Source organism: Diceros bicornis, chromosome 3, assembly GCF_020826845.1.
Source record: "Diceros bicornis minor isolate mBicDic1 chromosome 3, mDicBic1.mat.cur, whole genome shotgun sequence".
In the NCBI taxonomy this organism is placed as follows: domain Eukaryota; kingdom Metazoa; phylum Chordata; class Mammalia; order Perissodactyla; family Rhinocerotidae; genus Diceros; species Diceros bicornis.
The window spans coordinates 59766422-60919854 of NC_080742.1; the positions used below are offsets into that span (position 1 = coordinate 59766422).

A 1153433-nucleotide genomic window follows, 5' to 3' on the forward strand; every position below is an offset into this window, starting at 1 on the left:
TAACATCACAAAATCATTGTTATAGGAAGAAGTAATCAGAATTTGCAGCCAAAAAATGTAAGAAAATCTTTTAAAGGAAGAAAAATTGTCATTTTTTCTGGACCTTGTGGGGCTTATGGTATTTGTCAAATTCTAAAAAATTGTAATTTGTTGTGATTTCTTTTCCCATTCTAAATAAATATTTAACTTTGTACCTAACTTTGTGTTTATAGTTTTGTGTTCTGCTGTGAGAGACTTTGGCAGCCAGCCAGCAGCCTTCCTAGGAGGAGCCTCAGCTTGCCCGCCATCTTGAAGAAGTCAACAGCAGGGACGATCAGTCCCCTGGCACACCAAGTCCCTGTGTAAGTCGCCGAATATCCCAGAGTTTCTTATTCGGTTTTAGAACAGTTAGACATTAAAGGGTGCAGATACTCTTTTGATTGGAGTGGCACCCAAAGCACTTTATTAAAGGTTATTTGACGGACAATTGGAGGGGAAGCACACAGAGTCACACTGTCATTCAGATGCGCTCTAAAATGAGAGAAAAGCACTTTGCAAATATGCTGCCAATGAGGATCCTATGAGCCTGTGACATGGCAGCCTCATAATTATTTGTTGAAAGAGTTTACCAGGGTTTGTGCCTCCCTGAGCTCCCAGGAGTGTGTGTCCCTGAGGGACTCAGTGCCCCCCTTGGTCTCCAAACACCTGTTCAATCTGCGGGTTGAATGGATTCTCCTTTCCCAGAACCTGGGGCCACTGGAGCTGCACCTTCTTCCAGAAGCGATCTGCCAACAGCAGCGAAGCCACCTGCAAGAGAGAACCCGAAGGAGGAGTAAAAGGGAAATTACAACAAAGTAAAGAATTTACCAGCAAGATTTACTCTGTCCTTCGTGTGGTGGACAGACTCCAGGGTGGTCCCCATGATTCCTACCTCCGTGTCTTTGTATAACCCCTTCCCTTGAACATGGGTGGGATGTCATTTCAGTGATTATGTTACGTTATCTAAGACTCTGCTTTGCTAGCAGTCTCGCTCTGGAGACTCTCCTTGCTGGATTGATAGAGTAAGAAGCCTTGTAGTGAAGCCCATATGGCAAGGGGCTGAGGGTGGCCTTCAGCTGACATCCAGCAAGAAGCTGGGTCCTCAGTCCTACAACCACAAGGAAATGAATTCTGCCAATGACCCAAGTGAATTTGAAAGCAATTCTTCCCCAGCTGAGTCTCTGGATGAGAACATGGCCTGGATGACACACCGAGATTTTAGCCTTACGAGACCCTAAGCAGAGGACCCAGTTAAACTCTGCCAGCACTCCTGACCCACTGAAACTGTGAGATAATAAATGTGTGTTGTTTTAAGCTGATGCATTTGATGTAATTTGCTGTGTAGTAATAGATAACAAATACACTTCCTCAGAAAGCCATTTATTCACTTATCTGTGGACAGCTAACATTTACTGCAATTCCTAAGCTTGGGTTTTGGAGATGAAGAGGATGAGTAAGGAACCCCAAGTCTAGTGAGGGAACCAGACATGCAAACTTATACCACCAAACCTATAGGGAGGGCTGTGAGAGGCTGGAAGGGGAGGAGGTGCAAACTCTGCTGGGTGGGGGGAAACAACAGGTCCTCTCTGAAGAGGGCGATGGCTGAACAGAATTTTCAACGAGTTCACCAGATAGATCACGTGGGAAACAGTGCAAATGGTAGAGGACACAGCACATGCAAAGGCACAGAGGTGTGGAAGAGAATGGCATGGTGGGGAACTATGGGTGCCTGGGAGATGAGGCTGGACAGGTCACCGGGTAGGGGTGGGATCCTGAAGGAGGCTGTGAGCATGGAGAGTGGCTCGATTGCCAGGATGAGGAATCACTGGCTTAGTGCACAACAGGCCTGTCTCCGGCTTTCCCAGCCTAATGCCCACTCTCTGGTTGCACTGTTATACGTGAGGTTCCCTTTATCCATGATGTTAGCCACATCCATTCTTGGTTGTCTGATCCTCTGGCTTGTCAATAACATGCCTTTGATGAGGAGTCTTTCTCTGCAGATAATGCCCTCATTTAGCAAATTGGGCTTGGCCAGGCCTTCAGGCCCCAGATGGCTACATCTCCACAGGGTTTTTTGATGCTGAACAATCAAAGTGATGGCTGAAGTCCTCGGATGGGAACACATTGTTCAAGGCGGATGCTCAGGATGTCCCCGACTTTATTCAGAAGCATGTGGACATGGTCTCCAAAGGGCAGGTCCTGTTCACCATTCCAACAGGCAGTGCTGCCAGCTCCACGTGTGGTGTGGGTAGCTCTCTTCCACTCTCTGGGCTGCAGTTCTTTCATTTGCAAAATGAGTGGGCTAGAGTAAATGATCTAAAGATCTTTCTGGGTCTAAATTGCGTGTAAGATTTTAGCAGTCAGAAAAAACTAGAACTGGTTGAATCACTACATTAAATATCCCCAGTATTTTCTTTTTTTCTTTTTTTGTGAGGAAGATCAGCCCTGAGCTAACATCCATGCTAATCTCCAAAGCCCCCCCAAAGCCCCAGTAGATAGCTGTATGTCATAGTTGCACATCCTTCTTAGTTGCTGTATGTGGGACGCGGCCTCAGCATGGCCGGAGAAGCGGTGCACCAGTGCGCGCCCGGGATCCGAACCCAGGCCGCCAGTAGCGGAGCACGCGCACTTAACCACTAAGCCACGGGGCCGGCCCTATCCCCAGTATTTTAATATGTTTCTGAGCTTTCTGAGGTGCATCCAATATTCCACCCATCCAACAATGTAATCTCAATTATATCCATGTGGTGTCTAACACACACACCCCATCTGTCCCCACCACACACACCACACACACCATGCACATCACACCCACACATACCACATACATCACACACACACACGCATCCCACACATACCCTACCTGTCCCCACCACATACACACATACCACATACACACCTACCACACCCCCTGCTCACCACACAATGCTACAGACATATCACATCACACCACGCACACCATACACACCTGTCCCCCCACATCATAAACAAACACATACCCACACCCACCCACACCCACACACAGTGAGGCTGGTTGTCAAGCCAGCAGGTTTTCGGGAAAGATCTGATCATCTCTCACACACTAAGCAATCAGTGTCTTTGAAGACAGAGGACTGGTCCTATGGCTGTCTTTCCTGCTATTTCTCAACAAAGGAGGCTGCTGCCAGGTCTGTGGAAAATTACCGGTTCTTCTTTTTTGTTTTCTGCCTTTCAACTTGATACACCTAAGCTGTCTTCCTAATAATTATGTGGTACCAAGGCGTTTGTGGTCATTTATTTCCCAATCTAAGTTACTAAGGGAGGAGGCAGGGGTGAGGAGAAAAGGAAAGTTAAAATCAAGAGCTCAGATCAGCATGTGGTAACTGTGGTTTGAAAGCAATTAGTTGGCTGTCACTCTAATGGAGATTAAAATATTTATGAGTGTGCACTGCTAAGATATTGGGTCTAAAATGAGAGTGGCATTGTTATTACTAACCTAGAGACTTGTGATAAAATGACCCATTATAATCATTCATTCATTTGACAAACGTTTCCTGAGCACTGTGTGGGCTTCTCCTATAGCCAGCTCCTCTTATAACTCCCATGACACACCGCACAGGGCAAGGCACAGCTATCCTTTACCCTCATTATGCCACGTTAGCTTCCTTGAACACGAACATTCTTTTATTCTTCCCTGTTCATAGTCTAAAATATTAAAGCAATATCTACTCATTTGAGAAAAATTTAAAAAGACAATTAAGCAAAAAGAGAAAAACAGAATAAAATTCATGTGTAATTATAATAGAGATAGCTGCTGTTAACACTGGGTGTAGAGCCTTTCTGATGCACACGGACACACATACACACAGGAATTGGATCCCTCTGTAAATATTATATAACCTGCTCTTTTTGAGGTATAACTTACACACAGCAAATTTAACTCTTTTTGGTAAACAGTTCTGTGAGTGCTGACAAATGCATACAGTTGAGTAATTGCCCCCACAATCTGTAATCTGCATTTATTTACTTTGCTCTATATTACAACCATATTTCTGTGTCACTAAAGGTAGATCTATATCGTTGTTTTTATTCAATGCACGGTGTTCCATCAGGCGGATGCAAGCTCATTTATTTCACCAATGGAAACTTTTCAACGCACCTCCCCAGCATTTGTCCTCAGGACAGGGGACAGCTTCCTCCTGCCAGTGCACACAAGATCTGCAGCACAGGAGGGGTTCATAGGCCACCTCACTCACTAACCCTACTAAATACACGCATGGAATGAAATCAGGTCCAGCAGGATGCTAGCAAATGGGGGGTTTTGGTGAAGTGGGGTTTTCTGGTTAACGGAGTTAGAACCCTTCATGTCTCTCCCTTTGTAGTTGGCTCAGCTGCTGCCTGCTCTTGCAGGGCCCCAGCTGCAGGGAGTCCAGATAGCTGTCTGTGGGCAGTGCTGCTTTTGTCCCGACACCACTGCCCATTCCAGCGGGTGTGGACCTTTCTCTGGGTAAGTCCACATCTGATGGGCACTGGCTCTTTTCTGCAGGCACCCCTGCAGGTCTGGTGCGTCTGTGGGGTGTTGCCACCCACCTATCTGCCTGCTGCTGCGCTCGGAAGCCCTTGCAGTGCTAAAACTGTGTGGAGGTCATCCGTCCACTGTGAAGGCTCCTCTTGCTTCTCTTTGAAGTTCTCTTAGAAGAGTGACAAAGTAAGGTGACTTAACACCCACTGTCTGGTGAAAACCACTTGCAGCCCCTGATCGCCCCAGGATTCAAGCATGAGTCCATGGAGAGGGGAGGGGGAGGGTAGGGACCTGGTGGGGTTTCTTGATTGGTGACAGCCACCATATGGCTTTTAGAATTTCTCTTCTTTCTGGTGACAAGTTTTAAATTGAGCCATGTTTCTTTGCTTAATCGTATTTGCACTTATGATGAGTTCTACTCCGGGAGAGTCCCTGGTCCTCCAAGCAAATACACTATATCATGTCCATCCACAAGTTCATGAGACACACCTGGGCACATTAGAAGCTCAGTAGTGGTCATAGCTGGACATAATCTAGGATTCCTCCACACTCCCATTTCATAAGCTAATTGTATGTATTTTGCTACAAAAATAGAACTCTTTAGTAAGACAACATAAAATCAAACCCTAAATAGTAACTTTTTTTTTGTAATGTATTTAAAGAATAAATGCAATTCGGAGGCAGATTATATAGATTTCACAAAAAACTTACCATGGCTTGATACCTTCTTTGTTGAACGCTTGCTAAATTTTACTCTGAGGTTCTATGAGACCAAAGTGAAGAATCCACTCTGAATTTATCTTTTCTGCAGGAAGAACGCTTCCGGGCTAGCTTGGTAAGATTGCTTTTAAACACTGGCAGGGAAGCCCTTAGCACGGGAAGGCATGGCTTTGCTTCTCTAGCCTCTTAATCTGCCCAGAAACACTGTCTACTGGATCTGGTTACTTTTGGTCCCAATTAATTTTAATATGTAAACCTACAACATGACAATGGTGTAAGATGTATTGAAACATTTACATTTAAGGAAAAATGTGAATTCCCAGCTCTAGCCCCTCTGTGCTGACTTGGTGTGTCATCACCAAAACCACCGTTGCTAGCTGGTGCATAAAGCAGACTGAACAGACATGGTCCCTGATGCATGGGCGGGCCAGCCTGAAGTGACTGCTGTTTGAGAGTTCCTGGCCCAGAAGGCCCTCCCTGTACACCCTCCCCACTGCCAGCGTAGCTTCCTTTTTCGAGGGACTTCACAAGACTGCCCAGGACCTTAGGTTTCCAGGGGCTTACATGTTGAGACAAATAAAGTCCTGGAGGCTATTAACTTATTTAAAGCCAATCCATTGGTTCTACGTCTGCCTCCAGCACTGTACAGGGTTCAGGGCTCAAGAGAGAGGAGGGGGACTGACATCATGGAAAATTTATTGCTTGCAGGAAGAGTTTTAAGAGGATGGTTTGAGTTGCTGCAGGCACTATGAAAGGAGAGGAGGTTGTTTTGCAGAGATCCTTTTTGGGCAAAGCTGCTAAGTAAGGCAGGAGGTGTCAGAAACGTTTAGCTAGATGGTCCTAGAGGAGCCAAGGGAACTAGACGTGATGTACATCTGTGGCTCTTTCAACATTTTCTGTTTATCATTGTCTGCTTTTAGGCCCAGAGATCTTTTAAGTGCCTCTTCAGATGCTTAGCTTTGCAAAGATTTTAAAAAGTGGGTGTTTGAACAGGTAGAATTGCTGCAGCTTCCACAGGCCACAAATCCGGGTCTTGGGTCTTTGCAATATCATTTCTTTTCCAAGTCAAACTTTTTTTCCATTTTGTCAGCAGTTTGACAGCTATTGCTGACTCTCTGCTACACCTGCTCTCACTAGAGGCATCTAATGATCTCCTACGTCTTCTTTCCAGAGGGTCCTTCTGTGATAGGCAATGGTTCCCACCTTGTGGTGGTCACACCTGTGTAATCCCTCTCCTTTGAGTGTGCTGGGATCTGTCGCTTGCTTCTAACTTCTAGAATATTGCAAAGGTGGTAGGATGTTACTCTGTGATTAGGTTACATACACTTGGGACTTCTGTCTCACTACCAGACTCTCTCTGTTGTCTTTTAGGCTTGCACTCATTGATGAAGCAAGCTGTCATGTTGGAGGGTCCCCTATGGCAAGGAACAAAGGGTGATCTCTGACCAACAATCAGCTAGGAACTCAGACCCTCTGTTCAACAGGCCTCAGGGAACTAAATTCTGTCAACAAACATGTGAGAGTGGAGGCAGATCCTTCCCCAGTCAAGCCTTCAGATGAGACCCAGCCTTGGCAGACACCTTGATTGCAACTTGGGAGAGACCGTGGAGCAGAAGACTCTGCTAAACTATGCCTGGATTCCTGGCCCACAGAAGCTGTGAGATAAGAAATGTGTGTTGTTTTAAATAACTTGGTATGTAACAGTAGATAACTAAAACACCTTTTCAGTCTTAATTCTCTTTGATATTTATTTTCTTCAAGATTTGACTCCTCAGGCCAATCTCATCTCTGCAAATGTCTCCAGCTCTCAACCAGAAGTTGGTGATTCCCAAACCTGTGTCTCTAGGCCAGACCACTCTCCTGAGACCAGAACCCATAAGTTTGATCTAATGGCCATTTACAGAGTTCCATCTGAATATTGTGCAGGCATTTCAGATTCAGAATGTTCAAATCTGCCCCCTCTTCTGTGTTCCCTGACTTGGTATTTTTCACCTCTTTTTATCCAGTTTCCCAATTCTGTGAGTCATCTCACTCCTACCCACAAATCAAATCAATCAGCAAGTTAGGCATTACAACCTTCTACTTCCCCTCTTATATTGAAGAAACTATTGCTTAAATTCTGGTTCTACATTTCAGGAGTGAGATGAAAAGGTAAAGCCCTTGTCATCCTGGGAATTTTTCTATGCTTGTTTATTTTCCATTAAAATATAAGCAAAGAGTTTAGATGGTGACTATAATTTGGTTCAAAAAATATTGTGTATCAATCATAAATTTGAACTGTTCAACACAACCCATGTTTATACCTGTTAAACTTATCTTCCTAAGAAAATTGGAGCAGTTGACTCAACAGTGGTTAGACACTTCCCCTTCTTCTCTAGCAGAGCTTTAGGAAGAAATAGGTCAATAAAATAAAGCCTGCTCCCCTCTTGATGGTGAGGGGTCAGTACCAGCTGTTTTTGCTCAGATGTAAAGGAGTTGGTAAGGAGGCACCTGAAAAAGATCTAAGTCTACTCCTTTGGTTGTTATTATGTCTGTGCCATAAGGATGAGATCCTGAGACCCAACCTTGACCATCTGGCTCTTTCAAGATGGAAAAAATGTGGATCCCATAGCTGTCCCATGGTATAGAAGGATCCATTAACACTGCCTCTTCTGTAAGGCATATCATCTGGAGGGGAGTATGCAGGGATGTCCAGAGGCTCCTCTTCAAGGCTTCAAGTCACAACTCTATCCTGGTGGTGCTTACATCTGTATGTCTAGCCCAGATCCCTTCCTGAGCTCTAAGCTTGTATATTATCTGCCGAAAGGACGTCTCCATTTGAACATCCTGTAGGCTCCTTAAATCCAACATGTGCCAAACTCCTCCTCAAACCACCCTGTCCCCTGTGTTCTTTACCTCAGTGGGCAATGGAATCATCTATCCAATTTCCCAAGTCATAAAAGAAGTGTCATGCTTAGCATCTCTTTCTCTTCCACGCTCACATTCAATAATTGGCCATGTTCTGTTGATTCAACTGTCTGAATCTCTCCAATACAAATCTTCCTCTTTCTTCCCACTCCCACCACCTTTGTTCAGGCCGTCAGCCTCTCACACACAGAACCAACCTCCAAACAGGTGTCCCTCTCTGTGGACTGGCCCCCACCAAACCATTCTCCATGCTGCTACCACGGTATCTTTTTAGAAAAAAAGTCTGGTTATTTTTCTTTCTTGCTTAAAAACCTTCAATGGCTCCCCATTCCCTGCAGGAAAAGGTCAAGGTCAAGCCCTATACAGACCTTGTGTGATCTGGTCCCTCTCTTGATTCCTCTTCTCAACTCCACTCTCATACTTTATGTCCCAGCCGTACTGAAGCACTTTTATTTCCTCCCGTATGCCATACTTTCTTTTACATTTAGGTCTTTGCTCATGCAATTTCCCCTGCTCAAAACACTTTCTGCTACCCCTCCTCTCTTGCCTTCACCTGACTAGTTCATGGCCTTAGTAATGAGTTACCTTCTCGGAAAACCTTTTTTCTAACATCCTTCTCTCCCATTCGGTCCCCCATGATGCTCCCACAGCATCTGTGCTTGCATGATTGGAAGCATTTACCACTTTATATTTAATTTGTTGTTTACTTGTCATTCTCCCACTCTATACTATAATCTCCTTAAATGGCAAGGGCAGTTTCTTGTTCACTCTTGAATTCTCACTGTGTTTGATATGGGGTAGGCACTCAATAAACATTTTTGGATGGCAAGTTGCAATCTGGACTGTTCAGCTCAATATACATGATAAACAGGCAGACATTAGGCATGGCTACCCATTGTCGCCCACTGTAGATGTGGCTCCACACAGTTGCCCACTTTATTGCCCACTACCAGCATCTGAACAAGGCTCTCAGGAGTAACATACAATTATGGCGCATACTGATTTTCAGCTTTTGACTCTGTTTTCAGTAATCAGTTATAGGCAACGTTGAGTGCATTTAGAGCCCCAATTTTACAGACCTTGAATCCTAATATTATTTTAAGAGTCAGGGACAGGATGGCCTTTTGATAGATCAGACTAATATGTCCTGAGGATAAGACACAGCTATCTTTGACACTCTTCTTTTTAGTTTGTTCCTAATTACTCCCTGTCTGACCATCTCTTCATATCCCCATTCTCTATAGAATCAGAAGGGTAAAATTCTGTTATGTACAGAGAGAGACAAGAGCTACTACCTAATTATTGCCAGAAAGAAAGTCTTTGCATTAACTATTCTAAAACCAAAGACATCATTTTTTGGGGGGGGTGGGGGGGGTGGGGCAGACTCTAATGCTTAACCAGCTTCTAGGCAATAATACTTTTGGATCAACTCATCCAAATGATACACAGGAAAGTGAGATATTCTGAGAAGTATTACATAGATTTTTTTTTTTGGTTATTTAGAACAGTGATATTTAATACTCATTTTAAAATTTACCCAGCACTTGTGGGACTCCACTGCTCGTCTACCTGTCGACGGAGTGGTACCCTTCTTTTTCTTTTTTTTTCAGACAATTCTTAGCCCTTAGTAACCATGGGTGCTCACTGATCCTAGAGCTTTGGGGAAGGTAGGCTACGGTTCCATTCAGGCTCCTGAGGGGATGACCAGCCCTCCCTGTGGCCTGGCTGACCATAGAGATCAAGGCCACCAGGAGAGCAGACCAGAGTGCTTCTTACGTCTGGACCCTTGTCACTGCTGCACCATACTTACCAAAGGCTGGGTCAGAAAGACTATAGCTGTGGAGGATTGCCTGAGGGTAAATGGCCCATCCCTCCTGCAGAGGACCAGGTTTCAAAATTTTAAAAGTGGCAGAACTCCTCCCCCACTTCTTCTTTTATTCATATTTTTGTAAAGAAATATCATGAGCAAGTCCACTATGTATAACAGATAAAAGTGGAGCTTCCCTGGTTGAGGTCAGGATAATGGATAGGAGGGCGGGAGGGACAGAGTCCCACTCTCCAGTTCCCCTTGCTCTGTGAAGAGGCCAGAGTAGAGCTGCTTTCTGGAATTGTACCTTGGAATCCTACATGAGAAACAGCTCTTACTGCAGGATATTGCTAAGGACACTGTCCTCCTCTCATATTGCATCCTTTCTAGAAGGATCCATACAAGAAATTTCTCACAGGTCTCACTTCCAGGAATCCACGTGTTTTGTTTTTTTTTTTTTGAATATTTGATTTATATTTTTATCTTATGGAGGCCATGACTTATGCCTCTCTTCCCCTCTGAGCCCCCAGGAAGCACAGAGCTGATTTTGTAAGCTCTCGCCAGCAGTGTCTCAGAACTTCCCTGCACACATTTTATGAATTGTAGGCATTAAATCAGGAAGTGAGGTATCATTTCTACCTTATTTTCCTTTTACTCTGGCTTTCATTTTATTTTTATTGAATCATCTATGTTACACATGTGTGTACATTACCTCAAATTCTTTCTGGAATAAAACAGGATAAAAATAAACACATGGATGCATAATTATATTTTAAAAATTACCTAAGAGATAGCCTTCAGCAGCCATTGTGTGACAGCACTTACCTCGTTGGGATGGAATCCATCGACGGGTTCAATGAGCTGCCAGGGCTGTCCACCTCTCTTCTTCCACTCCTCCGTGACTGCAGGGCACACACACAATCAGAGGGTTAGAGACACCCTTCCACAAGCAATGATCAGTGTTCCAGGGCAAGGACTGCATGAAAAATGTCGTCAGGGCTGCTCACTTCCCTCCCGGGCCGATGCTTACCCAGACACGGCTGCCTCTGAGCTGTTACCTGGGGCGGTGGGCTTTCTAAATGGAAATGATGTCCTGTTGTGTGATTTTTTTTTCTAACTCAGGAAGAAAATATGTGAGTGTTGGATGAATGCGGTTGGTGTAGCAAGGAGAATGGTGGGGAAAGATGAGCTCTAACATATTCAACACCCATTTAAGTCCATCTCGTTTCTCAGTGGCCAGTAGGCCAGTATTGCAAGAGCAAGATGGGAAAATTAAACATTTTGTTAACATTTCCTCTTATGGGCTGCCATTTTCAGACACCGCCTGCGTATATCAAGCAATCATCATTAAAAATCACTCAGTTTGTGAGAAATATAATTATGTAAAATTATCTCAACATCACATTTAGAGTGAGTATGGCTACAGAGAAAATATTATGAGCCCCAAAGTGATAAAAAGCAATAAAACTCTCCTTCAAAAGGGCGCAGAGACCAAGAGTGTCAGTTCCTGCAAGGGAACAGCACAAGTTAACTCTACATTGTAATACTGTATAGTCAATGAGAACTCCTTAAGGAAATTTCATGTCCCTAGAGAACCTCCAGAGAGAAAACTGTGAAACCTGCTGTTCCCAGCATAGCCCTTGCCCTGACTTCTTGGTGTCCAGAGAGAGGAGCAAGCATAGCTAAGATTCTTCCATCTTCACCCCACGAAAAACTCAAGCTCAGGGATCTATGCCCTCTTTGCTTTTCCCCCACTCGCCCCAAGGGAAGGAATGGAAATTCTGTTGGCGGCTTTGATTGGACAAGAGAAGCTGGACTTTCCCAGAGCTGAATCAATACTGTGCTGCTTTTGTAATTAGTCTTAATATCACAGCATGCCATCTCCACTCGCTACCCAGTCCCTGTCCCCGGGGGGGCTGGAAACACTGCTGCCCTTCTCAGAACTCGGAAAACAATTCCTGCTGGTGGTTTGGAGTCCCACACACGGGATCACCAATTCCTGTTGGCCTCTTCCTGGCAGAAGAGCCACCAGTGAGCCACTCTTTTATATTTTGCTGTCTGGGTTTTATTGGAGTTTGTTAGAAGAAGTAGCTCCTGGAACATGGCCTTTGCATTTCTTGTGAAACTCGAATTGAGGACATTGTCCACCGTGTCCTGCACATGGAGGTCTAAGGGAGAAAGTGTTGCTGGTTAATGATGTATCTCTCTGAAGGAATGGTATGGACTGCTCTTCTGATAGGAAGCTCAGAGCTGCAGTGATGCTTAAACCACACTCACTCTTATGAAGCTTTATTCGTTCTGCTGAGCCAGCTTGCAGACCTCAACAGTTTCTTTCCTGCCTTTGGCCATAGGTGCCCTATAAAAGGCAGAACCTCCGGGAAGCTTGCTTCGTTCCATCTCCAGTTGCCTTGCTGTTCTGACTGTTTTTTAAGGCACGACCCTGGAATCAGATTTTCTGCTTCGGGTTCAAGTCTGGCTGCTCTGCCTTTCCCTCTAGATCTGACACTTTGAAGCTCCTGTGGGTCCCAGACTGCCCTCCCTGGGCGTGTGATGCTGGTCGAGCCCATCCCTGCCAGTCTCGACCCACCTGCTGTGCATTCACCCACGCTTGGTTCAGGATCTCCTTCTCCCCCTCGCCTGGTGGAGGATGGGCCAGCTTCCTACTCTTTTTTGGAGGTCCTGCTTTTCTACTTTCTAACTTTATGCTGATTCTCTATCTGAGCCCCCTCCAATCCAAACATCCAGCAAGTTACCATTAACGGAGCACCAAGCATTCGGAAGAGTTTCTTTAAATGCAGAGCCAATGTCACCCCCACTGAGCCACCTCAGTGTTTTTTTGTAGTGTTCACCTCATCGCTATCTTGCAGTCCCACAGAGTCTCAGCACAAAAATCAACCACGATGGGGAAAAGTCCAGCCCAGGTAAGACGTCAGCCTCCCAGTCTCCTCCGTGACTTCAGAGGTGACATCACTTCCACTCTACTTGTGTTCCTTTACTTCACCGAAGTTCTCAATGAACTTCTCGTCCTTTCTCCTTTTATTTTTAGTTTTGTTTCACCTTATGCTATGCAAATGTTAAAAAGAGAAAGAAAAGAAAGAATGAAAGAAAATCTCTATCAGATGTTAAGAAATTCCCAGGCAGTGCTAAAAAGATGATGGGAATTGAGCCCAGTCAAGACCTCAGACAGAGCCTGCTGACCAGTTGTAAAGAGTTGGAAGAATAAGACACAAGGATTGTATTAAAGAGATACACACCAAGCCATGGACCTGAGGCGTGCCACCCATACACCCAACCCAGTGAGGGTAGGAAGCTCTTACAACAGAGAACGTTGAGTGACACATTGAATCTAAACCTGTGCCTTCACTGGCCAAGAGAAAATTCAGGGAAGATTTATAGTGACCTGGAGATTTGGAAAATCAATAGTGGAAAGCAAATTTGAGCCTATTAAGGAAACACTGTTTAAGCCAAGATTGTGTTTCTTGAGAAAAATGTTTATTAGGAGCCCTAAATTAAAAGGTCAGACTTGCTTACACCTGAGATTCCTGTACTGTGATTCAATTTTGGCACCTAGGCTTAACATTAGTCTAGGCTATTTCCATTTTGATTTGAATTTTATGTGCATTACTAACTACCAAACTAAAAACTACAGCCCTTAGAGGCAGGGAGGGGTGGTGATAGAAATTATACTTCATGGAACAAATGAACATAATTCAGTCATCGGCGTTAGTGACTGTTTTTGAAAATGAGAAGGGATGATCACTCCCTTCTACTCCCCTTGGAGGCTTGAGCAATCTCATAATGTGGGGACTATGAAAAGAAAACTGAGGAACAAAAGCATCAAGAAAAGAGAAGGGATATTTACTTGCCAAGTGTTGCAAGGGATCAGGGGCATACCCTAGGGTGGGGCAGTGGGAGAGGTCCACGTTTTATCATCACTGGACTCCGGCAATTCTCAACGATGGCAGTGATAACATACTCCTCTCTGCCAGGAAACATGTTCCATGACCCCCCTACATTGATAGGACACTACAAGGGGGTCCAGCCTTTGGAAGGACTTGTCACATAGAATAATCCAATAGGTATTAAAGGAAATGAAGCAGGTTACCAAGGCTACAATCAGTCTATTCATGCTGGAAAATATCGTTTTCTCACATGACGATTGTGTCTGCGAGGGTTACCAGTCATTGCATATCTGCAGACATCAGCATGACAATACTTGAAGAGAGAGTCAGTAACTCACAGGCAGGAGTTTAAGGTTTTACCTGTATTGTGGCTAGTGCTAGACAGGGCGACCCTTTTTAGTTTGTTTATCTCAGGGTGAAATTTTGCCTTCTTAGAATAGATGCAATACCCGACAGTGGTCTCTATTTCTTCCCTGGTTGATTTTAGAGTGGAAGGTCCAAGTTGGGGCAGCATAGTAAGCTGGCCAGTTTCCTTCCTACCTGGGACCATAATTGAAAATAGTAAATGAATTCCTATTTGTTCTTCAGAAGACCTGAATTAAACTTCTCGAATGATCATGAACAAGCTCTTGGGATTTGGCGTATAATGTATTTTCTTTATCTGTAAAGTCAAACTCTGCTGCTGACCAGCTTGTCACAGATGCAATAGAAATCACAGAAGAAGATTCATAAAACACTTGGTAGCTCCTTGATGAACAACAGCACTAGCGGATATCTAAAAGGAGAAATCTCCATTCTGGTCAGCACCGTGAAGTCACCGGTTATTTTTACAAACACATACGTGGAGGGAACTAAGAACCAGGTTTACTCCAATTGAGTTGACTTGGAAGTGGAGGGCAGCTGGTGGTGTATTTAAACTGTCAGTGTAAAAATGGCCTTGTCAGCCAAGTGGCATTTTCCTTCCTCTGTTTGGGAGGTGTGGTACAGACGAAGAAAAAAGACATCACCTGCTCGGGCTGGCATTTTCTGAAGGAAGGAAAAATTGCTGCCTCTGTTTAGTTCATAACCAGTTGGAGGATGAGTCAGCAAGAGACTAAAAAGAGTCTTTGGAGATGAGCAATCATCTTTCAGGGCTGCACTGAGGCTGTCAGATTGGAGAACAGATAGGTCTCATGCTTACCCTCAAGGGACAGGGACCCTCAATTGTGATTTGCTCTGTCACAGGGTATAAAATTATAAATCTCATATGAAAAATGAAGATATTTGTGATGCAATAGTCAGCTCCAATATGAAATAAGAGGAGAGATTTTCATGTGACTATTAAGACTGCAGGTTTAATAAGTGGCTCTATAGGGTTTTTATTTCTGATAGAAGGAGACTGCAGGGATAATGGGATATATTTCCACCATAGCTTCCTCCAAGGAACTCAAAGTGATTCACAGGCATGACTGGTGGAGGTGGTTTGGACATTGAAAGAGAATAAACATTTATTATCCATCTATCATAAGCCCTGGAAGAATGTAGTAGGTGTTTTACATATATGGATTTCAGACAGCAGTGAAATCATGGGTGGTAGGAGGATGTCAGCTAACAGTTATTGAGTCCTTACTACATTACAAGCTTTGTCTCATCCCTACATAAACCCTACAGTTTAGTTATTGCTACATTCCACAAAAGGAAACAAAAGCTAAGTCGTTATTTAATTTACTCGAGGTTACACTGCTATTCTGTGGTTGAGTTGGGATAGGAACATAGTTCTATCTCTGTCTCTATCCATCTATAATAGCACATTGCACCCACATGAGGCAGACCGGATTTCCAGGATGATGAGCTGCTCAGGTGTGGAAGGTTACTCACAGAGATGGATCTGGGAGTGGATGATCCGCCTACTCTGGAAAATGCTAAAATTTCAAAGTAAAAATTTCCCTTGTGGTAGTCTAACTTTGGGCATAAGTCAAGCCTTTAGCACAGTTCCTGAAAACTAGAAAAAAGTTCCAGCTCTTTCAGAAGTGTACACGGAGGCACCTAGATGTTAAATGTATGACACTGCATTAGATGTTCATGGAGGCAGATCCCAGGTACCCTTTCCTCTGCCCCCACTCTCCCTCCCAGTGTGTCCATACGTCTTCCCTGGTGGAGTACCTACTAACTTCATAAGGAGAAGGAGAAGAGGGTCCTGTACCAAATATAGATCTTTACATTTATTTATTTATTTTTTTGGTGAGGAAGATTGTCCCTGAGCTATCATCCGTGCCAATCTTCCTCTATTTTTTGTATGAGCGACACTGCCATAGCATGGCTTGATGAGTGGTGTGTGGGTCCACACCTGGGATCTGAACCCGTGAACCCCCAGCCGCCAAAGCAGAGCGCGCGAACTCAACCACTATGCCACTGGGCCAGGCCCCACATTTACTTTTAATAAATGTCAGGAAATTACAAAATCTCAGGAAATTCCTTGAACTGTTGATGAGAATTGCCAAGCGTGGAGAAATACCTAGGAGGTTTCTCAGTAAGGTGACCAACTGCCAGTTGATGTAGAATGTTCAGTTCAGTTTAACTGAACTTTTTGCTTTTTACTGCATTTGTTGTTGCTGTGAGGACAAGAACAGGCTGAGAAATCTCTGCTTCTAAGCACATGGAATGCTGGCCAGTACTGGGTCAGGGATAAAGCTCTTCTCTCTATACCCTGCACGAAGATAAGGACTGTTCTGTTTTGTTGACAACTACATTCTCAGGACCTGCACAGCACATAGTAGAACTAAGTAAAAATCTGATAACTAACTGAGTAAGTTCTTAATCTTGGAGCATTATAGAGCCCCATTTATTAAATTTTAATGTGAGTTATTGATCATCTGTGAATTATGTTAAAATGCGGATTCTGATTAGGTTGGTCCTAATTAGGAGCGGGACCTGGGGTTCTGCATTTATAACTAGCCTCCAGGTGGTGTGGATGCTGCTCATCCTGAACCACGTGTTGAGTAGCAAGGGGGTGAGGGAATGGTACTATTTTCTGGGTACCGGCTATGTACCAAGCATGGCATTTAGGAGGATTACACATTATTTCATATAATCATCATAAAGATTTATGTAGATATGGTATCCCCATTTCCAGGTCTGGAAAGGAGAGTTTAGACATGTTCAGGGAATTGCCTACAGTCCCAAAGATAATAAATAACAGAGCTAGAGATTACTTTGGAAAATGAAAAAGTTCCATGTGAATGTTAGACATTATTATATTTTTAATAACTTTATCTATATTCAAGGTTGATCATGATCAAAAATCACTTGGTGGTGCATTTGTCTATACCAGGAATTCATTAATGAGTCTTTAACTCTGCATTTTAATGAGAGGTTATTTATCAAAATGTCTCTCCCTGTGAGAGAAATATGTATCACCTAGGCAGGAAATCTAGTTAGGGGAGATCAGTCTTGTTGAAAAGATGCTCAGAATTGAAGTACTAGAGTCTGCACTGCAAAACTTGTCAGCTAATATAATATTTGACAATTCATGATGGCCATCTGCTTCATCCCAGATGCTTGGGCTGGGGTGAGGGGGGTGTTGGTGGTGGCGAGATAGAGATGACACACTCTGGTTGAGAAATCATCCATCCTTTGCATGCATTGTAAAGCTTTTCATTAGCATCATCTCAGCTGGCAATCAATCAACAGGAGGCTTTTCTCCTGTACAACAATTGCTTAGCAATGAAAATGAGACTGGAAGGATTAAAGTTAATAAATAATAATTTTTCAGAGTCAAGAGGTAAAGGATAAATCAGTAGCTCCAGTAATCATGCCTGTTTTTGTGTGACCCCTCATCAGTGACCCCAGTGTTCGGACAGAATGTCAGAAAAGAAACCATAATGCTCTTTCCAGAAAGCTGAGATACGGGTTGTCCACTTTGCCACAGGCAAACCTGAGGTCCCTCTCTTAGAGACTCTGATTAGTTTCATCATGTGGTGCCTGGGAATCTGCATTGTTACTGAGTCCCTAGGTAATTCAGTGCCCACTATGAAAGGCAGTGCCCTGTCCTGCATTCCTGTCACACTCATCTTTAGCCCATAGGTAAGCGGGGCATTACTAAACTGGCAAGAATATGTTAGGTGATTCCATTGACCTGTTGGCCCAAAGCTTTTTCCAACTGGTCACTGACTCTATTGCTTCAGGAATTCTAAAATGATGTTAAAATAAGGAGGTGATGCTGAGCTTTCACCTTCCCAGAAAGAGTCTTACACTTTATCTTTTTTTTTTTTTAATACACAGAGCTATTAATGTGTCAGAATGGGCGGGAGTGACTCTGCCTAATCTACCGTCTGCTGGCTTATAAACGCCTTGCCCAGGTGGGCTCTAAACTGTAGCTGCTGCTTTTGTCTTATGTCGGTTCCTAAACCAAGCAAAACTTACTTTCTCGGAAGTCAAAATCCATGTAGAAAAGATTGAAGTTTGCAAATTTCTCGCTGGTTGCAATTTTTTTCAGTGTATTGGAGAGTTGTTCTGCTCTCTGAATACAAAGGAAAAAGAGAGAATTCCATGAAGCCTAGACTTTGACTTTAGTGAGACAATTCAGGCAGAACAAAGAAATCCATAGTCCCACCCCCATTCCAAGCCATCAGTAGAAAGCAGCTCTGCATATTAAATTCTACTCATGCACAAGCGGCCAACGAACATACAAAACTGTCAAAATTCATTAGGAACCAAATCACTACAAATTAAAGTAATAAGACCCACTTCCCCCTCATGGGATTGGCAAAGAAAAGATGAACAATCATGATAATACAGATATTGTCATGGGATAGGTGATTGAGAATGTCAATTTGTTTAACCTATCTAGAGAGCAGTTTGGCAATGTGGATCAAATCCTTACACATGGCGTACCCTTTGACCCAATAACTTTTCTAGGAATTTGTCTTATGGAAATAGACATGGTACACAAAGACATACATCTATATATATAGACACAAAAGTTCATCACAATGCTATTTATCATAGTGAAAAATTGGAAACAACCTCTAAGCCCAACACCAGGGGAGGAAATAAATCATAGTACATTCAGATGCTGTACACTCTAAATGATTACCAAATTACGACATGGAGGAATAATTTATGAACGTTGGAAGGCATAAAATGATATATGTGTTCTGATGCTATGTAGGCAAAACCCCCAAAATATCTGTCTATGAAAGTAACATTGGAAAGACATACACACATATTAACTTTGGGTGGTGAGATTTTGGGTGTTTTGTATTACTTTTCTTTGTGCTTTTTTACATTCTCCAAGTTTTTCTTTAATTGAAATATATTTGTTTTGTAAAAAACATTCAATAAATCTTACAAAGAGATTATTCACCAACTGTGAAAGAGGTGCGTGAACCAGGGGTTCCCTCAGAGAAGAGAGGCAGGCTCCAAAGCACCTGGTCCTCACTTACCTCGGGAGGACTCCGGTCATGCCTAGAGCCTAGCCTTGCTCCCTTCTTTGTGCCTCTACAAATACACTAGGACCAGCTTTGAAAGGTGTGTGTGTGTGTATGTGTGTACATGCATGTGTGCATACAAGAGAGACAGGCATACACAGAGACAGTGACTGAGAGACACAGTAAGGGTGACAGACCCAGCGTGAGGAAGAAGGAGACAAACACGGCACCCCACATTCTCTTGGCTCCTCAAGTACCCCAGCAGTTTGATGTTTTTATTCACCAGCTTGGAGGCTATCGCTCTGCCAAAATCCCCTCTCTCGTGAAAACACTGCAGCAAACACAGGGAAAGAATGATCAAAGACGGAATCAAAGAGCCCGCAACAGTCCTACCTCTGTAGTGAGAGTCCGGAGCGTCTTGTTGGAAGACATCCAGCCAAGGCAGGGGCTGACCTGAGAGCGGGAAAACACCACTTTGATTACAGGGGAACAGCGCTCATAGCGGGGAGTGTGGCCTTGAAACAAGTCAGTACGAGCTCACCTGGACACAGCTCAGGAAGGAGTAGAAATGTGCATAGGTCACGTCCTTATTTAGCTGGCCTGGAAGACAGAGAGGTCTGGTATGTTGCATGCACTTGGGTAGAGCAGCCAACAAGGGACACTTGTGGGTGACCCTGCCTCCTTGCAGAAGGGGGGCAGTTCCAGGGACCTGCCTTGATTTTTCATTCGGTGTTGCTCTTGAAGAATGCCTGGGCTTTCCTTCTTTCTGAGCCCCCTAGAAATTCAGACCCCGAGTTGGGGAGGGGCCCTAAGGAGATTACTCCCATCTTGAGTGCTTGGCATGGGTGAGGGCAGGGTCTGAGGGGCCTGACCTTATCCGGATCCCAGATAGGGGGATACAAAGGCACCGCATGGACCAGAATACCACTAACAAAGGACTTTGCAGGACAGTGGCTTTCTCCTGGCAAGGGAGTGAAATGCCAAGTTCCCATGAGGCACAGGGAACCTTCAAGGTGGTAGCTGACCAAATCCTCCTTTCCACATCTATGAAACCCTCAGGTCTGACCCAATTATCCCGTACTGAGGACCTGGCAGCACATTCTGAGTGTCTGAAGGTCTGACCGTGTGCTGTCTCGCAGTTTGGTGAACTGAAGGCCTCCAAAAGTGCTTGGGTGGCCACCGGCTGGGGGAGGCCAGCACATTATACCCCTTCAGGCCCAGGGGATATTTTATCTGAGCCCTAATTAGTAGATATGCTCTACACTTATTTTTCAGTGCAGGTTAAAGAGGTCCATACGAATAAAGGCGATAAGTGCCATACGCGAGTTCATCCAGAGCCATTCCAAACATTAGTCATAGACCCAGAATCTTCTCTCTGCTCACACATCTCCCCTCTCTCTCCCTCTTCCAGCATATCCACCCCCAGAGGCAATTCAGCTTTCATGCTGTGGCTAAGACACAAAATCCAGGCTCTCCCAAATCTCAGGTGTCGAAGACTGACGTCTTATCCCTTAACACTTCTCTCATGCTTGAAAAAATAAAGGAAAACAATAGGACCTATCTTGGAGCGAAGAGAAAGGTTGAAGGTGATGGAACACAGTCTGATTTTTCACTTATACCTCAGATCAGTTAGACTGAAAGATTCAATTTTCTTGTCTTAGAGGAAAAATATATTATCTCTCTGTGTGGGTGAGTGAATCCCAAGACTGGAAAACCACAAGCTTATTATCACCATTCAAGTCGCAGTTACACACCAGCCCTTCTCTGTTCTCCAAAAGTGTCTGCATCTTCACATTTTAGATGAATCCCAAGCCACTGGCTTCTGTCTTTGCAGTCGTTTTACAGCCTCAACATGGAGCCCTGAGCTCCCATCTTTCTCTAAGATCCTGCTTTCTATCACTGAGGCGTCTTTCCCTCTATTTTTTTTTTTTGTGTGTTTTTTATAATTTACCTCCTTTCTGTATGTGTCCCTGCCTGTTTCAGTCAGCCCAGCTACAGTGATGGACACCTCCAACCTGCATTCCCCACCCTCGATCCTCTGTGTGTCCGAATGACTTGGCTCTTGCCCCCTGCTGGGACTGCCCCTGATCTGCAGCCTTCCCTCTGCCATCTTGTTTCTTTGTTGGGACCAGGCCTTGTAATAAAACTTGGGTAGCTTGGCTGGGGCCCTGACACCCTGCTTGGTCCTGACAGGTCCCCTCTCCCTGAGAGGTGGCCTCTCTCTTTCCACTGCCCAGTGTCTGAAGTCTCTTCAACCTGGGGTAGGGGGCAGCTCATGCCTGACCACAGGTGACACTCCTGCACCTTCTCATTGCCACCTACAGGCCTGGATTGCTGTGTTATCCAGAGGGACTGGAGTTTGTCCTGCTCCTGGATACTGGGGACTCATCTGCTGGCCCTCCCTTGGGGGTTAAGCCCAGCCATGGGCTTGTTACAACACAGCTTACTCCCCTCTTCCTAGTGTCCTACTGCTGAGGTCCCAGCACACCTTAGGATGAGACCACAAGGCATGTCCTCCTTCTGGACCTTCTCTAAATCTCTGCCCTTTCCCCTCTATCTCCTTGCTATTGTGCCATGGACTCTAATTGGAGCAAGTTGATATAGAGAAAATCCTTAGATGAGTAGTGAGTCTGTTGAACAGGATGAGGGCATGTTAGCTGTAGTTAGAAGATAACTGGAAAAGGTGTAACGAGTTGGTTTCCCTTCTCTCTGGTATTTCTGCCTATTAGGGGGTAGAGTGACTGTGGCTGGTCATGTGGAATGTTGGTTAGGAGTGCTTGTGCTGGGCTTATGATATAAAGAAACAGAATAGGGAAAAGAGCTCTTATGTTTTTCTCCACTTACTGGCACTGTCAGCTGGTCATTTAATCTTTCTTTTCAAGTATTACATTTTATCCCTGTTACTTTAATAGTATTTTTGCATATTGAGGAGCCCTGGGACAAAGACTGATCCTACCTACTTGTTGTACCTGTAAAGAGGCAATGTCCGTGACTCCTTAGTGAGAAAGTGAATCTAGTGAAGAAAGTTGGTCAAGAATGCTGAGGACAGGGGCAGGAGGACCATCCCACAGTGGCCAGGAACTATCAGGGCAGAGGAACTAACAGTGTGTGTGTGTGTGTGTGTCTAAGGGGTGGAGAACCAGTGGGCCGGCCAGTGGATGCCATATGCTCCCTCTGAAGATGAAAGGGTATGTTTTACCTCAGTTGGTCATGGTAGCAGCTTGAGTGTCAGTCATTTGTAAGTTCTTTAGGGCAGAGTCTTTGGCATTTATTTAAGGCTGGGACCATAATTGAAATTTTAGTCACCGTAAAAGCTTAGTACCAACAAAGATCAGCCACACCTCCATGAAATACCATCTGAGTGTGTTAAACCTCAGTAAAACCACATTCATTCAGACAGGGAGGAAGCTAGTAATAAAATATAAGGTATACTACAAGGTATTTTGAGATACATTAGGTTTCAAATTTAAGAGAAATTGGGGTAAAATTAAGTTGTTACTGTTGATCTTTTGTGGTAGAGGCCCTTCAAGGAAGGCCTACTTGCAGACTTATTTGGTAGCTAGCAATCCCAAACTTCTTGACCATAGTCTAACCTTCGGATACTCTCAGAATTCCTATGGCTTGTACCAGTGTCATCGGCACTCTGTAATCTCACTGTCAGGATCTATATACTATTTTCCCTGTTGGAGTTGTCTTTTCTTTCTCCTTTGAGGACAAGGACTTCATCTTAGTACCATCTTTGCCCCCAAAGCACATAATAGGTATCTCAGACATATTTATAGAAAGATTGCCTTCCTCATAGACTGTGCCTGTGAGGACTCATCCTTGGTCAAGCTTGACATTTCTCAAAAGATCAATGTAAGTAGAATCCTAACATGTGACACTTACTTTCTGGTAATTCCTCAAAAAGACAATATATTCTTGCCAGGAATTTTAATTACTGGTGGAAATTGTGGGGCTGGCACAGCCCTTGGCAGCCAGGCACTGACTAGTAGTGACTCACAAACATGGCGAAGAGGAGAGATGCCAGGAGGGATTCATTACTTCCTCCTTCCTGGCAGGAGTGAGCTGGGAACTATTCTTATTCTGGGCCTCCATTACCTGCTGCTCTGATCTAATGCTGTGGCATTTAGCCTTTTCTTTACTGAATGGTCAGGCTGAGTTCTTACCTGTCCTACTGAGGCAGCAGAGAATGTATTGCTGATCCAGGGGTTCCCCCCTGACCCCTTCTGCTCTCTGATCTCTTTCTTACCCCTTAAGGGGTGGCTAAAGTTAAGTCTAGAGATTATCATCATCATGATTCTAGGCTCAAAGACAGAAATAAATGGAAAACTCCCTTTACTAGCTTATACAACCCTTAGCACAGTGCCCCAGGCAATCAGACTGGGTGACTGGCTATTGATTAAGATGAGATCCACCCTAATCTAGGCAGAGCAACCAAACCCTGAGGCTGGTCCAACACTAACCTTCTTCACTGCTGGTTCATGTTTGGTGGGAATGAAGAAGATCCAAAGATTGGATTGAGAGTGAGAGCAGAACAGAGACAACAGGAGGGCAGCAGGTGTCTCTTCAAGCCTCTCATTCTAAGTGAGTTATGAGTCTGCCAAAGGAGGAATGGGGATGCTGAGTAAATCCCGCCTACTTCCCTGGTCTGTCTAGGAAGGACCCTGATGCTTCGTTGAGGAGTTTATAATTTATTTCCCATGGCAACCAGGCAGCAGGGATAATTTAGGATATGAATAATAACTTAAAAACATTAAACAAATTTTAGATAGTTTCAGCTTTCTCTCTAATTGGACTTTTTTTTCAAACCAGGGTTGTTTATGTAGAACAAACTTGTTCCCCCTTTTCCTTCTTCCCTTGTGTGCTGTGAAATGCTAGTGCATGGTTAGTGGCTGCCGAGAGGCCATTTAAGGACAAGGCTAAGCCTGGAGCACGGTTTCCCAACCTTGGCACTATTGACATTCTTGATTGTAGGGGCCAGCCCCCTGTGCAGTGTATGATGTTTAGGGACATCCCTGGATTCTATCCACCAGGTGCTAGTAGCACCCCCTCTCCAGTTGCGATTACTGGTGAGGGTGGGTGGGTTGCCCCTGGATGAGAGCCACTGGCCTAGAGAATCCACCAAAGGGATTGATGAGTCCCGCAATCACCTTTTTTCCTACCCTTTTCTCCCTTCCAAATTGCATGGAGTCGTTATTACATACTGGCGTTGAGTCAAGTGAATTGTGTGGCATGTCTGAACTTGTGGAGGCAGTCTAACCGTAGTTCATGGAAAAAGAATGGGATTGGAAGTCAGAAAACCTAAAGTCAAGTCCCTAATGATGTGACAGAGTAAATTGGGAGCACATCTCCCCTGCCTCCAACTTCCCTTCCCCAAGCATTTCTTAGCATGTGAGAAATCTAGGAATCTGAAAACATCTGTTGGGGGAACTGAAATTTTCATCCACGGTGGGATAAGTCAAAGAGACATTCTCAGCCCAAGTGGTTGTCCTTTATGTGTCCAAGGCAGCCCAGAATGGAGTCAAGTTCTCCTCTGTGTGGTCACGTTGTCACTTCTAAGGGGCATGTGTCAAAGCCGGGTGAACAGGAGGAATGTGCTTTCCTCGTGCAAGGCTGGACAGTGTTCTGCTTGGATAAGAATAATGTTTGTGGCACACTTGGTAACTGAAGAGGAAAATGACTTCAATCTTGTTGGTGGGGAGCCTGGAATGTGGGTATTTACAATTGTCCCCCGAGTGAAGGGACCAGAAACATTTGAGAACCAGTTAAAGGGACCCCGATCTTTTCTTGTGTGGGGAGGGATGAAACTTCCTGAGGGAGGCTAAAAAGGGACTGTAGGAGGAGAAAAAGAGGAGATGGAAAAGCTACAGAGAAGTTATATATGCAGAGGAAAGCTCTCCACCCCGCCCCCTGAGAAGGGCACTGAGGAAGGAGTTTCAGATCTTCCTCCTTTGAATTGCTCACCTGACTCAGTAGAAACTGCTTGGACCTCCAGCACACTTGAGCTTGGGTTGGTCTAAGGAGGTGGCTATGGCAATACCAGGGAAGGGGCAGCCCCTTTCCATGAGAGACTGGCACAGGTGCTGTGGATGTGGGGCAGAGGGGAGCTTACCAGGCCTCTCCTTGTAGATATCTGTCAGAGAGGACTGAGGCCAGCGCTCCCTACCTCCCTTCCCTGCTTAATTTTCTCTAGTAACACTTATCATCCCTGACACACTTTTGGAGTCTTTCTCCCACTGCAATATAAGCCTATGTTGGCAGAGACTTTTGACTATTGTGTTCACTGATGGTTACCCAGTGCCTAGAACAGCGCCTGGCATATAACAAATATTTTTTGAAAGGATATTCTCCCCTGAAACACAGAAAGAGAGCCTTGCTACACCCAGTTTACATACACAACAAGCTCTGCAACATTTGACAAGCTACCTAACCTCTCTGAGCCTTTGTTTTTTCTTCTATAAAATGGAATTAATGAAAACATCTATCTCACAGGATTGTTTTAAGGATTATCATGGCAGCCCTTCCTAATGTGAGTTACTACTACTTTTACAATGTTTGTAAGGAACTTTAAAGCATTTCAGAGCCAAGGGCTCCAAGAGAATGTAGAAGCAGGGAGCAAGCCCACTGGAAGACCGTGTTCTATAGAATTCTGAATGGCTACCAGGGGGCACTCACCATTGAGGTTTGGAGAAATCCTTCCCTTTGACTCAGGGCTTACCGTCTCTTGTTTGGGCTTCATTGGCTTATTCTAGATTTCACCTTCACTTAAAGGAGTTTCCCAACTCAAACTCTTAGCTTCCAATTTGTCTTCATTAAATACTTCTGCCCTTTCTGACTTTGAATATGGTTCTGCCCACCTTTGGATACTGATCCTTAGACCTTGTACCTCGGTGCTCTTCCCTTCATCCATTCTGACCTACGTACTGTGGTGCATTTTAGGTGCATTCTTACACAGTTTGAACTATATAAATGTGGACCATGTATACATTAACATTATTAAAGAGTATAAGTATCTTCAAACTGATACCGAGAGGATGATATCTGCTGTGCAAATTATCCCAGAGAAAGGTTCCATCTGGTAAGCCGTATAAAATAACGTGGCTGCCATTTGGCAAGTGAGAATTTAGATACTGCAGAGTCTGCATGACTTTGGAGTACAATTTCTTGGGAGTGGTCATTTCTGGAACTGGATCATTCTTTCTGTTGGTAAAAGAAACAGAAAGTAGATTATAAGGATAGATGCATGCAAATACAAGATACCCCCCCCACACACACACACAATGTAGTGGTTATTGGTGCTATTTGCAAAATATTTCTGGCTTCCTGACTCCCTTGTGGTTGGGTGGGCCATGCGACTGGTCTGGCTTATTAGGTCTGAGCAGAAGTGATGTGTGTCATGTTGCATGGTATGAGAGCTTCTACAATGCTCTTTTTCTTTGCCATGGGTCTGGGCAATGTTCTAGATAGCAGTCGCTTCATGAATCTGAGTCCTGGAACAGAGCCCCATGGTAATCCCTGATGGACAATGTAGTGTGAGTAAATGTTGCTTTATGCTACTAAGATTTTAGGGGATGTTTATTCCTGCAGCATAACCTCACCTATCTTGACTGACAAACACAGTTAATGGGAATCAAAGAAATCTGGTATTGTTTATTATTTGTTTGACACTTTGAGATCTGCAACTTGGTCTTTAAAACTTTTCAGATATATCACAGTTAGGGAAACAGAATTTCACTGAGAAATGAAGTGACATTATGTGTCCACACTACATCCCTCCTTTCTACACTAAATTTGAATTTTCATGAATTTCCTGATAGACCGCTATTCCAGGCTATACCCTTGCAATGATATCTGCCAATAGGCAATTCCAATTTGCATCATTGCTTTTCTCTGTAGTAGTGTTTGTGCTCTATAGAGTGTATTTGAAATTTTAAATAATATTTTTCTCTTCCTGTTTCATGAAAGTTAGTGAAAACAGAAAAAGAAAGTGTTGAAAGAAAGAGCATAGGCCTAAAATCAAAGAATTTAAGACAAAGATAGAAATCAGAAGTGAACTGAAAGTAGCAAACCTTTAGCTTTAATCAGACATTTATTACATTTAAGCTAGTTGACTTATCTTCATTTGGTTTGGAAAAGAACAAAAGTAAGAAATGTACAAAATACTAAAAATACATTATTGAAAGTTCCATTTACATTAATCTTTCTTTCTTTCCTTCCTTCGTTCCTTCCTTCTTTCTTTCTTTCTTTCTTTCAAGTTATGTTTAAAAGGAAAGGTGTAAATAGGGGTGCCAGAATATTTTTTGGATTTAATATACGTCTATTATTGCTCATTTTTTGCACAGTTAACTTTTTTACACACTTTCAGGAACTCATCAAGTTTGAATTAAGATACTAACCTGCATTAACCTGGGAGTAGAATATAGAATTCTCTAAGATTTTCATTTACTCTTTAGGCTTTAAACAGCCTGCTGTTAACCTAAGTGGAATAATACTATAAGTTATTTTCTATTTTGAGTCCCTAAAACTCCACATTTGCCTAATGATCCTGTAGTAGGTTGAATACTCTCCATCAGAATATGACCTTATTTGGAAAAGGAGTCTTTGCAGATGTAATCAGCTAAGTTAAGATGAGGTCATAGTGGATTAGGGTGGACCCTAAATTCAATAACTCCTATCATTATAAGAAGAGGAGGGGGCACACAGACGCACTCACAGGGAAGAAGGCCATGTGAGGCTGGAAGCAGAGATTGGAGTTTTACAGCCACAAGCCAGGAAATTCTGAGGCTTGCCAGGAGCCACCAGAAGTGTGAAAAGACAAGGAAAGAAAGACTTTTCCCTAAACCCTTCAGAGGGAGCATGGCCCTGCTGACACCTTGATTTTGGACTTCTAGCCTCCAGAACTGTGAGAGAATAAATTTCTGTTGTTCAAAGTCACCCAGTTGGTGGTACTTTGTTACAGTAGCCCTCGGGAACTTAATATGGATCCCAAACCAGAAGAGTAAGTCCATTGCTCACAGGCTGGGCCCAAGGCATGGGTGACACGGGAAGAGGGGACAGAAAGAAGCCCCCAGGTGTATCCGTTATTCTCACTTTTAAGGGAGCTCCTAAATGGACATTGGCACTGTCATTTTGGAGACAATTTTTAAAAATGTATGAAAATTTGAAGTTGGTGTAACTTTTGACCTTGAAATTTCACTTTGAGAAAGTTGTCCTATTGTAACACTTCCATAAAGGTGCAAAAATATACATAACAAGTATTGCAACATTGCTTGGAATAGTGTAAAACTGGAAAAAGCTAAAAAGCCTGGCTACATAAATTGTAGTACATCCATGTAGTAGAACACTATACAGCCATTAAAAAGAATGAAGCAACTAAATAGAGGGGATGGTTGCATGGCATTCTGAATGTACTAAACGCCACTGAATTGTTCACTTTAAAATGGTTAATTTTACATGATGTGACTTTTACCTCAATAAAATAAAAAAAATTTAAAAAGAATGAAGTAATCTGTATGTATTAGCACGGAAAACATTGCTAAAAAGTATTGTTGATTGAAAAGAACAAATTGCAGAGCAGTAAACATAATATTATTTCATTGCAATGAATATTAACGTATGTAAATTAGAATTTGCATAGAAAAAATACGGATGCAAATACATCGAACTGTCTCAATTGGTTGGCTTGGAGCAGGATGGTGGGGGGTGGTAGGAAGTAATTATGGGGAAACTTTCACTTTCTAAGCCCTGAATTATTTGAACTTTTCACAACAGATGTTATTTTGTAGTCAGAGAAACAATAAAAATAAGACAGATTCTTGTATCATTTTCATCCTTTCTAAAGGGAGGAGGAAGAAAACCGGACTCTGCCTGAGTTTTAATGAGATGGACAGAAAATGTTGTAATTTTATGTCATTTCCCCTCCACCTATTTCACTTAGTCAAACAAAATCACTTCCCAAATTGCTGCTACCCAGCAGGCGACAGGCTGACCACGGGTGTGCGGATCACACAGGCCAATGTGTGACAAGCAACATGTACCCCCACAGAGGAAACTGTGGGGCAAGTCTGATGTTTGGGGCAGCCAGTAGGCTGTTAGTTGTGGTTGGTGTACATGCTTCCACACTGTGTAACGAGTTGCTTGGACACTTCTAAAAAAGGAAAAAGAAAGAAAGAAAAAAGATGCCCTATTTTATAAAACCCCAGCATGTAGAACAGAATACTAATTTCATGTTTTTTGTTACCCTGGAAAGAAACAGACTACTTTATGATAAAAATCTCCCTAACCTGCATAAAAAGCTCTCCCAAGGACTTAAGAATAGGTTGCCTTCCTATTAGGGGCAGAAGGCTGGGTAAGGGCTTTGGCTCGACTTGCATATGCACAGAAGCACTGGAAGGATCCTAGTTTGTGAAAGGGATTCAGGCTGCCTTGTGGGTTTTTTCAGACCAAGAGAACCCACCCAGAGTAAGCAAGTTTTATGTTTACTGTGTGTTTGGAGTATGACAGCAGGGGTGAAACCAAAGTAGGTTGGGTGTCTATATCCTGTCATCGTCTGTCATTGGTAAAGCTGGCACACACTGCCTGTTAACTTTTGCCTTGGCATCTCATTTTTTCCCCTCCTACTGATGCATTAGCATTTTGGCACAAAGCAATTAGCTGAGCTAAGCCTCTCCAACCACATAAAGGCAAGATGAGTTAAGATGGAGTGAAGTCTCCCAAACTCCCTATTTAATGATTATTTTTTGGTTAGAGACACCAACCTGATGATAATACAGAATCTGAGCTAATTTGTACTTATGAAAGAGTACCCTGCAAATTAGCAAAGAATAACCAAAATGGCTAGTTACGAAGTAAAATCAAAATGGAAGCCTCGATGTTGCTAACGGAACATTCTCCAGTCAGCTTTGCTCTATTGTGGACAGCAACATAATTGGATGCCATAGAAGGTGCCTTTGGACTCTGACCCTGGAAAATTCTCAATGTGATTTTGATCTGTGTACTCTTTCACTTCTGTTGGTTTTTGAAGGGACTTAGGACTAGTATTTTGGAGATCAAAGAGTCCCAGTGGTTTGGGAAACATCTCCTAGGCCTTCTCTGACATGAGTCAAAGTCTGAAAGAGCTGAGCTGAAAGTGTCTAACCTTTTTCCACCCAGGGGTCAGATCCACTTTGCCTTCTATCCCAGGTTTGCCTGTCCACCCTAGTGTCCCGCATCCCTCCTCACACACCGAAAAGCTCACACCAGTTTCTCAGATGGAGGTGACGGGTTGGGGGTGCTGAGCTTACAGAGGAGAAATTTGAGAACCAGCATGGGGGACATGATGCTTATGCCAGGGAAAATAACAAGAGAGAAGTTGTTGCCCACCGCCACGCTCTCACGCATGTCAGGAACACACGGTGGGGCCCAGAACAGATAAAGAGCCTCACCCCTTGGGTGGCTCAGAGCCTGTCCTTGTCCTAATGAATTGTGTCTGGTCATGCAAAATAAGCCTCATGACTTGGGTGCAGGGCCGGCAGTGATCATTTTATTACCCTGGCAGGTATTCCAGCCCGATTTCACCTAGTTGATGCCAGAGAGATGTGCCACCTCTCAAGGAAGAAGGCAAGCAGCCTCTGCGGAAAAGGTTTCCCAGAACCAGAACTAAAGGTCAGAGACTTCTCATCATTGGGTGCTCAGACCTCCCCCACAGCTGGCATTTGAGTTCTTGAAACATCCAGGAAATAGAGTTAGCCCTTTACTTCAGGCCTCCCACCCAACCCCCTTGAAGGGACGTCTTGACACAGACTGGGAATGGGCTGGGGACTCACTGGGCCCACGTTACCACATGCATAGACATCCTGGGTCCCTTGTAAGTAGCTCTGCCCTGGAATATGCTGGCTTCTTGGGAAACTCCGTATCATTCCCTTGAGCACCCATGCCTCAACCGAGGAGGCCAGGAGAGACAATTCCTCTGAGCAGCAGGAGTTGTGTCCATTTCCTTCCCTGCTGGTTTTTCTACCGTTTGATTGGATGGAATGGCTTATTTCCCGGCAGACCAGGCTCCTTGCGGCCTGTGACCCGTCAGCACCTTGGCTGGCTTCCTCTTAATGCAGTAATGATCAGCTGCCCTGGGTGACATCCAAAACATTGGCATTGCAGAAAAAAAGCTTGGGGGCCGGGGACACAGACAACCTCTATGGAGTGGTCCTGGCTCTCTCCATTAGGTGAAAAATTTGCAATTTATAATTTCTAGGTCTACTATAAAAAACGGAACCATGTCAATTTATGTGGCTAGTGCCAGATGCTTTTATAATTCTATCACATTTTCAGTGATTACAATGTGCTTTTCTGGGCTGTCATGTTGGGATTCTGGGGAAGAGCTCTTATCACCCTTTATGATTTGAGGCTATTAAGAGCCATTCCCATTTCCCATTGCTGCCCCTGCTACCCAAGGTTCTGCTGCTATAGGTCACTCACATTTGCCCTGATTCCAGGAAATTCTCTCCTCCTTATCGCTCACATTCCATAGCTTTTGCGGACATGATAGGAAAGGCCCATGGAAGCTGGGTTAGCTTAGGCCAAATCAAGTTGGGTTACAATGAGAAAGCTAGAGTCGTCTATATTATTTTTCTCCTTGAATTCTGGATGCTAAAAGCTATCTTCCAATCATGACCTTCATTCATTGAGTAACTACATGTGTTTATAGAATTGAGAAAGAAGCACATGGCTGCATTATTTCAGTAGAGCTAGCATCATTGTAAAAAAAGAAAAGAAGAAAGTCAAGCAAATATCCCCAAACATGTTCCAGGACAGACTAATTATGCAACTCGTTGCTGGCTTGAGCTTTTTATGAAATCACTTTGCTCATTTTGGGTTATCTGCTCCACCTTGACGTCCTGGCAGATGGGGAGGTAGAGTTGCCATCTGTCTCTATTTTTCTAACCCCTCCACAGGACGTTGCAAAGTGGGCACCGCAGGGACATCCCACACTGCCAACTCCATTCTTTCACGCAAATGCTTGCTGCTTCTCTGCCCAGATCCCCGGTGTGGGGAGAGCCTGGCCCAGGTCTCCGGCGGACGTCTGCCTGCCCTTTGGCTCTTTGGAAAAGGAAAAGTAGGGCTGGGCTGGACGGGCCTCTAGCTAAGCAGGCTCTGCTGGAAAAGTGCAGTTTTAGAGATTCTGGCTGTTGCAGTCAAAGCCTCTTTCTGCAGATGTTCTTCACTCAGTATAAGCAGTTTGCTATCTGTCCCCTCCAGGGGAACACGATCCAGAGGCTGGAGGGGCACTGGTGGATCTGACCATAGGTTTGTTTTGTTTTGTGATAGAGCTGGGGCCTGAAGCTCAATGCTTCTCCTTCCATAAGCTCCTTGAGGTCAGGGACTGTGGCCTCTTTGTCATGGTATCTCAGAGCCTGGCACAGCATTTGGTACAGCATGGGTGGTCAATACACACTTTTTAAAAGTGAATGAGTAAAAGAAAGCAAATAAAAGAAATGTGGACTGTAGAAAGAGCCAGAATTTAGTCAGAGAACCTGGCTTGGCTCTCAGGTTTTCTTTTCTTTTCTTTTTTTTTTATAATTTTATTTATTTATTTTTCCCCCAAAGCCCCAGTAGATAGTTGTATGTCATAGCTGCACATCCTTCTAGTTGCTGTATGTGGGACGCGGCCTCAGCATGGCCAGAGAAGCGGTGCGTCGGTGTGTGCCCGGGATCCGAACCCGGGCCGCCAGCAGCGGAACGTGCTCACTTAACCGCTAAGCCACAGGGCCAGCCCTCAGGTTTGCTTTTCAATAGCAGTATAAGCAAGTTCCTTATCCTTGCCTAACCTCAGTCTCCTCATCTGTAAAATGGGGACAATCATACTTGCCTCTTAGGGCTATTGTGGGGAGGAGATGATATAGAGAGTGGTGTGGCTCTTGGCTTATGGAAAGTTTTGGAGTGTTTGCCACTTACCAGAGAGTTCCAGAGGCTCATCACAGAGGTTGGGACTTGAGTTGCCGGCATGTAGCCTTGGCAGACTTGGGGTTCTGGGGAGAGCAGTAAACCAGCCTAGGGGGTGCCAAGGCAGGATCTGGAACATCAGCATCTCTGAATCAAGGTGTAGTCTTTCTCTGAATCTCCTGCCCTGAATTCACGTCACTGATTAGGTCTACAACTTCTTCACCATAAGAGTTCTAGGACTTCGTGTGGGTATCCTTTAGGGTAAACACACTTTAATAATACTGAACTGTGTTTTTAGCACAGGCTTAGAGAGCTTTGTGAGTGAAGTACGGGAAAACAAAGGGTAGGCAGGGAGCAGGATGGTTTACTTCTAGTACCACTTGGGCTGGAGTCTGGCTATGCCATTAATCAATTAATCAGGCAAGCCACGTGACCTCTCTTGGCTTTGCTTTTCTGTTTTCTAAATGGTGGGTGGATGGCTACTGCAGAGTTGTTCTAGATCTGATCTCAACTTTTTTTTTCTTTTTGGCCATGATCACAGGACAGATGGCATTCACATGTGCAGCGTATTCTTAGGGGTACACACAGATTTTGAGAAAGCTTCCAAAATGTTGTGGCGGAACTAAGGCATTCAACATTTTGAAATCACTGCTGATATTAGCGGTTTAGCCAGTCCTAGGGGTCTAGTGGTTAAGATTTGGTGCTGTCACTGCCCCAGTCAGGGAACCACATCCCAGATTGTGGAAGCTGCATGTTGCTGTGATGCTGGAAACGATGCCATCAGTATTTCAAATAACCGCAGGGTCACCCATGGTGGACAGGTTTCAGCAGAGCGTCCAGACTAAGACAGACAAGGAAGAAGGACCTGGCCACCTACTTCTAGAAAAAATGGCCATGAAAACCCCATGAATAGCAGTGGAGCCTTGGATATAGCCTCTGATATAGCCTTGGAAGGCGAGAGGATGACCCAAAAAGACTGGACAGGGTTCTGCTGTGCTGGGCACACGGTTGCTAGGAGTTGGAATCGACATGACGGCACTAACAACAAATTAGCAGTTTAGCAAAACTGCTTTCTTACTATGGGTTATGGGCATAAATAGGATTAGCCGTGAATTATGTGCAGTTTCTTTGCAAATGCTCTAAGTCTATGCTCTCTCCACCACACAAGTACGCATGTCAGAATATGAGGGAGGAAGCTGTTCTTACGGGGTAGCCGTGATTCTGCCTTATTTTATTTAAAAAGTCATGATTCTCAGTCTTGGATTCTTGGCTAGTAGTAGCATATTTCTTGTGATACAATTCAGAACTGATCATGACACACCCATTTGTTGTGAATCAGAGCAAAGAATTAATGGATTGGATATTTTTAAAAGGGTCTTTCAGCTTCGCAGGTTGGTTCTGTGGATTTCACATGTGTCTAGGACTTGCTAAGATAGAGAAATTCAATTCAACAGCAGGCTAGTGGAGTGGGGTGGAGCGGAGTGGAGTGGAGAAGAGGGGAAACCCAGAGCCAAAGAATTTTCAAAGCCTTCTTTCTCAATAACTCACCCGTTGCAGACATCATTTCCAATCATGGCATATATGACGATGGCTGGATGGTCCAACAGTTGGTTCCTAGACAAACTGAGAAGCCATAGATGGAATCTAAATGTCAAACACTTGGAAAATCAGCGTTTTAACCATCACAGGCTGAGCCTGTGAAAGAATCTTTGTGTGATCACCCTCTTAGTAACTTTTTGCTGTTTTTCTTTCATTCCAGCATCATCATTTCCCTCTTTCTTTTCTATAATCTTTAACCTACTTCCCTATTAGGGAAAGACCACATAAATGCATAGAATTGAAGAGTAGATTGAAGTCACCAGTAGGGGGACATGTTACCATCTTCTTAGCATCGTTCACAGCATTTGTCATTGAGAAACACAGGTGAGTTACCTGGGTTATTTACGTCCAGATTCATAGGACATCCTGACAGCTGTGGGTCTGTAGTCAACTTTGAAAAATCAAGGGTTTCCCACGGTTTCCTTTCTGGGCACCCAGAGCCTTGCTTCTGAATTTTAAGCCCCAAATGAGCACAAAATTGTTTTGTTGCTCATAAAGCGGGAATATGAAATTATGAAATAATCCTTTTTGTCTTTTTCAGATACTTTGGGCAGATCTAGGTTTTACCCACTTTGTATGCATTTTTATGATCCGTCTTTAAGGACTTATGTAAATTAATCACTTCCCATGCTCACTGGCCCAAGAAGTGATACTATCCCAGTGTTTGGAGAGTAAATAACAAGCCATTGTTGCTCAGTGCAAGTGATTACGGGGCAACAACAGAGAGTTTTCATTGGTTTTTCAAAATAAGAAACCCAATTTAAAAACAACTTCTTATATCCCTCTTCCACGTACCTTTCTACAAATGTCTCCAGGTTTTGGGAAGATGCACCTGAGTAATTAAGCAAATAATGAAAATTAGTGAGTTCAATTCAACACTGTCAGTGACCGAGATCTCGGAAGGAGCAGCGTTATTCTACAGTCAGGGTCCGTCCACACTGATGGGAATAACCACCCTGGAACTCTCCTTGATGGGTTTTCTGTTTACTTGGCATTATATTAACATAACCCTAAATGCTTTGGATTCACAGGTCTCAAAACATTTCCTAAGCACGAATGAGTAAACTTTCTAGTACATGTGAAAAAAAGGTGTATGTCTATCACGAGAGAGAAAAACTACCCAAAAGATTAAGGAATGAGTTAACAGAGGAACAGTAAAAAGGATTCTTTGGGAACTGCGAGTCTCCCCAGAGAGCCCCATTTAATCGCCTGCTGGTATTTCTGCTCACTCCTGAGGCTCCTCCTGCTGGCTGGCCTGTGCAAGGTTCAGATTGTAGAGTTGATATATTTCAACTCCTGTTACGACATGCATGACATTCCTCCTCCATCCCTGTTACCACCTGTACTGTATCTCTTATGCGAAAATTGTATTTATTGAATACTCATTTTATTGTAGGCTCTCTGTTAAGCACTTATATTATTAGTCAATTTAAGCCTTAGCACAACTGTGCGAGGTAGGCACAGTACTATTCCCATTTTATAGATGAGGCAACTGAGGCTCACTTAAGTGACTTGCCCAAAACTACCCAACTAATAATTTGGAGAACTGAAATTCAGATCCAGTCTCTTCTGTCTGCAATGTTGAACTCTAACTCCCTGTATGACATTGCTGGGAGTCTTGAAAGAGTGAACCCAAATAGATTGACTGCTTTTTTGTCTCTTAGAGGTTGGTCTGCAGCAATAAATGAATAATCCTCAGGTGGTGTGCAACTCAAGGGACAGGGAAGATTCTCCTGTAACTTCCAGCCTTGGAAGCTCGGGAGGCAGGTGCATTTTATGTCAGAGCCAGTGCTTGTTTTTACAGATCCACGCGGGAAAAAGGGCAGTGTGCAGCTGTGAAGGGTATGCTGGCCTATGTTCCCTTGAAGCCGTGTGACCATGCAGTGACCACCTCTTTGCCACATAGAACTAGATGCAAGCTGTATGGGCAGTGTTGATATTCTCTTGGCTGATCCAGGAATGTTAGTACATTGAATGAATATTGCTTTATTTCCTGTTTTATCGTGTAAAATACACAACACACAAACTTTACCATTTTAACCCTCTTGAGTGCACAATTCGTGGTATTAAGTTCATTCACATTGTTGTGCAATCATCACCACTATCCACCTCCAGAACTTTTCCATCATCCCAAATTGAAGCCCTGCACGCATTAAAGAATAACTCCCCATTAACCCTTCCCCAGCCTCTGGTAACACCATTCCACTTTCTGTCTCTATGAGTTGAACTATTCTAGATACCTCTTATAGGTGGAATCATACAATATTTGTCTTTTTTGTGTCTGGCTTATTTCACGTAGCATAATGTTCATAAAGTTCATCCATTTGTAGCATGTGTAAGAATTTCCTTCCTTTTAAAGGCTGAGTAATATCCTATTCTATGTATACGCCACATTTTGTTTATCTGTTCATCCATTGATGGACATTTAGGTTGTTTCCACCTTTTGGCTGTGGTGAATAGTGTTGCTATGAACCCTGGTGTGCAAGTATCTTGCTTTTAGGTCCCTGCTTTCAATTCTTTTGGGTTTACATATGCCTAATTGAAATTGCTGATCATACTATGTTTAACAGTATGATACGATACTACTACTACTACATACTACTATCGTACTACACACGACAATACTATGTTTAATTTTTTTGAGGAACCCGCCATACTGTCTTTATTCCCTTTTTGCAGTGAGGCAGGGTATTATTAAATATGCATACAAACACGCAAATTAAGAGCAGTCAGTTCATCTTGGCGTGCATGCATTAATTTACCCTCTTCATTCATTTGTTGAGCACCTGCCATGTGCCTTATGTATTGTAGGGAATTAACAGATGAGTTGGACATGGCCTCTATACCTGAGGAGTAGCATCTATGGGGGTAAACACACAATCGAGTCCTGGAGAAAGGTTTAACACAAATCCAACCCCAACTTGAAAGGAGGAATATCCAATATGATTTGAGCCTATTATCTCTGCTCAGAGAAGGTGCTAGATTTTACAACATTGAGTCCTAAGCGTAGAGACTCGAAGTATTTCTTGGTATTAGATTGCTCCCCATTGTTCTCAAGAGGGAAGAGAAGGAGGGCCGCCACTGCGTGCTGACGTGGTATCTTACAGTGGTGGCTTCCTCATCTCATGGGCTGCACCCTTCACTCAGTTCTAGCTCCATGACTCTCAACTTCCCATTTTCAGTAAGATAATAAATCAGGAGGTGTTTAATTCTCACACTTTGATTTTTCTCTTAATGAGAAAGGAAAACTAACGAAAGCTCAAGCCATGAGTGGGAAAAAAAATTAAAGGACTAGGTCAGGCCAATAATTTCCTCATTATCCAGAGTAGAGCTGGGAATTTGAGGTGCAGAGCACCCACAGAGCTTGAGGAAAATGAAAATGAAAACCTGTCATGGCATGCCACATGGGTAGCCCCTCCCCCATGCCCACACCACCCACATCTCTTTGCTGCTCAGGACAAGGATGGCAGGCCAAGGGCAAACTGTTGTAGTGGATTTAAAACTAGCATTCACAAGCATCCACCCAAGGAGAGAGGACGTGCCTGCTCTTTTTCACCCAAATGTTTATTTTTTTCTGGTGGGTATTTATAATATGAGCACAGAAGTTTCTTAGCTCCAAAGTTGTTGCACCTTCCAAGATTTCCATTTCCTTTTGGAAATCTCAGTTTTATGAGATTATGTAATCAGTTTATGTAATTCCCATATCACTTTCTCTTCTTAATTCTCTTTTCCTGTTGTTCTGCTATCCTTTTGCCAACCCATCAACATTTTCTGTCTCTCTCCCTCCCAGTCTCTATTGTCTTTCTCCTCCTGCATATGGACTTATTCTCAGCTGCTGATTTTGCCACTGCTGTTGCTACCATTACAGAAAATACTGAAGCAGTTGGAACTGGAAGATGTGAGCAGGAAAGAAAGATAGCCCCTAGCCTGTGGGATGTGGCAAAACAAGGTGAGCATTTGATGAACTGGCACTACCCTTAAGAGGTCCATACTCTAGTCTCTACAATATAGTTCAAAGAAATGGAAAGATTTGACCATGAAATACGGGAATTTTATTTATTTGTCAAGGTGGTCCAATGGAGAATCTACCTGTTCCTAATTATGGAAAGATGAGGGTCCTTAATGGACATCAAAGTCTGAATTCTGGCTCATTCAGTCCCTTTTAAATAATGTATAGTGCATTGCAAGAAGAGAAAAAAGAGTTTCATATAGCCTCAGCATTGGTTGTCCTTCCATAAATAAATTTCAGCTTGCGTTTCCACTGCTGGATCAGTGTTGACCACAGCAGAAAGTGCTTTATATTTTGGGCATTCAAATAAACTGATACGACACTTTTAATGGTATTCTACATGAGTTTGTAACTTTTTGTGCCTGGCCCAGAATAAGTGCTCAGTCTCAAATTCTTCATGGAAAGAGATGGGGTATATTTAAATAGAATAGGTCTTCATAAATTAGTGCATTGATTCGGTAACATTTATTGAGTACTTACTATGTGCCAGGCATTGTAATGGATGCTGGGGACACATCAGTAAATAGAGAAGATATGGTCGTGTTCTTATGAAGCTTATAGTTATTAAATAAGACAGGAACATGAAGTGTTAGGGATACAGAGAAGCCCTGAAGAAGTGGTGTTAAGCAGAGAACTGAAAGAAAAGTAGGTGTTTCCTTTTTTGAAGTCCTAAGATAACAACTTGTTAATTAATTCTTAATAAAATACCTGATGCTTTTTACACAGACTCAGAAACAAATCTCCAGTTTAATGCCATCTTTGGTATAACCATCCTAATAGGACGGGGGCAGGTCCAGGTTGTGAGTTCTGAAGCTTATATGATTTGGGGGATCCTCTTTAAGGAAAAGAACACAAAACGTAACAAGGAGACCGGACATAAATGGAAGCCAGAGTGGAAAGAGACAAGGTGGTTAAATATCTTAAGTTGGTAATTTTACAAATACATATGGTCACCAGGCAAGTGAGAGGCTCTCAAGCTTCAGCATCATTAGCTTCACAACTGCCTGTCAGCACTCCTTACAGGTCACGTGTAAAGTCTTGGAGCATCAGTGCTGGGTGAGACTTGCAAGAGTGTCTGATCAGGTAACCCACTTGACAGATGAGGCCCAGAGAGGGAAAGAGACTTGCCCAAGGTCTTACAGCTAAGCAGCATCTCACCTAGTAATCTATTTCAGATACCAATTTAACAATAGACGTTAGTAATGATTGAAACAGATGATTTTAGTTCCTATACGAGAATATGTGAATTATACTTAGTTCTTATACAAGAATTTATGAAAAGGACTATGAGGTGCATTTTAGTTTATCAACCACAAATCCACTCAAGTAAACCATGAAATGGCTCTAAGGAACTATCTGGAGCAGGAGTCACAAGCTCAGACACCTGCAGGGCCTGGCAGGTGCAGTACATGTCTGAAGCCGGCTGGGCCAATTACAGATCAACCCAGTATAGAAAGAGAAGGCACTACCCAGCTCTGATGGATTTGTGCTATTCAGAATGGGGCGCCAGTGTTGTCAGGTCTTCTGATTTCACAATGGAAGTTGGAAATCTGGAAGTTTATAAAATCTCCCAATTTTTAGATGTTGACAATTAATTCAATGATTTTTAAAAATCTACATGTGCCAAGAAACCAAAGCTGCGGGCCAAGTTTGCCCTTGACCCTGTGTTGAAGCTTTATTAATTTTATTGATCATTTAAAAGATCCAGCTTTGGTTTCATTGCTTTTCTCTGTTGTTTTTCTGTTTTTGATTTTATTGGTTTCTGTTCTTTTTATTATTTCCTTCCTTCTGCTTGCTTGGATTTATTTTGTTATTTTCCTAGTTTTTTGAGGTAGGAGCTTAGATTATTGATTTGAGACCTTTATTTCTTTTTTAATGTACGCATTTAATGCTATAAATTTCCCTTTAAGCACAGCGTTAGCCGTATTCCACAAACTTGATATGTTGTATTTTCATTTAGTTAAAAATATTTCTAAATTTTTTTGAGACTTCCTCTTTGACTCAGTTTGATTATTGTGTGTCAGGGCATGGATTTCTTTGGGGTTATCCTGTTTGGGCTTCACTGTTTTCTTTTGCCAAATTTGGGAATTTTTCAGCCATTATTTCTTCAAATACATTTTCTGCACTGTACTCTTTCTCCTCTCACTTGGGACTTTGATAACACAAATGCTAGACTTTTTGGTACTGTGATGTTTAATTTTATGTATCAACCTGGCTGGCTACAGGGTGCCCAGATATTTGGTCAAACATTATTCTGGATGATTCTGTGAGGGTGTTTTGGATGAGATTAACATTTAAATGAGTAAATGTGAGTGGGTTTCCTCCAATCGATTGAAGGCCTGAATACAACAAAAGAATAAAAACAGAAAGACTGGCCTCTCCCAAGCAAGTGGGAATTCTCCAGCAGACTGCCTTTGGACTTCATCTGCAATATTGGCTCTTCCTGGTCCTACAGCGGACTGCCTTCAGACTGGAACTGTAGGATTAGCTCTCCTGGGTCTTGAGCCTGCTGGCTCACTCTGCAGATTTTGGACCTCTCCCAGCCTCTACAATCATGTGAGCTAATTCCTTATGATCTCTCTCTCTCTATCTATATCATCATCTCTCTCTTTTTTTGTTATATAAACTATATTTATATATATAACTCCTATAGTTTATGTTTCTCTAGAGAACCCTAATACAGGCATTATCTCACTTGTTCTGTGGTTCTGTTCATTATTCCTTCAATCTTGTCTTCTCTCGGTTTGGATAAGTTCCATTGCTCTATCTTCAAGTCCACTCTACTATTGAGCCCATCTAGTGAACTTTTTATTTCAGTTATTGTATTTTCCAATTCTAAAATTTTAATTTGGTTCTTTTTTCTATCTTCTATTTCTTTGCCAAGAATTTCCACCCATTTCAAGAGTGTTTGCTTACATTTTGGAGCATTTTATAACCACTGCTTTAAAGTTTTTGTCAGATGGTTCCAACATCTGTATCATTTGGGCATTGACATCTGTTGGTTTCTTTTCCCATGTGAGCTGAGATTTTTCTGGTTTTTTGTATGCTAAGTAATTTTGGATTTTATCCTGGGCATTTTGGGTATTATAAAGCTCTGAGTCTTGTATTTTTGTCTTATAGTAGGCAATCGACTTGGTTAGCATCAGGTGGCAAGTTCTAACCAGCCTTCTGTGAGGTTGTGATTTCATTGTCAGTTTCATTTTCAAAGCCTTTGTAGTGCTGTTTTGATTTGTCTCATGTCTGTGCCACTGAGTGGCCATTCTGGGACCTGGGCAGTGGTCTACATCTAAGTTCAGTTCTATAAGTCTTTGGTATGCTATTAAGGATCAGATCCATGCACATGCAGCTCGGGAGTGAGCTCAGTTCATAACGAACTTTACGGGGTTGCTTTCCCAAGCTCCTCCCTCTCCATGATGTCTCTGGTACTCTCTGGTTCCCTGGGTGCCCTCTCTGGTCCTAAAGCCCCAACTTTTGTTTCCCCAGTCTCCTATGCACTTCCCACAAATTTGCTCATTGTAGGATCTAGCGATAGGAGGACAGAGCAAGAAAATAAGCAATAAGGGGTCTGCCCCACCCTCCTGGGACTACAGCTCTTCCAACTGTATTGGCAGTCCCTTACCCCAACCCCTCCAGAATTTTAGGCACCTACAAGTCCCCAGTGCTGCTGCTGTCACTGCCTGGAGGCCCTTTTCCCATTTCAGGACAACTAGAGAGTTTCTTCTGACATCATGTCACTCTCTGGGCCGCTGTTCACTTATGGGTTTTGGAGACCTTGAGTCCAGGTTGGGAGATATCAGAGGACAACAAAATGCTAACCTCACTGCTGGTTTGGAGGTATGCACTCCTAATTCTAGTTTTCTTCTTCAATCAGCCTGCTACTGTTCACTTTCCAGAGTCCTCCACTAGCTGTTCCATTCATTCTGTCCAGGTTTTATAGCCCCATTCAGGGGGACAGACCGAGTGGAGAGTATTTACTCCATTGTACCCAGAACCAGAAACCTGAATTCCTTATAGAGAGTATAAAAAGCTCATAGAAAATAGGGTGTCACACATTGACCTAAAATAAACCTAATAATGTTACTTAACTTTAATTAGATTTTAAATAATGCAGATTTTGCTTGTATTTTCATAATTTGGGAAGCATTTTGAAAAGCGTGATTTGGATAATCCCATTAAAAAATCCGCCATGATAAATTGAAATTCCTTATTTTCTTTAAAAATGTTTGCTTGCAATAAACAGGAACATTCAGACTAATGTATTGACCTTGAGCTCAAAATAGTAGGCACTTAATAATTGTTTGTTGTGACAGTTTCTGATTGTGTTTCTACTACTGAAAATACTTTCAAATTCACAAGTGTGATTCTGAATTTCTGTGACAAACTAGATAAATGATTCTCCCAAACATATATTTTTAAAAGAATGTAATAGCCTTCTCAGCATGACTCTAATCTACCTCCTAGTCTCAAAATTTGACATGGCTTCACAAGTATCCTTCAACCACGCTGAACTTCTCCCTCTTCCCTTAATATATTTCGCCCTTGGAGCCTCTTTGCGCAGAGTCACTATCTCCCTATGCTTTACGGACTCCTGTTTTTTTCTGTAGGGCTCTCTGCTCAAGTGTACCTTCTCTGTGGGGTTTTGCTCTCCTTCTCCAGGCAGAGCTAAATGTCTCTCACCTCCAGAGGCCTCAACCTACCCCTATATTAAGTGTCATTTTGCAAGAACCATAATTGTTTCCTTATTTGTCTCTCTTTTCCATTTAGCGACGATCTTCTTGAAGGCAGGGACTCTGTCTTGTTCATCTTTCTATCTCTAGCACCTATTGCAATATTGGAGAGGAAACAGAAAGAGCGGGGGGGGGGGGGGCGGGCAAAATCAAGTGGAAAATGAGAGGAAGGGAAGTAAAAGAGGAGACCAGGGGTAAAGGCACAGCCCAGTGGGCTTTGGAGCTGATAGAAACCTGGCAAGTTCATTTAAGCTCTCAACTCAAGTAGCAGGGAGCTTTCCCCATGATGTCCTTTATCTCAAGCCCTAAACAAAAGGGCTTGAAAGGAGACCCCCTAGGACTTCAGGAGCCCTTGCCATTGAATAAAAAAAGTGTAAGCTACTTGCTTCTGAATTTGCCCTCTGCAGGTGTGCAGATTCAAGAGGTATAGGATGCAAATCTGACCTAACAGAAGAGTTGAAACACACGCTCTTCACGGTACAGTCATTGTCAGGTGGCCTGCTCCTACCTAGATGAGCTGCAAGGAACAAGAAGCCGGGAAGGGTTGCATAGATAAATACTAAGAAATAGTCCCACTTGGATCAAAATGTCTCCATCGTTTAATGATTCTTTGAAATTGAAAGCCTTGAAATCATTAAAAATGGGAATGATGTCTCCTAATAAAAGGAGAGAAATGTAACCTTCTATCTGAGATGTGTCAAAGTGAAATGTTTCTCTTTCAAAAGTTTCTATTATAATTAAACGTTGTATCTTGGAGATACATTTGGTCCTTAAAAGAAATAGCAAGTTTTGATGCCTGAGGCATTGAGCGCTATCTGTAAGCATTTGCCTTTTAGTTCAAGCATCTCAAAAATTTGCATTAAAATCTTTGTGGCTCTGACCACACTGCATCATGGCTCCCAAATAGAATCGTCCTAGTTGTTTTGTTATAAATAATTTCTGTCATCTCCTCTCAACATTTTGGGTTGAGACCAAATACTCAACCCAGTAGTTGGGTTCACCAAATACTTACGGAAGGGCTACTTCTGCTGGGTGAAGGTAACTTTTTTGCTTCTCCCTGTACTCTGTGGCTTTAATAAAATTGTGTCAAAAATTTATTTTTGAAATGATTTCCAAGAAGTTGAAATAATTTATAAAAAGTACAAAAATAGAACAAAGGAATTACACATATTTTTCACCCAGATTCCCTAAACGTGAACATCGTTCATAATCATAGTACAATGGCCAAAATCAGGAAATTAACATTGGTACGATACAATTGTTCCTCTACAGACCTTATTCAAATTTCACTAATTGTCCCACTAATGACCATTTTCTGGGCCAGAGTCCAATTCAGGATCACATATCGTATTCCTATCTCCTTAGTCGCCTTTAATCTGGACTGATTCCTCAGTCTTTCTTTGTCTTTCATGATCTTGACACTTCTGAAGGGTACTGACCAATTATATTATAGAATGCCCTTTGATTTGCGTTTATCTTATGTTTCTTCATGATTAAATTCAGGTTATGCATTTTTTTGGCAAGAATATAATAGCAGATGCTCAGTTAGCTAGGTGAAGGTACAAAACCTATTTTGTTCCAGAATGGAGATCATGGGGTGGGGGTGGCAAGTATAAAAATAATAAGCCCTTGTATGTATAACAATTCAGCTAAGCCTGGATTAATACTCATCCATAGTTTGTCTCTTCACCCTTCTTCTACTTTTTTCTTGCCTCTATCCCTTTCTGAGAAGACCACTTTTGTTGAAGAGGGCTGGCACGGAGGCTGGGTCAAAGTATCTCATTCTGACATTCAGCTGCCTCCAGGGCAGGTGTTGGTTATCTTAGGCAGCAAGATGGTGGCTTTAGAGGCTAGAATCCGAAAGAGGGACAGTATGGCATGGTTGGGAGCATGGATAGACATGCTCTGGTATGTCTGGTATGAGACAGACACGGGTTTAAGCTCTACCACTGACAAGCTAATGGACCTTGGGCAAGTTACTTAAAGTTTCTGAGCCTCACTTTCCTCATCTGTAAAATAGGGTTACTTTGTGGATTAAATGGGGATAGAATATGTAAAGTACTTAGCCCACTGTCTGTCTTAGAGAAGGTACTTTTTTTTTGGTGAGGAAGAGTCACTCTGGGCTGACATCTGTTGCCAATCTTCCTCTTTTTCTTAGCTTGAGGAAGATTAGCCCTGAGCTAACATCTGTGCCAATCTTCCTCTATTTTGTATGTGGGTCACCGCCACAGCATGGCTTGACAAGTGGTGTAGGCCCGCATCCAGGATCTGAACCCTCGAACCTGGGCCGCCAAAGCGGAGCACACCGGACTTAACCACTATGCCACTGGGCTGGCCCCCAAGAGAAGGTGCATTTTATAGACTGAATGTTTGTGTTCCTCCAAAATTCATATGTTGAAATCTAATCCCCATTGGGATGGGATTTGGAGGTTGGGCCTTTGAGAGGTAATTAGGTCATGAGGATGGAGTGCCCTTATAAGAAGAGGCCAGAGGCTCGCTCTCTTTCTGACATGCCACGAGGGGATACAAGGAGAAGTCAGCAGTTTGCAACCCTGAAGAAGGCTCTCACCAGAACCTGCCCATGTTGGACCCTGATGTCAGACTTCCAGCCTCCAGACCTGTAAGAAATAAATTTCTGTTGTTTATAAGCTACTCGGTCTACGGTACTTGTTAAAGCAGTACTTGAACTGAACTAAGTAAGCAGTACTTAATATTACCTAAAATCTATAGAAGTAATAATAACAATAGCAACCTCAAATGGCTAAACTCACACATCCTGCTAACAGATGGCCCTAGAGGGTTGTGTCCTGACCAACAGTGCTTGGCAGTATTCTTGGGAAAACATATGACTGGCTTCCTGCGGCCTGAAAGGACATCAACCTGTTCTTTCTGGCTTGGAATAAGGCCTGAATAGTGGTGGTTCTGTGCCCAGGGCAGGCATCTTCAACAGTTCTTTGGCTTGTTGAGAAATCAAAATCCTTTTTGTCAGGTCTAAAGCTAACAGCATGGTAGACTCCTCCTTCATGTCTACTCCTGTTAGAACATCTCCCAGACACAGCTTTTTTCTTTCTGCTGGACGCCCAGGCCCTGGCCAACTCTCAGAGCTGTTCCTCACTTTTGTACCGTCTGACTTACGCACTGAAGTCCTAGTTCTGCTTTCACTTGAATAGTTCCCGGCAACTTAGACTTGGGAGAGGGGTTGAAAAATCCATGTGTGAAGGGAGCAGAGTGGGAATCGTGGCCAAACACATGATGCATAATCCACCTGAAGGAGAGGCCACTACTCAGCTCCAACAAATTGTAGTCAGGCAGGAGTGTGGCTGTGTTGCTAGAGCTGATGGTTTTCTAAGATAAAGAGGCAGTTAGATTTTTATGTAAAATGTCTTGATTTTTAAATACAATCATGCGTCATTTGATGGGGACACATTCCGAGAAATTCGTCGTTAGGCTATTTCGTCATTGTGTGAACATCATAGAGTATACTTACACAAACCTAGATGGTATAGCCTACTGCACACCTAGGCTAGGTGAGTCAGTGAGTGAGTGGTGAGTGAATGTGAAGGCCTAGGACATCACTGGACGCTACCGTAGAATTTATAAACACTGTACACTTAGGCTATACTAAATTCATAAAAAATATTTTTCTTTCTTCAATGATAAATTAACCTTAACTTACTGTAAATTTTTTACTTTATAAACTTATAAATTTTATTAACTTTTTGACTCTTTTGTAATAACATAGCTTAAAACACAAACACATTGTACAGCTGTGCAAAAATATTTTTCTTCTTTATATCCTTATTCTATAAGATTTTTTCTATTTTTAAAATTTTCAATTTTTTTTACTTTTTAACCTTTTTTGTTAAAAACCAAGATACAAATACACACATCAGCCTAGGCCTACACAGGTCAGGATCATCCATATCACTGTCTTCTACCTCCATATCTTATTTCACTAGCTGGTCTTCAGGAGCTATAACGCGCATGGAGCTGTCATCTCCTATGATAACAATGCCTTATTCTGGAATACCTTTTGAAAGATCTGCTTGAGGCTCTTCTTGAGGATCTGTCACTCTTTTCAGAAATAGGTCCGTGGTGGTTTGCTTGGTTTTTTTTTTCATCATAGATTCGCTTGTAAGCAGATAATGCACCATGAACATTCCTCTCTATTAATGAAAATGTTTTCAGTGCTGGGGTCCACATTTCCAAACTTTTTAAGGAGCTTGTTGAGATTGCAAAAGCTTCTGCTAAACCCTTCACTGAGAATTTTCTTGGGGGTTCTTTTTCTTCTCCTGCAGTTTCCTTTTCTCTTGTTTTATAGCACCAGCATCACCACCAACACTTGAGTAATATCTTGAACTATGACCTTATGATGACTATGATGACACTAGGCAATAGGAATTTTTCAGCTCCATTATAATCTTATGGGACCACCGTTTTATATGTGGCCCGTTGTTGACTGAGATGTCGTTATACAGCACATGACTGTATCAGCAACAAATTGAATTAAAAAACAAAAAACTTAAACATGGTGTGAGTCTGAGGATTGCTAGTCTAAAACTCTCTGATTTAGAGTTTCTGAATCCTAGAGCTTGGATGGAAGCTGAGATTATCTAGTATAAGCCCTTTATTTTACACACATGGAAACTGAGGCTCAGAATGGGGAAGGGACTCACTGAGGTTATAGAATCAGCCAGCGAGAGGTCGTGACTTGAACATGGTCTAGGCACGCATGAGCATTTAGTCTTTTTATCCTCTGTGCCTATTATGGCCACTGGCACTCAACAATATCAGCAGAATTAATGAAGAATCGTCCCATGAATTTAGGGCTCACCTGTCTCCTGATTCTTCACTGGAGAGTGACAAGAATGAGTTGTACTGTATTTTGATATATGAATGAAGTGGTCTTTGCCAGTAATCTTGAGTGGTTCATGTCAGAGCAGCGATGTGTAGAAGAAACAGCTCAACAGTCATCAGAAGGGAGCACTGTGCTTACTCATAGCTGTCATGCACACCCAGTTCCCCGCCTCACGTAGAAACCCCTCTCTTCTTCCATCCTCTCCTCTCACTCTGATTCTGCTCTGGGGCCTCCCTCTTCAAACCACCTTAGAAACTTTTCCTTCACCTGTTCGCTGCTGGACTTTCTTTTCTCCTCCCCACCCACCCGCTTAGCATTCCCAACACTCTATCATGCAGATGGTCTGAATATCAATTTCATAGGCTGGCCTGAATTTTGCCCCTGTCAGATTTTCTCCTGTTCTCCAGATGGTTTAACCAAAGTCCAGAGAAGGGAACCAGCAAGATGAAGTTTTTTGGGGTATGGGGGATGGAGGGTGGGTGGAGAGGTTAAGACGTTCAAGATCAGATTTGGTTGGGAGCGAGGGGATTCGGGCGGGGTTGAGAAGGTGAGGCTGGAAACACATGCCCTTTAGCGAAGTATTACAATTCTCCATTTTTCATATCTATATACTTCCACTTAGTCTTCTGCTCTACACTCTCCCAGTAAGTCGGGGAGCATGTGGGTGCACAGAGAGGGGTGACCTCTCACCGTATGGATGGAAGAGTGGGCCCACGAAAAAAAACACGCTCTTAAGCGCTTCTGACTTCTGAAAACAAAGCAACCCAAAACAGGTGTTTACACCAAGGCTTTGCTAAACTTGCAAAAACAAAATGAGGAAGGCTGCCAGTGAAAAAGTTGTTCTATTCCAAGCTGTAAAGACATCCTCTGTGCAGCCCAGACGCTGTCAGACTGCCCTCGTCTGCAGGCTGTGCTGTGGCCGTGGAGATTCGGGGGCTGGGGTTTGTTTGTTTTTTAAAGCAGATGAGTCTCGATTATTTCGGAAGTAGATGCCTTATCAATTTTTATTTACTTAAAAATACATATTGGATACCACTTTCACATTTGTTTTCTTCTACCTTTTATTTTAAATAAACCATCATCTTGCCAATCATGGTTTTTGCCCACCATGGAGTGGTTCGAGTTGGCAAAAGATGACTGTGTGTACTTTTCTTCTCTTCAGAGGTTAAATGTAACTCTTGAGAGTCATTTAGGTTAAAAAAAAAAAAGTGTGTCGGGTTGACAAGTCCCCACTATGTGCAGCAGATGCTGAGGTCAGTGCAGGAGTACGGTATGGTTCCCATGTGGCTCGTGCTGACCGTCAGACTGGGAAGCCAGACTTAGAGCAAATAACTCAGCTACAAGCTGAGGAAAGTGCACAACAGAGGCAGGGACAAAGGGCTTGCGTGATGGGACAGTTGGCTCTGCTGGGCATGGGAGTGAGGGGAGAATGAAGTCAGGCAAGGGCAGCGAGGGCTGAATAAAAGCTAATATTCACTGAGTCCTCACTGAGCACCGCGCCCCAAGCCCAGGTCCCAAAGAGTGGAATGTGCAGCACAGGTACAGGAGGTGGTTTCGGGGTCCATGTGTGCTGTGCTGGCCTCCCCAGCTGGGTACTGACTGGCATCGTTGCTTAAAGGTCTAGTCTCAGAGGAGTGATCATCTCTGCTAGAGAGAAGGTGAAACCCCTCATCAGCTTCTCCTCCTTCCAGCATGTTCTAGAGCTCCTAGCTCAACCAGCCAGGGCTTGTTCTCCAGCCCCTTCCACCCCACAGCTTTCATCCCTTACCCCACCCATCCTCAGGGTCCTCAGCTGCCCTGCCATCAGCTCTTACCCTCCTCCACCTTAATCCCGCACTGTCTTACATTTCCTCCACCCTCAAAAGGGGGACCCTGAGCCCACACCCCAGGCTGTACCCATCTCCCATTCCCCAGGACTCCCTCTGCAGTCCCACTCATTTCTCCTCTATCCCTCACCCCAGCTCTCCTCTGTCAATCTCAGACCTGCCATCTACCAGTTTCCTCACTTCCCACTCCTCCTCCTAGCTCAGCTTTTTCCTCCCAGAGGAAGCTCCCTTCTTTCTGCCAGATTCTCCAGGTTGGGGCTGCTGCCCCTCATCCATCCCCATTACCTTCCTGCTCCTGTCCCCGGGGGCCTGGAGACCCAACACTGGATGCCTCTCTTTCTGTCCTCAAACTCTGAGAGCCACAGGCCTTCCCATCATGGGCATGGGTCTTTTAAATTTATTTTTGTTCTTTTGAATCTGCTTGGTTCTTTAGAAAAATAATTTCCATTGAAAAAGTGACTGATTTTTTAAAATGCTGAGTAAATAACAGGACAGGTGGTAGGTGGAGTTAGCAATGATGGTGGACATTTAGGAAGCACTGCATTTTTCCCCTTTACCTTACAGCAGCCCGATGAAGTTCAGTTATGGACTGTTATTATTGCCACTGGGCAAAGTGGGGCCCATCTGGGCTTCATGATGAATTCCACAATGTCATGTGATGTGTTTTAAGGAATTGGCCTTATTGGAGAAAGGGCAAACTTACAAGGCTGGGTTTATCCTCCGAACCCCATCATCCCGCTGAGTCTGGGTGTAGCCTCTGCCCCAGGAGGGTGGGGCGAAGATGGCCCACTGGAGCTGACTCATTATCTTGGCAACCCAGAATGAGGTCTGAGGGCTGCCTTTGGCAGCTGTGCTAACCGAACCATGATCCCCATTTTATAGATACAGAAACAGGCCAGAGAAATTAAATGATTTGTCTAAGTCACACACCAATTCCAGGGCCTGAATTCAAAACCAGTCTGTTGTTGTACAGTGCAAGGAAAGGAGAAGATTGTACAAAGCACCAAGGAGGGGAATATCGCTGCTCTCTGGCCTCACTTTGCATCTCTGAGAAGAAAGGTGATGCTCTGTGAGGAGCCACTGAGCCCTGCGGTGTTTTGACCCTTCCTCCTTCAGGCCCTGGCCCCCTGTCACCTGGGCTGACTGGCATGTTGGAAGCTATAAGAGCCACCGCAAACCACCTCCTTTGCTAATTGTAAGGAGACTTGCTTTGCCTCACACCCATGCCAGAGAGTACCCAGTTTAATTTAGTACCCAAATTAAAGATGACTTAAGTATTTTACAGTTTAAAATGCTTTATAATCACTGGCAATGGTTTGTGGTAGAGGTATCTATAGAAATTTTTGAGATCTTGTCCGTAAACATCAAGATGAAAATAGGAACTGTTTCTTTAATTCTTACCCTACAATTTTTAAAAAACGCTTTAATATTCCATTCAACTCCTTCTTCCCTTTCTCCTCTTTCTCTCTTGCTGGTTCTGAAAAACAAATGTAGCCATAAAAATGCAGGATGTAGAAAGCTGACTTTTCCTATATCTAATAAAAACCTTGGGGAGTAATTGAAATAACTTGGCGCGGGTAGTCAGGTTACATGCTGCATATCAAAGGAAAATCCATAGTGAGGAAAAGCAAGAGAAACTAGGAAGAGGGGCCGGAGAATAAAAACAGAACATTGAGTAATGAGTAACTATGAGAAACGAAAAAGAAATCCTTTTAGAATTACATCCTTAGAAAAATAGTCAAGATACATCTTCAAAGAAGTTCTACTAGACAAAATATACACTCTATGTGTTTCTAAGGGTTGCAAATTTAAAGAAAAGGAAAGAATCCCCCCCAACTCCCCCCACCCCCTCACCTCCGCATCTATTCATTAGACAAACGTCTGACAGCAGCCACAATTTTCCATCAAATTTTGACATTCATGTTTGTTCATTAGGATCTCCTCCCATCTCCTTTCTCTCTTTTTATCTCCATAATCTTAATTTTAAAGGAATGCTGTCAAGACAGCATACCACAAAAGGAGAAACGTCTGCTATAAATTGTACTGAGTACTTTTTGGAGTGTCTTACTTTGGTCTTTTTGATTTTACAAAAGATAGCTGCATTCATCATGGGTAGAAAGTGATGTCTGGGTCTTGTGTGAGAGAGAAACGCTGGTGTTGTAGGCACACGCAGAGAGCAGCTTACAGCCAGCCTTCCTGGCAGAATCCTATTGCTTTTTCCCCGCCCTAACAGGTACCCTGGGCTCAGGGATCTTAGGCAAGTCTGTACTGTTCCTAGACTCAGTTTCTTTCTAAAGTTTTTTCTAAAGGTTATTTCTAAATAAAAGTTAAATCTTTGGGAAACAGAAAAGTTAAAAAAAAGAAAAAGGCAATCATCCATAATTTATCAAACATAATGATTTTGGTGTGTTTTTTTGCCAATCTTCTTATGTACAGCTAGTTTTTTCTTTTATTTTAAAAAATATAGTAGATTAAACTCTACTATCCAATTTTATATCCTGATTTTTCTTTTGGCAGGGTTTTGTCTTTTAAATAAAAATATATGGACTTTTAACCATCATTTTCTAGAGCTGCAGAATATTCTACACTGATGTTTTGTTCTTTGTTTTTTACAGTCTACGTTGACAGAGAGCTTTTGATAGCAGTAGGGCTGTTCGAATATCTCACTGAAGGAAAAGAGAAAGTGCAAAATGGGGCCAATATTCACTTTGTGTCTATGATGATTCACAGCCAGGTTCAATAATAGTTTTCCGATAAACTGTTGGCTGTGTTTGTATACAGAGGTGAGGCCAATCTCTTTCTGTAGATCATCTTGATCATAGACCAGTGACTGTATTATCTTTGTTGGTGTCTGAGTGGAGTGAGACAAGCTGGGTACAAATTCCAGCTTCACAACTTACTATTTCTGTGATCTGGGACAAGGTTCTTTGTCTCTCTATGCCTCTGTTCTGAGAAGTAGATTTTAATACATTTGATATTGGGTTGAGTGCTGCAATCAATGCGTACATTGTAATTTTTCCTTGCTTTTTTCTCCCTCAACCTTCCCCAGAGCTATTACAATCAGTGGTATCTTAGAGCTGAAGAAATATAATAATACTTGCCTTACAGTTTGTTGAAAAGATTAGCTGAAATATTATACATAAAGTGTTCTTAGCAGTTGGTAAGAGATCGATAAGTATCAGCTATTATTTTATTAGTAAAAAAAACTATGTTGTTCTTAGAATAGAAGATTTATTCGGTGCAGAATATATATTATAAGAAATACATTATTTGTAGGTCATATATATAGTTAAAACTTGTGCTGCCTGGAAAATTCCTTAACACTCGTTAATTAGAGACGGCACAGGGATGGCAAATAGGTTTAACTTTATGTGCCAAGTCAATCTGTTGATGATGATTGTCAGGTGCGCTGTGTCATAAGAATTGCTGAGGTGGAATCTGAATGTAGTAGACAAGAGTGCCAAAGTTGATCAGTAATATCTTCCCCAGACTTAGGAAGATGGAGTGGCAACACACACACTGTTCACCGTCTCTGCATTATGGTGTCACAAAGCATTACTCGGCGGTTCATTAGGCACTAGTCAGGCCATGGTTTATCAATCAGAAGTTTCACTGAAATCTTGTGGCGATAGACTGAATCCGGGTCCCAGGTGGGAGATGAGAACCACACAGTAAGAAGTAAGCCCAGAAGACACAGATGTCTTGGGAAACATGGGAAGCTGATGGAGACCTAGAAGTCACAACAACACTGAAATCTTTCCTTTCGTTAATGGCTTTGGGATTTCAGCCACAAACTCTTAGCTATTTTTCTTAAAACTCCAACTCCAGTAGAAGGGTGGGAGACTTTGCACTACAGGGGAGAGCAGAGCCTTTGCAATGAGTGACTTCAGTTTTGCTCAGCCCTTGTTCTGCTGATGCTCACTTAGGTCTTGCCTCCTGAGCCTTGAATGCCCTGCACCTTGGCCTTTCTAGAACTTTGCTGTTGGATAACTGACCTGCCCCCTGGGACTATGCCTTGACTGCATCTTGTACTTGTTCTCTTTTGCTGTAGGTAAGAGGCTCTAAGCCCAGGGCTGCTCTCTTGGAAAGGGTAATTGTGTTGTAAAGGGAGAGTGCTCATTTTCTTCTGTGGTCCTTGTTACCTAATTTTCAGCTTTTGTGGTGCTTATGAAATAAAACCAATCATTAAAAGCACATTGGTAAAGACTTCCGTGGAAAGCTACATACCATTTCTTGAAATATTCTGGTAGTCCCTGTGATTGCAGTGGTTTCTTTTCCGTAAACGAAGGTAAATCGAGTTTTCTTTAACTCTGAAACAAATATACATGTGTGTATTTAATGTCAGGACATTCACACGATGAAGTTCAAAGAAACACATTTTTATTATGATTTTTAAAAATGTGGTGAAAACGAACTCAGAAAATCAAATCTCTGTAGACACATTTTCTCTAAACTGTTGAGGCATTATTAAGAGTTGTCCTACAAAACGGGTTGCATTGACCTGGTAAGATCAAATTTTTTCTTTTTTATGAAGACCTCTAGAGTCAACCCTTTCTAATCTTTTTACCAAGAGTAAGTCTCTTGAGCACTTGGTCATCTTTGTCAACTCTGTTATTTTGAACCTGACCATGTTCCCTTTCCTCTTTCGGCTGCTATGAAGCCGTGGCAGACACTCTTGTTCTTCAGATCCATTTCTCCTTTTGTTCATTTTAAAAGAAGTTTTATAAGACATATGTCTAGCCCAGAATGATGACTGCTTTCCCTTGCAGCTAAGAGTGGCCACTTCATTAAGTTCTGGACAATGTGATGGAAGTGAAAGTACTCAGTGGCAATTTCTGGGAACGTTTCCTAGGAAACAATTGGCAGGTGACTCTTGCTCTTTCTTTGCTCTCTTTCTCCATTCTGCTGCCCACAATAGGAATGCTGCCATCTTGGACTGTAGGGATAAGTTCTACGTTGGGAACTGGGGTGAGCTGGAAGGACCCTGGATCCCTAGGACCAGCGGAATTGAGCTCTCATACCAGACCTGGACTGCACATCTCTGAATTTTTATGTGTGAGAGAAATAAACTCATGCATTGTCTTATTCAAACCACCCATATGTTGAGTCTCTCTGTTACTTGTAGCTGAATCTAATACTAATGGACTCAAAGTTTAGAGACAAATTTGTGACCAGTATCAGGCTATAATTGCACATATTTTAAATCACTTTCTTGGCTACTCTTTGTCGTATCTTTAATTTTCTATCTTCTTTTGCCAAGCTTTAATTTAATTTAAATATAATTTAATGTTATATCCTCTATACTTTTATAGGCTTCCTGAAATGCTTTTTGAAACAAGACCAGGTATAAACTAATGAATAATAATTAAACTCAGAAGTATTCAATTGCTCCTCAAATGTATTGTGTCTTTTATTCATCATAATGACTTCATATCTCACAGCCTTACATAAATCACCATTTATTTTTAAGTGCTATGTAAATCTCACTCATTGTATTACAACGCTTGCCAACTGTCCGAGTGCTTCAGAAAGGTAAACGTGTATCAGGTTTGGGCAGTTGGAAGGCGCTGAGAGTAATATACTTTTTGAAGTCTGAGAAAACTGATAACATTTCTTAATAGAAGACCAAGATGTCTGAGCAATAGTTTAAGTATGGGATTTTTGCTTTGTGGTAGAGTTTTGTCTTTTTTTAGTTACTTATTTTTTCGAGGAAGATTGGCCCTGAGCTAACATCTGTTGCCAATCTTTCTCCTTTTTTCCCTTTTTCTCCCCAAAGACCAAGTAGGTAGTTGTATGTCATAGTTGTACATCCTTCTAGTTGCTCTATGTGGGATGCCGCCTCAGCATGATGAGTGGTGCATAGGTCCACATCCAGGATCTGAACCAGTGAACCCTGGGCCATCAAAGCAGAGCATGTGACTGTAACTGCTATGCCACCGGGCTGGCCCCTGTGGTAGAGTTTTGAGGTGAATGATTTATTTTACTTTTTAAAATCAAAGCTACCCATGCACATAGTTTAAAAAATCAAATTCTTTTTACTTGGGTGATGTTTATTGAACCTTAATACATTCCAGGCACTGTTATAGGCACCTGGGTCATATTGGTAAATGAAAAAGACAAAGACCCCTGTCCCTGTGCTGTTGACATTCCAGCAGGAAAAGACACTACACATCATGAATAAGCAAATTATGGAGAATACTAGAAGGTGGTAAGTGCTATGAAAAAAAGGGAGGCAGAGGAACTAGGATTAGAGTGGTCAGAACGAGCCCCATTAAAAAGGTGAATGTGAACAAAGACTTGAGGTAGTGAGCCTTATAGAACCAAATAGTTTAGCTATTTATGTCTATAAGGCTTGTAGTGATAAACAGCAACCCCACATATAAACAGCAACCCCACACTATGTGTCCCCCCTTCTCTGTTCCCAGAGGCAAATAATTTCATTTGCCTTAATTGATTAAGTCTTTTGGTATTTTCTTCCTTATCTCTTAATTGACTGAGTCTTTTGGTATTTTCTTCCTTATCTCTAAATAACATACTTTTAAGGCCATGTCTTGATTTTCAGTCTTTGGCATTATCTATCCACTTCCAACTATCAGGAGCTATTCACAATTGAATAGCTATTTACAAGTGACAATAGTGATTTAGCTATTCACAAGTGATCTATGATTTCTTTTTCTTCCCTTCATGACTCTTTTATTTCCCTGGAGTTAATAGCTGCCTTTGGTTTCTTTGCTTAATTAACTAAGTATTTATCATCAATTCACTCTCAAATCTTTTACAGTTGTTTGATCTCCTTTCAATATGCTCTGATATATCAGATAGTTTATTGATCTCATCTTCTTGTGGTAGTCTCTCCTGGAACTTCTTGACTTGTTTAATCTGGACTTGTTGTCCTCACCCTGGTGCACAGCAGATATCCTGTGAGCTCCCTTCTTCATCATCCTGAGGATTCTCTTTATCTCTTTCTGGCTTGTTAGAGCTCCTATGTCGTGGAAGACCACATGTTTCTTGTTTTTTTTATGGAGAATACTTTTAAATAACTTTTCAAGGATGTGTGGGAAGTGACGTTATTTTTTTAGCATTTGTATATATGAAAATGTTTTTATTTTTTGACTTGGTGAGGTGTAAGGTGGTAAGGTATTGCTGCTGAGGTGTCTCAAAGAAAGATGTCTTAGACAGGACATAGCTAGACTAGACACATCCAGGACATCCTACATATTTTTAGGGAAAGTAGGTTTTGGTGTTTATAAGTCATTATGTAATAATAATAATAATAATAATAATAATAATAATAATAGATTTCTGGTATAAGCAATCATTTTGTTAAAAAAGAAGAGTCCCAAACATGATGAATAAGCTTCTTGGTAAGCTACCAATAGGAAGGAGGAAATGAGCCTCTAGGATCATCAGAGTTTGCCTCTCATTGACTGATGTGGTAGGTTAAAGATGGCCTCATTATCTTTGACACTGCTATCCTTTTTTTTTTATTGTGGTAACATTGGTTTATAACATTATATAAATTTCAGGTGTACATCATTGTATTTCAATTTCTGTATAGATTATATCATGTTCACCACCCAAAGACTAATTACAATCCATCACCACACACATGTGCCTAATAATCCCTTTCAACATCCTCCCTCCCCCTTCCCCTCTGGTAACCACCAATCCAATCTCTGTCTCTATGTCATTGTTTGTTGTTGTTTTTATCCTCTACTTACGAGTGAGATCATACAGTATTTGACTTTCTCCCTCTGACTTATTTCGCTTAGCATAATACCCTCAAGTTCCATCGTGTTGTCACAAATGGCCGGATTTCATTGTTTCTTACGGCTGAGTAGTATTCCACTGTGTATATATACCACACCTTCTTTATCCATTTGTCCTTTGATGGGCACCTAGGTTGCTTCCAAGTCCTGGCTATTGTGAATCATGCTGCAATGAACATAGGGGTGCATGTATCTTTACACATTCATGTTTTCATGTTCTTTAGATAAATACCCAGCAGTGGAATAGCTGGATCATATGGTAGTTCTATCCTTAATTTTTTGAGGAATATCCATACTGTTTTTCATAGTGGCTGCACCAGTTTGCACTCCCAACAGCAATGTATAAGAGTTCTCTTCGCTCCACATCCTCTCCAACACATGTTGTTTCCTGTCTTGTTAATTATAGCCATTCTGGGGGGAGTGAGGTGATATCTCATTGTAGTTTTGATTTGCATTTCCCTGAGACAACTCTACTATTAAATCTCAGTTGTCCTGTGACTTCTTTGACCCATAGGATGTGGTGGAAGTGACACTATGCCAGTTCTGGTCTTGCTTTTAAGATACCTGGCCACTTTGGTCTCTTGGAGCCCTGATCCATTATGCAAGAAGTATGAAAACCTTGCTGGAGACACTACGTAAAAAGGCCCTGCAGTAGAAGCAACCAAAATGTCCTTCAATAGGTGAATGGATAACCAAACTGTGGTACATCCACACAATGGGCTATTATTCAGCAATAAAAGGAAATTAACTATGAATCCATGAAAAGACATAGAAGAACCTAAATACATAATTCTAAGTTAAAAAAAATCCAATCTGAAAAGGCTACATACTGTATGATTCCAACTATATGGCATTCTGGAAAAATCAAAACCATGAAGACAGTAAAAAGATCAGTGGTTTCCAGGAATTTGAGGAGGTGGGCGAGGGGGGATTAATAGGTGGAGCACAGATGATTTTTAGGGCAGTGAAACTAATCTGTATGATACTGTAAGAGTAGATACATGTCATTATGCATTTGTCAAAATCCATAGAACGTACAACACAGAGAGTGAACCCTCATGTATACTATGGACTTCAGTTAAGAATAATGTAGCAATATTGGCTCTTCATTTATAACAAATGTACCATAGTAATGTAAGATGTTAATAATAAGGGAAATTGAGGAGGAGATGAGGGAATATACGGGAACTCTCTGTAATTTCTGCTCAGTTTTTCTGTAACCCAAAACTGCTCAAAAATTAAAGTCTATTAAAAAAAAAAAAAGGCTCTACCCAGAAAAGAAGAGGGACCCAGCTAAACCCAGTCTTCTAGTCACCCCTTCCCAGGCACCAGTTATGTGAGTGAAGCTATCTTGTAACCTTCAGCCCAGCCACTATGTGAATACCATCGAGCAACCGTGGTCAATGTCATGTGGAAAAGAAAAATTGGCCAGCCAAGCTCTGCCTGAATTCCTGACCCCTCAAATTGTGAGATGTAATAAAAATGGTTGTTGTTTTAAGCCACTAAAGTTTGGAGTACTTTGTTATACAACAATAGATAACCAGAATAGATGGTGATAGAATTTTAGGTTAAAGTCATCTTCCCCCAGAAGTTCAAAGGAATTGATCCATTGGCTCCTGCCTCCCAGTGTGGTTGTCTGAAGCTGTTTTGTGTCTCCATCCCTTGAAAGCCTATAGTAGCATCTGTTCCAAGCGTTCTGAAATGTCCTGATGACAGGCTTGGAGTGGTTCTATTTTTATTCATGGTGTTAGACATTTGATGGACCCTTTCAACCTAGAAATTCATGTCACTCAGTTTTGAGAGATGTTCTCGAATTATTTCACTGATGATTTGTTCCTTTTTTTTTTTTCTTGTAACTCCTGTTATTTGGATTTGGGTTATCTGGACTGGTCTTCTAAATTTCCTAGTTTTTCTGTTCTATTTTCCATTTCTTTGTCTTTTGTGCTGTTTTCTGGATGATATCCTCAACATTATCTTTCAACCCTTCTATGAAAATCATCTTATGTCACTAGTACAATTTCCAAGTGCTCCTTTTTGTTCTCTGAATATTTCTTTAATTTTAGTATGATGTTTTTATTTCATGAATGTAATATCTTCTCTTACCTTTTTGAAGATATTAATTTTAGTTATTTTTATAAGTAAGATATTAATTAGAAAATTTTTTTCTCCTTAGAGCATAGTCTCTGTTTTCTCAAAGTTGTTTTTCTCTTTGTTTTTGTGTTGTCTTTCACATTCAAGGCTTCCCTCAGACGTCTGATGATCTTGGGTTGTTGGCTTATATTTAAAAGTGGAAACTGGTTGAAAACTCAAAAAAAAAAAGCTGATTAGAAAGTGGGCCCCTGGTTGTGCCTTGCTGAATATGGTCCTCACTGTAGGGTGGGCTGGCGGGCCTTTCTCAGGGAACTCCTGCTGTTAGTGTCTTTGGGGCTTTCCTCTTGGGATGTGCAGATTCCCCAGGGAAGGATCTTTTAGTCTCCAGCCGGGTTGCCAGCATTCTGGGGTTGGGGGTAGGTGATCCTCAGCATTCAGCATGTATGTATTTTAGTAAGGTGCTCCTCTCCTCACTTATGCCTGGTGTCTCCCAATCCAGAAGCCCTTGATTTTAGCATCTCCAGAGAATAAACCTCTAGTCTTATACCACAGTAATGGAGGGGCAGCTGCCCACCTGTGTAGAGTTGGGAAGAGATCTGAGGATCTAACTGCTTCTTCAGCAATCTTTCAACCAATACTTCTGTTTTAGCCTCACCTCCATTTCTAGAACTACCATATGTAGCCAATTCCCAAGTCTTTTGGAGGTTCTGCAGTGTAGACTGGGTTGCTTCTTGGCATTCCCTCCTATGAGCTTAGGATGCAGCTTTCCTGAGTCAACTAAGCCTGTTACCACTTATCCTTCTGCTTTCTGGCTTCCAAAATGTTCTGGCTGTTGGCTCTTCCTGTTCTCTTTGCACTTGTAGACAAATTCATTTACTGTCATTTTAGTGAGGTTTCTCAAGGGAGAGAAGTAAATGCTTCACTCAATCTGCTATCTTACCCAGAAGCCTGAAATGAATACGTTATACACTGCATCATTTATGCCCCCTGCCTTGACTATTTTATTATATTTTGAAAAAGCAGATGGGAAATGGACATTAGATCTGAGTTCAATACTAAAATAATTTCATGGTTAGTAAAGAGAGGTTATTTTCCTTTGGGAAAGTAATTTTTGCCAATATTTAGCCATAAATGTATTTTTGATAATTCTAAAAATGGAATTTATGTACTGAAATATTGTTTTGCTCATGGCTTGCTCATGGAGAGTAAATAGTGTATATATTAATATTATAGATACAGTTAGTTGCACCTTGCATTAAAGGAATACAGAAATCTTTACCAATAGGCAAATAGTTTCATTAATATTTCTGACCAGAAATAGCATGTGGAATTTTGGGGTAAGGTTTTGTACTCAGCACTAGAAAGTATTTCACATAATCAAAGATACTATTTTATTTCATCCCCACCCCCAAAAACATAATCTGTCTTATAAATTCTAGGAATTGAATTTCTCATGGAGTGCTCAGGAATCTTGAGAAGATAGAGGAATCAATATAGTGTTTTGAGAAGCCTGTAATACAATATTTGAGGTGTCTACAATTTGAGAAGATTGCTTAATAGAAATTTATCTATGTACAAGATTGGTTGCATTTGAATTAATAGGATAAACTGAGAATACTGTGCATAGTAAGGTGAACTGTGATGACTATTCTGGTTTTGAATTCCCCTTCTCTTGCCCCTCCCCCCCATCTTTACTTGGACTCAAACTTTCTCAGTGTGATCTCTGTTTCTCCCTTTTTCCTCTGTTGTGCATCGAAACCAGTCCAGTGGGCTAGTAGAAGAGGTGATTGCTTTAGTTCTGTAATTTGAGGGGTGCAGAGGAGGAGTACTTGAAAGTTCTCTTCCGCACACCTTTCCCAATACCTAAGTACTGGTGTCCTCAACATTGGGAGCCGGCGTGGAAGTACATCGTATTAAATGCCCAATTTTATCAGCTCCATATACTGCAGGGTCCAGAAAGTACAGCCATTTCACGTGAGGACACACTGGCCAGATTTTGAGTTGTAACAACAAAATTCAAAATAGGTAAATCTCAGACAGAATACCTACTAGTTGCTTTCCCCAACACGGGCTCAGGTAACATCAAAAAAACCACTTTCTCTGAGCCTTCTAATGACCTCTCATCCCCAATCCATTTCACTATGACTGAAAACAAAACAAAACAAAGAGTCAAATCAAGAATGAGCCTCAAGAAAAATGCAGAAAAATTAAAGGGGTTGATTTGAAACTGACAAAATTATCACCTCCTATGTTGACTCAAAGCAGAATCTACTTGGAGAGAGACAACAAACATTTCCCCAAAGGCTTAGCATGTCAGGTTTTTGGGATAAACCAAGTATGATTCTATTCAAGCAACGGTGATGTATCAGGTCCTGGTGAAGTTTCTGAGGCTATTTCAGACTCTTTCCAGGGGCACAGCTGGTTAGGGTATAAATTCCGAGGCCCAGTGAAGTTGAATCTTAGGGAATAAGTCACAAAAAAGACTGGGGCTCAGAAGGATAGCAGAGGAGTCAGTGAGAGATGAACGGTAACATTTGACGTGAAGGGTTGGGCCAGGGGAGTGGATTAGGATAAGATTGGATAATCTAGAGACTAAACAGGATTTATCCAGGGACTTCTACAGGTAGGACATTTTAAGAAAATGGTGGATAGGTTTCTTGCTGATGTAGATGGAGGCCAGGCCAGCTTGGGGCCAGGGAGATGGATTAAAGAATTTTTAAAATTCCTTCTAGTTCTTTGAAACTAGCCACATCCCAGAGCCCTGTGTAATCCCTAATTCACTACATCACAGAACAACGAGGATTTCAGCATCAGAGAGAGATAAACATGCAGAAAATGACTCGTTATGTATTCAGAGAGACTGGCCATGGGCTAATTATGCAGGGGTGAGGATGACTGTAGAGGAGGTCCTAGGAGTTCAGACATGAAAAGATTAGCAAGACAGCATGATAGGTTTTGAATTTGGAGCAGCAAAATAGTGCAAGGAAATAGACTTCATAGGCATTGTGTTCAATAATTCATGAGCTGCTGTACTCAGACAAGGCTCCTTGCCTGTTAAGTTAACGTCCCACTAAGACTCCTTCCTCTGCTCTTCTCTGAGCTTGGAGCAGTTATAACTCTCACCACCCTGGCTTTTCTCAGTCTCAGATTTGATTCTAGGCCACTGTATCAGGGTAAACATGAAACTGTGATAAAACTGAGAGATTTAAGGCTGTGGATGCTTATAAATATGAAAAAATGAGTTGTGACATAGAAGATTATTTTAATAATCTAAACCGCATTTCTCAAAGGATGGTCTGTGAAATATTAGTTTCTTGAGATGTATGTGTCTCATAAAACACACACACACAGATTCTACATAGTTCCGTGGTCAAATAAGTTCAGGAAATGTTTCACACTATATCTTGGAGATATACAAAGCTTTTGGCTTATTAAAAGCTCTGGTAAGACTTATACTGAGCAAACTTATTTCCCTTTATTTAAACCAGCATTTCCAAAAGTTATTTGACCTAGGAATATTTTTAAAAAATGTGTGTAATAGCCTTTTAACATTTTGTGGAACTAGTGTTTTACAGAACAGTATTTGAGGAATATTGATGAATAATCTATGTGATCTGTATTTGAGCACTGAGATGGCCTAAAATCTCAGGTTAGGTTGGTTACAAGAATTCTACTAGAGAAATTTGGAGGTTGTTCATTTGCTTTGACCAGTCTAGATTGCAAAGTTATATAATTTTGGACAAAAATTCACATCAAGTCTTGATTTATCTATTACTGGCCAAATTCACTTGTTAGCAGATCTCTCCTGTGTTTTATTCTTTTTACTTGGCTACTGAATTTATAATTTTACTTTAAATTTATTTTCTCCAATTTGTTGACTGTGCAGTTATTTTAACATTTTAACGAATTTTGCTAATTTCTTGTAGAACATTTATTATAGGGCACACCTAGAAGTCCAAGGGCTTAAGTTACACTGATTTATTTTTATATGCATCACATCATGCAGCTGGTGATTCAATTCGTTCTGTTTATACATCTCCTCCCTTGTCACTAGCGTTTTCCTTGAAACGTTAATTCCTGCAAATCTGATTTCATTTAGGCAATCTGAGAAAATGCAAGGGAAGGAGGTTTGCAGATTATAAAGCACTCCACAAATGTAAAGTGATATTATCATGAACTTCTTCAGTAATTCTTTTATTGAGTACTTACTATGGTGCCACATAATGTGCCAGGGGCTCAGGCTATAGAGCAAAGTCAAGCCTGATTTTTGCACCTGAGCTGTTCGGAGTCTGGTGTGGGGCGGGTGGAGTAGAGAGACAATGAGTAAACAGTTATGACAAATGAGGTGACATTGGTATTGAAGGAACAAAATAGGAGCCCAAGAGAGAATCATCCAATCAGATGGGGGTTACTATGAAGAGGCTGTCTAAAGGAACTGACCCCTGAGTGATGGGTGTTGAAGCACGAACTGGGGGGTAACTAGATAAGACAAATATGAGGGCAAATGCCTGTGAAAAGATGCTCAAACTCACTAGTAATCATGAGGTTGCATATTAGAACAACAATACAATATTTTTGTTAAATTGGAAAAAAATTAAGAAGATAGACAATATGCAGTATTGGCAAGGGTATGGGGAAACAAGTATTCTCATACACTATTTGTGGGAATATAAATTGGTATATCCCTTTCAGAGAGATTATAAAAAATTAAAAATGTATGAAGATAAAAACAACAAAAAAAACACATAGAGACAGAGATTGGATTGGTGGTTACCGGAAGGGAAGGAAGGAGGGAGGAGGGCGAAAGGGATGATTGGGTACATGTGTGTGGTGATGGATTGTAATTGGTATTTGGGTGGTGAACACGCAGAAGTGGACGTATGGTGATGTACACTCGAAGTTTATACAATGTTATAAACCAAAGTTACTGCAATAAAAAAACCGAAAACAAACAAACAAACAACAAAAAAAATGTATACATTCTGACCCAGCAATTTTTGCTAAGGAAATCTTCACATGTATTCATAGAGAGAACTATAGAATATTCATTGCAGCATTATTGGGAATAATGAGGATTTGGAATTAAGTTGCCTGTCCATCAATAGGAGAATAAAACAACCATACTATGAAATACTATGCAGAATTGTACAAGAATGGAAAGTGCTTCAAGAAGTATCGTTAGGGAAAAGCACTAATTTATAGTATATTATGCAGAATATGATGTAACTTATGGGAAAATCCCAACAAAGTATTTAATTTTTTATGTACAAATATACACCTGTAATCACACAGAAAGGGTCTGGACAAAATCATACTAAATTGATAACAGGGCTTTCTTCTGGGAAAGGGAATGAAATTGGGGGAGGGCTTTGGCTTTTTACTTTACATACCTCAGTATTTTTTGTAAAATGAAAATACACTCATGATTTGAGTAAATAATTTAGAAAATGAAAATTTAAAAATTAGTAGGGTCAAGGGGAAGTCATCACAGGTGGGACTTGTCAGTACATGGTAGGAAGAGTCCTTTGGCTCAGAACCACAGCATCTACAGATGGTCCTTCCTGCCCAGGGGCACTGCTTCCACATGCCTACATTCTATCCCTTCTTGCCTTCTCTAAGACCTTGTTCCTCCCTTCATCCACCTTTCTCTCTCTTCTGCATCTTCCAAGCATGCTGTAGAATTTCTTGTCTAAAAATGTCTCTCTGATCTTTGTTTCTCACCCGCTATCAACCCCGTTTCGCTGCTCCCTTTAAGAGTAAAACTTGTTAAAAGAGTTGTGTATGCTCACCTGCATTTACTTCATCACCTCCTGAACCTGTTGTTTCCAACCAGACTTCCATCTCTGCCCCACTGAATGTTTCCGGTCAAAGTGTCCCCATGGTCACCGTGTTGCACACCCACTGGTCTTTCTCAGTTCTTATCTTCTCTGCCTCTAGCAGTGTTTGGCTGATGGTCACTTCTCCTTTGGAAACATTTTCTTCACTTGGCCTCCAGGACACTAAGTCCTTCCAGTTTTCTTCCAACTTTGAGGGCTAGTCCTTCTCAGTCTTCTCTTTCCAAACCTCTAAATGTTGGCATCCCCCAGCCTCTGTCCTCAGCCATATTTCTTTTTCACATTCACTCTCTGAACCAGAAGTTCTTAAATTTTGCTCTCAGGACTGCTTTACACTCTTAAAATTACTGAGGAACTCAGAGAGCCTCTGTTTACGTGAGTTATAGCTGTCAATATTTATATATTACATGTTAACATAACATTTTTTCCCGAAAAATATATATATTTTCCAACACCCCAATTAGTGAGAAGATTGGCATTAAATCTCTTTAATGTCTGGCTTAATAGAAGACAGATGGGTTCTCATATCTGCTTCTACATTCAGTCTCTTGAGATATGTTGTTTTGGTGGACGTATACGAAGAAAATCTGGTCTTAAACATGCATGAAGTTGGAAAAGGGAGTAGCACTTTAATATCCTTTTTAGATAACTTCAGGTAGCCTTCTTTGATTCTACACCAAAACTTGACAAGTGGTAGTTTCTTAAAGATTGATTAGCTGCGATGTGGAATCTAAAATTATATCAATGACTTTTTTGCACTTTGTTACATTAAAATGCATTGGTCTATCTTGTCCTTTGAATGGATATTTTACCCAGACATGATTTTATATATCACACACAAGTCATTTAGAAAATATTGGTTCACTGAGTTATGCAGATATTCCAAATGTTGACACATTTTATAGTACAATATTAAAAAGTCATATTTGTTGCTAGCATCACATATCTCATTAGAAAAGTCTTTGAGCATTATGAAGCTGTCAAGTTCATAGTAGAAGACACAAAGTTTCCAAAATTCAAACTTTTCTTTGAAATCTCAAATTTTATGATTAGCAACCAATGCTGTCTTTTGTTTTCCTTGAAGCAACAAGCTCATTTCATTCATTTTAGATAAAATATTTGCCATATATCTGAGTCTGAATGACCATAGTTTATTGCCCAGTCTTTTTCAATAAAAATGATGTTCCATGAAACACTATGTCAGCTCTCGACTCACTCATACAAGTGCTTTTCTTTAAGACAACTGTGGGGGATCAGATTTGCCACCTCAAAATGTGTCTCTTTGGCTTGATTATTTTTAAGAACAAAAGACTCTGAAAGAAACTTTGACTTCCCCCACAACTGCGTAGAAGAATTTAAAATGGAGGGCCTGTTCCAGGAAGGAGCTAATACCATAAGACAGCTGAAATGTAATGTAAAACGTGTCTCTCAGGTCACATTGTCTGTAGTTGGCCCATTTACATTTCCATCTCCATGTAAATTGCCTTCCTTTCCCTTGAAATCCCAAACCACTACCTCCAACATCCTCCTTTGTCTTTAGCTGAAGATGATATTTAAACCGGCAGCTTGGCCATTTTGGTGAGTTGCTCAGTTTTCCCGAGTGTCTCCCGTATATACATGTTATAAAATGACAAGAGATTTTCACATATTGAGGTATATGGGGTAACTATTCAGGTTCAAAACTGATTCGGCTTGAACTAAATAGCCTGACTTATGGCCTATCAAACACACATTGTACATCTGCTTAACCATTAAAGTAAAGAATGCACTCTCGGGCCGGCCCCGTGGCTTAGCGGTTGAGTGCACGCGCTCTGATGCTGGCGGCCTGGGTTCGGATCCCGGGCGCGCACCGATGCACCGCTTCTCCGGCCATGCTGGGGCCGAGTCCCACATGAGGCAGCTGGAAGGGTGTGCAACTATGACATACAACTATCTACTGGGGCTTTGGGGGGATAAATAAATAAATAAACTTTAAAAAAAAAAAAAAGAATGCACTCTCTTAAGAATGCATACTTCCCCTCCTACGCCCTATTGGTAAAGCCCTATTGGTAACGCCTGGATTAGTCCCTTTCCTGACATTATGATCATTTTGACCTGCTAATTTGCGACTGAATACCTCTTTCAAATTTTGACGAAAATGTATCCTGGGTGTGTTTAACGTACATTCTTTGTTCTAAAAAGCTATAAGACTGTACTGAAAACCATGCTTCTCCAGAGCACTTTCTAAGGCCTTCCTGGGATACAATCCTTACTCTGGCTCAAGTAAACTCACCTTATTTCTCTTATATATAGAATGGTTATCGGTTATTTTGCATTAACAAAAGCTTTCTTTGATTTTCTCCTGTTATTCTCATGTCAATTTAATTCGTAGCCCAGCCAGAAGGACCTAAAGTGGGTAGAGGAATTTTCTTCCTTCCCTACAGTTTGGTGACTTGGTTGGGATAAAACTTCACTGGCTGGATAATGCTCGCTCCTGGACTACTGCAGCTGAAAGATCCTGGACCCCCGACAAGAGCCAGCTAGAGGTAAGAGTTCTTACCACGTCAGTCTCCCAGATCTCTGCCTGCAGGGTGCAATGGAAGCAAGAGTGGTGAGGTTTTTTTCCTTTTCTAAATTAAGATTAACAGGAGAAAATATTGGTGAAGCTAGCTTCTTGGACTCAGTGACTCTAGGATTTTGTTGAGTACTCATTGGATCTTGAACCTTTTCCTACCAGAAATAGTCACTATTTTTCCTTGTCTCTGTCTTTTTTGTTGTTTGTCATAAGACACAGGCATCTCTATAAGCCTGTTGTCTGGGAATGTGTGCAGGAGGTGAATGCTGTTGCTAAGGGCATCTTGGAAGCCAAAAAGGCCACAAATTTGGCAGGCATGTGTCGAGCAGTTAAGAGCCATTAGGGCACTTGCCACCTGAAGAAGTCTCCTGTGAAAGGATGAGTTGGTCATGGAATGGGGTAGATGACACAGGTCCCCAGGCCAACTTCAAGAAAATGCCTGATAAATGACTAGGTACTCTGTAAAGCACACACTGTGAAGCACACATGATCCCCTACCCTGCAGCACATCCCTCCTATGTATTATTCTGGCTCCAAGAGACCCAAAGCTTAGCTAAAGCTGTTAATGTGCATATTAGATGAAGTTTTTCTTTTGTCTTGTTCTGTGTCTTGAGACCTTGGCTGTGTGACCTTTCTGGTCTCTGCCCTGTGGAGGATGCATATACTGGCATGCATCTTGGTGGCCAGTTGAGTAGACTGGGGTTCTGGGAGATGCTTTCTTTGTCTGGCTGTGTCAGCTCTCAGGGGAGTTTGTTGTAAGGGGTCCCAATTACTTTTATAAGGGGCCTTTGCTGTCTCAGCCTTCGTTGCTTGTTGTGAAGCGATGGCATATGCCTTCTTAGACTATTTTTGGGAGTGAACTTTCTGGATCTCTTTTGGGGACACCTCTTACGTCCAGGATTAAGCTTATTGGTATGAGTCACTGTTAAGATCCTACTCATCAATGTGGCCAGACGATGGATCATTTACATTGGAAAAACTTCTAAATTGGGAAAAAAACTTGTGAGAGCTCTCATCATAATTGTCTTATTGGTATTTATAAAAAGGCCAAATTAAAAAAGGAAATAAAAAAAATAATGGCTAGCCTTAAGACCCTGACTAAGGTTACAATTAAACTGAGAAAATGTAAAGGTATAAATATTGATAAAAGTATAAAAGTTGGAATGTTTGAGCTAATTTTATATAAAGAGGTTATATCAACTTTGCCTGAGTATGTTTTAAAACGTCTGACTGGGAATACTTCACTTCTCCAATATTATAAGACCAGGACCTATTGATAAAGTCCTAATGAAAGCTATGATTGGAGGTATAAGAGTTGATGGAATTTAGATGAAATTTTGTAGAAAAATTAATATATTTACAGGCTTTATGTGAAGTGACTATATCCCTTTTTGCTTGATTGTATTATAGATTGTATTGTGGGGATAAACATTGTGTCTCACTGGGAAAAGGGAATGTTTCCCATGTCTGATTGTAAGACAGCATATAAATCTGCTCTTCAGACAGTGTTAATTAAACTTACAAAAGGGAAGTCAATGGGGTTGCCTGAGCCCACACCATATGAGATAAAAACTAGAGGCTAATATCAAGTGTTAATAAAAATGTTAGTAAAAGCTTCCCCCCACCCCCCAAGGCAAATTGGTCTAGGGTTAAATTGTACACTTAGAAAGACGGCCTTTGTTAAATGCTTTGTGTAGACTTTTAAAGGTGTGATACATTGTCCTGCAAGTTTTAGAACATAAAAACCTTTTGATTTACCACTTAGGTTAAAAATTTCCCTGATAGAAAGACATTAAAAACTGATAAGGCAAATATGCACCAGACAGTCCGTCTTGAAGAAAACTTGACTGCTGTCTCTATGCCTTTATGATGTAGATTTTCTGTTCCTATCTTCTCTAGGACCTGAGAACCATCTTTGAAATGCAAACGTTTCTCAGAAACTAGTGAGTTTTGTATTGCACCTGATTCATAACAAAATGGTAAGGTCTCTGTCTGTGTCTACCTGTGTTTTTGTGTATGTCTATATGGATGTTACATATGTGTGATATTTCACCTCCTGATGGTATAGCCAAAATGAAGACCTCTGTTTAATTGATTTAAAGTAAATGCTTACATGTCTTTCAAGTTAACGGGATATGAAATAATCTTTGGTATGTGAAAAGCTTGTTTAAGTTTGTTGGTTTGATTAAAGTAGACATGGCCTCAGAGTTATCAGCATTGGATATGATGCAGACATGCAGCCTGAGTTTACTAGTTAAATAAGCTCATGTTATCCCAGTCAAATTTGTCAGCAAAAGTATCTTAAAATGCTAGCTAATTTTGTCTAATGTCTCATGAAGTTTTTGTGGCTAATTTAAACATAATTGTTGAGAGCAAATGATTTAAATGTAAGTGAGATAAGAGTTAACAGATAAACTTTTAGCAATAATTATAGTTTGTGACATGTATTTAACTTCCAAAATCTCTTTGGTAACTTGAAACTTTTAAGTTTTGCTAGGTTAAGTTAAATGATAAAAATTCATTGAGTATTTAGATCATTTCCAAATAAGATAGGATATTAGACATTAATTACTAAATCTGGTTTATCTACTTTTGGCTTCTTATTACAGACAAACTATAAAATATGTTTGGGTCTATTAATATACGTCTTCTATTTTATTAAAGATTTTACTGTAAAGAAGTATGTTTCTAGAAATTATGAAAAGTGTCTATAAATTTTCCAAGCAACAGAATGCTAACGTAAAAGAAAGTTCATAATTGCTTGCTTACTTAGCTTTCACTAGAAATTAAGGTTTCTAAGGGTTAAAAATTTTAATATGTGATTAAAGCTACTAAAACTAAGGAAAATGTGTTTGTATTTAAGAAAAGTGAGATGTTTTCAGTAAATAAGTTATAAAGAATGGAAATATTTTTGTTTGTTTGGTTAATAAAGATAAATTTGTCCTACAGTACTAGGAGGAAAAAAGAAGGCAGGGACAAATTCTAAATGTAAAAAAAGAAAGTTATAGAAGGTTTGTGGAGGAGGATCCTGAGGAAAGAGTTTTATATGTAGTCAAGTTAGCTAAGATTAAAATAAATCTAATTAAGTAAATAAGTTTTAATATCAGAAGTAAGCTGGTGCAAAATTAGAATTTGTTTTTTCCCCCTCTCTTAAAGGATAATTTTCTTAAACTTTTAGTCTGCTCTTGATAAAGAGATTATGAAAGGGTTTTTCTTTGAGTGGTCTACCAGAAGTGTAGGGATTTTATGTTTCCTATATTGTTTTTATCAGGTCTTTGATCACAGGTGCTAAGGTTTTTCTTACAGCTATTTAATTTTCTGCATTCACTTGAAAATTTTTAATTGTTACCATTGTTAAATGGATAACTAAGCATTGTTTCATAGGGACCTATGATATTAGGTGGGTAAATGTTATTGATATAAGTTTTAAAAAATTATATAACATTCCTAAAATTCTGATCTGTCCTGGTCATCAGTCATAATTTTAGTTATCTTGAAGTGTTGTATGTCACAAAATTAACCAAATTTCTTTGTCAATTGCCATTTTTAAGTCTTTTATTGTTTACAGACAGTTATTGTTTTACTCTGAGCTTTTGCAAATGTTTTCATCTTCAGAGAGATTCATGGAAAGGACTCTGATATTTACTGTGGAATGAAGGTTTCTAAGAAACTTTCAGATTATAAAACTGAACTGGGTAAGAAATTATAGAATTCTAATGGAGAAACTGATGATTGCATGAAACTGCTAACAAGATTAACATCAAGAAACAATTACACAGAACTGAATGAACTGATGAAGATGATTATAAATTTTTATGACTTGTTTGAAATATTGCTGATTTTTAAAAATGTTTTGCTTTTTTAGATTTAAGGAAAAATTTTTCTCTTTTCTCTTAAGCTAACTATGACTTATAGCAATTTGGTAAAATTATACCTTTATAAACATAATTGAAACATTTATCTTTTTCTCCCTATCTGATCCCTCCAGAATTTGAAAACTCTTCGTGATTGAGTATTGTTATTTTCATGGCAATATAGTTATTTGCATCAGTTCAGTAAGAATCTGTTCTCCTTATAACAGGACACAATTGGAAACATTGATTATATTACCAAAGCTTTGACTGGAATGTCATATATGAGAGAAACATGCACAGACTCAGATATGACCAGATAGCTTTTGAGGAACAAAAATTGGACTTTATGAAATAAATACACTTGGAAATATTGGCCTGGTACCTTGTTTACAGCGTTCCCAACAATCTTACCAGGTAAGTAGGGAAGGTCACTTATCTGGCAGGTGCAAGGAACCTGAAAATTTTGGGGAACCTCAAAAGAAGAGAAGAATTCACCCAAATCTATAGGTGTTACAGGCTTTGTCTGATAAGTCCTTGACTTTCATGGCCTCAAGGCCTTTGAAGTTCAATCTGAGATTCCTTATAAAAAGTTCCAGCAAAGCAGATTTAAAAGAGCCTATATGATCAATTGTTATTCTTGCTGTACTTATGTAAATAATTGAGTCAAATTTATTGAAACTAGACTTACTTTACAAATCAGTTAGTCTTTTTTTTTGTGTGTGTGAGGAAGATCAGCCCTGAGCTAACATCCATGCTAATCCTCCTCTTTTTTTGCTGAGGAAGACCAGCTCTGAGCTAACATCTATTGCCAATCCTCCTCCTTTTTTTCCCCAAAGCCCCAGTAGATAGTTGTATGTCATAGTTGCATATCCTTCTAGTTGCTGTATGTGGGATGCGGCCTCAGCATGGCCGGAAAAGTGGTGTATCGGTGCGTGTCCGGGATCCGAACCTGGGCTGCCAGTAGCGGAGCATGAGCACTTAACCGCTAAGCCACGGGGCCGGCCCTCAGTTAGTCTTAATTTGGCTGTCTTTGGTAAAAATGAGGGTTATTTTAGAGAGAAAAATTATATTTCAGTAAAAACTGTAGTACACATTTGTGGATATTAGATCCTAGTTCTGTTAATTGTCTTTGAGGATTTTGTTTTCTACCTATAAACTAGACTGGATCCTGAATTCTTCTAGTCTCCTGAAACATCTGTTTACAAATCTCCAAACTAATGGTTTCAATATTTTCCATCATTTTTATTTGAAATCACTGAGAATTGTAATCACCCTTGTTCCTGAAGCCCTGTAAACTGAAGTTGGATAACTTGATATAAACTTTGTAAAGATTACCACAATAACATGCGTCTTGCTATATAAGCCACTCAAAAGGATACCTGAACACTCAATGACATCGTCAGGGACATTTTAAGCTGCAAAAGATGCTTTGACACTGACATCTAGAAATCTTCTTGATTGGCTGTTCCCTGGACTCAGAAACTGGTTTATAATTTGCTTCAACTATTAACCTTGTTTCTCTTTTTGTTTCCATAGAAATCCTTCTCATTAAATACCTAATTGCTTGCTTCCACAATATAGGCCTAACTTTGGAAGCTCACCTGCATCACCGCCTTCTAAAATGAATTTAACTGGACTGATCTATTATCAGGACAAAGAAATGTGTTCAGCGAGATTAAACAATCTACCAACTCAGCTTCTGGACTATGAAACTTCTTAAAGTTTCAAAGGACTGTGAAACTTCTTAAAGTTTCAAAGGCAGGACTGTGGGGGATCAGAATTGGCCACCCCAAAATGTGTCTCTTTGGCTTGATTATTTTTAAGACCAAAAGACTCTGAAAGAAACTTTGACCTCCCCCACAACTGCCTAAAAGAATTTAAAATAGAAAGGCCTGTTCCAGGAAGGAGCTAATACCATAAGATAACTGTAATGTAATGTAAAACGTGTCTCTCAGGTCACATTGTCTGTAGTTGGCCTATTTACATTTCCATCTCCATGTAAATTGCCTTCCTCCACCTTGAAGTCCCAAACCACTGCCTCCAACATCCTCCTTTGTCTTTAGCTGAAGATGATATTTAAACTGGCAGCTCGGCCATTTTGGTGAGTTGCTCAGTTTTCCTGAGTGTCTCCCATGTATACATGTTATAAAGCTTTGTTTGATTTACTCCTGTTATTCTGTCTCATGTAAATTTAATTTGTAGCCCAGCCAGAAGGACCTAGAGTGGGTAGAGGAATTTTCTTCCTCTCCTACACAACCATCACATCTTGTTATGCAGCAAAAGTGCTTTATGCATACCTCCCATTTCATCAGATGAAATTATCTAAAAATCATGCATTTAATTTAACAAAATTAATAATTTTTTCTGATCATAGGCAACATTTTAAAGAAAAGATATTCCCTCTTTTTTTTAAAAATCAGGAGTGTGTGGAGGCAAAGACCACAGTGACTGCCAATATAGATTGGTGCCACTGCTTTGATTCATGCTCAAATGTCAGCAGTTTTACCCACCATTGCTTTTGCACCATCAGTAAAAATGGCTACACAGTGCAAAAGGCAAATTCTGTTTTTGTATTCTTGTGAAAATAGTTTTTACCTTGTGGACCCCTGGAAAGCATCTTAGAGACCTCTGCCCAGGTCTTGGGGAACTGGTGCTATGGACTATATACCACTCCAATCAGCCTCACCCACCTTCAAGTGACCAGCTCTCTGGATAATTATTTGCCCTGCAAGGTGTAATTATAAGATGGCTAATCATTTGCAATTATATCACATGTAATTTTTGAATAATGGATTTAATAAGGTTATTAAGCCCATTAGTGTTTAGTACTTACATGTCTTTTTTTTAAAACATGAAATTAGATTAGCAAATCTTAGCTGCAAATCCTTTCTCTTCAATTTTCTGTTTTTAATGCCCTAGGTGACATGGTTTGGAGTTATACACTGCTTTTCAAAATTGTTCTCTCGTATAATGTCTATTGGGTGGGAGAGGACAGATAACCTTTAAAACTGGGATTCTAGGACACTTCTCACCAAAGACGTGTGTTTAAGTGTCCTTGAAGAGCATGACTGTGCCACTTATAACAATGGCTTCATTTATTCCTTTCTGAGCATTTGCTATGTCTCCTGTCCAATATAGCAAATTTAAGCCAGATGCACAGGGAGCAACATTTACTCTAGAAAATTCCATCTAGTTTATGCCCATTTATGTTGACCTGCTCTCACTCTTATCTCTCCAGCTCAATATGGTAATGTTGATAATTGCTTTTGGTTCTTTTGGCTTTCATGACCTTTTGTGGATAACTTCAGCTTCTTACTTATCTTTTTTTTAAAGCTCTAATTGATGTCCTGTTTTTCCTCCCAGCCCCTCAGCTTTGAAGAAGCTCTCTATCATTTAGCTCCAGCCCGCAGAACTCCACTGACTGGACCGACTCTTAGCCCCACTTTCAGAAGAAGGGAATTTGACAACCATAAAGGCTCAGGTTAGATGTGGTTGGGTTCACGTGGTTATTTTTGTTAAGGATTTGGAGTCACCTGTTTCCTTCTCAGGGGTTTTCTTGGAGGAAACAGTACACACAAAGGACAATACTGGAGTACCATTTTAATTAATGGCTGGTCAGGCACCCATATCACACAATGCAGGGCTTACTATGCATGAGCTCGACCTTCATTGCATTATAACCCTGGCCCTGATGAAACATGGTTCCTACAACATTTCAGGCTCTGACCCATAAAATTAGCCGTGTCTTGTCTCAAAGTACAGTTAGTTAAGAGATGGAGAAAAGCATGTTTGGTGGGGAGAAGCAGGAGCGTCTCTCCCCAACAGTTTCCTTCAGTGCTTCTAAATCAAGCAGCATCACAAAGCAGGATGTGGACTTTAAACATCATGTCACCCTATAACCACTAAACTTGAACATTAGAGAGAACTTCAGAGATCACCTGGTGCCACTCAACTTCATCATATACATGAGGTCTTGGGATGCTAAATGTCCCACCGAGCCTCACAGACAAACAGAACACTTGTACCTGCAAACACAGTCTTCCTCCTACTCCACCACACTGACTCACGGGGCTCTGGAATTTTAGATATTGGTTTTAAACAAGAAGTCATTCCTTCCTGAAGTTTTGTATTGTTTCCCATCCTTCTACATGTGTTACTGGGCCTTGGCTTCTTTAACTGAAACAGGATTTTCCTGTTCCATTGATTGCTGTTGAAGGTGATCTAAACATGAAGTACTATTTTTAATCTTTTAAAAATACTTTTTTCTTTCCACTTACAGTTATAGTTCTCCCTATTGCCAGGCTCCCAGCTCCTAAGCTACCAACCCCACAGACGTTTTTCCTTTTTGCCTTGGACCTACTCAATTGCTTTCTGAGTTTTAAGGGATATTGCTTTTTGAATTTTCTGAAGCCTGAAAGTCAAGAGAACAGATTTTGTTGATGTCAACTCAAATGAAGGACGTAAAGATTTGTAAATCTAAGGGGTTCTGTTTGTCTTGTAATGCATGCACATAATTTCAGTTAGAGTTACATTCATCTCATAAAAGAGCCACTAAATTTTGAGGGAGTGAAGTGTATAATGGAAGAAGGAGAGGAAAGCAACCATCTTCTCTCCTGAACCGCATCTTTTTGCTTTCAAAGGTACATTTTCTGAAGAACATTGTTAATATCCAAAGTATGAGGCTGATCACAGATAATAGGAAACACATTCTAGAGATTCAGTTGAATAGAGAAATCCAAAAATTCTGTCCCATGTTGATAAGCATTTGGACTCAAAGGGACACTTGTTCAAAATGTTGGTGGAAGGTGCCCACATCGCTCACAAATGCTGCTTCTAGGTCAATATTCTTTTCTTTCTTCTGATTCCACCAGAAGAGGACCTCCATCGTATGCTAATCTCTCATTAATATTTTTTTCACACTTTATAACTCTTTATTCTTTTAAGGAAGAGATTGGCCTAGCCTCGATTATCTGCAGGTATAGTTTATGTGAGAACATGAGATAGTTTAACAGGAGCTACTGCTGTGAGGAACATACTGAATTGTGACACACAGGGAGTGTCATGCTGCTATGTTCCTGCTTAATGGGTGAATCCATTGCAACTCAGATTCCAGACAGGGAATTTCCCTTTCTCTCAAAAGGAGTTGAATATATTCCTCCCATTCCAGCTGAGTGGCAGAGAACACAGGCACAGTACACAGAAACAGGTGGCAAAAAGAGCACTCCGAGAGACACAACTAGATGCATAGAGAGAGAAGCCCCTGCAGGGCAGGTGCATGGCCAGCTGTGGTGTGCACCTCCTTAGACAGAAACCATAGATTCCTATGTCAGAATCTCTCTGCATAGCCCTCTAAGAGTTATTAACCACGTGAGACGACTTGCAACTTTTCCTTTTCCTTTCACCGCACTGCCTTTCTTCTAAGGCAGATCTGTCTGCCTGCTGGGCTCTGATAGGATGATGGGTGGAAACTGCTATAGGATGGGAGGGCTAGTGGGATTTCACATCGATAAGAGAGAGAGTAACCCCCTGGTCTGAGGACAGAACAGATGCAGAAAGGAAGAGGGACACTGGCTTCTCCTGTCACCTCCCAACAAAAACAAACTAAAAACAAATGAACAGAGTCTGCCTGGGAGTAGGAGCTAAGTTTGGGTGGAGTTTTCGGCAAACTCCAGTTTTAGCTTTAGGAGATGTGAGACAACTATTGGTGAGTGTGAGCTATAAGTGGAAAGAGATGAGGAAACCAGTTTTCACCAGTTTATCTGGGCCTGGTGGATGGGCTCCTCTTTCATTCTTTGTGTGACTCCAGTGAAGATTTAAACTATTTGGCCATTCATTTTAAACATCAGACTGGTGTTTTCTCCATGGCAACTTCGTGAGGCTTTAGGTCAAAAGGTAGCCGAGTTTTATAGGGTTCATATGTAAGCTAAGCTTCCATTAAAAGTACAGTAGACTGTATCCATTTCTGATTCATAACTAATTCTTTTTGTTATTGTCATAAAAGCCTGGATTTAGAGAAATTTCCAGGTATTTTTATATGCAGATAGCTGGACTGGGTGGAGAACACTTAAATATTATTTTCTCAATTCCAATGTTGACAGTGGGAAGATAAACAAGACTCTCTCTTCTGGAAGGCTGCTTTAGCCAGGCTATCTCTGGACGTGGTCCAGGTGACAAAGACAATAGCAACTGCAGCTGAGGAAAGAGGGGCTGAGGAGGGGGCTCAAGGGGCCCCCGACTGCTGGAAGTTTAGGGACTGTAGGAAAGAATAACAGGCACATGATTGACATCTGAAACAATATATGCCACATTTCCACATGGGGAGGGCTTCTTTGGTTCTTAATCATTTCCCCATCCCATAGTTATGCTCACAAACAAAGGGACAATGGCTAAGGGGAGCCATGTTACTGCAGGTAGAATAAAAACAGCAGGTAAAGGTTGGGAGTTATGGGCCAGGAGGGCCCTTGCTCACCAAATTACTCTCTGGTACATTATGACACAAGGTTCCATGTTGACCGATCCCACCACTTTTTATTAATGTGTGGCTTTGGTCAAGTTTCTTAACCATCTACTTAATCCTTAGATTTCTCAACTGCGAAACGCAGAAGATAATATCACCTACCTCACAAAGAGATGAAATGAGAAATCGGTATATATAACACTTGGTACAGTGCTTGGCATTAAGTAAATGCCTCATGAAGGTGACCTCTCACTATCTCTATTATTGATACTGTTAGTATTATTACACTGACAGGATTAGCCTAATATTTTTTACACGATTAAACTTGAAAATCTACACCTAAACTTGAAAACGCATCTCCTTATAGTCACAAATGATTCCTGCATAAACATGAGTACGATTTCCTGAAAGTTGGTTATTTTTCCAAGCTTCTTCTCTACCTCTTTAATCATCCCAATCTCCTAAATCTTTAGAGTTTGGGCCTCTTGCCTAACACTCCAAAAGGAGCTGGCTGTTGATCATTTCCATGAATTCTTCCTCCAATGAACCCTGTAGCTCTGGATTGAGAGTTGTGTTTTGGCACATCTATCTTATATTACCATTATTTGTACATTTGTCTCATCTGCCCTACTTGGTTGTAACTGACTGCAGAGATGGGACAAGCCTTATTTAAATCTATAGCATCTATAGCATCTTTGCTTGATTAGGTAGTAAGTATTCAATAAGTATTTTTTAAATGAAGAAGTAAAGATAATAATCAAATAAATTATTCATGGTATGCAATGTCCTCCATCAAATTAAAAATATGAGGTGCTAAAACTAGAAATGGCTGTTCCCAGGCCCTGAGTCAACAACCGATCACACACAGCAAATTGGGTTTGTGTGTCACTCAGACTCGCCATGCGTTGTCTCTGCCTTCAAATCCTGGGCATTAAAACCAGAATGATTGCAGGACCTTGAGACTGCCTATTAATTTTAGCTATTACCTTTATAAATATTACTTTCTGAGAGTAAATAATTACTAAACTTCTTTGTCCCTTGAATCAGAAAAATTCAGCGATGTGTTTCAGTATTTTCTATCAGATGTCAACTCTAGAGGTCCTGCAGCAAGAATACTCCCTCCTTGCCAGCACTGATAAAATACAGTTTGCATTACATCCTGCTGCGTGATAGACTCTACGTCAGTAGTGAGTTTGTTGCATGTCATTCATGTTCTATAAGCAATTCCTAATAATTCTCATTTCAACATCTTGGGAGCAAGCCCCATCTCCTGTTCTTTCCTTACACAGATATATTGAGACGTTTGAGGATGTGCAAACATACATACCCACTAGTGGAGTTCAGAAATCCAGTAACGCCAGAGAGTTGGGGCCAGTCTAGCTCATCAGTAACAGCTGTTGGTAAATTCAAGAAGGATTTCTAAAGAAAAAATAAAGTGGTAATTATCAAATTGGTCATTTGTTTTCTACAGGTGGTAAGATTATCCATTGCTTAGGTATTGTTCTCTATCTGTCTGTCTGTCTCTCTCATCCTCTCTCTTAATCTCTTTCTTAAAAGACTTTTGGCATTTAAAGCATATGCCTCTTAACTTTCACCATCGTCAGAAAATTCGCAAAGATCAGCATCACTCGTGAACTGGCTTCCATTCAGCTTTTGTGAAAGAGGCAGAATGCATGGCAGCTCATACTCATCCTTCATTGACAGGGATGCTTCAGTAGACTGGTAAACTTTCCACTCTTTTAAATTTGCTGAGATTTTCTCCATATTTTAGTTTAGGTGTTCATGAAATCAATTGCTTTAAAAGTAATAATGGCCAAGCCTTCAGCAAAAATGTCTTGCCTGAATTCAAAGCCTTGCCCTTAGTCAATAAGGTGGCGCCTCCTGACCTCCTTAGGGGTCTCAGACACCTTTGAAAATCTAATTATGGTTTGTTCCCTCACAATAACGCACATATACTCAAAAATGGCCTATGATTTCAAGGGGTTCACAGACCCCCTGCAACTCTTGCACAGACTCTAGTTCAAGAGCTGCTGACATGAAGTGTTGACAAAATTAGGATTCATCTGAACCACATTACTATGGCTTGTGCAAAATCACGAAAGAAAAATGTTGCCACCTATGTCCCCTTATTGTTCCTTTTATAAATGACCTCTGGGATAAACCCCTCCTCTTGTCTAATTTCTAGATAAAGCTTATCTAGACTAATGTGTTTGGAAAATGGCTGCCATATTTAGCAAATAAAAATACAGGATACGCAGATAAATTTGAGTTTTAATAAACAAAATGTGGTATATACGTACAATGGAATATTATTCAGCCTTAAAAAGGAAGGAAATTATGATACATGATACAACATGGATAAAGGACATGATGATAAGTGAAATAAGCCAGTCACAATAAAGATAAATACTGTATGATTTCACTTATATGAGTAGAGTTGACAAACTCATAGAAACAGGAAGTATAAAAGTGGTTCCCAGGGGCTGGGGGGAGAGGGGAATGGGGAATCGCTGTTTAGTGGGTATAGGGATTCAGTTTTGCAAGATGAAAAAGTTCTGGAGATTGCTTGAACAACAATCTGAATATACTTAACACTACTGAACTATACATTTAAAAATGGGTAAGGTGGTAAATTTTCTGTTATGTGTATTTTACCAAAATTAAAAAAATAAATATGATGGGGCCGGCCCCGTGGCTTAGCTGTTAAGTGCGCACGCTCTGCTACTGGCGGCCCTGGTTCGGATCCCTGGAGCACACCGACACACTGCTTCTCCAGCCATGCTGAGGCGGCATCTCACATACAGCAACTAGAAGGATGTGCAACTATGACATACAACTATCTACTGGGGCTTTGGGGGAAAAAAATGAGGAGGATTGGCAATAGATGTTAGCTCAGGGCTGATCTTCCTCACACACAAAAAAAAAGAAAATGAATTTCAGGTACACAAGGAATAATTTTTAGTTATTGTGTACATTGTGTGGGACATACTTACACTAAAAAAATTACTCATTGTTTATCTGAAATTCTAATTTAACTGGGTATCCTGTATTTTACCTGAGAATCCTTGTTTGGATAAAAACTCTGAAAGCCAATGTTCCCTTTTTGCCTTGGCTGACAGGAAACCTCAATGCTTGGCTGCAGGGGGCAGTTTCTCTCAGGTGTGTAGTGTGATCTCTTCCATGTGTCCCTGTGTTTCTCAACATTGACAACCCACGCCCCCTTTGGATGAACATGAAAACCTTGAGTTCCCCTTTAATGTTATCTTAAAAAAATAAATTAAAGGTAAAAAATGTCTAAAGATAAATCACATCAAAGCAATTGTAGCATTGAGTATGATTTTACAAATGGCATACCGCCCTGCCCCCTGCTCGCTTTGTCACCCACGATGATCCTTGCCCTGTCTCCTAAAGAGAATCTGACTCCAGAGGCTGTGAAGGAAGGAAAAGCCACACTTTTCTCTCACTAACCACTTGAAAATATATCTTTATTGTTTCCTTTCTGACTACAAAGCCATACATGTTTGTTACAAAAATTCAAACATTATATTGATTTACATGTTGAAATGAAAGTCCCCCATCACCTCCCCTCAAGAGATAACTGCTGTTAGATAAGCACTGTTAACACTGTGTGTCATATGTTTATAATGGAATCTGCCATGATTCTCTAAGCTTGGAAAAATTCAAAACTCAAGTAATCTTCCTATTATCAGAGTGATAGAGAATGAGTACTCAAAATAAATAAAATAAAATTTATATTTCTCAACTGTGGACTATTACTGGTTGAATTGTCTACCCAAAAAGCTATGTTGAAGGCCTAACTCTCAGCACCTCAGAATGTGACCTTATCTGTAATAGGGTCATGGCAGGTGTAATTAGTTAAGATGAGGTCATACTGGAGCAGCGTGGGTCCCTAAGCCAATATGATTGGGGTCCTTATAAGGAGAGGAAGGAGAGACACAGAGACACAGACACAGGGGGAAGGTCATGTGATAATAGAGGCAGAGATTGGAGAGATGCTTCTACAAACCAAGGAACACCAAGGATTTCCAGTGCTCACCAGAAGCTAGAAGAAACGCACGGAACAGATTATCTCTCAGATCCCTCAAGAGGAACCATTCTGCCGACATCTTGATCTTGGACTTTTAGCTTCCAGAACTGTGAGACAACCAATTTCTGTTGTTTTAAGCCACCTAGTTTGTGGTACGTTGTTATGGCAGCCCTAGGAATCTATGACAAGGCCTGAATTGGACAATTTGCTTGTAGTTCTTTTTATTCAGGAGGCCAAGATATGAACCCTTCTGCTATGTTGATGTACTTCTCAAAACAAGTCATATCGCAAACAAATATGTTCACACATAGCAGTTATCCTGTGGTGCCTTGCACTATTTTCCACGGCTCTGCGAGCTTCCTCCACTCCCCCTTTCTCAATCACCTCCTCCTCCACATGCAAATCCCAAGGTCCTTATCCTTATTCTTATCCCAAGTGTGATTTCCAGCACAGTGAGGGCTGGAAGTGGGAGGAGGGTGGTCAGGAAGGATGCCTTCTTGGAGACGGCTGTATTAATTACGATTTATAATTAATACAAAGGAGTAGAAACAAACTCATGGAGAGGAGGCTCCCAATAGGTCTCAGAGGACCATTCAGTTCCAGTGACTGGTACTTGTCACCCCTTAGCAGGAGGCACCCGCTCATTTCTGCTCAAAACTCTGCCATTACTGTGACTCAGCTACTCTCTATTTTGATTTCTATTTCTCCTGCCACTATAAATCAAATGTTGTCTCTGTTTTTTATCTTATTTTTTTCACTAGGTCTTTCTGCTTATGTGTGTTTGCTGTAGGATTTGAAAATATTCAATTCTGCTAGAGAAGACAAGAAAAACAAATAGAATGGATGAAACTTATAAGATATGTTAAGCCAAGATAGTGAGTAAGCAAGTGGCTTGTGAGATCTAGGCAGAATTTATGAGCTGTATTAAGTAAGTCAGCAACCTGTAAAACATGTTAAAAATTAAGAGCGATACAACACTCCCCCACACCAATCTCTCACCTTTTTCTCAGTCATCCGCACAATGATGACCCCAGATTTGGGAAACTGGGTATGGGACTAGGTTTTTGATTCTGATGGGCCTGCTCTTCCTTTCACAGGAAGGAGTTAGACAAGAATTCTGCTGGCATAGGAAGTGTGTCTGATGCTTGCTGCAGCCTGGAATAATAACGGAGGGGATGCTTGTTCTGAAGTGTGCCAGCAAAGTAGGGAAAAGGCTTTGCTTTAGGAATCAGGAGACCTGACTTCTACTTGTGGCTCTACAAACACAGTACAACTCCATGGTTTGGATATGACACATTAGATACTCCATCCAGCCCCCATTCTCAATCAGGGGAGGGCCATAAAATTCTTATCTCCTGGATGGGGGAAAAGGAGATATTGAGGGGGGGATAGGACAGTTGAGAAAATGGCCAGCAACTCTGTGTTGGGAAGTGGGGTCTCCATGTCCCCAGCGTCCTCCCAGCTCAGTCTCTCTGGATCAACCTAAAGAAATGGGCGTCAACTATCTGGGAGAATCCTGGACTCCTTGCTGCTCTCCAAGAAGCCCCAACCGGCCCTGGAATCATCCTTATTAGGATTTAAGCTGGTGCTGAATCACAGCTGGACCAGGGTGGGTCTGTATCCCACAGCTGGAGCCCTGGAAGGGCCAGGAAGGTCAGCTACATAGGTTTACCCTGGTTATTTGATTAACCTTGAAATAATGCGTATCTGTGTTTCCTGGTTAAATGTTTTAGACTCCATTTATGGTGTTGTGGCGAGGTTTTACTACTCCTGGCTGTGCAAAATCAGGGAAGATGTAGCTTTACCAGTGTCTCAATTTCAGTATCTCTGATGGCTGTAGAATATTCCCCTATCTACTTCTACAAAACTATTGGGAGGATCAAAAGACAGAGAGAGAAGCAGGTTGACACGTAGAAGCCCCACACTATGTAATGTAATCTTGTTTAGGACAGATCAGCTAGTGTCCCTTTCTAAGTAGATTGTCCCAGGTTTAAGAGGAGTGAAGTTTATTGCCAGATCAGAGAAAAGATTTGAGCAGATAACTGGAAGCCTTGACATATTTTTTCTTCCTTAGTAAATTTGGTAGATAAAAATGATAAGTACCAGCCATTAATAGCAAATGTTTTATAGACCCTAGCAAAAAGAGAAAATGTTTAAGTCATATCACATTAAACACTAAAAGCCTTATTCATGCAACATTATACCCAAGATATTTCAGGCATTTAAGGCAGGAAAAATGCAAATTAAGATCTCCCTCATCAACTCCTGCTTATTCCTCCTGAGCATTTATATTCTCAGGAAACTTATCTTAAATGTACCTTAAATGTACATATGTGGAAAGACTTAATATTCACCAAGAAAAATTTTCCAAATTTGTAGACAGCTCCAGGAACTCAATGAGTAGTAAGTCAAATATTGCATTGCTTCAAATTTTCTTCTGATTTTATCAATACTATATATGTGGTTTTTTTTTGTGTGTGTGTGAGAAAGGTTAGCCCTGTGCTAACATCTGCCAATCCTCCTCTTTTTTTGCTGAGGAAGACTGGCCCTGGGCTAACTTCTGTGCCCCTCTTCCTCCACTTTATATGGGATGCCGCCACAGCATGGGTTGCCAAGCGGTGCGTCAGTGCGCGCCCAGGATCTGAACCAGCGAACGCCGGGGCCACCGCAGCGAAGCGCGCGCACTTAACCGCTTGCGCCACCGGGCTGGCCCCTATATGTGTTTTTATGTTGTGATGGGCATGTGTACACTATTTTTGTGTAACGTTTTAATTTAACATTACTTTGTGTATGTGTGTATGTGCATTGTGTGTATTTCCACACACTGAGAAACCCCAGTGGTTCTCATTTTTAATGACTATTTAGTAAATATGATACTAAGGATTTGGGAATATTTTAAGCCCTAGCTTCAACAAGCAACTCATATTTGAGTTTCTTAAAGCCTTCTTAAGTGAGACAAAGAGAGTAAAAGACAAAGACAAAGATAGACATCCATCACACATTCTTCTGGTTCTGCCAGTCTTCCAATGACAAAGGGAATATTCTTGGTGCCTTTGTTTCACTGTTTACATTTGAGTCTTCCGCATCCAGCAACGCTGTGGACAATGTGCACAGAGTATTCCCTTTTCCAATGCTCTTAACTGGGTTAGACCTAAATTGATTATTTTCATATAGTACAAAGGAACCTGGAGGAATCTGCAGCTAACTGCTGTTGGAAAAAATATGAAAAATATCATCATCAGTTAAACGTCTTGTTGTATTTATTTCCTAGGAACTAAACTCTCAAAGCAGACAGGTTTTGTTGTTTACCCAAAGAAGAAAAGAGCTTCTAGGTTGTTTTTGGATAATGGAGCAAGAGTCTCAAGGTCAGGGAATCGGAGACAATGGCTGTCTGTTTAGCATTGGGACCACAGGTCTCCCAGTCCTGCAGGTCTGCCAGTACTCCACCTGTCCTGCAGGTGGCGTAGGGGAGCCTTTCCTCTTGCTTTACTTCTGTCAATCCCACAGTGCCACCAGACTGCCTCCTGCCTTCTCAGGCCACCCTGCGTCTCAGTCTCAACCCCCCACTCCCCACTCCCTTAGCGCCTTTTCTTATGGTAATATCAAATTATGAAACTTTAAGAGCCGTCCTTGACCCTCACGCAAACTTTCTTGCTCTGGTCCCATTTCTTCAGGCTTTGATATGTGAAAAAATCCTATACATGAATGTATACCCATTCACGAGGCTTGAATGTGCTATGTTTCCCAGAAACTTTTGCATTTTAAGCCAGAGTAGGGGAGGGAACTAATATTGAATTCCCCTTATGTGCCAGCCACTGGGACAGGAAACTTACACAAACTGTTTAACTTCACTCAACAACTCTGTGAGGCAAGGATTAGTCTTTCTCCCTCTCTTCCTTCCTCACTCTCTTCCACAAACACTTTTTGAGCAACTACCATGTATCAGATGCTGAATATTACTTCCAAAAAAGAACAAGTACCCAGGCTTAGGATGAACAGCAGTACATTAAATGACCATGCCTCAACATAATGAGGGGTATTGCAAAAGCCCTTTTTATGATGACACTTCCTGTTACTCGTTCTGGTCTGCGGAGGATTTCCGTATTTTCTGTTTGTGGAAGAATCCCTTACCCTGGGCAGTGCAGGGCCCAGGAAAACCATGGTGAAAAGAACTCAGAGGGAGTTTGCATGACTTGTCAAGGTCACAGAGCTGGTAAATAGTGGGGCTGGGATTTGAACCCAGGATCTTGTGGAACTAGGAAGGGAGAGGCTTGGAGGCAGCAGGGATCCTCAAGAACCTCAGCTTTTAATAGCCCACTTGTATCTGGTCCTTGCTTTTCCCTGAAGCTGTCAAATCTTATGGAATCACAAAATTGGCTAAGCTGGGTTTGCTAGTTGTTGAAAATGAGGCTTCCTGGTTACCTGCTAAGACAATGGTCTCTCAGACACTGCTTTGGGTAAAAAGTTCAGAAATCCACAGATAACTCAGGGGTTGCTACCATCTTTTCCTCCTCTGTTTCTCTATGGAAGCCATGCATAACTTATGAAGAGTGCAGAATGAGTATTTTTGGGATAAATACTGAAATGATATGTGACCCTACACAGACACCTATGTACACACTCCACTCACATATTCCCAGGGCCTGCTCTGGCTGACACGCTGGGGAAAGGCAGCCACAGAGAACAACACACGCTGCTGACCTGGAGGTTTATCTTCCAGTAGGGCCCAGCAGATGAAGTTCTGGGAGAATGGGGAGAGAATGTATCATCTGTTTTCTGCCTCTGTAATCTCAGGCTTAACCAAATCAGGCAGCACTGTTCGCACAAGCGAATGCTTTGATATACATAACTTCAAGAATGTAATTTAAATCTGAGTTTGATTAGTGAACTTTAGAATCCCATGTGCAGTGGGATGAGGATCCTATTGAGCTCCCTGGGGCCCTATAATTCATTAAACATGTGGAGAGAGACACACACAGAGACAGAAAGAAACACATCAAGTGCCAGCATGTCCTGGACACTCTGTTGACCATTGTACTAGGAGCTCATGAGTTCCTTCTTTCTGGAAGGATTTTCACAGTCTAGAGGGGCACAGAAAATAAACACTTCCCAGCTGGGTGACCTTGAAGGCTTTCCTTAACTCCTCTATGTTTCAGTTTCTTTGTCTATAAAATGGACTAATAATAGCACCTATCTCATTGGGTGGTTGAGAGGATTAAAAAAGATAATCCATTCATAAAGTTTAGAGTTGTAAGTGCTCAATAAAAATTAGCTGTTAGTGGTATTGAAAGGGAAGTCCAGGGTAAGAGAAAGGACACCTATCCCACATGTGGGGGTTTGGGGAAGGAATTTGGAAAGAAATGTTACCCAATGTGAGTCCTGTAAGGTTAGTAAGAGGGACCCAGATCAAAAGTGGTGGGGGAAAAAGAGTTTAAGCATTGGCAATATCATACGCAAAGCCCCAAGGCCAAATCCATCATATTATGTACAAGGAAGATCACAAACTCCCCTCTCAACAAACCCCCAAACACCAAGTATGCCAGTTATCTATTGCTATGTAACAAATTACCCCCAAATTCAGCAGCTTAAAACATACTGCATACAAGTAGACCAGTAACAATAACTGCTTAGCTCCTGGGATGATGCCCATTCAAAGCACATTTAAACTTCAACTTGAGCTAAATAAGTTTCAAGGAAAAGGTATAGCATTTCATCTTTGACCCTATGCCATCCAAAAACTTATGGGGCAGTGAGAAAGTAGTCAAATCAAGAATTCTAGCAAAATATGACCAGCAAATATAAAGAGGACAGAATAGAAGGCAACAATCTTTCATCACTTTGCCTGAATATAGCTCTTTTTATTTTTATTTTTTTACCTTGTCAGCTCCTCTTATTCTCTTCCTTTCCCCTTGTCTATTATTTATTACTTAAGCTGTAACCCCATGATTTATTTATTCAATGAGTGAGTCGAGGGATGCATTTACCTAACTACCCCATACCAAATGAAAATCCGTTGTGCAGTGGGACCTTTTCTATAGAATTCAATTCCATCCATCATTATTTCCAGAGTGATCGGAGAACAATATCCAAATTCATAAAAGCGAGAAAACAAGAGTTTAAAATGTTATGCTTTTACACAAAGATAATCACAAGTCAATTCTTTCATGGGGCTAGTGAAACAAATTCTTTCACAAACAGAAAAAATAACTCCTCTAAGGTCTAGAGAGGGGCAAAGAGGGGTATATACCATAGATGTCCATCCTTTGGACACCTTCCTTGGATTTTGTAAAAGTTTGGTCATTTCTGAAGCAGACAGACTGCCATTTGTCGAGGGTGGGGTAGTTTTCCTTTTTTGAGAGGTAACATCCAGTGCTAGACTGGAAGAAGCTCAAAGTCCACAGTCAAGCTACAGAGGTGAGAACAGGGGCAGCCGTCACTGGGGCACCCAATGACCAGGCCCAAAGGGCGCTCGCACTCCCCACTATTTTGCTCATAAAAAATGATCTCATTTTCTTCCTCTCCCCTCTTTCATCTTATACCAAGACACTGTCACAAACCCTGCTGCTTCTATCCTTCCAGCTTGCATGTACGATGGCCTTGGGTTTCTGCCGCAGCCTCTGACCAGGGTCCCTGCCTCCTCACTCTTCCCCCACCATCTTCAGCAGTGAATCTCAGGAACTTCTTTACAATATGGATCCTGTCTGGATAGGTTTGTGGTGGGGCTCTAGAATCCTTGTTTTTAATAAGTGCCCTAGACGGCTGCAGTGAACGGTCAGATTTGGGAAATGCTGCTCTACAGGCTACTGTAGCTATTCAGTGTCATCCTCCACATGGCACCACCCTTGGCCCCAGCCTGTTCTCACAGCCCCACCTCTCCTACCTCTCTCAACCACCTGCAGGCCCCTCAGACCTCCAGGCCTCATCACAAGCTCCTCCTCCTACTCCACTGTCTTTACTGATCAATTGCTACTGATTGGTCAAGCATTAGCTGACTCTCGACTTCCTTGACTGCCCTGGCCTTCCCCTGTGAGGCGCCCTCCTCTGGCTTTCCACACACTTTGCGCATGCTTAGCTAATTGCACCTAACATGCTAGCACCAGGGCAGAGCAGGCAAACTTTTTCTGTAGAAGGCCAGACAGTAAATATTTTAGGCTTTGCAGGCCATTTGGTCTCTGTCGTGACTACTCAGTTCTGCCATTGGAAAAGTAGCCATTGACAATGTGTAAATGAACGGGCATGCTGTGTTCTATTAACACTTTATTTACAAAAAGAGGTGGAGGGCCACATTTGGCCCAAGGGCCATAGTTTGCTGACTTTTGCTCTAGGGTCTGACAGACTCAGCTATTATCTGGGTTCCATGTTTAACTGCATTATCTTGGGTAAGCTGGCTAACCTCTCTAAGTCTCCTTTTCTTTATCTGTAAAATACACACAACAATAGGGTCACTTCAGTATTAAATGAGATAACGCTAAGTACAATGTCTGGCATTTGGTAAACACATGGTAATATTTACTTAAGGTTATTATAATAATTGCGAGTTTACTTGTCTATCTTCCCAATTAGACTTTAAGCTCCTTGAGGCTAGAGACTGCTTTTCTCTTCTAGAGCTCCAGTTGTCTACCCTTATCCATTTGCTCTCTCTTTAATAATAGAACTCCCCAGTGTTATTTGGGCACATACTGCCCAGCCAGGGAGTGCACTTCCCAGCCTCTGCTGCAGCCTGGTGTGGCCACGTGACTAGGTTCTGGACGATAGGGTATGTGAGAGCATGATGTGTGCCACCTGTGTCAAGTTCCCCTAAAGGACGTGTGTGCCCTCACTTGGCCCTTTTTCTTTTGTAGAGATGGGAGTTGGCAAGAGTGGGAGTAGCTACCTTGGACCTAGAGGTGGAAGCTGCATGTTGAGGATGCTCTAAACGTCCCACAAGTCCTGGCCTACCTCCCTTTGGATTATTATATGAGAGGAAAACACATTTCCATCTTAAGTCACTGATTTTTGGGATTCTTCGTTACAGCAGCTGAGCTGATACATTGCTTAGTTAATAAATAGTCTTTTAAGAAGGGCTGACCCACCCACCCTTCTTGCTGGCTCTCAAATATGTTACCAGCATGAGACCATGACCTCTTTGCTCCTTCCTGATTTACTTTCTTTTGGGCTTTTTATCATTCAGGCTTTAAGTTTTTGGCTCGGTGACGCTGTCTTCTATTTCTGCCTCTGGAATCTTTGGATCTTGTGTTTCAAAATACTCCCTTTGATTTTCCTCTAGGATTTATATTTCAGCTCACCCCTCTGACCAATCCTCCAGCATTGCCTTGAGTAGGAAATCATACAGAAGCCAGTCTTGACCTAGTGCTTGGCAAGGGCTGGGCTGGGTAATCTCCGTGCTACTCATTCCTCCAAAGAGTGGCATGGAGGGAATTGGTTGAATAAACCAATGAATGAATGGTGTGTAGCAAGCAATTCCAAACATCCAAAATTATTTTTAAATGCTAGGATTTTCCTATTTCCACATCCCAACTGATCTGAGATTCTAAATGTTTCCTCTGTGATGAGTTCATCCCATGAGTCTCATTTTACTACTGAGGAACTTGAGGGAGAGTGAAGCAAAGTGGTAGATATAATTATCTGGAGGGCAAGAGATTGTACTCCAGTCTTAGCAGCAGTCTGGATTGCACAGGTGTTTACTGACTCATGCTGCCTCCCTATGCGGAAATCTCTCTCTAATGTGCTGCGAGAGCAGGCACATGGGCTGAGTAATTATAAATGCCTTTCAGAAGTACGGAGCTTAAAATAATTTCCTTTTGTAGTTTTTCATAACAACGAGTGTTTGTCTTTTTAATTCTTGCAGAAGGCAGTGAGGGCTAAGATCACTGATGTTTTCAGAAGAATGAGCTTGCAAAATTTCCCTACTTTGCTGGCAGGTAAGAGACCCAGATGCTCACCTTGAGCAGGAAGAAAAGGGCATTGAACTGATCAGGACTCTGGGCAACAGCCCGTCTGGCTTGTGCCCGTGAACAGGGAAAGGGAGCAGAAGATCATTCTGTCTCTTGTGGTCTGATTGCTGTTGGAGAGAACGAATTCACCACGGTGAACATAACTCTCTTTTTCTGACAGAATAAATGAGAAGTAACTAGGATTGAGGCTTCTCTTCTCACTGTTTAGCATCTTTAATCTACCAGCCTGCAAGATGTATGAGGAGCAGAAAATGTAATTTTGTCCAGTTTTACTAAACAAGAGCCTTTCTCATCTTAAAAAATAAGAAAGTACTCTAACTCTTAAATATTTCTGGAGTTGACATGAAATTAGCTGAGGTAGAATTTCCATATTTTATATGCACCATGAAAATCAGCCTTTATGCTTAATGGAAGCTTTATGCTCACTGATAAATCCAGAGCGCAAAGCAGGGCTGGTAGGTGAGAGTCACGGTGAGAGCTCCGATACTGCTGTGCTGTCTGTGCTCTAATAAAGACTAGCCAAACCTGATCTACAAAACCACTTCAAAGAGACGAATGAAGCACATACAGGCTTGAAAGACTGCAGCCACTCTGCTCTCTGGTGAATATGCATTATCTGCAGCCAGATTAAGGATTCATTTTGTCCTTGACACAGCACGAAATTCAATCTGCGCCTACTTACTCTACAGATGACAGCCTGCCAGGGATCATGCTAAGATTTTATAATAGTACATGCAACAGTCTTTGCTAGCAAAATAAACATTTGGGAGATTATATTTCAGAGTCGCTTCTCCCTCCTCTCCCCTCCATCCGCAACCCGTCATGCAATTCTGGTTCAGTGAAATGCAGCATTTAATAGTTTGGAAATAATTCCTAAACAGATGGGGGAACAGGCAGGAGGGCAGCATCTGTTGCTGGCCTTGATGATCCCTCTACCTCCCTTTCTTTTTCAACAAAACAACTCAAGCAGTGATTGTCTTTCCTTGGGAAGAAAAAAAAAAAAGACAGCATGAAAGTGTTTTCAGATTTGCTCTTTATCTTTCTTTGAAATCTTTCTAAGTTGAGGTTTGTGTGACATGGGAAGCTCATTTTGTACCCGACTACCAAGGACATCTCGGAGAGAAGCGAAGGTTGTTTAACGAGGGAGGGGGCAGAGACATCTTTCTGCCCCCGTGGAACGAGGCTCAGAACCCTTTGTTTCTGTGGAACCACGAGGGTGATTCTTCACACTCTCTTTATTGAACTACAAATATCTTTCCAGATGAACACACTCCTAATCTAATTAGCATAAACAGGCCTCTGGGGTGCCACACTGCCTTACTAGAGGATAGCATGATCGGGAGAGGAGAGGGGCGGCTGCAGGAAAGATACCCAAGACTGTGGATTCCTTCAAGATGGGCACAGTTGGGATGGAGTAGTGTATCTGCAGGAGTGTTTTCTGCTTTATAGGGAGACAAAGGCAAAGAAATGTTGAGTGGTCTTGCAAAGGGCAGAATGGCCTATTATGAAACAATAAATACTTGTTTTTCTATAGCACCTACTGCTCTTTCAGACAATATGATCTACCACTTGGTGCAGCAAAGGAACAGCACCAAACACGCTGGGGGTTCCTGGAGGGTCTTGGTTGATAGTACGTGTCCCCACTGTCAGACCCTGAGCGAGGCCGCAGCTGAAAGTTTACTCTGGAATAGGTGGTCTCACTATGGTTCCTCCCGGTGGAACACCAGTTCGTGGAGGGATTACAGGGTGGGGTCAGGGGCCAGTGGCCAGTGGGTAGTCCCTAGTTTCACAGCCAGAGGCACAGAATCCAAATTCAGAACCTTTGCTGAACAAGTCAGAGAAAGATCAAGCGGTTTCATGTTTGAAGACGGTCTCTGGTTATTCGCCCTCTGCTGGTCATTTTGGGAAGGATTCCTAAAGGCCCTTGAGGAGGGAATAATCCGGCGTTCGGTGAACGGTAGCCAATGAGGGGCTCAGGGGCTGAGGTAGGTCCCAGGGTAATAAGGATGTAAAGAAATGAGGCTCTAATGGGCCTAGGCCATGGTGACAATCAACGAGGCCTCAGATTCCACGCGGCCTCGAGGCTGAGTAATCAGCGCCTGCCTCTGTCAGCTCCCCGCCACTCACTCAGCCTTGAGCCACCGCATGATTTCCGCCACTCCTCAACCTTGGACATCCCTGCTTTCTGGTGCCCAGTGCTTGCTCGAACTGATTCCAGACTCGGTCTGAAAGGGTTCGGAGGCTCGTGCCTCTGCGCCCCAAGACTTGTCCTGTATTCTCTGCTTGATGGTAAAGGGCTGGATGCTGCAAACTACACTTCCCAGACTCCTCTGCGTCTCCGGGCCAAGGGGCGGTGCAGGAGCGAGATAGGCAGGCGGGAGGAGGAGAGGAGGAACCATCTTCTGCCTTCCAGCTTAGGTCAGCATCTTGCAGCAGCCTATGGCTTCCTTTGCTACTTCCAGCGTGTCCCTGCACTCTTCAGTCGTCCCACTAGCAGCTGGTCTGTGTGCCCTTGGCAGTCAGAGAACAGGCTGTGCCGCTTCCTCCACCTTCTGGTAATACCTCGTCTTCCTTTTTGTTCCCTAGCCCTGGAGTCAGTAGCTGCTTCTTGCGATGATTAATCTCTGATGATTTCAGCCACCTCTTTTTGTTGTAATACCTATGTAATCATTCCCTATATTAAATTCAACACCAGTGTAGCCAACCCCCTATATTAAATCCCCTCCGTTGGAATGCTTTTATTTGCCTGACTGGTCCCTGCTAATTGTTGACTCTGACACTGACTAGAAACCCAGCTTAAAAGGTTCCACCTGCCGAATTAGCAAAAAGGTTGGAGGCTCTTTGCCTTTGTAGTGACATCACTAAAAGGCCCTCAAACAGTGAAACCTATGGGCAGAGTGAAGACTGAGGACACGCACATCGGCAGAGTGAGCGTTCTTGGGGGATGCTCTCTTGGGGAACCTCACATATTCCAATATGCTCTGGAAATACGTGGGTTGAGAGACAAGCCCATATGATGCTGATGGCTTCCTCATTTTGCCCTAAAACGCTCTGTCTTAGAGTACGTCTTCCCTGGCATTTCTAGATGTGAAGAATTTTGAAAACTACACTGCAGTACCCTACAACCACTTCTTTCTTTTGTAAATCCTCAAAGTTTGGGCATTAGAGGCAGTGGGAAAACTCTGTGACAGTGGTTCTTAAAGTATCGTCTGGAAACCCCTGGAGATCTTTGACATCCTCACAGAGGGTTCATGAGATCACTATTTTCATCATAATACTTGATGAAATATTGATCTGCCTTTTTCATTTTAATTCACTCATGAGAGTACAATGGAGCTTTCAAGAGGCTACATACATGGATATCAAAACAGATTGAAGGCAGAAGCAGATATGGCGATCCAGCTGTCTTCTAGCCAGATATCAAGGACAGTCACAAAAATGGGAAAAAATGCTATTCTTCTAACTTAATTTTTTTTTTTTTTTTGTGAGGAAGATTAGCCCTGAGCTAACCTCTGATGCCAATCCTCCTCTTTTTGCTGAGGAAGATTGGCCCTGGGCTAACATTTGTGCCCATCTTCATCTACTTTATATGGGATGCTGCCACAGCATGCTTGACAAGTGGTGTATAGGTCCGCACCCGGGATCTGAACCTGCAAACCCTGGACCACTGAAGCAGAGTATGCAAACTTAATTGCTACGCCACCAGGCCAGCCCCCTAATTTAATTTTTTGTTTTGAAAAATAAACTTATTTATTATAAAAATGTTATGTTAATATGCTTCTTACTGTTATTTTTAAGTGAATTAATAAATAATTCATGGCTGAGTCTTCTGACCCGTAGGAGTGGTGAGTGGAGGGAAAAGAAGTGTAATCAGGTGTGATTCTTCTTGCTGGGCAGGTGTCCAAAGCTGACTCTCTCCTTAATGGGGGTTTTCGCCAGGCCCTTGAGAGGCCCTGCTGGGAACACTTGATTAACCTCCCATGGTGGAGTTGGTGCATTCCCTTCACCCCCCTTAGTCATGTAAGTTTCATGCTTCAGCCTCTGATCATCTGGAGGTTACCTCCCACGTTGAGGTCACCTCCAGGCAGTCCTCTCCAGGATTTTCAATGGCCCAGGCTGTCTATCCCTTCTTGGGATCCATGTCCTTGCCACAGGACACACACTCTTTCTGTCCTGCTGCCTCACCACCCTTATATTACTCACAAGAGTGTCAGATACCAGCCCTTCTGACCCCAATCTCTGGAGACACCTATCCAGGTAAGCCCCACTGCCATACTAACACCAGCCATTCCCAGCCTCAACTCTTTTAGACTTTTGGGGTGGGAGTTAAGCTACAGGTTGCAGAAATGATTTTCACTCCCTTCTTTTGCAGGTCCTGCTGTGGTCCTTCTAATATTTGACTGTGGAAAGTGGGAATAGTTGGCCTAAATGTCTTGGAGCCTCAGTTGAAACTTAGGTGGAAATAAATAGTCCAACTTTTAATATCCTGTTATAAAATCATCCCAAATTTCTAATGAGATAGCTATCATTATTTATATTTTATAGATAAGGAAATTAAAGCTCAGAGAGGATAAGTAAATGTAAGCAGCTAAGTCAGGATTTGAACCCAGGTCTGTCTGATTCGAAGTCCAAGATTTAGTTTATATAGAGATAATTTAGGGCTTGAAATTCCCCTCTAGGCACTGCTCTTGACTCACGGTGTCAGTTTATACATAGCTCTTGTGCTATCAGTCGGGTGACTATATATCCCAATTTGTCTGGGCCAGTCTAGGTTAATGCCTATTGTCCTCGCATAATTATCAGTAGTCATCCCTCTTCTCTCAAGTTTGGATAATAAATTATAAGTTCACCATAACTATTGGGGGTTGGGGGGTATGATGCAGAGGGACCAGAAGTACCAGAAGTTTCTTGGGGGGCAGACTCTTCCAGTAGAGTTTCCAAAGGCTGGTTTAGACCCTGCAGAGAAGATCTGCATTGCGGAGATGAAGTCTACCCTCCCAGATGCAAGGATGCCCAGGAACAGCCCTGGGTCAATCACACCATGGTGAGACATCCAGCTGGAGAGGGTGGTCTCTTCAGGAACTAGACATAAAGTCCAAAGCGAGGGAATGGTATGAGAAAAATACATGTCCACTGTTGATTCTAGAAACCTTCAAAGTTTGTCCATTTCATTCTTCCCCACTGTACTCTTCTAGCTTAGGACACTTTTACTCGAATGATGACAAGCTGGTCTTCTTGCCTGTTTTTCCTCCATCTCATCCGTCCTGCCTATTGAAACCAGAGCGATTTTTCTAAAACTAAAATCTTACTGCTGCTATTTCTTAGTTTAAAACCCTTCAACAGCTTCCTATTGCCTTTGGATAAACTCCAAATTCCTTAAGTGGCTTTAAGGTCCCTTGAGATCTGGCTCCTATGCCCATCTCTAGGCCCTTCTCTTACCTTCCCCACCTGGTGCTCAATGAACATCAATTCAGGCACACTAAACTTCTCCAAATGCTGAGCCCTCTCAATTGTGAGCCTTTGCACATGCTCTTTCTGCCACTAGGACACTCCTTCCTAGGTCTACTAGGACACTCCTTCCTAGGTCTGCTAGGACCGGACTGCCTCCAACTCTTTCTTCCTTCTGGTTTAAGGAGCATGTGCGCATCACAGCAGCTCTCTCTCTGGAATTACTTAATTGTATTTCCTCACAAGGCCTGAAGCTGAGGACCTGGGTTCTTTCTGTCCTCTTCACCACTGTGTCACCAGCCCCTATCACAGGCACACGGTAGGTCCCAGGCTAGTATTTGGGGATATTTTGTTTACACTTGCCACAAGCACTAAAAGCCAAACAATCAAAACATGAGACGTTTGAGCTCAGCATACCTTATGGAGGTTCACTAGGCATGGCATTCATACCTAGGCTGACCCCCTGTGCAAATGAAGAGAGTCTGTAGGTAATAAGTTTTAAAAATTGGAATATTTTTCTTAAAAAGGAGCATGATCTGTAATAGCCAAAAAATGAAATCATGAATCAGCTTAATATCCAGTCATGGGTGAATGGTTTAATAGATTATGGCTCGTACACTGAAAAGGATACTATGGAACGTCGACAAATATAATGAGTATAAAGACTAAGTACCAATGTGGAAAAATGATTATGATTAGTACTAATTGAAAAAAAGAAGAATTGCCAATTGCATACTTGCTCTTCTTGTGACTACATAATATGTGTGTGTGTGTGTGTGCATAGTGAGGGTGGAGTGCCGGGAAAGAGTGGAAAAATACTGAGAAAAGTTTAAGATGATGGGGGTGATTTTTTTTTTAATTCTCAAAAGTGGTTCTAATATTGACTTTACACCTTTTTTTGTGTGTGTGTGAGGAAGATCAGCCCTGAGCTAACATCCATGCCAATCCTCCTCTTTTTGCTGAGGAAGGCTGGCCCTGGGCTAACATCTGTGCCCACCTTCCTCCACTTTATATGGGACGCCGCCACAGCATGGCCTGACAAGCGTGCATCGGTGCGCGCCCAGGATCCGAACCTGGGCTGCCAGCAGCGGAGCGTGCTCACTTAAACACTACACCATGGGGCCGGCTCTTTACACCTTTTTTTTTCAATAAGAAGAATATTAAAAGAATATTTCAAAACCAATCTGATACTCCAAAATGTTAAAATGACTCTGTCTGGGTGGTACTATTAAGGAGAATTTTAAAAGTTCTTAATAATTTATTTGCTTATTTTTCTCTGTTGCATATTTAACATTTATAATTAATTAAAAGCAATACAGCAAATATTCACTCTCTTCCCTCTCTCACTTTGCGCAGATATACTTCCTTCCCCATTGATCCTGGGCATGGCCATGTGACTTGCTTTGGCTGATGGGTTGGATGGTGGACATGATGCAGCAAACGTGTTTGTGTTGAAGCCTTGCCTTCTTACACTTCCGCCATAACCATGAAAAGAACATGCTCTGGATAGATTGCCCAACCAAGAAAAATGAGAGACACATGGAGCAGACCTGGACCCAACCTTCAGCTTGGAGCCAAGACCAACAAAGCCCAGCCTAGAACAGCTGACCGCAGACAACCCACAGATGTGTGAGGGAGACAAAATGATGACTGTTTTAAGTCACTGAGATTTGAGGTGGTTTTACATCATTATTTTGACAATAACTTGGTGATAAATCTTCATTTTCAATGTCAGTTTTCTAAGCAAAATATCTCTTTTATATTCTTCTTGTCCCATCTTCCATTCTTATCAAATGGTATCCCACAGAAGTGGCCCAGGCTCGGAGTGACTGGGCTAATTTTTAGCTTGGAGAGGAATGTTAACCCGAAGAGATGTTTTAAGAACCCTAGAACATGAAAGGCTTGAAATAGATGATAAAATGACCCTGAAACTGTAGTGTCGTCCCTACCATCAATAGCAATTAACATATTAAGACTCATGAATCCCAATTACCATTATGCCTGAGATGGGTTCCTCATCAGCCCTACATTATTGCCATTCTCCTCATCATTTCTCAAAACTACTTATTTACTGCCAAAAAGTGACAGGGTGTGGGGTGGGAAGTAACCCAAACCCAACCAACAAATACTGATCTGCAGTATTTCAATCAGTATGTTGTTGCAAATAGCAGATGAAAAATGTTACAATCCAAATTCCAATCGTCAGGACTGCAGGCTAGGGCTGGCTGCAGGCCTTTCAGTAGTGATTTCTTTAAAGGGTCTTCTCAGTGGGTCCTTCTCCTCTTCTGCAGAGACTTAGCACACTGCAGAGTGAGCTGGTGACTCCGGTGAGAGTTTGTGAGAGGCTGTCCTCTCCAGGAGAACCCTAAAGTGGGAGGCACCCCTCACCCCAGCCTCCAGAGGCCCAGGAGTGTGATGGGAAGGACAAGCACGAGGACATCAAGTGGCCTGGTTAGCTGCCACCACTGCCCTGCTGACTAATTTTATCTGGTTTGAATCCAGCATACAGTTCCAAAGCATTTTCACAGCCCTCAGCTTATTGAAGCCGATGGTCTTGCTTGAGATTCTTCCTATCATCATTTTCAGGGTTTCTGTTTAGGTGGCTTGTTCAAGATGACACTGATAGGAAGTGATTCTACCCTCTGTTAGCTGTGTGACCTTAGGCAGTCTACTCAACCTCTCTGAGTACCTGTGTGTAAAGTGGGGCTATGTTGTAATAACACCTACCTCAGAGGGCTTTTATAAATAATAAGTGAAGCAATGTTTTGGTTTTCTTTGGCTGGTTTCCTTAGCTATTTGCTTAAAACAAAACAAAACAATCTCCAAAATCTTGTATTACAATATTTGGTACATATACAATACAAATTCATTGAAGAAAAATTAGGAAAAAATTTACCCAGAATTCCACAATCCAAAGATACCAGTGTTAACATAACTGATCTACAACTTTCCAACTATTTTCTTTGTTTGCAAACACAGATACACTTATATATTCACAAAAACTAGTTGATACATACTATTTTGTAACCTGCTTTTGCCCCCTAAAAAATTATTATAAACATATTTTCTTTCTAAAAAATGAGTCTATAATATGTGTATTAATGGTTGCATAATATTTCATTTTATGGATGTAATATACTTTTACATATCTAATCCCCTGTTTTTTGATTTTTAATTTCTTTTCTCATTTTTGCTCTTATAAATAACTCTTTGATGAATACTTATGTATGTAGATGCTTGAGCAAATGACTGATCAGTTTTAAAGGTGAATTTCCAGATGTAAAATTAACGGCGAAAATCACAAACATTTTCATGTCACTTTATACATATTGTCAAATTGCCTTTCAGAGAAATTCTGGCAACTTAAACTCTCATTGGTGGTGAATGAACATGTCCATTTCACCATATTCTTGCTAAAACTAGGCCTTTATCACTTTGTCTATTTGACAGATGATAAATGATATTGCATTGTTGTTTTATGTTTTTTTGATTACTACTGAAGATGAAACTGTTTTTATATTTGTTGGTCAGGTTCTTGATCATTAAAAAATTAAATTTTTTTTGGGCCAGCCTCGTGGCCTAGTGGTTAAGTTCAGTGCACTGCACTGCAGCAGCCTGGGTTCGGTTCCCGGGCATGGACCTACACCACATGTTGGGGGCCATGCTGTGGTAGCGACCCACATACAAAACAGAGGGAGACTGGCACAGATGTTAGCTCAGGGCCAATCTTCATCAGCCAAAAAAAAATTTTTTTTAATTGATATGCAAGAAGTCTTTGTTATTAGAGGATTTAAATCTTGCCTTATATATTATAAATATTGTTCTAGTTGTTCATTTGTCTTTTAATTTTATGAATTTTTTGACATTACATACACTTGAAAATTTTATGTAATTAAATCTAGTAATAATTTTTTTTGCCTTCCTTTTACAATATCATGCTCAGAGAGACTGGAATAATTCTTAAAATAATTTTTTTTCCAGAAGGCATATGTATATTATGTTTTCTGAATCTTTGAATGACTGAGAATAAGTTTCTGTGACCCTCACATAAGAATGATGTCTTGGCAGTTAGAGCATTTTTGACACACAATCCTCAAAACACGGTAGAGGCCATTCCACTATTTTCTGAAATTTAGTATTGAGAGATGTCTGATGCCAAAAGGACTTTTCCTCCTAGTATGTACTCTGTTGGGCAAAAGGATTGCAAAATTTTTCTTTATATTTGGAATAAAAAGAAAAATCAAGACATGTTGAAGAGAGAGTCTACAGTCATGTGCTGCATAACAACATTTTGGTCAATGACAGACCTCATATACAACAGGGCTCCTGTAAGATTAGTACTATATAGCCTAGGCATGTAGTAGGCTATACCATCTAGGTTTGTGTAAGTACACTCTATGATGTTTGCTCAACAATGAAATCTCCTAACGACACATTTCTGAGAATATATCCCCGTCATTAAGTGATGCATGACTGTATTTTATACTTTGGCCTGATGCTCACTGGGGGTTTTGGATTGAAGGCAAGGATTTCCTCAACTCAAGAAAATTATCTTTTACGATATATTTGGTCACCACGTCCTCTCTGTCTAATGTATTTTCTTCTGGGTTTCCTATCCAATCTTGAAGGACCTACCCTGCATGCCTCTCCTCTGATTTCCAGAATTTCCCCAGCTGCCCGACTGGTTTGCGCATCCTGTTTTTTGCATTGTCCAACTTGCTAGTCAGTATTGCCATTGTATTTTTACATCAGGTAATTATTGTTGTTTCACCTAAAAGTAGTCTTCCCAGATCTCAGACTGTTCCTTTTTCACAGGTGCAATCTCCTCTCAATTATTGTTAACTTTATATTTTACACAATGTCACTCTCTCTCCTACGGCAAGTTTTTTTCAAAAGAGCACTCTTTTGAGGTCCTGAGCCTTGTTTATATGTCCAGATGTTTCCCTACTTGCTCATCCTTACAAAGGAGGTCTTTGTCTGACCAGTTTTGCGGCTTGGGAAAGGTTCCATCAGAGTGTTTAGGTTCATGTCTAATTTCTTTAGTCTGAGAAGAAGAGGTCAGGGAAGAATTTATAATTTCTGTAGTCTAATTCCTCAGGATCAGAGTTTCACTTTTCTCGGAGGGGGAAGAGGGAAGCACACCCAGAGGTGGCCCTACGACAAGGGCTTCCCCATGTGCCAAGGTTTCCTTTCTGCCGGGCAGGGGGACCACCCCCTTCTTTAACGGACAGGATGGCTCATGCCTTGAGCCTGCTGCGGCAATGCCCTCACATTTCTTATTGCATTGTTTGAAATGAACTGAACTGAAATGGCTGTGGGTGTGCCTTTTATGGTAGATTTTGCTGAGGAGGGAAATTTGCACCTGTTTGGCGTTGGCATCACATTTAGAGAGAGCAAGGGGGAAACAAACACAAAGGCCAGCATATCCGGGATGATTACTGCCAAAATTACTTACCAAAGACATCTGCGAAGCTGTGATCCACTCGGGAGGGATGTGAAAATGAGCCCCAGCTGAGTCTCCCAGCAAAATGATTCCCCTGGGCTGTGAACCTAGGTGGCACAATTTATTTGCATTATTTATGCACTCAAGTAGTTTGGAGTCTCCAGATTGGGTAGTTAGGAGAGCAGATACACCAGGGTATCTGCTCTGTGCACAGAGCATCATAACAGTGATGCATTGCCACTTTTTGCGTGTTGGAGAGTGAGGGGCATAGCGTTTAGGAGCTGAATGAGATTTCTAGGCCACTGGAACTGCTAGCTAAGCTATACGGATGCAAGTGTGTTTCCTAGCTCAGCATAAAACATACTGTCGTGCAACATCGTGAGAGAATGACAGATGAATAAATGAATCAAAACGTTATCCGAACTCAGAAATATGCCCTAAATTTTGGTTCTGGAAATTGCTTTCTTGGAAAACATACCAATTTCTGTTATAATTTGCTTTAAAGATTAGTGATCTCATGAAGCGATTTTGATTTTTTGAGGACGTTATTGTCTTTTAAAGCCCTTAATCCATATAGGCGAAAGCAGTGGATGGACGATTCTGGCTGGTTAATGGGGAGAAGGAGATATACAGGTCTCCGTGCATCCCTGTATGTTTGGAGGTTAAGAATCGCTTAATCTGATTCTGAGGCCCATCTACACAAGTATTTAGCCATGGGTGATGCATATACTCTTCCAAATCCCTAAAGATCCTGGAAGAATCAACTGATGCCTCCCAGAGTCAGAGACGGGAGCCTCCTTCCCGCACCTCCAAACCCCAAAATCATGCCGGAGGATGGCCCAGCCTCACTCCAGTGGCTCCTTATCTTGGGCTACGGTGACAGCTAGCACTGGGCCACACAAATAGGGACTGAGAAGGCCCAGGACATCCAGGAGGGGTTGTGATGTGAGGAAACCAAGAGGCTTCCCACAGTGGCCTCAGTGCCTCACACTGGTATTTCACTTAGATCTCAGTTTATTTATTCATTAGTTTATTTGTTCATTCATTCTTTTATTCATCCAACAAGCCTTTGTAAATTGCATAACTATGCACTGGGTCTTTGCGTTTTCTGCTCACTTCCCGCCCCCCTGAGAGCTTAAAGACAGTTAGACTTGAGGTTGATTGAGGGCAATCATGTCTGCCCATGAAAACTCAGAGCCAAGTATAGCCCTTGGTGCATAATAGGAATAGGCATTCAGGAAATATCTGGTGAATGAATGAATGAATGAAATGCTTCTAAATGTTAGGGAAAAGCACTGCCTAAATATAAAACAGTGATGCTACCATAGGGTCTTGTCTGAGAGTCTTTGGGCACCACCAGGAGCATGTTTTCAGTAATATGTGGGTGGTAAGAGGTTTCTCCTAACAGTACTGGTAGCCCAGATGTCTGTGGCATTTGGGCATTTAGAATACAGAGCTTTTGTTCAGCTGTTTTGGGGAACTCTCAATGGCTATAGGTTGGAGGTCTCCCTCAAGTCACCCACGTATAAGTCTTTAGCCCAGCTGACACAGGGACTCTGTCAGTACAAGCCCAGATGCCTGACCTTGTAGTGTATTGAGAAGGATATGAAGAAGATTGAAAATGGTCACCTCTACTTGTTTTCTTATTTGGAGAAGTGCTGGGTTTCAGTTACCATTATCCATCTCCCAGTCTTTTCCAACAATATCAGTGAAGTTTCCAATCCCCAAATAAAGGAGTCCATTAAACAAACTCAGTTTTGCTTTTTCTAGATTCTGACTCTTTTTTTATAATCTTTTTCATGTCTTTTTCCGATTTTTCATGAAAATAAATGCAAATTGGTCAACTTTAAGTTGTAGCATCAGGCACTTCCTCACTTGGGTGGTCTGTTCCCTTCACTTTGACTCAGACTAGAAAAAAATATTCTATTGCACATTGATTTTTACAATTCATACCTTCACAGAATTTCTTCTCATATGGAATTCCATCTTTTGGATCAACACCCTTTAAAAGAGAAATGATAAGATGAGCAGTTTGTTATTAAATTTATGAGACACATACACTAAATCCTTCCCAAATGGCTTTAAAAGTACAAAGGCAAATCAGTAGATAAAACCATCTAAAGACTTTTGAGCTCTTAATCCAACATAGCAACATTCTGTATAAGTGAGTTAGGCTTTAAGGGATTGCGAGCAGAAATAAGGAGAGATCCAGAAACTGGACCATGTCCTTCAGAAGGAGGCAGAGCAGGAGTGCTGGGAGTGTCACTCTGAGGGAGCATTGAGGGCCCATTGAGTGACTGGGTACAAGGTCAGCATGGGTTCAGCAGTCTCTGAGCTGGAGCTCTAAGTGTCCTGACATCTCCAGTGCCTAAGGACTGATGCTTCTAGAGCAGCGACTCTCAACGGAGCTGATTTTGGCCCCAACCCCACCCCAAGGGACATTTGGCAATGTCTGGAGAAATTTTGGTTGTTACAACACGGGGAGGGGGAGCTACTTGTATCTAGTGGGTAGAGGCCAGGGATGCTGTTGAACATGCTACAATTTACAAGACAGCCCAACAGTAAGGAATTATCCCACCCAAACGTCGATACACTGAGACTGAGAATCCTGGAAGTGAGGTTGGGCCTGTGAGTGGGACTGACTCACCACAGCTGAGGGGACTTTCTAACACTTAAAGCTAAAGCTGCCCATTAGTGTAGTGACCGGTCCTTGGAAGGTTCAAGCAGAGTCTGGATAACTTTAAGGGAAAGCGTTAAAAAAATATATACATATATATACATATGTGTTCACTCTCTTGGTCTTGGGGGCTCCTAATGCACATTAAAACATTAAAGATGCTGAGAGATCCAGAAGTAAAGAAAACTGTTCAGGTTTATTTGACCCAGTACTCCCTAAACTTGACTATAGAACCCCTCCTCCCATATCTATTAATCTCACACTCAACACTGGGGTTCTGTGGACCCACTTTGGGGAACATTGGACTTGATGGTTGTAAAGTCCCCCCCCAATTTTATGATTTTGTGATTCTATGAGTCATTTTTCCTCTGTGGAAGGGGGTAGGTATGAAGGTGATGTGTCTTTCTGTCATTACTGATGATGCACTGGGTCTTGACTCCCTGAGCTCCTGGTGGATTTCCATTGGTCTAGCACAGTCTCTTCTTGGCCTTCCTTATGTGTGGTGGCACACTATGTCAGAGGCAGGGATGGGGCCATGGAACAGACAGCAGCCTTACACATTGATCAACCCCCTTTTTCCTCCAACATGACAACAAAGCTTGAGTTTATCAGAACAAGACCTGCCTCGGGGGTCTTGACACCTTAAGATCTAGGGGAGATGTCCTCTCCTCCTCATGAAAGGGCAGCGTGACTGATGATAAACTGGATGAGGTGGATTGAGGTACAATTTGTCCTGCTCTCCCTATCCAAGAAGGCATGGGCCATCAATGTCCTGGAGAGAGGGAAATATTTACAGAAGCTTTCTCCTTTTCATCCAAGCAGATAAATGAGGCAACTATTAAGAGGCAATTTATCTTGAAGCTGAAGATCCTAAACTTCAGGGCTCCTCGTTTGCATAGCCCCTGCCTGTGTGAGTGCTGGGAGAGGCTGGGAGCTATAGAGTGTTCTAGGTGGAGAGGAGAAGCCAGGCTGCACATGGGACATGTTTCCATGTAAGCGCTCCTGGTAAGGCAGAAAAGAGACCTCAAAAGAAAGGGACCTGAATTTCTAAGACTCCAGTAATTTGTTAGGGTTTCTGTTATTGTTCTAATTAATTATTTACTTTATTACTTGATTTTGTATTTGTAATTTGGTATTCTTTTTCTTCATGAGGACCCTTCAAATAGTATAGCTCGAGACCCCACAAAACTTGGTTTTGCTGCCATTGCTGTCTTCAGATAAGCATTTGGTTAGCTTTTCTCCTTCCTTACATTTTCTCTACCTGGAAGCTGCAAATCCATTATTCAAAGGGAACTGGGGCACCAGCATTAGATGCCTCGAGATGTAGCTAGTGGGGTAACTTCAGGGTAATTTCCACTCTGCCTAACTAGTCTTATGAAATAGAAAAAAATGGCTGCAATGAAATGGTGACAGCACGTGGCTGGCTCCAACAGCTGTTTGGGTTGCTTTAAAACTTTGCTAACACCACTCTGTTTAATTTCACACTGTTCAATTACATGTGGGTGACCTTAAGCAAGGCTTAAAGGGGCTGTGACAGAGACAGCCTCAACTCTCACTATGTCTTTGACACTCTTCATGTGTGATCAGAATTCCATACCCCTCTTCTAAACAGCAGAAAAAGAGTTGCTTTGGTCTGTCATCTTCTTCCTTCGGTCTGACTAAAGCAAATAGGCAGTGGGCTTTTAAGGAGGGTGGAAAGTAAGAGAACAGGTTCGGTTTGAACGTAGTTGCTTACCCAAATGCCATTACAGTTTGAATCCTGATGTATATCCCAGTTGTCCGGCCTGAGAAGAAAACATCAGCATTGGTCTTTGACATACGCTTGTCAATCAGTGAATGCTAGCTTCATGAGTGAATGAATGAGTGCTACACGAAATGTCTTTGATAGACAACAGGTTCTTCAAGGACGAATGCCACACACCATTGTGTGTTGTGGCACACAGAAGCCTCCACTTGGCTTCTTTGCCATTATCTTGGTTTGGATATTTGCTGGAAACTGTGGACCAAATCCAGTCTTTTCATGATTGACTATATTCATGGACTATATTGTTGTGGAATGGTGCTGATAAGCATAATGAACAAGTGTGCAGTCCATTTTATTTAGACAGGTGGAGCCATTAAAATTATGTCTCTCAAACCCCAAACATCGGGTTAATTTAATACTTTGGCATTGTAGTCACAGCTAAGATGAAGGTTGGCATATCCATTTTTTGAGGTCAGAGATGTGATTGGCTGAACATGAGCCCGGGATTAAAATGCGACATGCGCTCCGCTCACTGGAGCCCTCTCCTCACTCCCACTGGACAGGCTACTATTTCTGGTCTCAGTCCTGCATGTAGAACTCATGAAGGGGGCTGGATAAATGTCCACAATAACCCATTTGCTCACTTGTTTCTCCCACTAGACTGTAAGCTCCATGAGAGAAGGCATATTTCTATGTTGTTTTCCACCCAACGCGATGTAGAGTGCTTGGCAATTAGTAGGTGCTCAATGAACATTTCTTGGAAGAATGAATGAACGAATGCTGTTCTTTTTTCACTGAGCTTTGCTTCAATCGGGACACAGAGGTGCCTCCTCTCTGTAAGCATGAATCCCCTAGGCTGGGGGAAGGAATTATGCCTCCTGCCTCCTTTTCAGAAGATAATTTTCAAATCAATGACCAGCAGAGACAGTTACCTTCTGCCCGGGTACACCATCCCGTTGCTGTCATTACAATCTCTTCCTCGCCAGTGATAGCCCCGCAGTGTCTGAAATGGAAGAGGACACACAAGAAGGGTTCAGTTCTGTCTTGATGTTATCCATGATGAAGGTCAATTACAGCTGTCTGAGGGTTATTGACATCTGCAGTTTTTAATTCACATACAGTCTAGGCACACTGGAGATTACTAAGAAAATTAAGATGAATATGATAAGAAATGCTGTGTGAAGTGAAATGTAGTACAGTACCAGGGCCGTTAACAGGTGGTAGTGTGTGTGTATGTGAATGTGTGTGTGTATGTGAATGTGTGTGTGTATGTGATGTTGGGATGTGCCTGTATGTGGGTGTATGGAGGTGCATGTGCATGAATGTGTATTCACGTGGGCATGTGTGGTTATATGTGTGCATGTTGTAACTAAGTGTGCATGCACACATATGTGTGTTCGTGTATGTGTCTACGTGCAGTTCCACAGACAGCAGGACTGCCTAACTTCCTGAACTTTCTCTGTTAATCATCAGTTTTCTTAGGCTCCAAAACAATTGGGTTATTTGGTCAAATGATTAATCATTTTACTGGATAATTAAAAAATCTTTAGCCAAAGTGGTTAGTTATGTAGATGTATTGTATGTTTGCCCAGCCTGATTTGAGAGAATCAAGGGCTATGATAATGTCAAAAGATGCTTTTATTTCTCCCATTCCCAGGTAGAGTATCTGTGATCCCACTAACTTTGGGGAGTTTGTGACATCTGTTACTTGCTTGTTTGCTTTCAGAGAGAACATCCTGACATCCTAACTGCTCTAAATCAAACACGCACATACACGCATAAACACACACACACACACTTTAAAAAAGTAAGTTAAAGTAGGTTTAAGAATTTCAAAAGTAACTCAAAACACCTTTCAAGATAACTGTAATCTTCGTGGAGAATTCCAGCTGGGAACAGCTTCAGGAAAGAAAAGCAGTCTGGGTCTAAGATCCACTTGGATGGTCAATGTATTATTAAGACGCCAAAAAGTCCATAAAAATCGTGAAATGGTATATCATCAAATTAATAATACATTCAAATGGAGTTCAATCTTGTCTTATTAAAGGAAAGGAATTTGTAGGAAGTGATGCAATATTTAGTGAACATTTGGTTACTCTTAACAATACTTACTGGGAAAACACTGTATTTGTCTGAATCTACGTCTTTGAATGGCATAGAATTTTTTATAGCTCTAGAAAAAAGAAAACAAACACCTGGTGAGCCAAGGAAAAAAAATCTGTGCTTGTGAAAACAAATAGAGACATTTTCAGATATAGCTGTGCTGAGTTTTTGTGACAGAAGCCCATTCTAAAAATAAAATTAAGGGCCTCCGTCGTATGTAAGAGTGCCAGTCAAACTTTGTCATTCTCTGCTCTCCACTCAAGAGAACTATTTTATCTTTTATATTTAACTTGGCCCTTATGAGGAAGTAAAATAATTGAAGTTTTAGAGGGCAAGAGGTATTGATGTTGAGATCTCCAGGAAAGAAGGAGACTGCATTTTTGGTACGGTCTGGTCCAGTCAATGAGTCAGCACTATGGATTGAATTTTCAGTGTTTTACACATTCTGTGATGGGACTCTTTTCTTAAAATTCTACTCTTTTAAGTCATTTACTCTGAGAATCTTGAGGCATTTAGTTATCATTAGCTGGCCACTTTAGTCCTGGGAAACTAAGGACTCTGATGTGATTGATGAGCAAGCAAATTCATGTCAAAGCCATGGACACCTCCTCTGGGTGAGTATTTCCCTGTATCCTCACTACCAGAATTTTCCAGGCTCCCAAATGGTGAACACTACTTTCCCTCTGGGAAAATCACTTATGGGGTAGCAGGGTAGTGGGGTCATATGGAGGGTGAGGCTATTCTTGGAGCTTAGACTGTAGAGAGACTAACATGACCCTTTATAGGATTTATTAAAATGTCTTTTTTTTTTTTTTTTGTGAGGAAGGTCAGCCCTGAGCTAACATCCATGCTAATCCTCCTCTTTTTGCTGAGGAAGACCAGCTCTGAGCTAACATCTATTGCCAATCCTCCTCCTTTTTTCCCCCAAAGCCCCAGTAGATAGTTGCATGTCATAGTTGCACATCCTTCTAGTTGCTGTATGTGGGACGCAGCCTCAGCATGGCCAGAGAAGCGGTGCGTCGGTGCGTGCCCAGGATCGAAACTGGGCCGCCAGTAGCGTAGCACCCGCACTTAACCATAAGCCACGGGGCTGGCCCCTAAATGGTCTTTTGAGTCAAGAGCTTCTCAGCAGTTCTGAGAGCCCCAAGATGAATGAATGCAGCCAGAGCCAGCATGGAGCCTAATTGGTAGCACGGAGCCCATCTTATGAACTCTGGGATGGTGGACCCACCAGAAGTTCAGGTTATAGCCCTCTTTGGAGACAACATCTCTGTGAGACTAGGTAGTTCTCTCCCGTGTTCATATTTGACCTCTCACACAACTGTTTCCTTTGTCTAGTTGAAAAAGGGAGGAAAGACACACACACACACACACACACACACACACACACACACACAGAGTGAGAGAGAAAGACTGAGAGAGATGATATGGGCCCAAGCAGCCATATTTTCAGTCTAAGAAAAGGTGCTGGGTGAAAGGTCTCACTTTAGCATGCCAAAGCTATTCCTTCCCATTTTTGCCATCTTGGGGATGAGAGTTTGTCCTTGAAGGAAGGAGCAATGAATTGTCTCTAGAATTGGAAAGCTAGTTCATTAAATTAGCCTTCACCTGCTTATTTTAAAGGCTAACTATAGCCATTTATTCTAGACATGAGAGGGTTGATTGGTCATCCAATGTGGCATAAACTGCAATTTACATAAAGTCCACAATTCCTTATTCACAGCCCCCAAATCCAAACAGCTCTGAAAACCAAGAGTTTTTTTTTCCAACTTTGTAGCAATTTCATTTGGTGGCAAACTTGGCCTAAACTGATATAAGGCAATTCATAACCTTTACCCTACTTAGCGTGAACATCCATACATTTCACTGCCGAAATACGATATGTTTGATCAGGAGGTGCTGAGAGAGTTAGATGACATAGTATATGCACCATATGTTGATTTCTTAAAATCTGGAGAATTCTGAATTCCAAATCACATCTGGCTCCAAGGTTTGGGATAAGGCATTATTGACTTTTACTAACATTACTTCTGCAAAATTATATCTAAATTTGATACCTTGTATATCCTTACAGGTATCTGGTTGTATGCTGAAATATTCATTCATTCATGCCACAGGCATTTTTGGAGTCCCTGCTGTGTATCAGACATTATATTAGATATTAGGGATAAATATAAGCATTTCCTTTGCTAGAGGAGCTTAATGATAGGTGCGGGAAGCGAAGCACCGATAGATAACTACAGCACTATGGAGAAAACACTACAAAAGGGTTGTGCACCAAGAGGGAAAACATCTCTAACTCCACACAGGGGAGGAGGTGAACTTAAGGTGAAATCTAAAGGATGAGAAAGCATTTTCAAGGAAAGTAATTGGGTGAAGGGTGTGCTAGCAGGAAGGAAAAGCCAGGGGAAGCCCCTTAACATAGCTCTGGGTTCTGAAATTAGACTCTCTGGGTTTGAATCCCAGGTTTGCTGTCTACTTGCTATGTGCCCTTATGCAAAATATTTAATCTTTCTGTACCTCTGTTTCCTCATTTTTAAAATGGGGCCAATGGGGCCTAGGGCTGTCGTAAAGACTAAATGAGATGCTACATGTGAAGCACGAAGACCTGTGCCAAGCACGTGGTAAGCACTCACGAAAGGTGAGTTTAGCTCTTTTTGTTATTAAGTGCAACAGTGACGGTTATTCCAAGGGAGTTTCTAGGGCTGGGCGAATAGGAGCCAGGTGTCGGCTCTTATGACATTTTAGTTTCTGGATACATCCCAAATATAATCCATGGACTGTCTTCAGATTTGCAGGTTTCCAGCCACACAATGTTCTATCCAGTTACCATGTGGGCTGGGGCAGCTAATCACTTGCTGGCTGCTGCTGCTCTGTCACTGCCAGATGCTGGGCTAGCAGGCATGACCTAGTGAGCAATTGTAATTGCAGCTGGATGCTATTTATTACATAATAGTGAGCTATTCAAGTTCAAACTCCCTAAAATTATTTCATGAAACTGGGGCATTACAACAAAAGAAAACTAGGGAGAATAAAGTTTCCATGTGTACCTGCCTCACATCTGAGTCCCAGGCAGCACTCCACGGCCAAGAGTGGGTTTGTTTTGTACATATGTGGATGTGTTATATGCATCTCCATAAGATGAAAGGAGAACAGAGAAAACCATGGAAGGATACACCCTGACGTGTTGACATGGCTCAGCTTGGTGGCAGGGACAAGGACAGACATGGGTGGAATGAGCAGGGCATGGGAAAGAAGGAACAAGTGAAAAAGGAAAAAAAAAGTAATAATGAATTAAAAGCACAATTAACGTAGGATTTGATAGTCTGTATACATTTATGTGAAATAACACATATGTGGGTTTATGCATATAGAAATTAAGTGAAATAATCTACTAGAAGAATAGATTATCAAGAGGGGACCCTCCTGATTTATCATTGTTACAATAAAAAATAAACGTAGGTAGGCACTGTGAATTTTGATCAAAACAACAAAAACAAACTTGATTGCCCCATAGCAGTAACCTGGTATTTTATACATTTTTTTTCTAGTAAAGTCGTGCTTTTTTCTTTCTTTATTCCCTCGTTTCTTCACTAAGTCCCTACCAAAGCTAAGCACTGTGATAGGTACCAGGGATAAAGAGTGTACCAAGAAATGGTATCCCCGCTCTCCAAGAGCTGTTGGTCAGTGTGGGAGACTGATGGGGAGGCAGCATTAGAGGAACGGGGTATAGGGGCAGGCACTGGTGAGCTCGGAGTACCGAGGTGAGCTAGACTGAACTTAGGCTGGGAGTGGGTGGAGACGCCTCTAATGCATTTGGAAGGCACTAGACCAAACAGGATGGGGGCAGGGAGAGGCACAGAGCAGGAAACGCATTTCTGCTGGAGGGGATTTTATTGAAGGAGTATGCAACAGAAGACACGCAGGTCTCGTCTCTACCACCTGCCCACTGTGCTAGTGGGTCAGGCGTTTAATTTGCTAGAACTTATTTGTTCATCTAAAAGTGGAGCTAAAAGTTAAGGGACAGTGTAGTGGCCTTTGGAATCAGGCTGCTGGGTTCAAATGTCGTGTTTATCCATGACTAGCTTTGTGATCTTGGGCAAATGGCTTTACCTCTTTAGAAAGGAGATAATAATGGTGCCTGCTTTATAGCGTTGCATTTACAAGAGTTCCTGGAGTATAGACAGCACTAGATAACTTTTAGTTATTATTATTACTGAGCCACAGGTTGTTTTGAAGAATAAATGCCGCTGCATTTAAACGTGCTTTGTAAACAATAAATCACTGACTAGATTGTGACCTGGTGCAAATGCTACTTGAAGCACAATGATTTTTAGGAAGAAGAAAAGCACACTGCTTTTGCTTTTTCATAAAAGAAGAGTTTCCCTTTTAAATTGGGCCGGGAAAATCCCTGGATGAAGATGCTCTTGAATTCAGTTTTTCAAAGGTGGTTCAATTGAAGAGTTGTCATTTTGGGTCCAGCTGGCTCCTGTTTGACATGGAAAATGATTCTTTCAGCAAGGAGGGGACAGGGGTCTCAATTCAACAAGAGCTGCGCATGATGGAATGACTAGGGCCTGGGGAGCTGGCTGCACCTCAGCCTCCCCGTATCTTCTTTCATGTCTGATGCTTCCCCTCCTGTCCCCATGTCCTGATGCTCTCTGCCTCCACCCTTATTCATGGAAAGCAGTGTTGATACTGTTTCTGGGACCCAAGCCAGCACTTTGCACAGCTGGCTTGCAAAAGCTCATGTGGGCGGATGAATCAGAAAAAGTTTCTGAACTCTTGGATCCCTAAGAGGCTCTGAATGTGGGTCAGAAGCATAGCCTCCTCCTCTCCCGAGATACTTTCACAGCAGACAGGAGATGTTCTGTGGGTTTGGCTCCCATGAAGCTCATGAGACGAAGGATGGCCGAACATAGGAAAAGTGTCTCTCTTAAGGGTCGAACTGTGTTTGCCAAAAAGATATGTCGAAGTTCTAACCCTCGGTCCCTGTGAATGTGACCTTATTTGGAAATAGGGTCTTTGCAGATGTTATCAAGTTAAGATGAGGTCATTAGAGTGGGCCCTAATCCAGTATGACTGGTGTCCTAATAAAAGGAAAAGACAGACACACAGGAGGGTGGCCGTGTATGAAGACGGAGGCAGAGACCGGAGTGACGCAGCTGCAAGCCAAGGATTCACGGCCACCACCAGAGGCTAAGAGGTGAGGAAGACCCCGGGTCTCAGAGGTACTCTCAGAGGGAGCAGAGTCTCAGAGAGACCCTGCCTACACCTTGCTTTCAGACTTCTAGTCTCCAGAACTGAGAGAGAATACGTTTCTGTTGTTCCAAGCCCCCCAGCTTGTGATATTTTATTACAGCAGCCCTAAAAACCAAATATAGCCTCTCAGTCCAGATGTGCAGCCTGACTCTCACCTCTGGGTGTTCTCATCTCTAACCCCTCTCAGTGAGAGCCAGGCCGGCCTAGAATACGCTCAAGTAACAGGAACTACCTGCAGGAGAGCAAGAAGAAAAGCAGCAGGGGCCGGGATGGGTGGTGCGGTCTACGTGAATGTCTCACAGCTAAAGAGCATGATTTTGAGTCATTAAAGCATCACCTGTACATGCAGCATCCACAGTCTTGCCCCTGAACTAGAACCTGAGTGCTGGGGAGGACACAGACAATCAGGAGTCCAGGAAAATGCGGTGCTCTCTCTCTAGGTCTCAGGCCAGGGAGTCTGCATTTTAAAAACTTCCCAAATGATTCCGAGGTGCAGCCATAATTTAGTCTATCCCTTAAGTTTAGATGTGGGGAAAATGAGGCTCAGAGTGGCTCAAATTCTCAAAATTGGCTCAAGAAGCAGCATTGTGCAGGAGTCAAGAATACGGATGTTCCCAAAAAACACACACCTGGGGTGTATCTTGGGTCCTCAGTGGCTGGGAGAAGTTACTTCTTTAAGACTCAGTTTCCTCCTCTGTGAAATGGGAATAATAATAATCCCTACTTCATGGAGCTGTTGCGAGAACTAAACGTGGAAATGTACTGAAAGTTCAGCATTGGGCACCTGGAAGAGGGCCCGTATACTACCCGGTAGCAGCAGCAGCAGTCATATGTGAAGTAGCCAAGTGGAAGGCAGAAACAATGCTATTTTGCCTCTCAGTCCAATGTCCCTCTTAGGACCCTGTTCCATCTCTGAATGTTTTTGGACAGTCATTACTCTGACATCCAGCATAACCTCATATTCAAAATGGAGCTGGAGTATGGGATTTTAAACTGAGACAGGAGGGCTTGGGGATTCTGGACAGTGTCTCTGTATTCAGAACTCTGTTTATACATATCTGAGCCAGATTTTTTTGGGAAATAGTTTGGGCTCTGTGAAAAAATGGTCTCTTTTCAGCCTCCCGAGTGCCTTGCACTAAAGATGCATGAAAAGTCTCTGCGATGACGAGAGTTGCTGCCCTTGTCTGTATCTCACACAGCCAGGAATGGGGGAGCTGTTTCTAAGTGTGGTGCAAGTGGGCACCACTCTGCTCAGGAAGTGTCACGGGCAGGCTGTGTTCCAGCTCAGGGTACAAGTCAGGCTCTGAGGTTCAAAGATACTGGTATTCAGTATATTTCCAAATTGATTTGGTCAGAGCTAATTTGTCTTTTAGTGTCTGTACAAGTCGTGAGCAAGAAACACTTTCATCTTTGGGAAGATGCCTTTTAAATTTGAAGATCACTTTAGTGATTAGAAAACAGGGACAACAAAAGATGCTGTCCCATGCCAGTGCTCAGGAAGGTGGAAATGGCATACATACAATTTAATCTTCTGACAGATCTTGGCCAAAAATGGGAGGGAACAAATATCAGAACCACTTCTGGAATATTTCTGGAGAGAAAAAAAACAACAAAAAGAGCGGTTTAGTTCAAGGAATGGTTCCCCAACTTCTAAAGGCCTTTCCTCTCCTGTTGGCTCCATGGTCTGGATTTCTGGATTCTCCTTCCTCCAGAATGCCGGCCATTTTACACAACTAAGCAACCTCTTGTTCTGTCCCCACACTCCATATTCACTCCTTCTCTGTGCCTTTGTTCCTGCTGGTTCCTCAGCCTGAAGGCTCCCCCTTCCTCTTCACCCAGCCAGCTATTCCCACATCATCTATTCTCCACCTCTTCCCAGAAGGGTCTGGCCCACCTTGGTCTGTTCTACTCAGACAACCACATTCTCTTCCTCATTCTACCCAAGTGCTTTGCAAAAGAATTTGAAAATAAAGAACATTTTCAAATAAAATAATTCCCTCCTATGAAGAGGTAAAATAAAGACTCATGGGAGAGACGTGGCCAGGGCTTGGGAAGAAGGAAGAAGGAAGGGCCCTTTCCTGGGAGAGTGGAGGGGGCAGGAGAGGTGCTTCACTAGCAAAGAGATTTCGGATGGCAGTTTCCATAAGACTCCAGCTGTGCGATGAAGTAAAAGCCCTGGCTTTTTACTAAGCAGTGCTTTGAGAAAGATTGTGATTTCCATGATGCTTTCCTCAGTTGAAAGAAAAAGAAGACAACAGGGTAGAAAAAGTTAGGAACCAACATTTATCAACGAAGTGAGAGATGCACTCGATTCCTGCCAGCCCAGAGTCCTTCAGGTGGCTATGAGTTGTATTAAGGGCGTTGGGGATATTTTGACCCTGGCAAAGGAGGATCGGCAACCTTTTTAGGCTATAAATGAAATCTTTAAGGATCTTTGTGATATTTGCTCAATTTTCTAGGATTAGAGGAAAACTCCTGACTAGTGCCCCATCTATATGCAAGACATGAAGACAGAAAAGGCTGTCCTTGCCCTCACGGAACTCAGGGTCTAGTGGAGGGTGGGAGTGGATAGCCCAGCTCTTAGTATGTTCTGCGATGTGTGTAGTGGTCCAGGCATTAGCAGGGCTGTCTAGGAACCCAGAGGAGGAGGCAGGAGATGACCCAAAAGTCAAGTAGGAAGGAGTCAGATGGGAAGGAAAAGACAGATGCTCTAGGCTTTGTGATTCCAATGCAGTCCGCAGACTTGATACAGAGGCAATTTATCGGCCCCACCCCGATCCACAGAATCAGAAACCCTCAGGGTGGGTCCCGGGAATCTGTGTTTTCACAGCCTCCTGGTCATTCTGATACCTGATAAGGTTTGAGAACCACTGTTCTGGGTCCTAGCTGCTGAAAGCGTAATCACCAACTAGGAGCATTGATGCCACCTGGGAACTGGTAGAAATACAAAGTCCCACAGCAGACCTGCTGAATCAGAATCTACATTTTTACAATGTCCTTTTACAAGGTCCCAGTTGTTGGAGCGCACACCACAGCTGGAGAAGCACCGCTCCTGGCAGAGGGAGCACCCCACAGAGTGCTGTGGAGGCATGAGCAGGTCTGACATCTTGGGAGACCACAGAATGCTTCGACATGCCTGGAGCACAGGGAAGCATGACAATGAGGTGAAGTACAGAAGGAAGGAGGCATCCTGACAAACCTAGGGTGCTGCACTACATATGGTCCTGAGGGCAGTGGGGAAGGTGTTATGCGGAGGCATTGCATTTGCATTTCAAAGATATCTCTGGGAGTGACAGGATGGCCTAGAGGAGGCAGGATGGGGCAGAAAGACCTTTGGCAGATAGAGATCCTGAGGCCTGATCCTGGGGTTTCTAACCTTCGCACTATTGTCAATTTGGGCTAATTTAATTCTTTGTTGTGGCGCTGTGCTGTGCGTTGTAGGATGTTTAGCAGCATATCTGGTGTCTACCCACTAGATAGCAGCAGCACAGAAATATCTCCAGACATGGCCAAATGTCCCCTAGGGGAGGACAAAATTGCCACTGGTTGGGAACCATGGATGCAAGGCGGGAGGAGGGGGATGGTGGTGAGAGGAGCGGGGTTTACCAGGCTGAGTCCAGAGACCTGGTGACTGATTGAGGTCAGGACTGTAGACATACTGTAAAGCAAACACCAGCATGAAATTATACCACAGCATTGGTGGCAATTTGGAAATATAGACACATTCTAAGACACAGAGTCCAAAGTCAGGTTACATTTGAATGTTTGAGCTACTTCTTTTAGTATTTACTTTAGTCTAAAGGCCTTGGTGTAATTAACCTAAGGGCAATGGAGATTTTAGCACTGGTGATAACCAATACATCAAAAACAGTTATATGGACGGCCTTATAATGACTACACAAGAGGTACAATAGAATAAAATGTTATAACTGTCTGCTGTCAAAATTCAGCCTGAAGTCTGCAGGGGTCTTTGACATTCATTGTGCAGAAATTGGGGCTAGAATGTGGGCTTGATCTCCCCAGAACTTCTCCTGTTTAGACAGAGGTTTTGATTATTTGGTCTTTTCACCATGTAATTCAGGAAAGACTATCTTCTTACAATTTACTCGCAAAGAGAAGTAAGACAGACATAGAGCAACACTGCAGAAGTCCTTGTGTGCATGCTCGCCAGCCCCTTCCTTTCAATTTGAACTTTGCTAGACAGAGGCAAAATGTGGACTCTTATTAACTCAGCAATGGATTTAAAATATCGCATCTGGCTGCATGTAATCCCTTCTAAGATGAAAGTCTCAAATCTGGCTGTCCCTGGGCACAGGAGTCACGCAGCATCTTCACTTTGCAATCTATTTAGCCAGCTTCTGATTGCATCCTGAGTATTCCACACACCAGGATGTTAAATTAGTACAGAACAACAAATGGGGGTTGAATAAAGCAAAGTGTGGTGAGTGGGGTAAATAGAAGGTCAAAGAGGGAGAGTAACCACTCTTCTGTCCAGAGCCAACCTGAAATTGAATTTCTGCGTGGTAAAGTGCTTTTCAACCCTCGATGTGTATTATTTTACTTGGATTTAATTGGACTGGGGCAGAGCTTGAACAGCAGCAATTTTAAAAGCCTTCCCAGACAATTCTATTGAGCAGGCAGGTTTGCAATCAGGGCCGTCATATACAGCCACACAGGTTGTACACTGCATGATTCTAAAATCCACATAGCTTGTGATGTGAAGGGTGTTTCCTGAAACTTAGTACTGAGAAGATCTGGTCAAGAGCTCTGGCACAGTGGGAAGGGTAGGGACTTGTAAGTAGTTAGATCTAGATTTAAATGATGAGTTTCTCACTTACTAGCTGTATGGAGTGGGTGAATTACTTAACCTATCTGATCTTTAGTCCTCTCATCTGTAAAATGGGGTTTATAACAAAAGCATGCTCTCTACTTTGTAGGGATTTTTGTGAGAATTAAATAAATTGATTCCATAACTCAGATACTCTAAACCCTTAGATGCTCAGTGCTCTGCCAAATCCATGAAGCGTCCCCCTGAGGAGCCCCTCAGGGTGTCACTGAGATGCAGATCTTTTCTGGAACATTTGATTCCCTTCAATAATACTTAACTTTTCCCCAGTCTGGATTCTCACAGTCTGACAGGCTGTGCTGAAATAATATGCAACCTACTGTGTGTTTCTCTCTGCATCCCGGCTAGGTCGGCAGTCATATAGCCCATTACAATGCAATTAATTGCAGCCAATATCCTCTGAACAGTTTTTCAGAGACACTTATTTGCATTTTCTGATGATTTTTTTCTTTGATAGCTTTAATCTGGAGAGTAAATAAATTGGAAGAGGTTTTTGAGGAGTTTTTTATTGTTGAATTGTTCAGCAGAGTTTTTTTTTGGCTTCTCTCCAGAATTGCAAGCATAATCCACAGGGCAGGATTCCAATAATTCCTTGCAAGGAATGAAATGACAGAAATGAAAAATTGTAAAATCCTAATTAGCCTTTGAGTCAATGCCAAGGCAGTTTGTGCTAGTGAAATAAACAATGCCCTGAGAATAAGTTTTTAGATGCATATTGAGAAGAATAAAAGAAGAATTGCATTATTCTCTAGTTCTGTTTAGAGTTCTGAAGGTGGTGGTCAAGGATTTCATGTGGTGTTTCAATTTCTTGCTCAATGACTTAAGCGTATTGGGCCTTTAATTATTCACTGAATTAAATAATGGTAGGCAATGCAGACACTGTGATTAATTAATCCATTGTGTACAAATGCCTGCATATTGCCAGTCACATGTATCAGCTTTGGACATCAAAACCTGTATGCCCCCTACGAGTAGGACTGCCAGATAAAATATTGCACTGGACATACTTATATGAAAAAGTTGTTTATTTGAAATTCAAATTTAATTGGATGTCCTCTATTTTTATTTGCTAAATCTGGCAAGCCGAGCCCTGAGGGATTTTCCTCCCCTTTATTTCCATGTTGCCAAATCAATATTACCTTCAATGTATTGCATCAGGGTGAGTGATGAGCTGGGTCAGCAGAGAGAAGCCAAGGACGAAGTCCATGCCCCCTCATCTCTGAAGAATGCTTCCGTACTGCCAGGACCTTGAGCATCGAGGGAGATACCATCCTTTAAAGGTCTACTTTTCTGCCTCTCTTAACATTGGGGCAGATTTGCAACCAGTGCCTAAAGTCAAATACTTGACTCCATAATAACTGATTTGAATTGAACATTCTATCTGTTGAATAAAAGTATTATTACAAAGAGGGCAAAGTAGGGGAGAGGAATCATAACGGTGATGAGTTTAGCCAGCATTTATTGAGAGCTTGGTAATTCCCAGGCATGATACCGGGCACTTCACATGCATCAACTCTATTAGTCCTCACATCCATGCTTCGAGAAAGGAACACTATTATTGTCCCTGTCTTACTGACGGGAAAACTGAGGCTCAGCCGAAGGTCACATTTTTAGAAAGAAGAGGAGCAAGAGGATACAGCCTCTTTCAAAACGGTCTGCCGGAGGGCAGCAGATCTCCACTGTGTGTACCAGAGGGCATTTGACAATGTCAGGAGACATTTTTGGTTGCCATGACTAGGGAGGGGTGGATGGTGCTGCTGGCATCTAGTCATGGAGGACAGGGATGCTGCTGAACATCCTACAACAATCAAGAATTATCCAGCCAAAAATGTCAGTAGTGTCAAGGTTGAGAAACACTGCTGTAGAGAGAAGGGAGGAAAAAAGGGGTAAGGAGCTCGTGTTTCTACTTCAATCCAGTTCAACTAGGTGTGTTGTGGGCTTGTATCTGGAGTAGCCCCCGGCCTTTGGAGTGTGAGAGCAGGGGTCAGGGAGAGGTGAACACGCCAAGGATTCTACCCATTTATTGCTCACCAAAGTCGGAGATTTCTTGACAATCTGTCTTGCCTTCTCTAGTGTAAGTTTCCATGCCTCCTATAAAAACAAAGTTAGACAATATTATAATTTGTTTCTCATCTTTTCTTTCTATACTTTTTCTAAAGTTAGGATTTTTGAAGTCCTTAAATTTTCAATAAAGAAATTATTCCATAAATTTGTGATAAAATAATTCACAAGAAGGCAATTTCATGTTAATAACTATCTTTATTAAGGTATTTACTTTGTGCCAGATGCCGTGCCAAGTACTGTGTAAACATTATCTAATTTAATCTTCACAACAGCTCTGAGAGATATGACATTTTTACAGATGAGGAAATTGAGATGCAGAAAAGCTGAGAAACTGGCTGAAGATCGCAGAGCCAGTGTCTGGCAGAGTCTGAACCTCAGCCTCCCTGCCCGTAATGCTATGCTGATCTCCCTAAGAAACTTGACCTCGTGTCTGAAAACCCCACTGCAGGAGGCTGTCAACAGCCGACCTGAGCTCCGTATGCTGCTGTACTGAAGAAGGTTTGATTACTGGCATGTAAGGTCACACTCCATCTCTGGTTTACCTCCTCTTCTCCTGGTTAGACATCCCCTGTTCCCTTTCAACCATTTCTAGAGCATTTAAGCACATCTTCTGAGTTTACATTGCAACTATAAAGAAGTAGCTAGTTATTACCAATAACTGTTGTTATGGAACTCCAGGGACTACTGTGTTGGTGTATCTGTGGGAGGGTTGGGAGAAAAGTACCCTGGGGGTGTAGTGAGGGATGGGGAGGATTTGCTCCAAGAGCTGCTTCCAGAGCTTTTGTCCTCCCACCCAGTTCACATGTCCTGGCCTTGCCACATTCCTCCTCGGCCTGCTCCCTGTGTGGCCCTAATAGAGCAGGGGTGATGGTTCACACGCCTGGGTTCAAACTCCGGCTCTGCTGCTTACTAGCTGTGCATCCTTGAGCAAGTTATACTCCTAGCTCTTCAGTATCCAGAGAATTCCTTAACATATAAGAAAGCCCTATTTTTATCATCTGCAACATGGGAATTACAGCTCCCTACCTCATAAGGCGCTGTGAGGGTTACAGAATATCATTCATGTAACACACCTAGCCCAGGGCCTGCCTCTATAATCCCCTGCTCAATAATTGATAGATGCTTAGAAAACTTCTGTCTTTCAGCTCCAGTTTTCCCTCATCCGAACCAGTAGGGAACCTGGGATTTGGGGACAGTGCTGTAGTTCTTGCTCCAGGTGATTGAGAACATTGTCCCAGCATTTCAGCAGAAAAAAATGGGTCCTGGAATGGGACTTGGAAGCTGGCTAGTCAGCAGGAGAGGCCTCCTGGGAGATGCTGGCCACTGCTGCTCATGGATGTTCAGGACTTGAGTCCCTACTCGACTCCTTTTTACATTCTTCACCCTGGGAGATGCCTTTCTCCACCCTGGAGCTACGTGATGTTCTGAAGACCACAGCCACGTTGAGTGAGCATGAGCAGAGCAGTGACCACTCGGTGTGAGCCTGGGTAGGAGTGAATGTTCCAGGAGATGCTTTAGGAAGAAAAGCAGCAGAGCCAGCTGCAGCTTGCCCTCCACAGGCCGGCTCTGAAACCCTCTCCCTGGTGTCTGCCCGAAATCACACTCCTCCAGCTCAAGTTCAAAGGATGGCAAACCGAGGCTCTTGTGTCAGAGGCAGCAGGCCCGCTGACATCTAAGAGTGCATGTTAGCAACTTGAGAAAAGAAGCCGCTCTGTAAGTGGGTCTGGTTGTCAGGATGCCCTTGAATAGTGTTATGTTTCTTAAAACATTGAAACACTACGGTGCCAGTTGGTGAACAGTTGTGTCCCTGAGCTCCTGACTGTTCCCACCACTGCCCTGGCCACCCAGCCTCTCCCTAGGACTTCCAAGACCTCCTTGTGATCCGTTAACGAAGGGGTCAATGTCATGATACACCCAGTGGGTACCTCCAGACTGCACTTCAACACAACACTCAGGGTCCATTCTGATTAGCTGACAGCAGGGCCAAAACAGTCCATTACAATCCCCACTTTTAAAATATGGACGTCTTTAACAGAAGACTGCTTAGGGAATGGCCCCATTCAAAAACTGACTTTATTGGGGCCAGCCCGGTGGCGCAAGCGGTGAAGTGCACACGCTCTGCTGCGGCAGCCCGGGGTTCGCCGGTTCGGATCCTGGGCACACACCGGCGCACTGCTTGGCAAGCCATGCTGTGGCGGCATCCCGTATAAAGGGGAGGAGAATGGGCATGGATGTTAGTCCAGGGCCAGTGTTCCTCAGCAAAAAAAGAGGATGATTGGCAGATGTTAGCACAGGGCTGATCTTCCTCACACACACAAAAAAACAAAAACAAAACTCACTTTATTGAATGCAATTTTGGCTTTTTTTGGAAATTCCAACAAATCCTGGAAATTCTCCTATTGTATAAAGCAAGCATCTCTGGTGAAGTCACTATAAGACACTAGATCCAGTTGTAAATTTCTGTTATGGTGGACTTTTTGGCTGCCCTTATTAGCCTAAAGTTCATTCTCCACAATATTGAAACTTAGAGGTGGTATTCTTCTGCCTTAATTACATGCCCTCTGCTTCTCTGTCTCAGAAGGAAAGACGCCTTTGCATTCTGAGGCCCAGCTCAAGCATCTACAGGGCCTGACAGTCTGTGTTACATACTAGGTGCTCAATAGATACGGAAATAAAAAGTGAAAGAAAACACTCATGCTATTATGTTATTCAAGGAAAACAGGCTAATCAGATTTTACATGGACATAAAAAATCCTGCAAAGAATTATGCCATAATATTTGTGGGTGATATCTTTGTCCTTTTGGTTCTTTTCCGTGTTTTCTAAATTTTCAATAATGAGCACAAATTCAGTAATAAATGCTTTCAAAAAAGATCTCAATACACGTGACCCTGTTTCTTATTGAAAAAGAAAATGATGTGCTTAGAGCACAGGGACGTGGTGAGAGCCCTGGAGACCTGGTGATGAACAGACATCCCTGCCCTCCCAGAGCTTTTGGGCTGGAAGGAGACAGATCAGGAACAAGTACAGCAAACAGAAGTAAGATGAAGCAGGGAGAAGGCCCTGGCAACATCTTCCTGGGGAGGCCACTTGGACCCCCTTGAGAGAATCAATTTGATTTTAATCCAGCTTAGTTCTCTGGGGGGATCAATGTTTAGTGAGGGGTGAAGACAAGCAAAAAAAAAAAAAAAAAAAAAAGTGACAAGGGCTGCACCAAATGCCTTCTGATCCCTTAGTGCTGAGCTGATTGAAGCTTCTGTGGTCCTCCCTGGAAGACTGAGGGCAGGTTGGTCTGGACCTGGCTTGACCAGAGCACCACTTTCTCCCACAGTTCAAGTGCACTAATCTGGACATAAAAAAGAGAGTCTAGATAAAGGCCTGATCTATATTCCCCAGAAGAAAATGGATATAAGGACTCAAAGACATTTGGAAAAGCTAATTTGTTTGCATGTCTTAGTGACAGGCAAAGGGGGCAAATTGTAAGTCATGTGAAAATGAAGATAATTGCTATCTCTCCTTGGTATCCTTTTCACAGTGTTTAAGCCATTGTTTCCAAGGAATGAGGACAATTTTCTATCTTCTGAAAAATTAAACCTTTAGAATGGAGGGTACAACTGTAATCAGTGGTTGGAGAGAAAGTTTGGGAATAGATTGTGAGCTGGATATAAAACTCTTCTGGTGGGAAGCCATAATGATGTTTATGACTCAGCTAGAGCAGTGATCTGAGGCATAAGCTGATTCTCCATCAACAATGAGGAGCTTGGCCCTGGAAGTGCTCACTTGATCCCGTAATTTGTTATGGTCAAATCTTTTCAGCTTCTCATTAGTTTCTCCCTTTGGTTATAGTATTTCCTTATTCCAGCTTCAAATCCCCTTCAGAGCCTATTTAACACTCTTGTGAGTGAATCGCCGAGGAAGCCATCACACAGGCTCACAGAGATATAAGCCGTCAGCCTGAAGGCTTATAGTCCAAAGAACCAAGGATATGTATATTGAATTTCTTTACTCAAGAACTCAGAAAATTCCAAGCACAACACGTCATGGTGCCCTAGTAATCGACAGAAGGGGAGAGGCTGGCCCTTTGCTTGATCATCAGAGTACACAGTAGCATATATCCACGGAGGCTTATGAAACATTTTTGGCTAGAATGATTTAAGCGTTCATCCAAACTAGAGCCAGCCCAAAGTCTTCAGACAAGAGGAGAGGCTTGGTGACTACTGACTGCTCTTGCTCCCCAGGGTGATGGCGGTTCTCGACCCTGGGCTCTGAGCAGCCTGGATGATGGAAGAGCCAGGGCCAAGCCCTCGTTGCCATCAGTTTCTAGGGCAAAGGGGTGCCCTCGGAGCGTCTGCACTCTGCCAAGCATGAGATAAATGGGAGCCTAAGCCAAACGGAGAAAGTTATCAAATTTAGCAGTCTGAATGTGGGTGAAACTTCCATCTTTAGTGGAAGCTCTTTAAATGATGTATAAATCACTATATCATGCTCTCCAGTGTTATTTCCTATTTAAAGTGAATTTGGACTCTAGAGTGTTTGCAGGTTTGAATCCTAGCTTCACCATTTACTAGTTGTGGGACCTTAGGCAAGTTACTTAAGCATTCTGAGCCTCAGTTTTTTCACCTGCAAAATGGGGATGATAATAACATTTTTTTGTGAGGATTGAACAAGATAGTACTTAGAATAGCACCTTGCATGTAGTAAGCATTCGTGTTAACAACAATTGGTGTATCTATTTTGGGTTGTTATGTGACCAGTACACAACTGGAAAAATTACAATGATTACAACATCAGCCTACACAAACATATGCTATTTTTCAATGATCATGAAAACCACACTGAGAGGAAACTATTACCATGACCATTTTACAGATGAGAAAATGGAGGCTCAGAGGTTACATAATTTAACCAGGCCACTCTACAAGCAAAGCTAATGGCACTCAAGTTTCTAGACTCCAGCACCTTTCCCACCATTGCCACACTGTTTTCCAAGAATGAAGTAACCCTGAAATTTTAACACAAGCAAGAAAATATGACTTATGAGGTTTCACCAAGGCTTAGGGCAATGGCGAGTGTAACTCACATGGATTGTGGACTGTTTAACGCAAAGGATCACATGGCCGTGAGCGAGAACTGGCTCTGTATGCCAAGGACTTGTGCACCTGTGTGGAAATTCATGTAACCCAGGTGCAAGTGTAGTAGCGAGCATATGATTGATAATGAAAGGAGAAATAAATATTACTCAGTCAGTTATTTCTTTCTGCAATCATTCATTCTATCCATTCATTCCACAAATACTTAATGAGTGTCCATGTTGTGCCATGAATTATATGTTAGGGATACAATGGTGAATGAGACATAATCCTTCTCATCAAGGATTTTTTTTTTTTTTTTTTTTGTGAGGAGACCAGCCCTGTGCTAACATCCGCCAATCCTCCTCTTTTTTTGCTGAGGAAGACGGCCCTGGGCTAACATCTGTGCCCATCTTCCTCCACTTTATATGGGACGCCGCCACAGCATGGCTTGCCAAGCAGTGTGTCGGTGCGCGCCCGGGATCCGAACCAGCGAACCCCGGGCCGCCGCAGCGGAGCGCGCGCACTTAACCGCTTGCGCCACCAGGCCGGCCCCTCATCAAGGATTTTATAACCTGGGAAAGAAGATTGACAGTAAACTGTAACTAGAATACAATGTAGAAAGTGTTATGTAATAATTACTGTTGTCCCTATTTTATAGATGAGGTAAATTGAGGCTTAGAGTGGATAAATAAATTGCCCAAAGTCACAGAGCCAATAAGTGGCACAGTCCGGATTCAGGTCAGACCTATTTGGTTCAAAACCCAGGCTTTTAATCCTGCTCTGGGAGATGTTAATAGGCGTACTAGGAAAGAAAATTGTGGTTGTTGTTTAAAGTTAAAAAAGCTTGAGAAATCTGTGAACTAAACGCCCTCCGGGAGAGCCACACCACATGTTGGCGTATTGAAGCCTGTGAGCCCCATTGTGGGAAGGAACACGCCTCAGAAAAGCATTTCCAAAATATTCAAATATTTCAGGCGAAGCGCATTGCACTGTATTGACTACCGTATTGGCTGCATGTTGGGAAAACACGTAAAGAATATAGTGTATGGGGGATGCTCTGGAGCTCAATATAATTTCTCTTGACATTTTAGGGGTATTGGTGAATTGGTCAAGACACATTCACTAATTGGGCCTTTGCGGTTTCTGTGATGTTAAAGAGTTAAATTCTGGTAGTTAGGAGTGAAGGAAGTAAAGAAAAATAGTATTTTTAGGCAGGAGTTTCTATAGTGAATAATTTTTAGGCATCGAGATCTCTGCTATCAATTATAGTGGCAGTAGGTTTGAAAATTACAGGAAGCTCCTTTTGTTCACTTCGCACATTTGACAGCACTGACAGGTTCCCACAAAGGAGAAAGCCCCTGGGAAGTGCAGTGATGATTTTAGATGTGTGTTTTTTATTGTCAAAGAGCAGGCATGTGTGAGGGGGTTTTGGGGGTAGGGAGAAGATCTCTGATTATTCTGGATCTTTTCTAGAGGTTTATTAGAACAGGTTGTTCCTCACCCCCTAATTGAGTGGTATAAGTTAATTTAAAAATGGAGTGAGGGGGCCGGCCCCGTGGCTTAGCGGTTGAGTGTGCGCACTCCGCTACTGGCGGCCCAGGTTTGGATCCCGGGTGCACACTGACGCACCGCTTCTCTGGCCATGCTGAAGCCACGTCCCACATACAGCAACTAGAAGGATGTGCAACTATGACATACAACTATCTACTGGGGCTTTGGAGAAAAAAAAGGAGGAGGATTGGCAATAGATGTTAGCTCAGAGCTGGTCTTCCTCAGCAAAAAGAGGATTAGCATGGATGTTAGCTCAGGGCTGATCTTCCTCACAAAAAAAAAAAAATGGAGCAAGATTTAAAGAAGCTGTCTCCAAGGACTTGACCGCCCACTGGAGGCAGTAAGTGCATAAATAAATGCAGAATAAGGCAGACTAGAAGAGGCAAGAGAAAGGGACAGAGAGGGCTTTGAGGCGATTTCTATTAAATCGGAAGACTAAGGCAGGAAGCTCCTCTGCTTATAAATTTTTATCAAATAGTGGCATGTCTGGCCTTTGGGTGAAATTTGCTGTCTACTGTTATATCTGCGTTCTACTGTACCCTACAGTGGTATTTTCAACACGTAGGATTTGGCTCTACCAAAGCCCAGCTGGATTTTCATGTTCCAACATTTCCCATCTCTGATAGACATTTATTACTTTACCATATGTGGAAAAAATGAAGTCAGTTCATATCACTCTCTTCTTTCTTCTAGGGACCCCCCCCCCAAAAAAAAGAAAGAATAGTAAAAGCAAAAGGAAAAACCACCTTTAAATGCATTCTTTTTCACTGAATGTCTTTTCTTCATACGTATTTTACTATTAGCTAAATTGCCTCCTTTCCTTCTCCTAGGCCAATTCTGCATTGTAGAGCTACAGCTATCGTCCATACATTTAGTCACACTATCGCTATCCTTTTCTGCAGGCAACACCTCTAAAAAAAGCCTCATTTTAAACAGCGCTATTCTCATCCCACTCCTTTTTCTGGTATTGTTATTCATTGATTTTACTACCATCACCACCACCACCATCACTACAAACCACTTCACCACATTTCGTAGAAGTTCTTCTATGCTTCAAGCTCTGTACCAGTCATTGGATGTACTTTATGCCAACTCCACAAGGTAGGAATGAACAGTTCTTAATAGGTGAGAAATCCACTTTATAGGTGAGAAATTCAAGACCCAGTGCTGTTTAAATGAACTGTCCAAGGCTTCACAACTAAAACTTTTATTTCATTTTGACCGTTTCTTCCCTAGTATCTGGGCACATGCACAAAAATCTTCAGTGCTAGGCTCTATGGGCTATTCCTATTATAAGATATTGTCCTACTCTTTAAACACGTGACTTCTGGCAAACAATTGGGTTAGTCAGATGGTGGGTGTGGTTCAGTTATTGGGTCGTCTTAGGTCAAATGCTTCATAACATAGTATTCTAAGTTTTTACTGTTATTCTGTCTGCATTCAGGTTGCTAGATCAGTCTTGCCCCCAATGTTACACAACTAATCAATTTGTGTGTACTAGTTTCCTATTGTTACTGTAACAAATTACCACAAATTTAGTGGCTTAAAACAACACGAACTTATTCTTTTACTGTTCTAGAGCTCAGAAGTCTGAAATGAGTCTTAGGAAGCTAAAATTAGGTGTTAGCAGGGCTGGTTCCTTCTACAGTTTCCAGGGCAGAATCCGTTTCTTGCTTCTTCTGTTTCTAGCAGCTGCACACATTCTTTGGCTGATGGCCTCATCACTCTGACCTCTACTTCTGCTGTCACGTGTTCTTCTCACACTCTGATCCTTCTGCTTCTCTTTTATAAGGACTCTTGTGATTACATTGGGCTCATCCAGATAATCTGGGATAATCTCCCTGTCTACAGATCCTTAGCTTAATCACACCTGCAAAGTCCCTTTTGCCATGTAAGGTAACATTCACAGATTCTAGGGATTAGGATGTGGACCTCTTTGGGGAGCCATTGTTCTGTATACCACACTGTTCCTTCAACAAATATTTATTGCTTGATTAATAAGTGCAATGAACTGTGCTGGGCTCTGGGGAAATCTCAGGGAACATCATGTGTTTGAAGAACAAACTAGCCAGATTATCTGCTTTCACAGAGTTTATACTTTCACAGAAGGGGCAGATGTGAAATAATTCTATAATTATTTATCTTATTGTGCAATAGCCCAATTACACTTGTAATAAGTTCTGGAAGGATGGAGTGCAATGAGAGGAGAGGAATCCTGAAGGACCTGGCTTAACTTGGGGCATCAAGGAAAACTTCTTAGAGGAAGTGACTTTTGATCTAAACTCTGATATGGGGGATTAATTAGGTGAAGATGAGGGCCAAGAGTGGACACTGGGAGACCAATGATTAAAACTTTAAAATTCAAAGTATCTTTTAGAACTGTTCAAATTCACTAGGGTCCTTAGCTTTTCTTGAGCTAAGGGAAGAAAGAAGTGTATTCCCAAGAGAGAAACAGTTGTTGTTTTTTTAACTTCTCAAAAGCAGGCAAGAAACTTTCAAATCTTGAGTACCATGTAAGTACCACCCTTGGAATCATTTGATTTCTGCTGCTTACCAGAAGTCAACGGTAACTTAATATTTACATTATTATTGCTATACTTTGAAGATTCTTGAGATCTCTATGAGTTTATCACACTGTGGTAGTAACCCCCAAATAAGTCTTTAAACAAGTCTTAGTAGATAAATTCTCCAAGATTTCAAATAGAGGCTTAAACCAAAATATGGCCTGGAATCTCTGTCAAGATCCTTTGAAATGTTCAGAGAAATGATTGAATAGTAGACTGTACATCCAAGCTCAGTGTTTCACGTTTTGATCAGTTCTGTTAGAGTTTTACACCTTCAAGTCTTCAGGGAGCAATTTAATTTAGTGGTCTCTGATATTTAAAGGCTTTCGTTTCTGTGATAATTTCTTGGCTAATGAGTTTTGTGGAAGCAAAATACATAAGAGGTAGATGGAGTCTCATTTCATTTTCACTTTTTTAATTATGAGAAACGGATCAGCATTTCCCCCTATACTTTTTGTCCTTTGATCTTCTTTTTCTATAAACCAATTGTTTGTTGCTTTTGCTCATTTTTTGGTTTTTGATTTTATAAGAGCTCTTTGAATAGTAGAGAAAATAACTTTTTATGTGGCGTATTACAAAAATGGTTGTCCAATTTGCCGTTTGTCTTCTGACTTTGTGTATGGCAGGATTTTACTAGTCAGATGTATTCATATTTCCTTTTGTGACTTCTGGATCACAAATTACAAATAAAATTGCTCAGATTTTTCTTCTTTTATGGTTCCATTCCTTATGATTCAGGCTTTAATTTATTTGGGGTTTATTTTAGAATAGGTATAGAATAGATAAGCATTTAGCTTAAATTTTATTCCTGAATGGCTAGTATTTGGTCTCATCCATTTATTGAGTAAGCCAGTGTTTTACCACTGATTTGAAATGCTATTTTTATCAAAAACAAGAATCTCAAATGAATTTGTGTTTATTTTTAGACACTATAATCTGTTCTATTTTAAGCTGAATTTTCTGCATCTAGAAGGCTATATTCCCCTGTCATTTATCTCATTGCTCATAATTTTCTTAGATGTTTAAAGAAGAACTTTAAAAACATTGTCAAGGAAACGACTCTACAACCAACATTTTGCTTGAACTTTGATTTCTCTTCTGTAAAACTGGGAAAATAGAATAACCTTGCAATTGTGTGGGAGGATTTTAGATGATGTGTGACAAGCACTTAGTCCAGTTTCTGGTATGCTGTAGCCATTCAAATGATAATTGTCATTGCCTTTTACTTTCCAGCCCCAAATGTGTACCTACCATACAATAGGAGCTTAGAAAATGTATATTATGAGAATAAAAGAATGACTATCTAAGCCTTAAAAGTCTATCAATTTCACCCAAGACACTTTTGACCATACTACCATTTCTGGTCCCAGTTACCAAAGATGATTGTCTTCCAGGCACAGCCATGAGTTTACTAAGTGAGGTAGTTTGCAAAACTTTATTAACTCTTCCAGAACGGTAAGGTAGATAAAAAATGTTCCAAAGCTGTAGATAATTTTTCCTTAAATGTGTGTTCCCTTCAAAAATAACACTTGATTTTCTAGTGGTCTGCCATGTCACAGCTGAAGATCAGCCATCACTCAAGAAGGAGATTGCCTTAACCTAAAAGTCTGATGATCACACAAATGACTTCTTTCTTATTTAGTGATTTGTATTCTCCTAGGCTTACATATGTGAGAAAATACTCTTATACTATATAGAGTTAGGGTGAAGGATGGGGAAGGGGAAGTATAAGCTGGGAGGTTGACCAGACAACCAAATGGAAAGAGAAGCTTAATTATTTCTATCTAGTTTAGGTCTTGAGCTATTACTTTGCTAGAATTGTCCACAGCAGTAGCCATGGAGGCTCCAATGTAATGATGATGAAAGAGAAAGTAATTTCCTTTCCTTGTATGACACACAGATTCTGTTAAACTGAGAGCACTTAATTCATTTTTATTTTCTGTCCACCTTCCACCAAAAAGGCAAGTCATAATGCTGAAAAGACAAACGCAGACTTCAGAGATTTGAGTCTTGTAAAACAGAGATAGCTTAAAGAAATTTCCTCAAATACACACACACACTATATTGAACAAAATGGAGCTCAGGATCAGAGATTACATTTCTTGAATAAGAACAAAGAAGAATAATTGATGGTTACTAGGGAGCATTTTGGTTTTAAATAGAGGAGACTCTGAACTCCAATCTTCTTGCCAATCCAATCTTACTACTCATTCATTGATTCATTTTTTTCAATCACCATTTATTAAACACAAGGACTGTAGTAGCCTCTGAGAATATGTCTCAGAAAGATTTCATTCAAGTGGGGGGCTCCTAGTATAATAATCTTAGGCTCTTGCAACAGGGGAATAACTCAGAGATGCATTTCTGGGGGATAACTTTAGCCTTGGTCAGAAAGGAAGACTGGAAAGGACAGAACGGATGTCCATGATGAGTCAGCATCATGATTAGACTAGCAGCAGGAAGATTAGCAGCAGAAAAGGGCCAAGTATAGATAAAGGGACCAAGACATCTTAAGGCTTAGGCTGAGTCTGTGAAAAAGATAAAGAATAAGATGCACTGGCAGTATAGACACCAGCAAGAGTTGGGAGGGAAGGTAGGGATAAAGAGCATTATGAAGGTATTACTGTCCCTATTTTACAGATAGAACTGGGTTCAAATGGTAGCCAAATATTTCAATACACAATTATTGGGCACCTGTAGTGTGCCAGCCTCTCTACCAGGCAGTGGGGATAGAGACCTGGGTCAGTTATAGTCCCAGCCTTACAACTCATGGTCCAACAGTTAATCTCATAGACACTTAAACTAATGACTAAATGCAACATGGAAAATGCAATGATAGCTGAAAGGACATGGTATCATGGGGACCACGAGGAAGGGTGTCTAGTCTTCACTGGAGTGGGAGAATGGGTGTCAAGGACAGTTTCTTGAAGGAGGTTACAGCTGAGCTGGGTCTTCAAGGATGACTCAGGGAAAGGACATTACAGGCCTAGGGGAAAACAGGAGCAAGGCTGGGAGGTGAGAACCAGCAGCATGCAACGGAATGATAGAAAGTGCTGTGTGCTGGAGGGAAGAGGCTGAGGCAGCCCCTCAAAGAACAAGGTTGGAGAAGTAGGGAAAGGTCAAGTCATGGAGCTCAGACTTTGTTCTGAAGTTGGTGGGTGGTTTTGAAGGGATTTAGACAGGAAACTGAGCATGGTTGAATTTGCATTTTGGAAACACCATTTGGGTCCCTGGATTTGAGGGGTTCAAGACTGGAGGTAAAGATGTCAGTCAGGAAGCTGCTTCAGGGCTTCATCCTAGAAATGACAAGCTCCTAATTAGGCGGGTGGAATTAGGGATGGAGACAGGGGACAGACTAGAAAGAACCATTTAGATGGGTGAACATGGTGTCAAAACTGAGATACGGAAGAGGAGGAGTGGCTGGTGTGGGGAAAAGATAATAGTCTAGCTTCTGACATGTTATGTTCAAGGTGTCTTTGGGACGTACCGATGAAGAAATTTATCTGGAATCTGCATGTACTGGCTGGAGCTCTGAGGAAAGTTTTGAGCTTTATTTGTGAGCCTTAATAACAAGGGCAAACATTTTGTACACTTATGATGCTCAGTCACTTTTCTAAGAATTTTTACACATATTAATTTATGTAATCCTCACATTAGCCCTTTGAGGTAAGCTCTGCTGTACTCCCCATATTACAGATGAAGAAACTGAGGCACAAGGAAGTTAGGTGATATATCTCAAATCACTCAGCAAGCATGTGGTAGAGCCAGGGTCATTTACTCCAGCTGGCTAGCATGAGAAGCCATGTGCTTAGCCACCAGGCTGTCCTGCCTATAATCACTCAGGCGGAAAGCCTACAGCAAGCAGAGCCCTGGTCGAGTGGGTCGTGGTGCCTAGGAAGGGAAGAGAAACCCCTCAAAGAGACAGAGTAGATGCAAGGAGAATCAGGAAAGGGCAAAGAAGTTTCCGGAAGGGAGTGGCAAGCAGTGTCAAATGCAGAAGATAAGGGATAAAAATGTCCTTGGATTTGGCGTTTAGGTCACTGGTGAGCTTAAGCAGCAGTGTTTCAGTAGAGTGGTAGGGCTAGAGGCCAGACTGCAGTGGGTTGCGTAGCAAAAGAGAGGTGAGGAAGGGGTGCACAGAGGAAAAGCAATCATCTTTGAAAAAACGTTTGGATGGTGATGATGCTGCTGACGCTACTGATAGTGCTAACTAACACTCGTTTAGTACCTATCACATGCAAAGCACTGTTCTAAACTCAATCTCCTGCCTTGCCTATATATAATATACATACACTCTTATATGTATGTATGCATATACATACACATAGAGATGTGTATTAATTTGTTTAATATTCATAATGACTCTATGAGGTCCTTGTACTATCTGCATTTATAGTTGAAGAAACTGAGGCCCTGAGCCATTGAGCAACTTGCCTAAGCAGAGACAGATAGTAAGAAATGCAGCCAGGCTTTGAGTCCAGGTGGTCAGGGTCCAAGATCTATGTTCTTTTTTTTTTTTTCTTTTTATTCATTTATTCCCCCAAAGCCCCAGTAGATAGTTGTATGTCATAGATGGACATCCTTCTAGTTGCTGTACACGGGACGCGACCTCAGCATGGCCGGAGAAGCGGTACGTCGGTGCGCGCCCGGGATCCAAACCCGGGCCGCCAGCAGCGGAGTGCACGCACTTAACCACCAAGCCACAGGGCCGGCCGAAAATCTATGTTCTTAACCACCATGTTGAACTGCCCCTCAGTTAGAGGCAAGAGAGAAATTTGATTATAGCTGAAGGGGAGTGGGGGTCCTTGGAGGTTAACTTTTATATTTAATTTTTGGGATGGGAGAGACTTAAGCAGGTTAATAGGCAACATCTTTTTCTTCCTTGGGTATAGATAACTTCAGTGCAACTTTGCCCAATTAGTCAGCACACTGTTATGAGAAAATCTATAAAAAAAGGAGTAAATTGTAAATAGATTACTTCTAAAAGCTCCAATTCCCTCAGCCCTTCTAACAGGCCTTATTCCTGGTGGATTGGAGACTGGAAACCCAGTAACGGAGTTTAAGTCAATGAGTCTATCAGAAAAGAGGCAGAAATCAAGAACTGTTTGGAAATCAAGGAGTCAAGGATGATGCTAGGAGGTAAGTGGTGTCTAGGAGGTCACCAGATGACAAAGAAAAGGCCAGCAGCAGGAGAAGAGACAGTACTTTCAGGCTTGGGCTAGGCTTCAGTACAAGAGTTCTCACACTTCAGTGCTCATCAGAAGCTTGTAGAAGTGTAGATGCTGGAGTCTCACCCCAGGAATACTGGAGCAGATGCCCTGAGGTGGGGCCCCACATATATTTCTGCTTCACATTCTAAAATAAGTTAAACATTTTACACTCTGGTATATTCCACTGAGACCAGATAAATGCTCACAAGAGAGGAAGTAAAGCAAATACATGTTCAGAATTGCCCCTCCCATCTTATCTTTCACTCAATAAATCTTAGGAAGTATCTACTATGTGCCAGGCACTGTACCAGTCCTGGGACTAGGATAGTGAGCCTGAAAGGCATGGTCCCTGTCCTCAAGCTCTGTGAAAGAAGTAAACAAAGTGCTGTGAGAGAGCAGGAAAGGAGATCCTCTTGAGGTGGGTTGGTCAGGGACTAAGGGACCGTGAAGGTCACCTGTGTGAAGACGGGACATTTCAACAGAAATCTGAAGGAGGAGAAGGTGCTGGCTATGCAAAGAACCAGAAGAATTCTGGACAAATGGCTCAAGCACAAGGCGCTGCGGCAGGCGAGGCCTGGTGTGCTGGGCCAACTCTTACTCCACCTTGAAGATAGTCACCTCCGGCCCCTATCCCCCAGGGAGAGCCCAGCTCTCCTCCACTGAGGTTCCTGTTCCCCACTGGACCCTCTGTTAGAGCACTTGTCTCTTCATCATAGTTTGTTTACAAGTCTGCCTCCCCTGCTAGAATCACTATTTGCATTGCTATTGCCTGCCACATTTGCTGGTATACTGTCCTACATAATTCATTCTATATAAATATTTGCTGGCTGAAAAAAGAAAAACAATTATTCTGTAGAAGCTATAGGACTTTAGGCAAGTCTTTTGATTCTCTATATCTCAGTAGACTTGTTTATAAAATGGGGGAATCATATCTCTCCTGCAGATTTGTGATGGTTAAAAGAGATAAGTTACTTAAGGTGCCTGGCAGTGGGGTTGGCACACAGTAAGTGCTCAAGAAATGTTCCTTGATGCATGATTGACTAAGTGAGTGAATGACTATATGATTTAACTGGTAATGAGAAAGTTGAGATACTTGTGAAAGATTCTTGGAAATTAAGCTCTTCAGAATATTTCATTAAAACTAAAACCAAAGCTGCCTTTACTTCCCTCTGACACTGAGAACTGCCTACTTTGAGTGTGTTCCATAATCTATGCCAAACACAGGTGTGCTGATGTGAAGAGCTGGAGGTCTGAAGTCTGAAGCCCTGGGTTGAGTTCAGGTTCTATTCACTAAGTATGAGACCTGGATCAAGGCCTAAAGCCTCAACTGCCAAATATGTTTGATAATGATGCCTATAGAAGAGAGTTTGGCCCTGAGATACTAGACTAAAGTTGGAGAGATCAATATGAACTCATGTCCACACACATGCAGATGGATGATACATGGGTTGTAGACATACATACTTTACTAAACTCTCCACTAAGAAGATCTAGAAGCAATGACATCCCGCTAGCAATGTGCATGCCCAGCACTCAGATCTTGGTTTCTAAATACCATTCTCCAATAAAAGGAACCAGTTCTCCTTAGAGAAATGGCGGATTCTAGAGCTTGGGCAGAAAAAATACAAGATGACACTGGATCATCTGGTATTACCAGAAAATAAGGAAGTGCTCAAAAAAAAAAAAGAAAAGAAATAAAAGAAAATAGAATGGAGCCATGTCAGAGACACAGAGGCCAACCTGAAAGAGGTCCCAATGGCCAAAGCTAAAAAAATTTGAGTAAGAAAATAAATAATATAATTATGAATTATAACTCAAGGTACAAAATACGTATATGAAGTCTATACTGATATAAATACATGATTGAATAAACAAATAAATGAGGGAGAAGAGACACATCTTTGTGGAAGAATTCCAAATAAAATATGTAGATACTCCCTCCTCTAGGAGGTAAGCGTGGTGCCGCCAGACCCCTTGAGTGTAGGCTGAACTTAGTGACTCAGTTCCAAAGAACAGAGAAGAAGAAAAGGGAAAAATAGCGAATTTCCAGTGGGAAAACCTGGCAAATGCCACCTTAACCAAGTGATCAAGGTTACCATCCCTCTGGATGTCATGTGGGCATCATGTTCTCTTGATATAATGTGATGAGAAGCACCGTTGGCCTCTGTGGTGTTCTTTGCAAAAACCCATAACTCTGTCTAATCAACACAAAAACATCAGGCAAATCCCAATCTGAGGGACATTTTGCAAATGTAGTTAACCAGTACCTTAACCAGTACTCTTGAAAACTGTCAACATCATGAAAAAAAAGGAAAGATGGAGGACATGCACAGACTAGAGGAGACTAAGGGGACATAGCCACTAAATGCAATGTGTATCCTTGATTAGATCCTGGAACAGAGATAGGACATTAGTGAAAAAACTGGTGAAATCCATATCAAGTCTGGAGGTGCGTTACTAGTAATGTACTACGCTAGAGCAATGTCGGGTTCTTTATTTTTGACTAAGTTGTGTTAAGATGTTAACATTAGGGGAAACTGACCTCAGGTGAGGGGTGTACTCTCTGCAGTATCTTTACAACTTTTTGTAAATCTGAAATTATTCTACAATAAAAAGCTTATTAAAAGAAACAGAATTTGGGGACGATTAGATGAATACACATCTGAGAGCATGTGGTGAGCTCACAGAACTCAGCACATTATTATGAGTGGAAGGCCACTGTTGACTGCATGGAATGAAATTGAGTGATTAACGAATCTTAGAAAATGTTCAATTTCCTGTCCATCTGTAATTTTTCCTAAACTTCACTGCATGAGATCTCAATTAAAAGAGATACCAGATATTTTATTTGATATTTAATGTTTAAAAAATAAAAGTAAAGTCTTGAGGTCAGCTTGTTTACTTCTCAGTTGAACAACAAGAATTTGTCACATGTCATTTTCTCAAAAAAAGAGTGCAAACTTTCTCCTTCCCAAACTCTTTTGTCAGCTTCCTGGTAGTTTGGATTGCAGGGAAACACGAACTCCCTGTGCGTGCATACACTCCCACACACTCAGCCATGGAGAGCTTCTGGTTCCTGCAGAAATCAGACGCACTGTGGGAAAAGCTGTTTCAAAGTCTGGACTGCTTTCCTAAGGCAGCGGGTCTCCTTCACAGCAGTTTAAATGAGTAGGAGGCCCCAGGGAAATAAAGAGAATCTGTCTCCACTAGAGCACCCATTCTGAATATAATTCTCTTTTAATGTGGATCAAAGTTGTGTGAAGTAAGTCTTGAGTATGCTTTTAAGGTGTTTGTCAATGCAGCATGTCCCTCCAGCTCAGGGGTGCTTAGGAAGGGGACTGTTCAATGCTACAGGGTCTGCCCTGAGATCTCAGAGTTAGGGGACCCAGGAGGGAGCGGTGTAAAGCTGAGGGAGCTCCAGGCGGCTCCTGGCCCAATCAGGGCCTGTGCACTGTCACATTCTGGTCTAAAAAAGAGAGGTTTAAAGAGCGACAAGGTGAAGGAACCCCTTTCAATTTTCAGCGGGAGAGCTGTGGTGTCAGAATCTTGCTTATGCACATGCACATACACATGCGTGCATACTTACACGCACACACACACACCAGCAGCAGGCAATGCCTTGTTTTGTGCGCGAATGAGAGAAGGAATGGTATAAATAATCTCCCAAAGTAGGTAACACAAAACCATGTGAGTGGTCTTTATAACACAGTCTGTAATTTCCTTTTTTCTTTTCTTTCCTTTCCTTGCCTTGCCTTGTCTCATCCTCCTCATCCTCCTCCTCTCCCTACCTCCCTTCTCCTGGTGCCAGTTGAACACTGTAGATTGTTTCTTGCTTCAGTTAATTATGGATGGAGTTCGTCATTTTTGAGACAAGATAGATAAGGCTATGGAGACGTGGCTAACAGATTGACAAGAAGTGGGTCTGGAATTTCAGCTGCGCTGTAGGTGATGAACAGGTGGTTCACTGGGATCCCTAACCACAGTTCCACCTTTTACTTTTGGCCCCACTAAAGTCAGACCCCTGTTGATCTACACTGCTCGGTTCTGCCCTGCAAGCTCCCTTCATCCCTCCACCCGGCAGCATGCGTTTCACAGGGGCAATGGCTTGCATCACACCGTTTATATTTTACCAGAATCTGAAAAGCATGAAAATAAAGACATTGAGGGTGCAGAGTCCTGCTTGTGAGACATTGGCTGGTCCAGGAGCAGTGGTTCTGTTCAAAGTAGCAACACCCCGAGAGTATCAGTGAGGCATAGAGCACAGTGGCATTCAGACTCGGGGCTGAATCCTCTTGTTGCCACTTACTACCTGTGTAACCTGGGCAAATCCCTTAACTTCTCCTAGTCTCAATTTCCTCATCTGTAAAATAAATATACTCCCAGGAGCACTGTTAAATGAGATCACGCATGTAAAGTGCAGGGCCTGGTATATTATCTATATATGAAGTATGTGCCTGGCATGATGGAGGCAACAAAGACGGGCAAGATGCACACCTGTCACCCGGATATGCTTACAGCCTAATGAGGAAATCTACGTAAACTTAACATCTTAATATCTCTGTGCCTCACTTTCCTCATCTATAACATGTGGACAATAACAATATCTACCTCAGAAGATGAAATGATTGATCTATGTAAAGCATTTAGAACAGTACTGGCACATGGTAGTACTGTACTCAAAAAGGCATTTTATGATAATGGTTGAGAGGAGAGTTAACATTTTGCGGAGAGGATTAGGAATTATTTTATGGAGAAGGTGACAGTGAGATGAGCTAGAAGGATGGGCGTGGTGTTGACAGGGCATTCTTGGTGGAAGGAATGATTAAGAATGAAGGGGCAGAGGTGAGCAGGTTGGGGTGGGATCAAAGGAGAGCCAATCACTCTTGTTTGGCCGGTGTGGGATACGCAAGGATAATAGTGGAAGGCAAGTCTGGGAAGGCTTTTGGAGAATCTTAAAACACTAAGTAAAAATTGTACTTCACTGTGTAGGCAATGTGGAGATCATAAGCTGGGGGAAATAATATGATCAGAGGTATGCAGTGGGAAAATTATTGTGGCCCTGAAGTAAGGAAAATCAGAATTTCCATCAGTGATGCAAATGAGAAGCTAGTGGCAATTCAGTTATTCATTCAACAAATATTTCTTTGTTATGTATAAGGCACCTTCCTAGGCACTAGGTATACAGTGGTGAAGAAGACAGAGTCTGTCCTCCTGGAGGTTATAGCTTAGTGGGAGAGATAGACAAGCAATCACACAGGTGTATCATTGAAAACAAGGAAAATTCAATGAAGGAAATTACAAGAGCTTGGACAAGAGAGTTGTGTAAAGAGTCAGGGATGGTTTCCCCGAAGAAGTGACACGTAAGCTGAGATCTGAAGGGTGAGGAGGAGTTCATCAAGTTGAAGGTCGAGAGAGAAATTTTTCCAGGCAAAGTCATTGGGGTGGGATGACAAGACCATATTTATCTTAAAGAAAGTTATTTCTGGCATCAGTGTGGAAAATTTATTGGAAAGAGGGCAAGAGCAGATTTGATTGGACTAATTGGGAAGCTATAGCAGGAGTTACATCAAAAGATGATTGCATGGATACTTCATAAAATGGTATCATTACACACAAAAACACAGATGACTCTCACAGACAGAAGAAGCCAAACACAAAGAAGAATATACTGTATGATTCCATTTATGGGAAATTCAAGACTCGAACTTTATATAAATAAACTAATCTGTGGTGACAGATTTCAGAATGGTGGCTACATTGGTGTGGGGGGCTATTGACTGGGAGCGGCATGAGGAAGGCTTCTGGCAGGCTGGAAATTATTTACATCTATATCTTTACCTACCTATAGTAGGTAGGTAATTCTACTTATTAATTCACACCTGCTTTGTAAATGTAATTCGTGCACCATGGAAATGAAAAGAAGGTCTGATATGTACCATTTAAAAAATATATCTTTAAAATGTAATGTTAAGGGGGAAAAGTAGGCTAAAAATTGTGCATATAAAATTATCGTAACTCTCAAAGAAATTAATATAATAATAATTTACTTAAGAATTAAAGAAAAACATCCAACACACTGGTTGTTTCTGGTGGTGGAATTTCAGGTGACTGGTGTGAAGATACACCCCCAGGGGATTTTGGAAAACACTGACAATGATTAAGAGACCAACAAACTTCTCTGAGCAGGATGACAGGGATGCGAATCCCTGTTTTGTTCTTCCCTAAGGGAGTGACATTCAGTAAATTACATAATCTCTGTGACTCGCAGTTTCATCAAATTTAAAAAAGGGGTCCTAATGGTGCCTCCATCCCAGGGCTATTTGGGGAACTAACCAAGATGAAATGTAAGCACAGCGAGTGCTCAGTAAATGTCAGTTCTGGATATTAAAGGAAACCTTGGAGGCAGAGGAGAGTGGGTTGTCCACATTAGCTCCCACTGCCCCTCCTTCCTGGGTCATCTTTGAGAGGGAGGTTGGCCATGGGGATTTGAGAAGGAGGGTAAAGGTCCAGAGCAGCAATCGGGGGTTGGGGGGCACATGAAGGGAGATGACCAGGGAGCACGCCCAGCTGGGGTGGAAGCCAAGCATTTCTGGGATGAAATCCTCCAACTTCCTCCCAGCCAAAAGGGATGGTGGAAATGTTCCCAAGTTGGGAATTGAAAAGGGGGTTGTGACAGAAAGACAAGGAAATGATATTTCGAGAATAAACTCCATAGAGTATAAAAATAAAGAATGTCATTTTAAATGAGAGAGTTTAAAGTTGAACATTTTGTGACTATGTATAGCTGTGGGTGTGATGTATGTATAACATGATGTTATTTAAGGAAATCACAGAAACCCATATCATTTGCCTTCGTACATAAAGACACTCTTCTTCTGTACTTTATCAAACAGCGAATATTATGATATGATATCCACATGCTATTTGAACACATGAAAAGTTTTTTTCTTTAATTAAAATTAACTGACTCTTCAGAAACCAGTGGAGCCCATAGCTTCTCAGGTGACATTAGGGGAAATTTAATTGGTACTTAGTCAATGACCGAGGAAGCATGAAATGCACGCATACCTCAGGTATTTGCATCTCTTTCTTCCTGCTCAACTAGACAGCCTTATGATATTTAATATCGTCAGTCAGCAAAATCATGTTCATTAGTTAGGCCACAAAGTGTTAAACTGACTTTAATTCAATGAGAATAAAAAGGAAATTACAAATAAAACAGAAACTTGTTGTGTTATATACAGAAAACCTACAATTCTGGGAAAGGAGGCATAAAATTTTTATTTTATATTTTATTTAATTTTTACAGGAAGCTTCTGAAAATCAATATTGTAAGGCCTAACTGGATTTAGTATTATATTCTCATTCAGAGAGTGGGCAGGGAATCGTGTCAACATTTGCAGCCTTCTCTCTGCCTGCATTCCAATTAAAAATTGTTCAACATGATATAATGTAGACAGGGTATTCTGAACAGCTATCTCTGAATAATAATGATATTGATAATAATTATATTAGCTACCATTTTTATTAACACTTTTTTATGTAGCAGGTATTGTGCTAAGCATTTTATGTGTGTTAGCTCACTTACTCCCCACAACAAACCTGTAAGGGAGGTATTTTAGGTACTTTATTATACCCATTTTATGGGTGAAAACAATAAAGCTCAGATTAGGGTTACCAACTACCCAGGTTTTCCCAGGATGTGAGACTTTCAGTGCTTAAACCAGGAAAATCTTGGGCAAACTGGCATGAGTCAGTCACCCTATAAAAATGACTTGCTTGATATTTAAGTGGTAGAGAGGGATTTAAACCTCTTCTCTCCTTAGCTGGGCAGATTTTTCCTACCTACTGCCAGCCCAGCTCTAGATTACAGTCCACAAGAGTTCAACAGCAAGACATTCTTTGGCAGTGTGGTGGGGGAGGGAGCTAGGTTGACACTTGGCAATATTATTTCGCATGTTGTAATTGAAAATGTCATTTTGTCTTTCCCGGTCCCCAAACCACTGAGCAAGCAAAGCTGAACCTCTCTTTACAGCATTTGCAAAGGGCTGGCATGTCACCTTAATCTGACATTCAGAGTAAAAACCCACTCACCTTGGGAAGGGGGTAGAGGTGACACAATGGTTGGCCAGGGTCCTGTTTACAAAACTCCAGGGTGTGACACACCACATCAGCATTCCTATCCGCACTAAGCCTGGAGGGAAAGAGGGCAAAACAAAGGCTATTCAGATCTCTCAGGCATTAGGAAACAGAAGCTATTTGAAAGAAAAGTAAATCCCCAGAATGGATTCTAATACCCTCAACTCTTTGCAGCATGGCCTTGAGTCCAGGCCCGTGTAGCTGCTGGATCATAACGATTTCCTGCCACGTCGCTGTCTTCTACATTTAGAATAAGGTCCTGGGGGCGGGGATGGGGCACAAACAGCACTGAGCTGTGAATCAGCCTCTCACACAAACACTGTGATTCTTTTCAGGAGCAGCCACAAATAAAATTAGGAAAAGAAAAATGCGCAGGAGTGTAATTTGACGGGAACAATATTTTAAAGTTTGCTTGGCCTTATAGAAAAAAATCATGTATGATATAGCCTTAAACACATAAAATTATTTTCTTAGGCATAATCCAAATCACTTCTTTCCCTTTAAAGTAAATATATTTCTCTACCTTATGGAAGGAAATACAATATCTTTGACTTTTTCCCCTGGGAATAGTGTAAGGATAGTGTTCTTCAAATATTTTGGTTTATGTCTGGGTTTGCAGGGGCTTAAACAAACCTTTCATATCCATTTTCTACCTGACACCCTCAAAACTCTTCTTAAATCTGGAAGAATGAGTATCATGTGCTGCTTCAAATGAAGGAACAAGTAAAGTATGGACTTGTAGTAACTTTGCCAAGTAACTTATTGATTCACTCCCAAAGCAAACCAAACCAAAGCAACAAAAGGAAAGAATCCAGAAACATAGGTTGATAATATCTAGAGACAAATTTTAGAAGGACAGTTATAGATTCTAGAAGATACTTTTTGGGGTTTCTTGCCAGCTCACATGATCACTTAACTGTCCCCCTTCACCCATAGAGGTGGGTTCCTGGCAACTGTCCCTTATCTCCCAGCCAGTTGATTAGACCTCATTAGACTACTGTTTAAGTAGGACCCATCAGATTCTCTTTTATGGAAATTCGGAATTGGTGTTAAAAAGTTTGACTTCACTCTGGGCTGCTCTCAGAATAAAAGGAGCTATAGTGACTTGGGACTGTAACGTCATTTTCTGACATGTGGACTGAGCATTTGGAAAGCTAGTCTGTAGGATGGGGTTCATGGGGCAGAACCCAGCGTGTAGAGTGAGGAAGCCTGGGGAGTGTGCGCCCTTGTGTTCTTGGTGGCTTCCCTGTCCTGTTTTCAGTCTTTGTCTGAAGCCTGGATATTTTCCTGCCCTTGAGTTTCATGATATTGTGGGAGATCAAGATTTGGCCACCCTGAAATCTATTTCTTTACCTTGATTGTTTTCTCTGACGGACACTTGACCTCCTCTACTAACTGCCTAAAGAATTTGACATAGAAGATCTGTAATATAATGTAAAATAGATGTTACAATGGAAAAGGCACCAACAAGCCCATCTTATGGGAAGTTCTGTCTCTCTGGCCACATTCTCTGGATGGACCTGCGAGGAGTTGCCAGACAAACATTTACATTTATAAGGGAAATCTCCATTTTTACATTTATAAGGGAAATCTCCATTTGTGAAGGTATCTCCCTCTCTGTATTGGGAAGAGGGGGGATGACCTCATTTCTAGAAACTTATCAATGTGGAAAGTGAGGCCTTAAATCTGCATAATAATCTTACTCTTGTTTACTGTGCTTTAGTGGTAATCTGCTGTAACTGACTCCCCCCACCCCCAACATCCTCCTTTGTCCTTAGCTGAAGATGGTATTTAAGACGAGAATTTCTGCTATTGTGTTGAGAAACTCAGTGTCCCTGGTTTCTCCCATGTATACATGTTATTAAACTAGGTATTATTTTCTCCTGCTAATCTGTCTCGTTAATTATTCGGCCAGCCATAAGAACCTTAAGGGAAAGGGTAGAGGGAGATTCTCCCTCTTCCCCCACAATATACTCTAGATTCTCTTATAATAAATCCACTCCACGTACCTCCCCCCAGCTATTACAGCGACTACCTCTACAACTACTCCAATTACAACTTCTTTCTTCTCTCTCTGACCCTCCTCCTCTTCTCCTTCCTTCTTAGTCATAAGGAAGGTCGAGATATTTCTGGGCTGTGACAGTCACAGCCCATACATGGGCCGACCCTTGAGAACCACTGTTTAGCTTGGTAATGCTTGGCCCCCATGACTAGGGCCTGGATCTGCTCCCTGACTCCATGCCCACTTCTGCTTTATTTCCCTGATAGCCATTCCACAGACTCTCGATTAGGTTGTCCACTCCTCCAAGGGAGTTTTATACCTGGATGTGGAGAATAACAGATGAGATTCAGAAAGGTAAAACAAAAACAAGATGCAAACAAAACAAAAAACCAGCCCCCTAGTTCTACTTAGTGCATGTAAGCAGCAGTTTTAATGGATGCTGAACATCGAAATATCTTTAAAATTCTAATAATGTTATCTTTGGACTACCAACCAAAAAATGCTGGGAGAGGCCTTAAGAGTTTATATCATGAACATTCCTGCAGAAAGAACTGCCCCATATTACTGAAAAGCCCGTCAGAGAAAGAGGATCCACCTCAGACATCTTCAAACATTTTGATGGTCACTAGTGTATGAAAAGATAAGCTGGGACCACAGGCTCCCAAATCTCATTCCAGCTGAATGAGACTAGCCATGTGACTGGCAAGATGGCTTCTCAACATTTTGTGAGCACCTGAGTTAAAAGGGAAAAAGAGTTCATCATGAGAATCATCTGCTTGGCCCCAGGCTTCCTTCAAGGGAGGTGGAGGGGAAGGTAACTTACAGTATTAAAGGAGGCCTTGTCTTCTAAGCTGTGGGACAAGCTGTTTGTGACAGAAAAAGTCCATTACCGAACTAATGTCTACCAAGGGTCAGTGAAGCAGGAGAGGGTGGCTGTTGTCACACATCTGTTCTCAACTTAATGGTTCATTTATTTAACTGATGACTGCTGTTTTTATGGGGGGTCTGGTATTTAGTGGACTCAGGAGGATGATAAATAAGGCTCTGGTTAATCTTTTTTTTTTAAACTAAGGCCAACATTCCACCTGCGACAATCCAGGACCACCAGAGCCAAGTCATCATATGGTATCCAAGACCTATTCTTTTTCCCCTGTAAATAGTGCACAATTTCAAGTATGTCAACTTGAATATCCGAATGGAAGGGGGCCCCCTCAGTCAGAGAGTGAGGCTGGTATTCTCTGAACTGAGGAATAGGAGAGGAGAACTGGGCATGTGGTGTCCTTTCCAGAGTCCTCTAAAACCAGAGCTTCTCATGACTAAAAGTGAGAAGTACTCCTTTGGACAAGAATAGAAAATGCTGAGACTCACAAGTCCAGACAAGTGGAAGACCATTAGAATGTGCAAGACACAAAGAATGGGCAAAGTAGCACGTGTGCTCTTGACCACTTGCCCAACCTTGGGACAGAAGGCCTAGGCTACACGTAATTTGTGAAATCCTTAGGAAATCTCCAAACTCGTAATAACCATTCCCAGTCAACATTGTTTTCTTTTTCCCAGAGCAGCAAATAAGACCAAAATGGCCACATTTTAATTTATTTCCTTTTACTACCTTTATAGGTACAGAGGTGTGCAGGAGTGAGGCATGTGGGGAGGTGGAGGCTTCAACACATTGGGAAGAGCTAATTAACAAGTTTAATTAGGATCATGGTGGAATGAAGTCAATGAGGTTCATTATCATCATAAGTCAAAAGAAGAGCAAGGTCAGGGTTAAGTTAACAGATGGGCAGAGTAACAGCCTATGTTAGGGAGTGAGGACAGGGCCTTTCACACATGAAAGCTCTCAAATTTAGACCTTTGACATCACTTGTAAAGGAAATTTTATGTATTAATATATAGTCACAGATATACACTCATAGCATTGACAGATCTTCCTCATATGACTCAATACTTTTATCCCATTTCTGGACCACACTCTTTATAGTGTACTATAAATTTAATCATTTCTATAAATCTTGTAATTATCTTGTGAATGGCACGGTTATATTGCTTTGTAATTTTGGTGTCTAAAAAACATTAAGGTGTACCATAATTGTTATAAATCTTGTTTTGCATTTTTCTTCTAAAAATGTGAGTAGTTTAGGCCTCTCCTGATCTCTGAGAGCTCCTAAGTTTGGAATACAGTAATTTATGATTTAGAGGGAAGCATAAATAGATACCAGGAGGCAAGGTGAGACAGACAGAAGACCAGGATCAGATTTGCTATGGCAACCTACAGCACAATGGAAGTCAGGACCAGGCAGAAGAGGACCCAGCAGGTGGTCACTGGGTAGGATTGGGCTGCTTCTGGAAGTAGCCTTCCTGCGTGATCCAGATTCCTGGGGGAACCCCTGAGTGCTCAGAAGTCCCCCTTCCTAACAACATCCTGTGGCTCACCTGTGGGAAAGGAATGTAATTGCTGAATAATTAGTCCATGAATCATTGAGAATTGACTGGGGTAAAATAATGAGGAGGGAAGCCCTTTGGGTTAAGAAACACATTTAATACTGGAAGCCTGAAATTCAGGTAAAACTAAATCATGAGGTTGTTATTTTCAGGGCCTACAACAACCTGGAACTGTACGTAATTGACTAAAACAAGCTGTGAAAAGAACACAAGTAAGAGGAGAAATTTCTATCAGCAAACAGCTAATATTGGAACTGGAAAATTACACACAAACAAAACTGATAGCAGACAGAATCACGAAGGGGGATCATTTATTACACCTGTCTTTCTTCAAAGTGGCTCACCCCATACTAAGGAGAATTAGTCATCTCATGACTTTGAGTCATCTCAAAGAAAAAAATTTCCTCCCCTCCTCACCACCTACTCACAAAGTGGCCCACTTTTGGTGGCTTGCTGGGCCCATTCTTTCTTAACACCCTGTGTCCACTTGTAGTTCTTTGAGGTGGGGACTGTCTCTTGCACAGTTCATATCTGCAGTACCTAGTACAGCATCTGCTGTTCTCTCTCTGATCCTTGTGCTTAACTGGCCCTCGCACTCACCACCCTCCAGCCAGCTACAGAAGAGCAATGGGTTTCCCAAGGAACCCAGGCCACTCTCCTTTTACTCCCAGCATGCTTCATGGCTAATCTCTGGCACCCTTTTTGGGTATCTGTATGTATTGCCCTCTTTGGTTTCTGTGACTATTTTCCATCTACCTCTCTAGTTCCCTGATCTAGGCCCAGTAGAACCTCTCTGGCCAAGTTGACATTTTCCCCAGAGCACCTGGTTCATACTAGTATGTAAACAGATTCATTGAATAGGCTAAAAGTTTTTTTTTACTGCTTTAATACATTCAAGTAATTTTCTTTAGAGCAGCCTAGTCATACCTCATCTGTAGAGATAATTTTATTTTTTAAAAGAATTAATTAATTTCACATTTATTGAAGGCCTTCGACGCTGAAGAATTGCACCAAGCCCTGGAGCTTCAAAGCCCTCTCCTTCTCCTCCCCTTCTTCCTTCCTTCTTCCCACATATTCAGTATTTTGCTAAGTACCTAGAGATACAAAGATGAATGAAAGGTAGTCCTAGCCCTCAGAAGACTTTCAATCTAGTTAGCAACTCAGAAAAGTAAACGGAGAATTAAATTACAAACAGATGTGGTAAGTGCTGTGCTAGGGGTTTGCACAGGTACTAGGAGTGTGTGTGTGTGTGTGTGTGTGTGTTGGTGGTGGGAGTGTCTGTCTTAGCCTGGGGAGGGTCAGGAAAGTTTCCAGAGCAAGTGACCCTGGAGCTGGATCCAAAGAAGTGGGATTTGTCTAGGGTAGAGGTTTTGGATGTGCCAAACAGAGAGAACATTTCATGCAAAGGTCCTGAAGCAAAACCCTCCTGGTGTGTGGGGAGAACTACAAGTGGTTTGGTGTGCTGTGGAGCAGCCAGAGATGAATCTGGAAATATCCTCAGGGACCAGTTCATAAATAGCCTTGTGTGTGGGGCTAAGGAATCCTGAAAAGGGTGTGAAGACTTTGAAGAATTTTATGTTAGAGAGTGCCGTAATGAGTTTTGCACTAAAAAGATATTTGGCCAGCTATAATGTAGATTATGGACTCGAAGGGCAATGAGCAAGCCTGCAGGCCTGGAGTCCAGTTAGGAGGCAGTGGCATAGAGGCATGAGCTGAGAAGAGAGGGTCCCTGCCTTCCACACACTCACAGTCCAGGGCTGTGAGAAATCATTTACCATAAGAGAGTGAGGTCAATGTTAACAGAGGCAGATGCACAGCATGGTGGAGCACTGATTGTCTCTCTGGTCTGCATGATTTTAAGTTCCTTTTGTCTTTAAAATTCTGCAACTCTTGCCTACTCTGTTCCGGGGGTGATGCTGTCCTCTGAGCCTCTCTGCTCTGAGGCTAACGGTATATAAAAGACTAACCATGTAAGAATGTTCATAGTAGCACTGTTCACCAGAGAGAAAGCCAGGAAACACCCCAAATACCCATCAATGGGAAAGTGAAGAAATAGACTCTTGCAGAGACGAAATGGAATATTCTGTACAGTCAGAATGAATGTAACTACAGCAATGACACAACTCTATGAATGAATCTTAGACATATAAATTTAAGTGGTAGGTCTCAAAAGATTATATACAGTGTGACATTCTCTTCATAAAGTAAAGATATAACTAAAATAAAAAATATATGCCTTAAAGGAATATATAATAAACATACTAATTCTAGTTGCTTAGACAATTATTTATTATATTATCATATAATATGTTACATAATTAGAATTAATTATATTAATATAATAAATCTATATACATACATATAATAGAACTATAGGAAAAGGAAAGCAAGAGAAAGATGGACAGGGGATTTGTTACTTGGGTGGAGAAAAGCATGAGAATGAAAGAGAGGGACCGCATGGTTAGAGTAAGTTATTGTTAATGTCCTAGACTGTGTTTTGGGTGGTGGGTTTGGGAGCTAATTATATTATTCAAAGTAACTAAGTAACTAACCAAATAATAAATATAAGAAAGCCATGTATGGATCCTTGATGAGAAAGTGCCATAAACAGGAATATGATTTATCTGATCCAGTGCCTCTGAGCTCATAAAAGAAAAAAAAAGATAAAAGAAAGAAAGGAAGCAGGCAGACAATGACCATGGCGCACGTGCGGGATACTGAGGGGCAGGGTTGGGGATGAGGAAGTGGAGAGGGCCAGGAAATCCCCAAATGAGAGGAGAAAAGAGAAGAACCTGAGAAGAACGTAGCCTGAGAACACAGGAGGGAGGGTAGGGAAGGGCTGGGCCACGCTGGGGAGCTCGGGAGAAACGGTCAGATGCCTGCGTCCAGCCAATAGAATCCAGTCATTTGTTGGCATTCTGTGGTGAAATTCCTTCTGAAAGGCTCTTGGAGAGAAATTGAGCCAAGTTGCCACACTGTAATTCAAGGAGAGCCTTTGTCCAGAGTGACAAAGGAACCGAGTCAGATCTGAATTTTCCACTATTAACCAGAACTGGACTACAGCTTCAGCCCTTGTTCAGTAAGCACATCCTGCTGGAAACGGATCCAGCTGCCTCCCAGTTTTCCTGTTTCCCCCCATATCCCAGGAACCAAATCAGATTAACGTGCTGGCATACTCACAGTTTTATGATGTCTGGTCCAAACAAGTGAACCACTAAATAGCAGGTGGTCTTCAAGGACAGTTTTTCTAAGAAAAATAAAGACGGGAAAGTAGAATCTTTTTTAGGATGACAAACTTAATGCACGAGTTAATAATAATCATCTTTGCTAGGAATTGAAGCTGTGATTAATTTATCATTAATTCAAGTGATTAATCTTAAGGGTTTGGAGGAAATGTTATAGTTAATGTTTCCATTAACATATTTTCATCTCAGGTTTATTTAAATGTCACTGTGTTGACTGTATAAGCTAAAGAGTACTAGTTTATAAAAATAAAATTTATTAAAAATTATAAAAATACATTTAAATTCTGGGGTTTTATTTTTTTTTTGTATGGCAGGGAACATCTGACTGCTGGTGAAGTTCTCATATATTGAAGTTGAAAGAAACCGGCCTTGCATTAAAGTAAATAATCTGAAATATAGCTTTGTTAAAAATATTCTTCTCTGGTGTTCATTTGGGAAAAAAGACTTCACGTCAGCTATTTGGTTTTTGCTGTTGTTATTTCAGAGATAAAAGGAGACTAACTGTCACAGGTGTCCCTGCATTGCCATCTACACCTGAGACCACAGACACACATACATATCCATTAACAAAACAATCTCCTTCCCCCCACCTTCCTCTGTTATGAGAGTACAGGAAAGCTCTGTGGGTTGATCTGTTTGCACAAGGAAATCTGTTAACTCTGGTCCTGTTTCTCCAGTTTGTGAGTCTACTGTGGAACTGTGGTAATTCCGCTTAGGACCTGAGCATAGGTAGGACAGATGGGCTGTCCTGGGAAGAGTTGGGAAACTTTCCCTGAGGACAATTGATCTTGTCATGCTTGTCTCAGAGGGGGCTACCTACACCTTGCTTGTTGGGTAGAGCAGTGAAACAATGGGATCCATATGAGGAACTCTCTCTAGGACCTCACTTTTACCCAATGGTAAATAAAGTAAGTATTACTTTTATATTAAAACAGATATATTCATAGGACTTTTAAAATTATTTTATTGCGGTCACATTGGCTTGTAACATTGTATAAATTTCAGGTGTACATCATTATATTTTGGTTTCTATACAGACTGCATCATGTTCACCACCAAAAGTCTAGTTTCCATCCATCACCATATCTGTGTGCCCCTTTATTCCTTTCATCCTCCCCTTACCTCCTTCCCCTCTGGTAAATAGCAATCTGTCCTCCTTATCTCTGTGTTTGTTTATCTTCCACATATGAGTGAAATCATATGGTATTTGTCTTTGTCTGACTTATTTCACTTAGCATAATACCCTCAAGGTCCATCCATGTTGGTGCAAATGGCACTCTTTTGTCTTTTTTTATGGCAGAGTAGTTCATAGGACTTTTTTACAATAAAGTATGAGACATCAAACACATTGTGCTTTCAAAGCAGGAACTTAAAACTGTATCCCCACATTACTATAGACCTTACATAAATAAAAACTCTGAGGGAATACTATGAATATCTGCATGGCAGCAAATTAGATAACTTAATAAATGGACAAATTCCTAGAAAGACAAACTGCCGAAAGTGACTCAATAAATAAACGATCTGAGTAGACATATAGCAAGAGATTGAATTAGTAATCAAAAACTTCCCACAAAGAAAAGCCCAGGACCAGATGGCTTCACTGGTGAATTGTACCAAACACTTGAAGAAAGCATCTGAATAGATATTCTCCAAGGATATACAATTGGCCAATAAGCACATGAAAAGATGCTCCACATCATTAGCTATTAAGGAAATGCAAATCAAAACCACAATGAGATTTCACTTCACTCTCACTGTAATATGCTATATAAAAATGATACATAATAACAAGTAATGATGAGGACGTAGAGAAATTGGAACCCTCATACACTGCTGATGGGAATGTAAAATGGTGCAGCCACTTTGGTAAACAGTCTGACGGTTCCTCAAATGGTTGAGCATAGAGTTACCAAATGATCCAACAATTCCACTCCTAGGTATATACTCAAGAGAATAAACAGTATATGTCCACACAAAGACTTGTATACTAATGGTCATAGCAGCATTATTCAAAATAGCCAAGAAGTGGAAACAAGTTAATCCAAATATCCATTAACTAATGAGGGGATAAACAAAATGAAATATATCCATACAATGGAATATTATTCAGCTATAATGAGTAATGAAGTTCTGATACATGCTACAACAAGGATGAACATTAAAAACATTATGCTAAGTGAAAGAAACAGTTACAAAAGACCACAGATGTATAATTCCATTTATGTTAAATGCCCAGAATAGGCAAATTCATAGAGACAGAAAAGGGTGCACGGTTCCTTTTTGGTATAACGAAATGTTCTAAAATTGATTGTGGTGATGGATGCACAACTCTGTGAACATACTAAAAGGTGAATTATACATTTTTAAATGGGTGAATTTTATGGTATGTGAATTATACCTCAATACAACTATTAAAAAAGAAGCCAGTACATATCCTCTTCCCGCTGGGTGCTCCCTTTTAGGGGCACTGCAGTGGAGAGTGTCAAGAAGCTCTGAGCTTGTAAGACTTAGAGATCTGAGTTTCAACACCAGCTGACTGGCTTCTGACCTTACTCAGGTAGCTTCCCCTCTCTGCATTTCAATTTCCTCATCTGAAAAATGTAGGAGGAGAATTCAGCCTCTTTCACTACACCATCTTGGAAGTTTGGAGAATTATGTAACAGATATTCAAAATTATGTGAACTTGGAAGGCACTTTGGAAGTGAGTTTCAAGTATTGCTAATGTAGAATTAGCTTAGCCGAGAGCAGAGCAATTTAAAAACCAACATTAGAGTGTTCTTTGATAAACTTGCAGTATTGCCTGAAAGGCAGAGAAAATTCATCTTCTTTCTGGTAAAATAAGAGGTGTTTGCATGTGTGTGTGTATCATTTTAGAACCTTGTTTTGCTCAAGTTGAAGTGAATGGCTGCTGGGTTCTCCTCACCCTCTGAGCGGAACCATTTGAACAACCAGTTTCCTCCAAAGGATTCTGCTATCATCAAGAGTAAGAGGCTCCTGGAGCAATGGCTAATGTGGGACATGAGATGGCCCTCTGAGGGCTAAATTTTAGATGCACACAGAAGAGTGCAGAGCAGAGATATGCAAAGTCTCTGGAAAAAAGTCAGCCATAATCAGATGGTAAGCTGACTGTCACTGATACAGCTGAAGAAAAGATTGGCGCTAACATATTGCTAGTAACCTATCTGATGTAAAATTTATACAGTTAAACCGTGGCTGTGACTAGGAACGTACAAGAGCATATAGCTTCTACAGTCAGAAGGACTTGGGACAGCGTAGGAAAAAAGTTTTGGCCATTCGCACGGGCAAAGGAGGGTGAAAAAGGAGCAATTACATAGTCATCATCTGTTTGGTGTATCCACACGTGTGTGTAAATAAAATCGAGAACATTCCTGGTTGTAAGTCACCTTCATGTTTACCTTCACTTCCTCTCTCATAAAAATCTTTTGAGGGGGTGGTTGTTTTTACTCTCATTCTATAGGGAGGAACATTGAGGTTTAGGGAGATTAAGGCTTCCCCAAGATCACATAAAGTAAGTGGTTCAGTAAGAGGTTAAAATCTTTTACCGCAAAAGTCCATGTTATTTGTAGTATGCATTTCAATGTACTAAGGACATTTTATTTGCTGCCTCACCTACCTCAGGTATGGCAGATATTGTTATACACTAACTATTGATGAGAAATTCGAGGTGGGATGAGATGAAGCAACCACAGAGTTAGTTTTGTGGCTGTATATTCTAGGCTGCATGTAGATTTTCAGAACCTGCAGGACATGAGGAGAGTTGCCTTGTTCATTTTAAGTCTACATTAGTTTTTAACTATCATATTCCATGGAAACAAGATTTCTGCATAAGTGACCCAAGAAAGTAAAGTTCTAGCAAGACTCTCAGGGCATATAAGTCTTCTGACCCCTAGTGAGAATGATTACATTACTCACTTTCCCATTAACAATTCTCAGATTCTTCCAAGGTGTTTACTAATGAGAGCCAGAGGCAAAAGCAGTAGGTGAAACTGAAGGTCGGAAATGCTTTGCACAATTTGAAAAAATTGTCTTCCTGGGCACAGGAAAGGCCAACATGATTTACGGAGTGAGTATTCTCAAGAATGTTGCTTACATGCTTTCTCTGCTAAGGTTATATTTTCTGTACTTGCTTAGCTTCAGAAGTAAAAGCAATCCTACTTAAAAATAATTTTAAAAACAATAAGTGTGTGTTGATGTGCATAACTTCACTTCCCCTTACCCCCATTCTCTTGGCACACCAGACAGAAGGCAATACTGGGTGCAAGTAGAAACTATGGCCAGGCCTATTATGTTTTCTAGAAGGAGAAATCCTTAGCTAAGAGACAGATTATCTTTGTCATCCCATACAATTCTCATGACCATTCTGTGCACTGTCTTCCACACCCATAAAATGGAAACAATAATGCTCACTCTCCCATTATGTCTGTTGAATGAAAGAGCCTTTAACATGAACTGGATGCCTTATTTCCATCCAGAGGTAAAACGTTAATTAATAAGATGAAAATAACCCCAAACAGCCTTCTTAATCCTTTGAAATTCTTCCAATTGAAAGGTAACCTACTGTTGAAAACTGAAATACCGACTTTGCTTCACTTGGTGAAGTGCCAGCTTCTATTTCACCAGAATTTAACTTTCAGCTTCTCCTGTTACCTCAGCAGACTCTGAAATGTTCCTGTTATGAGTCAGAGGGAGCCTAGATGGTACCTTGAATACCAGCAATCTTGGTTCATATCGTTTTATGTTTAGCTATTATGTTAGGGGAGGATAATCTAGGAAATAGGATTTTTACTCAGCCTTTCATTTTTGAACAACCAAAACTTTGCCTGAGAAGAGATAATCAATCTCAAAGTACAAATGGTGGTATCTGTCAGTGTGGTCTATTACACAGAAATGACAACCAATCAAAAAAGTCTTAATGATAGTTATGACTGTTTTTAATTTTTTTCCTTTTTATAAAATGGTGATAATTTCCTCTTCTTTCTCTAATCTAGAGATGTGAAAATATAAAGTAAGGTTTATAGTAGATTATGAATGTCCAATAATAGGAGGATGGATAAATAAAATATGGGATATTTATATGGTGAAGAACTATAGAGTAATTAAGAGATTTGACCTAAGTCTATATGTCTTAACATGTATAGATCTCAAAACCATAACATCGTGAGAAAAACAGAAGTTGCAGAGCAATACGTATAGTTGACACTGACGTAAAATTAAAGTCCCCACAAGGGAAGATTCTGCAAAGATGATGGTGGGGGCAGCAGACTTTTGGAATTTCTTTGAATCTCTACCAGGGGAAAAAAATAAACCTTCTGGACAAGAAAACCAAAAACCCATGGACAATAGTTATAATAAAAGTAGGTATCTCCAAAAACCCCAAATTACAAATAGGCAAGGATGAACCACTCATAGCCACAAGACTTGTGGGTTATCAATGTCTGTGTGAGAGAAAGAAAGGGAAGCAATGAGATGTCAGATACCCCTGAGAACAGGAGAATCCCCAGATAGCCCATAGGTATTGACTAGAAAGCATGGTGGGCCAATTAAAGAGCAGCTGAGACTGGGAGGGGTTTTGCCCACTGTAATAGCAGATGAGTGCAAAGGGCCCATGATTAGAAGGACTAAGGGGCTGGAGTGGTCAGGCATCTACAAATTCTAGAAAGTGACCTGCCAGAGCTCCCTTCTAGGACAGGGCCCACACTGAGGAGAAACTGCTGAGTTTGGAATCAGAATTGAGCTGGATAGAAGCAAAGTAGAGAAAATCCAGATTAAAGTGGGTGGGGGAACAGAGTCAGATAATCTCAGCAAGCTGCCGTGTGTGTATGTGTATGTGTGTGATACTACACAAAAACAAGGAAAGAAGGAGTTCTGTGCATTTAGAAAAGCTACCCTGAACCAATTCTCTTTCTAAGAGTTTTAGAAAACTAATTTCACATAAAAATGAGCAACAGAAATGTATCTAGGTCAACTCCCATACAAAGTTATTATGAGAAGAAAAAAAAAAGAGAATATGGCACAAAATCGCATCCCTACAGATAGCAAAAGCATGCCAGAAAGTAATGCCAAAAAAAGGATTAAAACATAACAGTGTATTTCAAAATGAGCTAAGAAGCATTAATAAAATGATATAAGACATGAAAGAACAACAGACATCAGAATTAGAAAAACTCAGACATGGAATAAAAGAACTCAGGGAAGAATACAAGATTATAAAAGAAGTGAAGTCTAAACTAGAGTGAACACAAGAGGGAGTGAATACAATAGCTGATGTCTTAAGAGACATAGAAGATGAAAAAGAAGAAAACTTTCAGAATAAAAAATAAATGAAGAGATAAAAAGTATTCAAGAGACAGGCAAAATATCAAAGAGAGACAAAGAAGTTTCAAAATACGGATAATAGAAATCCCTGAAGCAGAAAACCAAATCAAGGAAACTGAACAAATACTAAAAACTTTCCTGAAATTATAAAAAAGGTATTTGAAACCACATATTGAGAGAGCACACTGCACTCCTGAGTATATAAATATACAACAGCTGACATCAAACATATTCTAGTTAAATGACTAAATTTTATAGAAGAAAGAAATAAAATCCTTTGAACTTCTAGGCAAAAACAGCAAGTGACTTACAAGGAAAAGAAAATTAGATTATTATTAGGATTTTTAACAACATATTTAAGATACTTAGGGAAAGAAATTGTGTGCCAAGGATTTTTATATTCAGAAAAACACTGACTTTCAAGTATAAAGGGCACAGACAGTTTGTTATCAACATACAAGAATTCAGGAATATTGTTCTCATGAGCCCTTCCTGAGGAATGAGCTTTAGACAACAACTCCACTAGAGAGACAGCCACATAAGGGCCGGTGGTGAACATCAATCATATAGTTGCTGATGCGACTAAGACTAAATGAGGATGAAAAGGAAATGGGTATTGTATGTAATGGCTATATGTCAGATAATATAGCTCAAAGATTCAAAAGGGTGGAGAAATGGGAAAAGCATATGCAAAAAACAATTTTAACTGCTCTCAATGATTATAAAATATATTAATGGTAGTAGTATTAGAATTGATATTCTGAGACTGCTATATGTGTAATGAGGGATAGGTAATTATGGGATGAGTAATTATGGAATACTTTAATTCTATCAATCCCTTTGTCCTGGAGAATTAGGACTTTGAGTGTGGAAAGAAGGAGATACAGATATGATACAGAAGAGATTAAGAAAAAAATCCTGTAGCCTTGAATTTGAATTTGAAGTGTTAATATGAACTCATTGGTTATTTTATCTTAAAATTATATATGTAAATGTATATATGTATATTTTCTATCACTATCTACTGAAGAAGCCTAGAAAGAACTACCAACTCAGTAGCAATGAGCATTCCTACGCACCCAGATTGTGGTCTTAAAATAATATTTCCCACTAAAAGAAACCAGAGCTTATAAGAGAAATAACTGATTTCATGCCTGGGGCTAGAAATGTACAAGACAGAGCTGGAACACCCTGTCATACCAGTTATTGAGAAAGCTAGCAAGGGTTACTTAGGCTCAAAGTTTACTGAGTCCTCAAAAGGATTCAGGAGCCAACCTGAAGAAGTTCCCATTGGTTAAATATGAGACAAATTGAGCTTCAAAAGGATAATAATGGAAATAGACTGAAACTCATCAAATACGTATAAATTTATGAGTTCACTACGTTATTTTAAAGAAAACTAACTGACTACTTTGGGATGATAATAGAAAGGTAATGAATTATTGAAGAACCGGCAAAAAAAGCAAAAGCATCAAGCGTTATCCTGCTTTTCCTAGTATGAACATAGGAACTGTGAGCAAAATGTCTCTAAAATATGATGATGATGAGAGAAAGTGTCTGTAATATATTTCAACTACTAAATGCAATATAAGTGATAGATTAGAACAGCACCATTTTGCAACCCCCTATGAACTAATAGGTCTGGACATGGAGTATCAACAGCTGCTAATATCACAAAAAGAAAAAAGAGAAACCACTTATGATGGTCTCCTGAGGAAAGAAAACACCACCACTTATAGTGTTGCCAAAGAAATCAAACTGGAGTATGATCAAGCCTCTGGATCCAGTGGCCAATTTTTGGGAAATACAGAGCACAGTGAAACATATTCAATTATACCACAAGGAAGCAGTCAGCAAGATCCAGACTATGGGAAACTCTACAGGGCAAATGCCACAGCTAAATTACAAGGAAAAGGAAGGGATGGAAAGGAAATTTGTAGATTAAAATAGGCTTAAAAGACACATCAAAACTTTTAAAATTGGGCAAGACCGTGGTATCTGGGGATGCTCAGTTGGTGAGAAAACTATAAAGCAACGCAAGGAAAAGATTACAGTAAAATTCAAGATGTTGTTCTTTTAGAGGGAAGGAGGAATTTGTGATGGGATAGGACAAGTGGATGGGGCTTCTGGTGTGGCTACCTAGCTGTTCCTTTTTGACCTGGGCTATGTTTACAAGGGTGTTAAAGCTATACATTTGTCTTGTGTAGTTTTCTACATTTATTTTGTTTTCCCAAGGAAAGATTAAAAGAATCACCCACAGGGGCCGGCCCCATGGTTTAGTGGTTAAGTTCGGCACGCTCTGCTTCAGTGGCCCAGGTTTGCAGGTTCGGATCCTGGGTGTGGACATACACAACTCGTTAGTCATACTGTGATGGTGACCCACTTACAAAATAGAGGAAGACTGAGACAGATGTTAGCTCAGGGCCGATCTTCCTCAAGCAAAAAGAGAAAGATTGGCAACAGATGTTAGCTCAGGGCGAATCTTCCTCAACAACAACAACAAAAATAACCCACAGAACACTACCATACATTGTTTATGGATTCATACGAGTGAATGCGAAAGTATAAAATTTGGCGAGAACAATACCCATCAAGTTCATATGAGTGTTTTCCTCTAGGGAGGTAGGAAAAGAAGGGAACTAGGGGTTGGGGGGATGCCAAAGGGTGTTTCAAGTTTATCTGCTACGTTCTAATTCCACAAAAGAAATATGATGTGAATACGTCAAAATCTTGGTAATGGTTAATCTGGGAGTTTGTAAACACATGTGTTTGTGTATTATCCTCTCCTAGTCTTTATTTTTGAGTTCTAAAAATATTAGCTTGTGAATGTACATTGTGACTGCAAGGAATAAATTCTCTGAAAATGTGTTGGTGCTATTGGCATAGCATGCTATATAAATCGAAGATACAATTGCCATTAGTCCAACTACCTTACTTAGAAACAATCATGTGGGCATCCTTGATGAATTAGTTCCTTAACATTAAGTGAATGAAAATTCTACTCTCAAAGAAGTTAATTCATTGTAACTGTTCACTTAACAGTATTCTATAAGAGAAATAGAATCAATATTTTCTTTCTGCTGAGCTTGAAAGACAAATATACAACTTGTTTAAACCACCGATCAGTTCCTTCTTTTGCAGGGTGGGTAAGGGATTTTACTGAGATCCAGTTCAAGTCAATGGAATGTTCCCAGATTATTTTCCCATTTGGGGTTTTGAGATCAGTTGTCTTCTCAGCCTGAAGCTCTGTGTTGGTAGGGCTAACCCTAGCCCTAACCCTAATCCTAACTGGGTATGTATAGGTGGTCAAATTAATATAAATCTTTGAAGATTATTTATTATTCATTATTTTGACCTTCTTGGTACTTAAGTCAATGATTATCAGGTGGGAAAATCATTACAAATGTAACACAGGAAACAACAATTGGCCATTCAAAATTTTATTCCCTAAGCGTCTGAAGCAATATCATTCTGCCATGATGGAAAATAAATGTCAGAGAAAAAAACTGCCTAGAGTGTTTTTTTGTGTGTGTTTATTTTAATTTCTATGAACCCCTAAGAATATCAACTCACAGAAATAACACAATCAGATTTTCTTCCATAAGTGTGTATAGGATGTAAACTCACTCCTGACGACTCACAAGTGAGAAAAAACGCAGACCAACAGCCGAGTGACCCCTTCTGTACTCACCAGGCAGGTAGCTGCACAGTCTCTCCATTGATGCCTGGACCGTGGAGTTGTGAACCTGGGCAAGCTGTTCAATCATAGAGACCACCAGCACACACCCTGCAAGGGAGCAGAAGAACATGTCAGCAAGGTCACCCAGAACACTGCGCTGGAGGGTCAAAGCAGAGAAAGGGGATATATGTGTGTCCTTAAGGACACCAACCTCTCCAGAACAGAGAACTTTTATCTGCCATTTGCCTTTTAACATCTACCGTGTTCACAAATGCACTGTGAGCTATAGTGAAATGTGGAGTGTGGTAAGAAGATGGTGGGTTTGGGGGTCAGAATGACTGGTTGTCAGTCCAGTTTTGCCGGTTGTAAGCTATGTGATGTTGGGGAAGTAATTGAATCTTGCTTTATTTCTGTTTTTTGTCTATCACATGGGAGAAACAGATGAGATTTAAAGGAGAGAGTGCAAGGAAAACAGCCCACACAGAGCAGAAGCTCAACAGACATTGGCTTCTCTCCCCTGCCCTTTCCTTCCTTCTGCAGTGGTCGTCTTCCTTCTGAATAGGATCATTTCCCTCCTACATATTCTCAGCCTGTGACCTGGGGTCAGATTTTTAATTTTAGAAAAGCAGTGGAAATTGCCCAATGTTTGGAGTCAGAAGAACTGGAATCGAGTCCTGTCCTTGAATCTTAGACCCACCATCCAGCCTTTCTAAGCCTTGGTTTCCTCACTGCAAAGTAGTGGTAATAATATGTTTCCCACAGGGCTGCTGTGATGATTAAATGTGACAACAGTGCAACTGAATGAGCCTTTGAAATCATAACACTATTGTAAAATATTATTTTACCTCCCAGCTACAAAACACAGTGCTTGAAAGCATGTACCAACATAATAAGTGTCTAGAAGGAACCTAGTATTAAGTTAGGAATATATTCCTTCAGCTACCTTGATATATGGTAAGGTGTAAAGGCCCAGAACTGATAGGCTTACACCCCTAGAAGGCTCTATCGCCAGTCTTGATCTGAACTGCAGGGGAAGTCCAAATCTCCTTTTTCCAAAAGGAGGGGACTCTTTTTTCTATACACAAGGGGTTGGTTGGTCAAAGATCAGTAAGTCTGTGAGAGGAAATTGTTAGGCCTTGTTGAGATAAGAGAAGTGGCACTTATTAGCAAGGTTGTTTTCCAAGGAGGCAAGAAAAGGCTTGCATCCAAATGAAGAAGTTCCAGGGTGCCTGGCCCAGCAGTAAGCTCACTATTATCCATCTGCTCAAGGAGCTGGGAACCCAAATACGCATGCAGTGTCATTAAAATCAAATTCCCACCAGGACTCCTTGAGAGAAGGTGGCTGATAACAGATGTGAATAGTACAATGGGGCTTTTCTAGACAGAAAGAAATAAAACCTTCTGTAAAATGTGAGATTGCCAACAAAGAACGAGAGACTTCTACCTTTCTAGACACTGCAACATTTGACAAAGTTTTGGCCTCGATTGTTCTGTACCCTCAGATAAAGCTGGGCAAAGCTGGACTCAGCAAATCTGAGACAGTGCGATCCTGATAACCACAGTCTTACTGCTCTGAGAGCACCTACTTACTGGGGCATTTATCAACATCAAGGATCAAGGTTGATTAGATGTGCTTTTAACCTAATCCATGCATTGAGAGTTTTATTACATTGCAACGAATTTAGTAGCTGATACTTATTAGTACTCAATGGTCTAAAAAGCATTTTTATATATATTTTATTTTAAAAATAACTTTTCAAAAATACAGATGGAATCCGATCTCATTTTAGAAAAATTTAAAAATATCAGACAGTATAAAAAAGATAAATGTCACTCAAATCACCCAAAGATAAGCAAATTTCACTTTTATTTTAAATATATAAAATATATTTAGTATATGTTCATATTTTCAAAATTTATAATACACTTTTACACCCTGATTTATGTCTCTGATAGTCATTTGTTAAGTTAGGTGGAGCTAAATAAATTTTAGTAATTGTTGAATAAAAACAATTATAAATAATTATATTGCAATGTGATAAGAGGATACAGTGTGGTATAGTTGAAACAGGGAGGTTCTGAAATAAAAAAAACTTGGGTTCAGATACTGGATCAGTCATATACAAATGATGTGACTTTCGAGAAATTACCAATCCTTCTGGAACTTCATTTTTAAGAGGTTAGAGTTAGACCGTAAATTCCTTGATGGCGGGAATGGGGTCTTACTATCTCTAGCTTTGAGTGCCTGAGACAGAGCCTGGTTTGAAATAAGGAGACAAGAGGAGTTGGCTGACTTGCAGCAACTGACTGGAGAGCCACCTGAGTGACATTTCAGCTGTCAGTTGCCGGAGGTCTCCACAGGAAAGGGTTAATGGATTCACCCGCAGTTGTGTTCTGGCTCAGTCATCTCCCTGAGGACGTCGCTTACTCTCAGTTCCAGTGTCATTACAGGAGGTTGCTCCATTCTGGTGTGAAACAACCAGTGCCCTCTCTTGAGTTAAACAGTAGATTCTATAGCAAACGGTCATCACATGCAGTTCATGATCAAAGAAGACCATGGTAGAGATTGGGTTGAGATCTTCCATAGTAATCACTTCACACAACGTCTTATCAATGAGCTGCAGCATTTGGCATCCAGAGTGGACTGGAAGCATGGAGGATGTGGGGATGTGGAAATAAAATTAAGAGACCTGGCACAGATGCCAAACAGAGGAAATTGCACTGTGAATTATGCCTGAGGTCTAGCCTGTTGCTCTTATGATTTTACATGTCTTCTTAAAAATTGTGGAAAACTGTGATTGCTCCAGATCTGGCTTAATGCAGTTTTCATTTATTCAGAACATTTTCAACATGCACCTTCAAAGAAAAGAAGCAAATGACAAATAGCCTGGGTGATTTTAGTGATTGAGAGGGAATAGGAGCCTTCAGGAAACACCCTAATAGTTCCAGACACATTGTGGGACTGGATAAATATCTGTCAAAGGAATAAGGTCAGGGAGCATGTTGGGGTGAATATAGACTTGACGCCATTTTCTTGCTCAGTAAGGTGATGAAGGAGCACACAAGGACAATTGTGGATTGTTGTGCTGCCTTAGTTTCCCCTAAGTGACCAGTCTTTGAGACACCAAATATTTGGAAGGACCAGAAATAAGCACATGTTACTCCCTTCAGAAAAGCCCATACCCTGCAGTGAACTCATTTTATCCCCAGCCCCCCTCTAGTCTGAAAGGCTCTGTTTTTTTCTGTATGTTATTTTTTACTCTCCCCTCCTTTACCTACTTAGCTCCTATGAATTGTTCAAGATTCTCTTCAAACTCCAATGAAACCTCACCTTATTCCCCCAGTCAGAATTCATGGCACCCTCCTCTCCATTGCCCCAGGGCTTCATACTCATCACCCAAGACTAGTATTAAATGCTACTGTGACTTCCTCCCCTCTAGGCATCATCCTCCTTGAGGGCAAGGTCAATGACTTATTCTTCCACTCCAGGGCCTACCACCATGCTTGGTACATGAGCTCAGTACACATTCATTGGATGGATGAGTGAGAGAAAATACTCTTGGGAAATTCCTTCTATTCCTGTGGAGAATGGGATTGCCTCTTCATGGAGACATTCATAAAAAAACCTATGGAAGGCTAGATGTATAGCTAAAGAAATTCTGCCAGTTGTTCTCTTTTCTCCATCATGGAGGCAAAAGCTACATATAGATTGCCTGCACATCAGAGGAGTCTTCCAAGACTGGCTTTAACAAAGGAAGTATGCATTCAGCCAAGAGTTACTGAGCAGCTGTTCTTGGCAAGAGATGGTGCTAGGCTTTGATGGGCTCCTGGTGAGTAGAATATGATCCTTGTCCATAGGAAGCTCACAATATAGCTCCCAAATTTACATAAATTGGATGGCAAATACTAAGTGAGATGTGACTTGGAAGAAACTTTAAGGCAGAGGAAGTGGGAGAAAAGGCATCCCCAGGAGAGGAACAAGACTTGGTGGCCTGAAAGAACATGGTATATTTCTCCATATTTTTCACAATTTAATTAGCATCAAATTTTCTTCCTCATTGGTACCTTAAATAATAGTTTCTTACAATCAGTAGCATAATAGGCTTGATGGGATGCAAGAATTGGAAATCCACAGTTGGTTCAGTGTAGCAGGAATATTGGATGAACATGGGGCATAAGGGAACACTTGTTGGAATTTTTTCTTGAGGAGGCTCCATTCTTGGTGACCCCAGTGATTTCAACCTTGCACACTAATTCCTTTCCTTGAAAAATTCAACTCCAGTACGTATATGTATTTGTTTTAATCCATGGCTTGGAAGGATGAACGCAAAGAGAATTGTGCTGCTCGAGACCAACCTGCGTCTTTGTAATTAAAGGTGTAGGCTTTTCTTCTGAAGTTTATTCAGAGGAATCTCATCAAGGGCTATTACGACTTTTGCGGCTCCTTGGTACTGCTGCCTAAGTTGGAAATCATAAGATAAATAAATAAAAGGATAAATAAAAAGGAGGCAAAAAAAGTTCAGCCATCTCTGAAGATTGGGTGAATCTTGCCACCATCGTCACTCTGCCCAGTGAAGAGTTATTATGATCAAAAGGACCCCGCAGAAAAGCAGGTAATGGGGTTTGAAATACAGAAACGCCCAGGTTGGGCTCAGCTTTGATTTGAGTCCTGCGCCCTTACACATCTCTGCCCATTTCCAGGGGGCTCAACTCCCCTTCCAGCTGGATTGTTGATTTAGCATCTGCAGCGAGGTGTGTCCTGAATCCTTTAGTGGTAAGAACGGATAAATTGACTTTGCTACAGTTTCTAATAAGAGGTTTCACTGTCTTGACAGGCTAAAGAATATTTTCCCTGGGAGAGATGCATGGGCAGAGTAATTCCTCCCATTACAGACTATTCTCTGGCTGCTAATAAAAGCCTGGCTCTGCTAAAGCGAGTTTGTCCAGGCCACTGTTCGTTTAGGAAGTGATAAGAGTGGGCGAGAACGACTCATTTTGCTCAGTGGTCGCCAACTGAAATCTCACATATGGAAAATCTCTTCTCACCTGACGTCTGAAAATAATGAGTATAATAGAAACAGACACTCCTGATAGTGTAGGAAAAGAAGCAAACAGGCCCGAATAAAAACACCTGCCACAGCGATCTGCTTCTGGACTCATACCTCAGGTAGACTGCAGACTGTCCCACGGAATCCTTTTGAAATGAAACACAACTCTTGAAACTCTAATTATAATCATATCTGTGCTGCCTGAAAAAGCAGCCAACTGCAGAGAGCGGTCTATTAAATTTCCCATTCGTCTGAAACCCACACTTCATTGAAAAGCCTTGAAAGCACCTGGCAGTTGTCAGAGCCAGGGTGGGCATGACTACACTTCCTTTTTAACCCGAGTAGGAGCATAAATAATTCATCACATGGCTAGAGGGTGCTCTACGGTTTTCAAAGGGTTTTTGCATACATTATCATCTCATTCAAACTTCACAACACCTAGATGAAGGGATTATTACTCTCATTTTACAGATGAGCAAATGGAGGCTCAGAGAGGTTAAGTGCCTGGCCAAGCATGTAGCTAGTAAGCAGGGGAGCTGGGACTGAACAGAGTATGTATTGAGTCCCTTCTAGATGCCAGGTGCTGTGCTGGGCTCTGAGTATACGCTGAGAACAAACTGATACGGTTCCTGCTCTCTTAGAGATTATGCTCAATTAGGGAAAAGTGACCGTAAACAAGTAAACAAACACATAATTATAAGTAATTTTAGGTGTTATGAAGAAAAGGAACGGGGTGAAGTAACAGAGGGCAATGAGGACAGAGGCAGTATAAATCTTCTTAGCTAGAGCCGATAGAGAAGATTTCTCCGAATGACATGTAAAAAATGGCTAATGTAATGGAAAGGATGGAGAAGTGTGAGGACCCTGGCCGGGCCTTGTAGGCAGGGGGAGCTGGTACTCACTTGATGGCAATGAGACTAGGGAAACCTGGTGCCAGGATCCAGTGGTGTGAGATGAGGTGCAGGAATAGGCAGAGGCCAGGTCCTTGGGCTCTGTAGACTGCAAAAGAGGCAGGGATTCACCCTGAGGGCAGTGGGGAGCCATGGATGGGCTTTGTGGAGGGGGTTGCTGTGATCTGATGTGTCTTTAAAATATCATGCTGGCTGTCATGGGGATAAGCGGTCTTAGGGGGCAAAGAGAAGAGTAATGAGATGAAGTAGGAGGCTATTTTGGTCCTGGAGAGAGATGATGAGTAGAGTAGTGAGTGGCAGTGGGGATGGAGGGAGAGAGATTTGGGATCTATTGTGGAGGTTGACTTGATAGGATATATTATGAATTGATGAGAAGGAGTGTGAGGAAAAGTGAGAATCAAGGATGACCCTTTGTTCCTGGTTTGGGCTCCGGGCTGACGTAGAGCACAGGTTTTGGAGTCACGCCACACCTGGATTTGAGGCCCTGCACCCTTGTTGGATCAGCATGAGTTTGTCAAGTGCATCCCCTCAAGCCCCCTCCCCAAGGCTCCTCCACAAACTCCTAATTCTCTTCTCAGATTTCACTGGTTGGGTAGGAGTAGAGGATACGGTTTTATATGTTGTAATTCTAATTAACAACCACTGTCCTAGGCTTTTCTCATGTTGGCAAAAAGAAAAGGAAATAAGAAAGAAAAATATGAAAATAATCACCTAAAATCCTGCTGCAAGCCTTGTGTTCCTAAGATATTAGTTACTAAGCTAGAATGGTAGCACACAGCCCAGGTATGAATGCTGCAACTTCACCCTTTTCTTCTGCTTCCTCCTCTCTGAGTCTGGAAATGGACAGAGAGAGGCAGGTAGGAGAAGGAAAAAGAATAGGAGGAAAGAGAAGGGAGAAGCTATGATATAGCAGAGAGTAGAATTTTGGAGTCAGACAGGCCTGGGCTCAAATCCTGCTTCTATTACTTATGAGCTGATATATTTGGCAAGATGGTTAACCTCTCTGAGCCTAGATTTTGGTACCCACAGAATGGAATAATGTCCACTTATGTAGTACGTTAAAAATGACCACAAAATTTTTGCACTTCCTCCCATGAAGAGGTGGTGTCTATTACCCAGCTCTTCGAATCCGGCCTTGTGACTTGCTTTGATCAGTAGAATGTAGAGGAAGTGACAGCACATCTGATCTGAACCTAGGCCTCAAGAGGCCTTGCAGCTTCCGCTTTTGTCCTCTTAGAACGTTATAGACATGTGCTTGAACGAAACTGCTGGAGAAGCCACATGAAGGGAAACTGAGGTGCCCCAGCCATCTAGCAGATTTGTGAATAAGGCCATTCGATATCATCCAGCCCCTGTCATTCCACTATCTACCAGCTGAGTGCTGCAGCAGGAATGAGCCCAGGGGGACATCAGCTGAAGAACCACCAGTGATGTCCAGCCAAAAATTGCCAGCCCACAAAATCGTGAGCTAATAAATGATTGTTGTGTAAATGTAGGGTGTTTTGTAATACAGAAAAGGCTATCTGATACATCTGGCAAAAGTGTTGTGAGGATTAAGAGCTACAACACATAAAATGCACGTGGTACCTGGCACAGAGCAGGGATTTAACAAGTGTTAGTTCCTCTCTCACTTGCTGAGACCACCATAGGGCAAAGACATATTCTCCATGAACACTTTTTAGAATAGAAGCTCAGAAACTTATCTTTGAAAAACATGTTGCAATTATTAGCAATGTTTTTACTTTTCTATGGCCGAATTTTCTTTTTATTGCAGATATCTAAAATTTTCACTACATTTAGGCAGATTAGGCTCTGTAGCCTAACTCAACCACCACCAGAAACATTGTTCTTATGAGAAAATGCTCAGTGAGTTCCAAACTGCCAACTTTCCCAAGAACATTGGCAATGAGAGAGGCACTGTACTGGGCAATTACTGGTGAGAACAAGAGCTGAAGGCATTCCAGGGTGAGCAAAGCCCGAGCAATGGCAGTGCGAGGAAATTAGCAGGTTGTGCTGAGAGATGTAGGATGGTTGGCTTGGCTAATTTAGAAATACATAAAAAATTAATAATACAGAAATGAGAGTGAAGATGCCAGGAGCCTTTCTGTCCTGTTATTTATTCAACACATACTTATTAGCACCTACTATGGGCTCAGAAGCTTGAGGATATAAAGGCAAATGAGAGAAGTCACAGACCAGTAGGGAAGACTGAAGACTAGATAAACACTTCCAGCAACCTGTTAGGGCTTTGGGAGCAGAGAGGAGGATGAAACTAATTCTGCCTTTGGTGAGATATTCCTGCGGGAGCTGAATCTTAATGGATGGGAGGATCTCATTAGACAGAAAAAGACAGGCAAATTCTTCCAGGGAGAGAGTAGGAGCATATTTTAAGACCTAAGGTGAGAAAGAGAAGAGTTGGCTAAGGCTTAGAGCCCAGGTCCATCAGAAAGGAAGAATGAGAGAAGTAGGAAGGGGCCAAATCATGAAGAGCCTTGAAGGTCAGACTACAGAGCCCGGGCTTCATGCTGTAGAGTCTAGAATGCAGATCAATGGTTTTGAAACATTTTGCTCTGTACCCCCTAAAACAAATTGGAAAAACTATGTACCCTTTCCACATTTAATAGATATCAAAATTTAATTAATGGATATCAATTTAAATAGTTCCAAAGGATATAATTTCAGGCATATTGTAAGTATTACAATAGAAATATTACATTAATCATTTATACGTATCCAAAGGAATCTAAATACTATAGTGATTTTTACCGTCTCACCCACTTAAAAGTATACGACTGAACTCTATATACAGTGAGATATTTCTGTTCACAATTCCTCTCCTTGAATTCATATTTCAATGAAAAGTCCACTTCTTTGAATTTTCTTCCAGTACAGAATTTAATCCCAATGTTACATATGTTTAGAGTTGAAAATATTTTGTTGGTCTCAACACTAAAAATAAGTATAAAATTTAAATAAAAATTTTAATTTCCTGTGAATATAGTACTCTAAATATTAAAAAATTATTCTGGGTAGAGTTTTCTTTATTGGTAAAATTAACTTATCTAAACAATATGTATTGCTAATTTGATAAACAATTTCTAAGTAGTAAAGGTAAAATTTTATTGGAATTGCACCTCTTAATGAGATGGTTGGGCCTTTTTAATTAGTACCTATATTTGTTGAAGAATATTACTTATTCATGTAAAGAGTCAAGGTTCAGCATAGCTTCTGTTCTTATTTTTCATTTTTAAAGAGTTAAGTTCTGAGAAAACATGTTCACTAAAATAAGTAGATGAGAATAGACGGACTTCTTTTTTTTTGTGAGGAAGACCAGTCTTGAGCTAACATCCGATTCCAATCCTCCTCTTTTTTTGCTGAGGAAGACTGGCCCTGGGCTAACATCTGTGCCCATCTTCCTCCACCTTATACGGGACGCCGCCACAATATGGCCTGACAAGCGATGTGTCAGTGTACACCCGGGATCCAAACCTGCGAACTCTCAGGCCGCCGAAGCGGAGCGTGCAAACTTAACTGCTGCGCCACCAGACTGGCCCCAGAAGGACTTTTGATATAGTAATGTCACTCAATTCTTTAACTCCTTCTAAGTTAAATGCCAAAAATCTTAGAGAGATCTATTATTGAAAACTATTTCAAATGACCTATCACCTGAAGGCTCTATTAAGTCCCCCTTCAATTGTGTTGAAAGCAAAGAACTAGAAACCACCTGACTTACAAAAACATTTGTTACCTAGTCAATGGAGTCTTTCACTTTTTCAATTTCTGGGCAATATAAAAACAAGTTTTGCTATGACTTATCTTTTAATTATATCTATTACTACCTCACTTAGAGAGACCTTGTTAAACCTAATATACTCAGAAAGAATTGGGAAGTTGAAATATTGTCCTTTTTGATACACTTTTGCCTATATAACATTTTAAATAAAATCATTTATCTGAATGCATACTTCACACATATTTTTGTCAAATGTTGGAGCTGCAGCTTTAGTTCATTCAAGTTATGAAAAATATTCTCTGTGTAACCCTAAATAGCAAAGCCAGATCTTATCATTAAAGAAATGAGTCAATCAGATTTTCTTTCAGAAAAAGTATGACTTCATTTTTTCTATTCACTTCTGTGTTTGAATTCTAAGATGGATAGAGATAGAGGGTGGATGGATAGAAAAATAGATGGATGAGAGGGCAGGTGGTGGACGGATGCATGGATAGATGAATAGAAAGAATAGACAAATGATGGATGGGTGGATAGGAAGGTAGGTAGGTAGGTAGGTAGGTAGGTAGGTAGATAGATAGATAGATAGATAGATAGATGGATAGATGGATAGATAGATAAATCTTAGACTATGTCCAGTAGTCTACATCCACAAACTTACTTGAAAAGTTTTCACCTGCCAGCAAAAGCTTACTACTCCCAAATTTCTTACAAATGTTTTGTTGAAAGAAAAAGACATTTGCTTTTAGATTGTCTACTTAACAATCCAAATTTAGGAATAAATAAAAATAATAAAACAAGACGCAAATTCCATAAATATATACCTAGGCACTTGTGAAAGGAAATATACCAAAATATCAGTAGTGATCATTTGGGTTTGGGTGTTAAAGTTGATTTTACTCTTTAAAAAAAAAAAAAAAAAAATCCTTCTGTAGTTTCCAAAACCTCTGTGAAAACCATGTATTCTTTTGTAAGTAGAAAATAACAATAAATTGTATTTTATCAAACAATTTCTCATTGAAAAAGCTTTTTACTAGTTGCCTTCTACTTTAATAAATTTTAGGAAAACATGAAATGACATTTTCTAGAGGACCTCCCTTGTTTCAACTCTCTGCTAGGTGTTTTTAGAAACTATATCTCATTTAATCCTCACAGCACCCACACGAGATTGGTACTTCCCATTTTACAGATGAGAAATATGAGGTTCAGAGAGGTTAAGCAATATATCTAAGGCCTTTCAGATAAACGGTGATTCAACCGCTAACTGGCTAACTGGTTATTCAAACCAGATCTATTGAATTTTGAAATCTATACGCTTCTAAGTGTCACACCGCATATGTTAAAATATTGGATTTTGAAAATGAAAATTATCAAACATGTTAATTAAAATAATTATTGCTATACTGAATTCTATATGATTTGCTAATATTGTCTCCTAGTCTGTGGCTAGCTTTTCACTTTCTAATGATATTTTTCTGGAGAGCAAAGGTGTTTAAATTTAATAAAGTGCAATTTATCAACTTTTTCTTTTTGTATAGTGCTTTTGGTGTCATATCTGCGAATCTTTGCCTAATCCAAAGTCACAAAGATTTTCTGCTGGAATTTTTATAGTTTCAGTTCTTATCTTGAGGTCTATGATTTATTTTGAGTTAATAATTGTGTGATTTGAAATAAGAAATCAGATGGTGTCAGTTCTCCAGCAGCGTTCTTCAAAATTTTTGGCTATTCTGCATTTCCATATAAATTTTAGGATCAGCTTGCCAATTTCTACAAATAAAAAGGATGTTAGGATTCTGATCAGAATTGTGATTAGTCTATTTGGGGAGTGTTGCTATCTTAACACTATTGAGTCTTCCCATCCATTAGCATGATCCATCTCTGCATTTCTGTAAAACGTTCTTTAACTTCTTTCAGCAGAGTTTTGTTTTCAATATAAAGTAACTGCATTTCTTTTGTTTAATTTATTTCTAAATATTTTTTATTATATTGTGAATAGAACTGTTTTTTTTTTAATTTCAATTTTGGATGTTTGTTGCTAATATAAACAAATATAATTGATTTTTTAATGTTAATCTTGAATCTTGCAACCTTGGTAAACTCGCTTATTGGTTCTAGTAGTTTTTTTTTTGGTAAATACCTTAGGATTTTCTATGTTCAGGATCATGTTGTCTGTTCTAATCTTCACTCCTTTATTATTTTTCTTTCTTTATTAAACTGAAGAGAATCTTCTATACAATGTTGGCTAGAAGTGGTGAGAGTGGACATCTCTACCATGTTCCCAATCTTAGGAGGAAAGCATTCAGTCTTCCATGATGAGTATGAAGCTAGCAGTAGGATTTTCATAGATGCCCTTTTCCAGGTTCAGAGAGTTTCCTTTTCTTTCATAATTTGTTGAGAGGTTTTAACATGGATAGGTGATGGATTTTATCAAATAATTTTTCTATTTCTATTGGGATGGTAATGTAGTTGTGGCCTCTATTCTACTAGTTTAGTGTATTCTATTAATTGATTTTCAGATGTTAAAACAACCATGCATTTCTAGGATAAACCCCACTTGGTCATAGTGTATAATTCACTCTATATGTGGCTGGATTCAGTTCGTCAATATTTTGCTAAGGATTTTTGCATCTGTGTATATAAAGGATGTTGGTTTGTTATTTTTTCCCTTGTGATATCTTTGTCGGGATTTGGCACTAGGGTAAAACAGAACGAACTGGGAAGTGTTCCTTCCTCTTACATTTCATGAAAGAAATTGTGTTACATGAGTATTATTTCTACTTTAAGTATTTTATAGAATTTACTAGTGAAGCCATCTAGGCTTGAACTTTTCTGCATCTGGTTGAATAGTATCCCCCTTAAATTCAAGTCCTTCCTGGAACTTCAGAATGTGACCTTATTTGGAAACAGCGTCTTTGCAGGTGTAATTAGTTAAGACGAAGTCATACTAGAGTAAGGTGGATCCTTAATCCAATATGAGCAGTACTCTTATAAGAAGAGACAACCACACACAGAAAGGAGAACGTCATGTAAAGACAGACACACAGAGGGAAGATGGCCATGTGACAATAAAGGCAGGGATTAGAGTTATGCAGCTGCAAACCAAGGAATGTGAAGGATTGCTGGCAACCACAGAAGCCAAGAGAAAGAGCTTGACACCTGATTTCAGACTTCTAGCCTCCAGAACTGTGAGAGAATAGGTTTATGTTGTTTTAAGCCACTTAATTTGTTTTTTGTTTTTTTTTTACAGCAGCCCTAGGAAACTAGTACAATTTTTAATTATTAATTTATTTTCTTTACTTGATATAGATTTATTCAGGTTTTTTATTTCTTTTTTAGTCATTTTTGGATATTTGTGTTCTCTTAAGAATTTGTCCATTTTATCAAAATTTTCTATTGTTCATAATATTTCCTTATAATTCTTTTTCCTTTTTTTTTTTTCGCTGAGGAAAATTTGCCCTGAGCTAACATCCACTGCCAATCTTTCTCTTTTTGTGTGTGAGCTGCCACTACAGAATGCCCACTGACAGACGAATGGTGTAGGTCCGCGTCCAGGAACCAAACCTGGGTCACTGAAGTGGAGTGCACCAAACTTAAGCACTAGGATACTGAGGCTGGCCCTCCCTACAATTCTTTTAATTTCTGTTGTGCCTATAGTGATGCTCCCTGATGTTTTAATCTTGATTTTGATTATTGTTTTTTCTCGCCTTTAATGGTCAGTCTAGCTAAAGGTTTATCAATTTTATTGATCTTTTCAAAGAACCATATTTTGGCTTCATCAATTTTCTCTAACGTTTTTCTGTTTTCAATTTTATTGATTTCTCCTCTGATCTTTATTAATTCCTTCCTTCTACTTATTTTGGGTTCAAATTACTCTTCTTTTTTTGTCTTCTTAAGGTAGAAGCTTAGATTACTGATTTTAGATTTTTCTTTGTAATATAATGTTTAAAGCTTTAAATTTTTCTCTAAGCACTGCTTTAGCTACATTCCATAAATTTTGTTATATTGTGTTTTCATTTTCATTTAGACCAAACTACTTTTAAATTTCCCTATGATTTTCTCTTTCCTCCATATTTTTTTTTGAAGAAATGTGTTGTATTACTTCCACACATTTGGGTATTTCCCAGATTTTTTCCTATTAATGATTTCTAATTTAATTGGAAAAATGTTTGTATGATTTCAATCTTTAAAAATGGATTGATACTTGAGTTATTGCCTAATATATGATCTATCCCGGACAATGTAATGTGTATGCTTAAAAAATAATGTGTATTTTGCTGTAGTTCAATGGAATGTTCTGTACATGTTAGTTAGGTCAGGTTAGTTGTCAGTGCTGTTTAGGTCTTCTATATCCTTACTTTTTGTCTAGTTTTATCAATTACAGAGAGAGAAGCATTGAAATTTTCAACTATATTGTTGAATCATCTATTTTTCTTTTCAATTCTGTCAGGTTTTTGTTTCTTGCATTTGGGGGCTCTGTTATTAAGTGCATATACATTTATAATTGTTTCTTCTTTCTTGATATATTGGCCCTTTTTTCATTATGAAATATACCTCTTTGTCTTTAGGATTATTCCATATCTTAAAGTATATTTTGTCTGATACTAATATAATTATCCCAATTGTCTTACAGTAACTTTTTTCATCCTTTTAGTGTCTTTGAATCTCAAGTGTGTCTCTAATAGACAGAATATAGTTAGATCTTGCATTATTTATGCAGTCTGATCATCTTGTCTTTTGATTGGAGTGTGCAGTCCATTCACATACATTGTCAGTTTTTATACGGTTCAGTATATATCTGCCTTTAGCTATTTCTATATGTCTTATGTTGTTTTTTGCTCTTCTCTCCTTGTTACTGCAGTATTTTGTGGAAAATGAGTACTTTTTGTACTATTGTTAATTCTTCTGGTGACATTTTAGTAATTTCTTTCTTTAGGGTTTATATTATCAGTGGTTACTAAGGATTAAAATATGTGTCTTTGACTTATCAACATTGATTTTAGGTTAACACTGATTTAATCATGGTAAAATATGGTAACTTTGCTCTAATATTGTTCCATTTTCTCGCTTCTCCTTTGGACTACTTTTGTCATACATTTTATATTTATATGTGTTATAAACCCAACAATACAGTATAATAATTATTGCTTTAAACAAATTTTCTTTTTTTTTTAAAGAAATTAAGAGAAGAAAAGTGTGTGTCTGTACATATATATTATTTTATATTTACCTACATATTAAACATTTCTAGTGTGTTTCTTTCTTTGCTGGGATTGAAAGTTACCATGTAGTATTATTTCCTTTCTACGTGAAGGACTTCTGCTAGTATTTCTTGTATGGCAGGTCTATCAGTGCTGAATTCTCTCAGTTTTATCTAGGAATGTGTTTATTTCATCTTCATTTTTGAATGATATTTTCACTGGATATAGAACTCTTGGTTGGTAGGCTTTTTTGCTCTCAGCACTGTAAATATGTCGTTCCACTACCTTCTACCCTCCGTGGTTCTGATGAGAGTTTGGCCATTAGTCGTATTGTTGTTTTCCTGTAAGTGATAAGTCATTTTTCTCTTGCTCCTTTCAAGATATTCGCTTAGTATTTGGTTTGCAGTAGTTTGATTATGAGGTGTTGAGGTTTATTCCTTTTTGTGTTTATCCTAGTTAGAGTTTTTTGAGATTCTTGGATTTGTAGATTAATGTTTTTTCTCTATTTCGAGAAGGTGTTGACCATTACTTCTTCAAATAGTTTTTTTTTCCTCCTTTTTTTGTTTCCTCTCCTTCTAGAACTTCTATTTTGTAAATGATGGGATACTGGATATTGTACTACACATCTCTGAGGCTCTGCTCATTTTTCTTCAAGCTTTATTTTTCTCTGTTCTTTGGTTTGGATAATTTCTATGGATCTGTTTTCAAGTTCACTGATTCTTTCTTCTTTTAACTTAAATCTTCTGTTGAGTCCATTTAGTGAATTTTTCATTTCAATTATTGTTTTCCAAGTCTAGAATTTCTGTTTGGCTCTTTATTATAGTTTTATGACTCCACTGAAATTTTCTCTATTTTTCTGAACATTGTAATAATATTTTCCTTTAATTTTTTTACTACGGTTTTCTTTAATTCTTCGCATATACTCATAATAATACTTTGAAGTCTTTGCCTGCCAAATCCACTCAGAGTCAATTTCTATTGATGGTTTTTTTTTCAGGATATGGGTCTCTCATGTTTCTTTGCACGTCTAGTAAATTTTTAATTGAAAATTGGATGTTTTAGATAATGTATTTAGCAACTCTTGATTCTATTTTATTTTTTTGAGGGTTATTGGCTCTTCTTTTCTGGCAACGTTCCTGGACTTCAACTGCAGATCTGTCTCCCCCAGAGTATACAGCCTCTGATGTCTCTGCTCAATTTTTAGCCTTGCTTTCTTAGGATCACTCCTGTGTATGCACAGCTTAGAACCTCCCAGTGATTTGGTCATAGCTTGTGTTGAAACATCTCAAGCTTGTAAGGCTTCAAACTCTGTTGATCAGTCTGTTAGGGATTAGGGGTTAGGGAATGTATCCAAATGGGTTAGCCAATAAATTCAAAATTGCCGCTAGTTCTCAAGTCTCCCTTGACTTTCACTTTTCCTGGGCTGTTTCAGGTCTCTCCCACACAAGCATAGTTTCCCAATCAATCAAGGTTGTATGGAGAGCTTATCTTAGCCCTTTTATGATGCTCTCATTACTAGGATCTCCTTATTAAGTTTATGGCTGATCTTCATTGCCCCATCTGGGGCCAAAACTTCTAGCTAGCAAAGCCACAGGTCTCCTTTTTAATTCCCAACTGAGTCCATCACTTTTAGCCAGCAAAGCCATGGATCAAACCCTGGTTGAATCAAATCTGTCCTATTAGCAGTAGACCTGCTGGTTTTCACAGCCAGTTCCACAGTGATAAAACTACTGTTCTCACTTAACAAGAAGGAGCAGCCCCAGGCAAGGTCACAGACTCTCACTGTTCTTCCTGAAGTTCAAGTTGCTTTTCAAGAATAAGCATTTCTCAATTCATTGTATACCATTGGTTGATTTCCAATGCCTGAAGTGGTTACTGGTGACAATATCTCCAGTTTTATACTCAGTGTGTTGCACAAAGGAATTGCCAACCCCATTGTAATCAGAATTCCTTCTCGTACTTGTTTTTATCTCAAACAATCTGAAGGTTAAGTTTTAATAAAATAAAGGGAAAGCCAATCTGTTCTAATCTGCATTTGAATTTTGTTAAATTGTGGGAGTTCTATTTGAAAAGATGGACTTTGTCCAGAGAAAGATTCAGATACGGATTTTTCCTCTATACTGACATCAAAAAACAACTAGTTTAGGGGCCGGCCCGGTGGCGCAAGCGGTTAAGTGCGCGCGCTCTGCTGCGGCGGCCCAGGGTTCGCTGGTTCGGATCCCGGGCGCGCACCGACGCACTGCTTGGTGAGCCATGCTGTGGCGGCGTCCCATGTAAGGTGGAGGAGGATGGGCACCGATGTTGGCCCAGGGCCGTCTTCCTCAGCAAAAAACAAAAAAGAGGAGGATTGGCGGATGTTAGCTCAGGGCTGATCTCCTCACAAAAACAAAAAAAAACAAAAAAAAACAACTAGTTTATGAAGCAAAGGGTATGGTGTTGGTGTGATTTGTTTTTCTTTCCAAATTCTCAGAGTGTGAAGTCCATGATTAACAGCTTGAATATCAAAAAAACAAAAATAAAACAAACAGACCCCCAAACCAAAAAACCATTCAACCTGCAACTTACTCTTCATCTATCAATTTCCATTATATATTCATGCCTATTTGGTGAATCACTTTGGGACTAAGCCACATAAATTCTCTTTTGTGATATTATCTGGGTGTTTAGTTTGAAAACTTTTTTTTCTTTTTTAAGCATTTCTACATGTGGTAGGCAGAATTATAAGATTTCTCCCTCCTGATATAGAAGCCATATTTAATCCCCTCCCTTGAGTGAGGGCAGAACCTATGAATATGATTGAATATCACTTCTGTTATATGTTACATTATATAAAACTCAGAGCAGAGAACCCAGTTATATTATGTCTAGACTTCTGATGTGTAGAAACTGTGAGATAATTAATTTGTGGACTTTTAAGCTGATAAATGGGTGGCAATTTATTACACAGCAAAAGGAAACTATGAAATCTTTCTTTATAAAGAAAGTAAATTCACTTATAAATGAATCTTCCCTTAAGATATTTACACAAGATATAAACTGGCATGTAATTATTCAGTTTACTCAAGCTTCTTTGCTTTACCACAGGTTTAATTTCAGGACTTCTCCAGCACATTTTCAATACGTCTCTTTCCTGATTTCCAAAAGAATATGTAATCACAACCCCTTTGAGTACTTACTATGTACCAAACACAGTTCTAAGTCCTTCATATGTATTTACTCATTTAGCCCTCCACACCACCCTCAGATGCAAGTCTCATGTAATTCTCATCTTACAGACGGAGAGTGAAGTGCAGAGGGTGAAGCTGTGTCCCAGTGAACATTTGTACAGAGTGGCAGAGCCAGGATTCAAACTCAGGCCATCTGACTCCAGAAGTCGCAAACTCTGTTGCTCTTAACCACCATGGCTTACTATTGCTTCCACAAGCTCATCTAGAAAAGGTGGCAAATTCAGAAAAGCACTGAAAAAAATATATAAATCATTTATAAGCTCATCTCTCAGAGATAACCATATCATCACTATTGGCATTTTGGTGCTCATTCCATCTGGGAAGATAGCTATATACATAGAGATGGACACATTATAAGTTTATAGAGAATTTTCTGCTTAATGCTTTATAACATTCTTTTCTTTTTTTTTCCTTCTCATAGTACATTTAAACTATGATCCAGTTTACTTTTGCCCCAAAAAGATAAATTTATTTACTTTCTTATGGAAGAAAAGTATTCTTTTGGTTTGCCTCACTTTATGACCTTTCCCCAAAGTTATAGACCTCTTTCTATAGTGTCTTTGTGGTCTTTCTCTTCAGAGTTATGACCCCAGAACAAGCCAGGAAAGAAAAAAGGCAAATGTGGGTAGAGTGGAGATTTAGATGATCAAAAACTTACCACTTGTGCTAAGGTTGGGGTTACATTTTATGATAATTAAAAAATAAAAGTAGGGAATTAAAGAGAGGATAAGGTGTGATAAGTGAGGGGCAAAGAGCAGAAGGTGGCAGCTGCAGCCGGGAACTAGTGGGCATCCAGCTAGACCTCAAGGGTCTGCAGGGACTGTGAGGGAGGAGGTGAGCAGTGGATCAGGAGGGACTGTGGAGACTGCTCTGCTGAGATGAGCTACTCCAACCATGACACTCCAGTGTGGGGGCTCTGAGGGCTGAGGACAGAGGCCCACCCTGAGGCTGAGAACTGTAAATGTCCAGGTGATACATAAGCCCTCCCTGAGAACTGAGACCAACCCTAGAGAGCAGGGAAGGAAGAGAACCCTGAACTGCCCAGAGAAGACTAAATTTAAACACATTAGTGGCAAGATGAAATGTTTCCTGCTATCAGCAGCAACGGTTGCTTATGAACAAGTGTTCAGTTACAGAGAAGTAGAGAAAGTGAAATTTCTGTATATATATAAATTGTGATCATAAATTTTCAACCTTCTCTGCTGGCTCTAAATTTTTCCTATTTTTGTCAGTGATACTGCATGTTACCATTTGTGTTGGGTTGCAACCATAGGATCACCTCTTTCTCTTTATCATTCAAACTATAAAATCATCTCTGACCACTCTGTGTGAGATGTGGGGGTGGAGAGAGAAGGTTTTAACTGACTCTGAAGGCATTTCATATATTTAACCAAACATAAATAACAGCTTTTTTCAACCTTTTAAAAGGCTTCCTGAAAAAAAAAAGGAGGAAGATTGGCAATAGATGTTAGCTCAGAGCCAGTCTTCCTCAGCAAAAAAAGAGGAGGATTAGCATGGATGTTAGCTCAGGGCTGATCTTCCTCACAAAAAAAAAAAAAAAGGCTCCCTGAGCACCAAATAGTGCTTTAAAAACACCCCAAAACTCAATGAATTAATTTAAACGTCAACGACTTAGAAACATAAGGATGACTTTGCCCCTAAATCACCCATGTAAAGAAAATGGTGTTTTGCAAAAATGATCATGGCTTATTATTGATTCCATAACATTTGAAAAGTGGCAGAAAGAGGCACTGCTTGTTCAAGCACAGTAGAATCAGCATTTGCTTAGTGATCAAATGGGATGTACAGTTCAGTGCAAAAGAATTGTGGTAAATTGGGAGAGGGACCATTGGAGCTTCACACAGCTTAGTTCTGATTTAGGAATATGTTCACGACCATGCCCTCCAGGTCTACTGGTTGGTTCCCCACTGCAAAGACTCTTCTTGGGACTGGAGCTGGGGTTGTTTGTTTACAAGGCGGGTGTTGGCTCAATCACTCAGTAACTTCTGTGTGGCTTCTTTTGGAGTATCTCTCCAGTCACAGCAAAACCCCCTTCTGTGAGAGCTGTCCCCTCAGTCCACAACCCTGGCAGCCACATCTATACTGTGAGCTTTCCTCACTCCCACCTGCCTCTTATTCAGTGGTCTAACGACTTAGCCCAGATTCTCTCTGCCGGGAAGTTGATTGACAACCAGAAGGGGAGTCCATCTCTGTGTGGGTTGAACTCTTACATGTAAACTTTGGACTGTGGGAGTTCATAATCGGCCAAAGGGCCTAGAGCAGTAAAACCGGCTGGTCTGTAGGGACAGAGACGTAGGCAGCTCCAAGAGGCCAGGAAAGAGAACTCCATGGGAGCCTGGAGCCATCATTTATTGGCTCCTGGCTCATTTTTCAGGCCTGTGTTTTTCTGACTTTTGTTTCTAAAATTCATCCCTGGGATTCTTATATGAAAGTTTCCTCCTTTTTTTGGCTTAGCCTAGCTCAAATTGATTCCTGTTACTTGCAACACTAGGAGTTATAGGCCTGGTAACCAAAATAGCAGTTAGAGATCTGATGGCTGGGAAACAAGATAAGAGAATGGGCATAAGACAATACAAAAACTATAGTGGCAACAGCAATTTTTAAAAACATGGGGTTTAGATATGACACAAGAAGCACAAGAGACAAAAGAAAAAGTAGATAAATTGGACTTCATAAAAATTTAAAACTTTTGCACTTCCAAGGATGTTGTCAAGAAAGTGAAAAGAAAAACCACCTACAGAACAGAAGAAAATATTTGCAAGTCATGTGTTTGATAAGGGACTTGTATCTAGATTATATAAAAAAACTTTTACAATTCAACAATTAAAAGGCAATAGCCCAATTAAAAAATGGGCAAAGGACTTGAAGAGACATTTCTTCAAAGAAGATATACAAATAGTCACTAAGCACATGAAAAGATATTTCACATTATTATTATTTTGGGAAATGCAAACCAAAACTACAATGAGGCATCACTCCATACCTACTAGGTTGGCTATAATAAAAAAGATGGATAATAACAAGTTATTGTGAGGTTGTGGAAGAAGTACAACCCTCATGCACTAATGGTGGGAATGTAAAATAGTGCAGCTGCTCTAGTAAACAGTTTTGTCAGTTCCTCAAAATGTTAAAGGTGGAGTTACCATATGACCCAGAAATTTCACACCTAGGTATATACTCAAGAGAAATGAAAACACATGTCCATACAAAAACTTGTTTATGAATGTTTATAGCAGAATTTTTTGCAATAGCCAAGAAGTGGAAACAGTCCAAATATCCATCAACAATGAATAGATAAACAATACGGGGTATAGCCATACAATGGAATATTATTCAGTCTTTGGAAGAAAAGAAGTTGATACATGCTACAACATGAACGGACCTTGAAAACATTATGCTAAGTCAGAGCCTGTATCAAAAGGCCACATATTGTATCATTCCACGTATAGAAAATGTCCATAGAGACAGAAGATAGATTAGTGTTTTCCAGGGGCTGAGGAGAGAAGGAAATGGGGAATGACTGCTAATGAATATTGGATTTCTTTTTTGGGTGATAAAAATATTTGAGTTAAATATTGGTGATCAACACACAACTTGTGAATATACTAAAACCCACAGGATCTTATGCTTTGAAAGGGTGAATTTTATAGTATGTGAATTATATCTCAATAAAGCTGTTATTTAAAACAATATGGGGAAGAAATATATTGCCCCGACTTAATTACTTAAAAAACAACATAATCACACTTAAGTGAGATATAAGGTGGGTTTTAACCCGCTGTGTAACCTTTGACAAGTTGTTTATTTCTCTAAGCCTCAGTCGTTTCACCTTCTAAATGGGGATAATGATAATACCTACCCCATAAGGCCATTGTGATGATCAAATGAGTTAGTACATATAAACCTTTTGGAAGACTGTTAATTACACAAGAAGTGTTCAATAAATGTTAGCAATCTTCTAATTACTAACTTACAAATGTAATTGTTATGGCTGAAGAATCCTTGGATACAATTACTGTCCCCAGACATCACTCCCGTGACTCCAGATTCAACTCAGAGAAAAGACGCAGGGCAGCTGCCCCATGGGGCAGTGTCGGGGGCGCTGCAAGAATGGCTGCAGACCAGTAGCAAAAAAACCATGAGTAGGAAACAAATATGATTACTAAATGTGCATCTTCATAAAAACGGATGGAACCCAATTAATTCTATTAAACTCCATGAAAAATAGGAAAGCAGAACTACTGATACGTGTTGAGAAGGTGACTATAGATATTTTATTTTATAATGATCTTATAATCAAGGCAAGAGCATACTATTATGATCAAGGTAAAACTTTATATTGGAAAAGTGATTAAAAGGTAGCTGACAACTAACAAGGGTGATTCCTTATTGCTCAATTGGATGATCAGAAATCCAACTGCCTGATCAACTTTTCTCAATGAAGTCTTTGCTGCTCAGGATCATCCAAGAGGGAGGCAACTGCAATGGAATCTTTGAGATAACTGAAGTTTCCTTCTTTGACCGGCAATATTTGGGTAGAAACATTTCTAAAATTCTAAAACTTTACCACATTCCTCTCCCTTTTCACCCAAGTTTTCATTTCGCCTTCCTCTGGTGACTTTGTGAATATGGTGAGCACAGTTAGCAGCTGTCTGCTTTGAAGATGTTTGCCTTTGCCCCCTGCTCATGGCTTTCTGCCGGTGCTGCCACTGCCACTGCAGTCCACAGGATTCCTGAGAAATGGGGTATTATCCTGTGTACCATGTGCTCAGTTAGTCATTCATTTTAAAGGATTGCAATCTTTACAAGACTCCAGATTCTCATTTTTCTCTAAACTGGACAGTGAATTTCCTGAGGCCAGAGAGGTTTTAAAAATTATTGTTGTTGCTCATCTTTGTATCTCTGGCTCAGAGCACAGGGCCTGGTATATGGTAGCCATTCAGTGACCATGTGGGGAGTGACCATGTGGGAATGTTTGGGAAATGCCTCTGTGCCAATGAGTTTGAAGTCATATAGTCTTGCTTTTCATCAGAAAGTAGCTAGCAGAAGCCCAACCAGCAATTCCTTCTCTTCTCCTGCCTCGTGCACGAGGCTCTTCCTCTTTCCACCAGCTGTGAGTGAGCTTACCTCATTGCTTCCTTGGGCACTTCCCACATTTGGCCCTGTGAGTAAGGACACTCCCTGATTTCCTTTCAGGACACACTCACTCCCCCAGCTACTGGGAGTGTTGGTGCTGAGGGCTCATACTGAGTCCCTCTCCAGGCATTGCCTCCACCAAAGGGAGCTCGGCCCCTGGGGCCAGTTCACATCCAATGACTGTCCAGTGTGGGGGTTCCAAGGCTTGGACCCACTTCAGGTCCACCTACAACTCTGAAGAGCCATTTTAGCTCCAGAGCTCTCTGTGGGATTGACTGCAGCATTTTTTTTTTTTTTTTTTTTGTGGCTGCAGCATAGCCCACCTTCTCCTTCTGCCCACTCCTTCTGCCTTCACTCCCTCACAGGTGTTTTCCCCCAGAGCACTTCTCAATAAACTCCCCTGCACACACATTTCTGAGTCTGTTTACCCCAAAAAACCACCTTTGAACAGTAAGACACTGGTTTGGACCACCTGCAGCACCTGGCTTAGCACATAGTCAGTGCCCAGTAAACACTGATCACATGACGGACTCCTCTTGCACCCACCTTTCTTGTTATGATGACGACGGGGAAATAAGTCATCCAAGCAGAGTTTGCCAGAAGTCGTGAGTTGGTGGGAAAATTGGTGCTAAACCATCATGAAATGTGATCAGCAACAGACTCTCCAAGTTCTTGGGGCCATGGAGGATTTGTATGGACAACCAAAGTGAGCCCATGTGGCTAACAGAAATGAACACAAATTCCTTGACACTTCCCATCAAGAGTGGGGTGTTTCCCCTCCCCTGAGTTTGAGTGGAGAGACCTGTGACTGCTTTGACCAATACAAGATGGCAGAAGTGATACTGTGCCAATTTTCAGACCCAAGCCTTGAGAGATTGGCAGCTTCTAGTTCCTGTCTTTTGGAATGCTCTCTCTGGGATCCCTGAGCCGCTATGTAAGAGATCCTACTATCCTGAGACTGCCCTGCTGGAGATGCCAAGTGTAAAAGCTCTGATAGACATTCCCAGCTGAGCCAACCTTCTAACCATAACATTCTAGCAATGTGCCAAACATGTGAGTGAAGCTGTCTTGGATCATTTTGGACCCATCAATCTACCATCTGAATACCACCTAGTGATCTCAGTCAACCCTACATGTAGCAGAAGAATAACCAGCCAGGCTCTGAAAAATCCTTGACCCACAAAATCATGATATAACAAATTGGTTATTTTTAAATTTGTTATGTAGTAATAGATAACCAGAACAACCTCATCCTGAATCCCCTCAATCCTTCCTTCTAACTCTCTACGCCTCATTGGGAATGGAACAGGGAAGAAAACGAGTATATCATATCCACTTTATAGAGGTGGAGGCCCAAGCATCTCAGGAGACTTGCCTAAATCTAAAAGTTTAATTTGCAACTATCCTAGAAGTAGAACTGATTTCACTTAAACCTTTTGCAAGTGTATTTCCATTTGACAGACTTTAGGGTTTTGCTTTGAAAAAATGAAATGGTGGTAAATAATTATTTGATGGAACCAGTAGTGGGTGAGGATGACCTCCCAGTCATGGTTCCAATGAGACCACAGACCTGTGCTTCCAGACCTGTAAACAATAGATTTGCAGAGAATCTGGGTCTTAAGGTTTTAATTTAAAAGGAAACTTTGAAACTAAAGACATGTTCCTTAACATGTATGTCATGGTTTTTTAGGAATTAGGAATAATTCAGATACTTTTCTGTGCTGTCTTCAGAAATAATTCATATGTGTCAGAATCTGTGTCCTGGTTTTCCATTTGTAAGCCATGGCCACCAGTAACCCCTTGGGTTCTTTTTCAGGCTTCTTATGCCAAGAGTCTATTTTGAGATCTACTCCTTTAGTAATTGCTACTCAGAGTTCTGAGTCTCCCTGGCTCCATGGACTGACCTGTTGAAATGCCCGCCACTGTTCTGGAAGCTCCAGGTGCAATATGAATAACAAAAGTCTTACCCTACTTTTACTCTTCTCCAAAAAAACCCCCAAAACAAAAAAGAACAACAATTTGGAAATAAAATACTTCAATAAAAGATAAGTGAAGGAGCCATATCTCAGTCAATGTTCAATGTTTCTAGATGACTGTCCTAGTACAGCCAACTCTAGACTCCATGAGAGAAAGAGAAACTAAGACTGTTGGAATCCTTACTGTGTGTAAATACCATAAATTTACATGCATGATCTCAATTCTTACAGCATCCCTGTGAAGTGGGTGTTATTAGCCCCATTTCATCAATAAGAACAGAGGAATGGAAGGGTTAAGTAACTTGCTCAAGGTTTCAAAGACAGTAAGGGATGGAGCAGAGGAGGAGAGGGTGGCAGCAATTCAAACTCAGATGTGTCTGTCTGAAGTCAAATCTCATGTTATTTACACTGTGTGATGCTGCCTAATCTCCTGAAAGGGGCTGAGAATTTTGGGCTCTTACAGTTGCCTATCCATGGGAAACAAATTCCAACCACCAATGAAGTGGAAGACTTTTATGATTAATTCAAACTAGCAACTGTATAGGGCATACATACATACATGCATATAGTGTGAATGCTCATTCTAAGACTCAAAATTTTTCTACGTTGGTGAAGTTATTTGTGCCCTACTTGGAATCTTATAGCTATTGATGTCATTAAATAGGTGATTTACTATGCAGGCCAAGTATTTGATTCTATTGTTATGTCCACATAAAAAATACACAAAATATTTACGTACCTACACAAGTGTGGCCATCGGAGTGTCGTGCAGACTGGTCATCGTAAGCTGGAGAGGCCGAGGTGTGAAGGGGCAGGAGAAGCAACAGAGGAGCCGCCATAAGGATTTTCCAGGGGTCCTTCATCTCGGAGCTATGTGCCAGGAGAGACCAGCCTGGCTACAGAAGCTGCTGGCTAAGGGAGGCTGAAGTTGAGGCCGCAGAATCGATGAGTCTTTCTGCCTTTCTCTTCTGTCCTCTGACATACACACACAGCACACTCTCCCATACACACTTTTCAATAAGTGTGAAGAGAATAAAGACACCACGAACACTCACAGACCTGCTCCTCACTATTGTAGAACCCTGAGAGAGAGCCACACAGGCCTGGGTCTGGGAAGAGCTGGAGGGAGTCCCTGGTATGCAGTTCTTCTGACCTAAAAACTTCAGGAAAAGGAGAAACTCAAGTAGCAGCAGTGGCAACGATATGCACTTCTGCGCTCGCCAGCTGAAGTCAGTGGCCTTAAACCTCAGGAACCTCGAGTCTTGCCGGAATCGTGCTGTGGGGTGGTTGGGAGGCCCTTCCCCTTTCGTTCTTGCAAAACAAAACCAAACTAAAACTAAAACCGAAGAAAAAAAAAAACCCACAAACACACAACCCTTTAGCAATTTGATCAGCAACGTCCACATATTATAGAAATTATAACTTATTTTATTCAGAAGTTATTTAGTTTTGCTCTAGACAGCTTTCTATACTGAGGTTGGGCTCCTTATTTTGTTGCTAAAGAATATTCCAGTCAAGTCGTTATTTTCCTCTGGAGAAGTTGGATTATTCCTGGAAGGGTCAAGTTTTCTCAAGACTTTTCATTTGGTGTGCAGAAAATGAGTGATGCAGACAGTAACGGACAGTCGGCATGGCTGGGTTTTAAATCCAAAAAGAAAAAAGATGTGCTAGACTTAACCTATCAGTATTTACTTGGCGGGCATGATGCATCTCTTTTCTCCAGATTTTCAGAGTGTTTATATTTCCCACCTCTGGATGATTTGTTCATTTTTAAGAGACTGATTTTCTGTTTTGAAGACAAGAACTGAATGCCGTTTTTCTAGAGGGGAAAAAAAACTGAGCCAGATCATAGACAGAGAAAAGACATGTAATCTAAATGCTTTGTTCTAAAACAGGATATGGCAGAGTCATATGCCCTTCTCAGATGAGATAAGGGGATGGGGCCAGAGGTGCCCCAGTCTAGATAAGCACAGGAGTCATGTGAGTTTTATTCTCCCTGTTTAGGCTTTGAGGAAAGTTTATTATGAACTTTATAAAATATGAAAGCTATCAAACTTGCTAGTGATTGCTCCTCCTCCTCCTCCTGCTTTTACTTAGGGAATAGTGTTTTAAGTAGCAGGCAGAATTTTAGAGTTGTATTCTTTCCAGAATGTAGAAAATACCAATTTTTACAGTTTGAAGATTTCTTGTGTAAGCATTAGTTTAACAGATGCCAATTAGTCAAATTTCTGAATCTGCACCAGAGATATCACCCCGCAGAGGGTTTCCCTCCTTATCCCCCAGCACGGGTTGGGCCCGCCAACCTCCGTGGACCTCCATGGATGTCCTTGGTCACCATGGGCCTGTGGGATCCTTTGAGGCTGAGTTGCTGGTTCTCAAGCTCCCTGACTCTGTGACCAAGGGAAGCTCTGGAGGTCACCAGGACCAGCACAGGGGTCAGGGCCTAGAGAAGTTCCAGAGTCTTCCTAAGGAGGAAGGATAATCGAGTGATCAAGAGCACAGACTGCAAAGACAAAAAGACCATGTTCAAATATTATAGCCATTGTTTACTTCTGAGTAATGTATTAAGTCAGCGATGAAAGCTTTCTGCACTTTGATTTCCTCATTTATATTGGGATAATAATATCTGTCTTATAGAGTTGCAGGAAGGACTAAAACAGATGATGTATCCAAACGATAAAGCAGTGTGCCTGGCAAGAAGTAAGTGCTTAGTAAGTCAAAGCTTTGGTTATTATCCCAGTAGGTGTGTGATGAAATCTGCACCCCAGGCCTGACTTCCAGAGAATTCTAAAACACCCACGGTAGTGGCAGGCCAAGATGTGGGGAAACAGCATGGACTGGATGGAAGAGGCAGCATTTACTGAACATTTTCTGTGTGCTGAGCAGCACTCCAGGAGTGCATAGTCTAGCTTGCTAGGTTGGTGAGGAATCTTCAGACAGCTTCTGGAAGAGTATTTAGCACAGGATCTGGGCCTCCTGAGGTTCTCCTGGCCTAGATTTATAGCTGTGAGCAAGCCTGGAAAATCTCAAAGTGAGAGGAATTTCTCAGTGTAAAGCTGTGTGCAAGTTTTAGACCCTTGGTCGTGTGTACATGACCCAGGTAGTTCCACCCACAACCACCTCAGGGGTGGTGAGCCCTGAGACAGCCTGGTATGCTCAGGCTTCAGGGCTGGCCACACGGGGAAGCCCTGGCTTAGCTGTGCAGCACAGAGCACGGCCCTTACCATTTCCAGGGGCAAGATTCCTCAGTTGTAGGGATATGTCATCCAACACACAGTGGGTTTTCCGTAAATGGAAGTGATTTTCATGCTTGAAGGGTGCATTCTTACTGGGCAGGGTCAAAAGAGGAACACAGAAATCAGGAAGCGATTTTGTTAACTGATGCTGAAGCGAGTGCATGTGCCCTTACGCCACTAAACAAAACCTCCCTCTTGTCACCAAGGTGGAGGGCTCCTTCCGTTTGCACAGACACCCCTCAGACTCGCTGGTCTCATTTCCCCCTACAGGGCTGCCTTTGTCTATTGAGCATTGAGTGCAAATGACCTAGGATCTCTGCACAACTTGCTGAGAGACCCTGGACCTACCTGTGGTTTATAACAACTAGTTGGACCCTGTACGATGACCCTGCTGTCAGATGCTCCAATTCCGATTTTCTCAAAATCTGCTTTTGGGAATGAGATTTCTTCCTTGAAGCACTTCATTCCTTACTCCACTTGGAGAGTTCTGATTCAAACTACAGTCTGTCCCTCTGCAGCAGAAGGCTGAGGGTTTATAATTACCAAATATTACGCTTGTGGTTCTGGTTTGTTCTGTCTGAATATGCTTCCTGATTATTTTTTGATCTGCATTGGCCTCGACCATCTTAGTCACTGCAAGTTCTTTAATTAGAAAAAAAAAATGACCTGCGTGACAGGAGATATTGTAGAAACTAGCGCCGTCACAAAAGCGTCTCTTCTCTTTGAATTTCTCCTCTTTCTTACACCAAAATTTCTTCTTGTGGACCTTTGGATTCCCAGGATTCTCTACAGTGGTCCTCGGTTCAGACCTACCAAGCCTAGACCCTCTTCTGACCCTCTCCTCCCAGTCGGAGCTTATTTATTCTAGCTCTGTTCAATCTTCTGTCTGTTCTGTGCTAGGGAAATGGTAAATTAATCCATGACAAGCGTGCAGGTCAGCTCATTAAAAGAGTTCTGGGCTTAGGTTTGGGGAAACCTACATCTTCATATGGCTTCACCACTTACTAGCTGTGTGCCCTTGGGAAAGCTGATCTACCTCTGTGGGTATCAATTGATCTAACTATAAAATGGGGTTTATAATGCCAATATTATAGGAAAACTGTGAGAATTAAAGAGGCAACATGAGTGAAAAAAACCTAACAGCAAATATTAAATTTAAAGCTAACCATAAACTAAGCTAAGCATAAATATTTGAGAAGCATTATCCTTCTCAAGTATTATTGAAATTTTGACATGTTTTGCTTTGTACATTTTCTAAGAACGTTTCAAGGGATTTCCATTTTAGTAATGCATGTAAGTAGATACAAAGTAGGAATTCAGAAAAGCCTGGAGGAGTGGCCAGCCACTGGTCCTATCACTGGTGGGAGGGAAACTTGCTATGTAATATGGGAAGTCACCACATGCTGGGAGAGAGTGTGGAGACCCAGGAACCCATCTCCTAAGAGGTTCACTGGTAGCTTCCAGCAGGAAGAGACCCCCACCAGGAAGTAAGCCAATGATCCTCAGTGCATTAATAGTGTAGCAATGGATGGCCCAGCAGCAGTGCAAAGTGACCCAGACACGCAACAGGATCTGTGCTCCAACACTCCTTTCCCACGCCTCACAAACCCCACCCACTCATTCATGCACTTCGAGGTTCTTGAGATTTTTAGAGATACATTCACACCCACTGGCAGAGGTATGCTATTTATAACTACAAGTGCCTTCTAAAGAGGGTGAATTCTATTAAATAGAACTTCTTTTGTCTGCTGGGCACCTGATAGAAAGTTTGGGAAAAGGATCTGTAGTGAGTGAATTGCTTTTTATAAGCGAGGCAGAAGAATTTGGACATAATCCAGAAAGAAGAGGGTGGGGGCAGAGAAATGAGAGAGACAGAAGGAAGAAGCAGCGACAGATGAGACACTGGGATTTTCCTGGCTGAAGAGCCAAGAGAGAAGTGCTGGGAGGTGGGTGGAAAAAAGACCTGAGCTAATAGGAAGGTCTGACGTGGATTGTAAGTTGTCTGCTGTGCCATGTGAGAGATGATACTTTGCCCAGATCCTGAGCGAATTTTTGTGGAAATCAATGAGGAGAATGAGTTTCATGTTTGGATCAGAGCAGGGCAGAGCCAAGAAGGCACAAGTAGAAACAAGCACAGAGGCAGAGGGACCAGGAGAATACAAGCTCGGGGATTCACAGGTATCTTGGAGAGGGCTTTGGATTCTCAGATGCTATGGATTGATTCTCATCTGCTTTAGACTTCATATGCTATAGACTGGAGGGAAGGTGGGCTTAAACTACTTTTACCTAGATATCCAAAGTGTAGAGTTAAGTTTGAATGCACATAGAATAAATAAATAATGTAAATAAATAAAATAAATAAATAAATATATAAACATATCTGAATAAATAAAATAAACATAGCTGAAAAAAGTTTGAAGCTCATTCATTCATTCTTTCATTCATTTCTAGGTAAAAGAAGTCCAAGGGTAGGCAGTTCAGGGCTGGTGTGGCAGTCTCATGGTGTCTTCAGGGACCTAAGCTCCTAATTTTCTGTCCCACTATCCTAGAACTGACTTGTATCCTCAAGATAAGCTAAAGGTCGAAAATGGCTGCTAGAGCTCCCACCATCATGTCTATGTTCCAGGCTGGCAGTAGAAGAAAGTGGAAGGAGGCTGGTGGAGTTCACACCTTCCCTTGTAAGGAGCTTCTTTCCAGATCTCCCCCAGTACTTCTGCTTACATCTCATTGTCCACATCTGGCTACAAGGGATGCTGGGAAATAGAGTCATATGACCTCTCCTAACTGCAAGGGAAGGTGAGACAGGTGGTCTTTATTCTGATGGCAATGTGCTCAGAGGAAAATCAGGGTTTAAATAAAAGGAGAAGTATAATATTGGGAGGCAACTGTCTACCATGTATATTATACATGAATACACGTGAATATTTTTCTCTCTAAATTGAGTATGTTTGATGACCTTGCATTATGAGTTTTTGGAAGGTGGAATGAGGCACACTGGCCTGTCCTATTCTTCCCAGTGGGGTTTTCTTTGAATGCTGGGCAGACAGATGTTCGCTAAAAGCACTTTTCCCTCCAACTCTTGTCCTGGGGAGCTCATGGAAACACAAATTGACAGAAATCCTCATGAAAAATTACAGCTGAGACTGGGATGAGCTGGGCTGACCTGTGGTCAGGAGACTACTGTGAGTAAGACAGGCTCCCGTCATACTGAGGAGTTTTCCGCTACATTTAAAAAGCTACATGGATTAGTTAAATCTCTTCTGGGGATATTTTCATGGAGGAAGCCTAAGTAAAATGTATTAAGCTTCAAATTAAACATGAACGAATGCTAAAATCAGCTTCAAGGTCCATGCGGCTGGTGCAGGACCCTGCAGTTGCAGAGGACCCTTGGATTATACAGCCACCTAGACTGGTCATGGCCAACTGGGCTGAGAGATTAAGTGGCTAAATGAAAGACAGCCCTGAGAACTTGTCCTGAGTGGACACTGACTCTGTCACTGCCCGGGCCCCACTTACACACCGTAAGCTCAGAGCAATCTGTTACAGGCTGCTTTGGAGTTCCTGCATCAGGTCTGAAGGTCTCTCCCCGACATTCCAAGTTATTGTGTCAGGAGTTAGTGAACAGACAGGGTAAGGGGAGAGGAGAGAAGATCACGAAGTCGCTTCACACGGTGCCTGGCACAGAGCAAGTGCTTAAAATGTTGCTTCCAAATTCACACCCAAATTCCTGCCAAGTGTTTCCATGGGGGAGTGATGGGAGGGAAGGAAGGGTGGAGATGCATGTACTTTCATAGATTTGGGAAAATAAATAACCAGAAGAGATATGTCTCTAAATGACCTTATGTTAAGATAATATGGGCCTTTAGAGAAAAGAAAGATACAGGGAGTGCAATTAAAGATAAAATTAGAGGTAAAGAAAAATGGTAATCTGAGTCAAAAACACAATAGACCATGTTACTCTGTTGCTTACAACCTGTCAGAGTTTCCTATGGGCTGTCACATAAAGGGGGAATTCCTCAGAAGGGCTCACAGGGCTGCTCGTCATCTCCAGCCACATTTCTAATCACTTTCCCATGTGTCCTATGTTCTGGTGACACCATATTACCAGTGATGTCCCCAGACATGCCCAGCTGTTCATGCCTTGGTGCCTTTGCATGAGCTTTCACTCTGCCTGGAATGTCCTTCTCCTTGACTTCCAGGACAAGTTCTCCTTTTCCTTCAAGGCCACCTCTTCTCAGAAGCCTTCCCTGTCCCTTGCCAAGCGCAAGTGTTTGCTCCATCCTCAGGGCTCCCAGGACACTTTGGGAAAGCCTCCTCTAGCCCTTGCCTCTGTGGCATGGCAGTTAGTGTAGGCATCTTTACCGCCCCCCGGCCACACCCCCACTGGCTGCTGGTTCCTGAAGGGCAAGTTATTTAGCTCCATCACTGTAGAATATGCACCTGACTCGTGGTAGGTACTCAATAAATGTTCACGGGGAAAAAAAGGAGCAAGCAAAAGGAGAGAATATGTTAGATATTATAGCAGTACAGTGGAGTAGATGAGGATATTTTAAAAAATGTTCTCAGGAGTATTGTGTAAAAAGAAAAGCATTGAAGGCACTAAATTTGGGGTTCAGAACTAAATCCTAGTGCAAATGCTTCGGAATCAGGTCAGCAAAGGATACAATAAGGGCTGAGCATCTGAGTTAGGATTTGAGAGGCAGGCCCTTGCCTGGGTAGAGAGAAACAAGAAGCGAGAGGGTTGTGCTGCCGGGGGTAAAGTTTAGAGTCGTGCAATTTCCTCCTGGTTTGTCACAATTTTTGTAATAAGATAGCAAAATTTATTTCCCTAAAGACTGTGGACCTGAGCCAGCCCAGGGGAGTGGAGAAGGGCAGCACTAATGTCACCTTGCTGAGTTCCAGAGTGAGCGGCTCCCAAAGACAGAAAACAGAGGGGCCTTTGTCTCTGCACCTGCAACAATAGCAGGTCTTCTTTCAGCAACTTGGAGATCCTGAACTGCCTTTACAACTTACTTCTTGTCATGATTTGAGGTGTGCGGAGGATGGCTGACTTAAATGGAGATTATAGAGGAGTAAAGTGAAGTGAGGGCAGTGGGACTGGGTACCCAGCCTAAGGGACTGAAGCCTGGGGGGTCAGTCTGAATTAACCTTTTTAAAATAGTGCTTTAAAAAAATCACTCTCTATCAAAATTCCTTTTCATGTTACAGAGTTTTAGTGTATATGTGTGTGTGTGTGTCCATGTGTATACCTGTATGTTGGATTAAAGATGGTTCCAAATTCTTTGACACTTCTGCCATTGAAAGGTAGGGTCCATTTGCCCTTCTCTTGAATCTGGGCTGGTTCATGACTGCTGAGTAATACAGCCTGGAAGAAGTGTTCCTGGGCTAGTGCCAGTCCCAGACTTTAAGACAATTGGCAGCTTCTGCCTTGGTTTCTTAGAGGTCTGAGCTTGTGTGTAAGAAGTCTGATTATTCTGCTGCTAAGACCACGTGCAGACCCTGAGACCACACGGAGGGGGAGGAGGGCCCTGCTGACTCAGCCTTCCAGCCCTCACTCCAAAGCCACCAGGCATGTGAGTGAGACCAACTTTGATCTTCCAGACCAGAGTGAAGCCATCTTGGATCCTCTAGACTAGCCCAACTGCTAGCTCAATACCAACAAGTCTCCCAGTTAACATTACTTGGAGTAGAAGAATCAACAGTGGAGCCCTGCCAGCAAAAGATAATAAAATGGTTGTTGTTTTAAGCTCCTAAGTTTTGGGTCATTTGTTATGTAACAGTTGATAATCAGAATAGAGTGAGATTGGAGATTGAGGTATGGTTGGCCAGTCTTAGTCCTCCATGTTGTTAAGGGTTTAGGTAGATCTGCCCCATTTCTTTGGTGCTATGCTTTTGGGAGCACTAGGATTCTTTATTTTGGATCAAACCACTCCAAAAGCACTGGACTTTTCTAGTGATCAGAGGTAGTCGCTGCATGTCCCAAAGGGGCAATAACCCACACTCAGAAGATGAAAGGACCACGTAAGGTTTTCAATGACAAATATCTTCAAATTGGGGCAAAGGTTGCATTTCCTGGCTCACACCTTTCAAATCTCCTGATAATACCATGTTGCTTTTTTTGGAGATGTGGGTTATTATTGCGAGGGGGGCAGGGAGAGGAGAGTGAGGGGAAGGCAGAGAGGTTATCTGTCCGGGGCTTGTTAATGTGTTGCAATTGGAGTGAGGACTTAGCTTGTAGGATCTTTTGTCGACATTGACTCCTTTGAACTGGGTTGAGATAACACATTACCTGCTCTCAAACACCTGAGGTTGATAAAATCTCCCCAGAGCCAGCCAGCAAGGTGGGACTCTGCGTTGATTCCATTCTCCCCAGAACTCGAGGGAGGCCATGCCTCCTGAATCAGGTTAGGAGCAGGTAACACATGCAGAACATTACAGAAATTGAGGCCCAGAGAGGTCAAGATGACTTTTCTAGAGTCAGAGCCCAGAATGGAAGATTTTGAATCCAGAATCCTTTCTGCTGCGTCCTTCCATAATCTTTTAAAGACTCTTGTTTTCCCCTATTCTGCTTCCAGGAACCATTATTTTTATTTGTTTTATTTTATTTTAATAAAGGTTTTGCAGAACAATGTAATAGTTAAAAAATATGTATAGAATTGTTGTTAAATAGGGATCAAATGTCAAAACACAATCAGGATAAAATAAATTTGTTCTAGTATATCTACACAGTTTTTAAATTCAACATTAAAAGAAATCATTTATGTAGTATGTTTTGCTAAAACAATATCTCCCCTCTTTTACTTCCCTGTGTTTAGGCAGTGATTCCCAGGGAAAGGACATTGCCACTGGGCAGAGGTCCAGGTGTGGGTGCAGTTGGCTTCAGCTTCCTTGTCTGTTAGAGCTGAGGGAGACTCAAATCCAGGTGAGTTCCTCCAGGTTGATGGGGATGTGAGTTCCCTTCATATATGTCAAATCTTGCTTACCCCAGCTTCTCTCTGGAAGGGCAGTCCTCTAAGTTCTTCATCTAATTTATCCCAGAGCAGGAAGGTATGTCAGCTAGCAGCAGCTAGAGAGGTCTGAAATTAGGGACTAGTACATCTCAAGGCTTTGTGTTTTGGAGTGAGCCCTGGTGCCACAGGGCCTCTGTGCTGCCCTCTGGTTCAGTATCTGGGCCTGACATTGCTTTAGTTCCCCAGCAAGCTCTCCAGGCACCCACTTGATCTGAATTCCCATTAGGCCCCTGATGCCAGCAAGCTCTTGCTCCTTCCCTGTGGAGCTAGAATGCCGAGTCTCACTGGGCGTGGCCTGATCTCTCAAACCACATTCCCGGATGCTTGCCTGACTATACATTTCAATTATGCCCTGCCTCCTGTACTGGACCTTCTGGATTATTGGTGTCTGCCTGAAATAAGCTTCAGCTCTCCATACCCTTTGGACCTGAACTCTGGCCCCAATATCTGCCCTGATAAGGGCCAGCCTCAGTAGCAGCACTGGGGCCACCTCAGCTTTGACTGTCTTGGTCCTGCAATCTTTTCCATCCTCACTGGTCTACAAGGCTAAAGTCCGGTAGGTTTTGCATCTGAGGCGGTCTGGGACACCTGAGTCCACTGCAGGGGAGAGCCAGAATTTTGAGTCATTCTAACACCTCCTTCTCCTCCCTGGAAAGGGTGTAAGTGCTCATGATGACTGCCGTATGGCCTGAAAAGCCAGCTGATGTCTTGGATATGACCCAAAGTCACTAATTGCCTTTATAAAAACTCCACCTGCCCACTTTGCTCTGACCAAGAATGACCCTCTCTTCAGACCCTCATCTCTCTATCTTCTCCTGGGGCTAGCCTCTCGACGGCCATTCATTAGATCTTCTGCTCCCCCTGGCATTCACTGCTTTGTTGGAATACGTTTCGGGAGCTGTTTAGCCCCTCCCAAGCCACCACCTCCTCATTGCTTCGTGGCACCAGTGCCTCTACTCTCCCAGAATTCAAGCCAAAAGAGAATGTGACCGTCTAACCAGGTGTGTTCTATAACATGGTTCATTTGAAGTCATCTCCCTGCAAACTGACCAGTGCAAATAAAGCACCCAGCCAGTGCCTCGCTTCAGAAGCTCTGGTGAGACATCTCTCCTGGAGACTCAGAACACCTCATGGCTATAGACCATGATGTAAGAAATCTGCTTAATTTCTGATTCAGAAACTTCCCTTCCACTCTTTGATGTGAAAAAGTGCTCAGACTTCAAAACGGACCAATGAGTTTAGAAGGCTGCTATTTGGTGGGCGTGACTCAAGATACCCATGTGGAAATGATCCATGCCAGGCTTATACCAGCTATACCAATGACAGTCCCATTAGTACATGACACCAGGAATAATGTACTTGAATTCCACCATATAGGGAAACAGTTCATTCTCAGTCAGCAACAACCGAAACCTTTCATCTTGTCATTGTTAGCTCTGAAACTTAGATCTTTTATTTCCATGGGGTCAAAGATCCTAAATTATATGACCAAAAATGGAAAAAGTGGCTTTCCCTCCTCATTTTCTTTTATGTGTGAATTTTTAATATAAATATAAGGAAATACTGCATTGATGAAAGTCAAAACGTTTCAGTGAATAGCTTTCAGACTTTCAACATGAAAACAACTATAAATCAAATTAAAATTTTCTATTCAATGCCAATATGTGGCTTTTTAATAAAAATCCAATAATCTTCTTATTAGTGGTAAAAGCAATTAAAAAGTCAGCCTAATTTAATTGGACCGGCAGTCTTCATAGGGTTCTAGAAAACTCTTTATTGATTCATTCATTCAATACTTATTTATTGATCACCTACTATTGATCACCTTACCGTCAGGCACTATTGTAGGTGTGGAAGTTAAGAAAACTTACCAAGATTTCTGCCCTCACCAAGTTTATATTCTGTGGTCTTACAGTTGACTTGCTGTGCCATCTGGGAACTCAATTTATTTAAATATGGGTAAATCACTTTTGCTTTTTGTCATTATTCATCCACATGATCAGAGCAGGCAGGTGTATGCAAAGCCCCTTCTTGGGAAACTCACAAATCCACCATTCCCACAGAGCAGGAAGCTAGCTTTCTTTGTATTACTTTGCCCTTTGAGTGGGTACTAAGGCTAAACTCCAAAGCTTGTATACAGATTGGTTCCTATGTTGACTTTAAGCACATTTCATAGATAAAATGAAACAACTTCTTGTACCAGAACGTTAATGACATGAGGCCTTTTTATCTGTTCTTAATTGATCAGCTTATATAAAATATCATATATTTTACAGAGTCGCAGACATTTTTGAGAATCTGATGAAAGCTATGGATCCTCTTATTGGGAAAAAAGCACATAATACAAACACACTAAATTTTACACGTGAATTAAAAAATTCATGGACCCCTGAAATTCATTTATTTATTTTCTAGGGGTTCATGGATCTGAGGTCAAGAACCCCTGGTTTGGAAGATCTTACTTTTCTTAACTTATTCAGTATTCCACATATGAGAAATTCCCATGAACTGGAGTTTTCCTCTTTAAATTTAGCCACATGGATTGAGAAATTGTGTAAAGTTTTGGGCACACTTGCTTCCGTATTAGCATTGTGATACAAGCTCTTCATGTTGAGCAAGAGCATCAGAGTGAACATCTGTCTGTCTCTGGCTGTTGTCTTGAGGCCATGTGCGAAAAATCCCAGCCCAAAGGCAGGTCTCCTTTCCTCAAGCTAGATGCCATATACTGGCTTTCATTTCTTCTTTCCAGTTTGTGGCAATGAAACCAAAGTTCCTTTGTATATTTACTTTACATACGTGAGTGAGCCCTTTTATTTAAGTTTGTATTCCTCTTTTTGTCTTTCAGAAAATGTACCGAACACTCCATCCTGGTCATTCAGAGAACAAGTAGATACCCACCAAGTGTGGGCTGTCTCCCTTTTCCCTGCCATGAGGGAATGGTTTCAGAGGATAAAATGGTGACATTAGTTTTGAATTGGTTATGAAATTCATTTTTCAACATGGTAGCCTGGATATGGGACCTCCAAAGACATTCATGTCCTAATCCTGGAATCTGTGAATGTTACATGGCAAAAGAGATTTTGCAGACATGATTAAGTTAGAGATCTTGAACTAGGGAAATTACCGTGGACTATCTGAGTGGGTCCAACATAATCACAAGGGTCCTTCTAAGAGAGAGGCCAAAGGGTCAAAGTAAGAGTAGGAGACATGCCAATGCAAGCAGAGGTTGGAGTGATGCAAAAAAGGGGCCATGAACCAAGAGACACAGGCAGCCTCTATAAGTTGGAAAGACAAGGAAGCAGATTCTTCCCTAGAGCCTCCAGAAGAAATGCAGTTCTGCCAACACCTTGAGTTTAGCCTACAAAACCCAGTTTGGATTTCTGACCTCCAGAAATATAAGATAATAAATGTGTGTTGTTTTAAGCTACTAAGTTTGTTGTAATTTGCTACAGCAGCAATAGGAAACCAATACAGTCATTAACTATTTCATTCAAAAAGAGCAAAGAGTTAAAGTAGAAGCTAGGTCAACCTTCCTAAGGAACCTACTTTTGCTCTGTCCCCTAAAACATCTGTGATATCAGACGTTCTGGAGTACATTGAAGTGAATGTGGTTGTTCTCCTCACTGACTGACTCTAGATGGTTATGCCTTCATGTTCTTGTATGTGCTTTTTATAGTCTCTCTGTCTACTTCCTGTCTGCCTGCTTGCAGACAGTATGCATGCCTCCCTGCTCTCATTTGATATCTTAATTCTGTTGTGGGCTGAAAACCCAATAAATTATGATTAACTTTAAAAAAAGAGAAAATAGGCTATGAATGATAGCTCGAGGAAATCTATCAAAGGACGACATGACCTTTAAGGTTTTACCGAGGCATCTATTTTGACCCTAAAGGCTCTGTAGTTTCTTATCTGTGTTCAGAATAGTTTGGTATTCTGGATAAGCATTCCCGAAATAAACAGAGTTATCACTGTACTATTAGATATGAATCTCGCACGTTATTTTATATCAATCAATAATCACTATGGTGCCATGTCATATGTAGGTGAAGAAAAAGTTAATTGGAAGACTGCTTACCAATTGTATTGCCTTGTGTGTCTTGATGCAATCTGAGCCTCAGTTCTCCCCTTATAAAATGGGCTTCATGGGGCTGGCTCCGTGGCTTAGTGGTTGAGTATGCGCGCTCTGCTACTGGCGGCCCGAGTTCAGATCCCGGGCACGCACCGACGCACCGCTTCTCCGGCCATGCTGAGGCCGCGTCCCACGTACAGCAACTAGAAGGATGTGCAGCTATGACGTACAACTATCTACTGGGGCTTTGGGGGGAAAAAAAAAACCTTAAAAAAAAAATGGGCTTCATAGCATCTGCAGCACCTGCTCTATCTTCTTCTTTACTTGATCCTTACAATGGCCAGATAAGATGTTACGTGAAAGTGCTTTTATTTTTAGTTGTAAAGCGTGATAGAGTAACGCTTGTTACTGAAAGTCACAGTGAAAGTTTTATTTATGTCTACCAATGTTTGGATATCTCAAGGTTTTCTTTAGGTTGTTTGGTAGAAATCCATTCACCTATTCTTTTTTTTTTTTTTTTTAAAGATTTTGTTTATTCATTTTTTCCCCCCCAAGCCCCAGTAGATAGTTGTATGTCATAGCTGTACATCCTTCTAGTTGCTGTATGTGGGACGCGGCCTCAGCACGGCCGGAGAAGCGGCACGTCGGTGGGAGTCCGGGATCCGAACCCGGATCGCCAGCGGTGGAGCGCGCTCACTTACCTGCTAAGCCACGGGGCCGGCCCCATTCACCTATTCTTTCATCATTCATTTATTTAGATAACGCTAGTTGACATGTTCCACGTGGCAACTACGGCTGTGTGAAGATACCAGGTGCCCGGCAGGTGGTGTGCTGTGATGAACAGAACTTGGGGTTCATACATAGCTAGGTCTGAATCCTGCCTTTGAACACTTGCAACTTAACATGTCTGATCCTAGTTTTCTCATGTACAAAATGAGGCTAATGATGTCTACCTGGTGGGCCTGCTGTAAAAATTAGCTATAAAATATGTAAAGCACCAGGCATTCAAAATACGTTGAATAGGTATAATATTTGGAGGCTGTTAAACGAATATATTTTCATTTTTGGCAATCCCTAACTCTTTTTTATTTTTTTTTTGTGAGGAAGATCAGCCCTGAGCTAACATCCATGCTAATCCTCCTCTTTTTTTGCTGAGGAAGACCGGCTCTGAGCTAACATCTATTGCCAATCCTCCTCCTTTTTTTCCCCCAAAGCCCCAGTAGATAGTTGTATGTTATAGTTGCACATCCTTCTAGTTGCTGTATGTGGGATGCGGCCTCAGCATGGCCGGAGAAGCGGTGTGTTGGTGCGCGCCTGGGATCCTAACCCTGGCCGCGCACTTAACCACTTAAGCGCGCGCACTTAACCACTAAGCCACGGGGCGGTCCAATCCCTAACTCTTAATTGTCCTGCAGCTTTCATATTGATTGAAGCCTAGAGCATTCAGCACATAATTCTGCCTGGGGCAGCTAAGCCTCGATATTTACTGGCCTAGGTAAGTGGAAGGAAATGATGTAAGAGAGTTTCAGGTCAGATAGAAAGAAGGGGGGCAAGCATGTCCCCTTTGAGCCAGCAAAGTGGAGGAGAAGAGCATAAGAGATCGGTGAGCAAGCAGTGAGACATACATAATGTGAGTTCTCTCCCTCCAGGCCCAAACCGAGGGCTGTAGGTGTTGGAGAGACTGAGGGCGCAGCCAAGAGCAGAGAGGTTTCCACTGTGCTTGCTGTTTGGGACTCTGGGAGGAGACCATCCCACACAGGGACTTTCTCAGATGCATGAGGTGACTGCGGCAGAGTAAAAAGTGTGGTGCAATAGATGTGGCAGGGAGGCGGTCTGAATTAGCATTCCCCAGCTTCCCTCTGCTTAACTGTGGTATAGAAGGGTCTCAGAAATTTACTTGGGGCCTATGAAAGAAGCAGAAGTTAGCTGATGATGTGGCTGGTGAGGTTTGCCAGTACAGGGGCCAAGAGATCCTGTAGCCAAGGGGGTGGGGCAGATCACTCAGCAAGGGCCAAGGTGGGGCCAACACTGCGAGAAGGGCCCAACAGCTGAGACAGAGCCCAGAGACCAACGGCAAATTCACCGGCTATAGATTTCAGACTCAGAGGCCAGCAGTGGTGCAGAGGACATCCTCCTGGAAAGCAGGACTTCCAAAGGACACTGCAGGAACAGAACACGTGGAATGAGAGTCCTGAAATCTCCACATTTCCCCACATCCAGATGCCATCTTGAAAAGAAGGGGTGGGGAGATCTGGAAGATTGGGCATTTACCCAAAAGAGGCCTGGTCACTCCAAAGAGACTATTCCAAGCTACAGAGACTGAGATGTTACTAACCGGAAAGTTTAAAAGTATAACCTCCGTGCACATTATCCACAGGACGAAAGGAAGAGTCTATCATTAGGAAGCTGCATCTTTTTCACAGAGGCTGGCAGTGTGTGCAGTTTTTGACCCCAGTCAACAAGGCAATGATAACAAGGAAGGAGAGGTCTGTAATGGGGTAACCCACGCCCTTGCCGTTGAATGAGAACTCTTAGTCCAGGCTTGTGAGTGACCACAGGCTGAAGTTCTAAGGGCTACGATAGAATTGTCAGGAGTGCTGAGGAGCACAGAGCCAAGAGCGGCTAACTCAGTTCAGGGAGCAGGAGGGCTCACCCAGGAAGATGGTGTGGTTACTGGGGGTGGGGAATGTGCTCACTTTGTACAGGGAGTGAGGCTCTCCCAGGCCATGAAACTGAGCTACAGAAGCCTGGCATCTTCCTCAGGCTCTTCCAGTTGTAAGTTACAGGAATCCATGGGAACCAGCTTGAGCAAAACCTAAATTTCAATGAAACGATATTGCAGAAGCTCATGGGTTCCAAGAGCAGAGAAGCTACGGGGCCTCAGGAAGGCACAGGACCTTGGGACACCATGAGGAATCCAGAATGGATGTCCTCGTTGTTTTCCTCTGAGCCTCTGCTTCATTCTTCCCTTTGATTTTGGACTATCTTCTCCTGTTTCCAGCCTGGAGGATCACCAATAGCTCCTGAGTTTACAGGTTGCAGGGTCAAGTTTCTTGCCATCTCAGTTGAAATTCTCCATGAAGGGCCTCATGCGCCTCCTCTAAACCCATCAACTCTGGCAGGGAGAGAGGGAGGCCAGGTGTACAAAACTGCTGCCAAAGGGACATTGTGGATGGGAGAGGAGGGGCGAGGTATGAATAAGAGGTCTAGGCTCCTCCCTCCAGGCCCCTAGGAAAGACCTGGTACTCTTTCCACTGAATTAAGTAAATTCCAGAGAGCAGGGAGAATGACTTGGGGGAGGGGAATGGGATTGGGGGGAAGAGAGCCCGGTACCAATTTCCCTTGGACTTGGGAAAGCAGTCAGCACTTTCCTGCCATAAGTTAGCAAACAGAGCTGTAGGGGATGGGTATAGGACCACCGGCACATTTTATTTCACTTTTTCATTATGTCACCTTAAAGAAGTTAAGCGAAACTGTCAGTAAGAAAAAGGAAAATTAATGGTGGGGAAATTATCCGAAGGCAGAAAATTGGTTAAACATTACACTGGGATTTCACAACAGGTTGGTGTACTAATTTCCTCACGGCTCCTTAATGAGACTTAGGGAAAAATCATGATATAATTTTAATGTGATTTTGATTGCTTTATTCTCAGGTCAGCTGAAAAGTTTCTCATAATGCAAAATTACTCATTTTTATAAGAAGCTTGCATAAATAAAAGTATAAGTACTGATGTGTCCAGGAATGTGGAGAAAGCAGATGGAGAAGATAAGCATTGGTGTGGGGTGAAAGCAGGAGGTGGCCAGAAAGAGTGGCTTTGCTCCTTTCCAGAATCATGGCATCACAGAGAGCTAGCTTTAGGCATCATACACAGTTTGACTTGCAGCAATCCCTGAAGCCCGAGACTACCTGGAGTACACCTGTAGGCCAGAAAGTTAGGCTTATTAATGCTGCAGCAAGGGAGAATGAATACCTTGGGGAGCTTAGGAGCCTCTCAAAAGGGAGGATTAGGGAAGGAGCACTTAATAAGATTTTAGGGGCTGGAGTCAGTCATAGAAATGTCTTGGCAGGATTTGATCAGATTTTGTAAACTGAGGAGTTCCTGGAAAAGCCAGTGGTCTTATCTCTGGGACACATGAGTCTGTGTGGAATTACTGTAAAGTCACTGCCTCTGTGGTCTTATCTTGGAACACATGGGTCTGAAGGAGCTGGTGTTTCCAGACTTGGAGTTTAGATGGTCTGCGCCATACACCATGAGAGGGTCTGACACAATTGATCTGTATTGTGAGGAGGACTTAGTGTTTTATGAGTTGTGGTTTCTGTTTTAATTTTTAGTCCTCCCCACTCTACTCCAGGCCAGCCATTGGCAAAGTCCTTCTTCATTTTGTGACTGTTTTTCTGTTCCATAGCTACAGTTATTCTACTGGCATGCTACGTGTATAATGTAAAGAGCTCGATAGTTGAGTAACCTCCCAAGAGATGACTTCTTTAGTTCGCAATGCAGAATTGGAAATGGTGCTCTCTCTCAGAAATCTGACACTTGGTAAGTTATCCTGTTTGATCGTTTTCTCCTCATGAGTCTACACCTTACCTGTGCATGACAGACGTTGTATGTCTTAGATTTAACAAACAGTTCAGCTCAACAAATGACCATATCAAGAACCAATTACAAGTTCTAAGAACTATCCTCTCTTCCCCTCTGATCAGACTCTTCCTCAGGAGGTCTGGCCAAGACTCCAGATTTCTGGCAGGATGCTTTCTGGGGCTGGGTCTTGTGGTGGATGATTTGATTAAGAAGTCCAGCAGAACCACAATGAAATACCACCTTACACCCACTAGGATGATAACTATAAAAAACCCCAGAAAATAACAAGTATTGACAAAGGTGTGGAGAAATTGGAACACTTGTGCACCACTGGTGGGAATGTTAAATGGTACAGCTGTTGTGAAAACAGTATGACAGTTCCTCTAAAAATTAAAAACAGAATTAACATATGATCCAACAATTCTACTTCTGGATATATACTCAAAACAATTTAAAGCAGGGTCTCAAAGAGATATTTGTACACCCATGTTCACAGCAGCATGATCCACCATAGCCAAAAGGTAAAAGCAACCTAAGAGTCCATTTACAGATGAATGGATAAACAAAATGTGATATACACATACAATAGAATATTAGCCAGCCTTAAAATGGAATGAAATTCTGATAAATGCTACAATGTGGATGAACTTTGAAGACATGATCCTAAGTGAAATAAACCAATTACAAAAGGACGAGTACTGTATGATTCCACATATATGAGGTACCTAGATCTGTAGTCAAATTTATAGAGACATAAAGTAGAATGGTGGTTATCAGGAGCTATCAGGAGTTATCAGGAGCCGGGTTAGGGAGAATGAGGAGTTATTTTTTAATGGGTACAGAGTTTCAGTTTTGCAAGGTGAAAAGAGTTCTGGAGATAGATGGTGGTGATGATTACACGACAATATGAATGCGCTTACTGCTACCAAACTGTACATTTAAAAATGGTTAAGATGGTAACTTTTAAGTTACTTATATTTCATTATAATTTTTAAAAAAATTTCAAAGCTAAAAAGAAAAATTTTAGCAGAAGAAAGGCCCATAAGGCAGCACAAACCCAAGTTCTTAGAGGACGCTGAACACTGGGACTGAGGAAGCCACATTCATATGCCAGGTCAAGGGGCATGGAATGGGGCCCAAAGCTGAGGTCGAGAGCAGGTTGGCATTAGAAAAGGATGAATCAAGGGACACCCTGAAGGCTTCTCTGCAAGGAGTGGGTCAGACTCAAGGATGCAGGGTCAGTGCAGATAAAGGTATCCTTGCTCTTCTTTGCACCCTCCCTTCAAGAATATTCAGTGGATATTTTAGACAGCCTACAGCTCTCCAGTAAAGTGAATCAAGAAATGGGATTATAGATTCCACACTCTAGGCCCATTAAACTCTTCCCCATCACGAGCAGAGCCAGATGGAAGTGAACATATATGTCAGTGAGAATCTATTGGTATGGTTGTATCAACTTCTTCTTATGAGATACAGCAAAACCAACATTTCTCACTCTGTAATGCCAGTATTGGGAGTTTTCAAAGCACACTCCCTGCTGTGTGGTCACTGAGTGACCATAAGTAGGGTAAGTAGCTAGAAGGACCAGCTGTGGTATCTAGATATCAGAAAGGGTGGAGGCAAGGCAGGGAGCCCCAGTAGCAAGCAAAAGTTATAAATCCAGGCAGGAAGTCAGAGTCAGGGAGGTTTCCAGGAGAGTTATCAGATCTCTAGCAAGCAGCCATAAAAGATGGGTCCAAGAGGGAGCCAGAGAGTTTGGGGTTTTAAAGATACTGATACTGACACTGGGTTCTGGTATATTTCTGTGCTTTGTATCTTTTCCCCCCTATACCTCACCTTGATTCTTTTCAGTCTTTCCATGTTTAAGGGAGGCAATGTTGGTCCCACTTTCCACACCCATTCTTGGAAAGGAAGAGAGAGGAAAAAACCAATAAAGAGAATGATCTAAGAGAGATCTCAAAAGAGTCAAGACCAAGAGAGAGAAGAGATTCCCAAAAAAGCACTCTTTGGGAAAGAAGAAATATTCAACCACTGTGCTCCCTCCATGGAAAATTCTACCCTCTGAACCCCATTGTCCATTGGTTTGCTTCCTTCTCAGGGATGATATGAAGTATGCAGAAATCCTTGAGTTCCCACGGGATACAGAGTGTACCACTAACAATGGGTAGTCAGAGGTCTTAAGGTCTGGAATTAAGTACCTAGAAGGATGGGGATGGGAGGCAACCAGATAGGACTTCACTCCCAGAGGGCCTAGAAAAAACAGGGAGAGATGGAAACAAACCAAGAATTGAGGCACAGGACAGACAGGCTAGGAACCCATTTGTCAGAACCAATTTATAACATGGATTAGCTGCAAGGTTGATAATGCTGGGTCTCCTTTTTGAGCAACTGAAATTGCTGACTGTGACCCCAGCTCAGGAGCACCTGAAGATGACCTGGGAAGGACATTATTAGCAATTGAAAAAAAAAACTAGGCCAGGTACATTTATTATCTCATTTACTCCCCACTGTAAGGTAGATGTAACTATCATTTTACAGATGTAGTCCCATTTTACAGATGAGGTAAGTGAAGGTCAGAGAAATAAAACTCCTTGTTAGTAAATGGTAGAAGCAGGAGTCAAGAAAATTGCATCACAGTTGTACATGCTTTATCTTATGCTTATGAATATTCCAACAAAAATAAGGTTTTTTTCCTGAATTTTATTACCTTGGATTTATTTTCTCATCTTCATCGATACCAGCTATTCATGGGAAAAGTTGAAGTCCTATATTGTGCATGCACATTGGGAGAAAAATAAATGTATCAATGTTCCTATTTTCAATTGCCTTGCATCCTTCTTCTCCATAAGATTGTGGAGATGTTTATGAATAATTTATATCATGCTCTGTACTGCCAACTTGGCTATGGGACCTCTTTTAATACTCCTCTATGGAAAAAAATTGTTGTTTTCCTAATAGCAACCAGTGATCACTCAGAGGCTTTGAGAAGCAAGTTGGTGGTCTTCAGAAGGTTCTGTGGATTCCATTAATCTCTAAAGAACCTGTAAATGTAGCTGTCTAAAGGACACAGGGGGCCGGCCCCGTGGCTTAACGGTTGGGTGCGCGCGCTCCACTGCTGGCGTCTGGGGTTCAGATCCCGGGTGCGCACCGGCGCACCGCTTCTCTGGCCATGCTGAGGCCATGTCCCACATACGGCAACTGGAAGGATGTGCAACTATGACATACAACTATCTACTGGGGCTTTGGGGGAAAAAATAAATAAATAAAGGACACAGGAGTGGTCAAAAATGCATTTTTCTTACAAGATGGGTGGGAACACAGTCTTTGGTAGAGCAGCACCATAAACAGTTGGGTTTAAAAGTCTTATTCTTGCATCTTAATACTGGACGTGAGATGTGTTAAATTTTTCTTTGTTGAAAGAGTATGAGACAAAAAATTTGGAATAATATTCAACCAGTGGTCTTGGGCTGGAAAAGGGGTCTGGGTGTTCCCTCTCTGGAAATGGTCAAAGGCAGGCTGGATGATCATTGGACGGAAGTTAGGAGAGGTGGGCTGGACTTGGTGCCAAGACCTGTCTGCTTATGACAAACACCTGTGGTAATTCACAAACCTAGACTCTCAGAGTGAAGCCCAAGAATCTCTATTTTCTAATGAGAACCTCAGGTTATATTCAAGTTGCTACTCAAGTTCCAGTTCTTTGGGAATCATTGCACTAGATCACTGTGCCCCTAGCTTGCCCAAAGATAAGAATCACCTGGTAGCACTTAAATATAGAGTATACCAGGCCTCTCCCCTGGACTTGGTGAAGATTTGTGTAGGATCCAGGAATTAGTGTTTTTAACTGGTTCAGGAGAGTTTGGGAATCACTGGACTAAAAGATCATCAGGATCCTGTATAACACTAAGATTCTATGGCTCAGAAGAGAGGGTTTGATTTACTTTAGTTCACCTCACATACCATGAGAGTGAAGACACATGAACAGACAACTTTGAAACAACATGGGGAGTTTTATGAAGAAGTATGGAGAGGAGTTTATGGGAGCACCAGGGGAGGAACTTTTAAGTCAGCTGGGAGGATTAGGCATGGCTTCCAGGGGCAAGTGATAGCTATGTTGTGTCATCAAGGGTGACTGAACATTAGTACAGGAGATGCATGCTCCAGAGAGAAGGACCAGCATACACCAAGTCACAGAGATTGAAACAACATGTTAGAGGAAAGGAAGGGAAAACCAGGGATGCATGCGGGTAAAATATGGGGCAGGAAGTGAGGGAGCTGAGGCTCAAGGGCTGTGGAAGGAAGAGACCACGGAGGACATGGTAAGTCATGTTGCTCAGTTCAGTGATAGGCTCTGTACGGAAGTGACAAGGTGAGGTTTAGGTTTTAGCTAGATCATTCTGGCAACTTTGTAGAGGCTGGAAGTGGTTAGAACCACAGATGGGGGCATCCAGAGGCAGGGAGACAGGTGGCTCTAAGAATAGCTCTGCTGAGAAATAATAAGGACAATGGTAGTGGTTGTTGGGCTAGGAAAGGAGACAAGGAGTGGCTCCTCTGGGGTATCATAGTCACATGTTCTCATATTTATAAGAAGAATATAATTTTATCACTTTTGTCTTATGCTTTTCTGTGTGAGTGCCAAGGCAACACTGCTTGTGTGAAAATGTTGTAAGGAGTTTTGGGTGAAAAGTATCTCACCCATTCTTATTTGTCACCTTCTCTCCCTAGGGCTCAGGCGTAAGTCCATGGAGGCCCAAGTTGGAGACAGCTCTAATGAGCAGACCCCACGCTGTAGTCTGATCTACAGGGTAAGCTAGCCCTCTGCTTGGTTCCCTTTTTACTAGTTAATGACAGAGGAGGTGATGTGATTCAAATCCTGGGTCTGCCACTTGTTGGTTCTGAAAATTGTGTAGAGTAATAACCTTCCTACGCCCCAATTTTCCTATCTATATAATGGGAACAATATTAGATCTTACTCTAAAGTGTTTTGTGAAGATTAATCAGCATTTAAAAAGAGCACACTACATGGCACATAGTAAGTATTCAGGAAATAGTCATGTTTCGTCCGTGTTGGAAAACAGTTAATTTTTTATAAAATCAAGAAGCGCAAGCAAGCAGCATCTTGCCCAACCAACCCTGCTCTGGCTTGCTTACTTATTATCACCTGAAGAGCCTAAAACTGTGAGAATTTCTTCCCAAATTATACATTTGGGGGCCACTAGATTATCATCTAGAAGAGTCGTAACTTCCAGGATGACCACATGGACCATGATGTTGCTTTTTAGAGCAAAGCCAGTAGGTTTGCACCAGTTTGTGTTAGCTCCAGAGAGGGGAGGGAGGGAAAGAGGAAGGGTGGAAGGAGCGAGGGAGAGATAGAGGGAGGAAGGAAGATTTTCTTCAGGATTTATTTTTTTGCTAGGTTTCCCGGCTTTTTTAAACAATCATTTACTTTTAGCCGTTTTTAGACAAATATCGTATCGTTTCTTACTTATACAGTTTCCTGCAAACTTGTCCAAATTTATCACAGAAAATAGTAGCTGATTGTGAGCAGTCAGCCTGACATGGAAGGGCCCGTGGCTTCCTGAATTCTGATCCAGGCAGGTAAGCTACCAAACATCACCAGCTCAGTCATGTGTTGCAAATTCCTAAGACACAAAAAGTGAAGGTGATGGCTGCCTGCAGCAGCGGCTTGATGGAAAGCGTTTCGGCAAACCCTCTCTGCGTGGGGCTCTGAACACAGCGAGGGAAGCCATGAGGCAGCTCCCTGTATATAACCGGTCCTGACCACTCACGGGTTCAGAGTCTAGGCCACCGTCACTTCAGCCAGTCCAAGAGGAAATGCATGAGGCATTAACACTGCAGAGGCATGGGCCCATGTGAGGAAAGTGCTTTAAGCTCTTTCTGGAGTTAATGTTCTTGAAGTTCTGATTTACACTCAGATCATACTGAGAGTTTTGGTTGATCACTGAAAGGAGTAAGTGAGTTTGTGACCATTATTTGGACGTCTATGCCTCATGTGAGTATTTCCATTGCATGTGAAGAAAAGTGAAATCCAGTTTCTTTATTGCCCAATACAGATAAGTTGAATGCATCCCATTGTTGAGCTCCATATTGTCCTCATGGCTAGCAAATGAATGCTCTTTGAGAAAAATGTATCGTCTCCTAAAGATCAGAACTGAGTAGTTTCTGCATCTTCAGGAAATTCTGCTTCGATACGGTACCTGTGCATGTGTATGTGTGTGAATACGCTCCAAGCATAAGTCTAGGTAAAAACATTGACCCCCTGCTGTTCCTGGTAGAGAATTTTATTAATGATATGGATCACTCCCATTTTAGGCATATACCACAAGCTTCACTCAGAGGGGTTAGAATTGACATCACAATACCAATGCTTCAGCTGAAATCTAGACTGACTCTGAACTCAGAATGATTGTAATGACTGGTGGGTAAACAGAGGGCAAAAACAAGTTTGCCCAAAGTCTCACTCACATTCATGTCACTCACAATCAGGAGGGAACTAGTGCATCTGAAAGCCACAGACAAGCCAGGTATGGATAAAGAGTGTAGATGCATGGCTTCATATAGAGGCAGTGGATGGTCCCTAGACAGTCTGTGTTTGTTTCACTTTTTTTTTTTTTTTTTTTTTTTTTAGTGAGGCGGCTGGTGCTGATCTTCCTCTTTTTGCTGGAGGAAGATTGTCCCTGAACTAACATCCGTGCCCATCTTCCTCTATTTTTCAGGTGGAAAAATAGCATGGCTCCCTGAGCAGTGTAGGTCCACGCCCAGGATCTGAACCTGCAAACCCCAGGCTGCTGAAGAGGAGCATGTGAACTTAACCACTACACCACTGAGCTGGCCCCTTGTTTCACTTATTTTTGAAGCTTAGTGTGTAATAAACACATAGTGAAGTCTATAAATCCTGACCTGAATTTTTACGAAGTGAACACATCCATGTACCTAACCACCCACATTAAGAACATTATTAGCATTCCAGAAGCCTCCCTGTGACCCAACCCAGACATTATTCACTCTGAAGATAATCTCTATTCTGACTTTTATTATCATAGGTTAATTTGGTCTGGTTCTGAATTTCTTATAAAAGGAATCATACCATAGTATGTATTTTTGTGTGTATCTTGGTCTTTTACTCAGCGTTGTGTTGCTATAGTTATCCATGTTGCTACCTAAAGCAATAATTCATTACTTTATACTTATGTGTAGTAGTAAATACTAAAGATGCTTATCTGTTCTACTATTTATATTCTACTATTTATTTCCACTTTTTAACTTTTATGAATAATACTGCTATGAAAAATCGTCATGTCTTGCTGCATGTATACACACATTTCTATTAGCTGTCTAGGAATAGGAATGTTGGATCATAAGGTATGCACATATTCAGCTTTCATAGATTCTGCCAAGTAGTTTTTCAACGTGGTTGTACCTATTTACAGTGCCACTAGCAGAGTATGAGAGTTCTATTTGCTCTGCTTCCTCATCAATACATGGTTTTATCAGGTTTTGCTTGTTTAATTTTAGTGGTATCTTATTATGGTCTTAGTTTCCCCTGAAGCCTAATGATTTTGAGCACTTTTTAAATGGCCATTTGAATATGGTGATCTGTCTTTGGTGATCTGTCTGTTCAAGTCTTTCTCCACTTACTGGTTAATAGTCTTTTTCTTATTGCCTTGTAGGAGTATGCTTTATAGTTTTGAGACAAATCCTTTGTTGGATATATGTATTTTAGGTATCTTCCACTTGACGCTTACATTTTCACTTTCTTAATTGTGTCTTTTGGTGAAAAGTTCTTAATTTTAATGAAGTTTAATTTATTAGTCTTTTCCCTATGGTTATTGCTCTTTGCGTTCTGTGTAAGAAATATTTGTATATCCTAAGATTGTGAAGGTTTATTTTTCTACGTTTCCACTTGAAATTGGGTTTTGTGTATGATGTGAGGATTCAGTCAGGATGATTTTTAAAATATGGTTATTCAGTTGATCCAATGTCATTTACTAAAAAGATCATCCTTTTGCCATTGAATTGCAGTGGCATATTTGTCAAAAATCAGGTGCTTTGAGACTCTATTGATTTGTTTTTATCCTCACATCAATTCTACATTATTTTAATTAATGTAGCTTTATGAAAAGGCTTGCTATCTGGTAGTCTAAGTCCTAAAATTTTGTTCTTCTAGAAGAAAATTGCCTTGGTTATCCCTTGGCATTTGCATTTCCATATAAATTTTAGAATAGTATTTTCAATTTACAGACACACACATGCACAACTACTGAGATCTTTGTTGGGATTGCACTGAATCTATAGATCAATGTGGGGAAGAATTTATGTCTTTATAATATCTTCCAATCCATGAACATGGTATATCCCTCCATATGTTTAGGTTTTCTTTAATTTATGTCAGGAATATCTTGAAGAGTTCTTTCATAGTCTTTTTTAGATGTAGTTCTTAGGTATTTAAGTTTTATGATGCTAACATATATGGTATTTCTTAAATGTCATTTTACAACTTTTTGTTGGTGGTATAAACAGTACAGCTTATTTTTATATGTTGTCCCCACATAGAGAGATCTTGTTAAATGCAGGTGTAAATTCTAAAAAGTTATCTGTAAGATTTTTTTTTAGGTATACCATCATGTCATCCCTGAATAATGACACTGTTATATCTTTCTTCCCAATCTTCCTATTTTTAACTATTTCTTGCTTTTTTGCATTGGCTAGGACTTCCATTCAATGATAAACAGAAGTGGTGAAAGCAGATATTTTTTCCTATTCCCAGTCTCAAGGGAAAGCCTTCAGTATTTCACTGGCAGATGTAATGTGTGTGCTCTGTGTTTGTTTTTTGTTTTATTTTCTGGATTCCATAATTTCTATTGACAAATAGACATTGGACTTATTATAGGTAACGTATCTTTTTTTCTCTGATTGTTTTGAGGATTTTTGCTTTGTCTTTGGTTTTCAGCAATTTAATTATTTGTGTTTAGGTGTGGTTTTCTTTGTGCTTATCCTACTTATGGCTTGCCGAGCGTCTTGAACCTGGTTTCTTCTTTTTTTTTAAAGTCAGTTTTGGAAAGCTCTTCAAACAATGTGTCTGTTCCATTCTCACCGCTTTCTCCATTTTTGGACATCAATTATACACTCCCTGGTATATATATATGGCTTTCTCTTTTCTGTATTTTCATTTTTCCAGTTTTTTTCTGTTTGTAGCTTAATCCAGACATTTTCTGTTGGCCAACTTCTTGTTAACTAGTCCATTGTTTTTCAATGTCTAATATCTGTTGAATACTTAATATCATTTATTACATTTTCCAGTTCTAAGATTTTTATTTGATTTTTTCATAGATTCCAATTCTCTAGTGGAAATTCTTCATTTTTCACTAGTTTTTTTGGTATATGTTAATTACAATTATCTTAAGTTAATATTTGATAACTCAAATATCTATGTAATTCTTGGTGTCATTCTATTTTCTGGGCTTTTTGCCTTTTAGTTTTCAATGATTTATTTCTATTTCCTGATATGCTTGTTAATTTTTTATTGAATACCAAAAATGTATGAGAAAGAGTAGGAGCTCTGGATGATATTATTTTCTTCTGGGAAAGATTGTGTTAACTTCTGGAAAGCAGACGGAGTATGGGTAGATCATCTGGGCCCAGTGGAGTTGGGTCTATTTCTGGTTTTCCCTTCCTTATAGGTTGTGTCCTTCAAGAGTTTCTACTAAAAGCTTAGAGTTTTTTCTGTGCCCCTTCTCCTTTACATGTCCTCAACTCATTTTTTTCTCTCTAGCATTTCAAGAAATCAAAATTTCTACTTAGTTTTTAACCTTTCAAAAGCTGCTTTCTTCTTTGTTTCTCATTGTTTAGCCCAAGTAAGCACAACCTAGAGGGCAGAAAATGCCTCGAGAAGAGTTTGTGCACAGCATGTCCAGCTCACATCAATGCATTTCCCTTCTCTACAGGATCTTCATTTTGTCTGTGAGAACTTTGCCTTGTCAAGGAAACTTAGCTTCCTTGGTTTTTCTCTGATGTCTTCAAATGGTTGTTGTTATTGTTATTTTATCCAGCTTTTATAGTTGTTTTCAGTGGGAGGTTTGTCTGACACTCACTACTCCATCATAGTCACAAGTGGAAGTCCTCCTGTGTTTGATTTTTTAGTTGATTCAATATTAGAGATCCACTAAAAATTCAAGACGAAAAATGTAAAACATTTGTGTCATTTTTATAGACATTTCTATTTTTCTGCTGTCACATTTTTGAGGTATGACTGCATGCAGCAAAATGTACAGATCTTAAATGTGCAGTTCAATTAGTTTTGACACATGTGTAGACTCATAACTGTGTCATTTTATTTTTAAATGTATTTTCTTTATATTATCTAACAATCAACACTAAAATAGCTTTGGCACGGTAGTCAAGATTCATAAATCAAAGAAATTTTCAGAATTTGGAATTTCATGAGGTTTATTTAAGCAACTGTGTGAATTACCATTTTAATGCCTGCTCCCTACACCAAGCATACAACCATGCTTGGCTTTTAGAAGATGAATAAATGCCTTCTGGATTGAAGTAAATTATTGACTTTATTTTTAAAATTAAGTTGCTCAAGTCTTTGCCTTCAATAATAAATAACTCTAAGTTTGGCAATTTTGTTTGAGTTATTTTTAAACCACTTTTTATTATAAAGGTAAATCATTTTCATTGTTCAAAGATGGAAAAATGTAGAAAGGCTTCTCCAAAAATTTCCTCACCAATAAACTATTCTAGATATAACCAATATCTACAGTTTTGTATATACTTTCCATGGCATTTTATGCGTATACATTTTTTAAATAAAAAATAGTCATAGTTTTTTTTTTTTTTTTTTTTTGTGAGGAAGACCAACCCTGAGCTAACATCCGATGCCAATCCTCCTCTTTTTTGCTGAGGAAGACTAGCCCTGGGCTAACATCTGTGCCCATCTTCCTCTACTTTATATGGGACGCCGCCACAGCATGGCTTAACAAACAGTGCATCGGCGTGTACCTGGGATCAGAACCGGCGAACCCTGGGCCGCCACAGCGGAGCACGCGCACTTAACAGCTTGCGCCACGGGGCTGGCCCCAGTCATAGATTTTTATAAACTGTTTTCCTTTAAAATTTACCAATAAACATTTATTTCATGTCAAAAATTATAGTTCCGTACTTCCCTTTTAAATAGATGAATATAGTGTATTGTATGGAATTTACTTTAAAAATACTTTGTTGTTGGAACTTTGGATTATTTCCATATATTTGCCATTAAAAACCACACTGTGTTATACATCCCCAAAGTGAAAAAATATCCCAATCTGCTAATTATTTCCTTAGGATAAATTTGTATCACTGGAATTGGTTAGTCGAAGTTATGCACATTTTTTTCATATAGCAAGGTTTTCCATGAGAAATTCTTTGCCAATTTGTACATCATAAGCGCATAGGAGAGGTCTTAATTTTCCCCTCGCTTCACTAACAAAGGTGGAAAATATGTCATTGTTGTTTTAATTTCTATTTCTTTTGTTACTATTGGGGTAGGGCCTTTTTTCTTGTTTCTTCTCCCTTTGTTGTTAGTGCCTTCAAGTCAATTCTGACTCCCAGCAACCCTGTGTATAGCAGAGCGGAACCCTGCCTGGTCTTTTTGCACCATCCTCTCACCTTCCGGCACTATATAAGACAATGATCCGCTGCTATTCACAGGGTTTTCATGGCCAATTTTTTCAGAAGTGGGTGGCCAGGTCCTTCTTCCTAGTGTGTCTTAGTCTGGAAACTCTGCTGAAACTTGTTCACCACGGGTAACTCTGCTGGTATTTGAAATACTGGTGTTATAGCTTTCAGCATCACAGTAACGTGTAGCCCCACAGCATGACAACCAACAGATGGGTGGTGTGGTTCCCTGACCAGGAAATTAACCTGTGCTGAAGCAGTGAGAGTGCCAAATCTTAACCACTGGACCACCAGGGCTGGCCACTTATTCTCCCAACATATATTATATTTTTTCTTTTTTAAAAATGCCTGTTCGTATTTTTTTTCCCTTTAGGACTGCTCATGTTTTTCTTACTGATCTGTAACAGCTATTTGTATATATTATATATATGAAAACCATTGGACTTTCATATATGTTATAGATACTGTCCCCTGTTTGTCATTTGCCTTTTGGTTATGTTTCCTGTTGCAGCTCTGGAGCATCGCCGGTCAGCACTGCAGAGCCCCAAGCATGCAGTTCAGGTAGGAAGGAAGGTAGAGAGAGCTGATGCTGGAGAGTTAGCACAGGCCAGCTCACCTAAGGGCTGGCTGGTCACACAAAGGACCTAGCAGGGTCTACCAAAGAGGGAGAGAGTTTAAAATATCTGGGGAGTGAAGTCTTCAGGTTTTGCTGACTAGATGAGGGATGCAAGAGTGATGGAGCTGATACAGACAAGACCCAGACTTCTGGCGTAGGCAGTGAGGTGGAGAGCGGTGCTTTGAACTGGAGGAGGTCACCAGGTGGAAGCATGCTTGGAAGGAATATGATGAGCGTTAGAGTTATTGTCTTTGCAGTATTTGCAGCACCCTGGTGTAATTGGCCTTCAGATTCCCACAGCTGAGAACAGTCCCTGGCACGTAGTGCATTGCCCAGTGGGTGAGGTTTAATTGAAACGAATTTACTGCCAGCCTCCATTATAATGTATGATGTTCTCCTCTTTGGCGCCTTTTAACCTCTGTGTGTGGTGCCAGCGGCCTCACAACTAATTTTAATAATCTCAGTTCTGCTTCTTTGGAACCCACAGAACCCAAAGAGAATAAAGGTCATCAGTGACATTCTGTTTACATCTCGCTGAGGGCCGGGACTTTCCTAGGGTGCTTGTTTCTTTTCCCTCTCTACTCTGGGGTTTGTGTGGCCTTCCTGATTCAGGTAAGTGTTTCTGTGGTTCTGTGTGGATTTCCTGGTAGAGTCCTACAAGTGGCTTTTGCCCCTTTTTAATCTTCAGCAACTTCTTTGGCTCAGATGAAGCAGCTCATTGTGGACTCTCTTTCAGCCTCAGGGGAATCAGATGGTCCCTAGAGAAGGCACTGCTCTGATCAACAGTGGCATGAAACACCGTTGCCACACAGGCAAGTTTGGGGAGCTGCAGGTCATCCGGCTGGGTGCTGGTGGGTGAGAGAAGCAGGGTTCTAGCTCTGGGGAAAACAATGGCAAGGGGGTTGTTGGGCGAGTGGGTGTGGGGTGAATGGAGAAGGGAGTGTAAGAGGGAGGGATCTAAACAGAAAAGCTTGCAGGAAATTCGGAATAAAAACTACTTAATCCTGTAGTTCCCAATATCCACAGCTATTATAAAGCTCACGTTTGGGCTAATTCTACAAGTCATTAGTCATCCACTACTAGCTGTACTGGGCTTGTGACCACATTAGAGCACCTCAAGCAATTAAAACTTCTCTCTTGCATGCAGAATGGTCTGACTATAAATCTCAGGAGGGCTGGTCCGTGGAGAAGAGGCAGCTGTATCAGTTCTCTATCTAAGATACCTGGAACGCATGCGTGCATCTGATCTCCATTCATCCACTCCACAAACAGGTCTAAGGATTACACAACCTGCTAAGTAAGCTTTGTCTTTCTTGCTAGAGAAGCGTTGCAAGTGGGAGGAAGGAATATGGTCTACCCCATAAGTAAACTTTGCATCCCTCTGATATTTCATGCGATCTCTACTTTTTTATTCACACTTAAAACATTATCGGGTACCTACTTTGTGCCATGTCATGCCAGGCATGGACAATTCAGAGATGAATAAAACACAGTCCTTGCCCTGGAGAAGCCAATGGGTGGGAGGAGGCAATAGGCACATCCTAACTTACATTTCAGTGCCATCATTGCTATACAGATGCGTGAACAAAGTCTTACAGGGCAGTGAAGAAGGATGTAACTCTGTCTGTTGGGGCTTCATAGAGGTCTATGCAACGCAGACTTTTACAGATAGGAAGGATTTCAGCAGGAGGAAAGCATGGAGGAGCTGTGAAGCAGAAAGAGCAACATTGTATGCAGAGGCATATAGGATTCCGGAAGGCTGCAGCTGCAAGAAGGGGCAGAGCTGAGAGTGGAAATGCAGCAAGGCTACAGCTAGGGAAGAGGTTGGAGCCACATGTGTGCATTTTCTGCTGAAGAAAGAAGTTTTGCCCCGTGAGTCATCTTAGGTTATATGTAGACAGGGCTCCTGAAGACCATGCAGAAGTGGATGTGGCTACTTCCAATCCTTTAAACAGACAGTGGCAGTAGAAACTGGAGAGGTTACCCTATTAGCTTTTAATTCCATTTCATTATCAACATCAAATATTAATGCAACTTCTGTAGGGAAGTGAGTCCCACAGTCAGCGAGGGGTAGAAGATATAGAGGTTAATCAAAAGATGCAGTCCTTGGGTCCTCATGTTTGCAATTTAAAATGGGCACCCTGGGGTGGAAACACATAAGAATTAATAGTGGGACAGATACAACGTTTTTGCTAATTAAATGTTAGTGACAAGCCTTTGTCATGTTCTTTTATTTTGTTTGCATCTTAGCACAGCGGCTTTCAAACATTTTTGACCATGACCCAAAGAAAGAAATATATTTTATGCCGTGACCCAGAACTTATACAGAAATTTCACCAAGTACTATTGAGATGCACTCTGATATTTTATATCCTCTTTTATTTTATTATTTTTTAAAATGCTGGTCACTGACCCTCTGAATTGATTTCATGACCTACTGCTGGGTTATAACTTGCAGCTTGAAAATTCCTGTCTTCCATCTCTTTGAGGGGAAGATGTGTGTGTAGGGGAGAGGAATGAGATCACAGATGGGGGAGTCAAAGAGTGAGCATGTCCCTAGTGAGGGAAGGGGTGGCAGGAGTGATCACCACTATAAATTCCTCTTCCCGAAGGGGGAAGTGAATGACCAAAGGGACTTCACTAAGAACGGGACTCCAAATCAGAAGATAATTTCTTGATGTCTGGTAAAGGTGTGGAGTAGCATTGATGAACCTGTGTTGCATGGAACATTTTGAGATAATGATAGAGCTTTCTTAAAAAAATTGTTGCATGGTAAAATAAGTTTGGGAAATGCTAAAATTTATATCCCAATTTGTATGGCCACAAAGCATATTTAAAGAGCTGAAAACATTTCCAGTAACAAAATCATTTTATCCTTTTCAAACCTAGGATTAATTTATTAAAGAATACTGTGGAATACCTATTACCATCGCTCAGAGCAGTTTTGGAAATGCACGTGTAGACAGGCATCACTACAGAAGATGAAGGGAAGGTGGTAGAATCAAATACAAGCAGGTTAATGTCTCTCCTTGTGAAGGGTCTAAACCAGGCAATCAAAGGCCAGATAGTAAAGATTTTAGCCTTCGCAGGCCATTGATCTGTTGTAGATACTTAGCTTTGCCATTCCACGGGGAAAGCAGCCCTAGACAGTATAGAAGGGAATGAGCAGGCTGTGTTCCAATTCAACTTTATTTACGGACACTGAAATGTGAATTTCATAGGATTTTCCTGTGTTGAGAAATCTTACTCTTCTTTTCATGTTTTCCCCCAATCCTTTAAATATACAAACACCATTCTTAGCTCGTGGGCTATATAAAAACAGGAAACAGGCTGGATTTGGTCCGTGGGTCATAGTTTGCCAACCACTGGTACAAATTTTTAGGTGCCTGCCTCATTGCAACTCAAGGGAGAGTCCAAGATAGGTAGAATGTCCCCTTTCTCTCCCCAGATCCAGTACCCTGCTGAAGTAGCCCCAACCCTGGGAGAAAGAAGTCCCTACATGCCTAAACTGTTAGTGCTCTAAGGATTTCTGGTGTCATTTTAAACCTGTTTCTCCTTCTCACACTGGTAAGAGACTGCGTGGCTTAGCCTAGGGACTCTTTGGAAGACTTCGTTGACCCCACAGCTGGCTGAGGGGCCTTCATCTGTCTCCCATCCACCATGGGTTTGTCTCTCTGACTCCTCTTGCCCTGGACCCCCATATCTGATGGCTTCTCTGACCAGCAGCTACTCAGGGCTGCTCCTTCCCAAAAATTTCCACCAAAGCCAGAGGGAAAATTATTTGGAGTCCCAAATTTTATCTTAAGAGAAATGAATTTTAATTTTGCATTCTACTCCATGACACTTGCTATAATATAAAGAAGTAATATGTTTTCCTCCCAGGAAAGTATTCTAGTAAAATCAATGCTCCATGAAGGGCCATGCTTACCTGGTTTGAATATCAATTCCTGGCACAGCCCCACTTACCCAATATGTGGAAGCATAAGCCTATATGATAAATTTCAAAATCCTGGCACTTAACACCCAACAAAATCTAGTCCCAGCCCATCTTCGCAGACTCTCTTCCCATGAATTTTCTCCTGCCTGCAGATGCCAGCCCTTCAGAAAACTTTCAGGATCTCGTAAGCTCATGTGAACATGACATTTCTATTTGATGTATTATTACATATTTAAGCATCTTGTTTGCTCAATTCTATTGTAAGTTCCTTGAGGTTAGAAACCACAATTTAATCTTTGTATTATAACCTCCTGTGGCAACAGATTCTAACGTATTCTTTTATAATCATTGACTCCCGATGTATACCTCCTTTGTGTAATCCCTCCCCTCAAGTGTGGACTCAACTCGTGACTTCTTTCTAACCAAAAGATTATGGCAAAGGTGATGGGATGTCACTGCCATGATTACCTAAGATGCTGTCATGCTAATAAATCATCCTAGAGATGCTCCTTGCTGGCTTGTTGAAGTAAGTGTCCAAATTGGGGGCTCCATGAGGCAAAGACAGGAGGCAGCCCCCAGCTGACAGCTGGCAAGAAGCTAGAACCTCTAGTTGTACATCTACAAGGTAATAAACTCCACCAACAACCTGAATGAACTTGGAAGTGATTTCCCCCAGAAAGGAATGCAGCCCAGCTGACACCTTGATTGTAGCCTTGGGGGACCCCGAGCAGAGGACCTAGCTAAGATGTGCTTGGATTCCTCTCAGAAACTGTGAGATGATAAATCATAAATGTGTGTTGTTTTAAGCCACTAAGTTTGTGATAACTTGTTTTATGACAATAGAAAACTAAGACACCTCCCTCCCACACGGGACTGCCTTGACAACTGTGCCTTGTATGCAGTACATACTCATTAAAGACTCACATCATGAATTCTTCATGAATTAGCTTCTCATACTCCACAACCATATCACATTCAATTCAGGGTAATGTTCAAAACCTTCAGCTCGAGCCAGATATTTGTTGCTTAGTTTCTTTTCTTGCCTCGCATCCTCATGCCCATGGACACATAAACAACCTCGTTACAGAGGTAAAAGCAGGAAACCAAACCACTAGAAAAAAAAGGAACACTTGTTTGCTAACCACCAGGGCTAGTGTGGTTGTTATGATAACGATCTCACTTAAACCTGAGCTTCTTGGCAGCCTGATGGAGACAGAGAAACATGATGGATTACATGGCTCACAGCTGTGAGATAGGAGGCCCACGGCAACTCTTTAGGGGAGAAAATATTTTGCACTGGATCTGGGTATTTTTTTGCTACTGTCCTTTGGAGTTAGAGCATGGCCTGTAAAATTGAGCATCCTCTAGGCAGGGTTGCCTCATGCCCATGGTATAAATATCTTTGGAAGTTCATTGAAAAAGATTATGCGGGGCCAGCCCCGTGGCTTAGCGGTTAAGTGCATGCGCTCCGCTACCGGCAGCCCGGGTTCGGATCCTGGGCGCGCACCCACCCACTGCTTGTCCGGCCATGCTGAGGCCGCGTCCCACGTACAGCAACTAGAAGGATGTGCAACTATGACATACAACTATCTACTGGGGCTGTGGGGAGAGAAAAAAAGGAGGAGGATTGGCAATAGATGTTAGCTCAGAGCCAGTCTTCCTCAGCAAAAAGAGGAGGATTAGCATGGATGTTAGCTCAGGGCTGATCTTCCTCAAAAAAAAAAAGAAAAAGATTGTGTGTGTGTGTGTGTGTGTGTGTGTGTGTGTGTGTATGTTGAGAACTGCAAAATTGCTCTCAATATGTAATGACTCCATCCAAACTTCTTCCTTCATTAAGAGATGACCAAAATCTGGCAGGGCTTCTAGCAAGATAAGGTGGTATCCCTAGGAAGACCCCAGACCTCCTTAAATGCCTGCCTGAGAAAGCTCAATGCTGCCAGGAAAACTTACTGTTTGTTCTAGCCAACACCTGATGATATACCCTGGACTCCCCATTCTTAGGTCATTTATGTCAAGCAGAACCCTGTGCACCAGTTCCCAATGCCCAGGGAGGGCTCCAACTACATGGAGGGTAGCAAAGACCATCCCAATGCCAGCCACCAGGAATAGAAGTCCAAACACTCTGTCCGCTGCATCTTGGTATCAGAGTCACCAAGGAAAACACAACGCAGTCAAGTACTGAATGGAACAATGCTTTACTCACATGGAAAGCGAAGAGACAGAGCTAGATGAGCTCCAAGAGTGTGTGTTGGTTCCCCGTGGCTCGCGGGTCTCCCTAGCAGCCTACACAGGGCATTTGGCCTAGGCTTACCCCTCTGTTGCTGCAGCAGAAGGACCCCAACCTCCTCCCCCGGAGTCTGAAAGACTGAAAGCTGAGATCCTTAGGGCCACTGACATACATGCTTCAACAGACGAAGGAGCACACATTGATCCTGAAACAGGGGAAGATTCCTACACAAAGGGATGAGCAAGGCACAAGCTGGGTGGGCTCCTTATCTCTCTTGGCAAGGAAGGGTTCCAGGTCCAAGGCCCATTTCTCAGTCTATAATCCAGTACTGGCTAAGAAGACCATGCTCAGGAGACCGCCTTTCCCAACAACTTACAACAAAGGGCTTACAACTGTAAGTATGTATCTCCTACAACTCAGAGGTGTCTTTGTCAAGGACCTGAGAGCCATTCTTTTGAAATGTAATCATCAGGAAGGCTAGGGCCTCTGTCCTCCAGTCTCTGTGGGAGGACAGAATCCTAACTTGGATAATTAGTAGACACAGCTGCCCTGATTGCATTTAACTGACTAACTCTGAAATTTTTCACTTCTCTGACTACTGAGTCCCCACACACCTCCCTCCCTACTCCTTCTTTCCCCTTTTAAAATGCCCAGTCACCTCTGCACAAATCGGAATGGAGCTTGGCTCTTTCCCCTACTATCTGTAGTTACTGAATAAAATCTGTTTTTACCACTTTAACTAATGTCTGGCTTTATTGATTTTTGACAATATGTATATGTAATGTGTATGTATGATATATACATGATTTTATAGGACACCAGAGGAAGAGACCCTACACCTACCTAGGGGGTCAGGGAAGGATTTCTGAGCGTTTTAAAACCATGTCAAGGTTTGTTGTTAGAGTATCTAGGAGAAAAATAATTATGTAAATACTGGCAGCCAAATTCTTTAGCCAAATTGTAAAGAAGGCTTAGGTAAATAAGCCACCTTTTTGTTTGTTTGTTGTTTTGTTTTTATTTTGTTAAGCAAATTACCTCGGTAGGACAATTTGCCCTATCAGAGCAGGATCAATCAGAAGTGATTCAAGGAGGAAGTTAATTGCTCTGCAAATAAAGTGGGAAACGTGTTGCGTTTCCAAAGGCAATGCAAGAGGGAAGGACTAAGGAAGGTGGGAAGAGGCTGAATGCCAGAAGGAAAAAGAGGCAGGGGAGTGAGGACTCGGCGAGGTCAAGTGGCCAGGACTTGGGAGAGTCCATGCCAGAGAAAATTTCCCAGCGGCAGGTTGGGCAAAGGATGTTAAAGAACAGGGGTCAATTATTCAGTTCAAGTTGTTTGTTGTGTGCTCATCCCCAGTACCAAATCTGCAGACATAACCTGTATGCCAATGCTCCATCTTCTGGCTGTATTTTTGTCTCACACGGGGCCTGAAGCATGACACAGCACTTAATTACATTCCCCGGAGGAAAATCCACCTCACAAACATCATCACCAATGATTTCAATAGAAGAGTCAGAAGAAGGATTTACACCATGCACAGTCATCATCAGTTCCCCTCTGATTTGTCCCTTCATCCCCAGACGTCACTCCCCGGCTCTGCCATCCGGTTAGAGGAGGGTCAGGAGAGGTGTCCTTCTCCAGGGCCAGATTCACGAGCCCATGGCCTGTGCAGTCACATAGGGCCCCAAGAGCAAAGAACCCCACTTGAGATTTAATGCTCTGTTAGCACCTTCTTAAAATTATTAATAATTTTATCTTTGAACCTCTGTTTTGTAAGTCAAGTCCAATAAGATAATGAAGCATGTACAGGATCACAAGAGATAGGTGTGATGCGTCCATCCACTGTTCCCTGCCTCCCCATTCACATATAGCATTTGCAATACCCCATCAGCATGGAATCCCCATGGATCCTGATGCGTGGGAGTTCAGCAAGACTCAAAGTGAGAACAAGCCTATGACTGAATAGAGAAGCACTGGCAACCCCAAGTGGCCATGCTTTGAACACAGAAGGAAGGCAATGGTGCTCTAAGAAATACAAAAGACCAAAGGACCTTATCATGTCCTTTCTTACTTGTGTGATACCAGAGCAAGATGTGACCAGCAGAATCTTTCAGAAAACCCAAGAGACGTTGGTAGTGATGAAAGTGAGAGGAGGAGAGTTCTGAGTTTTCCCCTAAGTATGAAGGAATTTTAGCCTTTAAAATTAAATTTCAAGGATCAGGTAGCCTCCAGCTGGCTGGAGGGCATCTGAGCAGTAAACATCTGGATTACAACTATGTCATAATACCCAGGAGGAGGGAGAATATTTAGAAGTCAGTTGTATTAGTTATGGTAACAGTGGCTGCTGAAATAACCCCTAAACATAATAAAAGTTTATTTCTCACTTTCCAAAATAAATGTTCCTGATGGTCAGCAAGTGGCTCTCCTCCAAGTGGAGATTAAAGGACTTGGATTACTTCCTTCTTGTGGCCCCACCACCTATATCACTCAGTTCTCCTGATACTGTGGTCCTCCACATTAGTCTGTAGAAGGGAGAGAGGTTCTTATGGGTCAGGCCTGGAAGTGACACACATCACCTCTGCTCACATTCTATTTGCTGAAACCCAGTCACATGGCTACACCTAACAACAAGGGAAGGTGGAAAATGTAGTCTTACCAGCGTAGCCAGGAAGAAGAGGAAATGGGTTTGATGAACACCAGTCAAGGAAGAAGTAGGGAAGGCGTTCCAATAGAGGAGAGAACATCAATAAAGGCATGGAGCGGAAAATGCTATGATGAAGCAGGGAACTACAAGCCACTTGTGGTTGTCAGAAGTGATTGCAGAAAAGAGAAGTTATAGATGGAACACCTGTGGTATGGTGCTCAACTCATCCCCCCCAACCCCCGCCCTGCATAGGACTAGAGATGGTTGGAGCATTTAATGTGAAGAGTGAAATGAGTATTTATAGAGGATGGATGGGAGGCTCTCTCTCCTCTTCTCTTCCCTGCCTTCAAAGCAGTAAAATCAGTAATATCAGAATGGGTGCAGGGAAGAAGAGGCAAGGAGTAGGGTGATCAGGCTCGAGTTGGCTTAGGTTCCAAGTGACTGGGATCTGCATGCTCATGTACTTGCTGACAGCCCACCGTCTCAGTTGATCAGAGACTGGGAGTCGACGTTCCAAGTATAAAGAACTGGCGTTTGGTTGGTGTGTTCTTTGTCTTCTTTCCTCTGATGCACCAGTGGATGGCTGGACACAGAAAATGGAGGAAAATCAAGTTTTAACATGGCTACCAGCAGGCACATTACTAACCTAACTGTTCTCCCAGGCATACTTACCTCGTGCTAATGGTTTTCCCAGGCTCATGCTGTGCTGTTGTATCTCCTCTTTCAAATGCCTAAAGAAAAAACCCAGAGCCTTCCAGGGAGACGCTGACATCCTCCTGGGAGCATGATCTATGGCCAGGGTGAGGTGTATTAAAGAGTGAAGGAACCACCCATCTGCATTAACTAAGTCTAGCCAAAGAAATTGCTTCTGTCCACCTGGGCTTGACAAATCGATTGATCTATTATGCTTTCCCCGGGTTTCCTGAGAACAAACTCTCAGAGTTTCTGCACAAATATATCCCAGTATTGAGCTCGAGTAATAGACAGAAGGTTATCAGTGATCATATGAGAAAAGAGCCTTTCTCTAACATCACTTCTCTGCACTAAATTGCTCTTATCTGCAATTTAGTTTAAAGGGAGGAACCTGCCTCTTTACGCTAAGCATCCCTCGTTTAGTGAAGCTGTCTCTGTTGTTCCTCAAAGGCTGCACAAAATGCACCACCAAAGGACACTAGTTAACGCTACCACTTCCCTTCCAGACCCTTTTCTCTCTCCCTGCATCCCCCGCAGTGATGTTCTTGCAACTTCTTCTCAGCCCCTACTCCTGCCACCATGAGGTCATAACCAAAACGTCCCAAAGCCACTTGAATTGATGTTTCATGCAATCGCGGGCAATGCTGGTTACATAATTTGCAGGGCTCAGTGCAAAATGAAAATGTGGGACCCCTTGTTCAAAAAGCAGGAGAAAAGTACCATTGAAGGTGCTAAAGACACAGAAAGATACTAAAATACAGACCTTCGTTTTCTAGTTTCTCTCTTGCCTTGTCATGGCTTTTTAAAAATTATTTTAATATTAGTCTAAATGAAGAAAAATTAAAATTTTAAATTATTAGTTTGGATTTGCCATTCATATTTATATTGTGCAATGCCATATTTAAATGCACACATAAGAGCATTTAACTCTTCTGTGAAATCACCAAGATTACACAATTCCTATTTCACAGCTCATACATGCATATATATTTCATTCTTACCAAACCGTGGAAATGCTACCTCAACTATTTTATTTCACTTCTTCATATGTGCAGTTCTACCCGCACTGTCTACCTTTGGCTTACTGATTTGTAAGGAAGGAGTGAAAGGAAAAAGAAACTATGGAGTGCCCTCTCTTTCCCTTTCTTTCTATGTCATCATTTTCGGTACATAGTTGGCTACTATATTTTGGTGTCTAATGGTCTACTCTGTTCCTGTTCTACAGCAATCTTTGTTGTAATCCACAGAGGGCTTTAACCTCAGCTCCTGCTTATAAACATGTGCAATGTCTTTAAGTGGTCTTCTTATTCTGGGGTGAAAATATTTTTTCTGCCTTTTTGAGTTATAATAATAAAACATATTTGTGGTTAAAAATTAAAATGATACGGAAAATGTGGAGGAGAGGTTAGAAATTTCCCATCTAGTGATCTGCAAGCATAACTACCATTTACATTTCTGTGAGGATCTTTCCTGACTTTTTCTGTTCACATACACATGCATGCACTCCTATATGTAGTGAATACACACACACATACACACACACACACACACATGCATTTTTTGTTTGTTGTTTTTCCAAAAAGGTAGCATTCTTTACATACTGGCAACAGCTTCTGTTTTTCATTTCAATATTGTGGTCATTTTCTCATAGATCTACAGATCTCTCTATTAACGTGTAGCATCCCGATGCATAATTGTAATATTGTTTATTTATCCAATTATATTGATAGTTATTTAAGTTGTTTTAAGGATTTTCTTTGTTTTGTTTTTTTTTACTTCTACCAAGTGAAATAAGCACATTTTGGGGGTATAAAAAGAAGGAATAAATTATCTCCTTGCTTGTCTCAATATAGAGGGACCAAGATGTCTAAATTATCCTTCCAGTCACCAGTCACCTGGGGGCAAACACCCTGGTCACCCACCAGGTGCACACATGGAGACCCTCCAGGGCCTTGCCTGGCTTCATTGCCTTTTCCTGCACGGACCCTGCAGCAAACTCCCAACTGGTCCCTCCTGCAGTGTCTTTACCTCTCATCTATCCTGCAGCCAGAGTTGTCCTTCTAAAAATAGTTCTTCTTATCTCACCCCTACTTAAAAATCTTTTCACAAGCACAATCTGGAAGGGCCATGCTCAGAAGCTTCTGGTGTCTTTCTTTCATCAGAGTGTGTCCAGTCCAACCTCTCTCTGCTCACTCTACTGTTGATGTGAGTGGACTTGCCTTATAACCATCATGACGTATTTTATAAATCACTGGAAGGTGAAGTTCAGATCATTTTGCTTTTCTTCTCTTTTCCTTTGGCATATTAGCTCATCTTCCAGGATCCATCACTTGAAAAATGCTCTATCTATGGAAACTGACTTTGAATGGGAACAATGAAGTGGAATTAATTCTCGGTGAGAAGTTAGATTTTGGGGGGAAACACTTTCCATTTTTAGGCCACCTGGGAATCATGTGTAAATTATTGTTGGTGTTAGAAACAACTTTCATTAATTTAAGCAAAAGAAAAAGCAAGAAAGAAAACATCATAGCAGGAAGAGGTAGCTCAATGAATTGATGAAAAGGCTGACCAACCTCACATTGGAAAGTAGGAGAACTCAAGCATGGTCAATTTTCGACAATGCCGTTGCAATGTCTGGTGTGCCATCCCTCTCTCTGGAATTAAAATTCCCTTAAGAGAGAGAGAGAATTGGTCTAGATGAGTGGGGCTGTGGACTTGGGGGATCTTGGCTGGGGAGTCATTTTGTCATGCCATGAATAATGGGAGAACTTTAGTCCCCTGTTTTCATCTGCTAGGGCTGCTATAACAAGATGCCACAGGCTGGGTGGCTTAAACAACAGAATTTTATTTTCTCACCATTCTGGATGCTGGAAGTCCAAAATCAAGGTGCTGGCAAGTTTGATTTCTCCTGAGGCTTCTCTCCTTGTCTTATAGACAGCCATCTTTACGCTGTGCCCTCACATGACATTTTCTCTGTGTGTGGGCCTCTCTATTGTCTCTTCTTATGAGGACACCAGTCCTGTTGGATTAGGGCCCCACTCTATGAGCTCATTTAACCTTAATTACACCTCTTTAAAACCCTTAATCACACCCTTATCTCTAAATATAGTCACTTTCTGAGGCACTGAGGGACAGGGCTTCACCATATGAATTTGGATGGGTGGGACACAGCTCAGTCCATAACATCCCTCAAAGTAAAATGTGATGTTGTCACCAAATGAAGGAGAAAGAGCTTCCAGGCAGGTGAGAGCAACAGACAGCTTCAACCTTGCTCCTCTGGACCCTCATCATAAAATAAACACAAATGTGCTTGCCCTACCTGTGCTTCCCACCCCCCCACACTGGTGTAATTTTTTTTTAATGGTATAAAAGTATTAGGATTGAGGATAGAGATTTAGGAGCCTAAAGGAGTGAAGGTTCTTCTCACTTAACCTCAGACCTGTTCATCCCCTACACTGCTATAATACTGCAGGCCAAGATAAGGGGACGGAGATACGGAGCAAGGTGGGGAACAAAGGGAGGCTTGGGGGAGACTCAGCATAATTAACTGGACCATGTGGGCCCATTTCAAGTGTTGGTCAGTTTCCCTCAAAAATCCTGTGGTTAAATAATGCATTGATACTCCTGTGAGATTTACTAGAAACAACAACCAAACAAGTCCTTCATTGGCTCTCTCTCCTTTTCTGACCTAAATTTAATCTTCCCTGGTGCCACATTTTTTCTCTCTTCTTTCTATACCTCAACTTTTTTCTAATTTGCCTCTTTAAGACCTCTGGGGGATTAGAAATTCATCACTAGTATATCAGCAATTATGTTTGCCTTCTTCTCGGTCTAGCTCTTTCTCATTATCCAGAATTCATTATTTTTATTCATCAACATATATTTATTGAACATCTACTATGTACCAGGCACTGTTCTGGGTAATTTGGAGGCATCAAGGAACAAACCAGATGAAGATGCCTGTGCTAGGAGAGCTTACTTTTTTTTTTTTTGGTGAGGAAGATCAGCCCTGAGCTAACATCTATTGCCAATCCTCCTCCTTTTTTTTTTTTCCCCTTTTTCTCCCCAAAGCCCCAGCAGATAGTTGTATGTCATAGTTGCACATCCTTCTAGTTGCTGTATGTGGGACGCGGCCTCAGCATGGCTGGACAAGCAGTGCGTTGGCGTGTACCTGGAATCTGAACCCAGGCTGCCAGTAGCGGAGCGTGCGCACTTAACCGCTAAGCCACGGGGCTGGCCCCAGGAGAGCTTACTTTCTACCAGAGAGAGAGAGAGAGAGAGAGAGAATACACTATAAATATAATAAATAGGTAAATCACATATGGTAGATGATGACAGTGCTGTGGATAAAGAAAAGGTAGAGCAAGATAAAGAGGATGGGGAATTCCAGGGTCTGGGGACATATTGATATATGAGAGTGCTCAGGGTGGGTCTCTTGGTGAAGATGATGTACTGGATAGTCTCCTTTAGCTCTTCCAGATCCACTCTTTGCCCTTCACCCTGCTCTGTGCCCTGGGAGGATGACCTACATGGGCTGCACCAATGGCCCTCTTGTTCTCCGGCTTTCCATCGAGTTGGACCAATGGATGACATTGGCAGGGATATTGGAAAGCAACAGCACATTGAGGTCAGGGTATTAATTCCTCTGGCTTCCTCCTTGCTAGGCCACAGGTTGGCAGTGGTTACAATCCTTCCTGAAGGTTACAGCTCTTTCTGGGTTCCGTCTCTTGAGTTCTAACGGGTGATCCCTGCTGTTGCTAACCCTGTGGTGCTTCTCTATCCCTTATTGGTTTCTATTAAATCTGCCCACACTTTTGGAAAATGTCCCTTTATTACACTCTCCAATTACCCCAATTTGAATGTACTACTTGTTTCTTGCCAGAATCTTGACTTACATAGTAATTACTACTGGGAGAAGTAGCCCCAAGACACAGCCTCTCAAAATGAGATTCTGTAATTAGATTGTCCATATCTGAGGAGTGTATAGATAACCTCCTTGATGGGAGGAGAGGGAAAGGGATAAGACACCGATAATCCTTGGCATGTAAAAGTGTCTCCTCTTACTCAATTCCCATCCTCTGGTTGTTTTCCCACTTCCAAAAATGTTAGTGAGAACCGATATACTCAACTGGCAGAATACTCACATTAGTTTCCTACTGCGTGGAATGAAGATTATATTGACAGGAAGAGCCAAATGGAAGCCCCAAAATAATAAGCTCAAAGCAATGTGGCATCCTTGGAGGAAATGCAAAGATTAATGTCATCATCAGAAAATTGGGTGATGCGGAGGTGATTATTCTTACCACGTCTGCATTTAACCAGTCTGTTTGGCAGGTGCAAAAGCCAGATGGGTCTTAGAGAATAATTGCAGATTGTCCCAGACTTAATCAGGTGGTTACAGCAATCATAGCTGAGGTTTTGGATGTGGTGTCTTTACTGGAGCAAGTTAATAACCACTCTGGCACCGGGTTTTCAGCTACTGACATGCAAATCCTCTCAATGGACAGGTGGGAATTGTGGCTGTCAGTCACTCTCCTTCCTTGGCTACATTGGTGTTTGTTCAATGAGCCCACGTAGAGAGTGGCAATAGAGACAAAGATGGAGGCTTAACATGGACTTCTCCTCCCCAAAGTTGATTTGGCTAGAGCCACTACTGATTGCCCAACTTTCCAACAGCAGAGGCCAACTCTGAGTCCTGATAAAGCACCATTCTACAAAGTGGGCAGTGATTTATCCTCACAGGAATAGATGCATACCCCACATACACATTTGCCTTCCTTTCTCATAATTCTGCTGTCATTCCTATTTGTGGGCCTATAAATGTCTTATCCACTAACATGGTACCTCACATAATGTTGCAGACATCTAAGGCACTTACAGTCATGCATCACTTAACGATGGGGATATACTCTGAGAAATGCGTCATTAGGTGATTTTGTTGTTGTGCAAACATCACAGGATGTACTTACAGAAACCTAGACGGTAGAGCCTACTATACATCTAGGCTATATGGTACTAATGAGACCACTGTCATATATGTGGTCCATCATTGACCAAAACGTCATTATGTAGCCACATGACTGTATTTGGTGGTATTTGGTGTGGCAGTGGGTTCTTGCCTTTGGCATTCACTATTCTCTCCCATCACCAGAAGCAGATGGCTTGATAGATTATTGGAATAGCCTGATGAAGATAGCTCCTTACAAGCAGATGCCTTAAATCAGTGGCCAATATCTGGTGCCATTTCCCGTTAGCCAGAATGCGTGGGCCTAGGAAACAAGAGAAATCAGAGTGGCTGGAATAATGTTTGAAGTTATCCCCATCTCGAGATGTGTACTTTAGGAAGGAACGTTGTACCAGAAAACAGTCATAGTTCGGGGGCCGGCCTGGTGGTGCAAAGCGGTTAAGTGCACGCGCTCTGCTGCGCGGCCCGGGGTTTGCCGGTTCAGATCCTGGGCGCACACCGACCCACTCCTTGTCAAGCCATGCTGTGGCGGCGTCCCATATAAAGTGGAGGAAGATGGGCATGGATGTTAGCCCAGGGCAAGTCTTCCTCAGCAAAAAAAAAGAGGAGGATTGGCAGATGTTAGCACAGGGCTGATCTTCCTCACGAAAAAAAAAAAACAACAAAAAAAAACGAGAAAAAACAAAACAGTCATAGTTCAATTAGATTGGGAGTTCAGCCTACGCCCAGGCCCTTCTTGGGCTCCTCATGCCACTGAACTAACAAAGAAGGTGGCGAGTGGTCACTGTACTGGCTGAGGGAATTGATACAGGGAACTTGTCAAACCAACTTTTGAAAATACTGAAATAAATTCACAACGAATTGAAATAAATGTTTAAACAAACTGAAGCCATCAAAGTGCTACAAAAGGAAGTGGTCAAATGTAAAATATATCATCAAAGACATCTCCTTCTTCTGAGAAGCAGAAGGCGAAGTCCCAAGAGTCAGTGGAATTACCCTATTCCCTCTGTTCCTACGGAAGTATCTGCCAAGATGTTCTCTCATCCTGGTACATATGCCTTTGGAATCTGCAAGGCTCCCATGGCCATTTTTATAATTTGTTCTTCATATTCTATATAATCTTTATTCATAGCCACATCAAGGTTTGATGATTGGCTTATAAAGTAAACACCATGCCCAAAACATACAGGTTTTAGCCAAGAAGAAAACAATTGTCAAAAATTCTTGTTTAGGAAAGAAGGCAAATTTTTTTCCCTATTGGCATCAATGCACTACTGCTTTCTATTGTGGGATGCTTTAAGCACCATGATTCTGTAAAAACACTCCGCTGGCTTGAGATCAGTGGGAATGGTCACTAAATCCCCTGATCTGTTGGATATTAGTCTACCAGACACAGTGTGATTGAGATTCAATGGTGTCAAGGCCATGGCTCAGGAGTGGGAAAGCAGTATCAGCGAGACAACAGCATGGTCTGGAACCTGGGTTGTTGTCCATCATTGGAGATGGACATCTTGGCAAGGGAAAGATCTGTCTGTCCTTTGTCTGAGGGTATACAATGGCATCCAGGGAATCTGCAAAGTTGCATTAGGAACCAGTTTCTCCAGAGTCCAGAGAGGCAGAAGATTCAAACAGCCTTGGGACTGGTTTTCTTCTTGATGCATTTTTCATGAACTGGGCTAGGAAAGAGTTACACTAATAGAGATTCCAAGACGGTAAAAATGAGAGTCATATATTTGAGTCATTGCATTGAGTATAGACAAGACCATGAGGATTGAAGACCACCTGTATGAGAAAAGGAAGAGATTTAATACATGGCAAGAGTGCTCTTAGGAATATGACCGAAGTTAGAAGAACAAGGGGAACCAGAAAAGGAAAGAAAGACTGGGAAGAGAGCCTGAATGGTATTTCGAAAGCCAAGGAAGAAGTGATTTAAAGAAGGGATGGTTAGTATGGGGGTCGTGCAAAGTGTGGACTGAGAAAGTCGTTGGATTTGGCGGGAAGGAGGTCTCAGTTTTATGAAATGAGCAATTTTCATGAAGTGGCACATGTATCGGTCAGGGTTCAATCAGAGAGGCAAAACCAGTAGGATACCTATGTTTATTATAAATATTTTAAACTGTAATAACATTTTAAATAAATTATATATTAATTATTAATATTCATAAATAATTATAAAATTATATATTAGTATAAATGTGTTAATTACTGGTGAAATTAATAGTACATATTAATGATAAATATTAGTATGTGAATTTTTGTCAATATATTACAGTATTTATTACAAGGAATTGGCTTACACAATTGTGGGGACAGGCTTAGCTAGCCCAAAGTCCACAGGGCAGGCAGTCAGGAGGGAAAGACCATGTACAGGCTGGAAATCCATGGGCACAAGCTGAAATTTGTCCACTAGCAGACAGTCAGGAAGGAAGATACCAGGGGAAAGAGAGCCATTGCAGAGCTAGCTGCTGTTTATGGTCTGTAGCTCAGGAAAGGCCTAAGCCCTCTTTTAAAAGGCTTCCAGTTGATTAAGTCAGGCCCATCCACGATAATTTCCCTTTTGATGAACCTAAAGTCAACTGACTAGGCAGTTTACATCTGTAAAATCTCTTCACAGCAGCATCTAGATTGGTGTTTGTCTGAGTAACTGGAAGAACATGGGAAAATGGATGTTCCTTCCCTTCTGTCCTCCAACTCACACAAGGGCATATGCCTTGCAGCCTGACCTAACTGGAAATACTAGGAAGATAATTCTCTGGTAGTTCAGCCTCGCCAAATTGGCAGATCATTACGGCATCACACAAGGCTGAGCAGTGGAGGCGCAGAGACAGTGTTTCCAAGAACTTTGGGAATAAAGTGGAAGACACCACAACAAGAGAAGGAGCTAGAAGAAATGTGTGCAAGGGATGATTCCAATGGGGAGCAAAAGAGTGAAACTGCGGTTGGAGAGAAGTAGGAGTAAGATCTCAGTGTTGACAAGGGAAGGATTTGGTGCTGGGAGGGGCAATCCGCCATAGGCCCTGAGCCTCCCTACAGATTCTTGCTGGTATGCCGCAAATGCAAGGCCCTGGCTACTCTTTGCCCAAGCCATTTCTCAGAGTTGTGTTTGTAGTAGGCAATCTTAAGGGATGAGGTAACATCTCCCTCAAAGAACAGGCTTGCTTCTACTTGCTATAAAAGCAGTAAATCCCCCAACTTTAGCGTTCCTCCCCTGTAATGCAACCCATGGCACGTGTGGGCACCCACCATGGGCTCTCTTTGTCACCATCATGGACTTGGTGGTGGGGGTGGGGATTGAGAAACAGCCAACACAAACCCCCATAAAGCTCTGGCTACTGCTTTTGCCTTGAGTAATAAAGTCCTTTGTCTCTGATCAGAAGTCTTATGTCTTCTGCCAGCATCCATAAAATAGTAACAGCCTAGCTTATTCACTTCTAAGAAGGGTAAAATCCCAGACCCTTCACAATTGGCACTCAGGTGAGGAGAGACAAATTTCTAGTAACTACTGAAAGCACTAGACTTTAGCAGAAAACCATTCACAACTAATATTTTTTTAATTTAAATAAATCCTAGCCTTCTTTAAAATATTGATTGATTCTTATAATCTGGAAAGAAAACTAAGCATATCCTCATTTAACCCTCACAGTCTAGTTTCAAATATATTATCTGGGCAGTGGTATAGTCTAGCAATCCAGTTGTGGAATCGTAAGACCTGGGCTTGAATTTAAGCTTTGAGCCTCATTTTCCTCAAATATAAAACGGGGACAGTGATACTTGACTCTTGCACTGTTGTTTTGTGTACACAGGTGAGATATTGTGGACACCTCACAAACATTGGTTCTCCTCTCTTCCCACTCCTACCTCACACAGAGCCTTAGAATTGTATTCTAGTTTTTGTATAGATTTTTACTCAAACCAGTGACATGCAGTATTAAGTCTGCCCTTTAGATACTTTAGAGAAGATCCAAGCATTAACTGATTTCCATATTCCTCTCTCAAGAGTTCAGCTACTTATGGCCTAACTTTTCCTTTCTAGTCTCTGATCCAATCCATAGTCTTTTTAAATGTGCTGCTTTCTGTGTGATAAGTGCTATTTGCAAGTACTTAACATTTACAAAGAGTGCTCACATTTATTATCTCAGGTGAGCCTCCCACAGCATATCGTGTTATATACAGCAGCAATATCATAGTCATTCACTGTGCAGACCATTAAACGGAAATGTTACGCTGTCACTCAAGGTCGCACTTTACCAAGGTCATTGGTAAATGGCAAAGCTGTAACATAAACCCCGGTGTTCTGACTCTGAGTCTCATTGTCTTCCCTCCTTGTCTTACTGCCTTCTATATGCACTCTTCTTTCTTCCTGTGCCTGTTTCCCTCCCCTCTGGGCTGGTTTTTCTAAGGTCTCTTTTTGACAGTGTTTTTGCAATGGCCCTGTGTATTAGCCAGGGCTCTTTCAATTTCAAGTGACAGAAATCCCACTCAAAAGAGATTTATTGGCTCATGTACAGAGAAGGAAGGGGAGTAAGTGGCGTCAGGCACTGCTGGGTCTGAGAGCTCGGAGATGTCATCAGGGTTTTTTCTCCTCTCCATTTCTCAGCCCTGCCTCTCTCTGGTTTTTGGCCTCATTCACTTCCTGCAGATGTGTTTCCTTTCCGTGATAGCAAGTACGGCAGGCAACAGCCCCCATGTACGTCTCCACCACTTGTATTCAAAAGAAAGAGAGAAAATCGTGTTCTTCATCTGTCTGTATGAAATTGGCTCTGTTTGGATGGTGTTCCTATTCATGGGATCAAGCTCTATTTGGATGGTGTGCCTATTCATGGGATCAAGCTCTGTTTGGATCGTGTGCCTATTCATGGGGCCAGAGCGATGGGGTATTGTGACTGGCTGGTGTCACATGTCTATTCCATCAACCGGAAGTTGGGATCCTATGTCTGGGAGCTTACCAGGTTAGAAGGGGGGCAGCATGCCTCAGAGGAAAAGAGTAGGAGAAGAGTCTCCTGAAAGCAAAGCAAAACAAAAACAAAAAGCCACTGATGTTGACCAAACCTTACATTCTAGATTGTCACAGATAAGTCAGACTTCAAATATTATAAAAACTGATATATATTTTCCCTGAGTTTTCATTTGAGATTTTTATTTTTTGTAGTAGAGATTATCTAATAAACTTCATGTGATTTAATTTAATATCTGTGAAAGGCTCTTCATAAAAGTAAATCAAAACTTACTAGAAAATGTGTTTGTCAGACCACACATCCCAGTTTGGAGCTCAGAAGCACGGTCCTGGTGAGTAAGGACAGCAGCGTCTCTGGGCAGGGTTGTGTCTGTCATCCCTCCACCTGCCCACCTACGGGACTCTATTTCTTGGTGAGGAAGCCAGTCTGCTTGAGCACTCATTGAATATAAATTTAATGGTGTGACATTTATACGATGCCAAGGAGACTTCAAAATGACTAAATTTAAAATAGATCTTAATACCTAAAGCAAGAGAGAGAAAGCAGAAGGAAACGAAGTATATTTTGTGAGTTAAGAAGACACATTACAAAAGAGCTAAAACCAAATATGCCTGCAGATTTTCAAAATAGATGTTTATTGTTTTACTTTCTATCTTTTTTTTTCTTTCTCTTCCTTCCTCTCCAGCCTAGATGTATTAGGCAAATTAGTGAGCAATACTAACAATGATGATATATTAATAGTAATTACCACTGTTTATGGAGTGCTTACTAAGGGACAAGGACTTTGCCAAGACCTTTAGATATAATATCACAATCACAGAATGAGTATCATCCCTATTTACAGGAGGAGACTGAGGTTTAGGGAGATTAAATACCTTGTCCAAATTCATTCAGCTGTGACTATGTCTATTAGTTTCCTATTTCTGCTGCAGCAAATTACCACAAATTTAGTGGTTTAAAACAACATGTATTTATTATCTTACTGTTCTGGAGGTCAGAAGTCTGAAATGGGTCTCACTGGTCTAAAATCAAGATATGAGAAGGGCTACACACATTTCTGGAAACTCTAGGTGAGAATTCATTTTCTTGACTTTTCTAGCTTCAAGAGGTACCCATATTCCTTGGTTCATGGCCTCTTTCCATTAGACTCAGTCTTTCTCACATTGCCATCTCTCTACTTCTCCATCTTCTGCCTCATTTTTCCACTTTTAAGGACCCTTGTGATTACATTGGACCTACTGGGATAATCCAAAATAGTCTCCTTGTTTCAGAGTCAGCTGATTAGCAACCTTAATTCCATCTGCACCATTAATTCCCCTTTGCCATGTAGCCTAACACATTCACAGGTTCAGGTGTTTAGGATATGGAATCTGTTAGGAACCATTATCTTGCCTACCACAATACTATCCTGGCTACCCCACCCCTCATCTCCCTTTCTCCTGATCCTTGGAGTTGGCATTTGAACCCCTAGCCTCAGCTTGCTCCCTCAGTACTCTCTAAAGATGCTGGCTTGTTGCTTCCTAAACTCTTTGGGAGTTTCCAGGATATAATCTGAAAGTGGCCCCCATGGGCAGAGAGCAGGGAGAGATGGAGGAAAGAGACAGACCACTCCAGATTAGTAGGTGGCAAGTTTAATAAGGAAACTTACTTACGAGGCTTGTCTTGCATGGCCAGAAGACGAGTAGATCTCTACACCCACCTGCCGAATCTTAAAAGGTTTTATATAAAGGTCCTAACTGGATTCAGTCACGTATACTGTCCAGATACTCTCAACACCACATTTCTATCTCAAGGTTGAATCCTTGGGGCAGCTTCTGGGAACAGGAAAGGGAAGAGGAACACATATTCCAAGGACAGGGGAGAGGGTAGGGAGCTTCCAGTTGTCCAGGTCCAGCTTGTGGGTCAACTAGTGGTCACCTCATCTCAATGACTTTCCCCAACACCGCTACACTCCCAGCCCCTGGCTCTTTAGGCTCCTGGTACTTCCGTTAAGATGGCTCAATACTAGACACATGTACACATGTTCACAGATACACAAAAACCTCCTCTAGGGAAACTTGGAACATCATGAGCTTCTCTGACTCCTCACTTAGTACACATTTGTTGAGCCCCAACTATATGCCAGAGATAAAAGATAGTCCCTGCCATCAAGATGCTCCCAGTCAGAGGGAAGACACGCAGGTAAATCAGTGATCACAGGACCTTGTGGTAAAATGCACATGGTGCAGTGGGGGCTGAGAGGAGCGGGGTGGGGAGAAGCACGTGACAGAAGAATTAAAATAGGAGCTGACACCTGACCAGAATCCTAAGGCATGAACAGGAGTTATTGAGGCAGAGAAAAAAGGGGGCAGACTCTCGACAGAGGGAACCATGTGTACATGAACATGGAAGGTAAGAGAGTATGGAGCATTTGAAGAGTGCAAATAGCCTGGTATGAATGGAACATAGGATCCAATTGGAGATGAGGGCAATAATGGCATGAGGAGAAGACAGTTTAACCAGTTAGAGTAAAGGCAAGGGGAGAGTAATAAAGGATCTCAAAATACAACACTCCAAATAAAATAGATTTTTATTTTCCTCTGACACAACTGTCTTGGTAGCCTAGATTGGTGAGTAGCTTTGCTATATGAGAATGCTCAGGAACCATCTCATCCTCTACCTTTGCACCACTGAGCATGGGTCATTGCAAAGTCAGGTTCCAGCTTAAGGGAGTGGAAAGTGAAGTAGTCTGGGGCAGGCAATTTCCTTTTAAGCAAGTAAAGCAGGCTGGATTATGAGGACATTGATGGCCATGTGACAGCATTTAAACTTTATCTTGAAAGCAACGGGACATCATTAATAGGTGACAGATTTAATTTCCAAAATGCAAATTCTAGCACAAGCAAAGACAGTAGACTGGACAAAGGCAAGACTAAGAAGTAGGAAGCCCATTTAAGGGGCCATTTAGCAATAACCCAAGGGAGAAATGATAGGAAAAGAAAGGAGTAGATGGAATTGAGAGCTATTTGGAGAATCAACCAGGCTTGGTGATTGCCTTACTGTACGAATTGGGCTAGAAGAAGGAGTTAAGGATAATTCTAAAATTTCTGTCTTGAGCAAAAGAATGAATGCAGGTGGAATTTACCAAGATATCTCACTAAGCTGAGAAATAAACTTGGACAGGAGAGAAATAAAATGAGGCAATTGGCCTACTCTTGGAGCTCAAGAGAATGATCTGTCCTGAAGAAACAGATGTGACTGTGCCCGGTGTGTGAGTGGTCAACAAAACCAGGAGAGTGAGTAAGATTTCTCAAGGAGAGGGGATTACGTGAGCAAAGACTCAGAGATGGAATCTTGTAGAACAGAAACGTTTGAGGAGGCAACGTGGAGAAAAAGCATTCCATGAAGAAAACTGAGAACGTACTTCAAGAACAACAGGAGGAAAACCAGGAGACAGCAGTTTGTGGAAGCAAATATAGAAGAGAGTTTTAAAATTGAGAATGTGCTAAATAGTTAAATGCTACTAAGAAATCAAGCAAAATAAGGACTGAAAACATCCACTGGGTTTGGCATTAGGAAGTCATTGGTTAGTTGGTGAGAGGAGTTTCGGTGGAGTGTTGGGACAGAAGGGGATGGAGAATTGGAGATAAAGAATATAGACAATTCTCCAACATGTTTGACTGTGAATGGACAAAGACATATAGGGTGGTAGCATTTTCTTTTTTTAAAGTATGGAAGAACCTGGAGAGGGAAGGGTTGAAGATAAATGTGAGCGAGGAGTAATTAATGAAGAAAAGCTGTTAGAAGGAAGGAGAGAGCAGGATCCAGGGCCCAAGGGAGCAAATCAATTCAGTGACAGAAGACAGACCCAGAGCTGTGAAACAAACCATTTTTCCCTTCAATTGAGACACGTAGAGAAAATGCCAGAGAGGCCATCAACCATCAGCGTAAAGGTAGAAGTCAGTAAACCAAGGGGGGTAAGGTCAATCTGTGGTCTAAGGGTTTACTTCTGGTTTGGAAAGTTAGGCCTAGATGCAGGACATAACCCAAAACCTGAATAGTCATGCAGTTTTCAGTGGTTAAATAAATTTAACCACAAGTCCAGATTACAAAATGAGTTGAGTCTAAGTATTACTATGAGATGTACTTAATTCCCTGCAGGTACAACCAGAATTATCTTAACAGCGGCAAAGAGATGCTTCGGAATATCAATTTGCTTCTTTCCATTCCTCTTCTCACTCACCCCCCACCCCCAAGTGCTTTCCCCTGAAGTAGGTTCTGTACTAAATCTTCTTAACAACGGGCACTCTCTGACTAGGTTTGTTTCTCCACCTGTCGCATTCTTTTCTGCTTTCCTAACTCACCAAGTTCCACTTTGTTGTCTAAGCATTTCCTTGGGGAGCTTTCAGGCTTCTACATCCTAATTTTATTTGAGTGTCTTCACTGTGTCTTCTGCATTTCATCGATAGTCTGTTAGTTTCAGACTTTGCCTTATGGTACCGAGTTGATCAATATACGATTTTGAACATGTAAATATACATACATGCAACAAAGTGCATCAGAGTCCAAAGAACAAAGAAGCAGTTTGTGTTTGTCTACAGGCTGCAAAACCGTGCAGTCTGGTAGGCATTGAATCTATAAAGACAAAGTGGACTTGGTTCCCACCTGCCCAAATGATGTATGTAAATTTCCCAGCACAATGCTGGGTTCATCACAGGTGTTCAAATGCTGGTTTTCTTTCTTCCTTCACTCCTTCACAGAGTTCTCTATCAAATGGGGTAGACAGGCATAAGTAAATACTTAGAAAGGAGGGGAACGGAACTTTAAAGAGATGGAACTCCATATATGAAGGAACAGAAGCACGTAGCATGCAAAGAAGAAGGAGTAGAATCAAGTCCACTCTGCCATATTCTCCAGGACTTTGTTAACAACCACATTTAGATTTTGGTAAATCACTTTTACTAAAGTTGCCTTTATTTCAGGGGGAAGAAGGCACCTGGATTAAAGTTCTTTTGTTTTGAGAGACCACCAAACAAGGATCTAGGCTACTAAATTTCTCAGCAGAGGCCAAAATATTTTTTGCCAAATACAGTCTGAATTTCATTCACCAATATTTCTGGTGGCAAACGTGGTAGCATTTGGGAAACACGCTCGGGCACATGATGGCATATTACCTACTAGGCCGATGATCCTGGTTAAGTTATGAAAGCTCATTTCCTCCAATGTCTCATTCTCACAAGGTTGTTAGGATTAAATAAGGTAACCATATAAAGTCCCTTAGTGCATAGTAAGTGCTCAATAAATAGTAGTCATTTTATTATTATAATTATTATTATTACTGAATTCCTTTCTGGAATCTGCTTGTGGCATGTAATTAACTAAGCAGTGGAGAACAGTAATAGAGATTTCACTTAAATGCTGGGATTTCTCACCTTCTTTTGCGATCTGATTTTTTCCCAGCTTTACTGGTATGTAATTTATGTACAATAAAATTTATGTGTTTTTAATGTACAGTTTAATAAGTTTTGGAAATTTTATGCAGTCACGTAACCACCACAACAATCAAGATATAGACCATTTTAATCACCCTAAAAAATTCTTCATGCCTTTTTCAGTTGATACCTTCCCCCAACCTCCAGCCACAGGTAACCACTGATCTGTTTTCTGACACTAAAGTTTTGTCTTTTTTAGAATTTCATATAAATGGAATCCCACTGCATGTAGTCATCTGTGACTGACTTTTTCATTTAGCATAATGCTTTTGAGATTTATTCATGTTGTTGTTTGAATGGGTATTCTGTTCCTTTTTATTTCCGAGTTGTATTTCGTAGTAAGGATATACCACAATTAATCCATTCATCAGTTGATGGACATTTGGATTGTTTCCAGTTTCTGACTCTTATGCATAATGCTGCTGAGAATATTAGCATACAAGTCTTTGTGTAGATGTATGTTTTCTTTTCTCTTGGGTAGGTATTTAGGAGTGAGATTACTGGGTCATTATGGTAAGGATAGTTTAACTTTATGAGACACTCTCACACTGTTTCCCAAAGTGCCTGTATAATTTTGCATTTCCAACAGCAATGTATGAGAATTCTAGTTTCTCCACATCCTTGTCAGCACTTGGGATTGACAGGCTGTTTGATTTTAGCCATTCTAGTGGGTGTGTTGTGCTATCTTGAGTGGTTTTAGTTTGCACATTCACATGCTTTTTGGCCAATTTGTATATTTTCTTTTGTAAAGTGTCTGTTTGAATCTTTTGCTTATTTATGTTGTTTTTTTTTTGTTGTTATTTTATTGAATTGTAGGAGATTTCAAAAATACATACTGGATACAGTACCCTTTGTCATATATAGGTTTTGCAAATATTTTCTCTCAGTCTAAGGCTTTCTTTTTAATTTTCTTAACTGAATCTTTTAAAGAGCACAAGTTTTCAATTTTGGTGATGTCATTTTAATCAACTTTTTAATGGATCATGCTTTTTGTGTCCTGTTTAAGAAATCTTTGTTAAACCAATATCACAAAGACTTTCTCCTATATTTTCTTATAGAAGTTTTATAGCTTTAGTGCTTACATTTAGGTCTTTGATCCCTTTTCAGTTAATTGCCGTGTATGGTGGGAGGTAAAGTTTGAGATTCCTTTTTTTTCCTGGTTGTTCCAACACCATTTGTTGAAAAATCTTTTCTTCAAAGGAACCCCCCTTGGTTCCTTTGCCAAAAATCAATTAACTTTAAATGTATGGATCTCTTTCTGGATTCACTATTTTTATTTATGTATCTAATCTTATGCCAATATCACAATGTTTTAATTGCTACACCTACATAGTAAGTCTTAAATCTGGCAAGTTCTCGAAAGTTTTTTTTTTTTCAAAATTGTTTTGGCCAGTCTAGCTCCTTTGCATTTACCTATAACTTTTATAATCAGCTTGTCAATTTCTTCAAAAATAAATCCTGCTGGGATATTTACTGGGATTGCTTTTATTCTATAGATTAATTTGAGGAAAATTACTTTCTTAACAATATTAATTCTTTCAATTTATTAACGTAATGTATCTCTCATTTTATTTAGGTCTCCTTTAATTTTCCTTGGTTATCTTTTGTATTTTACAGTGTACAGGTCTTGCAAATCTTTTGTCAAATTTATTCCCAAGCATTTTTTATGCTATTGTGAATGGAGTTGTTTTTTATTTTTGTTTATTATTATTATTATTTTTTTTGTGAGGAAGATCAGCCCTGTGCTAACATATGACAGTCCTCCTCTATTTTTGCTAAGGAAGACTGGCCCTGGGCTAACATGCGTGCCTCATCTTCCTCCACTTTATATGGGACACCGCCACAGCATGGCTTGCCAAGTGGTGCATTCGTGCATGCCCGGGATCCGAACAGGTGAACCCTGGGCCTCTGCAGCGGAATGCGCGCACTTAACCGCTTGTGCCACTGGGTCGGCCCCTGGAGTTGTTTTTTAAATTTCATTTTTGAATTGTTTGTTGCAAGTGTGTCAAAATATAATTGATTTGTGTTTGTCAATCAGCTATCCTGTGATCTTACTAAATTCTCTTATCAGTCCTATTAGCTTTTTTTATAGACTCCTTAAGATTTTCCACGTACATGATCATGTGATCTGCAAATACAGTGTTATTTCTTTATTTACAATGTCTGCTTTTATTTATATTTCTTACCTAATTGCACTGATTAGGATCTCCAGTACGATGTGGAACAGAAACTGTAAGAGCAGAATTGCCTTCTTTCCAATCTTAGATAGAAAACATTGAGTCTTTCAGCATTGAGTATTGTGATAGTTAATTTTATGTGTTAACTTAGCCAGGCTATGTTACTCAGATATTTAGTCAAACATCAGTCTAGGTACTACTGTGAAGGTATTTATTTTTTAGATGTGATTGACATTTAACTCGGTAGACCTTGAATAAAGCAGATTACCCTCTGTAATGTGGGTGGCCCTAATCCAATTGGTTAAAGGCCTTAAGTAAAAAAATGCTGAGGTCCTCCCAGAAAGAAAGAATTCAGCCTCCAGACTGCTTGCAGACTCCAGCTGCAACGTCAGCTCTTCCCTGAGTCTTCAGCCTGCCAGCCTGCCCTGTAGATTTTGGACTTGCCTGACCCCACAGTCATGTGAATCAATTTTGTTAAATAAACAAATAAATACATGTATATGTATAAGTATGTATATGTGTATGTATATATGTGTGTATATGTATATATATATGTATATGTTTACATACACACACACACATACCCTGTATAGGTTCTGTTTCTCTGGAGAACCCTGACTACCACAAGTATGATATTAGCTGTGGTCTTTTCATAGATGTCCTTAGGAAGTTTGCTTTTATTATTAGTTTGCTGAGATTTTTAAATTATGAATGGATTTGCATTTTGTCAAATGCTTTTTCTTGTTCTATTCAGATGAAGTTTTTGTTCTTTAGCCTGTTAATATGATGAATTACATTAATTGATTTTCCAATGTTGAACCAGGCTTGCATTTCTAGAAAAAACTCATTTGGTCATGACTTATCATCTTTTTTATATATTTTTGGAATTCATTTATTACAATTTTGTTCAAAGATTTTTATGTTTATATTCATGAGGAATATTTTTCTGTATATCCTTGTGGTGTCTTTCTCTGGTCTTGATATTGAGGTGATATCACAGAATTAATTGGAAAGTGTTCCCTCCATTTTTTACCTCTAAAAGAGTTTGTGTTTGATTAACATTATTTCTTCTATATATATATTTTTGTTGTTGTTGTTGTTTTTTTGGTGAGGAAGATTGGCCCTAAGCTAACATCTGTTGCCAATCTTCCTCTTTTTGCTTGAGGGAGATTGTCCCTGAGCTAACATCTGTGGCAATCTTCCTCTATTTTGTATGTGGGACGCCGCCACAGCATGGCTTGATGAGCAGTGTGTAGGTCTGCTGCCAGCATTGGAACTCGCAAACCCTGAGCCACTGAAGTGGAGCATGCGAACTTAACTACCATACCACCAGGCTGACCCCTGTTCTTTATATTTTTGATAGAATTCATCAGAGAAACCATCTGGTTTTACAGTTCTTTTTGTGCAAAGGTTTTTTCAAAAATTAGAAAGTCAATTTCTATAATTGATATAGATTATTCAAATTTTGTGTTTATTCTTGGATCAGTTTTGGTAATTTATGACTTTCTAATATTTTTCCATTTCATCTAAATTGTCATATTTGTTAGCATAAAACTGTTCATACTATTTCTTCATTATCTTTTTAACATCTGTAGGTTATGTCCTCTTTTTCACTCGGGATGCTAGTAATTTTTGTCTTCTCTCTTTTTTTCTTGATCAGTCTAGCTAGAGGTTTATCAATTTTATTTGTCTTTTTCAAGAACTGGCTTCTGGTTTTATTGATTTTTTTCTCTATTTTATGTCAATTTTCTTTTTCTTTTTTTTTTTTTGTGAGGAAGATCAGCCCTGAGTTAACATCCATGCCAATTCTCCTCTTTTTGCTGAGGAAGACTGGTCCTGAGCTATCATCTATGCCCTTGTTCCTCCACTTTATATGGGACGGCGTCACAGCATGGTTTGACAAGCGGTGCGTTGGTGCATGCCCGGGATCCGAACCCAGGCCACCAGCAGTGGAGCACGTGCACTTAACTGCTACGCCACAGGGCTGGCCCCGTGAATTTTCTGTTTCATTGATTTCTGCACTTATCTTTATTATTTCCTTCCTCATGTTTAGGTTTAATGCTTTTCATTGTTTAATCCTTGAGGTGGGAACTTAGATCATTGATTTTATAGCTTTCTTCTTTTCCATGCCTCAGGGAGTGTTTTTCAGTAAAGGCTCACAGAGTATATATGTTAGGTTTCGCAAGTCATGTGTGATCTCTGTTGAATTTTCTTCCTATTCTCCTCCTCCTCTTCCTTCACTTTTTACAACCATTTAAAAATGCAGAAACGCTCTTAGCTCACAGGCCATAAAAAAACAGGCTCTGGGACAAATTTTTACTAAGGGACATGGTTTACTAAATCCTGTTCTTTTCTAATATAAGCATTAAAAGCCATGCTTTTCCCTCTAAACACTACTTTAACTGCATCCAACAAATTTTGATAGGTTGTAGTCTTATTATCATTCATTTCAAAATATTTTAATTTCCCTTGTGGCTTCTTCTTTGACACATGATATATTTAGAAGTGTGGTTGTATTATTTTCCAAATTTAGAGGGGTTTCCTAGGTATTGTTTGTTATTTCTCATTGAATTACATTGTGGTCAGAGAATATACTTACATGATTTCAATCTTTTCAAACTTATTACGCTTTGTTTTATGCCCAGCTTTTGGTTCATCTTGTGAATAAACCATGGTAATTAAAAAATACGAGTATTCTGTAGTTGTTGAGTGTTATGTTTTATAAATATCCATTATAATGTTGATAGTTTTGTTCAGTTCTGTGATTTTACAATTTTCTTATCTAGCCTTTCTATCAAAGACAGAAAAATAGTGTGTTAAACTCTAAAATTAGGATTGTGGGACTATCTATTTTTCCTTTTGCATCTATCAATTTTTGTTTCATGTATTTTTGAAGCTCTGTTATTAGGCATATACATAATTATGATTGCTATGTGTTCTTAATGGATTGCACTTTTAACATTTCAAAATGTTCCTTTTTAGCTCCACTAATCATTTTTGTCTTGAAATTTCTTTTCCCTCATATTAATATTGTCACTTTGGTCTCCTTAAGTTTATTGCTTGCTTGTTATATCTATTTTCCTTCCATTTACTTTCAATCTGTCTGTTTCTTCACATTTAAAATGTATTTCTTATAGATTTTACATTTAGGGTTTGCTTTTTTGGTCCATTCTGACCATCTATGCCCCTTAATCCATTAATATTTAATTGAATTATCAACATGGTTGGGTTTGGCTTTACTGTTCCATTATTTGTTTTTTATACTCTCTATTTTTTGGTCCTTTGCTCCTCCTTTCTTTTTTATTATTTGAATATTTTTTAAAATTCCATTTTAATTTTGATATTTTTTTTTTACTTCTTTGCATTACATTTTAGTGGTTTCTTTAAAGATTACAATAGATAAACTTTACTTATCACAGTCCACTCATAGTTAATATTGTCCCACTTCAAATCAAATATAGTAACTTTGAAACCATATAGATTGGTATCCCCTCCCTGTCCTCTATGTCATAGTTTATATACATATTATTTCTAACTATATTAAAAGTCTTACAAGACAATGTTATAATTTTTGCCTTAAATAGTAATATGTATTATAAAGAAATGGAGGGGAAAAAATGAAAAGAAATTAGTTTGTTGCATTTACACAGATATTTACCATTTCCAATGTTCTTTCCTTCCTGTAGATCTGAATTTCTATCTGATATAATTTCCCTTTGGTCTGAAGAAATTATTTTTACAGTTCTTGCATCACAGGTCTGTTTACAACAAATTCTCCTAGTTTTCTTTTATCTGAAAATATCTCTATTTGGCCTTCATTCTTAAAGGATATATCTGCTAGATATAGAATTATGGGTTAACTTGTTTTGTTTCATTTTCCTCTCAACACTTTAAAGATATCATCCCACTCTCTTCTGGTTTCCATAGTTTCTGATGAGAAGTCAGCTGATAATCAAAGATTACTCTCCTGTATGTAATGTGTCATCCTTTATCTTTTGCTGCTTTTAAGATTTGACCTATGATATGCCCTGGAGTTGATGTCTTCATGTTTATCCCCCTTGGTATTCACTGAGCATCCAGAATCTTTAAATTTATGTCTTTCATCAAATTTGGAGAAATTGTGCGCCGTCCCAGTGGCGTGGTGGCTAAGTGCGTGCACTCTGCTTCAGCGGCCCAGGATTTGCAGGTTCGGATCCTGGGTGTGCACCGATGCACCGCTTGTCAAGCCATGCTGTGGTGGTGTCCCATATAAAAAGTAGAGGAAGATGGGCAAGGATGTTAGTCCAGGGCCAATATTCTTCAGCTAAAAGACAAGGATTGGCATTGGATGTTAGCTCAGGGCTAATCTTCAGACACACAGACAAAAAATTTGGAGAAATTGTGGCCATTATTTCTTCATTTTTTTCTGCATCATCTTTCTTTCATCTCCTCTGAGACTCTGAGACCAATTAAAGGTATGTTAGATTACATGTATGTTAGATAATGTATGTTAACTAACATACCCCTGAGGTTCTGCCTTTTTTTCCTAATATTTTTCACCTGTCTTCTTCACACTACATGATTTCTATTGATTTATCTTACAGTATACTTCCTTTCTCCTCTGTCATACTCATTTGGCTAATTCATCCAATAAATTTTTTTTGTCCTTTTATCTTTTTTTCTTTTTTTTTTGAGGAAGATCAGCCCTGAGCTAACATGCATGCTAATCCTCCTCTTTTTTTGCTGAGGAAGACCGGCTCTGAGCTAACATCTATTGCCAATCCTCCTCCTTTTTTTTTATTCCCCAAAGCCCCAGTAGATAGTTGTATGTCATAGTTGCACATCCTTCTAGTTGCTGTATGTGGGACGCAGCCTCAGCCTGGCTGGAGAAGTTGTGTGTTGGTGTGCGCCCAGGATCCGAACCCAGGCCACCAGCAGCGGAGCGCGCGCACTTAACCAATAAGCCACAGGGCCGGCCCCATCCAATAAATTTTCCATTTCAGATATTATATTTTCCAGTGCTAGAATTTTTGTTTGAATCTTTTTATCTTTTCTGTTTCTCCATCTAGATTTCCCATCTTGTCATTCACTGCAAACATATTATGTTTTCCTTCACTGAGCATAGTTATAAATAGCTACTTCAAAACCTTTATCTGCTAATTCCAAAATATGGATAATCTTGGGATTGATCTCAGTTGATATTTCTTTTCTCTCAAGAATATGTTCCTTTTTTTGTTTTTTTGTATCTTGGATAATTTTGCATTGTATTCTGGACATTGTAAATACAAAGTTATGGAGATTCTATATTCTGTTATTTTGATTCAATGAGCAAAAATTTTTTAACTGTAAACTCTGTTTATTTTGGGTGGCTGCATTTGTTTCAGTCATAATCTTTTGTCTTTGTCAGAGCTTCTTTTAGTCTACACTGAGCACTGTTAAGGTCAGCCAGAGTTGAGGGCAGACAGAATTTGGGAATCCTCCCTCTGACTCTTTCCCTTCCTACATCCCCCTTCTCTCCAATTGCCTGTGGTTTTCCTAGATTCAATTTTCTCATTCTCCAAGCTAGGAAGATTGTGATTTTTTTCAACCATTGTCCTGCCACCCTGTAGGCCACTCTCACTACATTTATCTACAAGCTAGAGGCTGAACCTATAACTACCCTCATCCGAACATCAACTACCTTCCAGGATATGCCTGATTCTGTTCATTCTCAATTGTCTTAAGGAAGCTGCTTCATGTACTATGTCCAAAGTTTGTAGTTGTTATGTTCAAGAAGGTCAGTCTGATATGATCTCACTCAACCATTACTGGAAGCAGAATTAAGAAGTCTGATGTTGATCAAAGATAGATTTGAACTCTGATTAGACCAGGAATCACTGAGAGTGATTAAACACTGAGAGTGGAGACAGAGGAAGTAAGAGAACCAACATTGCCTATTCTTACCATGTGACCAGTCTTTCTTATTAAAGGTTTATAGATATTCTCTTACAATACCTCTGTGGGTAGGCTAGTATTTTCCCTATTTTACAAGTGATAAAACTGAGACCAGAAAAGTTATTTTACCAAAAATCACACAGCTAAGAAGAAGCTGTGCTGGGATTAAAATGTATCAGTCTTAAAATTTACATCACTTCCACTATGCCATGTTACATGCCATTCTTTACAAGTCTTATGGAGGTATCTGGAAAATTTCCTTTTTTTCTGAACTGTCATATAGGGATGATGGTTGCTTCCAACTTTTTTTTAATAAATATTATATTCCTGAAGGATATTCAAGCTACTTTCATATTCAGACCTTTAAAACTTCATATTGATGAGTTCTCCAATTCCATTATAGCTGAAGAAAATTTAAAAATCTTATACAAATTAAATTTACTTGAACAAAATAAGCAGAGAATCACAAAATTATGGGAAACAAAATTCATATTTCTTTAAGTTTATTTTGGATATAGCACTAAAAACAGAAACACAAAAGGATGAGCAAGGCAAAGATATTTTTTAAGATGCTGTCTCACATTCCCCTTTCACCAAAACAACCATAATGTAGAGGCTTGTGTATGCTTGCCCACATACCATAGGGATAATAATTCCACGCTTAGTTTTTGTTTCTTTTGAAATGCTTACATAATTTTATCTTTCTCTTGGGCTTCAGATGAAGGCAGAAAAAAAATCAAAAGAAAAATGTGTTCCAGCTTGATCAGAAATGCTAAAGAGGAGAGATTTTCTCTTGTGATATTGAGAAAATAATGAAATCACCATAAATATCATTCCTTTCAAGCTATTTTGGATTGTAAGAAGCAAAGCATTGCTTAGGGTACCCCAAAAATCATACGGGAAAGCAAGTAAAAACAGGGACTTGTCTTAGCAATTGCTTGGATTCAGGAAGAATTGGGTCATCCTTCAGGACACTGTAATAGCTCCACTATCTTTATAGCTCAATTTCTGTCACCTTTCACTTCTCTCTCTACTCTTCTGCTGCTCCATGTACTTCCTTACAGATCTCTCTGCTTCATGATGTTGGCAGTTTCATAGCTTCTGCTTACTGCCTATTCTCTGGGTTTCCTGCCTTCCTTCACTCATTTACTCCACAAGTAATACAACGACTACTGCTGCTACCAATACTACTACTACTACTACTACTACTGCTACTACTACTACTACTAGAACCACTTATATAGCACCTACTATGTGCCAAACGCTGCTATAAGAGCTTGATACGAATTAACTCAGTTAATTTGCTGAGTACCTGCTAGGTACCTCCCTGCTACCTCCCAGACACTGTGCATTTGGGTATGAGTCTGTGAGGACAAGGATCTTTCGCTCTTGCTTACTACTTTAACCTGAGCACCTACCGCAGTGTTAGGTATATAAACAGTGCTCAATAAATAGTTTTTTAAATGCATGAGCCTCTTGGTATTTTGCACTGAAATCTCCGGAAGAAAAGTTTTAATTAATTTGATAGTCACTTTGCAAAAGATAGCACTCTTCCCAGCAGAGTTTTTAGTCAAGCCACTGTGTAAGCTTTGGGCCTGCTGTAGATGGGGACTTTGCACGATCTATAGCGAATCTATGAATTGCTAGATTGTAACCAGGATAGTGGGGCAAGTAGTACAAAACACATGGTGACCTATGAATTTCTTGAACAGAAACAGTGAAGATAGCATGAGCCAACCAGTAGAGACACTCAGCCGTATACATATGCACTCTCATAAGTATTTGTGAAATGTATCATATAGATGTGGGTATGTGAAGGAATTAGAAAAGAATGCATGTCTCCTTCCATTTGCCACTTTGTATTAATTAGAAAAAAGAAATATTGAATAAAATGTTAACTAATTCCCTGAGATTACTTGGTTGATACAGCACGTGGGGAAGTATGTGGGGAAAGGGCTTTTGGTAGCAGAGAGGACCCAGGCTCCAACAACGGCACTAGATTGAATATACAGGGCCAATCCCTTTAAAAATGAGCTGATTCTATGATTATTATATTTTTCTGTAATCACAGTTATACCTCAGAAGTAAGAAGGGTAAGCAAATCTCTTTTCCATTACACTAAAATATCCAGATTGTAACAATAACCCTTCTATTGAAATAGCAAGCAATTACAAGGATATCTTTTACAGCATCATTTAAAATGGGGAATATTGGAAAGAATCTAAATTTCCAACAATTGGGAATTGGGAAAAAAACAATGACAAATTCATACAATAGAATATTTTTCAGCTATAAAATTGATGCTGTCGAAGAGTAGGCAATAACTTGGAAAGATATTAAAACACATTGTTAAGTGAAAACAGCAAGTTATAAAACATGTACATTTGATTAGATTTTTGCCAGGAAATACCCACCTATGATCCATTCACCCAGCTAGTCATCAATCACTCACGTGTTGAAGGATACACACCAAACCACAAAAACTGGTTATCTCAGTATGGAAAGATTATGGGTCATTATATGTTTTATTTTCCTTTTGCTTATCTTTATTTCTATGGTATTTTTTCAATATTGACTGTTTTAGACTTTTTAGAATGAGAAAAATAAATGTTCTGTATTATAATGCGAGAGAGTAAGAGTGAAAGGGAGCAAGTGCCAGCATGCTAGAGAGAACACGTCTGTGAGAGAAGAAAGACTACATTAATTCAGAGATGGACTCGTGTCGCCAGGCTGCCACCCACCCTAACTCTGATGATGACTCTGGCTTTCAACCTGCCTCCTACACTAAAGTAATTCAAGCCCTGTTTCTCCACGAATGACTAGTCCTTTTGATTATGAGGTGTCTCCCTATGGCTCATACTTGTAAGCTGAAGCCAACTCACGCCTATGTCGGAGCCTCACTTGGACTCCGCCTCCCAAAACCATGTAGTTATGATATAAAAAGATTTTTCTCAAGTCATAAGTTGAACCATAGATAATGTACCAGGCTGTGTCAATTTTGTGAATGGTTGGGGCTTTTACAATACCTATACATACATACATGTAGCAAACTTCCAGTCTACAGTGGAGGTACAAGCTAATGGCCAGTTGTCACTTATTAATGTTATTAGCATTTTTTCTTGATACATAGATCAATTTTCTCAATTAAATTACCTGCCCCTGGCCCCTGGCATCTATTATGCAAAAATGAATGCAAGTTTTTGTATATTAAAACTTACTTTTACTTAAAATTTCAGTAATTGAGATTTTAATATTTTGGAAGTGATTTATATTTTTAGCTTCATTCCTTAACATTAAAAATTATACATTCAAAATTGCTTAAAAGCTGGTTTTCTAAATTTTTTCATTTGTCTGTTTCATTTATTCACCATATCAGTCAGGATAACAAAAAACAAATTTAACTCATCTGGTTCAACTGAAGAGTTAGTGAAGGGATAGTGCTATGGGCTGAATGTTTCTGTCCCCCTAAAATTCATACGTTGAAATCCTAACCCTCAAGGTGATGGTATTAGGAGGAAGGACATTAGGAGGTGATTAGATCCTGAGGGCAGAGCCCTCATGAATGGGATTAGTGCTCTTACCGCAAAGATAGATCCCTCATCCCTTCCACCACGTAAGTTTACAGCAAAAGAACAGCCATCTAGGAAGTGGGCTCTCACCACAGAATCTGCCAGTGCCTTGATCTTGGACTTCCCAGCCCCCAGAACCGTGAGAAATAAATTTCTGTTATTTAAGGCACCCAGTTTGTGGTAGTTTGTTATAACAGCCTGAGCTGACTAAGACAAATGGTTTACTGAGATGTGGGCAGGGTTGAAGGAACCAAAGACGATGTAGAGACATCCAGGAACTAGCAATGTAGGAAACTATTATCAGTCTTAGGCATAAGGGGCAAGAGGAGGAAATACTATTTCTGGAACCCAGTGAGAGGTGGTGCCATGGATGAGGGGGACCCCCATGGGAGCTGTGGTTGTGGAAGGCACAGACATACCAGAAGAAAAGTACAGAAGGAGAGAGGAGCGGGAAGAGGTACTTAACGTGTTTCTCTTTCTACCTCCCAACCTCCCATCACCTGTAGCCAATGGGCAGCTATCCAGCAAGAAAGCCTGGGTGATACAGTCTACAGGAGTCAGGACCCAGACTGGCGGAAAAGAATGGAGAGCAGAGAATGAATGACAAGGGGGGAAATGAAAATAGCATATGCACTCAACAAATATTTTTTTAACTGATTGCTGTGTTCCAGACAGTGGGCTAAGTATACTTGACTCACTGAGCTTTGTTTGGGGTTTGTAAATAGATCTGTGGGACAGAGCCCTAGAGGCAATTGCTTTCTTTTCTTTTTTTTTTTTTTTTTAATATTATTTCTATTTACAGCAATTCAATAGGGATAGCCCTGTGTGGATTAGATTTTCAATGAGGTTCGCTATCTTTTGCTTCTGCTTGCTGTTCTACATAATGGCACACTTTGAAAAGTCAGAAGTATGGAACAAGCACGACTTCTTATAATTAAGGGTGGAAGGAAAGTACACGGTAGAATTTTTGAATTTTACATAAGGGAGTTTTCTAGGCTCTTTGTTGGCTTTAAAGAAAAAGCACAAAAAAGGCCGCAGCACACAGGAGCCAGGAGGCAGGAACAGAAGCAAATACGCTAATGAGCTATTCAAAGGGGAATTCCCTAACTGTGCTTCCTGCAGTCGTAATGAGAAAGACGGAGGCCTTTGGGTGAGGAGTTCATATTATTACCCAGAACGTGTTGTATGCAGAAGGCAATAGATTCTCAAAAAGAAGCATTCTGATAAAAATTCTAAATCAGAAATTACAGAATATGCTTCATCATCCAGAGCTTCACAATCCAGTCTGTGGAGTATTGGAGGGACTTGCATTTCTCTCTTCTACTCTCTGGCAATTTTGGATGCCATTCCATTGCTTTTTAAGCACTGCCCTATCCCCTCCCTTCACAGAGGCCAAGCAGAAGAATGTGGATTGTACAAGTGTATCTTATATCACACAGTAGATTAGTTCCTTTGCTACTTTATATAAATTGGTATTTCTTAATGAATGTATAGGCTTAGAAATTAGAATATCCATCTTTTGATTCAGGTTTTGCCACTGCATGAAATTGGATAAGTCACTTAATTTCTCAGGGCCTCAATTTCCTTATCTGTGAAATGGGGGTAGCGGGTGGGGATCAACTGGAAAACAGAGGGTTTGCCTGGGCTGTAGGAAGTCATTAATTGCATGAATTGCATTGAAAATTGTATCCGTATGTATGTGTACTCACGTTCCCACTTGCAAATGGGGGATCAGTATGTTTCACCAGATTCTCTAAGATCTTTGTGGTCCCTAAAAACAATTACACAAATCTAAACCAAAAAAATATTATGCAAACTTCATTTTAAACTCAAAAATTCTATGACTTCATAAAAATCTTTGATTTAGATGGTAATTTCAGAGCTACCTCACGTCCTTTTCTTGAGCTTCAATCAAGAGTGGCTTTGCCAATTCTAGGTTTAAGTTTCCACTCTCTTCCCAGTTTTAATGATTTATAAACAAATAAATCAGATTCTTAACAGGGAGATAAGCCATTAAATATATTACAAACATTCACATTTAAAAGATCATTTTCACTGTGTGAATAAATATGCCCTAATTTAACTGTTTTAAAGATCACCGTCTTAATATTTGGTTTCTCATAGCATGCAAGGAACTACAGCTTGAGATATTTAATAGAATTTCAGAGTGAAAGAAGATCTTGCAGCAGCACTGTGCAAAAGAACTTTCTGAGATGATGGAAATGTTCTATAAATTTGTACTGTCCAACATGGTGGCCACTAATCATATCTGGCCACTGAACACTTGAAATGCAGCTAGTGTGACTGAGGAATTAAGATTTTAATGGAACTGAATTGAATTTTAGTTTTACTAGTCACGTGGCAAGTGACTATCATATTGGACAATACAGTCTTCGAGAATGTCTTGTATAACCCATACTAGGAGCTAAAAATCTTGTAACACCTCCTAAAGCAGGGTTACTCAAGGGAAACACTACTGGGTGGGGCCAGATAATTCTTTGTTTGAGGGGAAAGGGGGGAGGCTGTCCTGTGCCCTGTAGGGTGTTTAGCAGCATCCCTGGCTTCTACTCGCCAAATGCCATTAGTGCCCAATCCCCACTTGTGACAATGTCTGCAGGCATTGCCAAATGTCTCATGGAGGGTATAGTCACCCCAGGTTAAGAACAGCTGCCCTGGGGTAAGTTTTCCTTGAGCTTTCCTTGAAAATACCCAGGGACCAGGCACTTCATTAGACAGACTAATTCTGCATTGGGTTCTTGAAATTATTCGGAGGTTGTTCCATGTATATGATTGCCCACAAATTTTCTTCTCTAGTATTTGTACTGTCGGAAACTCTGGTAAACTGTTGAGGAGGAAGGCAGAAATAAACAAGCTAGGTGAAACGTGTATTAACAGGAAGTATAACACACAGTGGTTAAGAGTGTGAACTCTAGAACTCGAGAGACTTGGTTCCTTTCTGGCTCTGTCAGGAACTAGCTGTGTGACCATTTGCAAGTTGATTCAGTTCTCTGTTTCTTAATTTTCCCACTTGTAACATAAGAATGGTAATAGTAACCACAGTTGTTTTAAGATTAAATGAAATAATGTCTATAATATGCTTGGTTACTATTATTGTAAGTAATAATAACATTCTACTTTCTTATTGAGCTAATTGTTATCAAGTATTTTATCACATGTAATCCTTCCAATGGTTTTATAGATATTGTTATTCCCATTTGATAAAAGAAGAATATTGATGCTCACATAGTTTAAGTGATGCGCCCAAGGGCATACTTGGTGAATGAGAATGTTGGGATTCAAATCTAGTTCATCCAGGTCCAATTTTAGTGTTCTTTCTGCCATATAGAAGCACTCTGCCCCATCTCGTGATCTCACATCCTGTGTTTGTGAGGGATTGGTCTATGTACTCCAGGTATGGAGAGTTTTACATAGTCATCAGGGATTTACGTAAGGGTTGGAAGAGCCAGGGTGCAAAGATCAGAGAAGCCACCAGCCAAGATCTCAGTCTGAAACACTAAAGCTGGAGATTCTCAGGAGCCTCTCAGAGTTCTCAGGTGGAAAGCTGCCATGAAGCTCCATCTGCCCACGTGTCTAGATACAACCACCTCTGCGGGATAAAGTCCTCTGCCTCTCTTCTGCCTTCCTGATGTCTCTCATCCAGGCTCTAACCTGGATCCTTCAGGGAATGGCATTCTGGGAAATGTAGTTCCTGCTTTGCTTCTGAGATATAGAGGAGACCTAGATGGGGATGATAGTGATGCTGAATCGACAACCAAAAATCCAGCACACAGCCAAGGGATTCATTCAGTCACCAGCAGATCACAAGAGGCAGGATGCTATGTGAGAAAGGTCCTGGGTCCAAATACTCCCTTCAGCCCCTGTGGTTATCACTAGGCAAGCCACTTCATCTCTCAGGCTCTTTGCCTATCAGGATTAAATAAAATAGCATACACTAAATGATTCTCACAGAGTCTGGAATACAGTGAATTCTCAGTTAGTGTTGGCTCTTGCTCCTCCCAGGTAGAAACAGACAAGTATATTCTGAGGGCTATTTGCCCAGAGTGCTCTTCAATAGTTCGCAGCAAATGCTCTTTGGACAGAGATTGCTGGTTGCCCCAATATCCACTCCTCCTTTCTTCCACAGTGATAGGGGCCCATGATGGCCCAGATGAGGATCACATTCTGGCCTCTTTTGAAGTCAAGGGTGGCCACATTCTCACCTGGGGCTATGGGGGAAGGTGATGCATGCAACTTCCAGGTCTGATCTTGGAAAGGAACTGGACCAGTGCTCCCTTCCTCTCCCTCTTTCCGCTGGCTGGGCTGCAGCCCTGTTGATGAGAGCCAGGGCAGCATTTTGGACTGTGGGCCAGCAGCCATGGACTGAAAGCAGCAGAGGAACAAGCCAGAAGGAACTGGACTCCTTGTCCCTCTGGGACTGCCATGTCAGCCAAGACAGCTTGGGCTTGGACTACTAGGTGAGTGAGAAATAAACTTCTGTCTTGTTGCCACCGCTGAGGTTTCTTTGCTGTAGCAGCTTGGCCTGTCTTCTAACTATATACCATTGGATTCAGACACTCCTACAGAATTCCTCAATTATGATATTGAGGCAGCCTTCTGTAGGGGTGTGAATGCTCAGTTGAGACAGATTTCAAGCCAGAATGGCCAATATCTCACTTAGCCAGCTAATTTTGTTTTGAAAGACAGATCCTGAAAATGGTGGGTGAGCAAAAGAAGTGCAAAAATGGAGAGAGGCAACAGCGTCGGGAATCAACTCTGAGGGAGCACAGATACCCTGCATGGGAAGCAGGCAGCCCTTGAAAGCAGCAAGGTGTGCTACCCAGGATGACAGGAGGGCTGATAAGAAATACTTTCAATGCAGAAGTCAGTGACATTTCTTGGCTTTCATGAACACTGCTAGTATTAAAGACAAACTTGGGGGATAGAGCAAGGCTTCCCTGAGCTGATGCCTGGATGATCATTGGTGCTTAGCAGAGCAGCACGCATGTTTCCACCAATAATCATAGTTTAAAGATTCCAAGTGATATAAGCGTCACACTGAGATATCTGTTGCCTTCACGCAAGCCTGCCTTCACAGACACAAAGAACTGGAAAGTACTGCCACCAATGGTTAGGATCTCAGCTGGCATGTTTATTGTGGCTTTTACTACTTCGTAACCTCATCAGTTGTATTGTACAGATGTCCTTTCTCTAGAGTATGAGCCCTCTATGAATTATTTGCCTTTGTACCTTTTGCTCCTAGAGTGGTCAATAAATATTTAAATGGATGAATCTGTTCAACCTCTTCACTTTGCAATGACTTATTCAAAGTCAAAATTAATAATAAAAAAAATCTGATTGCTTTTTTTCTTCTGAGTGGAATGTTCTATTTTTCCCAGGGCCTGGATGGCTAAGACAGATCTCTTATTAGGAGTCCTATAACTCAGATCCACATACACACACAAACACAAACAACACACATACACACAAACACACAGGCACACAAGCAAACACAAAACACACATAAACACAGAGGACCAACAAAACACACACAAATACACACACAAACACATGAGTTTCACATTTGAATTACAGGTAAACAATGAATATTTTTTTACTATAAATAAGTCCTGAATATTACATACATAAACACACGTGGGACATACCAAAAGAATTATTTGCTGTTTACCTGAAATTCAAATTTAATTGTGTATCTTGTATTTTTATTTGCTAAATCTGGCAACTCTAACACAAACATACAGATAGATGTACATGCAGAAACACATAAGCAAGTACATATAACATACACACCCAAGATTTGGTTCCTCCTAACAGATCCCGCCACTCCCAAACTGGTCATTATAATACCAGTTCTAGCTTTCCCCTGTAGAGTTGGGGAGATGTCAAGGCAGGTTGGGAGGAAGTAGAAGGCTGATTCTCTGCTCATTGTGGTCCTGTGTGGAAGGGGGAAAAGGGAGCCCTATTCTTCAGTGATACGAGCAGCTGCTTTAGGAAGGGCACACCTCCCCCCAAAGATACACACACACACACACACACACACACACTTATCTCAGCACCTACAATCACAACCATCACCATTAGCAATTCCTTCTACATGATTTTGTAAAGAAATTCAAACTCCAGAGAGTAGCTTTTTTCCCTAGAAATCTATGATGCTGAGTTTACAAATATGCTTGGCAATGAAGGACAGGTTTGCATGAAATTCTACCCCTGTTTAGGGGACCACCATGTACCCCTAACTTAGAGAGTCTATAGACTCTTGACTCTATTTTCTTTATTGCCTCCCACCCCACAACCCTTCTCCATTACACGCCCACCAATGTCTATTGAATTCACCTCAGAAATGTCTTGGATATGCTTTTTGCCCCGCATTCCCATGGCCACTGGCCATCCTTAGCCCCTTACCATCTCTCGCCTGGATGTTGACTTCAGCCCCTACGTCCTCACCCCAACCTGTCAACTAATTCATTTTCTTAGAAGTTACCAGAGTGAGGCACCAATGTGCAAGTTTGATCATGGTCCTCCATTCCTTGAAATCCTTTGGTGGTGCTCCATTTTCTCCACCATGAGTCCAGACACCTTAGCATGACCTCCAAGTCTCTTCACTATCAGGACAATTCCAACCTCAGTTTCTACTTTTCACCTCAGACATTCAGTCTGGCCCCAGCAAAATGAATTCTTTTCCTCTCAGTCACTTCCACTGCTCAGCCTTTCTGGCATCATTCTCTGTGTGCAAAGCATTCTTCACCTCCTTCCCCACATACTGACTCAATTATCCTTCAAATCACTTTACATATCCTCTCCAACCCCATACCACACTGCCTTCCACTCCTGTAGAAATAATCACTCCCTCCTCTGTGTGCCCACAGAATTTTATATAGACTTCTTTCTCACTTACCATTATAGTTTTTTGTTAACATTTACAAGCTACTCTCCCCTACAAGCTTGTGAGCCCTTTGGGGCAAAGGTTAACTCTCATTCATATACGAACCACCAGTGTCCAGGATAGTGCCTTCCACGGAAGATGGTCTTAGGAAATGATGTTGTTGATAGAATGTTACTGGGCAGCAGGGTGCATTGGGGTTAATAGGAGGGGCTTCGGAATCAAAGAGACCAAGGTTCGAATTCAGAAAATACCATTTATTAGCTTCATGACCTGTAGCAAGTTAGGCAATACCTCTGTGGTAGGCAGAATAATGGCCTCTTAAAGAGGCCCATGCATTAATCCTTGGAACCTGTGAATATGTTGCATATATGGCAGAGAGAAACTAAGATTACAGATGGAATTAAGGTTGCTAATCAGTTGAGCTTAAGAGAGGGAGGGCCGGCCCCGTGGCTTAGCAGTTAAGTGCACACGCTCCGCTACTGGTGGCCCAGGTTCAGATCCCGGGCGTGCACCAACTCATCACTTGTCCGGCCATGCTGAGGCGGCATCCCACATACAGCAACTAGCAGGATGTGCAACTATAACATACAACTATCTACTGGGGCTTTGGGGAGAAAAAGGGGGAAAAAAAAAGGAGGGGGATTGGCAATAGATGTTAGCTCAGGGCCGGTCTTCTTCACAAAAAAAAAAAAAGAGAGAGAGAGGGAGAGTATCCTGGATTATTCAGGTGGTCCAATATAATTACATGAGTCCTTAAAAGTGAGAGATCGAGGCAGAAGGGGGTCAGAGTGATGCAATGTGAGAAAGACTCAACTCACCAATGCTGGCTTTGAAGATAGAAGGAGATCAGGAGCCAAGGAATGTAACCAGCCTCTAGAAAGCTGGAAAAGATAAGGAATTCTCCCCTGGAGCCTCCAGAAAGGCATGGAGCTCTGCCAAGAACTTGGTTTTAGCCTGGTGAGTCCCATGTCAGACTTCTGACCTCCAGAACCGTGAGATAATGAATTTGTGTTGTTTTAAGCCACTAAGTTAGAGGTAATTTGTTACAGCATTGATAGGAAACTCATACAGGTTTGAAGGCTGTCCCTTTTTTGGAAAATGAAGGTAATAATGGTCCCAGTCACCCAAGGTCATAGAGAGAACCAAATGAGCTAATCATGTAATGCATTGGCACAGTGCTTTGCACAGAATGGGTGCTGAAAAAAGGCAGTAGTCAAAGCCACAGCTGTAGTATTAGTAGTTCTACTAATAATAATATTGTTGCCGTTTAAGGCAGGCACAGGGGTAAGTTGGAAGTTCAAAGAGATACTTGGGGAGAAGCAATCTGATTGAGTCTTTCATGAGAGGGCAATGGGTACCAGGGAGGGTGTGAAGGATGGTTTTATAGAGAAGAGGAATTCAGAAAGAAGAGGTGGACTTGAACTGATGAAAACTTCCACCTCTATCAATGAAGTCTTCCACTGTGGTGGAAGCTGCACGAGATCAGGGGGATGGGGGAGGTTGGTCCCATTCCTGCCATCCTATTTAAAACTTCCTGGCTAATCCTGTACTGTTTCGTGATGTTGGCCAAGACAAATGACCAAGGACAGAAGGATAACAGATCAGCGTTCTGAGGGACCTGATAACAAGATCTCTAGGCTCTTTTCCTTTTGTTCTGCATATTTCCCATGAGATCCTAAACTGACACTTGGAAGCCTATCTTTACTGGCTCAGCTCAGACCTTTGACTAAGAGAACTGGTTGTGAGATTGGAAATCTGGGTTTCAGGTCTGATGGGGCTTTTTACTAGCTGGTGCCCTTGAACAAAGCAACTTCTCATAGCCTTAGTTTCCTGGTAAAGGAAGATGATAGGACTAGATCTAAGGTGTTCCATCTATGTTTCTTATGAGGAACCTCTGGGACTGCCTTTGTGGGCAGGCCTAAATAGAGTCCTCTGGCTCCTGCTTGCCAGTTTCAACTCTAGCAGCCTTGCTTTTGCCTTTTATACAGATTAGAATTTCACATAAGCTTTTGTTTGGGCACTGGGGGAGCTGCTTGAAAGAACTTCAAAAACTATTAGAAAAGATGATCATATCTGGCCTAAAGTTTAATAATATTTGGCCCAAACACACTTTGAACACAAGGTACAGAAGAGGTGAATCAGGCAGACTCTTTTGAGGGGCTGATTAACACATCCTCAAGTCTGATTTAACCAAAGATCTTTGGTTGGGACAAGATGGGCTTTCTTTTCAATTGGCTTCTGTCTGGAGGTCCTGCTCTCTGGTGGAGAATCCTCTCTTAGAGTGCGTGTGGCTTTGCATGTCTACCTCTGCGTGGGAGCAACAGTGGCCCCCATCACTTTCCTACTTCCCTACTGTGTGGGGAATGTTGACAGGTCATTGATGCCTGGCTCCCCACATTTCAACAGCTCCAGGCCTGGGCCTGCCCTGGTGCATTCCCCATTAAGAAAGTGAGATCCCGAGCCTTGGTTCTCAGTTCTGTCTGTATGTTGGAATCACCTGGAGAATTTTAGAAATTTTGATGCTCAGGCTATATTTCAGACCTATGAAGTCAGAATCTCTGGGGGTGGGACTCGCATCAGTAGTTCCATTGAGATGCACTGCTTTAGGTACATGAGGCTGGGCTTATCCAGGAGACTGCTAATTCCCTGAAGGGGCTGAATCTGCTGCCCTGGAGATCCCTTGGGACTCTGCAATGACAACAAATGGAATACACCACCAGTACCCTTCCCATTCAAAGTTCTACAATGATTATGGCTGTGCATTTGTAGGATGTCATGAGCTACACGGCTCTTCATATCAGCCTGTAGCTCAGCAGGTAAAAAGTCACTCTTCATTTCTCAATGATTTTTCTTGCATGATCAAGAGAAATTTCTCACCTTTGTCTTTGGAGAAATCTCAGGATCTTACACATGACATGTTTCGGGGCTGTCATAAAGGTAGAGGAGCTTGAAGCCTCCCTTCATTTGAGAGAGAGATACTGTGGAAGCTGAATAACAATGAACTACATTGTTATTATTATTGTTATTATTATTACTCAGCAGGAAAAGAAATATCTGTACAAGGAAATAAGTCAGATTCCATTAGCCAGCTTACTCGTCATGTATTTTATATAAACTTGGTGTGTATTATTTTTAACATGACTTGTGAGACTAGAGGTCTGTGTCAAAGCCAACGCCAGGAGACAACAGAGACCAAACACAGCTCTTTAGGGATCTAGTCTCATTAGAGCTTGCAAGAACACTTAGGTGACTTGCTTTTTTTAATCCTGGATCTACAGACATCTTAATTCGTAACTGGATAAATACATGACATGTCAACCCTCAGGCGAAACTTTACTGACGGACAGAGATGTTTGTATTCAGGGAAAATCCACAGATAACTCTTAGCTGAGTTTTTAATAGACTGTTTAGCTCTCACTCTCACCAGTACTTTAATTAGTCTTCTTAGCCATAAAAATTTGTTGATGTGGGCCTCTTGCCTTTTCCCATCTCTGTCCCCAGCCTCATTTGGAGGAGCTATTGAGCAGTAGAGTGGCCAAAGGAAGCAAGGAAAGGAGGCAGTGAGGGAAGGAGGTGGGTAAAAAAAGGGACAGTTATTGAGTCCCTGCTCTATATCAGGCTCATCCTTTGCAGATGTTAAACCCATTGCCATCTCATACTGGCCCTGCAAGGCAGCCCCATTCTCACATACAGGATCCTGCTGAACTGTAAGCTCTGTGACCAAATCATCACTGTCTCCCGGGATTAGCATGTGCATTAATTCCAGGGGTAGCCAAATTTTGAACCCAGGCCTGTCTGATGCTCAAAGTGCTCTGCACATCAGCCCACAGTGCCCATAACCTGAACCCAGACAAGATTTTACACAGGGCAGTCATGGGCACCTATCTTGCAATGGGGTGAGTTATGGCGTGAGGTGTGCCTCCTGACCTACGATGTCTTCACTCGCAGGATGAGTGTATCTGTGTGTGTTTGCACATAGGGAGGCTGGCTGATCCTGGGAGAGAATGGAGACATATGGGAAGTGGAATCGTGAGCCCCATTCCCGCCTCCCTGCCTCCTTCACCCCAACACACATCTGTATTACAGTGTGTAGTTCTGTCACTGGAAGAGCATGCGACATCTCAGGGCAAGCTGAATTGAGTCTTGGCTCCCAGTTTCTTGCAGACATTCCCAGTTGGTACCAAGTGGTGCAACATTAACGTATGGCAGGCTCAGCAGGTGGGAATATATTGCCAGAGCAGTGATTCCATTACTTCATGTGTACGTTTTACAGCCTTTATTATTTCACAAGTAACAACTACACACTGAGGAGAAGTTAGAAAATATCAAATTCAGAAACCATGAACAAATCAAAAATTATGTGTTAAATGACTTCAGAAGGCTTAAAAAATAGGAAATTAAGTTAGTGCTTGTTCTTTCTCTGGAGCACTAGGCCTCACTGAGGTAATTTTCAGTGAAGAGAGGAAAGTCTAGAATAACTCAATAACTGTCAGCTTCTCCCCCTCCAAGATAAATGTATCTTTTATCATTAGTAAACTAGAGTCCGGTCCTGAAACCCTAAAATAAAAAACATATTGAACATATGTTTTTTAATGTGTAGATAAATCACCAACAATGCCACCACCCAAAGTAATCACACTTTAGGTTTTGGGGAATATAATTTTAAGTGTGTGTGTGTGTGTGTGTGTGTGTGTGTGTGTGTGTGTATTTGAGCATCTACTCTTACAAGCATGGTATAAAAGTGCAAATAATAATCTTTTTTTTTTTAAGGATTACATTGGTGGAAAATGCAATCCCGCAATCTTTACAAGTTTTCCTCTTCAGGAACATAACATAAACTGCCTTACCATTTATTTTTCTTCTCTTATGCCCCTCAGAAAAGAATTAGTTTCTCTAGAAAAGTCTAACACATTTCTGATTAAATTTAATCTTGCAAATTTTATATTTATTTGTTATTGTGAATATTTTCTGTTATATGTTCTAAGAGGTTAATGAAGTGTGGCTGTAATTTTTTCATTTTTTATGTTAAAACTATCTTACTGAACTCTCTTGTTCTAATTCTTTTTCAGTTGATTCTCAGATATTTTCCAGACAGGCAATTATATTTTCTAAAAATAATGGTAAATTTGCTCCAATAGTCATAGCTCTCATTTAATTTTCTATTCAACTGCATTACTTAGCATCCTGAGAACCATGTTCAGTGACAGACAGAGGTGATATGGACATATGCGTTTCATGCCTGACTTTGATAAGGTTGCATCTACTGTTTCAGTGTTAAGTATAATACCAAGTATTTGACCTAGGTTTTTTTTTTTAATTTATTAAGAAAGAAATATTTCTGATACTTATTTGTCAAGATTTTTTTAAATCAAGAATCAATGTTGAATTTTATCAAATACGTTTTTGGCATCTAGTGGGATCATTATATATTTTTTTCCTCCTTTAGCCCGTTAATGTGATAATTACATTAATTTTCCTGATGAGAACATGTGAATTCCAGATTTGGGGGGGGGTGTGGTGAGTGGGGAGGAATGAGAGGAGGAATGGGAGCTGGAATCAGGACTACATTTCCCAGATGGAGGATCACCTCTGCAGAGTGCTAACCTTGGAAAGTGGTGCATTTGGAGGTGTCAGAGGACTCTTGGTAGGGTTCTTCATCTGTGACATTCTTACATTTTTAGTAAAGTCATTAAGGTAAAATTTCAGAAAAGTCACAAAATGAATTGTGAAACTGAAATTCTTGTAGAAAATCAAAAATGAGAGAAGCCTTATAACAGGTTTGTTATGAGGCCAGCTTTAAACAGCTGGTCAGAGGCAGGGAGGAGGCAGAAGCTCAATAAATAAGGCCTGGGATTGATAAGAACAGCTTTATGATGCCCCATAACCAGGCAATGGAGTCCAAATTCCTGAGAAGCAAGGAGCTGCTAATTGACATGTGTGTTATAAAGAGATTTTGTAATGGTGAACCATCCTTGCATTCCAGAAATCAATTCTGCTTGCTCATAGTGTATTATTCTATTAAGACCCAGTTGGATTTGGTTCACTAATGTTTTAACAATGTTTTCACCTATAATAGTAAAATTGATCTTAAGTTCTTATTTTTTGATTATTATTGGTATTATTGCTCTCAGGTTTGGTATTAAGATTACATTTTTCTGTAAAATGAATTGAGAGGGGTTAATTCTTTCTGTTTTTTGAAATGGTGCAAACAAAATGGGACTTTTCTATATCTTGAAATTTTGATAGATATTTTCTGTAAAATTACCTGGACTTTGGGGGTAAGTGTAGTTCAATGATTTTGGTTTTTTTTAATTCCTTTAGTGGTTACTTTTCTATACAGGTTTTCTATCTCTCCTTGGAATTTACATATTTCTAGGACATTCATCAAATTCATATTCTCAAATTCATTGGCATATCATTTTATCTAAATGTTTTCACAGTGTTTTTAATCACCTCCTGTCTCTGTGGTTAAATGTGTGTTTCTCTTTCCTAATGTGGTATTTCTTTCTTTATTCTTTCTTTTTTGGGGGCATGGAGACCCGAGGTAAGATTTACAGATTTGTTCCTTTTAGAACCAGAGTGTGGGGGTGGGAAGGGTTAAAAGAAATGTGGGTTGTAATTTCTGTTAATACAGTAGTTGCTTTCTTAACAAACGTCCACTGACTCACTATATTCATCAAAGCTTTTCACTCACTCTGTAAAATGTACTACCTGACTTGCTGTAGCTAGAATGTTCACAACCAGGACTTGACTCTCTCCCATCCTTCTCTCCTCAGCTGAGTGATGGACATATCTGAAATCTGTTTACAGCAGTTGTGAGTATTATTGCAATTATATACTCTATTTCAATATTGCATAAACCAATGCATATGAATTGCTGTTGAATTAGGTTTGGGAGAGACAACTTAAAAAACTGGAAAAGAACTGCAAAACACTAGGATTTTGCTTCCTATTATTTCTCAAGGGGTGTTTAAGAGTTGTTCCCAGTTTAAAGAAATTGAAACTAGCAATTAGAGAAGATGTGTTACGGAATTGGTTTATGTGAAAGAGATGGTGGAGCACTCCAATTAGCACACCCCACTCAAAGAAAAGCTTCTGCTGCAAAAGATTGGGAAATAACTGTATATTTATGTTTTAGGTTCAAATAAGCTATATGTTAATTTTTATAATGCCTGACTTTATTTGAATTTTTCAGTTAACTGCTTAACTGAGTTTTTCAGTTAACTGCTTAACACAATCAGGAGATTGTGTAAGGGAAGAGAGTTTCTACTGGACACTACTGCTCCCTTTATTTGTTCATTCTTTATGTTTATTTTCTTATGGTTTATTTTGCTGTATTTTTCTAGCTTCTGGAATTGAATGATTAGCATAGTGATGTCTTGTTTTTTTCTTTCCAGTGTCACTTTCCTTAAGAAACTGTTCTTCCCACCACCACCTATAATTCTACTGGGCCCCCAATAATGGGATCCTGGCTTGCCTTGAATAGGTCATTTTAAGATAGCCCATTCAGACATTCTCTCTTGGGAAGCTGAATCTGCAGTGGAGACATTCAGGAATGAATGACAGTTATAACTGAATCACCCTAATTTCAGAATCTTGAAGAAAGGTCCATGAGTTCCTGATGCTGGGTTCTGCCTTTCCTTTCTTCGTTTGATTCTATGATCTTCCAGTAGGAAAATAGGAGTCTCCCAATGGACAATGTAGGGGAGGAAGACTATCCTCTACCCACTCTGGATCTTTTCTGGCTACAAATTAGATTGACATGAGACCAAATAGCAGGAGAAAATCAAACAAAGCTTTATAACATGTATACATGGGAGAGACCTGGAAAAACTGGGTAACTCCACAAAATGGCAGAGGTTCTCATCTTAAATACTATCTTCAGCTAAAGACAAAGGAGGATGTTGGGAGCGGAGGGAGTCACCTATGGGAGATTACCAGAAAACTACAGTAAAAAAGAGATTAATATGCAGATTTAAGTCCTTGCTTTCTGCACTGATAAGAGTTTCTAGAGATAAGGTCATCTCCCCTTTTTCCTGGTACAGAGAGGGAGATACCTTTACAAATGGAGATTTCCCTCATAAATGTAAATGTCTCTTACAAAGGATAACTTCTACTTTTACTTGGTTTTCAGAGCTTTGATAAGAATGGGCTTAGCAAGGATGCTCCCAGTCTGTCCATACCCAGAGTTATCTATGGTGATGGACTGTCCTGGGGACAGGCCTTCTAGCTTAAGTTTTTTCAGGCAGTTGTTGGGGGGGTAGGGGGCATCAAAGTATCTTTCAGAGGAAATAATCAAGGTAAAGAGACGTATTTTGAGGTGGCCAATTGTGATTCCCCACAACAGCTTATGGAAGACTGTGAGATCCTTTGAATATATTCCAGGATCAGCTTTTCAGTATTGTGCAACTAAAGAAATTTAACAGAAACACTTCATTTATTTATTTTAAATCTGTCTTCTTTAATAATAAAAACATTAAATGATATGAATTTCCCCTGAGTACAATTTTCACTGGAATGTGGTATAATTATTATTAGTATTTTCTAAGTAGCTTCTAATAGCACTTTTGATTTATTCTTTCATCTCATAGTCATTTAGGAGAAATATTTTTTGAGTTCCCCAAAACTCAAAAGTTTGAGGATTTTTTTTCTGTTTATTTTTTAAAATTTTCTTAATTTTCCGGCTCCATCACCAGCATATTGCTTGGCAATATGCTGGCATATTGCTTGGCAAATGGTAGAGGCTCATTAAATATTGAATGAATGAGTGAACAAATGAGTAAATGAATGAATCAGAAAATGGGGTCTGTAGAATTTGTACTCTTGATTTTTTGATGTAGTATTTTTAGCCAATTTTGGTAAATCTTTGTAAATGTTTCAGGAATAGTTTAAAGGAATGTAATTTTTGGTAGGGTAAAAAGCTCTGTTTATTTATTAAACAACTTAAGTGTATGTTTCAGAGCCTCTAATTCCTTATGTATTTTTGTCTCTTTGATCTCTCAGTTTATGAGTAAACCATTTAAAGCCTTCCATCATGTTTTAATCATTGCCAAAAGTAAACATGATTATTTTTCTGAGCTAGACTTTCTTTGACTCTTTTAAAAGCAATGCTATGGAGGTTTGATGGCCTTGAAAGAGAGTCCAACCAAAGCAAGATGAGACTAAACTGATAGTGCCCAAATTGCTTTAATCCCTCTGCTAAGAAGGAAAAAGAACTGTTTTTTCTTACTCCCATGCAGCCCCAAACTCCCATTAGTTTAATTCCCTTGAAAAAAGAGGGGACACAAGGAGTTTTCCTTGACACAGGAGTCGAGGTCGATGGGCTCTACCAGGTGTCTGATTTAAAGAGGCTGGAGTTATGTCCCCTTTTATTATTTCTCCTGGGGTGGACTTAGAGGGCCTAAGGATGACATCAAATCCTACTGCTATCGGATTTGAAATGCTAAGGGATCATCTTTATTTGTTTGTTTTTCTTTTTGTCTAATAGAAACATTAAACAGCAAGCAAGCACCATTTCCAGACAGAGGGAGATTGCTTGAAGGAATTTTGCAAACATTACATGGTCTCTCTGGGAAGGAATATGGAGCTTGAAAAAACTGCCACAGTTTATTAATTCCATTTGTTTTCAAAGAGAAGGATGGTTTTTCACATGGCAATGCAGAAAAGCCTCAGCCCATAAAAAGAGATTTTCCAAGGGTTTCCCTATAGCATATTCCAGCTGTGGTCTTTTGTTTTTCTTATCTTTTTGTTTTTGTTTATCTATTTCTGGACTATGTTATTTGACACGGAAAGGTACATGTCTGCTGTATTTCCATTGTGCATTGCACTCTTATCTATTAAAAATAAGCTTCTTTGTTTTATTTAATGCTTTTGCCTTAGATTCTGCTTGTCAGATGATGTTACCACCTCAACCTTTTTGCGTGTTTGTATTTACTTGGTAGATCTCTGCTCTTTCATTTAACTTTCTGTTATTTGCTATTATATGTATCTCTTTTAAAAAAAATCTTGTATACTGTGAGGACCTTTGTCTTGTATTAGGGAAAGTAATCTATTTATATTTATGGTTTGATCTCATTCCTTTCATCTCTAAGAATTTAATTTTCTCTGTTTCTACAATAATACATGCTTTTTCACTCTTAATGTTGTATATTTGTGTTCTCTGTCCTTTGTTTTCTTAGTTAGCCTCAGAGAATTAAACTTCTTTCTCTTATTTATCAATTGTCCTGTTTCAAATTTATGAATTCAGCTTATATGTTTATTATTCCTTTTCTTGGGTCGATATTGGCAAATGCATAAGTCATGTATTCTTATTCTTTTTGAAATGTTTTTGATAGAGCTTTGACCATATCCCATTAAAATTTCAGATTCATTCTAGTCATTATAATCACTTTCTAAATCAACCTTAATTGCAGTTTTAATTTCTTTTTTGACTCCACTGTATTTAGCTGTGTTTTTTCAGTTTCCAAGTAGGATTTTAAAAAAACATTTGCCATTAATTTGCAATTTTATTGCATTGTGGTGAAAAATCGCCTAGTATAATGTCTCAATGGAATTACTGAGACTTGCTTTGTGGCCCAAGATACCAATTTTTGTGAATATACTATGGATGGTTGTAGTAAGTGTAATTCATGATAGATAGACAGATAGAGATCCAAGCTTATTAAGGATATTAATTTTTTATATCCTTAGTAATTTTCTTTACTACTCCTCCAGATTCTAGAACAGGCATACTAAAATTTCCTATTGGATATATTTTTTGTCACCTTCTCTTCCTAATATTTTTTTTTAACATTTTAACACTATGTGATTCAATGAATAGATTCAGTCATCATTTATGACTATTATAACTTTATTGTAGGTGTTGTTCAAAATATAAAACAACCCGCTTTGTCCCATTTAGTGATTGTTTCTCTTTACTTCAACTTTATTTTATGTTATTATTGCCATCCCTACATTCATTTTTTGCCCAGTGTGTCTTTATCTGTTAGTATTTTTGAACTTTCTTAATTAATTTTAGTTAAGTCTCTGGAAAATCTCGTATAATTGAATTTTTATTTAACTAAATCTGAATTTTTTTAATACTTCTATTTAAAATATTCACATTCATTTCAATAATTAATTTATTTCATCCTGATTTTGTCATCTTATTTCATACTTTTAAACATTTTTTCCTTACCTTTCTTTTTTTTCCTCTCTTACTTGCTATTACATTGGTAAATTTTTCCTAATTTTTTTCCTATTTCTTTAGAAATTAAAATTTAAAATTTTGGTCTACCAGTGATAGTCTTTAAATTGAAAAAATATGTATTTCCCAATTAATGCCAAGGATGGAATAATGTCTCTTGAGTACCTGTATGATCTATGGGAGATTTAACACCCTCATACTTTTTCCTTCCTTCCTCCCTGCTTGCCTACCTTCTCTCCTTGGGTTTTGTCAATAGACAGTGGACTTTCCAACCAGATTAATAATAATAATAATTTTTTATGTTATTAACATTAACTCTAAAGAATTATTCTTGACATTTGCATTGTTTCACTCCAAGCTAATATCAATTTTTTAGATGAGTTAAAAATTTTACTTATTTTCTTGCTGATCATTAATTTCCTGTTCAACCTCCAGATTCCAGTTCTTGGTTTGGAGCATTGGTGCATCAATACTTCTTCAAGTAATTTTTATTAAGGAAAACATGTGGATGCTATGCTTCCTAGTTCTTGCATGCATGAGACTCTCTTCTGATGCTCTTGCACATGTTAAATATCTCCTTATTGGATGCAAAACCCTTAGCTCACAATATTTCGTTCTTAAATGTTGTAGTTATTCTCTGTTGACTTTTGGCGTTTGGTATTTTTTAAGAAGTCTGGTGCCAACTGAACTATTTTTATATTTGGAAAACAATCTGAATGCCTGTAAGATTGTTCTCTTTGTCATTTGAGTTTAAAAATTCTAACACATAGATATGCATTTCTTTTCAGATATTTTACCTGGTATTTGGAGACTCTTTTGCTCTGAAGCTTCCAGTCTTTTCAAGCCAAGGACTTTTTCTTCTATTATTTGTTGAATGATTGCTTCTCCTCCTTTGCTCTGCCCTGTTTCTGGAATTTCTCTTTCATATGAAACCCACACACACAATCCTCTGGGTCTATTTTGTATCTCTTTTATATTTCTGCACATTGTATTCCTTTCATTAACCTTTTTTGCCTGGGTTTTGGGAGCCTTAATCTCATCTTCTTATGAAATCATGTGTTTATGATGTATCCCATCTGCTGAAGTCAGCCTCTGTTGCATGTTTAAAAAGAACAAACTATTGACTTACTTTCAATGATACAAATAACAAGTTAATTCATCTTATTGATAAAAGTTAAAGTGATTCAAATAAAATAAAAACTGCCCTTAACATCTTCCTCAGTTCCCTTCTCTAAATTAAAAAGATGTATGTATGTTTCCATACCTTTTTCTGTATTTACACCTATATAGAAATGTATGCTTTTGTTTTTTGTATTATTTGTATGGAAACTTCCTATTCATACTGTTTTGCAATTTGTTTTTTTCATTAAACAACAGATAGTGGAGATCTTTCCACGCTGGCTTAGGTCAGGTTTCCTGGGAAACAGAAGCTGAGACTGCGATCTGTGTGTAGGAGGTTGATTGGCTACTGCTCTTAAGAAGAACACCTGTGGGAGCAGGAACGGTCAGGAGAAGTGAGACTGCAATGCAGCTGCAACAAAGCTCTCAGCCATCTCATGGGGGGCTTTGGAGTCTTTCAGACTTGTCCCAAATGCCTTTACCCATATGTGGACCACAAATTAGATGTGAACTGCCTCTGAAGGTGCCATGACCTGGTGCGAGGCAGCTCCTCTTGGCCAAAGACAGCTCCTGGGGAGGGATTCAGCTTTGAGACATCGGCAGGGAAACTTCTGGGCAGCTGGGGAAATAGTCTCTCCATCCTGAAGGGGAATATAGACAAAGCATCACACCACCCACACCAAAACTTAGATCTAATATTACAAAATTCATGTTTGATAACTTTTGAGTAAGTAGATCATCCAAAAAAGAATACTCTCTTCTGGTAGCTGCCTGTTGCGAATAGTGGATCAGATGATGAACATAATGTCTATTTTAGCTGAGATGTCACTGATATAATAAAAAAAAATTAATGTGAACATTTTCAAACACACCAAAGGGTAGAGAGAACAGTACAATAAACCCCCGTATTACCAGCACCCAGATTCAACAATTATCAAGATATTGTAGTATTTTTTTAATCTATTCTCTTTTTCTTTTTTTTGCTGAAGTATTTAAAAAATAATCCCATCTAATATACTGAATGGTGATTATAATTAACAATACTGTGTTATATACTTGAAGGTTGTTAAAAGAGTAGATCTTAAAAGCTATCAGGACAAAAAAACGGTAATTATATGAGAGGATGGAGATGTTAATTAACCTTATTGTGATAATCATTTTGCAATATATATGTGTATCAAATCATCATGTCGCACACCTTAAACTTATATATATGATATTTCAATAATATCTTAATAAAGCTGGAAAAATTAAAATAAAAATCATTGCAGACATCATGTTATTTTACCCCTGAGCACTAAGTATGCAAATCTAAAATAAGATAGACATTTTCTTACATAACCACCATATCATTATTATGCCTAATAAAACCAATGAAAATTCCTTAGTATCACGCAATATCATGCAATTTTGTAATCAAGAGTCTCTGAATGTTTCTAAAAATGTCTTTTAGCCATTGGTTTATGTGAATCAGGATCCAAGCAGGGTCCCTCCACCCCATTTGGTCGTCCTTTCTCCTAAGTCCCTCCTAATCTAGGGGAACCTCTTCCTTCCTGCCTTGTTTTATGCCCATCAGTTGTCTTCTAAAATGTCCTGCATCCTTGTGGTGTCAATTAACTTGTCCTTCTTTCCTTCAGCACCCATGTTTTCTATAAATGGTTACCTTTAAAGTTTCATTTAGATTCTGTTTCACCTCTTTTTGGTAAGAGTCCCTCAGAAGTGGGGCTGTGTGCGTCCCACTACAGCACATCTGGAGGTGAGGAATGCCCAGATGAACTGCTTTTGGTGATGCTAAGGTGATCGCCAGTATTGCTAGTCCTCACTTCAGCCTGAGCGCTCCCTTTGGGCAACCTTTCCTGTCATAACACCATCCATCAACCACCATTGTCTGAATCAGCCCATGCATTTAAAATCCACTAACCAAGTTTTTCATATCCAAGTAATGTTTTCTCCCATCATCTTGATCTCCTTTCAATGATACAGTTTTCTCTCGAATCCTGTCAAGATGTTGAACATGCATTTTTCAAAAATGCATTTGTATTTGGCTGCTTTTAGTTTGTCGTGTATTTTCTTTAATTCCTTAAAGTTCCTCTCATTTTAACCACTCATACTTGTCAAATCTCTAGTGATTTTTCTTTAGAGAGAAGCCTCTCTGAAGTGTGGGTAATTGTAATGATTTCAGTCCCCCAAAAAGGGACAGGCATTCCAAACGTGGCAGGGGGAAGAGCTACAGTTGGGAGGGGAACAACCTGCATTCTTGGCACTTCCACATGTTTGTGGGCTGAGAATTGTTGCTGCCATGTGCCAAGGAGTTCCCTTGCACTGGTCTCTTCTCTGCTGAGATCGTGGGTGCTGGGGGCTCTAGGTTTGTCCTCTCCACCTTCCAGATTCTTTCTTACTTTTTTATAACTTTATCATGGAAATTAGGGAGGGAAAGGTGTTAAATATGGGGTCTCCCATAGACCTCATCAAATCTACCTGTTTAAACAAGAAAACATTATTTATTTTTACAAATGCAATGGATAGTGAGCCACAACCTTTGCTTAAAGGCCATACAGTGCTCCAGTTAGACTATGTGTCAAAAGAGTATAAACACCTCCTGTGTACCGTCAGTTTCATTGCTAACTTAGCTGTCAAAGCTTTTCTTTCAAAATATTTGCTTATTTCTCTTTCTCCCACGTATGGACTACCCAGGGTTATTTCATAGCTTTTTGTCTCCTATAGCAAAATGAACTTTTACTGTGGAATAGTTCATTACTTCCATTACGCGTTTATATTCCCCCCTGAGCTCCAAAGTCATCAAATAATTCTTACTTTTTTTCTAAGAGGCACACCACCTGAAGCTAGAAGGCTCATCTCTCTCATCTCTCTGGAGACTTTCCTGTCTTTTCCTGTGTTGCCTTTAAACAGCCTTTAATATGGTAAAGCGCAATGTCTATCTCCTACTGCTCCTAATTTGGGTTCTCACTTCCTCTAAGTAATTGACATAATCTGTCAATTAAAAAGCCAGCTCTATCTATCTTGCTACGTACCTGGCACTACCTATCTATCTTAATATTTTGAAAATCCTCATGGAAATAAAATACAGATGTCACCAGTTAAGTTGGTTTTCTGACTCACAACCTTCCATCATTGTGCCAGGGGCTGGGAAATACTTTGCTCTGGGTCTTGCTCTCTAGGGGATTAACCCTAAACCATTTAATTTCAACCCAACAACATCTCTAACTACCTTTTCATAAAGTCTCCCCATAATATTACTATATGTTATAAATATTATTGGTGGACTCACAAATTAGGGAATCTTATGATCTACCCACTCTGTTCTCATACGAAAGCCAGGGTTACACAAACCCCTAAGAGGTAGACATCTCCAAGGGAAAGCTTTTAAAAAATCATAGTAGAAAGTGAGCACGAGAAGTGGAAATAACATGGAGTTTGGAGACCAGCTTCTTCCTCAAATTTCAGCCTTGTTGAGTCTCAGATTCCTCTTCTATAGAGTTGGAGTAATCACATTGCCCAGGGCAGGTCAGAGAAGAGTCTCAACTAAATATCTGCCTAAATCCCCATTGCTCAGTAGTTCTTAAATTTTTTCATGTACAAATCATTTATTGGAATCTGCCTTAACACTTTCCACTGTAAGATTAGTCATAAAAAAAAAATCAAAACCAACCATCTTTGTGAGCATTTATTGTGTGTCAAGTTTTGCTTTTAAGTACATTACCTGCATTGCTTACATTTATCCTCATAACAATCCTACAAGTTGGTGCTGTTATTACCCCTGTGAAAATAAACGAAGACCATCCAAATGAGAACAAACAGAGGCTGCTCGGGGCTTGCCATAGGAAGGGAGTCAGCCACGATCACTTGCATTTGGCAGAGACTCAAAGGCAGTTGTGGCGTGGGAAAGCTCTAAAAAGGGGCAGGCTTCAGGTGTGCTCTGACTGGAGGCTGTTGGAAGTAGAGGTGGGCTAACCAGAAGTGGGGCATCTTACGTGATTTTTGGGGGGCATATATTTATTTGGCTTTCTCTGGTTGGTTCTGAGTTGGAAGGAAGGGCAAAAACCTAGGGAAGCTGTTAGTCATTGGCCACGTCCTGACAGTTGTGGGCCAATTACTGCAGAGGTGGTGGTTTGGCTTCCTGGGCTGGTTGCTATGGAGGTAGAAGGCCAGAGTTCTATTGTCATACATGGTCTGACCACTGTCCATTTGTATATTCAGTCTCTCATTCCTACATTACAGTTGAGGAAACTGAGGCATAGAAAGCTTAAGTGACTTGCTCAAGGCATTGTAGCCAGTAAGGGCAGAGTTGGGGTTTGGACCAGGCAAGTCTGCTGCAGAGCCTGAGCTCAGATCACTAGGCTGCACCCCAGCTCTGCCTGTCAGTCCTGGGGCCTCTCCGAGCTCCTGCCCTTGCCAGTGGGTGACCCAGGGCAAGTTGCTTCACTCTCTTTGCCTCCCTTTCCTCATCTAGGTGACAATTAGAAAAAAATAAAAGCCAACTCCTTCATGGGGTTTTATGAGAATTCAAGAAGGTAACAGCTGTAAAGTACCTGACACATGACAGACACTCTGAATGTGTGTCCCTCTTTTGAGAGAACAAGAATGCACTTTGTAAACATAGGTTAGTTTTGCAAGTCCAACCGATGATTATTTACATTCCCAAATCTTTTTGTTTGTTTGTTTTCGGCCAGGAGATTGGGAAAGTTTATTTGAAACATATTTCAGGGAGCTTTTCTCTGAAAACAATAAGGTGTTATGGCTATACACGCCCACTACTGATTTTAACAAAATGTCTAAAAACTTACTCATCATTTCTTCAAGTTCTTTTTGTTGAAATTGTCACAACTTGAAGCCATTTCTGCTATTTCCCTTACTCTGGCAGGCCCCACAGCAGCATCTGCTTTCTATTTACAGAGCCAAATCTGCAGACCATGAGCTGGTCTGATTAATTAGAAATTATCATAGCAGGATGCACTTTCTCCTTGCCCTCTCCAAGCACAACAGTAGATCTCTTTTATGTTCAATAACCAGTTCAGATCCCCCAAGTTAAAGCATTTGGCCTTCATAGTTGGCTTATTTCAGGCCCAATCAGAGGTCAATAATTTGCTTGACCACATTTCTGGTTACTGGAGGGGCTGCCTGAGCTACACTGGGGAATGAATGGCCCAAACCAAACTTTTGAGAATGTCAGGAAAGTGGGAGAATTGAAATGCAAGAACCTTGATATTCACAAGGAGGTAGCACTGAGTTCATAGGGCCAGAAAGCACAGGGGAATAAAGGCTGGATGAGACCTAGTGAGTTATTTAGAGCAGACATCTACTTCCAGCTCTGCACACACTCTCTGTGTAACCTGTGGGTGGGTGACAACCTTATAGAGAATAGTACTCACCCTCCAGGGTTGCTATGGAATAACAGATACAAAGTGCTGTGATGAACTCTACCCACTCTAAGAATGCCATGTTATTTTTCCAATAGCCATCTTACCAAATGGTACAAAGATTCCACAATTGTAATTCACCAGTGTAGACCACAGCCAGAGGCATAGATTTGGCTAAAGTTATTGTCAAAATACCCTTTGATTTTCTAGAAAACAAAAATGAGAATCTAGTTCTTTAACTCGGGTCTGTTAACACTCAGCTGCTTTCCACCGTGCCTCATCATCTCCATATGTAACCTGGACAAGTTGGATTCAGTTGGAGATGGGGAGCTGGACAAGATGAGGGGACTTTGAGTTTGTGCCTGACTATGTACCTGACACTATACAGCTGTTCAACATTGTCTCACTTAATACAACAGCCCAATGGGTTAAAACCTACACATCACAGAAGAGAAAACGCATTCCTGTTATACAGGTAGTACTTTGAACTTGAACTTACAACAAATTCCTCAAGACCATGAAGTGAGACACTGGGCTCAGAGGGAAATTATCTGCCCCACTCGCCCAAGCATCAGGAATTATAAGATTAGCAACATTTTTTTTTTTTAATATTCCCTGTTCCCAGTCTCTTCCATACCTTTTCTCTAATCCTCACCAGAGCCCTACAGGAAAAGTGGTTTTAATCCTGGTTTTACAGGAGCAAGAACTACTGCTGAGAGGAGTTAACTGACTTTCCCAGTGTCACAAAACAATTAAATGGGAGAGACAGGATTTGAAGCCAAGTCTCTCTGCTTCCAAAGTAACTGCACCTTTTGACTACAATGCATGGAACAAGAAAGTCTGGGAAGTGATATTCACTCTACACCAAGCCAAAGAATGTCTTTTGAACTTAAACTTGAGTGTTTGAACTCTTGGCTACAGCAGCTTCCTGTCATGAGAAGAGGGGCTGGCAAGGCAGAGGTGCTGGCTGTAGAAAGTCTCTCATCTGTAAGGACTCAATTGGCCCTTAGTTGTATCACTTTGTGCCCTTTCTGCTTGTCATTCTCTCTTGCTTTCAACTTTTCACATATCATTGCCCCTGTGAGCCTGTGAGCTTGTGAGCCCAGGAATGTTTTCTTTCACTTCTTTGAGAACCCTAAATTCATGGCCAAATGTCTTGAACACAAAGAGTTCTTGGTACAGAAATGCAAACAGTGATGCAAAGATGGCTTCCCCAGGAGGAAGGCTGGCAGGCTGTCTCCTAAGAGGGCTCAGTGTGGGTTGTTGGGAAGTGGGAGACTTAGGGCAGCCTTCAGTGCTGCGGCCTAGTCAACACACACAGTGAGTGTGGCTTCGTTTCTCAGAAGCTGAGTCATATTAACCACACTCATGAGGCTAACGTATTGACCCAAAAATGTTAATTTATTGACTTAAATGAGAACTCACAGTAAACAGATAGCCAAAGATCATCACATACCTGAGGAAGGCCTCTAAGAAGAAAGAGAGAAGAGAGCAAATATCAAAGATTTCAAAAAATTAACTTGGAGGAAGAACAGACTTCTTAGGGAGAAGACGACTTCAAAAAAAAAATACTATCACTAATATTTCTAGAGAGAAAAGAGAAGACATTGCCTCCATGAAGCAAGAACAAGCTGTTATAAAAGCAAAAGAGCATTCAAAGAACAAGAAAGAGCTCTTGGAAATTAAAAATATGATACTAGAAATCTAAAACCCAATAAAATGTTTGGCTATGTAACTGAATTTTGGCCTCTGAAACGTGAGTGGAAGTAATAGATACACTTTTCTGGATCTAGGCCATCAAAATCTTTTGTATAATCTTCTATTCACTTTCTCTTTGTCTTCCGGCTGGAAGTTGATTCCACGGGCAATCTTGGATTAAAATGGATCCATACCAATGCACATCATGGTGAAATATCAGAACACTGGGTACAAAGAGAAAGCTTTCCAGAGAGGAAAAAATAGATGGCCTCAATGGTTAGTTCTAGCAAATATTTAAAGAACTAACACTATTTGAAAACTCTTCCAAAAAATAGAAGAGGAAGGAATATATCTTAGCTCATTCTATGAAGCCAGTATTACTCTGATACCCAAGCCAGACAAAGACGTCACAAGGAAAAGCAAAACTAAAGACCAATACTCTTATAAATATAGATGCAAAATATCCTCAATCAAATACTAGCAAATCAAATCCAGCGGCATATTGAAAGTACTATACATTGTGACTTAGAAGAATTCTCCCAGGAATACAAGGGAGGTTAAGCATACAAAAATCAATCAATGTAACATATACCACATTAACAGAGTGAATGAAAAAAACCCCACATGATCATCTCAAGATATGAAAAAACACTCAACAAACTCGAAATAGAAGAGAATTTCCTCAACCCGATAAAGGGCATCTATGAAAAACTCAGTTAGCATCATCATTAAGGGTAAAAGACTGACAGCTTTCCCCTAAGACGAGAAACAAGACAAGGATGTCCACTCTTGCCACTTCTATTCAACATCTCAGTGGATGTGAAGTGATTTCTCTAACGAATAACGTTGTTGAGCATCTTTTCATGTGCTTGTTGGGCATCTGCCTCTCTTCTTTGGAGAAATGTCTACTCAAGTCCTTTGCTCATGTTTACTCAGAATGGCCAAAAAGTACAAACAAGTCAAAATGTCCATTAATTGATGAATGGATAAAAAAATGGAATATTGTTAAGTCTTAAAAACAATGAAGTATGATATATGCTACAACAGAGATGAACATTGAAAATATTATGCTAAGTGAAAGAAGCCAACAACAAAACGCCACTTATTGCATGATTCCATGTATAGGAAATGTCCAGAAAAGGCAAATCCATAGTGACAGAAAGTTGAGTAATGGTTGGCAGGGGCTGGGAGGAGGGCAGAATGTGAAGTGATTGCTTAAAGGGTAAGGAGTTTCTTTTTAGGGTGATGAAAAATTCTGGAATTAGATAATGGTGAAGGTTGCACAACACTGTGAATATACTAAAAATCACTGAATTTTACACTTTAATATGGTTAAAATGGTGAATTTTATGTTGTGTGAAGTTTATCTCAATAAAAAAAGAATTGCAAAATGAGGGCATAAACTGAGAAAGGAAGACACGGGATCCAGGAATCAGGAGATACACCAGAGAGAATCCAAAGAATCCCCAGGGCGATAGTAGGGGGAGATCCTAGAGGAACACTGTGCAGGCAGGTAGAGAGCAACCAGCTCAGTGGGCACTGAGAGAATATCTGTGAGAAGATGGAATTCATATTATTCCTGACACGTTCCAAAGTACTGAGAAGAGATTTAGAGAATTGAGAGAGAGTCTGGGCAAATACAAATATAACTAAATTAAAAAACAAGTCTGTTTATTAACTTCACAGAAAACAAATAGTTGTGCATATTCTACGTGGCTCAACTGAGAATAGTGTTTACATACTTATAATGTCAATATTAAATATTGAATTAATAAAAATTTTGATATAAGTATAACTGGGATTTGAGGGGAAAAGAAATGTGTGTGTGTGTGTGTGTGTGTGTGTGTGTGTGTGTGTGAGAGAGAAAGAGAGATGAGACTGGTGGGAGGAAGACTAAAAAAGAGCTAAATACTTATCTCCCACAGCAGGAAGTCAATTTATGCTGCCTAACACTGAAAAATCACAACTTATGCTAAAAGTCGTATGTAATTTATTGATATGCAGGTAAAAAAAAAAAAAAAGGCAACAGTTTATTTTATTTTTTTGTGTGTGAGGAAGATCAGCCCTGAGCTAATATCCATGCTAATCCTCCTCTTTTTGCTGAGGAAGACCAGCTCTGAGCTAACATCCATTGCCAATCCTCCTCCTTTTTCTCCCCAAAGCCCCAGTAGATAGTTGTATGTCATAGCTGCACATCCTTCTAGTTGCTGTATGTGGGACGCGGCCTCAGCATGGCCAGAGAAGCGGTGCGTCGGTGCGTGCCTGGATCCGACCCTGGATCCGAACCCGGCCGCCAGTAGTGGAGCGTGCGCACTTAACTGCTAAGCCACGGGGCGGCCCCAAGAGCAACAGTTTAAAAAGTAGCACAAGGTGGCCTCTTAGAATTGGAGACTTGAGATTGTGGGTGGGGAACAGGGGATTGCTTTTGTTTGATTTAATTTGATTTTGGTAATAATCCTGGTAGAACTATTTGACTCTATATGTATACATGTATAACTTTGTTAAAATAAAAACTAAATTATAAAAATTATGTTATTTGGATCTGGAGAAGATCAACGACAATATCCTTCTTTTCCCTGGTAATTTATTATTCTGTATAGACTCCAAGACTGAGGAAGGGAAACAAATTCTTCCTATATGTGATCACACAAGTATGTTGTGTGTGTGTGTACACGTGCGTGCGTGCATGTCCACATGCGCATTTGTGTTCATGGGCACGCTAAGATGTGCTTGTTCACTTACATGTGCTGAAATGAAGGGAGATACATTCATACATATTAATGTAGACTGTCTTGTAAGCAGGAACAGAATAAATAACGTAATGCTTATAAGAAAAGACAAGAAACAACCTAAAATAATAGAATTCATTAAAGGAACCATAAGCAGATATTAAGTTTTTAAAAATATAACTAAATAGTTCTTCTGTAGAACGTAAAGGCATTGGCTAAATGAAATAATTGAGGATATGAAAATAACTATTTTTTTGCTTTGCATTCATTTTCTATAAATAGAGAAATCTGATAATTACCATTGTTAAAAACAGTCTATTATTCATTATAAAACTTATGAAGAGAATTAAAAACAGGTTCTTGTCAGTTCCTGGAACAGATCAATGAAAGAACGCTGAAGGAAATAAATATTTAACTGCCATCTGATATTTTTAAAAAGAAAATTTGTGTTCAAAACATATAAATTTGGTTGATTAAAAATTAACAACAATTTTATAAAGATTTGTGCTGTAGCATAGCATTGAAGACTGCTGCATACTCCCAGAAAGAAAGAAGCTTTGCCATGATAGAATTCTGGAAGGGAAAGTGGGCACTTGATTTGAACTATGGAATCTTGACTCTCACTCTCTGCTGGGAACCACCAACTCCAAGACTTACTAGTTCAGACTGGATGGAGATGACAAAAGATGAACCCACGCTGTCAATCAAAACCACATATGGCTGACTTATATGTATACATGCCTACAATAAACTACAAAAAAGTAGACAATGAACTCTGCTGTTAATCCCCAGCTCCTTCTTTTTGAGAGAGTATTACAGCCATCCTTAACCTGTTCCTTACCTGGGTGTTACACATGGCTCTCGCTCCTCATAAAGGAGATGGCCAATTGTTCTCCTTTGTGTTAAAACTTTGTTTAGAAGTCTTAGCATTTGGTTGTTCTTCCTACAAATACCGTGTTTACCTTCTGAGTCTTCATCACTGATTTCTAGCATGGCTATTGCCTGTCTCCAGTGCACTTGTCTGGTGCTGGCTGTGGGTGTAGATTCTGTGATTCTCTGCGCTGGCTGTTATACCCGGTGCTCTCAACTCTGATGACCGTGTGCTTGGCATACTGTAACAAGTTGAAGGATGCTTTAAATTCCTTTTGGAGGAAAAAATCATTTCTGGCTTGGAGCTGGAACTGAAATCATCTCTTGTACAGAAACACAGGCAGCAAGATATTTTCTATGCAGCACCGTTACATCCTCCCAGGAGTGGGGATTTGGTGTGACATTGTTCAAACATTTCAGACTTGGTATCATTCAACTTGCAGAAGAGGCTTGAAGAGGTACTTTAACTTGTTCTCTTTTCCTCTTTCCAAGCTGGACTGCACTGCTAAAAGCCACTCACTGAACAGATGATTGCATAATGCCAGCGGTTGGCAACTTCTCCGTGATGTGCATCCGCGTTAGTTTGTCCTGTTCTCCTTTCCCTAATCTTCTGGTAACAAAACCCCCTTTATGGTTGAGAACTCATTCCATGAGATTTGGGAGGGTCTGATTTCCCCATCTCCCTGCCCCCACTGGGAAAGAGAAAAGATGCACACTAGGCTTTTAGGGAGTAGGAAGAGGAGGAAAGCCAGCGTCATAGGGGACTCCATCTTTAGGACTTTACCCCAGGAAGAAGTTACAGGAACAGGAAACCTCTCATTTGCTTCCAGGACCTTGACCTTAGCACGTGGAGAATTCTGATGTGACTTTGTTTTAATGGCTTTTTATTACTTTTGTTGTTTATTTTAGCCTATTCCAGCTGTTTCCAAATTTTGATCGTCAGACTTACCTGAAGAGCTTTAAAGTGAAGGAGATTAATAAAATGAACCCAAATATTCTGGAATGAGATCCAGGAAATGGATATTTTTCAAAAGCTACCCAGGAGGTTCTCAATAGGAGCCAATTTTGGAATTCACTGGCCTGCATAAACTATGGTATCCGTTAGTTAAACCGTTAGTTAAACGAACAAATTAGTGATCACTGCAGAAAGGCAGACGGCTGACAGGGTCACGTGTTGTTTCACAGCATCCACGTGCTTGCCTGCTGCAGAATAAACTCTGCTTGCCACTCTATAGAGCAGGCTGAACCTAGGACAAACACTGAAGTTACAGAACAGAGATGCTCCAATCACAGAGCAGAGAGGACACATCCTACAACAGAACCCACTTTAGGATAAAAGTAATTAGTGGCCAATGTTTTGCAGGCTGTACTGGAGGGAAATAAAATCTCTTTATCATTCAAAACGTGCATAATTAAAGTAAACAGTGAACTAGTTCATAAGTTGAAGATGAAGGACCTTGCTTCAAAATAGAGACATCTCAAGGCAGATGAACCCGGAGCAATAATAGAACAGGACCTACCACAGAAGGCCAGCAGATCTTAGACTATCCAGAGAGAAGAGGGAGGCAGAACAGACCAGAATGGAGAGCACTCTCTTTGCCTCATGGGGTAGCAAGCCTCTGAGATGGCCTCAGTGATCCCTGCCTCCTGGTATTCATATTCTGACAGATTCCCCTCCCTCACTGTACTGGGTTGGTCTGTGTGACCAATAGGATATGGCATAAGTGATGATAGGTCATTTATGAGATTAGGTTGTGAAAAGCTGCAACTTCTATCTTGGGCACTCACTCCTTTCGCTCTGCACACATACTCTGTCTGTCTTGTCTCTCTCTCTCTCAGATCTCTTGTTCCAGAGGGAGCCATGTTGTGGGCAGTCCTATGGAGAGACCCATGTGGGGAGGGGCTGACACCTTTGGCCAAGAGCCATTTGAATGGGCTTGGAAGTGGATCTTTAAGCCTCAATCAGTTCTTCAGAGACTGCAGCCCCAACTGATGCTTTGGCTGCAACCTCATGTGAGACCTTGAGCGGAAGCTACCTGGCTAAGCCACTCCTGGATTCTTGACCCTCAGAAACTATAAGATAATAAATGTTTGTTGTTTTCACCTGCATAGTTTTGGGGATATTTGTTACAAAGCAATAGATAACTGATATACCATGCCAGCTCCACAGTGAGAAGGCCTATACACTTACTATCATAAACTACTCTCTGTTTTTATATGTGATATATTGATGCTTTAGTCAATTTGAAGTATGTCATTTATATTCCAGAATGTTGGCCAATAATCCTCAACTAACCCTTTTATCACCATGATTTATTTATTCAACAAATATTTAATCACCTACCATCTCAGATCCTGTTTCAGGCTCTACAAATAAAGCATGAACAAAAGTGACAATGTCCTTACCCTGATTCAGGGTTCATTTTCTTGGTGACAGACCATAAAAAGTAAATACATAATTTAAAATGTAGTTTCATATAGTGATAATTTCGATGAAGAAATAAACAGGTGAGCTGAATGAGAGTAACTAGCTGTGGGGCTGGGATGAGGCAACTTCTCTTGATAGGGTGGTTGGGGAAGGTCTCTCTGAGGAGTGGCATTTGAGCTGAGAGGGTGAAAAAGAGTGAGCCATGGAAAGGGCCTGGGAAGAGAAGCCCAGGCAGAAAAAAGCAAGACTAGGGCCCTAAGGTGGTAGGGTGGACCGGAAAGGAATTCCTTCCTTTGGAGTCCCTACCTGAACTCAGTGGCTCCTACTGACTAAGGCTCCCTAGTTGCTGATGTCCAGGTGAGCAGCCTTCCCTTCAGCATGTTGCTAATTCACAGCATCATGTGTTTGCCTTTGGCATGTTGCTAATTATAATTTCCTCTTTCCTCCAATATCCTTGGCCCTTTCTGAAGAGCAACAGGAAATACTCTTGTAGATTATTTTTCAGAACATTATTTCACAGGCTAGAAAAGAGATATTATTACTGACTTTACTAGATAGTATTTGAGAAATCTCTGACTCTTCACATGGCAGTTTTTAATAAGTGTCTTTAGCATTCTTAGTTTCTTATCTATTGTTTTTTCCAAACTTTGAGAGAATTGTGAGTTTTGGAGACAAGATCAAGTATATTTTGTCACGTTGTCTCAAGCTGTTCTCTTGCCCAGTTTCTGGGGAAGCAATCCCATGGCCCTCGGTCTCAGCATTCCACACCTGCTGTGTAAACTAAGGATTGCCGCTGGGGCGGACACATGGCATCTTGACCGTACCTCTCATTCCCTTGCTGTCGCTAATTCTCCCATTAGCCCCATTTCGTGAGTCTTGCCATGCTTCTTAGTGAAGTGTGCTCCGAAAGCTTTAACACAGCCTCCCATCACTGCGAGATGCAGCTGCTGGTCTCTGTGAGGGCGTGAGACTCTCTGATGTGCTGGCTAGCTGTTCCAAGCACCCAAAAAATCACTCCTTCTTCAGCAATCTGGTTATGCAACTCTGCCTGATCATTTTATTTAGCAGCAGTTAACTTGGTGCAAGAGTATGTTTTGCATCTGTAATGTGAATCAGTATCAGAATCAATTATCACTGTTAGCTTGATGCAAATACTGTATATAGCAGGGTGAGCTGGGAAAGGCACTGTGACCCTTGGAGAGAAGCTGGCCTTTATACAATCTTTCTGTTTCATGTGACAGTGAAATGCCATTGAAAATCTGGCTGATTTCTCTTTCTTGCTCCCTAGACTCCCTGTGACATAAATTATAGTGATGTTCAAAGTGTCACCAGATTGGTAATTGAACGAATTCTTGGCATCTTTGAGAAGGATTCAGATGGAGAGATAAATCTATTGGAACATTGCTGAACTTCCCTTCCCAGAAATTTCGTTACTCCTGCCTGGACAGTCACAAACTGACCAATAGAGTCATGAAGTGTGGTTTATATTTAGACAAAAAGGCAGATTAATGAGTCAAAATTAATCGTTGCCACAAATGAGGATGACGTACAAGTTGGTAAGGAATTAGTGATACAGCAAGGAACACCAAGTTGAGAGACAACCCTCTCAACCTGGATCAGGTTCCTTTAAGGGCTAAAAGAGAGGGTATGTGATCCCTGCTGGGTATCAGCAGATTGTATTCTGTGATCTGTTCCTTTGTCCTTATTTCTATTCAGAACATCTCTAATACATTGTGTGCCCCCCCGATGGGGCTATGACAGAGATATTCACCATCGAATATGAAGTTGATAATTAACAAACATTTCAATATCAAATGTACCAATATCAAACATATCAAAACACAATCTCATGACTTTGGGTTAGGAAAAGGTTTCTTAAACATGACATATAAAAAAATTACCAGTCACGAAGGAAAGCATTTGTAATCTGGACTACATTAAAAGTGAACATTGTTTATCAAAAGATACCACTAAGGGAGTGAAAAGACAGGTCACACAGAGGAAGATATTTGCAATACGTATATCCAACAAAAGATCCAAATCCAGAATACAAAGAACTCCTCCAAACCAATTAGAAAAAAGCAGACAAGCCAATATAAACATGGAGGAAAGCAATGAACACTTCAAAAAACAGGGCTTTAAATGGCCAATAATTATGTGAAAAGGTGCTGAACGTCATTAATCATTAGCGAAATAATTTACAACTACAGTGTGATACCAGTATACCTCCACCAGAATGGATAAAATGAAAAAGACAGATAATATGTGTTGGCAAGGATGTGAAACAACCATAACACCCATACAATGAGGGTGAGATTGTAACTTGGTACTATCACTTTGGAAAAACATTCCATAGTATCTATTAAAAGTGAGCATAGGTACACCCTATGAGCCAGCAATTCCACTCCTAAATGTATAGTTAACATATATGTGTACACATATTCACCAAGAGACATGTACAAAAATTTAGAAATGCACTATTAGCAGTAGCCAAAAATTGAAACCCAAATATCCATCAACAGTAGTATTTATGCAATGGAAAACCATACAGCATTGAGAAAGAATCAAGTACAAGTATATGCCACAACATGGATGGCTCTCACAAACATAAAGTTGAGTGAAAGAAACCAGACACAAAAGACTGCATAGCGTATGATTTCATTTGCATAAATTTTGAAAATAGGCAAAACTAATCTATAGAGTTAGAAGTCAAGGTAATGGTTATATTTGGAGGGTGATTAGGGAATGGAAAAGGGCCCAAGGGATTTTGAGGTTCTGATAATGTTCTGTTTCTTGATCTGGGTGCTGAGTACTTACGTGGCAAGAATTCATCAAGGTGTATAATTATGGTTAGGCTTCTTTTCTGAATGTATTCCATACTTAAATTAAAAGTTTATCCTCTACAGATGCATTCATGACAAAATGTGGTATATCCATGTAGTGGAATATTATTCAACCAGAAAAAGGAATGAGGTACCAATACATGCTACAACATGGATGAAACTTTAAAACATTATGCTAAGTGAAAGAAGCCAGTCACAAAAGACCACAAACTGGTTTGGTTTACAAAGTTGTTTCTTGTAGCTGAAGTGTTAGAATAAAACCTATACATTGGGGGCCCGCCTGGTGGCACAAGCGGTTGGGTGTGTGCGCTCCAGTGCGGCGGCCCGGGGTTTGCAGGTTTGGATCCCGGGCGTGCACTGACGCACTGCTTGTGAAGCCATGCTGTGGCAGCGTCCCATCTAAAGTGGAGGAAGATGGGCACAGATGTTAGCCCAGGGCCAGTCCTCCTCAGCAAAAAAAAAAGAGGAGGACTGGCAGATGTTAGCACAGGGCTGATCTCCTCACAAAATAAAATAAAATAAAATAAAATAAATAAATAAAAACCTATACCTTGGGGAAAAAAACACAAAAGGCCACATACTGTATGCTTCCATTTATGTGAAATGTCCAGAATAGATAAATCCATATAGACAGAAAGCAGATTAGTGGTTACCAGGGCCTGGAGGGAGAGACAGATGGAAAGTGATTGCTAATGGGTTTGAAGTCTCTCTTTTTTGGCTTGAGGAAGATTAGCCCTGAGCTAACGCCTGTGCCCATCTTCCTCTACTTTGTATGTGGGTTGCTGCCACAGTATGGCTGACAAGTGGTGTAGGTCTGCACCCGGAATCCAAACCTGCAAATCTGGACTGCCGAAGCGGAGTGCAAACTTAATCACTATGCCACCAGGGCTGCCTCAGCAGTATCTTTTTGAAGTGCAGAAAATAATCTGGAATTAGACAATGGTATTGCACAACGTTGTGAATATACCAAAACTCTGAATTGTACACTTTAAGAGGGTGAATCTTATCACGTGCGAATTATATCTCAATTTACATAAACACACCACAGTGTTAGAATATTATATGCATGAGCCTACATTTCCACAATCATCAAGATGTATGGATTCTGTAGTTTATTGATTAGCTGCACAATCTGCCTAGATCTTTTGAACTATAGATTTCACGTTGGTTTGACTACCCTGGGTCAGTAATCCTAAACTTTTCTTTTACATAATGTATGACATCATCATTGAAAGCTTTGTGGACCACCAAATAGTTTTATATATTTAAAGTCAAACCAGTAGATTGGGGGAAGTGAAGTGTTATGCACTTTGAAGAGCATTAAAGCCCTGATATTTCTAATAATTTGTTATTAATGTGCCCATAAACACGTCTGTTATAGAACATTTATCTATAATAGGCCGTCCAGCTGGGAAAAGCTAAACTTGCCTAATGAACGGACACGAATCAAGGTTCTCAAAGTTGTTCATACTCTTTAACCTAGTAATCCTACTTCTAGGAATCTATCCTAAGGAGATCATTAGAGATGCTTGCTCAAATTAAGTGCCCAAACAATAACGGAAGAGCAAAGAGGGATTGAGGCAGGGCCTTCCAACACAGGAGAGCAATTCTGGGCACAGAGTCTGGGGGAGTCAACCTGTCCACCCCATCCTCACCCATACACACTTTTCCTGGAGTATAGAGAAATGTTAATAATGCAATATCATAAATACCAAGCCAGATATGCCCAAGGCACTAATCCAAGTGGTCCACCAAGTACATGATTGCAGATTTCCTATCTCCTCCTTCTTCTCTTTTCTCCAGTCTTCTTGCTATAATTACCACAGTTGCTCAGGGCCTGACCCTGGCTAAAATCCCTGAAGAAAACACTTATAAGCTTTTGGTCTTAACCAATTAAAATCAGCCAGGGAGCTTTGATCTGGAAATATCTCTAGAAGTGGCATGGGTCTGTGTAAATAAATGTTTGGAAATAGGACAATGAAAGTAGTTGGAGTGTTAAAACAAGGACATCCTCATTCATTCGCACCAATGAATTCTCTGCCAAAATATTTGAATCCTGCAGACACATAGAAGCTAAGTGAGAGGAGTGAAAAGGAAGAGAAACTGGGCCACCTTGCCCCTCCTTGATTGACTTCCAATTCTTTGAAGAGAAATATGGCAGGGCCAGAGCAGGTGAATTTCCTTTAATGGTACTCCACGGAATTCTAACTTCTGTCTTAATGTAGCAGAAGACAGTGTTAGTATTTAAAGGCTATGTTCTTGTAACTTGTTCTACTTTTTATCTTAAAGTCCAAAGAGATTCAGACAGCATAAGACAACATCCAAACGAGTGTGTAATGATATTTTAAAAATCATTTAATTAAAACTATTGTTATAAATGTAGCACGTTTATCACTAAAAAAGTGGTATTTATCCCTGCCACCCTGTCTCACTTCCCAGAAGTAACAATTATTCATAATAACTTCAATGTTTTTGCATGTATCTATTTATAGATATAGATAGACGTATTTTAGTACAATAAAGCAGTTGTTCTCAAACTTAAATGTAAATGATGCAATCATCTAGGAAGCTTGTTAAAAATGCAGATGGGGCCTAGGCTGTTTTACAAAAAACCTGGATGTTTTTGAACCAGCCCTGGTGGTCTAGTGGTTAAGGTTCGGTGCTTTTACCACCACAGCCCCAGTTGTCATACTGTCATACTGTCATACTGACAGTGGCTCATATAGAGAATTAAAACTAACAACTAGGATACATAGCCATACACTGAAGCTTTAAAATAAAAAACCTGGATGATTTTGGTGCAGGTGGGCTACATTAGTCTCCGAGATGGTCCTCAATCATCTACAACTCCTGGTATTCATGCCCTGTGCTGCCCCTCCTATACTGAACAAGGCTGACTTTTGTAAGTAGCAGAATGTTGCAGACACAATGAAATGTGACTTCCATGGTGAGGTCATAAAAGTCATTGTAGCCTCCACCTTGCTCTTGGATCACTCACTCTGGAGGAAGCAGCTGTTGGGTGCTGAGGACACTCAAGCAACCTATGACCTATGGAGAGGTCCTTGTGGCAGGGAACTGAGGCCTCCCAACAGCCAGCACCAACTTGCCAGTCACATGAGTGAGCCACCTGGGAAACAGGCCCTCCAGCCCCCGTCAAGCCTTCAGATGAACACAGCCCCAAGCCAATATCTTGACTACAACCTCATGAGAGACCCTCAGCCATAACCATCCAACTCAGCCCCTCCTGAATTCCTGACCCACTGTCAAGTGATAAATGTTTGTTATTTCAAGTCACTAAGTATTCTGGTAATTTGTTACGGAAAAATAAACAACTAATCAGGAACACTGCTATAAAGGAATACTATTGATCCCATTAGACACCCTTTAAAAACAGTTACATATTTTGCATCATATATTTTATGCCACAGGTGATGCTCAGTGACAAGTTAATGTCCAACATTATCAAGGCTAAAGTTTCTATAAGTGTAACATTTTGATTCTAAATGTTAAGAGTACTAAACATTAACATCTTAAGAAGGGGATCTATCCTGATTTTAATTAACAATACTATAGTCCTCCAGTCGAAGTTAGATATAGATTTCCTCATAAGCTCCAAGGGGCTTGTTGTTGTTGTTGTTTTTAAATTTTTATTTTTTATTTTTTTTGCTGAGGAAGATTCATCCTGAGCTAACATCTGTTTACATTATTCTTCCTTTTTTTTGGTTGAGAAAGATTAGCCCTGAGCTAAAATCTGTGCCAATCTTCCTCCATTTTGTATGTGGGTCACCACCACAGCATGGCTTGACGAATGGTGTAGGTCTGCACCCGAGATCTGAACCCACTAACCAGGGCCACAGAAAGTGGAGCACACTAGACTTAACCACTATGCCATGAGGCCGGCCCCTGTTGTTTTTTTCAATGTCAGTGATAGGGCCAAGTACATCTACATAAATAATTCACTATTTATTGCCAACCACCATGCTATGAAATTTACTTATATTATCTCCACCTCTTACTGTTCCTTTATAAGTATTATCACTCCCATTTTACAGATGGTAGGACAGAGGTTCAGAGAGATGAATTAAACTTTTGCACTTTTAGTTGGTAAGAGGAGGAACCAGAGCTTACTGTTTTTAAAATATCAGTCTCAGTTTTTGTTATAGGCAATTAATTTACTACTGTGGCCACAGGCTGGGGTGGGAGTTGGGGTAGGTTAATCTGCACTGGAATGTTCTTTATACCTATAGCAATCCGAAGGTCAACAAATATTTTTGAGTGTCCTTTGTGTGCCAGACACTATGCTAAGGGCTAGGAAGTCAGTGATGAAAAGATGAAAACATCGGCTCTACTTCTACAAAGTGTATAAATTGGTAGGCAACTTAACCAGATTTTATCCTTATTTTTCAGTGAAAGTTACAGAGGCTAAGAATCCCCTTAATAGCAGATGTTCAATACTCACCAATAATAAATAAAGTGGTATGAGTTTTTCATTAGGATAAATGGGACTCGGAGCACATCTAGTCCAATCATCTTCTTTTATAGAAGAAGAGCCTGAGGTTCAGAAAGGGCAAATGACTAATGAATAAGAAGTTGAATCTAAACCTGTTTGTGAGACTGAGTCCAGAGCTTCTTCCACTGAGATTCAATAGCTTCCGAAATCAGAGGGGTTATGGCATAAAGCCACCCCAATTATCTTACTTGTGATGACACTGGAGACTGGCCGACCTCTCACCTCCAACTGCTCCCACGTAGTGGTTCTTGACCCTAGCTGTATGCTTGCATCAACTGAGAACCTTTTAAAAACCCAAAGCCCAGGTTGCACCCAAAACAATTGAATGAGATGCTCCAGAGGTAGGCCCAGGCAGCAGGATTGGTTAAAGCAGTCCAGGTGATTCCACAGTGCAGCCAAGTTTGAGAACCCTGGGCTTGGTTCTGGTGATGAAATCTTGCAAGGTCTTACAGGTTGTTTGTGCCACTTTGCTTTTCAACTTCTACTGGATTGGATAGCATCCCCCCAAATTTATGCTCTTCCCAGAACCTCAGAATATGGCCTTATTTGGAAATAGGGTTGTTGCAGATGTAATTCATTAATTTAAGATGAGGTCATACTACAGCATCGTGGGCCCTGAATCCAATGTGACTGGTGTCCTTATGAGAAGAGGAGAAGAGACACAGAGACAGACACACACAGAGAGGAGAACGCCATGTGAAGACGCAGACACACAGAGGAAAGTCGGCCATGTGGTGGTGGAGACAGATTTGAGTTATGTGGCTGCAAGCCAAGAAACACCAAGGATGACTGGTAATCAACAGAAGCTAGGGGAGAGGCCGGGGCCATGCTGACACCTTGATTTTGGACTTCCAGGCTCCAAAACTGTGAGAGAATAAATTTCCATTGTTTTAAGCCACCCAGTTTGTGGGAGTTGCTTATGGTGGCCTTAGGAAACAATATACACCTCCAGACCAATCTGGGGCTTCTCTGTACACCATCCCCATTCGTATGGTACAATTCCAGCAGAATAGGCTTCAATTCTCCTTCCAGGCCTACTGTGACCTCCCTCCCCCCACCTCATGTGGCTTCTCTCTGCTCAGCTGTGAATGTCTTGGTCCTCTCCTTCCATTCACCATCAGAGTATGCTGGCTCCTGAAACACTAAGTAGATTTCCTCTGTCCCTGATCTATAAGATCCCTCAGAGTTCCAAGATGCCCTGGGTATGTAACTGGAGAACGTTTTCCATATTCTGTTTTTTTTTGTTTGCTGAGAAAGATTCTCCCTGAGCTAACATCTGTGCCAATCTTCCTCTATTTTGTATGTGCGTAACCGCCACAGCATGGCTGACGTGTCGTGTAGGTCTGGGCCGCCTGGGTGAACCTGGGCCGCCAAAGCAGAATGTGACAAAATTAACCCCTATGCCATGGGGCCGGCCCCTGTATTCTGCTTTTTGCTCTCCAATCTTTTGCTCTTTGATCTCCACCCAGGGAGGTGGTCAGGGATAATATTCAGAGCACAGAAGTTGGAACCAGGGAGAACATGTTCCTTTCCTGGCTCCATCACTTAGTGTCTCTGTGGTCACAGGAAAATTTTTTAACCTCTATGAGCCTCAGTTTTCTAATCTGTAAAATGGGTGTAATACTCTCCACGCAGGGTTGCTACTGTAAAGATGACAGGGGACAATGTTTATGGAGCAGATAGAGTGGGGTCTTCAGCACCTAGCAGGGGCTCAAGAACTTAACTCTCAAACGGCTCTTCCCAATCAGCCCTTCTTAGCATTCAGATTCTCTCTATTAATTGGCTCCATTTCCTGTTCCATTGCTCCCATGATATCTGTTCTCCCTAGACAAGACTGTAGCCCATTGAAATCCCTCTTTTCTATTGTTCTTTGAATTCTTCGAAGTCTGAGATTGTAAAACCCACAACTCCTTATAATGTGATGCAGTGATACATCATCATTCCAGCTCTTCAGCTGTGCCATATGCAGAGGCAACATCACTGACTGGGATGGAATTTCATTTTATAAGGTAAGAGGGGTGTGTGTGTGTGTGTGTGTGTGTGTGTGCGCGCGCGCGTGCCCCTACTTTCTTTTAGAATTATTTTAGAATTTATTTCTAAAAATCTATATGGAAAAGTTTAATTGGAGCCAGAGAGGAAAGGGGTATACAGCTAGGAGGGAAAAGACATCTAATTCTGTTTAGCACAAGGAGTACGAGAATTATTTCCAGAACCTTTATGCAAAAGATGGCAACAACAAAAACAATGGGAGCAATAACAGACTGAAAGTTAAGAATAAATACAAAAATAAATTAAAAAGAGAAGACTTAGTAAGAAAATGATTGGGAGAGACAGGCTAAAACTTTAAGGGTAGACATTTTGAAAATGAACAAAAGAATAGAAAAGATTTTTTTTTTTTTTTGTGAGGAAGATCAGCTCTGAGCTAACATCCATGCCAATCCTCTTCTTTTTGCTGAGGAAGACTGGCCCTGGGCTAACATCTGTGCCCATCTTCCTCTACATTATATGGGGACGCCGCCACAGCATGGCTTGACAACCGGTGCGTTGGTGCGCACCCGGGATCCGAACCTGCGAACCCCGGGCCGCCAAAGCGGAGCATGTGCCCTTAACTGCTGCTCCACCGGGCCGGCCCCAGAAAAGATTTTTTAGATGAATCAGTAAACAGAGTAAAGTAAAAATTCAAACAGGAAGCCTTAGAGATAAAAATTTAGACAATTGAAAATAAAGCCTGCAGCTCAAAAGCTAAAATGAAAATCAAAACAAGTCCAAATTTATGTAATGTAAGGTAGAAAGTTAAAAATAAAAATACGAAAAAATAATAAAAAAGAAAATTCTGGCTCTAAAACTCATAAGGTTAAAGGTTGAATGGGAAATTGTTAAACAAGCCTAGACACTTTAGAAAGGAGGATAAAGCACACTAAAATAATATAACAAAAAGGCATTTTAAGGTTGAGACATTAAAAATAATAATAATGATAATATCAGTAAAGAAAAGCGTAAGCAAACAAGTCAGTCACTGCTGGTGGAGGCTGTGGACTCTTCCGGGCCCAGGTAGGGATCCTTTAGGGGCGAGACTGAGGTCCTCATAACTGACCTGGAGAGCAGAGCTGCAGCCCAGCCACTGTTCCAGCACTTGAAGGCCAAGTCCTCTTAGTCAATGTGGATTTTTGGTTGGTCCGCAAATGTAAGGAAGAAACCAGTAGCCCCCACCTCTCCCTCCATTTCCCCCACTGCCAAAAATCTTTCTTACTTTAAGACCCTGGTTTGCCATTTTCCTTTAGATCACCTTCCCACTTTAGAAGAAATCTGTGTAGACAATGGAGCCGGGATCCGGCTTGGTGAAATGATTAGGGAGAATGAAAGCGCAGTAAGGGGTCATGGCAGAGAGAGCTCATCTCTCACTGTACAGTTCCTGGAGTGGTGCTCGGTGCTCAAACTCCTGTGACCTAAATTGAACCACCCATCTTCCCCTAGATGTGTTCCTCTCACCCAACCCTGTCCACCCTGAGTTCATTCTGCTGTTTAATCGGTACATCATTGCTCTAGTCAATGAAACAAGGAACCTCAGAGTCACTGTGGACTACTCCCTCGTATTCACTCCCACATCCAATCTCTCTTCCATCTTTGTGACTTCTGCACTTTTCAAGCCTTTACTGTAAGCGAGATGGGTCTGGGAATTCGTGAAGATAGTAGTAGTTTACAGAGATGTGTACTATCTCAAGGGCAGAGGATGGAGAGGAACTGGGAAAATTGAGAGTCAAAAAAGGATGGTTAGCCCTGGACCCAGGCAGATGTGCAGATTCCAGAATTAATTCCATAGCACTGAGTCTGCCCGGTGCCGGCCAACTTGGCACACTTTTCTGGGCTTGGTGTCACCTTAAGTGGCACAGGTGAACTGTGAGCTTCTCCACTGGTTGAAGAGGGTCTGGAGAGACCATCTTCAGAGTTCCTGGCTTGCTTAACATATGTTTTATTCAAAGGAAGACTGGAAGATCTGAGAGAGAGTGGAAGGCTTTGGGGCCAAGAGGCTTTTTAATAATCCGTGTCAATCCCTCTCCTCCTTTATCCCTCCACGATGGAGCAGAGGCTGCACAAGTCAGCTATTACTGCTATTAACACGGGAAGATTCAAGAGAAGGGACCGCAGGACATAGCCCAAAGCCTTTTCTCTCACTAATCTGATTAGACGCTCAATCTTCCTTTGCTATCTGATTCAGGCCGACACTTAGACACCACGGCAATTCTGGGCTCCCAAGAGAAGCATTGGGACTTTCCCTGCATGGAGGCACTTTGAGCCAAACACACTGTGAACTGACCGTGTCTGGAGAGGGTTACAGGGGTGGGAGAGGAAAATGTAGCTGCGGAGACTTCTGGCAACAAACTCTGACACTGACATCCCTAGGAATATCGCTGCCGCTTGTTGGAAAAACAGCTTCAAGTGGATGTCATGCTGACGGTAATCAGATTTAAAATTAGCCTTAACGTGCCTTCATCAAGGGAGGCTTAATTGCAGGGCCCAATCAGTAGACAAAATACTCCAGCCACAATTTTGCTGACAAAGTAATTCTAAACAAACCAGAGGATTTCGAAGTGGGTAAAATCTTCTCTGTGGAATCACTCAGGTTTTGGTGTCACTAGAGCCTGCCTCCGTTCAGGCCCACCTCCTCTTGCTCTAGGTTTTCTGATTTAGAATTTATAAATTTAGAATTTATAAGATTTCCCTTCCAAATTCTAGGGACTCATTTTTTGGCTGGACACAGCATCGCAGGATGGCGAACCCTCTGTTTACCTGCTCTGTGATCCTGGACAAGTTCCTTTTCTTCTCTGAGTCTCAGTTTTCTCATCCGTGAAATGGGAGAAATAAGGCCCACCTTGAAAGACCGTGAAGAGGTTTAAAATAAATGAGATATATGAATCCATTTGTATTTTTTTTCTTCTTCCCAAACCCAAATGACTATGGATGCTCTCAGCCCTGACGTCCCTAGGGACGTCGCTGCTGAAATTATTTTGTGATTTGCAAATAGTATCATTTTGTTTGATGTCAGCAGGCAGAAGACTATCCCTTATATCTAGTTCAGTGATTCTCAGCTGGGGGCAGTTTGCGCCCCCCCTCCCACTCTACACCCCGCCCCGCAAGAGACATTTGGAAAAATCTGGAGACATTCTTGGTTGTCACAACTTGCTGCGGGTGGCAGGCAGGTACTACTGGAATCTAATGGGAAGAGTCCAGGGATGCTGCTAAACATCCTACAAGGCATAGGACAGCCCCCCACAACAAAGGATTATCTGGCCCTAAATGTCAATAGTGCCAAGGTTGAGAAACCTGGCCCTAGAGGATGGTATATATTCTTATCTGTGAGTTCCCTGAAGGTAAGGAATGTGCCTTATACATCTTCCTTTCTCATAAAGGAGGTTTTAAAAAGGGTTGGGGGAAATACTCACATGTGATTGCTTTAATGACTGAGTATAGGGAAAATATTTCAATTCAGTCTGACTTGGCTTGTATTTCTTTCCTCTTTGGTCTTCAAGTTGGGCTTCGTTAACATCTCTCTAAGATCCTGCATTGTCTCATTTCCTTTTGACTTGAAGCATTTCCTTTAACTTTTCCCTATTTGATATATGGGATTTACTTAAGTTTGTTACCCTTCTCATCTGCTAATACTGGACACTGAGAAACATACTTGTAGAGATGTCCTCATGTATGAAGTTGACGGTGCCCAGACTGGTCAGGGGACTATTGCAGAAGTGATGAGGTGTGGCCACAAGACATAAGATGCCAAACACTAGAAGAAGATAAATAGAATAACTGGATGAGACCCCTAGGAAACCTGGCTAAACTGAGGGCAGAGTCCAATGAAAAGACTCATTTTCCTGGGCAGATTCTATTCGGTTGATGATACAAATACAAATAAATATATAGCATATTTCGAATTACACAATATCTATACATCTATCTATCCATCATCTATCATCTGTCCATCATCTTCTACCTAATACATGGAGAAATGTCTAGAAGGGAAATATATTAAAGTATTGATGATGGTTATCTTGATTAGAAGTCATCTTTTTCCTGTGTACATGTGTCTGAATTTTCAAAATTTTTCTATGAGTATTTTATAAATGGGAAAACAACAGACATTATTTTAAAAAGACTTTGAAGAGCCATCTTCACCATGTCTTCCTGAACCTTATATTCTGAGGATTTTCTCCCTCTCTGTGAAGCGCAAGTTAGCTATTGGCAAGCTGCTGCTAGGAGATAAATTGCTCTCCCACCTCCCCAGCTGAGAGTCATGTCTGGGTAACAGCTGCTTCGATAATGACTTTATTTGGTGATGGATGGATTCTTGGTTGCTTTACAGATGTTGAAATGACTTGGGCCAAACGAAATTGCACGTATGACTATTCATTTCTCTTCACTCCACTCACTGTAGGCGCGGGAAATAGATAGTCCCAAGAAGGAATGACGTGACGTGTCTTTCCTCTTCACAGAGGCAAGATCAGCCCCAGGTGTTTGCTCTTGGAGAGCTGCATGTATCTGGTAAATGTGCCAGCGCAGCAATACTGCCCCACAGCAGGCTCCACTGGGCCCGAAGCTCCACTCTCGTCCTTATTCCCTCTTCTGCTTTGCAATCTGTGGTGACAGTATATCGCTTTTTTAGTATAAGCAGGAAAATGCAAAATCTGGTCTTGAGAATGAATGGTCTCAGTTCTCAACGAGCCACTAGTCTGTAATGGGGGAAGTGCTGGACAGCTGTTTATAGGAAAAACCATGGATGCTCCTTGTCATAACGGAGTGATCCAACGGTACTCGCTGAAAGGGCAAATGGATGGCTCTTTTGTATTTGGAGCACCTCTTCACGAGTTCTGGGCATATGTTTTGGAATCTAACCTTCTTAAAGAGCTATCCTGGCAGCTTTCAAGGACTACAATGATACCGTCCAAAATGGGGAGGTAGCTAAATAAGTTAACTAAGAGCAAATAGAAAAGAGACAGATGCCCCAGGAAGAGAAGAGTTGGTAGAATCCAGGATCAATAAATCCAGGTTTGTGGGGAACTTGGAGAACAAGGAGGAAGTTCTCGTACAACTTACGACCAGGGTAAGGCATTACAGTTTCCTGGTGAAAAATCTGGGAAAACTGAGCCAGCTGCAGAGCCTTGCTTGAGTTGAGCTGAGCGGGTGAGGCATGGGCTCAGGAACCTCAACAGGGGCTGCAGGGCCCCAGGCAGGCTGGGGGACAGCGCGCAGCTCACAGGGCTTATAGAGAAGCCTAATGTCACCGAGATAAGGGATTCCACTAGCAAAATGCGATGGCCTGCTTCCCGGTATCCAAGAGAGAAAAATGTACATTCCCAAACTTCGGATAGGAAAAATGAATAGCATAAGTATCAGAGGGTGAAGGGCTACCACAGACTGTCCTTTTGAGTCAGTAGAGCCCATGTGGTCAGAGAAAGCCTGGCTCAGCCCCAGATTCAACTCCTTACTTTGTGACCTTAACAAGTGATCTAAATTCTCTGAGCTTCTGACTTCTCGTCTGTGAAAGAGGTAACGCTACCAGCTTCCTGGAGAGGGAAATGACATAACACATTTAGCACAATGCTTGCCACCAGGTGGTCAGTAAATGGCAGCCGGAATCACACTTCTCATGTCCCGTAAAGGCAAATTACAGAGATTTCCCCATGATTCCTGGAGCCGCATGGAGTACCCCTCAGCTCTCGACCTTGCTCCCAAGGCTTGCCGGTTCTGCCTGACTCCTGCATGTTGACTCACTTTCCACTTTTAGCTCTATTCTTGCAGGTTGGACCTCTGATCCTGGCTTTCCCGGTGATAGCCAGGATCTGGCCCAATTGTGCAACATCCAGCACTACCACACAGGAAGGTGAGGGTGAGATTCGAATAGTGAAAATAAGGCTTAACAGCAGCGGCAATAGGAAGAAGTGTAAAGGCTTTAGTTAACCATAAGAGCCACGCGGTGAGCAGCTAGCCTCGGGGGAGGGATGGAGGGTGACGTGATTCTGGAACTCAAAGGGACCCAAAGTGGACCTGTGTTTGATTTTTTTTTTTTTTTGGGGTGTGAGGAAGATTAGCCCTGAGCTAACATCTGTTGCCAATCTTCCTCTTTTTGCTGAGCAAGACTGGCCCTGGGCTAACATCCGTGCCCATCTTCCTCTACTTTATATGGGACGCCGCCACAGCATGGCTTGCCAAGCGGTGCATCTGTGAGCGCCGGGATCCGAACCTGCAATCCCCAGGCCGCCACAGCGGAATGCGAGCACTTAACCACTGTGCCACCGGGCTGGCCCCTCACGTGTGTTTGATTTTTGGCATCAGAAATGTCTAGCTATGAGTATTTACTATTTACCATTTTTTGAGTATTTACTATGTTCTATGAAACTCATAAATGTGATTTAATACAATCCTTCAATAGTTGTTATAAAAGAATTTTATAGACAAAGTTTTACAAACCAGAAAATAACTTACCTTAAGTCACACAGCCAGCAAACATTGGAACTGGAATTTGACACAGGATTTCAAAGCTTATGTTTTCTTAATGACTGTACAACTATGGCTGACATTGACCAAAAGTTAGGCTTTTCCTCAATGCACATATGTATTCTCTCTCTCTCTCTCTCTCCTTCTCTCTCACTAACACACACACTCACACACACACACACACACCACCACCACTACCACCACCACAGTTACCATCACAATTAGCTAGAAAGGCACCCATAGATTACTATTTTTTGGTGTTTTATTTTGTGCCTTTATTTTTAAAAAATATATTTGTTATCATCAGACCTTGCTAAATCTCTTAGAGTTTTTGGTCAATAGTATTTCCTGGTTCCAAAAATGAAATGAAATGAAAATCAATTGTGTCCTCAAGTTTTAAGCATGCGAAAACACTCTGCAAGTTAAGTAAGGTTGTTTGTTTGCTGGACTGTCAAAACACATTTGAAAAACTGATTGGTTTCAAGTGACGTATTTTAAGTGGAACACCATCAAACTAGAGTTCATTTATTGAAGGTGAGCTACAAACCATATGTCTTAGTCCATTTGGGCTGTTATAACAAAATACCGTAGGCTGAGTGGCTTACAACAAAAGAAATTTATTTCTTACAGTTCTGGACTAGAAGTCCAAGATCAAGGTGTCAGCACCGTCAGGTTCTGGTAAAGGCCCTCTTCTGGGTTGTCGATTGCTGAATTCTTACTGTATCCTCAAATGATGGAAGGGGGTGAGGAATCTCCCTGGGACCTCTTTTATAAGAGCACTAATCTGATTCACAAGGGCTCTGCCCTCATGACCTAATCACTCCCCAAAGTCCCCACCTCCTAATACCATCACCTCGGGCATTACTTTTTCAGTATATGCATTTTGGGGGACACAAACATTCAATCTACAGCACTGCGTCACATAGGAAGGGTTGAAAGAAATAGGAAAAGAGAAGACTGAAAATGAACATAATAGCTATTTTCAAATATTTAACGGTCGTCATGAAGAAAATGGATTGAATGGATCCATATGGCCTTAAGGGGTACACGTGGAAATGTTAGAAAAAAGTTACCAAATGTAATGAATGTCTTTATCTTTCTTTTAAACATATTCAGATTATTCTGCATTAGAAGGGGGCATTTTGTGGCTAGTTGGGTTCTAGGTACTATAGCTTGACAGTGGCGGCTGCCTTGAAGATGGGCTTCTGCACTTGGATGGTAGGTCAGATTAATGACTACTAAGAGTCTATAATTTGACCCATTAAATCTTATTATCCAAATAGGTAGGCATCCTCATAGTTGTTGGAAGCTTTTGCAAGAATCTGGGACAGGCAGACTAGGAGTGGGGATAGCGGTGCCATTTCCCTTGAGGCTACAGGAGGGGCTGGTCAGAGAAGGGGTAACATGAGAGAAGAGATGGTAAAGCTGGCATCAGAGGTTGAGGGCAGCTAATTGAGTGTCAACTGTAGGTGACAGAAAGAGGCATAGAGGCTTGGTGGAGGGATAAAATGAGTTTCCTTCATCAAGGAAATGTGGGGGATGGAGGGATAAAATGAGTTCAGGTCATTAATCTACTGGTACTGGATTTACAATTGCAAAATAAGTTTTTCTTATTTCAAAGACAAGGCATATGTATTACAAAAATCTGAAATACAGACTTGGCAATAAACAAAAAAGCAAACAAATTCTCAGAATTTCATCCAAATAGAGAAAACCATTAAAAACACTTTGGTGTATATTCCTCTAAATCCTTTTCTATGTATACGTAATATAGACATTTACATTTAAAAATAAAATACATACACACACTCCTACTGTTTCATAACCTGTTTTTTTAGTTAATATTTTATTAACACTTTCCCCCTTTTTTTTTTTTGAGAAAGATTGGCCCGTGCTAACATCATCTCTTGCCAATCTTCCTCCTTTTTCTCCCTAAAGCCCCAGTACATAGTTGTGTTTCATAGTTGTAGAGTTGTAGCTCTTGTATATGAGACGCCACTTCAGCGTGGTTTGATGAGTGGTGAGTAGGTCCACTCTAAGGATCTGAACCAGCGAACCCCCAGCCACTTAAGCAGAAAGTGCAAACTTAACTGCTATGACACCAGGCCAGCCCCCGGACACTTTTCCTTTTGACGAAACATTTCATATGATTTTGAGAGACAGTCATGTGTGCCATGGTATAAATAGATGTCCCATAAGTTATTTAACCCTGAGGTTTTAAAATTTTATTTTTAAACACTGGAATCTCTTCTTAAAACAAAATCATACACAAAAGCTTAGCATGTAAAACAGATAAAACAAAACAAAACAGAGCAGCTCCATTTGATGGATAGAATTACAAGGTCAAGAGTCAGTCATATTTGGAAAACTTTGGATATATATTGTCAAATTTCTCTCCAGGAAGATTGTAAGAGCCTGTTTCATTATCCTTTTACCATCACTGAATGTTTAAAAATTTCTTAGACAAAATTCTGTCTTATGATATTAATGTGCCTTTTAAAATTATTTGTGACCATGGACATTTTCTTTTCTCCTTGGATATTCATGATTCTTTAAGTATTTACTTACTTGTATCGTTAACCCACATTTCTCTTGGATTACTCTATCTTGGATTATTTTTTTTATTGCTTTGTAATTCCATTTACATAATAAAAGATATAATCTTTAATTATATAGCCATTTGCCAACTTGATAGGCCAAAACTGTATCTCATTTTAATGTGCATTTCTTTAGTTTTGGGGATGGTGAATATTTTTGTCATTACTGTTCTGATCATTTAGATTCATATTTTGTTAATTGCCTGTTGATTTCCTTTTCGTGTTTTTCTATTGGAGCATTCATTTTTTTGGTGCTCCTTCTTTTATTTGTTATTGAATTGATTTAATTTTCTTTATTACATTTTTTCCTTCTATTGATAGGGAAGTCACACGTTTTTGTTTCTAATATTTTCAACAGTTATTCCCCAATTTTTAATATGTAGAGTTGTTTCAAGTCTGAAGATTACCAGTATCTCTAACCTGCAAAATAAGAGGTTAAGGTGTTTGTTACATTCTGCCCTTTCATTGTACACTATATTCTTGTTTTGTATTTTAATTTCATAATGTTTAAATACACCTTAAATTAGTTATTATTGTTGTCTTTCACACAGCCATTTGTTGTTAGATTTGCTCCCAAAATTCTCCATTTTTTTTCTGACTCTCAGAGACTGTCTGTGAGTGACAAATTCTCTCGAATCTTCTTGGAAAATAACTTTGTTTTCTCTCTTTATTAACATTTTAATTGGGAATAGAATTCTAGTTTATAATTATTTTCTCTCAGTGCTATGAAAACATGATCCTATTATCTTCAGACTTCCATTTCAGAGCCTCCAACAAGTGCTGCAGTGCATACTGGTAAACTGGGGATGGGTCACTGGTATGCAGAAGTATCGATGCCCTTGTCATCAGCAAGACAGGCCAGGCCTTGGGCTGTGGCCTCTTGCTGGTGAGCAGCCTCATCTGTTTACCCCAGTGTGTTGTCAGGTGTCATAATTTCCAATGTATGCTGTGACATAAAAATACTCAGAAGCACTTCTCTATCGTTGCTACTAAGAGAACAGCTGTCAGTCTCATTGTTCCTTTGAGGGTAAGGTAATCTGCCTTTTCTCCCTGGCTATTTAATATTTTCTCTGTCTTTGGTGTTTTACAGTCTCACTATGACTTTTACCAATGTAGATTTATTTATTCTGCTTGGAACATTTAGTATTTCCTAATCTAAGGTGTTACGTCTCACTGGAAAATCCTCAGCCAGTATTCCTTAAAATACTACATTTTCATAATTTACTATTCTCTTCTTCTGAAACTCTATCAGAGTTCTTGCCTTTGTACTTCTTAACCTATAGACTTTTTAAATCTCTAATTTCTCTGTGTAATTTTCTCAAATCTATCTTTAGCTCATGAATCCTCTCTTCAGTTGTATCTACCCTGTGTTTGAGCTGTTGCTGAGTTCTTATTTCCGACAACTATATTCTTCACATTTTATTGCTTTTGATATCTTTTTCTTGTTCTTGGGGTTTTAATTCTTTTAAAATGTATTACTTCATGTTACATTCTTATTTTTATTTTATTTATGTCAAGTTTTGGGGTGTCTAATCTTTCTCTTACTCATTATAGATTGGTTCCATGTGTTGTGTTACTTTTGATTGTAAGCACAACTTTTTAATGGCATTTGCTTTTTCTGTGGAAATCTTTTGTAGCTTGGCTTGTGGGGGGTCACATCCAGGATAGTTTTTGATTTACTTTTGCCAGGAGTCCAGCTCTGTTCAGCCCAGGACCATGTTTTATGTTAGTCTCTCAAGTGGGCATTCTAGGACTTATGAGAGCAGAGTAAATTTGAACCCTAAAACCACATGAATCACAGGCCTAAGGTTTCAAATTTATAGATGAGTCTTTGTCCACCCAGAGCCCAGCCAGACAGATAACATTTCATGTTATCATCCTGTACCAATGGATAGATGTTTTTCCCCTATCTAATCTGCAAGTGCATCCTCCCAGCATCTAAGCTTTTATGGGAAGACCTCAATTCCACTCCTCTTCTAGCATGAACATGAGGTCTGGTCTCCATCTCCACCTGGACATTAGATTCCACACCCCTATCAAGACCACTAACACCTGGGGAGGCACAGCCTCAGCCAGAAACTTTGTGCTTCCAATTTCAGCTCTCTCTTCACTGCCAGCACCTGTGGATTTCACTCTCTTTAATACAAGCTCAAGTAAAATCATTTAAAATAATTTTCATTGTATTTAAAAATTTTGTTGCATTTAAAATAATTTGGGGGAGAAGATGTTTTGGGTATTGTCATGGAACCACAAATCCTTTATACCTACTTTATATCTTATGGTGCAACGATTTTTTTTGTGGATAACTATACAATTAATTTTGAACATATTCTAAAGTTATTTAAAGAATGTATATTTGTTGTAGATTACATATATTGAAATATGCATTGAATCTAGTTAATTATATTAGTTAAAGCCTAATACTATTAGTTAAAGTCTCTACCTAAGGTATGGTGTTTATCAATTCTCTTGTATATATAAAGGTTTGGTTTATGTATTTCAGGACTATTTTATTTGGCATTAGATATTCTTGTCAGTTGTATCAGCCTGATAAATGGTACCAATGTGAAAGAGTATTACAAAATGACTTTCTTTTTGATAGGTTTTTATCCTCAATTTTACTTGCCTGAGACTGACTTGCTCCTTCTTTGCCATCTCTTCTCCCCATGTGCACCACGGTGACTTCGCATTTGCTAGTGTATCTTGCCCATCTCTGTATTTTCGTTTTATTTTAGGCAGACATCTTGTCAGCAGCATTTGTCCAGATTTTGCATTTTCAGGCAGCCTGAGAAAGATTTGGTCTTATTTCTGTTTTTATATTCATACATTAGACTTTGAAAATATCTCCTTTTGCCTTTTATTTTTCTAGCCTTTTGTGATGATGATCAAGTTTCACTTCTTTTACAGCACCCCGTATATAATCCCCGTTGAACTCAATTTGATCCTAGCAATTTGATTGATTGATTGACATCTTCAGCCTTCTTAAAAGTGAAGCAACTTTGACATAGGTTTGGCCTGGTATCCCTGCCTCCAGACCCACTTTTCCTCAGCTTGTCTTCTGTGCTGCTGCCAGTATGAAAGTGGTGATCTTAAAATGAAAATCTGGTCATGCCATTTACCCAAATATATACTATGTCAATGGCCCCTGGTCACACCATGAATACACTTCCACCTTCTTGGCATGCCATTCCAGGTTCTTCTCCCTCTTTCCAAGTGTATCTCATATTTTTCTCTCTCACATACTCATCTCTGTTCCAGCCATAACACGTTTCCTCTTTCTAATGCTTCATGCTGTTACTTCTTCCAGAAATGCGCCTTATCAATTCACTTAGAAAGTATTGATGGAATTCAGTTAACTACCTGTCACTGGGCTAAAGGCAGGGTGTGAGTGGTAAGAACAATTGGCCTGCTTCCTCCTCTCATGGAGCTGATGGCTAGTGAGGAAGACAGTGAAATGCTGGACAATTACTGCAGGGTAAGTAGAGGTGGCTGTGGGAGCACAGAGGAGGAGTCCCTAGCCTTGACTTTGAAGTCGGAATGCTTTCCAAAGGAAGTGATGCCCAAACTGAGACCCAAAGGATGAGTAGGGAGTGAGCTTGGCCTCCTTCCCCTTGACACTTGGTGGCTTCCTGCTCATCCTTCTCACTCTCTATCAGGCCTCACTTCCTCCAGGCAGAGGCAGTCACCTTCTGCTTTGTGTGCTAGCTCAAGATTTTGTACATTAGTGTCCTTTTAGCCACGGATTGCAGTTATCTGTCTCTGTCTCCTCTTCTAGACTATGAGTCTCTTGAAGGCAGAGTCCACTTCTTACTTATTTTTATATCCCTGTGCACTGTGCATGGTGCATAGTGAATGCCCAATGCAAGTTCCGTTGAGTTTGGCTCCTGGACCCTGCTCTTCTCCTGCCCAGCACCTCTTTTAGCCCTGGACACACTTCGTGCATTCCTGAACCTCTTTCTCTGGCCAAGCCTTCCTTGGTTGATCTACTCCCAGACTCCTCTTCTGATTCTTCTATTACTTTATCCCTAAACTCATTCTGGCACTCAAATGGCCCCTTCTCTGGTGCCTGTTCTCTTTCATCCCTCAAGGAGCTGCAGGGGCAAACACTCTTCATTCTGCAAGACAGAATGACAGACAAACAGTACTTGCTAAGAGGTGTCTATTAAAGTAGATAAATACTTTTAATAGCACATCTTCTCCAAAAGTTGGTGCCTGGGAAATGATGTTTTCTTATGAGGGAATAAAACTTAAAAAAAAAAAAAAGGAGAGCAATATATCCCAATTTGCTTCCTTATTTACACAGGCTTCCAGAAAGCCCAGATTTAGATGTAATGTAAAGTATAGCAACTATTTTTACACCATGTTTCTAGTAGACTTGGTTCCTTCCTTCATCTGGGTGTGTTCTGATTATTTTTCTGAATTGAAAAAAAATACCCACTTAACTTGAAGTGTTCATTTTACATTTTACTGTCAGAAAAAAATGTAATGACATTAAAAGAAAAATTTAAGATACTATATTTTCCTTGGGATTATACCATAACCCTCCTCCCCCACCGATTTTAAATTGTGGTTTTATTGCAAGTTACCTCAAATCCTTATGTCGAGGAGGATGTTCAAATTTTTAATTTTTCTTTTCTTCCCCTCCCTTGCTTATTTTTCTTTCTCATAAAACAGCCTGAATTGGTTGAAATATGTCATTTAGTTCGAGCTATACGAGAGATCATTCACTCAGACCACCGTGTATCACAAAAGAAAGGTGGGATGTGAGGGAAGGGGAGGGCATGGATGAGCAGGGACCAGGGCAGGAGCGGGGATTTACTTGCTGAGCACTGACAGTTTCCAACCACCTGTCTACAGTCTTCTTAAATAATGATATTTCCATTTTATGAATGAGGTAAAAGACTCAAAATGGTTAAATGACTTGTTTGGAGTAGTCCAACAAACTCATACAGTCTCATGATCTCCTCTCATTATCGTATCCTGAAATCTCCCAGTCCTCCTCTCTGATTTTAGATAACAGCCTTCTTATCTGCTTGCTCACCCATTCCAGAAACACAGGAGTCATTTGCATTCTTCTCTCTCCATCACTTAAGAAGCAGGTAATTCTGCCTCTTTAATACCTTTACTTTCCTCCCTTTTCCCATTGCTTATACCAAAGTGTGGGCTCAAATGGTTCTTGCTTGGGACTAATTCAACCATTACCTTCTTGTTAATATCTTGTTAATATCTCTGCTTTCAATTTCTCTTACTCCAATCTTTCCCCCACGTGGGTGTTTTGTCTTTGTGATATTTCTGAACGGCAAATCTGACAACATCGCTCCTCTGACTGCACTCTTTTGCCCTCAATTGAAAGTCCCCTGCCAGCTATCTGGATTATCATGATTTGCACCTTACTTCCTCCGCAGCATTCTCTCCCTTGCTCACCCACATGCATCCCACATACCAGCCACACTGATTGACTAACAGATTCTTGAGTAGTCATGGGTTTGCGTGTCTCCATGCTCTGTTTGTATTCTTTGCTCTACCTGGAACGTCTATCTTTTGCACAGTGAACATCCTCTCTTTAAAGACCTAATTCAAGTTTCTACTCCTCTCATGTTGTCCCTGACCTCATTGCCAAAAGTGTTGAGCACAACCTCCTTTCTAGTACTCTACTGTGTGCGTATTGATATTGTGCCGTTTACCACACTGTGCTGCAATTATTTGGTTTTATATTTGACTAAATTACTTGATTGTCACTTTCCTGATTTTACAAATTTTGTTATTTTTACCAAATTTAAATTTACAAATTTTATTCTTTTTGCATTCCTAGTGTCTAGCTGTAAGCACATTTTTGATTATTGCATGAATATTTTATTTCCTTAAAGTTAAAGGTTTATGTTAATTGTAAAATATTTCATAACTAAAGCAAAAAGGCACTTATATCATTGGGGACAACTGCTGAGTTCCTTAAAAGAGCAGTAGGTAGATATGCTTTAGTTGATAATTGGAAAATGGTTTAGAATGGATTTGCAGATAGACTCAAGAAACATTCAGCCTTGCACTTTTTCTTTTGCAATGACCATTAGATTTCCCTACCCTTAAAAGTAGTCACTTTTGACTTTAAGAGGGTCAATTAATTACCCTTCCCTCTATAGGTTCTGAATAAGAATAAGACAGGAATGAAAATATCAGCAGATTCAAATTCAGTGACCAGTTTTATTTCAGGTAAAGCGGAATTGGAGAATGCAGCTTAGACCTAATAACAAAACCGGGATTCCTAATTCACTGCTCCCTTGGATTTGGCTGATTTTTCCAGGCTTAGAAACCTGCGGCAACGTGAGCTATGCTGGAGGTGGAAGGCTCGCTGTCTGGGAAAGAGGCCTTGACAGCCTAGGGAGAGAAGATGAGGCAGCCAAATATGGACAGTAACCCTGCACCACAGTGCCACAAATGAAGGAATGATGTCGCACTTTCAGGATCTCACCAGTCGGAGGGAGGAGAGTCTAAGGAGAGGTAGGAGAATGCTCTTTTTACAGCCCTGAAAAGGTTACTATTCATTTAATGCACCAAGGCAGAAGGGCTAGGAGAGGGGCTGGTTCTTCCCAGCAAAGATCATAGAACAGATTGATTTCTTACACTCAGAGGTCCCAGGACCTCAGATATCTTGGTCCAGAGCATTCTCCTTTTCATGGATGGAGTCTGGTAACTCCTAAGTAAAAAATGGTACCACCCTGTCAGCTTTCTTTCACCTAACATCTACCATGTTATCATGATGATAGGTAGATCAATAAATGTTCCCGCCATGAAGGACACATATGTGTTAACATCATCGAAGCTTAATGATAAAGGAAGTGTCAAATTGACACTCAGGTGTGAGCGCTCTGACCGGAAGCATAATTGCCCATGAATTACTATGGATTATAAAGGATTTTTTTTCCTGCAATTTATGGAGGGCTGTGGACCATGTCACTCCAACTCAGGTCAATCTGTAATTGCACATCTTGATGATGGTGAAGAGCAGTGACCTGAAGGCATCTAACGCCGCTGCTGCGAGTCCAGAGGGGCTTATGCTGCCCCATGCTTAATTCTGCGTGCTCGGACCTTTCTGACATCCCCTCCAGATCTCGGAATTTGTGATCCAGACATGCCACCAGTGGAACTGCCCTTAGAAAAATCCTTTGCTGGGCTCTGACCCATATTTTATTAATTCATAGTTAAATTTATTTGGTCTGGCTTAACTTATTTCCAGTCTACAGGTTTGCATTCTTTTTCTTTGCTAAATGTGCTCCCTCAAAGTGTGATGTGTTTAATTTGGCTAGTTCCATAAATTATATAATGGTAAGGAAGAAAAAATAAAAGAGAAAGTCATGGTCAGTAGGCAATAGTACAAAATGAATAGATCATATTTTTACACAGTGTGTCTGATTTTCTCAGTGAGTTGAGATGGTCTTCTTAGAAGCAACATTCTTTATTGATGCATAGAGCCTGTACTGACCTAGCAATGGTCAAGTCCCCTGGACCAGTGCTTTTCAAACTTTATGTGCACACGAACCACCTGATTCTGTGGGTCTGGGGTAAAGCTTAAAATGCTGCAGTCCTAACAAGCTCCCAGGTGAGCTGATGACTGAGCAGCAAGAACTTAATTTACCAAATCAAAACACCAGCTCCCCAACTCATCACAATTAATTTTATTCCACAGCATGTTTAAGGGAAGGTTATTCTCAGGAAGATGTTTAGGATTAAAATAATTAAAAAAAAAATGGAAAGTACACACATTTATGTATCTCTTCTTTTCATTAAATATATATCTGTTTGGCAAAAAATGTTAGACTCTTTTATACAAAAACAAAGCAAAAAAAAAAAAAACCACCCCAAACCCTTGCAAATTGTCAACACCTGTAATAATTACACTGATGTAAACTTGGATGTCTGACAGCTTGACCATCCTGTGGAAACTGTATTGCAGCAGAAGCCCCCAGGAGAATGTAACACCAAACCCTTAGATAGCAACCGCTGGTCCTAGAGGCATTTAGGTTTAGTATGTTAGAGATGGAGCATGACAACTGATTTCACCATTTGTGCTTTCAGCTAAGGGGTTAGGAGGGTGTGTGGAAATGAAGAAGGCAGGTCTAGGCTGGGGCCAGGAGAGGAAACCCAAGACTAGCTGGCGAGAAAGGAAGGTTGGCCATGGTCACAGTGCAGATGCAGATGCGAAGTGGGCACGGGAGGACTCGGTCTGGGAGACCGAGTGCTGGCGAGAACTAGGATGAGGCTGCTGCTGCTGCTTTTGGAACCCAGAGAAGAACAGGGCAAGACAGAGGCCGGGATGGAAGAGGGAGGGGATTTGAAAGCAGATTTCAATTCACATGGAACTGGTGGTGTAAGCCGACTCTAGAGAGAAGGGGAATGAGGAGGTGGTGTTTGGTCTTCTCAAGTAGCGAGGCTGTTTCTTCCAGACACAAGCCTTGGGGCACTCCCCTCAGTCTGGCGGGCAGGTTTTGGGGCAGTCTGGTGCTGCTGGCTTTCATACCCCACGAAGGAAGGACGTGCCTGCTGGGGTTAGGATGGAAGGGCCCTTTGGCTCTCTTATTGGCGGTGGATCTTGCTCTTCTCCCACCATTAGACTGCAGCAATGGGAAGTGACCTAAAGCGATGGAGTCCAGAAACAGGATCAGGGTGGTGAGCAAGATGCCAGGTAGGGGCAGAAAAATGCCAGGGCTAGAGGTGAGGCCAAAGAAAGTGTTGACCCACAGCTTCCCTTTACCACAAGAGGATTCCAAGGCGTGGGCGTGTTTTCATTCTTCTCTCCTGTTAGCTAGATTTTCCAGTTTTGAAGGGGGTGCTTCTGGGCCCGGCCACTTCAGTTACAGTCATAGACGAAGTCATAGTTGCTGGGCTCCTTGGGGATCGGTGGGGGTGCATCGGGGATCTGAATGTTTTCCAGGTCGAGGAGGCGGAGCTTGATCTCCATGCTGAGCAGAGTGTCCAAGTCATTCTGCGTCAGGTCACTCATCATGTCTTTCCCCAGCAGTGCATTCAGCCCATCCGTCCAGATACAGTACTGGTGGGAAAGGAGGTGACAATGATAACTACTGATGACAATTATAAGAGTAGTAACAACAGCTACCACTTACTGATTACTCAACATGTTCTAGGCTCTGTCCTAAGCGCTTTGCCTACATTGTCATTTAATATTCACAACATCTCTAAGAAGTTGACACTCTGTTATCTTCTCTGTTTTACAGATGAGGGAACTGAGGCACAGAGAAGTTGAGTAACTGGATAGTATGTGGAGTGGGTGGGATTTGAACCTATGTAATCTGACTCCAGTGCCTGCACTCTTCTGTGCAAAGAATGCCTCCCTACACAAGAGCAGGAGGATTTGACTTCTCTAGGACTGTGCAACATAATATCTCTAACATCCCATCAGTGAGTCTATGATTTTAAGGTATTGGTGGAATATACCCCAACACTCCTGGACTCAACTTTAGGTCAAGTTTGCTTCTTTCCTGACTCCAATCATGGTTCCTAGCACAGTAGCTAATCTCTGCCTATCCTACCTGATTCCTAGCACTCACAATGACAGCCCCATCCCACTCTGGAGCCAATGGTAGTTCCACCTTTGCATTTATCAATGCAAAAGTGCTAGGAAAAAGTCTTCTGTTGCCCAATGTGTGGTAGACAAAATGGCTAAAATTATTGGGTGATCTTAATGGGAGGTGGGTTGGCTGCCTGTGTGGGGACCTCTTCTGCCTGGCTCTCCAGTTCCCAAGGTTTCTCTCCTCCAGGTCTTGGAGTGTGGTCCCTGGGGACATCACCTGTTTTGGAAAGCCCTCCAGAGTACCCAACTAAGCATTTCTTCCCTTCTCATAAAATTCATCATGCCCTTTGCCTCCCCAGTAGACTATGAACTCCTTGAGGAAAGGAACTATGCTTTGTTTATCTGAGGACTTGCCTTGCTCTTGTCAGCTTCCCTCTCAGAGGCTGAAGTCATGCCAAGACCTGGTATTGGAGCTTGATACCTGGTAAAAGAACTAGCCTCTGCTGCCAGTATCTCAGAAAACTGCCTGCATTCTGGATGTTATACTATACTCACATGTTAGGATGGCCTAGTCCTATACAAGACCTCTATGATATCAATTGCTCTGCTCTTCCTGTAGGACAGTCTTCCTTCTACCACATGCTCTAGATCTGCCCTCATTGGATCAGGTTGAAATTCCAGACCCTAGTTAGTTGATCTCAACATAAAAATACTACAAGACTGCAAGCACTATACAAATCTTAAGTCATAGTGATGTGACGTAAATTGACCATAATGCACATCAACAGCACCACTTTTTAAGCTGAGGAGGTGCCCCATGGGTGTATTATGAGGCCCAAGTCTGAGTAGTACAGCCCTGAACTGTAGAACTTTGGTTCTGCCTTGGCTATGTGATCTCAGCCAAAGCGTTTAACCCATCTAAACATCAGTTGAGTGCTAAGGGGTTTCTGGAAGTATTAGGGTGCTCAAGAATACCTTGCATTAGATTCTGAACACATCTAAACATTCATTTCCTCATAAATAACTTGATAAAAATAGATACTAGGTTCTACCCTCGAGATCCTTATCTTGTAGATCTTTGGTGAGGACATTTTATTTAGAAAAGTTTCCAGCTAATTTTGATGTACCTCCAGATATGGGTACCACTGAACTCTGTGCTCTCTAAGGCCCCTCCCAGCTCTGACACTGTTTCATTGTAAATCCCTAAGCCCTGGGGATTACTGCTTTTTGTACACAGCCTTCTCAGTCCTGGCTAGCTTCCTAGTACAGATTAATTTAACCCACAGGAACACTTCTGTGGTGCTTTCCTTTTGAAAAGCAGCAGGCACAGAAAATTTTATTAAAAAGCACATTGACCAATAAATAAAAACTGTATAGTACTGAATCTGAGTTTGAAGTATCAGTACGAACTTATCATGTATTTTGTCTTAAGAAAAAGCATAACTCCTAGCTCTTGGCACAAAAAGACCTAAAAATAATGACGAACCAAGCTGTAATAAGCACATCTAATGCCCAGATTCAGGCTGCTAAATACCATTTCCTATGAAAAGGAACCAAGGATCCATAGAGAAAAGGCTGGAAATGTATAAGAGGAGTCTGGAATATCTTGTCAGACAGAATGCCCAAAAGCTGTCAAAGACATCTGGAGTCATGTCAATAGGAGTCAGAAGCCAACCGGAAGGTGATCCTACTTTCTCTAGATAAGATAATCTGGACACTGATAATGACAATAACTGCAACTTACTGAAACACAAATACGTTTAAATCCATAACTTCGTAATGGTACTCAAACACCAAAAACACCTCATTGGTCCCTTTTGGAAGATGCTCATTATTTTGAAAACTGGTAAAGGGAATCAAGTATTTATCTTGCCTATCATATATAAATTGTATGGCCTCAGAGTAATCAAAGACTTGATGAAGCCAGTGTCTCTTTATGTAACAATCCCACTAATAAATGAAGAAGGAATGACAGAACTGGGATATCAACCTTTTCCAATGTCTAGTGAATCCAAGGATTGAGGCAATAATCATCAACGGCTGCTAACATCCTCAAAAGAGAGACAACCAGACACTATGTAAGAACACACCAGTGCTGCTTAAAGTTGAGCCTGAATTTGATTAATCCTCTAACTACCACTTAGTAGGAAATACAGGAGACAGATAAACATGTGAAATGATAGCACAGGTTGTGATAGGAAGAATAATACCCTCCTTTCAAATAAGACCATGTCCTAATCCCTGGAACCTGTATGTTAGGTTACATAGCAAAGGGAATTAAGGTTGCTAATCAGCTGACCTTAAAAAAGGGAGATTATCTGGGATTGTCCAGGTGGGCCCAATGTAATCACAAGGGTCCTTAAAAATTGAAGAGGGAAACAGAATAGGAGTGAGAGAGAGACAGAGGTGAGAGAGAGAGAGAGATTCGACTATGGAAGAGGAGGTCAGGATGATGTGGTGTGAGGACTCAACCCACCATTGCCATAGATGGATGGAAGCCATGAGCCAAGGAATGTGGGTGGCCTTGAGAGGTAGAAAAGGTGAGGAAATGGATTTTCCCCTAGAGCCTCCAGAAAGGAATTAAGCCCTTCTAATACCTTGATTTTAGCCCAGAAAGATCTGCATCAGACTTCTGACCTCTAGAATTGTGAGATAATAAATGTTGTTTTAAGCCACTAAATTTGTGATAATTCATTACAGCAGCCACAGTAAACTAATACACAGAATTACAATTAGCAAAATCTAGACTATTGGCAATGTTACCAGACAGATGACTTGGTTTTTTCAATGAAAAAATTGCAAGGAAAAGGCTCACAACAGACAGGGAGAGGAATCTATAGATGTAAGCAACCTGAAGAAACATGTTAACCAATTGCTATGTATGGATCTTATTTGGATTCTGATCTGAATAAAGTGTAAAAGAAAAAATAAATAAGACAACTGGAGAAATCTGAAAAGTGACTGTATATGGTGGTATTGAAACTTTATAAAATTGGGTGTGATAATGGTATTGTAGTTATGTTTCAAAATGGACTTTTTTTTGTGAGGAAGATCAGCTGAGATAACATCTGCCAATCCTCCTCTTTTTTTTTGCTGAGGAAGACTGGCCCTGGGCTAACATCCACGCCCATCTTCCTCTACTTTTTATGGGACGCCACCACAGCATGGCTTGACAAGCAGTGCGTCAATGCGTGCCCGGGATCCGAATTGGGGAACCCCAGACTGCCGCAGCGGAGTGCGCACACTTAACTTCTTGTGCCACCAGGCCGGCCCCTCAAAATGGACTCTTTATGACTAGATGGACACAGGAATATTTACAAATAAAATGATATGATATCTGGATTTGCTTTAAAAACAATCGGGGAGAGGGGGCAACTGGGTGTGGGTCGGGGTACAGATGAAACCAGATTGGCCATGAATGGATAATTGCTGAAGCTGAGTGATGGGCACTGGCAGGGAGCTGTGACTTCAGGTCCTGCTTTCTCCCTTCCTAGCTACACAGTGCAGGGGCCAAAGAGAAGGGGTGTCTGGAGCAAGATTGCCACGGTTGAAATCCCAGCTTTATCACTTACCACTTGTTTTACTCTGGACAAGTTTCTTAACCTCTCTGTGCCTCGTTTCCCTCTTTTATAACATGGGGATAATATTAGGTTGTTTCTTTTAGAATTATATGAGGATTAAGTGAGACGAAGTACTTAAAGCACTAAATAGTGCCCGGCACAGAGTAAGCCAGGCTAGTTATAATTACTATTGTCTTCACTATTGTTGAGGCACGCAATTTTGGGAGGGCTTTCTCTCCTTATTTGATAAATGAGGCTATCTGTAATAGAACTTTCTATTTTATGGGATGATTATGCAAATAAAATGAGGTAATAGATATGACAGTGGTCTGAAGAAATTAAAAGTGTTCACAAGGGTATGGCATTTTGTTCCTCACTAAATCAATAAAAAGTGGCAGATGTGAATAAAAATTTGGCAGTCCCAGGATGTTTTTCCTTATCTGGAATTAATGTGTACTCAGGAAAACAGCCTTGCCTAGATTTAAATAACATCCATAGTTCTACTCTTTTTTTTTTTTTTTTTTTTGTGAGGAGGACCAGCCCTGAGCTAACATCCAATGCCAATCCTCCTCTTTTTTTGCTGAGGAAGACTGGCCCTGGGCTAACATCCATGCCCATCTTCCTCCACTTTATATGGGACGCCGCCACAGCATGGCTTAACAAGCGGTGCGTCGGTGCACACCCGGGATCCGAACTGGCGAACCCCGGGCCGCCACAGCGGAACGTGTGCACTTAACCGCTTGTGCCACCGGGCCGGCCCCCATAGTTCTACTCTTTTAAGTAGTTTTCTATACAGCTTTATATATCTTGAATATGGTGGCCTGGGTACAACCACAATTTTATTTAAAAAAAGAAACAGTAGGACACAGTATCTATTTTCAGCAAGATGAAGACAAAGTCATACCCTTCTGCAAACTAAATGTCAAGTAACACAGAATTATATTTAAGTACCATTCTAAATGCAGGATTTGTCTCTAATCTTTCCTGTCTCTTTGGGATGTAAAATTTTATTCAAAAGCTTCAAACCAGTGAAAACCAGACACTGAATAACTTCTAAATGAGCTAAGTCTCCTGGGGAAATGGGGAACAAAAGTCAGAATCTATTAAAATGTTCCTTTCTAAAAGTTGTTTATGCAACCACACACGAAACAAAAATTTGAATGGTATCATCTAAAAATAAGAGTTTCAAGCATGATGTTGGGTTCTAGTTTATAAGATAAAAAGTTAATCATAGCTCCTACTTCTTCTTACAAATGCATTTTCCTAGATTTATGCTAAATATTTTAAATATAGCTGACAGTGTGCTTCAAGAAGAGAAACAAATTATACATATAACAAGATGTCAAAAAAAATAAAGTTCCAACAGCAGAGACAGCCCTAAACCTCTTAAAATAACTTAAAGAAACATGGTAGAAAACCTACTTCATCAAATGTTTCAAAGAATAGACACAAGTTTATCTTGGGAAAACCCTGACCAAAAATTAAATATTCAATGAAAACCAAAGCTGTAACCAGGGCCCCCTCTTCCTCCACAATTACGCCCTTGCTGTGTATGAAGCACTTGTACGTTCTTTTTCTTAACCATGAACCATCGATCAAGCTACTAAGAAGCTGAACCTGTCATAACTGGCAGTTTTTCAAGAGGTTTCCATTCTATTCCAAGTCAACGAGATGTTTCTTTGTTCATGATTTTTCTCAGGCAGGCTTTTTTTTTTTTGTGAGGGAGATCAGCCCTGAGCTAACATCCATGCTAATCCTCCTCTTTTTGCTGAGGAAGACCGGCTCTGAGCTAACATCTATTGCCAGTCCTCCTCCTTTTTTTTCCCCAAAGCCCCAGCAGATAGTTGTATGTCATAGTTGCACATCCTTCTAGTTGCTGTATGTGGGACGTGGCCTCAGCATGGCTGGAGAAGCGGCGTTGGTGCTCACCCGGATCAGAACCCGGGCTGCCAGCAGCGGAGCGCGCGCACTTAACCGCTAAGCCACGGGGCCGGCCCAGGCTTTTTTTTTTTTTAAACGAAATTTTTTTCTTTCCAGTATTTTTCTCCTGCTTGTTTTTCTCGAGAAAATGTGACCTTTTCTCATAAATTAACCCCACGGAGACCCTTACCTCATGCTTGTCCGGAGCTATGAAGTTCAGCTGGCAGTTTGAGTCGTACAAGATGGAGAAAGCAAGCTCAAGCACCTCCTACAAGAGATTGGAGAAAACACCACATTCAGAAAAATCAGCACATTTGTTTTGCAGTTGCAAATGGCTGCAGACTGAACATGGCGTAGGGCCTACAGCGTGTCCCGACAAGAGGAGCAGCAGTGAGGCTGACGGGAGGAAGGAGCACGTTTGTCAAGGTTCACGGCACATTTCCTTCTCTCTATTCAGGGGAGGTCTGCAGGAACCATCGCATTGAATTCTCAAGACAGTCTATGTAGCAAGTGTTACCATTCCTCCTTTACGAGAAGGACCTTAGAGAGGTTAAATGAGTTGTCCAAGGCGACACAACCCCAAAGCTGTGCTACTCTCCTTTCTTCAGCATCTCCCTTCCAGGGAGACCATTAACAGTAAACCCTTTCCCAATCAGCAGCAATAAGGGCTGCTCTATCTTTGATCACATCCAAACAGACAGATGCCCAAAGGGGTTTGAACTTCCTAAACCATGGAAGCTATGCAGGAAGTAATGAGGCTTCTAGGTGAATCTGTTATCTTTAGGTAACATGTGTGTCCTTTGATCTTTGAACTACTGTATAGCAAAGGCTACACAAAACCTAGATTTTATTCTATAGTAGCTGCAGGGTATAAAGGAGAAGCATGGTCCCAATGTCAGAATCCCTGGGTTCATTCATTGGTGAGTGTCTTTTGAGTGCAGATGATGAGCCAGACCCAGAGGACCAAGGACTAAGTGACACTATCATTTCATTGTAGCTGAATGACCTTGGCCAAGACACTCAGTATCGTGTCTAATTTGTACATTAAAATATACTTCTCAAATTGTGCACACTGTACAATACTGGGTACAAGATTATTCTACTGGTCTGAGCAGCCAACAGGATACAACCTTTGGAAGACAAGAGTCATCGCACATCTCAACACCCTAACGACTCCTAATGTGGAGGGGAAGGGCCAAGGGTATCCACATCAGTGCTCTGCATTGTTATAACACACACGTGCTAGCCTACTTTCCTTCTTGGTGTCTTTATTAGGCACCACTGATGACCGCCCTTCTTCCCCCTGTTGCACTCTCAGTAACTGCCCATGCACAAGACGTTCTTTCTTAGGTGGACAGATCTCACCACATCATTCTCTGCCTTAACATTTGTCAGAGGATTTGCCTTTGGCCAGTAACTCACAATAAGAATGCCCGAGAAAGAAGAGGGAAGGCAGAAAGATGAGGTCAATGCCTCCAGATTTTAGAATTTCAGATGGGTTAAAGAATTCTTCCAAAGTGAACTCCGAAGGCCCAATGTTAGCTGGATGCCTCTCCTGACACAGTCAACCATCAGGCTATTCGTGGCTCTCATGGAGTTCCTCTGTGTCTCACTTGCCTCCAGCTGTCCCCTCATTAAGAGGGAGCAGCTCTTGTTCTGAGTCCAGATCTACCAGAATCTTACACTCTCACGGCCTCCTCACCCTGCCAGAAATAGAAACAAGTGAAGAAAAGAATGCCAAGTCATGGGATGGGAGCTATTCTGCAAAACTAGCCCTCTCCTCGTTTTTCATTTCTTCTTGCTTAAGCCTCCATGCAGGCCTGCCCAGTGAAGACTGATACCATTAAAAAGAGCTCACTAAAACAAACAAACAAAAACAATTTTTCCATTAAGTTTGGTCTCTCTCTTTGTTCTTTTAATGAAAATGGCCATGGGCCCTACCAGTGGTACCATAATTTGGTGTCATTCTTTTAAAAAAACCAGTAAGGCAATCTATATCAAGAACCAGGGATCCCATTCCTGGGTTAGTCCTAAAAAAACTCAAAAGCAAGCAAAAGCAATATACATTATTATCTGTAAGAATATAATATGAGAAAGTAAATGTCCTCCTTTCTTTGGGTAAATCATTAAAGAAATCACAAATTAGCAACTCAGAGAATTATACTCAGCCAGCCATTCAATATGACAATTATTAAGATCTGAACTTCAGTGAAAAAAAGCAGGAGAAATGAACATTATTTACATACTGATCACAATTATGAACAATGTCTTCTTGTGGACAGAGACTGGAAGCAAACATGTGAAATGAAAATAACTATGTTAAGGTGCTCGGATCATAGGTGATTATTTTCTTCTTTCAAAAAACTTAAAACATTTTTTTCAATAAAATGTTAAGCTCTAGTCTCATAAATTTATAAAAATTGTTGTTCTTAGATTATGAACATTGATATAAATGATGATTTCCTAATATTAGTGTCATTCATTGGAAGACTCTCTGACTCATACTTAGAGACTGGAGAGAGAAAGGACAGCATGGGCTTTGCTTTTGAACAACCAGTCAGTATATTACAGGAGCACTAGGTGACCTTCAGAGGGCAACAGGAAAAGGTGAAATTCACAAATGGATTTCCTGGCTGATGCTGGACACTTGCTGCTTTGCTTAGGGCATCACATGGTTAATCATCTCCTTGCCAACGACAGGTGGCGTGAACATCATCAGAGCCCAGACGCAGCCTCTTGACTAGGTGCTGAAGTCACTTGAGACCAGAGTGTGAGTGCGGTTGTCCTGCAGGACTTTCTCCTCTGCAGGGGCACGGAGAAGGAAGAAAAAGAGAGGGCCTGAAGACTTTGGGCTTTGCCTTCTAAGGCATATATCAGTGAAGACGGGAATGAGTGAAGCTGTCATGACCTAGATTCCTGATAAAACACCACAGGAAATGGAAAATTCGTGAGAATGTCAATCTCCACTTTAATTTCACCAAAGCTGCCTGGGAGGGGTAGGAGGAATTAAATCTCAGAACTGCACACCTGTGTGAAAGGCTGCTATCATGTATAATGAGTTTTATTGACATCTCTGGCTGGTTGTCATTGAGTCATTGGTGGAGGTCAGCTGTTCAGCACTCAGAGCAGGGAGGCTGCAGAGCTGGGAGAGATGGCACCTCTCGGGCTAACACTCCAGAAGCTGCCACCTGTCCAAACTGTCTGTGAGGGAGAGTGGTGCCAGGAGGTGGTGGAGTGAGCTGTCACAGATCTCTGGCAGTGTCCCCCTCAGGGCCCTCTTGTCATGCACCACAACACTCACTTAGACAGCTGATGCTCTGGGGCTTCACTACTCACTACCGAAGGTCTTTTATTCTCTCTGGATTTAATTCAGTGAAAAATTATGTCCAGGAGCAGCTTATCTCCATCCTCTGTTCCGCTAATTCACATCTCCCACGTCACCACATAAAGGAAGGCCCAGGATGGATAACTTCTGGTGATAGAGGAGGCAGGAAGAACTGAACATCCTTCCATGCCCTGGGGCCTCTGACCCTGTACTCAATCCTCTGGCCCTGAGACTAGTGACAAGGCACGCTGGGTCACGGGATGCTCAGAGAAACTCTAGGAATGAATGGCGCCTTGGTTTGGGGCCTGACATCATCCGTGGGTCAAATAATGTATTGATTGAATATAAAAGTAGAGTTTTATACAACATATTTTCAGTATACAGCACTGGCTGCAATTCCTTATATTGTTTTGGGGTGACTTGCCTCATTTGGCCATTTTTCCCAGCATTCACTTTAACTATGTTGGTTCTCCACCATCTGTCTAGGTCATCTTGAGGGTGAAGCATTTTGATTAAAGACACAAGAAATAACTTGGCATGTGTATGTGCTAAATGTGGCCATAGAAACAGTAGTAGATTTCATAGCTATAATGCATTGCTGCTCATCTACACATCTATGAGTTTGAGTTCCTATTTTAGAAGGCAAAAATCACTCATTCATATAGTACATAATAATAGAGGATATTACCTTCTTCAGGCAGGTATAACTTTCTGGCCCCAATCTATCTTAGCATTATCAGTCAATTGTTCTCCGACTCATTTTCTTCTCTCTGTCCCCATCAATCCTATCCTCTGAATTCAGTGTTTCTCAGAGGATGCTCTTTCATATGTTGAAAGACCCCTCTGTCTTTTCACACATTCTTTCCTCCTCCTAGAACGTCTTCCCCTCACTTCTCCATCTGATCAATTCCTTTTCAAAATCCAGCTCTGACATCATTTCCTCCATGAGCCTTTCTCAAGTCTCCCAGGCGCTCCCTGTGTTTAAATTTACTGGGGCATAGACAACATTGGATTGTAATTGCATGTTGATACATAAGACTTATATCTCCTAGACACCCAAGGACAGGGGTCAGGTCATATTAATCTTTGGATTCCTACCACCTGGCACAGGCCTGGTATAAAGAAGATACTCAATACAGTTAGTGAATGAATGACGAATGAAGTCAATCCGAATAAAAGGCCTTTTGGTTAAGACAAGGGTTTTCAATCTGATGCTAGAACATCAGCTTCTAGTATTCTGCTTCTTATTTCAGGTTCATGAATCACACTGGAAAAATAAATGCTGGATTCTGGGACATGGTGAGATGGAAGCTTCTCTTATGTCAAATGTATTCCTACCTGAATCAGTGAGATCTGGTGAGATCTTCCCTCTGGTGATTATGTGTTGAGCCCGAAATTCAGTGGGATAAGCACCAGGAATGCCCATTTTCAAAGATACAGCAACAAATCAACTTTATTTTATAAATTACGGAGTTTAAATTTAGAATCCTTAAAAATCAAATTCTTCCAATTGAATTTCCATTCACCCATGACAATTATTCTCAAGTCTCATAAATTTCCTAATCACTCTGTGAAGAAGCCAGTAGTTGTTGCCTCCACGGAAGTTCTCCTGTTGCACCGACCTCTGTTAAACACACTAGACTCTAAGCTCCAGGAGGATAGGGCCAGGTCTGCCCTATTCACCCCTCCATGTCCAGAGCTCATCAGAACTCAGGTGCTCTGATGCTGATTGAATGAATGACTCAATGAATAAATGCCTCTGCCTCAAGGAGAAGGAGCAGTTCCTTTCCTTTTTCTATTCCCAAGCCCTTAGACAGTGCCCGGCATATCAAATGTTGAATGAATGAGAAGTACCGTCAGTTACCAATATTTTTCTATTAATAAAGTGTCTCCCTTATGGATGCTAATGTCTCAGTTTGCCTTGCTCAGCCATTAAGCTAACTGAAAGTCCTGTGGCACAAAATGTCAGAACCTACTCTCTAGCTGGAAAAACCATCTGAAGAGCCAGCAACAGACCTCAGTTGCTGCCCACTACCATGCACTGACACAGCTCCTGGATACATTTTGGTTAACTCTCCTTTTAAGCTGCAGGTCTCCCCTTTCCTACCCAGAAGTCCCAGAGGTAGGGAGAAGCAGGCCTCTGGAATATTGGGAGAAGGGGTGTGGTTGTGGACGGTTGAGGACATAAATTCTTAGAACTGTGGGTTTCCTTTCTGTCTTTTGATATTTTGTCTCATGAACCAGGTGTATGAACTATTAGCATCACAAGACAAACAATTTTCACGTGTATGCAAATGAAAGAGCCAGGCTGGCAACTGTGTCTCTCAGCCCTTAAGGCAGCCTGGAAGAGCCTGGGGGTGGCTGGAACATCTGGGCCAGTGAATCTTAGGAAGTAGCCTCCTCTTGCAGTCTTATCTATGTGTTTATAGCAGTGTGCTCCACTCATCCATCCATCCATCCATCCATCCATCCATCCATCCATCCATTCATCCATCCATCCATCCATCCACCCATCCATCCACCCATCCGACCATCCATCCACCCATCCACCCATCCACCCATCCATCCAACTATCCATCCAATTTCCTATGATTGCCATGATACTTAAAAATAAAGTTGGAAAATGTCACTTAGTTTGTTTTGCTGATCTTCTCTAAGGGGAGAGGAGTCTGATACAGGAAGCCCAAATTCACCCACACATATCATATGGTCAAATGAGATCATCATCTCCACACCTGTTTTGATATTGGTAAGTTGTGTCTTCTCTCACTTTTTCTTGGTTAGTCAGGCTAGAATGTTACCAGTTTTATTCATCTTTTCCAAGAATGAAGTTTTAATTTTGTTGCTTTTCTGTACTGTTTTCCTGTTTTCAATTTCATTGAATTCTACTCTAATATTTATTATTTCGTTTCTTCTGCTTCCTTTAGGCATAAATTGCTCTTCTTTCTCTAGTTTTCTAAGGTAGAAACTTTATTAACTTTAAATCTTTCTTCTTTTCTAATATGTGCATTTAATTCTACAAATTTCCTTCTAAGCATTGCTTTTGCCCCGTCCTCCATGCTTTGATAAGTTATATTTTCATTCTGTTTAGTTTAAAATATTTTTAAATTTCTCTTGAGACTTCTTCTTTGAACTATGGGTAATTAGAAGTGTGTTCTTAAATTTCCAAATATTTGGGGGGATTTTCCAGCTACCTTTCTGTTACTGATTTTTAGTTTAATTTCATTGTGATCTGAGAACATACTCTGTATGATTGCTGTTCTTTTAAACTTGTTAAGATGCATTTTATGGCCCAGAATGTAGTCTATGTTGGTGAATGTTTCCTGTGAGCTTGAGAAGAACGTGCATTCTGCTGTTGTCAGGTGGATTTTCTATTAGTGTTAATTTGATCAAGTTGATTGATGGTGCTAGTCAGGTCATCAATATCCTTATTGATTTTCGGCCCGGTCGATCTATCAATTACTGACAGAGAGTTGTTGAAGTCTCCAGTATAATAATAGATTTGTGAATTTCTCCTTTCAGTTCTATCAGTTTTGCCTCATGTATTTTGATATCTTTGTCCATCCCATTACTTTAACCAATCTTTGTCTTTATATTTAAAGGGTGTTTCTTGTAGAAAACATACAGTTGGGTCTTGTTTTTTTTATCCCCTCTGACAATCTGTCTTTTAATTGGTGTATTTAGACCACTGACATTTAAAATGACTACTGATATCATTAGAATAATATCTGCCATGTTTGTAACTCTTTTCTTTTTGTTGCATTTGTTTGTTTCTTTTTTCTCTTTTTTTTTTGTCTTCTATTTTGAGTATTCCAATTTCTCCCTCCTGTCCCTTGTGACTTTGCTGTCATTTATTTTACTTATCCATACACTATAAGCATTCAACACATTGTTATTATATTACTTTAAACAAAGAGTTATCTTTTAGATGGATTAATAATAACAAAAATAAATATTTTTATTTTACCTTCATTTATTCTTTCTCTGATGCTCTTCTATTCTTACGGAGATCAGTTTCCGACCTATATAATTTTCCTTCTGGCTGAAGAACCTCTTTTAACATTTCTTGCAGAGCAGGTCTGCTGGCAATGAATTTTCTCAGTTTTTGTTTTTCTGAGAAAGTCTTTATTTCTCCTTCTTTTGAAAGATAATTTCATTAGATATAGAATTCTAGGTTGGTGGGTTTTTCCTTCAACACTAAACATTTCACTCTACTTTCTTCTTGCTTGCATAATTTCTGACGAGAGATCCACTTTAATTTTTATCTTTGTTCTTCTATAGCTATGGTGTTCTTCCCCCTCTGGCTTTCAAGATTTTTTTTCTTCGTCTTTGGTTTTCTACAGTTGGAATACAATATGCCTGGGTATGATTTTTTGGGTATTTATCCTGCTTGGTGTCCTCTAAGCTTCCTGGATCTCTGGTTTGATGTCTGTCATTAATTTTGGAAGGTTCTTGGCCATTAAAGCTTCAATATTTCTTCTGCTCCATTCTCTTTCTTCTGGTATTCCAATGATATGTATGCTTTTCCTTTTGCAATTTTCTCTCAGTTCTTTGATGTTCTGTTTTTTTCATATTTTTCACTCTTTGCATTTCAGTTTAAAGTTTCTATTGACTCATCTTTAAGCTCATTAATCTTTTCCTCAGCCATGTCAAGTCTACTAATGAGCCAATTAAAAGCAATCTTTACTTCTGTTACAGTGTTTTTTATTTACATCCTTTTCTTTTGATTCATTTCTGGAGTTTCCATCTCTCTGCTTACATTACCCATCTGTTCTTTCATGTTGTCTACTTTTTCCATTAGTGTCTATAACGCTTTTAATCATAGTTATTTTAAATTCTCTGTCTGATAATTCCAACATCTGTGTCATATTTGAGCCTGGTTCTGATGATTGTTTTGTTTCTTCAGGCTGTTTTTTCTCACTTTCTGGCAGGTCTGTAATTTTTTGTTGAAATCTAGACATGTTGTATCAGGCAATAGGAAGAGAGATACATAGACCTTTAAAGTGATGATTTATGTTAATCTGGCAAGGAATTGAGATATGTTTAATGTTTGCTGTAGCTATAAGCGCCAGAGGCCTCAAATTCCTCTAGTGTCCCTGTTTTTGTCTCTTCTCTTGACTTTGGGCTTCTCTAAGCACTACCCCTCAGAGAGAGTTTGCATCTTGCAGATATTTCAGCTATAATCCACTGTTATTATTTTGGAGTCCTGTTGGTTTGGTGGTAGGACATGGGTGATGGATAGCATTCTATAATTTTCCAATTAAACCTCCACCTTTTAGGGGTCCTATATCTTGTGGCTTTCACCTTCCTAAGTGTTTCTCCAGTGATAGAGCTTTCTTCCCCCTGCCTTCTTCCCTTTCCCCATGCTACAGAATTTCCTGTCAATTTCCTTGAGGCTCTAACTGCTGTTGACTATGTCTTCTCCCCCTCCAAACCCACAGTTGAGACAGGAAGGCTAAAATGGGATGAAATGGGAGAAATTCCCTTCCCTTAGCTGAGAAAACAGTCTAGAGAACAGGACTTTGTTATGGAGAAGGCTCTGGCATATTTCATGATTACTCTTCCCTTTCCCCTCCCAGAGCTAATGGTGGTGGTGGGGGGTGGGTATGTCTTTCTCAGGTCTTCACTATGAGAATCTGCTAGGGTTACTGGAGGTAAAGCCCATGAAAGTATGTCCCCCCCAAGACTGCAACCCCCAAGAGTTTCTCACTGTCACACTAGCCCACACTCAGCCTAGAGAAATTCATCAGAATTGCCATTTAAGCGATCCTCCAGTTTATGGCTCCAGTGGATTCTGCTCCGGGTGAGCGGATCTGGCTGTGGCTCTCTGGATGCACATGACTCTCCAGATTCCAGGGTGGTGGTCTGCCCTCCAATATCAGTTCTCTGGTAGGCCCAAGAAAATTATTGATTTTCTTACTGTAAGAATAGGAGTGACAACTCCCAAGCTCTTTACCTGTTGGAGCTGAAACTATAAGTCCCACCACACCTGTTTTACATAATTCTCTCTGTCCCTACTTAGAGTTCTTGGGTCCTGGCAGGCTGCGTTGCTGCCACCTACACCCCTCCTCCCCTCCTCTGGGTTATAGACTCTTGTTGCTGCCAATTTGCCCACATCATTTCCTGCTCAGCTCCAAGAGTTACATAACCTCAGCTGGAGCTGAGCAGAGCCAGTGCTCCTGAGATGGCGCTCTGCATATTAGGCAGTGTTGAAGGAAGGCAGCCCCACAGGAGGCAAGCGCTGAAGGCTGGGGACTTGCCGCTAGAGTTAAGAATGCTCCTCTGGAATCTGATGAGCTATAGAATCCCTATTTCCCCACATGATGGAGAAGAGAGAAATGCTGTATAACAGATGACCCACAAACTCTTAGGCATGCCGTTGTATCACTATACTTGTTAATTAAGTGCAGTATATGATAGTGTTGTGGCAAGCTTGACAAAGAAAGAGTTCACATGGACTTGAGGTAAGTTACACTTACGTAACTTAAGAAGTAAAGGTCTTGCTATCAGCCTCCTTGGCAGTATCTGCTCCCCTCTGTCTTCCTAAACAGTACTTTTGTAGTAGTTTTGTTTTTCCTTAATCATAGATAGGGTCATTCTATGCAGACATGAATTCCTCTTTGTCTTATAATGTTTGAAATTACAGATCAGGGATTATTCACTTTAACTTTGATTGTAAGTAGGATATATATAATGTTGGTACTCCTCTTCGATACTGACACTGAACAATAAAGAAGCAAACTATTGATCGTTGTGATATTTTTGATACCAAGGTGGCTGGAGGTCCCAGATGAATCTGGATAATTTTGTTCACACATAGGTACTATGTATCACAAGATGCCAAGAGGTATAAACAAAGAGTTGGCTCCCTGATGGCCTCTCCAAGGGCAAATACCTCCAAACTCGTGGCAAAGGAAATTCTTCCATCTTTTCAGAAAATGTCTCCTCCCACACCTTCTGTTATGGAACGTGGGCTGTCACGGCAAACAGCAGTTGGCAAACTAGGAGGAGAGGGTGAAAACTAGTGCAATGTGAAGAGGATTTAAGCAACATACACCTTTGGGGAAATTTTCTCCTTTAAGCTGGGTTTGAGCTATTTTACCATACTTTCCATGATGCCGAAGGATAGCAGGCCCTTAAAAGTTTTCTGAGATTTTTTGAGTCATCTCATTTCTGCCTTTCCCAGGCTTCACTGAGACCGCAGAGAGGATACTAAGGGGGTGATAACATCAGGAGACAATGAAAGAGACTGGGGTGGAAGTCAGGGAAGGAAGAAAATGAATATACATGGGAGATTAGGAGAGGCCCAGAGAATGGATGGGGATGAGCGGAGAAGGAGAGGATGGGTGACAACAGTGAGAGGGCAATTCCTAGGGCTGGAAGTAGACAGGAAGTGAGGGAATGGAAGAGATGATGGGGATTAGACAAGTGATCAGGGAGAGAAAGAATAAGGCTAAGAGATGTGAAAGGAATCAGGAAAGGAAGAAGGAGAGCTGAGTAAGAGATGTGCAACTGCACGCGCACACACACATACACAAGCATTGCAACTAAAACGATCTGGGCCCACCGCAGTTGCTGACTGCATGGTGCAGACACAACTATTTGCAATAATTTGGAAACCATACCTTGTTTTGTTTAAGGGCACCTTTTTCTTTCATATGAGGGCAGTCCTTTCCCGTCACCACAGCTTTGATATCTGCCACTGGCACTGCAATTCATAAAAGGAAATGAAAGTAACTATACCATGTGAAAGCTTAGCTGTCATTAAAGAAGCCGGACTAAGCATCGAGTCTACTGGCACAGTTGCCATTCTCAGAAAGTACTGCAAAAAGAGAAAAGAAAAGCAGTGAAAAGAAGAAGAGAAGTCAGGCAGTGTCCTGGACTAGAAACTAAAACATATTCTTATATTCTGCTAAAAAGTATCCCTGGGGAGAAAAATCTATGATCATAAGCAGAATTTGGTTCTTCAAAACAAATATCTAAAAAAAAGTCCCGTCAGTCATGTTGACAGTGATGGTATTAGAATCAGCAGTAATAATAATAGTAATAGGGGTATACTAATTCTGATATTATGGAGGACAACTATGTGCCAGGAACAATGCCAAGTGCTTCACATATATTAGCATCTCTTGCTACAGAATCCACCTTGATTTAGTTTCTCAGTTTTGGACAACAAAGGAAAGCAGCCCTATTGCAAAATATTTATCTGCGTCTACACAGTCCTGAACTGTCACTCTCCAAATTCTCGCTCTCTACCATCTCACTAATTCTCACAACAGTTCTGTGAGACAGGTTTTATTACTCATATTTTACAGACAACAAAACTAAACTCAAATAAAGGGACCACTCCTTTCTGAAAGGAAAATGGTAGCTGGTATTTATCTTGGTGATCCTGAGAATAATGCAGTTAGATAAAATGATGCTATCTCACGTCTTATTCAGGACTTGCAGGAACATAAAAGACATGGAAAGGTTTCTGCATCTAAAACTTTGGTTAAGATCATCTGAGAGAGAGAAGGCAGTAGGATGGTTTGGAATCTTAATTTAAAAAAACTGTGGAGTCATCTGTCCCTCTCCAATCCCTAATTTTTCAGTCTCACAAGGGACTGTGAATCTAGGGGCCCACTTAGGATCTGTAGAAGCTTCCAGTAATCAATTACTCCAACTCTCTTAATGAGGAAGATAATGAGAGATTTCATAATTAAAGTTCACACATTTTTATCAGGGAATTGGGTTGTGGGGGTGATATTTAGATCAAGTAAAATTATGAAACATATAGAATATCAAGAGGATACAACAGGAAGGCCCTTTAAAAGCTAACATTTTCCAGGAACCCTAAAACTGCCAAGAACTTTGTCCAAATCTGTTGACACCTCTAGAGCTCACTCTAATCCCAGGGAAGAGTGGGCTGTGATGAACTCTTCTAGGAATCTCTGTAGGCATCCCTTGCTCTCTGTCCCACCATGTCTGCTCCTCCATCTTGCAGTCCTGACTCTAGAACCCTTTGGTAGACATTATTTGTACCCACTAATATCTGGCTTTCCTCTCCTTTGGGCGTACGGAAGACTACACTTCCTAGCAACTAGGTGGGGCCATATGATGAGTTCTGGCCACTGAAATGTGAGAGGCAGTGGCATGTCTCTTGTTTTGGCTAAGGCAATGAAAATTCCATGTCCGCCAACCTCTCTTCCCCAGTTGCAGAAACTGAACAGGCCACATGTCCTGACCAGATGGCGCAGCTATAGGATGGCAAAGCAGACACAGGCCTGTGTCCCTGAGTGACTGTGCGGAGTAGTCCTTTGACAACCCACGTCAGTTATGTAATGTGAGCAAGAAATAAACTCTTGTTGTCTTAGGCTACTGAGATTTTGGCATTGTGTGTTCCTGCAGCATAATGTAGTACTGCGGCCTACCCTGAGTGGCATAACCCTTTACCTTGGAAGTCTTTCCTGCCTCTGCTTGGCCCCTTTGGATTGGTATCTTCCTGTAATTGATCATCATGATTCCTCAACCTATCTTTGACCACAACCACTGACTTCAGCTCTCCTCAAATCCATTTTCATAACCAACAGTCAGCCCTGTTCCCCTCAGTGGCTGATCTGGCTGCCTAATCACTACCCCAGGAGGTGATATTTGGGCACTTTGGGAAGTTGGGTTTATTTTTCAATGGAAAGTCTACCATTGAAGTGAATTTGTGATATAATTTACATATCAACTCAAAAAAAATCTTCTCAAGCTTCAGATGGAGTTTGAGTCATAAGTACCTTGTAGAAAGTCTTTTGTTGTATAATATATAACATGGTCAACAAACTAGAGAGTGTCTACAACTTATAAATAGTAAGTTATCCCTTGGCTTTGAAAACCCATCACATGGAACGGGACAAGAATAACACAAAAATCCATCGTGGGAGAAGTCTTCAAAACCTCTAATGAGAAAGCTTCAGGGGAGAAAAGGCACTTTTCCACCATGCTTGTGGCAGTATATATTTTATGTTTTTTTACATGCATTGTCCCCTGTCAAGGAGATAAGCTGTTATATTACTCACAGGATTATGGTTAAAAGGAAAACACAAAGTTCTAAAAATACAGTGTGGCTTTTAAAGGTTGTTCTTTGCATAGTTTGTCTCTAGATGCACTGGAAGAGTAGGCATCAGAAGGGCTAAAATGCCATCCTCCCTATTCCTATGGGCAAAACCAGGCTCAGGTCTGTTGAATCTACCTCTAAGAAGGCAGCAGAGGACTCTTAATTACTTCAAAGCCAGGCTAGTATTTTCATCAGGCTGTTTTGTGTGGGGGCAGCATAAAGAAGTGGGGCCCAGAGATATGAGAACCAGGAGGGTCACTACTGGCACCTTAACCCCACTTGAACTCCTTGGGACTTGGCCTCATTTCTTTTAGTGCTTTTTTCAGTTTGAGCTGGATTGAGACAAGCTAAATTCAACACTCCCATTTTACAGATGGGGAGACTGAGGCCTAAAGAGAGGAAATAAATTATGCAATGTCACATGGCTAGTGGGGGACAGAGCTGGGACTACTGCTTTTCCTTTCACTCTGTGCTCCCTTGCTTGGTCATGATTTCTCTCTATGTTTGGAAGGTGTCAGTACCCCAAATCAAGCTGAACACAGCCCCAGCTGTGGTCATCACTTCAGATATGTTCAGGAAACTCTTCGATTGCTAATACCTGTGGAAGGAACTTTGCGATTTAAAACAAAAATACCATTGAAAAAGTAAATGTGGCCACCGTGATAAAAATAGTTTTAGCTTTCACCACTGGGAGCCCAGCTGAGGCAGAAATCACCCTGGGAAGTAGCTAGTAAGCCATGAGCACTTGTTGTATACACAGCTCCATGTAGAAGTTCCCGTGGGCGGAGATACAGAGGAGGGACAGGCTGATCCCAGTATAGTTCAGTGAGGAATCTGGTCTCTAACTCAGCAGCACAGAGTGGTGGGAAGGGCTGTGCCTTTGGTATCACAGAGCGAAGTCTAGATCCATCTACTGGCTGGACCACTTTCGGCTTACGTTCTTGGAGCCTAGGCTTCCTCACCTGCAATGTGGAACTATATCATATACCTTATAGGGTTGCCCCGAGAATTAACTCCTAATGCTGGAGCCAAGATCACTGTTGGCTTTTAATCTAGGCTGCACAGAGTAGTGGGTAAAAATCAGGGCCACAGAGTTGGATAGTTGCATTCAGATCTTCACTCTACTATTTACTAGCCACGTGACCTTGAACAAGTTACTCAAATGTTCTGTACCTCAGTTTCCTTACCTGTAAAACAAGGGCAATGATATCTACCTCTTCAGGTTCTCGAGAGGATAATTTATGCAAAGCTCTTAGCACAGTGCCTGGCATATAGTTAGCACTCAATAAATGTTATTTGCAATGATTGTCACTATCAACAGTCAAAGATAATTCCCTCTGTAGATTGAGGGACCTGAATTATTCATCGTGCTTCAATGACCCAAAACGCCTGCTTTGTTTTGCTGTCTCAGCTGCTCCTCTCATCTACTGTAATAGGCTTAATTGCCTGTGTGAGGGGGTGAGCCTTCTCTTCCCTGGCCCCTTTGATGTGGGAGTGAGGAGAGCTGGCCTACATTCTTTCAAAGGGAGGCACTTTGGGGCCCTGGGCAGGGCTGGAAAGCAGTAGAGTCTAGTGTTTAGTGGTGGTGATGAGAGCCTGTAAACCAGGTGGGAGGGATGTGGGGCGAGAGGGGATGTAAGGAGATGTGAATTTTCAAGGGCCATACTTCCTGTCAAACAAAAAGAATACGAGAGGAGAGATTTCCTAAACCTTTAGGGACGAAGACAGCTAAGGAGAGGCCCTCAATCTTCACTTGCACTCTCTGCATTAAGAGGATTCAATTACACTATTTGATTCATCAATATCTCAATATTCAGCACTGATTAACTCAAGGGGAGGAAGACAATTTTCCCCTTGGTCCCAAGAGAGGGCAATCGTACATGGCAAGAGCAATGGCACTTGAAATTAATTAAAGGAACGTCTCATTTTTCTAGTGGAATGAGGTTTCTGACTTTGAAGGGCTCCAAGAGGATGGGCTATTTTGCTCCAGGCAGAATGCAAAATTGCAATTAAATGCAAACCAGGTGGCAGGCCTGCAGGCCTGCAGCAGCAAACTTTAGTTTCCTAGGCTGGGGCCTTCTCATCTCAGGCACATAATAGCTTCGTTTTACTTCGTTACAAGAATACACCCCTCCCTGGCACACGTGTGCACAGAGATATAATCTCACCAACACACACACACCCACCCACATGCACACACCTGCATAAGTATGGATTCTTGATTTATCTTGCAATGGATAAACTGCTAATGGAGCGGCTCTTTCAAACTCTGAATTATTGGATTTCAAAGGCTGCAGGGGAAACGGGCAGACAAGAGTTTTGGAGCCATTGTCAGAAGGGACTGCAGCAACCCTTTCCCAGAACCAGTGTCACTCCGTGGCCACCACCAAAAGCTGCTCGGAGATTTGCAGCTCTGGCCTTGATCTTCTGAAACCACCCTGGCAAGCTGGCTCTCCTTGGCATCAGCTTTCCTGGTTTTCTAGCTTGTTACTTTCACCCTGGACCCTTGGGAGTGCAGGCCTTTGGGGGGCATCAGCTTTCGGGCAAGCCCAGGAACTGTCCCTACCCAAGGCTCAGGTGCTGTCCACACTGTGACCTTCTCTAGGAGCACGGCTACCGATTTCCAAGCAACAGGACCAGCTAGAATGAGAGTGCAGCATCTAAAACCTGCAATCAGTGCCAATCAAGTGTCTATCTGTGGATTAAGAATCAGATTATATCCCTATAAATATTGGGATAAATAATACATCCAGTGAGCGGGAGAGCTGATTCACTGGGGAAGGAATGAATCACGCTATGTTTTCTTTTTCTGCCCGGACCACTTCCCCTGTTTCTCGGTGAGATTAAGAACGAGGCCGTGGGAGACTTCAGATAGAGCTTCTGGCTGCTCTGACCAACAGTAACCTCTCACTCTTCACTTCACCACTGTAGAACAGTGCTTCCTGATTGCTGGCCTCTGGACAGTTCCTAGCTCACGAGGGAGTTTTCACCAGTTAGCAAATAGAGGAAAAAGAAAACACTGGTCTGAGTTTTTCACAAAGCTAATTTAATTTATAGAAGGGACTGTCCTTTATTCCAAGATTAGGTCTTTCTTACTGCTTTTTATGATCGAGTCCTTTGGTTTTTTAATGAAAGGATTGTGATGTTAAATTTTAGTTAGATTTTATTTCTTAACAGCCTTGTTTGCCAAAATTAAAAGTTGGCAACCCACTATCAACTCAATTTGTTGTTTTGTTAAATTTATACTTATTGGTGAAAGCCAAATTTGGGGACTCACTAGGAAGAGTACAGGGCAATATCTAGGCAGCAGTCCTCACTTTGTGCATCAAAACTGCCTGGAGAGTCTGTGAAGACAGATTGCTGCCCCTATCCCCAGAGCTTCTGATTTGGCAGGTCTGGAGGTGGGGTCTGAGAATCTGCATTTCTGGTAAGTTCCCAGGTGATGCTGCTACTGATGGTCTGAGGACCATACTCTGAGACCCACTGGTCTAGCTATGTTGATGGTGGAATGTGGAAGGCTTTCTGAGACCTGAAGTGAGAGCCTCATTATAGGCAGAGGACCAGAGTACCAGGACGCACCCACAGCAGGGATGTGTAGACATTGCCCCAGACTGCAGCAGTGGGTTTCAGATTTCTTTCTCTTCCCGTTAACAGTGTCGATAATGTGGGCTGGGGAGGCAGTGTTCCTTATGAAAGGAAACGAGATTGCTTTCTGAACTAAATGACACTACAAAGACCACATCCCATTTTTAAGCTGGAGGAAGAGAGAATGTTCTCGGCTGTCTGCCTGATATGTCAGCATAGAGTCTGAATGTGTCAGAATTTCCCACTCAGGGTTTATTTTCGCCTTCGATGGCCATGAGCTGCAAGGAAGGCAGTCCAGATTTGACTTCCATGGGCCCCGGGGTGACAAGAGGGAAGGTGCTAGGAGTTGGGGATAAGGATTCTGTCTGGGACACGCTTATATGACTTACTGCAGGATCAATGTGACTTTTAAAGGTTATTTAAAAGTGTCTTTATTTGTTTTCTCACTCTTTGATTTCTCCACCTGGGATATTTTCTGAGTCGATGCTTACTTAATTTCATTTCTCTTCCAAATTAATTCACCACTCTTGTGCATTTTAATGTTTCTATAATACTTTGTTTAATTTGTACACTTAACACTATCTAAAAAATCTGGAACCTGGTTTGGGCTAAAATAATCTACGATATTACTGACTCTTCAAAATATACACATTAAAACAGACCGTACAGAAATAGCAAATAAATACAAATAACCCATATTTCAGGGAATATTTAGCAAACAATAGAATGTAATCAATCATAAATTTTCTAAGTGTCTGAGTTACTTCTCTGAAGTAAGTTAGTCATGCTTGGATCTGCCATTAGCTCTGCATTATAATTATGGGATACACTAACCTATAATGAATAAATGTGGTAGGGATCAAGCAAACTATTTGTATGGAATTATTTTGGGTCATCAGAACAAGACAATTGACAGAATCAGGTTTACATTGCTTTCGCTCTTTGAAACAGCACCTGGATAAGTAATGTAAAAGTGGAGGTTTGAACCTCAGGTTTACATCTTTCTGGAAAGATACGTGAGCATTCCTTTTATGCCCTTCCCTGTTCCATCCCAAACCCCAAGTCTATCAAGGTCTTAATGCTTGATGAGAATGCTCAGGCCAGCACTTACAACAAAAGGAGACATGTTCAGTGAGTTTATTTAGGTTGACAGTTTTTCTGCAAAATATTTTGTGACCAGGAAACTAAACAAACAACCAAAACTCAGGGCTCCTACACAGGAGAGCCACTTACGTTTGTCCTGCAAGGAGTCATGGGGCACTTCTCCCTGAGGACTTTCTTCCAAGTCTCCATAATGCAGGACCTTGTGGTTTGGTGAAAGCCGACAATACCAAAACTTGTCTGGGGAAAAAAAACACAAATTTACAAGGTAAGTGATTCTGGTTTCCAAAAATATCAACATCCTTATTTCCTAATAGTCTTGCTTGGAGGAATAAGCAATTCATTTGATTTTAAGTGTTTAGGAAGGAATGAATTCTAGAGCCCTTGGCAGTCAGTCCCTTTTTGGTTTTGATATTTAGTTAGCACCTGTCCTGCCTCGTATACATTTGGTAACCATTGGGCTTTCCCTTCATTTACAATGGCAACAGGTTTTCTGAAGTGGTGGTTTCCAGAGGGTTATTTTATCAGTATCTACAACAACTATGGGAATTATTCCTTATCCACTTAGGCCTGACAAAAGCAGGGAGAGATGCAGCAAAAACAGCTCTCCACTTTCCTCTCTGAGATTTTAAGACTGTTGAGACAGTTGTGTGCTATATCTTGGTTGGCACACCAAGCCCCCGACCCTTGAGGCTAATACACACAACTTAATTAATGAATGAATTGTTAGGATGCTAGTGATACACACAAGGGGTGGAATTCGTCAGGAAATAATTTAAATAATTCAAGGATTTATTCAAAGAATGAAGATATTCACAATCATCTCCTCTCTAATGCCTAGAGTTTAGTTGTCTAAATAGGCATGACAAAGACCTTAGGATCCTTCTTGTAAATAACTCCCTCAACTTGACCTCCTCTGCCCTCAAATGCAATTTAAAATTTTTGCATAAGGTTGTGAGGTAGGGAGAAGGAGGCAAAGAGCACTTTTTATAGATGAGGAACCTAAATTGTGACAACAACTTTTGTGTAGCTCTCAAGGCTGTGCTTAGATGGTACCTCCTCCAGGAAGCCCTCTTTGATTACTGTAGCCAAAGGGACTCTCCCCATCCTCTTAGCTGCTCCAGCAACTTCTTTGATTACTGGTGCCCACATGTTAAACACCTTAGTATTCCCCATTATCTGCCACAGACCCTAGGTAAGCAACTTGCCCTAGTGGGTGTATTGTGAACAATTACTGACGGAAGACGACGACTCCAGGAGAGTCATCAGCCTGACGGTGTGGAGGAGCCAGGGCTCTCTGATGACAGCCACTGTCTACAAATACAACTTGTTTTGAAACCACTCTGACTAAAAAGCCCTCCATAATATTTTAAGAAAAGCGTTTTTCTATCTAAAATTGCTTTCACTGCAAAACCATGTTTTAACGATTCTTTTAATAGAAAAGAAAGTTTCAGAAATGGAAGTGAAACCCACACAATGAACAAAGAAAATGCCCCAACTTGATCCACAGAAGCAAAATGCCTCTGTGATTCCTATCTTCCTCATCTATAAGTAGGGATTGAGAATTCCTGAATGCAGTCAGAATATGGCGATCCATATATTTAAAAGAATTGAACTCTGCTAGGAAAATTTAAGAGGAAAGAATAAGTTATTTGATGGCTAGGAAAACATCTGGAATTGCTAAATTTTCAAAATTATGTTTTATATATATACATGTATGTATATATCTATATATCCCCTCATCACACGTCATTTTTCTGGGTGAACATTTCAGAGGGAGAAAATAAAGTTATCCCCTGGATAATTCACAGCCATTTTACTTAGGCAAATGTGTAATTATCAGTTTTCCATGAGGAGAATTTGGGAATTTGACTTGTAATTCACAATAGAAACTGTGAATTCCAAAGGAGCAGGCCATGCTCTGGCTGTGAGCATCACAGCGCCCTTGGGGGCCTGGCATGACAGGCTGTAGAGGCTTCTTCTCCCCAAAAGGAGCTTTCACCCTGTCTAAACGGCCTGTGACGACCACAAAGCCAGCTGGCGAAGTTTGTGATACAGCTTTCCTTCCCCTGCGACCTCTGAGGTGGGATTTTGGCTAAGGGAGTGACTGAGGGTAACAGAAAGCGGGGAAGGAAGTCAGTGAGCTGTGGCGCTTGGACACACTGGTCTTATTTTCAGTAAGGTCTTAGCCTGTTGTTTCTAGGAAGTCCTTGCTTCTCAAGCTAGGGGGAAGCTCTAGGGGTTAGTGGTGGTGACCTGAAGCTCAAGGGTCAATACGGTGCAATCAGAGAACATCTATCATCCTCAACACATCTGGGGGAGCATTAAGAAACTCAAGCAGTACAAACATACATTTTGGAATAAAATGCTCAACTTATATTTATTTCTAAGACTTCAAAAAAACTTTGCTGCACATACTTTCAGGGTAAGTTTATTTACCCAACAAATACTCGCAGAGTGCCTACAGCGCACACAGCACTCTACTGGGTGTTGCAAAAAATCATTAGGATGACAGGCAGACGTGAGAGACGAAGCCAAGAAGCTCAAGGAGAAGGAGTTCCCTCTGTTCTTGATGGCAACTGAGAGAAAGATGGTGGAGACACTTGTTCCCCAGGTCTGGGAAGTAGGAACGGGGACTCAGCAATTCTGCCTGTTCTATAGGGAAAAACAGGAATAGGGTATGTCTTTTGTGTAACATATTCTTACATTCAGAAACATTTAGAGAACAGTGGCTATTTATCAGGGGTCCAGGAGGCGAAACAACCATCTTCCTCGCAAAGTTGCAGTCGATGTTTATTTAAAAGAAACACCAAAGGATACCTGGAACCCCGCCATAACAATAGCTGGTGTATAGCTGACAGAATTTCCTCCTTCCAGCTGCTTAAATTCTTTTGACTTTTATGAAACCACCCTCCTCTGGTTTTCCTCTTACCTCTGGCTATCCTATATAAGTTCCTCTTTCTCTGTCTACCACTAAAATGGTAGCGAGCAAAAAGATCTGTGTATCACGGACGTAAGTGATGTGTTCCTCTCCTCCCTATCAAATAGGAAGTCTTGGATAGATGATAAAATATTGGAAAAGGCTTGGGAAGGTTGTTTTGATCATAAGCAAATGGGTGGATACTCAGCTAGCATCTTCCTCAGGGTAAAGCCTGGAGTCGTCAGCTCTGGGAAGGTTTAGAGGCATCACGACTTCTGTGTGTGTGTTTTGAAGGTAGAGCTGCTATAAAGGAGAGCAGAGCCGCCAGCTCCACCAGCACAGCACACCGACTTGTTGGGTGAGACAGTTTCCGTGTCAGGCACTGGCAGCAGCTTGATGAGCAGTTTCTTTTATGGTAAGAAAAATGTGTATTTTCTTTTCAAAACCCAGCATGATGTTACTAGTTCCTCAATCCCTCTGGGCAATGAATGAGTGGATTGTGTCACTAAAAGCAATTAGCAGGAAACAGTGAGAACATTATCAAAGACTGTTTACTAGCATTGAAAGAGAAAACAGGAGTTAATATAAAGGTCTTCCAGTCAATTACAAATGTTTGTACGTTAATAGCCATCTCTTCATTCCCCAAACCCAAAAATTGAAAATATGAAGACAATTTTGTGCTTCACTCTTGTCTGTCTCAGTACGTGTGTGTGTGTGTGTGTGTGTGTGAAGAATCAAAGGGAAAGCTGGTTTCAAAACTCACAAGCCCAGTAAGAAGGTCTCCAGTGCTGATTAAAGCTATTCCCAATGTCACATAGATCATTATGGAGCTAATAACTTCTGACCACTGTAATTCTTGCAGTGATGCTCCATAGAACTTTCTGCAATGATGGAAATATTTTGTATCTGCTTTATCCAGTAGTAAGAAGAGAAATTTTAAATTTAATATTAATGAACTTAAATAGCCGTAGGTAGCTACATCAAACAATGCAGCTCATTGTCTGTCTTCATCGCCCAGGCTGGAGACAAGTTTGGGGCTGGCCAGCATGTTTTTAGGGGAGATGAGCAAGCTGAACAAGAGCTACCATTGTTGAGTGTGAACTGCTGGTCAGTTCAGTGAGGCTCAGGGCACAGCAAAAACTGAGCTGATCGACTCTGCCGTGGCCTCAGGGAGACATCGTCGTCTTGGGTGCAAAGCCCACAGTTGGCAGCTGGCTGCTGGCCCAGGGGGCCCTGAGAGTCCTTTGTTTGGGAGACAGGTGGCCCTTACTAAAATAAGTTCTTAGGGAACTTTCATTAGGATTTCAGATCTTTCCTAGGTTAACCTAAAATGTGCAAAATCTTCAGTGTGTTCAGGAGAAGGTCCACTCCCTGCCAAGGGTCAAACCTTTCCAGGTCACAAAACATGAGGGACTCCAGCAATGTTTTTGAAGGGAGATGTCATCTTCCGGGTGATGAGACACAAGATTTCTCTGCTGGTCCAGTAAAGGAAGACAACAACCATAGATGCAGACAAAGGTCATTCTTCCTTTCAAATCTTCCTCACTTCACTGGACATCCTTCAGAATAAGAGACTCGTGTTTTGATTCAGAATTCTGCCTCCCTGGAGACTGCTGCCTCCTTTTACAGCAGAAGATTACTCCAGAGCCCCCAAATCCTTTTTAACCCATGGTTTGGCCTAATCAATGCCCTGGAGTAACACAGACCTGGGTTACATATCTGGCCCTGAACATCAGCCATGGAGTCTTGGCCAAATTATAAAAACCTTAGGGATCCCTGTTTGTCATTTGTTAAGTAATGCTAATAATGATATGAGTAAAACATATATAAACTGTCCATCATGCACCTTTCACAGAGGAGGCTTTCAATAAATATTGGCATCTCCCTATTCTTCCAGGCAATTCTCTTGTTCACACTACTGGTCCCTCCACCTTTTGAGAACAATGATTAGCTGTTCTTTTGATCTATTGGAAAGTGACTTTTTCTTGAAAATGTACTGGCTTTTCTTCCTTTCAAAATATGCATTTATTTATACCTGCCTTTTTGTACAAATGAGTTATGATAAGGTTTAATGAAATATTAAAAGAAAATTTCAATCATGGAAAGAGGAAGAAACAACCTGCTCCCCAAAAAAGTTTGTACGGTTACTGTTCTTGAACATACCATTTGGCTCTAGGTTTTCTGAGTGAGCTAAAAGAGCAAGGTAAGGTACATCGCCCTTGGCAGCAGTTGAGAAGCATGCCAATTCCTCAGGGGGACACATTTTGCCCACTATTGAGTTCCAAATTAAGTTTGGCATGCTAGTGCTTAGAGAAGGGATGCTGGTCAACAAAATGGACAACATCTTCAACGCGAGGCAAAAGTTCCAGGCTATCACTTCTTGAAATGACACTCCCATGTGTAGCTCTGGGCTCTTATCAAGACTATTCAATGCAAGTGATTCTGAAAGACTCTAATCTCTGAAACATAAGGAAAATAGGGGGCAGTTCTGAGCCTGCCGATTCTCATAAAGCAAATAATGGCCCTAACATAGACAACTTCTGGGATTTCATCTTAACTCTCTCCTAGAAGCCCAGGGAACACGGAAGTGAGGCAATCCCATTGTGAAGGACTGTGAACAAGAGCTTACATTCTCTATGGTGGGTGCGGAATGGAGTGAAGCAGGTATGTGATATCCATTGCCACTCTACCGCCTGTGTTTAAAAACCTATATTCTGAGGAACTACAAGCTGAAATTAATACTAAATATCATTAATGAATGTTGACAATGTGCCAAACACCCTACTAAGTGCTTTAGATGCATGATTTTATTTAACTCTTACAACTATTTGATGTAGGAACTGACATAATCCCCATTTGATAGATGAGGAAATAGAAGCACAGAGAGATCTAGTAGGTTGCCTAAGGCTGCCCAGATAGCAGGTGGGGAGGTAGGAACTTGAATGCAGCTTGACGTGTCCAACATGATTTACTGCCTCCCAGTTCTAACGTGGTCAGAATTCCCAGAAACCCAGACTTGTAAATATCTACATCAGACTAACCAAGCATCAGAGTTGCAAATGAGGCAGGTAGAATGATGTGCAAGTATCAACTCAGGGGCCTTCTAGCCCAACGTGGCACAGTAAAGGACTCTATGTCTGCTCCTTCACTTTCCAGTTCTGTGGGATGGGAAGCTCTTTCATATTTTACTCTATAAAGTTAATACTTAAATCCACTCATCTGTGTCTGACTCACCGTTGGACAAGTTTAAACAGAGTGTGGCCATGGCTCCTCTGTGGGTGTGTTTGCTCTTTAACCTGTGATGGCACACGGCTGTTCCTGTTTGAGATCTCATGTGGAAGTGCAGCTTTCTCGAAGGGATTAAAATGATTTTATGTCATGTCCTCATTAACCTATGTAAATCTAAATGGAATGTTTTGATGGGGTGATAGGAAACCAATTTCAGTGCAGTCTGCTTTGAATAGCCAGTCCTGGTGGTCTAGTGGTTAAGATTCAGCGCTCTCACCGCCATGGCCCTGGTTCATTTCTTGGTCAGGGAACCACATCACCTGTCTGTAGGTTGTCATACTGTGGCAGCCTCATGTTGCTGTGATGCTGAAAGTTATGCCACTGGTATTTCAAATACCAGCAGGGTCACCCATGGTGGACAGGTTTCAGCAGAGCTTCCAGACTAAGACAGACTAGGATGAAGGACCTGGCCATATACTTCCAAAAGAATTGGCCGTGAAAACCCATGAATAGCAGCAGAGCATTGTCTGATATAACACTGGAAGGGAGAGGATGGTGCAAAAAGACCAGGCAGGCAGAGTTACACTCTGCTGTACACAGGGTCACTAGGACTCAAAACCGACTCAACGGTATTATCAACAACTGCTCTGAATCCCTATTTTTAAGCACACAGAGCTAGTCACCAGATTTTAAGTCTATTTACCAAACACCAAAAAGCCCTCCTTTCTGCACTTAGATGATTTTATATTAAACACAGATGGTCATGATCCCTAGGGAGCTTAAATAATAAATTTTTAATCTAGATGCTAATTTTTTTGTTCACTAGGTAATTCAGTTTTAGAAAATTGGAAAATTTGCCAATAAGGGACTAACACTTCTTTAGCCAAAAAACTATAATTATCCCATCTAGAAACAGGATTATTCTAGCAGAATCTACCCATTTCAGTCTAGAAAGGGAAGTCTTGTGGTGAAGTAACCTGGAAGGTTAAATAGAGTTCTTTGGATTAGGTTCTCAAGGGTTCTAGCAGGGCATCAGTGGAGGCATTTGGTGGAATGTGTCTATTTGCCATCTCCCCCTCTCCCTACTTCTGTGCCCTTTGCCCAATGTCAAGTAAATAAAAACTTTATAAATCACCTTATGGAGGCAATATATTCTGAATATTGATTTTTTCCAAAGGCAATAAAGAGATCAGGGCATACAATTGACTATCTGGCTAACTGAGCTAACGGATCATTTAGTCCTATTCTCACACTTCATAGATGGGAACCTGTGGCCCTGAGAGATAACGTGTCCTGCCTAAAGACAGCCAGGTGGTTACTCACACAGTTGAGAAGCCTAGAGCCACGTCTACTCACTCCCAGCTCATTGCTCTTTTCCTACACGATCTTCCAGAATAATAGTAGCTACCCTTTGTTGTTGCTTTCTAAGAGCTACATTCATGATCACCTTTCTTCCTCACAATAACTTTAGGAGACAGGCATTGTCATCCTCATTTCAGATGGGGAACCACCCAAGGTCACACAGTTGGACAGGGGGAGAGGGAGGATTGTCCCACTTCATCTGGTTCCCAGGCTCTTGTCCTCACCACTGTGACACACTGTCTTCTTGGAACAGCATTTACTCTGATGAAGATGCCCAAGGGAAGGAGTGCAAGAGAAAGGAGGGAGTGAACTCATCCTTCAGTGGCTGAATGGGAGAGATGAGTTCTCTTCCTCTGTTGGTAATATGAGCCTTTCTCTGTCCCAGCTGTAACTCAGCCCTTTATTATTCTGCCCATTCTCCTCTCCTAAGGCCCAGCTTGAAGCTCACTGCCATGGCTTCACATCCTCTGGGAACAACCTGCATTTTCATTCCTCAAGGAAGATCTGCCTTTGGAAATTCCTTAATACGATTTTTAATGGCAATATTTGAAATACTTTGAATTTACTCAATATTCAGAACAAAGCTGTGAAGGTAAATCGCTGGTGTGATGGGCTCAGCATACACATGAAATGATGTTTGTCATTAGCGGGTGAGCTCTGTGTCTGAGCGGGGCATCCATCAGGTTTCAAAAATATCTGCAGAGTTTCTCCCGCCATAACTGATGTTTGTTCTTGGTGCAGTTGCTAATGCTTATGCTTGTTCCTGGCTGTTCCTCAATCTCTTCACCTCTCTCTAAACCTTATATTTCAGTTTTATTTTCTGACTTTGTTTTTGGGACAGTGTGATATGAGTACCTTGACTTTGCAATCAGTAGCATATCAAGAACATAAGAAAGCAATCAAGGGACTTCACTTCCCTGGCTAAGAAACAACTGGAAATGCTTTCTACCTATTGGAACTAGTCTAATGACACCCATTTTGACTTGATATTTTGGGATTAAAATTTATAGAGAGAATTCAGAAATTTGTCTTACAAGATTATGAAAACTGATTCTATCCTACTAGGGTCACTGTTACTTCTATCTCCAAATAAAATAATTCTGACCTGGAAGAGAATCAGTATGGGGATTTGAGAGAAAGGACCACTCATGCTGACTGCTTCAAGATCAAATCCAACACTGGGTGCCAGCTCACCTGACAGTGTAGCGAGTCATTAAATGTAAGGGCCAAAGAGCTGCTGGAGTATGAATCCTTGCTCTTCTGTGACTTTGGGCAAGTTACTCAATGTCTCAGTGCCCTAGTTTCCTTATCTGTAAACTGGATGTAACCACAGTAGCTACTTCATAGGGTTAGTGTGAGGATGAAATGCATTAACATGAGTAATATGAGAGCCTGGCACATGGTAAGCTCTCAGTACACGTTAGCAGTTGTTGAACCACTACTAGCAGACTTGTGGCACTAAGTGGCCCAGAATGGGTCGTCAGTTCCAGGGGTCTTCTGGTAACTGTGGACTTTGATTTTCCCTGGGTACGCTGGGGAATCAGAACTTACTGGGACTGCTATTCCTGTCCTGAGTACAATGCTGAGTGGCCTACCCTTAAACCAACACCCAAGTCATTGTGATTCCCCATGGAGCAGGCCACTGTTCACCCAGTCAAGTGTGGAGTGACGCCAGACACCATACCTTGCCTCCGCCGGCAGTTGAGTTTCCTAAAGCAGGTCCCTTCCACGAGGCGGTTCAGGCGTTGCTGTTTGATCAGCTCCAAGATTTCTGGCTGAATCTTCTCCTTTAGTTCTCTGTGAAAGGGTAAACACATATTCCACAGCATGCCTTGAGAACAGTGCTTGGTTGAAAGGGCATCGTGGGCAGATGGGGCAGGGGAGTGCAAGCTGCATCTTTTCATGAACATCTCAATGCCTCCCAAGATGGTGCTTTACAGAACCATTTATTAAGTGTCAGTGGACAGGGTTATCTGTTATAAGAACACTATAGATTCTCTGACATTTACAGAATACCCACAAAAGCACCAGCCCCTTCAGTGATGTTTTTCTAGACCAAAGTGTCCTGAGAAATTTCCTCTCTTGTTTTACAAAGCCACAGATATAAATTTATGCAACAATTCACTCAGCTCTACAGAGGCAATAAGTCTCTGGCTACATTCCCCCTCTATAGTAGGTAAACTCCTACTGCATTTGTGATCTGACCAAACAGGAATATTAGGCAACCACACGGTTACTATTCCACAGCAAACACTGTATCCTGGGCAAACCACAGGACCACATTTTGCTTTCAAGTCTATCACTTACAAATGGGAACAACATGTCGTCCCACATTCTAGCCCACAGAGATTGGGATAACGATGGGATAAATTAAGGATTATTTGCATCTTGTCTCAGGCTAATATAATGTAATTTAGTTTTAGACGCACTGTGCTGTAAAGATATTATGATAGAGTGCAATGGTTTTTAAATCTTTTTTTTTTTTTTAAGTGCAGAGATTTTTTTATCATGTGAAATTTTATGTAGTGCCCTAGCATTTGAGTCTAGCAAAGTAAGAGTTGTTCTAGTGGAAGCTGGACAAGGAGACCCAGAGCCCAGCCCTCCAAGCAGTATTGAAAGTATTGATTAGAACAGAGATCTAGAACTCAGAAGACTAGGGTTTCAATCCTAGGCTCTGCCCATGACTAGCATGTCATGTAGCTCATCTAATCTCAGTTTCCTCAACTGGAAAACGGGATAAGAATCTTTTCTGGGAAATTGCTGTGACACCCAAAGGAGATAGTGTGAGTGCAACACTCTACAAGCATTGGGCAGAAATGCAAGGTATTGCTGAATTTGCTTTGATAATATCCTCTCCTTTCCTTAGGCCAAACACTCCATATGCCCATGTCACACGGTACTCAATGCTCACACGTTCCTCAGCCTCAGCTTTGACTCTGGACTTGCTCTGGACTGTGGGCAGTGTGTCTTCACACAGTCTCCTGTTCTCGGGTGGGGGAAGCACTAAGGCTTGCTAAGTGTCTGCTATGAGCCAGGTAGTACACTATGGAACTTTAGCTCATTTAACATTCCCTCCCCGCCCACCCCCCAAAGCCCCCAAGTTTTGGGAATAGGTGTTAATATCGTCTTTCCCGTCTTATAGATAGGTAGACAGCACACAGAGGTTAAGTGTAGAATAGGGGTACAAACTCAAGACTTCCTCGTGCAAACTACTTTTATTTACATGTGAGAAAAAAAGAATAAAAAAGTCACATAAAAGGATCTGGCTGTCTAACATGGTGTTCTAGTACTCCGTTAGTATATATTTTAGACTTAAATGGCCTCAAACCTTCTGTCATTTGATCCTGTTTCAAATGAACATTTATAAAGCATAACATGGAGATTCAGCCCTAATAATACAGCTTGGTACATTTGTAAAGCTTTTCCTGTGCGGATCTCAAAGGGTCTCATCTCAGGCTTTCAGATCACTAAAACTATTTATTATCTGCGTTCAGCTTTGGTGAAATGCACTCAGTAAATTGCAGCTTTGATGAACTCTGCTCTGAATGGAGAAGAAGGTAGGAAATTGCCAGGGCAGTTGCACCCACAATAAATCACTGTTCCTGACTTGTGAGGCGGGGCGACGAGGCAGAGAGGAAGAGACAGCATCGAAGGATGGAAAAATCACAGGAGAAAGAGTCTGGGAATTTCATCAATTCTTAGATTATAGATGTATCTTTAAATAATAGTTTTACTAGGCTAGAGTTGAGTTATTAAAATGGAGATGAAGATGCAGAGATGAGGACAAAAAGGAGGAAATAATTGAAAGTACTTCTAAGTAATTTTGATTGATGATTTGTGACTTCTTAGTGTAAGACCCAGGTGTGCTCTTCATGATACACTCCATTATGGAACTATCTTCTGGGGATGGAGTATCAGAATAGGAGAATCTGCTGCTGCAAGAGTTACCCTTTTATTATTGTGAACCCAAAGGACTCCAAAATATGATTGGACAATGAGGGAAATGGGAGCTTTGCTTTTTTTTTTTCTTTTTTTGGTGAGGAAGATTGTCCCTGAGCTAACATCTGTGCCAATCTTCTTCTATTTTGTATATGAGATGCCGCCACAGCATGGCCTGATGAGCGGTGTGTAGGTCCACGCCTGGGACCCGAACCTGTGAACCCCAGGCTGCTGAAATGGAGTGTGTGAACTTAATCACTACACCACTGGGCTGGCCCCCAGATTTGCTTTTTCCTATGAAATTTTCTCTTCTTTCCCTGCAAATGGACTCAGTAGCTATAAAATTCACTCATATTAGGAAAGCATATATAATCCCTACATGGCATTTCTATGGATGAAATTTGACTTCATGTTAATCCAGGTCATAACACCATGGGCTGGAACTGGGTTTTGAAATTCTCAGCTTGGGGTCAATGAGGCCAAGGTCTTGGGTTTACTGGCTTTGTTTTGATAAATATTCCTCTAATTCTATTTAAAGGCCTTATACATAAATAGAAGGATGAAGGTTAAAAGAGGTAGGGTAAATGAGCGTGTGAAGAGCAATTCAAAGTCTAGCACCGTTTCTAGAAGACAATTCCAAGTCTGGGCCCAAGGAGGCCAGTGCCATACGCAGAAGACAGACAGCACCACTAGACTGGTGAGATCCCTTCCTGGACCTGGGATCTGCCCCACTGAGCTGTTACCTGGTGTTCATCTAGAACAGAAGTTGGGAAATTTTTTCTGTAAAAGGCCAGATAGTAAATATTTCAGGCTTTGTGGGCCACACGTTGTCTGTTGCAACTACTCAACTCTGCCATGGTGAGTGAAAGCAGGCGACAGTATGCCAACAAATGAGCACAGCTGTGTTCCAATAAAACCCTATTTGCAAAAACAGGTAGCGGGTGGGATTTGGCTCAAGAGCTATAGTTTGCCCACCCCTCATCTAAGAGGGCTCTGTGGAGACTTTGGGCTGAGTGACACTGTCAGTTGCATAGAAATGGATCTGTTTCTGTCTCAACACTGGGGGCCCTCCAGGCTCAGTCCTTGCACCTCTTCTGTTCTTTACATTATGGCTGTAAATAGCAACTTTATGCTGGCAACTCCCAAATTTATATTTCCAACCTAGACCTCTTGGCTGAACTCCAAACTCATCCATCCAAGTGCCTCCTTGGACGTCTCATGGACACCTGGAACTTGACATGTCCAAAGCTGAATTCCCGATCCCCTGTCCAAGCCCGCTCCACTCACTCTGTCCTTCAGTTAGGCGCTCAGGCTCCAAACCTGGAGCTCATCCTTGACTCCTCTCTTTCTCGTACACTCCACATCTAATCTGCCAGGCAGTACCATTGTTTCTTATCTTCAAAATCTATCCAAGCTATTGTAGAGAGTAATCACTTCTCATCACCTCTTGCTTGGATTACTGAAATAACTTTCTCACTGATCTCCCTGCTTCCAAACTTGCTGCCTTGGAGTCTATTCCCAATACAGCAGCAAGAGGGATTAGTTAAACACCCAAGTAAGAGCACGTCAGTCCTCTGCTCAAAACTCTGCAATGGCCCCCCAACAAGGCCCTACGTAATCAGGCTCCCGGCCACCTCTCTGGCCTCACCTCCTATTGTTCTCTCTCTTGCTTGTTCTGCTCCAGCCATACTGGCCTCCTTGTTATTCGCTGAGCAGCCAGATCTGCTCCTACCTCAGGGCCTTTGCACTGGTGTTTCTATCTGCTGGACTACCCTTCTCCCAAATACACACATAGCCTGCTCCCTTAGTCCCTTACACATCTTTACTCAAATGTCACCATCTCAACTAGAGGGATCTACTCTGACCACTTTATTTAAAACTGCCAACTCTCTATTTCCTCTGTTCTGCTTTATTTTTCCATTGCCTGTATCCTCTTTTACCATGCTATAATCTTATTTACCACGTTTATCGTCTGCCTTTCTCCCCACTAAAATATAATCATTATGGGGCGAGAACTGTGTCTGTTCTCATCACTGATGAGTCATCAACACATAGATCAGTACCTGGCATGTGGCAGGTACTTGATAAGTATTTGTCAAGTGCATTGAACATTGATAATTGTGTAACTGACCAGACTGCCCTACCAGCACTGGCTATGACAAAGCCTGGAGCAGAGCTTGTGGCCAATCTTTAGTGAGGACGCAGATTTGCAGGACAGGCATTAACCTTATTTCTGGCACTATTTGTTTTTACTTTTTCTTTCTCACCTACTTTTACTATACTTTCTGAGATAAGGCGAGGCATATAGAATATATTCATAGTGTCAGTTTTACCATTTACATATTAACAGTGTGACAACTTGTTAAATTCTGGGTATTGGCTAATAATGAGTGACCATTTCTCTGAGTGGATATTATGTGTCAGGCATATGCTTAAGGGCTTTTCATGCATTACTTCACTGAATCCTCATACCAACCCAACAATGAAGAGACTTTTATCATCTTCATTTTTAGACCAAAAAAACAGGCTTAGAATAGGCTATATAACTTGCCCAAAGAGCCACATTTGTAGGTGGTGGCCTTGGAATCTGATCCCACATCTGTTAGCTCCCCGGGTCTGGGTTTTTACTACTTTGCTTCACTGGTGTCTGTCCTTGCATCTCCTCTTCCTCCCCAAAATAGACCTATTTTTGGACTATTCAAGCTTTTTACATCCAATAGCTTGGATTAATTGTGTGGATGGTCTTATCTTCTCTGTCAAGTCATGCTAAGCAGAAAATAACAAATACCTCCTCTCTGAAATAATTAGTCAAGATCTAAAAAATAAAACAGAGCTTCTTGAACCCACTGAATATATGTTCCCCTCAAACATTTGCTCACACGGAGTTTGCATTTTTCTTCTAAGGAAATATAGACGTTTTACAAAATGGGACGCATGCCTCAAGGGGTCTTTGTGGCAGTGAGGTTTGCCACTGTGCCGTGTGCAGCATGCACAGAGGCAGCCAGGCAGGCAATGGGGAGAGCACTACGGGGGTCAGGTGGAGAGGCAGGCAAGCATGGCCATCAGGGTTCCGCACCAGCGGTCAGGCCCCAGCCAAGTCATTTTCCCAGTCTGCAAAATGACCATCCTGAACTCGATGACCTTAAGGGTGCTTTCCAGCTCTAAAATTCTAATATCCTAACTCCCGAGCTTGGGTTAGATGCATCTCCTTTGCGCTCTCATGACAATCCACCCACCTGTGCTTTTTCCAAGCAAGCACTGAGCACAGCCCCTGGTAATCCCTCCAACCCCAGCTTTAAAGCCTATGACAGTGGCGGCCAAGCGTCTTTGGTTCTCTCTCTGTCCTTAGCCCCTCGGGCAGGGCCTGACAGGTAGGAGTCACTCAATACATACTTGTTAAATGAATAAATGAATGAAAATAATCAAATATGGTTTGTCCCTTTCTTTTGTTTACTTGGGTTTACGCTGTGAGACACTTGTGAGGCATTTAGACTTCATCCAACCCCACAATGAGTTCCTGTCTAGTAGATCATTCTAACAGACAAAACATCACTGGAGAAGAAGCTGGAGGCTGGTTCCTGCCTGCCTGTCTCAGCGGCTAGGATAAGGATCAGGTTTGTTCATGGCCTTCCCGCTTAAATGCTATAGCTTCTGACTCGTCTTTATGACTTTACTGCAGCTATCCCAAGAAACCCAGTGGGCCGTGGAGCTTTTCAGTCCTGTGGCCGAGTGATGATGCCAAAGTTACATACATACAGGAGATTTCCTTCATATTTGCATTGCTTCTTCTTACATAATAAATGTAAAGCTAAGAGCTTCTTGGAATAAAGGGAAAATAAACTTCAGAATGTCACAGGCAGAGCCTTGGGAAGTAAAGACATGAAGCCAAAGCAAGAGCAAAGTGTTCACACTTGACATGTAGTTAACCTTCTTACCTGGAACAAAGTCACAGTCAATCATTAATTTAGAATCTCTTGGCCTTAGCTCAAGTGGTTCCTCAAGTCTCCCTTTAGGTTTTACGAATTACTGTCAAAAGCATAATAAAGTCTCCTTGTGTTTACACATCTGCCGAAACAGATGTTATGAAATCCAATGTGTCAGTACTATACGCCCTGGGATGGGACGAAGCGCCACTGTCCCTCCTTGCCAGTGAGAAACTGCATCTCTGAGGAGTCAATCATTTATCTGAAGTGCTTTCTCTTCAGTATTTTGTTATATTCTGTTCAGCTATTACCTTCTTCTGGCTGAGGACCAATGCAAAGCCCCAGCAGCGCCCCTCATACAGCTGACAGGTACTCAATGCAGGGATAACTTAGGTTTTACAATAATACAAGCCAAAGACCTTCAGGAAGCATTTCCCCTCCCCTGCTGCCTGACTTCATTCCCACTGAGGTCTGCAGTTCTAATCTGCAGTTTCTAAAGGTGCTTCTTAAAGTTTGAAAACAAACACAAAGTAGATATTATAGCTTGGTTACTGTCTATTCAGACCTGTGCACTGTTTTTAACTTCATCTTAATCTTGCACTTGGCAAAGGAGCTCTGGTAGAGTGGACGAAGCATTAGCTGAGGGGCCAGAGGACTGGAATTCAAGTCCTGGCTCCTCCACTTGCTAACAAGGTCCTCACCTCTCTAGACTATATCCTGGTCCTTGAATGGGAATAAGACCTGCCTATCTTACATGGACGGGAGGAAATGAAACAGCAGGAGGGGATGCTTTGCAAATTGCCAAGCATTCAAAATGTCAAATCCATAAGAGCAAAAAACAGAAAGGGGGGCAGAAAGAAAAAAAAAAAATCAGAAACAGAGAGAGAGAGAGGTTTAAAATGGGCTTCATAATGACACTTATGTTGTAAGTTGGCTTCATATGCAAGTTCAGAAGAAGCTGTGTCCAGTCTCCCATGTGAAGAATGAGAATACATGTCAAACACTTCCCTTACCCCCCCCCTTTTGCTTATTTCCTTCTCTATAAATTATAAGGATAACAAAACTGACCTAGTTCTTAGGAAAGGACAAGGGAAGATTAACAGGTCAGTTCTAAGAAAAGATGAAGCAAACAAAACAGGCCTCATGTTCGAGGTTCAGAATATCTTAGAGATGGAGATACATGAAATTACACAACTGTTGCAAGTGGAATTTGACGCAAAGTCCTAAAATATCAGAGGCCCGCTGCCTCTCTACCTTAGGCCTGTAGGTCAACAGTCACAAGAGCAATACGAGATTCTCTGAAGCAAAGCAGAGCCAAAGGGCAGGGAGAAGGTGGATCTCTCCCTTCCTCTCAAGTTCTCCCTCCCACTCACACAACTTCAGTGTTCATGTTGCTTTAATTATTGGTGACCTCACGGTGGCTGGGTCAGAGCATCTTGCTACTCAAAGGCACCTATATAGAGTATAGCTTCACAGGCAAAAAAATTTGTCCCAAGTGTTAGAAAACGTCCCAAACTTTTCAGCTACAAATCCTTAGAGGATTTGTCAGCAACTGGGCCACTTCCTGGTTTAGATCTTTCTGCCAGTATCTGTCCCCACCTCCCACTCAGCCCATCCCTGCCCAGCTTTCCTTAAAGAGTTGCTGAGACTTCATGAACTGAATTGAGATCTTTTGAATGTCTTTTGTTGGCCTTCCATAAAGAGCTCACAACGCAGCCCAGCTGTGGGATAGGCTTTCACTCCAGAAACCATGTCAGAGCCTTTGAGGAGACAGATATCAGAGGCAACTTACAAAATCGGGCGAGACTGGAAATCTTCCTGGTTCATCCTCTCAGACTGGCGGATTTTCAGGATCTCAGTGTAGCTCAGGTTCTGCAGTTTGCTCTTGAACTGGTCCAGGGAGCTAGGCTTGGTTGTAAGAGCTCTCATAACCTGCTCCTTCACCACCTGCATTACCTGTAGATGAAAGGAAGACCATAATTTTCCTGGGGGTTGACTTTGTCCATTCAGAAAAGTCTCCCCGAGTTAACCTCCCTGATCCCCTTTGCTTGCACTCTCAGCCCAAATCTTGAGCACGCTTTTCCAAAGAGTAAACCACCATTATGTACACCTTCCATCTTCTCTTGGAACCACAAGGAAGGAGATGGATTGACTAACTTCGAATTGGGGGGCAGGGAGGCTTGGGGTGAGAGGAGTGCTCCATTTGTTCAATATATTATGTGACTGCTGCTGAAGCAACACTGTAAACAATGCAAACTAAAGAACGAAAGAAGTCCAAGCAATAGCTAGAAGTCTGCATAATCATTATTTTCTCCAGGAGAAAATCGCTGAGACACAATTAACTGTGGAAATTTGGTTGGCACCAGTTCAAATGAATGTGAAATAATACCCACACTGGCCCCTCCCAGAATGCTTTCCCCATGTAGTTAGGTCCTGAGTGTTCCTCCAAATGATGCATTTGGAAATGTGCATGTAGTATTGCCTCTTTGAGCCAGGCACTAAAAAAAGAGGTCTATTAAATTAGCACAGCTTTATCCCACTGGACGCCTCAAGAAAAAAGATGAATATGGTAATGTGCTGCCTCAGGACAGGACCAGCCCACAAGGAGGCAATCAACCATTGCCTCTGTTAACGTGGATCCATCTTCATCAGAATAAATAAAGGAGGAAAAGATCAGAAAACACACAGAGGCATCCAAGAGACTTGCAGTAATCTTGCTGCTGCTTTTTTTGTCCTTCACTCCAGATGAAAACAACTGATACCATTGGTAAGGTATCTACTGTGTGCCAGATACTATGGTAGGCGTTTTATGTATGTTCTCTCTCTTAATCCACTCAATTCTATGAGGTAGATATTATCATCAATCCATTTACACATGAAGAAACTGAGGCTTCGAAACACTAAATAACTAGTTCAAAATCATACAGCTGGTTGGTAGGTGGCTGAGCTGGGATTTGAACCTAGGATTGTAAACATGCTACTATACTGCCAGCCCATGCCACCATTCTCGAACTCGCTTAGTAACTGAAAAATAAGAGAAAACCACAAATGCACCTCAACGATATGCTAGATTCTGTGCCAGGCACTCTGCTGTTCATCACCTCATTTAATCCTCCCTCCAATACAGCACAATGGGTGTTACCACCACTATTTTAAAGATAAGGAAACTGAGACTGAGAAGGATTGAGGAGTTGTTTAAGGTCACACGAAGTATGATACCAAGTAGCCCAGTACGGTGGAGACAGCATATGCTCGATGTTGAACAGCCCTGGGTTACCACTTCCCTTTTGTCACTATGAATGTGATCCCAATACACTCCTCATGGCTTCTAACCAGTTGTTTGCTCAACAATTCATGCATGGTAGGTACTCAGTAACTGCTCACTGACTAGTCCCACCAACATTCCACTTTCATGAAATGTTATTATGGTAGAGGTAACAGCTTTATACTATGAAAAAGACTGTGGAAAACCAGAACTTCCAAATCTGCCTGACTGCTAGGTGATGGGAAAATCTCACCACCTCAGGAAATATTAGGCAGCTGAAATGTCCTCCAAACACTTGACAGCTCCTGCACTTGCTGAGCTCTGTTTAATGGTGCTGCCCCTCTCTGATGGTGGAGGTTGCTAAGCAATCTGCTCAGATTTCTTTCTCCAAGTGTACATCTCTCCTATAGCTGCCCTATCCACAGAAGGACCTGTCCAGTGATCTGTAGGGGTCTAGAGGCCATTCGGAGGCAGAAAAAGAAAGTGAATCCTCCTTGGCAGCAAAACTAAACTGGCCTCAGGAAGACCAGAGTGGTGCCCATCAGGCCGAAGGGGATCTCACAGGGCCATTAGTCCCCTAACTCAGGGATGCCAGTTGTCCTCACTCTTTAGTCATCTGCACACCCATTGCTTTCTGTGCTTCCGTGCTCCCAGGGGTCCTATGTCAACCACATTTTCCTTTAGTCAACTGAAAATGGCTGAACTGAAGGTGAGATGAGTCACAGGTGGCTGGAAGAAAGACAAATGTATTTCCAAGTGATATCAACTCTCATTTTTCCTTATACACTTCTGACTTTTAGGAATCCAAGTCCACAGCAAGAATATCCTCTACTAGGTAACATATTTGCGTTTTCGTAGGGGCTTTCTGAGAGGTAATAGCTTATCACAAAAAATGAGTCTAATTGCAGGGACCTCAGGAAACTACAGAAGAAAACTTGAGGGATGACAGATCAATATCATTCATGCATGGATCTGCCTTATCCGGTAGGTACCACTGATTTCAGAGGACCTGTGTACCACGCCTGCCCTGTGAAGAAGTGGTTGCTGGTGACAGCAGTGATGGAAAGGTATAAAGGCAACTGTCTTACAGACTTCTGACTCATGGGTGTTTCTAGGGCCATGGCTGGGTTGCTTCCTGCAGTCTAACTCAGCTTGTTATTAGCTTACCATAAATCAGACTGTACTGATAGAAAGTACCAAGAAAAATTTGCTTGAAAAGCTTTTATTTGTAAAGTCAACACAACAAACATTACTGATTTCTTACCATGTGTCTCTGCTGGGTGGGGCACTAGGAATTCAAAGATAAATAAGATATGGCCCTTGTCTTCTGTGCACTAATGGTCTAATAACAGAACTAGACATGGGCAAAGATCATTACGATAGAAGCGTAGACGTGACAGAGAAGATGGACTGATGGACTTTGTTGGTAGGTGGGGAAACATTTCAGAGAAGAAGACATCATATGGGTTTTGCAGGAAGAACAGGTGTTCAATGGTGTGGAAACAGACGAATAATCTGGACACTACCACACATTAGCCACTTTGAATCTGGGTTGCATCTGAATTAGGACTTGTTACATAAGCATCATTTCATGCCTCCAGCATAACAGCATAAAAAAAATTTCCAGTTGACCTTCCACCTGATCTGCTTCTTTTTTTACTCAGGCAAAATGCTAAATTTGGGATGCTCGACAAATTTTGAAATTGTGACCATCTTATATCATGCAGTATCAGTGGTGGTTAAATTTGGTCAAGGCTGAATTATAATGCTTTGCTGTTTCATGTGAGGGGCACCACAGGAGCTGCCCCTTTCCTCATTTAGAGAAATACAGAGTTGAACCAAGGAGATAATTAGCATCTCCCAATGTTATTTAACCTTCAGGTGGGAGGTAGGACATGTATGAGAGACAAAGATACAGTGATTAGAATACTAAAAATGAAGAAGAGATTTTTTAAATAGAATCAGGTTAAAGCTGGGAGAGTTTTAGAGATATCTCCACTTCCCTCATTTTATAGATGAGGAAACAGAAGCTCAGAGGGCCAGGTGATTCCTCTACTTCATGTGTTTCTTTAATGGGCTGTCACAGAGATGACAACCACCAGACCACATCTGACTAGACACAATGATCACAAAAGGAAGTGGGCATGTGACCTAAACTGACCAATCAGCATCATCCCCAGACTTTTCTGACTTGACTTGAGGCAAAGCTGACGCATGCTCTTTCCTCCACAAATTAAGAACTTTAACAAGACTATCCTAACCCTTAATACACAGGAGAGGGAAGATAATGAGACTGATGCCAATAGAATCAGACAGAAGAAAGACAGAAGTGTGTGTGTATGCGAGAGTGTTAATAATGGTGAAGCCATATTCAGCCATAAAGTCAGCCCAACCCTGACATTTGGTGGTTTAGTTACGTGAACCGTTTTTTCCCTTAAGGTGGTTTGAATGGGATTGTTGTTACTTGCAACCAAAAACTCCAAAGAATACATTCAATGAAGTCAAAGAAGAGTACCAGCTTGTGGGGCTGAAGCTGCCCGGATTGGGTAGATGTAGAAGAAGGCTGGATAGAAACAATGAAGCTACTTCAATAAGAAATAACTTTAAAAATCATATTCATTTATATGCTCATGGTTGTACCTTTACATAGAAATCATGATAATCCTTTACGTAATACGGGAAATGCTTCAGCTCCTACTTACATCTTACACTAAAAATCCACTCTTAGAGCTTCATTCCTCTAGCTTAAGACTGTGATCCCTGCTAGATGTAAGAATCCGTAAGTGGAATAATCCTTTAAATTCCCAACAATCAGTTATACTTCAGATTGAAGAAAATACACACCATTTCCTAAGAGTAGGTTGATAGGATAAGAGAGAAGCGGCCAAGAGGGCACCTGGCCCCAGGGAAAGGGATGCAAGTGGTGGGTATACAGCACTGAACAGAGGTCGGTGGAGCCAAACACTGGCTTCACCTACTTCACTTCACAGTTGTGCTTGGCACTGGCCCCAAGAAGTTCTATGGTCACTCTGTGTGCCAAGGAAAATGACCCCAGCGAAAGATGTCATTGATTTTTTAAGAAGACAAAATAGTTATGTAAGTCAAATATTCCTCTATTCCTTTACAAAGTAGCTTCTACAAGGGCTACAATTAATTAATGGTGTTAAGACGCTGTTAATGCTCTATGCGTGCAATTTAAATCAAGACACTCACAACCACCATCCTTAACTGTCCTCTTTGGAAAATATCAGACCTTTTATCATTATTTGAAAAATCCAAAGACGGTGTTGCAGAGGCATCAGCAAATCAATGGACTTGAAACTTCTTAATCACAGCATACGCTTTGCCACAGACATCAAAGAAAACATGCTCATAGAGTCTGCCCTCATTGTTGGTATTGACGGATTATTTAACCAAGATCTGAACCATGCCTGTGGTGTATTTCTGGAGTTCTCCCAGTACATGTTCTCTGTAACAATGTCACATGTTACAAAAGAACTGGGAGTCCCACACGATACTTTTACCTCAAATGGAGAAAACCTTTTGGCTCCTTGGAAGACTGGGTTAAAGGTATAAGTGCTGAGGATCCCTGAATAGAATCAAGCATGCTGGTAGTCTAACTGTGCTCCTGGTTTCCTTCTTGTTAACTGAAATGTGCTCCTGGGTTTACTCCAAGATCTACCAAGCCTCTGTGTGCTCCTAGTCTAATCACCTCTTTGACCCTACTTTTATACCCACAACCTTTATCCAGCATCATTCACCCACTCATTCAACAACTGTTTTCTGAGCATCTACAGTGTGCGAGGCACTGTGAGTGGGACATTCGAAGCCTTGGGCTGAAGGAGCTCCCGGTCTGGGAAAGCGGATAAGACACACGTGTACCCTTGCCTCCCCCAAGGGAGGAAGTGATGTCACAGTGGAGCAAGGCAAGAGTTCATTCCCCAGATGCTTACTGAGCCCCTCTCAAATGTTGGCAGGCTGAGGGCACAGCACCAGGACTTTGCTGGGGCTTGAAGAGAGGCCAGATGTGGACATGATGAGGTGCAGGGGAGGAGCCATTCTTGGTGAAAGAAACAGTGTGAGCCAAGGGTTGGAGGGAGGAGAGCACAGCCCTGAGTGGGGAAGAGTGTATGGTGGTTTCATTTAGTTGGAGAAACAAGATGGGGCTGCAAGGTGAGGTTGAAAGTCAGGCAGGACTACATGGTGGGTAGCTTGCTGGCTTAGATGGAAAATTTGGATTTCTTTTTCCTGAAACCAATGATAAGAGGATGTTGGGGTGTGTGATGGAATTCAATAATATAAAGTATGTTGGGACACATACAAAGGAGTCACTATTCCTGCTCCAGCTGGGGTAAAGAGGGATGTCAGAGAAGTCTGTGTGGTTGACACAAAATTGTTGCTGGGACTTGAAGGATGAATGAAGTTACTGAAGTGAAGAAGAGGGGAGGGGAATCCAGGCAGAGGGACCAGCAAGAACAAAGGCAGGAGGTAGGTAGTGCATGCCTCAGCCATTGAAGAACATAAGCTTTTGGCATCCACGTTAGTAGCTTTCAGTAAATGGATGGGTATGCATGATTTTGAAGCCAGGCTGTAATCTTTCTCAAGATACTCAATCTCTCCTGGACTCATTTCTATCATCTATAAACCAGGAGTACTAATCATTTAAAATTCATCAGGTTGTTGTTAATTAGATAAAGCCTGATACCCTTTATGCTACATTGCATATTTAGCAAACATGCATTCCCCTTCCTGAGCCTTAGTTTTATCACTGTCAAGTGGAAGTAATAGTACAGAGTTATTGTGAAAATTAAACAAGGTATTACATGCAAAGTACCTGATACACTGAATGGAACATATGAGACACACAAACAAATGTGAGTTCCCTTACCATCCAAGAATGAAGCAACCTAAATCAGAGGTTTCTCGTATAAAAATATCCCTGACAGGGTATTCCCAGACCACATCTGTATCACCTGGGAACTTGCTAGAAATTCAACTTCTCAGGCTCACCCCAGACCTACTGAATCAGAAACTCTAGGAGTGGTGTCCAGCGATCAGTGGTTCACCATCCCCTCCAGGTGATTCTGATGTACACTCAAGTGTGAGAGCCATTAGTCTCAGCAAACATCCAGAACCACTTCTGAGCCTTCAGTATGGCATCTAGAGTGATTCTTGTCATATCACTATAAAGTGGTTAAGTTCATTATTGTTGTACGTTTCACCCCATCTAGACTGTAAATCCGTGGAGAGCAGGAACTGTTTCATATTTGTATTGTGGCCCATAGTACTTAACATAGTTATCTTCCAGACTGCAACAATGATCGATATGTTCAATGCCAAAGATTCTTAGGCTCCCACCTTTCATCTGTAGAATTAAACAAACACATCCTTAACAGAATAATAAGACTGCTAGCATGGTTTTCAAAGTGCACTTGTACAAAGCCTAAAGAATAAAGTCTGTGGCTTTGAGATGGTGTCTGGGGTTCCAGAGGTCATTCTGGGCTTGCTTCCAAGGCTGAGCTGGAAGGGCAGCCGTGTGGAGGGTTTCTGGAGAAGGCCCAGCAGCATACGCTACTGGGCATTGCCACTAAAGAGGGGTCAGCACTCACAAAAAGGTACAATGTACCCAATCAGGGGTGCCTCATTAAATGGATTTATCTTGATAATGAAGAGAAAAGGCTGTCTTGGGGAAGACAGATGCCAACACACTCCAGCTTTAAAATGACTCATGGGGGAGAGTTTTCAATTGCTGGGCTCAGGATTGGACCATTTTTCTTCCCAGAAGTGTTCCTGACACAAAACAAATGACTGAAGGCTCATGAGGACCAAAAAAATTGGAGGGATTCTGCCTGGAGAGGGGTCTGGGAGAAAGAAGACCCCAAGTGCTCATGTGTAGGCAAGATAACTTCCGGAGGCCGGGGATCACTTTGGGAAGCTACTCTTCAAGGTTAGAAAGTGGGGAGAAGTGGCCTTGCCCAGAAAAAGAAGGAGGAGTTAGGGTACAAACTGGTGAGTTATCTGGCCGGGATAATTATTGACCCAGATGCAGGCTGATTCCACCCCTGCCTCCCTCCAGAGGTCTTTAAAATTAGGACAGCTTCTGGAAACTAGAAATGGTTTTACTTTGTAGTTTTGCCGCAGTTGGGGAGTGGACTGCCGAGGCTAGTCTATGCAAATGAGAGTTTTTGTTGAGCGGTGTCAAGTATGTTCAATGAAGGAGAGAGAAAAACAGAAGTGATCTCTGGGCCCAAGGAGCAGCCCTGAAGTTTTCCGTATTTATTTTGGGGAGGTGTGGCATCGAGCAGAGATTGGCAAACTTCTGTTAGGGGTCAGATAGTAGGTATTTTAGGCTTTGTGGCCATATAGCGTCTGTTGCCACTACTCAGCCCTGCTCTGTGGTAGTGTGAAAGTGGCCACAGACAACAAGTAAACGAATGAGCTTGGCTAGGTTCCAATAAAACTTGATTTACAACAACAGGTGGTAGGCTGGCTTTGGCCTGCAGGTGGTGGTTTGCCAACCCCTGGTACAGAGGAAAACACCTGGCTCTAGAGACAGGAAGTGCTCATTTAAAAGTCTGGATCCACCACTCAGCTGGGCAAATCACTCAGCTTCTCTGAACCTGTTTCCTTATCTATAAAGTGGAGGTGATAATCTTTAGTCAGGATTAGGAGATGTGGAGTGTTTACCCCAATATATTATACCCCTCATTATAAGGTTTCCTGTGAACACAGTCCTAAAGACAGCTTATCCAAAGAAAAAAACCTTCCTTGCAGCATGCAAACAATCTCATGACAACGTGGGGTGTTTATAGCATGCGCAGGGCAGTTCCAGATTATATTTAGGTTGCACTGAACAGAATTGATTCCAACAGATTAAAGAGTTATTTTCTTTAAAAAGGGTTCTCAACTCTCCCCCTGAATGGTTTCAGGGCCTTGAAGATACTCCTGCCACACCTCCCACTGGGGTTTGACCAGTGCAGTCCACTGGGGAAGGGCCTGGCTCTCCAGGGCCCTTGTGGGGTCAGGCTTAATGTAAATGAACAGAAACTGTTCTGACATCACAGGCAGTCAGCCCAACTGGTGTGCAACCTCCAGCCCCTCTCGATTTCATCATGTGTCCTCAATTATACCAGATTAAATTTGAAAGATTTTGTTCATTAATAAATGCAGAAAAGCTCCTCCGCATTTCACAAAGGACATGGTCTAATCTTGGCATGCAGTAATAGTAAGAATCAGCTAGCCACGTATCTTCTCCCCGCTCTGCTTCTCCAGTGTCTCTATCAGCCCTCTGAGCTCTGAGCCCCTGTGGGCATCTGAGGTGGTGACGATGATCTAATTCAGAGCCAAGGACAGTGCTGTGTGTGACATGGGCAGTGAGGTCACTGTGACTGTTCCTCTCTAAGACGGCATTTCTGAGCCCAGCAAATGCTAGACTTGTTGTGCATCATATCAAAAGCCAAGATACGTACCCAAGAGCTGAGAAAAAAAAACAGTTCACTGCAGACAGAAGCTTTTCACTGATTGACTCCTCTCAAGTTAGAGTCTGGAATGCAAACTGCTGACAGTCAAGGCCTATTCTCTGGGCACCATATATCTGTACTTGTGACTGTAATGCAGCTCTGAGTTCCATTACATCTTTGGTGAGTGATGGAAAATTATGTAGCAATGATCACAATAATGGAACTATCTGAGCTTGGGAACCTGAGTGTTCATGAATGTCGGGAATTTTCCTCCAAGGAGGACAGTTTTCAGGAGTGGTGTGATGATGACTCACCTCTTGCATATTTGTTCCTTCTGTCTGCTTCACATCATTCTCACTGACCCCTCTCTGGACCCCTGCCCCATTACTTGTCCTGGTTTACCCAAAAGCCTCTGACTTCAACTCTGCCCACTCCAGCCCCTCCTCGCAGAGGCTGGATTATTTCCAAAATGCAAACCTGATCACATCATTCACCTGCTGAAAACCTGCAGTGGTCCAGCAGTGCCTGTGGGGGAAGACTAGCCTGTCTAGTGTGACCACATGGGCCCTCGCGCTTGCCTCCCACCTCCTCCTCTGGCAGATGCCTCCTCCTTGGCCCCACCCCTTGCATCCCATGATCTAGCCACACCGAGATCCTTTTAGTGCCTTGAACTTCACCCCTGTGCCTTCATTTGTGCTCTTCTTTCCATCTGTGACTAACAGCCTCCTTCTAATGCCTGCTCATTCTTCAAGTCTAGAAATCCTTCCCTCATCTGCTGCCCTCCCCGCAAATAGGTTAGTGCCACCTATTCTCCTATCGTACTGTACCATAATGTCATGAACTGTGTCCTCCTTATGTACTATTGTATATCCAGAGTCTGCACAATCCAATCAAGTAGTAGTTATTGAGAAAATATGTGTTTAATTTATGACTGATGGACTCATCAAATGATTGAAAGAAAGAAATAGCCTCAAAAAACAGTAATTCTAAACCCTCAGTCTACACCAAAATTTAAAACATACCTTTGTCAGTTCTACTCCTAGAGATGCTGATTCATTTGGTCTGGAATGGGTTCCAGACACTGATCATGTTGGATGAAGCCCCCCAGGGGATGCTAACATGTGCAGCTGGGGTTGAGCGCTACTGGCTACTAAATGAGTAGGCATAAGAAGGTAGGGAGGAGCGATGACTGCTGCCATTGAAGGGAAAAGAGGAAGGGAGATGCTTCCTTCTCTCAGAAATGCTCAATGCACTCTACAGATGAAGACTAGAGACCTCAGCTTGTTACTGCCCTCAGTTCCCCCAAGGCTTGGTCTTTAGGTGCAAGATACAGTCAGGACAGCAAGAGTGTTCTCACCTGGGACAGTCAGGCAAATGGTCAAGAGACTGTGCCTGCTCTGAGCATGCTTTCTGCTCGGAAGCCACCTCTGCTTGTGGGCCAGACCACCTTCCCTGGGCTGCTTCTCACCAACGCAGTCACAGATGCCGTAGTGCGGGCATCTGCCTGCTCGGAACAGGTGTGGCTTAGCGACCCCTTTAGCAAGGGCAGCCACCATCTTCCCAATTAGCCCTCAATTCCTTGGGCAGCAATCAGCATCACTGTTCCCAGCATAGGGCAGCAGCCTGCGTGCCAACCCTGAGCAGGCAAGCCTGTGGCTGGCAGTGTCCAGACGGCCTGAGGAACCCGACGGAGGACTATTATTATAGAGAGCATGAAAGGTGACTTTTCAAACTTACCCTGAGAGCAGAGCAGATGGCACTGGGGCAGTTAGAAAGGGAGCTAGCTGCTCAGCACGGCTGCTCCCTTGCTCAGAACTTCCCCTGGTTTTTAGCTGCTAATAAAATAGGAATAGGATGGCAGGGGGTAGTGATGCTCAGGCAGCTTCAAGCATCCTGAGAATGTGATCATATCCAAATTCAGAGCTTTGAGGGCCTTGATGTCAGGCCCCCAAATAACTCGTTATACAATGCCTGACCCCATGGTTCCATGCAGGTGCTAACTGGGTGATTTCACTTTCCAAGACTAAGACACATGGCACTAACGGCTGCCCTGCTCCTCACAAGAAGGCATTTTAATTTAAGGTTTAAGGCATCTTTACAGCCAGTAAGAAACATACAAACCTTTCGAATAGCAATTCATCTTAAAATCAATTAGTGCTGGGTTTGTTGACTAACAATGGATATGGAAGCAACATCCTTCTCACTTTCTTCAGCACCTGCAGGAAGCCAGTCCAAAAGAGGAGACAGAGAAGGTGAGGTTTGGGATCACTGCCACCTCTCTGTAGCCTGCCCGTGAGGGGAGACAGATCAAGAGCCAAACAGCAATGTGACCAAGCTTCCTTTCCCCACTGAAACAGGGAGCCAAATTAATACAGCAATCAGGCTAGATTTGCTGGTTAGCTAATTGATGGCCCTGGTCGACAACACGAAGCTATTTTCACCAGTGTCTGACAGAGTTGCCCTCAGGCAAGCAAAGTCCAAGCAAATCACATTAGTGGGTGGCATTTAATCCACAGCTTTGAATAAATAACATGTCAAGCAAGTCGGTCAAAATATGTGACCGTGTGTGGTGAGAGAGGGAGAAACAAACAGGGCTGGTTTTCTGGCAAAGATGGTTGAAAAATTCTGTTCCAATAAGGATGGGGGAAAATGGCTACAAAATTTTAATAATTATGCTACTGTTGGTTTTCTAACGCTCTTTTACCAAACTTAGCCATACTTCGCCAAGCATGGGTGTTGAAAGCAAAGTATTTTGCAAATCTTCTGAAAGTTACAAAGAATGACCTTCCCAATGGGTAAGTCTCCCAAACTGGAGTTGCGATGGAGGTGTCGCTTTCTTGCAGCTATGGCTGCCATGGCTGACCATGGTGTGGGTGGGGATGCGGGTGGATTGAGTCTCCTGGGAACTCCCCAAAAGCAGGGGAGAAATTTCATTGAAGAAGTAACTGAACCTGAAAAGATTTTTCTTTCTTTCTTTCTTTCTTTTTTTTTTTTTGGTGAGGAAGATGGGGTCTGAGCTAACATCTGTTGCCAATCTTCTTCTTTTTGCTTGAGGAAGATTGTCCCTGAGCTAACATCTGTGCCAATCTTCCTCTATTTTGTATATGGGATGCTGCCACAGCATGGCTTGACGAGTGGTGTAGGTCTGTGCCCGGGATCAGAACCTGCGAACCCGGGCTGCCAAAGCAGAGTGCACGAACTTAACCACTAGGCTATGGGGCCAGCTCAAGATTTTTCTTTTTTAAGTTACACAGTCATGATGCCAAATACATGGTGCTAAATGATGAGCAACTCTCTATTGTCTTTATTAATGGATAAAGGGCATCCAGATATCCCTTTAAACATTATGAGCTGTTTTACCAACAAATCTGAGATCTACTCACCACCCCTTCTTCACTCATTTGTTGATAAGGTGTAAAAAAAGAAGTGAATGGTAACCATCTGCTCATGTGTTGATCTTCCCTGGTGTGTTTCAACCTCTGTAGATGGTGGGATTTTACCCAACTCATCTCTATGTGCCCAGCATCTAATGTCAGTTTCATAAATATTTATAGAGTGAATGAATGAGCTAATAGGAAAATGAACAGAAAAATATGAGTGGGCACAGATAAATTAGCCTCAAACTACTCTGAAATTAGTCACTATTAAGAAATAAATGAAATGTCTACTGTCTCACATGGAGGGTGAAACCTGAAGCCTCACACACTTAAATCTCCCAGCATGTTTTGCATAAGCTGTTAAATAGTGACAAATGAAATGGGACAACCTGCCCCTCTGGAAGGGAGATTTAATAAACTTTTCATAAGCAGACTGCTCAGCCAAGATCACAGGGGATGTGGGGTGGGAGAGGCCAGGTCTGGCTCCTGTGAACTAGCTCTGCCACCAGGCAAGGCTGCCATACTCAGACGAAATCAGAACCACTGCTTCTGCAAGTCACTCTGGAAGGACAGTGCCACTAAAATGAATGTGTTGGTGGCTGCTCCTCTACAGGCAGAGTGGGCAGGGGAGATGGCCACACAGTGGGACATAAAATTTAGCAGATCCCACTAGCCTAAACTCTGTGATATATATAGGGAAAGAATGCCTTGCTACCCTTCTCTAAATATTTTCCCTTTTCGGCGCTCATCAGATTAACAGTGTGATATTTTAAGTGGACTATTCTTTGTTGAGAAATTTAAAACACCATGGTATGCATTTTACTTTCCAAATAGATTTAGATGAATCATCAACAGAATATTTTAAGAGTAAATATGTTTTGATTTTCTAAATTTTATCTAATAAGCTGTCAATTATTGATGTTGCATTAGAAGCTTTAGAAGTATATATTCAGTCTTGTATTAGCTCAGCTAATGTTTATTAGGCATTTTCTATGTGCTAATCACTGGGTGAGGTGTGGGCAACACACAGAACCGGATCCAGTGCTCACCCTTGTGAAACTCAAAGGCATTTAGGGAGAGGTAGACGTATAAACAAATAATAACAGAGGACCTGAATAAGTGCTATTATGGGTATAGGCTATGAATAGCATTTGGGGGCAGGGAAATAAAGTAATGATTGAGCACACCATTGGTTTTTGCGCATAGAAATCTATTTTTATTCTTACCCCATTGCTTCAACAATTGCACTTCTCAGAGGGTATTAAAATTATATATTCAGTACTGGTCTCTCAGCAGGACCTTGGACCCTTTGAAGGAAGAGACTATACCTCATTTGTCTTTTTATCACTAGTGGATTTTAAAATCCCTCATACCTGGAAAATTTCCCCTTCAGTCCAGTAAATCGAAGGTCAACCAGACTGTATTTCTGAGTTACACGTTAAAAAAATGATTTCTGGCGAGTCTTCATGAAGGCTGGGGTCGAATCCCTGTGATAGTTTTAAGCTGAGGGAAAGAGGGTTTATAACAGTAGCAATGATAGATTAACTCTGGTTAACACACTGCTATACCAACGTCCTGCTGTATTTCTCCCAGGTGGTTGTAAATTGGGACACCTCATAAATCCCCAGGACTTTTCTTTTCCGCGGTCAGTTATTATAGCGTCCCAGGGCAGAAGAGCACTTTCCAAACTAAGGTAATTGCGAGCCATTTATTATCTTTAAAGGAGAACCTGTCAACCACCACAGCCACAAAGCTCAGACAATTAAAATAGCCCAGAGTGCTCTGATTCTGCAAAATACCAACAGTCATGGTGGTTTGCAGCCAATGTGCCCCAAAAAGATCTGAAATAGTTCTTGTGTTTTTCCACTCAATACCTCTTCCTTTCTGCTCATTCACTATATCTCTCATAGCTTGGTGAAGGCAGCTGTTCCCAAGATTTCCAGAAATCCACTTGGGTCTGCCATGCTTTCATTTGAATGTGGTCCCTTTCCTTACTCAAGGGTCCTTTGGAGGAAACAGCACAGATGGCAATTACATGACACATATACTATCAATCCTCTTTCCCATGTCAATGGCAGTCATCACTGACACTTTTTTCTGCTGAACCAGGACTTTGCCTGTAGGCAGCCAGTACCAATCAATTGAATTTGGCCTTCACAATGGCACCCATCCTCCATCTCTGAAGGAAGTGATGTTGGTGAGCAATAGTAAATCTTACCCAACACATTCGACTCTTCAGTAACTTTGGATTAGATTTTCTTAAAAGTTCCAATGCTCCAAATTTCTTTCAGGATTAGCCCAAGTCCTTTCAGGGCCTGAATTTGTATTCCATCTTAAGTCCTTGTGAAAGTTGTTCAGTCCAATAGCTAAACAGTATTTCTACTTCACTCACCATCTTGGTGATTGAAGCCAATACTACACCTCTGGAAATGGTGTACCGTCCATGGTAAGGACCTAGTCACGGGCCCTAGAACATTACCAAACACACTCAGGAGGAGCTGACACATGTTTGTTGAATGGGTGAAGTAGTCGGCAGACATATGTCTCCTAGGTCAAATTCCAGACCTTCTGATGTTGAACACAATAACCTTTTTCCTTGGTTTCAAATTTCAGTGATTTTGTAACCCTGGAAAAAAAATTTCCAACTATAACCAATGTTTAAGGAACTTGCTTAGAATTATAATTTGGGTGAAATTAACTGAGAATTTTTTTTAGAAGTAACGTTTATTTCTATAACAGAAATGCTCTTGTTACTTGTTTATTGAAAACAAATGAAATGATTTCCAAAAGAATATAATGTGTTAGAGTTCAGCTATATTGAAGAGTCAACGTTCTGTTAAGTTTTGTTACTTAAAAAAAAAGAAGCGTGAAAGAAGGGAAAAAAGGCATGCATCATGTAAAGTGATACAACTAAAGCAAGCTTTGGAAAAAAAATGTTAAACTACACTATGACAGTTCTCAATTTCTTACGTAAGAAAAGTAGACATGTTATGGTGAACCTCCCCATGCATGGCATTCATTAATTAGAAAATATATTTTTAAAATGAAAACAAATTTAATATCCACTCTCTCTCTCACCCAATCAGGCACAATCATAAGAGTCAAATGAGATGGGTGCTCTTAAGGCACCTTTTATCCGGTGACAGAATGTTGACTGTTAGCATTTACTGGGTGTTTAAGTGTTTAAGTGTTTAAGTGGAGGTCCAGGGCTCTAAGCTGGGTATATTTTTGTTGTTGTTGTTGAGGAAGATTTGCCCTGAGCTAACATCTGTGCCCATCTTCCTCTATTTTGTATGTCAGTCACCGCCACAGCACAGCCACCGCCGAGTGGTGTAGGTCCACACCAGGGAACTGAACCCGGGCTGCCTAAACAGAGTGCGCCGAACTTAACCACTAGGCCATGGGGCTGGCCCCTAAGCTTGGTATCTTTAATCTCATTATGTTTTCACAACAATCCTACCAAATAGGGACTCTCTATTTCTTTTGGTTCCAGAAACCACAACTCAGGAAATTTACACTGGTAAATGATAGGAGAGAGACTTGAAACCAAGTTCTATAATTAGAAAGCCTGATATAAATTATTACAACAGAAATACCAAGCTGCAGTTGATTTCAGAATATGAAAGTTGAATGAAAAGATGTTTGTAACTTTACCCTACAGTTAATGAATACTACTACACCAAGTTGGTGAAAAGATTAGCGAGTAATGCATAGCTCCTAGTAAATAGTAAGCACTCAAGCAGTAAGCAAATAAGAAAAGTGTCTATAAATATATCCAAATGTGAGTTTTACTTTTATTATTATCATTATAAGGGGGTCTGGGAATTAGCATGAACATCTGGCAAGTGATAATTGGGGTCCAAGGAATTGGCTGGGGGTTTAGAAGTAAGGAAGATGATACCTACTTCACAAAATGGTGTCTACTGCTAGGATAAGCAGAACCACTATCACCTAAAATGAATGCCTGAGGACCTACAGGAACCAAAGATTTAGGAGCAAAAGAGGACAAGTGTTACTCAAATGGTACAGAAGATGATACTCCTTTGAAACCAAACTTGAAATCTGGTTACTTCAATAAATTGGTAACCATCCATTTTTCTGTGCAGGTTGGTAACTATGGGCTTCTATGTACAGGTGCACAAGAATTGATTAAATGCTGAAAAAACTGTGACAATGAAAACGTTTCAAAGTGCTTATTGGTATTTGTCCAAATTTCTTTTTCTGAGATCTCATATTGTCAAAGTGACTTTTCCTTCCGTTTTATCTGCTTTGGATATGAAAAAATGAAAAGTCCTTGCCCTCAAGAGCTTAATACCAAGCCAATAACTATATTGGCTAAAAGCAAAGGTGAGGCCTCTAGAAGATCTTAGGAAGGATCTTGCAAGTTACAGAAAAATTCAATGCTAGCAATAAATAAATGAATGAATGACTAAGTCAATTAAAAAAACAAGCAAATAAATGGGAGTGAGTTAGAACTGAAGAAAAAAGTGTCTGTCAACAATATTCACTGTGCCCTTCTTCCACATAAGGCACTATACTAGACAGTGGGAAGGCGGGTGGTAGGGTGCAACAAGGGTGTAGGAATCAACTTATACAAGAAATTATATATATAATATAACTTCAGAATCATAGAATTTTTGACGGGATGGGACTTTAGAGGTCAGGTTGCAGCATATGCCAAGATACAATTATATGACTTGCTCAAAATCACACACTAGATACTGCAGAGCAGGGATTTGAACCCAAAGCTCCTGACTCCTACCGGCTCCATGCTGTCTGCCCTGAGGCACTGATGCCAATGATCACTCCCATGTGCTCTGTGCTTCAAAGGAGGGGAGACCACTTCCAGTTGGTACGGTTAGAAAACAGTATGAACAAAGCAGGTTCTGGGTGGGGTCCTGCAGGATGGGTATGATTTAGATCTAAGAAGAGGAATGAGGGAGTTAGGGCTTCCTAGGTCAATAGAAAGGCAATTGCTCAAGATCACCTTGGCTTTTGAGGAAGGTTGAAGCAAAACAGCGAGCACTGGAGTCAGGCAGAACTGGGTTTGATTCTCGGCTCTCTCGCTTTTACCATCTATGTGTCCTGGGGCAAATTTCTGAACCTCTCTAAGCCTCAGATCCCCAACAAACTGGAGATTACAATGTAGACCTTGCAATGTGGTGTAAGGATTAAAAGAAAGTTTGTCAAGCAGCTTTTATGGGACCAGACATAAATGATGGCTGTTGTTTATTCTTATTCATTGAGAAAGAGGAGTAGGAGGTAACCCAGGGAGACAGGCTGAGATCGAACTATGGAAGCCCACAACTGCCAAGCAGAAGAATTGGAACTGTATCTTGCAGGAAGTGGTGAAAATTTAAGATTTTTGTGCAGATGAATGAAGTGATAAACTCAAAGATTAATACCTAAGCCAGGACACTTGGTGTCTACCTGGCTTTGCATCTTCCTTCTTGTGCTGTCTCTTGTGTAACATTGGGCATGTCCTTTCGCCTCTCTGTATTTTATTTCCCCAAATGAATTTGAGCATTCTTGTAACTTTTGAATTGAGCATTTTGGACGGGCTAGTAAAAAAAAAAATGCCCTCTAAACAAGAGGTTATTTATCTTTGGGAAACAGGTATTCTTAAAGTCTCTGGCTAGGAGTTGCCAGTGGAACTTGAGAGTTGTTTTCTGTCTGTTACCTGACAGTAACAAGGAGAAAGGGTCTGTTCTGGAAAGGACAATAAAAAAATGTGTTGCACCCAGTTTTGGCATGCCACTAAAAGAATAGTGCTCCAATTAGGGCTGAGACATTTTCTCAACAACATCAAGATCAATGCATCGCTTTCTCATTGCTCCATCCAAGAATAGAAAGAGGCAAAAAAGAGAAAATTTGAGTAAAAAGTAATGGATGCCAAACCAACATGGTGCAACAGGTGGATGAAAGAAGAAGGAAAAAACAAGAGACAGGAAGTACATACGACAAGATAAACACTATACTTAAAACCTCTTTTCAGTGTAAAATTCATTTCGTAAAGAAAAATTGAAGCTATAAATGCTTGCTCTCTTGGCATAATATCTACAAAAGGAACATCTCAAGATACTTTACTGATACAAGTGTATTTTGTCTGAAGGTGACTGGGAAGCAGGAAGCCTCCATAAGCAAGTTTATAAATGGTGAGAACCAAAACACAGAGAAATGATGCAGTTGTATGAATATATCAGTAACATGCTGCACACCTGATCCTAGGGTGTATATCAAGAAATCAGACCCGAGAGCATCATCTACCGCAGAACCTATCCCTTCCCTAGTTAGGATAACCAAAAGTCATACTGGTGTTTCTAAATGACTCTCCTTTCTCAAGAGCCCACCTCCTGTGCTCCCATCAGCCAACTTTCAGCTATTTGTCTTTGGCTAACCGTTTCTAAGATGGCTCTGCAAACTGCTCTCTCCCCACACATTATTAATCAGTGCCAAACTCAACAGGCTCCAGACCCAGCTGAGCATACAGTGGCTTGGCTCATCACCCCAACACCAAATGAACAAACATGAGCGATGACTATTGGGTAAATTAAATACCACTCGGAGAATGCGAGTCAGCTAAATGAGTATTGCTTTAGACGTTATACCTAGAAAGGCTGTTTGACAAGTACTGATATCCAAATTGTTGCAGACATGTAGTAATTTTCCAATGCAATGAAGCTTGCTGGCATTTATTTAAAGTGTTAAATTGTAAGAGGGATAAAATTTGGGTCCTTTAGTGAGTATATCTAGCAACTTCTGATATTGAATAGATGTATCTGAACTGTGATAATTCCCATCCAGTAAAGGAAACCATAAGGGTGGGTTTGTCAGTAGTTTTGTTAATGACGTTATGAGAGGCACTGAGTTACAAGAAAAGGTGCCTGCCACGTCTATGTCTTATTAAGAAATGCTCACGCGTTATGAAAAAATATGGTATGTCCACGGAAAATCATCGTGTAAAGGCAGCACATTTAATTTTTTCTATATTAAAGCTACCATGGATTGGGTAAATCACAGGAGAAAGAGAGGAGACAGTTGCTGAGCCACATCCAAAGGGATTTATTTTTGAAATTACCAGAATATTAATAATAGTTAGAGCTGAGAAGGGACAAACTCTAAGGATGTCCCAGGGTATATACTTACCCATCATGGGCAGGGGGAAAGAGATAAATGAAGTTGAGAGAAAACTGGAACACTGGGTAGTTAACTAAATGGGTCATATTCTTTCTCACTTTATTATTTTGATATATTTCCTAAGGTTCTTTAGCAATATAGAATGGAAATATATGAACTTTAGAAACAAGGAAATCTACGGTAACTTGTTGATTATCTCTCAGCCTTAATTTCCTCCTCTGTAAAATGGGGATAATACTTACTTCAAAACATATGTAGGAGTATTCAATTAGAAAATGTAAATGAAAGTACCTAAAATAATTCCTGACACATAGTAGGTACTCAATAAATATTAGTTTCCTCTTTGTTTTTCTTCACATTTATGGCATGTATCACTTCTACCTTCCATTATAGCTTATTTCATATATCTTTGTAAAGCTGTGAAAGTTTCTCAAATTCAGGATTTGTTTGAGTATCTACTTCCACAGCACCTTGCAGCCTGCTCAGGAGGGGTGCAACAAATGCTCACAGAAAAATGGCTGAATGACTCAACTCATCAGACAAGGGATAGCGCAGCATGCACAATATGACCTCCTGGGTCCGCCATCTCTATTAACACAATGATGACACTGTGTGTAATTTTATAAATCCACACTTGCCTCATTCATTAGACTGGATTCCTAAAGGGAGACTTAGTACACAGCAGGTACTCAATAAATATTAAATGACAGAATACTTTAATAAACTTTGGTATCTGTTTGGGGGATTCTCTTGATCGGAAGGACTATTTATTGTATTAGAGGAGAGGAATGTCAACAAAGTTTGGTGGGAGAACAACATGTGAGAAACAATTTCAGGAGAACTTGTACAGAGCTTGTGGGAAAAGAGTCAAAATACTGAGGTGAAAACTGCAGAATGTTTACATACTCGTGAAAACAAAGTATGTAACAACAAAAGTGAAACAAAAGTGAAAACAAAAGTGACTTGACTTCTGAACATTGATAAAGTTTGACCAACTTGAGCAGAGGACACAATGGAAGATGAAGTGTGGTCCTCCTCACAATAGGATCCTCACCTTATGATGATAATGAATTGTGATAAGAAAGACCACACACGTCTAAATAGTAACAGAGTCTGAACAACATGTGTTCTATTAGCTCTGCCTTGGAGGAAAGTCTGGGGAGGAGCTTATGACACAGGCAAAGAATGGTGTCATGAGAAAAAGATTTTGAGTAGTACAGAGAAGAGTTAACAGGAGCCTGTGCTACAATTTCTGGGTACTGCCATTGTTTGCTGATCTCCCATTGACTTGTGTATTATTATGTGATAATAAACCATGTGGCTGCGACTGGACTCCTATCATACAGCAGTAGTAGAGGACCCTGGGCAGTCTCTCAGTATATGACTTGGCAGCTCAGAGATCTGCATGGAGTTTTAAAGTTCCATGTCCTATTTAAAGCAAGGATTATTAACTTGGAGCTCTTCAAGCTACATGAAACTATGTGTCACGTTTTCACGAACATGTATGTGTGTGTTTTTTTACCCCCAAGGAATCCATTGCTTTCATCAGATTCTCAAAGTTGGTCATGATGAAGTCCATCAGAACCACTGATTTAAAGTGGTAGCATAAGAGAAATAATGATGCAAACCAGAGCAGAAGCTACATTTCTAGCTTTGAGCTACAAACTGATTTCTTCGTCTACGGAACATTTTCTTCTAGAAGTGTCCCACAAGCACCTCTCATGCAACATTTCCAAAACTCAACTTATTATCTTCCTTTTAAAACTGTCCTTTCTGGAGCATTATCTATGAGGGTTTATAGCATCCTCCTTTGGACCAAACATAAGGAAGTCACCTTGCACGCTTTTTTCATTTTCACCCTCTGCGTCCAATTGTCAAGTTGTGACCGCACCTTCTCAATGTTTCTCAGCTTTGCCCTTTTCCTTCCACGCCTAGTTCCTCTGCCAGATGAGGCTCAACATCCCTTATCTGTACTTGTTCAGAAGCCTCCTAGCTTATTTCACTCCCTCCATGTTCAACCCCTTCCACCTCTTCTCCACAGAGGGACCAGTGTGATGAGCTGAACACAATCTGACCTCATGGACCCAGGTGCTCAGCAGCATGAAGCCAAAGTCTTTAATATCGAAAACGATATCCTCCATCATGGGGCCTCTGCCTGTATCTTCCAGTCTCATCGCCTGCTGTCTCCCAGTTCAGATGCTGCCTTCTAGAAACACCAGGTTTTTACTGGTAATTTCTACTGGTAATTACTGGTAATTTCCTTGTTCTTTCGTGCTGATGTCTCTTTTTGAAAAGCTCCCTCTTAACAGGCTAACTCTTCACTTGGGAAGGCTTGTCACTCCATCACAGTCCTGATCTTATGTATTAAAAGGCTTAGTTTAAGCGAACATTCCCTCCACCTTCCACCATATTGTTACATGTATTCTTTGGGTAAGGGAGGGGGGTGGGGAGTTGAGTAACATAGGTGAAGGGGATTAAGAGGCACAAACTTCCAGTTATAAAATAAGTAAGTCACGAGGATGTAATATATAGCATAGAGAATACAGTCAATCATATTGTGATAACTTTGTACAATGACAGATGGGATCATAATGTACATAGATGTTGAATCATTATGTTGTACATCTGAAAATAACATAATGTCATATGTCAACTATACTTCAATAAAAAGAAAGGACACTTCCTATTCATTGTGTTATCTCCAATACCTAGAATATTGCCTAGCCTATGAGAATTTGTGGAGTATTCGTTTTCTTCTGGTCGGGGAATCCTGAAAGAATCATGGCTGCTCTGAAAGCTTGACCAACAGCAGCTAGCTGCAGGAAGCTTTCCTGAAAGGAAAGGGGAATAAGAAAAACAGTTTGCAAATAAAGGCCCTGACTTTTCACATGGAGAATATAAAACCCTGCTTAATTCCATGAGTCCTGCCCCTCTGATCCTGACCTGAGCGTCAGCCAGCTGAATGACAATTCAGCCTTACCTCAATTTTTTATATGGATCAGCTCTCCCAAAGTATAACATTATTTCTTCATCAACACAGCATTGTTTGTGGTAAAAGAAGCTAATGAATTACACATGCTAGATCTGGGTGACTCTGCTAAATCTCCTTATGCGTACATTTCTTTTTCAAAACTAATGCTCTATTATAAAGGTAAGGCTTTTTTGCATCTGAATTTGCTTATATGAAATAGGGAGATTAAATCTACCTGGTAGAGTAATTAATGTTAACAGATAACGCACATGAAAACACTTCATAAACCGTTAAGGTGCTACACAATTGTACATTCTTACTCTCCATTGTTTTAGGATAATCAGAAACATTTGAGTAAACTGCCTCCTATTGTAAAATTCAAGATTCCAAAAGTTCAAGCTGTGAAATCCAGACAGCTTGCATTTAACAGAGCAGTTTCTTAAACTATTGGCCCTGGTAACAAAGGCTAAGATTAAATATATCTATTTTTGGTAATTGTTCTGTCTTGCTCAGGACAGTAGCCATAATATATGCATATTTGAAACATACTCAACAACGTTATTTAATATGCTCATTCTTTTATTTAGGAAATAGAAGGGGGAAAAGGCTGATTTCATAGTTTTGAGGGATTCTTGTTGGAAGAGAAAAACAAAGACAACCAAATCTGACACCACATTTGGCCCCCATTCGTGTCCCAGAGATGCACCCACTGAGAAGAGAGAAGAATCTTTCAATCATGCAAACCTTCTCAGCTTGCAGCACAGAAAGAATTCATGAATGAAGAGAGAAAGCCAAGTCTAATCAACAACTTGGAGAGCCAGAAGGCCAGACTGCTGTTTTCCAATCTTTCTATCCAAGGCAAAACCAAAAATAGCATGGGTTTGTGCTGGAAACCCAGGAAATCACAGCAGGAAAGATGCTAACAGCTGAGTCATGGCAAATGACCTCATCACTAAGGAGGATGATGCGGCTGTAAATGACATATGATGCGGCTTGATCCAAAAGCTGGAGGTAGGGACTGGAGGGAGGGAGAAGACTGAGGCATCAACGTGATGCCCAGAGTGAGATAAAACTACTAATGAAGAACTTTCTGCCAAAAATAACAACTGCTTAAATGATGTTTGGGGAGGCTGATTTTTAAAGGATGCCATGCTTATGTGGAGGTATGATTATGCAGTGGAAAGAGCCCTGGTTTTGGAGCTGGGGAGCTCTGGGCTCTAAGCTTTTCCACTTAACAATACATAGTTCACTTTCATCACCTTTAAAATGGATACAATAATATCTCCCTCCCAGAGTGGCTGTAAGGATGAAATGAAATGAGGCACCTAACACGGTGACTAGACCAGAACAGGTATTCAATAAACGTGTGAAGGCCCTCCTTCCTACCCCCAACAGACCAAAGGCTTAGTGGAGGTAATTCTTTTGATGTTACTTTTTTCTCTAATCATTTCCAGTCATAACATCTTTGCACGAAGAGACAGATAGAGATCATCTAGTTCTACCTTCTACTCAAGCCAGTGATAATTTCTACCATCTCTTGACATATGGCCCTTCAGCTTGCCTGCTACAACGAGTGCTGCAATATGAAGCTTTAATTGAAGAGAAAATTTTGCCTCAGCTGTTAAAATATGCCTACCTTACAAGGTTTTATAAATCCAAATAATATAAGGGTGTTTTTCAAAATGTAAAGCACTACATAAATGTAACATAAGCAGAGAGATGAAAATATATCGGCTTATATTAAGTAGTCTGGTTCTCTAAGGCACTGCCCCTCGCTTTTAGCTGGAGAATCCTTTTTCAAGTAGATCTTACATATTACTGAATACACACAACAAAGGCAACGCTTGTATGGGTTAAACTGGAGGAGGGGGCTTGTGCTCAGTCTCCCTCCAGTCCCTAGTTCCCTTCCACCACTCCTCGCATGCTGCCTGTGAGACAGTGGGGCTGTACCCCAGGGTTCCTTGGAGAAAGGCAGCTTGAATTCCCTGCTCTAAGGAGAGACAGAACTCTGATATTAGCCCTGTGCTTTCCTAGAAGAGGCAGAGACCTCACAGAGAAAGGACTCGTTTACGGTGTTATTTGAGCGAAATGGCTCAATTTGAGTACAAGCAGTAATTAGCTTAATGAAGGCCAAAGCTGTAATTACGACCAGACTGGTTGTAATGCAATCTGAGACACTTTGCAAGAATTTCGGAGCAAAAAGGAAAATTCAGTGAAATCTGATGTATAGAAGCTGTAGGTTGCAATTTTTGAGAGATCTCTGAGTGAAACTCATAGAATGTTTTCAGTGCAAATAATACTTGATTGCTTTAAATGGGTTGTGAATAGCATGATTTAATTTATTAACAGCTAATTTATTGTTTCAAATCATGCTGCTGATAGTATGACCTTGGGCAACAATACTGGGAGCCTGTTTCCTTGTCTACAAAAATGGGAATCATAATCCTTATTCTGAGTAGGAAATTACTTCATAAAAAAAGACTCTAAGGGGCTGGCCCAGCGGCATAGTGGTTAAGTTCGGACGCTCTGCTTCAGCGGCCGGGGGGTTCACAGGTTTGGATCCCAGACGTGAACCTACGCACTGCTTGTCAAGCGGTGCTGTGGAGGCATCCCATACACAAAATAGAGGAAGATGGGCACAGATGTTAGCTTAGGGCCAATCTTCCTCAGCAAAAAGAGGAAGATTGGCAATGGATGTTAGTTCATGGCCAAGCTTCCTCACACACAAAAAAAGACCCTAAAATCACTACCCATAAGATGAAAAATTGTTGGATTTACCTACTTTAAATTGTAAGGATTTTTGTTCAAGAATAGAAATTATTGGTAAGTTTTCAGACAAACAAGTAATTGGGAGTTAATTATTGCAGCAGCTAAAGCTAAAAAAGAAATTACAAAAGTCACTAAAGGACATGAAAAAGCAATTCTCAGAAGGAAAAAATCCAAATAGGTAAAAAGCATGTGAAAAGATGCTCAAACTCACTAGTAATCCAAGGTATGAAAATTAAAACAACAATGAAATGCACTCCCAGCCATCAGAATGACCAAAATTTAAAAGGTGGTCCATACCAAATGTTGGTGGGGATGTAGGGAGATGTGAACTCTCATGCGCTATTTCCATTTAGGAAACCAATCTGAAATTAAATATGCATATATCATATGACTCTGAGATCCAACTCCTGGGCATACACCCCGGAAATTATTCTCACACAGGTCCCCAAGAGTCAAAAATGAGGATGTTAGTAGTAGAATTTTTTGTGACAGTGGGGATCTGGAGGTAACATGGGTGTATATCAATGGGGAAAGATATAAATAAAATGGAGTGAATGCAGACAATGAAATACTGCACAAATGTTGGAAGTCTACCCGTAACAGGGATATATCTGAAAACATAATGTTGAATAAAAAAATAAAAAACATCCTTACTTTTTATAGTCTATTTATATTATAGATTTATCAGTTATGTAAATAACAATACACACAGACAAAAATAATAAGATATATTTTATAAGGACACATGCACATTTTAGTTCCAGCACATTTAGGTAGTTTTCCATTGGGAGAGAGGAATGGGTATGGGGAGCAGGGGTGAAGAGGAACCATAACAAAATAAGAGGAAAGTCTTGCGTGGACTTAGGATGATGATAAACTATGAACTGAGGAGGATGCATAACTCAGCTCTATATCTGAGGGCCAATTAATTCTTAAAACGTTGTCGAGTTCTTGAGAAGATTAAATGAGATCTAGAAGCCAAATTCCTGGCAATATAGGAGGTGCTCAGTAGCTATTTGCTTCGCTCATGACTCTTGGAAAATATAAAAGGAATGAGTTTTCTTTCCTTTGTTTCTCTACTAATTTAATAGATGAAAATAAATAAGAGTCTCAAGAAAATGAGTGCTACTAAGAGTAGCACTGGGATATGGGTATAGAAGATGGGTTCTCAACCTGAGTGCATATCAGAATCACCCAGAGGATTTATAAAAAATATAGATAACCAGGCTCCACCCTTCATCCCCCCAAACAAAGCAGATCATCACCTCTAGGGGTGGGAGGCAGTGAGGATCAGGCCTGGGGTCTACAGAGCAGAATTTGAAAAGCACTGGCATTGTGCCTGAGGGGCTGTCCACTGTGATCTCAGCCACTCATGTTCTTTGGATCATTGCTTTTAAAAGTTTCAACAGCTTTTGCTAAATAAAGCAGCACCAAATTGCTCAAAAAGAAATATATTTCAAAATATATGACTAGTGTATACAGTATGGTACTCCATCTGCTCTTCCAAAATAATTGAGTTTTAGAAAATAATGTGTAGATAGGTCTATAAATTGCTACCTCCCACAAAACAAAGTAGACTCGCTTTAGGGGGTATGGGAAAATATTTTTTCCTCTGGTTTATCCGTAGCAAGAAAGCTTATCTATAAGAGCAAGCAAACATGCTTTCATTCTTTCATTCATTTAATCATTCAGTCAACACCTGGGCTAAAATAAAGTTGTGAGGATGTACTTTATGTGGAGGATGGTTCAGCTAACTTATAGTATTTTAGCATCTATAACAAAATAACCTGGGGGCTGGCCCAGCGGTGTAGTGGTTAAGTTCGCATGCTCTGCTTCGGCAGGCCGGGGTTTGCGGGTTCAGATCCTGGGCACGGACCTACACACCGCTCATCAAGCCATGCTGTGGCAGCATCCCACATACAAAAAAGAGAGGAAGATTGGCACAGATGTTAGCTCAGGATGAATCTTCTTCAAGCAAAAAGAGGAAGATTGGTAACAGATGTTAGCTCAGGGTCAATCTTCTTCACCAAGAAAAAAAAGAAAGAAAAAAAAATAAAATAACTTGCACAAACTTAGTGACTTTCCTCCCCACAGCTCAATATTCAAGCAAGTAAATGTGCACCTTGGGTTGGAAGATCCTAGAAGGCAGAGAATGTAACTCTCTGTGTTGGATGTCACTATGTATTTCATGGAATTCAGCATTTGGTTAACACTGACTAGGACAATCATTCATTTCTATTTTATTTCCCACAACATTTAGCACCATGTAGTTTCTGCCTTTTCCAGTGCTGCTCAGATGCAGGCTGGAGACATTTGTGCCTTAAGGTTATCCCCAATAAATTCCTGAACCGATCTCTCTAGCCAGTGAGTGTGGCTCAAGAGAAGCAGCATTTAGAAAAATAGGAAAAATGTGGGCTTCAGAGTCGGAGAACCCTGCGTTTAAACACAGCTCTGTCACCTGCGGGCTGAGTCTCGATTTCTTCATCGTGGAAATGGGATAATGATATCAACCTTGCTGGGTTTCTGTGAGAATCAGATAACGGATGTACAGTGCCTGAAACATAGTGGGCCTGGAAAATACGGAAGTGAGGCTGCTGCTGCTCCAGGTGTGTTGCTACAAATCCAGTATCTAGTCCACCTAGGAGAGCTCTGACCCCCGGTGCTCATGGAGCTCCAGTTCATGTCTCTGTCCTGCGATGCAAGCCGGATTCACGTGGAAGAGTCTCTGCAACTCATTCATGAGAACGGAGCCCTCCCTGAACCCCACTGCCAACTTGGCTGCAACTGAAACAACCCATCTAACCGTTTCCAGCCCCCTTTCCCAGGAGTCCTAGCCCCTGTCATCACTAAATCTCCAGCCAATGTCTGAACTTGCTATCTTAGACTCTGTGGACCATTCAGAACTATAATGTGTCATTACTGGGAACTCTCCATGGTGTGCCAAAAGCCCCCCACCCTCCTTTGACATCAGTAGTGATCTGATCAGGATGCTTGGTTCTTTCATGTGGGCATTCTAGCCTGGACTAATGTCTAACAGCTTTCTCCTCCCAGGGCCAGCCTTAGACTTCATCCTCTAGCCTGGCCTGTAAGTTCCAGATTTTGCACCTTTTGCCCTGAGTGATATGCCCCTCGGTCAAGCCATTCAAGAGCCAACATATAGGATTCCAGACCTACTCAAAAAATATTTGTTGAATACAAGAGTCAGTGAGTCTATGAAAATGAATGACGGAGTCAACGAAATGCATCGCTCCTCATTTCCAAATGAGATTTGGATTGATTGGGCAGCTGGACTATTGCCCAGTACAGGCAACTATCACCTGGCACTGCCTCTGGAGAGAGACGCTGACCTCACATTGCTCCACACGGTTTATATTTTCCCATTCGGCTGATTTGTGGATATTAAAAACAACTGCTGCAATATCCAAAACTATATGGTTCTTCAAACTTTAATCATAACATGATGCTCAGTCTATATTCTAAAACATAATCTCTCACTCAATACATTAATTTATATATCTACATAATGAAATTCATGCACATATATATGTACACATCTTTTAATGAGTATCAATAGATCACTATGGTTTTACACATGAAAGGTTTTTTTAAATCTAGCATAAAACATATCCATATTAAATCACTCTCCAAAATGGTAACGTTAGAACAGAATTTTCCATGTTGTTTTCTGTCATTTTACTTTTCTACATTTGACAATCTTGTCTCTCTTGAAATGTCACCTCATTTGAGAAGCCCTCTTTGACTCATGTCATTTTATTCTCTGGACACCCAAAGCTCTTTTTATAGGCCTCTATCAGCACATTTACATGATTGATTTCAATGTCTTTGTCTTTGAGAAGCAGTGTGGCCCTGTGAGAGCCAGCCCATTGGACCAGACCTTCTGTCTTTAGAACTAAGCTCTGCCACTAACTAGCTATATGGCCTGTCAAGTTACTTAACTCTCTTGGCCTCAGTTACTTCAACTGTAAAATGGGGATCATGACAGTACCCTACCCTAATATTATAATAATTATTATTACTATTATTATTATTACTCCCTTCCTACCTAGTCTGTGACCTCCCTGACAGCTAGATGAGGGTCTCTTTCTTGCACCTGGCTCAAGAGTCAAGTATAATTGTTGGTATACTGCAGGCATTCAATAATTATCAAATGAGTCCTCCAGAACCCCTTATTTTCAACACAGAAAAGTTCCCAAAATTTTCTCCAGTGGAGAAAGGGTCCAGAGAGGATTCTTTCTTAGTCTGTTCAAGCTGCTACAACAAAATATCACGGACTAGGTAGCATACAAACAACAACAGAAATTGATTTCTCATAGGTCTGGAGGCTGGAAGTCCAAGGTCAGGGTATTAGCAGGGTCGAGTGAGGGCCCTCTTCCTGGCTCACGGCCGGCATCTTTTCACTGTATCCTCACATGGTACAAGGGATAGAGATCTCCGTGGGATCTCTTTTATAGGAATATTAATCTCATTCACGAGGGCTCTGTCCTTACGACCTGAGCAACTCCCAAAGGCCACATCCCCTAATACTATCATCTATGGAGGTTAGGGTTTCAACATATTAATTTTGGGGGGACACAAGAATTCAGACCATAGCAGATTCATTGCAAAAACCCCCATATTTATGGCAGTCATTCATCTTTCAAGGTTGTATGTCTCCTGATAAAGTCCTCTGAGGAGGATCACATCTGTCTCTGGGGCATTTGCTGGGCTTTGGCTATTAAAAGATGCCCAGGTAGGTCAAACCATTCCAAAGAGTGGTAGCACCTCTTGGCACATGCCTCATTGACACTGTCCAGATCTCCTTCCTTTTCTTGTGGAACTTTCCCCATTCTCCATCAAACACTTGGAATTCTATATATCCACTCGTTATTAATTGTTTTTTTCTGTTCCCTATGTGAATGAAGCAAATTTCAGGGAAACAAAGTATGGTATTTATTTACAGTAAAACAGTTAAAATTTCCAATAATAATAAGTAGGTGGTCAGGTGTTCAGTTGCCCAAGTGAAGCAATTTTACATAAAAGAGAAGAGGCTAAGTTAAGTGATGCTATTCTTGAAAGCAAATCTACAGATTCATTAGATATTTTACTATGAATACATTTTATCTCAAACTCCAAATTCACAGAAGCTCATGAACTTCTATTTATTATTTTAGTTCACATCCTTAAAAAAATTTTTTTACCATTTTTCCCTTTTAAAGTCAGATATCACAGACTGAAGAAAAAAACAACAGATAATTGAGTTTCTTTTATCAGCCTCCTCCACCAGGCACTTTAAGAGACATTTTATTTATTCCTGGCTTTTGGGAAAATTTCAGCCCACAGAGTATTTGTCATTTTTCTCATTTTGGTCAATTTGTCTTTATAATTAGTTTTATTCTTGGATTGTGGGATCTTTTCCTTCTGAAAATTAAGAAAACTTCCCAAACAGGACTTGACAGAGAAGGGAAAGAGAAAGGAAACAAGGAAGACAAAGAAAAATATGAAAACCTCCACCTTATAAATGAATATGACTTAACAATTAACTTGCTTCTGCAGGGAGGGTACCAAGGGAAATGGGGGCTGAGGTCCAGGCAACAGTGCGCGCTTCCGTCGTGGATGCTGCCCTCGGCTGCCAGCAGGTCTAAAAACCTCCATTTCACATTTGTCATTCGGGATAGCTTTAAAAAAATGGCTGAGCATTAGCTTAAAACTTCATCCTCATGATATATGTCCTATGAAAAGTACTCACAGAGCCTCTCATTGCAGCTCCTGTCTTTCTTAAGGGTGATAATGAGTAAGAATAAGCACAATTAAAGTGGTTAGGGAGGATAGATGACGAGACTGAAATCAAGTTGGGCACATCACAGGCATCCGAGGACTTGACTTTCACAGTCCCTCCTCTGTGTGGTCTGTGTGGACTTTCCTACTTGCTGTCTCTCCCTCCAATGGGCTGTCCCAATTCCCAGCACGCGACTATGACAGCAGATTTTTTGGGCAGTGGAAATATTAGATGAGACAGCTATCTCACTGGATTGTGAGCCCCTGGGTGGTGGAACTGTATCTTTTTCTTTTCTACATCCACTAGATGTCAATTAATTAATTAATGAAAAGAAAGAGAGAACAGTCAAATGCATAGGACATAACACAATATATAGAACTAATGGGTTTGTTAACCTAACAATGAGTGAAATTTCTTCTGAAATTGGGCTCACATCTTGCAGGAAAACCTTGTAGGTCAATATTATATCTTCAGATAGGAGAGTCAAAGTGAAAAGGAAGCTCAGTTTCAGTTTAGGGAAAGCAGTTCCAAGGCTGCCATGATGACTGGAAATCATACAAGGAGGGAAAGCATGGTAAGAACCCTCATATTGGCTGGATATGTAGCAGCAGAGGGCCTGGGATACGGGCTTAGAATTGGCTAGGATTTCCAAAGAGGAAGAGGTTGGATGGGGCACCTTGGAATTTTCGAGGCGCCTTCTGGGATTTAGAACTTCACTGAATGAAATTTTTTTACTCTTCTCAAGAACGGCAGATCCTACATTACTTCTATGGGGCTGGGATCATGCATTAATTCATTCAATTACATTCAGGGAGTGTCTACCTTGTACCATGTATTGGAAATTCAGAAAGGAACATAAATAACTCTCATATGTCATGAGAAGAACCATAATATACCACAGATTATCAGGCAGAGAGGTAGCACTAGAGATAAGATGTTTGAGTTAGGTCAAGAAAGATGAGTAGGAATTTCCCAGGTAAAAGGCAAGAATGAAGGGACATTCCAGGCAAAGGAAGGAAAGCCTGGCCCGTTTGGAAAACTGAAAATAGTTCTATATAGTTAACCTGGACACAGACAGTGAGGCAGCTGGCCAGAGGGAAGACTGGCGATGAGGTTTGTGTAGGCAAATCACAGAAGCCTTATGTTCCAGATTGGACTGCTCCTGCAGTAACCACCGAAGGGCCCTAAAAAGGATCGAGATGACCATTGGAGCTGTGTATTAGAACAACGCTCTTCTAAATACTACCTCTTCCAGCCAGACCCCACTTCCACATTCTAAATTTAGATCTTATTAAACATTTAGGTCTTAAACCGTTGCCCAACAGCCTTGGCCTTGACTTCATGGTATGGCTCATCTTTCCTAGGAGAAATGCCTCTCTTTCTTCTTTGGGGGTGTGTTGGATACAGGTGCAAGAAGTTTGAAAGTCCACAGGCTGGAGGCTGTGCCCACTCAGGACGCATCACCACTACACCTTTTATGTAGGTGCTTTGAAGCGAGGGTCCTCCGCTGGCAGAGCATGTCTCCCTGCTCTCATCCTGTAGAAAGGGGTAAAAGAAACCTAACGCTGTACAAAAACAGAACCACAGAGATCTCAGGACGAATACGTCCTCTTGGCAGCACCTTAAAAAACACACGTAAACAAAACCAAATGGAAACACTGAGTAGCAATGTATTTTCTCCTGCTGAAGCAGCGCATGTGCCAAACTTTTACTTAAAGGACATATATTTGGTAAATATAATGCAAACGTTTCATGACAAGAACAGTGTGCATTAAACTTCTTACATGTGGGGGATAGGAGGAGGGTGGAACGCATTTCATCTGATGGAGGCAATCAGAGAACGGAGGGGGATCAGTGCCACCACAGGGGTGGGGGTGGCAGTGGACAATTGGAAGGAAAGTGGGCACAAGGGAGACCAGAGGTCTGGGGGATAGCTGATCACTGAGGAAAAATTGAATGCAGGGGCTATGAGAAAGGTTGCATTTTCTGAGCACTGGGCTCAACTTGTGACAATTTTGCCTCCCAGGGAACATTTGGCAACATTTGGTCATCCCAACTGGAGGTGGGGGTGCTACTGGCATCTAGTGGGTAGAGCCCAGGGACGGTGCTACCCATCCTACAATGCACAGGACAGCCCCCCACAACAAAGAATTATCCAGCCCCAAATGTCAATAGCACTGAGGCTGAGAAACCCTCGACACCTTACAGCTCCTGCCTGCGCCCACCCTTGGCTGCACTGTTCTACTTTCCACGGCTGCATCTGAAGACAACTGCCAGTAGATTTTAAAAAAACACGGTAATGTCTAAAAATAAAACCATTTTTATACTTCAAGGAACAAACAGAGCGATCATTTTTCGTGACTCTCTGAGTGCTTGAACGTTTCCAAAGGCTGGGAAGAGCAGCCCCGCGATCTATACATAGCTCCCAGCCCCTCAGATCTTCCCTGCGCCGTGCCTTGCCTGGCCTCTCTGGGCTAGCTGCTGCTGCAGCAAAGACAAGACCTTAATTTATAAAAGGATGCTATTCCCGGCAGGTAATGGCCAGAAACTTCCAGGAGAGGCATCCTTCCTTATGCCCAGAATCCCTCCCACCCCACCATTCAATCTTTAGCATTTGGTCCCTATATTGCCCCCTACTCATTTCCATTTTCCTGGGCCCCAATTCCAGCCTGGAAGCCCAGAAAGTGTTTGTGCCTCTTCTTTTCATTTTGCCCGAACCCCTCCGACTCTGAATGCAAAGACAGGCCAGAAAATGAATTTTCTAACAAGCAATTTTTTAAAAGGCAAAAGGTCCATGTGCCATTAAGAATCCAGAGCCCAGCCTAGCTATTACCTCAGACAAATCACCTTCTCATAATTTTCTTCCAACAAATGTCTGTGAGGGCTGCCAGGCTGCAGCAGAAATTTGTTTAATGACGGTCTCTGGAAAGTTAACCACTCTGAGCAATGGTGATGGATGCATCTCCCCTCCAGCCCCACCCTTACGTCCTCTTTTCCAACAGCAGACCCAGCAGCCACACAGAGGACCAAATACAAATGAATGCCCCGGGCCAGAGGAATCAATCTGGATTTTATGTGGGCTCTGTTCCTTCCCATTTCCCTCCGAGTCCCCTTCATCTTCATTCTTCCATCCCCAGAACACAGCGTGGCGCCGGCTTGGCTACAACGGCAGGGTAATATTTTTACCTTCCTGCCCTCCTTTTCCTGACCACATTACATAAGGAAGATCCCAGCTGCCCAAGGCAAGGAGGTGGAGGGAGGGAAGAACTCCCAATTCGTGACCAAGACTCCGTCCTCATTTCTACCCTGCTGTGCAAGTCTCAGCACAATTCACTGTCATCAGGACAATGGTAGACTGTCCCACAGGAGGGCAGGGCTAAGACCCCGGACTGCCCGTCGTTTAACAGATGAAGAACCAGGCTTGGGCCTGGAGTGACTCACTCATTTAGTTAGTGATGAGGTCAGGGCCCAGGTCTCATGGTCTCCCGTCTCTCTGAAGAGTATGGCATGAATTTTTTAATTCCTCAGGTGGACAGTTTTTCCTTCTGTCTTATGTGTGGCAGCATTAGGGTCAGTGAGCCCTTTGCATGGCCCCTGGAGTCCCATGGGGAAATGACCCACTCAAACTGAGGCTGGAATCTCAGGTTTTGCCTTTTTTGGCTTTGAGCTTCACTTGGAATTGTGCTTAAACCTCATATGAGTCAACTTTCCCCTTTCCTCCTCTCCCCTTAGTGTGAGGAAGGAGAGGATGGAGAGGAGACCAGCACTCAGTGCCTCATACTCACTCTACAGGAGGCTGCACCCGTGCGTGCTCCCAACACACAGAGGGGCAAGGAGGACCCATGTGATCTGCTATTGGTGCTTTCAGTTCATACGCTAATTTCTGAAGCCCAGAGGCCTGTCCTTCTATCTTCCCAAACTATTATGTCCAAATTCCTATTTCACTCTCATGATTTATACTTTTCTGTATATCTAATGCAAAGGAATCCCATAATTTATTGTGTTTCTTGTTTTTTAAATTAATTGTGTCCTAATTCCACATATGCTGGAGAAAAATAAATCCCTGTAATTTATTTTGAAGCAAACAATAAACAATGAGCCCTGAAGAGACTGGCTCCTACGGAGCTGTCTATAGGTGCTTAGCACCATTTAAAAAGATGTCCAGTCTTTTAGTTTCAAAAATTATACTAACGACAATAATACTGCCACTTACCGAGTACTTACTGTGTACGTACGAGGCATGGTTCTAAATGCTTTATATGGTTTAATTCATTTAATTGTTTCAACTCATTTAATTGTTTCAACAATGCTAGGAGGTAGATAGTATTACGATCCCCACTTTACAGATGCGGAAACTGAGGCAACTTGCTTGGAGCCACACATTTAGTGAGTGGCAGAGTAGGGATTTGAAACTAGATTGTCTAGCTTCAGATTCCTTAATCACCATGCTATCCTGCCTCAAGAGATGCTCCTTGGCAAAAGAGTTTAACGGCAAAGGAAAAATGCAAAGGATATACTGGAGATTTATAAACAACTAGCAAATTCAAGATTCTTTGCTTAATTTAGTGTTTCTCACACTTCTTGGACCACAGAACACTTTTACATCTTATACCTGCTTGCAATATATCAAACATGTATTTCATGGAATATAATTTAGAATTTGCAGCTTGGCAACAATCCCACATACAGGAATCCTTGTTTAAATTAGTGCTAGTAAAGTTCTAGAGTCTTCCTAGGCTGACTCTCACACTGACACCAGGGAGAGAGCTACAGTAACCTTCCCTCAAGAAAAGTCATTATTAGCTGTTGACAGTATGGCTTCATTATGCCTCTTGCTGTTAAAGATCCATGCAGATATCCTAATTAATCTACTGATCTCCTTGGATGCACTCCACCATTTTTGGCAGAAAAGTGTAAAAGGTACACTCTGTTTTCTATCAAACCAAAAAACGGGGGGACCAGGACTTGGAAATGACAAAGGAGTGGTTAAGACATTCTGTGCGTCCACGCTCCGCCTTTCTTTCTCCACTCTCCTTAACTCTATGGAAATTGCTGCTCTCATTGCAATTTGAGTGGATTTTTGCCTCCAATTTAAAGAATCTGAGCAACTCCTGCTAGATGAGGCTTCTGAATAGCATGTCCAGGTCCTTGCCACCTTTGGCAACCAAAACCCATGGCCCAGCCAATGGGAAAGAGGAGGACTACAGGCAATGCCCATGGCCATGGCGTCCTTGGAATATGGCTCCAAGTCTCACACCTGGGGCAGCTGCTGCTATTGCTTTTTTTTTTTTAAAAACAATTTCCATTTTTTATCTGTAAGTGAGAGGGACCCACAACTACCAGTATTTACTCAAACATTTCAAATCACTAGTTGTAACCCCTGACAGACAGCTGTAATTTGGGAGTTTCAGGGTGGTTTCTGAGCTCCAAGGCAGTGTGGTGTAAGGGACACGCGCAGACACTGGTGTCAGGCAGAGCTCCATCGGAATTCTAAATCGACCACTTTTACTTCTGCAACTTTGGGCAAGCTGAGCCCAAACATGCTCATATGTATTAATAAGATATAATTCTGCAACTTTCTTTTTGGGTGTGATTTGAGTAAAAAATAGAGATACCTTTTCTTGCTCCCAGGACCAGAACACCCAAATGCAATACCAGACAACAGGGCAATAAATATTTAGTGAATGAATGAAGCCTATGATTAAGAGTGCCCAGTCATCGCCAGTGTAGCACCGTGACTGGCTTGTCTCCTTTACCTACAGTCTGCTACATCTTATTGTTGACCAGGGTTACACAAAGCCTAAGGCTGGAGTAGCAGAGCTGAAAGATTATAGTACACAAGGTAGCCCAGAATTTAGGACTCCCCACTGTGGTATCATGTCCAGTCCTACTTTGGGGAGATAGTACCAACCTGTTTTGTTTTTTGCAAAACACAAGCCCCTTCCTCCCATACCATTAGCATAACTCTAAAAAATCAATCTTGAAGGAACTAGCTTACACTAGGGTATGAATGATTGATGGAGGCCCATCAAAAGAACCTGTTTACTTTTAAGGACTCATTTCAACCACTGTAATAGGTTCAAGGGGAAGAGATTTTGGGGTTCAAATCACAGGAAATAGGTGACTGGTCTCCCAACTCTTCTTGGAAGCCATACTTGAATTTAACCTGAATAAGTCATGCCAATCAACCTCTGATTATTCAAACCCAAACTTCATCTCTTAGTGGTTTATCAATTTCCTTGAGTGTTGGTAAATCTCTGAAAATCTCAAAAGGCAAATGAGAGAAAAGACGATTCAGAAGTTTCATTTTTTTGCCACTTGTTGACCAAGAAGATAAGCTCCTTTGGTTCAGGTGAGGCTTCAAGATTAACTCCAGGATTCATAAATGTGTCTTCCCTCTGCCCCAGAAAACAGAAAGCTGACTGTCTCTTGCCACCTGCACTTCTATCCAAGAATAGGATTATTTTAAGACATTCTGAATCTCCTTCTAACTCCTACCCTGCAGATTCCAGGGCTTTGACAGTAATGCTTACCTTTCCCCATCCAATCAACTGGACTTTAAGCAAATCACGTAGCATAACCAGTCAAAAAGAACGGTCTGTAAATCAGGTGCAGAAGGCAATTACAACAGCATCAGCGACACACAAGCAGCATTCTCTATTCGAAAGGCTGAGCCTCTGACAAGAATGGTATATTTTGCCATCTTTTTTTTACCCCCTTCCAGGAAGCGCTGACAAGAAAAGCAGCGGCGGCAGCAATACCATGCAACAAAAAGATCATGTCGACATCTATTTCAGGCCCTGCTTGGTCCCCACTGCCTGGTTAATAACACTTTCCTCTAAAGAGTCAGCTGACCATCCCCCAAGCCCTGTTCCCAGTCCTGACTGTAAATACTAACTGCTGTCTAAAATGCAGCCAGTCATCCCACCCATCAGGCTGTGTGGAGAGGCCCCAGGGAATCAGACAACCCCTGCCCAGGAAAGTAGGAGCCTTTTCCTGCTAGATTGAGTATGAAAGAGAGCTTTTCTGAATGGCAAGAATGTACCAAAGTGTACCTTCTGTACCTCTGATACATACAGAGCCGCACACGTGTGTGCACCCCTGTGCACCTATACGGATGTGGACAATGGACTAGACGGACAGGACTGACTGAGAGCAGTGGAGCATAGCCACACTGGCCATTGACAACCATCGTTCATGGAACGTTTTCTCTGGCCAGCCACTGAGCTAACTTCTGGACCTGCCCTAGTAGTGGAGATGCTGTTATCTCCACATAACCAAGAAAGGGCGATTGAGAGAGGTTAAGAGCTTTACTCAAGGTCACACTGTTAGTAAATTGCAGACTGGGAACCCAAGAGGAGATACATGGATACCAAAGCCCATACTCTTTACTGCTGCCTCTGAGGAGTTGCCTCAGCATGGGCAGCTGCAGACCGGAGTACGGCTCTCTTTCCAATGTGCAGAGGCCAGCTCTCCTGCTGAGCTCTGCCCTCCCCTCCTGTGTGGATGAAAGAGTAGGTGCTGACACATCCTCTTTTTAAAATTTAATTAATTTTTATTGCAATAATATTGGTTTATAATATCATATAAATTTCAGGTGTACATCAGTATATTTTGATTTCTGTGTAGACTACATCACGTTCACCACCCAAAGTCTAATTGCCATCCATCACTATTCACAATAGCCAAGACTTGGGAATAACCTAAGTGCTCAGAAACAGACGAATGCCATATCCTCTTAATTCCCTAGGTTCATTTCTCCTGTTGAGTTTCCTGCCTCCCATATCTGAGTTTTCTGAAGGGAGGTAAATACATATCAAGGCACTAGTTAGAAAACTTCTCACTCTAGGTTGGAATTAAAATTGTCATATAACTATTTCTTAATGGGCAAATATACCATGACCTTCAGCATCACCCTCCAAAACTGTATTAATCACCCTTAAAATCCTCCAGCTTCATGTTCAGTGTGGTCCAGCTCTGAATGGTTGGCACTCAGTAAATAGTTGTTGAATGAATAAACACTGAATGATTCAATCAGCTGGTGAATTTAAATGAGGGTATGTCTTAAAGTCATTGTAGTAGAAAAATATAAAAGTAACTGGCAAGGTGTACTGAAATATTAAATATTAAAGTCTATGATAGCCAAATCCATTGTACTGGCTTCCAAATGCACTTGAAAAACACCACTTCCCAGTGAGTCCCCGGGATATGGGCCAACGCTTATCTGGTCAATCAGTTACTCCCAAAGTGTAAGTAAGGAGGTTCATCAGCTTTGCACGCCCCTTTGGGGGCAATTGAGAAAATGAATAGCCTGCTGCTCCATGAGATCCAAGTGGCCTAATGAAATAATGTGTCTCCACGAGGGCCTAAATTATGTTTGGGGATTATGTTGCTCATTAGGTAGCATCCCTGCTGTGAGGAGAATTGGTCGACCCAAAGCAGAGAGGTGGGAAACACATCCAGTCAGCGAGCAGCCATGAGCTCTCTCTCACTGTATTGCAATTGAACTGACTACCCTGGTGTGCAGGATTCCCCAGCCCACAGGCCAGCTGCCATCGACCAGGGAGGAGCCACAGCCCCGAATGTGTCCAGAAATTCTAAGGAGGGTATTTTGCGCCCAAGGCAGTTTTGTTAGTAATATCAGTAGCAGGCCAATGTTAGGAAATTCAAAAGCTATATTTTGCTTCCAAATTACAGATTCAGTGAATTTTATTCCACATGTATATACTGTAATATTTTAGGATGTGCCTTTTTGAGATGAAAAGAGTTGAAAGCCTACCTCTGTGCAATTCCCCCAAGTTAAAGCTAAAATTTCCTAACATTTGAAGGTTCGTTTCTCTTATGTCGTCATTAAAATTACTTATGCCTTTAACTTGCTGAGTTGCATTTAGTGGAAAGCCTCTGAAGCCACACACTGTGCTCCGTTACTCACTCCTGTGTTTCGAGGGCATTAGTCCCCATAACAGGAAGCTGTAATTGAAATAGCCCCTAAGATAGGATAAAATCATCTTCTACAGAGTATGCTCAGGTACATCATTTTTTAATGTTGTGGTTTTAGAAACAACTTACTGATTTTTTAAAAACAAACTTGACTTTGTTTTCCTCTCTCAATGAGAAAGTCTATCATTCCAACCAATTCATATTTGCAATTTCAGCTGTTTTCCAATCAGGCACGTGCAAAAAAAGGTCAGAGTGTGTTCTCCAGGGTGGGAAAGGCACGCTTCCTCCCCTTCTGCACAACAAGGGCATGCAGACAAATTCAGTGGACCTTTTCAGACAGATGCACCTGTGAGGTGAGAATATGGGCACTTTTAGTTTCTTTCTCTCTATCTCCATCTCCATCATATTGAAATGGGTCAGAACGGAAATGTGCTTCTGACTTTCCTATTGCATTTGATCTATTAGTGTCAATTTGATAGTTGATGTATTTAGTCTTAAAAATGCAGAATTTGAATACTATAGAAACTTTGACCATTATCCACTATTGAGCACCATCTTGTAGTGAGAAAGATGGATGCAAATTTGGAAAGAAAAGTGCTTCCTTTAGAACATGTAAGGAGGCTTTTTGGGATTCATCCCAGAGGGGCAATCTCCAAGGACTAGTACTAGCTGCTTGAGCTGTAATGAGTGCTCCTGGAAAAGGGGCCTGTCATGCACGAACTTGTGGCCTTAAGTAAAACTCATTTATCTTCTCAAGGCTCAGTTTTACAATATCCCCAATCACAACACTAATATGGACTCTGCAGAGTTGTTGTAGGATTAAATTACAAACACATGGACAATACCCAGTGGCACACCCAACACATAGTAGGTCCTCAATACATGTGACCTGAATACACATCCAAAATTTGAGCTATGTGACCTTGGGCACACATGGAATTACCTCCATGAAAAGGAGAATGGTATTACCTATCATCACAGAATTCTTTTAATGACCATCTGTACGTATCAAATAGTAATTGAGCAAATTTTATGTGCTAGAGACTTTTATATATGTGTGTCTCTCTTTAAGGATATGAACGAAAATCAGAAAGCTCTATATCAAATAAGGTATTGTTTCAGGTAACCAGATACGATACGTGAGAAGTTACATGAGCCCAGGTGATAAACGTGCTGAAATGTAAGGTGATCTGCTCTTTAGAGAGCAAACCTCGTTCATTCATTCATTCATAAAACATTTATTGTGAATGTGTTAAGAGGCAGAAAAGGCACTGTTAGACACAGTTTAATAGAACATGGCCCCTGTCCACACATGAGAGAGGGTTTCCACAAAGTTCTTGGCTCAGTATCCTTCGTGATAAGTATTATTTTCCTTCTTTTCCTCCCTCAAGGAGATCTCTGATTAACTGGGAGACAAATCAAAATCAATTCAAGGATTGGGTGATAAGTGCTAAAAGAGAGGAATGTGCCTAATACCCTTCTGTCACTTCCAGATTCATGGATAGAGGGGAAAAAAGTGCATTAGGATTGAGGAGTCTATCTATTCCTAATTGAGAATCTTGAAATGCATGGATAAAAAATGTCATTAATTCAGACGCCACTAATTGAAAGTCTTTGTAATTTAGGAAAAGGTTGACTGTGCTTACTTAGGAGTAAGAGGGAAAAATAGGGTGCTAAGGAAATACTAAGTGAAACAAAGCTGGAAGGTTCTACAAGGTATTTGTTTCTGTTGATTGAAGAAAGAGTGAGCCGAGAAGATCCAGAGAGCAGAGACAGAGAGCAAAGACAAGAGCTGATTTCATTCTTTTGTCTACATCTTAAACATTCAGCAGTCTCTTGGATGTTTCTAAGATGAAGTTTCCCGGTAACTCTTCAGCCTGCTGAGTCAACTGGACAACACTCTCCTGTGTGCTCCATTCATCTCCACCAAGCTTGGTGGCTGGCACGGAGAAGGCTTTGTAAATGTTTGTTGACTCAACAGACAAATGGGAGATGACTGCTTCCCACCTCAGGGTTCCTCCTGGGTGCTGCAGAGACAGTGGATGGAGAAAAGACTTCCCAGGGCTGGTGCTCTGGCCAGGGCTCAAGGATTTTGTTTAGATCGGCTCCAAAAAGACAAGAAGAATCAGTTCTGCCTTGTTCTTTACAGCAACCCAGAGAGACACTACAGTGTTGAGGTGGTCTTTGGCTCAGTTAACCCCTGCCTCAAAGCAGCTCAGAGCATGTGGGGCTGGAAATTACCTTTTATGCCACTCACATCTACTTGGAGAAGACTTTAGAACTCTAGGCTGCAGGCTGGGAATGACTGTATTCCAGGCTTGCTTAGATATGACTATTCACAACGCCATAGACTTTCTGCAGCTAAGACTTGACGGGAGCAGAGTGCAACTATGGCATTTTCAAGGACACTAATCCATTTGGTCCCAGGCACCCCAGACAGGAATCACTAGTCCCTTTCTTCTAGGAAGACCAGGTCATTTTCTAGTTGAAGAACTGAGAGGGCTTTAAGCCTATGCTCTGTTTTAGGAACTTGGGTGTGGGAAGATGAATTATAGCTCCCACCAAACCTCCAAGATGAGAAATTAGTGGTGAAATCACAATTGTATGAGCAACAGTGACCCAAGCTTGTCTATCCACACACTTTAAAAAGCTCCCTACAAAACACTTTCTGTGCTTGGGTGAGCTACAGTGAGAGGCGTGTGACCTACACAAGCTCTTGGGAGGAGAGAGATCCAGAACTAGGGCACTAGGATGAGAGCAAGCCTGCCTGCATGCAAGGGCTCCGTCTCTGTGGGAAGAAGGGCAATTCCATGGGACTCTTCCAGACACATGAAAAGCTTGGGGAGGTTTGGGCTCTCCAACTGCTAGGCAGAGAGGGCAGGGAGCTGGGGAGCAGAATGCAGGGGTAGCCGAGGTCTCAGTTAGACTGGCAGTGGTCTCCTGCTTTCAGGACTGTGATTTCTAGACTGTATTCAAAGAGGCGAGGGATTCACCTCAGAGAACCAAGCAGTAGGACTTCAAGTGGTCCCTCCCATTTGAGTGAGAACAGCTCTGCTTTATCTCTATTATTTATTGAGCTTCCCCGTAACTTTTTTTTTTTTGCTGAGGAAGATCTGCCCTGAACTAACATCTGTGCCCATCTTCCTCTATTTTGTATGTGGGTTGCCACCACAGCATGGCTGCCAATGAGTGGTGCAGGTCCATGCCTGGGAACGGAACCCAGGACGCCAAAGCAGAGTGGGCAGAACTCAAACACTGGGCCACGGGGCCGGCCCTGCCTTTTTTTTTTTTTTTAAGATAGGGTTTGGCTATGGAAATGTTTGAAATTTGCTGCTCTAGTTCTCCTGACAGGATCCCAGAAGCATTGAGTGAGTATAGGGGTTGGAGAAAGCCCTGTGGGAGTGAAGCCAAGGGGGCTGGGTTGAGGACAGGTCTCACTCCTGAGGAAATCCACAGAACCAGGAAGAGAGACTAAGGCTTGTAGAGATTGGGCCAACATGGCAAGGTGCAGGAATGTGGAGAACTGGGGACAACTCAGATGGCAAATCACATTCCTGGCATCCTGCAAATCAGGCTTATTACATGCAAATTTAATTCAGCCCTTCCAAGCCCAACCAAGACAGTGGGACCGAGGCTGCTGAGATAGTTTCGCAATTGGCTCAGGAGCCAGAGTGGTCTGAGGAGTGGACAACATCTGCCTTTGCTTTGGAAATTCTGCAGGCAGGGAAGGGCACCGGCTTAACAGCATTCACACTAATTCCCTCTTCCTGCACACATCTGCAAAACCAAACCCGGTGGGAATGCCTTCCAAGGGAACAGAGAAACTTTGGGCATGGCTAGGTAAGGCTAAGAGCTGTTTACTTTGGGGCATTATACACGTTAATAACAGTGGGATTGTTTCTGCTTTGGATGCAAGTAATTGAATTGATTGAAATGGAAATGAAAACATGTGCTTTTGATGATTAGGAGATGAAAAAAGTAACAATTAGCATGAAGGTTAATAATGGGCAAAATAATTTTTATCTCCTTGACAATACAGATGCTCATAAGAAGAAATGTCCTTGAAAAACTTTTGGATTTTGCAGTCCTCCACTGGCAACACTAGAACAAACTTCAAATAGCCAAGGGCCAGAAAAATTCTAAAGGAAACTCACAGAAGTAGTTTAACTAAGGGTTAGAGCCAAAGACCCAGGTTGTCCCCAAGGTCTGAGCACAAGTTAACTCATTTCTCATTTCTCATCCCTTGAGTGAGATGCCAGCCATGCAGGACAGCATCAGTTCTTCCATCCTGGAGACTCCTTTTCCTGCTCAACAACAATCAACACCACCACTGCAAGTTGCTCCTGAGAGGTTACTCAGGGATTGCCTTATCTCTTCTAAAAAAGTAGTATCCAAGCAAAGTCGAGGGAGTACCTCTCTCTCTCTCTCTTTTTTATTGATATCCTTACGTGGTGAGCCAGCCAACCATCTTGATCAGAGTGCATTAAAGAATAGAATGGACGCTCACAATTCAGTGGTTCTATTGAAGCTGTCTATTCAGGTGGGAACCCATCCTCCCAGCACGAGCACTCCCAGAATTCTCTCCTAACACTCAACACCTCAACAGCATTTTTTGCTCACAGAGGCACACCACATCATGCAGCTCTTAGTAGAAGGTGCGTGGTCAAGGGTGTGGAGACCAAGTTTTTAAGAAGCTGAGTCTGCGTAACAACTCCAAAAGGCATAGGAAGCACTTAGCCACTCCAGTAAGAGAATTAGTGGTAGCATCCTAGATAAGAAAGTCAGAGACATTTGGTATTCAATGTTAGCCTACCACTCATGATCTGTGTGATTTTGGAAAGAAGTGATTAACTTCCCTAAGTTTTAGTTATTTTTTCTGTACACTGGACCTGCTGAGGTGGATGTTGTTGGTGGCTGACCTAATGATTGCCTCCTTCTCCTTCCTAAGAGAACCCTAATTTTATAGAGATATCCATCCATCCTCCAGGCAATCCTTGAACCCAAGTGAATGCTGCCCCCACCTCCCACTTCCAGATGCAGATCTCACTGGTCTAATTATAACCCGCTTTTTTTTTTGGTGAGGACTATTTGCTCTGAGGTAACATCTGTTGCCAATCTTCCTCTTGTTTTACGTGAGGAAGATTAGCCCTGAGCTAACATCTGTGCCAATCTTCTTCTATTTTGTATGTGAGTTGCTGCTACACTATGATTTGACGAGTGGTGTAGGTCCGCGCCCAAGATCTGAACGTGTGAACCTGGACCACCAAAGCAGAGTGCACTGGGGGGCCAGCCCTGTGGTTTAGTGGTTAGGTGCATGCGCTCCGCTGCTGGCGGCCCGGGTTCGGATCCTGGGTGCGCACCAATGCAACGCTTGTCCAGCCATGCTGAGGAGGCGTCCTACATACAGCAACTAGCAGGATGTGAAACTATGACATACAATTATCTACTGGGGCTTTGGGGAGAAAAAAAAGGGAAAAAAGAAAAAAAAAAAAAAAGGAGGAGGATTGGCAATAGATGTTAGCTCAGGGCTGGTCTTCCTCAGCAAAAAGAGGGGGATTGGTGTAGATGTTAGCTCAGGGCTGATCTTCCTCGCCAAAAAAAAAAAAAAAAAAGCAGAGTGCACTGGACTTAACTACTATGCCATGGGGCCGGCCCCTATAACCCCTTTTTTGGACAGTATTGGATTCAGAAATGGGTGTGTGCTCAAATTCAAGCCAAGGAGACAAGTGGAGAGTTGACTGGGTGCGTCTATGAACATTCTTGCTCCTTCTGGGATCATGTCCTAAAGTGACCCCTCCCTTCCATAGGATGTTGTGGTGTACAAATGTCCAGCACAAAGCCTCCAGAGAGACGAGGGCAGAGCCCAGGGGATCACAGAGAAATGGAGTGACAGCCCCTGGATTAAGCCAGCCCTGAAATCTATCTTATTTCTAGCTTCTGGTTATATGAGCCCATACATTTTCTTCTTGTTAAAGATAATTAACAACTGCAAGTTTTCTGTTACTTGCAAATTAAAGTATATAAAATAATAGAGACATCCATCAGAATTTTGGGAGAGAGAAATAAAAAATAAAGAAAAGGATAAGCTGGGATTAGCATAGGACTAAGTACAGAGTAAGCACTTGAAACATGATAGTTCCTTTCACCGTAGTATCTTTTTTGGCTACAATACCACGTCTCAATCAGGGGATTCTCCCAGAGGATCTATTTCGTGTTTAGTCAAACACAGGGACATCTCTGGCATTACAAACATTGAGAGGCTTTGTTTTATTCATTGACAGTTTCTAGGAATTGAGGCTACTGGGGGCACAAAGAAGAACTATATCTAGAAAATTCTTAGTGCCTGTTATGGGTTGAATTGTGTTCCACCAAAAAGATAAGTTGAAGTTCTAATGCCAGTATCTCAGAATGTGACCACATTTGGAAATGGGGTCTTTGCAGATGCAATTAGTTAAGATAAGGTCATACTAGAGTAGGGTGAGACCCTAATCCAATATGACTGATTTCTTTATAAGAAGATGGCAATGTGAAGACACAGATACACAGACAGAATGCCATGTGATGACAAAGGTAGAGATTGAAGTCATGTAGCCGTAAGCAAGGTATGCCAAGGATTGCCAGCAAACCACCAGAAGCTAGAAAGAAAAAAGGAAGGTTTTCAGAAGGTGCAAGGTCCTGTCAACACCTTGATTTTAGACTGCTAGCCTGTTTCCAAACCTGTTTCTGCCAGTTATACTTGTTAGTATAATTATGTAATTTGGTTGCATATTATATACACTGATGAAATGTGGGTGTGAAAAGAAAACGCTCTAAGTTGCATGCTTTAGAAGACTGGATAAAAAAAGTTGCTAAAACAGAATTAAACTTGCTGTCGAACCAGGTGTGGGTGGGTCAACCACAAACGACTGGAAGATGCTGTACTTAGATTGCTTCTTAAGCGCCTTCAAGATCTCATCGCACTTTAAGGAAACTGAAAATTGCAGGTGGTGCCTTTTAGGCATGGTTTATCTGAAAATGGTCATTATAAACTCCAGTCAGCAAACCTATGGAATGCTTTGGTCTCACATAAAAAAATTGGTGAATGAATATGCATTTATATGCTTTAAGACAAAATATTTAAGATACACATGTATCATGTTATGATTAACCATAACCATTTTCATCATCTTTTTTATTACTAATCAGCTGCCAGCTCCAGCTGCATGGGGTAAGAGGGCTCTCATGCAGTTGCTTCATTTTGGGTACTATGTTCTTGGATGGACAAATGCTGGTTTTTTACCTTAGCTGTCATTAATAGCCACCTAGAATGTAAACTCTATGAGGAAGGGAATGTTTCTATGCTTTGTTCAGTGATATTCATTTTAAAAATGTTCTATTTTTTTATAGACATTGCTAATTAGAAAAAAAAGAATGTGTTTACCTGTATTATTTTTTAAAGCTATTAAAAAATAGAAAATGACCCATAAATCATCTTCTCATGGACATAATTACGCATTTGGCACGAGTCTTAGATAGAACTTTGTTGATTTCCTGGCCATATCATATCTAGGTCAAAGACTCAGCTACTTACCAGAGACAAAGGCCTAGACTTGTTCCAAGACCTAACCTAGTCAGGCAGGGGCCCAAGCACCCTTGGAACGGCTCTACCTGGAGGCTCTGTATGTTTTGCCTTCTGCAAGTAAAAGTCTACAGAGAGTAGATCCACTCCAACTTGGATTTCTGTTTTGATTCCATTTGCTTATCAAGAACTGTGTTTGCTGAACATTCTCAGAGATGAAGTGGTAAGTAAAACATGTCAGCAGTATAGCAGTGGTTCTGGACTGCTCCACATGCTTACAAGGGTCCCCATCCCCATTGAGATTGCAGATAAGCCCTATCCCTGGGGAACTGCACCCACTCTGAGAAGCCAGGCCAAGTAGGAGAGAGCAGGAAGTGCCACAGCCCATCCTCCTGCTTTTAGCTGAGGAGATTGGGAGCCAGAGGGGCCAAGTGGCTGGCCCACAGGATGCACAGAGTGGCATCTGACCCAGAGCGAGAACTCAAATATCCTGTTCTATTCTTCACCATACTGCATGTGCCTAGCAAAAGCAAACCAGGAAGAAGAATCCAAATGAGTATGAATGAGTTCACAGTGCCACCCTACCCTTACACGTGGCATGTGCCCAATAAACACTGGTTGGTTTGACTTCCTGACTCCACAGGTGGCAATAGGCTGAATTTCGGGCATGGAAATCATGAAGACTTTGTAAATGAGAAGAATCTGGAGTGGCATATGTTGTTGGCATCCTCCTAACCCCATTAGCAGCTGGGCAAGTGGAGAGCAAATAGACAACCATTTCCCAGTTCTGAGGCTGCTCTCTCTAAAGGAGAACGCTGCCTAAATTGGCAATTAACCCAAACTTAACAAGGGCTTATAGTCACAGCGAGGCAAGTCTGGTTAAAGCAACCTCAGACAGAACAGGCCAAGGAGAGCCTTCCACACTCAAACTGCAGGAGAAAAAGCAACTGGCTGGTGGCCTACAAGCCTTTTATTTCTGGGGGTGACTGTCTCTACAGTGGGACTTAAGGAGAATGGGGAACCACAAAGGTACCTCTGAGGCCACTCTTTTGGATTGTGAGTGTCTATTCTTCACCTTCTGAGAGAGTGATGCTTAGTGATCTGCAGCACAGCTTTGGTTGAGGGATACCTATAGTTTGGAATACTGGTTCTGACACTGGGCAAGTTATTCATACTTTTTTTTTTTCTGTGAGGAAGATCAGGCCTGTGCTAACATCTGCCAATCCTCCTCTTTTTTTTTTTTTGCTGAAGAAGACTGGCCTTGGGCTATCATCCATGCCCATCTTCCTCCACTTTATATGGGATGCCGCCACAGCATGGCTTGCCGAATGGTGCGTCAGTGCACGCCCTGGCTCCGAACCGGCGAACCCCAGGCTGCCGCTGCAGAGCGAGAGCACTTAACCACTTGCACCACTGGGCCGGCACCTATTCATAATTTTTTAAAGCCTCATTTTCTTTATTTGTAAACTGAGGGGAAAGGGTATCTACCTCAGAGTTTTGTGGTAAATACTAAATGAGATAACCAATGCAAAGTGTCCAGCACATAGTTGATATTCAATAAACATTAGCTAATTAATAACGACTAATTAACAGTAACAATAATAACAGTAAATAAATATTCTTAGGGAAATACAAGAAACTCTCTCGCCAAGTCAACCATTTGAGTGTCTAGAATGTGCAAGCTCTCTACTAGGCATTGTGGGGCTCTAAGAAGCACTCACAAGAAAATTTCTTCATCAGCAGGGGACATGAGCCATGTATACAACTAGCTCTAGCGTGAGGTGGCAAACTATAAATGCACAAGAGAGGCACAGAGAAACTGTGATAAGACGTTGGGAGAAAGAAAAGAAAACTTCTAGCTGGGGAATCTGGAGCAGCTTCATGACAGAGGGTCCTCAGCCCTCAGTGCTTTATGAAATATCTCTAACCAATATCAAGTAAATTCCAGGTTAGTTTCCAATTATATAGTACATTCTTGGGATAAATTCCATTACTCTTATCCATATTGGTTCTAGAAAAAATAAATCAATTTCTGAAGTATTGGCCAAACACAGACCATGTAGGATAAAAGCCTACTGTTCTATTCACCTTCCCTTTCTATATGGTACAGTCAGAAGTCATGTATTTGCACTTTATACAGTGTTTGGTATTTGGCACTATCTATGACACCATGCCATTCTACTAGCACAGGTGTAAAGAGTTGAGGGTAGTCCCTTTAGAATTCCTTGGATCAGCATTTATCAAAGTATGCTCTGGGTTACACTAGTTCCATGATGTGCTGGGTGGGACAGGGGAAAAGAAAGGATGTGCGAGAAGAAGGAAAGGATTCTGTGATGTAAAGTTTTGAGAAATTCATTTCTTATATCCCCCTCCTGGAGGTTCTCTACACATATTAGCAAGTTAAACCTATTCACCGTATTAAACCTAGGATATGACAAACATATTTGGTCATGGAAGACGTTTTATCCCCTAGCATAATACCTGCTAATTTTCTAGTTCACCTTGGAAATTGTTGCCTTGAGCGATTGGCATGGCATTGTCAAAGGGTCATTAGAATAAAATGCCAAACCTAAACCTATTTGGGCAATCTGGAAACCTAGGAAAGAAGGTCTGTGGCTTCCAGTCTTGTGACCACTCCTGGGTAGATGATCAAACACACACTTCCAAAGGATTTAACTCCTCATCTCCATTTGGAAGACACTGCATCCTTACATGGCCTGTCACAACACCCTGTGAGGTGGCTCTTATTCTTCTGCTTCTCACAAATGAGCAAAATGAAGCTCAGAGAGCTGAACCAACCTGCCTAAGATTGCACAGCTGGGAGGTAGTAGGGCTTAAATTCTGTTCCTAAGCCTTCCTGGTCACTCCACCCCAGTTGCCTTGGATTCACACTAGTGCTAGAAAGCTAGCATCACCTTAGTTTAGTGCCGGGTGATTCCAGGGAGCAAGAGTTTTAGGGGCAGATGTAAACTGTAATCTGTAATTTACATAAATGCCAAAGGACTATACAGTCATCACCTCATCAATAGATACTTAGAGATAGATTTGTTTAAGGTACGACAGCCCAAAGCACTCCCCTGATAGGCCAGATGTCTACACACTGGTTCACAACCTGGTGGACACTGACCAAAGAACAGCAGAGGTCGCTGGGCTGCACCCAACACCGACTCACTAAGTAGCCCTGTCCTTTGCCACATCTAGAAAACCTTTCCTCTTCTACCAGCAAGTACAGCTGCACGTTACTTCTAAGACCCCTCAGCTATATCTGGAAGAAACAAAATGATTTTTCAAAAGCATCAGTGAACAACCCTTGAAATAGAAACATGAAGTAATTACAAGTGACAGACCTCAAATTGTGCTCAGTCTCAAAAGTGGCATTTTCTTGGTCTCAGGAGACCGGTTGGTGCCGCCACCGTCTGAGGAAGCTTACAATGCGGAGGGGGATTTCAGGAAAGATATGGCAGGACATTTTCTTTGCTGTAAACAATGGATTGCCTTAGTTACATGAAAACCAAAGATTTATACCATGAAGGATTAAATCTGGAAAAATGGCATGATTTACTCCTCTTAAAGGAAGTGCTTACTTTGATGGTGGGTTCACCGTGTTTTAGCTTGAAGGAATTATAACATGAGATCACACATGACATTGCATGCTAATAAGGATATTTACTGCCCCCGCCAGGAAATTTTTTAGGCTCTGTGAAAAAAAATCTACACGTATGGTGAACACTTGCTGAGGAAAAAACACACAGTACAGGAAGCCCAAGAGTCGTTATATTAACTGATAAGATGCTCCCAGGAGGGAGGGAAGAAGATGCCTGAGGAGCAAGTAGAAGAAAGGCGGTCATTATAACATGCCACTGAGAGCCTCCACAGTTCTCTTGTAGTGATAAACTGTCATGACCAACCACCTTCAGATCACAGTAGCAGCAGGCTGGCAGAGCAGGGGAGTTCACTGTGACAAGGACTACAGCCACCCATGGAACCTGGATTCCCATCTCAGAGGTTCTCTGTGAGTGCTATCCCCTTATTCTCTTTGAGCTCCAAAGAGAAGAAATGAAGAATAACAGATTCTTCATTTGTACAACGGGGATACCAATGACCACCTGGTTAGAGGACAATGAACAAGCAAATGAGAATGAAACAAATTCACAAAGTCCTTCCATTGTACACATTCATGATCACTTCTCTAGCTCGGTTATGTAGTTCTGGGATTATCAATCATATTTTTCTTTAATTCTTAAAAAAAAATTTTAAAGTAACACTGGTGTTTATGTAAATTCAATCTTCCCTTTCTCACATCCTTGGTTAAGCTCTGCCTCAGATAAGGTACTATACTGGTCCTAACACAAGGCTAATCACTTTCCGCTTGTCTATTATCTCCCTGTTGATACTTTGGATTATCATTCATGAACAGATCTTTGTCAAATTGCTTGTGTCATTAAATTTCATTAATTGACACTGTCAATTCGAATGGACTCTTTCAGGGCAAAGACAGTCCTGCTCCTATTTCTATCCCCAGCACCTGGCATAGGACCCAGTGTACAATCACTACATAAGAGAGTTTGAATGAATGAACGAATGATTGGAATATATATCAACATCTTGAATAAGTGAAATGTATCATATGCCTCCAAATAGTTCACTCATGCCTTACTAGACAAACATGCGTATTACTTTGGCTTGTAGAACACTTTACACTTTTTTTTTTTCAGTTAAAGAACATATTTTCATAACAACAAAAAAGAAACAAAACCTTAACTCCAGCTCTGCATAACAACACTCAGCCCTCTCTCTCCTGGGGACTCAAGGCCTTCCTTCCTGGCTTTGTGTGGAAGGCTGGCACAGGTCCCCTCTTAGTGAGGCCATGTGTACTAGACAATAGCTGTCCAAACCTTTATGAAGATGACAATAATGTGGCTGGTTTAACAATGAATAAAATGATCAAGAAATTTTTCAGAAAAGCACAGGGAGAGTGAGAGAGTGAGATGGAGGGAGAGGGCACCCTAGGCACGGCATCTCTTCTCAGTGCCACCTGATATTGTCACAAGCTTGCACTGAACACTTATACCATGCTGTTCAAAGCATGTTACATATATCAATTATTTATTCCTCACAGCAACTCTCCCCTTTTTAAAAATAAGGACACTAAGGCACAGAAAAGTTAAGGAATTTGCTACAGATCATTCAGCCAGTAAATAGCAGAGCAGGAACGTGACCTGGCAATGTGGCTCCAGAATTCCTGCTTGCAACGGTGACACTATACTGCCTCTTGGATGTCACAATTCTGAGAATTTGATTATTATTATCTCTATTTTAAAAATGAAGAAGCTGAGATTCAAAGAGACTCAAAAACTTGCCCGGAGTTCACCAGTTCACACAAAGAAGCACACAATTGAGAATGAAGTCTGCCTGATTAAAAGCTCCTACACTTTTCACTATACTACTGGGGCCTCCTGTATAATGTGTTCTATCCTTCTCACAGGGTTAGTGGAAGATGACTCATTATTTCCTATGCTGAGCATCTTGCTCAGCTATACTACTGAATATCAAGCTGTAATTTTACTCAAGAATAATTTTTCTTGTCTCTTCCCCAATATGGAAATTAGATTCCTGATAACCAGAGCTCACTGTGTCAACCCCACTCCACAAACATTGATCCATTGCCTGCTGGATGTGGCACTGTACAGAGTGCTCAGAAAGCAGAAGGGACTGGACACAGCCTGGCCCATGAGGCACTCACAGCCTTTACTGAAAACATAGGCCTTCATGCATGGAGACAAGACTTGGGAGAAAAAGCCCAAAGCCCTAAACCCTAATAAACTAGTACTCTTTCTGAACGTAGAGTTATAACTAGAAGGTAACCCCAACAGAAAAGCAAAGGAGACTGAACTAATGGTGATTAGTTGCCTAGGAGCAGAAATAAAAAGTACTGAATTCACTCTGAACACAGAGCACAGCAAACATACGTACTATACTTTATAATGATTGCTGGCTTGTGTCAGCTTTGCCTTCTGCTTTTGGGATAAGGCTAAAGAAAAACCCACAGACAACTCTGCTTTGCATGTGACACCACCACTACTTCATTATTCACATGTTAGTTCCCACTGCAGTTCTCTGCAACATTTTTCCTCCTAATTTTCTATTATGAATTGTCTAATTGCACAGTGTCTATTATTATCATTTGTTTTCTCAAAGCCTTTTTAGAAGGAGAAAAAAATACATTTTCGATTACTATTACTAAGGCTTAGGCACCTTCTGGAATCATTTGACTCACCTTGTATGATTTATACCTTGTCAACCTCCAGACGGGTTTGAAGGGGCTTACAATAAAATGCACTAAATCAACGAGCCCAGAGAAATAAGGAGAAGCAGAAAACACACATTAGGGAGGGAGGGAAGGACAGGCATATCCCAAATCAGAGCCTAGCCACAGTGATGGAGTATTTAATTTAGGATCAAGCTTCCTGGGCATCCTTAGAATGATCATTTAGAATGCCATCACTTCAGTCGGCATTATTCCAGCTATACACTCTTAGACCAATAGTTGAGAAGTAAGGATGCTTCAGAATTTTTCCAATGGTGGCTCACTACATTCCCGCTGACTCCTTGGATGGGGTGAGATGGCCTACGGGCAAATGTCCCCAGGGAGATGACTTGCTGATGTATATGGCTCCCCACCCCACACATTCCCCTTCAGGTCAGCATCCATGGCATGCCCAGGTATAACAGCCCAATGTCTGTCCGAGCCTTGAAAGCACTATTTTTAGCAATGCAGCCACATGGCACACAGTCCAGAGTGACTATGTGTCTCATTTCACCTGATTTGCTTTTCAATAGGACCAACTTTAATTAGAAGGGGCCGACAAATTCCCATACCAGACAAATTCCCACTTTGACTGCAAAACCCGAAGAAGTGACATTTTTAAGAAATCTCTTTGGAATCCTGGAATGAAAGGCACCGGAGGCAGGTTATTGAAATGACTGATCTGCACCTGTCCCCGCCTCTGCCTGCCAAAGGAGGATGGGACAGGGACAGGCTGCAGGCACAGCAGAGGCGGCCTGAGCTCGCAACAAGAAGAGCAAAGCTGACAGCTGTGCTTTTCTGCACCGAGCACCCTGGGAAAATCAACGCTTGGGCAGCCCCACTGCCATCTGTGGAGTTTCTACAGCAGACAGGTTATTTATAGAAACTTGTTTCTGCAAAGCCAATATTTACCTGTCGGGGCTGTCAAAATTTACAATTCATCTATGCCATTAGCCTGCTGTTTCCCCGTCAATAATGGAAATTTCCATCACCAGGAAGAGAAGCTTAGGGTAGCTATGAGGGCTACACTCCCTCCCAGGAGGTAGGAGAATGAATGGTATTAATGGTTACAGGAAAAGTACACCTGTTGTCCAAGTGGCCACTGGACCCTCCCGCTATGCTGTGAAGATAAAAGGTTGTCAAGACAAAGTAGAATTCTCCTAATCACTTCTTTGTGGTTGAAGCTTCAAAGCCACCCCTGGCTAAAACCAGAATGGCATTTTCTGCAACAATCTCTATGCGTGCATATGTTGTGTATGTGTGTACGTGCATTGTACAGGTATGTGTGTGTGTGTTGCTCTGTGCCTTCCAAAGGAAGACTGATATCTATAGTAAGGATGGAGGTGGGGTGGTTTTCCATGAAAACCCACACCTTCCTTCTGAAACCATCAGGATCCTTTATTTTTCACTGAAAACAGCCTTCTGAATACATCCCTTCTACCTCTCTGATCATCCTCTTCAGTGTCTTTCGTGAGTTCGCCTTCTCCTGTAGGCCTCTTAAATGCAGATGCACTGCCCAGGGCCCTCTTTCTCTTCTCACTCACAGCCTTCTCCCTCGCTGATCTCATCTACTTAAATGACTTACAATTTCATCTCATGCTTATGACACCAGTTTTGTTATCTCCAGCTCATCTCACCCCCCCTTGCCCCAGACTCTCTAGCTTTGAGCAAGACATTACTTGCATTAGGATGTACCCAAAGCACTTCACATCTAGCTCAGAAACTGAGCTCATCTCCCCCCAAATCCTGGTTTGCTCTCACTCCCAAATTCTTTATCTCAATTGGAGGTTCCAATATGCACCAAGAAATCATCCTCAATTTCTCATTCTCCAACTCACTCTCAATTACATCCTCCTAATTACTGAAATCTGTTGATTCCACAGCCCAAACATCTGCTGGCCCCATTCCCATTTTGGCCACTAACTTGATTCAGGCCTGTATCATCTCCTGCTCGGATTAGGCAACTGCCTCCTAAACTGTCTCTCCTCTGGTAACCTTGGACTTTACAACCCAGAGAGTTCTCTTTTTAAAGCACAAATCTGCTTATGTCTCTTTGTGGCTTAAAATATTTCCATAGCCTTCAGTAACCTTGAGATACAGCCCAAACTCACAGCAGTTTATACAAGGCCCTCCTCAAGCTGACCTGGCTCCCCTCTGCAGCTGCATTTCTTACCCCTTGCCTATTCGCACTCTGACCAGGGACCTGGAAACATCCAGAGAGGCCTGGAATGTCCCACAAACACCCCCCTCCTCCCAGAATTCTTCTTCTGGCCGACTCTCTGTCCTCTTTCAGGATGTAGCCCAGGTATATTAATTAAATAATACGACAAAATTCATGCAGGTAGGGCTCAAGTGACAGAAGGTGAGCAAACACTTGTCTGTGATTTGACTTCATTTTCCCAGCTTCTATGACAGTTCCTAGTATGCAGAAGATGCTCAATAAATGCAGATTCCATAGGTAAGTGGTCAAAAGCATAACTAGAATGAATAGGATCTTAGTTTTATAAGAAAACTTTTCTTAAAGCAGTTTATAAACACTTTAGAGGACACTTTGTCCTTAAAATTGTTTGGTGAGATAGACGGGGAGTGGGAGGAGGACTTGTTTCTGTGTCCTGAAGGGGAAAGGTGAGAGAAACTAAGGCAACACGTGGGATCCAAAATCACGTAACTGTGAGCAGAAGAAGCTGGACTCCTTTAGCCGAACTCTGGAGCAAGCAGAAGACTTAGCATCTGGTTAGCATGTCAGCCAGGTACGGGCATTTTGCATACACGATCATTGTATGCTTACAAAGGTTCTACAACGTAGATGAGAAATACAGAACTTCCGTCATGGCCTACTAGATGATCCATAAACAGGCCTTGATTGCTTACCTGTGACATCTCTGCTTGCCACAGCCCCCAGCAGTCCCACATCCCTTCACCTGGTGCCTTGCGCACAGAAGGAAAGCAGTAACATTTGTTGATTTCCAGACAAGAGGTGGAATTAAAGGTGGGAGTTCACTGAATTTCCTCATTGGGTTCCTCTGATGACAGAACAGCTGAAAAACACCCTTTCCGAATGTAGATGGCCATACCCTCTTCTGGTGGCAGGCATCAGGCCATGCTTTCTTATTCTGTTCTCTTTACATAGCTAGCTCAGGGGTTTTCAACCTTGGCACTATTGACTTTTTGGTCCAGATAATTCTATGCTGTGGAAGTCTGTGCATTGCAGGATGTTTAGCAGCATCCTTTGCTTCTACCTGCTAGATGTCAGGAGCACACCTCCACCACTCAACTGTGACAAAACAGTCTCCAGACATTGCCAAATGCCCCCTGGGGTAAATTCCTCCCCCAATTTAAGAACCATTGGTCTCAAATGCCAGTCACATAGACAATGCCAACATGTCAATCACACAGACAATGCAAACACCTTTCTAAAGCAAATTCTCAAAGCACGCCTGGCTAAGCTGACTCTGCTGGATCAACTTCTTAACTTCTTATCATGGCTCTTTTGGTCAGAGGTCCCCAGCTCTCTATTCTCCCCATGCTCCTTTACATCAACCCCCTCCACTCCATCTATCTCACCACTTTTTTCAGGGTTTAAATCTAGAAGATGCAGCCACCTGCGACACAGTAAATGAGGGACAAAGTACTATGCACAGGGCATAAACAGTAAGGTGCACGGACAATTGGAGGTGACTGACTCCTGACTGGTTGGATTGACTAACATGCTCATTATTCACAGGTGTGAGAGAGAAGGTGACGTTTCCTTTAGCCTCATGAGCAAGACTCAGGAATTGAGCAGCCCACAGCAGCTTTTTATGTAACCAGTCCACCTTCTCTGCAGGAGATGTGAAGAGTTTAAAAATGTTTTCCTTCCTCTTCCCTCCTGTGGTTCACTCTTCATGGTGGGTGACTGGGCAAAGGGTCACTCACCACTGAGCCACAGATTTCCCCAATTTCCTCCTTTGCCCCTGGCCACTCCTATCTTCTGCTTCCATCTTATGGTTAAACCCCTGCTGGATTCTAGGGCTGTCTGTGCTTCAAGGCTCCAGGCAATTTATCTCTCTTCTTTCTACTTCATTTCTCCTTCCAAAGGTGAAGATAACAAGGATACACCTCGAAGCAAGCTGGGGACTGACTCAATCCTTTTCCAACAGGAACACTGTCTTACATGCAGACATAGTCATTTAGGTATTCCTCAAGCTTCATGCACACATGACACTGTGCTATAGGGCCAGAGTCAGTCCAGTGGCTCCTCTCCCAGGAGTCTGAGCATGTGGCCCGTGAATCAAGCAGAGGATAGGCTCTCTGCAGCTGTCTACAGTGAGATGTCTGCCCAAACACGTTAGGGAGAGTCTGAGATAAAGGCCAAGAGGGCATGCCCAGAGCAGTCAATGACACTTCCATCCATCCAATTACTCAAGGCAGAAACAAAGGAGTCAATTGTGACCCTTCTCCCCTCCATTACCATTCCCCACCCATACCCAGACCAACAGCAAGTTTTTATGAACTTCTTTCTAAAACATATCTTGGAATTACTTTCTTACCTCTATCTCTACTGCTGCCACCTTAGTCCAGCCTACCATCATCTATTGCTTGGATCAGTCAGCCTCCTAACTGGTTTCCCCACTTCCACTCTTAAGCTGCTCCAATCTGTTCTGGGCTCGGCAATGGCAATCATCTTAAAAGTAATTCAGATCAGTGCGTGGCATTGCTTAAAATGCTTTAACAGTTTCTCACTTTAACTAAAGTCCAAACTCCTCACCCTGGTTTGTGAGGACCTACATGATGTGACCCCTGCCCACATCACCAGCATCATCTTCTGCAACTCTCCCCTTCACTTTGCTCTGGCCAAAGCAGTCTTGGTTTCACTTCCTTGAACAAGCCAAGTTCTTTCCTGTCTTGGCTCTTCTGTACCCTCTGCTTGGAATGTATTTTCCTCCACACGGTCACATGGCTTCCTCCTTCCCATCATGTAACAGCAGCCTAAACCTGAGTGAGCATCAGAATCCCCTGGAGGGCTTGTTAAACACAGACTGCTGGGCCCACCTCCGTGTCTCTGATTTAGAGGTCTGGGATATGGTCTGAGCATCTGCATTTCCAATAGGTTTGCAGGTGATGCTGATAGTGCTGGTCCACCATCACTGAGCACACTCTTTGAAATAAGGTTTGCCTCCACTTCGTAGATTCTGTCTCTGTACCTTTTTTGTTGATTTCACAGCATTTCTTACACTTGAGACCATTTTTCCTTGTTTATTTTTGCTTTGCTTTTGCATGTCTTTTCTGCTAGGATGTAAACTCCAAGGGGGCAGAACCATGTCTCTTTGGCTCAGCATTGTGTCCCCAGTAACTGGTGCAGGGCTTGGCACATAGTAGGTGCTCAATAAATATTTGTTGAAAGAATGACTAAATAAAGAGGAATTTAAAGGCCAGAGCAAGGGACTCTGAACTCACAGACCTCTATACGGATGTTGGGAAGTGAATTAGAAACGGAGGTGGTTGGGAGCCAGGAAGGAGGGTCTGGGCACTAGCAGGAAGTCCTCAGGTGAGGGGCAGTGGCTGGTGAACAGGTGTGTCACACTGGCAAACCCACAGCATACAGATGCTCAGTCTCATGCTGATGTCCCTCTCCACTCCTAGGGGCTGCCATTTGGTTCAGTGTAGAACACAGATCCTGAGAAGAAGCTCCCAGAGGATCCAAGCAGATTTGAAAGGAAATCAGTCAAAGAGGCCATCAGAGGCCCTTTAATTAAATGTTCTACTTGGTAACCTCTTAGTGATCTTTCCCTGTCCCCGGGGGGTCAAACACAGCAACTGGCCATGGGAGGTGAGAGCGAGAGATGGAGCCGGCCACTGAAGCATTGGTGGCATTTTAATGAATGCCACAGAGAGCAAGCAGGGTGGGGAGACAAGAGCGGTGAAAGATGACACTAATGAATCTTATCCAGCTGTGCGGGTTCATGAGACTAATGCCCAGCACAGGGCAAACGTTTGATTAATAAGACAGCACCTCCACATCACTGCGCTCACCTTCGAGGCTCCAGGTACAGGGGCTGTTGTAAAGGGCCTGGGACACTTTCAAGCAAGGTTCAAAGAAAAAGCAATCACTCTAAACTCAGTTATGAAAATGAATGGAGGGAAAATGGGGATTTTAATGGTGCTTTTAAAAAAAGAAAAAAAAGACCCAATACATTCTTTTCCATCACAGCGTCTCAATAGAGGTCCACTTACATAAGAGAAATTCTACTGGCATGTGAATAGATGGGGAGGAAAAAAAGACACAGACAGCATAGGAGGACTGGAGTTTTTTCTGCTCTTGGAGGAGACAAATCTCTGTTAACCCCAAAGCATTGCTTAGGAGACCCATAGGAAGATGACAGGTCTCTCATGACGTTTCAGTATAATGAGGTCAGGGTGCCAAATGATGGAAGATACTTGACATGAAGATACTTGACTCTTGACATGAAGATGGACATCATACGAAAGCCCCAAATTAGCTGTGCAAATTTTTTTTTTTTTCGGTGAGGAAGATTAGCCCTGAGCTAACATTTGATGCCAATCCTTCTCTTTTTGCTGAGGAAGATTGGCCCTGGGCTAACATCTTTGCCCATCTTCCTCTACTTTATGTGGGACACCGCCACAGCATGGCTTGACAAGCGGTGCGTGGGTGTGTACACGGGATTCGAGCCCACGAACCCTGGGCTGCCACAGCAGAGCACGCGCACTTAACCACTATGCCACCCAGCCAGCCCTGTGCAAATATTTTTTAGGTCTGCAATTAATGTCTGAAAGCCCCGACTGTTACAATCTGTTAGATATATTTGTTTATTACACAAGTCTGTTAAATTCAATGTAATTAAGTTAGAAAGAATAGATAAGCAATATTTTAAAAAATGATCTCTAATCCTACCATCTAGAAAAAAACACTGTTAAAAATTTGGGTGTGTATCTTTCTAGAAGTTTCTGTAAGAATAGTTTTAGTATAGTATTGTATATAGTTTTTAAACCGTTTTTATATAACAACATAAACAACTTTTCTTTATAAATAACTATGCTAATACATCATTATTTTTAAAGACAACATAGTTTTCTACTTATTTAACTTTTCTCCTATTAATGACATGTAGGTTATTTCCAAATTTAGCCTGTATAAAATGGACGCACTGAGAGTCTGGCATCTCATGGGTGTATATGATTGTTGCTCATGCTGCTGAATGAATGATTAGACTGCACTCTCCTGGTCCAGGCCTGGTACAGTGTGGTGTATGTGTGTGTGCATGTGTGTGTGCATGCGTGTGTGTGTGCACACGTGTGTGTGTGTTGGTCATCTCAAGGGGGATTTTGGAAGGAGGAGAATTAAATGTTTCAATCCAAAATTACCATCTTTATTCAGAAGCTAATAGACTTGCAGGGAAAATTTTAAAGCTGTTTTCTGCTCTCGACTTCATGCCTAAAACTGGGAACCTTGCTCTGACTCCTAGGCAGGCTTTCCAAAGACACCACCCCTGCTCAGAAGAGCACAAAAACACAAGTTTCTGTGAGGTAAGAGCTCATCATGGTCTGGACGGAGGACTCCATGCAGCAGGCTCACATAGAGCATTTAGCCATCTCGCTTCATCTCCATGGCGGTGCTCCGAGCTAGGTATGTCACCCTCACTTATGGATAAGAAACGGAAACTCGGAAAGTACGGGAATTGCCAGGAGTCACAGAACCACTAAGTATCAGAATTGGGGTTCAGGCAAAACACTCAGAGCACCTTCTACTGACTGCAGAGGCCCTTGGGGCAGGGCTGGTGGCGAGGCAGGGGAAGGAGGAGCACCTCTGGAAGGCAGTTAGACTGATTCTCACCCGGGGACACTGCTTCCAAATGAAGCGCCAGCGTGATGAGAAGGAGCCGAGGGAGCTCAAGGGCCAGGGCCTGTGCTCAGCAGCAGGCAGGGTAATCTGGTCTTCCATCCTCCACCTCAAACACAATCACACGACTTCAAAAAGGCCAGTGCCTTCTTGATTTGGCCCAAGGTAGTGAGGCAAACTTCAGCTGTGGTGCCTGTTGAAGAGGACCCTCAGACGCTCGACAAGGGCCATATGCACTTTGTCTCAGAAGGTAAGAATCCAAGGTTTTATCAATAGGCTGGGCACTTTCTGCCCTGATTTTGCTGGATGCATATAGCTCTTAAAATCTTTTAAAATAGTTTCTCTAAAGATGGTCTCCTTGGAACACCTTTGGAATCACACGGGATGTTTGTTAAAAAAGCAGGTTCGTAAACCTTATCTCTATTCAGTCCTAATGAATGAGCAGTTCTCAAGGTGTTTCCCAAGATTCGATATTTTTACAAGTATAGCAGGTGAAAAATGTTTCTGGGCCCCCAAATTTGAGAACCCTTCTCTAGTTCATCCCACAACCTATGACCCTGGGGCCTTAACAAAGCAAAATTCCCAAATAAGACATTAATATGACTATCAACTCTCATGTCTATTGTGCTTTATGGCACACGAAAGGGCTTTCATGCTACCTCAGGTGTGTTGTCTTATGTCTCAAAACAACTCATCAGCTCCTCCTACAGAGGAGGCAATGAACTCCAGGAGCTCAGGTGACTTCAGTCTAGGGCCACATAGCTCCTAACCTCTCACACTAGGAAATAAACCCTCCTCTTTTGGCTCAAATCCTCCACTGCTTTCTCTATACCATCATATCTCTCAATTCTCACCTCTACAACTCTTGGCTCCCATTCGCCAAAAGGTGGAATATCCATTTTTAAGAACAAATTCTCAAGTAAATGTACTCAGAAAAACAACATACTGAGCAGGTGTAAAGCCTTCTTTTATGAAAACCCACCAGAAGAATTATTTAGACTTATCATAGAAATGTGGTCCAATTCTGTATTATTTCAGTACAATAATTTGATTTCTGAATGTCTCCAAGTAACAAAATAAAAATGAGTGTTCTCCCTAATGTCTTGGAAACATGTATACATCTTTTTATTCTCCCTAAATCTGTCAACGGTAGGGTGCCAGGAATCTCAATCAGAGTCTTTTATGTATGTAAGAACCCAATTCACCACTGGACTTAATTCTGCCTCTTGTTGCCTCCCCAGGATCCCAAAGGCTATTGATGCCTCCAATCCTTTGCTCAGCTGTTGCCTGCACTTTGAATTCCCTCCCTGATGATCCCTACCCCACTCTTATCCAAAATGTGTGGCAAATTCTTAATCATCTTCCAAAGTCCAACTCAAATATCTTTTGCCCTTCGTAGGCTCCCAGCTCCCCACCCCCGACCCCCTACCTACTCTCTTTCCTCCCCCAAGAGGATAAACTGTTCCCATATCCTCTACTTAAGTCTAATGGAACTTCAACAGGGTTTTTGGTTTATGTGTCTGTCTCCACTGCTAAACCACTGCATGCTTGAGATAAGATCCCTTTTTCATTTTTAGATCTCTTTCTCTTAGTCAGTCCCTGGTGCACAAATAGGCACCCAATTCAAATGTATCTATCTCAATATCTGTTCCCTTTTTAAAAACCTTCTCTTGTCTAGGGTGTCCATAAAGCTATAAACATTTTGATTCAGAAACAGGTCAGAACAAAAATCTATAATTCTCTTCAAATTCTGAATCTGCCTTCTTCTCTTTTTCAAAGAAAATTCTTGTCAAGAACATTCAAAATAAGACCTTGTTCTCTTCTATATCCAAGAAGTAATTTTGGACCCAAATGCCATCAGATCAATCAACGTATTATATGTTTGTAAAGGATAATTTTGAAATTGGCTGGATTGCATATAGGAAAAAAGGTCACTTTATCCAACAAGTTTCATTTTACAGACCAAAAATGCACCCAGGCGTACAGAAGACTAATTAGACTTTACCAAGTGAGGCCATCGTGTGACAGCCTGCAGTGACAAAGCTTTTTAGCAGTTTTTGGAAAAACTATCATCAAAAATAGGTTTTGTCTACATAAACATCATCAGTTGGGCAATTTTTCAATGACTACTTTGAAATGAGAAGAGCAAGAAAGCTGAACTTATAATAGGTAAATAATGGGTGGTCTATAGGTTTAATTATAATGCAAGAAATAATGACAAGAAATCACTAGCTTAAGCAAGTCCTCATTGCCCTTACACATTAACTACTTATCTGGAAGTCTGAGTTTTCCCAAGTCCAAAGTGTCTAGTGGTGAGCAAAGAAAAATATCATTTCCAAGTTATGTTCCATAGTAATGTTGTCAATTTCCCACCAACTGTGATCTCGCCAAGAGATAGCCAAAGCTATTTAAATACTGTCAGCCTTGTTTCTGTGGAGAGGATGGCACCAGCTCTTTTCCAATGTAAATTTGAAGTGCTCTCCATGAAAACAGTATTTGCTGAAACATTCAATCTACCTAGTAATTCTGAAATACATTCGGGCAAAGACCCTGATCACTGGATGGCGATTTTCCAATCTAGAGAAGTCAATGTTCAATTGAAGGAGTATGGTTTCTGGAAACTTTGAGTTTGCCCTTGACAGGATTGAGGAAAATTCCCTAGATCTCTGAAGCCCCTGCCAGACCATTCTCCTTGGCATCCAAGGAGTCCTTAGAGTGCCTCAGGCTTCTGGTGCAATTTCCGCTCTCCCTCCTCCAATCATTCCCACCTCGACATGAGAACCACCAAAGGGACCAATCCCAAAAAGTAGCTACATTTGGTACTGAGTATCCTGTTCTCTCTAAGACTCTACTAGAATCAGCCTGTCCTGCCTCTCATTCCTGGAGAGGCAGTCCTGAGCCCAGGACTCCAGCTCATCCCCCATCACCCAAACTCTCACAGATCTACATTCCAAAAGGTTCTGCTTATTCCCTAGCCCGACTGAAGTTCTGGTCCTCCTCTTCCCTCCATTGCCAGACCTTTCCAGTGTGCCCTCTGGAACCCAGGGTCTGTCATCAGTAAATTCTCCTGTATTTCTCCAAGCATTTGTTTCTCTTTCTTGCCCTGTTGGACATCTGGCTGACTTTCTAGGAGACTACTTCTCTTGCAGCCTTCTGAATTTTCTCCTCCTACCCCTTGGTACTACTGATCTTGGAAGTAGGATGGGTTGTCCTTCTTGATCTTCCTCGTTGCTGCTTCCAGACCACTGTCCTTTCTACCCCCTAACCCTCTGCCCAGTTCCTTTGAGGTGCTTGCCATCAGACTATACTACCCACTACCCCTCCTTATGTTATTTACTCTTCTCCTGGTCATGCCCACAATTTATTGAAGATTTTCTTACCCTTCTTTCTCTTTGCCACCATTCTGTTATCATTCTTAGTAATCTCAATATCCTTACAGATAATCCATCCAACGTCTAGCTTTTCAGTTGCACGGCCCCCTCAATCCAAAGATCTTCCTTTACACTCCCCTAAGCCACCTTTGCTGTAATTGTATGCTAAACCTTGTTATTGCTGATACAGAACCATGACCAAAGTCTCAAGTTTACAACTACTATCTCATATCTTTCCAATTCACTCTTTCTAATATCTCCATTCCAAAAATTCTTTGAACTTACCATGACTTTTGAACCTTTGGTTCTTAGTTCTGTTTGGCAATCCTACTGTATTTCCCTAGTTGATTCACTCTTCACAACTTTGCATTTATTTGCAAACCTCCTCCACCCCTTCCTTCTCACTTTTCATCAGATAAGTTTGATTCTCATTTCACTAAGAAACTAAAGCCAATTGCAAGAGACCTTCTCTAATCAGGCAGTGAATTAGAGCTGCAACTTCTCTAATCATGGGCATCAATAACCTCCATAAGGCCCAATCTGATAGACAATTTACAGTTTTCATTTTAAAATAGCATCTGAAACAGATGATTTCTGCTGTTTCCTAAAAAAGGCTTACTTCTCTTGGCATTCATAACACCACATTTTTTGTTGCTGTTGTTTGCATACTTCCTACCTCCCTGCATTTCTCTTAGTCTCCTTTGCTGAGCTTTTCCTCATCTTCCTGATCTCTAACTGTTGGGGTGCCCTGCTTTTGGTCCTTGGATCTCTTCTCTATCTTCACTTGCTCCCTAGATGATCTGATCTGGTACCACCTATGTGCGGACAACTCACAAATTCTCTCTCTAGTCCCAGCCTCTTCCTTGGACTGAGATGCATCTATTACACTGCTCTCTCTCTACATCTGCACTTGGATGTCTCCCAGGCATCTCACATCCAACAGGTCCAAACTCATCTCTTTTTTCCTCTTCCTTCACCTCAATCTGTTCCTCCCTAGTGTTCCTCATCTCCATAAATGGTGCCATGAAAATTAAGAGTTAGCCTTAACTTCACTCATTCTCTCCCACCTCACACCCAATCTATCATATCCAGTCAGCAAAGCCTATTGGCTCCGCCTTTAAAACAAATTTAGCACATGCCTGTGCCTTACCATCTCCAAACCTTCCATCTTAGTCTAAGCCGTCATTCATTCCTTGCCTGACCTGCAGCAACAGCCTCCTCATCTGCCTCATTTCACCCTTACTCCCCTCAGTCACAGTGATTCTTTAAAACCCATCAGATCACCTCGCTCCTGAGCTCACAACCCTCCAACAGCTCTCTGTCTCACTCAAAACAAAAGCCAAAGGCCCTGCAAAGCCCTGCACAATCTGACCCTTGGCTAGCTCTCTGACCAGTCCCCTACCACTCTCCTCCTTGTTCACTGCCCTCTAGGCACACTGACTGCCTTGCTGTTTAAACACACCAAGCTTGCATCCACCTCAAGCCCTTTGAGCCTACTGTTCTCTCTTCCTGGAATGCTCTTCCCCAGCTGTAATTACATAGCTTTCTCTTCACAGCTCAAGTATCACCTCCTCACAGAAACCATCCATGAGCACTCTAACTAAAAAAGCAGCCTCTACCCTTCTCTAACCCTTTAACCTTGTTTAATGTTTTTCCTTAATGTTGTTACTACTTGACATAACCTTATCTACCCATCTATCTATATAAATAATTAATTACATTATTTATATTATTATTATATAAATGATTAATTAGTTATGGAAGAAATAACCATTTTACAAACTGAAAATGATACCTTTAGAAAGCAGTTTGGAGATTCCTTGAACTAGACAAGACTTTGATGAAGATCAGTGCTATTCATCATGTGGTAATAGAGTAGTGCTAGGGGTCTATGAACTGTTTGAGACCAGTCCACAATAAGATAAGGAGCTTGCATGAGATTGCAAGTCAATGTGCTGCCTCCTTCATTGAGAAAAGTCTTGCCAGGAAAAAGATAGCAACTGAACTAAGCTGTGTGCTTAATGACATAGCTGATTACATTCCAGTGCAAGCTCTTTATCCTGTTGTAGATGAGTTACAAAAAGCTCATGGATCAGCATTTTGAGTAACACTGATATAGATCATCTAGCCCAGTGTTTCCTGCAATTCTTTACCTATGGTTTTGAAAACTATTTTTTAATCTCTCAACATACCTGGAGACAATATGCTGTGAGGAAGTTGCCCCCACCACATACACATACATATGACATACACACTCATGACAACTTTGGAATATATGTATTGATGATGTGTATCAAGGGTGATGAGAAGATAGATATGAAAGAAGACAAGATAGATTTTCTTTTGAGAATCATGCCTCAACGTACACAGCACGATAGTAATTCGATAAATCAGGTGGCCTAGAAATAAAAGTATTTTCTACTATTACATGCTTCCTTCAGTTGAGGATCAAATTTTTCTCTGCCCTTATACCTCCTCAGAGAAGTATGCTACACAAAATCTTCATTCTTTGGCATGCAAGCATCAACTCAGCAGATATTCACCCCATGCCTACCATGAACCAGTGGCTGGGGACACAGTGTGAACGAGACAGACAGAGACTCTGGCTTTGTGGAAATTACATTTTAGTGGTGGAGACAAAAAGAAAAGTAACAAAAATTGTTTTAAAATCCCAATTCTGTATCTTTCAGGAATAATCTTAGTGATATTAATGACTATATTGGGTGTTCGCATTACCTGGCATGAAAATTAGAGAGTTTTAGTCCACCAAACTCCTTGAGGATTAGCAAGTGATGAGATAAAATAAACTGCTATTATTGCAATAGCTTATTCAGTCTCACAAATGTACTTTTTCTTTAAAATCAAAACACCCTCTTGCCCCTCTGTCCCACAGAACAATACTTGATACTCTGAACTTTGACACAGCCAAGCATGTAGTAGTCTCCAGAGCCAGTCTCTAATTTCGACTGCCTGCTTTGCGTGAGCTGAAAAGCAAAAAATCCTGACACGGCAGGAAAAGCTTTCATTGCTTAAAAATTCTGTCACTTAATTAAATTAGGTTTCCTAAATTGAAATGATTTTCTAATCTATACTTGCAAACATGCTGCTCTTTGGTGGAATGCTTTTGAAATTTTTCCTAAAATAATCCCATTGCGCTGGATAATTTTAAGCCGTGGCTAAGGAAAGTTTCCAGCTGTAGGTGGCCTCCTGCTCTAGAGGGGGTTCCAAGAAGACCACTGTTTCTTCAGTGCCCATCTTGGGACTCATGGAGGGCCACTCTGATTGCACTGAAATCAGAGAAGAAGTTTAAGACATACAGATTCTCAGGACTCAGCCTGTTTTGACTTGATCCAGAAACAGAGGCTTCTATGCCAAACTCCGGGGTTTGAATTTTATCTAGAAAGCAACTTAGAGCCATTACAAACTTTGAGGCAGAGTGTGGCATCATCAGATTTACATTAAAATGAAGTATGAAATATGGATTAGAGGGTGAGCCAAACCCCAGAAGAGAAGAGCATTTAGGAAATTCTATGAGGATCCAAGGTCAGCGATTAGGGCCAGATGAACTAAGCAGGAGGAAGGTAGCATACAGATTCAGGTCACTTTTTTAGGAGGTAGAACTTAAAGAACTTGGTGACTAATTGGATATGGTAGGTGTTGAGTAAACAGAAGGAGCTGAAAATGCCATCCACACTCTGGTTTGAGTTACTGATTTAAGGGAATTAATGGGGTTGAGGTGGGAAGAAAGGAAAAACAAATGAGAATCTAAAATTCATGGACTCATTTGATGCTTTGAAGTTCCCCTCCCCCTTCCTTCTGTAAAATGGATAGTTTAGCATTGCTGGCAGTTAGAATCAACAAGAAAAGGTCTTAAGGAAAAGCTTTGGGTATGTGTGTGGCTAATTTAGAACTAGGATAGTTACCAAAAATCACTGTTCCTTCCATTTCTAGAAAAGTATTACCAGAAAATTGGAAAAGTGTGAAAAGATGTATTTTAAAGAATGTTCATCCCAGCATTGATTCTAATAGTGCAAAATTGGGAACAACCTATGCGTCAACTCTAGAAAATTGGTTAAGTAAATTATGATAAAATTATATACTAGAGTGCCATGTAGCAATTACTAATGACATCATTGAACTGCATGTCTCGATGTTTAAAGAGTGAGAAAAGGAGATTATAGAACAGTTCAGATGGTGTGATCCTCTCCCCATACACATACATAGAAAAATGTCTGAGAGGACGTAGACCAGAATATTATCAGTGTTTTTCTTCAGATGGATGGAGTATAGGCATTTTTTCTTTTGTGTTGCCTACGTTTTCTATTTTTGCCCATAAACTTAAATTAGCTCTATTATAAAACATATATTTTAATAGGAAGCAAAAAAAGCACTACTCAATTTTCATAACAATGTCAATTTGTCATCTACACATCTGATATCCAAAGTATATGTCTCTAAATTAGCCACGCAGAACACCCGCGTCCCAGTCTCCTGACAGAGTCACCTTTAAACTGAATGAGGACCAGCTCCTGTGGGTGAGACAAGCGAGAACAGAGGGCGACAGCCTAAAGAACCTGCCCTGGGTACTGTGTGTTAAGTACTTGGATTATGGAAAAGCTATAAACCTAACAGCCTCCTTTAACTCTTTCCCCTAATCCTGAACTGCTTCCAGAGTCATGCTTTAAGGCTATGCCTGTGATTGCGTGAAAGCTCTATTTCTAGACACTCTGAAAACTAATCTTACATTTATATTTCCTGCCTTGTAGTATAGTTACTTGTACACTTCTGATATACAGCCCATTAAACTGCAGGCTCCTGGAAGGCAGAATTTATGTCTGATTAAGGTTTATAATCCCTAGAGTGTCAATAGTTAGCATATATTAGGTATTCAATATTCATAAAGAGGATAACTAATGTGTCTTGTATAAGACCCAATGGAACACATTACGTATAGCATTTATTTTAGAAGTTTCTTCCGTTAAGAACAGATAGCCTTCCTTTTTAACTAATCAGAATTACACAAGCTATAACCAATGTACTTCTGGTGCTGAGGAAACACAGAACTACCTTTTTAATTCTTAATCCTGCTATCTATAATACCTATAGGTTTTCAAATGTATTTACTTCATTCTCCCTCTACATGGTTTTGCACTTTTATTTGAAGGGACCTGCGTTTAGGCATCATATATGTGAGTTACTTCAAAGCCATTTTGGAAGTTGATGGAATAACAATATTAAGAGCTTAATCCTAAGTAGTTTAATAATAAATAATTAAGCCAAGATTAAAACTGAGTTTAAAATAAAATGTGAAATGCAGAATTTCCACCATGGCCTACTAGACGCTGCATAGATGGGCTTGCTTACCTCTGATCTGGGCTTGCTTACTTCTGACCTCTCTGCCTGCCACAGCCCCCGCACTCCCACATCCTTTCTGGGCTCCAGCTGCCGACCTGTGGGAAGTGCCTTGAATACCCCTGCCTCATGGCTTTCAGGAGCTTTCTTTGCCTGAAACACTCTTTCCCAAGCTCCAGATGTGGCCACTCTTCCTCAGCATTCAGGTTTCTTAGACAGGCTTCACCTGACCATCCTCCCTAGGTGAGTCCTCTCCCTAGGTCCCCTCTCTTTGCCAGTCCTTCTTTACTTTCTTCACAGCATCAACCACCTCCTGGGTGCCTGGCTGTCTCTCTCGCTGTCTCTCTGAGAGCAGGCTCTTGGTTTTTCCTATTCACTGCTGCATTCCCAGTGCCAAGAAGAAGGCCTGGCTTGTAACTGAATCAATATTTGTCCCATCAAAGCATGAATGAAAAATAAAAGGCATTTTTCCCCTGGGTTATACAGAAGAACCCTTGTTCTTTCTCCCAGAGGCTGTTTTCAAACTCGGCTGTGGGGAGAAGTGAGGGAGGCACTGGAATAAATGCTCAGTGGGGGAATCTCTGAGATGTCCAACCTCATTTCCATCACGGAGCTGCATTTTCACATGCTTTATAGGTAGGGGTCCACTCTGTTTAAAATAAGGGTTCTGCAGCTAAAATAAAATGTGAAAAGCAATGATCAACATAATTGATACGCCTGCAAAAGAATCTTGTCCCTAGTTAGTACTGAAAATTGGAATTGAGTTGCTATAAAAAAACCTAAACCCAATCACTATATGTTGCAGCATAAAGATGACAGTGGAAAGGTTCAAATGCTGCTGAAACCCATTCAAAACATCATTTCCTCTGCATTACCTAGCAGATCGTTAACATCTCTTTGAAGCATCACATTTGCCTGTCTGATATGACCTTAATTGGACCCAGGCATTATCTATCTCCTCACATAAGGAGAGCTGGGCTATTAAATATATACTGCAGGATAGAATGCTTACATTTTCATGTCTTGATCACCCCTTACTGCCTGTGCTAGTATTTCACTTTTTTCCCTTACAGAATGCCTTCAAAGCAAAGCTCTGAAGGAAAAATGAATACAGTTCATTTATTTTTAAACTCTGCCAAATCATCTCAGGCAGGCAATAGACAGGAAAAGAGGAAAGTGCTTGGTGTAATAGAGCCATATTTTTTCTGCTGCTCCTCCGTTAATTCTTAAGACCTCTGGCTGCCTTCCTTTCAGAATGCAGCCCCATTCAAATCTTACATTATCTTGCCTACTTTCAGCCATTCATTATTGCAGAAGTCATGCCACAGTGGCATTCTGCCAACACCAGTTTTAATGTCACTTTTATACGATCTAACTGTATACCTTGGAAACCACTTGTGAAATGGGAATCAGACCTAAATCTATGGGTCAGCTTGAAGGTTATTTATATTTGGAATCCTTTGTATAGCACTGAATATTAGCACTAAAAAAAAAAAAAAAAACCTATTAGCACAGGTTTTTCAAGTAGGGCTCCTGAAAACTCAGTCTATGTATACTGCTCCCTAAATAATACTGTTCCATATGACGAGGATATGCCTTCCTGAAGCAGAAGCAGTGATGGAAACCGCCATTCTGTGGTTCCACAAGAAGAAGGCTCTTTCCCCTTTCAGTCAATAATGATGAGAAATCTATTCTCTCAAACTTTACATGTAAATGATAAATGATTTGGGCAATCTGTTGGTATTAGCAGTCTCCTCTTCCCTGCATGTACGATTAACATCAATGAACTGAATTAATGTGCCATTTGACAGTTTTGAACAAAGAAGTGCTGAAAAGGGATCACCGAAGACTACAGAGAAATAATGAAAAGAAACTTTGGCCATGAAACAAGTTATTCTACAAAAGGGACCAGAATAGAAACATCAGTTAGAATTAGGGCCCGTGTTATTTAAGAGACCCATTAACCATCTGGAAAACATGATAATCAGCGTGTTGATTAAATCAGCAGGCTGTTCCAAATGGGCTGGCTGTCTAGAAACTGGAGAGTAAAATCTAAGGTATGGAAGATGTTTAGGAATATGAATGGAGAATAATAAAGCAACAATGCCCAGGTATAGCTCGCTTGTTTGTAATTTATACTCCCGTATATTTGCAGGTAGCATAAGGAATAAAAGTAGCGTTCTCGTAAGTGTTCGTTGTAGGAAGTTAATACAAATATCTCTGGCCTCTACTCTTTTTGGAAATTAATACTAAGTTAGTTTATAAGAATTTCTTCTCACATTGCCTCTCTTTTCTAAAACATACAGGGATATATCATCTAAGTCAATAGACCCAAACTTGAATACTCTAATCACCTGGGTTGCTTGTTAAAAGAGGAACACATATTTCTGAGCCACACTCCTGAGGTGGAGCCCTGTAATATGTCTTGGTAACAAGTGCCTCAGTTAACCGAGGCTGACGTTAGTTTTCAGCTCCGGTTCTTGGGTAAGTCATTTTAGGAGATTTGTTAAATTGCCACTAGGGGGAGTGTTGGCCAAATTTTGTGCTTCTGGTAAAGGGAGGGTGCCGATCGCCTCCAGAAGCTCAGACTCACAGAAAGGACAGAGAGACAAAAAGAGGAAAAGGAGTCAGTGTTTCTGGGTGGGTAAGAGGTGTTTTTGGTAGAGATTCAAGTATCTGGCAAGAAACAGCTGACTTCCTAGGAATTAACGATAAAAGGCCCATGATGGAAGGACTGGAATACCAAAGACCTCAGGTTCTGGAAAGACAGCATGTCCTATCTAGTACCTTCTCCCCCTGTCTCTCACTCATACGCCCTTCAAGGAAATACAAAGTATACAAACTACCCAGTGAACATTAGGGTTTTGTGGCATCCTCAGTCTTGATATGTTAGGCACACATGCTTTTTGTATGTGCTTTTCCTGTTAAATATTTTTATATTATTTTATATTAAAATGTCTCCTTTTACTTTAATAATTTCATTGTCTAATTACAAAAGATTGCAATCTCATTGAAGAATATTTGGAAGATACACAAAAATATAAGGAAGAAGATAAAGATCACTTATGATCCCTACACTCAAATAATGAGTGTTAACATTGTGGTGTAGTCTTCCAGAATTATTTCAGTCCATAATTATGTTTTTTCTAGATAAAATAATTCTATTTTTGCATTTCCCCCCACAAACATTACTATTATCAGCACATTCACACAACATTCGTCTTCCTAAACTCCATCTCCTATCGAAGATATTTTTCCACATTCCTGATTTCTTTATGATAAACTACTTGATTTGGAATAAGAGGATCAAGGATCACAGAAATTTTTAAGTTCTTGATACATATTGCCATTTTCAGGAAGATTGTACAAATATATCTCAACCAACAAAGTAAGAGAATTTGCTTTGCTGAAATTTATATTTTGTCCCAAATATATTCACAAGTGGCCTATAATTATTTTGTTTGTGTGTGTGCTAACTGAGCTTTATGCAGTATATTAGCATATTGCCACTCACCAAATTCATTAATAATGTTTTAGTTGCCTCCATGCCTTTTTTCATACCATTTTCAATTATAAATTTGTTAATTCATGTTTCTGCTATATTTTCTTTGATAAAATTGTCAATAGTTATTAGTTATTAAATAGAAACAGTTCTTGGATTCACTTATTGTTTCTATTATTTTTCTATTTTCTCGTTTATTATTTTTTATTATATATTTCCTCTTGCCTTCGTTCTTTTGTTGTCATTTTTTAACTTGAGTTAAATCCTTAGTTCATTTATTTTCATTCTTTCTATAAAAAACGATTTAAAAATAATGATTTTTAGGGCTATAAATATACCATTTGAGAACAGCTTTGGCTGTACCTTGCAAGTTTTGGCATGCCATGTTCTCACTGTCATCATTTTCTAAACAGCCTCTAAAAGTAGGTTTGATTTCCTCTTTGATTCAATAGCTATTTAGAAGCCAATTACTTTCAGAATGTATTAAGGACATTTGGCCATGTAACTGATGCATTGTTTAAAAAGTTGCGTGGATACTTGAAAAGAAGGCATACTTTCAGTGTAAGATGCCAATTCAATATGTACCTATTGGTTGACATTTATTAATTATATTGTTGAAATATTCTATATGTTATATTTGAAACATAATATAGTAATAATGCAATGATGTTTTATCACAGCTACATTTCTGTTCATTTCTTCTCGTATTTCTAGTTTTTCTTTTTCTTTTGATGATACTGATATGTAGTGAATAAAGATTCACGGCTATTCTATTTTTATTTTAGTTTAAACGTTTTATCTATGAAATGATTCTTTGTCCCATTTAAAGCTTTTTGGCTTAATTTCTTTGATGACCACATTGCCATTTCTATTTTCTTTTTTTCCCATTTGTGTGTTATATTTTTTCTTTTAAATTTTTTTTCTATCATTTACTTAGGTGGCTGTTTTTTGAATAGAACATGATTGTACATTGTTTTTTAATCCAACTTAATTAAAACTTTTATCTTTTTACAGGAAGTTTAACCTAGCATGTTTATGGCCACAGTGGGTAGTATTTCTCATGTTTCATTTCCTCTCTACTTCTCTGCTTTAACTTGGTGCACATCAGAATCACCTGAGGAAGGTGTTGGTGGTGGTGGGCTGTGCATGTGTTGTTTTTAAACACACTTAATTAATCCTCATTTGTGATTCTGGTTTATAAAGTCTGGGTGATCCTGAGGCTGGGTGTCTCAATTTTTTAAAAAATCTGCAGGTAATTATAATGTGCACCAAAGGAGGAGAATCACTGCTTTAACTATTTCCAAAACAACCTTTAAATTACATTTCTCCAATAATTAAAGTCAAGAGTAAACACACTTTCCTATGTTGATAATACTATAAGCAGTTTTGATTTTTATTAGTATTTTATCAAGATTTATATTTTTCAAGAATTCACTCTAATGATTAAGTTAAAATAAATATGAAAGTCTGTGCATACTTACAGTAAAAATATGTACAGAGGAATACCACATTAAAAATAAAAGTCCTCTTCTGGGTTCCCCAGTCTCATTCTCCAGCGTTACCTATTCTTGACATTATCTTATTCATTTTCCAGACTTTTCCTAATATATGCAAACACACAAATACATTCATACACCCAACACACACACACACACACACACACACACACACACACACCAGGAATCATACGTTGTATATTGTCCTACTACCTTTGTTCACTGAGAAATATTTCTTGCTCATTTTTCCCTGTCCAATACATATACAGTTCATTCTGTATAATAAACTCATATTATCATAATTCATTTAGACAGATGCCACTTGAGTATCAGGCATGATAACTTGGTTTGGGAAAGCTCAAAGCATGGAGTGTGGTGCTCTTTACCATGGGATGTTTTTCCAAACGTTACTAGTTACAGAACGGTGGCCTAGGATTTAGTCCCCTTGAGGCTTACAATTCTGTTATTAACTAGATAGTACTGTTCGATATGGTTTACTATCTTGTAAGCTTTTCACTGTTTTCTCTCCAGATTGTATTCTCTTTGGATTCCTCCCACTCACCAAGCACAGCGCTAGGCACTTAGTATTCACTTGATAAATGTCTTATCAAATCAATGAATACTGATGACAGTGCAAAATGACCACACTTTTACTACTCTTCTGAAATAGAGCTAAACTGTTTCCTGTTTTCTGTTTTCCCGAATGCAAGAACAAAACCCAGAACTCAGGTGACTTAGGTAATGATGTTCAATGTCAGAGCTGCTCACTCAATCTGGAATCCTTTTTCATCCAGAATTCTTCCCTGTGGGATCGGGAAGAAGCAGTGGTCACTCAGACCATGGATGCACAGTGCAAGGCTGCCCGCGTGAGGAGACATCAGGAGAGAGGCCAAGAGCCTGCCCAATAGAGCTGGACACCATGATGGACACACCATTCCAGCTGCCACTACCAAGGAGATGGCCCTACCCTCGGGAAAGGCTCTCCCTGCAACTACCCAGGACTTGCTAGAGAAGCTGTGTCTATAATATTACAGTGTGAGAATAATTGTAACTGAAGGCAGCTTGAAAAGGACTACCTGGAGAGATCTTCTTTAGCAAAGAATGAAAGATCTAAAAATATTGAGTTTCATCAACACCATCTAAAAGGATATGATAATTATCTACAAGTACTTAACAGGCCTTAGCGCCAAGGTGAGGCATGAACTGTTTAAGGTGCTTTATGGAGGGGTGAGAAAGTCTTGGCAGGTAGTGGTAATTAAATTAAATAGAGAAAAATTACATTTCAGCTGGGGATCTAGGGAATTCTTCCTTGTCTGTTAAACAAGGGTCCCAAAGGATAAGCTTAAGTCACTTAAAGTCAAACTGGGTCAGTTATTTGAGGACATAAGAGAAGAAATCATTTTAAAGGGGGTTTGGGGGTTCGTAGGAAGAGAGGAGATACCTGGTTTAATTAGTCACATTTTTCCTATTGCTTTGAAGGGTTGTAAACACCTCACTTCCAACTCTAGCTGGGAAGGAAAGATCATCGAGATTCCAGTGACTGAGAAAAGCAGTATTACTGAGATCTAAGCTTGGCGTTATTTACACACCGACTTTATTCTTTGAAATGTGTTTGGTCAGCTGTGCTTGGCTTCTATGACTAGCTGTATTTGTCCAAAGGCTAATTAGCTCGAAGGGTAAAAAAGATCAGGGAGTTAATCCATAATCTTGAGTGACTGATGAAATCTAACTGCCAACTGGTGCCGGAACAGATACTTTGTCTTTTAAGGATTAATAAGGCATGCTAGCTATTCTCAAATATTAGGCTTTCCAAGAATAAGACAGGATAAAACAAGAGAAAAGACAATCACAGATTTTTTTTTAAATACTTCAAATATTTATATGGTAATTTCACAAATAAAACTTCCAGAATTCCAGGGGAGCATGCAGGTAGTACTTGTTAGGTGATCCATGGGTCTGGGGTGGTCTTAGGCAGAGGCTGTTCTTTTTGGTCTTCCAATAATACAGTGAACATTTTATTGTCGAGCACTTACCAAGTGCCAAGCACTAAGAGTTTATATGTTGTTAACTCAGTTGGTCCTCACAATAATGTAACAAGACAGGTACTATTATTCTTCTATTTAACAAGTGAGGCCATTCAACTCTGAGGTCACACAGATAGTAGGATTTAATAACAAGAGCTCTGGATCCAGAATTTTTGACCCTTACTACTCTGCCAAACTGTTCTAAGAGGAAGGAAGGAGACTAGGCGCCAGGACCAAAATCTCCCTGGTTCCAGTCCTGTGTCTTTAGAGGCACTCTGATAACAACTTGTGCTCTGATGGACCATGTCATGCTGTAATTTCAAAACACAGCTATAGTAAACATAAAAATCACTGGGCTTCAGAAAGTCCATTAAAAGAACCTATGTTTTTGAGTGCACTGTATTAGCTTACTAGGGCTGCCATAACCAAGTACCACAGATTGGATGGCTTAAACAACAGAAATTTATTGTCTCATAGTGTTGGAGTTCAGAAGTCTAAAATCGAGGTATTAGTAGGGTTGGTTCCTCCTGAGGGCTATGAGGTAAGAATCTGTTCCAAGCCTCCCTCCTCAGCTTATAGATGGCTGTCTTCTCCCTGTGTCTCTTCGCATCGTCTTCCCTCAATGCATGACTATCTCTGTGTCCAAATTTCCCCTCGGGACATCAGTCATATTTGATTAGGGCCCACTCCAATGACCTCATTTTAACTTGATTACCTCTTTAAAGACCCTATCTCCAAATAAGGTCACATTCTGAGGTACTGATGGTTGAGACCAGCTTATCTTTTTGGCGGGAAGACACAATTCAACCCGTAAGACGCATCAAGGTTACTAGGCAGGTTTAAATGTCCACTTGTGTGGTGCAACCCACAGTCAGTGCAGCCAGACACAGCACAGGATCCCATTAATTCTGCAGGTACAACCTAAAAAGCCCAGCCCTCTACTTCCTGGAAGGGCACTGTTGTTCTTTCGCCTCCTAGCTGGCTGATAGAAGGGCCAACACAGGGACTCATGAAGGATTTTTCTGATCTGTAGAACTGAGCCCAGATATTTAAGGAACCACTCTCTGACAAAGTACTGTTAGAGTCCCACATTTCCATCAGCTACCCCTCGAGGTTGTGGGAGAACAGATTGAGCGAGGGCTGAGGGACTCATTTGGGGCTCGATTTGCTCCATGAGAAAGAAACAAGCTCTGTCCATCACAGGGCGGCCTTGAACTATGGAAAGCCACATCCCTGATCCTGTCTTCTAGGGCAGTGGTCTCCTAACTCTCTGTTTTTTAAAATCTATGTACCACCTCATACATTTTTAAGTTGGTGGTTGCAAGTTTTCACCAAAGTTGAAATAGTTGCCAAGAATTTAATTTTCAGTGCATTACAATATGAATATTTAAAAAATAAAACTGTTATATCACTCTTTTAAATGTCTCCTTGGATATATATACAATAGTGATTTGATGTCCATAATTACTCATTTAAAAATACATGAATAAGCGCTTCTTTAAAAGTTGGAAATTTTACATCATCATTTTTGGTCAGCAAACTTTTTATGTAAAAGGCCAAATACTATTTTAGGCTTTCCAAGCAGTCTCTCTCATCGCTATTCAACAATGCCGTTATAGCATGAAAGCAGTCACAGACAATACACAGACGAATGAGCATGGCTGTCTGTGTTCCAGTAATATTTTATTTACAAGAATAGGCAGTGGGCTGGATTTGGCCCATGGGTCATTGTTTACCAACTCCTGTCCTAGAGCTCAAATTCCCATCCTACTTTCCATTTTTCCCATTCTATATCCATTCTACTCATACAGAATTTTATCATAATAGAACTTCAGGCTTAAAAGTCACGTGTTAATCATATTATTACACTTATCTGAAAAAAAAAAACACATATATACTGAAATCTAATTTAAAAAATACATTTTCTGTGAACAGAAGGCTGTAACAAAAATATTCTTCTTGAGTTTGGCAGTTCAATTATTATTAGTATAAACTAATTAAAACAAATATATTACAAATTTTGGTGATTATTAAACCCGAGAGAAAGATTTCATTGGGAATGCATCTCTTAATGAGATGGGGACCCATTTATGGATGCTTATTTAAAGGATATGTCACACATCCCTTTGTTTGGCTCTCAGAGAAGGTTTATACACTTTGGGCAACACGCCATTGTAAGATCTGATGGAGGTAACAGGAGGCCTTGCTTTCATCAAGAGGGAGAAGGGTGTTGGGAGAGCCACAGATGGTCAATTTTAGTGTGCATGTGGAAACCAAGAAAGTGGAAATGGATTACCTTTTAACTATCCCTGCCTGCCTTTCTCTTGAAAAGTCGTCACACCCTTCAGGGGAATGAGCACCCCGGGGTCAAAGATGACTTTTCTAATGCATTAGCTGTAAATCAACATATAGGCGGTGAGGCCAAAATGGAGGCATTAGACATCAGAAATAAGAACACGGGCTTGGGAACCAGACAGATCTGGATTTGAACTTCACTCGGCCACTTACTAGATGGATAATAAGCTAACTCTCTACATCTTTGTTTCCTTATCTGTGAAAGAGGATATATGCCTTTTAACATTGCTCTTAACACTCTGCTGAAACTGTGCTAGGAAAAAGAACAGAGACTGAGAGTTGGTGCTCAAGCCTCCCAGATTCCCGCCCTCCATCCTTTGAGTATAGAGGGTGCACTCTTTGATAAAAACTTGTATCCTGATGGACCACTGCATGTGGTAATTTTAAAATAATAGCTACAATAAGAATAAAAAATAAAGGTTTGAGAAATTCCATTAAAAGCACCTATGCATATGTAAAGTGCCTAACACATAGAGGGCACAATTCTTATAACCACCATGCAAGTGTTTCTGACATTGCTTTGGCCTTGAAGAAAGCGACTGGGAGTGAGCTTAAGAAGGACAATTATACCAGGGATGGGAGAGAGAGACAGATTACCACACACAGTGGTATGATTATAGTCTAGTTACAACACTGCTCAAATTTGGGGCTAAGAGATTTTCCTATCCAGTGCTATTATACCTCTACCCAGGTGACATGGAATTGCAATAGTTCCCAATCACCACAGTCACCAATTCTTTCTCCCTTGACAATCCTCACAGTTTAGAAAACTTTGGTAAAGTGGAAAAATTTTGACGCATAGGTTTCATCTTGTTCAATGCTTTGCGAAACTAGAATAGTGACCAGGTCTTGAATTTGCTTTTATGGTTCAATTTTTCTTTGGTGTTCATTTTCAGCTCTGTGCCAGCAAGGCCATATAAAGGAGGAGGCCGAGGGGAAGGAAGGCAGAAAGCAAGGGCAATTACTGGCCAATTTGTTTTCATCAATTACTTTCAAGTTGTTTTCAAAGACCTTTTACAAAAGTCCAATTTTTAAAAGTGGATATTTATTCTTTATGTAAATAGGAATGGAAATGAATGCATATGTGAATGCACAAATGAATTTGTGAATTATAATTGGCGGTGGTTTGTTGGAAATTTTTTTATCATAGCCTCTACATTCTGGGCAGTTCCAACTTTGAGGCTAATGATTGCATGAAAAATAAACCTTCACACAGGTTAATCCATAAATGTTCACAGATTATGTCTGTTCATAGATAATACAAGGCTGATACACAGTAGGCATTCAGCAAATATTTGTTGTTGAATAAATCGAGAGAAAGGAAATATGAACACTGTCCCTTGTTAACAGAGACATATTAACAAGTCAATTAATTTCTCTGAGCCTCACTTTCTTCACCTGTAATAAGGTAACTGCATGCCGCTACCCTCCTCTCCCTGCCTGTGGGGCCACTGAGCCCACATGTAGAAGTGGAGGCAGACTCTACCAGTATACCCACCAGATGGAATCTATGTGCTATTCCAGGACTCAGTTTTCTTCAAGATCTAGGATGTGAAGTGTTTATAGTAAATAGACAAGCAGATGTAACAAAGGGAGAAATCACCCTTCTCCTCTCTTGACAGAATACATAATTCAGGGGTGTGAAATGCATGGCTGGGATGGGCAGGGGTGGGGAAGAAAGCTACCAAGAAGTGGTTGGAAACCTGCATATGGAAGAACCAAAAATATGGATGTTTTCCAAAGCTTTTATGCCTTCAAGAGGAAGAAAGACAGAATTGGGGCAGGATGGCCAAGGCTTGGCTATCCAGAAAGATTTACAGGCCATCTGCAGAGACCAAGAACATCTTAACTTACAAACATAAAAGCCACCAATTATTTATGGCATGTCACAGCCTTCTTGAATGCCACAAGGCATCTGCCTAGAAGCACAGTATCGTTTGATCTTGACTGGCCTCCAAAATCGGGAAAGTATACATCACCATCCTGGAGCTTCTGGTACTTTGGCTCCAGAAACATGTTTCCAATTATTCCTCCTCAATAAACAAGGCTGAGTTGTTAGGAGATATTAGATTTGAAATAATAATAGTAATACCCTATGTTACACTCTACAAAACACATGGGATATGTTAATTCATTTGTTCTCTAAACATTTCTATGTGTCAAATGGAGTAGATATTATCTATTTTATCCACGAGAAAAAAAAATACTAAAGATTGGAGAGGTAATACGGCAAGACCTAAATCTTACTAGTGGCTAAGCTGGACTTTACCGCCAGGCTTTTAGTTCTAAGTGCAGGGCTCTCTTCTCTCTGGGTGGCCTCCAGTGCTAGCAAGGTTGGGGTAGTCTGAGGATTTAGCATGTGCCCTCCTAGCACTCTGGTTGTCCAAATAGAGAAACTTCCACAGCAAAAGAGCTGAGCTAGATATTCTGCAAGATATGAAAAATAAATGGCTTCTACCCAAGGAAAGTAATCACACTATTTTCTCCTTGCATAGTGCATTATGGTGTACTAATCACTCCATAGACAACACTCAAATTTAATTTTCATTCATCAACAGACTTGTGAGAAATGCACCTTTACTTCCATTTTTACAGATGAGGAAAACTAAGGTTCAGAGAGGTTAAGTAGTCATCTACCTTGTTCTTGGGAAATTTTAGGGAGGACAGAGCGATCGCCCATAAGGTGGTCTTTGCAAGGCCTGTTGGGTCTACTTTGCAGAGACACTTGAGCCTGGCTCATGAAATCTAGAATGGGGGCTTATGCCCCTTGATCCCCACCACTCTCTAAAGCAGGAAGGATGTGGTTCTGTTACCCCTGATTGTGGTTACTAGAAAGAGTGCCAATGGACCATACCAACACAACACCCCCAGAACCTGAGCCTCAGATTGAACCCCCAACATTAAGTAGTCTAGGTCTAGCGGCAGTACCAGTATTGATGGCTTTCAGACCAGTTCCTGCTTTGATATCACTCTTTGTATATGATAAAGCTTCTGAAATGCAGATCTCACATTGCTGGCCCATTAGACATGAGTGGGCTCCATCTCACCTGCTGGGACCTGTGGCCTGGCTGGCTCTAGTTAGAAATGATTTGCTCCAAGGGGCCCTGACTTGGGCTCCCAGCATGAAGGCCTGAGTTCCATCAGCTGACGGGTGCTTCATTCCAACTAGGCAAGTGAATGTTAGAACCGCCTCAGATGCTATCTCAAATGTTCAGCTCTAAGAATTCCAACCAAGTCAGAATGAAACTTTATTTCATTATGCTTCCAGGTCTGGGAATGATGCCAGTGAACTGCTCTCCTTGACAGGTCTCTCATCACTTATAGCTCAACGGAAAAGAAAAGTGAGCTCCTAAAGTGCCAGGCTGCAGTCCTCCTTGTCAGATGGCAACACCTCCATGGAACAGCCGAGCAAGACGATGAGTAAAGAACTGTCATTCCCTTATCCCTGAAACCTGCATACTGATGATAATTCCCTGTACGTTCCTTTTCAAAGTCTTGCACAAGGCACAGAGCTGAGGAAAGGACATAGGAGAGGGATGAAAAATCAGTTTCAGCTGTAAGCCAATTCTGATAGCTTGGTAGTGGCTGACATAGTGCTGTGTTAAGAAGGATTCCAAGGTTCTATCTGGGTACAGTGGGAAAGATTGCTATCATCAATGGAGCACGGGTCAGAGAGGATAGATTGTTTGGAAGCTTGACACATATATGACCTTGGAAGACACCAAGTCTAAACTCCCCTTTACCCATGTGAGGAGCATAAAGGTTAAGTGACCTGCAAAATTTAGTTGCTAAACTAGAGACATCAATCTAAGACCTTAGATTCTAGATTACTGCTCTGTTATCTATACAAATACTTTTCTAGTCCTGGATTTCTAGAATATCACAGATTGTTTGAAATAAGCTAGCAAATTGGTGGACTTCAAAATCCTGTGGTAATTCAAAGACATATGCAACGTACAGCTATCTCCCAGGGTGTCTGCACTCACTGAAATGCCACAGCACTTCTTTCCACTCATTATTAAGTGTATTAGTCCTTGGCTTTGCCAAATAACAGCAGATTCACAAAGCAAGTCATCCTGTTCTTAAATTTAACCCTGCCTATGGTTTAATCTACTTGGTCTGCCAGCGTTACCTCAGAAAAGTCACGCCATGAAATGAAAGAAGTTGCAAAGGACTCACACAATTTAATCCAACAAACATCAGCTAAGTACTTATGTACACAAGGCATTCTCCTTGGGAATTCTGTCCAACATGCTGGAAATGAGTAGAGTTAGACCAGAAGGTATCCCTGATACTAAGTATGGTACTGAACTGTATGGATTTTTTTTTTTCTTTCTCATTGTTTTGTGGAATTTCTAAAAGAGCTCTTTACTAATGGAAGGTTTAAGAGGACCAAGCTTAGAGTGAGCTTTAACTTTCCACTTGCAGATTTGGTTGATGTGATCAGTGTCAGGACATCTTTAGGAGGCTGGGACTGGATGCCTCTAAGAAGGCTTTGCAGCATGATTTTTTATCTAGTTATTGAAGAGGTTGATTATGTTTTCATAGTTGATTTTACATTAAAAAAAAAAAAAAAAAAAAACTCTGGGGAAGTGAATAAATAGGATAATACCTGATGTTAAAGGTAAGAATTTTAAGACCAAAATAACTGACTAAGAACTACTTAGCCAATATTTTCTAGCTAACCAAAATTTACAGAATTGAATAAGATGACAGCAATTAAATCATCCATTAGTCTTAATTTATACTTGTCTTCATAAAGAATTATCTGTTTGCAACAGAGTTATTTTCTCAATCATGGTTTGCTTAGCTTGTTATTAAAATTAAACTCCCTGAACATACTGAGTTGAGGGAGGTGGCTCCAAAGCACGCTGAGTGGCAAGGCCAAGATATCTGGGGACTGAAAAATGTCACAGATGGTGAGTGTTGACTTTCTACAACAGGAAATGAAACACCTTTTAATTCCCCCATACGAAACAGTGTAATGCAGAAACGAAGATTTAGCTACATGTTGAGTTTGCTACGTACAATGGTTAAGGGTAAAAGCAAACATGTTTGTGAACACTAGTGATCTGTTTCTCTCCCTATTACCAGGCAAGTCTTCCAGGTACCTCAGGGAGGTAAAAGAGATGAAGGTGCCATGGCATGTTACTCTCATGAAGTAAGAGAAGTAACCAGCCTGGTGTAGGAGGAGAGTTCTTTGAGAGTCCAGAACTACACTGTCCAGTAGAGTAGCTGCTAACCACATGTGGCGATGGAAACCTTGAAACATGTGGCTAGCATGACTGCGCAATCAAGTTTTAAATTTTATTTAATTTTAGCTGATTTAAATTTAAAAGTTGATACTCACTTCAGTTATTGGAAAACTTTTATGTATGTTTGGAACAACTTGCACAGATGAATCTAGTTTTTTAACTACAAATTTTATGAAATCTAAATACAGATCTCCTGTGAAAATTCAGTATCCAAATTGAGCTGTTGTAAGTGTAAAATACATGCCAGATTTCAAAGACTTAACATAAAAAATTGAATATAAATATTTTGTTAATAATTTTGTAGTAGTTGCATATTGAAATGATAATATTTTGGACATACTGGATTAAATAATATATATCATTAAAATTAACAGACTTTTCTTTTTACTTTTTTAGCGTGACTACTAAAAAAATTGAAATTACATACATAACTTGCATTATATTTCCACTAGACAGTGCTAGTCTAGAAAGAGATCTGCCATATTGTCCCTGTAAGGACATTATTTTTTGAATAGTTATTAAAATTGTCTTCTACACATACACATACCTAGTGTAACAGCAGAAAGTGCATAATATATGGCATGCACGGCAAATAAGTCAAGTTTTTAAGACCTGCTAGTAAGACCCCTACAGATTCCTTTTCCGTCTAGCAACGTGACCTGGCTTATGTGCTCTGGTCTTCTATTTCTTTATATGTCAAATGGGAAATCTTGAGGCCATCACTAGTTTTTCTCTTTCCTTAGAGCGGCCTAACCCCCCCTTTCATTTTGCATTAGTAAGTCTTCAGTGGGAATGCCAGTTTATAAAACAGATGGGAATGAAGATGCTCTGGTTGAAGTGGGAGTGGAGGACTCACACGCCCCCTGCTCCACATTACCCTAGTCCCGTCAATGCCCCCAACTCTGAGGAGTACAATTTGAAAATCACGTCACTCGATGACTTCCGGGCCTAATCTTCTGAGTCTTCAGTGGCTCCATCAGTGTATGTCCACTGTCACCACTTGGAATCTTCTTCTGGGCTGGGCCCATCACTCCTGTTTCCAAGGTCTTCAGAAAGTGTGGTAGTCCTGGTGATTCTCACGCCACTGCGGGTCACACACACCCCCAAACCGGCTGCCCTGTTGTTCCCAGCCCTTCACGACCCTCACCATTGCTATGGCAACTGCAAATCATTCATGGCAAACATAAGCAAAGGGGAGCCATGGAACTGGTGACCTTCCACCTTTCACAGATGGCCCAGGAGGAGCTGCTTTCATATAGAAACTGACTCAGTTTATACGAGTCAAATAAACGCTCTGCAGAATGAGGTGGCGCATTGTGCAGTAACACGAGGGGGTGAACAAATGGGGCATTTTGGTGACGAGTTTTTACTTAGCTCAAACTTCTTTTCCTAAATAGTATTATTAATAATTCACTCAACTATCCCAAAATGCCTTCCTAATTTGACTTTAATTATTGCAATGGTTGTTTAATTCAACTCCCCGTGGCCTGATTCCCCCAGACAGACTGATAGCTGAGGAGACCTCCTTCCCCTATCCACACACACTCCTCCCTCCCATCCATGAATGCAGCAAACAAATCAGTCAACATGTGTGAAAACACCGAGTGCCTGCCAGTTCCTGCCGGATAAACATGGGCAAGTTCTTTAATATTTTGGTGACTCAATTTCCTCATCTATAAAATAGGTATAAAAATAGTCCTGTTGAGGCTGTTGTAAAGATTCCATGAATTATTACACCTACATAAAATGTGCTGAACTGTGCCTGGCACACAGCAATGCTCAAGGCAGGTTAGCTATTCCTATGGTGATTGATTCTATTACAATTGCTGGGAGAACTGAGGAGTTCTCTTGTTCCAACTCTCCACGCTGAATGTCAAGGATTGTATTCAACATATTGATATTCACTTTGACTTATATTGGGCATCTCTGATGGTCACTTGAAAATCTAAGGGAATTCACTTGTCTTTATCTTTACATTTATCTTTCTAATGTGTCTCACACCCTACAAATGCCAGGAAGAGGCAGTGGGAGGAAGCCGTCTCTCTCAGGAGCGAACGGAAGAGATACAAAGGCGCAGTTTATTCTGGTACCTGAAAGAGCGTTTTCATTTCAAGTCCCATAACTCTAGTTTCACCAACCACCCAAGCTCAGAAGTGAGAAAACCACCATGTTCTAGAATCATTTCCAAGACGTCTTAATTCAACACTTAAGTGAGAATGCCTAGGATCTCATTCAGGTACTAAGGCTGCTGTTTAGGCCGGCAGGTGATGGAGATGGGGCTATGGCAGTATTCAGTGGATCTATTTGCGAAAGGGAGATAATGAATTTGAGGGTATAATAAATTCTTGGCTATTCACACAGGACAGAGATTCTACTTGACTCTGAAATGGGCTGTCATCAGAGTGTTATAGGATTACGCATAGATGTACGTTCTAAGGGCCTGGGGAAAGTTTCACAGCTTTCAAATTCTTAGACTTCCATGATCCAAAAATAGGTTAATAACTACTCTTAATTAATTTATTTTTTTTACATTTTTACTGCTTCCATAAAAGGCTGTTTCTTCTCTCATTCTTGCCAACAGGTGCCAGTACTTCACTTATGTAAAGTGACACTACTGGGGGAGAGAAGAGAGCAAAAGAGGATGGAGACTCATTCTAATAAGATGACTGTCACTTAATGCACATCCAGTAGAAACCAGATTTCCTCAAAAGTGTGCATGTATCGAGGTGTACTGAGGAGTGAGATGCAGCAAGGAGAGTTCACTGTACACACCTGCCTCCCATCAGGTGGCCCTCTCAATCTAGCACACCACCTTGAGCCTCCTCTGATCAGAGGACAGCCTACATTTCTAGAGAGGCCTTCAGCTATCAGGTCACTGACCCGGTCCAGCGACCAGGTTTGCCCTATGGTGTACACTGTCACCCACACTTAGGAAACTCTCCGTCTCCTCTTGCAGTGCCAGCCCCACTTCTTTACTGGTGACAAGAGTTGAAGGTCCCTCCCCGACACCCGATCACCCTTGCCGTGCTTTTGAGTCTTCTTTTGAGTCTTCTACAGGCAAAACCTTCCTAGCTCTTTTGTTTCTTTATTCGTTCATCACAGATCCCATTTAGGAAACAGCAAATTCCATTCTAGAGCCACAAGAAAACCCACACCACTCTCCTCTGTCAAAAGGACATTGTTGTAAAGGACAACTCAATGAGATTTCACATGTACAGCTATTTCACATGTATTTATTTATGAACCAGATGATCATGCTTTTTTCTCTTTTCCTCTCTCTGTTATTTGAACCCAAGTGGACTGTAAATAGAAGACACCAAGCATGCTCTCAGTTTTCCTGGCACTTAAGATAGAAAATCACATTTTTATAAAAAGTAACAGTGATCAAGCCTCAAAATTAGCAGAAACACTGGGGAGAGGTTCTTAGGCAGAGATGGAAGCCCCAAGTTCAGCCCCTACCCTCTGCACCCAAGCCCAAGGCAATACTTCTCCTCTCCACGTTCAGAAGGATTATAGTTCTTCTAGAATCATACACTGTGCTTGAGTTCTGTCTTGCCACATATATTTTTAAGTTTGCAGCTAGAAGGGTCCCTAAAGGCAAAGAGTTTCTTCTTCCTCACGCTGCCCCTCCATTGCCTGTTTACAGCACTGCTTTCTTATTTTTCTGCTTCTACCCAACAAAATTGAGAATTTCATCACCAGTATCAGAAAATTAAACCCCAGGAAGCAGAGCAATAGCTCAGAGCATCCCTCCCCTGGCCAAGAGCCAATCCTTGAATATAACTTTGCAAACCCTCTCTGGTTTTCAGAGGTTTAAAAGGATGCAAACGCAAAACAGAGTCATTTCGAAGCACAGTTTTTTGACAGCTAAACCCTCTCTGACTGCACTTCAACTCATCTTTGCAATTCATTTTTAAAAAGAGAGAGAACATATTTCAATTTAGAGACTGGTTTCATGAAAGAAGGAAGGGACACGACCTAGCTCAGTTGCACACTTCCCACGCCGAGAACAGCAGCACACGCAGAAGAGATGCTTCCTTCTGTGGCTGGGGGTCTGAAGAAGTGTTTGACAGACCATTGTAATAACATCTCTCTACACAATGCAAACACCAGCAACACAATCAAGCAGCTCACGGCTTGGTTCTGTGCCTGCACCTTTCTCTCTCTTCCCAGCAATGCACAGGGTTGACTCTTATTAATTTAGTTTTAAAAGCATCTTCTTTTGAAATGAATCAATACTCAGGGACACAAAGCAAAACTCTGCTCCTCACAATAATCCTAACTAGACAAACCAATGTCCTAGTTTAGTACACAGTCAACTGCAAATCCGATAATACCCAAGAAATGCATGCAGCCTTTGGAATACAGAAGCTCACACATCACAGGAGCCGTAGAATGCCTGTTGTTCCATGTGCTTGCTCCAATTCACAGTTTTCTCGGCAGAGAATAGGACAAAGCTACACTTTAGCCCAGGCTGCTAATAGCAGCGGACAGATGTGTAAGACTGAGGTTTACTCACCAAGCTCCCGTAAGTCCATCTTTCCCAACTACAAATACTGCTTCTAAGCTGCTGTCACCACCAAATGACTTAAAGTCGTCCCCCAGAAGAGCAATGTGCTGGAATACCAGACGGTTCCTGAGTAAGCTTGTTCATGAAATAGGTTTCCAGTTGAGCCATGTGAATGGAGACCCGCCGCACACCTTTGAATGGTATACACTTCAAGTCCAGAAGAATAAGCATGTAGCTTTGCTTATGTTTATGGAGCTGGAGCCCAGGGGTGCTCTGATTGGCAGGAATCGTGAAAAGATCAGCCAATCAAAGGGAGCCTCCATTTCAGGGAAACTCCTGCTCATTTATTTAGCATCTTCAGAGATCATCGGCTTTTCTGCGAAGAGCTTTTCTCTTATACCATCGCAAGAGAAAAATAATAATTTCATTTCAATTTTAGTGCCCTATTGCTTTCATTAACAAACATATAGCTCCTCTTCTTGGTACTTGTCAATACCCCCACTTTTCTTATAAAGAACTAAAAAAAAAAAGAGGAAGACGAAGGAAAAGAAAGAGCTGGTGATGGGCTGGAGATAGTTCTTATTCGTCAGCCTCCACCTTGTTGGGAGAAAGAAGGGGGGAGTGCCTGGGCTCAATAATTACTGATTCTGTTGCCATGGAAACAGACTGGCTGTAGCGAGGTGGATTCGTGTAGAACATCTGCTGCCAGACCCATAATCAACCGCAATCTCATCTCTCCCCCCTCCCTACTTTTATTTGATTATGAGTTTGCTTTCTTTCTCCTCCTCACATACAGCTTTTGTTCAGAAATGTTGTGTATCCGCCCCACTTTATACACACAGCACATGCACCCCGGGGGTGCTCGCATACCCAGGCACGTGTGCATGGCGGGAGTGCAGCCCAGCAGGGTTCCCACAGGAGGATCCATATTCTGATTCCCACTCGGGATGTAAACAAACATAAACAGCCCCTCCTGTGCCCGCACTCCCAATCAAAATTTACTGTAAATTAACCTAAAGAATTAGTGGGGTATCTTTTAAAATATTTGTCATCTAACAGCTCTGAAAGCCCCCAAATAAAAGTTTGCAATGGTATTTCTCTGAGGACACTGTGGTGGTTCCTAGCAAATCTTTGGATAGAAGCTACTAAACGGGAAGCCTGTGGAAGATTTTTAAGCATAGTCTTTAGGCTCAGCTTCTTCTCTGCATTAGCACCTCACCAAGGCGCCCTGAACGCTGGGGATCTCCCTGGGGATTTCCTCATCCCATTTACACCCCCTCTGACTCCTCCCCTGCTTGTTCCAAATTCTCCTGGTTGCATGACCAGAGTTAATGTCACTGACTCTGGATGTGCTGCTATCTTTCTCTTTAACAGCAGGGGCCGCCACTGAGCAATGAAAGGCTGCAAGGCCTGGTCAGACCCAGGCGGGGGATAAGACGGTGAAAATCTCACATGTGAGTGTGTGGGAAGCCCTCAATTCTACAGAGACTGATTAAAAATGGCAAGTGTCAAAGAAGGCTATGATTCTGGCTTAAGTTAGAGAGAAAGGAATTATTCTCTGTGCCATCGCTGTGAATCTCAAGGAGAACCTTCTCAATTTCCTAAAAATTTTCGCAAGCCTGGTGCCCTCAGACCATTAATGACACAGATCAGGCATCAGAGGAGGCTGAGGCCTGCTCTCTGTATGTCTCTGGCTCTTGAAGCCAAGGTGAACTATCCATTTACCACACACCCACTGTCTCATAAGCAATAGTAGCCTTGGGCCTCCTTTTTTCCTAAATGATTCTCAGTCCAAACCCCATTTCCATCCATCTCCAAGTGCTCAGCTCTAGCCCCATGATCTTGATGTTGGATTTGCTCTTTTGAGAATCTGAATCCTGGTTTTCCATTTTGTCTCTTTGTGCCACTGTGATCTTGGGAAGGAATTCTCACCCAAGTTCTGCCTCTCAAGCACCAAAATCCAACACTGGTAATCTTTCTCAGCTCTGTCCAGACCACCTCCACCCTCCAGGGCCAAGGATGGCTCGGGTTTTCTCTACCACCTTTCTGGAACATCTCTAACCTCTCCTGCCTACTGTCCTCTGCCATAAGGACACCTACCCTTTGCCCTCTCACTCTCCTGAGACTGTCCAAATCCTCATTGGTTTTATGCAGAAGCATGTTATTCCAGCCAGGGTCCTCCCTCAATCAAATCTAATCATTTGTTCAACAAACATTTAGTGAGTGTTTCTATGTCAAACACAGTGCTAGTGACAAAAGAAATTGACACGGTTTTTGCCTTATAGCACAACAACTCTAGTGTAAGAGGCAAAAAATATTAAAGTATAACTGTGGTATGGGGTATGCAAGAGATCTGTGAGCTACATGTGCTATGAACACAAATAAGAAAAAGACTTGACTTAGTGAGGTTAAGGAAAAATATCTCTGAGGAAGCGACAGTTGAGCTAACATCTAATGGAAGAGTAAAAGTTAATGAATTAAAAGTGAGGGGAAGAGCATCTCAGACATAAGGAATAATATATGCAAAGGGTCTGTCTAGATGCACACTGCCTAGGAGGGAATGTGGCATTTTTGAAAACTTGCAAGAAGCCAAATGCTGCTGGTCACAGTGAGAAAGATTATAAGGATGGTGTGAGGTTAGCTTGGAGAGCAAGCAGAGGGTGACCTACAGGGTCCTAGAGACCACGTTAAGCGGTTTGGTTGTTGTCCTATGAGCAATGACAAGCCACTGAAGAATTAACTTCATTAAATGACTACCTGTCCCCCCAACACACCTACATAACTCAGTATATCCCCTGGTTGATCTCAACAATATATTAATGGGATATCAATCTGATTGAAACAATCTATTTCAAGGCATCTATAACCTGTTGGATTGATCTAGCTAACATTTACTGAGCAATTAATAGTTCAGGTAGCATTCTAAGCACTTTATCTGGATTAACCAATTTAGTCTTCACAACAACCCTGTGAGGTATTATTATTATCCCTATTATGCAGAATGAGGAAACTGAAGCTTAAGAAGGTAAAGTAACTTGACCAAGGTTACAAAGGTAAAAAGTGGCAGAGCTGGGATTTGAACCAAGGGATTCTAGCTTCAGTTTCTTTAAGTGTGATCTGCATGGACCACCTGGATCAGAATCATTTGCAGTTCTCAACAAAATGCAGAATCCTGGGGTCCTCCTGTCTCCCTCCTAAACCGGAATCGCAGGGAGCAGAGTCTAGGAACATTTTCCCCAGCCCGCCAGGGATTCTTACACACACCACAGTCTGAGAATCGCTGCTAAGAGACGTTTGCATAAACGAAAAGAAGACTAACTGTAAATTCATCTTTAATGTATAAAATGGAGAAGAGTTTTTGTTTTTTGGTGTCTTTTGAGAATGGGGGGTCTCACTACTCCAAGTCATCCCAAAGGACCCATCTATATCAGAATAAGGTCACTTTCTTGGAATGACTGTAAATTCTCGAGTTCAGGGTGGACACTGTAGCACAGCTTGGGGCTCAGTAGCTCTGCTGGTGAGCAGCTATATCAAGAAAGAACACGTGAGTTCCTACATACCAGATTTACCAAGTAGTTAAAGATGCTATCAGACCTGCCAGCAATAAGATAGGTAGATCATGAATTACGTGGACACTATGAAATGTAAATTTTCTTTGGGTAATTTTTCCTAGAAAATTCATCTTTAAGACAAAGTTGCAAGGTAGAGAATATTTTTTGGCCTTCAGTCTGATCCACTCACCTCATCTATTCAAAAGCTAGCAAGCAAGCTCTTTAGTTCACTGAGCCAGTCACGGTTTAGTTCTGGAAAATTAGCAGCTTTATCTACATTTCCAGAGGGGTCACTTTATACAAAACAGCTGCAGAGTCTTTGGAGAAGCTTCCAAAGAATTTTTCCATGGAATTTTGGCTAATAGTTTTGTTACTGAGATCACAGACGGGATTAGTTAACTTGGTTATTATTGGGTATTCTTCCCTTTCTAGACAATGCAATGAAAAGAGTATATATGAGCTTAGAGAGCTGCTGATGAACCTCAAAAGAAAGGGAAACCTATATTTTATTGGCTTGATATTTGAACTACTGCTTGTCAAGCTCCCAAGAACTAGTATGAAGCATACACCTAATGGACTTGCACTCCAGAGGCTCAAACTGTATTACTGGTGGCATATCATCAAACTTCTGGACACATTCAGATTTATCATCTGTTGTCTACAGATGGGAAAAGGGAATCACGGCATCAGATCCCTAGAAAATTCAGGAGGAAAAAAATCACCCCTGGGCATCTGAATAAAAATCAGAAGAAATCTCTTTCCATTTCACCCCCACGTTATAGCCTGCACTCTCTGCTCTGCTCTGGCTAGGTACTGCTGGTGCCATTTATCCTGCATTTTCTTGGGAAAGATTCAATCTAATTAAATTCTATTCCTTTCCATGAACATGATTTATTAAATGTATTATTACCAAATCTGATATAATTCATATTCCTTTGTAATACTTTTAAAATAAATTCACAAATCAAAAGAGAATTCTGTTAGGTGATATGTATTTTTGGATCAGAAAGTACAGACTGTTGTATATACTGACTATTGTAGGACAATTTCTAAACTGGCTGTCTAAATTTTTCTTAGTCTACCTATGGGTCTTAACTAAAATGAGCACAATTTATATCGAGCATTTAAAAGAAGGCTGAAGGGATTCCATTTCCTGGGTTTTAGAGAGGTGGCACTAATAGCAAATCCTTCCATTTGCCAACTCCTGGTCCGAAACAGATTACTTCCAGAATCTGGGACCAAGATGCATGTTCATCGCTGGCAATGAATGTGATGGTAATGACCCGCTTAGTTTATGACATGGCTACTTAGAGCCCCATTTTTTTTTTGGTTGATACATTCTTAAGAGGGAGGTCATTAGGGTTAAATTGAACCTCAAGAAAATTCTGAACAAGTAGGGTGTATATTGCAAAAGGCTCACCTCCAACCACATCTCAGCCTTCTTAAGACACCCTCCACTTCTGACCACGTGTGAACATGTGCCTGCACACACACACTGCCTTCACTTCCTCCCCTGTCTAACAGAAACAGGCCCAGTAGAGACCAAACCAGACCATATCTCTCAAGGGTATAAAGTCAGAAGTAGGGATTCTGCCCTAACGGTTCAGAAGTGTAATTACTATTGGCTCAGTTCAATTGTTTTATTTAATTCAAGAGACATTGGAGAGATATTTCTCTAGTCAGTTGGGCTAATCAGTATGTTAATCTCTGATTTTTTTACATGGTGCATTTTAAAACCAAAACATATGCAAAAACTTAACTAAACAATTTTTTTATTCCCAAGGGGAAATATTCATAATAGAAAAATCCCCATACACAGACAGCGGCTTCCCTTTTTCTCACCCTTATGGTGAGATGTTCATAAGCAAAACTTACAAAGCCTGCTATACTGTCACTTTATCTTTAGGTCCCAGGATGCTAAATGCTATGTGACATAGTCTCAACATCGGTGGGAGGATGGGAGAAATAACAGCAAATGCATATGCAGTGCTTACAATGGGCCAATACCATAAAAATGGCCATTTTCCAAAAAGGGAAACTAAGATCCATGACATTTAGGGAGCATGTCTACAGTCACTATCCAGTAAGTGATAGACTCAGGATTCAAACTCAGGTGTCTGTCTGTGGACATCACAAGCAGTACACTACACTACAGCCTCAGAACTCACATAAGCAAAGGGTCTAGAGCAGACGGGATTTTTCCAATAGCATGCTAAGGCTGAGTTACATTTTGTAACGCATATTTACAAGGAATTAATATGAAGAAGTTTATTTCCCTGGACTTTGCTATTTTTGTATTTCCCTTAAAAATGCCTGAAATAGAAGCAAAATCTACATAGACTGAAATAAAACCAGATCCATAAAATGCAAACCTAGCTATAAACAGATCTTCAACCCACATATTTCTTCTTCCCTCCTCCAGAGCACCAACCTCTGACAAGTGACCATGATTTGCTTTCACTGGCTTGGAGAGTCCTGGTCTGGAAGTCCTTGGGGCATGTTGGACTTGACCAAATGGAATGGTTAACCTGAGAACTTGGGGGGTAGAAGAGCAAGGCCCAATATAATTCTTCTCTTATAATCCTGAGTGCCTTCAAAGAGATAGTTGGAGAAATTCTGAAAGCTGATCATCTTGCCAGCTCGAATTTTCCAAATATACCATGGAAATGCATTCCAGAATTGCAGGCTGATGAAAAATCATGCCAAAAGGAAAAATGAAAATGCCAAAATCCTTAGCTTAGCCTTGCCAAGCATGTCCTGGCAATATGGTGGCAAAAAACTACTGCGCCAATGGTATAATATTCTTTAGATGATGTAAAATGGGAACCAGCTTCTTCATCATTAGGAAAAGGGAAGCTTCTGGGCTGTCATCACATTCTTCTTGGTTTTCAGATCTAACGCATAAGTAAACTTCTGCCAATTCTGAAACACATATTAATTTCACATGCAAATAATTCAAGATAGAATTAGTTCCTGATATTTTCAATAAGAGGACAAATTTCAATGCAGTTGGTAGAGATTAAATCTATGTTTTATCAAATGGTTAAGATTGGACACCTTTACTTTCTCTGCTCTTTCTGCTCACAGATTGACAGATAACCTATGTGTCCTGGTCTCCTGTTACAATAGGGATTACACTGCAACAGAATAGGATAATCCAGGGACGAGTGGGAAGAATGGAGGGTTTGCTGTGCAAAAGGGAAACCAAGAAGTTCAAGAAGACAAGTAGATGCAATTTACCCAGGCAAGGCGGGGAGAAGAGGAAAGTACCAGAGATTCGGCAGTCAATTCCAGGGAGGTCATGTTCTGAGACGTGGAGGGGGACAGGCAAAGCAGAAGGAGTTTGTGGGCTTGTAAGGGGGTCCCAAGGGTCTATACAGGGCCAGATATGGAACCACAATGTGAAAACACCCATAGGACCAAGGGGAGTCACCACGTAGAATTCTAGGGTGAGTCCTGTTTAAATCCAGTTATTTTTACTTTATCCAGTGGTAAAGAAGTTGGCTTTGTCAGAAGCCAGTCACGTCATAACTATGAGTCCAGAGTTTAGTGAATATCAGCAACAACCCAGCGCCTCTCTAGTAAAACCAACTCAGAGAGTGCCCACTCATGGGGAACCAGCACTGCCACCACAAGGCCAGGCTTGTTCTTAAACTCAGTCCTTCAGTATCATCAGCTTGTAAGAGCCAGATTGCTTTAAATTGTTCTCTATTCCATTCCAATTAAAGGAAGCTTTGAAATGTGAACCATGACCTCTAGGCAAATGATATTAACAGGTTATTCCCAACTCTCACAAAGAATGAGCTTTGCAACCTAATTTGTGCAGCAATTAAATTCAGACCAAAATATAATTTTATTTTATTGCTCAGTACTTGCCTGCATCCTTAAGCCAGTAATTGCAGGAAGGAGTTAATTTAATAACACAAATAAAAATTGGCCCCAAAGGGCCATAACCAATCCATTTACATGCAAAAATGCTCCCCCTCTAAGTCATCCCAAGGCAAATATGAAACATGATTTCCAAGCATTGCCTACAATTCTATTAACACAGCGACAAGCATGAGATTGTGAAGCAAATATTTCAGATAATCACATATGTTCAGCCATGAATAAGTGCTCTTGCTTCTATTTTTTGGGAATCTATTGTGTGTTAAGACATCTCAGCTGTTCTGCACATATGCTAAAAAAATATATTTCACCAAAAATGTCCAGTTTGGAAGTAAGGAATTGGTCTCTATTCATTTCAACTAATGTTTAGGAAGTGCCTATAATGTACTTTCACACGTTGCCTCAGGTTTCTTTCCAATCTTAGGAACTCAAGAATACAGCCCTAATAGCTTGAAAGTAATAAAGCTCCTTTTAGTGTTTTCTCTTCATGTATTCGTTATATTTCACGTCTTTTCCTAGTCAGTTCTGCTTTGCTCACATGGTAAGCTTCTATTCATACGTTAAAGCCCTCCTATGTAAAGTCCTTCCTCTGTGTAATTCCCTCCTTTGAATTACTTCCATACAGTGTATGGGCTTTTGCTATTGCATATGTCACGCTATTTCATAATTATCTTTCCAGCGCTATCCCTGATATTGTGAACTCCTTAAAGTCAGATTTATTAACAAAATACCAAGAATACCATCTCTAGATGTCTCTGATATCTTAGCCAAGAATACAAAGTCTTTTTGCAAACCTTTACACTTAGGGAAGTTACAGAAGCCTTTTGAGTACTTCTCTGTCATTCTACCCAACATCATGGATAAAGTTATGAGATGAAGATATCTTTGAAAACATCTCGGTGACTCATCTCATGTTTTCTCCCATTCGTTCCTCCTCCCACTCTTGCAATCCCGAGCCGGAGAGAGAAGAGAGCAAGCTGGAAAGCACTCTTGAAACCTCCCCTTCGGAAACCCATTTTACAAGCAGTCCAGGTGCTGGGCCCAGCTCTGTCTGCGATCTGGCTCATTTTTTCAAGGATGTCACATCTGCTGAGAACTTCCTTCCAGTTAATGAGTCTTCCTCAAATGGAGCCTCAGAGGGCTTTCAATCTTAGTACCAATCAACTTTAGGCTGAAGATGTGGGGCACTGGTAAGCTAGTACAGCTGGCTCAAAACCATGCTTTATTTCAAGGAAGAATAAACAAACAGCCTGAATTTATAACAAGGTCAAAGAATTTTCTCTAGACCAGGAACACTGATCAGACCACATCTGGAGCTTGGTGACAGTTCTGTACCCCCCTATGTTAAGTTGTTTTTAAAAATATGACTGTAAGAACATACATGTTCAATGGAGAGAATGTGTAACATTAAAAACAAAATACAAGAGAAAAAATTATAAGTGATCATACCCTGCAAAAGAAACCATTGTTAAAATCATTCAAATTTAAGGTTAAAACCTTCTTAGTTTGTATTTTTACTTAGTTAAGATATAATTTTGCATCTTGCTCCCTCCATATTTAACATAAAAAATGTTTCCTTATATTTAAATCTGATTCACAAATGTCATTTTGAATGACTGAAAAATTTAACATATAAATAAATGTGCTCATAAATTAACATATCATATCCTCATTGCTGAATTATTGGGTTACTTTCCATTTTCTTGCTGCTATAAATAACAACGAAATGAACATCTATATGCATATCTTTCTTTTTCTCTCCAAATGTCTTCGATTCTAAAGATCTGTACTGTATTGCATGGCTTTATAAATGAGGTCATCAATTGTCGTTGAATTTCCCAACAGGAACTTTGTCCGAACAGATTTCTTAAAATACTGAACTGTCAAGGTTTCTGCCAGCAAAGTTGTAGCAAGGAGCCTTTTAATGTCACTATGGATGCCAATTCTTCCTTTTGTAGCTCCAAATCTTCTGTTCCGTGTAAACAAGAGAGGGGCAGAGGGGAGGTAATCAACTTCAGGAACAACTGGAGGCTAGGTCTCCCAGGCTCAGCCACAGCCTGGGTGGGAATGTGAATGTGTTTGCAAGCATCCCAGCCCCTGGTCTCTGTGCAGAAGCACGTGCCAGCACGAGAAGTCAATTGGCTTTTGTCAGGCAGTGAAGTACCACCAAAGCAAAATCTAGAGGTGTTTGTAAGGCACATATACAAAAAAAGTCCTTTTTTTCTCTCCTGGAAATGCCTTAATTTTTTTTTTCCTGGTCTTGAAAGAAATTGTCACTCTAAAGAGTCACTCCTTCTCTTGTCATATCTTAGCCACACAATGCCCTTCCCTTATGGACTGAATTTGTTTCACAGTTTGCAAAGTTTATTCTAGAATGTGCTTCTACCTTTTATCAGTTTACTGAAAAAAAAAAAAAAAAGAAACATTATCAGCTTCTTTTTTTTCCATTAATGGCTAGATAAAAATTCACTCCAGCTAACATCTGTTGAGCACCTATATAATTTTTTTGGTAGAAACCCTGGGGTAGAAATGTGAGAAATAATTTGTCCTTGTTCTCAGGAGCAGAGTCAAGAAGGAGAATTATGGTTTTCAATGGGTCCTTCCAGGATTCTGTAGCATTGCCTGAAGGCAGCCATAAGGTGGGACAAAGAGTGGCCAGGGACCTGTTTGAAGCCAGCTAACTGACTGAAGGAAGTTTTCAAATTCAATGTGTGACCGAGCATGTTAAGTGCTACAGAGAGGGAAAAAGAAAGTGTACCTAAGAGAGAACAATTAATTCCGCCTCCTTGGAGGGGCTCCACAGGGCCCATGAGCTGGACCTTGAAGGATGGGCAGAATTTCAACAGAAAGGATAAAGGGTCTTCTTTGCTGAGGGAACATGGGTAAGGATAGAGACTTGGAAGTGCACGGCATGCTCAGGGGTCCATCAGTATGATTAACTATAGGTTAGTAGTGGGTGTGTTGCAGGGTGCAATAGGCATTTTGTTGGGAAAAGTGGTTTGCAATAGGATGTGGAGCTTCTGTTATCATGCTGTAAGAAGAGGGAGCCAAAGGTTTTTGAGGATGGATGTATTATTAGAGGAACTATGTTCTAGAAAGTTGTTTCTGGAAGCTAGGGGAAAGAGAACTTATAGGTGGGCTAAGTCCAGATTCAGGGAGAACAAGCAAAGGACAAAGACAATCTACACAAGAGATGACGGTGGCAGGAAGCAAGGTCACAGCAATAAAAGCCAAACAAGCCCTTCTCATACACTGGTGGAGCCATAGGATCTGGGGACCTATTAGGAGAAGAGGTGAGGAAGCCAGCAATCTCTCCAAGGTCCCACGTCTAAGAGACAAGGTGGATTGTCATGCCACTCCCAGAGTCAAAGGCTGGATAAAGATGAGATGTTGGGTGGGGAGGAGAAGGCGGTAGGAGAGAAACAAGAAGAAGGCCTTGTAGAATGCCTAAGCTGAAGGGGTCAGTGAGAGGTGGTGGCAGTGCCTCAGGAGTCAGGGAATGGAGAGGATCCCAGGATGCACAGCTGGGAACAGGAGCCAGTGCTTCAGGGCAATGGAACAGGGCGAGCGCTGGGAAGAGGCCATCAGATCTGACACTCAGGAGGTGACTGCTGACCTAAATAAAGCAATTTTAGTAGGTGGATGTGGGTGAACGTCAGACCACAGCAAGTGGAGGAGGTGGGCAAGTGCAGATGGCATTCTCTCCTGAAAAATTTTGCAGTGCAGGGAAGGGAAGAGATTGGAAAAGAGCTTGAAAGAAGAAGAGGGGCGAAAAAAACATTTTTAAGAATAGGAGAGATTTTAGTAGCTTTTTAGGCTGAAGAAAAGAAATTGAGTGGGAAGGAGGGAGGATGCCAGAAAGCATAAAGGTGTAAAGGATAAAAGATTTATTTTTACAAATTTTTTGATGTCTATCTTTTTCACCAGAACAGAGATTCAATGTGACTTCTTTCCAGTCTTAAATTAGAACGACTAAACAATTCCTCTCAATCTCCACTTGCCTCTTAAAGAAATCATGTCTTTTGTGGCTAAAGAGATTTTCAAATATTCAAAATATATATTAGTGTATTTTAGACTCATATTTCTCTTCTTGAGCTTAGCTGTATTTTTAGTCACTTAATTTTTTTTTCTAAAAATATCACTAGTAACTGGAACAAGGATAATTATTTTACTTCTTCCTTTACATGGTGTATCATGTATATATCTTATGTGTGTGTTCATTTCCAAAGCCACAGAAAGATAGTTTTTTAGTAGGAGAGAATGGCCACCAGGGTCAGGCGCTGCAAAAAGGCAAATAAGATAGAGATTTAAAAATGTCCATCCAAGGTCACTCCCGACTTTGTCAAAATCAGTGGCTTTTGAGGCTAAAGAGGTTTTCAAGTATTGACAACATAATTTAGTGCTTTTTAGAGTCATATTTATCTTCTGCTTCGTTATATTTTTAGTGAGGGCAGAAGCCAGGTTGCAATGGATTAATAAATTAATGGGAAGTGAAAAGAAGAGGTGGTAAATAGAGGTAACTTTTTGAGGAAATCTGGCTTGGGGTGGGGTGGATAGAGGTTGGAGAAAGAGTTATTTATTTGCTTTTTAAAATGCAGGGGATTTGAGTACATTTACATGCTGGTGAGAAGATAGCATCCAAGAGGACGAGACTGGTGATGTAGGATTAGAAGGGATAACTGATCGAATAGATTCCCAGAGCAGATGAGAAAGGAGAGCTTGTAAAGCACAGAAGGAGGAATCCACCTCAGGCACCACCAGGGACACCTCTGTCTAGAAAGGAGAGGGGTGAAGAGTGCAGATGTAGGAGAACCAGGCTCTGGCAGTAAGCCAGAGGCAGAGCTGGACTAGAATCCACGCCTCCCCACACCTAGTCTGGAGCAGGGTGTAATCCTTCTTGTCCTTTCCCTCAAGGAAATGGCCTGAGTGCTTTACATATATTAGGATAAACCATAAAGAATTTTTAATTTTTCAATTCAGAAATGGTCAAATAATGGCCATTTCATATGATTAGCCTAATATTGGCTCATTTAACCCTCACAACAACTATATTAAGTTCCGTATTTCACAGATGAAGAGACTGAGAAACAGGACAAGGTAATTAATCTGCCCAAGAGCACCCAGCAAGGAAATAATGGAGCTAGGGTTTGAACCTCACTCCCGGGTCCAGGGTCAATGCTCTTGATGTATTGAACTTCGTGATTCAATTTACTCTTTCTTTGTGAATTTCCAAACCCTCCTGTTGATTCCTCAGCCTGGGTGGGGGTTGGAGAGTGGGGAGATGGGTGGAGTGAGGAAGTGGGGTTGGGGAACCAAGGCTGAGGACACGTCTGCGGCAGCTTCAGGCCCCCATTATCAGCCAATTCTGTCCTAAAGTGTTTTACAACTTGAAAATTTAATGATACAAAATTCTGGTAAACTGCATCAAAAAACCATTGTTATCTTTTAGTCACAGTCTTATTTTTCTGGTACGTGCCCAAGTGAATTTTATCTATCTGAAAAAATGCGACAACAACTCTCCATCCCTGACTGACCAGTGTCTGCTTAGTTGAGTTTTGGAGCAAATCTCCAGGGTTGCCCAGTCCCTGGCCACAATAAAACAAGTCAAGCAGCTTCTTCTAACATACTTGAGGGCAACAGCATCTTTATTGTGTATGTCCTTTTTATCGCGATAGATACACTTTAATAGGAACAGCATCTCTGAGGCATGGTTCTTATCCTTTTCTGCTTCTGCTTTAAGAACACATCACGACCTGGGAGCTCTCGGACAGAATCCCTTGCTCTGTGAGTCACAAAATGGAAATCAGGCATTATATGCCAATGACATTTACTTCTGTGGCAGCTCAAGCAGCAAAAAGCCATATGCCGTACACGTCGGTTCCAGCCAAGCCACGCAGACGGATACGTGAAAGAGAAATAAGGAGACGGGGACCAGAAGGGTTCTGGGGAGCTGACTGCCTCCAGCATTAAAACACACAATCACTGTGGCAAGATTCAAGGCCTCCTACTCTTATGATATTCTTGGGGAATGCGCTTTTTCTTCTAATTTCAGAGAACTTTGGAATGTAAAGGTAAAATACAAAGGATAATTTTTGTGAACTGCATGATGTGCTCACGTTTACTATTTAACATGCCTGCTACACAGGCACAGGTTTCTTGGGTGTGCCTGGGGAGACAGCAGTCACGGAAATGGGATGGACTGACGAAGGCACAACTGTCCTGGGCGCTGGAAGGCCTCTTGGCGGCCATCTTGTGAAAGGATAAGCACCATTAGTGACGTTATTTTCCCCACTGGCTTGGAAACAAGACTAGTAGGGAAAGAGAGTACTCCCCAAATGGCCAAGGTTTGTCGGTTAAGTAGGCCTAAGAGTGCTATAAGATATGAGCGAGGGTGAAAAAGTGAAACAGAGGGATATGTTTTTTTAACTAGGGACTCCAACCACACTCCATGGGAAAGAGATACTCAGTTTATTTTGCAATTGCTCAATGTCTTTAAGGCTTTCCATTAATCTTACATAAAGCTAAATATATGGAAAAATAATTACCACTATCATTTTTATTAAGAAATGAATGGCAAAATCGTTTTGTAACTCCCTCAAAGTTTTGACATCTGAAGAAGAGATTCAGAACGAAAGGTCTAGAAGTGCTTCTCAATAAGGTCTGTTGGCATTTGGGGCAAGAAAATTCTTTATTCTGTAGAACTGCAGATACTTAGTACCTATGGTCTCCAAGAATTGAACAACAGTGACCATTCCATATTAAAATGATGTCAATTAATTCAGTTATTGGCCAGGTGGACCATTTTAAATAATGAGTGAATTAAAATTCCTGGTCATTTATTCATTCGACATTCAGTCCAAAGTAACTGGGCAGATACTACTTAAAAAGCATCTGGAGGACATTAAGATTTAAAGCTATAGTTCTTGCTTCCAATGATATAATGACTTAATTTAGAAAGATTTGTAAATAAACTGCTACTATACAGCTAGAAGACATTTTCCAAAAAAAAAAAAATCGAATTCCATGATGTGGGGCCAGAGGTGCAGGATTTTATTCTGAATGAAAGGGAGATGGTAACCATTTTACTGAGATGGCACTTGTGCAAAATCCTAAAGTAGAATTTCTACAGGCAGATGGGGGAAGACATTTCTGGCAGAGTGAATGTGGGTGAGCTGATGCCTGAGAAGGAAAGTATTTTGGCATACACAAGGAATGGTGGGCAGCTTCAGGATACGCAGAGCTTAGGGAAGGCACAGGGTGACGATAGGGGGATGAAGCAGGAAAAGTACGTTAGGCTAATTAACTAAGATAAATCTGAACATATTGCTAAGGCCATGAAACTTTATTAGACAGGCAACGGACAACCACAGATGGATTAAAAGCAAGAATGATATGGTCATATCTGTGTTGGAGGATATTTAGAAAGTGGGAAGGTTTCAAAGCTGGGAGACAACTTACTGTAACAGTTGTTGCCTTAGTCAGCTATTGCCACACTAATGCTGTGTAACAAATAAGCCCAACAGCTAAGAAGTTCTTATACTCATAGGTCTATAGAGTCCAGCTGAGATGGTTGTTTTAAGCTTTAATTCTGTGAGCTGACTGGGAAACTGTACTCTATATTTCTCATTCTAGGACCTACACTGAAGGGGCAGTGGCTACTCAGGGTATGTATTTCATCTCACGATGAAGGCATTAGTGCAAGAGCCCAATCCAACCACACGAGCAATAGTCAGCCCTCTGCTCACTTCACATCCATGAGCATTTCACTGGCCTGAGCAAATCATTTGGCCAAGTCAAAAGTTAAGGGCAGAGGAAATACACTTCACCCACCACAAGGTCATAGCAAGGATGTGGCGATATACCACTCCCACGGAGCATTGAAGAAGTGCAACCAGCCATTCCATCTACTAGATTTGGAGTGACAGAAAAAGAAGATCTGAACCCGGGCAAAAATGAGAAGGCAAAGGACCTTACAGTGATTGTAGTGACTTTGGTCACTGATTGGTTTCACAACGAGGGACTAGTCCATAAACTTCCAAATAGAAACTCACTCGACTACCAGCCCCATGAGGGCAGGAACCACCTGTCCAGTTCACCTCTGTATTCCCAGTGCCTAACACAGTGCCCACTGTGTTGTGGACACACAGTAATATTTGTTGAAATAATGGATAGCATTTAAAGTGTAGGTTGAATAGTGACACTACTAACCAAGATGTGGAACACTAATGTGGCCATGCTGTGTGTATGATGGTTGTGGGACGTAACACTGAGTACCTTCTATGTCCCAGGCACTGAGTAGATCCTGAAAATGCAGAAAAACAAAGGCGCTGCTCTGAAGAAGTTTGAGAATTAAACAGACAATTGCAGTTCACTGTGGTAAGCTCTAGGGTACAGGTATTCACAGGGACAGAGCAAGGGGAGCACTTGAGGGCACCTGAGTGAGTTGTTGCTAAAAATGATAGCGCTTTTGTTTTGAGAACTTTCCTAGGGAAGGCATTGGCCTGACGTTTGACCACCTGCCTAAAGGACTTCCTCCCACATATTTTCACTGAGCACTTACTATTATTTTTAATTTTAACCTTCAGTCCTGGTTTTGACCTATTTGACCCAGTGGCTTACATCTATGTCTGGAGACGGAGCAGGCAGACCAGCACCTGGTGTTGAACCATGCAGGTGAGTGTTCTAGCTGCTATGTGGTAAATTGAAGGTGGATAGTCTTGACCAATCATTCATTGCTGCTCAGATAGAAGAGCTCGATTTTAAAAAACCTGCACAGCACATAAGGAGTGTAAGTGAGCAACTGAATTATGCACATTTAAATAAATAAATATATATTTTAACTCCTGACCCCCTAGATCTGGTATTTTTGCAGGCAGGGGATATTTGGAAATCTCACTTGGGATCATCTAGCTTCTCCCAGCCCTTATACTGGAGTCTTACCAAATGGCTTCTGACCCTACTCTCTCATTCTAGCTCCTTATCTCATCTAACCCAGGGCCCTCTTTGCCTTTCATCCCCCACCCACCCCAAGATCTGGCACTCTCAGTGGGCAAGAAGGAGCACCTATATGACAGCACCTTTCTCTTTTTCTGTTCCACCTTAGGAAGCGCATCCCTTTGTAAAAGCGCATTCTCAGCTCCCGTTTAACATCATTTACTTTGCAATTACGAGATAAATATTTTCTTTTAAATCAAGGAGGACTTGCATTTCATGAGAGACTCCCATCTAATGGTACTCTTCTTAGCTATCAAACTCTGATTCCTATTTGCCCTTTCATTTAAAATGCCTGAATCTCATTATGCCTTACTTAAAATGTAGGTAATTTCCTTTTAATTGGACATATACTAATAAAATGGTTTCTGTGTCATTATCAAATCCCTCATATAATCCACACTGGAATATGGAATTCAGGTCACAGGAATCAGGTAACAGCTCATACAGCAACCCAAAGTGTAGCTAATAAAAGGGAAAGAAGTTTCAGAAGTCACTGACTAGAGTTAAATAGAGCAGCTAACTTAAAGAGTCAGCATTATTTTCATGTTCAGGGATGGTCTGCAATTGAACCAACAGACTGATATCTCACTGCTGTCCAGCAGAAGAACCTATCAATTCTTTTCTTCTCATAATTGGCAAGTCTCAATTTAGTACATGTTACACATGCAAAGAAAGATACACTGACTCTAGGAAGACTCTGGAAATGAGAAGAACTCTGAGCCAGACCTTGCACACAAAGGAACTCCCAAGATATATCTTTACTATTGTCAGGCTTATCCAAAATCGTTCATAATACTCAATCATGGTAAATAGCATTTTTATAAATGCTCCAGTTATAGAGAATGTCGAGAAAGTAAAACATGTTAGCAGTGTTTTCACCCAACTAACCCTAACAGTTAAACTTTAAACAGATTTTAAACAGTTGAAAGATTTCTTCTGGAAATTACATGAGCAGAGTCAGCAGAATCTAACTCTTTCTGGATAACATGGGATCCTCCTATACTCCCCCTTCATGAGGACATATGGCTGGGATGTTAATGGCTCGACCCCAGGACAGTCCCTGGAAATGGACCACTTTATGGTCATCCCTGTTTCTCATAAAAGTCACTCGGACCCTGTACAGCTGCAGCCACTAAGACGGCACACTGAGATGAGCGTTCTATTAAGTTAATCACTAAATCCCAGGGAGAAGCTTGTCTACCTTTTCTGAAAATGTTTGCCATCAGCATTGCCATGAGTATCCTTTTCCTTTTCAGGGGCATTTAGAATCCTGTTTCATCTGACGCTTGCTCCAGGCTGGACTGAGCCAAGTAGTTTATCTGCCTGACATGGTCCAGGGCTAGGAGTCCACCTTGCTATGGTAATTTTCCTATCCCCATATCACAGATGAAGAATCTGAAGATCACCTTGCACAAGGTGATCCAGCTGGCAGGAGGGACATGGGTTCTTCAATGACCAGTGTGCCCTGCCTCTGAGATTCAGCTAAGCCCCTATGTCATTTGCAGTACATCTATGGGCAGGCTAGGGAAGAGCGTCCCTCACCATCAGGAAACTGCACAGGAGGACTTCTCCCTTACCTAGGAATTTGTCCCCATTGTGATAAAATTTCCTTTTGCGGCCAAACCAAAGTTCAATGGATACATACAGAGATATGAGAAAAAGCTGTCTTTATAGATATCTGAACAAACTACCCTGAGAAATCAAAGCAGCTCAATTATACTGCACAAGCAAGTGGAAATTACTGCGAATTTAGGTTTTATCTGCTAAGATCAGCACCTCCCATCTGTATGGGGAAATTCACAAAGCCAACCTTTGATGGCCTCATCTTCACAGTGACTTCAATACCATGATTGTATTATTGTTGTTGTTGCTATTGCTCTATCAGTTTACAGGCACCTAAAGAACATGCTCAAGGTCACAATGCTGGTGAGGGGCCACACTGGGAATGCCACCAGACTCTCCCACCAGCTCTCAGCCTTGGTTCTTCCCTCTCCATCTTGCATTTTCAATGAGGGAGGCGGGGGATAGTGCGCCCAGGGGGCAAAAATTGGTTCTTGGAGGAGCAAAATTCTTAATCTTTTTATGTATAAAGCACAGATATACATACATTACATAAACAGATAACAATATATCTGTGTAATTAAAATTTCAAGGGAAGGGTGATTAGGGAAATTGTCTACAAAAGCTTGTGCGGGGAGTGGTAATGTAAAAAAGTGAGAAACAGCGCTCCACACCACATGACCTCCCTGTCTGGGTCAGGCACACGTGACCTGTAATTAATACATTTCTTTTTAGAAAGTGTACACACTGGGGTCTATTTAAAAAGAAACCTCTCAGAAAAAAATAAGTTAGTAAAGTTGGCCTCTTTCTGAGTCTCTCCGCTGTCTCTACGTAGCATAATTGATATTGATGAGGACAGTAGGAGACATTCATTGAATACTGTCCAACCAAAGTGGCAAATTCCATGAAAAAGGGTACCACTACCTTAAGTGAATAGCTTAAAAGCACTCACTTAAACACACACATGAAACCATTTGTTACCTATCCAACAGGAAACATCAAAGGAAAAAATAAATCTATTCGTATAATGCATTTGCTTCTAGAGAAGGTTTGATTTCCTTCATGCCAAACCTAAAGACCTTTATGAAACATGCAAAGCCTTTTGAATAAATACTCATAAATGGCCTAGACAGCTGAAAAATGGATAACCTCATTGTACGACATTAGGGCCCTTTAAAAGACTTCTCTACTTAAATATTCATGTTTCAATTAAAGCGTACACCTACTTTATTAGCCACACCAGGCCTGGTTCAGATCAGTAACAGCAGCACTAGATGGAATTCTAATGAAGATAAACAACGCTGAGTCCTCCCCAGCTTCCCCTGGGCTCAGAGGCACAAAGCCGCCTTTCACAAGTTGCTCCAAGATATTTTACAGTCACCTGCCTCATGCAAATCAGGAGATTCATGTTTATTCATGGCAAGAGTTACAGACCACCTTTCATTTCCTAGGCAAGCCCGCTAACCAGCAGAGCAAGTGCCGTCTGCACCACTATGAAGTTGAGCTGGCCTAGGAAGGGGACTCTGGAATATATAATTGCCCCCTGAAAAGCAGGCATAGAAAGTCAGTAAACTGGAAACAGCTTGGGGAGCAAAGATATTTCCCTTTTTTATTCATGCGATCGCTGCCTTTTCTTTTTCAAAGAATCCCTTTTCTATGCCACATCATAGTCCGTTAGATGTGACTGGTTAGTAGCTATTTTCCACGGATAATCTTCCAAGGGACTTCCCAGGATGTTTTCTCTGTCCTGCTCTCCAATTCTTCCTCACTGAGATTTTCCCCCACTGACTCAGATGAAGCCTGTAGCGTAGCCAGGGGCAGCTGTGGCTTTGTTCAATGGGCCTGGGTTCTCCCCATGCAGTTACTCCTATTTCAAGAGATGGTTTCTCATCTGCGAGCCTGAGATTCTAACCTCTGTTGTGTGTGCTTTGCTTATTATGCTGCTGGGTAAAGTTTTAACATAGCGCTTTTGCTCGGAAGTGACTACATTTATCAAATCATTAGTTTCTTCCATTTGGGTAATTTGAAAGCATGGCAAAGTCATTTGATCTTGGTTTTCGATGCCGATTTTGATAGCATCTCAAGTAACACCAACACTATGAACAAAGATTTTGATGATATCTAGAAGGCTCAGCCATCCCCGGAGAGGTCTGGGCAACTAGGTAATTGCTGGGGAGGCCTGAGCTCTCGCCAGCCGTTAAGTACCTGAGAATTGTGGGACTTGCTGATTTTTAGGCTGCTACCCATGGCTTGTCACATGAAAAACTAAGGTGCCTAATAAAGTTGTTTGGAGGAAGACATCGCCAAAATCCATGAAATTTTCGGCTTAAACCCTATTTCTGCCAAAGTTAAATGAGTTATTTAATTCAGTTCAGAACTTAATTTGGGGTACATAGACAGTTTCATTTTTCTTTCTTTTTTTTTAATATAATGACCAAAAAAAGTCTTCTTTTGAAAAGGACAATTTACTCATTTTTCACAGACAGGATTTATCTTATCACTTGCACAAAGAACACTTTACAACTGCGTACGACATTTTACTTCTTTAAAGCATTTTTACATTTATTACTTCAACTTAATAGCACACCATCATAAGAGAGGCTGATGAAATACTGGTATCCACTTTTTAATTTTTTTTTTTTAATTTTCAGGCATAGAGCTCCTGAACGGCAGAACCAGGATTAGAAACGGAGCCTTGCAGACCAATGGACATACTACTTCACCAATGCATGCAATTCATACTAGTTGGTGACATGTGCCATATGTGACAACTGATGGAAATTCCATGGACATGATTCACCTTTAGTGATCAAATCTACCTTAATGAAAATATTCATTGATAGCTTTGGTCCCGGTCCAAAGATTGGTCTGTGGTATAACTGGGCACTGAGATAACAGGGGTTTCAATAGTGCCCCAGGTGATTCTAACATACAGGCAAGATTGAGAAACACTGCCACACACAAATATAGATTTTGATGCGCATACCCATGTCAGAATTTTTAAAGTAGAGCAGTCAGTGACAAAAGCTTTAAATGAGATCCCGTGCCTGAAATATCTAAATCGTTTGCACCCTCTTTCCTACCCTCCTCAAAAATGAGGGCACCAACGAAATGATTATGGGGCCACTTGTGTGCTGAGGTATCCAGCTGCAGTTCAGCCCTCTCTAATGCCCATAAAAATGAATAATGCATGCTCTAAAATATTGGTAATAAAAGGCAAAAACATAGACTACAAACTCAATGGCCTGAATCAATAGATTATTCTGCAGAGACTGCTGTATTGAGAAACTGAAAGAAAGTACTTTTCAAAGCATAAATATTTTAATCACTCTCTAATTCTACTTCTCTTATATAAATAAAAAACATCCCATCTGCTGCTTCCCAAGTCTGGAGGAGCAGGAAGACAGCTGCCTTTCCAAACACTCACTTCTGACAGTAGCCTTAACTACCAAGCACTAGACTACAAACTAGGATCCAAGTAAGGTGGGTTGTAGAAGAGATTCTGGTGTCTGCTGGAATCTAGTATTGTTTGTTGGAAAAAATCAAAATTTTGTATTGAAGGATACTGCTTCTCCAGTAATGAGCTAAAGAAGGCAGATAGCTAAGCACTTGTTATAGAACCTTGAGTCTCAGGTGGACAGTTAAATCTGCCATGTATGCTTCTGTTCAAAGTGGCCAGAGCCTGAGATGAGGTCCAAAAAAGTTCAAAAGAAATTATGTCTCATATTGAGTTCTTTTAAGATATTTGTGAATTCATATTTGGACAATCTAAAGAAACAAGAAACACATTAAATCTACCAGTAACACCAAATCCACATTTGTTCCTAAATTCAATTGCTGCTGCTACCAAGGTAATAACAAGAAGAAAAGTGAACTGATTAAAATTTCAGCTCTTCTTTCTTTTCCAATTTATTATCTGGTAAAGCAGAGCAGAGGCTGATAGACAAGCAGCAGGAAAAATATCAGAAAGACATTCTTCACACTGAACTAGAGGCCCTCACACAGGGCCTTTCTCTTCTTATAAGTCTGGTGGGGGCAGAACAGGGACATAAAAGAAAAGGGACACAATTATATCCGTATTTGAGAAACCACTAGCAGAACTCTGTGACTGATATTATGCTAGTCTACCAGCAAAAAGAACAACAACAACAACAAGCTCATCTGTCCATGATTCATTAACTTAAATTGATACACACACCTACAAATCTAATATATGGACAATTGAAATACACATTATGGTAGACAGAATAATGCTCATCTTCCATTGATGCCCATGTTCTAACCCCCAGAATCTGTGAATATGTTACCTCATATGTCAAAGGGGAATTTAGGTTGCAGATGGAATTGAGGTTGCTAATCAGCTGACCTTAAAATAGGGAAGATTATCCTGGACTATCCAGGTGATCCAATGTAATCACAGGGGTCCTTAAAACTGAAAGATTGAGGCAGAAGAGGGATCAGAGTGAAGAGATGTGATGCTGGACCTATGATTGCTAGCTTTGAAGATGGACAAAATGGCCATGGAATGGGGTGGCTTCTAGAACCTGGAAAAGGCAAGGAAATGGATTCCTCCCTAGACTCTCCAGAAAGGAACACAGCTCTGCTGACACCTTGGCTTTAACCCAGTGGACCCCATTTTTGGCTTGGGAACTATGGAACTGTAAGATAATATATTTGTATTGTTTAAACTATAAAGTTTGTGGTAATTTGTTACAGCAATAATAGAAAACGAATACACACATGATAAAAAAGTATATAACTGATATATACTGATATCAGTATATAACTGATATATACTTTTTTATTTATCAGTAAGGCATCATAGTACTAAAAAGGCATCAGAAGTAAGGCATGCATAGTACTAAAAAAAAAAAGCAAACATAGCAAAACTATTTAATGCAGAAAACTTAAATCCCTTGTTATTCACATCCCTGATCCTTGCCTGATATCCACTCTTGACCGATGGAGACGTGTACATGGGGTAGGACCCTCTGACTCTCAGGCCTCTCGCTGCATGTCCACAGCCATAAACTGCCACCACTACTTGGCAGCATATGTGTAACACCAGACTAATGACTATGATTTGTAGACAATGCAAAAATATGGCACTAGGGCCACAATGAGAAACCTGGCTCTCAAACCTGGCTCTTCGATCTTGCTGAAGAGAGTTTTTGCAACCATATAAGGTAATTATGAAAAAAGTTTCAGAGTGACACTTTGCGAGCTTGCTATCTCCTGGCAGGACTGCACCCTGCACAGGCAGGATATCATCGCCACCAACATGAGCACATGGCCATGATGAACCACACAGACCAGAAAGCCTTGCTCACCTGCCTCCTCCAGCCCTGCTCACCTCCTCCAGACTGAGGCCTCTGGTTTCCCTTGCTAATGATCTATTTTTGGGGATTCATGTCCTAAACTTTAAGTTCTATAGGATTAAGTGTCTAAATGCTCATCCCCTTGGGCCATTCCTATGCAAGAATGTGGTAATATTTTCCACATACCCTACCTATGCGTAGATCAACAACAACACTTGCATTATTGCCATTTATAAAAATGTCAATTTCTGTAATTCAGGAGAAGCAAGAGGAATGAAATCCTCTCAGACAGAAGACAGACACCTGATGTCAGAACACATGACAGCCAGTGAGGCCTCCTTCTCCGGGAGGAATGGGTGTCTCCGGCACATGAAAGCTGAGGACCAGATGGCTTTCAGAAACACTGCGGTACATGAAGAGTTAACTGATCCAGGGGCAAAGGTGGCCATGGCCATTTCAGAGACTATTGATTTAACTCCCCACTTTTTCTGGCTTGATTATACAGAAAGGCCTCCCTGCTCCTTTCCTCTCTCCCAGGGATGTTTGCACCTGAATTGCAAACTCTCTCATAATCAAGTGAAGTACACTTAGGAAGCTGTAGTTATAATCACAAGGGAATTAATGGGCTTCTTTCCTCCACTTCCCTTCCTGAATCATGCCTGTCCTTGGGCATAGCTGCTCAGACCCTTGGCAGCTCTAGCTGGCAGCCTCAAGATCAGTGATCTTCATAAAGGGGCATCACTGGAGCTGGTTTCAATAAATTAAACAGACGGCACAGGACGACTGAGATGGAACGGCGTTCGTCTGCTATAACTGCAGGTATGTTCGTTATGCTGATTGAGACAGTCAGGTTAGAACCTGTCTAAGGCTTAGGGAAGAGCATCATTTCCTTTTCCTTGTTTTCTTTCTTTTCAATCAATATTGGTTTAAGATGCCACAAATCAGAAATATGGTGGAAAAGGATGAGATGTGAATTCAGAGAAAAGGTGACAGAGAGACAAAGATCAACAAGAATATCAAGTAGAGTTGGAATTCAGATATTATGTTATGTCTCAAGCACAAGCCCATGAAGGCCCCACAGGATGACTGTGAGACCAGACCCTTAGACTCTTAGAAAGAGTCATGTCCCTAGTGCCAGGTCAGTGGGCATGGGTGATGGGGCCAACCATACCCAGAGCCATACGCAGTAGCAAAATAGAGATATGGAAGGCCTAAATACACCTGTACCAACCATCACTTTTTATCAGCCATGTTATTATTGTTAACAAGGCCTTTATCTAAGGATAAAGATTTTGTTTATCTTGAAAAGCATACATGGCACTTCTGCTTCCTCTAAACTGGTCAACATTCTTCTCTCCACCCAACATCCACTCACAAACAGAAACGTGAAATTACACTCTCATAGACAACCAAAGGACATCTCCATTCAAAGAATCAAATGCTTTCTGTAAACCAGAAATGTTCCATATAAACTTAACTTCCTGAAAGAGATCTTGCATTTTAATAAAAACCCTTTATGACACAGCAAAGGGCAGATTATCTCAACACATTCATAACCCACAAAGAAACCAAGTGACCTCGACAGAGCAGTCTTCCTGATCTCATTCTCTCCATGGCAGCCACTTGTACAGGTGGAGGGAAGGCATTTTCCCCAATAGATCTTGCAATAACAAGGCATCCCAGATTAATGCCGTTAAAGGAAAAAGTTCATCTAGACAATGCTTCTCAAGAAAGGGTCTCTGCTGGTGCCTTTCCAGCTTAGTAAGCCAAAAGGAACAAAGCTGCACCAAGCTTATCCTTAGGGAGCTGAGAGCACCACCAACACACAGCTTCATGTCTATGTAGGTATGTCTTTCTTTCTCCATTCTCAAAGCAACCTGAAATCACAGTCTTCCTCATTTTCCCAATTTGCCAACTGCCTTCCACACAGCTAAGGGACCACGCAAAGGTGAGACTCCTTTGGGGACACAGGAAGCTACTGCCTCTGCTTCAGTTTAACCTTACCTTGTTGAAGTCTTCAGAAGTTGCCCTCATTTCCTTCCATGTCTTGTTCAGGAGCTGGATACAGATGCAGAAAAACTCCTCAAAGGATCTGTCGTGGGTGAAGAACATCGGGTGGAAGTCGTTGCAGGTCTCACTAGCTGAAGAAAAGAGAAGGGAAATAAGGGGGGAAGTTTGAAAAGTGAAATGAGAGGACACAGCCATATGTAGATGTCCCAAAGAAAGATGACGGGAGGCATATTTGGCTTAAGCCACAGTGGAAAAAAGGCATTTTGAAAAAGCAACCTAAGGATAGTCCTGGTGCAACTTGGAAGTTTAGGGTCAGATGGTCAGACCTACTCTTAGGCACATATTTTGACTGAAGGAAGTCAGCTCCCAATCCACCCATAACATGACTCTTATAGCTTTGTTCCAGGATCCCTGGTGTTGAATATGAGCTCTGTATCTGCCCTCTTGGCCATATAAAGACTATTCAAACTGCCCTCTCAGTCACAGCTACTCCATCACCCTTAATTTCCCCTTTCTCAAAGAATAATTGGCAGAAGATGAGCTTTCCCAAATATACAATTAATTGCAACTTTGAAAATAGCATCCTTGATGATTTCTCCAGGGGGCTCTTTTCTCTCTTTAGGCAGTGAGCAGGGGACTTTTGCGATCATTAACCATCTGATGCCATTAACCATTTGCTTTACATTTCCAGACACAGATGGCTGGAGGTCAAGGCAACCCAAATAGCTTTGAAAGCCGAAACTGGTCCGGTCCTGGACAAAACTATGAAGTCAGCCAGACTGCCTTCAAGCCTCCCCATTGCAGAGCTTCCTCGGGTTAGACCCAGTGCTCTGAGCTCTAGGTGTGCCCACCACTCTCCTCCTTCCCAGTCCAGCACTCCAGCCTGTCCCTTCTTCCCAGCTCTCTGTTAAGCTTACATCTTTATAGCCTTTTTACATACATCTCATTTGATCTTTACGGTGCCTCTTACTGCTCATGTCTCATGGATGAGGACACTGGAGCCCAAGGAGCTAGGCTTTGTGATCCGCAAACCATATGCTAAGGCTTTTAAAAAGCAAATATGTAGGGCCAGCCCCATGGCTTAGTGGTTAAGTGCGTGCGCTCCGCTACTGGCGGCGTGGGTTCCGATCCCGGGCGCGCACCGACGCACCGCTTCTCCGGCCATGCTGAGGCCGCGTCCCACATACAGCAACTAGAAGCATGTGCAACTATGACATACAACTATCTACTGGGGCTTTGGGGAAAAAAAAAAAAGGAGGAGGACTGGCAATAGATGTTAGCTCAAAGCCAGTCTTCCTCAGCAAAAAGAGGAGGATTAGCATGGATGTTAGCTCAGGGCTGATCTTCCTCACACACACACACACACACACACAAATATGTAAGTTGTTAGGTACAGTGAAAGAATTTCTATTTTAATTGGAATTTCTTTAAAGACTAATTCATCTTCAAGGCCCCAAATGGTGAATTTTAAGGTCCGGAAACCCAGCAGTAGTCATGTTTACAGTAGAGACCTTCTGTACTTGGGGAAAGCACTGGTGCCCCCTATGGGGTTGAACACCAATTCCACTTACAGAGAATGCTCTGGTGCAGGCCGCCAGGGAATGAACCCTGATCAAATCTAAGGGGACATGCTCTGCTCTGGCAGGGCCACCAGCTATTATACACCAACCTCTTCTATCTTCAACCTTTATCAATACGATGAATTCCAGACCTCTGAAACAATTTAAAACAACAATAAAGTGGTGCATGTGTGTATAGCTCACCCCTTCCGAAGGGTGCAACCCACTACGAAGATAAATGAAGGTGGTTTTCTTCCAGACAAAGTAAGGGAACAGGCTAGCAGCAACGTGTAGTCATGTAGAAAAGGTTTGGTTTGGTTTTGGGGGCAGAAGATTTGGGTTGAAGTCCAGCCCATGCCAATCACGAGCAAGTCACGTCACCTTTCTGATCCTCTATCTTCTTAACTAAAAAATGGAAATGAAATCTCCTCTGCCTGCTCCATAAGCTTCAGAGAGGATCAAATGTTATGATTCAGGGGAAAGCGATTTGAAAGGATTAAAGTTGACGCAATTACAGAGAGAGGTGGCGGTGATGATGACGAATGTTGTGCCAGCGTATTGTTTCCAGGAACATGGGTTGTTCTTTGATTTCCCCCCAATACCTAGTCAAGCTTGTTCACATTTCAGAAATCAGAGGCAAGAACATGTAAGTCACCCCACCCTCAGCCTGTGTTACTGGCAGGGAGATGGCGAAAGTGAAGTTCTGACCTGAAACCCAAAGCTATTTAAGGAACTTGGAAGGTAAACACAGGTGGATTGTGTGCTTCCTGTCAGTCTCACTCTCATAAGCACTGAAGCCAATTAAATTTACAAGTCTACAGAAGCACTTTAAAACACTATCGCCATCCAAGTACTCGTTATTAATCACATTATCTTTTGTGGGTCTAGTGTGATTATTCATGTACTTTATGCCCTAGTTAAAGTTTTTATGGGATTACTGAAGCCGAGACAGCCACACAAAATGAGACCAACGAGCCCTGCTCTTGCTTGAGTGAAGAAGGAAGGAAGCAACATCATTAATAATAGGGAATATTTGTTGATGCGCCAACAACTCTGCAGGCATTACACTAACCCTCATTATATGAGCTTTTTTTAAGTGGCCCCAAATGAGCATTTGAAACCCACAGTTTAGTTGACCCAACAGCAGACTTCCTTAGTTGACATCAAGAGCTCAGGGCATTTCCTTGTGACTGCTGCTTTGAAAATTAACTTCTCCACTCACTCTCCTAGATCTCTTTGCACTCTTCCTTCAACAGAAACCAGGATCTTGACCAGCAGTCCAATGGGGCTCACAGCAAGTGCACAGCCAGAACCTGCTGATGGACAACACTTGCCATGTGATAGCAGTACCGACAACAGCCATACCACCACCACCAGCCACATGTCAGGCTCTGGATCTACATTATTGTTACTTATTACAACAAGCACATGAAGAAGATATCATCAATTTCTTTTTTTTTTTTTAATTAGAAATAGGAGAGTTAGAAAGGTTGGGTGACTTTTCCAAGGTCACATGGCTTGCAAGTGGTAGAGCTGGGATACAAACTCAGGTCAACTTCGCTCCCAAGCCCATCGTTGTTCTGTTGCACTCATTTCCTCATTCTGTTTCCCAATTAACCCTGCCTCCACTGCACCCTCTCTCCCCAACACAAATCTGAAAGAACTGCTTTTCCACCCACAGAAAATATTTATGAAGTAAAATCTTACAAGTGGCACAACTTCACTAATGCTTAGGGTGTATTTAGAGTCTGGGATTCCTCTACTTTCTCCCAAATAGTTGTGGTCTGAGTGGAGTTAGATTCAAATCACCAGGTGGAGGGGCACTAGCCTACATGCCCTATCTTAACCATAGGTCCTTCTGGCCCCATTCTGGGCAGGCTGCCAATCATCCGGTATTGTAACTGTTTCTCTCACAGAACATCACATCTTGAGGGAACACAGAGCCCTTCCATGTGAGCTACTGATCCTTAGAATGCTGGCCATGCAAGGACAGACGCTCTTGGCAAGCACGTAGCCTTTGTTCCCCTGTCTATATAGCAAGCCCCTCCCTGTTCATGGCAGTGGGTGCAGGTGCACAACTCTGTCCAGCTGGCCACTCCTGGACATTCCCCATAAGGAAGGCCCAATAAACCTTTATGTCTTGTACACCATCTCTAGTCTTTTCTTTGGTCTCTCCACAACCTATCCCGCACTGCTCACACAAGTGGGTGTGTGGCCAGACACCAGGGTTACACTCCTCTTCTGGATCTTACATCTTTCCCTGGGTCAGGTCAAGCTGCACTCTTTACAACTCTCTTAAGTACACAAGAAATAGTCTACCTGGTTCTAATTTCTACTGAACCAACTCTTTTACCTTCCTCAAGATATTCTCAGCTTTTGCCACATGCCAAGTTTCCCCCAGATAGTCAGTCACTGGCGAAGAGTCACACTGGATGAATTTATTTAGCTTATTTCAAGAAACTAACAGGTTGAGTTCTGTGTTAATAGAACTCTAATTTTGTTCATTGCAACAATGTGCCCACCTGAAAAAAACTACATCTCCCATCCTCTCTTATAACTAAGAGTGGTCATTATGACCCAATTCCAACGAATAATAGATAAATGAAAATTGCTGGGTAGAGTTTCCAGGAAAGACCTTTAAAAGGGGGGAAGACTTGATTGGCTTGTCTCTTTTGCCTCTGCCTTCACACTTCAACTTCTCTATGTTTGGAACACAGGAGTGATGACTGTAGCTCCTGCAGCTATTTTGTCAGCATAAAAATGAGGGTTATACCCTAGAGTAGAGACTTAGAAGGAGCTCCTGATGTGAAGTGACTATACAAACCCCGAAACGCTCCCCTGAGGAATTCTTTGTACATGATTTGTTTAAGCCACTGTTTCCAGGTTTTCTCTTACTCTTACACATATGAAATTACTGATACGGAAACTTAAACTAATGCAAGCACACAGTCATTAGCATAAGAGAGCACATGTTAAAGATTACTGGAGGCCATAGAAGAAGTAGGAATGAGGAAGCAGGATGGTGGACCTGCACTCAAAGACCAAATTTGATGATCCTTAGTATACTATGTAACCTTAGACAATTAAAATCCCTGAATCCGTTTCTTCATCTGTAAAATATATGACCATATAAGGTTTGTAAGCATCAAATTAGATTATGTATATAAAGCATGTGGTAAGGTGCCTAGCACATAGTATAGGCTTAGTAACCAGTGGCTATTAGGTATTATTTTTATCATCATTATCAGAGCATTATATAGCTTCTTAAAGACTTTGACAATTCTAGGATATAAAGAAGGAAAGAAAAATCTGGTAAATGGACTTTGGGGTCCTATTGATATGGAGGGGGTGGGTTCTACCAATCATTCTTGTTTCTTTTTTATTATTGAGGGATAATTGACACATAACATTCTATTGGTCTCAGGTGTACAACATAATGATTTAATATTTGTATATACTGGGAAATGATCACCACAATACATCTAGTTAACATCCATCACCAAACAAAGTTACAAATTTTTGTTGTTGTTGTTGACTCTCTGAATCCTCAATAACAACAAAGGTACTACTATCATCCCTATCAGATAGAAAACTGAGGAATAGTGAAAGTTAAGAAACTTGCAGTGAAAGGTCCAGGAATCAAACCCAGCATTCTATAACCAGAGCCAGTGTTGTCAACTTCCAAATGGCTAGCTATCATCCTAGACTTCTTTAAAAGACTCATCCCTTGCAGTGAGGAATGGGCAAACAATAAATCAAAAACAATTTGTTCCTTGACATGTTACATAACAAACAATGAAAAGAATTTGATGTATTTTGGGATTTATGACTCCCTGTTTTAAGGGTATTCCCGTATTATAGGCAAGGATAAAGTATTAAGTATTAATATAAATTTTTCCTCTAATATGTTCAAATTACAGATATTCATGATTGAGAATTATCAGGCAGGAAGAACACATCCAGATTATTGGATCTGTTTTCCTTTCCCACTTTGTAAGGTAAGAGCAGTGAGAAAGGCAAAATGGCTTGCCTGAGAGTTCATGATGGCAGAAAGAGGGCAAACACGCTGGGAGCCAGACTGCTGGGGTTCAAACCCTGATTCTATCACCCACTGCTGAGTCACCTGGGCAAGCCACTTCATCTGTCCATGCTTCAGTCTTTTCATCTGTAAACTGGGGGCAACAGCAGTATGAACTTCATCAGGTTGCTGTGAGGATTAAATGGGAGTCACTACAAGAAGTTAGCTCAACGCAAGTGTGAGCCAACAGGATTATCATGTTCACCGTATATCAGGTGGACCCTGGCCTGGGCCATCTCATTGACAAATGTGAGCTTGCATAGCATACAGGGATGGATTAAGTCTCAAGAATAGGGTCTTTAACTCAGAGGTTTAAACAAACAAACAAATAAAAGCAGAGAGGGTGAAGTTATCAGAGCTTTGTAGGGAAAATAAAAATACTTACTGAGAAAAAAAGTATTGAATTATCAGGCAATGATTTTACAAATGAAATTTAGAGAGAAACCTTCAATGAGACAAAAATAGTAAGACATTTTTTTAAAACAAAATTGTTTTTTAAGCGTATTATTTTTAACACAATGAGATTCTACTGTACAATTTAAAATGAGTCAACTTAATGGTCTTTTAAGTCAGGAATATTAAGGTATTTTCAGGTATGAGGATAAAATGGGTTCTTATTAATTTGCTGGCATCTAATTCATTTATAAACAGGCCAGCTTTGAAAGCAGCTATAATCCATGCACATATGTTTTAAAAATAAAAATACAAATTCTGTGCACTTACGTAGCACTTTGCCTTTCAAAAGAGATTTGTTGGGGCCAGCCCCATGGTGTAGCGGTTAAGTGCGCGTGCTCCACTGCTGGAGGCTGGGGTTCGGATCCCGGGCGTGCACCGACGCACTGCTTGTCAGGCCATGCTGTGGCGGCGTCCCATAGAAAGTAGAGGAAGATGGGCACGGATGTTAGCCCAGGGCCAGTCTTCCTCGGCAAAAAGAGGAGGATTGGCAGATGTTAGCTCAGGGCTGATCTTCCTCAGAAAAAAAAAAAAAAAAGAAGAAGAAGAAGAAAAGAGATTTGTTTCTATTTCCCATTGTATAATGTGAGGTGAGGCAGGTACTGTCGTTAGAGTTTCAGAGAACAAGGGCTACTGCAGCGCAGCAAGTAAACAAGGAAAGACGAATACAGAGAACGGGTTCTAGTACTGCCCTGTGACCTTGAGAATGTCATCTCAGCTCCCTGGGCTCCAGGTTTCCTGCCTGTAAATGAGATAGGTTGATAAAGTTCCTGCTAAGTCTAAAATTCTAAGACTACACACACACTCACACACATGCACACACATACACTCACTCACACACCAGATAATGTATTTTCAGCTCCCTAATGCCCTTCAATAATTATAGAACTTAGAGATTGCTCCTGCACTGAACTTTATTTCCTAAATTATTATTTCCTTAAATGACAAGAGGCCTACACATTTCATTTAGGGTGTTAAGCCATCAAAGTGGCATTTGATAGGCTTAGAAAATGTTTGATGAACTAGTATTTACAGAAAATTGTTAGTTGTTCTTACACCCTTTTAACCTATTAATATCACCTACTGCAGACCATTACATAAGAAAATTACTTGACTAAAGATAGAATGACAAGATGACACAGGCAAATGCACATAATTTCTGCTCTTTCATGGGAATTTTCTAAGACAAATATAATTTTTGAGATGCTGAAAAGCTCTGTTCCACGCTTTCTATGACCCTTGCTATGTTAAGAGAGACTGTGAACTCATTTACAAGTGACTACAGGGACGCAGATTAGGGAGGCTCCAGGAAAATTCTGAATATTTTTACCAAAAGAGAGATAAGCACTGGTCTAATACAAAGGGCATTTTGTTTTAAAACTATGAGCTACAGGAAGAAGGGGATAAATCATATACACACAAAAGCATTGAATACATGAAAACCACCAGAGCGATTGTAAAATCTTACTAGTTATTCACAGCATGGAAACTCAGATTAGAACTATTTGTGGCTCTAGGGTCAGCCTGGATAATATATTTATGAATTCTCAGATGCAAATGTATATTTATACCTTTATACCTTTGCAGAAAATCTTACTCTGTAGCCTTTGAGTTTTCTATTTTTAGATCTGGTATTCTTTAATAGCTTGGTTTTGGAGTTTTGCTACTGTGTGGGAAGATTTTAAAAGTTCAGAACCTTTTGTAGGTGGAAGAAGTGAAAAGAGGAGCATGAGGGCAAAGAATTTGAAGCTCCCCCACTGCTGCTGAGTTCTGCCATGTAGAAGCTCTCACCCCTGCTATTTCAGGATAGGGGATCAGAGACTTGGACACTGCTCAGCTCTTCCTAGCTCCTGCAGCCTGGTTTAATGGAACTCTGGAGATTCTTTTCTATCCTCTATCAGCCTAAAAATAGTATGAAATGTACAGTGAAAAGACACACAGTAGCTAATCCAATGCTCCATTGTTCACCTTCTCTTTGGGCCTTTTTTTAAGGACATGGAGAGAGACAAAAATACCGACTACTATTAGGGCTGAAAATCAGATTCTAGCACCAAAAGACAGCTAATTCAGCAAGAACAACCTGAGGCCACATCCCAGGCATGCAGTGTGTGTTAATAAAAGAGCAGAGGTTCTGGAGCAAGGATGGCCTGGTTGCAAATCTTGGTGTCAATATTTAACGGTAATGTGACCTTGATCAACTTATACTTCCTCTGAACCTCAATTGCCTCATTAAAAAAAAAAAAAAAAAAAAAAGACAATGCGTCCTATCTCATCAGATTGCTGCTAGGATTAAATGTAAAGCAATAAGTGATTCATATATTAACAGATAAAATGGCACTCAATAAAGGCTAGTCATTACCAGTTTTAATAGCAAAATAATTATTATTGTATTTAGCTAACATGACAAATTTGGAGGAATTATATTTTCAGATACAAAGACATAAAATGACAGTAATTAAAACAGCTTGATATTGGTTTATGGATTAAAATATGGATTAAAAAAAAAAAAGACAATGGAATAGAATAGCGAGTCCAGACACAGACCTGTATATACCGTCACTAGATTTATGAAAAAGGTAACACTACAGTGGAAAAAATTTTCAATAACTTGTGCTGGGCCAATTGTATATGCATCTGGAAAAAATGAATTATGACTCCCTACCTCACACCATCCACAAAAATCATCTCCAGGTAGACTACAGATTTCAATGTGAAAGGAAAAACAATGAAGATTCTAGATAACAGGAGAATATATTCATGACTTTGAGGTGAGCAAAGATGTCTTAAACAGTATCAAAAAATCATTAACCCTAAGGAAAAATTTGATTGGATTATATTAAAATCAAGAACTTCTGTTCATCAAAAGATATAATAAGGATGGCAACCTCAGAGTAGGAGAAAAACTTGCAACATTATCTGACTATAACTGGTATCCATAATATATAAATATCTCTATAAATCAATAAGAAAAAGACGACAATACAAAAATGGGCAAAATGTAAATAGGCACTTCAGGAAATAGAGTGTCTAAGCGGTCAATAACCACATGAAAATGTGCTCAGCTGTTTTAGTCATCAAGGAAATACAAATTTAAACAACAATGAGATACTTTCAAACATCCATGAGAATGGCTACAATGACAAGAGGGAAAATACTAAGCGTTGATAAGAACATGGAACAAATGGAATTCTCAGACATTGTTGATGGGAGTGTAAACTGGTTCAACCACTTTGAAAAACAGTTTAGCAGTATTTAGCTAAGCTAAAATATTCATGCCCTATGATACAGCAATTCTACCCAAAGATATAAACCAAAAGGAATGCACACGTATGTGCTCCAAAAGAAATGTACATGAATGTTAATAGTAGCACTTGTTCTACCAAAAACATGAAACAACCAAAATATCCATCCAAAAGATTAGATAAATATAGTTTATTCACAAAGCAGCATACTTACTACAAAGAAATGATTTAAACAAACAAAAAAAAAACTATGCTACATACAATAACATGAATGAATTGAAAACATAATGTTGAAAAGAGCCATACACACAAAAAAGTATACTATATGATCCTATTTATCTAAATCTCAAAACAGGCAAAATTAATCTTTGGTAGTGGAAACAGGGTATTATTCTTTTAGAGAAGGGAAGAAATTTGGGAGAGGGCAGCCCAAGAGGGTTTCTGATGGTTGCGTAATTCTATCTAGATCAAGCTAGTAGCTAAATGGGTAGTTGGTGGTTGGAAAACTCATTAAGCTGTGTTATGCTCTTAGGATTCTATGCATTTGAATTATACTTAGATAAAAAGTTAACTCAAAAGTAGAATAAGAGCTTTCCAGGTGAATAAGAAGGGACAATGACATTTTAGACAGCATAAAACTATTTCATATGATTTAGGTGGGCTTTTCAGAAGCAGAGCTGTGTTTGCCCTCCCATCACCTCTGGAACCAGAGATTGGCATTTCATGTAGCCTGGCTTACTGGCTGGATAAAAAAGCATAACCTGTCTATGCAGGCATCCTAGTCCAATTATCTAACTGCTATCAATTTCTAAAGTTGGTCAGAGGTACCTCTTCACACCTGGACTGTAGTTTAATTTCATCTGTTGGATGGATAAAAGAGTATATGCGTGCATTTTCTTTTTCATTTTCTTAGATTTAACTGGTTGTGTTTGAACTCTAAGAAGTATCACAAGTTTCTATTAAATGATTTCTCTTCCTTCCTCCTTCACTTCCTTCACGCACTCACTTATAGGTCCTTCCATCTTTCTTTCCTCCCTCCCTCCTTCCCTCCCTCCTTCCCTCCCTCCTTCCCTCCTTCCGTCCTTCCTCCCTCCCTCCTTCCTTCTTTCCTTCCTTCCTTCCGCCCATCCATCCATCTGTGCATGTGCATGTCCATGTGTCCATCCATCCATCGGTCCATCCATTGGTCCATCCATCTATCCATCCATCCACCCATCCATCCATCCATCCATCCATCCAACTAGCAAGGTGATTAAGAGCACGGCCCTGGAGCCGGGCTGCCTGAGTTTGGATCCTGGCTCTGCCACTCATTATCTATATGACCTTGAGCTCATGAGCAAGGAGAGATGAGGGAATGATGAGGCTGAAGAAGCAGGCAGGCATCAGATCATCGAATTCTTTGTAGACCACATTAGGGAGTGTGGGCTTTATTCCACATACAATGGGAAGCCATTAAAGGGGTTTAAATAGGAGTGTGATAAAGTAACAACTTCCCATCTCCTTTCTTACTCTACTTTTTGTCTGTTTTTAATGGAATTAAAATTCAGGTAATTTGAGGATTCCTGTTATTCTGATACCCATTTACTTGATATTTTAGTGTATTAAGGACGAGTGGTGAACCAGATAAAAACTTTAGTGCTAAGTGGTTAGGAGTGTTGGTTCTGCAATTAGGACTGCGGCTCGAATTCTTCTCTTCATCTTGACTATGTGATCCCAACCAAATCCTTTAATTTCTCTAAGTTTCTCTTATTGTGATAACAATAACAGCAACTTATATCTTGTAGAAATGAGTAAAGATATAGTGAGAAGATTCCCATAAAACACTTAGCACAGTGTCTGGCATATAATAAACACCCAATAAATGTTAGTCAAAAAACATTGTGCAGAATACAAATATAATGTGTAATATTTCCCCCAAATCTTGAATTTAATACAAGATTTAGCCTGTGGTGAAATCTTATTTACTATAACCTCCATTCTTGAAGGTAACCAGTCCCCTAGAAAGTTATAGAGCAGCATGCCCATCACATCTCATGAGACGTTTAACCAGAAGAGAAAATGTGCAGAAATTGCAGTAAATTAAGATTTCTGATAAGGGTGAGGTAGGTGACCCCTGGAAGTTTGCTAATAACTGAAAAATGGTCTCATTGATATGCTTTGCCTTAGCTCTTTTCCTTTGTCCTCTGGCTAAAAGAACTAAGGCACGCAGGAAAATGGAACTCGGATCCTTGACACCTTATCTGTTGGCAAAATAATCATTCTGGATCCACTTTTAGGTCTATGAAAGGGTTCTTTCTTGATCCGAAGAAAAAAAAAGAGCTGGAAAAATATGAATTCTTTGGGAAGGAGTATCAAGTTTGTGGTGTGAGTTAGCAATGCAAAACCAAGTGTGAAGCACACTTATCTTGCTAAACATATTTTATTTACCTTTTGGGGGTGGTGTGGCTGGAGCATTGGGAGGGTACACTGGAAAACTAGGAGAGAGGAAAATTCTAGTTGGGTGGTGGATAGTCCAACGCAGGGCAAATGAAAGCATATTCAAGAAGTGAATTCTACAAGCCCTTGTTAAAACTTCTTTTGGAAGAAAATTATTCTGAGAAGTGGCACATTAAGAGGTTGTCATACGGCAAATTTAGCATGGATATAAACAATTGCCTGTCTGACCATGTAAGATGGGCATTCGAGGGTTATGCTGGGGTAGAGGCAGATTAAGGAGCAACTGGGATGTGCCTCACTGAAGACACAGCAAGAACTGTGCGTGCCATCACGTGACCATGGATTACGCCTTGACCCGGGGCTCAGAGCCATAGCCAGGGGCAGGGAGCCAGCAAAACGGGCTAAAAATAAATAATCCTGACTTCGATAAATGCGAAATTAAGGAAAGAGGACACGCCAAGGCTTGCTCATCACACAGAGCTTCTTTCTTGTCTTCAGTGCTCAGTAAACTACTCCCCTTAAAAACTCAGTGAAACAGGTAAAGGGACACATATGTATGTTGACGGATAAAAACTAGATCATTGGTGGTGAGCACGATGCAGTCTATACAGAAACTGATATATAATAATGTACACCTGAAATTACACCATGTTATAAACCAATATGACCTCAATAAAATAATTTAAAAAAAAAACCCTCAGTGATTACCTGTAGCTGTTAGGATAAAATGCAAATGATTTATTTAGCAAGGCCTTCAACACTTCCCAGTCAGAGCCTACTCCACACTTCTTTTCTCTGACCTACGACTGAACCGTAAAGTCAATCATAGTTTCTACCTCTTCATCAAATAAACCACCTCTGCTTGTATTTCCACACGTTAAGTTCTTCAGTTTCCCTCTTCATGGAGCCCATTGAGTGGTCCTCCAAAGCCCACCCCTTTGTTAAATGCACTTCACTCTGAAGCCTTGCCCGACTGCCTCTTCCTTTGTGCTTCCCCAGCCCTTTAATTTTCTCCACCTGTTTGGACTTCCCCTCCTGATTATGAGGCTACAAAAAATAGCAACCCTGACTTAGTAATTCTGCATTCTTTATGGTTCTCACACGGCGCCTTCCTCAAACACACGCCTGCACTCCCTTCCTCGGTATCCTGCCTCCTTGTGCCTCCAGCACATGCTTTTCTTCTACATGGTTTTCACTACGCCCACTCTGTGCACTGCTTATAGGGCAGGATGAGGGATGTCCCCCAACTTTTGTACAACACACGTCTTGCACCTCTGCTGTGATATGGGCACTTTGGAAGGCTCCACACACACTTCACCCGCTGCCTTAAGCAAGTCCAACCTGCAAAATGACCCAGTCCTCTGTCCTCTCTCCCCCAATTTTCTGAAACCCAAGTGTAGGTGTTCTCTTGAGAGAACAATGAGGAACATTATAAAGGAAGCAAATTTATTACATAAATTCAACAGAAAAGAAAAACAAATGTGATTATGTTCCTAAAATACAGAGACGTAACCCTCCTCTGTAGATCAACTGCCAACACCTAGTCCCTGGCAGGGGGGTCCCTTTACGTTCCCACCCACCTCATGTACCACACACCCATGAGCACCGGGCTTGCGCAGGAGCACTGGGCTTACTGCTCATCTGGACCTTCTCGGGCTCTGTCACAAGGAACATATGTCCTCAAGGATTTCATAACAGGGTTAATGTGTTCACCCTGGGGGGTGGAATCAAGGGAGATACGGGGGATATTAAGGGAATAATCCATTGACAATCATGCTTCTGCCAATGTGGGATTTGAGAAGATGGAGGTTTATATCAATGAACAAAAAAAGAGTTAAATCCCTAATATTTTTGCCTATAAATAGCTCCATCCAGTCCACTCAAACACGAGAGCATGATAAGGAGCAGGGCTCTCCCTCCCCAGGATCACGTGGGCAGGTTTGTGCAGAGGGCCAGAGGAGCCCTCTCAGTGTATGAACAGAACATCAGGCCCTAAGAAGCATATCCTCAAGCATCATGGTAATAATTTAGGAAAAGCTCAAGCTTCACAGAGGCACTTGACTGAGATTTACCAAAAAAGGGGGAAATTAAAGGATAAGGCATTAAATATCAAACCAGTAACAGCTGGCTGGAAAACCTAAAAAGGACATAATCTGAATAACAAGACACTTGGGGAATCTGCTTCAGCAAATTAGAAGGTGAGCATCCTAGAAAGGTGAGTTAATTACTTTAGAAGATTGCAATGACCACGTACCAGTAACTGTTCTAAGCTCCTTCCAAGTATTTTTTCTTTTAATCGTCATAACAATTCCATGACGGAGGTGCAGCAACGATCACCCCCACTGTACAGATGAGAAAACTGAGGCACAGAGGAGAGAGGTAGCTTGGCTCACAGAGCTAACGGAGCAAAGCCAGGGGTTACCAACAGTTTGGGTCCAGAGTCCCTGTCATCCTGCCACTTGCCAGACAGCAATTTCCCTCCATGGAAGATTTTTAAAGCAGAAAGTTAATGCTTTCTACAATGCCTATTTGCTGTATTTAAAAACAAATTTAATTCCATTTCTTTCTTCTCTGACCCACTCTTTTAATGAAGGCTTGGTCTTGATAACTAAGGTAATTTTTGGATATGCATTTCTTACAGTTGGTAAGACACCACTGCATTTTCTAATTTATCCATTGTGGACATGTATTCCCATAGAAATGGTATTGTTTTAATACCAGGGGAAAAAATCAACCATTTATAGACTCTTAATTTCAGGGACCTTTTATTTGTTCACTGGCTTATTAGATCCTTATCTTAAGAAGACACAAAATGCATCTCCTTTAATGCAAGGGTAATATATTGAAAGATTTAAGAAAATTAAGCCAATCAGACGAATATATTTTTTGTCAATTATATAGCTTAATATATACCAGCCACTGTTCTCAGTGCTTTACAATTATTAAATGATTAATTCTCATATGACCCCCATGAGATAGGTCTGATTCTCATCTCCATTTCACAGCTGAGGAAACTGAAGCATATCGAGGCTAAGTGACTTATCCGAGGTCACATAGCTAGAGAGAGGCAGAACCAGAACTAAGTGTAGGAGGCAATCAGCCTGCAGAGGCTGTGCTCTGAACCAAATATGTGTGTAAGCAGTGTACTCGGAGGTCTCCTTGCCCCAGTAGCTTTGTAACTACACAGGTGCTGTTTCTGCTGCCCTAACCATTATGCAGTAGGAGAAGAGAACTTGCTCAGAGTTCACATAATAAGGCCACCAAGCCCCTTTGATTACACATATATCCATGACTACCCCAGGTGTCTCAGATTTTAGAATCTCTCATCAATAAGTAGCCAGATTATATCACTTCCATTCATTAAAAACAATTCCATGCACTCTGATTTCTTTAAACAGATTTTTTGTGTGTGTGTGTGTGAGGAAGAGCAGCCCTGAGCTAACATCCATGCTAATCCTCTTTTTGTTGAGGAAGACCGGCTCTGAGCTAACATCTATTGCCAATCCTCCTCTTTTTTTTTTTTTTTTTACCCCCAAAGCCCCAGTAGATAGCTGTATGTCATAGTTGCACACCCTTCTAGTTGCTGTATGCAGGACGCAGCCTCAGCATGGCCGGAGAAGCCGTGCGTCGGTGCACACCCAGGATCCGAACCAGGGCCACCAGTAGCGGAGCGCGCGCACTTAACCGCTAAGCTACTGGGCCGGGGCCGGCCCCTCTTATTTCTTTAAAAAAAAAAAGATTATGAAAGGACTGGATCTCTTTATTTCACAGAAACAACCCAAAACAAAACAAAACAAAACAAAAGCTGTTAGTGTGTTAGTGGTATTTTGGGAAATAAATTTGAGTGTGGCATATTCACTGCGGTTAGGCGCTCCCAGCACGTATGTCGTTGTCTTGAACATGGAGACATCCTAGAAGTCTATCTGGTTTTGCGGTTGATAAAAATCATTTTCACCATTAAAGAGCGCTAATAAAATTAGGGGTGAGCTCTGTTTTAATGAGACCATCTTTTCAGCCTACACAGCCTTGTGGGCTAATTGGTATATGCCAACGAAGGAAACACTGGTTTCTTCTTCGAGGGTCCCTGAGATGGATGTGTGTACAGATTCCGCCATGTGTTTCTGAAGAATTCAGTCTTCAACTGATGGGTAAAGATACATTTTAACAAAGATACGTTTTAACCCTTTGTTATCTAAGTTTTCCTTATACTGAATGTCTGCTACTTCTTCTCCCCTGGTCTTGCTGACATACAATGATCATCAGCCCCTGAAGTTTCTATAATACCCTTGAATTTTCAGGTGGTTGTTATCCAATCACAGACATTGCCTCCACTTGAAGGTGCCCTAAACCAAATTCAGCAAGGGTTATTTTGGCCTCCAGCTTCTTGGCCATCATTTTTATCTTTCTTTTTAAACCCTCACCAAGAAGAGGTCATTTTAGATAAGAACACATCTTAATGAAAAACCTCACTAAGGGGGAGACTAAAAATAAAATGTTTTTAACCTTAGGAGAGAGGTTCTGATGAAAATTCTCAGACTTTCCTTCTATATGAAATAAAAGCTAATGTTCTCAGACACTTTCATTCCCATTCTTTGCAGGGAGTTATTTTATTTTTTGGTCATTCAATTTTGTTCTTATTAGTTTGAAACAGTTTGCTCCCTCTTCCCTGACACATGCATTCAGGAACTTTCATTTTATAAAAACGTCCCAAATCTCTAAAAACAGAGAGCCATTCTGTTATTACTACTATTCTCTTACACATAAGAGTGACCAGGATATCTCCTATGTCCACTGGAATGTACCATAAAATACCCAATATGGCACCATGTTTCTTGGTAAGAAAGCGATTATATTTGCATGTATGTATATATGTGGATTCTTTATGAATGCCTTCAAGATTATTTGACAGCCGTGAAGACCTCAGAGGGAAAAAAATAATGACAACAGCCCACTAACACTGGATAACTGTTCTTCTTCCCAATCTCACCGCTCTTCCTTGTTTCCTTCATAGACTTGTTTTTTGTTTTGGGTTTTTTTTTTCCTGCCCAAGGTTCTGTTCTCACCTTTCTTTTCTTTTATCTCTTCATTCTTGTCCTAGGAGAACTCAGCTAGTCCTGTGGCTTCCATACTCACAGCTGCCAAATTTCTATTTCAAGCCCAGATCTTTCTTCTGAGCTCCAGATAGCCAACTGGACATGTCCACCTTGATGACCCTTAGTCACCTCAAACTCAAAGTGGCCCAAACTGAACTCATTTTCTCTATGGTCTATCCGGACTGACTGGGTTCTCCATCTCAGCTACCTCATCCACTCAGTTGCCCAGATTAGCCTTGACTCCTCTCTCGGTCACCTTACTATCAAATATATTTCCTCCTTTCCTTTCCCACTACCACTGGTCTTGTTTCAGGTGCTCATCACTGCTTTCCCAGATTATGACAAAAGGTTCCAAAATGGTCTCCCACTCTCAAGATGGATCCATTTTCCTCACTGCCCCCCATGAGGAGTTCATTAAAATCTAACTATAGCCACGGCAAGATACAGATATAGCAGTAACAAGACTTTAAACCTAATTTTTCGAGTACTTTTTCACAGTGAAAATAATTAAGCCATTCTGCTTAAAATCCCTCAGATAAAGCCCAAACTCCTTAATAACTCTTCACAATTTGGACCCTGCCTAGCCCTGAATAAGCCAATTTCAGGACAAGTTCTTAAAAATAAAACTTCCAGAATGCATTTATCAGTGAGAGAGTGAAAACAATTTCAAAATTTTGAGAACAAAATAGAATGACCAAAAAGATCAAATAAACTGCTTGCAATAAACTAGACTTTAACACATGCTTTTCCCTCTGCCTTAAACACCCTTCCTCATCTCATTCCTTCCCTACAGATCTTTCATGATCCAGGATCAAGTGCAGTTGTCACCACCTCTATGGAATGCTTTTATTCCCATTATCTATGGACTGACACTTCTAAGTGTCTCCATCTCACCCTCTGTCAGCTTCCCAATTCTCCATCCGCTTTCGTGTCTCCTCATAGGAATTCTAAGACCCTGGAGACATGGTCCCAAGGATCTATTCAGTACTTTGTCTACTCAGTATCTAGGGCCTCAAAAAATGTTTTTGGAATGCATGGTTAGACGTGAAGCGGTCTCTGTCTGACAGGGCAAAGTTACTGAAGTCGCAACATTCAAAAATTCTTCATCTCCTTACATTGAAACACTGCACTGAAATATATTCTTGCCAGTGCCAGTTAATCACTAAATATCCCTCCCCACTGACAAAACACAACACGACCACAGAAGGCTCCTCGGAGACCATGCCCACACATTTCAGTGCCTGGGCTAAAATAAGCATGTGAGTGTGTAGGACTCACCATCATATCATCCCAGGAAACGTGCCCTCCCATATTTAAAAATACACTTGTGTGGCTGGATTCGGCTGCGCCTCATTCCAGGCCTGCATGAGTCACTGGAGAAACATCTTATTAGCGTGCACCCCCACTGATTGGCTTCCTTTGTATGTTCGTGGTGAGTCAGGAGATATGACTCACAGTTCACTCTTATGACAAAAAGAACTTGCTCTCCCTTCCTTTTCATTACCAATGTTTTGTGGGTTTCATTGGCACCTGTTAGAAACATCTAAGTGAGCCAGGGAAAGGAAAATGCAGGGGGCAGCTTGAGAATTGGCATTATTTGTTTTTAACAAGAGACTCTACTTAAAGTGCCTTTCATCAGAGCAGCACAGATATTTTGGAGGCCCAACACATCTGAAGCTCACATTACTCTTGGGAGGCCGGTAACTGGCCAGGGTTGCTCTGCCCTGTCATTGATCGGGAGCAGGCTCGATGGAGGTAAATATACTGCACGACGCCCCTCTGCAGGGTTGGCATCTAAAGCTGGTCTCCCAGAGCCGCTGCTGATAAGTTGGGTGGGTAGATCGTTCTTTCTTGGTTATGATACACAAATGATGGCCAAGGAGAGAGACATTCTCCAGCATAACCAGTGGCCAACTATGAACACGAAGCAAAGTGAGAGCACAATCAAATGACTGCTATCTTCTACATGTCACCCAGGGCACTCAGTACCTGCCAATGCAAGAATTTGTAGGCTCCACGACAGTTATAAACAATAGAGGTTAATTCCTTTCATTCCATTCCAGAAAACATTTTGAGTGGCTCTCCACACAAGTGAATCTGGCACAGATGCTGTACAGAAGAGCAGCAGAGTAAAGTACAGCAAGTTATCCGAGTCCAGAGGAAGGAAAGATCTATTTTCTTGAAGGAATTGGCATTTGAATTGGACCTAAGGATGGGTAGAATCTAATTCATAGTTCTGAATGTGTTTTTCTTTCAGAACAATTTCCCAGTCAGGCTCATTTTAAATTCCATTTACATTCAGACTCCAATTTCATAACCAGTGCCTCTTGGAAGCCATTTAAATGCATGCATATAAGTTTGCCTGCAAGGGAGACACTTCTGTGCACCGCTCTATCAGGAGTGGGTTTACAGAGGCCAATAAATGAAAGAGAGCAGAGACTCTCTAAGTCCAGATAGCTCTGCTTTCCAGGGGATCCTGGTGCAGTGAATTCTGCCTCCACTTTAATAGAAAGCGATAAAAATACTTGCCACCCACTTACCTCGGAGGCAGACTGCAAGGATGGATAATGTTCAAAGCACTTTAAATTTTTTGGGAGAAAAGTGCTCTATGAAAACAAAGCTTTGTTATCATGAATGTTGCGTGAAAATGAACCAAAAACAATGTCTAGAACATGTGTTTTGGGGAGAGAAACCAGACGCTCGAGTATAACTTTCAAGCAAGTCAGCATTCCACAATCAAGCCTGAATGTTCCTTCCAAAGAGGCAGGGGTATAATAATTCAGGGTATGTTGAATATATGAAGAAATGAGGCAAACGCAGTGTCTTTGATGATAGGCATTTCTGATAAGAACACAGAATCTGGAAAAGGAATTGCAAGGCAATTTGTCCCATGATGAGGTATCAGCGACATGAATATTGGAGGCCACGATAATCAGAATTGATTCTTAAAAAGCCAAGCAGAGGACACACAGAAGACACTGAGAGAAAAACTATTCAATGTCCAAGGCAGAAAGGGGTGGGTGATCCAGAATACCCACTGGTGCAGCATAAAGACAACAGAAGTTAAAGGAAAGGTGTAAACAGCTAGTGAGTAAGTCTCTGAATTAGAGTGCAGCACTGTGTGGAAGAAAGCAATTTCGATTGTTAGAAGGCTTAATAGTCTACTCTCTGGTACAAAACATACATATGTTTTCCTGGTGAATTACTTAATTTCTCACAACCTCACACAGCTGAGAGAATCAAAGAAAAAAATGTATAAAAAGTATCTTCAAAGATGTTCTGGTATCATACAAATGTCAGGGACGGTAATAATTGAGCTGAGTTCCAGGGAATGATGAAAAATCAGGAGAAAGTTCACAAAGGAGAGCCATGCATTTGGTTGTGGAATTTTTTCTGCTTTTTAAAATAGATGCAAGACACCAGAGTTGGAGGGAAGCATCTAGTAACCCAAGAGTGATATAACAAGGATTTGAACTTCCATGACAGGGAAATACTCAAAACAGAATTTCAATGAATTGAATGTGGAAGAGAAGATAAAAGAAACAAAGATCACTTTGAGAACCTGAGTTTGCAGAAATCATAGGAAAACAAAGTGACAAATGTAAATGGGAAGCCAGGTAGAGGAAAGAAGACGGTAAAATGGCCAGGAATAAGGACTTTGCCAGTGAGAAATATCAATAGGGTTGTCATGGAACCAAAGGTAAGCTTCTAATAAAATAATAAAATGAAGTGTTGAAAGTTTATTTGTGGAATTTTCTGCGTCCACTAGTTAATCCACAGCAAATAAAATGGCAACTCTCTGGTGTAAAAAGAGTAGAATATGCCCTTTAATGTTTTTACAAAAGAAAATCTGTGACAAAGAGGTTTCTCAAGGGCATATGTTTGATGCCAACAGTTCCTGTGCATTATGTGGGAGAGTCACACATGTTTTCTGTTATTTTCAATAACCTCAAAAGCTTTTGTTTTTATTCCAGGTTGATATTTATGTTCTCATTTCCTTCCCCAATTCAGCCAAAAAACTGAGCAGCCATTTCTTTCATTGGGTTCTGGCCAATTCTGTCCACTAACCTCTACGGCTGAGGAGACTGGAACATAATTGAGCTGCTACCTGGGAAAACACAACCCATTTCCTGTGGTGAGGACTCAGCAAGCACTGCCAGGAATCAGGCCGTCAGAAGGCCTGAGTGGACTGAACACAGGTTTGCAGCCCCTGGCAAAGGACCTGGTGACAAAGACAAGTGAGACCAACTTTGTTCTCAGGAAAATTCAGATAGGGGGAGAAGGAGGCACGGGCTAGTGGGAAATGAGCTGAGGGAAACAACAAAACCCATGGAAATTGGTCATTAGCCTGGATCCCCCATCAACCCCAACCCAAGTCCTGGAAGTCAGAAGTCGAAGTTGGGCTGCTTTCTAAGCCCATGAACATAGACAGATGACACAGGGTCGGTGGGAGCTACATTTTAAATCTGTATCTGTAGATATTTCTCCCCTCTTTCTCTCTCTCTCTCTCCATCTCTGTTACATTCTGAACTTTTCCCAGAGTATTTTTCATATGAAAGAAGAAACTCTCACTAACAAGACAGGTCATTTTCAAAAAGTTTTTTGTTTTGGCTTCAAGACATCATCTTGTTTTGACTAAATGAATGATATTGAAATGCACACACAGATACATCAATCTATGGATCCAGGATATGGACAGTTGACACCTCAAAATTGTTAATATTGAATAAAAGAACTATGGGGATTATGGAAAAGTCTACCTACTTTAAAGACACCGATTGGGGACTGCAATTGAGTACAATAAATGTTTCCAGAGATGATGGTCCCGATTTAACAGACACAATGCTTGAGTGGACTCATCTGCTCTGGCCATCATCCCTCATATCCCAAGAAGATATATTCCTTAACTACTCAGCATGGTCCCGTGCTTCTCAATCAGGGAACCACACAAAGGCCACTCCAAAGGAATCCAGAGAAAACAAACATGAGGCCACGAGCCCCTTGGCAACAACTACCCTGGATCCTTCAGCTTTATGTGCAATCTTGCACTTGCCCTTCCCATCAGCTCCAATGTCTCCCATGCTTAAGACGTTCTTGCCTTTTCTCCTGCCTACTCGGCTCTAACTTCCTAGGACACAATGTGCTCTCAGACCCAGGTTCATCCTGCCCCTGGATGCTCTAGGTCACTGACCTGCCTCTGCAGGCTCATGTCCCTAGAACTCCATCCAGGTGATGCCCTGGTTTCTCGGATCAATTTCTCTTATTTTAATAGAAACCTTGTGGAGGCAAGGAAGTAAGTCCATGCCAGCGACCCAAGGGATGCTCATGATATTTTGGGATGGACTCTCTGGTCTCCCTTCATTCTTACCATTAAAATTGTAGCTTTTTCTGAATATTCTAAGCATCAACTACGCCTTGAATTCTTAGCAACAAAGACGGGAAATGGAAAGGTATGACAAGTTTCATCCTTGCTTAGAGATTTTCCTTCTACTATTACTTTCCAAACTCAAAAAACTCTGAGATTAATTCTTTTTCTTCAAAGGATTAGAAAAAGTTAGGTGTGAGATTTAGTGAAATGAGTCACTGCTGCTATAAGCAAATATGATTTAGTTTGCAAGGACACTCACACGGGCACACACAGGCACTCTTTATGTCATATATTTATTCAGGGGTAAGATGTACAGATTATGACATGCCATGGTCTGAGGTAAAATGATTTGTTCAAAATGCTGATGTTCTTTCCATAATAAGAGCCACAGTGGGGCCGGCCTGGTGGCATAGTGGTTAAGTTCGCATGCTCTGCTTTGGCGGCCCGGGGTTCGCCGGTTTGGATCCTGGGTGTGGACCTACGCACCGCTCATCAAGCCATGCTGAGGGGGTGTCCCACATAGAGCAACTAGAATAATGTACAATTATGACATACAACTATCTACTGGGGCTTTGGGGAGAAAAAGGGAAAAAAGGGGGAAGATTGGCAACAGATGTTAGCTCAGGGGCACTCTTCCTCAAAAACAAAACAAAACAAAAACCCAACTCTCATAATAAGAGCCACATTCCCTTCATCCTCCCAGAAGCCTCATTAGCACTCTGTCCATAGGTCATGGGGAAAAGGAGGGACAAGGATGCTTTCTGTGAGGGCAATCTTGGCTTTTCAACTTAAAGAAGCACCATCAGAAGGAAGCTCTACATGAGCACAGAGGATCATTCAACATCAACATAGAACTAGGGAGGCAGAAGCTGGAGGTTCTCCTTATGGGGAAGTTCCCCTTTTCAGCTTGATTCTAGTTGATTCTAATTCAGCCTGTGCCTAATTCTTCTTCAACAATCAACACTTATAATCCACATGATTTACTTGTATAAATAAAGTGCTTGGTTTTACTTACTCGTTGACCTGCATTTATCTCCTCTCTATGGATCAACATAACATTGGTTTAAGATAAAATGTAGGCTCCAACATAGAATAATTAAAAAGTGCAAACACTTAAAATTTTCATTTTACTCAGGAAAGGTGTTACACTATAGTGCTGTCCAGCAGAGCTTTCTATGATAATGGAAATGTGTATGTGTGTGTGTGTGTGTGTGCACACGTGTGTGCATGTGGCTATTGAGCACTTGCAGTGGCTAGTATGACTAAGAAACTGACACTTTAAATTTTATTTATTTTTACTTAATTCACATTTAAATAGGCACTGGTGGCTAGTGGCTAACATATGGGACAGTGCAGTTTTCAAAAGATGGGTGTTCAGCTTAGATGCCTACTACCAGACAAAACAATTCTCAAAGCACAAAACTAAAGCCAAATGGAAATAATTTGAGATCATTTTACTCATCAGTACCCCCTTTGGCACAGGTTGGGCAGGTGACTTTGTTAAAGACAAAAGTAGCTGTGATACTGTACAAGTAGTTCTTGCACATTAGGTCTTCCAATCCACAACCAATGGAAGTGAATCCACATGGAAAGGATTTAGTATCATTACAACAAAAACATTAACTGATACAGAAACATCAAACGTGTAAACACTAGAGCACCTGGCTGCTATTAATATGTGCCTGATGTGAAATGCAACACTCTGAGAGTGGCAAATCCTTCCTCCACCCCAAGATATGACTTCACTTATAGTGGGCCCTGGAACAAAAAAAGAAGTCACACACTTGCAGTAGTGTATGTTTCTCACACTATGTTACCACCAGTTAGTGTATTTCTCTACCAGAGAAGGAGTATTAGGACATTATATAGCCCGCCCCATCAGCCCAAATATGGTGGGTATAAGAAATAGATGCTGTGCCTTCCTTATACTTGTATCATTAAGATTCTATGTAAGTCTAAAAGCTATTTGGGAATAGGAAGTCGGGGAGATGAGAGAAAAATGTAGCATGTATAACAGGTAATGTCAACCTTCTATATAGAAAAGGAAATAGGGAAAAACAACACTCAGGTTACATTGTTGCATGATCTTGGCTGTCCCTATGATGTCCTTAGGGGAAGGGAACGATGCAAATATTAATGTTACCATTTGTCATTTTATAGCCATAAGCCTGAACACATGAAGGCCTTATTCATCATGGACAGACTACAGGTCCCTGAAATATACAGGGTTTATTTCAAACAGGAAGGTCTTTGCCTACCTTGCTGATCTACTGTGGGCTCCTGAGTTATCATCAGAACAGCAGTGTCTGTGTGTGGCAAAGGAAGGCCGAGGGGGCCGAAAGAGGCCTTCTATTTCAGGCCTGGAGAGGATACACACATTTAGAAGGTTTGAATGTGTATAAATATATATATATATATATATAATTTTTTTTTTTTTACTCTGTCCAAATTCTTCCAGAAATTCTCAGCCAGAGTGAGGGAGTGGGGAGGAGGATGGAGGCATTGTTTGAAAAGCACTACCAAAGAGATAAAAAGGATGAGTTTTTGACATAAGTTTAAAAGAAATGCAGCTAACAAAAATGAAGTCAAACCCCTGAAATACTGGCCAAAGAAAGGAGAGGAAAAATATGAGTATCAAGCTATGCACAGTAGTGACTTTGCCCACAAGAACACACTAGTTAATGTGGTGGAGCCTCCAGCCGCCCAGGTACACAGGCTGAACTGAACTGTTGTGCATCGAGTTACCCCAAAGTGGTTCTAGGTGTTCTCGATTTTGGTTTCTATCCTGATGAATTAATTAATTAATGACAATTTCAAAAGTAAAGAGACTCATGATTTATGTTTCATAACGTATGTAAGTGCTTTCATGTATTCTCGACGGCTCTATTTTATTCAAGAGAGTCACACGTTCACTGGGACTTTTAGTTTCCTATTTCATCTTACATTTCATTGTAAAGGCATGTTCAGAGCCAGGTCTTTTTGTAAAACCCAGTTTGTTCAGGGCAGTACTGTAGTAATTAATCAGAAGTTTCCATATTAACCCTATTCTACTGCTAGGCACTGATTTCACTTAGTCACAGCCTGATTTCTTTCTTCCCTGGGTGAATCTGCAGGAGCACATCACCCAAGCAGAGCCGTTCAGTTGCCATGTTGGTGATAGGTTATGGCTTAACGTCTTTGGGCCCAGCAAGCTCTAATTCCACTGGTGATTTGTATGAAAAAGATGCAGGCTATATGGGGAGAGGCCAGTGGAAATCTATCACAAGTGATCAGCAGTTAAATTCCGAAATCTGAGACATCCTTGCTTCTGCTCTATCCCTTGCACTCTACACCCGACCCATTGCAAGTCCAGAGGAGGCCCCTCTCAAACGGCTGTCTCTAAAAGTCCACCTGAATGGGTCCACTGTTCCCTATCTGCAGTATAAGGAAGCCACTGTCGTCTCACCTCACCAGCCTCTTACCTAGCCTTCCTGATTCCATTTGCGCCCCACTCTACCTGTTAGAACTCATTCTCCACACAGCACCCAAAGTGATACTTCAAAACATATTAGAACGTGTTATTTCCTGCTTCAAATCACATGCCTCTCACACTTAGAATGAAATCTACCTAGATGTCATTCTACAAAGCCCCAGGAGCTCTGCCCCTGCCCACCTCTCCCGCCTTATCTCCACTGCTCCCCCCTTGCCCCTACATCCTGACACACTGGCCTTCCTTCTGTCCTAACACCCAGGAATTTCATTTCCAACTGTAAGGCCATTGCACTGGCTGTTTCTTCAGCCTGGAATATTCCATAACTGCACATGGCTGCTTTCCTTGTGACATTCAGGTCTCAGCTTAAATGTGACCTCTTCAGGGAGGACTTCCTAGGCCACCCAATCTAAAGTAGCCTCCTACCCTCTCCATCATATCACCCCGATTCAGTTCTGTGCATAGTATTTTCTCCTACATCATATTTTCTTTGCTGTACAGGTTTTTACTTGTTCATTGCCTATCTCCCCCATTTGAGGGAAGCCCCATTCAAGCAGAGACATGTATTTAGCTTCCTACTGTGTCCACAGTGCTGAGAACAGTGCAAACACCTAGAAAGGACTCTGTACATATCTGGTGACCTCAAACTGCCCACCATGGCAGGCATGGGAGGTCTGCCCTCCTGGGCAATGTCTCAGAGCCTCTCAATTGCTCCATTTCCTTCTCTCTTCAAACCACTACTAAACCAAAGAGACAACCATGGCAAACCGCAAGCAATAGACCAGTCTTCTCTCAGCCAACAGTCACGAAGGGAGCATAGTATGAGATAAACTGATGGGTCCCCTGAATGTGTTCACAGAGCACCGCAGCACCCCCCGTGTCCCCGCCTGTTATTACAGGCTGCTAAACAGCTCTGCTCACTGCGGCTCTCAACCCTGGCAGCACACCAGAATCATCTGCTTTTAAGAAATACTGATGCTGTCGGGGCCGGCCCAGTGGCGCAAGCGGTTAAGTGCGCGCGCTCCGCTGCGGCGGCCCGGGGTTCCCTGGTTCGGATCCCGGGTGTGCACCGACGCACCGCGTGTCGGGCCTTGCTGTGGCGGCGTCCCATATAAAATAGAGGAAGATGGGCATGGATGTTAGCCCAGGGACAATCTTTCTCAGCAAAAAGAGGAGGATTGGCAACGCATGTTACCTCAGGGCTAATCTTCCTCACACACACACACAAAAATACCGATGCCACAGAAAAGAGATGAGTGGTCTCCAGGGCCAGTGGGTAGGGGCAGAGGTTTGCCATAAGGAGCACACTGGAGTTTTTTGGGGTGATACAAATAGTGTGTGTTTTGATTGTAGTGTTGGCTGCATGATTGTATGCGTGTGTCAAAACTCAATTGTACATGAAAAAAGGGTAAACTCTACTGTGTTTAAATTCTATCTCAATAAACCTAATTACAAACCAAGACTGATATCTGGGCCTACCCCAAATGAAATAATCAGTCAGGGCAGGAGCTAGAACATTATTTAAAAGCTCCCCAGGGATTCTAACATGCAGCCAGGATTCAGACCAGTGTGAGCCTAGAACTTGTGGCAGCAGGACAATCAGACATGGAGGGAGGCCAGGACAGAGGGCCGGGGCCAAAGGCCAGCTGTGCCGCCAGCTCTACAGAGAGAATTCAGGGTTCTCATTGTTGAGGTTTGTGAACTATGTCTTCTGTCTCTTCCTTACGGTGATGCCATCCCTGTTACCCAACGAGGGGCTAGGAATAATGAGCGGTCTTTTTTCTATGCATTAGACTCAGGGCTGGCGGTGCAGCATGGGATGTTTGTTTAAGGGAAAAGCCCTGCAACCCACTCAGTTTTTTTCAAACAAAGAATTATGATAAACAGGTGCTTATTTGTTTGTTTTGTTTTGCTTTTGTTTTTGTTTCTTTGGAATACAGCAATAGACTATTTTGGGGCAGATGTGAAAATCCTCATGAGGCATGCATTGGGAAGAGCTCTGTCCCAGCGACCTTACTACTTCCCTCTGACCTCTCTGAGGGTATGTGTCCTTACTAACAAACAAGGATGATGATTGTAATGGCCATTTCTCTCTTTCAGGTCACCTGGGAGACTCAGAACAGCCAACCCATATGGAAGTGCTCTGTCAGCTGTATCCCATTAAAATAGCTAATGGGAATTGCACATTTACTGTGCTAACACACTTCACATCATTATGCATTAATCCTCACATTACAGGTAAGCATTATTATTGTCTTCAGTTAAGAACGAGGAAATTGTGGCTTTGCCACCATCCCCACACCACCAAACCTACAGTATGTGCCAAGTCCTCATCTTAATTCACCCATCACTCCCCTTGTGGGCGAGACATCACTTCCTCTTGGCTCCTCTGACAATTGATTGCCTACTTCATTAGTTCCTCCTCCTATTCTTAACCTCTAAATCTAGAGCTCAGTCCTGCACGTCTTGGCTTCTCGACCTGTACTCACTTCCTGGGTGATGATATCTCATCCAGTCTCTTGGCTCACGGAGTCCTCTCTCGGCAGCCAGATGCATGTTTTCCACTACCCACCCATCAGCACCATTCACATGTCTCACAGACATCTCAAACTGCCATGCCTGGATTCTTGATTTCCACCCTCAAGCCCTCTCCTTTCCTATTCTTCCCATCTTTAGTAAATGGCCAAAGACCTTGAGGCATCTTTGACTCCTATTTCTCCCAAGCCCCACATCGAATCCACCAGCAAATCTGGCTGGCTTTATTACTACATTTTTTTCTTTTTTTTTTTTTGGTAAGGAAGATAGGCCCTGGGCTAACATCCGTGCCCATCTTCCTCTACTTTATATGAGATACCACCACAGCATGGCTTGACAAGCGGTGCGTCAGTGCATGCCCAGGATCTGAATCCGTGAACCCTGGGCCACTGAAGCAAAGCGTGTGCACTTAACTGCTGTGCCACTGGGCCGGCCCCCTGGCTGGCTTTACTTTGAAAATAAATTCAGAACCTGGCTACTTGTCACCACCTCCGCCACTACCAACTGGTCCAAGCCACATCACCTCCTGCCTGATGTGGCCTTCTAACCAGACATGTTATTCCACCTTTGCTAGAGTCTTTTCTCCACAAAGAATCCAGAGTGATCCTTTCATACTGTAAATAAGATTGTATCAATACGTGAGAGAACAGAATATAAACTCCATGAAATGGGCTTCTGTCTCATCTGTTCATTTTGTACCCCTAGTGTCAACATGGGCCAGCTGGCACTTAGATGAATGCTGGGTGAGCAAATGGATGAGTTCATGATAGTTACATGTCCTGCACCAGGTTGCAATCTTGAACCAGGGTCTGCCTGACTCCAGAGCCTGCGGCCTTCCTCCCCAGGCGGGACCACCTCTCAGGGAGAATAGTAAGTCACAATTATTGAGTTGTTTCTAGCTTTAAAAAGATGATTTATACTTTATCTACATACTCCACAGAAATGTTCTAGCAAAGTTCCTGTGAGATAAGCAGAGCCTAGATTTAGACATTGAGCTTTACTCTCTATATCCTTGAACACTTAATACATTATTATTATGATCATTATCATAGACATCTTCACTCTTATCATTATGCTGAATTCAAATGCTACTAAAATCATTAAAAGAATAATACTTTTCTCCATGCTATCTTCTGGGTCTTTCGACTGAGATTTATCCTAGAATTCCAAGTAACCCTTAGCTGTTTACGGGTATGGACTCATTCTGAAAGCCAAACCTTCAAAATATCCTGTGGTACCAAAGTCGTTAGAAATGTCTGTACAATGAAAATAAATAAGTATGAATTAGAGAAGTAATGCTAGAACTGTTGTGTTCATGAATATGGTTAACACTCTGTCATTTACTGTGGCTATTTTTAAAATTTTATTAAAGGCTATTTTGTTTCAGGCTATTTTTTAAACTTCTGTGCTGGGTGTTGCCTATGTTTTGCTCAGATACAGTGGCTATACAGCTGAGCTCTGGGATGGAGGTAATATTACTCTCCCAATGTGAGGCTATGAACGCTTCACTAGGATGAGCAATAGAGACTCTTAGAAACGGTAAGTAGTTTAACACACAGACACACATACAGACACACTACAACCTAGGACTGAACTCTGGACCACTTAGAGTATAAATCAACGACTAAATATAAAGTGGTGTCCTTTATATTTATTATAAAATAGTAGGCTTGTGGAGCAGAAAAAGAACATTAGGTAAAAACCAAGGAAATCTGAATAGAATATGGACTTAGTTAATATTACTATTATTAATGGTAATAAATGTAACATACCAATGTAAGAGGTTAATAATAGCAAAAACTGGGTGCAGGGTATATGGGAACTCTTTATAATATGTTTGCATTTTTCTGTAAATCTAAAACTGACCTAAAAAATAAAGTTCATTAAAAAAATTTAGTCATACAAGAAGCTAAGATTTTGCATTGTCTACTTAACTGCCCCAAACTTATGACATGTTTATTATAAAAACACTTCTCTATTTTGATGACAGTACATCTTTCTTTTTTAATGTTCAAAAGATTTTTTAAAAATGCTTTTTTTTCTTGCTGACTGCTTTTGCTCTGTAGCAATTTCCCTGTCCTTTATTCTGTATTAAATCTTAAAAATACCACTCACTTGAACTTGGGAGGAGGAAGAGCTATTTATATACTTATGCAGTGCCTCATCTCACAAAGGAATTAAGAGAAAAGGAAAATAGTTAAATAAAGTCTTCCTTTTCCTGGATTCCTTAAAATAGTCTAGGATTATGAAACATGATAAAAAGTATATTTTATGCATTACTTCAGGATTAACAAAGCATTTCCTCACACATTAGCACACATTAAGTAACTATTGTGAGGTTTAGAATTATCCCTATTTTAGAAATAAGGAAACTGAGGCTCTGAGTGGCAAAGTAAAACCTTCCAAGCCGTGCAGGGCTGTCTGCTTCCTGCAGACCTCACAACCTCTCCTCCATCCTGTTGGCCCTGGAGCCACTGCTGTCACACCTTGAGTAGATTAAGCCCACAGAAGCATCTTGCCAAAGTCTAAATCAATCCTCAGTTTATAATCATGGTGTCCACCTATACATGCACACCACTTCCCTGCTTCCTGAATAGAAAAAAGCCAAGCTAATCTTTCACCGTCGCCTATAACATATATCTTACCTATCTTCTTTTAAAATTATAGAGAGTATATATAACTGCCCAGGAAGTATACACAATTTCAACAGACCAACTCAAGGTCAGCCTTTGAAAGAGAGAAAACTGTTTTCTACACATATACAGTAATATTTGTTGGAACTCAGAACCATCTCAGATGACTCTGCAAGAAACATCAAGCATTCTTTGTGTTTCTCCCACAAGGAATCCCAAGACATTAGCACTCACGAACAAGAGAAAAAAGGGGCCCAGGTCTCTGCCCAGCCCCTTCTTGCTGGAGAATGACAGAGCTGTAAGCATCCCACTTAGGGTCGCGGAGGAAAGAACCCCAGTGTGTCTGCTCTCATTAGAGCAGGAGTCTAGGTTTGATGTTTTGATATTTTATAATCATCAATGAATCAGATGGGGGAATGAGAATGATGAAAACAAGACAAAACAAAAAAATCAAAACATAAGACAAATCAAAGACTGTGGCCAATGTCTGCAGTTAACCTCACCACCCTGAAACTCCTGGAGAGATCAAGGGGAAGGCAACAATATGTATCTTGCATGAGATTTTGATAGATCGAGAAGGGAGACCTTTGAGAGATCAAGGGAATTGCTGGAGCAAAATAACAGCTGATATAAATTCACTTGCTGATTTTTTAAAGGGAAGCTGGAAACTCTCTAAGCAATTCCAGTGCAAAGCACAAAGGGGTTTTCATGATCCTTTCAGCTTGTGGAAGAGACTGGGAGATGCTGGGAATAACTCACTGTGCACTCACTAATGAAACAGAAATTCTCCTTCTATGTTTACAAGTCACAGATTCCTATACAAAGAAATAATGACTTCGGATCAATCAAACATTACACTTTAAAAAAACAGTCTGCACAATTTATCTTCGGGAGTTGCTGTTGTTTCTTTAACTTGCAAAGGAGAAAGAGAAAGCGCTAAGCCGTATAAATGAACGTCTAGAAGGGCAGGGCCATGGCTGGCTCACCTTTCTGTCCCTAGGCTCCAGCACTTTGTCTGCAAAACATGTTTGTTGAATACAAATGACCTAGCATTTCATTTAATAGGCCAATTGAACAAAATACCTTGTTAAATACAGAAATAGCTCCTTAGTCAGTATACGAGCCTATCACAGAATTTCCTTCTCTCTATATATCTGATTTTTGCTCTCTTGTACAAGCTTTGAAACACACAACCAAGAGGGCTGAGTTGACCACAAAAGCAGGTCCAGGTTCAATAAGGGACAAGAATGCCATTGGTCCCAGGTAACCTGGGCCCATTTTGGCTTACGAGCCCTAGAGGTATACAAGGGACATAGGAGAGAACAACTACCCAGTGAGTGGATGCAGCTACCCAGCGTCACCTGTTCCCTATGAGATCAATGTATCAACATTCAAGGATCCTCCCCAGTAAGCAAATTCTGGCTGCAACACAGCTGCAAATTCTTCCTGACTGGGTCATGGGGCCTGTTCCAGTTAAGTGCCATAAGCACAACCATGCCTGCTACTACAAACATGTCTGAATTGTGCCTAAACTAAAAATAAACATACCCTGTGTATAAGTTTGAGAGACTTTCCTAAATAAAGTACACTCATACCTTGGTATCTGTGGGGGATTGGTCCCTGGGGATACCAAAATCCATGGATGCTCAAGTCCCTTAGTTGGCCCTCCATATCCGCTGATACCGAATCCACAGATACGGAGGGCCCACTGGATACAAACTTTAATGCTTAAACTTGAAATTATCTATTTGTCACCAAAAGATCTTTCTGCATTCAGTTGAGGCTATCGGGTAAGTGTCCCCAGGAAAGGAATTTACACCATAGCTTTCTCTTTCCCTATACTCTTACTGAGAGAAATAGTGAATTTTTTTATAAAGGTATCTTAAAATAAGAGAACCTTGCTTTCTTTGATCAGAATATGTCACTATCTTAAATATTTACTATAGCAGATTATCTGAAAAATCATTCTACTTTATCATAAATCAATGGTTTTGCCTTGTAGAATTAAATCTTCACATCTTGAAATTTATGACAAAAAGTTTTACTGATTTAGGCCAGGGTTTCTCAACCTCAGTACTGTTGACATTTGGGGCTGCATAATTCTTTGTGGAGAGGAGGCTGTCCTGTGCACTGAAGGATTTTCAGCAGCATCCCTAGCCTCTACTCATTGGACGTCCCTAACACCCCCCACCAGTTGTGTCAACCAAAAATGTCTCGAGACGTTACCAATATGCCCTGGGGTGCAAACCAACCCTGGTTGAGAGCCATTGATTTAGCCATTAAAAACTAGCGAAAAAGCTACTTTATTATATATTACATACTTACAAAATAAATTTCCTTAAATTATAAAAATGAAATAATTTCTCCATTGTAGTAACTGATTTTAATTCTAAGACAGCACATGAAAAAAAAATGTCTCCTGTGCATTTGCACAATGATATGGCTATTCTGTTATCTGAAATGCTGAAAAAGACTCTTGTCCCTTTGGTATTATAGAGTGGAAGCCTTTGTCTTGTGAGCAGCTCCCCACTCAGCTCACAAAATAAAGCAATAAGTAAAAGTACCTATATGTGAAAGTTGTTATGGAAAGACTTAGCCTGAACACATGTTTAAAAATACTTCATGAGACAATCATCAGAGTGATTCCTACCTAAGGCCTTTAACATTTTCAGGTGCTTTCCCACACATCTTCTCACTTTGGACTCATGAAGCCACTGTCTTCTGTAAGATTTTTATAAACAGAGCCCAAGTAGTAACCTATTTTGAGAATTAAGGTTCAAGTGACCCAGAATATCCTGCATTCACTGAAAGGGCTTGGATTACATTTCCTGATGTGGGCACCTTGTTTCCTCTTTCACAGATGTGAAAATGGGCTGGAAAGGGCTATTCTCTATGAGCCTAGTGGATGTGATGTGGTCAGATAGACCTGCTGGGAAAGCAAGCACTTGCTTGCTATTCTCTTTTTCAGCCCTTTGATTTATTCATAACTTAGTATAACTTGCAATTACTTAATTTCTCTTTAACTTGTTTTCTCTGTCTTCCAATTGGAATGTCAACTTTTACGAAAGTGACCACCACATTCATTTGTCTTGTTCACGGATAAATACTAGGCACTTACTGTACCACCTCAGACACAGCTGGCACTTAATACATATGTCTTGAATGAACTGGAGAAATAAATGCAGGATCTGAGTTGGGTGGTGGGGGCTTCCGACAGCCTGAGTACTGCCAGTATCACTCTGGGACTCCCAGGGCCCTCTGCCCCTGGTTCAGCTTTCTGGCAAGGATTCTCCTCTGACCGCATCTTCCCCCCATGGAAAGACCATTCTACTGCAGAAAGAATTCAGCTGGTGGCCCTTTTATATGAGTTAAGATATGGGATTTGTTCAACACTCTTCTTCTTTGTGCAACTCAGATTTCCCATTCTAAAGGAAACCAGGTGTGTGTGGGGAGGCGGGGGGTTTTAAAGGTGGAGAACTGCCCTGCTTTCCTTGAAGAGCCTACAAATTTTGTCTGATTTCCAACCACATACTTGCATCAGTGAATTAGCTGATTTTGTCTCCAGGTCAGCCCAGGAAAAGGGTGAAGAAAGAAGGGATTATTGAAGGAACACAATGAAACCGATTTCCTTTAATACAGTTTTGGGGAAAGAAATATATTCTGAAATGGAATGGTCAAATTTTCTCTCAGAAGGGCTTCTTACAGGATCTGAACTTTCACACTGAAGACTTACTTCTACTAACACTATCAGTGCCATCAAATTCCCCCATTCCCAATGATTAGCATTGCTGAGGGCTTTCTCTAAGTTAAGCATTCTGGTAGATATTTCACATACATTATCCCAGTTATTCTCACAACAACTTTAGGAGGAGGTCTTCTTATTTCCATTTTAGAGATGAGGAGACTGAGGTGCAGAGGTATTAAATAGCTTGCCCAGGGTCACTCAACCATTAACTGTAAAGTTATGGGGTTCTGAATCCAAGTCTTCTTGTCCTCAACAACTGTGTTGCTGCTTTATTTCACTCCTTTAAAAAATTAACAGCTTTATTGAGATATAGTTACATACCATAAAATTCACCCATTTAAATGTGAAATACAATGTTTTTTAGTGTTCTTAGAGAGTTGTGCAATCATCATAATATAATTTTAGAACATTTTCATCACCACCAAGCGAAACCTCATATCCATTAGCAGTCACTCTCCATTCTCCTTTTATCTTTAAATCTTATTTTCCCACCTTTTATTGTTCTGGCCACTGTAAAAGATTTTATTTTCCTTAATAAATTTTAAATTTAGAACTACATCAATCAGTTAACAATTGCCTCTCTAAGCGTGGCTTTCTCTTGGGATTATGTCTTATCCTTCTCTCAAGGACAACTGGATAAACCAAGAGCTCAGGTCAGAAGGCCTATTTGTCACATTCAGTCATGAGATCCAAAGAAAGCTGCCGTCTAGAGCCTCCCCTCAGGAGGAGACAGATTCATCATAGACTTTACTTAGTATGAAGATGTAAGACCTTCAGGGACAAACGATACCTTGGTGTTTGGCAGGAATAAAAACTTACTTCTCAATTCTCTTTTTCTTAACACAGCCTTGAAAGAGAAGGTGAAAAGAGAACCAACAGTCATTGTGCCTCTACTATACCCAAATGCCTTACAGCAACTCTATGAGGTAGGTAATACGACCTCTACTTGATAGAGGCAGAAGCCAGTTCAGAGGCTGACTAACTTAAAATGTTTTTATACCAGTCGCATCTGTGCTTCTGTGGAAGAAAGTCAAACATTTGTTGTTGATATTTAGCCTGCTCCAGCTGAGGTTAACTATGATCCGGGGATACAATTTAACCACATGAGATAGCACATATGGAGGGCCTAGTTTACTCTAAGGGCTTCGGGCAGGATGTCCTGCCATAAATGTGGAATTTCCCATGGGAATTTTTTCTTTGACACGCTCAGCTTCCTTCCTCCTCAGGCTATTACACAGTGCTTGATCAAATATTGTTTTCTTTCAGAGTGGGCACCAAATGTCTGAAAGAACTGTAATACTTAAAAAATGGGGGAGATGATGAGAAATGGGCCTTGTCTACTTGGCCTCTTGAGCACATTGGGTTAGATATGATAATAGGAGCTTTTCTTTCTTTTTTTTTTTTATAATTAGATTTTTTTTTCAATTATTTAATTGAGGTCATAATGGTTTATAACACTATTTCAGGTGTACATTATTATTTGCCAGTTTCTGTACAGATTGCATTGTGCTCTCCACCAATAGCTTAATTTTTATCCATCACCATACATGTGTGCCCCTTTACCCCTTTTGCCCACCCTTCAACCCCCTTCCCCTCTAGCAACCACTAATCTGTTCTCTTTATAATAGGAGCCTTTCAAATGAACACTGGGACATCTTAGCTCTGGAGAATATTTTATCTAGGAAAAAAAACATTCAAAGAGAATTATTCAATAAATAGGCTTCCTCTTTAGTGATTCTTCCCAATTTGTATAATTTTTATAAGACTAATAAATCTGACCTTGAGTTTGACCAGACGTTAAAAGACTGGTCTAAATTATAAAATAGTATAAATTCTTTCATCCTTGAAGTTCTTTATATAAAATATTATTTAATCACGAAACCTCACTGGATGAATCTTGAGGATTAACTGTTTAATTTGTTATATTTCCTGAAACAATGTTTTTATTTTTTCCCTTAATTTTAAGGAGATGTTTTTCTCTTTCTACAAAACTCACATGTGTCATGGAAAGCATTTATTAACTGCACAATTGAGTGCAGCAATGTTCTATAAATTTTAACCAGTGAACTTAGAATGAATCCTTCCCTCAAAGAATTTTACCATTAAAATCTGGCTATATAATTTATGAACCTTAAAAGGTTTGGCTTCTGTGCATGTTTTTATATAAGTCAATTTTCATTAAATATCAGAGACTTTCAGACCTTTCTTTCCATTATACTTCACGTTCTTCTTTTCCATTAGTAGTTCCTTTTCCTCCTTTTAATTTTAAGTTTCCAAGATTCTCTCATTTGAGTTCAATCCTAGCTCCCTGAGTCTACAGGGAACAATGTTCATGTCATTCAATTTCTCTTTGTCTGGTGAGATCCCCACAAGAGGACAGAAGTACCTTTCTTGCTAGTCCAGCAGTGTCCTTCTCTCATCTGCAAAACATAACTGTCTACTGTACCACCCAAGTTTGTCAGATCTTTGCTTCTGTTGTCAAGATGTTCCATAAATGCAGTTCTTCTAGTTGCCATGTAGTGATCTTTTCTCAAGGCTTTTCATTTCCATGAAAACTATGTTAGTGTAAAAACTTGATATCTCCAGCCACCAAGAACAGGGCTTTGTATGTATGAGAGAGACCAAAAGTATAAAGAAAAAAATTCCAATTTTTATATCTAGTTTATCAGTGGCCTTATCAAACCCTTAAGACCCTCTTCCTCAGCCAGATTCCCACCGTATTCAATATTTGCCTTCATGTCTGAGTCTATCAAGAATGAATGAATTTATACCATGAGATGACTTTGCAAATGATTAGAAATGTCATTGTTTAATAGGTCAAGAGATATCTATGAATGTCATGTGTCTTCTACTGCAGCTTCCTACCAAAATCTCAAATCTCTTCCATAACTCATCTTTTTTGAGAGGTCAGTAGACTGGGGTCAAGGCAGGCTGAATGACAGTCAGACTTAAGAAGGCAGGCAAAATTATCAGAAGGCTTGATGTAAGGATGTGAATTATATGGTATGGAGCCATAATATGGAGGCAGATCAACAGTCAAGAGGTGCAATCTGAATTGCTGCAGGCCAGAGATAGGTAAAAAGCAAACCTTAGCCTGGGAGAATGCCTGAAAGGGCCTGCCTTGATTCAGCACCACGGAGAGCACCAACCACAGGCCTTGCTTATCAAGGTTCCCTAATGATAGCAACTAGTCTCTTCCATAGAGAAAGCCTGGGACCAGTGTGTGTGGTTTATGGAATGTTCAACAGATGTCTTGGGGTGGGGTGGGTGTCAGGTAGAAATTATCCAGCTGTCTGTTCTTCTACCCTTGGAGGTACTTTTGTTAGAACATTCTTCTAAAAATCTGCATTTCCAGACATGGGGGAAACCCATTTTTAAAAATTTCTTAACTTAGCAACATCTATGAAAGACTGTCAAGAAATTTTGGTTAGACCAAGAGCAGTGCTTCACAACTTTCCTTTATTGTTTTTTGATGAGGAAGATCGGCCCTGGGCTAATGTCCGTTGCCAGTCTTCCTCTTTTTTTCCTGAAGGAGATTGGCCCTGAGTTAACATCTATGGCCATCCCCCTCTATTTTGTATGTGGGATGCCACCACAGCACAGCTTGATGAGCAGTGCATAGGTCCATGCCCGGGATCTGAACCTGTGGACCCTGGGCTGCCGAAGCGGAGCATGCGAACTTAACCACTATGCCACTGGGCCGCCCCCTGTTTTTTTTTTTTTTTTTTTAAAGAACTGTTGTCTGGTTTCCTAAAACTTCCACATATGTTGGTCCTAGTTTACTCTCTAGAGCTATATGCAACAAATCAAATATCTTTTCAGTTGACAATTCTTGAAATACTTGAAGAGAGTTCACGTGTCTCCTCTTAGCCTTCTTTACTCAAAGCTAACCATGCCCCATTTCTTCAAATGTTGCTTAAAGACATCATTATTTTCTGTATATATGCTTTTCTTTGCCAAAGACCTTCTCAAAATATGTGCCCCAGAATGACTCCTAGTATTCCAGGCATGGTCTGAGACGAGTATAGTTTTTTTTTAATTTTATTTATTTATTTTTCTCCCAAAGCCCCAGTAGATAGTTGTATGTCATAGCTGCACATCCTTCTAGTTGCTGTATGTGGGACGTGGCCTCAGCATGGCCGGACAAGCGGTGCGTTGGTGCGCACCCAGGATCTGAACCCAGGCCACCAGCAGCGGAATGAATGCACTTAACTGCCAAGCCACGGGGCCGGCCCTGAGATGAGCATATTTATCACGGGATTATTAACTCCCTCCCTGGATCTAGAAATTCTATTTCTGTGAGTGCAGCCAGAGACTGCACTAGTTTTACTTAATAACCATTTACCATGGGCTTAGACTGACAGTGTCATCAACTAAAATGCTCAAGTCCGTTACTCAGAGTTATTAATCAAAGTCTCTTTGGTTTTAAACTTGTGCAACTGATTTTTAAAAATCTAAGTGTAGAATTTTATCAAAGTTAAATTAACCTTGATATTTGTCCCAAGGTTTCAGCATATTAGGACATTTAAACATCTTTAATTATGAAATGCTCCTCTTGATTTGGATATTCTGAAAAGTCTGATGAGCACAGTTTGCATGTCTTTGTTCAGATTATGGATTAAAAAGATACAGGCAAGGATAGACTCATGTTCCCTCCAAGAAAATGATTCTAAGAAATTCTTAGAATTGTACTACAAACTAGACACACCATATTTTGGGCACCTGTCTAATTTGTCATGTTAATATTTGTGACAGAAAAGAAGGTGATTTTTGGTAGAAATTAAATTTAGGGAACCCAAAATGGCTCCAAGTATTTGTCATTTTCTCTTTGAATAACCAAAAACTAATCTTGTTCAGTAATCCACTTAAAAATTTTTCCAGTGATAGTAATTATCAAAATCCACCTTTAAAGATTGTGAAAATCATAACATTCACTCTCAGTCCCTTAGGATACATTGATTAACTGCCTGCCATGAGAAATGGCCTTTATTTTCAAATATCTGGAAAGAGTGGGAAATTGGTTATGAGCACAAGAACTGCACTGCAAGGTGGAAAGTGATATGTGCCATAATAAAGTTACAAAGGGACCATTTTTACATTGGGGTTAGTAATAATAGGCAAAATGTGCTGATATTTTATTAAGTACTTTAAGGAAATCTTAAGAGAACGTGAAAAGAAATAAAATTTTAGCATTTTGTATAATCTCAATTCAAGTTAAATTAAGAAATTGTGCTTATTCAGATTATGCTCAATGTATCTGGGGGATTTGTATAATATATATTATGTAATATTTTACAGAATCATAGAATTTCAAGATTGGCAATAATTTTATCCAACCCCTTGCAAACAGCACGCATGCCTATAGTAGGAAGGCGCCACTATGTAGCAATCTCCAGTTTCTGGCTCCTTTCCCACCTTCATTGAAAACCTGCTAAAAAAAATTTCAATATCCATTGCCTGTAAATGCAAAACAGACAAGCTTCTTTGGTTCAAACATCTTTCCAACCATTCATGCACACATTAGCATGTGTATTGCATTTCCTGTCCTAGCAATAATGCTACTGCTTACAAACAATAGAGCTGAGCATATTTCATCACCCAGGGAACAGATTTCTAAGGAGCTTATCATTTAGCTTCCCCACGATACTCATGTCTCCCCGTCAGCCATGTCAAAAAGCAGTTGCAACTCATCCCTCAACATAAACACTGAACATTAAAATGAATATGAGAAAATGGCTTCTGTGACCAGTGGACAAATACATAGAAATGATAACAAGAAACAGAGAGCTGGAATGTTTATAGGAAAAACATCCAAACTAGAAGCAGCTGAGTCTACTGCAAAGAATACAGGCTTTAAAGATTTGCGTGAACTCCATCTCTACAAGGTAGAGGGAATACTCTAGTATTCCTAGTATTTCTAGTACTCTAGTAATTCCTAGTATTACTAGGTATGGGAATTTGGGAAAGTTAAGTTCTCTCTCTGAGCCTCAATTTCTTCATCTTTTGGCAATTGTTGCTATAGCAGCAGCCAAACAAAACCTCCTGGATCCATTATTACACAGATTTAAGAATTTCAGGTATGTGTGAAAGCCTACAATCAAAGCTTCAGCAGCCAAGATATCTACTCCTCCTGCAGACTCACTGCCCAGATAGTCTCCCAAGAACCAAGCATGGTCACTAACCATCCATTTGCAGGATCTGCCTCAACCAGCTTGTGAGTCAATGTTCAACAGGATGTTTGCTCCAGCCCTCCAGCAGGTAGAATCTCTTGTTAGTTCTGTCTCCTGAGATTTCTGAGAGTGAGAAACTGTTTGAGGAATGTACCTGCTCACCACATCTGTATTAAATCTTATTAGTCATGGGTCCTGCTGTGCCCACAACTGCACTACTGAATACGGTTGAGCAGTGCCCTGTTCTAGGGGGCACCGTAATCACCAGAGGCCACATGAGTGGCGCACCCTACAGTTGGGCAGTACTCAACCATACACAGTGGGCTGCCACAACCTTGGGGGATGCCTGCTCATAGCCTTGGCTGAAGGGCAGCCCTAGATTTTCATATTCCATTCCATGTAATTCATTAAGATTTAGCATTGATCTTAACCTTAATTAGAAAGCAATTAATCACAAAATGTTTAGTAAACATTGGTGCTTTGAGAGGAACAAAAGACATGTAAAAGCACAATCCTTCTTGGAGAGAATTTACAATTTACAATAGTCTTGCCTCCTTCAATAATATTTCAGGAAGATTTTAATTTTAGTAAAATTTTTGGAGTAGTTCTTACACTTTGGAGGAAAGGTGATTTATAAACAGAAGCTATTTTTATTGACTATAGGTCCCTAGCCAGTTCTTTATGAGGTCAGTGTATCCAAGAGGAAAGAAATGCAGTGATTAAAAAGCAACAATGGTTTCAGTCTCCTCCAAGTGACTTTCCTGACAGGAGAACCAGGCAGGGTCCGCTGTTCATGCATCAGTTCACAGTGAGATAACTAATTCTGGGAGCGCCATCCTTTAGAATTCCTACTGCAACCACCTTGATCAGACCAAGTGCAGCTCCCATGAACAAGGTTAAATTGAACTCTGGTCCATTAGATGGAGTGTCAGTGCCTGTTAGAAAACAAAACAGGATATCCCTACCACAAATTGGGTCTACTTATCTGTCAGTTTTTAAATACGAAAGGAATGACATGGAAAATGAAAGAAACATGCTCTGCCTCTGGTTCTTTCTAAGCAAGCAGATTTGACTACCCAGCCCAGCCTAGGTTGTAAGGCACTAAGGTTGGGATCCTTTTGGACATTTAGAAGAAAGGTATTCTGGGACTAGCAGATGGAATCAGTATTACCACAACAGCTGCTTTTGTCTTTGTGTGGGTGTGTATGTGGTGGTGGGTGGGTGGGAGGAGAAAAGCAATGATACACTCAGGGCCAGACAGTGGGGCCCAGTGCAAAGGGCAGAGGTTTGGAGCCAGAGTCCTGAGTTTCACTTGTTACCTGGACCCTTTTAGCCGTGCATTCTTGTGCCAGTCACTGGACCTCTGAACAGGTTCTCTCATCTGTAAAATGGAGATTAAGACAGCACCTGTTTCATAGGATGGCTTAAGTATCAAATGAGATAATAGATGTAAAAATTCTTAGCAAAATTTCTAGCAGATGGTAAGTACTCGAAAATATTAGTATTATACTAATATAATTAGTATTATATTATATTAGTATATTAGGTATAATACAGAAAAGAGAAGAAGACGGGTGCTTAATAAGTGATGTTAAATGGATTGAAACAAACATGTAACAGGACAGATGTGAATTATAATCATTTTGAGGGAATTATATTACCAATGGCAGTTTTTACATTACTTTATTCCTTTTATACATTCTTTGGTGGGCTTTCCATCCTAGCTCTGATTTAAGGTTAGAGTCAATGATATCATGGGGCAGATTTGTCATGCTTTTGAAAAAAATTAAACTTTAACAACCATTTATGCAAATATCTAAATTCACAGGATTAAAGAAAATGAAGTATTAAGGATTGACTCTCTTAGTGACTTCCGTCAGGCACAGCTTGCTTTTTGTAGGATAGATGTCCTGCCATCCTTTACTCCAGGTAGAAAATCGTAACACCATTTGAAAGTAGAAATCAAGTTCTCCCAAAGCCATGAGGCTCTCATGAAATAGTCTACAAAAGAGATTCTTTCGTGACCTTTATTCTTTACGAGGTATTCATCATTCCTCCTTTCAGATGTCTCCAAAATATAGAAGCTCTGTCCAGCTCAGTACCACCTCCTCAGCCTAGCAAATTTACAGCATCATCAGAAGAGGAGAGGCTAGTCTAAGGTTTTAATGTAGATGGGCACATCTCATATGAACATGCTCACAATGAGCTGACCGCTGTGTCTATTAGTGAGGACACTTCTCTTCACATTTCTGAGCTTCATCTATAAGGTTGAGTGTGGTGGGGATGGGCGCTGGCAGTTCTGCTAGTTAATGATCTCTATTTTGGGCCTTTTCATGTTAGCAAACATTTTCTTGTAAATTTGGGAATGGACACAATGTTACCAACTTCCCATTGTGTTAAGTAAAATCATTGAAAAGTCCTTTACCATTACCACCAACATTTAATAAAGAGCAAGACATTTTTAACCCTAAAGAAGCTGGCAGGACACAGATACAGAAAAAGCTTAGTCCTTCAGTGCTACAAAAGACAGATGGCAACTTTACACTAACACACAAAAACAAGCATGCACAAACATACATTATACATTATATTATACGTCACTGGCTACTGAACAGTGAGAAATCTGTCCCAGGCCAGCAGGATCCCCAGTACAGAATCCCTTGGACTCCCTTATGCTAAGATCCCTACTCATTTTCACTTGCTTTGATTCTGTGGGGCTGGTTTGATATAAATATTAAGTTCTCCAGGATATATCACTCAAGTCAAAGCAAAAGAGGTGAAAAATTTTTTAAAGTCTCCCACTTTTGTGGGAGCGTTTTTAGCTGCTGCGTCACATTTTCATGGTAGATTTTAAAATTCACTTAAAAAACCTGAGAGGTGAGGAGCCATGTGGTAGCTGCTCTCTCTCCTGCCCTCAAGGGCACTCCTATGCTTGCCACATTGGGGACAGTGGGCAGGCCAACCAGAGAGGGCCAGGGAAGAAAGTGAAGAAAGGAATCCTGCCAAGCTTTCATCAGACTGACGAGAGGAACTGAGGGAAACGATTTTGGGTATGCCGTGAGAGTAGATAAACACCCTCTGCAGGTTCAGCGAGAGCTAAACTCCTTTTATTAGAGCGCGATGTGGCCTCTCCTTCAGAGAATCTCAATACGGGAACCCCTGGGGTGGAACCCCAGGACCAGGATCATCTCTGCGTACTGAGTGCAGTATGAAGATACTTCTAGAAAACCAAGAGCACCTGATTCCACATGGGCAATATCCCCATTCAAGAATACTTGGTTGAAGGATTCCTCAAAGATTGAGAACTATTTGGAAAGTCTAGCGTTGGTAGTTTGATTTCATCCATATTTAGAAAGGTTTCTCAGAGATTTCTGGAACCCATGGTTAAGTTCCTTCCTTTCTTGGGGGATTTCCAAGAAAGGACAAAGGGGGACTGCGGGGAGGGATCTATGTCCATCAGGCATAGTACCTGCATCCATGAGGCATCCCACTGGCTCAAGATTTCCCACCATGGTCAACTGAGGTGCCTGAGTTCTCCCTGCAGTTAGAGTTTCACATGAGAGTGGATGCTGGAGTCTTTTCCAATGCCCAGTGAACCACCCTGAGAGAGCTCCTTGAGCTTCCCTCCTCCGTATTCTCCATACTGATGAATTCTCTTAATGAACCCAAGGGGGCTAATTCCAATCTGCCCAGGGCAATAACGACATCAGTGAGGGGCTTTTACAGACAGATGTTCTGTGAAATAGGGAGCTGGGTGAGCCACAATTCTTTGCAATGCCTGTCATGAGCAGTAAGTTAAAATGATTTCAAGGCAGGAATGTGAGCTTAGGGCCAATTTATCAGCTCTTTGCATATGGAACACCATAAAAATCAGACAACTTATCCTTGTTGAAAACTAACAGTACGTGTGTCAAACTTTTAGTGTATAGTAGCAGAAACTATTTTATGGTCTATTAATTAGCTGTTATATTTTCCTCTTTCATTGTATGGCAGAAGCCATTTCTGTGTTTCACTGCTTTTCAGTACTGCCATCAATAGTATCTCACAGAGCCAAAAAATGATTCACTATTATGTTAATCACGAGGAATTATTTCTAACTGGCAAGGAGATTAAGCCTTTAACTCCCACTTAAGGAAATGTGGCTTTGAAGTCATGAGAAGGATGCCCTAGACAGCACAGCTTAATTCTAGGCAGGTTTCTTTTTTTTTCTTTATTATCCTTTTCCTCTCTCAAATTTTCCCACATGGTATCTCGTGGCCCCAGAGCAATAATGATAACAATGCCTTTCATTTTCTCATTAGTTCCCAATGGCTCCAAATTACCAATCTGAGCTGGAAATGGAGAAAAGGCAAATGAATGATGAATAAACGACTTGCCCAAGGGCAGGCACAGACTTACACTGCAGCTACCTGTTGGCATCTTAGTTTTGACAATAATCACTTATTGTGATTAGAGTGATTTCTGTGATACTGTTGCAGGAAGAAGATGGAAACAAGGAAAGATTCGTACAAGGAAAGACATGTATTGAGCACCTACTATGGATTAGGCCCTTTGTTAGGCACTTTCATATCTGTGATCTCTTTTGACCTTCACAACAGTGCTGTGAGATAAGAATCATCACCCACATCTTTAAATGCCAGTGCAGAAGGGCTTACATAGGTCCTTGTCCAAGGTCACCATCAGTGAGAGGCAAAGCGGGGATTTAACCACCTGACTCTAACCCTGGTGCTGAGAAAGCAACAGAAATATCTTTAATGAGGCATAGCTCCTTTCTGTTGGTCTGGTTAGAAATGTGCCTGCAAAATTCTAGAAAATTCAACCAAAACACAAAAACTTCAGTCAACAATTCTTTTGTGTTTTACAAGCCTATATAATGTTAGATCATTGGCTTTATTTTATTTACAGTATAACTAAACTGAGTAAATAAATTAATTTCTCAAAAATTTGGTTTACAGTCCCAAGTCACCTAGTTCGAGCCTAATTTGGTGATGGGCTGGGGACAAGGGAAGCACAGAAGACGAGGAGAGGACTCAGACACGAGAGGTTTCTGACCTCAGAGGCTCCTCAGGCTCTGATTTGGATTTCCAAGTAAACATCTGAATGACTGTTGGGGTCAATGACTGGTTTTGATTTTCCAGATTTGTTTATTGTTTATATTTTGTTTTTGGAAAGTGGATACCTGCCATAATATCAGGTTTGTTTTAGGATAAAATGTTTCACACCCAGTTTTCACTAACAGAACAAAGAACTCAGAGAACTAGAAACAGTTAGAATAATGGGGGTGAAGGGGCATCATTCCCCTTGGAAATCAAGTAGGATAGGGACTTGAAAGAGGAAGGTATTTGAAAGGAACAGATTTAAATGGTGATAAAGACCAGTTGGTCTGCCAACCTACTGTTGACTACTAGGAGATATTTACAGAGGAGTAATCTCCCTTCAAAGCACCAGATACAGCCAATATTTATTGATCTCTTCTATGGAAAAAAATCTGTTCTAAAGAGAAATCTTATTTCTTTTCTAATAGAGCAAGCCTAACAAATGGTGGAAGAAGTTGACTAGAGCTGCCCAGAATTTGGTCCCATGATTGTTGCACTTATTGGCCCAACTTCCTTCCTCCCTCCATTCTTCCTTCTTTCTTTCCCTCCCTGTCTCCCTCCCCTGACTCCTTTCCTCCCTTTCTTCCCCACCTCCTTCCTTCCACACTGCTTTCTTGCTGCCATATACAGAACAGATACCGAGTTAGATTCGTGGAGAATAGAGTGATAAATCAGACAGTGGTCTTCAAAGAGGGCATGTGTATTTAGCCAATAAATAAATGAAGTCATTTAGCAATAGGGTAACTTAAGGAGGCTGCACTGTCTGCTGCATTTGAGAATGAGCATGGATTATATTAAAATAAAAAAAGAAAAAGAAAGTAAGTTAGAATAAGTACAATGGAAGACATAAATGTTCATGGGACTTTCTCTGTGACTCAAACATTTATATTAATTACCAAATTTAAAAGTTTCCACATTCTAATATTTTTAAATCAGGATTTTATTCTTTTAATCCCTAATATTCTGCAACTAATAACACCCCAAGTGTTAGATTCTTCATCTAACAAAATGAAAAAAATCACACTGAAAGACAACTCATGACTTTAGACCAAAATAAACCCTGGCCGGGTTATATTTCATTCTATGGAAAGTGTTCAGCATTCAACCTGCAGCATCCTAGTTGACACAGCAGCATCCTGTAATTACCCATAAAGGCCATTTGATTTGATAATATATTCACCACCATGTATAATTTACATAATGTTTTACAATTATCCATTAATATGCAAATGTTAGGCTAAAGATTATATGGCCTGGAAATGCAATGCAAGTACTTCTCTGACAATCACACTCTATGTGCATATAGATACCTAACCCAAAAGGCCTTTCAATTTTAGCGAAGAAATGACTCATGGCAGTCAAGACGAAATGTGAATGAGCACAACTTATCATAGTACACAAAGCCATGTTAAGTTCAATAAACAATCATTCAGTTTGGGGCAGTAGGCTGGGCACCCAGCATATGAGGATGAACAACATTTTTCTCTCTTTCTGCAAGGGCCTCTGTGAACTTAGAACACACGTCAAACCTAGGACCAACCAGAGCAGGAAGTAAAGGTTAGACACATGCATCCTTTGGACACGTAATTACCATGAGAGTAATTCACCAGGTGAATATTATGATACACTAATCAGATAAACCAGTCCGTGAAATTCAAAACTCCTTCTCCTTGCCCCAACAATAATCCATCTAAAAAGGGAAAAGGAAATGAAAGCAGGAAAAGGAAGATGTACCTATGTCACTATAGCATCACTGTTGATGTGTTAAATATACTAACGCCAGGAAATTCAGTTACTGTTCCCATAGCAATTGCAGCTTGCCTCCCGGACCTGGTAAATTAAGTCATGAAAATTAACCCCACTTAGAGCACAAGGAAACACTGCCCCTAAGCAAGGGAAACCACAGTGACGTGGATCTTCACATTAACGGAGGAGCCAACTCTCCTCAAGATGATGTTCAGGGGAAACAACACTGGCTTTAGTAACTCACTACAGGTTATTGTTCAGGAAGAGAAATGTTTCCTTCCACTGGTGCCACCTCACCAGGTGACGGTGCAGTGCATGCGAGCCCAGGAATTCCAGAGGGATCAAAGAGAATAAACAGACAGCTGTTCCCTACACATCAAGGCATGGGATGTAATTTCGTATCAACCACCCAGTAAGAAAAGAAGCCACAATACGCACACTGTAACTCACTATTATTTATGAATGCCAACTCTCTTTAGGTTTTGATGAAAGGCCAAGAGAGAAAAGGAGGCAGAAATCTGAAACTTGTGTGAAGGTCAGGGTTTCATCTCTTTGTCAATTGTCAATGCAATTGACAACGTTCACACCGGGACAAAGTCTGATTGTATTACCCGAGGAGAGCCGAAGATTGCATTGTAAGTCAATAAGCAGCTTTTGGTGAATAACTAAACTTGAACTAACATTAACCCAATTAGGATTTCTTCATTACGCCAATACTCATTTTCAGGTTCAATAAGGATTCTAAATCTTTAAAAGAGATACTAATAAAAGGTCCTAAACTTAGCACTAAACAAAGTTTAAAAAATTATAAACATGCATATGCTTTCCCTCTCTGATGAATACAACAAATTAGTATAGTAAGTGAGCCACAAAATTGTCAACTAATATTCGTAATATCCAAAGGACATTCATACAAAGACATTAAATGACATGTTATTTACTAATAAATATTCTAGAAACAGGATCAGAGTCTTTCTCTTCATCACAACTTCTGCCTTCATCCTTGACTATTTTTAGGTCTATATGTATGACCCTTCACTTCATCTCCAGTGACCCTCACTCCTATTCCACGTCAGCTATCCCCTTCCACAGTCACATCTGGAATTGAGAGTATTGAGAAAATGTGCTATCACCAGAATCAACCAATTCCAATACTCAAGACAGCCTCCTCTCTTAGCTCCTTCATTAGTTCAAGTACACCAATTCTATAGTTTTTCAACATCATCAAAACCAGCCCCATCCTGCCTTCATGTCCTCCCATCTAGAGTCCACGGTCCATTATTACAATCATGCTCTACCTTCCAAGTTCCCTAGACTCCTTTGTCCTTCCAATCTTCATTCCCATCTCTTGCTATAATCCTAACTATGGAGGAGCCCTACAGGCCACTTTCTCGGTGCCTACACAGAACAGCTGAGGTTCTGAAGGTATACGATCCCACTGGATGATCTCACTACATATTTATGGCCCAAACCATCAACTAGACTCTTGGCACTGCCCAGGTATCTTCTTATGTTTCTCCAGTCAGCCTGCTCTCCCAGGGGCAACATCATTTCATACATTTCCTACCTTACACATTTCTCATTGGCTCCTCTCACTCTAGCGGGATGTTGCTGCATTCTTCAGAGAGAAAACAAAGCCATCAGCAAAGAACTTCCTGCCAGGGATTCTACACATTCTCTGGGATGCAGTACAGAGAACACGGGCTGGAGCATCTGATCATTGGGTTCAAATCCTGGCTCCTTGATTTAACTGCCTTAGGCAAACTACTTCACCGCTCTGTGCCTGAATTCCTTATCTATGAAAAGAATGGCAATACCTGCCTCAGTGTGTGGCTGTTACAGGAGATAATCCAGACAAAGCACATGGAAGAGTGTTTGGCACACCACAGGCACTCAGGAATGTTAGCTTTGATAATTACCACTATTTTTATAAATCTTCACTCTCTCTTCTCTCATCCTCTCTTCTTTACATCTTTTTAAAATGGAGGCCATATCCTTCCTCCTTTTAAAGCCAATTTCCCTGTAAGTAGTTGGATCCCATTTCCTTCTCCATCCTCAGATACCAGCCTTCATCAGCATCTCCTCTCTCTCTACTCTAGTGGATCCTGTCTATCTGTATTCGGGTATGCTCAGTGGTGTGCTAGTTAATGTGTAATCACTAGCTCTTGGTGGCAATGGTGGGGGCTTATTTGTGTTTGCCAGTTTCTGTGATTTAAATACTCCCACTACAGCCAATTTTAAGCTGCCAATTGTTTAATAACTGGCTACTAAACTTGCTGAAAAATTAATAATTGGCTCTAGCATATCATTGATGTATGCTGCAATTCCTCTAATCTTTAAACAAACAAAAAACCAAAAACCATCACCAACAAAAACAAAAAACCTCCCAGGATTCCCACCCTCCACCCCCAACCCAACCTGCTATTGCCCTCTGGCTAGGCTCCTGGAAGGAGCTGTCTCCATCAGTGGTCTCTACGTCCAGATTGCCGGTTGATTCCTCGCACACCCCACTCTGCCTTCCATCTCTGTCCCTCAGTGGAAACTGCTCTGGCTAAGGTCTGCAACATCCTCCAGACACATTTCAGGTCTCTTCTAACCTAATTCTTAGCAGCATCCACCGGTGCCTCTGTGTCTTCTGGTTCAGCCCTTCCTCCTCCAGCCTCTCCTTCACAAGGTCCTCCTCTTCCTCTATGAGGCCCTTAAATGAAGGTTTTCCACGAGTCTGCATCCTGGATTCCCACTAGTTCCACTCCAAATTCTCTCGAGATGATCTTAATCAATGCCATGACTTTAATACCAACTCCCATGGCAATGCCTCCCAATTTATTATCTCTAGCACAGGCTTTTCTTCTGTGTTCTCCGACCTGAATATGTATCTATTTTGACAGTGAAAACACTATTCCTAGCAGACTGGAGGAACAAGTCAAGAATAGGGATGTTGCCTGCCTCGAACAGCATTCAGGCTATCTGGGAAGAAGGGACGGTCAACCATATAGTCATTGAAGGAAGAGTTGGAGCCAAAGCTGTTGGGCTCTGAGTTTTGCAGTCACCACTGGGTGTGGCATGTCCATTAAGGTAAACATTTATGTCTAGGTGGGGTGCCCAACTCTGCTGAATCCAGTATTCAGAAACTTGAGGGAAATGGCAAGAACTAGCAAAACAGATTCTCCCTTGCCATAAAGTGACTCTTCAGGAACAAATGCAGGGCCCCTGGCTGCAGACACTGGAGTGTCCCTTGGAACCCAGCATCCAGGCCTTCTGGAGTCATTCTTTGAAGAATGCATTGTAGCTTCAGTTCAGTGGGCCTTACTTAGTGCCTCAAGGATCTACCGATACTGAGAAAACTGGATTCAAGGGCTCATACCAGTTTTAGAGTAGAGCAAAATTAATTTTAAAAATAATTGCTCTGATACTTGGAAATCCACTTGCATTACTCAGTTAAGAAAAATTAGTCGGTTATAATAACCTGCAAGAAGATTTTTGACTGATTGGACAGAAATGCCAGTAAAAAGGACTTGGGAATAAATTCACTATCTGAGTAATTTTAGGGGCAGAAATAATTTTTCACAACCTGTATTTTTGAGGCAAACTTCGTCAGAATTTAAAGAGGATCCCATAAAAATTGGGATCCATGTATTCTACAGAAATTCATCCATTCATTTTTAGATAAAGCTCTTAAATTCGTGGATGTCCCCGATTACTGAGGGGCAGCAGGCAGCCCAAACATGCATTTGCAGATAGGATGCTTTGGAAGTAAACATTTCAATCAAAAGGTGCTAAGGTGCCCCATCAATTGAAAAGAACATGAATAATCAACATGAAAAAGATCACCCAGTCTGCACTTACGTGCTGAGCATCTTACAACTTTCAGAAGGTCGTTGGATGCTGTGTACAGTGACGAGCAAGATTTCAAGACACACATGCACCAAAGACTGACAGAAATGTAAAGTATATTAGCAATGGCTATTGGGGTGATACATATATTGTTATATTTCATTTTCTAATTTTTAATTTTTAAAAATTTTCTGTTATGTTTAGGAATCTGTTTCACCATCAGAAAAAAAATGCAGAAACTTTTGTTTAAGAAAAAAAGTCAAGGGGCTGGCCCAGTGGCATAGTGGTTAAGTTCGCATGCTCCACTTTTGTGGCCCAGGGTATGTAGGTTTGGATGCCAGGCACAGACCTACACACCGCTCATCAAGCCATGCTGTGGCAGCATCCCACATACAAAATAGAGGAAGATGGGCACAGATGTTAGCTCAGGGACAGACTTCCTCACAAAAAAAAAAAGAAAAAATGTCAAAAGGGAGATAATTTCAGAAATGGCTCTGATTGTTAAAATATTAAAACATCTTTGCTTCTCTCTAAGTTATCTCTATTAACTTTAGAATCAGAAAATTAACAAATCAGAAAATGAAACTGTTAATCAGGAACATCTTGAAAATTCACATAAAATTGTTCTAAAAAGGCAGAATTTTCCTTTGCTACTAACACTATGAAGGTTAAAAAGTTTCCTGGAAATGAAGGTTATGTGGCTGATAAATGTGTTCTCATAGGCTCTCTTTGGATTGGCTTCATTCACAAATCTCAAAAGGACAAGCTTGAAATATGGACTCTAGGCAGGTTATTGTCACTCATAAATAAAACAGTTCAGCCTCTGCTTGATGTTATGAGAATCGCAAATTCAGTATTATGGAGGTATCCAGAACATTTGTATTTGAATATTCGAGACAAAATACTGGGCTAAGAGAATGGAGAAGACCAAGAGGTAATACCGAGTCACAGATTGCCCTGGCATATGTCCACCCCACTAAGCAGGAATTGAAAGTGGGTCACCTATTCCACTTCGACCCATAAGAAAGTTCACATAGCTCACCCCTTCCCCAGGTGTGCCCTAAATTAAAGCTGGGGCAACATAGGATGGGCTGCACGCTCATGCAGTTCCCAGCCGTGGAGGTGAAATTCTATTGCATTCTCTCCCTCTCAGGAAAATATCTCAGCATGTAAGAGTGACGTTCTTAAAGAAACATTCTTGAACTTGCTCTAGCACTCACCCAAAGCTTTGGTACTTTACCCATTATTAGTAACAAATTATTTCTGACCACTAATGTGTGATAATGTCCCAGCTGAGAGCCAGTGTATACGCCACTTGTTGTCAACATTAATTCTCAGGACATGTCCACACTTTCTTCCTACTGCAGTTGCCAGTATACCTACAAGGACCCCCTCCACTAATGCATGCAACTTTTAACACTTGTCTAAGTAAAAGATAAATAAGAAAATCAACCTTATAAATGAACGAAACAGTTATAACACAGCTAACTCAGAAACCCACATGACACACAATATTTAAACTTACAGAACCCATGGAGTAGGTAGGGCAGTATTGTTGATACATTACCTGATGGAATGAAACTCAGGAGTGTTCAGGCTGGCTTACAAATGGGGAGATGGTGGTGCTTACTAAAGAATGATTATCTTGAGGGGGCCCTAGAGAAATTCTGGTTAGGATGGCTGGGCCCCTCAAGCACATATTCCTTAGTAATGATTCCACCCCTTAGGTCATCAGACGGTCCCCTAAACTATTTGAAGGCTGTAGATCTTAAATATAAATGTGGCTGATACAAAGTAATTATAAAATAGCAGTTTGAATTTAAGTAACAATTTCACCTCTGAGATATGAAAGTGTTAATGACCTCATTTTAAAATGATTGGTGGGTCACTTGTCCCCAGATGCCTGGTCTCTCCAATTAAGAGTCAGAACTGTACCATGACAGCCTTGCAGTGACCTCCCCCAGCACACTCCATTACACCTCTCCTGTTGCAGCTCCTGATTCTTGGGGAGCCTCCAAGTGGTGGAAATGATTCCAGTTCTGCACTGTCTGGAGTGGTGAGAATTACTACTTTTACCTTTTACTCCTCCATTTGGCTAGAGTCCCTGCCCTTCTTCCCCACTGGGTCTAGCTAGGGAGGATGGTAATACATTTAAAACTTGCTTTATCCATACCCTGCAAATCTGTCCCTAAGACTGATCTATTTAAAAGAAAAAGTTTCCAGATCCAAACCACTGGAATTAGATAGTTAATCCTCAATCAGACTGATAAAGAAAAACCAAATTCCACTCCATCACTTCCCAGCCCCTTCATCTATGAGACAGGATAAAAATCCAGAACCAGGGTAACAAAAAGCAAAAGGTCTGGGAGCTACAAGTATGAAATGAAGAAACTCCTTAGAAGAGAAATTCTCAAATTGTGCCTCAGTGAAGCAAAGAAATGTGAACTGCTAATAAGTGCTAAAATTTCTAATGTCTCACATCTCCTAACATTCCCCAAATTTTTAATTTATTTCATAACAAGCATTTTTAGGTCAATCTTTGGGAAAATTATTTCAAATGGAACTCATCTCCAATTTTATATGAAAAGTTCATGAGAAAGTGGGTCTCAGACTTAATAATCAACTTTGTTAGAATGTTCCTACTCATCCTGTTAAAAATTATGAATTGGAAGAATTTTGGAATCTAATTATGAGTTACATCTTATTTTGTTCCATCTTGCCAGCATTAAGTTGAAAATTTTCTTATGTGAAGTTAGTCTGATTTCACCCTTTTTAACTTTGAGAACATGAGTTAATTTGCGTGCTCACTCTGCATATTTATATCTAAATCCTAGATTTGCTTGGAAATGTGAATTTTATCAGTTGTCAGAGGCAACTCAACATGGGATGGTGAGATGGGGAAAAAATCAAATTATATTCACACGAAACTTAAGCTGGCTTCCATCTGGCTAAACTTTAAGCTTAAAATAAATGCAATTTTCTTTTCTTCACCTCATCCGATTAGACATGGAAGATACTCCTCTGGGGAGTGAGAAGATAGCAATCGAGGGAGGTCAAGAGAAGAAGCTGCAAATGCATCATTTTAAATCCTCATTACCCTACCGTCATGGCACTGTTTGACGGCAGAGGGGACCATGCTGCTTAAGTCACTTCACTCTGCAGTGCTTCAAGAGCCTTCCATATCTTGTGGGAGTTTTGATAAACAGACTTAAAGAGGATATGGTAGGCTGAGAAAAACACATATGGAGATGCAATCTTCTTTTATTCTTTATTTCTTTTCCTCTGTAATAGAGGGCTAAGACCTAAAAAAGGACTTTTTATCAACTTGGTTAGATCACACCCCTTCTTGACTGCTACTGATACTGTAAACTTTGTGGGCCTGTGTGTGATATTCAGAATCTATGTTTAAGTATCAAATTTAGATAATATCTGTAATTTAGGAACAATGATTAGCAAACAAGATGGGTTTACCCTCACGGTGTCATCTATGACCCCTTGTTTTCTTGAGCAAAGCTTTCTTACTTGGTTCTGGCCATTACTGATTTCCAGTTAAAGATGATGTGATGAATTTCAGAATGATGGGCATCAGTTTTGCTTTGTTGTCATGGAGGGGTTCTGGCCCATCCAGTGGAATAACCATTTCTGGATTAAGCAAAGTGTGGTAATCCAGTGGAGAGGAACACATGCCATCTATATTTTCTGCTGTGACATTGCTTTCTATGATTCACAAGGGGTCAAGGTTGGACACTTTCATCAAGGATTAGGTGTATAATCCTAAAAGTTGGATAGATAAGGTCACTGGAGATTTATGGCAATCAGTGTAGATTTAACTTCAGCACATTCCCTCCACAACCCTCTCCGAACAGAACTACTGGTCAAAGGCAAAACAAATTGTCCAGAGGAAACTTTATGGGGAGATGGAAATAGTCTATATCCTGATTGTGGTGGTGGTTACACAACTGTATACATTTATCAAAACTAAAGAACTGTACACCCAAAAGGGGTGAACTTTACTGTGCTAATTGTACCTTAATAAACCTGACTTAAAAGGAGAAGGGAAAAAAATAAAACAAAACAAAACTCACCTGGCATTAAAGCAGTATGTAACAGCCTGGATGACTCCCAAAAACATTATATTCAGTGAAAGAAGCCAGATAAAAAGGCTACATACTGTACGATTTCATTTATATGGATTGTAGGTAGAAAAGAATGAATCATTTATCCCTCCCACCCACACACACACGTACATAACTCAGACTCCTCACCGAACTCCCAATCCTAGAAAAAAATTTCTGTTTTTCCCAAAGCTGGCCTCATGCTCTCAAGAAGAAACCAGCAAGGGATTTCATAACTGTTTTTCAGAGTCTTGAGTGGGACTATTGTTCAAGAACAGAATCGATTTTGGATGTTTTGATTCCACTCTCCAGAGAGAATTCCAGAGAGAGCTCCTTGAGGGTGCATATTCAGTTTATTACTCCCCTCTCCAAATTTTAAATAGGTTCCAAAATTTGAATAAATTTAGCAAGTAAAAAGGACAATTAAGTTTAGTATTACCTTCCTTTATTTGGCATAACTTAAAAAAACACTCATGCTACCATATCTTCTCTACTAACAGCGAAAAAATTCATCTTCCAGGCTCTTCAATTACTCCAACAGATTAAAATAAACAAAATTCCCTGTCGGTAAACCTGACATTGTTTGCACTCACATTTCAAGTATTATCTTAGGTCAGACATTACTCTGGAATATTATCCAGCCATTAAAAATATTGAGCTCTATAATATTATGCATGCACGCACCCACGATACATTAGTAAATGCAATGAAAAAGGACCAAGACAGCCTATCAAGAAGGTTAGTGCTGGGAGCTGAGACTCCAGAAGAAACAACTTGAGGATGGAGAGGGGCATTCTCTTCATTTTAAACCTCTTATATAATTTAAAGTACTTTATAGTATCATGTGCTACTCTTTTAATAAAAGTATTAAATAAAAAAGAATCTAAAACCTTAAAAAATTAAATACTATCTAAACCACCCTATAGGCTTTTGGCAACTCAATAAAGGGAAGAGGTTCCCTAAAGCAGCTAAGTGCCTACAAAAGGGACTTTTTTTAAAGGGTACCTTCTGAAAATAGGGCTTGGGTCCCCACAACTTCATTTATTATTACTTCAGAATGCAAGTCAATGTATACTTCCTCTATTTTAATATTTTTAAACCACTCTGAAATATCTAAGTAAAATTATCACCCTATATATGTTGCAAATCAGAATCACCCATTCTCATTATTTCAAAGAAACAGTCTTCCTAGTCCCTATATCAAAAACGTGTGCCTCCTGATAATGTTATTGGTTCTCTTATTTATACACATGAGGCATATGCAATTCTCATGTAATTAGAATAGAACCAATCATTTTGAAATACAAAATATAGATGGCCAATATAGATGTCAAAAATGTTTAACATTTCTCATAAAATAGCCAAGAATAAGACAACATTTTGAACTCCCAAGTTAACAATGAGGTGTCTTGGTTTTGTTGTTCTTTTTATGACAGTACTTAATGTGGTGAACAGGTACTCTCTCACGTTCTATCGAGGGGGACATAAACATTCAGATAACCTTTTCAGAGGGTAGCGTGGCAATAGGTATCTAGACCTTAAAAGTGCACATGAGAAGCAACTTCACGTCCAGGAGTTTATTCTAAGTAAAGGATTAAAGATGAATGCAAGATTTATCTACAAGGATAATCATCTCAGAGGTGCTAATAGTAAAAATTAGGAAAAACCTCAACATATAAAAATAGACATCTATTACATAAATTATGATATATCTATACAATGAAATGATATCTAGTCATTAAAGAATATATCCTTGAAGGATATTATAAGATATAGAAAGATGTTATAGATATGATAATTTTGAGTGAAGATAAAAAGAGGATTCTGAACTGCAAAGGCAGTATGATCTCACATTTTTTATATATGCATGTATATGCAAACATATGTATATATACAGACAATGTGAGGATACAAATACAGATATAGGAGAGGGTAGAAGGAAACAAACCACTATGCCTATAGCTGTTATCTCAGGGGGGCAGAACAGTGAACAGCTTCAATTTTCTTCTTTAAACATCTTTTCTGTTTTCTAAAATTGCAACAGTGGATGTGCACAGTTTTTTAAAATTTAATTTTAATATATTGATTTTATAATCTTAAAATATATATACATATATATGTGATATGATGCTGGTTTCATGTGATTTTTTTTGGTCAATAAATGGCAGAGAAAAATAAAGAGCAATTATAATGTGATCATTTATTTAAAAAAATAATACTGATTCTCTCTAAAACATAATGTAATAAAGGAAATTTAGAAATAAAATATATGCTATAAAATATCACTTGTCTAAACAGTGATAGAAATCAAAGGATTACTGTGGGGAAAACACCCTTATTAGTATTTTAGTTCATTTCTATAGAACTCTTTGCTGAAGAGCTCAAAATGATGCGTTGAGATTTTGTTATCTCTCTAAATAGTTTTATTCATATGGCTGCACTGATGCTAGAATATGAGTTAATGAGAAGCATAAATATAATTCCACAATTGACTTTTAGATTATCTTCATCACATCAGTAAGGTCCCAGCGCCTAGTATAAGGTGTGGGACATCATCGATGCTCAATAGACATTTGTCTAATAACTCTGTAGGTTAGGTTCTCAGGAAGGAGAGATGATGAAGACAAGAATCACGTCTTCTTTGCCATCATATTTGAGCACTGTTCTTGGATCATGGTATGTGTTCAACAGAAGCACACTGAATACAAATTAGTTGGGAGGGTCCCCAAAGGTTTTGTGGCAATAACTGGGCCACAGAAGCTGAGTTGATAGATCAAAAGCAGCTGTGGTTGAGAAAGTGCCAAGGAGCCAAGGCACAAATGAGGTAGTCTGGCATGTTTAGGGAGCTGCAAACAGGCTGTATCTAAACAAAATGCAAGCTGGTTGTGGTAGTTAGTTTCAGGTTTTTTTGAGTTGCATAGAAAGTAAGGTCAGGAAAGCAGACAGAGGCCAGATTGTGGATCCTTTAAGGCCGAAAGCAATAGGCGGTTTTCCACTCTCCTAAGCTTGAGTGGGAGTGAATTCCTATTCAATGATTTTCTTATTAGTCAGGACCTTGAAATTGCTTTCTCATGCCCCACTTATTCTCATTCACGTTCCCTCAATTGTGTGTGAAGGGAGCCCAAGAGGAATGAAGGGCATTTATCATTAAACCAGACATTCCTGCTCGGGTGTTCAAAACAGGCTTTTACGTAAATGGTGGTTGATGGCTTTCCATTTGGAATTATTTAAATCAGAATATTCTCTTTCAGATACAACACTGATAAAACACTGAAATAAATCAGAAACACAAAAGTCGTTTTAAGGCCCCAGTCACTTTTGACACAAAGGACTAACACTGTCCTTTCATGTAAAGACATATCTTGTCGGTCCCTCTTATGTACATGGAGGAAATGTCACATATATAATTCTCATTTTCTGGTCTATAAAGAAGCCGTTCTAAGAGGAACAAGCCTGGCAATTTGGGGGTATCACGAAGAGCCACAAGCAGTACCAAGAGAAAAGATGTGAGCAGGAATCATGCGGGAAGTGTCTGCAGAGGATGATCAGCCTCACCCTTAGTGCTGTGGCAAGCAACTCATCCTTTAAGATAAACTCTGATGGAAAAACATATTTGAATCAAAAAATGTGTAATGCATGCATTAATGTGAAAACAGACAATGCTCTATTGAGTAAGTAATTTCAAGGCAAATTGCCTTATGACAGGGCAGGGGAGGAGGGCTTTTAAACTTTTTCAGCTGTGACCTTTTTTCAGCATGAAACACATTTTGTATTGCATCCTAGTATACATGCAGATGAATGTAAAATTGATCTAATGAAATACTTGTCTTTGCTACTTGTGAAGCACTCTAAAATTATTTTATTCCATTTTTCAAAACACTATTCAAAATTCACAAAAGTGGTTTTGTTACCCCTGATGAGTCACTATTCGCAATTACTTCGAGAGAGTAATCCATTTGACTGCCTCCTTCCAGATATTTTTTTTGATAAAATGCCTATAACCACGTCTCATGAACTATTCAAAGCTAGAAATCAAGTGACTCAAGGTCATGACTCAAGAGGAAAATTCAAAAACAACAGAAATTATGGTATTATCTTAAGCATAAATGCAGGGAAGCACATGGCATAGGAACTGGTGAAATAAGAAAAAAAAGTCCCACGGTCCCCTTCTTACCATCTCACCAGCCACAATGACCAACGTTCTAAGAGAGAAGCAAAATGGATCAACAGCCAGAAGGTTAGATTGATTTTGATTTTGTTTGGTTTTCTGTTTTAATTTGTGTCCTTATTACCTGAAACCCAATCCTCTAGCCAGCCAACATAGCTAAATAAGTGTCACTGGCTATGATTCTGACTTTTCCTCAAGACCAGGAGCAGTAGAGCAACTCGGGCTTCACTCTCATATAAAGAGAACAAAGATCTTGATCCTATTGGTGACAATCTAGCAGCAGCAGGACACATCTGCTGGTTTCTGACCTCCAACTGACTGACAGTGACGTATGTCAGCCTGGGGCTGCCCCAACATCCAACAGGAAGGCCCCCCAGAGCAGAGAGCAAACCCTGGTGGGCCAGATTCCCCATGCTGCCTCCATCGGGATGATGGTGACAAGCAATATCTGCTGATCTCTTCCTGGTGTCAGACACTGTGGTAAAGACCCATCTCACTGCCTTCTATCATTCCACATGACACTGTTTTTCCTGACTGAGAGGTTTTATTGACTACTATCTGTCCAATTTATGGCCCCAGAGCCAATGGATTCAACTTTATAACAAAATTATCTTCCATCCAGTTCTATATGACACCCACTAACTGTCCCCCATGCAGCTCAGCCTCTCTAAGCTTCTCATCCATGCTGGATTAATGGACAAACTTATACAAGAATCTGGATGAAACTGACACTAATTATGAAGCAGATGGAGCTGGAGGGAAAAAATGTGCAAAGACAGACACGTAAATATGTCACTTCCACATAGTATGAGATGTGCCCAAATGGGGGAATTTCAGGGATCAAGCTCACCCTGTGGAAGGGTACTGTCAGGGAGTGAGGGCTTCAGAGTGGGTCTGAGCTGGGGATGCAAAGGAAGGGAGGACAGATGTTCTAGGATGAGGAGTCACTGTGTGCAAAGGTCCAGAGTGAAGAGGCAGCACATCTCGTTGGGATTTGTGGAGCATAGGAGTGGTGAAAAGAAGTTTGGACTTTACTCTGAGATAAAACAGGAGTCATCTCATTTTCATAAAGCAGATTAAACAGCTCTGATTGATGGCTTCGATAAAGCCCAGGTTGCAGGATAGAGCAGGGATGAATTAGAGGGGGCAAGTGTCGAGGCAATACCATGGTGATCTGAATTAGGGTAATGGCAGTGGAGACAAAGAAAAATCAGGAGACAGAAGAAATCTTTAGTGGTCAAAAGGTACAAACTTCCAGTTATAATATAAATAAGTCCTGGGGATGTAATGTACAGCATGGTGACTATAGTTAACAATACTGTATTGTATACTTGAAAGTTGCTAAGAGAATGGATCTTAAAAGTTCTCATTACACACACACACACAAATTTGTAACTATGTGAGGTGATAGATGTTAACAAAACTTATTCTGGTTATCTTTTCACAATATGTACATACATCGGCATCCCTTCCCAAATCATTATGCTGTGCAACTAAAACTAATACAATGTTATATGCCAATTATATCTGAATTAAAAAAAAAAAAGAAAGAAACCTTTAGGTGCTGACTTGACAGGACTCAATCATTGACTGGCTGTGGATGTGAGGCTGTGACTAAGGATGACCTCAAGTTTTGGGGTGGAGGGTTGGGTGAAAGATGACACCAGGAATCAGGAGTAGCAGTAAGTTTGGGAGGGAAGCTAATGAGTTTTTACTTTTTCTTTACAGCAGGAGCCAAACCTTCCGCTACAGCCCACCACTAGGGAGGAAATGACATGGAATGTATAAGAAAAGAGGAATGTATCTCCTTTCTCCGTGGATAAAGCAAAAGAAACCTACTTAGGGACCACGAATATTTATAAATTCAGTCTACCTTTTTTATTTTCAGTCATAAGTAATATCTATTCATTATTAATAATATTAAAAGTACAGAGAAGCACAATCAGGGCTGACCTCTCCATGAGGCCTGGCAGGCATAGTTCTGAGGGCCCATGATACTTTTAGAAGCCCACAAAAATGTCTTCATTTTAATTGCTTTTAAAATCAGAAGAAAAACACAAATAGGATAAGAATGAATAAATAGTTAATGAATACAGCCTGGATTATATTCATCTTTATAACAATACAGTCTCAATATAAATTTTGATATTGCTTGATAGAGGAAGGCTCCTACAAAAGTACTGAAGGCTCATGAAAGTCATAATGTGGCTGTGGTATCGATAAATGTATAGCACATCTAGATCCATAAATCTTTATCATGTCTATATCTATTAGGTATATGGCTATCTACCTGAATATCTCCCTATGCATAACATCCCATATCCCACCATCTCAATTAGCTTTTGTCCTCCACCCTCAATTTTTTCAGTAGTTCAAAAAACTGTGTTAAATCTTGCATCTAAATCTACAAGACTGTTCAGCGGAGTGCAAATGCGTCAGCCTTTCTAAGGGTAAATTGGAATAAAAAGCTTTAAAATTTCAGACCATTTGACATAGAACTTCTACTTCTAAGAACTAATTCTCAGGAAATAATCAGATGGAATTACAAGGATGTTCATCACAGCGCTATTTCCACTAAAAATGGAAACATCCATAAATATTCTGTAACGAGAGTCTGGTCAAATTAATTATAGTTGATCCACACAGTGAAATATTAGGCAGCTATTAAATAATGATATAATTATATATTTATTGTGTAGGAAGATAGTCACAATATATTAAACAGAAAGTAAAGAATATTTAAAATAGCATAGTTTAATCTCATTTGAATGGAAAAGAGATAAACCAATCTATCTTAGTGATAGGATAATGGATGATTATTAGCTTTGCTTCTCTGCATTTAAATTTTTTTCAACAAGTAAGCATATATTACACTGGATTAAAAAATACTAAAAGTATGTACTCTTTTATTCAGGATCCATTGGTAGACATTTCACTAAGGAAATTATTAAAGATGTTTGCAAAGACGTAGCCACAGAGATATAAATCTCTTTCATCAACTTTTCTCTCTCTATTGAATCTTTCCCATGAATATATAAATATGCTATAATTTCTTCTGCCAATAAAAAAAAATCCCACTTGACTGTAACTTCTCCTCCTGCTTCCATCTTATTTTTCTGCTCTGCTCTAAAGCAAAACTACTTTAGACAGTCATCTATACCACTACCTCTCAAACTGTGTGTGGTGAGGGACCAGTTTGTTTTTCATTTCTGATCTGTTAACTAGAAACAGACACTCTTGAAAAATAAAATAAAAAGTAATCACTAGAAAAATGACCAGATGCTTGAATGCCATGGCCACGTCAAACAGCTATAGAAGTTTCTAAAAGCTGACTGCATTATCTCCTTGCAGCGATCCTCTGATTAGCACTCATCTGTACTCAGTGTCCCAATCCCTCTGCCCTCACTTGCTGTTAATCCATCCAATCAAACTGTCTTCCCCACCACCTCACTGAAACTGCTTTTGCTCAGGTCACCCCTGACCTTTGTGTTCCTAAAATCAATGTTCAATTCTTGATCCTCATTTAACTCCATGATCTGCAGCATTTCATACAGGCAATCTGTCACCTTTAAGTGAACTTTCTTTTGGTTCTCTACCTACATCCCTACAATTCCTTTCCTAGCTCCTCCTCTTCTCCCCAACCTTCAACTTTTGAGGTACTTCAGGGCTCAATCCTGGAGCCTCTTTGAGGCTCATGTAATCTCATAGCTTTAAGTATTTTCTATATGCTGATGATGCCCAGAGTTAAATCTCCAGCTCAGAACCATCCCCTGAACTCCAGATGCATATATCTCACTATAAAATCAACATTTCCATTGGGATGTCTAAAAGGAGTCTCAAAACTAACATACCCAAGCCAGAACTGCTGATCTTCTATGCACTCCGTCAATCTCGATGACAACTCTATGCTTCTAGTTGTCCATCCTTGACTCCTCTTTTTATTTCCCACCCCACATCCAATCTGGTGGAAAAATCCTGTTGGCTCTATCTTTAAAATATATCTGGAATCCAACTGCTTTTCAGTATCTCCACTGCTAATACCCCAGTTCGAGACACCCTTATCTCTCAACTTGCTCATTGTAGTGGAGGATAGTAACTTGCTCTCCCCTGCAATTTAGTCTCAACAAATTAGCCCAAGAATTCTTTCAAATTGAAAGTCTCATAATGTCACCTGTATGCTCAATCCATGTCATGGCTTCTTTTTTCACTCAGAGTAAAAGCCAAATTTGTTACAACAGCCTCACTATGAGGGCTTGCAGAATCTCTCCACCTAGCAAGCCTCCTTTATCTCCTGCTACTCTCCCCCACCCCTGCCCCGGTTCCCTCTGCTCCAGCCACACTAGCTCCCTGCTCTTCCTTTCCCATGCTGGACACTCCTGCCTCAGGGCCTTTACACCACTGTTTCCTCTTTTGGGAAAACTCTTGTCCAGATACCATCTTGGCCCACTCCCTCACTTCATTCATATTTTTTGATCAACGTCATCCTCAGTGAGGCCATGTCATGATCCTCCCTTTTCTGTCTGATTTTTCCCCATGGCATTTTTCACCATGTGACATGTCTTTATTTGTTTATTGTCAGTTTTTCTCCAAGTAAAATATATGCTACTTAAGGGAAGGTATGGTGTTCTGCTTTATTTTACTGCTATAGCCCCAGAGCTAAGATGTTAAGCATATTTACTAAGCAAATGTTCATCCTGATGCCCTTTACAAAAACAAAAATTTGTAAACAACTTAAATATCTGTCAATAAGAGACTCATACTTTCATAAATGGGATACTATTTATATTCGCAGCATCACAGTATGGTCATATATATGAAATGGAATACTATTCATCTATTAAAAGTTTGAATAAACTGCAAATGAACGAATTTACTGAAAGGAAAGAGATCTGTAACACATTAAGTGAAAAGAATCAGGTTACAAAGTAATATGCATGATATTAGCTCATTTTTCTAATAAAATCGAAGAGGAAAATTTGTTAAAGTATATGCATTTAGGTAAACTCCTAATCCAAAACAAAAATTTTAAAAATGATCAAAATAGTCAATCTCCTGAGGCCTTAAATTTGAAGTTTCCTCTGATGGCATTAATGACAGACAAAAGCAGCAGGATTAGTTCTGACCTGGCATGTTGGGATGGGAAAGTAAGTCTGTGCATTTGGGTAGGATTCTTATGGGCTCCAGTACAAAGCGATTCCTCAAACCACTAAACAGCCAACAAAAGCCAAAGAACCGTTAGAGCTGTGCTTCTCGGGATGGATAGGTATGATCTGCTGAAATGTTAAGTAGCATTTGGATCAGGCTAGTTTCTTCCTCCAAGTCTCAAGATTATTTAAACACTTCTGTTTCCAAGTAAAGACGGGTGAGGCAGCTGCTTCAGCCCCCGCAAGCCCCGCCGCATCTTGGAGGGGCAAGAGCCACCAAAGCAAACCGAGAGGATGTTCAAGTGAGAAAAGACACGGTGAAATCGGCGAGGCTGGGGAGAATGAAGTCAGAGGAATGTTTCTTGCCATTTCCTTTATCTGTTCTGGCAAAATTAAAGTTTAATTCTTCTCAAAGGAGTCTTTGCTGGCAATAAACTCGATAATTCAAAAGAGGAAAAATTCTGAATGGGAAAAACACGTTAAACTAAATTTTATGTTCCAAAGGTGAGAGCAGTCATATCAGCATGGAGAAAACAAGTCCTTTGGTCCACGCTGCAAGGTTGCCTGGTCACTAGGAGCCTCTCCTAACAAGGTCCTTGGACATTTCTTTAATTCTCTCCCACAGAATCCAATACCAATCTAGGTTATACACATCTCATTCAAGAATTGATGATGGCAGAGTGCTAGTTAACTAATTTAGTGGTTAGAGTCACTATGTTGGGTACATAAAAAGGACTTGGATTAACACAGCAGCTTTGAAGCTGGCAGCCACATGGGCAATAACAATGTTCTACACCAGAGGAAACTGAGGACCACATAGGAGAAGAGGCTTGTGTAGAGCTGGTCAGTAGTGGAGGTAGTGGAGGTAGAATTAGAATCCAGATCTTCTAATTCCCAATCTAGAGCTCTTATCACTCCATAAAGATGTCCATTTAACTATGATCTGAGCTACCATGGAGGAGGGGATGGGGGTACAACAGAGGTCCCCAAACTTAGGAGGAGCCAGTCTAGCTGCCTGGGAATGAACTGGGGAGTTTATTAAACATGCTGATTTCTAGATTCCATTGCAGAATTTATATTTCACAGAAGCTCCCCCAAGTGAATCTGATGCACAGCCAAATTCAGGAATCATTGGCCTGGGTTACACAAGACAGAAGAGCAAAGAAACCAGCAGATTTCTATTTAAAAAAATGCAAGTCATTCTCCTTACTCACTCTATGAAAAAACAACATGGAGATATGTAATTATAAAGCTCAAAATAGCTTCTTCAGGGAAAAAAATAAAAAGATTCACACTTCTAAAGATGCTCAGGCCACAGCTGCAATCTGTTCTTGTGGCCAAAACCCTTGGAAAGCCAAATTAAGGGAAACCACATTGTGCTTGTTTACTGGGATCCAAAGCTGTGTCCTGCTCCCTGGAGGCAGGGAATGACCACACTCCAGAAAGACATGTGGGCAGCTGGCATGGACCTGCAAGGAGCTGACAGATTGACTTCCCAGCCTATAGCAGCCACTGGCTCCCTTCAGGTCCTAGCGGCTGGGAGCACCTGATTGGACAGGAGGCATCTTTGGAGGAGTAATTTACTGGCCTCTCCACATCCCCACGGGCGGCCAAGCTCTGGTCTGGTTAGAGTCTGCCCCTTTCCCTGTAGCAAGGGGTAGGTGGGAAAGAAGCTGCAAGCTGACAGCTGACTGGAGGCAGTTGGGAATATCATAAATTAGCAAGTCACACAGCTGTGTATTCTGAAACACTAGATTGAAAATAGATCATTTTTTCCTCTTTGGGGAACATACTGTAGTGTTGATATTTTCTAATTCAAATTTGGACTCAGTAGGTCTTCTCACCAGATTACCCCCAGCAGGGGGAGGGATGAAGAGGAGCCCTTTTGTATAACTCATGCTCAGTTACTTTAGAAGAAAAAAGGATGCTGTTTGAGAGGTTTCAGGGTAAAATACAAAGCTCATAAAAAATTTACTGATGTCTGAAAAGTATTTTTGGAACTGACCCTGAAGCAAATAGAAAGGTACTCTATTCACGCAATAAATACTTATTAAATGCAGACTATACATAAAGCACTGGACTAGAGGCTGCGATGGGAGATGAATTCACTCTGAGTCTAATCTCAAGGAGTTTACAGTCTGTGAGGAAGATAGGACATTTTAAAAAATGAAAACAGTGGTTGATGGCATTGCACAGTAGTTAAGAGTAAACAGCACAAGGGCATCCCACAGCAGTTAACTGCATCTAGTGTCTGTGACCTCAGTCTACTTAACCTCTTCTAGAGTCCCAGGCCCTTCACTTGTAAATGGAGACGTTGTACGGGTTAACAGAGTATTGACCTCAGGGAATTGCCTGCCATATAGAAAGCATCTTATAAATGGCAGTGGTCTTTTTTTTTAAATAAATTCTTTCTACTTGTCTTTAAACCAGCAAGTGGTTTTCGATTGAAGTTCAAGTGCCCAGGGCTCCAGGACTGCACTCTCGTCTACCTCTTAATATACTCCATGACCAGGAAAATCTCTCTATCCAAAGGCCTCAGGTTAACCATGAGAAGTTTTAAAAGCCATCCCAGAGCTTTCTGCCCTCCCTGCTCTCCCCACCACTGGGGACCCACTCAGGGGAACTCAGGAGGATGGGAAGCCACAGCATCAAAGGGAAGTGTGTCACAGACTGAAGCTGTGGGTATGCTTCCAGGTTTTTCTTGTTTGTTTTTGTTTTACTCATGTGCATTTTGGTTTTAAAAACCCTACAGGTTAGCATTTCAGTGCAATTTGATATCCTGATTTCTGTTGTTTAAATTCCTTTCTTTTTGTTACCTATTTTATTATACTTTACCACCTATTTGAATCTTCTAGAATTCTGCTTATACTTTCCCTCCAATTTCATGCTGCCCTTCCAAATTAACATTCTACTTTTACAACATACAGGACCTTTTAGCTCATGGCCTGGTGCATCGCAAGCCTACGATAAACACTGATGAGGGTCATTATTGCTCTGGAAAAAGAATAGCTTGTGGGTTGGGGTGTAGAACTGGGGGAAGATGGTTTTCACACTTTACATTTTTGGAATGAGACTAGTAACTTTAATACTAGATTGATTCTACAGATAGGAGTGAAGATGCCATTCATGCAAATAGCCTCCTTATCTACTCCTTTATCTTCTCCTCTATCTTATCTATGTGACCAGGGATCACGTTACTTTTATGTTTTTCTGTTTTTTATGATGTCCCTACTTATAAAAAAGCAGCATGTCCTGAAATCCATAGTTCCTCATGTATATAACCACTGGATTTCAGGTAAGCCACACCCACAGTGCTGTAGAAGAACAGAAGGGAAGGTGGAAGTAAGTTTCATCAACGTACACCCCCTGACCTGCACTGGGGAGACATCAGGCAGCGGCGAGCCTCTCTCAGACCTCCATCGGTGAGCAGACGTTCTGAGCCAGGCTCCTGACACTGCTTCCACGATGATGCCTTGTCCATCAGCACCCGAGCCTTCCCTCCCCTCCCCACGCTCTTGCTAGGCAGGGTTCCCAGCACCTTTTGCTCTCTCTAAGAGAGAACATGCCAGAGCTGGATCCAATTTAAAATCATTTTTATTTATCAATTTTGACTTTTTTATTCAAATTATATGAAAAAAATTTTTCTGCCATAAAAACATATTTTTCATGTTTTTACAACAATATGTGTGAATGTGTGTATGTGTTTGTGTTGTGTGTGTGGAGAGAGAATGAGAAAGCAAATATGGCAAAATGTGAACACAATAGGTGAACCTAGGTGAATGAGTTCTTTGGACTTTCTGGCAAAAAATGTTTTAAAAAAAGAAATATATTCTTATTTCTATTCATTTTTCATTGCTCTTCTTTATCAGTTCTTCCTCACCAATTTTCACCTCCTTATTCTTCCACATGAACTCTACAATCATTCTGTGAAGTTTCCATCCTAGTTCCCATTGGTATTTTGAAATGAGATCTGAGCCTGATTTGGGAGAATTTACAACTTTATCACAATATTGTTTTCTTACCAGGAATAAAACATTTGTTTACTTATTTATTTGAAACTTGTATTGCATATTTTAGTAAAGTCTTACAGTTTTCATCACATAAGTTTTCCATTCTGAAGCAGTTTGCATTTTTATTGCCATTGCTAAAAAAAAATCCTGTTTATCCATTTTATAATTAACTAATTACTGCTGACATATGGAAACACTACTAAGTTTTGTTTATCTGCTATGCAGATACTCTTCTAAATTACATTAATTCTAACAGCTTTCCCTTTGCTTCCTTGGGGATTTCTAGATAGTTTTATTGTCTATAATTCAAAATACTTTGTTTCTATCAATGAACTATTCCTCTATTTGTATGTGTCTTCCAGAACAAGGAGAAATAATAATGGTGACCATTAGCATCCTATAGCACCCTACTTTAGTTCCAGTTTTTATTGGGAAAGCTGTTTTGTTATCACTTTTTTAAATATAATTTTGGCTTGTGGCTGTACAGTACCTTTTTAAAAAGAAATAGTGCTACAAATGTGTCCTAGTCCATCATCTTTAACAAATGATATTAAATGTTCTCAAATACTATTTTAGCATCAATTGAAATCAGCATTTGGGTTTTCACAAGGAGTTTATTCAGGTGAGACGTGCACTGACCTGTTTTCTCTCACTCGGCTCCTCTTGCTTCCCTGGGACAAACGAATTTTAGAGCCAAATTCAAGGTCCACAATTGGTTAATACAATGGCCTTTATAACATGCACTTTGCAAACAGTCATAATTCACTTTTTTAATTTTATCTTTTATTTGCCTTTATTTTCACCATTTGTTTATTTTTTAATTATCTTTATGCTTTTCTATAAACCACCTCAACTTTTAGGAGTTACAACCTAGAAATTAAAGGAAAAAAAGTATTAATAAACAGTAGAAAGTATAACAAAGAGGCACAGAGGAAGTGCTGTGGGAGTTTAGAGGAGGATGTGATGTCCTCGCACATGGGTGTCACAGGAGGAATCAGAACAGTCACCTAAACCTGTGTTTGAGATGACCCTGGAGGAACAGTATTTCTATAAGGCAGAAGGAGAAGATAGTGGGCATCTGTGTCCTTTCAACATTTCTGTGTCTCTCTCCATTATGAGGGTGGGCAAATCTACGAGGCTACCCTCTCAATTATAACCTGAGAGACAACAGAAATGGAGACTGCTTGCTTCCGGCTACATATCTCTCAGAAATAATGTACAAAGGAGCAAGTCCTAAAAAAGCCTAGGATAAACATAAATTATTTTCATCTATTTATAATCGAGATGTGCTTGATTTGGTCTTTTAAACTGCCAAATTCCATTTCTCTCAGCAATCACTTCCTATGGAGATAACTATTACATTGTGACTTTAGAAGTATCTACAAGTACTGCCTTCTGAAACACCAGCAAAACACCACAGAACGGCAAATTCTTAAGACAGCCACCAGAAATGCACAGAAAGAGTTGGCTTTGCTACAGGATGGGATACATCTCCATGTCTCTAAATATGCAGATTCAAGTCAATGATATTACTTTCATGAATAGAGCATTTTACAGCTAATAAAACACTTTAATCTACATTTCCTCATCTGATTCTAGATGAGAATGATGATGAGCATCATCATTTCCCCATGTTACAAATGAGAGACTAAGGAGGGAGATGGCTAACCATCCTGACAAAGCCCTGACATCAGCTATGCCTATTACCCAGGGCTTCTGGTTCTGAATGCAAGAATCTTACATTAAGTCCTTCTGTCTTGTGATAATACTATTATAAATCCTGATATCAGTTTTATTATTATTTTAAACAATCACTTGCGAATGACTTCTATACTCTCTCCTATGACATTTGTAATTTGGGCCAAAAGTGGATGTAACTTTCTAAAGCCAGGCTCAGGCCTAGAACATTTATTTTATTTTGTTTGTTTTTATGTTTAACTTAAGGCTGAAGTAGAATACGAAAGTAGAAGTAGAATATGAACATTCAAGACAGCATCAAGATCTGAGAGGCTTCAGCTTTCCATGGAGCGTGGGTACAAGCTAATATTAGGTGAAAAAAAGGTCCGTAAGAGGTTTAATTGTTAAAAGCTAATTTTCTTGAGTTTTCTTTAGCCGGAGTGTTCTGAGAATGAAAGTGATGGATGGTACTTCTCAAAGTATGAAAACACCAGTGTCCCAGAGTTAAGTGTCTATTCTAATTGCTGCTGCACTCCAAAGAGTCCTTCAGATTGCTCACCTGTGTTAATTTTACTTGCTAAAGCAGAGGTGTCTGGGTGATGAATTACACAAGGTGTTGCACTCAGCACCACTGGTGTGTTATAATAAATATTGCCACTGAAAGACAAAGTAAGGAAATGCTGAACATTTTCATAGTGTATGATGTAGATTTTGTTCTCATTTTTTTAAACAGAGAAGTAGTTATTAAATTTTAATTTCATTATCTATGGTCAAACACGTAAAGATGGTACAACTGTTTCAGAGAAATATGAAGCCTTCAATCACAAATGTATGTCTATTCTGACCTTCAAAATACACCTGAGAATTATCCACAAACGAAAGCATAATCAAGGAAGTGGAAATATCCATTTTCCAAAAGGAAAAGTAAGGTAGTAGAGTCCTAGCATCTTAGTGATGAAAAATGAAATACATAATAATCAAACCTCAATTTCCATTTTTCTGCAAGCTTTGATATTGCTACATTAAAAAAAAATACTAGCACATTTCCCCAATTCCCAACAAAGGCAAAATGACAGAGGGCTGTAATCTGATTTCAACTTGTTATAGTTTTCTGTAGCAGTAAGAAAAATGCAGAAAGACTTTTTAAAGTGAAGGGGTATATTTAAGGTTTCAAGTAGCTACTTTCCCTATCTTAGCAGAATCCCAATTTTCTTTAGTTATCTACCATCCTGTGCCCATATACCCAGGGAAGGCTGGTGTCATTTCTAGTCTAGGGGGTGGCTAATGACTGTCTGGCCTCCAGAAAGTTCCACCTCCCTTATCAATGACTGGATTAGGCAGAGGCACAGGCCACAATGTTAGCAAATGACACGAGAGAGAGACTGCTGAAGGGCTTTTAGAAACATTTCCACACACCTAAAAGAGATGCAGTGGAAGAGACAGCCTCATATTCTTCTGGACCATGTGATGGTAGCCACCACTTTGCTACCAGCCTGAGGACAAATTTGGTACACCAAGGATGGCAGAACCAAAAGATGGAAAGAACTTGGGTCCTTGATGACACCACTGAACAGTTAACCAACCCCAGGACCTACTCAACTCTGACATTATGACATTCCATGAATGTGCTTCTTACAGTGGCCATTTTGAGTTGGGATTTCTATTATTTGCAGCCCAAAGCCTCCCAAGTGATATACTCTCTGGGCTGGAGCTGGAGTGAGGTAAGCTTGTCTCTGGTCCTGGCCCTGTACATTATCATGCTCACAAGTTCTTGTCACTCCCAGAAAACACAATCCAATTCTAGGATTTTATGCCCAGGACCGGGACATTTCTTCTTCTTATTAAAAATCCTTCTATTGGTTCCCACTGGCTGTAAGGTGAATTCCAAACTCCTCTGCACAACTAATCCTTATGATCTGACTCTTATGTCTTCTGCCAGCACCTCCTCATTTGCTTGCTCCCTCAAGGCCTCTGCTTTAGTCACATGGAACTAGAATTCTCTGAACCTCCAGATCTTTCCACCTACATCTCACTGCCTGGAATTTTCAACAGCCACTGCCCACCATACACACACCCGTGCCTGCCTGGTTATTCTTCTTATCTTTGTGATTCTACACACTCAAGTATCTCCTCTTCTGTGTCGCATTCTCCAAGACTCTTCTTTCTTAGCCTGTCCACCTCCCAATGAACAGAAAGAACTTACCACTGCCTCTTAGTGACATTAATATAACTTAAATGTAATGTTACAAGTGGCAAAATGTTTTATAATCACTTGTTTATGTGAACGACTCTCCAGTCAGCATGTGAGCTGCATGAGGATGGAGTATGTGTTCTGAGTCCCTGTCATCAGGCATTAGATCCTGATTCATAGAGAAGGAGTACTATAGTTATTAAATGAATGAATGAATAAATGAAAGACAAAAAAAAATAGCTTTACCTGACATTGGAATATAATGGGGTGAGGTGCTACATATCCAAAAGATAAGTAATTAACTTATTTGTATCAGAAATCAAGCTTTCCTTGCATCCCTCCAGAATTTATTATTGCTTTGGGGACAGTACTATAATGATAAAAACAACAGTTACCATTTTTTAGCCCCTGTTAGGAGGTGAGTATCCTCATAAGGCTTCCACATCTGTAACAAGGATCTATGGATTTGTCTGTGCTGTGCCTCTCTTCTTCTGGAAGGGCACCACCTCCTGCTTCCCTCCACCCTCACCCACCCTGGGTACACAAAAATATCTCTTCTTTTGAAAACTTGCTCCCACTACTTCAACCTTGTTCTTCTAACCGGGTGCCAATTATACAACCCAGACCATGGGGATGTGTGACCACATCCAGGTCCATAAGTATTCTTTGTGATTTTTAAAATTGAAACTAAGAGAAAACAATAAAAAGAATAATTTTAGTCAAAATGTAGAACATGAAGAAACAAGAGACATTGTTCCACGTCCTGGGGTTCCAGCTGTCACTTAAGCCAGAGCACCCTCCCTCCCTCACTTAACCCGGAGTTTGCTTATAGAAAGTGAGATTCTATCACTTGCAAAAAAACTATCAATTTTCCAACAAAAGCAACATCCATTTCCTCATTTAATCCTCCCAACAACTATGGGCAGTGGATATTATCTTTATTTTATAGAGAAGGAACCAGAAGCTCAGAATAGAGAAGCATACCCAAGGCATCCAATTAGTAGCTGAGCTGTGATTCAAAGATGGGTCATTCAGAGGCCAAAATGCAATCACTCAACTTTCCTGCCTCCTTCTACACTGCATCCTGAACACCAGTTTGAACTCAGTGACCCTAGACAATATGCAGTAAGTGTAAGTCTTCTTTTCATTAATAAACATAGATGTTATTGATCTTGATTAACTCCTGGGGCTGTTACAGACTTCAATTAAATAACCTAAAGTGCTCTGAGAATATAAATAGGCATTGTTTTTTAGACCACACTATTAAAACATTTGCCTCTTGCAATGTCAATAACTGGAAAGCAGAAAAACAGCACTTTTAAAAAAGGAATCTAAAAAAAATCTGTGTATAAATATTTGGTACCAGCCATTTAACTGAAATTTAATATGTTTGCTTTAGATACCAAAATATAATTGGTATTTCAGAAGTGAGTTTCCTCAAAAGACAAAGCATTTCTAGAAAATTGAATCTTCCTGCTTTAGAAAATCTACAGGTAGATTTTTAATTGAGTACTTCTTTGGTCTCAGTACTTGCTTATAGATCTAACATGCCCATGATCTTCCAGGTCAATTACCAACACAAGTCTGAGAAGAACCATGAACTTGGGAATGGAGAAAAGCAGACACATACAAACCAAAGGAAGATGGATTTTTATATGAAACTAATTTTCCTCAGAAGAAAAATAGATATCTCCTTCAACATAAGGGTGCACTCAGATTTGTTTTTCATGTTGTAACTTACTTAATATGGCAACGGGCAAAAGGCAATCCATTAAAAAGCAATTTTCCTCTTACCACAGGGTGTTTCATCATTTGATGTCTAGCATTCAATCAGAATGTAGCAATCCTTTAATATTTTATGAGCAGAAAACAACTCATTTGGGCATATAGACTTCAGAAACGTGGGACTCTTTTGTAAGCCTTGCAAAATGTCCACAATGGCCTTTGCAGTGGATGGTGAGCAACAGGTCAACCTGAGAACTTAATCTATCAAAACATTGGAAAAATTATGCTTTACAACAGATAATGGGCATTTAAATATATATATAATGACTTATAACTAATAGGAAAAAGTATCAGTTCCAATTCATTCTTATACTTTCTCAGGTAGAAGCTTCCAGGGGACAGGGACCATATCTGTACCTGCAGTGCCCATCATAGTCCCTGGCACATTGTAAGTAATTAATAGATTTTTATTAAACAAATGAATGAATGCATTTGTCATCTTAGATGAAGGGAACCTGGCATGAGTATGTCAGGCCCCGGCTGTTCAAGCCCAACCTCACTGCAGAGACCAGGCCTGACCAGGAGCTAAGTGAGTTGTGACAGAATGCTAGAAGATTTTTCTGCAGCAGAAAGTGAGATATGGAATAATACGCAGTGCAAGAACAGCCCCTAGGGCACTCACAGGGATCCCCAAGGTATTTGCCTTCATCCCCACTCTGTTATCTCAGCCCATAGGAATGGAGTTCTGTCCTGGTTCCTGGCTTGACTACCAGGTCCTCAAAAGTCTGAGAGGGCTGCTCTGCACCAGCCAAAGTTCAGCCTCTATTCTGTACCCACCCTTCTCCCTTGAAACACAGAGCTGACATTCACCTGAGCAGCTCTGTCTGCTCAGACTCCTGCCACCATATTCCCTTTCCGCCCACCAGATGGGACCCCACCGACACGGAGAAGAGTCCAAATCAGATGCACATTTACCCTGCCTGCACATGGCCTGGAATTTGGCCATCTTTCCCAAGTTAGTCCCCCCAGGTTAGATATTATGTGTTCCCGGGATGCTCCTCTTACTCCTACCACTGCAATTTCAGTCATTGAGGTTACCTGCAATCAAGACAAAATGAACACGACTACTCAAATCATCACCCAAAATACCACCAATCTATTTCTGGGGAAAATGTGGGGATGTAAGAGCACAGTGAAGTTTGTGAATACATCATCCAAAGACATGAAGGTCGTTAAGTGACAGAGACAGAACCCAGCTCCCCTTTATTCCCAACCTTCTTCTTCTACTCCACCACATCTCTGTTCTGTGTTAACATTTAGCATGACAGACACATGTCCACTGGGCAAAGGAGAACAGCAGGAAGCTGGGTATGGCAGCCAAAGCAGAAAAGAGTGTACCTTCTGCTGCCATCCAGGTGAGAGCTGATAGCCAAAGAAGGCCACTGGGGAAGATGAAAATGGAGGAGGGGCAAGAAAAGGGCCATGTGGGGCAATAAACTGGACACAAAGTACCAGCCAAGTACAGCATGACTGTTCTCCAGTTTCTGAAAATCTTAGATGGTCTTGCAATGCTTTTTAGCAAGTGACTTTCTACAGTTTCCCCCACAAAATTGAGCTATATATGAAATAGTCACAGTTATCAGACTGAGGAATTCAGTAGGATTTGTTTGATGCAGGACTTCAATCCTTCAGCTGAAGAAGCAGTAAGCTATACAGCAGACATAAATCGCAACCAGTTAGTCTAATGAGGAGAAGGAAGGATAACTCACATCAAGGATCCAGGTAAACTGAAACGTTAACACTGGAGATCAGGGAACCCGAGTAGAGTGACACAGAAACCTCTCAGGTCAGGCTGCAACTCTACTAACGCAAAAAAGCCCTCATGTAATAACTTCATAAGTAATGAACTTTCACGGGAGCTCCACGTCAACTTCAGCTTCTTTCCCCCACCCACCCACACTGGAGGACGACAACATCTACTGTGCTTCGTCACATGGGCTCAAATTCTTAGTTTTTTCCTTACTAAGTTCTAAATTTTCTAGTTTATCTTAGCAGTTATCTGTAGTCAGTTCTACATTGTAAATAAAACATACCCCCGTTTCCAATTTAATCATTGGATTTCTTCCCATTAATCATTTCAGACCATTATTTTAAGCTCTAAAGCAGGTGACTGAATATTTATGCTTTCACAATAATACCAAACATCTAACATTTCTCTGGTATAAACAGTCTTCTCTGGCGCCCAAGTTATTAAGCCTGCAAGGGAAGATTTATATCTGTGTCGGCTCTATAGATGTTGGAAGGAATAGAAGGCAGCCGCTTTAAGAGGGATCATTGTTGACAATGATTGCAGACCAGGTTGAATCAGACTCATCTTAACAGGTTAAAACAAAATTATGCCAACGGATAAAAAGCAAGAAAATTATAATGCCCTCTTTTTCTGGTGTCCTTTCCTAAATTTTGTAATCTAAGTAAGAAAAAGAATAATGAGCATATCTCTGACCACATTTTTCTTGATCAGCTACCCATTTTCTTCAATAATTCCTTCTTTCTTAGCGAAAGTATTCTAAACAAGTTCGATACTTGGAGCAAGAGGATTTCATTAAAGTATTCAATTTTTCTTTCTATGGAAAAATTGTTTCTAAAGGAAGAAAAGAAAATGGTCTACTGGTAGGTTAAAAACTGGAATTTTAAAAAGGAAACTCATAGATCTTTTCTCCTAAAAAGAATATTAAATGCAAGCCTGTTTTAATATACACTCATTTTTATAGTATTTGAAAATCAGTCACAGTACCTGCAAATTTTTCCATTCTTGTAGATTTTAATAACATTTGTTCCCAGAGCAGACATGCAGAAATACATACATTGGAAACCTGAGCCAAACAGTGTTTGGGCCACGGTGATGCCCATGCATGGCTGTCAGTACCTTGGGAATTCTTCGTGCAGGTCAGGACAGAACCTGGAAGCTAGGTCTCTGCCAAGCTTCATACCCATGTGGGAAACCAGTGTACTTACGCAGCTCGCCGACTTTCAAGATCTCACACAGCATCTTGGTCAGCTCTATACTACTTCGGCCAAAGGGACATTCGTGCTTATCTTCTCGGCTACTGTTCTCAAGTACAATCTGCAAGTGGGAAAGGAAACAGGTCAGAAAGGGAAGTCAGTTTGCAGAAAATGTCAAAAATGTTGGTTCCATTGTAATAAGGAACTAGATCCACTCCAGATCACCGAGCTAAGGCTCTTGAGGCCAGAAGAAAATGGTATTCTAAGTATATTTTCAGTATGTAGGACCTAAAACTCTCATGTTTTCCAAATCTCCTAAAACCTTTCTCGATCCTGTAAGAGGATATTTTGCTTGTTGGTTTCCACTCACCTGGAGGTGCCTATGGAGAGTTTTTCAAAACAGTACAAGAAAGACTTTTTGCTTAAGTGAGAAAACCCCTTTCTTGTCCTCCTAGTCATATCTTCCCTTTCCTGGAACTAGCAACTCTTCTTCTGTGACTTCAACTCCTACATTTTCATCACATACTTCCCACAGAAGTTTCCACATTCTTACAAGATCTCACCCCTTGCATTAGTTGACTGGACCACGTCTAAGAGACGTGACACAAAATGGCCCAGTGTCCTCTCCTTTTCCCCTTATCATACGAAAAGGGGAAAACTGGCCCCACTATACTGACAGCACCCAAGGGGTGTGAGCTTGGGAGCTACCTGAACGTAAGCCTACAATATAAAAATAAAAAAGGAAAGAAAAGTAAGCCAAAATGCAAAGGAAAAAAAAGAGGAGAGGCAGTGGGGCCTCTGGGAGCATTTGAGTGGCTGGTCCCACTTGGTCCTGAGGCAAGGCTACTTCCCTGTCCTAATGGTTTGTTTGCTCAACGCTTCCTCTGAAAACCTCTTGGTCTGTCTAATAAATTCTCCTCTTTCCTTAAACTCGCTTGAGACGTCCCTACCACAACTAAGGGAGCCATTCTATACACATGGATTAACAAAAGTAAAACAAAACAACAAAACTCTATTTTAAAGTTTCTAAACTTCAAATTCATACGTCAGCAAAGGAATGGTTCCTGAGGAGGCTGCTTGTCCCACAAAAGAACTAGCTCATCCAACTCTGAAGCTGCCTCTGAGTCCCCAGTGGAGTTATCTGCTGCCTCCCCAAGGGCTACACCACCCTGAGTTGGTGTCTCTCATCAGCACCAACTCATGTTGTTTCTCCCTCCAGACTATGAACAATTCAGCAGCAGGAATGGTGTTTTATTCATTCAATCAATAATAGTAATTGAGCACCTATTATCTACCAGGAAGATGCCTTGGCCCCACAAAGTTAAGAACAAGAGAGACCAGGGCTCTGACCTCACAGAGCATTCATTCTAATTGAGAGAGACAGATAAAACAAGAGAGGTAGTTATAGTTTATCACAAGTGCCATGAAAAAAAAATTTCCTGGTTGAGGTGCTAAAGAGTAATGGGGAAGGCCTGAGGAGGAGAGTTTAGATAACCAGGGACTACTGAAAATCAAAGGATGAGAAAGAGTTTGCCTGTCAAGTTCTGGGAGCAAAGCATTCCAGGTAAAGGGAAAGGACAGAGCCCGTGAGTTGAGTAGGATGTGTTTCGGGCAGGCCAGCACACAGCTTGGTCTACACTGTGGAGGGGTCTGGAGTTGCGCAGGCAGCAGTTTGGGTTCCAGGGGCCCGAGAGGGGCAGAGCGAGCCAAGGGAGCATAGAGGTGGGCCAGCCACTGCCCCAAGGCTATGTGGGGTGTCATTCTAAGACCCTAAGATGCTAACCATAAGGTTTAGACAGGCCAGTGACACGACCTTTTTTGTTTTGAAAAGATCTAGAAGTATGGAGCATGGATAGTAGCGAGTAAGAGAGAAAGCACAGTCCTTCTGGAGGCCCCGGCAGAGTCCCTGGCAGAGACCAGGCGGCTCAGACTGGGCCTGTGTAGTGGACTCAGCACAAGGTAGGAGGTCAAAAAAGGCAAGCAGGAGCAGACAAGGAATGAAGAGGACAAGGAGGGGGAGGAAGAGAGATAAGAGGAAGAATATTCGGAAGGAGGGAAGAAAAAAGAGAGAGAGAAGAAAAAGGAGAAGAAGGGAAAGTAAACGGAAGTGCTGTTTTATTGATACAGACAGGGTTCTGAATAGTGAAGTAATGGAGCTCCATATAGGGTGAATTATTTACAACCAAAGGAGTAGGATTTTAATAAAAATGTGTTCCAATTATTTTCTGCACAAACCATAACACACACATGTATACACACATTATTATATGCATTGACAGGACCCTAGTAACAAATCACCTGCTTCCAACTGGGGACGCTCCTCCAGCACTGCATTTACACCTAACCATAACCACAAGGTAAACAGTTCAACCTCCTTACACTTCAGGCATCATGGGCAGTTTTCTCAGTCTTCATCATTCTCACCTTCTCACCACCATGACTATCTAAGAAGTAGATGAATCATCTCACTTTGTGGGACTTCTCAACCATTTGCAACATATGCTCACATGAATAATGATGCATTGAATACCATCATGAACACAGCCTTTACTGTTCTTATAATTTATGATAATAATTCTTCCTTACAGTCTCTTTGGGGAAAACATGTTCTGGGTTGGCTGTTTTTTCTCTGAGAAAGCTGAAAGTAAACTCTAACTAAATCCTTTCTCCTGCCAAGCAGGGAAGGACCACTGCTGAAGTCCTTGAAAGGCTCCTTCCCTCTTCATGGTCTTCTCTGGGTAATCTGCCTGAGCAGGAGAGTCTTATTAGGCTGAGCCTGAATAACTCTCTTCCTTTTAGGAGAATTCTTTCTGGTTCTTACCGGGAATTCCAGTTCAGGAAAGCAGGAGGGGAGAACAGTTAAACTCCCATCAATCAATGAATTTTTCTTTCTCTTTTAAAAGTTTTGTACCTGAGACAGCCAGATCAAAGAGCAAATCTGAATCTCCTGATGATGGGGAAATGAAGAGAAAAACAGAGCAAGAAGATAGAACATAAAGAAAAGACAGGAGGCAGGTAGTTTTCAGCCAGCTCCCAGCTCCCAGTGAGGACGTTCCCCTGTGCTTCACATTAACATTCTATTAACATTTCATGAGCACGTCAATATTTAATGAGGATGTGATCTGCATACACTGTAGGTAGAATTACTGCAGCCAATAAACGTTCCGGAAACATTTCCAAGGCACAGTTTATTAGCAGGCACTAAATTAAGGAGTAATTTAAGTAATTAATATGTAAATCAGCTTGGAGAAGCCCTTCTCTTTATTCTTGAATGTACCATCCATCTCATCACATCTACCCACCTAAAGAAAAACGAACCCTCCTTACTGACTGATTTCTTCAGACAAGGCAGACACAAATCTTAGAGTTACCTGTGTGGGCTTCAAAGTCAACATTCTTACAGAGATATCTAGAAAAGACTATGATTATGAATGTTAGTAATAAGATATTACTATAGTCAGAGATAACTCTTAAACTTGCCAGTAGCTTTTGTTTCAAATTTCACACACTGATATATCTATATTCAGTTTCAACATTCTGGTATTAACCATGTTCACCTGAGACATTTTGAAAAGTTCCATTTAGAAATATCAAGTCATATTTTTCATCTTTATTTTTTCCCTACTCTTCAGTTTTAAGAGCAAACATACCAGAACAGAAGCCACAATGGATGGCGGACTAAAACCTGCCACTATCACTCATCTTAGAACACTTCATACACCAAAAGATGCAACTGTCTGCACATTTTATAGAACACTGGATATTTGTGCAATATTAAGTATAAAACATTTTATAAAATACTTTAAGTTTACAGAGTATATTTACATATTTTCTATCAACTGATCCTGACAAGTCCATCAGATTGATGAGACAGGTGTTATTATTCTCTTAAGAATGTTGAAACAAGAGGAAGATGTGACTTGCTTAGATCATAGAGCTAACCTAGGTCAATCCTGGAATTCAATTTTTAAGGTCTTCAATTTCCAAATGTCTTCCTGCCTCATTATAGCTTACAAATTGCCTTCACATACCTATTGCCATGAAACTCGATGAATTTCATATATAGAGAGGCTAGGGAGACTTTGATCAATTTCCTCTATCTCACTGAAGTGGGTCTATAAATCCCAGCCCCTCCTAGACAAAGGTATAAGGTTTTCTCTTATCTCATTTATCGCTGAAGATGACTAACAATCACTCAGAGTCACCAAAGCTGCTGTGGAATATCCCCATGGGCGTTATTTCCATACATTTTGAGTTCCCCTCTGAATGTTCTGTGTTTCTTCTCCTTCTTCTCTAGTGGTGGAGATCACAAACCTGTTTGGCTTGGGTGTGACCATTAAGTGCTGAGTACAAAGCCAGCCACAGTCTAGTACCCACCCCTTCTCTGGCTCTTGGGTCCACCTTGCCCTCTTAGCCTCAGCATCACGTTGCTGACTTATATTCAGCTGGTTATCCCTGACACACTTCCCTCCACTTTCTGTTGACCTCTCCTCATCTGGGGCGAGAGCAATCCATTCTGCTTTCCCTGTAGCCAGCCCTGGAGCGAGCCTTGAGGGCTTCCTCCATCACCTCTTATCTATGGAGGCTTCTTTTTCATGCTGCTTCAACTCTAACTGAGGGTCAGATGAAACACAGCGGTCTCCTCACAGCCACCATGGACAGTTTGTGAACCCATACTGTGTTCTCTCCAAAAAGAAGGGATTGTGTATCTTGCCCCAATTCTGATACAAAGTTGCTATGGGAAGCAAAGACAATATAGAAAGCCTGGACAAAATTAGTGTAAGCTTGTGCAAGTCATTCTATCTCTTTGTGAGATGTACAGAAGTTCCATAACACCCACTTTATAGGACTGTTGTGCATATTAAGTCATAAAACAAAGGCAAAGTGCCTAAAACCAACTTGACAGAGTTGGTGTTTATCATCTCCTTAATGCCCTCCCTCTTCCTATTCCCATGCGGCCCTTGGCCAACACATCACACAACACTTTTACCAGCAAATAAACCAAAATCATGACAGCAGTGAGACTGGCTCTCTGAGGACAGGTCTCTGGGGACGTGAAAGTAGGCCAGAGGCTCTCCCATCGTTTTAGCATGAAAAGATATAAATAAAATAGTGTCATCACCTACTTATACCAGAAATGTGAGATATGAAGTTCCATGTGCTCGTATTCAAGCAGGAATACAGGGCGGTATGAGTGCAGAGAATGAGCAAAGAACTGGAAGAACAAGTCACAGTGTCACGGTTTTGGCAAGAATGTCCTAATACTAAACAGTTATGACCACCACAGGACACCTGTCCTCAGAGTCTGGTCAACCTCACAAGCTCTGTTAGAACCCACCTCCTGACTTACTAGAGGAAAGGCCAATCTTCTCCCATGTTAAACCAACAAACAAACAAACAAAAAGCCTATATGTATCAATGAGCCACCCCAAAAAAGATAGGAGTAGTTTTACATTAGTAACAGAATCACAGAACACCCCAGCATGAAGTGTTAGCCCTTAGATCACATCACCAAGACCTAGACCTCTTCTGAGGTCAAAGTGTAAGTCCAGCTTGGGGTCCTCTCACAGAGACTTGGGGCCCATGAGGGAACCACTTCTTCTACGTTCCCCCTTGGTACCAATGCTAACGGTGATCGGTCCCAGAAAGCCAGAGAGTGGCATTAGCAAGAACACTGAGCTGCCTCAAGGCAGCTGCACAAGCTTAATTGTGATCATGAATTTTGAGCAAGTCCGTAAAATCAAACAAACATGCCAAAGCCCTAATATGGTGATTTTAAATGGGCAGAGAACAAAGAACATTACAATTCTAGAAAGTACGCCAAGCAGGAAAACAAACCAGAACCAATTAGAATCCCAGGCTGCTAGTCCACCTGATCCACCGCCCCGTTTTACAGATAAGGGAAGTGAATCCCCAAAGTAATAAACCTAAGAGTGGTAGACGAAGACAAGAGGGCAGAGAAAGAAAAACAGCAGCTATATTTACTGAAGAGCATTTATTTCCGAGGCCTCGTTCTAAGTGCTTGCACTGATTGTCTCATTGAAGGCAGGTGTACTACCACGTGACAGAAATACTGCACCACCCCACTTTACAGATGGAGAAACTGAGGCAAAGAGCTGTTGTATAACTTGCCCAAGGTCACATGGCACAGAAATAAATAAAGCCAGCACAGGAACTTAGGTGGCCTGACCCCCATGCATGCATTCTTGGTTACTGATTCCTACCGAAACACATTATACTTATTCCTACTGAAAAAGCAGAGGGTGAAATAATAATAAAGCTTTGATCAGGAAAGTCCTTAACACGGTAACAGATGAGTAGAGGGTGTTGTGGATCTGGAAGAAATGATTTTCCTGGATCTACTTCTAACAGACTTGGTGACTTCATGCACACTCCTTAACCTGACTTTTCTCCTATAAAAATGGGGACAGGAATATCTACCCACAACGGATTGTAAAGATTAAATGAAAAAAAAAATGGAAGTAAAGATCTCTTAGTGCCTGAGACATCTCAAACACTCAGTGATGGAGACGACTGATCTACTACTGCCGTAATAACTACATGAGCTTTTGTTCCAGGGTGTTACCGTTGCTTTACTGAAATATTCTGATAACTCTAGGGCAAAGCTGTTGAAAAAAGACACACAACAGAAAGCAAAACACAACTGCTTTAGAGATTATGAATCTTGCTTTTTGGCAAAATAAGTACTCAGGTGGAGTAAATAGTATTTCTATTTACTAAGATGAGACTCCTGAGGTTCTTTCAGCAGCTCTCTAGAACAGTGGTTCTCAAACCTGATTGGGCATCAGAATCATCTGGAGGGCTTATTACACACAGACTATTGGGCTGCTCCTCCAGAGTTTGATTCAGCAGGTCTGGGGTGGAACTTAAGAAAATATGCAAGCAAGTAAACCAAACCTAAAATTCTTCTGAGGCACTGAGGGGATTGAGGGAGGGAGTGTTAGCAAAGCATTTCAGAGAATATACAAAAATTATTTTTAGCGCATACTCTTAAAAAAGAGAAAAGCTCCATCCATGCACCTTCCCTGATCCTTCATCGGCCATTTAGAGAGAGGCAGCTGTCCATGGTATGTCCAGGGCTGAGGAGCCAGGCCTCAGGGCCTTTGGACAGGGCCAGTGTCACCCAGCAGCCAAGACAGAAGGATCCAGTTAAGAGTGTGACCAGGGAAAAGATCCCCCAGAGCAGAGTGTGCAAAAACTTAAAGAGCTGTTTCCAAGGGCAAAAGAACAATGCATATGCCAGGAGAAGGAGAAAAAGAACGTATAAGGGGTCAGACTGGCGAGAAAACCAAGTAGAAAGTGCACACCGAGAACCGAGGTAAATAACCATCTGGACAAATGAGAAGAATGGTATAAAATCCAGCTAATGAGGTGAAATCTTTCCAGAATAAAATTAGGCAATTGCACATACAGAGGCATAATAAAGGCCATAAATATAAAATGGCAAGGAATTGACTGGGTAATGGTGTGGTAATTAAAGCCTGGAGGTTCATAATAGACCTCGAATTGAACATTAATCAACCAAAAAGAAATGCTGCCTGCACTTTGATATAGTGCAACAAAAGCAGGATGCGTGAAACACTAAGCAATCACACCACACTCTGCTGAAAGTCCTTCCTTTGAGTATGAAGTTGGGTAGCACAAGGAGGAGCAAGGATGAAATAACAGCAGGGATGGCTTGTGTTTGTGCCTGCACAGTGATCCTAATGCCACCTAGGGAAGCCAAGGCATCAGCTCTGTTGACTATTCTAAAGGCTAGAGGATGGCAGGAGTGATTCCCCAGCTGATGCCTGCATCAAAGAAACTGGGCTAGAAGACCTCTTTTCTTATGCCAGTTCATGTGTTCCAGCGCCCAAGGATGGTACAGATGTGGCACGCACCTGCAGGCAACACTAGAGGCTTAGAGAGGTAACATCTTGTTTATTTAAAGCAGTGGTATTCTAAATTGAGCTTGCATTAGGTCATTTGGAAGTTTATTAAAACACAGACTGCTAGGCCCCACTCCCAGAGTTATGATTCAGTTGTTCTGGGGTAGATCCAATAAGCTGCACTTCTAACAAGGCCCCAGGTAATGTGGATGCTGCTAGCTTGGAATCACACTTTACAAACCACTGATTTAAAGTTATGCCATGTCTGTACTCCCAGTTTCCATCATTAGCAAATCTCTCGTTTTTAAAGACATGGAAAGCAATGAGAGTAGATGGAAGAAAAAATAAATCTGGTTGGTTTTGGGTTTTTTTCTCTGTGACTAATAAAAAATATCATTAATAAGTTAAAATCCATAGGGAGAGAATGCAAATTAATAGTTGCCAGGGGCGGGGGAAAAGGGAGAATGGGGAGCAACTGCTTAATGGGTACAGGGTTTCCCTTTAGGGTGATGATAATTAATGTCTTGGAACTAGATGGGGTGGTTTGCACACCATTGTGAATGTACTAAATGTGGCTGAATAGTTCACTTTGAAATGGTTAATTTTACGTTATGTGAATTTCACCTCAACTTAAAAAAGAATGAATACATGTGGACTGATTACCATGTGCAAACTCTAAAGTGTTAACTGTTTGGTCCTCACAAGCCATCAAAGCAGGACTACATGTTACAGATGAGGAAACCACACCTTGGAGTTTGAGTAACGTGCCAGCCGCCTAGCAGTTAAAATGTGATGCACTGGCATCCTGAGTCCACAACTGAGGCTTCTACATGATTTCTACACTGTGGTTTGAACCGTTTCTTGGGTGGCATAGAATGTTTCTATTTCCAAGCCAGGGTTTAGCACTGACCAGATTGGGGCATTAGATTTGATAGTTCAGAAATGGCCCAGGATGACAGTCCTACAGCACGCCCAAGGATAGCCACACTGAGTCTGGGAGGAGAGTGAAGCATGAAGCCCTTACAAAGCCCCTCGGTATCCACTGATGGAGAATGGCTCCACTGCAGAGTGCTTAAATGCAAATCACATACACTTCCTTGCATTTGCTTGTGAAAGCTCATGTGTATAATTATTTTGCAGATTTAAAGCACTCACAGAAAACCTGAGGATCTTGTTAAAAATGTAGATATTCTGATCCAGGTGAATGGAGTCACCTGAAGATATTGTTAAAATGCAGATTCTGATCCAGAAGAATGGGGTCAGCCTGAGGTCCTGCATTTCTAACAAGCTCCCAAGGGGATGCTGATGCTACTGGCCCACGGACCACATTTTGAAAAGCAAAGTATTATACTTTCCCAAATCTATCATCTGAATTCTATCACTACTCTCCTCCACATCCTTTGATTGATTCATTCATTCAACAAGTATTTCTTTAAGCATTTATTATTGCTAAGTAACTTGCTAGATGCTAAAAATACATATACAAACAAAATACCATCTTCGGGGGCTCGCAATTTATTTGGAAGACACAAGGCGATAGGATTTGTAGGGTGGACAGACTTTCACTTGCTATATACCTCTTTCATGTACTTCTATATTTTTCTCATTTTTTTGACCCCCTTTACCCATTTCTCGCACTCCTACTCCCCACCTCTGGCAACCACCAATCTGTTCTCTATATTTATAAGCTTGATGTTTTTTGCTGTTTTTCTTTTTAGATTTCACGTATAAGTGAGATCATACAGTATTTGTCTTTGTCTGATTTGTTTCACTCAGCATAATGCTCTTGAAGTCTATCTATATTGTTGCAAATGGCAAGATTTCATTCTTTTTTATGACTGAATAACATTTCATTGCGTGTGTATATACATATATATATACCACAATTTTTTTATCCATTCATCCATAGATGGTCACTTAGGTTGTTTCTGTATCTTGGCTATTATAAATAATGCTGCAATAGACATGGGGGTGCACATATCTTTTTGAGTTAGTGTTTTCATTTTCTTTGAATAAATACCTGGAAGTAGAATGGCTAGATCATATGGTAGTTCTATTTTTAATTTTTTGAGGAACCTCTATACAGTTTTCCAAAGTGGCTGCACAAATATACATTGCCACCAACAGTGCATGAGGGTTCCTACATGTTTTCTCCACATCCTCACCAACACTTGCTATTTCTTGTCTTATTGATAATAGCCATTCTAACAGTTGTGAGGTGATATCTCATTGTGGTTTTGATTTGCATTTCCCTGATAATTAGCGACGTTGAGCATCTTTTCATGTACCTGTTGGCCATCTGTACATCTTCTTTGGAAAAATATCTATTCAAATCTTCTGCCCATTTTTTGATTGGATGGTTTGGGTTTTTGCTATTGAGTTTATAAGTTCTTTATATATTTTGGATATTAGCCCCTTATCAAATATATGATTGGCAAGTATTTTCTCCCATTCAGTAGTTTGCCTTTTCATTTGTTGATGGTTTCTTTTGCAGTGCAGAAGCTTTTTAGTTTGATGTAGTCCCACTTATTTATTTTTGCTTTTGTAGCCTTTGCTTTTGGTGTCAGATTCAAAAACTCATCACCAAGACCGATGTCAAGGAGTTTATTGCCTGTTTTCTTCTAGGAATTTTATGGTTTCAGGTCTTACATTCAAGTCTTTAATCCATTTTGAGTTAATTTTTGTGTATGGTGTAAGACAGTGGTCCAGTTTCATTGTTTTGCATGCAGCTGTCCAGTTTTCCCAACATCATTTATTTAAGATACTGCCCTTTCCCCATTGTATACTCTTGACTCCTTTGTCATAAATTAATTGACCATATATGCGTGGTTATTTCTGGGCTCTCTATTTCATTGATCTATGTGTCTGTGTTCACATTTTTCACAAGAAAGTATTACTTTCTCTGATGAAAGTGCCTGTAAGATGCAATGTGCAGGCAGGGTAAGCTTCATCGATAGGGTGAACCTTGAGTTCAGTCTTGAAGGAGAAGAAACTGATTCCAGACTCTCTCCTGAGGCATCTTTTTAACATTCCAAACCAGAGGTGAGTTATGGAATGTAATAAAGATTAATTGCAACTTGGAAATGGATGCCGAATGAAGGCAGAGAAACCCCTCTGCATCTTGGGCAATATTAGCAATAAATCACAAGATCACAGGGCAGAATTTTGACTCACTCAACATGACATTACTGAATACAAATGCCTCCCGTCTCCTTCAATGGAATGCAAAGACACCAAGATGTTGGCGTTGTCTGACAGTCACTGTTGGATGAAAAATTAGGCTTGACATTTCTCAAGCCTGATTTCTCACTGAGAAATTGTCACCAATGTCTCAACAGTCATTGCAGTCTTAAAGCTAGGTTAGACTCCACATATATTGTCTGAAACATATTTGGATATAACTCACTTTACTAAATAAACACACTCTAGGACAGCCCGTGATAAAATGAATTCCTGGAAAGCAGATCATACCTTGTTTTCTCACTTAGCTCATAGATTTATAAATTCACTCTGGTTTGGGAGAACGGACTTGAGAGGATGGAAAAGCGAGGAGAAAGAACTATTTCCTATCACCCTCTTCTGGACAATAATAAATCAGTCTTTTCAGAAACATTTTCAAGCAGAAAATGTTAATTTTTCAATTATACACGTATTAAATCAGCTACGACGGGAAAATTATTTATTGAAGCCTAATTAAGAAATGAGGCCATACGTTGTTTTACTTCAAGTTAAAGGCACGTGAAAAGGAAATCTTTCTTCTATTAAATCTAGCTTTTTAAATGGAGATCATCTCATTACGTTTCATTCTATAACAGCATCCCAAATCTTGGCTACTTCCGCTAAAGAGAGATCTCTTCTGTGGGACAGACCTCCTACAGGGTAGGTCCAGATGTGGCTTCCTTCTGTGGAAATTGCTTCCCCTGACACTGCTCCACCCCACCTCCCCAATTCCCCTCCTGTACCTGTCTAAATTTCCCTTCTCCTTCAGACCCAACTTAAGGCCACTATTTCCATAAAATCTTATGCAATTCCTTCCTCTAAAACCCCACATCCCTTTATCTATATCTCTCTTACAGCAACTCTCACTTTCTGCCCCAAATTGTGGTGAAGGATATGCGTCTCACTTCCCCTAGTGGGGTGAGCCCTTGAGGTCACGAACCACATCTCAATCACCTGTGAATCTCTCGCTGTAGCAGAGTCACATGTACACCAGGTGCTTATTAACGAACAGTTACTGAACCAGTGAATGGATAGTACAGGATACAACTCTGGCCTCTAGTTGGGCTGGCAGTGCCCCTTAAGGGTCCAGTGGGCATCTCTGTCCTTTATGGTGCACACTCACTTGCCTGGTTTTAACATGAGAATTTCTATAATTTATTATTTCTGTACATTCACACACATCTTAACTGAGTTGCAATCATCTTCTTATCCCCTGTCATCTATATGGATTTGGATTTTATCAGAAGCAATGGCTTCTGTGATGCTCTCAGCAATCTCCACCTCATCCTCTCCTTCATCAGGGGGTTGCTCAGGACCCAGAAGTTACTCAGCAGTTGGAGAACGTAGCTACACAAGGAATCCCAGCTGTAGAGGCAAACTCATTTGGAAACCATCTGAGGCTACTGCACTGATGTGCCCCCAGGGTCCATGTGGCCACGACGAAGGACAAACTCAGAAGCAAATTCTTATTGGGCCAAAGCGTACATTTCAAAGTCCCGTTTCAGGAAACTCTGCACTCACCTTCTTTGTGTATTGTGAAAACAAACATTTACAGAGTGTTGGAATGTGTGAAAAACATCCTTAGCTGTATGTTTATGGAAAACACTTGGCAAGTATTTTGCTATAAATGCTTCCTGTAAATGCTGTGAGTGAGAACCAGCAGGAAAAGTTCTATGAGATGACAGGGATCCAGCTTCCATAGCAAAGGAATGTCCTTCTCCACATACCCCGCAATGCTGGCTCCTCTTCTCACCCTCCTGTTACCAGGAATGAGACTCCAGAATCTGGTGTGGGTGACTGGGGGCAGGGGAGGGGCAATCTGCAAAGGGGCCTTCAGGGCTGGCATCCTATGCTGCAGTACTGAAAGAGAAACCTACTCGTGGTTCCTAGGCGATAATGCCTCTAAAAGGACTTCCTTCCCCTTCATGCATATTGGGTACCAGTTCTGACTCCAAGTCTTCTGTTCCAGCTGGAAACAGGCCCTCAACATAAACCCCATTTTCCTTGCCTGATGACTGGCCTGTCTCTCAGTCAAATCCATGACGCTTTCAGGTGAAACATGAAAAATGGAAAACAAGAGACTCAAAAGTATTCCTTTACAGCAAGATTAACGAGGAAATATCTCTTAATTACTCTATAATTGACAAAGATCTCTGAAGATATGGATGGAAAGGGGAAGAGAGTCTTGCCGGCCAAACCACTGAATGTTTGTGGTTTTCTCAGGAAGCAATCTTGACCACCCCAAAATTGCCCTCTGGATGTACCAAGCCCCTCTTATGCCACGAGGTACACGCTGGGCACCACAGAGAGGCTGGTTACTCTTGTTCCCCATCAGCTGACACAATAAATAGCATAAGTGTTTAAACATTAGGGAGATCAATTATCTCACAGTTGTTACGTTCTAAAAAGACTTTACATTTTCTTTCATTTCAGAACCCTTTTTTAGAAAAAAGTAAGAGACACAAAAAAGACACAATCCTAACGTGCTTAAGGTGAAGAGGCCCAGCTGCCTAGCTGTATCGCCATCTGCACCGGTGCCGAGTTCTGCCCCCTCCCTCACATCCTTGTGTCCAGACTCCTCCCTCTACCTAAGGGTCCTCTCATCTGCATGTTATCCGAACCTAATGATAAACATACTCGAACAGCAACTTTTTTGCTTATTTACAAAATTACTTCCTTTAAGCACATTTCTAGAAATGGAAATAAGTCAAAAGATCTCAATATTTTTGCCACTTAAAATATATTGATAACCCATCATCTAGGAAGCTTGCGTCACTTCACACTCCTCAAAGCAATGGGAGAGAGTTTCCTTGAAAATCATTTCACTAGCAAAATCCAGAACACTAACAACACTAAATGCTGGCGAGGATGTGGATCAACAGGAACTCTCATACATTGCTGGTGGGAATGCAAAATGGCACAGCCACTTTGGAAGACAGTTTGGCGGTTTCTTACAAAACTAAACCATACTCTTATCATAGAATCCAGCAATCAGACTCCCTGGTATTTACCCAAAGGAGTTGAAAACTTATGTCCACAGAAAAACCTGCAAAGAGATGTTATAGCAGCTTTATTCATAATTGCCAAAACCTGGAAGCAACCAAGATGTCCTTCAGTAGATGAATGGATAAATAAACTGTGGTACTTCCAGACAATGGAATATTATTCAGTGCTAATAAGAAATTAGCTATCAAGCCATGAAAAGACATGGAAGAAACTTAAATGCATATCAAGTGAAAGAAGCCATTCTGAAAAGCCTACATTCTGTATGTTTCCAATTATATGACATTCAGGAAAAGGTAAAATTATGGAGGCAGTAAAAACATCAGTGGTTGCTGGGGTAGGTGGTAGGGGTGAGATATGAATAGGCAGAGCACAGAGGATTTTTAGGGCAGTGAAAATACTCTATATATACCATAATGATGGAGACATGTCATTACACATCTGTACAAAGCCATACAAGGGTTGTACTGTAACGTAAATTATGGACTTTAGGTAATTATGATGTGTCAGTGTATGTTCATTGATTGTAACAAATGTACTACTCTGATGGGGGATGCTGCTAATGGAGGAGGCTGTGCATATGTGGAGGCAGTGTATATAGGAAATCTCTGTACCTTCTCCTCAATTTTGCACGAAGCTTAAACTCCTCTAGAAAATATAGTCTTACTAAAAATTAAAAAAAAAAAATTCTACTGGTCCAATCTGGGACTAGGATGAAAAAGGAAAATCTATACGTCCTCAACATTCTCCCCAGATGGGAAAAGGCAATGGCCAGCGGGCACCTACCTGTCCCAATTACCCCATAGCTTCAGGCTCCCTCCCCAGCCATGGACTGGACTGGCGGCAGCTGCTCCTGAATACTGCAAGGGCCTGGATTCCCTCACCTGGATGCAGCTGCACCCTTCCGTGGCTGGGTTCATGATGAGGATGGGGGATTCCATTGTAGGCTCTTTGGGGAAGAATTCCTATGTCAAGTACATATTGATGAATTCAGACAATTAATAGAATTCTGAATTCAAAGAAGCTTGCTAGTTACTTTGTTCTCCTCCTCCCACTACTACGACATTCCAGTATAATCCAAGGCCCCAGTACCATATAAGGCCCGTCTCTTCCTGCCCAGATTCACCTCTTGTCAGTTCTTTAGCCCTTCTAATAGTGGGTTCCTGAGGCCCTTGGTCCAGATCTGTGTCCTCCTCAGGCTCCCACCACAGAGTGAGTCGAGAGAGAGTGTCTTTCATTCAATTCCATCACTTATTGGCAATGTGAACTGGACATGCCTCTCACCCATTGAAAAGACCAGGACACTGAGGTTAATCCCACTGATTCTACAAAGCTCATCATATTGCTGAGAAGAGCGAATAGATGATGCGTGTGAAGCTGAAAGCACTGGAGGGACTGAGTAAATGGTGTGTTAGAGCAGGCTAACTGGCAATTGTCTAACTTTCAAAAATTTTGCAAGCCATAAACTGTTGGTAGCTTGAAATCAGCCACAGTAGGAGTATTCATACCACAGAAATTGGCAAATCAGTTTTATTTTGTTTTGTTTTGTTTTTTAAGCTTATTTACTAGTACACCATTGAAGTAAATGTAAATTACTAAAAAGTTACCACCAGAACTGCCTGGGTCCAAATTCCAAGTCTGCATTTTACTGTCTATTATAACAATGGACAAATTACTTAGCATCTCTGAGACTCAGTGTCCTTATCTGCAAAATGGGTATAATAACAGTGTCAACCCTATAGAGTTGTGAGGATTCAATGAGGTATTATATGTAAAATGTTCATAACAGCACCTGGCACACATTCATTACTCAATATATTTTAGTTTTTATTTGTTCTTACCATATACAGAGTGGAGCCCCAACCTACCAGGCTATAAGCAGAACTGACCCCTCTGCCGAAATAATTAACTAAACTTTGGTCTTCTTACTCATTTTATCGTACAGAACTCATGTCTACTCATGTAACATACACATATTCTCGTGGCTTTCATAACTGAGACTTTATGTAAGGCTTAATACCATGGAGCTCATCAGTCTTAACAAACTGTGGCCACTTTGATGGTCCCGTCAGCTCACAGAAAGGCAGATTTCTTCCAAGTGTGGTTTCAGTTTTAATCTTCTGACATATATCACTTATGGCCATGAAAGACTTCAGAGGGGAAAAGAGGGAAGCAACACTGGTCAGGAATTCAACATATCAAATCTTTAATCATTCATTTCATGAATAATTTAAATGGCTAGACAGTGAGCACAAACAGCAAAAAAGACATAATTCCTGCTCAGAAATGTCATGTTTGAGAGAGATAATGATCAAATAAAAAAATTATATGACTATATAACTCTAAATTGAGTAAGTGCTATAAAGGAAGTAACAAGGAAACAAAACCAATAAAAAAGGATCCAGAAGGATGAAGTCCTGAAGAATGAATAGGAGTTAAGTGGGCAAGGGGGTAGGGGCAGAGAAAAGGGGAGCTGAGTCAGCATATGCAAAGGTCCTGTGGCACAAAAGCATCACCATTCAAGAACTAAAAGGTCAGCCAACCTCGTTTCCTTGATCTTGGTAATAAGAAGTTTGTAGACAGGTATGAATGATACATATCAGAGTCTTGGATTCTAAAAGCCTCCAAGTATAAGGACGCTTGGACAGAATAGCATTTGATAAAATAGCCAGAGAGTAGCTGTTAGAGCTATTATATCTGTTATTAATAGTGTTTCAGTTGCTTTATAAAATACAAGAAAAATATTGTCCATTATTTATGATTTATAGTAAATTTTAGAATCTTGGATTTTATCAATGCAGGGGAAAAACTGATAAAATTAAGGTCAAGGTAAAAATAAAATTACCTGACAATGTCAAACACTCCTGGGTGTACCAAGCGTATTGCACGATTCCTAAGGGGAAAGCTATTTTTACCAAATACAATGGGACATTTTGGAACGTTACTATCTAAATTTTGCTATACCAATACAAAATGCCTTCTGATTTGGTAGGCAAGTTGGTAATACTGGCTGGACTCTGGTCACATGAATACAATTTAAAAACAAAAGTCAGCAATGATTCATCCAAGTATAGGCATCAGCATATCTCAGGCAAGGCCATTTGGGGGCACACCAATATAGCTGCTAATTTAGTTTCCATTCCAGGATGGACAAAGGCCAGAAGGACAGCTGCAGCCAGGGAGGTTATAACACATTCCAGATGGAAACCTATTTCCACGGCTTCCTTCCTTGGGGTGTATGGCAATCCAGCCAGAAGGCAGAACACCAGAACTCAACTGCTTTAGGCACTCATTTAACAGATGTGTGCTGAGTTCCTTCTGTGTACCTGTCACTGTTATGGGCAGTGGGGCACAGCGGAGATGCAACACATCGTCCCTGCCCTCATGGAGCTTACACACTTGTGTAGGCAAACAGGAAATAAACAAAAAGGAAAACTTAGAGTAAAAGTAAACAAGCAGTACATCTGGAGGAAAACAAAGTGGGTAAGGTGGACGGGGAACAAAGGGATGAAATTACGACTTTATATTTGGTAGTGAGGAAAGGCCACTCTGAGCCTAGAGGAAGTGAGGGAGGAAGCCACGTGGCTAACTAGGAAGCAGATTCCCAGGAGTGGAAGCAGCAAGTACAAGGTCCAGAGGCTGGAGGACACCTGGTATGCTCAAGGTCAACAAGGATGCTATGGACTGAACTGTGCCCCCAAAATTCGTATGTTCAAGGTTTAAACCTCAGTACCTCAGAATGTGACTATATTGGGAGATGGAGTCTTTAAAGAGGCAACTAAGTTAAAACGAGGCCATTAGGCCTAATCCAATACAACTGGTGCCCTTGTAAGACGAGGAAGAGACACGAGGGATGTGAGTGCACAGCAGGACCACAATGTGAGGACACAGCAAGAAGGCAGCTGTCTGCAAGCAAGGAGAGAGGCCTCAGGAGAAACCAACCCTGCTGGCATCTTGATCGCAGACTCCAGAACTCCGAGAAGATAAATTTCTATTGTTTGAGCCAGCCAGTCTGTGGTATTCTGTTATGGCAGCTCTACCAAACTAAGACAAAGGAGGTTTCTATGGCTGGAGTTGAGTGAAGGAGCAGCAGAGGGACATAAAGACAAAGAGCTAGACCATTGTAGAGCCTTAGGGGCCATGGCAAGGACTCTGGATATTACTCTGAGTGAGACCAGAGCCATTGGAGGATTTAGACGAAAGAAGTGACATGATGAGATGAACTTTTAGAAGGATCACTCTGGCTTCTAATATTCTGGCTGCTGTGTTGAGAACAGACAAGAGGAACAAGGGTATAAGCAGGTAGAACCAATTAGGAAACTACTACATTATTATAAGAAAGAGATTTAATGAACTGGATTATTGTAAAGAAGAGACAAAAACAAGGACACCAGAAAAAATTTCAGTCTGACACCTACATCTACAGCAAACAGTAAATACAGGTTAACTCCTGGCCAAATAAACATAAAATCTCATGCTTAACTATTTACCTAAGTTCCTATTACCCAATATATTACAACCAACTTTCAATAAAATATTACAGAGAATGCAAAAAGGTAAAAAGTACAATCTGAAGAAACAAAGAAAGCATTAGAGTTAGACTCAGATATGGCAGAGATTTTGGACTTATCAGACCAAGAATTTAAAAATTTATAAATGATTAATATGCTAAAATCTCTAACAGAAAAAGTGGACAACAGGCAAGAACAGATGGGTGATATAAGCAGAGATGTGGAAACATTAAGAAAGAATCAAAAGGAAATGCTAGAAATCAAAAATATTAGAAAAAAATAATGCCTCTGATAGGCTTATTAGTACACTGGACAGGGCTGAGGACAGAATCTGCGAGTTAAACATAGGGTAATACAAGTTTCCCAAAATGAAAAGCAAAAAGGAAAAAGAATTTAAAAAATGAAACAGAATATCCAAGAACTGTGGACAACTACAAAAGTTGTAAATACATGTAATGAGAATAGAAGAAGTAAGAGAGAAAGGAACAGAATAAATGTTTGAAATAAAAATGTCTGAGAATTTTCCAAAATTAATGAACACTAAACCACACATCCAGGAAACTCAGAGAACAACAAGCAGTGTAAATACCAAAAATCTACACCTAGGCGTATCATATTCAAACTGCAGAGAATCAAAGACAAGAAAACCTTGAAAGAAGCAAGAGGTAGGAGGAAAGCACCTTACCTCTAGAGGAACGAGAATGAGAATTAGATCAGACTTTTCTTCAGACTTGCAAGCAAGAAGAGAGTGAGTGAAATATTGAAAGCGTTGGAAAAAAATCCAATAGAATTCTGTATCTAGGGAAGTTATCCTTGAAAGATGAAGAAGAAATAAAGACCTTGTCAAACAAGAATTGAGAGAAGTTGTCACTAGTAAACCTGACTTGCAAGAAATACGAAAAGAAATTTTTCAGAGAGAAGGAAAATGATATAGGTCAGAAACTTGGATCTTCATAAAGAAAGGAAGAGCGTTAGAGAAGGAATAAATGAAGGTAAAATAAAATCTTTTATTTTTCTTATTCTTGCTTAATCTAACAGATAATAGTTTGTTTAAAATAATAATAAGAACAATGTATTGGGTGATTATAGTTTATGGATAAGTGAATTGAATGACAGCAATATAATAAAGAACAGGAGGGAGAAATTGAGAATGCTCTGTTCTTTTTTTTTTTTTTAATTTTATTCATTTTTTTCCCCCAAAGCCCCAGTAGATAGTTGTACGTCATAGCTGCACATCCTTCTAGTTGCTGTATGTGGGACACGGCCTCAGCGTGGCTGGAGAAGCAGCGCGTTGGTGCGCACCCAGGATCCGAACCCAGGCTGCCAGCAGTGGAGCGTGCGCACCCAACCGCTAAGCCATGGGGCCGGCCTGAGAATGCTCTGTTCTAAGGTACCTGCATTACCCGTGAAGTGGTATTGTGTTAATTGAAAGTGGACTTAATTTAGTTGTAAATTTATGTTGCAAACTCTAGGGGAGCAACTAAAAACTTTCAATATCAGTATAATTGATATACTAAGAGAAGAGAAAAATGGAGTCATAAAATGCTCAATTAAAATCACAGAAGATAGAAATCAAATGGAAAAAAGAAAGAAGAAAGAAATAAATGAAAGAATGAAAAGAAACACACATACAGAAAAAGGGCAACAACTAGAAAACAGAAACAAATATGGTAGATACTAATCCAACTATGTCAACAATCACTTTAAATGTGAATGATCTAAATACATCAATTAAAGAATGGAGACTGTCAGAGTGGATATAAATCAAGACCCAGCTATGTGTTGTCTACAAGAAATTCACTCTAAATATAAAAATACATACAGTCTAAAAGTAGAGGGATGAAGAAAAATATATCTTGATAACACTATCAAAAGAAAACTGGAGTAGCCATATTAATCTCAGAGTTCCAGAGAAACTTCAGAGCAAAAAAAATTATCAAGAATAAAGAGAGGCATTAGATAATGATAAAAAGGTCGATTATCTGAGAAGATATAATAATTCTTAAATGCATGCACCTAACAACAAAGCATAAAATTATGTGGGGCAAAAACTGATAAAACTGCAAGGAGATATAGACAAATCCACTATTATAGGTGGAGACTTAAACATCTGTATTTTGGTAACTGATAGATGCAGCAGGCAGATAATCAGCAAGTATATAGTTGAATTGAACAGTACCATCAATCAACTGGATCTAAACTGACAGGCATAGAATACTTCACTCAACAACAGCAGAATACACAGTCTTTTCAGGCTCACATGCAACATTCACGAGACAGATCATATTCTCGGTCATAAGACACACCTTAACAGATTTAAAAGAATAAAAATAACACAAAGTATGCTTTCAGACAACAATGGAATTAAACTAGAAATCAGTAACCAAAAGATAGCTGAAAAATCCCAAAATATTTGGAGATCAAACAGCACATGTCTAAATAATACATGGTTCAAAGAAGAAGTTTCAAGAGAAACTAGAAAATATTTTGAACTAAATGAAAATTAAAATACAGCTTTTCCAAATTTGTGAGATGCAGTGAAAGCAGTGCTTAGAGGGAAAATTATAGCATTCAATGGATATATATTAGAAAAGAAGAAAGATGTAAATGATAATCTAAGCCTCCACCTTAAGAAACTAGAAAAAGAACAAATTAAATATAAAGTAAGCAGAAGAAAAGAAGTAATAAGAATCAGAGCAGAAATCAATTAAATGGAAAATAATAGAGAAAAATCAATGAAGCTAAAAGTTGGCTCTTTGAAAAGATCAATAAAAATGATAAACCTCTATCAAGGCTAACCAAGGAGAAAAGAGAAAAGATAAATTACCAGCATCAAAAATGAAAGAGGAGCCATCACTACAGGTCCCATGGACAGTAAAAAAGTAATAAAGAAATATTATAAACAACTCTCTGCCCACAGATTTGAAACTTAGATGAAATAGACTAATTCCTAGAAAGACACAATCTACCAAAACTCACACAAGGAGAAATAGATAATCTAAATAGGCCTATATCTATTAAAGGAATTGAGTCAATAATTAGTAACCTAAAACAGAAAGCATCAGATGGTTCAGATGGTTTCATTGGTGAATTCTACCAAAAATTTAAGGAAGAAATGATACCAATTCTCTATAATCTGTTCCAGAAAATAGAAGCAGAGGAACACTTCCTAATTCATTCTATAAGAGCAGCATTATACTAATACCAAAATCAAAGACATTACAAGAAAGGAAAACTACAGACCAACAGCTCTCTATCATGAATATAGAGCCAAAATTCTCAAAAAATATTATCAAACAGAATCCAACATTGTATTAAAAATTATATACTAAAACCAAGTGGGATTTATTCCAGATACCCAGAGTTGGTTCAACATTCAAAATCAATTAATGTAATCCCCATCACACCAACAGATGAAAAAATAAAAATCATATGATGATTATTAACGTATACAGAAAAAGCATTTGACAAAATCCAATGCCCACTCATGATAAAAACTCTCAGCAAACCAGGAATAGAGGGTATTATGGGCTGAGTTATATCCTGCCCAAATTCATATTTTGAAATCCTAACCCCCAATGCCTCAGAATGTGACCGTTTTGGGAAATAGTGTTTTTAAATAGGTAATTCAGTTAAAATGAGGTCATTGGTGTAGGTCCTAATCCAACAGGACTGACGTGCTTATATAGGATACAGACACAGACATAAAGAAGACACGGGGAGAAGACAGCCATCTACAAACCAAGGAGAGAGGTCTTAGGAGAAACCAACCCTGCTGACACCTTGATCGCAGACTTTTGGCCTCCAGAATTGTGAAAGGATATATTTCTGTTGTTTGAGCCACCTAGACTGTGGTGCTTTGTTATGGCAGCCCAAGCAAACTAATACTGAGGGGAACTTCATCAACTCCATAAAGAACATCTATAAAAATCTACAGCTAAGATTATACTTAACTGTGAGAAACTTGCCTCTGTCCCCCTAAGATCAAGATCAAGGCTAGGATGTTCCCTCTCACCACTACTATTCAACATCTTACTGGAAGTCCTAGCTAATGCAGCAAGATAAGAAAAGGGCATAAAAAGTATACAGATTAGGAAGGAGAAAATAAAACTCTTTGTACACGGATGACATGACTGTCTATCTAGAAAATTTCAAAGAATAAACAAAAAAAACTCCTGCAACTAATAAGTAATTATAGTAAGATTGTAGGATATTGGCTCATCAAATGTAACAAAGTACCACACTAATGTGAGATGTTAATAATACAGGAAACTGTGTGTGGGAGGGGAGTAAAGGGGACATGAGAGACCTCTGTACTTTCTGTTCAATTTTTCCATGAACCTAAAACTGTTCTAAAAAATAAGGTCTATAACTTTAAATAATTAAAAAGCCAATGAGGGGGCCGACCCCATGGCGTAGCATTAAGTGCACGTGCTCCACTGCTGGCGGCCCGGGGTTCAGATTCTGGGCGTGCACTGATGCACCGCTTGTCAAGCCGTGCTGTGGCAGCGTCCCACATAAAGTAGAGGAAGGTGGGCATGGATGTTAGCTCAGGGCCAGTCTTCCTCAGCTAAAAGAGGAGCATTGGCATGGATGTTAGCTCAGGGCTGATCTTCCTCACCAAAAAAAAAAAAAAAAAAAAAAGCCAATGAGGCCTATAACACCTTTCAACTTTAGATACACAGAAGAAGGGATTCTCAGAAACCTTCCCCTCTTAAAGGAACAGGCAGAAGTGAGCTGCAGCTCCTGGAACTTCTGCACTGAAACACGGCACAGCAATTAGCACAAAAAGAGGGGAAGCAACTGCAACCCCTCAGCACAGCAGCTCCTGAGCTTGGCACAGTGAAGGTAGAAAACGCATAATTAAAGGTGGAAGTTTGATCAATTACAGCAGAAAGGAGGTGGCTTATCATAGAGCAGGTACTCTAAGATAAATATTTAACTAGCATAGTGAGACATAAAAATGGACAATGTGAACTGAGAGAGAACAAGTTTAGGGAAAGAATGGGAAGATACTACTGGGTCTAAGACAGAAACCCCAAGATAGTGACTATTGGCTAAGGGCTTCGTTGAGACTCTAGGGAGGGTGTCATCCACATGTGAGGCTGTCTGTAGCTTCCAACCTTATAATTCACACTGCGCTTAGGTTTACAGTGTGTCAACTGCATATAGTTCATGATGTAGCTTGGTTTGATTTTTTCTCAAGCAATCCATCACTGTGTTTTAAAGTCCCACTGTGTTGTCAAGTTAAAAAACAAAACAAAAATGGAAAAACTTTCAGATATAACTAAGTAAAAAATTCTGAACCTAATACCCAGCTTGGGCTGGTAGCAAAGAAGAATGAAACAGATGACTGCCATGTTTTAGACCCGCTTCAGATTTCAGATACCGAATCCAGTACCAAAAGAACTCACATGGCGTGAACGTAGAGCACGCACACTGCTATATCCAGCAGTCGTTAATGTATGTGGAACCTGCCCGCCCTTCCTCAGATGATGGGTCTTCTGAGATGAAACCAAGCCCACGTTGAACAATGATCTCATCCCGAGGCCTGAAGTACTCCATTCAAATCATTGGCTTTGGAAGTCAGAAATTCTGCCTTCCAGCGCAATTAGTAAATCCAATCACATATATTCACACTCTCAAGGGGTCCCGATTTTTTGGCAGTAACAGCTTGGTTATTCACAATCAACAAAATTAATGCTGCTATTTTTGAAACATGAAAAAACTGTACATAAAAACAAGCCTCCAAGCTGTGCATGTCGGTCTAAGAAAGAATAAAAATAAAAGCAAAGAATAAAGTATTTAAATGAATTATTAGACAAAGAGTCATTTTAAAGTCCCAGCAATGCTGTGCCTTGGGGTCCTTGTCATTCAAATTGAATCTGTGCCCCAGATCACCTAGAAGGAAAATGTCATTCAAATAAAAAAGGTTCCTTTACATTAAACTGTGTTTGGCAACATATAATTTCATTAAAAAAAAATTAGAAGCAGTTGCTGCTGAAGCCGTTTCAGGGACAAGGGGAGGGGAGGATCTGTCAGATTATGGGAACAAAAAAATGATGTGCCGCCAAGCTTTACTCCAATCATTTGCTTTATAGTTAAGTTTAATTACACATTACACACTGTCCTGTAATTATGTCGCTTGGGAAACTGCCAATTTCCCCCTTGAAATGTTAAAAGTTCCTTAATTTATTTTAAAGACTCAGCATTGCCTCCATCAGCACCCCGCCTCATTGTACATAGGATGCTTGGTTCCTGGTCCCTTAAATGCAGGCTGATGGGCAGCCAGGGGTCTAGTGCACGCTCTGACACATAGTGCAGAGGGCTGACTGTGCCGAGAGCCCTGGGGACACTGGCCCACTGTCTTTATAATGAGATCTGGTGACTTTTTTCTTTAAAATTTACAACCAGAGAATTTGAGAAGCATGCCTGTTCCTTTTCCCAGCTCTTGGGAGGTTGAAGTTAAAGTCTTTTATTCTCAGCAAAAGAATAAACACGGAACACAAGATGCAGCACCTGCTCTCCAGGAGCTGACAACAAGGATGGAAGGATAAGAAGCACTGAGCACATAAATACGAAACTCCCAGGAGACGGGACATTGCTAAGTGAAACTTTATGGCCTGAGAAAGGGAAAAGCCAAGTCCAGCAGTGTGAGGACCTACTGTGTGCTGACACTGCATCAGAACATCACAGAGGTCACTGCACACCACCAGTGTCAGTGGCCACTAAGTCAAGTCCCTCAAGTACTAGGCAGATAACTAGATGCAAGAAGCAGCCAGACAGAATATAACAGGGAGTTCTGGGGCTTGTGGGTATCAGGGGAGGGAGGGCATGCCCTGCCTACAGGCAATTCAGTTTCTCTTCCCTATAAGTATACTGTGCTAGCTGAGCCAAACACATCCATAAGACTCATTTGAACTGTGGCTGCAACCCCTATATGAATCTACAAATCCCTAAAAGGCACAGGCTATGAACACTGGAAGCAGACTACTTGGTCTTAAATTCAATCCTGGCACTTCCTTAGCTGTGTGACCTTGGGCAAGCCACCTAACCTCCCTCTGTGTCAGCTTCCTCATATATACAACGGTGCCAACCTCATAGAAGTGCTGTGAGAAATTAATGAAAGTGTTTAGCATAGTTGTCATCTCATAGCATAGCTCATTATAAGTTGCTATTATAATTATGCTTATGCCCTCTGACACAGGAAAGAGACGCTGAAAAGAGTTTCCCCCAAATGGCTTTGAACTTGAGGTGGGCCTCAACGGAAAGAGAGATCTATGTACTGGAAGAAGAGGGTACAAAGGTTACCTTATCTTCCCATCTCTGGGAGCACTGAAGAGAAGTGCTAACATACATTACAAATAATGCATGTTAATACTCAAAATATAGTCAAGGCTTAAAAGATGGTAGCTTTTCTCATACCACATCATCTCATAGCACTTTTTTTTTCAGTATTTCCCCAAGAACCAGGCCTCCCAGTTCCCAGGGGTGAGTTAGAGTCTAAACCAATATTTCTCGCAACTATTTTTAAAAAATATTGTTTACTATATGCATCATGAGGAGGAAGAATCCATTTAAAGCTTTTGAAATAGTGTAAATATACTTTAAATTTTTCATCTGTTAAAAATTGGCTATCATAGAGGAACTGTGAGAAAACAATTCTTAGGTACAAATATCCATTTTTTTCCCCATAATCTCATTTACTTGACATATAAATATATCTGTTCTCATTTGGTGTAATATTAGAAACATACATGTTCCCTGGCTCACAACTGTATGAAACTGTTGTAATTAATCTTATTTTTAAAGGCATTTCTGTTTTTCCCCTGTCAAATAATTCATTATCTTCTATCACAGTCGCCCTGTGCAGATATTCCAATTGGATGAAATGTTGATCATAAATTATGAGGGATGTTGAGGCAAGAATTGCAGGGTACATAAAGAACAAGTTGCTTCCAGAATTTACTTTTTATTTTGTTACTGGAAGCCTCAAGATTTTATAAATTCTGTAGTTAGTTGGGTAACAGCGTCACTAAGAAAATATTTTATTTTTGACACCACACCAAAGAAAACATACAAGAGGGGTCAGGTTTGTTCTATTCCATACTGACCCAACACCAGAATACTTCTCTAAGAAGTGCTGCCATTGTTCAAAATTGGGTGACTGGAAAAGGAAGCAAGGCGTAAGTGATTCCCATATAAACAGTATGATAATTTATAAAATAGTAAAACGTTTACCTGCTCAACATACTGTGGAAAACTGCAAAGAAGTATCAGGTAAAAGTTTTATAACTTGATAGATGCACCCAGGATAGGTCACATCGAAAAATCCAGAAGGAAATAAGAAAAACTCCAAAGGGGATAAAAAAAGAAAACAAGATAAAACAAAAACCCTACTCTCTTCCTTTGCTTGCTGTTCTACTTTATGGTATCTAAGAACTAGACTCCACCCTTCTTGTTGACCACTGTGCCCACTGCGCATGGCACCAGCCTGAGAGATGGTAGGCGTTTGATATTATTTCCTGAATGAGTCAATGAATGAACAAATGTGAATGTTGAAAAGAATTTCTCTTCTTTTAGTTAGATGCTTTTTAGCATTTAAGATGGACTGTTTTTTGTTTTCTGTGTGAATTTTTTTTCCTCGGAAAAAGACATAAGCAGTAACAGAAACATCTCATTTGCATGCGTTTGACCTTCATTGTTTCATGTTTAAATAGCTTATCTGACTACTTGAGGGTCTGGGATTAATGCACAGTACTCTTCTGTCTGGCTGTAATGCCAAGAGGGGGCCAGACAACTGACAATAGGTTCTGAATCTCCCCTAATCTTCTGAAATACTTCTTCATGCCACTTCTCAGCCTGAAATGAATGACCACATCTGAAATCTGGAAGCCTTATGGTGATAACTTCACCAGGCTCATTTATGCCTTTAAATAACATCATTTGAGTGTCAATTGCCTATTTGGTAATAGGGTGATACACAGGAAAAGGACAACCTTGGTTTTCAAAGGATTTACAATCTAATGAAGACAATGTGATACCGTATATAAAGTTTATAACAAAAGGGAAAGAGAAAGTGCCCCCTCTATTACCTTTAGGAACAACTTCCTGACCACACTAGATTTAGAAAGATCACAACTGAATAACAAACACTTGTTTGATGGTCCCATGAACTTTCCACGCCTTCTGATCATGCATCTTTGACTCTGTCCCCTTTCCCTTCATGTCAAGAAGGATAGACCTGTGTGTCTATCACAGCCCAAGCCCAGAGGCAGGAGGCTGCAGACTGGAAAGAGCCTGAGATTTGGAGGCCAAAGATGTAAGTTCAAATTCCACTTGTCTATGGGCTGTTTGACCTAGTGGAACTCTCAGCACCTCTCTGAGTCCCAATTCCTGTATCTATAAAATGGTGGTAACAATGCTTACCTCATAGGCTTTTCTTGAAGATTGAGCTAATCTATGGAGCATATTTTGTATGTTATCCAGCCCACACTAGGTACTCATTTTCTCTGATCAAACAGAGGAAGATGAACATTACCATGAAGAAGTAACTTCCTCCTTAAATCACTTTCTTTCAGCTGTAGCATTTTTCTTAAATATTTTTTTATTATCCCGCTTCCATGCCAGACCTGGCCAACACGTGTTTGCAAGCCTTAGGTTTCCTCATCATTACTTGCTGCTTGTGACTGAATCTTGCTTCCCACAATAGCCAGCATGAGTCCTGGACTAAATGAAGACAAAGTCATTTGGGTTTCTCAGTGGCTCCCAGTGAATAATTAAATACACCAAGAACATATGTTCTAAGTCCAAAGGTTTTATTTCCAATGGAGTCACTAAGTTTCTTCCTTCCACAGTACTGAGAATTGTTATTCCCAGGAGGAAAAAAAAGCAAAAAAATAAATTAAAAAAAAAAAAGCAAACAAAAACAAAGCATACAACACGTTCAGCTCTATACTATTACCCTGTCTGTGAAATAATAACAGCAGATCATGGGAGTGAGCCAAGCACCGCCCTCCACCTCACACAGAGAGAGCCCTGGTGGGGACAGCTGGGGAGTGAAGCATCTCCAGAAAGAGTAAAGGCAATTATGCCCAGAGTAAATAAGACCCAGAAGTCTGAAATCATGCTCTGCTTTCAGATTTTACTCCAGGCACAGCGGGATGCTCAGATTTGCAATTCCTCCTCATGTTCTGTGCCCATCCAAGTGTGGGCTAATTCAATTTCATCCACTGCTTTCATTAGTACACTGTTAGAGAGCTCATTCAAATATTACAGGAGAAACCAGGCTGCCTGTCAATAAATTCATGTTGCAAAAATATACCTTTATATAACTGCTAAAGGCCTTGATTCTCAGATGATAAAAAATGAATTGATCATTGGAAAGAGACCATTTAAATAAAACTAAAGAAACTCTTTACTCACTTGATAAGAAATTATTGAAACCTACTATGTGCCAGGTACCACAAGAGGTAGGCTTGTGGGCTAGAAGTGGTCCCCAAAGCATTCTGAACTCTGTTTAGAAAGGTCATCCTAGCAGTGGGCATGGGAGGTGGGTTCAAAGGTACCAGACTTATAGCAGGGAGGCCATTTAGACAATATTGCAACAATCCACACGAACAGATTGGAGGGAATGAGCAAGTTTAAATATGTAGAATACACAGAATGTGGTGTCTACATGGGTTTGAGCTCTGCTGTGCATATCTCACTGCCTACTAGACATGTCCACCTAGACATATGTCCCACATGCATATAAGGGTCTGAATATCTCCAAACAAATACCCTCTCACAGACCTACACTGTTTCATTAATGACACCACCATCTGTCCCTTCACTCAAGCCAGTAATCTCCTTCGTCATCGGAGAGAGTCCAGTTTATTTTAGCTCCAAAATAACTCTTTCAAACTGCTCCTCCCCAGTGCCACCGCCAATACCCTAGTCCAGGTTACCATCATTTCTCTATAATTTCCCAAATTTTATTTTTGCTGCTAGTCTTGTTTCTCACATTTGTTTTCTGGCAGGAGACTGATTTTTCTAAAATTAACTCTGATCATCCTTACTTAAAACACTTCAGAAATTCTTCAGTGTCTTTAGGTTAAAGTCCAAACACCTTAATACAGCCTAAAAGGTTCCTCATGAGCTAGCCCACATTTACCTCTCAAGCCATGATCACGCTCTCCACTCCCTATCTCAGCCAGACCGTACTATTTTTGGTTCCCTGAACAAAACATATGCCTTTCTGCCTTTGCTTTGTGTGTCCCTCTACTTGGAGTTCTCTCCCATGTCCCCTTCCCTTCACCTGATTAACTAGCACTATCCAACAGATCTTAGTGTAGATGCCACTTCCTCCAAGCAGCATTCCTGACCTGACTCCCGCATCTGTGTTGGTGACTCTCCTCTGTGTCCCCAATATCCCCCCACCCACTTTCCAAGTGACTTGGACAGTTTTCTGTTGTTAGTGCCATCAAGTTGATTTCAACTCCTAGAGACCCTGTGTACAGCAGAGCAGAACTCTGCCCAGTCTTTTTGAGCCATCCTCTCACCTTCCTACAATACATCAGACAATGCTCTGCTGCTCTTTATAAGGTTTTCATGGCCAATTTTTTCAGAAGTGGGTGGCCAGGTCCTTCTTCCTAGTCTGTCTTAGTCTGGAATCTCTGCTGAAACCTGTCCACGATGAGTGACCCTGCTGATATTTGAAATACCGTTGGCATAGATTTCAACATGACAGCAACATGCAGCTGCCACAGTCTGACAATCGACAGATGGGTGGTGTGGTTCCCTGACCGGGAAACAAACCCAGGCTGCATCAGTGAGAGTGCTGAATCTTAACCACTAGTCCACCAGGGCTGGCTGACTTGGAAAGTACCTGGTATTTCTCTGTTCACACCATCTCCCACCCCTCCTTTCCATCTCTGAACAGTAAACTTGTCAATGACAAGACCCAGGAGTGACTTATTCCTTGGGGAATCCCCATCACCTAGCTCACTGCTGGGCATTTGATAGTTACTCAGAAAACACGCACAGCCTGAGTGATTGGGAAGAAAAAAGGTCCACAGACAGAGTCCTGGGGATCATGTTCATTTGATGGGCAGGCAGAGGGAAAGAAACCCGCCACAGAAACAAAGAGAAACCACCAAGGAGAGAAACAAGACAGCACCAGCGGCAGGCAAAATGAGAGAAGTGGTCAATGGGAGATAGGATCCAGTGTCAATGGGAGGCAAAGGAGATGAAGGAAGAGGAGAACAGCTTCTGGCAAGTGGGTGGAGGTCTTGGTGGGGGTGTTGAAAAGTGAGTGGCAGTTAAGTTAGAACATGGGGCAAGAAGATAACCTAGAAAAATACGTGTTTGAGGGAACATGATAGCTGGGGCAGGGGTGTCAAGGGCGAAGAGGGAATATTTGTGTGTGGGGGGGTGTGTGTGTGTGTTACCATTCCTTTTAAAAATCTCAACCATAAATCCGATTGGTAAAGTGGATGGTGAGGTTATATTCAGGTACAGAATAGCCATTTATTAAACGAAAGATACAAATAATAAACGAATAATTACATTCAAACAAGAGATTTACCTGATCAAAAAAAAAGCAAATTTTATCAAAATGTAAACTTAAAAAAAAAAGAGCCCATCTTTATGCGTCAGAAGAGACCGCTCAGCTCATAGATCAAAATTTAATTAACTGTCTGGGATGACTATTTTCACTGTCTATCTCACTATTTCACTACCCCTGGGATATTAGTTTTCATCGTCACCACAAAACTTCCTTGCAGAATGCCTCAGCCTTTGCACGTGATCCTGCAACCCCATCCGTTCATGTAAATAGCTTTAGCTTTCCATCCAGTCAGATCCAAAGTCAGATGGGACACAGAAAACATCAGGAAAAGGACATTTTTGAGAAAAGTAGAGTCATTTCAGTTTTAGGAATGTCTAACCAATAAAGAAAAGCGCATATGGACAAAAAGAACCACACTTTTCTTTACAAATAGGTTTTTCTGTTAAGTCCTTATCAGATACAAAGTTCTGTCAGGTTGCCGTGGTATTAATTTCACGTATAACAGTTTAGAGAACGCATTGAGGAAAATGGGCTTAAAACATTAAACTATTTTTCATGAGACATATGCTTCTTACGCAATTAACAATACATTCAGCATTAATAAGCTCTAATTTTAGAAACATTCATCCTCAAACATTAATCAGCTAATGCAAATTCCATTTCTACTTGGCTTCTCCTTTTCACACTCAACTCTCCAAGGCTATACTACATGGTATCTCTAAAATATTAATTTACTTACTGTGAGAGCAGATTACATTTCTAGAAAAAAATCTGTGCAATAAATATGCACACATATAAGCCAAATGAAACTTTTATGAAAAAACAATTTTCTTATGGAAAACTATATTTCTGACCAAGCACTTGATCCCAAACCTTTCAGAGAAATGCATAACAGACTTTATTTATTTAATTTACATTTATTTTATTTAATTCACCTTATTAATTTAATTTAATTTATTTAAATTACAAATAATATTTCAGTATAAGTCAAAGCTTGTTAAATTGCATATATAGAAAAACACATAAAGTTAAAAATATAGTGCCTATAGGAAACACAGAGACCTGGTATGACTTTTTTCAAGGGGCCTCTACAGGGTAGGATACTTTTTCACTGCGCAGATTGTCCCCCATGTATTACAGATTTGGGCCAGTAGCACCCCACTGGGCATGGTGACTACCAAAGAAACACACTCACACATTTCCAAATGCCCCCTGGGGGAATACCGCTCCCTTGTTTAGAGAAGAAACTTTAGCCCAGACAAAAGGAATTGCCCACATTTACATCACTAGATAATGACAGTGCCAGGTCTCGAACCCTGGTCTCTAGGAAGCCAGTGCTGCCAAGAGGGATCCAACAGAGAATGTCAGAGTAACAGACTCTTACCTTATTCTAATTTCAGCCTCACACTCCCTGCATTATGCAATTCATTCATTAAACATTTTCTAAGCTTATATCTAGTCATCATTCTAAACACTCGCCAATTCCCTTGTCCCATTTATTCCTATCCTCCTCCATCTCAGTCTTGGATCGAGATACCTCACCCCACCTGAATTTGGGCTCCTCTCCCTGAAGACATAGGACAGGTGTCAGCACGAATCCAGGGCCTCCAGTGGAGCAGCCCTGAAGGGCAGGCCTTCTGCGTCACTGTGCCTCTTCTCCCGTTCATTCACACTTGGTCCTTCCCACACCTGCACTGCCCCATCGGAAGGTGGCATCTTTTATTTTCCTTCTGCCCCACCCACAGAGGAATCTCCCTTGGTAGCTGGAGTTTCACTAGTCTGATATGAGATGAGAGAAGGCATTTCTTTTCCCTCCTCATGTCTCCCATTCTTCTCTTGCTTTTTGTTTATCTTATTCTATCTCCAGCATCAGATTGAACAGAAATAGTACCAGAGAGAATCTTGGGCTTCTTTTCAAGAAGTTGAATAAATCTAAGGGGTTTCCACTAAAGTTGAGATTGTGCAGATTTTGGGTAGATAGTTCGTTTCTCTTCTCGTTATTTAAGTCTAAGAGTTTTTGCCATAACTCAATATTGAACTATACCAAATATTTTCCAGTATCTATTGTATTTTTTTAAATGTCATCATGTGAAAAAAATTTACAAGTTAAAAATCCCTTTTGCAGTGCCCCTGATTGATTTCATTTAATTTTAATTTTTACTGAGTCATGAAAGCCAAAAATCTGGGGCCACTCATCTAAAGGTAATCCCTCTATGTCTGTAAATGTGAAATTCAAAGTTAGCAGGAAACCTACAATAGCTGAAAGGGGCTGTGTGCTTACCCGGATGTAGGCATCCTGGTGGTGCTTGGCAAAGTACAGCATGTTGTCCAGGGCTAACATCCCGGGAGGGGTCTGGGTAAAGTCCATGGCGGGGTTGACATGATTCTGTGATTAAAGCAAAATGTTTGATCAGGTTAATTCTTCAGCAGATTTCACTAACCACCAGACAACTGGTTTCCCTCCTGAAGACCAAAATACCACAAGGAAAGCTTCAAATAATCAAGTTGGACGACATTTTCTATCTCCCTGTAAACCTATTGGGGTGGTGATGGGGGTTTTCTTCTACAGGGGCAGCAAAACCTGCTTTTATACCCAGGGTTAGGAAACTCAGCCGAAGATCAACATATACAATTGTTCTTAGACATGTGACATTGTGGAAAAAAGAAAATAATAATGTAAAAACTATATTTCTGGTGGCTGTGCTGTAATGGAACTAATAGCATGTGGGGAGAAAGACTTGGGATGAAGCCACATCTCTGACATTTACCCTTCTGCACCTTAACTTCCTCATCCTCATGTGTGAGGGTTAAGTATGGCCACACCTGTCCAGGGACTTCGTGAACCATGCAGAGTTACAGAGTCTGTGGGCCTCTGAGCAGAGACACTTGGCAAAATTCAGATGTCCACAGGGTCCTGACATCTGCCTGCTCTCAGGGAGGGTTCTGGACTTGTGGTCACCACGCACAGTGCCAAAAACCACGAAGAAAAAATACTAGTTACAAACATGCCCAACAACCTCTCCACATGCTCCAGATCACCCATTAAACACCACAAGACTCTTGCTCAGGGCAGCACACCACTCTCCACCGTTAATTGTCAAAAATGATCACCATGGTCTGTCTTGAAAATCCAGATCTGAATGGTAAATGATTTCAGGGAAGTCATTTTTTTGTTAAAGACATGAAAAAGAAATGTTAAAGAGATATTAAAGAAAACTGCTTTTACCTCATAATCTAAGTAATTTGTATGAAACTACATACTTTTGTTTTGTCCCTGAATTCTTCTTAATAAACTCCTTGATTCTCTAATTTGCCAGGGAAATTTTGGTTAACTGTAACTTTTTCTAATTCCAGTATAAGAAGGCCTTCTTGTTCACTTGTTCAAGGTTCAAACAACCAGCACTTTTCTACATTATTCAAGAGCACATCTAAGCTGTCTTTTCCATGCTGATTTGAAAAATGTTTTATGAGCTAATAAACAACATCTAAAATTATAGAACAGTGGTGCTGCCTGCTGGCCACAGTTCCACAGTTTCAACAGCAGCCCTGTCCTTATCGCCATAGCAAGCTGGTCAGTGCAGTGACTTCAATCTTTGATTGTAGCACTTTATCCTGATTCATTTATTAAGATGTTGGAAAGTTTTTAAAATACCATAGTACTACCACTTATGGTAAGAAAGATAAGTCTCATAAAATAAATATAACTGTAAGGAAAATGAAAATCACTGGGCACAAGAAACACAGTGGGGTTTAGCCTTAATCTGATACTCATTGAGGAGTAAGAGGGTCAGGCTTGTATTCAATAGCGGGGGATAAAATCAAAATGCTGGAAATAAATGATCAGAGATTTAGTCTAAAAAGTAACTTGCAATTAAAGATTTTATAGTATTTTTAGTTCCTTAGAAGAGAATAGTGGAATTTCCCCTTTATGCATAAATTTATTATTTTGACTTTGACACATTAGATTTTTATGAATACAAGTAACATTTAATAAGTTAATATTTGTTGAGTACTTTCTGGGGGCTAGCACTAGTTTGCATTTTACATGTATTATCTCATCTAATAAATAGGCAGTAGGCACTATTGTTTTCCCCATTTTGCTGATGAGGAAACTACAGCTCCTATGAAATAAGAAGCCTGCCTAGGGCCTCGTGACTTGGACTTGGCAGAGCAGGCAATGCCTTATTTGGACAATAGGTCTCGGCACACTTTCATTCCTACTTTTTTCCTTACCACCAGTTTATACGTTGAGTGCATTTATTTTGGTCCTGCTAGCATTCAGACCTCCCATAGCCTGAAAAAAAGTTTATTTGAGAAAATGTAGGCTAATCAATATTAGCTGCTACACAGCATGGTCCAGCCAACAAAGGAGAGCGTGCCAAATGTAAGAGAGAAAAACATGACATTTATTTCAGACCAATTTCTAGTGTTGATCTATGAGTCTATTCCAAAAATAAATACACAAAAAGGAAATCAAATGACAAAAATTAGTTTCTCTGAATCTAGTTCGAACAACCTCCAAAGCTATGTGTTAGTGAAGTTGACCAGGGAGAAGGTCCCCTTGGCTCAAGAGTCATCAGCCTTGTCTAAACTGTGCTCCCAGGATCCCCTCGATGCCTCCTTCTATCAATCACAACCCTCCTTAAGCACACCTTGGTGGTACCAAATAGGGCACTGCTGTTTTCAAAAGGTCTTACAGTTAAATATAATTTATTTTTAGGATTCTTTTAAAGAACCATATAGCTGTTTAGCAAATAGTCCAAATAAAATGCCTACTATGTGCCAGGCATTGTGTAAAGCACCTTGCATATGCTAACTCTTAATCCTCATTACACTTCCACAAGGTAGGTTTTATTATTATCCTCCTTTGACAGAGAAGGAAACTGAGGCACTGAGCATCCGCATAGCTTGCCCAGTCTCAGAGCCAGTATGTGGCAGAGCCAGAATTTGAACTAAGAATACAGGCTTTTAACCAAGATTTTAGCATCAAGTTTTTGATCCACCTGACATGCTGGGAATTTCACAAAGATGTCCAATGCAGGTCCTCAGTTGTTCCCCTCAATCAATATTATTCGCTCAGGCAAAGTGGGCCTGTGATCCATCCTTTTTAATAAAAGCTATGATTTCTCCATCCCTCCCAGACACAGCAGACCAAAGTCTCTCTCACGTTCAATAAACCATGTCTTATTGTCTCCAGCAAATAGTCTTTTACTAAAGAAAAGCCAATTAGAAAATTGCCTTTGATTTTTCATGCCTTGCCCTAAATCATGAAGCATCACTGCATTTCAGATGAAAAAAAAAATTATTTTGTAGTTGTGGGTGAACTATGTTCTTATTTTTTTCTCTCTCTTTTTTTTAACTCCAGGTATCATTTTCCCAGCCTCTCTCTCCTTGGAATGATTGTTTCTTTTTTCTTTTTTGGTTTTAATAGCCAGTGAAGTAATTTTACAACCACAGATTTTGAGAACAAAAAAAGTATAGGAATTATATGCCAACACATTTGAAAGCTTTCTATACTGTGACAAAAATACTCTGAGAACCCGGCAAGGCCCACAGTTCCCCCACTCCTTTCTTATTTATGAGACGCTCTGGATACAGATTTATTTTCCTTTCTTGTTTCATGTTATTTTTTTCCACCTGTTTTGAAATGGAAGCTGCAAGAGCTTTGATAAATGGCTTGAAATCTTCCCTTGTTTTACTGCAAAGCCTGTGTACCTCTGTACATCCTTCTGAAACGCGATTTGTTAGTTCCTGCAGAAGGTCTGCTCCGTGAATCACATCAGACAGCTCTCAGGCCCTGGAGAAAGGGGGAACGGCTGCCTCCCTTTCCGAAGTGCCAGCGTTTTTCACTTTGGGAAGATGGTACCAACCAGCTGAAGACAGCACGATTTATCTTATAGTGAGCCCCCTATGTGGGGTTTGGGTATTGAATTCCTGGAGATCTGTTTCTCTTCTGCTACCCACAAGCCAGTTTTTTAGCTGAATTATTTCAATCACACATCCAAGGGAAAGCTCAAGGTCTAAGACAGAGAATCTTTCAACCTGTTCCAGGCCCATACACCAAGACCACGGGAGAGCTGAAATGGACCCCAAATATAATCTAGCTGGTTGTTTTCTTTTATAGATGAGAAAACTGAGGCCCTCGTAGAGAGCAGTGGTGCTCACACTTGAGCAGACATCCAAATCTCCTAAAGCATCAGCTGCTGGCCTCATCTCCAGAGTCTCTGACTCAGGAGGGATGGGGTAGGGTGGAGAATTTGCATCTCTAACAAATTCCCAGGTGATGCAGACGCTGTGGGTTGGGGATCACACTTTGAGACCCACTGGTGGTTGGAATGGCTCATCTCAAATAACATAGGTCATATCAGAATAAGATCTAGAAGCCAGATCCACTGATTCTTCAAAACCCATGCAGCTTCCACTCCACCACGCTTTGAACCCACTGGTTCAAGATGCAAATGCCTTTTAAAGATACTTGCTGTTTATCTGCTTTGTGCTTTGGCCTCTCATGGAGAAAACAGACTCCTTTATTCAGAAAAAGAAATTATAATTTAGAAGCCTCTCACTTCTCCTGTTGTTCAAATTTCTGACTAAAATAATATGTATTAGTACCTCCATAGGGAAGATAAGAAACTGTAATCAGTCAATATTTTCTACTCTTAACTGCTTCCTGGTTGGGAAAGCAGGGCAGGCACTAGCCTGAATGATTTTTAAATGATCTGTGTTGTTCAATTACCAATGCCATGCTAGTCCTTCATTAGTGTGGATAATAAAGAGATGATTACAATAATGTCTGCCAGATGGCACAACGTGGGGAAAGCCTTTGAGGATTTAGGAGTTAATATTTGTGCTATATGAGTGCCTACATTTGCTGAACAAATATAGCATTAAAAGCAACCTTTAAAACAAATCACATTGAGTGAATATTCATTCAGTTTACAAAAAGCCCTATCAAGGACATTTCTTGAGGCTGGTAGTTTAAGGTCATGTTCTCCAAGGGGACGCAGGGTTTGATGGTTGCAGCAGATCACTTGGGGGCTCTGTTAAACTACACACGTCTCCCACTCCTCACCTCCCCACCCAGGAGAAAGGAGTACGTGGGCATTTCAACAGGTTCGATAGAACAGCAGTAACGTTGGATGCACCTGAAAATCCCCTGGGGAGCTTTGAAAAATCCTGATGTCCAGGCTGTATGCCAAATCAGTTAAATGCCAAACTCTGTAGTTGGGAACCAAGCAAGTGGATTTTTAAAGCTCTCTAGATGATTCCAGTGTCCAGCCAGGGTTGAGAACACCTTCCCAAATCAGTGGGTCACAAATTTGAGCTTGACCAGAATCTTTCAGAGGATCTTTTCAAATAGATTGCTGGGACCCAGCCCCAGAGTTTCTGATTCATTATGTCTGGGGTGGGACCCAAGAATCTGCAATAATACAAGTTGGCAGGTGCTGCTGATGGTCTCTGGGCCATACTTTGAGAATCGCTGTTCTAAAGCCACAATAACCCAATGCAAGAGTGTGTTAGGGACCTATAAACACCAGCTGATGGTGTTGGAACCTTGATCCTCTGTACCAAATGTTCGGATCAGCAATGACTTTTATTAAGATGCCTGCTCTAGGTAGGACATGCATTCTCTGAGCTAACACTGGCCCTATCACTCTCTCACCTGGCTGCTTCACACACATAAGGAGGCTCTTGAAAACATCTGACCTTGTGACCCAACATAGATCAATGTTCCAAAAAGTCCTAGAAGTAGCCTCTGCAAAGCTATGGATTCTGGCCTTGGTCTCTCCCCATTAAATTCAATAAAAATCAATTGTTTGGATGAAAATCGAGAAGTCATCCTATCAAATCTGATCTATGAGTAAAATAACCGTGACCAGGTGGGACTGAGATGGGTGGTCATTGTGCCAGGCACTCCAAATGCATGATTTCATTTAATCTTCTCTACCACCCAATGAGACAAGTATTATTAACAAGGTAAATATTATTCTTCTCTTCCTACTGATGAGGGCCACAGCTTGTGACTTATGCAAGGTCATGGCTAGTAAGTGGCAGAGTCACCACTTCAATTCTGTAGCTTTTTTCCTATTTAGGTTCAAAAGGTCTTTGGAGAATAGGAAGATGGGCCCCATTAGCAAGAAGAAGTTTAATCAAAGAAACATAAAGTCCTGTAAAAAGATTTTTTAAAATTCAAGCACACATCTACAGAATAAGGGAAACCTGGCTTACGAATAATTCATGAGAACCCAGCTCCTCATCACTAAAATTTGATTCTTTTAGGTAAAGCACAAAGGATCTGCATGAAAGAAATACCTAGGAAGATGCTAAGGATTTAGGACAACAGATTCTAAACCACCTCGCTTCCCCACTGTACCTCCCTCTCAGCTGCACACCCTTTTCTCCTTGCCTGGCCTCCCTAACACCTCCGCTATTATCCCTAATTCCATTCACCCACCTGATACCTCCTGACCTCAGCATGGCTAGGTTTTCTCTGGTTCGCCAAGTCCACAACTAATCTTTTGGGCAATACCTCTGGTTCAGTTGAGCTCTGGGACCATCTACAATTACCACTGTCACTAAGGGAACCCCTTCCCTGGGAATGCTTGCAACCTAGGAGAGTTCATCACTGTTCACACTATTAAGACCTAAGAGTTAGAGCTGGAAACAAGACTAAGAAGAATCAGTTTCACACGGCAGTCAGAAGACTCTGACATGTTGGGTTTTATTAACACGAGCAAAACAAGAACAAAGGAGGTTCTACTGACTGGGCCTGAGTCAGGCCACATCTAGACACAGCACACAGTTCTGGGAGCCACACTGCAAGCCTGCTCCTGACATACAGGAAATCATGCACATAAGCATGGCCAGGAAGAAGCAGAAATGTCTGAACCGAAAGGCATGTCAGAAAAGTTGGAAAAAAACTTTAGATATTCAGCCCAGGGGAAAAAGAAAGGTATGTGTGGTGTGGTGGTGGAGATGGGATGTGGGATGGGGTTGTGGATTAGACTGCTACTGTCTTTAGGCATCTGAAGGATTAATATTCTGTGCAGCTACGGAAAAGAGGATTAGCAGAGAAGTTCCTGTCCTTAGCAATACTGAAGCAAAGACTGGACGTACAGCAGGACGCTGTCGAGAGCACTGAACGGTGGAAGATTAAAGCAAATGACCTCGAGATGCCTTGCAGCCCCTGGTGCATTCTTTCTCTCACCAAATAATTTTGGATGTCTACTACTGTGCAAGACACAGGGAGACAGACATGATCAATTTCATCCGAAGATAAATTTAAAACAAAATAGTATTTGCCTTCAAGAAACTTGTCTCAGAAGTGAGTTATTAAAAGCCTTAACAATATAGCTTTGAAATATACAGACACACACATACACACAATCATAAATAACCTCACATGAATACACAACGGAAGATCTCACACTGAAAATTCTGGATTTAAGGCAAATTCCCTCAGTTAAAAAAATAACATCCTTTTAAAAATCACTCTTAAAAGGTCAGAAAAGGCCATGCACTGCCATGTATACAATTCAGGAAAATCTAGGTTCACTTTCACTTCATTATCTTGAAGGAGCAGAGTTGAAACTTACTGAATAAAAGAATAAACTTGAACACTGTTTATTTGGTATGTTGATTCAACAGTCAACACAAAGAATTACCATAAGAACTCAATTAAAAAATGTCTTGGGAATAAATTTCCTTTAAAATGAAGCTGGTTATGGTTTAAAAAAAAAAGACTTCATGAATAATGACATAACGCTGTCAAGGTTTATGAAGATATCTGCAATTTCTCTACTGAGCTGCGCACATGCAGGATTCTGAAGAATCCCAGCACCTCGGCTCACGCTAGCAACACCCTACTCTTTCTTACCTCAACTCCCCGCTCCTTTTTATACCACTCCTTTTAGAATCTCCTTTTCTCCCACCTCTTGTCACTTTAAAACAGGAGGTGGACTAGCACCCATTATGCACAGTGGGTTTCTCTATCTTCCCCTGAAAGAGCAGTGGCTAAGAGGTCCATCAAAGAACAAAGAATGGGTGGTAGCATCACTCCAGGGCAGGCCTAGCCAATCACTCAGGAAACCCGTTCCCTCTGAGCCCAGCAGAGCCCTCCAGGCAACCTTTGGTAAGGGGACCACCACCAGCATGGCAGACGAAACCTCTTTGCCATGACACGGAGCTAGGAGCTCATCAAGCTGTGGCTGCTACTGATGGACTCCCAGGGGGTCAAAGGGATGCAGGGGCTTGTGTGCTGCAACCCAGCCTCCCCCAGGCCCCAGCACTGCAAAGTCCTAGCACAGAGATGGTGATGATGGTGATAACATCTCTAATGGTGCGAGTAGCAGCTAACACACACAAAGCACTTAAAGAATGCCAAGGACTGTTCTAAGCTAGGGGTTACCATAGCCTAGGGGCCAAATCGGGCCCACCACTTATTTTTGTACAGTTGTGAGTTCAAAAGTCTTTTTCGACATTTTTAAATCTTTTTTTTTAAATCAAAAGAAGAAGAAGAATCTGTGATATGTAAAAATTACATGAAATTCAAATTTCAAAGTCCATAAAGAAAGCTTTACGAAACACAGTCATGCTCATTTATTTATATATTGTCTGTGGCTGCTTTTGCATATGGCCTGCAAAGCCTAAAATATTTACTACCTACCTGCCCTTTACAAGGAAAGTTTGCCAACCCCTATTCTAAGTGGTTTGTCCTCACAGCAACCCTATGAGTTAAGAAAATCAGTCCCACATAAACCAAAAGTTAAAAATCTCAACTAACAAAGAAATGCTAATGTTCTGCTGCCTGGACAACACATTGACCCCTTGGTAAATGTTTAATGTTTTACTCCCCTGGAAAAAGACTGCAACGATTTTAAAAATTCCCAAGGTTTCACCAGACAACATCTGTGTCCTGCAAATATGATGTTGAAAGGAATGTTTTCAGTAGCCTTAGCTTGTGAGTCAGTGCCCACCCTCGTGTCCTTGGGCCCCTTCCTCCTGCTGACCAAAGGCAAGCTTCAGAGGAAGCTTTTGATATATTCTGATACAAAAGACTGCCTGCAATTTTGATGTGTTACGGATCTGGATTGTGGCTGGTAAGCGTTCTCCTCCTTCCTCGCTTCAATGCAGCTCTTGTAAATGACAAAGTCTGGCTTTTGAATTTGCACATTGTGGTCTCTTTTCCATAACAGAATAAGTAGAATTCTTATGCCTATTTTAAAGATGAAGAATTTGAAGCATAAGAGAGGTTAAGTATCTTGCCCACATTCACACGACCATTATGCTAGGATTTGAACCCAGCAGTCCAGAGCCCATGTTCTTAACTACTGCTCTAAAAGGAGAATTGGCTAACTACACAGTGGGAAAATCACTGGGAATACTCCACTGCCTTTAAAAATTATGTTCATAGAGTACTTAGTTATCATAAGTGAAAAAGATAAGAATATAAAATATACTTTGTTATATTCTGTATAGAATTTCTATAGTACTATATATTCCTTGAGAATGTGTATTTTATATAGAGTACTCCCTATACAGGCAAACCTCAGAGATATTGTAGAGAAAAGACCATTATCTTACACCATACACAAAAATTAACTCAAAATGGATTAAAGACTTGAATGTAAGACCTGAAACCATAAAACTCCTAGAAGAAAACTTAGAGGGTATACTCTTTGACATAGGTCTTAGAAGTGTCTTTTTGAATGTGTCTTCTCAGCCAAGAAACACAAAAGAAAAAATAAACAAATTGGACTACATGAAACTACAAAGTTTCTACATGGCAAAGGAAATCATTAACAAAATGAAAAGACAACCTACCAATTGGGAGAAGATATTCACAAATCATATATCCAATAAGGGGTTAATATCCAAAAATATATAAAGAACACATACAACTCAACAACAAAAAAACAACCCAATTAAAAAATGGGCAGAATAGAAACAGAGAATAGATGGGTGGTTGCCAGGGGCTGGGAGGTGGGGGAAATGAGGAGATGTTGGTCACAGAGCACAAATTTACAGCTATAAGATAAACAAGTTCTAAGCATCTAATGTACAGCATGGTGACTGTAGTTAACAATACCATATTGTTCACTTGAAAGTTGCTAAGAGAAAAAATCTTAAATGTTCTCACCACACACACACAAAATGTGAGGTGTGTTAATTAACCTTATTGTAGTAATCATTTCACAATGTATATGTATATCAAATCATCACATTGTATACCTTAAATTTACACAATGTTATATGTCAATAAAACTGGGGGAAAAAAAACCCCTCCCCCCAAAAATGGACAGAGGATCTGAACAGACGTTTTTCCACAGAAGATATACTTATGGCCAACAGGCACATGAAAAGATGTTCAACATCACTGATTATTAGGGAAATGCATATCAAAGCCACAATGAGATATTGCCTCACATCCATCAGAATGGCTATTAAAAAGACAAGAAATAACAAGTGTTGGAGAGGATGCAGAGAAAAGAGAACATTCATACACTGTGATGAGAATGTAAATTGGTGCAGCCACTATGGAAAACAGTATGGAGATTCCTCAAAAAATTAAAAATAGAACTACCACATGATCCAGCAATTCCACTTCTGAGTATTTATCCAAAGAACATATAAATACTAATTTGAAAAGCTATATGCACTCCTATGTTCATTGCAGCATTATTCACAATAGCGAGACTTGGAAGCAACCTAAGTGCCCATCAATGGATGAATGGATAAAGAAGATGTGGTATACTTGGAATGGAATATGGTATACATACAGTGGAACACTACTCAGCCATAAAAAGATGAAATCTTGCCATTTATGACCACATGGATGGACCTTGAGGGTATTATGCTAACCGAAGTAAAGTCAGATGGAGAAAGATAATTGCTGTATGTTTTCACGTATATGTGGAAGATAAACAAACAAATATGTAAATACAGAAAAGAGATTGGTAGTTACCAGAGGGGAAGGGGGTAAAAGAGCAAAGGGGCACATGTGTACACTGACAGATGGCAACTAGACTTTTGGTGTGGAACATGATATAGTCTGGACAAAAGCAAAATATAATGATGTACTCCTGAAATGTATACATTATAAATCAATGTTACCTCAGTTTAAAAAAAGTTATCTTTAGGGGCCAGCCCAGTGGCGTAGTGGTTGGTTTCCCATGCTCTGCTTCAGTGGCCCTGGGTTCATGGGTTCAGATCCTGGGCACGGACCTATGCACCGCTTATCGGGCCATGCTGTGGCAGCATCCCATGTAAAGCAGAGGAAGATGGGCATGGATGTTAGTCCAGGGCCAATCTTCTTCAGCAAAAAAGCAGAGGATTGGCAATGAATGTTAGCTCAGGGCTAGTCTTCCTCAAAAAAAAAAAAAGTTATCTTTATACTATACTGTAGTCTATTAAATGTGCAATAGCATTATGTCTAAAAAAATATATACATACCTTAATTAAAAAATATTTTACTGCTAAAAAATGCTAACCATCATCTGAGCCTTCAGTGAACTGTACTCTTTTTGCTGGTGGAGCGTTTTTCCTCCATGTTCATGGTGCTGACTGATTAGGCTGGTAGTTGCTGAAGGTGGGGGTGGCTGTGACAAGATTTTAAAATAAGACAATACTGAAGTTTGCCACATCGATGACTCTTCCTTTCATGAACGATTTCTCTGCAGCATGCAATACTGTTTGACAGCACTTTACCCACAGTAGAACTTCTTTCAAAATTGGAGTTAATCCTCTCAAACCCTCCCACTGCTTTATCAACTAAGTTTATGTAATATTCTAAATCTTTTGTTATTTCAACAATCTTCACAGCATCATCTCCAGAAGTAGATTCTATCTCAAGAAACCACTTTCTTTGCTCATCCATAAGAAGCAATTCCTCATCCGCTAAAGTTTTATCATGAGATTGCAGCAATTCAGTCACATCTTCAGGCTCCACTTCTAATTCTAGTTCTCTTGCTATTTCCACCACATCTGCAGTTACTTCCTCCACTGAAGTCTTGAACCACTCAAAGGGATCCTTGAGGGTTGGAATCAACTTCTTCCAAACTCATTTTAATGTTGATATTTTGATCTCTTCCCATGAATCACAGATGTTCTTAATGGCATCTAGAATGGTGAATCCTTTCCAGAAAGTTTTCAATTTACTTTGCCCAGATCCATCAGAGGAATCATTGTCTATGGCAGCTATAGCCTTATGAAATGTATTTCTTAAATAATAAGACTTGAAAGTTGAAATTACTCCCTGATCCATGGGCTGAACAATGGATGTTGTGTTAGAAAGCATGAAAACAACATTAATCTCGTTGTCCATTTCCATCAGAACTCTTGGATGACCGAGTGCATTGTCAATGAGGAGTAATACTTTGAAAGAAATCTTTTCTTAGCAGTAGGTCTCAACAATGGGCTTAAAATAGTCAGTAAATCATGTTGTAAACAGATGTGCTGTCATCCAGGCTTTGTTATTCCATTTATAGAGCACAGGCAGAGTAGATTTAGCATAATTCTTAAGGGCTCTAGAACTTTCAGGATGGTAAATAAGCACTGGCTTCAACTTAAAGTCACCAGCTGCATCAGCCCCTAACAAGAGGGTCAGCCTGTCCTTTGAAGCTTTGAAGGCAGGCATTGACTTCTCCTCTCTAGCTATGAAAGTCCTAGATGGCATCTTCTTCCAATAGAAGGCTGTTTTGTCTACACTGCAAATCTGTTGTTTAGTGTAGCCACCTTCATTAATTATTTTAGTTAGATCTTCTAGATAACTTGCTGCAGCTTCTACATCAGCACTTGCTGTTTCACTTTACACTTTTATGTTATGGAGATGGCTTCTTTCCTTAAATCTCATGAACCAATCTCTGCTAGTTTCAAACTTTGCTTCTGTGGCTTCATCACGTCTCTCAGCCTTCATAGAATTGAAGAGTTAGGGCCTTGCTCTGGATTAGGCTCTGGCTTAAGGGAATGTTTTGGCTGGTTTGATCTTCTGTCAAGACCACTAAAACTTTCTCCATATTAGCAATAAGGCTGTTTCACTTTCTTATCATTTCTGTATTCACTAGAGTAGCACTTTTAATTTCCTTCAAGAATTCTTCCTTTGTATTCACAACTTGGCTAACTGTTTGGCGCAAGAGGCCTAGTTTTCAGCCTATCTTGTCTTTCAACTTGCCTTCCTCACTAAGCTTAATCATTTCTAGCTTTTGATTTAAAGTGAAAGACGTGTGATTCTTCCTTTCACTTGAACACTTAGGGGCAATTGTAGGATTATTAATTGGCCTAATTTCAATATTGTTGTGTCTCAGGGAACAGAGAGGCCCAAGAAGAGGGAGAGAGATGGAGGGAATGGCCCGTCAGCGGAGCAGTCAGAACACACACAACATTTATCGATTAAATTCATTGTCTTATATGGTTCATGGCACCCCAAAACAATTATAATAGTAACATTAAAGATCACTGGTCACAGATCACCATAAAAAATATAATAATAATGAAAAAGTTTGAAATATTGCAAGAATTATCAAAATGTGACACAGAGATAAGAAGTAAGCAAGTACTCTTGGAAAAATGGTGCCAATATACTTGCTCAACACAGTGTTGCTACAAACCTTCAATTTGTAAAAAACACAATACATGTCTGTGATGTGCAATAAAGCGAAGCACAATAAAATGAGATGTACTTGTATATTCTTATTACATATAGTATATATGCATTAGCAATATCAAGATATAGACAGGATATAATTATGAATTTTTAAAAATGCTTTTAAAAACTGGAAAGAAACTTACCAAAGTATTAATAGTAATTTATTTGTAGTGGTGGGAAGGTAGGAGACTTTTTTTTCTACCTGTCCATATTTTTCTAATTTTCTCTAATGAAGATGCATCGATTTTTACTTATATTTGATTAGAGGTGTGCCACTGCTCTCTAACAAGGAAATAGAGATCGTCCTGTAGGAGAACATGAGAAACAGTTTGCATTCTCATCCTGAACACTGCTCAAGCCTTTCCTGGAGCCTTCCCTGCAGGTCAGCGTCCAGCACTCTAGGCAGGAAGGCTCATCTTCACCTGCCCAGGTAAGTCCCTTGCAGGCAGGTGGATGGCCTGGATCCTGCAAACAGCATTTCAGGCAGTGTGGGGTGAGAAGGGTTTCATTCAGATAGAAGAGACCAAGAGGAGGTCCTGTCTGATCCTAATTCTTAGAACAGGGGCAATCTGAGGTCCTGAGGCCTCTTGGGCCTTTCCAGGGTTTTTGCTCAATTTGCCTGCCCTGCCAGGGTACAGGCCTCTGGGTGTAAGGATCCTCCTTCTTTATCCTGACACTTTATTTATTTATTTTTTTTGTGGGGAAGACCAGCCTGAGGTAACATCCGATACCAATCCTCCTCTTTTTGGCTGAGGAAGACTGGCCCTGGGCTAATATCCGTGCCCATCTTCCTCTGCTTTACATGGGACGTCGCCACAGCATGGCCTGAGAAGCGGTGTGTCGGTGTGCCCCCAAGATCCGAACCGGCGAACCCCGGGCCACCGCGCTGCGCGCATGCTTAACCACTTGCGCCATCGGGCCAGCCCCTATCCTGACACTTTAAACCAGCACCTCTTAGAGCCAGACCATTTGCACCACATTTCTTAGTTTGTCAGGGGACTATGACCACAGCTTCAGGCGAGTCACTTCACCACCAACTGGGCAATCCTAGGCCGGCGCCAGGGTGATCACTTGTAAATGTTGGCAGCTGGATGACAATAGAATCTTGATGGGACCTGCCAGCTGCAAAGCCCTCTGACCTGTAAATGTCTAGAGTTCCCTAAACATATTGTGTTGAACAATTGAAAGTGCCGTTATCCGACCGTTTTTTCCCCACAAAAATGAAATTTCACCTGGTTCAACCTAATAGTCCGGCTAAGTAGATGCAATTAGCCCCAATGATCTTGAAAGTTCTTGAAAAGGAATAGCCCTCCAGAGAATGCAATGAAAGCAATTCCGAAGGCAATCAGCCGGAGCCGAGGACAAAAAGACCAGAGGGAGCGCCATAGTTTTGGTTTAAAAACCAGTATTAAAATTAATTTTTTAAATGAACTTTTTAAAATGCATCTTGTGACACATCTCCCTCCACTATGAAATCAGCAAATGCCAGGGAGGAATTACCTCCCTTCCTGGGTGTCACTCATCAGGGCCAGTAGAAATGCAGGCGACCTCCGGTTTGGCTGGGTTTTGCCCATATAAGTCTGCCCATGTGCAGACAGAGTGACTGTGACTTTCTCAGCCCTGAGAATAAGGGTCTGAAAAATAAGGATTCGAGACCATAACCAACTAGAGAAGCAATAAACCCTGAAAGAGGATGAGAACTATTGGAAATGTTAGGTAAATAGCACGTGAATGCCAAGTTGCCCCTAACCTTAGCAAACAGATTACAGGAAATTAAAAACTACTATGTTAAAAAAAAACAAAAAACTCTTGGTTGTGCTTGTGAACCTCATGAGCTCTAGGAACTTGTCCTGAAGGCCACCCACCACACTCAGGTGCAAGAATCTACCAGGCTACTCAAAGGGTGAGGGCAGGGCGGGGCAGGGCAGGAGAAACTGGAACTAACTTTCTAAAGTCCAACTATTTTTTGGTAGTTATTTTACTAACTTTAACCTTCTCTAACAACTGGGTACTTTGATAATTATACCACACAGAAAAATAACTTTAAAAATATACATATGGATTTAAACCGATAACGTTATCACAAAATATATTTGTGAAGAAAATTTCACTCAAAATTTCCACAACCATTTTTTCGAAGTACAAAAGCATGCAGGGAAATAATATGCATCTGCACATGATGGGACAAAGGAGGGATGGAAAGGAGGCAGACTGGGAAAGGGTCGGACATCAACTAATCTGTTATGTCCTGTTTTCTCAACAGTCCTCCCTCCCGAAATAAAGATGTTTGAAGAAAATACAGTGGCCCCCCCTTATCCAAGGGGGATATGTTCCAAGACCCCCAGTGAATGCCTGAGACCACGGATAGTAACGAAACCTACAGATATATTATGTTTTTCCTATACATTCATACCTATGATAAAGTTTAATTTATAAATTAGACACTGTAAGAAATTAACAATAACTTCTCTTTGGCATATCTGAATTGCCAGTATCACTACTCTTGCACTTTGGGGCCATTATTACGTAAAATAAGGGTTACTTGAACACAAGCCAAGAAGGCTACTAAGTGACTATTGGGGAGGGAGTGGGGCGGGGAGCATATACAGCATGGATACGCTGAACCAAGGGATGATTTATGTCTCAGGCAGGACGGAGCAGGATGGCGCAAGATTTCATAGCGCTACTCAGAACAGCATGCAATTTAAAACTTATGAATTGTTTATTTCTGGAATTTTCCATTTAATATTTTCATATCCTAGTTGACCATGGGTAACTGAAACCACAGAAAGCAAAACTGCCGATAAGGGGGAACTACTGTGTAACAAAATGTTAGCAGCTGTTAAATCTGAGTGGTGGGTACATAAAATAATGCCTTTTATATTCTGTTATTTTTCTCTGATCAAAATAGTGCATCATTAAAATTTAAGTTTAGAAATTCTACATTTTATTCATTTTATTTGACCACAGCAAACTAAAGTAGGTTTAATAACTTCAGGACTTTGCACCTTAAATATTATGGAATAATACAAAGTAAAATCAAAAGTAGTTGTTGCCAGAAATGCAAATGGTACTTACATTTGATATTACTTTCATACTGATCATGCTATCTTTTTCCTCTGCTGTATGCCAGCATATAAAGATCTGCAATATATTTTCAACAACGAAGGAGGAAGCAAAATATTAAAGAAGACCCTTAAAGATCAGTTTTCATATTACCTTTCATGAAATTCAGTAGATGCCTCTGTTTCTCTTAGATAAGGAATATTAATAGGAACATTTCAATCCTCCACAAATGAGTCTTTCTTGAACAGATTTGGTGCATATATGGGCAGTCTTTGTAAAACCGTTCTGAACATATTTATATAAAATCCTCCCTCGTCTAGGAAAGAGCATGCTTTCCGCTCCTATTCCCCATTTTCTAGTAAAGGATCATTTCTTTCTTCAGCACCCTGATGTGAAGAAGCTTTGCTGACTTCTCAGGTGTCAGACAATATGGGGGGGGGGCAGAACGGGTCTACTCATTCACAAAGTGTTCATTCTTCATCTGTAAAGCTGGTGTAGGTAGTACCTCAGTGGCCCTGTGTGTAGGGGATGGGAAGGGAAAAATCAAGAACAGCTCAAAGGAAGCACAGCTGCTCCCCAAAAGGCCCCAGAAAAGCTCACCCCTGGGAGGACAGTGCTGGGAGAATGCCTACCTGGGTCTTGTGCCCACCACGTTCACAGAGCCTATAAATAGCCTCCAGATGCTCCACTCCAACTGGCTCTGCATGGGCTTGGGAAAGACCCTGGTCCTTCAAGCCCGACAAGGACTTCATCAGGAAAGAGCCTGGTTAACCACGTAGGGCAAAACAAGCATGAGGAGAGGGCAGCACAGTGTGGTGGTGAGCAGCCCCGATTTGGAGAGACCAACGTGGGTTCCAGCACAACCTTCAGTATTAGTTGATGCTCTTAAAAAAGAAATTTCACCTTTCTAAAACCCACTTCTTCACCTATAACACTGTATAGGGATTGCTTTCCTCATTGGCCTGGTGTGAAGATCAAACAAGATGATGTATAGAAAATGCCTTAAACAGAGCCTAGCACCAGGTAAGCCCTGGGGAAATGGTAGCTGTCAGTTATTCTCTTACCATCTAGAGTGGCATCAGTGTCCTCCACTACATTCTGCTGAAGCTCCCTAGTTTGGAAATCTTGATCCTTATTCTAGGCCTGGCTCTCCTCGGGACATCAACTGACCTCCAATTCTTAGGCTTCAGACATCATTAATTTGAAGTTTGGCTTTCTCACCCATGGATCTGATTCCCTAGACTCTGTCAGCACACACTTACTCCCAGATCTCACCATCATTGTGCTAAAGGGGCCTCTTTCCTGACGCTGTTGAATTGTCTCCCCACCCCAGGATCAGACAACAACTAATTAAAGAATCAAAAGTCCCCAAAAGATCCTGGGGGATACTCTACCTTCTCCATCTCCCTGAATTCAAGCATAAAAATTTTTAGTCTCCTACCCAGATAGTAATTTGTTCTATTTATATGGACTTCTGGCAAAGAAGATTCAACAGCATTTCTCATTTTTCACTCATTTATACATTCAGCAACATTTTACCTGACTTCCAGGTGCCAAGTTACATAAGACAATATAGCACTGTACTTCAAATATTCTGTCAGTTCAAAATCAGTGACCCTAAACCAGTTCAAATATGAAATACTTTAATTACCATCTTAGGAAAATGGCTTGGGTATACCAGATAATGTGATCAACGCAATGTTCAAATACATAGGAAATTTCTCTTCACTGATTTGTGTGTGTTTCATTGACTGGCATTTTCTGTGAAGGCTGCCACTATGGCATTACAGCAAGTCTTGAAATAATCAAATAAATATATATCTCAGTTAAATACGATGTCATCTTCCACACCATTCCAAGTCAGGGAGCATTTGTCAATGGATAGAGAGGCAGACAGAAGAAAGGGAGAGAGAGAGAAAAATGAGACTGACAGAAGGAGAGGGATAATGAAAGAATAATTGGGGAGTGAGAGGGTAACCTGAACTACGTAAATTTAATGCTTGATATCCCCCGAAGGACAAGAGTGATAACGCCAAGGAGCCATTACATACATGAGTGAGGGCTTAGAAAACCCCACTCCTGGTGTTAAAGGAATAAACCCAAATATCTGCTTCCATGGGGAACCTCTGCACCCCCAGGCTATTCTCCTGAAATGGCTCTCATGATTCTATAGATTCTGTATGCAATTCTGGCACTGGATAGAATCCCACAATTCCTTACACAAGCCCAGCTCCAGCTCCCAGAACTTTTTCATCCACACAAGTAGAATCATTTGCTAATCACTAGACAAAGGTTGACTCTCATGTACAGCCTTAGCAATCTACTTTTGAACCTGGTAAATGTGCATTATCATGCTTTTGGGTTACTACGAACTACTACCAAGCAGACTTGTCAATCTACAAATATATATCGTAATGACTGGTAAAAACTCTGTTTCACTTGAGAGACGTAAATCTTGACAAAGAAAAATTTTCAAAAATTTAAAAACAGGACTCATAAAAATATAGAATAAACATGTGTCAAGATTTATTCAACTCAATAATGAAGAAACCAGCAGGATAGTAAAGCTAATTCAAAGAGCATTTGAGGGGGAAGGTGTTTGTAGCATTTGCAAAAAGAATTTTAGTATAAGATTGCTAGGTTACCTACAAAGCTAGTTAACGTCCTTCAGAACATTACAACACTTGGGGTAAGCTTTCCTACTGGACAGCTCTACCAATGAAAAATCTACGCATTAACATACCACTTCCCACTATGTCTACGCTCTAACAACAGTAAACAACCAAGTTAAATACAAGGATGTTCTCCTGGAAGATTAAATAACCCTTGCTCACGCTTTTTAAAATTATTTTTAATGCTCCAATATGACATTGAAATGCTATGCCACTCTACTTTTTGCCTTATTTCCAAGTTTTGAATAATTTTTCTTAGTAACCTATTGACTATAATACTACACATTTCAAAGAAAGGAAAAAATTGCTGTGACTTGAGCCAAGTTGGGTTGTAAATGCAGATTTTTTTGGCGTTGTTTTTCCTTTTTTCAATTAGAAGATCATCCTTAAATCTGATTTCTGGATTTTTTAGAGTAAAAACAAATAGCTGACTCATTATGGAAAAAAAAAGATTTTTTTAACCTGCCACTTAAATATTCAAACTCACTCACTTCAGATGTTCTGAAAAAGAAACGTGTTGTCAATATTTGTGAGCATATTAAGAAAGGAAAGGTTCACACTTAAGAATCTAAGACATCTCAAAATCTCAAAACTTCGTGCTATTGACTTTTGATTTTAATTTACGAGCACTGCAAAAGTCAACAATTTAGAGATAATTCTCAACTGAAAGATTAAAAATTCTAGAAATTCTATTTTTAATTAATAAGATTCAGAATTAATGTCACCACTTTTCATCACCTCTAAGAAGCACTTTTTTCTTCCCATTTTAACAGTTCTAAATTAAGGTAGAATTTCACAATCAATGATATCTTTCAATTGGTCTCAACCAGACAGCAATCATAAAGTAATTTTCTTTGCATGGGCATGGGTGAATATTAAACACGCCAGCATCACACTAGCAGAATGGGTATCAGGGTCTGAAATAAAAACCCTGAAACAATACTAGAGCGATTTCTAACCCCATGCCCCAAATGGTGTGGGGAGTGATGGCAGCTGGGACAAACCAGGCCTGCTTCGCTACATTTCCAGCGCAGCCGTAGTTAAAAATATGTTAACTCTACAAAATTGCAGAAGTTGGGTAGCTTAAGAGCTCAGCACTAACAGTTTGTAATTCTTTTTCAGGGTCCTTTAAAACTGTATCACCAATGCTTTTGACGAGTTGAGGTGAAAGTCATTCAGAAGAATTGGGTTTCATGGATAGAAGTTTCTAGAATGAAACTTACCTATTTACTTCCCTAGTATTTTCTTGTTATGTGTTTACAAGAGTGTTAAACGAAAAGCATCTGTGTATCATTAAGTCTAGCAGAGCTCTTTCAATAAATATAATATTTTTAAAAAATACTTAATAACAGGAAGTATTGGGTAATAGTTAACTGGATAGATTTTTTTCATTCATAAAATGTGTAGCTACCAATCAATGGCATCTTGGACAATGAAATATGGGCATATAAAGGTAAATGCAGTAGCAAGAAGATTTGCCTAGAAGATTTCTAGGTAAACTTATGTTATTAACTAAATATAATCTATTAGTTTATTACTATAACCAGGCCTTACTTTCTCTTCTAGCACATTTTAAAGTGATGGGAACCAATAAAGCACATCTAGCATAAAGAGCTACTTATACCCCATCAGCCCCTAAACACAATCAGATACAAACCAAAAACCAAAAAATAAACAAAGAAATTGAGAACAGCATTTGCCTCCGGAGAAGGGAAAAGGGAGGCTGGAGGAAAGGAGTGGAACACTTTCCACCATTTTTTACCTTTTGAATCTTCTCAATTTTGTACTATTATTTATTCCATATATAAGTAACATTAGTAAAGATATTTTTATAATAAAAGCTTGCCATTTAGAAGAACATATTTTCACCACTTAGAAGATTCAAATCATTGAAAAATGATAGAAGCCAGGAGTTAAAAGAACCTCCAGCGACCATCTTGTAAGGAAATTCTCAAAGGTGGAGCTGAGTTTCTAGAACTTAGAGTGCGTACAATAACTAGAGGGAAAGAAAAAGCAATTCCATATGGAGAGTTTTAATTTTAGATGGCTTCTCTTGTCAACTTCATTTCTATTTCTCCTCTCCTTTGAAATACTGTAAAGGGCTGAGAGTGGAAAGAGAATTGTCTGTACTTTCAGAAAAAAAAAAAAAAAAAGAGTCATTTCATATTGAAATCCTCTTCTGAGCTACTTAGGATATTTCAGAAGAGAAATTTACTCTCAATATCTAGGAAATGTTTTCTCAGTATTCCTTTTAACAGAAAAAAGGCTGTGTGTGACATTTCAATGCATTTCTCACTTAGTTTTCTCCCCACATCCCTATCCAAAATACCACAACACCAAAACCAGTTTATTATTTTCCCTATCTTTAAGACTTCATCAGCTAAGCCAAGAAAAGGTAAGATTTGGTATGACACTTATGTAAACTGAGGAGCCAGCCTGCTATCAGAAGGTACTAACAGCCTTGATTAGGATATTAGAGTCTACAGTGGCCAAACAACTCATCTTAGGTGGAGGGCTCATCACCAGCAACACCAGAAATAGAACTCAAGTCAACTACTTAATCACCATCTGTTTAGCGCGTGGAAAATTGCCATCTTAGTTACAATGCTGGGGCTAAATAAAGACCCCTCATGTATGCATAAATGATACAGCAAGCAGAGGTTTTCATTGACTATTTTCACTGAGCCCAAATTTCTCACAACCGGCAGAGGGCTCTTACTCATCTCAACAAGCTCCTGGCAGATTGGATTTTGTCCTGTGCAAGGAGTAGAGGGCAGTAAGGAACACATATCCTGAAACAATGAGAAAATTGAGTCGAAACAGACGCACAACAACCTTCTGTTACAGTAAACAACTTTCACAAGACTTGACTTTCCTCTCCGATGAAATGTGAAATATCATTTCCTGTATCTTAATTTAATCTGCCTAATAAAATGTCTCGGAGGATTACATCACCTGCAACTGTTCAGAATTTAAGGCAAACATTTAACTCTAGAGATGCACTCTTCGAAATCAGATCTAGTGGCTACAGTAATATCCCCCTGTTCTCAGACCTGGCCAGCATGGGTGCATGGACGGCGTCCACTTGTTCTTGTACCCCACGTGTTAGCTCCACGTCACCATGGGAGGGTCCAAGCAAAGTGACCATTGAGGAAGTAGAGACCATGTCAGGACAGTCCCCTTTGATGGAAGAAAGCAATGGAATGCATGACTGAAAAATCCCTCTGATTTCCCTTTGAATGTGTTATTTCAAATCTGCCTTTGATTTTAGATGGGGCCAATTATCAGAGAATTCATTTCAAAGTAAACAATGAAGCAAAATTGCAAAGGCTCAGATAGCTCCTAGCCCATGCTGATTTTTCTGTGTGAATGATTAATAAATGAGTCTGAAGGGGTTCAGGACAGGCCAGGTTGCCCATCTTCTCTTGACCCTCTCCTCCCTCCCCATGGTGGCATCTTTCCACAGAGAGACTCAAAGCATAAACCAAGGTGAACTCCTTCTTCGATGTCAGCTTGTTAACCTCAAAACTTATTTAGAGAAGAGAAAGAAAAGGTTTTCCTTTTAAAGGACCTCTCTCTCTCCTTTGGGCTCCTCTCAGAATCACCACTCCAAACCCAAATGTGCAACAGACAGCGCCTGCTCTGATGGCTTTCTCGAGATTGCACAGAGATGAACCACAATAGTGGTGGCTCCCCCAGACTCCAGGAATTCCAAGAATTACTAAGTGACTACATGGTCATATCTGCCCATCTTCTGGTGAAGCTAAAGTCATCTGGTTTGTGTCCTGAATAATACTTTAGTGATCACTGGAAGACTGTTTACACTCAGCCCCTGGATCTGTCTGAACCACTTTGTTGTACTCCTTAATCAGTAAACAAAACCATAATTGGGGATAGGATTTAAAGTCTTCTGTCTTGTACCCCTCCTCATTCTACCTCAACTTATATTATGCAGCTCAAGAAAACGGGAGTTATCCATTCCATGCTTAATATCCTCCCCACTTCTTTTTTTCTATGAACGTGCCTGGCTGTCAGCTCATTTTCTGTTAATCAAGATACTACACAAAAGCCATGAAAAGGACTGAATTCACTGCAACACTCATCAAGGGAGGCAAACCTACCTCACTATATGAATCTCTGTTCAAGATGTTTGGGGTTTAGGGAGATCTGTTTGGAAGTCTAATTTAATCACCAAAAATTGAGCTCCCCAAGCTTTGGCTGGAAAATAAATTAAAATGTGTTGTGATTATTTCTAAACAGCCAACACAGATGCTGTGCCTAAAGAGAAAAGGGTCAGTTTGCCCTTGGGCTCCTGGACACGTCAGCCTGAAGCTTCAGAGCTCATCAGCCATCTGTATTGAGCAGCTGTCTGGGGATGCACGTCAGAGCTCTCATAACCCAGTGTCGCGCAATTGAGTTTAAATGTCACTCCTGGCTAGACATCCAGGCATACCCCATGCCTACTGGGACCCATGGGTAAGAGAACTCCAGGCACCAGTATGTGACATTATTCATTGAACTGCACTCACTTGATGATCTGTGGCCGGCATACTCTTAATTACATGGCAAGGAGAGGTCAAAATCAGGCTCAAATGGCATCCAGCTGTCCTACAACATAATCAAGTGCACCTGAGACACGGAGCCATCACCCTTAAAGCCCTGCCACAAGCACTAGCTCCTGCAGCCTCTGCTTACCAATAAGCCACAAAGGCAGTCCCTGGATCCTGCAGTTTTCCACTATGCAATGACATTGCCATAGCACACTCAAAATTTAAAGCCTATTTTCCCAAGAGAAAAAGAAAGGAATTAAGAAGGTCAGAAACCAAGAGGGAAGGGGGTTCTAAAGACGAGGCGGGGACTGGGGGGAGAAGAGTAATATAGAAAAAGAAGAGGAGGAGTGGGAGGGGGAAAGGGAGGAAGGGGGAGAAAAATCGCATTTGAAACATCAGAAAAGAGACAAAGAGAGAGGGGAAAATAAGGAGAAAAAGAGAGTAAAAGAGCAATAAAGGTGGGTTAGTTTTTGAAATGAGCATATTAATAAAATGTTTATCACTTTCAAATGTTAAATATGGGCTTCAGAGCAACTTGTCATCTATTATTGTCACCTGACCCAATACAAAGTAGTAACTACTCACAGCTCTTGAAACTTGTTCAGCAAATTTTCAAAGCGTCCAATTGGCATGGGATCACAACAGTAACCCATCACAGAGCGCACTGTCGGGCTCCAGAGTAAATCCTCCCCTTAGGACAACTGAAGCCCAACAGATGTTGAAAAAGAGACCTCTACCCTGGAGTTATATCAAGGATCACCTTCAAATACATCTCTTGGGGCCGGCCCCGTGGCTTAGCGGTTAAGTGCGCATGTTCCACTACTGGCGGCCCGGGTTCAGATCCCGGTCGCACACTGACACACGGCTTCTCCGGCCATGCTGAGACCACATCCCACATACAGCAACTAGAAGGATGTGCAACTATGACATACAACTATCTATTGGGGCTTTGGGGGAAAAAAAAAAGGAGGAGGATTGGCAATAGATGTTAGCTCAGAGCCGGTCTTCCTCAGCACAAAGAGGAGGATTAGCATGGATGTTAGCTCAGGGCTGATCTTCTTCACTAAATAAATAAATAAATAAATAAATAAATAAATAAAACAGTTTTCCAAAGAGGCTGAAAAGAAAAAAAAAACACATCTCTTAACCTTCCAGGGACACTGCTTTCACTCTTCTCCACGCCCAACTACAAACCTAGCAAATGGCCTGTGACCATAGTGGAATGGACTATGTCTCTATTCTCTATGTAGAAGAATGTAGCTATGTTAATAGCAAGTTAGACCATAATACTTGCAAATGATTTTCCACAGCAGATCCAGAATCAGGTTATACATAAAAGAAAACTTTCAAATGATATTTCGAATGATATACAAGAGACCAAGGCAAGTTTAAAATAGTCTTTGATATGTTGAGAATATATTGTTAGTTACTGGAAATAATTTCAGTATAGATTCCAGTGGGCTAGACAAACTAATCTTAGACTGGCCCTTTACATCGCTACGATTTGACAGGCTCCCTAAGACTCAGTGCCTGCTCTACTTTCACTACCATTTCCTAAAACAACATCTTCAGCATCCCAACAATAATTTCACATAAGAAGACTCATTCCAAAATAGGCTTCCTTATCATTACCTCATCCCAAGACTTTGACAAAGTGTCTTCTTACAAACGACACTGTGCTGGAAACAAACACAAACACAGCATACAGACTAAGAACCATGAAAATCTTCAAGCCCTTTAGTGACCTATCCCAATGAAATAATTCAAAAGGAAAGAGAAAACTATAAGAACAAAGATGCACGATAGAATATTGTTTACAAATAGAAAAACATTGCAACATTAAATGTTTAGCAACTTAAAATATCTAAATATATGAGACTGCATCAACTCAATGAAGTAAGCAGTCATTTAGGATGATGGTGATGTAACAACATGAAAAAATGCTTATGATATAACGCTTCAAGTAAAATACTGAATAATCTGTCTAGTATTACAATTATGTAAACATTTACACCCATGATCAAAAACTAGAATGACACAGAGAACAAAAATAGCTGGTTCATTGTCATGAGAATATAGAACTGATTTTTCTTCTGTTTCCTTATTACTGTTATGCTGATGTTTGTACAATACACAAGAATTGAGAGAAAATTAAAGGAAAAGGGAAAAACTTCACAGCTGTTAGAAGAATATACAATCTAAACGGAGTCTACAGCTCAATGAGAAAGTACAGAGAAGGTATAGCAATTAAAAACGCTAAGCAAGAAGTGCAGACGTATATTTCAGTGGGGAAAGAGACCCATGCAGAGACAGACATTGCATGTTAAAAACTAGACAGAAAGTGCAAGGAAGAGTTCTCAGTGGAATTGAAATTAAGAGTTTCAAGGAATTACAAAAGATCACACGTCCAATTAGAATCTTCAATAATCAGTACTCTAAACGTAGCATGTTCTAGCAGAAGATTGTGGGCTGCAGCAGATCTGAGATTTTCTTTTCCCTGCCCTATCGGAAAACCTTCTGAACATATGTGGCACGAAAGCTCCTGATACTCAACTCTGTAGCAATGGCTGCCAAACACATTCACACATCAAGCAAGAAATACTAGCAATTACATACATCATCTGAGCGAGAGAGTACAGAGAAGTGTTATGGAACAGTGCCTGTTGCAATAGTTCTCAAACTTCAGAGCTAATTAAATTTCTTTTTTTCCCCCCTATTTGGAAGCATAGGTAATTAGTGATATTCAAGCTACAGCACAATAATTTAGAATGCATTCTGGGAACCATAATTAGAATTAAATCTCAGCAAGTAAACAAAGGTGCCCTTCCTTCTAAAGATTATAAAAAAATTTATGTATTTGTTTTCTTTTATGTGGTTTATTTTATTTCTGTCACTCTGTGTTCAAAAGGACATTACTTTAAAGATGTCTATGCAATGTATACAAATATCAAATCATTACGTTGTACATCTGAAACTAACATAATGTTATGTCAATTATACCTCAATTGAAAAATAAAAAAGATTTCTAAAGTGTGCTACTAATTAGAGAAAGCTTGAGAGTGACAATTTCAGCTACTGATGGTCACACGTTGATTATGGTTTGTGGATTACTCAGGCCCTTCCTCGTTTTGACTCACGGTTTAAATTCAATATCTCTAGGATCTAGAAAGTTCATGAGTAAAGGGAACTGAGATAAAATCCACATCGATGTTATTCCTTATATTTGAAGGGCAGGTTTACATTAGGATTAAAATCAGCTTTCTGAAATATCCACAGATGCTTTGAGCAAAATAAATCCCCCTCTCTGAAACTCAGCGAGTCAAAGTTCGGCTTCAGTAGGGAGTTAGGCACCACGGAACTCACTCAATCACTCCTATCTCTCTTGCATGATTTGTTCCAATGTATGAGTCCCAGTTCACTAAAAATAACCTTAGAAGAAATCTCAAGATTTGGTATGTTTTCTCCAAGACTCTCTAAGCACTTTACAAAGTGATACACCTGGGCTTTTCAGGTGGCGTTGAAAGGCTGAAAGTATTTGAGAGAGAGGAAGCAATGCTCTGATTTGATATTCTTTCAGGGAGACACCCTACATTATACAGAAAACTTAAAGGAGTTCTAAGGATTTTTAATGAACAACCAAGTAACTGATCCATAGTATTCCATTTTTAAAAAGTTTTAGTACCATAAAGAGATATTTAAAACTGCAAAAAAGAGAGAAGCCGGCCTGGTGGTGCAAGCGGTTAAGTGCGCGCGCTCCGCTGCGGCGGCCCGGGGTTCGCCGGTTCAGATCTCGGGCGCGCACCGACGCACCACTTGTTAAGCCATGCTGTGGCGGTGTCCCATATAAAGTAGAGGAAGATGGGCACGGATGTTAGCCCAGGGCCAGTCTTCCTCAGCAAAAAGAGGAGGATTGACATCAGATGTTAGCTCAGGGCTGGTCTTCCTCACAAAAAAAAAAAAAAAACTGCAAAAAAGGGAAAGAAAATAAGAAAATTTAAAAAGTCAACAAAGATATCATGTACCCCTGATATAATGTGATGAGATGGCACTTAACCTCTGTTGTATTGTTTCCAAAATCGCACATCCCCAGTCTAATCAAGAGAAAATATCAGATAAACTCAAACTGAAGAACATTCTAAAAAATACCTGACCAGATCTCGTAAAAAAGTGTCAAGGCCATTATTAACAAGGACAGACTGAGAAGCTATCATAGGACAGGACAGGACAACTAAATACAGTCTGGGATCCTGAAAAAGAAAAAGAACATTAGTGGAAAAACTGGTGAAATCCTCATAAACTCTGTAGTTTAGTCAACAGTATCATACCAATGTTAATTTTTAGTTTTAGTAAATATTCTGTGATTGTGTAAGATGTTAACATTAGGGGAAGCTCTGGGAAGATATAGTAAACTGCCTATACCATAGCACAACACTTGTTAATCTAAAGTTATTTCCAAACAAAAAATTTAAAAATTAAAGGCAACAGAGGAATTTTTCTTAGTGGGATCAGACTGACGGGGGGAGCAGACTGACAAGGTGAATTTTGTCTATGTGGCTCAAAAATAATCCAAATTTAATCTGCATATATTTACATATAGCTTTTTCATTTCAACTTTTAAAACAAAAGCCAAAGTACTTTCACGAAAAGCTGAGTTATCAAATACAGCAGGATGGCGAAAGGAAGAGCAAAGATTTGGGAGAGGCTGGATAAAGGAAGGAGAAGAGAGTAGAAAGGCAGAGTCACTTTCCTGGGTCTGCTACTAATAGTAGCTGTAAAAATAATAATAAAATAGTCATAAGAAATTAGTCATGTATCAAAATTAACATCGTCAATTTCCTTTTTATTCCCAGGGTAATAACACGTTTTTGCTTGGCAGAGGGAAATTACATCGCCAAGGAAATAAAACGTTCCATTCTCCCCAGGAAGGGGTGCCGGAGCCCAGCAGGCGGCCTCGAGGATGCTCCGCCATGCCTGAGAAGACTGACTTCATCATCCTAACAATTTACATTGCAAATTGCCCTTTTCTCATTCCACATCTGACATGTGGATGAACATACAGTAAACTCCACGTGGCTCCACAATATCAGAGAACAATGATTTTAACAGAGGGCTGCACAACATGACACTCAGTCACTGCCTTCCAATCTTGAAGCCATAAACCTCCCGCTAAACGATTCCTGAATCCATATGGCTGCAGACTCTCGGTGGTCTCAGGGAAACTAACCTAGTATCACTGTAGCCCACAGGGTTAGGGCATCTTTGCAATGTAAAGCTAAAAAATGCCATCTGCATGCAATGGTTGGTTTTTGAAGGAGTAGTATGATAAACAATGTTCATAAGGCTAGCGTTTGGAAGTCAGGACTCATTTTTTCCATAGAGGATGGTATAAAATACAATAAGAACTTGACTCTAATCATGAAAAACATTAGCCAAATTCAAATTGAGAGACAATGTACAAAACAACTGGCCTGTACTCTTCTGAAAATGTCAAGGTCAAGGAACAGATAGAAAAGCAGAAGAACTGCTCCAGACGAAGGGAGAGCAGAGAGGCAACCAAGTGCAATGTGTGCTTGTAGACTGGATCCAGACTGGATAAAAGGTATAGAGGACATTTGATGAAATTCGAGTAACGACTGTGGATTACAAAATAGTAGTTATCAATGTTATTGTACTTGTTAATGTTAATGTAATTGTACTATGCACCCTTCTTAGGAAATACATACATTCTACAGTTTTAGTGGGAAAGGGACACAAAGTCTCCAACATGCTCTCAGATGGTTCAGGGGGAAATATATACATTCATAATTATATAAACATATATATATATATACATTTTGTACGTATATATATATATATATGAATGTATAGTGTATGTGTATATATACACCTAGAAAGAGAGCGAGAAGTAATGAGCAAATGGGGCAAAAGGACAATAATCGGAACTGAATCTGGCTGAAGGTTATGCAGGAGTTCCTTGTACTGTTCTTGTAACACCCTGGGGGTGGGTGTTGCACAAGGCTGCCCCCTCTGGGGGTTAATCCCGATTCACTCTTCACAGTTTAAATAATCTGGCTCTGCCTGAGGCAGCTCGATCCTGTACTCCCTGATTTCATTACCTCTGAATCTCCCCACATCAGCCAGGGCTTTTGACAGAAATACAAACTTAGTTATAGAAACAAGAGACCAATTTATGTGAACCTGAACTGGGAGGTACATACAAAGCCCATTATACCCAGGGCATAATACCATGTGGAACTTGTAAAAAAATCCTCAACAAATATTTGTTTAACGAAAGAAAACAGGAATGTATTATAATCCTCATGTTACAGATAAGTATGTGATGCTCAGAGAAATTAAATAATTTGCCCAAGGTCACACAGCTAATAAGTACCTAAATTGGAGTTTAAATGCAGGTGGGCTGACTCACAAGTCAGCACTTTGGACAGTGGGCTTTACTACAGTGCTATACCAGGGACCACGCTTTCAATCACTGCAGTGATTCTTTATGAAAATACAGTTTAACTTGTGGTTGAGACATACGTTGAGCACCTCAGCCCTGGCAAGGGAATGGGTACTCTCAGTAGTGGAAAGAACTCTAAATACACAAAACACATCCGTTCATATAAAATACCAAATATTTCAATGTGTACGCTAACATACAAGGTGTATTTCCTCCCTGTGTTTTCCTATTTCTCTCACGGCCCTCCTCCTCAAAAAAACCCACTGAAAATTGATTTGCATTCACTTTACCCAGTTAAGACCGGATCTCAGGCTTGGAAGATAAGAGGTGAAGAGCTACCCGGTTTGGGGTGAAGCTTGACGAGAGCACTGCCCATTCCCTGTTAGCCCACCGAGAAGGAAACTACGTAAAGATGCTGCCCCTTTGTGGCAACGTGAGGCAATCAGCGCAGCACAGTAAAGACAAAAGTTTCTCACCTTCTTCCCAGTTTTGTAACACTGGCCACGCATCTTATGCACTGATGTGGTTTACACAGTTGCAAATACGGTGGGGTAGATTCATTATGACAATCCCATTGCTATTCAACTGCACTCCGATGTGCTCTTGAGAACAAGAAAGAGGCGGCATAAACAGCTCTCAAGCCAGAAGGAGGGAGTACATATAAATGAGATCCAACATGTGCTTTCAGAGTGGGAAAAGGTTAAAAATTATTACACAGGAAGCTATATCAACCACTTCTTCTCCACCACTACGTTTTAATTTGCATTCCTGAGTCCTCTTAACCTTTTATTTCAGAGAGATGCAGTCTGGCTTGGGTAAGAGATAAAATTATTCCCAAATCCTGGTGTCACTTCTTACTATCTGTAGACTCTGGGCAGGTTATTTAACCTCAGTATTTTCAGATACAAAATAAGGGGCAAAACATCTATTTCACAAGCTAGTTGTGAGGAATAAATGAAGAAAGTATGTCAAACCCAGGAGAGGCCCTGGCACATGATAATAAGTAGACAAAAAATTCCTAGTTCTTTCCCCCCAGGGGTTGGTGATCCATAAGGAGGACTCATACCTCTGCTACACTCTCTCTGTTTTTTTCAAAGCCCTACAAAAAAATGTCAGAAAGGGCTAAAACATGGAAGCTAGATTTAAAATCCAATGACGAAGATGCATGTGGTAAAAGCAATGAGTGTGTAGACACACTTTTATGGCACCATTTTAAGGGGGAGTATTTTAGGAATGGACATCATAAAAACTGCCCAGAAGGACTAACAAAGGAATTAAAGCTGCTAACAGCAACAGAAGATGCAACGCAGAAGCGGGGGGGTGGAGGAGGAATGACAGGTCTATTTGTAGCGACTGACACTCTCATTTCTACAGTGATTAAATAGGTTGTACAAAAAAACCCCTGATTATAAAGAAAAATAGCAAACATCCTGCCAGTGTACTCAGTAAATAATATCGTTTCAGTAATTAATGTAATTTCTTGTAAAGCACCCTAAAGCCTCTGCAATAAAGACATGACAATTACCAGAAAAAGGCAGGGGGATGACAGGTACTGAGGGATCCAAAAGCCTTATTCATTCACTCAGTACACATTCTTTCAACTCCTATTAGGGAAAGAGATAAGAAAGACCTAGAAGCTGACCTCCTATTATTCAGGGCCCATCAGGGGACAGAGATAAATAAGCAGAGGAATAGGAATTTGCTCTATGATAATCAATGGTACAAATGTGTACAAAGTATAGAAGTGGCACAGAAGAGACTATGTTGTATACTCTCCAAATCCCTCAAATTTCTCACTTCACCAGTTACATTCAAGAACTTTTTTTTCCCTCAGGCTAAGGAGAATAAAGTTTAAAAGAAGAAAAAAATGGATAGAATTGCCTTATCTGCTTCTATCTCATTATTAAAGGTATAATAAAATAACAGCAAAATGCCTCACCTTTGTTATTACATATAATGATGATAATAATAATAGCTTACATTTACAGAAGATTTATTACACACCAGGAACTTCAGAAACTGTATTTTTCGTGTCTAGAATTTTCATTTGGTTTTTTCCTGTTGTTTTTATTTCTCTACTGAGACTTCTAATTTGTCTGCTAAGATTTTCACTCATTGAAAACATGGTTTGCTTTTTTCATTGTGGGCAGTTTTCATGGTCGTTTTGTTAGTTTGTTAGTTTCAACATCTGGTTCATCTTGGAGTTGGATTTGATAGATTTTGTCTTCATTCTTTGTATATCAGGGAATTTTGGATTGTATTCCAGACATTATGAATGTTAAGTTGTAGAGATTCTGGATTCTGTTGTTTTTCTCCAATGAGTGTTGTTTCCTTTGTTTTAGCAGATAATTTTTTTGTCTGTGCTTGAACTGCTGTTTCTCGGGCTGCATCTCTGGTCTCAGTTCAGATCTTTCATCTATAGCTAGGCTGCTTTGGGTCTGCTCCTGCCTGTGTGGTTCAGAGGTCAAAAACATGGGTAGACAAAGTTTGGGGATGCCCTCTCTAGCTACCTAGGTGGTCTGACTCGAGGCTACAACTGCAGGCACCTGTCCATATGGGTCCCTATGAATGTGGCCCTACGCAGTGAAGGTAGAAAACCTAAAATGTAGCCGGGGAAACCATACTCCCTATAGGATAAAAATATGGCAAACCTAGACTAAAACATTCACCCAAATCAATGTGATTTTGTTGGAACTTCTAAATATGTTTAAGTCCATCACAAATCATTAGATCATCTTTTTTCTCCTGTTCTACATATTTGACCAATCTTCATATCTATTATATAAAAATCCTCTCACCTTTAGAAGTCACAACATATGAAGAGTGAAGATCATTTCTCCTTTATAAGTAGATGGACAAATAGAGTATGGGCTCCTGTGAGGCATTTCCCATTTCTTCTCCCATCACAGCATTAAAAACTTCCTAAGGATGCGGTTATCCTGAATCAAATATGCTAGCCACTAGCCTAAAGGCAAAGAAACTATATCTTATGTTGAATTTGTTGTCAATATCTTTTTTTAATACATCAGCCGTCAAATAGAGTTTTAATATAGAAACCATTTCTATACTTTTTAAAGAGGTTATCACGGAATTTGATACTGGGCCCAGCATATTTAAGAGGGAGGTCTAATTAGTATCATTTATACAAATGAATACTTTGACAATACTTATTCTTTCCATTTATTGCTTGTTAAAGTAACACTGAGCTTTAATCATTACAAGTAAATTCCTAAAGTTTAAAGTAAGAAAATTCCTGAAAAAATAATAATATATGATATCCAAGTTCCAAACAAAGGTGGGCTTGTAGGGTAGGGAGTTGTAGCGGACACGCTAATCATCTACACCACATGTACATCCTCTTATTGGAGAAACAGTTCTACGTATAACCTGGAAGGACCACAATACCCTGGGCAGAACTGATTGGGCCAAGGTGGTCATGTGATCAAACTGGACAAGACTTTCCATCCAGAAAATTTGAAGTACTTTTCTTAGAGACCCTCAGTCATCAATGGGCACAGGATTTGGTATGGGATGTAAAGCCAGAGATGGCACAGCCATTTTCTGCCATATTCATGCTGACAGAAAGAAAAAGCGGTCTGTAAAAGTGACCAGCAAAGCAGATATGCAGAGAGATGCAAAACTGCTGGCCTGCAGTCAGAGGAAGAAGGAGAGAGGTGGACCCTAACTTGATGGGTTTTGTTCCAGCCCTCAGGAAGCCCAGCTCTTCTTCCACCCCTACATTTCTTGAGGTTCTCCTGCATCTCTTCATGATGATCTCCCCTTTTGCCTATTAGCTTAAAGGAATTTTGGGGATTTTTGTTTTATTTTTCATTTGTTTGGTTTTGGGTATTTTTCCTTTTATTAATTCTTGGCTAATATGTTAGTAAAATTGATGCCAGTGGTTCAAGTTTCAACACTATAGACCATATGGAAAAAGAACTTGCAACTGTGGACTCACGACCGCTTCCTCACATCACACCAGTAATATTACTACCTTCATAATGAGATGAGCAGGAGAAAACAGCAATTAGCATTGCATGAGAGATGACCAAACCTTCAAAGAGTAGATTTCCCCAGGCAACTCAGAAAGACAGGTTCAAATATATTTCATTAATAAAACCCAAATCCATACGAGCTATGGTTAACACCCAGATTTCCAAATAAGAATGAAAGGCAATTACCAAAATAGAAAGAGCTATCACCATATCCTCAAAAATCAGACCCATTTAGATTCTGTACAAGAGTAGTATCTGTCAAAAGAGGACTTGCTCAGGTAACTGGAGATAAAACTAGGAAGGTGTTGCACATATTTCCACAATGCTTCCGGGAGTTAGTGTAATAAGAAACCACTGGGAAAGATCTTGTCTGAAAAAGTGACTATGCCTCATTAGAAACCTATGTGTGTGTGTATATGTATGTGTGTGTGTGTGTGTGTGTATGTCAGCGTTTGTGTGCGGCAATCAATAAAGGGTGAACAGAAACCATTCCTTAATGATGCAATAAATGTTTTTTACGTCTAAATGATTGGTTATTCCATGATCTATTTGGGAGTTCATTAAAAATTAAACAATTAGCAACAACAACAACAGAAGCCCAGAACCAGATGGCTTCACAGTGAATTCTACCAAATGTTTAAACAATTAATACCAATTCTTCACAAACACTCCCCAAAAATAGAAGAGAGAACACTTCACAAGTCATTCTATGAGGCAAGTATTACCCTGATACCAAAACCAGACAAAGGCATCATGAGAAAAGAAAACTACAGACCAAAATCTATTATGCATACAGATGCAAAAATTCTCAAGAAAATAGCAGTAAGTCAAATCCATCAATATATTTATATATATATATATATAAAATATAACCAAATGAGATCTACCCCAAGAATGCAAAGTTGGTTTAATATCCAAAAACCAAACAATGTAATTAACCACATAAAACAATACAGGACAAAAACCACATGATCATCTCAATAGATGCAGAAAGAGCATCTGACAATATTCATTGCCCTTCAGGATAAAACCACTCAGCAAACTAGGAATAGGAGGGAACTTTCTCAACCCCTGCAAAAAGCATATATGAAAAATACACAAACATCATAATTAATGTTAAAGGCTGAACACTTTCTCCCTAACATCAGAAAGAAGAAAAGAATATCGACTCTCACCACTTCTATTCAACACTGTACTGGAGATTCTAGCCATGGCAATTAGGCAAGAAAACTAAATAAAATGTACCCAGATTAAAAAGGAAGGAATAAAACTATCTCTATTGGAAGATGACAATTCTATATATAGAAAATCCTAAAGAATCCACTAAAAAACTATTAGAACCAATAAATGTGTTCAGCAAGGTTGCAGGACACAAAATCAATATACAAAAACCCAATTACATAGTTATACAGTGGCAATGAGAAAACTGAAAATGAACTTAAGAAAACAATTTCATTTATAATAACATTAAATAGTTAGGAATAAATTTAACTAAAGAAGTACAAAACTTATACTCTGAAAACTACTATAAAACATTGTAGAAAGAAATTAAATAAGACCTAGATAAATGGACAGGCAGTCCATGTTCATAGAACAGAAGGTTTAGTATTGCTAAGATGGTAATAGTCCCCCCAAATTGATCTACACATTCAACAAAATCTCTATAAATCTCTCAGTTGATTTCTTTGTAGAAATTGACAAGAGGATCCTAAAATTCATATGGAAGTTCAAGAGAACTAGCATAGCCAAAACAACCTTGAAAAAGAAAAACAAAGTTGGAGGACTCACACTTCCTGATTTCAAAACTTACCCTAATCAAGACAGTATGGTATTGGCATAAGAATAAACATATACCAATGGAATAAAGTTGAGAATCCAGAAATAAACCCCCACATTCAGTCACCTGATTTTTGACAAGGGTGCCAAGACAATTTAACGAGGAAGGAATAGTCTTTTCAACAAATGGTGCTGGGATAACTGGATATCCTCACACAAAAAATGAAGCTGGATTCCTTCTTTATACCATATACAAGTAACTCTAAATGGATCAAAGACCTAAATGTAAGAGCTTAAACTATAAAACTCTTAAACAAAAACACAAGTATGCATCTTCCTAACCTTGTTTAGGCAATGATTTCTTAGATTTGACACCAAATGCTCTAACACTAGAAGAAAAAAATAGACTAGACATCATTAAAATTATAGACCTTTTATGCTTCAAAAGACACTATCAAGAAAGTGAAAAGACAATTACAGAGAGAAAAATTTGCAATTCATATATCTAATAAAGGACTTGTATCTAGAAAACATACAGAACTATTACAACTCAATGATAAAAAGACAAATAACCCAATTAAAAATTGGGCAAAGGATCTAAACATAAACGTTTCTCCAAAAAAAGAAACACAAATGACCAATAAGCACAGGAAGATGCTCAATATCATTAGCCATCAGAGAAATGCAAATACAAACCACAATGAGTTACCACTTCACACCCACTAGAATGACTGTAATCAAAAAGACGGAAAATAACAAGTGTTGAGGAGGATGTGGAGAAATTAGAACCCTCATAAACTGGTAGTGAGACAATAAATTGGTGTAGCCACTTTGGAAAAGTGTGGCATTTTCTCAAACGGTTAAACATAGAGTTACTATGTGATCTAACAATTCCACTCCTGGTACATAACAAAGAAAAATAAAAACGTATGTCCACACAAAAACATGTACACAAATGTTCATAAACAGCATTATTCATAATAACCAAAAATGGTAAGCAATCCAAATGCTCATCAACTGGTAAATGGATAAATAAAATGTGGTTTTATATGTATATACGCATGCCAGGTAGTCTTCTCAGTTTAATGGTTCCTATCACCTTATGACAAGAAGCTCCACTCACAAAGTAGTAAAAAAAAACCAAATCATCAGAGTCCTGTTTCCAACGGCAGTAGTTGGAAACATTTCCACAGTGCTTCAGAAATTACAAACTATATGCACATATACTATCTCCTCTGCTGTCTATCAACTGTGTAAGGAAGGGGTATATGAAATCACTGTCACCACTGTGCAAATACATTAGCTGATGTTAAAAAACAATGAATTTGACCAAAGCCATTCAGGAAGGGCTAGCCGTAATCCTCTGGTTCCAAATGACATTGACGAGATGTTTTTATTGAGGGCAAGAACTGGATTACTCTACCATCCTTAGTTAAATGAGGTTGTACTTTATAATTACCTTAACTATGGACTGTGCTTCTTGCTAGAAAGACAAATTCACAGACCAGTGGAGGAAGGTAAAAAAAACCCAATAATAAATAAGAGCAAGAGAAGACTCTAATAGGGAGGTAGGAAGTGTGACTATAGAAAAAAGGCATCTTAGGAGATTTTTCAAAAACCGTAAAATTAGCAAAGACAAAAGAAAAGTCTTCAGAGTTATTGAGCGTTCAGTCAAATGGGCACTTTCTAAGGCTAAGAGTGGGAGCATAATTTGCTATAATGTTTCTTCTGACAAATTTTGCAATATGCATCAAAATTCCTAAAAATACAGCATGGCTACATCTTGTTGGGGACAAGGGCATGGAATGCTTGGACATGGCCACAGGAGTCACCCCCATGACTGTTCCTTCGGTGAGAAGCTCCTATGAGAATATACAGAAAAGACAACCATCAAGAATAGCATAGTTTAGTGCATGTTATTTTTGAGATTTTCACTAAGTTTCTGACAATTATCAATTGTTTTGGTTCTTCTCTCTGAATTATATTTATGTATATTATAAGACATACCTAATCGTTGACTAGTGAATTGTACTTCCAGAAATTTAGCTATAGATGAAGGCTGCGGCACTGTATAAAATAGTTTTTAAAATGGTAAAAAAATACACATTCCAAAAGAAGGACCTGTTTAAAAGAATTTCATACATCATGTATGGAATATCATACTATTTTAATAATGATGTTTGGAATGTTTAGTTACATGAAAGAGATTTAAAATGTACTGCGGTGGGACAAAAAGAATTTTAAAACTGTATGATCGTGTAAAGTGCAGACAGCGTGGGCATTATACACGTCTTTAAAAGAATCCGACTTCCTACCTTGAAAAGGCAAACGGAGATTTTAAGATGAATATGAGTAGAGAAGAAAAGAATTCTTTTGAAAAACTTTGGTTTCTGCAAGGCATTACTAAAGAGATCCCAGTGACTTATGCAAAGAAGACATTTACCTGAACTCGGAACCTTCAAGAAAAATGTTTACCTAACACCTGCTGTAACTCAAGACAGTCAGCAGGAGTTCATGAGAACCTGAGGGAGAGACAAGGCACATTTAAACATTATGGGAACTGCAGCTCAGAAGCTATGAGGAGAGAAGACCCCTCTCTCTGCGCTACAAGGTATATTATTTTGGTCATTCAAAGTGCTGATCTTCACCACCTAAACGAAACCAGATTGCTATCTACCTTAAGTAATGATCTCCCAAAGGAATGAAAAGACACCTTTCTAGGGAAGAATTCAGGGAAAAAAAAAAAATGCTTAATAAATTGCTGCTGAAACTTGAAAAAGAAAACAGAAAATAAATAGCAGTAGAGTTTTGTGAAACACAGTCAAGTGCATCTTCAGCATGCTATTTGCTCATTTACAAAGCGTATGTAAGTCACAATTACAATGCTGGGTAAAATAAGTATCTTACGTTACTGTACTCACGCTACATTTTTATTTAAAAGAGAACATAATACTAGTTTGGATTTTGTGGATAAGCTGGAACTTAAGCCCCTAGGAAAGCCTGAGGAATTTACGTAGTTAGACAACCTTGGATTCTGAATCTTTCTACAGCCATACCCAATCATCAGATATCTAGAGATTTACTTTATTGTTTTGTCCTTATTCTACCAAAAAGAAAAATGATATTTATGACAAACTCTAATAGAGGATGAAAGAGCAGCAAAGATCAATAGGTTAATATTTATAAACTACAATTCAGGTGATAAGAAGTCTACAAATGCGGAAAATAAACATTATGCTATGATAGACTAGTGATTATAATAGACTATTGATCATAAAAAAATTACTTTTCTCCAGGGTAGCATCTTTCATTTGTTCTATAGGTTGTGTGTAGTATGTTAATCTCAGAGGAATACTAAGTAATAGTAATAAGTATCATTACTAATCTCAAGACTGATGGTGGAGAGCAGAAGTCTCTATATGCTTTCTATAGGGATTTTATTTTCAAAGTTTTATACCTGAAACATGAAAGAAAGAAAACTTTTCATAATGCTCTGTCAGATAAAGCTAAGCATATACTAAGATGGCATAATAAACTCTTCTATTCTAGCTTTTCACTAGAAACTTCATAAATAAAATTTAGTTTGAAAATAAAAAGAAAACCTGTATGATCATTTTACTGAAAGTATACTTATTTATATAAGCATAGAAAATATCTAGAAAGATATGCACCAAAATTGTAACAATATTTTATTTATATATGGAGGAATATGGCTGATTTTTATCTAAATCATTTTGATTATCTATCTACCTAAATTCTCTGCAATAAGTATGTCTTGCTTTCAGAATTAAAATAGTTTAAAAAAAGAGTTCAAATAAAGTGTTAGAAACAATATGAATAAAAACCTACCTCACAGAAAGTAGGAAGAAGAATTTTAAAATAGAAAGTACAGATAAACAAAATTATAAATAAGAGTTTCAAAAACGTCCTCACATTTTGACTCAAGAGTCTAATAATCTCTCCTAAGGAAATAATCCTAAATGTGGACAAATGTTATGCACAATGTGTTCAGTGAATTATTTTTTGTAATATCTTTAAAAAATCCTTAAGTATTGAGGAGAATGCCTAAGTAAACTGCGGTTCAATCACTTAATGAAATGCCATCCAGCCACTACCCATGATGTTTATCAAGGCTGACTGACGACATATGGAAATAACAGGAAATAGAACATAGAGTTTAATCTCAACTATGTAAAGAACAGAGTTCATAGAAAAAGCAGCAAAAGAAATATGGTCAACAGTAGCAGTGTTTGCCCGTGGAGGGTGGGACTGTGGGTGTCTTCTTGCCGCTTCCTGTGTGTTTGCTTTGCTTCTTCACAATTTCCTCTCCTCTCCAAAGTCTCCACAAGAGGGTTGTATTAAATTGATCAGCAGAAAGAAACATTGTTCCAAAAAAGGGGGAAGAAAAAGTTAATGAGGTAAAAGCACAAAAAAACGAAACATTGCAGATACGTGTTCAGATATGGAGAGGGAAGTTTTACGAGGCATTTGAAGAATTCAACCTGACAAGTAAAATTATCCGTGTGCCATGTTTGCACTACCTTGTGAAAACTGCCAAGGACTTCCTGGGAGTTTGCCCGCCTTCTCCTTGGTTTCTCCATGAGGAAGTTAAAGAACGCACATGAGAAGTGAGACTCTGGAAGCCGGGCAAACTCCAAGCCCCTGTACCAGACGGGTTACAACACACAACCCACAACATGATGCTTATCCAACGGAGGCTCCCTGGCTCCCTGTGCTACTCCCAGGCTGGTATTTTCACAGAAATCTCTTTTAAGATAAAGGTAATTTTTTTCTGACATGTAAACTGAATGAAAACAAAAATCTGTTACATAAGCAGCAGCAGCAGGCAGAAAGGACAGAGCCGTTGACCACTCGGGGTAAGGATGTGCTCTGGCAGGCTCAGGGATATCAGAGAATGACCCAGAGCCACATGCCACCACGCAGGGTGGCTCCCTGCAGAACTGGGAGCTTAGAGGGGGAGCCCCCTTGGTAACCAGCAGCCTTATGCAGATACTCAGACCCAGCACTAAAAATAGAGCAGTACTATATATACAGTGTTGAGTCACCAGCAAACACTAAAAATAGAACTATGCGAATGGCTTTTTGTAGGAAGAGCACCGATTTTATTTTCTAACTCTTACAAACAAATCAGAGAGTTCCTATGTTATAGGCCATTCAATTATTTATCCTTTTCTCTCCTGCTGGTAGATGGGCACACACATGTACACACATTTGTGCAACACATATAATGCACATATACATGCACACACACAAACATGTAAATCTATTACACATACTCTGCTCAGAAGAACCCACCTTGGGTATTCCACATAGTTCTCTAACAGTACTCCCACCATTAGACGTCCTGCAACATCCCCAGGTGCACACAGAGAAAGAAGACTAGAAGGACCTACATCAAAGGTCATCTCTCTGTACTACTACCAGAATGACATCCTCAGCTTTAAACACAAAATCTCCTAATTTAAAAATTATCAAATATCATCCAAACAGCCCAGCGCCTCTTTCACGGCCTGTCATCAAAGGAGCATTTTCTTCACACCCTTCAGCTTTCCACGCCCTGCCTCTCGCCCGCGCTCCTGCTCCTCCTTCACAGCGAATTCCTGCCGGTCCCTTTGCTCCTCCTCCAAGTCCTGCCTGTCCAAACATCTCCAATGTCCCCTCCAAGTAACGTCATGGATTCCTCAAACAAATTCTTTTTATTACTTTTTGGAATTTCAAGGGCATTTTCTACTCTATTTGAATTTTTCTCATAGTTTACATCAACCTCTATCTGGTATTACAGACACACACATACACACACACACATGCACATAAATGTGTCTCCCTTCTTGAACGACAGAATCATTAATTGACCCATTCATTCATTCATTCGTTCATCCAACACACACTTACCCTATGCTTATCCAATGCTAGGAATTGTGCTGGGTACGAGGGATGCAATGGTGTGCAAAATAGACAAAGGCCCATCCCTCTGGGGAGACATCAGGCTGGTAAGCAGGGAATAACAATGAGGGTGATAAGTGCTGAAACAGAAGGTCCTGGAGACTCACCTTGTCTAGTCTAAGAATGTAACACATCCCACCAGAATTAATAACAGGACTGAGAACTAGAGAAGAGGGAGAGAAGGAGAAGCAAGTTCAAGCAGAGGGAACAGCATGCAGAAGTCCAGAGGGACAGATAGTCTATTGAGCCATAAGTTCCATGAAGGTCTTGGCCTCTGCATGGTTCATCTTCGTGACTAGAGGTTTATTTGCACAATGCTTTAAATATAATAATGCTCATGAATATTGGTTGCATGAAAAAACGAATCAATTCGTATCCTCTGGATTAAACTCCAACATGATCCTATTCCATTGCCCGATCCATTATCATCAAGTAATCTACAGGGACCATGGGGTGCCATCTCTCAGTGATCCCCTCAGATCAGACAGCTGAAATCCACAGCCACCTCCTCTCCCATGCCTTCAACACCTATTCTGGGTGCTCAGCCACACCTAGCCAGCTGGAGGCAGGGCTTCCTTCCACGCGCAGCCATGGCATGACTTTGCAGTGCTCTCCCAAATAAGGGAGGAAGGTGTCTCCTCCCACAGCTTTCCTATCTGCAAGGGCTGGTGTGGCTCTTCTCCTAAATGTACTCTCTGTGGTGGATACCCCCCAGACCAGCAGCCAAACGGCAGGGGTCTCCCTCTTCCTGTGCCCCATTCTCCAGCCCATCTCCTTTTCCCCAATGCTCATGAGGGACAAGGAATGGCTGCAGTGGGAATGTGGAGAGTCTTCCAGGGAGCTAAGAAGAAACGTATATGATATCTCGGATAAATATAGAAAAGGGCTGGATGGTGGAGAGAAGCAAAATCAAAGTTGCTAACATTAGGGTCTATGAACAATGGCAGGCAGAGAGTTAAGGCCAATTTCTGGATTTCCATGGAGTAAGGAAGATAGGATTCAGGACCCTGGTCATCAAAGCACTTGCTTTCCTTCATTACTTTGCTTTGCCTATGGAGCAAGGCGAGTATCAGTGTGGTAAAGAGAAAGCATCTCTGAGGGGAGAGGCTCCCAATCAGGAGGAAGAAGAGGAGAGGCACAAAGAAAACTCAGAACAAAACCAATGAAATTCAAATCACCAGAAAACGCTAAGAGATCAAGCAGAGGCAAAACAAGCAGAGAAGGGAAACCAGGCCTCCCTGTGTTACCTGAGTTGAATCTACCGAGAGCGAGACCTTTCATCTAGCATTTTCATTTTTCCTTAAATAGCAAGAGAGCACAGCCCAGAGGCTGAGTTGGAGACTGGAGTCAGGCAGACATGGAGCCAAACGCTGGCGCCACCACGTGCTGGCCCTGAGTATTTGGGGAGGTTTTCTAGGACTCCGGAAAACTGGAAGCAACACTGTTTTTAAAAACAAGCAAACACTTCTTTGCTTTCTACCCCCAGAGAAGGATGGGGCCTTGCTCCTGTTGGGTTTGATTCGAGAACCAGCAAAGTCAACGGTCTGTACCCGTTCCCTCGAGGAGAAGCAAGCAGATGGTTGGTGTGCAGTCTTCATTAACAGCGATATCACCCAGAGAATGAAAAGGCCGTGGTGAGACAAGCATTTGGTGGGTTTCTCAATCCTGGCAGGACTCTACGGGAGTAGAGAGTGTCCTGACTTTAAACACCCCCTTAAGGCGCCTGGAGACCAGAAAAAGAGCCTTGCCAAGATATGCCCTGTTCGTCTATTTCACCACCTCGCTTCCATTGCAGTCTGTACCTTTGGCTAAACAACTCAAGAAGTGACATTAAGTCTACAAGTGTGTCCTTGTTCCGCAAAAACAATATAATCCCTTTGGGCAGGTTTTTAACCTCTTAAAACTGAAAAGCCTCATTTTCTTCATCTCAAAAATAGGAATAATAGCAGCTGTGCCTTGTGCCTTGCAGAGACGAAATGAGATACCGCGTAGCAGCCATTTGGCCCAGGTCCCAAGAAGCGCCCAAAATGCTGCAGCTGGTGGGGGTTGCTGATGTGGCTGTTTCGTTATTGATATAAAATCAATGAAAACACCCATGGGCCACCTAAAAATTGTATATTCTCAGCAGGCTAATCAATTTGATAAACACTTACAGAGGAGGGGCAAGAATAATAAGAAAGCAGAGGGTTATCAACACCCATTACCCTTTTAACTGTGTTGTCTCCAGAACCATCTCAGGAGTGTGCGTCATTTCTTACTGGAAAGTTGTAGGTTTGCAAGGGTTCATGGAGAATTCCTCCTGCTCCCCTTTCTGTCTTCACAATGAATAAGTACAGGAAGCATGCCGAGATGCCTGCACCGGGATAGCTCTTATATAACCACGTTATTCTCGAATCGGTTCTTGTCCCTTCCCATTGGAAAGGTTTTGACAGTCTTCCTACACACACAAAATGCCATCCCCAGAATTAGAATCCCACGCCCTGAAGCCAGCTCTTGGTGTATAAATTACTTCCTCCCAGACATGAAGCAGGTCTGGATGTCGTGCTAACACCTCCTCTCCCGGGGTCACATCACACGGAATTCAGAGCTATGAGACAGATTGACAAATGGTGACCATTTGGAAAAAGGAAAAGAAAAAAATGTCTCATGGAAAAAGATTAAAAATAGAAGGCACGCTAACTTCTTGTGGAGCTGTTCAACGGCTGTCAAAAGCAGGGTCAACAGTAAGCAGGCAACTGCATCCTGGGTCTTTCACTGGCCATTGCTTCCCCCTCTGGCCTGCACCCCAGAAGAGCCAGCACTGTTCTCAGGGGTGCTTTGACACAATCCCACCAGGGGCAAAATCACCAGTGAGGACAGCAAAGCATAACGGGGAGAAGTGCTGGACGTTTACAACAACCCATCGTAGGTTCTAGAACCTCATAACTGCTCGTCCTATTCTAAACTCTGATCGAATGCTCTGGTTCTAGACTAACTCCAAGGCACTCTAAAGGGTTATCCTGGATGGAGTCAGCCAACTGAAAAGTGCTTCCTGTTGTGGACAGCAATATTCCTTTGATTTATGTTGTGGTTTTGAGCCCTCTCTCCTTTTGAAAATTCTCACAGGAGCAGACCGTATGGCAGACTGGATCCATAAGGACATACTTAGCGATGGGCCTGTGTGCTACCTCCAGAGTGGTAGAAGGCAGAGGAGAAAGAACCACCTCTTCATTAAAGAGGCTGTTGGAGGGGTATGAAATTCCTGCCTGCTAACAATTCTTAAAAAAATTCTCTAGACTTCAGGGACTTTGGGATATGTCACCCCTGAGGATTAGCTCTGCTTTTGAAGCGACATATTTCTACTCTCAGATCCAGCTGGTTATGGTCAAATGGAGAACTGTCCCAGTCATCCAGGGGGGAAAATACAGACTCTGGACTCACTATGGCCATCAGATCCAAATGGTAATATCAATAATTAGAATTTATTAAAATTTTCTCAGTGCCAGGTAGGTGTCTAAGAACTTAACATCTATTAACTTATTAAACTCCATAACAAGTTTAGGTAGGAACTATTACCATACTCATCTTACTAATGGAGATACTGAGTTTATAGAAAGGCTAGGTAAATTGTCCAAAGTCACACAGCTGATGAGCAAGGAGCTGGGATGCAAAACAAGGCAGTCTGGCCACAGAGGCTGTACTCATAAAACTGGTGCTATATAGTCTCAAATAAAATTGACTTATTTACGTGTCACTAAGCCCGCATCCCCTGCGCATCACCCTTGCACCTGCTGGATGGTGCCCTTTTGGTCCAAAGTTCCACGTACAAAGAAAAGATGCCAAGAAAGTGTGCACAATATTATAAGAGGTTAATGACTAACACTTTATTAAAGTTGCCTCCTTCTGCCACAGCCATGTTGTAAAGAGGACAAAGTTCCTGTGAGTTTTAAGCTAAAAGTGGAAGGCACAAAGTTTCTGCTGGGCCGGAGTTCTTCTAAACCTTTTAAAAATTACCCCACACGGAAGGCTAAGTACTCGACCTTCTCAAGCACATCAGAGCAACTCTTGACAAAAACACCTTCAGCCTGGAGAGTAACGAATACACATGCCTTTGTTAGGAGCGCCCCCTAGTGACCAGAAAACAGATTGAGCTCTAACAGGAGATAAAGGTCCCTCAGGCGCAACAATGGGCGCTAAGCAGAAAAGGAGCTGGGAAAACGAGGAGCAGAAGGAAGCTGTCTCCTCACCTCGTTTTCAGTAGTCGTCCCTGAGAAATTTTGCCTAGAGTAAGATTTATTACAGTAAAAAATACAAGAGGAGAATGAAGCTCAAATATTGTCACGGCGATGAATCAGAGTTCTTTTGTTATTCTTTAAAGCTTAAAGTTTTCCTTTAAAATATTTCCTTTAAAAATATCAAAACATTTCAAAAGTACAATTATTCATGTGTCCCTTGTCTAGGAGGAAGGACTGATGTACTTTTCCCCATCTTCAGACGGCGTCCTCGGCAGATGGATGCTGGAACTTTGTGGGCTGATGCTGAGACGAGATTATCCGCAGCTCTCACTACTCCACGCCCCCGGCCGCTGCTAGGGGAGGGGGAGGGGAACGACATGTAACACACGTAAAATCGCCGAACAGACGGACATTGCAGCGACAACACTGGCCCTGCTGCAAGAGCTGGGCAATGGAGAACCGGTCTGACTCTCGACCTCTGACCGTGACGGAGAGCGCGTGCTGGGGCTGCCCCTAGAAGCCACACCACGGGCAAAGCAGAATCAGGGCAGAAAAGATCTACAAATATTCTATGTGGGCTTTGATGTCTGTCTGCACCACCAGGAAGTCTGATGACGCTAACCTGACGTGGAGGCAGCACTAAGAGGCCGCAAATACCAACGTGAAGAGCTCCCCACGCAGCAGCTCTGTCCCGATGATTTGCTCTGCTCGGTTCAATGATGGGAAATAAAACCCGATATCTGATCTTGGTTCTACCAGAGATCTTTCCAAAGCTAGCTTTTCCTGTTCTACATGTGCAGCCACAACTTCAACAAAGCTATGGTCTCCATACTTACAACCAAACATGCCCTGTATCGTTGAACCAAAGACAACTAAGAAAGACACGGCAGAGCCCACCCTGGACATGTAAGGACAGGACATTGGTGGTCTTCCCTTCACCTGTAGGGAAGGAGTCATCTGCAAGACATGACTCGCCTGCCAATAGCCTGCCAATCAAGGAAGTGAACACAACTGCCTGCCAGTTTTTGCTTGAACTATGGGTAGCCTCATAGAATGCTCTCCTTTGGCTGATTTCCTTTTCAGCATCCCCCTTGCTATTTGCTGGAGTGCAGAAAGGAAAGGCGGAGATGAAAGGGAAAAAATATCCAAGAGGCTGAAGTACCCCCTACCATCAAGACAGAAGTCTCAACACCACCTCTGAACATATAACTCTGGAAGTGGCTACCTAAAAGAAAAAGTTGAAAAATGATTCAAGATTCTACTCACCTGAGAAATACATATCAAGAATCAGTTCAAACTTCCCCAGGCAGCTTTGTCCCCTGTCCCAACAGTGCTGGCTCACTGTGACTCCATTTACCACTCATACGCCCTCCACGTATTGATGTCACATGTTTTAATTCTTTATATATATATTTAAACCCCCAAACACATTATTATTATTGTTTCTACAGTCAATATTCATTTAGATTTTCCATTTCCAGTGCATTCTTTCCTGCATTTCCATGTTAAGACAGAAGGAAATAGTAGATGCAGAGATTGTTATGCCCTGTATAAAAGGCTTTCGTGACAGCACAAGGAAAAATAATTGGGCATGAGAGTCAAGACATGTGGGTACCGGATAAAAGCTCATCTGCCATGAACAGCAGGCAAATTTCACTTAAGGAGGCCAGCTGGGCATCTTAGAATGTTCTAGCCTCTGCAGGGCCTGGATGAAAGCTAAAGAGACTCCCTGAGGAGATCCTAAGGCCCCCTGTCTCGGTCCTACAACTTCACACTCTGCAGGCTGATAAGCAGAGCTGCAATGTAATTGGATGTCCTAGTGGCTGGTCATCTGAGTTGGAGGGAGAGTGGGGAGAGTCTGGTTGGGAGTCAACGGTTTTGCGCCATCTGGTGGCTGATTCTGCTCCAGCTTCCCTAATGACTGGAATCTCCCCGCTAGTTACACCCCAACTAGAAATGATTAGCACTGGCGCTTTGCTGCATTTAAAATGGAAAACGGGGGTGTCTGATCAGAATGAACCAGAGCACAGCATCAATGAGGCAGAAAATAGATCTGGTTCCGAGAAACAGGCACATCCAGTATCTGCCTGCGAGTTCATCCAGACTGACCCGTGCAGGGGTCTCAGTCACCGGTAATCCCTTCACCAATGTCACCCAAGGGTCCCTCAGGTGGAAGGGATCTGCTGGGGCTGGGTGGGCTGGCCAGAGCTTCCTGCAGAGCACCCCAGCCTGCATCAAGACTTCCTGAATGCCGTGTGGCTAAGACTTAAGAGAATTCCAGGGTTAGATTCCTTCGAACCTCTGTCACAAGATGTTTGTCAACCGATCAATACATAATCTTGTTTTATGTGTGTTTCTGTTTAAAGACACTTTATTTAATACATATTGTTGATTCATTAACATTGAACTCACGGCAACAGCACTATAACTCATGCCAGAACTAAGTGTACCTAACACACATATTTTCTCTGTAAGGCACATCACGGCCTCGTGCACTTAGGAACACCAGCCAGGACTACGGCACTTCTCTTGGGGGCCATTTTAAACAGCAAAATCACCAGCACAAAGCACAAAATCTTGAAAAACGTGGTCCTGGCTAACCCACGAAAAGGACACTACTTTACAATATGAGAGACAAGGAGGCAGGGTGTCCCCTGTTGGACCTCACGTGCCTGTCGGGCAGTTCAAATGTTTTGCCACTGTGCACGTCTGCAAACGACTATGAAAGCACCATGATGACTGATTTGGGGGTTACAAATGAATTTTAGTGAATAGGTGAATTTGCAAATACAGAATCCATGAATAATGAAGATTGACTGTATATTTCAAACCCCCTTGAACTTAAAATTCTCTATAATCTGTCCCTCACTTGGAAAGCCAACTCCACTTCTCTGTCTCCATGCAACATAAACATTGGCCATGACAAATTATTGGCAGTTGCCCAAGCACACATTGTTCTTTCAACTTCAACTGTTACTGTGAACCATGTATTTGCTCACCATCCTCTTGGGACAACTTACAACTCTAACCTTCCCCCATCACTGTCTGTCACAGTGTCATGGGGCACTGGGTGACCTTCCAATAATAATATTAATAGTAATTGTAACATCATCATAATAGTATCTAAATTCAGTCTGCTTACTATGTGCCAGGCACTATTCTGTATGATTTATAAGTATCTACTAATTTAATCCATACAACACTCTATTGATAGAGAAAACTATTATGCCTCATTTTAAAGATAAGAAAACTGAGACATGAAAATGTCAAGTAACTTGCTCAAGTCACTCAACCTGTGAAGGGGAGAGTCAGGAATCAAGCATAGGCAAACTGAATCCAGAGCCCAAGTTTAATCCCAATGTCACACTCTCACAGTAAGTGTTGAATTCTAGTAGCATTTAGACTAAGATGCTTCCTTCTGTGGTATGGGAACAGGGATGGAGATGGAGATGGAGGAAGAGATATATAAATATGTATCTCACCTCATTCTCTGCCATCTGTATTTGGGAAAAAAATATATTAAAATGACACCAAGCAATGCATATGTAATTATGTGTAATTATACTTATGTAAGTATGCATAATTATTATCTATCACCCAAGAAGATAGAAAATCCTCTAAAAATTTGAACACGAATTTGTATTAATCATGTTTTTATATTTTTTGTATTGTCTGATGCTTTGATATCTTGAGTCCTTGCTGACACTGGAGGGACTGCCCTTCCCAGGGTTATCGAATTCCTAGAGAGAGGAAGTGTGCCTTTCATACGCAAGCGAACCAATCCAGATTTCGAACTCCAACAATCTCCTTTATCAGGCTTTTGTACTCTGGGCCACTATCCCCCTGCCCTAATCACCACAGGGCCAGGTAACAGACAACTAGGGGCAGCCGCTACACCCCGGAGCCACTGAAATGATTCAAACTAGCCAATCCTAAGCCTGCTTGCCCTGCCTTGCCTTGTCTTGCCTTTTCCATGGAAACCACAACAAAGGCTGTTGCCCATGTTTTCCCCTCACTCCTTCTGCCTCCTGACCAACCCTGGTGCTTCCCCATGTGGCCCTGTGTGGCGTGCCATGCTCCCCCTCTTGGGAACCGTGAGTAACAAACTGTCTTTTCAAAAGCAATCATCTCCAGGTAAGGTGCTGACCTCACCATATACATCACTGAATATAATCAAACCTACATTTTTGTTTTTAAAAGAGAATCTTAATTCTGAAATAACGTTTTTCCCATTACCTTTTTCCACCTTCACATTTTAGTCATTTTTTTCTTTTAAGACAATGTTAATTTTAAGAAAATGTTAAGGGAAATGTTTATCAAAACTTTTCATGTTAAAGCACAATATATTGTTCAGAAACAGTTTCTTCTAAAAATGAGTTTATTTTGGCCACAGTCAAGCTAAAGGAAAGGAAAAAAAGCAACTAGGAAAACAAAAACGTCTTGTCCAATGTTAACATCTGCCTTGTTCAAGAGGGATCAGAAATATGAACCACAGACGTCTCCTTTTTAATGCTTGTCCAATAGACTGGACAAAAGTAAAATTCACAAATAGAGAAGCTCTTGATTTGACATCAAGACAGACAAATTCTGAAGGGTCACTGGCCAGGAACACAACTCTTCACAGAGTATTAAAACCATTTTGCACAGTTCTTGGTCATTATAATCAATAGGGTATGGTTCATATACAGGCATTTCCCCTGTTTTCAAAATAAAGTCATTTTAAAAATGAGAATCTGCCCTCCATCACCTTGAGAAATACATGTGCCCTTCCTTAGAAGTTACAATAAGAATAGTATTGTCCCAGACAACCCGGCCCCCCCTGCCCCCAGGGGGCCTACAAAGCCATGTCCATTTTGAAACTAGAGAATCGTTAACTAAGAGATCTTAGAAGATTATGCTGCTTTGTTTTAAAAGCAGATGGTTTTCTGTATTATGACTAACCACTAAGCCATTTAGCCACGTTAGATTGAGATTTTAGAGTTATTCCATCAGAAAAATCTGCTCTTTGGGGATGCTGTGCTGAGAAGGAATGTGAGGCGCATCTCCCTTCTCAAAGGTGTTGTGCTTTGTTATCCTTAAACAAACTGTTCTCCCTGCCTTGTTGGAGCAATGGCCCCTTTGACTCCGGAAAACTTAAAAAGCTGCCTGTGATTTCCATGATAAGTGCTCTCTAAAGGCAAGGAAGGGAAGTTCCATTTCCTGGGTGTATCTGCCATTCCAGGCACTGTGCCAGTCACTAATAGATGGTCTTGCAGGCTCTCAAGAACTTTGAAATAGAAGAGAACCTGCCCAGTTTCACAACTGAGGAACCGACATGGAAATAGGTGAAATACCTGGCCCCCTGGCCCATGGCTGTAAGTAGGAAAAACGGAATTAAAATCTAGGCCCACTCAACTGCATACACCTGTCATTTAATACTTCCCGGGCACTGCTCCTTGGGAGACGTGAAATGAGAAATAGCAGTCTTCATCGTACAAATTGGAACTTTTCTTCAAAGAGATCCAAAAGATTATCCAAATCTCAAATTGCTCCTGAAGGAGTTAACAGGAAGGAGTTCAGGAAGGAGTTAAAAGGCAAGATCATTCCTCCTTTGGAAGCACAGAGAGAATTCTACACCAAGACTATCTACAGCATCTAGAACTTCTGCGGCTGCACACTTGAGGGCCTTGGCCAGCTTTCAGTGTTTTTGCACAATGGTCTCTAGGTGGCGCAATGAGCGCGTGATTCCCTTCACTGAGGCTCGTCTACTTCTGGCTGACAAGGCGTTCAAAGTGAAAATCTCTGCTTGTCAAAGCTGTTGGATCATTTCTAGCATTACAAATCATTACTAAGTAGTCTTTCCAATTTCCCAACTCTCTGATGCAAGATCGTGGCCTGGGAGAAGAACCATGGAAAATAAAGGAAACCAACACTCTCTTTTGGTTATTCTCTGGTCAAGGTCTTTGTTTTTTCTAAAATGACTTTTCAAGTCCTTGGAGAGGAGGCCACAGAACTGCTAAAGGCCTTAAAACTGCATCAAATTAGCCTTCAGTTTTAGAAAACGCATCGTTCTTCATAAAGTACTCATGAAGCAAAACACTCAGCAGACACTGAAAACTAAGACAGAGATATACTCTAACACCAAACTATGGAAAGAATTAATAATCACGTCAACACAGATGGAACTACATTGAGAAAGACCACTCAGAGTTTGGCTCATGGAATACTCTGGTGATTTCACACAGGGACCAGCACATGAAAATAAAAAGGGAGATGCTTCATACCTTCCATCCTCATTATGTGTACCCTACCTAAAGACCTGTAATTGTCTGAGTCCCACCACATGTTCATCCCCCAATTTCCTTCTTTTCTCCCTCCCTCTGACACATAGCCAGAAGGAGAAATGACACTGTGCATTCTGGGACCCAAATGCCTCGACAAAAACCACTAGGACCTGGGGCATAGACACAATGAGTGCCAGGGGCAGTATGTGTAAAGAGCTAGAGTTTTGCATGTTCTACATGGTTCAAACACACCAGAAATCCAGGGAGTACCAGAAGGAGGAAGATGAAATGGTAGTAACTCAGGCATACCCTTCACCCAGGCTCTCCACCAGGACAAGTGGAATCAATTGGGAGCATTTTGAAATGCACATGCCTTGATCTCTTTCTGGGCCATTTGGATATAACTTGAGGGTCAGAAAGAGTAGGTGATGTTGCAAAGCTTCCCAGGTGATTTGGATACACTTTACTCGACACACAAAAGTAAAACCTGAAAGGAACTAGGGTGAGGTAGAATGCGAGCCCCATCCATAGTCCCTCCTCGAAATCCCTGGTAAATGGGCTCTCCCAACATGCAGGTAGGAGAGAGCAGACCAGGGCTACCCAGAAGCCTCGATCATCGACACATACCAAGTACAGAGAGCTCTCACTAGGTCCCTCAGTCATGAAACATTTTGCTAAAATTTAAAAAATAGATCCAATTAAAAGATCAAATGGAATGTCAAAATATGGAATATGATGGGATAAAAATGATGTCATCATACCTCTGCAAAGCAAATTGCAAAGCTGAATACCATGTCTGACAAGAATTCTTATTAGAAAAGACATGTTAAGATTACCACTATAAAAACAATAACTTATCAGATTGTTAGTTGGCTTTTTTTTTTTTTTTTTTGAATTCATGAAACACTATTGGAGAGGTTCAACAAAAAGCACTCTGATCCACTGCTGGTTAAAGTGGAAACTCCTCAGTGTTTGCGGCCAGTAATTTGGTAATATCAAATTACTATGGGAATGACAGTTCCACAAATTCATTCTAATAACGTGATCATGGACATGCATAAACCCTGGGCAGCCAACATGTTCATGATAGACTTCAATGGTAATTTCAAAACATTGAAACTTTCAGTAAAAGGGCTTGGTTAAATAAACTGTAGTCCATCCAAATAATGCAAAGCTCCTCAGTAATGAAAAACAATACATGTTAACTGATGTGGAAACATTTTCAACGACAATTCCCCTGAAAACACAAGGTTTCCCAAATAACACACACATACAGCATGATACCAATATGCACAAATAGTAGTGTGTGTGTGTGTGTGTATGTGTGTATGTATTCAAGGAAAGAGTATTGCAATTATAAAATAAGGACTGGTGATTTCTAATCACTGAAGCCAAAATCTCATTTATGTCATTTATGATGGAGGTTAAAATGGAAACTCAACTTTACACCTGCAGAATTTGAGATTAATTAGCCCAAGGTCATGCAAAAACATGATGATGATACAGGCAAGAATGGAACGCAAGTAGAAACAAGAACAACAGATTATATTCAGGACAAGCTGTGTTCTGATTTGCAAACTGAAAAAAAGAAAATCTAGGAGATTTAGCATTTGTAGCAAGATAAAATTTTTAGGAAAATATAAATTGCATAAATCTCATCATGATTAAATTTCAGGAGATTCTCAATTCAATTTTGATATGAAATAGATATATGTAAGTAATCCAATCACTATCCCAATAATAAGATCCATTCCACAGTTGCCATCATCCATTTAATTCAAATAGAACCTTAAGCATCTTCTGACGTAGCTTTAACCAAGTCTAGATGCATTCTGGGCTAACTACTCTTGGTTACACTTAATCAGAACTGAATAAACAAACTCAGTATTAGTCACACTTGTGCAAGTTATTCCATTTCACTGCAGCCAGAAGAGATTTTCATGTGATCCTGTTTAAACCAGCTAAACATCTGGAAAATGTGGAAACTATTCTGTAAGACGCAAGAGGACCACACGCTCGGAGGAGACATCAGTTATGCGGCTGAGGTCAGACCCCGGGATGTTGGAAGGAGAGAGCTTACTGGAGATGCCTTACTTACAATGAAGCCAAGTTTTTTATAATCCCGTGTGTACATGGATTTGCGTTTCTCCATGCTGCCACTGCTGTTATTAGGTTCAGACTCTGCATCAAAAGCAATTCTTCGAAGTTCAAATATGATGTCCCTCTGAGCCTGAAGGCGTTAGGGAGGAAAAAAAGGAGAGGGCTGTTTTCATCGTGTGATATTACATATACTCCTTCTTTCCCCAGGGTCTAAATGAATCACTGTATTCAGGCAAAAGAAAAACAGATAAAGACAACCAATGTTCTAAGTTACGGCTCTGCATACTTCTCCTCCTGTCATTCTCCCCGCTGGTTAGTCCTGGCTTTAATCCACAATTATCCTCACGGCCAAATCATCTGGAATACTTATGTCAATTGTCTAGTGAAGTTCTAAATGGAGCCCCAAATATAACAGAAGGCTTATGATTGGAAAAAGCCAAGTTAGAGAACCTGGAAGGACTGCACTCTAGAAACTGAGGCACACAAGGTTTATGAACAATATTCAAGTGACAAGGGATCCCTAACTCCCCTAAGAAGTGACTTCATGAAACAAACCCTTATTGGTTAAAATGGTAAGTTTTATGTTATGTATATTTTACCACAATGAGAAGAAAATACTTTAAATAAACAAAAGGAAGGATTTCCAAACGGGGAGGGCTGTTCCACATGAAGATGCATTGCCTTCCACCACTGGAAGTGGTAAGACGACAGTCTCATCTCTCTGGGATAGACTTGGCCTTGCCAAAAGTCTGGGGCACGCTAGATGGCCTCTCAAAGTCTCTCCATCATTCTTAATCGCATGGCCTCGTGCCATGAATGAAGTGCTACAGCAGTTACACACTTCACATGTGCAGTTGACATCTGCGATAGATCAGGCCCTCACGTGCCAATAATGAGTGTTTTCCTTTCCAAAGCTGCAGCGCTGTTTAAGTTGAAAATGTGCTACAGCAGGGCTCCCAGCTGTTTCCTCTCACTTCCTCATCACACAGTCAAGTTCCCCAAAAGCCTTTGGGATGGAGATATTACTTTTCACGCACAACAACCTGAGACCTAGAGAGAATTAGAGCAAACAGCCAACCGACAAAAATGAAAGCTCCAGAAATCAGGTGTAACCCGGGACCCCCACCCTTGGCACTTATCACTGAAGAATGGAAATTACTTCCTCAACCTGCAGAATCAGTAACACACAGAGCTACCAAGTCGCCCTAGTTGTCTGGGAACTTGACTCCAAAACTGTTACCATTGGCGGTATTGGGGCCAAGTATCAAGGTCTGTGGCCATGTGACATCAAGCTTTCTTACCCCATAAAGGAAGAATATGCATGTGTTTGATGAGTAATAAAAACAATCCTTTATTTTATTCTCTGATCCTAGATTCACCTGAATTTTAAATCCATTACCCCAAGTTCTGAGATGATAATAAAACAATATCATCACCTAAAACCTCCTTGTTTTGGAGTAGCCCGAGAAAAGACTTTTTATGACACTTTATCTCCCTCTTGTGCTTTTACTGCTGTCTATTGAGCACTCACCTGGTCCTGGGGGTCCATCTTGGTCATCATCCTGTCTTCCAAGAGGTTAAAGGTAAGTACTTGCAGCACATACAGCTGGTGCGCCATTTCATTGTTGATGGCCCGCTGAGCTCGGATGACATGCTGGGGAGATGGTTCACAAATGAAATTTAAAAAAAAAGGAAGAAAGGAAAAGCAAACAACAAAAATGAACCCCTGTCATTTTGCCAAGTAGAACCCCAGAATTCTTCATTTGGAGGCACGAGGGATGTACGTTGGTGGAACCACGCTTCAGAAGAAAGATGAGGACACGGGTGACCTTGGAGCTTTCTTTTACATTCCAGGACCCAATAAGGTTCCTGATCCTTAGGTCAGAACCAGGAAAAGACATACTGTGTGCAGGAGGGAGTGAAAGAGGGGAAGGCACTGGAAACACACGGTGATTACAGCCATATAAATCCTATAAAACCTAAAGAGAAGGTATGCCTGAAATGAGAGTATCTTGAAGAGAACACTATGGATTTCTACAACAGAAGCATTCCTTGCATCCAGTAGAGGAATAAACAGTGCACACGTATTGCAAGCAATTTTGCCATTATCTTACCCTAAAAGTGTCTCTGACAGGTGATCCCACTTCTAGATGGGGAAAAGTTTTAGAAGCAAGACACAAAAGCAAAGTATCTATCAGGTTTGTAGTTAATTCACTGTGGAAACTATACAGAGACCACGGTCACCACTATGCAGGGAGTGAATTTATGTGCATTCATTTACTTTCCCGTTAACAATTAAATGCAAAATAAAATGACCCTTCCTCTTAGAACCAAAATAGAACAAATATAAAAGGAGTGTCAGGAGACTAGGTATGAGGGCCTTTGCCTCCACCAGAGCTGGGTCTGAAATAGGATTCAACATTTGGGCATAACGTACATCCTCTTTGGCAGAAAGCATGACCGTGCCTTAAAAATGCCAAACAACCAGTCAATGTAGTGAAACAACCATTCAAATCAGTTATTTTGAATGTGCTAGACTCAACCCTGCCTTGCTGTCTGAAAGAACTTTCTCTAGGTGCCCCTCAACCTGGCATGCTCCTGGACTCCACACTCTGGCTGTGAGCACCATGTCAAAATAGCCAGTTAAAGAAAGAGGGTTGGGGAGAAGAATGAGGTATAGAAGGAAGTCGCTGAACCAAAATTATGGGGGGTGGGAAGCTAGGCAGTTGGATTGGGGGTTGAATAAAACCCTATATCCTTCAATCTTCAGGACACAATGTTAATTCATAGTATACTTTTAGTATCCAAAGTGTATGTGTACCAAAGTATATAGATATCTATTTTATTAGCAACTCAAAAGTAACTGCACTCCAAGTTTTTGCCAGAGAATATCAACCTTGAACTTCCAGCCATCCAAGTCTCATAAAAGAAGTCCCATGAAAGCAAACTGATCTTTCAGACATGGTGGCTACAGTCATTCCACCCACCCCATCCCCGGACATTCTAACTCCGACGGCCACACCAACAACCGGCTAAGACCTGAATTAAACATTTCTGCTCCTTCATCTGGCCACTCTCCTCTCCTTGCACAAACACCTTCTCTCAGCTACAATTTAATCTTGCAGCTTCCACTTGTATTGAGAGCCAGCATACAGAATAACCATATTATAAATCCTTGTGCAATTTCTACGAAACTATTCTTGGACCTAGAGTGTATTAGAATGCTCTACCAATACCCATTTCAGATTCTAGTTCCAGGGGGAAAAATACGTCATCTCCGAAGAACTGGGGTACCTCTTTTATCAAACCATAAAAATTACACTCATATGGTTTCTCTTTATCCTTGACAGTCAGGAAGTTTAAAATCAAACTTGATGACAAATTGTAGTCATTACTATTGGCTTTGGGTTCTAAAATATTTATTTTGTTTGCCCTTATAAGGTTTTTAATTTTTAATGGCCTCATTGTATTGGAATGTGTGTGTGTGTGTGTGTGTGTGTGTAATTGTAAGCTTGCAGAATCACACAAGCAGAAATTATTTTTTTTTTGGTAAAGAGGGGAATCAACCACATGTGCTTCTTTCAGCCTTTGGTTAGAAGTCAAGTAGCAGATAAGGCCTCAGGAAATCTCGCTATTTGATTTATTTCTAAACATTCACAACGTAACACGTAGGGCTTCTTTTCCACCGAGGTTTCAGGTCATTTTTGCATTGCCGTTAATGAGTGGGTTCCTTGTATGTCTTTCCTGCCTTTCTCTTGCAAAGGGGCCCAGGAAATGATGGTCAAAATTTCAGGACTTCTGAGGGTCTGATATGTTTCCAAATAGCTCTCTCATTAAAAACAGTATAAGCTCAGAGTGGTGGATTTTTCACTTATGGAGCCCCTGATTTCCTGAAATGCGAAGCTAAAGCTACAGAAAGTGTAATAAACCTGCCCACTGAGATTTCCAGCCCTTCCTGCCAGAACGTCTTTCTCTCTAGAGCAGTTCCAGAGACCCCTCCCTCCAACCCTATAAAGCCATTCCCTTCGGGAAAGCCTTGTTTACTCCAATTCTAAAAGCACGCTTTTTCCCCCTTTCTAGTTCCTACTGCTTCACCACAGAAGCGAGTCACAGAACAAACCACAAACTGAAGCCAAAAGAGGAGACAAATAAGTGCACCAGGCCCTTCCACCCCACCAAGTGTGCACAGCACAGAGATACTCACTGTTAAAATGATGGAACGCAGTTGCTTCTGAGCCAAAATATTCGCCATCTCCTGTTGAAGAAAAACACACCCACACAAAAGCTTAGGTTAGAAAAGATACATTTCAACATGGTCCAAAATGACTTTATTTTGGCGTGTGCTTCGTAACTGGATATCAGCAGTATTTCTTATGAAAGAATGGAGTCAGATAGTAGTATTCAAATTACTGTTCCAACGTTCTGTTTAGATAACAAAGCCATGTCCAAAAGCAAAGGAAGGAAATCCGGGACTCGCAAACTTCATTTTTTTTTTTTTTTTCCAGGAATTTCCTCCTTCCAGGAAAAGGTGAATGCTCAATAAGATCAAACACTCCAGAGGAAAGCAACAGCTCTCCACTAGAAAGGCTCAGCAGCTTTTATTAGACTATGTTGTGCAGAGCGTTTTTAATGGGCAACAAATACCTGCACCAAAGAGATTCCAATACTAGAGAACCATCACTTTAAAGGTCTAAGTCTTCTAAAAGCCATTTCATCTTCATCTGTGCAAAACCAAAGAGGGGGTAGTACACACCCCAGGGCTTAACAGTCTATGCACATGAATTGAGTGGAGTTTCAGCAAAGGACAAATATCTGGGCAGATGCTAAGCTCTAGGGTGGCACTCAGCATTGCCAGGCCTCATTTCTGCAAGTTGTGCTTTGTGCTTTTTCTGCCTGACTAGCAGAGATGTGCAGGTGATTTTATTAAATGAAATGATTCACAGACACCCTTTCTCAATACTGACAAACAGATACTAAAGAAAAATTAAATCATTGAGCACAATCTTGGTGCAAACATTCAAAAGCAAAAATACTGCTCATATTCAGGAAGACACTTAAGGTTGTCTTTGGGTGGGGGTAATTTTAATGCTGCTACTCTTAACGAGAAGAGGAGAAAGAAACTAAGCCAAGATTTAAAAACACAACCATGAATTCGATCAAGGTTAAAATAAACTTGCAGAAAGCAAGCGGAACCCAGAACACGGGGAGGAAGTAGGAGGGGGACACACAGGCAGGGCTGGACAGCAGCAGAATGGGAGCCCGCTCTGTGCTGACGAAGGGAACGCAGGGACTTACAGTCAGAGGACAATCAAGGATGTCAACACTGCTCTCTACACCAACCTAACGGCATCATCGCCACCACAGAAGGGAAAGCAAGCAGGAGAGAAGAAGGGATGGAAATGCAGAGGACTCTGTTAGAGGTTATAGCTTTATTTTAACGCCCCTGCTGATGCACTGCATTGACAAGTGCATAAATACTCTAAAGTGATCTAAAAAAGCTAGATGGCATTAAAGTCAAAATCCAGTACTAGGTCCTCTTCCAATCTCTTGAAAACAAGAGAGCATGGACAATGACACGTTCAGAGACAAGTTAAATGGCAATCCAGAAGGAACCTGCCTTCCACGGTGGGTGGAATGCAGTGCTTTCTTCCTGATCAAAATAGAAATGTTCATTTTTTTTTCTTGGACCAGATGAAAAACAAAAGGCCCAATGGACCCTATAGCTCTTTTAATTTCTTTTCTTTCATTAAAATGAAATTACTGCTTAACTGACACACAAACAAAAAAGTAGAAAAAATATTCTCTGTGCCTATTTTAGCCTATTGATTTATAAAATTTTAAAATAAGTTAGAAGGGACAATACAGTTTCAACATCTACTAGAACAATTATTGTTATTATCTGTTTACAATATTTATATTCTGCACAAGGCTACGGGTATCTCAGTGGCCCAAAGATTGTCTTTTTCATCTTTGTATTCCAAGCCCAGAGCACAATGGTACACAGTAGACAATAAATGTTTGATAAAAGAATGAATGAATATTTTCTACTGCCTTCCTAAGGAACAGAAGCCTGGTCAGAGAGAAAAACAGGAAAATCTCTGCCCACATCATGGATTTTTTTTTTTGTCCAAAATTAGGGATCTGCTGGAGTAAACTTGAGAATCCATAGAGAATATTTTATACCACTAAGATGATATCAAAGTATAGATAGATATAAATATGGATATAGTTACATTGACATGAAAAGATGTCCACAAAATCTTGCTTAGTTTTAAAAGTAGTTTAAACAAAAAGCAGTGCATGTAGTATGATCGCATCTGGTGAAAAAATGATGCATGTAGGAGAGTCTGCGAAGAACAAAGCAGGAAGTAGGACCGTGAAAGTCACCCCCTGTGAGTAGTTGCGGTGGTTGCCTCTCTCTGGAATGCAATCAGAGGAGTTTCAAAACTTCTTAATCTGGAATATATATTTTCTAATTTTTCTACCAAATAGTTTACTAAAAAGTTTTTTTTATAATAATGCCTATCAAAACCATAAATATTTGTAGAGAAATTTGGAAGGGATCTCGCTAACACGTTTGCCATGAAAATAGTAAAATGAACCATAGCAAGTAGTTGTAAGGAAGAGGATCCATTTACTCACCTAACAGCAACCCCTCTCCCTCCATTTGTGCAGGGAAAAGGAGACTCTCCTACATGGGGAGGCATGGGAAAGATGACCCCCGCCCCCCACAGGAGCCAACAGGGGGGCCTCCACAGAGGAGGAAGTTATATCCCCACCCCAAGCCAAGCCCAGAGATCTCTCAGTAAGGCCCGCTCAGTGAATGCAAAACAAAAATATCGTTCGGGTCTGCCTGACAAGTAAAAAGATCTGACTATGGTGGTATTTTTCTTCAGTCAAAGCAGAAAGAAGGTTATAGATGGTTAAAATCCTTCCAAATTCATTTTATACATTTTGAAAGATAAAGAAAACCCAGATAATGGAGTCCTACCAATGTGTTTGGCTCCAAGTTGGAAAGAAAAGTTGAAATAAATAAAATTTTTTCACCAAAGTAGAATTTATCCATTGTCCTAAGGCTTTAAAAATATAAACAAAAGAAAAAGGTGTTCCTGTAAATCCAGTAAATAAATGTTTAGATTATGTTTTAATCTAATTGGAGTGAGAAATTGGACTTGGTGTCTTTCAGCCTTCAGGGAGTTCTTTACCAGGCAAATACAGGAGAATTCTGTGGGTGATGCCTCCTTGACTGGCATTCAGTGGGATGCTTTGCGGATAAGAGCAAGGAGGAGGTTGGGATTCTAGCTCCGACTCTTAGCTCAATACTCTGGCCAAGTTCTTTATTCCTTTTGACTCTCAATTTCCTCATTTGTAAAATGGAAATAATAAGGCTTTCTACTGATATGAGAATTAAATGAAATAAGACTAAAACACTGAACACTGAGCCTGGCACATGGTAAACTCTCAAAAACTTATCATTGATGGCAGGCTTTGGTAAATTTTCCTATTTGCCAAAAAAATTCAGAACTTTTAATTTTTCAGAACAAAAGCCAGTAACGATATAATATACAGCCACCCAGGTAATATCATTAATTAGCTTGATCTTTTGCTTTGCAGGCTTCCATTGACCTTCAGAAAATAACATCAAACTTTTTTTCACTATGAACTTGAAATTATTTATTTAGAGCTAACTTTCTCTTAACTCACTGAAAAAATTTTTTAAAAATTAAATATCAAAATACTCCTTTTGACTTGACAAACAACAGTCATTGATTCATCTTAAATTCAACACAATTTATAAAGTTCAAGTTAATTTTCTATGGGCAAGTAAGTACCTTGTAGCTATTTTTATTTCAAAGACTAAATTAGTCAAATAATACTTTGTTGATTTTCTGCTTAATTATATACACTCTTTCTTAGTTGGTTTGCTTACTTAAATGGTTTAATGCTATTAGACTACCCTTCGTGGTTTATTATTATTATTATAATTTATGTCCAAATTGAGTCATGTCAGTTTCATATTACCTAATTTTCAAAATAAAAGATTTGATTCACAGAAGCCAAGCCTAATGTTATATTCATATTCCATCATATTTTCATTGTTATCATTGTCCTGGAGTCACTACAGATTGACACCTGATTCCCTATTTCTCCATGGTCACGCAATTCCAGTTCTTTAGATTAACAGTAATTCTTGATATAACAGTAAGATGCAAAGCGTCTGCATCTTACTCATGTCTAGATCCAGAGATCCAAGTGAAATCACAGAACTTGGGGTAAACATGAGCTTTCATTTCCTCTAATCCAGCCTCTTCTCCCACAGATGGGGAAAGGAAACTCCCCAGAGGTCAGACTCTCTATAATCAGCCACCATGTGGTTTGGCCAGATGTCATTGGTCTGGCCAGTGGAAGGATCAAGCTCCTCCAATGCCCACGTCAGGCTTGTGCATGTGCACAATGAGAGCTTCCAGGCAATTTGCCAGGCTGCTGGGAGTTATCATGAGCTCAGTATTTAGATATAAATATAAAAGGAGTAGCCCCACCCATGATCCCACATAAGATCTGCAAAGCCACCCTTAAAAATCCAGCCTGGAGCACAGGCTTGGGGAGGGCAGGCCCTCCTGGCTCCAGCCAACACCAAACCAAAAGCACAGGAAACTATAAAGTCACTCCATTCGTTGTGCAAACGTAGCCCCTAGGAATGAGCAAACCATCCTAAATGAAAAAGAAACCAGAAACCCTCACATTTAGTCACTGAGGTTTAAAATCCTTGGCAACAAAAAAATAAAATAAAAAAATAAAATTCTTGACACAGTGTTCAGTAGCATGCTAGCTTTCTAAATTCTTCTAAAATAGTTTACTGGTAACTGTCATAGAGCTCCCCAGCACACTTTCTAACGGTTGAAAGATCTCATGTTTCCACCCAGTTTTTAAGTGAAATGAACTGTGACCAAGGTAACACAGTATATGTTATGTTGATGGAAAAAACACGAATGAATTTTGAGGTGGGAGGTAAATTCCAAGACATGCAAAATTCCACTTCTTCCACACCTCCCTCTATAAGGATCCTTTCCCTACTTGAAGAAGAACCAAAGATCTACAGACAAAGGAGAGCATAAAAGGGTATGTTTCATATAGGTGCATTTAAGTGGTTCTCTCCTTTTGTTTACACAGAGGAGGGGAAATGGATTGCTCAGTCCTCCCAGCCACATCCACACACGGACAACAGAAATATCATCAAGCAAAGGGCTGCTCTGACATGAACTGTTATCTCAACCAGTGGCAGCAACCTGCGTATTCTCCCTCTTGTCCTCTCACCTCTCCATCTCACGCTTCCCTGGGCACAGCGTGACATCTCTCAGGGTCTCAGTTTCCTCATCAGGAAAATGGAGACAACACCTCCCCTGCCCCAGTGAGCATTCAGTGAAATGACAGAAGATCACGGGGGCTTCCAATTCTGCTTCTACCACAGCAGCAACACTTTCATCATTTTATGTTTTGGGCTTCTACATTGGGTTTCATTTGATGAAAGGTCTCTACTGCTGGAGCATTGCTAGCATTCTTCCTCAGACAAGGGCTTGCCCAGCTCCATTTAGTTCCCACTGGATTTCTGAATGATCCTAGGCTGGCCAGCCAAGCCACAGAGCAGCAGGGAGGCCCAAGGAGTCCCCGGGATGGGAAGGAGAGGGCTCTCTCTGCACCAAAAGTTGCCCGCCCTGGGCTTAGTCTTAAGACAAAAGAAATACAACTTACCTGCCTCCTCTCATCAGGAGCCTTCAGGAAAAGTGCATTAATCACTGCAATGGTATAGGTTTGGATTTCTTGATCTGTCCTGTAAAGACGCAGAACAATACAGAAAATCAGAAGAGAATACCCCTGAGTCAGACCATGATAAGGCTCATGATCACCTCTCCAAAAAAAGGTGAGAGAGAAAGGAAGCATCTAGAAAATGGAGTCAGAATTGAGAATGTGTTTCCACCACGATGAGGCTGGAAACACAGCGGAGGGACAATTACTATCACTAGCCGGTTAATACACTGCTCAGTGGAGATCTCCCAGAGAGTATAGGGGGCCAGCTGGCTCTCTCCCCTTCTCCCTATTAGGATTAAAAGCATGGACCCAGAGTCCATACATGAGCATATGTGTGTGAGCGTGTGCGTATGTGTAAGTAGGTGTGTAATATTCTGTCTGATGAATGAAGTATATCTGGGAGTAGTATTGGGTGTCCCCACATTCCTGGACTTATTATAAAGGAAACTGCTTTGTCTCCATGGCAATGACATTTTGTATTCTAAAAACCTAGTTCCAAATAGAAACTTTTTAAAACAAGATCAGGTATTTATGTTTACCAATTTGCTTTTTACCAGAATGAAATCAGAAATTCCAAGTGAAGCAAAGATCCAATGCAAGCAGCATGGTAAATAGTAAATCAGAAGGACCCAAGGCATAAACAAAGAGCAGTCTGTGAGCTACATTTAGTGATAATTTGGGGAGAGGCAGGGCTTAGAACACAGCCTTTGGCAGGATGAAATTCAAAGCCCCATGCACGAGAGGCTGGCTGTGTGGCCTCAGACAAGTTAATGCAGTGTCCCCAAGACACAATTTCCTCATCTGTAACACCAGGTAAGAACACACTTATTTCAAGGGGTTGCTTTTAGGATAAAATGAGGTAATGCATATAAAATCCTTGGCACAGAGCTTGGCAAATAACAAACTCTCCACTTTTGGCAAAGTACACCGTGAACGCGAAACTATGCCCTCGAGTTTCAGAGAAAAGATATAGACTGTAAAGTTAATACATTTCACATTCAGGAAAACGTGAAACTGGTATTATTTCTAAAGAAGGTTTCATACAAAATCATCATTTTAGCCCGTGTGCTAATTTTCCCTGAGGCCACAATCCACAGGTTGTGCGACTTAAAATTTTACATTCTGGTCACCATCCTCCATCCAAATGAAGGAAATATCTAGTGCACTTTGGTAGTTTATATTATAAATACAACAGTTAACGTTTTTGATATATTGGGAACTACTAAATATTCCCTCACATCTTCACCCTGCACCTCCAACCCAAACAAACCCAAACGGGCCCATCAGGTTTCCTCTTGAGAATTTGCAAACGTGACCTGAGAGCCCAGGGCAGCAGTTACTGGGAGCCAAGGCCCATTAATGCCAGCCAATTCGCTAGAGAAAAGGCCTGTTGTGAGGACTCCAAGGAGGCCACAGTCTCTGTCCTTCCCAAGGCTTCGCTACTTAAGTCATTCCTGGGTTCTACAAAGTACCCCAGTATCCTTTCAATAAGCTCCCTGTCCTGTGTAAGCTGGCCCAGGATGTTTGTTGCCACCTGCAACCACAAATACTTTAATTCATAATGTGGCATTGTGTAGTGGGGGTCCTTCTCAGTCTGGTATGATCGGAGACAACCTTACTAGTTACCTCAAGTGGAGAGAAGAGAAAAAGCCCCAAAGACTAAAGGCTGCAAGGGACTTGTCTTATAGCTCAAGCCTCTAGAAAAAAATATATACGTTATAAAATGCAAAAGAAGACAATCATTGAAATCCCTTTGGGCCTAAGAAAGAAGCCTGCCTTTAAAAATTCCTAATTAATATGAAAATACTCATTATATCACAGACAACACTATTTTAAATGACTAAGGGAAGACTTTGTTGAGAACTTAAGAGAACAAAAACCTATTATGTCTTATTAAAAGTAAAACTCTACTGATATCGACCAACATTCATCAAACTGAGTGTGTACTAAGGGCCAGCCACCAGGGACAGAAGAGTGCCAAGAACAGGCATGGAGCTCACCCAAGGACAAGTAACTGCCATTTCAGTGTGACGGGGGATGAGCATGGTACCGGATGTGATTATAAGCCAAATAAAGTCTCTTTTTCCGTATATTTAATCAAACCAATATGAAATGTTTCCCAGGGCACTATGGTGGCTGTCTACCTGAAGCATCTCCCCTCGCTGTAGTGGTGGCATCAGCATGCTTACCCTTGAAGATGTGGAATCAGTTGGCCAATAGTGATCTCCTGTGCCACCTTCTGGTACAGGTCGTGGCTATTGAGCACCATCGACTCCAAAATGGCCAAGGATCGCTGCAGGATTGAGATGTCCATGGCTGACTTGTTCACAAAACTTGCTATCTGAAAATCCAAGAGGGACACAATTGACTACTCATGGAAAGCAGAGAAGGGAGCAAATCAAGTGAATTGAGAGCTCATTTAAGAAACACCAGACACTGAGGATGAAAAGTACCTGGAATTACAGCAGAAGAGCAAGAAACGCATTGAGTCAACAATGATTGCTCATGACATTATTACAAAACACTATATATATGCTATTTCTGTAATTCAATAATAAGCCACTTTAAAATGGAGACAGCTTCAAAGAATTATTCTGTCTGGTTCTTCTGGGATTATTCTTCTCAGTTTCAGCTTTCAGGAGCAGATGATTTCAGCACATACATTGTAAGGACTCCTGTTTTTTTTTTTGAGACAATGATTTCAACATATACTAATAGCCATTCTCTTCCATTCCCAGGCTACTCCTTCACCCCCACGATCTATGACTTTTATGTTCTTATTATGATCCTGTTACATTCTTAAGGGACTCACACAAATCACACTTGTCAACACAATTCAACTGGCAACTTTTCAGTCACTGGCTACTCTCCTTGTTATTGTTCAGCGAAACACTCTTTGCCCCATTCTTCCAATTTCTTATGGTTAAAATAAATTCTTCCCGTCTCTCAAATTTCGCAAACAGGAAAACACTTAAATTAGCAGTGCTAAAAGTTAAAATAACAGTTTAAGCTCTAAAATATATTCCCTAATAGTTTAAGCTCTAAAATACAATTCCCTGAGGAATTACTCACTAAGGCCTCAAACACAACAAATCACAATGTAAGAAGAAAGCAAAATAAGAGTTAGAATAATGGATCACAGTAACCCAAACACATGGGTACCATAAAGGTTTTATTTCAGAGGCTTCATTAAAAGTTATGACTATGCTGACAACTCACATTAAAAGGCTATTATTATATCAACATAATGACTGCTTTCTTAAAAGCTAAATAATTTGGTTCCCTGAGAAGTTGACACTTGCTGCTTCCCCCTGTCAACACTAAGTTTTCCCTTTCTGCTGTCCCATCAACCCCTTCTCCGCATCCCCTCTCCATCCTGTATGAGATAGAATGCAAGGCACTCATGGCGACTTACAGTTACTCTCTCAATTGTTTCTAGCCCAGTGACTCCCTGGTGAAAGTAGGGGTGGGGGGTACAGATACCAACACCCTCTCTGCCCCCAGATCCATCTAGATCTCAGGGAGTGGAAAGTGTATGACACGAAGAAGTTTAATAACATTATGACTTTATACTCCAAGAAAGTATTATTTTATAATACAAACTACAGGAAGAGTATGAGAATTTTAAGATTCTCAAAAGACTGCTTTAGCTCCTTTCATGGCTAATAAACTTCTCCAGCGTGTTTACTGTCCCTGGCAAGGCCCTGCCTCAATCCTCACAGTTAGCTCCACTCTACGGTGCTAAGGTGACCTTTCTTTCCCTAAAGCCATCTTTCTCTGACAAAAATCCAACTATCCTCATACTGTGCTCATAGTTTAACACTTAACATAGACCTCTTCCAAACAGAATATCAATTTCTTGACTTCCCCACCAACACCACCCCAATCATTTCTCATTATCCCAGCACAGTTCTTGGCACTTATTAGAAAACTGAAAAACTAGACACAGAAGAACTCACAAAGAAGTTTGTTGACAATACCTCTGATTTTCTCTGCACTAATTCTCTCCTCCTTCCATGCTTCTTTTCTTGTCTCCATTTAGTAAATCTGAATGTACCTTTAAGACTCCATGGAGAATCTTTTACCTGAGAACCCACTGTCAAACTCCCTCCCCCACCCTCTAGGTTTCATCTCCTCTTTTCATTCACTCAAGTAGTATGTATTGATCATGTTCCATAAAACAGGCTTGCACTGTCCTGGGATCTGGAAATAGAGAGATGAGCAAAACCCACATGATTTTTAACCTCAAGGACCTTATAGTCCAGCAGAGACAGATAGATAAAAAGGCATTTACTATGAAGTATGTTAAGTGCTTATTCTTGGCATCCAAAAATATACCTCCATTTAGACATTCCAACAAAGCCTAAAATTAAAAGGGGTGAAAACCAATCTCATTTCCTTCTTAATCCTTCCTTCTCGTTATCACCTTTTTCCAAGTTTGCCATAATCATTGGGGATTAATAGTCCCAGTTCTCTATTTTCTATCCCTGTGAACTCATTTGCAATGTCTCCTCTTTGATACACATTCAGTTGTGTATGTGCAACACTGGCCCATGGTCCCACTCATTCCTGTGTTACTAAGACAGCATCTTCTTCAGTTTCCTGTATGTTCAAGATTAGCCTCCAATACAAATTTACCCTCTATGTCCATAAATATCCTTTTGACAATATTTCCTTTCTCAAAATATTCAATCAGAACTCTCAATGTTTTCTGATATAAAGTACACCTTCTTATAATGGGTTTTAAAGTTCTCCGCAAATTATTAACTCTCACCTGCTCCCAATGGCTTGCTCAATGGCAATCTTCCTTTAATTCAGGCATATTTATACCCCAAATACATATTCCATTTCCTTTTGCCTTTTCCATTATTTCTCTCCCGTGAAACTAATTCCTTACCTTCATCCAAGTATTCCTTAAAATTAATCTTTTTTATTACTTCACTTCTTCCTTGAAATATAGAAAATCTTTTCAGCAATCCTGATGCAGGTTACAAAGGAGCATTTTGTGTAACACACTTACCTTGAGTACTGCCTGGCAGAGAGCAGGCATGCAACCCATTAGAGTCCTAGGTACAATTCTGTAGGAGATAATAGTCATTTTTTGAAACTAACTTCTATCTTTTGCCTTTATCTATCAGTGGTTTTAACCAGACATTTAAATGACCTGGTATTTTCATCTAATGAGTACTAATAACCAAGCCGTCAGGACTGATTGAGGAATCATAATGACAGTACACAGGCTCTTTATAGTGCAGGTAAAAATCCATACAAATGTTATTTTCTATGTCAAGTTTAAAAACTATAGAGCTTAGTATAGCTATGAAAGTTTAAAGACTGTCTGGTTAGATTTTAATATCTTCTATCCTCCCCCAAAATCAATAATAACTTCTCTTGCCTTTAAATTTTTCCCAGCTCCATTACTGCCCTTTTGGCCAACACAGGTGAGCCAGCCTAAGCCAAGCAAAGTACAGCTTCTTGAAAGAAGGTCTATATCACAAGGAAGAAGAGGTAAGAGGAGTTAGCAATAGTTATATATACAACCTCCACATGCTTCCATTCACTCAAAAATGTTACCTAAGTAAAACAGAGGAATATTTGGGTGACTTTTAGGAAGCTATGGAACATCACAGTGCATGGACCAACGATACAAACTACTAAAAACACATAAACACTTCTTAGAATCACTTAGCATGAGATCTTACAATTTTCCTATGTTATCAAAACTGAAAAGAACCAGAGAGAGCATGGAGCTCTACTCTCATATTTTAAATTATCTGAGAGAGGCCCATAAATCTCCCAAGTTTTTAAGAGGTAAAAATTACTGAGTCTCTAAACTGAAATGGCTAGATGTTTGTCCAGGCACCAAAAATATCTCAGGGTGAACCAGGCTCTCCTGAAGAGCTAAGATTTCAAGAGCATTTGTATGAAAATTTTCTTCCAAGAAAATGCACTGAGGTTACACTGAGCCAATGGAAAACCAACTCATCACACAAAAAGTTCTAGTTTTTCTTTTTTTCATTTCTTTCTTCTCCATGTCTTCCTATCCTCTCCCTAAGTAGCCAAGTCTTTAAAGAGCAACAACACTATATATTGGCATCAAGGAGTTCCAAGTTTCAAAGTGCCTAGGAAATGATGTTATTTACTGAAGATAAAATTTGTAAACTAGAATCCAGATGTACATATAACAAAACAGATAGTAGAGAAGGAGACAGGAGCTGGCAGGGAAAAAATATTTCTCCAAACTGGTATGAATTTGGCATTAATAGGAAGCCAAGTCTGGATCACAGAGATAAACATCTTTTGTCAGCGCATTTCCTAGTTGATTTTTGTTGAGATAAAGCTCCATTTAAAAGACAGTTGCTTGCAGACAACTCCTGGGTTGTCAAAGTGCTGAATTTGATCCAGCTAATGAATAAAAAAAAGTCAACCTTACAAAAACTATCAATTACAAAGTCATTTTCTGATGACCATTTTTCAAATTCACAGAAGGGGTTGGGATCTAAGTAGCAATGCAAAGGAAACAGAATGAATGACTGGGAATGAGGACATGGAATATATTAAATGTATTGCCTTTCAAAAATACTTAATTTTTTATTTAAACTGCCAAGACTGCTAGCCTTTGCTTCCTTAGATTTAATATAATTTTTTATTTAATTTCAGTGAGTGAAAACCATTTTCTTAAGTAGTTAGAAAATTAAATTATTGTCATTTTCTCTAACCACTTCTCACATCATTTAAAGAAAGACAGCTTTGTAATTCTTTTCAATTCATAACTGAAATTTTACTTGAAATATATTTAAGTACAGTGCCACTGTATTCCTTGCTTCTCTTCTTCAAATTCTAGGGTTTAAAAAAATGCTTCCAGGGGCCGGCCTGGTGATGCAGCCGTTAAGTGCGCACACTTTGCTTCAGGGGCCAGAGCATTCGCAGGTTCGGATCCCGGGCGCTCACTGACACACCCCTTGTCAAGCCATGCTGTGGTGGTGTCCCATATAAAGTAGAGGAAGATGGGCACGGATGTTAGCCCACGGCCAATCTTCCTCAGCAAAAAGGAGGAGGATTGGCATCGGATGTTAGCTCAGGGCTGATCTTCCTCACAAAAAAAAAAAAAAAAAGCTTCCAAAGCAAATTTCATTCCTTCATTTCACAGAAATGTATTAAGGTCTTACTCTGTGCCAGGCCCTGAGGATAAAGTCATGAAAAAAGCCGTGGTTCCACCCTCCTAGGACTCACGGTCTATTGGGAGAGCCAGTCAAAAGAACAAAAAATTCACAAAAATGTGGTAAAAATGCTAGAAAAGGAGCATACACAAGATCCAAGGAGAATGGAGTGCAGAAGAAATCACTGAACTCTCCACTGGTGAGGTCAGGGAGGGCTGAACAAGAGCAAATGCTGGTTCAACAAGTCTTCAGGAGCTATTGTTTCCATCACTTGAAAGCACAGGTGCATGACTATGGGGGAAGGAGCCTAGAACCATGGGCCCAACAATGCCCCACTCCCTTGACCTCACTTAACCTCCCCAGCCACTGCCTCCTTGCCTTCTGACCAGGAATAACAAGACTGTCTGCTCTGTTCTGGAAATGATTGCTGTGGGCATCAAAAGAGATAATATGGGTGAAAGCACAACAAAATTTCCAAGGCGTTCACATTTAGAACAGCATTATTTTTAATAGCAAAAGAGACTCTAATAACAGACAAGCAAGGCAATTGGAATGCAGGAAAGAAAGGCCTGCCATAAATTCAGAATGAGTTAAAAATTCTAAGTATAAAAAAATCCACAAAACCCAGTATCTTCAGACTGGAAGAAGCTTCTCTAGAATTTTTATCTTAGAAAGACAAAATTTAGCAATTTGCTGTCTGCATTCATAATCTAATGCTTACATTCCCGGCCACCACCAAAGGAAAGTACTTTATAACACACCAGAATTTCCTTGACTTCTTCGTGTACAATCGTTTCTTTTCTTTTTAGCAATTCATACCACTGACAAATATAGGCAAAAAGAGGCCTCCTCTTTTTTGTGTGTTTTCGAGGTGATTCCCTTTACTCATCTCCTTTGGCTTTATGCACTTACATAAGGAAAGAGGATTGAGAAGTGTATGGAGAAGGCCCTGGGTGCCCAATCTTCTCTTGTCTGAAATAAATATGCAACATCGTTCAAATCTGTGGGGCTTCTGTTCCCAACACCCTCATTCAACAGACTAAGGGTTCTCCTATGCCCTTCAATTCGAGGAAGTATCTCCCTCAAGATATTGATTAACTTCAAAAGGAAAAGGAGTAATTTCACAGTGGAGAGGCCCAGCAGATACCACCTCAACCATGTAATCAAGGTCAACATCACCATTAATAAGACATGTGGACACCACGTACCCCAATATGAAGCGCTGAGAAGAGCAGAACATTACTTCTCTGGTATTCTTGCCAAAAATTCATAATCTTAATTTAACCATAAGGGAAATATCAAACAAACCCAAATTGAAGTATATTTTACAAAATAACTGACCAGTACTCTTCAAAATTGTCAAAGGAAAAACTGAACTGTCAGATTGGAAGACACTAAGGAGACATGACAAATAGATGCAGTGTTGGATCTTGGATCAGCTTCTTAACCAGAGAAAGGACATTAGTAGACAAACTGGTAAAATCAAACAGTGGTAATAGTACTGCACCACTGTTAATTTCTTAGTTTTGATAATTGTACTATCATTAACCAAAATGTTAACATTAGAGGAAGCTGGATAAAGAGCATATGGGAACATTCTGTACTATTTGTTGCAACTTCTCTATAAGTCAACCATGATTTCAAAATAAAAGTTTTCAAAAATTCAAGTGACACTTACTGGATTTTGCTTTGATTTTCTAGCTTTTGCACAGATTCTCTGAGATTCTTTATTTTAGATAACCCTTGCCAGGAATCTATACTTATAAAATAAATTTATGAATTCCAAATATTTCATATAATACACAGCAGGAAGAAAAATGCCAATACATTTATAAACCATTTCACAAATACAAAGAGAGGAAAAATAAGTTAACAAATTAATAAATAACAATAATCCATGATTTAATACTACATTTAATAGTTATAATGTCAGAGCTATTTATTTATTTACTTTTGAGCTAACATCTGTTGCCAATCTTCCTTGTTTTTTGCTTGAGCAAGATTAGCCCTGAGCTAACATCTGTGCCAATCTTCCTCTACTTTATAAGTGGGTCGCCACCACAGTGTGGCTGACGAGTGGTGTAAGTCTGCACCCGGGATCCAAACCTGCCACAGAAGCGGAACATGCCAAACTTAACCACTACACAACACGGCTGGTCCCCAGAGCTACTTATTTTTTGTTAGAAGACTGGAAACAGAATTTTAAGTATGTAGATGTGTCTTTATTACAACTCAGCTGCAGGGAATGGTGGGGGGCTTTTCCGCCTTCTCTCCCCACACCAGGTCCACATTTGCCCATCCCTTTATTAGCTAAAGAAGGAGGAACCAATCGAACTATTTGATCCCACAGACATTTATTGCACCATGATTACAAGTAAGCAGGCTTGCTCTGCCTAAGAGGCATGGACCTAGGCAGATTTCCTTCTCTTGTACCCCTGCTTCAAACCCAGGCATGCAGGAAGTCAGTATACTTTGTCTCTTTCCCCTTTCCTGAACACTGGGAAGTTCAGGAAGAACAGCAGGAACTCGACGTAGGTCTTGAGAACAACAGAGTCCTACACAGGGACTCAGTAGATGCTTCTTTGGTTTTAACAACATGACTCCTTGATTTCTCTTGACTATGGGTTCTCCTGTGCAATCCTTTACGATCCCGGTGGGGAGAAAATGTCATTTTCACATAGCATTTAGGCACCCTGACCCCCACATACATAATACTAACAAAACCCCATCCTCCTTTTAACACAAAGAACTAAAGGAGACAACTATAAGATATCCTTAAAGCAGAGAAAAATGTCTATGAAAGAAGGAAGTCATTTAAGCCTAGGAAAGCACAATCTGCATTACCTTCTTAATAAATGCCACCGAAAACGTATCCCAGGACACTATTCCGTGGTCCATCAGCTCAACAAAGGCTGTCAGGGTGAAGGACAGCATGTCTCCAAAGCTGGAAAACACAAGGAGGCATAATGGTGATGGGCCCAAGAGCTGAGCACAAGGAAAGACAGAGAAGCAGGAAAGCTTTAGAAAAATGAATAGAAGCAGAATTGTAAAAGATGGTTGGGATAAGCAACTGGGACACAGACAATTTCCTCACGAACGTGAGTTAATAGGAAGGAGGCAGGTCGGCTTCATGGAGGTGAGTCAGGGCCTCAGTGGGACAGACCTGGGCTCACACTGACTCTCACTCTGGCGAGCTGTGTCCTACAGGGCAGTTCACTAACTTCTCTGAGCCTCTGTCTTCTCAGCTGAAAAACTGGATAGTGATACCTATTTAACCACAGGGCTGCTTGTAGAGCACTCAATAAAGTATGTAGCATATAAGCAATCAGTAAATGATAGCTTAAAGAAGAGCTTCTCAGCAAATGAAAGTTAGGGCAACTGAGAGAGGGCAGTGGGCTTCTTCTATTATCCATGGGTACCCAATAGGGAAGATTAGAAATAATTTTATTAAGAGTATTAGCACTTTACAAAGGATTCGCATGGTCTCTATATACCTGTGTGTGCATGTGTGTGTGTGTTTGGGCATGTGCACACACACACGCACACTTAGATACAAATATATATGTAAGTAAGCATATTCATTTCTATGTTACATTAGTCAGTATGTTATCTTTAGTTAACGGCTTTATAGAATATCTGTAGAGATAATGACTGTTTGCTGGCCACAGACTTGCTGTGATTCTGAAGACCGTAGGGAGGATCTAAAATGTGGGTTAGAAAAACAGAGATCAGGAAAGCTCAGGTAAAAACTCTGTCCTTCTACAATAGCTCCACCCGTGACCCTTATCAGACAACATCCTGGTTCTAGTGCTTTCAAAACAACACTTTAACAGACACTCAGAATCTTTTACAGAAACTCACCTCTATTGTAAATTATCATCATAATAAATTTTAACTTAAAACTCTCAAGATAAGTACTCTCTCTTCTAGTACATTGAATGATGCCCATCAGGATTTCTACACTGTATGCAACTCCACTGATTCATACGCTTGATTTTTAGAAAATAAGGTCAGTTGTTCAGATTTTTAATCTGTAGACTCATATATACCACAATTGCTACACCACAAAGTCTCATAAAATTTTTAGATTGAATCTTCCCAACTATTGTCAATTAATAGAATAGAAAACAGGCTCATATTTATTTTTAAAACAGCTTCGCAATTTCCCTTCTTTCTAGTGTTCTCAGGCCAGCCTCAATAATGACCTTGGAAATTCTGCATCACCTCAGAAGCTGTGATGCTGAAAAGAAACCTACAAAAGGGGAACGGCTCTCAGGAAAGGACCGTGATCCAAAGTTGCTGGAGATCAGAGGGCATGAGATGCAATGGACAGAAATGGTTAAGTGGGTGGTTTCTGCCATTAGACAACAGAGGTTCCCCCTCCAGCTCGGAGTGGGCAAGTTACTGACGCATTCTATGCCTCAGTTTCCTCATCACCAGGAATAGAGGTGCTATTAGTCTTCAGGAACTGCTTAAAATGGGGACGACAATGATGATGGTGGTGGTGGAGGTACCTAACTCAGAGGATTGCTGGGGTAATGAAACGAGCTACTTCAAGCCCTCCGAACAGTGTGTTGCAGGTAGAAAGCAGCATGTGCGAGTTAGCTATTATCATTACGCAAAAGTGATATTTTAAAAAGGTAAACAAAGTCCATGATTTTCAAATGTTTGGTTTCATTGCATCAAAGATTCTCTGTCCTTGGAGCCAGGAAAAAAAAAAAAAAAAGCTGCAAGGAAAGTTAAACCATCTAGGCCAGCTAGAAAAGCAGCAAATACTTTTTTTAAAGGCTTGTCCGAGTCACAGACAGGCAACCCCAATCTTACAGGTGCCCCCTAGGTGGCATCAGAGGATCATGCCTTAAAAAAGAAATTCCAAACCAGAAAAATCAAACTTACTGGGAACAGAGAACAGAAAAAACAAACAAAAAAAAATGGATTAAAAAGAGTAGCAAGAAAGGTTAAATAAAAATTCCAGAATGATCCTTTCTACAGACAATGAGTCACAAGAAAATCCAAACATCAGATTACAAAAAAAAAAGGAAATTGCCTCAGGAAAATAAGAGAGCCAGGTAATAAAAGCAATTAGTAAGATTTATTAATACAATAGGTAGGCATTAATATTACTGTGAAAACATTATTATATAATAATGTACAGTGTTAGTAGTAAACAATATTAGCTATTTTTTTTTTACTTAGAGGAAAAACAACCATATATATAACTGTAATATACATATATATATATAAACCATATAAAGAACTATAATAACTAATCATTACCATTTGCTTATATCTGGCATGCTAAAAGACCTCAACCGCTAAAAGATTCCCATATGGTACATGACATTGGAGGCGGGCATCCATGGCTTCCACACAGAGAAAAAGAACCGCCTCAATGTCACTGCTAACAGAACAAGCCACGGAGCAGGCAGTGACACAGGAATGCACACATTAGTGGAATCAAACTCTTCTTTACAGCCCCTGCAGCTATTTGAGACCAGGAATAGAAATGCTATTAGTCTTCAGGAACTGCTTAAAAAACAAAAGATAAATTATGTTTATGTTCTCTAATTATCTGAAGACAAAACAACTCTGTTTCCCATTCAATTGACCCATAATTCAAATAGCCTTAGTAACATCGGAGGACAGTCCCTCTTCCCAAAAGCTCCAGAACTCTGCCTACAGACTCCTCAGCCAGGCTGCAAGGACCTGGGCAAAAAGATGGAGAGAAGGAGAAAGAGTATCATTTGGTTTCCATATCTCCAAGCTGCTCTGGGGCCAGCATTTCAATCTGCACTGTTGTTAAGGAGGTGGAGCACTATTTCTGAGACTGCAGACTCAGCTTTCCGCGCTTTGCAATCATCCGTTAGTGTGAATGGTGGATAAGGGAGAGAAAAGCTTCTTTGCATCATACACCAAGGTGCACAGAGGAAGGATCACTCTCTTGGTCCATCTCTTAACATTGTATATAAATGTTATATAATTTATATTTAAATTTACATTTTATATAAATGTTATTACCTAATAACATTGTATATATACATTTTATATAATTAATATATAATTATATTTTATATAGATTATATTATAGACATTTAATATACATTGTATACATTATATTATATATAATCATGTATATCATATATTATATATACGATGTAATATGTTATGAGATACATTATGTCTATATATGTTGTATCATATATTATAAAATATAACACAGTATATACATAGTGTGTGTGTGTGTATATATATATATAACATATATAAATCATCATGACTGGTTGCTGTACGGCATACTAGGTTTCCACGAGGGGGAAATTTTTCAAAATTCAATTTCAAACCCTCAGTTGCACGGAAAGAATGGTCATGCTAAAATTTTATTACATTCCAAATCAAGGGACTCAATTACCTCATTTCAAATGAGGCAGCTATAAAAGCTCTTATGGAACCCTGACATAGATGTTTATTTCCACTCCTAGAGGAGTGATTCAGGCTGCAAAGAGGGAAGGCAGGAGCCAAGGCCCTGTCTCTGAAATCAATGCTGGGTGCGGAAGATCAAGGCTAAAAGAATTATAAATATCAAGCAACCACATGGCACATGTGGGAGCATTTTTATTTGTTTGGTTTATTTGTTTTTTATAAAGTGCTAAGCTAAAGATTTTGCAGTACTGACTGCCATAAATGAAGCCGACTGCAGACTTTACATGCTGGTTGAGAGCCATGTCACAGCCAACACACCATGTGTACTGGAATGATTCAAATAAATGTTTTTCAGCAGCTCAATAGAGACCATCTTCATTCCAACAAAATTCACCCAATCTCAAAGCATTTACACTTATGCTGCTAAATTTATAAAAGAATAGTGCTTCAAAAAATTTCTATTTTTTGAATAGAAAAATAGAAGCGGGGAACAAAGAAAAGAAAGGCCACTTTTAAAGCTATCAATAAATCATACTGAATGTATCCTTAATTGCCAAAGTTAAGGAACATAGTTCTGCCCTGCCCTTTGTGTTTTTCCAAGTGTTTTGTTTTGTTTGTGGTAAAATTTATATACATTGAAATGTATGGATTTCTAAATCACCCTTTAGACATTCCCTCGGCCTTCAGAGTCAAAGCATGACATGTCAGCAAACATTCTTTTGGCTCTTTTGTTGAAAATTTCACTGCAGATCAATTCTGGACTCTTTATTCTATTCCACTGATATGTGTATTCGCTTATACAAATCTCATACTGTCTCAATAACTAACTTTATAGTAAGTGTTGAAGTCAGTTAATAAACTCCCCCAACTTTGTTGATCTTTGTTGTTTTTCCAAGACTATTTTGGCTATTCTATCCAGCTCCTATGCATTTCCTTTAAGTTTTAGGATAGGCTTGTAATTTCTTTTTAAAAAATTGTGTAGCATTGAACCTACAGATTAATTTGGAGAGAATTGCTATCTTAACAATATTGTGCCTTCCAATCCACAAAATGGTATATTTTCCACTTAATTAGGTCTTCTTTAATTTCGTTTAGCAATATATTTATTTTTCAGTAAATAGATATTGCATGTCTCCTGTTAAATTTATTCCTAAGAATTTTATGATTTTTTATTTTCAAGATTTTATTTATTTATTTTTTCCCCCCAGAGCCCCAGCAAATTGTTGTATATCATAGCTGTACATCCTTCCAGTTGCTGTACGTGGGACGCGGCCTCAGCATGGCCGTAGAGGCGTTGTGTCAGTGCGCGCCCGGGATCCGAACCCGGACCGCCAGCAGCGGAGCGTGCGCACCTAACCGCTAAGCCACGGGCCGGCCCAAGAATTTTATGATTTTTGATGTTTTGTAAACGGAAATTTTAAAACTTCATTTTCTAGTTGTTTGCTGTTAATGTATAAAAATACATTGTTTTTATATACTGATGTCGTATCCTGAAACCTTGCTTAATTCAATTATGAGATCTAGCAGTTTCTCTGTAGATTCCCTAGGATTTTCTACGTAGACAATCATGTCTTCTATGAATAGAGTTGGTTTTACTTCTTCCTTTCTGATCATTATGTCTTTTATTTCTTTCTTGACTTATTGCTATGGCTAAAAACTCCAGTACAATGTTGAATAGAAGCACAAAAATGGACATATTTGCCTTATTCCCAATATTTAGAGGGGGAAATTCAGTGTTCCAACATTAAGTATGATGCATTTTTTTGTAGACGGCCTTTATCAGGTTGATGAAATTCCTCCTTTTTTTCCCTTAATAACTAGACTGCTGAGAATTTTTATGAAAGAATGTTGGACTTTATGAAATGCTTTTTCTGTATCTATTATCTATTTTCTATAGCTATTAAGATGATTTTTCTCCTTAGGTTTTTTCCTTTGTTTTACTAAATACTGAATCAATCACAGTGACTGATTTTCAAATGTTAAACCACTTCTGGGATAAAATTATATTGGTCACAATATATTATCCTTTTTATATATTGCTTGATTATATTTGTTAATATGTTGCTGGGGATTTTTACACCTCTGTTCATTAGGGACACTGGTCTGTAATTTTTATTTCCTGTATTATCTTTGTCAGGTGTTGGTATCAGAGCATTGCTGGTCTTATAAAATGATTGGGAACTTCTGCCCCCTCCTCTGTTTTCTGAAAGTTATGTATAGATTTGGTAGCACCAGGATAACCAATTTTCACTGTGTGAAGGTTTTTAATAATGAATTGATTGAATTTCTTTAATAGATATGGGTATCCAGATTTTCTACTTCATCATGAGTCAGTTTTGGTATACCAGTTTAGTCCTCTGAGAAGCTAATGCTGAGATGGAGTTAGGAGAGCAAGAGGTTTACTGGTGGATAGGCAGTGCCTGTGAAAGATAAAGAGGCACAAAGCACGGCTGGGTATTGAAGACCTTTCGACCATGAGGCAGATCTGATGCCTATGAAAGAAAAAAGGAGAGAGGAAGCAGATGTACATCTGACAAGGTCTCAGTCAACCCAATAGGAAGCTCCAGAACAAACACTGTCTGTTACAGGAGTCCCACAATGGACAGAAATGGCCAGGCTCTGGTGCCTCCACCATGCTCACTGACTGAGGCTACCTAGAAAGAGTGTGTATGGCCTTGGCCTGAAAGCTGCCATGGATCTTGAATGTGCTATAGTTGGAAGCTATCAGCTAACTGCACTCCTCAGGGCTGATTAGCAAATTCTTTCTTGAAGGGAAATCAAAGCCGTTCATTTCTATAGCTGGCACATTTGGTATCTGAAGTTTAAAACTTATTGGCATAAAGTCATTCACAATATTCCTTTATTTTTCTTCTAATACCAGTGTGATCTGTAGTGATAGTTCCTCTTTTACTCCAGTATTGTTATTTGGGGTTTTTTCTTCTTTTTTCCTAACATGTCTTTTCAAATAATCAGTTTGGGCTTTAATTGTCTGTATTATTTATTTCTTTTCTAGTTCATTGATTGCTGCTCTTTTTATTCCCTTCTTTCTACTTATGTAACTCACACTTATTTATTTTAGCTTCTTAAGGTAGAAACTTAGATCACCGATTTTTTTTAACCATTCTTCTTTTACAATATAAGCATTTAAGACTACATAACTTTCCCTCTAAGCACTGCTTTAGCGGCATCTACAAATTTTGTTTTAGTATGTTGTATTTTATTATCATTCAGTTTAAAATAGTTTGTAATGTCACCTGAGTTTATTCCTTGACTTTTGGGTATTGTACAAGTGTGTCTTCTAATTTCCAAACACCTGGGGCTTTTCAGCAACTTTATTGTTACTGATTTCTCATCTAATTACCTTGTGATTAAAAAATATAACCTGCATAGGGGGCCGGCCCGGTGGCGCAAGCGGTTAAGTGCGCGCGCTCCGCTGCGGCGGCCCTGGGTTCGCTGGTTCGGATCCTGGGCGCGCACCGACGCACTGCTTGGCAAGCCATGCTGTGGCGGCGTCCCATATAAAGTGGAGGAAGATGGGCACAGATGTTAGCCCAGGGCCGTCTTCCTCAGCAAAAAAAAGAGGAGGATTGCCGGATGTTAGCACAGGGCTGATCTCCTCACGAAAAAAAAAAATAAATAAAAAAAAAAAAATATATATAACCTGCATAATTTCAATCATTTGAAAATTCTTGAGACTTGTTATGGCCTAGCATATGATCTACCTTGGTGAACATTCCATGTGCACTTGAAAAGAATATGTATTCTGCTGTTGGTGGGTGTGATAGTCTATATATAAATGACAAGCCAAGATCTTTTATAGTGTTGATCAAATCTTCTATACCTTTACTGATTTTGCCTAGTTTTCCTATCAATTAGAAGAGAGTGTTAAAGTTTCCAACTATGATTACGGATTTGTCTATTTTTCTCTTTAGTTGTTAGTTTTTGCTTCATGTATTTTGAGGCTTTATATTAGGTACATACACATTTAACACTTTTATGTTCTTCTGATGAGTTGACACTTTTTATTATGAATTACCCCTCTTTATTTCTGATAATATATGGTCTTGAAGTCACATTTTGTCTGATACTAATAAAACAACTTAATTTTATTATTATTTGCATTTACATGGTATACGTTTTTTCACTTTCAAACTATATGCACCTTTGTATTTATAGTATGTCTCTTGTAAACATCATATAGCTGGGTTGTGCTTTTTCAAATTTGACCTAAAGTCTTTTAATTGGAGCAATTAATCCATTTATATCTAATGTAATTATTGATATGATTAGGTTTAAGTCAATCAATTTATCGTTAGTTTTCTATTTGTCTCAACTATTTTTGTTCTGTTTCTCTTTCCTTATCTTCTTTGAGACAATCAAATATTTTTTAGTGTCCATTTTAATTCCTCCATTGGATTTTGAGCTATGCCTCTTTGCATTAATCTTTTAGTGGTGATTCTATGGATTACAATATGCACCATTAACGTATTAATATCTACTTAAAGGGACAATTAGACAATAGGAAGCTTGCTATAGTGTAGTTTCTTTTACACCACCATCTTTTGTATTCTTATCATCATATGTTACATCTACCTATGTTATAAACTCTACAAAACAGCATTATAATTTTAGCTTTGTATAGTCATATGTCTTTTAAAGAAGTTAGAAACATTTTAAAGAAGGAAAGAAAATTATATTTTGTTTTTTGTAGTTACCCACATATTTACAATCTCCAGTGTTCTTCACTCCTTCCTGTAGATCCCAATTTCTATCTAGTGTCCTGTCTCTTTGGTCTGAAGAACTTCCTTCATATTTCCTATAGTGTATGTCTGCTAACAAAGAACCATTTTAGTTTACCTTTTATCTAAAAGTGTTTTTATTTCACCATCATTTCAAAAGAGAGTTTTACTGGATAAGAATTCTGGGTTGACAAGTTTTCTTTTTCTTTCAGCACTTTTAAGATATTGCCCTCTGGCCTCCTCTGTTTCTAATGAGAAGTCAGCTCTCATTTTTATTTTTATTTTCTTAATGTAATAAGTTATTTTTCTCTGGCTGCCTTCAAAGTATCTTTACATCTTTAGAATTCAGAAGTTTGACTATGATGTTTCTAGGTATAGTTATCTTTCTATTTATCCCACTGGCGGTTCACTGAGATTCTTAATAATTTCTGATTGGCTATTTTTTATGGTTTCCATTTCTCTGCTGAGACTTCCCCTCTGTGCATTCATTATGCTAATACTTTTCTTTAGTCTTAGTATATTTATAAATGCTGCTTTAAAATCTTCACCTGCTAATTCCAACATCTGGGTGATTTCAGGGTCGGTTTTCACTACTTGCTTTATTTTTTTTTTTCCTAAGTAGGGATCATCTTTTCCTATTCTTTATGGGGCTAGTAATTTTTATTGTATTTTGAACATTGCGAATGAAACATTGTCAAGGCTCAAAATTCAGTTTTGTTCTTCTGAAGAGTGTTGATTTTTGTTCTAGCAGAAAGTTAACCTGGCTAGGAACAAACTCCAAATTCTGCAATGAACAGCAGTTTAAATCTCTTCTCAATTCTTTTCCTTTCCAGTTGCTCTTTTTACCAGGTCCCTTGAGGTGCACACACACACGTACATTCAGACTTCAGTGATCAGTGATAGATCTGGGCAGAGTTTATCTGTAGCTATGGGGTGGGGTCTCATACCCTCTGAGCTTCCCTTCATTCATGGATTCACCCTAATTATCTAGATGATCTGCCAGCCCCAAACTATATCCTCTTTGTAACTTACCAAGACTGAGGCTTTCTGCCACTCCATGCTACCTGGATGGGCAGGTATCCTCAGGCAAAAAGCTGGAAGCACACAAATGTCATCTGAAGCCCATTTGTCCTCTCAAGGATTGACATTCCTCTTCTTTCTGTCTGGTTGAGGTTGCTATCCAATTCCTTTAAGTAGCTGTTTTTAGATGTTTTTGTTTACAATATTTTGTCCAGATTTTATAATTGTTATCTGTGTTAGTCTGGTTAACTCTGCCATTAACAGAACCAAGGCCCTAAATACTGATTTTGTCTATGATTTACAAATGGCAATCATGGTTCACATTTAGTCACACTTCCAACATCCCTACATATCAAAAGATTAAAACTATTGGCAGATAAATTTTAAGAAATCATTTTGGATTCAGAGCCCAAAATACATTATACATTAGCAAGTTATATGAGGTTGTTAAAAAAAAAATCGGTTTGAATCCCAGCTCCACCACCTGATTTTAACTTCTGCACCAAGGAAATGATGCTCATTTTACTGATCTTGTGTGGTGGATATAAGTGTGAATTACAAGTTGTGAATGTAAACATTGAGATAGTGCCCAGGACAGAGGAAACTCTCATAAAAGATGGCTTCTACTGTCATCAGCATTAAGTGCTTCTACTATATTAAAAATATATATCAAAATAAGATTTAAGAAATGTTACCCTAAAAACTCAATATTACTTTCTACTTTATTAGAATTAATAACTAAAGAGTTCCTGCAACTAATACTTTTTCGATGTGGGATGGGTAGGGGAAGATGAATGAATTGAGGCAGTATCCTACACTGAACGTGATCAGGATTTTCTCTGAGGGCTCAAAAAATAAGGTGCACATTTTCAGACACTGTTCAGTCTTCCTTCTCAAACTGAAAGTATCTGCTTAACAACTTGGCAAAATGGGAATTTGTTCAGCCCATTGTAGAGAGTTTGTTAGACCCTATTCGGACTCACCTTGTTTAGTGGATGGGAAAGGCACTGAAAACTCTAAGAAAGACGTTCTGAGATCTCCTGACACAATTATCATGCAATTCACTTAACAGATAGGTGATTGACCATTTTCTTAGACTCAAAGTAAATAATTTTCATTCCATATTTCAATCCTCAATTTTTTTTAAATATAGATCTTTTTCTTACTGAATCATTGAAGAAGATCAAAGATTTTCACTTTGAACATCACATAGGCCACAAAAAAGAAAGTATTTGTTTAAAGTAATATACAAAATTATGCCCAGCCTTGCACCAGCAGAAGGGTAGAGACCCTGATATGACCATTTTGTGGTTACAAACATAAAATACTCTTTCTATCACAAAGCAAAAAGAAAAGGGAAATAAATTTGTAAAGAATTTGTTACAAGAACAATAATCAGAGAGCAAAAAGAAAAAAAATCACTGACTCAAAATATCTAGATGCACAGTTATACAATCAGTCAGAGGACAGGGTTTAATTATGTAGAGAAGAAGGAAGTATTATATCATCTGTATCAATTGACCATAAATACTTACCAAGGCTTCATGATCTTCTGCAATTTCTGGTATCGTCTGCAAAATTTAAAAAACAGTCACGTGAGGAGCATGTTTGAAAGCAATAATTTTTACACAAATTACGTATGTTGAAGAAAGCTCAGGATTAGATAGAGGGCAGATTTAACCGCCATGAAGTAAGGGAACTTTATTCATTTCAAAACATTATTCTAAGCAATAAATTGGTGTTTAATGAAACAATCAAAAGACAAAGATTGTTTAAAATTGTTTAAGAAACAATCAAAAGACAAGGATTCAACTACTGTAACCAACCTATTGCATTTACTCACGAGTAAAGGCAACAAGAACACCCCATTTGGCTCAGAAGGAGTATATGTTCAATGGGGAAAAGTCTCTAAAGATAAGAATGAGGATGTTTTCAATGAAAAAAGTGAAGCCAAAAAATACTAGACCAATTGTTCTTAAGTATATGCTTAACAATGAAGAAATAGTTGATCATCTTTCTTTGGTAAAAAGCCCACTAATTCCACTTTCTCTTTTGTTGAGAGAAAAGATTTCTTCTTCAGAAAAAAGACATCAAGAGACACTGCAATACTCTTGGATGATAGATGGAACTCTGGGGCGGTAGCTGGTAAAAAAAAGGTGTGCAATAGACAAACCTTGTCTGCAAGAAAGGAAAATTATGCTTCCTAAAAAGCTTGGGGTCAAGAAGATAAGGAAACAAGTGATTCTAACTTTATCAAACCACTTCCCATTCCTCAAGTCTGTCAAATCTCTCTGGCATTAAGTATGTTCTTCCCTCTGTATTGAATACCCTTCCCCTCCTTGTCCAACTAGTTAAGTCCAACCCCAAACTCGCCAGATTCTAGGCTCCTCTGGGAAGCCTCCCTCACCTCTGATTTCCCTTCCTGGACCAGAGAGAGGGTGGCGCCCATATCTGCACGTGCTGAGGATATATCAGCTGTATGATTTAGGACATCTCACTGTCCTTCCAGCTCTGTTAAGGCAGGGGCTCGGCACTGTGACTCACTAATACAATGTCAGGCACATGCTAAATTGGTACTCAATAAATGGTTGATGAATAATTTGGCTCTTCAGAAGAAGTTTCACATTTTCAACCACATAAAATGCAACCACTTCAGAAAGCTAACTGACCAAGAGAAGATCAGATCTAGTCTTTGGTAAAACTGGGGGGTTAAAAATGTATATAAAGAGATCTTCTTTCTCCTCCCCTTCCGCTCCTTTATCTGCCTTTCTTTAAAAAAAAAATATTTATTATCTTCCTTCCTTCCTCCTTCAAAAAGCCATTGGACGGGGTGAATGAAGTAGGGGGCCACTGGGAGTCAGGCATGAGCAAAGGTTGGGCCCTCTTGCAAGGGCCAAACACTACTCCCCACTAAAAGGAACTGGGGCTCCTTGGAGAAATGACTGCTGCCAGGGCTAGGGCAAGGAAAGATCTAAGTCTGGAACATCTCGTTGAGCCAGAAAGTAAAGAAATGCTCAAAAAATAATGGGAGACAGGTCAAAGGACACAAGATAGCTTGAAGAAGCTTCCACAGCCAAATCTGAGACAAACTGAGCATCAAAATAAACAATAAGAGTGATAGATTACAGCCCAGTGAATGAAATGGGAATGAATAAGTCCACATTGTTTTAAAGAGTGGTGTGCTGGTGTTGTTGAAGAATCAAATCTCTAGGAAAAAACATAAAAACCTGATTTGTATCATTTTCCATGATGTAACTACTTCAAAGTTATTTATTAATTACAAAACGTTACAGTGGACACACCTGGAAGGCACTGTCTTAATCAAGTGGCCAAAGTGAACACCAGTAATAAGACAAAGAGACATCATGTGCTTTCAATAGGATTCAGTGAACAAAACACAAGCATCTGCGATATTCCAGCCAAAGATATATAATATGGGTCTAAAACGAGAAAACATCGGCTAAACCTGTGGAAAAACATTTGTTTCAGTGGGAAATTAAGCAGCGTCTATAGCACACTCTTCTGAGTTCTCAGATTCCATCCCTGTTGTCTTTAAGTTGTAGGGAACTGATGGATATATGTATTTTGTCCTGTCTGGTAGTGATTTAATTGATTTCCTTCCTGCAGGTGAAAAGCCAGTTTTGTTTCCATTTGCAATTCATTTCAACATTCCTTTGCTCCGTATAAATTTGTGCCCTTTGACTTTTCCTTTGAAATGCTTAAAATGTCTGCCTGGTTCCCTCATGTCACATGAGTACAATAAATTCTTTTAACATGTTTTCAATTTTATATCTGTACTCTTTTATCTTTCCCTGAAAATTACCTTTAATGAATTACCTTTAAACAAGCCCAAATCGGAGAATATTCTACAAAATGGCTGACCTATAATCTTAAAAAGCACCAAACCCACGAAAGACAAGGAACGACTAAGGAATGCTTCCAGATGGAAAGAGATTAGGAAAAGACAGGACAACTGAGTGCAAGGTGCTACCTTGACTTAGATCTTCCTATTAAAGGATATGACTGGGACCACTGGTGAAACTGGATCTTGCAACTTTTCCATTAAGTTTGGAACTGTTAAATTAACTAAACAAGGAGAATTAACTAAACAAGGAGGCCGGTAAACTAAGGCGGCTCTAATGCCGTGGTGGCCAATGTACGCAAACCCAAATCTGAGCCTGGATATGCCTCAAGGGGACAAAATGGAAATCTAAGGACATCCAATCACAAATAGCCAATTAGGCTTTAAGCTATACAGCCAGTCACCTTCCTTGCTCTTCTTTGGCCTCTTCTCTTTAAAAGTCTCTCCCCTCGGGGCCTGTGGGTGGAGAACTCCTAACCACTTTCAGTTTGGCACTGACCCATTCTAATTGATTTTTGTTCAAAGAAACTCTTAAAATTTTTAATATGCCTCAGTTTATCTTTTAACAGAACTGTTTCAAAATAAATACATGGCATGTGTGTGTGTGTGTGTGTGTGTGTGTGTTTGCGCATGTGTGTTTGTGTGTAATATATACGGCAGTCACTGCAATTTTTTAAAATAGCTTTCTGGCCTGGGGCCTGAGAAGCTTTAGGCTTTTATGTGTGTTCCACCTCCTACAGCAGAGCCCGGCCTTGGAAAGCTCTCCCTGACGCGAGCGCAGAGAAATTCAGTGCTGAGTCACGGTGTTTCTTATCCTCAACTTCCTTGCTTTAGCTTCAGATTAAGCATAAGCAGAAGGAGAACTTTTTGTCGTGGTATCTGTTTTCCCAACCGAGGTTCTCTCTCCCTCTGTCTTTCTATATAACCATTTTGTAAAGAAACATGACCAGAAGAACAAATGCTTCTGGAAAGGCTGACGTTTCAGAGTGACCAGAAGCCTCTCACCTCAGCCCAACGTACAGCATTCTCTTCCCTCTCAGAAGATAATCTCTTCTTTAAACAGGCTGTGTTACCCGTTCGCAATTCCACTACCAGAGTGATGGACAAAGACACAGAGACAAAACAGAGAGATGGGGAGGGGGGAGATCCAGTTTAAGGAATTTTCTGCCCCACACCCCTGACAAAGCCCAAGATGGTCAGCCCCTTTGGCGTTTGTGATGCAAATTTCTGGCAGGGCCCCAGAAGGGCTGTTCCAGTTGGAACTCCCTGAGCTCTGCGGAGCGCACGCTCCAGGGAAGCAGGCAGAGGGAGCTGGGAAGGCCCGGCAGCCGTCACAGCTGGGGCCCGCAGACCACACAGAGCCGCTTCTTTTTGGCTCTGTCTGGGGAGCTGCTTGCTCCTCCCTGTGGCCTCTGTCCGAGGTGAAGTGCAGAACATGCACAGTAAGACCTGCCCTTTGCAGCTCGGCAGCGAGTCGCTGATCAATTTGGCCTGGCCTGGACCTTCCAGAAGAGCCAAGACTTATAAGAAACACCAAATCCCTAGAAGCAAGAGCATGAGTTAGTGCTGATAATCCGTGTCAGTGGAGGTTAACAAGGTTACTTTTAAAAAAGGAATTCATCTTTTGTGTGAAGACAAAATTTCAAAAAAGGGTACACAGAGTCCAAAACTGTCGCATGCATCTTTGTATCTTCCCTACACACCGCCCCCTCATGTGCCTAACCCAGCTTCGGGAATAGTCAGCACTCATATAATATACACTTTGCTAAATGAGTAAAACCTACAAATCCGTTCTCAAGTGCAAGTGCCAGGCAACATCAAAGCCAAGACATCACTCAGGGTGCTTAATTCTAGTCACACCTCAATTTTCACATCTCCTAAGAAACGGCCCCAGCTCAGCTCTGATTCCAGTCATGGGAAAATGATTTGAATAATGAAAGTTTAATACAAAACTGTTCATGTGTTAATAAATAATGACAACAATTTTTATAAACACAAACACACATGACTATACATACACACAAACATCGTCATGTGTGTCATATCTATGACAGAATACGGAGGGGACTAATAATTTATACAATTAATGCTGTTTGTTTTTAAGACAATTACTTAAAGGCTTTACGTATCTCTAAAATAACTTTGGGACTCTTTCCACTGTTCTTAATACAGCCAAATTTTGAAGAAATGACTTCAACCAAGCAAATAAAAAGTACTTGTAAATTCCCCAGATTACTGAGAACTCCTCAAATACCTCACTGCTATTTTTCTTAGGAAAGCTAGAATCCCTAATGGAACACCAGCCCAGTATCAACCAGGGTGTTAGAAATGGACATACTCCTACAGGAATGGTAAAGTATACATTAGGACATTTCAGCAAGCTGGGGGCTGTTTTATTTTAAAACAGCTTGAAAATGTGTATATCCTCTGAATAAGGAATTCTTTTCCAACAAAATAATTTAAATATTCAGAAAAATTTTGCTAAGAGAAAAGAGGATTAGAAATGTTCATAATCATTTAAAAACCGGACAACAATGTAAAGGTCCAACAGCAGGGGAATGGATAGCTATACTTGTGCACATGCTTCAAATTATTACGTTATATTGTGTATCAGTTGTACCTCAACAAAGCTTTAAAAGTGAAATAATATGCAGACAACAAAAACGATGAGGGGAATAATATTTAATTACATGGAAATATTGTTTGGTACAAAAATCAGCCTACAAAACATCAACATTATAATTCTACTTCTGTAAAGCCTGTGCATGTGTGTGTGTATCTAAAAGAATATACAAAAAGATATACACAACATTAAAAATGTTTGTCTCTGGAAAGGCAGATTACAAATGATTCTTATTTTCCTCCTTCTGCTTATTTACATTTATTTTTTGAACAATAAATATAATTTTTTTATTAGGAAGAGAAAGCTAATTCAGAAAAACTGTCTGAGTTTTTGGTAAATACACGAATTTAACTTTTTTCACTCTTCACTTTTCTGCCCAGGGTGGTGCCACAGCTTACTCATATTCCAACAGCGTGATTTTCCTGTCTCATTGCCAAATGGGAAGGAAACTGTAAGGCTCCTGCCCTTTCATTCTTGGAAACGTTCGCCCTGTTCTTCTCACTGTTTAACAGTGGAAGGATACAGAGTAAACTGTCCAACTGTCTGGGTGCGTAGAGGCATAGACAAAGAACACGGTGTTTTATTAAAACCCGAAGAAAAACAGTGTTATTCACTACATTGGATTTAGAGTTACAGGTGTGATATTTTTCTTTCAAATAAAATAAATCATTTCTGAGAAATCTTTTAATACCCATCATTAAAACAACAAAAAAAAACACTGTGCATTCCTTAATGTTCCTCACCTGACACCATTTCTCTGCTCAGGTTGGGGTAACACGTTTCCCCACAACTTTGCTTCTACACCTCTGTTTCAAGGTAAACTAGGAATGGAATTTTGAAATTCTACAAGGATGAAGAAATTAAATTCAGGTTTTAAATTCTGTGCTCTGCCAAACTGCCACATCCCCATTGCTCCTTTGTTGCCAGTTTTGCCCCATGGCCCCTCCTGGTACCAGCTGGAGAGAGACCTTCAAAAGCTCAGCCTCGGGTAATGACAAGCAGGCGAGTAACCTTTGAATCTCATTAGAGCTCAAAGTAAGAACCAAAATTCCAGCTACATTTCTTCAGCGTTTCCTAAAAACTTCCACAGGTCCTGCTTAGGAAACCTCTGCCTTCCCCAGCTGGATGTCTGCCCCGGAGTCACGACTAAATGCCTTCCAAATTGCAGGATCTATTTAATTTGTGTGGTTTCCATTCCAAAGGTTCCTGTTAATTAATTAAAGTCTTGCTATAATTTTAATTGAGAAGCCAGGTTTCCTTATAAGGAAATGAGCAAAAGATCTGACAAATACCTGTGCATCAAATGAGCAGCTTCTCAGGACGAGTTGCAGGACCCAGCAGAGGGCAGGCAGGAGGCTATGCAGCCCAGTGCCTGCTTCCTCCATGTCCAAAAGGAGCCTGACTTTGAACTTATGTTAATGATGAGAAGGGCATCAAAGCTGATCCGGAGAGACATCAGTCCTTCCCAGTAACAGAGTGTGATGGGAAAGTGTAAGAGACAAATGAGAAACAGAACTTTCCCAAGATCTGGCCTTGAGTTCTACTTATCTGCTGAAACCTGCCTGGCTGTAACAAATTGGGGTGGCTTACAGATTATAAACAGTTAAAATATTAATTTGTATGTATGATGTGCTTTTTAAAGAAAGGAACTCTATTACTGTGGTTCACATAACGTACACTCAGTATCGACATTCTCTCGTGTTGTACATTTGCAGCATGGAGAGAGAACTCAGATCTCCTCTCCCCAGTCCTCAGTCTGAAGGATGGTGATTCTTTTGGGCCACTCTATAGGTCAGGATGAGTTACAGCATAAGGCAATGGCACAAAAAAAAAGTAATAATGTTGACAAGATACATACATAGTATCAGTTTTTACTCTTTTTCTTTTCAATAAAAAGTGGTATTTGATGAGTGCTTTGGGTTGAATTATGTCCCCCCAAATTTATATGTTGAATCCCTGACCTAGCACCTCAGATTGGGACAGTATTTGGAGATAGAGCCTTTAAAGAGGTGATTAAGGTAAAATGAGGCCATGTGGGTGGGCTCTAATCCAATTTGACTGGTCCTTATAAGAAGAGGAAATTTGGACACACAAAGAGACACTAAGGAAGAGTGCACCCAGAAGAAAGACCAGGTGAGGTCACAGTAAGAAGGCAGCCATCTGCAAATCCAGGAGAGAGACCTCCGAAGCAACCAACCCTGCTGACACCTTGGTCTTGGACTTCTAGCCTCCAGAACTGTGAGAAAATAAATGTCTGTTGTTTAAGCCATCCGGTCTGTGATACTTTGTTACAGCAGGGCTAGCAGATAAATATAATGAGAAACTAAAAAACTAAAGCCCCTAGTACACATTTTTCCCCATTGTCCAAATATATAACTGCCAGACTCTGGAGGTACTGGAGCTCTGCCCCAGCCCTCTATTCAGGATACATGTCACATGGACCCCTGCTTTCAATGTATTTACGATCGTAATTGGAATATTCCAGCAAATTTGGAAGTATTAACAAATTATCATTCTGAATATTCCAGAGCTTAAGCCCCAGGATACCTGGGTATCTGAGGCAGAACCGCTTAATATTAGCAGGTTACATTATGACCGGCTCTAGTACATTGCCTGTGATACACCAATAGCTGGGACTTAGATAAATCAATAAACATGGGACATTTTTACATTTTTATTTAACATCTTGTAAATGTGACCTAGGCAGAACCGCCCCCAGGGCTCACTGTCCCGCCAGAAGCTGTGGTGGGCATGGAGCAGGGCCTACCATGTCTGGCAACCACATGACGTCGTCCCCAGTTACGAGTGACAGGGTTTGTAATTACAATCACACTCCAGTGCTCACAAGTAACAAGGAATGCGAGATCTGACACACCACACTAGATTTCAGCCTGGGGCTTTGACGCAGAGAGAACCCCGTTTCTCCTTTTCTTGGGTCAAGCCTCTTGGATCTCTAAACCTATTCTTATTCAACTTCCCTCTAGCTGTTTCAAGCTCCAACTCCAATTTAGAGTAAGCACTCTGGATTCTGCTAACACCCAGAATTTGAATGTTCCTGCTCCACTCCCATTCTAACGCCACAAGTTGATATATGCCATAAATTTAATGAGCAGAGTTTTAGTCATCATTAAAAAAATAAATGATACTTGTCTACATTTGATCTTTTTCAGATCTTCCAAGCCTGCTGTCCAGTCCTCTTGGATTTGATTTTTTTCCCCCCGTTCACTCTTAGATATTTTCTCTACTTGTCTGTGAGGTAAGACCCCCAACTCCAAACTCTAGAGAACATTCTTGTATGGGAGATATTCCTGCTGTTATAAAACATCTTCTCTTTGAATGAGAAAGAAAAAGGAATCTTTCACTAGTGCCAATTGAAGAGGCTAAATGATGCCAAGTGTAGGAAGAGATAGGAAGGAAGAAAGGAAGGAAAGAAGAGAGTGGGCTGAGACAGGTCTTCAACATGGAGAGTCATCAGTTCACTCTTTGAATCACCAGGTACTGGAGAGAGATTTAAATGACCCAATTCTCAATGATCTTTACTCTTTCCTAATAAACATCTATCCCAATTCTGCACATTATTAATTTAGCATATGAATATGTAATTAACTGACTCAGCATTTTCACACGCTCTAACTTACATGCTCTAATAGTCTATGCCAGTAGAGCCTGACCATATGGGAATAAGCACTTCCCTGTGGACCTACCCTGGCATTCAGCGGTCAGAGGAGTTACCTGTCTACACGTGTAAGAGCTAGAACTATCTGGCTCCATACACTCCAGAGAATCAAAGGCTTCCCTAGAAGGTGAGCTCCCCAGTCAGAAACGCCCATCCTTTCCTTGCTCATGATGGAACTCAAACTCCATCAAGGCCATTCACTGACACCCCCTCTGTAAGGTTCTGTGAGATGTAACTGGTCCAACCTCTAGACTCCTAGCCCTCAGGAGGAATTATATCTCAACTGAATTCTGCCTCTATAAATGTTGGATGGCAAGACTCACATCTTTTTAAATTTTCCCAACTTCTACTCTTTTGTACACAGTAGGTACTTAATAAATGTTTACTGGATTTAATTTTAAATAATTAAAGACATATATTTCATCATTCAAAAGTTAATTGTTAACAAATTACTTCAGGGATGTTATTTTGACCTGGTTTCAGACTTTGAAATGTAAGGAGGTATTCTAATTCTTTTTAATGGAGTCAGGGAAGGGAAATTTTTCTTGGGGATAGGCAACGGATGTGAGGCATTTATATTTTGTAGAATTATAATTTTAGTGTTTGGAAAGGTCATTAGAGATAATGACCTAATATTTTTCCTTGTAAATCTGAAATTTCAGATATTTTATGGAATTCTACCTTGTCTCAGATACTAGCTAGCTGGTGGGTAGAAGGTGTAGCGATACTTAAATTACAAACCCACTCCCCAGGCACTATCTTAAGAAGCCATTTTTTCCTGAGGCAGTCAATTTCTGTCCTGTAAAACTAGAAATCACAAGTATAAGGAAAGTAACAAATACTCAGAATGCCGGAAAGAATAGGACAGATTGGAAGTCTGGATAAAAGATGCTTACTCAGTGCCGCTTTCGACCATCTGCGTGAGGAGACAGATGCCATCCAGGTTTATAAACTCCTGGGCAAACGTGACATCCCGGGAGAGGCTGGCCAAGTCCTTCAGGGCTTCCAGCTTGGCGTCCATACTCGCCGACTGGATCCGTTCATGGAGCTGCTGGGCGTTTTGAGCCTCACCGGGGACAAAAACAAAGGGAAGAGTGTTCACAGAGGAATCCACAACAGACGAAAAATTAGTGTCTCACTGAGAAATGAAGATACAGAGGCCAAAAGCACGAGACTAGAGGCATACTACATGCCAAGGGCAGGTTTCCAACCATAATGACTCCACCTTCAGGCAATGTCTGTTAATTTCATGATGGGAATCCAGTGCCTTCTTTTGACAGGGCCCATATTTCCATCTCTTGGAAAAGCAAGAACATAAGATCACTAAAGTCCCAGAAACAGAACAGGTGTGGCAGTGCCACAAATGGGGAAAATGTTTACCTTTTACACAAAATTATTGTCTATAAATGACAAAAAGCTATTTGCTTAGTTAAGCAATTATCCAAATTTATACAGCATGTTCACCCACTCAGTCAACACTCTGAGTAATAACTGCCTACACACGGTGTTCAAAAGCTTCATTAGACACCCAAATAAGCTTTCTGGGTTACTGAAAATCTTCCAGCACAGCCCAATGATGCTTGTAAATTTCACTTCGCAACAACATGTGTTTCACATACATTGCCTACTTACTGCATGAATTTAAAACAAAATAATTAGGAAACCAAATTAGCAGCCTTGCCTAGAATTAGACTTCTCCTTTCTAAGACATTTGCACGTGGCTTCTACACGCAAGACAGAGTGGAACAGAAATATATTTGAGAAGCTGAACTTCTGGATAATAATGTGTAGTCTATCTTTCTCACTTGCCCAGTAAAGGTTTTCACACCTATCTTTCAGTTGGGGCAGACAGCAAGAAAATAAAACACTAAATTTTTCTGCCTGTGTTTTTGCTTAACAGAAACAACTGAACATCCACTGCAGTTATCATTTAACTCAAAACTGCAACGGTGGAAGCACTTTGCCATCCTCATACTCTCCTTCTCAGCTCCTTGCTTTCTCCTTTGAAACTCGTTATATTTCAGAGTAAGGGGAAGATGGAGTATTTGTCCCCCAAAATGAGATATCTTCTCCTGAACAGAAACTGATTAGCAATATTTGAGGAGCCCCATGTGAGCTATAATAGGATTCAGATTGCAGGGTGGAGGAAGGAAATCCACACAGGTACTGAGAGCAAAGAACCCCACCCCCCCCCGCCTGGCCCGCCAGCAGGCTCCACAGCTAAGGCCCTTCCCTCCCCGCCTAACTACCTTCCCTTCACCAGGAAGTAGCCCTGCGGAGAGAAGGGATTCAACAGGGAAACCAATGCAATTCTTCAGGGACCAAGAAAGAAATGAAACTCATGTCCCCATCACTTGGTCAGAGACAGACTGGGGCCTCTGACCACATTTAATTATTACCAAAAACCGACGCTTTGCATCAGAAATTAGAAAAGAAGAACGAGGAGAAGGAAGAGGAGATCAAGAACATTCACTACTCATTCACTGATCCTCAGATAGTTGACAAATCACTCAAACCCTAAAGCTCATTTTAAAAAGGGAGAATGGAGAGCTGAACGAGAATCACTTTATCTTTTAAAATTGTTCAAACATATATCATTCTCTAAAATTTTAAAATGGATATACGGCATTAACATTAACATATAATATTTAATCCAAGTGAAACACTGAATTCCCTGAAAATTACATTTTTCTCCAAGCAGAAAGTTTGCATTTACTAGAGATTATGATAATAGTGAGTACTCAACAATTACTTCATCGTCGTTATTAATGCTAACTAATAGTGTTTGGTGCTGTTAATACTAGTAATAAGCCGCTTTATGAGCCACTATTCTAAGCACCTTCAGGAAGGAATTCATTTAATCTGCACAATAGTCCTATTAGGTAGGTGCTTTCATTATCTTCATTTTGCAAAGGAAACTGAAGTGCAGAGAAGTTAAGTAACTCGCCCAAGGTCACACAGCTTGTTAGCGCTGGAGCTAAGATGCAACCTGGGCAGTTGGGCTCTGGAGAACAGCAGGTCTCACACTGTTGTATGCATGGGAATCCCCTGCACAGCTTCTTAAAACACAGATCCCTGGGCCCTCCCCAGAGTTCTTGGTTCGGCACACCTGGGGTGGGGTCCCTTAAATTTGTTTGTTTAACAAGCTCCTAGTGCTGCTGATGCTGCTGGTCCTGGAGTCACCTGCTGAGAACCACTGCTCTAAACACTGAGGATACTGCATCTTGCAGCAATGATAGGATGCACAGCTCAGCCCCACGGGGCACACGGGCTCTGGCTCTGTCTTCTAATTACTGCCTCGTCTTCTCCAGCTGGGGCGCGACAAGCCCCTCCTAGCCTATTGTACCAACAGGACAATCCACTTGCCCTTTCAAGAGTGTACTCTTCTCAAGAGGAACGTTTGCTAAGAAAATGAAAAGAGTAAGTCAATAATTGTAAGATCTAGATAGATGAGATTTATTACACCATTCTTTCTACTTTTGTGTGTGTTTGCAATGTTACCTACTTAAAAGTTAACGAATTAATTAATTTAAAATAAGAGAAATGAAGAGAACCAACAACAGAAACCTGAAAAGGACAATTGTTCCAAGAAGAGGAATTAAGACGAAAGAGTCTCAAATCCCAGGACTGCTAATGGGTTACTGCTATGAAAATTGAAAATATTTTACCAAGACAGTCACACACCAGAAGAGCAAAGCAATACTCTGACTTGCTGGGGTCTCAGCCAAGGAGTCACTTCCAACAACAGTAATAAAGGCTCCTCCAAACCGTGTCAAATGGCAATATTCAGTTCACAGATGCAATGACCCGAGAAGTTCGTATGGAACCATCCACTCCTCTCCTGCACTCAATCCAGTGCCCGAAAACGACATGCCCTGGTTTCATGGTAATGTTTCTATCCTGCGAGGCAGACTTTACTCCTTCCCTGGGTACCACCATCTACGGAGTCAAATTTTCATTAAAATGTAGAGTTCCTGCGGTGTTCGCTGTTGGCTAAGTTTTCCTCTGGGTTTCAAGACATAAGTAAACCACTGGAGCGGACGCATCACTCATGAGGATGGGAGGATTGTGGCAAGCTTGGGCTGGGGTGAAAAGCTCCTTGAACTAGGACGAGAACCTGGAGCTACTTCCAGCTGTGTCACTGATTAGCACTGGGGCCTCAGTGAACTTCTCTTAACCTCTCTTGGCCTCATTTTCCCTGTGGCTACACCGAGGAACTGTGATGAGATCACCTTTGAAGTTTCCTCCAACCCACAGAGTCACAGATTGTTTCTCAGATGGGCCGGAATCCTCGTCACAGGGTCTGCCAGGAGAAGGTGCTCCGTGGATGTTAGTCTCCAAAGTGAGCCCAAACCAAAATATAACATCAAACCTCTGGGACATTTTTAATACAATATTTTTCCAGTTGGAACCAGAACAGTATTCGTTTCACCTTCTCTAAGTTCTAAATGATGTGGATATGAAAATTTTACTTTAAAAAGTAATGTGTGAATAAAAGTTTTATTATTAAAATATTGGATTTTTGTAAGGAAAACTTACTTTTTGGGCATCAGTTATTGCCAAAGATTACTCTGCATATAATTTTACTTGGCCTATATTCAGACAAGTCTTTACAGCTATCCATTTCAAAGCTATGCCCCTTTAAAATCAAAGACAGAATCCTCACTCACTGATTCAACATATACTTCTGGAAAGCCTTCTCTGAGCCAGGCACTGTTCTGCACATTTGAGATACAGCAACAAACAAGACAGCTTAGGTTCTTGCCTTCCTGGGACTTAACATCCTCGAGGTGGGGGGCAGACAATGAGGCAAATCGACAAGAGGAAATTAAATATTGATGAGTTTTGCAGCAAAGCCTAAAATGGGGAATGTGACAGAGAGTGACTGGTGGCTTTTTAAGACGAGGCGGTTTTCAGGGACAAGCAGCCTAAGGAAGTGACGTTTATGCAACCATCTGATTGACAAGAAGGAGCCAACCACACTGGGGAAGAGGGAGTGGATTTCTGGGCAACAGCAATGGATGGCGCCAAGGAGGAAGAGGGGGAACAAGCGCGGAACGTCTAGAGGGACAGTAGAGGACCAGTGTGTCTGGGGTTGGTGGATGAGGGGAAAATGGAGGGGGGAGAGGAAAGAGAAGCAGACAGGGCCAGGTGGCCTAAGGAATTCAAGCGCAGCACAGTCGGAGGAATCCTGGGTGGTGATGTGCTTCCTTGACTGAAAGGGTTCATTTAAATATCTGAGACAGATGTGTGGCACCTTTGGAGCACTTAAAATAGCATTTATATTCAAACAGTAGAAGCAACAATATTCAACAATGGGACAATGGTTAAATAATTCATGATATAGTCATGGGATGCATTATATGGAATTAAAAATGGAACTTTCAGAGAATATAAGACAGCACAGGCACATCTTCATGGTGGAATATTAGGAGAAAGGCCAGGATGCAAATATATTTTATTGTTTGTGGGGCAGGGGTGGATGTGTACGGGGGGGTGTGTGTGTATCCACCAGAATGTAAACTCTAGGAGAAGAAGAAATTTGTCAGACTTGCTCACCACTGTATTCCCAGTACCTAGAACAGTTCTGGCATTTACCAGGAGTTCAAAAAAATTCTACTAAATAAATGAATATATAAGTACACATATTTGCATAAAAATGACCAAAGGAAACAAATCAAGATATGACCCGTGGTAAAAATATTCTGCATAATTTTCTTTGTAGCAAACTTCACTTTTCAAATTTTCCCTAATGCTGCAATATTTTTGTATTTGGGGGGAATCAACCTCATTAAAAAATAAAATAGTCTAGTTCTGATTTTTCAAGCAGTTAGCACAAATAAAAAGAGTCTAGTAGTTATGTGGGTGATTGCATCAGATAGTAAGTCAGTTTGATTTTCTGGTTTGTTCTAAGAATAGAAAACAAGTTTCACCTTGAGCCACTCGGACAGCTTGATGTGGCTGCCTAATGTCCTGGACTGAGGCAGGTCTGGGCCCCGGCTCCGAGGGAAACGGCGCCCCGAGGGGTCATCGGTGCGCACGGAAAGGAGTACTGGTAGATGTGTGCCAAGTATTTACCATCTCTGTTCTTGAAGGTCCTAATTAAAATTATCCCCAAGAAACTTCCAGTATGGTTCCAAGTCCATGATACCAATTAAGAAGTAGTCTAAAAAGTCCCAAGTTTCACAAGTTTCAAGGATATTTTCAAATGTGCACTCAATATCACCCAGCAATCCAACTGCCCTTTCCTAGAATGTTTTCTCTGTTCCTCCACAATGACTCCTTCATACGTTGCCTTCTCTCTTTAAACACCCCTGATCCCTGCCCCTGCTGCGCCCACACTGGCGGCCTCTCCTCACATTCTATTGAGGAAATCAAAGCAATCAGCCAGGAGTTCCTTCATCTTCCTACTTCCAAGAGCGCGGTGGGTGTCTCTATCCTCATGCCCTGCTTCTTCCTGAAACTAGGTACCCGGTGCCCTGTTTCCTATCAAAGGTCAGTCCTTCCCTGCAGCTCTAGATCCCCTCCCCTCTCACCTACTCAAGTACTCTCCTTCTAAATTATCCCTCTTTCTTCTATACCATTGGGTTCTCTCTCTGCAGTGGATCATTTCCAGCTGCATGAACATCTAATAGTTTCTGTTTTAGAAAAACAAACAAAAATGTACAAACTTTTGTACACTGACCCAGTTCCCCTGCAGCCACACCCTCATTTCACTGCTCCCAGTCTCAGCAAAAGTTCTGGACTAAAGAGTGGGTCTAAAGTTGCTGCCTCACTTCACCTCACATTCTCTCTTCTTCCCACCCCCATGAAGCTCTATCCTCGCCCCTACTCTGAGAGTGTCTCCACGATGCTAGCAATATCTCTAGGTGGTAGGTCCAGGGGTCACTTCCCGCATATAATGTTCCTTATCACCTCAGCAGTCTTCAGTGCACCTAACTTCTCCCTCCTCCTTGAAACTCTTGCCTTCTTGGCCAGCTCTTCCTCTAAAACTGAGAGTGTGCCCAGGGCTCTACCTTCCCTGTGGCAACCTCGAGTCCACAGCTTTCCATGTCGTGTACCTGATGATGGCTGGCACACTTGGATTCTCCAGGCTACCCAACACACATACCTAACTGCCTAGTTGACATGTCCTCATGGACACAAAAGGAAAACTCTTCATTTTCCCCTCCCCAAACTTTCTATTCCAGTAAACAGTATCACTGTTTATCTCACCCCAACAGGGACCTCCTCGCATCCTCCCTCAACGAGCACCACATCCAAAGCATCAGCAAGTCCTGGGGGCTTGCTCTCCACAACACCCCTTCAGAGCCTCCACATCCCTGCAGTGCAGGCAGCCGGTACCATCTTCATCTCCTGCCAGGACTGCTGTGGCAAACTCCTAACTTGGCCCCTTGCCACCCCTGCGATCTGTTCTTGAGGAGCAGCCAGAGTGATCTTGTCATTCCTCTGCCCAAGAGCCTCTGCTGGCTTCTTCTCTCTACGTTAGGCTCATAGAGCAATGGCAAGAAACAGAATTGAAGACATTTTACAACCCTTTTTTGGTGTCTCACAGCAGAGAAAAATTGGTTTAAAAAATCGTTAGTGGTGTTATTATTAATCTCTGATAACCCGAACCCACAGAGTGATTGAGATAACACCATTTTTCTTTTTGTCAGAGTACCCAGCCCCAAAAATCAATGTGACAGGCTCTCTGACCTAGATGCTTCTCATATTCTCCCTAAACGAGAGAGAGCAGAAAGGGAGGATTACACTTAGAGGTGACAAAGCAACAGTAGCTACTTGATGAGCAGTTTTGTTTACTATGTCCACAAGGGCCAAAATGAGCAATAATGGGCAAGAAGAATTCAGGTCATATATAAAAGAGCTCTTAAAAATCTAATAGTTTAGAATATCGAAATGTTTTTAGCATGGACCATTATGATTCACCTCTTGTATATTGTAGTGACTTTATGGTATTTAATTGTGTGTGTATTTATTTAATTAAAAATAATACTAGCATACGCTATGGAAAGAAATATATAAGTACTACCAGAAGTTAGAAAATAAAAAATAAAGTTAACCCAGTGTTAACAGCTTCTTGTGTTATCTCTTGAGAATCATTTTTATGCTTTATTTGGCATATACCCACCTCCTTTCCATGCACATAACTGGGGTCATTCTATACACAATGTTCTGCAACTCGCTTTGCACTTCATAATATACTTTAGCAATGTCTCCCCAAGGCAGCACTTACCGCCTTCTTTTTAATTGCTGCACGGTATTCTATCACATGGATATCACCTAATGCATTTAACTAGCACCAACTGATAGACATTTAACAGGTTTCCAGATTTTGATTACTAAAAACAGTGATACATACAGCCCTGTGTGATTGTGGTGTGTGTGTACGTGTGTGTGTGTCCTGCAGTGCTTTTGTAAGTCTGTCTACTGGATAAATTCCCAGCAGTAAAATTGTCAGGACAAAGACATGTATTTTCAACTTGGGTGGATACAGCTAAATTGCTCTCCTAAGAGGCTGTACCAATTTATACTCTCAACACCATAGCATCTTTTCCTCACAGCTGGATTATCTAGGAGTATAGATTTCCAGCTCTTTTAAGAGAGAGGTTGAGTTTCTTCTTTCATACCTATATATAGATCTATATATAATCTATGTCTATAGATATACCTGTGTCCATAGATCTATATATAGATCTATATCTATAGGTCTATATATATATGTCTTTCTCTCTCTGTCTCTCTCTCTCTGTCTCTCTCTCTATATATAAATATGTATTCATTCATTTATTTATCCTGGCTCTGTGTGCCAGGATAAAATAGATATATAGATCCATAGATATATAGATCTATACAGAGCTAGAGATAGATAATTTTCGCTTATAGCTTTTGGCCATTTGTTTTGGGGGCAGTTTGTTTATTCTTCATAAGGGATCCTGCACATTGAGGAATTAGCCCTCTATTTATCACCCATATTGCCAAATGTTTTTCCTAGTTTGCTGTTTTTGACTTTGTTTCTGGAATTCTTTCCAAATACAAAGCTTTTGTGGGATTGGTTTTATTTTTTGGTTGTCAAATTTATTGATCTTTTTCTTTATGGCTTCTGGGTTTTGTATTCTACTTAGAGAGGCTTTCCACACTCCAAAACTACAAATACATTCACTATAAGGACTTTTTAAAACGAAAACTTCAGGAAAGTAAAAACAATGATCTGGCAACCCAAGTTTCTTCTAATAGGAACAGCAACCAAAATTTGTTTTAAATATGCTTCATGCAACATGTGACCTCTGACTCGATGTCCACAGCTATTATTATCATGGCAGGTGGAAGGAAACCCTACTTAGCTGCACAATCTGAAGCTCCCCAAACCCTGAACAGCTCAGAAACTCACATTTGCACACATTCCCTGGGAATGTTCATGGCTATATTTTCATGATACTGGGGAGATGGATAAGGATACAATGCCTGAAAGATACGCGTGTTTAAGGTGGCCACTAGAGTTATTGTCTAAAGATGTGCAACACAGAGGCGGACCATCAGCCAAGTATAAGGAGTTTTACAAGAAAAACGATGCTGATTGTTCTTTTAGCTCTTCTCTTATCAATGCCCTATTTTACTAGGAACAATCCAGAAAGGGTTATTCTGTAATAGAGGAAGACAGAAAACCAATTCATCAACAAAAATACCACTTTTGATAAAGTGGAGGTGAAACTCAACACAGCTGCACGTTACCTAAAAACATGAGTGTGCGCATGTGTGTGCATGCACGTGTGTACGCATGTAGATGTGTGTGCGCTTTCATCTGGCTGTAGAAGAGTTCAGCTGAGGTAGATGAAAGGACTGTAAAAGCTAGTATAACACCACGCACTGCTTTCTTTATGGTACTCTAACACTTTCTAGAAAATTTGATGGAGACAGTTATTTTTTTAAACATATTTTATTGTACATGTAAAAAGTGAGAGTGTTAGCATACGCTGACCCATATTTTTCAGTTAAACATGAAATAACAAAAAATAATCTACTAGCAACAAGTAAAGTTTACAGATCCAAAATATCTTGCTTATAGAGTAATTCCCAATGCTAGATTCTGTGGCTACAGCCAAACCATAAAGTGCTGGCTTAAAATGCAGATTCTTGGACTCCATTCCTAGGTACTGTAATTCAGCTTCTCTTTAAAGGCCCAGACATCAGCATTTTTAAAGTTCCACCAGTGATTCAGGTTTGAGGACCACTGCTCTTTAGAAAATGTAAACCAGTCTCTCATAGGTGGACTCCATCTCATAATATTGCCTTGTGCACTGGCTTTCACTCTTTCCATTCACCGAGCTGGGAATGTGAAGGTAGCAACCTGAAGAGCACAAACTCCACTGTCCCTGATGACACCAAGTGACGCCATGGTGTTAGCATGCTCACATTCAGGAGGCTGAAAAACTTCACCCTCCCAAACACCCAACCTTCTTTCAAGGAGTGGCTTAGCATTGCAGAAATTTTGTTCATGAACCTATGTCAATGAAAAAGAGAACTGACTTATTTGGCCTAGATTAAAAAACTGAGACTTTCTAATTCTGAGATGAAACAAAAGGCAAGGTGTACTCTTTCTGCCCAGCAAGCAGATGAATGCTTTTAGCAGGATAAATAGGAACTACTAAAACCAATGAAACCGTGGTCTCTGAAGGTCAAATTAACATTAACACATGCTGATTGTAGTAAGAAGATCAATGCTAAGTCAGACAAAAATGTCTCAGCTCATCACGTAGCCACTGAAAAATGAGGAGGAATTATAATTTCCAGTAAGTGGAAAAGAAGGCATCAAAAGACAGTTCAGCCAGCTCAAGCAATGCATTCTATTGCGTTCAACACTGTGTTTAGGTTCAAGATGTTATTGGGTAAAATGTTTAGGCATTTTTAAGCCTCTCTAATGTAATTTTCAACAAGAAGAATTTGTGGTAGTTACAGTACCCACAATTTAATTTTAGCCAGATGGTTTTCCCAACTTTTAAATTTATTTTTAGCCCACCACATGGCTTCAGTGGAAACTGAAAATGAGAGTTAGACACAGTTTTCATCACATATGCAGAGTGAAAATAGTAACACTTGGTGTATTTTGTGTAGATTATTTTTTAGGAAAGCCATAAAATGCACTGTGAAATAATATAGTTTAAATATATGCTAACGTTACTACCCAAAGTATCTACAAGCAAGTAAGAAAGATAAAGATAAGCAACACAGTCAGCCCCAGGAGTCTAAATACTCTGGAGTATTTTGTTTAGCAGCTTTTATTTGGAAGACTTGAAAGTGTTGTATCTAGAATCAGCTGTCAATGAAACAGCAGAAATGGCAAACATTTCTTAAACTATATTTTTATGGATTGTCAGAATAACTGACCAAAACTAGAAAATGCTTTCACACACAGACACATAGCCCCTCTGACTTTAAAGGGAAGGAATGGGCTGTCTTTGGTTCTGTTTGTTTTGTTTGTTGTCTGAATTGGCTCAGATGGCATTAGGTGGAGGTGTGGGAAGGGGGGTAAAACCAATCAGTAGAGCTGAGCTATCCCATCAGTAATAAGAGAACTGTCAACGTGACCACCAAACCCAAACATTAAAGTCAGTTTACTTGCACTTAACCTGGAACAAAGGCTTCCTTCTCTGTAATGGAAAATATAAGGGGAGGGGCATTTCTGCTAATCCAGAATCTGCATGTGAGGACATTTCAGAGACTTTTCATTTTGCACTAATGTCACCCTCAAAATTTAATATCCAATAATCACATATAGCAGAAATGGAGATCAAAGAGTTTACTGGAATGCTATAAATTCAGATCAACTTACTGGAGATGTGGTTAATCGAAGGATAGTGCCATTTTTTATTTCATTGCGATTCTGGAAAAGAAAAAAAAATCTTTGTAAATCTTCAAGTAGAAGTTTGATAAAGAAGAGAACAAATGCAAATATAATCTAGCAAAGATTCCATATAATAAGTATTCTCATGATTCAATTTATTCTCACTTGAGTAATTTTTAATTATTTCTACAAAGAACTTTAAACTGAGTCCCAGTTATGTTATGTTACCTTTATATCAAGTCACAGACAGCACTCAGCACAGAGGAAGTGCATATAAACCCAAAGAATAGGAACAGAAGGTCCAAGAATAGCAAACAAAAAAGGAATTTTAAAAGGTTATTGAGGGAATATGACCTAGCAAACCACTCCTACATATACACCCAAGAGAATTGAAAACATATGTCTACACAAAAACTTGTACATGGATGTTCGTAAAAACATTATTCATAATAGACAAAAAGTATAAATAACCTGAATGTCTATCAACTGATGAATGGATAAGCAAAATGTGGTACATCCATTCAATGGAATATTATTAGGTCATAAAGAGAAATGAAGTACTGATACACACTACAACATGGATGAACCTTGAAAACATTACACTAAGTGAAATAATCCAGACACAAAGGCCACATATTTCATGATTCCATTTATATGAAATGTCCAGAATAGGCAAGTCCATAGAGACAGGAAGCAGGTTAACAGTGGCCCGGGGCTGGGGAAGGAGGAATGGGGAGTAAATGCTAACAGGTGCAGGTTTTGCTTTTGGGGTGATGAAAATGTTCTTAAATCGACTGTGGTGATGGTTCCACAAATCTGTGAACATACTAAAAAAACCAATGAATCAAACACTTTAAAAAGGTGAAGTTTTCAGTATGCAAATTATATCTCAACAAAGATGTTATTTTTTAAAAAGGTTATTAAGGAACCTGGCTTCTTAACATTTGCTGGCTCCTACTGTGTGTTGTCCTGAAGTTAAGAACAAACAGCATAAATGAGCAGATCTCCAATCAGTCTGTCTCCACTTGGCAAGTATATTTCAGGTGAGTGTTCTGAAGCTACACCACTTAGCTTCTTTGGCACTGAAGGTAGAATTTCACCAGCAGTTTTATTTTCTGCCACCAGAGTACGAATCACACTCAGCTTTCAGGAGGTGACCTTCCGAGAGTCACGCCACAGCATCCCTGCCCTGGAGCACTAAGGCCAGGAGGTTAATCAAGTGTCCCGAGGATCACTCACCTGCATCATTTAAGACAAGCCACAACTGGAATTTGCTCAGAATGCAGCAGGCACATCAAAGTGGTAGGAAATTTCCCAGGACGAGGTACCAAAAACACATAGAACGCTCGTTCTCTCCCTCAGCCAATTCTGACTACTTATTGGAAAATGAATTTTCTAAAAGAACTGCCTTAAAGAAAGCAGGCTTCAGGCCAATACTCTCTCCCAAAGAGAGCCTAACCTGAACGTTTTATACCAAGTGCAGGCAGACATGAAAGCCCAACACTGCCAGATCCAAATCCTCCTTGGGCAATTCCAGCCCAATCTAGAGCACCCCCAGAGGGTCACCCCAGGCCATGTCTTGAGAGATCAAGCTCGTCATTAGTGGAAGTGTGCAGGCAAGGGCTGAATGACCACCTGGCAGGCAGGCTCAGATATAAGATGGAGAAATGAATTTCGATCACTTCAAAAATCTCCTTCAACTCTAAAATTCGATGACTGAGAATTGGAGAGGAAGGCAGAGAATACTAATTATAAAATATGAAGGAAGCCGAATACATAGCATACCTCTTTCCTCCTCGGGTTCTAAATGAATTGAGAAATAAGAAGATCAAAAAATATCCCCTTTATTAGTTATTATGGAGAACAAGGCTCAGAGTGAGAACCAGCCAACAGCTAACTGAACCCCTCAGATTAGTATACCTGTTGAGGTAAGACCTAAGGCAGGTTCCTTCCCAAGGTTCCTTCCCAGTTTATTCTTCCCAAATAACCAGTCAAGTAGGGAAAGAGGCCCTGAGGGTATGAAGAGGCCAGGAGGGTTTAGTGATAATCTTTCCTCACAGAAATTTGGAGTGGGGATGAGGCATTCCTAATAACAGCAATAAACTAACATTTATTGAAAGGCACTGGGCTGAGGTTTTGTTACAATGCCTATTTAACCATTATAATAACTATGCTCATTTTAAAGATAAGAAACCAAAGCTGCTGCCAAGAGGATAAGTTACTTGCCCAACATCATGGAAGGGGAAGGGAGGGCTCGACCCGTCATGGAGGGGAGGTGAGGATCTGACACCAGAGGCTGTGCTCTCTCTCTCCAGAAAAGGTAAAACCTAGATCTTGCATTTATCCTTAGAGAGGTGAGTTCATCAACTGGTCAACAAACATGGGAACAAAGAAGTCAGAGTGATATTAACAAATGCTCTGCAGATTCCCAGGGGTTCCCTGTGATGGCCACAGGGTACAGGGCACTGGGTGGGAGTAGGACTGGGGTGGAATTAGGCAGTTGGCCTCCAGGCCTCCATGTTGACCCTATAACAATGACTCCTTTCTTTCTGGGATCCAAGTATGAATTCTTTGAAGAAAGGGTCTTTGGTATTATTTGTTTAAAACAAAAGCTGTAGGGGCCAGCCCAGTGGCGTAGTGGTTAAGTTCACATGCTCTGCTTCAGCAGCCTGGGGTTCGCAGGTTCGGATCCTGGGCACGGACCTACATACTACTCATCAAGCCATGTTGTGGCAGCGACCCACATACAAAATAGAGGAAGATTAGCACGGATTTCAGCTCAGGGACAATCTTCCTCAAGCAAAAAGAGGAAGATAGGCAACAGATGTTAGCTCAGGGACAATCTTCCTCACCAAAAAAAAATAAATAAATAACAAAAGCTGTATTAAAACCACTGATAGGCAGAGCTGGGTTCAAACTCCCCCTCTTCCCCGCACCAGCCTGGTGCACTCAGTGCAAGCTACTTAGCCACTCTGATCTAAGTCTTCTCTTCCCTAAAATGGAGAGAACAAGTCATTGCTTAGAGAAGTGTAGTAAGAACCAGAGGTGACATATGTGCTCTGCCTGGCCTAGAAATGACTCAAAAATGAGAGTGACTATGACTGTGACACACAGAGCAGCACCATCCCTTCTGCCTGTGCCTTCCCAGTTGGCAGTTCATTTGCCTTCTGTCTCTTTCTTTCCCCATAAAAAATGTTTTTTAATCAGTGTTTAGTATTTTGGAATAAAAAAGATAAGTAGAAGAGCTACTAATACATGCATTGAAAACTTTAAGTTCCCAACAGACAGATCAAACTCCAAGAGAAAGGTGATGGTAGACCTCTGCTTCAGAGGCTGTGTTCTAGCAGGAAAATCAACCGGATCACATCTCTTTACCATGGGCCGAGGACACCTTTTGCTCTCTAAGCCATGCTTAACTTGGAAGTAAGCTTGGTTAACAAAGGAAAAGGTTTGTACTTGCTCCGATTTCATAAATTCCCTCCAGGCAGTGTACAGCATTGCTGAAATGCAGGGTCTCTAGATAGGACAGTCTGGATTTGACCCACATTCCACTTCCTACCTGGGGAATCTGGTCCAAGTGACATAGCTGACCTTCGTGCCACCTTCTTCAGGGTAAAATGGGGATAGTGCCTGTCTCCTAAGGTTGTTCTGAGGATTAACTGAAATAATCATTTACAGTTTTTAGAACAGTGTCTGGCACATTGCAAATGCTCAAAAAAAAAAAGATAGCTGCTTATTATTAAGTGCAAAAATAACATACAAAAGGTACATCGCTACGTACCCTTATTTGTTTTTAGGTAGTCTCGTATACATAACCCAATCAATAAAAATAATAGTGCGGGGGGGCTGGCCCGGTGGCTCAAGTGGTTAGGTGCGCGCGCTCCGCTGCGGCGGCCCGGGGTTCGCTGGTTCGGATCCCCGGCGCGCACCGACGACGCACTGCTTGGTAAGCCATGCTGTGGCGGCGTCCCATATAAAGTGGAGGAAGATAGGCACCGATGTTAGCCTAGGGCCGTCTTTCTCAGCAAAAAAAGAGGAGGATTGGCGGATGTTAGCTCAGGGCTGATCTCCTCACAAAAAAAAAAATAATAATAATAATAGTGCGGGGCCAGCCCCATGGCTTAGCGGTTAAGTGCAGGTGCTCCGCTATTGGTGGCCCGGGTTAGGATCCGGGTGCGCACCGACGCACTGCTTCTCTGGCCATGCTGAGGCCGCGTCCCACATACAGCAACTAGAAGGATGTGCAACTGTGACACACAACTATCTACTGGGGCCTTGGGGAAAAAAAGGAGGAGGATTGGCAATAGATGTTAGCTTGGAGCCGGTCTTCCTCAGCAAAAAGAGGAGGATTAGCATGAATGTTAGCTCAGGGCTGATCTTCCTCACACACAAAAAAATAATAATAATAGTGCAATCTATGTTATCCTAAGTCTAACACCCTAAAGTCAGTAGCACATACGCAGCAGAATAATAAATATTAGCAAACGTACACCTCTTCTATCATCAGACCAACATGACTAAGGAGAAGTTCTGCCACATAGCATGCTTCACGTCCAAGGCTGGGGACCTGGCACTCACTCTTTTATCATACTCGGGCCTCTGTATCTATTTTAGATGGGCATTCTTTGATGCAGTCCTCTAAGCATTCAATAAGCACTGCGTGTGTGTGTGCGTGCTCACGTGTGTGTTTGTGATTTTACTTACTTCTCTTGTTCATTGGCTATCTCCCTCCACCCTCAGAATGTCACCTCCATGAGAGTAGACGGTTTATCACTACCATATCACTCCTATCTAGAACACTGAATGTCTGTGGCCTGGCACACGGTTGGCGCTCAATAAATATTTGTTGAATAAATGGCTAAACCTACTATATGCCTGACCATAGATGAGACACTGGGGTCAGATACAAAGTTAAATAAGACTTGACTCATGTCCTCTGGGACTTCAATAAAGTGAGAGAGATTGACGTGTTATATGTGTATCACAAAATAGTTGTGGCTCATACAGTGAGGGATTATCATCGTATAAGTACATATGTGTGACAGGAGGAAGAGAGGCAGAGGATGTTCAGCAAAGGCCTTTAGTGGAGGTGACATTCAAGAAGGCCCTCTGATCTATAAGCAAGGATTTCCCAGGAGAGAAGAAGAAACAGCATATCTCAAAGGACAAGCTATCCTTATAGAACAGAAAAAGTCTCGTGTGGTTGATTAGAGCCTAGGATGCACAAAGGATGGTAAGACATGACACTAAAAGGTAGATTGACCTTCAGCCATTTAAAGGGGCGGGGGGGGGTAGGAGTAAGTGCGGTGAAATTCCAGCTCTGATCTGCTGTTAGTGAGTGTGCCCTCTCTTTGGAGGGGCCAGTTTCACAGTATGGTAGCCATATCTGTGCTTAATGCTTCTGGTCCATAAGTAATAAGAAAAATCACAAGGCTCATGCTTTAGAAACAAGAGTGGTGTATCCTCCTTCATTAGAAATGAGTGCCATACATCTGGGCTGAGAACAGAAACGATCTACCCTACTCTACACTCAGCTGGACACTGAGAATCCAAATCTTACTGTCTACAATCACAGGACTTTGTGCTCTTCCTCTCTTAATCAGCATGATTTTATTCTCCCAGGAGTCTTCTGTGTAGGCAAATGGTATGACTGCTCATTACAGGAACTTCCCAAAAGACTCATATAGACTCCGAACTGGAAAACATCAATTGTTTTCATCTTAAGATTCTTTGAATCTCTCGATTCGAAATTCGCTGCTGTTAACACCAATCCTGGACTGTTGTACCACAACCCATATGTGCTTTGAAAGACCAGCCTAAATCAAACTTCCAATTCTCATTAAATTCTGATCTTACCTTCTATGATGGTCTTTTGATATATCAGCTTGACTAGGCTACAGTTCCCAAATATTCAATCAAACACTAATCTAGGTGTTACTGTGAAGGTATTTTGCAGTGTGATTAAAGTCCATAATCAGTTGACTTTAAGTAAGGGAGATTATCCTAGATAATCTGTGTGGGCCAGACTCCATAAATTGAAAGGCCTTAAAAGCAGAGCTAAGGGTTCCCTGAAGAAGAAGAAATTCTACCAGTAGATAGCAGATTCAACCCTTACCCCAGAGTTCCAGGCTACTCTTCCTGAAGGCTTGCCCTGTGGATTTCAAATTTTTCTAGCCAGCCCCCACAATCACATAAGCCAATTCTTTGCAATAAATCTCTTAGCATACATCTCCTACTGGTTCTGCATGTCTAGTTGAGCCCTGACCAATATGCTTCCACCCACTAAGATGCTGCCAAAGCTTCGCATAGCGGTGTTCTCCTTTACCATGGTGAGCAACACACTGGCCAGCTTTGTCATCAAAAGGTTCGCCCCTTGGAGAGTAGCTTTTGACAGAGCTAATCCAGCAGCATTAACTGAGTCAGGGTCATCTTCCTCGGGCTAGACAAGGAACACAACTAAATGACACATAAAATCAAGTGAGGGAAGAAAGAAAAAAATGGGTGAACTCCCTCCCATTCTCATGAGAAGAATGTATCCATCAACTCACAGTACCAAGAAACTGCCCCATGCTCCTCCCTGGAAAATCAGTCTTTAATCCTCCATTTCTCATATGATCTTCATGTCATCTACTTTAGAATCACCATAGATGCATATTAAAATGCAGATTTCTAGGGGTCCCACTACATAGCCACTGACTCTGGGCCTGGGATGCTGCATTTTCACTATGATCCAAAATAATTCAGATGCACAATAAAGTTTAGAATCATCTCAGTCTAATTCGTAAGACTGCCCAGCACATTTAGAGTAAGTATTCTGAATTTCAACATCATAAACTCTGAGGCAAATGAGACTAATTCCAGATCCTCAGAAGTGAAGAGGAGAAAAGCAGCAGAAAGAACATTTCTGCAGAGAAATGTCCCGACTGCACACAATGTATGAGAAGAATGACAAGTGGCCCAGTGAAAGCCAGCTAACGCCCTGCTGTCATATTTACTTGTCCCCAACAGTTCCAGACTGTACTAGCCCCTGACATTCACAGGCTTCTCGATAGGATGTCTTTGTGTTTCTTCACAGAACTAGCTCAGCGACTTGGCCTCTGTGTGGATTGGATAATAAGACCCTGCAGAAAAATGTTACTGTTGTCATATTTTTCCCTCTGAAATTTGTTTTCACAGTATGCCAACTTTCTATCTAGCCAGACAAATTAAGAATATTCCCTGGTCAAAAATCCAAATTCTGCCCTCTTCCTACTATTTAACAAGGAAAACAGAAGGTCTGAGGGGGAGGGGCCACTTATGACCCCACAGGGCCCTGGACCCTGCAGAGTATCCTCCCTGGCTCCATCGCTCCTCCTCTCTATCTTCATCTATCTCTATCTCTCTCTCCAGATGTGACAAGTCCTTACCTTGGATGTATTACTACAAAATCACATTGTTCTTCATATGCATTACTCAATCATCACAAAGACTGATTTTGCATGTAAACTTGATCCCTTTTGTCTTTTATGTGTCCATTTGGGTGATCTTGAAATCTTCGGGCTGAAGGAAATAACTGAGGACAGTATATGATGTGCCGGTTGCTAGGTTACAGAGCGATGCCTCTAGACAGAGGGCTATAGGTCTAACATTTGAGAAGGGATGTTAGAAATACCCGAAAATAACATCTGAACTCCCAAAAGCCAGGAAAAAAAGGCTGAGAGCTGGAGGTAAGGAAGAAGTATAAGGAAGAAAAGGTGGCAAACTGTTCTAAAGGCACATTTCCCAGAACTAATGCTCTGGCCTTCCCCAGGGTTGCTTACCATCAGGGACCCCATCATCCCCGGTATAGCTTTAGCAGTTCATCTCTACCCATTAATTGAAGGATTTGGTTTTGACTTCTTCTCCACTTTTTTCATGGCTCTAACTAGATTCTATTCTCAGTTGTGTTTTTCTTTAATCATTTTACTTTTTCCGGAGCCCAGATATCCTTTACCCTATTCCCAAAATCAGAAGAAGAGAGAATAAGACAGGTATTAAGTAAGATATCTATTAACTACCTATCTGTGGTGTGTAAACATAGACCATGACAGTGGAGGGCCTGTTCTTCTCTTTCTATTGTAGTAGGACCTGGGTAAAAGGAGAGGAGAGAAGTGGGTGGGCAGCTCACAGGAGCCCAGGGAGTCCACTGATGTGGTGAGCCCAAGGAGAAAAACATGAGAAGAATGTCTGTCCCCCTTAGCGTTTTAATCAAGCACTTGTAAGAGACAGAGATAAAGAACAGTATGTCTTTCTGGAGAAGAACATGCTCATCTTAAAGGAACATGCACTATTAGACATTCACTATTGCTAAAAAAGAGGCACCCTTTTAGAAAGGCCGGGAAATCACTTGCTTCCTCAGAGAATTTCACATGACAGGAACGAGCACACACCTACCTTCACCTCGTGTCCAAGCCCTGGGACCAAAAGCTCAGGGAAGAGCCCAGTCCATGTCCACGTCCCTCTAACACCCAAGGACAAGAACCGACTGAGTCCAATTTGTTAAGCAGTAATGGAGGGGCATTACTGAGATGTGAGTCTTGGACCCAGCCTTGAAATCAGAGTAGCTGAGAGGGACAACTTTAGCAATCCAGACAGTGGGAGGATCAGCACCAGGAAAGGCATAGTGTGAGCATCAGGGGGATGAGTAGATATATTAATAAAATCTCTCTCACTGTAGGTGCTATGCTAGGAGAACAATGAGAGGGTGAGGATCATGGACCAACAGGGGTCTGAGAATCTGGAAAGTGCAGCCGACTGGAAGGAAGGAAGTCCTGGGCCAACTAACTTCCCACGTGACCTTGGGCAATTTGCTTCAGTTTCCTCATTAATAGAATGGAGGCAAGAGGCCCAGGGCCCAAGGTCAATTCAAGCAACACACTGCTCCTCCCATTACTGCAGGGCTTGGCACTTAAATAAGCTAGATCGCAGGCTCTGACTGCGGACCACTGGCTCTGAGCATCTCCAGTCTCCAAGTTAACAACCCAATAGATGAACCCAAGATTGAAAAAGCTAGTAAGTGCAGTCATGTGTGGCTTAACAACAGGGATACATTCTGAGAAATGCATCATTGGGCAATTTTGTCATTTTGCAAACATCATAGCGTGTACTTACACAAACCTAGATGGTATAGCCTACTACACCTCTAAGCTATGTGGTATTAATCTTATAGGACCACCATGGTATATGTGGTCTGTCGTTGACTGAAATGTTGTTATGCAGTGCACGACTGTAATAAGTTCTATGACAAAAATACATGCCTTCCCTCCCATATATAACTTGAAGGAGAATAATAGGGACAAATTTTTGGTGGGTGATTTTGTAATGTTTAAGAAAAGCCTAATAATGTTCAAAATCAAATTCTATGAATTTTTCCTATAGAAACATCAGAGATGCAAACATTTTACAAAAGATGTCCACTGAAGCATTGTTTATAACAGAGAAAAAACTAAAAGCAAGTCCAAATACTCCAGTTATTTATTTATTGTCTCTCAACTCAAAACCCAACATCCTTGGCCCTACTTTGTAATACTGGAGCTGGACCCTGCAAGCATTTTCCCTTTGCCATCTGGGAGAACATGAAGCTTAACCAAGAGGGCACAAGAATGATCCTGCCTAATCATAGAAAGGCAGTTCTCTTTCAGATCCATCATCATCATCATCATCATCATCATCATCATCATCATCATCATCATCATCATTCAATGTGGAAGCTCTCAGTCCTATTGCACTCTCAGGCCCTACTCCCCCTACCAGAGGCCACTTCTAAGCAGCTCTGCCTACTCAACATTCCAGCAACAGACACACTTCTATAGTCCAGCACAGGCCCTCACCCTTCACCACTGCGGTGATGTCCCTGTGGTAGCCTCAAAGTCTCTTTGAAGAGACTTGGGGGGTGGGGCAGTGCCCTCTCTTGATCTTTAGTTCTTAAATTGTCCACTCTTCTTCAGACTAGAGGCCACAGCTACTTCGCTCCCAATGCGTCTTCTGGACCCATCAGAGTCCTCTTTTACCCTGTTACTCCCAGTTAACCAGCTTCCACTAGTTAGCAATTTTTAAATTAAATTTTCCCTATTCAAATAATGGTGTCATTTCTGTATCCTGATTGGACCCTGACTGATATACCAAGTCTTCCAAATGCCCCCTAATCTAAAGGACAATTTAAGTTAATATAGTAAAGCAGGCCAATGATACTTAATATAGCAATTCAAGTGCTGGTATAAAAGAATGTTTAATAATATGAGAACATGTCACACTGTATTGCGAAGCGAAAAATGCAGGTTGCAAAACAGTATCGCAGCATGCGTCCAAATCGATGGTATATAATGTGTGTGTGTATACTGAAAAAACACAGGTGCCCAGGTCGATAATCATGTGAATAATGCCTTTCACTTGCAACATGTAAAAAAAGGAAAGAAAGCAGGAAAAACGCCTGATATTGTGGGTATTTGCCCAACCCAGCTAATGAAGATTGGTTATGTTTCTAGGGGAGAGAGTGACCTCCCTGGTTTTGGACAGGAGGGACCTGCACAAGCTGGGGTGAACCACATCGAGCAGGCTTTCCCCTGCTGTCTTATTTTTTCATCATTCGAGATAGAGACTTGATTGCCAGGCCCTCTCACTGCCATCAGTTTTAACCTACCCCCCAATCAAATGACATGTGCAAATGTTTAAACCTGGGTTGCGATAGGCAAGTTAGAGCCTGTGGTCTCAGAAATCCACCAAGTGCTGGAGAGAAGAGCTGCACTTACGGGAAAGAAGCCCACGCTCGCAAAAAAAAGGTTTTAAACGGCCATTCCAGTGGCGTTGGCAGGGACCACCGAGGATGCTGCTACAGCTGGGAAAATATCGACGCCCTGGCTTTTTCCAGGCAAAGGCAATGCAAGCAGCAGAATATGGACATTGAACGAGGCATAAACCTTTACAGTGGAGAGCTGTGCAACAACACGGGATGGAAACACCAGAGAAGGAGGAGCAACTGAGCTGGTGGACTGGTGTCAAAGAGACAGAGTGGGGTCACGTGGCATCCCGAGCATAACCTGCTGTGGCGTGAGCCACCCAGACATTAGTATCAGACAGGCCTGATTCAAACCTTGGCTTTGGCACTAACAGCTTTGTCACCTGGGCACTTGGCACAGCGCCTGGCACATAGCAGGTGCTCAGAGAATATACGGTAAATGAATACATGTGCGTGACATCTCTGGGCCTCCCTCACTGCTACATAAAGACAGTCACATCTACGCCATATGGTGTTGTCGTGGGGATTAAATTGCTGCTAATAAAACCTCTGCCTGGCACACGATAAGGACTCAATACATCATTCATAAAGAAGAGGCAGCTTCAGTACTGGGTACCTGAAATATGGAAAATCTGCCAGGTAAGATAAGAAGGGGCAAGAGAATCTCAGGCAGAGGAAACAGAGGCTGGGCCATTTTGTTCCCCTGCCTGAGAAGCTGCAGTGCCGGAATTCTTTCTCCTTTCTTTTTCCCCCAGTCATGGATGTTTTGGTGAAGCCTATGGATCTCTTCTCTAAATAACGTTTTTAAATGCAGAAAATAAAATACATAAGCTTGCAAAGACACAAACAGTTATCCAAACATTTGTTTAAATTGTATCACAGTAATACATATGCTGCTTTATCAGTGCAGGTATCGGCAAACTTTTTCCAGAAAGAATCAGACAGGAAGTATTTTAAGCATTGTGGGCCAGAAAGTCTCTGTTGCAACCATGATACATAAATAAATGGGCATGGCTGTGCGCCAATAAATTTTATTTATAAAAACAGGCAGCCTGGATTTGGCCCACACACTGTCATTTGCTGACCCCTGAATTAATGCATGAAATAACAAGATAAGTTATAAAGTCTAATAACTACCATGGTTTCTAATTAGGTGTAATGATCATAAATGACATTTTGAGATAGCATTAACAACAGTAATAAATGGAAATATATCTATAATTTCTACTGGTAACATCAACACAGATACTACTGATGTTATCGTGGCTTGTTGCCTACATTCATGATTGATGTAATGCAAAATTTACATTTTCATACAGTTGTAACTTTCTTTCTCTACAACTTTATGGACCCCAGGTTAAAACAGTGGCTTTCCATTGTACTTAAAAGAAAAGACACAGGAAAAATGACAGAGTAGCTGGACTTGTACATTTTTTTAATGATGATCTGAAGCAAGAAGCAAAATGTTCACATCTATTAATGTCTAGATGGTTGGGTGTATGGGTATTAGTTATATCATTTTCTGTATTTTTGTGATATGTTTGAAATACTGCATGATTAAAAAGTTTTAAATTACTATTTAAATGAATTCTGCTTTAAAAGACAATATCACTCGTGCAAAACTCATCTGTCTGAATCACAAGTGGTGGTTGGATTTCTCACATCAATGCATTACTTTGTAATAAGGGAACAATTAAAGATAAACATATATTTAAAAACAATGTGCTGACTATAAATTAGCCTGCACAGTCCTGCTCTTCTTTTCCCCGCCAACAGTTACATTCTTAAAACAACCAAAATGTAGTCTTTTTAAAAAGTGCCTGTTAGTCAAGCCAGTGGTTTTCAAATAATGCAATCCTTTTGTTCTAGAAAGGGGAAAAAAGTCCTTCAGATAATGCCTCAGAACCTAAAATAGACAAAAAGGTATTGTGTTAATATTAATATATTTTATGAGCTTAGGTTTGTAAATGTATATTTTATTAAGGTAATCAGCAGGAATAATGAGGTCTTTTTATTAACATAAAAATTCAATATCTGGTATTATGGATGATCATTACAACAATATAATAAGCTTCCACATTCAATTTGCTTTTGTGTTTTTTTATCTTAATGTAGAAAAAATCTGGATACATTCACACAGTGTACTAGTTTTTTTTGCTGCATAACAAATTACCACAACCCTAGGAGCTTCAAACAACACAAATGTATGATGTCACAGTTTCTATGGATCAGAAGTGTTGCCCGTTTTAACTAGGTTCTCTGCTTGGGGTCTCACAGGGCTGAAATCAAGGTGTCAGTCGGCTGCATCCTTATTTGGAACTCAGAGCCCTCTTCCAAGTTCATTCCAGTTGTTGCCAACTCATTTCCTTGTGGTTGTATGACTAAGATCCCTCTTGCCCCCATTTCCTAGCTAGTTGTTGCCCAGGGACCACAAGGTTGCTCTCACGTCTTTACTCTGTAGCCTTCTCTGCTACATGGTAATTTGTTCCTTCTCAACGCCAACAGAAGAACATCTCTTTAATGCTTCACCTTCTTTTACAGGGCCCATCTGATTAAGTCAGGCCCAGGAGGATAATATCCCTTTTGAATAACCCAAAGTCAAGTGATTAAAGACCTTAATTGCATCTGCAAATCCCTTTGACATACAATGGGACATAATCACAGGAGTGACATCCATCACATTTACAGGTCCAGACCACACCCAAGGGGAGGACATTATACTGGGCATGCAACACTAGGGGGTGGGAATCTTGGGGTTGTCTTAGAATTCTGCCTACCATACACAAGAATGTAGCTGTAAACTGCTTACCTTGAAATCTCAGGAGTCTCTCCAGATGCTTGGAAAAGGAACAATAGAACACTTTTTCTTTCAAATCTGTATAACTAACATCTAATCTCAATTCTCTTTCCTTATAATAAATATTGGAAGTCAGACAGAAAGCACCCAGATCTTACAGAACAAAATAAAATTAGGTTTTCACCTGTTATTGGACACCTAAAATGCTCCCAAGCCAATAGGCCTGAACTACCCCCGATCTTATATAAGCCAGGCACACAAGTGCTGCGGCAGTAAACTCACTTAGACGATTTTGCTTGAGTGTGTGGATTCACACCTGATTTAAAATAAAGCAATACAATCTTTCCAGTCAACGACACATTTATAAGAAGTGTAAATATATGCACAGGGATGGTGGAAATGAAATGCTTCATATTGAGGTTTGCTTAAAGTCAACTTAACCTGGTAGCTTAAGTTAATAATAATGAACCTACTATTACAGTTTATGTTGATTTTTCATTCATGTTTAAATAGTTCAAAATATTTTAAAAGGCCATCAAATACTTCTGCAGTTCCTGAACGACCTCTAAAAACCCCTGAAATGGAACTTTCTTCACAATAATATAAAAGATCTCAGTTTCAGTTCCAAAGCTGACACTCAGAAGCCCTGTGACCTAAAACCCCAAAATCCCTAAGACCCTTGTGAGCCCTAAATGCTTAAACAAAATCACCCACAAAAGTGCCTGGCACCTAAGGGGTCCTTGTAAATGCTGGCTACATAAGCCAGGATGATGCAGTTTCTTTGATTCATCATTCAACTTCTATTGATATTTTGTAGGGAAATAGTTAAAGAATTACACAGACTCACTTTAAAGACTAGACACTTTAGCATAGTTTAAAAAAAAAAAAAGATAGAGAGAGGAAGAAAGAAAAAAAGGCAAATAATCTAAAAGTCCAAATAAAAAGAACTGATTTAAAAACTGAGTTGAATACTTTTCAGCCATTAAGAAAGTGTCAAATAAATGGGAAACATGACTCACTGAGGAATGATCGTGGGCTAAGCACCTTGCATAGTGTTTTGCCGGCATTACCCCATTTAATCTCTGTTACACAAGTAGGCAGAGTACATTAACTAATGCATTAAGATGCCTGCTATATGTTCAGTTAAAACACAAGTTATGAAAGAATGCGTCTGCTCTGATCCTATTTTACAAAAATGAATGCACATCCAAACTCAAATATGTTTGAAGTGTACACACTAAAATGTCAGTGGTTTTCTCTGAGGAGTAGGATTCTGATAATTAAAAAAAAATTTTATTCTTTGTCTTTTCTTACAATATATCTCCAATGTGCTTAATCTGTGTAAATTTTTTTAATGATATTTGAGATTTCCTATCTGTTTGCTTAGGAGCAGCAGATACTGAAAAAAAATGTTTTATACAAATTGCATTAAATTAGTAAAGTGGCACCCTATTTTTTTATATATCTAAAAATGCAAGCCTAACTACAGTGCTTGCCAGTTGAAAGTTGCAAGAGAGAGGGGATCTGAACACAGAGGCAGAGAAAGAAAACTGGATGGACAGAGACTAGGATGAGCAAGTTTTTAAAAGACGGCTACTAACTTAATGAAGGAGATGGTAGTGAGGAAAGATGGAGAGAAAGAAAAATGAAGTCACAGACAGAAAGAAAGAAAGGAAAAATAAGCTGGAAGAAAAACGGCTCCAGGAGAAAGAAAAAGATTAAGGAGCAGAGAAAAAATGGGAAAAGAGAAGAAATACATTTAAAAAAATAATAATGGGAGAAGAAGCTATCCCTTCCTATTCATCTTTTAAGGAAATGGAAAATCTTAAATAAGATCAGAATGAATCACTTTTAAAGTTATTTTTTTGGTTTTTGTATTTTTTTTTCCCCATAAGAGTGAGAAGCGAATGAAGAGTGTGCTTCACAGCCAGGGTTAACCTGACCTAGGCCAGTCCCAGAGACCCGATAGCACTGCAATTAACCCACCAGGTCTTTTCCAGCTCTTCCTCTTTAGTCACAGCACCAAGCACAAGACTGTGTTTGAAAAATGAAGAGTGGTTATGGGTTTACAAGTACAGTTGATGGTAACAAAGCACTCACTTTTATTTTTTAACTTTAATTTTCAGATATGGTAAAGGAAGTGAACCAGTTTCCCCAAAAATTGTACTCAAAAGAAGAAGGTGTAACTATTAAAATGCCTAAGAAACTCCCTCTAAATTCCTGTGAACACTTCCTCAATTTAACCAATTATTGTTCCCTCTCCTACCCTTAAGAAAGAGAAGCAATAGATCTTTCCTCCTCCTCTATCCTCTATCAATGTGGAAAATTCTCTCATTGCTGCTCTACCTTTTAATGATGTAAACGTTCTTCTATTTTTTCTTGCTTTACCTTTTCTTCTTCCTCTTAGCTTAAAAAGTTGAAATCCTCTTAGCAAAAGTAAAAGTTTAATCTTTGGATAACTTCTGGAAAATTGCAAACCTATCTGAAAGAAAAAGGTAAAGGGATATTGCATGTGGTGGTTTAATTAAAAAGCCCCCAAGTTTTTGCACTTCTTTCATAGAGAGGACGGCCCATGTCCTCTCCCTTTGAATCTGGGTAGGCTTATGACTGTTTCAAGCAATAGAGTACAGCAGAAGATTCTACAGAACTTCTAAGGCTAGGTTATGAAGAGCCATGCAGATTATGTTAGGTTCTCTTGGAACACTCACTCTCAGGAAGTGCCCTCAGGGAGCCTCTCAGAACACTGCCACCATGCTCTGAGGAAGTCCAAGCCACATGGAAAGGCCACATGCAGGTACTCCAGTTTACAGTCCCAGCTGCGTCCAGCCTTTGAGTCATCCCAACACAGGAGCCAGACATATTAGTGAAGAAGCTTCCAAATGATCCCAGCCCACAGGTATTTGTGTCTTCCCAGATGAGACTCCAGACATCATCAAGCAGAGACAAGCCATCATCCTTGTTTGCCATATCCAAATCCCTGACCCAGAGAATCAGTGAGTATAACTAATCATCTCCACTGAGGATGGGTTTCTATTTTATGCTACTAAATTTGGGGTGTTTTTGAAGCAACGATAGATAACTGGAACAATGGGGATCAAAAAGAAATGATCATATTGCATAACTATTGCAGTTATTACTGTAACTAACTGTGATCAGAGCGGAAAGAGTGGACAACCTAGAACCCCAATGTCACCGACTATCACATCCAGGACACAGTGGCAGGAACACTACCTTTCCTGGGTGGAAGCAAGATCTCCCTCCTCTGCTCTCTCCCCAGTCTTTCCACCAAACTTTATCTTTCTTCTACTACTACTTTTCCTTCTGGTCTTTGTTCATGCCTACCCATTAAGTCTGCCCTTGGTCACTGATTTACTGTTGTAGTGGGTATTCATTCTTTTATTAAACAAATATTTATTGAGCATTGTTCTAGACCTGGGATAACAAAGGTGAGGAAATCTAACTTTGCGACCTTGTAGAGCAAAGTGTGTAATGAAATGCTTTTCAAACTATGGATCACAACCATTAATAGTCATGAAATCATCCTGATGGGTCCTAGCAAACATTTTAAAAATACCAAACAAAATAGAAATAATAGACTAAAAATAACTACAGAAAGGCATTCCAAGTAGTACGGTGACTATTGTTTCGTGAATCTTTTTTATGTTACCTTCAACATACGCACATGATGTATATATTGTGTTTCCATCTTAAAACTTTTGGAAACAATCTAATAGCTATTCAAAAATAAACCTCATTCCTGAAGTATAAAAAACAGAACAGGATTGTGCTTAGGAAATTTGCAATCAAGTTTCTGGCTTTGGAACACATTCTAAGAGTCACAGAGCCATTCTCGGAACTAATCTCCTCTACTGACAATGGATTTTTCTTTCTGACTGTTGTTAGTTTTGTTTAGAAGGGGTGTTCTGGTGTTTCTAGGGTCATTTTTGGTAAACAAGTCCCTGCCTTCAGAGGAAACCCCTGTGTCACTCATTCTGTATCTGAGCATTACACAGTTAAATGTTTCCGTAATTGAGTCAATCTATTCATTGGTTTAATAGCTGAACTGGAGAACATGGAATTATCATGACCTCTGGTATTTGTCTTTGCCTGCAATTCTAGAAGCAGTCGTATCTTACCAAACACAAGCTAGGGAACCTAAGCCTGTGTAATCATCTTGTTATAGCCTCTATCCAACAGTCAGTGGTAAACATTAAATAATATGTCATAAAACCCACGGACATCTGAGTAATACTGGTGGCAGTCAGTATCCTCCTCTCTCCTGCTCCCTCTCATTTATGTGACTCAACTTAGACTGTCTTTTTTCCCTTCGTCCTGAAATAAGTATATAGCCTTCCAAGTCCTCTTTAGAGGAAAAGCACCAAATGATTTAAAATGATAGCTCTCATCCAATTCCCATACACTAATTAGAAAATTCTAAAACCACCCAAAAAAAAATGTTTTTAGAGAAGACTTCAGAAAGTCTACTGCCAATTTAGTTTGCGTCACTAAGAGCAAAGGCACCAAGATAGAGGTGGGGTGACAGTCCCAGAAAAGGAAATGGCTGCCTGAAGCCCAATGCCAGGGCTGGAGAGCTCCTGGGAAAAGTCAGGACAATCCAAGGCGTGTGTCCATGTGTGCGTGTGTGTGTGTCAATTTTTAGAAGTTGGGCTTGATGGATTGAGGAATGGCTGTGGGAATCCAAGAGTAGTACCTATCACTCTATCCCAAGCAACAGCCCATGAACCAAACACCCAGGTATGCCATGTGGCTATCATCCTGCCCTGAGTTTAATCCTCGCCTTTTGTCTTCAATTATTGAACTGGAGAAAATCGAGTATGTTCTGAAAGTAAATATTAATAGTATTATCCATCTTTTGGTTCTTGACTTGGAGAAACTCAAAATGTAAGGTCTAGGGGATAATAAAACACTCTTGGTTCATATGTGGCAAGAGATTGCTATAGATTGAATGTCGTGTCCTCTCAAAATTCATTTGTTAAATCCTAAGGCCCAATGTGATGGTATTAGGAGGTGGGGCCTTTGGGAGGTGATTAATCATGTGAGTGGAGCCCTCATGAATGGGATTAGTGCTCTTATAAAAGCTCCCTCTCCTCTTCCACCGTATGAGGGTACAGCGACAAGATGGCCGTCTATGAACCAGGAGGTAGGCCCTCACCAGATACCAAACCTGCCAGCACCTTCACCTTGGACTTCCAGCCTCCAGGACTGTGAGAAATAAATTTCTGTCGTTTATAAGCCACTCAGTCTGTGTTGTTTTGTTATAGCAGCCGAAAGGACTAAGACACAAGCAAACACAAGTGTGACCATAGTAAACTTCTTCGTTAAATGAAAAACAGTGTGGGGGTGGCGGGAGAGAATGCCAACAAGGTTTCTAAGTCACTGCCCATGTTCCCCTTCATGGAAACTCTAAAGTAGGTATTTAAATCTAGAATTCTCTCTACTCTTCTGTGACCACTGCTTCCACAGAGCCGACTGCCTAAAATAAAGAACTGAAGATAAGTGAGCCACATGAATATTAATGGATCTCCCAGGGTGAAATAAAGTAAAACTCACTTTCTCAAAATTGAACAATCACAAAATTTTGGGTAAATTATCTGTCACAACTACAGTTTGGTTCTTAGAGGTTGTTATTTGCTACGATGAAAATAAAAATGATAATACTGACTTCAAAATTGTATTATGGTTTGATCATCTGCATCATGATGATTTATTTGTATAATATAAGGTACCAGAAGATCTCTTATTTTTCCCTCCCCATCCCTATTGCTATGAACTGGGGATAAATTCCTACAGCTGATCAAGTTCTCAGAAATAGGTCATTTATTCTAAATAGGGAGTACTTAAATCCATGGGCCTGGCTTCAGCATCATTTTTATGAAATCTCATGAATCTTTAAAAAATTTTAGTCAACATCCAGCACAGTACAGATATTCTGAGTGTGCGTGTATGTATGCATGTACTTATTTTGGAAAAGATAACTAACTACTCAGTTGGGGGAGACTGAAAGCCAACCAAAACTTTTTAATACTGATTTAAGACTCTAAGAGGAGCATTAAGATTCATTTATTCACTCCACAATTCCTCCACTGTGAATAATCTGAAAGTGTATGTGCATATTCCGGTAATTGAATTAACCAACATCACACATAATTTATTAAGCAACTAATTGTACTTTTTATCTTACAAAGAAAACCACATCACAGAAAATCAACAAACAATCCTTGAACACCTACATATTATGTTCAGGGAACCATACTAGACACTGTAGGGGACCCAGAGGTGGAACACACAGTTTTTGATTATAAGGCACTTGGAATCCAGAGGAGGGGAAAATACAAATTAGCACACAAAGAGTTAAACAACAGTTCGAGGCAACAATAAAGAGATGTAGGGTTGCAGGATGCAGATCCTGATTAGCTAATAAACGAACCTGAGAGACAGTAATTCCTCTAGTAGCAGAGAGGAAGGGAAGAGATTTAGAAGAGGACTGAATTAAGAAATGAATCTCCAAAATTAGAGTTAAGATTATTTCAGCCAAGGAGCCAAGGTTTCTTCCAACTCTGACAATTTAGCATTGGTAGGGGGAGGAGTGTCCGCTGTCCTGAAACGACAGTTGTTTTAATGACATTGCTTCCACTCATCTCCCTACAAGAAAGGAGTATGTCATTTCACGTCTTTACCCCAGCACCTAAGCTAGTACCTGAAACATAATGGGAAGGAGGCGGGGAGAGTGAGCAGGACTATATCCCAGGTTAGTGAAGCTACACGGGGGAGAGAGGGCAAGGTCTATTTGGAGAGCACTAAGGCAGTTTGTCTAAAGTGGAGGGAACAAGAGAAAGACAGCAAAATTGAAAACGCTGATGGGCTAGACTGTGACACACCTTGGTGCCAGGTTAAGTAAGGAAGCTGAGCCTCATTCTCTCTCAGCAACAGTGGAAACCAATCAGAATGATGCCTCCAGTTCAGGGAGACACAGGCTACACACCAATAAGAATTCATAACATGGGTTTTCATTGTATGCAGGAATAAGGGGAAAGATCCAGAAGCTGCTCGCACTTCTAGGGGGTAGTGTTCAAATACGGCACTTGGACCACCCAGATTTCTTAAAAATGCTTGAACCCCAGTCTTGACCTACTGAATCCAAATCTCTAGATTTGAGGCCGTGATGTAAATGTAAGTCTAAGAGTTGATGCTTCGAAAGATGAAAATACCCGGAGAGGAAAATGACACAGCTTTACTATCTAAAAAATAAAGCACTGCACAACTCTGTAAATATACTAAAAACCACTGCATTGTATACTTTAATTTGGTAGACTTTATGGTGTGTGAGTTATATCTCAATAAAGCAGTTTAAAAGAATACAGCAGAAGAGTTCATATCTTACTTAAAAGTCTTTAATGTGTACCGAACCATGTGGGTCCAAAAACACAGGACCAAATTGCAAACCTAATTGACTTGAAAATCATATTCCCAATAATTTTTTCAAACATGACCCCCACCAATTATAAATCAGTATCAACCTAGTCTACTTCTAGCCTGAAAACTCTATAAAGACAGGGACTGTGTCTTAATTATCTTTCTCACCTAGCACATGTTTAACTGTCAAATCTGAGCAAATCAATTTCTTCCTCTTGCACTCCTATGCCCCAATCTATAGGAAATATTACAGATGTTTTTCTTATTTTCCCATGAATATAAGTCAGAAAATTTTTATATTCTAAATTAGGAGTGTTCAAAAGGGAAGTTAATATTGGATACAAATTAGTCAGGTAACTATATGTTAACATTTTATCAGGCTGTGCATATCAACAAATTTATCAAGAAGATATTACTGTGGAAATAAACAAAATGAGAAGTTTTATTAAACTGCAATGTATTATTACTATTCTTAGCCAAGGTGTCAAGGAGGTTAATAGATAGCAAGCTTTTTGAAGGCAGACATTTCAAGAAGATTCTTATCTGGTCCCATTTTCTCCTTGGAATCAAAAGTGCTACCCAGCATCTGATGTCAATCTTTATGAATATTTCAAAATACCTCGCATTCTTTTCCTCCACCAAGGTGAACTGTTTTCTGATAATTTCTAGCGTAGGTTGACCACTCTTCCAATATGGTGCATTCAGACTAATCACAGAGGAGTCTATAGTCCAATCATTTGTGGTCAGGTTCAGCTTAAAACCCTCTGAAGCCTTCCCAATGCTCTTAAGATAAAGTTCAAAATCTTTAATATGGTTTTACAAGGCCTTGAGCGTTGGACTTATGCAAAACTCTCTAGCCGCATCTTGCCCATTTTAAGGGCCTCTCCTCACCATCTTTCTTCTTAGATCTCTACTTAAATGTCACCTGCTCCAGGCTAAATTAGGTCTGCACACTCGCATTTGTCCTTTGTGGCACTTACAACTGTAATTGGTTAATTTGGGTAAAGAGTTACTTGTCTTTCTCTGCTTCTGGACTTTGAGAATCCCGAAGGTCAGAAGGCTCTCGAGCTCAGCACAGTGCCTGGCACATACGAGAAGTCAATACAACTTTCTTTTATTGAATACATGCCTACATGGCTTTTTCCTCCTAGCATGTTTCGTTTTGACAGCCCTGGATTATGAGTTAGCAGATTCAGGACAAGTAACCTGTCTAGGAGATCCAGTGCTCTCCAAAGGCTGTTGACAGGCATACCTGCAGCCAACAGGGCGAGGAGCATCCACAGCAGAAGTCAGGTTCCATTACAAGTCAAAAAAGAAAGAATTCAGCAGCAAGGCACATGTGAATTCAGAGTCTTTAACAAAAGCGTCAGCAGGCAGCAGGGGGTAAGAAAGGCAAGGGAGAGGGCAAAGGGGCAGAACAAGAAAAATGCTTGGAGTCAGGAACCCCAGAAGAACTGAAGGGGCAGGGCAAGGTGAAAAGCAGGAACATTTTTCTTTGCCCATTCCTGCCTGCTGAGATCCAGTCCTGGAAGCACTGGCCCAAGTCTGCTGGTCACACCTGGCTGAGGGATAGATTGCTGAGGCAGCAACAATGGTTTCTCTTGAATAAATCTAGAATCTTTTACTACAGGCAGCAGAAAATGAAAAGTTGCATAAGATATGTGGCTGGGTTAGGAAATTTACAACATTTCTGGGCTCAGGTTTGCTCAAATTAAAATGTCCATTCCAGCGAAAGCTCTTTGATCAAGAGTAACTAAGATCAGCATACAGTGGTTTAAGCAAAGGGGCAGGACTGAAAAGCCAGAGCAGGTCCTCTAAGAGGGATGCAAAGACAGGAAACAGAAAGCAGAGAGGGAAATCAAGATGGGAGGCTTCTCCCTCTCCCCGTCCTCTGACACCCTAACGGGTCTTCATTCCCACTTCTCTCAAGTCTCAACCCTTTCTGCAGACCGGTCTTCTCTGTGTACTTATGGCTCCAGCTACCAAGCTCCATATCCAGCTTGTGAGAAGATTTATCTGCCGTGACACCATATCAGCCTTATGATATCATATCATGCATATCACCTTCACATCGTAGCAAACACCATCACTCAACTCACCTCTCAATTTCAGATTTCCAGGAGAGAATGTGTTGGGGTCCAGCTAGGGTAAGGTGTCAACTTCTGGACCCACAGCTGTGGAAGCAATAGGGAAGGGACACATGGCACCAGACCATAGAACTGCCCCTCCTGGGAGCCAGGGGTGGTAAGCTCCCCAGGAAAAGACATGCCTCAGTTTGCTCTGTATTTTGTTTGGTGGTGGTGGTGGTGGGAAGGTGGTGTATGTGTGTCTCTGTGCATATTACTTTCTTCAGGAAGAACACACTCCAAAGGTGAAGTTTCCTTAAACTACTTAACATATAGCACTTGCATTTATTCTCCATAGTTAATCCCCCCTTGTAATGATTTTCAGTGACTTTCAAACATTTTTGACGCCAAGCCAGAGTAAAAACTAAGACTATACATGTATTATACATGAAAGTACATGAAACAAATATTCCACAAAACAATACATGTAACATACTCTGATCTTTTTCTACTCTATTATGGTTCATTTTTAATGCTCTTTCAACCTACTAAATTGATTTAATACCCACTAATAAGTGATGACCTACATTGAAAAACCCTACTACTACCTCTATTGTTGTATAATTTTATCATTTAAGAACAATTTTACACTTTTGACATTATACTCAAAATAGAAGAAAATTCCCCAATCTTTTCCCAATAATACCCAAAACGCCACAATATTTTAGCCACTTTTAAAAGATGAACCAAGTTGACCAGAGAGGTCTTCTGCTTAGGGACGTCAACACAAAACAGAGGCAGACGTAGTTAACACAAATGCCCCTGATCTCTTTTATTAAACAGCCTGTGTCCATTACACGAAAAAGGCACATTTGAAATGAAAATGAAATGAAAAACACAATGCATATGTACAAACTTGAGTTGTTTTCATTACAGTGTTCTTGAACCAGCCACATGACACTCCTGTTCACATTCTGTTTAGCGAACAATAGAGACGCGCCCCCTTGTGTTAGCTGATCCAGCTGAGAGGCCCCATTCACTGTCTCTCTACAAAGCCGACCTTCCCACACAGGGATGAAACCAGTTCCCTTGGACTCACTAGCCTTGTTCCAAAAGGAAAAGCTCTGCTGGTGATGTGTGTACCTTTGGGGAATTTCCAAAGCTAATTACTAAGGTAAATTACTTGGTTCAGCAACACTGATTAAATGGAGTTATTGGGTCGAGGATGAATATAGAATCAAATACTTTTTGGAGGACCGAGAGGTGGTAGAATGAGGACTGAGGGAGTGAGGGAGGTAAAAGAAGAGGATGGAAAGATCGATTTCCATCTCCAGCACCAAGAACTGGTGTGCTTCCCGTTTGTGGTACGGCATGATGAGAATCGCCGAAATTCATGCCTGTCCCACAGCACAGCCCGAGAGTGCAGGACACTGGCTCTAGAGTCAGACTTCTTGGGTCCATTCCCTGCTCTGTTACTTACACCCCTGAGTGTCAGTTGCGCCCTCCGTAAAATGGAGCACGGAGCAACAAAGCCTGGCTCACAGGCTTACTGTGAAGACTCAGATAAAACAAACAGCCCACGTGAAGCGCTGAGCCCAGCGCTTGCCACACGGCAACCATCCAATATACGTTCAGGGCAGTTGTTACTGCCCGCCAAATAATTCCCCAACTGGCCCCGAAGGAGCCTAAAACTCACAAGAAGAGCTCTATCTGTAAATGAATCCACCTCCCATTAGTCTCTCAAAATTCAGTTCAGACATAGTTAGCCTGCTCCAGGACCCTTTCGGACTCTTCTTCTCTTCTGTAATTACTCGGTTCCTTCCTCTTCTTCCTCAAAACCTGTGCCCACTTCCAGGTTTTCTCCCCCATTAAACCTTGAGATCCACGAATACAGAGATTGGAATGTATTCATCTCATTAAACTCTTTGTGGAGACCAGTGCTCAAGGCGTGATAGTTAAAGTGAATTCCACAAGATAATTGAGTAGACTCCTGCCCGGGTAGGACATACAAGTCTCAGGGCACACAATCCCAGTCTGCCCAGGGGTGCTGGGAAGCTGAAGGCCTGTCTGAGAACCCAGAACATCTAGGAAGTGGAAATGGCATAAAAAGGGGTGCCCTTCAGATGACCCCACTTCCTTCTCAAAGGTTCCTGGGGCCAGCTTTGCAGAGAGGGCCTGGATGAGGCACGGCTATCTCTATTAACAGAATATAAGAATTTACTGAAATAAGATACTGCCGAGGTATCTCACTGTACTTCATACGTTGTGAAGTAGGTCTTAGCAGTGGGGAATCAAATGCCATTCTGAAATCAAGATCAAACCTCAATTGTCCACAAGTACATGATCTCCCATTGGCGTCCTCCACCAGGCCCATGCTTTCTGGGAACCTACCTCTCTGCATGCTTTGGGTTAAGGATGAAAAGGCAATTTTCCTGTTTGCCTAAAAAGAATGATACTAGTGCAATAATACTACCTTAGACAATTATACGATCCATATCAAAGGCAAATGAAAACGTACTTTGCTAATCCTTAGTGAGTGAAAGATTACCTGGTACAACTTCCTCCAAGTTATCCCCTTAAGGAATAAGGAAGACACAGACTAAAGCTGGTAACCAATGCTCACAGGCCATAACTTCCTGTATTTATTTTCTTGAGGCATTACCACCAGGGTCACCAGCCTGATGTCAGCAAAGAAAGGGAGTCATAAAGAAACTGGGGTCCAAGCAATGGAGACAGAGCATTTCTAGAAGGTGGCATAAAAAGCTTAGGAGGCAGACCCACCTAGGTCCGAGCCTCGGCTTGACCACTGCCCATCAGTATGACCTAAACAAGCTGCTGTATAACCTCTCTCAGCCTCACTCTCCTCACTGCAAAATGGAGGTAATAATACCTGCATCATCAGACTGGAATGAGGGCAAGGAACTACAACGCTTTGCACTCTCTCTCTCTAATTCTTTTTCGAAACACACATTCTACTGGAATACTTAAAGTAAACACACAATTCGCAAAAATAAACAAGTGGGACTACATCAAACTAAAAAGCTTCTGCACAGCAAAGGAAACCATCAACAAAATGAAAGACAACCTACAGAACAGGAGAAAATATTTGTAAATCACATATCTGATAATGGGTCAACATCTAAAATATATAAATAACCCATACAACTCAACAGCAAGAATACTAACAAGCCAATTTAAAAAGGGACAGAGGATCTGAATAGACATTTTCCCAAAGAAGACATACAAATGGCCATCAGGTACATGAAAAGATGTTCAACATCACTAATTATGAGTGAAATGCAAATCAAAACCACAATGAGATATCACCTCACATCTGCTAGAACGGCTATCATAAAAAAAAAAAAAAAAGAAGGGCCAGCCCGGTGGCGCAAGTGGTTAAGTGCGCCCGCTCCGCTGCGGCTGCCCAGGGTTCACCCGTTCAGATCCCGGGCGCACACCGACACACTGCTTGGCAAGCCATGCTGTGGCGGCATCCCATATAAAGTGGAGGAAGATGGACATGGATGTTAGCCCAGGGCCAGTCTTCCTCAGCAAAAAAAGAGGAGTATTGGCAGACGTTGGCTCAGGGCTGATCTCCTCACAAAAAAAAAAAAAAAAGAGATAAGTATTGGCGAGGATGTAGAGAAAAGAGAATCCTTGTGTACTGTTGGTGGGAATGTAAATGGTGCAGCCACCAGGGAAAACAGTATGGAGGCTCCTCAAAAAATCAAAAATAAAACTACCATATGATCCAGCAATCCCACTTCTGGGTATATATCCAAAGGAAATGAAAACAGAGTATCAAAGAGATATCTGCACTCCCATGTTCACTGCAGCATTATTCACTATAGCCAAGATACAGAAACAAAGTGTCTATCAACAAATGAATGGATAAAAAAGATGTGGTATATATATACAATGGAATATTTTGCAGCCACGAGAAAGAAGGAAATCCTGTCATTTGCAACAAAATAGATGAATTTTGAGGGCATTATGCTAAGTGAAATAAGCCAGACAAAGAAAGACAAATACTACATGGTATCATTTATATGTGGAATCTTTGGGAAGAAAAAAAAAAGTCGAATTCATAGAAACAGAGTAGAGGGCCGGCCCGTGGCTTAGCAGTTAAGTGCGCGCGCTCCGCTGCTGGCGGCCCGGGTTCGGATCCCGGGCGCGCAGGAGGCACTGCTTCTCCGGCCATGCGGAGGCCGCGTCCCACATACAGCAACTAGAAGGATGTGCAGCTATGACATACAACTATCTACTGGGGCTTTGGGGGGAAAATAAACAAATAAATAAAAAATCTAAAAAAAAAAAAAAAGAAAGAAACAGAGTAGAAAAGTGCTTCCCAGTGGCTAGGGGGGTGGAGGAAATAAAGAGAGGTTGGTAAAAGAATACAAATTTTCAGCTATAACATGAATAAGGTCTGGGCCGGCCCGGTGGCATAGCAGTTAAGTTCGCGCCCTCCGCTTCTGCGGCACGGGGTTCGCCGATTCGGATCCCTGGTGTGGACTGACACACCACTTGTCAAGCCATGCTGTGGTGGTGTCCCATATAAAGTAGAGGAAGATGGGCATGGATGTTAGCCCAGGGCCAATCTTTCTCAGCAAAAAGAGGAGGATTGGCAATGAGTCTTAGCTCAGGGCTAATCTTCTTGACACACACACACACACACACACACACACACACACACAAAAACGATGAATAGGGTCTAAGAATCTAACGTAAAACATGCTGACTACAGATGATAACTCTATATCGTATAATTGAAATTTGCTAAGAGAGTAGAACTTAGATGTTCTCACCAAAAAAAAAAAAAAAAAAGGAAAGATATTAGATTGGTGGTTACTAGAGGAGAATGGCCGGGGTAGTGAAAGGGGTGACAGGGCATGTGTGTGGTGATGGATAATAATTACACTTTGGGTGGTGAATACGATATAGTCTACACAGAAATTGAAATATAATGATGTACACCTGAAATTTATATAATGTTATAAACCTATGTTACCTCAATAAAAAAATAAATAAATAAAAACAAAAAAAAGAAAAAAGATAAATATGTGAGGTGATGGATGTGTTAATTAATTAGATGGTGGGAATCCTTTCACAGTTTATACATATATCAAATCACTATGATGTACACTTTAAATATCTTACAACTTTATATGTCCATTATACCATAATAAAGCTGAAAAAAATACGTAATTCACTTTTCATATTTTATTCTCTTGTTCTCTCTCAATCTCACTCTCTGTCTCAATTAATCAATCTCTCTTTTTCTCTTACTCTTTCTCTCTATGGGATATCACCCTGAAACATAAAAGTTTCTGGGGCAAAATTTGAACTTGTGTATCGCCAAACCTTAACTTTGTCTAAGGATTTGCATGTTATGCTTCTGCTGAACGCTGCTTAATATCATGACATGTTTTTCCCACTGCACTGAAAAACCAAAGTTAATGGCCCAATAAGCAAATGAAGACTATTTCAGAAAATGGGTTTGGATAACATGAGAAAAGTAGTGAGGTGCCCTCCTGAGGCTCTTAGAAGAGAATCACAAGCATCCACCCATTAGTCACAAAATGTGTTAGCTTGTCAGGCCAGGGCTGGAGAATTTTTCTTCTTTAAAATTACAGATAATATTTTATCTCTGGCAGAGGGAGGGAGACCATTTGATATTTAAGGGAAAATCACTAACTATGAACATGCACAAGTTTCAAAAATTAGTCACCGGTTACCATGGTAACGCAAATATTACCTAACAACTCACTAGGCTGTAAGTAACCAAGATGATGCTAAATACATTACTTTAAAAATGGAAAGGGGCTCTATTTTTAGGAGTATTTGCAAGGAACTAGATGGTCCTACCAGCAGACTCAAGGCAGCCCAGGTCTGCCCCTGCAGACCCAGGATTCGAGGTCCCTCTCCTGCTCTGTGCGTGTGGAGTTCTGTGTCACATGCACACGCAGCTGTGCCAAGTGCCAGCTGCAAGAGGAAGAGCGAGGACATTTTATTTACAAACAGAGGGCTATGATTGGGAAGACGAGTCTTCTCATTCCCTAAACTCCTAATAAAGGACTGCTACTGCCCACTGAAGAGAGACAGACAGGATGACAGAGTTAGGTGGCAATCTCTTTTGAACTCAACATTAGGAATGTCCTCAGGCAAAACAAGATTTCCCAGAAAATGACTAGGATGCCCAACAACATAATAATTTTCCCACTCTTCTGAGTAGTTTTAATTTTCTGAGTATAAATTAATTTTGATTAGAACAAAAGCATAAACATTATATGAATTTTTAAATTATTCCAAGAATTGGCTGCACGCAAACACACTCCCAAGTCAAACTTAGTGCATAACATCTGTACATGTTGCACAGTACACACAGGGCCCATCTCTTCAGAAAAGCAGCCCCAGAGCAGTGTTCTTCCAAGTGGTCCCTGGGTGTCCTGCATCAGAATTCCATGGAGGGCTCTTAAAATGCAAAATCCTAGGCCATATCCAAGGCCCTCTCAATCTGAGTCTCTGGGGTTGGGATCTAAAATCTACATTTTTAAAAGGTTCTCCCTGTGAGTGATGCTTATGTTCTCTAGTTTGAGAATCTCGTGCTTAGTAATCTGCAATAAACTGAGGGCTCCTCACAATGACAGAAGACAGGACAGCCATCAAGGGACACAAGCCAATACCAATTATGCAAAGGCAGGGCTATTTGTGACTCAATGGCTTTTTGACCACAACCCAGGATGAGAAACCAGCACGATATACACATATTACATATGTGCGTGTATGACACAACTATTTCACGGACAACACAGGTGATGTACTCTGACCTATTCTACTATATTCCCATTTTTAATGCTATTGTAACCAACTCAACTGATTTCACTACCCACTGATGGGTGATGTTTGCAAAACGCTATTGTAACTTCTATTGTCCTATAATTTTATTACTTAATAATTTTTCACTCTTTCATATTATACCCCAAATAGTAGAAAACCATCCGATCTTTTCCAACAATATCCCCAAAGTTGCAATATTTGGTTACCTTTAAAAGGTGAACCAAGTTGAAACGAGATAGTCCTCTGCTCAAGGATATCAACAGCAATACATTTAACTTTTATTTATTTACATCCCTTTTATCTCATAAAGAGTAGCATGCATATTATATAAATGCAGTATAAAATAAATGAAAAATACTAAGAAAATGAAGCAAGGGGAAAATAAAGACAGGAAACTAAGTGTTTGTGGAAGGAATCAAAGGAACAAATAAAATCAATAAATACAACACAGGCTAGGAAATCCAGTCCACTTGTTAACTCTTAGCTTTCTGGTAAGTAGTATGAAGAGGAAAACACAATCAACTATGAAAATTCTAGTGCCCATCTGGGAAGAACACAGCAATTTCTGAGAAGCATTTCCAGGCCTCTGGCTATCCTCCCTCCAGGCTGGACTGAATGCCCCCCTCACACTCCTCAGGGTAGAGCGAGCAGTCATGGTGGGAACTGGACCCTGGTTACTGCCTCCACCTTACTCCACCACTTGGTTCATGGGTAAACTTATGGTCACTCTAGGTACTGCTGATTGAGTCGAACAAAGCCTGGAGCCCTAGGTTACCGAATTCTCCCTCCTTCCAGACCACTTTGTACTCACGTCTGTCCAGCACTGACCACCGTGTCGTGATAGAAACCGTTCACAGGCTCTTCCTTCCCTCCCTGTCAACCCCACAAGATTATAAGTTCCATGAGGACAATACTGGCTTCTACGCATTTCAGTGAACTCTCTGTAAAACTGAGCAGAATGCTAAACTCTTCTAGGAATTTCCAAAAGGAAAAGTGATAGAAGAACAAAGATCTGGACTTGCTTCTTGATTCTATTGTTTACTACCTCTGAGATACTGACCAAGCCATTTGAGTTTTATGATTCAGTTTCTTATCTGTTAATCAAAGCCAATACTATTTACATTGCAGGTTAGTCTTGAGGAAGAAATCAACAAACACATGTAACGTGCCTGGCCCAGTTCTTGGCACACAGTAGGTGCTCAATAAATGTTAGTTTTCCCTTCTCCTATGAGGGCTATCTAAGACATTAATTTTATTTGCTGCCAGAGCCACTGTAGTCTTCATAATTCCTTCCTTCTCCTCTAAACTTACTAAAGAATAAAAATCACCCAAGAAGAAAGCAGGCTTCCTAAGAGCCATAGAACTCTCAGTGCCCACACAATGCCACCTTTGAAAAGGTTTCTTGTCATTGTTTCAACTACTTTAAGCAGGGCTTAGAGGTTATTCTGAAAGAAAAAAAAAAAAGATGAGAAAGGAGAGCTAGACTACGTCATTAAGTATCAAATAAATGTTTTAACCAAGCAATGAGAAAGAGGGATAATTAGTATATTCACTGTCAGAAGGCAAATGCAGTTGCTAAAACAGGATGCAGAAACATATTTGGTCTTCACTCTTCAATGGGCTAAACATCGCCTTGTTCATACTAAAGTAGCAGTTGTTGGCTTTGCAGACTCTATTTTCATGGATGGTAGAGACATAGAATTTAGACCAGCATGTCAAGTCCTGAACAGAGGAAACATCAGTTATGCTTTAATTTTCTTAAATATAAGTGTCCTACATTAAACAATGTGGTTGACCTACCTTTTCCGTGATATAGAAGTTTGAACTATCGGCATGCTGCAGTGCAAAGTATTCATGGTTGGTAAGCGACCACCTTAAAAATGGAAGCATAAACTGATCAGAAAAACAAAAGCGGTCATTTTCTTTGTTAGAGTTTGATAAAGTTAGATGAATTAAATAGCCTATTATTGGAATTGGGCCAGTAACCAACATACCCCACAAGGCAGTTCCTAAAACAAAATGACATTAGCCTACCTTTCATTACCCTGAGACCAACCACGTCAAATGTGGATCATCTAGGTCTTATTTCCAAGCCTACTGCTCACCTTGAAGTATTTCATCTTCATGGCCTTGAGGGAGGTATTTAAATATAAAGTTACATTCCTCCCTATTTTGAAACAGTGGAGCAGAGAGAGGAAAACAAAGGAAATGAATGCAATTTAAATTTTGATAATTGTTGTATTTCAATTATCTCTGTATTCTACAATCCCCAATCAGTAGGCTTGCTGTATATTGGAACATTCCTACTAAGTTCCAGGTCTTACATAAATTCAGGTAGTATTCCATTCACAGTTCTGCTTTAAAAGTAAAACACCCTCATGCAACTTCCATGTGTGTTTTTCCTTTGGATTGTTGAAGCAATCAAAGAGAAGAAGGAAAGCCATATCATCGTGAAGTTGCACAGGGCAGCGTAACCACGCACTGACTTGTCTTTTAAATTATTGTATCTTCCATGGGGACCTGAGTGGTCCTCTCAATTTATACCAGATGAAGTGAGCATTTAACCTCAGGAACTTGAGACTGCTCCCTGCTGAGGAGGATGAATGAAACACAACTTTTCAAAGTAAATAAAACCAAACCCAGTGTGCACACACCAGCCATTTCACAGTTTCTAGTCTTTGAGGAACAACAATCACTTTTTGGTGGAAAAAGGCATGTAAATCTTACATAGTAATTCTTGGTGTCTTTGGGCAGGTCAAGTAGTGACCTACGAATAATACTTTACAATTGCATGGGAAAATTTTATTTTTCTCAACTTGTAGACTGGATGAATCCTGAGTAACACTTACCCATCACAGACTTCCTTTATTATTGCACTCAGCGGTTTTTTCTGCAAAACAGCAAAAAAGGAAATACTTTCTGTTAGTTTCATTTCATCATTTAAAAAAAAAAGAAGAAGAACCCTAGTACAAAGATATCTAAAGCAAGCAGAATTTACATTTTCTATTCTTAGTTGTTGTCAATGAGTCTGTTGTTTTTCTGAAGGTAATAATCTACCAGCCATTACCACCAAATATATTAATGATTTATTACCCTTGTGGTCCTCTTTTCTATAATTAGGATTATTAGTTGAACAAAATATACACCATATTTAACTTAGCCACATTAAAATTAGGATGAAAACATAGCTTTGTTCAAAGATCTCATAGGCAATGAGAGCCTGCAAGGTCAAATGATAATCAGAATTCCTCAGGAGTAGTATATGTATGAATCAGGCAACCAGCAGTTTGGTTTTACGCAAACAAGCTTGGATTCGTGATATTTTTATGAGAACATGTGGCAAAGAGAATATGAGGCATTGTGAAACTGTTCCTGCAAAGTGCACAGAATTCTTCCCCTAAGCATGGCCCTGACAAACGCCAATCACGCAGCAGCTTAAGCTGGACACACTCGAGTAATGGGACCATGACACCATGTGCTGTGGTGTCAACTGGCGGCTAACTACAGCTGTGTGTTTGGCCTAACAGCCACAGCTGTGCTCTGCCTGCCCCCAGATAGAAGGAATGCAGTGAAGAGACACATGCAGAGCTTGCCCAGAGATGTCAAAATTCTTTCTGCGTTGGATGCAAACAGACCCTGTCTGTCTCCTGGGGTGAGTGGTAGTGTGTCAACCAAAAGAACAAATCACAGACGAGGAACAAATGGGGAAGAGAAATCAAAGAAATGTAACACATGGTCCTGGATTTTCAGATACAACCATAAGAAAGCCATCTACATACAAACAAGTTCTGCCCCTGTCCCTCTGAAGGGCAATGTGGTATGGGGAAAGGAATTCTGAATCAAGCACAATCGGTTCAAATCCTAGCTCTGTCAACTTGTCTGCAGCGTGACCTACAATTTCTTCAATTTGCTGAACCTCAAATAGTTTATCTGTCAGATGGCTGTAGGGCCTACCCACTTCTCAGGGCTGTTATAAGAATTAAATTAAATTAAATTAAATTAAATGAGAATTAATATAAAGGGCAAAAGACTCAAAAAAGGGTTAGGACTCTGGTTTCCTTACCCTCTCCTGTCACCAAAAGAACTCCATTTCCTCCTTGCATCCCTGCCCTTGGACACGATGCTACTATGTCTGCCCTCTTGGTGAGTTCATAGTCCTTTCTAAGGGCCTCTAGCCCTTACTAAAAGCTCCAACCCAGTCCTCAGTGTTCTTCTAAAGAACTTCTTCCCACTGGAGCCTCTATGACTAAGTCTGCCACCATGAGTTCAAAAGAATGTCTGCCTACAACTATAAATGAAGGGGAGAAGGGGGGACCTAGACTTTTTGAGGAGCGGAAAGATGGTGGGATATTCCTGACATCCTGAGTTGGTCTCCTTTAGAATAAGATTAGAAATGGAGACTGGGTTCTAGCTACATGTTACGCAAGTCCCAGGCCTTTGCAAGAACTTGTCCATTGTTTATAGCTTTAGCTATGAGTTGAGGGACAAATGTATTGTCACAACGGAATGACAAAGGAACTTTAGGAACAAAATGTTTCCCATAAAATGAAGATTTTGTACTTTCAGCTGCCAGAGACCTCTTCAGGCTATCAGTATTTCATGAAGAGCTACCAGTCTCCTAGCCCGCTAATCGTACTTCTTGCACCCTCAAAACTGAAATATAAATAACAGCACTGTATTTCAGCCTTAAATTACATTGAAACAACAGATCAGGCCAAGAAAGTATTGCTACTGATGTAGGAGGAGCCATAAAATAAGAGCTTCCAGAATTAGACTTCTTATTGAGGTATCTTAGTGGAATTTCTGGATTTTAATTAAGGTTCATGAAGATTCAGAATCAAATTTGAAAAGACAGAGTTCTATGGGGTACTACTGTATCTAGAACAGTCTGAAGTTGGATATATGAAAGGAGTAAAGACCATGGAAGAACAAAGTTTACAGATTTAATAGAAGAACATTAAAGGAAAACTCTAAACCACAGAGGAAAAGGAATCACAGTTAACTGAACATAATGCACCCATAATGCTGCCTCATCAATTAAAACCAATGTTGTGTAAGGAAGAGGCTAGTCCCACGGCCCAGTTTCTACACCTGTCCCCTCCATTTTTCTATCTGTTCCGATGAAACGCTAGCCCCCACCACTCAAATCTAATCCCAATGACCTTTCACAGTTCTCATCTTCAAAAATCCATCCACCTTATTTGACAGTTACTATCATCTTCTTTTTGAAATCCTCTTTCCAGAGCTTCTATGAAATTTCCTTCATTCTCCTACAGGTATAACCAATAATCCTTTAATAAAATTCAAAAGATCCTTCATTGTTTCTCTTTTACCTCTAGCTTCCTAACTCTAAATTTCTGTTCTTGTCCCTTCTGCTTGTACTTAATTGGTCAGTTCTTTATTCATTTCAACTATTCTAAGTCTATAGTTCTGGTCCCAAACACTCTCTTGCAAATCTCTGACAGTTTGTTAGATACAGCATTTTAACTGTCCTTCAGCATCTTATTAAAATATACAAACAAAAATCACCACTCACACCATTCCCCACCCATCAATCTACCCCAACAACAGCACACCCCCCAAAAAGCCCCCTACCCCACCATGACTTCTCTCATTTATGACCCCACTAATGCCCAGGGGCATCATTAACCTTTATTTCTTCACTCTCTAGGCCTCATTTATTACAAGGTTATGTAGCATTTTCCTTTGTGACCGTCACATCATTACTTCTCACCTCCTACCCACTCTTCTAAAATCCTGACATTCCTCATTTCAACTCATGCTGTCAGATGAATCTTCCCCCAATCCCGTCACCCTTAATTCTGCTTCCCAGCCCCAGTGCCTTTCCTGAGTACCAGCCCATCATTACTAACTACTTGCCATAAATTTCCAACCAAATGCTCGACTGGCATATTAAACGCAGCTTCCTATCTTCCATCAGTTCCAACACTTAACTTGCCTACTTTTGGCAGTTCTTCCATGTACATTTCTAGAGAACTTATCCTTGCTTTCTCCTTTTCTTTACCCTCTTCATGTGATATACACATTTACAAGACGCTGAGTCTCATCATTACTTCCACCACAACCTCTCTCCTCTTTAGCCTTTCCAGACCTTACTACCACCATTGTTAAAGCAGGATCCTGTCACTAGATCCTTGCAAATAAGTCTCCCCATCTCCAGTTTCTTTCTCTCCAATCCCCACATTAACTATAATTAGACAAAATTAGACTTTCCCACAAACTTTGCTCATGTCACTCTTTTGCTCCAGTATCCTCCAGAGATCCCCCATGAACATCACCTATATGGTATAAATCCCTTAGCTTGTCATCCAAGGCCTTCCACAATCTGGTCTCAAGCAATCGAACTTTCTACTAATGCTGTACACCTTATCATGCTTCTGGATTAGTTGGTGATACACACACACACACAAAAAAAATCCCTCCTCTATACTTTCACTTTACACTATTTGTTAAAATGTCCCTCTCTTCTTTCTAACAACTCTAACCATGAACTCTTACCTACCATTAATATCCATGTCAAAGCCATCTCCTCTAAGCAGATGTCCCTGATCTCCCAGAGAGATAGAACTCACTCCCTCTCTATACTCAGCACATTAAATGAATCACTCCTAAGGACTCTGTATATCTCTTATCTTCTTATCCCTTGAGAACAAGGTATCTTAATTGATCTTTGCAACCTTCTCCACCACTCAGTACTAGTTACCATAGTATATAGGTGCGAATAGGATCTAAGAGCAGACTCAATACATTTCTGTTAAACAGAAAATCCACACATTGACTAACTTTCCTTTAAAAAACAAAAAAACGCTTGACTGTAAAGCAAACTATGTTGAAGGATAGCCCGGATTAATCAGCACACGTCCCATTTCCTACCATATAGACGCCTGCTGGGTGGCCCAAAGCAGCTGACTGCTATAAGCTGTTAGACATGTGAAGGCTGTCAGTACTCTCTGCACAGACCACTCTCGAAGGAGTTATGTGGTTCATGGCTTGGAAGAGCACTGAGCAAGCCAGCTGACGAGTGTAATTCAACAGATGATAAAACAGACACCAATCAATTGACTGCCACCATTCTTTAGCAAGGCCACACAGCTGAGTAGCACTACTCTCGTAAACACGGACTGACTGAGATAACCCAAGCAGAAAACACTATTCTGGGATCATTGCTTTTCTCACTTCCTAGATAAAGCCCTCAGCTTGACGTGAGCTCCTTGCCTGACTTAAATTCCAAGACAAATGCTGGCTCTGACTATGTTTTAGTTAACATTTGCCCAAGGTACATAGATATTTCTGTCTATCTGCCCAGTTCTCTAAGATTTGGGAGTTGGGTGACAAGGGCAATACCTTGATAGCTTTCTGTAGATCCTCTGAATAATTGCCTTTCACCTCATTGAGAGAAAAGCCCAGGAGAAAAGAAAGTTTGGCCTAAATGGATGAAAACTGATTCTTCTCCCTGTGACTCCATAAACTCTACAGAAACTAAAAATAAAATTCTATACTCTATTTTCATATATCTGGACTTAAAATATCAAGGCAAAATTATTTTAACTCCTGAGTATGTTCTCATAACTTATAAACAATTGTACTAAATTCCTTAAGGTTTTCATTTTGAAGGTCAAAACTACCTTCTTGGACCCAGCAGTGAGCTGAGATGTGAAAGCAAGAATGTTTTTAAGGATAATGTGGAGGGTTAAACAGTGTCCAGATTTCTATATGCAGGGGATCAGGGATTATGTGCCCGATGGCCCCCAGACCACACTCTTTTCCCCATTCCTTTTAGCAACGGTGAGGTCATCTTGCAGCATATGAAAGTATTTCTTCAATTTGTATTATTCTGGGAAAATTTAATGTTGGCAGAAATATTTTTATTTGTCAAAGGAAGTATGCATTTCCATATGAATTTGATTGGCAAAGCACCATGCGCCAACAGTTATATTCAAGGAGTAGCTTTTTTTTGTTGTTTTGGGGGATTTATTCCTTCCTTTTCATTTTAACTCTTCTTCTCCAAAAGAATTCTTTCATTTAACTTAATTTACCAAAGACAGTTAAGTCCAGAAAGCAAATTTCTTATACAAAAAGATCTGTTTATCTACTTTTCATAAAATTAGCTAGATCCCTGAGAATGGTCAAGTTCTATAGCAAATCATTTTGAATCGATGCCTCTGGCAGTACTCTCTTCTCTCTCTACTCCTTGAAGTCAGTGTCGGTGCTTTGCCTTCCTTCCACTACTCTCTTCCTCGCCTTTAATGAAATGTCCATATCATGAATTCCTGAATCCACGCCTCCCACTCTGACTGTCTTCTAAGGTCTGGTCCTGCATTTCCAATAACTCTTTGAGTGGATCTAAGTGGATGTCCTGCCACCCTCTCAAGCTTAACACTTCATCTTCTTCCTTACTAAGCCGGATCCTCCTCTTGCCTCCCATTTACCTCTTATAAAAAACAATCACTCTCCCATCCAAAGCACATGGTTCCTTTAAGGTGTCAGAGAACTTCAAGAAGAAACATCCTTGGGAGTCCCTGGTTGTTTATTTAGGAGGAGGCAGAGTCCAGCCTGCTTCGAGCCTCCTTCCCTGGAGACAGCTCAGCTGTTGTCCCTCATCAGTGCCCCCTCCTGACACGCCTCTGAGGAGGGCAGTTCCTATTCAACCACCTGTTCCTGTCCGTTGGCCAAGGCACCCGGCTTGGGGACTTTACCCAGCCCAAATGCTCACCTCGGAGCTCTCAAGTCTATTGCCCACATTCCTGCCTTGACACTGGCCTGTGGAGGCTGGCAGGCCCCCACCCCCAGGCGATGTGACTAGATGCCTGTTAGCAACTATGGATGGTGGGATCCAGTTCTCACCTTCAACATCCACTTCTCAGGCCCATGTCTGTCCTAAAATGGGCAGCACCAAGAAAAGAAAGTCTGGCTTCATTGAAAGCTTGTTCATTTCAAGTGTTTTTAACAACATGGGGAAAAACATGTTTATGAGATGAAATTAAGTGAATGCACACCTGAAAAGCATTTAGAATGCTGAATTTTTATCAACTATGTATCTTCCTCGGACCATGAGCTCTTGAACGACTTTAGAAAGTGACTTCTTGGGATTGAACTCTGACTTCTGCAGTTCCTGGTTGTGTAACCTTGGGCTTATTACTTCTCCTCTCAAGGCTTCCGTTTTCTCTTCTGAAAATAAAAGCAGTACCTCGAACGTTGCGGTGTTGTGAAGATTAACTGAGATGACGTATGTAAAACCCTTGAAATAGCACCTGGTACTATTGGATAAACGTTGCCTATGAATAGGTTCTTTCATTTCTTACTTCCCTTTTGGATACTTTGCTGGTATTTTATTTAAAAGTTAGTTAAAAAAATTTAAATAAATAAGTGAATGGATATCCAATTCCACCTCCTTCCTTGAATGACTCCAGCCCCCAATGCTGCCTTTGGCACTCATCTCATCCTGTGTTTTATTCTCCAACTCAATCTCGTTTCTTTTGCCAACTAGATTACACTTGCTTTGGAGGGAGAGACCACGTCTGAGACACCTCTGTCACGTCTCATGTGAGTGGCTGCTAGGCCCCTACAAGTTGTGCAATTAATGAATTTGTTTGATTAAGAACACATCTTTTTTCAGACTTTTAGTTTCTTTCCCTTTCTTCTGGTCTCTTTCCAACTGCCACTGAAGCTCAGGCAGGAGCTAAAGATGGAACACAGCAAGAGAAAGGCAGAAGAGACCCCCATCACCACCATGCATCTTACAGCCCTTTAACTGCAAAACTATTTTCCACAAAGACTTAAAGGTTTGGGTCCTAGAGTATTAAAAAGTCTTTCTCCAGTTTTAAAGGAATGTGACAGATGCTTTATTCTGACACTTTGAGGCGGTACAGCACAGCACTTGGGATTTTACTTTGCTTTTATAGATGGAAATTCATTGAACATATTCTGCACAGCGGTTATGAGTAATGTTGGCCCAGAAAGAAAAGAAACCCAGCTTCCAAATGTCAGGACACCTCTGAGAAGGGATACGCATGTTACCTACGACTTAGCCTACAATATGACTTGAAGAAACTTTAATGTACAGTAACCCAGCTAGCTCCCGGAGGTGCCTCCTAACATTGTGTCAATGACACCAGTCATTTTACAACGGCTTTATTCTTCCTGCAACGAGCCCTATGACAACTCTCCATGCTTCTGAGCCTTATACCTTTTGTATGGAGGAATCGATGTGTTCTGAGAGCTGTGTATGCACTCTGTTTTCCAAACAGAAGCCTAAATAATCTGAAAGATAATGACAAAACCACAACTTCCCAAAGCAAATTTAGCTGGCTCTTGGAAAGCAAGTATTTTGACAACAGTTCCAATGTAAATCACTGACACAAAGTTCTAGTAATTGTCAGAAACGACAGAGGGGCTCACAACTACATCTCCAAAGTAGTAAAACCATGTTATCACATTAATTTAAAAAATTGAAAGATGACAGGCTGTGCCACTCTTTTCTTGACAAATGATGATTCGTTTCAAAAATGGTTTACTAAAAATGACTTGTTCCAAGCTTCATGAAACTAATTAAATATTAGATTTTAGCAAGATAAAGTACAATCTTTGTGTCATAAAAATCACTGGACTATGTAAATGAGCAAAGACATAAATAATTAGCACTCAGGTATTAGTGGGTTTAAAGGCAAGTAGAAATACCTTTCTCTTTGAGTTATTCTGACACACTTCTACTCAGCAGAAACTTCTACTCAGTAGAAACTACTCAATAGTTCAATTGGAAGAGAAACTGCAATTTTAGAAAATGACAAAAATATAGAGATGAGCAATGCAAAAATAAACCATTACTCATATCAATTATCTTTTGTGATTCTCCCTCCTAGGCCCTGACTATTTTATATTGGTCCAATATCAATGTTGCTATAAACATAAGGAACAAATTTTTTTTCCCCAAATTTCAATAACTTGGGCCACAATAACAACCAATTTCCTAATTCCTATAACCCTTTCAACCTTCCTGAATATCAGTCTTTTCCAGGAAGTACTCCCAAAGGACTCTAGACTGGCTGGCATGCCATTTTACTCCACCACACTCTTGCAATCAAGCGTGTTCTTTTATGTGGAAATGAGTGATTCATACTGTGAATCAAGTCAGTCATATGGGCTGCCTCCCTTCACTCATATGAAATAGTCCACTTATTTGGGTCCAGTTCATATGTGGAAGGTTAACTGTATTTATGTGCACAGCTTAAAAATAAAAAGTCCGACAGGCTCAGTAGGATAAAAAGAAATGACTGTCAATACTGATGGATAGGGTATTATCAGGCCAGGTGAGTAGATATGAGAAAGCCAGATAAGCTCTGAAGGCTAAGGAAGGTTCAGGCTCAATTTAAACACCAGATTATGAAGATTTATCAACTGCAAAGAAACTGAGATTGAATATAAGATGGCAGTCAAAAGAATACTGAGAGGAACCGGTGGCAAAGGGAGTATTAAGAAGTGAGTTTACTTTTCAATTTTTTTTTTCCCTTTTACTTCTTGTCTCTCTCCACTACACAGCTGTTTACTTGTTTGTGAGTACATGCACTAATGCAAATTCATCCTTCTTTCTTGAGAGGAAATGGATGTGCCAAGACATCTGTCAACAAGTAGTGGAGGGACATGGGTTTTCAAGTCTCAAATGTATGTCTCATGAATGTGATGATGGCAACCTAAGACTGAACCACAGCCTTGAAGAATAATACAACAGGCTCTTCTGGAAGAGTCTGAAATATGCAAACCATGGCCACAACCTCATGTACTTTCTAAAACTCCCCTAGATTCAACCACCCAGACTTTCATTATCTATCATCATGTGGCCAGCCCTTCTGATAATAATGATAATGTTAATAGCTACTATTTATTGAGTGACTACCATATATTCCCTACAGAAGGATATTGCTAAGTGTATTTTACAAATGAGAAAACTGTATGAAGATCTTGAGATGTTAAGTAGCTTGCTCAAAGCCTCACAGCATATGGGACAAAGCCAGAATTTGAACCCAGCCTTGTATAATTTCAGAACCCTTGTTCTTTAACTCTGATTGAAATCTGGAGTCCTGGCAATAATGAACAACAAGCCCAAGGGCCCAGAGCTAACATCTGAGGGGAAAGACCCTAGAATTCTAGGTATTTTGTTTCCTGGCACATCGTGAGTCTGTGATAAATTTATTTAAGGCACAATGCTTTAGCACTAACATGAGAATAGTAGATGATACTGCCTCATGCATTATCTACACAAATTATGATGAAATCCTAAGTTAGCAATGAAATTTTAATACCCAGTGGAAGAACTCTCTCTGCTCGAGCTCCCTTCTTACTTTTGATGCTCAAAGCAATACTTCCAGCCCTGACTTTCCTGAAGTTCCCCTTCTATCTCAGGCCATTTTAACTTGAGTATGTATCCTTCCTTAACTTCAAACTCATATCTTACCCTAAAACTCTCTTTCCTAATTTTCAACTTTTATTCATCTTTTCTAGTCTCCCAGAAAATAAGATTGCAATGAACACTCTATCTTCCCTGTCCTTCATATTGCTGTTTGTTCTTCAGTCCTGCTAAGTCAGTCTCAGAAGTGAATCTCTAAACCTTTATTCTGTCTGTGGGTACAGAGAAGCAATTAAAAATGGATGCTATTTGGATCACTTAGGGCACTTTTGGTTGAAGGTATAGTAATTGCAATGGCATGGCTAAATGGATGCTCATGTTGCATAGGGAGGAGTTGACAACGTCATATGCATGGATGAGAGAGAGTGGCTAAAAAGGCAAGCTAGAAGCAAAAAATGTCTAAGTCCTATAGAAAACTCTTGATGATTTCAACTCAACAGAGGTTTTAAGCAAAAAAGTGGCACATGCAAGTGTGCATTTTCTAATGACAGGTGATTACACTGGAGGCCAAGAGATCAGTTAGGTGGACAAATTGGCCAGAGTATCAAAATCCAAAGGAAATCTGAAAGGAGGTCCAATCATATAGATATCTGCCTTATTTTCCTGTATCCATTAGTGAAGTTTCCATGAAGAATGTGAGCCCATCTAAGTATTCCTTTACTAGTGTCTTCTATCTTGGTAGCTATCACCACCATTTGCCCAGTTGCTCATACAAGAAATCTTGGAATCAGCCTTAACGTTTCACTCTCTTTTACCCACTTACATATCATCAATCATCAATTTCCTGTCAATTTAATCTTCTCAGATGTCTTGATGAGATATGTGCCTCACTTCTTTCTGCCTCCCCTGTCGCTATCCTAGGCCACAGCATGATCATTTCTTGCCTGGGCTACTGCAAGAGCTGTCTAACTAATCCCTCTTACTTCATTTTATCTCTCACAAAACAATTCTCAAACTGTGACCTGCTAAAAGTACAAATCATACCATGTCACTCCCCTGCTTAGAAGCCTTCCATTTTCTCACTGCTCTTGGACAGAGTATTAAGTCCATATGGCTTCTCATGGCAGAATCTCTATCCATCCAACTAGCAAAATCCAGAGCTCCTGTTCTCTCCCATTGTGGAATTTCTCTTCAATTCCAGACAGGTAAGATATTAGCGAGGATCTCCTCAAATATTGTCTGTCCACCATTCATTCCACTCTTTATTAGTAGGATTGCCAATTAGATATAGATTGGGACTTCTTAATGTATCCATTCAACACAACTTCACATTTGTATTTTTCATCCCTTTATCTTTCACTCTGTGTTCTGGATGAATTTCTCATTTTCATCCTCCAAGTTACCGATTCTCTCTTTAGCCAAATCCACTCTAGAGTTACTTTATCTATGTGTTTTATTGTTTTTATTCTTTCTGTTGTAGTTTTTTTTTTTACATTTTACTTACCATATGTATATTTTTCATTTCTAAGATTTCTAATTGGTTCTTTCTTGCATCCATTTGTTCTCAATTTATATCTATGTACTTTGTGTTCATAATCCCCTATTTGTGTAGATATTATTCTCTCTCTTTTAAAATTCTCCCTTTAAGGATATCTGGCACATTTATTTTTAAGTCCTCCCTTGCTTTCTATGTTCCTCCACACTGACCAGAGAGAAGAGGGCCAGCTAGAGCAGCAGCAGCAAATGTGATAAAGAGGGACCAGATGTGGACAAGTTTTCAGAGGTGACTGATTGGATAGAAAGCTGAGGGAGAGAGAAGAGTCTAGGAAGACATATAGTTTCAGCTTCAGAAAACTGGGTATATGTTCACATCTGTCACCAAGAAAAAGAAAACAAGAAAAGAAGGAAAACTGCTTAGATTGGGGGTGGAAGGAAAAAAGAGGAGTGTTTTGAACACTTTGAGTTTGAGGTACAAGGGACATCTAGATGGGGCAAGGCCAATCGCCAGATAGGTTGTTGTTTATATAGGTCAGAAGGTCAAGAAAAAAGTGACAGCCAGAAATTATGAGAACCTTATGGTGATGAGGCTGACAAATCCAAAGAGATCACCACAAACTTGTCCAGAGAAATGATCCATCTATAATCATTTTGAAAATTGATACAGCTTATCTCAAAGTCATTTGGTTGTGCTTTGATTGTGGATGGCTTTGATAGAAAGACAAAAATAGATCTTCATAAAGTCAATTCATAACATATAATAAATATTTAGAATGCATGGTGGAAACAAAGGATGTTCCTCTCACCAGAGCTGCTCCCTTTCATAATTATATTTAATTATCTGTAACATTAGACAGAATAAGTACAAATATCACCCATTTCCTTTACTCAACATTCATTATGAGTTTACCACAACCACCCTGTGCTGGGAACTGGGAACACACTTGGCCTGTGCAGAACATCACACAACGAGTACATGGAGCCATATAGGATGTCACAAGTGCACATAACAAAGGCCTTCATTTAGCCTGAGGAGTCAAAAAAGACCCTCTCTAAGGATCTTACATTTCTTCTGGGATGGAGAATGAACAGAAGTTAGGCAGAGAAACGTAGGAGGCAATTTCCAGTTAAGAGAAAATCACATTTGTAAAGGCTCTGAAGAGTGTGCATTCACAAAAGGAAAAAAAGCCACTTATAATGAGAACCTAGGTAGAGGGGCTGGAGGGAAGCTACAGTGACGCTGAGCAAGGCTGGTGATGCAGGCAAGGGCTGGGGATAGCAGGACCCCAGTAACCACAGCAAGGAAGTCTGGATTTTATTCTAAATGCAATGGGAGAGCCACTCAGGAATGCTAAGCCTGGGAGAATGCACAGGAGAGGAAGTAAGAGTGGTGGCAAGGAGGCCAGCTGTGATGCTACTGAAGTCAGCTGGTGGAGATAAGCTAGAGTAGTGGCAGTGAGGATGGAGAAAAGTTGGACAGAATCAAGAACCATCCGGGAGGTAAACTCTACAGGACTTGCTATTTGAGGGGCTGTGGGAAATCGGGGGGGAGGCTGTCAAGAATTATGGTGGTGCCATTGACTTAGAGGACCCACAATTACATTTAACAGAAATCTAGAAAAAAGAAACTAGAAAAGCGTATATTTTATTTCCCTAAGGCTGCTCTCATTTCCTCAGAGTTCTGGGCACACTGCACAGGTCGATATAACCCGAGAGATCAAGTACAAGCTGCCTTTCTCTAGAACAAGCTACATTTTTCTGGGAACCCAGAGTCCTTCTTAACACTGAAACCTACATATTTATATACCCCACCACAAATCACCAGTTGACCTAACAGGAAAATGAAGTACAAAATGTGACATGCACAAAGGTTCTAGAAATGTGAGATGTCTTAGTCACCAAATATCAAGAAAACAGAGTTAATGAAAGGCTCTGTCCTGAGTTGCCCAATCTGCCCTTAGTGACAGGCCTGGGGAAGGGAAGTAGAATGTAAGAGTATACTACTGCCATCTACCTAGAAAGCAGATTCAAATCCGCAGTTCATTTTCAGAAGGAAAAGCAAAACGCGAGAATTCATTCTTGCTCAATTAAACTGAGCTCTTGTTTGAGGGGAGAAATATGTTTTCTGTCTTTCTTTTCCAAAGCATGGAAAACTCTAATATTTTAGGAGGTTATATAAACTCTATCACACAAGGAGAGAGAGCTAAAACCAGAATGGGAAGTACACAGTCACTTTATTTTAAAGGAAGTTTAAGAAATAGCTGTTACAATAAAAATCCAACAGTTGCAAAAATCAGATGAGGGATGACTATTCCTATCCCAATATTATTCCAACATATTATGACAGCACAAAAAGCAATAATGCAATATCACACAGGCTTTATCAGACTTTTCTTAAGTGGAACAAAAGGAGCTATGTTTGTACTCTCTGTGAAGTAAAGAGACGTGAAGAATCCTTAGGACCATTTTACGGATGGAGGCATTGAGGCACTCACTGAAAATTACTGTGGGAGCCAGAGGTCTTGCGAGCAGATGGAGTCAGAAATTTAAAGGGCCTCACAACAGTGATTTCCAAATCTGGGTCCAAGAGCATCAGCATCACCAGGGAGCTTGATAAAAACAGGAATCCCTGGGCCTCAAACCACATCTACAAATAATCCTCTCTGTTTATTCAATGTTTCATAAGTGATTCCGTTGCAGAACTAAGGTTGGGCGCCACTGATTTAGTCCATTCTCAACAGGGGGAAACTTGTCCATTGCCCAGGGGACATTTGGCAATGTCGGGAAACATTTTTGGTTGTCACAACGGAGGGAGGGAATGCTACCGGCATCTAGTGGGTAAAGGCCAGGATCCTGCTAAAATACTACAACGCACAGGACAGCCTTCGCAATTAAGAATTATCCAGTCCAAAATGTCAACCATGCCGAGGTTGAGAAATCCTGATGTAATCCAACCACTCAGGAAAGAACAGTCCAGGAAAATTATATGACTTTTCACTTCTGCTGTGCAAAGTTGGAACCTCGCTTTCCAGAAATTCAGTCTCATTTTCTTGATTCTATGGGATCTCTTTTTTTCTTTTTACTGTGGTAAAATACACATAACATAAAAATTATACTGAACTATTTTTAAATGTACAGTTCACTGTTATTAAATACATTCATTTTGTGTATTCTATGTGATCTTACAGATCTGAATTCAAAACTCTTTATTTGAAGCTCAACTGTCGTTTTAGTTCACCAGGTTCTCAATATTTAAATGTCGTGGAAATTACAGGTTTTCAGGCTAAAGAGATGGATTTAATGCATTTAAGGGAAAGTTCGTATTATTGGTTCCAGTCTTGCTTGAAACACAAGAAGCTTGTTCTATTCTATGTACCACTCTGAAAAAATCATAATTGGCTCCTAACAGTTACCATTATTAGGCAGAGCACTCAGTGATTATCTCACTGAATCCCTACAACGTCAGGAAGGGTGTATGAATGCTGCCAGTTCTTCCTCACAAAGCAGGAGGCTTGTCCTCAGTCACACAGCACTTAAGTGGCAGCCTGGATTTTGAGTCCAAATCAGTCTACTCAAAGTCCATGCTCATAAGCGCCAGGCCAAACTAACCCTCCCAGTGTCCAGCCCTAAAGAAACCAGGTTTTCAAGGCTCTGTCTCACTTCAGGCGGGCTCCTTCTGTAAAAACACAGACCACTCGCCATATTTTCCTTAATTTTTGAGGAAATACAGTCTTTGCTGTCATAACACAATGTGTCCCTGGAAGTCACATCATTAGTGGATGGGAGCAGGCAAGCTGGCCATGATATATGCTCAAATCAGGCTGGTTTTACTGGTAGGAACTATTAAGTAGGGGCGTGAGAGATGGAGAGACTCAAACAGAATTACCCCACGAGTAAAATAAGTCAGACAGAGAAAGACAAATCATAGTATCACCTATATGTGGAATCTAAAAAAAAAAAATCAAACTCATACAAACAGAGAATAGAAAAGTGGTTGCCAGGGACTGGGGGGTGGGGGAAATAGGGAGAGGTTGGTTAAAGGTGACAGACTTTCAGCTACAAGGTGAGTGAGGTCTGAGGATCTAATGTATCACATGGTGACTATAGTTGATAACACTGAGTTGTAGCATTGAAATCTGCTAAGAGAGTAGAACTTAAATTTTCTCACACACACACACAAACATAAATATGCGAGGTGATGAATTTGTTAATTAACCGGATGGGGGGAATCCTTTCACATTGTATACATATTTCAAATCACCACAATATACACTTTAATTATCTTATAATTTTATATGTCATTATACCTCACTAAAGCTGAAATAAATTAATTTTAAAAAGAAGTACCAAACAGGTTTATGATTTAGTAGAAATTGCCCGGGTTTTAGTGTCACACAGTGCTGGATTCAAATCAGTAGCTTTCTAGCTGTGTGATCTTAGGCAAATTAACAAACCTCTAAACAACTATGAATTAGGAAGTCTAAAGCCTGCCTTGTTGGGCTGTAGTAAGAGGATGAAATATTCCATGCAGGGCACTTAACACACTGCCTGGCACATGGTATGTGCTGATTAAATGGCACAGGCTATTATTAGTACTATGACTACTACTACTACTACTACTACTACTACTACTACTACTACTATTACTATTATGTACAGAATAAGCAAAACCCCCACGTCAAGCACAAATACTTAAATGTGCTTTATGTAATTGATAAACTTTAAAAAGATCTTAGGTGAATAAAATTTATGCATATGAAATTATAACTTAAATATACTCCAGAAATATGATAGTTGAGAGAAAACTGCAGGCAATCATTTTGTACACACCTGCCTAAAAACACATGTATCTATATTTCTTTTAGGGAAATAAAATCCCCAACCATATACGGGGAGGGGGTGTTGTTATAATTTCTCTGTTTGGAGAATGGAGAATACCAATGTTTTATTCTTATCTTTACTGTTCACAATTCCAACCTAAAGTAGACGCACAGAAGCAGACATTAATGTGATGGGGCACAGGATACAAATGTATGTTAAACACAGGCTGACCACCAAGAGCTTATAATCTACTTCAAAAGATGTGAGCACACTAAAAAAAATGTAAATAACATTACATGCAGATTACAGTAACCATAAATAAAAGCTATAGGCAAAGAAAATGGTATAAGTAATTAGAAGGATGGAGAAATGCCTGCATTATAACAGGCTCAAAAGAGGTTTAAGAACAAAGGAGGCTCTCCACAGTGTTTAGCAAAGCCAGGGTTTAGAGGAGTGGAGAACTGAAGAGAAGGCAGGAGGAATTCGTGCAGGCTGACAGTTAGAAACTGCCAGAGATGAAAAAAAGTGTATAAATGTGCACTGCTAAAGGGGCAGCTTCTACAAAACAAGAGGATACTTGACAATTGCATGCAGCACCTGCAGATACCTTGAACCAGGGATAATGCACAGGGAAATTACGGAAGGACAGGAAGCCAAGATAAGGAATCTGACCTGAGTCTCAGGAACACTAGAAAGTTCAAGAATCATCCATGACTTTTTTTTTAATTGTGGCATATATACTTGCATCAAACAAAATCTTTCCCAAACCATCCAAAACTGAAAACAGGTCAATACCAGCTGCTGTTGTAGGAGTGAGCATGGAAAGCCTGGAAGCACATCATACACACCCCTCACCTGAACCATTTAAGAAGGATCTGCAGAACTGAGGTTGAAAACCATGCATCTCTTCCCATCATCCTTTCTGGGCCTGAACCTGCTGCATATCCAAGTGTTTTTCTGATGCACACATAATAGAGATGATCGGGCCCCCTTGCCTGCAGAGATGACCCATGCTAGCTAGCTCTTCTTGAGTAGAGATGAGATCTATCTCCTTGTATGGAGACGATGGAATTTGTATACTTTTGGCCATAAATAACACATCTAATGATCTCTCTTCTACATGAAATAACTTGCAAAAGTTAACACTTATTAGACCCCCTTTCTTCACGTTCTCATCTGGCAGTTTCACCAAACATTTGCCTATATTTTGTAGGCACGTGAAGACTTATACAGGGGATAACACATCCATCAAACAGGGAGATGAACTGGTGGCCAGCTAGTCGGCCAGGCTGGTGACCAGAGCTGCTGTTATTTAGACAGAAGTTATACTTAAACCCCTGAGAGAACATGGATTCTAAGACAACAAGAGTCACTAGTGAACACACAGACCAGAGGGCAAGCACTGAGGTTGTGACAGATTTAGAAAGAAGGAGAAAGACACGGAACCGTGAAGAAAACTCACAAAGATTAATCAGACAAGGAGGGAGACTCTTAGACCTGAAGCTTAATGAAGGGATGGGGTGGTTTCAAGAAGATATGAAGGAGCAGCTTTGCCAAGTGTAACCGAGAGAGCGAGGCCAACCAAGGCAGAGTGAAGACCACTTGATTTAGCAACCAGAAGGCATTGGTGCCATCCAAGAGGGCAGCTCTAGAGAGAGGAAACCTGTTATTCATTCTAAGATTAAGCAGACACTGAAGTGACATAGGTGGCATATACTGACAACATTTAAATCAGCTTGGAATGGAAAGAAAGAAAATAAATTGTGACACTAGCAAGAGAGTTACTAGGTCAAGAGGAGGATTTTCCAAGGTAGGTATAGAAGAGCTTACTGTTGAAGGCAGAGAAGGAGAAAAGAACAAATGAAGAGGATGCTGGTGAGGCAAAGCCTCAGGTAAGGGGAAAGGATGGCTAACCTGCACCACAGGTGCAGCAAGAGACTGGGGTTGGGACAGGCTGAATGCCCTGGGAAGAAAGTAGGGCCACCTCTTCCCTCCTCTGCTGGTAGAAGAAAAAGAAGACAGGATAGCAGGAGACAAAGGCATCGAGTGGTCTGTGGAGGCATGCAAATACATAAGCAGAGAAGTTCTGAGGCACAGATAGGAGTGGTGGCTTTCTTGCCTTGGTGTGCTCCTTGGAAAGAAAGGCATGTGGGGACAGGATAGAGGCAGGAGAAATTGGAGGCCTGAAGAGCATGTGCAGGGAACAGAAGAGCTGCTGCCCAGAATGCTGGGGAGTGGCCAAGAGATAGAAGAAAATATCATAAAGGAGTACTAGGGAGCCAGTGAATATTCCATAGCATGAACCGGCTGCATGTCTAGTTAGCATGTTCCTTTATTACTAGGTGTTGCCTCCCACTTACCCTTTAATTTTCTCTCCTTCCTAAACATTTAAAAAGCTAGGCATAGAAAGAAGGAAAAGGGGGGAAACTGTTCAGGATGGAAGCGCAGGTAAAAAAGAAAACCAGAGCATCTCATTTTCTAATCTAATGGGAACTTGCTCAAACTAGCAGCATTAACGGCTGCCTTTATGGAGTAATTACTCTAAGCCAGCAATGTCCTACCTTCTTTTCATACATTTTCTTTCATCTTCCCAATGATCATAAAAGTGGCAAATTATTATCTCAACTTTACAAGACAAAGTTACTGAGGCTTAAAGGGGCTAATTGGGCCTCTCACAGAGAGGGGATCTCCAGGGCTGACAGCCAGGTTTAAATGTCCCCAGAGCCTGCACTGTGTCTGTTAGGCCACACTGCCTCTCAGCAGATGACTCGTGTCAAAGTATTGGTGGTTCTAGAATCTTGACTGAGAAATACGCTGTTCGGTAATAGCAAGTTAACAAGAACAGTGGATGGGGAGCCTTTTAGGCTCCGTGTATCAGGCAACCACCACTCGCAGTCTCAGGTGGCTCCCGAGGCTGAAACTCAACAACAGACAGTAAAGGCAGGGGCAGAAGCTGTGAACAAACGAGCTAGCTGACAATTCTTTTGAGATCCTCATATGATACAGCAAGCTCTACTTGTAAAAAGCTCCTAGGGGCTTTTCCTGCTGAATAGAAACACAGAATTTTCTCCTCAAAATTTACAAAGAAGATAAACCACTCCACTTCCAAGCAGACATCCCCTTGAACCCAATGGGCACTGTTAGAGCATGGCTGAGCAGAACTGATGTCCACTCAGGAAGCTCCCTCTCCCAACTGTTCACTAATTAAATATCCATTTATCGAATAAGGACTATTCACCAGGCACTAAAGAAACAGCACTCAAAGATGAAGCAACTCACAGGCTCCTGACTGTTTATCATGAGCCCCTGCATCAGGAGGTGTGGGAGCCCCTGCATGGGACTCACCTGGTGCTCATCACAAACCAGATTAAGGGACCCACCTCTGGTGAATAGAATCAAAATCTCTGCAGCTGGCCTGGGAATGTGCATTTTTCACAAGCTCCCTGGGTGATTCTTAGGCACACTCAGGGTTGAGGACCACTGGTTTACATTGATAGACACTGACAACACAATGTGATAAACGGAGAGAGACTCAAGGTTTTAGGAGAACATGGGGCAGTGATACCTAGTTCAACTTCCAGAAATATCTTTTGGTGAAATAGTAGCTATCCAGGTTAAAAAGCTTTCTAAACAAAGGTAATGTGCAATGGCAGAGGGGCAGGTTATGTAATCTTTACTGAACCAGGTAGAAGATTAGGAGAAAACTCATGTAATAATCATTGCTCAAGTCTTCATTACATGTGCAAATACGTTTCCAATACTGGTGGCAACTTCTGACTCGATCAAGAAACACCTGACACCAACACTGCCATGAGTCTCACTCCACCTTCAGCAGCTTCAGGATAATAAGGGACTGGGTTTCCAGCTGTTAGTGTAGGTCTCCATATGGCATTACCAGGAGGACTACAATTTAGCCAACTGTTTAAAAGTTCAGTCTTCAGAGTAAAGGAGGACCGGGTTTGTGTCTTGGTCTCACTGACTAGCAAATCACCTGATTTCTATGAACCTCAATATCTGCATTTATAAATCCAGAGTTATCACCAAGAATGAGACAAGGCAACATCATGTGCCTCCTGATATGATGCCCAGAGAAAAACAAAATATCATGCCTCTGGCATTTCTTCCAAAAATGCAAAACCTGAATTTAATTGGGAGGAAACATCAGAGAAACCTAAACTGAAGGACATTCCACAAAATAGCTGTCCTGCACTCTACAAAACTGTCAAGCTCACCAAAGATAAAGAAAGACTCAGGAACCGTTCCAGATCAATGGAGACCAGAGAGACATGACAATAAACGAAACACATGATCCTGGAGGGGTATCAGGCTGCAGGGAAAATACCTATAAAGGACTTTATTGGAATAACTGATGAAATTTGAATATGGACTATGGACTCTCTATTAGATGACAGTGTTGAAATAATGTTCAATTTCTTGGTTTTCATAAAGAGACTGGTTATGTAAAAGAATAATTTTGTTCTTAGGAAAGACACACCAAATATTTAGAGGTAAAGGGGGATGATGCCTCCAAATCACCCTCCAGAAAAAAGTTCAGAAAAAGGATATATACTAGAGAGAGAAAAAGTAGAGAAAATAACAAAGCAAATGAAGCAAAACATTAATAATTAGTGAATCTGGATAAAAGGTAGACAGGAGTTCTTTGTAGTATTCTTGCCATTTCTCTGTTTGAAATTGTATCGAAATAAAGTTACTCTTCAAAACTATCAGGCCATGAAAAGCAAGGAAAGACTGAGAAACTGTCAAAGACTAAGGAAATAAGATGACTATATTACAATGTGGTTGGTACTCCTGGATTAGATCCTGGAACACAAAAAAGGACATTAAGGGGAAAACTGGTGAAATCCAAATGAGGTTTGTAGTTTAGTTACTAGTAACGTACCATTGTTAGTTTCTGAGTTTTGGCAAACGTACCACAGTTACATTAAGATGTTAACATTAGAGGAAGCTGAGTGAAGGGTATATGGAAACTCTCTATACAATCTTTGCAATTTTTCTTAAATCTAAAATTGCTCCAAAATAAAAAGATTATTTTTAAAAAATTATTTTAAGACACACATACAGCAAAGGCCATCCTCAAAGGCAGGAACAGGACACTGACTCCAAAGGCCTCTAAGAGGGTATATCAGGACTTGCTGTCTTAAAGCAGAGGTTCCCAAATGCTACCAGCCATGGCAGAATCGAAAGGAAATAATTCACCTGAACCACTGATTTAGAATCTCTTGGGATGCGACCCCAAGAGCATTTGAGCAAGTGCCCCGCCCCGGCTGGTTCAGATGAGGACTCAGGCTTGGGCACCAGGTATCCAGCTCAGCACTTCTCAGACTTAACTACACATAGGAATCCTCCACGGATCTTGTTAAAATGCATACTCTGGGTCAGGAGGTCTGGGGTAGGGTCTGAGACTCTGCATTTCTAATGAGCTCCCAGATAATGCCCAAGCAACTGGTTCTCAGCCCCACATATGGAGAAGGCAAAGCAAGAAGACAGACGGGACCTGGGTCCATGGCACTGGAGCATCACACAAGCCCAGGTCGGCCACGTGGATGTGAGAGGCCAACTTCTATCTTGTTGAAGCTGCTGTTCTCTTAGATTGTAGCCAAACCTAATCCTAACTGCATTTAGTCTGCACCAAGTAGTCCCAGACATATTTTCAAGTAAAATTCAACTGGTATCCTCTCTCAAACAGCACATGAAAAAGGATAAACATCTGTTGCCTGACACAAACATCTATAGAACCACTGGGCGGGCTTTTCTACCTGCATGGGTTGCTTCTAGAGTCACATAGAAATTACCTCAGAGAGCAGTTAAAATGACAATGATGTGCTGGTCTGATGACACCTTTTTTGACAACAATCCTAAAAATTGACTTTTTTACATTCATGCCCAAGCTCAACTAATTCTGATCTGACCTTTATAATTTGTTTTAATAAGTCCTTTGGATCCACACAATGACATATAACTCCTGCAGTGGTCTTCAACCAGATAATAAAATCTGACCAGGAAAAAAAAAGTGTAGATCAGAATCATAAAATAGTATTGAGAACATAAATAAAAAGTGGAGTTGCCATGGCACCCTAATTTTGAAAATGTATAAAGCCATCTAGAATCCTATATTATTTGCTTTATGAAATCCTTAAGTGTACGTTAGGCTAGAATCGTCTAGAATGACAAAAGTAACCTTCCTGAGATAACCTGTAATCAAATAGTAAAAAAGAGCTACCCCGTAAGACTGTCAAGATCCAAGCTAAAAGAGACCTTTATAGGTCAGACCATTTTTAAAATCTTCATATTATTTCATTCAGTACATATTTACTGAGTATTTATTATATGCCAGACAATACGCTAGTGCATCTCACACTAATAATAAAATTACAATGGGCTAGGATCCAAGACTGAGCCCCTCTATACTAATTTCATTATCAAGCTGTTAATATCATGTACTTGTTGGCTACTTCTGCAAAAATCGAAGAGAAGGTGATTCAAAAAATTAAGTTTTGTGTTGCTGTGATAAAACAATCTGCACATATTCACGAGTCCCTGCCAGGCAGGGCTGGGACAGCCTCCGCTGTGTCAGCTGCCCAGAGCCCAGTCCACTTGTCCCTCCTGCCTCCCTCTCAGCTTCAAACACAAACCCTGTATTGACGCAATCCAAGCAGACGTTGGACGAGTATAAAAACCCCATCCATCGCCACTGCATGTGGCACAGAAATCACACTACATTGCAACTATTAGTGCACAGATTTTTCAACATAGCCAGAGAGAGAAAGGGAAAAATATGAGCTATCCAGAGCCTGTGAGAATTCCGGAATAGAAAGGAAACTGAAAACAACCCACAAATTGCTGCCGGCATTACTGACCTGATCGATTTCCATGAGTTTGGGGTAGGCGCCCGGCCATTCTATGGCCACCTTGACAGTGTCCGCAGGTGGCGGCATTGTAAACCCCGAGAATGTCCAAAGTCAGTGGAACCGGGATCCTATGGTGTAGATGGCCACACGTGTCTATACCTAATGAGGAATGACAAAAAGAGAAAGAAAAGTTGATCACAGTGCAGATGCCGGGCGAATTTTGCTTCATCACTTCCTGTTTTCACTGGTGGTTTAGGTATAAGAAACGGCTCCGGGTGCAGAAAACATAAGGCGCCAACTGCACGACTGGCCCTCCTGAGGAGAGACGACAGATGAGGGGAAGGTGCCAACGCCCTAAAGTCAAAGCCGCCAGGAGACGCGGCCCCGGGGGGGACAGCCTGCCCGACCCCCTTCAGTGGAAAGCAAGGCGTCTCTTACCACCAGGTTCTGCTCCAAATGGAGCCCAGGGTCTGAATGAGCTGGGCTCACTCTGTCCAGAAATGCACGTAAACCCCTCACGCTCAACAGTCTCCGGAAGGACAGTTTGCCCAGGAAGTCCTGGTCAGGAAGCAGCATTTCTTTAAAGTATTTTCTGTGTGTCACAAATAGAGTTCCGTACTATAGCAACCAGGATATCAAGAGGAAGGAGAAATGCCCCAGAGTCCACACACATGCTCCCTCCCCAAGGCCGGTTCACACAATGCGCCTTCGCTGAGGGGAGAAAATTAACTGATGTGGCTGGTACAGCATTCAGAACAGACCTTGAATTCTCATTGGAATGTGTAATGTTGCTTACACAAAGGAAGTAAGATTATCCTCTGCTGCCTCTCTCAGACTAGCCCATTTCTTTTAGGACGACTTTTTTAACTTAATATTTTTGAGCAGGTAAAACATTCGTGTGATTCAAAACTAGAATGTGTGTGTGTGTTTGTGTGTGTGAGGCTATACAGTGTAGAATCCCCCTCCTTCTGAAGTTGTGCACCCACCCAACATCCACTTTTACCCCCAACCCTCCAGCTATCCACTGTTATTAGTTTCTTATATATTCCTCCAGAATTTTTTCATGTATATAAGGCAAAAGCAAAAATATATTACATTTTCCCCTTTCTTGTATCAAAGGCAGCAATCTATACCCTGTTTTTTCATTTCATGTATCTTCTAAATCTTCCTATGTTAGTAGAAATAGAGCCTCCTGGTTCCTTTAACAGCTGCATAGTATAGTAGTTCTTTGTAGGGAAGTATCCTATCTGATGAACTAGTCCTCTTTTTACCTTTGGCTATTATAAACAAGCTGTGGTGAATAACCTCATGCACACATCGTTTTGCACAAGTGCAAGTACATCCTTACGACAGATTCACAGAAGTGAAATTCTGGGTCAACGAGCATACACAGTCTTCAATTTTGATAGCCATTTCCAAATATCCCTCCATAGGAGTTGTACCAATCCTCACTACCTCGATCAATGGACGAGGCTGCCTCTTTACACACAGCCTCCTCAACAGATGGAACTTTTGCACACCTGACACACTGAGAAAAATATATCTCAATGCACTTTTCACGTGTATTTCTCTTATCGTGAATGAGGTTGAACACAAAGAGGCAAAGTCCCACATTTGCTTTTCTGGTAACTGTCCAAAACCCTTGCCCCTTTTCTATTGGGTTCTTGGTCTTTTTTTAGAAATTGATCTCTGTATGAAGATTCTAATCAAACCCATGCATTTGGTTCTTTATCTGACCACAGCAGGCCTTGTCAGTTGCTGTCCCAGATCTCAGTGGCAGTTGGACATCACTGAGATGACTGAGATAGCAGAGTTAACAATGGCAGTTACATAAATAACTAACATCACCAGAGCTGACAAGTAAAGGAAATGAACCAAAACAAAACTGCTGCTCCTTTGGCCAAAGATGATGAGGGAAGCCTGCAGTGGAGCTAATCAGTGCTAACCAGCAAGAGCAAATCTACAAAGCACCGGTTTAGCTGCTTATTCAACAAATAATTATTGAGCCCTACTCTGTGGCAGGCCTGTTCCTGGTGCTGGGGATACAGCAGCAAATCTAGACGTTAGATGGCATCAAGGGATATGGAGAAAAAAGAAGCGGGGAAGGAGAATCTAAAGCATGTGAGCATGCCTGTGTGGGAGGGGCAGGAATACAATTGCAAATAGAGAAATCAGGGAATGCTTCACTGAGAAGGCAGCATTTGAGTAAAGACCTCTGGAAGGTGAGGAAGTGAACCATGCACACATCTGGAGAAATCATGTCACAGGCCAAGGGAATAGCAAGTGCAAGGGCCCTGAGGCAGAAGCATGCCTGGCATGTTTCTGAAACAGGCAAGTGGCAGAAGGCAAGTAAGTAAGGGCAAAAATAATAAGGGAATGAGTTCCAGTAGTAGTTGGGTCATAACTTAGTAGGTTCATTCACCGTACTCTTGACTCCCTAGACACTTCCACCACATCTCTTGGTTTGTGACTTCTCAAGAAGACAGTCGTGTCCATGCACATCTATTCAGAGCATAAACTGGTGCAACTTTCCAGAGGTACTTTTGATAAATTGTACCAAAAGCCTTAAAATTTTGTATTCTCTTTAAATAATTTTGTTTTTCTAGGATATTTCCTCAAGAAATGATTATTAACTTAACCATAACAATGCCAATTGCTGTTTTGGTTTTAATTCCCAAAACTCGTAAACAATTGAATATTCAACAACAGGGACTTGTTAAATAATTATGGAGTCTTATGTGCAAATACAAGCAGACAATCTGTACCGGGGGCTTTTTCTTCATAGTCTGTACACTCTCTTGTTCACTTGAGAATTCTAAGGACGATGTATTATATCTGTACCAAGTCACTTCAATTCAGGATCCAGATTCAAGTATATACCCCAGAATAAGAATTAAGAAAACAGGTTGTAATGTGAAAACAGACTCGGTGTGAATATCAGGTAACACTATTCCAAACAAAGAACACACGGTCTTGGGGGACAAGAGAAGAGATAATAAAAATTAAAATGCATTCTGAGCGCCCTCTTCCCACCTCTACACTAAATAGTCTAGAATTACACTGAAAGAGGTCATCTAACCATCCAAGAATCAAAGGCCAAGCATGTTTTTCTTCCCCCTTAACTGGTATTCTTTTCTCAACTGCCATTCAGACAAAACCTGTTGAACAGGTGAGAATACAATGACGTGGCTTTCCCTGCATCTCCGTTGAGAACAAGATAGGAACAGAGTACAAAGCAGCTATTGAGAGAGCAAAGAGGCTAGGGGGCATCCTCTGGGAATTCACTTAACCAAGCCCAATTAGACCTCATCAGTTTTCCCCACATTAACAAACAGCACGGATGGGGCAGAGCCAGGCTGCCATGGGGTGGAGTCAGGTGCACAATTGCATGACGAATAATCCAGTCCACATCATTATCCTCAGAAGTCCGTGTTTTATTGTCCTGAATTTACATTTCCATTAGGGAACAATTAGCTCTCAAGGCTTCTATATATAGTCACTGTTGCTTCTGATGAAATTCAGGGAAAGAGGTTTCTAGCTCAGGCTTTCTCACTCTTGGCACAGTTAGCATTTGGGGCCACAGTCCTTTGTTGTGGGGCTGTCCTGTGCACTGTAGGATGGTTAGCAGCGTTCCTGGCCTCCACCCACTGGAGGTCAACAGCCCCGCTCAGTCATGACAATCAGAAATGTCTCCAGACATTGCCAAATGTGCTCTGAGGGGCAAAATCATCCTCTGGTTAAGTTGTGAGCTACCAAGTCCTCTGGGCAGATTACTAATGATCAGGGCAACCCACCGCTGAACTTGACACGAGACAAATGGTCTCATCAGGCTCTCCAAGAAACCTCAACACGCAGGCCCAGTGCTTGGTCAGGCATAATCAAGATGGATACACATTTTTAAATCTTCAGACAACAAATTCAATCTCCTAGTGTCCTTTGCTTCCCCCAGCACAGGACTCGTGGCACTTGGTTCTTCTGGTCCACTTCTCCCCACTACACCTGGAGCGCTCCAAGGGCAGGATGCACATCCTGATCACAGGTATATCACCAGGGCAAGGCAGGCATTTCATACGTGGTTGTCGGCTGAATGCATCCTCTCCACAACCAACATCTCATCAGAGCTGCTGGTAATAAAACCAAGTCTAGTGTTGTCAAAATTGCCCAGTAAATATAAGCTACATGAATTTGTGTAATCAGTGTGATATAATAATTCTTATGCAAACTAAAATTTAAGAACCACTAAAGGGAAGTCTATGCAGCAGGTTAGACATTCCAACCATTATGCCTTGTAAGGTAACTCTCAAGTCCGTAGAGGTACCTAGGGAATGGGTGGAGAATTCTACAATGTTCCGGCTTGCCTGCTGATTGATTTACTTTATTCCCTTTTTAATAATAAGATTCTACAACATTAACATGCATGTCAAATGGCTGGTTTATAGTTGAGGGAATTAAATGAGATAGAGGGGTCGCTTCTTACTTAGGAGTTAGTCACTCAAGTCCGTACGTTAGTTAGATGTGACTCCATAACCCTGAGCAAGTTGAAATTTTTTTTTTCATTCTATTCAATGTCTCCTTCTTAGCTTTGGGTCACATTTCAAATGGCGAGAAACCACTCTTGATTCTGATCTAGAAATCTGTCTCTCTCTCCACATCATTCTATGCCCAAAGTTCTACATGTCCCTACTCGTGTTTGAAACTCACCTCACCATAGTCTCTTAAAGATCTGTTATACCTCTTTGGGCCGGCCTCGTGGCTTAGTGGTTAAGTGCGCGCGCTCCGCTACTGGCTGCCAGGGTTCGGATCAGGGCGCGCACCGACGCACCACTTCTCCGGCCATGCTGAGGTCGCGTTGCACATACAGAAGGATGTGCAACTATGACATACAACTATCTACTGGGGCTTTGGGGAAAAAAAAAAGAAGGAGGAGGATTGACAATAGATGTTAGCTCAGAGCTGGTCTTCCTCATCAAATAGAGGAGGATTAGCACGGATGTTAGCTCAGGGCTGATCTTCCTCAAAAAAAAAAGAAGATCTGTTATACCTCTACATGTTTTTCCAAGCAGCTTGATTAGGCCTTGGGTTTCATAAAGTTCCCAAATACTTGATCCTTTTTTTTCCTTTTTTGAATTTTCCATGGAGTTTTAGGTTTGGGTCTCTGTAATGGCTTTAAACCCTTGTAGCCTATTTCTAATCTCTCTGTTACACCAGCAAAGAAAAAAAAAATCAAGCCTATAAGAATATTCCTATAGGAGCTGTGTAATGGAAAAACTAACAGGCTTTCCCTGGTGAACCGTGTGCCCCCGCAACTGCACTGAAAGAGGCTGACAGATGGGCCAGTAGAGGCCAAAAAGCAGATCAATGGGAAAGAAACACTGAACAGCTGGAGAAACAATTTGCTTCAACTCCTCTGTCCCTTTCTTCCTTCCCAGGAAAGCTGTCCTCTGCCCCACTGGCCATCATTATCTACTGGTGATAGATAATAGGTTTATAATAATTATGGGGATAGTGGAGAGGGAGTGCTAGTTCCATATTTTTAATGCTGAGTGATCCCTGATAGGAAAAGAAATCGACAATCTTTCCCTTGGCATTCAGGTTAAACAGAGAGGGAAAGTGGCACCTCACTGAAAGCAGCCTTTCATTCACTCTCTCTGTACTGTGTAGAGGAGGGAAAAAACCTTTCCTCACCCGCCTTAAGTTCAGTAGCTGAGGACTGCAAATTAAAGTAACAAAAGAGAGATTAACAGGAGGGTAAAAAAGAGATTATTTACTCATACAATGTGCATACATGCAGGAGAACTCAGAGATGAGTAATTCAGAGGTGGTTAGAATTTGGAGCTTATATACCATCCTAACAAGGGGTGATAAAGTGTGGAGAAGAGGCTAGATGAAGGAAAAGGGGTTCTGGGCTTCTGGGAGGTGTGTATTGTGGAAAGATGACTTGGAAATGTATGATATAAAAGGGTTGTGTAGTAAGGTTCGTTATGCAGTCTCAAGTCCTCTAAGGTGACAAGAGTTGTCTCTGGAGTAGTTCTCTTACAAAGTTCCATTTGTCCTCTCTTACAAATGGAAATTTCCTTTATAAATGTACATTTCCTCTACAAAAGGGAAATTAACGCCCTGCTTTTAAGTAGAAAGGAGAAGGGCAGAGAGCTCCTCCTATATTTGGTGTTTCTTAATTAACTTCAGCTCAAAATAATCTTTAATACTAAGTGGCATATTTTGAGGAGGCATCTTCTGATCTCCTTCAACCACCCCATCTTCCTTGAGCTCTCTAGTCTTCACTTTTGAGGACACTGCCTTGCGCAGTACACTGTGCCTCAGAAAGGCCCGCTGGAAACAGACCTGGATAAAAGTGTTGTTCTCCTCTTCTTTGTACGACATCCTTCTTACTCCAAACAGACTGATAACATCTCAACACCCTTACTGTCTAGGTCCAAGAAGACAGAAAGGGACAGGTGCCATTAGCTTGACATTATTCAGTATGCTGTGATCATGCAGGCTTGCTGAACCCTGTCTTTGTGTCCCTTCTCAAACACGTATTAGGGAGGGGCAACATTCCTCTTTACAAGTGACGTAGACGAGTGATGACTACCAGGAAGGACCATGGAGCGAGGGTAGTGGGTATGTGCCCCTGCACTGGAGGGTCCAGATGGATTGATACATGGTGGGGGTGCCATTTCAGATTCTCTGTCTCCATTAGAGAACTGATGGCCACTCTGAGAACAGCAGAGGCCCAAGGAGGAAGCTCTAGGGCTTCAGAAACTGGGGAACACTGTGCAAGACATAAGCATTCAGAAGAGAGTGAGGAAGAGAGAGAAATGAATCAAATGCAGAAGCCCACTATTCCATTTTACATAAATGCTGTTGATAAAAGCGTTACTATTATCTTAGTAAGAACTCCACCCATTTACTTGCCAGGTAGGGAAATGTGTTCTTAGCTACCCTTGGCTTACAGTAAGGTGCACACTTGCAGAGAAAAATCTTTGCTTTCACAGCATCTTGAACTGTCATCCTGGAGGCTATGGGACACTTGGCAGAAACAGGCATGGGCAGGAGCTGAGAGCAGGCACTGGACTGGGCCCTTGAAACACACACTTCCTCACTTACTCTTCACCCCAGCCCCAGGGATAGTTGGCACTATCTGCAGCAAATGAAGGAAGATACTAAATCTTAGCGAGTTTGAATAACTTCCCCCAAATATTTTGACTCTCGAGGTGATAGAAGCCTCTCTAACATGATACCTATTGTGGATTACTGTGTCACCTCCAAAATTCATATGTTGAAGTTCTAACCCCTGGTACTTAAGAATGTGACTGTATTTGGAGATTGGACTTTTAAAGAGGTAATTAAGTTAAAATGAGGTCATTAGGCTGGGCCCTAATCCTATCTGACTGGTGTCTTTTAAGGAGAGGAAATCTGGACACAAACAGGTACAGAGGGATGACCATCTGAGGACACAGTGAGAAGACAGCCATCTACAAGCCAAGGAGAGAGGCCTCAGAAGGAACCAAGCTTGCCAACACCTTGCTCTCAGACTTGAAGCCCCCAGAATTGTGAGAAAATAAGTTTCTGTGTTAAAGTGACCTGGTCTGTGGTACCTTGTTATGGCTGCCATAGCAAACCAGTACAACACTAAAGACAGAAAACATAAGGGCAGGCTGATGACTGGATACAAAGACGCTCAAGCTTAAAATCTTCTGTGTTCCCAAAAGCACCATAAAAATTTGAAGACAAATAAATAACAGTCAAGAAAATACTTGGAACAGCTATGACCCAACCTGACATAAATAGCCTCAATAATGACCTCTTATAAATTTATAAGGAAAAAAACACTTATAAAACCTAAAGAAAAGAAAATAGACAAAGCAATCCACACAAGAGGAAATGTATGATCAATAAATGCTGAAAAATTCACCCTTAATAGGAATGAGAGAAATGCAAATTAAAACTGCAAAACATACCTTTTTTCCTATTGATTGGTAAGAATGTAGGCAAAATAATACTCTCATACATTGTTACCAACAAGAAAAAAAGTAAAAAGCAAAAGCCCTTTAAAAATAAATAAAGTTAATTTATTTTTAATCCATAAAATGTGAAGTAATACGTTTGGCCATTAGAATGTCTGTTCTCATGAAACCACTAAAGCAGCGTTTCTTAATCACGGCAGTATTGACATTTTGGAGCAATAATTCTTTGCTGGGGGCTGTCCTGGGCACTGCAGGATGTTTAGCAGCATCTCTGGCCTCTGTGCACTAGATGCCAGTAACACCTCCCCAGTCGTGACAATCAAAATGCCTCCTGACACTGCCAATTGTCCCCTTGGGGGACAAATTACCCCTGCTTAAAAACCAGGGCACTAAAGTGACTGATGCTAATCTTGCTTTTAAGAAAAAGTTATGTAGACCAAGTTTATGAAGTGGGCATTAATCGTCATAAATATATTTTACCTGCAAAAAAGGGAGATGAGATGTAGAGCAAGGGTCAACTGAAGAAATAAAAATGCTTTCTCTACAGTTGCTAAACACCAACAGGAAAGGGAATCGATGTAAAAACATAAATACCTTGATACCACTGGAGGACAATCTTGTAACTTTTTACTCTAGCACTTTTCCCTCACACACTTCTAGTGAACTCTTGCAGCTTTGGTTTTTGTCCGTCCGGCGAGGTTTTCCCTCTCTTCCCCTCAGGTAGCAGGCCCTCTCTCACTGGTGGGCACGTGGCCAGGCCTGGCCAATGACAGCACCCATCTCCCTGGGAGCAGTGATTGATCCCAGGGACTGACACGTGATCCAAGCAAATCAATTTTTGGAGATTGATCTATGAGGCCTGGAAGGAAAGAGTTCTCTCTTTCTGCTGGGAGTTGTTAAGCTGAAGCTGGCGGCAGCCATGCTCCCTCCATGTGGGGAAGGGCCGTCTGCAACAGGACGAGGAGAAGCAAAGACAGAGAGACAGGAGAGAGGAGAGAGGACAGGAGTCCTACCTATGTTCAGTTTCTGGCTCCTAACACTTTTCCTCCTATCCTAATTTTCTTCCTAGATATATGAACCTATAAATTCCCCGCTATGCTAAGTGACTTTGAGTTAGGTTTCCATCACTCGTAATTGAAAAACTCCTAAGGAATACATCAACTCTACCATATCTGTTTACTGCCCTGAGTTATGGTCTTGCCTTTCACTTGAGAGATGACTGGCACACAAAACACAAACTGAAGTTACACGACCTAACCTTGCAGCCAAGTGGGAATGCTAATTTTGCTCCCCAATTCTAGAGTTCAGATGCCTGCGTGTCCATACTTCTGATGGAGCCCTCAGTGCCTAGGAGGTGCCCTTCCTCTCCTGCACTGCTAACAGAAGTCAAGCATGCATTTCAGGAATTAGTCTTAATGCAGCATTTCCCACACAGCACCACTTCTTTGAGATACTAGTAATTAATGTAACGAAAAGAAGAAAAAAAGAGTCAATTCTCTTATAAAACACTGAATGGAATAATGCTAATAATGGAACTAACTCGTTCATATACTGTATACTTCCTGTAACAACCTTATGAAATAGGTACCATTACTAAACCATTTTACAGACAAGGAAACTGAGAGGTGGAGACACTAAGTAACTTGCCCAAAGTCTCATATTCGCATGTGGAGCCCAGCCAGAACTCAATCCACATCAGTCTGATTTCATAGCCCATGTAAATTTTTAATTACTATACCATATTTTGAAAAAGGTTCTTTACTAAAGACTTCTCGGGTCTTTAATGAAACACATGTGCACTGTGAAATCTTCATATGCAATATAAAATATTTCCCAAACGTATGTGTCCAGAAAAGTCTTCTTTTTTTTTTTTTTTTATGGAGCATCTTGTGGCACTGCCTTCTTGTAGGACACACTGGGAAATGACGCTTTGAGACCATTTGCCTCCTTGGTTTCTCGTGAAAAAAGAATTGCCCAGTAGTCTTGGCCAGAAATGTAGTGGAAAGTGGCAGAGGAAACTCTTTCCTTTAGTTCCATATTGAATTATCATCACTTGCATCTATGAGATTATCTCCAGGAAAGAAGCCCAATTCTTTTGAGTAACTCTTTCCAATGCACACAGGACAGTAAAAATTCAATTAACTACAGCTTCTACTGTGCAAACTAGCAGAAGACAAATAATAAAAGAAACAGAATATTTGTATTTGCGATAAGCTAGAATCTGAATTTCCTGCTTTAAATCTTTGAGTGGTGATCCAGGGCCTACAGCACATAAACCTCTCAGAGCCTGGCTCTCCAGCCTGCCTCTGAGCACCACCGGTGCACCTTCCCCACCAACTGCATCCCTGCGCCTCACCCCCCCTAAACACGCAATGACTCTGTAAGTCAGACACAGCAAATATAGGTTTTCCCTTAAGACCATCAGCTGTCCTTTTGCAGTGGCTGCTGGTGGCACTGCTTAAAGGAGGCAGGTCCCAGACTGGCCAGGTTAGGATCTCTCCAGGTGTGCCATGGGCTACTGAGTGGAGAGGGAGAGCACCAAGACCAATGCTGGCTATCTCTTTCCCCGTCAAATTACTGGCCATTTCCTGGGCATGCCCAATTCTTGTGCTCCTGCCTTTGTTCATAACATTCCGTCTACCTGGAATGTCTTTTCCTCTCCCCTTGTGGTGGCTTTGAAAATTCTCACCTAAACTTTCAAGCCAATCTCATGTGCCAGCTCCTCTGAGAGATTTCCCTGACCCCATAGCCTCCCAAGACAGAAGCAATGGCCCCAACGTCTGTCTTCTTAGGTGCTTACAATGCACCTGCGACCAGAGCATCTTTCCACACCTTATGCGATTAATTTACATGAGTTCCCCGAGGGTAGGGATCATATATCTTATTCATCTCTGTCCCTCTAAGTCCTGACCAGATGGCATAGCAAACAGCAGCTCAATAAATATTTTTCAGACAAGTAAATGAAAAAATGAATGAATCACTCTTTCCTTAAAAGCAAATTCAGAGATTTAAAAAAAAAAAAAAAAGTGAAGAATTACTCAAGCCAATGATGCATTTTTAAAATCCAGAATTCCTTGCACAGAAAACCTTTATGCACTTTAAGCAGCAGCTATTCATCTGTCCCATTGGATGGAAATAGAAATGGAGGCGCTCAGAGGTGAGAGCAGGGCCTATTCCAGATTTGTTTTCCTCCTGGAGAAATTCTGTCAAAAGCAAGCTGAGCTGCTGGTTCTCTTCCCTTCACTCTGAGCTCTTTCTCTCTCTGCACTTTGGGAATCAGCATCTCAACTGGAAAGTTCATTATTTTACAAACTAATGCACACACTTCCTCCCTTGTTCTGGTTTTTGGATATTTGCTTTTCGAATTCCTTTTCAGCTGTTGTAATGCCAGTGACTGCTCCCTTCCTCCCCCCCAAATCTCCCCCAGCTCCCCTCCTCCAGGCAAGCCCTGTCACTCTGTGATGTGTGCTGACATTCCCCAGCGGAGGAGGCAAAGCTCAGGCCCAGTTCCCTATCTCAGAAGCCAGACTCAAGGCTACAGGAAATGCTGGAGCCTTTCCACCATCCTGTGAGCCAAACACTCAAAGTTTCCAAACCTGCTGATCAAAAAACAATATGCGAAACTTCCTTCTCCCCACTCCCCCCTCCAGTAACAGCAGAGCTCTAAAGGCCACCCTAGGAAACTCGGTTGCATCAGATTAGCAGTGACGGCCTACTGCAGAAGGCGGCGTGCCAGGCTGTGGCTACACAGGCTTCCACCTGACAGCTCAGCACAGAATTAGTCATTCTGAACAGCGATGCACAGTGCCAGGCCGTGGGCCGGACTCGCAGGGGATGGCCTGAGCCTCGGCCTTGTTCTTCCTCCTCTGGTGCTTTGGGTTTCATTCTCCAGATGACACTCACAGGCTTGTGAGTGTGAAGTCAGATGTCCACCTGGGCATTAATCCTGCTTCTGCCATGTCCACAGCTCTATGGACTTATGTCTAACCCTTAGTGTCCTCATCTGTGAAACTGGAGCAGCAGTAGAAACTTTCTCATAGGATTGTCGTGAAGACTAAACATAAAAAGCAATTAGAACAGGGCCTGCTGTATTATTATTATTATTGTTGTTATTATTATTATTATTATTAACTTACCAGGCATGGGGTATCTGGGTGAAGCATCCGTAGTCTCCTCTAGTGAAACACACAGAGGCCCCAGCGCATGGTAATTCTTTTTCCCTTAAGCATCATAATAGAACTGGGCAAATTGTTATAAGAGTAAGAGGAAATAATAATTCAGCCTGAAGCCAAGGGAGGTTTTTATAGATTTGGACACATTTTTTTTTCTGGGTTTTAAAGGATGAGCGGAAGTTTCTAGGTGAGTGACTGGGTTGGCAGGAATAGGAGGAGGAAGGTTAGGGTTAAGAGCTGGAAGGATAACCTGCATTTCAAAGGCAGGATGTCATAGAGAATTGCCTAGTAGATCATGTGAGGGCAAAGAAGAGACCCATTTTCTCTCCTGACCACAGGCCCAGGTCTCGCAGGAAAGTTCTCTGAGTACAGGGAGGTGACTGGGACACAAATTCTTCTAGATTCTTTCTCTCCAAGGAGAAGTGGAGGTAATCTTCAGTTATGAGGCAGTTAAGAGTCCCTAAAGACAGATCAAAGAGGTGCTCTCTGCACAGAGGGGGACCTGCCCCGCTATTACTGCACAGCTTCCCCCGATGTGTGTCCTTCCAGCCTGGCAGAGTGACCTCCGGCTCTCCTCTGTCTGAGGGACAGATCAATCAAGCCGCCCCACTTGCTGACTTCGCTGTCTTCTTCTCCAAGTGAGTAGCCCTAAAGTGCTAACGCTCCCCCCAGCAAGTTGACAGAGGGAAGGCATGAACCACCTGGGGCCTGATGAGCTCAGCTTGCTGGACATGGGCCCAGCTGCTCCCCAAAAGCTAAGGATTCTGTGAGGACTAAGGCACAGTGGCCAATGATTATGCAGCTCCACTCCTAGGGTGTCATATCCTGGCTCTAAGCAGAAAAACCACGAAATGTTTCTCAGGAAAGATTTGGTCAGTAAACACGAATTTCCCCCATACTCAGAGTTTTAGATATTTTATTCCTCCGGTTATTAGGCATAACCCCACACTCCCCAGCAAAACAAACAAAAACAAAACCCTGTAGATTTTTTGCTCTTATCTCTTTCACCTTAGGAAGCTCTGGCAAAACTCCCTGGATTGCATGAGAGAAATCTCTTCCTTCTGATTTTTTTCTGGGTTCCCTCACAAGTTTGTTACTATTTGCCTTAAGATAAAATACTATCAGGGCACATGCTATCAGCATGGACAGGTGGCCACACTTTGAATAGTTTTTCACACAAACACCAAGATGACAGTGGATCCAGTGGAGCAGTGTTCATTGTTGATATACAAAAGGATTGCTCTTGCATAGATACATATATGAATCTAGAAATTCCTTACCACATTTATTTAAAAATAAAACCATAGTAAAAACTGGGAGAAAGGTGGCCTGCAGTTCTAGTCTGAAAGCCAGTATTACTGATTACACCCTGGGGCTGCCAATATGTGTACTCCCATCTGGAGGATCACATTCTAGATAGATTTTTCTTTATTTTGCTGAAGAAGATTTGCCCTGAGCTAACATTCGTTGCCAATCTTCCTCTTTTATTTATTTATTTTTTCTTTGCTTGAGGACGATTAGCCCTGAGTTAACATCTGTGCCAATCTTTCTCTATTTTGTATGTGGGTCGCTGCCACAGCATGGCTTGATGAGTGGTGTAGGTCTGTGCACTGGATCTAAACCCATGAACCGGGCTGCCGAAGTGGAGCACACAGAACTTGAACCACTCGGCCATGAGGCTGGCCCCTGGATTTTGTTTTTTAATGCTCATTTCCCCTTCACTCTACCCTAGGCAGAGCTTCCCTACAATCTGTCTGCACATCCTAGGAAACGGTGAGATTAAAAGCTGATAGAGGAAAACAGAAGGACTTCCAACTCAGTGCTGGCAGTTTGCTAACTGAGTATCTTTTAAAATTTACATTGGTTGGGCCAGCCTAGTGGTGCAGCAGCTAAGTGCACGTGTTCCGCTGCAGTGGCCCGGGGTTCACAGGTTCGGATCCCGGGCGCACACTGATGCACTGCTTGTCAAGCCATGCTCTGGCAGTGTCCCATATAAAGTAGAGGAAGATAGGCATGGATGTTAGCCCAGGGCCAATCTTCCTCAGCGGAAAGAGGAGGATTGGCGACAGATGTTAGCTCGGGGCTGATCTTCCTCACAAAAAAATGAATAAATAAAAATAAATAAAATTTACATTGGTAAATAAACAGGATGCTGATGATTTAAAATTCTTTTTATCTACATGCAGTTCTAGCAAACTCAGGACTCAATCTGCTAATATCTGCTTTGATAAGGATTCAGTCATGCAAAAAACAAACCAATAATAATAAAAACAACCACACACACACACAAAAACCTAGCTGGATTAGTGAAGGAGATTATGAAAAAAATTAGAAAAGGCCATCATGCATCTTACCATTTTCCTATTACAATATACTTTGCCTTGCCTAGAAAAAAGTTAGATATTATAAATATTTGTGAAACACTTGAGTTCTTCTGACAGATCTGATAATGGGGTCAGATTCTAGGACCTAATTATCTGAGGCATGAATTTAATGAATGAGGTCAAAGAAAACTAGATTCGACTTGACACCTAAGAATCTTACTTTTTTCAGCTTTTCAAATCAAAGCCAATTTCTCCACACTTTATAGAGGCAAGATGGCAAAAGAAAGAGGACAGGTTTTGGAGTCAGACAGATCTGGATTTGAATGTAAAATTGGGTAATGTTTTAAGCCAGGGCACAAGATTACCGGATTTGCATTTTACCTCAGCCTACAGGGAGAACAGATAGGGCAAGGATGGACTGGTGAAGCTTGATGGCAACTGATGGCAGTGGCTTGGGCTGGAGTGGTGGCCTTGGAGATGGAAAAGGTGAAGGACTTAGAAGCAATTTTAAAAATAAAAGCCAACACAAATAGATGATGGACAGCATATAGGGGAAGAAGAAGCTATAGTCAAGGGTGACCTAGGATTCTGGCTTATATAACAGAACAGACGGTGATGCCATTTACTGAGCCAGGACTACTCCAAATAGGAGATGCACTCCCAGCCAATTTGCTGACCACTATCAAGTCAATGGGTGTGTAGACTCATCTGGAGGAAGCAGTGGTATAGCCTAAGCCACTAGTACAAGAGACACCCTTCTTACCTCTTCCTTGTAGACCTAATCTGCCTTACCACAGACTACATCTAAAATTCACGGCAATTTCCATCTTATTAACTGAGAGGCAGCAGAGTACAGCAGTTCCAGTCACAGACTGAACTCAGATTACATGTACTCTAATCTTAGTTTCACTGTCTCCCAGCCTTGTGACCTTGGGAAATTACTCTCTGTGCCTCAGTCTACCGTAAAATGGGGAAAAACACACTACCTATCTCACAGCTTTCTTGAGATGAGTAATAAGATGGTGATGGTAATAACTAATGTTTACATAACTTACTACGTGCCAGGTACTCTACTGAACAGTTCACTTAGTAAATTGACTCATTCAATCCTCCCCAAAGCCCTATGACAGAGGTGTTGTCATAATCTCCATTCTTAAAATGAGGAAATGGAGTCATTGAGGAAACCAGCCACTAACTTGGCTAGTTAGCAGTCTGGCCAATCCAAAGTCTGTGTTCTGAACCATTATGCTGAACTTCCTCTGACTTGAACATACACAAAGTGTTTAGAGCAGGGCCTGGCACAGAGTGAGAGCTGGTCTACATCAGGTCTATGAACTGGCAAATCTAGGCTTTTACAACCAATACTGTTCATAGTATTAGGGAAGGAAGAGGCTTTAAGCACTTTTCCATTATGGATCCCTACTGCACCTTCCTACCTCGTACTTACATAATATTGAGAGTGACTTAGTGGACTTGCTTCTGACTTTGATTTCATGGACAAGAATCATATGGCCTGAGTTGTTCAGGCTCAACACAGACTTACTTTTTGATGCTGTGACAGAACCTGCAACCTGACACAACCTGAGACACAGCTCTGCAGGAAAAATACCCCATGGCTCAGATCATAACTTCCGGTGAGGTAAAACAGGGATCTCTTCACAACCTCTGTCTTCGCACCTTTTCACTTAATGAATGGACAAACTTTTGTGTGAGTTGAATATACTCTCCCAACCGCCTAGAGAAAGAACACAGGGGTTCTTTTCTAAGCAGATAACATGATTTTATTTCCACTAACAAGGAATAATCTTAATTGACATCTAGCTCTGTCAGAGTACAGTCTGAGAACAAGTACTCAAAACTGAAATAATGACTTTTTGGTTGCAGGCCCTAGCATTTAATGAGCTTATTATGGCAAATAACCTAAATAGCAAATCAATTCACTCAGGTACAAGAGAGTTCACTGGCAAGTTACACAGCTTAAAGTGAAAGTTTATGAAACTTGACTGAGATTTTTAAAAAACTGAGACAGACATTTCAAACATCTACTTAAAAAATTTTCAGGCAAAAATTAATTCAGCTGTTTACTAAAGCATAAACTTCTGGGGGACCAACAGACACAAATTACTTTTTTGAGAAAAATCCAGGATCTGCCTGAGGGTTTCTTGGCATACTCCCGAGGAGGTAGGGTGGTCACCTACTCAAAAGTGGGACCAAATTAGGCTCCTCAAATTTCAAAAGGATTTCAACCCAATCCTCAGATCAACCAACTTGTAAAGGCATATGTGATTGCAAGTACCTGCCAAGAATAAACAGTTAGTGCACTCTGCACCCTTATCAGTAAGCATACTACTGAACTCATTGCCATCTACGCAGATGGTGACTTCATTGTTTTCAGTAGGAAAACTTTAGAAACAATCTTAAGTTTTAATAATAGGAAATTGGTTTAGAAACTTTTAGTAAAGCCATAAGATAGAATAAGCAGTCATAAAAAGATTACATTAAAACAATCTATGATGCTAGATAATACTGACAACATATTTTCATTGATTCATTTATATCCATTAACACTTAAATATTAATAAATATTTATTCCAGTAGACATTTACTACAAGAACTCAGAACAACTAGAATTCTCATACATTGTTGATTAATTAGTAGGACCCTTTTAAGAAACCAGTTTGGGCAGTTTCTTATAATATTAAATATACATTTCCCATATGCCCCGTCAATTCCACTCCTAGGTATTTACCTAAGAGAAATTAAAACATATGTAAACACAATGACTTGTATGTGAATAGTCATAGCAGCTTTATTCATAAAAGCCAAAAACTAGAAACAACTCAAATTTCCATCAACTGATGAATGGGTAAACAAATTATGGAATATCATCCATACAATGGAAGACTATTAAGCAATAAAAAAGAATGAATTACCACACACAATAATAGAAATGAATCTGAGGTGCATTATACTAAGTCAGGGGTCAGCACACTTCAGCCTGCAGGCCAAATCTGGCCCGCTGTCAATTTTTATAAACAAAGATTTATTGGAACAGAGCTATACCCATCCAGTTACATAATGTTAAAGACTGCTTTCATGCTACAAGAGCAGAGTTGAGTCCTTCCAACAAAGACCCTATAGGCTGCAAGCCTAAAATATTTACTATCTGAATCTTTACAGAAAAAGTTTGCCAATCCCTATGGTAAATAAAAGAAGTAGATACAAAAGACCACATACTGTATGATTCCGTGTATATGAAATTCTAGACAGGGCAAAACTACATTGACAGAAAGCATATCAGTGGTTGCCAGGGGCCACAGGGAGGGATTTGACTGCACAGAGCCACAAGGGAACTTTTTGGAGTGAAGAAAATAGTCTGTATTTCGATTGTGGGGATGGTTACATGACTGTATACATTGGTCAATACTCACTGAATGAAAAGTGATAAATTTCACTATACCACAACAAGCTGACCAAAAGGATACATATAAGATATATATATGTATAATTTATTAATTACTACCTCCTGCTAGGTATGACCAGGTACTACCTCCTGCCAGGTATTCTTCCAGGTGCTGGAAATGAGACATTAAACTTTGTGTTCAGAGCAAGTTTCTGCCCAGATGGTGCAGCTATAAAATGGTGGACGCTCACACTGACCCACAGTGGACCCATAGCATAGCTTAGCCTAACCTAACTAATAAAGGGCTCATTTCTGCATCCTAGTCTTTCCTTAGACACTGTCTCTACACAACCTTATACAATCCTATGGATATACTTTAAATGTATATCCAAAACCCAAATCTTCCTCTCTCCCTCCCTCTCTTCCTCCTCCTTTCCTTTTTTCTTTCCTTCCTTCCTTCTCCTTCCTTCCTCAAATATCCAACTGCCTACATCATATAGCTACTTAGTTATCTTACAAGCATCTCAAACAGCATATCTGAAACTAAATTCTTTCCTCTGGAATCTGTTCTTCCTTCAGAGTTCTCCTTATTAAAAAATGGGTTTGTAGTAGATCTTTACACCAGCTTTTCTATTTCTCCTCTTCGTCTGCACACACTAGAGGATTACACTTTGCGCCCCTTGAAATAAAAGTCCACACCCATATATATGACTCACTGTGGCCAATGACATGTGACTAGAAGTGACAGAAGTCTTGAAGAGCCAGTGCATGAACCGCCATGTTCTTTCTTCCCTTGCTATAGCAAATTTGGTGGAAGCTGTGTTGAAATGATGGGCAATCTGGATCACTGAGTTTGGAAGACCTATAGCCCTCGTTGCATGACAGAAAACTTTCTGATATTGGCCTAAGATTTTGAGGCTGTTGTTACCACAGCATGACCTAGCCTCTCCTAACACAGGACCTCAGGTACTCATGACAAAACCCAAGTGTTCTTCTTGACACTCCTTCTCCCTAACCCTCCACTTCCAATCCACCACCAATCCAACTAAACTCTCTCAAATTCACCCCATTTTCTCCATCTTCACTGACATTGCCCAGGCCAAACCAACAACTCTCACCTGGACTCTTGTAATAGGCCTCCAATCTCTTCTCCACACAGCCTCCAAAGTGGAAACCACAAAAATATTCAAATGGCTCTTCTGTTTAAATCCCTTCAATGGGTCCCCACTGTACTCAGGCTTAAATCCAAAGTCCTTAACATGGCCCACAAAGGCCTGCGTAATCCAATCAGTGCCCACCTGTCTTGATCTCAGCCATATTCTCTCTCTCTTTCTTCCTCTCCCTTCTTCCCTCTACCCCAATCCCAACTCAGTAGCTCTGGCACTCTCTCAGTTGCTCAAGCGTGCCAAGCTCCTACCATGTAACTTAGTCTCCCCTCCTCTCCATTTTTCTTTTCTGCCAAGCTACCTGAAGTCACTCTAAAACACATCAACCTCTCCTTTCACTTCTTACCTTTCATTTCTTACTAGAAGGGGAAAAACAACTCTTGAAAAGTCTCAAGAAGTGATAAGATTAAATTCTTAAAATTTATGATAACATAGGATCTAACCACTGGTAGAAGTAGTAAGAGAAGGAAGTTATATCCGGTGCTTGGGAATTGGAAAAAGAAGTGAAACAGAGTGACTAGGAAACTAAAGAGGCCAGAGAAGGGATCCCTGGAAAATTATACCCTAGAAGAACTAATGACTTCATGACCTTCACTGTCCCCTTCCATCCATGATTCTGTATTGAAGTAATCCCAATTCCTCAAGAATCTCTCACTCAATTCAGTTCTAAGACCCTTCCCTAGGCCATAGGTCTCTGGTGTAAAGGACTCCCCTCCCCACAGAAGGCCAGGGAACCCCCCACACACATCATCTCTGGGCCACTATAGTGGCGAAGGATGATATCCTCCCAGCATGCCAAACTGGAACCCTTGTGTCAACACATTTTTCCCTTAGGATCAAATTCTCCAAGCAGTTTTTATCTCCATCTTTATTAACATAAAGTGAGACTTCAGAGATACTCAGGGGACCCTCATATGGCTGTGTGTCTAACATTGATTCCGCCAAATATAATATTAAATCTATGACTAAAAGTGTTCCAAGTTTCAGGCAATAATCTAGAACGTTGAAACATACTTATGCTTAAATTAGGGATCTCCCGAAGAGTTTTACTCACATTTGACCATTTCTGCTTCCACCTAAACATTAATCTAATTGGAGAAAGAGACTTCTTTTCATGTTTATTTATTTGTTTTAAAAATCTTTAGCATAGAAAAATAATGCAAGAGTTCTATAAGGCATGCTTTAGTGCTTTAATTCTAGTCTTTATTTCTGGTATTTTTTTCCAGACTTCTTACTTTTTGTAATTAAGAAAAAATTCAAGTCAAACCAAATTTCTTCTTCCTATCACTTCACCATCTTAAAATTTGGCAAATTTTCTTGAGAAAAGGGAGCAAACTAAAGTGCTTTTGTGGACACACCTTGTTTTTCAGGTGCAAGACAGCTCAAGATATTTTCTTTTCTATCACCATTGATAGAAAAATTACTCAAAAAGTGAATCCTATTGAAGATGGGTCAGAAGCATCTTCTTAACAAAGCTCACAATGTTTTTATAAACTCACATGTCTGGGACTTGGAACTTGTTAAAGATTATATCCGGATGGTGTCCAAAACATCTTTATCTGTGACAGTTGTGAATGACTGTCACAACTTGAAAAGTGAGAAATGCGGGTACGTTTTTAGCTTTTATCAAATAAAAAGCTCTTCGCCCCCACAGGTTTACATCTGAGCCTGCATGGAATGGGAAAGCAATAGTAGTTTTCCTGTCTACTCCCATCAACTGGAAAACATATCCACTTTTCCTGAAATAACTTCTAACATCAGGCCACATTTCCACTTTCTGTTTTAAATTCTATCAAGCGGTTCGAAATTCTTACAGTCCTTAAAGGCTATGAAACTTCACAGAGTAAAGCGTCTTTCCAGTGGGCACCTGAAAATAAAAGACGTTGTTTTAGTGAATACTGATCAATTCTCAAGCTTGCTGCAGGCGATCATGTGGAAGTGTGGAGGGAGAAGAGAGAAGCCAGGAGCTTCAGCGCTCAACAGGCAAGAGACTGTATCCAAGCTCCCTCTGGTTAGTGTTGGCCTACACCAAAGCAGTGGGAGGATATAAAGGGCAGCAGGAGATCTGGTCAATACTGGTCCCTGAAGAAGCTCTCCTCATTAGTAAAAGCAGAAGAGAAGACTATCGTCTACTGCAGAACCGCCGAAGTGCCAATTCTCAAATACGATCTACTCGTCTCACTCATTATTTCTTATGACCAAACTTTGATCTCAGCGATCATAAAAGTTCAGACCCAGTGTGAAGACACAGGAAAAAATGTGGCTTCCGAGGTAAAGCGGAGAGATGAAGAGCTAACCAATGAGTTAATCAATGCAGACAATCTGAAAATTCTTCTTTTCCTCAATAGTAAACTCTTTTTTCTCGATTACTCATAATTATTCCAACTCACCACTTATCTCTTCCTAGGCAGATAGAGACGTCCTAAATTATCACCATGAGCACCATTATCCTCCCTGTGTTGTCGTAATATCAAATATGTGCAGTGACTTTAAGCTTCACAAGTATAAAAACGTAAAATAGTTAATATTCATTGTACAACCTACTAAAGATTACAACCACTACATTGATAAAAGTAAATCATCTGATAGATGAATCACTAACCTAAGATTTCACTTCTGTCCACCACTTACAGGGACCTCTCTACCAGTGAGGTTCCTGAGGTTATTAAAACGACCTAGAAGTTGTTTCCAAATTCTAAGCAGAAAACTCCATCATACCCAAAGGGGCTAAAGGATGAGAAGGAAAATTCAGGAAGAGTATCCTTACTTTTGCCCCTCAATTTTGATAACTGTGCCATTCTTCTACAAGACAAAGGAAGAAATTATAGTCTTATCCTGAAGGCAGTCTGGATGGAATGTCCAGTGTATTTTTTCTTCAAAGTTAAATTATGCTGCATACAACAAAAATAAACATTATTAGTAATAACTATTTTATATCAGACTTTAGCATTAACTATTTCTCATATATTAAAAACAGAAACCAATGCTTCCAACATTCATTTCATTTCATCACACACAGAATCTCTGTGAGGTAGGTCGGCAAATACTGTTACAAAATCTCATTTTACAAATAAGGCAGTGAGGCATACAAGTTAAGACCCAGTTCAAATTCAGATTCATTCCAATCTCCTAACACCTAGTGCTCAGAGCAGTAGATGAGGTAAGACAAAGTTAAGAAATTGTATACAAATCATTCATATTTGTCTAAGTTTTAGGTTTCTATTTGAAGAGAGGAAGTCAGACATTGAGAATTTCCCACCTTCACACTAATGAGCCTCATGCATGGAGCAACTGAAGGCTGGGAACACATATAGCATATACCTGCCCTTTTCCAAGGCTCATTCCTCTCGAGTCTCTAAAAAATAGCCTCATCTCCCAACTTGATGTAAAAACCAGCTCCAATTCAGTGACAGTGTTCCCTAAACTCCGCCAAGGGAAAAAAGAGATTCTCTATTCATTTCACAAATATTAACAAGGGCCTTCCTCTCATCAATCACAGAGCATGGAGATTCTGACAAAAGAGTGAAATAAACCCGGGTTGCTGCTCTCAAGAAGTTTACATTCTTATTCTCAACAACTGGATAATGGACTGAAGAGATCATTGAGAAAGTAATAGAACAAAAAGATATCAGATGCTACTAAAATACTTTACATCTACATAGTTCCATTATGTCAATAAATATATGAAAGCAAAATCTATCCGATGAGGAGTTTTCACAAGCCCAACATTTTCTGGCCTCCACCCCTTTCTCTCCCCATCTCCTACTCTACTTCTCCTTGCTCACTCTCTTCTGGCCACCCGGGACATCTTGAAGTTCCTCAAACATACCACACTTTTCACCCACTATGGGAAGTTGAAGTTCCTCAAACATACCACACTTTTCACCCACTATGGGAAGTTGTGGGAACTTCCCATAGCTGGCTTGCTCATCATATTCAGGACTCAGCCCAAATGTCATCTCCTCAAAAAAGCCTCCTCTACATTACTTAGTGCCAGTAAAATTGGCGCACACACCACAACACACACACATATTCCCAGTCATCTTCTCCTTCTCACTCATTACTTATCACTACCTTGCACCATATTACACCCTCACCTACTTGTTTATTGTCTTAAGTCCACTCTAGAGTTTAAACTCTATGAACGCAGGGACGTTGTCTTCTTCACTGTTATATCTCTAGTCACATCGTATGTTCTCAATGAATATTTGGTCAAAGAGTAAGTGAACAAATGAATAAACAGACCAGATTTTGAATAAGCTATTTATTTCTTAGATAGTTTACGAAAATTCCTCAGAAGTACAGTGAAAAATAACAGGTTACAGATTCAACTCAGTAAGTGTGTGACCTGGAGAGATTGAAGAAGACTATAGAAACAAGATTTGGTTACTTAAGCATGGTGTAAATTAAGTATCACCAGAGTGTAGTAGGAAAAATTGGTGGGCATTAGACCCGCACTCCAGTCACAGTCATGGAATTAGAATGCTCTAAACTAAAAAAAAAAAAAAAAAAAAACCTGGAAATAATAACCAAAATGAGGTAATTTACATGAAATTATTTTATAGCATATAAAACAAGCAGAAATAAGCATACAACAAGCATATGCTACTTCCCTGTATCTTCCCCTCTCCACTAACCTCCACCGCAGACATTATCATCAATCATTGACAATAAATTTAAGTCCTTTCTGCCATGACTAAACAAGACATCAGAATCATCAACATTGACTAATCATAATTTTTTAAAGCCTTTTAGCAAAGTAAGCAAATTAGGAATAGAGGGGAACTTTCTTCCTAGAAGATGTCTACAAAAAGCCTACAGCACTCCTCATGCTCAATTATGAACTATCAAGTTTTCTCTTAAAAATGAAAAGAAGGCGGGCCAGCCCCATGGCCTAGTGGTTAAGTTTGGCATGCTCCACTTCAGTGGCCCAGGTTCGGTTCCCAGACATGGACCTACACCACTCATTGGTGGCCATGCTGTGGCAGTGACCCACCTACAAAACAGAGGAAGATTGGCATGGATGTTAGCTCAGGGTGAATCTTCCTCAAGCAAAAAGAGGAAGATTGCCAACAGATGTTAGCTCAGGGCAAATCTTCCTCAGGAACCAAAAAAAAAGAAGGCAAAGAAGTCAAATAGCACAACTTCTATTAAATATTGCACCGCAAGTTCCAGCATACACAATAAGACAAGAAAAACAAACATTATAAGGACTGAGGAGGGAGAAAGCAAATTTGTCATTATTCAGATGATGTGATTGTCTATCGGAAACTTTATTAGTGTTAATAGGACAGATTGTCAAGGTTTCTGAATATAAGATCAACATAGAGAAGTAAATTGCATTTCTTTTCACCAGCAACAAAGCATAAGAAAGAGCAATCTTTTAAATATACAATTTATAATAATAAAACAGTACAATACTTAGGAATATATCAAAAGAAATTTTACAAGATCTTTCTGTACAAAATAATAAAATTTATTGAAAAACATTAAACACCAAAATAAAGGGAGAGATATATCAAGTTTATGAACAAGAGGAATCAATATTGTAAAGATATCAACAAGGATATGTAACAAATATATAGGCTGGAGAAGAACCTACCCACAGATGGAAGCTTGATGTGTGCTAAAGCTGACACTGCACATCAGTGTAGGGGAAAATGAACTATTTAACAAATGACAATGGCAAGATGTAGGGAAAAATTAAATGCAATCCCTATATCACAATCTACATTAAATGAAACAATTCCAGAGGTTGAATCTTTAAATGAACAGACAGGGAAATCTTAGAAAATATATATATACAAGAATAGCTTAATTACCATAGTGTGAGAAGGATTTCTTAAGCAAGATATAAATAGCTCAAAACATAAAGAAAGACACTGATCAATTCAGCTACAATATAATTAAGAACTATTCATCAAAAAGTACCATAAGAAAAAGGAGCCACATATTGAGAAGATATTTGTAACAAAATGAACAAAGACTTATTACATAGAATATATAAAGAACTCCAATGAATCAATATGAAAAGGATAAGCAAGCCAAAAGGCATACTCAGGCATTTCCTGAAAGAGAAACCATGAAGGTCAATAAACCTATGAAAAGATGGTCAACCACTTTAGTAATTACGGAATTGCAAAGAAACCCCAATGTGACACCATTTACACCCACGAGACTAGAAAATTTACACAATTGGACAATCCCAAGTGTTGACAGGTGTATGGAACAATAGAAATTTTCGTGTACTCCTGGGGAGAATTTAAATTCACAACTACTTTGGGAACACGTTGGCATTGCCCAGTAAAGCTGTAGGTTTGTACACCCTACAACACAGCTTCCCCTCTCCTGAGTACACATCCTGGAGAAACTCTTGCTCATCTCCTCTAGGAGAGGTGCACAAAAATATTCATAGCATCATCCTAAAAGCAAGAAACTGGAAACTCTCAAATAAATGTCTACCCTGAGAAAAACAAACTGTGGCATAGCCATAAAATGGAAAACTCTAAAAAGAGTGAAAATGAATACATACAGCTACATATATCAACATGGGTGAATCTCAGAAACATAATGTTAATGTTGAGCAAGGCACAGAAAAGTTCATCCAGAATAACTCCATTTTTATAAGTTTCAAACTATATTGTTTATATTTACGAAACAGTAAAAAAAAAAAAAGCAAAGAAACCATTAATAAAATATTCAGGACAAAGTTTACAAGGGTGGGGGGAGAAATGGGATCAGAGATTCAAAGGTGTGCTATTTCTTAGGCAGGGTGGTGGGTACACAGGTATTAATTTTATTCTTCTTTGTTAAACAGTACATATATATTATCATTTGCCTTATATGATATACTTAATAAAATTGTAAAATTCCATCATAATTTATTAAAATAAAAATGTTAAGTTTTGGTATTTATTTACCTAGAAAATTCAGTTATGTGAAACACCAAATTTTAGCATGATAACAAAAGAATGAGGCGTTCCTATATTAATAAATAATGGAAGTCCATTTAAACCTTTGTGAATATATTTAAATTAGCTATGTCTTAAGAAAGAATGTAAGATCTGCTAAAGAATGAATCTTTTCTTTCCTAAAGAGATATGGAGCATATTTTCTACTGATGAAGAGTTTAATAACCACCAGATTTGAACAGCACAGAATAACAGCAGTCTCTTTTGGGTTCTCTTAATCAGTGGTTTGTGTCTTGTTCCTTGCCTTAAATTCCCTCTCACGCACTCCCTGCATGTACTCATCACTCCCTTGATGAGTGGATGGCTCGTCATAAGATTATTTAGCAACTCTAGGGGATGAGGTGGGGGTAGGGGTTCATACAGACAGAAATGAGAAAGCAACTGAGATGTAGGCTCAGAAAGACCTTCTTTCTGTGCCCCTGTTACTAAAACTAATAAAAATAACTGTCAAAAGTAAAATCCTGAAATGACTTCAATTGCTACAAATACTTGCTAGTAATTACCATTTAGTCATTCTCTAGACTATAGGGTGAACATTGGCTCTGCTCACTTTCGGTTTTTTTAAAAAAAGCAATGAGCTTCTAGTTCCAAAACTCTCTGATTTATTATAAATAATCTAGTCCTGTCCCTGCATTTTACAAATAGGGAAACTAATCAGAAAAGTTAAATGACTGAGGCAACAAACATATCTTCATATGATTAAGACCACAACCTCTGAGGTCAGAGGGCCTGGGTTGGAATCCCTGGCTCTATCACAAACTAGCCAGGGGACTCTTAGAAAATCCCTTAAACTCTCCAGGCCTCAGTTTCTCATCTGTAGAATGGAGATAATATTGCACCTCATAGGGTTGCTGTGATGATTAAATTATGCCAAGTGCTTCCATGAGACCCTACCACATAACAAATGTTCCATAAATGATCATTACTTTTATTTCCTAAGGTCACAAAGCCAGGTAGGTCCAAAATAGGATTTTCTATAGATTTCTCTTTTTTTCCACCCCTAACCCATACATCTCATTTTTAAAGTTATAGCAATTTAATAATTAACACTTTTTCTTTTTGTTTGTGAGGAAGATCAGCCCTGTGCTAACATCTGCCAATTCTCCTCTTTTTTTGCTGAGGAAGACTGGCCCTGGGCTAACATCCATGCCCATCTTCCTCCACTTTATATGGGACGCCGCCACAGCATGGCTTGCCAAGCAGTGCGTCAGTGTGCCCAGGATGAGAATGAGCGAACCCCGGGCTGCCACAGAGGAGTAACCGCTTGCGCCACTGGGCTGGCCCGGTAATTAACACTTTTTACAACTTTGAATTGTACTAAAAAATTTTTCTCTCCTCCCCAGGGCTAACTGAAACATATGCAAGTATATTTCAGACTAATAAATATTCAATAAATAATTGTCACTCGACTTTCTGCCAATCCCTTCAGTCTAGTTTACACATTTAATGGGTATTTTCAGCTGTGTTTCTAGATAAATCCCTCCCTCATTAAGGGATCTGGCAGCTGGTGCTTCTCTTCAGCACTCCTTTTTTTCATAATTATCTTTCTTTTCAACCTGGCACAGAGCAGAAGGGAGTGATTATCATGAGACATCTCCCCAGTCAGATAGGCTCTTAATGACGGCAGATGAAGCAAGAGCCCTGTATCCTGACGCTTGTAAAGAGAAGATCCCCCTGTTCTTCTGCCCCGACCCTCAGTGCTGAGAAATAGTCGCAGTGTGCTGTGACACCTACAGGGTAAGGTCACCTGGAAGATTATCCCCCGAAATCTCCCGACACAATCTGCTTTGCAAGTTAGCACTTCAAAGTACAGCAGGAGAATCAGATGCAAAACTGAAGATGGCGCTAGGGGAGGTCGGTTCCGGGAAAGGCACCCTTATTTATCCTACAGCCAAAAGCAAAAAATTTAACTAAGCCAGTATGCAAAAGTGGTGTTTAATAAATTTAGACTTTTAAAATGGTATATCTCTCTGTTGAGTATTTTGCTTCCTTTCTCCATTACAAGAAGTCAAAGGCTTATTTGTTCATGGTGCTATTTTAATTTAAGCAGTGCTTTACTTTTAAACAACTCAACACCTTATCATAAACGCTTAATGGCTATGCAAACAATTTTTACTCACTTTAAGCCAACACAACTACCGATAGAAGCTCAAAACGTACATAGAATCAATCCATAATTCCCAGTTCTCTCCTTTCCCTGCTGCTTCAGGAGGCCCACTCTGAGCTGACGAAGGTTCACGTTTAAGGCACTAGTAAAGCAGAGCGTCCACTCAATGAGAAAATAAAACATAATTTGTTACTTAATATTTCTAAAAACATACTAAAGTCATCATCATGGGAAAACGTGCACTGTGTTGGATTTCCTGACACTTATTTTATGATTGTTGTTCATTTTAATTATATGTAGGGTGTGGGCACCATGCATGAAGTTCCCTGGCCCAGCTTCAGCCTGCTTTTCCCAAGAGCTCCAGTTTATTATACCCTGTGATCACATTTAAAATATTTAACACCAGCACAGGGTGCAAACCACCAATCAGAATGGACGCTGGCCATGAAGGACGAGTATACCACTGAGTCCTGGCTGAAGGCCAGCGCCTTGGACACCCAAGAGCCCCAGGAAGGAAGGAGGAGGAGGTGGATGCTGACGCTTTGCTGTTGTTTTGCAACCATTTGTGTCTAACTGAATCAGCACCCAGCTCCCATTTCTCCATGTTGTCCAAGAACTTATTAATTAATTTTTGGAAGTCTTGCAAAAGGCTCAATGTACTATATCCAAGGCATCATTACCACTTGCCAGCTAAAAAGAACATTAGTTAATTGTTAAAAAAAATCTAGAATGTCTACTACATAGTAATTTTTGATTCTTTGTTCCTATCTCCCTGATTCCTCTAATATTTCCTCTCCTTGGAAGCAAAGCAGTCCTCAGAACACACATAATCACAACTTAACAGGTGACCATTTCCTTGCTAAAAACTTGGTAACTGAAAAAGAAGGGAAACCTTCTTGTTTTTATGAACCAGTAAACAGATATCAAAATTTTTCTAACCAAAAAGCACCAATTCATGCAGCCTGAGAGGGAAGGGCTGAACCAACTCAGTTAGCAAGGTTTAGGATTATACTTTTGATCAAAGCCTTGACCTAATGTCCACTGTTTTTTTAACATTTTCATTTATCCAAGATAGAAATGTTGCAAGAAATCTGTGAACCTGTAATTCACAGCATCCCTTTATTATCCATTAGTTAAAAATCTCCATGTCCACAGAATGTGGCAGGTCTTACAAGTTTTGAGAAAGGGAAGCAGCCAGGCCAAGTGTCTGTCACTGGGGACAAAGTTAAGTCACTAGAAGCAGATCTTAGTTCAGGAATGAGTCAACACAGTGGCCTCACATAGTTATGCAAATGAGGGGTGAACTAGTACCACTGAGGAGCAGGAGGGGCAGTGACCCTTTTGTGACCTGAGAAGGCTTCCTCCTCCCATTACTATCTGGTAGGCACAGCTGGTCACTGGGGAGTAGGTGGGTAAATTTGCAGAAATATAGAGGAGCTGCCAGGAAAAAAGGGATCCAGAACCCCTTCCTTTTGACATTCAATTTAATTAGACTCTCTGATGGGCTGGGATTGTCCTGACAGAAAAGGAAACCTAGAGTCTGAAGAGATTAATTAACAGCCCACCAAACTGGTATCAAAATTACTTTAAACTGAAAACATTAGAACAATCAACAGCTACAGAAAGAAGTGTCTAAACTTAGGCAAAGGCTCCAGAAAATAGTGCCATTGACCTCCCCTTGAGGGAAAAGACTGACCCTTACCACCAGGAAGTATGAATTGAGCTGTCCATTAGCATCAAAAAGCCCAACAGAACTTTCGATGATAACTTCCCACTGAAGCTCTAACCACCCCTCCTTTTTATTAAGTTGATAGATAAACCTGTACCTCTGGCTATTCAGCACGTTACTCATCACTGAGTACTCTTGCAAGCACATGTAAATAAACCTTCTCTTTTCTCATCAATTTGTCTATTGTCAGTTAAATGGCAGGATCCAGACCTTTTGAACCTAAGTAGGTAGCAGAAAACTTTTCCTCCCAACAGGTCTCAAAGACGGAAGAAGTCCGAAGTATAACCCAAGTTGAAAAACAGGATCTGGAGCGTTCTTCCACAATCCCTGCCACGCTGGCATAGGGAGCCTGCATGGGAGCAGCTGAACTCGGGTGTGTACACTGAAGAGCTGCGTGGAAGGCTAACGCTGGGGCACTACTGTGAGGGGATCTGGACCAGATCAGGCCCCCAGTTCTTTCTCTTCCTGGCATCCTGAAGCAGATCTGAAACCTGGAACAGGCAAACTGCTCAAGTTTGCAGATAGATAGTGGCAGAACTGAGGAGATGAGTGTTCACTGACTTTTGACTAAGATGTGTAAAAGAATGTTCAGAAAATTCATATGAAAAATGAAAGAATACTGACCAAATCTGGACACCAATACACACAAACCCACAGAGAGAAAGAGGGAGGAAAAAAAGAACAAATATCATTTTAAAAGTTGCTCTGGCCAGGATAAAAAGGAGAAAAGAAACTAACATATACAGATCGTCTTCTATGTACATATACTTACATCTAATTTGCTGAATTCTTGACTCTGCTCCCCACAAAGTTTCTCCTTTACCGTTTCCTCTTTCAGAAAGTGGAATCTCTGTTCAAGCAATCTGAGGATCATTCCTAACTCTTTTTTCTTTCCTTGTACATTCATATTCATTGTCAAGACCAGCAGATCTGACCTCCTGAGTATAACTCCCAAACAGTCCTCTTCCTCCTCCACCCACCATCACGTCTGCAGTAACCTCCCAAGTGGTCCCTGCGTTCACTTGCTGCTCCCTCCACCCCCAATTCCATACACTACAGACAACTTTTAAAGTATCTTATGGTTTCCCTACTTAGAAGCCCTCAGTGGATTCCCCTTGCTCCTAGAATACTTAACATGACCTTATCTTGTATCATTCTCTCCTTGTTACTTTTTTTTTAATTACTTTTCAGCCACCAAGTTCTTCCTGGAAAGGGTGAGGCTCTATCCTACCTCACTCTCTATACTTGGAAAGCTCTTCTGGTGGTAAATTGAAGCTCATCATCTGATCTTGGTTTAAATGTCCCCTTTTCTGAGACATCTTCCCTGCCTCACCATCCAACTTGAAAATTAGACACTTATTTTCTCTACAATAACAGCCTACTCTTTTCCTTCAAAAAACTGGTCAAAATATGTGACAACATATTTATTTGTGTGCTTATTCATTCATGTCCCCTCTTCCAATAGACAGTAAACTCCATGAAGGCAGGAGACATGGTGATTTTGTTTACCACTGATACGCAGCACCCAGCCCCATAGGAGAGGATCAGTTAACTATTTGCTGAATGCTACTGAAATTAGGTCTTTTAATTTCCAAATTACCTATGATAGGATGAGTATACAACCTAATTTTCTTGACATAGTTCTTGTTTATACCTGTTGAAAACTAGCATAATGATTGAAAAATTCTCACTTTTATTCTGGGCTGTATAATGAGTAAGACAGTCACCCTAGCTATAAGGAAGATGAGATTCAGAGATATCAAATAAGGAGTCAATTATCCTTATTCGTGGGGGTTATGCTCTGTAAAGTCACCGTGAACACTGAATTAGCAAACACTGAACCACTGCTCCTACAAGAAATACAGGATTAGTTTCCGTGAGCCACTGGCCACAACATTTTTGTCAAGGCTATCAATATAGAAACTTGTGTTATGTGTGTTTCTGTTTAAAGACATCTAATTTAATTTATATTGTGGATTCATTAACACTGAAGTCATGGCACCAGCACTATAACTCATGCCTGCACAAAGCTTATCTAACACACATATTTTCTCTTTAACACATAGCACAGCCTTCTTGCAGTTAGGAACACTAGACAGCACTTCAGCACTATCCTTGGGGCTAATTTTAAACAGTGAAATCACAAACAAAAAGCATAAAAATGTGAAAAACATGGCACTGCATAGACTATGAAAAGGACATTTGTTTACAGATCAGAGCTGAAACAAGAGGGCAGAGTGTTGCTTTGTTCCACCTCAGCTGGGAACATGCTCACTGGGCAACTCAAAATTTTCACCACTCTGTGCATGTCCACAAATGACTGTAAAAGCACCATAAGCATTGATTTGGGGTTACAAATAAATACTCGCAGGTAGGCAACTCACAAATATAGAATCCACAAATAATGAGGATAGACTGTAGCTTGCCTAAGGTTATACAGCCCCTGTAGATGACGACAGACCCCAGATAACGTCCAACTTCACAGCCTATGTCCATGCATTACATCAGTATTACCAAGAATGGAACTGCTCTTTCTAAAACAGGGTACCATTGCTCTAGGTGGATTGGTCATAAGTATTAACATCCCTAGATTGCTAGTTTACCAAAGTTCCAGCAGAAAGTGCAGAGGGAGAGAGGCAAAACTCTTCTTCATGGAGTAGACATAAATCTGCATAAAAGTAGTCAGGAATCTACAACTCGGCACTACTGAAGAGTCAATTGCAAGAACTAGCTACTACTTCTTAAGTGACAATTCACAAGGGAGCCCCAAGTTACTTATAGTAACAATGGGTGATTTCACAATGAGATGTAGGCCCTAAGATTAACAAAAATGTAAGTTTATGGGAATATAAATATTTTTAAGAGTCAAAGCTTGAACGATCTACAAACTAATGTCCAGGTAAATTTACATGTAGAACATGAGAAATCCAGTATTCGTGCCTCTTTCTAGTCCATAGAGGGGGTGAGAAACTTCGACAAGTTTCCAGTACTCGATCACTCTGACTATTCAGGAAATCCCCTCTATGGTGAATTTCTCTCTTCTTAACAAATTGTTATTTCTTCTTTTAAAACACATTCAATAACAAGAGATGGGACCAATCTGCAAGTCTATAAACAGTATGAATAAAATATTTTAAATTACACATTAGATTTCTATTTAAGAATTTAAAAGACTACTTAAGACTATTTAAGAATTCAGCATAAGAAAAATACTTCCTGGGGCTGGTCCCATGGCCTAGTGGTTAAAGTTCCGTACTCTCCACTTTGGCGGCCCGGGTTCTCGGGTTTGGATCCTGGGTGTGGACCTATACCACTCATCAGCCATGCTGAGGTGGTGACCCACATACAAAACAGAGGAAGATTGGCACAGATGTTAGCTCAGGGCTAATTTTCCTCAAGCAACAAAAGAGGAGGATCGGCAACGGATGTTGGCTCAGGGCGAATCTTCCTCACCAAAAAAAAAAAACAAAGAAAGAAAAATACTTCCTATTGGTCCACTATATTCTAACTGGCTCTTTTGGCATCATAATCAACACTCACACTGCTCTATGGATACAAGATAATGTCTGAAATATTTTTAGCAAGTTGATATAAATTTAAGGCAATCTCAGAAACACTTGCTTTATATTAAAAAAAGAAAAGTCTTCTTCCTACTATTTAGAAACCACTAGCTTGGGAGGGGAAGGGGGTCCTAAAATTTTGGAGAAAATAAAATGTTCTCTCCTAAACTTAATTAGAATACATAATTTGAGATAATTTCAGACATGGGAAAGTTCCAAGATGAATATGAAGTATACCCTTCACCCAGATTCCTCAGATACTAACATTTTATCACGGTAGCTTTACTTCTCTTTCTTGTATTATTATTTTTTTCTGAACTATGAAGGAGTTCAGCGTATGCCACCCCAAAATACACCGCCATGGCAAAAGGATTATTTTGAGCTGAAGGCAATTTTTAAAAAAGCAGACACAGGATGAGCTTTCTGTCCTCTGCCAATCTGCCTGAAAACAGAACATAAATTCCCCTTATAAAGGTGTCCCCTGCTTTCCATACCAAGAAGGGGACAACAATCTTATCACCTGAGACGACATGGCCCCGAGATGGACCTGCACCAACGAACCTTACCACATTAACACTTATCTTCCATTAGTTTCCCCACGTATTTACCTTCCCGCAGTTTGCCACACTTGAAAGCCTAAAATCCTTTTCCTTTGTCTTGTCACTTCTCTAAAATTCATTGTTCTTTTGTTAAGATGCTATATAAGCCCAAGTTCTAAACACCTCTTTGAGTTACTCATCACTGAGTTTCTCCCATGTGTATGTTTGCTGCATATGTTAATAAACTTCTGTTAGTTTTTCTCTCTTTGTTCTGTCTTTTGTCAGTCTAATTTGCAGGGCCCGAGCCAGAGGAGCTAGGGGCATAGAGGAAAAAGAATTGTTTTTCCTCCCCTATAACCACATCCAAGTAAGTTGCAAATGTGATAACGTTTTACCCTAAATACTTCAATGTGTATTTCTGAAGATCAAGAACATTCACCTACATAATCACAGCACAACTATCAAAATCAGGAACTTAAAATTGATACAACACTGCTATATAATCTACAGGCCCTATTCAAATTTCACTAATTGTTCCAATTATTTCCTTTATTGTAAAAGATCAAATTATTTGTTTCCCTGGTCCAGGAGCCAATCCAGGATCATTTATGGCATTGAGTTGTCTGTCTCTTTGGTCTCTTTCAATCCAGGATAGTTCTTCAGCCTTTCTTTGTTTTTTGTGACCTTGACATTTTTGAAGAGTACAGGAAAAATCTACAAAAGTTATTTTGTAGAATGTCCTTCTATTTGGCTTTACCTAATGTCTCCTTGTAACAAGATTCTGCTTATGGATTTGGGGCAGAAATATGACAGCAGTGAATTCACTCCTCATATCAGGAGGCACATGTAGTCGGTTTGTCCCATTAATAGTGATGTCAACTTTGAGCACTTGGCTAAGATTGTGTCTGCCTGGTGAGTTCATAAATTTTTACATGTCATTTACATTACAGGGCATCTGACACACAAATTTCAACATACTTAACAAATGAGTCCACTTATAATTTCTACTGCCTGTATTTTTTGTTACATTTTCAGAGATTTTATTTGGGAGTTCTTTATGTTCTACCTATTTAATTATTCCTTTTATTACTGAGTATAATGTTTCTAGCAGCTTTCCTTTTTATCTCATTACACATGTTACAAGAATATTATCTAACTGAAAATTATTTTAGACAACGTTTAAAATGATGTTAGTTTTAGGTAAATTTTGAAATCTATAAGTTTTGCTGGCTTCTATATTTTACTTGTAGTATGTATAGAATATGTTGCTTAAACAATCCATTGAATGCCAGTACCTATTTTGGTCATACATACTGAAGATAAACACATATGAATGATATGCTAACGCGCACACTGTCTTTTAGTCCTTTTGGGCTGCTATAACAAAGTACCATAGACCAAGTGGCTTACAAACAACAAAAATTTATTTCTCAAAATTCCAGAAGCTAGAAGTCTGAGATCATGGTGCCAGCATGGTTGGATTCTGGTGAGAACCTTCTTCTGACTTGCAGAATGCCTACTTCTCCTTGTACCCTCACACAGCAAAAAAGAAAAAGCTAGCTAGCTTTCTGGCCTCTTCTTATAAGGGCACTAATCCCATTCATGAGGGCTCCGCCCTCATGACCTAATTACCTGCCTCCAAATACCATCACATTGGGCTTAGGCTTTCAACATATACATTTTGGGGGGACATAAGCATTCAGTCCATAACACACATTTAATTACTTATACTCAAACAAGATTAATGAAGTGATACAAATAGAAATTAAAAGTGCAAGTCATTAGAAAAGATACAACATTTATAAACCAGAGTGAGCAAAATAATTAAATTGCAGAAAAACTGGATATTTTCTATTTGTTTAATTGGCAGGAAAACACTAAATTCTAAATCTACTCAAAAGGCTTCCTCAGAAATTTGACCCCGACAAATTACTTCTTTCACTCTAATCTATAATAAAACTAGCAAGGGTTGCACACAAAAGAAGACACGAAGACAAATGCATACAAATTTATTTGAACTTGTGACCTTGTTCAAACAACATTGAAGATATCATATTTGAAAATATACAGAATTATTTGACAAAGTACAAAAAGTGTACATTCTATACTTTGCTTTTAAGTTCTAAGCATAGTCAACACCGCCCAGGAATTAGTTTCAAGGTTTGGTTTAATATTTTTCCTGCAGCAAATGCATAAACCATCTGGGACAATGCCTGAAGATCTACCTCTTATCTGGTCTCCCTGACTCTACTCTTGCCCACAATAGTCAATTCTTCAGAATGATCCATTTAAGACGTAATCAGATCATGTCACTCCCCTGCCCAAAACTTTCAGAGGCATCCCATCACATTTAAAAAAACATTCAAAACCATATCTATGGCTCAGCATCTAAGGTCTGGCCTCCAGCCCCTCTCTGCACCTCCTTCTCTGTCTCTCCCTCCACTCCAGCCATACTAGCCCTGCTGTTCCCCAGCACACCAAGCACTGGGCTGCTCCTCTGCCTAGAACATTCCCCCCAGATTCCCCTGCACCAGCTCCCTCTCTTCACTCAGGTTCCAATGTCGCCTCCTTGGGGAAGCCCGCCTCAACCCCTACCTAAAATGATGCCCCTGTCCTTCCCTCCTCCTCCTCTGCTTTATTTTCTTGCTGGTGTTTCTCAAAGCCTGACATCATCTCAGGCATTTGCTTATTTATTTTCTGGATTCCACTAGAAAAGAAGCTCCAAGTAAGCATGAGCGTTTGGTTCATAACTGTATCCCCACATCTAGAAGAGGGCCTGGCACATGTGGGCACCTAATAAACGTGTTGAATGAAGCACTGAATGAGTGCCTAGCTTTCCACATGGTGCAACGCATGCACACACACACACTACACACAGAATATGCAGGGAGGCAACTCTATCCTTGCACCAGAATCACCTGTAGAGCTTTTGAAACTCCAAATGCCAGGTCCAAGCACTGCAGATCTAGATTCACCAGGCATTCCCAGTGTTAAGCACTCCACAGCTGATTTTGATTCAGAGCCAGGAGCCAGAAAGCTCTTGCAAGAGGCTGAGCTACCTATTAACTGAAGATCTAGGACCCTCTTCCATTTGAGGGCTCCTGGGCAGTACTTCAGATGCCACGCTTTAGCTGCCTGCTCTTGGCTAGGTATGACTTCACCTATACAGGCAGTGCCTGCAGCCCACAGTGGTGTGGGCCACAGTGACCTCATCTCCAGCCCTGGAGCCCACTTCCTTAAAAAATAAGTACACTTAGGGCCGGCCTGGTGGTGTAGCAGTTAAGTGTGCGCGCTCCGTTGCAGTGGCCCAGAGTTCGCAGGTTCAGATCCCAGGTGCGCACCAACATACCCCTTGTCAAGCCATGCTGTGGTGGCATCCCACATAAAGTAGAGAAAGATGGGCACGGATGTTAGCCCAGGGCCAATCTTCCTTGGCCAAAGAAGGAGGAGGATTGGCATCAGATGTTAGCTCAGGGCTGATCTTCCTCACACAGAAAAAAAAAAACTTGCTAAAAAAAAAATAAGCACGCTTTCTTAACCAGAGTGTTTTTATTTGTGAAGAAAGGGTGTGCAGACCAAAAATGCATTACTTTGGAAGCCTATTGAATGTTGCGATTGTTACAAGCCGGTGGTTGGGGAGGGAGGGAGGAATTAGGAAAGAGGAATCAAGGGATAGGTTTGGATAATGGGCACAAGGGAGCAGGGGCAGATTCTTCCTGCTGAGGGAGACTCACTGAGAAGAGGAGGAAGGGGCTGAGAAGAGGATCGCAGAGTCTCCTGATATGTTTCTCAATAGTCTTTATGCTTATCTCTCAGGCTCTAGACTCAATGCCTTCACACACAGCCTCTCACTGAACCCTCATGTTATAGACTGAATGTTTGTGTCCCCCAAATCCCTGTGTTGTCCCACCTAATCCCCAATATGATGTCATTTGGAAGTGGGGCCTCTGGGAGGTGATTAGGTCATGATAGTAGAGCCTTCATGAATGGGATTAGTGCCCTTATATAAGAGACTCCAGAGAGCTCCCCTGCCCTTTCCACCATGTGAGGACATTGCAAGATGAACCAGGAAATGGGCTATGAACCAGGAAACAAGCTCTCACCAGACATTGAATATGCAGGCGCCTTGATCTTAGACTTCCCAGCCTCCAGACGCTGAGAAATAAATTTCTGTTGTTTAAAAGCCACCCAGTCTATGGCAGTTTGTTACAGCTGGCCAAAGGAACTAAGACAGTTCACAACAGCCTTATTGGGTAGTCATCATAATGTATAAATGAGGAGGCCACAGAATAGAGCCTCTAAATGACGTGCACACAGTCACAGCAGGCAAGTGGAAGATCCAGGGATCAAACCCAGGTCTGTGAGACTCCCAGGATGAGTGGTCTTTGGCTTCAACAAGGGACCCACCATCCCCTGCTGAATTTTGGTTGGTGCCTCCCTCACCCAGCCCTCCCCACCTATCAACACACACATAGCTTAGCCCTTGCTTCCTTCAGTGGTTCTTAACCCTGCGTGAACGTAAGGATCACCTGCAGAGCTTTTAAAGAAAATACTTGAACTCTACTCCCATAGGTTCTAAGTTCATTGACCTGTGGTGGGGCCTGGGCATTAGTATTTTTTTAAGCTCCATAGGTAATTCCAGTGTATAGCTAGAGTTAGAAACTACTGTTTCAGGTTAATGGGAAGAAAGTTCAGGGCCTAGTGGAAGTACCACAAACAGTACATATAAAGAGCGAATCCACAATACAGAAAAGACCAGAGAAGAGCTTGGCTAAGAAGCTTCTAGAACTAGGGATGTGGTTACTAGAACGGCAACGTTTACTAGGGCTGCCATAACAAAGGCCCACAGACTGGGTGGCTTAAGGGACAAAAATTTGTTGTCTCACAGTTCTGGGGGCTAGAAGTCCGAGATCAAGATGTCAGAAGAGGCATGCTACCTCTGAAGGCACTCAGAAAAGATCTATTTCAGGCCTCTGTCCCAGCTTCTGGTAGTTCCTTGACTTGTCACAGCTTAACTCCAATCTTCACATGGCCCTGTCCTAGTGTGTGTGCATGTGTGTGTATGTGTGTGTGTGTGTGCAAATTCTCCCTTTTATAAGGACCACAGTCATACTGGATTAGGGGCCCACCCTACTAAGTATGACCTCATCCAAACTAATTACATCTGCAAGGACTTTATTTCCAAATAAGGTCACATTCTGAGGGATTGGGGGTGGGGTGGTAGGATTTCAACATATCTTTTTTGGGGGGGTACACAATTCAACCCATGACAGGCACGTGGATCCAAGCTTTGAAGCAGTGCTCCCCAAGGATACACTTAAGAACATACTCCTATGGGAAGCCACATGTCTATACCACTTGCTGTTGCGACAATTCACAAAGCACATTTGTATGTTAAAGGCCTGGAAAAGTCCTTCAGTAAAGCAATCTGTTGGCCTTGTTTACCCTAATGTCTCTCAAATTTATTTGGCCATGGAATCGTTTAAACATTGCATCTATTAATGATCTGTGGAACACACTTTAGGAAACATCTTAAATGTCTAAGTATGGAATGAGCCGTGATGAATTAGAGCCTCATGTGAGGGTGAGAGTGTCAGCACCCAGGAGGGGACAATCTGATATGGAGGCAGTGGGTCTCTCCTTGAGCAAACGCTCATAGAAACTGACAATAAAAGATAAATTATCATGAATCGCAATTTTTTACTGCACTGTAATAAACAATCCTGATTTTTTTTCTGCAAGCTATGTAGCCGATTTTTTGTAATATAATAATTCATGTGCCACCACACTTCAAAAAATGACATTTTGGTCCTCTGGGAAGTTGAGATTTGGGAAAAAGAAATATTAAAATTTGGGGCAGGACATGTTGTGGCTAGGGAAACCAAATATCATCCTGGCTTCCCATCCATATTGAGCTAGTGCCTAGAACTGAACAGAAGTTGGAGACAGTAACCTTGGCCTCCTTCACTCCCCTCACCCATCAGAAATCCACTCCGTACAAGACACGGTACACTATTTACAGAAGAGACCACACAAAATACAGCTATCACGTGCTCAACACAATACACATTCTGAATTGCAACAAAAACTTTGGAAAAGGATACCTTTAAGTAGCACACAAAATAATCCAACACACACAGTGTCACTTCTAAAGATAAAGCCATGTAATTTACATATTTTTGAAGCAGGACTTGCTTCAAGAGTTTCCTGAACACAGGGAACCATGGGCCATTTCAATCCTGAAAGGCTTACGTTTTCAAAGTTTTCCCTTTTGAGAAAACTAGACTTTTCTTTTTTAAACTTTTAATTCAAGAAAGAAATTACAATGCAACACCAAAGCAGTACTTTCCACAGCAGCAAATTAGAGAGGGCTAATTTGTGGGTACGGCCACGCCCTGTTATCTGTGCCTTGTCACTTTAATTTAGCACAACCAAAACCTCGCCATTCCTTTCGTTTCTACTCGTCCACATAGCAGAATTTTAGCCTTCACGCTGGGTCTCAAAGAGTCCAAAATAAAACCAGCCCACATTAAGCAAAACAGCCACATGAGACCTTTTCTTTATGAGTAGAGAAAAAGATTTTCAAAGTTCAGAAGGAGGATTTTTTTTAAGGCACTAATTGTCTGAGTAATGTTTTTAAAAGTCTATTTTAAAACTTCAAAATTTTTTCCTTAATCATGCTGACATGCATGTGGACAGACACGTGTATTTCCTCTAACAGAAGCAACGAAGTTGTTATTCGAAATCTGTACACTTTACCCCTTGCTAAAACACCTCAGCTCTGCAAGAGTCTCTAAGAGTCACGAATTGTCAAGTTGGAAGATGCACCTTCCATCCTGCCACCCTGTGGAGCATTAACAGGCAAGAATGATAGCTTGGGCTCAAGGGACATGCTAGTCTTCAGATCCTCAATATCTTACTCTTACAATAGCGAATCCAGCCATCCTTCAACCACAGGAAATAGACTGTCAGGAGTGTGGAACTGAATGCTTCCACCTCCACGTGTGGGTGTGCATAAAGCATGAAGCTTGGGCGTCCGCCGAATCCTTTATTAACTCTCTGGCACATGCTACCCTCATCCAGGAGAGCTGCTCTCTGAGATAAAAATTAATCATTGTAAACAGAAATACATGCCTTCCACAGCCTCACGGGTGTCACCCAACTTCCAAAATCTCATAGCCTTCTCCACCTCACCTGCCTTTCTCACCTCTTGAAATTCAAAGCAGAATCCCCGGCACTTTCATCCCCCAAAGAGCAAAGCCTTAAGTATGTATCACCTGGGCTCTCATTCTGCAAATCATTTCGTTAGAAATATTGGTAACAGGGGATGGCTGTGTATCAGCCATCACAGCAGCAAGTTGTAAAAATGTACCATAGACATGGCAATGTAGACTCCTTTGAAACTCAAATGGTAATTGGAATTCAGAGCTAGTGCCTCACCATAAATCTGTACTTTGCAGCTGTCACTGGGAGTAAAAAGTCTGCCTCTTGACTGAGCAGGGACCCGAAGCCCATTACAGGGAGCGTTTCCTTACACAGCTGTCAGCTCGTGTCATTGCGTGGTGAGGGATCAGTTTCACATGAAGCCCATGCCCCCTCGCCAAGGGGAATGCCTGGCAGAGCTGGAGAGGGCAGAACTCTTTCCATCAAACAGGAAATCTGACTGACAGAGGCACAGCTTGGTAGGGTACCCCAAGGAGCACATTTCTTGTTACAGCCTGCCTTTCTTTCTTTTTCTGTCTCACAGATGCAAGGAGGCCCAGGGACAGAGTGAAAGTGAAAGTTACAGTCCCTAAGCAGACCACAGGCCCTACCTGCTTTGAATAGCATGTTTCAGGTGATTCTATTTCTAATCCTTTCACTGGTCCACAGAGTTTGGTACTCATCACAGCGCCTGACCCAGTAAAAAAATCAAACAGATGGCAAAGACTAATGCCAGAATTCACAGGGGGCTTTTGATTTTGCTTTGTTTGCAAATGGAAACCAAGTCTCTGTTCCTTGAGCCTTGCAGGTGCTCACCACTCCACCCTCCAAGCTACTGTTTCTGTCCACCAGGTGCTAAGGGCCATGAGCTCTTCACGAGGTAGCACTTTTAGATGAGATGACGGTCTGATGGCCGACATCTGCCACAGAGCACAGATGGCCAAGCTAGGACTCACCAGCTGACCCAGTGACCCTGTACACGCTGTTTCTCCGTCCCCAACTGAACACATGGTTCAAAGTCCACAGTATAGAAACACCCAACCAGGCATGTTCTGGTACCGTTTATAAAGGCATTTGTGTGAAAGGCCTTATAATGGTATGTGCAAAGGAGAAAACAAATATAAAATGACACTAAATTGAAGACCCTTAAGTTGGACCAGTCCATACATGTATATATACTTCCTTTGTAAAAATCAAAACCTTCTAACCTTCCTTTGAAGAAGAATACAGGTATTCATGTCTGAGAACACCCAAAGCCTTCATCACTCACAGAAGGACCCAGACCCTGTTGGCTGGTCTCTAACCAATGAGCCATACAGAACCACTACTTCTCTGCTGCAGGCTGACTCAGCAGGCCAGCTTCCAGGTTTCAGGTTTTAGGCATCTCTTCAAAAACAGGCTCTAGCACTCTAGAGCCTCAAGGTTCGGGCAACCCCATGTAACACTCACCAGGAAACAAATGGCTTTTACACAAGGAGACATTTGGGACCAGAGATCCCACGGTTAAGTACCCACGGGCCTTAAAGTGCCCTGAAGGAGACAGGCCACCTGTGCGAGAAAGAACAGCAAACCCTCCAGGGGAGGGGGATTGAAGGGGGTGGGTCCCACCCCTGAGAGAGCACTATTCAGTTGTGGAAAGAGAAGTGAGTCTCCATACACAGACAACAGCCCTGCATGGACTAATTGAATACCTTTGGTTCACAGCAGGGGGGCACACTGTTCTCAAAAGGGAAAAAATACCCATTTTGGTTAAATCTCTAAAAGAAAGTCTGCAACCCAAGGAAGTTAAAGAACTCTGGAAATAACAAGATATTTCAAGAAGGTAAGCCCTTTTTTTTTGAGTCCTTCCTTCCTTTTACAGGGCTCCAGACTTTAAAAAAAATAAAAAGAGAGAGGGAAGTTGCTCCTCTAGAGAGCAGCCCCTCTCTAACCCAAATTCCCACGTGGCCAGTAGTGGCAAGGAGGATCTCTGGGGAACCCAAATAAAGTGGTATATGCCTCTCAGAGTGAATGTCTAAAATCAACCCAGAAAGAGTCAACGCTGAATCACAGACACGCAAAGATGAGTCCACAATGTGGCTGAGGCTATTACCATATCTAGAGAAAGAACACGTCAGTCAGGAGAGGTGGCCAACCACGAAAGCAGAACAAAATTGGGCCTGGGAGGCCACCCCATCTCTACCCAAGGGAGGGCAGCCCTGCCCCAGACTCACGCCTCCACATCCCACTGCCACGTGTGAGGCTCCCATGCAGGATGGAGGAATCAGACAGCCCTCGCTGGATGCCCCTGGATGTTCTGACCGCACTGGCCAGCTCTTCTCACTGTGATTCCTTGTTTACCTAGCACTCTCCTGATTACCACCCGGCTTCCCTTGAAGTTTGCTACAGGGAGGATATCTGCTAGACAAAGAGTGCCAGTGGCCTTGATTACATTTCTCACAGTAAATCATCAAATTGGCATCTTGCTCCCAGTCCCTAGAAACCTGCTAATTGCACCTGCCCCTGGGAAGTAGCTCTGCTCTCCCGGAGCCAACAGTCTTTCTCCTAAGCCTGTTTTCAGGGAAGGCCACCTGGTGATTGCTGTTGAGACAGGATGTAGGTTTCTTCTCAGTCATGTCCCTCTGCTTCACCCCCTCGTCGCCCCCAATTCATATCAAGGAAAACCAAGGCCCCTCTTCTGCACAATTCCATCAGTATATAATACAGAGCGAGTCACGTATCATCAGGACAACTTATCCATGGGGAAAGTCCAAGTTTGTTTACTGACTTTTGTCTTTTAAAAAAATTATTTTGAAGCAATCTCAAATTTACCAAAAAAAATTGCAACTATACTACAAAAACTCTTCCTTTCTGAACCACTTGAAAGTAACTTGCCAACCTGAAGCCCCATTACTCACTGATACTTCAGCGTGCATTTCCTACAATGATATTCTCCTCCATAACCACAACACAATCATCAAAATCAGGAAATTAACATTTAATATATGTTTCCTTTCCTCCTCAGACCCCACTCAAATTTCACCAGATGTCCCAATACTGTACTTTAGAGCAAAAAGATCCAGTTCAGAATCACACAGTGCTTTTATCTGTCATGTCTCTTTCGCCTCCCTCATTCTAAAACACTTTCTTCAGTCTTTCCTTGATTTTTCTGACCTCGACAGTTTTCAAGATTACAGTCTGTTTATTTTGTGTAAAGTCCCTCAATTTGGCTTTGTCTGATGCTTCTTCTGATGAGATTCAGGCTATGAAAATCATGGAGAAGTGATGCTGCCTCCTTTTCCTTGCACGTTATCAGGTGGTGCATGATTTTGATTTGTCTCATGGCTGGAAATGTTCATTTCTTTTCCCAGCTTGTTTTTAAAGTGCTCAAATCCCCACAAGTCCATGAGGATTGGCCTGCCTACCCCAAGGACCAGCTAATCTAGGGATGGCCTGGGCATACCTTGGTCTGTACCTTCTCTGCCCTCTATCAGGTGCAGTGCTCCACTGCTCTGCCTCCTCCCTGGAGGGAACTGCAGTGATGGCAATGACAGCTGATTTACAGAGATACGTTTACAGGGACAGGATAAAGTAGAGGAAAGGAAAGAAGACAGCTGACATGCTTTCGTGGACAAATAGAACGTCTTAGGTCCTTCTCACACAATTTTTCCATAGCTAAATAGGGGTAAGCTGCATTGACTTTTTCATGCAAGAAAGGTCCCATTTCACTCATTCATTCATTCAAGCCACAAACATTTATGGGGAGCCTCTCTCTCCTGTTAGGCACAGGGACACCAATACATATGGGACACTGTCCTGCCCCAAAGAACAGCATGGTCTCTTACAGAAATGTTATAAACAAATAGGTACAGCGCAGTATTGAGGAGATGCTTGACCTGCTCCAGGTTCAGAGAGAAGTAGTCCAGCACACAGTCTGGCATGTTCTGCCTGAAAGCAGATGTAAACAGATGCCAGATCAGACTGACAGCAAAGATAAGCCACAGTAGAGGGGAGACTGGAGAACAAGGTGGGCGGGCGCTAGGTCAGAAAGGCCTTGGTATACTCACCAAGAGTCTGCGCCTCATCCATTAAGCCATAGGGTGGCTCTAGAGGGTTTGAAGCCAAGTGGCAAGATCATGGAGATATTTTTACAGCAATCCGAGGAATCCATCTACAAAGAGGAGGAAGGGAGGAACAGAAGGGAAGCTAAGTACACAGGATATACACGAGGAGACAACTGTAGTCATCTTCCAGACCAGAGGCTGAGGAGGGTTAATCTAGGGCAGGAACAGTGCAGAGGAAACAAGGACCAGATTCCGTAGAAACACAGGATGCAGTATCCACAGGATCTTGCAGGAGTGTGAGAAGTAGAGGAGCGAGAAGTATCAGAACGGCCAAGAGAGTTTCTGGATTAAGTGGATGAGAGTGGGGGTGCCTTTAATCAGGATCCAGAACATAACAACAGTAGGTGTTGCTAGCTCAGCACTTCCAGACAAAACCAATTTCCCAACCTCTTAAATCTGGAATCGTAGTGAATTTATACTTGTTCCGGTTAGCAGAGTATTTCAAGGACAGAGTTTGCTGTTATGGATGGATACCATGGTGTACTGAGTTTCAGCCCTAGTATTTTAATTACTTTTGAGTTCCTAACATTACCTGCTGCAGTGATTATTGTGGGCATAGCTGGGAGCAGTTTTACGGTATGAGAGAGAGATATTTTAAGACTTGTTATCCTTGCCTCTCTCTCTGCCACCTACCACTTACGTTTCCCTAATCATTTCCAGTAATTTTGGAGTTGAGGCAGCTTATTGTTGACTTAATTTCATGGCACACCCCTCATATATTTATTTTTAAGTAAAGTGAATTATAACCCATTTTGTTTTGGAAACTTTATGAGATCCTTGAGAAAAACTGAAAACACCCTATGGTGTTAAAAAGCTAAGCTTAGGAACTGTACATTTACATAGTGAAAGATGAAAACTCACTGTTTGGCCAAGGTCTAGAAGCAATAATGGTTCTTCTATTCTATCAACGTTTTATTTGGTTAACATAAAGCAAGCACCTCTGCTACTTCTTATTTTAAGCCACTTCTCTCTATACACCCAATAAGCAAATATTCAGGTCTGAGGCAGGAGATGGGGACTTTCCAAGTAAAATCCGTCCAGTGCTACAATGAGTAAAAATAATTGCATAAACATTCTGCACACTTTATTTTTGATCTAAGGGGAGAAAAAACACAACAGTATCATAGTTCCTTTGTGGGTAAACTCATCCTTTTTTCCTTCACTTATTTCTTCTTTTTATTTATCTATATTCTTTCATGCACTGCAGTGGGTCACTCTCAGCTGCACTTTATCATTGCTCTCCTTGGTGAGAAGCATGTAAGTTTTCAGGGTAACATGGTGAAGTGTCATTAGCAGTGGACTTTGAGTTCTATAAACCTGTGCTCACTTGGTGCCTCCACATCACACCCTGTCCATCCTGTACTAAGTCATCTGAACACTCTTGAGCCTCTGTTTCTTCCTAAGTACAGTGGAGACAATGATAAGCTGACCTAAGAGGATTTATATAAAGATTAAATTGCATAATGCAGGTGACAAAGATTCTCTCCTTGACTAAACTTTAGTCAGGCTCTTCTGAGTCCTCTGCTCAACTAGATCCGACCATGGGCTTCTGTCTCTATCCCTGTAGAGTCCAATTTTAGCAAGAACCCTGTTGAGTCAGTTTAGTAAGAATCCCCCTATTCTTGATGTTTTCTCTTAGTAATTTTCCATCCATTGACCCCCAATCTGTTCCTTGGCTATGAATCCCCACTTTGTCTGTTATATTCAGAATTGAGCCCAGTTCTATACTTAGGCCTCTTTTTCCCTATTGCAATAGTTCCTGAGTAAAATCAGTTTTACCACTTTAACTACTGTCCAGCTCTGGTTTTCCTTTGACATAAGTGAAAGCTTCTAACATTGTTCCCAGTGTAAAGCAATTTTCAAAATGTTAAAAACATGACCCTCATACAAATATAAAATGAATACATATTAAATGTGCATTTAATTCAATGAGAAAACCAACAGGATAGAAAAATTGTTTCAGAGGACTATAGGAGAGGAGACACATTTATATATAATCACTAAAAGAGAGAATGCTGAAATAAGATTGCTAAAGTAGATAGAAAAATTGGTTAATGCCTTCCAGGGCATCAAAATTATACTTTTGTGATTATCTTTTTAATGGACAAGAATCATTTGCATTGCAATATTTTCTATAGGTATTCATCTACCCTTACAGACTTGTAAAATATCTTAACCAACAGTAAATAGTTAATCAAAGAAAAGCAAAAAAAGGCACATCTGCCTAAAGAATTAGATAATCCTTGGCTGGGAACAATAATCCAGTATGACTTTGAAGGGATACACAGTCACCCTTTTGCCTATTTGCCTGTGTCCAAGTTTTCAGTATATATATTTTTCCTTTACACTAGAATATCACAGATGTTCTGTAAATGTTAGCCAGAAACTAATTATTTGAGAATGCTATATAGGAAATCCTGTAGGACTCAGGCAAAGGAATAAAAAGAGGAAAATTCATAGCATCAAATGCTTTCATTAAACAAGAAAAAAGGGAAAAATAAAAAATGACTCCATCACGTTGTGAAGGATTATTAACCTAAATCAGATAGCCAAACCCTAAAAAAGGCAGAATGGTATAGACTGAAGATAGAAATTTTCATCAGAAAGAAATAAACTGGCTAGAAATATAAAATTAGCCATAGTCTTAAGCTCTAATGAACAGGGTAGAATGTGTGCAAAATGCATAATCAATTTAATTTAATTTAATTTGCTTATATATTAAGACAAGAAATATAAGACCTAAGAAAAGCAAAAATACTTTTTTTGGCCTTTCATGGTATAAACTTTCATTATTTCATTTCTTCTTTATCTTTCTCTCCCTTTGAAAAACAATGCTTAAAATCCATCATGCTCAAAAATAAGATTCAGTTATCAAAGGTTGAGGAAGCTGAAAGAAGGTTCAAGCTCATCCTTCAATCAATATATCGAGAATGTGTAGGGTATAAGTAATGGTTATAAAAGGCATCCGTAAGACAGTCCCATTCAGTAGTGTATGCATGCTAATAGGTTATGGACAGCATGTTTGTGAAGACAGAGTTGGAATCCCTCAGATCCATTTACCAGTGATTTCCCTTTGGGCAGCCCACATAACCTCTCTAAGCCTCAGTTTTCTCATCAACATGGCCAATAACACATATTTCATTAGGACTGCTGTGAGCATTACATGAGCTCACATTCATACAAACTCTTGCACAGTCCCTCACACATAACAGACACTAGTAAATACGACTAGCTTTTTCTGCCCCCAGGGTCATTTTTTTAGGTGTGTAGGTACATGAAAAGCAGTAAAGGCTTTTGAACAGTATTTTCAGTCACCTGGAAAGTAAGGAGGTCAATATTGTTTTCATTTTTATTTTCCCTTCCCATCTCCAGTGCTCTAAAGTTTCTTTCACATGAAAACTCAATCTATATATTCATTGAAATGTAAGCATTCAGTTGATCATTCCACGTTCTTTCTTCTGAAGCTCTCTTCACTGCTTAATTCAAGTAACAGGATGAAGAAACTCAGGTAGGAACCAAAAAGGACTGAATTCCCCAACCTTGTTTGTCTTCCTGCTTTGTTTCCATTATTTCATTTACGTCCTGACATGCGATTCCGGGACACTTGCAACAAAAGAAAGCTTTTCTAAGTAAGGAAACCAAAGGGCAAAAGTTTCCTCCCCTGGGGAAATGACAAAGAAGGGCAAGGGATAAGAAGACAGCACAGCTCTTGTTTACTGCTGCCATTGTCACAGCCTCACCTTCGTCCATAAATCCCTCTTGGAAAATAGAAAAAAGGATGACATTAACGGGGGCACTTTGATACTTCTCCTAGACTCAGTCCACCAATAGCCCTGATAAACAGCTTTGTGCCCTGTGCGTGAGTCCCTCCCACTCCCCCCTACCTCCCCTCAAAACCCAGAGGCACAATAAGGCTTCCTTCAAAGGTCCCTATTCCTGGCTCCTCTTTGGAAAACACCACCCTCAGATTAAGGTTCTGACCTCCTTCTTAGGACCATCCTCACCTTCCTGGCATGTTCCAACCAGAATCTGCTTTCTATATTGAGATATACTGAATTACCAGAGGAAGCCAGTCCAAACCCAGCTTCATGAGTGCTAGAGCTTAGTGAGACCAAGGAGCAGCACCCTCACGTGTACCCTCACCAAGCTAACAGGCCAACTGCTGGCCTGACATCTGTCTCTGAGACCCTTCGGTCTGGATACCACATTCTGCCACTTGGCTAGACAAAGAGCTTCAGTCTCCAGCTGGGTTTATGCCCTCCCATCCGGAAACGCCTCAATCCAAGAGGCACGGCCATTCCAGATTCTGGCTCCTCCTTGATCTGTCTCATCTTCATGCCTTGATGTCACTAGCCCACCCATGCTCTGCCAGAACATGACAATTAGAGCTAAGCTCATGTCCTTTCTTCAACTCAGTCAACAAACTCTTGGGGGAAAGGAGAGTAGGAAGGGCGAATGATTCTCTCCCAAGACTTGGGGAAGGGGGTTGTCAGATGATTTTGTTGCATATCAATCTAAATTTTATGTAAATATTTTCAGCCAATGAGTCCTTGCTGGAGGCACCACCAAGTATCACCCGACTCTACTCTCAGAAAGCCCTGTGAACAGTTACCCTGTACCAGCACATAATATCCTCCACTTCAGCCCCAATGCCAGCCCAACACAGGCGGAGGGGAAACCCAAGCACTTTGACTATGAGCCACTGTGAAAATGTGCAGAAAAAGAAGAAGGACATTTTCTTCCAGTAGACAAATATTCACCACCCTGTTGGACAACGCATGGCATTGTGGCATCTTTAATAGGAATAAGCTAAGTGACTCTGTTTGGGGGGAATTTTATAAATCCACAGAGGCCAGGAGCCATATTATCTGGAGTTTCTTGTAATACCGTTACTCCAACAGCTTCAGCAGATTTTCACATGTCCTTCCTTTCACAAGGAAGAACAATGAGTCCTTTCTTGAAGGACTCATTTCCTCTACAATCCTCAATCCTCAGTTTGCTGGGACATAAAATGGGGATAATACTGTAACCCCCACTCCATGTACCGGCCTAAACTCTCTTTCCTCTAGGGTTGTTGTGAGGATTAACTATTTTAAGATATGCAAATTATCTGGCACAAAAAAGTGTTCCAAAAATGACAATTCTTTTTCCCCTGCATTTATGTGAGAAATGCTAATTAATTTTGGAGGAGCAAAGCAATTGATTTAGCGGCAAACGTTCAGGCTCCTGGGGAGACTTAAGCTCCAGCTCTGCCACTTCCTAGCTATTTAATACGGCACAAGTTTGGTATTTCACTGTCTTTCACTGCAAAATGGGATAACACCTATTTTGGAGGGAGTTATGCGCTGTAAATGAGATGACACATGTCAACATAGAACACCAGATAGCATGTGCTGGCTTAGAACTGAGGCCCTTTGTCTTGCACACAGCAGGGTTCCTTTACTTAAATACTGTACCAACAAGACCTGAAAAGCAGCATGCTGCCCAGGATCAGAGAGGCATTCTGGGCTGGAATCAGCATCAGCACATTATCCATAGATCCAATGTGCTTTGTGAACTATGAAGCCACTGGTCTCATGTCCTAAAAAAAAAAACCACATCAGCTTCACTCAGCAGCAGATTCACCCATTTACCCTTAGAGAGCAGAGACCTAGGTGTTTTTTTTTGTTTGTTTGTTTTTAAATGTATTTTTATATGCCTAAAATTTCACAAAATCACTTCAGGGCAAAAATGCTGATTACAAAGCATTTTAACTGAAATCTATTTTAAAAACCCACAACATTTTCTAGCACAAATGAAATAACTACATCAAATATAAAATGCCCACCTGAAAAGTCCACAAATTTCACATAAATATGGAAGGGAGTTAGAAGAGGACAGAAGAGAACACAAATCACTCTTTTCAGTTACTCAAGGACATTTGATTAACTGTGTTTGAAAAGACCAAGAAAGATCAAAATTTTCACTTTTTATAGGTAACACTCAGGATGCTGACCATCTTCTTATCTTCCTCCTCCAGACCATCTCCTCGTCAAGGAAGAAGTAAGATTTAAATCACTTTACAAATGGCAAACTCCTCCTTTAGGACAGAGGACAAAACCAATTTTCTTCCAACCTGTGCACAACATGTGCATTTGGTAGTTTCCAGGGCAAAAATCCTAAGGATTTTACAAAGCATTAGGAGGAGACTAATAGCCTTATCTCACCTTGATCCAAAAGTTTGACTCTTAGAATCAAAAGAGACATTCGCCACCATTTCACTGAGGATGCTGTCACTCTTAATTCTAGCTGCAGAACGCTTATCTAAAGGAAACCCTCCAGGAGCCCTAACGTGAGAGGAAGCTGGAAGTGTGCTTGTCCAGGAAGAAGTGAGAGGCCAGAGCCTGGCTTGCTCTACCCCCATTCTCCCTGCGGGGACCCCTAAGCTCCTCTTCAGAAACTTGGGGCTCATGGAAACACGGTTTGAAAGTGACTGAACAGTCCAGCCCTCATATCCCAGATGAATGAAGACAATGAGGCCAAAAAAGTGAAAAGTATCTCCTGTAATAGTCCACTGAATAAATGAATCAGGCTTGGTCAAACATTAGAAGGGCTCAAAAAAGCCACTTCCTAGCCTCTATACAGTTAGAGTGACTATACAACCCATTTGAGGCCACGAAAACATCAGAGGAAATCTGCTAAAGGTCACTTTTCTGATGAAAGAGACAAAGTGAGAGGAGGGCTGCCTGTGTTTCGCCTTCCTCTTTCTATCTATTGAGTGTGTGAGGACATGATGCCTGGTGCTACAGCAGCCATCTTGAGACTATGAAGTGCATGCAAAAGACAAAAAGTCAGCATACTTAGTATGGGCAAGCAGAAGAGAAAAGAGCTTGGGTCCTTGATGACGTCTTTGAGCTACTTAATGAAAGCCACTTGCCCTTGACTTCTGGTTCAATAAACAATAAATGTTCTTATAGTAAAAGACACTATTGATTAGGTCTTCTACTGTAACCTACCTAATACAAAACACTTCTCTAAGTATTTCAGAATCAGGGTGCCACACCTTAAGTAGCACCTGCATTTTTCCACAAATCATCTCTGTTCCCAAACTAAAATCATGTGGAAAGTTAAAAATCAAGGAGGAATGGTATAGCAACCTTAGAAGACAGTTTGGCACTTTCTTACAAAGCTAAACATTTAGTGTTACCATACAATCCAGCAATAGTAACTATCAAGGCATGAAATAACCTGGATAAGTCTTATGTGCATATTTCTAAGTGAAGAAAGCCAGTCTAAGAGGGTTACAGACAGTTCGATTCCAACTACATGACATTCTGGAAAAGGCAAAACTATAGATACAGTAAAAAGACCAGCGGTTGCCAGGGGTTTGGAGCAGGGATGAATAGGTGGCGCACAGAGGATTTTTACCACAGTGAAACTATTTTATATGATACTGTCATGGTGCATACATGACATATGTGCTTGTCAAAACGCATGGAACTGTACAACGCAAAGAGTGAACCTTAATGTAAACTGTGGATGCTAATGAACAATAATATATCCATATTGGTTTATTAAATTAAAAAAATGTACCTAACTAATGTTAGATGTTGATAATAGGGAAAACAGTGTGCAGAAAAGGGGATGTATATTGGAACTCCCTGTAATATATGCTCGATGTTTCTGTAAATCTAAACCTCTTCTAAAAAAACAAGTTTATTAATAGGAAAAAAAGAAAAAGGAAAGAGGGTATCGGGGGGAAAGAATCCCTAAAATTATAATAGTTTTCTTCTCAAATCAGTCCAGAAACTCACCCAATTTAAGGAGTGCATGGAAAGGTTTGAACCAGCACTTTCCATCCTCACCTTTCCACAAACCCCCTCTCCCCACTCCCACCAAGACTGATCTCTGAACTTCACCCTAGGCAGCTCCTCTCTTTCACCTTCACTTCATTCCACCTGGTGCAAGACTGCGCCACGCATGCCAAGTGATTTCCAACGTGGTGCGCCGTGGTTTCCATTGGTACTCCATGCTCTTTGCTCATCCTTGCCCTCTCACTGCCACTCTCTGCCACTCCCTCAGGTTTCTAGGGCATCCCTACAGTTCTCATGCTATTTTTACCTCTGATGATGACATCTCTGGAAAAGAAAGTATCCTTGAGATGCTTCTCTGTATTAACGGAAGTAACAACCTAGTAAATAATAAATTCCCCAGGCCCTTCAGGTTGTTTCCATAAGGGTTCTCTTACATCCAAGATACTGTTCCACCACTCCCCAGCTGCAAGGCCTAGAATGTGAACCAGTACTGAGATCTAGCTTCTATGTGGAAATGCAGCAAAGTTCTAAATTCAGTATGAAAAGAAGGAGGTAAAAGTTTCCAGTCCCAAGAGTTTCCTGGATCTTTTTTCCATATTTTTCTTTGGGATTTGGAAGGCTGCCTTAAAATTTTTGTTCTAAATAGACTGAGACGGTAGCTGGATAATTGTTACTTGATGAAAAAACAAAATATCTAGGAAAAAAAAATCAAGCTATTGCTTGGCTCAAATACCTTCCCCTCTTTTTTTCCTTTTTTATCTTTTCTGAATAAAACAAAAATGGACACATGATCAGGAGGCCTCACTAAAAGTGTGGACTCTATGCAATTGGCCGGAAGAAAACATTTGCTGAGCAAACATTCCCTGGAGAGAAGTCACTGTGGCCAGATCAATGAAGCATTGGTAATGGGGGCCACCAGCTGGGGGACTGAAATGCTTGTGTCAGACAACATAATTTGGGGAGATAATGGGATTTTATCTGAATGAACCATTCCCATGAGCAGGGCATGGGTGTTTTTAATACATCCAGACCAAACAACAACAAGAATGAATAATAACTAACAATTCTTTCAAAAAGGTCAGGCTTTCTCACAACTCCCAGCCTTTGCACATACCGTTCCCTCTGCCTGGAATGCCCTCGCCTCCCAGTCTACCCCCAGCATCAGCCCCACCCGCACATTCATCTTTGTCACTCTCACGTGCATTATTCAGGATACCGCGGGAATGTTCCTCCTTTGGAGAAATGCAAATTCCCTAAAGTGGTTATTGAGTTCTTCCTCTCTGCCCCATATTGCCTGGTACCTATCTGCTTTCATTGTGACTATCTGTTTGCATGTCTTTGTCTCCACTTGACAGACAGCTCCAAAGATAGGGCCTCCCTCTTCTTCATCTTTCTGGCTCCAGCAACTGTGATAATACGCTGCCCATAGTAGGTCATCAACAGATGCCTACTCACAACACGAATCACAGAAGAAATGAACACACAAATGGACTTTATAGCATCCTGAATGAGGTAGCTTTAAAGAGCCTATAAACAGAGTCTCTTTCAGCAAGTAATACTTTTCAGCTTGACAAAATATTAACATGCATTATGTGCATCATTTAGCATAAAAATAAGCTCACAAAGTTTAACTCCGGAGAAAGCTTGCTTATCTGCAGTTATTCTTCCAAATCATAAAGTAAAACAAATACCTTTCCATGTTGCTTTGACTGACACAAATATCTGTGATGAAATGAAATGCACAGAATCACAAATGCCATCCTCGTAGGCAACATACTCCTTCATTTCACATCTTAGGTAACCACATGGCAATTAAACTTGCGTATGCATGGGGCATGGAAATCACGTGTGGCATGCTTACTGGGACTCAGGGTGCAAAGCTCGTTAATGGGAACGAGGCTGTCGGGAAGATAGGCTTATTAGTGTCATGGCAGTTACAATGCAGACTGGCCAGACCTCTTCCAGTCTCCAAGGGCCTTATAAAGGAAATCACGTGTTCCTCAGGGGATGGTGCACAGGGTGCTCTGCCCCAGAGGGTCAACTCTGCTTGTCCAACAACTGGCCTCTGGGAGGTTGGCCTCAAGAGGACTGGGTCAAAATTCACTGGGGAACCCATCCTAATAAGGAAAATGTCGACACTTCCTTCCCTTATCAGGAATTACTGGGTTGACTATAGCTACAGGCAGAATCAGGAAATCAAGCGTAAGGCGCAGAGGAGATGAGAAAAAACCCAGCTGGAGGAGTATTTTTAAGCTGCTTCTAGGACTCTGTCTTTTGCTTGTTACATCTTGGAATTCATTCCATCATTCATGCAAACACGCAGGTGCCTTCCCTGGTCGAGGACCCGGGCCAAACACGATCAGTTTGGTAAACAGCCATCTCCTTGGGTGGCTGGTGAAAAAACAACAGTACACAGGGGAAATCTGTACTATCAAAATCTTTCATTTTTTTCCTCTACTTATCCATTTCCCGCCTTCATTGCAAATGTGAAAGGTTTCCATTTGATTTGACGCTGAAGTCAATAAGACAAAACAATGAGGGATATAAACAATAAGACAGAAAAATATTGTTAGTAAAGAAACATAAAAGTAATAACTGAAAAAAACTCTAAGTCTTGTTTTTTTCATGTTTAAAATATAAGCGTTGCCTCAAGGATCCCAAAGGTTTTGGAGAACAGTTTGAAGAACAATTTGGTAATTTATAATAAAGTTGAACAAATGCTATGGGGCTTTTATTCAATGTCTGGGATAATCACATACATGCTCAGGGTGATATGGACAAAAATACTCACTGAGGAATAATTTTTTTATGGCAAAATTGGAAACAATTTATACGTCTATCAGTAGAGAAATAAAATGTGAGATGGTTTAAAGGTGACTCAATATACAGCAGTTAAAGAGATAAACTATATTTATATACATGGCTGAATCTCAAAAACATAATAACCAATGGACAAAGCAAGATGCATAACAATATATAATTACCAAACCATTTATGTAAATTAGAAAATAATACCATATATTTTTCAAGAATGTATGTGTGTGAAAAAATATATATATTTATATACACCATATATAAAATCGGTGGTTCTCAAACAGGGGTGACTCTCCCTCCACTGCTCCCCTGGGGACATTTGGCAATGTCTGGAGACATTTTTCTTTGACATAAATTGAGCAGGGGCTGCTACCAGAATCCAGTCGGCGTTTGCCAGATATGCTGCTAACATCCTACAATACAGAAAACAGCCCTAGACAACAAAAAATTATCTGGCCTAAAATGTCAATAGCTCTGCTCTAGAATTATGGCATACAGTTTTTACCTTTTTTTTTTTTTAGCTGAGGAAGATTTGTGCTGAGCTAACATCTATTGCCAATCTTCCTCTTTTTAGCTTGAGGAAGATTCACCTTGAGCAAACATCTGCACCAATCTTCTCTGTTTTGTATGTGAGTCACCACCACAGCATGGCTCATGAGTGGCATAGGTCTGTGCGTGGGATCTGAACCTGCGAACCCAGGCCACCAAAGCAAAGAACACCAAACTTAACCACTATGCCATGGGGCCAGCCCCCTACATTTTAATTATGTAAATAATCGTCTCCCAGCACAAATTTAACTTTTCCAGCATGTATAAACCTCTTAAGCAGCCACCGGCCGGAGTTTGGGTGCTACAAACTCTGACACAACATGCCATGCTTCCTTTTCCTTTAAAAAGAAGAAGAAATCACAAGAGGCTTCTGAAGTACACTGCTCTCCCCTCTGAAAACTAAGACATTAAAATGTTCCCAACATTCCAAATAAATGTCCTTTGTGGGCTCCAGCACTATCGTCAACAACATTCACCAGGCCAGAAACAAGACTCACATTCACAATGACTCCTTCCTTCTCCCATCTCCTGCTGCCTCTCCCTCCATTCTTCTACTTTCTAATAGTGGTATCATATGCTAGTTGGTAAACACGAACTGGTATTTCTTCTGAAAAATTATTGTAAATTATGTTTTGGTAAATTGAATCATGTTTTAAGTGAACTAAAGTAGGTCATTACTTAAAGGAACTTGCTAATAAACCTTTTGTGAAGTTTTTTTTTTTTTTTAAAGTTTTCTTTTTTTTTATATATATAATTTTATTTATTTATTTTTTCCCCCAAAGCCCCAGTAGATAGTTGTATGTCATAGCTGCACATCCTTCTAGTCGCTGTATGTGGGACGCGGCCTCAGCATGGCCGGAGAAGCGGTGCGTCGGTGCGCACCCGGGATCCGAACCCGGGCCGCCAGCAGTGGAGTGCAAGCACTTAATCGCTAAGCCACGGGGCCGGCCCTGTGAAGTTTTTTATCGTATAATAATCCCAGCCTAATTTATCTGCAGCATTAAGGACTAACAACTGTACTTCAGGATCTGTAGCAAGGCACACACATATCTAGCCTGTCCCAAGTTCCTGAAGTGTTCTCACTTTATTCAAGCTCACTCTACTGCACCTTTTTGTGTTATCCATTGAAAGCCTTATAGCACATTCTGCAAAATTTCTTTATACCCAGCTTCTAAGAAGAAAAGGTTCCAGTTCCAAAAGATACGTGAAAATACATGTGCTCATTCTAACGAAGCTGAGACTAGACCCATAATTATCAAAAGTCAAAAGGAAGATCAATCAATCAATAACTCTCAAACTATAATGACGCAGAGACAAATAACAACTGACGCAGAGACAAATAACAATCAATAACACCAGGGATATTTTTTAAAAGCTTGTGTCTGACCAGTGGTCACCAGAGATTAATTAGGGTGTGGAAGGGTTTGGGGGGGAGCATGCAACTCTAAAGGCAGAGCTCTAGGAAGTGTCTTGTGGTGATGGAGCAGTTCTGTATCTTGATTGTGATCATGTTTACGTAAATCTGTATATGCAATAAAATTTCACAGAACTGTAAACACACACAAAAATAGAATGTGTGCATGCAAAAACTGGTGAAATCCAAGTAAATCCTACAATCTGGTCCATTGCATTGTGAAATGTCAATTTCCTGCTTTAGACAATGTTTTAGTTAAGTAAGACGTTACCACTGGGGTAAGCTCCATTAAGAGACCTCTCTATTATACTTTTTTTTTTTTTTGCAATTTCCTGTGAGTTTATAATTAGTTCAAAATAAAAATTAAAAACATTTCACATACGAAAAAATAATCAACATCATATGTTATTAGGGAATTGCAAATTAAAATGACGAGATAACACTCTGTATCTATTACAATGGCTAAAATCCAAAACGCTGACACCACCAAATGCTGGTGAGGATGTGGAGCCACAGGAACTCTCATTCGTTGCTGGTGAGAATGTAAAATGGTACAGCTATTTTGGAAGACAGTTTGGCAATGTCTTACAAAACTAAACACACTCCACTATATGATCTAACAATCACACTCTGTGGTATTTACCCAAATAAGTTGAAAACTTATATCCACACAAAAATCTGCACACAAATGTTTATAGCAGTCTTATTCATAACTGCCAAAACTTGGAAGCAACCAAGATGTCTTTCAATAGGTGAGTGGATAAACTGTGGTCTATCCACACAATGGAATAGTATTCAGGCATAAAAAGAAATGAGCTATCAAGCCACAAAAAACATGGATAAATCTTATATGTATATTTCTAAGTGAAGGAAGCCAGTCTGAAAAGGCTACATACTGTTTGATTCCAACTATATGACATTCCGGGAAAGGCAAAACTATAGAGACAGTAAAAGATCAGTAGTTGCCAGGGGTACAGGGGGATGGTGGGGGAAGGAAGGGAGGGATGACTAGGTGGAGCATAGGAGATTTTTAGGACAGTAAAACTATTCTGTATGGGGCCAGCCCCATGGCCAAGTGGTTAAAGTTCCGTGCGCTCCACTTTGGCAGCCTGGGTTCACAGGTTCAGATCTGAGGCACGGACATACCCCACTCCTCAGCCATGTTGTGGCGGCGACCCACATACAAAAAAATAGAGGAGGATTGGCACGATGTTAGCTCAGGGCTAATCTTCCTCAAGCAGAAAAAGAGGAAGATTGGCAACAGAGTTAGCTCAGGGCGAATCTTCCTCAGGAAAAAAAAAAAACTATTCTGTATGATACTGTCATGGTGGATACATACATTATACATTGGTCAAAATGCAGAGAACTGTACAAAGCAAAGACTGAACACTAATGTAAACTGTGGACTTCAGTTAATAATAATGTATCATTATTGGTTCATGAATTTTAACAAATGTACCACACTAATGTAAGATATTAATAATACGGGAAACTGTGCAGAGAAAGGGGCACGGGAGAACTCTCTGTATTTTGTGCTCAATTTTTCTGTAAATCTAAAACTGCTCTGAAAAAATAACTTCTATTAATTTAAACAATAAAGTAAAAAATTATGTCAAGTCTATTCATAAGTGAAGCCAAGTTTGGTAAAGAATAGTGAATGCGACACTAAAAACCAACAGCTGCATGGAATTTACATCCACACCGTAATTGTAGCCTCATGTTCCCCATATTAAAGAAATAGCAACCAAGGAGCAAGGGTTAAACAACAAAAAAAAATGCTTGTGAAACTGCTTTCAAAGCAATAAAGTGGTGCGACTCTAATACTATTCAGGTTACACCATAGACATGCATATCGCAGTTGAAATCTCCAGGAAGAATCTGCGCAGCTTGGCTACTTGATTATGAATAACTCTCTAAGATATGCTGGAAAAATGATGGCAATGAGCACACATAAGCCCCTACTTCTCTCAAATACATTTCAACGAGATTCTGTTATTGGTGGGAGGTGGAAAAAATACCAGCAGAGCGATATTTGCACACCCATGTTCACTGCACCATTACTCACAATCACCAAGAGGTAGAAGCAACCTAAATGTCCACTAATGGATGAAGAGACAACAAAATGTGGTGTGTATATATATACAATGGGATATTATTCAGCCTTCAAAAGGAAGGAAATCCTGTCACATGCTACAATATGGATGAATCTTGAGGACATTATGCTAAGTGAAATATGCTAGTCACAAAAGACAAATATTGCATGATTCCACTTATATGAGGTAGTCAAACTCTTAGAAATAGAAAATAGAACGGTAGTTGCCAGGAGCTTGGCGGATGGAGAGTGAGGAACTGAGAGTTTTTGTTTAATAGGTATAGATCAGTTTTATAAGATGAAAAAGTCCTAGAGATCTGTTGCACCACAATGATCAAAGAGTGAGCACCACTGAACTGTACACTTAAAAAGTGGTTAAGATGATAAATTTTGTTATGTTTTTTACCACAATAATAAAAATTTTTTAAAAATAATGGCAGGATCATGACTTTCACAGAATATTCTAGAAATCTGAACATTGATTACAAGTCTGGTCATGACACTGAAAATCTGAGTGAAACTCTGACTCAACAGAGGACAGAGTCAACATCATAAACCCCAAGAAAAGGACTCCAAGAAGATGACATACAATAGTTTTCACAAATGACAAAAAAGTGAACAAGATAAGTTCCTCAAAACCTACTGGATAACAGAAGTTCACAAGTGGCACTTTATGTTGTGACCTCAATATGAACTAATGCTGGTTTCCATTTAGGATCTTCTCAACTAGTAACAATAATGAAAATAGCTATCATTAGCAAAGCATTAGTTTTTGTGCTGGTTTATATGTATCATTTCATTGAATTCTCTTAGCAACTTTATATGGCAAATGTCCTGGTTATTTATCGCTGGGTAACAAAGCATCCCAAAACTTAGTGGCTTCAAACAACAACAATCATTTATTTTGCTCATGAAACTACAATTTGGCAGTGTTGGGCAGGCATGCCTGGTCTATGCTCCATGTAGCATCAACCAGGGCAACTCACCTGAGGCTGGCTGCAGGATCCACTTTCAAGACGGCTCACTCATATGGCTGGCAAGTTGTGCTAGCTGTCAGCTGGGAGCTCAGCCAGGCCTGTGAGCTAGGGGCCTCAATTTCTCTCACTTGGGCCTCTCCATGGGCTAGGCTTCCTCACAGCAATGGTGACTAGCTTCTAAGAACCAACACCACAGAGCAAGATGGAGGTGCATAGCATTTTTATGATCAAGCCTTACAAGTCATATAGCACCACCTCTGCTATACTCTGTTGGTCAAGGTAGTCACAACAGTCCACTCCAGATCAAAGAGAAGGGACATAAACCCCATCACTAGATGAGAGGACTGTCAAAGTGACATTGTTAGAAGAACGTGTGAGATCAGAGACTGGTTTGGCCATCTTGGGAAAATACGATCCACCACAGTAAGTACTATCAACATCATCCCCATTTTGTAGATAGGGAAACTGAATCTTGGAGAGGTAGTTAACTCCCCATCCCCCGCAAAGTCACACAGCTAGTAAGTAATGGAGCCAAGATCCAAATCCACATATATCTGACTCTGAGTCACAGCCCTTAACTACTCTTAACTATTCTGCTTCCTACTTCCTCTACAATTCCCACTCTAATTACTCCAGCTCCAAAGGTCTTTACTTTCTTTGCATACAAAGGGCTTATTTCATGTAATTAACATGAAAATAAACTTGAATTTCCCATTAGTGACTGACACATGACACATAGAAAGTTCTCTAAATTTTTGCTAAATTAGATATGTGTCTTCTCTCCCATACTAAACTATGAACTCCTTGAAAGAAAGGATCAAGTTTAGTAAAACCTGGTATCTACATGAAATTTGATTCAGTTCCTTGTACACAGCTGGAGTTTGATAAATGCTTATTAAAAATGTTCCTACTTGTTTACATGTCTATCTCTCCAACCTCCAACAAGCTATGAGCTTCTAAAAGGCAGGGGCAGAGAGGGCTGGACGTCAAGGTCACAGTAACCTCCATGCCCCATGCCCACCCCAACACAGGCACAACCCTACACAGTGGGCCCTCAATAAGTGTTATGCTGAAGAAATGAATGAATAAATGAATGGCAGGGATGAAACAGAATGAACAATAATCCAGGTTTGTAATCTCTTTCTTCATTCAAATAAGAGAAAATTAATACAATTAGAAAAACGAGATCCCATTATTAGGCCTGCTGGCCCAGCTTTAAACAAAGCCAACCTGACATATTTTGGTGGAGAAATAAAAAACAGCGGGTTGCATGTTAGGAGACAAACAGATGAAGCTGCAAAGGCAAGAAGACATGAGTGAAAAGATGTTTAGCTGAATGAAGAAAAGATGCTATTTATAAGCCACCCACTCTGCCACTTTCCGGCAGCCTCCCTACGTGGATGCTGAGGTCAGTACAGAATGCATGAGGATAAGAGGAGGAGGAAGGGAACTAATGTTTACTGATGCTACTCCAGGCCAGGCACTCTGTTACTGTAAGAGCTGGGGCTTTTACTCCCACGTAGACATTTTCATAATAAAACCTGAAACAGCTGGAACAGGAAGTAGGAAGAAGAAGTAGCACAGTATTTTACTGGCTCTTGGAAAACCATTTTAAGAAATAATTATGAAGATATAGCAACTAATTCTACCTCACCAATATTTTAAATGGGAAATCCCACAGGTATTAGATGAACGCAAAGAACGATAATCTCCTTCCATACACACATCTTTGCAGAAAAGTAAAGAAAGTCTCCTTTCCTCCATTCACCATCCAGCCTCTGGTTTTTTCTACACTTTACGCATCTACTGTAACACTTCTTTATTTTAAAAAGAAATCTCTGCAGCAAGCTATATGCTCTTCCTTTTCCAGGAACAAGTGGGTAGAGCGGATCGTAGCCGCAATAGAAGTGGAAAGTGATAGTGGAGAAAAATTAATATCTTCATGCTTTTCATCCTCAAAATTCTTTAAATAAAATTTAATTTTGCTGCCTATTGCCCTTTAATTTTAAATCAGAGAGAGGTAATGTACTCTGCTTTTCAAATTTCTCTATTGTATTAAAGGGTCTCTTTTCCTGCATACGGTCTAAAGAAATGGCTTTTTGGGGGGGCAAGAAGAACCTTAGCAATATATTGTTATGTTGAAAAAACTAATATTCATACAACTAATGAGCATATTTTTCCTTATCTGATTCATAAAAATTTCCCCTGTTACTTCTGGTAATTATCAAAAATACTTATACAAAAGCACATATATTCTCCATTTCTCAGAACTTTGCCTCCCACTCCAGCGGTGATATTGTGACGGTTTGAGGTTACATGATCATGGATGGCTTTAGTTTTGGTATCACAGAGAATGGTGGCTCATGTCTCTCATTGCTATACCCACCGCTTTATGATTCACTCCCAAGCATGCATTTAACTAATACATGCTCCATAGAGGGGAAAATTCTGTTCAAATTAAAGTCCTCTTCCTCATTCTCAACCACCTCCCACCTCCACTCACAAAACAATTGATGTTTTGAAGGAAACAATACTAATCATCATTCGGTGCCACGGCTCAACCATGTATTTAAAATACAGAAAATAATTCTGATGATTAGAATACATTTTAGAAAGCCACTCCAAATCTTTGAATGGAGAAGAGTTCTTCAAAAGGACAAACAGAATTCTTAATGAAAATCGAAAAGGACTTGGATGGACCCACAGCATGGCTTTCCAACAGAGCTCTAGTCTCAGGGTCCAGAGTTTGAGGGGCCCTCCTGGGTGCTGAGGGGAGCCTGCGCTCCTCCACCTCCACCTCAGCCTGGGCCACTTCTGCTTTATCTATCTTATGTAGTGTTTCTGCTCCAGGATACCTTTGGAATAAATTACCAATTTTTATTTTACGTAATTAGTTTAGTAGATGAAAATACACTTAAGACATTATTTATACCATAGTTTACCAATCGAAATAGTCTAGCATGCCAACTAATATGAGTAAACACCTCATAGAAACAGCTAAAGAAAAACCACTGCAATGCAGCTATTGTTTTTGCTTCTGTCATTTTTTTTCAAAAATAGTATTGGTTTTAAAATGTGTGCACATTCTTTGACACTTCTCCCTTTAAAAGCGACTCCTAGTTCCCCCTCCCCTTAGGCCTTTTCTAACACATATAATGTTTAGGAAATGATGCTGTGTGATTCCCAAGGCTAGATCATACAAAGGATACAGCTGCCACTTGTCTCTGTCTCAAACTTGTGCTCTGCGGGAGGCCAGCCATCGTGTCAGGAGGATAAGCACCAACTCACCAGCCATGTGCCTGAGCCACCCCGGAGCCAACCATCTCCCAGCCCTGGTCAGGCCTTCAGACGACTGCAGCCCCAGCTCACCTCTAGCTGCAACCTCAGCAGCCAAAACCACCCAGCCAAGCTGCTCCTGGGTTCCTGACCCACAGAAACTAGGGAAGACAAGAAAGGCTTGTGGTTGGCTTAGCCGCTAAGTTTTGGGGTAACCTGTTACGCAACAATCAATCACGAGTACAAGAAGTAACTCAACTCATTTTTTTTCTTTTTTAACTGCTTCACAACATTTAAGCTCTAGCCAAACTAGATTATTTATCCTTTTCCTAACACTTCCTCTGTCTGAAGTCCCCATTCTTGTCCCTTACCCCACCCGCAGGACTCCTCATCTCACCAGCATTCGTCCCTCCTCCCAGCCCACCAGACCTTTTCTGAGTCACCCCTCGCACTTGAGCCCATAGTCTGTATTAGTTATCTGTATTCCAGTCTCATCTCCCTCATCAGACTGAAAGACCAGGAAGGCTGCGTTTCTAAAGAAATTCTCGATCAACTTAGAATCCACACAAAATATCTTGCACGTAGGTGGCATTCAGTTGATTTACTGAACAAAGAAGGAAATACCAGTAGGTGTGACACAGCAGATAGGGCGGCCACCAAATGAACCAAGTTGTCTGAAGGCATTGCTCACTTCTCAGAAGAAATCTCCACGGCCAAAAATGAGTGTCCATGTGACATGCAAACTTACAGCCCTTAGTTCTCTTTTTCTTGCTATCTAAAGCCCCAGCCTATCATTCAGTAAAACACCCTTCAGCACTTCTCTGGGAACTGTGGGAAAACCTGAAAGCAGTAATGTGAAAGGGTAAATTAAGAGAAATCAATTTATATCCACTGGGATACTTTCATATCAAAATGATATTAAGTGTAAATATGAATCATGTAGCAATGAATGGGTATAATGTCATTATGGCATTCATTTTGCTAAGAAAATTTTTTTAAAATTTTTTGATGTTAGCAGCCAACACTAATATCTTATCAGGTCTATGGGGTTGCTATATGGGAAACTGAAATATGCATAATGGTACCTCTGAGTATCCTGCTGGAAAATTTTTCTGTGTTTAGAGGTAACATAGAAATATTCACCAAAAATATCTATACAATGCATGTGGAATATCAACACATACAAGGCCTCAGAGAAGAGAGGGGATTAATATCTTCATTGATCTAAGTTAGGCACATCCAGGTCACTGGCCACAGTGGATGGTTGTTGGCTTCCTCTCAAGCATCTGTGCTCCCATTCACTCTTCCTAAAAATTATCAGCTTTTTTGTTCTGGCATTCTTGGGTAGCCACCCTGTTCACTTGCTAGGGGAATTTGCCCCATGCCCAGCTCTAAAGTTCAACTCTGGCAGAGAGAAAAATCAAAAGAAACCAAACCCTGAATGACCTAGGGAGTGGCTGAATCAAACTAATTAATTCTACAGCTTACTCTATCTTCAGCTTTTTCACTTAGATAAGCTTTTACTGTTTAAGCCACTCAGCACTGGGTCTTCTGTTACTTACCATCAATGTCATCCTAATTGCTACACTGGAAAAATCTACACCACCACATCCTGGGTGTATTACAACAAGCCTTACCTGCCAGAACAAAATAAGAACAAATAAACAAGCAAACAATTGTCAGGTACATTCCAAAAACACTTAATACTCCTTTTTTTTGTTTGTTTTCTCTTAAAAATTACAGTGCACACAGCATATATTAAAGGCTTTGAGAAAATTCCTGAAATTAAAAAAAACTGTTTAACTTTTTAAACCAGTTATCTAAGTTGATTTGACCTTGGTATTATTTATTACACAAAACCAAGTAACATCCTATGTTCTGAAACACATACTTTGGGCCATAGTTTTCATCTCAATCACAATTGAGTCAATTCTCAAGGTTATCTATGTATGAAGCCTGTGAATTCAATTCCATGCTAATTTCTCTTGCAACCCAGAGCTCTATTGGGATATCTCTTACTGCTTTCAGCTACTGCCTGTGCAAATTAGCAGGATATCAACGTGAACAAAACAGATTAAGCAAAGTGAATCAATCCACTGGCCCAAAATTCACATTAAATGAAAATGCAGAGGCCTTTTGAATCACTGAAAAGTTCTATTTTGCATCTGCAGTTCTCTCCTCGAATGCAAAGATTTGCCTGTATCTGCAGTACCAAGAGTGTAGGGTTGAGGAGCACAGGATCCTGAGTCAGACTATCCGGGTTCAAACTGTGGCTCCACCACTTACAAGTGTGTAACCTTGGCAAGTTTGTTTCCCCAGTCCTCAGATCCTCCTCATAAACTAACAGGCACTACTTAGAAGTCTAATATTAATATAAAAATTAAATAATAATAATAATCTATCTAAAGCAACACAGTGCCTGGCACATAATAAGTATGTAATAATGTTCATTGCTGTGGTTGTAATAATTAATACTGAAAAGGAAAATAATTAATATACAAAAAGATACACGAAAAGGTTTATCTTTCTAAAGATACATCAGAGCTTCAAGGGAAAAGAAATGTGAATTAAAGTAATAATAACTCTCAAGATAAAGTAAATGGATTGCACTTAAAGTTAAACACTAATTCTTGATTATTTGCTTTGAGAAGAAGAAAGAGCAGAGTATATTAAAAATAAATAGCACCTCAACAACTCATAAACCAAAAAGCTAGAGCACATCTTCAACATATCTTAGGATAAAATCCCCAGAACATCAATAGACCACATACAAATTAAGTTCAAAATATATTCCATAATAAAATCTACAATCTCCTTAATAATCAGCATTTCAGAGGATCAGCAACACTAAATCAGCCTGCAGATTCAAGCCTGTATTTTCAGATTTGCAACTGACTTGTAACAGAAATAAGTGAACTAACTATAGACAATTCCTTTATCGGACTTCTAAAGCTAAGCTTTATTTAGGCCTTCAACTTGTAGCATCCATGTCCTAAGTCAGATGTGCTGCCAACTGTAAAACTGATGACACAAACGTCACAAAGATGAAGCAGACAGGAAAACAGCAGTTTGACTTGGAGTTGACTCTTAGGTTTTACCTTGATGGTAATACAATTACACATATATTCTCCGAAGCTATCGACTGTGGTTTAGAATCTTGGGAATCCCATTTCTACTGAATAATTAAGCCAGTAGAATATGGTTCAAGTTTCACACTGTGACTATGCTCCTCCTCAACCTCATGTAACCCTGGAAGGACCCGCGGCAACCTCACACAGCAGCCAGGCTGTGGCCCCTGAAATCCTGGTAGCAGCGTCATTCACACAGACCACGACACGAATTGTGCCCTGGACCAGAGCGGTGCACAAGCCACATGTCTTACAGGATGACCCTGAAAGGACAAACACGTTTGCTCAGTTCAGGTAGAGGTCGAGATTCTCTAAAAGTTCCCCAAGAGGGTTACTTTGCTTTCACTTTAAAGAGCAGCATAGATGATTTCAATCAAGCAAATACTTGAGCAAAATTAGTGTTGACAACAACCTTGGAAGCTAAATTTGTGTGCAGATGAGTCCCCCGGGTCACAGCATCGAAAGAGTCAACCTTCTCTTTAACTTAATGCTGCCTTGCGTGTGGCTAATTCACTTCCTCAACTTCTCCATGAACTAGCTTGTGAAATCAAAGGACTGTAAGTGACTGACCATAAAAGCCAACCCCTACTGAGCACTTTCCATAAACCAGATACTATCCCAAGCATTATCTCCTTTAATTCTCACAACAAACCCATTATATGGCACTATTATTATCTCCACTTTACAACCAAGGAAACTGAGACCCCAAGCAGTCTTGCTGGTGGGCACACCACTGAAGTGGACACAGCAGGACTGGATCATAGGCAGCTATTATGGGTTGAACTGTACCTCCCAAAAAGTTATCTTGAAGTCCTAACCCCCAGTATCCATGAATGTGACCTTACTTGGAAACAGGGTCTTTGCAGATGTAATCAAGTTAAGAGGAAGTCATTAGGGTGATCTCTAATCCAGTATGACTGGTGTCCTTATAAGAAGAGGAGAACGCCATGCAAAGACAGAGACACACAAAGAGGAGACAGCCATGTGAAGATGGAGGTAGAGAGAGTCATGCTGCACAAGCCAAGGAATGCCTGGAGCTCCCAGAGACTGGAAGAGCCAAGGAAGGATTGTCTCCTAGAGACTCCCAAGGGAGCAAGGCCTTGCCAACATCTTGATTTTGCACTCCTAGCATCCAGAAGTGTGAGAGAACAAATTTCTGTTGTTTTAAGCCACCCAGTTTGGTGCAATTTGTTAAGGCAGCCCTAGGAATCTAACATAGCGGTCCATAGTCTCACCAAGTACCATTTTCCTAACCACACTTTCCACTTAGCTTGACCTGTCTGTTAAAGAAGAGACACTAAAACTTCCATTCCTTGTTACTTTTCCGGACTTGACACTGTCACAGGTAGAAAGTGCAAAATACTTTGAACTGTCTTAAATAGTATTTTTTATCAAAGTTGAAATAAGTGTATTCTACCCCTAAGTATTTTCTAGGTCAGCATGAGTCATCCCTGCTCCCCCAACTTCCAGCCCCGGCAGCAGCCTGCAACACCACTGTCCAAGCAGTTAACAACTTAAAAGCAGATTGTCTTTTCAAAGCACAGTATCTGGTGACCTGGCCCAGTTAACTGCAATGAGGTAAGGCCCATGGGAGATTCAAGAATCTGGAATTGGATCTGCCCAGGCCTCAGGGATGAGGAAGGCAGCAAGCAAGGAAAGAGGCCACTTCGGCAGCTGGAAGGGAGTGTGCTGCACCAGCAGAACTTGGTACCTGCTGAGTATCAACGCCAAGGATGGGTTAGAGTCAGCTCAAGTAATCGAGTCGGCATCTGCAGGTCAGACTTGGAATAAGAAGCATCAGGCAGGGCCAAGTGTGGAGAGGGTCAATCTAGGAACACACAATATTCCCAGGTATAGGCAGGTAGTCAGAATCAGGGAAGTCTTCATGCTGGTCTTATAAGGAGGTGTCAGTCACCAGGCTGGGGGCAGGAAGCAAACTTCAGCTTCTGCAGTAGATGGCCAGTAAGGCAGGAAGGAAGGACTGGTATGAGCTGAGGGCCCAGCTCTCAGTGGGTTACTCTGGCAAGGATTCTGGCATTTGGAACAAGACAAAAGCCAGGTACAGAACACCAGTCAGCCAGGAAAGAGGAGTATCAAAAGTGATCTATTAGGAAGTGTTCGTCCCCATGGTCCTCGAGACTCCCCCAACAACCCCACCCCTCAGCCCCATGGGCTAGACCTGCAGGGGAAGGAGGGAGGAAGAGCACAGAGATAGCTGCTCAGGAAGTAGGCAGGTTCTGAGCCAAAGTGGACTTCTCAACTCCTTGGCTGAAATGCAGAAAGCATTTTCTGGTATAACAAGACTAGGGTACCAAGCTGTATTCTAGAACTTCCATGAAAAAATAATCCAAACTGATACTGTTAAAATACTTGTAATGAAAAATCAAAACAGAAAACCATATTAATTGAGAGTAGTATTTTTACCTTTATTACAGTGCTTGGTGAACAGCCGAATTAATTAGGGGAACATGAGGAAGGAGAGGGAGATTTCTGCAACTATGCTATTTGGAAATTTCAATAAATTCAAAGTTTTTAGTGGTTGGGTGGGTTTGTTTTAGTTGTTTTCCATTAAAGATGTAAGTTTTTTTCTTTGTTGTTCTCTTAGGGTTGTTGTAAACATTAAATCTAATGTGATAGCACTTTGGAAACTAAAATATTCGGCAAATTTAAGGTTGTAGTAGTGCTATTAATAAAGGAGGATTAGTAATATCCTCATCTAAATAATTAAATACAATTTGCAAGATGCAGAAAACTATAAAGATGAGAATGAAGTTTGGTCATATGTCTATCATCCAGAGATGACCAATGCTAACATTTTCATAATTTCAGTTTTTTAACTTACTCATTATTTTCATAATTTGGATCACACTATTTCATATCATTCTGTTTTCATTTATTATATTATATGCATTTTTTGTTGCATAAAATATTTCATCATTTGTAATTACTGTAATAGTGCATTGTATGGGGACATAATTCAACCATTTGCCTGTCATGGACAGTTAGAATGTTTTCATTTTTTTACATATGACTAATGCAGACTGAATATCCCCATGTGAATGATAATAAAAAATAGACAACGTGGGGCCGGCCCCGTGGCTTAGCAGTTAAGTGCGCGCTCCGCTACTGGCGGCCCGGGGTTCGGATCCCAGGCTCACACTGACGCACCGCTTCTCCGGCCATGCTGAGGCCGCGTCCCACATACAGCAACTAGAATCATGTGCAGCTATGACATACAACTATCTACTGGGGCTTTGGGGAAAAAAAAAAATAATAATAGACAACATGTATTAAGCTCTCACTCAGTTCCAGGCACTATACTAAGTACTTTTAACACCTTATCCCAACTAATCTTGATACCAACACTGAGTTACATGCTCTGTTTATGCCGATTTTATAAATGGGGGGAATTTTCAGTTTGGAGAAGTTAAGGAATGAGGAGTAAATTGTGGCTGGGTTCCAGTTACCCTGGATCTGCCTCCACACACATGCCCTCAGCCCCTCACAGACTCGCAACAGCCGAGAGGTAAGAGCACTGAGTCAAAGCTCACGACAGGCTCTCAGCACAGAGAGCCAAATGGCCCCCGCGAAAGGCTGGAGGAATTTTCACTCTGCAGGGCAGGATGAGGTAGCTGACCTGGCATACCCTTGCCAGCACTAAGTGCTCCGCAGGGACAGTTTGGTTCGGTTGCAAGTAAGGGAAAAATGCATTTTATATTCGAACATCTAGGAACAGAGATACATTTACTATGATGCTATGGAACGTTAATCTGCAGGGCTTCTCGCTTGATTAAGCCCTTCCCATTCTCACGCTAAATAAATATTCACTTTTGTACCTAATTTTGTGTCATTTTCTATAGTGAGCCCCAAACTTGCATAAGCTCTAGGCCTCACAAAACCCGGATGCATAACTGTTTAGGAAGAAAATTTAGGGCTGTGGCAGAAATGACGCTATTTGCCCAATAAACCAATTGCACTTTCCACAAGCACACCACTAAACTACATTTCCCAGTCTCGTCTGCATTTGGCCACACCTGTGACTGAGTTCTTGCTAAAAGAAGAGAGGTAGAAGACGGGTAGTGGTGCTGGCTAGATGTTGACGCCCAGGGCCACTCCACTGAACAGCACTGGACTTGGAAGTGATCAAATACTATACTCCTACTGTGCTGTCACTGATATTTTGGGGTCATCATACCAGCACTTAGCATTAACTAAGGTGACTAAAGCAAAGCCTTCTTCAAAAAATTTGCCACACCTCTTGACGGCTCTCTTTGTGTTCCTGTGTCACAATTGCTAACTTGGCATCTTTCAATTCTTATTTCCGACCACGCAAGCAAAGCTGATTTGGCCCAAGTATGCACACTTGTATCTGACAGCCTTAGATTTCATTGTTGGAAAATCGCTTCTGCCACGTGGTATGCAAAAGAAAAGCCTAGAGCCAAAAGCCACGTCTTCCTTTTAAAAGAACACTCTGAGCAGTAGAGGCTTAACTCCTTAATGAGGAGACAGAGTGAGTGGCGGTTACACAGTTTCCAACCAAACACTTTAGAATCCTGAGTATTCTGCAAAGGAACACAGATGTTCATATGTCTGACAACAGCCAGAAGCTTCTTGCCAACACATCAGTCCATTTCAAGAGAAAAACAGACACAAATACCAAATATATGCCAAGTTCTCTCTCAAGTAGCTTTTTTTCCCCTATATCCTTATTTTAGCCAACTCACCTCTTTCTTCCTTGTCCACCACATATTTTCTGATCTCCTAGTGCTCACACATTTTGCAATTATCAGCCAAGAGGGCTCAGGATTGCTTGCACCCTTCAGAAACCTACTCTGCTCTACATCCAGCAACCTCCTAAAGCATCTTATCAAAATATCACAGTTCATCTGGGTCACAGTGCTCTCCCCCCAGATGCCATAAATCTTTCCCAGTGAGGACAGTCCTCCAGATTTCAAAGCAAACTCAAAGCTGGAGATTCTCTAATATAATCACACCTTCTAAACTCCAGGCTGTTCTGAAACTACCATCTCAATTCCACATTGGCTCCTTCGGAGTTGAATATGCAGCAAACAGATGAAGCTGCAATAAGAAAGTACGGAAATTTAAAGGCTTCATCAAAACTGGGAGCTGCAATGGATTTTTCTGAATGCTTTTCCAACAGGCAGGGATGAAAGAGCCATGCCTCATAAACAGTAGCCACAACAGGAGAGGGCTGGCCGGAAGCGTTAACCACTTCATTGGCCAAAACTGGCCCCTGTGCTTCAAGTTTACAAATGCCCTGGGATTTAACCCCAAGAAGCTGCAGCCAAAAGTGATGGGGAGTGGTGTTTCTGACCTGAGTGAGACCAGAGAGCCAATCTATGCTCCCAAAATGCAGACAAGAGGTGCCTCTGTCTCCATACAAATGATGACCTTTAAAGAATGCAGTTCACAATCTAATGGCATTGTGCAACTGAGATATTGTGGCCTAGTCTGACTAGTTAGCACTAATGGTTAGAACATCTGGCTAATAAGATTAAAGACAATCCCAGCATAAGAAAATTAGCTTTCCTCTGTTTCAACCCCACAGGCTCATCCTTATCCCAACTTGAAACAATTTCACGAAGCAAGCAAACAATATTTATTGATTACCAATTACATACATAGCATCCAGAGAAATAAATTCAATGAGGAAATGAGTTTGCATTATTTATCAGTCCTTTCCAGCCCTGAAAGTGTCTTATTTCTGTGAATTCAGACAAAGAATTTACATCTCTCTGGCCAAGAGCTTGGATGCCACTGGCTTAATTCATCAGATTTTTTTCCCCAAAATCTGTGCTTCCTTTTGGCCTAAGGGATGTGGTACAAGTCTCAACATATCAACAGTATGAACAGAGAAGCTCATGTGGTTTTCCTGCCTCCTTTTAGAGGATTCAGCTGTTGGCAGGAATATATAACATTTTTAGGGAATTTTGTCTAGTCATGAGGCATTTGGCTTTCATGATTTTAAATGTTTTGGTGGATTTTAAAATGCTTAAACAGGTGTACAAATAGACAGATGAAGCAGGCAACACTCGCCTTCCTGTTTAGGAAAAGGGTTTTGGAATTAGTTAACTGATTGTAAAAACTCCAAAATGCATTCTAGTAATGATGCACTATAAGATTTCTTTGGAAATAAAAACAAACCCAGACAAGCATGATGCCCTACTAAATCAAGTTACAGGGTCTGAAGCACCTCCAGAGGGCATTTTGGAGCTCCTCTCCAGGTGTGGTGGGCACCATTTAGATCCTTTCTTATTTAAAGTTAATAACAAAAGTTACCATTTATTGAGAACTCCCCAAGTGCCAGGCCTGTTAAGCAATGCATAGCATCCTCTAGAGGTCTGTATTACTACAGATGAGGAAATTCGATGCAAAAACATCACATAACTTGCTTAAATTTTCCCATCTACTAAATGGAGAAGGTGGGATTCAGGCCTGGTTCTTTCAGGCTCCAGGTATCATGCTGTTTGCCCTCTATCAATATCTTCCACATTACAGGTTATCTCCTAAAAATATGGAAGGGAAAAGAGTATACCACTTCCCTTCAATAACATATGTTATGATTTCATCACTCTTTGTAGTCAGACATTCCTCTTACAGCCTACAGTAAACTCCTACAGATATGAATAAGCCTATGTCGCTTTACCTAACCTCTAAAAGCTCTGCTTTCACTTCTGGGGCTAAATAAAACTAGCCACTTTTCATTTTATTTTATTTCTCAGACATCTATCACTATTCCTAACCTTTCTATATAAGTATTTCCCCAGAAATAAATGTCTGATTTTGTTGTGATCCACAAAGCCATGTAGAACAAAATAAACAATTCTTTCTCAGGGAAATACCTTCTTGGGGAAATCTAGATTTCCATGAGAAACTTAGAAATGAATTTGACAAATGATGTCAGATTCATTTTCTTTTTTCTTCTTTTAAATTATAAGTCCCCTCTACTAGAGAGGCTGCATTTCTAATCACTAAAATACCCCTCTCTGAAATTGAGGATACCCCTCTCCTAAACCAAATGATCTGCTTGAGATGGAGTGTTGAGTGAGTGTTTTCTGAGGGCTATACTGGGCGGTCATCCATAGAGCTCATGGACGAGGGCCCCTCGGAAGCATGGATGAGGGCCCCTCGGAAGCAAAAGAATGTAGAGCAAGGTCCATTGTGACATTTCCCCCTTATCAGGACAACAAAGCAAATGGTAAAGAGCCATGAGCATGCTAGGGTCAGACAGTCATTTCCTCCACAGCAGAATGGTCTTCCTAGTCACAAATTCCTTAGAGAAGGAGATGAGCAAATGGAAAAGCCATTTGTGTTGTTGACCTTCTTTATCTCTCCTAGTAGTGTTGACCACCTAGGCAGCTCAGAACCTCTTGTCCAGTGGACTCATAGCCTTCTTGTATCGTACTAACCTCAGCCACTTTTTGTATGCTTGAAACATATAATGCAAAGAAAGCTCTCCAGCCTTCCATCAGTCCTTTTCAGTATTCGTGGGCAGAGATTAGAAGGCCACAGTGTGCTTAGTGGTTCAGAAAATCACCAGATGGACAGATTGCCCAGTACCCACAGGTAGTTCCCCCTAATTCAAGCCTCGAAGGATTGGCCATCTGATAAGATTCTATGTCCCACCTCTGCTGTATTTAAACAAACTAGACAATCCTCAGGAATTTGTCAATTGTAGCAATTTGGGTAGAGTCTTAGAGATTCTGGCACTTAACAAGATGGCCAAAAGCCCAGGAATCAAAAAACAGATGTGATCTGCAAATTCTAGCCAATGAAACAATTCTCAATGCTGAGAAACCTATAGAATTTTCAAACATGACTTCTTTCATAAATAATCTATCTTCTAATGACTGTCTCAGGTCAATGCTGTTCAGAACTGGGCTTCTTAGCTGGGGTGACCAATAAACCTACCTCAATCTGAGGACCTCCTGGAACATTTTGTTTTTAACTTCCCAAAGAGTAATACACATCAAAACTAATAGTAATTGCTATTATTTTTTTTTTTGATGGACTGTTTTGTTATAGAATGGGAAAGACCCCAAATCATCAACAGCTCTTTCATTTACTCAACAAATATTTATTGAAGGTGCCTTCCTGCCCTGTGCTAGAAACCAGGAAAACAAAGATGAAAAAGGCATTCCTTCTATCTTGAGAAGATGCAGAAAAAGTAAGGATTTCCAATTTTATAGATTTACTGTTATCTAAAATTATTGATGTGTCTTCTTATATCTCTGTCTTGTGCATTTGTTCACTGCTATACCCTCAGTTCCTAGAATGCCCGGCCACGGGAGGCACTGGATGTATACCTGCTGAATGAATGAATGAATGACACAAACTCTGCCAACAACTAGTTTTGACTTTGGCCAAGTCATCATGGACCTCAGATTTCTCATGTGTAAAATGAGTTAAGAGGATTAGGTTAGGTCTTAAATGGGAGCTCCACAGAATAATGATTCTGCAAAATGTAATAGGTTTTATTGGAGAAAAAGGAAACCTGTGGTTAACTGAGTTTGAAAACTATCAACATTATAGAATAAAACAGACTTCTGACTGCAGGCTTCTCAGCATTTAACATGCTAATACATAAAGGGAATCTCCCCAGGAAAGTACTATGAGCGTCCCCTACTCCAATAAGTCCCTTAATTCACAAGAGTCTCCAGGCAAATCTCTGGGTCCCTGGTGCCTACCAGTTCAGCACACTTTTGAAGCTCTCAATAAATATTTGCTCCACAGGCCTTTAAATCTCCTAACAAAAGGATCCCTTCTTCAAGGTCTTCTTTGATGTTAACTATTCTCATTGACCTAAGATCAGCCGATGTGCAGTCCATCCTTCCACTCAGCTCTGCCTCTTTCCGGTCCTATGACCTTGGGCAAGTTACTCACCTTCTCCAAGCTTTGAGTTTTCTTATCTATAAAATAAGAATATTAATGGTAGTTAACTCAAAGGACTGTAGTGAGAATTAAATGAGATGACATATATAATCACTTTGTATCCCACACAGTAAACACTCAATAAGGGTCAACTGTCTGTGTTTTTATTCACAAATGTAAAGCACTTTCTTTGGATTCCAGTCTCAAGGTCACCACCAGTAGACTTTGGCAAGTGGGTCTCTGTCTGGACTCATCACAGGCAAAACCCAGGCTTTGATTACATTAGCGTTACCCAAACTCTACTTCCTCCAAGATCATGTTCCAGCCCTATTATACTTAATATTTCTCTTAAGGTTATTTCACCTTAGTCTCATCCTGCGCAAGAATATCTGTGAAATCATAGGTTTGATGTGCTTGTCATACTTTATCTAATACTCATTAAAATGAATAAACAATTATTTAGATATATTTTAAAAGCTGGCATTAATACCTAATTCATCTTCAACACCAATCACTGGGAAACATTAACTTAAGATCTCCAAGATCCTTTCAATAAAGGATTCTGTATCTTCTCTCCTGAAAAATCACAAACCACTTTTTGCAAACACTAACCCAATCCCCCTAAGGAAGTATCGTAGTTCAGACCATCAAAAGGGTCCTTTTTGGAAACTAGGATCAAATCATTTAGTTGCTGGAAATCAGAGATGACGAAAGTCATGAAGTTGACTCTAACTTTCCAAAGCAAGAATGGCATTTAGAATTCTCTCTCAAGTTCAGGATATTTCAACTTGTTTTCCCTGTCAAGCAAATTAATGGGTACACTTATTTGGAACAAAATGGTTTGCCAAAATGGACAAGTATTCTGCAGTTCAATTTAGAGAATAAAATGACCTCTGTAGGATGTGCTACATTAGCTGAGAGATGGGGAGACATTTTTTAAGACATGTATTGGGCTAAGGTTTTTTCAAATTCTAAAAGTAAAACTCACAAAAAGCATGTAACAGGCATGACGGCACCCAGCCAAGAACAGGAGCACCTGCTCCAACCTCCCCTCCCCCCAAGAAAAGCACATGTTGAGGAACTCTGACACCTCAGATGAAATAACCCCCAGTCACCTCACCCCAGGTTGGCCCTCCTTCAGATGTCAGCAAAACCAAAGCCACTATGAAATAGCAAAAAACATAAAGAACATTGTAGACTCTTCATAAATAAAATGACCAAGGACACCATTTTGTAAACATTCTATGCACCCCAGACATTCAGCCCTTTCATGAATAGAAACAAGTACAAATGACAGTCTATAATATCTTTACTTTTAACTGTAATTATTCTAAAGCCATTTTAATAGTTGTCACTTATTCATTTCCAGGCTGTAGCAAATTATGGTTAGATGAGATGGCTGCTGACAGCTCACTTCTGTGCATGGCATGCTCTCTCATTTCTGCAAGCCCTGTGGTCCCTCCTTCATGGCCCATCTACCATGAGCGTGAAAGTCCTGCTAAAAGGAGCAATAAAGACAGTAGTGCCCAGGTCTGTCAGTTCTTAGGCCTTGTTACTCCAGCTCCTCTGTATATTCTTTCCCCTGCAGAAAAGGGGAGAAAACTCAGTTTTTCCCATATGTACTCCAAAGGCATTTTATCAACATGAAGGATGTATGTTAGGAAGGGGTGTGTGTGTGTGTGTGTGTGTGTGTGTGTGTATTGGAGGAGGACAGGGACAATGATTTCATCTGAAAGGAATTAATATTCCAGGTATTGTTAATATCATAAACCTCATCCTCTTAGGACACACATCCCAGGGAAAAGAGAACTGGGTCAAAGGCACAAAACAGTCCATAAAAAATAAAATATTTTTGAAGCTAAAACAGTACCTATTAAAAAAACTAAGTGATCACTTTTGGCACCTGGAAAGCGGTACAGCCTGTCCCCAAATATTAAAATTGTATGAACGCAAAAATAACTCTTCAGAGGAGCTGTCAGAACTCAGGCTAATGAACCCAGTTACGTCGCTTCTTAGCAGTCCCGACTAAACCAAACGTTTGACTCCACACGGGGATTGGGCAGAACCAGTGAACAACAGTGTATGTGCTTAGAGGCCTGTCACTCTGTGCCACCTGAATGACTATCAGGAACCGGAACCTTACGATGACATTTCTTTTTATGACACTGGTTCTTTTTCAAGTCACTATGTAGCCTAAAGACCAAAAAAACAAGTGGGAGGCACATTGGAAAGACCCCTAGGAGACATTTTTCAGTCTTTATATTCTTAAAAATTCAAAGACTCAACAGATGAAAGAACAGCAATACACAAATTAATTGCTGCTCAGAAAATGAGCGTCTTACTTTTTAATTAATGTTCTGTGCTTAATCCAAAAGCAGAAGTAAAACATACCAGGTACAGGACTTAACGCACCTCTTACGGCAAAGTGTTACCGTTTTTCCTCAGGCTCTCTTTATCCTCGTCTGAATGTGTTTAAATTTAAGATGCAGTCTTGGCAGCGTGTGTAGCTCAGTGATGCAAATAGTGTGGGATGGCGCCACCCAGAACTCTGTGAGTGGGAGGGCAACCAGGAAATCAAGTTTCCTTGTCTCAGTATGACTCGATTCCGTCCAGAGGAGGGTTGGGGCACACATATTGTTGGCTGTCTTTTTCAACTGGGGAAGGGAGGAGGTATAGAGAGGGGAATGTCAAATAATATCTTGGAACTACTTGTATTTGCAAAACACCTGAGTTTAAACTTTCAGTTCCCAACTTGTCTTCTACCCCCCATTTCTCTCAGTGATTCCATGTCCAGCCTGGGGGTCTCCAGGCTGAAGGATGGAATACAGTTACCTCTATAACAGTCAGATATTTGGAAGAAAGGGCTGGCACAGATTAAGCAACTCAATAGGCAATCTCAAATATGTTGCAGCAATTTGTTGAAACATCTCTTAAATCTTTCCTAGAAGTGCTAACAGGCAGAGAGAAGAGCTGATCTTCAGTTTCACCACTCTCCCATCTTGCCATCTTTGAAAATCCCATTCGGCATGTTACTTGCCAGGCAGCGGGGCAGGGCACAGAAGATGCAAAGACGAATGTGGTATCATCATTACACTCAGGAGCTCTCAAGCCATCAGGGGAGACAGAAAAGTAAACAGTAAACAGGAAAACAAAAGTAAAGACAGAAAAAAGAAACAAAAAGTAAACAAACAAGGGGCCAGCCCGGTGGTGTAGTGGTTAAGTTCACGAACTCCAGTTTGGTGGCCTAGTGTTCACGGGTTCAGATCCAGGCACAGCCCTACACATCACTCGTCAAGCCACGCTATGGCGGCATCCTATGTAGAAAGCAGAGGAAGACTGGCACAGATGTTAGCTCAGGGACCATCTTCCTCAAGCAAAAAGAGGAAGACTGGCAACAAATGTTAGCTCAGGGGCAATCTTCCTCACCGTAGGAAAAAAAGTAAACAAACAAGTACAAATTGATGAGTTTTGTTTTTGTTTTTTAGCACAGAGGCATGAACTAATTCTCTATGGAGGGCCAATCAGTCAGAGGTTGAGAAGGCTTTCTGAAGGAGACATTTAAGAGGGCATCAGGATGTAAAGGATGAGGAATTGAGCTTTAGGCAAGAAGAGGAACCTAGAAGTCATCCAGGACCTCCCAAAAGGGGCTTCATATAACAGTTAGCTAGGGCAGGAAGTCTTTGTATAAATACAGATTCCAGAACCTACCTAGAATCACAATTTCTGGTGTTGAAGGCCCAGATTCTAATGTTTTTTACTACTGAGATGATTCTGAAGCAGCTGACTGATCCATGGATTTTTGCTTGGGATCCATCCACCATGTCTAGCCCCCTCTTTCTATATTATATAGCTAAGAAAACAGAGGCCATTGAAGGGGGCACAGATTATAGGCAGTGTCAGGCCCAGGACTAAGAGCCTGCCCTCTTGATCCCAAATTCCATGAGTGGGCCACCAGAGCCAGAAGAGCTCGCCAGTTATAACATCCTCCATAACACGAGCCTTTGGCCAATAGTGACAGTGGCTGGTGCCTGCACTGTATTACCTGCACAGTGTGGGAGCATTAGCCACCCTATATTACAGGAGTGTCCATCGGTGCCACCTCCTCTCCTGGAGAGAACAGTCACTCCCTGTGGATCACCATTTCCCTAACACCGAGTGTTTGAAGAATGAGTTAATGAGTGAAGTCCACAAATGGGGCTCACAAACAGGACACCCCACAGCACCAGGGAAGTACTAAGAAGGTCATCTGTCTCAGACACGTTATTTTCTCTAAAGAGAGAAAAATGAGAGCCGGGAATCAAACTCTGGTACTAGAAAACACAGTGATCTTGAAATTTAAGTCACAACGCATATAACAGAAAATGTCGCGAATTTTGCTGTAGACATAACCTATTCTAATGAAATGAGATTTTTTTCTACAAAAGTTAAAACTTTTGTTTTAACTTTTGTTAAAATGTGTTTCAGAGTCATTAGCAAACCTCAAGGGTGCAGGAAGCTAGTCTGGAACAGTGAGTCCTGTGAGTCCTAATTCTATTCCTTCCAACCAACGGATGGCCTTGAACGCACAATTTTGGAGAAGAGGTTCAAAAAGTATATATCCTTTCACATCTACTGCACACCTGCTGGGGCCAAGGAACTCTGTTCCTTAGCAACGTTTTTCACTTTATTGTGACAACACATGGGCATCATTCACATCTATATAAGAGGAAACGGAAGGTATGAGAGCTAATAAATTTGCCCATAGCAAGTAGGTGATGAGTAATTTCAACCTCTATCTGTGTAGCTGTGGAGATCCTGCCTCTGTCGCTCCCCCCAGGCAGCTCTGGGAAGTGTCTAAGGGAGCAAGTGGGATCAGCCCTCCAGCCAGTCAAGGGCTCTATTTAAGCCGTTTCTAGTGTGGCATGCTTACCATATGCACAGCAGAGTCAAAGCAGCAATCAGAGTAGTCAGATTCACACAGACCTATGGTGTTGGTTAGTTAATCATGGTGTTTCTAGAAGTGAAATCAATAGGAAGCCTACTAACTTCCAATTTGATCTGTAGAAGCAGAAAAGTTCTAGGTCATGTGAACAAAAGTCTAACCTGAATCATAAAAACAGAATCACGGTGCCTCCATCAATTCCCAAACTTGAACCAGTGTAGAGACCCAGAATCCCTCAAATGAAGGGGAGGCTGAGTCCCCTTGAGGAAGGACTAGTATATTGCCAAAAATTTATACTGTTAATCTTTCTCCCAACCTTTCCTCAAAGGGACATAGAGCCTTTTACGAGGGGGACTGTGCACTGGGGAAAAGGAAATAATCAGACCTTTGGGGGATTACTGGACACTGGCTCTGAGCTGATGCTAATTCCTGGAGACCCAAATGTCACTGGTGGCCCACCAGTCAAAGCAGGTGCTTGCGGAATTCAGGTGATCAGTGGAGTTTTAGCTCAGATCCATGTCAGAGTGGGTCCAGTGGGTCTCTGAACCTGTCCAGTGGTTATTTCCCCAGCTCCAGAATGCATAATTGGAATAGACATATTCAACAACTGGCAGAATCCCCACACTGGAGAAGCAAGGAGTTGTTTGGTTATTTTATTGAGGGAGAAAGGGGCTGTGGAAGGTCTAATAATGTGGTTCCAAAGGCCCCAATATGCTCCACTTTCAGAGTGAACTGGGAATACCTAAGTTTGGGGTTTACTGTGCGTGTGCTGTTTGGCTTAAAAGAAATGAGCTCAGCTCAGCACTTGAACATCAGGATAAATCATTCCAGCAAGGAACAGACATGACATCTATCAAGTTTCAATTGCTAGCTGAGACCCTTGATAGCTGCTAGAAAAATAATGTGCAATTATAGGCTGGAAACATAAATTATCAAGGCCATGCTGCTCTCAGAATGTAATAAATGAAACGTGGGTAACCACATATGTGGTAAGGATCCCAACCCCCAGTGTGTGTCACAAATGCCTGGTTGCCCACAGGCAGTGAGCAGGAAGGAAGAGAGAAACATACTCTCCAGATTCAATGCTGGCTGAACTGTGGATGAAGGCACGAAGGGGATAGACGTTTCAGGGTTGAAGCCAAGAAATGTTTTCTACATTCTTCCAAGTTATGGTCTTCTAATATCTATGCCCCATAGGCTTTTTGGTGACTAGGAAAGAATTCTAAGTAGACACACAAGGAGTAAATACTTCTGCAGACAGTAATGCAATGACAAAACGTTGGTTTCCTCCTCTGGAAAGTTCATTACACCCAGGGTAGATTGGGTACAGTGGAATGACAGTAAAGCAGTAACCATCACCACTACAGAATTAGGGCATCGAAAAGCCAGTGGCCATTTGCATCCCCACATCTGACAACTGGTCTGGTCCACACCTCACAGTGACCTCAGGCAGGGCTGGTCTTCGGCCAAACAGAGTACAATGAGAGTTACATGCCAGGCATCCTTGAAACACGTGTCCCTAGGGTCTTTACTCAGGGATGAAGAAACCATTTTAAAGGGCTCTTCCAAAAGGACTGTGGAAGGACACAGTGCTCACGTACATGCATAATAGTGCTTCTTTCTGCAAGCATTTACTGAGTGCCTGTCATGGGCTCAGCACTGGGAATATCTGCCTTCAGAACCTCCAGTCTACTCAGGGAAAAAAGACAGGAAACAGAGTGTAGAGCAGCACGATAAATGCCAGCACAGAGAAGAACTCAATGTGTCCAGGGAGGGGATACCAGGAAATCAAGGAAGGTTTCCGGAGGTGATGACTGCTGAGATATGTCATGCTGACCAGGGGGAGATGTGGGTCCAGGGCACTTCACTCTCTCTTCTCACCCACCCACCAAATTGCCTGATGCCTTTTTCTGTGACTTCTTTTCTGCTTTCCATTTGCCCTTAATGTTGATTTCAACCTGATTTCACCAGAGCAGGAATTCTGGGCTCTTCTATCCACTGGGGAACAGCCGTGAGCCCACCCTCTCCCTCACGGTCAGTTTCTGAGCATGATTTTAAGAGGGCATCAGAGAATGGTAGAGCTAGAGGAGATGCCCACAAAACTAATCCTCCTGGAATCGCTAGCCCTTGAGGACTCTGAAAACAATTCTCTATTGTGGTGACTATGGACTGGTCTCTTCCCGGTACAGTGGCTCAGTCTCCCACTCCAGAGGGCAAAGTAAGCAAAATCCACGGAGGGGCTTCTCGACTCCTCCTCATCGGACGGGCTTCCCCACCACCTCCCTGCCTCATAACCTCATTCGGGGCTTACATAAAAAGATTCTTATTAAATGGTGACAAAATGAAAAGTAAAATATCAGAGACACAGAGGGAGTAAGCCACAGATCTGAGAAAATAGCTGCATGTGAAAGGTTTAGAAAATAAATTAGAAGAAACTCAAAGGATTTAGAATCCATTTCAGGTGCACTGGAAGAAAATCCCTCCAGTATCGGGATACCCGGGCAATAAAGAGCTTCCATCCTCTAGTGGCTGCCTGACAATGTTTTACCTTGAGGTTTACAATCCTTTCTTCACTCCTGAGCACTCTCTGGGACGATGCTCCTCAAAGTGGAGTCAGGACCACTCGCATCAGAATCACCTGAGGGACTTCTTAAAATGCAGTTTCTGGGTCCCCAGCGATTCTTAGGCATTTTGAAGTCTGAGAACCACAGAACTTGGTACTTTATCATTCTTAAGTGGCTGTGATACCCATGCTAAATCACTCAGTTAAATTGCTGTTTAAAATTTGAAGGAGACACTAGTGGCTAAATTGATTCTTTTAGAAATTATTAGATTCTAAAAGTAGTAATAGTGTGGTTATATTGTGACCAATTTTAAATGATGTAAAATTTACACATTGAAGCCAGGGAGATCTTTGAAAAGCATAAATCTGATCACATCCCTCCCTTGGGTAAAACACCTCAGTGACTTCCCACTTCTCTTTTAATAAAGGCCCAGATCCATGGTCCCTTGAGCCCTCCTCCCCAGTCTAATCCAGGCCTGGAGTGCCCCCCGCCCCAGGCATTCTGGTCTTCAGTTCCTTCAACATCCAAGTCCACCCTTCACGTGACATTCACATATGCTAGTCACCCACAGGGACTCCTCTTTCCCCCAGTAAAATCCACTCTCCCTCTTCCCAGACCTTCTGTCTACTCCTCTTCCTAATCCCTTCTGTAGGCCTTCTCAGCATCAGTGCCTTCCCACACAGCCCTTGGCACAGTTGAAATGTCACATTTATTTGTGTGATCCTTTGATCAATGTATATTTCCTCCACTAGTGTCTAAGCAGCCCACTGAATTCTAGGAAAGAGACTCACCATTGTTTATGTATCATCTAGCACACCCATGGTACATAGCAGGTGCTCAAAAAATATTTGTGGATGAACAAATAAATTAAAGAGAATTTCAAAAGCAAACACTGGAGGCAAATTCAGGCCCACGGTAGCCACCAAGAATTTAAAATACACTCTGATCCCTCTCCTAAAAGCTAAAGGCTTCAATGTCTCTCCAGCACCCTGAAGACTAAAGTCCTAGGGTAGTGTCCCCTCCCCTGCAGATGACACTAGATACCTTCTTTGGCAGTTATCATTTCAAATGGATGAGCCCAACTCTTCATAACGCAATTCCTAGATTTTGAAAGAAGCGTGAAATTCAACATTAAAACTGCTATTATGCCATTTCTCTGAGCCTTGCATTGATCTGGTTATGAAAAATTACCCTAAAGCCTGTTCATTGTCTGAAAGATATATGCTGAAATAAAAACAGACCTGGGAATTTCCACAATGACTTATTATATTTTGTACATTTTCATGTGTCTTATTCTCAGCTCCAGGCGCCAATCCTCAGACTGTTTCACGGCACTTTCATATGCTAGAGTTCTTAGTAGCATATTTGAAAATGGCCCTAAACAAGTTAGCAATAACTGCAACACAATTTCTACTCGAGTAGAATGATGTCTCCGGGGACATAAATGAATCCACCATCACTGCCCTCTTCTCTCTGCCATCTTGCTGGCAGTCAGCCCCGGCTCACATAATGAATGGTTTGCTGCCCTGACTGGGCTCTTTTACATGCTCCTGAAGCAAAGCTCTCACAGCAAATTGTTCCCTGCCCTTCACCAAGTAGCATGACCGCTCAACACAACATTCTAATGTAACAGGTTCAACTGAGGCAAAACTGAACTTGCCAAATCCATGGAGACTTGGCAGCAGGAGAGTGTGGCATTTGGTGTGCTGCGGAAAAGAGCGTTCAGTTTCGATCTATATGATGTTGGGCAGCCAGCCTCTCTGACACGTAAATTTCCTCATCTGTAAAGTGGGTACAAGATAAATTAATATGTTTGACTCACTGTTAAACTGATATATATTTTGGCATGAATATAATCCTCCAGTGATTTAATGTAAATCTGCTTTTCACTGTATAAATCTTTTTATGGGACTTTAAACATTTATTTAACATTGGATCCTATTCAAAGTTACACACCAATCCTGATATACAGTATAGAAATTTTATTTTACACTGAAGATAGTGTGTAATTTGTCAGGTACAAGATTTGCATAGAATGATTCGATAAGTGACTCTTCATGACTATAGTAATGGGGAGAACACTATAGTACTTTCAAAGCACAAGTTTGGAGAAGTAGTTTCCATTTGTCACATTTCTCTTGCACATCCATACTTCATGGCCATTTAGTGTCTATATTGAGGTTTATTTTTTTTTTACCCACTTCATAAAAGCCATTACCAAGTGACAGGTACATGAGCTACTGCTTAATGAGCTGGTGAGCCTGTCAGCTAGTTGCTGCCTTCCTAAAGGAACAGCAAGTAGGAAAGGCACCCAAGCAAATGGCAACAGCCAGAGAGAATGAGCAGAAATCGAAGCAGGTGGCTCCTACTTAAGTGGCCATTAAATGGATTGTCCAACCTGGGACACTTCTGAAGTGAGAGTTGGTACAATTAATTATGCTGGGACAACAGAGCTATACCATAGTCAGGACTATAGTCTTCTACTTTTAGTTTTCTATTTTTATCTCCAGAGTATTTTCTATTCTGGTTTATAGGTTCAGATCAAAGAAGAAAAATTAACACTTACTGCCACCCACCTGCCAATGAACATTTCAATAGTCCCCTAGTTACTAGAAGGTTCCAAGTGATTCAGAACGGGATGTTTACAAAGTGTTACTGGAAGCGTCGAGCTTTCTTAACAGGCAACATATCATATGAAACTCAGTTCAAGTGAATTAAATTGCTGCCAGTTGCCCCTCCAGTAGCACTCCACTAACTGGGGGCTGCTCACTGGGCTCCTATCCATGCTGGACAAGTACGAACAGCCCACAGAAAGCTGAAGTCAAGGAAGGAGAAAGAGCCCCAATTAGCAACCTCCATTCTCTCTACCCAAAGTAAAATAATAATAAAATAAAACAGTAAAATCCCAGGTTAGTTCTAAATGAAGGAGGGATAGAGATCTATTTATAAGAGCTTTTACTTGAGGACCCCAAGTTGCTAATGCGATTCATTATGTCAGTTCTTTTAATTCACAATCGATTGTAATTCTCCCTGACCTATATTTCAGTCGTTTACTTCTCCTGTATTCTTGAAGAAAAAAATACATAAATCCAACTAACAGTCTAGTCAAGATGTTTGGAGGAATTCCCCATGCTACTTTAAAAAGATGAAATAATAAATGTAGATCTTTAAATGCTTTAGCAAGATATTTGAATAAAAAACCTGAATAGAAACTACTGAATTAGTAACAATAACATCAATAATAATAACAAATCCAACCCAATGCTTTCAGGGTACCCTACTTTACAATCATTATTACATTTAATTACCTCAGCAATTCCAAGAGGTAGGGAGTTACATTGCCTCTATTTGAAGATGTGAAAACTGAGGCTGAGAAAAATAATTTACTTACACCAAGTCAACTAGCCGATAGAGTCAAAAAAGATACTTGAACCCTCAACCAACAAGTATGTATTTATGAACTTTAAACCTCAAAGACTCCTATTTTTCCCTTTTTCCAAATCCAATCAGTCACCTAATCTTTTTTCTTTTCATCAATGTCAATATCCTCTCTGTCTGGTTCGTATCCAGCTGGAAGGGTCTCCAGAAGTCGTCTCCTTAAAGGAGGAGGATTGGGCCACTACTCAGACTGGAAGGTGGTGGCAGACAGCCCTGTTTTCAAGCTGCTTTTACAAAGCAAGCACACTGCTTTATGATTGTGTGTTTATTTGGGCAGGCTTAGAAGGGAGGAGTTTACAGTTTCCATCATTCACCTCCCTCCTGCTGTACCATCTAATCGCTTCCATGTTGCCTTGGGAGTTATATTTCTCATTGAATTCCAATTGTGTCTTTTCCTTGCTTAAAATCCTCTGGTTTTCTTTCCACTCAATCCAAATGTCCAGCTCCCAGAAGAGTTGACACAAGGCCTCTTCTACACTTTCTCCCCACTACACTGATTGCTTTATTACCTGGACACATCCTGTTCTTTCTTTTAATACTCAGCTTTCCAGATCTTTCTCAAAGTCACTTCATTTATGAACTCTTTCCTCTGTGATCTGCAAATACTCTAAACATACATTTATCACACTCCATTATGACTATCCATTACTGGGTCTGTCGCCCACACAGTCCCCCGCCCCATGCTGCTCACATGAAGTCGGTCTTGTTATGTCCAGCAAGTGCCTTGACTACAGGACACAAAATGCAATCAAAATGGCTGTTGAATGAATGAATGAATGAATGAAGTATTATGACGGGTGCTGTAAGCCGAGCAACATTTCAATTTGAAAATATTTATCTGCATTGTAAGTGTAAGCCACACATTTCTTATTAAAAATATACTACAATTAATAAATAAAGCTTTGGGGCCGGCGCGGTGGCGCAAGCGGTTAAGTGCAGGCACTCCGCTGTAGCAGCCCGGGGTTCGCCAGTTCGGATCCTGGGCGTGTACCGACACACCACTTGTTAAGCCATGCTGTGGCGGCGTCCTATATAAAGTAGAGGAAGATGGGCACAGATGTTAGCCCAGGGCCAGTCTTCCTCAGCGAAAAAGAGGAGGATTGGCTTGGATGTTAGCTCGGGGCTGGTCCCCCTCACATACATATATACATACAAACATAAAGCTTTATTTTGCATCTCTCATATAAATCCAGGCAAATATTTCTCAAAACTCTGAATTGAGGAAGGGGCAGTAATTGAGAAAATAGGTCTGATGAGTCAAATTCACTTCCTGCCAGTAGAGTAAGTCTAAAGATGATGGAAACATATTCATTCCTTGATAAAAAGTTTTGATTTAATGTGATTTGTGCTGACTTGCTATAAAAGTGACAAGCACTAGAGAAAACAGAATTTAGTAGCTGATATAATAGTTTCTGCGCTTCTACAGAACTGTCATTATTAGGAGAGCTGCATGGGTATGTGTGTGTGTATGTGTGTGTCTGTCTCACACACGCATACATACACAACATACACTTACTATTTAGTGTATGAAACAATCAGTCCCATTCCCAAAACCTAAATTTTTGAGTACTCAGTCACTTCCCACAGAGTGGCCCACAATTGGAATAACCAGGGCACAGAGTGCACTATAAAGATGCTATGATAACGGTGGGGCGGAGCAGGGGTGAGGGTGGGCAGGAGCCAAGTAAAAACCAGCCTTACTGAGTGTTATTGGAATTCACTCTTCACTCAGTCAAAAATAATCTAACCAAGGCCCCTCCACTAGCTCTACCTCCCAAGCCACATGCCTTCTGAGGGCCAAGGGCAAAGCCAGCTGTGGCTCTGCATTTGGGTAAAAGAGCCTGAAAAGAGAAAAAAAAAAAATTATTTTGAAATGCATTACACTTTGAAATTAAGGGTAATTGTGTGTAGCAGCCTGGAAAATATAGCTCATCCAGTACCGTTCAGCCACAGAACCCCACAGCACAAAACGCTGGCTCTCTAAATGCAATTTCAAAACTTAAAAAAAAAGGCATAAAGGGCGGAAGGAAGGGTGGAGGGTGGCTGCAGGGCTGTGACTTAAAGAAAGCTGCTGCTTGGGGAGACGTAGCTAGTATACAAGCCGGCAATATTTCTACATGGTTTAAGCCACTAGATGCTGCTCGGCTCTGCTACAGCAGCCAAACAGCGAAGGTAAATAAAAGGTTGACAGATAATTACGTAAGAAAATAAATGTGGCAGGATTAGGACAGAAATCTAATGGACAGAGTGGGAAAAGACCTCACTTGTAGCAGGACTCTAAAGCTTCTCCCCTGACCAGCTACAACGTCTTGGTCACACTAATAGAATGTCAATATCTATTACTATCCAAGTAGCCAAGGTGCATTTTACAAGCAAAGGAGGAGGCATTTCACCCTGTTAACTCATTCCACGCAGACATTTCCTTAGTCTTGTGACAGAGTCCTCTGAATGAGCAGAACTGAGCTCTCTTACCATCCTTCCTCGTATCATTTATCTTATTCCCATTCTGTAGAGGTTATAGTTAATGCAGTAACCAGTGGCCAGAATGCAAGACTTGTGAGGAAACTGAGACGTAAAATCACTAGAAACAGACTTCTTCTGCCATAGAGTCCCCAGGGGGAGGAGGAGTTGCTCCTGAGGGGACGAACAGCAACGTCTGGAGACATTTTTGGTTATCCCAACTGGGTGTTGCTACTAGCATCTAGTGAGTAGAGGCCAGAGAAGCTAGTAAACATCCTAGAATGCACAAGAAGGCCCCACGACAAACAATTACCCATCAATAGAGCTGAGGTTGAGAGTGCCTGAAATAGAGTCAACATAAAATGGGCAATCGCTTTAGGTAGAAAAAGACAGAATCGGTAGCCTCAGCAGCACCCAGTGGAGAAACCATCCTGGTTAAAGACTCCAGTCTCTGGTTCCCTTAGTTGGTATTAGTCTGTGGGGCAGGAGAAGTAGCAAAACTTATGACTAGCTGAAAAATACTCTGTTAAATGTATTCCCTAACCCCAAACAGTCGCCCCACCAATTGGTCCCATGCTTTTGCTTTCACCACGACGCATCTGCAGAGAAAAAACTGTTGGCTAACAAATGTGTCTATTCTCCTTTGTAAACATTGTTCTCATTTTTGATTAATGAATTGCATATGCTTCAATATCATGAGCTTGGGTGATTGGCATGCTGTCCCTCAGAGAAGGATCCACTGACTCTCAAGGTTAAGAAGGTCAGCTTTGGAATGAGACATCCAAAGGGAAGCACCAACTCTGAAAAACTGGGCCTCAGTGGTGGGCAGACACATCCCTGGGTGCCATGGCAACCTAGGACACATCTATCAGAACCCAGGGCATTTCTACCAGCATACAGGAGGGAAGAGCCCCTTGCATATGCTGCAGCACAGCTCGATGTGGGAGTCTTAGCCTCAGACCAGGCTAGTCCAGGAGAACCAACAAGAGGGGCAAGTAACCAACACAGGCATCGTGATTCACGGGAAAGAAACAGCAGGGGAAAAAGAGTCAGAAAAGCTGGGTGTAGGCTCAGGTTCACTCTCCAAATACCCCTGTGACATCTCATTCCTCCAAGCCACATCTCTAAAATGGGATAACGATACTACACTGGCTATTCCCAACCATTTCCAAAACAGCATTCCAGAAGGAAGGGTGTCAGCTGTTGGTGCAAGGAGGAAAGTGCCCCATGGATCCTCTGACTCCAAGGCTACTGGGCCGTACTCAATCGGGGCTTACCTGATCATGGTGCCCTCAAACCACTGCTCCTGATCCAGCAAGTAAACCCACCCAACACACAGCAGTCCTGGAGGCTAGCAAGTAGTGCGTTTTCCAGTGTTTTCTACTAGAATAAAGTTTTGTTCCCTGCATTAACTGTTAAAACTAAAATAGCCAAAACCATAGCCTCAACTCCTAAAATTGAGGTTCCAATAATAATCTTGCTCAGATTCTGGAAATCAGTGTTTGTGGGGGCCTAGAACACCGACTGAGAATCGTCATCTCCTTCTATTTATACATGTGACTAATTTCTCTACTCAGCACTATGCCAGGTTGTTGCTGTGGTTAATTCTGTTTGATGAGCTAGCATTCCTTCTCCCACAGGATTCCTATCGGCTACTTCGTAGTTCACCCCACCTTAGGCCAGCGACAAAACTCTGCTCAAACTGTACCTGCACTTATCCTATGAAAGTTTATAAAACATTGTACTAAGTCACAACTTAACTTAATCATGGATCATAATAGTGTTTTGCAGGCTTCAGTTCCAGCTATTATAAATAAGTCCTAATTGTTAACAGTCAGACAAGCTAAATTATCCAAGGAAATGAAAACTACAACCGGTGTGTGCATTGTGCACGGAGGCTGGCTTTGTTGTACCTAAAAATGCTATGCTAGGCATATTCAAAGGCTTTCACAGGCCACACACATTTCATGGGAGCCACACTCTATCCCCTGGATGATTGGCCTTCAAAATCCTTATGGCTTGGACAGTGCTGAAACTGTCAGCCCTTTTTTCTTTGGTTGGCCAGTCCCAAACCCAGGTCAGCTAAAATGCCTAATCTAATTATGTATCACAGCAGTGTGGCTGCCACCAGAAGAGATTACTACTATCTTTGCAAACCTCTGAAAGTAATTAAAATCATGTATATGGGGAATACCAGCTGTAAAATATGAGAGGAAAAGTTGAGCAAAGTTCCAAAGACCTCAGAAGCAAAAAGATCTCAAAAGCTCTAAACTAAAACTTGGCCAGAAAAGACTATATGCAGTCATCTTATTCTAAGTAAGGTTAAAGAGTTATTACAGATGAATCTACTGCTTCTCCACATCATTAACGTGAAAAACAGGCCACTTGGATTTCCAGTTTCGTCAAGATGGCAGCATCCGGGCCAAGCATACCATCAAGTTCTACAAACAGTAGCCTTCTCAAAGTTAAGTCAACGGCTGACGCTTTTACTACATCCTATTCAAAATTTGGAAATAGCATCTCTTACAGGAGATTAAAGCAATACCATTTTGTTAGGGAGGAGGCACCAAATATTTCTTAAAGTACGGCCCTATGAACCACTTTCATCAGAATCTCTGGTAAATTGGTTAAAAACGTAGATTCCTAGGGCCTCCAGAATGATCAAAACAGATTTTTTTTTTAATCACGACCCACATTAAGCAATACATTTGGCATTAAGATTCGGTATCTGTTTTGTAAAACACTCTATTCTCATTGTACTCTTTTCTGTTTCATGTTTTAAACTGCTGGTCTGGACTCAATAAATTGATATGACCCGCTCCTGGATTGCAACCCTAAGCTTCAAAAACACTAGACTAGTTGACTAGAAGGAAGCAGAACTGGAGTTTCGTAATTAGCAACAAACACTTGAGGCTTTGTGATGCAGAGAGGGTTTAGCAATCCCCCACCTTTTCCAAATTCAACAGAATGAATGTCTTATAAACCAAACTATCCACTTGGATGGTTTCAGGCATTAAAAAGTGGTTGCAGGCTTCAGTTACAAACCTTAAGGGCACCCACTGTCTTAGATCCGGACAGGAAATGTCCTCCATAGGAATGATTACCTCTAAACCTTTAGAGTTAAGAAAGATGATAATGTAAGCTAAGTGTGCGCTCAGCGGAGCCCCTTGGCACACCCCCAGCCACATCCTCTCTGCAAGGGCTTCAAAGCACTCCCTTCCTCCACCTCTCCCCACCCATTCACACCAAACACCCATAGGGGAGTAAATTACTTTAAAACACTCAGCTTTGTCCTATCTCAATACCATAATTTAATAAACGCTTTTGATTGAGCAGCACTGTAGAAACCCCTCACCTGTTTTCTCTCTTTCATTTGTCTTCTCCTAGGCATTTCTTATCTTCTTTTTCCCCTGCCTCTGCCACCCAGCTTCTTCCTCCCTTACAATCTCTCCTCCTCTGCCTTCACTTCCATCTGCTGGGAGAGCAGGGTAGGGTACATGAAAGTCTCTGGTTTCACTCCCCTCACAATATGCCCTTCTTCCTAGGGGAGCATTTTTTTGGCTAAAGCAACACGCGCTTAGAGAAAAGACTTTCTCTAAGAAGAGTGATGAAACAAACACCAGATCTGGAGAGGGTATGCGTAATTAACAAAGTGTAATGGTTCTCCACTCTCCCAAGGAATCACTTCTCTGTTCCTTTCTTCGGTCTGAACTTCTACAGGAAGAGTCTCCTGAAGGCAGAAAAGGGTCTGCAAGATGGGCAGCTGGGCATGGGGGAGAAGACAGAGGAGAAAAAGTAAAAGCCCGTTACCTGGGGTTCTTAATTGCTGCTGATGCTGCAACATTTTCCTGGTATATTTCCTTGGTGAGCCTCTCCCATAATAAGCACCTCTTCTTCAGTCAGTCAACAAGTATTTATTGAGCACCTGCTATGCTGGGAATCAGTTTAGATTCTGGACCTCTAAACAAGACAAGGTTCCTGCCCTCATGGAACTTCCATTCTAACGGGGGAGACAGAGAATAATCAAATAAACGAATATATAATGCCAGGGGTTAATTAGTGCTAAGACGGAAAATTTATACGAGGTAATCAGGGAAGGCCCTCTGTAAGAAGACAACTGAACAGAGACCTGAAGGAAGCAAGGGTGTGAGCCGTCTGGACATGTGGGGATAATCTCCTTGTGCAAAAGGAATAACATGTGCAAAGGCCCTGGGGAGAGAACTTGGTGAAAAAGAAAAATGTAAGGTAGTCAGAGTGGCTGCAGTTAAGAAGGGCAGAGAGATGAGACAAGGGAAGGTTGGAGGGGTGTGGTGTGGATATGGCCATCAATAGGACCACGGGTTCTATAGCCCAATGACTGCTCCAAGTCCTGAGTTCCATCAGACCCAGGTCTGGGCCTGCCTCCCAGCGTGCCCCTCCCTGACACCTACCAAGCTTCTGAGCCAGTTCCCTTCCCTCCTGACATCATCTGCCCTGCAGAGTTCCAACATTCCAGGTCATTCCCTCACAATTTCCCAAGAAGACAACCAGTCCATCTAATTAAAAAAAAAAATGAGTAATAAATGTAGTAGAAAAGAAGGCAACATGCACATTTAACCACAGCCCTCAAGAGAGAGGAAATGTACCACAGAAAAGAGCAGAGGTTCAGAAGGTCAGCTATAAGAAAAAGTCTGCTATGTGACAGCAGGACATCTGGCCTTCTAACTTATAGTTCCCAGTTTTGAAAACTGGGGGACAATGATCCTTGAAACGACCTTGGAAAGCAGGTATGGAGGTGAGATAACACGAAAAACCATGACCAGAGGAGGCCCTTAATAACAGCTGCTTCCAGCCTTTTCCATGTAAAAGTAAACCTGAGAGGGGTTAGAGCCCTCTAGTTCCCAAAGTTACCCTCAAAGAGTTGATATACAGGTCTAGGTCATTAATTACTTTTATTTTATGGACCAAAAAAAACCTCAAAAATTCTTCCACAGCCCCACCCACCCCACCCGCAAGTCACTGGCAGGGCCAAACGGGAAGCCCGCGGCCTCTGCCTCTGGAGGCAGAAACCTTGTCTTAGGTTCTCTGAAATCTTAAACAAAACGAATTAGATTCGCATCATTTATGGCCAGCAGTGTTAGCAGGCCCATGGTCTGGGGCACAGGGCATCACAAAATATGCTCGGTGAGTCACAGGAGCTGTCCAGAGGCCGAGTCCCTCCAGGGGTCCAAGTCCTGAGGCTTCAGGTCAACACAGGTCCAGCCGCCAACCACCCCTGCCCTGAACTGCCAACTTCAAACTGCCCCCAGGCGGGAGAGGGTCACTCGGCGGGAGTCCCCAGCTCCGGAGACCCTTGCGATCACCCATACATACACACACACACACACACACACACACACACACACGCTCACTCTCGCCGCCCTCGCGCGCGCCCGCGACACAACGCGGACTTCCCAACCCCAAACACACGCGCGCACCCCCGGGCCGGCTGAGTTCTGTATTTCCTCTTCCTCAAAGCAACTCTATCGATCTCGGCCGCCCCTCTCCGCTCGGATTCTAGGGCCCCCAGAGCTCCGCTGCCCCCCTTCTCTGAAGGCGCGCCCAGTGCGCCCCCTCCTCGATGCCAGGATCTCCCATCGAAGCCCCTGCCGTCTTTCCCGGTCCCGGCGGGGACCCTGAAATGTCCCCGGGAGGCGGGTATTTACTAACAGTGGCCCCCGGGACTCCCAGCTGCCCTAACCATCCCATTCCGTCCCTCCGGGCCCTCCATCCCTCTAGCCCATCATCGCCCCCTCCAAGGAGCGCGGTCGCCGGGGGATTCCCTCCCATCTGCGAGTGCCAGAGAAAAGCCGGGAGTCCGAGCCGCCAATCCTTTCTCCAGCGCAGCCTCTCAGTTCTGCAAGCCCGCAATCCCACACTCTCTCTGTCCACAGTCCCCCAGCGCTGACTGCGCAGCCCTCCGGCAGCCCCCTCCAGCCGGCCTTGGCCGAAACATCTCCGCGGCTTCCCGGGCCCCGCGCTCCATCCCCAGCGCCCCCTCCCTCCTCTTCTACTCCCACTCCAGCCGCCCCCCTCTGCCCAGACTTCCCCCAACTGCGGAGCGCCCTGGTGCGCCCGCAGCCTTCATCCCGCAGGGCGCCGCGGCCACCTCCGCCCGAGCCGCGGCGCCCCCAGGGAGGAAACAAAAGTGTCTCCACGGCGCCCAGCGTCCCCCAGAGCAGGACGCCTCCTCCTTGCCCCAACCCCAGCTTCCTCCCCGGCCGCGCTGAGGTCAGCGAGTCGGGGCGCGGCGCCAGCCCAGGAAACTTTACGAACCTGCCCGGGGTCTCAGGACGGCGGCGGCGGCGGCGGCGAGGGTTCCCAGCGATCAGGGCTCTGACGACCAGCGACCTTTGAAAGGGGGCCAGAGATTCTGTCGCCTAGCTCGGGGCCGCGGCGGTGTGGGTGGCTCTGCCTCTATCCCGTGCCCATCTTCGCCCGCTCTCGCTCGCCCGAACACACGCACTTACACTCCGGGTCGGCCGGCTGCTGCGCCGCCGGCTGCCGCTGCTTTCACTTCCTCTTCCTTCCTCCTGCTGGCCAGAGACACATTTTGCATCTGCAAGCCATCCCGAGATCAGCCGCGAACTCTCCTCCCGAGCCGGCGCTGCGGAGTGGCCGCCACCGCCCCCGGCACCTGCGCCCGGACACGCGTGGTTGAGCGTTCGCCTCCCGCCCGCGCCCTGGTGCCTGCCCACTGTACTTTGCCTGGGGGGTACCCACGACTTTTTGAAGTCCCCCTACTGAAAAAGAAGAAAATGTCAAACACCGTGCACGCCTCAGATCTGCTATAAATAATATGTGTGCAGATCATGACTTCTCAGATGAGCTCACACGAGCGTTTTGCAGGCACTAATTAACTCCGTCACCCTCATAGCGCCACCTCCGGGAGGCCGAGAGCGCGAGGCATCTTTTTAGATGCTTTCATTTTCGGCAACTGGTTTGGAATTTTGGGGGGAAACTTCCGTGGGCTGTTTCAAGGCTACTTTAAGAGGCTGTGTATTTGTTTTGACGCTGTGCCTCTACCTTTGGACAGCGTGGCAAAAATGACAACAGAATGCTTCCTCCGCTCACAGTCACTTATGCATTTACCGACTACAGGATTTATTTCTAATCAATTAAGCCAAGGACTCCCTAATTTTACATAACTTTACATAAAACAAGATGTTCTACCCCCAACTTGGTATTTAGGGTACATCACTTAATTCATGCAACCTACTTCAGTCACTTTCCAAGCAGAAATCAAGCACGCTAACTCCCGGCCTAGCTGCTAGGAGGGAAATGACAGTTGTTGGAAGGTTGCAGGAGAAACACCTGTCCTCTCCAAATTCATAAATATCTACATTGGCTCTCCCAGAAAAGGCAAAGGCAGTCGCTATGCATTTCCCTCAGACTGGGAAAGAAGGTAAGCTGGGAGCAGGGAAGCATTCGAATCTAAGGTGGAAGGCAAAGCTTCTCTTTAAGTTTCAACACCCCCCAGAGGAGATTTCAATTTTAACCCTGTTCTGGCTGTCCATTAGCAGCCAAGAGCTCCAGGCAGCTATTGAACGCTTGAAACGTGGCTAGTCCTGAGATGTTCTGTAAGTGTAAAACAGACACGGGGCTTAATGTGGAAAATGATGTAAGAGCGTGTTAATTTTAATGTTGATTACATCATTTCAAGAAATGATAGTAGCTTAGACGTAATGAGTCAATTGGGTTAATGTATTGGGTTAAGATATAAATATATATATTATATATATATACAATTTAAAATGAGTTCACTGATTTCTTTTTCATTTTTAATGTGGCTACTAGAAAAAGTAAGATTACTTTAGTAATCTCATTAGTGGCTCACATTATATTTCTAATGAACAGCCCCAATCTGACCCCTTATTATATGCATAACTTCCAGAGGCAGTATTAGTAGCAGGAATACTTAGGTCCAGATCGTTATAAGCTGATAAGTTAAAGCAGGATGATTCCAGGAAAGTAACTTTTCTCTATTTCCTCATCTGTAAAACTGTAATGATATAATAATAACAGACAACAGGGCAACTATCAAATGAGGTAATTTAATAAGCAGTCAGTAAATGGATGCTATGAGATACTTGTAATGATAAGTATGAATTTGACCCACAACGTTTTAGCTAAGGCATACAAAGACCTTAACATTAGTGCAGACATCATGAGCACTCAGTAAATGTTAGCTGTCATAACTGTCCCAAGAGTAAAGAGGGAACTCTGTGTCCTCTCCTTGAACAGCAATTAGACAAATCCACCTCCCTGTAACCTTTGGTCCCAGCTCTGCCCTCTGCAGTCAACATGGAGTAAGTCACATCCTTCCTCCAAGAGATAACCTCTCAGGTCTTTGAAGACAGCCATTGCATTCTACCTAAACATTCTCGTCTGAAGATTAAACATTCTCAGTTACTCTAACTCCTCTTCATGTGAGATGGTTTCAAATCTCTCTAATCTTCGCCATTTTCCCCTTGAAGGACACCTGTCTCTGCCCTTTAAAAAAAAATTTGTTGTCATAAAATTAATTGACTAGTTAACCATTAAAAACAATTAATACAGCCTGAGCTCTTGTCAGTTATTTTTCAAATACATCTCACTGTTGATCCCAGTGCAAGGGGAAAACTGGAAATTCCTTGCTATGTTACTGTTAGGCCATATCCATGCTTATGGGGTTCGTCTTTGGGACAGAAGCCCTGGGTCCACCTTCTCTAAGTCTCTTTGGATTTGATTCAGGCATCCAGTGTCTCCCCATGTCCACAGAGTAGATTAGAACACTAGAGTCCTGGATGACACCCCACTAAGGGGCTCCCTCTGCCGTGGTGGGGCTCAGCATACTTTGGGTTCACTGGTTCATTCAGTTACTAATAACCCTCTTAACTATGCAATTGTCAAGCCTTATTTTTCTATTATATTCATAAGGATATCTTAGAGATGTCAAATGCCTTAGAGAAATCCACCTCTACCCTAGGCTTAGCTGGTGGTCTGCAGTGGGCACAGTAGAGTGGTGGTGTCATGTACAAAGTCTCCATCTCTAGACTTGGTTGTTGAGTATAAATCCCAGCATTGGCATTTACTAGGTGCATTACCCTATGCAAGTGACTTGACTCGTGGGATTAAAACCACACCTACCTGGGAGGGTTGAGTGAGGATTAAATGAGTTAATACATGCAAAGTTCTTAGAAAAGGGCCTGGCACATAGAAGCACTCAATAACCGTTAGCTTAGCTATTATTATCCATAACAGTCCTCTGATCAACAAGTCATGTTAACAGAGTCCAAAAAAAGAGCAACACCCTCCCTTTTCCCATATATCAGTTTCTCCCCATAGGGGAGGGAGAGAGCCTGTATCATCGCTCTGATGTTATTTAAGCTTCTGGTCAAACCTGGACCATTCAATTGTTAAGTTACACTGCAGTAGAGAGGACAGCCATTTTAGGGTAAGGACCGGAATCCAAGTGCAGCCCTTCAGTAGCACTTGCAGTGGGTCCACCTGGGCAGGGCTTAGACTCTGCAGATGGGCCAGCCTCATCTACATCTCGGGTGGTAGGGAAGTGGACTCAGGATCTCCTCTGCAGGACCACCCATCTCAGTTTCAGGATGGAGAAGAGGAAGTAGGGTAGGGATAGTTGGCTAGAGAACAAAACTCAGTGGACCCTCAAATCTAACCTGCTCTCTCCAACCGTGCTTACAAGACGGCTTTGCATTGTTGACAGCTGGAGAGGTGTGTTTGGGGAAATTTCCCATATTTTAGTACCTTGATCCTGTGTTTCCCATATCTTTATTCTTCCTTGTGTATGCAGAACTCCAAGATAGGAGGGGTAACTGGAAGTTTATCAGAATATCACCATGAAACCCCAAACTGCAAAAACGGCCTGTTATATTTTTCATCAATGATGACTCATGTTGATCAACTCTTTCTAAGTGCGCACAAATATTGATTTCTACTTCATTAAAAAAAACTTATTGGACTTCAAATGGACGTTGTGCATTTAGTAATGCATTTAGTAATTTGCTTCAGAATTCTACTCCAATCAGCCTCAACTTCCTTGATCTATAGCTTGAAGAATCTATTCTCTTTTCCTGTCTTAGAATCAGGCTCATGTTGGCTTGACTCCAGTCTACGAACAGCTCTTGGAGGCAGAGAAAATGGCCTCAGCTCCAGGAGGCTGCGACACCAGAGGTAACAAAGTCCGGGCAGCAGACAGACACCTGCACTCCAGAGCCACTGGGGTCAACCCTGCATGCAGACCTCAGTTTCAGAGTCTGTTCCCTGGGGAACCTGACCTAAGACATCAGCTGTTCTCACGTTATGGATATTATATCCTCTCTTATTTACTGTGAGGATATTAATGATACTTCTTTCAAATTCTTCTTTTATTTGCCCTATGAACTCTATTTCCTTAGGTTATAGTTACTCAATGAAGACTGATGTCACCTTGGCTGGGTGCTTAACTTGGCGTATGTGATTCTCTGCTCTCCTGTCACTGCTGTTTCTGTTATCTGTAACTTGCAACTGATGATCCTGGGGAAGAGGGAGACGGGCTGCCCGGTGGTGGTCCTGGGAGTTTATGTCTGTGTGTGGTCGCACCCTCTCTAGGAGATTTAAATGATTAAATGGAGCCCAGCCTCTTCAGCCCCAGTGCTCACATTCACTGCTCCACCTGGATACGAGGCTAAGGCCACGAGCCGCTTAGCAAAGTGGTGATGGAGGGAGCAGAGTAGCCCCACAGTTAATCACCCTGAGTGCCCTTGGGCATCCTCCTGCCTCCATGTGTGTTTACACTGGACTCGGAGCGCCCTTGACCCAAATTGCTTCTACCTCTGTCATAGAAATATTCTGTTTGCGTGTTGGGCTGTGGTTTCCTCCCATTTTAATTTTCTCTATATCTGATCCAGTCTGCTCTCCAAAACTTCTGGTGGCCTGCTTTTCTTTCTTTTTCCTTCTTCCTTCCTTCCTTTCTTCCTCTCTCCCTCCCTCTCTTCCTTCCTTTCCTCCCTCCTTCCCTCCTTCCTTCCTTCCTTTTTTCCTTCTTTCCCTCCTTCCTTTGTTTTCTCTCTCTCTCTCTCTCTTTTCTTCCTTCCCTTCTTCCTTCTTTCCGTTTTTTTCTGGAGTGGCCACAACCCCTCTTTTTATATCTTTTCTTTCTTTTCAGGGGGTTTGGAGCTAGAGGAGGGGTAGATGTGTGTGATTAGGACACGATATTTCCAAACTTATTACTTTTACATTTTCAAGGTTTATTCCGTTTTCATTCTGCTGCCTTCTGTCCTGACACTATAATTAAAGTTTCTTTATATATTCTCTATTGGTTGATTCTAAAAATTGGAAAACAATTTACAGTAATTACTCACAGCTGAGCCAAATAGCATGCGTGGACCTGAAGAGAAGGAATATAATCCTATGTCATTAAGCCTGTCACCCCTGAAGAAGAATGCAACAAGGGTCAAGATTAAACAGACTCTGTCTTCTGACATTCTGTCAGTTGTCCAAAATTTGGGTATATTTTAATTTACTTCAAGGAGGCACAATGACTTTCTCTGTGATTTTTTTCCTCCTTGGAGTTTTAAATTGCCAAAGCTTATTAAAGTCTTCCCTATTCTTAAGAATGGAATCCACTTTACTCTTGAAGGCAATCTCCACAGAGCCTCAGATGTTCTGTCCCAGTGTGGCCTACTGCTAGTGTTTTCCTAGGATTTCTTCTCATTACCCTCTAGTTATTTCCACTGTTTCTTGAAGACCTTGTCTTCTGCTAAGACTCCTTATTTCCCTGAAATATGTACTCAAATACTTTTTTTTTCAGAAAGTAACGAATGAGAGGTAAACTTTTCTAAGAATCTGCATGTCTGAAAATATCTTTTTTTGCAGTTACATTTGACTGGTAGCCATCAGAACGCTGAAAACCATGGCTTATCATCTTCAAGCTGATAAGAAGTCTGAAGCCAAAGTGATCTTCTTCTTTTGTGGTTTGCCTCTGTGAGCGTGTGCGCCTGTGTGTATGTGTGTGTTCATTTCCAGAAGCATTTAGAATCTTCTCATTATCCTTGCATCCTGAACAGTTATCAGGATGGAGATGAATGTGAGTATTTTCACTGTTCCCGCCGGCACTACAATAGGACTTTTCAGTCTAAAGACTTGTGTCTTTTCAACCAAGAGAAATTTTATCTACATTTTCTTCATTTTCACCCCATTTTCTATCGTCACTTTTCTGGAAGTTCTATTTAAATCGATATTGGACCTTCTGTGTCAAGTTTCCATATCTCCTACTTGTCTTCCTTTTTTTGCTCTGTGATCTTTTAGAAGAATCCTGACTTTATCCTCTGACCCTTTCATTGAATTCTTTTAGCATCAGCCATCATGTTTTTTAGTATTTCTGATTGTTCCTTTTTTCATAGTATCCCATTCCTCTTTTAGGGACATAATATCTTCTTAAATCTCTTCTGAGATTTGAATTAAAAGCTGTTGTGTTTTTTTTTTTTAATTCTCTCTGTTTCCAGAATCATCTGTTAAATTGAGTTGCACTTTTTCTGTTTGTTCGCCTTAGTTCTTATCTCTGGGACTGATGGTTTTCTTTGATAGTCTAGTGATCCTAGATTATCAGCTTATATTCCCTAATATTTATATCTGTGAACATCGAGGGTATATGTGTGGGTGTATTCAGCCATTATTAAAGTCTGTTTTCCCAGCAGACCTCTCCTCAGAGTGTGAAGACTGCCTGTGAGCCCTGTGGACGGGAGATATAGACAAGTCTCTCTATGAGGTGTCCACACACAGAACCAGCAAGCACAATCCCATCCCTTCAACTCACAGCTCCCAGTCTCTGGAATGTCAATAACAAACTTGGAGCCCCAGATTTTTCTAGGCAAATCTTTTCTTCAGATAGTAGCTCTCCAGTTTTAACTAAGTGGTAAATAGAATTGCTGCTTGTCTGTCTCTAAATGTAGATGGACCCATGGGCCCCGCTGTACCCAGTCCTATAACTAAATTCCTTGACTCTTGCTCCACAGACCATTCTTGCTCCCAGTGCCTGCAGCCTCTGAGCTTGGAGCCAATATGGGGTTCGCTGGACAGATTTGCTCCTGTGCCTTTATATCACCCTTCTCCTGTGTCTGCCCCAAGGAACAGCTCCCTCCGCTCTGGTGGACAATCACTCAGATCCAATCTGCTTTCTGTACTATATAAACTCATCAAAGCTCTGGCCTATGGTCTCCCTTTCTGTTCTCCCTGTGGTTTCCTTATTGATCCACCTTTGTATTCCTTTACTGTTATTTCAGTGGGATTTGGGGGAAGAGGTGAGAAAACCCAAGTGCTCAGGCTACCATCTGCAACCCAAACTGAGTTGACTGGAGAACAAATCTCTGTCAACTGTATGGGTCCATCACCCCCTCCATGATCATACGAGTGAAGGGGAATGTTTATAGGCGACCCAAGAGAGGCTTCATGATGGAGCCTCCATGTTGAGGGCAGACAGGTCTGCTGGTGTTACCTACTCACTCTCAGCCACCTGTGGCCACGGAGATCTCGCCTGCCATGGTTTCCAAAGCCCTGGTGCTCAGTTCTCAGTGCTCCACCCTCCATGCAACAAAGCCTTCCCACTCCTTATGGGCAGGATGGCTTACCAGGATTCTTCCAAATGTCAATGTCACGAAGATTTTTTAAAAAAGAAAACAAAAGTAGTAGGAAAAAGTAAAGAGATTATTGTAGACTAAAAGAGATGAGAGAGATTAATGACATAAATAATGCAATGAGTAAGCTTTGATTAGATCTCGATTTGGGGAGGAAGCTACAAAATATATTATTAGAGCAATTGGGGAAATTTAAATAGTCACTGGATATTAGATGATATGGTAATTTTTACATTCTTAGGTATAAAAATAGTGTTTTGCTTAAGGAGGAGAATCTTCTGATATAAATATATAAATCAAATTTGGCAAAATGTTAACAATTCTTGAATCTAGGAGGAGGGTACACAGGCATTTATATAAGTCTTTCAACTCTTCTGTATGCTGGAAGTTTTTCAAAATAAAATGTGGGAGACAAAATTGTGTTTGTTGGAGGGAGTAGTCCTGAGTTATTTTATCAAAAGCCGTCAGGGACTTTAGCTTTACCTGTATTGGCCAGCTAATGCAGAATACATTGGCCAATTCTGCTGAATTAATAGATTTCTCCTGAACCTTAGAATCTTGTCTACTGGATTGAGTTGGGATCTAACAAGTTCTTGTAGAAAGCTACAAAAATATCTAAGAAATATCTTTTATACAAGACTCTACAAGGACAACAAAAGAACAAATTGAAAATGACTGAACTCACATGTTGAATAAAAGCTATATACATTTAATTGTTTAGTCAATATGCTTACTTATATTCTGCAAATGCTATATAGTGAGACTCTGGTCTTAACCTCCAATTTTTTTCTCATTTGCACTGGTTCTAATGTTGTATCTGGAGTTTCTTCCTTTGTCATCCAGGTTCTAACTTGTCCATTAGCTTTATCTAAGGCCTACAGTATTAGGAGGTAAAATGCTCCCTTCCTTCTATCTAGAACTGTATTGCCAGTTACTGTTAGTAATAATGTGTAGGTTCCAGGCAAATCCTCTTATAGGATAGCTCATACTTTGGATTTTTCTGATTGTTTCCTTTCGTGTCATTTTACTTATTCCTGTGTCCTTTGCACTTGTGTAGGAGTTAGGTCTGACGAGCTTCAAGTTAAATATTTTTGGCAAGAATGCCTCATGGGTGATATGGGGATTTGACACTGCATCACATCGGTGTATGCATTGTCAGCCTGTGCCACTCTTCGTGGTGCTAACGTTAACCTCTTGGGAAGGTTGTCACCACCAAGTAGATCACTCCAGTGAGAGGTACATTTTCCCTTTACAATTAATAAAAAATCTGGGGGATTTTTACACTGTACAAATATCCTATTTCAGAACAATATTTTACCCAATGGTTTTAGCATCTACTGATAATTCTCCCCAATTACAATTTGATTACAGCTTGCCTCCTATTTACTTTAGTTTATTTCCCTGGTTATGCATTCCAGTAACCATACCTCACTTCTCTCCCACCTCCAGGTCCCCTGGGATTGATGTTTGTCCCTACTCTCACCTGGCTTTAGACCTCTATTCTTTTGTTCTCTTTCAGACTCCACTCATGTCTCCAGTTCTATTGTCTTTCACCATCTTTGCTCCAGTCTCTCTTCCTACAACCCAGGTAAGTACTGTCTCGTTAGAGAATGGAGGCAATTTGGGCATATGTATTGTGCTAAAAGGGCTTATTTCCCCCTGGGCATGCCACCTACTATATCAGCACTACAGTTTTTGGAGGACTAGAGAGGGTTCCCAGCAGGCCATCAGTGGAAAATATCACAATGTATTTTGTCATGAAAGAGTCATGAGAAAAGTGAAGAAATTGTTCTCTGTTTGCTTTCTGCTGTTAGAGGTAATTTCATGTCTTAACAATTGGTGGAATCAGATAGAGAACTTTCCCGTCAAAGACCACGCCTACAGTCTTATCGCTCTTTCCTTCTGCATTTACTGGGCTAAGTTCTCCTGCAGGACCCAAAGACGGGCAGCGCACAGCTGTGTAAAGATTACAAACCAAGTAGGGAGAATTTGCATATTGCAAACTTGACTTCCAATAGATGAGGCTCCCGTCCTTGGTGTTACAATGCTCCAACTAGCCTTCTGCTGTTTGAAGCCTCAAGTTTCTTCCAAGCTTCCTCTGTTTTCACCTTTGGGGTTCATTATTCTTCTAGACCTTGGTTCTTAGGTCCTCTATTATTCCTACCTTATTCTTTTTTTCTAGGCTCCATAAACAAGTTTATTTTTTACCAGTTTCTTCTTTTCTGTAAAAGTAAGGTCCTTCTATTCTGACCAACAGATTCACCTCAGGTTTAGAGTGAAAATTGTTCTCTTCAACTATGAAAAGTTTTATCGTGCCCCGGTGCAGTCAGTCTCTGCTCTCCCTTCACCAGCCCTAGCAATCACTGATCTGCCCTCTGACACTATATCCATAGCCTTACCTTTTCCAGAAATCCATGTAATGGAATCATAGAGCATATACTCTTTTGTGTCTTGCCTTTTTATGTGTGAAATTTATATCAGTAGTTCATTTCTTTTTACTGCTGAGTGGTATTGCATTGTATAGATATGTCATTATTTATTCATTTATTTATTCATCTGTGGTTGGCCATTTGAATTGTTTGTAGTTTTTAGCTATTATGCATTAAATTGCTATAAACATTCATATACTTTGTGTGTGAACATATATTTTCCTTTCTCTTGGGTAAATGTCCTATTTATTGATTATGGCAATGATACACCCAATTATGGGTGTATCAATTTGTAAAAACTCATCAAAAACATAAACTTAAAGTTTGTACATTTTGTCCTTCAGTAGGTGACTGGCTAATCAAACTGTGTTCATCCATACTATGGAATACTACTCAGCAATAAAAAGGAATGAACTATTGATACTCATAACAACTTGAATGAAAAATATCCTACCTTAAAAAGTTGTACACTATATGATTCCATTTAAATATCATTCTTGAAATGACAAAACTGTAGAAATGGAGAACTTATTAGTGGTTTCCAGGGGTCAGAGATGCGGGGTGGGAAAGTGGGGGAAAAAGGAGGTGTGTGGCTATATCAGGGCTACATGAGAGATCCTTGTGGGAAGGAAGTGTTCTTTTTCCTGACTGCATCAGTACAATATCCTTTGTACTGTAGTACAACATTGTGAGAGTTTACTATAGTTTCACTCATCTACTAGTTTGGGTAAATGGTTCATGGAATCTTTCTCTATTAGTTCTTACAACTGCCTGTAAATACACAATTATCACAATATAAAAATCTTAAATTTTAAAAAAAGTGAATTTCATTGTATGTAAATTATGCCTCATTAAAGCTGATTTTTAAAAAAGTTCTTCTTTAGTCTGTAGAACACTCACTCAGTTGCACCCTCCAGAGACCACTCAGAATTTTCCTGAAACACTGTTCCCTCTTTGTCTAGACACACGGCACATTAATGAGGCACTCTGAGCCATTTGCTCTTCTACCTTTTTCCTCACTCACATCCTCTCCAAGAATCACAATCACATCTTCCAAATTCCTGTCCTGGGTCACCACACACAACTCAGGGGTCAGCACACCTGAGCTCATCTACTAGGTTGGTCTCTCCAAAGATGTATCTACCTGGAGAAATTTAGCTCATCTATAATTCTATATGCATTGATTTTTTTTTTTTTGGATTTAGTTCCCAAATTGATTAAGATTACTTTCAACTTTTGAAGCTCCACCACGATATCAATTTTAAGATCAATGTCCCAATTTTTGCAATTCTTTGCCAATACCCTATATCGTTTGCCTCCAAACATGACCTTATCTCTTCTTTCATTTCAAAGGAGAAAAGAGGGAGAATTAAATGTGAAAGATGACTTAAAGACAGTGCAGTAATTTTACAATATTAATTGCCAATTTGAAGGCTTTGGACTTGATGTGGTTCCTGTATAAAAAAGAAAAAAAAGTTTTGCTGAATATTTGGATGAAATTTGGAGGATGTCATGCTAATACAATAGCATATATTACCAAGTACAGTAATTACACACTTCCACACATGTGAATTTGTTCCCCTAATGAGTCCAGTATTTGGGACATAAATGGGGAAAGTAAAGGGCAAGTAGGATTCCCTATATCTTTTTTTGAAGACAAAAATCTTAAATAGCATTTTGTTTCTATGAGCAAAATGTTTTAGATGAACCTAAAGAAAGAAGACCTTTTTTTCTGGAAAATACACTATGGATTTGAGTATAAGTTCAAGGTAGGCTACATGAATAACATAATTATGTTATCTTAAGTACTCATAATTTAGGTGAGATACTCTTTAATTTACATATGCAGTTATGAAAATAGGAAAGTTTTGTGACATTTGGGAAAAATGATCTGTGGTTTATTCCAAAGAAACTATAAGGGAAAAACATTTCAACATTTTAGGCAGTGGATTGTAGGTATGTTATTTTAATTAAGATAAAAAATAACCTATTCTAGATACTAATATTCCTTGTCTGAAATTCCTAAGCTGGAGAGGCAAGAATTAAGGACAGGAAGGGCTTTTATTTGTGTTCAATTCCACAACAACTAAAGGAAACATATTTTATTATCCCCATTTTAAGGATGAAACAGAGACTCAAAGATGTTAAGTGACTTGCCAAATTCATACAACTATGAAGTGGCAGATGAGAATTGAAAGCAGATTTCTGCACCCAGAGCCGTGATCATTCTGCTACAACAGAAATCCATACCACACCTCTATAGCCGACCTTACAGAGGCTGTTGAAGATTTAAGTTTGAAGGCTATCATAAGATTAGTCAAATTCGGGGAAAAGTGTCTTTGCAGTCATTAAAATGAAACAGAATTTGTATATTACTAAATATTACAAACCTACAGATCACAGAACCTGCACTAATTTGACATTAGGCACAGACTTATTGAGTGCTATTTTGGATCAGGGACTGTGTTAACACAAGCCCTGGCCCCTGTCCTGTTTTACTTCATTCTTTATAGAAAGGAAAGAGAGGAATTGGATCATTTTATTTAGTGAAATTTACTCTAAATAAGGTTTGCTTTAGAAACCACCACTGTGGTGACAATCCTGCAAGCATTACCAGGATGAGGTGACATATGGATTAAAGTGAAGGGGGAGGCACTCTAAGTGTACTGCTTTTGACCATCTGCTTTCATTTAAGTATATTGTGAAACCATTTCAAGGTTAATAAATACAGATTTGCATCATGATACTTAATCACTTCATAGTTTTTCATCTTATGAATTGTTGGATATTTTGTTTTTAAATTTTTCTCTATTATAAACGACAATTCCATGAACATCTTTGCACATACAACTTTAAACACTTTCCTATTATTTCTTTAATAAATTCCTAGGAGTGAAATAGTTGGGTCAAAAGGTGGATGTATTATATATGTTGCTACATATCACCAAATTGCTCCTTAGAAATATTGTACCAAAGCAATAAACTCGTGACTGATCTTCCTGCTTCTATTCTCTCTGTCTTTTCAATCCATACGGCACATTCCCAGGCTGATGTTCCCAACAAGCTACTTTATTCATATCTAAAACTTTAAAGGTTACCCATCATCTACAAATAATTTCAAATTCTGGCACTCAATGCCTTCTGCTCTCAGGATAGCCTATCTTTTATGGTTTTATCTCTCCTGATTTCCTATATGATTTTCAGGATTTAGTCAAATATGTTCACCAAACAGGCATAAAGTGGAAAGGAAAGGCCTGTATTGCTTTAATGTCAGTCCCACAAATGCTTTCAATTTATTGATATCTTCTCTTATCTTTGCCTATTTTATTTCTTTCTCTGAGAAAGAAAAGTCCACTTGACTCCATTCCATATTTTAGTTTGAATTTAAATTTAAACGTAAAGAAACTTAAAGTCATGTAAGCCAAACCCAGGAGACCACTGAGGGGGCTCTTTCAGTAGTCTAGGAGCAGACTGGGAAGGTCTTCCCCTCCAATCCATCCTCTTTCCCACCACTAGATCTCTGTTTCTAAGATGTGGATCTGATTACATCACTTTCTTTTTTCTTTAAGCCTCCAATAGTTCATCACTGCATACTAACAATAATTGAAAGTATGAACCACATACAGCCCTTGACAGCCCACTTTTCAGCCTCATCTGCCAAGACAGAGGCACACAGGTGTCCGGAAACTCCACCCCCACCTGAACCCTCCTCGTCCCAAAGGCATCAGATGCTTTAGCGCATCTCCGCCTCATCTGTGTCCATCCTGCTGACAGATAGTAGAGACACAGTTGAAAGGCAAACCATTAGTGAGGGAGATATTTGGAAATATTTGTTACAGATATGATAATGAATTACTATTCCAGATATATAATGAACTCAAGCACATCATTAAAACACTAAAACTCCAAAAATCAAATAAGCAAAGGATATTAATAGACAATTCATAAAAGGGGAAATGCAAGTGGCTTATGGAACATTAATGAAATTCAGATAAAGAACTCAGAATTCAAATAACTATGAGTAATTGTTTTACACATCAAATGAATAAATATGTATTTTTTAAAATTATAATTATACTGGTCCTGAGTTTAGTGAAACAGACACATCTATACATTCCTTGAAGAAGTAGAAATTGCTGCAGTCTTTCTGGAAAGTAATTTGACAGGAGCCCTAAAAATGTTCATGTCCTTTGACTCAGAACTTTCATTCACTCCTAGTGATGTATTACTTAAGGAAATAATCAGATAAAGACAAACGTGATTGACACAAATGTGTTTATACCAGCTTATTAGCTACAACAATCAAAAGTTGCATGGAACTCAAATGGTCAACAATAGGAAAGTGCCTAAATAAGTTACAGTTTGTCCATATAATGGAGTATTAAACACTTATTAAAGTGGTATGTATATGAAGAATTTTCGATGATGTTGGAAATTATATAATGTATGAAACAAAACATATCATTGAATTAAAAAAAGATAGATATTTGTGTATACATTATATTTCAACTGTATAAATGCATACTGAAAAATATCAGTGCTCACTAACACTGAATCATGGGTTTGTTTTACTTCTTTCGTTTGTAAGTTAAACAATGGGCACATGTTTCCTTTAAAAATTGCAAAAATTTTAAAAATCTATATTACATCTTTGCCTTGGAGTCTTTCATGCTTATGTCACTACTCTCTTTTCTATCCTTTCCTCACTCCATTTTGGTGTCTATCACTCCTATGACACTTGACAAATAAGCCAAGGAACTTATCTCCCCATGAAGATCATACATCCCTCAAGAGTTTGAACTGCTTCTTTTGCAATGCTGCATGCTTTGAAAAACTCAAAACCACTTGCAAGATAACTAAATGCATGAATATTGAATGAGTGTCTGCCTTAAGTATTTCTTAGAGTTGAGTTTTGTTACTTTGCTCTCTGAACGGGTAGAGCAGCTGTTGGTCTGAAGAGCCAACTGGGTTCTTTTTTAAGGGGGCAGGCTCACACTCCACCTCTGTCTTTTCTTTATGTGTACACATTTGGTGATTTCTTTAGGCAATGCATGAAACTCTACTTTTATACATGGACATTGCCTTAAACATTGATGGAATGCATGGTTCTGGTAGTCAAATGTTTGGGGAACCTACTTTTTCTTTTAAAAACATACATAGAAGCTATCGCTATCAGCACATTTTCATAAATTCAGTAAATAAAGGATGTACGACTACTTTTACTCAGACACTTCTTTTAGGAATTCCTGGGGCATATTGTCAGAGACCTTATTTAGAATATTGTCTTAAATATTCCAGATTTAGTGGGAAGTTGATGGCGTTTCCTAAATCCTTTTCCTACTTACACTAAAAAAAAAGAGAGGGAGATCACCTCAAAGGCCTCCGTTCATTTATTCTCAGCTACCAGCAGAATTGTCTAAATTACTGCTGAAGATTATTCAACAAAGATATTCATCTTGTTACCAAAATTATCAGTGAATTGAGAAAGACCATTTTTCTTTAAACAAAGATGGTAAGACTCTAGTTTTTATCCTATGTCATTAATACCTTCTCTCTAGTCTCCGTCTCTTGTTTTACGAAGGTGGGGAATGCAGACCTGAAGTCAGAACTTGGGTCCCAATTCTGCCTCCACCAGTTACTAGCTCTGTGGTCTGGTGCAATCTCTTAACTCTCCAAGACTTGGATTCCTCATCTAGAAAATGGGATGGTCAGAGTACCTATCTCATAGGGTTGTTATTGAGTATTGAATAAAATAGTGTATTTTAATTGGCAAATTTTAATTGCTTTTAAGATGTCAGCTGTTATTACTTTGTGCAGGATAGTACAGAAATTAACCAAAAAAGTACTGTGATTAACAGAAGGTTTCTCCCAATTCACACCACTTATTATAAATATTGCTATTTGTTCAGTTGATTCTTCCTATATTTTGAGTGGTCTCAAAAAAGAAGTATTATAGTATGTTCAGAAACACATCTTGTACGTGTTATGGAGATAAGCAGGAAGTGATTTCTCTCCTCCCCTTCACAGCAAAATTGCTTTCAAAGCCAACTGCCAGATCATCTCTCCTTCCTCACCTCCACCCCCACCAATCTGACTTCTATTCCCGCCATTCCATTGCAACTGCTTTGAGAAGGCCGCCGACTGCCTAGAATTGATTAACTAGGAAGGACTCTTTTCTTCTCCTTCACTCCCTCTCCCAGTAGCGTTCCACAGAGTGGGCTATTTGCTCCTACTGAAATACTCTCCTTTTGTTTTCCTTCAAATCACACTCACTCACTTTACTCACCCCTCCTTTTTGGGCTCTTTTGCTAGTTTTCCCCTCTTCCATCCAACCTCCAAATGTTTGGTTGCCCCTGGACTTGGCCTGGGTCCTATTCCGTCCCTTCCAAAGTAATCTGTTCCTATCCCATAGCCTTAAATACTATATATACGTAAATATCTCCCATACTAAATCTCTGAGCAGACATTTCTCATGAACTGCAAGCTCATAAATGCACCTACCCACTTGATTCTTCCACTTTCATACATGCCGTGTCTGAAACCCAACCCACGTCACACCCGACGCTCTACCTTCTTCCCAACCTCAGTAAATGGCACTACTATTCACTCATTATATCACATGCCAATCCACTTCCACAGTGATCTTTTAAAAATAGAAATGACATAATGTCACTTCTCTATTTAAAACTCTCGAGTGGGAACTCATGGTTAGTGGAATTAAATCAGATTTCCCCATGGGCTGCTGGGCCAGCCTTATCTGGATCCCTCTGCCTACCTGACTTCAGCTCATGCCGCTCTTCTCCCTTGTGGGTGATTCCCACCGTCTGCTCCACACACACTGGCCTATTTCTTTTCCTTGAAAAGAACAAGCCTGTGCCTTCCTCAGGGACTTGGCACGTGCTCTTCCCCCTGCCTGGAAGGAGCTTACGTGGCTCTCCCCATGGCTAGTTCCTTCTTGTACTTCAGACCTTGGCCTCAGTTTCCCCTCAAGTAGGTCTGCCTTGACCACCTATCTAAAGTAGACCCTCGTATGCTCCACATATATCATTCTGTCTATTTTGGTTACAGCTCTGTCAAAACTAATCATTACCTTATTAGATAAGCTTGGGATCCCCATGAGGACACCATGTCACTGTTCATTACCTGTTCAATGCTGTATCCTGGGAGTCTGGTAGAGGGCCTGGCACACGGTCAGCTCTCAGTAAATTGAGTTTATCAAATGCATGTACGTTATAGTGTTCTAAGAATGTGGCTCGGTATGAAGGAGACACAGGCCCTGCCGGGCTTGATAAGCATTATCATAATGACTGTACAGTGTGCAGTGGAAGCCCACCTGTGAAGAAGAAGCTTCATCAAGGAGGTGACATCTGAATTCAGATGAGTATTAGTATGCTGGGGTGCAAAGTAGGGAAAGGATGCTAAGGCCAAGTGAACACCATGAGCAAAGGCCTGGAAGTGTGAGAAACTATGCTATGTTTAAATTGTTAGCTCAAACAAGTTTTCTGAAGAAAGCAAAATTAATGCAGATCCATAGAACTTGGGGGAAGAAAAGTCAGGACCTAAATAAAATCAGATGATGGAAAAAGAGTTTTAAATTTAAGCAGAAAATGCAATTTCACAACTATGGCTCATTTAAGCTACTGGTAATTAAATGCATATATAGTAACAAACACCACCTGGGTTTTGCAGGTGTGAGTAAATTTTTAAAAAAATCTGGAAGGAGGAATAGTTTGAAATGGCTCAAGACACAACTAAAGAAACTGGAGGCTGTGAGTCCAACGCCTTTTGATTCATAATGGGAATGAACATGGTGATGGCAATAATTATCTGGCAGAATAACTGCATTTATATTATTTCATTTCACTTCACTGTGACCATTATATATCCAGGCTCTGGGCTAGGTAGTGGGAATAGAAAAATATAATCTTGGGCCTCAAAGAGACCATAGTCTAATCAAAGACCAAGATACATGAATAATTGTCATTCTAGGATTTAAAGAAAAGAATAACCCTTTATATCACTTCAGTAAATGTGCAAATAGTTGTTTAAAGTGACATAAATTATTACTTTTTTAAATCCAACCGGAAGTTTGCACTAAGTCCACTTTCTCATGGGATGTTTAATTGAGTCTGCACATAAGGACAATTTTAATAGTGAATTGCACAGAGCAAAATAGATGCTGGTTGTGGAAACTGGTTGGAAAATGCCACAAATTTCTTTTCATTTATGTATGAGAGACATCTCTTTTTTTTAAAAAAGAACATTTTTATATTAAAATTAATATATGTTCACTTTAGAAAACACTGAAAATTGAAAAGAAAATAAATACGTCCCACGATGTTACTTATAGATTTTAATAGGCATTTTTAAAAATAACACTAGGATCAGACTACGATATTTGCATTTATCTTCACTGAGTTGAAGATAACATACTGTACATTTTTGTATTTTATATTGCTGTTGGTTATCTTTAAGTTTTTTTTAAGTAAACATAAAAAACTGTAATCTTCTTACATCAAAATCAAGAATGAAAAGCAATCTTCTGAGTCCTCTTTATATGAAAAGTGGAATTTAAAAACATTTTTTCTACCATAATCACCCTAATTCGTGGGTTTCATAACATAATTTGAAGTTTTTGACTAAGATTTTGAGAAGTAAATTATTCTTTTGTCATATATATCTTCTTTTTCAAAAATTTTTTTAGACTTGTGTTTGGTATTATAACTACGTTTTCAATAGCTATTTGAACTAAATGGTGCCTGTTGTTATCGGCTGAATTTTTAACACCATAAAATCTACAATCTTGAGTTCTTCATTTCAGTTTCTCTCTCATTCAGGTGGAATATGCCTTTTAAAAAAATGGTAAAGAGCTAATAACATATTTTCAGAATCTTTACAAATCTGGAAATATTTTTGTTGACTTCACACTGCAAGAAGATGATCTTGCATGTGGTAAAATTCTTACGGTACAATTTTCTCCTTCAAAACTGCCAGTAGTTTGCCTTTAGCATTTAGTGTCACAGAGGAAAAGGCTGAGGCCAGTCTGATTTTCAGCCTTTGCACAGAAACCACTTTTGGGCTTATATGCTTTTTATTTTTCCTTGTCATTCTTTCTTTCTTTCTTTTTTTTTTTGAGGAAGATCGGCCCTGCACTAACATCTGTTGCCAATCTTCCTCTTTTTTTTTTCTTTTTTCTCCCCCAACCCCCAGGGTATAGTTGCGTATCATAGTTGTAGAGTTGTAGCTCTCCTATATGGGGTGCCACCTCAACGTGGCTTGATGAGGGGTGTGTAGGTCCATGCCCAGGATCCGAACCAGGAAACCCCGGGCCACCGAAGTGGAACATGTGAAATTACCCACTACGCAACCAGGCTGGCCCCCTTTCTTGTCATTCTTATAAATGAAGTATTTTGTCAGGATGTATCTAAATTTTCCAGGAATGTGGTGAACCCTATTTAGTTGAATTCCCCAGTATTTTTTTTCTGGGAAATTATTATACATTTATGTCTGCATCTCGCTTGTTCTGTCATTCTATCTCCTTGTTCAGGTGAGCCACATAATTACTCAGCTGACTCTCTATTCTCTGTCCTAGACACTTGTCATCTTTCTTATCATCTTTTATTTCTTTATTCTCTTTCTCTGTTTTCCTGAAGAGTTTCTTATTCTTGCCCTCTCTATCACTGATTTGATTTTTTGAATTGGCCGTTTTGTTTTTTCCCGGTAATTGGTGTGATTTGAGTTCTGCTCTTATGAAATTTTTAGTTTGCTTGCACACCTTCCTACTCTTACCCGTTTCCCTTTTCATCTCGGACTCTTCTATTTTTAATTTTTTCTGCTTCTTTTTCTTGGAGCTTATGTCTTCTTTCATCCTGTTGAGGTTGGCTGTTTCTAACAATTTCCTTTGGTTTCGGAAAGAAAGACATTTCTGAGGCTTGTTTTTCCTCTGGAGTTTTTAGTATCGTGTTTGGTATTCTTCATCTCTTGTTAATATTTTTTCTCTGTTTCTGTTTTTGTTTTGCTTGCCTCTCCATCCCAGAGGAAGAGAAATCTATATATCCCTCTCTTGGGTTTCAGCAATCAAGGCGTAAACAGTGCAAGGTGAAAGCAAACTCTTCTCACCTTATGGCAAATGGCAGTTGTTGAATAAGTACTAGATTGATTGTATTTTTCAGTCCAATTCCATCAGCTTTAGTGCTGGAGAAAATTCTTTCCAAACTCCAATAATAGGTTGGTAGAAAATCTTAGTTTTTGATGTGGTTGAATATCCCCCTTGCCCTGACATCTTCATCTGTATTTTATTTTTGGAAGTTAGGAAGAGCCTCTTGGGGCCAATAACCTGATATCATTTTCTCCTCCGTGAAAGTAATTTCCTGCAGACCCATTTTTCCAAGGCTCTGAACTTCTATTGAGTGATAAGAGTTTCTACTATTGACGCACAGAGTTGGATTTCTATCTTGTGATAGAGAGAAAAACTCTCTGCTCTCATCAGCAGTCCTAAACCATCTTTTTCCTTCATGTTGTGACAAGTTAATGGTCAATAATAAAGCATAAAGCATCCTTCTCATGAAGCATTCGTCTTAGTACTCAGAGAGGGCAAGTCCCAGGGCGAGGATGAAGGTGGTTCCCAGGCAATAGAAGCAGTTTACTCGCATTCAGTTTGGGACCCCTTTTCATGGTTTTGAATTTATAGGCAGCCTGACATTCTAGTAACTAGCGTTCCACACTCTGATGGACCTCACCAAGTGAAATGCTTGGTTTACTAATCTGGTAAACTGACTCTATGTAAGTGCCTTTTGTATTAACCATGTGTTTTATTTTGTGTATTCTGATGCTTTGACATCCCGGGCCTTGCTGACCCTGGAGGGACTACCCTTCCCAGGGCTAGTCAGTTCCTAGAGATAGTAAACAGCTAGCCATTCAGCACGCCTTGCAAATGTACACCAACCAACCCAGAGCCCTTATCCCTGACCACCTGCTCTATCCAGCTCTCGCACTCTGGACCACTACCCACTTGCCCTAATCACCCCAGAGCCAGGTACTAGACAACTAGAATGAACACTATGCCCCAGAACTCCCTGAAATTATCCAAACTAGCCAATCTTAAACCTGCTTACACTGCCAGGCCCATTCCTTTCTGCAGAAATCACAGGCCCTTGCTCCCAATTTTTCCCCCTCCCTCTACCTCCTGACCGACCCTGGTGCTTCCCCATGTAGTCCCCCTGGGCGTGGTGTGCCCCCTCCTCTTGGGATCTGTGAGTATAGCAAACTGTCTTTTCAGTAGCAGTTGTCTTCTGATCTGGTGGCCTTGCCATACTTAAATAATAACCAAATGTATATTTTAAAGTGTGTTTAAATGGCAGAATTAAAAACATTTTAGTCAACTACTTCATGTTTATCTTTCAAAGCCGAGGAAGTAAAGGAAGAAAGTAATTTAGATACAGGAATACCAGGAGTTGGGTGCAGGGTTGAAAAGAGAAAGATAAAAAAGGCCCAGAGCCACCTTTAACTCCACCTGCATATACAGCTTCAAACGGCACTCGTGATTTTAATGCCCCTTCCTAAAAAGGTGCCAGTTCTAGAATCAGCACCAGCAGGTTGTGAGCATTCTCTATCTTATCTGTATAGAGGGAAGCAGGTGGTAGTAAGTGTGCAGAGTGCAGCTTCCCCATTCACAGGGGGAGAGGTGCATGCTAACGACACACAGCGTGGGGCTGGTCTCCCTGTGGGTCTCAGCTCACTGCGTTTCCATACACTTCATTCTGTTCACCAATTCTTCTTCTCCAATCTTCCTATCCTGGTGCTAAACACAGTATTTCTTTTGTTCCCGTTTAATTCTTTATTTTTTACAAATTGAATTTTCCCAAGTGCTTAAATTAATGCATGGATTTAAGAAGTAATTATTTCTTCTTTTTCCTTGCAGTGGCAGTGGCATTGACAGTGAACCCAGCTCTGCTCTGGCAAATGAGCGAGCTTGTTAACACTCACGTCTGTTAGGTGGGGAGAAGATGCAAGGCTGATTTCTTGAAGGTCACTAATAAACAAAGGCTGTTTTAGTTCCCTTGCTGTTAAAAGGGCCATTCCTTCTTTTAACAAGTTCCTGCTTTTATTCCTCTAAGTTCTTGGTGAATTTCATGATAAAATTCTTTATGAAATTATTTATTTAGCAATTATTAGAGAATTCTGTGCCTAAATTCTCTTCAAAAATTAAAGTGCAGGTGCGATTAAAAGCCAATTGTGGTCTTATTGATTTTTTAAAACTAATTATATACAAGCATCCCAACAATGAATGTTCGAGTGTCTATTCTATAGCAGGCACTGTTCTAGGTACTGGGCATGCATCAGTGAACAAGATAGAATTCCTTCTATCATAATTTAAATTTAAGATAATTTCACCACAGGATTGGCCAAAAGCGTATAGAATCAATATTGCCAAAAATATAAACATAGAGATAAAAATCTAAATATCCAATTTTTTCTGCCTAGGTTGATCTGAAAAGTTTAGTTTATTCTAATGCTTTGGCCTTCCAGATGAGGAAAGGCATAAGAACATTTGACCAAGTTATGACTGGGAGATACTCAGGTCCCTGAGCCGGAGGTGGGAGAGATGATGCTTTTTCAATCACAAAATGTTGCGTTGGTTCCACCGCATCTGGTTTCAGCTCTACTGATATTGAACTCCACTAATGAGGTAGGGCAGCTGCCATCCATGTTCTGGTAATAGATGGGCTGTCTGTCTGAGTGTCCGTGGTTCGCTGAGTCCCCATAGGTGTTTCGGTAGGAAGCTGGGTGAGGCCAAGTTAGAAACTGCCAGTTCGATGCCACAATAGCTTGTTTTGAGAGTTAGATTTTCAAAAGCCTGTTTATTCTGCAACAGATGAAATTCCATTAATCTTTGTAACCTCATAGTCTGAAGCTACGTGATGAAAAATCTAGCTTAATGTCTGACCTAAGGCAGTACAGATTTTTTTTAAACAGTCTGAAAGTCTTGTTGTTACGTGATATGTGTTATGGAAGGATTAGAAAGAATCATGTTTCCTCCAGCAAGGTGTTAGAGCAATTTTTTATCAGTAGCTGGTCAAAAGTGACTGGAAAGATTCCCTCTCCCTCATGGATGGAGGTGGTAAGTCTTGCTTGACCAAAAGAACAAAGGTCCAGGGTGAGGGCGGGGCAGGAACTCCTCACCTGAAGCATGGCATATACTTGCATTGTGTTAAGCACAGAGTTGATGCTTGTTGAATGAATAAATGATGACTTGTTCGTGAGTATAAGCAAAATGCCTCCAGGAGACTCCCAGAAATATCTAGGGTAGAGGGGTCCTTTATAGGAAGCAGATCTTCTGTGAACTGGTAAGCTTTCCTCTGGGAGCGAAGTTGGGCCCTTAATGCGACCTATTTTTTGCCAAAAACCTTGTGAGGCTGGGAAAACTCAGGATGCTTCTGTGAATTAAAATGTTCCAAATCCATAGGTTTCAACACTTGTTTTAGCCATCGAATATCTTCTTTACGCAGAAACTCCATATTTAGAGCAGATAGAAGTGGAGCTTCTCTGGTGGACAACCTGGAACATATCTTCCAGGGCTCTCTCTCCCCACAGCAGTCTCCACAAGGCTGAAAACACAGGCATAGACATCCGTTATGGCCTAATTACCTAGATACTGTGAACAGGTTGAAGTATGTTTGATCTTTGCCCTTGCTATCCTGGACTCCAAAGTTAAAATTTGATCATTTGATCTGATTCTCAACATCCACTGATTTCCTAATCAAATTCTAATTTCATGATAGATTTTGAATTGATAAATATTTTGCGCTTTCTAATAAAGTCTAAGATCATGGTGATTGCTTCTTTTTTCCTTTTTCTTCTCTCTTTCTATCTTATTTTCTTTTGCAACAGTTTTATTAAAAAAAAATATTTCACTTATCATACAGTTCACCCATTTAAAGCATGCACTTCAATGGTTTTCAGTACATCCACAGAGCTGTGCAACCATCATCACAGTCAATTTTAGTACGTTTTTCATCACTTCAAAAGGAAACTTCATGTCAATTATGCCTCAATAAAAAAAATGCAAGAAAAAAAAAAGAAATTCTGTATCCTTTTAGCTATCATACTTTTATACCCACCACAGCCCTAAGCAACCACCACTAACCTACTCTCTGTCTCTAAAGATTTACCTATTCTGAACATTTCCTATAAATGGAATCATATGCTATGTGGTCTTTTGTGACTAGTTTATTTTACTTAGCATAATGTTTTCATGGTTCATCCATGATATAACATGTAATCAGTACTTCATTCCTTTTTATGGCTGAGTAATACTCCATAGTATGGATAACCACATTTTGTTTATCCATTCATCAGTTGATGGATATTTGGGTTGTTTCTACATTTTGGCAATTATAAATAATGCTGCTATTAATATTCATGTACAAGTTTTTGTGTGGCCATATGTTTTCACTTCTCTTGGGTATATACCTAGGAGTGGGATTACTGGGTCAAATGCTAACTTTACGTTTAACCGTTTGAGAAACCGCTAGACTGTTTTCTCAAGTAGCTGCACCATGTTACATTCCCACCAGCAGTGTATGAGGGTTGCAATTTCTCCACATCCTCACCAACACTTATTATTATTTGACTTTTTGATTATTGCCATTCTTCTGAGTGTGAAGTGGTACCTCATTGTGATTTTGATTTGCATTTCATTTCCCTGATGACTAATGATATTGAGCATCTTTTCATGTGCTTTTTGGCCATTTGTATACCTCCTTTGAAGAAATGTCTATTCAGATACTTTGCCCATATTTTAATTGGGTTATTTGTCTTTTTATTGCTGAGTTATAAAGGTCTTTATATATTCTAGATGCAAGGCCCTTATCAGATATATGATTTGCAAAAGTTGTCTTCCATTCTGTGTGTTGTCTTTTCACTTTCTTGATAGTGTCTTTTGAAGCACATAAGTTTTTCATTTTGATGAACTCCAACTTACTTGTTTTTTTATTATGTTGCTTATGTTTTTGGTGTCATATCTAAGAATCCATTGCTCAATCCAAGGTCACAAAGATTTACCTCTGTGTTTTCTTGTATGACTTTTATAGTTTTGACTCTTACATTTCAGCCTTTGATTCATTTGGAATTAATTTTTGCATATGGTTCTTATTTTTTATTATTGCCTTCTTTCACTTTTAGGTCTTCGGAGATGCAAGAATCAAATTTGTTTAAGGCAAAATGACTAAATAATATGTGGAAATATTAATAAACTGGTTATTAGTATGTTGAAGAAAGGGAAAATTTAGGCAATGAGATTAGTTGGTTTTGAGTTTGTATGATATGTTATGTCATCTACACATCTAAAGCTTCCTGAATAAAATTATGGTCAAACAATATTCAGAATTTCATCTCCATTTCCTCCTTGCAAATGAACACTTCTTCCGTTTTACTTATGAATATTCATACCTTGTTTCCATTCTTGCTATACAAACCGTTTTGAACAGTGCTGCTTACATAACCCAGCTTTTGTTTCTCATTAAAAAAAAATCTGCTTTCTCCATAGGCATACAATTACACAAACACACACACACACACACACACACACACACACACACAGTGCTACCTCTTCCCAATATGCTCTTGTGTTTGCTGGCACAGATGTCCCTGCAATTCACCTCTTCTTGTCACTCACCTTTCAAGTTATATACACATTTGAGGTTGCTCAGTTATTTTTACAGGCATATTTCCACATGGAGCCAATCTGGATGATAAGAAAAAAAATCACAATGGAGAGGAAGGGCAAGATAACACACTAGAGTACTTAGTCATTCCTTTGTGTTTTAGTATAGAAATGTAAGATGTAGCCATGGAGTAAGCATAATGCATAATTATCACATTGGGATGATAAACACAGACGCTGCATTCATTCTGTGCGTAGAGTGAGATCTGGTTCATGGAAAAATGCAAAACCTGCATTTTTCCAACAAAATAAGTGAGTGGGAGTGGAAGGAGACTGGCATTCTGATGATTATTTCAGAATACTAATGCCTACCAGAGGCGGTGGTAATGTTGGCCGGTCTCCACTGCATTATGTCAACAGAAAAGTGAAAGTGTCCCCTCCCTCTTTGGACATCTTTTATGGCAGTAGCCCAACAGGTAATAGTAATTCTTTTGCACCTCTATGGAAGAAAACATTGTCCAAGTGCTCAGGGAGAACCCAGCCAGGAAAATCAAAGCAACACTTATGAAATAATTGGAGGACAATGAAGTACCACATTGTGTGATCCTGAATATAAGGGCTGAAGGAGCACAGAGGAGGGAGGTCAGTGAGCCTTGGAGGTGGGGGTGGTGGAGTGTTGAGAAGCTTTCGTGGAGAATGTGGGTTGGGATTGGGTTGGGGAGAATGAAACAATTTTTAAAAGTAAAAGGGACAAAAAAGGGAGAGTACACCACACACAAGGGAGGAAGGACAAAAACAAAGCCTTACGATGGACCAGGCATTGGGCAGAGGCCATGTTATGATCTCAGTTAGAGTGTTTAACAGTTCTAAAAGTGGGCATAATGACCCCTTCGAGGAGTTTAATGACTTGCTCCCGGTCACACAGCTTCTAAGCAGTAACGTAGTGTTTGGATCAAAAGTTCTCAGTATTTTCTCCAGCAACACACCCGATAGCTGCTGTTCCCCAGGCCAGAGACTGGAGTCATGATCAGTGCTTTCTGCATCAGCTCTAATTCCTCCCTTCTGCTTCCTCTCTGACCCTCTAGGCAACACAAGATTGAGAATCCCTGTTTCAGATCAGTGGATCCTCAACTTGTTGATCCTTAGAATCATTTTAGGAGTTAAAAAAAAAAAAAATATGACCTGTTTCTAGACCCCACTCTAGACCTAATGAAACTGAATATTCAAAGATAAGAAGCTTAGATCATTTCCGGTTGTCCTCCAGCACCTCACGTTACCTTGGATAAAGTAGGCATCAGTGAATGTCTGTCAAGTGGATGAATAATTAATATATTAGCTAAATCATTGTTTTATCTACTGACTTGATGATTGTGAGTTCCTTGTTGCCTTGGTCTATTGCTTCTGTATCACACCTTGGCCATCCTTTTGTGGCAAGTCTGTTTCTGAGTAATGAAAATGAAGACCGATGGGCTTTTCCCAGCCTGGAGTCCATCGTGAACCTAAAGTAAGTTTGACTAGGACTTGCAGAAAGGCATATGCGTGTCTCCTGTCCCTTGAGGAGAACACACCAACTTTCCTCTCCTTGCAACCCTGGCTGTCTTTTCATCCTAATCTAAACTACTGTGCTGAGATCAGCCTTGGGTATTTCTCTTTTCCCAGAGATAAACATCAATTCTTTTTACCCTCTTTACAATTGCTGTCCTATGGAATACAAGGATGATTGATAGACCCTTGTTGATTTTTCTAAACTGGCCCAGATCAACTCTGCTTGCTGAGTTGTGTAGTGAGGTGGAGGATGGAGATAGGCAAGTAAACTAACTTGGTCTTTATTAATTCCATTTTTAATCTGATTTATATCAAGTTGTAGATGTGCTTTGGGTAGGAAAGTGTTCATCAGAATGATTTAAACATTGCTTGATTTGGTTCCAAATTGAAGTGCTTGATAAAGTGGTTTTGTGATTTTCCCATCATTCTCTCTCTGTATCCATCCACATTGGCATGCTACCAATGTTTCCACACTGCATCATCTGGATCTCATATAGACAAGTGATTGGAGCTATGTGACAATGTGATTAGAAATACTGGAGTTCTCCAAGTTTGAGTGCTTCAGTCGTAAACATAATTATTAGTGTAATAAAAACAGGAAAAGTCTAATTGAGATTCACCTCTCTTTAGTATCCAACGGATCTGAGATGATATTGCAGCCTTGGTTCATTTTCCTGTCTGCATTTATTATTCCATTATTATAAAATGTCACTTTGCCTATGAGATATTTTGCCTTGCTGTCAAGTTTTATTTGGTTTAGCTTTTAAGTCAGGAGCATTTGTGGCTGAACACTCCAGTCTCTGCCAAAGGAATTTTCCAAGCTACAGTGTTTGTTAGTTTTGTAAATACACCCATTGTTTTTAAGGTAGTTTGGGAACAAACGTTCGCTTACAAAAATACACACTTAAGCAAAAGACACACAATCAGAATTTGACTTAGGTCTGATGGGAACATCCTTTATCATATAAACTGAACTTTAAAATTGCTTTTAGAACTGATTTGGGTGGAAGAAAAAAGGCAAATAATCGTGTCGTTCATGAGACGGTTAGTCACCAGGAAGAATAGCAAACTGTTAAGAGTTCCCTAAAAGCTTTAACACACATGAGATGATTCAGTTTTGCCACATTATCCTGGTCTGCTCCACTTTCCCACCCATCGTTTCAATTTCAGTGACCTTTTCCTTATCATCCCTCTTTCAAAACTGTCATCCAAATTTCCAGCTGCTTCTCTAGCATGTAAAACACCAGCCAGCCTGGTGGAAGCACCAACTGTTGCCTTTTCCTCCTACTGCTTCCTCCTAAATAGAAACTCCATTAAATTAATTCTCTCCGTATAGTTTGATGAGCAACAGCCTGTTACCAGGAGCATATCATTCGCCTTAGTCTTTGAAAGGGGAACAAATTAAAATGCTGACTGTATTGAGATGAGAAATGGTTTTTGTAGGAAAAATCCAATAGGGGCTCTAGTTAATTGATACATTCAGTATGTTTTAGTTCACGCTTACAATATTTGTTTGACCAGAAAATTTAGTGTTTTGTCTACAATCTATCAGATTGTTTTTACCATAAAATAAACCTTCTTTATTGTTGATGTTTGCAGTGCATCCTTTCTAGGCTTAAGAATAGACATGAATTGTTTTTGAAGAATGCCATCGATTCCCATATAAATCCAGTTTTCAAGTGTTTTGTCAAGAGACAAGATAGTTTACCATCACCTCCAAGGACATCAGCACTTTTGATAAAAGTGCAACAAATTAACAGATTTTACTTATTTTCAGGGAAGGGGCTCTACTTTGATGAGTTTTTGTCTTTGCTAACTCCATCATGGATGGAATTCCTGCCTTTATCACAGCTCTGGGCATGCAGCTTAGACCACCCTTTAGAATGCGTCAATGACCACTGTCAGCTTTCAGTAAAGACAAAAGATGAGCACCACTGATCTGTGGCAAATGCCACACTGATCTGTATGTGGTTATCAATTGTCTCCGTTTCAGACTTCCTTACTGTCAACCAGCTTGCGTTAGAGATTGTTCATTATAATGGACTAACTATATTTTAAGTTGCAACAGTATTGCATGAATAAAGGCTTAGGCAAAGGAAAGAACCATCGGAGAAGGAAAACCCCAAATTAGGTGTACTAAATAGATTCTACATTTTTTGTTAATTTACAATGAAATTGGAGGCCTTTTGATACAGCATCAGTCAACTTCTCACTGAAAAGGGAGGATTTAGGCTTAGAAAGCATTTCACTTGGTCATTACCAATGCTCAAGCGTGATAACTGATAGCTATCAGAAGGAAAAAGGGAAGAAATGTGGTGCCAGCAGAAGGAAGGGAAAGAAGATAAGAGGAAGGTAATGTCATAAAAAATAAGTTACATGCAAAATAAGGGGCCCACATGTGATTGCTCTATGAGCCTGCTCTTGCACTTACCTCATTCCTTAATACATTAGAACTTTGAGGTAAGATGGGAAGGCGAAGGGGAGAGGACAACAACTTTTTCAGGTGATCCCAGCCAGGAGAAAATACAGTGACTTTACAGTTGAATTCAAACGTCAAGAGGCAGCAGACTTCTCTAACTCCGTCACATAGACGGCCGCTTTAGCGCCAATTTGCAAAGGTGGGTTTTTATACTAGGTCCAATTGTTTTGATAAACAGTGGAGCTGATGAAAACCTCCTGGCAAGGAACTTGCAGTAATTGAATAGATCCCCAGCCTGGCTGCCATCCGGAAATACAGTCCCAGACGCCTGGTTGGCAAGGCCACTGGGCAGCTCACCCCGGTCAGGAGTGCCTCCCTGCTCTCAGAACTGGAGGCTGCATTCTCACTTTAAAGGAGTCTCATTTCCCCATTTTCCAAGAACAATTGCATTCAGCCTTCAGTGTGCCTGGGAATCCACTGAGCTTGGCTCATTCCAATTCTCCCATGCATGGAATAGACCGTGATTTACTGTGGATTTTCATTTCTGCCTCACCAGAATGGGTTTCTCGCATGAATCACCTTTATTGTGGTTTTATCCTGGGCCACTTAGCTATGTTATAAATGATCCTTCGGGGCATGAGATAAATCTTCTGCCCCTTTGATTCACCAATTCTGCAAACCAAAAAAGCTTAGGGTTTGTTTAGCAATCTATTCCGAGAGACGCCAGCAGGGCTTTTGGTAGGTTGACGGCAGAAGACGAATGGGCAGTTTCGGGGCAGTCTGTGAAATGGCTCGTGCGAGAGTTCCTTGTATTCTCTGCCCTGTCATTTGTCTTCTGTTAGCAGATCTTCTACCTCCAAGTCATGCTGAGTGCAAGGCTCTATCTTTCCAAAGTTGCAACCGTTTTTCCTAATACCACCTTGAACAGATTCCTGTGAATACCGACTGGGCACAAATATCCTTTATTTGGTACAGCATTTTTGGGCAGGATGGGCCCAAGTGAGTTCCAGAAACTTCCAGGATCAGCCTCATTAACTAGGTGAAGCTATCGAGTACTTTGTTTCTCTCCTTTCCCTCTAAAAAAAAAAAGAAAAAAAGCACAGATTGCATTTCAGACAGATGCCTTCAGAACAAATCTTTAAAATTTTTCCTTTACCCTCTACCAGTCCTTTAAATCAGTGTCTTATTTCAGGAACTGTTCCTAGTTGCTCAAGGCAGTTGGCAAAGAGTAAACATCCTGGGTGCGTGCAGTCCGCCTGGTGTCAAGGGACCTGCACCCTTTTGGGGCTCTGCACGGGACTGGCCTGGCTTGTCTGCACAAGATTGCTTTGCTTTCTCTCTATTGCACCCTCCTCACCCGGAACCCAGCATTCCTGTGATCTGTCCTTGTCAGGATTTGGCACTGATACTCAGTAAATATCCAGAGGCAGCAGCCAGGCAAGGAGCATGGTTAATTTCTCATCACCCATTGAAGGACTGTGTCTTGGGCTCATCCTGTTACCTGGTGAGTTCGTCTTGTTCAGGAAGATTAGGGCCACCAGGGGCAGCTGGGATGCTGCCTCAACAAGTTGACTTTCATTTCTAATGAGGCTTTTCAGGGGCAGCCTGGCCCTCAGCTAGGATCCCGGAGAAGGGCATGTGGTTGACCCTCTGATGCAGGTTCATGGACATGCTCTGTTCTTCCTTGTATGATAACAAATTTTGCCCATCTCACACATCAGTGCTTCTTCAAATTGATGGCCACTTCCCCAAGGGGAAAGTCAATTAGATGAAAGTTACCAGCTGCAAAAATCAGAAGTTCATTTCCCTGGCAAGATGGAAATTTGGCAGTAGTTTCAAACGTTTTTATTTTGAAATAATTATACACTCATGAGAAGTTGCAAAAATAGCACAGAGAGATCCTATGTTCCCATAGCTCCACTTTCCTCAATGATATCATCTTGTATAATATTATACATTAACGCAATCAGGAAATTGGCAACATTTTTTATGGCAAGAGAGAATGGGCATCTAAAAACCTCAAATGTACACTTAGTATTTGAAGTTCTGGTCCACTTTTGCTTAAAGAATGGCTATAAATTAGTCACACCGGGACATCACATGCATTACAAAAAAGAAGGATCCCATTAAAAGCCATTCGAGGCCACCTTGAACTCTCTTCCCATACAGAAAAGATTCTGTGTGAAAGGTGATGCATTATTCAGGGAGAAGGGCTTTCAAAAATAAGGGACATTCAAATAATTGTAGTTACCTTTAAAAATAGTCATTCTTGGCTAATTGGGTCACTCTTGGCATCTTTTGGTAGGATCCAATTCCCTGGATATCTCAAACACTGTGTTGTCTGAATGAAGCTTAGGAAGAATGGAAGAGCCAGCCTTATTAACAGTCACGTACTTAGGATGGGTTGGCAAAATGTGGTTGACATTTATTGACTACACAGGATTTAAGAGCTTGGGTCCTGAACTCAGACAGGTCAGGTTTAAGTCCCAGCCCTGCCCCTTACCAGAAGGTTAACTTTGAACAAGTTTCTTGACTGCTCCAAGCCTCAGTTTTCTTATGCATAATATAAGGACGAAATAGCACCTGAAAAATCAGTGCCAACTGATTGGAAACTCTCAGCCATATAGTAGGTGCTTAATAAATTTTAGCTGTTATAAATAATTATCTCTGATTAGGGTATTCTGGGAAATAATTTTTATTCCATTCACATTTGTGGACTTATTTTTAAAGCTGGTCCAGATAATTTGTGAAATATCTTCTAGTCTTGTGGTATGAAAAGTAGCTGGATGGGAGTGATTGTTCATTATATTTGGAAGACCATTTTGACTTCCATTACAGTTATTATTTTAAAATAATAATTGCTTAATATCCCATAATGCGTTATAAATCATTGTGTAACCTCCAGATTATTAACTGTTTGTTGATAAGTTATTTGCATCATAAAATAGTCTACTTAGATCAAAAAACAGTTGTAGAATTTTAAACTCTAAATTTGATATAACCTAGGTCCATATTACTAGTCTAAGGTTAATGTATCTAGATCTATAGTTACTTGGACACCAATTTCCTAAAAATGGTAACAGAAGCCATTGGAATTGCTTGTAACCATTAGTCAAACATTAAGGAACATTAATTGTTTTTGAAAAATTTTTATTTGTTGTGAAAAGTAGATCTGTTATCATGGTTGCCTATATCTTGTTTATAATTGTAGGTTTTCTTTTCCTGCCAGTTAAAGACTGGTTTAGCAACCAATAGCAAATCTGCCTTTTTCAATATCAGCCCTATTTTAGTTAATAATTAATTAATAAATCACTGAAAATTGCATGTAAATAATTTTAGGCTTAGATTTTAGAGTGGATGGAGAAGCCTTGCACAGTCTCCTCAAAATATGTTTATGCTTGTTTTTAAACAGAATATTGTACTCCCAATTATGTTGGCACAAACTAGTAGAATGAAAAAAAATGGTTTATCTCAAAACTTTTATGTGAAGAATTATCAGCAAATAGCATTGGCAAAATGAAATGAGCTCTAATTGTCACGTTAGGAGGTTTTGTTACCATAACGTGATTCATTGTAAACAAAGACTATTCTACAGTGATCTAGCACAGAAGGCAGATATCTCTGATTAGAAACACATCCTTTTAGGACTTAAATTTCAAAAGTAACACCTCATGAGAAACTCATCTTTTGGCTTCTTATACTGAGAATCAACCCCAGTGAATGACATTGCCAGAGAGAGCGAACTTCTGTTGGTGATACCAAAGCAGAATGCCCAGGACCAAAACCCAGTCTTCTGTATCAAATGGTCGTTAGCAATGTGTATCCATGCCATCTTTGTTCTCCTCTTTTTGGGCGGTGGGGGCAAAGTTGCTCCCTTGAAATTTCTGTGAATTGTGTTTTCAGAGTACCTGAAATATTAGAAATTATTTGTTTCCATTTTTATTTCAAAAATGCAGTCTCCGACAAATAGAAGAAACACAAGGCTATCAGCAAGACTGTCTGGGTAAGCAGATTAGTTGATCAACACAGAGAAAGGTCACACTTTTTAAGGAAAATTTAAGTTAATATCAATATCAATCTGATATCTGGATATGGAACAACTTTCTGAGCATAAAAGCGATGGAAGGAATCACAAATAGAAATATCAATATATTTGACTGCTTTAGAATGAAGAACTTTCATATGTTCAAAATATCATAAATATAATTAAATACTAAACAGGAAGATATTTAGTCACTGATAGGAGCAGAAAAACAAGAATATTTTTAATATTTAACAAGTTTATATTAAAAAAATAGGAAGAGTCACCAAGTAGCAAATGATGGAAACAGACCATCCACATTGGAAGAAATACAACTGGCAATAACTATATCAGGAAAGCACATAACATTACTAATATTAAAATAATGAAACTTAGAAACAACAATGAGGTACTGTTTTTTTTTTCCCCTATGAAATTAGCAAGGAATTGAAATACTGGATATACAATGTACCTTTCACTACTGGCAAAGACTCCTTCAGTATAGTGAGGACAAGGGCTCTGGAGACAGATCTAGTCCAAAATCTGGTTGTATGACATTAGGAAAGTTATATAACCTCTTTGTGCCTCAGTTTCTCATCTGTAAATGAGTATAAAATAATATCTACCTCATATTGTTATGGATAAAGTTAAATAAGATAACACACAGGATGGGCCGGTCCCGTGGCTTAGCGGTTAAGTGCGCGCGCTCCGCTGCTGGTGGCCCGGGTTCGGAACCCGGGCATGCACCGACGCACCACTTCTCCGGCCATGCTGAGGCCGTGTCCCACATACAGCAACTAGAAGGATGTGCAACTATGACATACAACTATCTACTGGGGCTTTGGGGGAAAAAAATAAATTAATTTAATTAAAAGAAATAACACACATGAAGCATTTAGCGTGGTGGCTGGCACATAATAAGACAGAAAAATGGAAGCTTCTATCAGCTACTATTAGTCTCATTCACGTCTCAGTCACTGAATGATCATTCACTCATAATCTACAAATTGTAATAAAACCAGAAGGAAACTGTTTCAAGAAAGGAATCTGATGTGCACAAACATGTGTAAAGATGATCATAAAGATAAAATATTCCAAATGATCTAAATGTTCAACAAGAGAGAAATGAATTTAACTTGATTACGTGGTCTTTCTCTATGATGGAACACAATTTGGCTACTAAAATTATGTTTTTTAAAGAAGTTTTAATGACATGGCGTATCCTTAAGAAATAACATTATATTTAAAAAGCAGAACATGAAATTATATCTATAACATCTCGATTATGTGAACATAGATACAAATTAAAGGCATAAATACAAAAAAATCTGAATGAAACAACAAACATTTTAGTGGCTGTTATTTCTGGGCAGTGAGATTATGTGTATTTTTAAAAATATACTTTTCTGTGTTTACTTTTTCTACAATGAGACTGTATCAATTTTTCTATAATTAAGATGAAACCTGAATTCAGAAAAGAAAATTTGAGATGGCATAATGGGACATGCCGTTTGCTTCTCATAAAATTTAAAATATGTTTTCAAAGCTATATGAGAGGAAACAAGAGGAAATAAATCTGTAAGAGACACAAACACAAACATACTTATGTTTTGATCTGACTGATCCTTGTATGGCTACTTAATCTCTACCCACAGGTGAATTTCTGTTTGTAACTATGGTCGGTCAGTCAGTAGATCAACAACGTTTGCTGTGGGCCTACTCTGCGCCAGGCGCTGGGCACGCTAGGAAGACCATGTTGAGAAAAACAAACTCATCTTTACCTCCATGGAGCTCACGGTCAGGTCAGTATTTAGCAATTCCAGACAAAAGTCTCAACAAACGAACTCAGGCCTTCACGTATTTAGAGATTTGTAAATTCACTGGGGTTGTTCTTTAATCAAAAAAATTAAAAATGCTAGGGTGTTTTGTCCATTAGAAGGAATAGTTTTTAAAACCAAAAAGAAAAAGCAAGGTGTCTAAAGTGTCTGAGATGCTGGTATTGTAGATTTGGCTAGAGGAAAAGTTAGCGTGGGTCTTAGGGAGGGAGTTGGTGTTGAAGATCCAGTGTTGCCAGCTGTGCTCCAGGTCACAGAGAATGCCACTGTTTGTTCTTGGAAACTGTTGCTTTGTTCACCAGCTCCCCCGCCCTGTCCGAGAGGGAGCAGACTGCTACAGTCCTGGAATACTGTTCCTTTGTAAGATCTCCTCATTCCTTCTTTTGTTAGCATTTCTACCATTTAGTGACCTTGATAAAGATAATTAAGCAATGAAAACTCAGAGAAAGCAGATTCATATGAAATCATTTCCCAGTGTGGAAGAATGAGCTCCTTTCTCACTCTACCCCATATTAAATACACTCTCAGATATGCATTTATATTTGTGTGTTTACACATATACACACATGCATATATAATAACTCAGATATGCTTTTTTATAAGTGAAAACTCTGAAGCACATTTAGGTATTTTTGTTAAGAAAGAAAATACACAGGGCCAGCCCTGTGGCTTAGCGGTTAAGTGTGCGCGCTCCGCTACTGGTGGCCTGGTTCGGATCCCCGGCGCGCACCTACGCACCGCTTGTCCGGCCATACTGAGGCAGCGTCCCACATACAGCAACCAGAGGGATGTGCCACTAGGATGTACAACTATCTACTGGGGCTTTGGGGAAAAAAGGAGGAGTATTGGCAATAGATGTTAGCTCAGGGCTGATCTTCCTCACACACACAAAAAAAGAAAATACGCTATTCTATGAGTACATGAGAAGTAAAATAATTAAAATTTACATAACTTGAAGGGGCCACAAAGCTTTTCTATAAATATTATGTTTTATAACCATGAGTAAAAATAGATTAGAAAGATTTGTTTGAAATAATAGTTCAACTACCCACAATTCAACCACCTGCAGTCTCACCTTTTGGGAAAACAATCAAGAACGAGAAAATAATTAAAAAGCATAGCCTGAGTCGACACTGCGAAGTATCTACCACTTCATGAAGGCTGCATCTCCTTACTCCTCTGGGCCCCTACTCTCTTTCTTACTCTACACGCATTTCTAACAAACTGAATCCGGCTACCAGCCTTCCAAGACCTCTGCACATTAGAAATAGAAGGAGTCCTCCCTACTGTTTTGGCGTATTGATGGCAACGTGAAATACCAATTGAAAATAAGGGAAAAAATGAAAAAACCATAAAAGGTAGGTGCAAAAATTTAAAGAGCAAAATTGCTTGGGTTCACGTACTGTAGGGGCAAATAGTCCTCAGTGGGCCCTGAGGAAGCTACTACGTTCAAACGCTGTACAGAATACATTTTCACACTGATTGCGCTAAGGTTTTTCGTGTGTGTGTGAGGAAGATTGGCCCTGAGCTAACATCTTTGCCCACCTCCCTCGATTTTATGTGGGACGCTGCCACAGCATGGCTTGACAAGTGGTACATACGTCTACGCCTGGGATCCGAACCTGGGAACCCCGGGCCACCAAAGTGGAGTGTGTGAACTCAAGCACTACGCCACCAGGACGGCCCCTAATTGTGCTAAGTCTTAATGAAATGGTTAAATTTTATTCTGCATGCCCAGTTAGAGTGCTGGGAAAGACATTTTAGTATATGGTCTATTTAAAAATATTTTAAAACAAGTGAGTTTAAGGGAGCAAACTTTTGACCCATTTAAAAAGTCTCGTTTAAGGGCCGGCTCCGTGATTTAGCGGTTAAGTGCGCGTGCTCTGATGCTGGCGGCCCGGGTTCGGATCCTGGGCACGCCCCAAGGCACCACTTCTCCGTCCAACCCGAGGCCGAGTCCCACATACAGCAACTAGAAGGATGTGAACCTATGACATACAACTATCTACTGGGGCTTTGGGGGGAAAAAAATGAATAAAGAAAATCTTTAAAAACTCTCGTTTAAAATACAAAACAGAAAACTCATTTCAGGAGGCTCTAGAGAGCACGCATATGCAAATGCACACCCATATGCACATATTCCTATATAATAATTTGCTCTGCACTTCAGAAAGATGCTTTTCCTTGTGACTCAAATTAGAGGAAAAAAAACTGCTTTGGTATAAAAAAAAAGTTTTTTGAAAATAACCACAGGGAATAAGCAACATGTTTCTTTAAACTCCAGAGATCAATGTAATTACTTCAAAAGGCAGATCAATGTGATTCGACTTTTGAATACCTAATATAAATACCACCCATTCCTCCCAGAAGAGATTCATTTTCATTGCATTCTATAAAATACATTTTTCCCATTCTATAAAGCTCAAATTGCTTAGCAAATATTCTATTACATATAGGGTTGAATCTGCCATTCAGTTTTCTTGGAGTGATAGTAACTTAGCAAAACTTCATCTAGAGATTTTACGGTGGAACCTAGAACCTCTGATCTTCAAGGTACAAGCTACAGGAAGCTGAAAAAAAAAGTTTCTGTACGTCAAGAACTTGTCAACCACCTGGGGTTTCTGACTATTAGACAGATTTAGAGCAATCTAAAGCTAGTTCTCAGAGTTTTGCATAAAAATCACTCGAGTATATGTTAGGAAAACAGATTCGGGTCTCTACTTCATCGTCACCATTCTGCTGCAGTAATTGTGGAACGTGGCTGCCGGGCCAGCAACGTGTCTTTCAACTGGCACTGTGGTAGGTAGTATGTTACTTATTTGAAAAAGCTTTTCCTTTCCTTTCTTACTATCTCTCAGTCTGTTTTCTTTATCAAACACATTGGAATTCTAATATAAGACAGTCACCTCTTTCATGTTTAAAATTATTGTCTTCTTTTCTTTTGACCTTGCTAAATCAAATGTATTCATCCATTTGATAGTTTTTTGGTCCTGAGTACACCACCTAGCGTGAAGAGAGGTAATTGCAGGTTCGTTTGAATGACTCGAGGTAAAGATTTGGTCACCAGACTTTTCTGATCCACATTTCAAAGAGATATGGACTCCTTGTAATTTCCCTAAGGCATGTTTAAATTCTAAGCATTTAGCAAATATATATTTAATCAAATATTTAATATTGCTGGATAAATGTTTTGTTTTGGGTAAAATTTCTTAAATATGTAGACTGGTGTTTCATCATTTTGTATATGATATATGTATATTTGATGGTATATGGGCATCTTTGTATAGTTGGTATGTTCAACACAGGTACGGTTTTTCATATAATGTAGTTGTGCCTATTTTGTGGGACTTAGGGCAGAGCATTAAGCTTCTGAATTATTACCAGAGTTGACAGTTGAATCTTTGCATTTGTGATAAGATGTTGGTCAGAGATTGTTTGCTCTGAGCTTGGTCAGCGTTCTAACTGCCAGCTCTCATGTTGTTCCTTCTCCTTCGCGACAAATTGTTGGGTGATGTGGCAAGCTGTGGTTTTAAATATAGGCTGCCTTTATAAGGGATGTCAAGAAATTACTACTTTAAAAGCTTATTTGACAAATGACATCAGGCAGAAAACTTAAATTTTGTGCTGTATATGAAGCTACAAACATAAATGGATAGTGTAGCATTTCTCGTGCTCAGATTTCATGAATAAAATAGGAAAAGCGAAATTCTGCCCTTCTTCCACCCAAAATTGTAAATTAGGAGTACATTTTGGTACATACTTCCCAAATTTTGTCTTAATTAAAAAAAATAAAATATTGATGGAAAAAATATGATAAATATGATATTATAAACCTACATATATCATAAATATGATATTGGAAATAAATATACTATGAAGAAAGGAGAGTCCCCCCCTTTCTTCCCTCCTATTTGTGAGGCCTCATCATCTCCCCAGTCTTCTCAATTAACTGCCGCCCATAAACCTGACAGTTGTCACAGATGGGTGCTTTTCAAAACAGTTAGCAATCTGTTTACACATGCTCCCAAAGGAAAGAATGTTATTTATTGAATTAAAAAGACTGTCTGTGAAAGCAGAGAGGAATTCTTAGTAGTGGAAAAGATAAGATGGATAATTCTCCAATACAGTGTCACTTGCAATGTGTCTGTTGCTTCTGGTTGTGTTATAGGAAGACTGTAGCCCCCTCCAACAAAAATCGCCCCTCTATGCCATGACATCTAGGTCTGACCCGCTCGCCAAAGGACTGGTTAGAATAAGTCATGCAGCATTTCTCAAAATGAGTGTCCACAGAACTCTACTTACTCTGAATGTTCATAAATGTACTTGACAAAATGGTGTTATGGTCAAATAACGCTTAGAATCATTGTATTCAATCACGTCAGCAACGATCTTAGTGTAGAAGATCTCAGAATATTTCATTTCATTTACCCTTCTTTCAATGAGTAGCTCATGAAACAAGTGTTTCTAGGAACTTGCTTTAGGAAATGTTGACTTCACAGGTTATTTTAACTCAGAAGTATTTTACGCACATGCACATATATGTTGTGCGTGCATATATTAAACACGAATTTGGAAAAACTGAACCAGTGTTCTCTGTGCTGTGTAATATACTACATAGTTTATTGTTAATTTGAGAATCATGTTTTCAAAAAATATTTTGAAATATCCATTATGAAATGGAAATAGTTATTTCATGGTAAAATCTTGAATTAGGAATTACTACACAGCACATAGGCTCTGTCCTCAAGACCTCAGCTGGGTAGAAGCAGAAATAGACATGGAAAGAGATGGTTTCAATGTAATGTGGAGAAGACATTTTTGAGCTACTGCTACAGAATGTCTGGGAGACCATAAGAATGGAAATTTACTTCATTCGTTCATTTGTTGGATATACTTCATTTGATGGACAATGGGTCTTGGAGGAGACAATGCTTTGGCTGAGTATTGACGAATAAAGAGGAATTGGTAATTCAAAGAATTAAAGTTAGACAGAGCATGTGTTCCAGGCAAAGGGACAGCCTGAGGCGTAGAAGATTATGTCCTGTAAGAGCTGAGAAGTTCCGTTTTATTAGGAAGGGAAAGGGAAAGACTGAAACTGCAGGTAGGGAGAGGCCAGGTCATGGAAGGAGTTTGAACACAGTGGTTCTCAGACATCTTGGCACATCAGAACCAACCAGAAATTGTGATTCAGTAGGTCCTGTTTGAGCCTGGGGAATCTGTATTTCTGATAAACTCTTCAGGTGACTTGATGTGGCCAGTCAGCATGAAGGCCTTTGGGAACCATTGCTGTAGGATCACTGAGGGGTTTTAAGTGAGTGAGTGGGACAGTGGGTCACAATGCATCTTAAGAAGAAAACCTCATTAGTTTAAAAATATTGTGAAAACTAAGACATACTCATTATAGAAAGAAAATACACAAACAAAATTAAAAAAAGACATAATCCTATCATTTATCCCTCAAATCCACTTCTGAAAGGTAACCAGTCTTAACTGTTTGATGCAAACAATTATATATATAGTCTATACACCCACACAAATAGGATCAAACCAAAACAATAATAGGTAACACCATGTGCTTAGCACTGTTTTAATTATACTACAACTCAGTGGGATAGGGATTATTATTACTGTCAATTGACAGATGAGGAAATGGGGGCATAGAGAGGAAGGTTTCCCAAGGTGACAAAACTAGCAAACGGTGGATCCAGGATTCAAACCCCTGCTGTCTGGCTCCATTACTCTCCACTGCGTTCATATTATTATGCAATTAATTTCTTTACTTAAAAATAGACTTTGGATCTTCAATAAGTTAAACATAGCATTACCATATGACCTAGCAATTCCCCTCCTGTATACACCCAACAAAAATTGAGAACAGGTACTCAAACAAATACATGTACACACATGTTTATTGCAGCCCTATTCACAATAGTCAAAAGATGGAAACAATCCAAATGCCCATCAACTGATGAATGAATAAACAAAATATGGTTTGTCCATGTGATGGAATATTATTCAGCCATAAAAGGAATAAAGTAGTGATACATGCTACAACATAGATGAACCTTGAAAAAAATGATACTAAATGAAAGAAGCCATACACAAAAGGCCACATATTGTATGATTCCATTGATATGAAATATCCAGAATAGGCAAATAGGGACAGAAAGCAGATTAGTGGCTGCCAGGACCTGGAGGAAAGGGGAATGAGAAATGATTGCTTAATGAGTATGGGGTTTCCTTTTGGAGTGATTAAAATGTTCTGGAAATAGATAGTGGTGATAATTATACAACAGAGTGAATGTGCTAAATGTCATTGAATTCTGTACTTCAAAATAGTTTAAGTGGTGAATTTCATTTTATGTGTATTTTACCATTATTAGCATTTTAAAGTGCAGAATTCAGTGACATTTAGTACATTCACACTGTTGTACAATCCAGACTTGGAACATAGTACGTGGATAATACAGGTAAATACATATTTTTTATGGTTTTATGATTTTAAAAGAAGTATATGGTCATTAAAAAGATTCAAATAATACAGAAAAGTTTTAGTTATAATAATTAATTTAAGGACAATAAGTAACACACTCATCATTTACTGCATTCCAGACACCATACTGAGAATATCAGCACATTTTATACTTATAACAGCCCTATGCAACAGGGCTATTCTAATCCCCAATTTACAAATGAGAAAACAGAGACCTAGAAAGGTTAAGTAACTTGACCAACATCACACAGCTCCTAGTGACAGAACCAGGAACCGAAACCATGCAACTTGTCTCTGCTTTGCTATATTACCAAGTGTCATCTTCCCCCATGATATCAGAAGTCCTTTCCCTCTCATATTTGGGGTGGTAATGGAGATTGCCTCCCATCCACCCCTGAGTCCTCCACTTGAGCCCTGCTCCTCTGTGGTATTTGTTCCACACCACATGGGCGACCTTTCAGTTGACTTCCCGTCCCAGCCTGGAATGCATGGGTGGTGTGGCTCTCCTTTCACAGGTCTCCAATGGCAGACAGATGGGTGATGTCGGGGATTGGAGGTGGTGACCCTGGGGCCAGTCTCACTTCCCTCCATTGTTACCTCACACAAACTGTGTAAATGGTAAGAGAAATTAAAGGGAATTGCAATATGAGAAGAAAAGAAGTGAAAACTTCACCTTCAGGGTGACTGTTCCCTGAGTCCATGACATAAACACTCCTATAGACCCCTATGGGGACCCCAAGTTCTTGATTTCCTTCTGCATCTGTAATTCTCTTCTTTTCCTGAAAATGTCAACTTCTATGAGCCTTTGCTTTGTGACTTGCTACTGTTATTTAAGGAGATTCTACTCTTGCCCACAGGGTTCAATCTCACACCCTATCTGTGCCCCTCCCCGAGTGATACACCTCTCTCTTTCTGAATCTGGGGCTGTCAGATTTCCAAATCTGCACAGGCTTTCATGTTCCCTTGCGGAGTGTTGTGGAGAGAGTTTTTCTTCCACTGATAGCTCGTGATTCCACTACTATTAATATTAGGTGTATATCATTCCAATTTTTTGTCTTCATATTCTTAAACACACATATAAAGACATCTAAGGGGACACAGTATAGTTGGTGTCTAATAGTTTGCTTTTTAAGCTTAACTATATATCATGGGCATTTATTAATGTGATAATAATACATTAATAAGCTTTTTTTTATTTTTTGTTTGTTTGTTTGTTTGTTTGTTTTTTGTGAGGAAGATCAGTCCTGAGCTAACATCTATTGCCAATCCGCTTCCTCTTTTTTTTTTCTCCTTTTTCTCCCCAAGGCCCCAGTAGATAGTTGTATGTCATAGTTGCACATCCTTCTAGTTGCTGTATGTGGGACGCGGCCTCAGCACGGCTGGAGAAGTGGTGTGTCGGTGCACACCCGGGATCCAGTAGCGGAGCGCGCGCACCTAACCGCTAAGCCATGGGCCGGCCCACGATAAACTTTGTAATTCTTAGTGGGTGCGTAGAACTCCATTGTGTAGCTGAACCATCATATGTACTGAATTCCATCTTGATGGATAAAGAGGTTATTGCCCATTGTCTACTGAAAACACATCCTTGAACACACATTCTTCATGCACCTGGACTATTAATACTTTAAGGTCGTTTAAATGTGAAATAGCTGTGTCAAAAAAGTCCACGTTGAAAATTTTGATACATTTTGTCTAATTGATCTCCAGAAATTTTTCAATTTACGCTTTTACACTCTTGTCAAAGCTGGATATTTAAAGTCTTTGTTAGATGAAAATGTAGCTAGTTTGTTCAACTTGAATTTTTAAATCATTTATTACTTTAAAAAATGCTAGTATCTGCTTTCAGGCTCTCGTTATTTATTTATGCACCATTATCACAATGATGTAGTGATGTAATTTAATAAAAGTTTTACTATAAGAGAGGGTAACTATATAGCCTACTTTTGTTTAACCTGATTTTTAAAAGAATTTAATATAGCACAGACATCTTGTCATGTCAATACATGTAGCTCTGCCACATTTTGGATTTGCCTAAGATTCTGTTTTATAGAAATAATGTAATTTATTTAATCTATCCGATCTTGGACTTTTAGATAATTTCCTATTTTTTACTTTTAAACCATAGAAAAATAGAGTAAATAGAAGTGTAAAAACATACACACACGTGTGTGTTTAAATATACGTGCATATATATGTGTGTATATATGTATATGCCAACAGTCCCCACCTTACAATGGTTCGACTTGAGATTTTTTGACTTTATGATGGAGTGAAAGTGATACGCATTCAGTAGAAACCATGATTCAAATTTTGAATTTTGATCTTTCCTCAGGCTAGCAATATGCAGTATGATATTCCCACGTGATACTGGGCAACAGCAGCGAGCCACACCTCCCAGGTGCCACGCAATCATGAGGGTAAACAACTGATACACTTACAACCATCTGTGCCCATACAGCCATTCCGTTTTTCACTTTCAGTACAGTATTCAATAAACTACATGAGATATTCAACACTTGATTATAAAATAGACTTTGTTAGTTGATTTTGCCCAACTGTAGGCTAATATAAGTGTTCAGAGCACGTTTAAGGTAGGCTAGGCTAAGTTATGATGTTTGGTAGATTAGGTGTAGTAAATGCATTTTCGGCTTACTATATTTTCAACTTACAAAGAGTTTATCGGTATGTAACCCCATGGTAAGTCGGTACGTAACCCCACGGTAATTTCCTATATGATAGAAGAAGCGTTTCTAATTAGGATCGGGGTGAAGAGAATGAATTTGTTAGTAAACAGAGTTGAACATTAGATGGATATTTGTCAAAAGTATTCTGCCTTACGACTGATTTAAAAATAAATTCCAGATGAAATTTAAAGGTAAAGAAGCACAACAGATATTATCTAAAATTTTAAAACTTTTATACTTTTAAAGAACTATAAAAAGTAAAAGACAAATGGTAAGTTAAGGAAAATATTTTCAATTTCTATTAAAAAGAGATACTATATTTAATATGTTAAAATGATTGTTAATGAAAAAGAACAAGAACCCCATAGGAAAATGGCCTAAGGATATGAGGAGGAACTTCAGGAAGGAGAAAGTACAATCATTAAACATGTACCATTAAAGAGATGATACAGATGAAAACAATGGATTCTAGTTTTGTTTATAAAATTTAAGAAATAATGTTACCCTGTATTTGTGAGAGTGCTAGGTTGTTGGGAAGCCTACTCTCACTCATCTCTGGTGGGAATAGAAACTGAACAATCATTCTGGAGAGCAATTTAGTAACTCATAATATTTATTCTGCATATTTTGTAGCACAGGTAACTTTGTATAAAGCTGTGTGTTTGATGATCCATTCATTCCACTGGAAACATTGTCACCATCAGCACCACCACCTCCCCTCCTGTTACTACTACTGCTACCCTCTTCCATTTTCTAAGCATTGTACAAGGCATTTCATTTACATGACACCAGGCAATTCTTAATACCACCCTGTAAGAGAAGATATTTTTACCTCCATATTTCTCTTGCAGATAAATGAAGATCAGAGTGGTTAAGTAATTTGCCCAAGGTGAGACAGCAAGCAAGATTTGAACCCAGGTATTCTAGCATCCTAATGAAGATGACGGAGTATTCAAAATGATTTCTTATTGGTTCCTGCAATAAAATTATTTCAGAAATTTGTGATTTCTTTGAGTGTTCAAGATGTTTCCTTTTTCTTATCTGCATTATGTTTTTATAAGCTGCACTCTTTCTTTCTTTTTTTGTTTTTGGCTGAGGAAGATTTGCCCTGAGCTAACATCTGTTGCCAATCTTCTTTTTGCTTGAAGAGGATTCATCCTGAGCTAACATCTGTGCCGATTTTCCTCTATTTTGTATGTGGGTCACCACAACAACATGGCTGCCAATGAGTGGTATAGGTCTGCAACCAGGAACCAAACCTAGGCCTCCAAAGTGGGGTGCACTGAACTCAACCACTAGGCCATGGGGCCGGCCCCAACCTTACCCTTTTTGTCATTATTCATCCTCAAATAGTGGCCTGGTGGTTGCTAACACAGTGGAGGTGGAATGCCCATGGCCCCATTGTCTTTCTATATGGTTCTTCATCATTTCATAGTTTTATGGCAGACTTCTTAGGCTTTAGTGAGCTTTCCCTTACTGCACTTCTGCTGGCTTGAGATTCCCTGATACTCTGAGCAAATGGAGAAACTTAAAAACCTACACTCCCTAGGATGCTTGTTACACAGTGTGGGTCCTCTGTGCTTATATCCAGCACTTCAGTGAATGGAGATTCCCAGAGTGCAGTGTACACAAGTCACTCTGGGGGTTGCAGTTTCTAACTAGATGGAGAAAGCAGAAATGGCTAACAATAGTCTGGGAAATGGCTAACAATATTCTGGTTGTCTTAAAATCCTCTACCCAGGCATTAGAAAAGTGGCTGCATGGAAAAGAGTCTGAATCAGGAGGTTGAAATTGGGAAAGGATGAAGATATCTGTCTGTATTTTAGAACAGAAGCCTCCATTATTGTCAGAGGTAAAGCACCCATTAGTCACTTGTTTTTGTCTATCAGTTGACTTTGGAGTTAGAAGAAACTTCTCCCAGATTCTGGCAGTAGTCCTTTTCTTTTTTAAATTGTATCATGACCGTCATTAAAAAAACTTTGTATGTATTTTAGTGGAAGACAGGAGAGGCTGTGTCAGGGGCTGCTACGCAGACGTGAGTTTTAACCAATTCTTTTGAAAATTTGTAAAAAATAATGAAATCCTGGAGCTATTTATCTCCCTAGGAATGAGCATAGCTATTCATTTGATAATTTGTACGTGAAAAGCTTAATTTTTAGAAGCATAGTATAAAAGAATCGTTGTGGGTAGAATACTTTATTCTGACGTTTGCATTCACTCGGACCTTGTTACAACAATTCTGAAGTTAGTGTTAATAGCTACATTGACAGATTGCTTTACTATTTTTCCAGGTAAGGCTGTAAGGTGGGCGAAAACTCTTTATAATAGGTAATCTGTGTGTGTGGAGGGGCTATCTTAGGAAATCTTCATTAAATTAGCAGACAAATTTCATGTTTAACTGAAGATGGGGACAAAAAATGAACGCTTTGTCAGCCAGTTTCCGTCCATAAACATGCCAGAAATTCTAGGAGACAGAGAGGTTGGCATTTCTGGTTTGTGCTATGAAAATAACAAGGCTGAAGTATTGAGCACACAATGTTCTCTAATAACAATTGCATTTTGCAAGGTCGCTGTGCTCAAGGACATCCTTAAGTGGTTATTGCTTTATTTCAGTAAGGTCTCTGGCTCTTACTTAACTTCGGTTTTTAAAAACAAGTTTGTCTCTAAAATGACAGCGTTGACATAACTAGAGTGCCTAAGGGTGGATGTCAGCCTGGCATTCCCTGGAGGTGAATACATATATATATATATATATAAAATTTTTTAAGTTTTCAGGTTTAATCACCATACCTTTTCTCTTGATTTAAATGAGTAAAATGTCACCTTATTTATAAGATCATATTGTATTAAAATATTTTAATCTAACATAAATGAGACTTTATAAACCAAATGATTTTTCAACCTCCATAGATCTTACCCAGTTCTTTTTAAGAAACCTGCAAATTAGACATTATATCATCCTCATTTTATAGGTGAGGAAACTGAGGACCAGCAGGTCCCAGTCCCTTGGGCGGTGGGACACGGGAGGTGAACACCGTTCCTGTGATGTGACCAGAGGTCTTTGGGCTAGCAGTCCAGGGCTCTTTTCACCACTGCAATGGTCTCTGAATCTAGACTGTGCTAGACTGTCTAGACTATGCTAGAACTTTTTTCTCCTGGATTGAAAAGGCTTCCTCTGTCACAGTTTACACAGTAACAGCTTAGAAAATATCACTTTATTTTAAAACTTTATAAAATCTGCCTAACAATATTACAGCAAGTTTGTTTAATATATAGGAGGGAAAGTGTTTTAATGCCAATGTAGAGACCCACTTAAGCCCCCAGAATTGATATAAGGATTATTTTAAAGGAAAGACATTTGAAATTCAACAGATGCAGAAAGAAACTTTATCACTAAAAGCAAAAATTTCTGGGAGCAAGGCTACTAAGAATCTCCTCTCTAAGGGAGTTTTATGGCCATGAGGGAAAAAAACCTGAGAAGACTGCTTCCACTTGCATAAACAAACATTATCACAAACTTTCTTATCTCTCATTTGTTCCCCCTAGAAATCCAATTGTTCCACCCACAAAATCCTTTTCTCCCATTTCCCCTCATTAAGTTAGTTATTTAAACTCCCATCTTTACTGTTTAGAGAACCACTTCTTTTGTGCATTTCTATGTGCATATAAAAAAGCTTTTCCCCCCCTGTTAAGCTGTAAATTTGTTTAATTTTCAGGCCCCCAAATACTTAAGAGCGTTGAGGAAAAATCTTCCCTCCTCTACAACATTACATGAAATGAGATTCTTCCAATTTTTTTATTGTAGTAAAAAGCACACAACATACATTAGATTCTTATCTTTTTCTATATTTGAATCCAGTCTCTTTTATTGACATATTTTGTAGTAATTGCAATAAATCTATACTTTTTTCATAGATAATAATTATAGTAGATACAATTTGTTGAGCACCACCTGGTACCAGTAAGTGGGATAAGTTGTTTCATATTTTAGCCCATTCAATTTTCTCAAATTCTTTAGGTAGATCTTGGTATTTTGCATATTTCAAATGAAAAAATTTGAAAATCAGAATAACTAGCTTGCCAAATTTAACACAGCTAATTAGCAAAGTGAGGATGGGAGGCTTATTTTTCTTCAAAATTATCAGTTTAATGACAATACATGATTCAATAGAGGAGTCCTTCTATAGTACATCTAATGCATTTGCTGGACCATTAGTTGTCTTCCAGAATTTACTATCAAAAGTAATAGAACTAAGAAGTATTTTGAATGTGGCTTTTCGCACTATTTGGTTACTTCCTTAGGATAGATTCTCAGAATGTAGTTCTTTTTTTAAAGTTCTTTTTTTTTTAATAATTTTATTTATTTATTTTTTCCCCCAAAGTCCCAGTAGATAGCTGTATGTCATAGTTGCACATCCTTCTAGTTGCTGTATGTGGGACGCGGCCTCAGCATGGCCAGAGAAGCGGCGCGTGGGTGCGCGCCCGGGATCCGAACCCGGGCTGCCACCAGCTGAGCGTGTGCACTTAACCGCTAAGCCATGGGGCTGGCCCTCAGAATGTAGTTCTTAAAGTCAAACATTATGGATAGTTTTATGGTTCATGATATGTATTACCAAACTGCTTTGCAAAAGTATGTTTTAAATGTGTACAGAGCAACCACTGTTGAATCTTAAGCTGTACTTTGCTTTCGTCCCACTTTTCTCTGAAAGACTTTTTTGAGTGTTATGGCTATGAAACAAATGACAAGCATCCATGGAGAGGTTTTAAAAGCCACTTCACAGAGAGCTCCCTCATGGCATGGGACCAGTGAAATACGGGATGCACGGTTGGCCCTCAGGAAGGCAACCATGCACCAGTGATGTATTTAAAGACAGACAGGATGTCCAAGCACATGTAATAAGAGAGTGTAATTCTCCCACTTTATCCTTCCCTGATCAGGTTCATGTTTGGGCTTCACAAACCCCAACGGCAAAAATTTGAAAATGGTTCCATTAAGGAATCAGAAAGTAAAGCTCATGAATCAAGATCCAAACAGGTGAAATGATTCAGCTGGGAAGAATTCTTACAGTCTTCAGGTGACATGAGGAAGAAGACCAGTTCCTGTGGCTCTAGGGTGCAGTAAAAAGGGCACCGGTTTTGTATAAAAGCAACTTGGCTTTGAATCTCAACTCTTTTACCTACTCATTGTGTGACCGTGGGCAAATACTGATCTTCTCGGGTGTCATTTTCCTCATTTGTAACATAGAGAGAATATCCTTTTTCAAAGAGCTGTTGGAAGGACTAAATGAGATACCATGGTAATGTATTCACATGAACATGATACTCATCAAATGTAGAATGGCAGCTTCTCTGCCCCGGGGAGGAATGGAGGAGAATGGGACTCAGGAGCAGGGAAACGGAGCTTCCTTTTTAACTGGGATATTTTGCATCTTTTATACAAATGCACCAAGATCTGAAGCAAGTAGAACAAAATATTGACGTTTGTTAATCTGGAGACAGTGCTTCTTAAATTATTTTCTGTACTTTTTTTTGTTTTTGTTTTTTAATTGAACTCTTTTAGTATCTGGCATATAGGAAACACTCAATATAGATTCAGATCCTTTCCCATACCCCTTGTTAGAAGCTGAAGTCTCTATTTTGAGGAATTTAGGTGGGACACAAGGAAACAAATCCTGGCAGCAAGACTGAGCCAAAGTGGAAATGTGTATCTGGGGAGCTGCACACCCACCTTCCATAATGGAGTTCAACATGACAAGGTCACCCTCCACCATACAGACTGGATAAACACAAGTGTCCCTGCCCTGCCTTCTTTAGCTTTCCTACTCAGTGCAGAGACATGGTGTTCTGTGTCATCTATATTCTATAGCCAGATTCCATTTTCCATATGGGATTTTCTATCAAGGAAAGCTGTTTACATTTTAATTTACTGTAGCATGCAACTCCTGCCAATGTTTGTGTCACCACGATTTCCATATTGGAGACTTCCTTCCCCACAATGATGTTTATTTAGTCTATACAGTTTGTTTAGATTCTCCTCATGGAAATTCTGGATTTAGGGTTATGAAAGTAACTCTTATAGAGCTGCTAAATGTGGTGAACTCCACACGAAAGCTGGTTTTCCTGAAGCTTATTACAAACCAACCGATTGCCAGCGACAGAAGGGCGACTGAGCTTAGAGATGGCATTGACATATCTTTATGTTGCAGCAAATATTCACATAACACACAACACATGGACCATCAACTCAGAGGGTTTTCAGCTTCTGAAACAACCTAGGGCTGTTTAGTCCTTTAGTTGCTCTTTTTTGATCTCTTAGTTTCTCATCGTTGTTCCCTCCCACTCTACCCTCACCTTGACTCTGAGAAAGGAAAACGGGGCATTCTGGAGGCAGAAATTAAATGAATTAAGCCCATCCTAGTGTGCACTGTGATGAGCTCCCCCATCATTTCTATTCTATAGAAAAAGGCTCATTATTCACACATGCTGGACTTTGAGAGCGGTATTCTTCCTCTGCCAGAGAAAGAGAAAAATACTTCTTTGTCTTTTCTTTTTCTTTTTTTTTTTTTTTGGTCAGAATTGATGCAAGGGACGCGTGGCTGTCAACTCACTGGAGGATATGCACAGAGGAGTTTCAGAATGTTTTAGATGCTATAAAATTGCAAGTTAACAGCCGACAGAGGTATTTATGGAAATTAGCCTTTCAAATCATGTATCAGGGCTCTTACAATTCCCATCTCAAGGCAGGCGAAATAATAACGGATATTGGGGACTGAAATCATATTCAGTGCATGAAAGAGGAAGGCTATCTGCATCCAAATTACCTAAATAAACGGAAGAACCAGAAATGCCTGGGCAGACACTGCTACCACGGCAGTTTTAACACAATGCCCAGCAGCAGTCAAGGGAGAAGGCAGAGAGAGCTCACGCTCGTTGCCGTTAAACACAGCCTTCCTCATACGCCCGCATGCCATCCGTGCGACTCCCAGGCTGTTCGCAACCAGAAGTCAGAAAACAATCTGCACCCTTATAATGTGACAGAGAAGGGTTTGGCTTCCTTCAAGAGAGAAGAGAGAGAATCCTAGTTGTGAAAATGCCACTCTCTTCTTGAAAATGATTCCTTTGCTATTTTAAAATAATAAAACAGCAATATCCTTTTAAGCCAAAAAGCAATCTCCTCGAAGTAATTATAGCCCATCAAGGATAACTGGAAAATATGTTGTAGGAAATCAAGGTAAGGGAAAGATATTTCGTCAGTGTAAGGTAACGGGAATGGCAGCATTTTTACGGCATATGGTTATGGCAATGTGGCGCAGCTGGGAGGAAGGAAAACGCCTAAAAACCAGAGTCCCATCAGTTTTACTATGGGGTTTCCGCGAGACAGTGCACCTCTCAGTGTCCTTTTGTGGGAACATCAGTGAAATTATTCGTACTTTGCAAAATCATCTGGGCAAATGATATACAACCGAAATAAAACAAAAAAAGACCAGCTAAGTTGGAACTCTGTTACCACCAGAAAACCCAGCACTGAGCAATTATTTTCATGTGATATTTTAACCAATATACTCAATGGGAGAGTTGTTGATCCTCTGTCTTCTAAGGTGGCTGTCTTAGCAAGAGTTTCACTGTTAAAGACAACAACTTAAGACAGCAAATTAGAGAAGAAAGAATGCTCAGGAAACCAAAATTCAGGGGGAAATGCCACCTTTACTCTCTTCTGCCCTCTGCTGGGTATTGTATATATCCTCCTTGCCCAGGAAAAAAAAGGGTGTATTTCCTCAGTGCAATCCTTCCTAGAAAACAGCGTTAAGGTGGGTCTGGATGTGACAAATATTTCTATTCTGGTGAATCTCGTAGGTAAATATCGTGAGAGTGAGTCAAGTGTTTAATTCTTTTCTTTTTCTATTTTAAAAATTATGATAGGGGCCGGCCCCGTGGCTTGGCGGTTAAGTGCGTGTGCTCTGCTGCTGGTGGCCCTGGTTAGGATCCAGGGCGCACACTGACGCACCGCTTCTCCGGCCATGCTGAGGCCGCGTCCCACATACAGCAACTAGAAGGATGTGCAACTATGACATACAACTATCTACTGGGGGGCTTTGGGGGAAAAAAGGGAGGAGGATTAGGCAATGGATGTTAGCTCAGAGCCGGTCTTCCTCAGCAAAAAGAGGAGGATTAGCATGGATGTTAGCTCAGGGCTGATCTTCCTCACAAAAAAAAAAAAAAAAACCTTGTCGAAAAATTATGATAAAATATACATAACATAAAATGTACCATTTTACTCATATTTAAATGCACATTTCAATGGCATTAAGTACATTCACATTGTTTTGCAACCATCACTACCATCCATCACCAGGACTTTTTTTCATCTTGCAAAAGCGAAATTCTATACCCGTTAAACACTCCCATGCTTCCCTCCCCCAGCTCTTGGCAACTAACATTCTACTTTCCGTCTCTATGAATTTGACTACTCTAGGTAACTCATATAGTATTTTTCCTTTTGTGATCAAGTGTTTATTTTTAAAACTCGTAATAAAGTGTTAAAAGTATATAGAGGTAACAATGAGGGGAGATGAAACTTAAAGAGTATGTAATAGTATTTGGCTCTCATTTGAAGAGGACAGGGAGTTAATGTAAACAAAGTAGCAAATAGATGAAGGAGCAGTGCAACCAGCCCTGGCAAGTGCTTCACTGTTACAACTCTGGCTCAAAATAAGCCCAGAATCATAAATTGCACAAGGACGCACAGCTACTGTGTGGCAGAGCTCAGTTTGAATCTAGATTTTTCTGACTCCAAAGCTTCACTGCATTTACATTTTTACTTTATTAACCAATTTCCTCTAGTGCAGTTACTCATCTTCTACAACATTAAGAAGTTCCCCAGGGATAAAGAACATGTACCCTCTCACTGTTCCCTCATGCATGCAGGGGTCACCTGTCAGTTAATTTTAGTATGTTTGACCCCTGAGACCTTGACCCCCAAGTGTCTCCCATTATCTCACCCTTTGTCTGAAACACTTTAACTTAAGAGTGGCTGGTTACCTAGAGCTTGGGCCCATCGAGGCCCCAGGATCTTGATAGTCATTGTCACCTGGGTCTACCTCATTTTGGTAAGATTCTTCAAAGGTGCCTGAGCGGCTTCTAAACTGGAGATTTGTAGAATCAGCAAAAGGATCAGTTGAAACAACTGAAACTACACTAGGCTCCTTTTACTAAGCACAGGTGTAGCCAAGCAACAAAAAGAAAACCAATTAATTTCAGTGTGCTTGCAGATTTGATGGGCAGCACACATCGTCACCAGCATGTTGGAGCGGTGAAAACATCTGGTGTATTCTGCTGACGCCACCCCTTCGCTAGCTCTGATGCCCTCAGCATGGGACTCTAGGGATCTTGATCCTGTGTGTTGGGCCCCTCCCTGTAAGGACTTCGAGTTCCCACCTAACATCACAGCATCTTTCTTATCCGCTGCATTTCTAACGCCCTAGCTGTTGGTGTTCCTGTTTGCCCTTAACAAGTCTGTGCAGTTGCTGGAGAGGCAATGTCCTCGTCCTGTAAATCTTCTAGCTGTTTAAAAACAACAAGCAAATAGACTATCCTTCTCATTGTTGGTGCTGGCAGCGTTGGGGGAAATTTTATAGTTCTACTAGAGTTTGGTGGGAAAAGAAAAGTTCTGGTCTGGAAGAGTGACTTCCCAGCCCCTGCTCCCTGGCAGGCCCTTATTCTCTGGTGGCTTCCCAGGCAAGTCTGTCAGTGCCACCCTCCCGCACAGCAACTAGATTCAGGAGTGTCCCTCGCTGTTCCTACCAGATTTTATTCTGGTGTTTGCTTAACAATTTTATGCCCACTTATGACATTTGCAGTTGAGTTGTAGTTACTTAACAAATGATTAGTGGCTAAATAACCCACTAGAGAGAAGGACTTCAGTTAAAATATTTAAGGCAACATTTTCCAGAATATAGTCAACTCTCATTCTTTTATATGACAATAAACTTGCTCATAAGAATCACAGACAAATTATAGAGAATGTTTTTATTTAAAATTAGAATTGTAGGCATAATATTTGTCTTCCCACTCTGGTTTACTAAGACCAGTGAGTTTATTATAATTAACATACAATAGTGAACTACTTCCTTTTATAAGCTGAGGAGTGTCTTTATTTGATCTTGGTAAGATCTCCTCCTGGAGTGGTCTTCCTGGGATGGAGATAGGTTTGCATTGGTCCTTACAGGCCGAGTGATCCTCCACTTTTTTCTTCTCTGCTGGAGAAGCAGCCCACCTCAGGAATGGAGCCAGTATCCTTAGCTCCAACAGCATGACCCTTGGCTCCAAACCTTTAGCTCTGTTAACATGGCCCTTAAGCAGCTGCAACTGACTTTCTGTCTCAAACTTCTAAAATGCATAGCAAGCGATTCAAAGCCCCAGCTCTGGCTTTCCACAGAAAAGCATTCAGATCCCCGCTCGCCCTCTCACTGGCTAAGAGACCTCTGGCACACGACTTCCCTCCAGTGGCATTGGGAGCACCCGAGGAGCCGATGCTTTAAAGCCCTACCTCAGTTGCTGGCACCAAATGCTTACTTTTACATGGTGGCTCTCATTATACTGTTACAAGGGTGTCTGGACTCCCAGGTTGGGACTCTTGCTTTTGGCTCCATCCCTAAATCTTTTTTGTCTTTCTTTTTTATTTTTGGTGAGGAAGATCGGCCTTGAGCTAACATCTGTTGTCAGTCTTCCTCTTTTTGCTTGAGGCAAATTGTCCCTGTGCTAACATCCATGCCAATCTTCCTTTATTTTGTATATGGGACGCCACCACAGCATGGCTTGATGAGCGGTGTGTAGGTCCATGCCGGGGATCTGAACTGGTAAACCCGGGGCGCTGAAGCAGATCGTGCAAACTCAACCACTACACCACTGGGCAGACCCCTTTTTTGCCTTTCTTTTTAAAACTGTGCTTGTTGTGGGTGAGGACTAGCCACTGCTTTCCTTTGTAATCCAATTCTAGGCTGAACAATGATTTGATTTTCTGGAGACATATTCACCTATTACCACATTTTCAGCTATCATCTTCCTGGATGCTTGGAATTTTCCAGAATAAAATGATCTTTTAAAATAATGAAACAGTCTCTAAAGCAGTAGCATTGGACTACTCGGGTTCCCACCCCAGCTCTCCTTTTCAAAATCTGGGTGAGCTTCGGAAAGTTCCTTCTCTTTTATGTGCGTTAGTTCTCTTATCTGTAAGATGGGATAATAACAGTGTTTCATAGGTACCTGTGAGGATTAACAGCCAAGTACATGTCAATCACTCAGAACAGTACCTGCCTCAGTAATTGAACACTGCTATTATTGTTAATGCCTTTTCTTAACACAAAGTTCCCACATTGGGTTGATTTGTGGTGAGATGTGTGGGGGATGCAGAAGAGAGCGGGCCCCAGGGAGGGGCCAAGTAGAGTCTGACACAACAGGAATAACGCGTGATGTTTTTTGCCTTGGTGGTCCCCAGCCTGGGTCTGATACATTCATAGATCGCAGCCCAGTCCTCTTTCCCCCAAAAGCTTATATTGGCTGCAAATGACCTTTTCAGAGCATCTCGTCTAGGAACCGTCCATGCCCATGGTGGTGAGGGGGCATTAGATGGTTTTATGACATTTCTGTGATTTAGGGTTTTGGGGATTTAGTTAAGGGGCCCTTGTTAAACAGTTGGCTTCCCTAAGAGCTCTTCTCCATACTCTTTTTCTTCTAACTCCTTGAAGGATATAGTTTAATCAAGAAAGTTACTTGATACAGCATTCCAAATACCCGATTCTAGAAAGCAATATACCTAATTCACCTACGGTGTCTTATTTAGGGACTAAATTCATAACATCTTCTCCTATAAAATGGAGATGATAATACCTACCCCACAGGATTGTTTAAAGGATTAGATAGAATATGTTTGAGAATTCTTAGAAGTTGGCACAACATGAGGTCAATGAATATTTCTTGTTATATGGTGGTTACAACTTAGTGTAACCGAACTCAATGGGTCTGTCTCTTGGTGAGTGTGGAGCCAAAAAGCACAACCAAAGATGAATTGGGTGAAGAATAGGTTTATTTCTTGTGCAAGCAATGAACACTGGGGATATCTCCCAAAGCAGTGTCCCCCCAAGCCTAGTGCCAGTGGAGACTTTATACACCAGAGAGCAGAGGATACGTTACAACTGTGTAACAACTGAGTCCAATCAGGGCGCACGTGCGAGACATTACATAACGAGGTCAAGGAACATGTCATTACATAATGGGACCATGGACTCTTAGAGCTGGAGCAATTTGCTGAGGTCTTGCTGCAACCGTGTAAGTTTCACTGTAGGGTGGCAGTATCTGCAAAAATGGGGACATCAGCCCCTGAAAAACAGTACATTTAGTTTTCTCCCTGTCTGGAAAACATTTGACAGACCACATTAGTTATGGATCAGATTCTCAGTAACCCTTTCCCGGTCACGTGAGGTGCGCACCCAATGAAGATTTTAAAACAGGCATATAGTGGCCTTGACTAAGGCTTATACAACATTCCCTAATGGTGCTTGGCAGGGATTTACTAGAGTTTACAAAGTACTTGCACAAACACTGTGTTATTGGATCCTACAACAGCAAAGTGAGGAGGACATGGAACAGAACAATGTTCAACCAGCCCCAGTGTGAGCTATAGAGGATGGGAGGGGTGAGGAGGTATGTGGCATGTGAATTGTGTCTTTCCTGCCCCTGGATTCTTCTGATAGCTTAGTAAAGTCACCAAAGAGTCATGCTTAAAAGCTCATTAGACTTTGACATTTGGGAAGGTGGAGCCTGATCTCTTGTTTTTTGGACACCTCCATCCTGCACTTGCCCTGCACCCCGTGCTCTTTCTAGGTACTGAGCTTCCCACGGCAGGTGCTCAGGACAACTTGGTGACCTGAACCACCCTGATTTTGCCCAAGAAGAAGCGCAATCAAGGGGTTGTCCTGGGGTTGTTCTTGCAAAAGCCACTTTTAGAGAAAAGAGAGAATTTATTCTCTCTGGGAATCAAGTAAGGCTGAGGACATTCTCTTTTGAAGACAATGGGAAATCAATTCAGAAGGACTCGGGCACTTCCCCGTTTCAGTTATGTGGGGACTTCCCTGAGCAACCTCCCTGAGCCTCGGTTTCCTCATCTGTAAAATGGAAATAGTATTAACTATCTCGTCTTATAAGGTTAGAGATAATGTCTTGGTGTATATTAGGGGTGCAGTAAATGGCAACTGTTATAATTACAACTGTACCTCCAAGGTGGAAGAATGGGAGAGGTGGAGGCAGAGGGAAAAAGAACTTTGTTACAAAGATACCATAGGCTGGGGACTATTTATGTTTATTTAGGGCCTATTTTCTGAAAACCATCTCCTATCTTACAACCTGATTCAGGTTACAAAAGAAAAATAAAGCATCCCACTAAACACACACTTTCCCAGGCCCAGCACTAAAGCGATGTGTGTATTTATTGGAAAGCAAGCTGAGCTATCTTTCTGTTAAATGCCCGTCTGGAGTCCTGTGTTCCAGGGACACCTCCACAACTCTGTAACATAGATCATTCCCCAGGAAGCCCAGCAGAGATCTGCCGTCTTCATGGGGTTCGTGTCCTCTCCATTTATAGCTGACCTAATTTTTCCTTTAGACGCAAGATGCACACACCATGCAGCTCTGTGTGCCAGCCGACCCCAACGGCTGGAAATTGATGTTCTTCCCATCCTGAGACCAAGTCCCCAGGTTCCAGTGCTGTTCCCACATATCTTCCCTGGGTGGGAGTATGAGATGCAGAACATTTTATTCTCTTAGCATTTGTTCTAGAATTCCTCTCAGGGAGATCTACCTTTGTGGAGAAATGCTTTTAAGACTTCCGCTTGGGGTAGAAATAGTTTCTAGGGTTGGAGAAAGGAAGAGTGTGGAATGGGAGAAGGACTGTCTTGGTGGAGCTAGGGGGAGAAGATGAGGAAGAGAGTGGGAAAGGGGGTGAGAGGTCAGGGCCCGCCCTGTGGCGTAGTGGTTAAGCGCGCGCGCTCCGCTGCGGCCCAGGGTTCGGATCCTGGGGGCGCACCAATGCACCGCATGTCAAGCCATGCTGTGGCGGCGTCCCATATAAAGTGGAGGAAGATGGGCATGGATGTTAGCCCAGGGCCAGTCTTCCTCAGCAAAAAGAGGAGGATTGGCGACAGATGTTAGCTTAGGGCTAATCTTCCTCACCAAAAAAAAAAAAATGAGGGGCTAGGGAGAGGGCAGAATGGTGTGGGCTGGATAACGTGACCCTTCCCTCACATACCTCCAAATCTTAATATATGTAATAGCCATAAAATGCTTGTGTGGTTAGTTTCTTACAGAAAACTGCGATAGATTAATTCTTGGTTGTCACCAGGTGAAACCAACACAGCAACGGAGGACGAAGGGGCTGGAGCACAAAGACGTGGGGAACGTTAGGTCCACAGGCAGCTGCACAATTTGGGGAAGAGGTTTAAACTTTCCTAGGCTTGGATGTTATTAGTTTCAAGAAAATGTCTTCATTCAAGGGGCAGGGACTGACCTCAGCTCTTATTGTTCTCTTCTTTGCTTACTCCGCGCCCCAACACTGGCCTGCTTGCTGCTCCCCAGAATCGCACGGCCTTTGTACTGCTTCTCCCTCCCCAAAACGCTTGGCCTCTCGCGTGTCTGTCTCCCTGAATGTGACCTTCCAGGAGAAGACTTCTCTGCTGCCCAATCTAAGATCGCCCCTGCCATGATCAACTATTAATGCACGCCCATTTTAATTTTTTCATAGCTCTTATTACTGTCGGAGGTCTAGAATATATCAATTTATTTGCTTATTGCCGGTTTCTGCTGACTAGTAGACTTGCTCTCTGGGTCAGGGCACTTGCTTTTTCTGTTTACTTGCATATCTCCAGCTCAGGAGCACTCAATAAATATTGGTTGAGAGGTGACATCTGGGGGCACAGTGTTGACACCAGAGTCCCTCCTCAGGTCGGCTCATATTCAGCCTGCTTAGACTGGCACCAAACACGTTTCTCAAGGGCTGCCTGCTGATCTGGAAGATGTTGTGGTTATTTTATCTCTTTTCTCATTCTCTAAACTCCTCACCATATTTTTGCTGTTAGAGTTTTGGGACTCTGTTAACCCTTTTCCTGCCTGCCCTAATACCCATCCCTGCAACACACCAAACCGTTTCATTTCTCCTCTTCACATCATAGACGCAAGTTGTGCAGACTCTGCTTGCCTGGGCACGTACACATTTTAAGGGCCTCTTGCCTCCGGATTAGGAATTTGGGTTTGAAGTGATTTGGTCTGGATTTGAATCCTGGCTCTTAGCTGATTAGTGGTGTGACCATGGAAGTTACATGCCGTTCTGAGTCTCAATTTCCAAATCTGTGAAAACGGGGATGATTTTAATGACCTCGAAGGATGAGTGGGATCCTGTGCAGTGTTCCTCCCCATAGCAGACACAGGGTAAGGGTTTGTAAGTGACAGCCGTTGTTGTCATTCAGCCCCTGGAGCACCCTGGGGAGTTTCTTCACAAGAAAATGGAACAAGGATGTCATTTAAGTCAATCTCCTCTTAATAAATTTCATCATCAAATACCTCGACATTAGCCAGATGTTGCGGGGGCTGGTCCAGCGTGTGTCCTCAGCACTCTTGCCCTGTTGTCCTCCTGACACACTCACCGTGACTCATGATCCCCTTCCAGCAAGCGCACCTTTGCCTTTGCCCCCGGGAAGGTGAGTTTCCAACACAGTTCGGAAAGAGAAACAGAAATAAGAACGTCTCGGTTTTTTTCAGATCACTTGCACGCAGACTCTAAGACCAGAACTTCGATGCTGGTGGCTTATTGGGAGGTGATCCCAGGAAGCAGAAGCAGGGAGTGAAGAAGTAAGACAGAGAAAGAGAAAGCCAACAAAGGGCACATGGATGAGGGGGGCTGGAGGGCACAGTGGAGACTCAGTCCTTCCAGGGGCTCTCCGAGAAACCGTGGAACATGCCTCAGAACCGTCCCACCCAAGCATGGGGAGGCTGGGCATTTATCCCGGGCCCTTTCTGGGGTGTTAACTCCCTGGTTGTACTGTGTGCAACCTGTATTGCTGAGGAGTCCCAGGCAGAGACCCCAAGAGAAGTGGGTGCTTGAGATTGGAAGCTGTCAGTGGGCCAGATGGTCTACCACAGCTGTAAGTCAATGGAGGTGAGCTGAGGGGATACAGGGTGGGCTTTGTCACAGGTTTGGTTCCAGGCAGGAGACTCTGGGATGGAGATTAGTATGTAAGAAGTATTTCAGGAAGGGCTCTTGAAATCAACACCTGTGGGGGGATGGGAAGGAAGCAGGAGTGGGCAGAGGGAGAAGTTCACTTGCCTGCAATGCAGTTTCAAGGAAGGCCCCAGCTGACCCCTCAGGGAGCTTTGAAGACAGAGTTATCCTGATTTGGGACAAAGGGGAAGGGTCTTTATATCCCATGTGGACCAGTCATTGGATGAGGGCTGCCCTGGGCAAGGCAGCTCCCTTCAGCCAAGGCAATTCCCCAAGAAGGCTGAGAGCTGAGGGCTGTTGCCCAGTAGTAGCTCACTGAGCAGCTAGGGACATGAGCCCTTCATTCCTGAAGGGAGATCCAGGCCTCTACCACAGACATCAACAGTGTCCACTTCTCACAATTTGGAAGAGAGGAGTGGAGGTAGAGAAAGCTTAAGGCCACAAAGCCCAGGTCTTTGACCATGAATCTGGACTGGAGTCCAGCAGTTGAGAGCTTGCTCTGATTTAGGAGAAGAAAATGACCAAAGCCCCACTCTCATCTTGAGTCTAAAATATGACATACCTTTCTAGGATTTTCAAAATTATTTGGTTCTATCATTTGATGTGACAGTAACAGGTTTTTCCTAATTCATTGTCTGTAGTGGCAGTAGTGGCAATGACAATAAAACTCATGAAAGTCATGGTGACAGTGGGCTGAAGCCAGGTCCCCAAATCCATTACAAGTTGCCTAGTTTTGAGGTGGCATCCAATAAATATATTTTCTGGTGGCCATTGAGGGAGGCACATGAGTGAAGATCTAGAGTGGGCATAGATGCTTGGAAGGTTTTCCTGGTGGGACTGAAGAGACCATTGCAAAGAGGATGACACTTTGTGGGCTTGTGGAAAAGGATCTTGAAGTGACTAGTGTGTACATTCAGTTGCTTAGAGGTGATAAAAGCCTACATTTCACTGGAATTCTTCCCCAGCTCCCCTAAAATTCAGACTGGATTAATAGAAATTGGAGATCATCTCTGAGCAGTTTTTGTTGGCCAATGAAAAACTAATTTTTTTGACACAAAAAGTTGCAATGACAATACAGTATATATTTCTGGGTCCTAGGCATCCTCAGAGGACCCAGAAGTGTCTGTGAATCATTTTATTACCATTACACATCTGCCTTCTCCGTTGACCCAGTGCACGTTTGTAGTTTTATAGTACATTAGTGGTTTCTTGGCTAATTTTTCTTGAACTCTATGCTATGCTGCAAAGGTTGCCATGATTCCTGAGCCTAAAATAGCAGTTGACAAATCCAGTAAGGTAAGGTACCACCTACACCGAAAACTATTTGTGAAGTGGAAACTCTCTCTCACCATTTGTGATTCATTCAATGATGCTTTGACCAAAATACCATGTCACGGGTTAGTGGAGGATACAATGGGAAAAGATGGGCAGGGAACATGCTCTTTTGCACAATCTTATGTTTGGAGAGGTGAGAGTGGGGGTGTTCCAGGGTGAGAATAACTCTGTGCTAGTCTCAGCAGCTCTGAGTGGTCTTTGTAAAATGATGAGAATTTGGTGGCTTTGAGTAAGGCCCATGGAATACCATGATTAAAATGCTTAGTCCTGGAGGGAGGGCAAAGGTCACCAAAGGTCATTCCAACACCCTAGAATTGAGGAGGGAGGAGAGAGAGTGTACAATTTTGTTCTTTTGGTGGTTTTAGTTCAGGGCCAAGCATAGCAGGTTATCTAATCATGGTTTGGGTCTTGGCTATCGTGTGCTCAGAGACATTAAAGTCACTTTTATGTTAATTTTTCTTTTGGCAGGAGCTTAGGTCCACTCTGGAAGTGAAGCTTGGAGTAGGCAAGAACAAAGTGTTTGGAGAGTGATATAAACGCTGTTGATGCAAATATTCTCTGGCTCAGCCTCTAGGTACTTGGCCCATAGTCCCTGAGAGGCGGGTTTCAAAGGAGCTAAACACACTGGAATCCTTATGAGAAGCTGCCTCTCCTCCTGTCAGAGCAGCATAAGTAATTTTGGAAATAGAGGGGTAGGAATTGGAAGTGGCAGCCACATGAGGCATTTTCTCTCCATCCTCATGTCTCTTACACTCTTGATTGTTCCTTCAGAGCACTGTCGCCTTCATTCAAGTATTTCAACACCACAGGCATGACAGGGGGCGGTGGTGTTCCCTACCAGAGACAAGGAAATGGACCTGAAAATGGCGCCAGTTATTGCTTTGAGTGAAAAAGTTATAAGTGCCAGAGCAGGGCATGGAACCAGGTCTCAGATCCCAGGGTGTTGCGCTTCCTGCCAAGCAGTAATGAATTTTTGTCTCCTGTATGTTTCAGCCTTGCCTTTCATTTCTGGACACTCAGATCTCTCTCTCTCCCTCTCTCTTTTTCTCTCTCTGTCCATCTGTGTCTGTCTATCTATCTATCTATCTATCTATCTATCTATCTATCTATCTATCTATCTATCTATCTATCCAGGTGGGAAAGGGCCCACCATGCAAGTGAGTCTTTTAAACAAGGAATGAAACTGACTGTTGCACAACAACCAAATGGCTATTGCTGGTGAAACATTTCTTTCATTCGAGCTACATAAATTCAGAATTTGTTGATAATTCACCAAAAGCATAATATGAGCTATCTGTAAAGATGGAAAGAATTAGTGAGAATTCAATGAAAGGGGACAGTTTTAATTCATAAAAAAACCCAAATAGTTTAAGAACTTTAGACATTACTAAACTCATGCAATTAACGTTTGTTGCTGTATACAAACAACTAGCATACTAAATACTCTTCCATTAAAGTTGGTTTAGCGGGGTCTTAATTTGGAAACACTTTGTTGATTATTTGTTTGAGTAACTCTATGTACTAGAGTAGGGTATGATGTTATTAAGTGAAAATGAACTTGAGAAGATAGGCTATTGCTAGAAATTGTTATTCTATCATAGAATTAAACCAGACTTGCGCCTTTATTACCCAAAAGCAGAGAAAGATAGCCCTAGGAGGCCACCAAATAACACCATTTGGCCTCCAGAGAAGGCATAAAGCTGCATTAACTCACCCATCCCAGGTCAAGGGAATTCTAATGTGAATGGATCTGAGTACAAGAATATTTAATGACTGCAAGCACTTGGAGGTGGAAAATTTCAAGAAACAAGAAAAGAGGTTTTGATTCCAGGTCAGAATGGAAAGTTTTCCTTTTTTCTTTTCTTTCTCTCTAGACGTTTACTCTCCTTTCTCCTAGGACTACTTCTGTAAAAGAGATGAGTGGCCACCTCCTCTTGCAAGCTGTTTTCTCTTCCCCCTCCTCCTACCTCCGGGGGCATATTGGTCAGATTCAGAATCTCTTCCTAGCTTTTCCTTGGCATGTCTTCCCTTGGAATGGCCTTACCTGTTCATTTGAGTGGCTATAATTGGAGAGCTAGGATATGAGTCCGAGCTTAAGGGAAATACACAGAGGAAGCGTCTCTGTTGGCTTTGCCCTAAGTCTCATAGCTGCCAAGTTTAAACAAGAGAGTCACTGAGAATTCATTAAGGTTCCCATATTGGGTCTGGGCCCAAAGTCTCACTTAGTAATAAGGTGATACTTTGTCTAGTCTTATGCTGTGTGTGTTGATCTATACTGCATTTATTATCTATCACTACATAATGAATTACCCCAAAGCTTGGTGGCTTAAAACAATAAAGATTTACTGTCTCACACGGTTTTTGTGGGTCAGAATCCAAGCAGCTTAGCTGGGTGTCTCTGGTTTGGATCTCTCATGAGGTTGCAGTTATGTTGTTGGCTGGGGCTGCAATCATCTGAAGGTTGGACTGGGGCTAGAAGATGAATTCTAAGATGGCCCACTCATGTAGCTGTTAGGAGGAAATCTGTCTCAGATCGTTGCTGGCTATTGGCAGGCATCTTAAATTCCACATCACCTTAGCCTCTTTATAGGGCTGTTTGAGTGTCTTTCTGACATGGCAGCTGGTATTGCCTCAGAATAAGTGATTTAAGAGAGAAGAGAGAGGAAGCAAGGAGGAAGCTGCAATGCCTTTTATGACCTGGTCTTAGAAGTCACACACCATCATCTCTATTTATTAGAACTTGAGTTCACACTCAAGGGTAGGGGAATTAGGCTCTACCTTTTGAAGGGATAGGCATCAGAGAATTTGTGGATATATTTTAAAACCACCATACAACCCAATGACTGCTAATGCTCACCAATCTCTGTGTGTCTCCTGTTATGTTGGGTACAAAGCTAAATTTTATATCCTCACCCTTTTTCAATTAGGTGGGACTCAGTGACTGAACTGAAGTCAATGGAACATGGGTTTATCTCCTATAGCAGCTAGATTTATTTAGTCTAATAGACTGTCTTCAATGGCACTTAAAGAAGTGATGTAGGGTATGTGTATGAGTGTATGATAACTGTAATTTTTTACATCTTAGCATGGAAAACTTTTGGAAAAATATAGATTACAATGTTGGTGGTAATTTGGGGATAGTTTTTACTTCTTTTTAACACTTGTTTTTGGGGAATTTTCTAAATTTTCTGATGTTTGTCATAAAAATAACTTATTAACTTTATTTAAAAAGATTTTTTATTGAGGCATAATGGACATATAACATTATATTAGTTTCAGGTATACAATATACTGATTTGATATTTGTATATATTGCAAAATTTTCACAACAATAAGTGTAGTTAACATTCATCTTCATACATAGTTACAAATTTTTTTTTTCTTGTGATGGGGACTTTTAAAATCTACTCTGTTAGCAACTTTCAAATATGAAGTACAGCATTATTAACTATAGTCACCATGTTGTATATTACATCCCCATGATTTGTTTATTTTATAACTGGAAGTTTGTAGCTTTTGACCCCATTCACCCATTTTTCCAGCTACTCACACTCTGTCTCTGGCAGCCACCAATCTGTTCTCTGTATCTATGAGCTTGTTTGTTTGTTTGTTTTCAGATTCCACATATAAGTTAGATCATAAGATATTTGTCTTTCTCTGTCTGACTTATTTCATTAGCATAATGCCCTCAAAGTCCATCTGTGTTGTCGCAAATGGCAAGATTTCAGTTGTTTTATGACTGAGTAGTATTCCATTGTGTATGTGTATGTGTATCACATCTTCTTCATCCAAGCATCCATCAATGGACACTTAGGCTGTTTCTGTATCTTGGCTATTATAAATAATGCTGCAGTGAACACGGGAGTATAGACATCTTTTTGAATTAGTGTTTTCCTTTTCTTTGGATAAATAGCCAGAGGTAGAATTCCTAGATCATTTAGTAGTTCTATTTTTAATCTTTTGGGGAACCTCTGTACTGTTTCCCATAGTGGCAGCACCAATTCACATTCCCACCAGTGCACAAGGAATTCCGTTTCTCCACATCCTTGCCAACACTTATTTCTTGTCTTTTTGATAATAGCCACACTAACAGGTGTGAGGTGATATCTTATTGTGGTTTTGATTTGCACTTCCCTGATGATTAGTGATGTTGAGCACCGTTTCGTGTACCTGTTGGCTATCTGTACATCCTGTTTGGAAAAATGTCTATTCAGATCTTCTGCCCATTTTTCAATCAGATTCTTTGTCTTTTTGCTATTGTGTCAGTTCTTCATATATTTTGGATATTAACCTCTTGTCAGACACATGATTTTCAAACAGTTTCTCCCATTCTGTAGATTGCTTTCTAATTTTGTTTATGATTTCCTCGCAGTGCAGAACCTTTTGAGTTTTCTGTAGTCCCGCTTGTTTATTTTTGCTTTTGTTGCCTTTGCTTTTGGAGTCAGATCTATAACTTATTATTTTTTAAAAAGCAAAATACATATTTTATACAGATAAGGAATCCTTGCCTGTCTTCTTATTTTTACTACTATTTTTATTTTTGTTTTTTTCCTCACTTTGATGACTTATTTTCTTCAAATTTTTGGCATCCAGTGACCAAGTTGCTACAGATTACCTACCTAAGAAGGCTATTTACACGCCCTTCTTGTCACCCTCTACTTCAGCTGAGATTCTTCCAGATAGGGAAGATTCATAACAAGTGAGGGCTAAGTCAGAAGATCTCCCGTAGCAGAGACCAGGCAGGAGGAAGAAGCCAGCACCTGATGTGCCATGTGGGGAAACGTAGCTGAACTATGAGAAATAGCTTTTTGTAGCCCTAAATCAGTCTTGGTTTCACTTTTGCATCTTGTGATTCCTTGCCTTTTGTATTTTGTTTCTATTGTTTTTCAGTTCTAGAAGTTCCTCTCACATCTCTTCTCTCATCTCAACCTCTTCTGTCCTTGCAGTTCCCTATCCTGTTTCCTGGAAGTCATGCCGTCCATGTCATTTTGAAGACACCAAGCCAATTCCTCTAAAATTTTCCTTCCTCCGCTTTCCTTCCTTTCTTCCTTTCTCTATCCTTCCTTCCTGCTTTCTTTCTTCTTCCTTCCTTTCTCTTTTGTTGTTGAAAGCCATTTTTAGATATAAGCTCTTCTAAGTTTTCAGGAAATATTGCTTTTTCCATGTACTTCAGTATATTTTATGAATCACTTTGTGTTTTTCATGTTTGTTTGTTTCCACGTATTTTAATAGGAAAATATCTTTCTAAGCCAACAGATTATATGTTTGGTCTAGAGAGTATCAAAGAGATTCAAAGAGAAATAAGAAAGGTACCAGCCTCCTGGGTCTACCTCTCAACATGTATCGAGACATCCTAACACATAGTCAAACACCAACACTAGCCTCACCTCAGAGGGCTGTACTGGGGATTCTGGGGGTATGGAGGAGGGAGCAAGTAACACTGCCTAGAGGCATCAGGGGAGCTTTGAAAAGAAGGGTATACTTGACCCATATCTTGAAGAATGGGTCATAATTCACTCAGTAGAGTAGAGGAGGAAACAATATGTGCAAAGGTGTGGAGATAAAGAAAGAGGAGAGAGAGTCGTTTGAGATAGTGATAGTGTAGGGTGATGTCCTAGAGTGGGAGATGATGGCAGAGGGGTAGGCAGAAGGCCATCAAGAAGGGACTCATGGGCCATGCTGATGATTTTAGGTTGTACTTTGAAGGCAAAAAAGGAACAGCTGTTGGGTTTTAAGTAAGAAGAGGATGTGAAGTGTTCTGCCATTTGAAAAGCTCATGGTGGCCTGGTGGCAGTGGAGAGGATGTATCCAAGAGGCTGCCACTGGAGATGAGGTGATTTCCCATACTCCCAGAGGGATTCCTGGAGCCTCAAGTGTCCCTGAGCAAGATGCTACAAATTATTGTGAAAATATGCTGCAATGGTCTTTCATGCAAAAGAATCCAATTAACCATTTTTCTTCCTTCTATTTAAACATAAATATTTCCACTATATGAAGCATTTAAAATAGCCCTGGATTGCTTGTTCCAGTTAAAAACATGTTTTATGTGTTTGTGTCATGTTGATAGGCTGCCTTTGCCTTTGCATAATCTGAAAATCTCCTCAGTGGTTAACATGGTGAGAAGTGTTTTGCTTCACTTTAAAAAAACTTCCAAACCATTTTCTCCTCCCGTGTCTCCCATGTTCTGTTCTGTGCGCCTTGGAGACATTAACATGAGGGTCAGTTTGTGTCTGCCGCCTTCCTCGTGCCTGCTGGGACCTGGGGAGGCGTGGATGCCTGCAGTCCCTTTTCCAACACCTCGCATTCTCCGTCCCGTCTTGGCATCTGCCAGGCTGTGATTGTTCACTGGGGCTTTTGGCAGCTCCAGTTGCTTGTGAAAATAAGAATATTTGTGTGAGACAAAGGAGTTCTGTCAAAATGTCAGGATTTGTGCTGTGTCAGGTGGTGACAGGTGCTCTGCACTGAGCAGTAGCCGTTGGAGAGTCATTAGCAATTACCTTACGGCCATTCTGTTAGGTGGGGTAAATCCTTTCTCCATCTTTGCAAAGGAGCAGAGATGCTGAGAGAATGAAATACTCTCCCTGTGTCCCTTAGTCCCTTGGGGAGTCTTTCTGTGGTTGAGATTAGGTAATGCCTCTCCTGTTGATGATCCTTATTTTACAGGATGCTCAAAGGCAGCAGGAAAGGAAGCTTCTCTTTGAAACATAGAAGCCAGTGGGTGAGGAATAATCAGTGGGGCAAACAGTACCCCAGAAATGTGTTTCTCTGAAGAAGCTTGTGGGGAATTTTACTGCATTGAGATTTCTCTTAACTGTCGAGTGGACCTGTTTGGACCTTTGTGGCCTGTGTTAGGGCTGCCATAACAAAATACCACGGACCAGGTGGCTTAAACAACAGAAATCTGTGTTCTCACATTTCTGGAGGCTGGATGTCCAAGATAAGGTACTGGTGTGGTTGGTTTGTGGTGAGGCCTCTCTTCCCAGCTTGCAGATGGCCACCTTCTCACTGTGTCCTCACATGGCCTTTCCTCTGTACACATGCAGAGAGACAGGGGTTCTCTTGTGTCTGTCTCTTCCTCTTCATGTAAGAACATCAGTCCTATCAGATTAGGGCCCCACCCTTATGACCTCATTTAACCTTAATTACCTCCATAAAGGTCCTATCTCCAAATACAGTCACATGGGGGGCTTGGGCTTCAACGTATGAAACTTTGTGGCGGGACACAATTCAGTCCATAACGTGGCCTAACAATAAAAATAAACACAGAGCTTGGAGGCCATGAAGGCCAGGACTGGGAACTGGACATTAGAACTAATTGGATTCCTGGGCATTCTGCTGTAGCAAACCTGACAGCAGACTCTATCACCTCTTTCAAAGGATTTGTCTAGGAGAAGATGCCCTGTTGGTCCTTGGCAGGGCCAAAAAAGAGAGTTGCTGAGGATAGACCTGGGTAAAAAGGCCAGACTAGAGATGTTTGGGATTTTGAAAATGGAGGCCGCCCTGGATAAAATCCCTGACTCTTACTGCTCAGCGTGGCCTACTCTTCACAGCCCTTTCTTCCCTTTCCTGGGTCTCTAATATTCTCAGTGAGCTCTCAGTGACCTCTGGCAACCTCAGTGCCTGCTCATTCCTGTGCCCATCTTCCCTCGCCTTAGGGGGCAGAGAGACCTCGTATTTTGTTGCGCAATGAAATTTTCAAGGAAAATGTTGAAACACCTCCCAAACGAGAGGTAATTCTCATCCTTTGTTTAAAGGGCATGTATCTGCCTTTTTTTCGGGTGGCGGGGGGTTGGGGGGGGAGCAAACACATTTCGGCAGAAATACTCACACATTGAGTCAAAGGCAATGTTTCCCAAAGTGCATTTTGTGAAATTGGGCCCTATAAAGTACTCTGGGAGGAAGAAGTTATGTGGCCAAATAATTGAGGAAATAGAAAATATTATTTCCTTTTCTTAGAGATTCATAGGCCCAAGAGCAGAAAGTTGAGAAATATTGCAAGAAAAAGCCACACCTGTTTAACTTTACTTAACCCCGAGTTTCCTAAGTTGTGACCAAATAAGCCACTCTTCTTTTAAGAGCAGAAGCTTCTTTGGAAAATATTGCTGTTGCTCCAGGTTCCTTCTGGTCATGCTGGGAATTGGATGACATAAAGAAACCAAAATCACAAGATTCTGTGGTCACGTAATTTATTTTCCTGCAAGAGAGCCCTTAAGCAATCCCAAAGAGATGAAAATTTATCCTCATTTTAACCATTGTCCATAACTTCCCTTTGTAATGCTATTCCATTGTCTTCATCATACCCGTCTTACACACATTGACCCTACATCTGCCGGAAAAGCGTTTCTTTTCATTTTGTTCTAAAGTTAAAAAGAGAACATCTGGTCCCCATCAAGCTACCGGGTAAGAGACTTTTGTGTAATTGAAGTTGAGAACCATGATTCCATGGCTACTCAGGTTTCTCCACCTATGCTAAACAAGGCCAGATCCTGGCGTTTTTGGGGGGATCGTATGTTATTTTCTGTATTTCCCTAATGTCTGTCTGTGTTTCCTCATCTACAAACTGGAGCAGTTAGTAATAACAGCTTTGCCTATCTCTAAGATTGGTGACAAAGATTATAAGATCAAGTTCAAGGTGGCACTTTTTATTTGGAAAACATAAAGTAAAATAAGTTCAAGGTGGCATTATTTATTTGGAAAAGCGCAAGGTGGTGTTATTACCTTAAGAAACTTACAGGAAATAACGAAGTCCAGAAAGGCTTCAAAGTAAAATGCAGCCCTTGAGTCTGGTTCCTGAAGCACAGGAGGACAGAGAGTGCTGGAGAAGGTGGGGCTCTGGAGACAGGGGTGGAGGGTCCAGATTAGGGACCAATCAGTGGCTCAGTGGTTGGGTGTCTAGTCAAAACTGAAAGAGCTTGTTTTGCTAAAATCTTGGGGACACTGGGGCAATCTAAAACTTCTTTGGAGTTTAGAGTCTTGAGGGAAATAGAAAAGGAGGCAGGCATTCTTTTGCTTTATACTTGGACTATAAGATGGTTTTGGTGAATTGAGAAAAATATGATGCTGTCATACTAGTGACAGCAGAGGTGGCATTAGCAAGCCTCATCCAGAGTGTCCAGAACGCAGGTGATGAGAAGGTCCATACCACGTGTTAGTAACCAACATGGCCTTAATGTCCATGACATCCCAAGGGATTCCCTGAAATAAATAGATTCTGGGGAGGCTTGGCAGTAAGTCCTATAATAGCAAGTGGGAAAAAAAGCTAATGAAAGAATAATCATTACGCTTATTTTGATCCCGCTTTGAACTTTGGCCCAGGGAAACACAGATTATAAGTTTAAAATTGACACTTTATCTGTTGATGTAGATTGGCACTGTATATATATGTATATATTTGTGTATGTCCTACCCCCCATGATAATAATCTGAATAAAGAGATTAGTCAATGAAGTAACCAAGAGTTAGGATTTGTGGCAATTACTCATTCTTTTTTTAATGGTTCATGCCAGTCCAACGATCAACATCTTTTTTCAGAGTGCTATTGACACATCTGCTAAAATAAGTTAACATCCCTGCTCTTTGCTTGTTGTTCAAGAGCATTTGCTCTGGAGTTAGACAGCCCAGGTTCAAATGCTGATGCCTCTACTTAACAGCTGTGTGAGCTTGGACAAATTACTTAATTTCTCTAATCTTCAGTTTCCTTATTTACATAATGGGTAAACAACAATGCAAAGACAAAAACACAGTAGTGTTATGATGGTGTGCAGAGAGAGGGCAGTTGACTCTGATGGGGCATCTGAAAAGTGTTGTTGGACTGATCAGTTCTCAGGAGGTAGTGAAGAGGCAAATGAGGAGAAAACAGCCTAGGAAGGGCGGTTGGGGCCAGATCAGAGAGGACCTAGGATGCCATCCTAAGGAGGGTGCCTAAACTTTGAACAACTCTAATATAGACATACTCTTTAGCTTTGGAGTTTTAGCTACCTAAACTCTAAGAACTTGTTTCTACTTTCTGTCTGTATGCGCACCTAGATGGAAAGGGTTTGTTACTTACAATGTAATAATATACTCTTTACCTGGTAATGTGCAGCTCACGTCATCCAATACAACTATGAAACAGCAGGAGCTAAACAGGAAATAGCTGATCCTGGGTCTCTATATCTTTCTGTGGCAAAAGGGCCATGGAGCTGCCCTAGGCTTTTATCCATCCACCCATCTTCCCACCCACCCATTCATGCCACAAATACTGTCTGCTCTGTGTAAGCCCTGCCTGGGGTATTGGGGAGGAACAAATGATTAAAATATGATACCTGCCCCCAAGCAGTGCAGGGCCTAGTTTGGGAGATGTACATACAAGTAGATGTGCCACGACCCAGGGGGCTGAGTGCTTTAAAAGGTCGAAATAGAGTCATGGGTCCCTGAGGGAGCATAGGGAGGCTTTACTGAAGGGGGAATTTGAGTTGGGTCCTGAAAGGTGAATAGAAGTTTTGTGGGGCTGGCATCTTGAATGTGAATTGCGTGTAAAATAACTCATCTTATTTAGTTGTGTTGACTATTTGTTTCCATGGCAAAGGAGAGAAAGCAGCTGAGATTTGCTCAGAGCCCACATGTGCCAGCTACTCTGCTAGGCGCTTCTTAAAAATCTTCTCATTTTACTCTTTCTCCACTGTGAGGTAAGTACTATTCTTATCCTTTTTTTTTTACTGAGGAGGAAACTCAGGCTCGGAGACGGCAGATAAATTGACTCAAAGTCTCACAGCTAAAAAATGGCTTAAGGAGAAAATAAAAGTGGCTTAAGGCCTTCTATTAGGTTTTAGGGAGAGTAACAACAACCATGATTTATTGAGCGCTTACTATGGATCAGCTATGCTTCTAAGCACTTCATATGCATTAACTCATATAATTTTTACACTCACCCTGAGAGGCAGGTGCACTTATGATCATCTCCATATTATAAATGAGCAAACTGAGGCAGAGAGTTGAAATAATTTGTGCTGTGCCATTCAGTGACACAGGCAAAGTAAGGACTTGAACCCGGACAGTCTAGTTCCAGAACACATTCTTCTACAGTTATAGGGTCCGGACCGGGGTCAGAAAAGCCCAACTGATCTCAGTCTGTCTGCCCCTCCCCCCTCCAGTCCCTGTGCATCTTACTAACCCAGGGAAAATGTAATTTGATAGATATAATAATATATATCTATCGAAATAATAGATACCAATGGATGTTTTGTGGATAAAAATAAGTCGCAGAAGTACAATCTGGGGGATGTGCTGGATAAAATGTGCACGTGTCTATAACCATGATTGCAATGATTTACCTTTGCAGTAGAGCTGATGGGGTTCACATACACAAAAGTGTCTCATCCTATTTTTGTAGCACATTCTTTTTCCTATTAGCTGCCTTCCTGAGTTAATGCCCCCATGTCAGTCCAGACTCTGGGTGAGGACAATTGTCCTCTTATACTGGGAATTGTTCTGTACTTAGGAATGTCAACCCAGTGCTGGTCCACCGGCCATCTAAATCACGATGCTGTGCGTGTGTGTGGAGGGAGCTCAGGCCTCAGCCTGGACTGACTAGACATGTCTTGGGAGTGAGGCCATGGATCAGTCTGGTTTTGGAGGCACTGAATCTAAAGCAGTGTTTCTCTGACTTTCATGTGTGCCTGAATCTCCTTGGGATCTTGATAAATTGCAGACTCTGATTTCTGGGTCTGAGGAGGATTCCAAGATTCTGCAATTCCTCTACAAGCTCCTGGGTGATGCTGACGCTGTTTTCCAAGAACCACACTGGGAGGAGCAAGGACAAGGTGTTCTAGACAGAAAGGGTGCTGTGCATTGCTACTGCCCGACAGGCTAGCAGCCTTGCAGACGCTGATGTAAGCAAGGAAGTGGAAGAAAGAAGAGCAGATGAGCAAGGATGTAGTAAAGGTCAAGCATCCTGCCCATTTCCCTGACCCATAACAGTTTCCAGGGCTATGGACTGGCATGGGATAATAATTGATATTGTTAAGATAACCTTTTTTTTAAAATCAGGTTATTATCTTATGGATTATATGTTGAATAAATTCAGAAGGTTTGAAATATGTGGCAAAAATATTTCCATCAAGAATTGTCAAATTAAAAACAAAAAGTGGGAGTTGCAGGTAATGAGCATCTGTTAGAGAGAAAAAAAATACTTCTGCAGATTTCCCAAAGGATTAGGTAAATAAAGCATTATCTAAACTTGTCAAGCCATCTCCTAAGCTCTTGTGGTGCCATGGGTTCTGCTGTGGTGAGATAAAATTCCAGGAAAACAACAGATGTTTCTCTTTTCTTCAGTTTGCTTGTTGCCCCCAGCTCTCCACCCATTGAGTCATCCATTGCTCTGGGAGATGGTGGGTTCAGAATCAGTCGAGTTTCTGAATAGAGTCAGCTATTTTGAAAACCTCTGGTAATTGAGCCAGTGTCAAGATTTCTGAGCAAGGAAAAGTTCTTTGAGTTTTTGGAGAGTGGGAAGGATTCAGGACGGTGGAAGATCTTGTTTTGCTGCTTGGGGGTTATGTCATGAGGCTTGATTCACTCCGTAGAGGAGGATGCTCAAGACGGACACAAGGAAGACTCCAGATGAGTTTGGGGGAGAGCATCTTTCTTCTGAGTGAAGCCTGAGGAGGCAGCAGATTCATAGACCAACACTGGGGAGGTGAAGTAGAAATGAAATAGTGTGAGGGGCGTTGTGTCAAGAGAAAACTTTCGCATCTCCTTTCCTGGATCTCCCGCAATTCTAGGGTGGTACAGGAAGCTATCTGAAAGTTGCCTAAGCCCCTAAGAGGAGTTCTCAGGTGGTGGACCTGACTTGCAATAAGAAGAAATATAATCAATGATGTAGGTGGCTCCAGTGAACAGAGAGCAGAGGGAGAATTCGAGTATTTCTGCAGTGGCTGCAGTGGGATAGATGCCCGTGAACAAAGATCCGACAGGACAAGTCACACTGTCGCAGATGTCAGCATGTGACAGGGCTATAGGGAGGAGGAGATGGGGGCCTCTCACACTGCACTGTAAGTCCCCACATCCCAGGAACTAAGCTCACCTCCAACGAGAGAGGGAGAAACAGGGGCCAGGTGGTGAGAGGGGTAGACTGTTATATTGGCCATTTACCCAAAGGGGAGCCCTGAGGAAAAATCTAGAAGGGAAAGGTTTACCTTGAAATGAAAAGTTCTAGACATTCTGAACCAGTGAAAGTTGGGAATTGAGAACAAAATGAAACATAATTATAGCAAAATAAAGTTTCATTTTCACATTCCCAAGTTGGTAACTCTAAATTTCATACCTGCAGTAGAACAGGTAGACTGGGATGAAGTAAGCGCCAAGTAAATGCCCATTTGGATCCAACGGATTTGTACTGAACTTCTAGCATGTGCCAGCCACTGTTCTAGGTGCTAGAGAGACATCGGTGAACAAAATACGTTCTTGTCCTCTTGAGTGGGAGGGACAGACAACAAACAAATAAATCCATACGTCCGGTGTTGAAGTCTATGAAGAAAAGTCAAATACAGCGGGTAAGGGTTATGTGCACGATGTGTATCTGTCTGTGGTGTGTGGGTGTATATGTTTGTCTGGAAGTCTGTGTGTGTTTGTGTGTATGCACATGCTGTGTGCTCTCTTGCACAATCTCTATCTGCCCATGTGGGACGATTTCACAGATAAGGTAATGTTTGAACAGAGACCTAATTGCAGTGAAAGACAAACCAAATCCCTCTGTGGGAAAGAGTATTCCAGGCTGAACAAACAGCAAGCATCAGGTCCATGAGGCCTGAGCAGACTTGAATGAGTGAATAGCTCTATTTTCTCTTAAAAATATGACTAATCCTTGCTCCCCCAAATTTATTGTTTGGTTTTGCCTTTTTTTGAACTTTGTATGTTTTCTTCTGTGACTTGCTCTTTTTGCATAATATCAAGGTTTGAGATTCATTCCTGTTGATGTGTTGCTGTAGTTCACTGATTTCCCCTGCTGCATCCTATTCCATTGAATAAGCACACCACTGGTTATCCATGCTATTGTCAATGGACTTCTGGATAGTTTCTTGTTTGTTTCGCTGTTATGGAGAATGCTGCTATAAACAGTCTTGTGTGTACTACATGCAAAAGTTTCTCTTGAAGGCCTTGCTTCCTGACCCGTCATGGCACACATAGAAAACAAGGGTAGTTGTTCAGCACACTGGGGAAAGCCGAAGGGGATTTAGGGGCATCTCCATGGGTATTGGTGAAAAAATTATTTTTTTATATGACATAGCTATGTTAAGAAAATGAATTTGTGTAAAACTTCCACATAGAATCTTTTCACATTTTTTAAAAAGAGAAACTTGAGATTTCTTCCATGAACATACTTTTCTGAAAAATCAGGTTTTATGCATGAAACAGTTACATGCAATTTCTGGTCAAGATTTTAAATGGTGATCTCTTTAAATTCTTCATAGTCACCACTGACAAAAAACCGTTACTCTCAAGGTTGGGAATAAAAATCTTAAAACCACGTAATAACAATTCAAAAATGATATTTAAAGAATCAAATGGCTCTTCCTTTTCTTTCATTGACAACTGTTAGGTTGAAATAATGAGGAAGCTCTTATTTGCTGAGGAGGCCCGCATGGTTAGAGCAGTCACTCTGCAGCTGTATGGATGTCATAAAAGGGAACATCAGCTACAAACTGGTGGAAGCACCCAATTTAGAGACCTCTAAAGCTACACCTCTCCCCCGGCCCGGGAGGCCCGCCAGACCTCCCAGCCCCCAACCCAATCAAGCAGAAATGCCACTTCTCAGTCTGTCCCCTTTGAGCAAAGCTACCCAGCTAGTGTGTGCGAAGGAGGTCATGGCTGTGCCTTGGGCCAATGGGGCTGCTGGATGACTGTTTTTTAGGTGGCACAGAGGTAGACATCCAGAATGGAGAGGACCCCTTTCCTGCACTCAGTGCCCATGGAAGGGAAGCTTGTGTGGGATTTCACTCACCATGTTTGCAGCCTGTGGGTGTCCCATCAGTCTGAGCCTCCTCCACTTCAGCATCCTCTGAGAAGCAGCTGAGGGCCACAGGCAGTGGAATCAACTGGATGTATTAAAAAATACTCATGCCTCAGCCTCACCCCTAGAGATTCTTATTTAATTAGTCTGGGTGCAGCCTGGGCATCAGGATTTCTAAAAGCACGCCAGGTAATTGTGACGTGCGGCAAAGTTTGGGATCTACTCTTAGGAGCAGACTTTCTAGTCTGTAGGGCTGTGTGTTTTCAACTCTACTTGGCAACACCTAATTGTGTTACCAGGTAGTTGTACCTCTGCATCTTCCACTAGCAGTGCATCTGCATCCCTGCTCACGGCTGTCCAGCCATGTGTGGTATCTCATCAACTTGGTGAGTATGAAATGGTATCTCACTGTCATTTTAACTTCCATTGTCTTGACTACTAATGATATTGAGTATATTTTCATATGTTCATTTGCCTTTCCTGTTTTATCTTCTGTGAAATACCTGTTTACGTCTTTTGTTCATTTTTTATTAGGTTGTTTGCTTTTTTCTTATCGATTCATGGGCGTTCTTATATTCAGGACATGAATCTTTTGTCAGTTAAATGTGTCATTACAAATATCTTTTCCCAGGTTGTGCCTATTTTTTCAACATTTTATGGTGTCTTGGTGAGTAGAAGTTCTTAATTTTAATGTAGCTGAAGTTATTAATAGCTTTTTAAAAATAGTTTGGCCTATTTTTATCTTGTTAAAAAAATCCTCTCCTACTCTGAGGCCATAATGATATTCTTTTACATTTTCTTCTAAAAAACTTAAAGTTTTGCCTTTCATATTTAAGTCCTTAATTTGTTTCTGTCTATAATTGATTTTTGTGTATGAAGGTAGGGGAGTAGGGCTCCATTTTCATTTTCTTCCCATGGGGGTCACCAACTGTCCCAGCATCATTATTAATTTATTCATTCTTCCCTCCCTGATCTACACTCTGCATGTCAATCTTACAACACATAACTCAAATTTGGCTTCAGAAAAATTATAACTACTATGAGCTCTCACTATATACCACTGTTCTAGTCCTCACAACAATCACGTGAAGAAGAACTTCTCTCATGCTTTTTTTCCCAATTGGGAAACAAGCTCAAAGAGGTTAAGTCACTTGTCCAAGGTCACACAGCCAAGGTTCGAAAGCAGGCTGGCTCCAGAGTCTGTGCCTTAACCTCTGTGCTGTGCCGCCTCTCTAAATGACTACACATTCTGAGCCTTTATGGTTCCTCACTATTAATTTTTAATAGTTAGTAATATGATGTGATAGTTAAATGATTCCTAAATAATATCCTTTAAAAATCACTCTATTTCTAAGCATTCAAAAAAATCTAGAAATCCACAGAGGCCTTCAATTCTCGGAGTCTGCTAATGACTGTAAACAGCCTGTCACTCAAGCCGGCAGGTCAGAGTCTACAGCTACGCCTCGGTCGGCCAAGTTCACCTTGAGAGTCAGAGCTACAGCTCTTGGTTATTTTCAAAACCAGAAAAATATCATTTCTCTGTTTATAAAAAGAAAACAACTTAGAAGAGATCTGATTCCTCTTAAACACTGACTGAGCCCGAGAAGCTGGGTGGGGGTGGGGACCAGATACCAGAGGGGAGGCAGCTGTTTGGTCTGAAGGTGCCCACTGGGCTTAGGATCAAGTCTCTGCGGCCAGAGGGGTTGGTTGGAAGCCCACTGAAGTCAGAGTGTGAGGAACATCTGCTTCGCTCTCTTTTCTGAAAGCCAGCAGGCGAGTAAATGGCTCTGAGACAAGAGGGCTTTGTTAGCGATAATTGAGTTCTCCTGTGAACGAGTTGATACGCCACATCAGCTGTTGGCAATCCTAATGACCTTTTGGTTGAGTACAGAAAAAATTGCCCAATGGCTCTAAAATAACTATGTATTCTGACCTCTTCATCAATTCTCTTCTGAGCACTGTTTACAGAAGGAAATAAGTAAAATGATACTCATGCCTTTTTATTTTCCCCAAGAAGTTCCTCTCCTCCACTGCACCTTGCAAAGGAAGGGCGCTGTCCTCCTGGCTTCAACTCTCGTCTCCAACTTTCACATCAGCTCTAAGGGAGACCTGGTTCACAGATGTTGGAATCCCAGCTCATTTTCCACTCTGTTTTACTGAGGCCTGTTGCTGCCGGTGCTGGTGGGGCAAGCAAAAGTTGAGTATTTAATGCCTTTCTCTTTCCACTCCCACCCTCACAAGTTGAGAAACAATATAACATAAACCCATCCAGATGTCAAGCATGAAACCAAAAGTCAAAATCCCCAACCTTTCTGGGAATCACCATTCCTGATGACGGGGTGAAAATTACAAGGCTTGCTCTACAAATGGAATGTATTTTTACATTGAAATTCCTAAAGACCAGGAAAAGATGCATTCTTCCTTTTGCTTATTTTTCCATGAGGCTGAAAATTAACTTCTTTCTTTATGTAGAGAAGAAAGGATTTTGGAAAGAAGAAATGGGGCTTGGCTGTGGAATTATCGATAGAAAATGGTTGGAGTGGGATAGAGGACTCTTGTTCCTCACTCAAAAAGAGGAAATATGTGTACATGTGTCTCACTCTAGATGTCCTTAGGTAGATGAATCTAATGTAATTTTATTCCTTTTTGATTAAGGCAATTAATTAGAGGCTTAACTAAATATGACTTGATTTTCATATTTTTCAGATTATTTTACTTTGAAAATTCAGAAATCTCCTGTGAAACAAATCATGTGTTTTGGTTCAGAAAATACGGACACTGTGTCTACCCAGCACCCTTCTATCCAGGAGCCCGAAGGTGGCCTGTCTAGGACATGCTGGGCAGTCAAAGTCAGAGTCAGAACAACACTGCCTAGAGAGCCCTTTCTTCCCTGTGCAGCTGGGTGAAGGTGTGGACTAAAGCTGAGGTAGGGTGGGCGGGTGAGCCCATTCATAATGAGATGGTTGGCAAAACTGGAGGGAGCAGTCCAAGGGACTCTCTTAGCACATGAGACCTCAGCCCCACCTGGGGCCTCAGGAGAAACACGGGTTTAGTGGAGAGAAGTGAGGGCTCGTGATCTGAGACCCTTCCAGATGACCCATGTGGAGGTCATCCTCTAAGGAGATAGTCCTGCATCTCGTGTGTTGTCTTTGGCATTCTATCTCTTTAACAAAAACATAAAAACCATTTACTGTGGGGAAATGGAAGCCCAGAGAAGTTAAACAAATTGTCCAAGGAAGCATAACTTGTTGGTGGCAGAGCCCAAGACTAAAAGCCAAGTCTCAGATATGTGGCCACCCACAGCACGACCCTGCTGAGTACATAGTGCCTCCCGTCACCTTTAGGTCATTTTGCTTTAGGAGCTTGGCATTCATACCAAGGGATGACAGGCCTATTTTGGTGGCTGGAGGCAGGGGAGCTCAAAAGAACACATAATGAAGGTAATATTTCTTTTGTTAATAGACTTCAGAGCTAGGCAGAGAGGACCAGGGAATAAATAATTTAAATACCAAGGACCACAGACATGTCTAAATCTCACTTTAGATTTCTGATCTACATAAATCTGGCCTCTGTAAGCAGACATGTAGCTACCAGCTGCCTTGTTTCCTTTGGGTAGCTTGCTCTATGATTCTTCCTACTCAAGGAAAGGTGCTTATTACACGGTCCAGTGGCACTTAACGCAAACTTGAGCTATGTGGATTTGAAATAGTGTGACCTGAAATAATTAACCGTGTCTCAATTGGTTACCAAATTTGAAAAAAACATAAATTCTTCAAATTAAAAAAAAAAAATCACACAATTTCAAAGCAGGGGGTGGTGTGAAATGTATACCACATTCACACTATTGCCAGATGACAGTGTCACTTTAGCTCCTTCATGGAAATGCCTTTGTCCGTGGCTGTGGATCACCCTCATGTTTATATGCATCAGAATTTCAGCAAGAGATTTTGATCACTTTTTTTTTTTTTTTTTTTTGGTGAGGAAGATTAGCCCTGACCTAACATCTGATGCCAATCCTCCTCTTTTTACTGAGGAAGATTGGCCCTGGGCTAATATCTGTGCCCATCTTCCTCTACCTTATATGGGATGCCACCACAGCACTGCTTGATAAGCAGTGCATCGGTGTGCGCCAGGGATCCAAACCTGAGAACCCTGGGCCGCCGAAGCAGAGCACGTGCCCTTAACTGCTATGCCACCAGGCTGGCCCTGATTTTGGTCACTTTTGTGCTTTTATTTTAATATTCATTGCTACTTAAGCATTTAGAACTTTTGTATCATATAACAATATCATCCAAGATGTCATGAAGTCATATTGCTTTTGTGAGTGCTGAAAATCAGGTCTGAAAATCAGTAACTCTGCAGTGGAAGTTACATAAAATGCCATTACACAAACCAAATAACCAGTGAGATAGGCTGAGCAGTCAATTCAGTGAGTCCTCGAAGGTAAATATTAGAGAAAATGGAGAAAAGAAAAAAAGAAATATTAAAGGAGAAACATGTTAATGTTTATGGATAAATACACTTTGAGATAATAGTCCCTCTGCCTTGTCCTCAATGACTGATTTTCCTTTAGAAAAATTAATTATAAAACCTTTAAATTATATGAGGTCTTCAGGAATGCATCCTTGACATAAATAAGAATATGCTGTATCTAAGCGTTATGGGTTGAACTATATTCCCCCAAAGATGTTGGAGTCCTAGCACCAAGGACCTGTGAATGTGACCTTATTTGGAAATAGGGTCTTTACAGGTGATCAAAATAAGATGAAGTTGTTAGGGCAGTCTCTAACCCAATATGACTGTTGTCTTTATAAAATGGGGAAATTTGGACACACAGACAGATGTGTACAGAAGGAAGATGATGTTAAGACACAGAGAAAACGCCATCTTCAAGCCAAGGAACACCTGAGGCCACCAGACGCTGAGATACATGGAATAGATTGCCTCTCACAGCCCTCAGAAGGCAGCAACCCTGCTGACACCTTGATTTCAGACTTCTAGCCTCTAGTGAAACAATACAGTTTTGTTGTTTAAGCCGTTCAGTCTGTGATGCTTTGTTATGGCAGTCCTAACAAACTAATACTCCAACTGACCTTTGTTGAAATAACTCATTTTTAAGGAGAGTACAAAATTTCCCAATGTTTTGGCCAACAGAGGACCCTGAGGAACGCTCCTTGGGGGGAGAAATGCCTATCCCTGTTAGATTACCAGTCCCGAGGGGAGAGCCTTTGCTCTCCCATCAGTCATTTACATGGCAGCGTGACTAGGTCATCAGATGCTCATCTAAGAGACTGGTTGACTTTAAGGTGGAAAGTGAGGCCTTCGATTAGGGTGATGATATGGCAGGGGGAATTTGGAGCATTGCCCAGATGACCAGGCACACTTCCCACTTGTAATAGAGCTGGGGTAAATTGGTAGGAATAATCAGGAAGGGAGAAGTTTGCCTAAGGAGGTCAGAGGCAATACTAATAACCTGCATTTTTGTCAAGAGCCAGGTGTGTACAGGAACAGAAGAGTATGGCTAAGTGGAGAGGTGAGGGCAGAGGGGGGAGGGTTCAGGGGACTAGTCAGAGCTGAGGCAGTGAAGTGAGTGCAGTGGGAGGGACCACCGTTTAAAGTGCTGCCAGAGCCAGCACCCCAAGGAGGACGAAGCTGGGGCTCTCGGTGGACAAACATCAGGCTGGTGGGGACAGAACAGAAGGCCTTCCCTCTGCACTTGGCCAAAGGAAATAGGCAGTGCCATCCCAGTTAGAAAGGAGGGATCAGGACAGCATGGGCTGTCTGCACTGGGCAATTGTTGTCACGTGTCTGATCATTCACAAAGCAAGATGGTTTTGCATAGTTCATATGCAGGTTAGTGGTTTTGGAGACAAAACCAAGTGCCAGCTAGGCTACTGTGATTTCTGAAGCAAAAGTGTCTAATGAGGGCTCTGTGTACAGAATACAAAACAGAATTAACCAGAGACCAAGACACAAATGCATCTCTTTGTCCTTGAATGGCTCAGACCACTTCTGATCCAGCAGGCACCAAGCTTTTGCTTGCATTTCTTCTCTGGTCTTCATCCCGCTCTCAGTCATTATATGAGCAAACATGGAGGCAAGCAGAAATGGTGGAGGGGGAGGTTGGGGATTACGTATCTTTAGGGGAGGGTAGTAATGACAACAACCCCAATAACAGCAATGGAAATCACAGGAGCTAATATTTCCTGAAGACTTCAGCTGAGCCAGGCCCCAGGCTAGGCATGTTGATTCTCACAGTAATCGTGCAAGGAAGCTATTATTAATCTTTCCCCATGAATGAGAAGCTGGTATCACTAAGATTTTAAATAAATGCTCTATGTCACACAGATGGTAAGTAGTAGACTATAGTAATATATGGTATTATATAGTAATATAAAGTAAATGGAATCCGTGGCCTGGGTTTTCCCCACCACAACTCTCACCATAAAACAGAGATTTGGACCAGATGAGTCCCTTGCCGCAAGCTGTGACAGGAGTGGGGAGCCAGGGCTCACAGGACAGCTTGCTCTGTGGTTCCTGGTGAGGTCTCAGTGTCGACACGTGGCTGTGGAATGAAATGAGAAGTGGATGTAGACTGTGCAAGTCTCGGGGTCGAGGGAGGAGGTTGCTATATGGTGAAAGTCAGATTCCTCAGTATCGGGCCGGCACCGTGGCTTAGCGGTTAAGTGCGTGCGCTCCGCTACTGGCAGCCCGGGTTTGGATCCCGGGCGCCCACCGACGCACAGCTTGTCCGGCCGTGCTGAGGCCGCGTCCCATATACAGCAACTAGAAGGATGTGCAGCTATGACATACAACTATCTACTGGGGCTTTGGGGGAAAAATAAATAAATAAAATTATAAAAAAAAAAAGTAATACATTAAAAAAAAAAAGATTCCTCAGTATGTGCAGGCAACACATAGCATTGGAAAAATGCAGAGCAGGGGCAATGGCATCAAAAGAAATTCATGGTTTGGTCCACTTGTTCTTAATGTGAATTGTTGTTCCTGTAGATTGAAATTCTGAGGCCACAAAGATGAAATCTCAGAAGTGAATCCTTGGCCTATTATTTCTCGCACATTGGAAAGTTTCCTTATCAGACACTGCTATAGGGAGCTCGCTTTCTTTTGAGTTCCTCTTTTGCTCCATCCCTCAGCTGCCAAATGCTGGTGGCAGTTTTTGTGTGTGCGGTTGTAAGCTGTCATTTGGATAATAAAGGGGAGGGAGACTAGCTTAAGAGTATGTTCTCCAGCACGACCAAGAGGGTTCTGTGCAAATAGAATTATGAGGAATGATTAGTCTGGTAGCTGAGTTAGACTATACCACTTGGCCAAGGTCAAGGCGGGCCTGAGGGAAGGCCTGGGGGAGGCTGTCTGAGGGCCAAGGTGGTGCAGATGAGAGGAGAGACCCAGAGGAGTCGAGGCAGAGGCTCTGTGCTTGGGGGCTGCAGAAGTGATCCTGTGTAAAGGAGAGTGTCTGAAGGACAGGGGAGGTGGGAAGGAATGGTGGGAATCTGGGCCAATGACCTCTGCACAAAGCCACTGCTTCTGAGTCTTCCTTTGGCCTGCCTGAGCCATTCTGTGGCCACCGTTACTCCTGTAGGCTGCTATATTAGTTTCCTGTGGCTGCTGAAAAAATGACCTCAAACTTGGTGGCTTACAACAACAGAAATTTATTCTCTCACAGTTCTGCAGGCCAGAGGAAAATCCTTCCTTGCCTCTTCCAGCTGCTTGTGGCTGTCAGTGCTCCTTGGCCTCCTTGATCACATCATTCCAATTTCTGCCTCTGTGGTCACAGTCCCTCCTCCTCTTCCTGTGCCTTCTCTCCATATTTTATAAGATGATCTTATCTCCAGATCTTTAACTTAATTACTTCTGAAAAGGCCCTTTTTTGAAATAAGGTAGCATTCACAGGTTCCGGGCATTAGGAAATGGACAAATCTTTTTGGGGACCACCATTCAACCCATTACAGGTGCCAAGAAAGTCAGGGAACTATGAGGACCTATATCTTTGTTGTTTAAAAAAATTTTGCAGGGGCTCTGTGTCACACGTATCACCTGAGCTTGAATTTGTAGGGGGCATTTAGTGGCAAGGTGAGCCAAACTTCAGGATGTCTCTTAGCCAGAGCTATACTCTTGGGTGATCTCTAGGTGACTCTTCTCTCTCTTGGGCCTCCCAATCTAATCTTCTACAGGTCCTCCTCTGCCAGTGCCCTTTATCCTGTGGTGGGTAAATTAGACTCAATAACTATTAAAATGCAAGAGACTTCAGAGACGATCTCATTTACATGGGTTGCAAGTGTTTAGCACAACTCTAACTGACTGTGTCCTAGACTCACGACAGATATTAATTATCTAAGGTGACACCAGTCCAGCTAGAGCCTCAGACTTCTTATGCCAGTCCTCAGAGCAGCCACTGCTACGGGTTAGAGTTAGCACATGAAGTGAAATCTCTCTGCCATCTCTGACCCCAAACAAGCTTCATTTTCTGGGTGAGGAAACTGAGGCCCAGAGAGGATGAGAGAATTAATAAAGGTGATGCTCTATCCAAGTGGTATCTCAATACTTCTTTTCCCATCTCAAAAAAAAAAAATCAGATTAATAATCTCTAGATTTCCAAATTATGATTTTTTTCACCTTGAAAACGCCTAGGTGTTGACCTGATTTTCTTTGTATTTTTTTTAACAGCTCCCAAAAGCACACAGACACATGGAGCCTGTCACTCCACGCACGTGACTTATAGCATACTGTACAGCCATTCTGCTCTGCTGCTTCAGGCCCCATCTGCTAGCCCATATAAAACAAAATTTATGTTAAATGGGATTTTAGAAAAATCATCATGGCCTAAATTGAGCATCATTTGTTGGGAAACAAAGCATATGTTGGCAAGTTTGCTTCTGATTCTTGGCTTGGGGCCATTTGAGTTCTAGGAGGAGAAGAGGAAGCCCCCTCCCGGCCTCACTGTGCCCCCCACCAGTACTGTCTCTGACAGCTCCATTTCCCGTGAGCAGTTCCCATCCTGAGGCTGAGTGGCTGAGACGCTGACCTCCTTAGAAATTTTAATTTGCTCTGTTTAGACCTACTGTTAAAAAAGAACAGTCCTAAAACATCGCATTTAACTCAGCTTCTCCAACAGTTCTTTGGGCCGCTACAATTTGGGGAAAAATTGGCAGCATCAGCTTGGGCAAGCGTTAAGAGAACAGGAGTGAACATCTAAAGTTTGGGGGAAAAAATGAAGAAATAAGGCTAGAATCAATCTTTAGCTTGGTCTATTTGCTGCTAAGGGACTTGTCCATTTGACACAATGGGGTGAAGGGACTGATGGGGGGCCGCACACAGGGGCCACAATTTCCAGTTACCAGGGGGCTGTATAAAATACTCCATTTAAGCTGCACAACAACCCTCTGAGATAGCTGTTGCTGCTCCCACTTTACAGAGCCGAAAACCAAGAGTGAGAAGGTTCATTTGCCCAAGATCAGCTAGTAAATGGCAAGGGAAGTAATGGATTTCCAGTGTTGCCTTATAATTAAGTGAGGTGTACTGAGAGGGATCCATAATAATTGCTAGGGCTATTTTTCTTCTTGAATATGATATTTCCGTAGGGCAAAACTCTACAAGTAAATTAGACAGGACCAATCATTGAAGAAAAAGTAGAGGAAGACATCCTTCAAGGCTGAGAGCTAAGATGGAACACAAGATATGAAAGGACAAATTGTGTGATAAACTGTATTCCCTTCACCTCCACACTGGAAATCACTGAATTCCTAAAGTCCTTCTTGAGTCCTTCTGCTAATCTGAATTTTGCAAACTTCACCAGCATTATTAGTTACATTTTCATGATATTTCGAGTGACTATTAGGGTTACTATACTAGGTGCTTGGCAATATCTAAGATTAAATATCTCATTTAAATTTAACTCTTACAATAATTTGGGGTGGATGGGGTAGGTATTGTCATTTCCATTCTATAGATTAGGAAACTAATCAGAAGATTACACAATTTGCCCCCAATCCCAATCCTAGAGCAGAGTAGAATTTATCTCCTAGGCTGTGACTCTCCAGTTTGTTCTAGGTAACATCCTCTGGTTTGAAACTCCTCTGAAGGCAGGAAGAGTGGCTTCATTTTTGTTTGTTTGTTAGTTTCCTTTTCATTGGGAAAGATGGTGTCATCAATGAGTCCCTTTCTTTGTTCTGTGCGACCTTTTTCTCTTTAGTATTCACAGCCCTGACTCATTCCATTTTGGTTTGGATTTCAACCAATTGAAACCTAATCCCTGATGCTGTTAGCTGAGAGAGAGCATCAAATATTAATCCTCCAGGGAAAGTGTTTTTGAAAGGAGACTCTGGAAGGGCAAAAGGCCTTCAAGACTCAGATGATTCTCTAAGAATGGAAATTGAAGAAGGCTGATGGAGAAGATGGTTTTGAAAGGAGGGATCTTAGAGTTTCAGAACAGGTAGAGAAAAAGCATGGTTCGTGGACCTGCAGCATCAGCACCACCTGGGAGCTTGTCAGAAGTGCAGAATGTGGGGTCTGCACTTTCACAAGATCCCCAGGTAATGTGGGGGTACATTACAGTTTGAGAAGCACTGGTCTTATCCATACTCTGACTTCTTTGTCTGAACTCAAGCAATGGGCTGAGCTCAGAGCCGGGAACTGAAAGGTGAGCTTGAATTGCCTTTTTCAGGTAGTCAGGGGAGAGGGAACTTAGGCAAGAGCAGCAGAAAATCAGATCTGGGCCTACAAGAGCTGGCAGTTTGTTGGGAAACACAGTCGACTGATTCAAAACCGAATAAACGGGCCAACCTCAACATGTGGTGACTGAGTCAGGAAAAATCTACCAGGTCAAATCCAATTCAAAGTGTTTTAGCTTTAGGTAAGCAATATCTAGTTTCTCCACCATGAAGGCAAATGTAAAATAGCCTAAAATTTGTAGTAGCAGTTGGAGAGTTGGCCAGACCCCTTTTCCCCAGGGAACCAGTGCATGCATTTCCCTCAGCTCAGTTCATGAACTAACTATTTCCCCTGGAACTGAAATTGGAAGAGTTTCCCTGAGCAAAAAGCACTTTCGTTCCCCTCTGATTTTTTTTTTTCTAAGTGCAGGTTAGCTTTCTGCCCTCCTCTGCAGAAATGCTCCAAGCTGACTTGTTCCTCCAACAATGTCATCTTGCGGATAAATCGGAGCCTAAGAATCAGTGGGAAAAGCAACCCCAGAACTTGGCGTTTTCTCAGCTTATTGCACTGGGTTTTTGGCAAGTCTTTCAAGCTTTAAGTGTTTAAAATTTTCCTTAATTTAATATAATTTACCTTGCTATAATCCAGTGGTGCAATGAAGGTTAAGGAGATGATACGGCTGCTTTGATCTCCTGGGGAGAAGCAGCAGCTTATAAATATATCAAGCACAATGACTAGATATGGACGAGATTTTTTTTTTTTTTTTTGTGAGGGAGATCAGCCCTGAGCTAACATCCATGCTAATCCTCCTCTTTTTGCTGAGGAAGACCAGCTCTTAGCTAACATCTATTGCCAATCCTCCTCCTTTTTTTTCTCCCCAAAGCCCCAGTAGATAGTTGTATGTCACAGTTGCACATCCTTCTAGTTGCTGTATGTGAGACGCGGCCTCAGCATGGCCGGAGAAGCGGTGCATCGGTGCGCGCCCGGGATCCGAACCGGGCCGCCAGTAGCGGAGTGCGCGCACTTAACCGCTAAGCCACGGGGCCGGCCCTGGAGGAGATTTTAAAGAGAAAGGATAACTCATTAACACAGTACCAACGCATATTAACCGTGCAGCTACCAGGATGGTCCTATTTATAAGTGTGGCCATCAGAGTTATTCTGATGAGTGACGGCCTAAAGAAAGCACTGATGATAACCCAGCTGATCCTTTCATTCTCCTGTAATGCGTCTCACCTTGTAATGCGTCCCCATTGCCTTCAGAGTTACATCTCAAAACTTCAATTTTTGTGTTTTGATCTTTACACACCTCTTCAAGCTCAATTTTTATCACTTTCTGTCTTTCCTTTGCTGTAAGGCCATTTTCTGTTCTCCAACACACCAGGCTGTCTCTCTCTCTCTCTCTCATAAGAAAGTGCCCTTTCTTATGAGATTTACTGTTATTTTTGCTCAGAATACTTTTCTCCTCGTATCTTCCCAACATCATCACTTGGCCTGATCCTTCAGGTCTCAGCTGCCTGCGTGGGGAAGCCTCTCAGATTCTTCTAAGCCTGGGCCGAGAGGGCCTCACGTGTTCCCATTGCATCATGTATTTAAACCCTTTCTAGTAATTCCTTGCTTATGTAACCACAGGCCCTCCAGGACCAGTTCAAGTGACCCCATCTTATCAACAGAGTGATTAAGGATTGTCTTTCAGAAAATTTGCAAAGTCACATAGCCAGAGCATGTGCAGAAGAAGAAATCTTGACCTGAAATGACTGTGGAACCAGAGATCCTCCATCCCATGGAACCAAAGGACTGGGACACGACCTGAGCTTAAATGTTGGACTCTTATCAGAAATGAGGGGTCCATCATTCAGGAAGATCCAGTGTTAAAATTCCTTCCCCATCTTACCATAAATGTTTAAAACCTCACCATAAATGTTTAGAACCTTACTATAAATGCTTGAAGCCCACAAATCAAAACCTGTCCCACCAGGATTTCCATGTGCCAACATGTTTTTCCTAACCACTTTAATTTCACCCCAAATCCTGAATCGGGGAGACAGATCTGAGGGCACACACCCCCTGTCTCCCTGCAGATTGATCTTGCAGAATAAAGCTGATCTCTTTTCCCAAAGGCTGATGCTATAATTAATTGGCTTATTTATGTGCTTTGGGCAAGAGAACCCCAATTTTGTGCAGTAATACTTATTCATCTTTCTCTCCCTCTAGACCATGGTTCTCAGCCTTAGTTGCACTTTAGAATCACCTGGGGACCTTTTAAAACTCCAGATATCCAGATCACACCCCACACTAATGAAATCACAATCTCTAGGAGTGGGATTCTGGTATTAGGTTTTTTTTTTTTTTGGTGAGTAAGATTGGCCCTGAACTAACACCCGTTGCCAATCTTCTTCTTTTTGCTTGAGGAAGAGTGGCCCTGAGCTAATATCTGTGCCCATCTTCCTCTATTTTCTATGCGGGTTGTTGCCATAGCATGGCTTGATGAGGGGTGTAGGTCCGTGCCCAGGATCCGAACCTGCAAATCTGGGCTGTCGAAGTGGAGCACACTGAACTTAACCACTACACCACCAGGCCAACCCTCAGGTATCAGTACTTTTTAAAGCTCTCTTAGTGATTCCAGGGCACAAGTCAATTTGAGAACCACTGTACTAGGCTGTAACCTGCTGAGAGTGGGGACAGTCACAACACTTACCATAACGCTTGGTACATATTTGGCACACAATAGAGCTTGTTGAATGAATGAGTGAATGAGGTGTTGGGGCCTCAATTTTGCAGATCCTGAACTTTGGTTCCCAGGTCACTTTGGAGGATGAGGATCTTAGGTACCTGAGGCCCTGAGATTTATCTTCAACAGAAACTAATTAATTTTGTTTTCAGGAAATGCAGCCAAGTTACCCAGATACTTCTTCTCCTTCTCTCCCAGCCATTAGTTCATTCTTTTCCCAGTAAGAAAGCCTACTTAGAAAGCCAAATTAAGATTAGATAAGAAAAAGGAAGGAAGCTGAAGGTCTTACAGGATGTTTTTATTTTGCTGTGACGCCTGATAGACATCAACTTTCTACTATAAAGATCCCGTGGACTGGATATTCTTGACATAAAAGATAACTTATCTGAAAGGGCTTTAAGACCCATAGAGCAGCATTATTGTTATTATTACTATATATCACTTATTCCCACAACAAATATTCAGAGGGTCTTTATGATTGCACTAGATAATAGGAATATAAAGGGGAAAAGGGCAGCTGCTGCTCCTGTGGGGAGAGTGTCCTGAGAAAGAGCCATTGGTGTGCAAGGTGGTAAATCTAGGAACTCAGAGCTCAGGGAAAGGAGTGCTATCCATCTGTATCCTATCCAGTGTCCCATCTCCCCCCCCTCCCATTCCCCCACCACCCCCCACCCCCCGCCCCGGCCCCGCTCCGGATTGTGAGCGCTGTAAGGGCAAAGGCCAACCTACTTATCTGCATTTCTTCAAGGCCTAACACAACTTCCTGGCACATAGTAATTATATCGATTATCAAGATAAGTAAATTATGGGCCATTTGTTAGGATTCTTTGAGTTCCAGGTAGTAGAAAACCAACTTAGATTTATCTAAGCATAAAAAGATTTATTGGAAGGACCAGGGTAGTTCAGAAAATCAAAACCAACATCAGAAAAGAAAACACACTCTAAAAGCAGAACCTCAGGAAGGCTGTACCCAGGGCTTTTCTCAGGACTTCTGACACTGGAACCTCAGGTCCCTTGGTGTCACTCGCCTTGGCTTCTCTCCTTTGTGTTAAGTTCCTTCTCTCCTCCTGCAGGTGAGCTTGGGACATGCAGTGGGCCCAGGGCCAGCCAGTGGCTCTGAACTCACTTTTCCCAGTCTTACCTCCAGAGAGGAAAGGGCTGTCTCTCCTGAGTTTAAGGTTCACAATTCCATGGGAAGGACTCTGATTGCCCAGAATGTAGAGGTTGCCAACACCAGACTAGTCACTGAGGAAGAGCATGGGAGTGCACCTGTAAGAGGATGAAGCAGGGTGCTGGGGGTGGGGGGCGGGTGTCCTCGAAGAAGGCAGATGTCCTTCTCAGAACAGTACCACTTGCTAGCATGTGGTTGTTACAGGAGACCCTGACTCCATCAGGTAATGTTTCCTAGTTATGGGAAGCAGATAGGACTAACAAGCTGTGGCTATTAGTTGCAAATTTTTAGGGAAGGTACAAGAAGGTCCAATTGCCCCTCTGCAGGGCAATTACAATTACAATGAAGGAGAACATGTAACTTATGCCAACCCCAGGCTAAAAGTCCATTTGTTTAGAAAGTGCCCTTGGTACTTCGTTTAATAGATGCTGGCAGAGTGAGAACCTTGAACAAGTCACTATTTCTTATTGTCCTGAAGCTTCCATTTTATTGCAAGCAAAAGAGTCCAAGGTGGTCTTGCCCAGAACGAGGAGGCCTTTGGCTGGTCTTAGACCAGTAATATTTCCAAGGTTCTTTCTGACGATCCAAAGCTCCAGAAGCAAGGCCAAGAGGTCACTGGCTTCCCTCAGAGTGGAGAACTGGAATAAGCCTCTTTGGAAAGAAACTTCTTGTGGGAGTTGGGATAGCAGAGGAAGAAACGACAGGGAAGGGATAACGTTCCTGGAGGTTTTCGTGCTGCCTATGAAAGTTGAGGCTGGCAAAAACGATATGAGGACAGAGTCACTGAATCCTGCTCATACGAAGCCAAACAGATTAGACAGTGTGGAGACAATGCATGGAAAGCAGATTTTCCAAGAACAGGATGGATCCAGAACAGGTCCAGGACCCTGGCACTGGGAGAACAAAGTAAGCCCCAAAGAGGAGTTGAGATGTGTGTCAAAAGAAACTGAACAGAGCTGAAGAGACTGAATAGAGCTGTCAGCAGGAGGGCTGAGGCAAGAATACCAATGATAGTTGGGCAGATCACGGGGCTGGGAAAATGGGGTGGGGGTAGACGTCTTTACATTGTCTCAATTGTCCTCTTCTAGGCTAGCGACCCAGGAAAATACAATGACAGTAGCATTCTTATAGCTCATTTTAAATAGGACTGCTTTTCTGCACAGGTTTTGCAGACAAAGTTCCCATACAAATTGCTACTGAATGTTTGCCACATTTTAAATAGGGCTCTTTGGTGAAGCCACAGTTCAGGGTAGCAAAAATATTTTAAATTGCAATTTAAAATAAATACTGCATCGATGCTTCTGCCCTCTGCTAACATAATTGCTCTCAGGGGGCAAATGATTTTTTGCTTAACCAAATGAATTAATAGATCTGTAGTTCCATAGTGTTGCAGCTTCCCTTTCCACCACAGACAAACACAGAGTTTGGAAGCAGGGGGCAGAATATAGAAAGAACTGAATGATTCTGAATGAGAAATTGGGTTGAACTCAGAGTTTTTGTGGATAGAGAGAGGGAGGGGGTGGAGGAGGAAAGAGAATTAGCTGAGCAGCATGACGGCAGGCTGGGTCTTGAGGAGAAGAAATGACCAGCAAAAAACCTGAAGCTGACTCTCCTAGTGGAAGGGCTGGCCGGGGGACTTTTAGAAATAACAGTGGCCACCCTTCAGTTGTCTCACTTTATTGAAAATATTTCTCCAAGAATAAGATGTTAAAGTGTGTTGCTCATTTTAAAACCACAAAGGCAAACAGTGTTTGTAAGTTTTGATGTTAAAATATTCAATTTTCATTTATGTCCTTTGATGCTCTGTAATGTAACCCCCACCTCCAACCATTGTCCTGGGATCTTTGGTCAAAGGGATTGCACACACCTGCCCTGTGTGTGGGGTTTTGTGGGAATCAAGGAAGATAAGGCTGTTCCATGTTTGGCCCATGTGGAGTGGAGAGAAGGGAGCACCCGCAAACGTGAGGACAGAGTGATGAGAGGATTTGGCAGGTGCAGGAAATCAGAGCAGGCAAGGCCTGGGAGAAAGGCAGGGAGGGCGTCGCTTTCCCACCCACTGGGCAAGGGCCTCTGTGTAGTCTTTTCTTGCTTTCTATTATTTAAAAAAGTATTCCAACCTTTTATAAATGAAAAGTTTAAACATCCTGAAATGTTGAAAGAATAGCACTCTGACTTCTGTATGCCTACCACATAGAGTCAAGAATTAGTAACATTTGGCCACATTTGCTTTATTTCTCTTTCTCTATGTACGTTTTTAATTCTTATTATTTATTTTATTTGGTTTTTTTGGAGCCATTGGTCTGTAAGTTGCAGGACATCATGACACTTGAGCTCTACTTTCTGAAGCATATGTTTCCTAAATATAAGCCACTGTCACTTAAATATTAAAAGGAAGGGTCAGCTCTAAAAGCTGGGGAATTCGGAGATCACCAAGCGGCTGCCATCAGGCTTATAAAGCAGGGAGCAAGGAAAAGCCCCCCCCCAGCCTCCCAGGAAGTCTGGCCCCCCAGTGCAGGTGAAGCAATAACCCTCCTGTCCCTCCCATGTCCACTCCCAGCAGGTTTACTTTGCAGTGTGAAAATGGCTTCACAGAGACACCCACCCTTGTCACAGCATCACCCCATCTTCTCTCTTTCTTCTTTTTCTTCTCCCCGGGGCTGTTTTCCCACATTCTCTTTTCTTGAGTCTGTTTCTTGCTCTGTTACTCTGTGAAGCATCTCTTTGTCACTGCCATCCCAGGCTGGGTCCCACTTAGGGACAATTGAGTCTTAGAGGGCTGATGTGTTTTGGGAGAGGGAAGAGTGAGGGACGTGTGGCAGGGGAGCAGAAGGAGCGGGGCTTGGGAGGGAAAAGCCTCAGCTGAGCAGCCCCTGGCCCTGGTGTGGGTGAAGGCTGTCTACAACCAGCCTTGGAGGTCTGTCTGCCTGTCAGCCTGCTCTGCCAGGTTCTGTGCATCCATCAATCAGTCTGTCGCTGCTTATGTCTCTGACTCTTTTTCTTTCCCTTTCTGTGTCTATCTCTTTCTCTGTCTTTCTTTCTGGCTCTCTCTGTCTGACCTTTATCTCTGTTTGTCTGTATGTCTGTCCAGCCTACCTCCTCTCTTTACCATTTCTCCTTCCTCATGTTCAAGCGATGCTGCACATGGAGAAGCCTGTTGAAGCAGGGACAGGATATGCCACTCAGCAGCATGCGCTCTTTTGTTAGGGATGCTTGTGTCCAGACAACATCTAAGAAGTGCTCTGGGGCCTTTTAAAGGAAAGCAGTCTGTGGCTGCGAAGAATAACGTTGGCAATGATGAATAAGGAAAAGGACATAAACCGCTTTGTAATTTTATGTTTCCATTTGGGTGTAAGTGCTCATGCAATAAATGGGTATCATTTCAACGGTCAGGATGCTTTCTTTACCACACTGCTCTCTGTCTCCCTGTGGCCTTCTCGGGAGGATGGAATCTCCTCTGTGCCAATTAAGGAGTTAAGGAAGACACAGGCACTGCATTTCTGGAATCCTACAGACCAGGTCTGCTAGCTGTGAACCTGAGGGCAGCGCAGACAGACCCCTGGGGTCTGCTGGAGCTGTGATGCCGGCCGGTGCTAGGACTTTTGCCAAGAAATTGGAAATTCCAATGGCATCAAAGCAGGTGCATTTCCCAGAGCAACCACTGAGCCCCCTGTAATGTGCCCACTCAAGCCCATGGCTCACCTCAAAACACTCAGACCTCTGGTTATTGTTGCGCTGGATATGGCTGGCACACAGGCACAGCTGATGAGCTGAGGTGCATGCAACAAAATCAATGGGACTTTTTCTGTTCAGCATTGCTTTATCCTCCTAATTGAGTCTGAGGTAAACACATATCTGGTTGGGCAGGAAGATTCTTAATCAGGCACCAGGAGTAAGAGGAGACAATTACAAGACAGCCATGCTGGGTTTGCTTCCTTTGAATTCTGTTTTAGACCATTAAAATGTGATTTTCCCATCTTCAAAGAGAAACCTCTAGAGGTTATTAAGGTTAGCTGCAAATAAAGTTACAGACCCATCATCTTAAGGTTAAATGCAATCAATATTTATTGGGAATCAGTTATGTGCCCTGCACTGTGCTGGGTCCATGGAGGGATGCACAGGTGGCTAAAGATGACCCGAGACATGAGATAGGCGACAGAAATATAGAAAGAGTGACAAGACTTGGAAAGGGAATCGGGCAGTCCTCCTGAAGTGGGTTGATGATGCGAGCACGGAAATGAAGAACACAAAAGTCTTTGGTGGATGGAAAAGGGAGGCAAAAGGGAAATCCAGAGGGAAACAATCGACAACATGACATGCTGCAGACTAGAGCTGTTCCTGGGATGGAAAGTAAAATTAGCCCAATAGCTTGGAGCTGTTTGGTGGGAGGCTGTGAAAGCCTTTCTGGGAGTTTGGGTGTTTTCACATGGGGAACCATTAAAATTTCTTCTGCTTTTTGAAGTCAGCATGGACTGAGTTTACGTTACAAGCTGACTTTTAGAAATGGGGATTTTGTTGTATGCTTACACTCTAGTAGAAAATACAGGGCTTTAAGGTCAGAGAGACTCAGGTTCAAATCTGAAACTCCACATCCAAAGAGAAATAAAACAACTCTGAGGCCTGGGCTGTTCCTCTCTCTCTCCTTCCTCCTTCCCTCCCTCCCTCTCTTCCTCCCTCCCTCACTTCTCTCTCTCTCTTTCTTTCTCTCTTTTTCTTCTTCTTCTTCCCACTCTTCCTTCTCTGGGACATCACAATCTCAATTCTGAGTGATGAAGGAAATGCTCGATGGAAATGTCTCACCAGTGTTAGCTGTGCCATCTCCCCAAGGCTCCTGCGTCTGTCTTTGCCCAGCACCAACACAGATGCTCAGCTTGGCTGATTCGCTAAGAATCTATTAATGGAAAAGCATTGGGGAACAAGGGAGACTTTAGTGAAGAGTCCTTACGGGACAGAGGAGGGTGTTTACATCAGACATTCCACAGAAAATAACTTAAAAACCTCCCGTTAGGCATTTATGACCTGTAAAGTCACCTCCTGGCAGTGTAGTCCCTGGACACCAGCCGCTTTTTCCCCTGACAGCATCCATTGGCTCCCCCTCCTCATTTCTCTTCTCTTCCCATTAAAACCATTTCCTCCCCTATTAGAGCAACTCAACCTTGGCTCAGTAACTAGCTGCAGTTTGTACCCAATCATCATGGTGAGCAAATGAAGGACCTGTCCCCATTGTCCATCTAGTAGCATCTTTTGTTATTTGAGCACCCCTTGAGAGGTATAAAACCACACCTGTGGGGGGTGCTTTAATTTAGGCCCCTATGAAGATGATAATCAGATTTGTAGGTAGAAAGAATTCAGTCCTTACTCTGTGATGAGAACCGTGTACAATTTGCTGGAACAACTATGGTTATTTTCAATTAGTTCGGAAGAATATGCAAGAGATTTTGATATAAATGTCCAGACCCTGCCCACCGTGCGACTGGTAATAACCTTTCACCATGTGCCTAATGGTCTATTTCTGGAGGAGTCTGATCCATTTCTGTCTGTACCTCATGAGGGTGGAATATCCACTCCTTTCCTTTCTACAGTCCATAGCTATTGCTTGTTAGCCTAGGAATGGCTTGTAATGCTGCAGCACCCCACACTTCTGCTGTTTGTGGTGGCTCCTGCAGCTGCATCTTCCTGCAGGATCAGTGTTCTGCATGCTCTGGTGACAGGAGTGGGAAGATTAACTTCAAACCTAAAGTTGATTCCCTAACTGTGTCATTTCATGGCACTGCTGAGTAACATCATTAAACACTACCCTCCCCCCCTTGTAGCAGATTTAGGTGTTACAGTGCAATCACTTCAAGCTAAATATTATAGGGGTTACATGAGGCATATGATCTCGATTTTGAGTCTTTGTTTATCCATATGTAGAATGGTGATCATAATACAGACTTAGAATGTTGTGGTCTAAGAGACAGAGAGCATTTAAGAGCATTTAATACTCTTTCCGTATTATGTAATGTATATGCTGTCTCTATATTATGGAGCTCTCTCTATATCATGTATATTGCTTGGAAACTAGTAAGTATTTATACTTTTTTTTCCTACAAGTTCCTACACATTCCCCTTTCCCATAAATACTAAGTTGTTATTACACTATTGATCACTATATGCATCTAGGAGACAGAAGAATCAAGATAATAAACTAATATTTATTAAATACATAGTTCACATTAGTATAGAAAACAGGATAAAAATGAGAAGATGGGAGAGCAAAGGAGCAGACAATAAGGATATCTTTGAGGGCCGGCCCCATGGCTTTGCTGTTAAGTGCGCGCGGTCCGCTACTGGCGGCCTGGGTTCGGATCCCGGGTGCGTGCCTACGCACCCCTTCTCCAGCCATGCTGAGGCCGTGTCCCACATACAGCAACTAGAAGGATGTGCAACTATGACATACAACTATCTACTGGGGCTTTGGGGGCGGGGGGAAGGAGGAGGCTTGGCAATGGATGTTAGCTCAGAGCCGGTCTTCCTCAGCAAAAAGAGGAGGATTAGCATGGATGTTAGCTCAGGGCTGATCTTCCTCACAAAAAAAAAAAAAGGATACCTTTGAGAAAAAAAATTAAATCATCACCTATCCAAATGGATTCTAGATCAGAGATTCTCAACTAGAGAACTGGATAAAGTAAAATATTATACAAGCTTTATTTTTATCTTATTTTTTAAAGACTTTTTTTTAGAGCAGTTTTAGGTTCACAGCAAATTTGAGAGGAAGGTACAGAGAGTTCCTAGATACTCCCTGCTCCCCCCACCACATGCACAGCCTCCCCTACTGTCAACATCTCCCACCAGAGTGGTACATTTGTTACAATGATGAACCTATATTGACACACCATAATCACCCAAAGTCCATAGTTTAAATTAGGCTTCCTACTTGGTGTTGTATATTCTATGGGTTTGGATAAATGTATAATGACATGTATCCACCATTATAGGATCATACAGAACATGATACTATAAAGAAAGAATAGTTTCACTGTCCTAAAAATCCTCTGTGCTCTGCCTATTCATGTCTCCCTCCCCTTAACCCCTCGCAATCACTGATCTTTTTACTGTCTCTATAGTTTTGTCTTTTCCAGAATATCATGTAGTTGGAATCATACAGTTTGTAGCCTACAGGGCACAGAAGCCTCCATGTCTGTGGCAGAAAATGTACAAAATAAGCCTGAAATCTCAATCTTGAAAGTAAGGAAGTTATTGGAAATCATTGGGGTCATATCAAAAGGACTCTAGAGCCATCTTGAATTGGCTTCCACTTGTCTCAAAAATGGGATAATTGAACCATCAATAAGGATAATAACTGCAATGAATTGAATCATATCAAACGTGTTTAAATCTGTGAATTCATAATGATGCTTTGAAAAGAAAACCAAATTTGTGATCATTGTTAGAAGATGCTATTGAATCTTTTCATTCTGAAAACTGGTAAATAAACAGAAGGCGTTTATCCAGCAATTTGTGTACAAAGTATAATGAAGATTATATACATATACACACATACTCATATTCCATTGATGAGAGAATGTTCTTTAAAAAGAATTCTAGGTGATAAATGCAGAAAGAATGATAGAATTAGAATATCAATATTTCACATCCCTAATGAAAATTGGATCTAGTGATCAATTGAATTTACCGATTGATTTTAACATATAAAAAAGAGACACAATGAGATACTATGCGCCTCCTGATGTGATGCAAAAGGAAGTACAAAGTACCAGCTATGACATATTCTTGTCAAACATTGAATCTGAACCTATCGAGCCTCTAACTACAATTGTACAGCAAACATAAGAGACAGAAAGCATGTTAAACAACACCGTGGTGAATGAAATCCAGTATGTGGAAGACACTGCAGAACAAATGACCCACTTTCTTCAAAAGATAAATTGGGAATAAAAATACAAAGGAGGGGGAAACTATTGATTAAAAGAGACATAAGCAATATATCAACCAATGCAAGACATGGACCCTGTTTGGATTTTGATTCCAGCAGGGCAACAGTAAAAATAAACAAAACATCAACCAACGAACCAACAAACAATAAAAACATTTATGTGACATAATGGGAGATCTGAGCACTGACAGGATAAGATACTGAGGAATTATTATTATTTTTTAGGTATAATAAAGGTATTGTGGTTGTGTTAGAAAGAAGAGTCTTTATCTTTATCTTCCTTTACCTAAAAGGAAGCTTGCCTATGCTGAGACCAAACAGATTCCTTAGGGGATGTCTCTGGAGATAGGTGCCACATAACAAGCACTCCCTTATCCTTGCCTGTTAAACTTTGGCCATCATCTTTTCATAGTTAGCTAAGAATTTATCATAGGGATTAACACGTACTCTTAGTTGCCTTTTACTTTAACACTTTCTACTGTAGGACTAAACACTTTTTTTATTTTCAGAATTTTATCCCAGCTACAGTTCTCTCTTCTAAATCATATAAATGTAAACCATGTCTTCATAAGTCACAATTGCTTTTGCTCATCTATGGTTGCCTGAATGTCAGAAGATCCTTCTTTTCATACATGCAATTTCTTTAACAAGCATTAATAAATGGTTAATACAATGCTTTCTATGTGTCCTAGACTGACAGAGATATCTTAGGGGACATGGAATAAGCAGAATTACAGTCCTTCCCTTCAATAGCAAAGGAGATGGCATAGGCAGAGTACTTGGCACATCATAGGAGAGCTACAGAAATTGATGCCTTTCCCTTTCTGTGTGTGTTGTTGTTCAGAAGGGCAGGCTACACAGCCACGGAAAGGAGAGACCAGCTCATATTTTCCTGAGTGTGGTATACATGCTGCTGCCATGCATAGTATGTGAAATAGATTTTTTAAAAAGGATTTACCACTCCGTACCTGAAAGGCATCCTTGATTTTTCCTAAGACCCTGGCTGTTCTACTCATTGTTCCAGTGAATACCCCTTTTATGGGGACTTTTCAGCATCATCCTAAGTGGAGTTGAGGCTTAGGAATACTGACGGGAATGATTCTTCTTGATGGGTTATTACCAACACTTTATTCATACGACACATACATGATTACCTACCATGTGCCCTGAACGGTACTTGGTATCGTGATGCAGTGCAGAAGAAAACAGACACAGCCTTTACTGTTCTGTAGCTGATGGTGCTGTGGAGAAGACAGATGTTTATCAAATAACCACACACACCCACACACACATATAATTGTAACCTGCGACAGTGCTTTGAAGAAAATGTACATATAGCTTTTGTTTTTGTTTTTAGAACGTATAACAAGGGGACTCAATTTTCCTAAGCAGTTGGCTGAGATCTGAAGGCTGCACAGGACATAACGAAGAGGAAGGATTGTGCAGAGGCCGGGGGCTTCCTGAGGGGTAGCCGGCAGTGTTGTGGGGCGGGTCTTCAAGAGCTTGAGACAGAGAGGACAGCCTGCGTGAAGACGTTGAGGCAGAGAACTAGGGGAAGAGTGCCCGGAGATGCCATTTCAGGCATTGTAAGAGGCAAATTGTAGATAACTAATCTTGGAAACTTACTGTGACCCTAACACAAAGATAACCAACTCAGCTTGGCTATTAAATGTCCACAGAGATGAGGGAATGTTGTGGGCTGATGAGCAGGTGGGGTTGCAGGAGAAAAAGGTGGAGCTTTGAGAGAACAGCACACATTCGGGGGAATGCTTTCACACTCATCTCTTTTTTTTTGTGTCTGTGACTCAAAAGGCAAGATAACCAACCTCTGAAACCCTCCAGTTCCAGCTGCTTACCGTCTTGAGGAGAAGCTGGTTGCTTCAAGCTGACAAGAACATTGAAGTCATCATCCTTCTAGTAGAAGAGAGAAAATGATGCTTTCTTTAAACCACCAAAATGTATTTTAAATTCAAGTCAAAATAGACAAAGGGATTTCAGAGCTATCTCAGGCATTCGGACAAAAATCAGATAAGGAAGGAGGGCAGAACAAAAAGAAGCTAAGAAACCAGCATTTATTGTGTGTTTGAATGAGTGAATGAATCAATGCATGAATACCATGCTAAGTGCTTTATATGTATACATTATGTACATGGTATATATAATATATTTGTATGTATAATACACACCATACACCACACACATACACACACACATCTTTTTACATCTTCCCAACAGCCCCATAAGGTCATTGTTGTAGTTATTATTTTCATCGTCATTTTACTGACCAGAAAACTTAACTAGTTCAGGTTACCTGGTTAAGTGTGTGCTATTTTTGCTAAACCTCAGAGGAACAAGGATTGTGGAAGTTTCCTTAGCTGTTTCATCCTTCTTGTCCGTATTGGTCATTGGGCTCAGCACAGGGGGCTGCGCCTTGCTCTGCCCCCTGTAACAGCTAACAGCCCCCATTACCCAGTGTCAATAAGAAGGAATATTGTCCTCTGCCAAGGCTGGTCGGGAAGCAGCTCTTGGTGTTCTCAGTATATGCACTTCTCCTGTGTGCAGAAGAGGCTGAATTCCTGCTTCACAAAGCACTTTGTTTTTCCCCTTGGGGCCTCAAATGTGTGTGCAGAACAGGCTCTGCTTATGAGTCCTTTATATGGATTTCTATCAGGTTCCCACATCTTTGGAGAGTCGTTTAGATTATAAACTGAAAAACGGACTTATTTTTTAAACTGAAGTTAAACCAGCATGTTATCCACCCAAAAGTGTCTTTTATTAAAAACAAAACACACACACACACCCCACACACAGAGAAAAAACCCACACTGCCGACAGACCCGTCACGGTTTTATTGCATATTAGAAGAGAGGCACTATTTCTACCAAGAAGCATCCTCCTGGTCTCCTTGGAGACCACCAAGAGGAGAGAAGCAACGTGATAGTCACAGAAGCTTGATGGGCAGTGGAATAACAAAGGCTGATTGTAGCCTCTTCAGGTGAAGAGCATTCCAGAAAAACAGCATGATTCAGATCCAGGAGCTATAATTTTGACTTTACCACTGACTGGCTAAGGAGACCTTGCAAGTCACTGAATTCTTTCTGATTCAATTGCCTCATCTAAAAGTAAAAAAAAAAAAAGGTATTGCTCCTTCTTCCTATGCACTGATGATTAAAATTCTTAAGAGTAAAGAAATCATATTTTCCAAGTGATTGAATTTGGACAGTCAACAAAGGACCCCAAGGATTTGGCGGGCATAAAACTAATATTTGGCTTCTCTGAGTCTCATGTGTAAAATAATACCTAGCTCAGATGAGATCATGTATTTGAAACACATACCATGTAATCAAAGAGCAAACACACTGGCACCCAGTAAACATTTTTTATATAATTGTTAATATTATAAGACAGAGCATGATGTCATGTTTTTTAAAAAGCATGTGATTTGGAAACAGACAAGACTGGGTTGGATTCCTAGTCTGCCCCTTTTTGATCTTGGTACGATAATGAATCTCGCTGTATAAACACTTGTTAAATGGGGAAAACAGTTCTATTGCGAGGAGTAATTATGCAAAGCACTTGGTTACAACGTCTGATGCATAGGAAGTAATCAAGAAACAGTGGCTGCTGCCTGTCTAAATATCCATGCAGCCATCCATCATGTGTCCATATCTTACAGTGTAGTTTATTCTGTTCTGCAATAACTGCTTCTCTGAGACCAAATCACAATGGAAGTTTTGACCCACTGAATTCGTAGAGCTGCATCCAAAGTTTAACCTTTTTCCAAAGAAGAATATTAAGCTGAGAACATGCAACAACAACACTTCCTCTCCCCCTTGAAATACTACTAGATTGGAAAATTAAGGGCTCTGTGCACACGTTGTGTTATGGAATGCACAAAGAGTAATATTTGCAATATTTGTGGATAATTATTGACATTTATCATCTCTGCTTCTTTGCACTATTATCTTAGTTTTTTACTATAAATCTGGATGTTTTATTTTTTTATTTGTGGTAATAATTTGGGCTGGCATCTTTAGAGTTAACTGTGTTGCTGTTACTAATTATAGACAGTATCACTGAGAAAAAACACTCTGGAGTTTTTGGTGTCCTAAATGTCTGAAATCAATTTATGAAGCTGGAACCAAGCCCCATGATCAGCACATAGTAACTGTTAATGTTCTCTTTCCCCTCTAACTTAATTCGGTTGTCAAGGAAAGATATGTGGTGTGATTTAAGCCAAAGGATGATTATCGGAATAAGCGGAGTCTCACTGCAGCCAGTATAACGGCCTGTCACACTTGCTTGGCTATATCTGGAGTCTGTGTAAATGGATATATATTGCTATCATATAATGTACCTGATTAAAAATATTTCCACAGAAGGTTTCCTGTAAGGACCTACTCTTTTCTTTCCTTAACTTATTAATCAACAGTTTCCTTGATTTTTACTTACCTAGAATTAAATCAAATTAACTTTAAATTAAATTAACTCTTATTAGAACAAATAAGCTATCTGTCCTGAAGATATCTGATTTTTCAGATCCTGAGATTTCTATAAACACTTTGCATAGCTTATCACATTAAAACTCATATTTTAATACTATTGCAGCATAAATGTTAAATATAAAAATACATCAGTTTCGATATTAATATTGAATTCAGGACCTATTTAGCAGAACTATGTGTACAAAATAAAACAAAACAATGCACTACCTACTAATAGCAAGACAACTAAAACGTGGGCTTTGACTTTAATGAATATAAAAATCCTAGAGTAACGATAGTCAACTAAAAATTCTAATGATAATGCACATCAACTGCATCTGCTAGCACAGAATTTTTAAGAACAGTATTTTTATTATTGGGTCAGCAAAACATTTTCCCTCTAGGCTACCTAATTCTGAAAGCACCCACAATATCAGATGTTAAAATGATATTTGATAAAATGAGTTTCAAATGAGATAATCCCAGGTACAGAAATGAGGTTAAATGCATTGTGTAAAGAAATCAATAATTACAATGAAAGTCATAAATTAAAAGGATGAATTTTGCTGATGGAACTAAAGCTGACACCTGAAGTACAGAATATGAGGCTAAAAATGAAATATACCATTACCTACTTACATGATTGAATAGACATCGGTAGGTTTATTCCCTTTGATTTAGCAACCTGAAAATGAACTCGTATTTAGAAGAAAACCATGACTTATCCTGTCTCTTTCTTGCTGTCTGTTGTAGTATCTTGAATATGAGAGAAAGAAAAAATTGATTAAAGGTTCAGACTTGAAGTTGATAATACTGTATTGTATAATTGAAATTTGCTAAGAAAGTAGAACTTAAATGTTCTCACCAATATATATATATATGAAGTGAGGATGTGTTAATTAACTAGATGGGAGACTCCTCACAGTGTATGCATATATCAAATCACCAAGGGGTACACTTTAAATATCTTAACAATTTTATATGTCAATTTTATCTCAATGAAACTGAAATTAGGAAAAATTTCAGACTTTCATTTATTGAATCCTTTAAGTTAATAATGTAATGGCTTTAAACATCTATTGCGAATAAATCGCTTTCTATTTTTTATTAGGAATCCTGTACACCTGTGCTGTTTTTCCCCCCTAATTTTCTGCCAAAGACTTTACTTTGGGGAAGGAGGTTTTAGAAGATAAAGCAAGACTTCCTGCTCCACGATAAAACAATCAAATGAGAATTTCTGAGAAGTTGCCAAGAACAATCAAGAAAGATGTTGCTTTTTATGCAGAACACTTACCGAAGAATAGCTTTGCATCTTAGTCAATGAGCAGATTCTCATTATTTATTTAGATTTATTTGGCAGTTTTCTCTGAAGGGCTCATTAGAGTCAATTATTCCAATATCATGTTCATTTACAGACTCATGTTATGTATCTCTATATTTATTTTTTCAGATTTTACCTACTAAATATGTTTTGAATCTAGTCACGTCTCTCCATCTCTACCATCATAAGCCTAGTCCAAGCTATCGCCATCTTTCATTTAGGCAAGTGGAATTGCCTGTAAACTGGGCTTCCCACCTCCACTCTTGCCTTCTCCTGCTGTTCTCTACTCCACAGTCCCCCTGATGTCTTTTCAGCAAAGAAACCAGCTGGGATTTTTTTTTTTTTTTTTTTTTTTTTGGTGAGTAAGATTAGCCCTGAGCTAACATCCGTTGCCAATCCTCCTCTTTTTTCTGAGGAAGATTGGCCCTGGGCTGACCTCTGTGCCCATCTTCCTCTACTTTATATGTAGGACGCCTGCCACAGCATGGCTTGACAAGCAGTGCATAGGTCCATGCCCGGGATCCAAACCTGTGAACCCCGGGCTGCTGAAGTGGAGCATGCGAACTTAACCACTATGCCACTGGGCCAGCCCCAGCCAGCTGGGATTTTGATAAAGATTACATTGAATTGGTAGATCAGTTTGGGGAATATCATCACCTTAACAATATTTAGTCTCTAGTCAATGAACATGAATGTCTTTCCATTTAATTAGGTCTTTTCTAATTTCTTTCAACAATGTTTTGTAGTTTTAACAGTACAAATTTTATAATTCTTTTGTTAATTTTACTCCTAGGTATTTTATTCTTTTTGGTACAATTGTAAGTGGAATTATGTTCTTAATTTCATTCTCAGATTGTTCATTGCTACTGTATAGAAATACAATTGATTTTTGTAGGTTGATCTTGTATCCTACAACCTTGCTTAACTCATTTATTAGTGGATTCCTCAGGATTTTCTATATAAAAATTATATCATTTGAAACTAGGAGTAGTTTTACTTTTTTCTTTGTAATCTGGATGTCTATCTTTTTCTTGTCTAATTGCTTTTTCTAGAACCTCCAGTACAATGTTGAATAGAGGTGGTGAGAGTGGTCAACATTGTCTTGTTCCTGGTGTTAGAGGGAAAGCTTTCAACTTTTCACTATTAAGTATGATATCAGCCGTGAGATTTTTGTAGGCGCCCTTTATAGGATAGAGGAAATTCCCTTTTACTTCTAATTTGTTGAGTTTTTTTTCCCATGAAAATATGTTGAATATTGTCAGATGCTTTTTCTGTGTCTACTGAGATTGTCATGTAATTTTTGTCCTTTTCCCAATGGAGAAGGATCTCCAGTGGAGAGGCATTTTTCAGATTACATAATCTCCATCGATCTATCTTGGTGTTTGCTAACTCTTTCTTCTGCAAGCTCAAATCTACTATTGAACCACTTTAGTGCATTTTAATTTCAATTATTGTACTTTTCAACTCCAGAATTTCCATTTGGTTCTTTTTTATAATTTATATCTATTGATATTCTCTATTTTGTGAGACATTATCATCACACCTTCCTTTACTTCTTTAAGCATGCTTTCTTTTAGCTCTTTGATATTTATAACAGCTGCTTTGAAGCCCTCATAGGCAATTTTTGTTGCCTGCTCTTTTTTCTGTATGTGGACAACACTTTCCTGTTTATTTTCGTCTCATCACTTTTTTGTTGAAAATTGGACATTTTCAATAATATATTGTAGCAAATATGAATATTCATCTGCCTCTTTCTCCATCGCCTTGGATATTCTTATTGTTTGCTTGCTTACTTCCTTGATTATTTATCTAGTGACCTGGCTAAACTAGCTCAGTGAAGTCTATTTCCCACGCAGTGCGCATGCTCTGATGTTAGAGGACACAGCCTCAGGCATGTACACAGTTTCCCTGATCTCCTTCCTGAGGGCTGAGTATGGTTTTAGCCAGTTCTCTTGGACCATCCCTTTCCCTGAACCCCCTGTTAGGCTTCAGGCTGGTTATCACACATAGCTGTTAGCTGCCACTAATTGCTAGCTGATTTCTTTATTGTTTTTGACAATAAATACCTTGGGCCATAAAAAACTCCACAGTCTGATCCAATTAAAATTAGGCCCCTTTGCAGGGGTAGTCTTGGAGGCTTGATTTACCACAAGCTATCTTGTTCTCTGGCTCTCTCTGTTATACTTCTAGCTGCTCTACCACTTTTCTTGTTGCTGTAGAGGAGACTCTTCTTAATTGCTCACCTCCGAGAAGTCTATTGTTTTCATCAATGCCTTTGGGCTTGAACTTCCTTATGCTCTGTTAAAATAAAGAGCTGCCTTTCCTGATTTCTCTGTTTAAACTCACATCACTTGTCACTCTCTTTTCATTTACTTTGCCTTATTTTTCTTCATAGCCCTTGCATGGACCTGACATTACATTATATTTTTATTTTATAGTCTATCTGTCTACACTAGAATGTAAGCTCCCTGTGGGCAGCTTAATGTCATATACTCATTTCCTAGAAGAGAGCTTAGCATACAGTAGGCATAATAAATAATGGTTGAATAAGTGATTTAGTGAATAATGAAGGAATATATAAGTCAATGAACATCACTGTCTATCAAAAGGAAAAGAAAATTCACAGTGAGAGTCTAGTCTTTGCATACAGGTGACTATTTAGAAAACCTTTGAGGACTGTGATAAAGTAACAGCGTGCAGAAAATGAAAAGTAGAGTGGGATGAGGAGGTCTAATGTCCCAAATGAAGGTGAACTCAATAATAATGATAACAATAATACTAACGACAATAACAAAACAGCTAACATGAACTTAATGCTTATAGTGGGCTGAGCCCTGTGCTGTGTTTAGATCCATTATTTCATTTAATACTCACAATGATGCTTTGAGGGAGCTACTGTTTTGTAGATGTGTATAGTGAGCACAGAAAGTTAAGGAGTAAATTCAGGGCAGCAACACAACTAGCAAATGGCAAAATTGGGTGTCCACACTGGGCAGTTAGATTTCAGAGTTAGACTTCAGAGACTATTTTATTTTATTAGGTAAGCTATGATACTATGCCTAAATATACGTGATATTGGGAATGGAGGAAATGGGTAAAAATAAAGAAAATAAAATTAGAGTCTTCACAGATCCCAATAGCTATGGGTAAAAGTGAGGTCATGTTAATTCTCGAATCATTTTGGCTCATTCCCTTATTTCTTGGAGTTTGACCTCAGTCCCCTGTGAAGTCCACTTCTGGAAGTCCCCCCAGAAAAATTTTGAGGGATCCTCACGTGGTATCTCATTCGTCTTACAAAAATTACAAGTGCGGTCTAGATACTGCTGCTTTTCTGCACAAGTATCCGCTGGGCTCCCACGGCTTCCTGCTGGACATCCTGGCCTCCATGGGTGTTCTGCTGCTACCCTGTGGCCGCCATCATCAAGGAACTAATTCACAGGGCTAGAATCATGATGGCGAATGGGTTCTGAGCAGAAATGCGGACAATGATCATGGCACTTACTCTGTGTTGCACTTTATCTACAGTCTGGGAAGCCAAGCACCACTATTCATGCCCGAGCTTGAGAGTTCCTTGTAAATAGAGATCTTTTGCCCTCTATAGGATTTAGAACTGGGTCCATGGACTCGGTCTTGGGGAGATACTTGAAGTTGCATTCCATCAGCCCATTTTAATCCTTTATGTATCCGTATAAACCTGCATGTACAACCTCCTTTCTCCTCTTAAACCAAAGCAAAAGCATAACTAGCACAAGCGGATCTCTGCAAACAAATGCCCTTCAAGCACTGTTTGCTAAACGTGACCAGACACTGTTGAATTCCAGCACTGGTGCAGCCTCAGCTCGCACTGGTTGCCTCTGTTTTTCTCCAAAGCTGCTACTCCTGACATTACACTCTGTTTTTACGTCTAGTTAATATTCCCAATATGTATATTATCTTAAGCTTGTGGACCACCAGTGAAGCAACTAGGAAAAGCAAAACAGAGACATACTGCTCCTCGTTTCTAGGGCTCCAGTCTCTAAAGCTCGCTGCTGGAGACTCCTGTCCAGAGCAATACTGAATATGCAAATGATCACTTGGTGAAATGCCTCCGGCTAGAGGAAGGCAATTGCATGAGAATGCAGATTTCCTTACATTGTATTGAGATAGAGTAGTGTCTTAACTCTAATGAATTAGAGCAATTGTTAGCTCTGATTTAGGGTATGTTGAAACAATGTAAGCTCTGAAGTCAGACACGTGGTTTAGAATCTTGGTTCTTTTACTTCAACTGAATTCAGCAAACATGCATGGAGTGCCTACTGTATATATCAGCCACTGTTAGGCACCAGTGACAGAGGTGAATAAACTATTACCCTGAAATTATAGAATTCAAACTCTAGTTGGGGCAAATCACTTAAAAATTGATAAAAATAGCTAAAAGAGATGTACTAGGTCAGGTGTAGTACAAACTTTCCTACTTATTTGAAATTAGATCAAGTTACTTGAAAGTTTTTAAGCCTCAGTTGAATTTCTTCATCTATAAAATTGAGGATGATAATACTTTAAAAGGTCATTTTAGGGTTTGGAAAAAATATAAATATATGTATATATATGTGTATACGCACACACACACACACACACACACACACACACACAGAAAGACATAAAGAGAGAGACAGCAAATGATAAAGCAAACCCATATACCTTTACCAAGATTTGCCTTTTGTTGACAAGGTTAAATAACTTCTTGAATCTTCTGCTTTAAGTTGAAGGACGCAGCACTTGCATCTCTCTCCTCTTCTATCCCAAATTTCATTGACAGATCTGAAAAATGTATTTTAAAAGAAATAATTCCTGGGGGCCAGCCTGGTGGCGCAGCAGTTAAGTGTGTGCACTCTGCTTTGGCGGCCCAAGGGTTCACAGGTTCGAATCCCGGGCGTGCACCGACACGCCGCTTGTCAAGCCATGCTGTGGCGGCGTCTCATATAAAGTGGAGGAAGATGGGCATGGATGTTAGCCCAGGGCCAGTCTTCCTTGGCAAAAAGAGGAGGATTGGCATCGAATTCTAGCTCAGGGCTGATCTTCCTCACAAAAAAAAAAAAAAGAAAGAAAGAAATAATTCCTAACAGTGATGGAAAAATATGAAATTCTGCTATCACCGGAGCAGAAGTCTCGAGGCATTGCAATTATGAAGGAATCAGAGCTAAAGGAATTTAACCCAAAACACAGGTTGGAGAAAAATATCTCAGATGGGATCCTTTCCTCCCCAAAGAGCTCAGAGAGATTTTAAAGTCAGAGTCAATAAATGCAAACAAGGCAACCATCAGGGTAATTCATTAAAGGCCTTCTTTCAAAATAGTTGGGCTAATTGGGGCATGCTGCTTCTCTGCCTACACTGCCTGCCAGGGAGAGCACTGGGGAGACTGTGGGCTGGACTGAGAGGCAGAGCAGAGGTGGAGATAAGGCTGCACCTTTGGGTGGCAGCTGGGAATTAAAAATGGAAAAGGAGCAGTGGACACCAGCCTTTACCCCTAGATTAAAGCCAGGCATGAGTTTCTGCAGAAAAAGTTCTGATACAGAGACTCCCAGAGAAGCATTTTGTTGACAGGAAGAGTGGAGAACCCTACTCTATTCACTTGGCCTCCTGCACACTCTGCCCAGCCTCATCCCCTGCCGCTGCTCTCAACAAACACCACTAGTCCGTGGTCAGGACGTCTAGTCACAGCAGGGGAATAAGAACTCCCCTTTGGCAATAAAAATACACTCCTGACCTACAATGTTTTAATTCTAAAATCTCAACTCAAAATAGGAACATAGAGTTCTAAATCTTCAAAAATTTCAAGAAAACTAATAGTGTGAAACACAGGCACTGATATCATGAAAACACAAGAAATATGCGAGGAAGCAGAGTTAATGGGGAAACAACAAAAAACATTAACAAAAGAGGATTCATAGCTGTTACAAATCGAGACAGAGTTCTTGGAAATTAAAAAGAAAACAGTAGATGAATTAAATTGCGAAGCTGACATGAATAAAGAATGAATTAGTGGCCTAAGAGATGGAAAGAAGAGTCTCTCAGAATTCACTGTAGAGGGGAAAGTAGGCTGATGATGTTTGTAGAGGGTGGCTTTGACCCCATGAAAAAAAATTTTTATCAGGGGCATTGCTACCATCAGCAAAGCTAGTGTTTGCTTTGTATTTGGGAAGCTGTAGGCCAAAGAGGAATTTGAAACTCCAGTCAAGGTGAGTTTCAGTATTAATAGAGTTGGCTTTGTATTTCATAGGAATTCATTTTATTTCATGTTACAGTAATCCTCCCTTATCTGTGGTATCACTTTCCACAGTTTCAGTTACCCATCGTCAACTGTGGTCCAAAAATATGACACGGAAAATTCCAGAAATAAACAACTCATAAGTTTTACATTGCTCACCATTCTGAGTAGCACGATGAAATCTTGCACCTTCCCACTCCTTCTGACCCAGGATGTGAATCATCCCTTTGTTGGATCTCCAGCCATCAACATCTTCTGCTCCTGACATCCAACCATCAACATCATCATGGCTTGATGATCCTCCTTCTGACTTATTGTTAGAAGGTCAATAGTAACGTAATGCTATGTCACAATGCCTCTGTTATCCACCTTACTCCATCTCATCAAACAGGCATTGTATCATCTCACATCGTCACAAGAAGAAGGGTGAATACAGTACAATAAAATATTTTGAGAGAGAGAGAGACCACATTCACGCAACTTTTATTACAATATATTGTTACAATTGTTCTATTTTATACTAATTATTGTTGTTAATTTCTTACTGTGTCTAATTTATAAATTAAACTTTATCTTAGGTATGTATGTATAGGAAAAACATAGTATATATAGAGTTTGGTACCATCTGCAGTTTCAGGCATCCACTGGGGGTCTTGGAACGTATCCCCTGTGGCTAAGAGGGGATTCCTGTATTTCCTTCTCTAGGTTAAGGTTTTATGGCTGACCAAGAGAATGAGGACATGGATGTGTTTGCCAATGTGAAAGGACTGTCAGCTTCCACCACTCACTGCTCACAATTCTTTCCCACGGTCAGCCAGGCAATTTATGAAATGGATGTGAAAGACCTCGTGGGGTGGGTTATTTCTGAATGTCTTCTGGTAGATGGCTGTATAATCTATCTATTCTGGAACTCAAAATAGCTTTCCTGTACCTGGAGTCTGGTGAGGAGGAGAAGGCAAACTCAAAATCCCTGCTCTGCTGGTCTGGTGACCTGTGGTGGCTATAAAATGCAGATGTGTTAATTTTATGATAGCAACTCTGGACTGTTTATACGATGAAAAACCCATGCAGGAGTTTGCCATAACTTCACACCCCAGTGTGATGCCTCTGCAGATATTATGGGCGTGTTCTGTAAGATCATCATAGCAGAGCTGAGTCGGAGTGTGTCTCCGCAGTGAGCCACCTGCCCAAAGTAGCCAAGTTAGAGACTCGTCAGAACCTATGTCCCCAAGATAGATCTTATCTGAAAGAACTTTCTCTGATGTGATAAATATGTGCTTTCTACTTAGACTTTGCTTATGTGAATAAAGGTGATTTTTTCTTATGACAGAGTTCTCTAAAATGACTGTGGCACAGACACTTTTAAAAGAGATTTACTACTTGGGGGAGCAGTGGGCAGCCAAAATGGGGGTCACTTTTATTTGAGGACATGTTGAGGAAAAGGATGGGAAACTGATCAGTGAATAGGTTTTAAAATCTCTAAAAGTATGAGTTTTAGAAAGCCTATATATAAAGAGACCACTTTGTTTGTAATGATTCAGTTAAGGTGGGGATTGTAGACTGATTTAACAAGACCCTGAAATTTTTTTTTTTTTTTTGTGAGGAAGATCAGCCCTGAGCTAACATCAGCCAATCCTCCTCTTTTTGCTGACGAAGACTGGCCCCGGGCTAACATCTCTGCCCATCTTCTTCCACTTTACAGGGGAAGCCGCCACAGCATGGCTTGACAAGCAGTGCGTCGGTGCGCACCCGGGATCCAAACCCCGGGCCACCGCAGCAGGGTGCAAGCACTTAACCGCTACGCCACCAGGCTGGCCCCAAGACTCTGGAATTTAAAATGGGTGAGCTTATAGCTTAAACCTCGTTTCAGAACAAGGTGTCTTTCTAGACTGTAGCGGGCTACAAGCACTCACACTTCCATGCAATCCACAGTCACTCCGGCAATTCCTGAGAGGCCTGGGAGATTTTATGCACTGTGGCTGGCAAGGGAACGATCACGAAGCCCACAGAGGACCAGTTGAACAGATGACAGTCTTTAAGTTAAAAGAGAAATTTAAAAAGTGTTAGGAGCAGCCTTCAGATGAGATGTTTATTCTGGCAAAATTTTTCAACTAGAGGTTTTACCCAGTTTATATGCTCAAAAAGTAGTGCAGAGAAATAAATTTTTTTCATCCAGATGAATTTCAGAATATCTACGGTTACTTTCCCACAATTTCCCTGGGGAAGAAGTAAGAAGGGCAGTGTTTTAGTGAAATGTCTGAGGTGGCCCAAGGAGTTTTACAATTGGATCAAGATTCCAGTGATTTGAAACCTTCAGGGGTCTGAAGATGGATGTAACTGGATTTTACATTACATTCTCCAGAATGGCTTCACCACGTGTTTCCTATAGACCTCTGCATCTAACTACAACTGTTTTTGTTAATGGCTGAAGTCCACAAACTACAGCCCTCAGGCAAAATCTGGCCTGTTGCGTGTTTCTCAAAAGTTTTATTGGAACATAGTCGTTTGTGTGTTGTCTATGACTGCTTTTGCCTTATAACTGCAGATTTGAGTAGTTGGGGCAGAGCTCATATGGCCTGCAAAACCTAAAATATGTACTATTTGGAAATTTCCAGAAAAAGTTTTCTGACCCTGCCTAGAGCATCCCATAACATGCTACATGCTTCCTGAAGATGCTGACTCAAACTAGGGCACAAGAATGGTGAATAACGATGTGCTACAAAATATGAATGATTGTGTGCATCAGTGTGGATAAAACTCGACTCAACCTAAAGTAAACTTTGTTGTGCACCTGTCCAGTGGAGAGCCTAAAGTCTTCCGAGGTCGCTATTGTGTAAATGCTGGAGACACTGGCCTTATGATGGGGTGTACCTACCGACGTCCTAGTCCATAAACACCATAGCTAAAGGAGGTTAAATGCTAACATATCTATGTGGTTGTGATGCAGCAAATTAGCTGGCTGAAAACCAGCCTGTGCCACTGAGGAGGTGTGTCTTGGCCATGACATGATGAGTATCATGTTTTATAAGTCTCACCATAGCTGGTAAGCAACCATCCTTTCAGCATCATCACCATCAGGATGAAGGCTGACCAGGATGGAAATATATTATTTAGATTTGTATTTTCAAAAAGGTGGAATATTTAATAAATAGAGAAGAAATGTGCTTTTCTAAGAAGAGTAGAGTTTTGAGTTAACAGGTTTTCATGGAGCCCTCGTTTTGTGTGTAACTGGTATCAGATCTTAGAGGCTTGTTTTGAAGGGCCATGCTGGGTGACTGAACATCCCTGCTTGCTGGGTACTGAGGAGTTTCCTGGAAAGTGGGATTTCCATACTAAAACTAGGAAAGTTCTGGGCAAACCAAGAAAAATTACTCACCCTAGGGCCATACCTCTTTTAAGGGTGGTTTCTGAGGTGAGTGATGTCAGCATAAGTCGTTCCTTTTTTCTCCTCCATTTGATTTACAACTAACAGAACATCCATAACTGAAAAAAAGTGACTCTGCACAGTACACTAGGACAGTCGGGAGATGCACACAGCTGTGCACCTGAAAGTGGGTGGATAGGAACTCAGAGGAGCCTGTGGATCCAAGAGATTCACGAGCCTGCCCAACTGCCATTTGCTGCTATCAGGAAAAATCTGGAGAGTGCAAAACTGGACACTCAGGGCAGATAGAGAATTTGTGGAGGTCTAGCCTGCCTGATAGGAGAACTCAGCAAGCCATCAGAGCAGAATAGAGATGAGTTGGAGGCAGAGGAAAGAGAGGAATGAGCCAAGGCAGCTTCGCTCCCCAGAGCTGACAGTACAATATGCTGGGATTGTGGTGGTGGCAGCCACCTCTTTGGCAGAGGAAGTGGAAAGCAAAAGCGTGTAGTGTTCAGAATCAGCTGAAGAGAAACCAAAAACTTGTGCTATAGCACCACCTTCTGGAAAACAAAAGAAAGGTTTCTAATTGCCAGACTGTTGAATTGTTAGAGTAAACAAAGCCTTCAAAGTAAACAAATAAGAAAGGTGTTTACTACTTCAAATGCGACACTTGAGGCAAATTTCATCAAACACTATGAAAAATCAAGGTAACATGGTATCACGCACAAAAAAATGACAATTCTCCAGCAACCAAACTCAAAGACATGGAATATTGTGATCTAACTGATAAAGAATTCAAAATAGCTGTTATGAAGAAATTCAACAAGCTACAAGAAAACTCAGAAAGGCAATTCAGTGAACTCAGGAATAAAATTAATGAACAGAAGGAGTACTTTACCAAAGAGATTGAAATTATAAATAAGAGCCAAACAGAAATTCTGGATCTGAAGAACTCAATGAATGAGAAGAAGAATGTAATAGAAAGCATTGGTAATAGGGCAGATCAGATGAAAGAGAAAACAAGCAACTGGAGGATAGGAATTTAGAAATGAATCAGGAAGAAAAAGAGAGAGAACTAAGATTTTTAAAACGTGAAGAAACCCTATGAGAGCTATCTGATATTATTAGGAAGATAGTATTAGGAAAGCCAATGTAAGAATAATTGGTGACTATAGTCAATAATATTGTATTGCATATGCGAAAGTTTCTAAAACAGTAAATCTTAAAATTCCTCATCACAAGAAAAAAAAATTTTGTGACTATGTATAGAGATGGATATTAACTAGACTTATTCTGGTGATCATTTCACAATATATACAAATATCGAATCATTATGTTGTACACCTGAAACTAATATAATGGTATATGTAAATTATACCTCAATAAAAAAATAAAAAAATAAAAAAATAAAATTAGGGTGGTGACATTAGATGAACCCAATTCATAGTTGAGTCCTTTTATCACAGAAATACACCCATTTTATTAGTTATTTAATTGTCCGAGTTGATATGTAAGAGAAAACAAATATATATTTTTTCGTGGTCCTGTTCTGACCCCTATCACTAGTGGGAGATAAACTCAAATTAATTTAATGATGACAATTTAGTGATCCACATGACTGTCTTTCTAGTAATGAGGAACTAGAGGAGCAACTGTAGATATCTATTGATTTTATTTGCTTTGGGTGATACCGTTTCCAGGAAAGCAGAAGCAGAGGTTCTTTTATGCTCTACTTCCTGAGCTGGCCATGAAGAGATAAGTGTGAATTAGTGAAAATATAGCATTGCACATCTCTCAGTTAGATTGTCGTGCACATACAGGACACTTTTGACTGTGACACTAAAGAATACTTATAATGGACATAATGATAGCACTATCTTACAGGGTTACCTGAGAACTGTATAGGATAATGTGGAGAAAATACTTATTGAAGGCATAAGTATTCAATAGATGTTAGCTAATAGGATTATTAATCTTTATTAATCAGTAATGCAACTCTGACTAACATATTACAAAGTAATAATAGTATTTGTTAACACTAGTCTTGAGCAAGTTACCATAATATTTCTGAGTTTTCTTTCCCAACTATAAGATGACACTAATAGTTCCAACCTCCTAGAATTGTTGAGAGGATAATATACAAAATTTTATGAAATTCTTATTTATTTATTTTAATTGAGATGTAATTGACATATAACATTATGTTAGTTTCAGGTATACAGCATAATGATTCAAGATTTGTGCATATTGTGAAACCATCACCATAATAAGTCTAGTTAACATCCATCACCACACATAGTTACAAATATTTTTTCTCTTGATGAGAACTTTTAAGATTTACTCTCTTAGCAACTTTCAAATATACAATACAGTGTTGTTAACTATAGTCACCATGCTGTACATTACATCCCCATGACTTATTTTACATGAAATTCTTGATATCTGCCTGGCATATACTAAGCTTCCATCCATCCATCCATCCCTCCACCCACCCACCTACCCACCCACTAACCAAACATTTATTGAGCATTTACAATGTATTTTGTGCTATTGTGCTAAATGTTGGTCAATCAGTTGTGGATAATCATAATCCCTAATTTCATGGATGTCATCTTTTGTTGAACTGTACACAAAATATGGATATTGAATAACACAAATGAGTTTATTACGGTAGATAAATAAAGGCTTTGGTGTACGAGTTGGGAATGATAATGAATGAGAGATAGTGTGTGAATAGGAAGACTTGTGCACCAAGGTGAAGGAATTCAAAGGCAAAGAGACATAGTCAAGCAGAGCACTGGACCTATGAGTGTGATGTTGTACAAGCAGATGATAAGTTCCCCAGCAAAGGTGAAATCAAACTGACAAGCATCTTCTGGAGCCATGCTGTTAAGTACAATACCTGGTAAATAAGCGTTCATTGAATAAATTAATAAATTCATCCACCAAGAAAAAATGCACTCAGGAGATGCAGTGACCAAAACAGAATATTGAGACAAAGATGTTAAGTCAACAGGAAACCATGGGATGGTATTTTTTTAAGGATAATGAAACTAGGGCTGCTAAGTAAAGGCCCACTGTCACTGTCTCTTAAATTTCTCTGGCAAGAGCTGGCCACTCTCAGGGGAACTCTCTGAACCTCTCACTTGAGGAGTGAGTGTTAGGTAACCAAGGAAACCATCATTGGTGATGAGTTCCAGGCTAGGGCTCTATCAGGTGGGCAGACTGCCTGGAACTGAAGAAGCTACATCTGTCTTCAGCTACAAGGAGCAAGCATGGGGCCATTAAATGGAGACAAGGCCAGTCAAGAGCTGGGTAGATATAGAAATGGAAGGCGAGGCAAGAAGTCAAGGTGAAGTTTGAGAGAAAAAGTCCAAGACTATTTCTGTAAACAGAGTTGGGATGCTTGAAGCTTATCATTGGGTGCTGGCCTGGCTTAGCCTGGAATAAAGGTTTTTGTCTGGTGATTCAGTTATGAGATCTATTTGGGCTGTGTGTGTGTGTGTGTGTGTGTGTGTGTGTGTTGTGTGTGTGTGTTTGAAATTTATTGGTGAATAAATACATTGAAAATTGGAATTCTTCCCCCATTTTCTAAGACTTCTTGCCTAAGTGAAAATACCATTAGATTTCCTCTCCATTTAAAAGTGTGGTCTCCCACAGTGCAGAGGCTGCTGCTCTGCTTCTAGAAGATCAAGTTCTCCTTTAAAAATGGCACCCTGAAACTTGTTTCCTGAGAATTAAATAGGTCTTGAATCTAGTCCTTTGCTGAGAAGAAGTAAAGATTTGAGGTGCATTTATGTTCCCCCATAAAATTCATTTGTCACCTAAGCAATTGCCTAAAATACCTTATAATATTTTGACATGCATATAAATAGAGCTCCTCATACTCTGAGAGGTGAGGTGAGTGACATCAGTTATTCCAACAACAGAAGCATTATGGGTGCAGACCTCAGGGTGGAAGCCTCAGCTTGTATACCAGGACGTCACCATCACCATCGTCATATCATCATCATCATCCCTTGTAATGATATTTCTTTACAAGTGACAAAGGTTTTTTTGGGCTTTTTGTTTTTGTTTTTAACAACTAAATATAGTGTCTGAATGCATTAAATGATAAAAAACCTCGGGCCTCTGCACTGATGGGGATGTTTGATGGTTTCTGTTTCAGAACACTCTGTATGTGGAGTCTGAGGTTCATGGAACACCTTAAAGGGAAAGTGCTGCTTTACACAAGTTTACACAAATCATAAAACAAACAAAAAAAATTCTACAGTAGAGGTGTAGGCAATTACCTCATTTTCTTAATTAGCAAAATGAGGCTCAGAGAGTCTACATGGTCTTTCTAAGGACACCTAGTTTACTAGATGAAAGGGAGGAACTTGATTGCAGATGAACTTCCAAATCCCTTTGTTCTACTGTGAGGGCAGAGATCACATCCTAATTCATAAGGCTGGAAAGTTAAGTTGTGACAGGATGTCTTGGACTGGTTATCAGAATAAAGATGAGCAACATTCATCAGACATAGGTTATGTGGTTTTCATCCAGGCATTTGGCAAGGTAGCTGCTGGCAATATTCATATTCTAGAAGCACAGGCTGTATGATATTTTGAGAATAACTCTAGCCGAAGGACACTCATGAATGGATTGGTGCTCAACTGGAAACTTTTGGTTGGCTGGTGAAGGCCTCGAACTTCAGTTCTGTTGGACATCTTGAAGGAAGATATAGTGGTCAGATTTAGGATCCAAAAAGTTCTGAAAAAGCCTGGAGCAAAATAAAGTTTAGTAAAGATGAATGTATGGGTCTTTTATTGGGTCCAAAAGCTCAGGATGGTGGAAGACGTGCTTGCAGGCAGCTCTCAAAGAAAGCGCCACATACAGGAAGCGCCAGAGACATGGTTTCACAGGTCAGAGCACACTGACAGCATTTGGTGCTGTTCTGGATGAACCCTTAGGAAAGAAGAAGTTAAATAAACTGAAGGATGTTGAAAGCAGAGTGGCCAGGAGGGTGGAGGAACTCAAAGCTACACCACGTAAGTATTGTTTTAACAGACTACAGACATGGAGAAGAGAAGACTTATTCCAGACAAGGCAATATCACGCAGTGCTTGCAGGGCTGCTGTATAGAAAAGGAATTCAGCTTTTTCTTTGTGGCCGTAAAGGGGGAATCGAAGTTGTGGGTAGATGGTATAGTGAGTCATTTCAGCTTGGAAGTAACGAATAACTGTAAATGTCAGACCTGTCAGAAGATGAGCACGTAGAGATTCGTTATAGATACGCATAGTATCAGTGCATATCTTCAAATGCTGAGACTCTGCACTTCACAGATTCCTCTCCTGTTCTTTAAATATTTGACATGTTATCATCAGCAGTCTCATTTTTATATGGGGTTCCAATCTTGGAAATCATTCCTTTTATGTTATTAAGATGATTTTGAAGATCTGCAGCAGACTTCAACGAGAGTTTACTTTGCATATTAATTTAATAGGTAAGAGCTGGAAGCTCACAAATGCTGTATGCAAATTTGTTCCAAATGAGCTCTATGGATTTGGAGCTAATTGTCCTGGCACTTATTTCAGTGAGGATGAAGCACTGGCCAAACATATCTCAAAGTGAGGAAGAGGATGCTTTAGCATCGTACCCAGGAAAATGAGCAGTAGCATGCTAGTAATTTGGAAAAGGAGGCTATTCCATCCGAAGCCTCAAGGGAGAAAAGAGAGTGTTGGTTGAACTCTTATTTGGAAATAATAGAACTGTGAATATAATTAATGTTAAATCACTTATAGCACTGAATTTCCAATGTGGGTCATTTTTAAAAATAAACTTTTGTTGTTTCAGTATAACATACAGACAGAACTACCGCAAAATGAGCACCTTTGAGTAACCACACCCAGATGAAGAGATAGCACAGAAGTCCCCCTTCTTCCAGTCACTCCTCCCACTTGTCCCCAGTGGTGACAACCACCTCTTGACTCATAACATCATAGGTCAGTTTTGCCAGTATTTAAACTTTGTATAAATGTAATCACGCAGTGACTTCTTTTGGGTCTGGCTTCTTTTTATTAATATAATATTTGCAAACTTCATCCATGTTTTTGCGTGTGTTTTCAAAACATCATTTTCATGTTAAGAGCAATTCTACACATCCCACATTTTTTTTGGTCGTATTTTTTATTTTTGATTGACATCTGGGATGTTTCCAGATTTGGGTTGGTATACATACTGCTGTTATGAACATCCTTGTAACTTTTTTGTATACACACATAGGCACTTTCTGTTGGATATGTATCTAATGCAATTGCTGGTTCGTGACACGTGTGAGTTCAGCTTTAGAAGTAAAGCTTTAGTTGTGCCACTTTTCCATCCTTCTAGCATTATATGAAAATTCTATTTACTCCACAGCCTCTGTAATACTTGATATTGTAAGTCTCTTAAATTTCAGTATTCTGGTGTATAGTTAGTGGTATTTCATTGCAGTTTTTATTTGCAGTTCCCAAATCACTGATAAGGATGAACAACATTATTGGGAAATCTTTTGCAAATTGCCTATTCATATTGTATATAACTTTATTGTATTATCCGTCTTTTTCTTATTGATACATCTTTGATATGAGTCCTTTGTCAGTTACATGAACTATAAAAATCTGCTCCCACTCCATGGTTTACTCTTTTACTCTCTTGATAATGTATTTCCTGGGCATAAAATCTTGTTTTAATGTAGTTCAGCTTATCAGTATCTTCTTTAATGGTTAGTGGGTTTTGTATCCTAAAAAAAAAAACTTTTTCTATACTCCAAGGTCATAAACATATTCTTCTTTGTTACTTTTAGAAATCTTATCATCTTGCCTTTCACGTTTGGATCAACTCTCTATCTGGAACTGATTTTTATGTGTAATGTGAAGTAAGGAGTAAGGATTAATTTTTCCTTCTATTTGAAAGTTCAATTGACTCAGCCCCATTTATTGAAAAGATCATCATTTCCCACTGTTCTATACTGTTACTGTTTTGTAAATTAAATGTCCATATATGTGTGGATTTAGTTTGTGGACTCTATACTGTTCCATTGGTCTATTTGTGTATTATTGTGCCAACACCCTATTGTCTGAATTATTTTAGATTTAAAATAAATCTTGATATCTAGTAATTTAAATCTTTCAAATATGTCCTTTGGGCCCTTTACATCACCATATAAATATTCAAATCAGCTTGTGGATTTCTACAAAAACTTCTTCAGGTTTTTGGTAGAAATGCATTGAATATAGGTAGTTTTGAGGGAGAACTGACATCTTCACAATACTGAATCTTTTTTATCTGAAAGCAATGTATAGACTTCCATTCATTGAAGTCTTCTTTAATTTCTCTCATTGTTTTATGTAGTCCTCCATAGAGGACCTGCTCATTTTCTGTTGGATTTATTTTAATGTTCTTTGATGCTAATTTAAATGGTATTATTTTAAAAATTGTATTCTCTGCTTGTGTGTTGCAAGTGTGAAATGCAGTAGATTTTTGCAAATTAACATGTAACTATTGGCTTTGCTAAATTAACAAATTTATTCTATTAGTGTGTCTGTAGAGTCTTTGGAATTTTTATGTTTAAAATCACATCACTTGCAAATAAAGACAGTTTTATTTCTTCCTTTCCAATTCTTATACCCTTTGTTGATTGTCTTGCCTCATCACACGGGGTTGGAATAGGTCCTTGATCAGAATACCATGTTGAATTGAAGTAGTGACAGAAGGCATCCTTGACGTATGTCTGCTATCAAGAGGCGAGCTTCCAATATTTCCCATTGAAGCATAATGTTTGCTGCAGGATTTTGTAAATATCTTTCTATACTGATTTTGCAGGTTTTCTTTTTTAATATCATGCCTGAAATTTATACAATGTCATAAACCAATGTTACCACAATAAAAAAATAAATTAATTAAAAATGAAAAAAAATTCATGGATAGACATTGAATTTTGAGTGATTTTTCTCCCTCTATTTGAGATGATCATATGACTCTTCTCCTTCACTCAGTTTATATGGTGAATTGCATTCATTGATTTTCACATGTTATATATACCACCTTGTCTTCCTGGAATAGTTCTCACCTGCCCATAAAGTGTTATCATTTTTATATATCACTGGATTTGTTTTGCTAATATTGTATAGGAGTTTTATGTCTATATAAATGAGACAGTTGGCCTCTCCTGGGTCCTTTATTGTAATGTTCTTACCAGTATTTGCTATCAAAGTTATGATGATCTCAAAAAATAACTTGGGAAATTCTTCCTCTTTTTCTGTGCTCTGGAATTGTATATGTAAGACTGATTTTACTTCTAAATGTTTGGAAGAATTCATTAGTAAAATCACCAGACCTGGAAATTCTTTTTCAAAGGATTTTAATTACAGATTCAGTTTCTTTACTGTTAAACTATTTGTATTTTACATTTCTTCTTGTGGCGTTTTGACGAATTATGGCTTTTTAAAACATTTTACCATTTCATTGAAATTATTACCCTAAAACTGTTGTGATAGCCTCTTGTTTTCATTTTCTTAACTGTGGGATATGTAGTTAAGCCCCTCCTTTTTAAGAATCATTCTTGATATTGGTATTTGGTGCCCTCTTAATTATTTTCCTGATCTGTCTTCCTGGGAATTTATCAAATTTATTAGTCTTTTAAAAACCAAATTTTAGATTTATTTTTTCTAGTGCCTGTTTGTTTTATGTTTTATTGACTTCTGCTTAACTTTTATTATTTGTTTCTTTTTGTTCTCCCCGGGTTTAATTATTTTTTGAATTGTGGAGATGGATGCGTGTATGATTAATTTTCAGCTTTTCACCCTTAATATGAGCATTTATGTATGGTTTCAGTTATATTCTGAAAGTTTTGATAAGTTGAATTTTCATTATCATTCGAAGAAAAATATTTCCTAATTTCCATTTGTATTCATTATTTTAGCCTTTGAATTATTTAGAAGTATATTGAGTACTTTCCAAACACATGAAGGTTTTAATATTATCTCTTTTATTACTGATTTCTAATCTAACTGCACTCTTGTCAGAAAATGTACTCCGCATAATTTTAGTTTTTGATATTTGTTGAGATTTCTTTATACTCATCGTTTGGTTAATTAGTTTGGCATTTGATGTGAATTTTGGATTTGCTGAGTATAAGTTATGTAAATTAGCTCGTTTATTGATTACATTGTTCAGATCTACTATATCCATATTGACTTTTTGTCTGCTTAGTCTACCAGTTACTAAGAGACATTTGTTAAAATCTCCCTATAATAATGAATTTGACCATTTTCCTTTTAGTCGTGTCATTTTGCTTTACATATTTTGAAACTACATTATTAAATGCAACAAATTTAGAATTGTAATGTTTTAGAAAGATCGACCCATTTATCGTAATGAAATTCCCCTTGTTTATTGCCAGTAATGTTTTTTTCCATTACTGGAAAAAATGTAAAAATGGAAAAATGGAAAAAAAATTTCCATTACTTTCCATTGTATAGTCCAATTTGTCTGATAAATATATAAAATGTACATAGTTATACTATGTACTTTTTAAAGTACATAGTATGGTCTTTTTAAAAATATTTTTTTATATTACATATTTTTCATTCTGTTATTTTAGCTTTTTTGTGTTTTTGTATTTAGGTGTGTCTTTTTAAATCAACATTGAGTTGCATGTACTTTTTTAAATCTAGTCTGAAAATCTTTGTTTTTGAATGCTCACTCATTTTCATATTATTATTATATTAGGGGGTTTAAAGTTATCCTCTTATTCTTTGTTTTCCATTTGTCAATTCATTCTACATGTCTTTTCCTCTACTTTGAGCAGTTTTTTTTTTTTTTTTTTTTCGGTTTTGTGAGGAGGACCAGCCCTGAGCTAACATCCAATGCCAATCCTCCTCTTTTTTGCTGAGGAAGACTGGCCCTGGGCTAACATCCATGCCCATCTTCCTCTATTTTATATGGGACGCCGCCACAGCATGGCTTAACAAGCGGTGCGTCGGTGCGCACCCGGGATCCGAACCAGCGAACCCCGGGCCGCCGCAGCGGAACGTGCGCACTTAACCGCTTGCGCCACCGGGCCGGCCCTGAGCAGTTTTTAGATTAATATTTTTATCATTTCATTTTTTTCTATTTATCTTGTTAATTATATGTTATTTTGTTACTCTTTTTAGTGGCCATACCAGAGACTACAATGAGAATTCTTGACTGATTAAAGTCTAAAATAAATTACTTTTACTGTCACCAAGCAGATGCAGGGATTTTAGGACATTTTAGCTGATTCTACCTTTCTCATATTTTATCCTATTATTGTCATTTATTTTGATTCAACCTATATTTTGAATCCCATTAGGCATTATTCTTATTATTGTTATCTTATATCTTCAAAATTTATCTAGGTTTACCCACATATGTGCTCTTTCTTTAGCTCTTCATTTCTGCGTATAATCCTAGTTTCTATCTTGGATACACATTTTTTTTGTGTGTGAGGAGATCAGCCCTGTGCTAACATCTGCCAATCTTCCTCTTTTTTTTTTTTTTTCCTGAGGAAGACTGGCCCTGGGCTAACTTCTGTGCCCATCTTCCTCCACTTTATATGGGACGCCACCACAGCATGGCTCGCCAAGCAGTGCGTCGGTGCGTGCCTGGGATACGAACCGGCGAAACCCAGGCCACTGCAGCGGAGTGCATGCATTTAACTGCTTGTGCCACAGGGCTGGCCCCTTGGATATACTTTTGCTCTTCCTGAACAACTCCTTTTACTAGTTCCCTTAGTTTATGTCTGCAAGTTACAAATTATAATTTTGTCTGAAAATGTTATTTTTGTCTTCAAGATAATTACGATATTCATTGGATAGAGAATTCTAAGTTGGCAGTGATTTCTTTCATCATTTTGAAGATGTTCTTTCATTTCCTTTGGGTTCCATTGTTATTTTTAAGTTTGTCTTTACTCTTATTATTGTTCATTTAAAAGTAATTTTTCGGGGGCCGGCCCGGTGGCGCAAGCGGTTAAGTGCGCGCGCTCCGCTGCGGCGGCCCGGGGTTCGCTGGTTCGGATCCTGGGCGCGCACCGAAGTACTGCTTGGTAAGCCATGCTGTGGCGGCGTCCCATATAAAGTGGAGGAAGATGGGCACCGATGTTAGCCCAGGGCCGTCTTCCTCAGCAAAAAAAGAGGAGGATTGGCGGATGTTAGCTCAGGGCTGATCTCCTCACAAAAAAAAAAAAAAAAAGTAATTTTTCCCCCTCAAACTGATTTTAAGATTTTTTTTGTTTTGTTTTTGGTTTTCAGAAATTTTTCTATGATGTCTCTAGGTGTAGATTTTCTTTATTTCTGTCCTGTTTGGAGTTCATAGTGCTTCTTGAGTCTATGTCTTTTTAAAATTATATAATTTTTTCATTTATTACATCTTTAAATATTGCTTCTGCCTAGTTCTTTCTCTTCTCTCTTTCTAGGACACAAATTATGGGCATGTTAGACCTTTTCCCTGTGTCTTGTATGACTTCTGTGTGCTTTTATGTAATTTTTATCCTTTTTTTCTCCTCTATTTTTCAATCTATTTTCTCCTGACCTATTCTAGTTCTCATCTTTTGAGTCTGATCTGCTATTAATCTTTATCAATTGAGTATTTAATTTTAGTATTTTTACTTTTTGGTTTCAGAATTTCTATTTTATTTTATTTTTTTTTTTAAAGATTTATTTATTTATTTTCCCCCCAAAAGCCCCAGTAGATAGTTGTATGTCATAGTTGCACAGCCTTCTAGTTGCCGTATGTGGGACGCGGCCTCAGCATGGCCGGAGAAGCGGTGCGTCGGTGTGCGCCCGGGATCCGAACCTGGGCCGCCAGCATCAGAGAGCACGCACTTAACCGCTAAGCCACAGGGCCGGCCCCTATTTGATTTTAAAAAGATAGATTCCAGTATAAAATATAAAATTCTCTATATTTCATCTTATTTCTTCAAACTATTAATCACAATTTTTTTTTTTGGTAGGGAAGATTGGCCCTGAGCTAACATCTGTTACCAATCTTCTTTCTTTGCTTGAGGAAGATTAGCCCTGAGCTCACATCTGTTTCAGTCTTCCTCTATTTTCTATGTGGGCTGCTGCCACAGTGTGGCTTGACGAATGGTGTAGGTCCACACCCAGAACCCGAACCTGCAAACCCTGGGCCGCCGAAGCAGAGCACGTCGGGCTTAACCTCTATGCTATGGGGCTGGCCCCCTAGTTGTTTTAAAGTCCCTCAATTCTGTATCTCCTTGTGCATCTGTTTCTATTTTCTGTTTATTTTCATGGTTTTGGTTATTTAGTTTTATCTTCTGACATGCCTGTTACTATTTATTGAAATTTGGACAGTGTGTATAAAAGATTCGAGAGCTTATTTGCTGGTCTGGATAGTGTTATCATCTTTTGAAGATTACTTTGCTTGCAGTAGCCAGGAGGCTGTTATGATGGTGGAGAATCCCCTAATCTGTTTAATAATTATCTAATTACCTAACTAATTTAGTTGATTTGAAATTGGGCTTCAACCTTGTGATGGCACAGCATTCTAGTTCATATCCTCTCCTAAGGTGCAGCCCTGCAGGGGTCCCCCCTGAAGGCTTGGGGTGACTGGGAAGGCACCACCTCCTTGGTGATCCCTGGGCTCTAATTTTGCCCCCCACACCAGGTGTCCTTCACTTCTGAGCTTCCTAGCTCGGAATTGAGCCCCTTTTCTGCTCAACTTCTCTGCCTCTCAGTGGCCCGTTAGAAATCAGCAGTACCTTGACTAAAAAAGAGAGCTGCAAATCAGGCTCACTTTTGCACTTCCCTTGTCCTGAGGATTTTATTTCTTCAGGTTCTTATTCCTCGCCAGCTTTCTAAAGCCTTTAAATCAATAAGTTTTACATTTGATTATTTTTTTTTAGTTGTTCTCAGAAGGTGAGTTTGTCTGTAACAGTCTTCTCTACCATTACTAAAATTTGAAATTCCTCCAGCATGAGTTATTTTGAAGCATATGACATTTTTACTCCTATAACATAAAGAATGCACACCTGCTGAAATTGAAGAGTTTCCAGATGTAGAGTCCTTCTTTTGAAACTAAAAAAAAAACGATGTCAGGTGCAATTATAACATTATGTTTGGATTGAGAAATTGGAACAATAAGAAACCAGAACTGCAAAATTTTTGCCTAGAATATTAATCTTTCAGCATTGTAAAGGAGACCAGAAATCATCAGAAATTACCAATAATACCAATAATTCTAATTAGGACATTTAAAGTACAGAGAACCCAGGGATGATACCAATTTGATGCTCCCATAATTTTTTTAAATGCAGAAATATTAAATTAGAGTTTAAAAATTGGAACATATTTAAAATGCTGATTTTTAATAAATTAGCATTTTTAATTCACATATTTCTCTACAACATTATTATATGATTTATAAGATAATTATAATATTTATAAAATATCAATTTATAGTATTGCATAAAATGGTAGGCAAGTTAGAGCAGTTTAAGGAACTTATTTTTCTTTTAATACTTGCAGTGTATCTCTATGACTATGTGTATAGTTTCTTTTGGAGATAATGTTAAGAGTCTAAAAAGTGAGGCTATGGGGGCCGGCCCCGTGGTGTAGTAAAGAGGTTCAGTGTGTTCTGCTTCGGGGGCCTGCGTTCATGGGTTTGGATCCTGGGTGTGGACCTACACCACTCGTCAGCCATGCTGTGGCAGCAACCCACATATAAAGTAGAACAGGATTGGCATGGATGTTAGGTCAGGGCTAATCTTTGTCAGCAAGAAAAAAAAAAAGTGAGGCTGTGGACAAATGCACTCCCCTCTTCTTCCACTCTAAGAGACTCTGGTTTAAATATCCTCTTTCTTAACTAATTAAGGGAGCTGATTATGGCGTCATATTGTAGTCAACATTATATGTCAGTGACAGAGCTAATCACCAAAATACATTATAGGAATAGTAGTCCCAGGTCCCCAGTGGAGTGCAGAACAACTCTGAAAATTTTCTAAGAGAAAATATTATGTATATATATATATATATTCTTTTGCCCTAAACACAACATACAGTTTATCTCCCCTTTTTGTTTTTGATAATATCACTGTCTTTTTTCCATTCTCTACAAAAGTTTGTTTGAATGAATTTTTTTTAAATGGACTTGTAGTCATAAAACCTTAATTAATATTCCCTGACAGTTGGCCTTCCTACAATTTTGCAACTTGGACTGTTCATCTTTAAGAGCTTGGTTTTTCAATGCTGGTGTGTTTGAAATGGGTTTGAGGTTTTGTGGTTGCTGTTGATGCTCTGCGGAACTTAGAGCCCTTCAGCTTCCTTTTGTTTGGTGAACCGGCCAGGCCTTGTGAGCATAAACAGACCGTAGAAGTACCCAAGCGGCGTTGATATTAGAAGAGAATCCTCTTTGGAAGTGAGACAGGTGGTCCATCTCTGCAGCAATCTCGGAGAACTCTGGCTTTTCTAGGTAAGTGCAGAAGACCTGGGGTGGGGGGCACAAGAATGAAAGTTATGCATAAAAAGAGCGTGTCGAATTTGCCAATGTAGCTCTAAGTTAGAATCCGCAGTCTTACTGTAAAAAACAAGCTTATATACTCTCACCACAACTGCTCCCTTATACACAGAATTGTTTAATTCTTCCTGTGTAGTACACACCACTCTGAAGGTGACACCCAGTTTTTATTAGTGGTTAAATATGGACAAAATGGTTTCATAAACTGTCAAAAAGGAAAAAAGGGACTCTGGCTAAAAACATCACAGAGGTCTTTAGGTATTGCATTTATGTATTATTCAAGTGCTTAAAGTGGTTTTATTTTTTTTTCCATTATGAAAATCTTTAAATTCTATTACTGGGAATATCATCATATATAGTTTGAAACCTTTCTGGTAGCCCTAATCAACAGACGAAAATAATCAATAGTAATCAGGTACTTTGAAATTTCTAAGAGAAGTATATTCAAAATAACACATATAACAATAGTTATTGTAATTCTTTTCATTCCATTTTTGCTCTATCACATGACAGGAGGAATTGGAAAACATCTTTAAAAATCACATAACTAAAATTTAAGAACAACATCTATTCAAATATTTTTACATTAAGTTCCTTCTATACCATTATTTCCTTTTTACAAGAAGTACTGAATTTCGAATATGTGGAATGAAATATAATGTAAAGTTTAAAAAAAAGTCAGTAATGCACAACATGAGTGAGAGCTTAGTTTTCCTTCTTTAACAAATTTGTAATATAATTTTGGATGGGTCACTTAATTCTTTGGATTTCAACTTTCTACACAACTGCACAATTATTTATCTAAGAAATTGTTTATTAAGTACTCCAGCTTTACAACTCCTTGTCTTTTTTAATGTGTTTAAATCAATCAATGAGTCAATATTTTAATTGACAGTTACACATTGGCTGAGTGATTTGGACAATATTTTCTAACCATTCTAGGCCAGGGGTTGGTAAATTTTTTCTATAAAGGACTAAATAGTAACTAGGTTAAGTTTGCAGGCCAAGAGGCAAAATTGAAGATAATATGCAGACACTTACATAACCATTTGAAATGTATACCATTTCAAAACATAAAGGCCATTCTTAGTCCACAGGCTGTATGAAAAAAAGAGAGGAGCCAGATTTGGCCCCAGGGCCATAATTTTTCAAGCCCTGTTCTAGGCAATGATTTTCAACAATTATAAAATGGAAGATGTAGGCTAGATCATGTGACCCCAAAGGAGTTCATGGATGATATTTAGGGTAATCCACCAATCCCCTAAAATTGTATACCAAAATCTGTGTATGTAAATATGTGCTTTTGTGTGTGTGTGTGTGTGTGTGTGTGTGAGGAAGATCAGCCCTGAGCTAACATCTATGCCAATCCTCCTCTTTTTGCTGAGGAAGACTGGCCCTGAGCTAACACCATGCCCTTCTTCCTCCATTTTATGTGGGACGCCGCCACAGTATGTCCTGACAAGCGGTACATCGGTGCACGCCTGGGATCTGAACCTGGGTCGCCAGCAGTAGAGCGTGCACACTTAACCGCTACACCACGGGCCGGCCCCTAAATATGTGCTTTTTCAATGGGAAAAAAGTCCACGAATTTCATCAGATTTTCAAAGTGATCCAAAAGCCAATTAAGATTATGGACCACGGGACTAGCTGATTTTTAAAAATGCTTTCCAATTCTAAAATTCAATGGATCTATGAAATCCTTATTGAGTGTCTACTCTGTGCAAGCCACTGTGCCAGCACTCTAAGAGATCTTAGCACACTATGACTAAAATAACGTGTCAAAAATATTTTAAAGAAGATTGGAATATGAGCACATCAGTGATATTCTTCAAAGTAACAACCATGAGAAAAATTCCATAATTGGTCAAACATTTCTGAGATATTACTTTGTAAAGTGTCTTCAAATCTAGTATGAGTTATGTCAAAATATTGGTCAAATATTCTTATTGTTCCATCTTGTTTTTGATGACAATGGTATTATTCACAACAATCATAATCAAACTTAATCCAAATAGAGTCTCTTTCCTAAAAATATGATTTCTCTAAGGGCAGGAACTATGCTTTTTTCATCTTTGCATTCTGGAATAGTATTTTTCGCATACTGAGTGCTCAACATCTTTGGAATGGATATATGAATGAATGAGAAGATGAAGACACCACCATTGAGATTATGTGCTGTAGATACTGAAAGGCTTAGAACCCAAAATTCTCTAGAAACAGTAGTTGCTAAGTCCAAAGATTGCTTCTCTTTGCAACTTTGGATGTAACTGTGATTTCAACATACTTGGTCAACTGAAGATTGCAGTTCCTGGGGATTAAGTCATTTTTAAAAAAATAGTAAATTTTGTTGAACGTAATGTACATAGGAGAGAGAAATACTTCTTACAGATTTCCTGGTCCCCTAGTCTCTGGGTTGGGGTGACTGGAGAGTGAAGTTTTGGGCAGCAGCACTCTCAGCGTCTGAGCCCTTCCTGCTCTGAGATCAGGTAGGCCGTTGTACCGGTTGGAGCACTAAGCATCAATGGTAGGTTTTCCCGGGCAGTGCAAAAGTCAGATCTAACAGAACTAGGGTACAACTCTGCTCCCTGATAAAGAAGTTCAGCCTGACCTCCAATTGAGGATGCCAAATTCTGAGCACCATTTGCCAGAGAGTGCTCACAGCTGCATGGGGACAGGGAATGACTTGCGATCCAAATGTACCTCTCTTCTCTCTCTAGGAATAACTTCATTTTCTGAAAGAGAAATTCAGTCTACCATAGCTCGCTTATGGTTCATTCACTTCTCTAGGGAAATTTAAATCTTAAGATTTAAAAAAATTAAGAAATGTTAATGAAAAGCCTGCACAGCTCTGTATATATCTGGTGTTATGCCTGAAACATCCTTATTTAAAAGAGTGCAACCCAGCTCCTCCCCTCCCTTGACTCCCTCTCCACCTCAGAAGCTATTAGGGAAATATGCTATTCTCTTTGGAATGTAATTATAGAGTGTGCCTGTGTAGTATCACTCTGCATTAAATAGCACCATTTGTTCAACCGTTTAGAGGTTGTGCTGAGGTCATATTCCTGGATCTCCTTAGGGATTGAGATTAGTCCCAGATATAATCTAAAGACCAAAGCCTTCACAAGTGGAACCTCAAATATGTAACCCAATTATGTTTATGGTCCAAGGTCTCACTTAAGTGATGGCAGGAAGCTCAGTGCCCTTCCAAAGGATTTCTGAGACTCCGCCCGTGCAGGGCTTACATGTTCTACAAATCCGAGACAGTGGGTGCCCCTCATTCTGACTGCTGCCCTCAGACCTATCTGCAGATCACCTCTGCACCTGTCTCGTCAGCTGTAGTCCCTAAGGTAGACAGGGCCCCTCTGGTTCCCTTTTAAACACAACTAACTTGAATTTGTAAAATTTTTTTTTGGCAACCTTTTTCTTAAAGGACCAGATAATCAATATTTTGGGTTTTGTGGCATGAATCTCAGTTGTAACTACTCAACTCTACAGTGATAGTGTGAAAGCAGCCATAGATAACAGATAAACGAATAGGTGTTGCTGTGATCAGATAAAAACTTCATTTACAAAAACAAGTGGCTGGTTCATGGGCAGTAATGTAGTTTGTTGGCCTGTGAACTATATTGAAGGCTTGACGACAACTTAAAAAGTTACAGTGTTGTAGAGGGAAACGGAAAACTCAAAGTTAAAGATCACCTACTAGGGGCATCAGTACTTCTTCCTGGAGGTTCCCATCAGCCACCTCTCAATCGCCTTGGTTTGAGGCCATTCTGTTGGGGCTTACTCATCATTCCTGGGCAGAGGTCTTCTCTCCTCCTTACCTTCACATCCACAGATTTTGGTTTTCCTCTTGCTATGTTAAGCCCCAGTTAGGAGATGTCAAAAATAATTTCATATCATCATCTTCTCTGAAGAGCAAGGCCCACTAAACAGAAATGTGATCCATCTAGGTCAGAAGCATATTCAATACTCACAGTGGCGCTTACCTTCCATTTATACTATGAAACGGCTCACCAAAATTATCCTTTCTTGACTAAAGGAATGGTGTGCCCTAAAGACAAATTGTCTTTCTGTTTCTTTTTTTTAATTTTGGTAAAGTATACATAACATAAAATTTACCATTTTAACCATTTTTAAGTGCACAGTTCAGTGGTATTAAGTACATTCACATTATTGTGTAACCATCACCACTATCCATCTCCAGAACTTTTTCCTCATCCCAAATTGAAACTCTGTACCCCTTAAACAATAACTCATTCCTCCTTACTCCAGCATTAACCACCATTCTACTTTCTGTCTCTTTAAATTTGACTATTTTGGGTCTTTCACAGAAACAGAATCACATCTGTTCTATTATGTAAAGACAAATTCTTGTTTCTATTCTTAGAGTCACATGAAAAAATAAATTGCTTGTCTATTCTGGCTTCCAGCTATCTCTGGCTTGGAAATATTGGGGTCTAGTCTGAGAAGACCTGACTGTCTACCTTTCTTTAATTATCTCCCACTATTCTCCAACCTGTTTTCCCTGTATAAATTGTTAAGACATCTCATCTTTCCCCAAATGCACACCGCACATTATCTTCTTTGGGGTATTGGGATCCAAGCCTAGAATGCTACCACCTCATTTTCCTCTGTGGTCATTAGACCCAGCACAGTGACCACGTCGGAGGGGCTTCACTGATACTGACAGATGGAATCGTTCTCTCTCTGTGTCGCTTCGTGTGTTAGAAAAACCACCCAGTTTTTGGCTCCTATATATGTCTCCTTTACTACTCACACAGAACACTTTTGACACTTCTGGTCACCAATTGTGTGGAGGTCTGTCCTCCCCCATCCTCCCACCCCCCTCTCCTCCCACACCAAGCAATTCTCCAGGACATGAGCTGGTTGTCTTACAATTTAATTCAATTCTGGCACTATCTACCTGGAAATTGTATCAGATCCTATAGGTTAAGTGCTCAGTTCCACGAGACTGCCCCCCCCAACCCACTGCAGATGCCAATCGCAAGTAGTAGGTTCTCAGGTTACTCACTTCTGTCCAATTTGGCTATAAATTGGAGGTTCCCACAACCCCCTCCTCAGGTTTGATTAATTTGCTAGAGTGGCTCACAGAACTCAGGGAAACATTTCCTTAACGTTTACTGGTTTATTAAAGGATATGATAAAGGAGACAGATGAACAGTCAAATGAAGAGATATGTAGCACAAGGTCTGGGAAGGTCCCTGAGCGCAGGAGCTTCTCTCCCTGTGGAGTTGGGGTGTGTCACTCTCACGGTGTGGATGTGCTCCCCGACCTGGAAGCTCTCCGAACCCCCTATCCTTGGGCTTTTATGGAGGCTTTCTCACGTAGGCATGATCAATTATTAACTCCATTTCCAGCCCCTCTCCCCTCTCTGGAGGATGGGGGCGGGGTGGGGCTGAAAATGTCAAGCTTCTAATCATGGCTTAGTCTTTCTGGTGAGCAGTCGCCATCCAGGAGCCATCCGGGAACTGACCCAGAGTCATCTTATTTGAACAAAGGATGCTCCTAGTGCTCTTATCACGTAGGAAATTACAAGGCTTTAGGAGCTCTGTGCCAGAAACCAGAGGCAGAGACCAGTGTATATATTTCTTATGATTTCACTCCTGGTGCTCTGGCACTCCTGTGGTTCATCATACACTGCCTGGTACCTGAGAGTATTTTAGTGCAGGTCTTTTCCCTAGGTTGTAATCTCCTTGTGACCATGTCCAGCACAGACTTTATTCTATGCAAGATCCTCACTTAGAAAAGCTTTAGTTGGGATCTGGACATGATATGCAAGAATTAGAGAAAAAAGTAAAACAGTTGTCACATTCATGGATTCTCTCTCTCTCAATACTCCATTTCTCTCTCTCTTTTTCTCTCTCTCTCAGTACTTCATTTACATATAATCTATCTATAACCATCTCTACCAAGAGCAAAATTATTGAATTGGCCTGTTTTAGATCTCTTCCCACGGAGCAAATTTGACATAAAACTTTTTAGGTTCTCTTAATTGAATTTTCAAGAAAAAACTTTTAACAGTAATATAGGGACTATTATACCTACTTCACTCTTTATGCTATTATAGATAGATAGAGCAACATATAGAAATATTCAAAGATGTTTATGACCCCTGCTTTCCAGGAGACAATAATGTAGTTGGAAAGATGCAATTTATCCATGTAAAACAATGGCAAAGAGCAAAAGTCATGAGAATCTATATTTGTCGAATGTTTTATGGCTTATAAGGAGGAGATAGGCATAATAATCATCATTTTACTATTAATTTTTTTCAGAAAATTTAATTAAGAGAACTTGAAAGTTTAATGTCAAATTTTCTTCATGGGAAAAGATCTGAAATAGGCCAACTCTAAGACTTTGCTCTTGGCAGAGACATTTACAGAACACGAGTGGTTAGATAATCTTTATTAGATGCATAAAAGGAAAAAGAATGTTGAGTAAAAGTCATTAGCCAAATAATTAAATAGGTAGCTAGTTTTCTAGAACAGATCTTAATACCACTAAGGCTTATTAGAAAAAATTTAGAGCTTTTTATCAAGAATGCTAATTGCTTCCCGGAAGAACACGGTGAATTGGATTACACAAAAAAGCTTTGTGACCATTTTTCCTTTACATTGCAAATGACGAAATCAAGGCTTAAGGTCATCTGGATACTCTTGCGGACCAGGAGAGTGAATTTTCTCTTCAAGTCCTGAACCTTCTCCAGCAGCCACCATACTCAGGCATGAGTTGCATGATGTGGTGTCTTGAGCACTGGGGTGATTTAGACATGAAAGAGGTCAGTGAAGGTGGGGAGGTCAGAAGGTTGGGACTTGATGTGTGGATGAAGTTTGGATGGATGACCAGGAATCTGACACTCGCTTACATTAAGGCAGTGATTCTCAAGGTAGGTCTGTATCAGAATCACCTAACAACTTATTGAGAGAACCAATTTCAAGGTCTACCTGTAGATTCTGATCCAGTGTTATGAGATGGGGCTCTGGGCCTCAGTGGTTTGACAGATCTCCTTGGGTGATTATGAAGGCTTGTGGTTAGGTGGCTGGTTCTTTCTCATCCTACATTCCTAACCTTGTATTTTAAGTACTAATAGCAGGGACATAACTAATAGCTGCTCTGAGGGCTTAAATCTAAGAGAAGGAGGAATAGAGAAGTTTCTAAGACATTCAGAGGGACAATCTGCATGCTGGCCCTGGTGCCCAGCACTGTGCATACACACAAGAAAAGCTACTGCAGGGGGAGATACAGGCTTTATTCCTTATTAGCTAGGTTTTCTTTATTTAAAAAGTGGTGATTCTCTCAGCTATTGTAAACTTCTAAGTGGCAAACATCTGCCATGTCCCAGAACTTGGTCAGCTCCAACAAGCCTCAGCTTCTTGTGTCAGTGAAAGGGAGATCACAGTATCTAATTCAAATAAGAATTATGAAGATCAAAAGAAATAACATGTGAAAAATGCCTAGGACATTTGTAATATTCAATAATTATTACCCTTCTTCCCTCCTACCACCATTGTACAGTTTATAGTTGTTATAATACCCACAAATAAAACAAATGGAAACTATTCCCATCTCACTGTTCCATCTGTCAATGACTTTCAGCCAAAGACCACAGGGACACCTGTAGTTGAGCAACTGGGTATATTACTCACTGCAGGGAGGGACAGCACATATCATGGGGACTGTGGGGCACTTCAGTAAGATGGTGTTAGAAACAATCTCTTATACGATTGGGCTTTGCTGGGGTGATTCAGGGGATGGTCTAAGCAAGTGTGGTTTGCTTTGTGCTGGATGCTATCAGAAAGCACAGACAATTTTACGATTCAGTGAAGAAATGGCAGTCATTAGTTTTAGAAAGGGGGTATTTGGTGTTTTATGGGTGGCCCAGTGACCTTGTTTTTGTCTGTGCTTAGACAAAATTACACAGGGGCCTTGTTTTGTCTCATTTTATCAGAGTAACTGCATCTGAGATGTTGCCTTTTCTGTTTCTCACTTCTGAAATAACACAGAGTACAGGGGAAAAGCTGGTATTTATTGAAATATTTATTTAAAAGGAGAGATTGAACATTTGCTGAACTTACTGTGTCTGACATCATGCTAAACTTGAATCGTCCCAACAATCTCACAAGCATATTATCTACATAAGGTGGGATTTGAAGCCAGATCTAGCTGACTTCTAACTACAAAAGCTTCCAGTCTGCTGTGCTGTCACCTTGTTGAGCCATGCTTTTGGCCTCATTGGGGCCCGTGAATGAATTCCTGCCCATCACTCTAAATGGATTGCCTTCAACTTTGTTTGCAACGGGAAAAAATCCTTTGATCTATAATCAGAGACTGGCAAAAAACTTTTCTTGTAAAAAAATGGAGAATAAATATTTTGAGTTTTGTAGGCCACACAGGCCCTATCATGACTACTCAAGCGCCGTTGTAGCAGGAAAGCAGCCATAGCTCATATGTGAACAGATGCGTGTGGCTGTGTTCCAATAAAACTTTACTTATAAAATTAGTCGGCAGGTGGGATTTGTCCCTTGGGCTGTAGTTTGCAAACTCCTGGTCTTGATTATAAGTAGCCAGAAATGCCAAATCAACTTGGATTTTTAAAAATGTATTTTACATTCGGAATAATTGTGTGTGTAAATTGTTAATATAAAAAATTGTAAATGCGTGTAATAGTTAAATATGTGTAAATATAAATTTTGCCGTGTTATATTTTAGCAGGGATTCATTTATTTATTTTAAATAAACCACCAATTTCTGAGCACGACAGAGAATCAGGATGGTGCCTCATACCATTTGCTTCTCTGATCCTGTATGGTGGGAACTGGAGCTTGAGAGACTAAGGAGCCTCTCTAATAGTTAGTCTGTGCTTCCTTTCATTATTCCTTAAAGGATAACTCTTGCTAGCTAAACTGAAGCTCAGAGTGGTTGGATACTTGTCAGTTACCCAGATTGCGGTAGAGCTGGTGGTAAGCCCCACATTCTTTTCACTAAACTCTATGCCTCAATTTTAATAAATTATTGAATTGATGGCTTGGGGGCATAAGAAGCTCCTTGGGTTGCCTTCTGAATCATCAAAGAAAGAGTATATGATCAGAATAAACAGTGCAAAGTGTAGTTTTATTGCAGTTTGACTTTTTGAAATATTAGAGTTCGAGGTGATTGTGGAAACTGGCATTCAGTACTATAGCATCTGGGGGGGCTGTGTATGTCCAGCCTCGGCACCCAATTCCCTTCTAATAGACTCCTCTTTCAGCAAGGCTTAACACAATGTCCCAGCTGCAAACAAAGATCGCCTACCACCCGCATGTCAGATTGTCTCCATCTGTGACTTGAGGGTGGAAAGATGGGCTGGAGCATATGGCAGGAGATGTTCTGCTCTGAGCCTCTCCAACCACATGCTATGCTGCTGCTAAGCTCTCCGTTAAAAGAAATTTTTGATTAGAATCTCCCATTCTCCAAATGTGCAGGAAAAATACAAGTATGCACGGGTAACTGGCACATGTGTATCTGCATGATTTTATATTTAAAATTGAATATCACAAATGATATTTTTCATTCAAATTAAAATGGTCATATAATTTATACGTTAATTTATACTGTATACCCAGCTGCTACAAATTTCTATGGATATAGCCCACCAGGCAATATTCTCTCTTTTAGAGGAGTATAACCTATGTTCCTCCTCTCCCATGAAACTTAGTTTAAAACCCACCTGCCCCAGGAAATCTCGGAATAACCCAGCTTCACTGCTTCATTCTTCCAGTCCAGAGTTTGTACCCTCAGCTTATATTACAAAGCAAATGGGGACTCCATGATAATGGACCACAACTATGTCGTTGTGGTGGGCCATTGTTATAGTGAATATACTCCTAGGAGCTCCATTTGAAGATTTAGGAACTATAAATCTCAAGATTCACTTGTGATTTAGCAAGAAAAAACAAGTCTTCCAAGTGCTCCAAATGGAATATGGCAGAAAGAAAATGTATCAATATTTTTCCTGAGTCTCTTTCCTTCTTCAACCTCATATTATATATTGCTTTGTGGTATAATAGTAATAATAAATATAAATAAATAACAATTATTTTGCTTGTATGTTTGAATGTGTTGTTGCTAGAGGAACGGAGGCGAGATTTGCTTTGTGACCCAAGGGGAGACCTTTGATAAGAGCTATCATATATCTCAGCTCAACTCCGTCTCCCTTTTATTTCACCCCCTACCTTAGAATTAGATTTAGAAAACAAAAATACAGGACTCCCAGTTAAATTTGAATTTCAGATAAATGATAAATTTTTTTTAGTATAAGCAAGTCCTAAATATTGCATGGGATACTTATACAAAAATAATTATTTGTTGCTTTTCTGGATTTTAAATCTAACTCAGTATCCTGTACTTTATCTGTCAGCTCTACACACAAGTCCTTAAGGCATGATTTTCATATAATGAGTTTTCTGCTTTGACAGAATTGGATTAATTTCCTACTCAGCCACATATGAGCCCTTAGGCAACCTACTTAACCTGACGGTAATAATTCATATTGTAGAGAGTTGTCACGAGGATTACAAGGATAGAATGCAAACAAATCCCCTAGGGTAGGGCCAGGAATAGGCAGCTGCTCAACAAGTATTGGCCAAATGTTTATTTCCTTTTCTTCCTTCAATTTCTTTCAATTTTTCTCTTAACCTTTCTTGGAAGAATCGGGTGCTGCTCCCTTTTCCCTCACAATAGACTGTATCTATTTCTATTACAGCATTTATTTGACATAACTTAAGGACTGTTTTGTAATAATGACAATATAGATATATCAATTTCTTTCTTCCTTCTTTCTGTTTTTTTTTGTTAGTGTTTGCCTGGTATAGCTTTTTAATATTTTTCTCTTTCAACATTCTAGGTTCTCTTATTTAAGATATGTCTAAATAATGGACTTCTAATGGATTTTTAGACAAAGTCTGGTAATCTTTTTTAACTGTAGAGTTTGGTCCACTTAAATGAATTACTAATGAAACGTGCATCTATTTCTACCTTTTAAATTTTTACTTTCTACTTATGTACTTCTTTACAGGCCTCATTTTTCCCTTCTTTCCTCCCTCCTTCCTTCCTTGTTTCTTTTTCTTTTGAATCAATTGTATTTGCTTTTTCTTCATTTCATTTTTTCCCCTTTACCAGTTTGAAAGATATACATTCTATTTTCACTCTTTTAGTGTTTTCAAAGAAATAGGAGTGTCCATATTAGTTTAAGAACCCTGAAGTTAAACAATGTCTTAGATCTTACCCAGATCTTAGAGAACAGAGAACCTTCTCTCAAGTTATACAATATTGTTACCTAGTATTTTGGTATTGTCTTTATTTTATTCCAATAAATTAGATGTTATTATTCTCTTATACAAAATTTTTTGACCTTACTGAGTCTGATGATTGATTTTTTTCATCAATTCTGGAAAATTCTCAGGCATTATCTGTCAAAAAATTGCCTTTAATTTGCTCTCTTTATTGTCTATTCTGGAACAAATTTAACTCCATGTCACTTCTCTTTTGTGATTTCACTTTCTTGATAAGAACATTGCATAGTTGTTGAAAAACAGAACTGAAGTCAGACTCTCTGGGTTGAATATTATGGCTCTATCTCTTACTAGATGTATGAATTTGGGAGAGTTACTTAACTTCCCTGTGCCTCGGTTTCCTCATTTTAAATTGGGAAGCAATAGTATTTACTTCATAGGATTGTTGTGAGGATTATGAGAGAAATTCTATGTAACGTGCTAAGAAAGGTATACAGTATGTCTGCTGTTATTATTTTTCTTTCTGTGCACATTCTGAGCAATTTTTTCATAACTATTATGCAGTTCACCAATTTTTATTCTCTTTTTCTAATATGTCCTTTCAGATGCTGGTTCTATTGGTATATTTTTCACTTTCAAAAGTACAATTTAGGTTATTTTTCAAACTGCCTGGTCAATTTTTAATCACTTACTTTTAACATATTCTTTTATTTCTTTATATATTCACATTGGCATTGGCATTTGCTTCTACCAGGTACCTTCTGCCAGATACCCAGAAACCCTGGGCCAGTTTGAAAATTGCTTGTACTGGCCTCTCCTCAGTGTGTTGGGAAAACATATTGAGGGAAAGGATAGAGCAAGTTCTCTCACTTGATAAACCTGATTTGAAATGACTGTGAGATGAGTGTCTGACAGAAAAGAAACCAACGCCTGAGGTTGGGAATTCAATTTGAGGTTGACACAGTGGTTTTCATCCTTGGATGCCCATTGGAAATACATAGAGAGCATTTTAAAAATATGGACACTTTAGGCCGCTTCCCAGAAGTGGGAGCCATGCGTCAGTGTTTTCTAAAAGCTTCCCAGGCCATTTTACTGTGCAGCCAGCACTGATGCATCAAACAGAGTATCATGAAAAAAACTGAAACCATTCCAAACAGGGAGAGATTTAACGTAGAGGCTCGGAGGCTGCAACACCATTGGAAGCGCTGAGAGAATAAAGATTAGGGGCAGCTGCTGCTCTTTTTCTGGAAATCAGAAAGTATCAGAATCTCAGGAAAACACCACTGTAGACTACAGCTGTTTGTGCTCCAAATAGGGTGCTTCAAAGGAAGCCTGAGACCCTCTGCCAGACCGCTTGTTGCTCTCTCCTGAAGCCCTTGGGCCTGCATGCTGTTGACACAGGAAAAGTGATGGCTTCTCTTCAGTTTGTCACAGGGACTTAACACTAACCCCTGTGGCTGGGGACTCTAGGGGATAAGAAGGGGGAAAATGGTGCAAATCTGTCAATAGATTAAGAATCACTGATTTGGGATAGGCAAATTTCCAAAATTCAGAGCACAGAGGGTCTCAGGCCCAACAGTAACTCTGAACTCAGAATACTTGTGCAAGCGTTTATCCAGACTCAGGAAGAAAGCTTGAGGTTAAACTCTCCCAGTGGAGAGAATTTTCCCCATCCTCCAGATTTCTGTAAGTACCAAGAGGGAGTGGGAATAGTTTTTCCCCCCTGTGATGCCTTTAAGTTTTCTGGCAGTGCTAAAGAATTCACAAATGAATGGAAAAAGAATCTATAAGAAGAATCTTAGTCAAATGAATTAAAGGCTACACTTAGCAGAGATTCAGCTGAATCTGGTACTCAGATGGAGATATTTAATGATGGGTGCCATGAAAATGCAACTATAAAAAAACGAAAATGCATCTGATACCAAAGCTCATGTTCTTTGTTCTGCATGCCATTGCCTCTTCGTAAGCAAGTGACAGTGTGAATTTTGTAGGTTTTTGCCCCCCACATGAATCATAATGATTGATGGTAGACCCTTGCAAAGAGACTGGACCTGGATGAAGGACAATAAGAGAAGTCCCTTCTCGTGCTGGTGGCTCTCCTCCTGTTCGCTCTTTCTGAGAGTGACCACACACTTGGTGTGTTCCTACTTCTCAGTCACTCCCACAGCCTCTTCCTCTTTCTGTCCTATTCTTCCCCGACCTTCTTCTCCTCTTCTTCCCTTTGTCTCCTTGTTAAAGGGTCTGTTAGTGGAGTCGGGCAGAGATGTGGTCAGATCTGTCTGGGGTTTCTCAGGGGTGGGGCAACCTCAGACTCTGTGCCCAGGGGAAAATATCACTCTAGAGGCAGACAGCTGCACCCTGAGCCTCCAGACCTTCTCCTGTCATACTAATATTGAATGTTTCCTGCTTGCCAAGATGATCCTAAGTGCTTTTAAATATGGTGCTTAGAACCACTATTGCACATATTTAGTACCTTAGTTTAGTATCATTACCAAAATTTTCACAACAACCTTACAAAGCAGATAATCTTATTATCCCCATTTTCTAGAGGAGGAAACAATAGGCTTAGAGAGATCAAATAACTTGCTCAATTTCAATAGCTAATATCCAGATCAAGTGGTAAGCATCCTACCGTAGTCTGAGTTTTCCTGACTTTAACATGTTTATGCCTCCAGTTCTGGCCTTATAATTTAAGAAGGGCGTTGGCAAACTAGAGTGTCCAAATAGTCTGGCCATATGAAGAAGGTACTAGAAACCATATCATTTTTATCACCCTCATCAATGGTGAACATTTATGGAGTGTAATCTCTATACCAAGTCCTATGATGTGTTTTATGTAGATTATCTGCATTCAAGTAAAACACTTAGTACAACTTTATAAGATGTGTCACATTATAAACATCCAATATACAGATGAGAAAGATAAAATATGGAGATATTAATTAAGTAACTTGCCCAAGATGGCTCAGCTAGTAAATGATAAAGGCAGGACTCCAGTGCCAAAGCTTATAATCCTGCACTATGCTGGAAACCTTAGTTACCTGCCTGAATGAGAAAACATGGCAGGGTACAGAGGTTGAGAGAAAAGAGAGAAGATAGGAATATTCAATTGATGAAGAAATATCATTTAGAAAGGAAGAATATTTACATTCTAAAGCTCCCAAGAACAGAACTATAACTGTTACAAGGTTGTTATAGGGAAGCAGATTTCTGTACAATACAATAAAAGAACTTTTCAGCAATTATTTTTGTTTAACAATACTACAGACTGCCTCAAAAAACCAGAGTGTGAATTCTATGGCACTGGAAGTGTCTGGACACGAAAGAAGTTTCCTAAATTGAAAAGAACATTGGAGTGTGTATGACCTCTTAGGTAATGTGTGACCTCTAAGACACTTTGGATCTAAAAGTTAGCTCATTTAAACCATCACAGCCTGCTGGAAGATTTAAGGATATAATTTTATAAGTGGCCATATTGAAGCATGGTGAGGAAAAACAACATTTTCTTTTGAACCTAGGTGCAGAACTAATTTATCATTGAACCAAGCTCTGAATCTAGTCTCCGATTGTGTCAGCATTTCTTGCAAACTGTCTCCTGACAAATTACTTGGCAAGAAAGCGGGCCAACAGCAGTCTGTGTTCCAATTAGGCAGGGAGTTGTTGTTGTTCCTGAATTTGTTTTTGTACTAAGAAGACACATTTCTTCCTCCACAGACACAAAGGGAGGGGCCGCTTGCAGGGAGTAGTGAAAGCTAAAACTGCCCTCGTAAGACCTGGGAACATGAGTAATAATGTCACGTCTGAGAGGAACACTATGCTTGCAGGAAAGCAAGTGTCCCTCCTGGGAAAGGCAGGTTGCTTCGGGAAACCGGTGAGGGGGAGCAAGGAGCCATGCACAGGCTAGGATCCCATGTAGACAAGGTCCTTTCCTTGCACAACCATTGGCTTCATTATGCGAGAGGATCAGAGCAGCAAATTGTCAAAGAGCAAATGCCTGGCTTAAAGTATGCATTCAAATAAGTAATGATAACGGCTACCATTTTTACCACACTTCATAGATTACAACGCATGTTCAGGTCTGGCAGGCATCTCACCCGAACCTTCTCAATATTTTACATACAAAGGAAACTGTGAATTTAAAGGCTTATAAATATCCTTTCATATTATAATGTCTCATTCATCATCCAAAGGACCTTGAGATGGAGGTGTTATTAACCTATATATATATTTTTACTTGCTGAGGAAGATTCACCCTAAGCTAAACCATCTGTTGCCAATTTTCCTCTATTTTGTATGTGAGCTGCCATCACAGCATGGCCCCTGATAGATGGATGGTGTAGGTCCGCACCCGGGAAGCAAACCTGGGCTGCCGGAGTGGAGCGCACTGAACTTAATCACTAGGCCACCAGGGCTGGCCCTAAACTATATTTTTTGCTAAGGTAAAGAAAACTATATATAGATGCAAAAGCCACAGCACCTATTCTGAGTGTATCTAAGGCTGTTGTTTTATTTCTGTCATCAAAGTCATTATCATCAGGCAATTAAGAAATGTAGGGCAATGTTGCACGGTGGAGAAATGTTAGAACTAATAGTTTAAAAATGTTTTCATGATTATGAAAAGAGCATTCTTATTATTGCATAAACTTGGGAAAACATTAAAAAAGTACAAAAGAAATAAAATTCACAATCCCACTGCCCAAAGCAACTACTCTTAAATACTTAAATATTCGATGTAGTCACTTTCAATAAATACATATATTCAGATTACATAGTAGAGGTCATAGTGTATAAACAGTTTGCCTTCTTTATTTATCACAGGAATTTTCTATTTTATTTAATATTTCTTCATAAGCATTATTTTAGTGGCATAGTAGGTCATATGGGTATAGCATAATTTACTTAACAGTTAAGTGCAAAAATCTCTTTGCATCTAGTGTGTATATTTTGTACATATTGCTGGTATTGCTCTTAGTAATTCCTAGGAGAGGGATTACTGCCTTAAAGAGTGTGATTGCTAGTCATGAACTCACCATACATTGCCAAATTGATTTCTAGGAATGTGATCTCAATTTCAACTCTAATGAGCAGTGTCACCTCATCTTTGCCAGCATTGAAGATTGTCGCAGAATTTTACTTCACTAATTTTATAGATGAAAAGGATCTTGTTGTTTTAATTTTCATTTATTTGAAAACCATTGATGGCAAGGTCACTTTACCTTGTCAACACAATTCATTAAAGGCACGTATACAAGGAGTATCTGTAAAGGGCAGTCTTGAACTAGCTGTTTCCGGCCAAGGATAAAGATCTGACAATCACAAGTAACTCCCAGTGGGCATGGTAAATACTTAAGAGCAAGGCGACTTGGGGATTGAATGCAAGAGAAGGTAGCTTAGAAGCAGAACTGAAGTGTGTCTGTTGTTTGTCAGCTGGCCTCTCTTTCTTTCACTTGGAGTCTTTTTTATTAAGTGAACAGTCGTTGAACGCCTGCTGGGTGCCCAGCACGCCTGCACTAAGCATTCTCTCAGCATTTGTTTCACAGCGTGGATGCACAAAGCCCTCTCTGCGGAGGGTGAAACAAGGCCGGTTCTATAGAGAAACCAACAGCACTTGGTGATCTGGAGGGAGCCCCACCGGCAATGTTTCCTTTGGAGGCATTGAATTTAATCATATTCACTCTTCGTAATAGAAAATGAAAGTATATCTATCTTTCACCATTGTTTGTCCTTTTTAGAAAATGTTTCCTGCCCTTATTCTTTTCGTTTCAGATTACTAGTTAAAAATGTCATTATGGAATATTTGAAATACACAGCATAGCAGGGAGCAATGAACCCCGTGTATCCATTTCCCAGCTATGGCAATTTGACTCAGAGCTGCTCTGGTTTGATCTATTCCACCTCCCCCCAACCCCTACAACTGGATCATTTTGAAGAAAACCCCAGATATAACATCACTTTATCCATAAATATTTTGATATATCTCTAAAAGATAAGGATTCTTTTTTAAAAAAATATAATTATAATACTATTATCTTGCCCAAAACAATTCTTTAATATCATCAAATAGCCAGTAACTTCAAATTTTCCTGATTGCGTCACATTTTTTTTTCAGTTGGTTTCTTGAGTTGGGTTCCCAACAAGGCTTAGATATTGCTTTTGTTGATTTGTTTATTACATCTTTTAAAATCTAGAATTCTCTCCTCTCCCTCACTTTTCTCCAGCAGGCAGCTCTGGTTCCTTAAGTGAGAAATTGTATTTAAAGCCCACAATCTGGGTACTAGGGATGCTTTTTGTTATTGTGATGGTCATTATTTCTGGACGGAGTAATAGGCAAGTATTTTTGTTCTGCTTACACAATGATCTTTGATATTTATTTGTGTATATAACAGGATGAATTTATTTTCCTCCTGAGTTTCAGAACTTCATACCTGCTTAATGAAATATTCAATGTGTCTTTTATAACTAATTGTATTCTGGGTGCTTTAGGGTGAGAATGGGGATGGCTCACCACATGATGTGGTTCTCAAAATCTTCCTTTATACTCTACAACACTCATGAATCAAAATGAAAAAAACAAAGCAGGGGAGAGACTGAAATTATTTGGAGTAAAATAACAGGGTGAGAGAGCTTCAAGGGTCTACTGAGATATTTCAAGTTCACTTCTGCATTTTGTAGCCAGATACACCAAGGACAGAGAGCTGACTTGCTCAAGGTGATCTAAATCAGTAGTGCTCAAATTTTAATATGGCCAAGAATCACCTGGAGAACTTGAGCCTCACCCCAGAGATCCTGATTCAGTTGGTCTGGATGGGGCCCTGGTGATGTTGATGCTGCCAACTCACAGACTAATGTTGAGTGGCACCAATCTGAATGTTTCTTGATGAACAACCAAAGTGAGCATTCTCTTAGCTATACCTCTGTTGAAGTACAGAAGAACACACTTTGAGCTACCTGGGTGCTGGAAAAATCAAGTCACGGGGTCCAGAGCAGGTAAATTGTGGGCTGGCTAAATGTGACCTATCAATTGTGATTTATGGAAATGGGTTGCCTCCACGAATCTATTTGATGTCTTCAAATTTTCATCACAGATTAATTCTGTTAGTTTAATTCCTCCTTTTAAAAATCAAGTCCTTAAAAAAAAATTCTACCTCTGCTGTCAAGTTTAAGTTACTGATCTCAATTTAAGCCTGTTTCAAACACCGCGAGGAAACGTGATGTCAGTCTCCTATCTGTAGGCAATCTTTCTCTGACATCGCACAGCTTCTGCCTGTATCTTCTCTTGGCCCTAAATACTTCTCACAAGATGTGTTCAGATATCCTTGAACAGGGAAGGATCCAGCAAACTAGGTATTCCAGAGATGCAAATTTTCAACTCTAGATAAAAGAGTACACTGATTACCTGAATAACAGCCTCAAGGTTTGATTAAATGCAGCCAGAAGTGTCAGAACTTTAGAAACCTCAGTCCTCTGTGTGTGGTAAAAGTAGATGACAGATATCCCAAAAGGGAGGATAAATACGTTCACTTCACAACAACTTGGGAATCTCAGTCCAAGAGCCACCTATAGGACTTGAGAGTTCCTAGCGGCTTTGTAACTCTGCCTTGAGATCTATGTTCTTCACTTGCTGTCTGTTAATGGTTAAGCAGTAAAATCTGAGAATCCAAAGGGTACATCCTAGTGAGACAGAATCTCTCCTAGAGAGAAGTTTCAAGGAAAAGCGTGTGTGTGGTGGGGGTGCATCACTGAGGGACTGAGACACTAGCTGGCCTTTGGGACACAAGGAAGAGAGGAGTGATAACAGTGACTTGTTTACCTTCATATTCCCGGGGCTCGCCCTAATAGGTGCCTATGCGTGGGGGAATAAGGACCCAAGAGTTCTTACTGGTAGTGTAGAGACTCAGGGTACTCACATGTGTGCCTGTGGGGGGTGGGTGAGATAGACACTAAAGAGTAGGAAAGAAACAAAGGCAAAAAGGGTAATATGGTGATCAATTTTGCCAACTTAATATTGCTTTTGTTTGGACCATAGAAATTAGACTGCCATTCACTCCTCACACAACCTTTCTCTGCTTCTCTGGATAACATAACAGGTCATGAATCAAAGGCCATTTTTCCAAAAAGCAAACCTGATACATGAAATCCATCAAAGAATGGTTGCCTTTCTGGTGGCAATATATGAGCAGATGGGAACAACATTTTGAAAATTGCCTTCAGTTAGCTGCTGCCAGCAAAATGCTGTGTAATAAATCATCCCAAGACTCGGTAGTATAAAGAGGCAGCCATTTATCTTCATGGACCTGTGTATTGGCTGAGGGTCAGCCAGTTGGTCTAGGCTCAGCTGGGTGGCTCTGCAGATGTCAGTTTGGCTTGCTCTCGCATCCGGTGTCTGCTGACTGAAGCTGGATCTCCCGGATGGTTTATTTCCACTCTATGTGTCTTTCATCCTCCTCCTGAGACCAGGACCTAGCCCAGCATGCTCTTCTCGTGGTAATGGCAGAGGCACGGGGAATATGCAGAAATACCACCTCTTGAGGTCTAAGCTCAAAACCAGCACACTCACTTCTACCTTAGTCTATTGGCCAAGGCAAGTCACCTGGCCAAACACAAAGTCAGGGGGCCGGAAATACATTCTGCTTCTGTGGTGAGAGAAACTGCAAAGTCACATGTCACAGGGTGTGTATACAGGGAGGGGTGAAGAATTGGGCAAATAATGCTCCTGCCATGAATATAGACATTGTGTTATCAATTCAGTTAAACGTTATTACATATAAGAAAATTCAGATACAATACCATTGGATTCTGATGCTAGTTTATAATGCTTTCTTATAGATAAACTGTTAAAAAAAACCTTAGCTAATAGGTCCAAGGCATATCTGTTAGGTTTTGTCTAGATTTCTCTTCCTCTTTTGCTGCCTAGACTCTTCTAATTTTTTTTTCTGTGTTCCACATGGTTCCAATGTTACACTTGTCTGCGTTGAGCCTTATCACTTAATGAAAGCTCCCAGACTCTATATGTGCAGTTGCTCCATCACTTTAAATACACACCATCTTCAATATATGCTGTCTTGCTGCTGAAGAACCTCCAACTCATGGTGCAAAATGCCCATTAATTATATATTTAAGTGACTGAAACCTTATTTCTCTACTTGGATATTCTGTGTAATTTCACCTATCATTTATTAAGAAGCTCCTAATGCAAGCCTCTATACTGAGCCCTTTACATCTCTGTTATCTCATTTAATACTCCTGCAATATTGATAGTGCAATCTCCATTGTATAAATGGGGGCACTGAACCCAGAGAGATTAAATAAATTGCTTAAGATCAAATTGGTAATAGTACCAGAATGCAAATACAGTTGTGTGGCTGCAAAGCCAGTAGTTTTTCTATTATTTTCTGTATGTCTTTTGTTTCATCATCCCCCACCCCTCCGGTTTTCCTAGATTTTTCTCTGAGATAATGAAGGATAGGTTTTATGCCAGGTATTTTGGTGGGAAAGTTTGATGGGATTCCTTTTTACTCTCTTGAGAGCTATGGGTTTGGCAGGGCATGTGTTATTACTCTCTATAAAGTTCAGGGGTTAATACTTTGAAGTGAAGAGATTTACACAGCCAATAAGTGGCAGAGCTGGAACCCAGGCTCAGGCCATTTTTCTCCTATATCACTTAAATGACTATATTTAATCATGGTAACTGAAAAGAGTGATAGTTTGCAATTTTGCTAATGGAACTATCCAGTTTAACTTGATGCCAAAGGACTGTATTTTCCTATAAGGCTCTAGAAGAGTTTGGGAATAAGAGTGGGTGTTTCTCACATTGTAACAAAATAAAAGGTAAGTTGGTAGAAAATAGTTACTACGCACTCTCACAGTCTGCTAGGGTCTAGAATGTTAGATTTATAATGAATTTTTTAGTAGCTTGGAACTCTTGGTAACTAACTGCTGGTTACACAACTTCTTGGGCAATTCAAGTTAAAGAATAATCCAAAAAGAAGCCAAACAAACTTGAATTTATCCAAATAAACTTGAATAAATCAAATTGGAGTTTCTTCCTTTACATTATCTTCATTTTCCAATGAACTTTTTTTTACTGTAAAGATCTGGTTTAAGAAATTAAGAGTTTATTTTTCTTTGTGTTTTGATCTGTCATTTGTGTGGCAAGCACACTTACACCATGGTTTGTTACTATGACGTGTAGAAACAGGATGTAAGCTGTTCTGTTCTTTGCAGTGGCTTCCCATTAATCTGTGCCTCAAGCATTAGGACTTTCAGAAAACTCAATGAGTGCTGAGTTGGGTTAGTTTTATCTTCATGAAAATTGGAAAATGTAGTTTCTTTCGTGAGTATTATTCATCTTTATCCTGAATTATTCAAACATGTTATCACAAGAATTTTTGGTTATTGATATATATCAGTTTTATGTTTTTAAGAAAAAGACTTCTAGATAAGGAGGAAAAGAAGGGGAAACTATTGAGATTTATGGAGTGGCCGCTCCATGTCCAGCCCTGTGCTGGGTGCTTTACATAATTTATCTCATTATTGGTCTCATATTACAGATGAGGAAATAATGGCATTTTTATTAATGCAAACTAGATGGAACTCTAATTTAAATTTTTTACCGAACTTTGATGGGTTCAAAATTTGGGATTTTGCCTCCTGTTTTCTTTCCTGTTAGAACATATTTCCTACACCAGATACCGAAACGTCTGTAGCCAAGCGGTATCAGCATCATGAGCTTAATATATGTTGACTTCTGTTATGGTAGGAAAATGACCTCAACACGTCTAAGTCTCAGATATACACACTCCACTCTCTACAACAAGAGAATTTGCCTTTGCCCAGAATTCCCAGAAAGAGTCCTGAAATTCTTTCTGATGGGACCGTCTTAGGTCATATGTCCATCTTGAACCAGTTATTGTGATTAGGTCTGAGATGCGGGTGAAATGTACTGCTCAGGTTACCTGCCCCCAAGTTTAGAATCCCATCTTTGGAGTTGAGACATGGGGTCAACTTCTTCAGAATGACATAGATCCTGAAATGGAAATGATGGGCTTTGAGGAAGGCAGAAGTGGAGTCTGAGGAGGCAGGCAAACCCAACTGTCCATGACATCATTCATTCTTTCAATGAACCATGTAGACAACAGTCTTGCTAAGAACTGTGGGGGAAACTGAAAAGAATTAGACGTAGTTCCTGCGCTGGGTGTCTATATTTTGTTACGGAGAGGAAGGAGTTCATTAAGAACTACAATCAAACCTTGAAATGAGGTGAAATAAAAGTGGTACAACTATGAGCTTGGGAAAGACAATTACTTTTTGGGAGGAATAATGGAAAATTCTTGGAGGAGGTGAAAGATGACTTAGAGTATAAAGGAATAGTTTGGAATTTTTTTGGCTTGTGTGATATGTTGCTGAGAGAAATTGGGACACAGGAAAAAATAAGCTTTGTTAGGGAATAGAATGGGCAGAGAGATTAGAAGAATAAGTAATAGTTGGGGCTTTAGTAGAAAATTTAGTGCCCTAAGAACAAAAATTACCCTATTTCACTGTTTTATTAGAGATCAACTTGTTCAATAAGGATGGTCAAAAAAATTAGCATGTTAAGTATCATTTCCTGTTGGCTGAAAGTGGTAACTTCTGTATTCTTTGGTGAGTTAGTTCTGTTTCTCAGGAAGCCAGCACACTGCAAATCATATGTTTCTTTCAGTTTATATGGTTCCCTTCTTAAGAATTTCTATTTCTAAATGAAGATTCAACTTTATTTATTTGCTTATATCTCATTTGTTATAAAAGAGGACATAATGTTGCTGAACTATCTGCTAAGTTTTCAACTCAAATTCTTTGTATCTAAACATTAAATGGAAAGCTTTACCTTGTAGACTGGAGATGGATAAAGTGCTTCCCACGGGGCCTAGGGTGTTATGAGCATTTTATTAGGGCCTAACTCTATTTGAGGTTCCCAGGAAGATATGTGGAATGTTCTCTAGCCAATGAGCCTCTATTTCCCATGATGGATATGATCAAAAGGGAGCAAGGCCATGTCCACACCATGGACGTGTCTGATTACAGATGGGATTTCTTCCTAATTATGTGCATCTCCGACTAAGGTTAAAATTTACATCATTTCTTAAACACATAACCGTCAGCTGGGAATGTGGTCCAGAAAACGTGGATTGAGGCCTTGTGAAAAGAACTAGAAGCTGCTTTCAAATCTACAAAAGCGAAAAGCTATGCATCCTTCCTCTAGTTTAAAGCATATGGTCTAAAACAGAATCAGTAAAAGAGAAATACAAATATATCTCTCACTGTCACCTCCCATCCCCCCCAAAGTTAAGTAGATTGAGGACATCGCTGAACACCTAGGACTAGATAATCAAAGTCTTTGTGGAGGTTGTGTATTTGCTAATAGACACGTTCAGGCTGTAATGGAGAAAACCATGTTGTTCATTAACAAACCTTTCAAAGTTTGGTGTCTGTCCTTTGTGGCTTATGCTATTGCATCCCCTGACATTTCCTGTCTCTTCCTTCTTTCCCCTACTCTCTTTCTACCTGCCAAATTTTTTCTATCTTTCAGTTCTATTTCAAAAGCAGCTTCTCCTGTGAAGCCCTCCTGGATTTCTCCTTCTCCCAGTTTGGCTTGTTCTCTCACTGCTCTGCTCTCAAGGCACTAATCTCATTCTACCTTCATGTATTTCTACTACATATATCTGCCTCCTTCACTAGGTTATAAGCTATCTCAGGGCAGGACTCCATCTCCTTGTACTTTGTGTCCCTCATTCGTTACTATGTAATCTTTACGTATGTTTTGGGAAAACATATGCACCTTAAACCAAATATAATTGTTCAAAGGTAATAAATACACCAGGAAATGGGTCCCCTGGTCTCATAGCTTTGCAATGTATTCCTTCTTCTCTCAGGGATGAAATACATCACCATTAAAAAGTTCATACCTAGTAATGGAGATTAAAAGCCTTAAATTCAACAAATAATCAAGAAAATATTTAACCTTTACTATGTACATAGCACCATACTAGTGATGGACTAAATAGTCATGGTCACTGCCCTCGAGGAGATTCTTGTCTAGTGAGGAAAATGGTCAATCAATATACAAATTAACAGGCACGTTTACAGTTAGACATTGTATTAAATGCTATGAAGAAAGTGAATGGTGATTCAGGATAAAATAGAAAATTTAGAGAAAATGTGGGTTAGAAAGTCATTTCTGCTAGTGAGCCTGATTTGAGACAAAGAGAGTGACACCCATTCATGGAACTTCTTGAAAAAGCCACTGGTAGGCAAAAGAAACATGGCATTTGCCCTGAGCAGGAATGAGAGATGAACTGGTACTAGAACCTCATCCACATAAGTCTTGGCCTGTCTGAGATCACAAGTGTGATAGGGAATGTAAACATCTCTCTGGCTCATAGGACCTTAGGGGATTTTGTTAAGTTTTGGATGCCCACCAGCAGCATGGAATTTGAAGGTACAGTATCTCAAGTCGAGCTCAGATTCATAAGACGCTTCTATTTTAGGCTCCCCTGATGAATATTGTGTGTGTTTGGGGGTGGGGACAGGGGGGACATTATAGAGGCGTGAAGAGTAACCTTTACTATTTGTAGAATGGGGAGTCTCCTCAGATGATCTTAACTTTCTCCTGTAATCTGGAAAGGCTGTGGTATGGAGCATAGCCAATTCTACTTGAAAATGTCCACACAGATCTGGGTGGTTCTGACATTACAGATCCAGATGTTCTGCCACAATTCAGACTTCCTTCTCCTGGTGATCATGCAAACACCAAAATAATATCCACCTGTCTTAGTTTCCTAGGGCTGCCATAACAGATTGCCACAATCTTGGTGGCTTAAAACAACAAAAACTTATTCTCTCACAGTTCTGGAGGCTAGAAGTCCAAAATCAAGGTGCCAGCAGGGTGGTGCCCTCTGAAGGCTCTAAGGGAGAATCCTTCCTTGCCTCTTTCAGCCTCTTGGCAGCTCCAGGCACTCCTTGGCTTGTGGCTGCATAACTCCCATCTCTGCCTCTCTCTTCACATGCCTTCTGCTCTTCTCTCTGTGTGTCTCTTCTCTCTGTGTCTTTTTTAAGGATATTTGCCATTGGATTTAGGGCCCACACAGATAATCCATGATGACCTCATCTTTTTTTTTTTTTATTGTTTATTTGGATTATATTTAAAGCAACTGAATGTGTAACAATATTTTTATTGTGGTACTATTAGTTTGTAACATTGTATAAAGTTCAGGTGTACATCATTATACTTCTATTTCTGTATAGGCTACATCATGTTCACCACCCAAATAATAATTACGATCCATCACCACACGCATATGCCTAATCACCCCTTTCGCCCTTCTGCCTCCCCTCCACGCCTCTGGTAACCACCAGTACAATATCTATCTCTATGTGTTTGTTTGTTGCTGTTTTTATCTTCTACTTATGAGTGAGATCATACAGTATTTGACCTTGTCCCTCTGACTTATTTCACTTAGTATAATACCCTCAGTGTTCATCCATGTTGTCACAAATGGCTGGATTTCATCGTTTCTTATGGCTGAGTAGTATTCCATTGTGTATATATACCACATCTTCTTTAGCCATTCGTCCCTTGATGGGCACTTAGGTTGCTTCCAAGTCTTGGCTATTGTGAATAATGCTGCAATGAACACCAGGGTGTGTGTATCTTTATGCATTCGTGTTTCCATGTTCTTTGGATAAATACCCAGCAGTGGAATAGCTAGACCGTATGGTAGTTCTATCCTTAATTTTTTGAGGAATCTCCATACTGTTTTCCATAGTAGCTGCACCAGTTTGCACTGCTACCAGCAGTGTATGAGAGTTCCCTTCTCTCCACATGCTGTCCAACACTTGTTGTTCCTGTCTTGTTAATTATAACCATTCTGATGGGCGTGAGGTGATATCTCATTGTAGTTTTGATTTGCATTTCCCTAAGTTAGTGATGTTGAACATCTTTTCATGTGCCTGTTGGCCATCTGTATATCTTCTTTGGAGAAATATCTGTTCAGGTCTTTTGCCCATTTTTAAACTGGGTTGTTAGTTTTTTTGTTGTTGAGATGTATGTGTTCTCTATATATTTTGGAGATTAACCCCTTATCAGATATGGTTTGCAAATATCTTCTCCCAATTGTTTGGTTGTCTTTTTGTTTTGTTGATGGTTTCCTTTGCTGTGCAGAAGCTTTTTGGTTTGATGTAGTCCCATTTGTTTATTTTTTCTATTGTTTCTATTGCCCAGTCACACGTGGTACTTGAAAATATGTTGGTAAGACCAATGTCAAAGAGCGTACGTCCTATATTTTCTTCTAGAAGTTTCATAGTTTCAGGTCTTACATTCAAGTCTTCAATCTATTTTGAGTTAATTTTTGTGTATGGTATAAGATAATGGTCTACTTTCATTTTTTGGCATGTGGCTATCCAGTTTTCCCAACACCATTTGTTGAAGAGACTTTCCTTTCTCCATTGTATGTTCTTGGCTCCTTTGTTGAAAATTAGCTGTTCATAGATGTGTTGGTTTATTTCTGGGGTCTTGATTTTATTCCATTGATCTGTGTGTCTGTTTTTGTGCCAGTACCATGCTGTTTTGATTACTATAGTTTTGTACTATATTTTGAAATCAGGGAGTATGATACCTCCAGCTTTGTTCTTTTTTCTCAGGATCACTTTGGCTATTCGGGGTCTTTTGTTGTTCCATATACATTTTAGGATTCTTTGTTCTATTTCTGTGAAAAACATTGTTGGAACTTTGATATGGATTGCATTGAATCTATAGATTGCTTTAGGAAGTATGGACATCTTAACTATGTTAATTCTTCCAATCCAAGAGCATGGAATATCTTTCCATTTCTTTGTGTCTTCTTCAATTGCTTTCAACAATGTTTTGTAGTTTTCAGTGTACAGATCTTTCACCTCTTTGGTTAAGTTTGTTCCTAGGTATTTTACTCTTTTTGTTGCAATTGTAAATGGGGTTGTATTCTTAATTTCTCTTTCTGCTGCTTTGTTGTTAGTGTATAGAAACACAACTGATTTTTTTTATGTTGATTTGGTATCCTGCAACTTTACCGTATTCATTTATTATTCCTAAAAGTTGCTTGGTGGGTTCTTTAGGGTTTTCTATATATAAAATCATGTCCTCTGCAAATAGTGACGGTTTCACTTCTTCCTTTCCAATTTGGATCCCTTTTATTTCTTTTTCTTGTCTTATTGCTCTGGCTAGGACTTCCAATACTATGTTAAATAGGAGTGGTGAAAGTGGGGTTGGTTCCTGTTCTTAGAAGGATAGCTTTCAGTTTTTCACCATTGAGGATGATATTAGCTGTGGGTTTGTCATATATGGCCTTTATTATGTTGAGGTAGTTTCCTTCTATACCCATTTTATTCAGAATTTTTATCATGAATGCATGCTGTATCTTGTCAAATGCTTTCTCTGCATCTATTGAGATGATCATGTGATTTTTATTCTTCATTTTATTAAGGTGGTGTATCACGTTGATTGATTTGTGGATGTTGAACCATCCCTAAATCCCTGGAATAAATCCCACTTGATCATGGTGTATGATCTTTTTAATGTATTGTTGTATGTGATTTGCCAGCATTGTGTTGAGGAGTTTTGCATTGATGTTCATCCATGATATTGGCCTGTAATTTTCTTTTTTTCACATTGTCCTTGTCTGGTTTTGGTATCAGGGTAATGCTGGCTTCATAGAATGAGTTAGGAAGCTTCCCCTCCTCTTCAGTTTTTTGGAAGAGTTTGAGAAGGATAGGTATTAAGTCTTCTTTGAATGTTTGGAAGAATTCACCAGGGAAGGCATCTGGTCTTGGGCTTTTATTTTTGGGGAGGTTTGTGATTACTGTTTCGATCTCCTTACTGATGATTGGTCTATTCAAATGCTCTATTTCTTCTTGATTCAGTTTTGGAAGGTTGTATGATTCTAAGAATTTGTCCATTTCTTCCAGATTGCCCAATTTGTTGTCATATAGCTTTTCATAGTGTTCTCTTATAATCTTTTGTATTTCTGAGGTGTCCATTATAGTTTCTCCTCTTTCATTTCTGATTTTACTTATTTGAGCCCTCTCTCTTTTTTCTTGATGAGTCTAGCTAAAGGTTTGTCAATTTTGTTTATCTTTTCAAGGAACCAGGTCTTGGTTTCATTAATTTTTTCTATTTTTTTTTTTTTTGGTCTCTATTTCATTTGTTTCTGCTCTAATTTTTATTATTTCCCTCCTTCTACTGATTTTGGGCTTTGTTTGTTCTTTTTTTTCCAGTTCCTTTAGATGCACTGTTAGATTGTTTATTTGCGAATTTTCTTGTTTGTTGAGATAGGCCTGTATTGCTATAAACTTCTTTCTTAGAACTGCTTTTGCTGTATCCCATAAATTCTAGGATGTCATATTTTCATTTTCATTTGTCTCCAGGTATTTTTTGATTTCTCCTTTGATTTCTTCATTGACCCAATCGTTGTTCAGTAGCATTTTGTTTAATCTCCACATCTGTGGCTTTTTTGACTTTCTTCCTATAGTTGATTTCTAGTTTCATACCTTTGTGGTCAGAAAAGATGCTTGGTATTACTTCAATCTTCTTAGATTTATGGAGACTTGTTTTGTGGCCTAATATGTGATCAATCCTGGAGAATGTTCCATGTACATTGGAAAAGAATGTGTATGCTTCAGTTTTTGGATGGAATGTTCCATATGTATCTACTAAGTCCATCTGTTCTAGTGTGTCATTTAAGGCCAATGTTTCGTATTGATCTTCTGTTTGGATGATCTATCCATTGGTGTAAGTGGAGTGTAAAAGTACCCTACTATTATTGTGTTACAGTCTATTTTTCCTTTTATGTCTGTTAATAATTGCTTTATATATTTAGGTGCTTCTAGGGTGGGTGCATAGATATTTACAAGTGTTATATCCTGTTCTTGGATTGTTCCCTTGATCATTATGTAGTGCCCTTCTTTGTCTCTTGTTACAGTTTTTGTTTTAAAGTCTATTTTGTCTTATATGAGTATTGCTACCCCAGCTTTCTTTTCATTGCCATTTGCATGGAATATCTTTTTCCATCCCTTCACTTTCAGCTTGTGAGTGTCTTTAGTTCTGACGTGTGTCTCTTGCATGCAGCATATATATGGGTCTTTTTTTAATTCAATCAGCCACCCTATGCCTTTTAATTGGAGCATGTAGTCCATTGACCTTTAAAGTAGCTATTGATAAGTATGCACTTACTGCCATTTTTTAACTTTTTTTCCTCTGTGTTTTAGTAGTTCCTTTCTGTTCCTTTCTTCTTCTCTTGCTCTCTTCCCTTGTGGTTTGATGGCTTTCTGTAATATTGTGTTTGGGTTCCTTTCTCTTAGTTTTTTGTGTATTTATTATAGGTTTCTGGTTTGTGATTACCATGGGATTCATATATAGTAACCTACATATATAGCAATCTATATTAAGTTGAGGTCTCTTTAGTTTGACCTTTCTCTGAAAGCTCTATTCTTTTACTCCCCCTCCTTCCACATTTTATGTTTTTGATATCATATCTAACCTCCTTTTTATGCATTTGTATCCATTCCCTCTTATCATGGAAATAGATATTTGTTTCCTATTTGTGGTCTTCTCTTTGCCCCTTAAATAAGTCCTTTTAGCATTTCTTGTAGGACTAGTTCTTGGTGATAAACTCCTTTAATTTTTGCTTGTCTGGGAAATTCTATCTCTCCTTCCATTCTGAATGATAACCTTGCTGGTTAGAATATACCTGGCTGTAGTTTTTTTCCTTTAAGCACTTTATATATATCGTGCCACTCTCTTCTAGCCTGTAAAGTTTCTGCTGAGAAGTCAGCTGATAGCCTTATGGGGTTTCCTTTGTATGTAACTTGTTGTCTTTCTCTTGTGGCTTTTAGGATTCTGTCTATCTTTAATTCTGGACATTTTAACTATGATGTGTCTCAGTGTGGGCCTCTTTGGGTTTATCTTGTTTGGTGCTCTCTGTGCTTCTTGTACTTGGATGTCTGTTTTCTTCCTTAGGTTAGGGAAATTTTCAGCTATTATTTCTTGAAATAGATTCTCTGCCCCTTTGTCTCTCTCTTCTCCTTCTGAGAGACATCTAACACAGATGTTAGTGTGCTTGATGTTGTCCCAGAAGTCCCTTAGACTGTCCTCACTCTTTGTATTTCTTTGTTCTTTTATCTTTTCAGCTTGGGTGACTTCCTCTAGTCTTTCATCCAGCTCGCTGATCCATTCTTCTGTATCCTCTACTCTGTTTTTAAGTCCTTCTAGTGAATTTTTCATTTCCAGTATTGTTGTCTTCATTTCTGATTGGTTCTTTTTTATATCTTCCATTTCTTTGTTGATGTTCTCACTGAGTTCATCCATTCTTCTCTCCAAATCAGGGAGCATCCTTATGACTCTTTGTTTGAATTCTCTGTTGGGTAGATTTCTCATTTCTGTTTTATTTAGTTCCTTTTCTTGGGTTTTGACCTGTTCCCTTACTTGGAACGTGTTCCTTTGCCTCCTCATTTTGCTTCTTTCCCTGTGCTCATGTCTATGTATTAGGTAGGTCAGCCACATCTCCTGATCTTGGAGAGGTAACCTTATATAAGTGATGCCTTATGAGGCCAAGTAGTGTGCTTTTGTATTGTCACCAGTTCCAAATGTTCCAGGAGTGACCCCTGTGTGGGCTACATGTGTCCTTCTGTTGTGGTGGGGTTGCTTTTGCCGTAGGTGCCCAGGGAGGCTGAGCTGTCCCCCTGGCTGGCTGGTTGCAATGCTCAGCTATGTGTAGTTGTTGTGGGCCCTTCAGTCTCTTTATCAGGTATGGGGAACAGCCAGCACAGTTGGCTGCAAGGTCCAATTGCACATCTCTGTTGCAGTTTTTCTATTAAGTGAGTAGGCCCCCAGTGTGGCTGGTTGTTAGGCTCAGGAGCTTACAATTGCTATGTGTCTGGGGCCTATAAGCCTCCTGTCAGCTCTCTGAGGATTGCAGCTGGGTAGGGCTGGCCTCAGGTACGGGAGCACCCAATTGTTTCATGCTTTGAAAAGTGGGGCCGATCCCCTATGCAGCTGTTTGAGAAGCACAAGTCTTCTGCAGCTGACAAGCCCCACCACCCACAGGGCCACACAGACAGTCAACACAGTCCTACCTTGTATGCACGCCCCGACCCCCTGAAGTGGACCCAGTCACTCCAAGGCAGGAGCCCGCTCACTCTACCAACACCCCACACTCTCTACCCACTCCTTGCACATGCCCTGCCCCACAGAGGTGGACCCACTCACCAGGCTACAGAGAATCTAGGTAGCTTGCTTAGCAGGCCCACAAGTTGCCCGAGGTCTTGTTGTTTGGTGGGGCCCGTTCCTAAGGCAGGCTGTTTTCCTTGGTTGAATTGGATTAAATTAGTGCTCTAGTGGGTTGGGCGGACCCTGGGCTACCAGGCCACAGGGAGAACTCCAATGGTGTTTGCCAGCATGCCCACACTAGGTCAAAACAATGGCCGCCACCAAAGTCCCAGTCCCTTGAGAGGTCTCACCTCTCACTGAGATGCACTCAGAGCTTATCAGGTGAGTCTCTTTCCACGAAAGGACTGTGCACCTTTCTGGTGATTTTAGATTGCTTTCTGAAATGGGTGAATTTGTGCATGGGCCCTTTAAGAGCTGGCTTTAATTTCTTTGTGACCCAGCTTTTCTGGGGGTATTCCCTGTTGTTGTTAGTAGCCAGCAAAGCCAGATATTATTACACTCATCTCGGTTGTGCTTGGTCCAAAAAAATGCCTATAGCGGGAAAGTTCCCGGGTTCAGTTCCCCCATTCCTCCAGGGAAGGCTGTGTACCTTTGTGTTGCTCCTGGGTAGCCATGAAGCATTGCGGCTTGTGAAGGTGGCATTTTTTTCTCTCCAGAAGGGAATTTCTGCCTCTTCCACCTCAATTAGGATTGTCGTTTGTTGCAGGGGTTCCTCTTATCCAGTTTTCAGTTCTCTCTCAGGAGTAATTTTTCCACGAGTAGTTGTAAATCGGCTGTGTCCGTGAGAGGAGGTGAGTTCAGAGTCCACCTATGCTGCCTTGACTTCTCCTCCAGGATAATCTCATCTTGACATTGCTCATATAATTATATATGCAAAGATGCTTTGTCCAAATAGGGTCACATTCATAAATTTCTGAGATTAAGACTTGGACATATTTTTTTGGGGGGCTGGCCACTGTTCAACCCCACTATAACATCCTACTCAGAAAATATGGGAAAGGCAAGACATTTCTGCTCTCATTTTACATAGCAGTTCTAGCTATAAATAAATGAATATAGAATATTAACAGCAATACTAGGATGTCATCTGAGATGAAAAAACATCATCCAGGGGAAAATATTTAGGCCAAGTCAATGACAGAGGTTTGAGAGCTCTAGTAAATGCCTTTCCCCCTTGGCCAGTCTTGGAACTTTAAGGTCCATGTCCTTTTTGAGTACTCTATTTTAAAACTCTTCAGGGCTGAGGGTAATTCTGTGGCCAGAATCCAGAGAAGCTACTGATATTGGTATATGGTAGCTTTAAGAAGCTAAAGAGTGAACTGGAATCTCAGAAAGCAGTGCCTTTGGCTGCTTAGTAACCAGAACTATCACAAAGTAGTTCTGTTGTTTGAGCCTAAGGTGGAAGTCTGAGTGAGCTAAAAGATGGAGTAAGATATGACTGCAAAAGCCAGGTCTTTGTTAAATTACAGAATGTCAGGATTGGTCATCTTATCTGACCATCAGTTTCAGTGATGAGTTTTCTGTACAATAATCTGCCAAGAAGTTTTCTGATCCTCTTCCTTCATCCAGCATTAATGGTTAGTAGCTTCTTCTATCCATTTCAACTTCTTACATGGATCTCACCCAGTGTTTAATAATGGACAAATTGGTTCTCCTCTTCCTGTAAGAGGACCAAATGCTCCTAGCTACTTAGTTCCTCTCTTCAAAAATATTGAAACTTATCCTTTGCCACACATGTCTGAGAGCCATGAGTCACTGTTGTAAGAGGGGACTAAATTGTCCAATCTTAGAGTTCGCCTTGGTCATGCTTATAATGTGCAGTTCAGAGGCAGCTGAGTAGCAAACCAAGAAAAAAGGGGCTGAGAATTAGATGGGAAACTGAGGAAGTTATTGGCACCTCCTCCTACTCTGGGGATTTCTGCAGGAAATTACTTCAGCCCATGTGGGATGGGACAGAGGAAAAACTTTGAAGGGAAGAGGTGAGGCAATGAGAGTATAAGGCAAAGCTTGAATCCTTTCAGAGGTTCCATTAGAAATAAGGCAAAGACAAAGGGGAGCAGGAACAGCCCTTGGAAATGCGCTGGCAGAAATAAGAGAGGAAGTAGGCCCTAAAGAAGTTCAGAGCCAGCCTACAACCAATATTTGAGGGGCCAGCTGGTCCTAGGAGGATCATTGATCAGAGAGCTACATCTAAATTGGCGTGAGGGCATGAAGTGAAAGGAAGGAGTGTCAGAGTGAGGGGAGACGGATGGGGTTCAGGAACGCTCAAGACCCAGAGGGGGCTGTGAAGCAAACCAGGAACCAGGTGAAAAGCTGTCAGAGGAGAGGCACGGTGTGACTAAAGTCTGGCACTACTAGGGAGAGGGCTGTGTCCCAGCTCATCCGGGGATCCCTGGGCCCAGAGCAGCCAGCACTTACAGATACCAGCCCCTCATGCCCATCAACGGCTAGACATGGCCCTCCTTGGGCTAGATACATCTAGGGTTGAGCAGCTGATTAGGGCTCATCATAATAATCTCTCAGTGTGATGTCCAGTCTCAAAATGGGACAGTTAAGGACTTGTAGTTCAAAAAGTGAAAAAGAATGAACAAAAGGGCTCAGGACTCTATCTTTAGGACAAATTAAATTTGAGTAATTAAATTTTAATGTGGTTTTGTTTTTCTATTTTATTGCAATCTGATGAACTGCTTCTCAAACATTTATTGGCTTTAGAGAATATCAAGTGGGCCTATTTTAATAGTCTTTAAGAAGACTTCTCCAAATCTTCTGCTAGTATTCAAATTAATTGCCTTTAAATACCCTAGCAAATAGTCATAGAGATATAAACAAGTGCAATGGAGAAACAAGGACCAATTGTCTAGGAAAATCCCCAGCTCAGAGGAGAGCAGGGATGTGGCAGGGATGGAGTGTCCACTTTTTTTCTCAGGGGGCAAACTTCTATACTGCTGAAGCCCTATGAAGTGGCACTCAATATTCGGGCTTTATTGCTGGCACTTGTTAGCTGATTAAACCTGGAAAAGTTGTTTAACTTTCCGGAGCCTCAATTTCTTCATCTGATATTTGGCATAAAAATACCCACATCCTAGACTTCTTGGGAGGATTATAAGTAATGAATGTGAAATTTCCATCATAGTGCCAGGAACCAAGGAAGCACTCAGGACGCGGCAGCTATCATTACCAATAAATTGTGCTCGAATGGACACGCCCATTGTTGATGAGAAAGCATAAACCCAGAGGTAACTGGGACTGAAAATGTGATGAGCATGAGCCTTGGCAGATTAGCTTGGCTAATTTCTCAGTAACTTTGACTTGAGGAAGGTCTTACTGCTCTGAGTAAGCTTATACCTCACATTAACCTTGGAGATATGGTGTCCTCCAACCATAGATGTTGGTTAATTCTCAAATGAAATGCCATCTTTCTCCTAATAAAAAGGCTCAATATTCTCCAAAGTCATTTTCCGGTCCCAGTCCTCTCCAGGTGTTCTGTTGGCTGTGGCATCTTGACTTGTTAGCAGATTATATTGGGCTCCAAGACAGAAGTCAATGATTTTTCCAGAGCTCTCTTTAGATGTGAAGTAAAGGCACGATTTGAACAGGAGAATACCTGTAGAGCTTCTGGAAGAGTCTTCTTTCATCGTTGGCTTAGCTTGCTGAGGGTTGACAGTGTGGTGTAGGTTTCAAGGGACAATGATTTGCTGGAGGACAGTGTTTACCCACAGCCCCTTGTTTGGCTCATTTCAGAATTCTGTGAGTAAAGATTGCTGTAAAGAACAGTGACTAAAGATTCTTGCTTGATTTAAGTCATTTGGATAAAGTATTTAAAAAAAGTGCTTGATAGGAATATCTTAAATTAGAAAGCAGGAATAAACTTTTTATTTTAAATGAATATTTTGTATCTGTCAATGTAAAGCAATTTGGCACTATTAATCTAGATCCACAAATATTCGTATGTCATATGACCACTCTTTTCTTGAATACCACCTTCTGGAAATAATCCAAAATATATAAAATGCTTAATTCACAAAAATGTTTATCATAGAGTTATTTATAACAACATTAAGTTAGAAACACCGCTTTGCCGAAAATTTGGTTAAATAACATTGAAAATGTCCATTTGATGGGATGTTCTGTAGTCATTTAAAAGTACAGAAACTTCAAGGCTAAGTATTTTGATACATTACTATGAAAAATACGGGTTGAAAATTGAGGTACAATGTGATTATAACTCTCTATCTCACTAACGTAGATACATAGAAAGACACTAGCAGAAAATATATTAAAATATTTAAAAGAGTGGAAAAAGTCTGTCCATCTTCTAATTTTTCTTTAATTTCTTTAATTTAGTTGCCTCTTTTTGTAATAAAATAAAAAACAGAAACACTGAGAAAAGAAAAGGGGATAAAACTCTGACAGTTATTGTGAAGAAAAGAAGATAATGTAGAAGAAGATGAACAATTTGAAAATTAAACACAAGAAATGGTCATAGTGATGCAGAAGGGAACAGTTACTAGCACTGCTGAACACCAAGTTTTGTCTGTCTGCAGCCCTCCTCCCTTTCTGGTTACCCACCGTGTTGTTTCTCTGTCTTTGGGGTTGGGTGGATTAAGTAGGCCAAATCATGTGGTGGGGGTGGCAAGAAGACCACAGCAGCACTGCGCACTTGGAAGTTCCAGGAACAGAATCCCACAGACTTACCCTTTCATGAGAACAAAGCACAATCCTTGGGCAACAAGATATTTCTTTGAAGCAATATTTCCAGTAAGAAGATGGGGAACATACGTGAGGATCAGAATTCACAGCACATTTTAATACCTACAGACCCACAGATCTGTGCAAAACTCTCTCTGGAAATGGAAAGAACTCACAGACTACTTATTCTGGAAAAAGCAGGTGGTAAAATAGGTATAAGGTAGCTTACAGAGCGGTGTGCCTCTCACTCTGTACAAACACAAAGCCTCTGAGTTGCAACCTCATGGGGCTCCGACCTCAGCTTTCACTTCCCTTATGGGTAACCAGAAGTTGTAATGTCAGAAACAATGTTTAACTCTGCAAGTGACTGCAGAAATAATAACCCAAACCCAGAATGCCGTTGTTGGTTGGAATTGATTTTTTTGATCAGTGAGGCTGCAGATCTAACTTTACTTGAAACTGTCTAAGCAAGATTTTTTTTACAGTGTTAGTTGAAGACCCAGGAGATTCCTTTCCAACTTCAGAAATAGGGTAGGCAAAGGAAGATGACTGCGAGAGAGTGCAACCATGAAAAAAATTGTGGGGGACTTTTTAATATGTTACTTAGGCATATAATTCTCTCAAATGGATTTCTTTAGAATTGACATTTCTGTTTTGTTGTTTTCGACACCGCTTCTGATATTTTTAAACAATTTTTTTTTTAGCTACCCTGAGGTGATCCTTAATGTGGAGCTGTCATTCCAGAGTCTTTTCTCAAAATATTTTGGATAAAATGCTGCTTGATTCTTCCCAGAGTGATTAAAGTGAATGCTCCTATTTGTTTAAACAAACATAACAAAATGTAATTTGTTCTAAGGATATCTCAAAGACAGGGAGCCATCTGTCCACCAACAACCTTTTCTCCCTGTTCTGTCTCTTTTAGCTGGGGTTGGGTATTCATCTTGGCTCCTAACTGGTGTCCTTGAAGAGGGGTACATGGGGGTAGGAGGAAAGCACGGCTCTGCCACTGAGAAGCTGCCTTTCACTTCTCTGGGCCTCTAGAGTCCTTCTGCGGTAGTGCTGGGTCATAGGAGCAGTTCTGGACTGGAACAGAGGACGTGAGATTCAGTTAGTGACTACTGTGTTAGGTAAGGAAGATCCCTGTGTGGGCTACTGCGTCTTCCTCAGTTTAAATGGTGTGTTGGATGCAACGATCTCTAGGTTTCACTCTAATGCTAAGATTTTGTGATTTTGGCTTCTGATCCCTGGCACAGGTGTTCCTCCAGCCCTGGAGGCACGATGGTGGATTATACAGCTTTCAGGGATCCTTCATTTCTGGGGGCAAGGGTGGATATGGAGGACAAGAAAAAGTTAGATGACAGTGATAAGCTCTATGAAGAACATGACTGGGTAGGGCTTGTTTTGTCGTGTTGAATGATCAGGAAGCTGAGTCCACCCACAATCCCATCTCTTCAGGGTGCTGTAGGAGGAAGTGAATCCAAGGATGGAGTGGGAAGCAAAGAGGAATGAAGAATAAAGTCAGAGGGACCAGGCCTTTTATCATGAGCCTGGCCAGGTCACCCAAAGCTTACTGGCACCGTGGCTGCCAAGCTGTCTAACCAGGGACCTGTGAGTTCTACTTCACTCCTCTGCTCCCAACACAAAGGCAGCCACGTAGCATCATTGATGCTCTGTCTTAATTCTTTGCCTTTATCAATAATGATTCTCTCTCTCCTTCCTCATCCCCAGAGGCTGAGTTCAGACACGGCTTTTACTCTTTCTCTTTCAATAATGACTTTATTGAGATATAATCTATGTACCATAAAATTCACTGTTTGAAAGTGTACAATTCAGTGGTTTTTAGTATATTAACAGAGTTGTATATAATTTCTCTTTTTTGTAAGTGGAGGAAGGAACAATATAAATGGTATATATTGATTATTATTTTAGATATGTCTGGACTTGTTTCCTTTTTAAATTTGTCTACTTACCATGTTTTCTTGATTTTTTTTCTGTTTTATTTTTTTCCTCCCTGCCTTTGCTTGCATTTATTGAGTTTACTGTATTCCATTTTTCCTTCTTATAATTTGCAAGCCACACCAACTTCTATTCTCTAAGTGATCATTCTTTTCATTGAGAGTTTAAACTCATTTTTTTGGTTTCTCTACAGTTAAATACTATCTTTAACCTCCTCCCCAATGAGACAAATATCTTAACATACAACTCCTTCCTTTTATTTTCCCCATTCCCATCATGTTGAAACCATTGAGCATTTTAGTTTTGTGGGGCCAGTAACATTTTAGATTTAATTGTGTTTCACTTATAATTTGGTTCACTACTATACTTTTGGTATCCCATGTATCTTTTTTCATTTTGCTGGAATATACTTTAATAATTCAGGGAAGATCTGAGAGAAGTAAACTTGATGAGTGTTCATGTATCAGAAAATGCCTTTCCTCTTCTTTTCCTCTCGAACACTCGTTCAGTTGAAAGCAGAATTCTAAATTTACAATCATCTTTCAAAACCATTCATATTTTTTCTAGCATTCAATATGTTCAAAGTCTGATGCTAAATTGTTTCTAATTCTTTTATAGATTATTTGTTTTTTTCCTCTATGGGAACTTTTAGGATGTTTGATTTCATTCATTCAACAATTATTTATTAAGAAACTATTATCTGAGAAGCACTGATCTGGGTGCTGGAGGCAAACAAAAGAAAAAAACAGAATGCCTTGTCCTTGAGGAACTTGAATTCTAGTGGAAGGAGCAAGAAGACAAGTCAACAAACAAGTAAAACATAGGGTACATCAGTGATAAATGCTGTGGAGACTAATAAAGGAGGAAAAGGGGATGAGGTGTGCTGGTGGAAGTGGCTGAGTGTTGACAGTTTAAATATGAAAGCTGGGAAAGGAATCACTGAAGTGACCTTTGGCCAGAGACGTGAAGTGGGTGAAGGAACAAGCTGTGCAGATATCTGGCGGAAGAACACTCCTGAAGAGGAAACTTCCTGTGCAAAGGCCTGAGGTAGGAAAACACCAGAGATGTTTGAGGAAATGCAAGGGGTTATTACGTATAGTTGGAATACACCAATGGAAGGGAGAGCTCTAGGAAATAAGATCAAAGAGCATGTGGGGGAGGAAGGCTTAAATTCTGTAGGGCCTCATAGACTATTTTCCAAATTTTAATTTGACTCTGAGTAAAATAAGCCATTAGAGGATTGTGACAAGAGGAATGACATCTTCTGAGCTACATTTTGAAAGATCACTTTAGTTGGTGGGTTGGGAATACACTATAGAGGAGACGAGTAAAAGAAGGGAGAATTCAGGAGTTTGTGGTAATATTCCCAGTGAAAGAGGATGTGGCTTAAACCACAGTTGTACCAATGTAAGTGGTGAAGAGTAGACATACCTTAGGTTATTTTATTTTTTGTCATTTTTTAACTTAGAAATAATTTTATACTTATAAAAACATTATAAGAATGGCACAGAGGACTCCAATATACCCTTCACCCAGATTCCCCAACTGTAATATTAACCACATTTGCTTTTAACTTTTTTTGTGTGTGTTTGTGAGGAAGATCAGCCCTGAGCTAACATCCATGCCAATCCTCCTCTTTTTGCTGAGGAAGACTGGCCCTGGGCTAACATCTGTGCCCATCTTCCTCCACTTTATGTGGGACACTGCCACAGCATGGCCTGACAAGCGATGCGTTGGTGGGCGCCCGGGATCCGAACCTGGGCCGCCAGCAGCAGAGCGTGTGCACCTAACTGCTATGCCACAGGGCTGGCCCCTGCTTTTCACTTTTTATATATACAATTAGAATTTTTTGATCTATTTGAGAATAAGTTGAAGACATGATGCCTTTATCTCTATGGCATGTAGTATATATTTCCTAAGAACAGGACGTTCTCTTATATAACCACATACAGTGGTTAAAGTCAGGAAAATAACATTGATGCAAGTCTATTCCTTAATCTGTAGACTTTTTTAATATTTTGCCAATTGTCCCAGTAATGTACTTTATAGAAAAAAATCTGGTCCAGGGATCCTACGTGGATTATTTTGAAGGAGATAAGATAAGAGTTGCTTAGAGAGTGAAGGTGAATTTTGGAAGAAAAAGAGAAATCAAGGATGACTCTAAGTTTTTTCACTCAATCAACTGGAAAATGAGTTACTATTATCTGAGACTGGGAGGAATTCACAAGGAACAAGTTTATGTGTGTGTCTGGAATTTGGGGAGGAAAAGCAGCTCAGCTTTGGATATACTAAATTTGAGATGTTCATTAAACATTCAAGTGGATATGCGAGTTTGTTCTTTGTGATTTGAAATTCCATCCTGATGTACCTAATGTGAGTCTTTTCTATTAATTCGGCTCAGTACTGGTTGAGATCCTTCAACATAAAATTTCATCTTTTTTACATGTAGGGAATGTTCTTCAATGATTTATCTGAGTATTTCATTCCATTCTGCTGTCTCCAGATGATGTTGGAATTTCTAGATTTGCCCTAGGTATTTCTTAGCATTTCTTTTAAATCTATCTCTTGGCCTTTTTGTGTTCCATCCTTGAGAATCCTTCTGAACATTCTTACAAGCTCACTAATTGTGTTGGTTTGGTACATCTTTTATTCAATAACAACTATAATTGGATTTCTTTCACATCATTCTCTTCTCTTTGAGGGTATCAATTACATTTAAAGGTACTTTTTCCTGTTCGCCCTTTTAGCAAATCAGTAGTCTGTTAGTTCTTTTGCCTGAGGAGTTTAAATGTCTTTTTAATGTGGCGTTTGTTTTCTTAAAATGTTCAGTGATTATTTCTGTCTCTTTATTGTTGATTTAATGTGAAGATGTCATCACTTGCTAATGGATGTACCTGAAGCACGTAATGTACCCGAAGCACTCCGACCCCAGAGTCTTCAATTTTTGTTTAGTTTGGGGGCAAATTCTCCTAGGAGGTGCCAACTTGCACCAATCCTTATAATATTTAAACTTGATCAGCATAATAGTCTGCTAATTGTATCACTCTTTTTGTCTTGCCCTTCTCCAATCCTTCCTACATTCTGTTGCCAAAAATAAGCTTTTGAAATGGAAATATTAAAATGTCATTTGATATGCTAAAATTTGCATTTCTCATAATTTTCAGGATAAAATATGAAATTCTCAGAGTGGCAACATGCTGTGTATTTGAAAAACCTCATCTACAGACATTCACCTATGTTCTCCTCATTTACCTAATGTTCAAGTACATTAAACTATTGGTAATTCCCTGATCATGCATCCATGCCTTTTCTTAGACCCTTGTCTTTACCTGGAGTGCTCTATTTCTTCCTCTCTGCATCTGGAATTTCAACGCATCCTTCAAGATCTAGCGCCTGTTATATACCTATGCCCATTGCTGCTACATTTGATGCCTTCCCTCTCCACTACATGTTAAATTAATTACTCCCTTTTCTGAATTCTCATGGCATGTTTTACATACCTGTAGGTGTTATTGTGAATAATTGATGTACCTCTATCTCCCCTACCAGACAGAAGGACACTTAAAGGCAGGGGTGTGTTTTATTCACCTCAGAATCTTTACTACCTACTACTACCTACCATTAAAATGACATGATTTGATTATTAAATGAAGTGAGAAATTCCAAAGTAGATTATAGCTGCTCTTCTGTTTAGAAAGAGGGAGGTCCTGGGTCTATGCACTCTTGAGGATGTGGATTGCTTAACTAGCCATTTTGTAGGATGCTACACATTTTTTAGAACTCTCACTTTGTAGACTGATCTCTGATGTTGGCTCTATCGTGGATTCTTTATAAAGCAGCCACAGAAGCCACTTCCATGTCTCACTTCTGACATCAAGGGAGTCCTTGGGCCATGGGCAATGACCACTGAGGCCCAAGCAAGGTTGTGGGCAAAGCTCTGGGAAGAGAACTGGCAAGACACAAGGAAATAGCCCCTGGCCAAGCCTCAGGCAAAGATGAGGGGCTGTCCTGTGGGTGGGTTGCAGTCAGAGCAGAACAATGAAGAAATTGTTCAGGCAGGACGGAGAATCCTGGTGCCCCAGTGGTAGAGGGGCTGGATATAGAACTACAAAGGCCGGTGGGATTGATCTAGTATGTTCTGCTAAGTATATACATCTCCGAAAGACAATGAGAAGCCAGGGGAAGTTTTTAAGAAGAGAAATAAAATAATTTATGATACAACTTGGACTTCAGTCTGAGTGTCTGGCTGTCTATTTGGGGTCTACAGAGAGAAGAAATAACATGGAGATATGAAAAAGAACATTCCAGGAATGGCAAGAAGGTCTGTAGGTCTGGGGCATAGGCTGAGGGTGAGGAAAGAGGGTCATGACAAGAGGTTTGCCTTGAAATATAAGTTGGGTTCAGATTGCAAAGGGCTTATACGACATGGTAGGTGCAGGCTTCATTCTTTTCACTAAAAGGAACCAAAGAAGGGTTTTAAGTAGGGGCATAAGAGAGGGCAGAGGGAAATTGGAGTTTGAGGCCAGGCTTCTTGTTGAGCTTCTGGGGTCAAACAGAGAGATAAAGAAGAGATCCCTGTCCAAGGCAAGGTGGTTCACGGAAAGCCAGGGAGGTGGCCCTACTCCCTTAGGAGAGTTTGCTCTGGGTCTACAGTTTATTTCTGAGGTTTGGACATCAGTTACTGGACTAGATCCAAATGGGGCCCTATCAAATGTATGATTAATAAGGTCAAGGTAGTTTTTCACCATTATTTCACCCATTCAGTTAACAACTCATGCCTACTATAAAAAAAGCAATCATGTTAGTTCTGAAAGAAATTCAATGTTAAAAAAAGGTACACAAATAACTAAAATAAAGAATTAAAATGGGAATTAATGAAGCAACAAAGGGAGGAATGAGAGGCTTAGGTAAAGAGTTTTGAGAAAGCAGCTGAGAATATCTCAGAAGATCAGGGAAGGCTCCTGAAGGAAATGGAATCTGAATTTAGATCTCAGGGATGTGCAAGATGGATTCAAATAGAATAGAATATTTTGGAAAGAGGAAACACAATGAAGATATATGGTTGACAGACCTAAATAGCATCAGCAAATAAATGTTGTAGATGCTGTTTTTAAAAAATTCCCTGGCTCCTTGTAATAGTGGTGGATCACGTCCATAGAAGCAGAAACTACATCCCTTGGACCTTCTTTCAGGTCTTACAGAGATCAGCTGCGCTCTTTGGCAAATAGTTCGTATTATATTAGACAATCAACTGGATAAATAAAGACATTTGTATCTTCTCCAGGTATAAATATTTTGAAGCCAGGAAAGTATTCGTCAGCTCAAGGCCCACAGGTGACGACAGTGTGGCTGGCCGGGACCCTCAGAGCCTGCCTTCCTCTTCTTCCCTCTTCTCCTCCTCCTCCCCCTTCTCCCTATTCCTTTCTTTTTTCCTCTCCTGTCTCTGTCTTTCTCTCCCCCATCTTCTTGATCTCTCTCTTTTTCTTTCACGAATTCATTCCATAGCTACAGACATACTAGCCAGCTACCATGTACCAAATATTGGGATAGTGTGCACATTATTTTTTTCTACAAAAATTGGGTGTGAGGTGGAGTCTTTAAATAATAATAACTAGAGTCTCTCGAACACTTGATCCTGGGTGGCTTCTAAGTTTCAGTCATTTTCCTCTTCAAGGTGTCTGTCACCCAAAGCTCAGGGCAAATTTCAAAACCTGAGCCCGAATATTAAAGAATCCAAATGCATATCATCTAAACTTGATATCCAGGGAAAGAAACAGAGCTTCTCATTTAATAAGAGACTATATATAGTCTGCAGGTGTTTATTTAACCTCACTTGGCAAGTTCTATCTATGTCACACTTCAGAGTCCTCAGCTGAGCTCATCCTTGAGCACTGTGACTATGGATGCTGGCTCAGTTGTTCCAGCTCCCCAGATCCTGCCTGTGGCATTTGTCTCTCAGGCCCATCTGTCACACAGTTCACTGCTTCTCTCAGACATCCTCTTGGTTTTCCTAGCATTAGGGACTGCTTTCATTGGCAAGCTATTATTCTGCAGTGAGGCATTGGAAGCGTTTCTGAGCAGCGTTTATTATTTTTGTGTGTGCTTACTTTTCTTGCAATGAAGACATTTCCTTCTAAGATTTTTAAGCTTTGAACTTTCCATTCTGTGCAAAAATTTGAGACAGACTCCATTTTTTGTGGGCGTCCAACTCTAACACACAAAGTAATAAATTAGGAAATATTTAACAGTCTAGGTTCAAACAAATTCGTTTACTTTGGTTGAACTGATGTTGCTATTAATAGTCGGTGAAATAAACCACTGTATAAAGAAATTCGACCAGTAAGAAAAATATGACACTGCCTATAACGCAAATGAGAATTGTCTGCAGATTTCAATGCTTAAACTTTAATTTGGAGAATACAATTTTTAATGTAATATTGATAAAATAATGCTATTCATCCCAGGTGCCCATCTCTTCTCATGATGTTGTGAACACGTAGCAATGCCCCTATACCTACACAGGTGGGGAAGTGACTCTGCCAGTGCAGTACGGGACATGCACAGTCATGGCTACAAGCAAGTCATGTATATGGGAGAATTATGGTATCTCTGAGAAAGAATGAAGGATAGGAGAAATAATATTTTCATGCCAACTAATTAAAAATTCCTACAATCACTAGAGTCCTATTCCATATGCAGAGGAATACTTCTTGCACACATACATTCCTTTTTATCTCTTCCCTCTGGGAAGAAATTGGGCCCCAATCCCTGTTTTATCTTCTTCCTCTAGGCCCCATTCTAGCCCTTGTTTAGCTTTCAAAAGCTGGCGAGCCATTTTCAGGGAGGGGGCCCATCACACGGAATGGAGCAGTCTTCAAGAGAACAATAAAGAGAAAGTGCCATGCAGAAAGATGCAAAGAGGAAGAGAGTTAAAAAAAAAAAAAAAAAAAAAAAAAAGGAACACACTCTAGGAAGAAAGAACATTTTAATCTCTCCTCTCTTTTCTCATTATGTTACCTAGGCCAGAGTTGGAGTTGGGCTCCTTGAGAGTGAGGTAAGAGTGCGCCCCCTACAGGCAGATTGAGAGAATGCACGGCACAGCTAAGCAGAAGGATAAGGCAGAATGGAGAAGCCGCGATCTAAGGCAGACCATCTGGGAGTCTTGCACAATATCCTGATTAAGTGTGAACAGAGCACAATGACAAGGAATCTAGAAGCCAGCAACATGCTGGGTTCAGACGTGAGGCAGCATCTGGAAAACCTCTCAGGACCCAGTCTCAGGGCAGGTGTTCATAGGAGGCAGGGTCAGGGAACTTGACCCTCAACATTACAACACAGGGGCAACCGATAGGTTGTGAAGATGATGACAGACCATGTACAGGTGAAAGTATATCAAAGGGCTCCGGTAGTAGAATTGTCACAAAGGAGCAGAATAAAACATATTATGAGAACCAGGTGGGTCACAAGGACAGGGTTAGAGCAGCAAATGTTCATGCAGAATCTCCTGAGATGTGGATAAACTTTCTTCATTGGGAGACGGTTGTTCCAAATCCTGAGGTGAAGCTGCAGTCACCGGAAATGGGCCAGAAGGGAGAGGGGAGCCAAGAAGTGAAGAGGGCACTATCTAGAAGGGAAAATCAGGCTTCAAATCAAGTTGAGGGACAGTATTGGCAGATGGGGTTGACTGGGAAACACTCCATCATGAGGTCCGGAGAGCTGAATCTGAGGCAGGGGACTTGTGGGGAATGAGCCAAAGTGTGTCAGGTCAGGCAGAGAATCAAAACTAGATGTCAGATGGCAAGTAAAGAACCAGTAACGTAGAGTATGTGGATGAGTCTGGGCCAGGCTGGGAAGACATGGGGTCAACTCCACGTGCTTGGCTAGTTGAATTGTTTGCAGCTGTAGCTATCGCTGCTTTTATTCTCATGCATGCAGCCTGGCAAGGAAACCTGTCGTTGTAAACAGCATGGGTCCTAGGCTTGGGGACAGGAAGAAGCCCCAGGTCCTGGGAATAACTGTGATGTCACTATAACACGTGACACTGGTCCCAGCATGTGGACTAGGGACATTGGTGAATGAAGCCACAGAAAGCTATTGCTATGATTAGCATTCCTGACTGTTACAGTTTTAGCTATTGTCAAATCAATTTTCTACTCTTCTCAGAGAAGCAAAGGAAGTCTGCAGGATTTTTGTAGGTGAAAGAGGATGACTAGGATATTCCTGGAAGATTTTTCCACTACATGCTTTGGGTTTATTTCTTATCTCATAAATTAATTAATATTAATTATTACGTTATTATTGTTTTAACTCTTTGCATAAATTATTGTATTTGTCTCATAATAACTACATGGCTGTATTAGTGTGTTCAGGCTGCCATAACAAAATATCACAATGGCTTAAACAACAGGGATTTATTTTCTCACAGTTCTGGAGGCTAGACATCCATGATCAAAGTGACACAAAATTTGGTTTCTGATGAGGGATCTTTTCCAGCTTGCAGACAGCTGCCTTCCCACTATGTGTTCACATGGCTTTTCTTGTGTGCGCATGTGGAGAGAAAGGGAGAGCGAGCGCAAGCAAATTCTGTTGTCCCTTCCTCTTCATATAAGGACATATAAGTTTAATCAGATTAGGGGCCCATCCTTATAGCCTCATTTAAGGTGAATTATCTCCAAAACACGGTTTATCTCCAAATACAGTCGAATTGAGGGTTGGGGCTTCAAAATATGAATTTGGAGGGTGACACACAATTCAGTACATAACAATGACGTAGGTAGGAATTATCCATATTTTAGGTGAGGAAAATAAGCTTCAGAGACCTTTAGGAACTTGCCCAGGGTAACACTGCAAACAGTGACAGAAGTAAAAATTGAAGTAACACACTGTGCTCTTAGCCACATATTATAGCCATTTTTTTCCTTTTAATATTTTTATTTTACTGAGGTCATATTGGTTTATAACGTTATGTAAACTTCAGGTGTATATCATTACATTTTGGCTTCTGTATAGGCTGCATCGTGTTCACCACCAAAAGTCTAGCTGCCATCTAACACCCTACAAATATTCCCCTTTACCCTTTTTGCCCTCTCCCTACCCCTCTTCCCCTCTGGTAACCACCAATTTTTTCTCTGTATCTATTTGTTTGTTTGTTTGTTTGTTTGTTTTTTATCTTCCACATATGAGTGAAATCATACAATATTTGGCTTTCTCCATCTGACTTATTTCGCTTAGCATAACACCCTTGCGGTCCATCCATGTTGTCGCAAATGGCATGATTTCATCTTTTTATGGCTGAGTAGTATATACCATATCTTCTTTATCCATTCATCCATTGGTGGGCACTTAGGTTGCTTCTGAGTCTTAGCCATAGTGAATAATGCTGCAATGAACATAGGGGCATATATATCTTTTTGAATTAGTGTTTTCATGTTCTTTGGATAAATACTCAGAAGTAAAGAGCTAGATTATATGGTATTTCTATTTTTAATCTTTTGAGAAATCTCTGTACTGTTTTCCTTAGTGGTTGTATTAGTTTGCATTCCTACTGTTTAGTTATTCCTGCACACAATATTTAGGGACCACATTCTATGTGTTGACCACTGTTACAGATACAAGAGTAGACAAAAAACAAAAAAACCCACAGTCCTTGTCCTCATGCAGTTTATAATCTGGGGAGGAGGAGGAGAGACATCAGCAACCAGCACCCATTTACCTAAGTAATTATTTAGTCACACTTGTAGAGAGAATTCTGAAAGAGAAGCTGAGGTAGATCTGCTCTAGTCTGGAGCAGGGAAAGCTTCCCTGAGGAACTGACAATAGAGCTGAGATCTGAAGAATTAGTACATGGCTAGATGATGGGAAGGGGAGAGAAGAGGTGGTGATGCTAGGGCAAAAAGGAGCTTGGGACATTGCAGGACCTGAAACAAGGCTAATGTGACTAAAGCTCAGAAAGTGAGAGTAACAGTATTACGGAGTGTGGCTACTGTAAACAGGCAGTAGATAACGCACTGCAAAATTTACAAAGCACTTTACTGTAACTCATTCATTTCATAACAGAAATTCTATAAAATTTAGAGAGCTAATGTTTGCATGTTCAGGAGGAACCTTTCTCTTGTTGAATGCAGTTAATTTAAAGACTATATTTATTGTCCTACTAAATCATTAAAAATTGCATTAGCTTCTGCATCTTCATGGGCTGGAATGGCTATCAGCAGTTAAGAGCCCTAACCGGAACAATCAAAAAAGCCAAATAAAATAAAATACAGAAGTTTATCTGCTTGAAGACAGTAGAGCTTAGATGAGGCAATGAGTTAAGAGGCCAAGACTCCAGAGGGGAGAGAAGCTCAAATAAGTGAGCTGAGTTAAGCAACTTCTTTTTACCACAGTGGCATTTTCCAATTAAGGCCTGAGAATTCAAGCTTTTCACCAATGTGTGGGGACATTTTGATGAATTCTGGGGCTTTTTAGGGTAGGAGACTAAAATCCTAAGCTGGAAAACTTCTGAAAAACATAGCAGAGATGCCAGCAATTTTGTAAGACAAAGATTTGAAGTCTGGCCAGATCCATCGGAAGAATGAGTCAAGGATAACACTATAGGCTATAGTTGAAAATACGGAAGGGCAAAGGGGATTCAGAGGTAGACTAAGCCTTACTAGGACTGTGAACAAGACTTGACTCAAATTCAAGTATAGTGGAGAAAAAGGTGACTCCTTTCTGGAGGAAAGGAATATCATTTGGAACCACTACTCTTTTAGGGTGGTTACAATATCCAGAACTTAATAGTAAATTACTAGATATGCCAAAGGGTAAGACCACATAATAGAAAACCACGTGAAAATTTAAAGAATAGAAATACACCCACAAATGCTCCTGACGAGGATTTAAAAATAACTATGATTAAAATATTTTAAAAATTAGAAGACAAGATGAATAAAGTAAAACATATGATAAAATTCCATAAACAGGTTAGAATTTATGAAAATAACTAATTACATATTTGAGAACTAGATATATTCATTATCTGATATTATGAACTCATTAGTTGGTTTAACAGCAGAATTGAGACAGCCAAACATAGGAGTACTGAACAAGAATGTTAGAAAATATCTACATGGAAGCAGAGAGGAAAAAATATATATAGAATTCAGAAAAAAGTAGAGACAAGTGGGAAATAGTGAAAATGCCTAATAATCATAAAATTGAAGTCTAAGAAGAGAGAAGGATTGGATAAATCAATATTTGCAAGGGTAATGCTGAGAATTTCTCAAAAGTGACTAAAGACACAGCCCATAGATTTAAGAAACAATGAGAACCACCAAGCAAGGGAAACAGAAGAACTGCCCTCCCCACAAGAAAACTACACCAAAACCAAATTTTCTTTAAAAAGCTAAAGAAAAAAAGACACACAACCTTGAAAGAAACAATGGTGATATTGAAGTAAAACTGAAGTCTCAATGGTGAAAGCCAGAAGACAATATTATAACATCTTTAAAGTGCAGAAAGAAAATAAATGCCAACATAGACTTTCGTGCCTTACAAATATATATACATAAAAACGAAGGTGAAATGAAACATATTCAGAAACACACACACAAAAAGGCTGAGAGAATTCATCCCTAAGAAACTTGTACTAAAAGAAATTTTAAATGGAGTTGTTCAGTAGAGGGAAAGTTATCCCAGATGAAAACACAGAAATGCAGGAAGAAGTAAAGACCAATGCATAACTGAGAGACATCAGCAAGATGGCCGAATGGAGGTTCCAGCTCTCACGTCCCCACAGAAACACCAATTTAACAACGATCCATGGATGAAGAGACCTTCATGAGAGGTCTGGATTCCAGGTGAGAAGTTACAGCAACCTGGTGGAGCACATAAACAAGGAAAGCCTCATTGAAAAGGGTAAAGAACAGTTTCGCTTTACCCACAGCACCCTTTCTATGGGCCAGCTCAGCACAGTGCTGAGAGAGATCCCCTTGGCCACAGAATCTTCACATTTTAGAAAGAAAGCAAAGTGAGAGTTTGACTTCCATAGCCTTTCGGGACCTGAGAGATCTGCTCTGTTACATCTCACCCAGAACACTGAGGGAATCTGCCTGGTTAGATCAACTGGAGGCAGTTAGGAGCAAAGAAAAAGGATGGAGGCTCTCAATAACCAGCATGCAGATCTCAACAGCTAGCTCACGGCCCTAGTAGTAGGCACGACTGCTGACCTGGGCAACAGGCCCACTTGCACATGGACCCCTGCACCAGGCCCAACTGCTCATGGACCTTGTCAGCCAGCTCTCCCAACCATGGATTCTGCCAGTCAGCCCACCCATGGCACTCGCTAGCTGAACTACCCAGAATCTCTGGCTTAGCTGATTGATGAAGGGCTTCCTTGCCAAAGCTAAACTTATATCAGCAACAAAATAGACTTTAAGTCAAAAACTATGACAGGATACAGAGAACATCATTACATAATGATAAAGAGACAATTCAACAAGAAGATATAACAATTATAAATATATACGCACCCAACATTAGAACACCTAAATATATCAAGCAAATATTGACAGATCTGAAGGGAGAAATAGATAGCAACACAATAATAGTAGGAGACTTCAATACCACACTTTCAATAATGGATAGATGATCCAGACAGAAGATCAATAAGGAAATAGCAGACCTGAACAACACTTATAGACCACACAAACCTAACAGACATATAAAGAACATTCCACTCAATAGCAGCAGAATATGCATTCTTCTCAAGTGCATATAGAATACTTTCCAGGACAGATCATATGTTATGTCACAAAACAAGCTTTAACAAATTTAAGAAGATTAAAATGATTCCAAGTATCTTGTCCAAATACAATGAAATAAAACTAGAAATCAATAAAAAAAGAAAAATTGAAAAATTCACAAATGCATAGAAAATAAACAACACATTCTTGGACAACCGTTAGTTCAAAGAAGAAATCAAAAGGAAATAAGAAAATATCTCAAGACAAATTAAAACACAACATACAAAAACTTGTGGGATGCAGGGCTGGCCCCATGGCTTAGCGGTTAAGTGCGTGCGCTCCACTGCTGGCGGCCTGGGTTCGGATCCCAGGCGTGCACCGATGCACCGCTTGTCCTGCCATGCTGAGGCCGCGTCCCACATACAGCAACCAGAAGGATGTGCAACTATGACATACAACTATCTACTGGGGCTTTGGGGGAAAAAAATAAATAAATAGATTAAAAAAAAAAACTTATGGGATGCAGCAAAAGCAGTACTATGAGGGAAGTTTATAGTCATAAATGCCTGCATTAAAAAATAGGAAAGATCTCAAATAAACAATCTAACTTTATATCTCAAGGAACTAGATAAAGAAAAACAATCTAACTTTATATCTCAAGGAACTAGATAAAGAAGAAAAAACTAAGTCCAAAGTTAGCAGAATAAAGGAAGTAATAAACATCAGAGCAGAAATAAATGAAATTGAGAAAAGAAAAATAATAGAAAAAATTGAGGAAACTAAGAGTTTGTTTTTGAAAAGATAAACAAACTCGACAAACCCTTAGCTAGACTAAGAAAAAAAAGAACATTCAAATAAATAAAATAGGAAATTAAAGAGGAGACATTAGAACATACGCCTCAGAAATAAAAAGGATTATAAGTCACTATTATGAACAATTATACGTCAACAAATTGGATAACCTAGAAGAAATGAATAAACTCTTAGAAACCTCCAACCTACCAACTCTGCATCAAGAAGAAATAGAAAGCCTAAACAGACCAGTAACAAATAAGATTGACTCAGTAATCAAAAAGCTCCCAAGAAAAAAAAGCCCAGGACCAGATGGCTTCACAGATGAATTCTATTTAACATTTAAAGATGAATTAATACCAATCCTTCTTAAGCTCTTTGAAAAAATAGAAGAGGGGATACTTTCAAACTCATTTTATGATGCTGCATCACCCTGATACCAAAGCCACACAAAGACACTATAAAGAAAGTAAATTACAGGCCAATATCCCTGATGAACATGAACGTAAAATCCTCACAAAATATTAACAAACCAAATTCAATGACACATTAAAAGAATCAAACACCATGACCAAGTTGGATTTATTCCTGGATGCAAGCATGATTCAACATACATAAATCAATCAATGTGATACACCTGATTAGCAGAATGAAGGATAGAAATCACACGATCATCACAATAGATGGAGAAAAAGTGCCATTTGACAAAATTCAATACCCTTTCATAATAAAAACTCTCAACAAATTATGTATAGAAGGAACCTGCCTCAACACAAGAAATGCCGTATGTGAAAAACCCACAGCTAACATCAGAGTCAACGGTGAACAACTGAAAACTTTTCCTCTAAGATCTGGAACAATGCAAGGATGCCTACTGTTGCTGTTTCTATTCAACATGGTACTGGAAGTTCTAGCCAGAGCAATTAGGAAAAAATAAAAGTCATCCAAATTGGAAAGGAAAAAGTAAAATTATCTCTGTTTGCATATGACATGATCTTATTTGTAGAAAATCTTAAAGATTCTACAAAAAAAAAACCCTGTTAGAACTAATCAACAAAATCAGGAAGGTTGCAGGATACAAAATCAACATACAAAAATCACTCGCATTTCTATAAACTAAGAATGAACCATCTAAAAAGGAAATTAAGGAAAAATATCATTTACAATAGCTTAGAAAAGGATACAATATTAGAAGTAAACATAACCAAGGAGGTGAAAGACTTGTACAATGAAAACTATAAAAACTGGTGAAAGAAATCAAAGCAGACATGAATAAATGGAAATATCTTGTGTTTATGGATTGAAAAAATTAATATTGTTAAAATATTCATACTACGCAAAGTGATCTACAGACTCGATACAATCCCTATCAAAATCTCAATGGCATTTTTTTACAGAAATAGAAAAACATCCTAAAATTTATATGGAACCACAGAAGACTCCAAATAGTCAAAGCAATTTTGAGCAAGAAGAACAAAGCAGGAGGCATCACATTTTCTGATTTCAAAATATATTACAAAGCTACTATACCTAGCTATAGTAGAAAATATATTACTAAGTAATCCAAATACTATGGTACTGGCAAATAAACACACATATAGGCGAATGGAACAGAATAGTGAGCCTAGAAATAAACCCATGCATACGTAGTCAACTGACCTTTGACAAGGGTGCCAAGAATACACAATGGGGAAAGGATAGTCTCTTTAATAAATGGTGTTGGGAAAACTGGATAACTACATGCAAAAGAATGAAATTGGAGCCTTATCTTATGCTTCACAAGAAAGTTTACTTGAAATGAACTAAAGACTTAATTGTAAGACCTGAAACTGTAAAACTCCTAGAAAAAACGGAGGAAAAACCTCTTGGCAGTGGCCTTGGAAACGATTTCTTGAATGTGACCTCAAAAGCATAGGCAACAAAAACAAAAATAGACAAGTGGGATTATATTAAACTAAAATCTTCTGCACAGCAAAAGAAACCATCAACAAAATGAAAAGGTAACCCATGGAATGGGAGAAAATATTTGCAAATCATTTATCTGATACAGGGTTAATATCCAAAGTATATAAGGAACCCCTACAACGCAATAGGAAAAAAACCCCAAATAACCTAATTAAAAATGGGCAAAAGAACTGAATAGACATTTTCTACAAAGAGAAGACATACAAATGGCCAAAATGTACATGAAAAGGTGCTCAATATCATCCATCATCAGGGAAATGCAAATCAAAACCATAAAGAGATATGACCTCACACCTGCTAGAATAGCTATTATTAAAACAACCCAAAGGATAATAAATGTTAGCAAGGATATGGAGAAAAGAGAACGCTTGTATGCTCTTAGTGGGAATGTAAATTAGTGCAGCCATTAGGGAGAACAGTATGGAGGTTCCTTAAAAAGTTAAAAATAGAACTACCATATGATCCAGCAATTCCACTTCTGGATATATATCCAAAGGAATGAAATCAGGATATCAAAGAGTTATTTGCAATCGCATGTTCATTGCAGCATTATTCACAACAGACATGGAAGCAAACTAAATGTCTATCAGTGGATGAATGGGTAAAGAAAATGTGGTGTATATAAACAATGGAATATTATTCAGCCTAAGAAAGAGGGACATTTTGCTCTTTGTGATAACATGAATGAACCTGGAGAACATTATGCTAAGTGAAATAAGCCAGACACAGAAGGACAAATATTACATGATGCTACTTATATAAGGAACCTAAAATAGTTAAACTCATAGAAGCAGAGAGTAGAATGGTGTATGCCAGGGGCTGGGGGGAGGAGAAAACAGAGAGGTATCAATCAAAGGGTACAAAATTTCTGTTATACTAGATGAATAAATCCTAGAGATCTACTGTACAGCATAGAGGTTGTAGTTAACAAGTGTATTGTATCCTTTAAAATTTGCTAAGGGGATAGATCTAATGTTAAGTTTCCTTACCGCAAAAAAAAATAATAATAATAAATAAAGACGGTGGGAAGAAATTTTTGGAGGTGATGGACATGTTTATGGCATAGATTGTGGTGATGGTTTCACAGGTGTATACTTACCTCCAAATTCATCAAGCTGTATATGTAAGTGTATACTGTTTTTGTGTGTCAATCATACTTTAATAAAGTGTTTTTTAAAAAAGAGCAATGGATAAGGAATCTAAGTGGATAAATATGTCTGTTGATTATTAACTGTAAAATACAATAATAATAATAATATTGTGTGGGTTTAAAAATATATGTAGATTTAAAATGCGTGAAAACAATAAAACTGAAGGAAGGAGAGGGTACATGGAATTAAAATGTTCCAAATTTGTATGAGAGAAGTGGCAAGAGTAATAATTTGTATTAGGCTATAATAGATGAAGGATGCATGCTATAATCTCTAGGATTACCAATAAAACAAAGAGAAGAATTCATAACTAAGAAATTAATAGAGGGGGAAATGAAATAAAAATATATTTGAATAACCCAAAGGAAAGCAGAGAAAGAGAGAGACATAACATGGATAATTAATTCAAATAGAAAATAAAATTAGGATGATATGCTAAACACAACTTCAATCAGAGATTACATTGAACGTAAATGGAGTAAACAGTCCAATTGAAAGACAAAGGTTGTTAGATTGAATTAAATAAACAGGACCCAACTATATGACACATTTTAAAGACATATTTTAAATGGTAGAATCATAAGGGTTGCAAGTAAAAGGATGGAAAAAGATGTAAAGTGCAAACACTAAACAAAAGAAGGCTCAGTGTATCAGAAAAAGTAGATCTAAAGGAAGACTTATTATTAGAAAAGAAGGACATTTTATAATGAATATATCACTATTCTAGATTTTTATGAACCAATAGCATAGTGTAGAAACATATAAAACAAAAGTTGACAGAATGAAAAGGCTACTACACAATCTATAGCAAGCGTGGAAGATCATAGCAAACTACTCTCAATAGCTGCCCAGACAGGAGACAGAAAACCCCCACAAGACAGTGTGTATATAAAAGATTTGAATAATAAAATTAAATATAATCTCAGCTGAATATATAGAACACTGGAAGGAATTACATCAACTGTACACAAACTCCTTCAGAGAACGGTAAATGAGAGAACGTTTCTAAGCTCATTTAATGAGACCAGCAAAACCTTTTTATCAAACCTGACAAACACATTGAGAGGAAAATTATAGACCAGTCTTTTTCACAAGAGAAGCAAAATCCTATACAAAATGCTAGCACCTCAAATAAAATGATACGTTAACAAGGTTTATATATCACAACAAAATGGGTTTTATTCCAGCTATGCAAGTGTAGAACATGTAAAAATCAATCATTGTAATTCACTACGCTACCCCAAAAAAGGGAGAAACATCATATGATTATCTCAATCAATATAGGAAAGCATGTAAAAGACTTCTATATAGAAAGCCACAGCGCATTATTGAGACAAATTAAAGAAGCCCCAAGAAAATGGAGGGATATGTTATGTTCAAGGATAAGAAGACTGAATATTAAAAATCTATCAATATCTATCTAAAGCTATCAATATCTGTAATTTCAATGCAAATCCATTAAAAATCCCACAAGTTTTTATAAGTAGATTCCAGAACTTATTTAGAAATGCAGAAGGTCAAGTATAGCTCTGGTGATCTTAAGGAAACGAAAGCTGAAAAAGTTACACTACCAGATAAGAAAACTCATTACATTGCAATGGTGATTTAAACAGTGTGGTATTTGCACATGTGTTGATCGATAAACCAGCAGAACATACTGGAGTCCTAAAAATGGACTAAATTGACTCGCATGTGGTCACCTGATTTATGACAAACCTGACACTGCAGTTTAGTGAGGGTAAAGATGGTCTTTCCAATGAATGATTCTGGGTCAATTAGCTATTCATATGGGAAAAATTAATCATGGCCTCCTACCATACATTATATTAAAGAATCAATTCTAAATGGATTGTACATCTAAAAATGAAAAATGTAAAAAAAGTTAAACAGAAGAAAACACAGCATACTATCCTTATTGTCTTTGGATAGGCAAAGATTTCTTAACAGGATATGAAAGTGCTGACTTCGAAGGAAAATTTGATAAATTGGTAATACTGAAAATTAGAAGTTTTGTTCAACAAATGGTATCAAGGAGTGAAAAGGAAAGCGGAAGAAATTTGCAACGTATATCCAACAAAGGAGTAATATCTGCTACCTAAAGGACTACTACAAATCAATAAGAAAAAGGCAGACAACTAAATAGAAATGGGGCAGAAGATTTCAACAGACACTCCACGAAATAGGGTATCCAAATATCCAATAAATATATAAGAATGTGCTCACCTTTATTAGTCATTAGGGAAATGCATACTAAAAACACAGTTTGATACAACTACTACTACAATGATCTACTACAATGACAAAAAGGAACAAGGCAGAAAATTCTCAGTATTCTTGTGGTTGTGGAGCAACTGAAACTCTCATCAACTGTTAGTAGACATTTATATTGGAAACTATTTGTGATTTTTACTATAACTACACACACACACACCCTATGATCCATTAGTTTCAGACTTCGGTAAATTCCCAACAGAAATATATACTTATTTTTACAAAAGATATTTATAAGAATGTTCAGAGTAGCATTATTTGTAATAGCCTTATAAGTGGAAATAATATTATGGTCCATCAACCACGGAATAAATAAATTGTGATATATTTATACAACTATATAATATGCCACAACAAGAATGAACTAACTAAAACTATACACATGAATGAATCTCAAAGCATAATGTTGAGTGACCAAAGCTGGATACACACAAAACAGGACACTGAATTTATATAAAATTCAAAGTAGACAACCTCGTTTGTGGTGTTGGTTGTAAGGATAGTGAGTACCTCTGGTGAGGGTATATTTACTCTTAAAATTCATTGAGCTGTATACTTACAGCTGAGCACTCTACTATATGTAGGTTAGTTTTCAATAATAATATTTAAATTAATATTTAAAACTTCATTAGGTTCTGTGGATACAAAGGAAAATGTAATTCTTCCCTGGTCAGTCTTGTTTGGAAGGAAGAAGTCTAACTGAGAATTATGGTCTGTGTGATAAGTGCCCTAATAGAGGTAAGCATGGTGCATTCCATGGGGCAAAAGAGGAATGGCACCCGACTTGAACTGAGAGTGGAGCTTAGGAAAGGCTTGCTGGAGGAAACGATGCCTCAGTCGATTCTTGAAGGAGAAATAGGAATTAACCAGGTATATCTGGGTTGTTAATTGCAGACAAAAGAACCCACTTTACCTAGTTTAAGCAGAAGGTGTTTATTAAAAGGTAATAGCCTACAGAATACCTTGGAATGTCTAGTAACCAGGTTTGGTTGCTACAAAGGCACTATCCATGTAGTCAGGGAAAAATATCCACCACCACCAAGGGGTTAATAGCAGAAACATCATTGACTCTAACTATTGCATCCTGAAATCCATGATGTATATGGTACTGGGTACCAGTGCCAGCGCTGTCCCAGAGCAACCAGGCATTTCCACTACTGTCTTGCCAAATGATCTAATCTCTCTACACATTGACATTCCTCATCTGACTCACTTTTGCCTCCAAGTTTTGCAGTAGTGCAACAGACTAGCAGAAGCTAGGTCACATACAAGCACTACGGCTGCAAAAAGTCTGTACAGAAAGGCAGGCCAGAAAGGGTTAGAATGGATGTTGAATGAGCTAACTTATAGCATCTGCTGTAAACCAAGGAAAGGGAATAGGAAAGTGAGACATCCAGAAAGAGGAAGGGCAGCTTTCAAGATATATTGGCATACAGCCATGTGAGCCGGACCAAATTTATTCATGGCCTCCCATTCTTCTTATGTTAAGATTTAGAAACTTGGGCTCAGGTGATGCACAACTTGCTTCTCATGATACACAATAAGGAGTTTTCTGTTTGTGTGTGCGTGTGTGTGTGTGTGTGTGACTTCAGAGACCTTGCCTAAATGACTTATTCTGTCTAGGGCTCAGTTTCTTCATCTGAAATTCAGTATAGTATTACATACACAAGACCCAGGACTGCTATGAGGGTTAATGAGACCACGTACAGGCAAGCGTCTTGTGTAGCAGTTGGCACATAGCAGAGATTTAACATGGGCTTCTTACATCTGAAAGAGAGAGCTCCTGGCAGTTTACAAGAAAGAAGGAGCACTTGAGACAGATGATATGTGATTGGTTTTACTTTCTTCTTCTCTCAGAAGTTGGTCCTTCTAGGTCAATACCTGAAGGAAATGTTGAGCAGAACTTATGGTGGCACATTGACCCTTGATTCAGATATGAACACAATATAATTTCATGTCTACTTGATGGAATTACTTTTCTACAGGGACAAATGAAAGGCAAATACAGAGACTACACATCACATAGAACAGTGTTACACGAGGCAACCTTTTAAGTGGGTCACATGGTAATTCTGTCCCCTGCCCACAAAAGCAAAGGCTCTCTGGGGTCAGATTATTATTATGTTCTTTAAATTAGTTTTATTGAGATTGTATGAAAGAAAATTCACCAATTTTAAGTGTACTATTTGATAAGCTTTGACAAATAACTACAATTGTAACCAACACCATATAAAACATTCCATCACCTCATAAGATCCCCCAGGCCACTTTGAAGTCAATCACATCCCCTACAGTCTGGGCCCTGGGCTACACTGATCTTCTTTCTGTCACATTAGTTTTTATTTTCTAGAAAAAAGAAATCATACAATATGTAGTCTTTTGTGGCTGGCATATTTTATTAAAAATTTCTTTTATTGAGGTAACATTGGTTTATAACAGTATGTAGATTTCAGGTGTACATCATTATAATCCGACTTGTGTATACACTACATCATGTGACAGATGACATCTTTTATTTAGTATAGCGTTTCTCAACATTTTTTATTATTACCCCCCAAGGAGCCTTTTCAGACATATTTCACCTGATTGTGTTTCTCCCATTATGAAATTTTAATACCACAGATATAGTGTATGTCTGTTTATGTATTGTAGGTATATCTGTATTTTACACATAAAAAGTAAGATTTTTCACTCCTCAAGAACAAACTTTGGCCCCCTTGGGGGCGATATTGCCCTAATGAGAATACATGATTTAGTATAATGCTTTCGTCATGTATCAGTATTACGTGTATCAGAAGTTGGTTCACTTTTGTTGCTGGGTAATTTTGGTTGTATAAAGAGACATTTAAGAAATGAATAATAACTGCAAATGTGTTACAAAGGTCAGGTACTAAGTGCATAATTCAACTTCTGTTCTTTCTCAGCTTTGACTCTCAGCCTCCCTGGTATCAGTAAACAGACCTCTAATCACACAGTCGTTCAAGTCAGAAATCTAGGTGTGATTGAGATACTTCCTTTCCCCTCGTTTCCCCATATACAATTCGTCAAATCCTGTCAATTTCACCTCTAGATTATTTCTTGAATCTGTATCTTGTCTCAAGGGATCAGATTTTGCCATAACTCAGAACATTCTAGACATGTAAGGATTTTGCTTTTATCTTAATAGAAATGGGAAGCCATTGAAGGAATTTAAATAAGAAAGTGAAGTGACTTGATTAGTGTAATTAAAAGATTACTAAATCTTTTATTTAGTAAATAATAAATTAGAATGTGGACAATGAATTAGAAGAGACCAGGACTATTTAGGTAGTCCAGAGGAAAAATGATAGTGTTCTTTTATGAATTTTTGAGTGGGAGATGAGAGAATTGGGAGACATGCTTCATTTTCAGTGGGGCCTCTGAGAAGAACTTAGCCCAGACCTTACAATGAGAATTCAGATATACTCTCTTTCTGCTTGCTGCTGCTTTGACTGACTTAATTTTTTTTGTCAAACTAATCAGCATCCTAAATGAATTAAGTACAAACATTCTTGGATCACTGTTGACGAGTTGGAAGGAATTTGAGAAATAGAATCATACTTAAAAGAAAAAAAATATTTTATGTACTTAGTGCACCCACTCAACTTTCCATCCATCTTACATTTTTTTAGTGGTTGCTGGAGTACTAGTATCCATGTACCAGCTTCAAATGGTCTGCAATCCCGTTTTATGCAAACTGTTTTGACTATGTACATATATACATGCCTCTGGGGGCCTCTTGAGGAGGTCTTTAACCTACTAAAGATTAAGAATCGATGACTTACTGTGTTTTCCATCTGGAGTATACAGGCATGCATATGACATAGTCTTCATTCTTAAGGCACATAAAGTTTATATCATGTAAACAGATAAATGATGAAGTCACATTGTCAGTGTTAGGAAGGAGACATGAACAAAGCTCTGGATGTTTGTCAGTTACACGGGTGCTTTGTCTCTTCCAGGTAACTTCTGAAGTATGGCTGACCACAATAATTCCTCCTGCAATCCTATACTGACACCCTATTTAACTGGGCTCTACTGCATAGTGCTCATTGGAGGACTGGTGGGCATCATCTCCATTTTGTTCCTGCTGGTGAAAATGAACACCCGGTCTATGACCACCACAGCAGTTATTAACCTGGTAGTGGTCCACAGTGTTTTTCTGCTGACGGTGCCTTTTCGCTTGGCCTATCTCATCAAGCAAACTTGGACATTTGGATTGCCCTTCTGCAAATTTGTGAGCGCCATGCTGCATATCCACATGTATCTCACATTCCTGTTCTATGTGGTGATCCTGGTCATCAGGTACCTCATTTTCTTCAAGTGCAAAGACAAAGTGGAATTCTACAGAAAACTGCATGCTGTGGCTGCCAGTACCGGACTGTGGCTACTGGTGATTGTCATTGTGGTGCCCCTGGTTGTTTTCCAGTATGGAACTCGTGAGATGTATGATGAGCAAAACTGCTTTGTATTCCACAAAGAACTTAATCGTGTATATGCTCAAGTCATCAACTATATGATAGTCACTATTGTCATAGCTATTGTGGTGATTCTCTTGGTCTTCCAGATTTTCATCATCATGTCGATGGTACGGAAGCTACACCACTCCTTACTATCCCACCAGGAGTTCTGGGCTCAACTGAAAAACCTATTTTTTATAGGGGTCATCCTTATTTGCTTCCTTCCCTACCATTTCTTTAGGATCTATTACTTGCATGCTGTGGCACGCTCAAATGACTGTAACGACAATGTCATATTTTATAATGAAATCTTCCTGAGTGTAACAGCGATTAGCTGCTTTGATTTGCTGCTCTTTGTTCTTGGGGGAAGCCATTGGTTTAAGCAAAAGATAATTGACCTGTGGAATTGCCTTTTGTGCCGTTAGCCACAGACTACGGTATTCAGAATTACTTGCTTTATGTTGGGAGTGAAAATGGGCACAGGGAAGTAGGAATGGTTATTTCATTGCTTGTTAAAACTATGCCTTGACGCAGCCGAACAAAAGGACTATAAAATGTCAGAGCATTCATTCCAGTTCTTATTTAATCCCCACCATCTCGAAATGATTCCCATGCAAAGACTAGTGATTTTAAATCCACCTGCAGTTGCAATACTGCATTATTTTCCAACACAAAGTGTCTACTTGGCCCATCTGGGAACCATGGGTCTAATGGTTTCTAGTTTTATGAGCTTGTTTTAGTTTCCTCAATTTGGAACATGGTATTTTCTTAAGCTTAGGACTGGACTCAGCCCTCTAGTTCTTTTCATTCCACTCAAACTTAGGTAAGTTAATCCTGACCATGATTCAGCTCCAAAGACATAAACTCCACTTGGCTAACCAGGTAAGATGCCCACTCAACTCACACTCTGACAAAAAACAGATTGGGGGGAGAATGGTAAGAAAATTTTGCATATTACCATAACTTTGGTGGAAATTCACTTATCTAGAAATCAAGGGAAACAGAAATCTTCATGGCCTTCTGCTATAACGAGACTATCTAGATTTGTCCTTTGAAAGGTCAAGTTTAAGGGCATGGGATCAGCTCCCTCAATAGCTCCAAAAACGATTTAAAAGCTTACTGAACATATTTAAATAATGGTGAAACTGAAACTTAGAGAATATTCCTGTCCAATATGCTGCTAGGCATTAAAATGAGTTCCCAAGGGAAGTGAATAAAATTTTTTCCTTTTCTGTTTTTTGAAGAATTGCTAGATGTCTTGGGTCACAGTTAATTTAGATTTTCCTTTAAGAAAGTTATACTGAAATCTTTAGCATTCCCTTCCACACTTAAAGTTATTTGTTTTCAAATAAATGAAGACAATATTCTTAAAAAAAGAGCTTTTGAGAAATACATAGAAAAATTATTAATTTAGACTATGAGATTAGGATGCTAAGTTGTTATATAGGCTTGTGGCTCTTTTTCCCTCCTGCCCATATTTCTACTGTTTCCTTCCAAGTGTTATAATCTTGAAACTTTCCAAGAAACCGATCCAGTTTCATATTTAATGCTTCAGAAAACCTGAAGCAATTCATGATAGGAATAGAAGAACCAAATGAATCAAGGTAAATTTTTTTTTTTTCCCAGCAAGGTAAATGTTCAGGATTTAAAGATTTTTCCTAATTTTTTATACTCTATGGCTCCACAAGTTAATCAGATGACTAAGAAATACCCCTGTGAGTTTCTACGATCATTAAAATTACTGAGTCATAGAAATTAATTTTGAGGATGAAAAAGCAGCAACATACTGCACATATGATTTGTTCTGCAATTTTTTCCTGTTTTAAATTTTCTTTTATCTGTCCTTTTTTCTTTTTGTAAGCTACATTTCTTTTATTTCTTATTTGTCTTCTTCCCCCATTTTTTCTTAGTTTTTTCTTTCTCACTTTGACTCATAATATTTGTAAGAAAATTTCTGACTCATAAAAGCTTTAAGAAAATTTGTAACACCCGTAAAATTTGTAAGAAAATAACTATAGTAAAATGTTAAAAATTTAAAAACATTATTTATGGGAATTACATCAAGTTTCTCTTCTTATATATCTACATCTTACTATCATAACATCTGTTAGCTTATAGATTGTATTACAATCTCTTCCAGATTTTAAATATGTTGAGGACAGGTAATTGTGCTTTTCTCTGTATTATTGTATATTATAATAAAGGACTTATTTCTGTGGACCTATAAGAAATATTATCCCAAATATAGAAATGCAATTTCCATAATATATCTTATTCATTAATATTTACAGAATAAATAGAAAATTTCAATTTGCCTATTCTTTGTCTCTAGTTGCTATGAAAATGAATCTCATGCAGGAGTGGGAGTGACATTGACCTCTCAGGCCGTTTTTGGATATCACAATTATAAGAGAGTACTACTGGCATTTGGCAGTTGGGACAAGAGACTAGACATCTTGTCTTGGACACAATTGTCTGCACAATAAGGATTTATCAGGTCTTGCTCTGTATTTGAATGTTCTTCCAGACATTCATGAGATGACACATATGTTCATAATAATCAGAGCAGTTTTCATAAAACACATAGTATATTTTTGGTATGGTTTTAATTTTCTGAATTTTCTAGAAATGCAACTACTATGGATATCGAGGGAAGATTTTACTCTGTTTTCCTCAGAACTTTACCAAGAGTTGTTCATTCCTAAAAATCACATTATCAATGGCAACACAGTCTGTGGCATGAAAAGACAACATACCACACTTGTATACAATATTTGTAGATATTGTATTCAGGTAGATATTAGATATGGGTGCCAACATCACACTGCCTCATTTTGTCTCCTTTTGTGATCATGTCTGAGCATTTACACACAGAAATACATATTATTTTATTGTAAATAATTTTCTTTTTCACTATACATTTATATTACAGTTGCAACATGATATATATAATAGTGCAGGAGTGTCATCTGCAAATTTCATTTTAGAATGGTAAAACTGTTACCAAATATTTGCAATAAAAAGTAAGGCATTGGGTCTGCAAGAGTTGAGAACCACTGAGTTACCAAAAACAGAGTCAACTTAAAAGAGACATTTACCAATTGTGACATTATGAGCAGGAAAAATATTCCTATATTTTGGGAATACTTAACCTCAGCTTGATTCGACTGTAAATGATTTCTTTTGTTTCTGTAGTGATTAAAAAAGTAAATGCAACTTTTAGGAAAATGCAAGAAAAAAAATGTATATTTTCTTTTTCAATAAGACAAATGTATTTCCCTGAGCCTCACAACTCGCAGATTGGCTCATGGTCAACATCTACCAAATTTTGAACCCAGGGTTAAGGACAATTTTTGAGGCCCAGGCAGAAAGATTGTTTCTGGCACCCATTAAAAGAGACTCTACTCGGGCTTTGTTCATTTCTTAACTTTCCTGTGAAAGGGTCATTAAACCCCCCAGCTTTCCTCCTTAATCTCATATACATTAGCAAGAAAAAGACTATTTTACTTGTAGGGGAAATGAGCTTTTTTTGAATGATTCGAGAAGTGCTGAAAATCCCCAAATTCTTCCCAAATCTTCCTGAATGGAGCTGCCATTAAAACTGCATTGCTAGGTTAATATGGCAGTTCTTATGAAGGACAGCAGGGGGCCAATCCATTCTCAGTCATCAGCTCTTGAGTGTGAGGTCAGTGAGATGAACCTTTGTGAAGCTGCTATTTCTTAGATTTTTTGTGTGTGTGTGTGTGTGAGGAAGACTAGCCCTGAGCTAACATCTGTTGTCAATCCTCCTCTTTTTGCTGAGGAAGATTGGCCCTGGGCTAACATCCGTGGCCATCTTCCTCTACTTTATATGGGTCGCCGCCACAGCATGGCTTGACAAGCGGTGCGTCAGTCCAAGCCTGGGATCTGAACTTGCCAACCCCAGGACGCCAAAGCAGAGTGCCAGAACTTAATCCTTATGCCACCGGACCGGCCCCTAGATTGGGTAGATTTTTGACCACTTAACCTCTAATCAGATGAAGCAGAGACCAAGGAGTCTCACACCTATTGGGATGGGTAGGAACAAGGAAACTCACCTTGTGACAAGGGCTGACTAGAGAGCACTTTGGAAATAGTTGGTAACAAAAACCCAATGGTAAAGGGGCACGGTAATGGTGGATTTGCTTGAATAATGCCAAGAAAGCTCAGGATGCAAAAGGGTATCCATAGATGTCAGAAACCAGGCATGAGCCAGGTGCCCTAAGAAGGACTATGGTCCTGGGCATGGCTGAGCCCTATTTCTGTGATAGAACCAGCATGCTAGGCATTTGCCAAGACAGAACTCAGAAAAATGAGCAAATTCTATTACTTGGAGAGGTACATGTGTTTGTACTTCCAGAGCTTAGGATCTGGGCCAATATCAAAATGCACCTGATAGAGGCTTCAACATGGGACACACTGTAAAAGCCCGGTGTCGCCACCAGGCACCACATTTTGGGTAGGATTACCAATGGTGGTCAGGATGAGCCAGGTGGGGAAAGACACTGAAACTGCTAAAAGCCGAATGCCTCAGGCAGGATGGATTTGGGAAGCAGATCTAAGCCTTCAGATTGAAAGGAATCTGGAGAACTAGCACGAACTGTTGGGGACAGAAGACCAGGTCTGGGGACCACTAGCTGAGAGAAGGAGGGGATTAGGTAAGCCTGGGTTAGGAGTTCTGAGCAGACAGGAGATAGTAGAAAGACATTGAGCTCTTGGAAGCAAACAGGGCAATGAAGGCAGCACGCAAGGAAGACAGTTTGAACAGCAGATGGGAAGATGCCGGAGACAATTGTTTGTTTTATTCAAAGTTTGTGCTAGTATTTTATGTCATTTAAAGTAAATAGTTTCTTGAAAAGTTAAAAGTGTGTCGTCTAAGATCAGGAGCAAGACAAGGATGCCCACTCTTGCCACTTTTATTCAATATGGTATTGGAAGTCCTAGCCAGAGCAACTAGGCAAGAAAAAGAAATAAAGGCATTCCAATTAGAAAGAAAGCAGTAAAACTGTCTCTATTTGTAAATGACATATTATATATAGAAAACCCTAAATACTTCACCAAAAAACTGTTAGAACTAATAAACTAATTCAATAAAGTTGAATACAAAATCAATATGAAAAATACTGGGTTGCATTTCTATACACTAACAATGAACTATCAGAAAGAGAATTTAAGAAAACAATCCCATTTACAATTGCATCAAAAAGAATAAAATACTTAGGAATAAATTTAACCAATGAGGTGAAAGGTCTTTACAACAAAACTATAAGACATTGATGAAAGAAATTAAAGACAAAAATAAATGGAAAGATATTCTGTGCTCGTGGATTGGAAGAATTAACGTTCTTAGAACGTTCATACTACCTGAAGCAATCTACTGATTCAATGAAACCTCTATCAAAATTCTAATGGCATTTTTCACAGAAGTAGAAAAAGCAGCCCTAAAATTTGTAAGAACCACAAAAGACCCCAAGTAGTCAAAGCAATCTTGAGAAAGAACAAAGCTAGAGGCCTCACACTTCCTGGTTTCAAACTATATTACAAAGCTATAGTAATAAGAACAGTATAATATTGGCATAAAAACAGACACATAAATCAATGGAACAGAATTGAGAGTCCAGAAATAAACCAATGCATATATGGTCAATTAATTTATGACAAAGGAGCCAAGAATATACAATGGGGAAAGGATAGTCTCCTCAATGAATGATGTTGGGAAATCTGGACAGCTATATGCAAAAGAATGAAACAGGACCCCTATCTTATACCATATGCAAAATTCAACTCAAAATGGATTAAAGACTTAAATATAAGACCTGAAACCGTAACACTTCTTGAAAAAAACATAAGGAGTAACCTCCTTGACATGGGTCTTGGCAATGATTTTTCAGATTTGACACCAAAAGCAAAGGCAACAAAAGTAAAAATAAACAAGTTGGAGTACATCAAACTAAAAAGCTTCTGTACAGTGAAGAAAATCATCAACAAAATGAAAAGGCAACCTGCAGAACAGGAGAAAATATTTGCAAATCATATATCTGATAAGGGGTTAATAGCCAAAATATTTAAAGAACTCACACAACTCAATAGCAAAAAAACCCAAACTGATTTAAAAATGAGCAGAGGATCTGAATGGACATTTTTCCAAAGAAGACATACAAATGGCCAACAGGTATGTGAAAAAATGCTCAACATCACTAATCATCAGGGAGATGCAAACCAAAACCACAATGAGATATTACCTCACACTGTTAGAATGGTTATCATCAAAAGACAAGAAATAACAAATGTTGGTAAGGATGTGGAGAAAGGAGAACGCTTGCGCACTGTTGGCGGGAATGTCAATTGGTATGGCCACTATAGAAAACAACATGAAGTTTCCTCAAAAAATGAATAAATAGACCTATCAGTGACCCAGCAATTCCACTTCTGAGTATAAATCCAAAGAAATTGAAAACAAGATCTCAAAAAGATATCTGCATTCCCATATTCATTGCAGTATTATTCACAACAGTCATGATATGGAAAAAAACCTAAGTGTCCGTCAACTGATGTTGATGTGATAAAGAAGATGCGATATATGGTAAAGGGGAATCTAAAGAAAAGAAAAATTAAAGTGCAGAAGCAGAGTAGAACGGTGGTTACCAGGGGCTGTGATGGTGGGGGAAATGGGAAGATGTTGGTCAAAGGGTACAAATTTGTAGTTATATAGGATAAATAAGTTTAGAGACCTAATGTATAGGCATGATGGCCGTACTTAATATTGTGTGGAACACTGGAAATATGCTAAAAGAGTAGATTTCAGGTGTACTTATCACACATGAAAAATGGTAACTGTATGAGGAGATAATGTGTTAATTAGCTTGACTGTAGCAATCATTTGTAGCATCATATGTAGCAATCATATGTAGCATACATATATGTGTATGTATATCAAATCTGCAGTTATACATCTTAAATATATATATATATATTTTTTACTATTTTTTGTGTGTGTGTGTGAAGAAGATCAGCCCTGAGCTAACATCCATGCCAATGCTCCTCTTTTTGCTGAGGAAGACTGGCCCTGAGCTAACATCCCTGCCGATCTTCCTCCACTTTATATGGGACTCCGCCACAACATAGCCTGACAAGCGGTGTGTTGGTGGGCGCCTGGGATCCGAACCAGGGCTGCCAGCAGCAGAGCGTGTGCGCTGAGCCACTAGGCCGCGGGGCCGGCCCCCTAAATATATTTAATTTTTATTTTAAAAATCTTTTAACTGTAGTCTTAGCTTCTTAACTTCTGTCATATTGAAAATATTATCAATATAAAAATTTACAAAAGGCAAAAAGGAAAAGGCAAATGTGATCTTTATTTTAACACTAGATGGCAGCCTGAAGCAACAAATTGTATCTTGCTTTTCAAAGTTTGTTACTTGAGTTTTAGTTTAACTTAGGAAAAAAAAAAAGGGAGGAGGGAGAAGGGAAAGAAAAGAAAATGAAATAAGAATAATAACCTTTTAGGGTTTTCAGAATTCTGCAGTAGATTCTGTTTTTTTTTTTTTTTTTTTTCCTTAAAAGGACTATTTCACAGCAGCTCTGTTTTCCTGTGGCAAGCTGGCTGTGAGGATATTGTTAAAACACATCTGTTTAGCTATATGAGCAAAAATAATTCTGAAGCAAATGTTTTTTGGCTTAACTTATATTTAGAGATTTTTGTACTTTATTTCAATAATGGTTTGCTGCAACTAATTTTTGAACCCGAATTAAGTTGATTCTTGCAAACAATTTGTGGAGTACACAGTTGTTTTTGTAGACTATTGAGATTTAGGGGACTTTTTTTTTTTTTTAATGCTTGCCAATTAGCATAATATTTTATTGCCTTAAAGACAGAGTTTAAGGAAATTTCCCTCTATTTGAAATCCTGAAAAGGCTGGAGTGTATGGAGAGCAAGCTGGTGCCTTACTTAGAATCCCTTCAATGACAGGCTTTGATTAGCTCTCAGAAACTTTTGTTCTTCTGATTTGTACATATTGTGATAAAATATTTCTCCAACCACTACGATATATGATTTATGACTGCTGAAACCTATATCATAAAAAAAAAAAAAAACTAAGGAAGAGAAAGCAAGTTAAGATTTATCCTCTCCGCCACAGGGATGAATATGTGGTGTCCATTGGATGCCAAGGAGAGAGAAGCGTTCGTCAAGATTATGTATTAGGATTACTAATGTGAAAATGTTGGTTGTTGTCATTTTAATAATCTCAAGCTTTCAGAAAAATTACAAATAAAATACAATAACTTCTTTATCCTGAACCATTTCAGTGTAGATTGCTGACCTGATGCCCCATCACTTCCTAATACAGGTAATACCTCTGAGATACCATGGATTCGGTTCCAGACCACTGCAAAAAAGTGAATCTCACAATAAAGTGAGTCAAACAAACTTTTTGGTTTCCTAGTGCATATAAAAGTTATGTTTACACTACACTGTAGTCTGTTAAGTGTGCAGTAGCATTATGTCTAGGAAAACAATGTACATACCTTAATTAAAAAATACTCTATTCCTGGGCCGGCCCTGTGGCTTGGTGGTTAAGTGCGCGCGCTGCGATGCTGGTGGCCCGGGTTCGGATCCCGGGTGCGCATCGAGGCACTACTTCTCCGTTCATCCTGAGGCCGAGTCCCACATACAGCAACTAGAAGGATGTGCAGCTACGACATACAACTATCCACTGGGGCTTTGGGGGAAAAAATAAAATAAATAAAAATCTTTAAAAAATACTCTATTCCTAAAAATGCTAACCATTATCTGAGCCTTCAGCAAGTCATAATCTTTTTGCTGGTGGAGGGTCTTGCCTTGATGTTGATGGCTGCTGACTGATCAGGGTGGTGGTTGCTGAAGGTTGGGGTGCCTGTGGCAATTTCTTAAAATAAGACAACAGTGAAGTTCACTGCATCAATTGACTCTCCTTTTCACGAACAATTTCTACGTAGCATGTGATGCTGTTTGATAGTGCTTTACCCACAGTAGAATTTCTTTCAAAATTTGAATCAATCCTCTCAAGCCCTGCTGATGCTTTATCAACTAAATTTATGTAGAAATTAAATCCTTTGTTGTCATTTTAACCATCTTCACAGCATCTTCACCAGGAGTAGAGACCATCTCAAGAAACCATTTTCTTTCCTCATCCATAAGAAGCAACTCCTCATCCATTAAAGTTTTATTATGAGATTGCAACAATTGAGTTACATCTTCAGGCTCCACTTCTAATTCTAGCTCTCTTGCTACTTCCACCACATCTACAGTTACTTCTTCCAGTGAAATCTTGAATCCCTCAAAGTCATCCACGAGGGTTGGAGTCAACTTCACCCAAACTCCTGTTACTGTTGATATTTTGACCTCTTCCCATGAATCACGAATGTTCTTAATGGCATCTAGAATGGTGAATCCTTTCCTGAAGGTGTTCAATTTAGTTTGCCCAGATCCATCAGCGGAATCACTGTCTATGGCAGCTAGAGCTTTACGAAATGTATTTCTTAAATAATAAGACTTGAAAGTCAAAATTACTCCTTGATCAATAGGCTGCAGAATAAATGTTGTACTAGCAGGCATGAGAACAACAACATTAATCTCGTTGTACATCTCTATCAGAGCTCTTGGGTGACCAGTTTCATTGTCAATGAGCAGTAATGTTTTGAAAGGAATCTTTTTTCTGAGCGGTAGGTCTCAACAGTGGGCTTAAAACATTCAGTAAACCATGTTGTAAACAGATGTGCTGTCATCCAGGCTTTGTTGTTCCATTTATAGAGCACAGGCAGAGTAGATTTAGCATAATTCTTAAGGGCCCTAGGATTTTCAGAATGGTAAATGAGCATTGACTTCAACTTAAAGTTACCAGCTGCATTAGCTCCTAACAAGAGGGTCAGCCTGTCCTTTGAACTTTGAAGCCAAGCATTGACTTCTCCTCTCTAGCTATGAAAGTCTTAGATGGCATTTTCTTCCAATGTAAGGCTGTTTTGTCTACATTGAAAATCTGTTGTTTATTGTAGCCACCTTCATTAATTATCTTAGCTAGATCTTCTGGATAACTCCTGCTGCTTCTATGTGAGCACTTGCTGCTTCACTTTGCACTTTTATGTTATGGAGATGGCTTCTTTCCTCAAACCTCAGGAACCAACATCTGCTAGTTTCAAACTTTGCTTCTGTGGCTTCCTCACCTCTCTCAGCCTTCATACAATTGAAGGGCGTTAGATCCTTGCTCTGGATTAGTCTTTGGCTTAAAGGAATGTTGTGGCAGGTTTGATTTTCTATCTAGACCACTAAAACTTTCCCCATATCAGCAATGAGCCTGTTTTGCTTTCTTATCGTTCATGTGTTCACTGGAGTAGCACTTTTAATGCCCTTCAAGAACTTTTCCTTTGCATTCACAACTTGGCTAACTGTTTTGTGTAAGAGGCCTAGCTTTCGGCCTCTCTCTTGGCTTTTGACATGCCTTCCTCACTAAGCTTAATCATTTCTAGCTTTTGATTTAAAGTGTCACTCTTCCTTTCACTTGAACACTTGGCCATTGTAGAGTTATTAATTGGCCTAATTTCAATGTTGCTGTTTCTCAGGGAATAGGGAGGCCTGAGCAGTGGGAGAGAGATGGGGAACAGCTGGTCCATGGAGCAGTCAGAACACACACAACGCTTATTAAATTCGCCATCCTATATGGGCACGCTTCATGGCACCCCAAAACAATAGCAATAGTAACATCAAAGATTACTGGTTATAGATCACTATAACAAATATAACAATAATGAGAAATTTTGAGATATTGTGAGGATCACCAAAATGTGACACAGAGACATGAAGTGAGCAAATGTTGTTGCAAAAATGATGCAGATAGACTTGCTCAATGCAGGGTTGCCACAAACCTTCAATTTGTAAAAAAACAGTATCTGTGAAGCACAATAAAATGAGGTAAGCCTGTACTTTAGTGTGAATTTCCCCCAAACAAGGATTGTTTCTCCTACAATCATTATACAACCTTCAAAATCAGGAAATTAACACTGATTCATGACTATCATATAATCCACAGACCCCATTTAATTGTCATGTTTCTTTATCCTCCTTCACTCTAAAACAGTTCCTCAGTCTTTCCTTGTCTTCCAAGAACTTGACACAAACTAGTGTTTTCTGTATTATCCCTCAGTTTGGGTTTGCCTCATGATTAGATTCAGATTATATATCTTTGATAGTAATATGACAGAAGCAATGCTGTCTTCTCGTTACATCTCATTACCATAAGTTGGTCCACAACTTTGACTTGTCCCATTACTCACGACATTCACTTTGGTCAGTTGATTAAGGTGGTGTCTGTCAGATTTCTCCACTGTGAAGTTCTTTTGTTTTCTTTGTGATTAAGTGGGGAACTATTTTGACTCTATGTGCAATTCTATTCCTCATGATTGGCCAACTAGCATGGAAAGATGCTCAATATCACTAGCATTCAAGAAAAAGCAATAACAACAAAACTTTTTCATTTTTTTTGGTGGAGAAGATTGTCCCTGAGATAACATCTGTGCCAATCTTCCTTTTTTTGCTGAGGAAGACTAGCCCTGAGATAACATCTGTGCCTATCTTCCTCTATTTTGTAAATGGGATGCTGCCACAGCATGGCTTGATGAGTGATGCATAGGTCCACGCCTGGGATCCGAACCTGTGAACCCTGGGCCACCGCTGATGAGGAGCACGTGAACTCAACCACTATGCCACTGGGCTGGCCCCCACAACAAAACATTTATATCAGAAGATTTTTAAAATGTTCAATAATATCTCTTGAGAGTCAGGGTGAAAGTCACTGCGTTGGAAGGGTATATTAGTACTAATTTTTGGAGAATAATTTGGAAATATCTATAGGAGTTTTGAAGGAACATATTTCTTGGAATAGTAGTTCTAATTCTATATATCTGTCCTTAAAAAATCCAGACATACACAAAGATATATGTTCAAGGGTGTACATTGCAGCATTACTTGTATTAGCAAAAAGTCAGAGAGGAACTAAATGTCTTCAAGTGGGTTAATTAATTAATAAGTTATGGTATATCCATGAGTGTTTTGGAATTTTGTGAATTAATTTAAAATAAATAGAGGTATATGTTTTGATTGGGAAGAAAACCTCCATCATAGTAAGGGAAAAAATCTAGTTGTATCCCTTCTCCATATCTCATTCTGTGTACACATATCCAATCTTTCACCAGATCCTATCAAAATATATCCTGAATCCAACTACTGCTTATCATCTTCACCATTATCATCCTGTGCCATTCAAGACCCAGCAAGATACAGGTGACTTATCAAAATTAGGTAATTTGAGGAGGGTGTATTGAAGGGATTGTTTAAAGGTGTGAGTAGAGTTTACCCAACAAAGGATAGTATGCAATCTCAGGGCTGGCAACAAAGCAGAGCCTTCATTATCATAGGTTTGAAGGGGCAACTGGTGGGAGATGTTACAGAACACAGAGGGAATAGATGTTTGCAGAGGGCTGCCTGGGAGGAGCTATGGTAGAGGAATGCACCAACTCCTTTGACCCCGCAGGGAGGGAGCCAGAAGAATAAATACCCTCCTCACTCCCCTCCTGTCCTCCAGTTTCAGCCAGTGTCCCCCATTGGCTGAATCAAACCAGCCTCCAGGGGCACAAAACACCATGGAGAAGGATGGAAAGTGGATATGGAGAGGCAAACAGAAAATATCCAGCATATACCCTAATCCAAGGCTCTGTCTTCTCTTGCCATAGCCTCCTAAATGCTCCTGATGGCTCTCAGGCCTTTCTCACTTGCCGCTCTAATGTCATTTATGCAGTGGTTAAAGAGATTCCTTATTTCTCTGCACAAAACTCTTTAATGGCTTCTTATCATACAATAAAATCCAAAGCTACTGACCATCTCTTCATCGTCATTGTCCATCATTCTTCTCTAGGTCACTTCAAGCTCACAGGCCTTCTTGCTCCTCCTTCAACTTACCAATCAAGTTCTAGCCTCAGAATTATATACTTGCTGTTCCTGTCTGGAACATTCTTTCCCCAGATATACCCATGATTTTCCCCTCAATTTCATTTACATTTCATCTCTATTAAAATGTCACCTCCTCAGAGAGACCTTCATTGATCATCCCATCAAAAATGTACTCCTATTACACTCTATTGCACACCGTGTGTTATTTTTCTTCACACTATTTCTTACTCTCTGGCATTATATAATATGTTTACATGAAATTTTAAAATCAATTTTCTCTCTTTAAATTGAATATTAGCCTCAAGAGGGCAGGAATTTTGTTTCTGGTTTGTTTATTATTGCAAACCCAGAATATAGAACACTTCTTAGCAATACATCCTCATTAAATATTGGTTGATAAAGAAATGAATGAATTAATGAATCCTCTGGGGAGCAAGAGCTTCCATAATGCATAGGAATAATCCACAATGTATGTTTTGGTATATACAGAAATAACCATAAATGACAGCTTTTATTTTATTGTGACTCCTCTTACATTACAATGTAATCATAAGCCACAAATTAATTTAGTCTGCTCAATGAGTAAAATATCTTTGTTCTCTACTAGCCTCAAGTGATGACAGCTTTTCTACTCATTTCCTGATAATGGTTGCCAAATACAAGCCACTCTACTACTGACACAGGACTTTGTGTATCCTGAGAAAGGAACATATTCTAAAATGGTGATTATTTCAAACTTATGTAAACATTGAGCTTTGGGACAGATACAATTTAGTGTTTACAAGCCATTCTTTAAAATGTCTGCCCTGAGCCGGCCCCGAGGATTAGTGGTTAAGTGCGCACGCTCCACTACTGGCGGCCCCGGTTCAGACCCCGGGCGTGCACCGACACACGGCTTCTCTTGCCATGGTGAGGCTGCATCCCACATACAGCAACTAGAAGGATGTGCAACTACGACATACAAGTATCTACTGGGGCTTTGGGGAAAAAAAGAAGGAGGATTGGCAGTGGATGTTAGCTCAGAGCCGGTCTTCCTCAGCAAAGAGGAGAATTAGCATGCATGTTAGCTCAGGGCTGATCTTCCTCACAAAAAAAAAAAAAAAAAAAAAGAAGTCTGCCCTGTAGTTAATATCTTTTGTTAAGGTGATAGAAAAACACTTTAAAAATTGCCCTTCTGAGCTAAAAACAAGACTGGAAGTTTAAGTCCTTCAATTCAGTTTCCTCTCAGTGGGCATGTGAGCCAGTTCACCTTCTCTTTATTTTCTTCATTGATCTGAACAATTTGAAAGTGCCACTTTAAAGCTAAGTAAAAAGAACTAGCTTTATAGAAGCATGGCATCCATTTGAGGCTTAGAATGATTTTTAATATGTTCCAAGGAGATGATTCTTTAATAACAAATATTCCTCTATGTTTTTTTTTTGTGTGTGTGGTTTAATGAGGATGATCCTTGCTTGAACAGAAAAGAAATCAATGACTTTAGATAGTGACTCTATTTTCTGTTGCTATACAATTATTCTTCATTAAAGAATGAAAAGGAAGATTAAAAACTCACAATAGATGTATTCAATTATTTTACATACACTTTCCAATTAAGTTCTCACCAAGCCAAATTAGGTATTAGGCTTTTACAAAACTAATTTATGATCAAGGATGTTGTTTAAAAAGCACTAAAGATTTGATTAAATTTAGCAGTCATTTTTATTTATATGTTCACCTTGTTGTATTGCTTATGATCCTCTTGGCTAAAGCAGTGGTAAAGCTCTGAGTAATTTTTAAATTGCACAAGGCTCCATATGCATCTAACATAAAGCTTTTAAGACTCCAGTAAGAGAGAATTCTCTCAGGAAGCAAATCCCCTATCACAGATGCCTTCAATCCTAGAGATTTACTTCAAAGCATTCTGAAACCTGAGCTAGCCCAGTATGTTTATCAGCCAAACCTGACAGCTCAACCCTTGCGTCACAACTCAAATATTTCCTCATACCTGAAAATGTTTTTCTTTTCTTTTCAAGATGACACCCAATAATCTGAAAGTCCTGTTCATCACAGCACCTTGAACATAAAAATAAGTCTGAATTGGTTGAAGTCCAGAAAGAAATAGTCGATCATCTTAAATTGAAATAACTGTGTTGGCAAAAACTTTTATAAATTTTAGAAATTGTACGGCCATTTTAGCAATGTGGAGGAGAAGAACCAAGATGCCTAGGATTTGCTACTTAGCCTGGTAGACTGGGTGGGGGCATTTTTACAGATTCTCTCTCAATTTACCTGGAATATCATAGTTGTCTTTATAAGGCCAGATGGTAGGAATGTTTGCTTCCATTTACATAATAGTCATTGTTCTGGTTATTTTATTCTGTGTAACAATCCCCAAACTTAGTGGTTTAAAACAACAAGCATTTTATTATATTTCACAATTTCCTTGGTCAGGTATTTGGGCATGGCTTGGCTTCTTCTGTTCCAAATGGCATGGACTGAAGTCACTTAGTGGCATTCAGCTGGCAGATCGTCTGGTCTGGAGAGTTGAAGATGGCTTCATTTTCATGTCTGGTGCCTTGGCAAGTACGGCTAGAAGGCTAGGCTCCGACTACTGACTGGAGTACCTTCATACAGCCTCGAGAACATGGTGAGCTCAAAGCAGTCTGACTTGCTACATGGCAACTAGTTTCCCCAAATGGAGTGTTGCAAGAGGCCCAGGCAGAAGCTGCAAGGCTTTTTATGATCTAGCTTTGGAAGACCCAGAACATTACTTCTATCACATTTTATTTATCAAGCAAGTCACTAAGGACAGCCCAGATTCAAGAAGAGGGAAGGAATAGGCTCTGTGCTTTCTCTCTTGATGGGAGTATGGCATGCTTGTACAGGGAGGGAAGAAATTGATGGTAGACATCTATCATCATAATGATGAATCATGATGACTATGGATCTAATTGGCATTAGATCCATCACCAAATGATCACTTTCCAAAAGAAAAGATATCTTTAAAATACTGCATTTTGTAGCAGCTGTGATCTTTAATTTTTCAGTTCTGAAATATCTCCTAGTATTTTTTTTTTTTTTTGCTGAGGAAGATTCACCCTGAGCTAACATCTGTGCCAATATGCCTCTATTTTGTATGTGGGTTGCCTCCACAACATGGCCACCAACAAGTGGTGTAGGTCCACATCCAGGAACTGAACCCAGGCTGCCAGAGCAGAGCGTGCCAAACTTAACCACTAGGCCTCAGAGCTGGCCCCTATCTCCTAGTAGTTTTGATAGCTATTATGAATTGTTCCAGCCAAGGGTGTCCAAGAACTATGTGACCTGGGTTTCCTTTGGTATTATTTTTCATCCCAGTAATAGTTTTGATCATTTGTCAAATAAAATTTAGTGAGATATTTAAGGTAAACATACATATTTAAGGGAAACAATGCATTGCAAATCAGAAGTTAACAGCAAATCATGCTGTGTTGAGGCAGCAAGTTATACAAGTCACCACTGGGGCCTTATTTTCCCACATCTAAAGGGGGTTAAAGATGGTACTTAACTCAGAAGACAATCAATAACAGGGATAAAAGAGGGGCTATGTATCATTACAGATCCTACAGACATCAAAAAGATAATAAAAGAATGTTGTGAACAACCATATGCCCATAAATTTGACAACTTAGATAAAATGGACAGTCTTTGAAAAACACAACTTACCAAAACTAACACAAGACCAAAAAGGAAATCTAAGTAGCCTTGCTTCTATTTAAAAAATTGAATTTGTTCTTAGAAATCTCTCCACAGGGAAAACTCCAGGTCCAGGTGATTTTGCTGGGGACATCTACCAAACATTTAAGGAAGAAAATGAGATAATCCATAGTCAAAATTATCAACAATCTTCTAAATGAAGGACATTGACATAGAATAGGTAAAACAAAACAAAACAAAAGGGCATGTAAAAATGAGTGTGAAACAAACTTTCCATAGGTTCTCCTTAAATCTCACATTTGAAATACAGTAAAACAAGTTTAGGAAGAAGAGATAATCAAAACAAACTTGCTTGAGACGTGTTTCAGGAAAAACTATTCCAAATTAGATTTTGTTTCATTTTGTCTTACTTAGAGAATATAGATTGTCATAGTTTATTGGAATTTGATGTTACATTTTAAGAATGTTTCTAAGAATGACAAAACAAGGGCTGGCCCCGTGGCTTAGCGGTTAAGTGCACACGCTCTGCTACTGGCAGCCCAGGTTTGGATCCCGCCACCCGGGTTCGGATCCTGGGCCTGCACTGATGCACCGCTTGTCGGGCCATGCTGAGGCGGCATCCCACATACAGCAACTAGAAGGATGTGCAACTATGACATACAACTATGGCTTTGGGGAGAAGAAGGGGAATAAAAGGAGGATTGGCAATAGATGTCAGCTCAGGGACAGTCTTCCTCAGCAAAAAGAGGAGGATTGGCATGGATGTTAGCTCAGGGCTGACCTTCCTCACAAAAAAAAAAAAAAAAAAGAATGACAAAACAGTTGAATTGCTCCATAAAAAGAATGGATATAAGATTTAGGAAGACTAGTAAATGAAGCATAGCATTATTCATTTAAGACGTAGCATTAAGAAAATCCATATGGTGGTAAAGTGTAGTGAAAGTGACTTTTTCTGTCTAAATAGATGAGTATAGTTCCCAGAACAATCATAAATAGTAAATATGTGTCACCTCGAGGAAGTCAGTGGCAAACATTCCAGGGCAGTAAGATAGAATGGCAGTTCTCTACAAGTCTCAAAGTATACTCAATTTGCTCTCAGTTAAATTGTGAAAATCATGATTTGGTCAATGTAACCTTTAGTACTATTGGGTTCTTAGATTTTTGAGTTTTATTTATTTTTTAATCATTCTATATATTGCAATTGAAAATGGATGTCTTGGAGTAAATATTTTGTGATTTTTCTGAGTAAGGCCTCAAATTGAAGAGTGATATGCATATTTTTAAATATCTTAAACTTCTTTACCCCCATTTAAATCTTTTCTTTTCTCAGGATCTCATGTCCTTTGATTTTCTAATTTCTATGGCCTTTTATCTATTTGCTGTTAACAGGTAAATTTGAAGCACACATTACGGCAAAAGAACCAGCACAGAGTTAGCAATAGGCTTTGAGACTGTGCAATTTAAAATTCCTATTAAGTTAGCGCTCTACAGTATTTAAAAGTAACTAGATCTAAGCATAACACAATACATTTTATCAACCATCCATCACTCAAAGATGGCCACAAGAGATAGCATATTATTATCGTGTTTTTCCACAACTAATTGAGGGTCTACTAGGTGCTGAAGGGGTTCAGAGTATGCCACCCCAAAATATACCACTTTGACGTAAGGATTGCTTTGAGCTGAAGACAATTGAGAGGAAGCAGACACAAAAACAAAACTCTGCCCTCTCCCTCTCTACCTGGAAAGGCAGAAGGATTCTTAATCACCAGAGACAATTTTAGACTCTTGTCAGCAACAGAGGAATCTACATAACAAACCTTACTAGAACAGCCAATATCTTCCATTAGTTTCCCCCATATATTTACTTTCTCACAGTTGGCCACCCCTAGAGACCTAAACCCCTTTTCCTTTGTCTTGTCACTTTTCTTTGTTAAGATGCTATATAAGCCCAAGTTCTGACCACCTGTTTGAGTTACCCATCACTAAGTTCTCCAACGTGTGTGTGGGAGGGTAGAGGAATTTTTTCCTCCCCAACAGTGCCAAAGATGACTAAATTTTGATGTCTACCTCTTAGGAACTTGTAGTCTAATCAGAGACTGATACAGAAAGAGGTAATTACAACAAAGAATGATTTAGTTATAGTAATGAGACAAATAGAATGTGAAAAAATAGAGGAGTGAACCACTAGCTGATGTGAGTGTGTGTGTATGAGTTACCACTTGGAAGAGGTGACATTTGAACTGGGTCTTCAGTGACATATAGGACCCACCCCCCAGGAAGTTTTGGTTTCAGTTCTTTCCAGACTAACAAAAAGAAGAAAAAAGAAACATGAGAGAATTGTGGGACCATTTTATCTACATTTGGAAGCAATTTCTCCCATGCCAAACATTATTTGTTAAAACCAGGGTGCTCCATTCTCTATCCTTAGTAGTGGTGTCTCTTCACCCTCAGTATTTTGCTGTTGCTAAAGAAGAAGCAGTTTACCTCAGTATGACTTGGACTGGCTTTGTCGTCTTCTTTTTTCCTCCCTCATTAGAAGGCTTTGTATACTGTATTTTTGTTCAGAAATGCATTTTTGTGGTGATATGCAATAATGTGCTTCTGCCTACTGACAAAGGAGACTGGATTATGTTACTGGGACAAGCCAGACTTTTCAGTCTTCTGAGACCTAGCTCTATGCCCCTCCTATATTCTATCACATTGTTTCCCTTTGCATTTTGTCATTTCCCAAGTTAATGAAACTAACCAGGTGGACTAAAGTTGATATGCTGAAGGATGTTTCAGACCTCCAAACCACCAAATTTTAACAAGGCAAAACAATTATCTCCTTAACATATTATTTAATGTTCCAAAGAGGAATAGATGAATGCTTTCTTATTTAATGACTTTCTGGGGATTGTTTGAATAGTCTGAATGGTGCCTTTTGCCTTTTCCACCTCACTCCCCCAAAAACTCCTTCTCATGTTTTAATACCACACCATTGAACTGATTGACTTCTTTCTCATCCAGGACTCAGACACGTTCTCGTCTTCTGTCAGTGAATTCATTTTCACGTAGACTAAGCTAGGTTGCAAGTTCAATAAAATTAACCTCATTTCACCTTTATGATATTCTAGTCTGTTGTGCATATTTAAACACCACACATTTTTATTAATGGGAAATCTGAACCATGCAGTGAAAAAAATAAAGATTAGGCTCTCTCTCAATTTGGCTCCTGTTCCACTGCTTTTCATTTTTAATTATATTTCAGTAATCAAGAAACAAGTGAATTGAACTTATACAGTATTTTCCAATAATTAAAATTAATACTTATCCAATTTCTGAATTTATTTTTCTGACACTCTATATAGTAATTTGAACATTAAAATTTATTTTCCAGAAAATATGAAACAGCACTGGTCTAAAACTTGTAAGAATTCTGTGTAGAATTTAGCCAGCCTGCTTTTGGATGTGGGCAAATTTTCCTTTTTGTCTTAGTTCTACTCTGAATTAATTAAAATCACATAGCTGAATTGGCAGTTTTTGTGCATTTGAATCTAGAATAGCAGGTTTCCCATCTCTATGTTTGGAGATTTTAGAGGGAAAAACCACATATGTAAAAAGATTTAGGCTTCTCTAAAGAACACAAATGTAGGGTATTATTATAAATGTAAAATGTAAGGTATTATTGTCCTGAGAAGTGGTGTTTAAATCTTTTGGAGTCATGTATCCCTTTCCTAATATAATATAAATTATGGGTTCTCTTTCCAGAAAAATGTCTACATGCACAAAATTTTGCATTAAATATTAGGGTTCCAGTGACCCTCCTGAAGCTGCCTGTAGTCTAGACTCTGAGTTATAAAACCCTAGTCTGGAAGGAATGCTACTCAGCCTTACTAGGTACTGTTTATAGCATGCCAGGAAAGATTTAAAGTAGCATTATTTACATTACAATTCAAGGTAATAATTTAACAAAGCCTGCTTGAATAGTGGGGCAATAATCCACTCATGGAGCTGCAAATTGGAAATTTATCTGGTGACTGTCCCCATGTGGAGCCAGAATTTGACCCAGCAAAATAGTTCCTGAAATATGGTTTAGTAGGTGCTGTTGTGCACTTGATAAATATTTATGGAGCCTCTGCTTTATACTAGGAATCGTGCTGGGCAATGATGCTAAAAAGCTTGCAAAATGCTTACACTTTAAGGGTATGAACACTTACACTGGGGTATGAAAACAAGTGAAGAAGCAATAATGATACTGAATGATAGGTATTATGATGGGGGTAGGTAAACACTAATAGACTAAATAAGAAGGGCATCTGTCAGGGCAAATGAAGGATTTCTAGATAAAATAATGAATAGGTCAGTCATGAAGGAGGAATAGGAGTGAGCTCATAGCTCTTACACATGTGCTTAAAAAGTCAGGATTCTATAAGCCTTACCTTGAGAATTGCAGTCCTTCATTTCTGCCCTAGAGCCAACCCCTTCCAATGAAACATGGATTCTTTGTGTATTTATCTACATATTCCATAATAACATGCTTAATTTGCTATTTTTAAAGTTTTTGTATTTAGATATTATTTGATATCTTACTACGGTGGATGAGGATTTTGTTCTCTTTAATTATTACCTCATCATCCTACCCCTTGCTTCTGGCCTCAGCACAACATATGCACACACACACACATACACCCTTCCCTTGCTACCCTTCATCTTCCCAATGTAATTACATCAGTGTTTATATTGTATTTACATTATTTTGACTATGTAAATGCAATTATGTACTAAGAGATGATGGCTTGACCTTTCCTGTACATTTTGTGTGAATATTTGTCTGATTTGTTTGCATAGTTTTCTCTGTATTTATCATTAATTCAACCCTAAATTCTACCCCAGATATGTGAGTTTCCTCTGAAGAAACACATCAGTTAGTCTATCAATTTTTATCTTCTTGAAGAACTCTATCCCTGAGCCTTCTGAATCCTCCAGTTTGGACTGGTGGCTTTTGAGGCCAGTGGTCCAGCTGTCAGGTTGGGGCCTCTCTTAACCACCAACTTGGGATTCCCTTTGCTTCTTTGTTGATTTGATTTTCTTTTTTCCTATTTCTAATCTCCAGATGAACTGAATGATAAATTATCATCTAGGAAATCATTCCAGAAGATAAATCATTCTCTTAATTTTCTTTTATGGCCTTGTTTCCCTAAGATACATTTTTCAGTAACTTCCTTAGAAAGGGTACAGAAGAGGCAATATTTTGAGACTTCGGATATAGAATTCTATCTTGGAAATCTTTTTCCCTTAGAATTTTCAGATGCTGATCTTTTTGTCCTCTTGTTTCCAATGTAGCCATCGAGAAATTTGAATCTGTTCTACATTTGACTTTTTGTGTCTGTTTTTTTTTCCTGCTGAAAGTCTGTAAGATCCTCTTTTTGTGACCAAAGTTCTGATTTTTAAAAATAATGTTCCTCGATGTGTACCTTCTTTCATCCATTGTTCTCAGCACACAATGGGTCTTTCTATCTGGAACTACATGTTTGATTCTAGAAATTTTCGTGTACTGTTTCTTTTGTTTCATTTTTTCTGTTCCAATCTCTAAAATGCCATGTAGTATAAGCCCTGACAGATGGCATTTTTTTCTTGGTAATGCAAGTGCCTGACTTGAGCCAAGGCCTCCACTTCAAAGAAGCATCCAATTCAAAGATGGCTATCTCGAATAAACATGTTGCCAGTCACATGACTAGATAAAGAGCCACGCTGCACTACCCCCTCCCCCTGAGTCTCCTTTGTTTTAGAGATCTTGGTTGATTTTGATAACTGACCATTTGGGCCACTTGTTTTTTCTCTTCCTACACTTTAAATTCTTGTTCTTATGTTTTAAATTCACCAATAAAGAGTGAGCTCTCAAAACCCTAGGCCACCACCCTCAACCCCAATAAAAACAGAACCCCAGGTCCATGCTCTCCACCCACAACCTCCCTGTGTGGCCAGGTGTGCCTTGTGATTTCCAGGATTTTTGAGTAATAAACCTTTTTTTTCCACCAGAGTTTCCTGATGGCTATTACTGAGGGCATCTTGCAATCATAATAAGAACCATAATGGATGGTCCAGCCACAATATTGGTTATCAATAGGCTGAGACTATAAAACAGCCTATTATTTGCATATTAAACCTCCTGGACATATTAGTTTGGTAGGGCTGCCATAACAAAATATCACAGACTGGGTGGTTTAAATAACTGAAATTTATTTTTTCACAGTTCTGGAGGCTAGAAGTCCATGATCAAGTTATCAGCAGGTTTGGTTTCTCCTGAGGCCTCTCCTCTTGGCTTGCAGATGGTTACCTTCTCACTGTGTCCTCACATGGTCTTTCCTCTGTGCTATTGCATCCCTGGTATCTCTTTGTGTGCTGAACTTTCCTCTTCTTATAAGGACACCAATCAGATTGGATTAGGGCCCACCCTAACAGCCTCATTTTAACTTAGCCACCTCTTTAAAGGCCCTGTCTCCAAATACAGTCCCATTCTGAGGTACTGGGAGTTGGGGCTTCAACATATGAATTTGAGGATGGGGGACACAATTTGTCCCATAACACTGGACTTGTTTTATTTTTACTTCTAATGTCTTTTGGCTCTACCTTTTGGGAGATTCCTTCAACTTTAATCTTCTAACTCTCCTATTAACTTTTCATTTCTAATATCACACTTTAAATTACTAGAGCTCTTTTTGTTTTCATAATATTCCTTTTAAAAAAGAGTATTCTGTTTTTGTTTTCAGGGATGCAATATAGTCTCTTCCCAGTAAGAACATTAATTATAGTTGGGTTCTTTCGCCTAACTTTTCTCCTGCCTGTATAATCTCTGTTTTCTTCAAGTTGCTGTTTTCCACTTACCTTGGTTGCTGTCTTTAATATTAACTGCTTTCCTCAATTGTCTGTTGACTGTCAGTTGGCGGGGCACTTAAAAGCTGATGAGAAGCTCTGAACTCATGGATGAGTCTTGTCCATAAGCTTCACTGTAGAGCAATGATTCTCAACTTTTGCTTTATATTAGAATCTCCTGGGAAATTTTTAAAAATACAGATACTTAGGCTTTATGCGAGGCCAACTGAATCAGAGTCTTTGGGAGTGGAGCCCAGGTAATGAAAAATTTTTAAATTTCCCAGGTGATTTTGACGCACAGTGAGGATTGAGAATTACAGCTACAAAGTCGCTTAGGTGGACCCAGTTGGAACTCCCAATGTAAAATTTTTTTGTTCTTGTCAAATTTCCAGGAGAAGATTAGAAGGTATAAGCTTGGTTGCCAGAGTTCTGGGAACTGAGTATGTGATAGTGGCTGGAGTCAGGTGAGGGTTGGTGTAAACTTTCACTTAATGTCTCTTTTCAGTATAGTGTTCCTGTCCAGCTTTTTTTCTTCTCTAGAGACTTTTTGCTTTGTCCTCGCTAGAGAATAAACTTCCAATCTTTTGCCAGGTTGAGGGAGGGACAGCCTGCCAAGCTGTGTGGGATGGCTACTGCTTTGCAATACACTTTAATGAATTCTCTTTTTTAAACATGTCTTCACACTCCCTCCTCCAATTTTAGAGTTATCTATTGACTTCAATTACTGAGTCTTTTGGGGTTCTGTGATAATAATTGGGTTGCTTGTTGGCTTTCCTTCTTGTTGACTCTGGATTCTCAGGACCACAAAGGAATGTATCTGCTTTTTAGCTTCCAAAATGTTGTTTCCTTCCTCTTTCTCTTTGCTCTTGCGGATTTTACTTTTTAAAAAGATCTCTTTAGGGTTGTTTTAGTAGTATATCAGGTGGAGCAGAGTTAAATGTATATGTTCCATTTGCTATCTCAAACTTAACATCATATAAACTCTTTGGGATTCCTTTAAAAAGTACTTTATTATATTCTACCTTATATACATCATTCTGTACTGCAGGAAGAGTTAGAGAAGAATGAAGAAAATGGCAATGGCATAAACAAATAGGAGTAATGGAAAAAAGAAATGAAGAGGCATTCCTACCAGGAGTGCAGCCACTAATTTTCTAATTTCTAAGGTTGTATTTATTTATTTTTATTTTTATTTTTGCAGGAAAAGATTCACCCTGAGCTAACATCTGTTGCCAATCTTCCTCTTTCTTTCTCTCCCCAAAGCCCCAGTGCATGGTTGTATATCCTAATTGCAAGTCTTTCTAGTTTTTCTACATGAGCCACTGCTGCAGCATGGCAACTGACAGACGGGTGGTGTGGTTCTGCAACCAGGAAGTGAACCTCGGCCATTGGGCTACTGAAGTGGTGACAGTGCCGAACTTTAACCACTAGGTCATCAGGGCTGGCTCTCTAAGGCTGTATCTCTTAAAGTGCGGTCCAAGAACCACCTACACTAGAATTATCTGATGCTTACTAAAATGCAGCTAGGCTTCTTCCCAGTTTTATTGAATTAAAATGTCTGAAGTTGAGGTCCTGCTTGCTGCTCTTAGTAGCTCTGTCCCATAGCTGTCTCTGGTCCTTAAGCATAGGCTTAGTCCAAGGCTGTTTATAAACAGGTATAACCATAGCTTCACTTCCAGAGTCCCCAACTACATTTTGCCTAATTCTGTCAAGGAACCTCTATTTGTACTTATTCTTTGGTATTCCACTTTTCCTTCCATGGATTTGAAATTTTGAAACTTTTCTTGCTTGACTGAATTGCCTATATATGAGAACTTCGGTATCCTTTTGCCTACGTGAAAAACACAGATCCTCATGCCTATTCCTATAACAGGTCCCAGGTCTCCTGTCTGAGAACTCAGCCAAGAGTAGAATCCAGGGTGTACTATGCTCAGACATAAGGGTAATTTGACAGAGGTAAAGCCCCTAAACATAGTGGCAGAGAGTCCTGAAGAGGGTGGAGACAGAAAGTTCCAGGTCTTGGAACAGGTGGACATCTTCCCCAAAGGCCATTCTCATCCCCTGTCCTGCATACCTCCACCCATTTGTCCACCTCTACCTACCATTTCTCTAGTCACCACCGAATGATCATGACATAAAGACATTCCTGTGATTGATGGCCAATGAGATTTGGAATTTGCAGCCTTTTTAACCTTGATACGTGCTCTGTGTATTTACTGTCCTTATATGCTCTTCTCTTAACAAATAAATCTTGGGTGTTAATGCATGCCAAAAGGGTAGGAGAATTTTGTTGATTAGTAGAGTGGATTTTTCAAGATGTGCTGGGTTGAGAGTGATGTTGGTAAGATAGAAGATAGCAAAACAGAGACTTGGAGCTCTGAGGTAGCACATTACTGACAATTACAGAGGTTAAACTTAGTGTAGAATCATTCTAGACAAGACAAGGCCAATCTTTACCTAGAGAATTAGATTAGAAATACTGTAGGAAATATAATGGAAATGGTAATATTTTAATGCGTCAAATTTCCTATATTAATGATAGCCAGAGAGGAAAGAAATGACTGGAGCAATTTCAATGTCATATTATTATACTTAAAACTTTAAGTCTCAACTCTTTGCATCCATCCATCCAAACTATCCATCTAGTTTCTTATATTTCTCTGAAGTTTACTGTTACTTTTTCATTTGTGATTCACAGAAATCAATTTTTTTCATCTTTATTTCCATACTTAACCTCTTAGTTCTCGGCCACTCTAGTCTGTTCCTGGTATATGTTCTCCCTTTCAGCAATTTCCTTTTACTCTTTAGCTGTATCAATCAAGACAAAGCAGAATAGAAAGATTCAAAAAAGAATAAACTGCTTTGAACAGAATACTCTAGATCAGCTACGCAATCAAATTCCATTTCATTTTTCCTCGATAACTTTTCCAGGCTTTATTTTCACCTCTAAACTACATACACACTCATTCATCACTTAAAAATTTTCATTATAGATTCTATTTGATTATTGGTACATATAATACTGGCACTATTAAAGCATGTCTATCCAGGTCAGAGTGCCACGATGCTAATTAGTGACCATTAAAAACGGTCAAACTTATTGATAACTTAGAAACAACAGATTCTTTAACATCTTCTTTCAAAGGAAAAAATATCACATTTTAATACCTAAGATGAAAATAATCCAAGTCATTCTTTTTTTTTTTTTTGTGAGGAAGATCGGACCTGAGCTAACATCTGCCAATCCTCCTCTTTTTGCTGAGGAAGACTGGCCCTGGGCAAACATCCATGTCCATCTTCTTCTACTTTATATGGGATGCCGCCACAGCATGGATCGACAAGCCATGCGTCTGTGCGTTCCTGGGATCCGAACTGGCGAATCCCGGGACGCAGCAGCGGAGCGTGCGCACTTAACCACTTAACTGGGCTGGCCCCTCCAAGTCATTTTTAAAGGCAATAATAACCTTTTAGGGCAAAACCCACATCATTTTCAATCCAGCACGTCTTGAAAAATTCAAGTTATTAATCAATAAAATTTTCCTGCTCTTTTAAGGGCCAATTATAGATAGTTTTAGGTATATTTTTTCTAAGTATTTATCATATATTTTCTCTTAAATATCAAATAATACAATCTCTTTCAAATATACAGAAAAACCTAAATATATGTTTATTAATATAGCATCTCTGTGTGGTTATCAGGTAACAAAAAATAGTTAGTTTTTAATATTTTTATCCTGTTAGGTAATATATTTTCTTAAAAAGAACTCAAGATGAGGCCAGCATTACCCTGAAACAAAAACCAGAGAAGGATGCCATAAGAAAAGAAAATTACAGGCCAATATCCCATATGAAGATAGATGCAAAAATCCTCAAGAAAATATTAGCAAACTGAAGAACTACACTAAAAGGATCATACATCATGATCAAGCAGGATTATTCCAGGGATGCAAGGATGGTTCAATATTTGCAAATCAATCAATGTGATATACGACATTAACAAAATGAAAGAATAATTTATATGATCATCTCAATAGATGCAGAAAAAGCATTTGACAAAATTCAACATCCATTTATGATAAAAACTGTCAACAACCTGGATGTAGTGGGAATGTACCTCAACATAAAAAGGGCATATATGGCAAGCACACAGCTAAGATCATACTCAATGGTGAAAACCTGAAAGCTTTTTCTATAAGATCAAGAACAAGACAAGGATGGGGCCGGCCCGGTGGCGCAAGCGGTTAAGTGCGCGCGCTCCACTGCGGCGGCCCGGGGTTCGCCGGTTCGGATCCCGGGCGCGCACCAATGCACCGCTTGTCAGGCCATGCTGTGGCGGCGTCCCATATAAAGTAGAGGAAGATGGGCACGGATGTTAGCCCAGGGCCAGTCTTTCTCAGCAAAAAAGAGGAGGATTGGCATTGGATGTTAGCTCAGGGCTGGTCCTCCTCACAAAAAAAAAAAAAAAAAAAAAAGAACAAGACAAGGATGCCCACTCTTGTCACTTTTATTCAACATAGTATTGGAAGTCCTAGCCAGAGCAATCAGGCAAAAAAAAAAAAAAAAAAAAAAAAAGAAAGAAAAGTTATCTAAATTAGAAAGGAAGAAGTAAAATTGTCATTATTTGCAAATGACGTATTATATATAAAAAACCCTAAAGACGCCACCAAAAAACTGTTAGAACTAATAAACGAATTCAGTAATGTTGCAGGATACAAAATCAATACACAAAAATCTGCTGTGTTTCTATACACTAAAAACAATCAGAAAGAGAAATTAAGAAATAATCCCATTCACAATTACATCAAAAAGAAGAAAATACCTAGGAATAAGTTTAACCAAGAAGTGAAAGACCTATACACTGAAAAGTATAATACATTGATGAAAGAAACTGAAGAAGACACAAAGAAATTGAAAGATATCCTGTCATCATGGATTGGAAAAGTTGTTAAAATGTCCATACTACCTAAAGCAATCTACAGATTCAATGCAGTCCATATTAAAATTCCAAAGGCATTTTTCACAGAAATAGAACAAACAATCCTAAAATTTGTGTGGAACCATAAAAGACCCTGAATAGCCAAAGCAATCTTGAGAAAGAAGAACAAAGCTGGAGGCGTCATATGTCCTGATTGCAAACATATTACAAAACTATAGTGATCAAAACAGTATAATATTGGCATAAAAACAGACACATAGATCAATGGAACAGAATAGAGAGTCCAGAAATAAACTCACACATATATGGTCAATTAATTTATAACAAAGGAGCCAAGAATATACAATGGGGAAAAGACAGTCTCTTTAATAAACTGTGTTGGGAAAACCAAACAGTTACATGCAAATGAAGGAAACTGGATCACCCTCTTACACCATACACATAAATTAACTCAAAATGGATTAAATACTTGTATGTAAGACCTGAAACCATAAAACTCCTAGAAGAAAACATAGGCGGTAAGCTCCTTGACATCGGACTTGGTGATGAATTTTTGGATTTGACATCAAAAGCAAAGGCAACCAAAGCAAAAATAAACAAGTAGGGCTACCTCAAACTAAAAAGCTTCTGCACAGCAAAGGAAATCATCAACAAAGTGAAAAGGCAGCCTACAGAATGGGAGAAAATATTTTCAAATTACATATATGATAAGGGGCTAATATCCAAAATATATAAAGAACTCATATAACTCAGAAGCAAAAAAACAATCTGATTAAAAAATGGGCAGAGGATCTGAGTAGACATTTTTCCAAAGAAGACATACAAATAGCCAACAGGTATGTGAAAAGATGTTCAGCATCACTAATTATCAGGGAAATGCAAATCAAAACCACAATGAGATATCACCGTACACCTTCGTAGAATGGCTATTATCAAAAAGACAAGAGATAACCAGTGCCGGCAAAGGTGGGGAGAAAAGGGAACCTTTGTGCATCGTTGGTGGGAATGTCAGTTGGTACAGACACTGTGGAAAATAGTATGAAGGTTCCTCAACAAAACAAAAATAGAACTGCCCTATGATCCAGCAATTCCACTTCTGGATATTTATGTGAAGAAAAAGAAAACACTAACTCGAAAAGATATATGCAACTCCACGTTCGTTGCAGCATTATTTACAATAGCCAAGACACGGAAGCAATCTAAGTGTCCATTGATGGATGAATGGATAAAGAAGATGCAGTATATATATCTACATATAGATATATCTCTATATATGAAATGGAATACTACTCAGCCACAAAAAAGAATGAAATCTTGCCATTTGTGACAACATGGATGGAGCTGGAGGGCACTATGCTAAGTGAAAGACTAATATTGTATGATCTCACTTATATGCAGAATCTGAAAAAAGAGATGGAACTCATAGATACAGACAACAGATAGGTGGCTGCCAGAGTTGGGGAGGTGAGGAGTCGGGGGTGGACAAAATTGGTGAAGGGCTCCAAAGGTACAAACTTCCAGTTATAAAATAAATAAGTCCCAGCGTGTAATGCACAGCATGGTGACTACAGTTAATAACACTGTATTGTACATTTGCAAGTTGCTAAAACAACAAATCTTAAAAGTTCTCATCATAAGAAAAAAAATTTTGTAAATATGTGTGGTAATGGATGTTAACTGGACTTATTGGGGAGATCATTTTGCAATATATACAGATATCAAATCATTATGTTGTACACCTGAAATGAATATAACGTTATATGTCAATATAGCTCAATAAAAAAAATAGAATAATGTTAGTTCAGCCAGTATAAGATATTTTGCTCATTTATGTTAGATTAAGTTAAAATATCAGTACTTATTTAAAAGACATCTATAAGAACATTTAAAATACATTTCATATATTTTAGAATCTGTCAGTTCTAGTTTCTATAGTGAAATACTCATCATGTTTCCATTACCTGAATGTATTCAATCAATCCCTTCTAAAATGTAAGATAACTTTTCAATGACCTGACAAAAATACAATACCATATTACAATGCCTGAGGAGCGGACAAAACAGATATACACAATCATGGATGGAGACGCTAACACTAACAACAGCACACATGCATGTGCTAGAGTCAACACCATGGCAAAGGTTCTGGGATCCCGGGCAGCCTGGAGGCCCTTGGCTTAAGTCTGTGGGGTAGGTCGAGGAGGTCAAAGACAGAGAATGGGAGTCTGAAAAAGAATGTCCATTTGAAAGAATAAGTTCTCTCTAGTATGAAAATGTTTCTTTTCCATTATCCAGAAGGTATAGGATTTACAGAGAGAGGGAAGATATGATTAATTTTACTAGTGATTCAGGAGAACAAAGGGTCACCACACTTAATTAGACATTGACACTATTTGTATATATGCCTTACAGACACTATTAAAAACCTGAATCTTAGAACAAAACCACTGAGATGTTGGTGACAGATTAATGATGGATTTTCCTTGTCCTTGGGGTTTCTTTGAGATTGCGAACGAAGTGACATTGATATTTTAAAGTTTCTTTTATTAATGTACTAAATATGTATAATGTCATATTAAATAACATCCTCAGGCTATTTTTTTCAAAATTGGAGATGGAAATAGCTCTAAATTTATTATCTTAAAGCTATGTAGTTGATTAGTTCATATTAGCATTAAACCTACTCTCATTTTTTTAAGATTATATGCTATTCTATCCAGTACTGCCTAGTTTTTATTTTCTCCAGGAATAGAGAAGTGGGCCAGTCAATCACTACAAGCTCAAGGAGAGGCATGAAACTAGAGGAATTTACTAGCAAAAGGGAGAACGGTATTCGAAATGTCATTCTCATTTGGCTCACATTTTACCGCTGCACAGAACTAAAGCAGTTATCTGCTTGCCACTCCCATCCTGCTCCACAGCCTCTTTTTTGCTACTTTTCAAAGTTTTTGTGAGGTAAGCAGGCATTATTCTGCCTACCACAGTGCCCAACTTCAAACCCAAGTTGATTGATTCCAAGTCATCAACTCTTTCGCTGTAATTCCCCTCTCCCCGCAAATGTTCTTAAAACAAAGAATTACAATAACAAAACCATTAGAATGCAGTCTAATCATAGATGACCTTTGAAGTTAATGTAAGAAGAAGGCTCCCACACTCTCTTGTCATTTTAACTAAAATAAGCAATCTTCTTTGTAAATTTTGAAACATAGAGTAATAACACAGGTGTGTACCTATCATTTAAATAGATATTAACATTTTGTCATTTTTATTTAGCTCCCTCACTTTTCTTTTTTAAAGAAATAACATATAAAACCTCTCCACCATCACTCCTTGCCTCTGCAGAGGTAATTATCCTGAAGTTGGTGTGTTTTCATTCTTTATACAAGAATATATTTATAAGCAACATGTATTACTGTTTTGTAAATTTTAAAATTTTAATTAAGTAGTGGACTTTTGCAACTTACCTTTCTCCACATATTGTTTGGGTATTTATTCATGGTGATTCATGTAGATCTAGTTTATTCATTTTAACTACTGTATAATAGCCCCTTGTTTTGATTTATGGGGGTGTTTATGATTATTTGGATTTTCTCAATGAAGCATGTGATGAGACCCTCAGCTTGGATGAGTAGGAGGGGGCAGTAGGAGAGGAAGGGAGGAGCGTGAGGGAGAATTTGAGAATAGAGATATGAACTTACTAGAGAAATACAGTAATGTTGCAGGGCCCGTGCAAGGTTTGTGGTTATGAATTTAGAACCAAGCCTGTCCATTTGTGTGATTTTCTGCAGCTATGCCTAGCTTTTCTGAGGAACAAAAAAGGCAAAAAGATATTTGAATTCAATCAGGAATGGAGTTTAGGCAAGTGAGAACAGTAGAGGGAAGATCAGCGTTGTTGAAGGTTTTACAGGAGAATAGTTATGATGGTTCACAGCACCAGAGTAAGGATGGAGGTGAATACTGAAGGGGGATTGTTTTGATTACCTATTGCTGCCTGTGATAGTTAATGTGTCAACTTGACTGGCCCACAGGGTGCCCAGATATTTGGTTGGACATTATTCTGGGTGTCTCTGTGAGAGGGTTTCTAAATGAGTTTAATGTAAAGCAGATTGCCCTCCCCAACATGAGTGGGCCTCATCTAATCCATTGAAGGCCTGAATAGAACAAAAGGCTGAGTAACGGAGAATTCACTCTCTGCCTGCCTTTGAGAAGGGACATTGCTCTTCTTCCTTTGGACTTGGATTGAGACCAGAACTTACAGCATCAGCTTTCCTGGTTCTTAGGCCTTCATACTTGGACTAGAACTACACCATTGGCTCTCCTGGGTCTCTAGCTTGCCAACTGCAATCTTGGAACTTCTGAGCCTCAAGAACAGTGTGAGCCAATCTATCTCTTTTAATAAATCTCTTCTCATATCCTATTAGTCCTGTTTCTCTGGAGAACTCAGCCTAATACATTGCCAACAATGCACCCCAAAACTTATCAGCTTAAAACATTTTATTTTGCTCACAATTCTGTGGTTAAGGAATTCGGGAAGAGCTCAGCTCACTGGTTATCTCTGCTGCATTTGCTGTCTAGAGCAGCTGGGACCCAAAGATCAGTTACCAAGATGGCTTCTTCACTCATGTGTCTGATATCTCCCTCTCCAGAGCCTCTCCATGTGACTTTGGCTTTTCCAGCATGATCTCAGGGTAATCACATAACTTACAAGGCCTGTGGCATTCTAAGATGGACTGTTCCAAAGAGGAAGTGGAAGCTGCCAGGTGAATTAAGGGCTGAGTTTGGAACTGGCAGCATCACTTTCACTGTGTTCTCTTGGTCAAAGCAGTCACAAAGCCTAACAGATTCAAAAAGGCAGAGAAATAAACTCCACCTCTTGATAAGAGAGTGGCAAGGCCACACTACAGAAGAGAATATAGGATGAGATATATTTTGTAGCCATATTTGGAAAATACAACCTACCGCAGGGATGCTGGATTGTGGAAAAGTGGTTGGTTGCAGTGTGAGTTGTTCCAATAAAGGTGCTGAAGAGAAAGCAGTGATAAGAATGAGGTGCTTGAAGTTGACATTTTTCAAGGGGATGCAATTACTGGTGACGATAAAGGTCAACCACTGACCATGGGAATGAGGTGGCTGAGGAGAGATGGAGGCAAAGTTCACTGGAGAAGAGGAAGTCAGCTAAGAAGCCAGAGGGTTGAATGGGAGGTTAAAACGATAAATGAAAGAAGGAGTCTCCCTTGAAGGAATTTCTCGCTTAGACAGATACACCCCCTTTTCTCTAGTTTTTTCCCATGACAATTGTGAATGAGATTTTAACCCACCCACCTCACCCACAAAAATATTACATAATAGCATAATCTAAAAAACAAAAAGTGTGTATTTGAATACCAAATTAGTTGGCAGAGCAGTTCAAATTAGCTAGAAATAGAAAAATTCATCAGCATATTAATATTCCAACTCTTAATACATGGCTGATTCTTTTTCCAAGATCAAAAATATGCAGAAAAGTTCTGTATTTGATATTTAGACCAATGCCACATATTATTTATACTGATTAAATCTTTCTAAATTTGATTTACCTAATCTCCCTGACATGTACACATAAAGACATGCAGCTTTCTTGGACTTGTTTCCTTTCTAATTATTCAGGAAACAAAGCAGGAAATAGTCTAGGATGGGAGAAGCCTTCCATAACAAAAATTAATTCATAAATGGCATGGCAGATAACTGGTAAATTCTAACATCCATTGGAAATATGGAATGTTTCAAAGATTATATGAAGATCTATATTCTCTCCCATCATTCTCAAGGTATCAGGGATATTTTTTAAGGAGGTTCTTGATTTTAAGTGTCGAGAACCAAGAAATTCTAACTAGGCAAATTCAAAATATTCATCCATTTATTCAGTTAATATTACATTGTCAAAGAAACAAAAATGAATGAAAATTCTCTCAAAAAGCTTATAGTAGATAAGATAATCATAGATATTATCATCATATAACAAAGTATAAGGTAAATCCTGTTATAGTATTATAAAACAAAGCCCTAAAGGAACAGAGAGAAAATAACTTTGGAAAAAACCGATGAAATTCCACCAAAGATGAAATACAATTTTGACAGACTAAATCTAGGGAATAAAATAAGCAGACACAAAAACAGGCACCTGTCGGGCATGTTTGGGAAATGCTAAGTCCAGTGTGGCTAGAACACAAGATGAACAGAATCACAGAGGATCATATATATGATAGGTAATGAGTCTGGCTTTATTCTGTAGGTATTAGAGGGTAATTACAGATTTCTGAGCTGGAAAATTAAGTGGTAGGTAGGTGATATAGTTAGATCTACTGTTTAGGTAAAAAGTTGACAGCAGAGTGCAGGAGGATATGGAAGCAGGAGACTGAACATACAGGCAAGATTAACTAAGAGGCTCCTATAATAATCCAAGGAAAAACATAAAGTAGGTCAGAACCCCTAAATATAATTTAGAGGTGAAATAGGTTTGGTTGAGAACATTCTGAACTGAATATAGGCAAGCCAAGAAAATATCTTAAATACTTATAATTTATTAAGTGTAAAGAAATACAACTAGCTTAAATTATTCCTGAGTAAACTATAACTTTAAACAAATAGAAAATAACTACAACATATACTTAACAACTGAGTTGAAACAACATATTTTATAATGACTTATAAAGGTTACTTTCACCTATATTCTTTACTTTAAATAAGTATTACCAAAATACAACATATGAATACCTAAAAATAACATATTAACTCTACCAATTATCTGCACATAATTTATGCAAAAATTTAAAGTTTTTTCCCCCTATGGTCACCCAATAAGGACACCTCTAATCAATTTTTTATAATTAGCTGACACAAATTCATAGTATCAATTAATTTTATTAGCCTGAAAAAACTAAGCGAAATATGGCCAAAAATAACCATCATGCATTTAAAAAACAATCAGTATACTATTTGCTGTGCAGTCAACTAATATTTATTGAGCACCTCCTATTTTCCAGGACCAACATGTTTGTTACCTTACCAAATTCTCAAAACCATACTTCAAGATAGGTAATAATATTTTTTATATAACAGATGCGAAAACTAAGAATCAGATGGAAACTTGTTCAACACCATAAACAATGTCACATTTAATTATGTCGACTGCCAATTTTAAGGGATTATCTATTTTTCACATTTGTGTTGTTACCACTAAGTCTTTGCTTTTATATCTTTCTCTTAAATTTGTATAGATATGAGCACTATTTTATTTATATCACCATTACTTCTCTTTCCTATTTGTTTCCCTAAGATTATCACCACATATCTATAATTTCTTGCTTATAAATTTTAATAAAATATACATAGGTGGGAATGTATAATATTAAGTATTACTCTATCATTCTGAACTCTAAAAATGACACATTCAAAAAAGCTACACATATTAAACAGACACAAACTATGATTTCTAAAATATATATTTAAAAAAATTAAGCTCATTAAACTTTTTGGTTTATAAATATAACCTTAGACATAGGATGTTAAGAAGCTTAAATGACTATGCATTATGATGATCAGATACATATAAGGTACTGAAATACACATTCTTTCAAGTTTAAAGTATCTCTCCTAAGAACTGGGCTAACGAATGGTTCCTTATTTTATTTCAACTAGAATAAAATTATAAAAGGAGTATTTCCCTTACATAACACATAAATATAGCCACAAGATCAAACAACACAGAACTGAATAAATATTGAGAATAATCCAAATTCTGCCAACGTTTAGTATTATGTAAGTATGAATTATCTTATAGTAAATTTGTTCTATTAAAAGTATCTTACCAGAAAGGGAAGGAACTATAAAGAAACAGACTATGTTAGAGACCTAGAAAGTGCTCTTTTTTTTACAGATTAGAGACTGAAGCTCCATCTTGATAAGTAACTTGCCAAAGTCACATGCTAATGGTAGAACCAGGACTGATTTCTAAGCCTGACTTCTATTCTGGGCTCATTTTACCATATGTGTTCTCTCATTTTATGATTTAATAATATTATTTATTTACTATATTTTAACTTTAATTTGGAAAATTATCAAGTAATGAAACTTTTTCTCTACAGCTCAACAATATTCTAGTTTTTCTCAAAAATACGCATTACAAGAACGGGATGCAGTTCATAACATTTCTTAGCTTAAGATGAGAACTTTATACAGGAATAAGTTTACTTTACATATAATTTGGTTTGGCTGCAAAAAGCTTATATAAGTCATAGCTTTACAACCTCTTTATATCATAGTAACTTCATATGTTGTAAAATGGTTTTCTATAATCTTGACATTTTCTTCAGACAACCAGTTTTCCTGTTTTAGCTGCCTTATAAGAGTCTCCAAAGACTTCAATCTTCCTAGAGTTTGTTGTTCTTGTAGCTCAAGAAGAGTTATCTTTGAATGTAGCTTTGACACTTTCTGCCAAAGATGTTCCTTATTTATGTCTTGTCTGCAGTAAGAATGTTCAATTTGTAAAACTTCCGTCTCATAGTCTACATCCTTATATAAGGAATCTTCATCGTCAATGTCTTCCATTTCCACAGTTTCTTTTTGGGCAGGTATAAAAGAATTAATTGTAGGTTTGGAATTTTCTGTGGGTACAAAAATGGCAATAACAGATTCTTTATTTGTGTTTAATTCTTCAACTGTTTGAGTAATTGTGCTGAATAAGAATGGATTTTCCTGTGCTGACTTAATTTCCATGGAATTATTTGTAATGTTGGGATTAGCAGGATGATTGGTAGTTATTTCGAGACCTTCTTGACCTTCTTGGGTTTCCAAAGACTGCTGAATACTTTCTGAATTTGAAGTTGTCAAAGTGATAGTTGTGGAATTCAGGTTCTCAAAAGATGTGTGAAAACCACCTATACCTAGGTCTTGGTTAACTGATGTTTCCAAGATAGATTCTGGTTTTCCAGTATCTTGTTTAACTAGATTAAGAGTTAATATGTTATTTTGGATACTTTCTGTTTTTGCAACTGGTGGCTCCACCACAGCAGATGAATCAATTAATTCTGCATGTTCAGGGATGACATCTGTGTTAACTATATTTTTCTTTGGCTCATTTGATGCAAATAATTCTTCTGACTTGGCTTTTAGGCACACTTCTTTCTCATCTTCCAATTTTTTCTTCTGAGATTTTTTTTTGGAAGAGTCTTTTTCCTAGAAAATAATATTTTCAAATTCTAAAAAAGATGTCCTTACTAGGTTTATTCTCTTATTAGTTAGTGCTGACTATTTAATTATAACTTTGAGCTAGTATACTGGCCAAGCAAATTTATTCCATTAAAAAAGTGTTCTAAATGTATAACAACACACATACACTTTAAGGTGATTTTTAAAAAGCATTAAGCATATCCAATATATGATGGAAACATTTTAGATCATTCAAAAGACCAGTAAAAAATCTTAGATCATTAACTTATGTTAACAACTTAATAATTTACGGATGTTATCTTTTGCTTCTCTTAAGCCATGCTTAATAATGGTTTAAATTTTTAAAAATTTTTCATACTTTTAGGAAAAGCAAAAATTAATTTCCTTTTTTTTCAAGTATCTGTTTTCCTCTGCCTGAGTACCTGTCACCCTGCAATCACCACCCTGCTCAGCATTATCCCCCCCTCCCCTGCCTCTAATACCTGATTGTCTTCAGGCAAAGAAAATATTGTCGGAATTGCAGTTTGTTTCAAATATCGAATACCCCATCTAATGTCAAGAGAGTCAGGAGTAAAATGGTCACTACACAGGAACTGGTATTTACTGGGAACCCAGGAATCTCGTTTCATATTCTTTAACCATTTTTCAAGTCTTTCTTTGTCATGTAGAGGAAACCTGAAATTAAAAAAGGAAAACATTGCTATATTTTTACAACTTTGCCAGATTCCAGGCCTGTATGTATAGTAACCTATGCACAAAGTGCTGCAAAAGCGAGGCAACCATTCCTACCATATGAGAACATCTTCCTGACAACTAATACCATATCCTCTCTGCAGCAAAGAGGACTAAGATACAAGATGTGGAGCCACAGCTTTTGTCTGTGAAGAGTGGCTTGTAAAACATAATTCTGAGTCCCTTCAGGTAAAATATATGTGTTTCTACAAAGGATAAAATCTATTCATGTTTTTATAAATTATGTTCTATTTTTATTTTGTTGTGTAGTTTGCCTAGAACTAGCAATGAGGTTTTTATAAACTACAAAGTCCTATTCAAATGTATTTCATACTAATACTACAAGTCAAATGGTTTCTTCTCTATAATTCAAGGAAGTATCAAGTTTTAGGCTTTTATATTAAAATTTAAAAAATAAGAATACATTAATTCAAACAAGTGGTTTAGCAGACAATAAAATACATACTAAATCTTATAAAATTACTAATATTCCATTCTCTCTACTGGAATCAGCCTCAATTCTACCCATGTGTAGTTTAGTTCAATATTTCTAGACTTCTATAATCAATGGACTGGGAACTCTAAAATTCAAGTTCTGAAAGAGAAACTGACACAAGAACTAAAAAGAACTTAGATATTTTATAATATGAAACAAATCAAATAGAAAACACAGGAAGGCAAGATATCTCTTTATATGTGTTGTTCCTGTACTGAATAACCTGGATTTAGAGCTGGCTCTAACATACTGCAATGTGTTTTACTGGCAAAACTGGACTAATGGCAGAGCTCGACAGAAAACTTTTTCTACTAGTCTAAATAGATTTGAGTTAAACTGTATTAAACAATAGTTAACAGTGATTTACATTTCTTTTGATGATTTTACAAGAACATAGTCCAAGACACTATATAATAATTTCCTATTTTTAAAAAATAGTAACAATATAACAAGGCTTCTCATGCAAAAAGCAGCTATTACACAGTCCCTCCAATCCCAATCATTTATGCTTTGTAGCAGCATGTTTTTTTTCCCTAAATACTTATAACTTTATAAGATGATAGGGGAAGAGTCTGGGTACTTTATAGGAAATAACTTTTAACCCCGATACCCTTACATGGAAAAAAATCAGATGATTTACCTTTGGAAGTTCTTACCATAGATGCAATATTCATACATGGTTTGAAACTTTTTTAACCTTGCACATATCAATAAGTTAGGTTATAAGTATGACAGGTATAACCAGAAACAGCCATTTAAAGGCAAAAAAGAATCTTCTTTTCAGAGAACCTAAATTCTGCTAGCCACAGATAAGTTCATACCTTTTCTGGTTACATCTAAAATGAGACTATGCCTTTTACAATAATGTATTTTTTAAGGTAATTTCATGTATAAAAATACTGTTTGCAAATCATTTCTATTGTACCCATATGCTAAGTTATCATATAATTTTAAAAAATTTACTTTGTGAATATCCTTATTAGTAACTGGATTACAATGTTTTCTCAACAGGTAAATCTCTAAGAAATCTCCTGGAATGTTTCCTGAACATCAATTTGTTTGGTAATTTTGTTTCACTGTCTTATTAATTCCAAAAAAAAGCACAAAATAATCACAGTATAAACTGGATACTATATGTATATATTAACTGAATTCCCAAATTAATATAAATTTATACTACAGCTTGCTATAGTGTAAGCAGGGGCAAATTCAATTCTTCCAGTTTGGTGCTATTAGGGGAATAAAACTAATTCAATTTTCATTTTATGGATTACACGTGGAATTTAAAAAACTCACCAAAAAATTCCACTTTCAATAAATTCACATTTTGAGGAAAAACATCTTTATAATTGACTCCCTCTGGCATTATTTTTCCCTCCTTAAAAACTGTAACTATGTGGTCCATAGACAAAGACTAACTTAAAGAATTTTTAGTCTGGGAGTCATATCCCCCAAATCCAAGGTCAAATAAATCTGGAAAATATGTGGCTAAATCAAGTTCAACATGATCCTTTACTATAAACCTTCTCGGAGACAAAGCCTAAATTAATATATCGGCATTTCCCCATCAACTGACCATGGATTGGATTTTTTTCCCCCCCAAAAATCTGTTTACATCTTGTGGAAGGTCTTCAAGGGAGACAATCTCGGAAATATCGCCACATAGTGTGAATTACTTGGGGTTATCAGTTTTTTCCCATTACTTGAGATAATGAAAAGCAGATGAATCATTAGCGAGCACAAACAGGCTTCACAAAATGACTGGTGAAAATCCGAAGTAAAAGACAACTAGCGTCAAGTTAAATGAATTATTATTATTATTTTTTTTTTTTTTTAAAGATTTTATTTATTTTATTTTTTGCCCCCAAAGCCCCAGTAGATAGTTGTATGTCATAGCTGCACACCCTTCCGGTTGCTGCATGTGGGACTTGGCCTCAGGATGGACAGAGAAGTGGTGCCTCGATGCGCACCCGGGATCCGAACCCGGGCCGCCAGCATCGCAGCGCGCGCACTTAACCACCAAGCCACAGGGCCGGCCCTAAATGAATTATTTTTAAACACAAGAATAAAAGGAAATACAATGTTCTCTGTTGATTTTCATATGTATTAAGTATGTACTGAGTACCAGATGCTACTTCACCTCTTTACATACTGCGAATTAGGTACTATTAATAACTCCACTTTATAGATCAGAGATCTTAGACACAGAGAGTTTAACTACTTTGCAGAAGGTCATTCAGCTACCAAGTAGTGGAGCCAGGATAGGAACTTACTAAGATTGGCTCTGGAGTCTGGACTTTTAATTATTACATACTACTACTTCCCTGCTCCAAATAAAATGACCTCTTCTGTGGTTTCACGGAAACGTTTCGCGGCACTAGTAATTGAGAACAACACTTACTCTGTTCTTTGTAGGAATGAAAGGTATACAGAAGCCTGAGCAGCATACAGGTTATAATTCTGGCTCTCCTACAGAACTTTCAAGGTCAGTTACCTACGGAATTTCTGAAAGGCCTGTTGCCTTAGGAGAAAATGGAATAAGAGCTATGCGACCTAACTCACAGGAGGTGTAAGTCAGCTCGGAGGGCACCTTCCCACTCGGCAGGTCTGTGTGTACCTTAGGCGGTGGTTAATGTCGTTCAGGGAAATGAAGTCAGGCGAGGGAACGCTCTGCGTTCACCCCAACACGCCCCTACGCCTTGCCACCAGGCCTGCGCCCTCAGCTAGGACGATCCTAGGTGCACTGAGCTCGAGCCCTCACGCCCTCCTCCCGCGCAGTGGCCGACCACGCCCAGAGAGCTGAGGACGGATTTACAGAGCAGATGGGAGAGACCCCAAACCCTGGGCCAAACGTCACAGGGCCGCGGCCCAAAGGTAAGGCTGACGCTTCTGCTCCGGGGACAACTTACGGGTAAAAACTCAACTTCCGGTCTTTATTGTTTCGCCCCCGGCGGTTCTTACAGCAAATCGCTGCGCAATAGCGCGGCATTGCTCCGCTGCGGCTCTAGGAGAGCCGGACCAGCAAGGGGCGCAGACGAGCCCTCCTCGCTGAGGCGGGGCCCCAGGTGCAGGCCGCCCGAGCCAGCGCGCCTGCGCCGGGATGGGCTACAAGGAAAGACGCCGCAACCGTCGACTCACTTCCGCTTCTGCGGGCTCCGGCACCGCCCTTTCGGGGTTGGAGCCGGAAGTGACGCACGGGCTGAGTCGCAACAACAGTTTTCCACGTGCGCGTAGAGCGCCTGGGTCAGGTGGGGAGACGGCAGCCAATCGGGAAGCGTTTCGTGTAGGTCTTCTCCTGAGGTGGCGGCGCCAGCAGCGCCCGCTCGCCAGTGGGGTGCGGGCTTAGAGGTTACGCGGTGGCGGCGGCGGCGGTGGCAGGACGCGAGGTCGGAGTACAGACGGCAGTGGGGCGCGCGCCGGCTCCCGGAGGCCGCGGAGGCCGGGGTGAGGGGCCAGGCCCGAGCCGCTGTGTGGAGCCGGTCGTCCGCCTCGCCGGCGCCTCCGCTCTGTGGAGGAGCAGCAGCCGCCGAAGGGTGCGGGTGAGGGACGAGGCCGGGTCGCGGGGAGGGGCTTTACAGCGTCCCCGGGGCCTTGCCTGTCTTTGTCGGCTGCCTTGGCCTGGGTGTCCGCCGCGGCCGCCGCAAGGGCTTCGGGCGGCCTGCTGTTCTTGAGAAGGGAGTAAGAAAAAGGAGATGGCCGCGGCGCAGAAGAATGCTTTTCTGTTTGGGGTTGTGCTGCTGGCTTCCTCGGGCGTCGGACAGCTCCTCCCAGGACTGGACCCCGGGCCGTGGACAGCCTAGACGGCGGCCCCTGAACGGACAGGGCGGGTACCGCTCGTCTTTGGGTGAAGGCTGGACGGCCCAACCCGGCCGGTCCCGGCCTGGGGGACGAAGGCCCGGGCTGCTGTCCGGTGGGCCGGTCTTGGGAATGAGAAGTCAGTATAAGCAAGAGTGAGTCTACTAAAAACGTGTCGGATATTCAACGTGAAAACGGAGTAACGTTTATTAAACCAGTGAGGTGCCTCTCGGTCAGTTTTAGACCCTCCTTTGACTAGGGAACAACCTGCAGTCCCGCGGCGTGCACAGTACGCGCTCGGGCTGTGGTCTTTAAACCCCGAGGTTGGACTTGATCCTCGGGACGCGTGACCATGAGTAACTCGCTGGAAAGAAGTAATCCACCTGTTAATTACGCTCGGCAGAGGCCCCGGGAGAGGGAGGCAGGCAGTTTCCACAAACCTTAGTGTCTTTCGTCAGCCTCATTCTGCCATCATAGGTTATTAAGGACTCCTGTGATACCGTGTCCGTAAAACAGGATCACTTTTTTTGAATCCCAGGTCATTAAATCGATACTATCAAGAATTCTAAGTTAAAACTTCCTTAAGGTTGGAGAAATATGTTGGTGACTGCTGAGAAGTTTGAAAATAAGAACTTACCTAAAGTATAAACTAGGAAAGTTCATTTTCCTGTCAGTCGTTGCAGAAATCTTAAATTCGAATAATTCCATTATTTTTAACCCAACTTATTTAACCGTGCTTTTTTTGTTAAGTATTTGGGATCTTACAGTTTAAAAAAAGTGATTCCATTCTATTGTGTGACATCGTTGGTGGTGGTGTGATACTGAGAGTCTCTATTTGCAATCCTTGGCTCACCTTGCTGGAATGAAAGCTGAAGTTGGTGCTTGCTTAGAGAGGGAAGATTACTGCTAATTCAGACGTACTGGATTATTTACCTTGTCAATGTACTTTTTTTTTTCTCTGAAGTTAATTTTTTTTTTTAACTCCCTTAGAATATGAATTCCTGAAAGGAAGATTGAGATCCTTTAAAAAATTATTTGGATTTTCCACTGTTTTTATAATGCATATGATGTCTTAAATATTAACTGGTAAAAATCAGTTATTGAATATTTTTGTGTCTACTCTGTGTATGGGCAGAGTATTTGTGGAAAGGCAAAGGCAAGAAAGATTTTTCTCCATTTGGTTGGATTATATTTGCTCTCAAGAAGGTTACAATCAATTTAGAGGTAATAAAGCCTATATAAATGACACAACATGAGAACAGATACAAGATACTATATGCTTAACATTTTGATACTGTGTTAAGTATACCTTATATCCTAAAAGTTCATTAGGTTTTTTTTTTTTTTTTTAAGAAGAAGTTTTAAGATTAGCTCCTTGGATAAATTCTTTTTTTCTTTTCTTTTTTAGGATATTAGAAATGGCTACTCCCCAGTCAGTTTTCATCTTTGCAATTTGCATTTTAATGATAACAGAATTAATTTTGGCCTCAAAAAGTTACTATGATATCTTAGGTGTGCCAAAATCGGCATCAGAGCGCCAAATCAAGAAGGCCTTTCACAAGTTGGCCATGAAGTACCATCCTGACAAAAATAAGAGCCCTGATGCTGAAACAAAATTCAGAGAGATTGCAGAAGGTAAGTAAATGACTATCTCGGAGGTCTCACAGGTATTAGCTAGTAAAGGAGAAGGATGGCTAAGAAGTGTGTGTATATTTGAAGGTTTGTGGTGATTAGAGGGGCTGTGGGATCTACATTTAAATATAGTAAGATTCTTGAGACTATTTTCTTATAACAGATACTTTGATTCCTGAATGGATAAATGGTAGTATATATTTTTATTGGCATACAGATCTAAAAATGTCAAAAATATATTATTTCATTCTTTTTTTATTTATAAACTCGCTTATTGTTTCTATGTCAGAAGGAATTTTAGGTACCCAAAACTTATAAACTAATTTGTGAAACATAGTTTTTACTAAGTATGAAGATTAAATATAAAAATATTAAGTATAAAAAAATTTAAGTAGACTCTGAAATGCCTTGGTTTTTTCCTTCCTCAGTTGATCTACAGTTCACAGACACATTTGTTATCTTTAAAGGAAAAGTATGAAACAAATTTTGACGTGACTAGTTCTAAAACAAATTTCACCTTGAGAACATTCAGTAATTAGTGGTGGGTAGAGGTAACTGAGCAGGGAGTTGGAGTTAAACATTTACTTCAACTAGTAAGGAAGTGAAAAATCTGAGTTCTTAATTGGTTATATTTGACCATTAAATTCTATAATAGAGGTAATGGTTTCACACAAATAATATGAAGAATAACTCTAATTATTGCCCGCATGTCTATTTGTTGTAATGGTAGTATTCATTTAACAGATATTTATTGGATATTTAACAGGGGCAGGCGTTGTGCCAACTGCTGATAGTATGCAGTGAACAAGACAAAGTCCCTGCCTTTGTAACTTGCATTTTAACTTTATTCTTATGTTTGTAGTGTTTTGGTTTTATTTGTGATGGGAACTCCTTCCCTAAAATAGGGTTGAACTCTCTCATTTGAAGACGTTTGGATATATGTAGTTTTGATTACTTTTTATTTCTTTCAGCGTATGAAACACTCTCAGATGCTAATAGGCGAAAAGAATATGATACACTTGGACACAGTGCTTTTACTAATGATAAAGGACAAAGAGGTAGTGGAAGTCCTTTCGAGCAGTCATTTAACTTCAATTTTGATGACTTATTTAAAGACTTTGGTTTTTTTGGTCAAAACCAAAACACTCGGTCTAAGAAGCAATTTGAAAATCACTTCCAGACACGCCAGGATGGTTCCAGTAGACAAAGGCATCATTTCCAGGAGTTTTCTTTTGGAGGTGGACTGTTTGATGACATGTTTGAAGATATGGAGAAAATGTTTTCTTTTAGTGGTTTTGACACCACTAATCGGCACACAGTACAGACTGAAAATAGATTCCATAGATCTAGCAAGCACTGCAGAACTGTCACTCAACGAAGAGGAAATATGGTTACTACATACACTGACTGTTCAGGACAGTAGTTTATTCTTTTTTCTGTTCTCACTAAACCCAACTAGTTGACTTGTCTTCAATATATTTGATGCAAAACAATTTTCTGTGAACTATTTTGACAAGTGCATGATTTCACTTAACTTGATATAGCTATTAAATATATTTAAATTGTTTTTGACATATTTCAGCAACATTCAGTTTGTAAAGAAATAGCTAATTATTAATTTCCCTGATTACGAAAGGTTCTTTAAAAGAAAATATTATAATTCTGCCTGGTCTTTTTTTCCTACCCGCCCTTGGGCTTATTAATGTGGCCAGTTTTATTACCAAGAAAAGATTGTTTGCCTAATACATATTTAAAGGTTAAACTTTAACAGTTATTATAGATTTAAATTGTGTGAACTTGAATGATTTTTGCAGTGAACCTTGGCTCATTTAAAATTGCATGCTCTGTAGCATCTCTAACCTGGGTTGCTAAATGTATGTGAAACTGTATAATTGAGTCAGTCAGCAAAGGATAACAGTATCTTGGTTAATTTCCACTGAAAGCTTCAGAAAGTCATGCTTTAATATTTACTACCGAACCATGCCTTTCTACAGTAGAATTGGAGTAAAGGAAGTGATTATATTGCTTATAGTCCTTTAGGCTGAAAGTTGAAAACTTATGAAATATGGCCAAGAGATTGTTACATGTTTGGTCCCTGGCTAATGATTTGTTTTGTTGAAATTATAGCTACTTTACACATCTTTTCATATTTCTTTCTTAGTTGTTGGCACTCTAGGTCTTAATACGGATTTATGTATTTTTTTGTGTGTGGTTCCTCGCACTCATCTTTATCTAGAGATTGACTAATACCTCATTCTGTTTGTAAAAACAGCCAGTAATTTCTGTGCAACCTTATTATGTGCAATATTTTTAAATCCTAAGAAATGTGTGCTTTTGTTTTCAGATAGACTTATTTCTTTAGTTCTGCACTTTTCCACATTTTACTCCATATGAGTATTAATCCTATGGATACATATTAAAACTAGTAAATGTCTCATACAACATTGTGTGTGAGAGAAATATAGTATTTACAATATGATGTTTTCTATTGTCATTTATTATAAGTTAAAAGTCTATTTGACAATTCTGGAGTTATGGAGGGTGCATAAGCAATGAGGCTGCTTATGCTCATCATAGACCATATTCTAGAGGTTACTATTGACTAACCTGAAAATGCTGATAGGAATTTGTTTGATTGCCATTAGGTCATTTCTCTTGCTTATTGTCCTCCTCTCACAAATTTTGGTAGCTTGAAGGTTTTGTTAATTATAATTATGGTGTATTTGCTTGCTAGGAGCAGGTATTCTTGCCACTGGTTCTTTCCTCTTTAGACCTGGTGGGGAGAAAGCAGAGACTGTGCATAAAGCTATATTTGTTAATAATCATCTTTAATTTGAACACTGTGAAGAAAATGAATTTATTCTGTTATATTTATGTGCCTTAATTATTTCCTGGAAGTTATACTTACTACTTTTGTTTGATAAGAAGATAGCTATACCTTTAATTTTGGTATGAGGACTATCTATAGCCTATCAAACAGAACAAATGAAGCCAAAAAAAAAAAAAAAAGAGTCCCATTTTCAAATCAGGATTAATTTTAAGGATTATTTTTATCTTGTTGGCATCTATCCCCTTTTTTTTTCCAGGGAATGATTATCTTTCTTGTTTGTCCCATTCTGAACATTTATTTGAACCTGTTCCTTTTTTTTTTTTTTTTACCTTGCTTTTGGCTCTTTGGCATAATTTTTGCAAGGAAAAATGGACCCTGAATCACACTAAGATACAAGCTAAATATCAAGAAAGATACTTAGGGAATATACAGGTATGTGTGTCTGTGAGTAGTTTGCTATATAAGCAACTGGGGATTAGACCAGTAATCAACATAAAAGTTTCCTCAATAACTTAAATTTTTTTCTTTACAGTTTGTACAAGTTGAATGTACAAAGATAGAAAATGGAAAATTTCTTAAGAAATAAGCAGTACGATAGCTTAATCTGCACTCCCTATACAAATCAACACACATGAAATCTATCAGTCTTTTTTTTCCTTCTGGATAAAATAGTAATATAACATGGCTTTTAATCTTTTTCTTGAACTAATTTCTATAATCTTCAAGTTTTCTGGATTGAATATGTCTTGAATTGGATGCTATAGGGCAGGTAGTAGGCCTGAGATTCTTTTGGGGCTCCAGAATTGCCATAATTAACTCCTGATCTGATGGCTGATTATAGGCAGCTTTTGTGCTATGAGTTTCAGATCCAATTGTGAGATTAGTTCCATTCAGCTCGCCCAAGGTCAATTAGGGATTTGTACATTTCTGAGGTAGTTATTTTAATTTTTTGAAATGGAATTTTCTTTGGCAATTAAAAGAACACTAGGGGAAAATCAGACCATTGCCACACAGAATCGAGAAGAAATTGGTATCAGCAGTAGGTCTGAAGTTTTATTCTTCATGTTAATGCTGGCACCTTCAGTTCCACATGACAGGTTGAATGCAACCAGTCATGATTGTTTTCCCTCTCTCTTGGTCCCAATGACAGAAACTATAAGAATGAAATCATAAAGATGCTGGAAAGCAACACCCAGAAGTTTTGAGACATTCTAGGAAGGTATGAAGCAGAAGTAATTGGATTGAGGTAAATCCAAGAACCACAGCCAAGGTGTCCTGAGAAGCTTTAAGGCTCAGATTGGGTGGTGGGGCAGGGTGCGGGGAGGCAGAGCAAACAGAAGGAGTGGACCAGAGTTTCAACATGTTAATTCATTGAAGAACTGCGGTGGGAACCCCTGCACTTTCCTCTTTCCTCCAGGTAAATTGTTGTTGACAGCATTTTTTTTCAGGGCAAGGACTAACAATAACTCTTCAAATAAAGGGATTATCCCTGGGGAGGCTCCCCTTTGAGGGCAATGGGATGCCTTAGAAAGGTAGAGCTGAGGTAAAGTGAATTTTCGCTTGGAGATGGAGAGGATGATGGTGAGTGATGGCAGCACTCCACTCCCAGAGTAAAGCCTCCTTACTTTGGCATGTGTAGGGAAAGATGCCTTCTGCATGCCGACCACATACCTGTAGGTGCCTGCTGGATGAAATGCCCTGACCACTTAGACGGAACCGTAGCTCCTATTCAGAAAGGAGATCTAATGCAGGCAGACGTAACTGCTGAGGAAACTGTCCTCAGCTATATGTGTAATTTGATGTCCTTCATAAGCACAGATGTCCAAGGAATATCAGACATTTAAGGAAAACCAACAACAGAGAAGAAAAACTCCAACATCCAGCCCTGACAGAAAGAAACGTAACTCAGGGACTGGAAGATAATTTAAAATTTTAGTATTATCAGACTTTTGATAGAATATTGCATCAATAAATCAGGCATAGGTCCTTGTCTTACCTAACTTGCTTGCTCCCAGTTTTCCTTCCATGTGATGATGGTGTCAGAGAGGATAGATAAAGCAATATGAGTCCACATTTTTCATTTACATCAACTACAATCAAAGTCAGTGGAAGATAGAGCAGATGTGCAGTACATATGTTCCCTACCATGCAGGACTTTGACTTTCTTCTACAAAATTCAGCTTCTTGCTCTTATCTCAACTTTGCTACTCAAACTCCTCTCCAACTTCTCTCCAGACCTTGCCCTATGGTGGAACTACCTAGTGAAGGGGAGCAAAATTTGCCAACCCAAAATATGGCTCTTTGGCATAAGGATTATTTGAGGCTGATTATTATTTTTTTATTAACTGCAGACACAGGAGAAGCTCTGAAAAGCAAGTAGATGTTAACCTTTTGTAGGAGACATTTACATTTATAAGGCATATCTCCGTTTGTAAGGGTGTTTCTCTGTACAAGGAAGATGAGGATGACTAAATCTCTAGAAACTCATCAATGAAGAAGGCCTGGACTTAAATCTGCATAACAACATTACCCTTGTTCACTGTGCTTGGCCTGAAAACCCCTCGTAACTGCCTGCTCCCCCAACATCCTATTTTGTCTTTCACTGGAGATGGTATTTAATGTGATGGCTTGGGCCGTTTCTGAGAGTTACTCAGTTCTTTGGGTATCTGTCGTGTATACAGGGGGTATACGTGTTATTAAACGTCTGTGATTTTCTTCCATTAGTCTGTCTTTTATTACAGAGGAGGTCTCAGTTAAGAACCTAGAAGGATAGAGGGAAAATTATTTTCACTCCCTTACACTAGAAAATTTGTTGTGCGGTCCTATTTATTGTTATTCATTATGATACATCATAAGGGGTGTGGGTGCTTACATTCCCATGGAAGGAGACAGGCAATATCTATAATAAGTAAATTACTATGTAAAGTGATAAACTCTACAGAAAAAAATGTACCTCAGGGGAGGGGTATTGGGAGGGCTGGCAGGTCAAGGGTATGTTGCAATTTTCAATAGCATGGTCAGTGTAGGTGAATTTGCATGGACTTGAGTTATTTGTATGGAAGATGGAAGCATGTGTGACAAGTTCTAGGAATAGCAAAGAAGCCAGTGTAGCTGGAGGCCAGTGAGCAAGGGAGACTAGTTGGAGATGAGTTCATAAAGGTAGCAGGGGTTGGGGGCAAATCATATAGGGCTTTGTTGGGTTTTCTAAAGGAGATGGCATTGGAATGTGATGTGATAGCTGAATTTTGAGCAAATAAATGACTTGATCTGTCATACATTTCAAAGGGATCACTCTAGCTGCTGTGTTGATAATAGACTGTAGAGGGGCAATGGTGGAATAGGGAGACCAGTTAGGAGGCTATTTCGGTATTCCAGGATGAGAAATCCATGCAGCTCATGCACTGCACCAGGATAGTAGCAGTGGAGGTGGTAGGAAGTGGTTGGATTCTAGACTTATTCTGCAAGTAGAACCAGCAGGATTTGCTTATAGATGGATATAGGCATGAAAGACAGAGGAGAAAATGATGATTCCAAACATTGTGTTTAGAGAACCAGAAAGAGAGTTGCCATTAACTAAGATGGGGAAGGCAACAGGAGGAAGACGTTCAAGAGGGAAGATCAGAAGTTTGGTTTGGACAAACTGTTAACGTGCAAAATTGGAGTTCACATGCCCAATGCACATAAACAAGCCTGTTAATCATGGCATCAGCCTTTGGGAAAAGAGATCAGCTTTATTCTGTGAGATGGATCTGCAGGGAGAACAGGGGGCATCTGCCCTCAGATCTATCTACCCAATTCAGGATTTGGGGCAAAGTTTAAGAGGTTGAGGAGAATAGGCTGGCCCCTGGAAATGCTGGTGGAACAGGTTTTGATTGGTGGGCTTCAATCATTTATGGGAAGGTTTTCAACATTTATTACAGGGTTCTAAACATTCATGATAAGGTTCTGAACATTTATGATAGGGTTCTAAACATTTTTGATGAGGTGGGGAGGAATTTTAACACCAGCTCTTCATGAATAAGGGACCCCTTGCTTCTGATAAGAGTCAGACTTTTCAAGTTCCGGTCATGTCTCAGTCCTTGGGTTCCGTAGGAAGGAGGATCCTTGGTTCCGCAGTCATTTCAGGTCAAGATTTCTGCTTTTGTGCATGCTCTGGCTACATAACTTTGCAGGTTTTCTGAAAGGCAATTCTTAATCACTCTGTTGATAGGAGATGGGGTCAGTTGAACTGGTCCTGGAGGGACCATGGTTACAAAACCAACTTTGAGATGATGTTTAGACAGTGGAGATATGTCTGGAATTTGGAGACAGAGCTGAGTTGGAAGTATAATGGAGTTGTCAAAATATAGGTGATATTTTAATTATTGAGACTAAATGAAGTCACCAAGGGAATATTTATAGATATAAAAAAAAAAAGCCTAAGAACTGAGCCCTCAGGTGCTCTAAAATTAAAAGTACAAGGAGAAAATGAGGGACTTACAAAGGTATCTGAGAAGAAGCAGCCAATGAGTTAGGAGTTTTTGTCTTGGGAGAAAGGAAAAAAAAAAGGGTATATCAAGAAGTAGAAAGTGATGAACTTTGTAAAATGCTGCCACTGAGTCCAGTAAGATGATGCCTGAGAACTGACCATTGATTTTTTTAGCAATATAGAGATCAGAAATGACCTTGACAAGACCAATTTCTATCAAGTGATAGGAGTGTGCCTGATTGGAGCAGGGTTAAGAGAGAATGTCAGCAAAACTATGCTTTTAAAGAAATTATTTGGAGAAGAATTTATAGCGAATACATTTATGGACAGAATTTTTGACAGGAATGTTTTAGTAGAGTTTCAATTTACTCTATCCATGTAGCAAATAGCTTGTTCTTCCGAATGGTGTTTTATAGGATGTTAATTAGTAAGCTGTGAAAAAAAAAATCATGTTTAAATAAATTCATAAAGCCTATATTAAGATCCGAATGTAACCACGGGCCCATTTAGAGCCAGTCTGAACAGACCCCATCTCTTATTAACAAAGTGATTAAGGATTGTCTTTCAGAAAAACTGCAAAGTCATGTAGCCAGGGCATGTGCAAAAGAAGAAATCATGACCTGAAATGACCTCAGAGCCAAAGATCTTCCTTCCACGGTACCCAAGGACCGGGACGTGACTGGGACTTGAAAGCCAGGCTCTTTTTTTTTTTTTTTTTTTGTGAGGACGACCAGCCCTGAGCTAACATCTGATGGCAATCTTCCTCTTCTTGCTGAGGAAGATTGGCCCTGCGCTAGCATCCGTGACCATCTTGCTCTGCTTTATATGGGACACCACCACGGCATGGCTTGAGAAGCCATGCATCGGTGCTCGCTTAGGATCCGAACCTGCGAACCCCAGGCCACCGAAGTGGAGCGCACACACTTAACTACTGCACCACTGGGCCAGCCCCCAAAGCTGGACTCTTATCAGAAGCGAGGGGTCCCTCATTCAGGAAGATCTTGTGTTAGAATTCCTTCCCCACCTCAAGCACAAGTGTTGAGAACCCTGTCATAAATGTTTAGAACCTCATCATAAATGTTTAAAACCTTGCCATAAATACCTGAAGCCCACCAATCAAAACCCGTCCCACTAGTGTTTCCACATGCCAACGTGTTCTCCTTAATCTCTTAAATTTTGTCCCAAATCCTGAATCAGGGAGACAGATCTGAGGGCAAACGCCCCCTGTCTCCCTGCAGATTGATCGCGCAGGATAAAAGCTGATTTCTCCCCTCAAAGGCTGGTGCTGTAATTAATTGGCTTGTTTATGCACATCAGGCAGAGAACCCCAATTTTGTGCGGTAACGCGAACCTTGTTAAATATGTTTCTTTATAGATGGGTTAGATATTATTAATAAAAATATATATTTGGTCATAGAAATGATCAAAATACATTTCTCATATATATTTGGTCTTCACCCACAGTTCCTGGCTCACAGCTCCCAAAACACTTGGAATTTCCTGTGATGAGAGTAATAGATGTGTCTCTTGTTATGTTGATGAGGTGACTTTTGGCCCACACCTCAGGATGGGGGCTGGTTGCCAGGAGAACCTACAATGTGATTAGAGGGCGGGAACTTTCACTCCCACCCTCAGACCTCTGCCAAGAGGAGAGGGGCTGGAGATTGAATCAATCACCAATGGCCAATGATTTAATCAATCATGCCTCTATATGTAATGAAGCCTCTATAAAAACCCAAAAGAGGGTTCAGAGAGCTTCCAAACTGGTGAACACGTGGAGATTTGGGGAGAGCTGTGCACCTGGAAAGGGCATGGAAGCTCTGCACCCTTTCCTGATACCTTGCCCTATGCATTTCTTCCATCTGGCTGTTCTGAGTCTTATCTTTTTATAATAAACCTGTAATCTAGTAACTAAAATATTTCTTTTAGTTCTGTGAGCCCCTCTAGCAAATTAATTGAACCTGAAGGGGGGGTCGTGGGAACCTCCAATCTGTAGCTGGTTGGCCAGGCGCACAGGTAACAACTCAGGCTTGCAATTGGCATCGAAAGCAGAGGGCAGTCTTATAGGACTGGGTGTTTAACCTGTAGGATCTGATGCTATGTCCAGGTAGATAGTATCAGAATTGAGTTGAATTGTAGGACACTCAGCTGGTGTCCAGAGCATTGCTTGGTGGTGTGGGGGGAAAGCCTCCCCATTACACGTTGGAAATTTGGGTCCCAGAATACCGTTTTAGTGAGCTTCCCAGAGCTTTCAATATGCTAATCTATATGGTGAATCTCCAATAGAGATACCAAGTATTGTTTGACAAACTTACTGGACCGTGGAACCATTTTTACTGAGTACCCTTAACCATATCCAAGCAAGCAAAAGGAAAAGTTTGGTAAATACTGGCTTAAATAAAATAGTAAAAAATCATAATGAATCTTTAGAACATGTGCATGGACACATATCAAATAGTACTTAGAGCAAGGATGATAGCATATATTATCTTTGTGCTCCAATTCTCTCTCTCTCATCTATCTATTTGAATTAACTATGATCTGAAAAAGATTATCCTATCAGACCCATTATGATTTTATTTAGTCTAGACTACATTTCATCAACATGCCTTTTTTCTTTTGATCACTGCTCTAGCTGTTTAAATAACTGTTCTTTCAGGACTATTTTCCACCTATAAAAGCCATCATTAAGAAAATTATGACCATACAATTTATGTAAATGGAAAGCTCCTTTATTATTCTCTCAAGAAAATAAAAACTAAACTATTTATTGTTACTAAATTGTATTTTTAAAATAAGACAGTATTTGAGGACAGAAGAATCAAAATGTGACTATTAGGGTAAAGAACAAATGATTCTTACAGTCTCATATTTTTACTAATTGGACCAGTATTAGCAGCTGGTAGTGTCAAACAGGTTCTGACAGTTGAGTAGTGAATTGAGGTATTTCTAGTCGGTGAGGAATAGAATAATCACACACACACACCCACCCACACACACACACGCGCACATCCCTATACATATTTTTCTTGTAATGTTTCACACAAATATCCTTTGGCTGTGTCTGCAAAATAATGGGATAAATGGAAACTGATCAAAATACTAATATAAATTAATAGTCACAGTCTTTCAAGAATTATCTAATTTTTTTTCTCTGCATATATGCATAAGTAAAAAATTACTGATTTTATTCCTAATGTAAATTTTTATAATAAAGTTTCTGGCAAGTGCTGGCAAGATGTTCTCATCTCTTGGGAGAACACAAAGGATTCTTTTCTCTCTCACCCCAACAACACCAAGAGATAAATTATTACAAAAGGGTGAGGAGGAGGGAGAGAGAGAGGATAAGAATGGAAGGAGAGGAATGGAAGACACCAAGTGTAGGCAAACAGTGTATAGAGTTTTGCTGGGAAGAGTTGCAGAGAGATGAGCAGTATGTGGTGGGGAAAGTGGAGTCAAAAGAAGTTTCTCTGCAAAGTAGCAAGAATTATTTTAACAGAGGTCTGTGCTGAAGTGGAATGGAGCAATGTCTTTAAAGATCTAAGGGAAAAATGATTTTGAACTTAGAACTTTGTAACCAGATAAATTATTAATAGAAGATGAGACCAAAATAAAGGCATTTTAAGAATGTAAGAACTCAAAATTACTACTCACATACCTTTATGAAAAAAATTACCGTTTTTTTTCTCTGAATTACAATGTACAAGAAAGGGTACAACATGAGAAACAAGACAAAATGGCAGCTGAGTGTATGTTCTCTTGAAGGAATAAAGAAAGCTAGAAAAAAATTGATAGCGTACATGAGAATTGAACACTTGGGAATTTCTCATTTGGAAAACAAGATTTTGTTTCATGGATGTAATTAGTCAATTTACAGTGAAGTTGTTTACCTAATGTATTATAAATGTTTTTCAGTCAATCCAAAAACAAAGCACAAAAGATATAAGTACGAATGTAGGATAATGATGTAAAATATACCTAACATATTAGGAAATGGAAAGAGAAAGGAGAGGAGAAGGCAAAGAGGAAGAAAAGGTTAGTGTATTAGTTCTATCATCTTTCATGGTAGTAATCAATTGATTCTGTCTAAAGTTGGTAAATCAAAGACCAGTGATTTAAGCATATTATTTTCCATTTTAATGACAACCACCAGAAGATCTAACAGACACTGGTAACATGATAATTTCTGAGGAGTGGGACTGGGAGGCCAGGGAAGACTTACTTTGCATTTTATATCAACCTGTAATATTTGAATTTGTCTGTGACTGCATTTTTTTCTACATTAGTATATTTTTAAAGAAAAAAAGCCCCAAAACCTAGTGTATCAGTTAGGATGCCTGGAGCTAACAGAAAACTCCTAAATAAAATTTACTCAAGCAATAAAAAGCTTATTCTCTTCTCTAACAAGGAGTTCAGAGGTCAGGCAGCTCTCGGAGTGGTATGCCAGGAATCTGGCTTTGCTTCTTTGTAGCTGTCTTGGCTTGGGTCTCTGTGTGTTGGCTTCATCCTCTGGCTGATAATAAGTTGACTGTTAGGAGCAATGAAACCTCTCCTAGAATGCTCTCAAAAATCTTTCCCTTCCATCTTATTGTCCAGAAATGTTCCATGCTGTTACATGTTCATGCCCAAACCAATCACTAACAAGGGGAATATGACCACCATGATTGCTTTAGGCCAGTCAAGCCCTCCTAATAGTGCTGGGCCTATTCTCCCTGAAACTCATGGTCTCCTGAAAAAGTGTTGATACTTGGGAAAAAAAGGTGTTTTATTAGGAATTAGAAGGATGGAGCGTAAGGATGTATATTGTACAAACAACTGAATATTAAAACTTAAAAAAAGACTTCAGTGGTCTTTAACATTTTTGCTTCTTTACCATTAGATTATTTAGATGTTTTTAAAGAGGACTGGGCTCTTCTCTTTGTACTCTCGAATGATAGCTGAGTTTTTGTTTGAGTTAGGAACCAACCTCAGCTTAAATACTGTAGAATCTTGGTATTGGTAGGTTTAACATTTATGGTTTCAACTATTTGGGACAGATACCCAAGTTCCATGATATAATAATTTGTTGTTTTTCTGAAACACAAAATTGAATTGCATACCATGCTTAGTTTACTCTTTAGGATATAATCATTTAGGTTTTAAGTAGGACTAGCCACCTGTTCAACATCCGCATATCAAAATATCTTTGAATGTTTTGTATTTATCATGATCTAAGCATTTTTTTTTTTTGATGAGGAAGATTAGCCCTGAGCTAACATCTGTTGCCAATCCTCCTCTTTTTGCTGAGGAAGATTGGCCCTGGGCTAACATCCGTGCCCATCTTCCTTTACTTTGTATATGTGGGACACCACCACAGCATGGCTTGATCAGCTGTGTGTAGGTCTGCGCCCTGGATTCGAACCTGCAAACACCAGGCTGCTGAAGCAGAGCTCATGAACTTAACCACTACACCACCGGGCCAGCCCCTATATAGGCATTTTAAGAGGGAAATTGTTTGCTACATGTGTTCACTAAATTAGAGATCTGAGTCTCTTTCATCACAGTCAATGCTATTATATTCTTTGTGTGTGTGAATATGGTTGCTACCATGGCCCATTTACCTGATTAAATCTTTTGCCACCCACATCTCTATTCTGCTCCATCCTGCTCAGTCAAACCTTAATTTTCCTCATGTATTTGAATACTTACTTACTGGCCTGTAGAGAGTCAAATCTATACCTGTATTATTTCCCTTAACCTTGGCTCTGCCAGCTCGTTGTTTTCAATTTTTCCCCTGCTAACCTATGCTGCTGAAGTCCCAAAGATGCCTCATGGGAGAGTCTTCTTTGGGTTATGACATATTATGTAATTATTGCTCACTAAGTTAACAGTTTAAATCACTATTGCAAACACTTTCAACTATTTAATTTTTTAAACGTAATTTCTTATTATTTAAGTATAATTTCACATAATAATCACTTGAAGAAGCATTATGTGATTCATCACATATATTAGGGAAAAGTCATTAAAATAAAATTCTTTACTGATATTTCACAATTTATTTTTAGTTTCAACTAAATGTATTAATACATAGGTAATTTTAAAAGTGCTACAGCATTTTCTTGTTTTAAATGAGTTTTACCTTAGCATTTTCTACCTTACATTACGTATTTCATAATTAAAAATAGAATGAACTAGTGTTTACTAATGCATATTATTTGGTTATTTGTATTCATTCTTACCATTTAGATCATTCTTACCATTTAGATAATACTGATTTTCATTTCCTGACACATAGATCAGGAATATAGGTCCACATAGATCTGAGATATAAGATATGGAGAAAAACATTTTTCTTTGCTTTCTAGAGAGGGTTACAATCTATTCATCTCTGTTCCTTTCCCTGTGTAGTTAGAGGTGTTTGTTAGTCAGTGTAGGCTAGTCTATGCTGCAATAATGCATTAGAGTTCTCCAGAGAAACAACCAATAAGGTAGAAGGAGAGAGAGAGAGAGTTATTATAAGGAATTGGCTTACATGATTATGGAGGCTGAGAAGTTCCACAATGTGCCATTTGCAAACTGGAGACCCAGGAGAGCCAGAAGTGTAGTTCTAGTGAGAGTCCAAAGGTCTGAGAACCAGGAGAGCCAATGGTGTAAGTTCCAGCCTGAGTGCAGAAGAAGATGGATGTCCCGGCTCGAAAACAGTCAGAAAGAAAGAGCAAATTCTCCCTTACCCCACCTTTTGTTGTATTCAGGCCTCCAGTGGATTGGATAAGGCCCACCTATGTTGAGGAGGGCAATCTGCTTTACTTTGTCTACTGATTCAAATGTTAATCTCATCCAGAAACACCCTTACAGACATAGACAGAATAATGTTTAACCAAATATTTGGGCATTTGGTGGCCTAGTCAAGTTGACACATAAAATTAACCATCACAAATAACAACCCCCAAATCTTAGTAGCTTAACACTACAAAAGTTTATTCTTATTCATACAAAATGTACTGTGAGTCCAAGTGTCTTTCCAGGACAGCTGTCCTCCAAATGACACATCAGTGCTGAGTCATCAATTATGGTTCTACCAGCTCAATGCAAGGTTGGCAGGGAAGAGTCTCACATTGTCAAGTGCTTTAGCCCAGAACATGACATATATACTCCAGGTGTAGTCTTCTGATGCCGTCTAACAGAAAAGATCTGAAAGTATAATCTTCCATGTGACTGGGAGAGTAGAACTGGAAATTGGTAAATGTTAGTAATATTTACCTCAGGAAGGTACTTTGTAGGTCATAGGAAATTCTTCAAAAGACAGATAAACTCTAATTTTGCAACACTCAATACACACCTCATAGTAATTGTGTAAAAGTAAATAGGACGGCTCCAATGGAATGTACGTGTTTTCTATACAAGAATAAAGTATGTAAGGGAAATAGAACATGCTAGACAATAATATATTTCACATTCACTTTCTTAAGTACTGGAATAATTGTATAAAAATAAAATATGTCTAATGATTGTATTATGGAATAGTTTATTTTTGCAAAAGAAATAGGTATAAACTAGCTTCAATGAAAATAAGAATTCTATTGTCAGGTAGGGGAAACACTGGGTTTCAAAAGTTATCTTATTGTCCTAAGATTTCTCAAAGTCTTTAATATGCTAATTTACATTGGATATCTACAAGAAACAGATATAATTTGAGGCATTTCTAAAATCTATTATCAAGAAATCTTTTTTCAAGGGGCATCTCTCTGGACCAATTAAGCAAAAGAAGAATTCTGTGTAACAATCTTTGGAAACCCTGGACTAGACATACCTTTAAATCTAATTAAAGAACAAACTTTTATGGAAAAGGCAAACTTCTGAAAGCTCTACTCTAAAAGCTTTCCATGAACAAGTGTTAGGACTAATGTCCCCTATAGAGCTACTATGGGCGGTAGAGAAAATTTATTAGCAGAATGATTTGAAGAGAGAATCACGACTTTAAAAGTGTAAAGTATATGTATATAGTACTACCTTGCTTTTCGTTGTCTTGAACATTAGGAAACTCCAGAATAAAGTTGGATGTTGGTCATAAAGATAGACTACCCATTATCAAGCAGTGTAATACATGGTAACACATGTTATGGCTTAAGAGCCTAAAAGTCCTCCTTTTCTTATTTCCAGAGTGCTCGTTGACTTTTCTGTATTTGTTTGCCACCTGGAAAATGACATAAAAATGATGACTGTAGAAAACCAGTATTGGAGAAATTAGAAACTTCACCTGGATGGAAAAAAAAGTGCAAAGATAAATGCATCCATGCTCATTCATAGCTGATGATCTTCTTTCTTCATTGAGAAAATTGAAGTAATCTGAAAAGAATTTCCCAAGGTTCCTACCATCCTCGTGTAGCAGCAGCTCTACTTTCTCTGCCTTTCCACGAGCCCACTACCATCAACAAACTCTTCATGTTCCCACCTAAAGCCAACCCCTCCACTGTGCACTGGATCGTATCACTAAGCGCCTTCAAAAACATTGCTCCAGAAATTCTTCCCTTCCACTCCTGTTATCAATTTTTTGCTTTCCATTCAACAATTCCCACCAGCAAACAAACCTGTTGCTATTTCTCCCACACTAGAAACAAATTCTTCTCTTTACTCCACTTTCCCAACTAATTGATGTCTCATATCTTTGCTCACCTTTGTAGCAAAGCTCCAAAGAGTTTTCATTCCCACCACTCCATCAAAGCGTCTCTTCTCAGGGTTATCAATGAGCTCCACATTGCAAAATCAATCTCAAATAAATAAATTGGGCATTTCTCAGGCCTCCTCTTACATACAGTTCAACACTCTCCTCCTTAATATTCCTTCTTCACTTAGTTCCCAGAACACCAAACTCTTGGTTTTTCTTGTTGCCCATTGATTGCTCCTTCTCAGTCTCCTTTGATGATTCCTCTTCCTCTCTTTTGCATCTTCTCAGTCTTGGTTCTTCTCTTTTCTTTACTTCTTTCCCCTTCTCCCTTCTTCTCTCTTCCCTTCCTTCCCTTCCTCTTTCATCTCTTCTGTTCTCTTCTCTTCCTGATTATACTCCTTCCTTTGATGACCTCTTTTCATCTCTCGGTTTTAATATCTTCAATATGCCTGCCACTTCCAAATTTTTACCTCCAGTGCGAATTTCTCTCCTAAACTCCAGATTCATGTATTGAACTGTCTCAAGTACAGCTCTACTCTACGTGTCCAAAGTAGAATTCTTGACATTCTAACTCAAACTTCCTCCATCTCAGCTGATTGCAAATCCATCCTTCCAGTTGCTCAGGTTGAAACCTTGTAGTGATTCTTGATTTCTGTCACGCTCTTGTACTCACACCCCATAGCTAATCCAGAATCTCACAACTTCTTATCACTTCTAATGCTAATACCACCATCATCTTTCATATGGATTATTGGGTAAAGGTAAATTTCCATCCTTTACCCCTTATAGTCTGTTATCAAACCAGAACTAGAATTATTCTTTTAAAAGGTAAATCAGAGTTTGTCATTCTCTGCCTAAAGCCTTCCATCTACTCCTTTCTCATTCATAGTGAAAGCTAAATCCTTTACAACAGTCTACAAGTCCTACATGATCAGCCCACAACCCCTTTTAATCACTAATTTTATCTTCTACTTTTCCCCTTGTTCACTGTGTTCCTATCAGACTGAGCTCCTTACTCTTCCAAGAACATGCTGGGCATGTGTCTTCCTTAAGGCCTTTGCACTAGCGGTTTCTTCTGTTTGGACCACTCTTCTATCATGTGGGCAACGCTTTCACCTTCTTCCAGTCTTGGCTCAAATATCACTTTTCAATGGGACCCCCCAAGGCCACCCCATTTAGTACCACACTGAGTCTCTCCTCCTCCACACTCCCCATCCCTTTCATCTTACTCCATTTTTTTTTTACACAGCACTTATCATCTTATTTGCTTACTTATTATGCTATTATGTTTCCTTTTGATATGAGTTCCATGAGGATAGGAATCTTTGTTTTGTTTACTGATGGGTCTCAAGTGCCTAGATCTGTGACTGGCACAGAATGGATACTCAATATATATTTACTGAATGAATGAATTAGACTTCTTACAAGATATGCATATCTCAGCAATTTGATTTTCTGAAACATTACAAAATACTTTCATAAAATAGGTTAATCTGAATAGGGACATTTTGATTATACCAAATAAATGGCATCTGTTCATAGAGAGATTGAGAATCTGACTTAATCATTCAGCAAACTTTTTTGTTTTTAATCTCAAAGGATAACACCTCTTTTCTATTAGTTGTTTCTCATTATTTTTCTTACAGACTTTTTATTGTTAGAAAAATTTTCTCTTCAAATACCGTTGTCCAAACTGTCAGAGTTTCTCATAAGAGATTATTTTTCAAAGGAGACAAATCAGTTTATATACTGATACTAGTGGATCTTTAGATAGTCGGAAAACTAGGATATGGCCCCTCAGTCATAAGAAGATCAAAGGAGAACTTAAAAAAAAAACTTTTGTGTTAAGAAGTTAAAATCAAGGGTTAGTTCTTTTTATATGATAATCTTTTCTGAATGAGGATATGTGAGCTTATTTTTTAAAAACCTTGAAAAGAATAAATCTTCCTTCTCCCAACCCCTTTGAGCTGTGTGTATCGGCATAGGGACCTAATCATGCAATTTAAGTTTCACTTTAAAGCTGTAACACATGGTATACTGAAAATTTCACTTATTGATAATTATAAACAAAAGAATTCTGTCTTTTCCAACACTTTTAGAATTGTTTTAAATTGATCATAAAATAAGTCAAAAGGAATCTCAATAAACTCATGTTTAGATAATGTATAAAGTATGTTTTCACCTGGGACTGCTAACAGAAGGACTGATGTGAACCTGATGCTGATAAGAGCTACTTTATGAGAACTGAAAAAGAACCTCCATGGAAGACTTTAGAACTATTTAGCCCTGGATCCAGCTATACCTGAAGCCAATACATCCCTTGTACTCTTCAGTTATGTGAGACAAAAAAATGTCATCTTTTTACTTAAGCTGGTCTGAGTTGAATTCTAGCACTTGCCACTCCAATAAAACCTTCATCAAGTGTTGGGAGCAGTAAGGAATTACACTGAGTTGTCCCAGAGAAGAAAGCAGAAAGACAGGAGCACAAGGGTGGCTGATGCTTAGATAAGAAGATGGCTCTGTGCTGGCCTGTTGGAGGTAGGGATCCCTTGAGACTGGAAGGAAGCAGGGGTGGCAGATTAAAGAATAGTAGAGCTTCCCTCCCACTCAGCTGCCCTGGAAGACTCCATGGAGACGGTACATGCAGCTCTGTGGTTTAATCCCTGAGTGTCTCAGCCTTAACAGTAAGAGCATGAGCTCCTGTGACCAATCCTGTCGTCAGTGTAGATTGCAGGACTTCCCCAAAGTTGTGCTGGGGCGTGACAGTGTTATCCACTTGCCCTAGTATGCTATAACATGTTTTCATTTTAACTGTGTTCCCTGATGTAAAAAGAGGTTGGGAAGCACTAGAGAGGATTGCTATGCAGGACTTCTATCATGGTGCCTGTAGGAGGTAGAATAATGGCCCTCCAAAGATGTCCATGTTAATCCTTGGAACCTGTGAATATGTTCAGGTACATGACAAGGGGCAATTAAGGTTGCAGATGGAATTAAGGTTGCTAATCAGCTGGCTTTAACAAACGAGATTATTCTGGGTTATCCAATTGGACCTAATATAATCACAAGGGTCTTTAAATGGGAAAGAGAGAAGCAGAAGAGTCAGAATCTGAGAGATGATATCCTGAGAAAGACTCAACGAGCCATCGCTGGCTTTGAAGATGGACAAAGGGGCCACTAACGAAGGAATGAGGGCAGTCTCTAGAAGCTGGAAAAGGCAAGATGGGTTTCCCCCTAGAGCCTCCAGAAGGAAAACAGCCCTGCCAACACCTTGATTTTAGCCCAGTGAGACCCGTTTCAGACTTCTGACCACTAGAACTATAAGATAATAAATTTGCATTGTTTTTAAGCCACTAAGTTTGTGGTAATTTTTTACAGCTACAATAGGAAAGTAATCTAGTATCTTATAGAAGACAGGGGTTCAGTGCTCGATGGCAAAGTCAGGCAGCAGAAGGTGAATGATGATGACAGATGTGGACTAAGGGCTGGGCCAGCCCCATTTTGTTGTCACCATGTTAGTCCCAGAATTCTTGTGCATTTCTCAGAGGGTGGCAGGGTGCACAGATAATGACGATGTTGGCCATCCCATCAGTAGGTAGGTGGAAGATCCAAGCCATATTTAATTTTATTTTGAAAATTATGTGTTTGCATCAGAATAGCATGGAACAAATTTTTATCCAATAATATTCTTTACCAATTATGTAACATCAATTTTGAATTTTGTTCATTTATACTCTTTTGAAGTCACTTTTTGAAGCAATTACCAATATCAAAAATATTTACAACTGTGTCTACAAAACCTCCAATGTTTTTTTTTCCTGGAAGAATTTCTATTTTTTGAAGTCCATGCATTTCTCCCTTTTGATGTTATTCTCACCAGCAATGGCCCTACTCCATCTTTGTTGATAACCATCGCTCAACTTTCATGATCTCTTTTCCAGCTTGCACCCACGTTGAGCAGTACCCAGCTAACCACGAATCTCATCTCTTCTATTCTTGACCACCTCTCCTACTTCAGTGAATGTCATTCGGCCCAAACCCTCCTCACCCTCCTTCTGCCCTCATTTCTGGAGACATCCTGTTGTTTTGTTATGTTAAGGGCACTGATCCTTATGAAAGATCATGAATTTATCCTCTGTTAGGGTTCTAACTAGTCTACGTACTCTTTAAACCTCACCGGTTTCAGTGTGTTGAAAGTTTTCTTTTTATTCCGTTCTCTGACCTATATTTAATCTTCTTCTGACTACCTTTCCACTGGATTCTAAGCACCACATTATTAAAAATAATTATCATTTGTCTATCAACTGCCCAAATTTTCTAATTAGAGGTTAATTTGTAACAGTTTATGCAGTTTCTGCTGTATAATAAAAATGCAGAAGCATTAAATTCAATTTCATTCAAATGGAAGCATACTACTAATTGTGCTAAGAAGCACTTGTATTGGTGCTACCTGGTCATATTTTATTATGAGTAGCGATAGGAAGGTGTAGACTAAACTGTCAGATACTTACTTTTACTTGTTGACTGTGTCTTGGATGGTCAGACTCTTCATTTTATGGTTAGACATGCAATTTAAACTTATGCTATTTTTCATATATCTTGAAGTATTTTCCACATTGAACTACAATATAAAGAGTGACTTTGCAGTCTTTAGTGCTGCTGTTATTTCTATAAAAATCACTTGGTATATATTGGTTGAATTGTAGTTTAAGATGTACTATTTGTTTTAATTAGATAGATTAAAAAATATATTGCCTAAAGGTGAAATGACTTCTTTCAATATGGTCAGATTCCTCATTTTTTCCCACTATAACCAGGAAAGAAGAAGCAATTGCCTTTGTTCTATTTTGCCTACTGCCTGAAGGAGAGATTTTTTTCATTTGGCTTCACTGATGTATTAGCATTTGTGACATAGCAGAAGCTGGAACATTACAAATGTCTGTAATTGTTTCCCTTGCTGTGGGGAATATAATGTTGTTAATATCTATTACTGGACTAAATGAATGAATTAAGTAGCCAGAAACAAATATGATTGTCAAGCATGATTTAGTTGGCATATAGCTTTAGAACAGCTGCCAAATTTAATATGGAGGGTGGGGGAGGGTTTCATAACGTTTGCAAATAGCAACATCAGACGCCTCTCCTTCCCCACTAGATGGAGGCCTTGCTTTACTTGGAAGCTGTGGACAGCCTGGGCGTGGCAATGTGCTGTAAAAATGAATAAGGTTCTACAGACTTTTTTCTTTTTCTTCTGTGTTTCATTGCTCTATTTCTATTGTTAGCCATCATTTGTGCCTCATGCGTGCTTCTGTCCTTTGGAGTGGGCCATAAAAGGAAGAGTGGATCAAATCAGAAGCGGGAAGAGTAGGGAAGTCAGAGGGTAGAGATGGTACCAGTACAAGCTCCCCTGTGAGGAAGGCTGAGGTTTTCCTTTAGTTCCTCCCATGGTCCTCATCAGTCTCCCCCACCCTGCTCTAGGATACACAGGATACATGTGGGTGGCTGCGTGGGCTCTCTCTTTCTCAGGCATTCCTGATGTTTATCAAAATATACCTTTTCGGTGTCCCATTTCTTCATATGGATTCAGATTCGTACTTTGGTTCGCCTAATACTGTACCCATTGAGCAGCTTTTATGCATCAGGCGCAGCGCCAGGCACTTTCACATCAACCATCTCATATTCTCACAACAATTCTGTGAGGGCAAACGTTATGATCCATCTCAGCCAGCTGGCCGTTAGTTATTCTGGGAAGGTAATGTGCTAAAATGTTTTCCAAATTGGTGCGTCATGGCCATTTCCACAATATTTCAATATTGTGGTCCAATAAATTTGGAGTACACGGTGATAGGCACTATTAACAAGGTCTCTTTATTGCAGGATTTCCCTGAGTCTTTAACACTCACTTCTGGCTGTGTGAAGTCCTCACTCTCTGACCCATCAACACTGTTTATGCTACCTGAGGATGCAAAACCCTTCCTTATGTGTCTGTGGTGTCTAAAGACCTCCTGGAACAGACATTCTTCTGGGAGACCAACTGTTCCCATTAAAAATGCTTGGGATAGCCCTAGCTCTAACTAGCATCTCCATGGAATTATGGAGAAGAAAGGGATCGAGAGGGAGCCAAATCTCCAGGACAAGAGATGAAACTCTCAGTTCATGCAGGATGGAAGTAACCAGCTGCAGCATCTCTATTGTATCACCTTTTAACGCATGGGTATTGGAAGGTCGGTACCTCCCGGTACTTCATTAGATTTCGGCCAGTGGCATTACCTAGAAAGTTCCTCTCCTCTATCACCAATTCCTAGATTATGGATTATGGCTTTCAGTTGTCCCAGGTTATCCCAATAATGGCTATATTTATTGGAGATCAAGGATATGAACACATACTTTCTTATCTAAAGGCTAAATTATATAAGATATTAATAAACAGTAATGTTTCAGTAAATCAAATATTTCCTGTTACAGTGGAGCTTATAGAACTTGGGAAAATTAAGCTGAGAGTTTCCCAATTCTCCAAGGACAAGGATCTTTGAAGCTCTGTCACCAGAAACCCTGGAGTCAGCCTCAGATAAGACATGACATCGTAACCCCACTGATTAGCTGATTTGGTGCTGGGCCCAGCTCTCGGGCTCTTTTCCTCTCTCTCAGTGATTTCTTTTTTTTTTTTTTTAAATCACAGGGCCCTTTGGCCTTCTCTGCCCCTGACCTTGGGTCAGTGCCAAGGTAGTCCACAGATTTCAATGGCTGAATCTTGAGACAAAAGTTTAGGGGTTTGATTTCTTCTTTCCTAGAAGGCCTTATGCAGATTCATTCATACCCTCCAGCAACCTTCAGTAGTTTCTCTTGCTGTGTTTGCCACAACCTCCATAATATACATGTATATTATTTATTACATTTATGCATCACTGGACACCTTATCAAAACCCCCAAACAGGGGCCAGCCCTGTGGCCAAGTGGTTAAAGGTTTGGTGCATTCTGCTTCAGCGGCCTGGATTCGTGGGTTCAGATCCCAGGTGCGGATATATACCATTCATCAGCCATGCTGTGGTGGCGACCCATATGTAAAATAGGGGGAGACTGGCAAGGATGTTAGCTCAGGGCTAATTTTCCTCAAGCAAAAAAAGAAAAAAAAAAGAGGAGGATTGGCATTGGATGTTAGCTCCGGGTGAACCTTCCTTTTTTGTTTTCCAAAAAAAAAAAAGGCCCAAAACAATCAAACAAAAACCTCTTCTAACAGGATGCTAAATGCAACTCTTCCTGTTGCCTAAGAGGAAGGTAGAGGCTTCAAAGGCTGGGAGTAATACAGTAGCTGTTGAGTACCACCACATTCTAAAGCAAAGGGCCAGGCATGCTCAGACATTGTGAAGTCCATGTTACCCCAGTCCTGTGTACCCCCCAAGGTGAGCTTCAGCAAAACTGCTTGAATAGCTTGACATGTGTCTCCTAGAGTGTGAGAATTACTGGGACTGAAATCTGGCTCATGTTGAAAGGTCTAAAGTGAGAGGCTCTGGCTAGAGCTGCCCTGAGTGGCTGTGGAGAAAGAGACAGGGCTGTGTTGGGAACAGCCTTCTCATCCAGGGGAGAAGGAGTGCATCAGTATTTGGCTAGATGTGGACACTGTGGAAGGCAACTGGACCCAGTTGTCTTGAGAGTGTCTCCATCTTAGAGGACTGCCTCTGAGGTCAAAGCGACACCAACATAGAACAGACCACTGGGAACGAGGGAGCTGAGCAGGAAGTTCAATAGCACCTGTTGGAAGTGTCCCCCAGCATCAAGGGAACTATAGAGAAGAGGTGCTGTGTGTGCGTGTTTCTCTTGGGGAGTGGTCTCTGAAAAGCCTCCCAGAGGCCTCCACAAAACAGTTCTCTTTGGCCATCATTCTCTTTGGCCATTGGCAACTCAGTGGGCACCAAAGTGAGAAAATAACTGTACCCAAGCAAGTAAGAGCATTTCTGCCCTTCTCGCTCCTTCTTCTCCTCTCACTCTGGCCCCCACCTGAAGGGCCCCAGGGTGTAGTAGCAACTAGATTGAGGAAGATAAAGGGGTTCACCCAGTCCTGGGCTTCCCCACTGTAGGTTTTCTGGCCTCAGGGAGGTCTATCCTGCAGATGGAGAAAGAGGGGAGTAAAACTGGATAAAGACTGAAATTTTAGAGCAAAATTTGGTTAGATATTCTATTGCACCAAACACATATAGGACTTAAACATTTTTTATTATGATAAAATATACATAATATGAATTTTACCATTTTAACCATTTTTAAGTATATAGTTCAGTGGCATTAAGTATATTCACTTTGTTGTGCAACTGTCACCATTATCCATCTTTGGAACATTTTCTTCATCTAAACTGAAACTCTATACCCATTATACACTAACTCCCCATGCCCCCTTCTCCCCAGTCCTGCGTAACCACTCTTCTACTTTCTGTCTCTGTGAATTTGACTATTCTAGATATACTTCATATAAGTGGAATCATACAGTATTTGTCCTTTTGTGACTGATTGACTTCACTTAGCAAAATTGTCTTCAAGGTTCATCCATGTTGTAGTATGTATCAGAATTTTATTCTTTTTTAAGGCTGAATAATATTCTATTGTATGTATGTACCACATTTTATTTATCCATTTTGTATGTATACTTGTTGATGGACACTTGGGTTGCTTCTATGTTTTGGCTACTGTGAATAATGCTGCTTTGAACATGGGTGTACAAATATCTTTGTGAGTACCCACTTTCAATTCATTTGGGTGTATATCCAGAAATGGAATTGTTGGATCATATAGTAATTCTATGTTTAACTTTTTGAGGAACCGGAATACTGTTTGCCATAGTGATTGCACCATTTTACATTCCCACCAGCAAAGCAGAAGGGTTCCAGTTTCTCCACATCTTCACCAACACTTTAGAGGACTTTTTATCACCTATACTGACCTGAATCTCTATAGGACCTGCCCAAGATTAACCTTCAAGGGCACAGAAGAGGAAGCCGTGAGAGACTGTCTGAGGGGAGTAAGGGTGGTTACCTTCTGCTTGCATTCTGCACGAATGGGGTCTAGTTTGCCTGACAAACTGGAAGCAGTCAGATGACAGTGACTGTTAGGAAATGGCTGAGGCTGGTCTGATTTCCTTGGTCAATAATATCCTGAGGCAGTAGGCCTTCCTTCTTGAGAACTGAGAGCTAGGAGGGCCCGGTGCACTGGGTCATATTCTGCCTCTTTTATCTTCCATGCCTGCAGGTGGGCAAAGTGAATAAATCCAAGGCCTGGGAATTAGTCCTGTATTTCGTATAGATTAGTCCTTTCCATTCTTCTCAAAACCCAGGATTAAAAGATTTAGAAAGAATTACAGAGATAGATTTTCACAACTCAGAGATTATCAATCCCTTTTTTTCCAATCAGAGCATTTATTTTTTCCCCTCTTGTATCATATAGCTAGTTTTGAGGTCAGAATGAAGACTACTAAAAACTGAAACTTAAATGTTCATGATTTCTTTTTCTCTCGTTGTCCAACTTTGCCTTCCTTGGAGCTTCCTGTCAAATACACAGTGGTACATAGGTGCTATCTCCTCTTTCCTCAGCTTTCTCAATAAATGGAAATTCGTTCTAATTTAGCCCTTTTTATGAACTGACTAATTTGTTCGTAAAATGTATCCATAAACTTCTACAGCCATGGTCCACAGTTAAGCAATTAAAGATAGATAAAATGAAAAATTTCTGGCAGATAATGACTGAACACAGTAGCTAAGGGCCTATGGTGAAACCAAGGATCCCCTATCCAGCATTAACCAGCAATATTAATTGATAATCCCTAGCAGTTATCCTTAGCACTTTGCAAACATTAATTAAACCTCACAGCACTCTTGTGAGGCAGATATTATTATCTCTATTTTTACAGATGAGGAAACTATCTTAAAAAGACTCAGAAGCAAATTGCTGAAAGAGCATCTGCCTGAGCCTTTGACTTTCACAGTCATGTAGTGGGGAAACATGGAGACAAAGAGATTGTTTCTCCTTCTCCACCTTCCTTCCCTCAACTAAAATGCTGCTTGGGATTTCAAAGACATTTTGATACGACATTACTTTTTTTTTTCTTTTTCGCCCAGGTCTTTGAAGAATTTAGAAATCAAAAAAGAATCTACCCCTGTAATTAAAATGTGAAAACAAAAGCTATTTGTAGCAGAAAAACTTTGCATTAATGTGATTTCCTTGTGGTGGATTGACAAGTTCAAAGCAGGAATGCGTGTTGCCATGGGCACCAGATTCTATTTGCTCTGCTGGTTCATTTTACTTAGCTGCCGAAGGAGGAGCGTAGCATTCAGCCAGGAATCACTGAGCATTGTTAGAAGAGATTTGTAATTTTTATATAATACCTTCTCTTTATAGATCTATACAGATAACAGCTGCAAAGTGTTTACAGTCACTTTAGGGGCAGTTTTCAGAATCTCTCGGGAATATAAACTGCGGAAGTGGCCATGGGGGAGCGCCTTTTCTCCCCTCTCAAACATCTCATCCATAACAGACAAATAAATATTTATCAGAAAGATGGGGGATGGATGAATGGATGACTCATTACCAAGCACCAGCTGCCTGAGTTAAACTTTGGCTTTATGGGGAGAGAGGTTGGGAAAAGAAGTTGCAATGCAGAAGAAAGGGAAGGAGAAACGGAGGAATATCAGGAGAGAGAGGCAAGCAGACATTCTGGAGTGGTTTGTAATGGTTCAGACATAGGGATGCAGAATTAAAGCTGTGTTTAAGCAGTGACAGAGGGAGAGAGAGCAAGAGTGAGAGAGAGAGAGAGATGTGTGCTACTTTCCTAAGACCACGGAAGTCAAATACACAAAAAGTAGTTAAATTTTATTAGCCTAACGGTGTTCCCAATCTGATCTGTCTTCCTTCACTGTGCTTATAGGGTCTAAGTGCAAGTGAGAAATGGGGGGGAAACCATCCCTATCTGGAGACGCGGGAGTGGTTCCCTGGCGCTGAACCAAACAATGAAGTTTTGCTTCATTTGTTCCAAGGTATCAGGGCCAGGTGACTTTATCTGAATTATGCATTTTCCTTCCCTGACAAATGAAGCCTCCTGCCAATGCCTTTGAATCAGGAAAGGCTCTTGCTCCTCCTATGCAACAGCAAGCATTTCACAATTTAAAATGATGGTTCCAGAATTGCAATGGAAGTGGCAATATTTCATAGTGATTTTCTCCCTTCCTTCTCACTCCTACTCCATGACCAGTATTATCTAAGCAAATTCCGGCAGTGTCTTTTGTATCTGCCTGATGCCTAAGTAAGCAAAAGGCAGGATAAAGCAAATGTCTTCCAAATCTCCATTTATCATGATCACAGATTGTAGTTTCAGCTCTTTTGCTTGATGCAAATAAGCTGACAGATGTATATCATCGGTAGCAAATCTCATGACTGACATAGCCCTGTCTGCTCTTGAATATATATCTATATTTTTCCTGGAAAGGGATAAAATTGTGATGTAAAATTACTTGATGTTAATGCTCCCTGACCTTTCTGCTCCACTCCTCCCACTTACTTCCCACTGCACGCCTTCTCAGAACTCTAGTCCCTGGAAAACCAATGGCTTGGCTGCCCCCAGAGCACAGGGTATCCCTTCTCAGTTTACCTTTTCAGTTCCAGACTATTCTTTCTCTCCTGCATGCATTTCTTCCTCAATTCCCCCAACCACCAATTGCCACCAGTTATATCCTTTTCTCAGTTATTCTATGGCCCTTGTAGGTGATTGTTTGATTATGATTTCATAATCTGATAAACTAATTTACAGCAAGTATTAATGGATGATAATAACAAAGGGCAAACTTCTCAAATGTTCCCACTAAAATCCTTTAATGATAGAAAAAAGCGAATAAGTATCTCTAAAGGGACTGAGGGATGTAGAGTGGGAGGCAAGTGTGTAGGGTTGGGGGAAGGAAGGCCAGGGGGAAACTGCTTAAAAATCTGTTTTAAATTGCATACCATTTAGGTTATTTAATGCTCTAACAGATCTGACATTCCCAGCAAAATTCACTCTTTATATGCCATGTTTACCCTGTGCTTTTGCAAGCCCCCACCACACTGCCATGCACTTCTGAAAGTGTACAGAGGTAAATCTTTAATTCAAATGAATAAATCTCCATTATCATTTATCTCACCCTTTAAAAAATTTTATTGGTACAAATATATAATGCAAAAGTAATATTTGCTTTTGTAAACTGTTCAAATAATACAAAAGAGTATGAAGAAAAATATCCTCTAATTCCATTCTTTTTAGAGAAAACCACTAATAATAATTTGCTGGTTATACTTTCAGACTTTTTTGGTAAATGCATATCATTGTATGGTCTATAATTTATTATGAATTACTTGTGTGTGTGTTTTAGCTTTAATCAATTCCTTCGGGCCGATTAATTTAATCTTTGACCTACCCTAATCAAGGGAAACATTCAAAGGATGGTCAATTACCACTGAAAAACTAATCAGAAGGCTACACTCTATAAGAACTACTATAAGCTCTCTAGTTATTTATTTTTTCGCATAGTGGAGATAAAAATAATTTTTCCTTAGTAAAATTGTTAGTATTCAAGATGTGTGAATTGGCTGGAAATATTATATAGGCATTCCCACCCTTAATGAATAGGGAATAAGAATCTATTAAGTCCAATCCTATACCCTTTGCCTGGTACACTAGGTTGAGGATTCCATTCTGTACTCTGTGCACTTCTTCGAGCTAAGCGAAGTGAGCATGACTGTATTTGCGCCTGCCTGTTCATAAATCTTTGTCTTCTGAGCAAAAGTCCATCTGAGACTTGCTTTCGTTGTACAAAATACCCCCTGGTGGAGTGGTTGTGGGAGAAGACACCATTACTATCACCTACTTGCAGCCTTTAGCACCTACAACTATTTATCAAAAAGAACCTAACGATTGTGAATTGGGTTGGGTCAGTTTTCAGCACATATATAATAATACAAACAATGAATAAATAGATATTAAGATATATACTCATTTAAAAACAAAAATAAATAGGATCATACAATATATACTGTTTGCTCAAAATATGTTGCAGAGTAAATTAAATTTCTAATTGTAGGAATTTTAGGTACCCGCGGGATATTGGTAGATGAGAATTTTGGCTAAGATGGACTTTTACAAATCTTAAATTTCTATCACGTAAGTGAACATTTGTCCCACTGATGGGTTGAGTTATCTTTTCAGAGCAGGCTAGGCATTTAAAAATATTTATCTATTTTCTGATTTTAATAATAAAACACATTAATCATAGAAAGATTGAAAAAGTACAGAGGAAAATTAAAATCATTCCTGATGCTCCCATTTAGATATGGTTGTATTATTGACAATTTGATGTGTTTCCTTCCAGTGTGAGAGTGTGTGTAGACATCTGTACACAGACACTTATAAATAAAATCATCCTGCAGGTACAGTTTTATATTGTGCTTCTTTCACTTAGCATTATATAGTGAGCGTTTCCCAGGATCATTAAAAAGACTTAAAAGCATAATTATGGTTGTCTAATAATTCCACCGTGTAGATATACCATAACTAAATAATTTCCCTGTCATTGGACTTTTGCATATCTAGATTTTTTTGTTTTAACATTATCATATTGTGACATATTTTAGTACCCAAAGCTTTGCCCTCATCTCTGATGCTAGAATCTCGTGTGTTGTTTGGAAAGCATAGATTATACATGATCTATTTGAACCTTCTCATTTATCTGTCATCTTCCCAAAATAAACAAACAGAAAATTCTGTGACCTTGTGCTCTGTCATTTAGAAATAATTTGAAAGGTTTTTAGAAAGACATTAGGATGTTCTAAGTAAGAGTACTGTTAGTGTTACAAGCTATGCTTTTGGTGTGAAAAAAAGAAAAAGCCTCTTCATCCTCCTTCTGATGGGTAGTTCTAGGAAGCATGAGTTTAGGATTCCAGTCTAACTTAACTGTCAGAGTAGCCCCTTGCTCAGGGTTCTGTTGCAGCTCCATTCTCTCCCAGTGGATCTGCCATTTTAATGCCATCCACTGAAGCACCATCCCTTCAATCACTGAGTTCAGATGATGCCTTCCTCCTTCATTCCTGTTTTCTTGAGGGAAAAGAAACACTTAAAGCTTTTGAGTGGCACCCAGCAGATGCCAATGGTATCCATGGAGCATCCCAGCCCCAAGCTCTACAAAGTAGAAGTGAGGTGGCACTAGTCATTTTGTTTCACAATGAAGCAGAGAGAATTCACAGCTGTTCTCTGCCAGCTCTCTCATCTCCTGAGTCTGTGAAGTGACAGTTTCTGTGGGCTCGAAGTAGATGTTAGGCAGCTTTTTAGAGTCCTCTGACCCTAGAAGCTGCTAATTAAAGTGCCACTAAGATGCTTCCATTGGCTCTGAGCTAGTTACACGTACGTTATAAAGAGCTGACCCTTCCCCTTTCTGTCTCTTGTACTTCATTGTGAATGCTGTGGGTGGTCAGCAAATAATAACAGATAATAACCCTCTCCTATTCTTTCAGACCTCTATGGAAATGCAAATCACTGCCTTCAGAAGGAAGCACACAGGCATATGAATTTTATATCAGCAGGGATTACCAATGAGTCATGCTTGATGTTGTTGTAAGAACTGTTCAGTAGGGAAGTCTGACACTGCAATAGGCGAATATGATGGGGAGTGTCTCTCCTTCCTGAATGTTCATTTATGGAAGAGCACACAACACGCACGCAATCACGCTCGTGTCCCAACCCACAAAAACAGACAATAAAATATACGCCAAAATCTCCACAGGAAGGGAAGCTAAACTCTTCAAAATCAAATGGTTATCACAATGTAGAAGAGAGTAAATCTGGAAGGTGTTAAGCAGAGTGAATACAGGAGCGAGTGCCAGAACTCATGCAGATGTGTGTTATTTATGCCCTTAATTGCTATTTCCAGTAGGTGTTTGGCTGCCAGTGCATATGAGTTAAGTACTGTAAAATAACAGATGTGACACATCACAAGAACAACAGGGAGTCAACATAAGCAGCAGCGTAAATCCAATTACCTTGGATACTGGGGAAAAGAAGAGAAAGTACACAAAAACAGATGAGCCTGTGGCTGTAATTTATAAAACAAATTATCCCAGTCAAATATATTCTATACTAATTATGTATCTGCACTGAGTATACTAAGAGAGAAAAGCCATCTTGGAATAACAGATCCTATTTGGGTAACAAAGTTTCCCTTCATTCTTAAAAGGGCAAAGAAAGGAGGGAGAGTGAGGGAGAATGAATGAGAGCTAACAAAGGGAGAGAACCAGCCAGCCAGTGATCTTTTCCAGAAAAAGTCACGTGGGATGCAAGAAAAAGACAGAGAGCAGCCTTGGATGTAAATGTTAAAAGCATCATTAATGATCTGGCAGAGAGAAGATGTGCCAATGGGGCTGACCACTTACCACCAAATGATGGGGCTGAGAACACCACAGACTGAGAGAGTTTACAAAGACTTAAGGGACCTCAGAGATTTGAGCAAAAACATAACAAAACAAGATTCAGCCAAGAAAAGTGAACACAAACACATCTGGGGAAAATAATCTTAAATAAAGATGCCCAATTGGAGAAAAAAATATAGAAAGCCTGGATCTGGAGTGAAAGCAGATAGCAAATTCTATCTGAATTGCAAGGGATTACAACAGCTCCGAAAGGAGAGAATTCCCTTCTGGGGTTTTAAATGCAAAGATGTCTCATTATGAAGTGTTGACAAAGGAACTTATGTCCCTCTTTACTAATAGACTGAGATCCTCATTACATATCTGAATAAACAAACCTTGTTCAAAATAGAGTACAGTTTGGGGCTTGTGAATATGCACACATGGTTGAAACTGTTCTGATTCCATCATTTCTAGTCAAACAATTTTACAGAAATTTGATTATATCAACCTAAAATTTTCAGAGCTTAAAGGAACTATTTAACAATAATAGCATTTACTATGTGCTGGGCACTGTTGTAAGCACTTTACATATTTAACCAAATCCTAACAACCCTCCCAAAAAAGTTCAATTGTTTTCCTCCTCAACAGATGGGGAAACCAGGGTGAAGAGAGCTTAATGAAACTTCCCAAGGTCACACATTTAATAAATGGTGATTCTGAGATTCAAACCTAGGCAGACTGTCTCCCAAATTCATGAGCCTTAAGTGGTACACAAGACTTCCTGTCTGTGGGCAGAAAAGGAGGCTTACTCGATAATTGCCTTCAACTTGGCAGATACACTTGATCTCTGAATGGGACTGGAAGGGCTGATGACATATCCCCAGCCTAAACCATTCATCTTGATGTGTGCTTTCCTGTCTCCTCACTCTCAAATATCCACCTCCCTTCCAAAGACGATCTAAGTGGTCTGCAGAACACGGAGTCAGAGGTTAAATTCATGGCTCCAGACCTGGTTGTTCTTCATCTTTGGCCCACGGAGCTGCAATGGGAGACATGGTCATGCTGGAGACTATGAAGAGCCTATGTAGATCTAAGGATCATGACTTTTGTTATTTAGGAATTAGAACTGTATTTAATTTTAGGAGATTGTTTAAAATACTTGCAATAGATAATTTTTGAAAATTACTCCATGCAAATATATGTGAGTATATATTATTTATGAAACACTGGTTTCTTTGGGGGCACTCCTTATTTCCCCAGAATCTTGAGGTACACATAGTTGCCCCTTGACTGTGTTTTGAAGGAATCTGTAAGGTTGTGGCTACTGAAGAATACATTTCCCACTGGGCTGCCATGGTGCTCTTCTTTTTTCCTCTCTGGCCTGAGTCTCCCACCATTAGAGTCATGACTTTTTATTAGACAATAAGAGCATACTGCCTCTGGAAAAACATCCTTCAAATCCATGTGCAAAGCATGATGAGTGTCTTGTAACTGATCAAGTTCCCCTCTCTGCATTGGCAGCTATGAGCCTCAGAGCCAGCGTTATGACCCAGCCTTGACAAGTGTATCACTCTTTATTGTCTCATCATCTTTCCTATTCATATCATTTGCCAATTTATTGTCTTATTATTTTACTGTTACGGGCTGAATTGTATCCCCTAAAATTTATATATCGATGTCCTAACCCCCAGTACCTGAGAATGTGACCATATTTTGCGATAGGGTCTTTAAAGTGGTAATTAAGTTAAAATAAGGTTATTAGGATGGGCCCAAATCCAACACAATTGGTGTCCTTATCAGAAGAAGAAATTTGGATACTAACATGTATAAAAGCAAGACCACGTGAAGTCACAGAGAGAAGATGGCCATCTACAAGCCAAGCAGAGAGACATCGGAAGAAAGCAATCTGAATTGTGAGAAAATAGATTTCTGTTGTTTAATCTGAGATATTTTGTTATGGCAGCCTGTTAATGGGCTGAATTGTTTCCCTCCAAAGCCAGCAAGACAGGCTTCACCAGAAACCAACCCTGACCAAGTCACACAGGAACTGAATGGAGTCAGCCTCTTCAACTCATACATGGGAGCCTTAGTGGTGACCCAGACTAGTGATGGTCTAAAAAGATTCATTTTGATGTGAATCTGCTGCCAGCCACATCCACCCTGAGGCAAAATGCCCCAGTCATAAGAATAATCTTCCTTGAGACTGGGAGAATCAGAGATTAGATAGATTAGGAGTTTGATACCACTTATTGATTCTTCTACTTCATCTAAGAAATAGTCTCTGTTCCCCCAGTGGAGACTGAGATTGAATTCTCAGTTCAATAGGTCCATGTGACCATGTGGTGTGGTCAAGAGGATTATGCTCAACATTTTATTCTTGCCTTATTTCTCCTGGTTCACTCAGAGACCATCCAGAATGAGAGGCTGGAAATAAGTCGACAGAATTAAAATACAGCATATGACATATTCAGACAGAAATAAGTTGTACTAAGACAAAACTGTGTGCCTGCTTACCTGATTTTGCCTACTATGGGCATCTTCGATTAGCCAGGTAAGATACCTAGTACAGGTATTCAAAAAAATAATACCTAGATTTATTATTTAGTTACATGTATGTATATATGTGTGTATATATGTGTGTATGTGTGTATATACATATGTGTGTGTGTGTGTGTGTGTGTATAAAACCTTAGCAAGACCTAAATTAGTTCTTGGTAAGTCTGGCAAAAAGGGAATTTATTGGTAAGATTCATCAGAGAATGCATAGGCTTAGAAATGTGATGGCGTGCACACAATCACTGAATAAGAACAGGAAACTAGAACAGTCTGGCGGGTCTCTAGGCAGTGGAAACTATGTGACATCTTTTACACGCACTGCCCCTGACATGAATGTGCCCCAAATTTTATTTTTAAAAACTATCTTTGTATCATTCCTCTCAATATTCAAAGTCCAGGGAGAAAGTCCCATTCCACGACTTGGTGCCAAATCTCTGGTTAGGATAAGGTATAGTTCCACTAAGACTTCACAGAGAGATGGAGAAGTAATTCCTCTAAAGGGAATTAGGATAATATTAGAGAGAAAGAGTGAATCTTGTTTGACGAAAGAACAAAATAACAAAGACAACAATACTGATAACAAATGTCCACTTGATTCTAATTCCTTGTCACTTCAGATGTGGTGATCTGCCAAGGGTGACTCCTCTCCAGTGTGTTCCAGGCTGTTCTTGGCACCCCCTGCCTGAAAGAGGATGTCCACCGCTTGCTTTAGGATCTATATTAGTGATCATAGAGAGTTGTTAGCCTTTATTTAAGCTTTGGCCCAGAGCATAGTTTTTAAGGATTAAACTACCATCTGCTGATTTTCAGGGCATAGTGTCTTTCCAGTGTTCTCTGGAAGATGCTGGATCCTGCTTTGCAGTTTATGGAGGAAGAGGGACTGTGTGAGGCTACCCCACTGCATCTTGTCCTGGGTCTGTGGACTTTTAGCTGGCTGCTCTCTTGCTGGGCAATCAGGCTACTCTGCCTCAAGGCTATGTGGTGAGGGCTTTCAATCCTTCTTGGTGGGAATGGCATTTACCGTGTGGAGGCTAAGCTGAGGCGAGTTTTGTTTTATTCACAGCCTGTCCACATTACTTAGGCTAGCCTATGTTACTCAGGAAGGAAGAAGATTCTGAGGGTTCACAGTAGGAGGAATGATTTTTCTCAAATTAATTAGCTATCACTTTGAAGGCGACATAGTAGAGATAAACTGTGGGTGGAGAGGTGATAGCAGGAAATGTACAGCACGGCTACCTGCGTGGGCCCCTGAGCAGCCCCAGGACTGCAGCGGTCTAGAACGGCAGACTTCCTCGCTTCACTGTCAGAGCATTTATTTCATCCTCACCCCTGAGCACATCACTTCCCTTATTAAGTACCCAGAATCCTCGTGCTCTCTCTCAGTTCTTGTCGGAGCAAATGGTAGGTTGTCTAATAAACACCAACACATGCCAACGTGCTAGGAACTGGGTGGGCTGCCCCTCCAAGGGGAAATTTCATTTTAAAATAGGGCAATTTATAACACAGCGAAATCAATTATTTTGGTGGGGTTTTAGTTAACACAGTTGTGGGAAAAATATTGGGCAATGGGGCCTTCGTACCTTTAAAAATGCACCCTATTGATCACTTCCTGATTCCTATGTGTGACCTTAGCTGGGGGCCATACAGCTATCCTGGAGGGAGGAAAGTCACCTTTAGCAAGAAAAGAGGCCTTGCTTCGTTTGGCTTCACAGCAAATTCTGTGCTTTCAGGGACCGGCTAGTGGAAGAAGCCACTGGAAAAGCTGATTTGAAGGGCATTTAGCTAACAAAACGCCCCCTCTTAGCTCTCCTTAACCCCAGGAGAGATCACTCTTTATCACACTTCTTACAATCATACAAAGACCCAACCAGTCAACATAGACTTAGGGAGCCTATGTAGATAAAACATAAACTAATCGAGGGCAATGATTCTACTTTCAACTCCTTTGTATCATACCATTCACCCTAATTTATTCAATTCATTTAGCAAACATTTACTGAGGACCTACTGTGTGCCAGGCACTATGCTAGATGTTAGTGATTCTACGTGATTAAGATGTGGTTCCTCTCCTTAAGGAGCTCAGATCCTAGTGAGGAAGACAGATGGGCACACAATAGTTGTAAAATAATGTGTGAAGTGCGTTCCTAGTTGTAGGAATAAAGCACTATTGTATCATTGAAGAGGAAGAATTAATTCTGTCCAGCTTTAGAGACACTCTGGCATTTGAGCTGTCATTGAAGGACAAGATGGTTTCTCACATCTCATTAGCTTGGCATCCTGAATACAGCAAACGGTTAATAAATGTCATTGCCTAACAATCTCAGAGATGGAGGAAACTAGAATTCCTTGAAGGTTGAGTTCATTGTTGTTTCTCCCAGTTTTTGTTTGGGTTGAGGTTGAACGAGTTCCCCTTCCTTAAGCAGACCTCTGCGTGGTTCAGCATGGCAGCATTAGGCCCATACAATGTTCCTGAGATTATCAAGCAGACACCAAATAGGAGTGAGAACTTGACATATTATGAATGCAAATGGAGTTAGTTGTTGGAATTGTCATCTCTTCTTCTTTGTTTTTTTTGCTTTTGAGGCTTTTATATTTTTAAGTTGTCAGTCTTGACACCACACTCATAACCCCAGTAATTCAACCCAAAGTACATTCTGATGAATGACTACAATTTATTGCTGTGGTGGCACTTAATCTTGTACCATTGAGAAGTCAACTCTAGAGCTGTAAATTTTAGATTTTATAATGAAATTTTGATTAAATTGGGCTTTTGTTTTTCTAGCGATGGTTATCTGTTATCTAGCGTAGCATTGACAAAATAAATGGTGAGAAGCCCACCACAAATTGTCTGTGTAGTCATTAGCGACTCTATATTTAACAGGAATGATCACATTATTCTGATGTATTGAATTTCTATTTTCGGGCACCCTAAAAAAACTAATAATCTAATGCTGTTTGAAAAAAATTATTAACTGGCTACTCCCATCAGCTGTTTTTTTCTTCATCTAGATAATGCCATGTATCTGGATGAAAAGGAACAAATTATACCAACCATCAGGTATTTCAAAAAGATCTGAATATGGGTGATCTATAGAAGTGAATGATATGATTGGCTGAATTTGTAATTTCTATTTAAACTTGATACTGGGTAAATAAGCCTTTGCTGTTCACTGTCAACCTTTAGATTTCAGAAATAGTGCAATTCTAATTTTTACCACATGGGGGAAGTAGAACACTAAATTGTTATGAAATGGACGCTAATGAAAGGTGTAGTTTTATTTGTGTTAAAAACTGTACTCTGTAGCAAGAAATAAGAACGTTAAAAAAAATGTTAACTAGAATTTAGTAATCTTTGTGGCCTCGTGTTCATATTAATTTAAGCCTCTTTATGCTTTGTAAATTTCCTACAAACTTTGCCTTTGAACTGAGCTGTGGTTTACAAAATGGACAAAGAAAAGAAATAATTAGCAGTGAAGGGAAATACTTCACATTTTATCACATCCATTTATTCATCTCAAGTATTTTGGGGTGATTATCAATTTTCTTAAGATAGCTGGCCGGCTGGCTGGGGAGTGTATATTTTTGAGGCTGGAACATCAGTGGAAAACAGATCAGCCAAAGAGTTGCATGATATGGTTCAGATTTAAACAGAGCTTGAGCTTATTTGAAAGGGTAAATATTTAATCTGGTTTTCTGGTCTTGCTTGTAGAGGCTTCTATCAGGACAGAAAATCAGGCAAGCCTTCTGTTTCTTGTCATGTCTGACTCAAGATTCTCTTCCTTCAAGAAACATTCCTGATCTCATTCCACCTGAAGCAGATGCCTCTTCTTGAGTGAGCATCAGAATCCCCTGGAAAAGTTGTGAAAACAGAATATTGGGCACCTCCTCCAGAGTTTCTGATTTGGCAAGTCTGGGGAGGGGCCCAAGAATATGTACTTCTAACAAGTTCCGGGTGATGCTGGTGCTGTGGGTCTGGAACCACACTTTGAGAACCACTGTTTTAGCATGTATTCACTCAGTTTATGCTATCAAATACTATCAAAGAAAAGTCTAAAGAATGTTCCTTATTTGTTTGTTATGGTGGAATTTGGGTTGGCTAAATATTGTTTGAAGCCAGGCAGCTGTTGACTGTGGCTCTGCAGTTGGATTTATTAATTTTTCTCTTTGCAGCTCTGCAGTTGGATTTATTTATTACGATTTTATCTGAATATTGTCACACACTTTTGGGTACATTGGTTTCTCAGGATATTTTATGTGTGTGTGTTGTGTCTTTCTGAGTACACTGTCACTTGAAGTGGGCCTGGGCCTTTTGTCTCTGTGCTTGCCCTTATAGCCCCATAGAGCCAGCCCAGTGCTTGGTCTACACCATGTGTGCACCCAAATCTTAATAACTGAAGACTAAAATACAGGTACATATGTTGCTTAATGAGTAATTCTTGCCAGAAAGACTACTACTGATGTAAAATGAGGATTAGGGAAGGATTTAGTCTGAATCAGTCAACCTATATATCTATAATCAGCAGTTAAATGGAAATTGGTTAATTGTCCATATTCCTTTACTTTTTGCCTCAGTGAAAGAACAAATGGGCCCGTTTTTTGGAACTGTGCTGGATGTCAGCATGTGACTTCTAACTGTTTTGGTCATGAGTTTAGTGTGTAAATTGTAGCAATGTGATCTCCTTCAGCCTTCAGGAGTAAGACAAACATAGCCACACTTACCTAAACGGATCCATTGAAAAAGACAACCAGCAGTGACAACAAAATCCTTTGTAATTGTAAAGTGCTATCAATATATTTAGTAAAGATAATCAATTCTATATTGTAAGTTTTACTGGTCAGATCTATTTCTTTACAAACCACACTTCTGGAAATAGAAGAATTATAAGCAGAAGTGCGTGGATCCACTGAGGACAATATAATATAATGGCAACCATTTAAAGATCCTGAAGATTAAAGCTGGCTATTTACCAGCGTGGCATAAGGGGTGTGAGACTTTATATGTCACATGTTCTAATTGCTTAACAAATCAACGCAGGCAAAGCAATTAATCTGGTAGGCCCCATAGACTCTGCCACTGATTCCCTGATTCACCATAAGCAACACACTCATCCTTTGGAAGTTTTGGGAAGCCTATGTAACCTCTACTCAACAAGCTGTGAGATTCCAATTTCTAAATCACCATTGCCTTCTCTCTACCCTACGTGAAAGTCCAGAATACCCACAGGGCCACAAGAAGATACCGGATTCTTCTCAAATACTCCCAATCTACCTTCAGGGCACTGAATAATAAAGATTCTTTTACTAGGGCTGCTGTGAGAGGGTTTATGAAATGTTTTGAGCTCCTCAGATGAAGGCATAATATTCCACATGTTGGTACACTCTTCTCAAGTAAAGTTTTCAAATAGATTTCAAAATAATATTTTTTTGACAAAGTGAGGAGAAATGAAAGAATTCTACTTGACCTGCAGAGTTTGCTCTTGAATTATCCATGCTTATTAAGATGGCTATTTCTGGTTATTCCCGCCTGAATGTGGCTTGTAATTGCAGGCGGCTAAAGAGGGACAGGTCATAGCTGCCAGATGAGCCGGAGCACAGGCTTCCAAAGCAGCATCACACACCTACTGCTGGTCCTGACTGTAGAGCTCAGCCTCTGGAACGTTTGTCTAGGTCCCCTTTTACCCCTCCCTTGACGCTTGCCTGATTCATTTCAGTTTCATGCTCAAGTTGGCTGTTTCCTCACTTCTAGCCAGTCCTCTCGAGGGTTCTGGCAAAAGCATGAACTCTGAAGTCAGATTGCCTGGATTTAATTCCGATTCCACCCCTGGCTTTCTGAGTCTTAGTTTACTTCTCCCTAAAATAGGGATAGAACTTATCTCAAAGGTTATTGTCAAGATTCACTGAGATAAGTACAATTCCTGATAAATATTCATGCTCAATATATACCAGCTGTTCTTCTTATTATTAATTAGGTGTTTTTGCTTTAGCTCCACCAATGTCGCTTTAGCTCCATGACCCGTGCTGCTTTCTCCTGCGTGATTCTGTGGTACTGATGCCTTGTCCCAGTTTTTCTTGAGGTAAGTGCACTATTTGCTTCTCTTAAATCCCCTTGCTTCCTCCCTTGGGGGTAGGGCTCCTGGGGTTAGGAGAGCTCCTGCTTTTCTATTAGCACCGATATCATTGTGCTTCAATCTCAGACAACAGCAAGCTCTCCTCAGATTTCACCGTTAAGGGGCCAGGTGGGCAGTGAAACTGACCCATTGTTTTTGTCATCTGTGTAAACACTATAGATCACCTCCTGAATGATTTGGCTCTAGAAATCAATATTCATTATCAGTATGGCTAAAGTGACTAGATCAGTTGGCTATTGTTCCACTCATTACTCATCGATTAATTGGTAGTATGACCTCAGAATCCTCATTTCATGAACAATTATTCCAACTTCAGCAAAGCAGACATTAACCTTCTTTTGTCTCCAGCCAAATTTTAGGTTCAACCATTATGTGTTTTAATTTTGTATGCCCTCTTTTAGAGAAATCTCATTGAGTTATTAGCTTGAAATATTTTCTGCTACCCAAAAGCCAAGTATTTTTGCTGTTCAGTAGGTTAGAGAGGTGAGGAATCTGGGGCCTGGAGGAGGAAGGTAACGAAGCTCAGAGAATTTATTTCCTGCTCACACAGAACTGGTGGATGGAGGATTTCCTCCTTTGTGAGACTTCGTAGGACACATTTTGGCACTCTGAAGAATTGGTAGGGGAAAAAGTGGGGTTAACTAATGAAGAAAATTGCACACTGTGAACAAAAAGGCTTAAAAAAAGAGTTTTACCTATGGAACAAGGTATAGCAAAGTGGCTCTATTTTCAGATGAATCAATCTTAGCCTGTCCTTTAACAATAAGTAAATGAGGAACCTAAATCTCCATTAATTTTGAATACCTGTGCTTCATCACTGTTGGTTTGTTTGTTCTTTTGTCCCATGAATGAGCTAAAGATAGGACTTACTTCTAATATGAAATATACTGATGTTTTTGGAATCTATTGCATTCTCATGCTGCTACAAAGTCTTTTCACGTTCAAATTCCACTGTGTTTTCAATGTCAGGTTTTTTTCTCTCAAAAGGAAAAGGGTCCCCTGTGGAAGTTTATGAAAGCTGACACATTTTCTTGTAAAATATCCTCTGAGACCATGTGGTTTATCGGTAAGCACATATTTCTGAACATTTCAAAATGAGTATTATGAAATTAACCTGAGATGTTTTTAGAAAAGTGAATGCTATTGACTCAGTAGGGCAGGATGCCTGTCTCCTTTGTGGTTGTTACTCTTTATAATTCCCTGCAAAAGGCATTTTTAGATAATTAAAAAAGGTATTTGGAGCAAAAATACTTATCAAAAGAGGTTATATAACACACGCACGGTAGCCACTTGTCAAAGTTAAATATACCCGTTTCTTTCCCCCCAAAGCCATTAGATCTATTACCACCTAATTGCTTGGAAAATTCATTTTCTTTTTCTCAAATCACAGTCTTAATTGAGGTCTGAAAGCTCACCAAGTGCCTCTTAAATCAGTAAACCTAACTTAAAAAAAAAATCTCCTATAATTTATCTTTGTGGCTGAGGGCATATTTTCTTCTTTGAGACAGTTATGGCAGTTGATACTAGTAGAAAAACCTCTTACTTTGGGAAATAAGAGAACTGAGGAGTATGTCTCACTGTTTCTGATAATGCACGTTGAGGCCAAGAGTTCACAGCAAAGTGAACAGATATTGATGCAAGCATATTATTTAATCACACTGAAACCAAAAGACTTTTAACTAGTTTATGTGGGTATTTTATCCTAAATGTCAAGATGAGAAACACAAGTCTAGTCTTCATTCTGGTTCTGGAAATCTGTCCTTCATGTAGCCATCAGCAAAAGTACCATATGTGTAATATACACAACTGTGTTCCTTGTCGTGTAAACCTTGAAAAAAGTGCATAACAAGAAATAATTTCCAACTTTGGTTTATGACATATCAAGCATCAATTGTGATTAGAATATCTAAATCGGTGTCTGAAATCAGAAGTAATTTTAATTATATAAAAGGGATGAGAATAAATGTGATTTTTTTTTCACATGAGCCTAGAAGCAGTTATTCAGATTAGGTTTGCTATTTTAAGGAATCACCTGGGGAAGCCATAAATGAATTTGAAAAATTCTATCATTTCTCAAAATGTTTTTGAAACCCCTCTATCAGAATTGCCTCAGGGTTAGTTTATGACGTGCTTCTCCTTATTACTTCATTTATTAAAATTTTAGAGTTTATTTGAGCAAAAATCAGTCAGAATCAGGCAGTACCAAATGGGAAGTGGTTAGGGGGGCTCCACTGTCAGGAGCTCAGGGACAGACCTTATAAAGAAATGGTGGAATTAAGGAAATTATTGATTGGCTATAGCGTAAAGACCCTCAAGCCATATCTAGCCACAAATGGGGTGCAACTCACCTTTCTGTCTGGTCATATTTTTGGGGCCCCCCCACCTGACAGTTGCCCAGTCACCCTCTCAGGACACAAAATGAGACAAACAAGAAGGCAATAGCTGGCCCTGGGAGAGAAAGGATCGATCACCAATGTTTTCTCCTGCCGATCTGAATTTGAAAAGGGAGGGGCAACACGAAATTTTACCTTCTTCTCTCTACCAGGCACCACAGAGAGAGATCTGGGAGAGACGAGTTTGGTAAGAATTCTTACCCTTTACTGTCTTCTGCCAGGTTTCCCAGGATGCCATCTGCAGGCCCCAGAGGGAGTGGGGTGTCCAAGAAGTTCTTCTCCTGTTACTAGAAACTGTAGAGGAGGAAAAATAATTTTTCCTTTACCCTTTATAGTGAGTGCTTGGTCGGTTGAGACCCTTTGTTCTCTAGGATACCTCGTAAATGGATAAACTTATGTAAAATGGTTAAAAGTTCTCTACTGTGTCCACTGTAATTCAAGAATAATTTTGGTAAAGTTGACCTAGTTGTTCAGCCCTAAAACAAAAATTTTATTTACCTGAGACCTCACACTGGACCCAGTCCACTTTAAGTCAGACTCAGTCCCACCCAGACCCAGTCCAGTTTCTAAGTAGGATCCGGTTCGACCCTAGACCCAGTCTGACTCTGGCCAGTTTCTGGACCCAGTCCAGAAAAAGAAATGCCCAAATAAAGTCTGAAAGCTCATGATGCAAAAGCTGTGGATCTAGGATCCAGGATCTTAGAGGGACTTACCCACCACTTCTAGAGGCATCCTGAAAGCAGCAAACTCCAGGGGCTCAACAGATACCTATGCCTGGTTACTCGTTGCTCCTGGGGGCTATGAGGTGTCTCCTTTAATTCCCTTTCCTGACACCAGAACTGTTAAAAGATAAGCTGAAGCATATTAAAAATTTTGAGTTCATTTGCACAAAAATCGCTTCCAATTGGGCAGCACCAACCTGGAAGTGGTTAGGAGTACTCCCTATTCCTTTAGAGGTACCTTTTTACTGCTGATGGTGTTGCCCTGCTTGGGTCACCCATTTTATTCATCAGACTTGATTCAGAGTGAATTTATGTTTGTTTAGAAATTTACAAGTCTGCCGTGTAAGCAATTCCAAAATATTTTATACAGCAGCATCTTCTCTGGAACAGCTATGTGCCTCCTCTTCCACCCCAGGATAATATAGATTTAAAAGTGTGAAGAAGGAAGCCCCGTGATTAATACTCTCATTTAATCTTCACAAAAGTCCTATGAAGCTGGTATTATCCGTGTCATCCAAATGAGGAAACAGAATCAGCATGTTTAAGTGATTTAAGATTCCTTAGAACTATGTAGAATTAAGATTTATCTGGCACTAAAAGCTCTACTCTTTCTTATATTCCCTATTATCTCCTTCCAGGGTGACAACATCATTTTGAAATGATAAATGGTTGTGTTTGTGAAAATTCATGTTACTTTTTAATTATATTACACATGTACATATCTGTGTAAGCTTGGGCCAGTGCATAAGAGATATTTTTAATATTCTGTTTGTGATTATGTAGCTTTGAGAAATGAGGAAAGATGAGGCAATGTCATTTGTTTATGCATAGCAAGCACTGTGATAGAAAAGCCAAATAATATTAGGTACTGTTGGCAGTAAAAATATTTTACCTCCTAGTGTAGCAAAAGTTTGTCTCATTAAACAAGATCAAGCAAATGAGCCCATAAGAAGAAAGCCCCATATCTAACAAGCAAGGCTCCAGGGTAAATAAGCCAATGAGAAGTGAGTTTGTGATTCTAATATAAAAACCTTGGGAGAGATGGACCAGAGGTGATTTGGGCCCCTATTTGGGATGATAAATTTGAAGACAAAAGAATCCATAAACATATTGAGACCTGGTCCCAGGATGAGCAGTTTAGGTGGTATGCACCCTGCTCACTCAAAAGACCTGACTTTTGAAAAGTAACAGAAATTGGAGATATGTAACAATCTAATTATGGCCCAAAAGAGCTATCTTTCCATGTGTCACCAACTACATCCATCAAAAAAAAGCTAATATGTATATACTACTTACTGTGTGCCAAGTAGGGTGACCAACTCATCCTGGTCTGCCTGGGACTTTCTCAGTCTTAGCACTGAAAGTTCTGCATCCTGGAGGCCCCTCAGTCCCAGGCAAACTGGGATGATTGGTCATTGATACCAGGTTCTCTTCTAAATGCTTTAGACTTTGTAGTACATTTAATCTTCACGACTATGTGAGGTGGGTACTATTATTATCCCTATTTTGCCAATGAGGAAATCCTTGCATAGAGAGGTTAAGAAACTTGCCCAGGGTCCCACAGCTAGTAAGTGACAGTCAGGATTGAAATCAGGCAGGCTGGTTCAGTGTCAGGCTGCCACTAAGTGGACTGCCTATGAGAGTGTCCTGCTTTGTAATAAAGGGAGAAAGAGAGATTATTGGGGTTAGAATAATGGATAACAATCTAGTCCCACTCTCATGGTGCATACGTGGGGTATATAGGCAAGAAAACAGGCATTCACCAGATCTGGAAAAGAAGAGAAACTCTTGTCAGAAAGTAAGTAGAGAGAGCTCTTTGAGTATGTTGGAAGGTTAATTAACCCAACCTGAGTGGTCAGGGAAGGTGTGAGATACTATATAAAGGGCCTAGCCTCCTGCTTGACATGTAGTGCTTGGTTAATAAGCTAGAAGTTTGTCATTATCCTTCAATAATGGCAGCTGTAGGAGAATTGACAACAATGACAATGGCTGCAGAAAAGTGGAAACTGTTGCTAAGGAGGAATATGAGCCACTCAGGACTTCCGGGGCAGCAGAGGACAGGATGGGGAGATTTGGGGTGGACGCAGTTGCATCGTGATTGTCCCCAAGGCTGTGGTAACATTGGTATGCAGGTCTGTATGGTCCATGGAAGTCTGGGTTAAATGAATACATACCACTGAGAATTTCTTGGCAGGAAGACTTTTAGGCCTATCCATGACTAAATGCTGGTATATTAATACAACAACAGCAACAACAACCAAAAAAACAAAAATAAAAAAACAAAATTTGGAATCATTTCTCTGGAGGGTAGGAACTGTGCTATGTTGTTACTAGACACAGGGATTAGCAGGTTTCAGAGATTTTCCCAATTTGGAAAACAGTAAGCACTGATCAATAAGAGGGTAATATAATCATTACTAGTAGGTTTGACCAGGATTGTCTCAGATTTAGCATTGAAAGTCCCACATCCCAAGAAACCCCTTAGTCCTGAGCAAACTGGACTGCTGGCCACTCTACCAGTAGGCTGGATCTGGAGCCACTCAATCCCAGCTCAACAGCTTGCTCCAAGCTATGTGACCTTGGGAAAATTACTTCACATCTTTTAACCTCAGTTTACTAATTTGTGAAGTGGTAATGATAAGAGTACCTATCTGTATGGTTATTGTGATAACTATAAATAATAAGCACTCAATAACTTTTAGCTATTATTAGGAAATACAATTCTACCAAAGAGAAGGGTTTGTTTAGGTTTCTAACATGCTTTGTTCAAACCTCCCTAGAGCACTGAGCCAGCTCTAGCAATGTGCTGTGTAGTCAGTTTTGTTGTTCACTAAGTATTTCTAGTTCTTCATTTGGGCTCATGATGGCAGGATTGATATTAGGCGTGGCCATGTGACTGGCTTTGGTCAGTGCAATAGGAGAAGTGATGTGTATAACATCCCAGTGGAAGCTCTGAAAGTTGTCACATGGCATACTGCGCTCTCTTGCCCAGGAATGTCCCAGACAATGGCTGCTCTGTCAGCCAGAGTCCTGAACTAAGGACAAAGAAGAGCAAAGCCCTCAATTGACTTGTGACAGTCATGAAGCATGAGGGAGAAATAAACCTTTATTGCTTCAAGCTGCTGAGGAATTTTGGGCGTGTTTGTTACCACAGCATTAACCAGCCTATGCACCAAGGATGTGACTGATATTTCCTGAACTCTGTCAATTGTGGAGAACTGTAGCCAGGTCAAAATGAACTGACTTAACCCAGTTACTCTTCACTGTAAACTTAAGTTTATTTTTGGCTTCAATTAGGTTTTCAGTTTTGTTAAATAAAGAGCGAGCACACGTCATGATTTGACTTGTACTGGCAATAATGTCTATCTGTAGCACGCTGTACTTATACTCCACTTTTCCTTCCATGTGTTTGCTTTTTGTGTGTAATGCCTTCATTTGGACAATCATCCACAAGCCTGGCTGCATGTTAGCCTCTTCTGGTGAGCTTCTGAAAAATATCCACATCCAGGCCCTACCTACCGGACTCTAGTTGTTTTTCAAACGTTCCCCAAGTGATTCCAATGTGCAGCCAGGAGTTTGACTCTGAACTCAGATCATTAACTTCTTAATGAGGGACTAGGGCCTGAAATTGTTGGATATCTTCTTTCTGTCTGTTGTAAGCAGGAGTCCAGATCACAGAGGGCTGGGGGGTACCATGAAGAGAAATGCCTGACGCGGCTTAGTGGAGGGCAGCAGGCCGTTGTGCCATACTTCTAAGTGGTATTAGCCAACCCAGAAAAAGCCCTCAGTGGGGTCTGACTAATCTTTCTGGAAGAGTAACTCAGGGCTATAGGTGTCAATTAAATGCTTGTAGAATTAAGCACGTTACAAATGTCCACATCATCAAGAGAATGTAGTCTCCTTAAGAAAAGAAGGGATCATCTCTTGGTAGGCATACCAAAAGAAGTTCTTTTTCAGTTTCATAAAACGGTGTTACTGATCTACAAGCACTGTGGGCACAGCTCACTTTGGAAGGTGACATCTTATCTCCTACCGTTCCTTTGGCTTCACTTGTAACGGACATCAGCTCTCTTACTATTGGGTCAATTCATTATCTGTTTGATACTGCCTTGCTCCGACTGACGTGCATACACTTGCACAGGCTCTAGGATTTCATTTCTGCTTCTGTCCTCATTTGTGCTAATGAATGCCCTCTATGCTTTGGATCTTCTGATCCTGAATCCTGGTGGTCACGTGGAGCCAGTGCTTGCTGATCCCGAGGAGGACTGGCTAGGCTCTTCTCTTTGTTGCTTTGCCCACCTGGAATGTTTCTATTATTCCGCTCAACCTGCCAGCGCATGCCCACCCAGGCTTAGCATAGGCTGAAGGAAGCAAGATCCCCTGCTTTCTGCAGCTTTTGTTGGCCTCCTTGTCCTCTGATACCTATAAAATGATTGAGAGCTGCCTTATTCCAGGAGGAACCCTTTGCGTCTCTCTGACTTCCTACCTCTCCTACCTTCTCAGAGGGTATAAATATATCATAGGCAGAAGTTAATTGGAAATAAAAGTTTACAGTTAAGCAAGCAGCTTGTAGCACAAAATCCGTATAATCTAAAGTAACTGGGGCTCTCTCAGGGTCGTTGAAATGTACAAAGGTATTCTTCCAATGCATTTTAAAACCTAGATAAATTGTGTGTCATATAAAATGCATGATAAAAGGTTCCAACTGAGTCATTGGATTAAATGAACCTTTCAATACCTTTCAGAGGAAAAGAGATTGTATTTGGTCTGATGAAATAGTCAATGCTTGACTTCGTGCTTAGATGGTGCAGCGATCTTCAGGGAAGACTTTACTTAAAACGAAAAATAAAAAGAAATAAAGCGATGAACTCCTGACCCTATATCAGATATAAAATCCCTTTTTTTTTTTTAAATCATAACTTCCAGGGCATTCCCAGGAAGGAAAATGGTATCCAAAGCTCCTGCCTTCCTTTGACTCACTATTAAAATGATATCTAATCCTCCTCCCTGCACCCAACATCCACCACTACCCACTAAATGATTGATTACTCGTATAGTAAAAGTTGTCTGGATTTCTCTCTTCCCTTCAATAGCAAACATTACATTCTGCTAATGTCACAATTAACAGGAAGGTGAAAGCCAATCTCTGACCAGTGAGCTAATACAGAAGAGTGAGAACAGATGCAGCTAACGTATTAAAAAGGGTTTAATTTTCTTTATTCTTTAATTTCTTTATTCTGAACCGATGTTTTAGAAAACTATTTAAAAGATTCTATCAGTTTGAAATCTATTTAGATAGTCTCATATTTGGAGAAGAGTTTAAGATCACTCAGAGATGCTTAATTTTATTTGAATAACATTGTACTATTACCTTTATAGAGAATAACTAATGAGAGAAATTCCCTGATTCTACATTGCCTAATTTCCAAATCCCACTTCTCTCCTGCCTCTGCTTCCCTCATCTCAATTTCAGACTCTTTCTGTGTCTTGATCTTCCCACTGATTAGTCTGTGATGTCCTCAGTCTGCTTTTCAATTTAAAGGTAATAATTTGTTCAAGTATTCTTGTCTGCTTTTTCCTCATTTGTGTATCTACACTGTGATTATTTTTCTTAAAATTTGACGTATCTTAGGGTAGGGACCTTACCCCTGCTAACGTGATGCTCTTGGATGGTGATTATAATAAGGTAAAATAAGTAAGAAATCAAAATTGTGTATGTTAAAATGGTTGTAAGAAGTATTAAAACTTTTGGATAAAATTTATATTATCATTATCAAGCAGAGTTTCTTGAGAACAATATCGTAGGCACTGATAAAATGAAAATTTATAAAAATTTTTTTCTTGGAGGCCTGCATTCAAATTTTTATTGAGCAACTACCCTGTGCCTCATACTGATTTTAGCTCTCCAGGCTGTCTTTTCATTCCTGTCCTATTTGGATGGAGTCCCAGATTTTGTTGCAGGCCTCAGGGTGGGGAGAGAGTAAATCAGCTGGGATTCTGGCATGTCAAAGGTTGCTGTGGCACAGTGGAGGTGACCTTGTAGATGAGAGTCATAGGATAAACCACCACCCAGACCAAGATCAGCTGCTTCAATAACAGAGAAGATGGGCTTAAATCAGGCCATGAGGCCTTAAGGAAAATGAAAGAGGTCAGGCCATAAATCCTGCTTGCTGCCAAATTTAAAAGCAGATGCCAGCAGAACCCCCAGGGAAAGGCTCAGTGGTACTTCTCTGATTGCCAGTTCAGAGAAAAGCATAAGGACGGACAATATAAAATAAATCCCAGACCTCCTCCCCCTACTGTCAGGAGGACACAGGAAACACGTCTCATATACCCAGATGTCCTCTTGGAGAAGAGAAGGGAGAGAGAGGGCATCTGAAAAACTGGACATCTATCCAAAAAAGACTGAGCTCTTTAGAGATAATTAGATTAATTTGCAAGATTGGAATACATTCAGTTTTTATCACCTCTCAGTGGGTGGGTGCTAATGAGGAAGATTAGAATGGTTACAGACAAAATAAGCTGAATTTTCTCTGCACATTTGTGTGAAGTGAGAGGAATTTTGGACCCCTCTGCTCTGTGTGTGTACGTGTGTGTGTGTGTGGCGTGGGATTAGTGGGGGAAGGGTCCATCTCAAAACCCAAAGAGGAAGTAGTGATATAGAAGGAAAAACCTGGAACTGGTTCTTGAGTGCTTCTGGCAAGCAGTGACCAGCGTTCCCCATCCCCAAATTGCTCCCATTACACATGACCACTGCCATCTATTAGATAAAATAGAATGAATAGAGGCTAATTGGAAATAAAAGCAACACACAAAGGGAGTGCAGAATAACTATTAACACAATTTTGGGAATCATGAAATACTTCATTGAAGAAGTGGTCTTTGAGATGAATCCTGAAAGAGGAGTAGAATTTCAAAAGAAGACTGTTCAAGAGCTCAGAAGCAAGAGAATATAAAACATGCTTAGGGAAAAATGAAATGTCCAGTTTGTCCGGTGTATAGAGAACATGGAGTGAAGGAGTTGAGACGTGTGGCTGAAGAGGCAGTATGGGGCCAAGCCGCGAGGGCAGGACAAGGCGTTGGCATCTTGTTCTATATGACATTGGGATCTACAAGTGGCTTTTGTTCACCTCACTCTCCTGCTGAAACTCCTTAATGACCCATCTTAGACAACAACTTCATATCCCAGAGTGGGCTTAGTAACATGTCCTGCCAGGTGTTCCATGGAAAAAGAGATTCCAGGTCAAACAAGTTTGGAAAATGTCCTACACCAAGTTCTCCTCTTGGAGATTCACAGTACATATTTGCATATTAAAAGCTCTAAGAAACCCTACAGTAAAGAAACCTGTTTATTGTCTACTTTTTTTTAACCCAGCATTTCCTAGACCTATTGGATTATGGAATACTGGTTTGTGTTTGTCTTTTTTTACACTAGCCATTATTAACATCCCCTAAAAGTAGTGTTTTGCCTCTTTGACTTATAATGCTCCAATTCCTTGCACGAAGATTGCAAACTCTTCATGATCTAGATCTCTATGTGCAATGAAATTCTTTTCTTTGAGCATTTTTTACCTGCTATATTTCTCAAGACTCACCTGTTACCTCCTCTTTAGAAACTTCTTTGCTGACCAGTGAAGAATTTGTTGTTTTTTGGGGGAGGCTCCACTGAGCATTTTATGGTATATATTTATGATTATTAGTTTTCCACACTATTCTTTGAGACTCTTGAGTATAGAACACATACCTTATTAATTTCTGTATTTCTATCGCCTAAGACGGTGTCTGGCACAGAGTGAGTACTCAATTTATGTTAAATATATTAAATAAATGATTAATTCCACCTGGTCTCTACAAATTGCTCTGGCAGAGGTGTGGGAGATGAATTGGAGGAGAGAAGAAAGTGGAGGCAAGGAGACTTGTGGGAACCTATTGCAGTAGTAAGAGAGAAATTAGACCTGAACTAGAATGGTAGCAGAGGGGAAACAAGAGGGGCGCTAAGATTTATTGAGCATCTGTTATAGGCCAGACACTAGACAAGTTGCTTGCACATCTTATCTTATCCTTACCAGCCCCTGTACTGGGCGGGTCATGCAAGTGAGTGTCCAGTTGCACTGCTCTCTCCTGAGAAAGCTCAGAGGGTTTCTTGTTGGTAATTCTCTACTCAGATGTAACCATGCTTTGTCCCATGTGACCGCTTTAGCCACACTTGAGTGCATCAAGATGAGCATCATTCTCCAAGGCAGCCAGCCATCCATAGGCTGAGCAGTGGTCAGGCATCGTGAAGATCAGGCACCAAATTCTTTCCCAAAGGCAGAATTCTATTCTGAGTAGTAATTTGATCAGTTCCTGTCTTTTAGGCAGCTTGAAAATGAAACACACAAAAAAAGTTGCAGTGAGTAGTGGAAGCACGTGAAAAGAAATACACAAAGAAAAGGCATAGAAAGAAGGCAGTAGAAGTAGGAATTTAACAGGAGTCATACCATGGGGAGTAGAGAGAAGTTAGTTGGTGGTAGAATAGCAAGAAGTAGATGGATACAAAGAAGCAGAGAGAGAGACTGTCACCATTTTGGCAGATCTGCTAGTTAGGGAGTAATGGCCTCTCATCTTTGGGTGAGCTTGAGTCCTGATGGGCCATCAGAGCAGCACCTGCCCTGTTCTGAATCGTGATGAACACTGTGCTTATTATCTAGATGGTGACTGAGACAGTTTCCTTTTCATCTTTATAATATCTTACATAACATCTTTCTAATGTCCTGAGGGAACTGGACGGTATCTCTCTTCCTTGAACCTGAACAAGCCCAGGATAGCGTTATTATTGTAATTTTTACAGGTAAGGAAACCACGGTTCAGAGACACTAGGTATTTTGCTCAAGTTTATAAACTAGTAAGCACTGGAGTCAGAAGCAGAAGCCAAATTTGTCTGACTCAGAGCTGATATTATATCTAATTCAATATAAAGCTTCCGACAGCTGGGAAGCAGAGAATGGATTCAAAAAACACTGCAGAATTAGCATCCATGGTGCTTGGCGACCTAGTAACTGTTTTATTTGCATATCATTAAACAAAAGGTCTTAGAATGTTTTTTTCTCTTCTCCCACATTTTTTTTTAACCTCCATTTGTGCTGTAGGAAGGTGATGCCGAATCACAGACTCAGGCTGTGAAGCTGTTGAGTCCAGTTCTTTGTGTTCTTTATAAAAAGTTTCTAAAACACTTGTGAATTTGCTTCAGCATCACAGCAGAGGCTTCTTAAATATAATAACTCTTGATTTTTGGTACTGGTGAAAGGAAAAAGGTTTCCCTGCTGCTCACCAGTCTAGATGGAGAAAGAGGCACAGCACCCACCCCCGCCAGAGTTCATAAAGACATTTCTTGCCCTCTACCACGGCAATAAGCATTTCTATTGAAAATTCTTGGCCTAACTCCTGTTCTGCCTTCAGGAACAACTCCACTAACCTTCCTCTGAGGGGACTAGGAAGCAAATTTTATTAACTCAGGCTCCCCAAGTTTAAAGACAAAGGAATCAGACACAAAGTAGTTTGAAGTTTGTCCTTTATAGGTACATTAAAATAATTCAAAAAAAGATCATGGTATGAAGAAGATTGGGGTAAACATTGTGCCTTCTATAAGGAGTGTTGTATGAGGGAAAACGTGGATGGATTCAGTGTCTGTTCTCCCTAGTACAACAAGATCCACAAAGACAGGGACCAGGTCTATCCTGTCATCACTGCATTTCCTTCTCTAGTTTAGTGTCTGCCACATAACAGCTACCTGTTATGGACTGAACTGTGTCCCCTAAAATTCATATGTTGAAGCCCAACCCCCAATGTGACTGTGTGTGGAGATGGGGCCTTTATGAAGGTAATTAAAGTGAAATGAGGTCAGAAGGGTGGAGCCTTAATCCTGTAGAACTGTGCCCTTATCAGAAGAGGACAAGAGACCAGAGATCTCTCTCTCCAGCACAGAGGAAAGGCCATGTGAGGCCACAATGAGAAGGCCGCCCTCTGCAAGCCAGGAAGAGAGGACTCACCAGAACCAACCCTGACGGCACCTTGATCTTGGACTTCTAACCTCCAGAACTGTGAGAAAATACATTTCTGTTGTTTAAGCTACATTATCTGTGGTATTTTGTTATGGCAGCCTGAGCAGACTAATACACTACTCAAAAAATATTTTTGGAAAGAAGAAAAGGAAGGAAGAAAGGCATGTAGGAGAAGAGATCTGGGTTTTCTACTGACTGGATTGTGTGGTCTTGGGTGAATCACTGCAGATGCCTCTACTTGAGCTTCTATTTCCTAATAGACAAAATATACGTGGAAATAAGATCCACACTTTTCAGGGCTGTAGGGAGTAGTAAAGAAGATAGTATACGTAAACTATGAAATACTGTTCAAGTATTAGTTGCTCTTGTTTAGGAAACTAGTTTCCCCCAAATATTAGTCACTTCAGCAAAAGGACTTATTCAGTGACATTTTATTGTGAATTAATGAGGACTTCTGACCTGTGAGGTCTAGAAACACTGTTCTTATTTTTGACCATGGAAATAATGAACAAATACTGAAGTTTGTATTAAATGATAAAAGTATTTTAGGGAATAAAAAACATGTGGTTGTTATTTTTATTCGACTTTTCTAGCTGTTTCTTTCCATTCCTTTCAAACAATAGTATATATCTAAATAAACAAAGGCTGTAAGATCATCTCATCTCCTTTATATTTTATTGGTATCACACTAAAATTTGTGCAACTCTCCCAGGTTTTATGTGCTGTAAATGCTGTTGATGGTAAGGGGTAGTGCAAGGTATTCTTTGTAATCTGATAATGATGTCCTCCTTCTGTTCCTAAATCCTTTAAAAAAAAAGATAAAAAAATTGCCTATCTAAACTAAGCTGTCAAGGACTTTTAGTGAGACTGTATGAAACGAGCTGTGGTGCGAAAGCGGTGTGCTGGAATGGGCTTGTACTGGCTTGTGAGAGCCAATTCTCATGTTTTCATGAATTTTGTGACCCTGTTATTAAGCACAGCCATCATTACAAGTTAAATTATATAAACTTACAATTAAACAAGTTAAATTAAAAACACTGGTAACACTCAAAACTTACCACTTTGTAATATTTTACTACGTTTTATGATTATCTATGATCTCGAAGTCATTTGCATCTATTGTACTTGTATGGTAGAAATGCGATTTAATGGTGTGTTATTGCACATCTCTTTCAACTCTGTGTTCAGTGATGTCATGTTGGTAGCTTGAAATCAGCCATGATACGCTTATTTATACCATGGAAATTGGCAAATGCTACAAACCTTGGCTTTCCCACCCCCTCCTCTGGACACCCAGTGGTTAAACATTTAGCAGCAGACAATTGGGGACAACAAGCAGAACTGACTGCAGGTGACCCTCAGGCTCACTCAGGGTGGCCTGGACCAGGAACCAGCTAGGACCTGGAGGAACACTTCTCCCAGTGGGGGTTGGGGAGTGGGCTGTACCAAACTCAACTTTCCATGGGACTACGGGCTTGATCTCTCAGCAGGCGGATGACAACAACTCATGTGCCCCAAAGTCTCTAGAGGCTGGGCGGTTTGGTGTTTCTAGACAAATACTGTAAAGGGCTGCTACCCCAAAACAGACTGCCCTGGGGCAAGCAGCCTGTGTACTCCCCGGCTGACAAGGCTGCTTTCTCAGGTTGAACCCATAAAAAAGGGAGAATAACATGGTCCAAGACACTGCACTGGAACACAGTCCCACACTGCAGGCCCAGCAGAGCCCTGGCCTCAGAGTGCATCCCTGTGAAATAATGGCAGAAAGAGTGAGACCCATGACTTTGCTTCTCTTCTTGCTGCTTCTGCTTTTTCCTTTCCTCAACAAAGCCATAAGCCGTGCCATTTGACACTGCAATCTGTCCTGAATTTTGATGCCTGTAAGATGCAACAAAAGGCCAGCAACAGAAAAAAAAGAAAACAAAAACAGAAACAACAACTTTGTAAGCTATGTTAATGAGACCTAGCCATTCACATGGCACCTATTTAATTTTTGCATCCCATGTTCTAAAATTTCCTTGCTTATTAAAATTTTAAAACTAGTTTTTACCTCCTATGATTACAAAAATATGCTTTACAAAGATATATATACTAAGTCATATTGGAATAAATTAAAAATAATTGAGAGAATTTTGACAACGGGAATAGGAGTAATAAAAGGAGAGGAATCTATAAATATACAAATGCTAGTCATGATATCCTCTATCCTTGCAAGAGTAGTCCGTAAGTTTTCTCTAGCAGCCAACATGAAGAAGAAAACGCAACCATTATATTCACAGGATGCTTAAGGCATACACAAACAGATTGTTTAAGAAAACTATAACTATTCCTGGTACCGTGACAACAGGACACTTTTTGATGTAGTGAGTGATGTCCTCAACAACACCTTATAGTTAATAAAACATTCAGTTTCATTATGCTATTTCATATAATGGCTCAATGTAAGCTGATATTAATCTCCATTGTTTCCTCATTAATGACTTGTGATACCTCTTAGCTCTTTGTGTTCTGTTTTTTTTGGTCCTTCTTTGGTATTTGTTGCAACAATCACTTTCTTATATTAAGACCTTTATTATTAGTTGCAGAAAATTCTCAGTCTCTTGGTCTGCAATTTGGTTACAGTTTAGACAATATAATAACATTTACATCAATTATATTAATTAGAAAGTTTGATGCAGCCAATATGCTTTGCAAAATTTTTGACCCTAACTTCTTACCTGAGAAGACTCTCTGGAGGTACCAGGGCCTGCAGCCTGCTGTCTCTCACTCTTATCTCTGTGTGCCTTAGGCTCTCTGAGTAGTCGGAGTGAGATTTATACTTTTTGACATGAAGAATAACTTTGAAATCAGGTCCAACCTTACAGGATTCACTTTGGGCAGAGTATGAAAATGATTTAATCTTACTATGTGCCAGGCGCTGTCCAACATGCTTTATATATGTTATTTCATTTAACCCTCACAACACTGAAGGGACATATTTAACACCTCCATTTTACAAAGAAAGTAGCTGAGGTTCAGAGAGGATAAATGAACTGCCCCATGTCACCCAGCCAGGGGAAGTGTCAGGATTTTAACCGGGGTTGTTTAACTCTTTGTGGTTGTGTGCATTACTTTTTTTTTTTAATAGACTTTATTTTTTAGAGCGGATTTAGGTTCACAGCAAAACTGAATGGAAAGTACAGAGAGTTGCCATATACCGCCTGCCTCCCCACAAGCATGTCTTCTCCCACTATTGATATTCTGCACTAGAGTGGTACATTTGTTACAATCAATTAATCTACATTGACACATCATTATCACCCAAAGCCCATAGCTTACATTAGGGCTCACTCTTGGTGTTGTGTATTCCATGGGTTTTGAGAAATGTATAATGACATGCCTGTGTGTTACTTTTGAACCGTTTCACATGTTTGCTCAGGCAGGCTTCTTCTGCAGACTGATGAAATCCCTGTGGGTCCAGAATCCAGTCTCAAGAAACTTGATGCTATCTGTTCACCAAGGAATGGTGAGCTTCTGGGGACTGACTTCAGCCTAACAAGTCTCATGGATTTATTTATAAATGCTAACATTAATATTCAGTGGGGATTTGCCTCTCTTGTGACTAGAAAACCCTTTTCTAGGATAGCCCTTCCTATTATCAAACTTCCCTGGAATCCAAGTTGCTAATCAAGAAATTGTGAGGCAAACATGAGCGTGTGAAATCATGGTAAAATAAATTGAGTAGTCTTAAAGGGTATTTCTTTCAGGTTGTACAGGAACTGTGGACTCGGCCTGCTTTACTGCTAGTACGTATTTCTAATGACTTGTATTCCAGGTCTCTCTGAATAAACCCCAACAAATTATTATTCTTCAATTCTCCGTTTTTAGAACTTAATGCAGAGTGCCACATCATTTTGTTTGCATTTACTACGAGCACATGGTCATCTGGGTTATCCAAAGCCAAAGCTTGGGCTACAGTGGTTTATATTTGCCCTGGGGATGCTAAGGAGACTCAGAAACACACCCGTCTCCTGTACAAATCGTTTCAAAGTGCCTCTCAAGGGTCACTCCTGTAGAAGGCTAATTATGTCTATTCCATGTTAATTAATGTGAACTTTAATTGCAGAGAACGACTTTTCTGGTTTTGTTCCCATTTTTTGTGAGAGACTCTTACTTAGGCCTTTAAGTTTCTTATGAAATGATTATTAAAAAAGGCAGAGGGACCAAAAATATCAGTTTGTCTTTCCTCTAGCAGGGTTCACCTGAGACTGAGAATATAGTTATAGTGGGCATATATGTGTGGCAAGTAGTATGTGTTTAAGGTTTACTTATTTTTACTTAGAATCTGGAATGAAGGTGTCAGATGTATTAAAGTGATACAAAAAAATCACTTGGCAAAATTAAAGTCGTATATAAATGAAAATAGCAAAAAATAAAACATCAATCTCATAATTTCCCTCAAAATCCCCCTTGCACCAACTTCACCCTGGCTTCCGACTTGGGCTGCTTGTGACACTTTCAAGAAGTGAATTCCACCCTGACTCAACTTCAGTTGTGTATCTTATGCTACCAGGACAGTTTTATTCTCTTGGGTTCCTAAACCAGGATCTGACAAATTAAGTGTCACTTTCCATTGAGTATGGGGTGTGAGCCACTACCTTCAAAGGGACATTGTGAGAAGAATGTTTAAGACTGTCAACAATGACTGGATTTGGTTCCAAATATTCGTGGTTTTCGCTCAGCCTATTCCTTAATTATGACACATAGCAGTTGAGACTTCCTTGATAGAGACATCAAAACTCATCTTCACCTCTTGGTTAAACTTCCGTTTGATATGGTAAAACATGTGCTTGATTCATGTCACAAAATTGTAAATCTTCTTGAGAGCTCTTAATTTTTTTCAATACATTGCTATTTAACAGGAAAAAAAATTCCAAGTTGGAAGTCTATTTTCTTAATGAAAATGATTTTGATTTTGAGCAGTGAAACAGTCATGCCGGGTGGAAAATCAGTCTACCATATTTTCCAAGCACTAAAGTACCGGTTTCCTTAAACATGTGCCTTCTGAAATTAGTGGCAAAATTGATGTCTCCCTTTGTTAATCACTAAGCCAGACTGGTATAGACAAAAGGGCTCCTTCATTGTATTCCTCTTCTCTTTTCCTTAAAATGCAGGGTCAACCTACAACTGTAAAAATGAAGTAATTACACCCTGCTCGTTGTTCTTGCTGGAGGAGGGACTGTAAGTAAACAAGGAAGAGTCCAGTACTTAGAAGCTATAATAGGATCTCTCTTGTGTGTTTTTCTCTCTTTGTGCAGACATTAGTTGAGGTAAATCCTATTTCACTTAATAACTGCCAGGATGAAGGAAGTTTTTTGAAGAGACTAATTTACATAAAGTAAGCTGATTTGAATAATTGGTGCTAGTTTGGATATTGAAAACAAAACACACACCTACAATTTTATAAAAGATTTTGGCTTGATTGGCGTTGCCTTATATCAATGAGGTTAAAGTTTCCTTGCTATATTTATGCATCAGTGGAAAGGGCTGAAGAGAAATTTCCCTACAAATAAATTCTTTGGCAACTAATTACTAGGCACTTTGCCTAAAAGTCTGTACTGCCTTAAATTACAGAAATATGAAGCCAAAGATAGAAGGAAAAATTAGTTCTTCTGAAACTAAGGATTTAATGTTTACCTTTATAAAATCCTAAAGAAGGGCTAACAATATTTGACAATAAAAAAATGGATACAAATTAAGAATTTCTTTATATTTAGAAGTTAAATACTTTTTGCAGTAATCAAATAAAATCTCATGAAAAGTGTTTCACTCAATTTTGTGAAAGAACTAAGACGTAACAATAGTAAATATTTTACGTCTAGAGTTTCACAGCATTTAGGCAGACTGAACTTTTTCCGTAAACAGCACCGTTAGTGTCTAGTAATTTTTTCACTGTGTCCTTAGGCCAAAAGAAACGCCTAATAGACCTATTTGTTAAGTATTTAGGCCCAAATAACAGTAAGTATTTATGTCCTAACATCACAGAAGCCATTTGGAAAAATAATACACATAGAGTGGAAAGAAAAATAATATTTTATTTCATTCTTGAATACCCACAGTTATTTACTAATAGTATGTGTATGACTGTTGGCTACTGCTTACATTCTCAAACTGTGGAATCAGATGGACCTACCACTCTCATTTCTTGTTTTACATTGATTTTTGTTTAGTTCTTGCTTTTTATCACAGAAACTGCTAAAAATGTTTCACCAAGATATGATGTTATTGCAATATATACATATATCAAATCATCATGTTGTAGATCTAAAACTAATACAATGTCCTATGTCAATTATAGCTCAATGAAACTGGTAAAAAAAGATGGCATCATCAAAAGGAACGTAAGTAGGTCAAATGTTGAAACTGAACTGTCTCGGCGCTGTAGTTTGCGTGGTGTCCAACAGATGTTGCTGTGTCTCCCTTGAAAATTAAAAGGTCCCCTGGCACCCTTATGAATTTGCTGCGGATCTCCTGGGCAGTTTGGTGCAATTTGAGAAGGGAGGCATTTAGGACAATATATTTTATGAAGTTTTATGATACATATTAATAGTTTAACTATGTAAGGCTAAATTTCTTGTTACTGTTCTCTGTTCTTGAACTGTTAGTTATTAACTGCTAAAAGAGGTATTAGCTATATTTGTATATGCAATAAGCATCCTTCTCTAATAATGACTTCAATATATTTCAGGAGTAATCATAACTTCTGCAAGATAAATATTTCTTGGAAACATTGACTTATTTTAACTTTCAAGAAAAGTAGTGTATAAGCAGCCTTCCAAGCAGAATAGATTAGAGACCAAGATGGACCCAGTTGTAGATTGTAATAAATGGCCAGATAAAGGAGGGGCACCAGAAAGCCCCGTTACCTAAAGTATTTACCTGACTCACTGCCTTGGCATTCCTGTCTTCTGCTTTGATTGGAATTCCCATCTTTGGAATTACTTCTCCGTGAACACAAGAACCAAAGAGCATGGGGTTCACGTTAGGATTAGTGCTGAAATAAACATCTCATCTTGGAGAAGAGAGAGAGCATACAGTGGATCTGGCCTTCTATGTGTATTGTTACATGCACTTGAGTATCAGCTTAACTGTCTATTACCTAGAGGAGAACAGAGTTGTCAGGACTGGATGAGGAACAGACAGGTAAAATCTAAAGTGCAGAATAGTCTTGGAAAGAGCAGAATTGGCTCAAACATGCAATAGGCATGAGGCAACATGAAGGCAAGAACAGGATCTAGGTTAGGGGAGAATGGAAGAGATGAAGAAGGACTCAGATGTGCAGATTAAATATGCTCATTCAAATGGGGAAACTGGATTAGTAGTGGTTCAACTATTTCAGTTGCTTACTAAACAATTCCATTGGGTAGTCCTTAGATTCTTCACTTTTTTTTTTTTTTTTTGCTGAGGAAGATTAGCCTTGAGCTAATATCTGTTGCCAATCCTCCTCTTTTTGCTGAGGAAGACTGGCCCTGGGCTAACATCCATGCTCATCTTCCTCTACTTTATATGGGATGCTGCCACAGCATGGCTTGACAAGCAGGGAGATTGTGAGCGCCCAGGATCCGAACCCTGGGACACCGCAGTGGAGCATGCACAGTTAACTGCTACACCACCGGGCCGGCCCCATCACTCTTATAACTAATAGCGTGATAGACATCCTCATACATAAATCTTGGTGTACATTTCTGATAATTTCCTTAGGACAAATTTCCAGAGGGGGAGTTGCTAGATCATAGAATATAAATATGTTTTGATACGCTTGGTCAAAGTATTCCTTAGAACGGTAATAACAATTGAAACGCTCATCAGTGTATGAGAATGGACACCAGAAATGACACTGGAATCCTTGGAAAGGTCTACCCAGGGCAGTTATATCTGTACATAGCAATGACAAGAGGGATTCTGCCACTTCTTAAAAGGCTAGAAATTGATTTACTACAAAATACTAGATTTACACTAAAAATTAAAAACTAAGTAAAGTTTACTAATAATGTTGATGTATGAATATTTCTAAGCATCTGTGAATGCTCTACAGTGAGATTCTGGCTATAAGTTGTAGTTCCTCATGGAGAATGGGAATACCATGAAGAGTGGCTGAAGGAGTGGTCCCTCTTTGGTTTGGTCTGGATACTTCTATGTTGCTTAACAGAACCTTCAAAACTGATCTCATAAATTTTACTCAAAAGTCTGCTTTTCTTTCTTGTTTCCTATCTTTGTGAATAGAACTACCATCCCCACATTTGGCCAAGCCGGACCTGAGAATGATACAAAAATAACACTTTAAGCCCCCACCCAGACCTAGCAGCCGATTGGTAACCAATTCCCATCAATTCTATTCCCTAAATATCTTTCAAACATACCCCAATTCTGGTGCCCTCATTTACACCTTTGTCATTTCTTGTTTCTGAAAGTTCTTGCTCCCTTTAGCCTTCTTCTTCTCCAATCTATCACACTGACACGAGAGTGAAATCTCTAAAATGCGTATCAGATGGTGTCATTTTCCTGCTTAGGATTCTAAATAAATTCCTATTCCCTACAGAATAGAAACTAAAACTTATGATCAGTCTTATAAGGTCCTATTAGCCGTAAAGCCCTCTGCCGTGTCCCATAGCTGGTATCGCCGAACACCCGTGCACTGGTCTTAATTTTTCATCCTGCACCACTTGCTTCGCCCGTTTGAGGCACCATGTCCTGACCCGGGCCTTCACCCTCACACTTTTGATGTATGATTTATCTTCCTAGGCACAGCCTCTCTTTCACCTCCTGACCTGAGGCTCAGCATCATGTCCCTGGCTTTCGCTTCTTTCTGTTTTTCCAAGAAAGCTATCATAGGAGTGCTGTAGAGAGAATTAAGCTTTTAATAACAGAATTCTTCTGCAGGTTTAGAAAGAATGGTTTCTATTTGCTAAATTATTTGCAATTGTGAAGTGGTTTAGGACTTGAAAAAGCAGGAAAGCACAATTTCCTGACTGATATCTTAGTCTGTTAATCAATAATAAGATAGCAGCTGAAGTAAGCTGTCTTAATGTTAATGTTTTCCATGCTGAAATGCAACTGGTTAATGAAAGGAAACGAGAACATTGCTTATGTAAATAACATAGACATATATATCTTATTAAAATACTTTTTATTGTTTATGCTTAAAAAAAAATACCCAGAATAAATGCATTTTAAGCAAGTAAAAAATGACATTATTGTTATTTACCTTAACCATATGACTAAACTATTTATAATTTACCTATTGAGTCTGGCAGCTTTGCTGCCAATTACTTTCCAAGAACTTAGTTTTGACTACTTTTTGCACGAAAATAATAAGGCTATTAAATTTTCTTATGTGTGTAGAAAATGAACATAAATATTGAAATAAAGCAGTGCTGTAAAATGTGTAAATAGGCCTTACAAAAATCAAACTTGTACTTATATCTTTGTTATAGTTTTAAAAATTATATAATACTTTTAGGTTGGAAAGACTTCTATTGGCCTTCAGTCAGACAGTGTATGAATGGATGAGATGACTTCATTGGGAAAGGATCTGGAGCCCTAAAAGGATTATAGGGTCTATTTTGTCAGGGAGGCAAGGGGTGCCACAAAAGGGGTCGCAGAATGGAGAGAGAAGGCAATAGTCATGCAGATCCAAATCCTAGACAGGCCACACCAGAGAGATGTTTTCAAATATGTGTAAATGTATGATCTGCATTTTCATTTAGTATCAAGTAAATGTTCACCAGATTAACAATTAATAAAACATCAAAGAGTAAGAGATTGGAAGATACAAGATTCCATTTTTTTAATGGAAAAAGAGAGAAAATATTTATGGTTAGGCAAATGCTGATTATCAAATATGTTGTGAACTTTTTCAAGATCAAAATAATTGCCTCTCACTAAGGAAAGCTTTCACTGACACCCCATCTTGAGTAATAACAAACATGCATTGTAAAACGCATCCAACTGATTAATAGTTTATTGCTTTTAGGAGAGCTTTCAATAACTGGAAGTGGAGTGGAAGGGAGGCCATCTGTTTCAGTGTTGAATTTTAATTTTCTCTTATTAATATAACAATTAGCCATTGATAATTATTCCAGATAAAAGCTGTGTTCATAACTATTTAAAACAAAAAATGGATGGGTTGATTGGATGACTTGGAGGGGATTTGGATCAATGAAACCAGAATTTAGTGGCTATATGTTTTGTATTTCTTGTTAAATTCTGGAAGGGTGCTGGGATATAGAGCGGCATTAAATTAATTTCTTTTTTCACTCTTGTCTTCGTGCAATTTCCCGCATTATATCCTTTGTTATAAAATGTGCCATGTTCAATTAAGGTGTACTAGTATGTTGAAGTATTTTTCAACAAGTCTCTTGAAATATCATGAATGAGGTCAGCTCACAGGGTCAAACTAATACATGCTAAATGCTTGTATGTAATCTTTTAGCTTGAGACAGGTTCAGAGGCATTTATTTGACGAAGTCCTAAGAATAATTGGTTCTCCAACAGCCTTGACAGAATAAGCTTTTTGAGAATAAAATAGGTCCTCTTTTATTCCTTTCCTGCAGGTCATTTTAAGCAGTATCTTATAGCAATCCCAATTTTAAAGTTACTTCTATTCACTCAATGAATAGAAGTAACTTTGGTTTCTGGTCTTTTGATCCTTTTGGTTTCTGGGTCTTTAAATTGCTTAGAGCTGTTCTCTCAAACTGTCACTGTTAATCAAGCACATTTGTTTTGCTTTATGCTATTAGTAGGATGGAATTTACTAACTTCTTTGCATGATCCTGTTATACTGATACACTAAACATCTGCCATAAGTGATTTATTAGGATTTAGTGAAAATTATATTTCAACGTATTTAAGGAGCAAACTTTGCTGAAAACATAAATGGTTTACTCACATTTCAGTACTCTCCAAGCCTTTCTAATTATAATTCAGATATAATTTCATTTTATTATTATTTTGGAGCCCCAAGCTGTCGCAACTCATCTTTTCCTTGATGCAGCATTTTCCCCATAAACACATTCAGAAAACTTTCATTTTATCCAGATAAGTACAGGCCTCTGGTTGCAATTTCTTTTTCAGATCAGATGCATGTTTCAGAGTATGGAAGATTTTTTGAATTTGAGAGTAATACAAAGGCCTAGGCTAGGAATTTAACCCAACAGATAGACACGCACACACACAATAAGTGGAATTTGATACTCATTTGTTTTTTTATATTGCTCACACCAAAAGTTATTTTATTCAAATGGGTAAAATTACTTGGGTCACTGAAGCTAATGTAGGAAGTCTAGCCTTTTATGTAAAATAATTAGCTTAACGGATTAATATATCTCCTCTGAATAAACAGAACTCTTGAGATTGTTACAGCCTGTGAGTTCAATAAATTTACCACCCTCAAAAAGCGTTAGGCTTAAATAGAGTTCTACTCTCTTGGGGCGTCAGCCTCACCAACTGAGCATCAAACTTTATAAGGACCACCCATTGCATTTCCTTGCCCATGCTCTTACTGGTTTTGGGAGACCTTCTGTCTAAGGAGACTCACTTATACAGTGTGTAGACTAGTAACAATTTTAACTCTATAATTAGTGACTAAGGTATGCTGCCATATCCAAATACCAAAAGCACCATTTAACTTTGGGTGACTGACTCAATATCTTAGAGCCTGATAACCTCATTCTTACCATAAGGGTAGACCTTATATGTTTTTGTGGGTAAATCGTGAAAAGGAGCATCTCCAGAGCTGTTATGGGGGGTGGAAATGGGGAAATGCTTTTTCAGCTAAGATAGAGTCAGTTGACCTGAATTCAGTAAGTACTCAGTAAATATTAACTGATGTTATTATTATTAACAAAATAAATTTGCAACAGCTTTCCATTGCCAGGGTATGGAGAGCACAAATTGCTGCAGCAAGGCAGAACACAGACAAAACAGCACAGAGGCTCATAATAGAAAAAAACCCCATTTCACTATTAGAAAATAAAATATCACAGGTTTGGTCTGAATACTTCTTTTAAAGAGCACATCAAAGCAAAAATCCATAAAAATCCTTCAATAAATGTTGCCCAAAGCATACTTTGAACAATCATTAATCAGAAACCGAGAATAATCTACAATAGTAAAAAACAAAAAAACCCGAAAAAATAGAATTATAATATGGAGGTCCATGAGTGAAATTTTCCCCTCAATGTGTTTTGCTTGACTGTCAGAATACTTTAAAAAATAAATTGGAAATAAAAATGAAAACACAACTTACCAAAATTTGTGGGATGCTGCAAACAGTGCTTAGAGGGAAACTTATAACCTTGAATGCATATATTAGAAAAGAGGAAAGATATAAAACCAATAATCTAAGTTTCCATCTGAGGAAACTAGAAAAAGAGCAAATTAAATCCAAAGTAACTAAAAGAAAAGAAATAATAAGACTTAGAGCAGAAATCAATGAAATTGAAAACAGGAAATAAATAGAAAAAATCAATGAAGCCAAAAGCTGGTTCTTAGAAGAGGTCAATAAAATTGATAAGCCTCTAGTCAGTCTAACTATGAAAAAAGAAAGAGGATACAAATTACTAATATCAAAATAAAAGAGGGGACATGATTACAGATCTTATGGAAATTAAAAGGATAATAAAGGAATAACATGAACGACTCTTTGCCCACAAATTTGATAATCTAGGTGAAACAAACCAATTTCTAGAAAGACATACTCTGCTAAAGCTTACACAAGAAAACATAGATGATCTGAATAGGCCGATATCTATTAAGGAAATTGAATCAATAATTAATAAACTTCCAAAACAGAAAGCACCAGGCCCAGGTGAATTCACTGGTAAATTCTACCAAATGTTTAAGGAAGAAATTATACCAATTCTCTACAATCTCTTTCAGAGGACAGAAGCAGAGGGACTACATTCTCACTCATTCCATGAGGTGAGTATTACTCTAATACCAACCAGACAAAGACATTACAAGAAAAGAAAACTGCAGGGAAATATCTCTCATGAACATAGATGCAGAAATCCTCAACAAAATATTAGCAAATTGAATCCAACAATGTATAAAAAGAATTATACATCATGATCAGGTGGTATTTGTCCTATGTATGCAAGGCTGGTTCAACATTCAAAAGTCAACTAATGCAATCCATCACCTCCAGATTAACAAAGAAAAATCACATGATTATATCAATAGATGCAAAAAAAAAGCATTTGACAAAATCTAATACCCATTCACGATAAAACCTCTCAGTAAACTAGGAATAGAGGGGAACATTCTCCACTTGATAAAGACTATCTACAAAAATCCTACAGCTAACATCGTACTTAATGGTGAGAAGCTGGAAGCTTTCCCACTAAGACCAAGTACAAGGCAAGGATTCCTTTTTAACATCATATGGGAAGTCCTTGTTAATATAACAATGCAAGAAGGGGAAATAAAAGGTATACAGATTGGGAAGGAAGACATAAAACTGTCTTTGTTCACAGATGACATGATCATCTATGTAGAAAATCCAAAATAATTGATTAAAAAAACCCTGAAACTAATAAGCAATTTTAGCAAGGTTGCAGGATACGTGGTTAATAGATAAAATTCAATTGCTTTGCTATATACCAACAATGAACAAGTGGAAATTGAAACTAAAAGCATAATACCATTTACATCAGCACCCCAAAAATGAAATACTTACGTATAAATCTAACAAAATACGTACAAGATCTATATGAGGAAAACTACAACATGCTGATGAATGAAATCAAAGACTTAAATAAATGGAGAGATATTTCATGTTCAGGGTTAGAAAGACTGCATATAGTCAAGACGTCAGTTCTTCCCAACTTGATCTATATACTCAATGCAATCCCAATAAAAATCTCAGCAAGGTATTTTATGGATATTGACAAACTGATTCCAAAGTTTATATGGCGAGACAAAAGGCCCAGAATAGCCAACACAACAGAGAAGGAGAGGAAGAAATTTGGAGGACTGCCGCTACCCGGCATCAAGACTTGCTATAAAGCTATTGAGACAATGTAATACTGGTGAAAGAACAGAAAAAGAAATCGGTGGAACAGAATAGAAAGCCCAGAAATAGACCCCATAAATATAGTCGACTGATCTTTGACAAAGAAGCAAAGGCAGTACAGTGGAACAAAGATAGTCTCTTCAACAAATAATGCTGGACAGCACATGCAAAAAACATCCACGTGCAGAAAAGTGAGTCTAGACACAGACCTTGCACTTTTCACAAAATTAACTAAAAATGGGTCATAGACCTAAATATAAAGTGCAAAACTATAGAACTCCTAGAAGATAACATAGGAGAAAACTTAGATGACCTTGGGTAGGGTGATGTCTTTTTAGATATAACACCAAAGGCACAAGCCATGAAAGAGATAATTGATAAGCTGGACTTCATTAAAATTACAAACTTCTGTTCTGTGAAAGACAATGTCAAGAGGATTAGAAGACAAGACACAGACTGGCAGAAAATATTTGCAAAAGACAGATCTGATAAAAGACTGTTATCTAAAATATACAAAGTACTCCAAAAACCCAACAGTAAGAAAACAAACAACTTGATTGAAAAACGGACCAAACTGGGGCTGGCCCGGTGGCGTAGTGGTTGGATTCACGTGCTCCATTTCTGGCGGCCCAGGGTTTGCAGGTTCAGATCCTAGGCGCAGACCTATGCACCGCTCACCAAGCCACGCTGTGGCAGGCGTCCCACATAAACTAGAAGAAGATGGGCACAGATGTTAGCTCAGGGCCAATCTTCCTCAGCAAAAAAGAGGAGGGTTGGCAACAGGTGTTAGCTCAGGGCTAATCTTCCTTATAAAAAAAAAAGGACCAAAGACTCTGGACACCCAGCAAAGAAGATTTACAGATGGCAGATAAGCATATGAAAAAATGCTCCACATAGTGCATCATCAGGGAAATGTAAATTAAAACAACAATAAAATACCACTACATACCTATTAGAATGGCCAAAATCTGGAACACTGACAACTCCAAATGCTAGTCAGAATGTGGAGAAACAGAAACTTACATACATTGCTGGTGGGAATGTAAAACGGTACAGCCAATTTGGAAGACAGTTTGGTGGTTTCTTACAAAACTAAACATAGTCTCACCATAGGATCCAGTGATCGTGCTCCTTGGTATTTACTCAAAGGAGTTGAAAATTTATGTCCACACAAAAACCTGCACAGGGATGTTTACAGCAGCCTTATTCATGATGGCCAAAACTTGGAAGCAACCAAGATGTCCTTCAGTAGGTGAATGGATAAATAAACTGTGGTACATCCAGACAATGGAATACTATTCAGTGCTAAAAAGAAATAAGCTTTAAAGCCATGAAAAGACATGGAAGAACCTTGAATACATATTACTAAGTGAAAGAAGTCAGTCTGAAAAGGCTGCATACTGGTATGACTCCAGCTATATGATATTCTGGAAAAGGCAACACTGTGGAGACAATAAAACAATCAGTGGTTGCCAGGGTTTGGACATGGGGGCAGATGAATAGGCAGAGCACAGAAGATTTTAGGGCAGTGAAAATATTCTGTATGATATTGTAATGAGGGACTTATGTCATTGTACATTTGTCCAAATCCATAGCATGTACCTCACCAAGAGTGAATCCTAAGGTAAACTATCGACTTCAGTGATTATGATGTGTCAATGTAGGTTCATCCTTGGTAAAAAATAGTACCGTTCTGGTGCGCGACGTTAATCATGGGGGAGGAGGCTATGCATGTAGGGGAAGGGGTATATGGGAAATCTCCGTACCTTCCTTTCAATTTTGTTGTGAACCTAAAACTGCTCTAAAAAAATAGTTTTTTTAAAAAAGTAAAGTGCTTCCATAATATAATCTGTCTTTCATGATAAAAAAATTTGAATTTGAGTTACTTTACTCCAGTTTGCTACAGGCTCCGCTACTTCCCAGTGTTTTTAAATTGGCAAGGTTTGTATCTTTATATACCTGTCTGGGTTTTGTAGCTGATTGAGTTTATGCTCTCTGATAATCAGGCATTTGTATCAAGGGTCCTTTTATCCTATCACAAAGATGTGTAAGAAAAGAGTGATGCTAAGCACTAACAGGAGGCTCTGTTAAGCCAGGAAGATGTTTCTAGACCAAGCCAAAGAGACACGACTCTTTTAGCTCTGGCTTGCTATTCCCATTTTTGAGGAGGAACTAGAACTTTCTGCTACAGTTCTTCTGTGGAGTATCCACAGATGCTTAGAAGTATTTATAAATTAACATTATTAGTAAACCTGACTTAGTTCTTACTTTTCAGTGTAAATCTAATATTTCTCAGTAAACCGATTTCTGGCCTTTAAGAGGTGGCAGAATCCCTCTTGTCATTGCTGTGTACAGATACCACTGCCCTGGGTGGACCTTGTCTGAGGATTCCAGTGCCGTTTCTGGTGGCAATTCTCACACACTGATGGTGGACTTGCAATTGTTATTATCTTTCTGAGAAATATTTTGACAAAGTGGATCAAAAGTCTTAACACACTTATATTCTATGATCCAGCAATTCTCCTTCTAAGAATTTGTCCTGTGGAAATTATATGGCTTGTACATAAAATTATATTTTTGAGGGTGTCTGGTACCCTATTAGTTATAAGAGTGAAACTTCAGAGATAAATTCCAGTATGGTAAGTTGGAATTCACTGCAGACATTAAAAATCTTTATTAGAGGACCAGCCCCATGGCTTAGCAGTTAAGTGCATGCAGTCTGCTACTGGCGGCCTGGGTTCGGATCCCGGGGGCGCACCAACGCACTGCTTGTCTGGCCATGCTGAGGCGGCGTCCCACACACAGCAACTAGAAGGATGTGCAACTGTGACATACAACTATCTACTGGGGCTTTGGGGAGAAAAAAAAAGAAAGGTAAAAAGAAAAGGGGGGAGAAAAAGGAGGAGGATTGGCAATAGATGTTAGCTCAGGGCTGATCTTCCTCACAAAAAAAATCTTTATTAGAATATTTGGTAATATGGAGAAAATATTTACAACAAGATATTTTGTGAAAATATACGTTATGAAGTAGTGTGTATGCTACGGTCTCATTTGAGCCTTTAAAAAAGCCAATATAGGGGCCGGCCCGGTGGTGCAAGTGGTTAATTGCACGCTCTCTGCTGCGGCGGCCCGGGGTTCGCCAGTTCGGATCCTGGGCGCACACCAACACATCACTTGTCAAGCCATGCTGTGGCTGCGTCCCATATAAAGTGGAGGAAGATGGGCATGGATGTTAGCCCAGGGCCAGTCTTCCTCAGCAGAAAGAGAGGAGGATTGGCAGGTGTTAACTCAGGGCCGATATTCCTCACAAAAAAAAAAAAATGCCAATATAGAGTCACAGAATAAGTTTAGAACTATGCCCCAAAATGTTAACAGTGGCTCTCTGGGTGGTAGGAGTATGGTTGATTTTTATTTTTTCTGTGTGCTTTTCTATGTTTTCTAAATTTTATTGTTGTGTATTGAGAAAGCTACTAAAAATAACCATTTTTAAGAGGTGTTCTAGGGGCCGCCTGGTGGTCCAGCTGTTAAGTGCGCGCGCTCCGCTGCAGTGGCCCGGGGTTCGCAGGTTCGGATCCCGGGCGTGCACCGACGCACTGCTTGTTAAGCCATGTTGTGGCAGCGTCCCATATAAAGTAGAGGAAGATGGGTACGGATGTTAGCTCAGGGCCAGTCTTCCTCAAGAAAAAAGGGGAGGATTGGCATTGGATGTTAGCTCAGGGCTAGTCCTCCTCACACACACACACAAAAATAAGAGGTGTTCTAGTGCTCTGATGGCTAATACTAGGCAAGCAGCACCCTTAAAGACTGCTCAACAAGACTAGTTTCTGGCTATCCTCCCTGCCTAAGCCAGAGGACTTGGGCATCAGATCTCTGGAGGGCCCTTTCAGCGACGTGGCCTAATTCTCTGATTTTAAGATAATCATAATTTGTAGATCTCTTGTCATCTCAAGCAACTTTTCAATTGTCGAGGAGCTGGAAGGTTTTCACTGTCAGAGCTAATGGTCCATACCCATACTGCTGCCCTGTAGAATAATTATGCTTTTAAGGGCAACGTTCTCTGCTATCCCGTGATGGTTAAGTGCAGGATTGTTCTCTTCGTTTCACGAGGAGTGGCTCTAATTTAATGCTTCTGAATGATATTGAAGAGAATGGATATTTGTTCTCAGAAGAATCTTTTTAATAGGATCATTGCCTTGCAGCAGTGTTCCCTTGGAAACCGCTTGATGTCTGTCTGTGCAGCAGGGGTATTAGACTTTTAGAAGTTGGGTGCGTGGATGTGTATATGAGTTTGTATTGAAATGGCTGAAGATACGGATGAAAAAAAGAAATGCATTCACATCCTAAAAATGCAAATTAAATTAAAAATATGTAACCATTTTTTTTTTCAGAATAGGGAGATAACGAAAAGAAGAAAACATCTAATTATCGTAATTCTTCAAATGTTTCTGTGGTGGGAAAAATTTATATATAAAATAGACAACAATACTCAAACTCACACTAGTTTTTAAATTATTTCTTAGCCTCTATGCTACGGGTTATAAGAAGAAATTAGTATATATCACTGCAAAGTTGCTAGCTTGGCATAAGAGCACTTGCATATATGGTATTTTGGGGATCCGGGAAAGTAAATTAACATAGAAATATTTATTAACATCTAGTGCTTTGATGGATATTGTAAAAGGAAAAAAGAAAGCTTATATTTATTAGATGATATAGATATATTGCATTAGAAATACAAAATATTATTTGAGTTAACGTGTTCAGACCACAATCTCTAGGAGATAAACGCACCTAGTAAGTATTTAAGAGGATGTTGGAGAACATCTGCCTCAATGGTCCTGAATGACCAGTGTGCACATGTGTCAGGGGTTGTGCAATGCGACTTGAGAAGACAAGAAATCAATTGCCGAATGTTTTCATATTGCCAAAATCCCACCTGCCCTAAGGGGTTGTATCAGAATTGGATTAGGAGTAGGGAGTCCAATGGTTATGTGAATTCTGAAAAGTTCCTAGGAGTTTCTGCTAAAAAACCATGCAGTTTAGCTTTCTAAATTTATGAACGAAAATAAGAGGGGCCAGAGAAGTTATGTGCCATTATAAAAAATTACCACACTAGTTTTTGAGAAAACTGAGGTTGATTCCACATCCAGTGGATGAATTATTTTAATTTTTAATATACGAATTGAAAGAAAGAGGATGGGATAAAAACCTCAAAGACTGAAAAAAATAGTGCTTCTCAAGTTGCTTTACATTTTTGCCCCAATTCAACTTAATTCTTCACTTGTCACTTATTGATGGACACAGATGTCATGATTGGTACTGCCCCAGCTCTGTGTCATATCTGCCCTTTTGGTAAAGGAATGAGTGACATTTGAGAAAATGGTCTCTGTGATGTCAAGATGTAAACCTGATTTGGGAGTGAAAGCATGTTGGGAAATGTGCAAAAGGAGATGAATATGTTTGAACTATTGCTTCATGAAGTTATCATTGAAGAACAAAGAATGACAGAGGTAGTTGGGTACTAGAGAAAGGATGAAACCCTTTGTGAGATGTGGTGAAAAAAATGAATGGAAAAAGTGTTCTAAAAGTATATTTCTAGACGATGTTGTTGCTATGTACGAAAATATCCTCAGGTTTTTGCTGTAATAACGCTGTATAACAAACAACCTCCAAAATCTAGTGGCTTTCAGCAACAAGCATTTATTTCTTTCTAATGGGCTTGCAGGTTGGATCTGACTTGCTGGGCTCTGCTAGGCTTCCCTGGGCTTGGGTGCTCTCTGTGGGTTGGTTCAGGTTTGATCCACATGACTCTCATTCAGGGACCAGAGGCAACTCCAGGAATATTCTTTTCAAGGCAGATGACAGAAGCACAAGTGGTCAAGCCAAACCACTACAGCAGACTTAAAGCCTCTGTTTGCATAATGCCCCTTCACATAATCCACTGGCTAAAGGAAGTCATATGGCTTACCCCAGCATCAATGGGTCAGGGAGTACACACCTCTCACAGAATTGAGGGAGAGACCACATACTTCTTGGTAACATACCTCTTGGTTGTCGTATAGAGAATACACTATAGGAGGATGAGAGTTGAAATATGGAGACTGGTTAGGAGACTATTATTATGCTCCTGATAAGAGGTGATGGTGACTTGAACCAAGGTGGTTACAATGGAGTTGATGAGAAGAGGACAGATTCTAGGCATATTTAAAGGTAAAGCCAATACGATTGGATGTGATGTGAGAGAGAAAGAAAGTCAATGATAACTTTAAGGCTTTGGGAGCAACTAAAATGCTGGTATTGTCTTTTTCAGATATGGGGAAGATTGTGAGAGAAGCAGATTTAGGGTGTAAAATCAGCTTTGTTCATGACAAGTTTTGAGGTTTTTATTTGAAATGCTTGTTGGACATCTAAGTGAAGATGTTGAATAGGGAGTTGGTGCTGTAGAGTATATTGTTTGTTCACAATTCTTCCTTGCCACCTCATCCTCCAGAGAAGTATACTTCTCTGACTCATTGATGCAGGGCTTGACCGTGCGACTTTCTTTGGCCAGTTAAATGAGGATGGAAGTAACAGTGTGCCAGTCAAGCTGAGGCCATAGGGTGGTATAGCAAAACTCTGGCAGGCCCTTTAAAGACTTCACTTTCTGCCATGTGAAGAGCATGCCCTTTAGGAGCTGCCGGTCCCAGAATGAGACATATGTGGAGCAGACCTGAACTGAACCTATAGCCTGAAGCAGAGATGCCTTGGCAGACCTGCAGATAAATGAGCAAGAAATGCATTATCATCATAAGCCACTGAGGTTTTTGAATTATTTGTTATATAGCATTATTAAAGCAGTGCATGACTAATTCAGTTAGATATTTGAGACTGGAGTTTTTTAGAGAGGTCAGGGCTGAAAACACAAATCCAGGAGTCATCAGCCTATAGTTTGATATATCATCAACAACATAAGTGTAGGTAAAGAGATCCGGAGACTGAGCTCTAGGGTCCTCCGATGTTGTGGTCATAAAGGGGAAGAGGAGCCAGTAAAGGAAACTGAAGAGTGGCCCATTGATAGGAGAAAAACCAGAAGAGTGCGGGATTCTGGAAGCTAAGTGAAGAAAGTCTTTCAAGGAGGAAGGTATGATCAACTAAGTCAAATACTGCAGACATGTCATGTAGTTCAAAGACTGAGACCTCATTTAGCAACAAGGAAGTGACCTTGACAACAGAAGTATTGGTGAATTGGTGATTTTATGCTTAACAGAACAGATCTAGTAGAGATAAAAAAAAAAATCAGGAAAGAGAGAAGAGAGAATTCTGGAGCATTAGCATTTACTTGAGAGATTATGGGATTCAGTGCTTAAGTAGAGGAGTTGGCGCTAGATGAGAAAAATTGGAAAATTCACCTATAGTAACAGAGAGGAAGGTGGAATATGTGTAGCTGGGTGGAGGTGGTGGCAGTAGTTTCTAGAACTTTTCTTTCCTTAGAGGTATAGGAGGCAAAACTCTCAGTGAAGATGAGGAGGTGCTGGAGTTTTAGGGTGAAAGAAGAGGTATGAAAAAGTCCTTTAGGAGAATGAGAAAATTGAGTGGAGAAGAGAAAAATAGTTCATTCACTGGGCAGCACTAAAAGTCTCTGAGATTAGTGATCACAATTTAAAGATATAACAAGGTTGTTTTTCTCTAGGCACATTCAGCTTCATGGTGCTGGGATAGAGCAGGTGGAGAGTTGGATTTAACTGTGATACAAGTTTTGCCAAGTTAGAACCATGAGGTAAGAGGAGGACAAGAGAGTTGAAATTTTATACAAAGAGAGATAATGGTCTATGGATTCTAAACTACATAAGGAGAATAGTAAATATGTGACTAGAATGTGGGAAAAAGTAATGGGTTCCCATTGGTATTGGGATATTAGAAGAAAGAGCTGGAAGGACAAGGGGCGGTGGTGGGAGAGTGGGATATTTGATATTGAGTTTATGGGGGAATTGCTGTTATTGATAATGACAAGGTGGCTGCGATAGGTAGAAGACAAGATCATTGGAGATGATGAGCTCAAATGGATTGGAAGGATCATCAGGTAGATATTGAAATCACCCAGAATAATGACACATAGAGTGCTGGAAGTGACAATGAGTTAGGAGCTTAATTCTTCAAGGAGTGGGGAAGGACCCAGGTCTATAGATAATTGCAACAAGGAGGGGTAGTGTGTTGATAGTGTGATGAGATGAAGGGAAGCCCTCTCCTGAGGGGAGACCCAAGTCTATTTGACAATATTAAGGAGAAAAGGGATTTTGCTGATGATTGATTGTGGGTTCCAGAGGGCACATTGGAAGTGTTTCAAGATTTGGAGGTGGGTAGAAGATGAGTTCATAAAAGGGTAAGTACACAGCTATCTGGTAAGAAGAGTCCAGGTAGAGGCGGGGATGAATAGGCTTCTTGAGGTGATAAATGAATCAGGAATAAAGAGATAAGTTTGTTTGAGTCTCCAGGCAGATAATGCCGTGAAAGTTGGTGTAGTGAGGGATGAGGCTTGGGTTTTATCCGTGGCACGTAAACTTTGGAGAGCTTCCTCTTCATGTCAAGGATAGTGTGGAAATGGGAGAAGAGAGACATGGGACTCGTCTTCCCTCATCATGACTTTTTTCCTGATTGTGTCATAAAAGCCACGGTTCAGTAGCCAGGTGTTTGACAAGAGTTAAAAAAAACGAAAATAACATGTTTTGAGAGCATGCATAGAAGACAGAGTTAAAGGACTAGTTTATCTAATCTATCAATCTATTCATTTCTTTATTTCTTGTGTGGGGGATATGGTTGGGTGTGATACTGTCTGACATCATATAAATTACAGAGAGAAAAGAGTAAATCAGGACCATGAATCCCCTTCCTTCTGTTTCTAACTGTGCTGTGGCCCTGAGTTAACTTCAACAGTTCACAGGGGAGGAACATGTAATCTGGTGAGTTATCCATCTTTATTTTTATGGATTCTGCATGTTTTTTTTTTTTTTTTATAAGGCTCTGCAGAATAGTATCTCTGAAAAAGATTAATTTCACATACCTCATAGTGCAAAGATCCTCTTTCCCCCTAATGGAAAGCTAGAAAAGATCGATGTCATTTTGGCTGTTTCACAATAAAAATTTTCTTTATTTTGCTTAGCAATTGGGACATAAATATACTTTATTTTTATAAGGTACATTTCACAGCTACTTCACTTACAATGGTTAACTTTATGATAGAATTTAAACTTTTTGCCAATTTTAATTTATGGTGTTAAAGTGTTACATTTGAGTACTTTGCTTAATTGGCTTCCAGAGAGTGACGGACGGGTATGGCTTACGTTAATCAGTTCTGAATCTCTAAAGCAAATTTTCTCTTACCCTCTTTATTAATTTTATGCTCAGGGGTTGTCATGAAATAGTATAAATCCCTTTGGGAATCCTACATTCTAGAGAAACTAAAGTGTGGAAAGATAATAAACCATGTAGCTCCTGGCACTTGTGCTCTCTAGGATGGGGTTCTCGAATAATTATACCTTTATAGGTTGAGAAGCACCACTCTATTGATTTAAAAATGAAACATTTCAGTTCATCGACAGTTTCCTTTATTTTGGAGTCTTGAGGTAGAGGTTGGAAATACCTCATTCATTTGTTTCTTTGCCTTTCCTAAGGAAAACCATATCACTTTTTCTTTCTTCTAGACATCAAATGGGGACAAAATGACCACTAGAAAGAGAATAGTATGTAACTGTCTTAGTCCATTCTGGCTGCTATAACAAAATGCCATAAACTAGGTAGCTTATAAACAACAGAAATGTATTGCTTACAATTCTGGAAGCTGGAAATCCAATATTAGGATGCATGCATGGTCCATTGAGGTCCTCTTCCGGGTTGACTTCTTGTTGTATCTTCACATGGTGGAAGGGGTGAGGGAACTCTCTGGGGTCTCTTTTATAAGAGCATTAGTTTCATTCATGAAGGCTGCACTCTCGTGACCTAATCACCTCCCCAAAGCCCTGACTCCTAACACCATCACTTTGGGCACTAGGATTCCAGAATATGAATTTTGGGGGGACACAAACATTCAGACCATAGTAATAACAAACTGTCTGTTGGAATGAGTGTAGATTGTTTTGTGTCATTTCACTTTTCAGGTGAAAATGTTAGTTGACTATAGTACGTAACACAAGTTTCTAGTAGTAAAATTATGGAATGGCTATATTTAATATAAATTAGGTTCACACATCTCACTTGTTTTCAAATTATCACTGAGAGCTCACATATATTTTTAGAATTTTGTAGCAAATTAAAATGTACCTTATGTGGTAGTTCACTTTGTTTATATGCTTGAACAAGTGAATGAAGTTTAACATCACAAAATCTATAGGATTTTCTAATTTAGTAGTGTATATTGTGATTTCAGCCAAAAGACACATCTAGTTGAGTGAGATAGAAGGGTCAAAGTGCATAGAAAGGTTATCATTGAGATTATCTAGTTTTGCCTAACTGTGTGTATTAGGGTTCTCCAGAGAAATAAAATCAATAGTATATCAATAGTATATGTATATTATATATTAGTATATATGTAATACTATATATATTAGTATGTATGTAATACTATATATATTAGTATATACGTAGTACTATATATATATATCTGTTTGTATATTTCATGTATATAAGGAGATTTATTACCAGGAATTGGCTCATGCAATTATACTAGCTGAGAAGTCCCACCATCTGCCCTCTGTAAGCTGGACAGGAATGCCGGTGGTATAATTCCAGTCCTCTGCTTTTTGTTCTATTAGGGCCTTTAACAGATTGGATAATGCTCACACACATTGAGGAGGGCAATCTACTTTACTGAGTCCACCACCGATACAAATGCTGATCTCCTCTGGAAATACCCTCACAGACACACCCAGCAATAATGATTAATCTGGACACCTTGTGGCCCAGTGAAGTTGACACAATATTAACTATCATACTATGTAAATCCTTTTGGGGCAATTTAAAATAAAATAATATCAAAATTCTTTATTTATTTGTCATGTATTTTCTAATTCTAAGTTGCTTCTCATCCATCATTGGAAATTGACCACTGAGTCCTTTCAAATTGCCAGGAAGACCATCCACATTAAAAAGTCATGTTAAATAATGAGAAATGATTGTATTAGTTTCCTTTTCTGCTCTCACAAATTACCACAAACTTGGTGGCTTAGAATAACACAAATTTATTATCTTATAGTTCACTCTTGACTTTACTCTCTCCTTTTTTATTCGGGGTCTAATTTTGATTTAGAATTAATACTGCTAAAATATCCCTACTACCCAAAGAAATCTATAGATTCAATACTATCTCTGTCAAAATTCCAATGACATTTTTCATGGAAATAGAAAAAACAATCCTAAAATTTGTATGGAACCACAAAAGACCCCATACAGTCAAAGCAATCTTGACAAAAAAGAATAAAGCTGGAGGCATCATACTTCCTATTTTCAAACTATATTACAAAACTATAGTAATAAAAACAGTAGAGTATTGGCATAAAAACAGACACATAGATCAATGGAACAGAGTAGAGAGCTCAGAAATAAACCCACACATATATCATGAATTAATTTTTGATGAAGAAGTCAAGAATATACAATGGGGAAAGGATATTCTGTTCATTAAATGGTGTTGGAAAA

At 40.4% G+C, this 1153433-nt stretch overlaps 5 protein-coding genes across 13 annotated transcripts; 2 read left to right on the forward strand and 3 right to left on the reverse strand.

Moving 5' to 3' along the window:
- Positions 1–547: 547 nt before the first annotated feature.
- AOAH (acyloxyacyl hydrolase) lies at positions 548–188109 on the reverse strand. Its single transcript, XM_058528289.1, has 21 exons — positions 187579–188109; positions 161605–161700; positions 151510–151576; positions 143841–143940; positions 121318–121377; positions 115961–116031; positions 109188–109248; positions 108008–108078; positions 107067–107115; positions 104608–104656; positions 102667–102761; positions 80089–80180; positions 54430–54512; positions 35578–35614; positions 34732–34806; positions 26294–26466; positions 19805–19863; positions 19657–19716; positions 18257–18353; positions 10779–10855; positions 548–786 (listed from the first exon to the last, which is right to left on the reverse strand). The coding sequence occupies exons 1-21, from the start codon at positions 187700–187702 to the stop codon at positions 658–660; spliced, it is 1725 nt and encodes a 574-aa protein (XP_058384272.1). The 5' UTR covers positions 187703–188109; the 3' UTR covers positions 548–657.
- A 125881-nt stretch (positions 188110–313990) lies between these two features.
- ELMO1 (engulfment and cell motility 1) lies at positions 313991–839618 on the reverse strand. 4 transcript variants are annotated; one of them, XM_058528310.1, is made up of 22 exons: positions 839388–839618; positions 743347–743496; positions 720639–720679; positions 719590–719662; positions 687891–687941; positions 676957–677126; positions 667435–667470; positions 656565–656664; positions 648750–648901; positions 646504–646582; positions 640958–641008; positions 638285–638407; positions 636752–636883; positions 582332–582436; positions 548891–548999; positions 471383–471519; positions 356598–356761; positions 348628–348740; positions 339566–339673; positions 332289–332371; positions 321529–321606; positions 313991–315378 (listed from the first exon to the last, which is right to left on the reverse strand). In XM_058528310.1, the coding sequence occupies exons 2-22, from the start codon at positions 743422–743424 to the stop codon at positions 315178–315180; spliced, it is 2184 nt and encodes a 727-aa protein (XP_058384293.1). In that variant the 5' UTR covers positions 743425–743496; positions 839388–839618; the 3' UTR covers positions 313991–315177. The 4 variants fall into 4 exon arrangements, with proteins under 4 accessions (XP_058384293.1, XP_058384284.1, XP_058384301.1 ...); XM_058528301.1 differs by having other exon boundaries at positions 839194–839618; XM_058528318.1 differs by lacking the exon at positions 839388–839618 and adding an exon at positions 743776–743860.
- A 128592-nt stretch (positions 839619–968210) lies between these two features.
- On the forward strand, positions 968211–1032449 carry GPR141 (G protein-coupled receptor 141). Of its 2 annotated transcripts, XM_058528381.1 has the most exons (3): positions 968211–968602; positions 1026356–1026461; positions 1029704–1032449. In XM_058528381.1, the coding sequence occupies exon 3, from the start codon at positions 1029718–1029720 to the stop codon at positions 1030624–1030626; it is 909 nt and encodes a 302-aa protein (XP_058384364.1). In that variant the 5' UTR covers positions 968211–968602; positions 1026356–1026461; positions 1029704–1029717; the 3' UTR covers positions 1030627–1032449. The 2 variants fall into 2 exon arrangements, with proteins under 2 accessions (XP_058384364.1, XP_058384354.1); XM_058528371.1 differs by lacking the exon at positions 1026356–1026461.
- A 33993-nt stretch (positions 1032450–1066442) lies between these two features.
- THAP5 (THAP domain containing 5) lies at positions 1066443–1072221 on the reverse strand. Of its 4 annotated transcripts, none has more exons than XM_058528336.1 (3): positions 1072010–1072221; positions 1068355–1068547; positions 1066443–1067878 (listed from the first exon to the last, which is right to left on the reverse strand). In XM_058528336.1, exons 1-3 carry the CDS (start codon positions 1072087–1072089, stop codon positions 1066955–1066957), a joined length of 1197 nt encoding a protein of 398 aa, XP_058384319.1. In that variant the 5' UTR covers positions 1072090–1072221; the 3' UTR covers positions 1066443–1066954. The 4 variants fall into 4 exon arrangements, with proteins under 4 accessions (XP_058384319.1, XP_058384328.1, XP_058384335.1 ...); XM_058528345.1 differs by lacking the exon at positions 1072010–1072221 and adding an exon at positions 1071718–1072001; XM_058528352.1 differs by lacking the exon at positions 1072010–1072221 and adding an exon at positions 1071663–1072001.
- A 309-nt stretch (positions 1072222–1072530) lies between these two features.
- DNAJB9 (DnaJ heat shock protein family (Hsp40) member B9) lies at positions 1072531–1077003 on the forward strand. Of its 2 annotated transcripts, none has more exons than XM_058528404.1 (3): positions 1072531–1072633; positions 1074304–1074530; positions 1075499–1077003. In XM_058528404.1, exons 2-3 carry the CDS (start codon positions 1074314–1074316, stop codon positions 1075948–1075950), a joined length of 669 nt encoding a protein of 222 aa, XP_058384387.1. In that variant the 5' UTR covers positions 1072531–1072633; positions 1074304–1074313; the 3' UTR covers positions 1075951–1077003. The 2 variants fall into 2 exon arrangements, with proteins under 2 accessions (XP_058384387.1, XP_058384377.1); XM_058528394.1 differs by having other exon boundaries at positions 1072532–1072639.
- The last annotated feature ends 76430 nt before the right edge of the window (positions 1077004–1153433 follow it).

Excerpts from the sequence above, each read along its gene's own strand:
- AOAH (XM_058528289.1), bottom strand. The coding sequence starts at position 187,702 with ATGAAGGACCCCTGGAAAATCCTTATGGCGGCTCCTCTGTTGCTTCTC. Across the intron at positions 34,807-35,577 it reads CTGGAGACATTTGTAGAAAG|TTTGTCTAGGAACCAACTGT; the intron begins GTACGTGGAAGA and ends ATGGCTTCTCAG. Across the intron at positions 19,717-19,804 it reads CCTTCCTGAGCTGTGTCCAG|GTCAGCCCCTGCCTTGGCTG; the intron begins GTGAGCTCGTAC and ends TCCCGCTCTCAG.
- ELMO1 (XM_058528310.1), bottom strand. The coding sequence starts at position 743,424 with ATGCCGCCACCTGCGGACACTGTCAAGGTGGCCATAGAATGGCCGGGC. Across the intron at positions 646,583-648,749 it reads CTGATTCCACATCTTCAAGG|GACAGATCAAGAAATCCAAA; the intron begins GTAAGCATGCTG and ends GCGTCTTTACAG. Across the intron at positions 636,884-638,284 it reads AGATGGACCCCCAGGACCAG|GCTCAGAGGGACATCATATT; the intron begins GTGAGTGCTCAA and ends TAACGCCTTCAG.
- GPR141 (XM_058528381.1), top strand. The coding sequence starts at position 1,029,718 with ATGGCTGACCACAATAATTCCTCCTGCAATCCTATACTGACACCCTAT.
- THAP5 (XM_058528336.1), bottom strand. The coding sequence starts at position 1,072,089 with ATGCCGCGCTATTGCGCAGCGATTTGCTGTAAGAACCGCCGGGGGCGA. Across the intron at positions 1,068,548-1,072,009 it reads CGGAAGTTGAGTTTTTACCC|GTTTCCTCTACATGACAAAG; the intron begins GTAAGTTGTCCC and ends TTTTAATTTCAG. Across the intron at positions 1,067,879-1,068,354 it reads CTTTGCCTGAAGACAATCAG|GAAAAAGACTCTTCCAAAAA; the intron begins GTATTAGAGGCA and ends ATTATTTTCTAG.
- DNAJB9 (XM_058528404.1), top strand. The coding sequence starts at position 1,074,314 with ATGGCTACTCCCCAGTCAGTTTTCATCTTTGCAATTTGCATTTTAATG. Across the intron at positions 1,074,531-1,075,498 it reads ATTCAGAGAGATTGCAGAAG|CGTATGAAACACTCTCAGAT; the intron begins GTAAGTAAATGA and ends TATTTCTTTCAG.